Source organism: Gopherus evgoodei, chromosome 2 (genome assembly GCF_007399415.2).
Source record: "Gopherus evgoodei ecotype Sinaloan lineage chromosome 2, rGopEvg1_v1.p, whole genome shotgun sequence".
NCBI classification, from domain to species: Eukaryota; Metazoa; Chordata; order Testudines; family Testudinidae; genus Gopherus; species Gopherus evgoodei.
Window position 1 is genome coordinate 279,151,383 of NC_044323.1, and position 976,836 is coordinate 280,128,218.

The window sequence follows — 976,836 nt, forward strand, 5'->3', positions numbered from 1 at the left end:
AATTCTGGCTCAGGGAGGATTCCTGGGTCTGGTTTTAGTGAGTGAGCTGCAAGTATCATATTAAAACTTTGATATATATTGCACCACCTTGCAAGCACTTTACCAGGTCTTCTTCTCCGTTTGGATTGGTTAGTAACTAGTTATTCAAAATAACACAGTAAATTAGTTATTTAATATTCAAAAAAGAGACAGATTTCAACAGATAAGGAAATAGCTTTATGCCTGTTTTATATCTGTGTGGCAATTTTCCAGGTCCTAGGGCCTTGTCCAAAGAGAATGCCATCTGCTGTAAGACAAAAGATTGATGAAACAAACAGTGAAGAGACAAGGTAACAATGAAACACTCTGATTAGCCAGCTAATAGTGGTATCGATGCACAATGGCCAAAACCCATTTAAGTCAATGGAAATTTTCCCATTCATTTATTTATCTTTGGGTCAGACCTCACCTGTTAAGCATCAAAGCTAATGAGGATCTGGATGATCAGGAGACAATAGACATGGAATGACTAGATGGCAGTTCATTAATAAGGGATGAATAGTGAAGTGTTTGGACAACTGGATTGAACATGATGGTGTTTGCATTTATCACATCCAGCATATACCAGCACCTAACTTTAGGAAATTGCACCTGTTTTGTAGTTACTGATCCAAAATTATGGCCAGGTTTGCAAATATGTCAAGGTATCTAAGCCACAATTCAAGATAACCTTGACCAATTTAAGGTTTCGATTACCCTCTGCTCTTGCCTGGTTCCAGATTGAGAACAGGCAAAAATTGGTGGTTAGAGATAACATTTTTTTTTAATATGAATTTTTGGTTTCACTCAAATGCAGAACTCATGGCACGTGAATAAAAAAGTTCTCAATGAACCCCTGGGAAATGATTCTGTTGGATTTTGCCCAGCTATAGTTTCCACCACTGTGAGCATTTTAATGATATGATCAATAAAAATATAGACAGAGGGGACATTTCCTACATTCTCTACAATAGCTGCAGACGTGGAAAGTGTTTGATGCATCCCTGTAACTGGTGGTTAACTTCATCGTATTAGTGCACCTGTGAGTGTTGTGAGACCTAGACACAGCTTGTGTCAGGTCTGTCCAACTGAACGTGAACCTAGTGTTAATTCCAGCAGATGTAGGCTGACCAGGTGTTAGACTTTGATATGACGTGGTGAGATTGACATTCATAATTAATAGGAATACATGGCCTAAAAGTGCCCCTGCAGAACACAGAAGCAGGATATGATGATCCCCTCAAGCCAGTTCAGTAGAGTCCATATGCACTGATCCCATCCTGCGTGATGGATTCTCTAGAACTCCATTCTTAGAGCGTAGACAGCAAAGGGAAATCAACATCAAAATCCACCCTGACCTTCTCCAGAGCCTTCCACCCCCAGCTAGAACCTTCATCCAAACAGGGAACAGAAGCAATATCGTGAGAATACAGGTAGGGTGACTAGATGTCCCAATTTGATAGGGACGGTCCTGATATTCTGGACTTTGTCTTCTACAGCTGCCTATTACCCCCCACCCTTGTCCCAATTTTTCACACTTGCTATCTGGTCACCCTAAATACAGGTAACCAGCACAGCTTGAATTTCTCACCTTGTTGAGTAAATTGTTTCCTGCAGGTTATTCACCCTACCTCTGCTTTTTTGGCACCCTCCTTTCAGAGACCACCCCAGTGTATCCCCAAATGTACTGAGATTAGCTCTGCTCCAGTTACATTAGAAGATCATCTCTGGTAAGCAGCCACCTTTTTGTTGGTCTCTCGATTGGTCGCTTCAGACAAGCGTTCCCTAAATCCAGTGAAGGAAACAGAACTGCCATATTCCTGGGGTGAACATATCTGGCATAATCTTCAAATTTAGTCACCTGATGAGGACATCTAAATGCCCAGTTTGGACGCTTAAATTAGCACATTAAAGGCCAATCCTAGCCTCTCTTCCACAGCATCATGTTGCAGATCTGCAATGCATTTAGTTCATCTTTCCCTTTTACCAGTAAGAGCCTGGCCCCCATGAAGGATACAGCTGATGAATGACTCCATTCCGTACTCTTTCTTTACAAGGCTTCTTCCCGAACCATTTATATCATCTTGATAGTATCTGGGCTGAGCCATTAAACAACATGAGCCTACAGTGATGAAGGATAGTTGTTGTTTCAGAGGCACATCTCATTTGTCTGTGCCACTTATTTGATAGTCACTCTGTTTCTTTCTGTGAGAATACAGATGCTCTGCTTCCATGCACGGTGTCATCATCCTCCCAGCAGGAAACTGCTTCATCCCTGGTTCCATCATTATCAAAGAGGACAGGATTAGAGGAATGTGATGTGTCTGCTGCTCATTCACTACAATAGATGTAACCAGTTCCTCCAATTCAGTCTCATTTGTTCCGATCTTATGCCCAGAAACACCTGCACAGCTCCTACTGGAGTCAGTGGGAGTTGAACAGGTTAACGGTTCCTGAGGTCAGAAGCAGGCCCACTGTTTGTGTGTCCTGGACAATACAAGAGCATGTCAAAGCCTTTTTCTGGAGATGTCAGATCACATCAGGGATGGACTTTGGTAACTGGGAGCATGATCCCACAAGGGATTGAGCAGGTTCAGTTCCCACTGACTTTACTGGGAGCTGAGCATGCTCAGCACCTTCCAGGATTGGGCCTTAAACCTCCTTCTGAATATTAGAGATGCAGCTGTCCTGTCCATCACCAGCCAGAGTAGGATTGTTCCCTGCAGTATAATTCTCCATTGCTCTGCGCAGTTTTAAGTGGCAATAGGTATAAGCAATAAGCTTCCACATCTGTGTGTCACTTCAGGTCAAAAGTACAGGGGAGGAAATGAAGTGGGTAACTAAATTGGGTGTGTGAGTGTGTGTGTGTGCGTGCTCATACACACACAAGTTATATTTAACTTTATATACACAGTAAATAGGTGAGGTTTATTTATGTAATCTATATACACACTGTGATGCAGTAGGGACTGTCTGTGTGGGAGTGGGAGAGCAGGGGAGGACTTTAGGGGATGGACGATGCCAGGGCCTGTAACCTGAGCTAGGTAAGGGAGGGGAAAGGTCAACACCTTTGCCTGGGAAGGGGAACAAAGGAAGGGAGTGGCAGGAGGGAAGCAGTTTGAGTTTGGGCTTGGGGCTGTGTGGGCGGAATTCAGGGTATCCTAGCTAGGATCCAAGCACCCTGAAAGCCCAGAAGGACTCGAGGGAGGGGTCCTGACTGTGCCTGCAAGCTCTGCTGTAACCGGTGTTCCTGTTGTCCAATAAACCTTCTGTTTTACTGGCTGGCTAAGAGTCACTGTGGGTCCCAGGAAGAGGAGTGCAGGACTGGACTCCCCACACTCCGTGACAATTGGTGGCAGCGGCGGGAGATACTGCACCCCGTGGACGACGCTTCCTGCAGTAAGTGACTGGGGAGCAGTAAAACAAAGGGGTGATTAACCCCTGGGAGTGTGTGCCCAGTGAGAAGGACTTTGCAGTAACAGGGTCCCCCGGGGGATTGCAGCGAGCGGTCCCAGGGGCGAAGGAGTCGGCAGCTCGACCCTGGCAGAGAGGTGGTGACCTCACGAAGGGCTGGTGCACTAGGGGTCCCCCTGGAAACCGTGGGGAGCGGCGAGCACCCCGGCCTGTGAGTGGCCAGCAGGAAGATGTATGCCAAGCGGCGCAAGAGCAACCTGCTGGAGCTGTGCAAGCAGAGGGGGTTGCGCCCGGGGAGACGCACCAAGGACCAGCTGATTGCCCAGCTGGAGCAGGGAGACCGCATGAATGAATGGAGCCCTGTCTCTGAGGGAAGCAGCCGAGCAGATGCAGCGCAGGCACCAGTGTCTGTCCCCGCTGGGAGTGGTCAGCCGGCGGACGAGGGCTTCCCGAGACCCCCCCTTCCTAGGCGCAGGGGAAGGGCGGGGAGGAGCCCAGTGTATACCGAGGGCACCGTGACACCCCCGGCCAGCAGGGGAGCCTCACGGCGAAGCTCACCCCCCAGCAGGGGATCCTCCCGGCAACGCTTGGCATCCGTGGAGTGGAGGCGGCTGGAATATGAAAGGGAGCTGAGACGGGAAGAGCTCGAGTTAAAGAGGCGAGAGCTGGAGGAGAAGGCGAAACAGCGTAAACATGAGGAGAACAAGCGTAAACATGAGGAGAACCAGCGCCAGCATGAGTGGGAGGAGAAGGAGAAACAGCGTAAACATGAGCTGGACCAGGCCCGGCTGAGGAGCAGTGAGGCTCCGGCTGCGGTGAGTGAGGGGGGACCCAAGCCTACAAAGAGCTTTGATAAGCACTTGCTGCCCCGGCGTAAGGAGGGGGAGGACATAGATACCTTCCTGACAGCCTTTGAGAATGCCTGCGAGCTGCACAGGGTTGACCCTGCAGACAGGATCGCAGTTCTCACCCCCTTACTGGACTCCACAGCCGTGGAGGTGTACAGCCGACTGAAAGGGGCGGAGGCAGGGGACTACGAACTGTTCAAACAGGCCCTGCTCCGCGAGTTTGGGCTGACTCCTGAGATGTACCGGAAAAAGTTCCGGAGCCAGCGTAAAACCCGTGAGGTCACATACCTACAACTGGTCAACCGGGCGCAGGGGTATGCCCGCAAGTGGACAGCTGGGGCCCAAACTAAAGAGGACCTGCTTGACCTATTCATACTGGATCACCTGTACGAGCAGTGCCCGTCTGACTTGAGGCTGTGGTTGATGGACCAGAAGCCGGAGAACCCACAGCATGCAGGCCAGCTGGCCGACCAATTTGTGGACAGTCGGGCAGGGGATGGCAGGGAGGAGTCTCGAAGGAGCAGGCCTGCCTCAACGCAGAGAGAGAGTCATCATGGGACCTCCCAAAGGGGGCCTATGGAGAACCCCCCCAAAAGGGGAACATCCAGCGGCAGGTCCCTCCGACCCACTCAAGGGGACCCACGAGATATGGGCTGCTATCGCTGTGGCCAACGAGGTCACATACGGGCCCAGTGCCCCAAGCTCAGGGACAGACCAAGCAGACCCAACCCGCAGAGGATGGACTGGGTAAAAACCCAATCGGAGGAGGGGCTACATTCCCAGGAAAGGGGGGTTGGCAACATACCACCTGTGGATGCTCCAGGTTCCGGGTTTTTGGTTTACCGGGTGGGCGCGGGGCTGCCCCTCCGGAAAGAGTGCATTGTTTCCCTGGAAGTGGATGGGAGGAAGGTCACTGGGTACTGGGACACGGGCGCAGAGGTGACGCTGGCCCGGCCCGAGGTGGTGGCCTCAGATCGGATGGTGCCGGACACCTACCTGACCCTGATGGGCGTGGGCGGGACCCCATTCAAGGTACCCGTGGCAAGGGTACACCTGAAATGGGGGGCCAAGGAGGGCCCCAAGGATGTGGGGGTACACCAATATTTGCCCACTGACGTGTTAATGGGAAGGGACCTTGAGGACTGGCCTAGTAACACCCAGAGTGCCCTGGTCGTGACTCGTAGTCAGAGTCGGCAAATGGCACTGCTCCCCGACAACGGGGAAGGTATTCGACCTGAGGTGCAGGACCCTAACTCAGGGAGCGGGGAACGCCCAGGGGCACGGTGCAGAGAGGCTGCGGCCTCAGACCCAGCCAGCAAGAGAGAGACGGTCCCCATTCCTGTCCCAGCTGCTGAGTTCTAGGCCGAGTTGCAGAAAGATCCCTCCTTGCGGAAGCACAGGGACCGGGCTGACCTTAGTGCGGTACAGACCATGAGGAGAGGTTGCAAGGAGAGGTTCCTGTGGGAGAAGGGGTTCCTGTACCGAGAATGGGCTCCCCCAGGGGAAGTGGAGTCATGGGGGATCAGGAGGCAGCTGGTGGTCCCCCAGAAGTTTCGCCACAAGCTGCTGTACCTGGCCCATGACATCCCTCTCGCAGGGCACCAGGGAATCCGGCGCACCAGGCAGAGGCTGCTACAGAACTTTTACTGGCCTGGGGTCTTTACCCATGTCCGACAGTACTGCCAATCCTGTGACCCCTGCCAGAGGGTGGGGAAGGCCCGGGACAAGGGGAAAGCGGCTTTGAGGCCTTTACCCATCATAGAAGAACCTTTCCAGAAGGTGGCCATGGACATAGTGGGACCCCTCAGCAAGACGACCCGGTTAGGGAAGAAATACATCCTGGTGGTGGTGGATTTTGCCACTCGCTACCCCGAGGCGGTGGCCTTGTCCTCTATCGAAGCAGACACAGTGGCAGATGCGCTGCTGACAATTTTCAGCCGGGTGGGGTTCCCCAAGGAGGTCTTAACGGACCAGGGGTCCAACTTCATGTCGGCCCTGCTCCGGTCCTTATGGCAGAAATGTGGGGTCCAGCACAACTGGGCCTCAACGTATCACCCCAGTCCAACGGGCTGGTAGAAAGGTTCAACGGGACGCTGAAGATGATGCTAAAAACATTTATGAACCAGCATCCGCAAGATTGGGACAAGTACTTACCTCACCTGCTGTTTGCGTACAGGGAGGTACCCCAGGAATCTACCGGGTTTTCACCTTTCGAACTGTTGTATGGAAGGCGGGTGAGGGGGCCCCTAGACCTGATGAGGGACGAATGGGAGGGGAAGGCCGCTCCCGAGGGAGAGTCAGTGGTGGAGTATGTCCTGACCTTCCGGGAAAGACTGGCCGAGCTCATGGGCCTGGCCAGGGAGAATCTGGCCCGAGCCCAGAGGAGGCAGAAGGTCTGGTATGACCGCACAGCACGAGCCCGTGCCTTCGACACTGGGGATCAGGTGATGGTTCTTATCCCCGTGAGGAGAAACAAACTCCAGGCCGCCTGGGAAGGGCCCTTCAAGGTTATCAAGCAATTGAATGAGGTAAACTATGTGGTGGAGCTGTCAAACCGGGCACATCACCGTCGGGTGTACCATGTGAACATGATGAAACCATACTATGACAGGGGGAATGTGGTGTTGGCAGTATGTGGACATTGGGAGGGGCAGGGAGATGACCCCTTAGTGGATCTATTCCCTGGGACAAAAGCTGGTTCCCCCCTGGAGGCGATTCCCCTCTCTGAGCAACTGACCCCGGGCCAGCACGCTGAGATCAGAGGGGTGCTGCATCTGTACCGACAGCTGTTTTCCAACCAGCCTGGATGCACTAATTTGACTGTCCACCGGGTGGAGACCGGGTCACATGCCCCTATAAGATGCTCCCCTTTTCGGGTCACTGGTAAAACTGCCCAGGATCTTGAAAGAGAGGTCAGGGACATGCTGGCTTTGGGGGTGATCCAGCCGTCTTCCAGCCCTTGGGCCTCGCCAGTGGTGCTAGTCCCCAAGAAGGATGGGTCAATCCGGTTCTGTGTGGACTATCGAAAGCTCAATGCCATCACCGTATCTGATGCCTACCCTATGCCCAGGCCTGACGAGCTCCTAGACAAGCTGGGAGGTGCTCGGTACCTCACCACTATGGATCTTACCAAAGGCTACTGGCAAGTGCCGCTGGACGCAGATGCCAGGCTGAAATCGGCCTTTATCACCCCTCTGGGGCTCTATGAGTTTCTGACCCTGCCCTTCGGCCTCAAGGGAGCGCTGGCCACCTTCCAGCGCCTGGTGGATCAGCTACTGAGGGGGATGGAGAGTTTTGCCGTGGCGTATATTGACGACATCTGCGTCTTCAGCCAGACCTGGGAGGACCACATGTCCCAGGTTAAACAAGTCCTAGACCGACTCCGAAAGGCTGGGTTAACAGTAAAGGCTGAGAAGTGCAAGGTGGGGATGGCTGAAGTATCTTACCTGGGCCATCGGGTGGGGAGCGGCTGCCTGAAGCCGGAACCAGCCAAGGTGGAGGTGATCAGAGACTGGCCTGCTCCCCAAACCAAAAAGCAGGTCCAGGCCTTTATTGGGATGGCGGGGTACTATCGAAGGTTCGTGCCCCACTTTAGTGCCATAGCCGGCCCCATCACTGAACTGTGCAAAAAGGGGAAGCCAGACAAGGCGATCTGGACTGAGCAGTGCCAGGAGGCTTTCCGGGCGCTGAAGGAGGCTCTGGTTAGTGGCCCAGTTCTGGCAAACCCAGATTTTGACAAACCCTTTATGGTGTTCACTGATGCCTCAGACACGGGACTGGGGGCAGTGTTAATGCAGGAGGATGAAAAGGGGGAGAGACACCCCATCGTGTACCTGAGTAATAAGCTGCTACCCCGGGAACAAAGCTACGCGGCCATCGAGAAGGAATGCCTGGCCATGGTGTGGGCCCTTAAGAAACTAGAGCCATATCTCTTTGGGCGACACTTCACCGGGTACACCAACCACTCTCCCCTGACCTGGCTGCACCAGATGAAAGGAGCCAACGCCAAGCTCCTGAGGTGGAGCCTGCTCCTGCAGGACTATGACATGGACGTGGTCCATGTGAAGGGAAGTGCCAACCTGACAGCGGATGCGTTGTCCCAGAGAGGGGGCCCTGAACTTCCCCAGGTCACTGGGCAGAGTGACCCCGCTCAGTTCAGTCTCGAAGGGGGGAGAGATGTGATGCAGTAGGGACTGTCTGTGTGGGGAGTGGGAGAGCAGGGGAGGACTTTAGGGGATGGATGATGCCAGGGCCTGTAACCTGAGCTAGGTAAGGGAGGGGAAAGGTCAACACCCTTGCCCGGGAAGGGGAACAAAGGAAGGGAGTGGCAGGAGGGAAGCAGTTTGAGTTTGGGCTTGGGGCTGTGTGGGCGGAATTCAGGGTATCCTAGCTAGGATCCAAGCACCCTGAAAGCCCAGAAGGACTCGAGGGAGGGGTCCTGACTGTGCCTGCAAGCTCTGCTGTAACCGGTGTTCCTTTTGTCCAATAAACCTTCTGTTTTACTGGCTGGCTAAGAGTCACTGTGGGTCCCAGGAAGAGGGGTGCAGGGCCGGACTCCCCCACACTCCGTGACACACACATGAAGTGGGCATCATCAGAAAAGCCACAAGTGAAGTCAATGGGATTGCTCACGTGCTTAAAAGTTTGGCATGTGCTCTAGTATATTTTGGAGTCAAGGCAAAAGTGCAGCCATCCAGTGGTAAATTAACTACATGCTACTGACCCCAGCAGCCTGTCAGCAACACTCCAGTCAAACTCTGGTTTCCATCAACCTTGGTTACCACCTGCAGCGTGACCCCAACATACTCCCAGTCCTGAATTTTCCCCAAAATGTGTGTGCTGCACTGGCCAACCCTCTCCTGGGCAGTTCAAAGTCTGTTGGCCATGTAAAAGATCAATATTCAACAGTTTACTACTTTAAATGGAGTTACCAAACAGTTCAGTTTAAACCCAGCACTGGATTGGTTTAGATTAAAAAAATAAAACAAGTTTATTAACAAAAGAAGATGGGATTTTAAGTGAATTCAGGTATCAGGTATTAAAGTCAGAGAAATGGTTACAGGATAAATAATTTTTACTTACTAGAAACATTTTATCTTTAACGTGCTAGACTTGGTTTGAGGTCAAATCCTTACCATGTGTTCCCAGCAACATGGCTGATCAAATTCTTAGGTCAGGATCTCCCCCCAAAGTCAAAGGACTGCTTCCTTTGTCTTCTTGGGTGAAACAGAGAGACACCTTGAAGATTTCTGCTCCTTTCTTTTATAGTCCGGTTAACCTTTGATGTGGATTCTTCTAAGGGTTACCTACCAAAGCAAAGTTTCAAACAGTAAAGAAGGTAACATGGAGTTTGGGGGTGGAGGAGGCTTCATGTTCTTTCTTCTCACCTCTGTTTGCTGAAATACAAATTTGCTTTGTCTCTTGCCATCTCTTCTCCCTACTATCTTGAGGACCCTGTTTATTACTTATATGTTAACTGAGCTAAAGGCCCATTTCTTCATTCAGGATACTGCTGCCTGGGCAGGGCTATGTGGTTTTGAACATGTGCTAAGAGCATCGTACATGGGGGATTTTGTAATTTCACATAGAATGTAGCTACACACATTTCACCATGATATTATTGACCAGCGAGTTATTGGTTTTTCAAATGATACCTCACAATGATACCTTTTTTACAAAGATGATTACAGTAGTGCATAGGATGTGAATATGGGGGTGCTCTCAGTTAGACCCACATACCTTATCACTTTTAGCCTAGTGGTTTGCACTCTTGTCTGGGATGTTGGAGACCCAGCTTCAGTGCCCCACTCTCTCTCTCTCAGAGGTGGGAGAAAGGATTTAACCCAGAAGCATCCACCTCTCAGGAGACTGCGCTGGCCACTGAGCTATGGGATATTCTAATATTAGGATCCCTCAGTCTCTTCTGTTGAAGCTGATCGACTGTGGATTAAATATTTAAACAGTCTTTGTGCCAGAGTAAAGGAAAGCAAGAGGGAATAACTCTGGTCCAGTGGTTGGGCACCTACCTGGTAAGGTGACCAGATGTCCTGATTTTATAGGGACAGTCCCAATATTTGAGGCTTTCTCTTATATAGGCACCTTTTCTCCCCAACCCCCACCCCTATTTTTCACACTTGCTGTGTGGTCACCCTACTGTCTGGCAGCTGGGAAACTCTGAGTCCAGTCCCCCTGTTCTAAATGCTCTTTCATTGTTCATTTTCTGGCACACAATTGCATTGCTAGAAAGTCCCCAGCCCATTCCATTAAGAAGTAAGAAGAATCCTTAGTTTGTATTTATGGTGATGACTGTTGTGCCCTGTGCCTTGGCATTAGTTGCACTATTCTCCACCAAGCTCCCTATCCAGGTCCTCAGCTGGTGCAAATCTCTGTAGCTCCATGTAAGGTCAATGGAGATGTATCACTTTACACCAGCTGAGGTTCCAGCCCAACAGCTGCTGCAGATGAGCTACACTATTAGCAAACTTTTTGCCTTGTGTCATGTTTAAAAATAATAAAATCCCTAAGAACTCTATGAAGTTGCATTTTAGCACTGCCAGTGACAGCTGGTATATCAGGCAAGACAATCGGCAGCAGAAACATACCATCAAATTAATTTTAAGAACTTTTGCTGTAGTCATCTTTTCTGGATGCTGTGTAGCTGATTCAGAATGACAGTTGCTAAATGTTAAAAGGAAACCAAAAAAAATGAAGCTTTTTGTCTAACTTTCTTAGCAGTCAGCACACCACCCGCCTTACAGCAGTTCATGCACAGTAATTATGTGTAATGAGTTACTGTAATCAGAGATAACATTCTACTAAGTTGTGGGCATAAAAAAACTCTTATTCAGGGTTTTGTTCATAGTTGTATTTGGGGTCTATAACTCATGCTCCAAACCCTTCCCTATTATTAAGGGACTGTACAGCAGTAGTCTATGCCTGTGATAGCATAACCCAGGAGGTCGCTTCCACACCTATGTTACCAGGTATTAGTTGTTAAGCAGTTGCAATTTTCAAAAGTACCCGAGGCATCATGAGCCTGAGTACCAATAACTTTGAGTGGGATTTGTGCTCCCACCTTTCTTGAGTCCCTTAGAAAATCCTACCTGTCCTCTATTTTGAAAGGATCCACTGGCTTGTGATATAGTCTGTACAATTAAAATAAGGCCTATCCCACTGGCACTGGTCATATCTGCCAAAATGGAAAAAAGTTTTGGAAGAAACTTCTACAATGTGACCACTGCATATAGCCCATCATTATTTGTACTAGAGTAGCAACTAATGCTTTCTGCAGTCAGGGTCCTACTGTGCTAGGCACTGAACATACATATAGTAAGTGAGTGTCCCTGACCCAAAAAACTTACAATCTCAACAGGCAAGGGAAGGGAGAAATGATGGATTTTACTCCTGGGAAACTGAGACACAGAGACACTAAATGACTTGCCCAGAGTCACTCAGGGAGTCTGCGACAGAGCCAAGAACAGCATGCAGGCCATTGGTGTGGCTATGTGACCAGCATACTTCTCTCGAGGTGATGGTTAATGATTTATGAAGTGATCAAAAGTGCTCCAGGGAAAACTAATAAAGGTACATTACCCTCCCTAAAGATCTTACCGTCAAAGGTCCTGATCTTGCAATGAGATGCATGTGGGCAGGGCTTTGTGTCCATCTATAACCAAGGGGTGGAGCCAGGGAAAAGGAGGATAACCCTGACAAAAAGGGCATTCATAGAATCATAGAATATAAGGGTTGGAAGAGACCTCAGGAGGTCATCTAGTCCAACCCTCTGCTCAAAGCAGGACCAATTCCCAACTAAATCATCCCAGCCAAGGCTTTGTCAAGCTAGGCCTTAAAACCCTCTAAGGATGGAGATTCCACCACCTCCCTAGGTAACCCTTCCAGTGCTTCACCACCCTCCTAGTGAAATAGTGGTTCCTAATATCCAACCTAGACCTCCCCTGCTGCAACTTGAGACCATTGCTTCTTGTTCCATCATCTACCGCCACAGAGAACAGCCTAGCTCCATCCTCTTTGGAACCCCCCCTTCAGGTAATTGAAGGCATTCAAATCCCCCCTTACTCTTCTCTTCTGCAGACTAAATAACCCCAGGTCCATCAGCCTCTCCTCATAAGTTATGTGCCCCAGCCCCCGCATTGTGCTATCACAGTGTATGAAAATACACAGCAAGGCCCAGAGACAGAAACAGTCAAATATTTATGGATTTTAATCCAAAAGGACCACTAGGATCATCTTGTCTGGCCTCCAACATAACGTAGCTCATAAAACTTCACCCAGTAGTTCCCGCATCTAGGCCCATAGCTTGTGTTTGACCTACAACATACTTTTTACAAAGATGTCTGGTCTTAATATAAAGACACCAAGTGATGGAGAATCCACCTCAATCCTTCATAAGCTGTTCCAATGACTAGTTTATCCTCACTGTTTCAGTTTGAATTTTTCCACCTTTAACTTCCAGCTATTGGATCTTTAACTTCCAGCTATTGGATCTTATGTCTTTGTCTACTACTTTAAAGAGCCCTATTGTATCAGGTACCTTCTTTCTCTGTATGCACTTTTGATCAAGGTCTACATCATCTCTTAATCTTCTCATAAAGCTAATTAGATCAACCTCTGTAAGTTTCTCATTGTAAAGTGTGTTTTCCAGACCTCAAATAATTCTTGTAGCTACCCCCTCCAATTTGTCAACATCTTTTTAAAGTGTGGACACTAAAACTGGAAACGATATTCCAGTACTAGTCAGCACAATATCCTAACATCTCTTCCCTTAGTCCTCCCCAATAGAGTAGATGTTTCCCCCAAACTGATCACAGACGGCGTCTTGCTTCCTATCAGCTTGCCACAGCACAAACACACACTCCCAGTCAGATACAGACAGACGCTGCCTCTTTTAGAGTTCCCCCACTCAGACTGCTCACATAGCATTTGTAAAGCAGCACAGTTTATTGCAATGTAATTGCCACCCAAGCAAATTGTTTTAATGTGGTAAAATGTGACCATGATTGTTACTTCTATTGCAAACAGTGGCTCGTGGTACCATCTGCAACCAATCAACGGATCACATAGCAAATTTGCTGCAGATGTAAAATGAACCCTCAACACCTCGGAGCATATTGTTAAAAACTCCTCGGAATTGAATGCTAATCTTTCTGTTTCAGATGTCACTCCGGCTATTTGCATAGGTGCACTATTGTTGGTGAGACAAGAAGATTCATAGATTCCAAGGCCAGAAGGGATCGTTGTGATCACCTAGTCTGATCTCCTGCATAACACAAGTCATCGAACCTCCCCGAAATAATTCCTAGAGCAGATCTTTTAGAAAAAATACATTCTTGATTTAAAAATTGCCAGTGAATCCACCATGACCCTTGGCAAGAATGTAGTTAGGTTACACAATAGCAGGTTACTGCTGGCTTCTTAGGTTAGAAAAAAGAATAGGGGCATAAAGAACCATCATCAGTGCTAAACCATACTTGGAAGTACAGCCATACAATGAGGCAGAGAATGTGTCCTAGGATGAGACCGCCCTGTTGGGAGTCTGGGTGCTATCACTGGCAACTCACTCTGTGACCTTGGGCAATTCTCTTATGCCCTGACGTCAGTGGACCTACTCGCAAGTTTAAAGTGTTGTCAATGCCTTGCCCACTTTGCATCTCAATCTCCCAAACTGTAAAGTGGAGCTAATACCAGGTGGACAGGGTCATTGTGAGGCTACATGAATTAATGTTTATAAAGAGCTTTGAAATGCTTTGATATAAAGCGCGGCAGGAATGCAAACTGGGGTTGGTATTAGTAGTAACAGGGCTTTCATTTAATAGTTATATTTTATTTTCTTATACTCTCAAATACTTTAATGTAAAAAAAAGCACATCGTCATTCTATTCTTTAAAATATCCAGCAAATCTTACACATATTTTTACCCCATTTAAAAGTTTGCTGGTTGTTTATTTAAAAAAAAAAAACTTTTGGGGAAGATTTTCGAAAACAGCTCAAGAATTTAGGAACCAGAAAGTTCCATTGACTTCTGATGAGACTTAGGCATTGAGGAGCACTGGGTTCTTTTGAAATTTTTTCACATAGTTCATAGTAATCCAGCATCCTTCCAAAGCTCATTCCAAACAGAATTCTGAGGCCTATAAAGGCTGGTATTTCTGCTGAAGGCATTGTATCTGGGATTTCCAGGGTGCATTAGTTCACAAGTCAGTAATAGAATAGGAGTACTTGTGGCACCTTAGACAAATTGTAGCATAAGCTTTTGTGGGCTACAGCTCACTTCATTGGATGCATGTAGTGGAAAATACTGAAGGAAGATATATATATATATATACACACACACAGGGAACATGAAACAATGGGTGTTACCATACACATTCTAAGGAGTGTGATCAGTTAAGGTGAGCTGTTGTCAGCAGGAGAGAAAAAAAACTGTTTGTAGTGGTAATGAAAAATGGCCCATTTCCAGCACTTGACAAGGATATATAAGGAACTGTAGGGGGGAGGGGAGAGATAAGCATGGGGAAATAGTTTTTCTTTGTATAATGGCCCATCCACTCGCAGTCTTTATTCAAACCTAATTTAGTGGTATCCAATTTGCAAATTAATTCCAATTCCATACATCACTCTCACAGATTTTGGGACAGAGGCCAGTCCTTGCTTACAGACAGCCCCCAAACCTGAAGCAAATACTCACCAGCAAACACACACCACACAACAAAAACACTAACCTATCCTTGCAACAAAGCCTGTTGCCAACTCTGTCCACATATCTATTCAGGAGATACCATTATAGGACCTAATCTCCAACAAGAGAGTCTGGTTTTGAAGTTTTTTTGTTGTAATATTGCGATTTTTAGATCTGTAATCGAGTGGCCAGGGAGACTGAAGTGTGCTCCAACTGGTTTTTGAATATTATAATTCTTGACATCTGATTTGTGTGCATTTATTCTTTTACGTAGAGACTGTCCGGTCTGGCCAGTGTACATGGCAGAGGGGCATTGCTGGCCCATGATGGCATATATCACATTGGTAGATGTGCTGGTGAACGAGCCTCTGATAGTGTGGCTGATGTGATTAGGTCCTATAATGGTATCTCCTGAATAGATATGTGGACAGAGTTGGCAACAGGCTTTGTTGCAAGGATAGGTTAGTGTTTTTGTTGTGTGGTGTGTGTTTGCTGGTGAGTATTTGCTTCAGGTTTGGGGGCTGTCTGTAAGCAAGGACTGGCCTCTCTCCCAAAATCTGTGAGAGTGATGTATCATCCTTCAGGATAGGTTGTAGATCCTTGATGATGCGCTAGAGAGGTTTTAGCTAGGGGCTGTCGGTGATGGCTAGTGGCATTCTGTTACTTTCTTTGTTGGGCCTGTCCTGTAGTAGGTGACTTCTGGGTACTCTTCAGTCAGAAATGTTTTTCAGTCACAGTGATTGTCACATTTTGGGCCACATCCATTCTGTGCTGTAGTTTGATTAGAAGGTGAGCAGCTCCCTTGGGACTCTTCACTGCACTAAGAGTAGGAGATATTGAAAGGGTAGAAATATAAGCCAAAATTTGTAAAATCTGTGCTTGCTAACAAGTGTTCTGGGGTAGCTGCTAAGCTTCTCAGTGACCTCCTGATGCCAACACCCATTTGTCCACAAATGCATACCCTCTAGTGTGCAAATACCTTTTTTGTGTACATGAAGGCATAACTGGGCATGGAATTAACTGGATGTATGCATCTGCACAAATTTTGCTGCAGCAATATATGCATTTATACTTTAAAATACTGGCTTACAGTACCCTTATTGTTGTACCACTTAAAATGAAGATTAGTTTAATTTTCTTGAAGCTAAATTCCTAATCAGAGGCATCCGCACCTTGGGACTTAAATGGGAACCTTATATAGTCATCTAAGTTAACCCGTAGACTTTCAGATTATAAGCTTTCTCCTAGAATTGTGTGAATTTAGATAAAGAATATAGGTCAATAGATCTGCTTTATTTTAACCAGCAGAGAACTGGCCTTTTGGAGCTGATCCACAGTTCATGGAAGCCCATTGAAGTTTATTAATGTCAATGGGCTTTGGACCAGACCCCTTAAAGATGTGGGAGGTAGAATCTCTGCTGGTGTAAATTATCATAGCTCTCTTGACTTCAGTGCAACTATGACAATCTACTGAGATCTGTCCCCAAGACAATCTCAGTTCCTGATGGATAATATCTTGCTTCAGGATAAATTAGACCACCATTAGACTATTTCAAAATTGTGGAGTAATGCTACACTTTTACAATCCTGAGCACTGATCCTCAGTTTTATAATCAGATATTTAATCATTGTGAAGTATAAACTGGAGAATGGTTGACTTTCAGAGAGAGCAAATCAGGTTTTTTTTACTGTCAAAGGGGAGGGAGATTTTTTTAGGAAGGGCATGTTTGCAATTGCAAAGATTTTTTTTATTGGATGAATGATTTGCAATGTTCAATAATGTGCAGCCCTCTTTGCCAGAATTATCTTGGGAGCAAGGCACTGTCTTAATGATGTTTACTCTCATAAAATAAACTGTAATAAAAATGTAGAAGCTAGCCCTCGATTATCTCTTCCATTATAGAGCACTTTAAGGGCTTGTCTACATCAGAAAGTTGCAGCGCTGGTGAGGGAGTTACAGCGCTGCAACTTTGAGAGTGTCCACATCTGCAGGGCATCACCAGCGCTGCAACTCCCTGTTTGCAGCGCTGGCCGTACTCCCGTTTTGTCTCGGGTGTAGAGGATCCAGCGCTGGTGATCCAGCGCTGGTAATGCAATGTAGACACTCACCAGCGCTTTTCTTGACCTCCGTGGAAGGAGGAAGCCTCTGGTAATCAAGCTGGTTTCCTTTCCCGGTTTGCTCTCTCGGTCCCGGAGCCAGCCAGCAAACCGCAGGGAAGGAGACCTGCTTGCTCGGGGTTCCGGGACCGAGAGAGCAAACCGGGAACGCCGCGGTTTGCTCTCTCGGTCCCGGAGCCAGCCAGCAAACCGCGGGGAAGGAGACCTGCTTGCTCGGGGTTCCGGGACCGAGAGAGCAAACCGGGAACGCCGCGGTTTGCTCTCTCGGTCCCGGAGCCAGCCAGCAAACCGCGGGGAAGGAGACCTGCTTGCTCGGGGTTCCGGGACCGAGAGAGCAAACCGGGAAAGGAAACCAGCTTCGCCGCGGTTTGCTCTCTCGGTCCCGGAACCCCGAGCAAGCAGGTCTCCTTCCCCGCGGTTTGCTGGCTGGCTCCGGGACCGAGAGAGCAAACCGCGGCGTTCCCGGTTTGCTCTCTCGGTCCCGGAACCCCGAGCAAGCAGGTCTCCTTCCCCGCGGTTTGCTGGCTGGCTCCGGGACCGAGAGAGCAAACCGCGGCGTTCCCGGTTTGCTCTCTCGGTCCCGGAACCCCGAGCAAGCAGGTCTCCTTCCCCGCGGTTTGCTGGCTGGCTCCGGGACCGAGAGAGCAAACCGCGGCGTTCCCGGTTTGCTCTCTCGGTCCCGGAACCCCGAGCAAGCAGGTCTCCTTCACCGCGGTTTGCTGGCTGGCTCCGGGACCGAGAGAGCAAACCGCGGCGTTCCCGGTTTGCTCTCCCGGTCCCGGAACCCCGAGCAAGCAGGTCTCCTTCCCTGCGGTTTGATGGCTGGCTCCGGGACCGAGAGAGCAAACCGCGGCGAAGCTGGTTTCCTTTCCCGGTTTGCTCTCTCGGTCCCGGAACCCCCCTTGAAGCCGCCCAACAGCGCTGCAGTGTGGCCACATCTAACACCACTTGCAGCGCTGGTTGCTGTAAGTGTGGCCACTCTGCAGCGCTGGCCCTATACAGCTGTACTAATACAGCTGTAACAACCAGCGCTGCAAAATTTTAGATGTAGACATGGCCTAAGGAAACAGTTGCACTGCAGCATCCCTGATGCAACGTGAGGCATGATGTTGGGCACTTTTCAGTTATGATCATCCATACTGAAACTCAAAAATAACATTGCTTTATTTTATTATTGACTTTGTCAGTACCAAAACCAGCACTTTTGGGGGGTATTTTGCACTGGATTAGTAGTGCCAGCTAATGAACTCCTATCCTTTGTCTCTTTGCACCGTTAGAGTTGTACAGAATATTACCTGCTACCTGAAGTATTGTGTTTTGTCCTGGTCTTCATATCAAATGACTGGTCTTATTGGCTTGGAGAGGGTGCATCCCAGGAAAAGAAAGGTTAGAGAATTTCAAAACACCTACATGACAAGGAGACTTCAGAGAGGCTTAAGTAGTGCATGGTTCTTGTATGGATCCTCTGAGCAGGGGTGAATTTAATTCTGTTTGCATATAGGAAACAAGCTGTGAAGAGCTAAAGTGATACAATACATTTGAAAAAAATCAGCTTTAAGAATTCTAAGGTAACATTAGGAACATAATTAGAGCTCTTATGAATTTTCCATTTAGACAGAAAATATTTCCACAAAATATACATTTTCAGCAGGAAAATTCAATTTTTCCTGACACTTTTTGATTTCCCCTTAGGAAAATCAAAAAGAAATGTTTTGTGTGTAACCAATATTTCAGAATGAAAACATTAATTTCAAACTGAAGTGTCAAAACAAAATGTCCTGACATTTCTAAATAAAAATCTTTTACAATATTTCATTCCATTAAAATTTCAGCTATTTTGACTTTTCATCCTGAATCAAGAAAAAATGAATGTTGAAATATTAGAATTTCAGGTGAGATGGAAATTTCATTGTCTCATCAGCTCTAAACATGACTTAATAAACAAAACAAAAAAAATCCTGTAATTTCTTATCCATTTTCTTTTATCAAAGTGGGTTTGCCTGGGGCTGTTGCTCTATAAGATAAAACAATACTTGCAATAATGATTGTTGTGGAAAAATACATTGAAAAAATGAAGGATCACAAAAATATTTGTGCCATCTTCCTATTTTTTTTAAATACAGTAAATATGAAGCCTTACACAGCTGAAGGCCAGTATTGCTTTCTATTTCCTTCTATATATCGTTTTCAAAAACATTTTTAAAGTTCATGAATCAAGACATTGGCAATTTATCTGCTGTTTTTTCAGTAGGCAAAATATATAGTTCTAGTTCAAGGGGAAAAGGGCAGCAAAGTTGATCTGCAGACTTAGCTTTAGTAATTTTAGACAGGTGCTCTTTGCCTAGCGGTACTTTTCTTGAAAGAATGTATCTTGGCACAAAGGAAAAAAAAATAAGTAATTGTAGACATGTGGCCTTTAGAATGACTTACACACCAATTTTACTGGAGGCCTGTAACAATTACATGACTTGTCATTTATGCTGCCATCTAGATATTCACCTGAAGCTCCTTTGTAGACTTAACTTCTCTGTTTTTCTCTTGAGATTTGTTAGAGAAATAGTGTGCATTTTTACATGTCCTGAAAGCAGAATACAGCAGCTCCAGCACTGCTGAATAGAGTCCTGTTCAAGGCCTTTGTGCTGATATAGAAAAGCTTCCCTGGATTGGCCATAGCTACCCTAGAGATCGCCTCACTCCACATTTGTGACTTCCCATGTCAGCTAAGTTCATCTGGAATGATATTGTCAACCAGTAAGAAAGGGTCCCAAGTGCTTTTGACAGAACTTTCAAAGGAGCTGGAGCTAGACTGATTCTCACACAATTGTGCAAGAGGTAAGAATGACCATAGAACCAGTCACTTTAAGAACTAGTTACAAAACTCATTACTTCAACTTGGCTTTCCCTTGACAGGTGTTTTGCACATGCACAAATGAACAGAAAAGCTAGAAACTATCTCTTATATAAGCTTGGAAGGAAAAAAGAGAGAAAAATAGAGCTGGCTGAAAAATGGGATCAATTTTTTGCCAACATTGTTGTGAAAATTTGCCTATTTGGTGGGGTAAAAAAAAGGCAGAATTTAAAACTTTCAGTCAGCTCTAATTATTGTTTCTACTTGTAAATGCTTGGTAGGCACTCAGATGTTATGGTGATGAAGGCCATGTAAGCAGCTAGATAGATTGAGACAAGAGAATATTTAAATAAAAATGATACAAAGAGTTCAAAGCGTCAATTGTTGGTCATTGGGGGCAACATACAGAGTATAGGGGGACGCTGGTATTTGGGAATTGGTTAGCACATAACATATACAGTCTGTAAGGTCCCCCAATGCGGGGTGTATGGTGGGTGGGATCAAGAAGCAGTAGGGAAGCAGTGAAGGTACATCGCTCATACAGTGGGTTATAGGCAGTCTACTATTACAGGCTAGAAATACAGCAAGCTAAACTATCCTCAGCCAGTTATTGTAAAAGGTGTCATGGTGTCTGTTGTCCTTGATTAGTCAATAGAAATCTATAGCCTAATCAAAAACCCTTTGAAGTTAATGGGAAGAGTGCTTCTGACTTCAGTGGGCTTTCAATCAGCCCCTTCATCCACATTTTTAAGCTCCAAAAATAAATTATAAAAATAGATTTGGGCATGAGCTTGCAAAATTCAGATCCATTTTTTCCAAAGTTTGGGTGTTTGGATGAAGGGTTAGGTTTCAGTGCTTTCTCATAAAACAATTTGACTCAATGGAGAGGCATGACTGAGAAAGGAAAATTTTCTTCGATATCTTACATTTTTCACAGTTTTGTATAATATAATATATTAAAAAGACTTTGTAAAAGTTTACTTTTTGATTGCAATGGCCCTGAACTGCACCCACAAAGGAGTCACTTAATAACAGATGTTTGTCTCAGTTTTGACCGTGAAATGCAATGTCAAGTTTCCTCATTTTATTCAAATCATTTTAATATTAGATTGTGTTCCTCATGAGACTACCTCACAATGCAGATCAATTACAACAGAATTAGTAGTTGTTACCCTCCGTTCTTAGACACAGTAAGTACCTCCAGGGTTCTTCCCTAGTTCCCCAGTTGGGAAATGGTTATTTCCAATGGAAACACTGCGCCCCGACTGTGAGTCTTTCAAGACCATGCGAGTGAGGTTCACAGATGCAACAACCCTCAGACCCAAACTGAGTCTGAGTGGGTTCAAGGATTTTTACAAATTTTGTATGTGGCTCCATGTGTACACTGGACCCTTCATTAGATGGGATTTCTTCAAATTCCCTAGAGGTGATATTTTAAACCAAAAATCAATTACATAGAATAGTAGAACTGGAAGGGACCTTGAGAGGTCTTCTAGTCCAGTCCTCTTTATTCATGCCAGGACTACATATTAGCTAGACCATCTCTGACAGGTGTTTGTCTAGCCTGTTCTTAAAAGGAGATTCCACAACCCCCCTAGGCAATTTTCTCCAGTGCTTAACTATCCTGACAAGAAGTTTCTCCTAATGTCCAACCTAAACCACCCTTGCTGCAATTTAACCCCATTGCTTCTTGTCATCCTCAGAAATTAAGAACAATTTTTCTCCCTCCTCCTTGTGATAACCTTTCGTGTACTTGAAAACTGTTATCATGTCCTCTCTCAGTCTTCTCTTCTCCAGACTAAGCAAACCCAATTTTTTCAATCTTCCCTCAAAGGTCATGTTTTCTAGACCTTTAATCATTTTTGTTGCTCTTCTTTGGACTCTCTTAAATCTATCCACATCCTTCTTGAAATGTGACACCCAGAATGGACACAATACTGAGGCCTAATCCATGCAGAGTAGAGCGGAAGAATTACTTCACGTCTTACTTTCAACACTTCTGCTAATGCAACCCAGAATGATCTTTGCTCTTTTTGCTACAGTTCTATACTGTTGACTCATATTTAGCTTGTGATCTACTATGACCCCCAGATCCCTTTCTGCAGTACTGCTTCCCAGGCAGTCATTTCCCATTTTCTATGTATGCAACTGATTGTTCCTTCTTCAATGGCATACTTTTCATTTGTCCTCATTGAATTTCATCCTATTTACTTCAGACCATTTCTCCCTTTGTCCAGATCATTTTGAATTTTAATCCTATCCTCCAAAGCACTTGTAACCCTCCCAGTTTGGTATTATCCACAAACTTATAAGTGAACTCTTTATGCCGTTATCTAAATCATTGGTGAAGATATTGAACAGAACCGGATCCAGAACTAATCCCTGTGGGACCCCACTTGATATGCCCTTCCAGCTTGACTGTGAACCTACTCTCTGGGAATGAATTTCCAACCAGTTTTACATGCACCTTATAGTAGCTCCATCTAGGTTGCATTTCCCTAGTTCGTTTATGAGAAAGTCATGCGAGACATTATCAAAAGCCTTACTAAAGTCACGATATACCACATACACTACTTTCTCCCATCTACATGGCTTGTAACCCCGTCAAAGAAAGTTTTTAGGTTAGTTTGACATGATTTGTTCTTGACAAATCCATGCTGACTGTTACTCATCCCCTTATTATCTTCTAAGCGTTTGCAAATTGGTTGCTTGATTATTTGCTACATTATCTTTCCAGGTACTGAAGTTAAGCTGGCTGGTCTGTAATTCCCCCAGGTGTCTTTATTCCCTTTTTCTATAAATTGGCACTATATTTGGCCTTTTCCAGTCCTCTGGAATCTCTCCCATCTTCCACAACTTTTCAAAGATAATCACTAATGGCTCAGATACCACTTCTGTCATCTCCTTGAGTATTCTAGGATGTATTTCATCAGGCCCTGGTGACTTGAAGACATCTAACTTGTCTAAGTAACTTTTAATTTGTTCTTTCCCTATTTTAGCCTCTGATCTTACCTCATTTTCACTGGCATTCACTATGTTAGATGCCCACATGCTCCTAAAGTTTTTGGTGAAAACTAAAACAAAAAAGCCATTTAGCACGTCTGTGACTTCATATGCATTAACCTGTCAATATTCATTCTAATTACAAAAATCCATGTAGCTATATTTTTCCCAGTTGTCTGAACTGAACTTTTCAGGGTTGCTTTATGACTTTCCTTGGTTTTTAAGTGTTTTATTCCTTGTGGGGAGAAGTGGGTATATCTTTAGCTTCATAAAAACTACCTGGTTTTAAGGAAATGCCACCTGTTCTAGTAAATAAACTGGAATTTAAATAGTAATTAAACAGTGATTTGTTAAGGGAGATATTCCTGGCATGTTAATTTATGAAATCTAAAATAAGCTCATTCTGCATAATAAAAATACCCCAATATTTAGTCACATATTTAGAGTACCATTTTCTCACATAACAGAGTCAATGTTAAGAGAACAAGCTATCCTAGAAATATATCGAGGTGCCATTTTTCATCTTCAGGGGATTGCAAAGCTGACTCTGAGAAATATTGTAGATGCTGCTACGTGAGCCTAGCTCTAGAGCAAACTTCAATAGAGAGACTTGAGATTTTTCCATTAATCATTGTTTTACAGCTAGTCAGCTTCAGCCATTAACTTGTAATGCCCAGCAGGCTTGGAGCAGAGAGACTTTGACTGCTGTCAATGTAAAAAGGCCAATAAGAGTTTTTAAGATCTATCGTAATTTGTAGGGGGGTTTAACTGTAGTAATAACAAATCCAGAAAGTAAATAATTCATAAAGGTGCTGTCACTTATGAAAACCAAATATAAATTCCCAGTATGGCTATAGATATCAAATTATTACAATCATTCTCTCCAAGAACAGATGCTGTACTGATGTATACTCAACATTTTGCAGCTTTTCAGTACTATTCTGAACTAGAGATTGGCTGGAACCAAAATTCCAGATAAAAATAAGCTGGAAGTACAAGGTGTTCAAAATCCAGCTCTGAATTCAGTGTGTGTGTTAGAAAGAGGAGGTTCTCCAAGTCCACTGAAGGTAGGACAAGAAGTAATCATCTTAATATTCAGCAAAAGAAATTTAGGCTAGATATTAGGAAAAGCTTTCTAAACTATGAGTATGTCTACACTGCAAGTAAAAAACGTGGCATCAAGTCTCAGAGCTAGGGCCAGCTGGCTCAGGCCATGGGGCTATAAAACTGCAGCATAGACATTTGGGCTTGGGATCTAAGACCATGTGAGGGGAGAGGGTCTCAGAACTCGGGCTCCAACCCGAGCCCGAATATCTACCCCACAATTTTATAGTCCTACAACCCAATCCCCATGAGCCTGAGTCAGTCAACCTATTGCCACAGCTCTTTTGTCACAGTTTAGATGTACCCTAAAAGGATAGCTAAGCACTGGAATTTAAGAATATGTTAAACCTGTGGTCGCCAACTGGTAGATCGTGATCGACTGGTCGATTGTGGCATCTCTGACAGTTGATCTCAGTCTCAGTCTATGGTTGCCAGCCCTCCTGCAGCCAAACTGGGAGATCGGCTGCTAACAGTCCAATGGCATAGTGGGGCTAAGACCTGCCCTGGCCCCTGTGCCACTCCTGGAAATGGCCGGCATGTCAGGCAGCGGCTCCTGGGGGGGAAGGACAGGTGTCTCTGTGTGCTGTGCCCATCCACAGGTACCACCCTTGCAGCTACGATTGGCTGCGGTTCCCCATTCTCAGCCAATGGGACCTGTGGGAGTGGTGCCTGCAGATAAGTGCAGCACACAGAGACCTTTTGCTCCTGCCAGGGGCCACAAGAATGTGCCAGCTGCTTCCGTGAGAGGCGTGGGGCTAGAGAAGGCAGGAAACTGCCCGGGAGCCACCTGAGGTAAGCGGCACCTGGCCAGAGCCCACACCCCAACTCCCTGCCCCAGGTCAGAACCTCTTTCCACGCTCTAACTCCCTCCCAAAGCCTGCACCCTGAACCCCTCCTGCACCCCAACCACCTGCCCCAGGCTCAGCCCGGAGCCCCTCCCACACTCCAAACCCCTCAGCACCAGCCCAGAGCCCGCACCCCCTCCCGTACCCTAATCCCCTGTGAGTGAGGATGGGGGAGAGCGAGCAATGGGGGCGGGATGGAGTGAGTCGGCAGGGCCTCGGAGAAGGGGCAGGACAGGGACTTGGCTTCATGGAAGGGGCAGGGCAAGGGTGTTTGGGTTCGTGTGATTACTGCTATTTCTATATTTTCTTTGAGGTAGAGCCTGGGTTGCACTTACATTCATAAAGTGATCTTGTGCTTAAAAAGGTTGGAGACCACTGGCTTAGACAAACCTGTCAGGGATGGTCTTGTTCTGCCTCAGCACTCGAGATCTTTTCTACCTCTACATTTCTGTGATTCTATGATCTTGAGACTAACTCTATTCTAAACCTTGCATCAGTTTTGCCTGCACAATGAGCCCTGGACTAAGCCCCTTGTCTGCTCTGTGATAATTCAGAGAAGAGAGGGAACATAGTTAATTATCCTAATTGGCAACTGTCATGTACCTATTAGGGCATATCTGCAGGGGGAAATTATTTCATGAGAATTAGTACATTTGAATATTTGTAAAAGTCATTTGTCATTTCTCTGAAAAATTCTTTCTTTGGAAATAGAATCTTGGTCTCCTCCTATAATTAACGTTATGTGCATAAGTAATGAAGATTTATAGTGACCTCAGCAAGTTAATATTGCTACCTACTCCACAAATTGCATCGAAAGTTTTTGACCCTGTCGCCTTCTTTTTAATGCATTTCAATCCGCTTTCTAGCCTTCAAGATTTAAAGTACTGTTGAGGGTTAATGGCTGCAATCCAGTGGTCTGAGGTTAAAGCCGGTGCAGGTGGGTAGCAGAATGGGGTATTGACTGGGTAGCAGTGGAACAGAAATAAGTTGCTCAGAAGGTTTTTTAATGAGGGATTGTGCAGGAAAGAACAGTTGCTGAAATTCACGCTAGTGCATAGGGAAATCATACAGTAGTTATTATTATTCTTCATTATTTGTACAACCTCATCAGGGACCAGGACTCCATTGTGCTATGCAAGAGGCAAACACATAACTGCCACTTACGTGATACAGTGGTCCTTGTATTGGCTTTCTGCACCACGGTGAATTTTGCCTGGTGTGAATACTGAGCTCTGTAACTAAAACTAAAAGCAAGGGAACTTCTGACTCCATTACAGAAATCTAGATTCTGCAACTCTACATTGCCTCTTCCAAGGGAGCAGGCATACTGATGGGGCCAGAAGAGTACAGTGAATTTGATTTGAAGGTGAATGTTCTTCTTTTTTAACCTGGCTAATTTGTCTGGAGACCTTCCTGCTGATGGCTATCTGGGGTGGAGATTAAATTTCAGCCGGTTTGTAAATGGGAAGTGCAAATGGCTCTCCTGCAGAATATGCAATAAGTAACCTTTCATTGGGCAGAGATTGAATGAGACCCAGCTTAATACTTATTACATCAAACATCTGTCTGTCTCTCTCTCCACTTTACTGTGCATGTGGATGAGCATTAGTGATTTCATCAGTGGGCAATTATACTCGATAATTGTAGAATTCTAATGTAAGTCATACAGCCCTCATTCAGTAGACACAGACACCTGTTATCATTTACCAGAGCATAATATAACTGTCTGCCTGATCATTTTCCCAAAGAGGATGCAACTGTAATGGTTTTACTCTTATCTTCCTTGCCATGTAGAGTGCCTAGCCAACAAAACAGCAGCTTCCAGCGTCACATTAAAGAGACCTGGTCTTGTTTTAATCTAAAACATATGCATTCCATTCCCATGGAACCTTTCCTAGGTAAAAGAAACTGATCTGCTTAGTTCTAACAAACCCAACCTATAGGTTTGGCTCAGCTTCCTTTGTAGTAAAAGAAAACTGATCCTGCTGACCTGTTCACATACACACCCCTATTCTAAACTACAGATATGTCTACACTGGATCTGGCTCAATGTCCAGCTCAGGAAGACATAGTAGTGCTAGCTTGATCAGAGCTAGCATAGGTATGTCTACTCAAGCTGGAAATGATACCATCCAGCTCCAGTGACGATATTCTCCAAGAGTATACTTACAAACCAGGCCCCCATCTAAGCTATTGTTCGGTAGCCTACCTAGGCATTTATACCACACTCATCACTGTGGTATCAGCATGAGCCCCACTTAGGTTTCAGATTCTCCCTTGCAAAACTTTTCTGAATGCTATCAGCTGTTCATGGTCCCGCCCAGCTCTCACAAGGACAGGTGCCATAAAATAACTAGATTCAGGACCCCAGCACAATCAGCTGAGCTCTGTTAGGTAGCTGACAGTGGTGACCTTCCACCTTTTCAGCAGATAGTTTCAAAAACAAAGGTTTCAAAAGCTCCTCCATGAGTTAGGAACACAAATCCCATTGGCTGTGAGTGAAACTTGTGCTCTGGACTCCCTTTTGAAAAACCCCATCCATTATATCGAGATATATTTGGAAAGAATTAAAAAGATGGTTTGAGAGCACCCTCAAATGTAGCCACACACACACACACACACACACACACACACACACACACACACACACACACACACACACACACACACACACACACATATATGTGTGGGTGCCTCAAAACATTATTCACTAGCCCTCTCTGAGCGTCCTGTGTTGGGCCCTGTGCATATTATTGTGGTGGCAGCAGACAGGAGTCAGCAGTTGGTTCCATTTAGGGACAGAGGAGAAGGGATAATGGTTTTTATGGCAGGCTACTGCAAAATGCTGGTGCCAACATAATCTGATGTGATCTCTCACCAGCCCAGGAGAGAACAAGTGCCACACTCAAGGCTGTTCAATCCCTTGCCGCACAATATATTAGTCAAACATGCACAAACTCATGATGTAACACAACACAACAATAACGCCAGCCTTATGATTCCAGCTTTTAGAGACACGCGATTACTATTCATCATCTTGTAGGTCTCAATCCCACTGGGAATAATGACAGGATGGAGACTGAGACTGATGATCGAAAGGGCCGTAGTGAGGGGAAGGGAATGGAGGATGCGCCTCTTCTAAGGCTGATTCAGAACAACTCTCACTCAGGGATGGAGAAGGGACCAGGAATGAACACGCTGCTAATCTCTAACACAGCAACCTGCATATCTCTGGATCACTGTGGCAGTCTAGCAAGTAGGGGTCCTACCATAATTATGTCAATGACAAATACACACTGCCTTCACATTTAATATAAAAGGCAGCATAGCATCTTCAAGCAGGGACAGTTACTGTTTCATATCATTTCTAGAATGGAGGAAGCAGCCACTTGACTAGGAATCTATTCAGAACTGATGTAAGATTGTGGCATGGAGAGTTATCTTATTTTAAAATCTCTCCTCTAAAGGGGTCTGGACTGTGGTCACCTTTGAGACTTCAGCCAATGTGAAAACCTAATTAAAGTCAAGATGGCTGAGCTCCAAAGAAAGTAATAACGCATAAACTTATTTGATTTTTTTTTTCTCCACATCAACCAGAGCTTTCAGTTTCCTTGCTCCATTATAAATATGTCATTTGAAAAGAGGAAGATGACACTGAGCCGGCATGAGGACTACAAATACAGATTAGAAAACACGTTACAGTATTAAGCCTTACAAAATGTTATTCGGTGACTATCTGGGGGGTGCATTATAGAACAGGGGGGTTGAGGGGAAGGAAAGCAGTAGCTAAGGATAGTTGAAAATATTTTGGGTTTTAAAATGTACTGTCCGTTGAATAGTGGGGGGAATCAGTCTGCTCTGATGAGCTGCTCTGAGAAATTCCAGCTCTGAGGCCAGGTAATTCTAGTAATTAGTATAAAAGACGGAGTCTTTCTTCCTTCTCGGCTTTTCAAGTAACAATTCTTTTCATCCAGCTTCGGGATGAACATCATAATTCATCATTAAATGAAGGTGGGTTGAAAAGACAAGCATAGAGAAGCTCAAATCAGGCCAGGTGTCTTAGTGAGATGTTGTGATTGGAGATGAACTGGGCCTAAATCATGCCCCATTAGGTGAGAACCTGAGTTCAAAGAAGAGGGGATTGCACTTCTTTGATTTTAATTGAAAGACTTTGTCCCAACATCACTTTGATAAAGATTAAAAAAAAAAAAAAGTCGAAGAGTTTTCCTTTCCTTGCCGAAACATTTCTTCTGCTATTTATTGCTCCCGTTTTCCACAGTGGCAGGTCACCAGCCTCTCTAAGAAATAGGAAACCCCTCAGTAAATAACTCAGGATCCATAATGTCCTTACAAGGAAATACAACAAATCTGTAAAAGCAGCAAAGAGTCCTGTGGCACCTTATAGACTAACAGACCAGATTCTGTCCCCAACCCCCATATGTACAGTCATCTAGGGGAGAGGATGGGCCTGGCTCCAGAGGAGATGACAGCAGATTATGACCCATTGTTGCCAGTGCTTTGGCAGATAAGATTACACCTGCTGCCTTTCTTTTCACCATTCATTCAAGCAAAAATTGTGCTAATATTTGTCTGGCATAAGGTTTTGCAGACCAGCAAATCTAAGCAATTTGTAAAGAAGCAATTAACTTCCTTAGAAATTGCTTAATTTCCTTCTCTAATCATAAAAACACAAAGTACAAATAGCACAAGCTCTCTCATTAGAGAAACGACCTTGCAGCTCTCTTCATTGTTGTCATTCTGCTAGGCTAGGCTGTAATCATTATAAGTTAGAGTACTAACGATCATTCTTTACCCACACCTCTCTAAAGCAAAATTCCCATGGGACCAAATCCCCAGTTTTGGGTGAAGTGGTGTAAATCTGAAGTAGCCGTTGAATTCCAGGTGTGAGAGCAGTATTCTGCTCACTGACTTCAATGCCAGTCTTTCCTGAGTACATTGTGCTGCCCAGGGCCCTGTCTGTTCTTTAGGAAACAACCATCTACCTGTTGCTGATTATCACATTCTATTCTGCCAGTTTCACCTGTCGTCAGGAATCCAGCACAGAAGGCTTCTAACTGGGAGTCATTGAAGACATGAATTACCCTGGGTACAACAATAACAGATGGAGAGTGAAACTTAGCATCCATTTAAAGGCTTTGTCTGTGCAAAAACTAACTCAAGTAACTTGCCGACTAACAGGGAATAAAGATCTCTCTCTGTGGGAAGCTGCAGTATTGTGGCCGCAGACGCTTTTTCAACTGCCTTCAATAATGCACTGTAATATTCCAAGGGTTTGTTCCAGAATCTTGTCTTTTGTATTCCAGTTATTAGTTATCAGTTAATTCTTGTGTGTGAATTGCCTAATAAGGGCGAGAATAATTCTGATGTAACTCCTCTGAAATTAAAGGAGTTACACACCAGGGTGTTTAGATGTTGCTTGAAATTATCAGAACAGGGGCACTGGCTGTTGGACATCTGAAAGAATAGGAAACAGGAAGGGGGAAGAGTTGAGGAGGCAGAGTGAGAGTTACAGAGGGTGAAGCAGCAGCTTGGAAAAGAGATTTCCACTTTAAAAATAAAGTCCTGTTGAAGTTTATTAGTACCTTGCCTGGTTGATACAACACAGGGCTGGACATAGTCCACACAATCTCCTCATGGGTCAGATTCCATCACTCTTACTCCTGCTGAGTAGAACCTACTGGGACTTCTTGCAGAAAAAGTTAATATTCATAATTAGTACAAGGCTTTGATTCCTGTTCCTATGGTGCCTATAAATTATTTGTTTTAATATTGATTTTTATTTTTATATTTGTCTTATGGATTTCTGCCTATGTAAGAGGTATATTTTAGGCACATCCTAAAATACTTGAAAAAAAACAGAATGACTCAGAAATTTATTAACCTAGAATCATAGAGCTGGAAGAGACCTCGAGAGGTCATCTAGTTCAGTCCCTTGCACTCAAGGCAGGACTAAGTATTATCTTCTAGACCATGCCTGACAGGTGTTTATCTAACCTGCTCTCAAAAATCTCCAATGATGGAGATTCCACAAACTCCCTAGGCAATTTGTTCCAGTGCTTAACTACCCTGACAGTTAGGAATTTTTTCCTAATGTCCAACCTAAACCACCCTTGCTGCAATTTAACCCCATTGCTTCTTGTACTATCCTCAGAGGTTACCAAGAACAATTTTCCTCTCTCCTCCTTGTAACAACCTTTTATGTACTTGAAAACTGTTATCATGTCCCCTCTCAGTCTTCTCTTCTCCACACTAAACAAACCCATTTTTTTCAATCTTCCCTCAAAGGTCATGTTTTCCAGACCTTTAATAATTTTTGTTGCACTTCTCTGGAGTTTGTCCAATTTGTCCACATCTTTCCTGAAATATGGCACCCAGAACTGGACACAATACTCCAGTTGAGGCCTAATTGGCGCAGAGTAGAGTGGAAGAATGATTTCTTGTGTCTTGCTTACAATGCTCCTGCTAATACATCCCAGAATGATGTCTGCTTTTTTTGCAACAATGTTACATGGTTGATTCACCTTTAGTTTGTGATTCACTTATGACCCCCAGATTCCTTTCTGCAGTACTCCTTCCTAGGCAGTCATTTCTCATTTTGTATGTGTGTCACTGATTGTTCCTTCTTAAGTGACATACTTTTCATTTGTCCTTATTGAATTTCATCCTGTTTATTTCAGACCAAAATAAATAGTGGGGCTGTGGGAGAATGCAGTGTCTTTAGACAAATTGTCCACTTTATGTCTATTTGCTAGAGGTAATCTCTAGTCTGTACCCCTCAAAAGGCATAGAACTGAAAATATTATAATACTACACCCATCTTTCTAGAATGCCCAGTGCACTGAAATGGATTGAACAGGACTAATGTACTCTACAGCAAGAGTAAATGGAATTTTCTTTCCTCTAGGATTCCACAGAGATTCTTTTATAGGCAGTAATTTGTCCAAAATTCCACCACACATTTTAATGTTACATCAAATCCACCATTCTGCTATTTACTTACATTGGTCTACAGTGAAGCATCAGCTGATCTTTAATATCATAACATTTACTGAGACTGATTTAGTCTCTATATTTATCCAGGCTGCCCATCATCTGCACTTTTCTATGTCTCAATCCCTCAGATAGAATTCTCAAACCCTGTTTCGGAGATGAAAGACATTGTGCTAAAACTGAGTCCTTGGCCTTGTTAATTCATTCACCAAAATGCTACTGTATTGGATAGCCAGTGCAGAATGGCCTACATGCTGTACCACAGCTCTGGTTGAACTTGAGTGATTGAGAATAAGCAATCAGAGCAACTTGTTGTTTTAAATGAGCACAAGTTATGCTAAACAATGGTTTACCAATATATCAGAAGTCTGATTTACTGTGTTCAGAGGCACATATTGCTCAAGACAAAATGGAAGTTCTGAAAGCTCTCAGTTCTGATAAGCGCCATATGTTTTTTATTGAACAGATAAAGAATAAGGAATCCAAATATCAATTAGCTGTTAACTTATATTTTACAGAATAATCCCATTGATTGTAGTGTGGTACAAGCAAACCTCATTGATGTAACTCAACATTTCAAAGACAGCGATACAGTTGTAAAAGTACAAAGGCAGTTAAGTATTATTACTGGGTATCGGATACCCGTAAATGTGTAGATTAACCCAATATGCACCTTTAAAAATCAGTTAGAACATTGCCAGATGTTCAGGCAAATGATATAAAATTACAGCACAAAGGTCTCTAGGAACTTCAGCCAAGAGTGTTTCATGTCAAAGTTGTCTTTGTGTGCATGTGCATGTACTTATAACTAAAAAGGAGTATTTAATGATGAGTAAAGAAATGTGTATATGCCAAGTTTTATGCAAACCACCTCCCATATTTAGTGAAATTGGTGCTACAGCAAGTGGCTCTGACAGGTAACCAGTTAGCATGTTAGGATGCTCTCCTAAGAGAGCAAACAGATTAACGTTTCTCAGCTGAGACGCAGTATGAATGAGAGGGTCAGGTTATATTGGTTTTAGTTTATGGACAGCGTCTGTTGTCTACTTAGTGTATCTTGGCTCACGCTGGAATTCTCTGGGAACGGATGGTACCTACTGGACGGATAAGCCTGGAGGAGGGATAGATGACTCTCTTTCTAATCTTTGGGCTTGTTCAGTTCTGGAATTCTAGTATGAGCTCATCTAAACTTTGAACTAAACAGATGATACAGAATGAACCAAGCAAGCGATGAAGAGGCATCCCTCATGAGCTTTCCTGATAGATTTACTGTTCCAATTAGCTGTTGTTACACATATGAACCACTTGAAATTAACTGTGATAAGAGCCCCTTTTGGAATTTACTAACTGCAGTCTCTGAGAGATAAAATTCGGGGTCCTGCACTGAAATTAACTGTTGATTTATTCATTTATCAAGACTCCTGAAATCACCCTGTCTAATTGCCCTCTTTATTAATACTTCTAAGAATGTTTAGAATTTTACTGCCATTTAAACAAGAGTTCCAAAAAGATACAGTATCAATTAATGGTCTTGTTAAAAGTCAGATGGTATTTTTACAACACCAGCAGAACTCCCTGTTACACATTAGACACCTTGGAACGAGTCTTAAGTGCCAAGACGAAAAGGAGTGCTCATGTTTTTATATGGAAAGGTCCATTGCAGTGATATGCTGCCAATACTTTAACAAGGGACACCCAGAAAAAATCTCTTCCTTAGCCTGATAAACCCATCCTCTCAGGGGGGTGTGGGCTCACTCAGGGAAGGGGATGAAGGACAAGGGAATCCATTCCTTTGTTTTCCTTTTAAAATTTTTCTTTTCATAACCCCAATGAAAGAGGCAGCTCTATTTGCCAAACAAACTGGTACTAAATGCAATCACTGGAAATGTTTATATTTTTCTTCTTCAATATGCTGAGCATTCAGCACAGTGTTCCACTTCTCCAGGGATCAGTGAGATGGCTCAGGAGAACCGCACAGTTAGCCAGGTGGAATTAATATGCATCATCCCTACTTCCTCCTTCCTACCACCAAACACTCACTAATCCTAGGAGGGTGATTCTGAAAATGTAATACAGGCTGAAGCTACATGAACATTTGCTTGAGCACGTCACCATCATTAGAGGGGAACCCCAGAACCACCATCAGGTGGGGGAAGCCCTTGGCAACTTGACACCATGAGAGCAACATTGCTTGAGAGTCTGGGCAAAGTACTGGCGCAAAGTCCCAAGGCCTCTTTTGAATCCTCTGAAATCTGAGTTCTGGGGACAGAGCTCCCTTATTCATTCCATAGGGGAGCAATCTCCACTCACACATATATTTGCACCCTATGGAACCTTTCTCTGTCCCTAACCACTTACTATGTTTTTTTCTGCTGGAAGGGAAAATCCTCCCAACTCCTAATTACTTTGGGCCTTATTCAGTACTACTTCTTTCTCAGGCACCACTCCTGTTCAGCTGCAAAGGGAGGCCAGTGAGATATTTGCCCGAGATGCCCTTACAAAGTAATAGGACTGGGCTTTGTACAGCAAATTTAATTTAACAATCAAATTCATGTTGTTTCAATATTGGCCAACGAAATCCTGCTTATGTTTTCTTGATACAGTTTATTGAAAGAATACTCTGAAATGTAAATGCTGGACACATTAAGACAATTGAAGATAATTTTTTCCCTGTGAGCTGATCACTTAAACTTCCATGAGCAGTTAAAGCTAGAGATTCTGAATAAGTCACATGATATTTGAGAAACACAAGAGCTGGAAGTAGGAATAAATGGACCAATTCTCTTGGCCCTTCAGGGCAAAGCAGCCAGGAAGTTCATGTGCCACCAATATATAGATAGGAACAAGGGCCAGATCCTCAGCTGGTGTAATTCAGAGTAACTTCATTGAAGTCAATAGAGTTCTGGCAATGTATGGCAACTAAGGATGGGGACCACAGTGCACATGTCCATTGTGCTTTCCCACTCTTGTTGCGCTACAACTTCTTCTGCCAACAGAAATGTAGGAGAGAGAAGTGATTCTGCAAATGTGTTTACTGTGGGGGGAACGGGGGATTTGCATTAGCCCCACTGTCTGGGCCACCAAAAAAAGGTGGCTGTAGGATTTAGGAGATTATGACTTTGGTGGAAACAACTGTTCAGAGAATCCCACATGAGCTAATTCAGTTTCTTATCCCCTACTACGCATGCAGATCTCAGGATGTTTGTTGTGCATAGTGGTTATTTTTATTATTCCTCTGCATGCGGTTATAAGATGTGATGTATTCCTCTTCCTTTTGGGCACATTTACTACGTTAAAAAAAACACAAGAATATAACAAACTATGGGCAAATAAACCTCCCCTAGAGTAATCGGAGCAAGCCTCCTGGCTTAAAGGAACTCAAACATACCACCTCTTCCCAGCCATTTAGCTGAGCACTCTGGGCCTGAGCCAGCAATGTACTTGAGCCTGTGTGTAGTTTCAGACATGAGTCACATCGCTCCAGTGGCCCTACTCATGTGTTTAAAGCTCAGCATGTGCTGTAGTGCTTTTGCTGGGTCAAGGCCAGGGTGCTCTGCATCTTTCAGGAGTGAGGGCGTAAAACTTGAGGGACCTCCTGTCCAAACCTTTATTCAGGCAAAGCCCCTGGGTAAAGCAGTTGGGTCTTACTATTCAAACGGTGATTCTGATGGACCAGCAAACATAGGTGGCAAGTTATATGGGCCCATGGGGTGCCCGTACTCCACTAGTATTCAGGAACGTAGGCCCAGCTCCACCAATGTTTGGACTTGTATTTTCAGAGCCGTCCCATCCATAGGATAGGGCACTGGACTGGATGCAGGGATTTCGGTTCAATTCTTGCCCCTGCGACTGGTTTTCTGGGTGACTTTGGGCAAGTTGGATGCCTCCCATGACTCAATTTCCCTATCTGTAAAATGAGAATCATGATAACTCCTTTATAAAGGAATTTGAGATCTACAGATGTAGTGCTCATAAGAGCTAGGTATTGTTACCATATACCAGTACACTGAATTGTAGAGAGAAATGATTTGTCAGAGGCCAGATAACAAGTCGGTAAGAGAGATGGGAATAGAATCCAAAAGTCTTGACTATTAGACCTCTGCTGTAACTACTAAATAGTCCTTTCTAGTACATTCTTTACCTGGAAAACTTTGTGTTTCTAGTTTAGAGCATCTAGTACAAGCTTTAGTGTTCACTATAGTGAGAGGTGAATTTTACTTTTTAATGAGTGCAATTTATCTAAAATCTCACTTAGTTTATAAGTAATTATTTCAGAAATCCTAATTACTTTGATGGAGACGTTTTCATCCATCACTTAAGATATCATCATCATCTGACAAGTGAATATGTGAATGTGAAATTCCAGACATTTTATTTAATTCAGTTGAATCTGCATAACACTTGAGATTAAGTTGTCAAGATGTAGAGAACAAAAAAAAAATAAAAAATTAACTAATCGATAGCTGGAAATGGAAAAAAAGTGTCATATAAGGAGAACTACTCTAGCAGCTCTGAGCAGTTAGAACAACAAGCTGCTAGTTGGCCATGTTCAGAAAACATATATCATGGAATCACTGTCAGAATTCTATGTTTCTAATTCCTGCCAAAACCTAAAAATTGCCAGTCTACAATTACAGCTGAGAATCTATTCGCAGAAATAGGCCCCAGTCCTGCAATGAACTCTGCCCAGACAAACCACTGCACTGAACTCCAGTGACTTCATCAGGGCTTCGTGCAGATAAAAAGGTGGGATTCATTGCAGGCTCAGAGCCATAAAGCGAGGTTCTGTGACAGGCTCAGTACTCTCAACCCCTACTGAAGCTTCTCTTATTGGATCACACCTCTAGCCATGGTTTGCATCATCCTCATTGTTCCACCACCTACACCCAGCCTCAAAAACTGTTCTATGGCCTTCTCCCACTATCTTGTGCCTTCTTCCACTGCACTTCCCAATCCCAGCCTTTACCCTCACCTCACGCACCCCCTGTTTCTCCCACAAGACCCAGTGGTATAAACATTGAAAAATTATCAGATTAAGAACATGAAAAAATAAATGCAATCCCATGCAAACAAAAATCACGAGAAAGGCCCTCCAAATCATGAGATTAAAAATAAATAAAATAAATGTTGGGGTTTTATTTACCTTCTGGTTTTTGAGTCCTTAGTGGGGTTCAGGTTTTCCCTGCAACCACAAAGGCCAGACATTTGTTTTATTTAAAATTAAAGCTGACATTTTCACATAATCACGTGACTCCAGGAGCTGGAGCTTTTTAAAAAATTGCCCAATATCATGATACCCGTGATAAAATTGCAAGAATGGGCAACATTGTAAAAAACAGTGACTCTTTTCTCAGTGTGTCCCAGTGCACCTCCTCCCTCAGTGTCATCATGCTTGTAGGTTATAAACTCTGAGGCAGGGACTGTCTTCATTTTGGCTGTATAGCACCAAGCACTTGGCTGGCACATAAATAACAGCCCCAATGTGAGATTAGGGCATTTGGCACCTAGCCATTCCCCTAGTGGGGAATTCTCCAGTGGCATAGTGCCTCCCTAGCAGGGAGTGTGGCCAGCAGGAAAAGGACAATGCTATTCATGAGGTTGTGGGAAACTGGTGTAAAATAGAGCAGCCTTGAGAGTGCTCTAACATGCACCAGTAAGCAAACCTGCTCAGAAGAGTCTTCAAATCAAGGGAACGTAAAGGTTGCTTTCAGCCACCTTTGCATCCCAACCTGGGCTTGTGTTAAGCACTGTTTGGTTGAATCAGAGACTCTGGTCTCTTCTCTCCTGACTCACATTTTCTCTCTAACATTTAAGCTCGAGTGCTGCTTTTAGGGATTTGTACATAGCTGCATGTGCCAGGAGTCAGGACGTTCTGACATTAGTCATGGCAGCAGACTCCCATCAGACAGCATCATTTGCTGTAAGTGTGGTCAACGTGAACCCAGAAAAGTTCTGCTCCAACAGCCAAGGAGATACAGGACAGCAGATCATTAATTATTTCCCTTCCCTCAGAAACTGAACAGGAAAATAAATAGATGAGAACTGTCCATTCAGAATTCCTGGTGTCTGAGCTCCTAGCACATATGTGACAGGTAAAGATCAGTTAATGCCCCTCTGACAGAAGATCACTGGTTTGTGGTACTTCACTGATTTATTGTCAAGTTGTCTTCTCTATCACTTTGCATTGCTCTCTCATAACTTTGGATCTTCTCTCCCTGTGTTTTATATTTCCTGTTACTGTTAGATGTATTTATTTCATATTCATTTATTATGAACACCTCATCCTTCCTTCTATAAGGCCATCTGTTCCTCTCCCATCCCTCCCTCGCTCTCCCAGTGCTCTGTTCCTACCTCCCAGGGCTCCTTGATAATAAGATCTCTCAGCAAGTTAAGGAGTCTTCAATTAGACTGTAGCTTTCTATCTAAGACAGCAATCACAGAAGAGCCCCAAGAGTTCCAATTTCTCCTCCTCCTGTTTTGATGCACTGATTATCCTCTTGTCGGATCAATAGCTCATCTATTTCTAGGGGTATTCTAGCACTCTGATGCTAAATGAAAACAGATAGAATCAATCCTCAGTTAATTTCCCCAGCCAAACAGTTGATATCTCTCTTCTGGTCCTCCATCCACTCTGGATAGTGTGAATTATATAATACTGACATGCTGTTAGGCCTCCCCAGACAAAGTAAGCGTTTTTATAATGCTGAATTACCCTTTTTATTAATAACTCTCAAATATGACAAAACAGGGGATTTGTTTTATAATGTTGCATAGACCCTGGCTGAACTTGTTCAAACACCCAGGTATGGTACTGAATAAATCTCTAATTAACAGTGGCTTTGATTTTTTTTTAATGTACTTGAGGTAAAAATTTGAGAGTGGTTTTAAGCTTAGTGTATAAGAATATTGCCGTTAATTATTTCAGATCAATTGTTACGCTGATAGTAAACAATTGCTTCTCTCCTTATTGTAAATTAATATACCATAAGTAACTATAAAGAAGGAAGAGATTATGTAACAGTCTTACAGAGAGCACCAAGATTTAGTGCTTAACTCGCTTTTAGAAATGTGGAGCTTGATTCTCCAGTGCCTTGGATCTTGTGTAGTGCTTAAGTTCTTCCCTAAAGTTGCAATGAAGGCAATAAGACATAAGCACTTGCTTAAAGTTAAACAAGGACTAAAGTGTTTTCCTGAATCAGGGCCTGTATGAGTATGTGGGCTGCAGAGGAAACTTTCAAAGCAGATGTAGGGCCTGATTTTCCATGGCTGGCCCATTGGCTAGTCATTTACATCTGTACGAAAAGATAGCCAAGTGTATTTATACTATTAGCATCAGGCTGAGTGGAAAATTCTTATTTGGTAATGTTTTACACCCACTTTGCACAAGTGTGCATGGTGACATAAATCAGTGCAGCTCCATTGATTTCAATGAAGCAATGCTGGTTAACACCAGCAGAAGATTTGGTCCACCAGGGCTGGGGCAATGAAGCATCATGCCCCAAATCACCTAATTTCTCCATTGAACATTTAGGACTGAACTGTTCTCTTATTACACATGTGAATCGCTGCGGTCAAACCCTGATTTAGACCAGCTCATGGTGTGGCCTCTGGGCTCTTAAATGTCATGATCCTACAGGTCATCCAGTCCTTGGCATTTTGGCCCACTTCTCTTTGAAGGTTACCTCCTATCTAGGAAGCTCTACCCAGCTCTTCTCTCCTCCTGAGGCACTTATTTAACTCCATTACAGGTTTATGCGCACAAGGGTCTTGTTTCCCCTCAGCAACTGTGGATGCATAATTCTTATTAATGTCAATCAGAGGAGACTAGTTCTTAGCTCTCAAAAATCACAGAAGCCCAGGATGCAGACAGCGGAGAGCAAAATGTTTTGATTAAGACTAAGTCAGTGCTTTTCAGTTTTAGACTCTACTGTATAGGCAGCTGTCACACTCCTGGGCTGAGCTGAGCTCCCTCTCCTGCATTCTCACCAGGCAGCTGCGTTCAGACCCATGCAATGGATCCATGTGCTTCTAAGCTCCCCTGGCTTTGGGCAGGCTCCAGCCATAGTCTGACCTCTTAGGGTGTGTCTACACTGCAATTAGACACCGGTGGCTGGCCCACGCCAGATGACTTGGGCTAACGGGACCAGGCTAAGGGCCTGTTTAATTGCAGTGTAAACAACCGGGCTCAGGCTCGGGCTCAGGCAGTGCTGGAACAATCTTTAGAGGAGGGTGCTGAAGGCGGAAACCATGTATGTGAGTTGTTATTACTACTTCATGCCAGGGGGTGCAGTAGCATGTCCAGCACCCCTAGTTCCAGCACCTATGGGCTTGGGCTGCAGCCTGAGCTCTGGGACCCTTCCACCTCGCAGGGTCCTAGACCCTGGGCTCCAGCACAAGCCCAAATGTCTACACCACAATTAAACAACCCCTTAGCCTGAGTCAGCTGGCATGAGCCAGCCATGGGTTTTTAATTGCAGTTTAGACATACCTCAGGTGCAATCCTAGGCACAAACTCTCTGTCTGGTGCTGCTTCTAGGGATTATGACCCTGTGGTCCAGATGCCCTGGGCCTCCATGATTGATGCTTACCTCCCAAGACACCCCAGTGGTTCTAGCACACCATCCCCAGAACTACACTTTCCTAGATACTCTGGCTTACAGTTTAACTTTCCTTCTTCCTGCCTCCTTGTTCTGCTCAGTGAGAGAAAGCTTCCCAGAGCGGACCTTGTTCTTTTATAACTTTCCACTCCCCTTTGTCACATGACCCTCCTGGGCAACCTCAAAGGCTATGTCACATGATCAAGATTCCACTCCAAGTGCTCTTTTGCTTAAAGTCTGAACTGAAAAAAAACTGGTTTCTTGCAGCTCAGCCACCCTCTCTAGAATCAGCTCCATGTGTGGCCAGAGTAGACCTATTCAGATGTAAATGGGACTTGACATTCCTGAAATAGCTGTCTAGGTAGAGTCTTTGCAGTATGTGATGCAGTCCCTTTTAGCAAATGACTGATTCAATATACACTGAGGCATTCAATGACACAGCAATTCCATAAAATCAGACAGAATTCAGAAATTTTACACAGACAAATTCCACAAATCATCACAGTAATGAAAGCATTTCAACTTGAGAATGGAGTCTAGTGATCAGAGCAGAGGGCTAAGAAGTATCGGTCACTGGCATATTGTATGGTTGTGGGCAGAATACTTAACTTTACTGAGCAACTCAGTAAAATGATTTCAGTCACAGCCCCATCACAGAGGTGATGTGTGTGTGGTGTATTCAAATATACAACTGTAATACCTTTTTGTTTTCTTTGTGTTGCACTAATGTCTCTGCTGTCTGGCAATATGGGCAACCATTTTGTGTTCAGTTCAGTGCAGACTGTTACAGAGAAGGCACGAGCTTTGTGATCTCTCACATTTGTTCTTTTAATCTAAACTAAAAACCATTCCAGCTGTTTTGTGTGAAGCAACATAAGACTATGAGACTTTGTGAGCCACTTGTAAAGTATTTTGAGATCTGGGATGCAAAGTATTATCATTATTGCTGTTATTTCTAGAGAATATACTATAAAGTATGTTGACTTTTCCCAGCATGTCTCGGATGCTTACACCACTTCTAAGCTCCGTCATATGGCCTTGTTTCTCAGTCAAGAGAGAGAGATGGATATTGTGCATTCTAAAAGTAAAATAAGGTTTAAATTTTCTGTCAGAACTTTAATTAAAACACTTATAGATCAACTTTACCATGGCAAATTGTCTGTGCCACTATTACTACAGCAAGATGAATGTTAGCTGTGAAAACAGGCAAAGTGCACTCCCCTAGACTAATGTGTAATTTCATAGCCATTGATTTTTTACTTTGAAAATTCTCCCACATGCTCTTGGGAATTAAAACTTGTTACAGGTGACCTGGCAGCAGTGTTAGCAATTTTTTAAACCTTTCATGAATGTGGGAGATCAGTTCTTTGGCCCATTCAAGTTGTACCTTGGCAGTCATGACCCATAAATACTCACCTTCCTGGTTCTGAGCTAAAGGCTAATATATGAATGACTAGATTTAAGAGATAATAGTTAATTTACAGTTTTGACCTTTTTGGGTATTGGAGAACAAAAAGCTTTTTAAAAAAAAACAAAAGACTATGGGGGCTAATTTTGCAGTCAATCTGAGCACAAGACGTCCGCAGAATTTGGAGGGATAAAAAGAAGAGAAGGCCATGACCTCACCTAGTATAAATTAGTTTAGATGCATTGACTCCAATGGAGCTGTGTTGACTTATACCAGCTGAGGTGTATTCTGAGATTTCAGAACATAACAAAACCGCCATCAGATTGACAGCATATATTCTGTAGCATGCAACTCTTACTTAGAATTGTTGCAGAGGTTAGCAAATGGACACCCTCAATGAGGAAATTGATATTTTTAACAAACTCAAAGTTAGGATGAGCACTGAATAGTCTTTAAAGTTTTTGTTTCCACAATTTCCCTGTGATGTGAGAAAGCACTATTATCTCTATTTACAGATGAGGTACTAAGGCATAGAGAAGCTGCTTCACATGCCCAAAGTCACATAGGAAATCTGTGGTAGTGGAAAGAGTTGATTGGCTAGCATCCTAAGCAGTGGCCTATCCTTCTTCTCCAAGAGAGTTGAGTTTGTAGCTTTCTGGAAATGGCTATGCATGCATGGCTCTCCTCACCACTATTAGCTCCCTCTGATCAACCACAATGGGGCAATTAGGAGGGAAACACAGGGGTCAAGAATGGCCATAAGAAAGGGAGATGAAAGAGGGAGGAAAGAATGATTTTTTAAAATAAAAAAAACAGTGGCCCTTTTTGGAGGGATGCTTATTGCTTCTTAATTGTACGACACTGAGGTACCATGGTGATGGACACATGACAAGTCCCTGTCGTTGGACCCCTAGTTGTGGTCCAGCTGTAAAGTCTCAAGTAGAATGGCTGTAAATTGTTATATTATATTATATTCGTTTAATTATGTTCATGCTATCAATAACTGTTAAGATAACGTGTGACCAAGGAGGGGGGGGCATATAATATCTGACCAAGCTGCAGCTGGCAAGGGACTTGAAGTGGGGAGGAGGCCTTGGTTTCTGGGGCAGAGGTTTGACCTCTGGCCTAAATCAGAGCAGGGTTGCTTTATCTTACAGAAGCTTACAATGGCCCCATTTAAAGTCTTTGGGCTGAATATAAGGGTGTCTGAGTGAAACTTTATAGCCTGTGATATACAGGTCAGACTCGGTGATGTGATAGTCCCTTCTGGCCTTAAACTCTATGAAACTATGAAATACCACAAGGTGTGCAGGAGCAATGTATGCTTTGGTCACGCCCCATCTGCCTCCCAACATGTTCCCGCTGTTAGAGGGGCTGGAAGGGGATAGCATAAAACCAATTACACCGGCTTTCGTACAACCCAGGAATTCTTGTGCTCCAGTGGGCTCTCCAGCTGGCCACGTGGGCCAGCTTGAAGCTTGCCTTGTGCCCCAGAGTGGTGCAAAGAGGCCTCACCTGGGGCGAGGCTATGTCCCTCAATACATACCAAAGTGCCTCACTGATGAACATGCAGCACATTTTGGGCCTGAGTCTGCTCCCATATCCACCAGTTTTGTATTGGTGTAATTTCAACCTCCTGATTTACACCAGCATGAGATCACAATCAGGCCCAGCAATTGTTTCCTAATGAGCTTCTTTACCGTCCCTGATTCTGGCCCATAGCTGGCTGTTGGAAGATGGCAGAAGAAGCAGGTGAGAATTCGGTCATCCAGAAACCGCCACAGGTAAATCATGGTTCTTGTTATTACAGACTATTTAGGGAATTTTTATTTATCATTTGTGTTGTGCTAGTGCCCAGAAGCTCCAGTCATGGACCACGACCCCACTGTGCTAGATGCTGTACAAACACAGAACAAAAAAAGTGGTCCCGACCCTTTAGAGCTTACAAGCGAAGTATAAGACAAGAGAGACAGCAGTATACAGACAACCTACAGAATAGTGCCAGGGAACAAAGAGACAGTGTTAGTCATCATGACTGGCAGTGGCATCTGCTATAAGGGAAATAAGTGTCGTGCTGAATGTGCCACTCATGTCACTGTCTAATCTCCTGGGTGGAATTGGCTAGAGAACTGTACATACCCATACAGGGAGTTCACTTTTTTTTCTCATGATGATAAAAAGGTTCAGATCTGTCATCTGATATCCACATGTAGACAGAGTTTTGGCAGCTGCCAGAGATGGTGCATGCTGAACTCTCAGATCTTCAGGGCAGCTGTTATTTCTCTCTGGCTCAGGTTTGTGGCCACCATACATGTCCTTTGTTGTACTCCTGTCAGTATTAAAGATGCAATATTCAGGAGGGGCAATTATTGAGGCATACGATTGATTGTGTGTGTGTCCAATGACTGCTGTCTGATCAATTAATGTTTCCAAATGCTGCAGTTTTTGAAATATTGTAATCCACTCCTCTCTATCCCTGAAATCAGATTTGTTTTTTAAAATCATGCTAATTTTCACTGTATATTTTTAAGGACAGTTACCTATTTTAAGTCTTATTGCTTAGCCTAAGTACACTTGATGGGGCTTGATATTGGAAAGCATGCAAAAGTTATGTGTCAAAGTAATGCATAAAACAAGCACGCAATAGCTTCCCTCTGGGTTAATGTGCCGTAGCAGAACACAGCAATTCTGCTGAGTCTCACAAGGATTAGCACTACAAACTATGCAGCTAAAGATGCTCTTTGATACTGAGCAGAACAGGTTTTTCCCAGCACAGGCATGCCTTTCCAAGCCTATAATATGATTTAACATATTCAAATTAATAAACCCTTTGTTGGGGAATAGAACTCTGTGTTCTTGTGGTGGTTACTCATGACCTCACCATATATATTTACCTGCATGTCATGCAGTGAAAGAGCAGCAGCAGGGCACAAAACCCACAAGGCTGCACCCTATGATATTTAGGTTTGAATCCAGGTTTGGATTTCCCCTGTGTTGTCTCTGCTGTTCTATTTAAAGCCCTAGTTGAACTGCGGGATTATTGTCAAAAAATTATGGCTGATTTAAGGCCAAGCCATGGAAAATTGCAAAAAAGTAATAATGGACCTTATTATTTGAAGTAATAAAGTCCATTATTACTTTTCCATGATTTTTCCACCATCAGCTTCCCAGGGCTGAGAGCGGGGAGTCCAGGGCTGACAATGGGGGCTCCCGCTCTCAGTCCTGGGGTGGCTGGGGCTCCCGCTGTCAAAACTGTGGTGAAAGCCTAATATTGTGGAATCAACAATGTCCACAATATGGCACGTTAAGTAGGACCTTAGTTATATTTGTATTACAATGGCGCTACAGGACCCACTCAGGAGCAGGACCATCTTATTGTGCGAGACATTGCACAAACACAGTGTGTGGCCGTTGCTGCCTTAAAGAGCTTACAGTCTAAGTAGGAAAGACAGACAGAGGAAAACTATTATGTCCATTTTACAGATGGAGAACTAGGACCCAAGAAAGACTAAGGCCCAGATCCTCAAAAGGTATTGATTTCAATAGGAGTGAGACACCTAAATACTTCTGAGGTCCTGGGCCTAAGTGACCTGTCCAAGGTCACACAGAAAGTCTGGGATAGAGCCAGGAATTGAACCCACATATCCTGATTCCTAGGCCAGTATCCTTTAACCAGAAGATCCACATTATTTCTTGGTCTCTCGTGGCACAGATCACCACTGGGGTTTTCCTTGCTTTGTGGAGCCATAACACAAAGCGAAGAAGACTGCCATGTTTCGTTTCTTACAAATGTCCCCTATAAGGACCCAAGTCTGCATCCCTTCAGTTCTGTGGAAGTTGTGCTATAGACTTTGATGGGAGTAAGTCTGGCCTGAGGCCCAAAATGAACTCTTGGAGGTTGTAATGCTCAGACAATCACACAGGAGCATTGAGTTAATGGAGGACAAAGTGGATTTGTAACGGACACAAGGTAAACAGTTGACACTAAATAAAATGGGGGCATAAAAGAGCTAAACGGCAGGTCTGCCAGCACAGCCTCTACTGTGTGAATGGTGCAGCGATATAGTGCCTCAAGAGTTATTCTTGATAATACTTCCCAGCTCAATCACTGCACCACCAGCTACTCTGTGTGCTTGAGTGCAGGCTGTTAAAAAGGAGAGTGGCTCTTTCCCATCTCTCCTTACTACTATTAGTAGTATCCTCTCCAACGTGGATATCAGCCTCCTGCTGTCCTGAACCCCATGCAGCAAAAGGGCTTTAGTTGTGCCCAGCCCTTGCACTGATGCACAAAAAAGGTAGTGCAATTTAACCTCTTTGCCTCACATGTTGAACCCAGGCTGGGCGTGATCTCACCTTTTTTATATTTAATTTACTCTTTGCTTTTCCATGTAATTAATTGTTAATCTCAGGTAACTGTTTATTAGCAGCGGTGTTGGGATTGGGATTGGGGTAGAGTTTTGAATGGAGCAGAACTGAATGTAATTTGCCCTGCTTCTCCTGCAGACTTGGGGGTTTCAGTTAAATCAACATAGATTTTCCAGAGCACTCCAAATGAGCATCACTCTTACCACTTGTCTTGTCCCAGGAACTGGAAAATCTTACTCTAACAGCTACCCTGCGGGAACCTTCCCATCTGTCAGCTGACAGCAGGCATATAAATCTAAGTGCAAAAATAAATAGCTAGCTTTCATGATTCATGCACACACACAAAGCAGCCAGCAGCCTGAGGTTTTGGGTGTACACTGATGGTGGGAAGGAGTCAAATTCCGAAGTGGCATTTCTATGCTCTGAAATCATCAGCAAGATTTCTAAGTTAGAACCAAGCCACCCTAGTAATGGTTCTGATAGACCGGCCTGTAATTTACTCAAGTCTCGTCTGTTTGATTTACACACAGGCCTGCATTAGTGCCTGATCCTGTACCACTGAAGTCTGTGGGAATTCTGCCATTGACTTCAATGGGACCAGGAGCACAGGCTTAAAGCAATGTAGCTCCGTTCCTCACACAAGCTTCTGGACCCATCGGGGGAATGCACATCCCTTAAGATGCTGAAGTCTGAGTTGATTGGGCTTCGTCACATGGTTGAGGTCACATGATCTTTCTACAGGTTCCCTGATTGGCTGAGCCTACCCCATGCACTGAAAGGGCCAGCAGTAAACATACTGATTTGTTCTCACAGACCTATGTGGGGAAAAGGATGGAGGCTCCAAAATGAGGGAGTGAGGGTTTTTTTGATATTTGCCAAAGATGCTGGATGTAGTTAGCATGCTATCAGTCCTCCCTCAAAGACAGAGGATCCCCAAGGGGTAGATAGGGTGCAGGTCCTGCTGGGAGAAGATGGAATGGTGTGGACATGAATGGCGCTAGGCCTGTGAGGGCATCTATAGGTTTAGATCTATTCAGATGTACAATGTCTGGTATTGTTGAGGAGTGTGGCCTAGGATTTCACTTCCTTCTGTGCCACCTGCCAGGGAGCTAAGTAAATGGCATAAGGGTTTCTGCTCTAGTGTATTCTTCTCCAGAGGTAGAAAGGCTTTAAGAATTGCATCTAATGGAGAACTCCTCTGCCTCATAAGGCTGCAGCCTTAAAAGTTGTAACAACCCTTAATGCCATATCTGTTAACTTTAGTAGAACTATTCCAAAGTGCATCCAATTGCACATGGGCATAACATTTCCCCAAACATATGATGAATAATTGAGCCAGGTCAAAAAAACACTCTCCCCACCCCATCTAGAACCTCAACCTCCAGCCATCATCCATTTCCAGAACTGAATTTGCATCTAACTTTTTATATTCCTGGAATATTTAGATACATTTATTTTCTGTAGGAAATTCTGAGCAAATTTTGAGTCCAAGTGCCCATTACACCATGAAAATAGCTAATCTTGTAGTATTACTTCATGATTGGTGAGAATGAACAGATGATGTAGCTGTATCATTTGATAATACTCTTTCCATTCCACTAGTATCTCAGGAGCCTGTTAAACAACAGCTACTAAAGCTAGACATTTTTTAAATCCGCAGGTCCAGATAACTTGCATCCAAGAGTTTTAAAAGAACTGACTGAGGAGGTCACTGGATCATTAACATTGATTTTCAATAAGTCTTAGAACACTGGGGAAGTTCCAGAAGATTCAAAGAAAGCTAATTTTGTGTCAATATTTAAAGAGGGTAAATAGGATGACCCAGGTAATTATAAACCAGTAAGTCTGATATCAATCTCAGGCAAGATAATGGAGCACTTCATATGGAATTCAATAAATAAAAAAAATTAAAGGAGGGTAATATAATTAATGCCAGTCAACATGGGTTTATGGAAAATAGATCCTGTCAAAACTAACTTGATTTCTTTTTTGTTATGGGATTATAATTTTGGTTGTTACAGCTAACAGTATTGATGTAATATACTTAGATGTCTGTAATCTATTTGACTTGGTACCACATGACATTTTGACTTAAAAAAACTAGAATGACCAAATTAACATAGCACACATGAAATTGATTAAAAGCTGGCTAACTGATAGATTTCAAAATGTAACTGTGAATGGGGAATCATCATCTAGTAGATGTGTTTCTAGTAGGGTTCCATGGGGATTGCTTGAAAAGCATCACAGAAAAACATCATTGATAAAGTTTGCAGATGACACAAAAATTGGGGGAGAGGTAAATAATGGAGTGGATAGGTCACAGATACTGAGCGATGTGAATCATTTGGTAAGCTGGGCACAAGCAAACAATACGCATTTTAATATGGCTAAATGTAAATATATACACCTAAGAACACATACGCTATACTTACTCAATGGGGACTCTATCCTGGGAAGCAGTGATGCTGAAAAAGGTCTGGGGGGGGTCATGTTGGATAATCAGCTGACCATGAGCTCCCTTTGTGACACTGTGGCCAAAAAAGCTAATGTGATCCTGAGATACATAAACAGGAGAATCTTGAGTAGGAAGAGAGAAGTTATTTTGTCTCTGTATTTGGCACTGGTGTGACCATTGCTGGAATAATGTGTCCATTTCTGGTGTCCACAATTCAAGAAGGATGTTGATAAATTGGAGAGGGCTCAAAGACCACAAGAATGATTAAAAGCAGCAAAGAGTCCTGTGGCACCTTATAGACTAACAGACGTTTTGGAGCATGAGCTTTCGTGGGTGAATACCCACTTTGTCGGATGAATGTGATGCATCCAACAAAGTGGGTATTCACCCACGAAAGTTCATGCTCCAAAACGTCTGTTAGTCTACAACGTGCCACAGGACTCTTTGCTGCTTTTACAGATCCAGACTAACACGGCCACCCCTCTGATACTTGAAGAATGATTAAAGGATTAGAAAATATGCCTAATAGTGATAGATGCAAGGAGCTCAATCTGTTTATTTTAACTAACTGAAAAATTAAGAGGTGACTTCATTACAATCTATAAATACCTACCAGGGGAACAAATATTGATAATGGGTTCTTCAATCTAGCAAAGAAAAGTACAAGAAGTTGAAGCTACACACAGTCAGACTAGAAATATAGTGTACATTTTTCACAGGGAGTGTAATTAACCATTGGATCAACTTACTAAAGGTGCTGGTAGATTCTCTAGCACTGACAATTTTTAAATCAACATTGGATGTTTTTCTGAAAGATCTGTTCTAGGAATGATTATGGGGACGCTCTATGGCCTTTTCTATACAGGATCATAGACTCATAGACTTTCAGGTCAGAAGGGTCCATTATGATTGTCTAGTCTGACCTCCTGCACAATGCAGGCCACAGAATCCGACCTACCCACTCCTGTATCAAACCCCTAAACTATGTCTGAGCTATTGAAGTTCTCAAATTGTGGTTTAAAGACTTCAAGGTAGAGAGAATCCTCCAGCAAATGACCTGTGCCCCACGCTGCAGAGGAAGGTGAAAAAAACCCCAGGGCCTCTGCCAATCTGCCCTGGAGGAAAATTCCTTCCCGACCCCAAATATGGCGATCAGCTGAACCCTGAGCATGTGGGCAAGACTTACCAGCCAGACACCCAGGAAAGAATTCTCTGTAGTAACTCAGATACCACCCCACTAACATCCCATCACAGGCAATTAGGCATATTTACCACTAATAGTCAAAGATCAATTAATTTCCAAAATTAGCCTATCCCATCATACCATCCCCTCCATAAACTTATCAAACTTAGTCTTGAAGCCAGATATGTCTTTTGCCCCCACTGCTCCCCTTGGAAGGCTGTTCCAGAACTTCACTCCTCTGATGGTTAGAAACCGTCGTCTAACTTCAAGTCTAAATTTCACGATGGCCAGTTTATATCCATTTGTTCTTGTGTCCACATTGGTACTGAGCTTAAATAATTCTTCTCTGTCCATGGTATTTATCCCTCTGATATATTTATAGACAGCCTTCTTTTGGTTAGGCTAAACAAGCCAAGCTCTTTGAGTCTTCTTTCATAAAACAGGTTTTCCATTCCTTAGATCATCTTAATAGCCCTTTTCTGTACCTGTTTTAGTTTGAATTCATCCTTCTTAAACATGGGAGACCAGAACTGCACACAGTATTCCAGATGAAGTCTCACCAGTGCCTTGTATAACGGTACTAACACCTCCTTATCTCTACTGAAAATACCTCGCCTGATGCATCCCAAGACCGCATTAGCTTTTTTCATGGCCATATCACATTGGCGGCCCATAGTCATCCTGTGATCAACCAATACTCCGAGGTTCTTCTCCTCCTCTGTTACTTCCAACTGATGTGTCCCCAGTGTATATCAAAAAATCTTGTTATTAATCCCTAAATGCATGACCTTGCATTTTCATTATTAAATTTCATCCTATTACTATTACTCCAGTTTAAAAGGTCATCCAGATCTTCCTGTATGATATCCTGGTCTTTCTCTGTATTGGCAATACCTCCCAGCTTCGTGTCATCTGTAAACTTTATTAGCACATTCCCACTTTTTGTGTCAAGCTCAGTAATAAAAAGATTAAATAAGATTGGTCCCAAAATCGATCCCTGAGGAACTCCAGTAGTAACCTCTCTCCAGCCTAACAGTTCAACTTTCAGTATGATCCATTGTAGTCTCCCCTTTAACTAGTTCCTTATCCACCTTTCAATTTTCATATTGATCCCTATCTTTTCCAATTTAGCTAATAATTCCCCATGTGGAACCATATCAAATGCCCTACTGAAACTGAGGTAAATTAGATCCACTGTTTCCTTTGTCTAAAAAAAATATGTTACCTTCACAAAGAAGGAAATCAGGTTGATTTGGCACAATCTACCTTTTGTAAAACCATGTTGTATTTTGTCCCAATTACCATTGACCTCAATGTCCTTAACTACTTTTGCCTTCAGAAATTTTTCCAAGACCTTGCATACTACAGATGTCAAACTAACAGACCTGTAGTTACCCGAATCACATTTTTTTTCTTTCTTAAATATAGGAACTATGTTAGCAATTCTCCAGTCATACAGTACAACCCCTGAGTTTACAGATTCATTAAAAATATTGCTAATAGTCTTGCAATTTCATGCAGTTTCATGTGCCAGTTCCTTTAATATTCTTGGATGAAGATTATCTGGGTCCCTTGATTTAGTCCCATTAAACTGTTCAAGTTTGGCTTCTACCTTGGATGTGGTAACATCTACCGCCATATCCTCATTCCCATTTGTCATCCTACCATTATCCCTAAAGTCCTCATTAGTCTCATTAAAGACTGAGGCAAAGTATCTGTTTAGATATTGGGCATGCCTAGATTATCCTTAACCTCCACTCCATCCTCAGTGTTTAGCAGTCCCACTTCTTTCTTTGTTTTCTTCTTATGTACCTTAAATGATCACAATGGTGATCACAATGGTCCCTTCTGGCGTTGGAATCTATGAATCTCTGACTCTGAAATCACTATTCTCACCCAGGCTGTGACTGCACACACCGATTAACCCCTTCAATGCAGAATTATCGAGTGTTCACACACAATTGCAGTTTTGCATGTACACACCTCACACAGCCAGTTGTGCCTCAAAATTGCAGACCAGGCTCACTTTGTATATATTTTCAACTTCATCTGAAATGTTTCCATCTAGAACTGATTTTCAAAGGCGTCTTACGCTTTGAGACTCAATATGAGTGTTAGGAGTAATTCCTGTTATTTCATGCCTGGGCTCAAGGCTTTGCTGAGCAGAGACATACTGTGGCTGATTAACCTAAAGCCTGGTTCCTTTCCACATTTTCACCTGAGTCCTCTCCTTGAGTAAATACAGTCCAGCTGCCATTGTGCCAATATCAATATAGGCTAGCTTCTAAGCTGTAATAAATAAGAAGTCAAGGAGAAGCAATGAGAGGCTCTGGCTAGATTATGATAGTCTTATATTAAGCAGATAAGGCGGGTTTATTGTGACTATTACCTCTATTGGTATTTCCTTTGACTTTTGACCTTCTTTGATGCAAAGGCTCTGGTCTCCTCAAAGCCAGCTGCGTCTCTCTCTGAAGTGCCCATAGTGTAACATGATACCTGAGGAAATGGTACCAAGAGTAATTAAAATGTTTGTTGACTTTGGTATGGCCCACATCAGGGAACCTGTCCATAGGAAGCCAGTATTTACTTGTTGATTAAGTGCCAAACAATTAAGAGACTAAGGCTAACAGCTTGGTACTTAAAGCCATCAGCTGTTCTAGAACTTAATGCTTCATTTCCCAGGTATCCACTCTTTTCCCCATGGACTAAAGCTACAGTCAGTAGACCTGGGTATGCACAACTGAGGCTGTAGTTTGACAAGGGCAGGAAATAAACATCTATATATGTATCATCTTTTTTTTATTTTGTAGAATACAGTGAGCATAGTACATCATTCAGTGAGACTCCAGAGATAAGATATAGCAACTTTTAAGTGTTTAGAACCATGTGGGATTGGGCCCTTTGGTATCTTTCTGGTGGATATTTATTTAAATCACACACATCTACATTAAAAGAACAGTAAGGCTGCAAAGTCAAAAATTAAAAGTTAGGAAATACCAGAATTAATGTTGCCAGGACAACCTTATTTTGGCCCTTTTATGTGAATGCATTATGATACCGCCTTTAATGACATGATCATTTTTCCACAAGACTGCCACCTCATTCATTGCACAGGATGTGGCCCCAGGCCTTGTTCACTGCCCACTATTCAAACCCTGCTCTGAAGACAGAATTATTACATTCCTACTAGGCTCCTCTATGGCACTTACAACAATAGTGTCTGAGTGCTTCACATACATTCATGAATTTATTTTCACAACACCCCTGTGAGCTGAGGGAGTATTATTATTCCTCATCCTAGTCCCATTCTCCTCACCTACCCAGTCGCAGTCTCCACTCAGTCGTCTCACCCCAGTCTCCTTGCCCAGCCAGTCTAGTCTCACCCCTCGGGATGCTCTGTCTCAGTCTTCCTCCCAGGCTCCTTGCACAGTCATTCCCTGTTCCAGCAGACACTGGCATGGAACAATTAAAGTCTGGCAAAGTTATAACCAACTAAAAACAGGGGCTTATAATGGGAAGTATCGGACAACCTAAATAATAGGCAGTGCTACCAGCACCATCTATAGCAAGAATATGAACTTGCTCCACCTCTGTGTTACATGAGTGTAAATCTGGATTGTAGTGGAGCAATGCCAATGTAAAACTGAAGCAATGCAGAGTTGAATCAGGCCCTGTATCTTTACAAATATGAATGTTCAAAACAACTTTAAAATATATGATTCTATATATGTCTTCATTCAGACGATGCTTCTGTTGTCTCTTCCAGTGGGGGCTGCCTTTTATCCACCCTTCCCACTGGAATATAGTAGAGGGGGTGCTGGCTCTCTGTCATTTGTTGATTTCCCCTGACACAAAGAAAATCCCTGGATAGCTAGTTAAGCTGGCTTTCTAGTGCCTTTGCACCATCAGAATGGAACAAAGCAGCTTTGTCACAGAACTGGTGCGGGTGAGTCTGCAGCTGGAGTGCAGCAGCTCGGTGCAGGCTTGGGCCCATCATTTACCTTCAGACTCTTGCTGAAGTAGGTTAACACGCTACTGTGGTCCCAGTTTTGAATTGGGTGTAACCTACTTCTCAGTCCATGTTGAGTGTTCCGGTCCCACATTGCAGCTGGTCCACCAGGGAAAACTACCAGCTACTGCAGCTAACTAATAGAATGGATCCTTTCGGTTGGTAGTCGAGGTCTATGCTCCAATGCTAAGATTGTGCGTTCAAGTTCCCATGAATGGTTGCTACAATAACACCAGTACTTTGTGTTGTTGAACTCAAACAATGCTAATCTAAAAAATAAATTCCATTATTTCAAAAATCAATTTCACAACAATAATATGTGCTATTAAACCACCCTTTTGGCTTTCTATATATATGGTTATTGCTAGTACTAGAAGATGTCACATGAGCCATAGATCAGATGAGGGCAGCCTGAGAGCATAACCCAATATCAGAGGCTTTATAACAGAAATTAAAATATGCCATCCTATAGAGATGGAGCACAAGAAGCAATGTTTTCTGTGACTACTCTGGGATTTTCCAGTTACTAACTGTTCTTTTTGTCCTTAAATGTTTGTATTTTGGCCAAGTAAAGCCTGGATGATTATTTTTTTATTATTATTTGGATTACAGTGGCATGTCCAGACCCAAACTGAGATCAGGGCCCTCCTGTGCAAGAAGGCATAGTACAAACTTGTAGTGAGACACAGTCCTGCCTTGATTAAAATAGGAACAAGACAGGCATAGAATGGAAGTAAGATATCATCGATTAACTCAGTTTTACAGATGAGGAACTCAGGCACAGAGAGACTTGCCCAAGATCACACTGACAGTCTGTGGCAGAGATGAGAACTGAAGCTTCCATCTTCAGACATTCATCAGTGCCTTAACCACAAGGCCATCTGTACTCTATTCAGTTACTGTTTTCCATGTAAAGTGCTAATAACAATGCTAAAGAAACCAAAAGGCTGGAATGGATCACAACTTCTGTGGCAAATGGATTGGGAAGAGCAGTTGGTTTTTGAGCATCTGGAGGCAGAAGGCGAGCATGGCATGGAAGCATAAAGAAAACAGCAGGCTTCCGCCAAACAAGAAGGAAATAGCAGAGCAGTCAGTGAGTAAAATCACAGAAGAACTACTTGGAAGGTGAAAGAACCAAACTCTACAGGTGGGAAATCCAAAAATGAAGAGGGACACACACAGAGTAGAGGGGACCTAAAGGAAAAACAATGAGAGGGGAAGAAGAAATCCAAGGAGAGACAGAGAAAAGGAACTGGATGAGTTGCTTGAAGTGCTTCATCTTGTTCCTAAAACCAAGTGCTATTACGGAGAAATTGAAGAGCATGAAGTCCTCCACACTGCTGTATGGAGCAGGCCCAGAGGCACTGGAAGTCTACAATACAATTCCAGTGAAAGCTTGAAGACAACTGTTGACCAATCTGAATTTGAATAGTTAACACATGGACTAATTAGAGACTGAATTATTTGTGGTATAAATGATAGCCAGGTCAAACAAGGTTATTGCAGAAATGGACTTGTCTTTGCAAAGAGTAGATATTTGCAAGGCAAGTGAAAACTGTACTTCCTACATGAAAGTGTTAGCAAGAAACAAATGAACTGAAAGGAATCTGATTTAAAATGCACAATCAGGCATAAAAACACAATGCAAAGGTAAATGAATGGCTTAGACCAGATGTCCTTGCAGAAAATGTGACAGCAGTCGCAACATGACACAAAGTTCTCCAGCACTGGGGGCCTGGGGTCATGCATGAAATAAAGGAAACCATTCTTCAAGTGTGTTGCTCTCTCAGCACAAGTTGCAGAGAAATACAAAGGAAAATACATGCCTGAACACATACCTGAAGGACAAAGTTATAATGTAGGAGCATAGTTCTTTGAATCTTAATTTACAAAGCAAAGTTCTCCAATAGATTTGTGACACTGGAAATAAATTAAAAGACATTGTAGCTGAGTGCAATGTAATTATCATCTTCAATTAGTATATCACAGTAGTGCCCAGAGGCCACAAAAAAGATCAGGCCCCAGTTATACTAGGCATTGTAAGTGACCATCCCTGCCCCAAAGAGCTTGCAATCTAAACAGATAAGAGACAGGAAGGAAAACAGGCACAGAGAGAGGAAAGAAGAGATTTCCCCTCCCTCCCCCAATGTATTCTGGGAGGATTTTAATGTCTCCTTCCTCTGAAGCATAAGAGATGGCCACAGCTGGAGATGGGACACAGGACAGGGAGGGCCATGGCTTGGAGGTGTCACTGAGTATTCTCTCTCTCTTGGGTGCTGCTTGGCAGGCTGGGTCTTGCTCTCATGTCCAGCTATATATGGAGCTGGGAAGGAATTTTTCCCCAGATCAGATTGGCACTGACCTTGGACAGGTTTCACTTTTCTCAGTAGTGTGTGGGTGTGGCTCATTTGCCAGGATTTTCTGGGTGTATCTCATTTAATCATTTCCTTGCCATTGCAGGGCCCTTAGGCATTGGCCAACCTTGGTCCCGCCTATTCTCTGCCAGTCGCACACAATAGTCTAGTCTCCTGGGGGCTGTAATACTTTGGTCTCGTTTTGGTTGTTGGGTTTAGTGTGCAGTTGCTGAGTGGTGCTGGTGGCTTGTGATAGACAGGAGGTCAGACTAGATGATCTGGTGGTCCCTTCTGGTCTTAAACTCTCTGAAGTGACTTTCCCCAGGCCACATGCTCGTTATTAGCAGAGCTGGGAGTAAAACTCAGATCTCCTCACTCCCAGCCCAGTGTCCTGTCCACTGGACACCCTGCCTCTTGGTCTACACACAGCAAATGTAAACAGAAAGACTAACCTTTGTGCATGTAGCAGGTGCAAAACAAGCCCATCCAGCAGAGCCACATTGGCACTTCTCCATAAGGACAGATGCCACTCAGATAAGCTTGAAACCATGGAACAGGATGGATTGTGTGCTTCAGTTGAAGACAGTCATCTAATGCAGGTAATTAAACAGGTGCATAACTTGTCTATTGGCCAGAATGCAAAAGATTGTCTGAAATAATTTGATGAAATAGGTGTTCAAAGGGCTGGGATTCACTACGCATATAATCTATCATATTGGTGGATTCCAGTGAGCCACAAAAATACATGCACCACATTTTACCACAAGTGAAGGATTTATCTATGTCCAGAAGGTTCCAGTCACACCATCCTGGGTACCTGCTGGGAACAGCTGAGAAGATCATGCCTTGACTTCAAAATTCAAGAATATTTTCAGTCTTGGGTGCAAGCCAGGAGTTTGGGCCGGCCCAATTCAAGAGAGAAAGGGTAACACTGTGCACCTTCAGCTCCCTCTTTCATAGACCAAGGGGAGATGTCAAAGGCACATGAAAAGTGAAGGACCCTTTCCTCCTTAGAAGTAGTTGCTCTAGATCAGGTATGAGAACTGGTTCTGCTGGGCAGAAGCTTGCTCTGTTTACAACCTGCAATGCACCTGTCCTGACAAAACATAAAGGGCTTCGGTCTAAAGGGATGTCACTTTGCTCTTGTTGGTACCAAGGCCATGGGTTCTTTGCTCAGTGTTCCCCACCCCAGTCCCCTGGATCTTTTGTTTTGACCATGTGACCTGCCGCCCCATCCCTGTTTATCCATTCTTTATCCTGGTTGTGTACTTAGGTCCTGGGTCCTTTCTCTTATCTGAGAGGGTGGAGTGTAGAGATGGGCTCTGCTCTCCAGTCCCTGGATTTAAATAGGCTGACACCAGTCCTTTCCACGGAGCAGCAGGCACTGTCTGAGGTTCTCTGCTCAGCATCCCTTTCTGGCAGTACCAACTCCCATACCTGCCCCTTTCTATTTTTCCCAAAGAGTAAGTTGGTCTCCATCCTTCTTTGTCTCTCTCTCCTCCTTCTCCTCCTCAGGGTAACCCATGAGGCTTTTGTGGCTGTTTTTCCAGGTCCCTCCCTCCTACTAAGGTCAAAGAAGCTAAATTTACTATGAATATTTTTAAAAAGTTGGACACATTGGTATTGTTGTAGAGCATTTTCCCCTTCCCCCACTTTTAGTCCACTGGGCCCTTTTAGTGTGCCAGCTGCTGCCCAAATAAATCACCACTGAATTTTAACACAACCCTGGTTGGTCAGAGCTGAGATTAACAGGCTGTGCGAGGATGGGAATAGGCACAGAATTACTATTGTCGAATCAGTCAGCATGGCTGTTTGTTCTAAATTTGTTTTAACTGTTTAGTTTACTATTAGAAGCTGGCCAAGTGGTTTAAATATGTGTGTCTGACAGCAAGGAATATATTGGGGGGAAGTGGGGAAATGAGATGTTCCACACAGTTGTTTGAATGTACAACGCGCCAACCATTCTCTGATCTCACCTATGGAGAGGCATTTCGACTGAAGTCAATGCAGTTGACTGGCAGGTTAAAACCAGTTGGGGAAATGAGAATCTAATTCCTACTGTTCAACGTTCATTGGAAAGTGAGGGTCTGTATTGACCTCTGCTCAAATGAAGGAGTGCAAATAGCATCTTCCTGCCCCAATGAGAGCCGTTGTGAATGACTCTTCCTGTAACCTCAGTTGCCTGGTTCTTTGTTTCCGACGTAAATAATTTTGAGCTGTACAATGAAAGAGGACACTAGATTTGTATGGAACATAGGTAGCTTTGGGATTAGAATAAGCAACATCCCTCCAAAGTGAGGCCCCTTTGAGAGTTGTGTCAGTGAAGGGCAAGAAGTGTTTTATTCCCAGCATCTCCCAAAGCTTCCACCATGGGAGGGTAATGTTAGCTTGTAGCTAGGACTCCATTAGAACCTTTCCAATGGAGGCTGCCTGAGGGATATGCCAGTTTTCCAGTCCCACCAATTATGCACCAGCACCTTTCTGCTTCCTGGGTCTTGAATTAGGCCCAGGGTACTTACATGGAACCATTGTATCTACAAGGAAACAAACAGATTAAATGTATTTATTTTTAAGAAGACTTTTTGCTGTACATCCACCTATCAGGAATCAATACCTGCCACCGGGTGAACATGAGTCAATGAAGGTCACACAGGCTGTTTTGATCGATGTGATTATTTGTATATGGTCAGTTCAAGTATAAACTGCCACTGGCCAAAGGTGGCAATAATGCAAATTGGTCAGCTGGGAATAAACATCATTCATGGTACATGACATGAGGAATAAAGGGGCTATGCATGCCTATGGATTAACAGAGCATCAAAAGGCTAACTTGGGTAAATTTTATACTGATGTAGCAATAATGGTGATCAGTTGGGGTTTAAACAGCTTCCTAGAGATATGATGAAACAATTAAGATGAATGGCAAACACATGTACCTGCTGGCTGGCTTGCAGGTGCCATACATAGCACTACAGCTCAGTAATAATTGACCTAGTGAATAGCAAGGGCTATTATCGTACTGCCTTTTATCGTCACCTGCAATTCCTGTTGAAGCCCAGGGTAGTTATGGGGCAGAGACCACCTTTTTGTGCTGTGTTTGTACAGCACCTAGCACAATGGGGTTCTGGGACACCTAGGTGCTACCACAGTACAAATAATAATAATAAAATAAATTGCCTTTGTAGACTGAGGGTCATATGTGGTTCTTGCTGGTACTGTATTTAGTGTACAGGCATCTATTGCTAGGTTTTTCTCTTGATTAAGGCTATGTCTACACTTAAAAAATACAGCGGCACAGCTACAGCACTACAGTGTAGACACTATAGCAATAGGATGGTCCTCCCATTGGTGTAGGTAATCTACCTCCCCGAGAGGCGGTAGCCAGGTCAATGGAAGATTTATTCCCTGTCTACACCAGGGGGTAGGTTGTCTTAACCACATCACACAGGAGTGTGGAGTTTTCACATCCCTAAAGGACATAGCTATGCCAAAGTAACTTTTCAGTGTAGACCAGCTCTAGTACAGATAATCAAGTGAGACCTAATCTGGGCTGTTTACATCTAAGTACATTTATTTTATTTTGGAATTGTGCCGTAAATACGAAGGACCTTTAGCCATAGCACAAGGCGCCTAACACTTATTTAAAATAACAATCCAGTCATGAATAACCACATCGAGTATAACAAAGCATGATCTCCTCAAAGTCTCCATCCTAATCTTCCCCCACTTATTGGTTTCTAGAAAGGAGCCTGGGAGAAGAGACCAAGACTGCCACATGGCTAGAAGGTTGACAAATCTGAGGTCTAGAAAACCAAAGTTGGAAGCGAATTCTGAAGTGTGGAAGCTGTCACAGGGAATGCCCCTATCTATTAAGCCAGGAGAGTGTGTGGGGCAGGGAGAGGGGATCAAGTGCATTGGGTGACTGCAGCTGTCATGGTATCTTTCACACAGGGAGAGAGGCAGTCTCTAGAGCAGCCAGGACCTAAACCATGTAGGACTGCAGAGACCAAACCCAACACCTAAACTTCAAGTGAATTAAATTGTTTCACAAATATTTTCTTTCCTCATTTTCCCAACCCCCCCTTTTTTTTGGGGGGGGCAGCCAGGGAGAAAAGAGGCAAAGTATTTAAAAATACCTTTGGGCAGGATTCTGGGAACCTCATACCTCTACTCAATACTTCTACTCCCTATGTTTCATCCTCTCCCATCCTGTACTACCTAATAACACAGTTCGACAAGGACAGGACACTTGGGCACAATGAGCAAAAGCTGGGATGGGAGCTCTCCAAGGGTCTGCTCCAAAGCCCTTGGGAGTCAATGGAAATCTTCCTATTGTCATCAACTGGCTTTGGATGAGACCCCTAGAGCCCAACAACAAAGTCTGTAAAAGCAGGTTTAATATGCTTTGCATTTTCTGACCTGCTGAGAAGTGACTCAACAAGCAGGGCTGGAAAAGGTTTCTGGCCATATATAACCACATGATCTTACAACACTTTTTTTTCTTCTACTAGCAGTAGGAAAAGTGCTATGTAATGTCACTTTCCTATGGTATTGGCAAACTTTTAATATAATTCAGTGATGGAGTGTGTCCCCTGGTTCAGATGAGGATCTGGGAATCAGAAAGCCTGGGTCCAATTCCCCTACCCCATAGGGATGTCTAATAAAACAGACATTATAACAGACTTGGAGTTATACTGGTGTGAGAGAACAGGGCCCATGGAGTCTCTTTCTGATTGCGTCTGGCTTGCTGTGTGTTTGCACAAGTCACTTAACTGCTTGGAGCCTCAGTTTACCCATTTGTAAAATGGGGATAAAAGTACTTATCCTTAACAGAGTGCTTTGAGCACCTATGGTGGAATGTGCTCTTAGAGTGGAAAAATAATTCTATTACCCTCAAAAACTGGAAGTGTTAAGAAAGCTGCACAACTCTTCATGGACTACGGGAGGAATATGCAACTAAAGCTGCTTGTGCTAGTCCTGAGCTTGCCTGATAGACTGACATGGGGCCTGTGTTGAGATTAGATCCTTGCTGTAGGCACGGCTCAGAAAGCTCACTTTTTTCTTCTTCATGGCAGCAAATGTATATCTGAATATCCAGATGCAGCTATTGTGCAGGTGATATGTACTGAGAATGAAGTGCCTTGTGACACAGTCTTGTTTCAATTCATATTTTATTCACTGAATATTTTCCAGCTAAACTACATGAAACATAAGAAAGCAAGCCATGGAATAAAAGATCATTGTCTCAGTTACTTGACAAGGGAAAGATTTGTACTAACGCATCAAATAAGTGCTGAACAGTGTAGTCAGTGTTAATATGTGGCTTTGAAATCCACCATTTTTGTGTTCTCTATTATTTTGTTAACACGGGTCTGTCTAGGTATTTATAGCTCACTTGTCACTGCCGTACCAATGTAAAGGAAATGAACAACTATTGTCAGTCAGAACTAAAACAACTTGCTCCATTTAATCTATCTACCTACCTAGATCAGCTTTAGAAATTTATCAGCTAAGGCACAAAAATTTCTCATTCCCTTCCCTCCCCCACATCCTTTTTAGCCTGAGAATTGATGATGGCGAAAAAACAAATAATATTTTATTCACCCCAAGTCAGTGGCTTAGTTGAACTTTGCAAGGCTAATGTAAATATAGCTCATGCAGGCATCCTACAATAGCTACTCATCATAGCAAAGATTAAAAAGAATTAGTTGCTGTCCAGTAGTTTCCTATCCTCTCTTGCTTAGGTCATATTTCCAGGAGTTCTTTGGGGAAAGACAACTTAGAGAAGGAAAATCTCACTGGCCATGTTAAAGACCCCTCCGCTGGGGTAAGGCCTTCACTAAGAGGTAGTCAGAAAAATTTTCTTGTCATGACTTTAACTAGCATCTCTAGTCTGTGAATCACCCCACTGGCAACAGATGACATTTTTTCTTGCTTCCGTCACATCTAAATCAGTGAAACAAGGATGAAATCTTTCTGCAGAGAAGGCATGTACGGTGCGGGTTAAATCAGTCCTGTAGATCCATATAGCTGTGGTTGTGGATTGGCAACATGCACTCTAGGAATACGCAAGGTTATGAATGCCTTTTATCTCACGTTTCATTTTGCAAGACCCCATGATGCATATGAAATGCAAACACTTTATCTCTGTAGCTTCTTGCAGTAATAAACTGAGTTCCCTCCAACCTTCCACTGTCATTTTATGGATTCTCTCTTTTCAGTATGGTTGATTCAGGAGTGCAAACTGAAATTATATTGGATGTTAGGAGTATTAAAAGTCAGCCACAGCTCAGGTGCATCTTTCTGACATTTCAAAATTAAGGTGAGTGTGCCATCTAGAGGGTGAGGCATTTTGATCCATTTAGAAAGTGGTTTTCAACACTGCACATTACAAATTAGGTGAAGAGAATTAGACCAAACGAGAAAGTGGTCTGATGGTTTCTTTCTGACTGAGTCCTGGAGGAACAGTAATTTTCTTATTTAAATTGTGTGAGCTGAAATACCCAGTTTAATTAAGCTGCGTAGATCAATGGCTTTCACATTCAGTGGAGGACAAAACTTGCAAAGGGAGTGTATGCATTTGGAGCAGATACAATAGATTCAGAATATTGAGAAACATGATTATGACCTCTACAGGTTAAACCCATAAAGCCTAATCCTGTGAGGTGCTGAGTGCGGCTTGCCATAATTGAACCATTCATCGTGAATCTCCTTGCACACACACTACAGAAAGGCACAGTTCTCACGTATTAAAAATGCTGTACAGAGAAAACAGATTCAGAGATACCTACATCCCACTGAGGGCCAGGTACAAGGTCATGACCAACCTCAGGTCCCATTTAATTCCAATCCGGCGTACTACAGTCCCATTGAGTCTCAAACTTTTTCTCTTCAAACTCTTTTTTATTCTGAATACTATATGTTAACACTGGAGAAAATGTCCATTATGCTGCCCTGGGGACTCTGGGCATCAGACGTATTAGCTGCCATTTATCAGCGTTGTCTAGTAATGGACACACAATCAAGAGACCTAGTGTCTCGGCTTGACCTTGCTGCTTGTTAGCTGGGTGACCCGGAGCAGGTTATTACGCCTACATTTTCAAAAGTGGCCTCTAATGTTTGGTGTCTCCATTTTTAGGTGACCAACTTGCGTCATCTTAGACTTGGGGCTCAGCAGCTGCTAGTACGTTTGAAGTCAGCAGGAACTGTGAGTATCTGGGTAAAACAGACCCAGGCTGTCTCAAACTGAGACACTCAAAACTAGTAGCCACTTCTGTAAAATGTGGCCTTAATCTCTTAAATAAACTTTGCACTAACATTGCCTTAAAATATGATGAGAACGGGAACTATTATAAATCACCAACACTTACCTCTGCCTTCCATCCTTACCAGGCAACCATCTGCTAGCTAATAGTTCTTGCAGACGTTCAGTCAGGTGACCGGGCCAAACCCCACTAGTAGTGGAAACTTTTCACAGAACCCAAGTCTCTCTTTGTACCTAGAATGCAGGGAATTCTCTTTAGCTCCATCGAGTGCCACTGCAAATTTCCTCCATTCACTGTATTCTCGCCATGTTGGACATGAAACGTGCTTTCTATTGCTACTTTCCACAGACCTTTCAAGGCACATTGATGAGGGGTTACTTCCTGCTGCTTCTCATAAGCATGCAGTTGGGATGACTCTGTGGCACTGAGCAAGTCACTCAACCTCTATGTTTTGGTTTCCCCACTTGTTAAATGGAGATATGTCCCTTCCTCACCAGGGCATTAGGAAGTTTGTTTCAAAAAGGCTTTTCAGGGGAAAAAGCGATAAAGGCCCCATCCTTGGGGTGAAATTTCCCCTTGAAATCCTTTTCACTCTTTACTCAGCATTGGTCTTTAGTTCAGACACAAGTAAATGATACAGCAAATAAACAATAAAAACAAAAAAGTGCAGATCAATCCAGTCCTTGGAAGTGCTGAGCACTTCAGCTCAGTCAGAGAAACTTTTCTTCCTCAGCACTTTTCTGTATTGTGTGTATTATGATCCAGGCGCTTGTGTTTGCATTCTTTAAATCGCCTAGCATAATATGGCATAATCTCTTTCCACAATATGGTTCCAGGCTACGGCTTGTAATATGTCACAATCTGTGCAGTCCTAAATAGAAAATCTTCCTGCTTTGGTCTGTCACATGGTTTTAGGGGAGTGCTTTGCTGCTAGAGGTGTTTTTTTGTTATGAGACATAAGTTCAAGTCTGAGCTGCTGTAAATTACAGGAAGGGCTAAATTCTGAGATCACTTATACAGCTGTAAACAAGGGCAGAATTGAGCTCTAAGGTAGAAGGTACAAATCACACCAGCTTGGACTCCTTTAGACTCACAATCATGGCCTACAAATATCTACATGGTGAGAACATTGCTGTTAGTGGCTGGTGCTTTACTCTAGCAGAAAAGGGCATAACAAGATACAATGGCTAAAAGCTGGACAAATTCAGACTAGAAATAAGATGGGCTTGATGCAGAAATTATTGGGCGAGATTCTCCGACCTGTGTTATGCAGGACGTCAGACTAGGTATTCGTAATGGTCCTTTCTGGCCTTAAAAAAATCAATGACCCCTGAACCATAAAGGCTATTAGAGTATAACTCACTGTCTGTGCCAACCCCCCTCACCTATCACCAGCACATTTGGTTGGGTGGGTCTAAATGTCTGTTAAGAAGCTGTACACTTGCATGTTGGTTCAGAAGAAAGGATTGGGGCAAAAACAACTTATCAGGAAGTTGTAAAGATCGAAGTTAAACTAGACCACCCTAACATAGATCTTCTTATAATTCCTTCATCTCCTTTCTACGTAAACTACATCAGCTTAAGATCCCTTACACTAATTTACACATTGGTATGTGGGACGCTCAGAGTGTGACCTAAAGAGTCCTAACTTAAATCAACTCATACACCACTTCTGAATTTGGCTCCTATCCAAAGTGTTGTGTAGTGCTGATGAGTGCAGTTATACACTGGCTGCATCCTAACCTGGAAGTGACAGCACTTCATTGTGTGAAGCAGTTCCTATCTCTGTCCTTAATTAGTAGTAGTACTATTTACTGTTTGTATTGAGGTAGCCACCAGAAGTCCCAGCCATGGACCAGGGACCCCATTGTGCTAGGTGCTGTACATACACAGAACAAAAAGACAGTCCCTGCCCCAAAAAGCTTACAGTCTAAGTACAATCGTACTTTCTTCAGTGTTTTGGAAGTGAAAGGGGCTATGTAAGAGAAAACTGTTATTTATTATTAATGGGCTTCTGACACAAGAATAGGTATTTCTAAATTTCTGAGATAAAAGAAAGTAGCTGGAAAATTAATCTAACGGCAGCTTTAAAGGGTGTTTTATTTTTTTATTAATTAACTTTAATGAGACTGTGAAATAGGCTGGATTTCTCAGCCTCAGCTAATATTTTGCAGTTGTAGACTTAAATCTATTTTTTTCAGTTGAAACTTCCAGAATGTACACTTTCTGTTCAGCTTTTGCAACTTCCTATGTGAATGAAATATCCCCTGACCAGAAAACCCTTCCACATCTCTTTCAAAAATTCACCTCAGCAAATGTAACATCCTCACCAGAAGGAAACTCAGCTCATAAAACATTCTACTGCCTTCCTTTCTGTCTGGCTTTCTTCAGGCTTCATTCATAAAAGAGAGGAAAAAAAAAGAAAAAGTGACAGTTGATTCAGAAAGTTGTAAACACTCATCCCTGGGTGGTGTGTGGATGGTTAGTGTTGCATATCTCTAAGGACAACACATGCCTGTCTTTCATACTTGACAAATCATAACGGCCACTGTTATCAGCCTACAGTAGCTTCCAAATTCCTACTTGTCACTGAAATTCTTAGAAACCATGACACGGTGAGAGAAAAAAACCCACCGATCATTCTTATGTGGCAAATGTTCAGGTCCAATCCTGCAAACACTTGCTCAGGTGAGTAATCCTTGTGAATGCAAGTTGTCCTATTGAAGCCACTGGGACCTGAATAAGGGTGCGCAGGACTGGACTATCAATCAAGGTCCTTATAACAGCTCCCATTAACTTATTTATTATTTGTCTTACCATAGCTGCTAGAGGCTCCAAGCAAGATCATCAGAGTTCCATTGTCCTGGGCACTGTACAAACACAAAATAAGAAACAATCTGTGCCTTGAAGAGCTTAAAAGACAGATAAGGAGAGTATTATAAGACCCATTTTACACATGGGAAAATGAGGCATAGAGATTGAATGACTTGTCCAAGGTCACTCAGAAAGTTTGTGGCAAAGAATTCCGCCCAGCTCTCCTTAGGTCCACTCCAGTGGCTTGATTACTTGATCCTCTTCAGCACCATCTGTGTGGAGGCTTTAGGGCCTGGATGCAGTTAGGCCCTTATGTCCTTGTTTCAGGAACCCAGTTTTGTTTCTGTCTCTGAGCATGAGCATTGCTGTCTCCCTCAAGGTTCTCAGGCACCTGTCTCCCACCTAAGCTCCAGAGAGACTTACCAGCCAGGGGAATAGAGGAATTTGGCCCAATGCAGTAGACATCCTCTGAGCACACCTACCAGATTGGGCCTTTTAAGCAGGTTCACATAACGCAGCCAGAGGGAGGGGATGAAGAAGACGTGCCTCATAACTTTTAGCCCAGTGGTTAGGGTACTCACCTGAAATGTGGGAGACTTCCAGTTCAAGTCTCCCTTTCACTTGAGTGGGAGAATGGATTTGAATAGGGGTCTGCCACCTCTTACATGAGTGTTCTGTCAGGCTATGGGATATTCTGATGTATTCACCCACGATCTGGGAGACCCAGGAGCCAGTCTCCCTGCTCGAATGACTCTTTACTTGAACCGGGAGTGTCCCATGCACGAAGTGAGTACTCTTAATTACTTGGCTAAACGATATAAGAGAGCTCTCCATCTTCAGCTTCTTGCTAAAACAGTGTAGGCACCTAACTCCAGGAGAGAGTTCACAGCCGAGAATCACTAGCAGACACACACATCTCCCTAAACCCTGCACTTAGGGGTCTATCTCCTTGAGGGAATGTGCAGAGATGGCATGGTATTTACCGGAGGAAGTTTTTACCAGGTGAAATCATGGTTTTTACCACCCTGGGAAAAACTAGTTAGTCCCAGTTTAAGGCCTTTTTCTATTTTAAAAACTCTTTCATTAATGCACACCACGTTACATGTAATTGTAGCTACATGTTCAAATTGTGGTTACATAAGGCAGTGGATTAATTTAGGGTTGTACAAATAAAAAAGTAGAACTGCAGCGGGCGTAATACTAACATGTAATTATAACATTGAACAGCGGAATGTCTGTATACATTCGATATTTTCTCAAGGAACTTGTACATGTCATGACTCATATTTCAGTTTTCAGTATTATACAGACCAAAGTGAAAGCCATTCAATGATATAAAAATGACAGTAACGCAGAGCTGTAGGCTTGAAGCATGCAGCATCACTGACTACCTTCTGTTGTCCTTTTGGCCATGCAGCATTCTATAGCAGAAGATGCACTTTGACATAGTAGGTAGATCGAGTCTATTCCTCAGTTTTGAATAATGGTGTCCAAAGTTTGAAGATTTATTCTATGCTTGAAGCAATTTTCCCCCCAGTTTCTTGGGCTAAACCAGGTTCAAGCCAGTTTTTACCAGCAACCTCTGCTGAACGAGTTTTTCACAGGAAATTGCCAACCCCAGGGTTGTGGTTTAGCACACACTGTTGTCATTGACATCTTCCACTGGCTAGCTTAGGTGGCTCCTTGCCTGGCATGCTGGGATTTGTTAATCACATTCAAAGGCACCTATCTTTCCCCATTCACCATATAGGACCCTGGGTGCCTAACTTTGTGAATCACAGTGATTTTTCTAGGTGCCTGAGGCCTGGTCCACACTACAGCGTTAAATCGATTTAAACAGTGTTAAATCGATGTAACTCTGTACCCTTCCACACTACAAGGCACTTTAAATCGATTTTAAGGGCTCTTAAAATCGATTTCTGTACTCCTCCCCAACGAGAGGAGTAACCCTAAAATCGATATTACTATATCGATTTAGGGTTGTGTGGACGGAAATCGAAGTTATTGGTCTCATTCCTTTAATGTAGCTACCCAGAGTGCACCGCTCCGGAAATCGATGGTAGCCTGGGACCATGGACGCACACCACCGAAGTAATGTGCCCTAGTGTGGACGCGTAAAATCGATTTTATAAAACCTGTTTTATAAAACCGGTTTTAATAATTTCGATTTTATTGTGTAGTGTAGACATGGCCTGAGCCTCACAGCACCCAACATCTTTTGTGCATCCTGTGCCAGGTCCCTTGCATTTCCCTACCTCCATATTCAGCTGTGTGACTCCAGTAGAACTGTGCTGACGGGGCTTCCATATTGTCATGCATTTCCCAACCAGCGCCAAGTAAATTTTGAGCCAAACCTGCCCACATAAAAGACAGGGACAGTTCTTTAAAAAAAAAGGAGCCATTTCTCAGCAGTAATATGAGCATACTTGATGATGAGAATACACAATATGCTGTTACCTGGAGTGTACCACACAGTCAAGCAATATGAGCAATGCCTTCATTCTGGATTTATGTATGCAGGTATGATAGATGCAGTGGTGGATGGGAGGTACTGTAGATTGGTGGTTAATAGCACTGCAAGTTGAAAGATCTAACTACTATTCCCAGCTCCACCACTGCCATGCTCTATAACCAACAATTGAGCACCAAAGCACCAAAATTAGAGATCACTTTGGAACATATGGGCCTAAAACCAATCTTTGATTGCGCTAGCTGTAAAATGGGCATGATAGAAGTTCCCAGGAGTGTTGTGTGACTGAATGTATTAATGTTCGTAATGTTCTTTGAATCGATGGCCAGATGATGTGACAAGTTATCAGTATACTTCCTACATCCTTGCTTTCAACATTTGCTCCAACTGGTCATCACAGCAGCCTGGGCAGAAGCAGCACAGAGCTTGTAAGCAAGGGCAGAGTTAACCCTGATTAGCTATTGCTGCAGAGAGAGGGGATGGGGAGGAGGGGTGTTGCAGACTTTGCTCCACTAGCTCTGGCTTCTTTTGAATGAGCTGGGACTCTCAGCAGGCACCGGGAATTTGTGGAATGTTGAACAGCAGGATTAAGCCATATAACTCACAGACATGAATGATATCTAGGAAGCTGGAACCCCACAGATAGCAGTTTCTAATTAGGCCCCAGAGCTGGCAAACAGCCTTGTCATTCTTGCTGGCAAAGAGGAAGTAGGAATTGTTTGCCTTGCACTTCTAGGGTCCTAGTTTTCATTGAGAAAAATGAGAGTGTGTTTGGTACCTGGTAGATTATCTTTCACTGGGCAAAAGTCTAGTTCCTAGGTTTTTGTTTGGTTTTTTTTTCAATGATTTCACTGTCCCACTGACTGAAAGGCAACTTCCCTTCCTCACCTCACTGGATCCTGTCACAAGTTTCACATTGTGAATGAAAAGCAGAAACTGCTGGGCTGAATGAAACCACTTCTTATTTTCAGTGTTTAGCATTTCCAACATCCCCACCCCCACATGGCCTGTAGTTCATTTCAAGATCTGAAACCCTTCCCCCATGGTCAGGAGCTACTGAGAGAGCTAAGGTAGTTGGAAACCTTTTATGGATTTTGGCCTGAATGCACAAAGGAGTTTGGTGGTGTGACCCCTCAGCATTGCCACACCTAACTTTTAGGTGCCTAGAAAATCACTGGGATTCACACAGCCTGAGTTTGGCACCTAAACTCCTATACAGAGAATGGGGGTGAGAAAGAGGCACCTTAGAGTGCGATTCACAAAAGCCAGCGTGCTAGGCAGAGAGTTGCCAATAGGAGATGCTGACCAGATGGGTCTGTGCTAAAGATAGGTGCATAAATCCAGGCTGCAGGGAGATGCCTCTCTCAGCTTGGGATTCTCAGCTGCAAACTCTCTCTTGGTATTAGGCACTTATGCTGTTAGCCAGAAGACTAACCGGGAAGGAGAGGAGCAATAGCTTCCTTGTAAGTTTTAGCCCAGTGGGTAGGGTGCTCACGTGGGATGTGAGAGACTCCAGTTCAAGTCTCCCCTCCGCCTTAGCAGAATCAGGGATTTGAACAAGAATTTACCATTTCTGCAGGGGGCGGGTGCTAACCATTGCGTTCAGGTATATCCTGATGTGGGGCTCTCTCAGGCTCTCCTGAGATGGGTGCACTCTGGAAAAAGAATTAAAGCATCAATGGAGCAGGCTCCTGGGCTTCTCACATCCAGGGAGAGTATTCACTAGAGAGTCATTCTCATACTTCTGTTTTCTCTCTCTCTCAAATGACTCCAAAAGCGAGTGAGGACAATAGACCAGTGGTTAGAGCACCTGAGAAGTGGTACATCCCAACTCCCTTTTAGGTTGAGAGGGGACTTGAACAGGGAGTCTCCCACAGCTCAGGGGAGTACCCTAACCACTGAGCTAGAAGTTACAAGAGATCTGCTGCCATCCCCAGCTGGGGTGAGAAGTTGGGGGGTTAATAGGGGGCGGGGGCCGAGCCATGCCTCCCCTAACTGGCCCTCCATACAATTTCCAAAACCCAGTGCGATCCTCAGGCCAAAAAGTTTGCCTGCCCCGATCTAGTCTGACCTCCTGTACATCACAGACCACCACCACCACCCAGCACCAGCACAATCAACCCAGCAACCAAAATGAAACCAAAGTATGATAGCCCACAGGAGACTGGACTATTATGTACCACAGGCAGAGCGTAGGAGGGATTGAGATACACTAGTGCCTGAGCTCCCTGCAATGGTAGGGAAATAATTGAGGCCAGATTATCCTGGCAAGAAACCTGCACCCCATGATGCAGAGAAAGGCAAAAAAGCCCAAGGTCACTGCCAATCTGACTTGGGGAAAAAATCCTTCCTGACCCCACACACTGTGATCAGTTAGACCCTGAGCATGTGAGCAAGAACTAGCCAGCCAAGTACTTCATTGGAGCTACTCTGGATCTGCACCAGGGCAACCACACACCATCTCCCTAATGCAACCATGAAAGGGGTTTCTCTCCCCTTGTCCCCCGCCCTCCTGTCAACAACTGGCTGGCTGCTAGCGGAACCAGCCACTTACCGAAATTGCCAATAACAATGCTGCAGATTTGACACAAATTGAATCAGAAGATGGGGATGGGTGAAAATGAGCTCAAAGGAATGTCGGAAGAATCATCATCTGTGTTAGCGCGAGCAGGGGCAGACCCCTAGGTGAAGTGAATGATCACTGTATGCAACTCTTTGAAAGGTAAACACCAAAGGGGGAAAGGAATTATCTAGCATAGTGCACAGGTGAATAACTAAGAGAAAGGGGTTTAATGTAAGAAGGGAAGAGTTTGGTCTGAATATCAGGAATAACTTCCTGAAAATGAGGTGTCCTTGACTGTAGAACTATGTCCCAAGAGAAATGATGGAAGCCGCACCTCTTCTGTTGCCCCTCCTTGTATGGCACTCCTAGCATTCTAGGCATTTTGCAGGCACAATGAAGCTGTGTTCCCTGCATTGAAAACATTACATATAGTCAGTAGGAGAATGTTGGACAGGGTTTTTTTTTTAAATAAAATGTGTTTTTTTTCCCCATCAGAAAAAGCCAATTCATCAAAACCAAAACTTTTGGTGGAAACATTTTGGGTTTGACAACATTTTCTCATATGTGCAAGGGAGTTTCTGTAAGAGAGAGAGACACCCCAGAATAGCCAATAGCCCAAGGGTTAGGACACTGATGTGGGGGAACCAGATTCAAATGGCTGCTCGGAATCCAGCAGAACACGGGCCTAGCACATAGCTCTCCTAATGCACAGGTGAATGCCTTTACCACTGGACTGTTGGCTAGTCCAGAGGAGGGCTCTCCCTGCATGATTTTTAACAAAACCATTCAAATGGGCTTATTTTACGTCTGTCGTGGCATGAAAACAAATTTCAGAACTGTAACATTTTTCACAAAACAGAATTTTTGCTTTCCATCCACTTCTAGCCAGTATACAAACTTGCATCAGGCAGAACAAGGGAGAAAAATGAAAAGTAGTGTGCTTGAATGGGAAGGCTAAGTACAATGTCTTGTTAACTTCACAATGTGGAGGGGGGTAATGGGGGGATCTGTGCACATCTTTTTCTGTTACATAAGGAGTGGAGCTGTTTAGAGTTTACAAATCATTTACAATTAAAACCATACTGAATAAAATGCTAACGAGTGCAGTATAAGGAACAATCCAGCATTGCCAGTAAAATGGATTAGATTATGGACTGTAATAACTCTTCCATCTCTAATGTTTGTGAGTCTATGGAATACGTGGCACAGTACCAATTAAACATAGAGGCCTGATTCTCATCTCTTTTTTTTTACACTGATGCAGATCCACTAACTGCAGTGAAATTATTCCTGGTTTATACCATTGTAAGTAAGAGGAACAATTAGACCCAAAGTCTTTCAGTAAGATTTTCAAGCAAAAGCACTTGCTCTGCAAATACTAATGACTGGCATTTAAGTTATATACCAAAGGAGCCATGTTTCATATTCACACTCTATCTTCAAATGCAGTGTCAGACCGCAGAATACTACCTTATAGTGAATACACAGGAGGTTTAAAATACTAGGACTTACCTTTGTAGTGCAGAGCTGGCTAACCGTATGTCTAAAAGGTAATACCCAGAGCACAATCCTCCAAGGAATATATTCCCATACACTTTTCTAGACAAACTACTGCACTTGCAGATGATAATTCATGCATCATATACAATTATGTATGTTCAAGTGTCAAATTCCATTGTACTTCTTATTTATTGTTTGTATTACCTTAGTGCCTGGGAGCTCTAGTCGTGGACCCCTTTGTGCTAGGCACTGTATATTAACTTTGAGCCTGTGTATAGCCCACTGAAATGAAGTGTGCCAAGTACGTCAGCACTGTTCAGGACTAAGCCCTTATAGAACCGCATCCTGTGATGAGTGGAGAACGTCTTTCTTGCTTTCTTGCACATAGAGGTTGTTCTCAGATTTTCAGAACAGTGCTTCTGGCAGTCAATATGCTTATTAGCAAATAACTGTTCTTTATTGGTACTAAATGAGGCTCTGAAATGTGGGAATGTAACAGTTCATTTACAAAGCTATCCCAGGAGAACACAGACAGGCTACAAAACTATGCTGTTTATATTCAGTCCCTTTAAACGAGTAAGGGCTTGTCTACATCAGAAAGTTGCAGCGCTGGTGAGGGAGTTACAGCGCTGCAACTTAGGAGGTGTACACATCTGCAGGGCACCACCAGCGCTGCAACTCCCTGTTTGCAGCGCTGGCCGTACTCCCGTTTTGTCTCGGGTGTAGAGGATCCAGCGCTGGTGATCCAGCGCTGGTAATCAAGTATAGACACTTACCAGTGCTTTTCTTGACCTCCGTGGAATAAGCAGGTATCCCAGCATACCTGAGGAAGCCTCTGGTAATCAGACTGGTCTCCTTCCCCAGCTTGCTCTCGCGTTCCCCGAACCCCCGAGCAAGCAGGTCTCCTTCCCTGAGGTTTGCTGGGTGGTTCCGGGAACGCGAGAGCAAACCGCGGCGAAGCTGGTCTCCTTCCCCGGTTTGCTCTCGCGTTCCCCGAACAAGCAGGTCTCCTTCCCTACGGTTTGCAGGGTGGTTCGGGGAACGCGAGAGCAAACCGCGGCGAAGCTGGTCTCCTTCCCCAGCTTGCTCTCTCATTCCCCGAACCCCCGAACAAGCAGGTCTCCTTCCCTGCGGTTTGCAGGGGGGTTCGGGGAACGCGAGAGCAAACCGCGGCGAAGCTGGTCTCCTTTCCCGGTTTGCTCTCTCGTTCCCCGAACCCCCGAGCAAGCAGGTCTCCTTCCCTGCGGTTTGCAGGGTGGTTCGGGGAACGCGAGAGCAAACCGCGGCGAAGCTGGTCTCCTTTCCCGGTTTGCTCTCGCGTTCCCCGAACCCCCCTTGAAGCCGCCCAACAGTGCTGCAGTGTGGCCACATCTAACACCACTTGCAGCGCTGGTTGCTGTAAGTGTGGCCACTCTGCAGCGCTGGCCCTATACAGCTGTACTAATACAGCTGTAACAACCAGCGCTGCAAAATTTTAGATGTAGACATGGCCTAAAAGGACAGCCCTGGGATTATGCACTGAATTTACATGTAGACTGGTCACACTTAAAAACTGGCCAAGTTGCCTCAAATAACTAAATAACATTACCTTACAATAGTGCAGATATGAGGTACAAGGAAGTAGGAGAAATACTGCAAATACTGAGATAACCTTATCTGTTTAAAGTGAAACTGGCATATTTTTAAGGGTGACCATTGAACAGGGCATAGCACTTATGACGGAGAAAAAAACATGATGTTCATTTTTTAAAAATCAGTTAAAATTACTGGTTCTTGCCTTTCTAGTGTTAATATAGGTAGTCCCTCTGCTCCAAGTTAGTCAACTGCCATCAGGCAGATTTTCTTTCTCCAATTTTAGGACATTAAAAGTCAATGGATCAAGTTCACCCCTGTTGTCTCTACAGATTTCAATGAATTTACACTAGGAATGGACGTGGTTTGATATGTGAGGGGATCCAATTTCACAACTGCTTTTATCCATTCAAAAAACCCTGTAAGATGAATGATTTTTCTAATCAAGCACATATGAATTAAAATAAACCAAAATTATAACTTCCTATGGCCAAAGTCTGCTCTTAGATATGGCATACTTGATTCGCCTCTCACCCACCTCAATCTGGCACTGATGTTCAATGCAACATACAATCCATTTTAATGTAAAATGCACAATGTGATATTATCAGTCTTGAGTAACCATGCAGTTAGTCAATGGCATCTAATCTGTACATATTTCTACTTGCAAAATAATAGATTAACAACATTCCCATACCCAATTACTAGGAGAACCTTGCGCCTTGTGTCATAGTCTTAAATGTCTGACATTTCTCTGTAGGAAAGGAAGGATGTCAATGGCTAAGAGTTAAAAATCAAAGGAGCAAAGAGTTCTGTGGCACCTTATAGACTAGCTGACGTACTGGAGCATGAGCTTTCATGGGTGAATACCCACAAAAGTTCATGCTCCAATATGTCATGTTAGTCTGTAAGGTGCCACAGGACTCTTTGCTGCTTTTACAGATCCAGACTAACACGGCTACCCCTCTGATACTAAAAATCAAAGGTTAACTCCTGAATAGTAATGTCACTGTGAGTTGCAGATGCTAGGGATTTGGTCCCAGGTCTTTGCACTGTTTACCTACATAAGGAGCCTGAGTCTAATTTGTATCAGTCTGCATGAGTGTAACTCCACTGACACTATTTGAATTACTGCAGATTTACAATGGTGTAAATGAAAACAGAATCAGGGACTTCATGTTAAAAAAGAAAAAGATGCTTGTGTAAAACCACAAAAAACAATGAAGTGACAGAAGAAAATGTCAAAACCTACATGGCTTTTTAATACAAGTTATTAACAAAAGTTGAGTGATTAAAAGACTGCTCTTCCTAGCAGAGAACAATCATGGTTGCGTGTTACTTCAGCTAAGACATCTTTCTTCAGCTGTGTGTGGGAAAGCCAAACAAATGAAGATGAAGATATTTATTTACACAGCATCCCTAAGAGTTGACATGATTGACCACACGGTACATAAAGGTGTTAACTCATGAATCAATTTAACGTTTCTCGACTGCAGTGCAGTCCAAGGCAAGTCTGAATAGAAGTGGAGAGGAGGTGTGGGTTTCTGGGGCAACAGCTCCCCCTAATGATTTCTCGGGTTTAGTGTGTTGGTTTTGGTTTTACTGACTTAAAATCAAATTTGAAAATTTAGGAGCACTGTCATTAAGATCCAAGTGAAGAAAGAGAGCCACTTATAATCCAACCTAGATCCAAGATGGAATTAGTGTTATTTATTATTAACTGGTCAACAACTGTTAACAATTAGTAATGTAGGAGTATTTTAATAAGTCATTATTTAAATAAAACTAGTTAGTCACTGGATTTTTTTTCAATAACACCTTATCCAGCTATCCAGGAGAAGACTAAGCATGAATGGTTACCAGCACTGATGAGCCTAGAAAGCATTTGGCCTTTGAAACCAAACCACAGGAATTAGTTGTGGTTGCAATATTTAGGCATATTAGTTTAAGGGTTATCCAGTACTTACACTAGAGAGGGTAAGCAGCTGTTTCTAAGCAATCTTGGTCAAATTCTGCTTGGTTACCATTGTCTCCAGTGGCGTTTCCCTGGTGATTGGAAATTTGGCCCTCCCCTCAGAACAGAAACACATTGTTTGTATCACTGAAATGCTTTTCTCTCCTCTCATAATCTCAGTATAACACTTTAAAAATCTGATTGGGCTCTATTGAAGTCAATGGGAATGTTGCCGTTGAGTTCTGCGAGAGAATACTGAGTCTCAATTCTCCACCAGCAAGTTTCTTTAGTCACAAGTCCAAGAGCTATAATTATAAAGATGAGTTAGTAATTTGCTAGCAATATGTCAAATGTCATGTCTTGACTCCTGCAGGAAAATGCCCACGTAAACCACAGCACAAGAAACCAAGTCCATTGGTTCCTACTTTTTACTCCAGAAAAGGCTTGGGGAATCTCAGAAGTTTCCTTTACTAGGAGACATTCAAGCTTTTACCCTCTCCTTCCCCCATGCTCCCAGTAAAGCCGTGCTGGAAGAAGCTGTTTGGCTGCACTCCACATGGTGACCATCAGGTGGATATTTAGGGTCTGATCCTCCACTGCCTTGCAAATTGTGTAGTCATTTACAGCAGTGCAAAGTAGATGTAAAACTCTAAAACTGTGATCTGGTAGCGCTTCACACTCAATTTGCACAGGCATAAATTAGTAACAAGAAGCAAAGCAGTAGAGAATCAAGCCCCTACCCCACAGCAAAAAGGGATAGCTAGGGACAAATCCCTGTAACCTTTACATATACCAAGCAGCACTTACTTGCATGAGTAATGCCATTTACCTGAGTAAGTGCTGCTCCATTTGCACAAGAGTTGCAGAATCAGACTCTGATTAAGTAAAAAAGGAGGAAATTTGCTACCTGAAATAGACTAGTGTAAGCTCCATGACTCCTACCTCTGGCAAATTTAGCTGAGTACAGACTGCAGGATTGGAGATTTAATTAGTATTAGCAAGTTGCCTAGATAGCAGTTAACTAAAGAAAAGCTTGCATTTAATGTGTGTATGTCAATTGAAGATTAAATGCTCTTTTTCAATTAATTTACACTGGCTGGAGGAATTTTCCTCCAAATTTCCAAAACAATGCATTTTTGAGAAGAGACCACTCATGGAAAAATTAATCACAAAAAGATAATTTTTTCCAAATTACATATGGGACTGAGATATGCAGATTAATAATAGAAAAGACATCCTTCTCCACAGCATTCGGTACCAAGAAAATCCTACAGAAAGTCCAGTGTCCAAATACCCCATCCAGCTACTCAAATCAGTACTTACCACAGGCAACTAAATTCCCATTTGATGTATTTAGATTCCAGTTTGGATTTGGTTGTCCTGTTAAGATGACAACCTCTGAAAACTGGGTCTCTGGTATTATTAACCCTTATATACACTAATCCCAAATTCTTCACTCTCAGAAAGTTCTTTTTAACACCATGTGTGATAGATTTTGAAAACGAGGAGGTCAGACTAGATGATGATAATGATCCCTTCTGGCTTTAAATCTATACAAACATGATCCCATCAATCATGTGCTAAAGCCCATTGATCTCTTGTTTACCTTTTACACCATCTCAAGGAAATCCTAACCAGCTGCAATGAGTGACACTGGACGGAAGACTCCTGCAGAGAAGGCTGTAGTGTCCATGTCTTTTGGCTGTCCATAACAAATGGCACTGCCCTCAGCAGCAACTTGTACAGAGGCAGCAGAAAGGGAAGCTAAACAAAGGGTCAGAAATGGTAATAAAATGTTGAAAACGAGCAGAAATGAGTTGGCTTCTATTGGAGAGTCACACACCACGTTTTGACCGGGGTTCTGAGGGGGAAAGGCAGTGATATAGAATGAAGTAATTTCTATTATGATGAAAACCGAAAAAATAAACTGACATAATTTGAAATCAGAACATCCCAGATTCTGTTCTCATATTTATAAAAGTAAGAAGGATTACTTCACAGTGGACAGTCAAAGAAGCTTGTCTTTTACTATTATCTGGTATCTGTGATAGTCCCTGTACATGGAACATGGGATTTCTGCAAATATAATAAACTTTTACATGGCTAAATTGATAAATGCAGCTTTTTAAGATTGCCCCCTGCACACAGGATATCTTATTATTCATTACTCACTGAGCACTGTCAACATGCTAGGTGCTGTTCAGTGCAGAGTAAGTTCTCTCCTTCACTCTGGATTGGATGGGCAATGCAATGCAGATGTGGAATACATCTGATGATCAGAGTCTAGTCTCAGAATGGTGCAAAATGTTATTTTTTGCTTTTCGTTTTGTAGATCGATTAGTGATAAAAGCTTCTTGGACCTATACATTCTGGAAGGAGTTATAATAAATACCCGAAAGACACAAAATCTGTTGTTATTCTAGCTTCCGTTGAACAGTTGTTTGTTACATTCCCTTCTCAGAAGGGTTAATTTTTTCTTAACGCCTTCCTTCAACCACTGGGCACAGATTAGGGGGAGCCACAAAGGACACAGTTGCAGTTCTCTGGGTCTGGGGTTAACACCCACCCCAGGCTACCATAAAGCCACTTGGCTTCATTGGAGCTACAGCACTGTCCTATGCCAGCTCCCTGAAAGGTGAAAATAGCTGTGGGTTTGGAGAGGCTCCCCGTGTTTATTCTTTGAGTTGCACTCCCAAATCCACCTGAAAACCAACACAGTTGGCAGTCAGAACCGGCCACTCCAAATCACTTGAACAGCTCTATTGCAGACAAAATAAATCACTCTAGCAAGATACACATAACCTGGAATGTTGGGATTTCCAACATGTAGGGCTAAGTGCTCTGCTGGTGGCAAATGGCATGGCTGCACTGACGTCAATGGAGATGTGCCAACTGACAGTAGCAGAGAATCTGGTCTGTAGACTAGTGAAAACAATGTATGACTCTATGGAGTCGGACAGATGCCTCACCTAAAACATTTCTAGCCTCCTCTGCCCCTCCAAGTGCTCACACATATGAGAATGTGCTAATTGGCGCTATGGGCCCACATAATGACCATAAAAATAGTTCATTAATCACTCTCAGTGGTGCTAAAATAGTTCAGGTAGCAGCAGCAGCAGCAGCAGAGAAACAGTAAATCCATATATCTATCCAGGAGGGTCCCAATTGTTGTAGTGCCTGAAAGTTTAACCAAAGTAAATGGGTGTTTTTCCATTGACGTCCATGGGCTTTGGATCAGGCCCTGTCTGAAGAAAAGCTGTGGTGATAATTGCGACTACAGCTGAACACCATAAAAAGACTAAAGACTTTTGTTCTTGCTGTTCCAGTAAATGGCGAGAACTTGCAAACAAACATTCCCTTCTTACCATTTGGGAAGTAAACGCTATCAGAAGGGCAATAACACTGGTCTACAATTTTTGAGAAGTCGTCTGCTTCAGAGATAAAATGTGATATTTATTATGTATTTTGATGTGCTGAATTCAAATATGACAATTAAAACAATTGATTGGCTACTGTTTCTAAGATATTTAAGTTTTTACATTTTATGTCTATGTATATTGTGTAGATAGTAGAGTTTTAATCATAAATTGTAAACCTAGGTCTTTTCATGTGTTTGGGGTTGCTTTACATGATAATATTTCACCTGTCCTGTTTATGTAACACTTTAAAAATCAGCAAAAGGGTTATATAAATAAAATTTATTATGAAACAAAAGGCAAAAAACTATTATGTACATAGTATCTACTCGGCGCTTCTTGGCTTGTCTCTTGTATTCATTAAATGGAGCATCTCTTGTCACTGTCCAGCAATAGTCTGCAAGCATTGATGGGCTTCATTTGCCCTGATAGCCTGCCAGGAGATTCCACTGCTGTAGTCTGGAGCCCAACAGCTCTGCCTTACTCTTGGGTAGTTCCAAATCCCTGACAAGGTCATTCAGTTCACTTTGTGTTATGAGATGTGGTTCAGAGGAGGAGGATGGGAGAAAATGTGGGTCCTGTGACATTGATGGTTCAGGACCAGAAGTTTCATCCTCTTCCTCTTCCTCATCTGATTCAAGTGAGAGTGATTCTGGTGCATCAGGAACCGGCAGTCCTTCTCCATGTGGTACTGGGCCTATAGCTGATGGAATGTTTGGCTAATGCACAGTCCACTTTTTCTTCTTTGACACACCTTTCCCAGCTGGAGGCACCATGCAGAAGTAACAATTGCTGGTATGATCTGTTGGCTCTCTCCAAATCATTGGCACTGCAGAAGGCATAGATTGCCTTTTCCTGTTCAACCACTGGTGAAGATTTGTTGCACAAGTGTTGCAGCATATGTGTGGGGCCCACCTCTTGTCCTGATCTCCAATTTTGCAGCCAAAAGAAAGGTGATAGGCTTTCTTAACCAGAGTGATTATACTGCGCTTTTGTGATGCAAAAGTCACTTCATCACAAACATAGCAGAAGTTATCTGCACTGTTCACACAAGTACGAGGCATCTCTGCTCATTTTGGCTAAACAGAAACGTGTCCCTTTGCAAAATCAAACACTGACAAATAAGAGAGCACGACACTGTATGATTTCTAGAGCTGATATAGGGCAATTTGTTCAGCAGAGTGATGTAAGCTTCGTTATGATTGCATCATCCATGACTTCTAGGAATAACATGATGCAATTCATATCATGTATGATACAATACCAGCTTCGGATTGCATCATTCATTGTGTTGTGTAAAAAGCAAGTCCTGTCCAAGCCCAGTCATAGATTTATTCATAGATCCAGTCAAAGATGTATTTTAGTTATTTCTGGTTTAAATTGAGATCCTTTCCCTTTATAACTCACTTATTCTCCGCCATTCCCAAGTCAAGGGTTGTATATACTGACCCAATTGCATATCTTGAAAACTAGAGCCAATCAACAATTTTAAGCATCATTTTCGTTCTCAGTGACTCAGAATTAGTAAAGTTGGACTACATTTATTTCAGAAGCATTTTGACTGTAGAGCAGTGTAATCACAACAGTTCCCCTTTCACGTGTCTCCAATTCAGAAGTGCATGTCATTTGAAATGTCCCATTCAAAAGTCTACATTTCCTCTAAGCCTGGTTGCTTGTTACATTAAAGCCAAAGATGGTGTAAGCTGCAACATTCAACTCTGGATCTGACTGTTTAGTTAGACCCCCTTGGTTTACTCCATTATAAAGGTAAGAGCCAGTTTCAAAATTCAGATCCATATCTGAATTGTGAACTTGGACCCCCCCCACCATCAAGGTTGGTTTCAGTAGTAACCAGTTACATTCCTCTGGCAAATCTGAGGGCAGAAAACAGGCATGTCACTGAAGATTTCACAAGTTCACCCACTTCCGCCAAATCCAAGAACAAAGCACAAATGCACCACACTTCAGTACATGAAAGCAGTAGAGGACAAAGTGTGCCTGTAAGGCACTGACTCACACTGCTGACAGGGGACAGTTGCATCACCCCTGTGGGAGCTGTGTGAGGCATGGTACCCCAGAAAGTCACAGACCACCCTGGCATGCATGTGCCTGCTGCTTCACCCCACTTAATGGGGCTCAGTGTACACTCCCCTTCATGGCTGACATCCTCAGCTGGCCAATTCAGAGGAGGGAAAAACTATGGCTTTGTCTCCCCCATGCCTGTTGTAGTGGCTAACGCCAGTAGTAGTCCTGGTGCTTAGTAGACAGAGGGTACGTCTACACAGCAATTAAACACCCATGGCTGGCCCAAGTCTTCTGACTCAGGCTTCTGGGACCTGGGGTGCAGGACTGTAAAATTGCTGTGGAGACATTTGGGCTTGGCCTGGCACCTATGCTCTGGAACCCTGCAAGGGGGGAGAGCTCCAGTACAAGCCCAAATGTCTGCACAGTGATTTTTTAGCCCTGCAGTCCAAGTCCCACAAGCCCAAGTCAGCTGACCTGGGCCAGCTGCGGGTCTTTTAATCCAGCGTGGACATATCCTGTAAGAACTGAACTCTTCCACCTACTCATGGGAGTGTGCGTATGTCCTGAGAATCAGTGGGCATTAACAGAAAGGGACAGGTTTTTAAAGGCATTTACATGGCTAAGAATACAAATAGTGCACCCCATGGACTTTTCAATCTGTATCTTTCGACACCTAAATGCCTTTAAAAATCTGGCTCAAAGAAACACAGAAAGCTGTACCTTCAGGTAATATCCTCCCCCCCCACACACACACACATATACAGACAATTTTTTATTATATTTTATTTAATCAAGTCCCTCCCAAAAGCAAAATCCTTGCCTGCCCCTGGAACTGGATCATTATCTGGAAACCCAGACTTCACAGAAATGGGCAACATGGCATTTGTAATGAGAACAAGACAAACAAAAACAAACTGTGAACACTTGATTGCCACTGGAGCCATTAACCTGCGTGGCACGTAAAAGGAACTGACAGCTCTGCTTCTCCTCATCTGGGAAACAAAGCAAACGAAGCTCCGTATCAAGTCGCTCACCTGACCATTACATCAACTTCAAGCTTCTTTCTCACTCTTGCCCTGAAACTCATTACATTATGTAATTCATTAAATAGGCGACAACTGTGGTTATTTCTCTGATGGAACTGTTCAGCGTATCTGTAGAGTAACAAAGAAGAGCCAGGAAAAAATATCAATTAAAGGATGGTGTAATGTTGTAACCCCTCAGGATGACACACCACAGAGCAGCTAAGAAGTTGTAAGGAAGAACTGCCGATGCAATGGAAGAGATGTGATGACATAAATGACCCCAGAGTTTTCAGGTAGCTCTTGAAGATAAGGTTGGTTTCCAAGGCCTGAGGTCTGGCATTATATAGAGAAGCTAATGCACAAAATGTCTCAGGGAAACAGAGCCAAAAAGAGTCTAAGATACACTTAAAGCAAGGGTCTGCATAACCCAAATGGATTCCACATTTTTAAGGCGGGGAGAAGTATGTGTGTGGTTCTGCACAGGCAGTTCTGGCCTGGTGCCAAATAATTCAGCTAAGTGAAGGAGTCAAATCCACAGATTAAGTGGCCAAAAAAACAAGATGGTGAAAAGTGTCCAGAGGAGTATGTGGTGAAATCCTATTGCTATTGATGTCAATGGCAAAATTCAGTGCAGCCAGGAGTTCACCTACTATTTGTGACCTGTATTGTGATAGCAACCAGAGGGCCCAGCCAAAATCAGTGTGCCATTGTGCTGGGCACTGCAGAAACACATACAAAGACCCAGTCCATGCCCTAATAAGCTTACAACGCTAATGAGTGAGCTATGATGGGTAGGGAGAGAGGGATTGAATCACATATACACAACTTTATAACCATATATGCATTTATTATTGTAGGTGTAGCTGGCAGCACTGCCTTTTATTAAGTTTGTAAATAGATAAAGTGTAAACGATCCCCGTGTGCCTGTCAACCTAGCAGCCACTAGCTGGCGTATTTCTTATAATCATTGCGGCGGGGTGGGGTGGGGTGTTGAGGAGGGATTTAAACAGCAGAGGCTAGTGGCCTTATGGATGAGTTACATGCTGAAGGTGTAATATGGAAGAAGGGAAAGAGACTTTTTGTCAAAGCATTTGAACCACAAACTGTCTCACAAGTTGTTGAAGACCCAAAAAAATCTGTAGCAAAACCTTGTTTCATTCCCACAGAACGGCTGTGATTTAGCTCAGGTAGCTTTCATAACATAACGGTTTTCTTTGTGAAACTATTTGAGCAATTTCCCGTAAACTCGAGCCACTATGCCAACCTTACAGCATCCACTCTGTTGTCTAGATGCTTAATTCACAATACTGCTGTGTGGAAGCGGTCTGGTTTCTGACTGTCTTGGATAAGAGTAGTCGTGTAATTCCCACAAACCACAAGTGACAAGGTGCAGTGGGAGATTGGAGGGAACTTGTTTCTTCTGTTAGTAACCACAGGAGTTTCTCTAAGTCTCTTGTGGTTAATTCCTAGAACAGGAAGTTGGAGAAACTTTAGGTACAGGGGACTCTGGCTCCCAGTTTGCTGTGCCCACCCATCCAGAAGTCAACTGATTAGAAGAGCTCTCAGAGTTACATAATGACATTTCAGGGTTGGTTCGTTGTGAAGGCGTGGGGCCCCTTCAGAGCTAATTTCTTTTTAAATACAAAAAACATTAGAAATAGATTTTTCTCTTTGTTCTCTTCAGCTTCTATTTATTTATTCATTTTTATTTAAAATAATGTTAAAAGCATCATTCAAGGGGTCTGGACATGCTAACACATCATTAAGAATACAGTAAAACACAATGTGCATTAATCATTTCAACAGGAACTCAGCTAGCCAGCCACTTATAGAGACTCCCTTCATTGTGGGAAGCATACCTTCAGTCCTTTCCAAAATCCCTCTCAAACCAATGTCTTGCAACATGACTCAAATTGGTGGTAGGACCTGTGAAGGGGCACACCCTCACTCTAGTAGAGAGGAGGCTAACGGGCTTTCCTGGGCTCAGGCAGCTGGAATCAGGTGCACCTGTAACGCTTGCTCTCCCTGAAGAGAGGAAGCTTAAAAAGGGAAAGGCTGCAACAGAAAGAGGTGGTGAACAGGAAGAAGACTGCTATACCTCAGAGACTACTGACCACAGAGACAGATCAGCCAAGAGGGAGATAGTTGCCGACCTCACCACTCCTGAGGCTTCACAGACCAGATATAAAAGTGAGGTGACCCAAGACAGGTCAGACCCTAATCCTGATTAAAGACACTATACCATCTGAGAAGTACTTATGGCACCTTAGAGACTAACAAATTTATTTGAGCATAAGCTGTCGTGGGCTAAAACCAACTTCATCAGATGCATGCAGTGGAAAATACAATAGGATGATATATGTACAGAGAGAATATGAAAAAATGGGTGTTGCCATTCCAACCATAATGAGACTAATCAAATAAGGTGGGATATTATCAGCAAGAGGAAATAAAGTTTTGTAGTGATAATCAGGATGGCCCATTTTCAACAACTGAAGGGAAAGAAAGAAAAGGACTATTTTTTGTTTTGTTGTTGGGGGGGGTTTGGGGAGGAGGGTGGTTGAGAACCCCTCATGTTACAAACAGGGGAAGGATGTTGTAAACAACTCAAATCATGGTTTGGTGAGGACTCAGGGGAACTCCGAATCCCCCCACAAGAATGTGGGCATAACTATGCTTGATACAAGGGGTTAAAAAGAAAGACATAGAGGGGATAGACTTCAACAGCTCTATCCTAGACAAAAACAGAGCAGTGGTATAAGTGGCTAGCAGAAATGCAGCAGCAGCAAGCTACCCAGGAACAGCAGTTCCAGCAGGAATTGATGCAGCAGTGGACAACCCAATAGCAAGTTAGGACCATGTAACAGCAACAGCTGCTGAGGGAGCTGATGGTCCAGAAGCAGGAGTTCAAAAAATAAATGATACAACAGATTGTGCCACTTTACATCCCCAGGTAGTTCCAGCAGGTCACGCTTCCACAGAGGGGGTTCCCCCACCAGTACCAGTGAAGCTAACCAAGATGGGGCCAGATGGTGATCCTTAGGCCTTTTAAATGACATTTGAGAGGGTGGTAGTAGCATTCCAGTGGGCTTTGATTTTTGCCCCTTGATGGGTCTGGACCCGGCAACCTACTGTAATCTGGCCTTGGAACAAGCAAAGGACTATAAACAAGTAAAATCCACCATTTTGGACTATTTGGACATTTACAAAGAAACCCACTGCTAACTCTTTTGGCCAGACCCCAAATAGTAGTGCAGCAGCCGAGGGAATGCTGCTGGAAGTGGCTCCACCCAGAAGAACTATCAGGGTGCCAAGTGCCCAAGCCCATTGTGGATGAACAATTTATAACTATATTACCCATGAAAGGCAGGGAGTGGGTGTAACAGCACCACAGCATCAGATGTGGCATGGCTATTGGAGGACTTTGTAGAAGCCAAAGGATCATTAGAGGCAGAATCCCCCAAGACTTTGGCAGCACAGGGAACAGACCAGAGGGAAACCCAGGAGGGTGAACCCAAACCAGTAATAACCCCTCTGAAAGATTCGACCCCCAAGGAAGTCCCCCCAGATGGTCAGACCATACCTTAGACCAGGGTAGTCCAAGGGGGGGTCAGGCACAGACATAACACTGCCAGTAGGACAGCCAGGCACCTCAAACAACTGGTGTAGGACTCACAGAATGGGGTCCAGGCACTGCTCCACAGCCAAGTTCACCCCTACCTGGGAAAGATCCTGGAAACACCAGCCCAATAACTTGCTAATCCTGTGGGCAAAGAGGACCCATGAAGAGGGAGTGCCCTCCTATGGAACGTGAATATGCCCGGGGTTGGATGGCAGAATCCCAAACACAGAAAAAGACTCCCCCTAAATTGAAAATATCAGTGATGATCCAAAAGGAAAGAGGGTTCAAATACTCTTGGACTCTGGCTACAGCCAGACGATAGTTCAAGCCTCCATAGTAGGAGATGACAACATCCCTAAAAAGACAATCCACCTGCAATGTATACATGGTGATGTCAAAATGTGCCCCAGCCAATTTTCACAACTGATAGTGGGGACACATACCACAGTGATAATAGTAGCTCTTGCCAAAAAAGTTGATCTACTCCATAATCATAGGCCAATGGATGTGAAGAAGATCCGATGGGATGGGAAATGTGAGGAAGCTTTTAGTGAACTGAAAGGTGACTATGCTGGGCACCTGTGCTCTTCAGCCCCAATTTTATTTCCTGTGAATTTGTACTGCACACAGACACCTCAGACATTGGACTTGGGGCTGTGGTCTCACAAGACTTCAGAAGAGATGACCATCCAATGCTATACCTGAATAGGAAGCTATTCCCTAGAGAAAAGGCCTACTCAATTATTGACAAAGAAGGCACTAGTGATCAAATGGACCTTGGCTTCCTTCAGGTAATAATTGTTGGGTAACCTTTTCTCCTTGATCATGCTCCCCAACACTGGATTCACCCCATGAAAGACATGAACCTTCATATAATGTGTACTTTGAGCTACAGCTATACAGGTTCAGAGTGCAACACCTGGCTAGAAAGAACCACGCTAACGTCTATTTCTTTTCATGGGAAATAGGCGATGGAGACACTCCGCCCCACGACTGCTTTTCTAATTAGAGGGGTGGGGTATGTGAAATGGCACACCTTCACTCTAGTAGCGAGAAGGCTAACAAGCTCTTCTGGGCTCAGCCAGCACTAATCAAGTGCACCTGTAAGGATTGTGTTGTGTGGAGGGGGAAGCTTAAAAAGGGAAAGCCTGCTACAGGAACGGAGTGGGGAGTGAACAAGAAGACCGCTGCACCTCAGAGGCTGCTGAACAGAGCCAGATTAGCCAAGAGAGAGGGCCATTAGTTGCTCCGAAGTAGAAGCAGAACACAACTAATATGCCATAGCAAGTTGCTAGGCAAAATGTTGTTATGAATACTCTGCACGTAGGTGATTGAGAAAAGTTCCCTCTTACCAGAGAGAAAAAGATAAACTGCTCTGAAAAAATACTGAACTGCATCCTAATGGAATTCTTCTGGAGTTATATATTACAGCCACACAGATGCCACACCAATTCATCATGATTAATGTTATCACAGTGAATCCCATGGGTTCCCAAATGATTGGCCACTTATTGTGAAGTGCTGCTGAATACTTATTTTGCTCCGTGTGCTAAACACTGAAATCCTTTCAACACCACAGATTGGAAGATGCTGATTACATTCACCTTCGAAGCATACAAATATTTTCTCTCTCTTTTAGCTACTAAGGCACGTGCATTTTCCATGGAGTTCTCAGGAAATTAGCCACACAAATCCCATCTGTTGTCATGAGAGTTGTGTAACCAATTCTTCAATAATCACTCTTAAAAATAAGTCATGTTCTATAACGTCAGTGTATTGGGGGGGGCAAGTGCATATGTGGAATATGAATTAATTCAGTAATTGATTCCTGTTTGTCTGACCCTTTTATTGACATAGCCATACTATTATGTGTATTACGGTAGTGTCTAGAGACCCCCAACATGCTACGCACTGTACATACACAGAGTAAGAGACCATTCCTGCCCAAACAGCTTACAATCTGAATAAGCAAGACGGAGATATTGTGAGAGAAGTAACAGAAGAAAAGAAACATGAAGTGCCTTGCCCAAGGTCACAAAGCAAATCAGTGGCAGAGCCAGAAATAGTACCCAAGTTTCCTGAATCCCAATACGCTGGACCACATCGCTTAAGACTTTGAAGTCATTCCAGACAGACCTTATGCATAGGGAAGTGGTGGCTATGGTTTCACTTCAAGGTTACTCTGACATAGTTGAGCTCCTAGGTATTAAGGTTTGGGTGTTGCAAAGCGGAACCAGGATAATCCAAAGTATAGCTAGTGTTTGCTGGGGTAGTGGGGTCAGGGGGCTGGTCGGTAATTCTCCCAGCAGAACTCAGGTGTGTTTTAAATCTGTCTTCCCTCCTCCAGGCAGAAACAGCAAAGTCAAGAGAAACAAAAACACCACCTGTCCTGTGCTAGGTGAATCACCCCTTTTGTGCTGGACATTTAGTACTTAATATCTCCCTGTCCTGTATTTTCTGAATTCAGCTAAGCCATTTAGAAAGTTCCTGGATCTGTTGTCATCTGTTAAATAAAGGAAAGAGTGAAAAACGTGGAATATGACCTCAATAAACCGGTTTAATACTAAGGTAGCTCTATATTGATGAATGCTCGAGCACTAGCCTGCCACTCAGGCAGTGCCGGCTCCAGGGTTTTGCCACCCCAAGCAGAAAAAAAAAAGGCCGTGATCACGATTTGCAGCTCTACTGCCGCCGCTTCAGTCTTCGGCAGCAATTCGGCAGCAGGATCTTCGCTCTGAGAGGGAGTAAGGGACCCGACGCCAAATTGCCGCCGAAGAGATGGACATGCTGCCCCTTCCCTGTGGCCGCCCCAAGCATCTGCTTGCTGGGCTCTTGCCTGGAGCTGGCCCTGCACTCAGGAGAGCTGGATTCTCTTCCCAGATCTGCCGCTGGCCTCCTGGTCTGCACAAGTCACTGAGATCTACCGATGGAAAGTGCTAAATGAAAGGCAGGAATGGTGGTGATGATTACATGTTTCAGCAGCTTGTTACTTCCAGCCATCACCTTCAGACTCATTATTTATTTTTGCAAAATTTTGCTCATCAGAGAATACAATATTCCCATTTTCAGGCCTGTGAGCATACACATACATTCCCTATGCGTAACGTATGTACACATACACACCCACAACATTCAGCCCTCCTAGGCCAGTGATAGATTTAAGCCACATCTCATTCCCCTTCAGAGCATACATGAACGTTATCCCATTAGAAAGGGACTGTGACAGCTTTCCAACAGGGTATGTAACCCTCACACTTGTGGGGCATGCACGGCAACATCAAACCTCAATCCTAGGGCATCAAAAATTGTCTAAAACAGGTTTTCTAGAGGTTTCTAAAATGTGTTGGTTATATTTTCCCTCTCACTCTGCATCCTCTGCAGTTGGACTCATCATACTAAGAGCATCTGGCTTTACAAATGGAAGGATATGAAAAATAGTCCTCTTTTGAAAAATAATTAGCACGTTCTGAAATATGTTTTTTCTGGAAAACGTGGCATATGCATGATGTAGGCCTTGCTGGAGCCCTAGCCATATCTAGTAATGTGAACCAAAGACTGTGAACCAGTGTCTTCACTGAGGCCAGGATTTTACCCAAAGATTTTAATTACACCTCATTCAGGACACCCTGCATCAATCACACATGGTTGCACCAATTCTGGTCTACATTGGAGGGAGAGGTCAATCTAAGTTACGCAACTTCAGTGACGTGAATAACATCACTGAAGTCGGCGTACTTAGATCTACTTACCGTGGTGTCTTCAATGTGGTAAGTTGACGGCTGATACTCTCTCATCGACTTTGCCTGCTCCGCTCGCCCTGGTGAAGTACCGGAGTCAACGGGAGAGCACTTGGCGGTCAATTTATCATGTCTAGACTAGATGCAATAAATCGACCCCCACTGGTTCAATCACTGCCCGTCAATCCAGCAGGTAATGTAGACAAGCCCTCACCAGTAATATGGCCACCCCCACTCATGCTGATGAGACCGACCCCCCCCACCCTTCTCTCTCTCTCTCTAACCATGCTTTGAGATAAGCTTCAGAACAAACACTTATCTGAACTAAATCTTCAAACCATTTGATTATGTTAAGAAATGTGGAATGGCAGAATATGCAGCATTGTAGATGCCAGAGTTTCTTATTACTTCTCATCGCCTATTATCAATAATAGTGACGTACAAAATGAAAACAAGAATTGGTTTGGCATGGTAGCTTACAGACATGTTTCTCAAAAGGTCTAAGCACAACCTCACATTACAATATGAGGAATCGTTGGTTGTTTTTTTAAAAATGTGCTTTTCAAAACAAATAAGTATCATGAAAGGGAGATGTTCAAAATTTGTCTTAAGGACTGAGCCAATAATATTACAATGCTTAAAATATCCATAACAAGATGGACAAGGCAAGTTGAGAGTATGTTTCCCCTAGCTAGTGTGTCCATAGCTTTGTTTATAACTGCTGCTGTCAATATGAGAGTATTTTCTTCATGAAAAATCATAATCACAGCCAAGGAATATTTCTTATTCCTAGAGCTATTATTGTAATGACTGGAAAATAGCTGGGTAAACAATTATTCTCTCAGATTTTCAGTAATTAAATAACTCCTCAGAAACACAAGAATAGAGAAGGCACCATAGAAGGTATTGTACACACCCTTCTACTTCCCATGGCCAGTGTCATCTCAGTCACAACTAATGTGGTTTTTAACTATTCAACTTAGTAGGTGAGTAAATGGAGCTTTTAAAAAAGCCTTTGAACCCAGAGACTAATTAAGAGGACATTCCATCAGAGGAACAACAATGCATTCTACCACCATCAAATGATCCATGTTTAGAGATGAACATGGAATCACCTACCCCCCAAGGACAGTGATAGACTTTCAAGCCAAGGAAGCAGTCAGATAGTGCAAGACTACCCCCTGCTGCTCATTGAAGGGATTGCATTAGTCACATATAGGCAATTTTTTTCACTACCAGGCAGAGAAAAACGGTTACTGTAAGCAGAGAAGAAGAGGAAGGTGCAAAAAACAGTTGGGAAGTGAAAGATTTAAAAGGATTCAGTCAAACTTGCTTTCAATTTCAGTTAGTTTTGCAATGGTTATTTTTACGATCTGAAAATTGCTCTGCACAAGTACTTTCGTTTTTCAAATATAAATGGGCAAATATGGTTGGCTTTTTTGGATTTGCATTTACTCTCCTTTCTTCTCTATTAATCACGTAAGATAAATATCTCTTATTAGGTGAAACAATACAAGCACGTTAGAAGAGTGATTTCAGATGTCTTTTGCCAATTTTGTACTGCCTGTTATGAAAATAAAGGAGGCTCTACGTTTATATACTGATTTGTGTTCCCTGCTATATTATATTCCCTCTTCCTCTCTCCTGATTCTTAATTCAGTCTAACACTTTGCATTTCTTCAGTGCTCTTTATTCGAAGTGCTCAATGCACTTAGGGTAGTACCTTACTCTTCGAATAGTCCGAAAGGGTATTGCTGCATGTCAACAAAGGTATCAGCATCTTGCTTTTAATGAATTAAGACTCAGAACACCCTTCTGTAGTGGGTAAGTATTATTAACCTATTATTACAGATGGTGACACCGAGACACACAGACAGGTGATGGATTGATCCCAACATCCAAATGAGAATCTCCCACTGTAGTCCTGTGGTTTGGGTACTTACCCAAGAAGAGAAGAAATGCTGGTTCAAATCCCTTCCCTGAGGCTTCTCACTATCTTAGGGGGAGGGATAGCTCAGTGGTTTAAGCACTGGCCTCTTAAACCCAAGGTTATGAGCTTAATCCTTAAGGGGGCCAGTTAGAGATCTGGGGCAAAAATCTGTGAGGGATGGTACATGGTCCTGCTAGTGAAGGCAGGGAACTGGACTCAAGGTCCTTTCCAGCTCTATGAGATAGGTATAGCTCCATATATTATCTTTCCCTTGTCTCCAGTGGACTTTAAGTCAGGCCCTATGACTTATCTAGACATAAAAAGCCTGTAGCAGAGATGAGAATAAAAGCAAGCTCTCAGGAGTTCCTATCCTATCCCTTCCATAACATTATATGGAAAGGCCCTCCAATCAGTGATTATGAGCTTGCTTTTATATAGCAGCTTTCATCCAAATTTTACCATCTGTACAACTCATACATATGCAACCAGACTTTGTCCAACACCAATGTGCAGCCTCTTCTAGAGCATTTGTTTACCAGCACACAGCAATGCTACACAGCTGTTTATGGGCCATATACTCCCCAACCTTCATGCAGTACAGAGTGGAGTCAAAGACCATTAACTTTGTGAGGAAGAGTTGTAGGAGGCAGAGCAGCTAGAAAATTAAACTGTATTTTCTGTCTCTCTCTCTCTCGCAGACACACACACACACACACCCATTACCATCTGCCCTATTCAATTAACATAGCAGACATCCTGAATGTATAAAAGGGGAATGTGGCCTGATGAAAAGGGAGGTTTTGGAGAACAGACACAGTATACCACATGTGGGCTACAGTCAGTTGTTCAACTTGTGGCCCAGAAGCATTGTAACATTAATATTCTGAACAGGATGAAGCAGAACAATAACACTAAGAATAACCCTTACACTATGTCAGTCACGCACCTAGTGATCACCAGAACAAGAGCATGGAGCCAGTTCCTTACATGCAGCTGGGCTCACATGTGTGATGAATACCCTTCCTAATCCTGTGGAGCTTCAACATCTGTGCAATCTGCAGCATACAACCTCTCCCATACGTGCACAGCCACAGGACCTACTCCCCAGTGTAACTGCTGTAATGTCACATCACTGCCAACAAAGCAAAGATCTTTGCTGGTGATTCCTTCTCTTGTGTGTTTTTCTCCAAGAAGCAGAAGACTTAGTTCTAGGACATGAAGTGAAAAGTAGCCTTCATCCATTTGGAAGCACAAGAAGGAAATTTAAGTGAGATTAATTCAAACTGAAATTTAAACAGGATGCAGAGAGTTAACACATCTACTTTTTTGGCAACTTTAACAAACGAGAATGGTCAGGACTTCATTTTCGTGAGTCATCTAAAAATTGGAACCTTCACCAGCCCTCTCTTTGTAACACTATACTGCAGGGTTGGTTCTTTGCTAATTCTGGGTAAAGAGTTCCTTTCTGCTGAATCATTACCTCCAGCATCACTTAAGCTTTCACTAGAGATCATCCATCTGTGTTCTCACCTCGTCTGACCCTGCTTAGATTGTGAACTGATGTTACCACCAATAAGGCAGTGTGATGCTAGGAAGAGAAAGCTGATAAGGTTAGCTAGCAAATTGAGTTCCCTCACAGAATATGAACTATTAAAATTCCATCACCTCACTGGTTATATAGTACTTGTAACAAGACCATTAAAAATACTTTGCTGATTATGCTAAGCGTGGAACATCCCATTCTGATTATCAAAGGTCTGATGCTGTAACGTGCAGAATGTCATCATCATCTCCCTTCCTCCCCCATGGCTCCAGCATTCACATGAGGTGGATCCAGCCCTGGTATTTTGTGATTCTCCTCAGATGCCATGCCAGTGTGTCTGTCAGAACTCACGCTCTGCAACTGCATCTTCCTGAACCATAATGAGTCACTGAAAAGGGCAAGGAAACTAGGGCTCTGCTGAATACCAACTAGCCATGAATTGCACTACAACAAGGGAGGTGATAATTCCTTTGTGTCAAAGGATCAGTTACAGAAAGGCATCTGCTAGAATGATCCATCATGGCAGGCTGATGTTAAGTCTAAGACCAAGTAAACAAGCAAGCAAAGCCATCCTGTTAGATGCCACAGAGTTTAAAAAAAAAAAAATTCAAAGGATACCTGTTTACAGTCCAGAGATGTTTTTGTTGTCTTTAGAAGCATTGTTATGACAAGAAGGAATGTGCAGCAGAAAATGAGACACATGGCATAATCTCAGGCTACATTTTCTGCTGCACAGACAGGTTCCATTTTCATCGAGAAACTTTTCTGTATACTAGAGTATTTTGTTTATTATTTTTATTGATTGATTCTGGGTAACATTATCAAAAGTTCCTATGTGATTTTGGCCCAGATCCTCAAAGGTGTGTAGCTGTCCAAGTTCCATGTGCAAAAGTGCTTTTGGCACTCTTAGTAACACTATGAGGCTTTGGTGCCTATGGGTGCAGTTAAAAACCTACAGCTGGCCTGTGGCAGCTGACTTGGGCTCGCAAGGCTCGGTCTAAGGGGCTGTTTAATTGCAGTGTAGATGTCCGGGCTTGGGCTGGAGCCTGGGATGTAGGACCTGCAAAGATGGGAGGGTCCCAGGGCTCGGGCTGCAGCCCAAAAGCGGAACATCTATACCACAATTAAACAATCCAGTAGCTCAAGCCCTGCGAACCTGTCAGCTGGCATGAGCCAGCCATGGGTGTTTGCATTGCAGACATACCCTGAGTCACTTAAGCACCTTTGAAATGTTTATCCTATAGCTTTATATTGATGGTATGATGCCCATCATGTGCTTAACACTGTACTGTAGAAAAATCAAGCAGTCCCTCCCCCGAGAATTTTAAAATCTAAAAGACAGGCTCACAGAAGATGAGACATTCTGGGAAATCCAAAGGTGGGGATAGCTTTAGATGGCCTTTTCCTTTCTCTTGTTTATAATTATTATGACTTCACTTCTTATGAAAAAGTGGGTGATTATTTTCTTTCTATATAACTTCCATTCTGACCCCAGTGTTAGCAGGGGCGACTCCAGGCACCAGCACACCAATTGCGTGCCTGGGGCAGCAAGCTGTGGGGGGCACTCTTCTGGTCACCGTGAGGGCAGCAGGCAGATTGCCTTCAGTGGCATGCCTGCGGAGGGTCTGCTGGTCCTACAGCTTTGGCGGACCTCCTGCAGGAGTGCAGCTGAATCCGCGGGACCGGGGACCTCCCACAGGCAAGCCGCCGAAGGCAGCCTGCCTGCCGTGCTTGGGGTGGCAAATACCTAGAGCTGCCCCTGAGTGTTAGAAAACAACACACAGTCACCAGTCTTTTGGCTTTAGTGGGTAGGGAATAAAGAAAAAGGCTGTGTCTACACTAGCACTTTTGTTGGTAAAACTTTTCTGAAAAAACACATCCCTGACTGACATAAGTTTCACCAGGAGAAGCGCTGGTGTGAACAGCACTATGGCAGCAGGAGAGCGCTCCCACCAACACAGTTACCGCTGCTCATTGCGGGGGTGGCTTAATTATGCTGACGGGAGAGCGGCTACAAAGGAGACCTTACAGTGGCACAACTCCCGCGGTATAGCTGTGCGGCTGTAAGTCCTGTAGTGTAGCCTAATTCTAAATCCTGGTTAGTAGTAATATTTAGAAGGGATAGTCAGAAAAGTCAATCCAAATTAACTACGGTTGTGAATTTAAAAGTGCTTAGTGAAACCCCTGTGTATATCGCTCATTTTGATTTAAAGTGGCCTTAATTCAGTTTAGCATAATTGAAGTGAATTAAAGTAAACCAAATTAAGACACCTTTCATTCTGACTAAGAACGTCCATGCAAGGGTTTCATGTGGTTTATCTAAACCACTTTAAAATACACATCTTTCATGAATTTGAATTAATTTTCCTAAGTATTCCCTGTAAACAAACCCTAAAACAATATCCTGGTTCAGAATAGTGTAGTTTTCACAGATTCACCAATAGAGGATAAAGAGGGAAGGCATTTGTCAGCTTCAGTGAATGAAATGCAGTGGAATGGCCTCCTCCTTTATCCTATCTGTCCTAATTTAGAAGTCCCCAATGATCCATAGTGAACCAACTCTGGATGTAGCCTAATGTGGGTTTTGCATCAGCATGCACATGGGATCCTACTCATTTTACATTTATTTGATGAAGAGCTCTGGTTTCCAGCCAACTCAAGACATGTGGGTGAGGTTAGCATGATTTTCTCTCATGACAGTGGACCTATTTAGAGTTTTAGAACTGCACTATGCATGAATTAGCTCTCCGAGAATTTGAACTCTCACAACCTCCCAGACTGAGGACATGCCCTCTCTTAACCTTACTGCAGAGCAACTTGGGTTTACAATTCTTTAAATCATGATGTCTTCTTTTTTTCATTCCTTGGAGCAAAATAGGGAAGTATAGGGTATGTTCCATGAACTTTAACACCACTTTGCATTTTTACTGAATCGCAAATTGCTTTGTTAACAAATTGTTAGTTATTATTTATACTGTGATAGCACCTAGGAGTCCCAGTCATAGCTCAGGACCCCATTCTGCAAGGCTTTGTACAAACACAGACCAAAAAGACCATCCCTGCCTCAGAAACCTTATAAACTAAGTAGAAGACAAGAAGCAACAGACAGACAAGGAAACAGTGAGACAATATTGTCCTCACAACAGCTCTGTAAGGAGGGCATTATTATATCCATTTTACAGGGGAAGGGGGGGAAACTGAGGCACAGAGAAGTATTTATTTATTTATTTATTTACTTTATTTATTTATTTATTTATTCACTTCCCAAAGTCACAGAGGGACGGATTCTGTCACTCCTGAGTAATACTTTGCTCCTCAGGTAGTCCCATAGAATTCAGTGGGACAAGTCCAGGGGGAAGGTACTGCTCAGGGGGATAGACTCAGAGCCAAGAACAGAACTTATGACAATTCTTATGCCTTAACCACTAGACATGCAAAACTCAACTGGACCTTAACTGTAGAGCTGCAGTAATAGATAGCTGGTACAGATATAGCTACATGGAAAGAATAAATATTAGTGTGGTGTAGTAGAAAGGTTTAGTTGGCAAGATTTTGGGATGATGACATCACTTACAGGTGTTGGAGTACAACAGAATTAGGCAGGGCAGCACAAATAAGTGCCAGAAAAAAATATATACCTCACAGCACACCTATTATTGAGATTTCCCAACACTTTCCATTATAAGACCCTGTTTTCAGTTGCTTATAACTTTGCCAGGCTCTAACTGTCTGGGCTGAAATTTTCCATGCTTCATGCTGAATTTGTCTGGAAAATTTACCCTTAAACTCTTCAGCACCTTTTCTAACAACAGCGTTAGCAACCCTATACTTTGGAGAAGGGACTTGAATTTTGTCAGGAAGTGGCCTTTGTGTTAGGGATGTGCCTTTTGCCATCCCTTTGAAAATCTGCCCAAGTGATAAGCCTTTGAAAAATCACACTATACAAATGATCAGTAGAGTCTTCTTAGCTACATTCCCCGAAGACTCTGTCCACACTGGGCATGCTGCAACTTAGGGCTGAGCAGGACTTTCCCTGCAATTACTGAATTACTGCAAACTGTGCCAGGTCTGGGCATTAGAAATGAGAATGGAGAGGCTGTCAGTCATGTGGACCCAGGCAGCATGGAGGAGGAAGCTGCCTGATTCACATGCATAGGGGACAAGAGCCAGATCTGTGGGGCAAGGGAGATAGATTTGGACAAGTACTTGTGGGAAGACAATGTAACTGGAGCCTGGAAGGGGACAATGGGATTGGCTGGCAAGGAGTCTCGTACCAAGAACAGGAGGAAGCAACTGAGACTGGGAGATTGGGGGTGGGGGGAACTGTGACTGCCTGGTCAAGGAAATTGTAACAGAACTAGTGGGGCATTGGGAAGAAGGGAAGAGGAGAGAGATCTGACAAGGAGACAGGATACAAATAAGAGAACTAGGACTGGTGGCAAAGAGACTAGAACAAGGAACCATGGTGGAATTGGACACAGAGATTGGAAGAGTCCGGCGAGGGAGATTGGAACTGAGAGCCAGTAGGGATAGAAAATGTGGGCATGGACTGGGACTGGAGGCCAGGGTAGAGGAAAGAGACAGATCAGTTGAGGAGCCAGTGGAGGGAAGTCTGGAGCTTTGAGTAGCTGGCCAATGAGATGGGGGCTGGGACACTGAGCCCTGATGGGGAGACTAACGCAGTGTACACATACCTCGTGACAGGCTGGGTGAGGTGACTGGACTTGGATGAGAAGTCTGAGGAGTGGAGTCCAAGACCAAGAAGGTGTGGAGAATCAGACTGGGACAAGGAACCAGAGGTGGGGAAGAAACCCAAACTGTGAAAGGCCAAGTTTGGAGAGGAAGGGCAGAAGGAGTCAAGTTGTGGGGAAATGGCCAGAAGAGACTGTGCCCACTAGAGAATATTCCCATCCAGAGCCTGGAATGGCACCTAAGATTCCTGAGTCTCACCATTCTTTTGCTGAAACCCACTGGCAAAGACTCCCACCCATCTCAAGTGCTGGTCCATAGAGAGGATGACAACCCACTACTGGTACAGTTACTCCTTTAGCTCAAGAGACAGAGGTCTGTGCAGAAGCTCTAAAGGTTCCAACCCTGCTGATGGTCCATGTGGGACTCAACATGATGCCACAGAATGGAATTTCTAGTTTTTTAGTTTGTTTTTTAAATACCTTAAAGATTATCAAATGAAGTCAATGAGAGCAGTATTCAGCACCTCAGAAAATTAGGCCTGTGACCACTGAAGTACCTGACTTTACAGGCAAAGGGACACAAAAATAATCCCAATAAAAATCAGATGCCTCAGTGGTCACCAGCCTGATTTTCAGAGGTGCTGAGCACCTGCTTTTCCCATTGACTTCATTTGAGACTCCGGTCGCACACTTTTGAAACTGTGGCCCCAGGAATCCAGTTGTACTGGCCATGTTGAAGGAACAGAGAAGCAGCAGAAGAGCATGGATACCTTGTCACCGCCCTAGGACCTTGTTCCTTCTCTCTGACTTTGGGTCTCACCTCAAGGAAAAGTTAATTTCTGTAGAGGGGTTGTGTAGGAGGAACATAAAGAACTGTGTAGTCAGGAGAGGAAGGCGGGGAGTGATTGAAATGTGTTCAGCATCACTGATTTCTGTCAGGAGAAGTGTGAGAGATGAGGCGGGGATTAACGAGGCCTCTTTTGTGTTGGGAGGGGTTGGTGGGGAGAAGAGGTGTTCTGTACATTGAAAGTGGTTTTCAAGGGTTAAAATAAAGGAAAATATATAAAGGGGTTCAAAAATGCTATTTTTATTTAAAAAAACTTAAAAGTTACTTTTATATATAATTTTAATGACTGTAGACAGTGTTAGTTATATATGACTCGGGTTAGAAACAGCTACAAAATAGAAAAAGTGAAGGTCAACTATCAATTTTTAAAAAATAGAGAAAAAGCAAAGGCTAGGAATATTAAATACCAATCAGCCAGGCCAGGATGACTTATTTAATAAACAAATACATCTGAATAAAAGCAAGAGTTAAAGTGACAGCCTTTCAAAACTAAAAAGCAGTCATGGGTCTGATCCTCCATTGCCCTGCAATTTCTGTAGTCACTTCCACCTGTGCAAAGGAACTGTAAAATGGGTACAAAACATCTTTTGGATGTGGTAGTATTTTACAATGACTGCACTGGTGAAAATGACTGTGCAAGGAGCAAGGGAGCAGAGAATGAGGCTCCAAGCCATTAAAGTCCTAAAAACCAGAGCTTCCTATCACTGGTGATTTTTACTAGCTTCTCAGTGGAACACACTACATGTATTTCTAGCCCTGGATCAAATAAGTTATTTTACATCATTCATTATTAGTATTTATTCCCTGAACACTCCATAGGGTATCAAATGATGTTCAGACATATAAAAAAGCTATGTTCCTGGCCCCTAGAATCTTAGGCCCAAATCCTCAGGCCTAGTCTATACCTAAACTTGTGTCCGTTTAACTGAATCAGTTTCTTAGCTATAGCTAAACTGCTGCAAACCTTGGGATGGACAATATTAAATTGATTTAAAAGTAGCCTAGATCTATTTAGCATAAATTGATTCCTGACTGAAGTAACCTAAAACAGCATGAGCCACTCTTAAACCAATGTAAGATTATGCACAGAGGCTTATTAATTAAGTTCTTATTTTTTAAATAAATGAATTTGAAATGTATCTATTGTAGCTGGTCAAAAATGAATTTGCAACAATTTCAAAATTGTTTTCAATTCATAGGGTTCAAAATGCACTCATTTTTCTATTTTTTGTCAATATCTTTCTTGATTTTTAAAAACATTTTTAATGTTTTTCTTTTTTTTTCCCCCAGTGCAAAAACAACAACAATTTTTAAAAATGATTGAGAAGAGTGTGGAAAGGGAGAAGAGGAAAGAAAAGAGGAAAGAGAGAAAAGAAAAGAAGGGAAAACCAAACAATGGAGCGGAAATAAAGCATTTTTAAAAGTACTGAAAGATTTATATAGAACAGAACTTTCACACAAAAATTTGAAAATGGAAATGTTTTTGAAAAAAAAATCATTTTTGAAAGAAGCAATTTGGGGCCAAAATAATTCTTGTTTGAAAAATTTTAACCAGCTTTAGTCTCACAATTTGGCTACTTGACTCAATACTTAGTTGCAGCTGCCTATATATTTATAGTTTGCATTAATAAATTGACCTGTATGACTTTTTTAATCCTGTCAGATAAATGCTTTTTCATGTGTATCTGCAGGTCCAATGTGTGTAGGAAGTGCTTAGGCTATATAGTTGAGCACTATAGAAACCCCCTAGACAGACAGTAAATTGTGCTGAAACCAAAACTAACAATATCTGTAGTAAGAACCAAACGATGAAGGGAAAGGTTGATGCAGAGAGGTGCTTAGTGCCTGTGCTTAGCACCAATCAAGGTCAGACCTGAAGTAGTTTGCAGCTGTGGATTCCCTCTGCCTGCCCCATCATCCTCATATACATATCTAGGAATCAAGCTTCCCTGACAAGTAAAGAGATAGTGTGTGAGAGAGACAGAGCGTAGTGTGCCTGTTTACATCTCTGCTGGGACGATCAAGGGTGTAACTTCTTTCTAATGACAGGAAGCTGCCAGCCTCTTTTGTAGTGGACAGTTTAGATAAGCTGAGTGACTGGTGGGCTCCAAGTAGTTTGGTTGGGAGCAATATTTGTGTTTTCTTGACAGGCTGGATGTTATCTGTGTCCTTCCCCGAAATTCATTGTTTGTTGTAGGGCTAAAGGTAGCCCATGGGTGGGGTGGTCTGAGCTCTCTGTTGTCATATGCTTGTTTTAAACAGTCCCTTGTTTCCATCCACTAGTTGTGAGGAATCAGACTCAAAGGGGTTTGCATTGCAGCCTGCTCATGATGGTGACCAGACGAAGACAATGGTCCTGTGAGATGCACAAGCTCAAGCCTTACTGAAGTAGCAATATACTCTGCTGGTTAAAGCACAGCATTAGCAGTCAGAATACCTGGCTCTAGTCCTGGCTCTGCTACTGTTCCTGCCTAATGTCATCTTGGCCCCCAGGGCTGACAAAAAGCAGGGGGAAGCCAGTACAAATTACTGGGGCCTGGAGGTCCTGAAGGGGGCTTGGGGCCTGGCTTGCCCAGCTTTGTCGGCCCTGTTTAGCCGGTCCATCCTTGCTAGGGGGCCCAAGAATGTTTTTCACCAGGGCCTGAACCCCGTTCTCGGCGGCCCCATCTGCCCCTCCCAACTGGTTGCTTGACCTTGGCTTGTGAGAAGAGTTGAGGCAATCTTTAAGTGTACTCTTCGATATTACATTCCCACCATATCCAGCAACACTTTAGCTCTATTCCTTATCTTTTCTCATTATACTAAAAGCCCCATCTGTTTGTGGGAAATGCAACATGCAGTGTCTTTGTTCACATATTAGTAAGGATTTAAAAGTATCAAAAATCAAACCCAAAATTCTATCTCTAGCTAACAAACAGGTCTGTATACTAACTTTTCATAAAAGAATGATAATAAGCAAATGCTATAATCTTGCTTTGTTTCCTAACATTTACTTTTGGTTTGACAAATTTTACCCAAGCTAAGCCCATATTTCACATTCCAAGTGAAAAACATTCACTTAAAAGCTCACATTGACTTCAGTCAAGTGCTTTGCATGCCAAAGAACTGTAGGATCAAGTCACTCAGATATAGTCTAGTTGTGGACTACATTGCCGTACTTACAACCTTGTTCTGTCTTCTGCAAGATTTAGAACTTGCCATGACTACACCAGCCAAACCTATCCCAGATGCAGGGTGATAGCACACTGTCTCCTAATAGTTTATTCTGGCCCTTGTTGCACCTACTTTCTGTGGGATGTGGTGTCAGTCCCAGGCCCATGGGCTTTCTTGTAGCCTTAAATATACCATTCACCTTAGCTAACTCTTGTACTCACGTTATTCTCCTTTCTATACATTTTTCAAGTCTTTGGAGCCTGACTTTTAGCATATGCTCCACTTTTTGGTAAGTGCCCATTTACGTGCTCCTGTCCTGACAACAACATAGACATGGTCTACACTAACGAGGTAAATCAATCTAAGTTATGTAAGATACATAACTTAAGTTAATGTAGCTTAGATCGACTTACACAGTGGTGTCTACACTGTGTTATGTTGATGGAAGACACTCTCCCATTGACATAGCTTCTGCTTCTCAGGGAGGTGGAGTACTGAAGTGGATAGGAGAGCGCTCTCCCATCAACTTATCTCATCTTCACCAGACCCATTAAGTCGATACCCACTGCATCGATCACAGCAGCGCCACTTTATCCCGTGGTGAAGATAAGCCCATACTTGTGGCAACGCAAAGTAGCAAAGCAACTGATTTGAGATATATGTCTGCAATGCCAAATCTTAATTACATTTGCGTAGCAATATTCAAAATGACTTTCTATACTCCTTGCAACAGGCAAACAGACGTAAAACCTGTCTTACGTGAGCATTAAAGTAAACTATAAAAATTGGTGTTTTAATGGAGCTCATCTCCAAATAAAAGTAAAGCAGGAGTGCATAATGGGGGGGGGTACTGTGTAATTATAACAACTATTTGTCCAATGAGAGTGAACCAGAAGAAATTTTCAATATTGATATTAATTATTAAAGAATAATAGAAAAACTTAAAGCAATTCACTCATCTATAACTGAAATGTTTTAAAGTGTACTTTTCTCTTCCTGCTTTTTATTTTCTGCAACCTTATTACAGAAAAAAAGTCTGACACTATATGTCCCAGTAGTGGATGAGCCCTCCCTGAAGAATTTGTTTCTCGATACATGGTGGAACCAGTAGCCTGAAGCTAAAGAAGAAAAGTTTTAGGCTAAATATTGGGGAAATATCTTAATCATCACACCAATTAAACTGATAAGATACATGTCTGAGGCACCATCACTACACATAGTCAGCAAAGGGTTATAGAAGACAGTAGTAGATATTAGCCTTGCAAAAAGACAGAGTGGATAGACTGAGAGTGGCCTCATATGAACCAATTCTCTAAGGTCTCAGTCATGCACCATTGAAGTTTACAGAGTTTTGCCACTGACTACAATGGGAGCAAGAACAGACCCTAAGGACCAGAATCTAGAGAGATGCTGAGTACTTCTAACTGGTGCTAAAGTCCATGGGTGGTGCAGATGCTTTACAACTCTCAGGATTTGGCTCATATGACAATAATCAAAGTCCTAATGCACTGGATTTGGGGAAACACATCTTCAGTAATAAGAAGTGAGCACCTGATGCAGGTGTGTATAAAGTACATTCATTCCAAGGATTAGCCAACACTGAGTAAGAGAGAGGCTAAAATTACCTCAACACCTTGGAGGAGGTACTGTTTTCTCACTGAATTACTGCTATCACTTCAGCCTTCCATGTCCTTTAGTCTTTACCAGTCATTTTTGATGCCAAGCCAAGTGGGCAGGGGGGGAGAGGGGACTGTTAAGGAGGGCTGATGGGGGCAGCAACCTCTTAATTCAGTTAACGATTGCAGGAAGTGGTTTGTCAGTTTAGAGGTAGTCCCTGCTCAAAGCCAGTGCCCTTCTCAGAAATGAACTTGCACTTCTCTAAAGATAGATTGTGCAAAACACCAGGGGGCCCTCGGGAATCTACAGCCACAATTCCCCAGACAAGGAGTTCCAGAAAAGAATTGAAATGGCCCCACTTTGTGCAGCTGCTCTGTGGACTAAACCAACGCTCAGTGGAGTGGGTCACTTATGCAAGTTCTCAGGTTTCATATCCGCAGTGACCAAATTTTGTTAAAAATACAACAGCTGCTCGTGTCACTTTTTTCCATGTAATCTTAACTGTAACTTCCAACTGCACATGCATTTGCTGAAATTCTGTGATATTAATGAGCTGTTTGCAGAAAGTATGGAAGATTCCAGCTTTGACTCTGAAGAAACAGGTGCTGATTGTGTGATAACCAGATAGATTAGATAAGACAGTTTGCAAACCATAGCAAGTAATCAATCCACTAGGTGATGTTCAGAACACACTACTGGAGCAATGTGACTGGTCACCTGTGTTCGATTAGAATTGCAAAGAAATAGGCAATTAGTATGAAGAGAGATTGCGTCTTAAGGCAGCTACTCCAGGGATCCCCTTTGAAAATAAGGAGGAGATGATTGATATGAAAAAGTATTAGGTCTTCTAGTCCATCCTCATTGGAAATCAGAATGAGTATCTTCATCATAATCTAAGAGAAACACTTCTGTTGTGAGACTATTGCATTCATTGCTAAACAATTGTTCCTGATATTCCATTTAATGATCAAATTGTGTTCTTACATAGTGGTGTAAATCCAGAGTAACACCATTCATTTCAATAGATTTACTCTGAATGCCTTGAGAGCAAAATCATGCCCTACATTTTCCTTTATTAATTTTCATCTCAATGCTCCTAGATAGTTATACTCCTCCCATTATGACACCTTAAACATATGAACTGCCATTCTGGATCAGACCAGAGGTCCGTGTAGCCCAGTATCCTACCGATGACTGTATTGGCAGTGTCACAGGAAAAAACTCTGGAGCAGGCCCCAGGGAACATCTCCTCCTAAACCCTGTTACTTAGAGGTTGATCTAAACATCCCTGTTCTCTCTCTCACACCTTGATTTTTTTCCTGTTCAAATATTAGTAGATGGTTATCACATCTCAATGACAGTGGTGGTATAGGTGTGCATTATTCACCAGTTGTGCTTCTGCCTATTCAGAATGAATTTATTTGTTATTTTTCTCCCCATGAGAGTATTTTTGCTCTCCTCCGGCCCAAAACATTAATGCAAAACTTTTAAAAATTAAAACTCAAGGGTTGGGGTGTTTTTAAAACTTAAAATTTTAATTTAAAAGTTTTTAAAGAGTGTAAAATAAAGATGGTAGACCAGATTTACAGCAGTATAATTTCACTGGACCAAATTCAGGGGTGAGTCTAAGACAGTCATAGCAGGAGTGAGTCCAGGGAGGCAAGAACATACACAAAGTTATATAGTCCTTTTAAAACTCTCACAGCCAGTTCTGCTCTCAGTTACATCAGTGTAACTCTCGAGTAATTCTATTGACCTTAATAGGTTACTTGAGATTTCTACTGCTTTAACTTAGAGCAGAATTTTGCTTATGAACTTTGTTGCATTATGAACTTCATTGCATTGTAGAGGAGTGCAAAGTTCTGCTGCTTCCTGCCCTTGAATTAGAAATCCAGTCTTTTCTGGGCTTCTTTTAACTATTGCCAGGCTGAGAACAAGCACCAAAATATAGATCTGACTTCTGAATTTAGAGGCAGCTACCAGTGGGGATATTCCCTCTGCCCACCACCAGCTTGTTACTCTTCTGGTTATATCCTCTCAGGGTACATCTACACTGAGAAAAATGACGTGTTCTTAATTCAGTTTAGCTAACCCACAGTAACTAACTTGGGTTAAAACAGCAGTGAAGACCCGGCAGTAGGCTTTTAACTTAGGTTAGCAGCCCCAGTTCAATCAAGTCTCTCAGGTAGCCTGAGGCTGAACTCAAGCTGCTAACCAGAGTTAAAAGCCAAGTTGCTGCATCTGCGCTGTTATTTTAACCTGAGTTAACTGACTCAAGTTAAAAATGGAGTTGCTATGTCTGCACTGCTATTTTAACCCAAGTTAAGTGTGCATCTTTTTTTTCTTTTTTTGCAGTGTGGAGAGACCTTCACTGTGGCTGAAGAACTAATGCATTTTCACTCTCGTTTCTCCTCCCAATCCCAGCTTTTTGTTTGCAGTTACATCACCTCTCCTGAGCCCTAATCCCTGGTGGCAGCAGCTCCACCACGACTACACAGACAGGCTGACTCGGTCCATTGACATTGCGCAGAACTGGCCATTAGACATTTTGCAGGGAAATAGAGACAAATACTGTGCCAATAGATTTTCTCTCTAAAATCATGAGTCTCAGTGCATTTTGATACGAGGATTTCATAGCAATTTATAAACATTAAGTAAGCTTCCAAATTAGCTAATTAAAGCTACCTTCAATCCCTATGAAGCAGGTATTAGCATATCACTTCCAAGCCTGTCTCCCAACTTCATGCCTTTGATCCCTTAAATCCCATACACATCTACCAGGAAACCATTCAGTCATGAACCACCAAAGATACCTGCCCCACATCACACTGGTAGCTGCACCACTGGTAAGTAATGGACAGCCTGCAAACTTGTGCTCTACATCTGCCAGCGAGGTTCTAATAAAAACAGCACCAACAAGAAGTCACTGCATTCACTTAGAGCTAGACTGTGCATGTCATTACTCCTCAAAGGGGCTAATGCAAGGAAGTGTCAATAACATAGCGGAGGGTTGCACAACCTCCCCTGCAGCTGTGAGTCTTTGAATCGATGGCTTGTCTGCTACTGTTCACTCCTTCCATAACCTCTCTGTCTTCTTATGGAATAATTTAGCTTTTGTGATAACTCATAAAATAATCATACGTTGAACCACGGAACACTGGGATTTTCAGGGTCCTGTGGTGGATGAATCAGATGAGTGAATGAGTGTTCTCAGCCCTTCCAGCGCCCAGCTTTGCTAGTCAGGGTCTGCTCTTGCATTCCTCACTCACCCAAAATTCCCACATTAGGCCCTAGTTGTGTAATTTAGCCAGAGATTCTCCCCTTCCCCCTGCATCCTCTGTACAACAGAGAGCTGGCCACACAGCAAGAGAGGAAATGAACAACATCTGGTGAGATTCCTCCCTCTCGTAAGAATTGTGAGCGAACAGCTGTGTCAGGCATTTCATCCAGCTCTGGAAGAGAGAAAGAAATCCTTTTACCACACCCCCTAATTCTGGCATTTGCACTGGCCCTGAAAGATAATCTTTTGATTTACTTTCCTGAAAATATACTGGAATTGTATCCCATGTAGGGAGGATATCCTTGCTGTGAATATATATTTGTTTTTAAGGGAGGAGGAAGTTTGTTTAAAAATATATTTAATATTTTGTTATATTTCTAGTACATTTAAGCCCCATTCTAACAAAGCATTTAAGCATCTGTGTAAATTTAAGTATGTGAGTCATATCATTGGAGTCAATGAGACTACTCGCATGTTTGAAGTTACATGTGTGCTTAAGTGCTTTGCTGGATCAAGGCCTCCGTGCTGATAAAAACTGCTGGACCAAATGTCCCCCTTCTAGTCACAGAATGGACACAGGGAACCAGCAGCAGCCATCAGACAGGTACAACATGGGCAGTAGTAAGGCAGTTTTCCTCTCTCTGCCCAGCCAATATGCCTCCACCCTGACTCGGAAGGACAGAGCTAAGTCTCGGGTTGAGAGCAGTTCACTCTGTGTGGCCTGTTCAGTTCCTGGCGCTGCCGACACTGCCAACAAGTCATCAATTAGTCCCAAAGCCACGGTGGTTATTGTGATGTAGACATTTGGCCACGGAGACCCACCACTTGATTTCATATGATTCACCAAAGGGTCATTAGATAACAATGATGAGCTCACACCCAACCTTGACTCTTCTCGTGAAGCAGCTGAGGAGATGGGGTGCAAAGAGTTACGCATTCTCAGTCCTGGGACAGTTGTGTGTCAGGCCAATCCCTCAGTGTAGCCTGAAGCAGCTGGAATTATTCTCAAGTAAGTCAGCGGCTAACAGCCCCAGTGGGCCAGTGTGCTAGCCAGAGGTCAGTGGAAGCCTTAGCCATCTTTTCTCTGGCCACACTGCTTATGCCAGAAGCAGGAGCTGAGGAGCAATGTAGGAAGTGTTACACCGGTTCTACACCCCTGAGGACCTCTTCACTGCTGTGCTGGCTTTAGGGCTAGATTCCACTAGTGGTATGGTGCAAAGCAGAGACTGTACACCCACAGTCATTACCAACCTGACCTGCTATTTGAACTGAAAAACAGACAAATACATTGGCCAGACAGACAGACTTTGGGCCAAATCCTGGCCCCTACAGGCAGACCAAGTGTCTAGTCTGTGTGCTGGAGAGCTACACAGGGGCTGCAGGCACACTCCCAGCCCTGTGCTCTAACTACTGCACAACATTGTCAGGGATACCTAAAGGCAACCAACTAGTTAGGTTATCTTGAGCCTCATCATTTCCCCTCCTCCTGTCCCGATATCATCCCAGTTGTCTTTCATGTTTAGATCTGGTCATGCAAACTATTCCAGCCTGGAAAGAGACAAAAACTCTGAAGAAGAGGGGAAAAGGAGTTTTTCAGTACCACTGAGTGGGTCAACATCGTCGAAATCTGAGCTCTATTGGCAAGGTGCCTCCATTAGGAAATGGGTACTACAGTGTTAGATCTCCCCCTTTCCCAGCATCAGCCACCCACACCTACAGACATATGCAAAGTCCCCACCAAAATAGTGACGTTCATTACTGTAAACGCCATGAAGAATTTAGATTGACAAAAGAAAGAGGGAGGCAGCTAATAACAGGCATATATGTAATCAAAGGAAGTAAGCTATGTTATTAAGATTAAACTATAGACTGAAGTTTTGCCAATAAGCCATGTAACAGCACGGGTTTATGATTTCATCATCCACATTGCATGATAGCAGATAATGAATAAAACATTTGCATTTGGGTTCAGACAAAATATTACTGTCGGGGTAAGTATGCAACTGTCTCACATCTTCACAGGTTTATTGCTTGTGAATGCAGAGTTAAAGAAGGGAAAAAATAGCAATGACAATAAAACATACTTTTCCATCTAAAATAGGAATTGAGCAGCTAATCAGTGAGAGAATTTAAGCAGGATGTGTGTTTTTGTAAAGTTGTTGCTTTTTTATCCTTATTATTTATTTTAACAGCATCTGTCTTATACAGGCACCGAGAGGCTAGGAGACTAGCCCAGGATTATACAGGCAGCCTGTGGTAGAGCAGGGAATTTAACCTAGGTCTGCTAAGCCTTAGGCCAAACATCCTAACCACCAGTCGAGAGCAGGGCCGCCCAGAGGATTCAGGGGGCCTGGGGCAAAATGGGGTAGCTGCAGTGCTTGTACTCACCTGGTGGCGGTCCGTGTCTTCGGCAGCATTTTGGCGGCGAGGGGGGCCCTTCAGTCGCGCCAAGTCTTCACCAGCACTGAAGGGCCCCCTGCTGCCTAAATGGTACTGAAGACCCAGACCGTTGCCGGGCCAGGGCTTGCAGGGTATTTCGGCAGCGGGGAGCCCTTCAGTCGCTCAACATCTTCGGCAGCACTGAAGGGCCCCCCGCTGCCGAAGACCCGGGCTGCCGCCAGGCCAGGGCTTGCAGGGCCCCTGTGGGGCCCAGGGCCTGAGGCAAATTGCCCCACTTGCAGCCCCCCAGGGCAGCCCTGGACGAAAGCAGCCTTCCTTCTTAAAGGAACCACACAATGTTCATGGCAGAGAAAAAAAATGTCAAAAAATAAAAACTCAGACACACAGGAGCGTCTGCTCCAGCCTGCCATACATGAAATTATTGGGTGCTTGTTTTGTTTTAATTTAAAGGTGAAATATAATTTGGATTTGTGCCTCAGTCCTGCAAGCAATTATGCACATGTGTAGCTGTACTCACATGAGTAGGCTCTCTGGTTTCAATCACATGCTCAATTGTTTGCAGGACTGGACCTTAGTTTCTGCTCAGATTGAAATGACACACAGAGCATCTGTAGTAACGATAGGATGGCTATGTTGAGGGGTGGAGAGTTGGTGAGAATTAACCCCGTTTTGCTGCTTCCCTCGCTTGCTACTTGCCCTGATTTTTGTGTCAGGGAAATCTTGCATATCTTGGACTGGCTTCAAGCTGTGCAGGCCAACATGCAGCCAAGAAATGAGGTTCATCTATATATATATGGGGGAAGGGATAACTCAGGGGAGCACTGGCCTGTTAAACCAGGGTTGTGAGCTCAATCCTTGAGGAGGGCACTTAGGGCTATGGGGCAAAAATCAGTACTTGGTCCTGCTAGTGAAGGCCAGGGGCTGGACTCAATGACCTTTCAGAGTCTCTTCCAGTTCTATGAGATAGGTATATCTCCATATTTTTATAGACTCAAAAAAGAGTCACCAGTTTGGGTTCACATGAGGTAAGGACAATATTTAACATATTCAATTCATAAGGGTTTGCATCCCTTGAATTTCGCTTTGAATTTCAGGAACTAAAAATCACAAATAGAAGCTCAGCCAAAAACCATATTTTACATGATTTCCACCCAAAACTATAAATCAGCTCATCAGAGCCACTTGAAACTTGCTCAAAATTTTGCCTAAATTGGTTTGAAACTTGGTGGGACTTGGTCAAACCTCAACCTAAGCTCTTCAAAAGGTTCAGAAACCTTGGTAAACTGTCCTCAAGGACTAAGGTCATAATTGAAAGTGAAACCAGGGCAGTTTTCTTCCGCCTGCACATCCAAAGGAGGACTAAACTCTTCAGTCTCAAACCGCAAAAGGGAAAATAAAAATTTCCTAATGTCTGTTTGGGAACTAGTGATAAAAATACTTTGTATAACAAAGCTCTTGCCAATACATTGTCATCATCCAGGTTTCAGCGCTGTCAGAGCAGGGAGATCTATAGCAAACTCTAGAATACGCAGGCAGATGATAAGTAGACTGTGCAGATTCACTATTTCCCAAATCTGCATTGAGCTGAGGGACATCTTTTTTGATTGCTGATACTTTCTGGTTGACATACAGCTAAGAGAGATAAATATTCTGCATAGAAGTAGGATAAAAATAAATTCACGGAAGAATAGGATGACCAGACAACGAATGTGAAAAATCGGGATTGGGGTGGTGGGCAATAGGAGCCTATATAAGATAAAGACCCCAAAATCAGGACTGTCCCTATAAAATCAGGACATCTGGTCACCCTCCGGAGGAACAAGGGCTTCTGTATTGCAAGCTGCTGAGTATCCTCAATGTCCATTGAATTCAGTGAGTGTTGAGATTGCTCAGGAGGTGCCCAGCACCTTACAGATTTAAACCTCAGAAGCACGTGCATTACTCTGAATCAGAGACTGCGTGGATTTGCTCAGCTAGTCTCTCAAAATCAACTTGAGTCACACGTTTAAAGATAATGCTCAAATTCAAATGGATAAAAAAATCCGCTAACAGTTTGGAAGCTTCCAAACTACAAAATATTTTCTTTGTGTTATTTTTTTCAGCACTGTAGGTCTGTGTGTTATTGGTGTGTGTGCTTTGAATAAACCACCTTATTTATTATTCAAATGAAAAAAATGCTCAGGTTCATTCCTCCCCCCCCCTCCTTTACCCACCCCCCATTACCCCCATTATTTCTAGCTCAAAGATATACCATACAAAAGTAAGGGTATTAAAATCATTCTGCTTTTTTTTTTCAGTGTTGTTGTAGCTATGGCGGTCCCAGGATATTAGAGATACAAACTCTTCTTCAGGTCTGGGAAAGGAGAAGACCTCCCACTTTTTGAAGCGGAGCTTGCCCCCTTCCTCTCCTCTTCCCAACCCCCTGGCCAGGTTAACAAATGGTGAAGCCCGGCTGGAGAGCTCAGGTAGTTGTGGGAGCCACACAGAGCTTCCAGCTACCCACAGTGCGGGGGGGGGGGGGAAGGGGGCTGAGAGCAGCACCTGACCTGTGTCCCCACTCCCCAGGCTTCCCACCCAGCCCAGGGCAGGTGCAGGGTCTGCAGCTTTGCACTGGCTCACCACAACTGCCTGTGGGGCTCTTACTCCAACCTGGCTCTGATTGGGGGTGGGGGAGCTCAGAGTCGCAGCCCAGCTATGGTAAGAGCTGCATGGGTAGTTGTGGAGAGCTGAAGACCCCCCACCTGCCCTGGGCAGGGTTGCTTGGGGTGGGGACATGGGCCAGGGGCTCCTCTAGGCAGGCCCCCCACCTTTGGCAGGTGAAGGCCCTCTGTGGCTCTCCACAGTTGCCCACACGGCTCTTATCATGGCCAGGCTGTGGCTCCGAGGCCCTGCCCCTTGGCTGGGTTGGGGAGAGCCACGTGGGCAGCCTGGGTCCCTCCACATGCCCTGGGTGGAGGACCTAGAGGATGAGGCCACAGGCAGTGGGCTGCTTTTGGCCTCACCCCTCCCCGGGCAGGGGGACAGGGGAGCGGGCTCCCCAGCCCTGATTCAGCTTCTGGCTTGGCTGGGGACAGGATCTTGCCTGGGGGGGCAGAGGAGGGGTGGGGGCAGGGCCTTGGAGGGGTGGGGTCTCCAGCCATCAGTCCCTCCACTTTTGGGAATGCTCCGACTCCCTTGCTCTGTGTAGCTTGAAAGCTTGTCTCTTTCACCAGCTGAAGTTGGTCCAATAAAAGATGTTATCTCACCTACCTTGTCTCAGCTGCTTTTTGTTATTACTAGAAGTATAGCAGTGAGTTAATGACTTAGTACCACATGGCATTCTGCTTTAAAAAGTAGCACTATACTAATTCAGTGTAGTACACATTAAAAGAACTAAAAGCTAGTTAACAGATAATCCTAAAAAAAAGTAATTGATAATGGCGAAACATCACCAAAGATGTGTATTTCTAGTGGGATCCCACAAGAGTCTATTCCCGGCCCAATGCTGTTCAATATCTTTACCAATGATCTAGAACAGTGGTTCTCAAACTTTTTTTTCCTGTGGACCACTTGAAAATTGCTGAGGGTCTCGATGGACCACTTAATGATCTTTCCAAATGTTGTTTGTACCGTTAGCTAACTATTGTAAAGCACTTTGGATAAAAGCACTATATAAAAAAAACTTCATAGTAATAAACGTTTTTTTGTTCTACAAATAAAAGCACACAACTCATATTTTTATATCAGTAGTCTTACCTTTCTAATGCGATGGATGTGCCCTCTCTCCCCCGCTGTGGCAGCCCCTGAGTTGGGGCTGGGAAGGAGGGGGCTACCTCCCTCTCTCCTCCACCACAGCAGCCCCTAAGCTTGGGCTGGGAAAGAGAATCATCTCTCCCCAGCAGCTGCAACCCTGAAGCTGGGGAAAGTTGTCTCTTTCTCTGGCCACCACAGCCCTGCACATCTCAAATTCCCCCACCCCCTCTTCTCACCCCACTGCCCCCTCCCACCTACCCTCTATTCCCTCCAAAGCCACCACCTCACTTTACATGTGTGTCTTCTCCAGGGTCCACCCACCTAATTAGTGAAGCCGCACCAGTGCAGCTACACTAATTAGGTGGGTGGGTGTGCAGGCGCCCAGGCACACACCTTAGAGGGAACTATCCGCAGACCACCTCAATGGAGCTCCTCTGTGGACCACAGTTTGAGAACCTCTGATATAGAAGAAAATATAAAAGTATGGATGGTAAATTTGTAGATGACACAAAGATTGATGGAATGGTAAATAATGATGGGGACAGCTCACTTACACAGAGTGCTTGGTAAATTGGCCTCATTTGAACAATACATATCTTAATATAGCCTATGCAGAGTCAAGGTCACACTTGCAGTCTGAGGGACTGTATCCTGAAAAGCAGTAAGTCCAAAAAGTCCTTAGGAATCATGGTAGATAACCAACTGAAAATGAGTTCCCAGGATGATGGCATGCTTCAGTGTTTAAACAGGGGGGATATTGTGTAGGAGTAGGGAGCCGGCATTACCTCTGCATATTGCACCAGTGAGACCATTTCTGGAATAATATGTACACATCTGGTGTCTACAGGTCATAGAGTTTGTTGAAAAACTGGAAAAAGTTGAGAAAAGAGAGGCAAGAATGATTCAAGGCCTGAAAAACCTGCTTTATAGCAAGTCACTTAAGATTTTCAGTTTATTTGACTGGTGCAGGAGAAGATTAACTACAGTTGCCAGCTTTCTACTCCCACAAAACTGAACACCCTTGCCCCTCCACTCACCTCACCTCACCCCACCTCCAAGGCACTATCCCCTGCTCACTCCACACACACCCCATCGCTCACTCACACCACCCTGACTCACTTACTCATTTTCACTGGGCTGGCTCAGGGGGCTGGGGTGCAGGAGGGGGTGAGGGCTGCAGCTGGGGGTGCAGGCTTCAGGCTGTGGCCAGAAATGAGGAGTTGAGAGTGCAGGAGGGGGCTCCAGGCTCAGTTAGTGGGTTGGGATGCGAGAGGGGGCTCCGGCTGGGGGTGCAGATTCTGGGGTGGGGCCAGAAATGGCAGGTTCAGGGTGCAGGAGGTGGCTCTGGGCTGGGGAAGATGGTTGGGGTGTGTGTGGGGGGGTGTTGAGAGCTCTGGATGGGGAGCCAGGGATGAGGGATTTGGAGTGCAGAAGGGGGCTCTGGGCTGAGGATGAGAGGTTTGGAGTGCAGGACGGGGCTCTGGGCTGGGGCAGGCAGCTGGGGTGTGTGGAGGGATGAGGGCTCCAGCTGGGGTTGCAGGCTCTTGGATGGGGCTGGGAATGAGAGGTTTGGGGTGCAGGAGGGGGTTCTGGGCTGGGACTGAGGGGTTTGCAGGGTGGGAGGGGGATCAGAGCTGAGGCAAGGGGTTGGAGCACCGGGGGGGGCTTAGGGGTGCAGACTCTGGGCAGCGCTTACCTCAAGCAGCTGCATGTCCCCCCCCTCCAGCTCCTATGCAGAGGCACAGTCAGGCAGCTCTGAGTGCTGCCCTGTCTGCAGATGCCACTCCTACAGTTCCCATTGGCTGCAGTTTCTGGCCAATGGGAGCTGCAGGGGAGGTGCTTGGGTTAGAGGCAGCATGCAGAGCCCCCTGGCTGCCCTTACATGTAGGAGCTGTAGAGGGGACATGCTGGCTGCTTCCTGGGAGCTGTGTGGTGCGAAGGCTAGCAGGAAGCCTGCCAGCCCCACTGTGCAGTGCATCAACTGGACAGTCAATGGCCTGATCAGCACTGCTGACCGGAGCTGCCAGGATCCCTTTTCGACTGGGTGTTCCAGTAAAAAACCAGACAGCTGATCACCCTAAGGTTAACAAGTGACTTGATCACATGCCATAAGTACCTACTTGGGAGGAGGATTTCTGATAGTAAAGGGATCTTTACTCTAGCAGACAAAAAACAGAAAAATTTCCAGGGGCTGGAAGGTCAAGCTAGACTGCTTCAGACCAGAAATAAGGTGTACATGGTTAAGAGTCAGTGCAATTAACCACTGGAAAAACTTAAGAGAAGTGTTATGTTTTCCATCACTTGAAGTCTTTAAACACAAGACTGGATCTCTTTCTAAGAAGTGCTATAGCTAAAACAGAAGTTCTGCTCTTACCCACATGCTCACAGTCTAATTAATCACCAAATTTGGGGCAGGGAAGGAATTTTCCCAGAGGTCAAATTGGAAGAGATTGGGCAGGAAGGGGGCTGACCTTCTTCTCCCACATGGGACATGGTTTGAATTAGAGTAAATGGTGGATTCTCTGTAACTTGACACCTTTATATCAAGACTTGAGAACTTCAGTAACTCACCCAAGAGGCCACGGGCCTGCTACAGGACTGAGTGAATGGGTGAGATTCTGTGGCCTGCAGTGTGCAGGTCAGACTAGATGATCCTGCTAGTCCCTTCTGACCTTAAAGTCTAAGAGTTTATGATGCAAGAGCTACTTGGTGGAGTCCGGTGGCACCTTAAAGACTAACACATTTATTTGAATATAAGCTTTTGTGGGTAAAAACACACTTCTTCAGATGCATGGATGAATCTGAAGAAGTGGTTTTTTACTCACAAAAGCTTATGCCCAAATACATTTGTTAGTCTTTAAGGTGCCACCGGACTCTTCATTGTTTTTGTGGATACAGACGAACACAGCTACCCCCTGAAACGTGAGCTACTTGCTGAAATTCTATATCATATGTTATTCCAGGGGTAAGACTAGAAGATCATCATCATCATCCCTTTTGACCTTAAAAATATATGAATATATTAATCTATAAAGAAAATGCAACACTCAGAGCATAATTCTTGTGTCAGTTCAATGAAAGATTTTCATGGAACAGTTTATTAGGGTTTCTCCAAAGCTCACTGAAGTCTGTGAGAATATTTACATTCACTTCAATGGGAATTGTATTGAGACCTTATTTTCTGTAACAAACACCATTGCTTGAGCTCTGTTTTCATATTGCCTTTTAATGCAAAGATTCTCCTTGGCAGTCCCATAATGTTCTCATTTCCTTCAGGTGTGCAGATTGATGACAGAACCATGCTGAAATAAGAGCTAAATGAGGTGAAAATATATCCCATAAAAATTCCCATTAAAGAGAGCCTTCCTACTGCTCTGACTTGGATAGCGCTATTTTATTCCTTCCAGGAAACAGAAAACCCTTAATCCAGTAAGAATGCAGCTAGAATCAAAGAGCAAGAGGTGCCATTAGGTTGCAAGAAGGAAAAAAAAAAAAGAAGAATTTTACAGCACACTTGGAATGAATGAGATATAATTATAGCCACGGCATAGCTCCAGAGCCCTCAGACAGAGAGCAGAGCGGATATGGGAGAACAATACGATAAACTGTCAATCTATGAAAAAAAAATCCATGATCAAATAACACTGGGTTACTGTAATGTAACAGACCATTGAGTGCCTAATGACCCAGCCTCCATTAGGAAATATATGCATACAAAAAGTACATGAACTGCTTGTATTCCGCCATAATTAACTGAGAAAATTGAGAGAAAGAATCAGTTTGAGAACAGCTCACTCTCAAACAAAGACTCCGTCTGATCTGTAAATCAGATATAATCTATCCCCCAACTCCATCTCATGTTATTTATTTTCCTTTTTTAAAAAAGATCCTGTTCAGTATAGCATCCCAGATTATGGGGAAGTGATGGTTTGTGTCAGGTACAGTGTGTGAATTCCACATGCATAGCTTAGACTACATGAGTGGTTGTATGGTTCTCTGTTCAGGCTTGTTTATCTTCAGTTTCAGTGCAGGGTATCTGGCTGATTTTTTTTTTATTGCTACATTAATGCAAATGTAATAGATCACATTCTGCTCTCATTTACCCTGTGCAATGCTACTAAAGTCAATGCAGAATAGAGAAGGGTAAATGAGGGCACAATTTTGCCCTGGGTCTATGTTTTATGGCATCTGCACAATAAGGTGCAATATACACATGTTGAATTTGCTATATTTTCATATATACATGCATATGACAATATAACCATTCTGGGACAAATCCTGAAAGGTACTGAGCCTCTGACAACTCCCCTTCAAGTCAATAGAATGGGGACTGCATAACAGCACATCTCAGCATTTGGGCCTATGTCATTTTTCATGTGGTGTTGTCCAATGAGAGTTTTTCTTTGCACTTAATCTGTTTTGTGATTTTCTTATATCCCTTGATGTTGCCAACACAAAGAGACAATCGCATAGAGTTCATTTAGCATACAGAGACACTCACATTCAAATAGATATTGACTGGCTTGAAAGCCAATGGCAACACAGGACCAAGGGGGAATATAGTTCCACGTCGATTGACCTGAAGTTGAAGGTTAAGGGGAACATTATATAATGAAAAGAACTCGAGCTAACATGATGGGAGGGGGCTGTAAAACAACATTTTCCTTCCACACCCTGTGATCATACCACTATGCCTGGAATCAGCCTTTGGATTTGGGGGAGGGTCTCCAAAATGGTTCTTTGCTTCCTCCTAAATTTTCAGACAGCCATCAGCCATGTCTGCTACAAGCGTACAGCCAAGATGCTCATGCTGGGATCCATGAATAGTTGTTAACACTTACTTTTAAATGTCAAGGGACAAGTCTCCAGGTCCCTGATAATAAGCCCATTGAAGTCAATGGGAGTCTTCTATTGGCTTTGGATCAGGCCCTATATGAGCTGTTAGGGGTGAGGTAGCAAGGGAAGGGAGGCTGCTGGGTCCCCATCCACCAAATGTAAGATTTTCTCTGTCTTCTTCTGCAGTTATTTAACTGCAGAATCCAGCAACACAAACACCATAGTACAAGGGATCAAGAACCCAGCCCTTTGCCTCAGATGTACAGAAATACAAGAAACTACAGCCAAATAAAGGTGGGTATGTTAAATAGAACTCACCAATCCCCTTAAACGTTCTGCATATGCTTTCTTGTTTATTCACTTCCTCCCATTCTTTATCCCCTTTCCTCTCCTTCCCTCCTCTGACACACTGTATGTACTTAGGCACCACTCATTCTCCTTAAACCTTATTTTGATCCCTTGGCCTGGCTCTTGTTTTGGGTATGTTGCATCTGCATAAACCTACTCACAGGAATAAAGCAAGCAGTATTGGGGCCACAAGGCAGTAGCAGGTGATATTAGGAAACTGAGCCCAGTTGCCTTTCATAGAAAATGTCGCCCCACCATGAGGCCAGACTGCAGTCCCAATGCAGGTGTGCCTGAGTACAGAGAGGTGATAAGGTGCCTTTTCTCCACTTTAAGCCCCACCATCACGGCCATGCAAAGTTTACAAGTGGGGTCCCTTCTGCATGCAGGCACTGCTCAGTGCTTGCTCTCAGGCTCCTGCCTCCCTGCCACTCTCAATGGCCAGAGTCGCTGTCGACCATGGAGGGGAACATGCGCTTCCTCCTTGCAGGAGTGTAACATTAAGCGTTCTCCATCTGCATGCCATGCACCTTGGGAGGCATCGTTTCTCCCTAAGGCCCTAATGCTTCCTGGTGACCTTGCGCCTGCCCTTGACACAGGGCTGTGGCCTAAAACCACAATAGAGACCATAGGAACTTTGTGTATAAAAGGCTTCCATTTCGTAGAATTCATTGTCTGCTTTAAATAAGCGTTTGCAGAGCAATTCCATTGTGAATTTTCCCCCGTCTTAATTCCAGGGTTGATAAAAGGAACTGCAGCCCCACCCATCACCCCCATCCCACACAAATCAACTGCCCTGGTTTGGACCAAGCTGTGTTTTGGCAGCAGAAAGGCTCTCATCTCCAAACAGATTAAAACACCCAGTTCAGAAAGTCTGACATATGCACAATGTTGTACTGCGAGAACAAAGAGATTGACAGGGGGTTACTCTGTCCTGAGGATTCTCTGGTGTGATTGTTCTCTGTCTAACTTTAGAGTGACAATATCATCTTATAATAGCTAGAGTGATCTGTTCTGAGGGTGTGTTTTTACTTACCTGGGTGCCTGGGTCTTTGGGAATTCTAGGTGTGTCCATTGGCTGACCTGTAGGCTGAGCTTCAAACATATTAATTACTCATTTGGGTGCTGGCATCTACTGTTGGTGAATTTTAACTCCCTAGATATCTTAGCTGTGATTTTGCAGGGTAGGGAAATACATACTGATCCTTTCTCCAACATCCTGAACCTATGCATGGCATCTTCCCTGTCCTAAGATCCAAGAGATGAGGCGCAACACTTTGAAGATATTATCCTGAGGTACAAGAGCCAAATCTCCTTTTCTTGCCACTGATTCCACTCTTGTACTCAGCAGCTCCTTCCCATCCCATGTCTCAGAAAGATGCTATGGTTCTCAATCATCCTTGGCTGCCACATCATCCCACTATGCAAACTTGTGCCATTGCCAGGGAGAGCTGCAGCCAAATGATGGGAACGCAGTTTCCTGCCACAAGAAACAGAGCTGCTGCAGCAGATGTTTAATGAGTACCCTTTTCCCTAAGATTTGTGCTGACGAGGGATGTGTAATCAGTTTGCATCAAAAAATGGCTGACCTGAACTTTTACTCAAAAGTCAAACGAACTGACCTAGAGACTGGTTTGAGAAACTGTGAAGTTTACACTGAGAGCAGAGGTTTTGGACACTGAAAGATTAATACACAACTGCAGCACTTCTCTGACAACAACATTCCAGCACAATGCACAAGCCCTTTCATGGAATGCCTTAAAAATAATGCTAAGTTATCACAGCACAACAGAAGCACAGGGAATATAGTACTAGCATATAATAAACAAGACTCAATTTGTGGCAAAGGTTGCTGGCAGTGGTAATCCCACCTGTAGCAGGGGCACAGTGATGCGAACTATCCACAAACCCTGCTTTGCCAAGTTAAGGCATAAAATCTCCAGATTTCTGAACCTCCTGTTTGAAAATGTATTACACAGATGGATATTTCTCCAACTGTTTGTAGCAAGAATTCCATCAATTCATTTGGAATTGGCTCATCAAGTTGTGTGACTGGTCCCCTGAGTTACGTGATATTTTTTCTGTTATTTGATTTGATAACGTATGCTTCTTAAAGTACAGCCTCAAACCAGATTTGTTTGCACCCAGAATGAATTTCATTCTATGCCAAAACTCATCCAATTCTTTGATTACCCCTCAGTTTTGGGCCCCAATGTTGCAGTTCAGGAAACATTCATACAAACAAAAACATTCATTCAGGAAAAGCAAACAAAAAATGGAATCTAAACAGGCCAGATCTGTTGCTAATTAAGCAAGCTGTGAGTAGCCAAGTTTTTACATTGTTCCACTAGCTCTCATATGTACAATAACATGACATCACCTGAATACTACTGCTATCTTAGGAACTGAACCAGAGCCCGTTGAAGACAATGGGATTCTTTCTATTAACTTGGTGCACTTTAAATCAAGCCCTCAGTTAAAATGGTTGAATTTTTTGTTTTGTTTTTATAACTCTTCTTTGTAGAGCACAGGATTCCTACCCTGAATTTTACTGAGTGGTGATATAGGGTGGGAATCAACCCCGCTAGGCACCCCTCTCTTCTACCAGCTTTTCTTCATGTTGTATCACCCTTCAGAGACTAATTTTCACTATGATGCACCTTTTGCAGCCATCCACATCTGTGCAAAGCAGGTGTCGAATGTTACCAAATCATAATGCCAGCATTTCCCCATGCACGCTTGGGACCTGAACCACCACAAATAATTAAGGCATTCACTTCACTTTAGATCGATTGATAAAATGGAATCAGACAAGATGAATTTTGATCCCCTTTTATCTTGGAATGCTTTGTGTTATGAAAGGGGGGTTAGATAACATGTCAGCTAATGTATCGTGTCACATTCCATGACTGTTTGATGCCATTTAATGCAATACATTCTGGCACATCATGATGTGATGACACAAAATGAGAGAGAAGCCAAACATTACCCACTCTTAACCCTTAGTCAGTGAAAAAAACAAAGCCAGATTCTGGTTGTCCCATGATCTGCTTATTCCCTAAGTTTAAAAATTAAGAAAGTTTGTGCTGGGTGTTCTTCAGTCCTACATCATTATGAAATGTTGAGATGGCCAAAGTATCTATGCTCTGGACTTCAAAGAGCCAAGAAAAGAATCTGAGAAATCATCTGAAAAATGTAAGTTGTTGTTCCCAGAGTGTCAAACTGAGCTGATATTCTGTGCCTATTAAGCTGCAAAGCCATAGGTATAAGGAACCATAGGAAAGAAAAGGCAGGAGAGATCAGATGGAAGTACCTAGCATAATGGGGCCCTGGTCCACTTGTGGTGCGCCAAACAGAAGATCTGGACACAAAGGCCATGCGTAACCAATGCAGGCTTGTGAGTATTGGAGCAAGGCGAGAAGTAACAAGCAGGACAAGGGGGTAACCTAACCCTGCCTTAATGAAAGCGCTGCTGGCTGCTGCCAAATTAGTCCTGCCTAGTAGCAGGAATAACATCTAAAAAAGAGGAACACCGTGCTAAAGGCCTCCTTAACTTGATGAAGATCATACCTGAGACCAATTAGGCAGCAAAAGTCACTAACATGACACCAAGCTCCCTGCTCCTTTCCAGAACCACCCACAGGCTTAAATTTACAACTCCCCATAACATTCTTAGCAGAGATCATCTCCACCCACATCATTTGGATCTTATATCCAAATTTCAAACACCTTGCCATTGGGGTGAGTTCAGAGCCAGAATTCTGATTCAGCTTCTTCCCTATCTAAATCTAACATACACTGTGTCCTTATTATTACCAACTACACAGCATTAGGCAGTACTCCTGAAAAATCCACATGTTGGTAAGCATGGAATGTCAGAGGTAGCTCCTCTTTCTTCCTCATTTCTCTTCTTTCACCATTCTTTTCTTCCTCCACTGGTCCTGCCTTACAGACATCTCGTTCTTGTACCTTGACTTTGTTGCACTTCGCTGAACTTTGAAATTGCACCCATAAAGGTAAGTAGGTGACACAGTGGGTAGTAATGGTAGGGAACATAAAGAGAACTAACGAAACAAGACAAGTAGTAATAATATTAGGATTACTAACAGTGATTTGTATTTCTGTACTACTTAGTAGCCCCAACCAGGATTGGCACTAGTGAAGGTCAGAAAATGGGTCTCTTTTTTGTGGAAAATTTTCAGCAAAGAAAAAAAAATTTTCCCATGGAAAATTTTGACTTTTAGTCAAATAACTGAAAAGTTTTGAGATGAAAACTTTGGGTTTTGAGTTTGGGTTTTTTTGATACAAGCTGAACATTTCCTCAGAAAAACTTTTATCTTGCTTCTATGTGTACAACTTAGCTCTGAGTATCACACCTGCATTGAGGCAAACAATATAGCTCAGTGTGTGAACAAGATTTTAGATCTCAGATTGTAATACTGGCCTGACTTTGTCTTGGTTTGTTCCCACACAATCTTGCAGAACTCTGGAAGTAAACTGTGTAATGGTATATTTTCGTTAATCATCTCCACTGCTGTAGAAACATTACACTATCTGCAGAAAATGTTTAGCTTACAGTGTGAGAAAGCGAGAGAGAAAATTTCTAAAGTGTCTGCCATTAAAAATGGCAATGAGCATATCTAGTTATATCATTTAACAGCTGGCAACTACGAATATGATATGGCAGATCACAGCTAGGCTGGACTTACAAAGTCCATTTTGTTCAGAGCTGAGCAAAATTGCAGAGATTCCTTGCGAGAAAGGCTGAGGGAAACACAGAGTTAGCCAAAGATGTGTTTTCTTCTGCTGGGATATACATTGCAATTAGTATCTTGATTTCATTCTGACATATTCTTCCATGAGTTTCTTTGGTGGAGTGAAAGAACTAGCCAGTCTCCAGCAGAGCTGGGACCGAACAAATTTCAGAAAAACACCATGTAATCACATAAAAAAGTGCTGAAATGATGCAATCAAATTCCATCATGATGGGATTAAAAAAGGACATCTGAGAACCATTGTACCAAGTCAACAGTGCAACTGGAGGATTTAGGATAAAATCTCTGTGACTGGGATTTAAAAGATGGTTGCGAGCAAAAATATATACATCAAATATTTTCAGTACAGAAGAGGATGTGGACCGGACACGTGATTCTTGGACAGAGCTAGTGACACAGCTCAAAGCTTCAGGATTCTTCTGCCCAAGAAATGACAGTATCTTCACAAACCAACATGGGCCATGCAGTGATAGTACAAAACCTACATACTGGCAAAGCACATGGAGTGCTACACCCTGTGGTTCATGGCTACACTAACATTTAACTGGGGAGTGTGCTCTCCAGCGACTACGGAACTTAGGATGCTATGATTCTTTGATCCCAGCAGTGCATGCTGCATGAGAGTGGTAGACTTTCTGGGCCACACCTCTGTGTCAAAGTGATGAATGAGCTAAACCAAAACAAAAGATATTCTCACACCTCTGAGTTTTGGGGTGATTCAGAGCCAGATCAGAACTTAGCAGCCAGGGCCTGCCTGTCTGTTAAAGATCAAGGTGTCTTCAATGCCCAGTATTTTATACAAATTAGGTGTTGCTTTCTGGCTCCTGGAGGAATACCATTGCAGCCCTTGGATAGTCAATGTCTGGATGCCCCAGTTGTAACAAATGTAATTCACACATTCTTGTGCAATGGACAATGGCTTTCTAATTCAATTTGATCTGAAAATTTGTAAAAAAAATTCAGTTTTTGTCAAATAAATGGCTCATGATTTAAGAGTGATGACCATTTTTATTATTTAATATTTAAATTACTGTGTAGGCCTGGCATGACATGGATAATTAGACGTGTGAGGCCCTATTTATTTAGGAGACAGGATGAGGAAGGTAAATGAATCAGCAGGCTGGAAAACAGAATGTCAGTAGTAGCTAAAATAAGGGGGAACACCCAAAGAAGCATTTACAATGGACAAGATAACCATGGATACGATAAGTCAGGAATGCAAAGATGAGGTAAAGAGTAAGTTATACATGGACAGTGAGCGGACAGAGCATACAGGGATTGGCTCCTACAAAGTAACCAAGCCAATCCCAAAACGCGTGATGCAATGTATAGTAAATGCAATGGAATATGTAAATGAATATAAAGGAATGAGTTTGCTGTGTTACTTTGGATGTAAGATATGCCCTGTATCCATGCCCTATGCTTACGTCTGATCAGCTCAGCATAGCTTTGCTGTGTGCAAATAAAGGAACCAGAGTAATGAGACTGGAGTCCAATTGAGTTCTTGGAAAACTGAGTGGAAGAGGTGTCGGGGGAACCCCAACATAAAGTAGCACCCAAAGAACCCAACCAAGATCTGGATCCCATTATGCTCAGTGCTGTACAAACTAGTACAAGGACCCAGCTAAGGCTCCAGTTTGACTTTGTCACAAGAGCCATGTAAGGGGCAGTGTGTAGCACTGCATCAAGAGCAGACCTGGAACTAAGTCATGACTCAGAGTGTTACAATCTGCATTCCAGGTTCTCCACTTAGTCCTGGTCTACACTGGTGGGGGAGGGAGGTTGGGGAATCAATCTAAGATACACAACTTCAGCTATGAGAATAGTGTAGCTGAAGTCAACTTATCTTAGACTGAATTAAAAGTACTTACTTTGCATCCTCGTGGCACGCTGTGGCTCAGCTGTCAACTTTGCTTCCGCCTCTCGCCGAGCTGGAGTTCAGCAGTCAATGGGAGAGCGATCGGGGATCGATTTATCGCATCTACACTACACACGATAAATCGATCCCCGATAGATCAATTGCTACCCGCCAATCCGGCGGGTAGTGTAGATGTACCCCTAGGGAGAAATAATCTGCACTAGCCCTATACTTGGTACAGATTACACTTCTCCTGCACTGAGGTGCCCTTCCCCATAACCTCTGCCCACCTCCACAGGTGGAAGAATAGCAACCCCATGGAGTCTGATATCCCAACTGCACCCCTGGACAGGGGACCAAGAGATGCCTAATATCCCCTTAATTCCTGCATCACAGACTCAAACTAGTGACAATCTAGCACTAAAACAACAAATGATATGTGAATGGGGAGAGAGATACGCTCCGATATATACCTTATATTTTATCTATCACACACACACAAACTTGCAATTTTTAAAATCACAATAAATAAATGAAGCACACATCTATCCCCATCTGCCTCTCAAATCCTCTATAATATTCATATTAGTAGTGTTATGGGTATGGAGCTAAAAGAGAGGATATTTGCTTTGGCATTGCTGCAAAGTTCAACAGCACATCACCCAATACAGTAAAACTGTGAAACCTGAAACGACCTAGACTGTGCATATTAGAATATTAATCAAACTAATTCAGGAGCCTTTCAGCTGTATTGATTTCCTTTTAAAAAAAGGTGAAACTGATCATATTGTGGCCAAATGTCCCGATCTTACATTCTGTTCCTAAGGAATCAGAAACTGTGGTTGGAAGTGTTTGCTTAAGTAGATCACACAATGACCTGAATCTCAGGGATACCAGTTACTGTCCTTGTGCTGCTGGAAGTTCTGTCTCTGGATCAAATTGAAATCAAGACCCTGCCCATCAGAGCAGCAGCATAAAGCCCAAGAAAGAATACTCATGTTTCATTGTATCGAATCGTATCAAGGTGGACTGGGCCTTGTGCACTGAAATATACCATACCGTCCAGCAGCAAAGAAGTAGATAAAACCTGATCACTGCTTCTGCATGTCTGTTCTCAGGAAGGTCTGGTTGCCAGCATTAAGACTGCAATGGATACCAGGATTTCAATGTAAGGAAACACTTACATTACATTACATGAGTAATTTTCTTACAAAAAGATTGATCAGCTTCTGGTTCATTATAACCAATTCACTCCTACTGTTCAAGTTTTCTGTTTGCAAAACTTTTCAAAGGGCGTTGGATTTCCTTAGCTAGTTTGATGCTTGCTTTGTTTTTATTTATTAGCAGTCATACTTAACAAAACAGTGTGTCGCTTACTAGCTGGTATGTCACCCGTGAGTTAGAAATCAAGGTTGAGATTCTCAAAGCTGCCTAGGGGATGTGGATGCATCAAGTTTAGAGGGCTTTAAAAACCTCCATCTTCCTCAGTCATTAGTTAATAGAAAGAAAGAAAGAAAGAAAGAAAGAAAGAAAGAAAGAAAGAAAGAAAGAAAGAAAGAAAGAAAGAAAGAAAGAAAGAAAGAAAGAAAAGCTCAAGAGTTAAATTCTGCTCAGTGTTAGATCAGAGTGGAGCAACTCCACTGAAGTCATTTGGATTTTATAAATGGAAAGAAATAAGACAATATGGACCGGATGGTGAACCCGTGACTCAGAATAGTGAGTAGTTATTCACGTCAGGCCATATTCTGTTGCCCTTACTCAAGATGAGTGTTGTCAGATGCTACCGGTGGGGTGCTCTGCTCAGTTCAATGTTGATATCACTTGGCTGCGTGCATGTGTTCACCCTGTGTGCTGTCCCAGCTCTTCGAAGGTAGCTGACACAGCAGACCCGAAGAGAACCCCCAATGACCACAGACTCCAGTAAGGTGCAAAGTCACATCAGCCAGGTTTATTGCGAGCTTGGACACAATGGCAGTTCCCTGTAGGTTTCTTAGCCTAATTCAGGGCATACTACGAGAAGGTGCCTCTTGGCAATGGACCCAGCTCAGTCTGTGGCGGGACTTTCCACTGCCCCTTAGGCCGGACAAAGACACTGCCCCAGAGATGCATTCTTATACACAGGTACAAACAAGTTACACATCACTCCTGACATATTGAGGTGCAACCCCTCTACGTAGCAAGGTGCCGCCTCTCACCTTGTACATGCTAGTTGGAACAAAACAACTCTATCCATCATATTACCCTTTTGCCCCTGTCATTGGGATGGGTCAGTCTGTTCCTTGTTATCTGTGTGGAATGTGCAAGTATGTGAATGTTCTGATCTCTGGTGTTCAGTACCTTTTAGGTACATACCTTCTTGCAGCAACAGCCCTTTCCTTGCCAGCTTCTGTGAGCAGGGCCTGCCTCTGGCTCACAGCTTAACTTTGCTTTATGTAGCAAAGTCTTGACCATTACTTTAGTTCAGGCCTCAGGCCTCATACCAGGCCTCTGATACCAAAGTTTATATCTTAGGGCCTCCTCTTACTACAGTGAGTAGCATCGTTCTCCTCATCTAGACTAAAAGTGAATATTCAGAAGTGAATGCGGCTACTTGTGGAGTGAGGTGCTAGTCAATATATCAGAACCTTCCCCCAAAACTGTCCCACTGAGTAGGTTTACTTGGGTGAGTAACTGCTCACTAATAATGGTTCATAAACTGGTCCTAAATAAGGGCCTGATTCATAGATTCTAAGGCCAAAAGGAAGCACTGTGGTCATCTCATCTGACCTCCTGCATAACACAGGCCATAGAATTTCACCTAGTAATTCCTGCAGTGTGCCCAATAACACTGCTCTACAGCCAAAATGCTTCTGAAATAAATGTAGTCCAACTTTACTGAGTCACTGAGAATGAAAATGATGCTTAAAATTGTTGATTGGCTCTAGTTTTCAAGATATGCTATTGGGTCAGTATATATGACCCCTGACTTGGGAATAGCAGAGGATAAATGAGTTATCTCAATTTAAACCAGAAATGACTAAAATACATCTTTGATTGGATCTATGAATAAATCTATGACTGGGTTTGGACAGTACTTGCTTTTTTAGGCAAAATAATGAATGATGCAATCTGAAGCTGGTATTGCATCATCCATGATATGAATTGAATCATGTTATTCCTAGAAGTCATGGATGATGCAATCATAACGAAGCTTACATCACTCTGCTGAACAAATTGCCCTATATCAGCTCCAGAAATCATACAGTGTCGTGCTCTCTTATTTGTCAGTGTTTGATTTCGCAAAGGGACACATTTCTGTTTAGCCAAAGTGAGCAGAGATGCCTCGTACTTGTGTGAACAGTGCACATAACTTCTGCTATGTTTGTGGAGAAGTGACTTTTGCATCACAAAAGCACAGTATAACCACTATGGTTAAGAAAGCCTATCACCTTTCTTTTGGCTGCAAAAATGGAGATCAGGACAAGAGATGGGCCCCACACATATGCTGCAACACTTGTGCAACAAATCTTCGCCAGTGGTTGAACAGAAAAAGGAAATCTATGCCTTTTGCAGTGCCAATGATTTGGAGAGAGCCAACAGATCATACCAGCAATTGTTACTTCTGCATGGTGCCTCCAGTTGGGAAAGGTGTGTCAAAGAAGAAAAAGTGGACTGTGCATTATCCAAACTTTCCATCAGCTATACGCCTAGTACCCCACGGACAAGGACTGCCGGTTCCTGATGCACCAGAATCACTCTCACTTGAGTCAGACGAGGAAGAGGAAGAGGATGAAACTTCTGGTCCTGAACCATCAATGTCACAGGACCCACATTTTCTCCCATCCTCCTCCTCTGAACCACACCTCATAACACAAGGTGAACTGAATGACTTTGTCAGGGATTTGGAACTACCCAAGAGTAAGGCAGAGCTGTTGGGCTCCAGACTACAGCAGTGGAATCTCCTGGCAGGCTATCAGGGCAAATGGAGCCCATCAATGCTTGCAGACTATTGCTGGACAGTGACAAGAGATGCTCCATTTAATGAATACAAGAGACAAGCCAAGAAGCGCCGAGTAGACACTGAATAGGACTAAACTATGTACATAGTTTTTTGCCTTTTGTTTCATAATAAATTTTATTTATATAACCCTTTTGCTGATTTTTAAAGTGTTACATAAACAGGACAGGTGAAATATCATATAAAGCAACCCTAAACACATGAAAAGACCTAGGTTTACAATTTATGATTACAACTCTACTATCTACACAATATATATAGACATAAAATGTAAAAACTTAAATATCTTAGAAACAGTAGCCAGTTGTTTTAATTGTCATATTTGAATTCAGCACATCAAAATACATAATAAATATCACATTTTATCTCTGAAGCAGATGACTTCTCAAAAATTGTAGACCAGTGTAACCTGTGGTTGAACTACAGCACAGCTCGTAGAAATATTTAAAAACTTCAAGTGACAGACCTTACAGTGAGTAGCACCTACTGTACCTTCCACTGAAATCAAGAGGCTGAGAGTACCGTGAGGTATTATTCAGTGTGAATAAGGGGGGCACTGTTGGGCCCTGACCAAACCCTGACATCAGTATCCAGCTCTCACTCGGAGTTCCACAAGAGGGAACTTACAATGCACAGGCCCTGATTCTGCAATCCTTACTGTCCGAGACAGTGCTGCCTAGCTCAGGGACTACACACTGCAGCTCCGAGCACCAGGGCGTGCCAGGCTGCAGGGAGCATGGCACTCTTGCGTCAGAGTCAGTGCTGACCCCAGTGCACCAGCATGATGCTAAGGTTTGGTGAAGCAGTGTCATAGACTCCATGTAAAAATAAGGGTTGCCGGGGTGGGCCATAATCTTTTATATCGCTCAGATTCTGCTACTTTGATATACACTGAGGAGCAAGTTACCCAGCAATACTCCTTTTGACATTCACAGGACTCTTGGAGAAAGGTTCTACTCAATGTGAGCCATTAGTGTTTTGATTCATATACTCATAGCTTCCAAGGCCAATAGGGACCACTGTGATCATCTAGTCTGACCTCTTGTATGACACAGGCCATAGACCCGCCCCAAAATAAATTACTTTTGGAACTAGAGCACAATTTTTCAAAACTTCTGACCTTGATTTAAAAATTAATGGATTGATGTTATAACCTCCACGAGGTTTCCTGCACTCCCACACTATTGCAGCCCTAAGCGTGGATTGTTCCTGGAGCAGGAATTTTCTCCATCCTTGTGATGCTCAATTATTTCCCAAACAAGTTCGTGTTTTTTTATTTTCTTATCTCGTCATTAGGAGCAAGCCAAGCTAGTCTAGAAACTGACACTGAAAGAGCCAGAGTAGAAATGGCAATAAACAAAAACAAACAAACAGGGATTCCACCTCCTTTCATCCATGCCTCAAAGTCTCTCACAAAGACAGGTCATTACTGAGGATTAAGCCTTGGAGTTCAGGGGACCCAAAGGCTGAGGTCAGCCTCCTCCTAGAATCCTTCTTTGTGTCTTGGTATCTACTTCCCAAGCCATGAAGAGCCATCTCTTTCTGCTACCCCTGACCTTCCATCACATAAAGGCTTAGGCTGATCTTTGAAAATTAAGGGAAAAAAGAAAAGGAAAAAACCTCTAGTTCTCATCTTCTGATAAAAGATGAGATTAAAGTGCTCCTGGACAAGCCCAATAAAAATGGCTGAGAGGAAACTGTAACATGAAGCAAATGCAAATGGATCAGTCATTCAGTCATTTCACGCTGTCTTTCAGTAAGACATCTGCAGAAGAAAGCATTGTAGAGAGAGTGAATTTTGAGATGGGGTCTCTTCCTTACCTTCCTCCTGTTAAAAGCAGCCCCATACAATAGCCTTTCGACTGTAGTTAAAGAAGCCATGGTGGTTCATAGGATACTGTCAATTTGGGGGAGGCTTATGAAATCCACAATAGGAATAAAAAGTATTTTCATGTTTTTTTTTCAAATTCAGTAAAGAGGAGTTTGTTTTTCTAAATTTAAAACATTCCCTAACGTTTTGTGAACCAAAGCATGCCAGTATAACACAACACCACTCATGATTTGAATTATAGAAGCCCCAACCAAGATCAGGGCCGAGTGTGTTAAGAACATAAGAACGGCTGTACCGGGTCAAACCAAAGGTCCATCTAGCCCAGTATCTGTCTACTGACAGTGGCCAATGCCAGGTGCCCCAGAGGGAGTGAACCTAACAGGCAATGATCAAGTGATCTCTCTCCTGCCATCCGTCTCCATTCTCTGACAAACAGAGGCTAGAGACACCATTCCTTACCCATCCTGGCTAATAGCCATTTATGGACTTAACCACCAAGAATTTAGCCCCCATCATATTGTATGTATAGTTGGGGTTATTTTTCCCCAATGTGCATTACTTTACATTTATCCACATTAAATTTCATTTGTCATTTTGTTCCCCAATCACTTAGTTGTGTGAGATCATTTTGAAGTTCTTCACAGTCTGCTTTGGTCTTAACTATCCTGAGTAGTTTAGTATCATCTGCAAACTTTGCCACCTCACTGTTTACCCCTTTCTCCAGATCATTTATGAATAAATTGAATAGGATTGGTCCTAGGACTGACCCTTGGGGAACACCACTAGTTATCCCTCTCCATTCTGAGAATTTATCATTAATTCCTACCCTTTGTTCCCTGTCTTTTAACCAGTTCTCAGTCCATGAAAGGACCTTCCCTTTTATCCCATGACAGCTTAATTTACGTAAGAGCCTTTGGTGAGGGACCTTGTCAAAGACTTTCTGGAAATCTAAGTACATTATGTCCACTGGATCCTCCTTGTCCACATGTTTGTTGACCCCTTCAAAGAACTCTAATAGATTATAGACTCATAGACTCTAGGACTGGAAGGGACCTCGAGAGGTCATCGAGTCCAGTTCCCTGCCCTCATGGCAGGACCAAATACTGTCTAGACCATCCCTAATAGACATTTATCTAACCTACTCTTAAATATCTCCAGAGATGGAGATTCCACAACCTCCCTAGGCAATTTATTCCAGTGTTTAACTACCCTGACAGTTAGGAACTTTTTCCTAATGTCCAACCTAAATCTCCCTTGCTGCAGTTTAAGCCCATTGCTTCTTGTTCTATCATTGGAGGCTAAGGTGAACAAGTTTTCTCCCTCCTCCTGATGACACCCTTTTAGATACCTGACAACTGCTATCAGGTCCCCTCTCAGTCTTCTCTTTTCCAAACTAAACAAACCCAATTTCTTCAGCCTTCCTTCATAGGTCATGTTCTCAAGACCTTTAATCATTCTTGTTGCTCTTCTCTGGACCCTCCCAATTTCTCCATATCTTTCTTGAAATGCGGTGCCACGAACTGGACACAATACTCCAGTTGAGGCCTAACCAGCGCAGAGTAAAGCGGAAGAATGACTTCTCGTGTCTTGTTTACAACACACCTGTTAATGCATCCCAGAATCATGTTTGCTTTTTTTGTAACAGTATCACACTGTTGACTCATATTAAGCTTGTGGTCTACTATGACCCCTAGATCTCTTTCTGCCATACTCCTTCCTAGACAGTCTCTTCCCATTCTGTATGTGTGAAACTGATTGTTCCTTCCTAGGTGGAGCACTTTGCATTTATCTTTATTGAACTTCATCCTGTTTACCTCAGACCATTTCTCCAATTTGTCCAGATCATTTTGAATTTTGACCCTGTCCTCCAAAGCAGTTGCAATCCCTCCCAGTTTGGTATCGTCCGCAAACTTAATAAGCATACTTTCTATGCCAACATCTAAATCATTGATGAAGATATTGAACAGAACCGGTCCCAAAACAGACCCCTTTATCATTAGTAAGACACGATTTCCCTTTACAGAAACCATGTTGACTATTGTTCAACAGTTTATGTTTTTCTGTGTGTCTGACAATTTTATTCTTAACTATTGTTTCAACTAATTTGCCCGGTACTGATGGTAGACTTACCGGTCTGTAATTGCTGGGACCACCTCTAGAGCCCTTTTTAAATATTGGTGTTACATTAGCTAACTTCCAGTCATTGGGTACCGAAGCCGATTTAAAGGACAGGTTACAAACCTTAGTTAGTAGTTCTGCAACTTCACATTTGAGTCTTTCAGAACTCTTGGGTGAATGCCATCTGGTCCCGGTGACTTGTTAATGGTGAGTTTATCAATTAATTCCAAAACCTCCTCTAGTGACATTTCAATCTGTGACAGTTCCTCAGATTTGTCACCTACAAAAACCAGCTCAGGTTTTGGAATCTCCCTAACATCCTCAGCTGTGAAGACTGAAGCAAAGAATCCATTTAGTTTCTCCGCAATGACTTTATCATCTTTAAGCGCTCCTTTTGTATTTCGATCGTCAAGGGGCCCCACTGGTTGTTTAGCAGGCTTCCTGCTTCTGATGTACTTAAAAAACATTTTGTTATTACCTTGAAGTTTTTGGCTAGCCATTCTTCAAATCCCTCTTTGGCTCTTCTTATTACACTCTTGCACTTAATTTGGCAGTGTTTATGCTCCTTTCTATTCACCTCACTAGGATTTGACTTCCACTTTTTAAAAGAAGTCTTTATTTCTCACTGCTTCTTTTACATGGTTATTAAGCCACGGTGGCTCTTTTTTAGTTCTTTTACTGTGTTTCTTAATTTGGGGTATACATTGAAGTTGGGTCTCTATTATGCTGTCTTTAAAAAGCGCCCATGCAGCTTTCAGGGTTTTCACTTTTGTCACTGTACCTTTTAACTTCTGTTTAACTAACCTCTTCACTTTTGCATAGTTCCCCCTTTTGAAATTAAATGCCAAGGTGTTGGGCTGTTGAGGTGTTCTTCCCACCACAGGGATGTTGAATGCTATTGTATTATGGTCATTATTTCCAAGCAGTCCTGCTATAGTTACCTCAGGATTAAATCTAGAGTTGCCTCTCTCCTTGTGGGTTCCCAGACCAGCTGCCCCATGAAGCAGTCATTTAAAGTATCGAGAAATTTTATCTCTGCATTTCGTCCTCAAGTGAAATGTTCCCAGTCAATATGGGGATAATTGAAATCCCCCACTATTATTGGGTTCTTAATTTTGATAGCTTCTCTAGTTTCCCTTAGCATTTCATCATCACTATTACTGTCCTGGTCAGGTGGTCGATAATAGATCCCTAATGTTTATATTAGAGCATGAAATCTCTATCCATAGAGATTCTATGGAACATGTGGATTCGCTTAAGATTTTTACTTCATTTGAATCTACATTTTCTTTCACATACAGTGCCACTCCCCGCCTGCATGACCTGTTCTGTCCTTCCGATATATTTCGTACTCCGGAATGATTGTGTCCCATTGATTGCTCTCAGTCCACTAGGTTTCTATGATGCCTATTATATCAATATCGTCCTTTATCACAAGGCACTCTAGTTCACCCATCTTATTATTTAGACTTCTAGCATTTGTGTACAAGCACTTTAAAAATATGTCCCTGTTTATTTGTCTGCCCTTTTCTGATGTGTCAGATTTTTTTTTATGTGACTGTTTATCATCTGATCTGTCACTTACATTATCCTCTTCCATCCTCTGCTCCTGACTATAACCTGAAGATTCCCTATCATTAGACTCTTCCCTAAGAGAAGTCTATGTCTGATCCACATGCTCCTCTGCAGCTGTCAGCTTTCCCCCATCTCTTAGTTTAAAAACTGCTCTACAACCTTTTTAATGTTTAGCACTAGCAGTCTGGTTCCACTTTGGTTTAGGTGGAGCCCATCTCTCCCTGTATAGGCTCCCCCCATCCTAAAAGTTTCCCAGTTCCTAATGAATGTAAACCCCTCCTCTCCACACCATCGTCTCATCCACACATTGAGACTCTGAAGCTCTGCCTGCCTACCTGGCCCTGCATGTGCAACTGGGAGCATTTCTGAGAATGCCACCATAGAGGCCCAATGTCTTCCCTAGGAATCTAAATTTGGCTTCCAGGACATCTCTCCTACCCTTCCCTATGTCATTGGTACCTACATGTACCACGACCACAAGCTCCTCTCCAGCACTACACATAAGTCTGTCTTGATGCCTCGAGAGATCCGCAACCTTCGCACCAGGCAGGCAAGTCACCATACGGTTCTCTTGGTCATCACAAACCCAGCTATCTATGTTTCTAATGATTGAATCTCCCATTACTAACACCTGCCTTTTCCTAGCAACTGGAGTTCCCTCCCCCGGAGAGGTAACCTCAATGCAAGAGGCAACCCCAACACCATCTGGAGGAAGGGTCCCAACTATGAGAAGGTTTCCCTCTGCTCCCATTAACTGCTCTGCTTCCCTGGGCCTTTCATCCTCCTCAACAGGGTAGGTGCTGTCTGACCGGAGGTGGGACAAGTCTATAGTGTCCCGGAAAACCTCATCAACATACCTCTCTGCCTCTTAGTTCCTCCAGTTCTGCCACTCTGGCCTCCAAAGTCTGTACGTGGTCTCTGAAAACATGTGTAGTAAGAGAGAGTTCCTGTTCCAAAGAGATTTCAGTCTAAAAAGACAAAACAAACAGAGTGAGAGAAAAGAAAGTATTATTATGGTTACCGGTATTTTCCAGATGATGAACAGAAGCACAGAGAGATTAAGAGACCAGCCCAAGGTCACAGAAAGTTTCTGACAGAGACAAGATTTGAACTCAAATTTTAAAAAGAAAAATCAGTGTAATGTAAGTTCTTCAAGGCAGCGGTTGGGTCCATGTTCCATTGTGTTTACTGTGTGGGCCGTATTCCAACATCCTTACTTACAAGTGAGTTTTAGTATCTTATTCTGAAACCCCTGAACTAATTGTGGAAATATATATTCATAAATTCTCAGGCCAGAAGGGAATGTGAACATCTAGTCTGACTTCCTGTATAATACAGTCCATAGGACTTCCTTGAATTAATTTCTGCGAGAACTAGGACAGATCATTTAGAAAAAAAAATCTAATCCTGATATTAAAATGTCCTGGGATGGAGAATCAACCACAATATTTGCTAAATCGGTATTTCCTAATGTGCATACAATAAATGGATCAGAATCTGGCCATACATTTATAAAACACAGTGGAACTGTACAGCACGACAAATTATTTTTCATAGCAATGTGGATGTTGTGGCAGAGGCTTGGGCCAGCTGTCCTAGTCCAAGCCAGCCTGATTACCTAGGTCAGAGCTTAGGTGGTCAACCCACACCACTGCCTGTGTCACAACATCTGCACTGCTATTTTTAGCATGTTATCTTGAGCAGAGCTAGCATGAGTCCATGCTGGGAGGCATGCTCTCAGCTGCAGCGTTTACATACCTTTTGACACTAAAAATTCATTTTAATTTGTGGAACCTGCTAGATGTCTGCAGTGTCATTTGCAGCAGTAGCTTTCATTTGGATTAATCATTTGCTGACTCTGTTCCCTTGTGTTTAATTGTCTACTAAAAATCTGACAACAGTTAGGCAGGGCTGAGACCACTGCCAGTCATGCTGGCCAATACTGTCTTGTTGACTCTTTGTGCTCCTGTCTGTCTCTCTCCATCTGTCATCTCTTGTCTCATACTTAGATTGTAAACTCTTTGGGGCAGGGACAGTGTTTTTGTTCTGTATTTGTACAGCACCTAGCACAGTGGGACCCTGATCCACAATGGGGGCTCCAGGCACTATGGTAATACAAATACTGTAATTATTCCTATTCAGCCAATTGACTTTTTTTGGTTGCAGCAGCACATTTACACATTGCACATATTCGGAGAGGTGGTTGGATTAGCCAGCTTCTGAAATCTTCAGACCAAGTCTAGATGTCTTTCTATGGGTGTGTCTACACTGCAACCGGAGAGGTGTTTGCTGCTCCTCCAGACGTGCCTGTGCTAGCTTTCATGTAGATAGCACAGCTAAAGATACCATTGAAGGCATGACAGCAGAGTTGTCATCTGGGAACATGAGTATGTACCCAGGGTTACAGATGGGCTTGTACTGACTGCACCTCCACAGCCTCACTCTATTGATAGCCATGCCAGCTAGATTAAAGCAAGTTTGGGATGGTCTGTGTGAGCTGCCATCACACTTCCAATGGCAGCACAGACATACCCTAAAAGGTATGCACAAAGTCCACCACAGATTATTTTGACTGATGAGGGGATTAATAGGTGAAAGCCAGTGATGGGCTGTTACGCAGTGTGCTGCTAAGATTTACTTGTCCGAGTTTGGGTTGGGTGCATTCCTTATAAATAGCAAAATTATCGATTTAGGTTTCCAAAGCAGACTAAGGGCCTTAGCCATTGTGACAAAGTTTCTCCTTTACCTTGGTGGGTCCTGCGCTTATTGGTGGATTTGCTCACCTCAGTGATCTTCCCCTCTGGTGGAACCCACAGTCTGGGTCAACTCCTCCTGTGTCTGATCAGGAGTTGGGAGGTTTGGGGGGAACCCGGGCCCACCCTCTACTCCGGTTCCAGCCCAGGGCCCTGTGGATTGCAGCTGTCTATAGTGCCTCCTGTAACAGCTGCATGACCGCTACAACTCCCTGGGCTTCTTCCCCATGGCCTCCTCCAAACACCTTCTTTATCCTCACCACAGGACCTTCCTCCTGCTGTCTGATAATGCTTGCTTGTCTGATAATTCCTCAATCCTCCAGTAGCACACCCTCTCAGTCTCATCTCCTTGTGCCTCTTGCTCCCAGCTCCTCACATGTGCTTCCTCTCCTCTGGCTCCTCCCCACCTGACTGGAGTGAGCTCATTTTTAAACCCAGGTGCCCTGATTAGCCTGCCTTGATTGGCTGCAGGTGTTCTAATCAAAGTAGCTATCTCCACTGCCTTCTAGAAAGATCTTAATTGGCTTCAGGTGCCTTGATTAACCTGGAGCAACTGCCATTTGCTTACCATGGTCCTAGGGATTTGTTTAGCCTGGGGCTAACATACCTGTTCCTCAGTACTTTACTGTAGCCATCACACCATGTAACTCCCATTGAAATTGATGAAAAGCACAACTGTGACATTTCTACTGACACAATCTAGACGTTCGACACTACCACATGACTACGGGATATTCTGAATATTGGCAATTAAGATGTCATCAACCACTATGCCAATCCCATTGCACAGAAACCATTAAATCTACCAGCCGGCAACAACTTTCATTGACTATTGACTTAGGTTGCACGTGGACCGGTGGGACAGTTGCTCTAGCATATTACCAGCCCCTTAATCCATCATATCTCAGGGTCCTAGTTCTTCTCTCTCTCATCCCAATGTAACACCGTTGAAACCAAAGTAGATAGCCTGGATTTTAGATGAGTACATAGAAGAGAAAATATTAACAAAGCTGTGATATTTCAAAACGAAACGGGCACATTAAGGAAATAGTGTTGTGTCACAGCTAAATGTGAACCAAATTCTACATTAAAGGATTTTGCACAAAGTGTACTAGCAAGCAAGATCCATTGCACTTTCTGTTCCCCTGAGTATCAGAAGACCCATCACACACACAGCAACAGTTATGTAATAGGAAGCAATCATTTCCGGCACTTTCTACATCAGCATATTATATAATGAACACATTGATGTGGCCCTGACCAACGACTAAGCCACAGAGGGATGCAACGCTGGCAAGTAGATTTATAGCTTCTTTTTTTTTTTTAAATGGTTTTAGTTCCAATAATACCTTGCCTTTCTACTGCACCTTTCACCCAGAAATACCCAAGTGCTTTGCAAACCTCCCATCATTTCACTTTGCAACATCCCCAGGCAGTACAGTACATTGATATTAGTAGCCCTCTTGTATGGACAGATAAACCGAGGTAAAAAAGGGAAGAATGGCTAATACACTGCATTGGGATTCAGAAGAGCTGGGTTCATTTTCCAGCTCGGTCACAGACACCCTGTGTGACTTGGGCAAGTAACTTAGAGCCAGATTTTCAAAAGTATTTAGGCACTAAGAGATGCAGATAGGCACCTCGTGAAGGACCAAAAGGACTTACATACCAAACTGCCATTTTAGGTCCCTAAATCCTAGATTCAGGCCCCATTAGGATTCACAATTCCCCCATTCAACTGTCCCCAAACCCTGTAGGCACCTAAAACCACTTGGCGCCTAAAATTTAGCAGTAAAAGTTCCCTAGATCCCTCTGTTTCTGCCTCCGCATATGCTCACTGCAGCCCCATGCCAGGTGTCCCAACGCTTATGCTTCAGAGCAATGCACAAACGGGAAGACGTTAGGCATTTCTCCACCTAACTCGTCTGTGAGGTCCGATCCACCATTAGCGTGCTCACGTATCACTTACTGGATCAGGCCCCTACAGAGAAGCTTACACAAAACTGCGAAAGGAGCCCCTCCCTCAATTTTTAGCCAGTGGTTAGGATGAGGGAGTGACCCAGTTTACGTCCCCCAACCACATAAGGGAGAGATGAAGTTTAAAGAGGCATCTTCTACCTTTCAGGTAAGCATCCTCACCACTGGGCTATGGACTATTCTGGGGGAGGGGGCTGTTGGTTGCTGGTACACTTTGTACAAAATTCTTTACTGTAGGATTTGATTGGCATTTAGCTATTACACAACACAATTTCCTTTGCATATCCCACTTCCTTTTGAAATATCACATCTTTATCAAAAAGTTCCCTTCACCCCGCTAAGTTGTTTCACTGTGGATAAATAAGTACAAAAAACCATTGAAGCAGCGGAGTGCTCTAACCACTTGGCTACAGAGTCAGTATGCTGGCTTGCTCTCTCTAGCTCAACAAATCTTTCATTGTTTATCCACAGTGCAAGAGTTTCAGCACTGGGCCAGCGAGACAGCAAATCAGTATAAGAATGATTATCTCACCTGCTGGTTACAGCACTCGGATGAGGCGCCCAGGAGCAAGTCCCCCTGCTCCAATGAATCTTTTTAAAGATATTTATCCACAGTGGAGCAGCTTCAACAGGAAAGACATGGGGACATGAGAGGTGGCAGATCCCAATTCAAATCCCTACTTTTCCTCAGTCAGAGGGAGTATTTGAACCAAGGGTCACCCACATGTCAGCCTTGTACCTTAACAACTGGGCTAAACATTATGTGGGAGCTCTGAGTCTGCCTTTTCCTCCCACACCTTGCTACAATGGCATAGGCACCTAGCACCAAGAGAGGGTTTGCAGCTACGAAGCCCAAGCAGAGGGAGACTTGGGTACCTATTTTGAGAGAGGAGCAGGGCTCAGCACACACCCCTAAGCTTGGCATCTCCCATTGGCTAGTTTAGGTGGGGCATTGCCTAGCATGACGGCTTTTGTGAATCCCATTCTAAAGCTCCTACCTCTCCCCATTAGTTACATAAGTAGCCGAGGCACCAAACTCAAACTCACTGTTTGTGAATCCCAGTGATTTTCTAAGCGCCTATGTTTCCTTTGTGAATCTAGCCCCTGATAAGGTTTTCAAAAGCATCTAATGTGGTGTCAAACTCCCACTGTTTTCACTGAGAGTTAAGTGCCTAACTTTGCTTAGATACTATTGAAAAATCCCACTAGACACATAGCTGCATCTTTAGGGGCCTATATACTTTTGAAAGTCTAGCGCTTAATGCCAAGGGCTACTCACGTGTTTTCAGTTATACACATGCTGAATCCAGGTCATAAACTCTCTGTGTCTCTGACCCCTCCCTCTCCCAAACTGTGAACTGGGATACAAAATTTTTTTTTTCCATACCTTTTACCCTTCTTATCTACTTAGATTGTAAAGTCTTCAGGGCACTGACTGTGCTTAGAACAAGGACCCAATCTCAATTGAGGCCTCTAGCTGCTACTGTATTGCAACTAACTGATATTAATAAACTATAATAAAATAAAAATAATAATCATAATCATAATAAATAAAGCAACTTGCCTTTGGGATGCTGTCATTATTTAATAGACAATCGCCATTTTGAATAGGACTAATCTATCTCTTGCAGGGCATCAAAATGATCCCAAAGCAAAATTGGGCCTGACTCCATGTCACAAAAGCATAATGGAACAAGTTTCTCTCTGTCTACTGTGTACATATGTGGTCTCCTCACCTCAAAAAAGATATACTGGCACTAGAAAAGGTTCAGAAAAGGGCAACTAAAATGATTAGGGGTTTGGAGAGGGTCCCATATGAGGAAAGATTAAAGAGGCTAGGATTCTTCAGCTTGGAAAAGAGGAGACTAAGGGGGGATATGATAGAGGTATATCAAATCATGAGTGATGTGGAGAAAGTGGATAAGGAAAAGTTATTTACTTATTCCCATAATACAAGAACTAGGGGTCACCAAATGAAATTAATAGGCAGCAGGTTTAAAACAAATAAAAGGAAGTTCTTCACGCAGCACACAGTCAACTTGTGGAACTCCTTACCTGAGGAGGTTGTGAAGGCTGGGACTATAACAATGTTTAAAAGGAAACTGGATAAATTCATGGTGGCTAAGTCCATAAATGGCTATTAGCCAGGGTGGGTAAGGAATGGTGTCCCTAGCCTCTGTTTGTCAGAGGATGGAGATGGATGGCAGGAGAGAGATCACTTGATCTTTGCCTGTTAGGTTCACTCCCTCTGGGGCACCTAGCATTGGCCACTGTCGATAGACAGATACTGGGCCAGATGAACTTTTGGTCTGACCCGGTACGGCCGTTCTTATGTTCTTATGTCTGTCTTAGGTACCGTAGTATCTGATTGTTCTGTTGGAGAAGATTATGAAGCAAAGTGTAAGAAGTAGCCATTTTTGCAATCCAAGCCCTGCATAAAATACAGTCCGGTGTGGTGGCATTACATATGGATGGTCAACTACACACACACTGCTCCCAATCCTGCTCCTAGCAAAGTCAACTGAAATTTGCTATTATTGCCAGTGGAAGCCAGATTAGGCCACTCAAAAAAAACCATTCCTCCCACTTTGCTAACAACCAGATATGTGGGAGTTTTAGTATTTACATGCAATGACAGCATCAAGTTTGACAAGAGACAGAGCAAAAGCAGAGGGGCTTTGATTCTGGCAGGCAGTTTCCCCCTTCCCCCCCACAGAGTCCTAAAGGTTAGGCAAACTATTTTCATAGTTAGTTTGCGAAGGCAGGACTCCCAGAAAATTGTATTGTTTTATGTTAAAGATGCATTCACATCTGCTCACACACCTCTAAGACACTTACAGGTGATCTCACCCCTCCCCCAGTCATATTAAATGTACCAAACTATTCCAGCTAATAATCAAACCCTTTTGAAGGAGCAATGCTTATAGACCATGCAGACAGGATACATTCTTAATTGGTTCCCATCCACCACTGAGTATTACTTGGGCTCATTGTTGCTGTGTGATATAACACAACACATCAGAATATATTTCCACTGGTGCCTGCTGATAATGTGACAAGGGAAGTTTAAAATGTATGCATCTGGAGGACAAAGTAATGACACCAAATTAGCTGTGCTTTTTATGTTGTACCTGCAAAACCAAAACCAAAGCCAAAATTGAGAGGCCTAGATTGTGGCCACTAAAGTTTGGAAGATGGAATGGCCTGTTGCACAGAGGGATGCCGTTGATAGTACATCTCTGAATAATAATAATAATAATAGGAGCTGTGGGTGCTCACAGCACCCTCTGACAATCAGATCCAAGGTGACTCAGACAGGGCACCCAAAGATGGAGGAAGTCAACATCAGAGGCTGCTTTTGAAAATGTGCCTGAATGGGGTTCCATTGCCCTGGACCTTGTGTAGCCATTTACATTGTGTATGCCAGCATGTTCAAAGCATGTGTATGCCAGCATGTTCAAAGCATGTGTTAATGCTACCAGTTCAGAGTGGCTGTGCTTTTACGCTCCTTTGGGACAGATTTTGGGCTGAGGTCGAGCAATGCACAGCGCCGCTCAAGAAGGGATGGTTGCAAAGTTGGCTTTAAGCCAGTCCTTGTGCTCCTCTGATCATGGGGCCATCCTGGCATCAGTCCAGGCCCTGGAGGGAATTAGAGCAGCCTGAAGTGGCCACTCGCGTGAGTGAGGAAACTGCTAGGTGTAAGGAAGTACTGACAATGCCCCCCCGCCCTTGCCTAGCCACATCCGCTACACTCACAGCCAGATTGAGCAGGTGGATTAGAAACCACTATGGCGATTCTGTGCCACCGGAGTTTTCCCCTAATCTGAGGGGACTGGGGGGACCATTGGCTGGCTAGGCAGGCCTTAGGGCTGCATTGCACCAGTGGACGAGCACAACGCTTAGTGTAACAGAGCATCAAGCTGTCTTTTCACAAGTATAAGAGGCTGATCCAAAACTCCCATGGATTTCAGTGGGTTTTGGATCAAGCCCTGCATTACTAAGGGTAATGCAATGGAGAATCAGATTCAGGGTGTTTCTAATGCTGGCCTGAGGTTATATGGAGCTTCCCGTAAAAGCCAACCCTGTTACACAAACACACAAAATCACTAACTACTTTAATCACTGATGCCTAGGAAGCTTGGATGTTTAAGAGCCAACCCTACCACTTGTTTTAAATTTTCTTTGCTATTGGTAATTTGGGCTTCCTGGAAGTTGCTGGGCTGACAGCCCTGGTTATGCACAGAAAAGAACAGTGTGAACAGCAGCAGTGGCAACTTTTCTCCATGACCCTGGAAACACCTCCAGCAATTAAGGGCATAGTTCACTTTCTGCAGCTCATTTAGTCCTTGGCCTCTCTGATGAAGCTGCAAACAGTGCTGCTAATTAGTGTCAGTTTTGCTGGTGGGTTTTGTGACGGGGACACTTGTTTGCTGGGAGATGGACATAGACCACCCAACTCATTTCACGTAACCCAGCTGACAGCTATTAGAGTATAATCTTCATTTTACGACCAGTCAGGGGTGGATACAGACCAGCAGCCTGGTAGTGAAAAATGCTGTATCCTATTACCAATCCCTTGAGTCACCGGCTCAAGAATATTCATTTAAACTGTGGGGTTGATTCTCCACTCACTGATGCCAGCATAAATCAGGAGTAACGCTACTGAAGTCAATGGAGTTACACTAGTGTGAGAGAGAGAGCAGAAACCCATGCTATTCTGGGCTGTTGTCTAAAAGTTCTGTAACTGCGAAGTGTGATTCAATTTAGCTGAAATCTCCAAAGATTTTCAGTTGGCCCTTTTCATCAAGCCATCTGTGCAGGCTAGTTTTATAAGCTGGTAACAAAACATAACTGGATGCCAAAACACCCAGCTTTCTGTGAGGTTGACAATTTGTAGGATGAAGTAACAAGAGGAGGGGAAGGGTTAATTTTATCTCATGTAAAGATTAAGAACATAGAAGTTGCCAGACTCATCCACCTCAGAGGTTGGCTTTGGTAGCCTCAACTTGCATATTGACCCCTACTTCCATGCTATCCCTGCCTGCAGATGGCTACAATCAGCTGTCAAATGAGAGAAGATTGGGCATTTCTTATGTGTATTTAAGTGACACTTCAAAAACTCGACAGAAACATGTATTTTCAATCAGAAGTCACACTGCCCAGCACTGGCTAAAAACTTGGCACTATGAAGGCTTTTCAGGGTCTCCTCATCTCAATCAAATAAGAATAATTCTGTGCCAGGACCTCTTCCCTTACAACCCCCCACCTCCCAACCAATTTAACAAGATTAAATCAGCAGGTTCTACAGAAATATAACAAGGTCTATACAGACTACTCCTAAAACTGACAGAATTTAATCAACAATGAGAGCCTTTTTGTAGACTCATTGGGCCATCCCCCAGAAGGCTACAAACAGTAGGAACAGAAATTCTAGTAAGTCCTATAGGATGGTCCAAAACACCAAATGTTATAAGGATTTTTCACAATGATCCCACAACTCTTCACCTAGCCGGGACTTAGGGAGATGCTGGATAGATCAGTACAGGTTGCGGATCTGGTTTGGGAATAAGAATGTACAAGGTCTTGTCAGTGGTCCAACAGTCCGGCTCCCCTTTATATCCCACACCACACACAGGACATAGATTGATTGTGCAATCCTATTTAGCCAATCTTTGGGAAACTCCTCCCACAACCCACCCCTTACATTGAACACAGTTATACTGACTTTATCACCCCCAAATACAAGTCTGAATTACTTTCTCCATCGTTCATCTGAATGCCTTTAATTTCTCTAAAATGGGTTCCCCGAAGTGACTTTGCTACAGACATTAATTCCCTCCAGTCTAAATACCTAGTGACATTTTAATACATAGTCATTAATAATCATAAAGAAGACAATGACGAAGCACATCTTCTGATCTCAGGTGTCGGAAAATTGGAGACACAGTCTCCAACCACACATGTCCAGATCTGCATGCCATGCAGGTCTTCTGTGTACAATCTGCCCTGCCTGGTGTGGAGAGAGGGGAGGGAAGCTTGGCCTCTCCTTGGGCTCCCCATAGAGAGCTCTCCAGGAAGGGGGCACACTTGGCTACATCACCCCTAAAAATTCTAGAGCTGGGCTGCATACCACTGTCCATGGAGTCCCTCTACACCGATGACAAGGTTGGTGTATGTTGTGGAGGGTCCGGGAGGTGGCCCTACCAAGGTGGTGAGTCTGGAAATAAGGGTCTATTGAAGCAGCACTTGCAAGGAAGGGGGGTGAAGCAGATCCAGGGCCCTTGAGGATCTGGGGATATCTGTGTGGCTTGGGAGTGAATTCACATCTCTTTCCGTAAGGGAGCAGCCTCCCTTCCCCAAGTTGTGCCTTTTAGCATATAGAAAACTTGACAATCCTCCATTTTCTCTGGAGAAGAGGGAGAGTGGGCTGCTTTGCATTCCCTCAGGAGCGGCTCCCAGTTAATCGCTTTGCTCTTTGTTCCTGAAGGGCTGGCAGCATAAGCTTGCGCTACACATCCAGCTCTCCATTTTGATTAACTCCTCAGTCACAGAGCGGGACATAAGCATTCATCTCAGCAGAGCCAAACGCAATCAGCGGCCAGCACCCCCAATGCCATTTATCACTGCATTTTACGTGGATGAAATGAACAACAGGTGTCACTTGTGCGTGGGAAGAATGATTCATTAAAGCCGTACATTCTTAAGACCACTAGGTTTTTTAACAAAAAGCACTAAAACGTTTTTGTTTCCCCTGCAAGCCCAGCTCTCCCCTTAGTCGCCTCTTTGAAAGGAACATGAGGTCACAGTGTGTGCTGCATCTCCACAAGGCACAGCTCACACATGCCCAGCCCAAGGGGACGTGGTGGGTTGGGGGCAAAGGTAGCTTTAGGTTACCTTTTCACGCTTGGGATTCTGAGCTGATGGAGGGCTGGTGCAGCCTAGGGTCCAACTTAGAGCCATTCCTGATGTTTCTCTAAGTTACAGCAGCCCTGACTGGGCTGCCAGTGGGCACCTCCAGGACTGCCCAGAAACCCTGAGTAGCAGGCTATGGAGACTCCAGGCCCTGCCCCATCCTGCCACAATGACTGCCACGGGTGCCATACTACACTGAGGCTTGTGAGCAGGCCTGTGTAAGGCTGCCATAGGCAACCCTACACAGTGCCTGCACTGGAGTAAATCTCCCCCAGCTGGTAGCAGTCCCTGTACACCACCATAGCTACATAGAGAGGCTGCAGCAGGGGAGAGAATCCCTCCTACATTCACCAAAAATGTCAGCTCTGGACCCACCTTCAGAGCCAATCCAACTGCAAATGTGTTTCAAAGAAAAAAGCAGTTATCAGCAGAACCAGGAAGGTTTCCAGATCACTTGTAGACTTTAAGTCACACCCATATACACCCCATACATAACCAAAAAGTCAGCCCTGCCCTTTGTCTGATTGACTTTTAGTCTTAGAGTAAGTGAAATGGAAAACAAGAACAAACAAAAGCAAAGTTTCCATGAGAGAGAGAGAGAGAGAAAGAGCACATTGTGTGTGTGTGTCTTGCTCTGTTGAACTGCTGCCCAGAACCATAGTCTGTAACCCATAGGCAAGGAAGGCCTCTGCATGTTCCAAGGTGCAGTAGACAGAAAACAGGGGCATAGTCACATCTTGCAGAAGTTACCCTCTGAAAAGGAGTCTCCTGAAAGTGAGAGAGAAAGTGAGCGAGAGCATGGCTTTAAGAAAGAAACAGGACCATAGAAAGAGAGCAAGCCACGCAGGTTGGGTCTCTTCCTGCAGCACTGAAGTCCATAGGAATTATTTGTTCCCAGCAGAAAAATGGGGCTCACAGCAAGGATGGAGAAGCAGGTACCAGGATGGAGAAGAAAAGGAAGAGAAGACCTGTTGCAAGAGGAGATCCCAACTCACAAAGAATTTCCATTGGGTCTACTCAGTTAAAGGGTTGCAGCTGCAATTCTTTTTTTATGTCTTAGTCTTTATGCCACAAGATGTGATTTAATCCTTTTACTCATAAAAGTGGGAATTTTTTTTAGTTACATTATGAGAAATGCAGAAAATGTTTCTGTACATGTTGTGACAGCTAAACAATGGCCCTTATCCTGAAAGCAGTCATGCACATGAGTAATTTTATATACACAAAGGATCAGCACCAGTGGCTCTAATTAGGATACCACTTACCCTACTTTTAGACCTGCACAGCTCCACTAACTTCAGTTATTCCTGATTCACACCGATGTATATGAGTTCAGAATCAGGCTCAATGTTTCACAAAACACTCAGAATATTTTACCAAGTTCATAAAGCGTAAGACCCCTAAATCTCTCTCCTGTTTCCAGAAAAATCTAGGTTGATTTTTCTAACTAATTTTTCTAATTTTCTAACTGTGTTTGATACAATTCAATGACACTTGGTAGCATGACAAGCTACGTAAGTGTTGCCTAAGGGTAAGAAAAAGTGAGGCCTCTCGTGGGTCGGTCTGACTCATGTGGGATAGAGGTACATGCGGTGTTTGGCGATTTGATCCCTGGGATCTGTTTGTGATTGCTGTCTGCTCCAGGGACAGGTTGTTACTTAGCATGATGCCAGCTCTCTCTCTCCTTTCCCCAGCACCAGCAGTATTTCCTCATCACTTCCTCCTCATGAGAATTCTCTTATGGTTCCTGATAATTTGAGGAAACATCTTTCTCGCACTAGAGCAGAAAGGGCATTTCACTGTGGTGAGATACCAGTGAGTGTGATAATATTTGATAATAGGTCTAGGAGTTCCTAGAACAAAGGAGAGACACTATTTTTGTAGAGCACAAGTGTGCACATTTAAATAGAGTGATTGACCTTTCAGTGCTATGTATCAACAAGCTGGGGAGTTGCTTGAAACAGTTGCTTAGTTCCTCGTCTCAAAATAACTAACGGGCAAGGCCTAAAGATGCCTGAAAGTGAATTTAGCTCCTGGACTCAGCTATTCTGAGTACTCAGAATAATACATTATTCTAAATATCAGGGTCACACCTATCTGTCCTTAGCTCCCTTCTGCATCCTTCATCCTTGTGGCACAGAGACATATGCAACTTTTATCACAGACTGCAAAAGACCTGAAATTAATGGGAATCTTTTCATTGGCCTCAACTGGATTTGGACTGAGCCCTGATGCGTTATATGCTTCTTTTTTTTTAAATGAACATGCAGCTGTCTTATGTACATAATAGGTGAGGGAAAATATTTTTAGGTGACTTGTCAAAGGTTAACCCGGATCTCCAACAAGAAAATATGGTTGCCCCATTTGTTTGCAGCCATAAATAATTAGCCATGTGCTCTGTTCCCTATGTGTATTTCTAGGACATAGTCTGAGAAAAGCCAAGAGGGGAATTTAGCAAAATAGTAGGCTGAATGGGCAACTCTTCCTTTCTCCCTACTGTTCAGTAGTATGGACACAGAACCAGAAGTGAAAGCGCAGCTTTGCTATTCAGCCTCACGGCAGACATCTGAACAAGGCTGTGCGCTGGGGCCCAGCTCTGATTTCATGGAGCCTGGGTTCATGCAGGAGTATTTCCACTGATGTTGGTTTCATTGCCTCGCTAGTGCACACAATCGAAAGCATGGTCAGGGGTCAGATCACCCTCTTCCCGCTGGATGGGTGTCACCAGGGCTCAGACTGTCTCTGGCACCAAAGCATGCGCTGCCATGCCCGCTCTTTTCAAGGAGCTTCATTAACAGAGGTAATCAAAGAAACAGAAAACAGTCTTAACTCAGTCCTTGGCCCCATGGCCACTCCTTCCAGGGGGTCTCTGGCACTCCTGCTCCTGGCAGCTTCCCACCTTGGTCAGCTCTGCTCCCTGCATGGAGCAGCACCCTCGGGCCCTGGTTCCAGGGACCCACCACAAGCACTAGCTCCACTCCAGCATGGCTTTCCCTCCCCAGGGCTCAGCTTGCCTCAGTCAATTACTCCTCCAACTGCCCACTAGCCACCCCGACAGGCCCAGGTGTAGTCCAGCCCTCTTTAATTGGCTGGAGTAGATTTGCCTGCTCTTGTCCAGGGGATCTGGGCTTAATCTATCCACAGGGTCCAGCTACCTCATAACAAGGGAAACTTATCGAGTGAAATCCGCATCCACTGATGGTTCACTGTGAGGGTAAGAGGCTACAGGGCTTACCCCTCAACCAGGGCTGCCGAGAGCGGATTCGGGCCCTGGTGAAAAAAAATTTTCAGGCCCCCTAGCAAGGGCAGACCGGCTAAACAGGGCCGACAAAGCTGGGGAAGCCAGGCGCCAGGCCTCCTTCCGGTCCTGGTAATTTGTACCGGCTTTCCCTCACTCTTGTCAGCCCTGCCCTCAACCTGGTGGATCCCCAGGGCCCTCTCTACAGCAGCCCTGTGCCTGCCTGGCAATGCAGCTCTATTTAATCCGTCCTCCCAAGGATTGCCAGCCCTAGCCACAGTGGCCACAGGATGCCCGGTGGGCTCTATGGGGAAGGTTAATATAGGTTGGGGGCCGTATAACCTATTCTGCCTAAAAATTGTGGCAGGAAGGATGATGCTAGCAGGCAACACAAGATCTACTGTCCCTCCCAGGCTCCACCACCCCCATTCACAGGCTGGAGGATGGGTAGAGATAATACCATGAAGACACCTACGCCACTTTTCCCCAGGAACAAGCAGAGACCCCTGCATAGGGTGTCCCCTCCTTGCATGAAACTCATGTGGGGGGGTGCGGGGGGGGAGACAGGGTGAATGATCCAGGCCAGATCAGGCCTGAGGTGTTTGAGTGCAAGTCAGCAGCTGTCTAGTGGGTCACAAGTGATTGTGTTGTGTCTGACTAGGAAAAATTGGATGTTCTAACAACTTGGGATAATCCAGAACACAAGCCAGACAAGTGAAATACAAACACACATTTCCCCCGATGCAGTAAACACTGGAGGACAGTGGTTTTGATTCATTTCTCTATTCATCTGAATAACGCCTCGAATAATAAGTCTGCATATCTCAATCTTCCATTTTCCAAAATTCAGGCTCATCCTAGCCCTCATCAGACAGCAGCAGCTGCTTTTGCTGAGACACTAGACAGCAGGCAATTTCTCATGGGATGATGATGAAATCAGCTGTAACTGTCAGCCCTGCCTTTCAATTCAAATGCCTATGCTGCCATCTACAGCCTCTTCTGCTTCTCAGGAGACTTTGACTCGTAAAAAAATGGATGAGAGAAGAATCCTAATTTAGAAGCATAAAGCATGATCGTGCAAACCCTGGCTCTCATTGGGCCCAATCTTACTTCCATTGACAGGGAGATTGAAATACCTTTTGAGTGCTGAAATTATTCATTGCAACCATTTAACTTAGGAATTTAGGTGCATTTTGTGCATGTATGCACATGTGTTTCTTTCATAATTAGCGGATTGTCATGGTATAATCCCCCACTCTGAACCTTAGCGTCCAAAAGATGGGGTACCAGCATGAATTCCTCTAAGCTCAATTACCAGCTTAGAACCTGTAGCGCTGCCACCAACCAGGAATTCCAGTGCCTGGTACACTCTGGTCCCCCCAAAACCTTGCCCGGGGACCCCCAAGACCCAGACCCTCTGGATCTTAACACAAGGAAAGTAAACCCTTTCCCTCACCATTGCCTCTCCCAGGCTTCCCCTCCCTGGGTTACCCTAGAAGATCACTGTGATTCAAACTCCTTGAATCTTAAAACAGAGAGGAAAATTCATCTTCCCCCCTCTTTCTCTCTCCCCCTCCCAGACTCTCCCTGAGAGAGAAAGTAATCCTAACACAGAGAGAAATTAACCTCTCTCTCCCCCTTCCCTCCTTTCTCCCCGCCAATTCCCAGGTGGATCCAGACCCAGTCCCCTGGGGTCTCACCAGAATAAGAAAACAATCAGGTTCTTAAACAAGAAAAGCTTTTAATTAAAGAAAAAACAGTAAAAGTTATCTTTGTAAATTTAAGATGGCATATGTTACAGGGTCTTTCAGCTATAGACACTGGGAAAACCCTCCCAGCCTAAGTGTACAAGTACAAAGTAAAATCCTTTCAGCAAAATACAAATTTTAACTCCTTCCAGCCAAATACACATTTGCAAACAAAGAAAACAAACAGAAGCCTAACTCGCTTTATCTACCTAGTACTTACTATTCTGGACATAAGAGACTGTATCAGAGAGATTGGAGAGAAACCTGGTTGCACATCTGGCCACTCTCAGAACCCAGAGAGAACCACCACTAAAAACTAACAGCACACACAAAAACTTCCCTCCCTCAAGATTTGAAAGTATCCTGTCCCCTGATTGGTCCTCTGGTCAGGTGACAGCCAGGCTCACTGATCTTGTTAAGCCTTTACAGGCAAAAGAGATATGAAGTACTTCTGTTCTATTAACTCTTACTTATCTGTTTATGACACTGATAAATCAGCTTCCTGCATTTATAATCTTTAGAAGCCAGACCCACAACTCATTCTATGGCTAAGCAAACCCCTCACTGCTTATGGCAGAACAATAGGCAGCTGGGGGTGGGTGGGCAGTTCCAGTCTATAAAAGAGCCTCATTTTCACATGTCCATATGTTTTATTAAGGGAGATAGAGTCTTACGACTAAGGATGTAATAAAGTAATTATAATAAATACTTAGCTCTAATATAGCACTTTTCCTAAGAGGTCGGGATCATTATCCCCATTTTATAAGTGGAGAAACTGGCACAGAGGGGAAGTGACTTGCCCAAGGACACCCAGCAGACCAGTGGCAGAGCTGCTATTGAAAACCAGGTCTCCTTGTGAGGCTACACCACCTCCCTGTGGCAATGTATGTTTTAAATAATCTGATTCTGCAAATGGATACATTTTCATAGATACATAATAGAGGATGATAATCCCCGCCCTTTTCCCTCTCCCCCATTGGGACTCAGCTGGTATCTTTCAGAAACAACATTCCAAGATAATTAGAGTAACTATATATTTGATAGCCCTGGTAAAGAATGGATGAGTGCATCTCACTTTGCCATGGTAAACACGGCCCTTTCTTGCTGCAATGTAGCCAGCTTTTTTAAAGGTCGCCAACTGGTTAGAAATGGGCCAAATTTATACCTGATGTAACTTCAGTGAAATTAATGCATTTACAGAGGGAATAATTTGGCCATACCCATATAGGGAAATAAGATGTCCTTAGCTGTGGAGTAACAACAACTTTAATAATTCAAACTGAAATCTAATTTATGTATTTACGATTTATGCTGTTTATTTAGGTGTTTTGGGGTGGTTGTTTTTTGTTTGTTTGTTTTGTGGTTTGGGGGAGGTTGCGTTGCGTTTTGTTTTGTGTGTTGGAACAGTGAAATTAGACCATTTTACTTTCACTTTCAGGGTGTCTGACAAACAGGGGCAGCTCTAGACATTTCGCCACCCCAAGCAGGGCAGCATGCCGCGGGGGGCGCTCTGCCAGTCGCCGGTCCCGTGGAGGTCCACCGGAGCCACCTGCCACCCTCCCGGCAACCAGCAGAGTGCCCCCCATGGCATGCTACCCCAAACACACACACTTGGCGTGCTGGGGTCTGGAGCCGCCCCTGCTTACAAACAGATAGGCAAATAAATATTTGTTCTTTTTAATAAAGCGCTTTCCATGTTGAATCTTAAAAAAGAAATAATAGAAATATTGATGTTTCTATCTTGTAAAACCTTTGGGGCAAAATTTCACCAGTCAGAATCCTTTTAAAGGTAACATTGGTGAAACTCTTTGAATTACCTTCTGTGGCCTGTGTTATACAGAAGTTCAGAGTGGATGATCTAATGGTCTCTTCTGGCCTTAAAAATCTATCCATCTGTACAACTTGAAATCTCACCGTGATTAAAAGTAGTTGCAGATACTATTCCCTAATTGCCCAGCCAATTTTTGTACTTTGCCACCTCTTTTCTGTCACTTTAAAATAGTGCTCTGTGATTTTTAAATTGATGGTATCCCTTTAAATACAGATGTCTTTTTAAAATCTTATATTCTTGTATGTTCTTCACAAAACAATAGTGTAATACACTGGCGGCCCCCTAAGACTTCAGGGTTCTAAGTATGTTGTACAACAAATCCATGTGCAACTTTGTAGATGCCTGATCCTCCTGCTTCAAAAGCACAGCCCTCTACCACTTGAGCAAGAGGAGAACTTCTGTGAGCTGATTGCAGTATGAGACCTATGACACACAGTAGAGCCATTCTAATTTCATCCTGTAGATGGCAGTAATACACACACACACTAACCAGCACATGATTCTGTCTACACTGTGCATGTTCAATAGTAATTTGTATTAGTGCGTTAGGTATAATTTTACAAAATAAGTACTTTCCCTTTTTGAACAGCTAAAACATACCTCCATTTATTTTAAAGGTACAATACATAAAGATAAAGAATGTAGACTAGTGAACTGATTAACAGCTACAGGCACCAGACACAATGCCGAAGAAAACCTTTGATTTTGTAACGTTAAATATCATGTTTTCTTGGTTGGCAGCACAACCCCAGATCCTTATTAAATGTTCACTGTTCTGGATCCACAATGAATCTGAGAATCAAGGAAAGTCTAGGGCCAAAGAAACCATAAATTGCTGTGCCATAGGAGACTCCCACTAGGAATTTAAACACAATTCACAGCTAGAGTTCACAGCCTGTCAATCACATCTCAGGAATGTGGCAACTGTCAAAGAAATGCAGAATTAGCTACAGAGTTGTGAAGCCCCATCACATGAAAGGCACTGCCAGTTCGAACAGGATTTCAGATTCCAGTCTCACGAATGGAATTTCAGATGTCTCCACCACGCTAGGTGACTGGAGGATTGTCACTAGAGAATTGAAAGGAAGCCAGCGTAGGAAATGCATTTGAGAACCAATTAAAGTGACATATACAGTACTAATGAAACTAGAGCTTTGAAATATTGTAATGTGTGTTTTCTTCCAAACTGCGCTCAAATTATTCAGAGGCTTGCAAAAAAAGTACACTACATCCATGTGTATATACTCAGCACTACCATGTATTGCAGGGGTGGCCAACCTGTCACTCCGGAGCCACAGGCGGCTCTTCAGAAGTTAATATGCGGCTCCTTGTATAGGCACCAACTCTGGGGCTGGAGCTACAGGCACCAACTTTCCAATGTGCCAGGAGGTGCTCACTGCTCAACCCCTGGCTCTGCCACAGGCTCTCCCCCACTCCACCCCTTCCTGAGCCTGCAGTGCCCTCGCTCCTCCCCCCGCCCCAAGCCTCCTGCCCGCCACGAAACGGGTGATTGGGAGGTGCAGGGAGGGAGGGGGAGATGTTGATTGGTGGGGCTGTCAATGGGTGGGAGGCACTGGGAGCGGGGTGGGGGAGCTGATGGGGGGCTGCTGACATATTACTGTGGCTCTTTGGCAACATACATTGGTAAATTCTGGCTCCTTCTCAGGCTCAGGTTGGCCACCCCGGTCTACTGGATGGAATATGTCTGATCTACCCTAACTTAATCCACATATGTATTTTCACTCCGGGATTTTCCAAAGCATTGGTCTAACCTCTGGTCTCATTCCAGCGAATGAGAGTTTTACCACTGATTTCAACAGGAGCTGAGTTAGGTCAGTGCTGAATGCGTTTGAAAAATCCCACCCTTAATGTTTATTTTTGAACCATCTCTAGATTTATAAGGGGCCTCTTATGTTTTACTATGCAGCCCAGAGTGGAGAAAAAGTCCCATGATCCCATGCAAAAGTGAACACTGGATATGCATCCCCTTCCAGCAGAGGTAGCAGCCACGCCACTAGACAAACTGTGACAAACTATTTGCCCAGTGGGCTGTGTGGAAAAGGCAGCATAGCTAGCCAAAGGAGGTGGGAGTCATGGGACAGCTGGGCTGTACAGCAGACTTCCTGATCAAATGGCAAACAGACGTGGAACATTAAAGTTAATACAGCCTGAGACAAACCTGATCCACACTTCCATGCCACGTGACTCTGCCATCAGAAAGGTCACAATGCACGCCCATGCTCTAGCAGCTGGTGGCAGCGTGGGAACCCAGACAAACATATTACCAGTGCTGGAACGGGACGGAAGAGGAGTTAAGAAGCAGAAGGGCTCCCCACCTTTGTGTGCTCTCAGCTGTCTTTTGTGGATCTTTCCCCGGATGTTCTTTGGAGGACAGACCCTTGACCCTCCCACAATAGAGCTAACCCAGTCCCCCTTGGGGAGCAACGTGTAGAGTGAGGTGGGAGAGTTTTTGAAACAAAATTCATTGTTTTTAAATACTTTTTTAAAAATTAATAAAAGACCAAATCAGAATGAAATGTTTCCATTTTATTGAAACAAAAACATTTCCAGTGACCCAAAACAAATGTTGACAGCTTTGGTTTTTGTTCATTTTGGAAGGCAAGAAATTTCATGGATCATTCAGTGATTTAGACATAGGAAGTCTGATTTCTGCCTGGCTCTAGCTGCACGTTCAATGACAAATTCTGGAGCCCCATTGAAGCCTGGTTAAAGCAATCTCGTGCAAGAAATCTCTATTGCAGAAGGACCCTCTCTCCCATAGTGCTCAGAACTTCGGACCAGTCACTGTGCTGATGGTGTAACAGTAGCATGTCCCTCCACCTATCCACCCCACATACAGAGTTTTGCATCCATGTCATCAAAGTCCCACTGGCCTTGACCCCCTTCCTTTCCTACTGGCCTTGACCCTCTCCTTTTCCTAGTCAACCTCCTGTCTTGGCTTCAGAATATGCCCCCATCCTTCAGCCTTCCATAGGCTTTGGAACAGTGGAAACAGTGCAGCTTCTCTGTGCAGGGCGAGCAGGATTCCTCACAGATGACTGGGGGCCTAGCCAGGGAAGGTGTGATCTCTATGCTCATCGATAAACATTTCCCTTCCACGCTAGTAGAGGACTGGTAACAGCAGCTGCAGGGGCAACTGCAGCTGTGAGGTAGCTCCTTTGACACACTGTGTCCCATCAGAGGTGGTGAGAAGATTCCCTGGTCTGTACAGAACCCCTCGTACCATGTCAGTGTAGATAGACTTGGTGTAAATTCTAGAAAGGAAGGTCTGCGAACATCCCTCTAACTTTGCCTATTGCAGCTTCTACCAGCTGCCCTTTAAAGTGAGAATAAAAAGGCCCAGCATACACAATCCAATTTTTCCTGGTCATTCATGCCACTAGTTTTCTCCTCCCCTTTTGACCCTCAGTGCAGGGAGCTAGCTCCTGCATCCCATTTTTCAGGACACTTTTCTTTTAGAGAAGAGCCACAACAGAACCTCAAGACATCTGGATTCATGGAAGGCTCTCAGGTATTACTATAATGGGTGCTATATAGCTAACTAGCTAGAATCCCCATATCAGAATTCATCCCCTATGGCTTTGGTTCCAGGTTGGATCCAGGACTGGAAGGGGCCTGTTTTGCCAACATGGAACCAAAAATTCTCATGAGATATCAGGCTAAGATTGCAAAAGATTCATAGATCATCAGATCTTGAGAGATTTCCACCATTTGCAGCCAACCTCTTGTGAAGACAGCTTGAATCAGAACCCAAATCTTTTTCTTGATTTGGCCAGACACTTGCCTTCACAGCTCACCTGTCTACTTTCTTCTGCTAGTGGGCATGAATGTTTTTAGGCCATCCCTGCCAGAGGCTGACTTGATTGCAGCAAAGAAGGCCTCATCCCAATCAGATGCTATGCTCCACCTTGCTCTTTTTTATTTCTTTCAGTTGCTGCCAGGAGTTTATCTGAACCGTGAAGGAGTTTCTAGTGTCCCGGTGATATGAGCAGTTAATGCCTTTTCTGAGAATCCAGTGGTGGAGTGTGTGTTTCAAGGACACGCCTCCTTCCAAATACAAATTCTGTGAATTAACCACCGGGCTGTTTATCACTTCTGGCCCAGCCCTGATCAATGGCAATGAGTCTGACAGACTCTGACAGTGAGCGTCTGAGCAATGCCATCAAGCACAACAGGCCCAGGTAGTTTCCAACTTGGTGATATAAGTCAGTTGGAGAGCATTCCTGCTAGCCAGGTCGCCAGGGCTGGGGCAGTGCTGAATAAGCTGTGGAATTCAGTGTAAAAAAAGGAACAGATTGCCTTTTAAGAATCCTATTATCCCTTGTGTAGCAGAGGTATGGACATCAACACCAGCCTTTCGGCAGAATGAGAACAGTATACAAAGCTGGCCCTGCCTCACTGTCCAGCGTGCCCCTTCGCGGGGGCACGCTGGAATCCAATCCCCGGTGCAAATCCCTTATGTCATGGCAGCAGTCTGTGACAGGATAAGCAGCGATGTCTAGCAATGCAGATGTCCCTGATCCTCCATATAAATTCCCCACACACATGTACCCCACTCCCTCCCAACACAAGCTCTGGAAAGCAAGGAAATTATGGCTGCCATCCCTCTCAGCACAATATCGATCTCCAGGTGTTAGCCCAGGACCGTAAACACCCTCTCTGCCACATTCAGCTTAATTTCACCAATACTATCCCCTTTGCTGCAAAAAAACAACGAAAATGACGCTTCTGTGTACAGACTTAGCATCAGCACGGAGCCCCCCTGAGGGATCAGAATAATGGAGCCACATGCCCACAGTGGGACTGGTGCACATAAGCCTTTAACTCCCACATGACATCTTGCAAAAGGCATGCGTGTGCTGACATTCAAACACACACACTGTCTCAAAGGGAGCCATGGGCACCAAAATTTACTCCTGTGCCACTGCAACTGAGTTCAGTGGGTTCTGCACAAGAGTAAGCATCTGCCTGTGTGATTTCCTTTACTGGACTGGGAACATGATTGTCTAGTTCAAAGCATTAATATGTGAGCACACAATCAGTCTCCAGACACTATCAGTCTCTAGGCTTGGTAGCCTGAGCCCAGGCAATGGATCTACTGAAGTAAAGTTTGCTTTGAAATCTATTTTTTCAGTGTAACAGTCACTAACGACAGCAAGGTGGATGACCTTGCTGTCTTGGAAAGATTAAGCTGCGTGAAATTGCAATCACTCTGTCGTGGTAATATCTTGTGCTGACACAGGAGGCCTGAAAAGGCAGTTCTTAGCAGTGGCCAGTTAAGCTAAGTTCAGACAAAGGTCAGCTCTAAGGCCTATCAGAGCACAAGAAAGGCGCTCTGGGCTAATCCCAGAAGCCAGCCTTCACTCCTAACAGATTCCAGCTGTTCTTGTACCGACCCCACCATTTCTGCTGCTTGTGTGGGGGACATCTTCACATGTGCTTTACAGAAGGCAAGGTCAAGTGGGTTTCTGAAAATGAGGTTCAGTGGATGTCAGAGGCAGGCGGGCTTGTTAAATAGAACAGAAGAGCTTCTGTTGCTTGACTGGCTGCAGTCAATTTGGAAGGGGGGGGTTAGATGGATAAGAATGCCATCTCCACACAGAAAGAAACCCTGGTCACAGATCCTGGCCACCTACAGCAGAGAGGTACATTTGTGACCCCGGAGATTTGAGAGTTACCCTTTCCTCGTTCAGAGGTTAATGGGATACACAAGCAAAGCGTATGAATACATGAGCTCTGAAATGTCACACAGTTTATCTAATTCATCTTTCCTGTTACCTGTGTGATGTAGGCACCAGGCTCTCGTTTCTATTTTAGAGGTGAGAAACCTGAGACAAGGTGGTTAATGGTCTGGTTTTCATAAGCTGGTGGAAACTGCAAGTTCTCATTACCTCTGATAATCAGGCCACCAGTGATTGACTTCCCCCAGACTATAAGAATGTGTCCAGTGGGACTTTTTTTGCCCAGCTCCTTTATGCTCCTTTGAAAAATCACAGCCAAGTATCTTTTCAGTACGGTGCCTAGATATTCTCAAGAACTCAGAAAACATTGCAGTCCCCTTCTAACACCAGTGCCCACTCTGACACAGGTGTCATCCCTGTGCTGAATGGTGACAGATGTCTGGGGTCTTACAGGTTGACTTCCCAGTGGAGGAGAAATCAGTGATGCAGAGTCTGGGTACATTCTAAGTGCAACTTGCTTTATTTACACATATCCACCAGTCTTGGAATAGTGGTGGTCAAACAGCATGCAGGGCAATTCCTTCTTTCAGGAATCTCAGCCCAACACCAATGACCAGTTCCCAAAGAGCAACTCTGCCTCCAGAATTGACTCTAATTGGAACCCCAGGCTAAATACAAATTCTCCTGCTGCTCGCACAGCATTCCTCTCCCAAAGTTGCCTCTACATAAAACCTTGCATAAGCCAAAAACTGAGAACACAGCATGTTTTCTCAAGAGTCAAAACTTGCTTGAACACTAAGAAAACAAACTAGGAAGACCATGTATGCTACTTGGTGACACTTGTCATAACAACAATAACCATGCTTATTCCATTGATTATTAAAACAGGCTGAAAAAATATGACCCTCTCCACTGACTACACACATTTATTTAAAATAGTTTGAAGCCCTCAACATGCTCAGAATTTTTGAATGTGCCCACAACTGCCAGGGTGAGCCTTGGGCTCATCTGGTTCTAAGCACATAAGCTTAGCAGCCATTCATTGAAGTCATGGCTTTGCAGATGACACAAATATGATCGATGAGATGTTAGGCCCGTAAGGGACCTCAGGCTTCCGGGCATTAATGTGCAACAAAGGCTTAACGTTCAGTGAAAAAGACAAGAGAAAACTCAGCTCATAGCCACATGCATGTCAGCATTTGACATCTGACCTTGTGTGACAGATACAGGTCAACAGAAGTTATCTTTTGGGATATTGGAATGTCTTTTGGATGAATGTAATGGCATAGATTGTCTTAACTTCTCAGCCCACCGACTAACGGGATCTTATCTGGTACTGCAAGAAATTGTTTATCTTTACTGGAGGAGTGGAAACAAGCAGACGCTAAACTAAAACAGATTTTCCCACTCTGTTGCACCGGCTCTATGGCAGTAACTTCATTGTAATGAAGCTGGAGAGTCAGGCTTAAAATCTTCAATCCAGTCCTTGACACGCCTCATTACTTTATGGCACCAGAAATGTTCAATGCCGTTGGCTCAGTTGCAAGCCTGTACCTATGTCATACTATAACAGATGCTCAGCTGATGTAAATTGGCATTACTCCATTAACTTCAAGTTTAAAACTAAAACCTGGTTCTGAGTGGGGAATAATTACTTGGCTAGATCCTCAGCTGGCGTAATCAGTGCACCTTTATTGAAGTCAATATACTATCCAAAAGAGGAACAATGGTAGTTTAGGACCTGTTTATATTTTGATGGACTCTTTTCCTGCTCCCATTCAAATAAACAGTGACAAATCCTTCTTAAGATTGCTGTGAGTAACCGGGGGTTTGGGCAAGTAGTTGATACTGTGCAAAACATATGCACAAAACTGAAGCCCTGCAGAACTCACCTGATTATGTTATAAATTCAGGACCCCATTAAGCAATCCAATTCTCATGGGTGGCCCCTTATGCCCATGCAGAGTTCAGCTGGGGGAATCAGAGCCATAATACTTATACAAAAGCCTCACCAAGATTTGCAAAGTGTTTGAGTGACCTGTATCCTAAGTGAAGTAAAACTGGGCCAATTTACAGTGTTGAGTGGAATACACCACAGTTTTTCACTGAGTTAAATTATGTGCTTATTTAAATTGGAACCCAAAGCAAAGCTCGGAGGCTGGCAGGAGCTGGCTCTTCTCTTCCAAGAGCAATTAAATTCAGCTATATCGCAAAAGGAAAATAATCATATGCTGCTAAGATGTCTAGTGCAATTTTGTTACCATGTGACCAGACAAAAAGTCTTGGTTAACTAGTGAAAAGTATGTGATCTGTAACAAAGTTCCTCCTCTACCTTGGTGGGTTCTGCGCTTATTGGCAGATTTGCTCACCTCAGTGATCTTCCCCTCTGGTGGAACCCACAGTCTGGGTCAACTCCTCCTGTGTCTGATCAGGAGTTGTGAGGTTTGGGGGGAACCCGGGCCCACCCTCTACTCCGGGTTCCAGCCCAGGGCCCTGTGGATTGCAGCTGTCTATAGTGCCACCTGAAACAGCTGCATGACAGCTACAATTCCCTGGGCTACTTCTCCATGGCTTCCTCCAAACACCTTCTTTATCCTCACCACAGGACCTTCCTCCTGGTGTCTGATAATGCTTGTAGTCCTCAGTCCTCCAGCAGCACTCCCACTCCCACTCCCACTCCCACTCCCACTCCCACTCCCACTCCCTGCACCTCTTGCTCCCAGCTCCTCTCACACACACACCTTGCTAACTAACTGGGAGGCTTTTAACAAGTTCCAGTCAGCCCTTAATTGGCTTCAGGTGTCCCAATCAATGTAGCTATTTCCACTGCCTTCTAGAAAGATCTTAATTGGCCCCAGGTGTCTTGATTAACCTGGAGCAACTGCCATTTGGTTACCATAGTACCAGGGATTTTTTTAGCCTGGGGCTAACATACCTGTTCCTCACTACTTTACTGTAGCCATCTGGCCTTGCCCCATCACAGATCTTACAAGAAAATGAATTGTGCATATCATTATGTTATATTACTGTAGCACCTAGGAGCCTGCTGTACAAACACAGAACAAAAAGACAGTCTGTCAAGGTTCCTTCCCCACTCTGAACTCTAGGGTACAGATGTGGGGACCCACATGAAGCCCCCGAAGCTTATTTCTACCCACTTAGGTTAAACCTGGTATGCTGCCACCACTAAGTGATTTAACAAGCAACAGGGAAAGGACCACTTGGAGTTCCTCTTCCCCCAAAATATCCCCCCAAGCCCTTACACCCCCTTTCCTGAGAAGGCTTGAGAATTGGTTACAAAGTGATCAAAGACCCAAACCCCTGGGTCTTTGGACAATGGAAAAATCAGTCAGGTTCTTAAAAGAAGCATTTTATTAAAAAGAAAATGTAAAAATCATCTCTGTAAAATCAGGATGGAAAATAACTTTACAGGGTAATCAGATTTAAAGAGCCCAGAGGAACCCCCTCTAGCCTTAGTTTCAAAGTTACAACAAAACAGGGATAAAGCTCCCTCTAGCAAAGGAAACATTCACAAGTTGAGAAAACAAAGATAAACTAACACGCCTTGCCTGGCTGTTATTTACAAATTTGAAATATGAGAGACTTGTGCAGAAAGATTTGGAGAACATGGATTGATGTCTGGTCCCTCTTAGGCCCAAGAGCGAATACTACCAAAACAAAGAGCATAAACAAAAGCCTCCCCCCCACACCCTAAAAAAAATTTGAAAGTATCTTGTCCCCTTATTGGTCCTTTGGGTCAGGTGTCAGCCAGGTTACCTGAGCTTCTTAACCCTTTACAGGTAAAAGGATTTTGGTGCCTCTGGCCAGGAGGGATTTTATGTATTGTATACAGGAGGGTTGTCACCCTTCCCTTTATAGGTATGACACAGTCCCTGCCCCAAAGAGTTTACAATTGCGGGATAAGAAATAAGAGAACAGGTTAAGACAGACAGATGATACTTATTCCTGCCTGTAGTGTGGGGGACTGGACTAGAAGATCTCTCGAGGTCCCTTCCATTCCTACCATTCTAGGAGTATAAGGTAACAATGAGACAATCTTGGCTGCAGCAGCAACAGCTTAACTGTTATCAAGTGTCTTATAGAAATCAGGTTAAAGAAGAGTTAAGGAAAAATATGGAACACTTCACAAATGTGCGGGTTATATAGAATATAGTTTGCAGGCAGGGAAGAGGAATGGTTGGAGACTAAGGCATAGAAGAGGGAGTCAGGAAATCAGGCTTCTCTTTCTATCTCTGTCAAATACTTTGTGTGTCCTTGGGAAAGTTACAGAACCACGCACTGCCTCAGTTTCCCCATCAGCACACTGAAGGTAGCAAGACCATACTGCTCTCACAGGTATGTTTGTGCGGTGGCCATAGCTACAGCAATGAATGCCATAGAAATGCCAGTAAATAAATACAGAGTAAACTGGTATACAGCTTAAGTATGCAGTAGACTGTCACCAACTTGGTAAAACTACTGCAACACAATGGGATAAAAGCAGAAGGTGAAAAAAGGAACATGTTATGCTCACTTTGACAGCACATACACTGAAGTCCCTGCCCTTCTTTGTATGCATCACATAAGGACAGCCATAATTGTCCTGTGCTGAGGGGCCAGAGACAGCCCTGTGTGTTCCTGGGGGTGGGAAGCGGCAGGACCATGGCCTGTGAGGAGCGGACGACACCATTACAGGAGTTGATGCAGTCTGTACATCCCTGCACCTCACCCCTGCAACAAGGTTCTGTTGATGGATGTATAATTCATCCCCCTGCTTCCCAAGAAGTAACGTGCCTCTGCAGCACACCTAATGTACAGCTGAGCCTTAAAGTGATCTAGTCCTAAAATTAGAGGGATACATAGAAGATTTGCATACGCCCTAAACAAATCCCAGAGTGTCACCCACAAAAATAAATGTTTCAAGAAGAGAGGAAGAAATAAGGGTTGCATGAGTCATGAGCAAACCACAGCTGTGTCCATTTAAAATGGAATTTGGATCCACAATTTCATTTAAAGTTTACATTTGTAATTGCTCCTTAGTTTGCATCCAAAACAGGAAGAGACAGAAATTTGCACATGCATATGTAGGGGGAGGTGGGGAAGGCAGAGCGATAGAATGATCACGAACAAAACATTTTTCCTTACCTGCCTTTCCATTCATCACGGGCTGGTTAGGAATAATGCAGTCCAATGCCACAGAAAGAGTTTGTAAAGCGCTTAGGGAAAGGTCAGAGGCTGTGCAGTGCTTACAACTGCAATAAATAACTTCAGTTGACAATTTTTGCCCCACTACCCCTGACTAACTGTGATCAGTCCTGTTCCTACTTATAAAACAAAACAGCTGAGAAAATTATTTACCTGGTAAGTAGAGGTGTGGGAACAGGTTCAAGAAAAGGAGAGATTAGAGAGGTCAAACATTCAGTTTGCCAAAATAATAATTTCCCAGTGTTAAGACAATCATCTAAACCATATAGCAGACTCTACAAATTTGCTCTCCTTGCTTTTATAGTCCTCTATGCATTTGCTTCAGACTCATTTAAGGCCTTTGAGAGGGATTTTCAAACCCACAACTGTGAGTCTCATAATCTGGGTAAATTTAAGGTGGTAAATTCTATACATCAATATTGCAAAGCAGTTAGTTTGGGATACGGTTTGTATGAAAGACTCTCTATCAAGCAGTGCTGTTGTGTGTCTCTTCGCAGGTAATATTTTGCCATCTCCAGCAAATGATTTGCAGCTACTCTATAAGTAATGTCCAGCTGCTTGCACTGGCACTGGACCACACATTCGCTCTCTCTTTCTCACTGCAACAAATTGAAACTAGCAGGACACAAAGCAAACATGAGCTAGGCTCCCATTCACTCATGAAGGTGCCAATAGTATTTAATGGGCTCAGCCCAAAGCAATCTTTTTAAAGCGCACTTTATATTTTTTCCGTTATCCTGCAAGCCTTGTATTTCAGTAGCCACCAATGAAGTAAACAATTACATTGTCAGCAACCACTGCTGTAAACTGAAATCAGTCCATGACTTTAAAATATATATTAAAGTGTGGAAAGACATCTCTCATTTCTGGATGTATTCCTGCTTTATATGGGTTCACTTACAACTGTAGGAGGAATGTGTCATTTAATAAGAGGCTGAGACAAGAGTTCACAGCTACTCTAACAAGAGTTAGGTCCATCTTGATAGTTCCTCTAAATTACACCTGTCCTGTACTTTTAGAGTATCCCATCTGAACATTCAACTCCATTGCTTAAGTAGGAAAGAACATGCCATTTCACCTCTTTAAACACATACACTCAAACAAATACACCTGCTTATTTACATGTTCACATACATACCCCCACCAAACACATCCTTAAGTATTTCTGAAGCACCTGTCACCTTGGTGCTCATTCACACACTGATGCCTGATAGAAATTAAAGTTTGCAGAACCACGTTTCTACCATAGAAAGAAGTACATGATAGAAAAAAAGGCACGCCTTGATATTTGCAGTACGTTGTGCATCTGAGCTTTATTGTTTGCATAATTCAGGACCTGATCCTGAAACTTTTTCAGGCGTTAAGCACCCTCATCTCCATGAAGCACATCAGGCATAAATTTTGTCTACATATTTTTGATGGAACCAGGCTGCTACCACATATTTCCTCTTACCCAATGGGATGTATCTGGTGATTCCAAAGTAGGTGGACCCTTCCCATCATTAACACCTACCCACCCAATTTGTACCATGTCAACCTTAAGGGTTAATTTTCCTTTAAGAGGTACAGAAAGGGAGGCAAAGTAAGCCCCTTGCAACCCTGGGTCACAATCTCTGCTTTCATATGATTGTAAATGATCAGGTAGGAAACCACTAGCAGGAGGATATTTGTCTCCAAGGCTATGGTTATCATCATAGGCCTACTGGGTGTATGTTACACATCTCCCCCTGTGTCTGCTACAGGTGCCTGGATAGAGGGACTTAGTCCTTTCGCTCAGGTTTGGGGGGCTGTGTCTTTTAGCTCTAGAAGTTTCAAATTCAGCCTTTGCTGACATCCAAGATGACAGTTGTTACAGATAATATAATAATTGAATAATCCTACCTGATGATAAATTCATATATCCTTGCTGGAACAGATCCCTGTATATGTCCCATGGGCTTTATATATCGCCCCCCCCACACACACACACACACTCCAGTCAGAGCTCCTGAGCATGAAGATTAAGGAAAAAGCTGGCCTGGACATTTCATGGTGTGACAATTACTATAGCAGTTCTCTTCTCAGACAGCCTGTGATCAATTCAATCAGACCTAGTGACACATACAGTACAGTACGTGGCAGCCCTCATGTGGTGTAAGCATTACCCGAGAAAAATCAAAGCAATGGGAACATGCTGACTTTCTGGATATTTTAACAACTGAACAACGCAAGAGCGGATGGCGGAGTGGGAGGTAATCAAAAATATGATTCTGTTGTGAGATCCAGGCCTGGAAAGCAAAATGCATCACCTAAGAGCTCTTACCAAAACCCACACCTCTCTTCTGACATACCTGGCACTGATTTATTAATGAGACACCATGTCCTAGGGACAGTCACACACGTTTCACATTGCCATTGGTTCTGTTTCCCACAGATCTCTGCTCTGTGTGACCATTTGAACTCGATATTTTACCACACAAAACAAATTCCCTTCAGCATTCTAATAGCTGGTGTCCAAAAGAGGTGGACTATGTGACTTGGAGTTTTTGAGAACCAGCCAGCCACACCAGTGCATTCTTTTACCTTATGTTTTCTGGACTAAATTAGATTTGGAGGGAAATGATATAAACAGCTCATGCCTTGGCCTAATATCCCTTGTTTTGTCTTCATCTGCAGTCTGTGGTGTATGCTTAATACAGACAATTAGAGTCAATAAAGAGGCTTCTTACAGCATGGAAAGTAGGCCAAACATCTCTTTGATACACATCACTGTTAGATTTAACAAGACCCAAATCTGCCACTGCGTCAACATTAACCTTCTCTTGCTGTACAAAGATTTGGTAAATGGAGGGATCAGTAGCTATCTGCATTACTTAGATGGCCCCCAGTAGCACAGTATCTGCGCACGCCATGATCTTTAACATATTTGTTCTCACACCACCCCTGTGAGGCAGGGCAGGGCTAGGATTCTCATTTTGCAAATGGTAAACTAAGGCACTGAGCTGCAGCAGCAAGCCTCACAGCCTGGGTCTACAGACTCGAGCTTGCACTACAGCACTGAAACCTGGCGAGGGGAGTGGGTTTCAGACTCTGAGCTCCGGCCTGAGCAGAAGCATCCACACAGATATTTTTAGTGCCATAGCGCAAGCCCAAGTGGAGAGATCTAGGGTCTGAGACTAGCTGCCATGGCTTTTTTTTTTGCAGTATAGATGTATCCTAAGGGCATGTCTACACTGTGATAAAAAAAAAAACATGACACCAAGTCTCAGGGTATGTCTTCATTACCTGCCAGATCGACAGGTAGTGATCGATCCAGTGGGGATCGATTTATCGCGTCTAATCTAGACTTGATAAATTGACCCCCCAAGCACTCTCCTGTAGACTCCTGTACTCCAGCGCCACGAGAGGCCCAAGCAGAGTCATAGAATATCAGGGTTGGAAGTGACCTCAGGAGGTCATCTAGTCCAACCCCCTGCTCAAAGCAGAACCAGTCCCCAGACAGATTTTTGCCCTAGATCCCTAAGTGGCCCCCTCAAGGATTGAACTCACAACTGAGTTTAGCTGGCCAATGCTCAAACCAGTCGACAGGAGAGAGGCAGCAGTTGACTCGCTGCGGTGAAAACACCACAGTAAGTCAATCTAAGTATGTCGACTTCAACTACATTATTCATGTAGCTGAAGTTGTGTAACTTAGATCGCTCCCCTCTAGTGTAGACCAGGGCTCAGAGGCCAAGTTGACTCAGGTTTGGGCTGCAGGGCTATACAATTGCAGTGTAGATGTTCTGGCTCAGGCTGCAATCCGAGCTCTGAGACCCTGCCCCCTGGTGGAGCCCCAGAGCCTGGGCTCCAGCTCAAGCCAGAATGTCTACACTGCTATTTTATAGCCCCATAGCCCCAGCCCGAGTCAGATGGCCTGGACCTAGTGCAGCCATGCAGCGTCTCTTTGATCGCTGTGTGGCTGTATCCTTACCCGAAGTCACACTGGAAGTCTGTGGTTGAGCCAAAAACAGAATGCAGTTCTCCCAAGAGCCTAACCACATGACCAATGCTCCTGACTTTTCTCTCCATATTTATTACTGCCAGCTTCTGTGCTTACTTTTGCCTCCCAAAATAGAAAGTAATCCATATAGCCTCCTCTTTGCCCTCTCTGTCCAGGCACTGTTACCGCGTGACAGTTGATATACCAAATGCTCTGTAAAGGGGCATACCATTAGCTAGGGATTGAATTCTCTGAGGTATTATCCAGCCCTAGAATCCCAGGAGGGCAGCATTGCCAGTGCCAGCATTCCAGTCTGCAAAATTTTAGGCTGTGGGTCCCAACCTTGGAGCTCAGTCAGAAAATAATTTATGTTGGCTGGCTGGCTTTGCAGACTAGAAAGGCAGCTCTGAAATCAGCATGCTGAATTATAAGAACTTGCTGAGATGAGAAGTGGATATGGGCACCAAGGGCAGGTCTATGCTACCGCAGCAAGTCAACCCAAGTTACGCTACTTCAGTTACGTGCATAACGTAACTGAAGTCAACATTGCTTAGGTTGACTTACTGCGGTGTCTACACTGCATTCGGTCAATGGGAGACGTTCTCCCTCCGACTTCCCTTACTCTTCTCGGAGAGCTGGAGTACCAGAGTTGACCAGAGAGCGCTCCTCAATCGAGTCAGTGGGTCTTCTCCACACCCGCTAAATCAACACAGCTGCACCAATCGCAGCCGTGCCAATCTACCTGTAAATGTAGAAATGGCCTAACAGGAAATCGGTGGTAGATGGAGTGTCTCAATGAAATAAATACATTGTTAGAAGTATTTCCATATTTTCCAGAGATTTTAGGGGACAAAATGTGCCCCTGATAAATCAGAGAGAGACTAGTATATCAAAGTGGTCAAAACTAGCGAGATGGGAGGAAAACTTTCAAAGTGAACCATGAGTTTATATCCAATACTTTATAAAATCCATGGTTTGTTGTCCCTAACTCCAAGAGGAATTATCGGCCAAGCTTGTCAGACCATACACTCAACAGCACTTCTCTATCTGTAGTATAACAGAGTAACTTTTGAAAAATATTTCTGATAAATTCCAAAGTTTCCAGGAATATGCTAGGGATCATTGGGCAGAACCCTATTGATTTTGAGGAAAGTCAAAAAGCCAAAGGAGGCATAAAGGGGGATTTATTGAGCTCCGTTCCTCTGGTTAGCAGAGCCACAGCTTCAAGCACCTCTGCAATTGTCTGGAGAGCAAAGAACTGGTTGATGACATCCATGAAGGCCTATGAGTATAACAATAACCCTATCTCAGGTCCGTCTATTCTGCCAATAAAGTTTAACATGTGGACACCCTGAACGACTTAGTTATCTCCCAGTAAGAAAGAAGACAAACAAAGTACGGGGAAGGGTGGTATGCACACAGATCCTGGGAAGGGGTGGAGGACCATGGAATAGGGGACAGGGATACACAGATCTCCTGCGACCGGGGTGGGGGAGAGAATACAAGATTCTGTTGGGGGGGGAGTGAGAGAATTGGGAACACACAGAGCCATTGATATGAAAAGAAATGGGGGGGCCTTGCATATATCAGAGGGGATGCTGGGGGCACACAGAGCCATGCAGGGAAAGAATACAGGACCCTATTGTATAGGGGGACAAGGGAAGGAGGTATGGGGTGAGATTTGGGGACCCTGGAAACAATAGGATTGGGCACACATAGAGGCTTGATTGGAAGACTTTGATATGTGGCAGAGGAGGTAGTAGGGGGCACACAGAGCCCCAGGCATGAGGGTTGGACTGGGTTGAGTTGCAGAGAGTCCCTGAAATAGAGGTAGATGGGCCACCATTCCAGGGATATAAAGGGGGGAATGGAGAGACGCAAGGAGCCCATGATGTGTGCAGAGAGTTCGGTTAACAGCAGCTATGAAGTGTGCGACCTCCTAGTGACTAAGAAGCCTCTGTGATGCTGAGAATCTTAAGTCCCACTAAAGACACCACTCAGCACCTTGCAAAACTGGGTCCATAATTAGTAGCCATGTTATGGATGGGAAAAGAAATCCAGACAGCTATTACTAAAATGCTGTAACATTTTTTCTAAGATATTTTGAAATACATCCAGAGGGAAACCCTCTTTTTTGGTGTGTGGGGGGGGGGAAGGCTGAGGTTTGGGAATGGACTAGCAAGACATATGGGCAGCAGAAAATGACTGCATCTGAGAGGGAGTATCTAAACCTGCCATACAGTAGAATGCGCAGGAGACATGCAGAGTAGGGTTGCTCATGTTCTGGGGGAAATGATTTATTTCCCTCCTCCACCACAAATATGGGGCCAAAGCACCTCAGCTGGTATAAATCAACCAAGCACCTTTGACTCCAATGGCTCCATGCCAGATAACACCAGATGTGGATCTGACCCAACTGTTTTTAGTCTAAGTGCATCTTGACAATGTTATATGAACGTTCAATAAAATGTTTTTAAATTAACTTATTATGTATCCCTCCATTCCAGATCATGTCCTATTTTGGAAATGTATTTAAAACCCTGCTAAGCAGTTTGCGGTCGAATGTCTTGCTGGGACAATGGAATTTCCATGAGCATATCAACTAGAGCTCTAAACATTTTCTTCCTCTACCTCTGGATTTAAAGATTGCTGGCTGATTAATAAGCAAAGAAATCCTCTTACCTAACTGTAAAAGCAATACTCTTGCTTTGCTTCCAGGCTTAAGGGTTATTGTAAGTGATCACATCTTTAAAGGGAAAAGTCAGCTGCAAAGAAACTGGAAATCACAAAAGGTTTCAATTTTGTGCTTGCGCATGTGTGTGTGTCCACAGGGCTACAGGCTGCATGAAAGAGAAATGCACGAAGTAAATGACACCAGTGCAAAAGGGGCAAATTCTCCCACACATCTCTAAATCAACAGGAAAGAAGTGTCTTTCATGTTGCTCAGTTATGCTACTTTGAAAAACAGAAATTTTTCTCCCAAAGAGACAATTTACTGTAATCCTTGAGGATGCTGGTGGGAGATCCCCATGAGCACATTGCTGGCTGTTATCAGCTACTCTTCAGTGTTCTTCAGATGTTGCAAGTTCTTCTAAAGCTAATGCTGTTCTAAGCTGGAGCATACATACTTGTAGTTAACTTATAAGCCATGATTTGAAAATAGGCCCTGATTCAGCAAAGCACTTAATCACATGCATAAGTACTTTGATGAATCAGGGCCATAATGATGTAAAATCCTCAAACAGTAACAACTGAGTGAAGAAGGTTTCCCAATTAGGCTAGTTTCTGATAACAATATGTTAGGAGAGCAAGGCTCAAAGGGTTTGTACACAACAACATAACCCCATCATAAACTATCTGAGGTAAGCATATGCAATAGAGAGTCATCTTGGACTGGGAATCATAAGCTCTGGGCTCCAGTACCCATTCTGCCGCTGGCTCATGTGTGGCCTATGGCAGGTCACTGAGGCCAAATTTTTTAAAAGGCATAACTAGGGCTGTTAATTGCAGTTAGCTCACACGATTAACTAAAAAAATTAATCATGATTAAAAAAAATTGTGATTAATCACAGTTTTAATCTCACTGTTAAACAATAGAATACCAATTGAAATTTATTACATATTTTGGATGTTTTTTCTACATTTTCATATATATTGTATTCTGTGTTGTAATTGAAATCTAAGTGTATATTATTTTTATTACAAATATTTGCACTGTAAAAATGATGAACAAAAAAATAGTATTTTTCAAGTACTGTATTCATACAAGTATGTCATACAAATACTGTAGGGCAATCTCTTTATCATGAAAGTTCAATTTAAAAACATATATTTATTTTTGTTACATAACTGTAGTCAAAAACAAAATCATGCAAAACTTTAGAGTGTACAAGTCCACTCAGTCCTACTTCTTGTTCAGCCAATTGCTAAGACAAACAAGTTTGTTTACATTTACGGGAGATAATGCTGTCCACTTCTTATTTACAATGTCACCTGAAAGTGAGAACACTGGCACATGGCACTTTTGTAGACGGCATTGCAAAGTATTACGTGCCAGATACGCTAAACATTCGTATGCCTCTTCATGCTTCAGCCACCATTCCAGAGGACATGCTTCCATGCTGATGATGCTCGTTAAAAAATAATACGTTAATTAAATTTGTGACTGAACTCCTTGGGAGAGAATTGTAAGTCTCTGGCTCTATTTTACTCACATTCTGCCATATATTTCGTGTTATAGCAGGCTCAGATGATAACCCAGCACATGTTGTTCATTTTAAGAACTCTTTCACTGCAGATTTGACAAAACGCAAAGAAGGTATCAGTGTGAAATTTCTAAAGACAGCTACAGCACTTGACCCAAGATTTAAGAATCTGAAGTGCCTTCCAAAATCTGAGAGGGATGAGATGTGGAGCATGGTTTCAGAAGTCTTAAAAGAGCAACACTCCAATGCGGAAACTACAGAACCAAACCACCAAAAAAGAAAATCAACCTTCCACTGGTGGCATCTGACTCAGATGATGAAAATGAACATGCATTGGTGCGCGCTGCTTTGCATTGTTATCGAGCAAAACTCATTATCAGCATGGACTCATGTCCCCTGAAATGATGGGTTGAAGCATGAAGGGACATACAAATTTTTAGCGCATCTGGCATGTAAATATCTTGCCATGCTGGCTACAACAGTGCCATGAGAGCATGGCTTCCTCCTTTATCCTCTCAGTTTCTCTAGTCCCAGAGAGTGACAGCAGCATTCTCTCTTTTCTCCCTACAGTCCCCTTTTTGCTCAAGACTCTCCTTCTTTATAGTCACAACCCAAGTCCTTCCTCAGCTGGGCTTTATTTTTAATTAAGCTTGACCCACCCTCCAAGTGCAACCAGGTGTGTTAATTGACCTCTCAGGACCTCTAACTTTTTCTTTGCTTGTGTGGGTGGATATTCCTTGCCCTGCAGAGTAAACACTCTAAAAGAACAAGGCAGAAGAATGGTGGGAGAATTCATAGATTCCAAGGCAGAAAGGACCATTGTGATCATCTAGTCTGACTTCCTGAACAATGCAGGCCACAGAACTTCCCCAACATAATTCCTAGAGCATATTTTTTTAGAAAAAACATTCAATGTTGAATGAAAAATTGTCAGGAATGAAAAATCCACCGCAACTCTTGCAAATTGTTCCAAAAGTTAATTACTCTCACTGTTAAAAATGTATGCCTTATTTCCAGTCCGAATTTGTCTAGCTTCATCTTTTAGCCATTGAATCAGGTCATGATTAAAGAGCTCATTATCCAATATTTGCTCCCTGTGTAAGTATGTGTAGGCTGTAATCAAGTCACCCCTTAACCTCCTTTTTAAGCTAAATATATTGAGCTCTTTAAATCGGTCACTACAATGCATGTTTTCTAATCCTTCAATCATTATCATGGGTCTTCTGTGAACCCTCTCCAATTTATCAATGCCATTCTTGAATTGTGGATACCAGAACTGGGCATGGGATTCCAGCAGTAGTCACATCAGTGCCAATCACAGAAGTAAAATAACCTCTCTACTCCTACTCAAGATGCACCTATGCACACTGTTTATGTACCCATGGATCACATTAGTCTTTTTGGGCATTGAATTACACTGGGAGCTCATGTTCAGCAGATTATCCACCACGACCTCCAAATCTTTTTCAGAGTCACTGCTTCCCAGGATACATGGATCCTTTCCTGTAAGTATGGCCTACATTCTTTGTTCCTAGATGTATACATTTACATTTAGCTATTTTAAAATGCATATTGCTTGCTTACGACTGACTTTCCAAGCGACCCAGATCACTCTGTAACAGTGATCAGTCCACTTCATTATTTACCACTCCCCCAAATTTTGTGTCACTGGTAAACTTTATCAGTGATGATTTTCTGTTTTCTTCCACGTCTTTGATAAAAATGTTTAATAGCATAGGACCAGCTCCTTACAGGACCCCACAAGAAATACACGTACTCAATGATGATTCCACTTTGAGACCTATCTGTTAGACAACTTTGAATCCATTTAATGTGTGCATATAATCTTGATTTTATATCTTTCTAGTTTTTTTATTCAAAAACGTTGTGAGGTACCAATTCAAACATCTTACAAAAATCTAAGTATATTAGATTAAACACTGTTACCTTTAGCAAACTTGTAGTCTCATCAAAAGAATATATCAAGTTAGTTTGACAGGATCTATTTTCCACAAACCCATATTGACTGGCATTCATTATATGACCCTTGCTTACTTATTCATTAATCAAGTACCATATCAGCCACTCCATTAGCTTGCCCATGATTGATGTCAGACTGACAGGCCTATAATTTCCTGAATCAGCCCATTGATTCTTTTTAAATATTGGCAGAACATTAGCTTTTATCCAGTCTTCTGGAACTTCCCTATTGTTCCATGTTCCGAGACTTATTGAAAATAAACCTTAATGTTCGGTGAGCCCCTCACTCAGCTATTTTTAAAGTCTTGGATGCAAGTTAATAGGACCCACTGATTTAAAAAAAATGTCTCATTTTAGCATCTGCTGTTTCACATCCTCCTGAGACCCTAATGGAATGGAAAGAGTGTTATCTTCATATGATATAACTACATCATATTTTTCCCAAGTACAGAACAGAAATATTTAATGAATGCTTCAACTTTTCTGGATTATTATTGACAATTCTACCATTCCTGTCTAGTAATGGACCAGTATCATTGTTAGGATTATTTTTGTTCTTAATATACTTCAAAGACTCATCCTTATTGTCCTTAACTCTGCTGGTGATACATTTCTCCTTGTGTCCCTTTGCTTCTTTTATCAATTTTCTACAATTCCTAGCTTCTGATTTATATTCATTTCTATCAATTTCCCCTTTCTTCCATTTGTTATATTTTATTTTTATTTTTCATAGCGGCCTTCACCTCCCTTCTACACCAGGTCAGTTTTTTAACCAATATGGTCTTCTTTCTCAGTTGTGCCTTTTTTGGCATCTAGTAGTGTTCTGAAATAATTCTCAATTATCATTCATATTTTTCTGATTAAATTCTTCCTCCCAGCTGATTTGGCTCAGAAGTGTTTTCAGCTTTTGAAACTGGCACCTTAAGAGCACCAGGTTATACATATTACTTATTTGGACTTTATTCTGTTTTCACATTATAAATGTGATTGAGACATGAGCACATGTACCTAAGCTACCATTAATTATTATTTCTGAGATCATTTCCTCTTTATCTGTCAAGAGGAAGCCTAATATAGAATTCTGCTATGTTGGATGCAACAATTTTTGAATGAGGAACTTCCCATCTATAGTATTTAGGAATTCCAAGGATGTTTTAGTACTGGCAACATAAGACCTCCAGCATATATCATTCAAACTGAAGTCACCATGATCACATATCTATTTATTATGTATAGGAAGAAAAGCTAAGTAAGAATGGGGTATAGAATGGGATATTACCCAAGCTGGTCAGAAAATGGGGTGTTTTTATGGTGCAGGATTTTTATTTTTAATCAAAAAACTGACACCAAAATTTTTTGTCCAGAAAGACTGGAAAACCTAATCAGTTTTTTGGTTTTCCAATGAAAAATCCAAAATTTTCAAGGAAAACAGACACTTTCTATGAAAATGTTCATTTAGCCAAAAAACTCAGTTTACCTTATTTTAGGCACCTTGCTTTGAAAGGTCCAAATGAATGTTGGTTGGGAACTTTTCAACAAAATTCCAACTAGCCAAAAATCAAAACATTTCATGTGAAAGGGATGGTTTCAAAGAATTTTTGAACTCAAAAATATTCGAAAATATGGTTCAAAATTGCAAAGACATTTCATTTCAACATTTTAAAAAATCCACAAAAAACAGTTTTCTTGTTCAAAAATACTTTTTGTAACAAAATGTAAAATTAATTAATGTTAAAAAATAAAAAATATTTTTAAATGGACAAAATTGACACAAAGTATTTTGATTAACCCAAACTAATTCTTTTCCCCTTCCTGGATCACAGAAATTTGAGATTTTGACTTTTTCCCAGTTGAGAATGGGAAGATTTTTTGTGATGTCTCAAAACTTTTCACAGGACAGGGAAACCATTTCCTGCCAGCTTTAGTCCTTCTGTGCCGGCAACTCTCCAACTATCCCAGCTTATTGGCATATTTCAAGACCTTTAGGCCTTATCTATACTAAAAATATTTTTTATGCTCCTCTAACATACCACATGTCCATAATAGTGCTCCAGAATAGTAGAAGGGTGCCAGGATTTCCCTACACCACCCTACGGGGTGTAACCCCCCCCCAAAATTTCCCCAACGCCCTCCCCCCCAGTGGTCAACTAGTTACATGCAGCGTTGCCAATTTGGTCATTGATTGGAAATTTGAATTGAAATTGAAACATTACACACTTTAAAAGCATATACAGTGTATGATAAAATACTTGTACCTGAAAAAGTATAATAGGTTTGAAAAGTATGAACAATTAATAGTTTCTTCACACAGCTGTTTTTTTTGCCAATGTTGACTCATTCATTTCAGCAACGTTGGCCAACCTTATAATTTCAAATTATGATTTGTAAGCAAGGTCTGAATGAGCTCTCCCCTGACAGCTAGTGATGAGCCAGGGGACAGGGTAAGGCATCAGGATCAGACTGTATTTACATGAACTCACTTACTCTGCCTAGATATGCAGCCGACAGAGCTGTGTTGCCCAAGTGATCAATTTTGGCTGGTGTTGGGTTACAAATCACTTTAGTATTGAATGTAAGGCTCATGAAATGTTGTTATCCTTATTGTATGAGTAAAGGGCAGCAGAACTGTACTTAGCCTGACCTGATTGAGGGGGTCACCCTCAATGCATAATTTCTTCCAGGGTTGAGTCCTGGCACCTCTAGGTTTGGTAGTTCGTAGCCCCGGGACCTCTGGGCTTGCCACGTCAGTTATGAAAGTAACAAACTTGCTTGAGCCCTGGCACCTCCTTCATTACAAATTAAGCACTGGTCACTCTCAGCTGAACTGCACTCACTAAGCAAGGGTTTTGGATGGCAGATTCCAGTGGAGGGAGTGCGGGAGGATAGGGGTTTTGCTTGGTGGTGTGGGCTGTGCTGAAGAGACACATGCACTATTTGACTTTCCCCTCTCCCCTATTTAAAGATAGAGCTTATTAGGCTCCATAGAGAGTCTTTTGTTTTGTTAAGTGACCACTAGAGCTGAAATAATTAATAATCAGTTCCAAGGGTTTAGACCTGCTGCAGCATAGCGTTTCTGCGGAAGAGACAGCCCAGCCTGCACTCACTGTGAGGTTCTCCCACTGAGAGCTGTAATCACTGAGAGCTGGGTGGAACGCCAAGAGACTGACTCGCAGGGGTCACAGTAGCAGGTGGCAGCAGAAGGTGATGGCACAGGGCCATTGGTGATGGAGCAGTAGAGCAAATGGTGGTGTGACAAACAACAGTGCCCAGAGTGAACAGCCAGAGCAAATGGTGAGCAGCTGGAGGAACGAGCTAAGTGTCTTTTCCCCTGCACCCCCCCAGGGCGGGAGGTGAACTCATGCAAAAGCACCTCTGAGCTCTGGGTCCTCACTGACCAAAGACAACAACTATGAGTGGGGTGCTGTCATAACTTTCCTACTCAGATCTGAACCTTAGAGTTCAGAACATGAGAAGCTAGCATGAAACCTCCAAACTTAATTACCAGCTTGGATCTGATATCGCTGCCACCAGCCAGAAGATTCCAGTGTCTGGCTCACTCTGGTCTCCCCAAAACCTTCCCTGGGGGACCCCAAGACTTAGATGCCCTGAGTCTCACCACAAAGGTAAGTATCCCACTTCCCTTTCCCCTCTTTACCGCCTCCCAGATTTCCCCTCTCTGGGTACTCTAGGATATTCCCTGCTTCAAGTCCTTGAAACACAAGTACCGAGAGATCAAATCTCTCCCTCCCCTCCCCCAGAGGGTATGCAAAGTCAGGCTTAGTAAATCTAACACAAAGAGATTCTCTCTTTCCCCCTGTCTTCTTCCTCCCACCAATTCCCTGGTGAGCTGCAGACTCAATCCCCTTGAGCCCCCACTAAAAAAAAATCCACAGGTCTTAAAAAGAAAGCTTTATATAAAAAGAAAGAAAAAGACATAAATTTGGTCTCTGTATCAAGGTGACAATATACAGGGTCAATTGCTTAAAAGAAAAAATGAATAAACAGCCTTATCCAAAAAGAATACAATTTAAAACACGCACATGTAAATACAAAAAAAACCAATATAAACCTATCGTCTTACTATCCTTGTACTTACAGCTTGGAAACAGAAGATTAGAAAGCCTGGAGATAGAGAGATCACTCTCAGAGCCGAGAGGGCCACTGAACCAAGACAAAGAACACCCACCCAAAAACTTCCCTCCCTTGACATTTGAAAAATCTTGTTTTCTGATTGGTCCTCTGGTCAGGTGTTTGGTTCCCTTTGTTAACCCCTTACAGGTAAAAGAACATTAACCCTTAGCTATCTGTTTATGACAGGTGCGGTAGAGGGAGAAGGAAGGGGCACGTTCTTACATAAGAACATAAGAACGGCCATATTGGGTCAGACCAATGGTCCATGTACCCTGTCTTCCAGCAGTGGCCAATGGCAGGTGCTTCAAAGGGAATTAACCGAACAGGGCAATTATCAAGTGATCTATACCCTATCATCCACTCCCAGCTTCTGGCAAGCAGATGCTGTCAGAGTGTGGTGTTGCATCTCTGCCCATCCTGGCTAATAGCTATTGATGGATGTATCCTCCATGAATTTATCTAGTTCTTTTTTGAACCCTTTATAGTTTTGGATGTCACAACATCCTCCGGCTAAAAGTTCCACAGGTTGACTGTGTTGTGTGAAGAAGTACTTCCTTTTGTTTATTTTAAACCTGTGGCCTATCCATTTCATTGTGTGACCCCTAGTTCTTGTGTCATGTGAAGGAGCTTATTCATTTTCTCCACACCAATCAAGATTTTATAGACCTCTATCATATCCTCTCTTGGTTCTCTCTTTTCCAAGCTGAAAAGTCCCACTCTTTTTAATGTCTCTCCATATGGAAGCTGTTCCATATCCCTAATCATTTTAGTTGCCCTTCTCTGTACCTTTTCCAGCTCCAATACATTTTTTGAAATGGGGCGACCAAAATTGCATGCAGTATTCAATATATGAGCATACCCTGAATTTATATAATAAAAGTGGAGGAGCGTGGTTTGCCAGACAAATCAGCAAAGCCAATGCTGACAAACTACATGAAAAGGCTGCAGAACACCAATCCTCTGGACTGCATAGACATGCAGAAAACCATATAAGCCAGTCATTGTCAAAGCCAAGTTTAGAAGTATTTAACGAGGCTGTTAAAAATGTTGGAGCCACAACAGTTTATTCAAATAAACATGGCTGTCACATCATACTTTCGCTTTAAGCAAGAGATACCACACACTACAAACTGGAGGCCAATGTTAAGTGCATTGTCATTTGTTAATCCTGAAGTTGGACACTGGTTCTGACCAAGACCAGCAAATGCTCAGTATCTTTCTAGAATAAATTCAACTGACTGGTTAGAAGCATGCAGTGCAACATTGAAAGACTCAGCAGATGAAAAAGTGAAGAACTCTCTCACCACATTCAGAAAATATGCATATATGGCTGATGGATGAACAGATGCAAATGGGTGTCATGTTATCTTGATGTCAGTGGTAGGCCAACAGATGATTTTCTAGATGTTCAGGTTATAGAAGACACATCAGCTGCATCTCTGACAACCCATGCCTTAGAAGAGTTAAATGCTTGTAAATTGAGCCCCAAAGAGATGGCTGCTTGTGCATCTGATGGAGCTGAAAACTTCTCTGGAAGACAGTGGAGTACAAGATTTGCTCATTTAAAAGTGTAACTCCAAACTCTCCTATACACACTGCAGAGGACATCTAATCCAACTAGCACTAGTACAAGCAGCAGGATCTTCAAAAGGCATTTAAAAGCTATAAATTTAATGTCTTCATTATACTCTCTTTTTCAGCAAGAGTCCAAAAGGACTGAAAGTCTTGGAAAATATAGAAAATACAATGGGACTGATGTTCAGATTAGTCCACCCTGGGAAAACCTTCTGGCTTTCTCGTGAGCTATCCTTGACAGTTATCTTAAAATTACTGCAACCATTATTATTGGCTTTGGAAAATATCTATAAAGATGGGACAGATCTAAGTAGTGAGGCTGGTGGACTACTTTTGCTACTAAGTTCAGAGAAGACAATTGCCATTCTCTCATGTAAGTCTACTGTTGAACCACTTGGGTCATTCAACAATGCCATCCAGGCATCTGCTCCAACAGTAGCAGCACTCGGTCCATCCGTGGAAGCTACATTTGGATCAATCAGAGAGATATCGATTGAAAACGTACTGAAAGAAGCAAAGACTTCAATTCAGAAGTTGACTAATTGGGGCACTTATATTGACTTCTTAAATGAAGAGGGCAGGAAGTGTTAGTTAAGCCAGCTGAAAAAGTAAAGTACACAGACTTGATTCTTACATCTCTACAACAGCAACTTCTGGATTATATCAACCTCTGCGTAGCTTTTACAGATGTCTGTCTTACAAAGCACCTTCAGCTGAGTGGAGTGAGGCACTACCAGCAATGGGGCTGCCATGTGATCAGGACAGAATAAAGAATTTGAACACAGAGTGGAATATCATACAATGAATGAATGAAGATTTAACTTCAACTTCTTCTTCTTTATCATCACTAGTGGTTCAACCTAATTTTTGTGCTAAGTTTCCTGAGATGAAAGAAGTAGGAATTCATCTCTTTCTAGTCCCAGTCACAACAGCTACAGCTGAGCAACTCGTTCTTTTTCCACATTGAATAGAATTTTGTGTTCTGAAAGAAGTCACCTTCTGCCTGACCATGAGCACATCATGAAGGACTGGACACATGAGAAGCCACCAAAAATGAATGCACTGCATTGGAGAAGTTCATTAACAGAGTTGTGCAAAATTACAACAAGAAAACAGATATAGTGCTTCATAGTAGTTTTGTGTAGCCAACTTTAATTTGTGTGATGATTTAAAAACATGACTTAAATCTAATAAAATGGTCGTGAAACATTTTTCAATTGTACTATGGTGCCATACAGACCCCCCTTTGCCCTAACGGTCTCCCCCTTCATCGGTTCTCACACACACATACCCCATACTTTTCAACACCTCTCCCCCAGTTTCCATTCCTGGGGAAAACACGGGACAGGTGGTCACCCAGCAGTATGAGTAATCTTGTTTAGCACAAAGCCAACCACCATGTGGTCTTCCACTTTACCAATCTGAACTGGCACAGTGCCAGTACAGAAGACAAACACTGGCCTAACAGCCCCAGAAGTGCAAATAGCTTTCCCATTGCTATCCCATAGTGCCCCAGGCTAGTCCACTTTCTACAGCATCACAACACCGCCACGAGCTAGATTAGTACCAAATTATCTTCCCAGTTTTAGAGATAACCTCTTTGTGTCACTGTTGAACTAAGTGACAGAGCCAAGGCCACATAATCAGTATCAAAAAAGGACACCGCTTCAAAGCTAGGAATAGAATCCAGGAGTCGCAACACCAGACCATTACTTTCCCAATGCCTATGGAGAAGAAACCCATGAAGATTCTCTGCTCTCTTTATTTTATACTTTTGCAGCCTCTTAGTATACTGACCATCACAGGGCTAAGGCAGAAAACAAACACAAATAAAATTACTTCCCCATATAGTACAGCTTGCAGCAATTTTTCATGAATTATGAGTGTCAATGAACCTTCCCTTGCCATAGTAAGGGAAGCATAGTAATCTTGACCATCAAGATGTCTACAGAATCACCCATAGGCTTTATATACCCTGGATGTAGGAGGATCCCTTGAGATTTTGTTTTTTGCAGAAGTTCCTCAATGCCTTTTGGCAACACAAAAAGTTATAATGCTATACATTTCCGCGTCTTTGATCATCCTCAAATTCTAAGACAGTTTAAGAGGAATCAACAGCATCAGCATGCATCCATTTGTGGATGCAGAATGCAAGCAGCAGACAGTGCAATTTATTGTGGAATGGGCCAGAGGGGTTGAATTCATGAATGACCCAACACGACGTAAGAGATGTCTCAAAACATTGCTAAAGAGACACTAATTCATCTCATTCTGCAATAATGGCTGTGCCTATGCAATCACAGTGCCATTTTACAATGACCCAAACATTCTATTTTGCTCATCTTAAAGCATGCAATTTTTACTCTCTGTTAACTTGTAATATATTTGACTTAAAAAGGTACGCTCATTTTCTGAAGTGTCCATCATACCAGTACCATGTTTGCCAGGTGTGTTGGGGCTGCTCTGGTTTAACATGGTGAATAATAAGGAAAAGTAATAAATGTTTTGGGGGGAGGGTTGGTTTAATATCTTCACTTTTTTTTCACATTAGCCTGCATGTGGTAACAAATGTCAGTTACACTTCACAGACTGAGACCAAGAAAGAGATGCAGAGAGGCAAAATCCAAGTACATATCAGCTTTCTATGCAAATCAAAACATGCAAAGACAGCAAAATTTAAGGTTGAGTAGAACGAAGAGGACTGTTCAGTCTGTGGGTTCCTGTTTGCAATAATGACAATGTGTGTGTGATTTTCTTTTCTTTTCTTGAGTTTGAATACACAGTTTGCAGATGCTTATTTAACTCACTTCAAGATCTTGGCAGAGAGCCTTAAGTTTTTTCAGATGATAAGTGTAGTTAGAGTGGATCTACTTAATCACTTTAGTAAGGACAGAATGACCCGCACTCAGCTTCTGATCTGATTTATAAAACAATTACATGAAATAGAATAAAGTAGTGGGCTGATACGATGGTGGTCACATAACATCCCTGCAATGTTCAAGCACGAGGCTCAGAAGAAAGACAATGCAGCCTAACTGGATGGCACAGAGTAAGGATCCTGCCTTCCCTGTAACATCAAACCTGTATGTTAAAGTCACAACATTAAATTTACAGCTGTAGAAAGCAGTTCAAGCAGGGAAGGATGGGGTAAAATGGAGCCCAGCTGGGGCCATCCTTGCCTCTAGACCGAGAACTATGCAGGGGAGACCCCACAAAACTATGGGGACACTAGGACTCACACAGTGTTCATCCAGCCCTCCCAAATCATCACAGTTCACTCTGGATGTGTGCCTCTTCCCTTTCCCCTACCCTGTGTCTGTGTAGTCCATCTGGGCTATAATATCTTTAGGGCAGGAACTGTCTCTTATTCTATGTTTGAACAGTATCCAGCACAAAGTGGGTCCGTTCTCAGCCGTTCTCACTAGGCACCACCATAATGCACACGATTAATCAGTTCATTTCAGTGGAATGCATGCTTCCTCTTTGACAATCCTATGTTGACCAGCTTCCCTTCCTGCTGACTTGCTGACTGGTTGCTCAAAGAGCGGAGCTTCCTCAATTCCCACTCACTTCAGTAGGCATTGAGAGCCCTCAGACACTTCCAAGAGGCACTTAGTACTTTGTAGTATTGGCCTCCTACTAAACATATTGTTGACATTATTGCACCAGCCTAATACATTAGTCCAACCAGAGCAGGGTGTCTCCCAGGCAACGCTGAGGATCTAGTTTTAAACAGGCCTATGCAGATCAAGTGCTTGGTCTTTAGCAGAGAGACAGGAATATTTAATAAAGGTGATTTTCATGTCTTTTGTTACCATCCTTTAAGGAATCCATGGCCAGGCACATACAAGGACCACACTCCTTAGCAAAATAATCTCTTTGGGTGTATCTATATTGCAATTAAACACCTGCAGTTGGCCCATGTCTCATAGACTCATAGACTTTTAGGTTAGAAGGGACCTTTATGATCATCTAGTCTGACCTCCTGCATAATGCAGGCCATACAATCTCACCCATCCACTTCTATAACAAATCCCTAACCTATGTCTGAGTTAATGAAGTCCTCAAATTGTAGTTTGAAGATCTCAAGCTGCAGAGAATCTTCCAGCAAGTGACCCGTGCCCCATGCTGCAGAGGAAGGCGAAAAACCTCCAGGGCCTCAGCCAATCTGCCCTGGAGGAAAATTCCTTCCCAGCCCCAAATATGGCGATCAGTTAAACCCTGAGCATGTGGGCAAGACTCACCAGCCAGCACCCAGGAAAGAATTCTCTGTACTAATTCTCTGTATGTTAGCTCACTCGGGTTCATGGGGCTTGAACTGTGGGGCTGTTTAATTGCAGTGTAGATGTTCGGGCTTGGGCTGGAGCCTAGGGTCTGCAACCCCATGAATAGGGAGGATTCCAGAAACCAGACTCCAGTCCAAGCCCAAACATCTACCCAGCAAATAAACAGCCCGGCAGCCTGAGCCAGCTGACACAGGCCAGTCGTGGGTGTTTAACCACAGTGTAGACGTACCCTTGATGCCTCACGTCCTCATCTGTAAAATGGAGATAATATAATACTTCCCATGCCTGTCTTATCTATTTAGATTGCAGGCTCTCTGTGGCAAGGAAGGTATTTGTACAGAACCTAGCACAATGGGAGAAAATGTTGGGTTTTCTTCCATGTAGCCGAAACCAACGAAACTTCTTGTTCCTAAAATCCAAGTGATCTCTTTAGGTGCTTTCATTATTGAATCGCTAGCTCATTTACCAGGACAAACCATGCGTTTTGGTCCCGGCACAAAAGAGCAGGCATCTCCAACCAAACCTTGCAGCCCTAGTGCAGCATAATTAATTCAATCTTCCGCTATTCAAATGTTCTCCTGACTGAAAAATCAGTGCTGAAAAGGAGCCTGGGGAAAGAAGTGTGTTGCTGTCTGATGTCAAATGGACTAATTTTAACCTGCTAGCTAAAGACTTTCAGACCAACAGGCTTTAAAGAACCTACAAGGCTAGCAAAGAGGTTTTTAAGTGTCCCTTTCCCAAACAGCATTCTCAGCTGATGAAGGCATCTAAATGCATGATGGTGCATTTTTATTCCAACTCAGTCTCTCCATCAAGAAAACTGGGTGCAAAGACCGAAGTGCCAATTCTATTTTAACTTTGTCAGCCATTAGACCCAGGTGCAAGGAAGAGCCAGGTAATGCAGATTTGAAAGACCAATCTCAGTCACTCAGACACACTACCAGGTTCTGAATTCATTGCAACCTGTGAGGAAATTGAGCTTGGTGTCCATGTGTGCTCAGTGAATAGATCTGCTCCCTGCACAGTTGCAGCCCAAACCACACATATGGTGTTAGGCTTTGTTTAGGGGAAAGGGATAGCTCAGTGGTTTGAGCACTGGCCTACTAAACCCAGGGTTGTGAGTTCAATCCTTGAGGGGGTCTCTTAGAGATCTGGAGCAAAAATTGGTCCTGCTAGTGAAAGCAGGGGGCTGGACTTGATGACCTGTCAAGGTGCCTTCCAATTCTAGGAGATTGGTATACCTCCAATTACTTAAAAGAGGGAGAACAACAACATGACCATTATCCACAACAACATTGCTTAGCATTCATCTATAGGCTCTCCCATCTCCACTGCATCAAAGAAAAGTTCCTTGCCTTCGCCTTTAAAGCCCAGCATGATTTGGCCCCTTGCTCTCCTGTCAGATCCAGTAGCTTACCAAGTCACTGCCCTCTGCCAAGCATTTCAGCCCTGCTTAACCACTTCTCACTCAAGCACCTTTGTGCTTCTTCTCCTGCTGCCTGCCCAAGTGTGGGGCAAAATCTGTGAAGCAGCCACATTTTATCCTCTTTCAAATCATTCTTTAAAGCCCACTGTTGTTGTGATGCCCACAGATCACTCCGACCTGCCATCGGTTAGGCACGTGGCAAGCGGTGATTTTGTTCTCTGCTAAACTCTGTTCGTTTTATTGTTACTTCTGCTTTCCAACCCATTGGATTGGTTTGTCCATCCCAGTTGTGAGTTCCCTGGGGCAGGGACTGTCTTCTTTGTTACGTGTCTGAAGAGTGCCTTGCACAATGGGACCTTGATTGTCAAGGGAGGCTCCCCGGTGCCACACTCAATTTCTGAATGATTCTGGCGCATCCAGTGGAGTGTCCTCACCTAGCTCTGGCAGTTTGCATACACAGAGTCCTTAAAATAAAATAAGAAACTGTGTCTTCCACACTGTTTTTTCCCCTTATTTACACTACTAACTCCTGAAACACAAGTGTATGGGTTATAGTAACACAGCATGCTGCAGGCAGTTCTAGGCATTCTGGTGGTTAGGGAGCCTGGAAGATACTATTAGGACCTAGTATAAACTCAGCAGGCAGGAATATTGCAGTAAATACCTCTTGGTTTGTTACAATGGACTTTTACCTCTTCTGTACCTGCTAGAACAAGACAATGCCCCCAACTCTATGAATACATTATTGGGGGCACTTTTCCTGGCCTATTTATCTCAAATTTTATTTGGGTTTCCCCATCAATGAATCTTCACTGATGTTGAACAGAGGGAAACCCCAAACCCAGTGGAATTTTAAATGAAACTCTATTAGTGCCATTCAATCTTCCCTACTCCATAAGATACGTTAGCAAATTCAGAGACAGAAAGAGCATGTAAACAGTATTTCTAAGGCCTGGCAAAGGGCTATGGATGAGATTTTAGAAAGGAGCTTAAGGGACTTCAGCACCCAATTCCTGTTGATTGAGATTTAGGCATTGGAGTTGCTTGAATATCTCAGCATGCATAGAATTATCTAATTGTAGGACTGGAAGGGACCTCAAGAGGCCAGGCCCCTGCACTCAAGGCAGGACTAAGTATTATCTAGACTAAGGGTAGGCAACCTATAGCACGCGTGCCAATTTTCAGTGGCACTCACGCTGCCCAGGTCCTGGCTACTGGTCTGGGGGGCTCTGCATTTTAATGTAATTTTAAATTAAGCTTTTGAAACATTTAAAAAACTGTATTTAACTTTACATACAACAATAGTTTAGTTATATATTATAGACTTATAGAAAGAGACCTTCTAAAACATTAAAATGTATTACTGGCACGTGAAACCTTAAATGAGAGTGAATAAATGAAGACTTGGCACATCACTTCTGAAAGGTTGCCAACCCCGATCTAGACCATCCCTACAGGTGTTTGTCTAACCTGCTCTTAAAAATCTCCAATGACAGAGATTCCACAACCTCCCTATACAATTTATTCCAGTGTTCAACTACCCTGACTGTTAAGTTGTTCTAATGTGTCCAACCTAAACTGCCCTTGCTTCTTGTCCTATCCTCAGAGGTTAAAAAGAACAATTTTTCTCTCTCCTCCTTGTAACAACCTTTTATGTACTTGAAAACTGTTATATCCCTCTCAGTCTTCTCTTCTCCACACTAAACAACCCACTTTTTTCAAGATTCCCTCAAAGATCATGTTTTCTAGACCTTTAATCATTTTTGTTGCTCTTCTGTAGACTCTCTTCAATTTGTCCACATCTTTCCTAAAATGTGGTGCCCAAAACCGGACACAATACTCCAGTTGGGGCCTAATCAGTGCGGAGTAAAATGGAAGAATTACTTCTCATGTCTTGCTTACGACATTCCTGCTAATACAGCCAAGAAGGTTTGCTTTTTTTTGCAACAGTGTTATACTGTTGACTCAGGAGTAGGGCCCTACCAAATTCACAGTCCATTTTAGTCAATTTCACGATCACAGGATTTTAAAAGTCATGAATTTCATTATTTCAGCTATTTAAATCTAAAATTTCACAGTTTTGTAACTTAGGGGTCCTGACCCAAAAAGGAGTTGTGGGGAGGGATTTTTTGCAAGGTTATTGTAGGGGTGATTGTGGTACTGCTACCCTTACTTCTACACTGCCGCTGACGATGTGGTGCTGCCTTCAGAGCTGAAGCGTGGCAGCTACTGGCCAGGAGCCCAGCTCTGAAGGCAGAGCCACTGCCAGCAGCAGAGCAGAAGGAAGGATGGCCTGGTATGGTATTGCCACCCTTACGTCTGCACTGCTGCCTGCAGAGCTGGGCCTTCAGTCAGCAGCCACACGCTCCAGCCACCCAGCGCTGAAGGCAGCAGCGCAGAAGGAAGTGTGACATGGTATGATATTGCCACCCTTACTTCTGTGCTGCTGTTGGTGGGACGCTGCCTTTGGAGCTGGGTGCCTGGCCAACAGCTGCCACTTTCTGGCTGCCCAGCTCTGAAGGCAGTGCCGAAGTAAGGGCGGCAAAACTACCACCCCCCTAAAATAATCTTGCAACCCCTCCTGCAACTCCCTTTTGGGTCAACACCCTCAATTTGAGAAACACTGGTCTTCCCCATGAAATCTATACAGTATAGGGTAAAAGCACACAAAGGACCAGATTTCACGTGGGGAGACCAGATTTCATGGTCCATGATGCATTTTTCATGGCTGTGAATTTGGTAGGGCCATACTCATGAGAAGAGCTGTAAGGCCTTCTATTCACCAAACACAGGACAGCAGCAAAACCTTTTCATACTTTTATTAAAGCCAGCTAGCAGAGGTCTTCCCAGGGGTACATCAACTCATCTAGATACTTGCCAAGACAATGATTTGTTTATAACGCTCTGTATTCTATATCAGTGTTACTCAACCTGGGGATTGTGATTTATTTTATAATTATATGGTAAAATGAGAAAGTAAGCAATTTTTCAGTAATAGCGTGCTGTGACACTTATGTATTTTTTATGTCTGATTTTGTAGGCAAGTAATTTTTAAGGGAGGTGAAACTTGGGGCATACAAGACATTATTAAATCAGCCTCCTGAAGTGGGTATAGTAATCGGGAAACGTTGAGAACCACTGTTCTAAAGAATATGCAGATAGACAGAACTCTCTACCATCACTCACACATACATAAGATGGATATCTCACACTGATTTGGCAATAGTGCAGAATTCTATTGACAAGACACCCATTTAATTAAATGAGCTGTTTCAGTGTAGGATTGTAGCTCTTTTTCCTGCATAAGTTTGGGTTCTATTCCAGCCTCCAGCTCTTTTGAGGTTAGCTCATCACTACAATCTAAAAGTCCCATTGACAGTGTCCCCCTCATTGAGGGGTGGAAGAGATCCCATATAAAGAATTTTGGCAGAAATCGCAAAGAGTTAGGCCCAGATCCTTCAGGGGCATTTAGGCGCACCTAACTTATATTGAAACCAACAGGGGCTTGTAAGAGGCTGACAGAGGGGTCCTCCCCACTCAACCCTACCACCTCCCCTCTCAGAAGAGTCTATGGAGGTGGTTTTCTGTAATAAGAATCCAAAAATTAATGACAAGGAAGGTTTGTTTCATCAACACAGAGCCTGTTTGGAAGGAGAAATTCCCCAATCATTCAGAGTCCCAAAAAGCCTGTCCCAGGGCGTGGCTCTTACCTCAGAGCCTGTTGGTCAAAAGAGATCTGTTCACAGAGTCTCTCATATCACTTCTTTTGAGGTGACCCATGCTGGGTTTGGCTTACAGCTGCCATGCTCAGAGCTGAGTCCCTGGCAGCTTCTCAGAATCAGTTTTCCCTACCCCCCCACTCCAAAACCATTTCAGCTCTCCTGTGAGTAACCTTCCCCAGGCGTCTCTCACTGGCTCATTTAGCAAGCCTGCTCCAGGCTTCAAGTCTTCTGCAGCAGCTCTCTCACTTCTTTGCTTTGAGGATTTGGGCCCTCGGCACCCAATTCTCACTGAATGTCAGAGGGAGCTTGACACTGAGCTCCCATAAACTCTTCTGAGAAACTCAGACATTAAGTTCATCTTGGAGAACTTCAGTGTCCATTGACTGACCTTTGTAACACATGCCTGCCATCTTCTGCTACTGGAGTTAGTGGTTAACTTATTTTGGACAGAAGAGATCACCCTTTCCAGAGATGCTTGATTATCTTCAGGTGACATTACCTGAGAAAAATATAAATAATTTTCAACCAACGTCGAAATGCCAGACTATATTGACATTTTGGGCATCCTATGGTCTGCAATTAAATTAACAGAGCGTTTGGATGTAGCCTTAATGATTAAGCATTTGAGGCCAAATTCAGAAGTTAACTGGTTACATTAATTGTTAAATTGTGTGATTTACATATTGAATGGGCTGGAAAAATGTGAAATTATACCAATTTAGCCTCATTTAATTTCATTGTGGCTTAGTCTATGCTAGAAAACCTTTACTAATACAGCTGTACCAGCATATTCTCCTAGTGTAGACATAACTTACACTGACAAAAGAGGGCCAGTATAGCTTATACCAGTTTCTTGAGTGAAATAAACTCTAACATCAAAAGGACTTTTTGCTGTATAACTGCATCTACACTAGGGCTTTTGCTGGTATAGGGAAAAAAAAAACCCACACACCACATCTAACCAACATCTCTTTACCAGCAAAAGTTTCTTCTGAGGATCTGGCCTTAGAATTACCTTTAAATCTGGCCTTATGTGTGTAACAATTTCCTGCTCATGGAGAAGACGTCTATTCCCTTTTGTTCCTGTGGCACAGAGTAAGTTATTTACTCCACTTAATTGTTCATAAGGAGTAGTTGAAAAGGTATCTGTATTTGCAAGACTGAATTACCAGCATCAGAAAATTAAATGATTCATTATCACAGATTCAGGGTATTCTTGTTCATTTAAGTTAAAACATTCAAACACGTTTGGGCAATAGCACTGCTTCTGCAGCAGAATAATTACCATAATTGTCACAAATTGGTAACTCAGTGGGTGACAGCAACGATAGCACCATTCATTCAAAAATGAGCTAGACAATCCATGCAGCCCTTTAAAATCATCTCCTTTGCTTTGATGAATAAATATAACTGGAAGTCTTACACTTTATCCTACTCGCTGCAAAGCTTAACTTCTTGTTGTTCCCAAAGCACTTTGGCACCCACTGAGGGAAGGTGCCCCAAAAGTGCAAAGGATTACTAATTCTTATGACTATTCTTTCTTCAGTTTGTTTCATAGAATTCTCACCCTGCTAAATCTGAAGACCTTAAAAGTAACCTGTCATGGGGCACACCACTCACCGCTGTCTGGCACCTCCTCCTCACCACTTTGGGGATTAGCTTGAGGTGGAGGACTGCCTTCCACCGTTGCTTTCCCCCATCTTGACTGCTGTCCCACTCTCTCTTGGATCTGCAGTTCTCTCATCCTAACTGGGCCCTCCGGCCAGGTCATTTAAGTCCTCTCCTTCCAGGGAATCACAATCTTTCCTGACCCTGCTGTCTTCTTGGTGTCTCCCACACCCTTAACCATTACCCAATGGCTGTTGGGGCAGATGGGACCTAGGCCCATCCACTGCTAAAGGTTCCTGCCCAGGGACCCTCTGAACCACAGTCATTTACTGCATTCCTTTACCTTGACTACCACTGCATTTCTCTAGGCCATTCCCCTGTGACCACATGTTGTATCAAGCAGGCTGTGAATTTATGGTCCCCTTTGTGTAAAATTCCAGGTTTTCATATTCTAATGAAGGAACCACACTCAAACTTTGGTTACTTAGCACCCCGCTGCTTGTCTCTGAAAGCCTTATACTTTGCTTGGTTCTGTTCAACTGTTTTTCCTGACATCATCCTCAGTTGGGGCATCAGGTTGTGCCTTTAACAATCCAGCAATGTTCAGTTTAGTATTCATCTGTTTCCCATGCAGTAACTCTGCAGGTGATCTTTGCATTATGGCATGTCGTGTAGCCCAGCATGCTTGCAAGAAATCAGTAGTGAAGGGTATCCACAATCGCCCTTCCAGTTTAGCTGTTTGCAAACTCTTTCAAACTTTTGTTAAACTGTTCAATTTCCCCATTGGCTTGAGGGTAATATAGGGATAACCTTCTGTGTAAAATGTTCCCCCCCTGCTAGAAAGGTTTCAAACTCCAGGGAAGTAAATTGACTACCATTATCTGAAACCAGTTCTTTGGGGTTACCTTCCATGCTAAAAACTGAAGAGAGGAACTTAATTACTGTAGCAGAAGCGATCTGCGATGTAAATGCTACCTCAGGCTATTTACTGAAATAGTCTATTAAAGTGATGGCATAACAACAGTCAATTGGAGCAGTATCAAAAGGGTCCTACAATGTCAATCACCCCTTTTTCCCATGCAGATTCAGGAAGAGGAACAGGCTGTAATGGAGGGGTACATGTCACTGCTGTCTTATCATGCATTTGGCAAGAGACATAGGATTTTATGAATGCTTCAGTTTGAGAGTCCATCCCTGGCCACCAATACAGATCCCATAGTCATTGTTTGGCTCTGACAATTCCTTGATGAGTATTGTGTGCCAAGTGTATGAGTTTTGACTGTAATTCTTCTGGCACAAATAGCCAGTGTGTACCTCATAGCACAAAGCCATCGAGCAACAGGGCCACCCAGAGAATTCAGGGGGCCTGGGGTCTTCGGCGGCAGGACCCAGGGTGGAAGGATCCCCCCCCCAACGCCAAATTGCCACCAAAGACCTGGAGCAGAAGAAGCTCCAGGGGCACTGGGGCCCCTTGAGTGAGTAAAGGACCCTGCTCCAAGGGCCCCTAAAAACTCTCGTGGGGGCCTCTCTGGGGCCCGGGGAAAATTGCCCCACTTGCCCCCCGCCCGCCCCAGGTGGCCCTGTCAAGCAAAGAAAGTTCATCCTGAACTCTAAAATAAGGCAGCAAAACTGGGTCAAGGTTTTTAGGGTTACTGGGCCATCTCTTTGTCAGAAATTCCCATAGTTTTTGTTGAATTGGACATGCTGAACAAGCAGCTCAAAATTGTTCTCTTGTAACTGCAGTAAGAGTTCTTGTAATAAGCACAACTATTACATCCTCATCCTCCGGTGGACCATCTGGTGAAGGCAAAGGCAGGCGAGAAAGGCAATCAGTTACCATATTTTTTTTCCAGGCTTATATTCCAGGTCATAATTGAAAGAGACTAGTCTTGCAGACCATCTAGCAATATGATATTCTGCTCTTCCCAGTCCTTTCATGGTGAGCAACGTCATCAAAGGGCTGTGGTCTGTGCACAACTTGAACGTGCAGCCCGACAGGTAAGTTCTCCATTTTTCAGTAGCCCAGACGCAAGCAAGTGCTTCTTTTTCAACCGTAGAATATTTTCTCTCAGCATTACTTAGTGTCTTGAAGCAAATGCAACAGTCCTCTCTGTGTTGTCCTCATGAAGTTGTGTGAGGACAATCCCAAGTCCATAATCAGAAGCATCAGTAGTTACAATTGTGGACAATGTGGGACTGAATAGTGCAAGTACTGGATTATATACAGTCAAGTCTTTCACCCTTTCGAAACTAGCTTGTGCATCCGTTATCCACACTAGAGGTTGAACTTCTCCATAGTAATTCTCGTAACGGTTCAACGACAGAAGCATAATTGGGAATGAATTTTGCATACCAGGAGGAAAGACCCAAGAAAGAAAGTAAGGTTTGCAAATCTGTTAGAGGAGGAGCATTTGAAATTGCCAGGATATGATCTGGCTCAGGTTTTAGTCCAGCCTGTGAAATTGTATGCCCCAGAAAGGAGAGTTCAGTTTGTCTAAATTTGCATTTGGACCTATTGAGCTTGATGCCTGCTTTGCTGATACAGTTTAGTATAGACTGAAACTTGGTGGGATAATACACACGACTGGAATGTTGGTGTGGATGGGTATAGTTTGCTCAGGAAGGATAGATAAGGGAAAAGGGAGGAGGTGTTGCCTTATATATTAAAAATGTACACACTTGGACTGAGGTGGAGATGGACATAGGAGACGGAAGTGTGGAGAGTCTCTGGGTTAGGCTAAAAGGGGTAAAAAACACGGGTGATGTCGTGCTGGGAGTCTACTACAGGCCACCTAATCAGGTGGAAGAGGTGGATGAGGCTTTTTTCAAACAACTAACAAAATCATCCAAAGCCCAAGATTTGGTGGTGATGGGGGACTTCAACTATCCAGATATATGTTGGGAAAATAACACCGCGGGGCACAGACTATCTAATAAGTTCCTGGACTGCATTGCAGACAACTTTTTATTTCAGAAAGTTGAAAAAGCTACTAGGGGGGAAGCTGTTCTAGACTTGATTTTAACAAATAGGGAGGAACTTGTTGAGAACTTGAAAGTAGAAGGAAGCTTGGGTGAAAGTGATCATGAAATCATAGAATTTGCAATTCTAAGGAAGGGTAGAAGGGAGTACAGCAGAACAGAGACAATGGATTTCAGGAAGGTGGATTTTGGTAAGCTTAGAGAGCTGATAGGTAAGGTCCCATGGGAATTAAGACTGAGGGGAAAAACAACTGAGGAAAGTTGGCAGTTTTTCAAAGGGACACTATTAAGGGCCCAAAAGCAAGTTATTCCGATGGTTAGGAAAGATAGAAAATGTGGCAAAAGACCACCTTGGCTTAACCACGAGATCTTGCGTGACCTACAAAATAAAAAGGCGTCATATAAAAAATGGAAACTAGGTCAGATTACAAAGGATGAATATAGGCAAATAACACAGGAATGCAGAGGCAAGATTAGAAAAGCAAAGGCACAAAATGAACTCAAACTAGCTATGGGAATAAAGGGAAACAAGAAGACTTTTTATCAATCATTAGAAGCAAGAGGAAGACCAAGGACAGGGTAGGCCCACTGCTCAGTGAGGAGGGGGAAACAGTAATGGGAGACTTGGAAATGGCAGAGATGCTTAATGACTTCTTTGTTTCAGTCTTCACTGAGAAGTCTGAAGGAATGTCTAGTATAGTAAATGCTTACGGGAAGAGGGTAGGTTTAGAAGAGAAAATAAAAAAAGAGCAAGTAAAAAATCACTTAGAAAAGTTAGATGCCTGCAAGTCACCAGGGCCTGATGAAATGCATCCTAGAATACTCCAGGAGTTAATAGAAGAGGTATCTGAGCCTCTAGCTATTATGTTTGGGAAATCATGGGAGACGGGGGAGATTCCAGAAGACTGGAAGGGGGCAAATATAGTGCCCATCTATAAAAAGGGAAATAAAAACAACCCAGGAAACTACAGACTAGTTAGTTTAACTTCTGTGCCAGGGAAGATAATGGAGCAGGTAATTAAAGAAATCATCTGCAAACACTTGGAAGGTGGGAAGGTGATAGGGAATAGCCAGCATGGATTTGTAAAGAACAAATCGTGTCAAACTAATCTGATAGCGTTCTTTGATAGGATAACGAGTCTTGTGGATAAGGGAGAAGCAGTGGATGTGATATACCTAGACTTTAGTAAGGCATTTGATACAGTCTCGCATGATATTCTTATAGATAAACTAGGAAAGTACAATTTAGATGGGGCTACTATAAGGTGGGTGCATAACTGGCTGGATAACCGTACTCAGAGAGTAGTTGTTAATGGCTCCCAATCCTGCTGGAAAGGTATAACAAGTGGGGTTCCGCAGGGGTCTGTTTTGGGACCGGTTCTGTTCAATATCTTCATCAACGATTTAGATGTTGGCATAGAAAGTACGCTTACTAAGTTTGCGGACGATACCAAAATTGGAGGGATTGCAACTGCTTTGGAGGACAGGGTCAAAATTCAAAATGATCTGGACAAATTGGAGAAATGGTCTGAGGTAAACAGGATGAAGTTCAATAAAGATAAATGCAAAGTGCTCCACCTAGGATGGAACAATCAGTTTCACACATACAGAATGGGAAGAGACTGTCTAGGAAAGAGTATCTAGGGGTCATAGTAGACCACAAGCTTAATATGAGTCAACAGTGTGATACTGTTGCAAAAAAAGCAAACATGATTCTGGGATGCATTAACAGGTGTGTTGTAAAGAAGACACGAGAAGTCATTTTTCCGCTTTACTCTGCGCTGGTTAGGCCTCAACTGGAGTATTGTCTCCAGTTCTGGGCACCGCATTTCAAGAAAGATGTGGAGAAATTGGAGAGGGTCCAGAGAAGAGCAACAAGAATGATTAAAGGTCATAAGAACATGACCTATGAAGGAAGGCTGAAGGAATTGGGTTTGTTTAGTTTGGAAAAGAGAAGACTGAGAGGGGACATGATAGCAGTTTTCAGGTATCTAAAAGGATGTCATCAGGAGGAGGGAGAAAACTTGTTCACCTTAGCCTCTAATGATAGAACAAGAAGCAATGGGCTTAAACTGCAGCAAGGGAGATTTAGTTGGACATCAGGAAAAAGTTCCTAACTGTCAGGGTAGTTAAACACTGGAATAGGTTGCCTAGGGAGGTTGTGGAATCTCCATCTCTGGAGATATTTAAGAGTAGGTTAGATAAATGTCTATTAGGGATGGTCTAGACAGTATTTGGTCCTGCCATGAGGGCAGGGGACTGGACTCGATGACCTCTCGAGGTCCCTTCTAGTACTAGAGTCTATGAGTCTATGAGACTGCAGGTTATTGTCATGCTCCTCAGTAGTATTTCCAAACATGATAATATCATCCAAATAGCATTGAACTCCATGTTGATTCTTCAGAATCAATGACATCATTTTTGGCAGGCACTTGGGGCTGATGCAAGACCGTATGGAACACCTTTAAAATGAAATAGTCCCTCATGTGTAATAAATGCTGTGAAGTCTCTGCTATCTTCATGCAACATAACTTGGTGGTATGCGCTCTGCAAATCAAGAGTAGAAAACATCTTTGCTCCACAGAGTTCTGCAAGTACTTCTTCTATGTGAGGAAGAGGATGGGTGTCAATTACAATAGCTTTATTTGGCTCCCTTAAGTCCATACAAAGGTGAATGCCTCTACCCTTCTTCTGCGTCACTACTATAGGTGAAACCCATTCCGAGGAGTTAATCTCGTCAACAGTCTAAATTCCTCTGAAACAGCTTCCCTGACTGAAAATGGTAAGCACCGTAATTTCTGTCATACAGGCATCACATTATTCCGCGTTTTAACTTTATGCAAAAACCCATAAGCACAGCCAAGTTTCTCCTCAACTTGGTGTTGGGTCCCAGCTGAACCGGTGTGTGTACTACAAGAGTGCTTTGCTGAGGAAGATCAATTCGTCCATTAACTACCCTGAGATTTAAAGCAGCCAGTAAATCTCTGCCAGGGATAGGAGTGCCTTTGTGGACAATGTAGAACTCTGCAGTTACACAGCAATCACCAAAAGTAACTATTGCCGGCAGGCAGTCATGTGCTGGAATATGGTTTTTCAAATAGTACACCAACTGAAGTTTGGGTTCAGTAAGAGGCACATCTTTAAAGTAATGCAAATAGATGGAATCGGGTAGTATAGATACTGCTGAGCCAGTGTCCAACATTAGCTGAATAGACTGTGATTTGCCTGAGGGTATGGCAGAAACATTTACAGTGCACTTTATCTGCTCTGGAACACGTGCAGTAGTGATTTTGTCCACACTCAGCACAGTAACATCTGGTATTGTAACTGCATGCACCTGTTGATTGAACTGGCTATTGCAACACACTTTAGCAAAAAGCCCAATCTTTTTGCAATTATTGTACTGAGCTACTTTTGATGGATATCCTGTGTAGCTTGCAAGGTGTTGTGGGGATCCACAGCAAAAGCATGCTTTTCCTGTATTTTGCATTTGCTGATTCAGTGGCGTTTTATTAGTTTTCCTCCTGCAATTGTTTGTCTGCAGCGATAGTGAACTTTTCTGCAAAGGAGATACAGCATGGACTGTGCCTCCTGTATCTTTGCTCATTATTTTGGCTTCAGCTGTGGCTGACTCAATCAGAGTAGCAATGGTTATTGCTTTTTCTAGTGTAAGTTGTGGTTCTAGAAGTAAGCGTTCTCTTACACGAAGCATGGTTGTTTTCTCAACGAGCTGGTCTCTAATCATCTCATCTGCCATATTCCCAAAGTCACAAGTTACAATCAGACTCCTCAGGGAAGCAATATACTGCATTATAGTCTCCCCTGGTTTCTGCTCACGCTGGTGAAATCTGTAGCGATTAGCTACTACATTCACTTTTGACACAAAAAAGTTCTTTAATGCAATGACTGCAGTCACGTATTTATCATCTGCAAGGGGAAAAGTGTAAAATACACTGCTCCAAGGCGGCGGATTAGCAGAGCACGCTTTCTTACTTTAGCAATCTCTGTAGCACTGATTGCAAGCAGATAAGTCTCAGACATATGGATCCAGACAGTAAAGCAATTGGAGGCTCACCTGGGCTTTGCAGAAACGATGCAGGTGAGTTCAGAGGCAGAAGATCCACCCTCATCACCAAAATGTTGTATCAACCAGGCAAGTTACCAACAAGCTTCAACAGGACTTTATTTTTACAGTGGAAACCTCTTTACCAAGCTGCAGCTGCACCCTCTGTAACTCTCACTCAGCCTCCTCAACTCCTCCCCCCTCCGTCCTGTTTCCTGTCCTTTCAGACTCCCAACAGCCAGTGCTCCCAGTTCTAATAATTACAAGCAACATCTAAACCCCTCACCACAGCACCCTACTCAATCCCAGCAGCCCATCCGGAGCTCCTTCTCTACTCCCCAGGTCCCTGCCTGCTCTGCTATATCCAAGGTACTACAGGGTTGCAGCCTGCTAAGGACACAAACTCCCAACAGCCACTGACCCTGCTCTGCCCTGCAGCTCTGCTTATATGGACCTGCTGGGATAGGCTGGGATAGGCTGCTTCTCACAGCCCCCTTCCTATTGGTCGCTTCCCTGCCCAGTCTCCCTAGGCCTCTTAACCCCTTACTTGCCAGTGTGGGGCACACACCCCATCACACAACCATCAGGCATGTTCAGCAGGCTGGTTTGCATCACTCTATCCCAACTCTCATCTGAGCTGGGTTTTCCTTACAAGCCTCAGGGTTCAGTATGCACAGCAGCCCTCTGGCAGATATTTATTATATTTTTAAAAACAGTCTATTATAGCCTGCGCTGATGAATTTTCTGCTACTGGTGAGTTGGGAATTCAGTTACCCAGAGTTTCCCTGCAGGTTGCAAAACATAATGGGCAGATTTCCACAGAAGCAATGGATGAGTCAGGCAGAGGGGGACAAAATGTGCAGCAACCCTTCCCTGTACACAACAGCACCTAAGCTGCCACTGCAAGTAATCATAAAGCTATAAGCACCTGGAGCAACTTCTCCAGCAAGCCATTTCAATTATGGAGGCAGAAAATACCAGTGAAAACACACAGGAACAATATACTACAGATGAGTAAGAGAGCCTCCTTGGAACTAGCTTAGCATGTCAGCCCTTTTCTTGTTGTGAAACTTAGCAATCAGATTAATTTCATTACAAGCAAAAATGACAAGAAAAGCAGCATGGTCTACTGGGTAAAGCCATGGCCAAGTACTCAGGAGACTTGGATGATATTCCCAGCTCTGACACTGACCAGCTATAAGACCTTGACTGAGTCACATCCGCCCTCTTTGCTGCTGTTTACCTTTCCACTTTCTGTCTATTTATTTAGATTGTTTAAGCACCTTGAGGCAGCAACAGTCTCTTACTTTGTGTCCGCACAGTGCCTCGCACAACTGGACCTTGATCTTTGTTGGCATTTATAGGTGCTACTGAAATGCAAATCAATAGTAATAAAAGTCACACAATAACTTTTTGATACTCGTTTAAAAGTTTTTGTATCAGTATTTTTATTTTTTTCCTACCAGCAACCATTCCTCATTGGCTAGTCACATTGTTACACCTTTGGCTCCGTTCAAATGCTTTGGCTTCTGTTCATGGATAGCAAAGTAATTAAGAGATATTCATGAATTAATCCTCACACTATTAGAAGTGAAACAGGATTGTCCCACTTTTCTATCTGGGGGAAACCAAGGAACAGAGTCTGTGAGTTGCCAAAGGCCACAGAAGAAGTTAGCTTCAGAGCAAAGATTAGAATTCAAGGGGTCCTGGTGCCCAGCTGAGTGTTCAGACCATTAGATCATCTTAAATTCTGTAAACTGAGGTAGAAAGGATCCTGATCCTGCACTGGAATCCGCATGGGCAGATCCCTGAATCAAGGAATTATGCTCACATCCTCAAAGGTATTTAAGTTCCTGATTCCCTTGATTTCAATGGGAATTAGATGCCTCCATACCTCTGAGGATCTAAAGACCACTCCATCAGAACAATTTAACTTCCAGACAGAGATCTGGAAAAAAAGGAAGAAGGATGCTCCCTCCCCCAAGTACTTGGCACAGGATGTTACTGGAGATGATGGCAACAACTTGCTGCAACCTTTATTCCAAAACTTGTGTCAAAACTGGCTGTAAAATAATGGCTGTACAGGCAGTTGCTATTCTTTATTCCTTCTGCTTATTAATTTGGTAATACAGAAGGACAGTTCTACTTCAAGCTATACTTAGAAAGCAGCATGACAGCAATCAACTATTTATGCTTCAGATAGGCATAAATTACACACTATGAAGCATTTATCAGCCAAACTGATTTTTCATGAGTATATGCATCTGCATATTGGTATCTGCGTCTATACACTGGTTGCATTAAAAGCTGTGTTTTGATTGTGCCTAGTTTGCCTACCAAATCACATCACACCTCCTCAGTGATCTGTTCTCATCTTTATTTACCACCCCACCAACTTTTGGGTTATCTGCAAACTTTGTTGGTAAATATTTTATATTTTCTTCCAGGTCATTGAATACTGAAACATATTGAATAGCACTGGGCCAAAAACCATTCCCGGCAGGAGTCCACTGGAAACACCCTCACTCATTGATGACTCTTCATTAGCTCTATCTGCATGCGCACGCAGATACACAAACAAAAGAGGGCTCTCTTGGAAATGTCACCTTTGACTTCAATGGGAGCAAGATTGGGCACTAGAATATCAGGAGGTCATCTAGTCCAACCCCCTGATCAAAGCAGGACCAATTCCCAGATAGATTTTTGCCCCAAATGGCTCCCTCAAGGATTGAATTTATCACTCTGGGTTTAGCAGGCCAATGTTCAAACCACTGAGCTATCCCTCCCCCCCAACTAGAAGGCTGAATATGCCATAGTTTTTACTCATTCAGTTTAACAAGCAATGTTCTCACTCAAACAGGGTTTTGCTGCAAAGGAAGATGATTCCAATCATAAACTGTGTACAATACCAGAGAAGAAGTACTCATCTGTGAATTCTGAACCCACTCCAAATTTCCTATTATTAGTGCTGGGAACACCAAGCCTCTGTCACTGGAAGAGTAAAGATGCCACTCCAGATATTGCTGAAAATTTACCAAGCAGCATCATGTCCAGCAAAATAATTAATACAACCCTCAATTTTGCTTCATATGTATTTTGTCTTAGCAAATCATTGGGCCAATAACTTTGACAAGGCCTTTGTATTTTCCTTATTGAATTCAACTGAGGCAGGGGTTCTCAAACTTTTTTTTCTGGGCCCCCTTTTGAAAATATTTCGGGCTGTGACAACTCCCCGCCCCTACAAAAAATAATAGCAAATTACTGTACAGACTCACAGGAGCGCTAAGTGAAGCATGGAATCTTTATTCCTGCAGTCAAAGGCTCTGAAGCCTCTCAAAAAACGTAAAGCAACAATTTTCAGGAATAAATACATAGACATTTAATAAACATGTTTTCTGAAAAAAATAGTAGAAAATGGGATACAGTGTGGGGAGCTGGAAGCCTTTTTCAGTGATTGTGGCAATAACAACATTGTCTAGTTTATGGCAATAATCATAGTATTGTCCAAGGATTGTGGCTTTATACATAACTATGTGAAAACAAGTATCTAGACACTTATTGTGAGGGATTCTGATGTTTTGATAGGGATACCACACATCTGGGTTTTCCTGGACATGACCTCTTTTTTGATCCTCCAAACTCCATAGGGGTGGATATTTGGAATATGAAAAACTTTCCTGAGAGTCTACAACCACTTCTATGGAAGTTGTGGGAAATGATCTGCTGTTAACAGAGTCCAACAAAATGTATACAATCCAATGTCCCCACAAAAGAAAGGGTCTTCAGCCAACCTCTGGTCCCCTCTGAGTGGCACACCTTTGGCTCCGGGCTTATAATTTCTTTAGCCTCTCCCCCTTTCCAAGGGAGGGAAAAGAGGTCCATGTCCCTTCCATGAAATGGGTTGTTAGTACAGGAGCCCAGGCCCTCCCTCTCCACTGGGCAGTCAAATGCCTCACCCATGATCAAAGGGTATTAGGTCAAAGGGGTCTAGTCTTAGGGAAAGGCTAGCCTCTTCTCTCAGGCCTGGGGTAGTTGCTGCTAGAAGAATCTCTCTGCAGCCTTGACTCCTGTTGCAGCCTTATTCAGGATCTCCTGAGGTAAGTTTCTTGTTCTCTGCTGTCTCTCCCTCTTCTGAGCTGTCTGGCTCTGTGAGTAGTGTGTCGGTGCAAAGGTGCCTGCCCTAGGAGGGTGGGAGCATGGCTCTGACTCACTCAGCTGAACAGGACTGTCAGTCCACCCTCCTGGTGTCCAGTAACCTGGACATCTTCTCAGGTCCATCAGGGAGGTTGGTAGGGGAACCTAGGCCTACCCCCTTCACCGGTTCCAACTCAAGGCCCTCAAGCTAGACCAGGAGAGTCAGAGCTTGCTGACTCTGACAGTCCCCTGACCTCCTTCCTACTTTCCCTCAGGCCTCTGTAGGCTCTTCAGTCAGTTGGCCTGTTTGCCCCTTTCTGGGGTGTTGTCCCTGGGCAGCTCTCTAGCAGTCTGCTGACAGGAGTTCCTTTCTCCTGCCTGCTCACTCGTCCTTAGCCACCCCCACCTTTTGCTTCCCAGCCCTTTCAACCTCCCATCTCCTGTTGGCCAGGCCAAACACCCCCCACCCCACTGTAGGGTGAGCTCCTGCCACCATTCCCTCAGTCTTCCTATGACAGCTTCTCTGTCAGATTTCTCTTTCTTGTCTCAGTGCCGGCATTCTTCCATTCCCAGTGAGGGCTACACAGTGGGAGGAACCCTCACTGCACCTCTGGTCCAACAGAATAGCAGGGCTTCCGCTGGTGAGTGGAGTATCTTGGGTGCCAAGGCAGCGGGGTTGATCCTAAATTGTGCTGGGGGAGAATGAGAGAGAGAGAGACTCATCCAGATGGGGTCAATCTCAGAGGAGTTGGCTAGTTTCAGCAGGGGTCCCTTTACCAACTGGGGTCAGTCTCAAATAGGAGGAGGCTCATTTCTTCATGGAGTCCCTTGCCCAGCTTCTATCAGTGTCACTCTTCTATTGGGTCCCACTTCCCAGATGGGTTTCCCTACTTTCTGGTGTAGCAGCAGTTGATAGAGCCAGTAAATACCCTCTCTGGCATGCTGGCTGATGTCCTTGCCTGGGTCACTGATGAACAGACCCAGATGAGCCATGAGGTTCCCCATCTTGGGGAACTGTGCTAACTTCCAATGGAAGGGAGAGGAAAGGGGGCTGCATCAGCATTCTACCATCAGCTCCCAGTCTCCCCTGGACCAGGAGTCTCCCTCCCCGGAGTCCCTCTGCAGGAGACACAGTGGGAAAGGAGCTAGAGCTAGACCTTAGTTCCTTCTGCCTCCAAAGGAGCCTGGAGCAAAAGGATGTGGAGAAGGGACCTAAGACCAGGCACAAACCTGGCTGGCCCAGGGTCACCACTGAACCAGGAAAAGAAGGATGGCCCAATGGGGTGCAGGCTAGGAGGACAGATTGGATTCTCCAGTCTATCCTTCCCAGTACTCCCCAACACTAAGATAAAATTGCCCCCTGCCCCTCTTCGTCGTGCTCACCTCCAAGATGTATTGGAGCCTGTCTGTATCTGGGGACTCTGCCAGAGGGTCCTAGCATGGCAGCCAGGAGGTCTGCCAAGATCTTGTGCAGAGCCTGCAAAAGAATGGAGAGTCCTGGGTCAGAGTTAGGGAAACTGGGGAAACTTCTCCTCCCTGTCAATATCCCACTGCTCGGGGGATCATCATTGAGATTCTGAGAGGTGGGAGGCTGAGGGGTCCCAAAGGATGTCCGAGGTCACCACCAGAGGGGATCACTTTCAGAGCACTATTCCAGCCCCACCTCTTTGTGAGGGCCTCCTACAATGAGAACAGCATTCCTCCCCACACACACACACACACACAAACACCAAACCTACTTGGTGGAGGGAGGGAAGCAGGGAAAGGGGGAAAGAAGCAAGAGAAGAAGAGAAAGGAGAGAGGGGAAGAGGAAAAGGGAAACCAAAATAGACAAGCCCCAGTGTCCCCAGTGATTCTATGGGACAAAGTCCTAGGTGGGAAATCAAATTCTGCCATCTTAACCTAGTGATTTCTTTGCCTAGAATTCAGCTGGCACTAGGTGGAACACACTGAATGGGAATAAACAGGTTCCAAGTCTCTCTGAGGCTCTTACCTTCTAAACAGGGCCTACAAAATCAGTAGTAGGGCAGGAGATAACTCCAAAGAGGTTACTCCTCATGCTCACGTATGTAAATCATAATTCTCTCTCAGTCCTCAAGTCCTCTGAAGCAAAGCAACATGGGTCTCTGAGGTTGCCCCTGCCTGGCTGATATCAGGATCTTTCTGTGAGGTCACCACCTCCCCACCACTTTGCCCAATAGGCTGAAGTCCTGCAGAAGGCCTTAGTGATGTCACTGCCACACCCACCCCTCTCCAGCCAGGCTGATGTCCTCCTGGCCAGCCTCTTTGGAGATTTGAGTTGCTTCCCCTGGCTCACCCCACTCAATGACTGTTGAGTCTGTGGGTCAAGCTAGCTGCACAGTAAAGCATCAGAGACTGCTCCCCATGCCACACTCAGTTTTTCATAAATTAGTAGATTTTAAGGCCAGAAGGGACCATTAGAGCATCTAATCTGACCTCCTGTATGTCACAATAGCTAGTTTTTGACCAAAGCACATACCAGAAAGGCCTCTAGTCTTCATTAGAAGACATCAAGAAATGGAGAAGCCACTATTTCCCTTGGCAGTTTGTTCCAATGGTGATTCATCCTCACTGTTAAATATTTGTTCCTTATTTCTAATATGAATTTGTGAGGTTTCGTCTTCCAGACACTGGGTCTTATTATGCCTTTCTCTGTGAGATTAAAGATTGAACTCTTTCAATAGCTCACAAGAAGGCATTTTTCTCCAGCCTCAAAACATTTTATGGCTCTTTGCTGCCTCATCTCCACTTTTTCAACATCTTTTAAAAATGTGGACACCAAAACTGGATGCAGCATTCCACTGCTGCTGTATCATCTCCCTCCTGTTCTGTTCATATGTCTAAGGATGGCTTTAGCCCTGTTGGCCATGGCATGGCTCAGGGAGTTCACATCAAGTGGCTTACCCTATGTTGTAGGCAGAGGGATAGCTGAGGGGTTTGAGCATTGGCCTGCTAAACCAAGAGTTGTAAACTCAATCCTTTAGGGGCAAAATCAGTACTTGGTCCTGCTAGTGAAGGCACGGGGCTGGACTCAATGACCTTTCAGGGTACCTTCCAGCTCTATGAGATGGGTATATCTCCATATATTATATCATTATTTTTTTAACTACCTGAAGAGGGGTTCCAAAGAGGATGGAACTCAGCTGTTCTCAGTGGTGGCAGATGACAGAACAAGGAGCAATAGTCTCAAGTTGCAGTGGGGGAGGTCTAGGTTGGATATTAGGAAACTATTTCACTAGGAGGGTCGTGAAGCACTGGAATGGGTTACCTAGGGAGGTGGTGGACTCTCCATCCAACTTGACAAAGCCCTGGCTGGGATGATTTAGTTGGTGTTGGTCCTGCTTTGAGCAGGGAGTTGGACTAGATGACCTCCTGAGGTCTCTTCCAACCCTAATATTCTATGATTCTATGACCCCTACATCCTTTTCAAAGTCACTGCTTGCCTGGATACAGTTCCCCATTCTTTAGGTGTGACCTGCATGTCTTGTTGCTGGGTAGATGACCTTGCCTTTGGCTCTGTTAAAGGTTGTTTTGTTTGAATGGGTCCAGTTTACAGATCGCTCTGTATGACTGCATTGGCCTGATCATTATTTACCACTCTGCCAGTATTTTGTCACCCACACATTTTATCAACAGTGATTTACATTTTCTTCCAATCATTGATAATAATTAATTTTTAAAAATTAGTTCTTGAGAGCCTCTTCAGGCCCTTAGTACCAAGTACCTTCTCCCTACAACACAGCGGGGAAAGCCTATCCAGCCCTGCCGTTATGTAGGGACTAAGCATAGAACGAACAGATGCTTAGGAGCTGTGTTCTCCATAGGCTCTCAACAACACATGGTGGTCTTGTAGTGTAGACAGACTCCAACTGTGTCTCAGTCTCCCACCCTGTAAAATGGGAATAATAAATGAAACCTTGATGATCTCTCTTTTATAGTTGGAGAAACAGAGGCACAGAGAGATGAAGAGACTTGCTCATGGACACACCACCAGGAATAGAAAATGGCAGCTCTTCTCCACATCCCTTAACTCCACATCACTGCAGAAGAAAGATATTCTGTTAGCCATCTGGCTCGAATGCATGTGGATGTCTTTCCAAAAGTCGTGCTCTGGCTCAGTCACATGTTATGGGTTTGATGGAGAAACCACTTGGTGATAATCTGTGACTAGGTCAGACTAGATGGACATAATGCTCCTTTCTGACTGTAAAAATCTATGCATCTATACATTTTTCTGCTGCTAGTAAGGTAACTATGGTCATATTTTCTATCATTCACTTTCAGTTGGAATAATAAAGCAATACTCACAAGCAAACTCTGCGCAGGGAAGTTTATCCAGTATTGGCTCCTAATCCATGACACCAAACTAGCCTTCTTCCTTCTCTGAGCATTTGCTGTTTCTTGCCTCCTTTACCACCTCCTCGCCCCTCCCCCCTTCTAACGAACTACCAGCAATTTGCATTAGTACAGGATAGAAGCAGGCAGAGTTATATAAAGACAGCATGGGAGAGAAAGGGTTAGTTAGCAGCAGCTACAGACTCATTATAGCGTCCTCTGTTTCTCTTTATTAATGAACAATCTTGCAGAGGGTTGCATATATGTAGCCCTGGAAGAGCAATTGCATGTTGTCTGCATCCATAGAGTAGTATGCTGTTGTACTATTTCATAAGCTAAACAGCATCAGGGTGGATTGGTGTTTGGATAAGTGACCTCTGAAGAAAACAGTGTGCCGTTGGCAGTACTGTGAATGTTTTAGAAGGAAGCACTTCTGTTTGAGTTAGTTTGAAATAATTGTCCCAGCAGGGTGCTGTTGGACGTGCAGCTTTTTGGAAGAGATGGAAAACAATGCTACTGACCACGCTGGTAATCATAAATCCTAATCACAGTCTCCTGGCCAGATGCCAATATAAGAAAGCTACAATCTTCCTACCCAAACCCCCATTGAATATAGTATGCTTTCTTAAATAGCTGTCCTCAAGTTTTTCAACAGCTCATGTTAATGCTGCACAACTATCAGCTTCCACCCAAGAGGTAGCTGCATTTCAATAGAAGATAAAATGGTTCCTCTTTTATTAACCTGATTCAAAACCCAGTGAAGTCAATGAAGTTGACAGACTCCCGATGCGCATTAGCACAGGTCCTATATGCATTAAGGAGTGCCTTATGAGATCACAACCTGATCAGACCTTTCCAAGAGTTCCTTTGTATATGAAGAGCCTACTCTAAAGGCTAATCCTATGGTAAGGCATTTATCAGCCTTCTGAATATCCCTTGTTTATGTCTGGAATGGATTTCAAGGCAGCGAAAAAAGCAAAAAGGATTCTGGAGTTTAGACACTTCTATGAAGGGCTTCATTGTAAAACAGGAAAGAGAATGTAAAGAATATCCAAACACAACTGGTCTTCTCTAAGGTGTATGAAGCCAAGAGCAGAGCAAAAGTCTAAAGTGCGTGTGGCCCTGGCCCCTTCTCTAGCCTATTTCCTAGAGATCCTTCCACCATCATTTTTCACTGCCAGATCACCTTACAGTACGTTCTTCTTACAGCACGGAGCAGGGAGAAGGGAAGAGGCTAGAGGAATTAATTCCCCACAGCTGGCCAAGCTTTGCACACCCTACAAATCAAGCCACTCAGGACATTAGAGAGTCACAGTGGAGGAGGTAATATCTTTTATTGGACCAACTTTTGGTGATAAGAGAGACAAGCACACAGAGGTCTTCTTCAGGTCTAGGAAAGATATGCCAAGCAGCAGGGCTGAATTTAGGGGCAGATGCTGGACCTTTGTAGAATCTCATAGAACCTTCCAGACTTTCTGAGAACCTCCTAGAATGTTGTCGGCCATGCTCTCGTGGGTATATAAGGGGCAGGGTGTCACCCGTCAGTCAGTGAGATATAGGAATGAACTGAAGTGAGAGCCCCGCTGCAATATTATGAACTTTGTTTTATTGCGTAATTGTGAAAGTGTACTTGTGTTTTAAGACTTGAAGATTGTAGGTAGTGACTAACAAAGGACATATGTAATGAGAAGCTGGAGATAGCTATCAAATCCCTATCTATGCAACAATATAAAAGAAATACTCTTACTCCTTTTTCCAGGCTTAACACATAGATGTTTGATGACTTTCTATGACTGCGGAATATAGACTTTTACTCTCCCTAACACTGTCTGTTTTTCCCAATAGAAAATAAAAGATGTCCCCAAAGAAGCCTTCAGGAGCTCAGTAGAGGAAATGAAAAGCTCAGTTGCAACCTTGTTTGCAGCAAGAGGCAAATTTGATGGGAAAATTTGATCTGAAAAAGAACAACACAGACCTTTTGAACTAAAGGACTAGGGTTAACATTCTAAGGCTGTCACCTACTGTAACACTATTTATTACTGGTCCACCCAATGTTGGTGCAGAGTTCAATTTCTTGATGTTAGTACGTTTCAGTTATTCTAAAAATATAAAAGTTTCTATAAGCTTAGAGGAAATGAATGTCTTTGTTTATGTATGACATGAATAAATACAGATTTACAGATCCCAGTGTGCCAAATTTATCATCTTAGATGACAGGGATAAATCATGCATGCAAATTGTACATCAAAGTCATGAAATGGGCTACAAATGCAATAAAAACAAGGTATACAAAGTTTAATAAATAGAGGGGGGCACCAAAGACACGCCTTGCCTGTGGCGCCATTTGGTCAAGGGCCAGCCCCCAGATAGTGGCAACTATTGTGTAGAGAGGGATTAGACTGTTTACCAGTGTGTCATCTCAAAGCAGGAATAAATGATATGATATTAAAAAAAAAAAGACTGTCTCTTTCCACACTGCAGCTCTACCAATGGTAGTATCAGTGTGCAAGAAAATGCACACAAATCTTCCTACCACATACAAGATGCATGAGCAACATGTCTATCATCTGCACTGACACCAGAAGCAATCCCTAGTACACACCTTCTTTTGAAGCTTCTGGCTTTGACCGCTGTTGGAGACAAGTTACTAGAATAGGGGACGGATGGACTGTTCTGTTTGTTCCTACGATTGCTTCCAAATGTTTACACGCAATGTGCTATCTAATAACATGATTTCTCTATTATCGTGTTAAATTTTTAATTGATATTAGTACAAGCAAATGCAGTGACGCTTCTTTTAAGGAACCCACAAATCAGGTGTTTTTAAGTCAAAACGTTGAACAAATTGTGCTTGAATTTTTATGGTTAGTTAAGTGGTCATTTAAAACATGAAAAGAAAGTGTTTTTTCCCCAAACCACCAAAGGAAAACTGCTGCCAAAAAAAAGAAAAGGAGGGAAGAAAGAAGTATGATGGAAAATGCAAAATGTTAAAGCTAAATTAATTTTCATTTCTTTCCATTTTTTTCAAGAAATATACTTACCTTTTCCCAACCAACTCTACTATCAGCAGTGACATGCATTATCCTCAGTTGACCTTAACACAGCACCCCAGTGTCCCCCATAACTCCTTAGACAGCTCTTACACACAGATCCATCCCCTGTACAGCTGCACTCCAATCTCATGTCCCTCCAAAGAGCCCTATTCTCCTTATGGCCCCGGTGTACAGACCAGATTGCTATGATCCTCCCACACTCCACAGCATGCCTGCCAAATTCATTTTTAAATGTATATGTTGATCAGCGCAGGTCCCGGGTTAGTGCAGTTTACACAGCACCTGTTTTCAGAGCTGTGCCTAACATCACAATCTAGCCACAATGAATAGTAAGACAGTGTGGAATAAAATGGAAGCGGGGGAAAAAATCCACCCACCGCACAGTATCCTGGGTTTTAATTTTACCTTTCAGTATGTATCTGTGAACGTCTGTGGATGACTAATTATGCAATTTCTTCAAAAACTCCAGTTAAAAGCACTGATGAATTGATGTGGATGCCCAACATTTAGAACAAGTTAAATACTTTGTAAGAACACAGCAGCAGAATTTCCCCCATCTAAACTTTTGGGGGTTTACTTCGCAGTCATATCCCTTTGTGGAAAGGGTGAAAGAAACCAAGATTCTGTAGGTCAAATCCGTTTTAAACTCATAGACCCAGACTAATAATATCTGTATCTAGTTTATCAGCCAGATCTTTTGTCTTATAAACCTTAAACACAGAGTCTATTGCCATGTGAACATCCCACAGGAATACTATTTAATTCTGTGTGTGCCTTACTATCACACAAATAATGCTGCGTTTGACAGAGCGACTCACGCCAGAGCTTGTGAGTCTAAATCCCAAAGCAACTGAGGCCTCTTGCAACAGCTCTGTCTACCAAGGAATTGATAATTAAAGTTTCGCTCTCTTCTTTTCGTGACTTGACCGTTTATGTTCCCTTCATGTGACTTCTGAGAGGCTGAGCTCAGACATTTGAAGAGCAATTCAATTGTCTCCCTTGAAAATCCTGATGATGTAAGAAACTACAATATATAACATCCATGCAGGAATTTCTGTCCCTTAGGTCTGAATTAACCCACTTTCTTTGTTTGTAGCTTGAGGTGACAGTGCACAAGGGAGCCCCTTTTTTATCTGAAATGGTCTCCAGAACCAAAGATTTAGATTACTAAGAAATCATTATTTCTGACTTATTTACCTACTTGTAGCATTTAACAGAGCTTGGTTTGGTAATGCAAAAATTACAGCACAGGTTCGATTTTATTTTGTGGCCCAGTTCGGTATTGAGAGCTGCCGAGATTTCAAGCTCATGGTGATGCAGCTTAGTCTAGTTGATAGGGCCCTAGACTAACCACGAGCAAGTCACTTCTCCTCTCTGTGCTCCCACCCTTTCTATGTTTAGAATCTAAGCATTTTGGGGCAAGGGCTCTCTTTCACAATGAGTTCTCTAGGCACTTCTGCAGGACAAATAATATTACTGGCATATTGACTGATGAGAGTCAGTACTACACAAACATATATGTCAAAGACTCACCCCATCCCATATTGGTGAGTCTCCATCCAGGCCCTGGCGTGCTGCCACTGCTCTTCCCTCTTTCTCTGCAGTAAGGCCTGCCCTCATGACAGAGGCTCATGGTAACCCCAGCTTCACTGGAGAGCAGAGACTGTGAATCTGGAGGATCAGTGAGTTTTTTACAGAGGCGGTCTTGGCCTGGTAAATTGGTACAGTTACCTAAAACAGGTGAGTCAGTGCCATATCGAAACCCAGTCAGGAAGACCAGGATCTGCACAACATCCTTCTGTATTTTCATCAATGCCGAGAGGCACATTTGGAACACTGTCCTGAACTACAACATCCAGAGTCCAATAGGTCCTATTTATCATGTGAAGGCCACAGTTATGTTGTAATTCCATTACAGTCAGCCACATCATATGGGAAATATACATATGGGGATCTTTTTTAATTTTCAGTTAATTTTCCACTTCCCTTTCCCAATTACTTCAGCAAACTAAAAACTGGGTTCTATCAGTCATTTTTAGATTCCAGCCCCACAGAAGCATCCCATGAAACTGAAAGGCGGCAAACGCAAAACCGATACAAGGACTTTTTTTCACATAATGTGCAGTGAGCCTGTGGAACTCATTTCCACAGAATATCACTGACACCAAGAGCTTAGCAGATTCCTAAAAGGATTAGCCATTTAGATAAATAACAAGAATGTCCAGAGTTGTTATAGTAAATATTTTTAAAATAAAGTGGAAGGGATATAAATGTTCATGATTAATGGCTAGCTCTAACTGCTGGGCATTCGGAGGAAATGTGCACTGGCTACAAGTTATCCCTTAACTGCTTACTACAGGATTTCTTGCACCTTCTTCTGTAGCATCTGGCACTCACCATTCAAACACTGATCCATTTTGACAGTTCCTATGCTATTAGAAAAGTAATTGTAACTAAAAATGGTCTGCCACAAACATCTGAATAGATTCAGTCTATTGTACAAGGAGGGGTGTGTATTTTATACATATTATGTGTAGTCTCTAGTGCCCTCTATTGGAGAATGACAGATTGTCTTAGCTAGCATAGGAATGTTCCTGCACAGAAGTCTGCAATTCAAATCCTTTAATGGTGCTGCATAAAAGTGGAATGTTTAAAGACCATAATGCAATAGTGCCAGTGACCAACCACAACCTATTACAACACACTGAGACCTCCACTTATTGTATGATAACTTGCTTACTTCATTATTGCTTTATCTCATCCTCCTCTATTTCTTTATCTGATTCACCTATTGCATCTTGTCATTACCTGAACGGTGAGCTCTTTTCTTAATGCACGGCTGTAGAGAGACCAGAACAACAGAGCCCCATATGGTTGGGACTTTTAAGTGATACTTTAATACAGATAATAATAATAAGACCCTAAGGCGTAAATGACGTCTCCTAGGAACTACTGCAATGCAAATAAATAATGTAAGTAATTTTACATTTTCTTCATTCACAGTCCCTCATGCGCTTGTCTGCATGTGCATTACCCGCACACAAAAATCAATATACAAAATGTTTCTTAGAAGTATTGCCTAGAGAAGTTGTGCAGATGTTGCTGGGGTTTCTGAGCTCGACTCGCTAACATTTGTTCTGAATTCCTGGCTTTATCAAAGCTTCAGATGCCGCCAGTATCAGAACTCTGCTTGCCTGCTATCAGGTTTCATCTTCTATTATATCCCCTTGAGTGGGGTGGACCTCATTTCTAAATGTCTGGAATCTTCATTCTGAACAGGAAACAGCACAGACCGACCAAATTCCAATCCCATGATATAACATTTCTGAGCCACTCCTGGTACGGGTTAGCGGCACACTGAGCTGCTCGCTGTAAATGTAAAAATACTGCTAGGATTAGGGATTCCAAACTACTTGTATACAATCAAAATCCAGTGTCACTTTCTGTCAGGATGCTCCTAGCACCCAGGCAGCATGAACCCAAACTGGACATGTTGCATCAGGCTATGTGCAGTGACTAATGATTTTTGAAGAGCTCAGGATGGAAAAGAATGCAGGCCAAATGCCAGAGCAGAATGTAGGCCCTCAGCAGTACAGAGTTACACAGTCTGGCTAAGGTAATTTTGAAGAATGCATCTCCACAGTACCTGAGATCATCCTATCAATTAAATTCTACAGGGATGGGCACCACAGGACACTTTAAGATAGTTGGAGAGTATCTGAATGCCGAATGGAGTTACCTAGTTTCCCGTAGTACTCCCCAAGATGACATCATAGCTGATTCTTCCCTCTCCCAGCTCATAGGAGAGGGCCTTCTGTGATTTGGGCCTGAAGGGCTTGGTCTCCCACTGGCTGGGTCTCAGGCTTTCAGACTTGAGCCTCCCATTGGCCAGTTCTTCACCTTCATCTTAATAGTAAATGGAATTCAAATGGTCCTAAATGATGTATAAATTATTTCTGAGCATAAAATACCTTTTAAATTGCATTACACAAAATCAGCAACCTAAAAAGTTTCCTTAGACCAAAAGCATATCAGACTCTGAGCTCTGCCAGCACCTTGTCAGCAGTATCAGCAAAGAGGCCAGGGATGAGTGGGTAAAAAAAGATTGCCCCTCCAGGTCAGGGTGGAGGCCCTTAGGCAGCGTAGTTTGGAGGAAGGTTTGCACTACTCCACTCCCTGGGGATGTCTATCCAGCACCTTTCATAACAACAAAATCCATTAGATTAAAAACGAAGTAAAATATCCACTTAATAGAACACTTCCAAATGACTTACAGATCTGTAGGTGCTGACACAGAGATATTTGATTTTTTTTGTAATAATATGATTATTTTAAATGATCTTGTCACTTTACAATACAGACATGGAATTTGTCTGCAGTACTGGAAGCTCATTTGCAGAATCAGAGAATGAAGCAAGTTGTGGCACTGTGTTGAAATGAGGAGGAAATAAAGACAGTGATGGATCACAGAGCCTTTGACAGGAAAAGTTGCACTGTAGTAATTTATGGGAGGGAGAATTCGTAGGTGGGACAGCCACTAACAGAATGGTGGCATTTAGCCAGTAAAAGATCTCTCACTTCAATAGAACTCTACTGCCATCTTCAGGACAGTCCGTTTCTCTCCACTGAGAAATAGAAATTTATTGAAACTTTTCCTCTGAGCTTTTTTTTTTTTTTTTAAGCTCTTTTTATAGGCTGGAGAAAGCTCTTATTCCAATACTATAATTATTTCTGTTGCATGTTATCAAAGTTTGTTAGATCATGCTTTTGTTCAACACTCTCCAACCTCTGAACTCTAACTGCCAGAAACTAGTTAGGAATCTTTTGACTTAAATTGAATCACAGATTCCCAGAAATCTGAGATGGGAAAGACATATTTAGGTCATCTAATCCATCCCATCCCATGATGCACTGTCCTCCGTCCCCCATATCAACAGCAAACAAAATAGATGTATTTGGGGTTTGGATTCCATTGGGAGCTGGGTGTTGGAGATAGGTGACCTGCTGAGCAGTTTTGGGTTAAAATCTGTAGCTTCAGGGGCGTGGACCAGACCTGGGTCTGTGTTGCAGCAGGCTAGCATGTCTGGCTCAACATGGCAGGGTTCTGGAGTCCCAAGCTGGCAAGGAAAATGGGCTCAGAGATAATTCCAGCACGTCAGGTGACAGACCGAACCTGACATACATGCCTTAAAACCGCCACGCATATGCCATAACCCCGGGATCATAAAGCCTGCTCAGTTGTGCACTCTTGCTGTGAGCATCTCAAACACTTTGCTCCTTCTCCTGCAGTATTTCCAGAGCTGAAGTAGGGTCCACCACACGGAACATAGTGATGTCCTGCAAGCAGCCCTGCTGCAAGCCATTGGAAAAACCAATTTACACTTGCTGCTGGCTGTCACAGAGAAGTTGCACTCTGCCGAGCGCTGTTTCTGGTCCCATGAAAAGTAGTGACTGATGAGACCGCATTGTTTTGCAACTATGGGATGATGAGCAGTGGCTGCAGAACTTTCGAATGCAGAAGGCCACCTTCCATAAACTTTGTGCAGAGCTTTCCCCTGCCCTGCAGTGCAGCAACACAAAAATGAGAGCTGCTCTGACCGTGAAGAGGCGAGTGGCAATCGCTATTTGGAAGCTTGCAGCGCCAAACAGAAACCAGTCAGTGGGGAATCAATTTGCAGTAGGTAAATCAACCATGGCAGTTGTTGTGCTCCAAGTGTTCAGGGCCAGTAAGCGACTTTTGCTACAAAGTGAGTCTGGGAAATGTGCAGGGTATAGTGGATGGTTTTGCCACGATAGGGTTCCCTAATTGCAACGGGGCGATAGATGGCATGCATATCCCCATCTTGGCACCAGACCAGCTTGCCAAAGAGTACATAAACCAAAAGGGATACTCTTCAATGGTGTTGCAAGTGCTGGTGGATCACAGGGGGCATTTCACAGACATCAACATAGGATAGTTGAGAAAGGGTCATGACCCGTGCATCTTTAGGAACTCGGGTCTGTTCAAAAAGCTGCAATCTGGGACTTTTTTTCCAGACCACAAAATTAACAATGACCATGTTGAAATGCATATGGGACCCAGCCTACTCCGTGCTCCCATGGCTCATGAAGCCATACACTGGCTATCTGGACAGCAATAAGGAACAGTTCAACTATAGGCTCAGCAAGTGCAGAATGGTGGTTGAATGTGGCTTTGGTCATTTACAAGTGTGCTGGAGAAGTTTATTAACAAGGCTGAACCTTCATGAAGAGAATATCCCATAGTTATAGCTGCCTGTGGTGTGCTCCATAATATTTGTGAAAAAAGGGCCTTATGCTAGGCCACAGCCTAGGGCTTTCCAGGCAGGAGCTCCCCAGCTCCTCTGCCTTTCCCCAGCCCTGCTTCACCCAATTACCCTGAGTCTAGCTCCCTGCAGCCAGGCCTTTATCCCTCTACAGCTAGAGGGAGACTGTTTGCTCCTGGCTTCCCTGGCCTTTTTATAAGGCCCTGTTGCTCAGTTTGGGGCATGGCCCCAGCTGCAGCTACTTCCTCCAGTCAGCCAGGGTTTTACCTTGCCCTCTGCAGGGCTTTTCCAACCCCTTCTAGGCTGAAGCGGGTGGTCACCCCACTACAGGATAATGGACTTTTCTCCCATGCCTCATGGAACGCTTGGTGGAAGGTGATTTTGTGCCAGGGTCTGCAGAGGGACTCTACCCTCCTGCTTCTGTTCCTGAAGTTCACCCAGACGCCTCAACATGTCTGATTGATCCCTCATAATCTGAAGCATCTCATCCTGTGCTCACACTTATGCTTATGGAAAGGTTTTCTGCTCTCATGTTCATGTCTAACATCTCAGATTGTGAAATCCTCCGTGCTCTCAGATTTGTGTCAACTGTCCCAGAGGCGTTCATTATCTTGGTGAACATGTCCTCCCGTGTTCTCTTTCTCCTCCTTCTAATCAGTAAAAGTCTGCTCTCAGGTGTCGATGACATGCCAAAGGACACATTTCCAGCTGTCAGTCATGGGAAAAAAGAAAGGGATCATTGTACATGCATAAAATGTTTCCACAGCAAGGCCATTTTAATTTAAAAAAAACCAACCCTTATTACACTAGGTGCAAGCCATAACATAATCAGAATCTGTAACCATTCACTACGCCATTTTGCTGTTCCAAACATGGTGAGTAGGCCCAGGGATTTCCCTATACCTCCCCTGAATTTTCTCAATCCTCCCTTCCCCCCAATTTTGTTAACTAGTTACATGCAGTGTTGCCAATTTAGTGATTGTTTGGAAATTTGAATTGAAATTGAAATATTAATACACACTTTAAAAGCATATACAGTATATGATAAAATACATGTATCTGAAAAAGTATAATAGATTTGAAAAGTATGAACATAGACTAGCTTCCTTATACAGCTGTTGTTTTTATGACAATGTCAGTGCATTCATTTTGGTGACGTTGGCCAACCTAATAATTTCAAATTATGATTTGTAAGCAAACTCTAAATGAGCTCTCCCAGACAGCTAGTGATGAGCTGGGGGCTGGGGAGAAAGGCTTCAGAACCAGACTGTATTTACATTCACACCTAATCTACTTAGATATCCAGCAAACAGAGCTGTGTTGCCCAATGATAGATTTTGGCTGAGGTTGGGTTACAAATCACTTGAATGCCTGGAGTAATGAAATGTTGTTATTCTTATCGTACGAGTAAAGGGCAGTAGAACTGTACTTAGCCTGTGCTGACTGAGGGCATCAAGAGAGAGGGTGGGGACAGGTGTTTTGCTTGATGGTCTGCCTGAGTCACAAGTACTATTTGACCTGCCCCTCTCCACTGTTTAAAGACAGAGCTGATTAGGCTCCATAGTCAGTCTTTTGCTTTGTTAAGTGACCACTACAGCTGAAATCACTGATAATCTGGTCTTAGTGCTTAGACCTGCTGTGGGACAGCGTTTCTGTGGAAGATACGGCCCAGTCTGCACTAGCAGCGAGCGAGGTTTCCCCACTGAGAGCTCAGCTGAAATCACGGCGAGCTGGGTGGAACCTCAGGAGGCCAGCTCGCAGAGGTCACAGCGCCAGGTGGCAGCAGAAGGTGATAGCGCAGGGCCATTGGCAACAGAGCAATGGGGTGAACAGTGGCACAATGAACAACAGTGGCCAGAGTGAACAGTGAGCAGCTGAAGGAACGAGCAAGGTGCCTTCTTGCCCCCCACCTGAGAGGTGAACTCATGTGAAAGCACCTCTGAACTCTTGAGTCTCCACTGACCAAGGACACCATCAGTGAGTGGGGTGCAGTGGAGAGAAAAGTGAGGAGCTCGTTAACTAAACATTTGTTTGTTGGACTATATTTTAGTGACTTTGCTCCAGAATGCTAGATTTGTGACTGGGAATGGAAACATATAAGTATGTTTCCTAGTAGGCCAAGATTTTTAAAATGCATTATTTGCCAGGGTTGTTATCTCACATCGTTGCTATCTTGAGAGGTCATTATGTTGGGGAGTTTCTGTACTAAACATTTTTATTATGATAATTAATTTTTACATAAGAATGGCCATCCTGGGTCAGACCAATGATCCATATAGCCCAGTATCCCGTCTTCTGACAGTGGTCAAGGCCAGGTGCTTCCGAGGGGATGAACAGAACAGGTAATCATCAAATGATCCATCCCCTGTTGCCCTTTCCCAGCTTCTGGCAAACAGGCTAGGGATAGTCAGAGCATGGTGTCGCATCCCTCCCCATCCTGGCTAATAGCCACAGATGGACTTATTCTACAGGAATTTATCTAGTTCTTTTTAAATCCTGTTATAGTTTTGGTTTTCACAGCATCCCCTGGCAAAGAGTTCCACAGGTTGACTTTATGTTGTGTGAAGAAGTACTTCTTTTTTATTTTTTTTCAACCTGCTGCCTATTAATTTCATTGGGTGACTGCTAGTTCTTGTGTTATGTGAAGGATTAAATAACATTTCCTTATTCACTTTCTTCACAGCAGTCAAGATTTTATAGATCTTTATCATATCCTCCCTTTGTCGTCTCTTTTCTAAGCTGAAAATTCCCAGTCATTTTAATCTCTCCTCCTGTTTCATACCCCTAATCATTTTAGTTGTCCATCTCTGTACCTTTTCCAATTTCAATATATATATTCTTGGGATGGAGTGACCAGACCTGCACACAGACCATGTGCTAGGCAGCTTGTGTTTGGAACAAAGGAAATACAAACTGTCAAAGTCAAGCTGTGTGGCAAAAGGCTATAAAATGCAACTGCATCTTCTCCATATTGTCTTCAGTCCTGCTTTTTGTCTTCATTCTTGCTTATCTCTGGCATAACCTTTCTACAGAGGAAGCTCTAAACAAAGGACTGAATGACCCATCCAAGCTGTGGCTGTGGACCAGAGGGACTTTCCATCCAGCAAACTCACCAATACTTCTAGGAATCTGATATATAGACTTTGAAGTGTTTGTATGTATGTGACTGCTTTATAATTTAACAACTCTCTTCTTGTTTTTGCTTTATAATAAACCTTTAGTTGTAGACACTGAAGGATTGTCTGGCAGCGTGGTATTTTGGATAAGATCCAAACCTAGACTGACCTGGCAATGTGGCTGAGCCTTTGGGGTCAGAAGAACATTTTGTATAAGGGAGTAGAGTTTTTTAAATAACTTCTCACTCTACTGGACCGAGGTGCTGACTGGGAGCCAGAGAACGGGAAGGCAATAAAGGGGGCTGTATGATTTCTTTTTTGCTTCTTGACAACCAGTGTGGGGGGATCAGAAGCACAGTTTGTGAGTGGTTGAGGAGTTTAGCTTCAGCGTTGTGCAGCAGTTTTGGGAGTATCTGCTCTCCCTTTTGCAGCCTTGTCCTGCCCTAGGCACCCTGGGTCACACCATTGCCTTAAATTGTACTTCTACAAATCTGTCTCCATGTATCTCACATTAGGCACCCAAAAAAGGAGAAACACACAATTAGATTATTTATGGACATTAGAAAATTAATGAAAAGTTTGGTTTAAATGATTTGCCCTACATCACACTGCAACTCTGTGACAGAGGTGGAGATAGAATTTACTTCTTCAGGGTGTCATCAAATAATCTTATTTAGAGATTAATACAGTCCAAGGCCAGAAGGGACTATTGGGATCACCTAGTCTGAACTGTATAACAGGGACCATAACAATTCCCCAACTGCACTAGTTCATCCCTTTAATGCACCCAACATTTTCTGGTAAATAAAATCCTGATGTGGTTTATGAGCCACAGAACAAAGGCAAAGAGGAAGATTTGTTTTTCAATAGCCTTACTGGGAACAAATGATCCCAAAATAAAAACTAAGGGCCAAAACATTTTTAACCCGGCCTCCTTTTGTACACATACTATTGTGGTTTTAGCACATTTTTGAGCACTATCCCTTGCAGTCACATAAAAGAGTCTTAAAAACACATGCAGAAGTGTTTTCCTGTGCAGCTGTAACAACGCACTGTATGTGGCACTGGGGAGGTCCTTCGGCACTAAAAAACATGAATCCATGCCACTTGAACAAAAGGAGTAACTCTAGTGGCTGGCAGATGTAGAAATCTGTAATCCTATCATGTGGACTAAGCCACATAATAGAGGGCCAGAGGCCACATACTGTACCGGTTATTCATGCATGCAAATGGAAGGCATGCTGTAACAATTTAAATGCTGGCCGTTGCAGTCTGTTTGTCCCATGTTCCAAAGTCAGTGAAATACACCTCACATAGCTCTAGGATTAACAGGAACAACTTAGCTGCATAAAGAAAACATCATTTGCAAGAGGCTGGCAGCAAAGTGCTGAGTGCCGAAGGTGTAACTCAGAGACACCAATATGCCTCCCGTTCAGAAGCTCAACAGCTGAGACAGGCCTGCCAGATGTTCACCTCTCTTAGGAGAGGGACTAGCAAAATCAAAAGCATGCCAGTTGTAATCTGTCTTCCCAGCTGCATATGCCAAGAGCAATCACAGACCAGAAAGTTTGGAAAGAGAAAGGAAAGCTCTAATTATTCTCAGGCTGCAAAGGAATGATGTTTAAAGGCAGAGATTGCAGGGACAGCAGAAATGAAGAGCTGTCCAGAGCAGATAGATTTAAAAGGCCTCATTGTTGTAGTCAGTACTCTTTCAGGCAGCACAAAAAGAAAAACCTGATACACTGTTAAGTCCTTAAACAATCCCTGCTGGATTTACTCTCTTCTAATGTCTCAAGCCTTCTATAATGAGATCTTAAATGGGGCTGACAAATTACACTTTAAAACATGGTCTCCAAAGAGGGGTTTCCTCAAACATGCGTTATTTCCAGTAATAACATGAAGCAATAAAGCACACCAGGGGGTGGGATTGTGTCCCCTGCGATTATTACTAGGTAACATTCATTGTGACAAGGCATGAGGCAAAACTAATTGCCAGTGATCCTTGATGGTGGTGAAATCATCAGGGTGGCAAGCTTTCAGGTACCCACGATGTGATTTCAGCTGTGCTGTCAGGATGGACCATGCACATATCACACAGAAAAGCTCTGGGTGACAATCTAAAGGAGTAGAAACCAAGGGTCAAATCCATCTGTGGGTAAGCAAAGTCAGTGTAGTGGATTGGATTTGATCCATCAGCACCTCAGCAGATGTCCATCAGCACAGCTCCACTAAGGCTGCCTACAGAAATACTATACTGCTCTTCTATGAACCCTTTCCCATGTATCATGTATGCAGTGTAGAGGAGACAGTTCCCTACCTGTGTTGTAAATGTAGTTCTTCCATTCTTCCAGATGTGGGTGAAGCTGTGTATACCACTCAGGTGCGTGCACACCCTGCTTATCAAAGCCAGAGAACTTTGCTTAGAAGTACCCTTATGGCCAGAGCTCATATCCTCCAGGCTTTGAGCCTCTCCCTATTTAAGCCAGCACCACCCCAATCTCCCTCAGTTCCTTAGCACCGAACATTAGGAGTTGGGCCTCTGATACAGAGGGGATGGAAGGTGGGTCAGGAATAAGTCTGCACTCCCATCTCAAAGAACAGTTAGGTATCCGTCTTTTCTTCTTTGAATAGCTGCAGACGTGTATTCCACTCAGGTGACTCACAAGCAGTATTGGCAGGAGGTGGGGCTTCGAGGCTACTTAAAGAACAACTGCAGAACTGCTTTCCAAAAGTTTACATCTGATCTAGATGCTGTCGCAACAGCATAATACTTAGTAAAAGTATGTATGGAAGACCACGTAGCAGCCCTGCTGCAAATCCTCAATGTTGAAAAGTCACTGAGAAATGCAATCAATGTCACTTGGGCCCTCGTCGAATGAGCTCGTAACCTCTGTGGAGGGGAAGTCCAAGCTATCCCATACCCCACTGTAACAGAAGAAATTATTTGCGTAGAGACCGCTTGACCATTCATAAGCACATAAGAATGGCCCTACTGACAGGCCAATGCCAGGTGCCCAGGACAGAATGAACAGAACAGGTAATCATCAAGTGATCTATCCTGTGTCGCTCATTCCCAGATTCTGGAAAACAGAGGCTGGGGACACCATTCCTGCCCATCCTGCCTAATAGCCATTGCTGGACCTATCCTCCATGAATTGATTTAGTTCTTTTTTGAACCCTGTTATAGTCTTGGCCTTCGCAACATCCTCTGGCAAGGAGTTCCACAAGTTGACTGTGCATTGTGTGAATACTTCCTTTTGTTTTAAACCTGCTGCCTACTAAGTTCATTTGGTGACCCCTAGTTCTTGTGTATTGAGAAGTAGTAAACAACACTTCCTTATCTACTTTCTCTATACCAGTCATAATTTTATAGACCTCAATCATATCTCCCCTTAGCTGTCTCTTTTCCAAGCTGAAAAGTGCCAGTTGTATTAATCTCTCCTCATATGGAAGCCGTTCCATACCCCTAATCATTTTTGTTGCCCTTTTCTGAAACTTTTCCAATTTCGATATATCTTTTTTGAGATGGGGCGACCACATCTGCACACAGTATTCAAGATGTGGGTGTACCATGGATTTATATAGAGGCAACATGATATTTTCTGTCCTATTATCTATCCCTTTCTTATTATTCTCAGCATTCTGTTTGCTTTTTGGACTGCCGCTGCATATTGAGTGGATGTTTTCAGAGAACTATCCACAATGACTCCAAGATCTTTCTTGAGTAGTAACAACTAATTTAGATCCCATCATTTTATGTATATAGTTGGGATTATGTTTTCCAATGTGCATTACTTTGCATTTATCAACATTAAATTTCATCTGCCATTTTATTGCCCAGTCACTCAGTTTTGAGAGAGCCTTTGGTAGCTCTTCACAGTCTACTTGGGTCTTAACTATCTTTAGTAATTTTGTATCATCTGCAAATTTTGCCACCTCAATGTTTATTCCTACTTCCAGATCATTTATGAATATGTTGAATAAGACTCGTCATCTGATCTGCAAAGGAAACAAATTTGAGGCAATGAGAAAAATCGCTTAGTTCTTTCAAATAAAACATCAAGCAAAATCTCACCTCCAAGGAAAGAAGATGCTGTTCATCTTATATTGTCTGGTTATGATGAAATTGTTCTCTCACTTTAGACAAAAGCTTAGGAAGAGGCCACAAGACCACCTTATCTTTAAAAAGTTAAAAATGCAGAGGGTCTGCAATAAGGGCCTGCAGCACATTAACTCTGCGAAAGTTATGGCCACAAGAAATGCTGCCTTTTGGCATAGGAGAGACAGAGAACAAGTTGCCAAGAGCTCAAATGGAGGACGCAGGAGGACACCCAACCCAGTGTTAAGATCCCACTGAGAAATCACTTCCTTCCCAGGTAGAAAGAGACGAATGACCCATCTCAGAAATCTGATTGCCATGGAGTCTGAGGAAACTGATTTCCCTTGGACCAGAGGATGAAAGATTGAAATTGCCACCAAGTGACAGGCCAGAGGACTGAAGGTGTAACAGGTACTCCAAAATGTCCCAAATGCAAGCTTGCATTGGTTGAATTCACTGGGCTAGGGATGAAATAGAAAAAAACTTTCCATTTAGCCAAACAGGTAGCCCTAGGGCTTGCTACGATTAAGTAGTACCTACCAAACAGCTTCTCAACATCACTCCTTTTCCTTATTTAACTGCAGCATCCATGCTGTGAGGCACAGAATGTTCAGTGCTGGATTTGAAATCTAACCATGGTACGGAGTCAATTGGGACAAGAAAGAAGAATGGTTGGGTGAACAAAAAGACTCAGATCAGAAAAACATTGCCGTGGACAACCATGTGTCATCAGAATCAGTCTGGTATGATCCATCCTCAACTTGAGACTGACCAGAGGGATGATTGGTCTTGTGAGGGGAAGCATACATCAGCATCAATCTCCAATTCAGATGAAACATCAGTAAATAAACCTGGACAGACCATTTTGAGAGCAAAATTGATAGCACTTTGTGTTGTCCTTTTGCTGCAAACAGGTTGATAGCAGGAATGCCCCATTTTCTGAAAATGGACCTCACCATACTGGTCTTCAGACACCACTCATGATTCTGGGAGAAATTCCTGCTAAGATAAATCGGCCAAGTGATTCTGGAACCCCGGTAAACAAGCAGTTGTGAGAATGATGTTCTCTTTGATGCAGAACTGTCAGAACTTTATTGCCTCTAAAAGTTGGATGGATCAGGCACCTCCCGGCTTGTTCACATAAAACATTTCAGTCAAGTTGCTGGTGAGCATATGAACTGTGCCCTTGATCTGTGCTCAAAAAGCCCGGAACACATTGTAAATGGCTGGCAGGATGTCTATATGAAAGGTGCTTCCTGCTCTGTCCATAAACCTTGAACCTTCAATCCCCCAGATGGGCTACCCAGCCTGTGGTGGAAACATTGGTAACTATCATCCTGGTTGGAGGAGAAAAAACAAAGGGAACACCTTTTCAATATTTACCTGCTCCATCCACCAGTCTAAGGAGTCCAAAACAGGCAACTGCATCTGCACCAAACTGTCCAATGACTGATGACTTGGGAGATATACCACTTTCAACCAACCCTGAAGAGGACCAAGATGTAATCTTGCCATGCTACGCCATGTAAGCGCATGCGGCGATACAACCTAACAGCTTCAGGCATACCCAGATCATAGCTGAAGAGTAAGAGCAGAGACACAGACACAGGTGACAAATTGCTCAAAATCATTTGTTCAGTAAAAACACCCTTTAACTCGTAGAGTCTAGTAGAAACCCAATGAACTCTGTTTTTTAAAGTTGGAATTAATGTTGACTTTCCCTGATTCAAAATCAGACCCAGAGAACCAAAAAAGACAATGTGAACTGGAGATGCAAGAGGACTTGTTCTCTGGACTTGTCCCTCACCAACCAATCATCCAGTTACCAAAAAAAACATTAATTCCTTTTTTTCTGAGGTATGCTGTCATCACAGCCATGCAATTGGTAAAAACACATGGAGCTGAGGATAGCCCAAAGTGGGGCAGTGTACTGATAGCATGGACCTACCATAACAAAATCTCAGAAACCTCCTGTGGCTTGGAAAAATCGCCACGTGAAGTAAGCATCCTAAAGATCCAGGACAGCAAACCGGTTGTTGTGATTCAGCATGGGAAAAATAAAAGCTAAGGTTGACCATCTGGAATTTCATGTATTTGATGTATACTTGTTGAGACCATGGAAATTGAGAATAGGTCTCATCACTCCATTGGACCTGGGGACCAGGAAGTACTGGGAATAGAATCCTTTTCCCTGATCCTGTAGGGGGACATCCTGTATAGCTCCTGAAGCATGCAGAATCTGGACCTGCTGAAGGAGAAATGGCTTGTGAGAAGGAATGGGCATGGGAGATGGGAAATGAGGGATGTGCAGAAATTGTATGGCATAACCCAACCTCATGGTGCTTGGGACCCAATTGTCCATAATTACTGTGTCCCAAGCACTATAAAAGTGAGACAGCCTGTCCCTGAATTGAGCAGATTGGGATGGGGAGGTCACAACTGGAATGCTGTCCAGGAAACGACAGTCAAAATGGCTACTTGCTCAACATTGCTGGAGGTCAGGTTGGCTAGTTAAAATGGACCCAGAAGGTCTTCTCCTCTGTGACCTATCATTCTTCCTGGAGAAATCTTCCTGCCCAACAAAAAAGGGGAACTCCCAGAAGAACTGCTGTGAGCAGTATTGCTGCTGTTGTTCCAGACTTCCATAATCATGTCTGTTTGGGTTAGGGAATAAACTCCCCAGTTAATGTAATGTAGGATAGGAGTCTTTAAAAGAATGTAAAGTCTCAGCAGTTTTGTCAGAAAACAAAACCCAACCAAGTCCATGCTCTGCTGAACCTCAGGAGCAACGCCGGAATTCTATAACCATGAGGCCCTTCTCATAGTTACAGTTGATGCCATAATACTGGTGAAAGCATCTGCCACAACCAGAGCTGATTGCACTGACTTTTTGGCCACCAGATGGCCATCTGCTATGAACACCTTAAACATTTTCCCCGGAATATTCTGGCAAATTATCAGTGAATTTGGACACAGCATCCCAACTGATGAAGTCATATTTAGATAACAATGCTCGCTGATTTGCCATGAGCATCTGTAATGATGAAGTTGAACACATTTTTCTCAACATCAGCTTCAGCCTCTTAGAGTCCCTGTCCTTATGCGTGGACTTGCTTCTCCCTCTCTATGATCTATTTGATGCTGGTACAAGAGTTAGGGGCTGCCTGGGTATAGAAGCACTTGAAACCCTGCATAGGGACATAATATCGTTAATCAGCACACATTGCTGTAGGTGGCAATGAAGCTCTTGCAAAAGGACTAGGCTCCAAAAGAGCTGCACGTATCTGGAGAGCTATACACTAACATGAAAATCAATGTGGAGATGGAGGATGGAAGAACAGTCAAAGTCTTAAGTATCGAAAGAGACATCACACTTCCACTCAGCAGCGGGGCAGATAGTGATACTGAAGCTGGAATCAGCACCGATCTTGATGAGGTCTGCATTGAAAGTATCATTGGTTCTGATGATATCGCCCTCAACAACAGAACCCTCAGTTCTGAAAAGAAGGCAGACCTCAATGCTGCATGCTGCACCTCTGGTGGTGCAGAATATGGTACCGGCAAACAAGATAATTCTGTGACCAGATCAGGTGGTGCTGAGGACACAGCCAAAGCAGAAGCAGCTATGGCAGCTGAGTGCTCCTAAATTATTGAAGAATCAGTAATGGAGAGGCAGAGCAGGTCTGATACTGTCTGGTATACCAATGGCGCAGAGACAGTCTGTGCTGACACCAGTGTCACCGGTACCAGACTCAACAGATGCCCCATGGCTAGTACTAGAACCAACAATACAGTGTCCAACTGATCTTGATGCAGTAATAGGGAGCAGTTAGATGGCTTAGCTCCATCCCAAGTATCTGAGGAATCATGGTGCCAGTCACCACTCCTCTTAGAAGACAAGGAGGCATCTCTTTGAATCCAAGAATGGTCTCAGTCTTGTGAGACCTCTTCCTTGGAAAACCAGAAGGAAAGGGATCCCTCTCTTCCTCCTAAGGGAATTATCAGAGCCAGGTCCTGGAACATCTCATATTGCTTTTGAAGGGCTCTGCAAGTCCACATAATCTGTGGAGGTTCCCAGTGACAAAGCGGGTCTCGAGGCCTGCTCCAGAAAGTACTGCTTGAGGTGCAAGTCCCTCCAGCTTGCATTTTCTTCTTGAATGACTTGCAGATAGAGCACCTTTTTTTTAATGTGCCCCTTCCCAGTTGAAATAAGTACCCAGTGTGGGGGTTGCTATGAAGAATAACCACTCCACACAGCAGGCAATATTTAAAACTTAGTGAGGTCACTAAACCAGGCTAAAAACTGCTGCTGACTACCATTAACTAATAAAAACTTAAGGGTACTACTAAACTGACTTACTATATACAACAACTCCAGAAACTCTGGACAGAAAGAAGCACGAGGTAAACACCATACAGAATGCTCTGACACGCCATGAGAGGTGGGAGAAGGAACTGAGAAGGCTACAGGGCCAGAGGTTACTGCTAAGCAAAGTTATCCAGCTTCGGTTCACTGGGTGCTTGCAGATCTGAATGGAATACTCATCTGCAACCACTCAAAATAGATCTCAGCATTTTTCCAGTGGCAGCAGCTCCATAAAGAATCCTGAAAAGCAACAGAGTGAATAGTTCTTTTTTGATGTCTTAGGGCTTGTCTACATCAGAAAGTTGCAGCGCTGGTGAGGGAGTTACAGCGCTGCAACTTTGAAGGTGTACACATCTGCAGGGCATCACCAGCGCTGCAACTCCCTGTTTGCAGCGCTGGCCGTACTCCCGTTTTGTCTCGGGTGTAGAGGATCCAGCGCTGGTGATCCAGCGCTGGTAATCCAATGTAGACACTTACCAGCACTTTTCTTGACCTCTGTGGAAGGAGGAAGCCTCTGGTAATCAAGCTGGTCTCCTTTCCCGGTTTGCTCTCTCGTTCCCGGAACCCCGAGCAAGCAGGTCTCCTTCCCTGCGGTTTGCTGGGTGGCTCCGGGAACGCGAGAGCAAACCGCGGCGAAGCTGGTCTCCTTCCCGGAACCCCGAGCAAGCAGGTCTCCTTCCCTGCGGTTTGCTGCGTGGCTCCGGGAACGCGAGAGCAAACCGCGGCGAAGCTGGTCGCCTTTCCCGGTTTGCTCTCGAGTTCCCGGAACCCCCCTTGAAGCCGCCCAACAGCGCTGCAGTGTGGCCACATCTAACACCACTTGCAGCGCTGGTTGCTGTAAGTGTGGCCACTCTGCAGCGCTGGCCCTATACAGCTGTACTAATACAGCTGTAACAACCAGCGCTGCAAAATTTTAGATGTAGACATGGCCTTACACTTTGCTTTACTAAGGTTCTTGGGCAGCAGTACAATCAATGAAAACAAAACAAAAAAAAAAAGTCTGCCAAAAAGGAAGAGCAATGTTGTTGGAATGTCATTCTAATGCATTTTTTCAGATTTATGTCATTGAGCTATCAAGGAAAACAAAGGCACTAAGTAATTTGGTATTACAAGAAAAGGTCATGGATTGTTCTGAGAGAATGTGTCGGCTCTTTCAGCAAGAAAGAAAACTAGGGGAAAGTATAATGAGTTAAGAGCACTCACTAGCTGGGATGGAAGGAGATGTAGCAAACACAGTTAGTAGCAAAATGATCACTTGAGGGCCACAGCTGCTTGTTTCTATCACATTTAAAGGGCCATCTCCTCTTCCCATGCTAGGAAAATTTCTATAGGACAACCAGGCTGCCCAGGGGTGGCCCAATAGGGACCAGGCAAAGACAAAGGAAGGTGTTCCCGGAGAAGGGTTTGCTTTTGCCTTTTGTACCATTTTCTGTATCACAAAGTTTTATGCTTGCACATTGCATGTTAGGCAGAGGATGAGCCCCATACTCTCCATAATTTGGAGTCTGCAATTGACTTATTCAGTGCTCTTCTAGCTAAAGTCACGATTAGGGATTTCACTCCTCCAAAGAAATCTCATTGTTTTAGTTCTGCTGTGACCCACAGATTACAAAATCTCTCCAATATTTATGGTATGACCGTTTTGCAGCCTTCTTCTCATCTGAGAGCAAAGACTGCATAGTATGTTTTTGAATGCAGGTCTCCTGGCAGGAATCCCTGACATCTAGTCATCAGTTTAAGCCTTCCGATGCTTGGAACAAGCTTCCTTTGACAATCAATATGTGGTATGTGATGGGCCAGCTGAGTCGCATAGTATTTCTACCTTCAGTTGTAAGACAAGATGAGAACAGACAGTGAAGACCAGCCAGCAGATACTATTATTCCTGCATAGACACCCTTGTTTGCACGTGGATGTGGGCATTCGTTCAAAAACAGCCATTCCCCAAGTATTTGTATTAATAAAGATTTGTTCATGTGAATGTTCACAAACATGAGGTACAATCAGTCAAGCTAACAGTAGCTTTACAGATTTCAAACTGCTAGCAAACAATGCTTTTGATCAGTTCAAACAGCTTTATTCATGAAAATTTTCTAGATATTTTCTACAGAATAAACTTTTATTTAAAAACAAGTGTTTCAATCCTTTCTGGTTGGGAAGGCTCACAATACAAAAAAGGTACAGTTATGTTAATTAAATACTATATTTGGAATGCCCAATTTGTGAAGTTGTCAATAAGCATGTATAAGGGTTAAATTTTGAAGGATTTTTTAAATGAGAAAACAGTTTATTCTATGCAAATGCCTACTTTTATCTTTTGATAATTTTGCCAAAGATTATCAAAGATTAAAACAATCTCAACTAAGCACTCTCCATTCTGCCGTCCCCATGAGTACTGTCTTCTCCATTTCGAACAGATTTTAATTTTGGGGCTGGGGGGACAGGATGACTTCTGTGTTTTGAACAGTGCTAGCACACTCACTGTTTAAATGTTTAAAAAATACATATTGTAAGTTTTTTCCATTGTTCTTTACTGGAATAGCACAAATGACTATGGGACACAGTGAAAAAAAACTGGGATGTTTTTGGCTGCTCGGTTAAAAAAAACTCCTGGACTAGCTGAATTAACATGATTTTTTCCCTTGCTTGTATGATTGTAATGGGAGTAGAAAATAACCCATATCATACCATATATTGTAAATCAGGGACCCTAACAGATCATGTTAGGCTTAACTAAGCACTGGTTCCATTTCAGGTGATTACATGTAATGAAACAGCAGCATAGCTTTCACTATATAAAGTTTATATATTTACTTTTCTGGTAAAAAGCCAAAAAAATCATGGAGATGTCTCACTCAAAACACTGGTAAAACAAACCACACTTAGAAAAATGAAAGCTGATTTTTATTATTTTATCCACAGCCAATCATTTGACATGAACATGCATACGTAATTTTGCTACGCACACACCACATTTTTTAACGTTAGTTATTAAAGGTTAAACATACAACATACATCCTTACAAAAATGAGTCAAAATGCAAACGTAACTTTTAAACAAAACAGTCTTTACTTATTTAAAAAAACTTTTGTGTTGAGTACCATTTTGTACAAACACAGTTAATTTAAACAAATCTGCTTTTATGTTTCCTCATGGTTGCACATGAAAATAAGCTGCAATAGAAAATGAAGTCATCGAGGGGTTTTTAAATAGCAGAAATAGGCAGTTTTGCCATGCAGAAGAAGCAATATTAAATATTAGTTTTTCAAAAAAAAGAAAAAACCACAAGTTTAAAAATATTTAGTTCAAGTCACAGAACTTTCCCCAGTACAGAGAAATCCAAACGCAACGCATAATTAGCTGCCACTTAAAGATGGCTGTTCTGAAAAGTACAAATACCTTCCAGAGTTGATCATTTTCATTGATTTGGCACAGAAAAGAAGTCTGAGCTTACTTAAGAACAAGAAAGTGATTAAAAAGGGAAAAGAGGAAGAGAAGAAAATAAAAAGCAAGAACGAATGAGATAGTAGTTGCAATCACTAAAAAAAAAAAATCTGTGCATCTCAGTCATTGCAGAATACTGTCTTCTGTTTACAGCAGGTGCTAATTCCAGGTAATTGTTATTGCAACATAGATTTAATTTGCTTGGAGGTAGTCTCATCATTCAAATGCTTTGTTGTGTACCTAAAAATGAAAAAAAAAAAAATTTTTAAACAAAAGCACACTTACAATTCTGTTCTTCTATAATAGACAAAGCAAGTAATTGACAGAACAATACCAAATTTATTGTTTAGTTACAGTCAACCCTCACCAATGATTGGGAGATCTATTTATGTACTTCCTAACTAGAAAAGTGCAGTAATTCTCATTGAAATACTAAATAACAGATAATGCTACTCATGATTATGTCCAACTGTTCTGTTACTAAAGAAGATTTTAAATGGATACGTACATGGATTTGAGTAAAAACCTCAGCTCTCCTTTGAGTTGGATTGACTAGAATCAGGAAGGAACACTGACACATAGACTGTTAAACTGTCAGTTAACGATATCTAAAATATGTAGGTCTGGACTGAGATTAAGGTTTGATGATGCTCTACTTGAGTAAAGACATAAGTTTTGGGAATTTCCTACTGTAAGCAAATGGCTACTTATAGGATTTCTTATTCCTGAATTCTGTTTAATGCAGTAGGTAACATTGAACTAAACATTTATATTTACAATAGTTCCTAAATTTGGAAAATGTGGAAGAAACATTTAATATGGGTAAATGGCAAGTATTTAAGTGAGGCCATTGTGTGAATTACTACGGGAATTATCTGAAGTGTGTTTAATCTCATAATTGATAATGTATATGTGCTTCAAATTAGGTGGAATACAAGGTAACAGACATTTAAGAATATTTATGTGGAGACTGTTCCTGTCCTATTGTCATTGGAGGAAAACTGAATTTAATTCCTGCTCAAAAACGCTTTTCTTTTCTTGTACCCAGCTCTCTCTCCTGTCCTCTTCCTTTAATTTTATGTTCACCAGATAATTGTTTTTTTCTATTTATAATGGTTATACCAGTAGCTCCTTTGTACAGTATGTTCTCTATTATTTTTTATGATTGAATGTACTGAAATTATGTCCATGTGTTTTGTTGATGAATGGGGGCATACTTCTGATTCTTCCCTCTTTCTTAGGGCCTGAGAAGCTCATCTTCTGAAGTCCCACTGCTGAAGTATCAGAAGGTTTCTGGAGGTGGAAGGAATGGAGCAGCCACTAGTCAGCAGAAGAGTGCAGCTATTCTCAAATTTCCAAAGTAGATTTTAACAATGATTCAAGCAGCATGAACATTTAGGGGCCTACCTCTCCCATTTAAGGCTGCTACCATCCAGCCCTTGCTGCTGCTGCTAGCTCTTTTCTCAAAGCAACAGGACAGCTGCATAGAACAGCTTTCAGGAGATCTAATGACTGAGGGGTGGAGGAAGAGCTGGCTTTTCCACAGGGGACAAGAGGAAATCCCCCCTGATGCAGTATGAGTTGGAGGACAAATTGAAACTGGCCACATCTTACTCATTTAGGACATATTTGGCACATCAAAACTTCTGACTACAAAATCTGGCTAGGATCCTCTAATCCAGCAGATATTTTTGGCTCAAATTTTCATTCTGACTGCAAGTTGTGCACCCCTGCATAACTAAAGAATCTACTGTGCACTGAGGTGTACCATTTTCCCAAGTATCTATCCATAACAGGGCGGGCAAACCTTTTGGCCTGAGGACCACATCTGCCCCCATTCAACCCCCCTGTTCCCTGCCCTCTGACCGCCCAGACCCCTATCCACACCCCCACCCCCTGACCACCATTTTCCCAAGTATCTATCAACGACGGGTGAGTAAACTTTTTGGCCTGAGGGCCGGCATCAGGTTTCCAAAATTGTATGGAGGGCCGGTTAGCGGAGGTTGTGTCTCCCCAAACAGCCAGGCGAGGTGGCCTGGCCCCACTCCCTATCCGACCTCTCCTGCTTCTCGCTCCTGCCCCATCCAACCCCTCTGTTCCCTGTCCCCTGACAGCCTCCAGAACCCCCATATCCCTGACTGCCCCCCGCCACCCCATCCAACCCCTCTTCTCATTCCTGACTGCCCCCCCTCCTCTCATTCCTAACTGTCCCTGCCCCATCCAACCACCCCTTCTCCCTGACTGTCCCCAGAACTCCTTCCCCTGACTGCCCCATCCAACCCTCTCTACTTCCTGCTGCCCCCGGAAACTCCTGCCCCCATTTAACCCCCGTTTCCTGCCCTCTGACTGCCCAGACCCCTATTCACACCCCCGCCCCCTGACCACCACCCCAAACTCCCCTGCCCTCTATCCAACTTCCCGGCTCCTGCCCCTTACCGTGCTGCCTGGAGCACTGGTGGCTGATGGCGCTACAGCCGTGCTGCCCAGAGCACCAGGACAGGCCGCCATACCACCCAGCTGGGGCCATTCGCACCACCAGGCAGCACAAAGCACCGAGTCAGGCCCTGGCTCTGCAGCTGTGCTGCCCCAGGAGCTTGCAGCCCTGCCACCCAGAGCATTGCGCAGGCTGCAGAGCGAGCTGAGAATTGACACCTCCTCATCAATTACTGGGAGTGAACTACATCCACCCTGATTGTAATGGCCCTGTTAATGCTGGTTCTCCACTTGCGAGGTAACTCTCTTCTCTTCAAGTGTCAGTATAATAATGCCTGCATCTGTAATTTTCACTCCATGCATCTGAAGAAGTGAGTTTTTTTACCTACGAAAGCCTATGCCCAAATAAATCTGTTAGTCTTTAAGGTGCCACCAGACTCTGTTATTTTATCTAGTGTTAACTCTAACCTAACGTACATACTTGTGCAGTTAGGTGGCTAACTGGCTATGGAAATGGGCAATACAAATGGCATATGAAAGTTCCATGTTAGTAAATGCAAATTTTGAACCAAAAAACCACCATAAAATAACATGATTAACAGCAGGTAAGCTCACTGGCAGTCGGAACCAGGGAGCAGGGAATGAATGGGCGTGAAGACTTGACTATTGTTTTACCCACAAAGGGAGTCAAATTCATGTTAGGATCAAGGCACACTAGGGAGGAAGCCTGCAGAACAGAGTTTCATCTTTTATCTGTTATATTGATATTTGGGGGGAGGGATAGCTCAGTGGTTTGAGCATTGGCCTGCTAAACCCAGGGTTGTGAGTTCAATCCTTGAGGGGGCCATTTGGGGACTGGTCCTGCTTTGAGCAGGGGGTTGGACTAGATGATCTCTTGAGGTCCCTTCCAACTCTATGATTCTATCAGACTTCATCATCCAGGTCTCTCTGTTCAGCACCATCTAAAAAATTCATATTAAAATCATTTCAAGTTAAAAATAGGTACCTGAGAGCATTTAGAAGGCCTTCTACACTGTTCGGAGGCTGGTCTTTAAGGACTTTGATGCATCCTTTCATCTGGAAATTAAAACAAGTTAATATTCTATATCATGGGAATGCCATATAAAAATAACTTGCAAAAAATATAGTTCCCCAAGGCCTAAAACTTAACTATTTTAAAGGACTGCAGAGAAAAGTACAAATGTACATGTTATTCTTCTGGATATTAGAAAGGTAGCAAAACATCTAGTACTCTGAAATCTTCCCTTAATGTAGAAAGGCTTATCTAGTGATTTGCCATCACACTGAGAATTCCATACATCTACAAGGAGTGGAATAGCTACATCAAAATCTGCTGTAATGAACTGAAAATACTTTTACCTTAAGGAAAATATAAAAGGTTTCACAGGGGTTTTTTCTGGTTTGTTTTTAAAATTAATAATTGTTTTGTCTGTGTGCTCAGAACAATACAGAATAAAATCCCCTGACCCTCACCCAAGTACATGCATCAAAAGAAATACACATTTAACAAATAAAATATACATGCAATAGTATAAATCCAAGAACACATTTCAATTACAGAATAAAAGGGGGCAAAGTTGAAGGTTGGAAGACAGAGCAACCAATCCAAGTTGGTTTGGATGATCATGAGGGATGAAAAATTATGTGGCCGGGGGGATGACACACTGGACGTACTAGCCTTTCCTGTGCAGATATTCTAACATTTGTTATTTAAAAGATAGACACATTGTGTAAATAAAGTATAATAATGTTTCTGGGTGTTATCTGGATTCCACTGAAATTCACTTTCTACTTTAACTCTTAAAATGCCTTTTTGTGCATCTGAATGTGTATTTTGGATTGCTTGCTGTGTGACATCATGTATATGGTAGGCTGGTAGTATATGCCAACCAATTAGGAGCATCCCAGAATGTACGTAAGCTTGTTTATTGTTTTATTTGGACTCAGAAAATTCATATTACAATAGGAAGGGAGAAGAGAGAATCTATGTATAACTTTGGTTTAAACATCCAAAGGCTATGAGCAACACAAAACTTACATCAATTTTTGAAGTTTTGGCAAAGGCGCCCACTGGATGCACATGGTCATAGAGTATGATGACACCCACCATTACCCTCAGACAGAACGATACTGTTTCCTCATTTGTAAACCTGCTTCTGTACTCACTGGAATTTTAGAACACAAAAATATCCATTATGATATTAAACACCGAAACAGGCCTTCGTCTTTAACCCTGAAAAAAGGTCACTTTAGAGGGGAACCTTCCAAAAACCGGAAAGTTTCTTTGGAGAAAAATGCAACCATTTTCCACCAACACAGAAGTCAGACCATTGCTTAGAAAGCCCATTATTTGGGAACTGGAAGAACAGCTCTCTCAAACCCAAACTGACATATTGCTGTTAATTTCAGGATTTTTCGTATTAGCTGTCTTGACTGCTTCCTAACAAGTGAACATTTAGTTTATACCCAAAGAAGAAAAAAACAATTCATTTGTGATGTATGCATGGAATAAGGATGCCAAGATTTTATGAGCAAGGCTTAACTGCTTGTCTGTCAGTGGCACAAACTGTCCCCAAAGTTCAATGTTTGGAGTCCCTCCTTCTTATACCCCCCAATAAAACGTGCACTGTGGTATTCGGCCCCGTCCTTGTGTTTTTGTTTTTATTTGACATTGCTATTCCATTCCTGAACAGCTAAATCAATAGGAGCCTCTTCAGATTCGGGAACAGCTGGCTAGAAAATCTTAGCACACGTTTGACTTTTCCTTCACCTGCCCATAGTTTGTCACATTTACAGCAGACTCGAGTAGCCCAAGCCTGCAAGTTGTTATATTCACTATGCAAACAAGGACCCAGGCAGTAGACTTGCTGGAGCCACCATTCACCCATTGAATTCTCCTTTGATGTAGCGGTTAACAAAACAAGAAAGAACCATTACATGCATTGCTCAAGCCATTTTTCAAAGCATGCTCTAGGCAAGTGTGCTCACATTTTTATATTTTCCTGAATTATGCATTTACAAAGCTACTGAGAGATCTGCTAACTTTCATACCCATTCTATTTTTAAATATTAAACAATATTCTCAGAGAAAGTTGACAACGTGATGTATCTATGCATGAGACAAATAAGCCATAACAAGGCTAGAAAAATGTTATGGAATTTAGTAAAAAAAATTATTTGGCTCCCATTTTGTTGATTTTCCTATTTTTTCCCCATTCATTTTATGCATTATGGATTACGCCTGACACGCATACTTATATTTTCTATAGACACTGTGCACAAGGGGCCTATAAATGAAGAACTGAATTTTGTCACTCAGCTCGTACTTACGGGGTTTCCAACATGACTCTGCACACACTAGCCATGGTGCTTAAACAATCTGTGGTATTTTCGATTGGTAAATTTTTATTCTGTGAAAGGAGAAATAGTAATTCTATTCAGTATAAGGAAAGTGTGATACTATAAAACCTAGTACAGTTCCAGGTCAGTGAACACCACCTTAGACTGGGTGCTCTAGTTTAAAAACACACTCACACCCACCCCTTTAGGGGTTAAGAAACACTGCAGTACTGGTAAACCTAGCTTGACCTATAAAGCATTTACAATCGTTTTAAAACCATAGTGATTGTACTATTTCCACTATTACAGACACCAGGCCTTATTCTAGTTTCCATTTTTACACAGAACTTCTCATTGATTTTTGGGGAGTTTATTGTTGCTATATTGATTTCAGTGGGGAGCTTAAACAGTGGCATGACAGGTCCATTGAGAAGGAAGAAAAATGTGATCTTAAAATAAGATTCTCTGTCTTTGACTGGAGATCATTATGTACTAGAGTATTAAGAATACATTACTATTCGTTTGAAAAAGCAACATATTTTGTTTAAAAAAAATGTATACACCTCTACCCTGATATAACGTGGCCCGATAGAACATGAATTCGGATATAACGCAGTAAAACAGTGCTACCGGGGAGGTGGGGGGTGTTGGGGGCAGGGCTGTGCACTCCAGCGGATCAAAGCAAGTTCGATATAACTCGATTTCACCTATTTTTTGATTTTTTGGCTCCTGAGGACAGTGTTATATTGGGGTAGAGGTGTAGTTTTAAAAACAAAGGTTGATTTTTCTTAGTTGTACATGGAAAACTGGTAATTAGTGAGCCAAGTCAATAATAGTGGTGTTGTGGATATCATGTCAGATACTTCAATAGGTAGTTCCAGGACAAATGAGAAAGTAATTGGATACTTTCATCCTATTCCATAACAGGTTCAAGATTTATTCTAACACACTTATGTATCTAATCAAGTTTATGCTTGTATTGTTGTAATTACATTTTAACTTCTATATGTACCAGAATAAAGTTCTCCTGGGACTCTCTCTTTAAATAAAGCACATCACTTCCTTTTAATTTGCTGCTCACTTTCAAGCAGAGATCTTCAAGCCCAATTTGTTTCACTCTTTGCTTCCAGAAGCCCTTTTCAAGTATGGATATATGATTAGAAAAAGTGACTAAAAATCAGTTCATCAGACAATATAACCGAAGGCACACCACCACAACAGGCATGTGCTTATTTTACTGGATAAAATAAGTTTTTAACCAGTTAACAGTATAGACACAGGTATTGGACAACAGCCTACAACAGAACTGTGGGAAGGCCAGCTGAAACTTATTCTGCCATTCACAGCATCTGCAAGACTGGCTGTATCTAAATTTCTCCTGATTGTGTGAAAGGCAGAGATTCGATTTACAGATTGTAAATTACTGGCTTGTATACACGGTGCCAGCAAAGCCCAGTAGAGGGTTGTGATTTGTAGAGTGCGCTAATGTGCTGCACTGTAACTGCCCTGTGTAGATATGTAGACTGCTGGTGTGCTCTGAAAGGCACCTAGTTTGTGTTAACGCAGTCCTGCGCTGTTAGAAAACAGAATTTTAGAGCAATCTATAAATCATTTCCCTCTATCCCTCTGGTGCACTTTGCTGCGCCATGTAGACAATCCCTAAGTCAGCAAATTTCACCTGGGAGTTATCAGGACAGAGATTCGCACAATAACTTCTTAAGAGCGGTCTTTCAGAGCATAGCTACATTTTACAATGCAATATCCAAGTCAAAGGAAAACCTTCTCCCATATGCTTACCTCTGAAACAAATTTTGTCGTGGCATCACTTAAGGTTTTCAACATTGGCGTTGCTTCAGCATAAAATAAAGACATTCTGTTTGCCAATTCATTATTTACTTCGTTTTCACCCTCTGCCTATAAACAAAGATACAAAATTATATGTACAGTAAAAGCTTTGTTATCTGGAATGTTGCGGGAAAGGGGGGTGCTGGTAAGCCAAAAAATCCAGTTAACTAAGAGGGAAGCAATTTGAGTGTGGGAGGGGGTGTGGGCTCTGGAAGGGAGTTTGGGTGCAGGAGGGGGCTTGGGGCAGGGGGCACGGGAGGGGTTTCGGAGTACCAGATTCAGGTGGCTCCCAGCCAATGGGAGCTGCAGAGCCAAAGCTCAGTGGGGCAAGGCAGCATGCAGAGCCACCTAGCCATGCCTCCACCTAGGAGCTACTGGGACATGTCACCGCTTCTGGCGAGTCATGCGGAACCAGGTAAGGAACCTGCAGGCCCTGCACCAACTGGACTATAACCTGGACTTTCAATGAAGATCAGAAATGCCAATTTAGAGAGCTTTCCAGTTGGCAAAGTACCAGACAACACAGCTCCTACTGTAATTGTTTCATACTGTAAAAATCTGGATAAGTAGTACTAGAAAGAAAAAGAATTTAGCATTTAAGTGTTTTTTCACTTCTAGAGGTTACCTACTGGAACATTATTAATCCTCATACGGCTCAAAGTTCTTCTGTAATAGCTGAAGTCATTCTGTATAGCAGGATTTGTCATCTACAAAAAGTGAGAAAATGAATATATTTTAGTGACAGATGCTCAGTTAGGAGCCGATGAGAAACTTTATGGAGATATAATACTAAGAGGTATAGAGCACACTCAACTGTCATTGAAGTCACTGGAAGCCCTGGATGTCTTTAGAACTGGGAGTCCGGGGGGAAGGGCACAGAATGTATTGCAGGGGTATGAGACACTTTGGGGGGAGGGAGGGGAAGCTTACTGTGCACATTCAGAGCTAGGCAGCCGGAGAGCTACAGCTGCTAGCCGGGTGCCCAGTTCTGAAAGCAGCACAACCACCAGCAGCAGCACAGAAATAAGGACGGTATGGTATAGACACCGTTACTTCTGCGGTGATGCATTCAGAGCTGAGTGCCCAGCTGCAGCTTGCCACTCTGCCTTAGGAGCTGGGCAGCTGGAGAGCAGTGGCTGTTGGCCAGGTGCCCAGGGTAGGGGAGCGTAAACTACTACAGACACAAAGGAGGGTGCAGGATTAAATAAATTTGAGAAGAGGAGGTTACTCACCTTGTGCAGTAACTGAGGTTCTTTGAGATGTATGTCCCTATGGGTGCTCCGCTCCAGGTGATGGTGCGTCCCTGTGCATCTGCTTGGAGAATTCTGCAGCAGTGCCTGTACAGGTCGCCTACGGTGCCTGCCTCATGTGCCATTGGAACTTCATCTAGCTTGCATGAGACCCAGAATCCTGAGTTCCTTCTCTACCGCAGAGTCTACTTTAAACTCTGAAGTAGAGGGGAGGAGGGTGGGTAGTGGAGCACCCACAGGGACACACATCTTGAAGAACCTCAGTTACTGCACAAGGTGAGTAACCTTTTCTTCTTCGAGGATGTCCCTGTGGGGCTCCACTCCAGGTGGCTGTAGAGCAGTGCTCGCCTAGGATGGTAGGGGTTTCAGAGTTGGTAGGATAATTGCCTGATAATACAGCACAGCCCAGCTGAGTATCCGCCTTATGGCCTTGTGTGATTGCATGATGTTTGGCAAAGGTGTGTTCGGAGGCCACAGTGGTGGCTTTGCATAGGTCTATAACTGAAATGTTTAGGAACACTACTGACTCTGATATGATCTAGCAGAGTGCATCTTCATCCTTGCTGCAGGTTATGTGCGCCTTTTAATTGATAACTTAGGTGAAGGCATCCAGATATCCATTTAGAGAGTCTGTGTGTGGATATGAAGATACCTTTAGAGCTTTCTGCGATGGATATAAAGAGTTTTGGTGAAACTCTAAATGGCTTGGTTCTGTCCAAGTAGAAAGCTAGTGCTCTTCTAATGTTGAGGGTATGCTTCTTAGGCCTGGTCTACACTCTGTGTGTGTGTGTGTGTGTGTGTGTGTGTGTGTGTGTGTGTGTGTGTGTGTGTGTGTGTGTAGGAAATTGATCTAAGTTACACAACTTCAGCTATGTGAATAACGCAGCTGAAGTCGAGGTACTTAGACCTAATCACCGTGGTGTCTTCACTGCGGTGACTCAACTGCTGCCGCTCTCCCACTGACTCTGCCTGTGGCTCTCACGGCAGTGGAGCACAGGAGTGTGCTCGGGGGTAGATTTATCATATCTAGAATAGACACGATAAAATCGACCCCCACTGGATCGATCACTGCCTGCCGATCCAGCAGGTCGTGTAGACATACCCTTAGCTTCAAATATGTTCTTGCGTGGTTTAGGAAAGAAAGTTGGAAACTATATAGGTTGATTAATGTGGAAGGACACGTGTACTTTGGGGAGAAATTTAGGATGTGTTTGTAACGTGACTTTATCTTTAAAAAAGTTTACGTATGGTGGATCTGCCACAAGTGCCCTGATTTCTCCCACACATCTAGCTGATGTGATTGCTATTAGGAATGTCACTTTCACGGATAGGTGTAGTAGGGAGCAGTTTGCTAAAGGCTCAAATGGTTTCTGAGTGAGGGCTGTTAAGACCAAGTTTAAGTCCCAGGGTTGTGTGGGTGGTCTTACATCCTGATAGATGGTTTGGATGCCCCTGAGGAATCGCTTGGTAATTGGGTGAGCAAAGATTGTAGTGTCATTGATTTTTTTGGTGAAAGAAGGTGATAAGGCAAGGTGTACATTTACTGAGCTGATGGAAAGGTTGGATTGTTTTAATTCCAGGAGGTAGTCTAATAACAATGGAAAAAGCACAGATGTTGCATTGGTTTGTCTGGCAGTGCACCATGTTGTAATCTCTTCCACTTATGTAGGTAGGTGCTATGTGTGGTATGTTTTCTACTGTGGAGTAGCACCCTCTGGACCTGTTCAGAGCAACTTAGTTTGTCATTAGAGAACCATACAGGAGCCATGCCTTCAGATGTAGCATCTTTATGTTCAGCTGTTGCATTTGGCCCTCTCATTGTGTTAATAGGTCCGTACAGAGAGGAAGTGTGATTGGGTTACATGCCAACATCCGTATTACGTATGGTTACCACACTTGTCCTGGCCACAGGAGGGCTATTAGGATGACTCTGGCTTTATCGGTCCCCGCCCCCCCCCCCTTTTTTTCCTTCTGTATTACTCTGGATAGTAATGGTATTGGTGGGAAGGCACAGAGAAGGTCTGTGTCCCACCTGTTCAGGAATGAGCCCCCCATTGATCGCTTCCCCAGACCTGCTCTAGAGCAGAATTTTAGACACTTGGTGTTGCGGGCAGTAAAGAACAGATCTATTTGTCGGTGGCCCCATTTTCGGAATATGAATTCCAGTATTGCATCGTTTAATTCCCATTCATGGCCCTGGTGAAAACATCTGCTGAGTTCATCTGCTATGGTGTTCTGGAATCCATGTAGGTAGGAAGCTGAGATATCGATATTGTGTTGGATGCACCAATTCCGGAGTCTCACAGCCTCGGTACACAGTGAGTGTTATCGGGCTCCCCCTTGCCTGTTCATGTAAAATATGCAAGCGATGTTGTCAGTTATTATTCTAGTGTTTTGGTTTCTTATGAATGGTAGGAAGTGGAAGCAGGCATTGTTGCAGTAGGTTTATGTGTAGCCTTGTCTCAGGTATGGACCATAATCCCTGAACTGTGCCATGTTGCATGTGTGCACCCCACCCAATTAGGGAGGCATCCATTGTTATCATCTGTGATGGAGGATCTTGCGTAAACAGGATCCCCAAGCACAGGTTGTGTAGTTGAGTCCACCAGGTTACTGAGTCCTTGACCTTGGGGGGGTGGGGGGTGGGCATTGTTAACAATATGTTTAACTTGTGTTTGTTTGGTCTGTAGATTGTTGCTAGCCCTCCTTGCAGGCAATGAATGAGCAAGCATGCGTGTCTGACCACAAACATGCATGCTGCCATGTGGCCCAACAGTTGTAGGCACGTGTGGGCTGTTCTGCACTGTGGGTAGGAGTGTCTTTATCATGTTGAATCTGTCTCGAGGAAGTTATGCCTTCACTGTCACCAAGTCGAGGTAAGCGTTGACGAATTCTAACTGTTGAGCTAGTTCTATTGTTGTGTTCTTTTTGTTTATTTGTAGACCAAGACTTTGGAAGCAATCTATCATTGTTTGGGTAGAGCAAATAGTAGCTGATCAAGTGACTTCAAGAGACAGTCATCGAGGTAAGGAAATATTATTATTCCTTGTTTTCACAGGTACACCGTTACTACCACAAGGATCTTTGAGAAGACACGAGGTGCTGTTAACAGGCCAAAAGGTAAAACCTTGTATTGATAGTGGTCTCAGTCCTAAGTAAATCTCAGAAAATGCCTGTGGGCAGGGTGTACGCTAACATGAAAATAACCATCCTGCAGGTCGAGGGCTGAAAACCAGTCCCCCTGCTCCAGCGCTGGTATTATTGTTGTTACAGTGACCATCTTGAACCATTGCTTTCTCACGAACTTGTTCAATCACCTGAGATCGAGAATAGGTCATTATCCCCCATTTTTCTTTTGTGTTAAAAAACAGGGGGAGTAAAATCCCTTCCCCCTATGTTGTGCGGGAACAGTCTCCACTGCCATAATTGGAGGAGATGATATGCCTCTTGGCATAGTAAATATTCATGAGAGGGGTCCCTGAAGATGGATGGGGAGGGTGGGTGGGTGGAGTGTAGATATAGGAAAGGAATGGTATAGCCCATTCGGATGACTTCTAGGGCCTATTTATCCATGGTGATAGCAGCCCATTTCAGGTAGAATGAGAGCAAAACTGTCTCCAAATAGAGTGGATGGTGTAAGCACTGGAATGTAGGAGAGGTCTTCCAGACCCTCAAATAAGCTTTCAAATTTATTAGAGGCAGTAGGTTTAGATGCCTCTGGTGGTGATGGACATCATCGTTGTGGTCTCTGTTGTTGTTGATGGTGTTGTTGCTCGTAAGGCCTCTGGTATTGCTGTGTGTATGTTGGATATCTATTCCTCTGATATGGTTGATACCTGTATTGTCTCCTTCTTATGGCAGGTGTATGAATGCAGAGGGACTGGAGAGAGGCCCGTGAGTCCTTCACACTGTGCATTACCTCATTGGTTTTGGCTGCAAACAATTTCTCTTCATCAAAGGGGAGATCTTCAACTGTATTTTGCATTTCCCATGGGAATGCTGAGGAGTTAAACCATGAGGCTTGTTGCATGACCACAGCTGTAGTGGTGGACCTGCCGGCCACGTCAGCAGTGTCTAGTGAGGCCTGTAGAGCCGTGCATACAATCATCTGGCCTTCAGAGACTGGAGATTTAAATTGTTGCCCCTTTTCCTGTGGGATCTCCCTAATAAAGTCCATAAATTTGCCATAGTTCCTGTGGTCATATTTGGCAAGTAATACCACATAAATTGCCACTCTGACTTGAAGCACGGATGAAGAGTATACTTTGCAGCTGAATAGGTCTAACCTCTTACTCTCTTTGTCATAGGGTGGATCGAAAGTACAGGTCTGATGCATCTTACGCGCATTTAACGTGCGATTTCAGTTTTACGCGGTCGGCAAAAACCAAAAAAAAAACCCACAAAAAGAAAAAAAAAAGAGAAAAATAACAAATTTAATACTTTACCTGTAGTGCAGGGGATTCCGCCCACTATTGAACTCAATGTAATTTTGACTATACGCGGTTTTTGCTTTACGTGCTAACCGCGGAATGGAACCCCCGTGTAAGATGAGACAGACCTGTACTGTTGTTTGCCCCTTTGGTTGACTGCTTCCATTACCAGAGAGTTGGATGCTGGGTGTGTGAATAGAAATTCCAATCCCTTTGAGGGTACATAATATTTTCGGTCCACCCTTTTGCAGGCAGGAGGTATGGTGGCTGGAGTGTGCCACACCTTCTTGGCGGGTTCCGTGATTGCCAATCAATGGGGCTATGCTATCTTGGAGGAGGAAGATGTCTAAGATATCAGTTGGCTCATGTTGAGTTTCTGGCACTTCCTCCAGAATAATTTTGAGCTCACTGACCACTCTTTTGAATAAGTCTTGGAAGAGGGTAAAGTCATCCACTATGGTGGAGGAGGCATAACAGCCTCGCCCAGTGAGGAGGATGAATTGTTGTTGGTTGGCGAGGCATCGGGAGCAGTGTCGTCTTCTTGCTTTGCTATGGGTTCATCTGCCTTTGTCACTACAGTCTCTGAAGGTGGAGGTAAGAATCTGGCATCTTCCATATGTGGGCATGGCACCTGCTATAGTGTCTTTTGTAAGACCCCCCTCAGGGGTTCCAATATGGCCAGTGATCAGGATAGGGTATGGCTGGTGCCATCCATGGGTGGCTATACTCTGGTGGCATGTCGTGAGCATACGAGGGCTGTGGTCGTAGGGGGTCCAGTAGCCATAGGGGAAGAACGGCGAAGGGAAAATACCCCTTCAACATTCTTATCTTCTTCACTCAAGAACTGTGACGCTATAGAAGATAAATGTCGGTGTGGTACTACTGGCCCCAGTGAAATATAGGTGTCTGGAGAGGTGACTCGGGAGTTGAGGATACAAACAAATCCTTGTGGTACAGAAAATGGTGTAATGCTGAGAGCCTTGGTGCTGGAGGGGAAGGTCGTAATTGCATCGGTGGTGTGGTGTGGTGTGCTGAGCCGATGCCAATGCAGTTTGTGATAGGAGCAGTTGTTGGTGCAGTCTCCTTTGGAGCTGCTGACAGTGCCATGGTGGAAGTGGGCAGCATAGAGCCCTTAGCCTTGGCACTGTAATGCTAGGTTCCAGTGGCCGCTGCCAGGTGGCCGATGCCAGAGGTGCCTGGAGTATCATACATGCTAAGCAGCAGTGTGGCTGGCACCGATAAGAGCGATTTGGTTGGCGACCGTTTTGTGTTGATCTGCTCTCTATGAGGTTAAGAGGATGGCCATTTTTTGCAGGTTTTTTGGCCTTTGAGGACCTTGGTGGTGGGGAGACTGATGACCTATGCCAGGAAGAGGGTTCTTGTCCTGGGTCAAAGGCAGGTCTTAAGGACTTCTCCATCAAGATGAGTTTAGGTCTCAGGTCTCTATCCCTTCAAGCTCTAGTCTTCAGTTTGTTGCAGTTGGCACATTTCTGAGGAATGTGAGCTTCCGCCAGGCAATGGACATATTGAGTGTGTCCATCTAACACAGGCATTGCCTCTCTGCACATCATGTATCTTTTAAATCCTGGTGAACTAGGCATTTTCCTAACCTAATTCTAACTGTACTAAGGGATGGAAAAAGAAAACTTTTTTTAAATTTTAAATAAGGGACGTAACTCTAATAACAAACTTGTTTAAACTAGAGTTAAACTAACTCTAATAATAAACTTGTTTAAAAATGAAGGTTTCCAATGGGACTGCTGAGCTCCATGTCAGGCCAGGGACGGTTGAAAATGAACTGAGGAGTCCAGGTCATGTGCATGCTAGATGACTTGCCAACGGCGTGCGAGGCAGGCACTGCGCATGCGTGAACCGTACTGGCACTGCTGCAAAACTCTCAGAGAAAAGGTGCAGGGATGCACTATCGGCTGGAGTGGAGCACCCCACAAGGACCTCTCTCTCGAAGAAGAACCACTGCTTAAGAAGTACCTAGAGCACGTAAGATTTCCTGCTTTGATCTACATAATTTTTCAGAATAAAAACTATGTGAGAGAAGAGTGGATGTTCTGATCTGCTCCAGTTTGCCAGCCTTATTGCCATAGGATTAGATCACTATGTCTAGACCATTGCTACTTGGTTTTTGGGAAGCTACAGGTACATGGAAAATCAGATAGGATAAGAATGTGTGTGTGTATGTATGTATCTATCTATATTACCAGAGGTAGCAATTTTCTCTTGATGAAGAGGTATGTCAGATTAAAATGGGGACACACAGAACCCCAGGAACGTATGGCTGGAAGAGACCTCAAGAGGCCATCTAATCCATCCCCTTGCACTGAGGTAGGATTAAGTATACCTGTAATGGTTGATATTAGTCTTGAGCAACTGGAATAATACACATCTTTAGGACTTGTCTGCATTACGGATTTTTGCACTTGCAAAGGAACGTTCAAGTAAACTCTCTGTGCAGATGCACTACACCAGGGTGACTTACTCCAGCAAGTAAGTCACACACTGGCACACACCTCACTTTACAATGAAGCGGCACATGTACACTGTGGGGTTTGCATTGGTGTAGAAACAATGGTACAAAAATCCCTAATGCTGACAAGCCCATAGTTTGGAAAATATCCCCAGTGCACAATTACTTGTGGACAAAAATAAACTTGGTTTCAGTTCTTGGTTTTGTAAAGCCCAAATTAAAATTGGTATTTGGGAGCTACTGATTCCACATGAACATAAGAAAACAAATATTTTTTATTATTTGTATTACAGTAGCAACAAGGGACCCCAAGAGAGATCAGGCTCCATTGTTCTAGGCACAGTACAGAGTTAGCAGGTCTTCACTAGACACGCTAAGTCAACCCCTGATGCATCGATTGCCAGAGGGTCGATCTCGCAGTAGTGTAACATAGTGTTAGGCTGTACTTGCCTGAAGAATTTACAGAATTCTTGATGGATCTTGACATTTCCATTATGTACAAACTTCATTATCAGGGTCTAACACATTATCATTAATATTTATGCCACGTAAAAATTCTGTTTTCACGTTCAATGTTTGTAGGCAGTTTGAAAATATTCAAAAACAGAAAAATGAAAGAGATTACATTTCAAATAGGTTTTGTGCTCCCAATTTTTGTAAAGTCCTATTTTCAAAAATTAAAGCTGGAAATGGATCAGGCAAAAATATTTCTTGTTCTTTTTCAATCAAAAACAAAAATATCCAGGATTTCAAAAATGTTGTATTGCTTACATGCAATAATTTTTAATTTAAAGGCAAACAGTTTGAGATTTAAGCACAATGAAAGTACTCTCTCTGTAAAGAAATCACAGAACAGATATATATGGAGGAAGTTCGCTTCATGCAAATTGATGAGAGCCAGGGAAACCCAAAGACCATCTATCTCAGCCATAAGTTTCCTAGCTTTTGTTAATTGCTTTCTTCTCTTTTAATGTTAGCCAACTATTTCTTCCATGTACTTAATTATATTAACTATTTTCAGGAACATGGGGCCAAATTTGAGGCAGTGTAGCTACTTTGTACCACACTGACAGTGTAACCTGGACCTACAGTCAGTTTAATCAGCCCAAGGGGATTTCACCCGAGTATGGGTGAACTTCAAATGGTAGAGAGCCAATTTATGGGGCTCTTATTCTTTTGACCCCTCTTCTTTCACTCCTGCTGGCATTGCAGGGAAAGAGGCATGGTCAGAGGAAAAACAGTGCTGATGACAAGGTCACGTGCTATCCTAGTCCTTGGCTGCATTTTCAGTACCCTGTGGCCGTTGCAACCTGATGTTAAAGTAGCCATAAGGGGACCTAGCCTGCATACCGTTGCAGCAGGACCAGGGGAGTGAAAAAAGTAAGCTTTAAACTTTCTTTGCCCTCTGCCCGCCCCTGACATTCAACATGTGCAATTCAACCACATTCCAGAATCTGGCCCATGAGTGTTGACAATTATATGCAACTTCTACTGCACAAACGAAGCAATTCTCAATTTTTCCATTATATTTGGCGAATGCTAGCATTCAATAAAAGAATTAACTTTTCATGATTTAGATAGAGTATCTGAGGATTTTAAGTATTAGGAAGCATCACAGAAGGACTGAAGCAAACATCATTCTTTTTACAATAGGGATACCAAAAGTGATTAAGAGAATTGCCCAGTGTCACACAGAGTCTGTAGCAGTGTCTGGAATGAAACCCAGCTTTTTCCAAAACCTCAGGCCTGGGCTCCTTTTAGTTGAACTGCCTATTTAAAAATGCACGGAAATTTACCTTGAGCTCATCAAAGCGGAGTGTGAAATGAAGAATTTCTGCAAACTGCTTAGCAAGAGCCTGCTCTCGCTCCAGGTGCTGAGTTGGTGAATATGGGGTGCTTGTCAGGGCTCCCAATAGACCTCGCAATCCTGCCTCTAAAGGAAGAAAATCAAAACAAGTGAAACAGTATCTGCTTCTACTATATATTAGTAGCTGACTAAAAATGCTAAAATGTATGGTAATTCCATGACCTAAAATGAGTTTTAAGATCAAATAAGTTATCATTGGTTTCCATGGGGCATTTATACTGGAGATTACCCATGAATTGCTATTGATACAGGGCTTATATCTTACCGGATTCTACAGTAAACTAATTTTTCAAGTTGTTACATGACTACATTCAATTTTTTTTTTTGAAATGGACTTCACGTTGGTAATGTCAGCCAATATTGCTATATGAAAAGCTATTCAATGTTAAGGAACAGAAATTAACAGTGACCACAAAATTTCCCTATTTTCAAAGGCCACATCAAAAAATTAGAAATGCAGCTAGTAGTTAGAGGCCAAGCAGTAATCTCTTAAAATTTGGCAGGTTACATTTTATTTAAAAAAGAAACAAACAAACAAACAAAACAACAACAGTGTCATGAAATTATCTACCTAATTAAAAGATGCATTTCTAAGTATCTTTCAATCCACTAACCCAGAATGGAGAACTCTTCTGTCAGTTGACTGAATGAAGAAACTTTTAAACCTTAGCAGTAACAAGTGAGAAGCTAAGTAAATAAGTGGTCAGTTTCCTGTGTTCTTTAGACACGTTTATGTAGACCTTCAAATATTTTTGCTCTACAATTTTTTTTCCAGAGGGTGGAGTGGAGGAAGGTAGGACTGTGACATGAGATTGCCTGAAGAAAGCAGAGTTTACCTTATTCATGAAATATGATCCTGCACTTAGCACTAATTTGCTAGTAATTGTGGAAGTGATACATACTGTTCAATAGACAGAGCCACCACAAATAGTTCTGAAAGTTCTATAGCTGATGCAGTTCCAGCTAAACATACAAGGGACACTTTATGATACTAGATAATTACCATCTTAATACTGTAGTTCAAAGGGACATTCTGAAATCTTCTCTCACTAACAAAAGTTGGTCCAATAAAAATATTGCCTCACCCATATTGTGTCTCTAAGGCCTGTAAAACTAAGTTAAGATTTCACTTTTTAATGGATTGTATTTTTTCATTGTCAGGAGCAAGAAGATGCTACATGTTCTTGGAGACCACAAGAGGTTTCCAATGACTGTATGCTAGCTGAGAAAAGTTCATGGAAACATATTCCTGCAAGAAGCACAGTATGGTGAGGGTGACATATTTTATCCTTCTTTTCAGTGGTGTAACTGGTTTGCCTCTACAACAGTGGGCAACGGCGCATGTTTTAAAGTAAGTGAAGCACCTTTTAGAGGACAATCAAATACAATTTGATCTGTGTATCTCCTCTACATTTTCTTACTCAAAATCTAAAGTTGAGTGAAGTGATGGTTCCATGTGCAGCACAAAAATTGGAATCTCTCTCAATGGATTTTTGATAGGAAGTGCTATGGCACATTCCACACAGTGTCTCGGACCCTGTTTGGTGTTATGAGTTACTTTTGAACTTAGCATAGTATCTCTGATCATGATCCTGAAACAGAGAGATACTGGTAGGAAAGTGCATAGTAGCTGATCAAGCCATGCTTGCACACAGAACATACGGCTCTTGCCTTGCTTCTGTAGAAGCACATTATGAATGGGCATTAAATTGTAATTCAGTGATGTACGGTGAAGTATACCAATTTACTCACTATCTGATATTCTTCCCTGGCAGATGTGTCACTCTCCCTGGGAGAACTGCTGACCACTGTGGTACAGAGTATTCTTAGATCTCTCTCTCCTTCAAGGTCATGTAACGAGTCTCCACTTATTGAAGGAGGAGAATGGACTTTGTGAAGGCCTCCGGTTCTACCTAATTTAGCTGGGCAATGGTCACATCATACGCTACGAGATGTTTGTGCAACACGCTCTTAAATAGCTTTTATTGTCAGTCAGAATATTGTGAGTTCTAGTGTTTATGCTCATCTTTTTCTCGTGGTAAGATCAAATGCTGTGTGCTGAATGCTGTCTAAGATGGGACTCCTTTGCAAATAAGGCTTGCAGGTAGTTCCTATGCGGGAGACAGTGGTACATCCCTGACCACCCCAACTATTAGCCATCAATGGATCTATCCTCCATGAATTTATCTAACTTTTTCGAAGCTTGTTATAGTTGTGGCCTTCACAACATCCCCTGGCAAAAGGTTCTACAGGTAGACTGTGCATTGTGTGAAGAAGTACTTCCTTTTGTTTTAAACCGTCTGCCTATTAATGTTATTGGTGACTCCTAGTTCTTGCATTATGTGAAGGACTAAATAACATTTCCTGATTTACTTTTTCCTCAATAGTTAAGATTTTCATAGAATATCAGGGTTGAAAGGGACCTCGGGGTCATCTAGTCCAACCCCCTGCTCAAAGCAGGACCAATCCCCAGACAGATTTTTGCCCCAGATCCCTAAATGGCCCCCTCAAGGATTGAACTCACAACTCTGGGTTTAGCAGGCCAATGCTCAAACCACTGATCCTGCCCCTCAGATTTTATAGATCTCTATCATATTCCCACTTAGTCATCTCTTTTTCAAGCTGACAAGTGCCAGTCTTTTTAATCTCTCCTCTCATGGAAGTTGTTCCATACCCCTAATAATTTTTGTTGCCCTTCTTTGTACCTTTATCAATTACAACACATCTTTTTGAGATGGGGGTGACCAGATCTGCATGCAGTATTCAAGATGTGAGCGTACAATGGATTTATATAGAGGCAACATTATATTTTGTCTTATTATCTAATTGTAATGAGGCAATGTGGCCTCCCTCCGAGCCAGAGGGGGAGGAAGCACCCTCCGTGCCCAAGTGGGCAGAGCCAGTTCTGACTCGCCTCTCCCACTGAAAAGGGATAACAGGAAGTATAAAGGGTGGGGCCCCCAGCTCAGCTGGTACTGAGACATTGAGGGAGGCAGACAGATCCTGTTCTTTCTTGGCCGCTGACACTGCTGCCGAGCCCAGCGGCACCCTGCTCACTGGGGAACTTGCATCCGCCACAGACCTGCAAAGACTGCTGCTGGCCACCTACCCAGAAGAGACTGAGGACGTGCTGCTGATCTAGGTACACCCCGAGGAGAGGAGAGGAAGAAGCCCAGGGACAGCCGACCTCTGTCAGGCTGTAGATCTGCCTAAGGCATGGTCGGTGTGTTGTGGCTAGATTTCCCACTGACCCAGTGGTGGACCACTCCTCCATTATTAGGACCGTGGGTCAGAGTCTGATGGAGTAGGGAGCATCCGGACCCCACCTGCCATCCCACTCCTGGGGCGGCAGCCTCCCCACACCAAGTCCAGTGGCCCGTATTCGATGGTCGAACACCGGAGCTAGGATGCCCAACTACTGGATTTGCTCTGGCTCTGCAGCTAGAGGCCACAGCTAATTGCTACTGGGTTTGATCTGGCTCTGCATTAAGAGCCCTGAGCTGATCGACTATTGGGTTGCTCTGTTCCTGCTTCAAGGACTCAGAGCTAAGTGACTGCTGGGTTTGCAGTCGACTGCTAGTTCCCAGAGCATAACCTACAGTGTTTGCCCAGTCCCTGCTTAAGGAGTCCAGGGGTTATAGACTGTTGGCTGTTCAGCCCCTGCCTAAGGACCCAGGTATTCACACTCCCGGGAGAACCTGTTTCTGCCTATGGGCCAGAACTGACTGCCTATCTGGGGGTTTAACACCTAACTTGCTAATTACCCTAAGAGTAAGCAGAGATCCCGATGGCGTAGTGAGGCGATGTGCCCTCCCTCTGACCCAGAGGGGGAGGGACGACCACCCCCAACTACACTAACCCTTTTCCTAATGGCTCCTAACATTGTTAGCTTTTTTTGACTGCCACTGCACATTATGCGGATATTTTCAGAGAACTATCCATAATGATTCCAAGATCTCTTTATTGAGTGGTAACAGCTAATTTAGACCCCATCATTTTGTACGTAAAGTTGAGATTATGTTTTCCAATGTGCATTACTTTGCATTTATCAACTTTCAATTTCATCTGTCATTTTGTTGCCCAGTCACCCAGTTTTGTGAGATCCCATTGCAACTCTTTGCAGTCTGTTTTGGACTTAACTATCTTGAGCAATTTTGTATTGTATGCAAATATTGCCATCTCACTGTTCATCCCTTTTTCCAGATCATTTACGAATATGTTGAATAGCAAAGGACCCAGTATCGACCCCTGGGGATATCACTATTTACCTCTCTCCACTGTGAAAATTGACTATTTATTCCTACTCATTGTTTCCTATCTTTTAAGCAGTTACTGGTTCATGAGAGGATTTTCCCTCTTATCCCATGACAGCTTACTCTGCTTAAGAGACTTTGATGAGGGACCTTGTCAAAGGCTTTCTGGAAGTGTAAGTACACTATATCCACTGGATCACTTTTGTCCATGTTTGTTGACCTCCTCAAAGAATTCCAATATACTGGTAAGGCACGATTTCCCTTTACAAAAAGCTATGTTGACTCTTCCCAGCAAATCACATTCACCTATGTATCTGATAATTCTGTTCTTTACTATAGTTTCAACCAGCTTGCCTGGTACTGAAGTTAGTCTTACCAGCTTGTAATTGCCAAGACTGCCTTGGGAGCCATTTTTAAAATTTGGTGTCACTTTAGTTATCCTCCAGTCAACTGATACAGAAGCTGATTTAAATAATAGGTTACATACCACCATCAGTAGATCTGCAATTTTATATTTGAGTTCCTTCAGAACTCTTGGGTGAATACTATCTGATCATGATGACTTATTACTGTTTATCAATTTGTTCCAAAACCTCCAAAAAGACATCTCAATCTGGGACAGTGCCTCAGATTTGTCACCTAAAAAGAACAGCTTAGGTGTGGGAATCTCCCTCACATCTGCAGTGAAGACTGATGCAAAGAAATCACTTAGTTTCTCCGCAATGGCCTTACTGTCTTTGCTCCTTTAGCACCTCAATTGTCCAATGGCCCCACTGATTGTTTAGCAGGCTTCCTTCTGATGTACTTAAAAAATTTTCTGCTGTTACTTTTTGAGTCTTTGGCTAGTATGAAGGATATCAAGTCATTCGTTTATCACCTTTCAACTTACCTAGCCTTTGAGAAAATTCATAGAATTTCTTTAGCTTGCCCACTAGTGGAACGACTGCACCCCATGCCTTCTCCTGCAATTTTTCGTCAGTAGGATGCTGTATTGCCTTGAAAATTGAACACATGGAGAAAGAAAAAAAGTCACCTCACTTAACAACAGGAATTAAGACTAAAAGTTTTCTTTCATTCGAAATATGTATTAAAAGAGGTTGATCAGAGGTACTGATGGAAAAAAAAAGAAGGGAGCATTATTCTCTCTATGGTGGGAAGAGAACAGTTTCTCCGGACATTATGGTTGCAAGCAGTGTTCTATTACGAGTCAGTTTTTCATTGAAAATTATAAGCGGTATCTTTCATCACATACTGAACCTGTTATGTACATTCTTTACACATACACAATGAAAATAATTAAGAACACTTTATGAACATGATACTTTATAGGATGTAAATGCTATTATACAATTACTTATATGTAGATGATTTTTAAGTTGCCCAAAATACAAAAAAACCCCAAATTACACAGTACAATCTACTTGGTCAAAATAACTGCTTTATCGGGATACTCCAAGGGAATGAGTTTATCCTAGTTTGATGATCATGGCCAGTACACAGAGTTAGTTTCAGCTACAGCAATCAATATCAGGTAATGGGGATGAAGAACCAACCACCTTTAGCTCATGGAATTTTTATACAATCAAGTAATACTCCTGGCAGAATTTGACACCAGGGAAAAATGACTAGATAGCTCAGGTAGTTGAGATTTTTTGGTGTTCTGACAGTAGTGCTGTGTTGGAACATTTGATATATAAACATACTATATTAATTGCAGTTAGCTTTGCAGTATTTTGTCACATTTTATAGGAAAACATTTGTTCAAAAATTAAACTGTATAACTGAGTTCTAAAATAGCAAGTTATTCAACAATGTCAATCAAGAACAACATTTGCTTGTATTTGGAATTTTGCTTAAAAGAGGAACACTATTCAAATATTAGCTGATGCCATTTGTACTGTTCAGATCATATAATGAGAAATTCAGATGTTATTTCATGCAGAATTTTAGTATAAACAGTACATTTAATTCTATAAAATTATTTAGAAACATTTTACTGCAGTAAATATTAAAGTTTAGAGTAATTTCCTTTCTCCCCAAAACTAACAGGAAGCATAATGCATGCAAACAATCTTATTGATTTTTTTTTTCTTCCATACTGTAAGGTATTTGGGGGATTTAATTTTCTTTTAAAATGTCTCCTAGTCTTAACCTTCCCTTCCCAGTCAACTTAGATGAGAAGTGTACATATATCACATATATCTTACAGGAAGGATAATGAAATTTTGAAAACAGACACTCTTGGAAAGAGTTGCTGTGTAATATACCAACAGGCAGGAAGTTTAGAAAGTCTAATGTTCCGTGAACTGATATTTGTGAACTGATACACTTTTGTTTTCATATGTCTAATTTACACTGGTTACTACATTGTTTTACTTCTTGTTCATGTTTTCTTACATGTCTTGCTGCAAACCTTGTGTTTCACTCATTACTTCTGAACTAATTCTTATTATTTGTAAAAAAAATGTTAGCTGATTTCAAACAGTGTGGAGGTATAAGGTGGGATTTTTTATACTAACACTCCATTTCTTTCTCCTTCCCTGGTTCTCATCATTGTGGACACGCTCAGATTACTCAAGGGTGTCCCAATACAATAACTCCTCACTTAAAGTCATCCCGGTTAACACTGTTTCATTGTTATGTTTCTCATCTATTAGAGAACATGGTCATTCAAAGTTGCGCAATGCTCCCTTATAATATTGTTTGGCAACTGCCTGCTTTGTCCACTGTTTGCAGAAAGAGCAGCCCGTGGGAGCTAGCTGGTGGGGGCTTGGAACCAGGGTGGTGCCGGCAGTTCATATTTGATAATGGGCTCTTCAATCTAGCAGAGAAAGGTATAACAAGATCCAATGGCTGGAAGTTGAAACTAGACAAATTTAGACAGGAAATAAGGCATAACTGGAAAGGCATAATTTTTTAACAGTGAGAGTAATTAACCACTGGAACAATTTATCAAGAGTTGAGGTAGATTCTCCATCACTGAGAATTTTTAAATCAAGATTGGATATTTTTCTAAAAGATCTGCTCTAGGAATTAAATATCTAGGAAAGTTCTATGGCCAGTGCTAAACAGGCAGTCAGACTAAATGATCATAATGGTCCCTTCTGGCCTTGGAATCTATGAACATTGAGGTTGTGGTCAGCTTTGCATTAAGAGCTGTTCAGGTCTGCAAAGTTTGACTTTTTCAAGTCTATTTTTCTTTTAAATAAGTTGGACTTAAGAGCAGACCAGAGAAATACTGTGCGGTGCCTTTTTAAACTCCACTGATGGTGATGTGTATATAACATTAGTTAACAGGTCTAGGCAATTTTCACAGGCCTTTAGTTACTCGCAGTAGGGTTACCTCTGCAGAATAGTTGTCATATCGGCTTGGCTGAGGACAACAATAGGACTTCATATACTTTTGGGGCATGGTGCATTGAGCTAAGAACTATGAATTCTCTAGGAATGTGAGTACTGCCTGCTCCACCATTTTATTGGAAGCAAAGAACAACTGGAACAAGCAATCAGAGAGGGAAACCACTACCCCAAATCTGATTCTAGTTCAGATAAGACTATTAAAATGTATTATGGGGGCATTTCTTGACTCTCAAGATTTGCACAGCAATTTTTCTTAGCGAGCAAAAAGATGACTCCAACTGCCAGTCCTGCAAACTTACCTATGAATCTGAAAGGCAAGTTATGTTCTTTCTGGCTCATGCATTATTATAAGTAATAAAGATTCTGCAGTTTCATCTTAGTTAACAACCCTTACATGTGTGGTCAGAAAATCTTCTATAGTCTCCAAAGAGCTGCATTAGCTTGCAGTGGTAAATAAGAATAAAAAAGTTGTTTCAGTCAGTCAAGTCACCAAATGTTAATGAATACACCCAGAAAGCAGATCACTGTCTCAGGTTAGTGACCCAAGATCCAACAGCAAGAATCCTGTTAAGATAAAAGCTTTTGAGGAAACATCTTTTTATTACTCAGCTATGTGCATTTAATATAAAATTTATTGAAGACAAATATGGTAGCCAGTTATCGTTTTTAAAATCACATTTTAGAGTAGAACCATACTTCAAAGTAGTAATATTTTCATTTCAGAATATTAATACAATAGTTCCTGCCAGCGAAGCTGAAAATCAGCTCTTATCTATCTGTTCAAGGTTATGTACACCAATAATACTCTATAGAATTGTGTGTTTGATCACAAAATATCTAACAATGCTTTACCTCTCGTATTTCGTGGCCAGCTCCTCTGTATGACTGCAAGTCTTCCAGGATTCCTTCTGCATCCTTTAGCACTACATTCACCTGATTATAAATTTCCTTTTCAGATTCTGTAGGCTGGGCATCTAAACAGTAGGAGAGCATATTAAATAATTTAACTGCATGAGTTTTTAAGAAGTCCATCATGATCTATAGGACAAAGTTCCTAATGAATTCTTGTTTAACTATTATTCCATTTATTGCATAAAGATACCACTATATCTCTGAGAAACTTTACAAAGATAACTACAGTCATGTATATTCCCCCATCATTGTTTGGATTTGGAACTTTTCGTGTATGAGGTCTACAGGCAACAGGGATGTTAAAACCTTCCAGATTACCACACATTATTAACCATGGTTAGTTACTATTTTAAGGGTTTTTTAATTAAAATTTACAGGTTTTAATATATTTTTATTTATCAAACCATACTATGATTTATTTTCACCTTTAGGATGCAGTAGGAACTCAGTGGAAGAGCCACAGGTAAGTTATGGAAAGACACACTGATTAAGGATACACTAAAAATGTTATAAAACAAGGTAGTCTTATCCACTTTCATTTTAAAAAAATTGCACGCTTTTATATATTTTAAGTTTTTGGGAGAAGGAACTGTATTTTTGTGTATTCTTTATAGTCCTGTGCCCATTCTCAGTTCTGAATATATTAAAATATAAATGCCAATTAAGGGCCAGTAATCTAATTGCTCATGAGAAGATCCATTGTAATTGTGTCAAAAGACAGATGCAACAAATTGTTAAAGCCACCTGTGCAGACTCTCTTGTATACTGTCTATAACTGGAATATATTGTTATCCCACATAATAGGATAATTAAATCTCTTTCTTTCAACTCTGGATATCATTTAAGTAATGCTACATTTGCCTAATAAACATAAAACTAATTCATAAAAACAATATGTTTTAAGAAATATCGTAACATTTTTGTGGTCTAACAAGTTTTGTTTTATTTATTTGTTTATTTTTAAATATTTAGGAGTATTATCCCTAATTCAAATGTTTTATTTCATAAATTATTTATCTGCGGTGACATCAGATTGTGAGAAAAAAAGTTATAAAAGAATACAATTTTGGATCCCTTTATATCCCTAACTGGTAATTATGGTGTCAGAAAGAAAAGCTATTCAGATCAATGAAACTGGTCATTATTTCTGAACTCTGCAACTTCAACACTGACACTATTTCTTAGCTAGCTACACTGGCAAAAGGAGTTAGGAAATAAACTTTCAAAGGTAAATTAATCTAAAATTTTCAAAGTACAAAATCCAGATAATTATACTGACCAAATAAAAATTATTTTTCTAGTAAGGATTATCTGCAAACAATTGACCACTAATGCTTATATTTCATGCTTTAGGTGCAGCTAGGACTGTAAAAGTTTAATATAAGTAATCAATTCCACATTAAAGGTAAATTAGTGCAAAGGGTCTTCTCTCCAAGAATGCTGATGGAAGTTGCGCACATTCATCAACTGGAGCGCACATCCGTTAATTTTACACATTGTGGAAAACAGTTTTAATGAATGGATCAGGATGGAACGAAAAGGTTACACACACATTGTCTATCTGATTTTGGTACATTCAGTTTTGTTAAACCTCAAAAATAGGACATCTATGTTAAGTGTATAAAGATGGGGCATTGTTAGCAAGTGCACCTAAGCAGACCTTGCAACAGCTTATTAATACTTAACATTTCAATATTAAGAAGTGTCTCAACACAAGGAAGCTTGCTGCTCCCTTTTTAAAAAGGAAAAAATTGCATCACATTGATTAGGCCTTGACTACAGAAATAACTGGCCAACATTTTTGAGATTGTCATAGAAAAGTCAGATTTATAATTTCGAAAGCTGCTGAAGACTGCTGTAAGAAATGAAGATAGAAAATGGGGGAAAATAGCAGACAGGTAAGCAGCAGTTTACTATTAACAGTTCATGTACAAACATGAAATGCTATAGTACATGAAATACTATAGGACAGTACAGTCGAATATAAAGCTCTGTAGCATTCCAGAGTATTTGCATTGTTAAATAATTCAATCAAGACTTGCCACTTTGGTTCTCTTATACATCTCCTATAACCTTAAAGCTTTTTCATTACACTTCCTTGCTTCACTCTCCTTATAAAGGGTGCTCCTTCTAGACACTGACAGAGTAGTAGAAGGATTTGTGAAGATACAAGCCAATGTCATAAATTTTACACAGAATGGATATGCTGAACTGATGCATTAGGGTAGATTATGCTCTTCATTTCTGAAGTCATCTAAGGTGACACCACCTAGATACTCATCTCTGGGGATTGGAAATAGGGCTGTTTCAGTTAAGGGTCTCTGCTATGGAGCTCATTCCCTCAGGATGGTTAGGGCAGTGAATGAGGAGGAGGAGGAGGAAGGATTTTTATGCTATAGTTCATTTTAAAGACAATCATTTAATGACTAGTTGAATTTATCTAAGTCATGCACCCAGAACAGGATGAGGAGTTGATACAATTATTCATTCTAAAGCAAAGCTGAAAGAGCTCCCACTCTTGCTTATATAACAAGACTAGGATTTTACATACCCTTGTAACACCTGATGACAGCAAAAACCCCAAAAGCTCGCTGCAATGTTTAAATAGTTGAGGCTGTTAATTTTTTTCTGGGGGAAATTACAACCTTAGATCTTTCAGGTAAACAGGTTAACTTCACCTTATACTTGCTGTTACCAATGCAGTCCTGGGATGCACAAACAGGGGAAATTTGAGTAGTAGAGAGATTATTTTACCTCTATATTGGCACTGGTGTGACCACTGCTGGAATACTGTGTGCAGGTACGGTGCCCATATTTCAAGAATGATGTTAATAAATTAGAGGGGACTCAGAGAGGGGCCATGAGAACGATTAAAGTATTAGAAAACACGCCCTATTATGATAAACTAAACAGATTAAGCTCTTTGAGTCTAACTGAGAGAAGGTGACTCGATTACAGTTTACAAGTACTTACACAGGGAACAAATATTTAATATTTAATAATGGGTTCTTCGATCTAGCAGAGAAAGGTATAACACAACCCAATGGCAGGAAGTTGAAACTAAACAAAATTTAGACTGGAAATAAGGTGTAAATTTAAGATGAGTGTAATTAACTATTGAAACATTTTACCAATGGTTGTGCTGGATTCTCCATTACTCAGAATTTTAAAATAAATATTGGATGCTTTTCTAAAAGATATGCTCCAGACTTATTCTGGGGAAGTTCTATGGCCTGTGCTATACAGGAGGTCAGACTAGATGATCACAATGGTCACTTCTGGCCTTGAAATCTATGAATTTATGTTTCTAAATTAGAAGCTAGAAAGATTGACTCAGTTGTTTCAAGCAACTGATGAGTCCTTTTAGAGCTAACCTTCAATGAATTTTAAAATTTAATTGGTTTTGGAATGCACTAGATTCAATATATATCTAGGAATTCAGAAAAGCTATACAGTATTGCACTGAAGTAATAAAACTAGTAAGAATTTGAGCGTTGTCACACGGGCTGAATAGTGGTTGAAGGACAGTACATAAGAGTATGACAGACAGTTTATCAAGTATGGGGGATGGGGGTGCCCATTGTAGTGCCAGAAGTGAATCTAAGTTAAGAGGGACAAGGATTATCTAGGATAGTTTCAATAACGAAATTGAGCACCAAATAATTTACGCTGCATATCAGTAAATACTTCCCTAATGGCAACTTCTATTGCACTGTGAAATATTCTCCCCAGAAGCAGCATCAAAGGAGACAGAAAAGAGCTATAAAAACGGGAGGTTGAGTAGGAGTTCGTAGGGGAGAGAAAGAGAGATGGAGGGGGGGAGAGTTCCTATTCTTCTTGACAGGAACTTAGGAAGGAAAGCTATGACTGCTACAGAGACAGCAGTGCTAGCGACCCAAAGAATGGAAGAAACAATTAAGATGAGTGGATGTGGAAACCATGGGATTTACATTATTCTGGAGTGGGTCTCTGGAAGCTGTTTTGCTTGTATAAAGTGCCACCTGAAGATCTGAGGTTTGGAGACACAGCTAGAAACTATGATTCAGTTTTGAAGGGGAATGGAGTGGATGATGGAGGGAAGGAGAGAGCAGGCAAAGGGAAACCTCAAGACTGAGATGGATGCTGGACCGGAGCACTGTGAGGTAGACTGCTGGATGAGGAAAGTGGCCAATGAAAGCACGTGACTATGAGAACAAGGTAGAGGAAAAGATTGGCTAGCGAAGTAAAAATAGATATGAGGAATACCTTACTGAGTTGGAAAATAAAATGGAGACAGGCAATAACAAGATGAGAGAGCAAGGAAGAAGAGAAGAGAAGCTAATCCTACAATAAGAGGGAAAGACAATGGAGATAGCCAGAATTCAGAGTCCCAGAAAGAAAGAGGATGATGCACAAAAGACTGCAAGTGAGAAAAGAAGACAAGAGACTTGCTGCTAGAAACAACAGAGAAGGGAGAAGGCTGGAGAATTGCACCCATACCAGGAAGGGGCAGGTCTACTAATTGGGGACTCCCTCATAAGAAGAGGAACAGATAGGCCTGTAACCAGAGCTGATCTCAAGAACAGAAGGATGTATTGTCTGCCAAGAGCTAAGATACAGGATGTGGTCCTGAGGCTAAAGAAGATCCTAATGGAAGTGGGAAAGAATCCACTGGTTGTCCTTCATGTCAGAACAAATGATATTGCTAGTCTTCCTTGATGCGTCTCAGCAAAAATCTGTGCCAGGCTGGGGAAGACACTTAAAGAAATGGAGGCTCAGGTGAACTACAGTGGGATTCTACCTGTCCCTAGAAAAAGAGAGACGTGAGACAAGATTATGGTTATCAACAAATGACTTAGCCAATTGTGCTATAAGGAGGGCTTTGGGACATTCAACCACTGGGAGGCATTCACAGACAGAGAACTGTTCTTATGGGATGAACTCCACCTGAACAGGAAGGGAAATAACTTCTGGGATAGACGTTGGGACAACTGATTAAAAAAAGCTTTCAACTAGGAATTTGGGGGAGATAGTTGGGAGATACTCAGGTAATCTCCACATGTGATGCTAATACTGAATGGTAGGAAAATTAAGTAAAAGATGGAGAAAGGAACAACAAAGGGTAGGAAAATAGGCAACAAGAGGAAACTGTCAATACCAATGAAAATGACAGTCAGGTAGGCTGTAGCTAGTTGGGCAAAGAATCTGGGTAAGGCCGAGCAGAAACAACTAAGATGTCTGTACACTAGTGCAATGAACACAGGTAACAAGATGGAGGAAATCTGAATGCAGGAAGTGAAACCAGATATTATAGGGAAAACGGAAACATGATGGGATAATAATCATGACTGGAAAACGGGTATTGAAAGATATGTGCTGTTCAAGAAAGACATAAAGGGAAAGGAGGTTGAGTAGCATTGTGTATTAATGATGAGGTAGACTGCAAAGGAATCAGAAGTGATGGAATGGAAAAAATGGAATTTGTTTGGGTCAAAATCACTTTGGGAAAGAAAGGTAACAAAGGGTCCGGTAGAATAGTGCTTGGGGTCTGCTATAGACCCCCCCCCAAGATCCAATTTGGATATGGATAGAGTCCTCTAATATTTTTAACGAAATAAATACTACACCTCTACCCTGACATAACTGTCCTCAGGAGTAAAAAAATCTTACCATGTTACAGGTGAAACTACGTTATATCGAACTTGCTTTGATCCGCTGGAGTGCGCAGCCCCCTCCAAGCGCTGCTTTACTGCTGTATATCCGAATTTGTGTTATATTGGGTCATGTTATATCGAGACAGAAGTGTACTGGGAATTGTGTGATTATGGGAGACTTTAATTTCCCAGATATAGATTGGAGGACAAATGTTACTAATAATGTTAGAAACCAGATATTCCTGGATGTGATGGCTGACAGATTTCTTCACTGAATAGTCATGAACCAACAAGTGGAGAAGCCATTTTTGATTTAGTATTGGTAAATATTGAGGAACTCACAGAAAAAACACAGTTTCCTGCTTTTCGTAACTGTTGTTCTTCGAAATATCCTGCTCATGACTGTTTCATTCTACGTGTACGCGTGCCCACGTGTGCGGGTGTCGGAGATTTTTGCTTTAGCAGTATCCATAGGGTTGGCAGTGGTGCCTCTTTGAGTGCTGTGCTCATGCGCCGGTATATCAGGCACCGCTGAACCTACACCCTCTCAGTTCCTTCTTGCTGGCAAATCCGATAGACGGGCAGGAGGGTAGGTAATAGAATGGACATGAGCAACATAGCTCAAAGAACAACAGTTATGAAAGGTAGGTAACCATTTTTTCTTCAAGTGCTTGCACATGTCAATTCCATTCCAGGTGACTCACAAACAGCACTGCCCTGCTGAAGTCAGCATCATCCCGGGCCTCCTGGGTCAGCGCATAATGGGACGTAAACATGTGGACAAACGACCAGGTAGCCACTCTGCAGATCTCCTGGATCAGCACCTGGGTGAAGGTGGCTGCAGATGATGCTTGAGCTCTAGTCAAATGTGCTTTAACTACTGCCGGTGGAGGCACACTCGCTAGCTCATAGCAGTATCGGACGCAGGCTGTGATCCAGGATGAAATCTTTGAGCAGACAAAGGGCAACCTTTCTTTCTATCTGCCATGAACAGCTGCGTTGACTTACGGAACAATCGTGTCCTATCGATACAGATGGCCAGTGCTCTCTGGACATCCAGGGTGTGTAACCTGTGCTTCTCTTCGAATTTATGGGACTTCAGAAAGAAGACTGGTAAGAAAATGTCCTGGCTGGTATGAAACTGGGAAACTACCTTGGGCAGGAACATCAGGTGCTGTCACAGCTGGAACTTATCTTTGTAGGATACCATATAGGGTGGTTCTGACTTAAGTGCTCTGAACTCAGACACTCTGTGGGCGGACATAACTGCCACCAGGAACGCAAACTTCCAGGAGAGAAGGAGAAGAGAGCAGCAGGCCAGAGGTTCAAAGGGAAGCTCCAAGAGCCTCAACAGCATGAAATTCAAACCCCAGGGATGGACAGGATCCCAGATCTGGGGGTAAAGATGCTCCAGACCTTTCAAGAATTGGGCCTTCATGTCATGAGCAAAGACTGACCTGGCTTGGAATGGAGGGTGGAAAGACAAAATAGCAGCTAGGTGGACGCTGACTGATGACAGGGACAAGCCCTGAAGTTTGAGGTGCCGAAGATAGTCTGGAATCACCTGCAGCGAGGCCTGAGATGCCCGGATGTGCCGATCTGAGGCCCAGCACATCAATCTTTTCCACTTAACCCAGTAGGTCACTCTGGAGGAGGGCTTTATGCTACCCAATAAGAACTGTTGCACCCAGGTCGAGCATTCCCGCTCTTCCACATTTAGTCATGCAGCCGCCGCTGTCAAGTGCAACACCTCCAGGTTTGGATGCAGGAGACTGCCATGGTTCTGAGACAGTAGGTACAGCTTGAGAGGGAGCTGCAGCAGCTAGGCTGCTGAACCAGTACTGGCAAGGCCATTCGGGGGCTATCAGGATAACTCTCACCCTGTCCTGTTTGACCTTCACAAGGACTCTGTGGGGTCAACAGCACTGGCTGGAAGGTGTACATCAGGGCTCCCAGCCACGGAAGCAGGAAAGCATCTCACAGGGAACCCTTGTCCATCCCTTGGAGTGAACAGAACACATGGCATTTCCTGTTCTGGTGGGAGACGAACAAGTCCACAGTGCAGTTCCGCACTTTCCCCTTGCCCGATGATCCATGGCCTTTGTTGCCCAGTGCCAGGGAACCATGCTTTTTGGTATTTTTGGACACGAGCAATGGGAAATGGTGCCAGGGGCGCACTGCACATGGAGACCGAGGTACTTGGTGAGTCCTGGCAAGGCTGCATGGAGGCTGGATGCAGGGCAGACTCCCTGAGAAGAGCCCGGAACCGAATAGCTCGCTCCTTAGTGTGTAGGGCCAGAAGTTTTTACAAATTCAGCATTTATCTCTAACATGTGATTCCCCTAAGCACTTGAGGCAGCTGCCATGGGGGTCACTTCCAGACATAGGTCTGTTGCAGTCCACCCAGGGCTTAAACCCAGGTGACGGAGGCATGCCCCACCTGGGGCGAAGTCTCTGCTGGGACACTAACTGCTACCTACACTTAACAACTACTTCATACTAACTACGACAAACTATTTATAAGGCCCTAAGGCTCAAAGTCAGACGAAAAACTGCTAGCCCTTGCAATGCAAGGAAAGGTTTTCCGACTAACCACCACAGGAGGTAAGAAGGAATTGAGAAAGCATAGGGTTGTCGGCGCCTGATATACTGGTGCATGAGCACGGCACTCAAGAGGGCGTCACGGCTGACCCTATGGATACTTCTAAGGCAAAAATCTCCAACAACCACGCACGTGGGAGCATGCACAACTAGAATGGAATCAACATGAGAAGCACTTGAAGAAAAACTGCTTGTAGAAGACAATCAAAAGCTATGTGCATAGTACCACATATTGTGGTATAATGTACGTCACTCAGGGGTATGAATAAGCCACCTCTCTGAGCGATGTAAATTACACTGACCTAAGCATCGGTGTGTACAGCACTATGTTGGTTGCAGAGCTTCTTCTACTGCCACTCGCGGGGACTGGAGTAATTAAGTCGACAGGCGACCTCTCTCCCATCAGTTTAGAGTGTCTGCACTAGCAGCGCTACAGTGGTGCAGCTGCACGGGTGCAACTGCACTGCTGTAAGCTCTGTAGTTTAGTCATAGCCTTAGTTCAAGTGATCAAGAGTTAATTCAGTTTAAATTAAACAGAAGGATAAACAAAAATAGGTCTTCAACTAGGGTCCTTGATTTCGAAAAGGGGAAACGTCAAAAAAAATTAAGGGAAGTGGACTGGACTGCAGAACTCAAGGATCTGACTGTGGAGAAGGCTTGAAATTACTTTAAATCAAAGTTGCAAAAACTATCTGAAGACTGCATCCCAAGCAAGTGGAAAAAATTGTAGGGAAAGACCTAACTGGATGAACACACACCTTAAATAGATTATTAAAAGAAAGCAGAAAGTTTACAAGGAATGGAAGAAGGGATGGATCAGCAAGAATCTCTTAGAGGTCAGAAAATGTAGGGAAAGTGAGAACTGACAAAAGCCAAGCAGAGCTTGACCTTGTGTAGGAAATTAAAATGAATAGTAAAAGGTTCTTTAGCAATACACACAAAAAGAAAACAAGGAAAGGAGGAGTGGGACCACTAACCACTGAGGACGAGGTGAAGATTAAAAATAATGTAGACACGACCCAACAGGTGAATGAATATGTTGCCTCCATTTTTAATAAGAATAATGAGGTGCCTGAGGACAGTGGGAGGGTGACTAATGGGCACAAGGATATGGAAGTAGAAGTTACCACATCCTGTGTGGAAGCTGAATTCAAACAGGTTAATGGGACCAAATTGGGAGACCTGAATAATGTCCATCCAAGAATATTAAAGGAACTGGCACATGAAATTGCAATCCCAACAGGAAGGATTTTTAATTAATCCAGGACCCCGAGGTCATACCTTCTGATTGGAGAACTGCAAATAAAATACCTATATTTTAAAAAGGAAAAGAACAGTTATCCAGGAAACTACAGGCCCCTCAATTTGACCTACATTTTATGCAAAGTCTTAGAAGAAATTCTGAAAGAGAGAGTAGTTAAAAATATAGAGGTAAATGGTAACTGGGATAAAAAGAACATGGTTTTACAAAAGGTAGATCATGCCAGACCAATCTGATTTCATTCTTTGAGAAGATAACCAATTTTCTAGACAAAGGAAATGCAGTAGATCTAATCGAGCTGATTTTCAGTAAATCATTTGATACAGTTCCACATGAAATTAGTTGATTTGGAGAAGATAGGGATTAATGTGAGAACTGGTTCAAGGGAAGATTACAACAGGCCATACTGAAAAGAAAACTGTCAGGCTGAAGTGAAATTACTAGTGGAGTTCCCTCAGGGATCCATCCTTGGACCAATCTTATTCATTAATGATCTTGGCACAGAAAGGGGAGTGTGCTAATGAAATCAGCGGATGACACAAAGTTGGGAGGGACTGCCAATATGGAGGAGGTCTGGAATATCATACAGGAAGATTTGGATGACCTGGAAAACAGGAGTAATAGAAATGGAATGAAACCTAGTAGTGCAAAATGCAAGGTCATGCACTTATGGACTAACAACAAGAGTTGTTGCTATAAGCTAGGAATGGATCAGTTGGAAGTGACAGGGAAGGGCAAAGACATAGGTTTATTGGTTGATTATAGGATTACAATGAACTGCCAATGTGATGTGGCCATGGAAAAGGCTAATGAAATCATAGGACGTAGCAGATGAAGTATTTTTTGTAGAGATAGGAAAGTGTTATTACCATTATACAAGGCATGGGTGAGACTTCCTCTGGAATACCGCATGCAATTCTGGTCTCCCATTTTTAAGAAGGATGAATTCAAAATGGAACAGGTGCAGAGAGAGGCCACTAAGATGACCAGAGGAATGGAGAACCTATTTTGCTAGAGGAGTCTGAAGGAGCTTGGCTTGTTTAAACTAACAAAAGAAAGGCTGAGGGGAGCAATAAACACCAGGGAGGGAGAGGAGTTATTTAAATTAAGGGCCAATGGTGGAACAAGAACAAATGCATATAAACTGACTGTCAATGAGTTTAAGCTTGAAATTAGATTAAGGTTTGTAACCATCAGAGAAGTGGGGGCAAAAAATCTAACTGGTTTCAAGTTTGAGCTTGATCAGTTTATGGAAGGAATGGTATGATAAGATTGCTCAATGGCATATTGCCCATCCACAACTGCTATTAGGAAAAATATCTCCATTGGTTGCAGATGGGACACTAGATAGGGAGGGCTCTGAGTCACCATAGGGAGCTCTTTTCCAGGTGTTTGGCTGGTGTTTCTCACCCACAAGCTCAGGGTCTAACTGAACACCATATTTGACAGTCAGAAAGGAATTTCCCCCCAGGTCATATTGGCAGAAACCCTTGTGCGTGCGGGTTCCTTCCTCTGCAGCATGGGCCATAGGTCATTTTCTGGCTTTAAATAGAGTAAATGGAGGATTCTCTGTAATGTGAAGTCTTTACATCAAGATTGAGGACTCTGGATTCTATTTGTTTTTCATCTTTACTTGTTGATTACTAATCAATATTTGCTCTTTTTGAGCAATTACACCAACCTAGAAGGTGCACTGTCATCACCCTCTACTGCCTTGTTCCAGCGCCTCCTGTATGTACTTTCACAAATAACCACACCATACTGTCCCCACTATACCTCTGCCCCTTACACTGATGGTCTTATAATGTTGGTGCACAGTAGGGTGACCTGAAAGCAAGTGTGAAAAATCGTGACGAGGGTGGGAGGAAATAGGAGCCTATATAAGACAAAGCCCTAAATAGCGGGACTATTCCTATGAAATTGGGAAATCTGGTCACCCTAGTCACAGACATAAGTAGAAAACAAAAGGCCACTGTTGGTTTTCAGATATTTAAGGAATATTACAACAATGCTGAGTTTAACACCACCAGTGTTGCAACATACTGACAATATCTAAAGGGAAAGCCAACAGCCCATCATACCAACTTTCTTGATATTCTCTCTTTGCATTCTCTGAAAGCCAGGGAGATTGCTATCAGTGAAATCTAGCACCAAACAAAAGTAAGTCTGGAAGTCTGAGACTGGCATACAAATCCATGCCACATCTTTCAGTTTCAGTATATATCCTTAGAAAACTTTATGGAGATTAACTTTGTGCTGTGTACTGCATTCTCTGATAATATGAGTGTGTTTAACAACTAACTTTTTCAAGAGGCATTGTGAAGTGTGTTTATAGGCCGGAATTATACGGCACCATGACACAAAAGTAGCTTGTTTTGTAACACTGATGGGCCAAACAAACATAGTAGCTAGCAAATTTATATTCAATATAAAGTGCCTCACTTGCCCACATAAAACGCAACATTACGTTTATCAAAAGATCAAGTGCCAAGTCTTGAAGTATAAGATCTTGGCTGTATCAAAGCCAAGATTCTGTAAATGCAAGCCATCTGAAACAGAACAGAGAGAATAGAGAGAGGCATGGACACAAAGTACAGCAGCAGAACCAAATGCAAGTTCAAAATGAACAAAATACATGACCTAAAATTCAGCCATAATATAAGCTGCTTCATTTGATTGCATATGTAAACACTTTGTGTCAGCAACCTGCTTATCCCCATGCCAATTACCCTTTTTCATGCTGAAAACATGCACTTTGCAATAGAACTGATCATTTTAAAAGGTCAAAACATTAAAAAGCTGTGCTAAGTTTTTAAATCACATTTTAAGTTTGCTGGATGTATGATTCTTACCACTAAAGTAATTTGATGAAGTGCTATTAAATAGCATAGAGCACGTGGAGTGCATCTTTATTCCAACATTCTGATACACAACTCAAAAGCTCCTACAGTTAATATATTATTGTCCTGAGACTACAAGTATATTAATAATATTAAATAATTTAAAAAACAGTAAACCAAAGAAATTATACATAATAGGGAACTATTCCAACCTATTGCAAGGAATGTAAATATATGCAGGAAAGTCAATACTTGTAAACTTCAACAATAAAGGAAAGACAAGTTTAGATTTAATTATTCTTCTACTGTTTCAAAGATTAAATTTAACTTTTTAAACTAGTTTTTTCACATTAAAACCAATACAACCAAGATGGCACTGTTTGGCCAAAAAGGGGAAATTTAAAAGAATGCAGAGTGCACTTCATATTTGCTCTATATTAATATTTGCTCTCAATATTTCACTTACATATTATTGATTACATTTTACTAAAAGGGCAACCTTCTTTTCCCCCAGATTAATAGCATTAGTTTGCTTTTTTCATGTGCTTTGGTGCACACCTGGTAAGTTAAATATAGCCAAAAGCAAAGCAGTTAAACATGCACAGTAGCAGCCAATAACACTTACCTGCCATTCTTAGCCCATATTAAGTCATACAATGTGAAACAAACAAAAAGCAGAAATAATCAAAAGATATGTGAACCTTTCAGGACATTTGGCACTGATTAGGAAAGGAGATTTTTTTCCTTGCTAAAAATTACTGAAGTTCTGCATGTAGATGTGGGGTTGTGGTTTTTTTTGGTGAACTGCAGGAACCACTTCTGTGCCTAGTCAAGTTAGGTTCACATGTAATATACCTTTTACATGCTGCTGTTAGAGAGTTATGAATGGTTTTTGTGAACTGGTTAGCGTGGTTAGCATACCAATGATTGTTTCAGTGTATATTGGTATAGCGTGGAAGAGAGGATTCACATTAGTATTCTAGTTCTGGAATCTGTAAGCAAGTTTTGGCAAGTCATTCTATAATTCATTTTAAGTTATGACATTTTGAGAGAATTATTTACCTCTATGTACTTAAAGGGTTTTGGTTTTTTTTTAAAAGGGATGAATGGACCATTATATGTGCAGGCTCTTCAGCTGTTTTGCAATTAGTGAAGTCTCAAATTTACAAGGCATAACATAAGGGGCAGATATTTTATTTAAACTGTATTAATATCTGGAAAAGGCACAAAAGCATATCAGATCCCTATAGATAATGTAATATACAAAGCATTACCTAATACAAACTCACTTCTGGCTTCCCTTTTTTTTTTTTTTTTTTTTTTTTTTAAATACAAGCTTACCTTTGTTAATATAAATATAATGGGATATGGACAATTATTTTACTTTCCAACTGTTCACAAAAGTATTCATAACTCGGTCATGCAAAGTAGTTAGAAGGATGGGAAAGTGAAGACATACGTTTAGAATGAGACATAAATGCAGTCTACTGCAGGCAAAGAGAAATAGATATATAAAATCATCTTCTCACTTTCAAAATCAAGGAAAAAATTTGGCCCCTGCTCAAGGTCTGTGCATGTCAAAACTTTAAGAAGGTTCCCCATGTTAAGGTACCTGTCGAGACAAGAATGAGAGAAAAAGAATATCCCTTTATAAGAAGGAACAGCCCAAATATAGTAGAATGAAGGTGGTGGTGGTGGGGGAAAAGTCCAAACAGTTCCATCGGACATAAAATCATCCTTCAGGCTCCTGCTATGGTGCATGCTGGTGGAGTGTGATCCCCACCTCCAAGGATGTGGATTTCCTGTAAAAAGTGACAGACATGTGTCACCCACATCTTCATAGTCTCTCCTGTGAGAAAGAAGAAGAGCTCCAACTGAAGGCCTTATAAGTGAATAAATTCCATCTCACTGAGCCAGTGTCCTGAGCAAGAGTCTGTGCCTTCAAAGATAAGTATCCTATATGCAGCACGGCTACTATGTTAATGTTGACTCAGACTGTATTTGATGGTGTGGAGGGGTGGAGAGCTTTATTTTTTTCCCTTTACAATTTTGTCAAAGGAGAAACATCACAGAAAGCTGCATCCGGACACTTTTTTCATTTCAGTTTAATGTGTACAAAAAACAACACAGTACCATATGTAATCCTAGAGATCCTGTGATCTTTAGGCAATGCATCTGAAAATTAACAGGTGCGACTCCCAAATTCACTTCCATTCATGACTTTAAATCCTGGGTAAAAGCAATACTAGCCCTGCTATGAATGAACAAGTTGGAATCAGACAGGGATTTTACTGTTCCTTCATACAAGTCTGTACATTTCACTAAGGCACACTGATAATTTTTCATTGTATGGCTAGTTGATTTGCAGGCAGATGAAAGGACATCACTGACCAGAGAGACCCAAAATGCACAAATGCAAAATTAAGCACATGAAAATCAAGAATTACACAGTAGCATGATGGTGGCTTGGCTCTACTGAAAAAACAAAACAAAACATGCAACCCTTTCTCAGATTGTGCTTTTGCAACTGATGTTCCCTTTGCCTTCACTGTGGTGGAGAGCACACGCAATCCTACTGTTACCATTTTAAACGCACCAGCTGTGAAGGGCTGAACGACTTACTTTCAAAATCCAAGAAAAAATGTGCTGCATTGTGGTCTATGTCCCTGGTTAGCACTTTAATGAGATTACCCATGCCAGCAAACCTAAAAATAAAAATGGCAACATTGTTTAGTTCCAGTAATAGTTTCCTTTTTTTAAGCAGAGGAATGGGGTCCATTGATGTCTGGATCCTTTGTGGTTTCACACATGTGCTGATACACCAACTTGTGGCTTGGACAGGGATAACACGCACTTTCTGCAAGTGCCATTTCACCTGTCCAGTCTCAGAAAGAAGTGGTTAATGAAAAACAAGGTGGCAATTATACAAAAAAACCCTAAATTCTGCCATTATCTGTATCCAAATGATGACAAACATTTGTATCCAACTATAGAAGAGCAAGGACTAATTCTAGCATTGTTGTTGCCTAATGCTGAGTAGTGTGTGATTTGCAGTGTCCCATGGGGTGGTCACAACTATATCACAGACTAGGTGGAATCATGGTGTCCATTATAAATACAATTTTCTTCCTCCTCCTAAAATCCAGAAGAAACGCAATTCTGGCTAGAAATCTGGTAGGAGTAGTCTGTAGCAAAGGACAATTCCCCCTCTCCCCCAAACTGAAGTTAAATTGATAAGCCAAATAAGTTAAACTTTATTCCCCCAAAATATGAGCTAATCAGATCTGAAAGATTCTTCTTATGCTTTTCTGCTGCATATTAGCTAAAACAGAGTGAAAGAAAGATTAATTGTGGTTCATTAGATTCATCTAGTTGAGACATAAATCCACATGATGAAATCTCAAACATTACCAGCAAATTTTAGAAATAATTAAATGCTTAAGTAGGAATGCCAGAATGGCACATCTTGAAAGGGCGGCATTTTCAGTGCACATCAGTAGTTCTAAGACCAACATATAGTTCACCACCACCAGCCTGCAAACATGCTTTGGCAAGATCTGGAGAACAGCAATGAGCATGAGCCAACCTAAACTCAATGGGGTGCTTTAACAATGCTGCTGCTACAAGGCCCAAATGCAAATACTTACTACTAGAACTATCCCATTTCAGAAGCTTCACTAAACTAAAAAATGTGAGATGTGGATTTCAAGCACTTAAAAAATAAAAATGTTAAACTAAGGCCAGATCAATAGTTTGACTTATGGGTTCAAATGGAAGGAGCCAAGAAGGAAGTTTATTGATCTGCAATTCAGTGAATGCACTTGTATAAAAATCACACAACTCCAGTGTTTTTATTAAGGTGCTTTGATTTCTTTAACCATGGCAGCAATGTTTATTTGGAGAAGGAGAGCATAAGACCATTCACTCTGAATTATTAGTGACTTGTGGAGTACACGACTGAAGCAGCGGCCAGTAAGATAAGCAAGCCGTTGGATCTCATAGTGCTTGGAATCAGGATAAGGAATTTGTGTAATTTGGAAAGAAGTCAACTAAAGACACTGGAAACAGGCCCACTACTCCTATCCATCCGATTAGATAGTAGCCTATAATGCATCATATGATGTGAGAAGCAGTGCGGGGAAATTGATCCAAAACAAGCGGACGGACATAGGTGTTTTCTACAAGCTCTATTTACAGTGTTTTGTTTATTTAGAGGTAACAAAGCAGCTCAGAAGCCGTTTACAATAAAGTCAGACAAAAGGCAGGCAATTATGAAATTGTTGGACAGTAATGAGAAAAATCTCTCCCCATAACTAAGATTTATACATGCTGCCCAATTTTAGCTGCTCTCTAAAGTCCTCAAAAATAGGTCACATGCATCTCAGATTTTGAAAGACTTTGCAATATGGAACCTGAGAAGTCGAATAGCTAATAATAATCTTTTGAAAATTCTACTTATCCTTTGTGCCATATACTTCATATCAAAATACAGCTTATCTTAAAAACTCCAAATGAAGTTTATTTTTAAGATCTCTGCAAGATATAGTACCCAAGACCAATAAGGGGAGCAATAGGGGACAAAAAACCCAGCTGGCTTCAAGACTGAGCTTGATCAGTTTATACAGGGGATGTTATGATTAGACTGCCTACAATGGCATGTGGATAATCTGTGATTGCTAGTAGCAAATATCCCAATGGCTAGCGATGGGATACTATATGGAAAGACCTCTGAGTACTACAAAGCAGCGGTTCTCAACCGGGGAGTCCACGGGGCCCTGCGGCTAAAGCCCCAATCCGCAGTGCCTGCCACGGGGCTAAAGCCTCAATTCCCTGTGCCCTCCAGGGGGCTGAAGCCCCAATCCTCTGCACCCCCCATGGGGCTGAAGCTGGGTGGCTCGGGGCTGAAGCCCCGACCCCGGGTTCCCTCCCCGGGGGCTGAGGCCCCAATCCCTGGTGCCCCCCCCCGGAGGCTGAAGTCCCAAACTCTGGGTGCCTTCCCCAGGGGGCTGAATCCTGGAGTTGAGCCCTGGTGCTCCCTGTGCGGCTGAAGCCCTGAGCCCATGGGCAGAGTTGGGGACATGGAGGGCATTGCCCCCTCAAAAACTGCAGCACAAGAGCACAGTATTCCAGGTGGCAGCTCCACACCTCCCCACCACAAGCTCCTCTTCTCACCCCCTGGCCAGGTCAGAGGCAGGAAGCCGGAGCTGGGCAGCACAGGGCAGCTGCTGCTCTGGCTGGTGCCATGGAGGAGGTAGCGGCAGTGTTCCCTCCTCTCCTGCTGGTGCCCCCCAGCTTCCAGCCCTCTTTGCTCCCACAGAGGCAGCCAGTAAGAGCCCGCCTGGGTGGGGAGACCCAGCAGACCCCTCAGGGAACAAGGACCACACGAGTCCTCCCAGTGCACAGCCCCTAATACCCCTCTCCCTATACCCTGAGCTACATCCTCTCTACACCCTGAGCTGCCCCCTACCCACACACAGCCCCTAGTACTGCCCTCCTTGCACACACAGCCACTCCCTCTCTGCACAAAGCCCCTAGCTACCTCCTCCCTGCACTCTAAGCTGTTTTCAAACTTCTTTTTGAGTTAAGCCCCCCACCTTTGAGTTATCATTTTTGCTTATGTGCCCTCCCCACCCAGGGGGTGGAGGTGGCACTCCCTCCCTGGACCCCACCATGTGCAGGTGGCTCAAGCCCTGCTGGCCCCTGCTCCCCCAAAATAGAAGTCAAACTACCCCTATATGCCCATGGCCCCTGCCCCAAGAAACCCCCGCTTGACCCTGGCATTTTTATAGCATGTTGAGGGGGGCCTCAGAGAGAAAAAGGTTGAGAACCCTGGCTACAGAGGATTCTTTCCCAGGTGTTTTCTTGTTGGGTCTTGCCAAAATATTCAGGGTCCAACTAACTGCCATATCTGGGGTCGGGAAGGAATTTTCCCCATAGTTAGATTGGCAGAAACCCTGGGGTTTTTTTTTGCCTTCCTCTACAGCATGGGACACAGGTCACTTGCAAGTTTAAACTAGCGTAAATGGTGGTAACTTGAAGTCTTTAAAGCATGATTTGAGGACTTTAGTAACTCAGCCAGAGGTTACGAGTCTAGTACAGGAGTGGATGGATGAGGTTCCATGGCCTGCCGTATGCAGGAGGTCAGAGTAGATGATCATGATGGTCCCTTCTGGCTTTAAAGTATATGAGTCTAAGGAGGCTGGGAAATACATTTGTGAAATTACTCATTGGAGAATTAAGCACATAAGAATGGTCCATACGGTTCCAGCAAATTTTAAAACAATTTAAAAGGTAAGCCTCTAGCCCTTTTTCTTATCAAGGCACCCTAAAATGTAAGCCAACTGACCATGATGGACCTCCCTAACATTTAAAAACAAAACAAAACTTCAGAGTCTACACTCTCCTGACAAGCTGTATGCTCCTCTGTTTGTCTGGCTACTGCATAAAAGGTTTGCAATGCTTACCAACAAATATAAAATTGAGAAATAAAGACTAAGATAAAACAGCAGCTAAATATACTCGAAACCCAGCCCTACAGCCTAAAAAACTATTTTGCAGGAGAACCTACAACTAACCCGGTCTCCCAGCACTTCCCCAGCCCACCAAGAACAGGGTCTGAAGTTAAGACAATAATGAATTATGTATTTTAGTAGGTTAAAATACCCCCAACCCAAGGTAATTTTTGGTATTTTTGGCTCTCAAAAGCTTGTTACTATAGATTAATTTATTTCCCAGCTTACTGAAAGGTCACAGAGGTCTCTATAAATATCACTACAAATGGTTTCCTACTGGTTAATATCTCATTAGAATTTGCTACATTTCAAAGAAACACAAACTTGATAGCTACAAAAGTAAACACAAGCACTTACTGACACTTCTGAAAGTCAGTCACTTATTTAGCTGCCTAAATATGGACTCAGAAGCCTAACTTTAAGCACTTGTTTAGGAAAAGCTTGACCTTGCTATTTCAGCAATGTAGTTAGACTCATGTTTTGAGGAGTTGTTCAGACAGATTGAATTTTTCCTAAAAATACACAAACTTTCACAATGCTCCTTGCCAGAACATCTGAGCCTGTCACAAATTTTTGACTTTTTCCTCAAAACCCACTTGTGAGGCAGGGAAGTAAAATGGGGATAACTAACGCTTACCTCACAAGTGTATTCTGAGTACATATTCATTGTTTGAGAAGTGCTCAAATACTACAGCGATGAGCACCAGAAATAAAATGAATTCATCCTTAGAGTTTCAGATGGGGAATTAAGACAAAGTGTAACTTCCGATTGTCATACAGAAAGTTTGTAGCGGAGCCAGAAGTAAAATTCAGATCATCTTCTGAATCCCAATCTAGTGCCTTAGTTAAACAATTATCTCTCCTCTCAAATGCTTATGTTGCTGCATAACTTAGGACACTTTTGTTACCTGCTCAAAGAGAAACAAATATTTAGGTTTCACTATACATAATAAATATCCTTATGCACATCCTTGAGCTGCCCAAAAGTTCCCTCCAATATTTTCCATTCTAAAATTATATATATTTTTGTTTTCTGACTTTTGTTTTGGGCCAGACATTAGTTACAGACGCAGGAATTTTCTGCCATTGTTGCAACCACATGGTCAGATTAAGTGGGTCTGTGAGAGTGCACTGCTGGGTTGAGAAGAAGATAAAATATTCTAGGAAAAATCTATAGCCATCATCTGAGAGCAGTTTTAAAAATTGTGGACTATTCAATAAAATCCCTTTCTCCCCCTAAAATAAGCTAGAGGGGAAATACAGTTTTGTGCCTAACAACTCCTCAGTCACAAATGTCTTCATACAATAGATTTTCATTTCCTGCAGGAATCTACTATTCCAAGTTTCTTTTCTAGTAATAAGGTTAACAAATAAAACTGTTCCATGCTTCATTGAAGCCCTATGGTGAAATACCACAGAATACATGCTGGATTTATAAACAGAAATGCGATTACCTAAAGGTAAACTGCTTAGTGCACTTTTCTCACAAAAGAGAAGCACACATAAGAAATTCATTTGTCTTTCTCAATTTCTATTCTGAGCAAATATAGCCAGAAGTAATGTGCTGCACAAATACAATGATGCCTGGACTTGTCACTTTGTGCCAGTTAGAATTTAAAGGTGAGCAGACTTCTCAGACAATGAATTCATGAGCAAATAGAGTGTTTACAAGATATATTTTAACTATCAGCAGAAAAAAATCTTTATATAGCGTTTTCTCAGACAACCATGATTCCTTATGAAAGGCCTAAAACTATATATATTTTCAATTTCAGTCTAAAATTAGAAGACAGATAGGCTTGGGAACAAATGTTCGTTATTTAGACACTAAATAGTATCAACTAAATGAAAAATGGTTAGGAAGAAGCAAACAAGACAAAGTCAAATTAGAAAATATTTGGTTTTGCTAGCTAGTTTCAGAACAAAATGTAAAGTACTCAAGGCTTCCAAAAGTTTTCACAGTATATGAAGTCTGGCCTCTTGAAAGAAAGTAATGCTTTCTGGAGTTTCATAAGAGTGGATTACGACCACAACTCCACTCTTCGAATTCTCAAAAACTTAAGCCACCGAGCTAATGTTCAGAATATTTCCTGATCATCTAATTTTCAATGCACTGATAATATAGTATAAAAAAGGGGGGAAAACTAATATACTTCAATACACAGGAAAGGCTAATTTGATTTTTAATAACTGTGTGCCTGTCATATGAACAAAGATAGGAGCTTGGAATTTACAGGAGTACCAACAGCCCTAATATAAATAATTTAGACAAAGACCCAAATAGCTATGTATTCTGAAGAAAAAAAAGAAAGCCTTACCATCATACAACAAAGTGAAAAAAATATACTGTATTCAGCTTTCAAAAGAAAAGGCTGCACCCAATTTAAGTGCCCAAAAATGCTGTAATTACATGCTCAGTTCAAATACTGATTGCAGACACACTGATTATCAAGACAGTGCCAAGGCTTTCACTCTGACTGGTACAAAGGCAGAGTCTGATGCTCATGTGAGACTTCCAAATGGGTCAATCGAGGTTGAAGCCTTTTGGACCAGACTCTTGTCGATACTTCCAGGACGAAGGAACAGCAGGCCAAGAAGGTTTCAAATTCCTGAAGTTCTAACTGTTCATAATATCTGTAATCAAACTTTAGCCAAGCCAGTACTGGTCACTCTGAAACAGGATGTATATTTGGAAAGATTAGATTATCAGTAAATGTCAGTAAATATTGATTTCACCATACATTCACAAACCAACAAAAAAAATTCCATCGATGATAACTGAAATTTACAGATAGGTGAAGTTAGAAAAAACACTACTTGAGAATTTAGTTTGATTTAAAGGTATATAGACATGCGATGCTGACAACTTGTGTTTTAAAGGTTGCAAAGATTTCACTTTTTGAATCTCAACATCAGTCTTCATTAATCAATCGTCTGACTCACCCATAATCTCCCACAAATTTGAAAATATAAAATTGATAAAAAGGAAAAGGAAAAAAAGGTTTTGAACCCATAATTTTGAACAACTCAGAACATTTTAACTGATAAAAATTGAAAAGAGCTTAAAAATAAAACCATATTACCCATCAACATTTTAAAAAAATTAAAATTGAATTCTGCCAGGCCTATCCATAAGAGATACCATCTGTCATCACTGAACTGTACTTTTTTTAAAATAGCAATTGCAGAAAAGCCAGTCTTCCAGAGCTATGTAGTGCTGAAAGGCATCAAAAGTTTCAGAGCTCTGTCCTTATCAGGCTAACTCCTCTCGTTCTAAGCAAAAGTGGCTGAGCTGCACTTTGTTGAATTTGAGCTTGGGTCCATCATCATATGACAGTTCAACCAACTCTTTCTTTTCCTCAGCTGAGATGCCATCTGGCAAGGTGTCTTCTATTGAAAATGGGTCTCTGATCCTTATTTGGGCACCAGGCAACTTGAGCTCCACGCTGCTCTTATTCCCAAGTCCCCTCCAGTTCCCTCTTAGCCAGAGAGCTCTGCCAGTCCCACTGCAGTCCCTGGAAACTCTGAGAAGTCTTTCTTAGTCTCATGTGCTGATCTCAACTCCTTCCCCGGATTCAGAAGACCCACGGCCCTCCAACTTGGGCTGTATTGTGATTCTAGCAGGGTTCCGTCCCAGGGAGCCTCTCTCCTGACTCAGTGCTCCACTGCAATTGTCCTCTCCACGCTGTCTGCCTTCTTTCTCCTCCTGGGAGTCACCTAACAGCTGGGTTGTATATTAAAGGAAGTAGCTACATGATTAACACCTCCCCACTCTCCAGCTAGTCTGCTGCTCCCTTGAAGCAGACCTCTGTTTCTATAAAGGGGCTATATATTATGGAAACGGAGATTAGCTGGCCCTGGGTTCCACTACTCCTTAAAGGGGACAGTCATAGTGTACCACTTCCAACAAGCTTAGGTCTCAGTTTCGGGACTGTGAATGTATAGCATAACTATCATACTGTGTGCGAAGATCTGCAACACCAAGTTTTTGAGGACATGGAAGGATGTCATATAGCCTAGTCTGATGGCTCTGAACTAATCAAGTGGTTTGGGGAACAAGTTCCTTGAATCTGTATGTGCTCCAAATGAGCTCTCCAGCCTGTCCCTTGGGTTCTAAGCCAGCTCTGCAATAATATGTTGTGGTATTAAGCCCCTCTAGTCTGTCTGACGTTTCCCCAGATAACAGACTGGTCTGAGTCAGTGCTGAAAGTCTGGCAGGTGGCATCAAATCATGTACATGAATGCCAGCATGTGGCCTAGCACTGCAAGATATATTCATATTGTCATAGCTGGTCATGATAACCAGAGCATGAGTGAAAGCTTGTAGTGACTGGAATCTGTCCTTGGGCAGGTATTCTCTCTCAGACCTGGAGTCAAACAAGGATCCTATGAACTCTATCATATGTACTGGGGTAAATGATTATTTTCAATTCTCTAGAAAGCCCAGCTGGGTGAAAAGGGGTACAGCACATTACAGGTTTGTTACTGCCTCCCACTATGATGTACCTGTCATCTGTCAGTCATCCAAGTATGGGCAAATGCAGACTGCTACCACAGCAAGGCATTTCATGAAGACACTCTGTGCTGTGGAGAATCCAAATGGCAGTGCCTTGTACTGGTAATGATTTGACTTCACAATACCACCCATGGTGGGCTGGATGGATGGCTACATGGTAGCAAGCATCCTTCGAGAGCCACAAATTAGTCTTGAACCTGACAGGAATAGAAAGATTGAGGCAACTGCTACCATCTTGAATCCGAGGTGGTATGTACAGTTGTTCAGTCTCTTCAAAGTCTAAGACAGGACAAAAGACTCCCTGTTTGTACTTTGGAGGAAAGTACTTATGGAGTAAAAACTTTTCCATATTTCTGTGGAATCTCTTCTATGGCTCCTAGATGAAGTAACAAGGGCACTTTTTGTAATAGGCTTTTGAAGGAAGGGAGATGTGTGTGGAAGTGAATAGGATAAGAAGAAATTACTCACCTTTTGCAGTAACGATGGTTCTTCGAGATGTGTGTCCCTATGGCTGCTACACTGTAGGTATATCTGCTCCCCCACACCTCTGATCGCAGGTGTTCAAAGGGTGGTCTAGTTAGGGTCTTTAGAACTAGACTGAGGTCCCATGTTGGAGTTGGGTGTTTGATGTACGGGAATAGTTTTCCTATGCTCCTGAGCAATCTTCATGTTGTTGGATGGGTGAATACCAAATATCCATCCACCTGCTGGTAGAAGGCCGTTATGTCCCAAAATGCACTTGGAGTGAGCTAAGAGAGAGACCAGCCCTTTTAACATCTAGTATATAATTTAGGATCAAGGGAAAGGAGGAAGATGTCAGAGAAACTTGTTTGGAACTCCACCAAATTTGGAATTGTTTCCACTTTTGCAGACAAGTGCGATGAGTCCCAGATTTTCTGCAGCGTAGTAACACTTCCCTCACCTCCTTGGAGCAGCAGCTCTCTCTGTGTGGGAACCACAAGGAGCCAAGCCTGAAGCCGGAGGATCTGTAAGTTGGGATGATGGATCTGTCTATCATTTACGGAGAGTAGGTGAGGAATGGGTTGAAGAAGAATTGGAGGACACATTGCTAGCTATGTCATGCATGGGTACCACATTTATCTCGGCAATGTGGGTGCATATCAGTATAACTCTTGACTTTTCCTGAATTATTAATAGGACCTTTGATATCAGAGGGAATGGAGGAAAAGCATATAGCAGCTCTCTGCCCCACTGAAGGAGGAAAGTATCTCTTAGGAACTGTTTCCCCAGTCTAGCTCTGGAGCAGTAGCAGGGACATTTCTTGTTCTGGTAAGTAGCAAGCAGGTCTGTTGTTGGGGTTCCCCATCAACTGAATATGTTGTAAAGCACTGTTGCATTCATTTCCCATTCATGATCATGCCCAATCCCCTGAATCACTGGGGTGTTCACCTCCAGCTTCCCTCTGAGCCCTATACTGTTCCAGTAAGGAGTCAGACAGCAACCAAGATGACAACTTCTCTCTTGCCTCACACCTCTAGCTGTCTACTTCCAGTTACTTTTACTTATTTACAAACTTAACTCAATATTAGTGAAAACTGAAGTTCTTATTTTTTTTAAGAACTCCTCAGCATTACTGTAGAAACTCAGAGTAAAGAACAGCAGAGTTATGAACTGACCAGTCAACCACACACCTCATTTGGAACTGGAAGTACACCATCAGCAGAGACAAGATACACACAAAAAGAGGCTGGGGGGGAGGGAATGAAGTACAGTACTGTGATAAATGTAAACTACTAAAAATATAAAGGGAAAGTTTAAAAAAGATTTGACACGGTAAGGAAACTGTTTCTGTGCTTGTTTCATTTAAATTAAGATGGTCAAAAGCAGCATTTTTCTTCTGCATAGTAAAGTTTCAAAGCTGTATTAAGACAATGTTCAGTTGTAAACTTTGGAAAGAACAACCATAATGTTTTGTTCAGAGTTATGAATATTTCAGTTACAAACAACCTCCATTCCTGAGGTATTTGTAACTCTGAGATTCTCCTGTACTTTTTTCTGTTACCACAAAGCTAGCAAGATAAAGCTAGAGAGAAAATAAATGCTACTACTAATCACTCAGTCCACAAAACTCTGACTTATCCCTGTGAAGCTGCCCATAATCCCTCCTGGCACTCAAGGTATTTTTGCCAATGCTCAGGCCATGTGGAACAGGTTGTGGGAAACAGAAGGGCTAGCTAAGAGAATGGTTTCAAACTTGACCTACTTTCAGAAAATAAGACATATGGAATGTCACATTTGATTACAATGATTTGGCCAATTACAGCCTTACGGGGCTGTATGATGCTGAGTGCAGTGTCAAGATCAGACAAGCGGAAAGCAAAGGCATATTTTCAAAACAACACTCGCACGCATGCCCTTCATGCTGAAAACACCCCTGACAGATTTCAGTTTTTTACTGAATCCAGAAGAAATTTAATACAAGTACACGATGTAACCAAATTCCCAAGCACTACAGACCGATTCCCTGAGGGGAACTGTACATTAAAGTACGTTGCTCCCAACTGGTGAACAACAAAATATATGCTCAGTGAATGATAAACCCCTTTTTAGTATTTATGTAAGAAAACAGGAGAATGAAGAATTGTGCCAAATGTAAAAGATGTGAGGTACAAAACTGCCATGCTTTTAACTCAGATAATGTACAAATACAGGAAGATATATTTGTAATCAATGAGGCGGTTTGTTTAAAGAATAAATCAACTCATCTTTTTAGTATTTTCTGTTTTTCCTCTACAATATTCCTGTGATGGTTTATTATTTGCATTTAAATGCACATTAACACTGACAGCTATGATGTTTAAAATCAATAGTAATGTTCAATATATTTAAGGTCAACTGTATTCTAGTTGAGATTCCTCTCCCAACCCTTAGACATGCAAGAATACATACCATTAAAAACATTAAAAATTTATTTTCTTTGTTGGGAACTGGATCCTATGGACATTAAGTCAGGCAAGCATTTGTAACTGAGAAAGAATCCCTTCATCATGCTGTTTGTTTGGCCTCTGGAAAAAACAGCAGTCTATCAGTTGGAAAGACAGACACATTCCACAACATCACATACCTGACAGACCACCCATATTACAATAAAAAGGCAGAGATTGACAGACAAGAGTCCAGCTGGAAATCAGTTTGGCAACTCTGTCTTTTAAGGCACACTGAACATGTTTTTATTAAAATGTATCACAAATAGATAGCCAGCTCTTCACTGCTTAATGAATAACAGTTATTTTCTGAATATATAATGTCCCAGAATTAGATTAGTCAGCTAATGGCCTGAGCATGACCTCAGAAAGTAGCTTCCCAATTGGTTTGAATTATTTGCTCTCTTTCCTCATGAAATATACAGTTTGTGATTAGGAGGGAAGAGGAAATGGGAAGTTGAGGTTATACTCTGAAGCTTCACCATCGATATTGTGGAATTCAGAGGAGCTAGCTACATTCAGCTTTCAAGGCTGATGGCAGGCTCCAGGAATGCAGAGAGGTTTGTAAGCAATGATACTAGAGAGTTAATCCTTTCACAGAAAGGGTCCAGAAAGATCTTAATATTTTACTTGGCTCTAAATGCAGTCCACATTACTGTCCCATTTCCATAGTTATTTTTTCCCCCTCCAAAGGAGCCATATGAAGGAACAGAAATACTAAAAAATGTAACCATCTCCATCTACTCAAACACGCTCAATACTAGTATTACAGATGTTACCTAAGGAGGTTCACCTAAGGGAACTAAGGATCTAACGTTATAACTCAGGGACTGCATTGTACAAACAAACTTTAACGTCCAGCTTGGAAAGGATTATTCCAACAGATTTTTAGTTGAACATCTAGCAGCTATTCAGACACTTCTACAAGCTTATAAACAATCTGCTCAACTGCTCATTGAGAATGCTCAACTTGTAGATTGAGTGGAAAAAAACAGAGCCCTACTAATGTTTATAGATACTATTAATTTAGACTGCATAACAACTCAACAACAGAGATGCAGGTTTAAAATCCAATGACAGAACAGCTCTTGTGGAATTTTTATTTTTTAACATGGAAAAGATGCAAATTTAGAAACATGGACATTTACTTATTTCAATGCATGATTCAGATTAAAGAATAGAAACTACCATGAATTTCATATGAGCAACTCAGAAATCTATTTATGCTTTAGCTATTTAATACACAAATTACTAGAGCATATTCTACTGCTTAACATTCTCACCATCGAATTTAAGTTTTGGTATTCTTTTCCATGACTGACATCTAGTGGTAGCTCTTAAAAGAGCCACTACAAGAACATCATAGTTTTCACACAGACCAGTTTTATCTTGGAACAATATTCTACTAAACTACAATGTTTTTCCATAAGTGTCCCTTCAATTCTGCAGTTAGAACAGTTTATGCATTGTTCTTTGACAAGAAAAATATTGCATTATCTGAAATTAGATCAGTAATGGAATAGGGCTCACAAAAGAACTAGGTAAATTCATGGAGGACAGGTCCATCAATGGCATCCCTAGCCTCTATTTGCCAGAAGCTGAGAATAGGTGACAGGGGATGGTTAACTTGATGATTACCTATTCTTTTCATTCCCTCTGGGGCACCTGGCATTGGTCACTGTTAGAAGACAGGATACTGGGCTAGATGGACCTTTGGTCTGACCAAGTACGGCCATTCTTATGTTCTGTTCAAATTGTTATCTACTTGGAGAGTTCCTCACAAGCAGGTTGACATGAGATTATAGGACTCACAGCGGAGCCGTGCTTTACCAAGATCTGAGTTGTGAGTAAGTTTCCTTCTAATTTTAGAGGAAAGTAAAACATTTGTTTTTATTTAAGGAACTATTTTGATGGGAGTGATATTTTTATAGTAGTATCAATAGTCTCTCCTGTGGCAGAATGTAGGAGTTCAAATCATGGGCCTTTCTTCCCAGGATCTTTGCCAGAGAAAATGGCTTAGTGAGCAAAGCAACCCCTAGATTCCCTGAAATCATAGTTTCAAAGTTTTGGCAGGACTGATTCCTTCTTCATTTTGAAAGAAAAATAGAATATCATGTTATTTCTTGAGTATGAATCACTGATGAGACCTTGAGTTGAATCTGGTTTATTCTGTGCAGACACTAAAGATTCTGTGGAACTTTCTTCAAGAATTGGAGAAGTGGGAGCCCACTGTAAGGCCTCATGTACACAGGGAAACTAGCTAGCACAGATACTGCAAAATAAGAAAAGTTCACCATGTAGACACTACTGAGGAATAGAAGTCACTTTTATTCTGGAATAATTACTACACTTTACAAACTGACTTGCCCACAGCCAAAAACTGGGTGCAGTTCATCTTGGAGTATGTAAATCCAGGGTTAAGACAGACTTGACTATTAACAATATACTTTTCCTTTTCATAAGGACACGAGCTAAAGGATGTACTCTCTAACTTTCCTCCAGATCTCCGTTGGTTAGGTGTTCCAAGCACACATTTTGCACTTAGTTTTATATTTGCATCATGATTACGTAAAATATTTCTAAATTGTACTTTTTTTAAGATGAAAAAGTTATTTGCCAGTCCTTATTAAGTTAAACAGTTTGTACTGAAAGATAACAGATCTAAATAATTCTTAGAATGAATAAATGGAAAAGAGGAAACAATTTTTCAAAGTTGAGTTCAATGCTCGGTGTAAACAGTAGTAATATTATACCACCAGTCTTAGTTACAGCACATTTGCATTCAAGTGCAAGCAGTATGTGCCTTCAGGTTCAATCTTTCAAATAAAAATTATCTTGTAGTACTACATCTCCACCTGGAGAGGTCATTCATTTACAACTTGACCTTGCAGACCAGAGGAAATACTCATCACAACATCAGAGAAACAATTATCATAGTAGATTTTTCTCTGCATATCCCTAGGCATGCAGTTCCTCTTCTTCTGCACAGTACACTGTGCCAGCCAAGATCCTCAAATCACTGGTACCACCTTGTGACATTAATACATTTGTTTCCTTTCAAAGACACTTAAAACACTAATAGAATGAAGAAATTTTACACAGCCATGGGATAGGTATCAAGAAATTCACATAAATAAAGCTGCAAGACATATTAAAAATTTCACATTGTCCTTTGGAAAGCTCAGTGATTTAGACTGGGATACAGACCTTCACCCTTGATCCAGATCAGGTTAATACCCAATGAGAGAAATCATTACCTCACGCCTGTTCAGTAGATTATTTGAAATAAATTGATGGGTTTAGTATATTTTCTAAGGGATGGGTGTCCAATGTTATAGAGCTCATACTACATAGTGTTAGCCAAAAGGCCATACATTAAGTGATTAAGAATACCTTCTTCACTTTTAGAAGTGACACCTTCTCAAAAAGGATGAGGTGGGAGTGCTTACCTTTTCTGTGGCTAAATCTTGTAATTCTCAGTGCAAGGATTGTCTTACTCTCTTTGTAAAGTGCTATGAATATTTATTGTGTTTTACAGCAATAATACAGGATTTTCTATTTCAGGGCTGTCAGTCTAGCACCTTTATCGAGCACTAAGCACTCCTTTAAAAAAAATCTAACACTTTCACATCATAGGTTTATCCATTTAAAGTTTCAAACTTAAGTCTTTTTTCCTCAAGACATCATTCAGAAAAAATTTCAAATATTTTCACTCAGATCTATTATTTATTGATTTATTGCATTTTTTAGTGTGAATTTCACTTATCTAGAGGAGAGGAGTCATTTAATAACTTTATTTCCCCACCCAAATGCCAATCTAAGTGCCCAGCTATCCTGACGCTAGATTGTGACCTAAACATTCATATTGCCTCAGTTAAAAAAATTGTTATTGGAACAGTGGAAAGTACATGAAGGTTTCTGTCCACAATGCCTCACTAATCCTGCAATCTGCAAACCATGTGTTGTTTCTATGCACTGTAGCTAGAGAAAAAGTATTAGATAAAACTAAAGCAAAAACAGGAGAAGATTCTTCAAAATAAATGAAAACCTTTAGTTCACTTTAACCAACCATCAACCATCACAGATCAAAATAGTCATGACTGTGATAATTATCGATAACCACCTATTTAATTATGTAAATACCTCATTTCCATATTCTAGCTCCTAGTCCTAAATTTTGTTTTGCATATCAGCCAATAAAGAAGATACACTCAGTATTTGAAAGATATAAAGTTGTGTTTCTATACATTTAACTATCAGCCTATGAGAGTTAACTAGGAAATACACAGGCCAGCTCCAAGGACAAGAGAGCACTTCAGATCCTGTAGCCTTCAGAGCCAAGAACCTGAAAAGGCGTGGTTCAATTTTGGTATTGGAAGTCCATCAGATTAACCTGTATGGGGTCTCCATTTCCAGCATACTTACTAAGTGCAGTCCTATTTGTTTGGCAGAATTTGGATGAGACTGAGTCAATACATCATGATAGATTCCAGCTGTGTTAACTGTTGATAGAGGCAGCAGGTTACGTTTGGCTCCTGGAATGATATTGCTTCCATTCCCAAAGTCAAAATTGGAGATTTTCAAATACTAAAATAGCTGCCACAAATCTCTGGGGGACTCAGTATGAGGATTTTGAGGATCATACTTTTTGCATCCATAAAATAGGGCCAAAGCTAGAAGGATAACAGCCATCCTTTACAATGTTGGCCCAACAGTGCTTCACTTTTTAAATTTGGGTTGCAGCTCTAAAAGAAAGACTATATCTTCAAAAGAAACCAGTGTTTTATTGATTAAAATATATGAAAGCTTTGAAAAAGAGTAGAATTAAATGAAAACACTAAAGATTTTTAACACTTGGACTTTCATATTTATACTTTCGACTCTCAGGAAGCCAATTTATGTTCACATTTAGATCTTGCATAGGCCATGTTTTTCCCCACTATCATAATCGCCGAGAACAAGTATAGGCACTTTCACTTGCTTATCTTCAGTTGACAAGAACATAGTTATTGGCTAATACTATAGGAATTGGCCTGGAACATTATATTGTGAGAGGTTTTGTTCTTTATTTGGTATGGCAGCTCACTTACTAGGAGTCTGGTTCTTGAACGGTGCCAAGTCACTACCACGGGGGCAGTTTACACTCTTCCTCTGTAAAAGACTTCATGTCTCCCTGTATACATTCTAAAGCAAATATTGAACAAGTTCTCTTGACCTACATACATTACTATTTCCTCATAATCCTAAATTCCACTTACTTGTGATCTTGTAGACTATGAAAATATTCCCTGCTTTGGATATCTGATTTTTAATGAGGAGACAGCCAATATCAGAACTGCCAGGAATCTTACTACAAAGTACTTAAAATTAGATTTAGAGGGATCCGTGATATATCACACTTTCTTGTAAAAAAACATGAGACAAGTATGCAGACACAAAAAGGTTTAACCACCTTTTGATGTATATACATAAAAAGCTCTTTTCCATCAAAGGGAGAAGAGACTATAAAAGTCAACAACCGAAAAAAAAAGAAGAGCTGGAAGCTAGGCATCGAGGAGTTACCAAATATGAGGTGAGAACACTCCGTTACTTGCATGGTCACATATTACTGAACTGAAGTCTCCCAGGAACTGAGATGAACACTTAACATTTGAAATAAGCAATTAACTAAAAATCAGTTAAATTCCTCACCATTACTATATTACACTGCGTACCAATCAATTAGTTCACTAGTGACTCTGTTTTTACAATGTTACTAGTAACAACTCTTAACCGAAGCTGAAGAATGGAAAGGAAAGATGGATTTATGCTTCAGGCACTGGACCAGGACCCAGGCAATTGAGGCAATTCCCAGCTTTGCCACAGACTTCCCATGTGACATTGGGAAAATGACCTACATTCCTCAGTGCCACACTTCTCTATATAGAACAATCTCATAAAATATGTTCCTATCCCCCTATATTCTTATTCCTTAAATAAGAGGGTTAGCTTCATTGCCAATGAAGAGACTTCTTGATGCTACTCCCAACGCTAATCAGACAGGACAGATGCAGGTAATTTTTCCCCTTGATTCAAACGCTTTCTTGATGATGCATCAAAACTAAGATGTAAGGTTCATTTTTCTTCTGTGTGGTGCCAGTGGTATCTTCTTCAGCATCTCTAGCTAAGAGACAGCCAGCACTGTTGGCACAACACCATATAAACATGGAGGTACGATACAATGATGCTCTATGTGCTACCTTATATGACTGCAAGACAAAAAGCTAAAAGATAGGGTATTTATACTGCACACCCCTTTCTCATTTCACAGAATCTTAAAAAAGGTGGTAGAAGATGTTGCTTGTTTTGAAGGTAAACCATCTGGTTTAGGAAAGATCCTAAAGCAGATGCAACTGTAGCCACATTAAGCATCTTTAGTGTGTAGCAAAGATCTGAAGCAATTAGTTTTCTCTTTGTGTAGGTCTTCCAAAGAGTTTAAGAAACACTGCCCTTGAAGGTCATTATCATTTTTAAAGGCTATCAATGATTTACATGCTCAGAGCCCATGTTTCTTTAAATGAAAGCCATTTCGATGAGCTTTCTTCAAGTTATCTTCTTATTCCTTCACAGTTAATTAAGTTGAAGACTGTTATGATGTTGAAGGAGCAACGCAGAAGCAAAAGACTCCTTTATCTGTTTTCTCCCTGGCAAGATACTGTATAAAGTGAATCTCAATGAAAAAAATTAGTAGATCAAGCATATTTATACACTCTCTGTCCTACCTTCTGAAGGTTAAAAGTAAGACAATGAATAAAGAAGTGAGAGAAAAAAGGTAGGTGTGGTAATATCTTTTATTGGACCAGCTTCTGATGGTGGAAGATAAGAAGCTCAAAAGCTTGTATCTTCCACCATCAGAAATTGGCCCAATAAAAGATATTCTTTCATCTGCCCTGCGACCAACATGGTTGCAATAGATGGCACTGCAAACAACCATGAATAAGCTTCAGGCATTCCTTTCTAGTTGAAAATCTAAGCAATTCCCAATGAGCTTTGTACATTTCTAAAATTAAAGTAGCCAGCTGGAGCTTTTCCTTCAAGATACGATTAATGCTAGCTTAACAATTTTCTTCCATTTGCTATCTTTTAAAAGCTTATAGTTTTAGTTCCCTTGGCCAATTCTCTCCCCACCAATGGACTTACACAGTGATAGATAAGTTATAATTCTTACCTACAGCCAGTGCTGCTCTCTGTTTTTGGCCCCCGTCTGTAAAAAAAACAAACAAACATACATTATGAAATAACATTTTCTGTATCTAGATTTTATAAAGCATTTTAATAAATATTAAATGGTTATAAAAGCCTACGTTTAAGACGTTTAATACACAGTACCTAGCTTTATAAAAAGAATATATATCTGTTTGATCCACCGTACTGTTCTCTTTTGAAACTGCTGAACATATAGAACACCAGCGGTGAACAGTACTGAGACCTTTTACAAGTGTGGGGGTTTTTTAACCAAGGGCTCAGTACCATATGCTAGTTCGTTTCACTGACAGATATCAGAATAGACCAAGCAGTTCTGATTATTTTGCAACTTGGATTCAAAATTTGTTTTTAGAGGAGTTTGCTAGCTTTAATTTAGTCATTAGTACATATATGCCATCATTACATCTAGGCTCTCAATACAAATAAAGGCAAAAGTTTTCAAATACTGTAGGAGACTGAGAAGCTTTAAAAGACACTAAGTATCATGAGACTCTTCTGAAAATAGAAGATCAGAAGGTCTGGCTCCAGTGCTCAGAACATGCTTCTTTTAGGAGTCTGCACCCGTGATAAATACATCAAAGGGTTACATCTGTGCAGTGAGGAAGGCTATACGGCTCCTGAACAGCTCTAGTCTGTGCTATATGTTATTTTCATCAACTATCGAACATTTTAGGGTTAATATAAAAAAGAAACACTACTAAAATATGTTAACAGCATGCCTCAAAAGAAAGCAGGGAAATCCACTGAATCCAGCGCAGATTCCAAGCTAGAATCTGCAATATTTTCTACTGATAACAGTACCAAACAAGAACACTCAGCAGGTACTGTAGCACCAGGAGAGACAGGGTTGGAGGGAGAAAGAGGAACCCCAGTTAGCCCCCGGCCCGGCAGTACCCATATCAGATACTAATGATCTCAGACTACTTTTGTGCGCGTGCACATGTGTACACATAGGCAGTGTTTAGTACATTAGAGCCCCGATTCCTGACTGGGGACTCTTTGTGAGTGAGTAGCACCTACTTTCTCCTCTACTGACTGGCTGCTGCCCTCTTTCTTACAAATAATACCAAAATTAGCTGCTTCTTCCACTGATTCTCAGTCTGGAGGTCACACAGTGGTTTTGAGAGCTCATGACAACCCTACCTTTCCTCTCTTTTTTATGCTTTCTTTAAAAAAAATGTTTATGGTCTTCATAGTCACAGACATAACCTCGAACCATGAATGAGCATAAACCAAAGCAGTGATGCCTGTCTGACTCTATGGACAACCTGAAATAATACCCAAGACATGTGAACTGCCTGAATTGTTTCAGCCAGAGCCCTGTGGACTACACAAATCTACAACAATGGGATTTGGCATTTTTCCAGTATCACATAAAATCAGAACTTTTGCCATAGCATTTCCCAGTTTGAAGCAGCCAAGCACCTAACATTCTGTTTAGTCTCCCTGCTCTGCTGGGACCTGCCTGCAGCTGCTTCTTGCTCTCCAGTTTTCTGCTCAAGGGTTAAATACATTGGACTATTGTGCATGTGCCCTACCCTATTCCATGGAGCCTGGCATCAAGGCTAGGCTTGGCAAGCCGGTCAGCTGACAGGTCAAATAATGTCATCTGCCCAGTAACTAGCGCCCTATTTGACCACCTGTCAAATACTACTGTAAGAATGTCCAGATGTAGGCAGTGGCCTATCTTTTTTGATTGTACCATGGTGCCATCTGTTACCAAGCCTACTTAAATATCTCGATCAATACCCTTTACTATATGCTAATGCCACCTGTTGGGAAAAAGGTGAACCAACTGTAAGCTGAGCATCTTCTAGATGTGTCATTAAATCTTCTAGAACACACACATTATGTATTATGTATTTTTATATCATTCATGTACTTGGCAGTTTTCAAAGCACAGTAAACAATTTAAAAAAGACATGCTTCCTGCCCCAAAGAAACTAACTCAGAAGGGAGTGGGAGGAGAGGAGAGTTCAAAGTCATTAACCCTCTCTTCCAACACAAAGAGGAGAAAAATGTTCAGACATTAAGCCTCTTCCTTAAACAAAAGTATCACAGCTTTTAATTGCCCCAGCATCTTCCCCGCACTTTCAAAGCGGACAGCCCACATTAAATGCTCATGTAAAAAAAACCTACCACTCCCTCCCTCAATGAATATCCCATTTATAACCTCCCTCTCGCCCACTTATCCTTAGAACCTGCAGGGCTGGACCGAGGGTTTCTCAGCTGCTGATGCCTCCGCATCACCATAGGAGGCTCAAGCTGAGCTTCTATGGGAGGACCCTGTGAGGCTGAGCTTGGCAGGAGGTACAGGCCAGCAGGACCTGAGTGGTGGCCTCTCATGGCCTCTGAGTGGCCAATACCAGTACTTAAACAAGGAAGCTATGAAGGGTAGATGCCTGAGCAACAACACAGACTGCCTGCCTGTCTCTGCTCCAGATTCTTGGTTGTGATTGACCCTAGTCTCCAGTTTCTGGCCCTGGTTTGTCCTCATCTTTGCTCTTCAATTGCTGTCTGTAACCCGGCGCCTGATCCCAATCTCCTGGTAACCTGACCCTGCATGCCTCCAGACACCTGATTCTCAGTTCACTCTCTGGCCTGTCTCAGACTCTGATCTACCAGTACCCAACTCAACCTGCATCCCAACTCTTGTCCCAACCACCAGATCTGACCACCCTTGTCCCAGTCATGACACATATCCTCAGCCAACCATTACTGATAATATGAAAAGTTCTATGCTAATGAGAGGAGTATGACATCACATCTTGGTAGAGGAACCTCCCTTTCTATTCTGTTCCTCTTCCTCTTGCTTATGAGTCCATTGGTTTGCTACAGGGCTGTCTGCTTCCCTCTCTCCATGTTATCTAGAAGTCTATAGGAGTCCTGGAAAGAAGGGGCAGCATGTCCTAAAACACCGATTGGTTGGAGTCTTCCGTGATAGCACCAGTTAGAAACAGAACTGAATGGCTACTGGTTGACTGAAATAGAAGAGATACTTCATAATCTAGAGAGCATTCCAGAAGTGGTGAGACATTAACAACAGTGAATGAATTATACAGAATCCAAGAAAGCCTAAATAATTTGTACATTGTTGTTTTTTTGTGTTTGTTTTTTTACTAGACATGGAAAAACTGTTAAAGCTAAGTGCACATTCTATTCTCCTAAGTATGAGACACGTGAAGACAGAATGGAGAAACACTTGTTGAATTTTTGTGATGTGTGTGTCCAGTCATACGTCTGCAACAAAATTTTTCTTCTTCTGTACATTTCCCACTTCACTTCTGGCAGCAGCATCTGAATGCATGTAGTATTTGATGAAGACAGTAATATGAGAGACAATTAAAGTAAAGCTAATTGCAGTTTTTCATTTTTTAATACAAATTTTACTATTTCATCTGCTATAGCATCAAACACTCCTAATCCAGAAAAGTCTTCAGATGTTCATCAAATTGGCATTTTTTAACAGAATGTCCAATGACCAGAAAAACAAACCTGACTGTATGTTTGTTAGAGCTATTCATGCTAGCAATACATAATGTCATATGGCTGAAAATCCTTATATGCTAGAATTTTTTCATAAGTCGTATCCAATTTACAAAGTGTCAAGTAGGAAATGGTTGCAGGAAGTCTTCTGAATCCCAAAATGGACAATGTGAAAAAGAGTTGGTGTTCTTACTGCACAAGCTCCTCATGCGTCTTTAGTGTCTGATGGATGGTGCAACATTCACAATGAGAATGTAAGCAACTTCATGGGGGTAATTCCACAATCAATGCACAACTGAGTTTCACCACATGGCTCAATATATTTCTGGCCAATTAAAAAATGTAATCAGAGAACTGGTCCATTGAAGGTAATTTCAGTTGTGACTGACAATGCAGCTAACATGAAAGCTGCCTGGCTCTGTTAATAAATCAGTCTCCAGACCTTGTGTGTTATGGATGTGCTGCCCAGATAACGCAGCTTTTCACTAGTGATGTTAAAGATCTGACAACTTTCTCTTCATGTGTCAAAAGTGAAAAGCATTGTCAAGATTCTCAAAAACAAAACATACGAGAAGCCATTTTTCATCATCGATTGGCTGGGTTACGCCCACGAGTATCCACACTTACATTCTTGACGACAGTATCTCTTGGATGCAAAACTCAAAATTCACTTCACTGCTTGAACCCATAAGCTCAGTCCATTCAGAATATGGATAATGATAATTATACACTGTCTGATGCCAAGGAGGAGTTCTTGAATGTCAAGAAACGTATTTGTGAGAATACTGAATACAGTCCACTTACAAAAGCTAAAGAAAAAATGACAACAGAATAATATCACAGAAAAATCAAGTGATCACTCCAACACACAATGTTGCCTACCTTCTGGAGCACATTTTCAGGGTCAAGACCTTTCTGATGATGTATTTAATTCACACTGTGACCTCGTGGTGGCTTTTGCCAATTTAAAGGAAATACAAACAAGCAATTCTGATCGAAGTAGCAAATTATAACGCAAAAAGTCATTAAAACAATTTGAAATGCAATCCCAGCAGTTGAATCAAAACAGTTTGCTCCTACATCACGCTGGAAAGGGTTGTGTCCTCCTTGCTCTTTAACTACAGTGGCAGAAATTCTTTTTAACACTTCAGTGTTCAACTGCATGTGCAGAACGAAACTGGTTGGTTTGGGAACCATCCATTCAAAAACCCAAATAGATTGAAGACCTCCACTGCTGGGAAACTGCTGGGAAACTGGTGAGCATGTATCACAATCTACGAAGATTTAACTCAGTATTCATCTGATGAAGAACAAGGAGATACTGATGACGTTGACATTGATATAGACATAGCAGTTGAATCAGATAAAGAGTTGATAATGAAAAACAAGATGCTGGAAGAACTGGCCCACCACTTACCTAGTATAATATGTACATTTAAAAATGCCTGGTTTCTTTTATAGTTCCTACGTTTTTTATCTCTGTTTAATTTCATTTTTCTTTTGTAACTCTTCGGTCTTGAATAGCATTCACATTTAACTGCTAACCTAACATTTTGTAATTAGGCATAAGTTTCTACGGCCAAGCCAACTAGAGACCCTAAATTCCTACTCTTTTTTGTTACTGTTATAATAAATTAATGGTTTAAAATATTTGACCATATTTGACCAGTCAATTGACCGATTATTTTTGGACCAGTCAAATGCCCAACACACAGCAGGGAAATTATGATGACCTTCCCTTTCCTATCATTCTTCCTTCTTATTGATGTGTTTCTTGCAGCCTGACTTCCCATTCAGACCAAAGCATGAACTAGAATGCTAGACAGCTTCTACAGCACTTCAATGGAGTTGCAACAACAGTTGACAAAGGATTCTAGGGAGCGCATATAGCTATTAGGAGGAGGAAGCAGTGAACCATTTGGGGTACACCATCCTCCTTTAACAAAATAAAACTATGGAATTCCTCAAACAGCCTGTGGGTTCACAAAAATCAGGAGACTTACTATAAATGGCAAATCTGTAAACATAAGAACTCTCTGAGCATCAGACATGGTATCACTGCAAATAGTAAAAGATGACAGACCTCAGCTGAGGAAAATACTGATTGTGCCTTGTGTTTGAAAGGTCATTAAAGTTATACTGGGAACTGCTCCTGCCAATCAAGTCAAAGCCATTTCTGTATCTGATGACACATTTAGTTAATGAATTTATGACATGGATGAAGTACATGGAGAGTACAGGAGAACCAGTAATTTTCAATATAGATGAAACTACAGACGTGTCTTTTGCCCAACTTTTAACATTAGCCAAACATTAGCTCAGCCTGAATGGGAAGTATCCATACATTAGGACTTCTCATTTTAATGTCCACTGATAAGATGTGCTACATGAGAAAAAGAAAATATTTACAGTTTACCAACAATCAGTCCTTGCAGTTGGGTTGGACTGGCATCAGTGCTCTACTATTTGATAATGTCCAAGCTATGCCAGGAAAACAGCTACCTGACTGGAATCCAGTTTACTGTACTGTAAGCCAATAGGACATGTTCAATTCAGCAGGAAGCTTCAGATGTAAAGAAGATTCTACTGAAATTGAAAGAGATACCTGATACGCTACTAAAGTTGTAAATTGAAGTAAAAGCATCAAGACATGCCTCTTCACTATTTTGTGTGAATTCAGCAACCTCTCTACTACATCAAAGCTTGCTGGCTTTGAAATGGAAAAAAAAATAATCCCTTGTTTAAACTCAGATATCATGCAAAGACTTTCCTTGATGAACACGTCATTGATCAGCTTAAATGCTTCTCTCCAAAGATGTGATGTGTGTTTTCTCAACTTGAGCAATATGGCCACCCTAACCTTTCCACATCGGTAAATGGGAGCAGTCTAGTCTAGAGGAATAAGGGGGACTCAGAGTAGTTCCTATACAGAAAATGGGATCCCAATATGGAAAAAGGTAGAGGAGCACTGTGTTAGTGGATTTGCAGAAAAAGAGCTTCCTTTAATTTTAGTCCACGTCCCCTAGTTTTGAGATTAGAAAGTTAATACATTTACCTATATAAACCCTTTGGCATATTAAAAAAAGTAAGATTTGATATGAAGAGTTCAATAGCTGAATAACTATGGTTATTAGCACACACAGTTATTAGCACCACACACAATTATCCTATGTATCTGCATAAACTATGAGTCTAGGAGCAGAACTCTGTATGTCACATCTTTGAAGTCCGGCCCCTAGAGGATAAAGGAACCATAAACCTGCATAGAGCTTATTATGAAAAAGCAACAGGGCTTATTAACTAATCTCTGTTACAGGGTCCTTTTAGCTACTCACCGCCCAGTAACTTCGGCTTGAAAATTGCCATACTTACTCTGAAGCCAAAAAAGCTACCAGATTTGCTATAAAATTTGAAGGAGACTCAAACATTTGTTGCATTACAGAAAAGTACAACATTTTTATGAACTGGGTGAAACCTTCTTGATAACTGAATGGTGGGTTCAAATGTAACATAACTGTAAACATGACACCCCCCCCCACCTCGACAAAAAGTGTGCATGAATCCACCCAGGAGCTTTTGGGCTGAGTATTGTTTTGATTAAGTGTATGTAGGAGTAAAGCTAGGGAGCATGCTTTTGGGTCTAGTCTTGACTAAGGAAGCTTGGAGGGCTGGAAGCTAAGAAACTGCCCCTTTTGATTTTGGTTCCTTTTGTGTTCAGAGACACAGGACTTTGTACATTCCTTGTAAATAAATAAGATTGCATCAAGGAAACTCCAGACTCCATCAATTTCTACCACCACCTGGAACACCTCCAAATCTCTGAACTTTGATTAGCTACTCAGTCAAAAGGAGCAACAGTATCAAAATTACTTCTTAAAAACACAAAAAGCTATAAAAATGCTAAGAATGGAGTAATTAGAAGTTCACCAGAAAAAAGTGACCAAGACCCCTAGGGAAGAGAGAGATTCTGGAACACAGTACTACAGGAAGTCTCAGGTTAAAATGACTGTTTTACTACAAGAGGGAAGAAAGTCTGCAGAAGGACAAAGATAAATCTTCTATGCATCTGATGGCAAGGTAAATTGTTTGCATTATGATATACTATTTCCAGCAGCATGTACACCACACATACTAGTAGAAAGCACACCTGGAACTAGGGATGTAAATAACGTGTAAAAGCAATAACTGTGTAACCGATTAAAATTCTGTTGGTTAAATGTTTAACTGGGGAACTAGGGGGGTAGGGTGCTGCAGCACCCCCATGTTTTACATGGAGCTCCACTGCTAGCCCTGTGCCTGGGGATCCCTCCTGGTGTGCCCGGCAGCCAGGCGTGCCAGCAGAGTCCCACGTGCAGTGGCAGCTGGGACCCCAGCTGCACAGCCACCACCAGGGTGCAGAGCCAGCTAGCAGGGTGCCAGGTGGGGGGAAGGCCAGCCTCTGGGGTGCCGGGAAGTGCTGGCAGCCAGGACCCCAGGCAGAGTTTAATCATTAGCAGAAACCAATAAGCATTAAGCTTATCGGTTAACCAGTTACACTTTTACATCCCTACCTGGAACCTTGCTTAAAGATCAACAAATGGTGGCCTAATTTCAGAACAAATCTCTTTATCATGGGATATTTTAAGTCATATTGCTATACTATTCAGAGAAAAATTTTACATGCAATCAAAAATCTTAACTATAAATGTACATATATATGGGGGTGCCTTTTAATATAAGGCCTCACCTTTCAATATTGCTTCTGAACTGTCAAAGGAGCCTGTACATGGAGTGATTTAGCACTAACTATTGTTGTAATTAAACAAAAGGATTTAGAAGAGTTCCCATTAATATTTCTCTTCCTCAGATAAGCATTACCTGTGTACTTACTCCCAGAATAAGAGTACTATACATGGATAATGTAAATGATACATGTAAAATAGATATCAACTGCAATAATTCCCTTGTGACTACCTGGATTAGCGTTTTTTTCTAACACAGGAGCTTCCTTTGATGTTCTGCTGCTAAATTCCATTTATGACGTGATCCTGCATCCCAACTAAGTGATTCAGTAGTTCTGTGGCTGATCTGTACAAACATTTATTTATTTCCCAGGAACATGCAAAAGAGATGGTATTCTCAATTTTAATGAGTCAATTAATCCCTTAATAAACAGTATTAGTACTTGAATGATGGGAAACTACAAAATATGAATGACAGAGAAGGGTTAAGAGGCTTCATACCAGTTCCAATTTTTAAAGAACTCTTCACTTCTAGAGGCCCCAATGAGTAATTAGAGCCCCACAAGACAAGGAACTGAACACACACAATGAAAAGAGTCCCTGTCTCAAAGAGCTTACAATCTCATTGTTTAATACAAAGATCGGGATAACTAGATTTTACTCTATAGCCCTCAGGGTTATTTCCAGCAGGGTATTTAAAATGTGAACAAAGCAGCATGGGCTTTGTGGCATAGTAGGATGAGAGAGCACAAGACAGAGAGAGAAGGCCAAGGAGGCGGCACCTTAAGGCTTTTCTACACAGTTTTTGTACCAGTTTAACTATATCTGACTTAATAAGCACCTTACACATGTATCCACAATAAGGGTGGCATAAATTTTAACTGTAATCAGTTTCCAAACAGATACAGTTAAATCGGTACAAAATTTGTGTGTAGACAAGCCTTTAGTCATTACTCTTAGATGGAGAGGGAAGGAGGAAAAAAAAAAGTACTTTATGATCTGGGATAGGACGATCTAAAAAATAATTGCCTAAAAGGTACAGAGAGAGGACCCTGGTCAACAACTTGGCTCATCAGGCACATTGGAACTGCCCACTGCCCCACAGGACACACAGCATTCTTGGGAGCCAAGCCAACATTGTGGAAGCAAGTCCCACAGGATCTGAGACCCATAAGCATTACCACTTCCTGATCCAAATGCAAGGTGCACTTGTTTAACCTTGCCTCCACTAACAAAACACATAGCACAAAGAGAAAAGAGTTGAGATTAAATGAGCTATACCCAGGATTATCTGGGTATATCTCACCCATTTCCCTTCCATTGCAGGGGCCTTGGACACTGGTGTACGTCAGTCCCTCCTATTCTCTGCCTGGGCACATAACTGTCTAGTCTCCTGTGCAATGTAATATTTTGGCCTAAGTTTGGTTGTTGGGTTTAATATTCAGGTAGTGGGTGGTACTGGTGGCATGTGATAGACAAGCTGATGTAGTGGTCTCTTCTGGCATAAACTCTCTGACTCTATGAGACGTTAAATCCACCTACAGAAAACAATGCCAAAATCAAAGCATTTCCAGTTTTTTCTTTTTATTACTTTTAGACCTGACTGTTTGTAGCATTGAAGAACAGCAAAAAGAGTGCATTGAATTAGAATTTAATCTTTTGAAATGCTTAGCTGTTATAAAAGTCTGAAAAAGAATTTCCATCAAGTCTATCTTACAGCATGGACTATTCAGGCAGTATGTTTTATTGCGAAGCCTCAAGTGGCTTTTAATATAACTAAAAAGTTAAAAGCCATCTGTGGAAGACCAGAAATATTCTGATATGGGGGAGAAAGTGAGTCAAACTGGAGGTGCATAAAGAGTGGAGGGGAAGGACAATGCCAGAGGCCAATCAGAATGTAGAATAAAAGTACTCATAGCAAAGTCCTGCCACCCAAGAAAGAAAGTTAAACGCACACTGTGGGGAAGCTAGAAGTCTCTGATTGCTACCAAAATAAGCCTGACAAATCATACTTCGATATCAGAATTTTTTTATTTTTACTGGTATTCAGAAAAATACCAAGTGCTAATTATGCCCAGTTCTAGATGAACATATCCAAATTTATACAGTTAAACTAAATGGAGTCAATTCCAAATATGAAAATAGCTGCTTAAGGTATAACCCAAATTATGACTTGTAGTTAAATACCTTATTTAATTCTACTCCTATGTACTATTCCCAAAAGCACACCTTTATTAGAAAAACAGAAACTGAGTATTATTCATTCTTAAGGTTCCTCAAAGTGCTACCAAAAAAACCCAGACATCACTGCACTTCACTGTGTTAAGTATGGGACATATGTTGGCAACCATAAACATGACACTGCACAATAGTGAAGTAGGAAAATTATGGCCAAGGACACAAGACAATGATTTACTCTTATGAGCAGTGTCATGAAACCCTGAACGCACAAACAGGAGCTCTATTTTATTTCCATCCCAAATATGCTCAAAATGGTAAATTGCATGGTACTCAGTCTACTGTGAAAAGATGAATAGTTTAAAATCGCTGCACTGAAATATAATTATGTGCTTCCAAGGAGTCTAGTTATTCCGAATCTGAAGCTTAGATCACTAGGATATCTCCTGTAGCAATACAAATGCTACTTTGTTTTTAAAGAAAAAACTTACTTTTAGACACTGCATGGGTGTGGTGTTTTTTCAAATGTATTGCAACAATTTAGAACAAAAAGGAGCACTTATTATTTGGAATTTAAAGGAGAATAAACTACAAAAAAAAACTAACTAAAAAAACTAAAAATAGTTCAGTTGAGTCTAATTTGAACATCTGCTGTTTAAAATGATCCAATGTTTAAACATTTATCAATAGTGGAGCAGTCTGAATGAAAAGTTAGGGCAAAAATCTCAAGAGTCTCACTGTTTCTCCTTGCTTCAAGCACTGCTTCTCCCCAGCGCCTTCTATGACCTGACTCATTATGGGGAGGGGGATGAGCAAGAATCAGGTTCGGGGGATAATCCAGGTGGCTGAATCTCCTCACTGCCAGCTCAGCCTCTTCTCTGCCCAACCTAGCTGCTCTCTATTCCATAAGGCAGACAGATATGAAAAGGGGCAGGGAGGGGATGATGGTGATGGATGGGATAGGAAAGCTAGATGAGCCAGCCAACAGTCCAAGCTGAAGGGCTTTCACCTGGCCATAAAGACAGGAGCAAAACCACTGAAGGAAATAGCAAGGTGGAGCTAGGACTCAAGAATTGAAAGCCAGGGAGATATTTTTCTGTCCACCTGCAATCACAGGGTCATGAGCCACAGTTTGGCAAACTCTGCTTTAAGCACACCACACCAGACAAACTAACCACCAAGAAAACATCTGACATCATAGCATACTACTGAGCATGTGGTTAAGCTCAACTGCAGGAGTGCATCAACAGGACATCATGCTTATGTCTCACATAACTTGCTATTGAACACATGGAAAGTAGCTGCATTGCCTGGGAACTAACAGCATATGAAGATTTTACTTGTTTTTTTTTTTTTCTAACTCATTCTAAGTAGGAACTGTTTAATTTTCAAGGTTTAAATTTCAAAGAGATGTCCCTACTTATATTTGAATATTACAACTCTAAGCAAAGGTTTGAATTTTCAAACATTTCGTATAACACTATTCAAACAAAAAGAACAAGAGTACTTGTGGCACCTTAGAGACTAACACATTTATTTGAGCATAAGCTTTCATGTGCTACAGTCCACTTCATCGAATGCATGCAGTAAAAAATACAGTAGGAAGATTGTACATATATATAAACACACACATACACACACAGAGAACATGAAACAATGGATGTTACCATACACACTCTAACGAGAGTGATTAGTTAAGGTGAGCTATTACCAGCAGGAGAGAAAAAAACTTTTTGTAGTGGTAATCAAAATGGTCCATTTGCAGCAGTTGACAAGAAGGTGTGAGGAACAGTGTGTGTGTGGGGGGACGGGGGGGGGAATAAACATGGGGAAATAGTTTTACCCCCCCCCCCCCCCGCACCATTGTTCTTCCTACTGTATTTTCCACTGCATGCATCCAATGAAGTGGGCTGTAGCCCACAAAAGCTTACACTCAAATAAATGTGTTAGTCTCTAAGGTGCCACAAGTACTCCTATTTTTTCTGCAGATACAGACTAACACGGCTGCTACTCTGAAACTATTCAAACATAATTCCTTCTAGTTTAAAGACTGCTAAAAATGTGCTCCCACACTAAGAAACCAGAAGACAAAGTCTGCCCAAAATTAATTTTTAACACTGAGATAGACAAAAAATTTACAAAGTGGAAATAACAACAGAACTGCAGCAGGACTGTGAGGCTAAACTACGCAGTGAATTAGTATGGAATATGAGCCATGTTCACCTCTAAGAGCAGTCACAATTGAAAGTTAAGTCACTTATTTGTGTAAATATCCAAAATTCATCTTCCATCCAACGACCTCTGAACGCTTGTCAAATCTTTGGATAAATTCTGCTCCTCTTATTACGCAGTCAGATCCAGTGACTTCACATATAATATTAAGGGGATGAATATTTGCTTCACTACCCTAAGGACTAGGTAAGTATTATTGCACACATTTGACAAATGGGAAAACTGAACCAAAAATGGAGGATTTTCGAAGGTATACAGTAGGTCAATGGCAGTGCCAGGAACAGAACACAGATTTCACCACTTTAGCTATTAAACCAAAGTCTCAGACTCAAATCGATGATATTAATTTAGCACATTTATACATCAAGTAAAAATGCTAGAGAATGCAACAGCAGGGCTGCTGCAGGTGACGACTGGGGTGCATTGATGCAGCAGTGTGTTGACTACATCTGGTGTTCAGGGCTATTAAAAGTGAGGGATTAGAGGCACTACTTTCATTCAAGGTTTCAAATATACCCACTATGACAGTATCAATAGCACAAGCCACACCATTAAACCAGTACAAGTTGTGACTAAGGAGACTGATTGTAAATTCAGTGCCAACAAATATACCATTGTTGTTTGACATATTAGATAAACATCAGATAAATATATTACGTAGTTTACAATATTAACTGGATTTACAGAAGTGCTACATTTTATTATAGAAAATAAGAACAGCACATAAATATGCCTAAATCTTTTGCAGTTTTCCTGGTGCTCAGCTGAGATATCAGCATTGCTATAAAATGTGTGTGTGCTGGAAAGACGTTCAAAATTATTACAACGCAAATGAGTAGGCAAGTGTTTTATGGTAAATCTTTTCTAAAATAATCCATGCCTTTAAAATGTACAAGAAAATTGCTTCCTATCATCCAGCTGCTATGAAGCATTTTGATTTAAATTCAACCAATACTACAAGATCCATGCAAACAAATCAACTCCACAAGCTGTCTATATAAAAGTATTTTTTATGCTTCATTGTATTAGTGTCCTAAAATTTGTATTGGTGTCCTAAAATACTATCAGAAAGGATTATTTCTAACTTGTGTCTTATATTAGCGTCAAAGTACAAGTGGTTTCACTACCCTGGGAAATAAATATAACGTGGGATTTTCCATATATTTCTACTATGTGATACTATAATTCTGTAGCTTGCTGGCATGACTTTCAGTGAAAAATTATTGTGTTTGGTACTTTGTAACAGAATTTGAAATTCTATATTTAGAACAGCTTACTACATTTTCCATCTTGCACAAAAATTGAGGGATCTGTGCAATTCAGACTTCCTCGATGATAAAATACATGCTCTAATAAACAATTTTTAAATATTGTTCATCTCTTATTTAGAATCTATTTTCTGATTTACTAAAAGGAAACATTTAATGTTATGCTGTAACAATAAAAGAGAGCCTCATGTTATACTTCTGGCAACACAAATGGATTCTTCTTTCACTTCCCCACCAATTAAGCCAGAGAATTGTCTCACAAAGTTATCACTGTAACTACACCTCTACCCCTACATAATGCTGTCCTCGGGAGCCAAAAAATCTTGCTGCGTTTTAGGTGAAACCGCGTTATATAGAACTTGCTTTGATCCAACGGAGTGCGCAGCACCGCTCCCTGGAGCAGTGCTTTATCACATTATATCTGAATTCATGTTATACCGGGTCACATTATATTGGGGTAGAGGTGTATATGGAAACTCATTATCATATGCAAGATTGTGAGTATTGGACAATACTCAACATCAGTTCTGAATGAGCTATTTTGCTACTTTTTTTTCCTTGTTTTAATTGTTTTGGGGAGAAAGGGGAAGGAGGAAAGAAAGGGAGGAAATAAAGGCTTGTGCTAGACTGAATACAAGTTAGAAAGTGACCTACACCAATTTTTCACAAGTAAATAAGAAGGGGTTTGCTCTGAATACTGCAATTGTTTTGGAAAAAGGGACATTTTGCTCACAATTTAAAAATTTCAAAGGACAATGGTACACTTTAAAAAAGTTTGTTTAAAAAGTCAGCACACAAGATGTAAACGTGTTGATCCTTGATTATTAAACCACCAATGCTAGGACACAAGTTGCATAACACATTTAGAGCAGTTTGTATAATGCACCATAATAGATCAGCATATATACTCATCAATACAAATACAGGAAACTTCAACTATTTCTAGTAAACTGGCTACATAAAACCAAATCTTTAACAACTTCTAAAATGTGAGTGAGTCACAGGGTTGCAGGTGATGAAATAAAGCTATTTATAAAATGATTACAAGAAAGAATGACCATTCCTGGATTTATGCCCTCTGAAGTAGGAGACAATTACAGAGATCGCAAGTATTCAAAGAGGAATGGAGCATCTTTTCCCTCAACTAAAAATGTCCATAAAATTCAACCTTTTATATTCTACATAAGTATTAGCTACTACATCAAGTAAACAAGGAACAAATATATTTAAGATTCATGTATAATTCTGCAGAAACTTAATCTTAAGCAGTGGTTCCCAAACTCAGGTTTGTGAACCTCTGGGGGTTTGCAAAATGTTACAGGAGTTCTTGGGGGAAAAAATCCCTAATGGCGGACAGAGCTGTCCCTAGGGACTCCAGGCAGCATGGGGCCAGCAGTCCAGAGTCCCTGGACTTCCAAGAGCCAAGCAGATCAAAGCAAGCATATCTATCACACTGAGGAGATTTAAGCTTCAGGACTCATTATAAAAAGTGGAAAGGGAGGTGGATATTTTTTGCTGTTTTTTAAATTAAATAGGCAGCTAGTACTGTTTTTTAAATTATTATGAAGAACAAGTTTAAGCTTTGTTGTAACATGCACTGTTTGCCTCGACTGTTCAAGACTTGAATGCTTATGTAGGAGGAACTCTGAGGTGGTTTCTTAAATATGTTCATGCTGTTTCACATCGGATACGTCTTAATGAAACATAGGAGCCTTCTCTAATAACAGGCTTATTCGAAGTGATACAAGCTACGAAAGAAGTGTTGGAAGAGTGTTGCCGTTTTCATAAGTAATAAAAATACTATAACGATAAATAATTAACTAGTGTGTAATAAAGCATGTCATACAAACAAATTTTATATTTCCAAGATCACTGCTTTTATAATTTATACTCAAGTAAAGGAGAAAATCCCTGGAAATATTCATTTTTAGGAGGGGGTTCGCGAGACAAGACATTTTAGTGAAAGGTTCACAGGTTGTTAAAGTTTGGGAACCGCTGATCTTAAGATTATCTTTTTGTTCTAGAGGACAATATTTATTTTCCATGGCCTTCAAAATGCAAGATATGTTATCCTTTTTTAAGGAAAGGTGGGGTTTTGACAGACTCCATACTCAATAAAAGCTTCTTTTTAGAAAGAGAGTTCCTTTAAACCAGTGGTTCCCACACTTGCTTCACGACTTGTCCAGGGTAAGTCCCTGGCGGGCCATAAGACACTTTGTTTACCTGAGCGTCCGCAGGTACGGACACTCACAGCTCCCAGTGGCCAAGGCTCGCCGTTCCTGGCCAATGGGAGCTGCGGGAAGCAGCACGGGCTGGGCCACCGCTTCCTGTGGTTCCCATTGGCTGGGAATGGTGAATCGTGGCCACTGGGAGCTGTGAGCAGCCGTACCTGCAGACGCTCAGGTAAACAAAGTGTCCCACAACCCATCAGAGGCTTACCTTAAACAAGCCGCGAAACAAATTTGGGAACCCCTGCTTTAAACAAAGGAAATAGCCTACCTGGAACCAGATACTTTACTCCAATGGATTTCTTCCCCTTGTATTTCCTATTAATTATTGCTATTAGCTCTCTAACTTTGTTTGCGTGCACAAGAACAGGGCAGGCTTCTCAGTCATGCAGTGACATAAGCACATACAGTATTTTTAGTAAAAAGATAGCATGGTTAACTTGACTCTAGTTCTTGACCTATAATAGGACTGTGGTTCAAAACCAATGTTGTGAATGCAATATTTGGGTATATCATCAAGCGTGCCATAGTACAGATGAGAAGTCCCTTCTGCTTGCCCAGATAGAAGTTAAGGGTCCCATGGTGTTTTTCAAAACTAGCAGGGAACAATCCCCTACCTGCATGACTTAATGTCAGTGTCAATAGCCACCAGCTCAGGAAGCCAGGTGCCTATATCCAAAGCTGTTCAAGCTTTCAGTTACCTTAAATTGCTGAACTATAAGATTATAAATCAAGCATTATGTTAAACCTTGTATATAGGAGATACTATACTATACAACACCAAATTCATAAAATTTGGTGTCTCCATTTCAAACTACGTTGACTACTGTGTTTTTCCAGACCCTTGGTGAAACTTTCTTCTTACAAATTTAGCAAACTACTAAGTATGGCAAAGTATTTAAACAATCACCATTCTTCCTCTCCGTCCCATGTATAGTAAAAGTTACCCAACCACTTGCCATTATAAAATTCTTTCCAGTTGCTTATAATTTTACCAAACAAAATCTTTGAGCTGAAATTTTCCATGCCAAGTGTCTGCCTCAGGCTGATTTATTTAAGTTTCAGCTAAAATGGTGCATCCGTCTGTCAGAATGAGTTCAGGGGAAAATAAGCTGTTTTGCTCTCTCTTTCATCCTGGAGATCTTTGCAGTACAGTGTCACCATTCATTCCTGTCCATGGCTTGCTCCTCCAATAAATCCAGACTGGTCACCTTCCTACATATGATGTCCCACCATCTAGTTGGTGGTCGACCTCTAATTCTTATAAAAGTGTTCCTCTATGCTAGGCCAGGCCCCTTTCTCTCTGTTTCTCCTCCACCCTAATCCTAGGCCCAGTTGTCCACTCTCTCTCTGGATTAAAAGACTCCCACAATTAGCTAGTTTACTTTGCCCCGTAGCTCAAGCAGTAGCAATCTGTACTGACATGCTGAAGGTTCAGGATTCAAACTCCAGTGCTGGATCACAGTGAGGGGTTGTTACAATTGTATATATAAAGATAATTTGTTTTTATATTTTTTTCTTTAAAAAGCCTCAGGAATTTGCATATAAAACACTACATCTAAAAAACGTTATTTAGGTTGGAAAGACAAGACACTGAAAAGTTAGGAAATGTCAGTTTAACAGTTGCTTGTGCAATCATAATTCTGCCCCCTGGTGCCTATGCATTATCATATACTCTTTAATTACATGATCACATACTATTTTTGCCACAATGTCTCATTCAGTACACAGGGTGGAGACACAAACAGATAGGAAATACATTTGCCTGTGCATCCTTTTTTCTAACTTGTGAGTGTTTGACTGAATAACTTTTTTAAATGTAGTTTTTGGTTTGTGATTTATACCTAACACTACAGGAAGGGTAATATTTTGCCACATACCATTAGACGTGAGGTTTGAGGCCATATTTCAGAACAACAGAATACCTAAAAAAACCTGAACTGTTTATCTTCTTAAATATAGCTATTTTATTCTCCACCTCTGAAAATGCCTTACAGATTTGATATTCCAGCATTAGTTTTATGTTACTACTTCAACGACGCAATCTCTGTGCAATGCGTTTTGTATAATAGATGTTCAGAAAGATGTGAGATGTCAGGGGTCTAGGGAATGTAAAAATTCATCTCATCAGGCAGACTTTAAAAACAATAAAGGAATAGTTACTATTACTTAAAAAACTCACCACCGCCTAATATTTCCCAATATAAAGGGTTGAGTGTCAGTGGATAACACAGTGATCTTTAAATTTAATTTGGATTCAATGAAGTGTAAAATGCTATTCTTTCACTAAAAGAAAGATAATTAACAGTGTACAAGCAAGGACACCTGAATAATTATTTACCAGTTGATGAGATCTTCTTGTTGTCTTAATGGAAAATTCCAATTCCTTATGGAGCTGATGTAGCAGCTTGTCTTCAGAACCTGAACAGAGAAACAAAATTAAAAAGAAATGGCACATGGTCTAATTCAATAAAAATACCACAAATAATTTTTATAAACTTTAATGTACAGTAACAAAATTAAATTAATTACAGGTCATCAACTATTTTCATGTCAAGGAACCAACACAATTATTCCATCTTAAAAATAAAACACAGATGACACGCAAAGAGGGATAGTGAAGGATGGAAGAACCTTGTTCCTGCCCTAAGCAACGTCTGACAGCAAGGGAAGAATTCTGACTCAGAAGAAATGCAAATAAGAATCCAGGTATTTTAAAGTTGTTCATGGAAGTGGAGCAACATCGTGAAACCCTTATCCTACACATACACATAACTTGAGGAGTCCTATGTTATTTCAAGTTGGATTGGTATTAAAATTGGACACTACTCAGAACCATTTAAGTGATATCAGAAAACTGATTTTGAAATACCAGCTAACAGTTATACACCTGTGAGATGACTATCAGTTTCAGTAAACTGACAACTTCTTTTTACAATAATTACTCCATTTGTAAGTCAGAAAACAACTGTATCTTGTAAATGATCTTGCTCAAGAGATTTCAATTGCCAGTACACTAGACTATTGCAGTAGCTACAGGTAAACTCACAAGTCTCTGACTCATGATTTAGCACAGGATGTTTGATAATGGGAACTCTCCTTCATCAAAATAAAATGAATATCAAAAAAATTCAAGAAAAGAATTTTTACTAATTAGTTCCATGAGTCACCAGAGGCAGCTGGTTAACCACTACAGTACCAGCAGCATGAAACAAAGCAACCTGTGGCATTAAATCTGAGCACTACCCAGTGAAGTCACTATGAATACAAGACAGCTGACAGTTTAACAAACACCACCGCACACTGAAGTGTAGTACTCCTGGTTATCAAATCTCATTTACAACGTAGTATATCTTTTCATAAAACAGATTTTTTTCTATGTGCTATTTTACTGATAAGGCTGATTTTACAGCAGTAAGAGTGACAAATACATTAACACATACATTTTTATACTGACTTCTTCCTCATGAAGACACACTCAAAATTACTCTAATACTCCCCTCTTTGAAACGCTGAAGTTTCTAGTTTATATTTGGATTATACAGGCCTTAAATTTCTAATTTGGTTTAATATAGGGACTCTCTTTATACAGGCCTCTTGAAAGCCCTCAGAATAATGACAAATACACACACACACGCTTTTTGGCATAGCAATTAGTTAATGGAGAATGGATTGGCAACAGATTTATCTCCCATTCTTGTCCGGATTTAGAAGGCCTTTTCACCTTTATGATCTTAAGAGTCTAAAAAAATATCCTGGACACTTAGTTTAGTCATGCATAGCAGACACCTCAGGGCAACTGAAATAGTTAAAGAAACACAATTTAAAAGAGAAAGTTCATAGTTTCAGGCACAACATCTGACCTCAGAATCACCCTGCCATTTGCTGGAGTTTTAAAAAATCATGGGCTCCCTGCCCCTCCCCTTGTTGCTGTATTCAGCCAGCGAAATAAAATGTTATGCTTTTATGCCCTTGTAGTAAAGACAATTATGTACCACAATGAAGAATTCTTTGTGCTAACATCAGAAAAATGCATTTTAAAAAGCAGAAGTTAAACAAGTCCAAATATTCTATTATGTGACCTAGTTCAGCTTGACTCATTAATCCAAGTTATCATCAACATGCTTTTGGTTCATTGCGTAGGCATAAAACTACATTCAATATTGCATTGTATGAGATCAGCTACATGACAAAAGTTGTCTACATTAGTAAACCTGGACAACCTGCATCAATAAGTACTCAGAGCAGAATAAAAACATTTTGTTTTACATGTAAAATAAGATTTATTACATGCTCTTGGAGGATTCTGCGCCACTGCACAAGCACAGAATTAATGTCCCCAGCAGATTTTCTTCTTTCCCCACAGAAAAATCAATTCCTGCATTTATCAGTGGTGAAAGACAAGGGAGGCTCCAGGCACCAGCATGCCAAGCGCGTGCCTGGGGCAGCAAGCCTCAGGGGCATTCTGCCGGTCGCCGTGAGGGTGGCAGGCCGGCTGCCTTCAGCAGCCAGCCTGCAGAGGGTCCGCTGGTCCCGCAGCTTCGGCAGACCTCCCACAGGCATGCCGCCGAATCCGCGGGACTGGGGACCTCCTGCAGGCAAGCCATGGAAGGCAGCCTGCCTGCCATGCTTGGGGCGGCAAAATACCTAGAGCCGCCCCTGGTGAAAGAACAAGCTAAAAACTATTTAGAAAAACTGGACATGCTCAAGCTCATGGGTCCGGATCTAATGCATCTGAGGGTGTTGAGGGAGTTGGCTAATGTGATTGCAGAGGCACTGGCCATTATCTTTGAAAACTCGTGGCGATCGGGGAGGTCCCGGAAAGAGGCAAATCTAAATATAAATCTTTAAAAAAGGAGAATCCGGGGAATTACTCGGTCCCTGGAAAAATCATGGAGCAGGTCCTCAAGGAATCCATTTTGAAGCACTTGGAAGAGAGGAAGGGGATCAGGAACAGTCAACATGGATTCACCAAGGACAAGTCATGCCTGATCAACCTGATTGCCTTGTATGATGAGATAACTGGCTCTGTGGATATGGGGAAAGCGGTGGATGGGATATATCTTGATTTCAGCAAAGCTTCTGATGCGGCCTCCCACAGCATTCTTGCCAGCAAGTTAAAAAATTATGGATTGGATGAATGGACTATAAGGTGGATAGAAAGCTGGTTAGATTGTCAGGCTCAACAAGTAGTGATCAGTGGCTCGATGTCTAGTTGGCAGCCAGTATCAAGCGGAGTGCCCCATGGGTCTATCCTGGGGCCGGTTTTCTTCAACATCTTCATTAATGATCTGGGTGATGGGATGGATTTCACCCTCAGCAAGTTCGTGGATGACACTAAGCTGGGGGAGAGGTAGATATGCTGTAGGGTAGAGAGAGGGTCCAAACAAATTGGAGGATTGGGCCAAAAGAAATCAGAAGAGATTCAACAAGGACAAGTGCAAAGTCCTGCACATAGGACGGAAGAATCCCATGCACTGCTACAGGCTGGGAACCAACTGGCTAAGTGGCAGTTCTGCGGAAAAGGACCTGAGGATTACAGTGAACGAGAAGCTGGATATGAATCAACAGTGTGCCACTGCTGCCAAGAAGGCTAAAGGTAAATTGGGCTGCATTAGTAGGAGCACTGCCAGCAGATCAAGGGAAGTGATTATCCCCTTGGTACTGGTGAGGCCAAATCTGGAGTGTTGCACCCAGTTTTGGACCCCTCACTACAGAAAGTGTGTGGACAAATTGGAGAGAGTCCAGTGGAGGAAAATGGAAATGATTAGGGGGCTGGGGCACATGGCTTACAAGGAGAGAGTGAGGGAACTGAACTTAGTCAGCAAAAGAGAAGAGTGAGGGGTATTTGATATCAGCCTTCAACTACCTAAAAGAAGGTTCCAAAGGGGATGGAGCTCGGCTGTTCTCAGTGGTGGCAGATGACAGAACAGGGAGTAATGGTCTCAAGTTGCAGTGGGAGAGGTTTAGGTTGGCTATTAGGAAAAACTATTTCACTAGGAGGGTGATGAAGCACTGGAATGGGTTACCTAGGGAGGTGGTGGAATCTCCATCCTTAGAGGTTTTTAAGGCCTAGCTTGACAAAGCCCTGGCTGGGATGATTAAGTTGGGGTTGGTCCTGGGGTTGGACTAGATGACCTCCTGAGGTCTCCTCCAACGCTCATCTTCTATGATTCATGCCAGGCTGAACCTGCTTGCTCAACACCTGGATTGAGGGAAGGTGGGCAGGGAGAGGGTGCATGTGGAGCCATATAGATGTGCTAATATATTAGTAAGGATTCTATTTGTCAAAAACCATTTCCTGAATCTTTTTTGTTATATGTTACAGACATAGCTGCTCATAGGTATTTTGAAATAAATTACCAAAATAATTGAAAATGGTGTGATTATATTGCATTGCTTTGACAAATAAAATATGCAGAATTATAAAATAATTGTGTACAAAATTCCCCTCTGTTACAGGCACTAGTCCATAGTACTACTGGGCTCTCCCAGCCAAAGAACAGCTTTATTTTGAAATTTTTTGTGCCAGTTCTCTCTTTCATAAATAGGAACTCATGCACCAAATTTCACATTAATTTTTCAACCTGAAGATTACATTCTGATCATCAAAAGACATTTGGGGGGGGGATTTTCTAGATGAATGGATTTATTTATTTATTAATTTTTAATGAAGGGAGGGATCGCTCAGTGGTTTGAGCATTGGCCTACTAAACCCAGGGTTGTGAGTTCAGTCTTTGAGGGGGCCATTTGGGGAACTGGGGCAAAAAGACCTGTCTGGGGATTGGTCCTGCTTTGAGCAGGGGGTTGGACTAGATGACCTTCCGAAGTCCCTTCCAACCCTAATATTCTATGATTGTGCACGTTATGGAAAAGCCAAATTACAGATAAGACAAAGTTATCCAATTTTCACCAATATATAGGAGGCACATTTGAGATGTAGCAGGCAATAGCACAAGAAAGGGAGAGACAAAGAAAAATCAAGTATTAAAGATTTGGGTGGCCTCAACAACTTGCATCAGCAAAGGCACATTCTGCACAGAATGAAAACAAACACACTGTATGACAAATAAACACAGTTTGCTGTTCTGAATATTTTGTTGTCTGAAGCATTGTTTGTCTCTGCCCAAGAAATTGCTAATTATCTAACAGAGTGAGCTAAGATACTTTAAGGAATTTTGGTGCCTAAAGAGTTCTAAATAGCAGCACTGAAATTTATCTGTTATAACGCACAGTTGCATGTTGACAAAGCTCTGAGCAGCAGAGGTACTGTAGCAGTCTGCAGACTCAGAAGATGACATGGCATCAATTTGCCATTAGCTCATGTATGACCGGTTATTTGCACAGCCTTAAAAGCTAGAATTTTTCTTCTAATAAAACCTAAATTCCTGCCGAAACACATGGCTTAAATCCCTTTATGCTAACCAGGAAAAGCATCTTACTGACTACCGGAGAATGGATTTTTCAGGTTTTGCTTGAATGCATCCCTTTAGAAACTAGAACACTTCTGTTTTGAATTTAAACTGGAACAAGGAACTCATTTTTACCTTACTGCCAGTTTTTTCTAACATTACTTCATTTACCCTGGCTCTGATAAGATTAATGTATTGCTATTTAGATATTTTTAAAATGACACTGGAGGTAGCATGTGTCAAGGTTTCTTTCCCCCACTTTGAACTTTAGAGTACAAAAGTGGGGACCCGCATGAAAACTTCTAAGCTTAATTACTAGCTTAGATCTGGTAACGCTGCCACCAGCCAGAATTTAGTGTCTGGCACACTTTCTGTTCCCCAAAAACCTTCCCTGGGGAACACAGATCCAAACCCTTTGGATCTTAAAACAAGGAGGAATTAACCATCCCCCCATCTTTCCCCCCACCAATCCCTGGTGAGTTCAGACCCAGTCCCCTGGATCTTAAAACAAGGAGAATCAATCAGATTCTTAAAACAGAAAGCTTTTAATTAAAGAAAGAAAAAAGTAAAAAATTATCTCTGTAAAATCAAGATGGAAAATGCTTTACAGGGTACTCAGATTCATACAGACCAGAGGAAACCCCCTTTAGCCTTAGATTCAAAGTTACAGCAAACAGAGGTAAAAATCCTTCCAGCAAAAAGAAACATTCACAAGTTGAGAAAACAAACATAAGACTAATCCGCCTTGCCTGGCTATTATTTACAATTTTGACACATGAAAGACTGATTCAGAAAGATTTGGAGAGCCTGGATGTACATCTGGCCCCTCTTAGTCCCAAGAGTGAACAACAAACAAAAACAAAAAGCACTAACAAAGACTTCCCTCCACCAAGATTTGTAAGTATCTTGTCCCCTTATTGGTCCTCTGGTCAGGTGTCAGCCAGGTTTACTGAGCTTCTTAACCCTTTACAGGTAAAAGAGACATTAACCCTTAACCATCTATTTATGACAGCATGCAAAATAAAGCTTAATTTAAAAAAAATCAGTTTTCAATCTAAACATTCTGCTGCAATTAGGAACATAATGTAACAAAGGAAGAAGTCATACTGAATAGACTGTTTTGATTGTCCAGGCTGAGTTAATTGCAAAAAAGTCTACACTATTTTTGATAACATATTTAAGGAAAATCTGTTAACCTGACAGTATCTCTTCAAATCAATATTTAAGTGAACAGAAGGAATTTTTAAAAAAAAATATAGTTAACGTAGCATTCATTCAGGAAATCAAGAAACTGTTTTGTAAATGTCACAAAGATTAGACGTTTATACTAATTAAAACAGCAACTTCATATTAACTGTAGGTCAAAGATTATCAATGCTGTATTCCAGGGCATAGGCTCATTATAATAAATTGATGCCCAGAGGAAATCACTATCCATCCTCCCCAAAAAACCCAGTTGTATAGCAACACAGTTAGTTGATATATGGTGTTTTTACACTTTTTTCTGAAGCAGCTAAGATGGACCTGGTGGGGGTCAGAATGAATTACTTATACCACAAAAGGTCAGAAAAATAATTATGTTTAATTAATTTTTTTAAATTGGTAAACCAGTTACCAATTTCTTAATACATTAAAACTACACCTACAATACTATATTTACTTATTTTAATTTCTTAGACTAATTTGAAGAAGTAAAGCACGGACTAATTATTTTGTTACTGCAAGTTCATCCCGTTTTAACAATTCAAAAGTCAGCTAGTCACGTACTCTAGATTCTTGCTTCTTACCGAGCTTCACTAAAAAGATGTGCATAGGTTACAAAAGTAGATGTTTACAGGCGGTTTCATCTTTTCAAAGCAAATATCACAATTGCATTTTTGTATAGGTTATATGTAGTGTAGTAATGTAAGTCTTCCTAATTCTCATTCTTCGTGACCAGTCATGTTTCATCATTATGAGAACGGTTCCTACTCAGAGGAAACTGGAAGAAAGGGATTTAATACACAAACCACATACCCTGACACTTTTGTATCTTAAGTTACTGTGTTCGGATATACTCCACATTATTTTTGACATACAGCTGAATCTTCACAATCATTTAATCTTTCTGGCACTCAGTTGCATACTTTGGCTGCACCTCTTTTAATAGAAAGCATTGAGTAGGAGATGCAACAGCCCTTTTCCTTCAAGAATCTACTGCTTATTTATGTCACAAAAAGTCATTTACTTGCATGCCTTTTGGAAGTCGGATTCCTCAGGATAATCTAAACATTTTTTACATTATTTTTGAAGCAAGTGGTTGCACTTTGGAAAGTTCATTTACCAACAAAACCCACATTACGGCATTTCCTACTCCAGCACTTATGAACATTTGTGTGAATATGGTACCTAAACAACACATGAACTCATGAACAACTGCTCCCATTAGCAAAATTAAGAAAATAAGAGGCCAGGAAAAATTTGTGCAATGTATCCCAGAGGAAAGGAAATTAATTCCTTTTCTAATTTTCATAATTATTAAAAGAAGCATGGAACAAAGTTTTGAATTAGATTGTATCAAAATGTATTTGCTTTATAATTTACACAGTGAACATCTTCAAAAGTGTCTAAAAATTGACTTTTTACTGTTATTCTCTGATGCTTCAAAATGCTGTGCTTCCTTCTAGGCACTGGAGAAAGCAACTGGTGCCAACTTTCAGACGCAACGTCCGGAAAGGTACTCCTCACTGATGCTAAACTACTTGGTGTCTGCCCTAAGAAGGAAGATTCATAAGGTGGATGCAGGGTGCCTCTATGAGGATGTGGCACAGACACACTTCTCTGTCCTTTTCTTTCTGGGGTTTCCAGTCCCTGAAAATCTGGCAGCAGTCTTGAATGTGGCCCTCAAGTGACACTTCAGTCAAGTGGAAGGAGGATCACTCAATGGCATAGATTTCTTTTAGCTGGCACAAGGCTTAAAACCCAGACACTGAGGCATACCCCAGTACTGAGAATTGATACCATGTGTCTAAGAGGGAAGTAACGCTCCAAGAAAAACATAAGAATGGCCATACTGGGTCAGACCAAAGGTCCATCCAGCCCAGTATCCTGTTTTCCAACAGTGGCCAATTCCAGGTGCCCCAGAGGAAATGAACAGAGCAGGTAATCATCAAGTGATCCATTCCTTGTCACCCACTCCCAGCTTCAGGGAAAACCAAGGCTAGAGACACCATCCCTGCCCATTCTGGCTAATAGCCATTGATAGACCTATCCTCCATGAAATGATCTAGTTCTTTTTTTTTTAACCCTTTTATAGTCCTGGCCTTCACAACATCCTCTGGCAAGGAGTTCCACAGGTTGACTGTGCACTGTGTGAAAAAATTATTTCACTTGTTTTAAACCTGCTGCCTATTAATTTCATGACCTCTAGTTCTTGTGTTATGAGGAGTAAACAACATTTCCTTATTTACTTTCTCCACAGCAGTCATGATTTTATAGACCTCTAACATATTCTCCTCAGTCCTTCTCTTTCCAAGCTGAAAAGTCCCAGTCTTATTAATCTCTCCTCATATAGAAGCCATTCCATACCCCTAATTATTTTTGTTGCCCTTTTCTGAAACTTTTCCAATTCCAGTGCATCTTTTTTGAGATGGGGTGACATCTGCACACAGTATTCAAGAGGTGGGCGTTCCAGCCATTTATATAGAGGCAATGATATTTTCTGTCTTATTATCCATTTCTTAATTATTCCCAACATTCAGTTAGCTTTTTTTGACTGCTGCTGCACCTTGAGTGGATGTTTTCAGAGAACTATCCACAATTACTCCAAGATCTCTTTCTTGAGTGGTAACACCTAATTTAGACCCGATCATTTTCTACGTATAGTTGGGATTATGTTTTCCAATGTGCACCTCTTAGTAAGTGATGTGCTGAATTCTGCACTGGGCTCAATTCATTTTTGGTCTCAGTGTGTAGCCCCATTTACAGGACATTATAATGATCTAATCTTGAGATGCCAAAGGCATAGCTACACATAGCAGGTCTGCAACAGAGAGACTAGGTTGCACTTTGAACTGCACCTGACAGGTAGAAAATCGCTGTTGTCCATAGCAACTACCTGAGTACCCAGCAACAAACCAAAAGTTCACACGCCTTAAACTGTGCACCTACACTCCCTCAATTAGGAAGGCCAAATACAGAAAGCAAGAACTTTTTTCTAGCACAGAAGAATTTGAGAAACGAAATTAAAAACAAAAAGTATCCTCTGAATGGGAGACCCCACATTTTGCATTTTTAGGAAACATACAAGTCTGAAAAGAGTAAAAGAAAAAAAACTTCTTCAATTAGGAAAAGGTTCTTTAGGCCAGGAAACTGTGTTTGGGTTTGGGTTTTTCTGGTGAAAGCCAATGTTTGTTTCTATTTTTGGGAGGATGTTGTAGTTCAGAGATCAGCAATCTTTGACATGCAACCCATCAGAGATATCCACTGGTGGGCCAGGATGGTTTGTTTACCTGCAGCATCCGCAGGTTCGGCGAATCGCAGCCCCCACTAGTCACAGTTCGCCGTTCCAGCCAATGGGGGCTACGGGATACAGCGGTGAGCACATCCCTCGGCCCACGCCACTTCCCACAGCCGCCAGCGGCCTGGAAGAGCGAACCACGGCCAGTGGGAGCTGTGATCAACTGAACCTGCAGATACTGCAGATAAACAAACCGTCCCGGCCTGCCAGTTGATTTCTGACGGGCTGCGTGCCAAAGGTTGCTGATCCCTGTTGCAGCTAGTTCAGAAGATGCCTTGTTACTTTCTATTTCTAGAGCATGTTTATTCTAGCCTTCTCAATATTGGAGTGTAGAGTTTGTTTCTAGATTTAGAGCACTGGAATTCCACAAATGAATAAATAATATCCTTGGAGTCAATTTTATCTGACGAATGATTAAAGAGGTAATCTTAGATAATTAACTGTTCTGAGATCTCCTATGCAACAGCTGAAATGGGCAATCCTGAATAGCTAACATTACAAGCCCTTAACTAGATCACTGCTAGCATGAGCCAAAACAAGCACTGCCTACTATGGAACTATTTTCTTTTCACTGCCATTCATGAACTTTTGCAATTTAGCATAAACATGTCATATGGCAAAAGCATTGCAAAAATATAGAATGATTTATAAGCACATATACCGTAAGCAAAACTCCTAATAGATTTTCTTCTACATGAGGGGCACTCTTGAGGTGCCTTGGCCTATTGGTAAGGGGCAGAAGAAAAACAGTGGATGTGTATAAAGTTACATGACCTTGGATCAGCTCCTCACCAATGTAAGTATATTCTCATGACTCTGGATAAACTGGAACATTACCAATTTGTGGCTAATACAACAAACACTGAACAGGCCAAGCTGAGGAGATTGACAAAGCTGGATCATTTTTTAAAAAACAAAATAGAACAGATGCACTTTTATTTAAATGAAAGGCAAATAAATAATAAGAAACTTATATTTTATATGTGCTACAGCTTAAGATAGAGGACTTAGTCTGGCATCTGAAAGTCAACAAGAGGAACTGAGTCCAAATGATGGGCTCACACCAGTCATGAACATTTTAATTTTCTACTCTCTCTGGTAATATTGTCTGCTTAAGAGCATGGCAAATGTCAAGTTGGTTTACATTCAGTGGCGTTGTAGCTGTGTTGGTCTCCAGATATTAGAGAGACAAGTGGGCAAGGTAATATCTTTTACTGGACCAACTGCTGGTGAAGAAAGAGACAAGCTTTCGAGTCGTACAGAACTACTCAAATTTCATCGTGAGATACTACTGTACTATATCGGTTTCACAAGGTATTTCCGTGGTGTACATGACTGCAGTAACACAAATGTCAAATGGATGAATGATAAGTCACCAGTTACAATGAACAGAAGGGTTACTTTACACAGTAAATTTAATGAAAATGTTCTTCTGCTACTAGAATACCTTTCTGAAATTATTTATACTTTGTCTCTTTATAAAGAAAAGAAGTCCTCATTTCTCCAGTGAGTATTTGCCTACACAGTGACTATTCATCTATCCAGTACCTCATTTGTTTAGATATACAGTAATGTAAGTAAAAACACTTGGAAATTGGTATTTGTACCTTTCACCAAGCACTTAGATGTCTTACATCAACAAAAGATTAAAAGAAAAAGACAGGCTACCAATAAGAGAACTAGAGTCCTAATCCCTAACATTTAATCAAGCCTAAAAAATTTCAAAAAGCTTATCCAAGTCATTCTTGATCTTGGAGAGTGCTGGAGGGAGCATGTTCCAAAGCCGAGAATCGCTGACTGAAAAAGTGCTTCCAGACACAGAGATTAATTGCAGTAGCTCTAAAGGAAAGCTGCAACAGTTGCAATGCCTTACACAACAGTCTTCACTCAGGCCTCTCTGTTACCAGAGACACTGGACAACTGCCATATTGCCAGCAACATAAATGATGGTTTTATGGTAAAAGCACTCAACTGGGACTCTGGAGACTAATACCACAGCCTTCCTGTATGATCTCTGGCAAATCACTTCAGTTTCATGGGTCTCAGCTCCTCATCTTTAGCGGGACCAATGCCATTTCCTTTCTTGTTTATTTAGATCACAATCTCTTTGGAGTAGGAATGGTCTCTTATTAGGTGTCCATACAATATCCAGCAAAATGGGACCCCACTCTTGGTAGGATCTCTATATTACACATTATTAAATAATGATGGTGTTGACTAAAAACAGGACTGGTTCAAGCTTGTAGCTAGTACACTCAATTGATCTGACTACAAATACCAATTCGGTTGAAGAAACAACAGAACTTATAAAGATAGACTCCATCTCAGATTTCTCTAAACTTGATTTATTAGACCAATATATCACAAATTACCTTCATATCCCATGCTACTCTTAGTCACCTAGGTGCAGATAAACCAGAAAACCAACCCTTTGCTAATGAGTAGTCAAAACAATCAGACTCTTGCTGGACCTGGACCTGCAGACAATCTGAAAGTTAGAACTCAATGGTGGAAACGGTTTTTGCACTGCTGAAAACAAACTGCCTAAGCCTTTTTCTTATACAAATACAAGCATCTGAGACAGAGCACCAAACAATCCTAGCCAGTAATAGAAGAAAATATTTTGCTAAAACATGATAGGAAACTTAGAAAGTTGGACAAACTTAAGTTTCATCACATTTTTGATCTCTTTTCTTTCTTTTTTTTTTGGTAGGAGTGGGTAGGGAGAAAAAAAATACATATTGGGAATAAAAACCTTTGTTTGCAAACTCTACTGGAACCCTTACTATAGCACTCATCTCTAGAAGCAATTCCCACTTGACACGATAGGCTCAGATCGGAGGACTAAGGTAAAAGATTCATCAGCAGCCTTAGAGCCTGGGCATGGAGCCAAGACCTCATGTATTAGCAGGATCTCCAGTCTCCACTCTGTCACGTGTGGCAACAGCCCACAGACCAAACAATCCTTCAGGGAGTGCTTCCAACTACTGACCATGCTGATCTGTACTGGACAGACACTATGATACTCAAACACACTAAACCCACCCTTACATTATGGACTGACCACCCAAAGCCATCATTAATTTGCTGAATAAACTAATACAAAAGTGGCTAAATTTTAAACTGAACGCTAACTGTAAAAGAGTAGTCTAGTTCCACAACTATTCTCACAGGCAGAAAGTAGGGAACCAAGGATGTGTCAAGAGGGCCTTCTGTAAGCTAGAGTTCTCTAGCCACCAGATCCTAACTAGGTGTGGTACAGTAACTCCTCACTTAAGGTCGTTCCGGTTAACATTGTTTCGTTGTTACATTGCTGATCAATTAGAGAACATGCTCATTTAAAGTTGTGCAATGCTCCCTTATAATATTGTTTGGCAGTCGCCTGCTTTGTCCATTGCTTGCAGAAAGAGCAGCTCGTTGGAGCTGGTTGGTGGGGGCTTGGAATCAGGGTGGATAGGCAGCCCCACTATCAGCTCCCTAAGTTCCCTATGTGGCAGCCTCCCAGCAGGCTATCAATTGCCAGGCACAGTTCAGCTGTCCCTCCCACAACAGCCATGTGTTACTCCAGCCCTCTGCCTTGGAGCTGCTGCCGGGAGCCTCCTGCTTGCTGTGAGGGGTGTGTGCGTGTGTGTGCCCACACGCTAATCTCAGGGTGTCCCCCTCCCCCTGTAGCCCATCTTCACAGAGCGGGGGGTGAGGGGGTGGACACTACAGGGCTCAAGATGGAGGGAGCTTGCAGCTGCTGTCTCAACTTGCTGATCTACTTAAAAAGGCAATGTACTTACAGTGGGGTCAGTGTACTTAAAGGGGCAACGAGCATCTCTCTCTCTCTCGCATAGTGTGTGTGTGTGTGTGTGTGTGTGTGTGTCTCTGTCTCTCCATGCTGCGTCTCCTCCCTCCATTCCTGCTGCCTTGTAGAGTGTGAGGCTACATTAATAATGTGTTAACCCTTGAGGGCTCAGTTCATCATTTAGCAGTAAGGCATTCCCTGGGAAATATCCCACTCTCTAACTCCACCACCTCTACCAAGCTTCATAATCATCATTGCTGTGTATAGTATTAAATTGTTTGTCTGTTTAAAACTTATACTGTGTGTGTGTGTGTGTGTGTGTGTGTGTGCGCGCGCACACACACACACACATATATACACTTGTCTGGCGAAAAAAATTTCTCTGGAACCTAACCGCCTCTATTTACATTAATTCTTATGGGGAAACTGGATTCCCTCAACATCGTTTCACTTAAAGTAGCATTTTTCAGGAACATACCTACAACATTAAGAGAGGAGTTACTCTTCTGTTATTGACAGTTTGTGTCTTGCAAGGATGATGCGCTGTTCCCAAGGTGACGCTGCAATGGCAGTACAGTATTTGAAGCAGCACACAGATTTTTTTACCTAGATTATACCATATCCTGATATATTATTAGGAGAGAACACCCAGCAAAACAGGAAGCCAATTCAGGGAAAACCAGCATTCACACTGAGGAAACACCATATTAGTAACTCAATTTCTCTAATTTTATTAGTTTCTTTTACACATCTGCTTTGAACTAGCAAAGAAATGCATGGAAAGCAGTTGGACTACATGTGGTACAGGAAGCAGATTCTGAATAACCATGACAAAGGCAGCTACAGTTACAATGTTGGGCAATTTCTTGATCTGATATGCAAGTGGCAGTTTTATACGCATGCAATAGCTGCTGAAGCTGCCTGCTCCACCTAGAATATTACAAGTGCTTGTGCTTCAGACACTACCTTTACTACTCAAACATACTTCTGGAAAAAAGTGTACTTCTGTATAGAGTGGAAAAAAAAAGACCACTGATGTACTAGTTTACATGGATTTCCTAAAATAATTACTCCAACTTATGTCTACTTACAGAACCACTATGTTATCTATGGCAGTAGTTATGAACCTTTTCCCATCCAAGACTAAAAAAAGAGTTGCATTTCCTTGTCACAATTCAAAATCCCATATGTCTGTGGCCAGAAGAGATTGAAGGTCAGAGTCATGGCAACTAAATATAGCTTGTCTGAAGTGCTGGGAGAAGGTCTGCTTCTCCCTCCTCCATTGCCTGTGGTGGTGTGCTCCCAGGAAGGTTACCCTTCAAGTTACTTAAAGAAGTAGGGTGTCACATTGGGGTTTGGCAAAGCAGCAGGGAAGGAAAGAGAAAGCTTCTCCTTTCCTCCCATTCTTCACTCCCACCGGAACCTACCACCTGTGTGAATTTTATTGGATTCAGCTTGTTTCTCAACTGGAGGAGTGCAATCTAGTGGCAACCCCTTGTCACTTACCTTCAGGTTAAACCTTACTGCTTAAGGAGCACTGATCTATAGGAATAAGTTTTAAATGTAGTCTCTAATTTTAGATTTTGAGCATGGTGCCAAGTTTAAAATTTTGCATGAAAACTTCTCCCTGGCAGAATGGTATCAGAACTAAGGTAGGCTGGTGCTTCATCCGCCCATTCCTTCCAATAGTCAGATGGGGGGAGAAAAGGCATAACTATTCAGCACCATAAGACAGACATTAAAAACAAAATCCTGAGAGTACATTTAATAAGATTGCTAGGTTCAAGCTACCACTAACCAACACCCATTTTTATCATCCAGTCTCAGAATTATAGGGGGAATAAAAAAAAGGAAAAATTACCTTACCTCAATTCAGTTCCAACTTCTTTTTGATAATTTTAATCCATCTTTCTTTTTTATCCTTCTGACCTACATATAGTGGCAGATGTGTGAACACTTAACTGCTTCCACATAATGGACTACAATTTTACCTGAATTGCCATACAGGATCAAGTCCAACATGCTCACAGTGGCCAATACCCAGATATTTGAAAGGAAGCCCTTTATTCTTAACTTCCTCCAGAACCCATGGAATTATATCATCTACCCCTCACGGCTTGTTGCAAAATTTATTTATTTTCTTGCGACCACAGTCTCACAGGGCCTTAACTTTATTCCTGAACAGTAGTAGTTTAGAGAAGTATATGTTCAATGTTCTGTACTGAAGACTAATGTTCCTGGCAAGTAGGGAGATTCTAACTTTTATGATTAAGAAGATAACTTTCCTAATGTGCATCAATACATTGCTAGTTTCCTGGGGTCTGAAGGCAAATTGATCCAGTGATTTAAAAACTGCTGCTCATAGCTTTGCTAACCAACAGAGTTAAATAACAAGATCTGGTCAGTTTCACTCCTGTCATTCAAAAAGCAGTGGGCAAAAGTAAAAAGCTTTGTTTTATGGCATGTTGGAGGAATGGTGGGATGCCAGTAAGTAAAAGATTCCAGTTATCTAAGAGGGAGCGAGTTTGTATGTGGCAGGGGGCTCAGGGCTGCGGATTGGGGCACCGGAACTGGATGGCTCCCCACAAGTGGCAACATGTCCCCGCTGCTCCTAGGCAGTGGTGCAGCTAGGCAGCTCTGTGTGCTGCCCCCGCCCTGAGCGCTGGCTTCACAGCTCCCATTGGCCGGGAACCAAAGCCAATGGGAGCTGCAAGGGCGGTACCTGCAGGTGGAGGCAGCACATAAAGCTGCCTACTGTGCCTCCACCCACAGGTGCCACCCCGCAGTTCACATTGGCTGCGGTTCCCTGCCAATGGGAGCTGCGGAGCCAGCGCTCAGGGTGGGGTGGGGGCAGTGCACAGAACCGCCTAACCGCACCACTGCCTAGGAGAAGCAGAAACATGTCGCCACTTGCGGAGAGCCGCCCAAGGTGAGTGCCGCCCAGATCTGACATCCAGCACCCCCTCCTGCACTAAAACTCCTTCCCAGAGCCCATGCCCCATACCCCCTCCTGCACTCCGAACCCCTCGTGGCTGATACTCCACCTAGGAGCAACAGGGACATATCGCCACTTCCAGGGAGCCACACAGAGCCAGGTAAGGAGCTTGTCGGACGATAAACCGGACATTCAATGAAGATCAGAAATGCCGGTCTATAGAGCTTTCCGGTTAGTAAAGTGCTAGATAACACAGCTTTTACTATAGTAAGAATGTCAGTTATTACCACTAGTGCTTGGGAAAGCTAGGAAAGAGAGCAGCAGGCAGCACTGGAACTATTCACAGGAGGAGTAACTAGGCTGAAAAAAAAAAAATTAGCAGATCCCTTGAAGGAATAGCAGCACCGTATGTGGCTTGACTTCACCAGGACACAGCCCCAGTTTCCCAACAGCAAGCTTTCCAGCCCTCTTCTCAGTCTTTAATATTAACCTATAGCTAGTAGTCTGTTTGAAAAAAATCTAAGTCCTGAACACCATAAAATCTGAAGGAGGAAGTGGCTGTTTATGGTCTTTCAAGAAGATAAGGGATACAGGATGGGGCCCATAACGCTTGGCTTTTTGTTTTGTGCACTGGCAGCTAGGATCTTTGCTTCTAGAAATATCAGTGTTAGAACAAAATATTTATTAATTTGTTAAACTGAGCTAGATGAAGGAAACTATAGTAGGCTAAAAGTTCGCCTGCAATTATCTTTGAGTAAAAGGGAAAGGTAATCTATAATCTAATCAGTGTTCCAGATTGATGAACAAGCAATCTACTTTCAGTCTTGGGCCATTCTTTAAAATCTTAGTTTGGTTTTAATACACCAGAGATACCCACAAAGAAGAGTAATCTGAGGAGAACCTACCCATCAAATATTACACCCTTCAAGCAGAGAGGTATAAGGAGGAAAACCTAGACATGTCATTTCTGGACAGACCTTGAAAGTTAGCACACCATCTTAACATGGAAAGGCTGCCTTACCATATATGAAAGAATAAGCTTTGATTAACTAAAGAGTGAGCATTCAGCTGAAAAGATTCCTAAACATGAAGAAAGAATTTCACTATTTTGATATCCTAAAGCACTATCTAGAAATGCAACACACTTAAAAAGTCAGGCAGTAGGGTCCCCATTCATGCAAGTATTGCCACTCACATTAAACGCAACTGTTTGAGACAGGATCAAAGCATTTCTTTAAAATGCTGTCTTTTGTTGAAGTTCTTCCTCATAGGAATGCATCTTTTAAAAGTCACCTGAAAAAGTAAATTTATCTAAATCCAGATTGAAGCATGTAAAACCACTCTACAGAAGTCTATCTTCACACCCCCTATTAAACTTTCACCCCAATAGCTTCTTAAAACATTTGGCTCTAAATTTTGCAACACCACTATGTTACAGCAACAGATTCTATTAGTAATTCTCAATCTATTTCTATCAAGATAGTCTTAGGAACGCGATCTTCCAGGAAGTCAAACAAATTTCCAAACTACAGTAGTGTACGGGTGCCTAAGTCAACTAGACTACTTAAAAGTCCAAGCATCTATAGAAGAAACTCAGGACTCCAACAAACCTTGGCACAATGGTATGTTCATGTTTTAGCTCTAATCTAGAAAAAAAGCTGTAACACAGCTATGGAAGGCCTGTGAAACAAGGAATGAAAAACATTCACTTGTGGCAACTGAAAAGACTTCCCTGGCATGTGGAGGTCCATGGGCCCAATTCTATCAATTTCAATTGATTTTTTTTTTTTTTTAAGACAAGTAAGTTTCTAGCCCTTTCAGTTGCAAAGGTAACCTTCCACACATGGAGTATAAATTGATTTGTGACAACTTCTATTGTCCAGTAGATGGACATTAACAGTATATCTGCAACTGCTCATAGCTTTCTCCAAGTTCCAGCAAAATGAAAACTTCATCTGAAGCATGAACTGGAGCTTTTCACTGGGGAGGGACCTAAAGAAGATGGGGTGAAATAGCAGAGACATACGCCCATCCACAACCTATGAGGATCTGGGATTAGAAAAGCAACCACTGCAGTTCTCTTTCCATCCAGCAAGGAGGAGGGAACTGTGACAGAGCTTCAGATTTATCACACAACCTACTAGTGAGAGGTAATATGAAAAATTAAAAAATCCCCGAGATCTAGGGACAAGCCTTAAACTTACACATTTCTACTAATGTCAGTCTGGCTTCCATCAACACCTGTTTTAGAAGGGTTTCCTCAGGGAGGTTTGTTTTGTTTTTTTGGCTTTTTTTTAAATACTCATGAAATTCTCATATACTTATGAAATTGCAAGCTAAAAGCCATTTTTAAAGCTAACATATAAATATGATTTAACATAATATTAAGGGTTCAGGTTCAAACTGCAAAACCTAGGAAATTCAGAAATTAAAGCTATTATTCTAACATCTCTGAATGCTGCATGAACAATTCCCAACAAACAAACCAGCCTTTACCACAAATTTATGGAAGAAATGAAATATGATGAACACTTGTGTTACTTGAATGTAACTGTAAAAGAATAGAGAAAAATCCTTTAGTTTATTTGCTTTATTACATACAAAAAAATGTTATGAGTCTTAAATTTGAAAAGCACTCAAAAGTTAGAAAATGCCAGTCAAAACTGTACTGCACCCTTCATTCTTCAACCTGGGCACGTGATTTCGTATGTAGTCTTTTGTTACATGATCAACAAAATGATTAGGGTTATGAAGGGCAACAAAAATTAGAGTACGGAACACATTCAATACAGGGAGAGATTAAAAAGACTGGTACAGTTCATCTTAGAAAAGACACAATTAAGAGGGGCTATGATAGAAGCCTACACATTCATGAGTAGTGTGGAGAAAGTGAATAGTGAAGCGTTATTCACCCTTCACATAACACAAGAACAAGGAGTCACCCAATGAAATTGACAACAGATTTAAAGGAAACAAGGAAGTACTTCTGCACACAACAGCCCAATCAAACTGTTGCCAGGGGATATTGTGAGGGCCAAAAGTATAACCTGATTAAAAAGAGAATTAAATAATTCACAAAAGATAAGTCCATCGATGACTATTAGCCAATACTGTCAGGGATGTAACCTAATCCCTCCAGGTGTTCCCAATCCTCCAACTGCCAGAAGGTGGAACTGGATGACAGATAGCAAGTGTGAAAAATCAAGACAATAATAAAAATAATGATAGAGGATGGATTGCTCAAAATTGCTGTGCTCCCATTTGTTCCCTCTGGAGCATCTGGCACTGATCATGTCAGAAGACAGGATACTAGGCTAGATGGACCATTGGTCTGACCCCAGTATGGTCGTTCTTATCTTCTGTTCTTATCAGAAGAACTCTAAATTTGCAGTCCACCGGTTATTAAACCAAGATGGTCAATCTAATACTAAATTTAAAGAAAATTATTTTGTTATAAAACATTTAAAATAACTTACAACCCAAGAAGCAGACCCAATTTACAATGGAGGAGAGAAAATATTCTCTTTTCTTACAATCGTTTGAATATATCATTTGGTGTCAGCTCTACTAAAGAGATGATTAATGAATTAAGATTAACCCACATAAGAAAAAAAAGAGGTTTTGTCAGTGCACAACTGAATGTGCTAAAAGAATGTGCTAGAACAATGTGTAAAATTTTTCAGTCACATGCAGCACTGAACACAAAATATACCAGTCACTCAATGGTAACTATCACAATATTCTGTGGTACAGTTTAGGAGAGCAATTATTTCATGTTGTACTATCTCTGTATATATATATATAGGAAGAGCTGAGTATGCACCAAGACTGAATTTTAAAAAAAGAAATCAAGCTATCATATTAACAATGTTACCTCTACCAAATCACTTTAATGTTTCAATTAAGATTACGCACTACACGTTGTGTCAATAATCTGTAATCTGAAGAGAAATAGCAAGTAGCTTTATTTTCATATGAACAGGGAACCACTGCAGAGGCAAACTATCCATTTTCCTATTGACTACCTCATTAAACAGAGCACGGTCTGCAGAGACTAAAGGCAGCAGGCCAGTGCATACAGCTTGAGCTTCAGTGAGACAACTCAACGGGTCAGAACAAATGTAACTTAACATGTTATCTAAAGGAAATACATACCTACCACACCATTAAGATGCAAAACAGCCCCTCTCGCAGGCCAAACTCCCGAAAGAAGTCAGAATTACACTGACTTTCCTACCCAAAACACTTCATGTTGAAACTGGTACAAATCTCAAACAATGCATAAATTGACATAACTGCTTGAGCCAAGATGCATGAGTCAGGTTAACTTTAGAAGCTCTTACTAGTTAGCAAAACAGCATAGAATGAAGATAGCAACAATTTCTATGGCCACTTTTAAATATTACAGTAACAAACTTGGGGCAGAATGACAAAGTAGCACAGTCAAAACTATCATTCGAGGGAAAGTATAAGAAAGACTACTTCAATAAAATACTGTGTTTTTAAACACTGTATCTTGATTACTTTAAAGTAACAGAATAAGACTGAACTAATTAAATGGGTTCTATAAATTAACAGTTCTCAATTGGGGGTCCAGGCCCCCGGGGGGGGGGCACAAGCTAGTTTCAGGGGGTCTGCCAAGCAGGGAAAGTATTAGACTCACTGGGGTTCAGGGCAGAAAGACGAAGCCCCGCCACCTGTAGCCCCTCCATCTGGGACCGAAGCTGAAGCCTGAGCAACTTAGCTTTGTGGGGCCCCCTGTTGTGTGAGGCTCTAGGGAACTGCCCGGCTTGCTACCTCCTAATGCTGGCCATGGCTTTTATATGCAGAAAAACAGTAGTTGTGTCACAGGTGGGCCAGGGAGTTTTTATAGCGGGGGGGGGCTCAAAAAGAAAAAAGTCGAGGGCCTCTACTATAAACATCAAATTGAACACTACTTTGTTAATAATCCAACAGGGCATAAGCAATATTTGATGGAAAGGGCAAGGACTGACACGAAAGATTAAGAAGTTAACCCAATGATGATATTTCACAAGTTGCCCCTCCATTACTGAAGGACTGCTTATCGAAAGCAAAACTTACAAGATTGGAGTTTGTGTAAGTCAGACTCAGAACCAACAAATGCCAACTCAAAACTTAAAAAATTAAACCTCGTGGAGAGCTAAAAACAAACATTCCAAGTAATATTTGCTGCTGGAGAAAACAACTGTATTTGGTCTCTCTTTTATGAAGCATAAATATGACTAGTAACTTTGGAACGAGGAAGATCAAGATGAATAGACTGACATTTTGAGAGTTACATAAACATAAGGTTTAAGTTTTCACACTACTTGAAAAATGTAACAAATCGGAATCACTTCAAACAAATCAAGTGTAGCCCATCTCTGGCTACAGAAAGTGGTATTTCTAACTGTAAGTGGTCAGGATTTCAACTTAAACTTCATGCAACAGACAGTGTCAATAGCCATGCTTTATATCATTCATGTAAAGAGCAGCAAATAAAATGGTGGTACTAAAAAGTACTCATACAGTTGAATGGAGTGCTGCCATCTTTAGAATCATTTGTTTGAAAGTGAGCAGGCAATTCATTGTACAGTGACTAGTATACTGAAGTTCCAATCTTGATTTGGACCTTAAGTGTGACCATAAGTAACACCACATCAAATTTGCTGATGTGGCAGTGATGCCAATTAGGAGGGCTGGGGAGGACATATGCCCCCCCCTCCTCCATCCCCTAAGGTTTTGCACTTGCTCAAAGTTCCATAGATCCCAGAGCCCTGGGGTGGGGCGGGTTGCATGGCACAGCCTGACCACTTTTAAACAACAGTCCCATGCTAAATCAACCCGACTACTGCCGGAGCAGTCCAGAGCATTGCTCCAGCTTTGTGGTTATAACACCACTGAAATTTGACCTAGCCCATCTGTCCAGATAGAGTGATCAGGCCAAATGGTGTTGCAACCTGGCGCATGGTGAATCTGTTCCTGTACAGTAGTGTGCAAGGGAGTCTGCTGACAACGTGACTCCTGACAGTGCTGGCTCACACACTACAAGGATAAGAGAGATGGGAGACTCCCTGAGCCCAGGAAGAGCCAGTTTCCCTGCAGGAGGTACAGCGGGAGGGAAATGAGCAGGGACTGGAATTTCCCACTCTCTCCCAACAAATATGTGACATGGCACCACTGTTGTGAATTGGTTTGTTGTTTCATTTAAGGGAATGGGAAGTTAATGTTCACTTTTCTTCCATGTAATAGAGCTATTCAGGATTTAAATTAACAGCTTTGTCTCGTATTTTTAGTGCAGTTGTATTCCATGTATTCAGAGTTATTTTCTGACTAATCATTAAAATAAGATGTTACTGTTTTTTTAACCCTGTTGGCCTTATAGAGCCAAACATAATAAGGAACACGTCAACAGAAGTGTTAGATTTGGTTGCAGAATTTTTATTGCTGATGTGGGGCAAGAGAAACTCAACTTGGCTTGTAGATCCCTATATGGGTTTGCAGGACTGGCAGCAAAACAAATCATGTTTAGTAGATCTGATATGGAAAGCAATTAAACCAACATGGAGCACCACACTATCATTTATACAAAATCATCCTTCAAAATCAAACAGCACCCACTCAAATGACAATCAATCATTTGGCATCCTTGGTGACAAAATAGCAACTGCCACAGAACTGATTAGAGGGAAAATGAACTTCTTCCAAAGTGTTCCTACAGGAAAAGAGAACAATTCAACTTTACATCTAGTATGCTTCAGTTATCTTGTCAATAGCATGCAAGCTCAGGAGCCTACTGCCTCCAACCACTGTTTTGCCTGACACATTAAGCAAGATCAAGTTTTCTAAAAAAACTCACTCCAAACTTGAACAAATTGATCTGTAGCACTGAGCAGAACGGATTCCAAGAGTGAGTGCACGTCTCACTTAGAGATAAGAACAAAGCCAACATGGAGTAAGAACTGCAGCACTTCAGAAAGAGTCCTGTTGAACCTGTGAGATTTGTATATGAACATGTGTTTTTAATTTCAGTTAAGGGCCTTATTCTTGGTACATCTAGATTTTTTTCTCTTTTCTTTTTACATGTAAATATTGGCTACTGATCAAAAAAGACCCCCCCCGCCCCCAAAAAAGGAAGGAAAAGAAGATGCATGCAAAGAGAGTAGTATATTGATCTAATCTATTTTCTGAATGTTGAGTTTTACTCCTGCCAAATTCAGTATAAAATTATTGGACAATTATTTACATACCTAAATATGGTATGAGGAACAGTTACAAATAACTCAAACCCTGCAGGCAGTAAAGTGCAGAGCTTTGTGTATTTCAAAAGCAAAAACAGCAGCTCAGTCAATTCTGGCAAATACACACGGTATATAAGAATCTCATATCCTGCACATGGTGTCAGCCTTGACTCATTCACATCTGAATAGAGAGCACTTTCACAGTAGAATTTTGACTGAGAAAGATTACAAAAAGAGATAAGAACTTCAAATAGTAAACTACTGATTGAAACAACATCCAGTAGTTTGGAATATCGCCAGATGGCACAGTCTAGAAAAAGTCTTGTGCTGACACATTGAAAAGCTGGTCAATTTCTCTTTGGGATGAAAGGAGGCTAATCCAACACTAATGCTATTTGTACAACAGATTAACAAGCAAGCAAGGATTTAAGAAAGTTGCTTAGCCACTGTACCTATTATTCTTTAGCTAGCCAGCTAGCTGTTGGCAGAATAGCATTCTACCAACAGAGAGAACGGTTCCGCTATTTTGTTGCTCGCAGTTCAAGTTTCGTAATCTGCACACAGGAAGTATGGGACTTCAGTTTCATTTTGCTTCAGAGGATAGAAGGAAATAATTTGTCCCTATACTTAAATGGGAGAATGATAAATATTGGTACAGAGGTGAAATTGAGTTTATTAAGGAACTTACTAACAACATTCCCCTTGCCCAATGCCTCCACATTCCTTTCCAGATGGTGTTAGCAAAAATTTAAGCTGATGAGAATTCACTATTCTAACCAGTCTCAAACCACAACTGCTGGGAAAGATGTCGTATGTTGTGGCATATGCCATGGATTGCGTCTGTTTGTGGATCTGTTCCTCACATTCTTTAAAGTGGAAGTTGTGTACTTTTGCAGTCTCACGCTCCATTTAAACTACTGCAATTGGAGGAGTTCATCTTTAGATTTCTAGTGCTGCCATCAGTGACCTTACAGATGACAAATCCATAAAACTAAGGAAATCCATACACAAATATAATTTAACTTTTACTTGGAGAAATTAGTTACAGTGGTATTAGTTCTATTCAGTAATAGTGCCATTGTTGAAAGCACTCTGCAAGTTTGCCAGAAGTTCAGTTTCACATTTCCTTCCTTCTACAAGAAAGAGTCATATCCTTAAATCTGTTTCCTTTTTAGAAAGCTAACACAAACTATATTACAAGAAAACAAGTAGTCTGTAATGAGACATTCTGGTGTTCTAGAGATCACACAGCACTACGAGGAATGTGGCTTTTCACATTCGAAAGTTCTTCAGCCACTGCTCATCATTCCAAACCTACATTACAATACGATTCCACTAGTTAGTGCTCACTTCTCAGGCCCAAAAGTGGCACTCCACTGTCTGCAGCTGCTCCATGAACACCACTAACAACCTTGAATTGTTTTTCGCTATATCCCTTAGCACAGTGTTCTCAACCAGGGGCAGACGTGCCCCTGAGGTACACACAGGTCTTCCAAGGGGTACATCAACTCGTCTAGATATTTGCCTAGTTTTACAACAGGCTACTTAAAAAACACTAGTGAAGTCATTACAAAACTAAAATTTCACACAATGATTTGTTTATACTGTTCTATATCTTATACACTGAAAAGTAAATACAAATATTTATATTCCAACCGATTTTATAATTATATGTAAAAATGAGAAAGTAAGCAATTTTTTCAGTAATAGCATACTGTGACACTTTAGTATTTTTACGTCTGATTGTGTAAGCAAGTAGTTGAGATGAAATGGAGCTTTCTGCCACATAGGTGAAACTTGGGATTATGCAAGACAAATCAGACTCCTGAAAGGGTACAGTAGTCTGGAAAAGTTGAGAGCCACTACCTTAGCAAACTGTCCTCAAAGAAATCTTCATGTCTCCCGTTGTGGCAATACTTCTGGTGGGTCTGCAAACGCAGGAGAATTGCATGTCCTATGTTTAGAAAGTTCATGATAACAGCGCATAGGTCTGCAGGCAGACAGCGAAAAGCAATGCATGGGTTTGTGAGATTTTTAGAAAAGGTATCTAAAATAGAGGATATGTATGGCTTTATGGGATGGAGAAAGTTGCATACTGAGATCTTTACCCCTAGTTCCCAGAGATCCCCAGGTGAATCATTTATATCTCAAAACACATTGCAAAAAGGAATAGTGCCGACAATGGCACATGGCACACTGGGATACCTACCCACTGGTGCACTGTAGTTTGCATCAACATAAGCACTCCTGGTAAGTACATGCAGCACCAATGCCAGCAGCTAATTATGCCAGCATACAGGTGATGAACTTTGGCAGCTGTACACAGACATAACTTGCATTGACCAAAGTTTATAGTGTAGATGTTGCTTTAAAAAAAAAAAAAACACTATACAACAATCAGAGAATTATTTTTTATGGGTTACACAAAATAATTACTGTCCTTCACAGAGATCACAACAGTACTTTGTGAGCTGAACTCAACAAAACAGAGCTCGTTTCTAGACCAGGGGTCGGAAACCTCTGGCACGTGGCTCGCCAGGCTAAGCACCCTGGCATGCCAGGCTAGTTTGTTTACCTGCTGCATCAGCAGGTTTGGCTGATCATGGCTCCCGCTGGCTGCGGTTTGCCGCTCCAGGCTCATGGGGGCAGCGGGAAGTGGCAGCCAGCACATCCCTTGGCCCGTGCTGCTTCCTGCAGCACTCCTCATAAGGAAGCTGTTCCATACCCCATAATAATATCTGAAGATATACCTCTCTCATAGAACTGAAAGGGACCTTGAAAGGTTGAGTCCAGTCCCCTGCTGTCACGAGCAGGATCAAGTACTGTCACTGACAGTTTAGTGTGTGTTTTTTGTTGCCCCAGATCCCTAAATGTCTCTTTTTTGAGATGGGGAGACTACATCTGCACACAATATTCAAGATGTGAGCATACTATGGATTTATATATCTGAGAGATCATAGAAAAAGGTATCCAGGACAAAACCCACAGAAAGCTATTTTGACCTCAGATGGTAATACAAATTACAATGTAATAACTAACAGAACAGATCTTCCACCTGCCCTAAACCACATGGATAGAGGCAGTTGCATTTCATTACACTAGTATATCAACCTTGTAAGTAAGTTGTCTGCATGGATTGAAAATGGAGAGCTGTAACGGTCCTACTAAGCATGTTATTACACAAACTATCTAAATATCTGGCATACCCGTCAGTCTTTTTAACAGGTGGAACCAAGGTGACATTTGAACTAGACACAATTGCAATATCCCAGTTGCTTATTAGTATCTTCTATTCTTGACTTCATTAGGGATTTCACATTTTTTAAGTTTAAATCTAATACTTTCCAATTCTGAAAGGCCTAGGAGTACACAAAGAATTTTTACTATACTCTGACAAAGGCAATGTATGTGACGAAGTCCTGCTAAGCTGTTTGCCTAAGCATAGCCTTGGCAAACACTGTGGGTGCATACAATGAATACAAAGCCAAAAATTAATATCAGTGTTGCATTTTGGACACAACAGAATTCCTACCAGTCTCAGACCTATGAAGAGCATCTGAAATATTATTTGGGAGACCAAGGATCTTCTGAAGATATTTGTTTTGAATCACTTCCAGTCCCATGGTATCATTCCATCCCTGTATTTCTGCTCCATACAAATTTGAATCCATCCCTGTATTTCTGCTCCATACAAATTTGAATCCATACTTTAGCCTCAAACACTCTTAAGAGCTACTGCAATTAAGTTGCCCCCATCAATCCAGTAAAACATAACACTGTTTGCAGTGAATGTGAAGCCTTCTCTTGTGTTACCTGAATATGCTTACCCCAAAAACCATTTTCCCCAGGTAGGAGAAAGAGCTAACTTGTTCGCTATATTGCCCATCAATCCTCCATTTATGCAACTTGTGTCAGACTAAAAACAATTACTTTAGCTGTGGAATAATTTACTGAAAGGCCCTCCAGTTGACAGTCTAAACCAAGTGTGTTTAATAAATGCTTCGATCTCAAAAGGTGTTTGTGAAAGCAGAACCATATCATCTGCATATAACCAGACAGACACAGGATGATTCATGATTTTATGGGAAAATACCGATCCCCTTTTAATGCTAAAACATAATAAAAAAAAAGTTAAAGAAAAAGAGCTAGAAGACAGCTCTATTGAACCCCCTTTGTCACTGGGATAGAATCAGTCAGTTCCCTATTCAGGACTATCCTGATCTCGGCCACTGTTTGTCTGTGAAAAGCTCTTTACGTACAAAGTAACCAGGGATCTATTCCTGCCATCTCCAATTTGCCCAACATACGGTCCCTATCAAGAGAATCAAAGGATGATTTTAGATTGACAAAGGCTGCAATTTTCCCCCTTAGAAGGCACATACGGTATACTCCAAAAACCCTATAATTTGAACCTCTGCGTTATTCGAATCCCTTCCTTGTCCCACAGAATGAGAGACATGCCCTCTGCAGCATGTACCTGATGCTGGGGGACAAAGAAGGGATTTGGAGAATGCAAATAATAGAGAAAATACCTCTGGATTGCAAGGAGGAGGAAGAGGATGAATCCTCAGCTGCAGAGGAGGTTGCTGCGGTACCCTGTAGCAGCAGAGCTGAAGAGGGCTCCCTGTGCTGCTGTAGGGCTGATGAGACTTGACCCCTGGACGAAAAAAAGCTCTTTATAGCATTCTTTCGATGAGCCATAGTTGCACCTTTCAGCAAAGGCTATTTGCTAAAGTGATACACCGTAAAGTGTCCTACATGGTTTGTTTTTCATTTAACAAAATATTCTAACAATTTAGAACTGAACAGTTTGCCAGTAACTTTTCTGCTCAGTGACCTCTGGTTGATTGGAGTTCCTAGTAACCATGAGATTCCAGCCCTGCCATGGAAAAAATAGAGCCTGCTGTCACAGGAGCAACCTTCTATCGGTTTGGAAAGAAGAAAAAGGAATGAAATCTTGTGCAGCAAGGAGTATATGTCAGATAGATGGATTCTACCATGGGCAGATCTGCCCTGACAGTGAAGGGATGGCTAGAAGCACCGATGTCATTAAACCAGAGAAGCATCACCACCATCCATTATCCAAATCTGTTAACATTCAAGGTTAGAACTCCTACTAGTGATAAACACTATGTTTGAGAAGGCAGAGACAGAAAAAAAGAGAGGTCAGTGACAACGGAAGAGGAAAAGAAAGATGTGCAAAAAGGCAGCTTCCTACTCAATGAACAAAACTTAAAAACAAAAAACTGTCCTAAATGCAAGTCAAATGCAATGTCAGAAATACAAAGAGCAACAGGCCAGATTAGAATTCTCTGACCCAAGATAAAATTGGAACATAAACGCTACGTTCCAAGTGTTTTCTATTATATTAAAGAGACAAGGTGGTTAAAGTAATCTCTTTTATTGGACCAACTTCTGCTAGTGAAAAAGAGAAGCTTTTGAGCTACTCAGAGCGAATCTTCTAGGCTGGGAACGGAACTCAGACAATATGTCTACATTGCAAACAAAAACCCACAGCTGGCCTATGCCGACTGAGTCGGGCTTACACAACTCAGGCTGTTTAATTGAGGTGTAGACTTCCAGGCTTGGGCTGCAGCCTGAACTCTGGAGCCCTCCCACCTTGCAGGGTTCTAAAGCCTAGGGTCCCTCCCAAGCCCGGAAGTCTACACTGCAATTAAACAGCCTCACAGCCGTACCCTCATAAGCTTGAGTCAGCTGGCACAGGCCAGACATGGGTAATCACAATGTAGACATACCCAGAGTATCACAGCTAAATACAAGGTAGAAAAGATTGTTTAGCATAAGTAGTTAACACATATTCTAAGGGATTATTCAAGGTAAAGAGGCCCCTAAACACCACTGCAGACCTAGGACAAAAAAGAGAGGTTAGTGAGTCACAGATTGTTGTAATAAAACATAAATCCCATGAAGGACAAGGCTCCCTGTCTCTCCCCCAGTGGACTACTTATGCCCTGTTCAATCTTTATTTAGCTGTGACAATACATTTCCCAGCCCTAAAGAGGAGCTTTGTGTAACTCGAAAGCTTGTCTCTCTCACTCACAGAAGTTGGACAAATACAAGATATCACGTTTTCTCTAATACCTTGGGACCAAGACAGCTACAACACTACTGCATACGTAAATTCCAATGTCTCTGCTGAGTCCATGAGTTTTAGTGTTTAACAAAGTTATGAATTTAAGCTCTCAGGCTCATCTTTTGAAGCTGTTGTGCAGGTTTCCTATGAGGACAAGGACTGAGAGGTCAGATATGGAGTAACTATTTTGTCAAAAGTGTTCACTCATGGATGATATGGTGTTTGTGTCTTATTTTTCTGTGGCAGTTCATCCAAGAGTGTTGTGAATATCTGGTTTTACCCACATAGTTGTACACCACATGTTGCACAAGGTATGTGTAAGATCCATGGATCTTGAAAGGTGTATTGTGGGGGTATTGATCATTGTAGCAGTGGAGATATGTCTGAAGGTTTTGCATTCTTTGTTATGGCACAGTCTAATGCTTCATTGAGTTGGTGGGTCCTTGTCTACAGGGAGCTTGCTTTACCTGACGAGTGTGGCAACACTGTAGGGGTTGTTTGAAGGCCAGAAGAAGGGGTTCAGGAAAGATTTCTTTGAGGATGGGGTTCCCACTGAGAATGAGTTGTAACTGTTTAATGATAGCCTATATGATTCCATTGTGGAGTGATAGGTGACAACTAGGGGTTGTGTGGACAGAGGGTTCCCGCCCCCTATATTGAAGCAAGTTCTCTTGGGTATTTGGGTAGCTCGTTCCACGATGCAATCTACATCTCTGGTGGAGCTTCCTTTTTGGTGAAGGTGGTTTTAAGTACATTAAGGTGTATATCCTGGACTTTCTCCTCTGAGCATATTCTGTGGTATCTCTGGGCCTGTCTGTAGACAACAGATTTCTTGCTGTGTTTGGCGTGGTTACCGGGTCTGTGATGGTAGATCAATAGTGAAGGTAGATTATATTGTCATTGGTGGAATACAGCTTCACGTTGACAGACTTCTGAAATGAAAACCCATATGCTGATAGAGAGATCATAGTCTTGGTGTAAGGATGAGGCCTTTTCCTGTACCCATACTGTAAGGTCTGAGGCTTTTTTCTGCAGCCACATTAGGAGGGCAGCAGTCATGAGCCACGAAGCAGAAAGTCGCATCCTCACATTCCATCTAAATTACATTAAAACAATGTAATATTGGGCTATTAAGAAGGTGATCCTGCCTAACAGTACTCACCACGGCCACATAAACAAACATATCTTTAGATGGTTAAAGTTGTGACAGTAAAATCTATACTTCTATTGTTTTGCCTTTATGGTCCCTACTTCTCTATTGTTTATCTCAGGGGTCGGCAACCTTTCAGAAGTGTTGTGCCCAGTCTTCAGTTATTCATTCTTATATAAGGTTTTGCATGCCAGCAATATATTTTAACATTCTCGGGAGGTGTCTTTCTATAAGTCGATCTAAGCTATTGTATGTTAAGTAAATAAGGTTTTTAAAATGTTTATGAAGCTTCATTTAAAATTAAATTAAAATGCAGAGACCCCCAGACCGGTTGCCAGGACGTGGGCAGTGTGAGTGGAACTGAAAATCTGCTCGCATGCTGCCTTTGGCATATGTGCGATAGGTTGCCTACCCCGAGTTTATCTGTATGGTCTCTGTCTGGTTCTTTGATGTTTCTGTCGCATAACTAATTTTGCTAGGTGGAAATCAACTATGGTGGTTGAGTACAACTGGTTAAATAACTGTTTTACAATGTGTTAGGATTGGTTGAAAAATAGTTCAGTAATATTTTAGTTAAATGATTGGTTAAATACAGCTAAGCAAAACTCAAGTTTCACTCTATAAACTAGGGTCCAAAAGGAAGGTTTTTGGAACCAACTTAAGGACACAGCCCCAAGATCAGAGCTATCAGATCTCGACACCCTGCCAATCACACCCTGCAGAAGCTGGAGTCCCCTGATGACCTAATCCTAACAGGCTATCAAGAAAAGTTCACCTGCCTTATTGGGAGTGGAGAGCATTGTATGCTTAGTGTGTGCATCCTGTTTTGGTGATCGTTGATAAATAGAGGTTAAGGATATTACTGCATAAGGCTCTTTCACTGGTAAAAGACCTGAAAAACAAGCAAAAGATTAAGCCCCGAGCCCTAGGAATTGAATATGGGTGGCCCTGAGCCCTAGGAATATGGTGCCTGTCCTCCAGAGCCCTAGGAACTGGGAATGGATGGGGTGCCTAAATCAACCAGGTTACAACAAACTCTAGGAAGCAGGTAGATCTGGGGTGTCCTAGAGTGTGTGCCTTGAGCCTAGGAACTAGGTAGAGACTGGGAATCCTAGAGTGTGCGGGTAACAAATTTAGGGTAAAGTTTGGTGCCTTATACCTTGAGCCCACAGAAGAGCAAAGGTGGATGCCCTAGAATGTGTGTAAGAGAATTTTGTGTAGGTAACATTGGTAATTAGTGAAGTGGGAATTAGCGAAAATTTTAAGGAGGAAAAACATGATAGGAAATGACTAGATGACTTTTAAAAAAAAAAAAGCCACTTTCACTAGATGCCCCTCTGAAGTCAAAGAGAGTGCAAGGAAAAAAGATAATCAGTGCTTATGAATTACTGGAGAAAGGGAGGGAAAGCAGATTTCTCAGCTAGAGAAGAAGAAAGCTCTTAACTGAAAATAAAAACATTTCTAACACTTTAGAAAACTGAGTAAGACTAAAAAGGTTAAGAAATATGTGAAACACCATGAGGAACAAGAAAGTTGCAAAGTCAGCTATGTTTAATAGAAAGGAATTAAACAATAAGCCCAACATTCAGTTAATATAATTGCTTACCTCTGCTACATTTAGTGATGAGAAAAATCTAATCACCTTTCCTCTATATCAAGGGTCCCCAACACAGTGCAGCATGTCCTGGCCACTGGTCGAGTACCCGCCGAAATGCCGCAGAATTTCTGCGGCATTTCGGCGGCGACGCCTCTCAATGACGTTGCTTGCCACCGACAAGCAACATCATCGAGAGGCGTCGCCACCGAAATGCCACAGAAATTCGGCGGCATTTTGGCAGATGCTCGACCACCGCCACGGTCCTTCGTCCGGCGCCCACTAGACGAAAAGGTTGGGGACCACTGCTCTATATAGTGTTTTGTCAATAACAGTGTCAAGGATAATTTAATTCAATTTTTGATGGTGGTATTTAAGGCCATCATTGTCTTACAATACATTGAATTGCTAAGCCATAATTGTGTGTTCATTGATAAAAGCGACGTTATTAAAACTGCAAAGTGAGCTATATTCAGTCACTAAGCTATCTAACAGGACTAAAGTAAATGCTTTATTTTTAGGAAAGCTTGATTTTGGAATCTGGAAACAAACGGTTCCTCTGATCATTAAAGCTAGTGCTTCCCATTTGAAGGAAGCTTTGGATCAAACTAAGAAAAGTGCTTTTGCAAATTAAAGAATTTTAATATTGAACACTTAACATGTTCTAAGTTAAAACTATAAGCCCTTTCAGGATTGTTGAAACTAAATTGTTTTAAGTTACACAGGAGGCTTTTTTAGTTCCCCTTTTTGAGAATTTACACATATATAAACAGAACAAAATGGAAAACAATATGCAAACCATTTTGTCAATACTGCAAAAGCAGCAAACATGAAATTTAAGGTGATAAAAATGAACCAAATGCAAACTTAGTGTAAGTGTCATAGTTTCAGCAATGTAAAGAGTATTTTACACACATGCCTCTTCCAGAGTGCCAGGACTACTGCCCTCACAGAGGTATCACAACTACATGACGAGAGCAAAAATCTTACCTTTTCAGCAACCCCCTTTTTCTGGAGTACCATTAAGTCATACAAATTTGTAGAGAAGGGAAGAAATGGGGTGCATTGGTTACCAATGGTTTTAACAAACATCCAGGAAATTTAACATTTTATCCACATGCTTTACATAGGAGCTCAAATTATTGTCTGAGAAGTAGTAATTATTTTATTTAGTTCTTTCTGTCCTCAATTGACACATGTACATTCTTTCTTGTGGGAGTTCTATACATAGAAGAGCAACTTTATGTTATTAGATTGACAAGAAGAATGCCATACCCTGCAGCTTTATTTCATACTTTCATTCTCCTATGATTATGTGGAAACGAGATTAGTTTGTTTTGATTTGCTTTTTAAAATCATGAGTATGGTAGCATCAAGAGTGAACAATGTCATTTCATGCCTGACTCACCCAGAACTATCTATGTTTCAACATGTTGCTTTTTATGTTCCTCTATAAACATGTCATTACAATCCCTCACTTGCACTAAAGAGATTTAAAAACCACATAAATCCACCCACTGAGATAAAGATATGAAGAACTGACACAGCACATAACCCATAAAAACCCTAGAACGTTAAGACCGGAAACTAGAACTTGTGGCTCTCATACTGAATTGTTTATATTTTTCTAACCATACTGCTTTTTATAGGACGCACCTTAATTTGAAAAAAAAATATATGATACTTAACTTCGTCTGCCACATATCCAGTGTCAGATATCAGTAACCAGCTGTGCTAAGAGACCCAGCACAGAGGTAAATTCTTCAGGGCAAAACCACAATTTACTATTACCATCCTATTTCTCCAATAGGATAGTGTTATCTTTAAATTGCTTTTAAAACCATTCACTAGCAGTGTTTAGGAAGCTTTCACTGGAAACTGTGAGGGTGTAAGCCAGTTTCTGCAGCATTTAATCTTTTATACAACCAATTTGTTTTAGCCTGTAAGGTTACAAAGATAACCTTCCAAAAATGAACGGAACATAAGCCTTCCCTGTCACTGCTCATAGCTCTGCAGCAGAATGCAACAGATCCAGGTCAGTTTCATGTATTGTTCAGAATCCTGTGACCAGAAGTGAAATTGTTAATAGTCACATCAATTTCACCCAAATGATTCTGAGTAAGGAACAATAGGACAGCAACAGAAGACACTGGAGTTACTTATACAAAAACAAGAGGACCCAGAAATGAAGAATGTAGGAGAGAGCCAAGCAGAGGCTCACTGAGCTTGATTTACATACAAAAAAGCCAAGCTGAAATAATATTAAGATTGCAATTTCCTAGTTTAAAAATACCTGGGGGGTGGGAGATGGAGGGGAACAAAACAGAAATTCCATCACATCACATCCTACTGACACTCATATGGCTCATCAGCAGGGTTGGAACCTTTGGATTCATCACACAGACCTCTGCCACTTGAACTACTAGAATAACTGATAGCAGTAGCAGGTGATCATCCCCTGCGGACTCAGGAATTTTGGGCTCAATTCCAAGATCTAGACAGGAGTGTTCTCTAATGGGCATAGACTCTGCCTGTTCCCCTGCAAGCCTGACCTTTTCTGATGAGTCTTCTCCAACCTGTTCCATTCTTCTTGCCTTTCCAGTCTGTGCTACTCAAGCTTCTCATCCTAGTCACATTCTCCTTGCCCACCCAATCCCAATCGCCCCAGGCCCCCTATTCAATTGCAGTTTGCCCCCTATCCAACCAACTGGCGCCCCATCTCTTCCCCGGTGCCAATCACCTTGCGTAACCAGTTCCAGCCTACCCCTAACCCTGCTTCCCAATCCCCACCTCACCTCCCCACCCAGTCCTATCCGCATCCCCACCAAACCTTGGCCCAATCAATCTACTCCTTTTCCTTCTGGTATGGCTTATTTCCCCTTCACATTTCACACTGCCTGGATGCTTAAGGCGGCGAGAGGTGAGAAGACATTCAGAACATAGAGCACTGAAGAGATAGGGTCTCTGTTCTTAGTTCCAGTGCCAAACACCACCCATACCTGGAGTGCACCAGGTTGCAGCCACTATTCCAGCTCCTCTTGGATATATTATTACATTTTTGGTTGCACTTTCCCCCCTCACCTGTTCATCTATGCACTCTCCATCCGTGGCCCCACGAAGTCGCGTGACCTCCCTGTCAACCTCCTCCTAGCCCTCGCCAAAATGGCCATCTTCAAAACCAGGGAGAAAAGGTTAACCAACGGAGTTTCCTGGGACCGTGTGGCCTATTTACGCTCCTCCATCTGTTCACGCATCTGGGTAGAATTCCTCTGGGCGGCGTCTGCTGGCTTCCTTGACACCTTTGAGGAGCAGTGGGCGCTGCCTGGGATTCTCTGCATGGTGTCCCTGTCTGGTTCCCTTCATTTAGCCCTTTGACTTCACGTCCGTTCCTGTAATCTCATTAGTTGTCCCCAGCAATTATTTGGTATCACGGACCTGCAGATCCTCCCCTTAGGCTGAAGGGAGGTCCCTTAGCCCACTTCCTGGATACCAACAGGACCATCTCAGCCTGAAGCAGCTGTGAGCAGCCATTACAAAAGTCCAGTTTCACGCCTGTAGTCCTGGGCTGGAGAAAGCATGCTCAGTGGGGATGATGTGCAGTCTGGTCATGTGTAGGAGCTGGTTGAGGCTTGAGGATCACCAGTGAGTATTAAATTTTTGGAGATTTTAACAGCTAAAAATTTAAGAAGTCTCTATGGGAAGAGGGATGGCTCAGTGGTTTGAGCATTGGCCTGATAAACCCAGGGTTGAGAGTTCAATCCTTGAGGGGGCCATTTAGGGGTCTGGGGCAAAAATCTGTCTGGGGATTGGTCCTGCTTTGAGCAGCGGGTTGGACTAGATGACTTCCTGAGGTCCCTTCCAACCCTGATATTCTATATATGAACTATAATTTGTCAAAGGCTTATAACCTGACCAAGTAAGGGTGGATTTTCATGTAAAGGGCTAAAAGCACATTCCTGATAAAAAGCACCCCAAACCCTCTTCTAAAGCTATGTCTACACTAAAAAGATAAGTCAACCTATGTTAAGTCGACTTACAGACACCACATTAACTACTGCAGTGGCTGATGTCCACACTGCCCTCTTCGGGTCGGTGGTGCGCGTCCTCACTAGAACTGCTTCCACCGACCTAAGAGGGGCAGTGTGGGGAGCTGAGAGTTCACTCTCTCAGTTCTGCTGGCAGCTACCTGCCAGGAGCCCAGCTGCCCCACAGGCTCCCCTCCCCGCACCTCCTCGGTCCCTGCTAGCAGCATGGAGGAAGCCGCCCCAGGCTTCTGGACCTGACTTCCAGCCAGGAGCAGGGTCCAGTCTCCTTGTTCACCAGTGGAGCGGGGCAGCTGGGTTCTAGCTGCCAGGCTTTCTTGTCAATTTCATGGCTTCTCTGTGAAATTAACAAGAACCACAGCCAATGTAAGGAACACAGTTTCTACAAAGACATTGGGGCATCCTAACTACACTGTTATAAGCCCTATGCCTCTTATTGGGGTAGTTTTATTATGTTATCATACCAGGGAAGTTACATCGGCAGGCAGAGCATTTCAGTGCGTCCACTTCCACTGTTTTGTCGACGAAAGTCACTTCTGTCAATAAAGCTCTGTAGATTTCAAGTCCCAGATGCAAAACATGGGAACACAGAGCATTTCAGAGGAAAAAAAATCACCACATTTTATTTATTTATTTATTTATTTATCTCATTCTCAGAAACAGCCTAAGTGTTTTGGATGAATTTTTCCTGAAAATTCAGCCTGACACAGACACCAGGCATGAAAAATTTCAGCTCAAACAGGGTTTGGCAAAGTTTTAAGCAATTGAAAACAAGGTCTTATTATGGGAACTGTTAGGCAACATTAATAACTGATGGTACTACCAGACCTTCCTATAATAAATCCCAAAACAGTATACTTTTATGATCCACATTTATCAAAAAGCCACTATGATTAAACAACTGACAACTTAATTGCTTAGGACTAATGTCATTATTGTCAAAAAAATTAAAACCTTAAAAAAAAATAAAGCTCCCAATAAAACCATCATTTATTTTCTAGACTATAAAAGATACTGCAAAAAACTTTCACTGACACTCAGCCAGGAGACTTCTACTGGCCCACATTAATTTACCTTTATTGCACCACTGCTAACAGAACACAAAGCAATTCATTCAACCATTTATTCAACAGTGATGTAAAAATACTGATCATTTTTAAAAGGTAGAATCACACAAATACCACACAACAGGCTCTCCATATTGATTTTAGCAAAGTAAGTAAAGACTCAGACATACTGTATATTTAAACATAGGAAATGCTTTTGTCAAATACACAGCAACCTTGGTTTACTATGTAAATTTGAAACAAGAATGTTTTTCTTTTAAAAAACTTGTGTGTCAAACTCTAACTTACGATTCAGCTACATACTGTGTAACTTAAGTCATAATGATAGGCAACAATTACTAACAGATGATAGTTAGGTAAACCTTTAACTGTAACATTTTATTTCTTCCAGGTGGAGAATATATCTCACAAGGTTCTAAAGTGCTATACAAGTTTAATGCACATTTTATAACGCCATATATGCTGCCGTAGCATTTCCAAGGCTTGCTATATTTTGAATGAATACAGTAAAGTGACAGATTAAATTTTATTTTATTTTAAACTCTGATTTTGGTAATCCTTCAATGGCCAATTGTGCGTACATTTCCATAGCTATTCACACCTCATCGTAATACAAGGCTAAGATAAATGGATAAGTACTACATGTGCTTATGGTGCCTTCCAATTAACCTCAGTTACCTACATTTAGAGAGACATTGAGTTAAAATGCAACAAATTAAAGTAGATGGAATTTTAGCCTATTGTTGCTCCCTTAGACACAAAAAAAGGCCAATTTGTTATACATGCAAGGAGGTATAAAGACTCTAGAATAAAACTCCAAACTCTAGACCAGGGTTTGAAAAGTCAATTCAGTGTAGGGAGTGGGAAATATCCCCTAATGGACATGAAAGTGGAAGCTAATTTCTTAAAAATAAGTTTATTTAAAAATGCATTTTAGCCTTTAAAAGTCACAAAAACAATCTTCCCACTATAAACCTACACAGGTCTGTGGATAGACAATTAGAACTAATGGTATTTGATGCAGAAATCACTGTCAATAGTTCCAGAAATAACAACATTAGGTTTGTATCTCAGCACAGGTTAAGAGACAGGGAATGCCTCCCTTGACCAATAGTAAGAAAGCCTACAGCCCCTCTTTCCTGAAAAGATTCTGTAAGCCAGGGACCTACTGTAAATGTGGGCAGAGGAAGAACCAAGAGACCTGAAGGATGCTAGGCATGACTGCAAATCCACTTTGTCATTTTTCTTAATGTTCAAAATCACATCTTTGCTTAATCAACCTACTTCACACAAAAAACCCCAAGCCCTTTCATCGAGTCAGCTGCTGCTCTACTGCAGCTTTCAGGAATCGCTCATTTATTTCTGTGTAGCACATATCAGAAAAAATCCTTCACGTTGACAGTTCATGCAACTCAATCCTCAAGTATATCAGCAAAAAGAGGACTCTGACAACTGGCAGACAGCTCTATACGGAACTGCAGGAGTCTCACAGCTGACTTTCGGAGTCACTTAAGGTATGCCAATGGAATTCATTTACAGGATCTCCCATGTTGAGGAAATGCTGAGGAATTTAGGATAAAACATTTTTCTGGGTTTCTATGGTTTGGAAACAGTGGGACTTACAAAGATGGAAGAAAAGAAGATACAGGTAGTAGAAAATAATATCCTGAGACAAATGGCAGGCAAATGGATGGCAGACAGTGCACATAGAAGAAATTAAGAGGAAGATGAACTTGGGACTCTCAGTGACAGGCTGGAGAGCACATGCTGAGGTGGTGTGAACATGTGATAAGACAGGGAAGGAGGACAGGACAGCAAAAAGGGACATGAAAGACCAAAGATTCAATGGAAAGACTGTGTCAAGAGAAGTTTGTAGGAAAAAAAATATAAAAAGACCTAGGAACCTGTGCCATGGACTGGAAGAACTGGCAAAAAAATTGTGGGCACCTTCGACCTCAAGCAAATGGGAAAAGGAGTCAACATGGGTCTTTCATGTAACAGGGGAAAGAAATAGATTATTAAATACAGGAAAATGTGACAAGCCATAAAAATTGTCTCACAGAAGGGAAGGTGTAATACCTATAAACATTAGTTGAGCAATGTTAAAATTGACTATATTCAAGTTGATAGAGCATGAAAGGACTAAGTAATACTTAAGTCTGTAATCTACTTGGGTTGCAATCTATATGACAAGCACGATACAAAATAAAGTTGCATAAGGAAGAGTATCTTTATGTTATTCAAATGAGACTTGAAATTAGATTGAGTTGAGACAGACAGATAGATATGCAGGTGGCTGCTCCAGATGGCAGAAGCTCCAGAAATAAATCCGGAAGTCACTCAACCTTGCTTTGGGGTCTGTACAAGTTTTCTCTGGAGTCCATCTCTCAAGACTATACATTTTAAGAATCTGCCTGATGACACTATCACTGCTGAGCATTTTGAAACACTTGCCACACTGGGAGCGCAAACAATCAGTAACAGTTTGCATTATCTAGGGGCATACAAAATCGAAGCAGAAGTTTTCTCTAATGTGAAAAATACCCAAACTAAATACATTTTTTTCAAACAGAATTATAATTATAATTTTAACTAAATACTTCATTTTGGAATAATTATAAATGACTTCTAGTAGTCTCCCTCAATCAAACCACAGTTTAGTATCCTATTATGTGTAATACAGGTCACTACATGCACCCCCATTTTCATCTGTAAATGCTAGAACTGATTTTGCCAGATATTGCAATATACCATACTTCCTTGGCATGCACAGAACATAGCACATGGCAGTTTGGCATTGTTACTGCCACCTCTCATACATTTAAAAAGGTGCACTGCTCTCACAGGAGCACTTGATTAACTTTAAAATGTCTGGAGGAGCAAGTGTAGCATTCTGCAGAGGCAGCTGTGTACTTGTACTCAACTGACGCATTCTGCTTGCTTCTGTAGTTCTGCTAGATCTTGTAACAGTCTTTGCGCTGACACCTTTGTACCTGTAGAAGACAGTCTATATCACCTGCTGCTAGCTTGCGTTCAACGTAGACTCTGAACCTTGTCAAAGTCCTTGATGATATCACTTGCTGGCCAGTATAATACCCAAAGAATTGTGGAACTTCAGTGACTGTGCCCATGACATCTTTTGAAGTACGTCTAGTTGACACCTCCATCTGCAGCTACTTCTTTAGCTTAGACTTGGCCTTAGCAATCCTCACGTAACCACAGTCAATGAACATGGACATTGGTACAAGAAGCCAGCTCATGTGACAAGATATCCTTGATGTGACCCTTTTGCGAATTTGCCTGTATGCCTATCAGTCTTGAACAGATAAGGCTGGTGTCAAATACCTGTGTTGGACCAACCATTACGTGCTTTTTTTTATCACTGCCAGTGTATCTATCATCCTTGGTATTGTATTACAGAACCAGGTGGGCTAGCTATGTTCAAATTCTTGCATTTGTTATGTGTCAACTGTGCTTCACCCAACTGATGGTGGTGCCACTCTAAAAACAATGTTTACTCTTGTCTCCGAGTGCTTAGTGGGATCTAAAGGATCCACTCACAGTTCTAGCTTCTGACTAATGGCTTCTGTGTCCATTGCATCTGCAGCAATCCTTGACTTCTTGGTGTAGCTCTTGTATTGCATTTGGTGTATGTTTGGTTTATAATCTGTTAATGTCTTTCATTGTCCAGTATTTGAAAATTATTTGTCATGGGTGAATACATAAGAACTTGCTGAGTGAGCATACTCAGAGTACAAGAATATACTTCCTGTCTCAGTTTGGGGAGGGAGGTGGGCACGGGTGATGTTCCATATGTTTTGTACGCTCAACAGTGACAAAGTGTCATCTGGCAGTTTCTTTTTTATGTAGGGTCTTAAAATAAGAAATACACACACACACACACTCTATGGACACAAACAAAATACTGCCAAAAACTTGTATTTGGCTACCAGTCTCAGTTCTTGAGTGTGAGAGAGTATAATAGGGGAAGTTTAAAATGGGCCCTGAAATTAAATTGAATTTCATGAAGCTAATGCTAGGATTGATTTGGTCATGCTACTTAGAATGCATGAGAAAGTGAAGAGAAAATTTCTGCATATGCTGGAGACTGGAAACCTTTGCTGAGCCCAAAGCAGAAGGAGCAATAGTGCAAGCAAAAAGTAGTGAAGGTGTAGGTGAAGATTATAGCAAGTTTTTCAGCTGTGATGGAGAATACTTCATTTGCCCAAGAGAAGTATTTGCTAGATAAAGACCGCCAATAAATAATTAAAATAATTCATGTTTATTGTCCTCCAAGTAACTAGAACCACCACTAGTGTCCCTCTAAACACTATCTCCTAAATGGCAGAGTCAATTTCTATCACTGTATTGCTCAATAATTCATTAGTGCTCAATAGGAATATTCCCTGCTTCTCTGTATCTTTACAATACCAATACCCAGTATGCCCTGTGAGTGAGGACTAGGAACTTTGTTCAGGGTATTTGCTGTTGTATCAAAACTATCTACATATTTTCCCTACAGTATTTTTAACTTGCTTTACTATGATTTATTTGGATGGCATAGTCACACAATGGTCCACTATAGTTAAAGACAACACAGAAAATTTTAGAGCAGGAAAGCTTTTGGGACAGAGACCATTTCTTACAAGTGCACAGCCCCAAGTACAATGGGTTCTTGATCCAATTAGAGCTTCTGAGCACTTTTTAATACAAATGCATTTAATGATAAGAATACCACCTTACTAACAGCTTTCTGCTTACTTACACCACCATCTTATAGTCTGACTTAGATAAAAAGTTTTTCACTTTCCTATTAAACACGTTATTGGTATGGAATAGTATTGTATGCCATCCCAAAAGTGGATGTATTTTAGTGATGAAGTAACAGTATCTGTAAAGCGCTCTGGAATCATTCCTGGTAAAGATACTAAAGAAAGGGGAACACTGAAAAACCTCTTAAATCTGTGCACTTCAGTAAAGAGCAATTTACCAGGAAGAGCACACAACCAGGAGGATATTTTGATTCAAGTTCTAGCCCTGCCAATAATTTACTATGTGACTGTAGATAACTATTTAATCTTTCTTCCCCAATTCATAAAATGGGGATAGTGCTGTCCCAAATACTGGTACGTAAAAAGTCTTAGTTCACTAGTGTTTCTAAAGTGCTCTGAAGTAGTAAGAGCATGAACAATTCAACAATTTTCCAGTACTGTGTAAAGAGACAGTGATGCGTAAGGAGTCAGCAGGTTTAATTTATAATAGGAGAGAGTATGGAGTTAAATGTAATCTAGGTGAGAATATACCATGACTGAAGTCACAAAATTATTTTCCTGTGTAATAGGGGGAGGATCATTGCACACCTGAGAACAACAATACTTTGCACTTATATAGCACATTCCATCAGAGGCACTAAAAATGGTGTAAATGAACAATGAGACTTCATCATTACAGCAAAAAAACTGACATATGTCAAACTGCCATCAAGGTCTAGGATGCTGATGAAGTTGCATAGAAAATGCAAAGGAAGAAAAATACCAAGAATCTTCACAGCAGCAGTCTACATACAAATATTTTAGATGTCAAAAAAGTCACTTAGTATTTTCATGAGCAGTGATTCAACTGCAAAGTGACAAACCGAGGCTCTGAATTACATTTCTCCCACATTCTTAAATCAAGCAAGAGGAAATTAGTGACCTGTGAACTGCATTTTATCATCAGTTCCATTCAAAAAAAATTTTTTTTAATAAATTATTATTTTCCTTTCATGGTTTAGGAATTCACCTGAACCCTACATGGAATTATAGCCCCATCAATCACCTACTACTATAGATAACATTTTATTATGCTGTCTAAACTTCAAGATATTACCAATACTACCATAAATTCACGAGTTACGTATTCTAGATAAACCATTGCATATTTTAGTCTTAGCTTTTTAGAGAAGCTAGATGTACCTTCAACAAGTTTAGCCTGCAGAAAGAGGTCAACAGCAAACACTTCTACTATTCTTCAACTACTACAAATTCTGACATGATCTATGTATCTTGGATTCTGTGGCATGATTACAGTGCCCCAAATGCAAATGGGTTCAAGAGAAGGCCATTTAAATTAAATAGAAAATGAGGTTAGGTCACTAACTCCTGGCACAAGTAGATACAACTCTATTAACATCAGTGGAGATGTGTCCACTTATATGAGTGGGGAAATTTGCCAATGTCTGATATTTGGAAGGGAAAGATGATTAAATCCTCTGGGAATGGATAGATCCAGGGTACACTCATCCTGGAAGATGTTTTATACATGACAATTTATACAAACTAATGCAGAGGTTTCCACATTCTTTTTTTGCTGAGCCCCTCTTCATTGATTCATGTCCCATGCATACAGCCCTCTCAGGGGAGGGGTGCCCAGTACCCACGGAGACCTTGCGGGAGGGGGAATGCGGAGAACCACTGCATTCCAGAGGCAAAGTAATCATAGATCAGCATGTGACTACTGCAGTTTCTTGCAGTCAAAATACTGATTTAAAAAAAAAATAGAAGGGATGAACAATTACACACCCCTATTGCCTCCTCTAAGTGTCACAATTAAGTGCCTCCAGGGCATATATGGAAATAAAGCAGGCAGTGGAGGAGAGAGAATCCAGGTGGACTATATATGATGATGAAGACAGTGATGAGCCTGGAAGCCAGTAGAGTGAGAAAGTGATGAAGATATGGCTGAGGGTGTGAGAAGAATGATAGGAAGGAAAAGAAAGAAGCCAAGTTCAAGGGGAGAGTTGGATCAATGTGTGGGGAAGGGAGGAAATGAATGGAAGGATTAAAAACTTTGATAGACTACTCAGTAAAGAGAAAGCATAACAGGAAGGGATGAAAGAACTGGAGTACAGTGAGAAGTGATGGGATTTGGTCACCAGTGTTTGACTGAGAGCAAGGCAGCAGATGCTAGGAATCAGGCCCTGGGCAATAGGTAGAAGATCGGCAGAGAGAGAAGATAGATGACTAGGAGGTTTGAACATGGGATTAAAGAGTAGCATGTGATGGAAGAACTGGCCAAGAAGACAGTCAGGGAAGATGTAACTGATGAGAGTTGGCTGGAAAGAGGAAAAAAGAAGCTGAGGGAGGGGAACTAGGGTCAGTGTGGAGAGGCAGAAGGAAAAAGTGGAGGGTAACCAACTTAGAATAATTGTTAGTGGAGCCAGCAGAGTGAGGCAATAAATAGAGTCAGTGGAGCATTTAAGGAATAAGAAGGAGCACAATTGATTTAGGATGAAAGGCAGGTGTGTTTGAGTGGGGGGTGATAGAAAGTGCATGCATGGTTAGCGAGAATAAGGAGAGTGGGGGATCCTGGTCAGCAGGGAGATGACCTGGGAAACAGCAGGAGGGCATTGAAAAGGAATGAAAGGATGGGGCCATTAAGAAGATGGAGGGGAAAATCAGTGTGTGTATGTATGGCAGGGAAGAGCCAGCTTGGGCTCAGGGAGCAGGACATCAACAGAAATAGGCAGGGCTGAGGCCAAGTGGAGGGGGTGGGGCGGCTGAGGCAAGGAGCCAGTGAAGGGGGGAAGGGAGTAGAGCTGAGATCGGGGAGGATAGTGAGCGAGGTGGGTTCAGGGAGCAGAGGGGGTTGGTGGGGGGACTGAGATGAGGGAGCAGAGTCAGGGGAGCTCTGTGAGAGAAGTGGGTATGGGGAGCAGAGGGGGTGAGGGAGCGGGGTCAGGGCAGAGAAGGTCTGTGGGGGACGAGCAGGACTGAGGTGAGTGAGCAGGGCTGGGGAAGATCAGAGAGGTAACAGGTACAGGGCAGCAGAGGGGGTCAGTGGGGGTGGGAGCAGGGCTGAGGCGAGGCGAGGGAGCAGGATCAGGGGAGGTCAGTGAGGGAAGGAGGTATGGGGAGCAGAGAGGGTCAGTGGGGTGGGGCTGAGGTGAGGGCAGGTCAGAGAAGTTACAGGTAGGAGGAGCAGAGGGGGTCGGTGGGGCTGAGATGAGGAAGCGGGGTCACAGTAGGTCAGTGAGGGAAGCGGGTATGAGGAGCAGAGAGGGTCAGTAGGGGTGGGGTTGAGGGGAGGTCAGAGAGGTGACGGTATGGGGAGCAGAGAGGGTCAGTGCGGGGAGGTCAGAGGTGACGGGTACGGGGAGCAGAGAGGGTCAGTGGGAGGAGGTCAGAGGTGACGGGTACGGGGAGCAGAGAGGGTCAGTGCGGGGAGGTCAGAAAGGTGACGGGTACGGGGAGCGGAGAGGGTCAGTGGGGAGCGGGGGGTGAGGGGAGGTCAGAGAGGTGACGGTACGGAGAGCAGAGAGGGTCAGCGCGGGGAGGTCAGAGAGGTGACGGGTACGGGGAGCGGAGAGGGTCAGTGGGGGGCGGGGGGTGAGGTGAGGGGAGGTCAGAGAGGTGACGGGTACGGGGAGCGGAGAGGGTCAGTGGGGGGCGGGGGTGAGGTGAGGGGAGGTCAGAGAGGTGACGGGTACGGGGAGCGGAGAGGGTCAGTGGGGGGCGGGGGTGAGGTGAGGGGAGGTCAGAGAGGTGACGTGCGGGGAGCAGAGAGGGTCAGTGCGGGGAGGTCAGAGAGATGATGGGTACGGGCACCGAAAGGGGTCAGTGGAGACAGGCTGGGGGGGGTTGATCATCGCGGAGCGGAAGGAGGCGGGGGGAGGACGCAGGTCCCGGGAGGAGTGGCGGCGCTTGGAGGGGGAGGGGCGGGTGCCGGGGTCACTGAGGACGGGAGGGGATGGGGGAGCCGAGCCGAGCCGCCCGCTCCGCCCCCGGCTGCTGCGCCCCGCCTCGCCCGCCCCTGACACTCACCGAGCCGCCCCAGCGCGGGCGTGGGTAGGACCCGGAGCCGCCTTTCCCCGCTCGGCTCGAGGCAGCGCTGCGGCCGAAGCCCCCGCGGAGGGGACGGACCGCTCTTGGCAGCACCGGGCCGCCGCAGGGAACAGGCTGCCACCACCAGGGAGACCGTGCAGGCGTGCGAATGACCCGGATGTACCGGGGGCAGCAAGCAGGTGATTGCGCCTGCGCGCCGGTGACCTACACGTTTCGCATGCGCATGCGCATGCACCTGCCTAAACTCTGCGTATCTCGATCTCTGAACTGGTTTGGAAAGTGAGGCGGGCGGGTACGGCGACCAGTTCTCCCTCTTAAAGGCACAGCGCCACCATTTTCGGCTGCAGAGGAAACCCACAGGCTGCCTCCTGTTAGCCTTGGGCTCACGCCCTAAACTACCGGCATGAAGGCCCGCGGGGCAGCTTGGGGCTGTGGAAGGTCCTGGGGACGGGGTCTGGTCCTCTTCCAGGAGGGGTTTCTCCATCACCCCAGCTCAACCATCCCAACGCCTGCTTCCAGCTGAGGAAAGTAGCAGGATTTCCACCACGCCCAGCGAGTTTCTCATGGGGCCTGCAGGCCCCCAGCTTTGTCCCACACTTGCTCAAAGGGGCAAGGAGTCTTTGGCAGCAGAGTGCCCACCTTCCCCGTTCCCGCAGGACCCTGGGGGGAGCAGCCCAGCACCAAGCGCCCTGACAGATGTTACTGTAGTGCTGTTTAGTGCCTGCTTGGGCAGCACCTTGTATAAACCTTGCTGATTGATGGAGGGTGACTAGATGTTATGATTTTATAGGAACGGTCCTGATATTTGGGGCTTTTTTATATAGGCTCCTCTTACCCCTCCCACCCCCATCCCAATTTTTCACACTTGCTCTCTGGTCACCCTACCTTTATGGGGCACCTGGGCACTGCCTAGGTCAGCCAAAGGCAGAGCTTTTGCCTTTGATGGCCCTAGGTCAGCAGTTCCCAAACTGGGAGTTGCACCGTCAGCAGATGTGGGTTGTGGTAATCTCTAGTGGGCAGAGGATGCCATTTAGCTCCGCACAGCATGTCTTCATATATATGGTGCATGCAAGCTATACCCCGTGTGACCTCGTACACACCATGTGTTCAAGGTCACAGGGTGTGGAGGACACCCTTTTGTAGAGCAAAATGGTATCATTCATGCAGCATGACCTAACATGGGTCATGCTGTGTGGAGGACACCATGTTGCTCTTCAAAATGCCATTCTCCATGCTGTCTGGGGTCCTGGCCGGAAATTCTTCATTAAAATGAGGTTGTGCATCACACAGATTTCTTCCGAAATAAATCAGATTGCAAGCTCTGAACAAAAGACCTAAATTCTGCCATGAGCACAGTGCAGGCAGGGCCCCATGTTGGGGGGGGAGGGAGGGCATCATACTGTTGCAGAATTGCTGCCACAGTGACCAACCTGTCTACTTGCAATTAATTACAAAGCACATCGTGAGTAGACTTTTTAAAAACGCACTATTTGATTTTTTATAATTGTTTTAAAAACTTAAATGCCTTTTTAAAAACCTTCATAGCCACACAAACACTCCTTTAATACTATTTGCGTGAAAACCAGTTCTTTGTCTCCTAGGAGTTCACTTGCTCTTTTCTGATTGTTCCTTGTTTGGAGTCATGAACATCCTTTTTTGACACAGTTACTGTGGAAATTGTTAGGTTGTCACAACTGTGGATTAAGAGACTTTATATGTTGGCTAAGCTGCAGGAGCAAATGAGCGAAACAGAGATCCTGTTTTCTGGGCAGCAGCCTTCAGTAAGAATTCACACACAAAAGGGGAAGAGATCTTTTTTTTTTCCCTGATGTCCAAGTAAAACATTTTTTCAAAATGTTTCCCAAGAGGCCTTAACTGGTCTTTAGAGTGGCTGCATCTTCTGAAGCCAAACACTCTTTTATTATTTAAATTTGGCATTGCTGCATTACTAGCTCTCCAGTGTGTGGCCACACAATAGAATAGGCAAGCTGCCTTTAATGTCAAGAGTCTCAACAATGATAATTTCAAGGCTGCTAGCTTCTGTGCTGCGATTCAGGAACTGTATGAAAAATCAGGACAGGTGGGCAAAAGAACAGAAGTGTAGTGCAATGAGAAAGCAGGTGGCTGGCTTTAAGGTTTTAGTGGTTTGGGTATTCATAAACACAACATTAAGATGAAAAGAAACACTATGGGCAGAGGTGATTTGTTTTAGAGCAGAGGTGGGCAAACTATGGCCTGGGAGCCCTTCAGACATTTTAATCCTGCCCTTGAGTTCCAGCTGAAGAGCGGGGGCTGGGGCTTGCCGAGCTCCAGCCAGGGAGCAGGGTTGAGGGCTTGCCCCACTCTGTGCATGCCAGGTCTCTGCACAGCTCCTGGAAGCAGCAACATATCCCCTCTCCGCCTCCTACGCGTAGGGGCAGCCAGAGGTCTCTGCACACTGCCCCCACAGCTCCCAATGGGAGCAGTGGGGGCAGTACCTGCGGATGGGGCAGTGTGCAGAGCCTCCGGTCTGCGCCTCTGCATAGGAGCCAGAAGGGGGAAATGCTGCTGCTTCCGGAAGCTGCTTGAGGTAAACGCTGAACGGAGCCTGCACCCCTGACCCTCTCCTGCAACCCAATCCCCAAATTTTGTGAGCATTCATGGCCTGCCATACAATTTCCATACTCAGATGTGGCCCTCGGGCCAAAAAGTTTGCCCACCCGTTTTGGAGTAACCAAACTGAAAGCTAGGAGGAGTGTAGCCACCAGGAAGCTTAACTGGTTCAGCTAGTTCCTCTTCAAAAGAGAGGAACTCATGTTTATTGCTAGAACTGTGAATAGTAATGAATATGGAGTTCCCCTCAACCCCACTTTAGTAAAGAGAGTGAGGAACAGAAAACTCAGAGATTCAGATCATAGACATGTACTCACTTTATTATTACCATTGCTTTTGGCAGGACTAGTGCATATGTCCACTCATGCTGCTATCCATACTCTGATAGACTATACAAAGCTTCTTCACAGATTGTTAGGAACTAAGGGCGGGGGGATCCACAAAGGTACTTAGGCACCTAAGTCCCATTTTTAGGCACCACTGCAAGCCACAAAACTCCTGCTTGGCTGTCACCTAAACTTGAAGGCCTCTACCCTCAGTCTGCACCTAAGTTTATTTTGGCCTCTGGGTACCTACACTGCAGCCTCACTCTAGATGCCTCTGTTCTGCCTGAGCAGGCTCACTGCTGCCTCATGTTAGGTGTCCGAGCACCTATTTCCCACCTAAGCGATTCACAAACCAGGTAAGATTTGGCTGCTCAGGTCACATGCGGGGGCCTGATCTAATAGGCAGCCTCTGAGCATGCCTACTGGATTGGGCCCCTCAGGCAAGTTCACACAAATGCAGCAAGACTGCCCCCCTGTCTCCAGGCTCTTTCTCTGACCCATTTAAATATGTCATTGTTTAATTAAAGCAGAACAACTTGAAGAGGAGAAATTGAGAGAGACTATTCTATAGCCTAGTGGAGAGGTAATCACCTGAGAGGTGGCAGATCCCTATTCAAATTCTTCCTCCTTGGAAGAAGCAGGGGACTTGAACTGGGGGTCTCCAACATCTTGGGTGTGAGCACCCTCCTAGGTCAAAGGTTCTAAAGGAGGAGCTCCTTGCCCCTCCCCAGCTGTTTTGTTTCAGGCCCCTCATGCACCTCAGATAAACAAGCACCTATCTTCCCCCAGTTCATGGAGCACTAGCAGAGCTAGGTGCCTCCCTGCAGCCCAGATGTAAATGCCTATCTGAGAGGGGCACGGCTTAGCACACACATCTCCCATTGGCTACGTTAGGCAGGTCCCCAACTAGCATGTTGGCTTTGTGGATTGCAGTCTAAGGCACCCATCTGTCCTCATTCAGAGTACAGAGAGTTTAGGTGCTGAACTCAAGCTTTGTGGATCGCAATATTGTTCCTGTGACTTTCTGAGGCCCTAAAAGTTAGCACCATGATGGTCAGCATTGCAATGCCTAAGTCCCTTCATGGATCCCACCCTTAGTGCTGTGCATGGATACGTGGACTCAGTGTTGGGCAAACTAAAACCTTTAATATATATTTATAGTGGATCTTTGGGCTCAGAGTGGCCGCTTTATGGTGCACTGCTTGGCATACTTCAACCACAAAACCTGTCCAAACAGCCTAGGGAGGATTGCTCCAGTGCAAGGGTGATTCTCCAGTGACATACAGCCAACATGGGGGCTTCCATGCCACAAAATCCAACCGCCTGCCGCAATAGGCATAATTAGATAAAAGGAGAATTGAGCATGCCTCCTGGGCTATCCTGGTCCTGAGCTTTGTTTTTGGTCCTTGTGGCTACTAAAAGCCTATGTATGAGCCAAGGGCAGGCTGTTCTAAAAACAGCACAAGAAGGAAGATATTCACTGAATAGCACCAAGATCAGGGAAGTGCAAGGGATTTGATTTGAACTCCATGCAGTTTGGATGAACCTAAGACTTTAACCCATAACGTTCTCTGCTGCCCTCCTATGACATTTTCTCTCTAAACCAGCTGATAAAAGTGGTGGCTGATAGGGGGTATGGGTACCATCCATCCTTAAATGCGCAAGTCAGTCTCAGATTTTCATGGATCAGTCTCATCCTACAGCTTGTAGAACCTTTAAAAACCTCATATTTAGGAGCCAGTCCTACTCCCACTGATGTCCAAGCCATCAATTTCAAGGAGAGACTGAATCATGCTTTCCATTTGGGTTGCATGCAATATCATGGTTGAATGGTCCTGTCATATCCTCATAGTGCAGATAGTTTGTCCCATTAAACACATATACAAGCACATAACCTTGCCTGAGGGTTGGGGACTTGGGCTATTGAGGACATTGTAAGCAGAGCTGACAGAAGAGCCCTAATGAAACAATAGAAAGGTTTATTATAGTACTTCCACTGGAGTTTGCTGTTCTCAGAAGCTGTAATAATCATGTGTCCCAAGCTGGGTACTCAACTGAATTACTCAACATTAGTAGAAACTTTCAAAAAGTAATCCCTAACGCATACAAAAAAAGCTTTGAATACCATTTATTTTGCCTCAGAGCTTAACTCCAAGTGTTCCCCTCTAGTATAAATACCTCTGAACGGCTTCTTATTAGACTAATAGTAACAGAGACCAAGACGGGACCATGCTTGCCAGTTAGTATCACATAAATTGTAGGTGGCAATTGTTGCTGTCAGCTGCTTCATACACCTGAACATCTCCAAGTTTGTTTTTATTGTACAGCACAACTCCAATGTAGGAGTCTGTGGTTGTACTAATCTGCTCTAAAATGTTCCCCAAAACTAATAATTAACTTGTATACATTTTTAAAATAAGTCCCAAGCCCAAGGGAGTAAGGCACCATGAACAGTTACAATCCTTCTATTACTTTTAATTTTAATGGCAGCCTAAGGAAGAAAGTCAGAAATAATAATAATTAAAAAAAAAAAGGAAGTTCTCTTTTGTCATTTGTACACAGCAATCACAATCTGGTGCATTGTCTAGTAGTGTTTATCCAGGGGGCCCATTAAGTTTTCCATTGCATGTCTCAATGTGGAAAGCAGGCTTTTCCCCATATCCAGAGGTTTTTTTCATTAAGAGAATTTTTTTTACTGTAAAATCTTAAGAATGAAAAAGACAGCAGTTGCTTTTGCATCAATCCTTTGTTATATGGGAGCAGTTCATATCACCTTTCTGCTACAGATAAAACTAAGGTTATGTTTTCCCACTTTCAGATTTCTCTGCTCCAGTCACCGTGTCTAACACATGAGAGACTACTGAAGTAGTTGCCTTCGGACTGTACTGTCCTTTAAGGCTTTACACATTTAATTTCGGCAAGTACAAATCCTGCAGTATAACAGATATTACCTCGCCAACCTTGTCTCTTCAGAAATATAAACACTTGTAACAAACATGACTCAACTATGTAAATTTCAACACATAGAGACAAAACAAAATGCCAAGGTCAGATTGTCCTATGCTTACAAGAATGCCTGTAGGGTTTTCCCCAATAAAGTATCAGTACTTGACACTGTGTGTAGCCACTCACCTCAGGATAGCAAAACACTGTTTTTAAAAAGTGGCTGTTATCTCCATAAGACAGATGCAGAAATTGAGGCACAGGGAAATTAAGCAATTTACTCCAGCAAATCAAGGGCTAAATTGGGAAAAGACCCCAGATCACCTGACTGCCACTCTCATACTCTAACCACCAGACTATGCTGATTGCATCAGTCATTTCATTTGGTACAAGTGATTGTATAAAAGATTAGGGCAGTTCCGAAGTCTGGTGTGGCCAAGGCCCTAGGACAAAAAATACAGTACATCCACAGCTAGCAGACAGTTCTTGAAAGTCAAGAGATACCCGTGGGTACGATGTTGGCCCATGATCAGAGAGAACGCTGATATTACAACAGTACAGCTTCTTTGTTGCAATATCATCACTGCCTGCCTTCTGCATTTCTGCCTGCTCGTATGTAATGGGGGAGAGTAGTAGACAAAAATTGGCAGGTGTTGAAACTGCACTACAGACAGGACTGTAAAATAATGATAAAGGAAAGTCAGAAGAGAAACTGCAGCTTTTAATTTAATTGCACTTTGTCCCCATTATAAAATAGAGCAACATCCTGTACACTATGCTGAGTCTTTGATTAGCTTATGGAGCTGAGTACAATGCGGTACGGGGGGGACAGATTATTATTACACTGGAGGATAATTCCTCATCAGATATGCCACTGTGTTCTGAAAGCTATTGGTAGCAAAGGCGAAGTGGAAGAGTGAAAGAGAAACCAGTTTAAACAATGCTCTAGACAATTCAGTGTTGTCCAACTCAGGAAGCAGTGGTTAGAAAGAATTCAGAACTACAGGACCTTTGACTACATTCAAACACAGGCTCAGTGATTCATTTTGGCCACAATGAGCAAGGGTGTGATCCAAAGCCTACTCAAGTCAAGCCCACAAAAGTCCTTTCACTTCAACAGCCCCAAACTATGTAAGCATATGCTTTAAGCATATATCCTATTCAGCAAAGCACTCAAGCAGGTGCTTAACTCACATTCAAGTTACTAGATTTAGGCACGTTTCAGTGTTATGTTGAATAGGAATGGACTGCTGAATCAGGGCCTCCATGACCTCAGGCATCTTACTTGACCCTCCCTTCTGCATTGGTCAGTTCAGCTGTAAACTTTGGTCAACAGCGAGGACCTCACCCAAAGCTAGATAGTGTGACTGTAGTGAGTTTTCATGTCTAGCCATCTGCTACCTCCCCCTTACAATAGTCTAAGTCTATTCCAACTAATGAATATATTCACTGTTACAGGCAAGGAAGAGACAACATTTTAAAAAGACAGGACTAATTACCCTCCGCCAGAAAGAGACAACTATTTCTATAAACCCAATCCTGCACTCCCTGATGCAGGCAAACTCCACTGATTTCAGTGGGAGTTGTGTTGACCTCAGGAACGTAAGATCAGTTTTTAATTTGATTATGTCCTTTGCTGAATGTTGTTGCTTTTTTAATTAGGTGCTGACTTCTTCCATTAACAGAATTATTAGAACATCATTTTATGTATAATTGTTTTGACTGCATTTAGTTGTCCTCCAGGGACTAGTCAGAGGATCACTTTAATTCTGCTCAGCTGTTCTCCCCTCTACAGTTTCACCTGTAACATCTTCTTTAGATCACATGAGCATTCAAAACTATTGTTTTTCAATGGTAGACTAGCTAGGTGACTTAGTTAAAGGACCTCTGCTGAATGGCTGGGGAGAAATATTTTCTAGTGCTGAGTCTAAAAGTCAGCATATAAGCACAAATATAACCAAAACAATAATAAGCAAAGCCAGGTGTAACATGGGCATAAAACAGCAGTTCTCAACCTGCGGCCCAGTCAGCACACAGCTGTGGCCCATGTGACATCCTCAGGGCCACACAGGTAGTATTGGTAAATACAAACATTGGTAAATAGGTTGAGAACCACTGAGTGGATTATGTAAGGGCCTGATTCTTCCAGCTGTTGTGTGCCCTCAACTCCTATTAACTTCAGTGGGATCTGAGGGTGCTAAGCACCAGGGCCGGCTTTAGGCCTATTCCACCAATTTCCCCGAATAGGGCCCGGTGCCTAAGAGGGCCCCACTCCCAGTGAGAATCCCTTCCCTGGCTAGAGGCACCTTTTTTTACTCACCTGGCAGCATTCCGGGTCTTCAGCGGCAGTTTGGCGGCGGGTCCTCCAGTGCCGCTGAAGACCTGCAGTGAGTGAAGGACCCGCCGCCCAAGTGCTGCCAAAGATTTGGAGCACCGCCTGGTGAGTACAAGCCTCACATGTTTTTTTACGTGGGTTTTTTTTTTTTAAGTCATCCCTGCTGGGGCCCCATTGAAACTGTTCGAATTGGGCCCCACACCTCCTAAAGCTGGCCCTGCTCAGCACTTCACAACACTGAGACTTGTTTCTGCCACTATTCTGCTTCTGTGCCTCGACACCAATTTGAAAACTCCCCCATTCCAGTCTTTGGATCCATCTACACTGCCCCTCCTCCCCCCACAACATGCACACACACTGCCACCCCAAAAAACGTGCTCTTAACTGGATTATCTAACCTATTTTAGCTATTTCGAGTTAAAAGAGCAGTGAAGCCAGGGCAGCTCAGCTTTTAACTCTCTTTAGCAGCTTGAGTTCAGCTTTAAGATTTCCTGGAGACTTTAACTCGAGCTGCTAAACCAAATTCAAAGCTGAATTGCTGTGTCTTCACTGCTACTTTAACCCAAGTAACGCACTGCAGGTTGGCTAACCCATGTCAAGAACAGTTTTTGCAGTGTTAACATATGCTCTGTCCTGCTCAGAGAAGTAAAAGTGATGGATTGATTCACCAAAACCTGTTTTTTTGTGACGTCCAAATACATGTTCATTTATAATCTGAGCAGGGTTGAACGCACAGTTTCTATATGGTGGGGAAAAAACCTATTAGTGTCACCAGCTATGTGTCTATTTTTAAAATACACACTATATTCAATGCAATTTACATCAATGTGCTCTTAAGGGTCACCATCTGAAGAATACCATTAATTGGGGTAGGGGATTTTTAAAATAACCCCCAATTTTCTATTAGACCATACTATCATCTCAACACAAGATCATTGTATCATTTTACCTGCAGATTAAGGAATCCCAAACCACCACCACATAATATATTTGGATTTAAACATAAAAAAGTATGTATTATTCACTCTCTGTCCCAAGGTACCCAGCAAGCTAGAAGCACAGACATAGCCTAATCCTGTACTCCTATCACAGGCAAAACTCCCACCGATGGCAAAAAGAGTTTCACCTGTATACGGAATATGGCACCAGGTCCTTTTTGTGTCATGCGATCATTGCCAGATGTCTGGAGGACAGACAGATCACAGAGTCAGGCCCTGATTCAGCTAAGGACTTGAGCACAGGCTTGACATTACAAAAGTGCTTTGCTCAATTGGGGAGAATAGCAGAAAGGTGGTGTGAAGAGATGTCAGACTTCTCCATCTTCCCTTTCTTTCAGAACTTGAGCATAACATCTTTGAAATCCTTACTGCATACTAAACTTAAATCTGGCATCAAATTCAGCCCTTTAAAGTTTACAGTAAAAAAAGTGACTAAAATAGACACTAATATTCCATTTTTGAAAGCTTAAAAGTATATTTAATAGAAGAGAAGATTTTTCTGATCGGTCTATAACCTCCATGTAAGAGATGAAAAATTATGTTGCATCCTTTCTGGTTCTTTTATCACTCGTAATAAAATGTATGCAGTCCAACCGTTGGTGAATATTTTTCTGACAAAGCATGAGGTATAATAGAATCTGGCAACTTCCCCTCTGCAACAGTGTTGACTCTGTGTACATGCATTATCATATAATCTTTAATTGCATGATCACATATCTTAATCCTAAGAATTTGTAACTGACTTCAGCTGGAGACTTTACTGCAAATATTAGTGAATAATCTGAAATAGCACTTGTCAAATTCTGTTAGGGGAATTAATGACCAATCAACCCTTCCAGAGATTGATTTCTAAAGACTAATGAAAAAAAAAAAAGAGGCACACAAGGAGCTTTAAAATAAATGGATTCAGAATTACAGTTGTGTGTATAATGTTCCTTTCCCAGTACAAAAGGAGAAAAATTAATATAGGCCCTGAGCAACTCAAAGATTTTTGTTCTATTTAAAGATGTTTACTACACAGCTTGGGAACTGCATCTCTCACTTTGAAGCAAAGTTAACTATTGCTATGCATTAATTGACAAGTGTAGCCACTGAATGTTGCCATCAATCCAGAGTTAAATATTTTACATTTTTACCTTTAAAAACAAAAATGCTCTATTAGCTTTTACTTGCCTCCAGAACAATACACAGAACTACTCTATTATTAATAATCTGTTTCCCCTTCAATAAAGCTTTTTGGATCTTTACTACTGTCTGATGACGTATTCATTGATATGTGGGGATCAGAGTACAGTAAATTAGAGCACAACACTATTCTTTGGGACAGAATCCAAAAATAACCATCTATTTGATATCAACACAAGGGATTTCCTAAGGGAATGAAAGCATCATGAAAGTGCAAGTCATCAGTGGTTTAGGAAATGAGACAAATTCATGTCTGAGGAGCAGATGCCTCCTTGCTATTCTCCTCTAGGTCATCAGTTCATATCCAGTCCAATAGTGATTGGAAGCCATTAGGCATCTAATAGTTTTTGGTGGTCTATGTGGCACGAGAGTGGAATTCCTTATGGACAGGGGTCCATGTCACAAAGCCACCAATATCCTCATTGGGAGTCTCAGCAGAAAGGAATAAAACATGACAGACAGAGACTGAATGAACCACATAGGTGGTCTAGGGTAGAGATACACTGATAGGGTGTAGTGAGGTACCTTGCAGTGGCTGAGATGTTGCCAGAGCACTTCTGTTTCCAGGGCTGCCAGTCTGACTTTAGATTTCTTGCCAGCACTTAAATAAAATAACTACATTATTAGGCAATCTGTCAGGTTGCCCATGTTCTCCTAAGGAAGGTAATGAAGAAGGATTAAAACAAAGAACTTATCTCCAAACTTAGCATCCACAAATGGCATCCAAGCTCCTGCCTACTGGGTCTCAGTAAGTCTTGGAGAAGGAAGAGGAAAGGGGATGTGGTCTGCAAAACAAGATCATGTGTTATTCTTACACACAGTTTTGCAAATCCTAAGTCCCCAAAATGCTACATGCTGCATGAATCTAACCACATTCCAGGTCTGCTAGAGGAGACCAGAAGAAACATATATTGAGTGCCTCCATGGGTATTTGTTAGAGGTGACAAAAGACCACTGAGGAAGAAAGCTGGGGCACATGGCCTGCAGCACCAGATAGGATAGCTTGATGGGCTCAATCTAGCACCAAGCCCTTTTATTTCTGGATATCAGATTCCTCCAATACTAGGTAGGGGATGCAGATTCATGGAATCAGCTGCTCCCAGCCCTGAATTCAGGTGCATTTTCATACCTGCATTTCAGTTAACTGCTCCTTCACAGCACATGGCAGTGACAATGTGGCCCAGTTTTACTGTATATTCTATTAAGGAGCAAGCCCATGAAGTGCCAAGCTTCTCTCAACTCCCATTGAATAAAAGGTGAGTTGAGTGTGGTAAGTCCTTGCATGTTTCGACTTACTGAGTGGGTCAGTTCTGAGTACAATGGGCTTAGGTACACTTATACAATATAGATATGGGAAGGGTTCTTAATACTATGATTGTTTATCATTTGAATTCTCTTCAGATTTACTTTCAGATAGTGATTCAACACTTTACATTTAATTCCACCAGTGTAAAAACATAAACCTTAGAAATTTGTTACAAGAATTGGGTTCAGTGCTGCAAATGAGTCATAATGTTTTGTGGGAGTTGGAGATAGGAATTCTTGCTCTTTAATAATTTGCACCGTACTTGTAGTGAGAAGTGAAATGGCCTTTTCAAGAATATCAGAAAAATATCCAGCCACAAATGTTGCTACTCCCTTTAAAAAATTCAATAGGCCAGGGGTGCTGGAACAATTTGTATAGTGGGGGTGTGGAGAGCCATTGAACCAAACTGTAAACCCTGTCTATAATGGAAATCACTTCAAGTAAGGGGGTGAAGCAGCACTCCTAGTTCCCAGCACCTATATCAAACGCTGCTTTTTGAACTATCATGCAAGCCTTTCTGAGCAGAAAGTCATTCAAGTATCTCTAGAAGATTGGAAGTTAGTGAAAAAGATCCCACTTTAACACTGCTCATTTCTCCTCCTTGTGAGAAGCAACTCCCTTCCTGAGGCTGGCCCAGGGGTTGGCAACCTTTGGCACGCAGCTTGCCAGGGTAAGCACCCTGGCGGGCCAATTTTCCTGCCACGTCCGCAGGTTCAGCGAATCGCGGCTGCCACTAGCCGTGGTTTGCCGCTCCAGGCCAATGGGGGTGGCGGGAAGCAGCGGCCAGCATGTCCCTTGGCCTGTGATGCTTCCCGCCACCCCCATTGGCCTGGAGTGGTGAACTGCGGCCAGTGGCAGCCATGATCGGCCGAACCTGAAGACGCAGCAGGTAAACAAACCGGTGCGCCAGGGTGCTTACCCGGGTGAGCTGCATGCCAGGGTAAACCAGGGTAAATCACAATCTTCCCTCCTGGTCTCACCGCAGCTTTAGGGATGAAGTCAACTGTGACAGGACCATACCTGTCACAATGTATGTTCATCCCCCCCAAACCCCTGTCCCAGTGCCTAGCACAATGGGGGGGGAGTCAAGGCCCCTCCCACCCCTGACTCTGTGCAAGGGGGAACATAGAGGTTTAGAAGAGCCTGCTCCCCCTAGCTCAATGGCACAAGGAAGTAAAGCAGTATCTTATGCTCCCTGTCCTAGTGTGCAGGACAGGCCGCGATTTAGCGCTATGTGAGCTATTCAGAAAGCCATTGTATACATCTTTCCCTCCACAGCTTGTCTTCCCAGCAGAAAGAGATGCTGGCTACACCATTTTCTGCTCCACAAAGCTTCTCCAGTGTGTGACTGCAGAGCTGCCAGGAGGCAGGGATATGGCAACAGAGCAAGCCTTACTATATATTGCCTATTATACTACCATTAAAAAAGAGCTCCCACTGTCAGTTAACGCATGGGGACTGCAGAGACTCACAGGAAATGGATCAGCCCAGCCCACTGAAGCATAGGCTTCTGACCTGCTGTTTCTGAGAAGATGCTGCCTGAATGTCCTCTGCTGCTGGTGCCAGTGCTCTGTCCCAAGAGCTCAGAAAATGACACGTGCTGAATTTTAGTACATCAGGTGGAGTGTAATGACATGCAGCTGCTACAGCCAAAGCCACTTCAAGTTCCTCTCTGTCATTAATGTTGCAAAGGCGGCTCTTCCCTTCCCCCACGGGAATACATAAGAAGGATTTGCATTGCTTAGAACCATAAGAGGAAGTTGCATTAACACAGACATTGACTGAGAATGGTACTTTCCTTGCATTGTGCACATAGGATCATGCCTGCTAGAGATAAGTGGAAGGGGAAGACCGAAAAGCCTGTGCACTATGTAAATGATTCAGAGGCAGTGAATCCCTAAGAAAATGAGAACCTAGAAACGCCACAAAATCCACAACCACTAGGCAACATGCTATACAAAAATCCATGGAGCAAACTAAAGTTCCTCTTTGCTGCCTTTAACAGCGCACTCTCTCCAGCAGCTCTGGACAAAGTAGGGAACACTGGGCTGAATCCTACATTCCTTGTGCATTCAAAATGCCCATTGAGGTCCAAGGATATCGAAGGATTGCAGAATCAGGTCCATTATACATGATGGATCTGCAGAATCAAGCCCATTATATTCAACGTGTTCACTTGAGCAAATTCTTCCCTTTCAGGCATCTCAGTTCTCCCTTGTCCCCTAGAAGCGGCTGAGCTACCATGAGAGACTATGGAGAGAAATAGTTTTGATGTTGTATTGTTTGCACTAGAGATCAGAAGAATTCAGTAGTAAGACACACATACTAGCAGTCAACGACAAAAAGCATTTTCAATCTGAATATAAACGAAGAGCACAAACAAGTGTGGGTGGCTAGGTCTGGTAATACAGCACACCAAGTAGATTAGATGTAAGACCCATCTTTTTGTTATTTGTACAGCACCTAGCACGATAGGGACGTGGTCCATGACTGGGGCTCCTAAGAGCCACAGCAATACATATATTTTAGATGCACTAAGATTTATATTTTATACACACAAACTTATCTGGCAAACACTAATTACATAAACAGAAAAACGAGTTGGACCTGAACTAACCCCTCCCCCTAAAATCTCAGGGTGGGTCTCCTTCCCTTCTTCAGCCAGAGGTTTTCATAGTGTTTGAAACCCACTTCTAACAGAAATTAATTTCAAGCCAGCAACCACAGCAAAGATACTTGGTTCCAATCCTTAAATAGATATTGAATAGCTTGTTCATTCATAGGGAATCCTACTAATGTTCTAATTTGATAAATTGTCTTTGGCAATTGCCTGTGGATATGTGTGATATATGGAGCATATTAAAGAGAGAACGTTGCTCCTTACTGTAAACATTTCTTGAGGCCGCAACAAAAACAGAGTGCCAGATGAACCCACTAATGGACAATAGATCACATTTTGGGGACACGGCCAGACCTTTAGAGGGAGCAAGCTGCCTCAGGAGTCATCTGCAAACACAAAACAGCAGCTTCTGGTCTCATTCAGTTTTGTTAGTGGCAAAGGGTTTGAGGAAACAAGCTTGGTCCTGTGATTTACTTTTTAACGTCATGCTGGTGAAAAGTTCCAGACCCACAGCTCTGAAAACTAACACCCCTATTCCTGTATATGCTGGCAAAGGACACAGCATGCTCCCTACCATTGTGTTTCAGCCCTGACCTGGACTTGTGTGCTATAAATTACAAATTCATCCCTCTCATAACTCTATTGTCTCCCATGGAATTACAGTAGGGGTTAAAATCTACGTTATGAGGAGTGCACAGAAGAAGAGCTCCTCCACCTGTTGGCTGCAAAGGGAGGGATGAATTTGGTGCTGCACCTCCCTGAGGCACAGGGCAGAAGGCACAGCCTAGGGGGAGGAAGGCCAAAAGATGACTTTAAAGCCACCTTTGCACAACATGAATTCTGGGCTGGCTGGAGGTCAGTGCAGCCCCCAGCATAAGTTAGAGCCACCTGCGAAGCTGCTCTAGTTTATGGCTGCTTATGGAGCAGGCCAGTTTTTCTGCAGCAGTCAAACTTCCATCATGACCCTTATGCCAAAGGATGTCAGGAGGTCAATCTAGGGCTGCATATGCTTGCACCACAGAAATTCTCCCCCTTGGTTACAGTGACTGGCTTCTATATGTCATTGAAATGGCATTACTGGAACTGGAGTGGAGACCAGAATAGGCCCAAAAGTATTTTACATTGCCTAAATAGTTTACTGTTGCAATAACAGTAAGTTGGGTGTTTGTGATAGACTGTCTACACCTGAACTAGAGAGTCTTCTCTCTCTCACTATGAGAAAGGGCATCAATGTGAACATCATGACAGAAAAGCCAGCCCTCTGTGCAAACTTTTCAAAAGGGCTTTAAGATATTGTTTAACTTGATTTCCAAATGACCTGTAACTTCTGTAGGCAGGTGGGGGATATAAGGAAAACTCCCAGAGGTGGAGGATCTGTGATGGCATGGCTGAATGAAACTAATATTACCAAGTTTGTTTTTTGGTTGACTTTTAGGTTATTAGTTCTTAGAGTCCTGCTCTTGGGCTTCTCTGTGCCATGTTAGAGGACACGATTCTAGGAATCTTTGTCCCCAGAGCTCTCTTAATACAAGTATCCTGTGGAGTTAGTAATAGAGCTTTGAGGTCTGGCAATGGCCTCCAGTTATTCTGTTGGAGTTAAGGAACAGCCCTGAGACTCTAGAGAAAATGTCCACCACTCTCCAGCTGGAAGGATGTGATAGCGATGCAAGGCCATGGAGATTGAAGGACAGATATATAGGAGAGCCATCTCTGCGTGTGTGTCAGTGGGAGGGGGTAAAAATCCAGAGACCTCTAAGAAGCATAGATTTGAGGAAAGATTTAAAAAGGAACATCTAGACACTGCCAGGCCTTCTGAAACTTTTTGCAAAGATACAGATCTCACTGGATTTCAGGTTACTCCCTTGACAACAGAAGTCCTTTAATGTCCTAGGCAACCTACTACCAAGCATCTAACTGTGGAAGCAATTGCTCAGCAGTGCTTTAATAATCTGCATGTTCCCAGAAGTTATAATTTAGTACCTTCAAATAAAGCAGTTTAAAATAACTAGTGCAAAGAGGAAGTGTACTGTATTTCCAGAGCAGTGAAACAGGAAGTCCAACTCTGCTGTCAATTTTTGATAAGTCAGTAGTTCCTCAGTTGAGATGTCTTACCATCAGACATGGCAATGTTACGAATTTAGGACATGACTTCCAGTTCATCTGACTTTATTATTCTCTGTATTTCAGTCACTAAAAACTTCCTTCCCCTTCTGGGTTCACAGCTCCTGGGCCGTGCAGCAGTAAGGCTTACTGGAGGTCAGTGGTTTTCAACCGTTTTTCATTTGCGGACCCCTAAAAAATGTGAAGGTGCAGACCCCTTTAGAAATCATAGAGTCTGTGGACCCCAAAGGTCTGTGGACCACCCGTTGAAAATCACCACTATAGGTTGACGAAATCAATGGTTTTTTGTCTTAAAGGCCCACAGTCAAGATTGATGGGACATAAGTTGACTGACATGGTCCCATTTAGACAACGCGTAGCTCAGAAACTCAGATTGAAAGTGGTCAGTTTCTCCCACAGTTGTCCCACTAAGGTCAAATGGGTTGACTAATATTAGTAACTGCTGACCAGTGTGGTTAAGAAGTTAATGGTGTTCCTTTTTAAACACGCCTTTGCTACTGCCACAAACAGTGCATGAATTACTATCCATTAACTGCACTCAGAAAATCGTGTCTGGCTTTATTTAGCATGACTGGTTTGAATTACACAGAATTGAGGCTGAAAAGCAAGTCCTTTCTAATGGGACCATTGGCAAGAGGGGTTAATTTTTAGACCTACTAATGCTGATAAAATTTTAAAAGTCTTGCAAGTAGTTTTTATGTATTCTGATTACAATGGACTGAGAATTGTTTGTATATTGGTCCCCACTTTTTGCTGTGAGTGATTCCAACTTTTCCCACAGTCCCCTTGGCGGTTACTATAACTGACGTAAGTATTTTAGAGGCATCGAGTGCATCTTAGCTTCCAGGGTTACAGTGATTATTGCTGACAGGTTCTTTGTGGAATTACAACAAATTAGGTTGCAGATTAGGTTTCCATTATACCTCTAGCATCTATATTATTTCTTAAATACAGATGGATGCTGTCTAATAGTGTGAGAGCCAGGTGGATTCTGAGTTCTTCCAAGTCTGGCTGAGCTTCACTCTTACTGAGACTCTCTCAATAAGAGCCGGGAAGAGAACCCAGGAGTCCTGATTCTCAGTTTTCTACCCTAGCTAGTAGATTTTATATCCTCCCTTGTCTAGACAGCAAACTTTGAAAAATAAAGGAGAGCTTGCACATTAGGTACTATGGTAATAAATACAATGTAGATAGACAAGAAGGAGAGATTTGTTGCAGTACTTTTGCAAGTAAGATGCGTTGATACATTTTGTTTTTGTTAGAAATGCAGCACAATTCAATACAAACTTCATCAAACCAAGGGAGCCAGTGGGAACAGGAGCCACAGTGGTGTATTAAACACATGGCCGATCCTACAAGGATCCTTCAGTATCTCTTGGGCGGAAAGATCCTAGAAGGGTGAGAACTTTCAGATTTAAATAAAGGGTGAGTACAAGAGTATGTACCACAAAGATTGGTGCCGCAAGCTCTAAGGCTAAGGCAAAATTAGCTTATGCCACGCCACATAAAGGATCTCAGAGGAGAGGGGTTTAAGATAGGTTTGTACTACCAGGATAGTTTTCAGATTTCACTTTGCACAGAAGACACTAAGGCAAGGACACTCTTTTTCCACTGGGAGACAAAGGCTCATATTGCTGAATCCAAATTCCTGCTCCGGCAATTTCTAATACATAGGTATTGTTAGTATAAGTTTTCCAGCATTCTGAAGCAGTCCTAAGGCCCAGAATTGTGCCCCTATGGAGTTAAAGAATGCGGCATCTATGAGTTGGTCATCTCAGTTCAGTTCCTAGTGGAACTGTATGTCTCTGTTACAGAAGCCACCACCACATTGGCACTTCCTCAGCAAAGGACTGTGCTTAGACAATGTAGTGATGAGTGTCATAGGAAACCTACACATTAGATGATGAGACAGATACGGCACAGAGCCTGAATTAGCTTTGCACCTCTAAAGCTTTGCACCTTCTAGGTCAGGGTTGAGACACAGGCATGGTGGGAAAGATCGTCAGCTGGTTGGCCTAGCTCCAGTGAAGCTATCACAGCTCCAGTGATGTGTTACTCATGTGGAAAGGGGGCCGATCTTGACCACTGGAGCTAGGCCAGTTTACAGCAACTGATAATCCAACCTATAGTATCTAATCAGATGTTTAGTGATATCTGTGGACAAACAGAATGAACTCTCCCTGCCACTCTGGTGAAGTGAGAGAAGAGATGCATTTTGTTACATACCTGCTGCAGTGCTAGGCCATGCTGCTGCAAGGTACTGAGACCTCTCCTCTCCCCTCCCCCGACTTCAGTGTCCTTAGAGTCTCCCAATCATGAAAAGAGAGAATTTCCATTTAGAATTTCACTGGAGCTAGGCTGACTTATCCAGCTGTGGATCTGACTCTAACAGAGTTCCATGCACTTTAGCAAGAAATTCTCCCTTATACTTTCCAAAAACAAAAAACACAAGAAATACCTTGTTTGGGCCTCAAATAACTTGGTATCTGCCACTTATCCTACAGTAACTTTCACTAAGAAATAACAGTTCATTAGAGTGACTATGGCCTTTCTACACATTGCAAATTGCATTAAACTTCTAATCAGCCGCACTAGCTAAACCTCTTACATCTCTATCTGGCCTGTTCATATTTAGAGGCACAGCAGTAAGGCCTAATTGTTTTTTCTCAGGTCTTCCCATGTCTAAGCCTTATTAATTGTGCTGTTTGTATTATAGAAAATCCAAGCAATGTAAGGATCTTGTCTAAAGAAACATACTCTAGACCATGTCAGCAATGTTTTAAAAGGTGCTTGCTGGTCGTGAGCCTGATCCTGTTTCTACTGGACCCAGCGAACTTGTTGGCATGCCTGTTTGAGTAACACACCCCAGAGCTGCGATTACTTCTCTCCTCTGAAACTGGAGTATCTGCATAATAGACATTTCACTGTTCCCACTGCACAACTACCTATTTGAAAGGCTTCTTGCATCTTCCTCTATAAAAACTGGTACTGGCCACTCATAAATAGCATACCAGATGGACTATCCGGTCCAAACCAACATGGTAATCAAATCTCAGATCCCTTCAGAATTTATTTCCTCTTAGAACAAAAAAAATACAGGGTTAGTGATCCTGCTGTGATGAAAGCAGATACCACTTGATGTTTCCTGTTCCTATCAAGCAACTGATGACATGGCAAACACAAGACCTATTCCTCTTGTCTTTTTTAAAAGGGACTTTAAAAGAATGATCCATTTATAGATAACAGCTCATTTATTCATTGGACAAGCTGGGAATCAGAATATGAAGTTCTAACCACAAACCAGGCAAATCAACTTGCTATAATTATTTTGTTAATATCCTCTTTATTTCCCCACCATTCCTTTTGAAATGCACTTGTAGCTTCTTCCTTTAGAAAGAGAGGTGGCTTTTGCATACAGAAGTCATGCTTGTAGCTCACAGCCTGCTGCTATCCCTTCTCAGACAGGGAAGTACAAAGCCTCAAAAGCAGAAGTGCTTTTCTTCTCACAGGCCAGTCCAATACATTTTTGGCTCTCAGGCTGAACTTCTAGATGTTTTAGCCAATAGCAGGTGCAAGATTTGCATTAACAGCAACAAAGATTGAAAGGTCTCAAACCCAGCATCTGCTCTAACACAAGGGGATAATCTGCTTTTATTCAAAGGAAATTTATCCAGATCAGTCAGTAATGAAATGGCCCTCCAACATCATGTCAGTCACTGCAGTCTGATACTTGGAGAATCACAAACAGCCTCTGAGGAGCATGCACACACTCATGCATGCAACTCCTACCAACTGACAAATGGCAATCTTTTGAATCATCAATTAATAATGCTGGGCTTCAAACTGGGACTTACTGGAAATCGCAGTGACTGAAACTAGGAACATCATCACTCGCTGGTGTTTCCCTGGGACTGACATTTGCCGTGATTATCTTTATTTGCAAGGGAAGAACATGAATAGTGCATAAGAGATACTAGAGCTATGTAATGCTAATATTCCAGAGTTCTAACCTTAGTACTTTTCATCTTCAATTCACTTTACAAACATTAACTAGAGAGCTCCACAACCACATCTGTCCGGTAGGTAAACAGAATTAATCCCATTTTACAAGTGGGAAACTGAGGCAGACGAGCCAAGTGACATTAAGGTCACAGAGGGAGTCATTATCAAGGTTTAAAAGCGAACTCAAGTTCCTGCCTCCCAATCCTATGCTTAGACCACTAGGACATCTTCCCCATAGAAGACTATGCCTCTTTAAGTCCTACTTCCACTGAAGGTCCCTTTACAGTCCGATTCTTCTGCCACATCAGCTGGTGTAAGTCAGGGTAACTCCACTGACTTCAGTGGAAACGCACTAGTGTATAACAAGTGTAAGAGGAGAATCAGGCCCCAAGGATCTGCAAGTGGATGGGTCCAGCCACTCCCTTCTTTGTAATTTACTTATTTGAGCCGTGAGCAGTTCCCATCAAATCCATTTTAGTGCCAATGGCTGAGCTTTCCATTCTTTGTACCTTATTTTATTGCTTGATCAACAAACTAAGGATTGTGGGCTATTGATTTGTATGGTTATTTTAAGCTCAAGGGAGGGAAGAAGAAAATCCCTTTATTGTAAACAAACCTTCTGATTGATTATTTGTGTATTTATGAACTTGCTTTTTTGCCATCTCCATTGAGTGCAGACAGCAAGGGTTTAGCGTTTTGTAAAGAAGCTCTATAAAAAAAAAAAAACAGTTGAATTGAATGCAGCAAACCCCTTTCTTTCCCTGACTCTGCCAATTCCTCTGAGAAGCTCCCAAGCCATTCTTGTCCTAGTCTTCACTTGCCAGTTTGGAGAGTTTCAAACAAACGGTCTAAATGTCTGAGATCATGTTTCCAAAGAGCTCCGACTGAGGCGCCTTTCCTTACTGCTCCAACAAAAAGGAAATCTACTGGTTTGATTACTTTGTTTTATGCATCGTTTGCCACAATTTTACTCAACCTCCTGCACATCATCTGCCTTTGCCCCTAGAAAACTCTGGGACTTTTGCAATGAAAAAAATATAGCTTTCCACATAGACATTTCAACAGGTCACAGTGTCCCCCACTCTAGCTGAGTTAATGGGCTTTGAAATCCTCAGCTAAAAAAGGTGCTGGAATACGACTGGGTTAATAAAGCTGCATGAACACCCCAATGCAGTGGGTAGATCTGAGCCCATGTTGCAGCCAGGAACATGGAAGCACTGTGACTTGCCCAGGCACAGGAAATAAGAGGCAAAGCCAGGAATCCCCAAGAGTCCTGAACCCAGGAGCCTCCCTACTCTTCCAACAGCTCTTCACGAATATACTGTTGTGTTTCTGGCTGCACTTTTCCCCTCACTTCCTTCTCTATGCACTCCCTATCCATGGCCCCACAAAGTCACGGGACCTCCTGGTCAACCTCCTCCTAGCCCTGACTAAAATGGTCATCTACACAACCAGGGAGAGGACGTTGGCCAATGGAGACCCCTGTGACTGTGGGGCTTGTTTCCGATCCTCTGTCCGTTCACATATCCGGGCAGAGTTCCTTTAGGCGGCGTCCACTGGCTCCCTTGATGCCTTCGAGGAGCAGTGGGCGCTGTCCAGGGTTCTCTGCTTGGTGTCCCCATCAGGCTCCCTTCTTTTGACCCTCTGACCTTGTTCTTTATTAGTTGTCCCCCGAACTCAGTTGGGTTTTGAGGTCCTGTAGATCCTCCCCTTAGGCTGGGGGTGGGAGTTCCTTTAGCAGTGAGCGGGCTTCTGGCCGCTCACTTCCCAGAACCCAATAGGTACTCTTCCAACAGATAGAGAAATTTGGAACTCAAGTGCCAAGTGTAAGAGAAAGATCACCATGCACGCCCAGGGGCTGCTTGTTTGTCTCTTTTTAGAGGAGGAGGGAGTCATGCCAGTGCCATAAAAAAAAACTTTTCCATATCAACCTACCAGCTAGAGATAAAAGTGTCCTGGGTTTTCCCTGTGTGGAATTTCCACCATTCTGACATTTGCAAAACCTCATCCTTCCCTCCCCACCCCACCCCCAGTGTGAACCCAGAGAATTAAAACAAGCACCACAATAGACCCTGGCCTGCATCCTTTGCACTTAAGCCACTTTACTATGATCCCTTTCCCTCATCACCAGTTGTCTGTGCTCCCCCACATGGGGGCTGGAACTCAGAAGCCAGCTATCAAAGGAAAACGTCCTTTTATCTCCATTATAGCCAATCTAGGACTAGGAGCAAGGGATAGCACAGAAGGTCTCATTCCTGCTAAGCAACATTTCCTGAAGGTGATGGGCTTTGGTGGAAGCAGCCCCATGTTCAAAGTATTCCACCCCCCTCAATATCATGGTATGTGGAGTACTTAGCAGAGAGGTTTGTATGACAGTGTTAAAAACAGAACCACCCCCATCTCTTTCTCTCTCACACACAAACCTGAAATAAACGTTTTTTAAAGCTGAAAGAGGAAGTCTCCCTTTAAGACAGGCGGGTGCCTAACACTATGAGGAAGTAGGAGAGTTCAAAGATCTAACCCCCCACTCCACACCCCAGTTCTTCAAGGGTGTCGCTGTTGCTTTCCAGCCCCAAACGACACCTCGATTAAACAAACCAATGATTTTGCCCACCACAATAGCCCTAGCACTGGAAATAGCCCTTAGGTGGGTGAGTCCCACACTCATCCCCAGGCCATCTTCACACACCTACGGAGGAGTCCTACTCTTGGCCCTCAGCTGACATAGCGCCCGCCCATGTCAGATGGATCGCGTCTCGGGCTGGGGTTGATCCCAAGCCACTACACGTCTGGCCCCCCATGGACAGCCCATCTGTGCATTGCAGAGCCATGTGGAACGGAGCGTGGGGGAGGGACGTTCTCGCCCCTGCTTCTTTCACCGCATCCACCCAGGAGCAAAATAACGTGCTTGGCTCGGCTTCTCCCATTGCTATTTCTTGCTAGAGGTGAAGCTTTTCATGCATATGCATCGTGTGGGGAGCGTCTCGGTAACGGGTATGGAGGACACACAGGCACCCATCTATAAACGCACATCCAGGGGGTGGGGGGATATTTGCTTTCTCCTTGCACCTTACTCTGACAGATGAAGCACCATCACATCCCTGCAAAATGCCAGCCCTATAAATAATCCTTCCCCCCACCGAGCAGCTCCCTGCTTCCCTCCCCGCGCTGGGCATAGAGCCGCACGAGGAAATCAAGCGGATCGCACTGAATAAAATAAGGTCACGGTACCTTGTGCCGGGAGCGGAGCAAGAAGCGAAGGAGCCGCTGGAAGAGGCAGCAGCTGCCGCCAAATGCCAAAGGAACCGCTGCTTTCTGCACCAGTAACAGGCTACAGCCCAGGCTTCCGGGTTGGTCAGTTTCAACGTCACTGCCACAGGTTTGCAAAGAGGCAGCGGCAGCATGAAAAATAACTATAAAAGGAAGAGACACACGGGGGAGGAAGAGGAAACCCTGTTTACCTTTGAAAAGCTCAACTGCCCTGCCTGTCAGAAAAGGCAGATTCTTTACAAACCCTGCAAGGATGTACATGAGCTGGTCGGTGCATGTGCAGCATGGAAGCAGAAATTCCCCCCTCACACACAGCTCAGAAAGCAGGGAGCGCTCACGGTGGTGACCTATCACGCTAAGGATTTGATCCTGCAGCTGCTGAGCAACTCCTGGAAGTACAAAGCCCCCTAACTCCCACTGGGAGTTGACTAGCACTGAGCACCTTGCAGGATGGTGCGGTGAAGTTTAGCATTGGTAAAGCACTACCAGATCTTCAGGCGAGAAGTGCAATAGAAAGCATTTGTTTAATGCTGGATTTATTTCACTTGTAGTGATACTACAAGTACACTCACATGGGTGATAGTAAAGTCCCATTCATTGTTTCTCAGACGGAAGAATAACCCACACTGCAACTAGACTCTGAAATTTTTTTCCCACTCACCTGAATGCACCCACTGAGGGTCTGATTTTCACAGCTGCTGAGCACCCACAGCTCCACCTGAAGCCAAGGAGCCTGATTCTCTTCTCACATACACTGGCCTAATCCATTAACTTCAATGGTATTGCTCCTGTTTTACATTACAGTGAGAGGAAAAATAAGCCAAATGAGAGTGTTTAGCAGATCTGAAAATGAGGCTCTAAGCATCCCTTGAAGGTGGTTCTTGTGAATGTTTATGGGACCACCAAGTCATACATGTAATGAAATAGTAGCACTGCCTGTCATGGATTCCAGCTTCTCTCATTACCTGTCAGGCTACATGCTTGCAGGAGTTAATACCCAGTGAGCAGAATGGGGTTGAAATAAACCCCACCTTTCAGACTCTTAAGTGCACAGCTAATTTTATGGAGATAGGCTCCCATCTAGGAGAAACCTTAAGCATGTGATTAAGTTCATCCCTATTAAACAAAACACTTAAGTTTGTGCTCAACTTTAAATGTGCTTAAATCCCACTGAAATCAATGGTACATAAACTCATGCCTAAATAGAAGCATTCACTTAAGTATTTACTGAATCGGGATCAATAGCTGAGTCAGAGATTGAACTCAATGGTATTCCTCAGCTGTATTAAATTTGTCCCAGGTGTAAGTGTTTGCAGGATCAGAGCAGAAGGCAATCAGAGGTTTAGTGCTGGCTTTACAGAGCAGCGTTAGAGACTCAATTGGCTGGTTTTGCTGTTCACAGGGCTCGAGCTATAAATGTCAAGTCTTTTTTTGCATGCTTGAGTATTACTGCCTTAGCACCAAGCCAGAGTACAGGACTGGTATAAGTAAATGCTACAAGTGAAACCACAACTGAAAAGGAAGGATCACGTGATAGACACATTAACACACAGGGGTTAGTGCCTGCATACAGGCAGTCACCAATTGAGACACTATCAACTGCAACCTGCAGTTTTAATTTTTCTTCTCATTTATTATACCCTCTTGAAAGCTTTTCTATTAAAGAAATATTACCAGCCCCCCTGGCTTTTCCTCTCTCTTCTGGCAGCAGAAGTCAGGGTAGCTCTGTACAGCTTGTGTCCTCCAGCACAATGGCTGATGTAACCAGGATCACACAGAGCTCTAGAAATCCAGGAGAATTCTATCATGTCACCCTTCCTCGTGGAGCTGCACTTTGCTTCTTAAACAGTCCCACTGATACAAATGGGAGCCACAGATGACTCCTTGTGAGTATGTGTGGCAGAATCAGGCCCCTAGTTTGTTAATTCATTGTAGCAGATAAAAGATCATGAAACCGTAGCATTGTGGGAACAGCAAAGAAACAACCTGGCACCAAAATATTTCTCAATTCTGCAAACACTTATGCACGCGCTTAATTGTAGGTACATGAGTATTTCCATTGACTTCAGTGGGACCACTCCTGTGTTTAAAGTTCAAGGTTCGCAGGACATGTTGGATATTCTTTTCTGCATACAAAATAAAACCAAGTTCTTAATGGTAGTTAAGAACTTCATGGTACTCACCCCATGCCACTCCCCAACCAAGAACAGTGATGTCAGACCCCAGCATCTTATTCTGATGCCAGTTTCGTAATAAAACAACAACACTCAGAGGCCTTGATCAGGATTGGGGCTCTATTGTGCTAGGCAGAGCACACACATATGCTAATAGACAGTCCCTGCTCTGAAGAGTTTACAATGTTAGGCCTTGATCCAGCAAACCCTGATGCAACTTTATATAAGACAAGATACAGGAGGACATAACCAATCTTGTGAGAGCAGAATAGGCTTACAGAGACAGGAATGTGTGGTTAGAAACACTATGTTCACTGTGAGTTGGTTTCAAGTCATTTAAAGAGATTTTTAAGAAGCATTAACAATATATGAACAAAAATAGCAGCTATAAGTAATACCTAGATTGTAAAGTCTTTGAGGTACAGCGCTGTCCTCTTATAAGTCTGTAAAGTGCCCTGCACACACCTAGTGCTATATAAATTATGCAATAATTTTTTTTTAACATGGATAAGGCTACATTTTTCTCTAATCTTCTCCGACCATTTTGCTGAAACTTTCCAAAAACAGTTCAACCTGAGGCAGATATCTGGTATGGAAAATTTCAGCCAAACAGTTAAAGTTTGGCAAAGCTATGTACAAGTGAAAACAGGGTCTTCTAAAGGAAAGTGTTAAGGAACCTTAGCTATGAATGTTACTACCAGTGCTGCCTAAATAAGGATAATTTACATGGGCTCTGATCCTGCAATAGGTACAGCCCTTGTAGATCTCCACTGACTTCAGTGGGGTTCTGCAGTTGCCAGTATCAGCCTATGTGGATCCAATCACAGCATCAGAGGCTAAGGTTCATAGTAAATACTTTCCCACACTTGCAAACTGCCCATGTATCATTCCTATATGGCCCCTTTCACCATAGCATCCGAGCTCATAATCATGAATGGACTTATTCTCACAACTCCTCTGTGAAGTAAGGAAGAAATATTGTTCCAATTTTACAGATGTGACCTGAGGCAGAGAAGCTAAGGCTTAGATTTGCAAAGGAACCTCACTCCCATGGATTGCAATGCCAATTAAGGACATAAATAGCTTTGAAAATCTTGTTTACTGTCACACTAGAGGGAACTGAACCTGTCTTCCAAGTTCTAGCACAGTGCCCTAACCACTGGACTATCCTGCTACATGATCAGCTTGCAGTATCAGTACCTTGGCTATGATAATTAAAGGGTCTAAGGAGAAAGGACTGTACTTGATGCTTCCTTAGTTTACTCAGTTATATTACTTTGATATCATTCGCATTACGGTAGCAGCCAGGAGCCCTAATCATGGACCAGGACCACCTTGTGCTAGGTGCTGTACAACACAGAACAAACATAGGATCCCTGCCCCAAAGAGCCAGCAATCTATATAAATATTAGCAGTAGATTGTATGTAAAATGTGTAAGAAAGACACAGTCATGCTAAAATGACATTTTAAGAAACCCCTTACTCATGTTAGAGCTTTAACATTACAATATGTTTCCAATCTAGTCTACTTCCCATCTCGTATGCTCTTTATTTCATATTGGACTTTCATTGTCTCCAGTTTGGAAAATGAGAATAGGGGTGTCTGTTGTTCTTTAGGCCCCAATTCTGCAATCAGTTCCATGCTGACAGACCCATATCTCCACTCTAGGGCCCAGTGACACAGAAGGGTAGGAACAGGACCTTTGTTGTGTTCATCTTCTAGGTCTATGCATTAGCACACTGCACCTATGATTGGTGGCAAACAGTGCAGGGGACTATTGAAATCCACTGACAAACCATCTTTATTAAAAGGGTAAAAATATCCCAGGAACTGGGCTCCATGATTTTTAAAAAATGTAAATGTTGGGCTGAAATTATGTCACTTTAATACCAGAAAGAACACAGGGCAATGCCTTAATATGGTTATAGTGAAGAAAGTACTCTAGCAAATACCCAAGGAAGAGTCTGACTTTCCATGAAATTCTAGCCTCCTCTGACTGAAAATCAATTACGGACTGGATCAGTGGGCTTTGGAAGATTCAATTTCTTTTAGTTAATTATAATGATGACATCTACAGATGTCAGGAGGTCAGACTAGACCAGGGGTAGGCATCCTATGGCACGGGTGCCGAAGGCGGCATGCAAGCTGATTTTCAGTGGCACTCACACTGCCTGGGTCCTGGCCACCGGTCTGGGGGGCTCTGCACTTCAATTTAGTTTTGAATGAAACTTCTTAAATGTGTTAAAAACCTTATTTACTTTACATACAACCATAGTTTAGTAACATCTTATCGACTTATAGAAAGAGACCTTCTAAAAACGTTACAATGTATTACCAGCACGCAAAACCTTAAATGAGAGTGAATAACTGAAGACTGGGCACCCCACTTCTGAAAGGTTGCCAACCCATGGACTGGATAATCATGATGGTCCATCCCTTCAGGCCCTAAAATCTCTGAGAGGACAGCAGGAACCGCCAGTGATCATGGGGGAGGGAGACTCAGCTAACCTGGAAAAATCCCCCGTGAAGTTGCCTGTGAGAAGAAGATCCAGTTATTCTCTTTGGGAACAAAGACAAGGGCAGCTATTACCTGGGGCCAGCTTGGCAGGGTTTGAGCTGCTTTTCTCTTTTAAGTAACTTTCCAGGTACATGCTCGCCCCGGAGCACTAGCCCAACAGGGGGACAGCAGCCTTGCACCCTGGCGGGAAGCTGCCCTCTGGGCAGAGGCAGCAGCAGCACAACACAGGGCGTCAGAGGGGCCTGAGAGCCCAGCGGTGCCTGAAACGCTGCTGCGGCCCTGAGGGGGGCGGCCTGGCCCAGCAGGTGCGGACCCGCGCCCATCAGCGCGCCCTATAAAGGCGGAGCCAGGGGCAGAGGCGCCTCCAACGATCGCGGGAGAATGGGGGAGCCGGAGCCAGAGCCGGTTCGCAAGATCCACATGAACATCGTGATCATCGGCCACGTGGACTCGGGTAAATCCACCACCACTGGCCACCTCATCTACCAGTGCGGGGGGCTGGAGCCCCGGCTGCTGGAGAAGCTGGAGGCCGCGGCTAGCCAGGTACACTTGCCCCCTTCTGGCCCCATTGCGGGGTCGCCCTTCCCCGGCGCACGGAGCCCCCAGCGGCGCGGCTGCAGGCCCGGGGGCTGAGCGGTCCGTCCCCCCGCGCCCTGACCGCCGCGCCGCGCTGCTCGCCCGCAGGTGGGGAAAGGCTCCTTCAAGTTCGCCTGGGTGCTGGACAAGCTGAAGGTGGAGCGGGAGCGGGGCATCACCATCGACATCTCGCTGTGGAAGTTCCACACGCGCCGCTTCTCCATCACCATCATCGACGCGCCGGGCCACCGCGACTTCATCAAGAACATGCTGACCGGCACCTCCCAGGTAGCGGGGCCCGGCTGCCGGGCCCCTCCCTCGCCCCGGGGGCGGTACGGCAGGTGCCCCCGGCGGAGGAGCGGCCCCAGCCTGCCCCGGGCTGAGCTGGGGGCGGTGTTAGAGGGGCTGGGCGGGTTCCAGCCGCACCGGGCACACGGAGCGGCCCCGATCCGGGCCCAGCTGGGGCTGGGCGGGTTGCAGCCCCGCCGGGCGCACGGAGCGGCCCTGATCCTGCCTCGGGCCCGGGCTCAGCTGGGGGCGGTGTTAGAGGGGCTGGGCGGGTTCCAGCCGCACCGGGCACACGGAGCGGCCCCGATCCGGGCCCGGGCCCAGCTCGGGCTGGGCGGGTTGCAGCCCCACTGGGCGCAGGGAGCGGCCCCGATCCGGGCCCAACTGGGGCTGGGCGGGTTGCAGCCCAGCCGGGCGCACGGAGCGGCCCCGATCCTGCCCCAGGCTGAGCTGGGGGCTGGGCGGGTTGCAGCCCCGCCGGGCGCGCGGTGCGGCCCCGATCCTGCCCCGGGGGCAGTGTTACATGGGGTGGGCGGGTGGCAGCCCCGTGGGCGCATGGAGCGGCCCGATCGTGCCCTGGGCTGAGCTGGGGGCGGTGTTAGAGGGGCTGGGCGGGTTGCAGCTCCGCCGGGCGCACGGAGCGGCCCTGATCCTGCCTCGGGCCCGGGCTCAGCTGGGCCCGGGCGGGTTGCAGCCCCGCCAGGCGCACGGAGCGGCCCCGATCCGGGCCCGGGCTGAGCTGGGGCTGGGCGGGCTGCAGCCCCGCGGGGCGCACGGAGCGACCCCCGCCCTCACACGGCCCCTCTCTGCCCCAGGCGGACGCCGCGGTGCTGATGGTCTCGGCCGCGCCCGGGGAGTTTGAGGCCGGCGTGTCCCGGCAGGGGCAGACCCGCGAGCACGCCCTGCTGGCCTATACCCTGGGCGTCAAGCAGCTGCTGCTCTGCGTCAACAAGATGGACCTGACCGAGCCGCCCTACAGCCAGCGGCGCTTCGAGGAGGTGGTGCGGGGCGTCAGCCTCTACCTGCGCAGGATCGGCTACAGCCCGGCCGCGGTGCCCTGCGTGCCGGTGTCCGGCTGGGCCGGCGAGAACGTCACCCTGCCCAGCCCCAAGGTGGGGGATCCATAGCGGGAGGGAGCTCAGGGCAGCAGCTGCTGGTGGGAGGGAGCCATGTGGCTCAGTTCCGCGCAGGGGCTGCTCCCTTCCAGCAGAGCTCGGGGCCCTCTGCCATGCCCAGTGGGTAGGAGGGAAGGAGCTGGGCTCTGCTTCCTGGGCCAGAGGTGCCACGCAATTGGAGCTGTGGATGGTGAGGTGAAGTGCTGAGTGCTGCAGCCATGTGGGGAAGGGACAAGCCCTATGGGCACCCTTTAGGGTGAGTCCAGGGGGAACAGCCGTTCTGCTGGGGCTAACAGCCAGACCTCGGGTCCCAGCCCCATGCTGGATCTCCTTGGCTTCCCCCTGCAGATGCCGTGGTTCAAAGGCTGGAAGGTCAAACGGAAGGAAGGCTTTGGGAAGGGGCAGACACTCCTGGAAGCACTAGATTCTCTCCTGCCTCCTGTGCGGCCCAGTAACAAACCCCTAAGGGTGCCTCTGCAGGATGTCTACAAGATCGGAGGTCAGTCCAGGCAGGAATGGGACCTGGGATATGCTGATCTACAGCTGGGTTCTGTAAGGGGGGTCTCTGAGATGATTGACTGGTCCTCTGGGGGCAGGGCCCAGATCCTACATAAAGCATACTGGGTGATGGTCTCTTCACTAATCAAGGCCAGAATAGCAAAGGCTCAACTTCATGAAGGAAACACTTCTGAGGGGACTCTCCCTCCATCATCCTTGGCAGGATACTCCACCCTCCTTCAAACTAACTGGTCTGCTTGCTGTGTTGGTTATGGGCTTTCCACAGTCAGCTCTGACTTGGTCTTCCCTTGTCTCCTCCCAGGAATTGGCACAGTACCAGTGGGAAAGATAGAGACAGGCATCCTCAAGCCAGGCATGAACATCTCCTTTGCTCCTGCAAACCTCTCAGCAGAAGTCAGAACCATTGAAATGCACCATGAGCCACTGCAGGTGGCTTTTCCTGGTTACAATGTGGGCTTCAACATAAAGAACATTGCAGTCAAGAACTTGAGACGGGGCCATGTAGCTGGCAACTCCAGGAGTGACCCCCCAACAGCAGCAGCCCACTTCACTGCTCAGGTGCAGAGACTTGCTTCTGTGGGGCTTACATGGTTCATAGGGTGTTGGCCTCTCGTGTGTGCAGCAGGGAGGCCACAGTTCTTGCGGGGGTGTGACCTTTGGTAGCACCATTGGCAGGTTTGGAATGGTGTGGGGAGAAGGTTAGGGGAGTCGGACTGGACTCTGCAGAATATAGTAATTACTACAGACACTCCTCCCCAGTGTTGGTGTCTGTTGGCTTAGGCAGCTTCTAGCAGTATCTGGTGCCCAAATTTGAGGGCACTGCTCTCCATAAATGTCTGGGCATTTAAAACAGCAATGAGAGGGTTAGGGAACTCTTAAAGCACAGATCCTCTGTTCATGGAACAAACACCTCTGTTGATCCTAGGTGATCATCCTGAATCATCCTGGCTTTATCAAGGCTGGCTACTCCCCAGTGGTAGACTGTCACACTGCTCATGTCACCTGCCAGTTTGCTGAGCTCTTTGAGAAGATTGACCGTCGATCTGGGGAGAAGCTGGAGGACAATCCTTCCGTGCTGAAGTCTGGAGACTCTGCTACTGTCAGACTTGTACCTAAGAAGCCTCTGTGTGTGGAGAGGTTTTTTGACTATCCCCCTTTAGGCAAGTGTCTGAAGTCAAGTCCGCTCTACCTATTTGCTACTAATCACATACACAGGATGTGATGAGTCACCTTAGCTAAACCCTAGGAGCTTCCATTTCCATTGTCTGTTTATCATGGTATTTTGATGGACTGAGCAGGGAAGTAGAAGCTGACTGTAAACTGCAGACTTCAGCTAAGCAACCTAAATAAACAGACTGTTACTGCACTAAAGGTGGCCTAGCAGCCTGAACTGCTTGAATTGTAACACTTGGGGCCTAGTCCATGACTGGACTCCATTGGTTAATACTGTCCAAAGATGGTCCCTACCCCAAAGAACTTAAACCTCATAAGATGACAGATGGGAGTAGGGGGCTGGAGGAAGTACAAAGTGACTGCATGAATATAAACAGTAGTACCACTTACTTGGTTTGAAAGGCAACTAAAATATTTAACTTCATTTCAGGTCGCTTTGCAGCTCGGGACTTGAAGCAGACTGTTGCAGTTGGAGTCATCAAATCTGTGGAAAAGAAGCCTGTGGGTGTCACTAGAAAACAGGCGCAGAAAGCTCTGCTTATTAAGTGAAATGGGTTCCTTTTTTTGTTTTTGCTTAAAGCCAATTTAATTGAAAGATACCTTTAATGTAATAAGGTTAATTTGAGATGGACTTCTTGTTTTGCTTAACTCCAAATTGGGATGATTGTTTGTTTTTTATGGTTTGGTTCAGAGCCAGCAACGTTATTTGAACATTAAAAGCCTCTTCATCTCAGAGGCCTGCATCTAGTTTAATAAAGAAATCACTTGAGACACAACATGGTGCCTCTTTCCTTATTTTAAGCTTCTAGAAAAATGTCTCCACTCCAGTATCCTTTAGGGTTCTCTTTCAAAAGTCTTCCTTAATTTTAATCTTGAAGAGACCAAACTCTTACTCCTGCCCTCCTCTAGTGTCAAATGCCAGTGAAACTGAAGCAGCCTAACAAGGTATTACTGTACCTTTTACAAGCAACACTTTGTTTAGTATCCCTTCTAATTACTGATATTCCTTAACTAAAGTCCAGCCTATAGTTCTCACTAATGGTGTACTATGGCTTAGGTCAGAGGTCCCCAAGGTGTGAAGCATGCTCCTGAGGAGAAGTATGCAGGGCATGTGTGGTATGGCAGTCTAGGCCAGTCCCCAAAGGGGGAGGGGAAGGAGCACTGCCCTGACCCTAGTTTTGGCATGTCTCTTCCTGGCTGGTGGTGGACCCACACATGGCTGCCAGCCCCCACTGCAGCCCTACTCCTGGCCCCACAACCCCTGTCTGCATCCACCCACAGCTAGTCCCTGGCCCTGGGGTGGGGGCAAGGCATGACCTTCAAGTTTGGGCCGGCTGGCTTAGGTGTTCTTGGAATAAATAGGCAAAATATCTTTGTGTTACAAGTCTAGCAGCTTTAGTTTACCTGTGATTAGAGTTAATTTTTCACAGCTGTTAACCTAAGATAACTGTCTTCAACTTGTGCACCTTTGTTACAAGCTTACTTGATAAAGATAGGCACCTGTGGCTAGACTAATCCTCCACTCTTGGCTAGGAAGCTATATCTGGGATTGTGGCCTAGTCTTGCAAGGGGGCTTTTCTGATGGGGCAGGAGAACAGTTAAGACTTTGTAGGTGCTGATCTGATAAATGGAATCTTCTAAACTGTCTACAAATGCAGACAAGTTTAAAATGCTTGCAGTCAAACTTTACTGATGAGCCTAAGTGAAATAGGAGTAAAAAGTAGAGGGGTGGTTCTGGTCAATTTGCAGTTCCTAGACCAGCTGCCATTTGTCCTGTAATCATGTACATTAGGTTAGTACTAGCGCACAACTGGTTTAATCTCTTGTTTGTGACAGGTGCAAGGAAGTAAAATTATGCTAACAGCTGTTTACAAAGTGTTAATGTTTAGCTTCAATATCTCAACTTCAAGTCACCAGCAAAGTCCACTGGTATAAGTTCCCACTAACTGTGCTTATCACACATACTCTAGGAACAAAATCTTGAACTAGTCAACCCTTAAGCTTTAAGCCTGTGGTGGTGCAATACTAGCAACTTCTACACTATCCTGAACCTGTAGCCTTGTTAGAATGTACGGCCCAGCAGTCTCAGGGCCTCTCCAGTGTTTTGCAGTATAACAATGTTGGTGTATTTTAAGAAGACTTACATGTCACAAATTAGTGTCCAGTAGTCAGTGCATTTTTAGTTAGGGCTTAGATATATCTATCCACTAATTAACAGTATTCATGTTTCCTGAAGTTGAAGGATGATTAGTGCTCACTGTGCACATGCACAGCAGGTCTTTAAACACTTGAGGGCTCTCCCTCAAGTGCACTTCATGGACATACTTTCTTCTTGTTCTAACTCGGCCATTTGAAATGTAGCATATGACTGACTACTTTGGGGGAAGTGGCTTGAAGGATTTATTTTCTTACTGAGCAGCCTCCACTATTGAATTGCAAACTTTTAACCCTTTATCTTTCAGTAGCTAATCTGTCCAATAGGCTTTAAGTGAATACAGTAAATATTAAGGATTAGATTTAGTCTATATTTATAGCAGGCTTACTGCTCAGCATGCGAACCTAGTCACTGATTGCTACTGATCAGCCAATCATTGTTCAGCTTAAAGCTTCCATTTTCTTTGCTGGTATTGAAAGGGCAAGCAGATCATACAAATCTGAACAGCAGCCTGAGGAATTTGAGTGAACAAATATTCACTTTCTTGTGCAAGGAGAGGGCAGGCCTACTTAAAACATTTGAGCTCTAAGCAGGAAACTGCCTGTACTTTTTTGCTGAAGGAGGATTCAAAGACCCTCTACACCATCTGTCAAAAACTAACTGTTCTTGAATTGGAAACCTCATGTTGTGCACACCCTGTTTTGTTTTGGCCAAGGTATGGGAGGGATACTGGAATTATGACTGTTTAAAATTTTGTTAAAATACCTATGAACTCAAGAGCCCAAACTATTAGCACAAGTCGTGAAAGAGTCAAACACTGCTTTCCTTTAACTCAAAGGATGAGAGAATGTCAACCTCACTGTGAACAGGTCAGGGAAGTAGCAATTCAAGGCTATTAAAAGGAAATGTCTTATATGGGATATCAGTAAGACCAAGATATCAGTGCAAAGATAGTGTATGTTTATATGGATAACAAATGTCCAGAGTTACAGTAAATATTGAACAAAAATTTTGCAAAAATCATGTTGCCAGGTGTAGTCTCTCACATTATTGAGGGTTAGAAGGGATTTTTTTCCCTATGGGCAGGTTATCCCATAATTACTTGCTGCAGAGGTTCTTGCATCTTTCTCTGAAGTAATGAGTTACTGGCCACTATTAGGATAATTGGAGCACAGGAATCACCATACAGCCTCAACCCAATTTACCTAATGAATCTGATCTCTCAGGTTGGGAAAAAAAACAGAAAAAAAAATCCATTCTTTTGTATAGATGGAAGAAAAGTGATTTTTTTCCCTTTGCAAGTCACCTTTACTGTGGATTCATAACCAATTACTTCCCTTTGAATCCTAGCAACCGCTCCATCCCCCTGCCCAAACCTCTCTAATATCACTGAAGTACTGTTTAACAGGGGGCTTTTCCCAGTGCATTACAGAATCTAAAGATAGAGAGGCAATAGATACAACACCAGAAGTTCCATAGTAGTTGGGTTTCCCTGCTAAAATAATCAGCTATGAAATAGTTAAAAATAATTTAAATGACTGCTGGGCTCCAGATATCAATGTGACCCAGTATCTCTGAAAGAGCTATGAACTTTCAGTCTATCTGCAGCCACAGAAAGATAGCACTCTGTTAGGGCACATTTTGAATTTTTTTCTTTACAATCAGAAGGGCTAGTCATTTTTTAAAATATTAACACTTTATTCTGCAGAAGCTGATTGGGCCATCAGAGAAGCTTAATTCCATGCAGGAAAGAATGAGTGTATTTTGATACTAGCACATAGTAGCTAAAAGTTTTAGGATAAAACTAAGTGCAGTCATATTTCACAAATAGGTTACACATACACATGTATTATCAACTTAATGAATACTTATATTGATAATTCAGCGCTCTACTCAATAGCTTAAAATGAGTTCTCTCTCAAAAGCCACCTACGTGAGATGTAGACGTTCCTCCTACAGGAGATTCCAACTGACAAAAGGGCCTTGTTCAGATGTCTGGGATCAACTGAATACATTTATTTCAAAGCAATTTTAAATATTAAAAAAGTAGAAATTAACACATACAGTACTCAAAAACTGTCACATTTAAATACATGTGAATAGACAAGTGTACTGATGTTTGATCTTAACATTCAAATGAAAAGTCAAAATTTTAACTACTGGCACTACCAAATCTGATTTCTATACAACATGTTGATGTATTATGTAATAAAAAAAATAAATAGCAATTGCTGTTCAACAGTAAAATAAGACATCATTTGCAGAACATCCTCATCCCAGGGGAAAAAAAAACTAATTATTAGCTATTTGTCTATAAAGATCTAAACTTTCCAAATACTATTTCATGTACAAAATTGCAGATAGTGGCTCATTGAGTTTAAATATATTGTACTTAAACTCAATTGATATAACACACAATGAATTTTAGATGTCCTATGACCCACAATAAGCTAGAACAAACAGAACCCTTGTTCCTGATGGAACTAATCTCATTTTAACAATGCCTATGTATACTACTGCAGAGAGTGTACAAAAGAATAGACATTTGCTTCTACATCATTTTACATGTCTAGGTTTTCCTTATGTGTTTAGCTTTTACAAGATTATTTTTAGATCACTTAAAAATACACTTGACCACAAAAGTGAATAGTTTTTCTTTGTTTAATGCAACTTAAAACATTGTATTAATGGATAAAATGGAATGCTAAATAAACTCAGGTCTTGACTGCTCTCCATTAAAAAAACAGTACAAGTCTGAAATACTGATACTGATAACACTGTGGATTAGATGTGAACAGGCTCACTCACCGGTGTATTTGTTTTTTAATACACTTTTGTCATGACACTGATAAAGCAATAGTTTAAAAGCCACTTTCCAGTAACAGTTGATAAATATTTTGGAATATTTTTTTCATGCAAGGTTTATTTGATATTTAAAGTTCTCATAACCATATAAATAGAATTAAATATTCACTGACTACAGCCTTGTAAAACTACACTAAAAATGAAAACTTTCAGAAGGTTTTTTTGAGTTGTGCTTTTATGAAATGAAAAATTGTCCTATGTAGCAAGACCGTCTGCTGTAAAATATTAGTAATATGTACTGTTGCCAAAGTAACATTTTAAGCAATATAATACCAGTCCTACATATGAAAAATCATAGAACCTGATCAATACAGTTATCTGATCACAGACAATTTTATTCTGTTCCAAAATTAAAAATGATATAGAAAATGAAGTCAATTAATGTTTTTAATAATACATTAAATGTTGTGATTAGAAAAAAAGGAGACTAAGTGAATTCACTGCAAGGAATGTGTTTTTCACTAATGCAATTTTATAACAACTTTGACGCTACCAGAAGTCAAGCGCATTCTTCCAAAGACTTATTAGAAATTAATTTTATGGTAATGTGTTTGTTGGCTGGTGCTTGGAGTTAAGACTATGAAATACAAAGACAGTTTAATGAAGACAGTTAATATACAGCTTGATACTAGTGATTAGTTTCTATAATTAATAGCCTGACAAACTGCATGAAAGGTCAACCTTTCACTCCGATTTCCTAAACAATTTTTTATACTGTAATAGTTTAAATTTATCCAGACAGTAACACTGAGGAAATTTTACACTCGTTAATTATAACCTTCAGCAAAGCTGAAGACATTTTTTTAAAATAAGTGATTTTCAAAGACAGCCAATTAGCTATAAATAAATACTGTTGCAAGCTCACATTTCAATCTGAATAGTTATCAAATTAAAATGTTCTTTTGTTCCAACTTAGCTATGTGACTACAGTACTATTCCTGTACAAAGGACAGGTTTCAAGTAAGATTCTAAATCAGTGGTTCTCAACCTGCAGGTGGCCCATCTGTGTGCTAAAGGCCCCTGGGCCGTGCGGCTGGGTCTGGGTTCCCAGCTGCCTGGCCGCCCAGTGTGGCAGAGTTTGGGCTGGTTGGCCTGGGTGGAGTTGACATCACTGGCCAGTTTTGTGTGGCAGGGGTCCGGGGCTGCTGACCAGTCCCGTACAGTCTGGGATCAAGGGCTGCTGGCTGGCCCTGCAGAGTCCTGGATCCGGAGCTTCTGCCCAGCCCTACAAACTCCAGGGCTACAGGCTGACCCCATGGGGTCTGGGATCCGGGGGCTACCCCATGGGTTTGGGGTCCGAGCTGTTGCCTGTGTGCCCAGCCACCCGGCCATGCACTGCCCAGCTCCGCACAGCAAGGTCTGGGGTCCCTGCCACCTGACCCCCTGCCCAGGACTCCACTCCTGGCCACATTCTGTGGAGGGGTCTCTGGGCAGGTGGCAGTGGGTCTGTGGGGAGTGCTGTGGTTCTCAACTTGCGGCCTAGATAACACATTTTGGGCCACATATGCGGCCCACAATGATAAACAGGTTGAGAACCACTGTTTTAAATGCATGCATAATATAAACAGTGTAATATTTTCTAGAAGTCCTTGGTTACTGAAAATTCAGTGAAAAACCTTCAGCAAATTTCACATACATATAAGGAAAGACAGTATGACTAATTTTTATCAAAATAAATTTTCAGATGGAAGTAATTTGTAACTGTCTTAAAGTGAGGTAATATCACAGGGAAACTGCAATCAGATTTTGGCATAAGTCCACATAATATAAGCATGAAATGCTGTGTGCACATCATCAAATGCTACTGCTTTTCTATAAAGTCAGTGAATATTCCTTTTGCTTTCAAACTTAAATTTAACTGAGCACTTTCTTTAATCAATACCAAAGTGGGCTTCATAGCTTTAAACTGTGTACTCTTAATTGTAGATGGGTTTTAAAGTGGGCCAAAACCATTCACTTTGAAAACAGAATCTTAACTCTGCTAATTATATAATTGAGAATACTGAGTTCTTAGGAACAGTCATTTCTACAAAGTTACATGGTTGATGGAAACCTATGTTTGGAAAGCTGGCAGTTGATACACATTTTTAACAGCATAGACAGAGATGTAAGTGCTAGATGCCAAGGATGGCTTCAGCAAACCCAATAAGGCATGCCAGGTTCCAAGGCTACCATAATACTGGCAAAGGCAGAATAACACAGTATATTTACAATACATATAATTCACCTCATGAGGTGAACCTTAAACGAATTCTTATTTTGTAACAGCAGCTATATATACAATTGTGCACAGGATTACAGGGAGGCAGCAGCCGTTAGCTTTTGCTAAAAAGCCTGTCTTGCATGAAGGATGTGCAATGCTCAAGTTTTGAATTTGATTAATCTGACAAAATGTGCACAAAGGACACCGGGAAGACTCCTTTCCTCTCTGGCTGTCCTTCCACATGGCCAATCTGCAACAAAGGATAAAAACATTGTGGGTTTCTCGCTCACTCCATATAACAAAACACTGTTCCTCCTGCATATCAGTACAAGCCTTGTGATGGTTCTTGGACATTTCACAGCATGCCATCTAACCCCTTGCCAAGGAAGCTACATTTTGATGTATGTTACTCTTCAGTATCTCCCACTGTCAAACATAGAGAGCGTTTTATTTTGTTTTATTTGGATTAATATAATCCTCTACCTTGATTACAACAATATTTGGATTTGTAAAGAGATCAATAACTGCCACCAAACATTGTTGTAACTGGGATAAATAGGGGGACAAGTTAAATGAACTAGTACAAAAGGATCACGGTTGGAATGGGAGATCTGGAAGAGTCACATATTCCACTGAAACAAACACAAAGAGGAGAGGTTCTCTTGGCTGTCAGATTAACCTATAGTTATACTGTATCTTGTAAGAGAACTGAATTAATGCTACAAACTCACTCCAGAATGAGGAATCTTGGGACTATCCTACCTTAGGAAGCCGACTGTGGATGCGAAGAGCAAAAGAGAAACCTACAAGGTGCTAAAAATGGGAAGTTACCTGGAATAATTCTATATATGTGGGTAGAAGAAATCCTAGCAAAGCATTACATACCAAACATGGAAGAGGAGCAAGTGATAAAGGACTCCTGCCTCGCCCCCCTTTGCAAGCAAATTAGAGGATCAATGATGTCTGTCACTCATGTTTACAAAAGGATCGATCCAACAAATCTCAATTACTTGGAAATGAGGGGAACAACCATACCACACACACCAAATTTGTACGGGAAACAGTTTGCAAGCGATCCATAGCATAATATACATACATAAAGAGGAATCCAAGCAGTTTCAAATCATGAATAAGTCATTATCTTGTGTGTGGACATTTCACAAACCGGAAAAAGCTGCATAATTTGTCCACTACACATAGTTTGCCCACCTCTAGTTAACAGTGTCAGAACAGCATGCCTTGATTTATCATACAGTCAGTCCTGCTTCTTTCTAGGTTAAAGATTTACCTTTTGGTTCACTGTTTCCAGAATAGTAATGTGCCTCTCACTGCTCTATAGGCTACCAAAATGGAGAGGGGTAATAGGTGAGCCCAGTGTTACCCTCTATGAAGCCAAGACTTTGAAGCAAATGGCCCAACAGCCCTCATCCCCCAATCCCAGAAGCACCAGGTGATTCACAGTCCTTCATGGAACTTCCCAGGGGAATGACCTTTTAAGGATGGTCCCAGCATCCTTCGTGAAGGAGAGACTCAGCAACCACTGCCAACAGCATCAAAAGATGGGGCAAGGGGACAAGCAGAGGCTACACCTCTCTCCAATGGTGCTAAGACTTTGGGGGCACATGGCCCCAGCAAAAGTCTTCTCTTTCCCAGCAGTACAAGGTGATGATTCATTCACAGCCTTGGGAGCCCTGATGAGGTCCACAATTCTGGAGTTTGTCAGCTGTTTTGGGGACCTGTTAGATTGACTTGGGTGTGTGTGGAGGGGTAACCGAGTAAGGAGTCAGGTAATGGGCACACCTCAGTGTAACCTTCCCAGCCTCAAATTGTAGTTGCCAGACCTTAAACTCCATAAATCATCAGTGTACTTTCTGCCTTTTGTACCTGACACCGGCAGGACACACCCCTGTCCTCTGAAGAGCAGTAGAGAATAGAACCCTGATTCTAATTGTGGCTTTTGAGTGCTGCTGTAATAACACCACTGCCACAATATCTGAGTTCCTGCGAGACATTTCTGCACTCTGAAGATAGGCATAATCAAGAGTTATCAAGTTTACAAACTAAATGGTCCAGAAAAGCCACAATAAATTCAGAAAAAATTAGTGCTCCCATGTCATTACACAAATTAGGTAGAGTATCTCTGCTAGAGATTTGAATTGCCTAAGGCACAGTCCTGCATTATTAGGGAGATGGAACAGATGACATAATAGGTCTTTTCAGTATCTAACTTCTATGATGTGTCAATTTCTTCTTGGTTCATCTTGTCATACCTACATATGGACTGCAGAATATACAGGGCTCAATTAAAAAAAAGACACTGTTCAATGGTTTTTGATAAAAATAGGTATTTTTGTTTGTAAAAGATGCACTGACATACATAGATGCAAGTGTCACACTGGGAAATTGCAATTGTGCATGCAGCTGCATCTTTTGCAAACAAAATCTTAGGTACACATTTCTGAAAATTAGGCATTATTTTAGCACCATCCATTGTTTTTAGCTTCTTACAATCCAAAAGCTACATACAGTGATGAAAGACAATGAATGGCAACCTTAACTCCAAAGGTCAGTCTTCACCTTTAAATAATGCATATGAAATGTAATTTCTTTTTTTTAAAGAATGTATAAACAAATATAAATAAATTAAAGCAGATAAAAGAAATGTTTCCACATGTATTGTAAGTGAATACTAGATGTTGGAATCACGAAGACAAAAGAGCCATTAAACTGTCAGTTTGGCTTTGAATCAAAGACACAAGTGATTAATGTATTAGAAATCTGCAAGATGGATGGCCCATGACACTGAAAAACAAGAGGATCTTATACGTTATCAATGTGAATGGAATTGTTACTACTGACATTCACAGGACATACAACGTATCTATCCATTTATCAGTGATTCATTGTCAATACTAATGAATAAGGCACATCTATTGGCCTAATTATAACTGCATGTCCAGACAGATAGGCAATATAATGGACAAGTTTGATAAATTTCATTTTCAAGATCTGTTTCAACAGCTGTTTAATGATCTTTATTTTGACTGTATGTAATTATACACAGATTGGGAGAACAGTCATATGTAGCAGTGCAGTTACCTGCATTAGCACTGTAAGAGAACCTCTGTTTTCCTTCCTTGCTGTTTCCTCCTCATTGTGAGGAAAAGAAACTAAAAAAAGCAAAATGTTCTAGCACCTTTCATCTGGGCACCAGTCCTTTAATATTTTCTTCTGAGTCTGAATTTTGACAGGAAATCCTGAGCGTGGTAATCAGTGAGAAGAAACGCTGTGTCTGGCCCAGACGTGAGACATTATGGACAGCACTGCAGCTGGACTGGTGCATTAACACCCACTGGGACAGTGCAGCAGTTTGAATTGCATTTTTATTGGTAAAATTTGTCTCATTTCCCTTCCTTACAGCTGTAGCCTGGAGAAGCAGGATTCACTAGGGCCTGGGAAGAAGCTAGCAGAGGATGAAGGAAGGATTGGGCCTCAGGCTAGGTTTGAGAAACAGTGAGGTTAGCAATAGATTGAAGATTGGATCAGGTCCAGGAACACAGAAGCAGGGGAGTGAAATCTCGGAGGAAGACAGAGGGTAAAACAAGGCTAAACTGCAGAATAAGGACAAAATTGATCAATTGCATGTAATTTTGGAGGGGAAACCAACAGTGCATGGGATTAATTACAACAATCAAGCAACTATTGTAACTAGCTTAATGCTGCTGGTGCATTCAGACAAGAACCACATGTTATCATTTATCAACAAAGGTACACACAGTGTTTAAATGGAATGATATGCAGGGGTCAAGAGGGAAAATTTGAGACTGCCTCATTTGGTGGAAAGCTTCTGAATTCCAAAGGCAATGAAATATTGTATTTCAAAAGTATCTCTGAGGCTGGCAGGGATAGTTCTAGCAGTATCCAGGGAAGACTGTCTTCCCACAAAAGCAGGTAAATTCCCTGCTTGCACACACCCACTCTCCTTCAATTTGAAAGCTGGATGCAAATTTACATAAATGTTGTTGCATAATTTTTTGACAAAAGATGAAAATATTAATGCAAATTATGTACAGTACATGGTATGTTGTCACTGCCCAGTTAGTTTCCTCTAGTCTAGGGTAAAGGAAGGAATCAAATAAAACTGGAATAGCAGGAGTACAAGAATCAAAGAGAATACAAGGTCTCTCAGTAAGTTCAATCATCTGAAAACCTATGAAATGGGGTCAGTTTTTGCTGCTGTCCCTAGTAGTTGCTAACACCATTAAGAATGGGAGTCTGCATTTAAGTCCCTGTGAAGCATAAAATAATTGGATTTCTCAATGAAGTATGACTGGTCTGGTGTTCAGGAGCGTTAAGCAGGTCAAATAAGGTGTAGCACATAGAAACTATGAGTAAGCTAGCTGCTACTCAGCTGAGAGTAATGCCCAATAAAGTGTCAATTATACAGAATTTTTATAAAAGCAGAGATACATACCCACCACTCTTGGTCCTCTTCACCAGTTACTACAATTATTTCTCCTTCAACAAATGTAAGCTCATCATCATTGTCTGCTTGACAGTCGTAAATGGTCTTCACTCTCCTAACTTTGTTTTTCCCCTAAAAGTAAATACAATTTTAGCTGAAAGAGCTGAGAAGGGGGATAAATATATAGAATTTAAATTTTGGGTTTTGGCTATGATTTATTCGACAAATCATTTACCCATAGTTTGTATCTCTGATTGCAGGGGGATCCCTGCCTTCCCCACCTCCTCTGCCTGCTCCCCAGCCCATCATGCCAAAGTGCCTTGTTTCATTAAGGTTTTTAAACAACTATATCTGGACTATATAGTCTGTATTCAAAGATATAATGTTAGAAATCCTGACATCTAACTACTGCCTAATTAAATGATTTAGGCCCCACCTATACTTACTTAGACCAGAAAGTAGTTTTAACAACCGTTCTGACATGGTTTTAGTCTATATACACTATCCCTTTAATGTATATTAGAATTAAGAACAGGGCAAAACCAAATTGAAATCCGGTCGCCAATTACATTCAGAAAGATAGGGGAACTGAGGAAGTTACAGAATTCAAACTCCAGTATCTATACCTCTACTAAAGTTTTGGTTTCAGGTCCAGTGCAAAACCAAAATGAACCTATTCTTTGGTTCTGGAACAGACAGACTAAATCTAGCAAGACAATATTTTCATTAAATTTTAACTGAATGGCAGAAATTCCACATGAAGATCTACTCTAAGACAAGTGACACTATTTTGGGCTGATCTCTCATGAGAATAGCTTGTGTTAACTATTCTGAACCCAAATACAATCAGTAGGTCTGATTCTGCCCTAGACTACCAATTCAGATCCAAACACTGCCCCTTCTCTAGATGCACCCTGTTTTTCTGGGAACTGTGTAAACAGTTTCCAGACTTGACTACCTTGGAAGTATATGATGTGTTATTATACATCACATTTCAAACAACACTCAAAGACTAAAGGAAGGCAAATAATGATAAAAGCTTCAGAAAGCAACAACTAAGAAGAATAGTAAGCAAACCATGCAAGCTTAGTCAATAAGACAATGTGAGACCCAGAAAAAATAAGATTGAGTTGGAGATAGCACCTGTTTGCAAATATATAAAGGAATGTTGAATAAAAGGGAAGGGATCCATTAGTTAACACTGGACTTAATATACTGTACTAAAAATCATATTAAATAAACTTCAAACCAGTTAGGCAACAGAGGTTGACAGGAGAGGTTGACAGTCACCATTAATAGATACCCAAGGTGAGAGTAGGCATACAGCTCTTAGTGATATTTATACACCATGAATAATGAAATCAATCATGAAATGATGCAAGGGAATGGACTTTTTCCACCAACTAGATTGTATTAATTTTTCTAGTTCAAGTGAATCTCTATAGAAAGCTAGATTTCCATACACGTCTCAAGTTATAAAGATATGAGAGAAAGTGACTGACATTGCTCCAGGTAGTCAGTGCTTTCTTATTAATACATGGGTGACATTTTAATAATCTGCCCACTTTAACTCATTAAAATGATAGAAAGGTGAATACCAGCCTGAGGTGGTATATATATCTCTGGAAAGGACTATGGGCTGGATTTTAAAGGAATGCACATTAAGAGCACAGTTTGGGGTTGTGATGTGTAAAGAAACAAGTATTTTCAAGGCATCTAATTTTTGCATCAAATGCAATTAATAATAATTTTCTCTCTTTGTGCACCCAAATCTGTCACTCTATCCTAAAATGTCCATATATCAAAATATTCAGGAAGAGGTTTTTGTGCTCACAACTCACAATGATAGTTGCTGCTTTGCTAATTAATGGACATGACCCCTCCAATTTGTGCTCTCATTTACACTTCTAAAGGAACAGCTCCTAATAGGGTACTTTTCTCTCTTTTGAAACAACGATGTTTATAGCCAAGGAAAAATGTGACTATTAGTACTAGGTGTAATTTTAATGATACTGAGATCAAATTTTATTTATCTTCAAATCCCATTTAATTCCTTAAATATTAGTGGCACTTTGTCATATCTACTGTATGCTTCTGAAATACCCGATTCCCTCAGACTGTTAAGAAACAAAGACTTTTGCCTGCATAGCAGGTGGTTAAAGTCCCACAGATATTGGTAGCTGTCCTCATAGGTGTTGTTATGATGTGGTGATGCAGCATTCCATCAACTTGTGGTGACAGAACACAGTTAGGGAACCAGATGAGAAATGTATTTGAAGTTCATGTCTCTAAGCAGCTCCACTGCCAGCTAAACACACGAGTGTGAGCATGCATGCACAGAACCTGGAGCAGTGCAGAGACACATTTCTGGTGCTCCCTCCCCATTTCTATAAATATCATTTAGATTAAGCCAGAACAGTGAGTCTATACTGATGTAAAAACAAATATAAATGGAAGGCCCAGTAGTTCATCCTCAGAACATTTGGAAATATCTAATGTGATTTTCTGTATTTTGGAAGATATTAATCAAAAGATTAATGAGTTATTTGCCTCTTTCCTCACAGAGGGAAGAGGGAGCTTGCAGTAGTGAGTCCCCTCCTTCCACTTTAAAGTAAGTGAATAGGCAACTTTTGCCTGGGAGACCTCTTCTGGCCTTTCTGCTATCCCACCTACTGGTAGGAAAGCAAGGGAATCCAAAAGACAAAAACTTCTGTTGCTCTCACTTCAGATTACCCTGACTGGTGAGGCCCTGTCTCACCAGTCAGGCAGGAATGGTGAGCTGAAGAGAAAGAGTATGTTCTCCTAAGCCCAGGAGAGGAGCTCTTTCCCTTCATTCAGCAAAGGAGAGGAAGCTGTGTATCCTTCTACCTCAACCGTTTGCATACCTAGCTTGCTGGATAAAACACTTCCTCTATTATTTTTTTGGGTAGTTCACAGGATGAAAACCTTATAAAAGTATGTTTAACATCTTTTCTTTATCTACTTGGATTGTGAGATAAACAATAAAAGCAACTCTACAATAACTAGTGTGCAGTCTGAATAAGTGTCTTAGTAAATTAGACTAGGATAAATTGTTCCTACAATACCTAAGTTTGTTAGATGTGAATTACATTAAAGTGTAGTGGCGAGAACTCCAGACTGGGTTCAGTTCTGTTCCCAGCTTTGTCACTGACTTATTACACGACCTTTGGCAAGTCAAAATTTCCCTTTGTGCCTCAATGGGCCCTTCGGTAAATACAGTGATACTTATGCACCTTTATTAAGCATATAGATGCTAAATATTTGAATTATTACATTGCCAATGTTGATTTTTTGTGGTTGACATTTTAAGTTTTGTAACAATTATTAAAAAGGAAGTTTAAAATAAAACCTATTAAACCCTTTTCTAAATATGTTCAAAATCAAATATATGTCCTAGTTATTTTATGTGTAGGAAACAGAGAGCAAAGAATTAAAGACAGAAAGCTTTAAAAATGTTTTTAACTCCTTAATGCACAGAAAGCCACCACTTATTGCAGAAACATAATTTGGACCCTTAACTCTGCCAAAATTACTGTGGTGAATTTAAGTTGAGTGCCTTGCTCCCAGGCCTGACCTTTATGTTTTTGTATTCCTTTTGGCATGCAATAGGCTTTACCATCAGAAGCATTATTTCTTGAAACCGTTCAAAAGCATACATCTGTGCTCAAATTTGAGAGCTGTCACTTGTTTTGTGCACATAACTCAGTGCAGTCTTTTTGCAAATTTAGCTTTAGGAGAACTTCAAAGCTTGCCACGAGGCTTTCAGCACACTGGAATAACTAGAACTACCCACCATATTTATTTTCCTGGGAAGCGGCACTGGGGTCTCTGGCAGGGTATGCGTCACATCATTAGAATCTTCAGATACTTGCTTTTGGACGGTATCTCTAGAGTGTACATTTGGAGAAAGATCTATGGAGTGAGATTTCTGATTTGCCTCTGAGGGCTGAGGCTTTGGTGATGATTCTCCAGCTTGAGTTTTAGCCAATACCTCTCCTAGCTGAGGTTTTGGAGGAAGGTCCTTCATGTGTGGTTTTGGCGGTAAGTCTCCAAGTTGTGGTTTTGGTGGCAAATCTCCTAGCTGAGGTTTTGGAGGTAGTTCTCCTGGTTTTGGGGGTAGTTCTCCAACTAGAGGTTTCTGGGCGAGTTCCACAGGCTGAGGCTTTGGGGGCAAGTCTCCAGGTTGTGGTTTCTGTGGCAGATCGACCGACTGTGAAGACTTCTGAAAGATTTCCAGGTGTTGATTAGATCTATCTATTGAAAGATGATGACTGGTTTCTATTTTTCTTAGTGCCACTAAAAACAAAAGCAAAACCAGGATATTTTCACATGTATTTCATAGACAGACAGAAAATCTCATTTCCCCATATTACATTTAAGAAGAATCTGAAATATGCAAGACAACTTCTTTTCTTCCAGAAAGATTTATTTCCATCATACAAAATGTAGAAAGAGAATTTCTATTTCAGGCTAACTCCAAGTACAGATATCTACAATGAAAGAAGCTAAAAAAGCTCAAAACCTAGCAGTTATCTTCAATAACTGAAGATGTCAGATATACTGAGTTACCTTTCACACATTTTAAATAAAACACAATTTCTCAACAGTTGAAATTAATAAGTAATATTATATTTGTGATTTAAAAGAAAGGATTGAAATTTTAAAAAAGGATATTGCCTTGCAGTTTATTTACAAGAGGTGGAAAATACAAAGGTCCTTTCAATCAACATTTATTTTTACATTTTCTTAGTTTCACTGCTCTTTCTTCCTTAGACGCTTCAATTAAATGTGCCAAGCAAAACTCGACTGGCATGACTGTATTTAGCTATATTAAACAGGTATATAGGTATGAGGCCTGATACTAGGAGAGTAAGCTCCTTGATGAAAGTACCACGTCTTTTTGACTCAGAAATAGAGATAATTTTATACTGTGTTCAACATTTGCTTTAAGGTCAAGCAACACTGTCAACACATTTAAACCTACCACAAAATAATATCACACATACACTATTTATAATATAACCTACTACAAAAACACATTCACATCGTTATATATGATGATCCTGATTTTTAGATGAGAACTGTGCACACATTACTACAAGTGAGAGACGATATAGCCATACATGTACATAAGAATACTTCTACACATATGTGATAACACATATGCAAATAAGGCACAAATGAACTAGATTCAGGCTGAAAATCAGGCCAAACGATTTATTTTAACTGCACTTCAAAAATGCAGCCCTCCAAAATGAGGGTTTCAAATAAGACAGAATATCAGATTTGTTGCTAGGTAACACACCCCTCAGAAAGGGTGGAACAAACACTTGCTATGGTTTGAGAGTTCTGTATATGGCCCAAAAGTAATTTCAGCTCATGATGACAGTCAACTCTAACCTAACTTTATACCAAGTGAATACTGACTTCTTTTGTAGTGACACCTGTCATCTCAATGAGATCTTAAAAGGACACTGTTGAACTGAATTAATTTTCTTACCTGTAAAAAACTGAATTTTTAAAATTTGTATTTAGTTTTTGCCACTAATGCTTTGTATTCCTCTTATCTTGCAGAATGAAGTTAGACTGGCCAGATTCATTCTTTGATTCTCCTACTTTGGAACAATACAGTTGTAATATCTTTTGACACACACACACTGGCATATGTAAAATTGTGCTATACTGTATATGCTTACACTCAGTGTGTTTGCTCACGTGTGTGCGCGCGTGCAGGGGGAATATGTATATTTCTCTATTTTCTCCAGTTCTTCAATTAATTCTGGCACATCACTCAGAAAAAGAGGCTTCCATTGACCACCTTTTTCTCCCAACCTTCTACTCTGTTTGTTTCTCAAAATGTTCCACTCTACAGACTATGTTTCAGAGTGGCAGCCGTGTTAGACTGTATCAGCAAAAAGAACGAGGAGTACTTGTGACACCTTACAGACTAATGAATTTATTAGAGCATAAGCTTTTGTGGGCTAAAGCCCACTTCATCAGATGCATGCAGTGGAAAATACAGTAGGAAGATATATATATAAAAAAAGAGAACATGAAAAAAAGGGTGTTGCCATACCAACTCTAATGAGACTAATTGATTAAGGTGGACTATTATCAGCAGGAGAAAAAAAAACTTTCAAACAGTTACCTTCTTGTTAACTGTTTGAAATGGGCCATCCTGAACTTGACAGAACAAAAAGGGAAGATTTTTAACCTCTCTTCTTGGCCCAAGAACCTAAGTGACTCAGGAGCCTGAAGCACATTTTCAGAAGTGACCTAAGTTCCATTGATTTTCAAGTAACTTTTGTAAATGCGATTTACGCTTCCAAATAACTTAGACAATTACCCCTAGATCAGTATTATTTAACATTTATATTGCAGTAATACCACCAGACCCCAATCAGTGTCATTGGTCCATTGTGCTAAGTACTGTACAAATACATGTGAATATGTGGTTCTTCTGCAAGGAGCTTATGATCTTGGAATAAATCAGTAATGAAAGAGGACAATAAAAATACACAGATTCTTACTGATTTTCCTCCAGGTTCTGCAGGATTTCAGCTTTTGCACTAAAATACATGTTTAGTTTTTTGACAAAATCCTTGCTGATTTAGAGAGAAAAATCCCTATAGATTTTGCCAGAATTTCCAGATGTGTTGTCCCATAAATAAATGTCTTTTGCTGAAAACACCAAATTTATGAAGACCCTTATGATTTATCATCACTTGTTTCACACACACACAAATATTCAACTATGCATACATCTTTTTAAAAGCTCTTACCTTTTTGAGGTAGTTTAGGAAGAACTCTTGGGCCAAGTGCAGTCTTTGCAGTCCCCGTGCTAATCAATAGATATGAACTATCAGTACTTAAACTTACTGAACAATGAGCTTACTGTGTCCCATTTCTAGTGCCCACCCACTATTCAGAAAAAAATATATAGTAAGAGTTTATGCATAGCCAGGACACACAGTGTTGTCCAAGAAATAGCCCTGAAACTCAAAGCAGTGTTGGCAGTAGGCTTGGATTATTCAAATAAAGGAAAAAGCTGTGCAAAGCCTACACATTGTTAATGCTGCATGGGACATCTGTTCCATGGATAACAAGGTATGTATACATGTATATTCAGAAAACTGCTTAAATTGAGAGGGCAATTCAACTAACAGATTCTGTTTAAAGAAGCAGCAATAAAAGCACAAGTCAAGAATTTAAATTAACACATTAAAATAACCATATTAAGTACATAGGTAATACAGTCCAAAAGCATGCAATTATGATAAGATAGTCTATCTTGCTTTGGGTGCTTCACAGTTCATTCCATGTATATACTATTGTAACACACACACACCGTAGCTAGAGTATCACTATCTGTTATAGATAAGTTTGCCAAAACATTCCATCTGTTTTTCCAGTTGTGGATAACTTTTCAAAATCTTTACCAATTAAGCTCAAGTTTTTCAAGCCTGGTCTTGGTCCAAGGCTGAAACTTTCTGAAAGTCTGAACAACAAAATTTGAGTAACTTGTATACAAGGAATATGAAAAAACAAACACTCCCCAATAAAAATGCTTTATGACCTTTTCTTGAACCCAATTTGCACAGAAACAACTTGGAGATTAAAAGATTAAATTTGGCAGGGAGATAACTCTTCTTGATAAATGTTTTTGAGTATTCTGGTAAAAACTGGTTTTGATTTGGTTAAGTTATGAGACTCTGAAAATTGCATTTTGTGCATGCTTCATAGATAATGAAAGAGATTTCACAACCATGTGACAACATGCCATAGGAAGACAGACTGCTCTCCATCAGACAGATCCTCAGCTAGTGTGAGTTTTCATAGGTCCATTGATTTCAATAAGGTAGAGTTCCATATGAGTCCGACTGATTTTATTCCATATTAAAATGATGAGTGAATGAAGCAAAGCTTTGATCTTCCAGTAAATGTTGCTCAGGGAAGTGAAAAATGAATTAAGCAATTTTTAAAGAAATTATTTTCCTTGTCCCTCTACTTTTCCTCCACTATTACTTCGTTCTCCTTTCCTCTACACTTCCCCTTTATTTGACACCCTATGTGAAAGTGCCATCTGACATGGTAAACTGACAATGCACAGCATATTTGAATTATTCAAACAAGTGAGATCATTTTTCATGGATTGTTGTTTTTTTTTTTACACAAGGACTGCCGTGTGTTTAAACACTATAGTTTATTCAATAATTATTGTAATTTTCATTTTTTTCTAAGGGTACACCACTTTCTGCACAATCATAGAATTATATCAATGCTTCCCTAAGTATAAAATTTCCACTGCAAGGGGTTACATGTTTTAAACTGGTATAGTACATATAAAAAGAGTTGTATTTTGCATTTAACATGTCATACATGTCTAACATACAAACACAAGAAAGACAACAAAAACAGTGTTCCAATAAGTTCCTACTATGAACCTTTTTTTAAGATCATGCATAGATGCTATAAGCATTAGACCTATTCAGGAGCATAATTCAAGGATAAAACCATGTTGCAAAGAGATACAGGAACATAATCTCCACGTGTGGTGTAAAACTGTCCAAAATATACACTATAAAATGATGATGAAGGTGCATTTAAGAGATTATTATAGTTTTGAATATGAATGGTCACCTTATGGAACATTCCACAAAATGAGAGTATGAGTCTTACGTTTTAATAGAGAAAAACCACTGAACAAATATATTATCAGATTAGGGGATTTAACTACTGTATGTTAGTGAGCAGATACTGTTAAAATTGGAAGGGTTCCAATTCCCAGCTGACCCAAACACAATGGCTGACCATGTTAGTTCAGGCTATTGACCTTATAAAAGCATTTGCCTCATTAACTCAATATATTCCTATCCAAACTACTATTTGGCCTGCGACCAGCCAAACACTGCCAAGAAAAGGGAAAATTACTGACCTGTTATTCTGCTTTTCTGAAGCTATCATTCTGACAAGCTTCTCACTTCTGGGTCAAACCTCCTTAACATGAGACTCAAGGAACTCTACAAGCTCTTAAGTGTTATGGAACTTAGGACAATGGTAGCGAAGTGGAAAAAAATAAAAAGCCACACTCTCAAGTGGCTGTCCTGCACCACCATGAGTTTAACTAAACATTCCCGAGGCAGTAGTTATTTCCAACTGCCTGGGAGGCGAAGAACACACAGAAAAAAGCAAGCCAACTGGAGTTATAAAAAACACCACCACCTAAAAAGAAAAATCCAGGTGCAAAAATTCAGTAACACCCCAATAAAGATTAATATAAAACAATGAGGGCAGATGATCAGTTGAGTAAGAATCTTGTCAGAATATTTTTCAATAAGCAGAATTCAATCAATCTTCTGACGCACAGGCAGCCTCAATTCTGGCATTTCTTAACCTGTGAGTGTTTGATTTTGTAACATGAATAAAGATTTTTAGATGTAGTTTTGTTTTTTTTTAAGAAAAATGAAAAAAAATGACATGCAATTGTAACAATCATCAGACAACCACCTCCAAAAAACAAGTGGTCATCTGTGTTTGAACTTGGAGCTTCGCAATCAAAACTCAATCCTCTATCACTTTTGCTAAAAGAGCAACTCCATTGGCTGGCAGTAGATGAAGGGTGCACTGGGCAGCACAGTATGGGGAGGAAGAGAGCAGCCCTCTATGGTGAAAGAATAGGTTAAGGACTATTTAGAAAAGCTGGACATGCACAAGTTCATGGGGCCGGATGCAATGCATCCAAGGGTGCTGAGGGAGTTTGCTGATGTGATTGTAGAGCCACTGACCATTATCTTTGAAAACTCGTGGTGACTGGGCGAGGTCCCGGATGATTGGAAAAAGGCAAATCTAGTACCTATCTTTAAAAAAGGGAAGAAGGAGAATCCAGGGAACTACAGGTCAGCCTTATCTCTGTCCTTGGAAAAATCATGGAGCAGGTCCTCAAGGAATCCATTTTGAAGCACTTCGAGGAGAGGAAGGTGATCAGGAACAGTCAACATGGATTCACCAAGGGCAAGTCATGCCTGACCAACCTGATTGCCTTCTATGATAGGATAACTGGCTCTGTGGATACGGGGAAAGTGATGGACGTGATATACCTTGATTTTAGCAAAGCTTTTGATGCGGTCTCCCACAGTATTCTTTCCAGCAAGTTAAAGAAGTATTGATTGGACAAATGGACTACAAGGTGGGTAGAAAGCTGGCTAGATTGTTGGGCTCAACGGGTAGTGATCAACGGCTCAATGTCTAGTTGGGAGCCGATACCAAGCAGAGTGCCCCAGGGATCGGTCCTGGGGCCAGTTTTGTTCACCATCTTCGTCAATGATCTGGATGATGGGATGGATTGCACCCTCAGCAAGTTTGTGGATGACCCTAAGCTTGGGAGGAGAGGAAGATATGCTGGAGGGTAGGGATAGGGCCCAGAGTAACCTAGACAAATTATAGGATTGGGCCAAAAGAAATCTGATGAGGTTCAGCAAGGACAAGTGCAGAGTCCTGCACTTCGGATGGAAGAATCCCATGCACTGCTACAGGCTGGGGACTGATTGGCTAAGCAGCCATTCTGCAGAAAAGGACCTGGAGATAACAGTGAACGAGAAGCTGGATATGAATCAACAGCGTGCTCCTGTTGCCAAGAAGGCTAACGGCATATTGGGCTGCATTAGTAGGAGCATTGCCAGCAGATCAAGGGAAGTAATCATTCCCCTCTATTCAGCACTAGTAAGACCACATCTGGAGTACTGCGTCCAGTTTTGGGCTCCCCACTACAGAAAGGATGTGGACAAATTGGAGAGAGTCCAGTGGAGGGCAACGGAAATGATTAGGGGGCTGGTGCACATGGCTTACGAGGAGAGGCTGAGGGAATTGGGGTTATTTCGTCTGCAGAAGAGAAGAGCGAGGGGGGATTCGACAGCCGCCTTCGACTACCTGAAAGAGGGTTCCAAAGAAGACGGAGGAAGATGGAACTAGGCTGTTCTCAGTGGTGGGAGATGACAGAACAAGAAGCAATGGTCTCAGGTTGCAGTGGGGGAGGTCTAGGCTGGATATTAGGAAAAACTATTTCACTAGAATGTGGTGAAGCATTAGAACGGGTTACCTAGGGAGGTGGTGGAATCTCCATCCTTAGAGGTTTTTAAGGTCCAGCTTGACAAAGCCTTGACTGGGATGATTTAGTTGGTGTTGGTCCTACTTTGAGAAGGGGGTTGGACGAGATGACCTCTTGAGGTCTCTTCCAACCCTAATCCTCTATGATTCTAGGATCTTTTTATGTTCCAGCTAGTAGAGAGTTATTTTTTGCATCGATGCATAATGCATCAAACCAGTGGATTATATATGCAAGAGTAGCTTATATTACAGACAGTACATCCAAATGCATAGATCAGTCAGATTGAGAAATATGTGGTTAAATGAATGAGACTTATATATGTGATATTAGGGAACCAGGTTCTGTTCCAAGCTATGCCAAGAGTGAACTTATGTAATCTCGTGTTAGTGTATGGTAGGGGCACAAGACCTGGCACAGTAATGAGGGTGGTGAAGTACACAAAATTATTTATCGTCAGCAAAAGACACAAGAATAAAACTCCTGGATCACAGCCTAGTGCAACTTTCTCTAGTTCCAATGGTATTTTGATGAGAGAAAGCAGCAGCAGCATCTGCTGCCATAATTTTGTCTGTACCATCCAGAGCTTCAGTTCTGCGTGGCTGTTTCAAACTGATTCAAGAGGTTTGGCAGAGCCTGAGAGCAAGAATGCATTGTATAGTTGGAATACTGAGAAAATTAACATGACATTTTGCATAGTTTATAAATTGGCCACATCACGTACAACTTAACTATATGCAAATACATAAAATCTTACCTTGACTGCTGAGACATTCCCTCAAACTTGTTTGCAGTCTTAGTTGAGGGTGGACCCAAATCATTACCTAAGGGGATACAAATTACTTAGACTTTTAAAAATGGAGAATAAAAGAACAGAAACATACAGGTAGCGGATATCATCATATAAAACAAAAATATGCAGCTTTCCCAGTATTTTCCACATAAACGTAAGTATATTTAAATGAGTATTTTTCATTCATAGATTCAGAAGTTTAAGACCAGAAGAGACCACTAATATAACCTATTTTGACCCCTGCATACCATGTGTTTGAAAAACTGTCATTGATAGTATCTATCTGCTGGCAAGAAAAAGCAAATCAGACTATAGTAACTACTTCAGAGCATTTATTTTGTCTCTGAAACAAGAAAAAAATACTGCATAACATTGTCCCTCAACAATTTTGTTGTAAGGCACTACAAGGAAAAAACAAACAAAAAAAAAAGTGGCATCTTGCTTTGGAAGTAACACATTATTTTGTAAAAGCCATCATGAATTAGCCCTTATTCATAAAACAAATATTGATTTTGTAAGAATTGTTTACATTATTCTAAGAAACAGTGCATTTACTCAATTCTGCCAGTAAGCAGAGGAAGAAAAAACTGAAGTCAGAATATCCGAACCTTCAATATCAAACTTGGCTTCATAATCACTAAAATCTCCAAGTCTTGAGCAGTTGCAATTACAGTATCTTCTCTGTATAAGAGACCCTATTATTATCATCAACTCCTCCTACTATAACCCTATTCCCACAGATCCTTAAGTGTGATATTAAAAGTGTTTCATTCATATCATTTGATTCCGATACCAAAACTTCAGTTAAATTCATTCCACAAAAAGTGAATTTACTGAAGTTATATCTAATGATCAAAGTGAAGAAGAAAGCACAGAATTTACTACACAAAGAAAATAAAATTTCATACAGAGTTATGAACACCAAAGTTACCAACTGGCCGGTCAACCACAATCTCATTTGGGACCGAAAGTACGCCATCAGGCAGCAGCAGAGACCAAAAACAAAAAAAAAGCAAATACAGTACAGAACTGTGTTAAATGTAAATTACTAAAAAAATAAAGGGAAAGTTTATTAAAAATAGATTTGACAAAATAAGGAAACTATGTGCTCTACCCTCTGACTAGATTTGATGGTGATGCAGTCTCTGCACTGCAAACTGGTTTGGCAAGCTCCACATTCGATAAGAAGATTACATTGAGATTTTCAAAACCATTCAGCAAGAGCCTGATTGAGCTTCCAGTGAAGTCAATGGTAAAGAAATTCCCATTAACTTCAAAAGAGAGCAGAGTTAGGCTAATCCTGAGCATTTATAAAAATTCCACTGTCAGAGTAGGTGGGCCCCAAGACACAGTAACTCAGAAAGTGTTGGACAATGAAGGGTTTTTATATCATGAATAAAAAATCCTTTTTTGTTTTGTGTTTTGCTGAAACCTGCCTGCTTGAAGACAAACTGTCCAGCTTGTAGTTGTAGGAGAAAGAATTTTCTGAGTTCTACGAAGTAATTTCACTCAGAACCGGAGTTAGAGGATCTGACTTCCTGACTGATAATGTTCAATTAGGAACCTGATTAGTTAACTGAACTATCCATCTAGTAATGAAAGTTTAAAAAAAAAGTTTTTTTGTTAGTTTGTTTTTCACTAGCTCCAAAATCTCTAAGTGTGTTCTTTGTGAGGGTCCCGGACTTTGGTTTACTGGGGAAGTGAAGGCAGCTATAAAAAAAATAAAACATAACAAATGGAAGATATGAATATAAATCAAAATTAGGAACTGCAGAAAATTGATAAGGGAAGCAAATGAAGATAAGGAGAAATGTATGTCCAGAAGAATTAACAATAAGAAGGTGTTTTTAAAATATATTAGGCAGGGCTTTGGAGCTGTACTCCGGCTCTGCTCCAGCTCCAGGCAAACACCTGCAGCTCCACTGCTCCGCAGCTGCTCCGGGCTCCAGCTCTGGGCTCTGCTCCAAAGCCCTGATATTAGGAACAAAAAGAATCCTAACAACGTATTGGTCCATTACTAGACTGAAATGGTAGAATTATTAATAATAATGCAGAAGAGGCAGAAGTGTTCAGTAAATAGTTGTGTTCTGTATTTGGGGAAAACTGATGATACAGTCTCATCATATGATGATGATAACACATTAGTATCTCTGGAGGATGTTAGCAAGAAGTGTAGCCACTGAATTTGACATTCTTTCCATTTTGTATGTTCAAACACTGCCAGCTAAAACCCAATTATCACACAGCTAGAAATAGTTTTAGGACCATGAGAGGCAAGGCCATGCAGCTGCATGTTTGCAGTTTTGCTAATCAGAATGGGAGGCTGGGACAAAGAGTTAAGCTTCCAGGAAAAGAGAAGGAATGTTTTGACAGCCTTGGTTTTAGGTGCCTCTGACATGTAAGTTTTGTTATTACTAGAAATGCTTTGGTGATAAGAAGAATACTGAATTTTTATTGGCCATTGCTATGGAAATTGTTATCCTATTAGGGGCTATTATGATTTATGTGCTTTGTCTGGAGAAAATTTATAAAAAGTTTAGCAGAAAGTGTTCTTTGGAGCAGTCAGAGGAAGCTTTTTCTTGGGAAAGGATCTAACACCTAAGTTCCTCAGCAGCTAGATAGAAGGAGGGGGCCACCTGAAGCCTGACTGCTGATTTCTTGAAACAATTTCAGACTTTTTGGGTAACTATAAATGTTTGGAATACTCTGAATTTACTGGAACAGGAGATGTGTGTGTGTGTGTGTGTGTGTGTGTGTGTGTGTGTGTGTGTGTGCGTGCGTGCGTGCGTGCGTGCGTGCGTGCGCTTGAGACCTAACTAAAAAGTAGTTTTAGGTAAAAGCATTTTGGTTTGTATCAATCATGTCTCAGATGGAGGAGGTGTGCCCCCACTGATTTATTCCTGACATCACTTGGACAGAAACAGTTAAATTACCACTGCTTTGGGTCTGAAAACTCAGGGTAACAGAAGCTACTAAAGTTAGATGTTTTTTAAATCAGCAGGTTCATTTAACTTGCATCTAAGAGGTTAAAAGAGCTGGCTGAGGAGCCCACAGGACTATTATGTTGATTTTCAATATGTCTTGGAGCACTGAGGAAGTTCCACAAGACTGGAAGAAAGGTAATGTGCCAATTTTTAAAAAAGGTAAAGGAGATGACCCAGGCCTGTCAGCCTGACATCAATCCTGGGCAAAATAATGGAGCAGCTGATACAGGACTCAGTTAATAAAGAATAAAAAGATGGTAATGTAATTAATGCAAATCAACATGATTTTATGGAAAATAGATCCTGTTAAACTAAACTAACTTGATATCTTTTTTTGATGAGATTACAAATTTGGTCAATAACGATAATAGTGTTGACATAACATATTTAGACTTCTCTAAGGCGTTCAATTTTGGTACCACACAACATTTTGATTACAAAACTAGAATGATATAAAATTAACATGGCACACATTGAACGAATTAAAAATTGGCTAAAATTGTCTCAAAATATAAACAGGGAATTGTCATTGAACAGGTATGTTTCCTGTGGGGTCCGAGAAGGATCGTTTTTTGGCCCTATTCTATTTAACATTTTTATCACTGACCTGAAAGAAAACATGAAGTCATCACTGATAAAAGTTTGCAATGACACACAAACTGGAGGAGTGGTAAATAATGAAGAAGATGGGTCACTGATTCAGAGCAATCTGGATTGCTTGGCAAATGGGGTGCAACCAAACAATATGCCTTTTAATATGGCTAACTGTGAATGTATATATCAAGGAACAAAGAATTGTAGACCACACTTACAAAATGGGGGAATGACTCTATTCCTGGAAGCAATGACTGAAAAAGATTTGAAGGATAATCAGCAGAACATTAACTCCCTGTGTGATGCTGTGGCCAAAGAGCTAATGTGATCCTGGGATGCATAAACAGGGGAATCGTATGCACAAGTAGAAAGATAATCTTATCTCTATATTGGGCACTGGTGCGATTGCTGCTGGAATACTACACCAGTCCTAGAGTCCAGAATTAAGAAGGATGTTGATAAATTGGGGAGGGTTCAGAGAAGAGCCACAAGAATGATTATAATGATAGACTGAAATAGCTCAATCTATTTATTTTAACAAAGAGAAGGTTAAGGGGTGACTTGATAACAGTCTATAAGCATCTACACGAGGAACAAATATTTAAAAATGGGTACTTTAATCTAGCAGAGAAAGGTATAATACAATCCAATGGCTGGAAGTTGAAGTTAAACAAATTGAGATCGGAAATAAAGTGTAAATTTTTAACAGTGAGAATAATTACTAATTGGAACAATTTACCAAAGGCTGTGATGGATTCTCCATCACTGACAATTTTTAAATCAAGATCAGATGTTTTTCTAAAAGATATGATTTAGAAATTATTATGGGGAAGTTCTATGGCCTGTGTAATACAGGCAGTCAGACTAGATGATCAGAATGGCCCCTTATGGCCTTTCAATCTATGAATGCACTCCCCACTTTGTCCTGAAATAGCCGCAGGACATGCTTCAGGGCATGCTGCAAAGCCTCTCTTCACTTCTTAAGTTTTTAAGAAAGTAGAGGTATGATGAATGTAACAAAGAGGTGAATATTTTCTTCTTTAGATAGCAACTTTCACTTTCATTGGGCTTTTTCATCTCTCATACTGGAATCTGACTTGAGTCTCAAATACAGATGACTGACAAATCAGTACAGGAATCAGATGGGATCTAGTAAGCCCAAAGGTTGCTGACTGGACTAATTATATGGCTTTTATGTTTGTCAGAGATTTTAGCTTTAGAATAGGACAGCCATAGCAATCTGAGTAAAGTGTGAGTGACCCACTAAACATTTTTTGAACCTAAATCCTAAAGTTAAGGGGGCTTAGGGAAGTCCTGCCAGCTGGACTCAGTGCAGAGTAAAATCACATGAGCCTGAGATGCATTGTGTCCAAAAAGCTAGATTTGGCACAAAAAAAATTTGGGACATCTGTGATAGTCACTTGGAAATACCCCAGAAAAATACATCAATCTGTATTTACTTGCAGCAGTATCAAATGTTTACTGCACATAGCATTATGCTTACAGATATCGCATCAATCACAAACCTCTTCCAGAGTGGGTGTGAACACATCCTTCAATCAATATAACTGTCAGGATAAGTTAATCTGAAGCCTCCCATCTAAGATGAAATGGTGTTGACTGGAAAAGGCATTTTTTGTTCAGTGGCCATTGGACTGAAACATCTCTCTTGGTACAGATTTTTTTTTTTTTAAAACCACTGACTCAATGTATCATCAGTGCCAAACACTTTCACTAGTATCTGTTGGTAATGTCTACAGACTCTTTTAAATGGTTGATCAAAATATGAAATGAGGTTTGATTTATTGTCTGTTGCATACATGCTTGTTTACCTATAATAAAAACAAAAACAAACAAAAGCAGGTGTGAATCTGCCCAGGAATTTGGACTGTATGGGCAGAGAGTTTTGCTGAGTATTGTTTGTGGTCTATGTGTATGTAGGCAGAACACAGAGAAACTTAAAACAGACTAGACAGAGAGAGACGCAGAGGGAAAAAAAAACAAGAAAGCCCAGCAGTAGCCGGCGAACAGAGCATGACACTGGCAAAAGCAAGGGAGTGAGCTTTTGGGTCTGTTAGCAAAAGAGGTTGTAACGTAAGAAACTGCTCCTCTTGTTCTTGATTCCTCCTGAGTTCGGAGAAACAGAGACTTTGTACGTTTCACATAAGTAAACAAGATTACATGAAAGAAAATGGAAGACTATCAATTTCTACTAGTCAAAGTCAAACTCTGACTAGCCGATCTGGTTGAAAAGGGGGAACCATAGCATTTTGCTTTACACCAATTCCTCCCCTCATTTTTTCTAAGCGCTCCTCTTCACAAACTGTACATGCTGCTGGTGCACCTCTGAAGTGCTTTAGTGAACATGCTACTATGCCAACAGGAGAGCTTCTCTTGTCAGCATAGTTAATCCACCTCCATGAGAGGAGGTAGCTATATACATAGTGCCGTCTACTAGGGAGGGGATGAGGGTTAGGTCAGTATAACTATGTCGCTCAGAGGTGTGGATTTTTCACACCCTTGAGCAATGTAATGATACCGATATAGGTCTGCATTATAGACCTGGACTTAGGCTAAAGAAGAATGTGGTAGGCTGGGACTCATTTTATGAAAGGTGGCAGCTTTCCCTCTGAAAAATTTGTCTTTATCATGACAAAGGAATTCCTCTAAGAGTGTCAGCTATCAGGAGTAGGCAGGATTTACAAATAGAAGCAGAAGATTGACTGGGCTAGTTAGTCTTTACTATGAAAAGAAAGGAACTATCTGGACAGGTCTGTAATAAATGTTTCTATAAAGTTTCTCTCAGTAAAGTATCCTGTTATACAAATACTTAGTCTGTTTTTCACCTCCTTCTACTGGCAGAAAGATGTAAACCCTGCAAGACTCTGGAATGGTACAGGCAACATCACAGAGAGCCTGGGAATTCATTTGAGGATGGAATTGTTCTGAAATTCCACAAAATATAGCAGCAATACCAACAATGGAAAGATAGCACTGACTAAGAGAAGCAAGTAACATACACCACCCATCTGAAGTTTTGTTTTATTTTGCATTTCTACAACTCACCCCAAGGAATTGGGCCCTTATTCTGGGGTCCATGAGGTAGTGGGCTTGGTGGGTCAGAGAGGGTTCTTTTATGTCCAGGCGGTGGGGGAGGTGGTCTCTTCTTGGAAAGTGTGGAGCTGCCACTGGAGGGTTGAGTGCTTAGAGGAAGGGTTGAAGGTGGACCTGTAAAATGAACAAAAAATCATCTTACCAATACAGAATGTGTAACATCAAAATATCACCAAAGAATTAAAAATCAGAATATAGTAAAATGGAGCAAAGGACTGAAAACAAAAATAAGCCATGCCAAAACACTGTTGAGATTAATGACATACCCATCACCTTTAGCCATTTTAATTGTAACAGGACAGTATGGAATTTGACAATAAATAACATACATGTATTTTAAAATGTACATTCACATAAGGTGAATCACTACAGGATTTATAATTTTAGGCATCGTTAAAAACAGCAGAAAATGTTTTAAATCTTTATAAACTATTTATTGAAGATAAAGTACTTCAATTAGGGTTTAAGAATTACTGTTTATAAAATCTCCATACCACAATGAAACAACAAACTAAATCTTTTAGCATGCTGTCAGTATTGTAGATTCAGAGATTCGTATCATAGCTAATGTGACTAACAAGGTTTTTACAATTTTTTTCCCTTTCGCAAACTTTCCTTAAATGCTGAGATACAGGTTTCCAAAATAAATTCATTTTTCTATTGTTAATTGCCATTGTTTTTGTGTGGATTAAATATATAGTGCATGACAAAGTATTAAACCTAGTGGATAAGAAACAGACATTACAAAACCTCATTATAAACATATATAGTAGTACACTGGAATTTGTTTAGAAGGCTCAAAATACTATTGCAGCTAATAAAGTAATAATACATTTTTGGGCCATGATCCTGAAATGAGCTCTGCATGGGCCTTTGGCTGGATAGCTCTACTAGTCCGAGACTCTGTTCAGATGCAGGGATCTTCCCACATAGCACTTATTGGTTTAGACATTAAAGATATCATCTATCTAAGAACATTTAATCATTCCTCCATTCAAAACCTGCCTACATATCCAATGAATATTACTTATGATTTAAATAATAATATGGTCTCTTGTTTAAGTCACAGAGTAGAACGTTGCTAGTTTGCAGTTTGCTAATATATATACCCCATAATTTGCACACAAGCAATGCTGTTTCCTCCATCAGAAAATACAGAGCTCTGAGTGAATATTATGAAGACTATGTTACTTTTACAAGTGTACTGCAAAACGTGTATGTAAAAATAATACGAATCAAATTACACATCAAATGTGTGAACAAATCACTATAAATTTTGCAATGAATTATCCTTGCTATTTTTGTTTAACTTATTCACCAATTCAGTAATTTGCAAGTCTCCCAGACATTAGTGAAAATTAATGCACTTCTTCTATACTGATTTTATCATATAGTTTCTATGTGAATAATTTCACATTATTGGGGGGAGGAAGAGATAGCTCAGTGGTCTGAGCACTGGCCTGCTAAACCCAGAGTTGTACATTCAATCCTTGAGGGGACCATTTAGGGATCTAGGGCAAAAATCTGTCTGGGTATTGGTCCTGCTTTAAGGAGGGGGTTAGACTAGATGACCTCCTGAGGTCCCTTCCAACCCTGATAGTCTATGAATTTCTGTATCTTTTAAAATTTCATTATTAAAAAAGCTAAAATATAGACAGCTTTGGTGCTATAAATCTGGATTGGGGATCCTGTAGATTTATGCAACACAAAAGCTCTTCATTTTATTTTTTTTTATGAATGATTGTGTGAAGTCAGGGCAGGTGCACGGATGTTTCGCGCCCTAGGCGGAATGACAACCTTGCACACACATCCCCCGAGTCCGGTGGCAGCTGCCCACCCCCCCTCCGGCCTGAGGTGCCCACCCCCCAGGCAGCTCCCTGCCCCAGCTCACCTCTGCTCCGCCTCCTCCCCGAGCATGCCATTGCCCCTCCACTTCTCCCACTTCCCAGGGTTGCGGCGCCAATCAGCTGTTTGGCGCCACAAGCCTGGGAGGGAGAGAAGCAGAGCGGGGCGGCGTGCTCAGAGGAGGAGGCAGAGCAGAGGTAAGCTGGGATGGGGACTGGTTCCCCTGTGTGCCGCACCCCCCCTTACTTGCTGCAGTCAGCCCTTCCCACACCCCCTGCCCCAGGTCCCTCCGCCTAAATGCCAACGATGACCGAGGCGGCCAAAGATCCGGCCGCCACAGTCGCCGCCGAAGGACCTGAAATGCCACCCCCCCAAATGCTAGTGCCCTAGGCGACTGCTGTGTCGCCTAATGGGTTGCACCGGCCCTGTGTGAAGTGCTACAAACCAACAGCAGCTCAAAATGTAACCGTAAAAGGACTTCAGTACTCATTGTGCTGCTGCTAACACTATTCTAAAGTCACAGTTAATACAACATACTTGTTTTCTACACAAGGACAGAAGAAAAGAGGTAGTTATTTGAAATCTCCACTTTGGAGCTACATGTGCTGACCCATGGATCTGATAAATGCAAACCACTGAAGTTATTACAGTTTTACCCCATAACTCCTTAGTGACCAACTGATGGAAGCGCATACCATCTTTATCAGTCACTAATCAGAAGTTTCCTTCCAGCTGAACTACAGTACAAACAATCCAAGCTTCATTCCAAAAATGGTGAAAATATCCTGAATTGGCACTGTATACTCTCATTTAAATTAAGGCAACATAAAGCTTCAAACTCAAGTGGAAGTAAACTGAGTATGATCTCTCTCTTTTACATAAAACAAGAGCTTGACTAAGAATAAATATTTCAACAGCCAAAAGATAAAATTAAATAGAAAAAACTTGTGACTAAAACTGAGATAGAGTGTATACATTTTTAATACCTCATGATACTAACATGTAGGGTGACTAGATAGCAACTGTGAAAAAACAGGTCAGCAGGTGGGACCTTCCTACTACCAACCCTACTAACATGTCTATAGATACCACAGAAAGAGTTTAAAACTTTATAATTCTATAGTTTTCAAAGGTTCACATTCTAACATGTGAAACTTATGAATGGTACAATAGCAATAATTAAAATACAACTCCTTTCAGTAGAAGGATTTCAAATCACTTTGCAAATTTTAAGACTTGCAACATACATTCTGAGGTAGGTAGCATTATACCCATTTTATAGATGTGTGATACAGCATGGCCAGAGGGCAGCAGGAGAGTGTCAGAAGAGAGCCTTAATCCCTGTAAGGGGAAGAAAGTTTGCTATAGATTAACTAGAGCACCTGAAGCCAATTAGATCACCTGCAGTCAGTCACATGACAAAAACCCCTGCTTCAATCAGACAGTGTGGGAGTTGGAGCAGAAAGGATTGGTATTGGAGCAGAGAACAGTTTGAAGAGAAGCAGAGGAAAGTTTGGAGGAGTGTTGCGGTGGGCTAAGAAGTCCAAGACCCTAGGTAAGGGGCACCTGACTTGTGCAGAGGGACGGCAGGAAGCCCCCCCACAAGTTGAAGGGCAGGAGAGGGAAGTAGCCCAGGGGAAGGAGCCGCCAGTTTAAGTGGTTCACCACTATCCTCAGGGCCCCTGGGCTGGAACCTGGAGTACAGGGCGGGCCCAGGTCCCTCCCTCTCCACTCCCTTCAAGGACACTAGTGGGGCCATTAATATTCCAATTCAGGGGCAAGAAATGACGCCGTGAACCCCCCCCCCAAAGAAGAGAAAGCGCGAGACGCATCATAATAGTGCCGGCAATTTGCCACAGATGGCATAAACAGACACAGAGAAGTTTTGCCTAAAAAACGGTTACATTGTTGGTTTGCAGAGACAACTGCTTATCATACTGACCAGTTCTGTCTCATTGTTTCCTTTTTATTCCCTGTGTGTAGTCATTTGTGGTCTCATCTCATACTTAAGCTGTAAACTCTTTGGGGGCAGGGACTGCCTTTTTGTTCTGTTTGTACAGCAGCTAACACAATGGGGGCCCTAATCTATGACTAGGGCTCCTAGCTGTTACAGTAATACAAATAAATAATAATAATACTCAGTGACTTTCCCAATGCCAAGAAACCCAACCACTCTCCTGCTCTCATCACTAAACAACACACTTTTCTTTTAGGAAAGTAGTGGGTAACATTTACCAAGATATTTTCCTGAAAAGAAACTACGGAATCTCGGGAAAATCATCTAAAATATATTCAGGGCAATAGCTAGTTTCAGAATGACAGAAAGGAAAATGGTTGGATTTTCAGGAAACACTTTTGAGGAAAAAATGAACTGAAATCTATAATTTATTACTGAAACAGGTGATGGAATGATACTAAAGTCTGTAACGATAGGTTCAGTACAGGTTGAACCACTCTAATATGGCACTCTTGGGACCTGACTGGTGCCAAATCAGAGAATATGCCAAATCACAGGTCAATGCAGAGTGCCAGCGGGTCTCCACAGGTGTGGGAAAGTAGGGCTGTGGGAGGTGCTGCAGCACCCCCAGGCTTTGCACCCAGTGTGATCCCCCACCTGCGATCCCCCCTGCCACCCAGGATCCTGGCCGCCAGTTCCTGCCCCGGGGGCTCCGATGCTGGTCCCAGGTCCTCCCCCTCACTCCCAGAGCTTGAATGCTGCGAAGTATCTGTTCGCGGCACTCTGGAAGCACTGGGAGGGAGGAGGAGGAATTAGTAAGCGTGGGGCTGCTTGTGCGCCAAAGGCTTAGGGGCAGGAGAGCAGAGGGGGGAAGTTGGCGCTGATGGACGCTCCACATCCACTAATTTTTCCCCACAGGTGCCCTGGAGCACCCACGGAGTCAGCACCTATGCCAGATCGCAGATGCTGCCGGACCAGGGAGTGCCGAATTAGAGAGGTTCAACCCGTACTGATAGTAATATTTTTATCTGCCCCGTAACTATCAAAACTCAGGACAGCATAAAGTTACACAAGATAAATTAGAAAACATTTAATAGAATATGTAATTTAAAATTAAATTTTCCAGCCTTAAAATATTTATCTATGCAGCAATTAAAAATATTCTGTGGTAAGTTAAAATAATTGTAAGAGACCTGCAATTAGCGGTGTGTGTACTTCAGCTTTTGTGGAGTTAGTACATGTTCTACATATTAATTTGTGTACCAGTGACGACATGCAAAGCTGTTACTATCCATCAATTTTTTTTTTTAATAGCAGGAGATCCTAAAGTATATATATATTTTTACCACTGCATGAGAGATATGGGAGAACCAGTATTCCAGTTAATGGTAGGACACGTACTGCAAAGGAAAGTGATAAATTTGTGTTAAAAATGGTACTTTCATAATATATATTGCTATTTTTTCCAAAATTCTTATAATTTCAGACAATATCTTTTCTTTACTTGTCAAGCTCTTTCTGCCAACATTTGAGAAATTCTGATCATAAGCACACTATTACTCTTCAGGGCATGAGCAGAATAAATTGACTGGACATTAACTTACAACAGTCAACTCTAAATTTGTCCTGTAAAGTGAGACAAAACCTACAATTAACTACTTATATCAAGTTACTTCATAGAGATTTTCATATATTTATAAGTGCGTGCCATCAGGTCTCTCTTTCTATTAAAAATACCGGAAAATTAACAGTATAGTGAATCAAGAATAACAAAACAAGATATAAACAAGAGTGAAATAGCTCGTTTTACCTAAATCAAAAACCCAAGGAACTGAAATACAACAAAACACATAGCTAGAAGCACTTTTCTTTAAAAATGAGTTGTGTATGCATTTAGTAAGGAAAGACTGTCATAATATAGTCTGAGAGCATTAAAGTCAGAGCTGTGCTTTCAATGTGTATGGGTTGACATACTGCGTTTTGCTTTAAGTTTGGAAATCAAATGAATGCAGCAGCTCAAAATCCAAACAGACTTAAATTGGAGGGTTTTGATTAGGTTTTCTGAGGGAAACTGGCAAAGCCACTTAGATTATCTTAATTTTCACCAAAAATTGTGAAAATGACCCATATTTGCCCCAAACCTTTACAACAGGACTGGAAGAACTAGCTGGCAACATTAGTGACAAACCCAATATTCAGGCTAAACATTTGCAGAGATTTAATTAAGATCAGTGAAACTAATGTGTTCAGCCATGCTACTCCTTGGCTGTCATTACAAAAACAACATACAAACCAGCAGACCTATCTGACAACTGATGCTTGTCAGAATTATGGAAATTGAACTTCAACTGACTTTCTCACTAAGTAACTGAGGACTTGTTTTTACATGAGAAAGTTGAGCCAGTTTAACTAAAGATGTGATTTTTAAACCAATTTATTTGAAGTAGACACATTTATTTCTGTTTAAGCCAGGCTTATTTTGAGTTAGTTTAAATTAAGTAAGTAATCAGTTTTAACTAAACCAAAATAAGCCAACCTTTTAACAAAATAAGAATGTCCATGCAGGGGTTTGCACCAGTTTAACATAAACAGGTATACCTATTCAACTTCAACTGGTGCAACTTTATCACATAGACAAGGCCTAACATACCCTTTTTCCTCAATGAAATGTGGGGAGCAAACACATCAACTTTAGCAACTTTTAAAACTCCAGCTGAAAAGTTAACAAATCGAAAGACCCAGTCTTACATTAACTAATATATGTAGAAATATAAAAGTAACTTGCAAATACATTAGCTACACACACACACAAATTGACATACTGTAATTTATAAACCCATATACATGCACACAGTTTTAAAAAATAAACCAAGTTAACTTTTAGACACCAAATGCACTAAAAACCATGGGTAAGAGGGGGCAATCAGTACATAAATGATTTTTAACTTGCCTTACTTCCCCCACGCTGTAGGCTAGAATAGGATTGAATTAGCATAGTTAAATGAAAAAATGCTTCATAATTTGTGTGTACAATGCTGATTTTGCTAGCAGTTGTGAGAAGGCCTTGAAATAATATGGCTTAACTGGAAAAGCTAGGCCTGAAAGGTAACTAAAGATAAATGGAAGAAGAAACCCCAGTTATTATATAGATAGTTAATAATAAGAAAAAACTGTGCACATTGAACCAGCAATGACCCCAAACTGGCCCCAACATGGTTTTTAGCTAAGTTAGTAACATGCATTGCCATCACTGGTTTATGAAAAGGGTACAAAAGTGTGAACTTCTGAAGTGTCATTGACAATGCCTGACTGACTAAACTGGGTCTAATACTCCTGGGTTTAGCCCATCTGTAAATATTTTGATCAAATGCTTATAAATGTTTTGTTACTATTTGGATGTAGTAAATTGCTTATTATTCAGGCTTTTTAGGCATGTTTAGAGCAATTGTATAAATATGATCAGCCTTTGGATTTAATAAAGGAATCTGCAGTTAAATTAGTGTCATGGTAATATCCCCTACATAAATAATAATAATTCCAACACACATTAAGCTCAGATTTGATGGTTTCCAGTTCACTGTGACATCTCAGCAAACATCATGGAATCCTGCTACTAAGGAACTTCACTGGAGAATGAAGCCAGTTTACGAAGGACTAAAGAATAAGCATGCTTTGGAAAAGATTTATTATATTTATATCCCAAAGAATACAAAACAATATCAAGAAACTTTTCAAAATGATACCACTTGCTGAATACTGGAACCCAACACCTACCTGCTCCTTACAGACTGGCTCCACGCTCTAGCACAGTCCCATGGTAGCTGTTGGAACCTTACAGCAGACAAGGAGCTAATGAGATTAGATTTGGGGGGAATGGAAATAATGGGAAATAAAGTAAGTTTAAAATCATTTATGGACTGGATGCTCCTCTAAAAGACGGTTACTCACCTTTGTAACTGTTGTTCTTCGAGATGTGTTGCTCATATCCATTCCAGTTAGGTGTACGCGCCGCGCGTGCACATTCGTCGGAAAACTTTTACCCTAGCCACTCAGTGGGCCGGCAGGTCGCCCCCTAGAGTGGCGCCACCATGGCGCTCCATATATACTCCTGCCGGCCCACCCGCTCCTCAGTTCCTTCTTGCCGGCTACTCCGACAGTGGGGAAGGAGGGCGGGTGCGGAATGGATATGAGCAACACATCTCGAAGAACAACAGTTACAAAGGTGAGTAACCGTCTTTTCTTCTTCGAGTGATTGCTCATATCCATTCCAGTTAGGTGAATCCCAAGCCTTACAAAGGCGGTGGGGTCGGAGTGAAATATGGCAGAATAAAACTGCCGAGCCAGAGGCTACAGCCTCCCTTGACTGCTGAACCAGGGCATACTGCGAAGCAAAGGTAAGGACCGAGGACCAATGGAGCTTCGCGACAGGTCTCGTGGGTAGAAACACGAGCCAGCAAGGCGGCAGATGAAGCCTGAGCCCTGGTAGAATGCACGGTGATGTGGCTTGGTGAAATATGAGCCAAATCAGAACAAGTGGGGATGTCCGCCATCACCCAAGATGAGATCCTCTGAGAGGAAAACAAGCAAGCCCTCCCTTTGGCCCGCTACCGGGGCAGAGCTGGGGCACCTTAGGAAATGATTCTGTCAGCACAAGATAATGCGAGCACTCCACAGATGTCCAAGGAGTGCAAAGGTTATGCCCATTGCGTTGAGCTGTGGTAACATGAAAGGCCAAAACACCTTAGGGAGGAAAGCCGGGTGCGGTCACAACTGCACCTTGTCTTTGTGGAACCTTCGTAAGAGCTCTGATCTCAGAGACCCGTCTGGCTAAGACTAGGTTGAGGCCCCAGGGCGGGGCTGGGCGGCGCACCCGAGGGTGCAAGCGCTCCAAGCCCTTGAGGGACCTCGAACCCATAGAGCGTGGGACACTGAACGTCCATCTTAGCCTGCTGGAAGGTAGGGACGGCTGCTGAGCGTATCCTCAGCGATGATACCGCCAGATCCTGCCGCTAAAGGCCAGAGGCAGGCCAGAAAGAGGGGATCGAGACCTCAGCAGGAGCAAGATCGAGCGTACTGCAGCTGTAAAGGAAACGCTTCCACCTGGCTCGGTACGTTGACCAGGTGGAAGGCTGCCTGTCACCCCAACTCAGGTACGCAGGAGCCACCGTGAGGCGAAGAGGCTGCAGGTCCGAGTGACGAAGCCTGTCATTGCCCTGAGTGATGAGGTCTGGGCTGACAGGCCGAGCAACGTGGTATGTCAGTGCTGCCTGGACCACTCTGGAGTGATCATGATGACGCACGCTCCGCCCCTGCGGAATTTGAGCAGGACGTAACGAACCAGTGGGAACAGCGGGAAGGCATAATGCAGTTGGCCGTTCCACGGTATCAGGAATGCGTCCAAGATCGATTCCGAGGAGAGACCTTGGAAGGAGCAGGACACCTGGCATTTCCTGCACTCGCGGTGAGCGAACAGGTCTGTGTGAGGAACCATTTCCACTTCCGGAAAGCGGGACGCCTCACATGGGGCAGAGTGATGACTCGTAAGACAGGAAAGACCTGCTGAGTCAAAGAGATAAGACGTTCCGAACGCCTGGGAGAAAGGACGTCGCCAGCTCCATCGAGCGGGCCATGCAAAAGACCCGGAAATGGATGGCCTCCCGACAAAAAAGGGGGGAGGACTATGTCCCCCCTGAATGCTTATGAAGCACCTGGCCATTGTGTTGGCTGTAAACACCGAGATACAACGGCCTCGCAGCTGCCGCTGGAACCCCTGGCACGCCAGGCGGACTACTCTGATTTTTGGGGCATTAATGAGGAATGCCAGCTCTCTAGAAGACCGAAGGCCTTAAGCTCGGAGGTGACCATGAGCACTCGAGCAGAGAGATGATGCGTCCGCCGTCAGGGGCAGTGAGGGCTGGGGCGGATGAAACCGCATCCTGTCCACACCAAGGAGGGGGTTAGCCACCACTCTAGGGAGCCTAAGGCGTTCGAGGGAACGGTGACTACCATGACCATTGGCTCCCTGTCCAAGCGGTACGCCGAGGTGGGCCAGACTTGGAGAGGACGGAGGCGGAGCTTGGCGTGTTTGGTTACAAACTTGCGGGCAACCATGGACCCAGGAGACTGAGACAAGAACGAGCTGAGGTCGTTGGGAAAGCCTTCAGACCTCAGATGATTGATGCCATCGCCTAAAACCGCAGTTGCGATAAGCAGGCTCCGGCTAGGTAGGAGACCAAGATAGCCCCTAGGAAGCCCAACCTCTGCGTGGGAACCAGAGTGGATTGCTCTATAGTAATCATCAGGCCTTGATCTGTGAATAAGACCGTGACGATGCCCACGGCTGAGTGGGTTGTGTGTCAGAGTCTCCTCGGATAAGCGAATCGTCCCAATACGGAAAAACGCATATCCGACATAGCTACGGTAGGCGGCGACTATGGCCGTAAACCGGGAGTATTCACCGCTGGCTATAAAGCGGAGGCATCTCCCATGCGGAGGGAAGATGGCATTGCAAAAGTACGCGTCCTTCCTATCCAGGGCGGCATAGTAGCCCCCCGGAGGCAAGGATGGAATAATGGTTCCCAGGGATACCATGCAGAACTTCAACCTCATCCCAAACCGGTTGAGTCCATGCAGGACCAGGAAGGTCTGACCTGTGGTCGAGTGGGGGACTAGGGCATAACGGGAGTAAAACCGCTAGCCCCTTTTGTCCGCTGAAGGGGGACAGGGCTGGAGCAATTTTAAGGTGGTACCTATGCTCCATCGTGCGCAGGACCCAGCGACCTAAAAGTAACTGGGGCCATGCCAGGAGAAAGCGGGATCAGGATCCCGTCCTGCGACTGGTACACCGCCCTCCGGTGAACCTTGGAAGGTCCGTCTTTGGTCCCAGTGGTAATTGCGAGGGACCTCGACTTTGGCTTTTTAGGGGGCCTGACGTTTGTCTGCGACCACCTTGGCCTTGCCGTTTTCCAGAGTTCTGCCTCTGGCTAGGCACAGAGTATGGCGGCTGGGGCCATAAAGGCCTGCGTTTGGTCGCAGGCGTATACATGCTGAGACGCATTAGGACCCTATTGTCCAGCAGGCTTCGCAGTCTGGGGCTGTCTCTGCCGCGAAGATGCCTTTACCAACAAAGGGTAAATCCTTTCCCCCGTCCTCCAAGACGGCAGCGAACTCTAGGTGGGAGGTTCGAGGGAGAAACTCCTCCACCCAGGTGCTATAAGTATCGCAGCTAAGCAAGGCTTGTTGCTTCGCACCCCAGAGGTGCAGGGCCCCTGCAGAGTACACCTTGCATTCGCCAAGGCTCTTTCCGCTTCGGGGCTGGCGCCCGCTGGCCATGATATCAGGATCGTGGTCCTGAGCATAAAATCCGCGCATATGGGGTGACACGGATGCGTGTCCGGACGGCCATGGAGGTACTAAAAGAGGGCACGGGCCGAGTCCCTGACTCACTCGGACCTTGCCCAACTCGGCACCGGGGACCGGCATCGGGAGGCGTATCGGTACCTGGAACGAGATCCAGACCCGCAACCAGAACGGTGTCGGGAGGTCGACCGAGATCTCGAGGCTCGGAGAAGAGCTACAGGAGTCAAGGTACCTGCCCCGGTGCCAGATGTCGGAACGGTGCCGATAGCGGGTCGGCGAACGGGATACCGACCGGTGCAGTGAGTGTGACCCGTACCGAGGAAAACAGTACCGGGACTGCCAGTGGTGTCCGGTGTGCCGACAGGACTTGGCGCGTCTGCGGGACCGTGATCATAGACGGTGCCGCTCTGCTGTACTGACAGGGGACAGTCCCTTGAAGAGACTGTATTACCCGTACCGGCGGTGCCCGGGTCAGGCAGCACTGACTCCGTCATGGCACTGAGAGCCCTCGCCGTTGGTAACATCTCCGGCGCGCAGGGAACAGCAGGCTCAACCACAGTGCGTACTGGGGAGCTGTCAGGCACCGGATTCGACGGCCCTCGTGGGGCCGGGATCCATGGTACCGAGGTCATCAGAGCTTCGGTAGGTGCCGGTGCCGGGAGAACCGAGTTAGATAAGCCGTCTGGCTGGGGTGCCGTCAGCACTGAAGCAGCGGGAGTAATACGCTCAACCACGGCGCGTGCCGGGGAGCCGTCGGACACCGGATTCTACGGCCCTTGCGGGACCGGGATCGACGGTGCCGAAGCAGGTGTCGGTGCCGGGCGATCCGACTTAGACTAGCCCTCTGGCCGCGGTGCCGTGGGCACGGAAGCAGCCGGAGAAGTAGCTCGACCACGGCGCGCGCCGGGGAGCTGTCAGGCACCGGATACTATGGCCCTTGCGGGACCGGGATCGACGGTGCCGACGTCATCGGTGCCGCAGCAGGTGTCGGTGCCGGGCGATCCGACGAGACGAGCTCTGGCTGCGGTGCCGTTGGCACGGAAGCAGCCGGAGCAATACGCTCAACCACGGCGCGTGCCGGGGAGCCGTCAGGCACCGGATACTATGGCCCTTGCGGGACCGGGATCGACGGTGCCGACGTCATCGGTGCCGCAGCAGGTGTCGGTGCCGGGCGATCCAACGTAGACGAGCTCTGGCTGCGGTGCCGTTGGCACGGAAGCAGCCGGAGCAATACGCTCAACCACGGCGCGTGCCGGGGAGCCGTCAGGCACCGGATTCTACGGCCCATGTGGGACCGGGATCGACGGTGCCGACGTCATCGGTGCCGCAGCAGGTGTCGGTGCCGGGCGATCCGACGAGACGAGCTCTGGCTGCGGTGCCGTTGGCACGGAAGCAGCCGGAGCAATACGCTCAACCACGGCGCGTGCCGGGGAGCCGTCAGGCACCGGATTCTACGGCCCATGTGGGACCGGGATCGACGGTGCCGACGTCATCGGTGCCGCAGCAGGTGTCGGTGCCGGGCGATCCGACGAGACGAGCTCTGGCTGCGGTGCCGTTGGCACGGAAGCAGCCGGAGCAATACGCTCAACCACGGCGCGTGCCGGGGAGCCGTCAGGCACCGGATTCTACGGCCCTTATGGGACCGGATCGACGGTGACGACGTCATCGGTGCCGTAGTAGGTGTCAGCGCCTGGCGATCCGACTAGACGAGCTCTCTGGCTGCGGTGCCGCTGGCACGGAAGCAGCAGGAGCAATACGCTCAACCACGGCGCGTGCCGGGGAGCCGTCAGGCACCGGATTCTACGGCCCTCGTGGGACCGGGATCGACGGTGCCGACGTCGTCGGCGCCGGGCGAGCCATCTTAGACGAGCTGTCTAGCTATGGTGCAGCTGACACAGAAGCAGCAGGAGCAGTAAGCTCTACCACGGCGCGAGCCGGGGAGCTGCCAGGCACCGGATTCCCTGGTCCTGGGGGACTGGAATCGACGGAGCCGAAGTCATCGGTGCCTCTGCAGGCCGGATAACGCAACTGAGGCGAGCTCTCTGGCTGCGATGCAGGTGGCACGGAAGTAGCGGGAGCAGGGGGCTCAACCACGGCGCGTGCCGGGGAGCCGCCAGGCACCAGCAGGAATCGTAGACTCTCTCGACCTCGGAAGAAGGGAACGGTGCCGAGTCGACATCGGTGCCGGCGACGGTCGGTGCCGGAAGGCCTTGGTGGTACCGGCGGGGTCCGGTGCCGAGGAGGCGCTTCTGCCCGCCGCTTGAACATCGCTCCGCGCCCAAGGTGGAGGGGCAAGTGAAAGTCCCGCACCTTTTTGATCTCGGCTTAAAAGCCTTGCAAATGGGGCACTTATCTGTCAAGTGTGATTCTTCAAACAGGAGTCATGTAGATCTCTCTTCGGCCGCGGCTTCTGGTAAGCCGGGCCCCTTTTGAAAATCTGGTGAGCCATGCATGGCTCCGGCACTGGGCTCATGGAAGGGCTACTTCCTGAACCCCGCTAACTAAACTAACCATGTTAGCAAAGGAAAAACGTATAACCATACAAATATATATATATAAAAGTGTTATAACTGCATAATTATATACGAGAAAACGAGTAGCTAGGGAAGTGGAGGTCAGCTAAGCCGCGCTCCACTGTTCCAACGACCGACACGGGCGGTAAGAAGGAACTGAGGAGCGGGTGGGCCGGCAGGAGTATATATGGAGCGCCATGGTGGCGCCACTCTAGGGGGCGACCTGCCGGCCCACTGAGTGGCTAGGGTAAAAGTTTTCCGACGAATGTGCACGCGCGGCGCGTACACCTAACTGGAATGGATATGAGCAATCACTCGAAGAAGAACTCTTGTTATATGGGGCACTCAGCCCATAAAATACACTAAAAATATTTGCAGATCACCTGTAATCAAATGGATGTAATGTCTAAAATGAAAAGCAAAAATAATTTTTCTATAAAAATAACCATACATATTAATATGGTAATTTAATAGACAAGCTCAGTGATGGCAAATTAAGAGAGTAAGGAGGATCTGAAAAGATAAGGTGATGTGTTTTTTTCCTAAAGGTGGGGGAGGAGATGAAATCTAAAATGCAGTACCAACACATATTTCTCTTCTTTGAGGGACAGGTAGCAGAGTCTAATTTTGTTCAGAGCCATTAAATACTAACATGAAAAACAAACAATGTTTAGGATAATTTATTGTACATTAGTAACCACTTTGAAGGTGATATTTCTATATCAGCGTGTGTTCTCAGTGTCTTACATATTAGAGTATTTGGACTTCATCTACTATCCTTCTGATCCAGCCCAACCTATTCATATAACCACTGGTAAATATGTCTATTAGCATGTACAATGATATGACTAGAGAGAGGCTGGTGTCTCTAACAAGCTTAGATTGGTCTGACAGTTTTGAAAGTAAAGAAACATAATAGTTGAAATTTAACATTAACTTCGCTCAACCTCATTCACACTCTTACACCATCAGTCTGACATCTCCTGCTCTCTAATGCTAGATCATACCACCCCCTCCATAAATTTATCAAGCTCAGGACTGTAACAAATTAGCTTTTTGTACCCACTACTCATATTGGAAGGCTGTTTCAGAACTTCACTCCTCTGACAGTTAGATAACTTTGTTTAATTTAAAGCCTAAACTTGTGATGACCAGTTTATAAGAACATGTATCTGTCAACACCAAAGATTTACATCACTGCAACATACATAATAATGGCCATACTGGGTCAGACCAAAGGTATATCCAGCCCAGTATCTGTCTACCGACAGTGACCAATGACAGATGCCCCGGAGGGAGTGAACCTAACAAGTAATGATCAAGTGATCTCTCTCCTGCCATCCCTCTCCACCCTCTGACAAACAGAGGCTAGGGACACCATTCCTTACCCATCCTGGCTAACAGCCATTAATGGACTTAACCTCCATGACTTTATCTAGTTCTCTTTTAAACCCTGTTATAGTCCTAGCCTTCACAACTCCTCAGGCAAGGAGTTCCACAGGTTGACTGTGCACTGTGTGAAGAAGAACTTCCTTTTATTTGTTTTAAACCTGCTACCTTCTAATTTCATTTGGTGGCTCCTTCTTATATTATGGGAACAAGTAAATAACTCTTCCTTATTCACTTTCTCCACATCACTCATGATTTTATATACCTCTAGCATATCCTCCTTTAGTCTCCTCTTTTCCAAACTGGAAAGTCCTAGGGTCTTTAATTTCTCCTCATATGGGACCCATTCCAAACCCCTAATCATTTTATCAGAGGGTAGCCATGTTAGTCTGGTTCTGTAAAAGCAGCAAAGAATCCTGTGGCACCTTATAGACTAACAGACGTTTTGGAGCATGAGCTTTTGTGGGTGAATACCCACTTCCTCAGATGCATGTAATGGAAATATCCAGGGGCAGGTATATATATGTGTGCTAGCAAGCAAGCTAGAGATAACGAGGTCAGTTCAATCAGGGAGGATGAGGCCCTGTTCTAGCAGTTGAGGTGTGAAAACCAAGAGAGGAGAAACTGGTTCTGTAATTGGCAAGCCATTCACAGTCTTTGTTCAATCCTGAGCTGATGGTGTCAAATAAGCTCAGGATTGAACAAAGACTGTGAATGGCTTGCCAATTACAGAACCAGTTTCTCCTCTCTTGGTTTTCACACCTCAACTGCTAGAACAGGGCCTCATTCTCCCTGATTGAACTGACCTCGTTATCTCTAGCTTGCTTGCTAGCACACATATATATACCTGCCCCTGGATATTTCCATTACATGCATCTGAAGAAGTGGGTATTCACCCACGAAAGCTCATGCTCCAAAACGTCTGTTAGTCTATAAGGTGCCACAGGATTCTTTGCTGCTTTTACTAATCATTTTAGTTGCCCTTTTCTGAACTTTTTCTAATGCCAATATATCTCTTTTGAGATGAGGAGACCACATCTGTACGCAGTATTCAAGATGTGGGCGTACCATGGATTTATATAAGTGCAATAAGATATACTCCATCTTATTCTCTATCCCTTTTTAAATGATTCCTTACATCCTGTTTGCTTTTTAGACTGCCGCTGTACACTGCATGTACGTCTTCAGAGAACTATCCACGATGACTCTAAGAGCTCTCTCCTGATTAGCTGTAGCTAAATTAGCCCCCCTCAGATTGTACGTACAGTTGGGGTTATTTTTTCCAATGTGCATTACTTTACATTTATCCACGTTAAATTTCATTTGCCATTTTGTTCCCCAATCACTTAGTTTTGTGAGATCTTCTTGAAGTTCTTCACAGTCTGCATTGGTCTTAACTATCTTGAGCAGTTTAGTATCATCTGCAAACTTTGCCACTTCACTGTTTACCCCTTTCTCCAGACCACTTATGAATAAGTTGAATAGGATTGGTCCTAGGACTGACCCTTGGGGAACACCACTAGTTACCCCTCTCCATTCTGAGAATTTACCATTAATTCCTACCCTTTGTTCCCTGTCTTTTAACCAGTTCTCAAACCATGAAAGGACCTTCTCTTTTATCCCATGACAACTTAATTTATGTAAGAACCTTTGGTGAGGGATTTTGTCAAAGGCTTTCTGGAAATCTAAGTACACTATGTCCACTGGATCCCCCTTGTCCACATGTTTGTTGAACCCTTCAAAGAACTCTAATAGATTAATAAGACATGATTTCCCTTTACAGAAACCATGTTGACTTTTGTGCGTTCTTCTGTGTGTCTGACAATTTTATTCTTTATTATTGTTTCAACTAACTTGCCTGGTACTGATGTTAGACTTACCGGCCTGTAAGTGCCGGGATCACCTCTAGAGCCCTTTTAAAATATTGGTGTTACATTAGCTATCTTCCAGTCAATGGGTACAGACGCTGATTTAAAGGACAGGTTACAAACCATAATTAATAGTTCCATAATTTCACATTTGAGTCTTTCAGAACTCTTGGATGAATGCCATCTGGTCCCAGTGACTTGTTACTGTTAAGTTTATCAATTAATTCCAAAACCTCCTCTAGTGACACTTCAATCTGTGACAACTCCTCAGATTTGTCACCTACAAAGGACAGCTCAGGTTTGGGAATCTCCTCAACATCCTCAGCCGTGAAGACCGAAGCAAAAATTTTTTTAGTTTCTCTGCAATGATTTTATCGTCTTTAAGTGCTCCTTTAGTATCTTGATCGTCCTGGGGCCTCACTGATTGTTTAGCAGGCTTCTTGCTTCTATGTACTTAAAAACATTTTGTTATTACCTTTGAAGTTTTTGGCTAGCCGTTCTTCAAACTCCTTTTTGGCATTTCTTATTACATTTTTACACTTAATTTGGCAGTGTTTATGCTCCTTTTTGTTTACCTCGTTAGGATTTGACTTCCACTTTTTAAAAGGTGCCTTTTTATCTCTCACTGCTTCTTTTACATGGTTGTTAAGCCACGGTGGCTCTTTTTTAGTTTTTACTGTGTTTTTTAATTTGAGGTATACATTTAAGTTGGGCCTGTATTATGGTGTCTTTGAAAAGGGTCCATGCAGCTTGCAGAGATTTCACTCCAGTAACTGTACCTTTTAATTTCTGTTTAACTAGCCTCCTCATTTTTGCAAAGTTCCCCTTTCTGAAATTAAATGCCACAGTGTTGGGCCGCTGAGGTGTTCTTCCCACCACAGGAATGTTAAATGTTATTATATTATGGTCACTATTTCCAAGCGGTCTTGTTATAGTTACCTCTTGGACCAGATCCTGTGCTCCACTCAGGACTAGATCGAGAACTGCCTCTCCCCTTGTGGGTTCCCGTACCAGCTGCTCCAAAAAGCAGTCATTTAAAGTATCAAGAAATTTTGTCTCTGCATTTCATCCTGAGGTGACATGTACCCAGTCAATATGGGGATAATTGAAATCCCCTACTATTATCGAGTTCTTTATTTTGATAGCCTCTCTAATCTCCCTTAGCATTTCATCATCACTATCACTGTCCTGGTCAGATGGTCAATAATAGATCCCTACTGTTATATTCTTATTAGAGCATGGAATTAATATCCATAGAAATTCTATGGAACATGTGGATTCATTTAAGATTTTTATTTCATTTGATTCTACATTTTCTTTCACATATAGTGCCACTCCCCTTTCACCCCCCATATGACCTTGTTCTGTCCTTCTGATATATTTCATACCCCGGAATGATTGTGTCCCATTGATTGTCCCCACTCAACCAGGTTTCTGTGATACCTATTATATCAATATCCTCCTTTAACACGAGGCACTCTAGTTCACCCATCTTACTATTTAGACTTCTAGCATTTGTGTACAAGCACTTTAAAACTTGTCCCTGTTTATTTGTCTGTTCTTTTCTGATGTTTCAGATTCTTTATGTGAATGTTTCTAATCTGATCTGGCCCATACTTTATTCTCTTCCCTCCTCTCCTCCTGACTAGAACCTAGAGAATCTCTATCAGTAGTCTCTCCTCTAAGAAAAGTCTCTGTCTGATTCACATGCTCCACTGCAGCAATCGGCTTTCCCCCATCTCTTAGTTTAAAAACTGCTCTGCAACCTTTTAAATGTTAACTGCCTGCAGTCTGGATCCACTTTGTGAGATCTTGTACTCAAATACTCTGTCATGCTGAGGACTTAGTTGGTTTGGAGGAAAAATTATCTAGGTTCCTCTGGAAACTTCTGCTCCAGATTTTCCCCTCTGCCAGAGTAATAGTTACTTCCTGAACACCCTTGGTGTTAGTAGCAGCCACTGGATTGCTATGCTCGCTTCAACAATGAGAGCTGAGGCCACTCTGCAATCTCAGCTAGTAATTTCTCTAACAATTCCCCCAATAGCTCCCCACCAACAAGTTCGCATGCACAAGATATCCATTTAGGATGAAGCTATTCATGGATGTAACACAGCTTCCTTGTAGCCACCAAAATGGAATCCATTACTCAACAAAAAGCACATTAAGGATCTGACCAGGACAGAATTTGTGATGTCTTACTCTAAGCTAGGATCATACCTTTAGACAATATGCCACTTTTTTGCCACAAAGAGGGCATTCCTTGCTAAATGTATGAAGAACCTGTGATCCAAAAGGCTATAGCTGAGGTTTGAAATTGCTGTGCATAGTTATCATTCCTGTGGTCTATCAGTCTTTTGAAAAGAAGTCCCCTTCTGAAGATGTGACTATGTTTTTGACTGGTGGAGCTACTGTTGCACCACCTTAGCTCCTCAAATTTATAAAATTTCTTTGATATAAACATTTTAGATTAACATTTGGTTTAATCAGGTGCCCCCATTTGGCTCTTATGAGGCCTCAAAGGAGGCATTAACAGGAAAGCTTGTATCTAATAATGTTTTAAGGTCATAATAATATATGGAGATATACCTATCTCATAGAACTGGAAGGGACTTTGAAAGGTCATAAAGTCCAGTCCCCTGCCTTTACTAGCAGGACCAAGTACTGTCCCTCACAGTTTTTTTTTGTCCCAGATCCCTAAATGGCTCCCTCAAGGATTGAACTCACAATCCTGGGTTTAGCAGGCCCATGCTCAAACCACTGAGCTATCCTTCCCCTGAAGGTGAAGATATGTAATTAATATTAATGAGTTCCTTGCAAGCCACTGACTGACATCCTGTCCCGAAAAAATCTTGTAGGTTGGCAGTATGTTTTTGTTGTTTTCCCCGGGCTGTTTACAGAAGGAAGGTAGTACATTATTCATTCTGACATAGAATTGCACAACAGAGAAGGTTATTGGTACATATACCTCAATTGTGGAAGTAGCTTGCTAGGTGTCCCTGAAAGGTTAAATGGCTGCTGCCTGCTCCCCAGGCTCTCTAGCATCCAAGTATTGTACTAGGTTGCTCCTACTAGGATTCTTTTGAAAATGAGAAGGGATTTTTCATTTACCTCCCTGTAATCCCATGATGGTGCAGTTTTGTGGGGAGCCTCTGTTCTGGTCACAGACTGCTTGAAGTGCTCCTAGGGCTTTAATGTGGAGCGGTTGAGAGAGAGAATCTTTCCTGCCTTTCAGAGTCTGACCCTCTTTCCCTGGCAGAGCAAGGCTCAATCCCAATTAGGCTTCAGTCTGAGGCAGAACTGCATAGGAGGAACACAGGCTTCTCTGCATGTCCAGAGGGCATGGTGGCGTGGCAGTGAGCATGGTAAAGAAGACTGTGAAAGAAATTCTGTGTATGACAAAAGCCCCAGCAAATACTCCCTTAGGAAGAGAAGACGGGGAAGAGGAGGCTAACCCCATATTTCTTCCCCATTTGTTCATTACTAATAGTAATCACTGCCTTGTGAAGGACACAGTTGCTTCTGTCTTTCTGGGAGTCCATGGGATTTGTAGGACTTACCTCGAGTACTATGAGAATCTCAATTCATAGTGGGAGCAAGGAGAGCTGTACAGGAGCCCTGCTTCTTTTCCCAGGGAGTTGAGGACCCACTTCACTATCGGGGAGGGACTCTGGATCCTTTCAGGATTTTTCCCACTGCAGTTCAGGTCTGTTACAAGATTTATCTCCTAAGCTAGCCAGATAGCTTTCTCCTCATCCTTAGACTCTCTCCCCAAAAGCTCAGAAGCTCCTGATCAGGCTTTTCTGTGTTGTAGTTGAAAGACACTGGGACAGGGTTGGGATTCGTCCTGCTGGTCTGACTCTGAGCCCTGTGCCCTAGTAATGCAATGGTCAGCTGGCTGCCAACTGGCAGGTCAAAACTCACTCTCTGTAGATCTTGTAAGTGCTGCCTCATGTAAGGAACACCGCTTAAGTTTAAGTCTGGTGTTTTTAGGGCAGCTCTGCAGAGGAGTCTAGCAGGAGGTGCTGCAGTAGCAGATCCAGGTGGTTGAAACCACTCTGCTGCTGTTCATCTCATTGAGGGGAGGAGGGAGATAAGTCAAAACTGCATGAAAAATAATAATAATAAAGGCTTTAAAACAAAATGGTTTGGAGAAACTGAACTACCAGCTTGCTCCATCACTGGAGGCAGAAAATCTGGTGGCTTCAGCTGAAGGGTGGGGCTTAGTCCTGGAGCCTCCAGCAACAACAACAGACCATCTCCAAATTCCACAGTAGGGGGAGCATTAGCCCATGAGTAATGGATGAAGACAGAAGCTGTGTAACAGACGGGCAAGGCTAGTTAGGCAGTCAACTGCAACTTTCCTATATTAAAAAAAAACCAAAACAACCCAGGCAACACGAAACTCACCAATACATGACTAATGCTGCCTTTGGAATAGTATTTCCCAAGCATGGTATCTGAATCATGCACCTGGTGTTCTATAAAGCAAACAGAGACTACTGCGTGCACTGTCACACTGTACATTTTAATGAGATCTTTTCATTATGCCTTTTGAAAATTGAAACTAAAGTAAGAGCCAAGAAAATGAAATGAAAATAGTTATGTAACAGCTTTGTAACTCAAGGGGGCAAATTCATGTAAGGCTTTTAGCCTCACATTATGCTGTTAGCCACTAAGCACATTTTACATACGTCTAGTTTAAAAACAAAAATCAAAATAAACAAACAAAAACAGTTTGTCTCTGTATAAGCTGCAGGAAAGAAAAAAGTAGAAAATTTGATGGTAGCAAAGCTTAAAGATTAGATTTAAGTGAATTACAGAAAACTAGCAATTATATTCCATAGTTGAACAGCCCACTTCAAACCATAATGTTATGAGTATGGTATAAATGGATTGACAAAAAGACGGTTACTCACCTTTGTAACTGTTGTTCTTCGAGATGTGTTGCTCATATCCATTCCAGTTAGGTGTACGCGCCGCGCGTGCACATTCGTCGGAAAACTTTTACCCTAGCAACTCAGTGGGCCGGCAGGTCGCCCCCTAGAGTGGCGCCACCATGACGCTCCATATATACTCCTGCCGGCCCACCCGCTCCTCAGTTCCTTCTTGCCGGCTACTCCGACAGTGGGGAAGGAGGGCGGGTGTGGAATGGATATGAGCAACACATCTCGAAGAACAACAGTTACAAAGGTGAGTAACCGTCTTTTCTTCTTCGAGTGATTGCTCATATCCATTCCAGTTAGGTGAATCCCAAGCCTTACAAAGGCGGTGGGGTCGGAGTGAAATGTGGCAGAATAAAACTGCTGAGCCAGAGGCTACAGCCTCTCTTGACTGCTGAACCAGGGCATACTGCGAAGCAAAGGTATGGACCGAGGACCAATGGAGCTTCGCGACAGATCTCGTGGGTAGAAACACGAGCCAGCAAGGCGGCAGATGAAGCCTGAGCCCTGGTAGAATGCACGTTGATGTGGCTTGGGGAAATATGAGCCAAATCATAACAAGTGGGGATGTCCGCCATCACCCCAGATGAGATCCTCTGAGAGGAGAACAAGCAAGCCCTCCCTTTGGCCCGCTACCGGGATAGAGCTGGGGCACCGTAGGAAATGGTTCTGTCAGCACAATATAATGCGAGCACTCCACAGATGTCCAAGGAGTGCAACGGTTGTGCCCATTGCGTTGAACTGTGGGTAACATGAAAAGCCAAAACCACCTTAGGGAGGAAAGCCGGGTGCGGTCATAACTGCACCTTGTCATTGTGAAACCTAGTGTACGGCGGAACCCCCGTAAGAGCTCTGATCTCAGAGACCCGTCTGGCCAAGACTAGGTTGAGGTCCCAGGGCGGGGCTGGGCGGCGCACCCGAGGGTGCAAGCGCTCCAAGCCCTTGAGGGACCTCGAACCATAGAGCGTGAGAACACGGAACGTCCATCTCAGCCTGCTGGAAGGTAGAGATGGCTGCCGAGTGTATCCTCAGCGCTGATACCGCCAGGTCCTGCCGCTGAAGGCCAGAGGCAGGCCAAATAGAGGGGATCGAGACCTCAGCAGGAGCAAGATCAAGCGTATTGCAGCTGTAAAAGAAACGCTTCCACCTGGCCCGGTACGTTGACCAGGTGGAAGGCTGCCTGTCACCCCGACTCAGGTACGCAGCAGCCACGGTGAGGCGAAGAGGCTGCAGGTCCGAGTGACGAAGCCTGTCGTTGCCCTGAGTGATGAGGTCTGGGCTGACAGGCCGAGTAACGTGGTATGTCAGCGCTGCCTGGCCCATTCTGGAGTGATCATGATGATGCACGCTCTGCCCCTGCGGAGTTTGAGCAGGACCTAATGAACCAGTGGGAACAGTGGGAAGGCATAATGCAGTTGGCCTTTCCACGGCATCAGGAATGCGTCCAAGATCGATTCCGAGGAGAGATCTTGGAAGGAGCAGAACACCTGGCATCTCCTGCTCTCGCGGTGAGCGAACAGGTCTGTGTGAGGAAACATCTCCACTTCCGGAAAGCGGGACGCCTCACATGGGGCAGAGTGATCACTCGTAAGGCAGGAAAGACCTGCTGAGGCAAAGAGTTAGGACGTTCCAAACGCCTGGGAGAAAGGACGTCGCCAGCTCCATCGAGTGGGCCATGCCAAAGACCCGGAAATGGACGGCCTCCTGACAAAAAAAGGGGGAGGGGGGACTATGTCCCCCCTGAATACTTATGAAGCACCTGGTCGTTGTGTTGGCTGTAAACACCGAGATACAACGACCTCGCAGCTGCCGCTGGAACCCCTGGCATGCCAGGCGGACTACTCTCAATTTTGGGGCATTGATGAGGAATGCCAGCTCCCTAGAAGACCAAAGGCCTTAAGCTCAGAGGTGACCATGAGCACTCGAGCAGAGAGATGAGGCGTCCGCCGTCAGGGGCAGTGAGCCGGACTTGGAGAGGACGGAGGCGGAGCTTGGCGTGTTTGGTTACAAACTTGCGGGCAGCCATGGACCCAGGAGACTGAGACAAGAACGAGCTGAGGTCGTTGGGAAAGCCTTCAGACCTCAGATGATTGTTGCCATCGCCTAAAATCTCAGTTGCGATAAGCAGGCTCCGGCTAGGTAGGAGACCAGGATAGCCCCTAGGGAGCCCAACCTCTGCGTGGGGACCAGAGTGGATTGCTCTATAATAAACAGCAGGCCTTGACCTGTGAATAAGACCGTGGCGATGCCCACGCGCTGAGTGGTTTGTGTCTCAGAGTCTCCGCGGATAAGCGAATCGTCTAGATACGGAAAAACGCATATCCGACATCAGCGACGGTAGGCGGCGACTATGGCCGTAAACCGGGAGTATTGACTGTCGGCTATAGAGCGGAGGCATCTCCCGTGCGGAGGGAAGATGGCACTGCGAAAGTACGCGTCCTTCATATCCAGGGCGGCACAGTAGCCCCCAGGAGGCAAGGATGGAATAATGGTTCCCAGGGATACCATGCAGAACTCCAACCTTATCCTAACCCGGTTGAGTCCGTGCAGGACCAAGAAGGTCTGAGACCTGTGTTCGAGTGGGGGACTAGGGCATAACGGGGGTAAAACCCCTTACCCCTTTCGTCCGCTGAAGTGGGACAGGGCTGGAGCAAATTAAAGGTGGTACCTATGCTCCATCGTGCGCAGGACCCAGCGATCTGAAAGTAACTGGGGCCATGCCAGGAGAAAGCGGGATCGGGATCCCGTCCTGCGACTGGTACACCGCCCTCAGGTGAACCTTGGAAGGTCCGTCTTTGGTCCCAGTGGTAATTGCGAGGGACCTTGACTTTGGCTCTTTAGGGGTCCTGACGTTCGTCTGCGACCACCTTGGCCCTGCCGTTTGCCAGAGTTCTGCCTCTGGCTAGGCACAGAGTATGGCGGCTGGGGCCAGAAAGGCCTGCGTTTGGTCGCTGGCGTATACATGCTGAGACGCATTAGGACCCTATTGCCCACCAGACTTCGCAGTCTGGGGCTGTCTCTGCCGCGAAGATGCCTTTACCAACAAAGGGTAAATCCTGAATGGCATACCGCAGCTCCGGCCGGAGGTTTAAAACCTGAAGCCATGAAATGCACCTCACGGCGACACTCAAGGCCAGAGTGCTGGCCGCAGAGTCTGCTGCGTCCAACGAGGCCTGGAGGGACGCTCTGGGAACCTTCTTTCCCCCCGTCCTCCAAGACGGCAGCGAAATCCAGGTGGAAGTTTTGAGGGAGAAACTCCTTCACTCAGGTGCTATAATTATCGCAGCTAAGCAAGGCTTGTTGCTTTGCTACCCCGAGCTGCAGGGCCCTTGCAGAGTACACCTGGCGGCCAAGCCTGTTCATTCGCCAAGCCTCTTTCTGCTTCGGGCTGGCGCCCGCTGGCCATCATATCAGGATCGTGGTCCTGAGCATAAAATCTGCGCATATGGGATGGCACGGATGCGTGTCCGGACGGCCATGGAGGTACTAAAAGAAGGCACAGGCAGAGTCTCTGACTCACTCGGACCTTGCCCGACTCGGCACCGGGGACCGGCATCGGGAGGCGTATCGGTACCTGGAACGAGATCCAGACCCGCAACCAGAACGGTGTCGGGAGGTCGACCGAGATCTCGAGGCTCGGAGAAGGGCTACAGGAGTCAAGGTACCTGCCCCGGTGCCAGAGGTCGGAACGGTGCCGATAGCGGGTCGGCGAACGGGATACCGACCGGTGCAGCGAGTGTGACCAGTACCGAGGAAAACAGCACCGGGACTGCCAGTGGTGTCCGGCGTGCCGACAGGACTTGGAGTGTCTGCGGGACCGTGATCATGAACGGTGCCGCTCTGCTGTGCTGACAGGGGACAGTCCCCTGAAGAGACTGTATTACCCGTACCGGCGGTGCCCGGGACAGGCAGCACTGACTCTGTCATGGCACTGAGAGCCCTCGCCGTTGGTAACATCTCCGGCGTGAAGGGAACAGCAGGCTCAACCACAGTGCGTACTGGGGAGCCGTCAGGCACCGGATTCGACGGCCCTCGTGGGACCGGGATCCACGGTACCGGGGTCATCAGAGCTTCGGTAGGTGTCGGTGCCGGGCGATCCGAGTTAGATAAGCTGTCTGGCTGCGGTGCCGTCAGCACTGAAGCAGCGGGAGTAATACGCTCAACCACGGCGCGTGCCGGGGAGCCGTCGGGCACCGGATTCGATAGCCCTTGTGGGACTGGAATCGACGGTGCCGATGTTGTCGGTGCCTCAGAGGCGTCGGTGCCGGGCAATCCGACTTAGACTAGCCCTCTGGCTGCGGTGCCGTTGGCATGGAAGCAGCCGGAGCAGAAGCTCAACCACGGCGCGTGCCGGGGAGCCGTCAGGCACCGGATTCTACGGCCCTTGCGGGACCGGGATCGACGGTGCCGATGTCATCGGTGCCGTAGCAGGTGTCGGTGCCGGGCGATCCGACTTAGACTAGCCCTCTGGCTGCGGTGCCGTTGGCACGGAAGCAGCCGGAGCATTAGCTCAACCACGGCGCGTGCCGGGGAGCCGTCAGGCACCGGATTCTACGGCCCTTGCGGGACCGGGGATCGACGGTGCCGACGTCATCGGTGCCGCAGCAGGTGTCGGTGCCGGGCGATCCGACGTAGACGAGCTCTCTGGCTGCGGTGCCGTTGGCACGGAAGCAGCAGGAGCAGTAGCTCAACCACGGCACGTGCCGGGGAGCCGTCAGGCACCGGATTCTACGGCCCTTGTGGGACCGGGATCGACGGTGCCGACGTCATCGGTGCCGCAGCAGGTGCCGGTGCCGGGCGATCCGACTTAGACGAGCTCTCTGGCTGCGGTGCACCAGCAGGAATCGTAGGCTCTCTCGACCTCGGAAGAAGGGAGCGGTGCCGAGTCGACATCGGTGCCGGCGACGGTCGGTGCCGAAAGGCCTTGGTAGTACCGGCGGGGTCCGGTGCCGAGGAGGCGCTTCTGCCCGCCGCTTGAACATCGCTCGGCGCCCAAGGTGGAGGGGTAAGTGAAAGTCCCGCACCTTTTTGTTCTCGGCTTAAAAGCCTTGCAAATGGGGCACTTATCTGTCAAGTGTGATTCCCTGAGGCACTTCAAACAGGAGTCATGTAGATCTCTCTTCGGCCGCGGCTTCTGGCAGGCCGAGCCCCTTTTAAAACCCGGTGAGCCATGCATGGCTCCAGCACTGGGCTCATGGAAGGGGCTACTCCTGAACCCCGCTAACTAAACTAACCATGTTAGCAAAGAAAACATGTATAACCATACAAATATATATATAAAAGGGTTATAACTGCATAATTATATACGAGAAAACGAGTAGCTAGGGAAGTGGAGGTCAGCTAAGCCGCGCTCCACTGTTCCAACGACCGACACGGGCGGTAAGAAGGAACTGAGGAGCGGGTGGGCCGGCAGGAGTATATATGGAGCGCCATGGTGGCGCCACTCTAGGGGGCGACCTGCCGGCCCACTGAGTTGCTAGGGTAAAAGTTTTCCGACGAATGTGCACGCGCGGCGCGTACACCTAACTGGAATGGATATGAGCCATCACTCGAAGAAGAACTATTAACATCTCTTATAGCAATAATACATCAGGTATGAAAAAATCTTCAGGACTAATATAGTTGTAAGAGACTCTCTTCCCTTTTAACACTATTATAAAATTTATTATTTCATCACAAAAAGGCAACATTAAATATCTCATGGCTTTACATTAAGTGCACATGATGCTGATTACACAACTTTAGCACAAACCCGTACTACTTCTTCATAGATAATCCTACAAAACCAAGTGGTTGTTTCACTCAGTGAAGACCTGGGGCCTCTTGCTCAGTTTTTCAGTGAATATGCGGTTTGCTGGACACCTGGTGCAGGGCTTAGGACCTTCCTTCCACTCCATTAGTGTTCAGCAGAGCCATACTAGCAACTCCACATGTGGAAAGTCTCGTATGAAAAGTGGGGACCTCATCAGCCTGCTCATGGTCTGGCTGTCTTCTCTGCCAGAAGCTGCACAGCATTTTAACCTGAAGCATCACTCATTAGTTACCAAAATGTACCAGATTTGAGATTTTGGTTTGGGTTCATGTCTAGTACGTACTATTGAAATAATGGGTTTAAATAACAAGCATAACATGAGCAGAATTAGTTTTATATAGAATGAATTAGCTGCTTTTTAGAAAACAAAATTGTAGTACATATTTTTTATTCTTAACAATTCATGTCGGATGCAACTTAAATACAAATCTACTGTAAACTTTTCATTTCAGCACTGTAAAATGCAAGCTTTCAGTATGTGAACTTAATCAGATTAAAAAGCATTATACAAAATGAAGGAAAAACACACTAAATCTTGAAAGAACACAAAGTGTTCAGGTTGGTTACGATAACCATCGAACAATCATTTTTGGTTTCCATTACATTTTTGCGAACAGACTTACCTTTGCCAGCATTTCTAGGAGGGAGAGGAGGAGCATCTGCTGTTGGAGAAGCCGGAGAATCTGTGCTTGTAGAGACAAAAATCTGATTTGTAAAGGCTCCATAGGACAGTCTTTGTTTGTCTCTAGGAGTGCTAAATCCTGGCAGAGTCATTTTGTCTTGGGGGGAAACACTGGAAGAGTGACAAAAGCTCTGGGGTCTTGGAGAACGTTCTTTCTTTATAGGACTAGGCTAAGAAAAGAGAGAAAATTTACATTATAGCAGGGATTTAGTATAGTAGGGACAATATATTCAAAATATAAACATTTTGGAGTCCAGCAATTCTCAGCTTTGTTATCTTTTTTACAATACTATACAAAATGTGAATGCCACTGTGTATATATATATATATATACAGGAAGGATATGTGTGTGTGTCTATATGATTAAATACAGATAAAATATTTGTATGATTACAACAGAACTAGTTCCTGATATATATATAAACAGATACCAATATGGTTTCCTTGCTTATTGGTTAGATAACTTCAGCTCATCCCCTTAAAGTATCCTCATTCGTGAAACTCCCACTCCTTCCACATAAATTAATGGCTGTGGCTTTAGCAGATTAACATTTACAAATTGTAATTACATTACTGGCACTGAAAACTATATATATGTAGTGCTATACAGTTATGCTATTCACCTCGCTTGGCTTTTAACAAATTATTATTTAGGAGGTAACAGTAAATCTTCAGTTTGAATTGCACTTAAAATCCTGGCCCAATTGAAGTCAAGGAGGAAGACTGCCAGTGGGGCCAGGAAATTAAGTTAAAATTACATATGATGCTAGAATGAATTATAAATGCATAGAGAAATAAAGGAATAACTTTTCAGGCAAACAAGTTTCGCATGCTTCCTGCAGTAGCCATTTACAAGATGCTATATTTTCTTTTCCCAATATATGTGTCATTTTCTATTTTGAAGATCCCTAAGGTCCCCATTTTGGTAATAATGGGGCAACTTCCAACATTTTTAGTGAATTTCTCCTCATATCTGTGTGAGGTAGGGAAGTACTATTATCCCCATTTTACAGATGGGGAACAGACCACCCAGAGCAATTAAGTGACTTAGCTAAGATCACACAGGATGTCTGTGGGAGAGCACAGAATTGAAACCTGGTCTCCCAAGACCCAGACTAGCACTCTAACCACTAGAAAATCCTTCCTTTTGCTCTGAATTTGGTTCTTTCATCCTTCCTTTTCCCAGAACTGTGCAACACAGTTCTTGAAAAACAAACAAGTCTGTTGATGCAACAAGTAAAAACATATTATGGATTTGTAGAAAGTTTATTTAACACGAAAAGTTCATCTTCTGTGAATTAAAAAACCCTAAACTATCTCAATTTGGAGGGGAAAAATCAGCATAAAAAAGGACAACTATATTGATTTAATTAAATTCATTTTCTTCTGGTGGCTAAAATTAAAACTGAAAGTAAAAATGGGCAACCTCTGTTTTTAATTACATACATGCATTTTACATTAAAGATATGTCCCATCTTCAATGGGCATATTTTAACATCTATGAATAAACATTTTAATGAAAGAAGAAATGGTTACCTACCTTTCTGTAACTGTTGTTCTTCGAGATGTGTTTCACATGTCCATTCTACTGAAAATGTGTGTGTGCCTCATATACAGTTGTCAGAACTGTGGTACTCGTCGGGTAGCTCAGGCACCCTCTGCAATCATAGAGCTGTCCTTGCCACCAGTTTACCCTTCTCTATCACAAGAGTGAACTGCCTGGAGTCCTCCAGTAGCTGTCTTTAAATGCTGTGATGTTTTATAGACTCATAGACTTTAAGGCCAGAAGAGACCACCATGATCATCTACTCTGACCTTCTGCACACTGAAGGCCATAGAACCTCACTCACCCACTCCTGTAATAGACTCAGAACCTCTGGCTGCGTTACTAAAAAGGCTTCAAATCATGGTTTAGAGACTTCAAGTTACAGAGGATCCACCTTTTACACTTGTTTAACTCCAGAATTGCTTCATTAATTGGAATTGCCACTCTGGAGAGCTCCCACAGATACTAATATGTTCACTAGCTTGTGGTATTTTTCATGGACTGCTTCCACTTGACTGTCTAAAACCAAGGCCACCCTTTTAAGCAGTCCTTAGTGAGCATGGTAATTCTCTGGTTGTGGAGAATCACTCACCATCTCTACAACCTCACTGGGTGATGAGGAAGAAGACGCACCATCAGAACACAGTGTAATGCTGAGGGAATGGCTGATCTCCCTCTTGCAGTGGAGGTGCTGTCTGAGCAATTTCCATTTGCTCAGTACTGCTCCTGTTACTGGGCACCAGAAACCATTGTCTGTGGTGCTGACGATCTCTGTGCATCCTCAAGGAAGTCAACCAGACAGGTGAAGAGAGGACTTAACAGGAGGGAGGGACACCCCACCTTCTAGAATGGCCACTGACATGGTGGTGGGCCCCATGGTTATGCAGGCCATTGCCCTTTGCAATGTGCCCACTGCTGGGACTGATGTGACATCCATGTACCTTAAGGCTCTTATGGAACATCAACTGCTTGTCTGGTATGGGACACAAAAGACCCCACTTCCAAATCTGAGTCCCGTGATAATGGTGGAGCAGAACCCAGGTGGACAGGGCACAGGTAAGCCGAACCAGGGGACGGTGGTACTGGGGATATTAACAGTAGCTTGCCCCTGGAATATATAGGCCTTCTAGGTACTGGAAGTGGCATTGGCACTACATGGTCTTGAGAAGCTGGTGCAGGAACTACAGTCACCAGGATCAGCTGAAACCCTTCCTGCATCACCAGGGACACCAATACAGAAAGGTTAAACAATTCTTTGGCAGCAGCATTATGCCTCTGGCATTGTTGGTACTGGAACACGGTCTTGAAACCAGTGTATAGGAACTTCAGGGGTTGACCTCGACAGACCTGGCACAGGTTCTGGAGTTGACAAATATTCCCCCTTCGTAGCAGAGGAACACTCTGGAGAATGCTTCTCCTCAGTGTCCCTCTCAGAATTCTTGCTTCTAGCTGGCCTCAGTACCAAAGGTCTTGCTGTATGAGGTACTATGTCCTTGGAAGATCTGTCTCTTCCTCATTTCCGGAGACATAGAATGTAGCACCGAAGTTATCTCAGGAGACACACTGCGTACTGATGGTGCTGTGCTCAGCGTTTGACGGTTCCCAAAGAGGGCGAAGTGTCACTTCTGTAAGGAGACACTTGGTTCTTGCTGCTCTATCTTTTTTAGAGCTAGGTTTAAACCCTCTATGTGACACTTGTCACTGATATGGGACTCCTCCAAACATTTTAGCCAGCTGGGATGTGGGTAGGGTGACATGTCCCAATATTATCTGGACCATACTGATATTAGGGGCTTTGTCTTATATATGCGACCTATTACACCCCTGTCCCAATTTTTCACACTTGCTATCTGGTCACCCTAGGTGTGGGTCACCAACCAGCATCAGTTTGGCTTACAACAGGCAGGATTTGAATGACAGAGAGTGAGGCATGGTTCTAGCCCCAGTCCTGGGCCTGAGAATCAAATTTGGTCCAAAAGGACCTAAAAACTGAAACTTAAGACTAGCATGAACTATAGACTATATTTAACTAACTACTAAATGAGAAATAGACTATATACAGAGTGAGGGAAATAAACTTGTGATAGCAAGACTAGGAGCACTCCAACAACTGTTACTGGTGGTAAGAAGGAACTGAGGAGGGTTGGGGATGGCTCCACATTCTTACATAGCATGCAGTGGCACGTGGCAACAGAAGGTGCACAAGCTACCCTGATGAGTACTGCTAAAGGAAAAAGTTTTGACAACTGTGCACAGAGTATCGTACAGTGGAATGCAGATGTGCAATTACCCGAAAAACTGGGACAGGATACAGATTTCAGCATTAGTTTCAAATGCCTAAGTAGCAACTATTGAATTTCATATTAAATTTAAATAAAAAATATTTTCTTACATTTCCACAAAACTAGCCAACTTTGAGAACTTCTTGGAAACCCATGTCAGTCATTCAAACTTCACTTTTACCTTGTCATCTAAATCATCATCACTTTCATCAATTTCTTCCTGTCGAAGGTTCCACTCATACTCTACATGTACATGTGGATTTAGCTTCCCTGCCTTGGCTTGGGAAAGCTGAAAAGCAAAAATGTAACAGTATCTAAATGCTTATTGTTTCGTCAATCTCTGCTTCCTATTCCAAAAAGTGTACAGTAAGAATTTTTAATATTTAAGAGTTTGAACAAATGGCAAAAAACCACTTAGTTTTAAACCCTTCTCTCTTCTCCAAAATTAAAATCATAAGGCCAAAGAAACAAAAACATCCACATAAACATTTAAATCAATTTTTCTTTAAAGCACTTATTAACCCATGGGAGTTGTAACATTTAATTTAAACATGCTAATACTTTTAACACAATAGAATGTCTGTATAAAGCAGCATACATCTGGAGAGTTTCTCTAAAAAACAATTTGCCCTTTTCTGCACAGCTTTTCAGGTCAAACTATTAGAGAATACTAGTTATTTTTGTGTGTGCCATTTGTGGTGCCATCTATGGAAGAGTGGGAAGAAAGGAGCAAAGTAAATTTATAAACTGACACTTTCCTGTCTATGTACTTAGATGGTCCCCATCACCGTAGTATCAAAGCACTTCGTAAGACCAATATGAAGTTGTCATATCCTCTCCCCCCAGCACACTACCCCCTACACATGGAATGTCCTCCGAACTCCTGCTGGCCAGTGTATATGACTCACTCAAACCCCACGCAGAGGCCCATATCTTCTGTGCTGACCTTTAAAAAGCAGTTTACTGAAATTATGGAGAATAATAAAACTTCTTATCTACTGCCTCATACTTCCCACTGTGTGTGTGTGTGTGTGTGTGTGTGTGTGTTCTTTCACTTATTTCATATTGTAAGCTCTTTGGTGTTGAGGCTGTCTTGCATCATACAACACTAAACACAATGTCAGACCTAAACAACATAAATAACAATTTGTATATTTACAAAGCACTGGACAGAGGTTAGGACATCTTACTTAATTTAACTGAATGGAAATCTACCCAAAGAAAGTTTACCCATCGATTTATCTTCATCAGCACAAATACTTTGACACCATAACTTTTTACTTCCTATATAGTTTACATAGATATTAAGTGTAGCCATTTCCTTTAAACTGTAAACTTAGTCCCACTGTCAGTTTTCAAAGAAAGATTTTTTTTCTCTTCCCCGAATATGCAAAAATATAAAAACACATGAAATCATCAGTCTTATTTTTAATTAGCCATGACAGTCTGAGTAGGTACTTGCAGGATTTCAATTACAATAATAAGCAAATGTAGTGCTGATTAGTTAGATCTTTGACTTTAAAGAGTCATTAATGGCATCAAAAACTTTTTACTGTCAAACTGCCTCAAGTCAACAGTTTAGTATGCCTGATGCTTTATTGCTAAGGTTTTCATAGAAGGTACATTTATTCCTACACAAAACCATTGTATACACAGTCAAAAAGTTAGCAGCCAGACCTCACAATGCTGTTGTGCAGTAGCTCTTCTTTTAATGGATAATGTGTCTGCAGCACTAGAAAAAGCAAGAGCACTAGAGTAGCAGAAGTGATAGTATCTACCAGATGACTCAGGCTCACTGAGCTCAGGTTAAGGGGATGTTTAATTGCTGTGTAGACATTTGGGCTCAGGCTGCTGTCTAGGCTCTGGGATCCTTTTACCTCGCAGGATCCTATAACCTAAGCTCCAGCCCAAACCCAAACATGTACATTGCATTTAAACAGCCCCTTAGCCCACGCCCCAAGAGCCTGAGTCAGCTGGCACGGGTTTTTAATGGCAGTGTAGACATATCCTTAGAGGCCAGAAACATTCCAGCCAGTTTCTTTCAAAAACAAGGAGGAAAAATTACTTACATGTTATTCTGCTTCTCTGAAAACGTCACCTTGAAGAAAAGACGGTTACTCACCTTTGTAACTGTTGTTCTTCGAGATGTGTTGCTCATATCCATTCCAGTTAGGTGTACGCGCCGCGCGTGCACATTCGTCGGAAAACTTTTACCCTAGCAACTCAGTGGGCCGGCAGGTCGCCCCCTAGAGTGGCGCCACCATGGCGCTCCATATATACTCCTGCCGGCCCACCCGCTCCTCAGTTCCTTCTTGCCGGCTACTCCGACAGTGGGGAAGGAGGGCAGGTGTGGAATGGATATGAGCAACACATCTCGAAGAACAACAGTTACAAAGGTGAGTAACCGTCTTTTCTTCTTCGAGTGATTGCTCATATCCATTCCAGTTAGGTGAATCCCAAGCCTTACAAAGGCGGTGGGGTCGGAGTGAAATGTGGCAGAATAAAACTGCTGAGCCAGAGGCTACAGCCTCTCTTGACTGCTGAACCAGGGCATACTGCGAAGCAAAGGTATGGACCGAGGACCAATGGAGCTTCGCGACAGATCTCGTGGGTAGAAACACGAGCCAGCAAGGCGACAGATGAAGCCTGAGCCCTGGTAGAATGCACGTTGATGTGGCTTGGGGAAATATGAGCCAAACCATAACAAGTGGGGATGTCCGCCATCACCCCAGATGAGATCCTCTGAGAGGAGAACAAGCAAGACCTCCCATTGGCCCGCTACCGGGATAGAGCTGGGGCACCTTATGAAATGGTTCTGTCAGCACAATATAATACGAGCACTCCACAGATGTCCAAGGAGTGCAACGGTTGTGCCCATTGCGTTGAACTGTGGGTAACATGAAAAGCCAAAACCACCTTAGGGAGGAAAGCCGGGTGCGGTCATAACTGCACCTTGTCATTGTGAAACCTAGTGTACGGCGGAACCCCGTAAGAGCTCTGATCTCAGAGACCCGTCTGGCCAAGACTAGGTTGAGGTCCCAGGTCGGGGCTGGGCGGCGCACCCGAGGGTGCAAGCGCTCCAAGCCCTTGAGGGACCTCGAACCCATAGAGCGTGAGAACACTGAACGTCCATCTCAGCCTGCTGGAAGGTAGAGATGGCTGCCGAGTGTATCCTCAGCGCTGATACCGCCAGGTCCTGCCGCTGAAGGCCAGAGGCAGGCCAAACAGAGGGGATCGAGACCTCAGCAGGAGCAAGATCGAGCGTATTGCAGCTGTAAAAGAAACGCTTCCACCTGGCCCGGTACATCGACCAGGTGGAAGGCTGCCTGTCACCCCGACTCAGGTACGCAGCAGCCACCGTGAGGCGAAGAGGCTGCAGGTCCGAGTGACGAAGCCTGTCGTTGCCCTGAGTGATGAGGTCTGGGCTGACAGGCCGAGTAACGTGGTATGTCAGCGCTGCCTGGCCCATTCTGGAGTGATCATGATGATGCACGCTCTGCCCCTGCGGAGTTTGAGCAGGACCTAATGAACCAGTGGGAACAGTGGGAAGGCATAATGCAGTTGGCCTTTCCACGGCATCAGGAATGCGTCCAAGATCGATTCCGAGGAGAGACCTTGGAAGGAGCAGAACACCTGGCATTTCCTGCTCTCGCGGTGAGCGAACAGGTCTGTGTGAGGAAACATCTCCACTTCCGGAAAGCGGGACGCCTCACATGGGGCAGAGTGATCACTCGTAAGGCAGGAAAGACCTGCTGAGGCAAAGAGTTAGGACGTTCCAAACGCCTGGGAGAAAGGACGTCGCCAGCTCCATCGAGTGGGCCATGCCAAAGACCCGGAAATGGATGGCCTCCTGACAAAAAAGGGGGGGGGGACTATGTCCCCCCTGAATACTTATGAAGCACCTGGTCGTTGTGTTGGCTGTAAACACCGAGATACAACGGCCTCGCAGCTGCCGCTGGAACCCCTGGCATGCCAGGCGGACTACTCTCAATTTTTGGGGCATTGAGGAGGAATGCCAGCTCCCTAGAAGACCAAAGGCCTTAAGCTCAGAGGTGACTATGAACACTCGAGCAGAGAGATGAGGCGTCCGCCGTCAGGGGCAGTGAGTCGGACTTGGAGAGGACGGAGGTGGAGCTTGGCGTGTTTGGTTACAAACTTGCGGGCAACCATGGACCCAGGAGACTGAGACAAGAACGAGCTGAGGTCGTTGGGAAAGCCTTCAGACCTCAGATGATTGTTGCCATCGCCTAAAATCTCAGTTGCAATAAGCAGGCTCCGGCTAGGTAGGAGACCAGGATAGCCCCTAGGGAGCCCAACCTCTGCGTGGGGACCAGAGTGGATTGCTCTATAATAAACAGCAGGCCTTGACCTGTGAATAAGACCGTGGCGATGCCCACGCGCTGAGTGGTTTGTGTCTCAGAGTCTCCGTGGATAAGCGAATCGTCCAGATACGGAAAAACGCATATCCGACATCAGCGACGGTAGGCGGCGACTATGGCCGTAAACCGGGAGTATTGACAGTCGGCTATAGAGCGGAGGCATCTCCCGTGCGGAGGGAAGATGGCATTGCGAAAGTACGCGTGCTTCATATCCAGGGCGGCACAGTAGCCCCCAGGAGGCAAGGATGGAATAATAATTCCCAGGGATACCATGCAGAACTCCAACCTTATCCTAACCCGGTTGAGTCCGTGCAGGACCAAGAAGGTCTGAGACCTGTGTTCGAGTGGGGGACTAGGGCATAACGGGGGTAAAACCCCTTACCCCTTTCGTCCGCTGAAGTGGGACAGGGCTGGAGCAAATTAAAGGTGGTACCTATGCTCCATCGTGCGCAGGACCCAGCGATCTGAAAGTAACTGGGGCCATGCCAGGAGAAAGCGGGATCGGGATCCCGTCCTGCGACTGGTACACCGTCCTCAGGTGAACCTTGGAAGGTCCGTCTTTGGTCCCAGTGGTAATTGCGAGGGACCTTGACTTTGGCTCTTTAGGGGTCCTGACGTTCGTCTGCGACCACCTTGGCCCTGCCGTTTGCCAGAGTTCTGCCTCTGGCTAGGCACAGAGTATGGCGGCTGGGGCCAGAAAGGCCTGCGTTTGGTCGCTGGCGTATACATGCTGAGACGCATTAGGACCCTATTGCCCACCAGACTTCGCAGTCTGGGGCTGTCTCTGCCGCGAAGATGCCTTTACCAACAAAGGGTAAATCCTGAATGGCATACCGCAGCTCCGGCCGGAGGTTTAAAACCTGAAGCCATGAAATGCACCTCACGGCGACACTCAAGGCCAGAGTGCCGGCCGCAGAGTCTGCTGCGTCCAACGAGGCCTGGAGGGACACTCTGGGAACCTTCTTTCCCCCCGTCCTCCAAGACGGCAGCGAACTCCAGGTGGAAGTTTTGAGGGAGAAGCTCCTTCACTCAGGTGCTATAATTATCGCAGCTAAGCAAGGCTTGTTGCTTTGCTACCCCGAGCTGCAGGGCCCTTGCAGAGTACACCTGGCGGCCAAGCCTGTTCATTCGCCAAGCCTCTTTCTGCTTCGGGCTGGCGCCCGCTGGCCATCATATCAGGATCGTGGTCCTGAGCATAAAATCTGCGCATATGGGATGACCCGGATGCGTGTCCGGACGGCCATGGAGGTACTAAAAGAAGGCACAGGCAGAGTCTCTGACTCACTCGGACCTTGCCCAACTCGGCACCGGGGACCGGCATCGGGAGGCGTATCGGTACCTGGAACGAGATCCAGACCCACAACCAGAACGGTGTCGGGAGGTCGACCGAGATCTCGAGGCTCGGAGAAGGGCTACAGGAGTCAAGGTACCTGCCCCGGTGCCAGAGGTCGGAACGGTGCCGATAGCGGGTCGGCGAACGGGATACCGACCGGTGCAGCGAGTGTGACCAGTACCGAGGAAAACAGCACCGGGACTGCCAGTGGTGTCCGGCGTGCCGACAGGACTTGGAGTGTCTGCGGGACCGTGATCATGAACGGTGCCGCTCTGCTGTGCTGACAGGGGACAGTCCCCTGAAGAGACTGTATTACCCGTACCGGCGGTGCCCGGGACAGGCAGCACTGACTCTGTCATGGCACTGAGAGCCTTCGCCGTTGGTAACATCTCCGGCGTGAAGGGAACAGCAGGCTCAACCACAGTGCGTACTGGGGAGCTGTCAGGCACCGGATTCGACGGCCCTCGTGGGACCGGGATCCACGGTACCGAGGTCATCAGAGCTTCGGTAGGTGTCGGTGCTGGGCGAACCGAGTTAGATAAGCTGTCTGGCTGCGATGCCGTCAGCACTGAAGCAGCGGGAGTAATACGCTCAACCACGGCGCGTGCCGGGGAGCCGTCGGGCACCGGATTCGATAGCCCTTGTGGGACTGGAATCGACGGTGCCGATGTTGTCGGTGCCTCAGAGGCGTCGGTGCCGGGCAATCCGACTTAGACTAGCCCTCTGGCTGCGGTGCCGTTGGCATGGAAGCAGCCGGAGCAGGAGCTCAACCACGGCGCGTGCCCGGGAGCCGTCAGGCACCGGATTCTACGGTCCTTGCGGGACCGGGATCGACGGTGCCGACGTCATCGGTGCCGCAGCAGGTGTCGGTGCCGGGCGATCCGACTTAGACTAGCCCTCTGGCTGCGGTGCCGTTGGCACGGAAGCAGCCGGCGCATTAGCTCGACCACGGCGCGTGCCGGGGAGCCGTCAGGCACCGGATTCTACGGTCCTTGCGGGACCGGGATCGACGGTGCCGACGTCATCGGTGCCGCAGCAGGTGTCGGTGCCGGGCGATCCGACGTAGACGAGCTCTCTGGCTGCGGTGCCGTTGGCACGGAAGCAGCAGGAGCAGTAGCTCAACCACGGCGCGTGCCGGGGAGCCGTCAGGCACCGGATTCTACGGCCCTTGTGGGACCGGGATCGACGGTGCCGACGTCATCGGTGCCGCAGCAGGTGCCGGTGCCGAGCGATCCGACTTAGACGAGCCCTCTGGCCGCGGTGCCGCTGGCACGGAAGCAGCAGGAGCAATACGCTCAACCACGGCGCGTGCCGGGGAGCCGTCAGGCACCGGATTCTACGGCCCTTGTGGGACCGGGATCGACGGTGACGACGTCATCGGTGCCGTAGCAGGTGTCGGCGCCGGGCTATCCGACTTAGACGAGCTCTCTGGCTGCGGTGCCGCTGGCACGGAAGCAGCAGGAGCAGTAGCTCAACCACGGCGCGCGCCGGGGAGCCGTCAGGCACCGGATTCTACAGCCCTCGTGGGACCGGGATCGACGGTGCCGACGTCATCGGTGCCGGGCGAGCCATCTTAGACGAGCTCTCTAGCTGTGGTGCAGTTGGCACAGAAGCAGCAGGAGCAGTAAGCTCTACCACGGCGCGAGCCGGGGAGCTGCCAGGCACCGGATTCCGTGGTCCTGGGGGACTGGAATCAACGGAGCCGAAGTCATCGGTGCCTCTGCAGGTGTCGGTGCCGGGTAACGCAACTTAGGCGAGCTCTCTGGCTGCGATGCAGGTGGCACGGAAGCAGCGGGAGCAGGGGGCTCAACCACGGCGCGTGCCGGGGAGCCTCCAGGCACCAGCAGGATTCGTAGGCTCTCTCGACCTCGGAAGAAGGGAGCGGTGCCGAGTCGACATCGGTGCCGGCGACGGTCGGTGCCGAAAGGCCTTGGTAGTAACGGCGGGGTCCGGTACCGAGGAGGCGCTTCTGCCCGCCGCTTGAACATCGCTCGGCGCCCAAGGTGGAGGGGTAAGTGAAAGTCCCGCACCTTTTTGTTCTCGGCTTAAAAGCCTTGCAAATGGGGCACTTATCTGTCAAGTGTGCTTCCCTGAGGCACTTCAAACAGGAGTCATGTAGATCTCTCTTCGGCCGCGGCTTTTGGCAGGCCGGGCCCCTTTTAAAACCCGGTGAGCCATGCATGGCTCCGGCACTGGGCTCATGGAAGGGGCTACTTCCTGAACCCCGCTGACTAAACTAACCATGTTAGCAAAGAAAACACGTATAACCATACAAATATATATATAAAAGGGTTATAACTGCATAATTATATACGAGAAAACGAGTAGCTAGGGAAGTGGAGGTCAGCTAAGCCGCGCTCCACTGTTCCAACGACCGACACGGGCGGTAAGAAGGAACTGAGGAGCGGGTGGGCCGGCAGGAGTATATATGGAGCGCCATGGTGGCGCCACTCTAGGGGGCGACCTGCGGCCCACTGAGTTGCTAGGGTAAAAGTTTTCCGACGAATGTGCACGCGCGGCGTGTACACCTAACTGGAATGGATATGAGCAATCACTCGAAGAAGAATTCTCATTATTGGGTTTCTGGTCCAGTGGGAAATTCCCCAAGTTCTAACACTTCTGGCCCTCTCAGGTACCTGTAGGTCTACTCAATGGCACTGCCCAATCAGAACTCCTGTTATGTGGCCCTGGAACATTCTGTCTGCATTTAACAAAGCAGTTCCCCTACAGGAGATGTCTAAGAGTTTTAACCATCAGAGCTCCAGCATACTTCTGTAACCCACAATGGATGTCAGTTATCCTTACTTTCACTCACTGCCACCTTAGTTTTTTGTTCTTTAGGAGCTCAATATTGATTGTTTCCATTTCTCTTTCCAGGATTCTGAAGATGGAGATGTCTAATTACTCCATTAACAAATACATTCTGTGCTCCTGGCAGCAAATCTGAGGGGAGATCCAGACCAGACAAGCCTTGATATGTGCACCATCATTTTACTGGCTTGATTTGAGGTCCCGGCAGAAAGGCTGACAGGGAGAACATGTGTCCCATGAGATACAGTGAGGTGCAGGCACGATGTCTCAGACTGGGGAAGAGGCCAGAACTGAGAAAGATGCACAGCTTCTAACCTGGATCTATAAAAGTAAGAGCTCTAGCTGTGCGGGTTAAAATAATTAAAACATTTCTTGTAGAAAGCAAGCTTCTTCACTGACCAGTCATAAAGAAACTGGCTGGAATGTTCTGAGGGTGAAGCATACCTAGCAGGGCAGAACCCTCAAGCTAAGCTACAGAAGACCCAGAGAATACTTAAAAAAACCCCACCTTAAAAGCAAGGTAATTTCCAGCCTGGATATAGGAAATCCAGAGTCGGACTCCTGCACAGACAGTATCTTTAGAAAAAGAAACTTCTCTTCTTTAATTTGAGACATTATTTAATTTTAAATATTTTAATAATTTCTGATTTATCTTAATTCTGCAAATGTTTTGAGATGTTGGGTGCTTAAAAAACAGTCTTTTTCTTACCAGTTCTTCACACTGAGTAGCTTTCAGTCTCTTTGCTATGTCCAGAGCTGTCTCTCCAGCTTGGTTTACTATAAAATAAGTTAAAAAGCGGAATAATTTTATATATACATTATGCTGTAAAACCTCTCTGGAACCATATATTAACTTGCAATTCTTCGAAAGAAAATATTTGAAAAAAATTATTTGAAGCCAATTTCCTAGCTGAATTCCTCTAATAATATAATAATTGGAGATATACCAATATAATTGGAGCTGGAAGGGACCTTGAAAGGTCATTGATTCCTGCCCCCTGCCTTCACTAGCAGGACCAACTTTTGCCCCAGATTCCTAAGTGGCCCCCTCAAGGATTGAACTCACAAACCCTGGGTTTAGCAGGCCAATGCTCAAAGCACTGAGCTATCCCTCTCTCAGTCTTCTTGATAGGGCATTTGGGTCATAGATATGTACTTAACACAATTTTCATTTTTGCTTGGTAAATCAGTGTTTACACACTGGTATACAAATAAAACTGGTCAAACTCATATTATAGGAACAAAAATTTCAAGTATTACATATTAGCGAGCTTACCTATATCAATAGTTGGCTTGCCTCTCAAAAGCAATTTCAAACATTCAGGTTTATTATATATACTGCAGTAGTGTAGAACTGTATTCCCCAATGCAGTTTGTTTATCCAGGTTTCCACTAAACAAAGTAAAGAAAAAGATGAGGAAAAAAAAAATCACATACATGTTCCGCCCCCAATTTGTCATCTGTACAGTGTATTTTATTATGGACAACATACATAACTTCTTCAAAGCAAAAGTGTATTTCAACAAGTAACTCTCCTTTTCAGTCTAACAGTAACTCTTGTTCTGCCTCTGCATTACTTTCAGTGAAATATATTGTGGGAGTTGTGTGCCTAGGCAGGTGGCTCTGGAACCTTTTTTGAACAGTATCTGAAAGTTATAGAGTATGCATGTTTTCTCTGCACCAACATTCCAAAGCCCAAGGGTATGTGCCCTGCTCCTTATACAGGTATCTTAAGTTCCTCTCTATTCACCATCAAGAGTGGTCAAACCCAACTCCTCTTTCTCAGTCATGTTAAACTATCAAATCTAACTTTGTATCTTAACAAGCACTTTGTATTTAGGGCTCTATCAAATTCATGGCTGTGAAAAACACATCATGGACCGTGAAAACTGATCTCTTCCATGAAATCTGGTGCCCAGCCGAGGACTCTTACCCTACGGAGGGCTCCAGCTGTTAGTCCCAGCGGGCATGGGGAGGGATGAGTCTTCCTCTTCCCCTGCAGAGGCCGCTCCTGGGGTGGGTCAGACCCACCTCCAGGAAACTCCCCCAACTGCAGGAAGCTCCGCAGTTCCAGCTATCACCTCCTCCCAGTGGAGGGAGAGGCTGTGGCTCCTTGAGCTGTCACCTGCCCCCACTGGAGCAGGAGATTCCTGAGAAAACTGGACATACAGTAATCCATCCTCCAAACCCTGCCACCCTCACTTCTGTGCTGCTGCTGGTGGTACTGGTTTTAGAGCTGGCACCCGGCCAGTAGCCTTCCTCTTTGGCTGCCCAGCTCTGAAGACAGCAGGGCAGAAGGGTGATAATCCCACGACCATCCTACAATAGCCTTGTCTCCCCCCTTCCCCAACACCCCTTTGGGTTGAGACTCCAAGAGTTACAACGCCATGAAATTGCAGATGTAAACATGTGGAAAAGTGAAATTTTTACTAATTTTAAAAACCTCTGGCCATGAAATTGACCAAAATTAACAGTGAATTTGGTGGGGCCCTATTTATATTGTTAAATTTAGTTTAGTTGGAAAGTCACAGCATTTCTTTTTTTCTTTTTGGCCATTCCATTCCATTTCTGGTAGTTTTGTGTCACCTTGCACCTTGCCAAAAGTGATGATCTTGTTTGAAAACAAGGTTTGATATATGTCCCTCTTTTCCTGTGATCTTCCCACATATTTTTATTTGAGAGTGTTAAGCCTGATGGTGGCATACCATTCCCTTACTGCGACTCTGACAATGTCAAAAAGAGAAAATCTTCATTAATGCATTGTAAAGCCACTGAAGATTTTACATGTCAGAAGACTGACTTTTTTTTGGAATTTGGCTCCTTTGTGCATATGTTGTATTTTTTATTACTGTCTGCTCCACACAATGACTAGAATAGAATCCTCATCTCAAGCTGGGAGACCTGCACGTTAGCCTTTGCGCTGCAGCAGCCTTTATTACTGCTGTGTCTAGCCTGGACAGCTGAGTCCACCATATAATCAGAACATGAAGCAGCAGAGAGGCTTCAAACATCCTTATTGGAAGGGATAAGAAAACTAATCCTCATTCTCATGAGTCTTAGGGCTGGTCTACAAGGCAGGGGGGAAATCGATCTTAGATACACAACTTCAGCTACGTGAATAACATAGCTGAAGTCGAAGTATCTAAGATCGAATTACTCACTGTCCTCACGGCGCGGGATCAATGTCCGCGGCTCCCCCTGTCAATTCTGCAACTCCGTTCGGGTTGGTGGAGTTATGGAATCGATATAAGCGCGTTCGGGGATCAATATATCGCGTCTAGATGAGATGTGATATATCGATCCCCAAGCAATCGATTGCTACCCGCCGATACGGCGGGTAGAGAAGATGTACCCTTAGAGGTAGCAGGAAGAATAAGCAGGAGTCATCAATGACCAGACCTCTTTCAGAGGCTCTCTTTTTCTTTTGCTGGAAGCCCTTGCCTGAAAACAGGGACTTGGAATGAAAGTGTCTACTGATACTGTGTCACTAGCATGACAGGATAATACTCTTCACCATTTCTGGACGTTTGAGTTTTAACATGTATATTTATGAAAATCAAAGAACAGCCTCAGGGCAGATCTACACTACTGCATAAGTTGATCTAACTTATGTCTCTTCCTCCCCACCTCGCCGAGTAATGCAAGTTTTGCGCTGTGCACACCGGAACTATATTGGCAGGAGATGCTCTCCCTCCGACATAGCATCTGCTTCTCACTGAGGTGGAGTAATTATGCCAATGGGAGAGTGGTCTTCTGTTGGCATAGCGCATCTTCACCAGTGGCACAGCTGCACTGATGCAGCTAAGCCAATGTAGATCTATAGTGTACACTTGCCCGCAGAAAATTATAAATGATTAGAAGACAAATATATAAGGTGGCTGACCAGTGTTGTACATAACAAAGAACCAGTGGCTGGCTCTTTTTGTTGGAGAAGTGCACTCCAATTTTGAGTTTAACATGACAAAGAGTGACAACTGACAAAAAAAATCTGGCTATGTAGATAAAAACACTGACATAAAAGATCATCAAGTGAAGATTTCATAACTAAGAAGAATCACTTTAACTAATCACTGTGCAAAGTATCAAACCATCTGCAAAAACCAATAATGATAATTTGCATTTTTAAAGCATTTTCCAATTGATGGTCTCAAAGTGCTTTGCAAACATTAATAAATTAACCCTTAAAACACTTCTGCAAATGTAGGCAAGTATCATTTATTCCATTTGACAGATGAGAGAAGTGAAGAGTCAGAAAGGCTGAGTGACTTGCTTGGGGACACATAACAAGTCAACAAGAGATCTAGAAATGGAACCCATTTCTGACTTCAAGTCCTGTGCTTTAACCACAAGACTAAGTTTCCTCTCTTATACAGACTATACGAAGTGTGAAATAGGTACATGAGTTACTGGAAAGGGGAAGGGAAAACATGTATAATTCAGACTGTATTCTGAAGGTTAACCGGAAACATCAGCTGTGTTAGAAAAAATAGGCTGTGATGAGCCTACTGATCATCTTGTAGCCCTTAATTACTGCTACTGTGCTAAACCCACAATCTGACAAGACAGCAGCAGCTCTTTGTTTTCTTCACTCAACAGGAAATCATTAAGTGACATAGGATCTATTTAGTCAGCTCGCTGCACACACTGTGAAATCTCATATCAGAAATAATCATGCTGCATTGTATATGAATTGATTTTATTTCCTTTAGAACGTGCATTTTCACTAAGTTTTCTTGCCCATCATCACATCCTCTCTACACCCATAAAATATCTCAACCACCATTGATAGGTTGAGAACTTGCTACTTAACACTGCTATGCCATCTACAGCAGAACCTCAGATTTACGAACACCAGAGTTACAAACTGATCAGTCAACCACACACCTCATTTGGAACTGGAAGTACATAATCAAGTAGCAGAGACAAAAAAACCTGTTTCTGTGTTTGTTTCATTTAAATTAAGATGGTTAAAAGCAGCATTTTTCTTATGCATAGTAAAGTTTCAAAGCTGTATTAAATAAATGTTCACTTATAAACTTTTGAAAGAACAACCATAACATATTGTTCAGCGTTATGAACATTTCAGAGTTACAAACAATCTCCATTCCTGCAGTGTTCATAACTTTGAGGTTCTACTGTATTCATATTTTCCATAGTTTTAAACCTACTTTTATTAAAATGTCCATCTTTTCCTAGGTTAATGTAATTCTTTTAGATCTCATTTTCTGAGAGAAAAAAAATGTCTATACCTTTGTTTTCACTGTCTTGCTTTCCTTGAATTATTCTATCCTCAATTTTGGAAGCTTTCTTGCCATCTCTTTTCTGCATTATCTATTTGCACTGATTTTCCTTTGTCATAGAAGTTCCCTCAGTGTTTTCTCTTTTTTTCCCCCTACTCGATTATATAGTCTCTCTTTTTCTACATACTTCATGTACCTAATGTTCATGTTTTTATTTTTTCCCCCTTTTTTATTGCTTTACAACACAAAGGTCAACTCAAGTTAGTAATTCTATTCAGATGCAACATCAAACATATACTAAGTAGTATGATCATTAATAAAAACAAACACTATACAAAGCAATGTAAATGATGAGAATGATTTTGAATTGGTACATTTGTCATTAAAGTTATTCTGGTTAATAAGTGAGCAATCCATACCAGTTTTGTACAAGGAAGTCAACCAGATGAAGAGAGGTTGGGTCAGCAGTCCGGACTGCTAAATGAAGTGCTGTTTCACCTGGCTCCTAAACATATGAAAAAAATGTACAAGATTAAACACTTTTGATTCTCTTCTCTGCAAAGATTATCACAGTTAATCTCCTGCTGAAATATACTTCAATCACTTATATTTGTATTAAATAGTTAAACAGAGAAACTGTTATGACAGCTATGACGCTAACAGCTTTTGTTTCTCACTCCTTATGGGTGCTTCATTTCCCAGGAAGTAGTATCACCCTCTCCAACCAGCTTTCCTTTTGTATCAAGTTTGGTCTAACGATTGTGCACAATCCTGAAAACACTAGTAATCATTACTCCTAGTAACAACTGCAATTAGTCCCTTCTAGCAGGAATATGTCCTCCTTCCCAGTAAGAACTTGTAATACTGGGTCCTTAGACTGTAAGCATCTTCTGGGTAGGGAATCACATGCCTGTAAAACTATGCACAACAAATTGTGATACTGGTGAAAGAATTATGATTGATAATGGCAAAATATACAAAGACAATAATAGAAGCCAAAATTTTCAAATACGAGTGCATAAATTTAGAGTCTAAATCAAAACATTCTGATTTTCAAAGGAACTGAGCACTCAATTCTCATTGAATTTGACAGGAGCTGCGATTGTTCCGGACTTCTGAAAAAAAATCAGCCATTTTCCTATTGAAGAAAACAATGTTAATAGAAATATTGTATCATGATCAGCACTTAAGAAAAGAGAATTGCTTTTTCATAGTATACAACACACACACAGACACTTGCATGTATTAATGCTACCACATGACATTTCTTAAGAATATTGTGCATTCACGTTAGTCGCTTTAAAAGGAATACACCTTGCAAGAATTCTGTTATTTTAATAGGGTGTAGTGTAGCTGTGCCTGGAATGTAGACCAGGTCATCAACTTGCTAGTCTTTTGTAATGTATTTATCAGACTGCTCTCAGAACATAACAACAGACACTCCTAACATTTAAACTATAGTATAGAAAGAAAGAGAAAATATGCCATCATTATTTATTATTTCTTTTCCAGTAGTGTCCAGAAGCAGCAGTCAGGATCAAGACCTCTTTCTACTGAGCACATTACAAACATATAAAGATAATCTCAGCTCCAAAGAGTTTACAGATAGGGAAAAAATGCAACTATTGAGTGTTGACAATTTCAGTAATAGGAACACCAAGTTGCACATACTTGCTATTTGCGTAAGCTACAGGCTTCATGATTTTTTTTTTAAAATACACATAAAATAAAGATTTTGATGGATCTGTACTAAGCTATCTGCTGAGCCATTATAATTAAGTATCTTACTGTGAGCATCACAGAAGAGGTGATTTTTGAGAAGTGATCTGAAGGAGAAAAGATTAATGGCTTTGTGAATAGATTCAGGGAGGGCATTCAGTGCACATGGAGCAGCAAAGAAGGTGCTTAACATGAATGCTGGAGGCTGCCACTATTCTCAGAGTAGACGCATCAGTTCACAACATGACACAGTCTGATAAAAAAAAAAGTAGGTAGGTAAGAAGAAGCTGAATTGTGAACAGCCTTGAAATTAAGAACCAGAAGTTTGTGTCTGATGTGAAGAAAGGTAACCTCTTGGAGGAACTCAAAAAGGGGACACACATCAAAAACGACTGATTAGGGAAAAATGTGGATTCCCCTAAATACAACACTCAGATCTGGTCACCACATTATTTATTTACCTTTCAGACTTTTAAAATGTACTAGACTATTCTTTGAGCACAAATACAAACATTCATAACAAATCTTTTAAACTGTACAGGAGAAGGCAAGAGAAAATATACTGACATGAGGATAAGCCAGATCAGCTAAGATCTTTTTCATCTATGATTCTAATAAACATCATTGACCCATGTACTTATAAGTTATATCACTATTTTAATGGATGGCTTCCAAAAATAATGTTCTTAACTTACTCAATATTGTTTATCGGATAAGCTTACCTGTCCAGGCTCTAACAGTGGCTCCATTAGCTCTACCCCCTCTGCATAGACTTGAATTAGTGCAAGTAAATCCCTGGATCTGACAGCCTCAAGTAGTTCATTCAGTTTAGCTGCTGCAGATGCACAAGTCTTTCTAGAAAACTTATGATCTACATACTTAGCAGTGATATATTCTTTACGTGCAGTCCTGGGGGGAAAAAAAACAGAACTTGGTCTAGAATTCTGAGCAAAAGGGATCTCAAATGGACTGATAATTTAAGCTTAAAATCAGAATTCAGCTTGCTTAAACTGCAAAGTGAGGACTGACTATTTTATATATAATAATTTAATCACTATGCATGTGGCACACTATTTGCAAAAAAGAGGTGCAAAATGAAGTAAACAAGCATCTTACAGTATCCTGCCTTTTCAATAATACATGAGGTACAGCCTTTAATTTGGGAAATCAGTTTAATTCAAAACTGAAGATGCAGAAGACAATTTTCATAATAGGAAGATACATGCAAGATGCATCAATCTGTTCAATTGTTCTTCACAATTTTTCTTGTAAAGGGGATTTTCATAATATGAAAAATATAAGCTCCAGGGAACAGAACATGATAATCTAACAGATTTTTGCCATTACTATTTCTGTGATTCTCTTTGTTTAAAACAAGGGTTTTCACCTTTCTGACCTATCATCTACTTGCTTTATAGTCACTGAACTGATGATATAAAACTAAGTTTATAACAATTAATTAAAGGCACTTCACTGCATAATCAAGGAGAACAAGGGTTGAGAAGAAATTTCTTTTTCAAACTAAAACATCTTCCATAAAAGTAAAGGAAAAAACAAAAATTACTGTCCAATTACTGGTGTTTGTAGAAATGCCCTCTTTTTTCACGGTTTCCCTTCTATGAAAATCCCACTTTAAGGTTAAAATCCAGATCCCAGGTAGTTTAGTGGCTGGGATGGGTTCTATGGGACCTTACTTCCCCTGACTGCAATGATCCTCTGGTCTTGCACATTTACAGAATAACTAAGCCACTACTTCCATACTCCTCAGGAGCTGAACTTCTCTGCATGACCTCCTCCGCCAGGCAGCAAAACAACACTAGTTTGGTTGCTTAGCTAACCCCCACACCAGAGGAAAATGGGTCTGGATTTATTCATAAATTAATATGAAAAGATTTATTATTAGTTAATCCATTACAGTTAATCACATAAGCGTGAATTACAAAACCAAACAAGTGCGGAAGATTCTGTAGCATATTCTAAGGAGACACAACACATCATGTATGAACACTAACTGTCTGTGAAGTAAATTCAAGAGCAAGTTTAAAGAGAAATAATAACTAGAGAAGGGATCTGGAATTCCGTAATAAGAAATTTAACATTTAAGATTGGCAGGTGGAATGAAAAAAATTTTTTTTCCATCCTCGAACAGCTTTTTCTATTTACCTTTTCCCTTCACTTGATTATAGCTTAATACATATCTCATTATGGAAAACCTCTCTACACATATATACTCCATTCCAACTGTATACTGGGGAAGTGTTCATGTTCAGTACTTACATATCACTTGATGGAGTGGGTTTGGGTGAAGGACTAGGTAAACTCCCTTCCATTATATCGTTAAAACAATTATTTCCTATATTCTTGGCCAGCTGTAGCAAAAACAAAAGCACAAGTTTTCAGAATTTTCTATTGGTCTCAAATGTTCAAATAAGTCTTTTTTTAAAAAAATACAGTGCATTTTTCTTAGCAGCAGGAGAGGACAGTACAAATAACGAAACACAAAATGAATGTATAGTGTTAAAGTTAAATGTAGCTATGTCTACATTTGGAACAGGGTGTGCAATTCCCATCTCAAGCAGACTTAGTCGTGTTAGCTCTGATTGGACTAGCATACTAAAAATAGTGTAACTGTGGTATCAGTTGCACAGGAGAGCCATGCCGAGTACAAACGTGCCTGGACCCTGTGGGTGCGTACTTGGGCTAGCCCATTCTGCCACTTGCCTTACTATTATGGATACACTCCCATTTTTTAGCACACTAGCTGAATCAGAGCTAGTGCTATTATGTCTACTTAAGACAGGAATTGCACCCCCAGCTCCAAGCACAGACATAGCCTTAATGGTTTGAAAAATATTCTTGTTACTTACCTTATAGTAATTGGAGTTCTTCAAGTGGGGACCCTATGTGTATTCCACGCTAGGTGCACATGCGTTGCATATGCCTGAAACAGGAAGATTTTTCATTAGCAGTGTTTGTTGGTCCACATCTGCACCTCTGCCTCCTCATGCTCTGAAACAAGAGCATATGAGGTGGTGTGGACTAGACGTCTCTTCAATTCCTTTTGTACTATGACTCACCTTAGGAAAGAATCCAAAGAAGAGGGGAAGGAGGCAGGGTAGTCGAATACATATAGGGCCCACACATCTTGAAGAACTCGAGTTATATAAGGTAAGTAACCAGAATTTCTTCTTTGAGTGATAGTCACTATGTGCATTCCACTTTAGGCGGCTCATAAGCAGTCCTTATTGAGGAGGAGAAGGTACTCTGCTATATCACATATTTCAGGATTGCTGTGCTGAAGGATGCATCTGCTGAAGATGCTTGTGTTAGGGTGTAATGCCTAGTAAAGGTATGCACAGAGTCTCATGTTGCTGCTCTACAGATTTCCAGGAGGACGTCCTGAAGAGATGCCACTGAGGATACCTGGGCAAGTGGGCTCTGACACACTGTGGAGGAGCTATTGCAGCCATCTCCTAGAATAGCTGGATGCAACCTGAACCATTTAAGAAGTCTCAGTGAGAAGATACCCTTTCATATGTTCAGCAAAGGAGATGAATAGTCTAGGAGATTTCCTGAAGGGTTTTGTCATCTGCAAGTAGAACACTGAGGCTCGACAAACATCCAGAGAATGGAACTTCCTATCTTCTCTAGAAGGTATATGAATTGATTTAAGTAGAATTTGGAGGGAATCTCTGGAATTAATGGAAGGTGTTACCTCAAAGAGACCTATCCTTATGGAACGCCCTGTAGGGAAGGTATATCATCATAAGAGCCTCAACCTCACCAAACTCTTCTGGCAGACATAACTGCAGTCAGAAAGGCCTCCTTTATATACAGCTGAAGAAAGAAGCAGGAGGCTAAAGGTTCAAATGGAGGATTCATGAATGTTGCAGATATGAACAAGACTGAGGTACCAAGCTGAAGTATGTTTTAGCACCAGAGGAAAGCTTAAGGCCTTTTGAAAAAACTCACTGTCATAGAAAAAAGAATGAGGAGTACTTGCGGCACTTTAGAGACTAACAAACTTATTTGAGCATAAGCTTTTGTGGGCTAAAACCCACTTCATCAGATGCATGCAGTGGAAAATACAGTAGGAAGACATATATACACACACAGAGGACATGAAAAAATGGGTGCTGCCATACTAGCTATAACGAGAGTAATCAGCTAAGGTGAGCTATTATCATAGGATGGGTGAAGACCAAAAAGTTCTCCACCGAGAAAGGAAGGCGTTACTTGTCACCAAATGCATTTGCAGCAAGTTGAGGGACAGACCTGATGTTTTTAAAGAAAGTAGTCCAGAATGGGTGGTATCTCTGAGCCCTGCGGATGTACAGTAACTCCTTACTCAAAGTCATCCTGGTTAATGCTGTTTCGTTGTTACGTTGCTAATCAATTAGAGAACATGCTCATTTAAAGTTATGCAATGCTCCCTTACAATGTTGTTTGGCAGCCACCTGCTTTGTTCACTGCTTGCAGAAAGAGCAGCCCATTGGAGCTAAGCTGGTGGACTTTGAAGCAGGGTGGACCGGCAGGCCTGGAAAAAACTCTTATTTTGCAGCAGAACACTTTTACTGCCTTAGAACATGACCTCTCTAAATTCATCATTCATCCAAAAACCGAGCTATTAGACAGAGGCATGCTGGATTCGGATGGGTGGTCTTGCCTCTGTCTTCAGTCAGCAGATTAGGAAACAGCTGGTTTTGTATGCATGGACTTGAAGCTATTTAAAGGATGATAGCAAATCAAAGCTACCTCGGCCACCAGGGTGCTACTAGGATTATTGAAGCTGTGTCTTGCTTGATTTTCCTCAAGAGGGGAATGAGTGGCAGAGTGTACATTAGCATCTCCTATCAGCATATTAGGAGTTGTGTCCCTGAGTTGCTCCAGAACAGTAGTCCAAGCAGTTCTTGTTTTCTTCAGACACAAAGGGAATTTCCACTGTCAGATGTGCTGTACCACTGAGTTGTGAAGCATCCAGTCACGGTCTCTGTGGATGTTCCTGCTGAGGCTGTCCTCTAGGATGTTCAGTACTCCCACAAGGTGCACTGCTGAGACACATCATAGAATCATAGACTATTAGGATTGGAAGGGACCTCAGGAGGTCATCAAGTCCAACCCCCTACTCAAAGCAGGACCAATCCCCAGATTTTTACCCCCGTTCCCCAAATGGCTCCCTCAAGGGCTGAACTCACAACCATGGGTTTAGCAGACCAATGCTCAAACCACCGAACTATCCCTCCCCCTGGTGTCAGATGCACCAATTTCACAGCTTGATCACTTCCATGCAAAAAGGCATAGATTTCACTCTTCCCTGTTTGTTTATTTAGTATACTATAATCATAGTCTTCGTGGGCTAGAACCCACTTCATCAGATGGCACATCAGATACTGTCTGAATATTCTCCCACGAGAGGGGGTGCCTGAAAGGAGATAGGGAGGGATGTTTTCTGGTAAGGATGAACAGAAGTTTTATAAGATATCTGGTGGTGACAATTTCTGGGACCTTTTAATGCACCATGATATGATGCCATGCTGCAGAGAAATGGGCCAGGTGGCTACTGAATGAAGTATGGGTGCAGAAGAGCTGGTTTGTGACTCTCAAGGGTCCTGTCAAAAAGATTTCTTGGAAGGAGCCTGAGGCTGGTGAGAGAATGACAGACATTCTGTCCGCTGCACTGCACTCTGGTGCTTCATGGAAGGCTCATAGGCCCTTTTGTAGTAAAAGAGCTGAGAAGTGGGACACTGCTTATATAGTCGTGGCGTGGAGTATTTTCTCCAAGATGCATATACCCAGGAAGCAGAGGGTTGCATGACGGTCCTCACAAATATGCAATGACTTATCCATTTTGTCACTGAACAGGTGGTTGCCCTCAAAGGGAAAATCTTCCAAAGCGGCTTGAACTTCCTTTGGAAACACAGAGAACTGGAGTCATGAAAGCTTGTCTCATGACAATAGAAGTCTCCATGAAGTGAGAAGTGGTGTCTGCTGTATTGAGCGAAGCTTGAAGGAACGATCTGGCTGTCACCTGACCCTCATCGATCATGGCTTGGAAATGCGATCAAGCTCCTCGGGTAGGTAGTTTGTGAACTCAAAAAACTTCTTACAACTAATAAAATCATACTTAGACATCAAGGCTTGATAATTTGCAATGCAAAACTATAGGCTAACCAAGGTGAAACATTTTCATCTGAAGAGGTCTACTTGTTTGGTGTTCTTGTTGTAGGCAGCAGACTTAGGTTGGTGTAGTCCATTACATTCAGTGATGGCCTATACCACTAGAGAGTTCTGGGTGGGGTGTGAAGGTAAGTTTTTCGTCCTCTTAGAAAGAACAAAGTATTTCTTCTCCATCCTTTTCAGAGCGGGGAGTGGGAGAAAGTGACTGGGTTGTGCTAGACCTTTTTTGGCCAGCTCTAATATGGCCTCGTTGGATGTAAGTGCCATTTTGCTAGGGCCTGCACTCTGAAGGATATCTAGCAACTTACGAGCGGTATCCTGAATTTTTTCAAGGGGAATCTGGAGTGTATCTGCAATTCTCTTCTGGAGATCTTGGAACTGCTTAGCCATCAGATGGTGATGGCGAGGCAGGTGCAACCACCTTATCAGGAGATGAAAACAAAAACGCTGTTGGGGAGAGCAGGTCTGTTGGTTCAAGTTGCTTCTTCTCCACACAGTGCTCCTCAGTGGGCGGAGGTTCTTCCTTATGAGGGGACTCCTGTCTGATCCTCTGTACCCAGGAGGTCTTAGATGCGGATCTCAGTGTGAAGGACCATATGGATAAGCAGGTGGTGTTATGGGGAAGGATGCCATTGGTCCTGAGCTGGGCGGGGTCCTGTGGCATAGGGTGGGTGCTCAAGAGCCTCTAGAACCTCTGCTGGGGGTAATCCTGTATCTTGGTACTGTCGGTGGACCCACTGTCTCAGTCTCAAACTTTCCGGAAGAACAGGAGTCCTCAGCAGCAAAGAATCCTGTGGCACCTTATAGACTAACAGACGTTTTGGAGCATGAGCTTTCGTGGGTGAATACCCACTTCCTCAGATGCATGTCAGAGGAAGGAGTCCTCAGATTGCACTGGTGGAGCTGCTGGTACTTGTTATCTTGTAATGCCTCAGCAGATCATAAGTACCTGCAAATGGCCAACGATGTGGGAAACTCTCTGCTGATTACCGGCTCTGAGAGTATTGGTGATGCCAGGTCAGAATATTCAGCCAGGTCATCAAGCACAATACATCCAGTCCTTGAGGAAGGGGAGCAGGAGGAGCTTCTACCTCTTGGCAGAGCCAAAGGTGCTAATTTAGATCAGGCAGTGAGAGCTGGTACTGCTGAATCCTCCTTCTTGCTGTGGGATGGTACCAGCTGTGTGGGCAGCTGTCTTCTTTCCCTCATCAATGCTGGAGTTGGTCCTTGCCCTTCAGCAGCTGGTAGTTTCAGAGCACTCTTGGTTCGAGACAAGCCCATGCTTCCTGTGAGCTCCTGACACACCCACAGGAGGGTGCAGAGTCCCACCAGACTTGGAAGCCGCAGGGGAAGAAGTCCACTTCTTGGATCATGACTTTGGAGGGGATTTCTCTCATTTTTTGAGAGAGTGCTCCCACCTGCTCTGCCTCCTACAGTCTGTAGTTCTTCCCTCTGATGATCTGGAGTCTCGGAGCACTGTGGCTGCATGGGCACAATAAGGTACCTTTGGTCAAAGCACAGAGGGGTCTGATGACCCAATGCTGAACTGGGTCATCAGGGAGACTTCAACCAGGAATCTTCTGAATTGCAACACTCGGTATTGCTGGGTTCAGAGAGGAAATGAATGACAGATGCTGCACTTGGAGGGGATAAGGCAATAAAAACAAGTATTGTGGAAGTCACTAACCAGGAAGACCAAGGAGCAGGCTACACAGGACTTGAAACTGGGGATCTCAGGCATACTAAGTACCCCAAATGAGGGGTAAAACTCCTACTAACACTATCCAGCTAAATACTAAAAACTAAATAATAGAAAATGGTAAACTACTTACAAAAACTGGAATTTGAAGCAGAACGTTAGCAAAGTTGTAGACATTTGGAGAGGTTCCATATCAGACAAGGAGTGGTAAAAAGAAACTGGAGAGCTGGTGTGTCAGCACCACCCTTTATCCACTCAGTTCAGAGCACAAGGAGGCAGAGGGTGCAGGTGTGGACCAATGAACACTGCTAATGAAAAATCTTCTGGTCTCAGGCACATGGTGTGCATGCGCACCTCAAGTGGAATACACATAGGGACCATCATTTGGAGAACTTCAGAATTACCTTCTCCTCAAATCCTAATACTATTCCCTCTCCCCACTCAAACACTTTTCACAGTTTCCTATGCAAAACATAAATCTTTTTCTAGGTCAAACATATTTTGTTTGAAAAATGTCAAACTTCACTTTTGTCTTCTCTTACATCCAGTTCACAGTATCTCTTAACATCAGTGCAGGATCTTTCCCTCCAAATTACAGTTTCATCCAATGAAATTTAATGGCAACATTCTGAACTCTGTTATAGATTGCAATTAGCTTCCTTTTCTCTTATCATGCAAGGATTTTGTCAGTGGCTTTTGATTCAGGATCAAGACTACCTAACAAAAATAAAATTGGTAAATGGATAAAAGTATAAGTAGTACAAGATAAATCCTTCTCCACACTACTAGCAAAATGTAAATTTTTCTGCAAAATATGTCCTTTAAAAAATAAGCACCGGCACATTATTTTATATCTGGAAGTATCCTTTATATGCAGAGTATCTGACTAAAGATATAAAAACCACAGAGACTCACCAAGAGTTCAGACGTTCCTAATTTGTCTAGTTCCAAAGACTGGATTCGAGAAATATGAACACCCATTTCCCTGTGTATTCCAGAACACTCTATACAGGTTAAAATGCCCAGGTTCGTTGACAGCCAAGTTGGATCTGTAGAAAAGGTTGAGAAATAAAATACTTAGCAAATATTAAAAAGAGTGAAAGTTATATTCTGTAAAAACCAATATTCCTCAATGAAAATGACTCTCCTCTTAGGGGGTTAACAAAAGCAACTTAATTATGAATATCTCATGCTTTTTTTCAAAATTCATCACCAAACTGAATCAAAAAGTTAATAAAATGCATTTTTCCATGAATCACATTAAGTCTGTATATTCTAAAAATCCACCACCTATCTACAAACATCTAGGCCAAAATTTTCAAACCCAGTTGCCTAAACACATGTTTAGGCACCTAAATGTAGTGCCCATCCCCAAATGTATCCATTTTGGCCTTAATTTTTAATGCTCAAAGTGTATTTTTTCATAAAGGATTCAATTAAGAAACATTTCACTATGGATGGAATGGACATCCATAGAGGCAACCTTTACATTGTAGGGCTGGCCCAGAAATAGTGCTCTGCACTGCCATGTGGGCATCCCTAAGTTTAATACCCAAACAGTTCTCACACCATGTATGTTGCAAAATGAGCATGTTCAATGCGTGACAGCAACTTAACAGCAACAACATGGGCAGATTAGACAAGAAAGACAAATGGTTCAAAATGAACCTGATTCAGTCTTCCTTGAACAGATAATTACATGCCCACTATTTGAAGTCTTGAGTCAAGAGTTTAAAGCAAAAACAAAGAGGAGAGATGCTTGCGACTTCATTAAAAACAACATGGCAAAGGTTAATAAAAAATGTTACCTCAGATTTCCAGAGATTTAAACTGAACTATTTATCATCTTTCAGTACTTAAAAAGCAGTATTTTTCTATGGTTGCAATATTCTGCTTATATATCTATCAATCTAAGCATTTCTAAAGTACCCATCATTGTAGAATGTAGCTACCAGTATAATATTGGTATCTGCTACCTGCCAGAAACATTATTCTGCTATCTTTCCCAGTCCCCCATTCTGAGGAACATGATATGATATGTAAGCAGCAGCTATCAAGCAGTATAAACTTAGTAGCCCAACAAGGATTTATAACTCTTAATTGTCCTCAAGCTCAGACAAGGGAAAATGACTGACCTGTAATTCTGCTGCTCTGAAGATATCATTCCGAGAGGATTCTTACACCCAGTCTTTGCTTCCTGGCACAAGACTGGAAAAACTACCAAAGCTCTGAAGATTTTTGGCACCGAATGGTAAAAGGAAAAAACAGAAACCAGGACACCCTATTGACAGTTGTGTTGAGCGTTTAGTTTAATTGCAAATCAATAAGGGGATGTTGTGCATCGCCCTATTACCATTGTCCTTAGGGTCCAGAAATTTTAAGATCTTTGGCAATTCCACGCATCTCATGCTATGAAGCTGAGATCCAAGAATAAGACTCCTGGAGGATTACATCTTCCTTAATCACTGCCTAAGCATGACTCACATCCAAGCAGCTACAAAAACAGTGATGCCAAGCAATTTCCATTTCATTGCAATAAGGATCTGGAGAGAGTGCAACAACATCAGCAGTTCAAATCCCACAATGGGGCTTGAACTGCTAAAACTGAGTGCAGACAACATGCAACAGTAATGAATGAGACTCAGAACACTTGCTCTTTTAAACTAGGGTTGAAGGCTGATTTAAATATTGCTTAGAAAGTTAATCTGCACTCTAAATTTTGAAAAAAAAAAGTTATTTTGCTTGAAATAAGACATTTGGTGACATTCATGTAAATTAAGATACCTGGTGATCCACAATCACAACAGACTTCATTTCCGGGTAATCTCTGTATATCATCAATAATGGCTTTTGTTAGATCCTCTAAACTGTTTTCCCCTGCGCTCTGCTCTCCGCGGAATGCCATGTTTAATGCTTCTTCTTTACTGTTAGTCAATACTGATATCCATCTAGTATAAAATGAAGGGTTTTTATGAAGATTGTTTTGCAAATACAACTTTACCTATAAACTATAGCAAGTTTGCAGTGAAAGAACAGGGTAGACGTAGAGGGGAGGGAGTATACTGGGGAAGAGACTGAAAAAAAGAATGGGGGAAGGGCAGAAGTAAAACAAAAATGAGAGAAGGAGGAACAAAGTAAAACAAAGGGAAAAGATTTTTAAATTGCTCATCAAAAAGTGTTTGAATTAATGTACTGGAACAATGTGTGCCATCATATGCAATTCCTGGTTTCTGCAAGTGTGTCAGAGCCTGGGAGTGGAAAGGGCCAGATTTGGAATGCAGGTACCTAGGCACTTTTGAAAATATCACTAGGCACTTATCTGCATCTTTAGACACCTAAATTATTTTTAAAATCTGGCCCTGAGTTTTTTTTTATAATAGCGCATATACAAGGCCTGTGAAGGCCAAATAGATTGGATAGGTCAGGAGTAAAAATGGGACAGGATTTTAGAAAAGAGGAGAAAGATAAGAATAGAGAGTAATAGAGTAACAGTAGTGGCCAACATTAAGATTGTAATTGGTAAAATGTGATCTTACAGATATCAACCTGCAACTTAGTCAAGTTAAAACAAATCAACAGATTGTTAAAAGTTGTTTCAGGTATTATACCTGGCCTGAGTCTACCCACTGATTTTTAAGGGTCATACAACAACAACATTTCCCTATTTTAAAAAGTGTATTTCTCTCACTTGCTGTTGTGTGAAAGACCCAAACTAATAGGAGACATTGACTGACAGCTTTTACAAGGGAATTAGAAAAAATGGCTACACACTAAGTGCTGTCTAATATATCAAATGAGCAAGCTGAAAAAAATCAAAATAAGAACAAAATCCAGGTTTTTTTCCCTCCAATCCCTTTCAGCTACAGTAATTGTTTGTTACTTGGAGCTAAAACAGATAAAATAGAACATGTTTGTCTAAAAATGCTCCAGCTCCTCTTAACCAATTTCCTGCTTAGATATTTCACCTTTCTATACTCAATGTGTGATTTTTTTTCTTCAGTGTGCCGTAATGTCTAGGTTCAACTGAATCGACTGATGATGAAACTTTAGACTTAATTTCATAGTCGCTAGACTGCAAATACTAACATGTGTAGGTAACTTTAGAGACATAAGTAGTTTAATGGGGAACTCATATGAACGTTACATCATAAATGTTTGCAGAATCAAGGCCTGAATTTGTATTTGCACTCACATATGCACTTTTTTATTTTGCGATTAATGCGCAAAAGATGAATCTGGGAACAAATTGTCTTTCCAAAGAACTTGCAAAGGAAGCTTAGTAAAAGCAAGCTTAAGATGTCCCCTTTCCTCCCCGTGGGAAACGTAAGCATTTCCAATATTTTCCCTCCATAGTTCTGTGTATGGAAAACAATACATGTGCTACATATAATCTGAATTTGTAAAGTAAAATATATAAACACACTCTAGATGGCAGTCATCTGCAATTTTGCTGATGAAGACCAGTTTGAGAAAGAAAAAGGAAGTATTCTTGGTTTCTGATATTAGCATAATCCAGAAAAATTTAGGTAATGTACAAGCTGAAATATTTGTTCATTTAGAAATTGGCAACTGGCTTAAAGAACTTGTCAGCAACTACGGTCATTATAGTTCCAATTTAATTGTAATTAGGATAAATAGATTAACATCCAACCTCAAATATACAATAGCAATTTAACAAAGCAACTTTCAATCATTATTAGAAGTAATGAAAATTAGAAGAAAAACTGGATGCATGAGCTGACCACAGGTTTGATCTAGTGTTTCAAGCATTCTTTTATTTACTACAGTTACATACAGCAACAGCAATTCTCTTTTTATTCCTTTTAGCCAAGGAAATGAAAAATTCCATATAGCTGCATATCACCTGACGCAATCTCTGAAAAATTCAGAGCACAAAGCGTCACGCTGTGTGCTGTAGCTAGAGATTATCCGCAGGGCCAATTTAACACAAACATTCATGCCACTTATATAACAGAACTGATCATTAGCACTACAAATGGCAGAAATATAATATATACACTGTTCACTGAAGAACTCCCTCCCCCAAAACCTCAAACCAGTAAAATGGCATTTTAATGACATTACCAGGTGTCCTATGGGTCTCTATTTTAATCATAGCTTTGTTGTTTTGTACAGTTTCTGTCTGAAGTACACAGAATGCTTCTGTTTCACTGCTGGACTCAACGTAATATGCACAGATGATCAGATATAAATTTGTAGTGTTAATGAGAACTGGTTGCACAGTTGTCCAATCTTATTATAGACCAGGGTTCTGCAATCTCTACCACAATTAACTAGTTGTCCAGCTTTCCATGTTGTTTCTTTTTCTCAGGTGTCTAGATATTGGACAGCTTTCTGTTTTCTCCGAGGACTCCCTTATTGCCCACAGGTTTCTGTCATTGGTCTGTTTTGGGGGCTGTGTGCTGAAGCCAAGTAGCCTGCTAGGCTAGACTGAGAACTTGCTAATGAGGTTCTAGTTTGCTATTCTTTGATTCCTAATCCCTTTAGGATCCCTTGACAAGATGGCTGGGCTAATTCAGGGAGAACAGGAGTTCATAAAAACAGCTTCTAAGCACCTAGAGGAGCGAGCAAACAGGAAAGTTTTGCAAGGGAGTTGAGAGAGTGACTGTGGGACCCAGATACACCTAATAAAAATCCTTTAAACTTAGTACAATAATCACCCCCCCACACATACAATAAAATAAAACAAATAAAAAATAAATAAATCCTGAAAGACTAAAAATAATACAGGCAGAAGTCCAGCAGTATAGTGAACGGCTATCTTATTTTTTTGTACTGGATGCAGCATGAAGGACTGCATACGTGTACATTCAGTGCAGGCCTTCAGAGACAGACTGCGGGCTCTTGAGACCAGAGTGGCTGAACTGGAAATGCTAAGGGAGATAGAGAGGTACCTACAGAAGATTTTCAGGGACATAGAGTGGTACTATCCACAACTTGATAGCCTTTCTGCTGTTAAGGAGGATGAAAGTCTCAAGGAAGGAGAATGTCAAGCTAGAGCAGAGGAAAATATTCCCATAACAGGGACCCCTACTTCCAGATAATGTCCTGGTATCCTCTCGCACTGAGGATACCTCTCTGGGTGAGAGGACCCTAGTTATTAGGAAGAGACAAGTAATAGTAATGGAGGTTTTAATTATTAAAAATATAGACAGTTGGTCTTCTGATGATTAGGAGACTGGCTCAGTGAACTGTCTGCCAGATGCGAAGGCTGTGGACCTCTTGAGACATCTAGATAGACTTATGTGCTATGTTGGGGAGAAGTTGGTGTTCATGGAACATGCACGAAAAAAGGACATAGGGAAAGATAGGAGAGAGGTCCTGGAGGCCAAATTTAGATTAAAATCCAGGATCTCCATGATAGCATTCTCTGAAATGCTTCCAGTTCCACATGCAGGTCCAGAAAGATAGATAGAATTACAGAGTCTTAATGCATGGATGAGATGATGGTATTGGGAGGAGCAATTTAGGTTTATTATGAACTAGGGAACTTTTTGGGAAAGGAGGATCCTATATAGGAAGGATGGGCTCTGCTTAAACCAAAATGGAACCAGATTGCTGGCATGAAAAATTAAAAAAAGCCATTACAGGAGTTTTTAAACTAAGGGCTGGGGGAAAACACACGGTTTGGACAGAGATGCACACAGTTTCTTTAGGGGAAAATTTATTAAAGGGATACTCTATATCCTAATAAAGATGAGAGAATATAAGTTGAGAAAGTACAGATAAGAACTGAAGAGAAACTCTGAAATGAAAAAGAGTCCCACTCAATTACATCATATGTAGCCAGACAACGAAATATTAACAAATTTTATAGGTGCTTATATACCAATGCAAGAAGTCTAAATACTAAGATGGGTGAACTTGATTGCCTGGTGTTAAGTGAGGCTATTGATATAATAGGCATTAAAGAAAGTTGGTGGAAAGATGATAATGGGACATAGTAATAATAGGGTACAAAATATATAGGAATGACAAGAGTAGGTTGCGCTGTTGGGGGAGTGAAGGAAAAGAAGAATAGAGCCAAATATAGTAAAAATCTTGAATGAATCAAATTGAATTATAGAATCTCTATGGATAAAAATTTCATGCTTGAATAATAATAAACAACAACAATAATAAAGCAGTAGGAATATACTATCAACTACCTGACCAGGATGGTGATGGTGACTGTGAAATGGTCAGAGAGATTAGAGAGGCTACAAAAATAGAAAATTTGGTAATAATGAGGGATTTCAACTACCCCCATATTGACTGTCACCTCCGGACCAGATGCAGAGAGATAAATTTCTAGATAGCATCAATAACTACTTCTTGGAGCAGATATTCCTGGAATACACAAGAGGAGAGGCCATTCTTGATCTAATCTTAAGTGAAGCACAGGATCTGATCCAAGAGGTGCATATAGCCAAAGAAGTTACTCACCTTCTGCAGTAGCGATGGTTCTTTGAGATGTATCCCCCAATGAGTGCTCCACTGTGTGGGTGCTCCACTGTATGGGTCCCTGCGCTGCTGATCAGAGAACTTCAATAGCAGTGTCCACAAGCACCCTCACCCCCACTTTCTCTCCTTGTTCCTTGCCATGAGGCTAGTCAGTGTGCGCAAGCTAACCCCCCTCAGTCCTTTCTCTACCACAGAGTCATTGACAAGAACTCCAAAGTAGATGGGAGGAGGATGGGTTGTCCTATCCCTGCCCTGGAGCAGTAGCATGGACATTTCTTGTTCAGGTAAGTGGCGAACAAGTCTGTGTCAGCATCCCCCACCGCCTGAACAGACTGTGAAGCACTACTGGGTATAGCTACTGTTCATGGTTGTGTGGGAATTTACAATTGAGACTGTCCGCCATCAAGTTTTGTGTACTTGGGAGGTAGGCCGCTGACAGCGTGGGAGATACACCAGTTCCATAGTCTCATCACTTCTGCACAGAGGGAGGGAGACTGGGCTCCAGCTTGCCAATTTATGTAGAATCTACAGGCAATGTTGTCTGTTAGGACTTTCATGTGTGACCCTCTGATCAGTGGGAAGCAATAGGCGCAGGCATCCTGACTACCCTTAGCTCAGGGAGGTTGATGTGGAGGGTATTTCCATGGAAGGTCACTTCCTTTGTGTTGTAAGGCTGTTCAGATGTGTGCCCCACCCTACGAGGGACGCGCTGGTGGGGAGAAGCAACAAGGGAGGATTCTTCATGAAGGGGATCCCTTTGCTAATGTTGGCTGGGTCTTTCTACCAGTCTAAGGAGGATTTTACCCTGGTGGGCAGTGCCACAAGAGTTTAGGCAGTCTGGCTGATATTTATGGACTGTTTTGGACAGCCTCTGTGAGTGTAGCCAGAAAGAGTAATCTGTGCTGAGGTAGGAGGGCCCTGGTCAAGGTTGGTGTCTTTAAACTCCAGGTGCTGTACTGGAGTGAGAGTTGATTTGTGGGTGTTGATCTGTAGCCCAGCTCTGTAAACAATTGCATTGTGGATTTGGTGACTCAGTGAGTCTCTTGGAGAGACCAGGCTCTGAGGAGGCAATCATCCAGGTAAGGGTAAATCATGATTCCTTGGCAACATAAGTGGGTGGCCACTACTGACAGAATCTTTGAAAATACTCTTGGGGCCAAAGATAACATGAGAGTACCCTGTGACGAAAGTGATCTGTGGGAAGAGTCCCAGGGTGAATCTGATAAATTGCCTGTGAGTCGGTAACATTGAGATGTGAAAATATGCATCCTGGAGGTCGAGGGCTGAAAATCAGTCTCCCTGTTCCAATGCTGGAGTGATCATTGCTAGTGAACAACTTGAATTTCAGAGCTTTGACAAACTTGTTGAGAGCACTGAGGTCTAATATGGGTCTCCAGCCCCCTTCCTCTTGGGTATTAGAAAATACTGAGAGTAGAACCTTTGCTTTGTAGATGTTGAGGTACTGGTTCTATGGCTCCTAACTGGAGGAGACTGTCTACCTCTTGTTGTAATAAACTCTTGTGAGAAGGATTCCTGAAGAGGGACAGGGAAGGCTGTTGCGGAAGGAGCAGGGAGACAAAACAGACAGAGTACCCATGGTAAACAATCTCTAGGACCCATAAGTCCAATGTCATATGCTCGCAGGTGCAGCAGAATGCTGCCAGATGGTGGCCAAAAGGGTGGGTAGTGATGGTAGGTTGTAGCAGTTGTGGAGAGTGGACTATCGGCATCTCAACCAACATGTCAAAATTGGTGTTCAGATGTGGAAGGCTGGGATGAGGAACATTGCTGACTTGATGGTTTACATCTGGAGAATTTAGTTTTCTTTCTCTGTGGCTCATAGTGTTGTTGAGCTGGGCACTGGGAAGTTTATGGCTTATGCTGGAGCTGTGGACTAAATTTTCTCTTTTGTCCAGGTATGTAAATGCCCAGCGTATGGACAGTGGCCAAAGAATCCTTCAGTGTGTGAAGGGCGGCATTGTTTTTCTCCACGAAGAGTTTAGTGTGTCCTCCAAGTGAAGATTTTCAATGGTTGCCTGAACCTCCTTTGGGAAATCCGACAGGTGGAGCCAAGAGTCACATCGCATCACCACCACCATGGAGATTGATCTGGCTGCAGTACCAGCCGTGTTTAGGGCAGATTGTAGCATTGTCTTTGCTACTAGCTGCCCTTCTTGGATGATGGCCTTAAATTGTTTATGATGTGACTCAGGCAGCTACTCAAAAAAATTGTTCAATTTTGAATAATTCATGAAATCATATTTCACTGTAAGAGCTTGGTAGCTGGCAATCTGAAACTGAAGCATGGCTAAGGAGTATGCCCTCCTGCTTTCAGTCCCTATTGTAGGTAGTGGACCTCATATGGTGTTGACGGCCATGAGAATTGATGGAGTTGGGTGGAGAGTGGGAGAAAAGGAACTCTGTTTCTGTAGGCCAGGATGTACTACTTTTTGTCTGCTTGCTCACAAGTTGGCACGACCGATGCTGAGGTCTGCCACATGGTTCTTGTGGGTCAAGAAAGGCCTCATTGATAGGGAGGGCTATTATTGAGGATGAAGTGGAGGATGTCCAGGAACTTGTGGTGTGTGTCCTTGACCTCCTCCAGAGGTATCTGGAGAGAGTCAGCCACTGTCTTTGTAAGGTCCTGGACGATGGGAAAATCTTCTGCCAGGGATGGTGGGGGAGGCACGACAGCCTCATCTGGGGAGGAGAAGAATATAGTTTTTTGGGGTCGCCTTCCCCTTGACATCACCCTCGCACTCCTCCAAGATTCCTTCTGGGGGCTCCGAAGCTCTGGAAATCGCAGCAGAGGAAGGGTGTTTTGGGGGCTTCTGGGTGGGACTAGAGGCCTGAGAGGCATGGGGGCAGTATGCAGCCCAGGGATCCCTGTATGGCCACTGCGGTGGCAGTGGCATGGAGCCTGGTGGTGGTGCCCATGGATGGCCATACCAGGACAGTGACAGTGGGGAGATGTAAGGATATGCCTGGAGGACCTGCTGGTATCAGGCAGCGTAGGGAGCTTGAGATGAGTACTGAGACATCTCCTTCTCTGGTCTGCTATCCAAGTCCACACTGGAGAGCAAGGGAGCATGGCAAGGCAGCAGGAAAAACTCCCATGTCAAGTGGAGACTCAGTGCGGAGGTCCAGTGCCAAGGAGAGACTCTGGTACATCCGCTAAATGGAGGTCCCTCGAGTGCTGGAATTCCATTGGTGCCAACTGGCTCAGTGCTACTAACGGTGATGGGGGAAAGATATTCTCTGGACTGGTTGTTCAGGTACAGGAAGAGGCATTGGTATAGATGGGACATGGCATACCAGAGGTGCCTTGGAGTGTTTATTCCTGTCCTCCTCCTGAGATAATGTTAACTTGGTGCCCACATCCATTGGGTCTGTGGGTGCATCAATGGTAACTGCTGCCATAGTCTTCCCTGAGCTGTTGGTACTGGGTTTGGCCTGTCTCGGTGCCAATGGTACTGAGGATACTGAGCATGTCAGGGATCGTTTGTCAGGGATCATTTGCAACTATCTCATGGATCACTGTGGGGACTTCCCACTCTCTTTTTCAACTTATAACAGGGGTTGGTGGCTGATTTCTTCCCCCCATGGCACTTTAGTGTTGAGGACTGTGGAGAAGACTCACATCTTGGTGTGGGTCCAGAGAAGGTCTCAGAGCTGCCTCCACGAATATAATCTTTTGTCTTATCTCTCTGCCCTTGTGAGACCGATATCTAAGCTACTGGCAGAAGGTCCACTTTTGAATGTGTCCCTTCCCGAGGCAATGAATGCACCATGAGTGTGTCTGCGATGAGGATAGCCTCACTGCAGGAGAGGCACTCCCTGAAGCCCAGAGAACCGGGCATGATCCATTTGGGGGGAAGGATCCCCAACAAGAAGGGTGGGAAGAAATAAAGTAAATTCTATCTATACACACACACCTATATCTATCTACATATAAGTTTAGATATATTTTAGAATATAAGGAAAAAAATAAAACACTAGATTACAACTAAAAATACGCTCTAGGCTACAAAGAAAGCATGAGGTAATAGTCGCTAACAGACTATTAATAGCTCTGTCTCTAGCTAGGTGCGGTAGAGAAGGAACTGACAGGGGTTAGCCCATGTGCATTGACTAGCCTCATGGCAGGGCATGAATTTCTCTGATCAGCTGTGTAGGAATGCAAGTACACCTACAATGGAGCTCTCATACAGTGGAGCACCCACAGGGACACTACTTGAAGAAGAACCACTTGGTAATAGCAACCGTAACGTAATTAAATATAACATCCTTGGGAGGGGAGGAATACCAAAGGAACCCACCACAGTAGCATTTAACTTCAAAAAGGGGAACCACACAAAAATGAGGAAGACAGTTAAATGGAAATTAAAAAGGAAGAGTAACAAGAGTGAAATGCCTGTAAACTGCAGGGAGACTAATTAAAAACACCATAGTAGAGGCTCAAACTAATGTTATTCCCCAAGCATTCTCACTCCACCCCCCGCAAAATGGCAAGAGGACCAAAAAAAAAAATGCCACCATGACTAAACACCAGATTAAAAGAAACAGTTAGAGGCAAAAAGGTAACCTTTAAAAATTGGAAGTTAAATCCTACTGAGGAAAAGAGAAAGGAGCATAAACTCTAGCAAACCAAGTATAAAAATATAGTTAGGTAGACCAAAAAAAGAATTTGAAGAGCAACTAGAAAAAGACACAAAAACTAACAGCAAAAACTAACAGGAAGCCTACCATACAATCAGTGGGGCCACTGGATGATCGAGGTGCCAAAGGAGCACTCAAGGAGGACAATGCCATTGCAGAGAAGCTAAATGAATTCTTTGCCTTGGTCTTCGCTGCATAGGTTGTAAGGGAGATTCCAAGGTTCCCACATTGGAACCATTCCTTTTAAGTGACAAATCTGAGGAACTGTCCTAGATTGAGATGTCAATAGAGGAGGTTTTGAAATAAATTGATAAATTAAATGGTCACCCTGAACAGATATTCACCCAAGAGTTCTGAAGTTAATTCAAATACGAAATTGTGAAACTACTAACTGGTATCACTTAAATCAGCCTCTCTACCAGATGACAGGATGATAGCTAATTGCAATGTTAATTTTTAAAAAGGCTCCAGAGGCAATACTGGCAATTACAGGCCAGTAAGCCAAACTTCAGTACCAGGCAAACTGGTTGAAATAGTAAAGAATAGAATTATGAGACGCACTCATGGAGAATACTCAACACAGTTTTGTAAAGTGAAATCATGGGTGTCAGAATTCTTTCATGGTGTCAGCAAACATGTGGACAAGGGTGATCCAGTGGATATAGTGTCTTGGACTTTCAGAAAGCCTTTAACAAGGTCACTCACCAAAGGTTCTCAAGAGAAGGAGTGATGGGATAAGAGGGAAGGTCCTCTCATGAGTCAGTAACAGGTGAAAAGATAAGGTAGGAATAAATGGCCAGTTTTCACGATGGACAGAGCTGAATAGCAGGGTCCCCCGGTGCTGTTCAACATATTCCTAAATGACCTGAAGAAAAGCGGTGAATAGTGAGGTGGCAAAATTTGCAAACAATACAAAATTACTCAAGAGATAGCTAAGTTCAAATCCGACTACAAAGAGTTACAAAAGGATCTCACAAAACTTGGTGCCCGGGGAACAAAACGGCAAATGAAATTCAGTTGATTGGTGCAAAGTAATGGACATTGGAGAACATAATCTCAACAATACATATAAAATGATGGTGTCTAAATTAGCTGTTACCACTGAAGAAAGATCTTCATGTTATCAAGGACGGTTCTCTGAAAACATCTGCTCAATGTGCAGTGGCAGTCAAAAAAGCTAACAGAATGTTAGGAACCATTAGGAAAGGGTTTCATAATAAGACAGAAAATATCATAATGCCACTATATAAATCCATGGTATATCCACACCTTGAACACTGCCTGCAGATCTGGTTGCTCCATCACAAAAAAGATACATTAGACTTGGAAACAGCTGTATCGCCGATCAAATCCGCAAAATTACACAGATGTACGTAATGCTATTTGGGTCACTCATAAGTACTTGCCCAAAACACACAGCACTTGAATAAGCAGAACTGTAGGAATTTGTTGTAGTTTAGAGTGGTTTTTATTTCCAAAACAAGCAATGTGTCATTAGTTTTCATCAACTTACTACCTCTAAATCCAGTAAACTTCTCAAGTCTATTTGTAAGTCTAATAAGTTCCATTTATCAACAACAATATTCAAAAAATACTCCAGAACACATTCATTCTCTCAGCTACTGCAGTTGAACCGTATTCTTTTATTCTGATAAAACGTACTGAAGCTTACAGAAAATAAAATCATTGTGGGATCTCAAACTAGTCTGACAAAATCATCAGAGGGGAAAATATCTGCAGTAACAAAATAACTACTTTAAACGACTGAGTCTCAAAATGCAAAGACTAAAAGAATTAAATATATTATAGCTTTATCTTTCAAATAAACAAATATAGTAAAAGCAAATTTATGGCAAATATTTCAAGATCAATTGTGCATCAAGGACATTGCTGACTAAATATTTTAAATGGCATTATTTTCTTCTCACCCAACAAATCAAGAGAAAACACATAAGGTGCAAAGTCAGCTGTAAACATGACAGAACAGTCATCTTTCACAATCTGTAGGACTGTGCAAAGTGCGGCTTCTTCCCTGCTCACTCCCTGTCTGTGAATGTGCCTCTAAACCACTGTTTCCCTATGTCACCTACTTCTCCACCTGCCAATTAGCTGTAAAGGCTTCTCAAATACAAGACAGCAAGCATACAAGAAGCAATCTGGTGTTAAATCAGAATACAGATGAGCAGGTAAGGAACAGTGAAGCTGAGAGGAGGGAGGCAGGTAGGCACCAGACCTCAGTCTGAGCATTCCACCACCAGCTTTCTTACTGGAATTGTCAGGAGGCAGTGGAGTGCAATGTTCTACAGCAGTGCAGCAGTATGCATACCTCTGGGGTACACAGAGATCTTCCAGGGGGTACATCAACTCATCTAGATATTTGCCTAGTTTTATAACATGTGACATAAAAAGCACTAGCAGTCAGTATAAACTACATATCATACAGACAGTGACCTGTTTATATTTCTCTATATTCTATACAGTGATATGTAAGTTCAATATTTATATTCCAATTGATTTATTTTATAATTATATAGTAAAAATGAGAAACTAAGACATTTTTCAGTAACAGTGTGCTGTGACACTTTTGTATTTTTATGTCTGACTTTGTAATCAAGTAGTTTTTAAGTGAGGTGAAACTTGGGGTATGCAAGACAAATCAGACTCCTGAAAGGGGTACAGTAATCTGGAAAGGTTTGAGAGCCACTGTTCTACACAACCACACTGCTATCAAAGCCCTATGGCTATCAAAAGCAATATGCAAAAGACAAACAGAGGACTGTGAATAAAAGAACACTAGAAAGTAAGGGAGAGTTCTCCATTGGCAAGTAGATGAGTAAATCTGCTGAAATAATCTATGGGGGCAAGTAACTGCATTAATAAAGTAACTAATGTAAATGACTAGATTCCAAAGTATATTAAGACTCAAAGAGACGGTATTTTGTGTCTCTCATTTCCAGTACCATACTCTATATCTAAAGTGGCAGATATAGGTTTTTTTCTGCAGTGAAAATGGTGAGATAGGGTATAGATAATTATTGTACTGTCTCCTTCTGCCCCCCCTTACCACCCACGGAGTTTGTAGGCTTCAAACCTTTTGTAACCCTTACCACTCTTTACTCTGATGAATGGCAGTTTTCACTTATGACTTTCAGTGTAGCAAAAAATCCAAGGAACAAAGGCATAAAGTGTTTTTCCACTAATTGAACAAAAGTAGTTTTGCCAGTGACACGTTCTGCATATTTCTAGATACAAATTTAAAAGTAACTTGATGACAGTGTAAACATTCTTACGCTATATACTCTTGCTCATCCTCCGCCTGAAAGTGGTATGTTCTGTTATCTGAAACACAAATAAACAAAAAATCTTTCTAATGTTGAACACATCTGACAGATTTGAAATTAATTTAAAGACAGCCAAAACAGCATCTGTTACCAAAATATATTCAGCAAGTAAGGACATGTCCTAATGTAAGTCAGTAAACCTACGACATCTCTATTTTCAGTTACTAAACTTTTTAATAAAGCAACAGAACTTTTTAAAGGAACAAAACTGTTGACAGTATAAGTCATTTGTATCAAATGAGGGTCTGGTGACAGGTATAGTTAATGGAATACAGAAGAGTTGAGGCAGTACAGTTTTTGAGTTACATTAAATTCCCTTTTTTTTTTGTATAGCCAGCATATTTTGTTCAATTTTATGCCACATCTTAGTCAATTTGTTAAAAACAGACACTCCTGTTTTTATTGGAAAACACTATATGGGACATATTCTGCCTTGTAAAATCCCCTTTGAAGTAAAAGGAGTTGCACAAGACAAAATTAGGGCAAAATTGGCCCCAAATAGGTACATTTTGTTTGAAAAAAATAAAATTAATACAAAGAAAATGTTATTGTTTTTATCACAATCAAAATTAATTTCTATGACTAAGGCTAGGATTTAGTCATGGGTATTTTTAGTAAAAGTCACAGACAGGTCATGCGCAAGAAACAAAAATTCAGGCCCCGGATCTGTCCATGACTTTTACTAAAAATACCCCGACTAAATCTTGGGGCAGCTGCTGCTGCAGGGGGCGCACTCCAGGTGACTGCTGCTGTGTGCTGCATGCCCAAGGGGACTCTGCTTTGTGGGGGGCAGGTGCACAGCTGCTTCAGCCGCCCTGGGGACCGCTACTCGGGCCGTTGTGGCTGGCTGCTGAGCCACTCCAGCAGCATCTGGTGTGGCTGTCCTCGGGTCACCTGAGCAGTTGGCCCCGAAGCCAGCTGCTTTGGCGCCCTGGGGTCAGCCACAATGGCCGCTGTAGAAGTCAAGGAGGTCGCAGAAAGTCAGGGAATCTGACATCCATGACAAACACAGATCCCTATCTATGACACAATGCAAGATAGACAGGTACAGGTATTACTGAATGGCTAAAGGCTATCTTTTATGAAGGAGATGAAACTGAAGTTCCACACACAGTATAGGTGGTATTTTGAACAAGGACAGACAGACTGTTAAAACTGCAGAATAATTACCTGACAATCTAAGCAAGCACGTTCACGCATAGTTGCTACTCTTCGTAACAGTTAATTTTGTGCACAGTGCATCTTATGGTTTGCAACAGATACACAGTAAAGATATTTAGAAAACTTTCCATAGGAAGATGTATATAGTCATGGTCCTTGAGTCAAAGTCAGTTGGAGCCAAATATCCACAAAACTTTGTAGAAGTTTGGATTAGGAGCTTAATTTTGCACTTTAGACTTATTTCTAGTTAAAATAGAACCTTGTAATTATTTTGCTATACAATAACATTCTGTAAAATCCCAGCCAATGGACTAGTTGATAATGAAATGGTGTAAACATTTATTCACTTAAAATGTCACATACGTGATATCAAATCAAAAGACTTCTTATCTTCTGCATTTGGCTTCACCTGGCAGGTTAGTAAATTCAGTTTGGCAGGTTGCCTGTTGGACTAAAGAAAAAAAAATTACTTATAGCAGTCTTGATTTAGGGTCCTTTTCCTACTGAAAGGTATTTTTTCCATTCCTTTTATGTATGGCTATAATCACATTTTTATCAGTATGGATGGAGTAGTACAAGAATAACATAAGCCCCTTTTTGGCAATTCATTTTTTTTTTTGGTAATTTCAGAAGTGTCTGAAGAAATGAAGATTTTTTTTTTGAAGTCCCAATATTTCATTTTCCTGTTGTGTTTAATAAAACAAAGATCCAATTGTTATAATTAAGCATTTTTGTGTTACATAATGAATACATATATGAATGCTTATGTTTTCCTTGCATTTTATTTCATTATTTCATACAGGTAATTGAAAATAGCTAAAAAGTAACAAAACTATCTTGATAAATATATACATACAGTACATAAATACACACATTTCCCTTATTGGTGTCATTTCTTCAACCAACTGGTAAAGAGGAGGTGAAACCAAATTAACTATACAGGCCTGCTCTGTTTTTCCAACCAGTTTTGGTGGTTGAGCTGAATGTAGATCCTGTGTAAATCCAGAAGGGATTATTGCTGACCACTCTTTTAGTAAACGTGTTTGTAATGTGCTTTGTTAAATATTCTTCTATACTTTCACTTACCTGACTGTGTGTCTGGTTCAGGAAGGTACTTAAGCATATGCCTAGCTTTAATGTATCCATTGACCTCAACTGACTACTCACATGATCAAAGTATGTTTAAGTACCTTCCTGAATGGGCTAATATGAGCACACAGGAAGCATAATACATCTTTTCATTGATCTATATTGAAACTCTTCTGTATCCAAATCCTCAAGATCTAGCATCTCTGTCAGCTTTCAAAATACTTCTCAGGGGAAGTGCAGTAAGTTTAAATAAATCTTGTTTGAGTGAACTACCACCAAAAAGGTTTTGGTTGTCCCCGTAGTCCTAAATATTGTAAATAAAATAATGACCAGAAGAGCTGCTACCGGGCTTATGGTAATTAAAAAGTGGTATTAAATGTGAATCCTCAAGTCACATGTAGAGAATAAGGATTCAAATCAAATGCAAGAACAAGTTGGGGACCTTCAAGAAGCATATTACATGGGTCTCAAAATATCCACAATTAACATCCCTTTCATCCCCCATAGAGCGTACAAGCAAAACTAAACCAAAAAGATCGATTCGATTAAGAATGATTTCTCCATTTCCTAGTCCCCAAACTACAATAGAATTTTGCTAATCCACACATTGTATAATAACCATTTCTCAGAAAAATGTAGCAGATGCTTAGTGAAGTTTATTAAGATTTTGCTATAAAATATAACACATTATATTTGTATAACTGGGCAATCTTGGTTCTGCTGATGACATCCTCCTGCGTTCAACATATTGCTTAATGGAAGAAGAGATGCAGATTTTGGCACGCACTGCAAAACAAGTTTATCAACAAGAGGAAGACAAAATATTTGGCCATCAACATTCCGAGAGCAACCATCAGAGCAAAATGTGACACTCGAAGAAGTCAGTCATTTTACATATCTAGTGAGTGAGATGTGCAATGATGGTGACACCATGCTAGATATAAAGCAATGAATATCAAAAGCAGCAAACAACTTTCACAAAATTGAAAAGATTTAGAAAAAGTAGCACAATTGGCACTGATACAAAAATACAATTTTTTTTTACCACCACCCAGTCTGTCCTCCTTTACAGAGCAGAGTTGTAGAAATCTGCAGCAGAAATTGATAAGAAGATCAACTCATTCCAAAGTGAATGCCTGTGGAAGTTCAGAGTCCATTGGAAAGAGTTTCTTGCAACATCAGAAACCAAGCAGAGTAAATAAACCTAAAGCACCAAAGATGGTAAGAAAATGACAATGAATGTATTTAGGATACACTTTAAGGATGCCACCAACACGACTTCCACATCAAATGATATTATGAACACCACCTGGGAAAAGAAAGAGAGGGCAACCAAGAGAAACGTTATACAGAACAATAGAAAAAGAAGCCAAATCCATCAACATGACACTCAAGAGGCCTGAACAGACCAGCACATCCCCTGTGGGGCAGGTTTTTTTTGGGGTGGGCACTGTCTCCTCTGCCCCGACCTCTGAGCAGGTCTCATGCACTGAGCCTGGTGCTGCCACATGTTGCTGTGATGTGGCGGCAGATGAGTGGTGTGAAGGAGGCATCATCATCACTGGCATGCCCCATGCACTCCAGTAAGGCCACTGGCCGTGCTGCCAAGGCGGCACCGTAGATGTTGGCGTGGCCTCAGATGGCCAATCATGCTGGTGGGGCCTTGCCAAGGGGCAGAGCTGCCCTTCCATTCCAGAGAAATTGTCTTCCGGTGACCAAGGTGGGGCTATCGCTACCTTTGTCTGCCTGCTGACCATCACCATCGGAGACCAGTGTTTGGAGTGGGAAGATCAGTGCTGGTATCAAGAGACTGGTGCTGGGGGGACCAGAATCACGACAAGTAGTGCTCCTATAGGGCAGGCGAAAGAGATCTGAGCCGAGAGGATGACCAGTGGGAGGGTGAACGGCGCTGCTAATACGGAGATCGGTGCCTCTCCCTTGGCAATCCATGTCGAGACCGAGGGAGAGCCTCAGAGCATCTTAGCTGCAACACCAGAGATCTGCGGCACAGAGATGGAGAGAGCTGCCTTGTCTTAGGGGATCAGCAGCGTTCCACTGTCCTCTGAGGGGTCTTAGCGGCTGGCTTGCCCTCACAGGGAACCTTTGATACTTCCTGTGGCAAGCAGGCCCCTGTTCTTTCAGTACCGTGGGGACCCTGGGAAGGCGTTGATGCTGCCAGAAGTTTGGGTTCGCTACCGCTCCCTGGAGTCAGTGGTGGATCCTTTAAGAGGCTAAGGGCCCCAACCAGGGAGGCACATCCAAGTGGCTCCGGAGTGGCAGGATGGCCTGAACTGTGTCCTTTGCCTGATGCCCAATGGCCTTTCTTGCCCAGTGCTGGGGAACTGTGCTTCTTCATTTTCTTTCCAGGCACCAGCAACGGCGAGTAGTGCTGGGGGTGCCCTGCACACCAAGGCTGAGGCACTAGCCGAGTCTTGGCAGGACAGCTCGGAAGCTGGACAAAGGGCAGCCTCCAATGAGGACAGCCTGCAAACAAATATCCTGCTCCGAGTGCTCGGAAGCTGGACAAAGGGCAGCCTCCAATGAGGACAGCCTGCAAACAAATATCCTGCTCCGAGTGCTGGGTTGAAAATTTTTACAAATATGACGCTTGTCCTTCCACGTGATTTCCCAAGCACTTGCAGCAGCTGATGTGGGGGTCATGCCCTGCCTGGGGCGAAGTCCCCGCTGGGATTCTAACTCCCAACTATACTGACCAACTACTTAACACTAACTACTATAAAATACTATTTACAAAGCCCTAAGGCTCAAAGTTAGAAGAGATGAAACTGCTAGCTCTTGCTGTGCAAGGAAGGGCTCTCCAAATAACCACACCGGATGGTCAGAAGGAACTGAGAGGGCATAGGGACAGCGGTGCCTGATATACCGATACACGAGTGCGACACTCAAGGGAGTGCCACTGCTGACCCTACTCATAGTGCTAAAGCAAAAATTGCCAATGACCTACTGTCATAGTATCTTTCCCCAATCTGAACCTTAGAGTCCAAAAGTTGGGGTACCAGCATGAATTCCTCTAAGCTTAATTACCTGCTTAGATCTGATAAGCTGCCACCAATCAGGAATTCCAGTGCCTGATACACTCTGGTCCCCCCAAAACCTTCCCTGGGGACCCCCAAGACCCAGACCCCCTGGATCTTAACACAAGGAAAGTAAACTCTTTTCCTCACCCGTGCCTCTCCTAGGATTTCCCTCCCTGGGTTACCCTGGAAGACTACCATGATTCAAACTCCTTGAATCTTAAAACAGGGAGGAATGTCCCTTCCCCCGCCCCTTCCCCTTTCTCCCTCACCCAGAGGCAATACAGATTCAAGCTCCGTGAATCTAAAACAAAGGGATTCCCCCTTCTTCCCTCCCTTCCCCTTCCCTGTTAAGTACAGCCTCAATTCCCTTGAGCCTCAACAACGGGAAAAAATCAAACAGGTCTTAAAAACAAAACTTTTAATAAAAAAAAAAAAGAAAGAAAAAGGTAAAAGTTATCTCTGCAATTTAGATGGTAAAAGTTACAGGGTCTGTCAGCTTATAGAAACTGGAGAAAAAGCCTCCTCCAGCAGAAATACAATTTAAAATACTTCCAGCAAACTACACATTTGCAAATACAGAAAACAATCAAAAGACTATAACCGCCTTCTTTACTAAATACTCACTATTCTGAATATATAAGAGGCTGTAGCAGGGAGATTGGCAAGAAACCTGGTTGCATGTCTAGTCCCTTCCAGGACCCAGAGAGAACAAAACCCAAAATACACAAACAAAGGCTTCCCTCCACCGAGATTTGAAAGTATCTTGTTTCCTGACTGATCCTCTGGTCAGGTGTTTGGTTCCCTGTTTGTTAACCCTTTACTGGTAAATGAGACATTAACCCTTAACTATCTGTTTATGACACCTATTGCGCACATCTAGAATGGAATCAACATGAGCGAGCACTCAAAGAGGAAACAAGCTATTTCCTGGCAATGTCCCAAACTTTGCTTCCCTGTAGCTACTCTAAAAGCCTTCATTTTAAGATTTATTTGGCAGCTCATCTATCCCTTTCCAGCTAACTCACCTTACATAGGAAGTGACCAGCATAATAAGAATTTTGCTCTATGTAATAGGCAGCAGGAAATAACTTGTAATAAGAGAGCTGACATCTTACCCTGGACATTGATGAAAAAGTCTCTGGTCTTGATGGGGGTACAGAGTATGAATTCCCAAGTGTCTCACTGAACACAGCTGTCTTGAATGGTAGCTCCATGCTCTGTGCTATCAGACTGGCTTATTTACATTTTTAGGGACAGGGCTGTGACATTTATAGTAGACGAAAAAAAGACGGTTACTCACCTTTGTAACTGTTGTTCTTCGAGATGTGTTGCTCATATCCATTCCAGTTAGGTGTACGCGCCGCGCGTGCACATTCGTCGGAAAACTTTTACCCTAGCAACTCAGTGGGCCGGCAGGTCGCCCCCTAGAGTGGCGCCACCATGGCGCTCCATATATACTCCTGCCGGCCCACCCGCTCCTCAGTTCCTTCTTGCCGGCTACTCCGACAGTGGGGAAGGAGGGCGGGTGCGGAATGGATATGAGCAACACATCTCGAAGAACAACAGTTACAAAGGTGAGTAACCGTCTTTTCTTCTTCGAGTGATTGCTCATATCCATTCCAGTTAGGTGAATCCCAAGCCTTACAAAGGCGGTGGGGTCGGAGTGAAATGTGGCAGAATAAAACTGCCGAGCCAGAGGCTACAGCCTCTCTTGACTGCTGAACCAGGGCATACTGCGAAGCAAAGGTAAGGACCGAGGACCAATGGAGCTTCGCGACAGGTCTCGTGGGTAGAAACACGAGCCAGCAAGGCGGCAGATGAAGCCTGAGCCCTGGTAGAATGCACGGTGATGTGGCTTGGGGAAATATGAGCCAAATCAGAACAAGTGGGGATGTCCGCCATCACCCAAGATGAGATCCTCTGAGAGGAAAACAAGCAAGCCCTCCCTTTGGCCCGCTACCGGGGCAGAGCTGGGGCACCTTAGGAAATGATTCTGTCAGCACAACATAATGCGAGCACTCCACAGATGTCCAAGGAGTGCAACGGTTATGCCCATTGCGTTGAGCTGTGGGTAACATGAAAGGCCAAAACACCTTAGGGAGGAAAGCCGGGTGCGGTCACAACTGCACCTTGTCTTTGTGGAACCTTCGTAAGAGCTCTGATCTCAGAGACCCGTCTGGCCAAGACTAGGTTGAGGCCCCAGGGCGGGGCTGGGCGGCGCACCCGAGGGTGCAAGCGCTCCAAGCCCTTGAGGGACCTCGAACCCATAGAGCGTGGGACACTGAACGTCCATCTTAGCCTGCTGGAAGGTAGGGACGGCTGCTGAGAGTATCCTCAGCGATGATACCGCCAGATCCTGCCGCTGAAGGCCAGAGGCAGGCCAAATAGAGGGGATCGAGACCTCAGCAGGAGCAAGATCGAGCGTACTGCAGCTGTAAAGGAAACGCTTCCACCTGGCTCGGTACGTTGACCAGGTGGAAGGCTGCCTGTCACCCCAACTCAGGTACGCAGGAGCCACCGTGAGGCGAAGAGGCTGCAGGTCCGAGTGACGAAGCCTGTCATTGCCCTGAGTGATGAGGTCTGGGCTGACAGGCCGAGCAACGTGGTATGTCAGTGCTGCCTGGACCACTCTGGAGTGATCATGATCACACACGCTCCGCCCCTGCGGAATTTGAGCAGGACGTAACGAACCAGTGGGAACAGCGGGAAGGCATAATGCAGTTGGCCGTTCCACGGTATCAGGAATGCGTCCAAGATCGATTCCGAGGAGAGACCTTGGAAGGAGCAGAACACCTGGCATTTCCTGCACTCGCGGTGAGCGAACAGGTCTGTGTGAGGAACCATTTCCACTTCCGGAAAGCGGGACGCCTCACATGGGGCAGAGTGATGACTCGTAAGACAGGAAAGACCTGCTGAGTCAAAGAGATAAGACGTTCCGAACGCCTGGGAGAAAGGACGTCGCCAGCTCCATCGAGCGGGCCATGCAAAAGACCCGGAAATGGATGGCCTCCTGACAAAAAAGGGGGGGAGGACTATGTCCCCCCTGAATGCTTATGAAGCACCTGGCCATTGTGTTGGCTGTAAACACCGAGATACAACGGCCTCGCAGCTGCCGCTGGAACCCCTGGCATGCCAGGCGGACTACTCTGATTTTTGGGGCATTAATGAGGAATGCCAGCTCCCTAGAAGACCGAAGGCCTTAAGCTCGGAGGTGACCATGAGCACTCGAGCAGAGAGATGATGCGTCCGCCGTCAGGGGCAGTGAGGGCTGGGGCGGATGAAACCGCATCCTGTGCACACCAAGGAGGGGGTTAGCCACCACTCTAGGGAGCCTAAGGCGTTCGAGGGAACGGTGACTACCATGACCATTGGCTCCCTGTCCAAGCGGTACGCCGAGGTGGGCCGGACTTGGAGAGGACGGAGGCGGAGCTTGGCGTGTTTGGTTACAAACTTGCGGGCAACCATGGACCCAGGAGACTGAGACAAGAACGAGCTGAGGTCGTTGGGAAAGCCTTCAGACCTCAGATGATTGATGCCATCGCCTAAAACCGCAGTTGCGATAAGCAGGCTCCGGCTAGGTAGGAGACCAAGATAGCCCCTAGGAAGCCCAACCTCTGCGTGGGAACCAGAGTGGATTGCTCTATAGTAATCATCAGGCCTTGATCTGTGAATAAGACCGTGACGATGCCCACGGCTGAGTGGGTTGTGTGTCAGAGTCTCCTCGGATAAGCGAATCGTCCCAATACGGAAAAACGCATATCCGACATAGCTACGGTAGGCGGCGACTATGGCCGTAAACCGGGAGTATTCACCGCTGGCTATAAAGCGGAGGCATCTCCCATGCGGAGGGAAGATGGCATTGCGAAAGTACGCGTCCTTCCTATCCAGGGCGGCATAGTAGCCCCCAGGAGGCAAGGATGGAATAATGGTTCCCAGGGATACCATGCAGAACTTCAATCTTATCCCAAACCGGTTGAGTCCATGCAGGACCAGGGAGGTCTGAGACCTGTGTTCAAGTGGGGAACTAGGGCATAACGGGAGTAAAACCCCTAGCCCCTTTCGTCCGCTGAAGGGGGACAGGGCTGGAGCAATTTAAAGGTGGTACCTATGCTCCATCGTGCGCAGGACCCAGCGATCTAAAAGTAACTGGGGCCATGCCAGGAGAAAGCGGGATCAGGATCCCGTCCTGCGACTGGTACACCGCCCTCCGACGAACCTTGGAAGGTCCGTCTTTGGTCCCAGTGGTAATTGCGAGGGACCTCGACTCTGGCTTTTTAGGGGGCCTGACGTTTGTCTGCGACCACCTTGGCCTTGCCGTTTTCCAGAGTTCTGCCTCTGGCTAGGCACAGAGTATGGCGGCTGGGGCCATAAAGGCCTGCGTTTGGTCGCAAGCGTATACACGCTGAGACGCATTAGGACCCTATTGTCCAGCAGGCTTCGCAGTCTGGGGCTGTCTCTGCCGCGAAGATGCCTTTACCAACAAAGGGTAAATTCTTTCCCCCGTCCTCCAAGACGGCAGCGAACTCTAGGTGGGAGGTTCGAGGGAGAAACTCCTCCACCCAGGTGCTATAATTATCGCAGCTAAGCAAGGCTTGTTGCTTTGCTACCCAGAGGCGCAGGGCCCCTGCAGAGTACACCTTGCATTCGCCAAGGCTCTTTCTGCTTCGGGGCTGGCGCCCGCTGGCCATGATATCAGGATCGTGGTCCTGAGCATAAAATCTGCGCATATGGGATGACCCGGATGCGTGTCCGGATGGCCATGGAGGTACTAAAAGAAGGCACGGGCCGAGTCTCTGACTCACTCGGACCTTGCCCAACTCGGCACCGGGGACCGGCATCGGGAGGCGTATCGGTACCTGGAACGAGATCCAGACCCGCAACCAGAACGGTGTCGGGAGGTCGACCGAGATCTCGAGGCTCGGAGAAGAGCTACAGGAGTCAAGGTACCTGCCCCGGTGCCAGATGTCGGAACGGTGCCGATAGCGGGTCGGCGAACGGGATACCGACCGGTGCAGCGAGTGTGACCAGTACCGAGGAAAACAGTACCGGGACTGCCAGTGGTGTCCGGCGTGCCGACAGGACTTGGAGTGTCTGCGGGACCGTGATCATGGACGGTGCCGCTCTGCTGTACTGACAGGGGACAGTCCCTTGAAGAGACTGTATTACCCGTACCGGCGGTGCCCGGGTCAGGCAGCACTGACTCTGTCATGGCACTGAGAGCCCTCGCCGTTGGTAACATCTCCGGCGTGCAGGGAACAGCAGGCTCAACCACAGTGCGTACTGGGGAGCTGTCAGGCACCGGATTCGACGGCCCTCGTGGGGCCGGGATCCACGGTACCGAGGTCATCAGAGCTTCGGTAGGTGCCGGTGCCGGGCGAACCGAGTTAGATAAGCTGTCTGGCTGCGGTGCCGTCAGCACTGAAGCAGCGGGAGTAATACGCTCAACCACGGCGCGTGCCGGGGAGCCGTCGGGCACCGGATTCGATAGCCCTTGTGGGACTGGAATCGACGGTGCCGATAGAAGCAGCCGGAACAGGAGCTCAACCACGGCGCGTGCCTGGGAGCCGTCAGGCACCGGATTCTACGGCCCTTGCGGGACCGGGATCGACGGTGCCGACATCATCGGTGCCGCAGCAGGTGTCGGTGCCGGGCGATCCGACTTAGACTAGCTCTCTGACCGCGGTGCCGTTGGCACGGAAGCAGCCGGAGCATTAGCTCGACCACGGCGCGTGCCGGGGAGCCGTCAGGCACCGGATACTACGGCCCTTGTGGGACCAGGATCGACGGTGCCGACGTCATCGGTGCCGCAGCAGGTGTCGGTGCCGGGCGATCCGACGTAGACGAGCTCTCTGGCTGCGGTGCCGTTGGCACGGAAGCAGCAGGAGCAATACGCTCAACCACGGCGCGTGCCGGGGAGCCGTCAGGCACCGGATTCTACGGCCCGTGTGGGACCGGGATCGACGGTGCCGACGCCATCGGTGCCGCAGCAGGTGTCGGTGCCGGGCGATCCGACGTAGACGAGCCCTCTGGCTGCGGTCCCGCTGGCACGGAAGCAGCAGGAGCAATACGCTCAACCACGGCGCGTGCCGGGGAGCCGTCAGGCACCGGATTCTACGGCCCGTGTGGGACCGGGATCGACGGTGCCGACGCCATCGGTGCCGCAGCAGGTGTCGGTGCCGGGCGATCCGACGTAGACGAGCCCTCTGGCTGCGGTGCCGCTGGCACGGAAGCAGCAGGAGCAATACGCTCAACCACGGCGCGTGCCGGGGAGCCGTCAGGCACCGGATTCTACGGCCCTTGTGGGACCGGGATCGACGGTGATGACGTCATCGGTGCCGTAGCAGGTGTCAGCGCCGGGCGATCCGACTAGACGAGCTCTCTGGCTGCGGTGCCGCTGGCACGGAAGCAGCAGGAGCAATACGCTCAACCACGGCGCGTGCCGGGGAGCCGTCAGGCACCGGATTCTACGGCCCTTATGGGACCGGGATCGACGGTGACGACGTCATCGGTGTCGTAGCAGGTGTCAGCGCCGGGCGATCCGAGTAGACGAGCTCTCTGGCTGCGGTGCCGCTGGCACGGAAGCAGCAGGAGCAATACGCTCAACCACGGCGCGTGCCGGGGAGCCGTCAGGCACCGGATTCTACGGCCCTCGTGGGACCGGGATCGACGGTGCCGACGTCGTCGGTGCCGGGCGAGCCATCTTAGACGAGCTGTCTAGCTGTGGTGCAGCTGGCACAGAAGCAGCAGGAGCAGTAAGCTCTACCACGGCGCGAGCCGGGGAGCTGCCAGGCAGCGGATTCCCTGGTCCTGGGGGACTGGAATCGACGGAGCCGAAGTCATCGGTGCCTCTGCAGGTGACGGTGCCGGATAACGCAACTGAGGCGAGCTCTCTGGCTGCGATGCAGGTGGCACGGAAGTAGCGGGAGCAGGGGGCTCAACCACGGCGCGTGCCGGGGAGCCGCCAGACACCAGCAGGAATCGTAGACTCTCTCGACCTCGGAAGAAGGGAGCGGTGCCGAGTCGACATCGGTGCCGGCGACGGTCAGTGCCGAAAGGCCTTGGTGGTACCGGCGGGGTCCGGTGCCGAGGAGGCGCTTCTGCCTGCCGCTTGAACATCGCTCCGCGCCCAAGGTGGAGGGGCAAGTGAAAGTCCCGCACCTTTTTGTTCTCGGCTTAAAAGCCTTGCAAATGGGGCACTTATCTGTCAAGTGTGATTCCCTGAGGCACTTCAACAGGAGTCATGTAGATCTCTCTTCGGCCGCGGCTTCTGGCAAGCCGGGCCCCTTTTTAAAACCCGGTGAGCCATGCATGGCTCCGGCACTGGGCTCATGGAAGGGGCTACTTCCTGAACCCCGCTAACTAAACTAACCATACAAATATATATATAAAAGGGTTATAACTGCATAGTTATATACGAGAAAACGAGTAGCTAGGGAAGTGGAGGTCAGCTAAGCCGCGCTCCACTGTTCCAACGACCGACACGGGCGGTAAGAAGGAACTGAGGAGCGGGTGGGCCGGCAGGAGTATATATGGAGCGCCATGGTGGCGCCACTCTAGGGGGCGACCTGCCGGCCCACTGAGTTGCTAGGGTAAAAGTTTTCCGACGAATGTGCACGCGCGGCGCATACACCTAACTGGAATGGATATGAGCAATCACTCGAAGAAGAACCTGGCATTTATAACTTATATTGTGGTATCAACTAGACTCTTCAATCAGATCAGGGCCTCACTGTACTAGGTGATGTGTGGTTATACACTGAGAAGACTATTCCTGCCACAAAGAACTTGCAGTCTGACAGAGAGCTTGCAATGTAATTGATATCATCACTAGATCCAGACTTAGAGGCAAACACTGTGCAACTGTGTCTCAAAGCTCTGGCAATGCCTCTCAGTCTGGACCTGCAATATCACAATTTTAAATTATCTCCCTTTGGCAAAACATGCTAAATGGCATGCTAAGCACATGCTAAATGGCAAAACAAAAGCCATGAATATTCTGTGATGATTAAGTTTTATATTTTCACAGTGATATGGATTCCAAAGTGTTATATGAACTTTAACTCTGTCAAAATCCTGCCCAATATCTTATGTATGTTATTAGGGCCTCTAAAGCTTTGGGATTTGGACACACCCAAAAAGTTTGGATACTTACTTGACCCTAACAAACTTTGCCCCACAAGCACCCACATTCCTACGTCTCCAGACAAACTTCTATCCTCAAAAGGTGTTCCTTACCTTCAGTTTTCTTGGGTGAAGGAGGAGGAGGAGAGGAAGCCAGTGAGCAGTTATCTCCTCTCAATGGCATCTTTTGGGGGAAGAGGGAAATTATGCAGGCCATCCCCAGAATTTCAGGGGAGGATGGCACATCCATAGCTGCTGGGAATCTTTAATAGGCATGTTATGCTTGCTTGCTTCCTTCGTTCATAGGGTAAGAATTTGGCTTCCCATTCTCCCAGACACTCCTGGGAATGGAGGGGTGGAGGAAGTATGGAGCTTCCTCTACCTTTGTGTCCTTTATCTACTACCACCTCTGCAACCCAATCCAGGATTCTCTAGTGGGCATCTCTCAACATATGAAGAGAAGTTCAGATTGTTCTTGGCCTTTCAGTTTCCGGTGAGGAGAAGGCTCCTGTGAGAAGCAAGCATCTCCAGCCTCAAAATGGGAAGGGTTTGGGGGTTTCTCCTCTCCTCAGGTTTACTTGTGCATGCTTCCCTTCCCCTGAAATCCCTGTGTCCTAGTCAGCCCTGAGATACCTGAAATGTGTATGAAATAGAGAGACGACCCTGAATTACTCACTAAAACAATAACGTGGAAGGTTGGGACTGTGGACACAGGAGTGGCTTTTGCCAGTACCATGGTTATTCATAGAATCATAGAATATCAGGGTTGGAAGGGACCTCAGGTCGTCATCTAGTCCAACTCCTTGCTCAAAGCAGGACCAATCCCCAACTGAATCATCCTGTCCAGGGCTTTGTCAAGCTGACCTCCACTGGGCAGCTGCATAGAAGAACAACAATCATACTTCCAACCCATTCAACACTACTTCAGCCCCTAGCGGCGTGAGGCCAATATTTATTTTTATTTTAAAACCAAAACAGATGCTCTGCACTGTGCTCCAGAATATGGAGAAGACCTGGCCAACTGGAGCATACATGATGTAAAAAGGACTCTTTGGCTTTGTTTGCACTCTTAAATGGAATGTCTCACATATTAGTTCAACAAAAAAGCTCAAAAAGGTATATTTTATTGCATTACCTTTCTTCTTTCGACCTTTAAAACTGACAAGCTTCAGAAGATTTATTGCCTTCTCTTTTTCGTTATAGATTACATTTTTTATTTGATTCATGAAAGTTAACTAAAGTGGGGGGGAGGAGGTATTAGTATGCATATTACTTGCACAGAAAAAAGGATGTTGAAAAGTATGGTGTGTAGTAAACATTTAAATACAGTAGGTGGGAAAGAGAAACAATAGATCTTTCATACTTTCTGCTGAGAATGAAATGATCACTGAATGTACCTGATATTTCTATGTCTACTGATAAACCCTTGGGTTATGACATAACTAGACTAGTAACTACAAAGAACTGACTGCCGTGAGAAAAGATGAAACACTTCTGTTTTGCTTAACTACTCCTGAAAAAAAAAACCAACCTGCATTACCCATACAGCTGTATTTGTTCTTCCGACAGCTTTGGCTTCTTTATATGATTTCAACAAGTTTGAACTTTTAATGGGGACAAATTTACTTATCCTCCCAATCTAGAGGATTTTTATGATGCCACCAAAATGCATAGGTGTCTAGATCACAAAAGCCAGCACAATAAATGGCACCTTTGTTGCCAGACACAGCAGAGAGACCAAGCTTAAGATAGCTCAGTCTCCAAGCCTATCTTCTTATCCCTAGAGATAATCCTTTTAGGTCAGGACTGATGCAGTAATCAGCAGGGGAAGCTTATGCTGCTTTTCTACCATGATGCTTCCATTCTGTAGAATACAGGGCTTCAGTCTCCAGTGCTGTCAATTACAGGCACACCTTGCTGTTACAAGGAGTGGTCTGCATTCCAGGTGGAACTGGAGACCCTGCTGAAGTAAAACAGCCTCTGCACCATCCCTTATTAAGGAAGAAATTCTAGTTTAGCAAAACTTAACTGAATCACCAAGTGTGATGAACTGAGACTGTTCTTACTGTGGGCTGTGAATGCTGAGTGGGGAGTGTTGGCCTGGGAGGATGGTCTGCACTGGGGGATGGGAGACTGGCCTTGAGGGAGGATATCTGAGCCTATATCGTGAGAACCCAGGAAGGGATTAGAGGCCAGGTGACACCTCTGCCCAGGAAGCTGAACAAAGGGTGGGGGGAGGAGACACTTGGGAGTGAGAGGGTTTCGGGAGCTGGCTGGGGAATGGAGGGAAGCACAGACAGGGCTCTGATCCCCCAGTGGGGTTGTGGTGCTCCGGGGACCCCAAGATGGACCTAATTGGGGAGGATCCTGTTGTCTGTGCCTGCAAGATCTGCCTTGGACAGTGTTCCTGTCGTCTAAATAAACCTTCTGCTTTACTGGCTGGATGAGAGTCATGGTGAATCGCAGGAAGCCAAGGGTGCAGGGCCCTGACTCTCCTAGGACACCAAGTCATGTATATGTACAGGCCTGAAGTTTTCTTAATGCTGTAATATTTGACTTCCTAACTTTGTTTCCTTCCATGTCTCATCATATCCTAACTTTATTGTACTATAAAGCACCTAGCATGTTTTTGGATGCTCTAATAACAGTAATCTAACTTTTATTTTCATGAGATAATGGCTGCAATCAACTATAAGTTATACAAAAAAAATTATATGTAAAATAAATCTCGTAGTATTTTGGCCTTATTGAAATTTTAGTTTTCTACAATTTCAAGTCTAAGGGATCTATATTTTAGTGTTTGCAGGGGAAGAGCCATTTTAGGTTTACTGAGTTGGGGGGTGGGGGACAAACACAGGCACAGAACTCTCTTGGTTTATAAGAAATCTGTAGCATATAGTATTTTGGGGAAGATCTCAAGGAAAGAACATTAACTATCTTGTCTTCATTTTGCAACTTGCTATCTCAAATAAAGGAGGCGATGACCACTAGGAATACTAGGATCACTAGGAATACAGTTTTAAAAGTTGTGGCAAATTGCCGGCACTATTTTGATGGGTCTTGCGCTCTCTCTTCTTTGGAGGGGGTTCAGGGCACCATTTCTTGCCCCTGCAGTGGAATGTTAACTGCCCCACTAGTGTCCTAGAGGAAGGAAGTGGAGAGGGAGGGACCTGGGCCTGCCCTGTACTCCAGGTCCCAGCCCCGGGGCCCTGAGGGTAGTGGTAAACCACTTGAACTGACACTTCCTTCCCCTGGGCTACTTCCCTCTTCTGCCCTTCAGCTTGTGGGGGGGCTTCCTGCCCTCCCTCTATACAAGCCACGTGCCCCTTTACCTAGGGTCTTGGACTTCTTAGCTCACCGCAGCACTTCTCCAAACTGTCCTCTGCTTCCCTTCAAACTGTTCTCTGCTCTAACACCAATTCCTCTCTGCTCCAACTCCCACACTGTCTGACTGAAGCAGGGGTTTTTATCATGTGACAGGCTTCAGGTGCTCTAATTAATCTATAGCAAACTTTCTTCCCCTTACAGGGAATAAGGCTCCCTTCTAACCCTTTCCTGCTGCCCTCTGGCCATGCTGTATCACAAAGTATAAAGATTAAGAAGGACAAGTCAATCAGTTCTTGATCGCTATATGTATTACAATTGAAGTTCAGCATGACAGGCACGTGTCACTTTCGCAAGCAGAGTCTTCTAGTAATTTGGCTAGTTAGAATGTGAGTAACAGCCTAATCTTAACCAATAAAAGTAGCTACACCTGAAGAAAGTTTCTTAATGGTTAGTCTGTGAAGATTTATTATGTTTTATGTGGATTACAGTTATCACTTATGAATCAGCATTAGTTTGTTCTAACATTTTTACACACCTTGAGAGAAAGTTTACAGATTTTGTAAAAGTGAAATCTTCCAAAATATAGAAGCTAGAGAATTTAAATTTCTCTAGAACAGCAATAAGGGAATTTGCTGTGGACTACTCATAGACTCTAGGACTGGAAGGGACCTCGAGAGGTCATCGAGTCCAGTCCCCTGCCCTCATGGCAGGACCAAATACTGTCTAGACCATCCCTGATAGACATTTATCTAACCTACTCTTAAATATCTCCAGCGATGGAGATTCCACAACTTCCCTAGGCAATCAATACAAGTTGTGATCAGACACCAGACTTAACATTGTACTGGAACTAACTTTGTCCTTAGCTCAACTGTAAGCCTTAAGTCAAACAACTCCTGAAAAAACTACTCTGGATCAGATATGGGAGGACAGTTTGAAATCAAATACCAAGCAATAAACAGGTTAATAATAATTTACTTAATAGGCTTAATTCATACCCAATCTGCAATCCAAATTATTGTGATTGGTTTTTGGTTATTATACCTATTTCACCAAAAGTAACTAACAATTTTTTAGAAGGATTTGCGAACTGGTTCACTGAGGAAAAACGTCTTGCAAATAACGACTTTCATGACAGATAATTGTAATTATTCATTGTGAGGAATTCTGAGAAAACATTTCTCACCCTTCTAAATAAAACAGACCCCATAACTAAGCAAACACACGAGGGTAAATGAAGAGACTGATATTCTTACCTGAATATGAATCAGGCATTCTTTTGTGCTTTTCCTCCCAAAAGATAATCATAACATGTTTCTCTTAAGTTAGTGTTTGAAATTAATTTTTATCCTGTTACGTAATTATCAATTAAAAACTTGCAAAATCAGAATGCACTGAAGCTCCTGTAGGGATTTCCCTTTCAGGAGCTATGATGGAACAACTGTAATTTAGATAAGTGTAAAAGAGGCTCTGTCACTTGCTGAGTTAGCGGGGATACTGATGAAGATGCTCTGTGCCAGTAGCAATGTGGCATTTGACAAGTTTTCAGCAATGCCAGTACAAGTAATATCAGCGTGTGAAGCTGTACAAACACTGAAACACCAATCTTGTATTATATGTCATCTGCCATATAATCTAAAGAAGGGTGATATATTATAATAAATAATAACAACTAACAGAATCTGTCTTACAAAGTCCTAAAATCAATTTGTGAATGTTGTAATGAATTAAAACTCATACACCTCACTTCATGCACTGGTCAAATACCACTATCACTGAGGTAGAAGATACCAGTAATTTAACAGCATTCAACAACTCTCTGCTTCAGTAAAGCAAAAAATATCTTTAAGGTGTTTTTCTGTGGGAAGTATGAAATTAGCCAATTGGAAATAATTAAAGTCACAGTAACACCCCTCCCAATACGTGCGAAAGATATGGAATCTGTAGTGACCTGAAGTGTTACAGACTAGGTTTTACATCTCATCTGATAGATGGCACCTCCACCAGCTCAATGCACTATAAACTTAACATTGGCTTATAGGGAAAAATGTCACCTTCTGTTTCACCAACACCGAATTCATAGATTCAAAGGCAAACAGGGACTATTGTGACCATCTAGTCTGACCTCCTGTATAACAAAAGAACATAAAACTTCTCCAAAATAATTCCAAGAGCATATTTGTTAGAAAAACATGCAATCTTGATTTAAAAATTATCAGTGATGGAGAATCCACCACAGCCATTAGTAAACTGTTCCAACTGTTAATTAAAATTTTAAAATTATGCCTTATTTTTAGTCTGAATTTGTCTAGCTTCAACTTCTAGTCACAGGATTGTGTAATACCTTTCTCTGCGAGATTGAAGAACCCATTATTAAATATTTGTTTCCCATATAAATACTTATAGACTGTAATTAAGACACCCCTTAACATTCTCTTTGTTAAGATAAATAGATTGAACTCTCTGGATCTATCACTACAAGGCATCTTGCATCATCATCATCATCATCATCACCACCACCACCTTTTGTTCTGTTGAGGTTCTCACATCATACCACCATTCTAGCTGAGCACCCATCCAAATACCAATCAGTCCTCAACCTGCCTAATTTAAGAGATGTGATGAGATCATTGCCCAAAGTGGAATGGAACAAGTTCAAACTTATAGATCAAATCACAGACTCATTTGTACATGCCAGGGTATATTCAGAATAAGATCCCAAGACAAACTTTGCCTCCTTTATGGAGTTTGATTAATGTTGCACAGAAGTCAAAGCAACATCCCCACTTGCTACCTGAACAGAAAAAGTGAAGAAAATATTTTTCTGTAGCAGCCTATAGGAGAAGGAAAAAATAGTTCTGCCAAGAACATAATTGGTCTGGCTGACACTTAATTACAATAATCATAGGTAACATGAACATGTAATTCATAAAAGCAATTGAGGATGTGATTCCAGCTGTTAAAACTGAGTGCAAATATTCCACTAAAATATTTGTAATTAGCATTAGCACCTTAATACAAATGTATTAAATGCTAATTCACTTGCTAAGGAAAACATTTTCTTAGTTAATCTGTCGTAAGTGCCCATGGACCAACATTATTTGGCACAAAACATTTAAGGGCCACATCCTAAAGTCCATTGAAAGCAATGGGAATCTTTCCTAAATCTCCAGAACAGGTGAAAGTGTTTAATAAATCAATACATTAATCTGACTGTTGCACCCCACTCATATGTAACATAAGCCCCAAACACTTGGCAACAACTCTATTCCAATTTCTAGATAGGCAAAACAATGTGATACTATTTATGTGGTCTAATTTTATTTATAAAATAAGTAAAAGTTGCAGTTTATGGGGCAAATTTTACTACTACTAATGTGCAAAGAATAAGATGTGCTCTTTAATATTGTGTGTTGATTTCAGTTCTTCTCATCAAGTCCCAGGCACACCTAGATGCCTCAAAGTTAGCAACATTTCTAACAAAGTAAAACTAGATGACTTATTCATTGTGAATAATTTCTTAAACAAATTTTGCCACTTGCAAATAAATTATTCACAAATACATTTTTATTATTGAATTAGCTCTAATAACAAGCTGTTTAATGTAAGTTCAGGTACAATCTTAAAAGGCTCCTGCAGCCTAAAACAGTTCAGCATTTACTTTAGAAGTCAGTGTGTACAAACAAAGAAACCTATTTCATACTAGATTTTTTATTATACACAATATAGAATATTAATTGTATGTTACCATTCAATCAATCTTTCATGTATTTTGCTTATCTGAATGGTTTTCAATTTTTCACAAATAAGTGAACCGGCATTAAATCATCTAGGTAGAAGAGGTATTTATGCACCATATTTTAAATAGTCACATAACATATCAATATTAATTCAGTCAATAGATTCACAGGGTCAGAATTCATTGAATTCACTATGACAATAATGGAGTATAAAAAAGTGAACTTACCGTTGCATGTGATATGGTAAGAATTCCATTTTTGACAGTGCACTTTCTTCTCTGCCACACTTTCCTTAGCCTAAACAGTAACAGGATAATATATCAAGAACCAAGCATAATTACTGCTCTTTTTAATTTGCCTGTACAACAAAGTTGGAGGACAAACAGAAGTTAAAGAACTAAACACATTTATTATTGTTTACATTTTAAACAGATTAGCAAGCCAACACAGTCTCCAGCAAACCAGCTGATTTAGGTAAAATTTTCAAAGGTGTTTAATTCTCATTTTCAAAAAAGAGCCTTCAGCCCTTAGGAGCTCAAATACAACTGATTTTCAATTAAACTTAGGTGCTTAAGTACCTAAATCATTTTTGAAAATTTTATCACTACTCTTTATGCTTTACTGCATTAACTGCATTAGTTTCATAGATGTAAGCTTTTAAATAAAACAAACACCTAATTTAACTTTTCTTACCAGATGAGAATTCTTCATGTAAAATCATAAAAAAGTGACATCGTCCAAAGCTGATTTGACTTAACTGAAATTTTTCATTTATGTTTTCACTTTTTAAAACAAACAATTTTTACATTATATCCACCACAAAGTTAACAATTCATGTCCCTGACTGATATGATTGAAAGGTCATAAATTAAATTCTCTTTGAAAAAGGTGTTTGTACATTAAAAGGTTTATCACTCTGTCCAATCATTCATGTAGTCAGCATGCTTCTAAGCCTATAAAGCACTTTAAACTGATTAAAATAGAACTACAGCAGGATTCTAATCAACGTTTTTAGGATTTCTCTGAGTTAAACTCTCATTTCAATAGATTATGCTTATATGAATTCTATTCTCTAAGTCTTCCTCATCTGTTAAATGGGATGGAGAGCAGGAAAAACCTCCATTTTAGTAGCAATTATCTTAAGGCTATGCAGTTTTGATGTTGTGCATTTAATATTTTTCAGAGACAGAAAACAATTATTTGAATTTGTTCCATGAAGGTTCAAAGCAGAAAACTGGATCCTCTCCCATCAAGACATTTCTGTATAAAAGCTGTGTTAGCTGGCTATCTTCACTCTATGTTCCCTGAAGAAGAGATGATGTTCAGCTTCTACTTTTTTCAGTACTGAGGCTTTTATTTTTATTCATACCTTAAATCACTATATAAAAAAGAGGAAAACCAAGTGGTCCCTGAACTTTTATCAGCACCAATATCTCATTCAAGAGCACTAGGACAGTATTACAGACTTTCCTACCTGCTTTTATCTACATTGCCCTCACTTGATTGACATAAGTCCTGTTCCTGCTGTGGTACTAGATTAAAAAGGAGTAAATGCACTACAGACTGGACTGGTCTTTTAATGACTTCACTGCTCTAATACCTATGGCACCAACATACATTATCTTTGGGAAGAAGGCTGGCATTTACAGACAAAAAACACTAGCAATAAAGAATTTGGATTATGATTTCACATCTAACATTTTGCATGACCACACAATGTTCCATTTTTTCAATGAATAGATTACACTAATATGTAATTCTGGCCTGTCTTCCTATTCCTCACCCTATCTTCGCAGCTAATACAAAAATTGTTAAAGAGGTGACATTGCTATAATCTGTTTTAGATAATTTATGTTCGTTGAAGAAGACAGCAATGTCTGAAAATTTTGGAGCACAAAAAAAGAAAAAGAATTATTGGTTGACAGATCACACACACAGTGGCTGTGCCTTTTTTGTCACCACAGAAACAAAATAAGTGAAGCTAACAAAAGAAGCACCCAGTTGAAATGTAGGTAACAAAATGAAGGCAGACTGTTCTTTCATAATAATAAAATCTTAAAAACTTAGTGCTAGAAGGATTATTTTTCTGATGCCCTAGCACTGAAAATGACTCAAGCTGTTAAACAACCTTCATACTGCAGATCTGACTATTTTTCAGATTTCAAATGTTAAAGTTTGTATTTTTTTCTAACTCAAAAAGGTTTAGTTAAAATATTACTCATGTCTGTAGAAAAGTGCAGTTATCTTCTTACAGCTGGTTTAATATCCTATGTGAAATGACTGGTGATATCAGAATAGTTAAGGATTCTAAAACTACAAAGCCTTTTTTTAAAATTGCTTTATTTGTAGATATTAACGATACTTAGAAAATAAGATATGCATGAAACCTGTATGTAAAATTCTGCAAGAAAATCCAGTTTATAGTTTAATAAACATTTTTAGTAACTTAACAATACAAAGAGAGAGCCTCTTTAAGGTCTTGGCATTAGGGAAAAAGAGTTAAGATTACACATTTAAAGTTACATGCATTTCCTGATCGTTGAATGCTTTATTTTTTCATTCTTAATGCTATACTCAAATTTCCTGAAGTAATAACTTTTTGGGTAAATAAAATATAAATATTACAAATTAAAGCTCTGAACCTAGCAAACACTTGCTCATTTGTATATGCCTTTCATTAGCTGGCCAACTGCAGCCCATGAAACTTCTCTAGTGAGTACAGGCTTTCGGGTTCAGCTTATAAACTACTATAATTCTTTCCATTTTCTACAGATACACAATTTATGTTCTATTTTATAGTTAATGCTGTGAGCCTGAAAATCAAGAATTTCAAATCAAACATTTATAGATCAAAATGTTCAATTTTTAACCATTGTATTTTTATTTATAAACCATAACATTTTCCAAAGTGTCTCACTGACTTAAGAGTGTAAGTCACATTTTAAAACTGAGCACCTCTCAGAGAGAGTTAGGTCCTAAGGACCTAAATCATTTTTGAAACACAGACTTAGGTTCTTAAGTTTCTACGGTGCTTTTGAAAACTATACTCAAATGGCCCAGGGAAGCATGGCACAAAACGGGTTAAAATTGTGTATATAATTGTTATAACCTTATTCCCAGATTTGGACCTTAGCGTCCAAAATATGGGGGTTAGCATGAAAGCCTCCAAGCTTAGTTACCAGCTTGGACCTGGTACTTGCTGCCACCACCCAAAAAATTAGAGTGTTTTGGGGCACTCTGGTCCCCCTGAAAAACCTTCCCTGGGGACCCCAAGACCCAAATCCCTTGAGTCTCACAACAAAGGGAAATAATCCTGTTTCCCTTCCCCCCTCCAGGTGCTCCTGGAGAGATACACAGACACAAGCTCTGTGAAACTACACAGAGTGATTCCCCCTCTCCGTTCCCCAGTCCTGGGAACAAAAAGGACTTTCCTATTCCCCAGAGGGAATGCAAAATCAGGCTAGCCAATTCAACACACACAGACCTCCCCTGATTTCTTCCTCCCACCAATTCCCTGGTGAGTACAGACTCAATTTCCCTGAAGTAAAGAAAAACTCCAACAGGTCTTAAAAGAAAGCTTTATATAAAAAAGAAAGAAAAAATACATACAAATGTTCTCTCTGTATTAAGATGATACAACACAGGGTCAATTGCTTAAAAGAATATTGAATAAACAGCCTTATTCAAAAAGAATACAAATCAAAGCACTCCAGCACTTATATTCATGCAAATACCAAAGAAAAGAAACCATAGAACTTACTATCTGATCTCTTTGTCCTTACACTTAGAAACAGAAGACTAGAAAATAGAACTACTTCTCCAAAGCTCAGAGGAAGCAGGCAGACAGACAAAAGACTCAGAGACACAATTCCCTCCACCCAAAGTTGAAAAAATCCGGTTTCCTGATTGGTTCTCTGGTCAGGTGTTTCAGGTGAAAGAGACATTAACCCTTAGCTATCTGTTTATGACAATAATGAATTGAGAAGTATCTGAATCTAGTAGTTTATGTTCAAATGTAGAAATTCTGGATTTTCAAGAACACTAAATGATATCAAATGGGGTGAATAAACAACATCTTCCACACATCCAATGGGATGAGTAGTAAAAATTTAACACTGAAGTTAATCACAATTTTACCTATCTCCATGATGGGAGCTTATGAATTGATATACCAAACAACACTGATTTTTTATCTCTGTATAGTTTTCATAAATTCTAAGCTTTAACAATGTCTAAAGAGAAAATAAGCACTTCACAAATGAGATATGCAAGCATTCTAATCAGTAAATTAAGAGAATTCTTTTAATCATGTATGTTTTTAAAATGTACAAAATATTCAGTGCATGTATTATATACTCCAACTACATACCCATCACTCTTCTTTAAGAGATAACCCTTCTTCTCACTTCCATACTCTTTATTTCCCTGAAGTTGATGCATACTATATCCTCCTTGCCTGCTCTGGGAATCCTATAGAAGGGGGAAAAACTATTAAAAAAACTTTAACGTATGTATTAAGATCTCACACTGAACGTAATTTACTTCTCCTTCCCTACCTCCCCCCACTTTATATAATAATAGATTTTTCAAGCAAGGAATTCTAACTAAGAAGTTTAATAACTAGTTATGGACTCTTACATTATTTGATCATGCATTTATTGTATATCCAAAACTTCGAATTTTGAGTATACAAAGAATGCAGGTGTCCCTCCAAGATAATGAAGGAATTTAAAAGGCTCATCATAAATTGCTAAAGGAAAGCAAGTAGTTTTACATCCACAGTTATATATGAAACACCAGTAATAAACCTCAATTTTAATTAAGTTTAAAAATACACATGGTGTGCATATTTGTTAATAAATGGAATTGTCCCAAATAAATTAAAAACAAACAAACAAACTAATGAAAGAAACAAGTAGGGTGATAAAAATGTCATCAAATTCACTAGAAAAACAAAGGTTTATTAAAACATTGACTTACTCTCCTAGCCTTCGATCAGGAAAGGCAAAAGCAACACAGGAAAGAAAAAGCAAAGAATTTAAAAAGAGAATTAATTTTGGAAAATAATGTGCTCCTGAACATATATTCTGCAGCTTCCACATTTAAAAAGACAATCAGCAGTCATTCTTGCAAATGGCACTAATTAGTAGGAAGAAACAACACAGTTCTTTGTTTAAGACACTTATTAGCCTTTCTTGCCAAGTAACACTAGAGAATGGTAAAATACGGTATATGTTTCTTTTTATGGTTTGAAATTAAAATATCTTTTAATATTGAACTGGAACATGGAAGGATACTAATAACGTTGTATGCAGTGTTGTTGTAGCCATGTTGGTCCCAGGATATTAGAGAGACAAGACAGATGAGGTAATATCTTTTATTGGACCAACTTCTGTTGCTGAGAGAGGTAAGCTTTCTAGATACACAGGGCTCTTCCTGAAGTCAGTTTCACAGTTAAATACAAAGTTGAACAGATAGCACATATTCTAAGGGACTGTTCAAGGTGAAGTGGCTCTTTACCACCCCTGCAGTCAGGACAAAAAGGGGTGTGCTGCTGCTAGACCAGCTCCTGCCAAGGCTGCAAGTATCAGCTGAGCACGGACAAATTCATAGCTAGAAACCAGACCAGTTTACCCGTATGTTAGTATTGTGCAACACAGGCGTTAGACTTGAAAGGATGTATTTAGTGTTTAGACTCTATAAAAATGGTTGTAAGTTGCTTGTAATTCCTGCATCCCATGCTATAAGGCAATACAAAAGTTTTGTTTTAGAACTGTAAAAATGCCTGCTCTGAATTTGTGAACTCAGATAGGAGGAGTGTTTCCCCTGTCCATCAAGGAGGACTAGCAAAACTAGGCAATTGTGAAGCATCACAATACAAAGATTTGGCTAATGGCCCCTTCACATCCATAAAGGTGCTATATGCAAGGAAGCTCATCTCATCAACATGAATTCTGAAAGAAGAAAATAAAGATAGCTGACATGAAAATTCTTCAACTCTTTGCTGTTTGGACTCTCAGAGGGCTGAAGCTAGGAAACAAAAAGCAGATATCTCCAGGATCAACCTGGGTTAGCCCTAAAAGACATTCAGTGCTCACAGATTACTATATCTCTGTCACCTTTTGGAACCATAGACTGTAACTCATTTGCCTGCTTTAACCTGTAAATAACTCTTGTCATTTCTTTTTTCTAGCAAATAAATCCTTATTTAGGAGTTTACTGTAGGATTGGCTACAAGCGTTGTCTTTGGTCTGGGATCTAAGATACAAATTGACCTGTGGTAAGTGACTGGTCCCCTGGGACTGGGAGCAACCTGAATATTTTATGATCTTTAGTGCAAGTGACTAAATAGTGCAAGTGACTATTTATCACTAAGTATAGCTTGCTTGGGTGGCAAGGGACTGTTTGTGACTCCATGGTAAGACTGTTAAAGGAGCTCACATTTGTTATTGGGTTGGTGAAATCCAATTCTAGAACATACCCCCAGTTTGAGGTGTCAGCCCCGCTTTTTGATAGTCTGCCCTGAGGTTGACACTCACGGTCATGAGTCACTCCAACAGCATGACGAGGGGTTAGCGGGTTACAGACTCTTGTAGTAAGCCATAAATCCAATGTCTTTATTAAGAACATGATTTTTAGTGTCTAGCAAAGTTACAAATTTGAAACTAGACAACCACTATGCTCTCAAATGAACTTACACAGGAGAATGATAAAAGACAAAAACCCCATATCACCTGCGGGGGAACACTTTTCACAAAGTGATCACTCTATATCTGACCTATCAGTCCTCATCCTCAAAGGAAACCTGCAAACATTTTCAAAAGATGAGTCTGGGAGCTTAAATTCATAACTTTGCTAGATGCTAAAAATCATGGTCTTAATAAAGACACTGGATTTATGGCTTATTAAAACAATCTGTAACTCACTAACCTCCCATTTTGTCCTGTGACTATAAGGATGTTAACAGTCCACTTCACCTTGAATGGTACCTTAGAATATGTACTAACTAGCGCTGTCGACTAATCAGTTAACTCACACGATTAACTTGAAAAAATTAATCATGATAAAAAAATTAATTGCAATTAATCGCAGTTTTAATAGCGCTGTTAAACAATAGAATACCAATTGAAATTTATTAAATACTTTGGATGTTTTTCTACATTTTCAAATATATTGTATTCTGTGCTGTAATTTAAATCAAAGTGTGTATTTTTTTTTATTACAAATATTTGCAATGTAAAATTGATAAACAAAAGAAATGGTGTTTTTCAGTTCACCTCATACAAGTTCTGTAGTGGAATCTCTGTCATGAAAGTGCAACTTACAAATACAGATTATTTTTTTTTGTTACATCACTGCACTCAAAAACAAAACAACGTAAACTTCAGAGCCTAAAAGTCCATTCCTTCCTGCTTCTTGTTCAGCCAATTGCTAAGACAAACGAGTTGGTTTACATTTTCAGGAGATAATGCTGCCCTCTTCTTATTTACAATGCCACCAGAAAGTGAGAACAGGCATCTGCATGGCACTTTTGTAGCCGGCATTGCAAGGTATTTACATGCCGGATATGCTAAAACATTCATATGCCCCTTCATGCTTTGGCCACCATTCCAGAGGACATACATCCATGCTGATAATGCTCGTTAAAAAAAATAATGTGTTAATTAAATTTGTGACTGAACTCCTTGGGGGGAGAATTGTATGTCCAATGCTTGTTTTACCTGCATTCTGCCATATATTTCATGTTATAAGTGTCTCGGATGATGACCCAGCACATGTTGTTCATTTTAAGAACACTTTCACTGCAGATTTCACAAAATGCAAAGAAGGCACCAATGTGAGATTTCTAAAGATAACTACAGCACTCAACCCAAGGTTTAAGAATCTGAAGTGCCTTCCAAAATCTGAGAGGGATGAGGTGTGGAGCATGCTTTCAGAAGTCTTAAAAGAGCAACACTTAATGCGGAAACTACAAACCCCAACCACCAAAAAAGAAAATCAATATTCTGCTGGTGACATCTGACTCAGATAATGAAAATGAACATGTGTTGGTCCACACTGCTTTGGATTGTTATCGAGCAGAACTCATCATCAGCATGGACGCATGTCCCCTGGAACGGCGGTTGAAGCATGAAGGGACATAGAAATCTTCAGCGCATCTGACATATAAATATCTTGTGACACTGGCTACAATAGTACCACAAGAACGCCTGTTCTCATTTTCAGATGACATTGTAAACAAGAAGCGGGCAGCATTATCTCCTGCAACGGTAAACAAACTTGTTTGTCTGAGCAATTGGCTGAACAAGAAGTTGGACTGCGTGGACTTGCAGGCTCTAAAATTTTACATAGTTTTATTTTTTTAATGTAGGTTTCTTTTTAAATAAAAGTTCAACTTCCATGATAAAGAGATTGTAGTACAGTACTTGTATTAGGGGAATTGAAGAATACTATATTTCTTCTGTTTTTTACAGTGCAAATACTTGTAATAAAAAATAAACGTAAATTGAGCAATGTACACTTTTGTATTCTGGTTTGTAATTGAAATCAATATGTTTGAAAATGTAGAAAACATCCAAAAATATTCAAATAAATGGTATTCTATTATTGTTTAACAGCGCAATCGTGATTACTTTTTTTAATCGCTTAACAGCCCTAGTACTAACTATGTATGTTAAACTATCTGTTTGACCTTGCATTTAGCTGTGACACTCTGAGTACCCTTCCCAGACCTGACAAAGAGCACTGTGTGGCTCAAAAGCTAGTCTCTCTCTCACCAACAGTCCAATAAAATGTATTACCTCGCCCATCTTGTCTCACTAATAACATTGTCACTCAAAATTTTTAAATTTTTCTTCTGCTTTCAAGTTTTATTGCATGTTAGCTGTTTATTCTGCTATTTGAACTCCTTGGTGGAGAGGGATTTATAAACTAAAACAATTCAGTTATGAATGTGTGTGTGTAATCTCTACTCATGTGAAGAATGTCATTGATTTCTGATGAAATTACGCAAATGAACAGAAATTATTTTCACGTGACTAAAAGGTTGAAAGGTTTTACCTAAGCATCTCCTACTCTTTATAAATTTTTGAATGTTCATAACAACTATATCCTATCCTCCACAGAACTGGAACTAATTATGGAAGATTAGCTACTTAAAGTGTTACCAAGCAGTGTTTTTGGCTGAAAAATTATATTTTGTAAAAAACATTTTTTAAAACCTATTTTATTAATGTAATTAAATTATTTTAAAGCTTTATTGTGAAGCAGTTAGATGCAGTCATAACATACTTGAATAAAGCTATAAAAGTAAGTGAAAAGTTAAGCAAAAGTCTTAATTTTTATATAACCTCTTCTCTATCCACAATCACAAACCTTAAACTTACTCCAACTACTATATACCACAGATGATGCACTTCGGTTTTACTCTGCTTCCTCACCCTGTTCTTCTACAACTACTTCCAAGTGATAAGAATTGTGTATATTTGGTGCATATATGTCAAATCAGGAGGGCGCAGTTTGGCAAAGTGGATGATGTGAAGCTTGTATCCCTTGGGTGCGCACAGTTAAGATTTTAGTACATGTCAACACAAAAATTTACATCACTGCAACATACATAAGAACAGCCATACCAGGTCAGACCAAAGGTGCATCTAGCCCAGTAGCCTGACTTCTGACAGTGGCCAATGCCAGATGCCCCAGAGGGAATGAACAGAACCGGTAATCATCACTCATTCCCAGCTTCTAGAACAACTGAATAATTGTAAAATAGTATTTACTGGCAATGCAGTAGCACCCAAAGCCTCAATCAGAATTGGAGCAGCACTGTGCTAGGAACTGAGCAAACAAAGTAAAACAGACTCTGTTCTAAGATAAGATGGAACCAATGGAAGTAACAAATCAGACGGGAGGGGTAGGGGTATATAAAATCATATGAGACGTGATCATAATGACTAGCACTATACACAGCTAGATTGTTGGTCAAATTTTTAAAAATAAATGATAAGATGTAAATGAACAAAAATAGCTAGAAGTCTCTATGTTAAAAAATAAGAAACATTCACAGTAGGCAGGCCGTTTCAAATGTGGTGACATTACAGCTTCCATCACATGTCATCTCAAAGTGAAAGTATAGGAGATGCAGCAATCCTCATTAGGAGAGATGCTTTTTCTTTCAAATTGAATTTTGTAAATTTAGCATTTTTCTATCTATAAAATAGCAGATATTTCACAAAATTAAATGGCATTGGTATTTCCGAAAAAACTCTTTCCTCCAAACAAGAAAAGCTTTAAGATTGCATCTTATAATATAGAAAACCTATGAACAAAATTACAAACCTTCAGTAGTTCAAAACAATAAAATAATTAATAATACAAGAAACACCATGCCTACAGTTGCAGAAGAATCATGGGCCACCAATTATAGTGGTAGAGCTGCAATGTCAGAACTTTCCACCAATGCAGTATATAAAGCTGGAAAAGGGTTCAGTGTTTCCAAGTGCAATTGCAAAGATGATGTTTACTCAACATTGCAAGGACGTGTGCATGTGAACACATGGTGTGTAACACAATCCTCTAGTGTAGACAAGGCTGTAGAAACCAAATGCTCCTCACCTCCAGTATAAGGACGTTAATTTTGGGATGGGATTTAGAAAGTGTAGGGAAGGATGTTAAAATAAATAGAAAATGGGGAAATGCTTCAGTGGTAGTGAAATAAGCAGAAGACCTCAGCATACTCCCATTCCAATGTGCTTCAGACCCACAGGTCTGATGTTATGTGAGCCCAAGCACTTAGAAGTGGGATTGGTAAATAAAAGATGGAGAACAGACAGAACTAAGGTAGCTGGTACACACTGCACTGGGCTACCCCATCAAAATGGCTGTTTGGAAGAGGCAGCTGGATGGGATGAGCTTAATGATGCTGAACAGAAGAGCAGTGAATGGCACTTTGTATAACCCCTTCCCATTTTTCTTGATGAATCTTGTAATCAGGGAGCAAAACTCTGGTGTCTGAACGGCTGTCGTGGATTCAATTGTTTTCTTTTTGTTGCTGAAGTACAGATCCCAAGGCATGTGAGCATCTCCCTCGAGTCTTTGAGGCTATGAAGTCTGTCATCCATTTTCTCTGAAAACAGAGATGAGCCTTCAAAAGGGAGGTCTTGGATGGTCTGTTGTACCTCTAGGGGTAACCCAGATGACTGCAACCATGAACACGTTCTCATTGTAATGGTTGATGCCATGGTTTGAGCAGCTGAATTTGCACTATCCAAACTGGTTTGGAGGGTAGATCAGGATGGCCTCAGTAGTCCTCCAGTACTGGTGAGTAACATGATGAGTGCCATGATTGCTGAATAGCCTCATCTGCTGAACTGGCACCTGAGGTGGTGACTGGTCCGTAAGTTGAAGTGGAGAGGCTGCACGAGTTCTGACTGCTCGGTATTGGTCTCAGTACCTAAGAAGGGTGCTTTCGATTCCTAGAACTGATCTGAGCACTGAGTACCAGGGGTGCTGTTCTAAGTGTCAGTGTTTCTGGTGTGCCCTCCACAGTTGCCCTTCTGGTTGAGAGGATGACCTTGATAGAGGAGGAATGCTCCACAGTGTCCAGAATGGCCAATGACATGGACTTGGGGATCCATCCTTATCCAGGCCATTGACCTTTAGCCAGAGGCCAATACGGGGGTTGTTGCGTGGCCCATGGTCCAAATGACTCTGATGGGGGAGTATGTGCCATGTCCCAGGCAGGACAGAAAGGACCTCACCTCCAAGTCTGAGGAGCAGGAATCAGATGCTTCTGACAGAGGAGAGGCCAATCCAGATGGTACTGGTGAGAGATAGCCTGGGGCCAAACCTGGGGATGGTGGTACCAGAGAAATCATGGGATGGTTTCCTCTCGACAAGAGAGGTTTTTGTGGAGGGTTGGGTAGAAGTCTGCAGGATCTTGGTGTGGAGAGGTCTGAGAAGCAGGTCACGGCATTAGCTGCAGGCCTACTACTGCCAGTGATACCAGTACCAAGAGGTTAAGCAAGGCTTTTGTGGCTGCACATGCCTCCGGGGTTGTTGGGATCAGTACCATCTGCTCCATAATGGTCTTTAGGGGATGGCCTCAATGGACCTGCCACAGGCTCCAGATGCAGCAGTCCCCCTTTTGGAGGCAAGGAGTGTTCTAATGATGGCCTCTCTCCCAAATGCTTCATGACACAGAAGAGTGAAAGATGGAACCCAAGGAAGGTCTGAGTTTTTTCTTTAGTACAGGGGAACAGGGCAGAGAAGTCACAGACATCTCTGGTGGGACATACTATACTGAAGTTCTCCCCATGTGACTACTCCTATGAGGATGGAAGTGTTGCTTCCAAAAGCAAGCATTTAAGCTTGAATCCTTTACAGATGTGACATTTGTCAAGGATGTGGGAGTCTCCTAAACATTTCAGGCAGGTTGAATGCAGGTCGTTGAGCAGCATAGGCTTTCCGCAGGATCTGCAGGACTTAAACCTCGGCAGGTGAGGCATCATTCTGGTACCAGTACCAGAAGAGGAAAAAATGGTCAAACAAAAGACCAAAAATGGAAACTTAGCCCTAAAATTGTCAAAATTTGACTAAACTAACTATAAATAACAACTGTTGTTGTATGCAGCCTTGTACCTCCTACGTCAGTCACAGGATATTACAAAGACAAGATGGGTGAGGTAATATCTTCTACTGGACCTCTCTCAACAGAAGTTGGTCCAATAAAAGATATTACCTCACCCACCTTTTCTCTAAAATAAACTACTAATTTACACCTATATACAAAGAAAAGCGAGGGAAGTACTGAATTAATCAGTCTGGAATTGCTCTAACTGTGACTGGTGATAAGAAGGAACGGAGGGGGGCCAGAGGTGGCTCCCTCTTATATCAGCACACAGTGGCACACGGTGACAGAGGTCACTTGAGCCACCACAATGGGTTCCACTGAGGGAAAAAAATCTCCGATATCCGTGCATGGAGCACACACATACCTACAGTGGAACTGACATGTGCAATCACTCAAAGAAGAGCTAAAAGGTACCTAGCTTGTGTTAAAAGTGTCATGGGACCTTTAATTACGAACAGCCAAGGCCTCAATTTTACTATCTTAAGTACTTTGGAAGGTAAATGTTAACTTAATTTGTGAATTTTAATGCAATTTAAAATAGTTTAGAACCTTACAAATCTGCAAGAGGAAATCCAATTTCAGTTCATATGCCATAATATTCTGATTTAATCTGTAAATTTCCTGATGTTAAATGCTATAATGCAGTAATGCAAGGGGAAAATGCCCTTTATCTCTAACAGCCATGCCATCTGTTTCAGTAACAAATCCCAGCTTTAATTGTGCAAAGATTCAAATACCCACAGATCGCTGAAGAATTGGTTGTTCAGACCACAGCCATGTATCTCCTGTGTCAATGTCATTTAACTCAGGAGTGCTGAGTGCTATGTTATTTTGGTATTAACAGACTAAAAAGCTATGGTATATTTTAAAAGCTGTGAAAATCTAATGAGTAAGGACTCAGTTTAACAAAGCACGTTAAGTATTTAGGAGTACAGTATAAGCTACAGTAACTACTCACTTAAAGTCGTCCCGGTTAACGTTGTTTTGTGGTTGCATTGTGATCAATTAGAGAACATGCTCGTTTAAAGTTATGCAATGCTCCCTTATAATGTTGTTTGGCAGCCACCTGCTTTGTCCATTGCTTGCAGAAAGAGCAGCCCGTTGGAACTAGCTGGTGGGGGTTTGGAACCAGGGTGGACCGGCAGCCCTCCATCAGCTTCCCGCTTCCCTATGTTCCCTGTGCGGCAGCCTCCCGCAGGCTATCAATTGGCAGGCAGCTCAGCTGTCCCTCCCCCAACTGCCATGTGCTGCGCCTGCCTTGGAGCTGCTCATGGGAGCCTCCTGCTTGCTGTACAAGGCAGGGGGAAGAGGAGGGCTAATGTGGTGTCCCCCTTCTGCCGCTTACCCCATCTCCATAGAGCAGGGGGGAGATACTACTGGGCTCAGGACCAAGGGAGCTTGCTGGCAGCAGGGGCTGTCTCAACTCGCTGATCTACTTAAAAAAGCAATGTCTTTAGAGTGGGGTCAGTGTACTTAGAGGGGAAATGCACATCTCTCTCTCTCTCTCATACACAGGTGAGAGTCTCTGTCTGCCATGCTGTTCCCCTCCCTCCATTTGTGCTGCCTTGAGAGTGTGAGGCTACATTAACAATAATATGTTAACCCTTGAGGGCTCAGCTGTTCTAGTTCATTATTTAGCAGTAAGGCATTCCCTGGGAAATATTCCACCCTCTTTCACCCTCTGACTTCACCTCCTCAACCAAGCTTAAAGATTTCCCTGGAACCTAACCCCTCCATTTAAATTAAATCTTATGGGGAAATTGGGTTCGCTTAATGTTGTTTCACCTAAAGTAGCATTTTTCAGGAACATAACTACAACATTAAGCGAGTTACTGTATTTTATTGGAAATTTTCTTCATAGATGCAGTAATGCAAAGTCTAGTGCATTTTAGGCCTACAAAATAGATTGGGTAATACAAGACTGCAGCAGAGCAATGTCAAGAGACATTGTTGGTGAACTGAAATCTACAAATCTTTTTGTTTCCATAGAACATCTCAGCTTCACTTAAATAGTTATTAGGGATTGAGGAACTTGGAAAAAAAACTGTCTTAAAATTTTTTTTTAAATGATTTCAAAACACCATTTGGGTGTCAATATCTATTCAAAAGAGAACTTTTTTCTCTGAAAACAATGTATTCTTTCATTATAGTAAATGCCTCCCCTGAGCTCTCTGAATATTTGAGAATAATGACCTTCCTCCTTTTACTTTAAAAGTATCCTTTTCAAGCCAAACTTTAATTTTAAAAGTGTGTTTATCTTTTATTTAAGTCTGAGGGCTTGACTCATGGTACCTGCAACTGGAATAACTAAATCAGTTTTAATTTACATTTTATTTAGTTATTTTGTGTGTAGAAACATACTTTGGAATAAAAGTGCTATATTTCAATGGAACTTCTATTCATTTTTTGCCAATTTAAATTTCACTGAAATAAGGCAAATGTAGTCAGAAATAAAAGTGTGCACACAAAAACATGCAATGAAATAGCAAAAGGTATGAATTTACAGCTGACTGAGCTATTCTGGTTGCAGTTAGCACGTAAAGAAGACCTTTGAGAAACTTGGAGAACATATTGGGTGAATTACTGAAGTCAATGGGAATTTTCCTATTCACTTCAATTGGACCAGGAGTTCACCAACTGTATGTGTGGAATGCTCTCTCTAGTGGATTATCCTTTCAATCCAAAGTCTTTGTTACATAATCCTTCTGTTTACAAAAAATATTAACGAATTCTGGGTGTAAAACATGCAATACCCAGTGACTCTATTGTAAGGAATACATACAGGAGCGCAAGTTGCATTTTTAAGTAAGCCTCTCAGAGTTTGAAAACCGTCTTGAAGATAATGGCTCTTAGCACGCTATATATTCAGAAAGGTAGTCCATATTTATTTTTTAATTCTCAGTAGGATTACTAATGCTATGAAATTATGAAAAAAACACTGAGCTGTTTCAGATTAACTGACAAACAACTTTAAAACTGGCATACTAAAATAGATGATTATGTATATTTCAGGAATGAATTACTATGTTCTGTTAACATGTTGGGATTCTGATGTCAAATGTTTCTATATCTTTTATTAGAGATAGATCTTAAAATAAAACAAGAATAAACATTTCTGTTTCTAGATTTCTTTATAAAATTATTTTAAAATTTATGAACATTTTCCATTAATACATTTCTGTTAATGAAGACAACAATTATAAAATAACACTTAAAATGTGTTAAGTATGAAGATGCGGGAAAGAATGACTGTCTTTTAATAATTTACAAAAATACTAAATTATGAATGTACATCTGACTTTAAATAAACCATCTGAGAAATCATATCGCAATCTACAGACATCAGCTAAAGAATTTCAGTGTGCTATCTACAAAATTAACAATATAAAGTATATCAAAAATGGTCATTTGTTCTGTTACCAATGTCTGCTATTTAACATTAGCAATACTGCCCAATTATAGGATCCCCACCAAGGCATTAATCTTTATAAGTATCTTATTAGAGAATGGAGGGCGCTCATGATTTACAATGTATGCAATTACAAAATCATCTGCTCAATCCACTGATCACCATTTTTAGTACCCTATATATAAGAACAAAATAAGATTATTTGGTAGAGTTTTACATTTTTAAAACTACTAAAACTAAATCATGTTCTTCACTGTTTTGGAGAGCATATGATCAACACTTCTGCATTTGATTTCCCTTAGGTTATTTTTAATTTTATACATCTATATACCAGCTGATGTTTAGATTTAGACTGAGCAGCCAATGAGGTACAACACTAGTTGCCAGCAAGGCTTTGTATTACACTGGCTACCAGCATGGTACATAACTGGTTACTCCAGAGATGGAGAGCTTTAAAAACACTACAGCAGAGTGCAATATAAAGGCTATACTATAACTATATTAAGTAATTGAAATAATTGATCATAAAAAAGACAGAAAACTTCAGAGTCCTAATGTTATTTTCTTTATATTTGTAAATAAATATTTCACATTCTTAATATAGTTAGATGGGGGATGGATATTTGTTATTTTTGGCCCTTAATGACATTAATTTTAAAATTTACTAAGCAGACTCTTTGCTCAAATTGTAATTAGAACCCTTTCTCTGCAACTAAGCATACAAAACATGACTTTAAGAAATCATAGAAGGAAGGCATATTTATTTGCATGGGGTTTAAGAACATGGTTGGGTCAGGTGACCCTGTTAGGCGTAACGGTCATATAGATCAAACTTCATTATACATGTCCTGCTGCTGTAATCAAGATGTGAGATGAGGAGGATCTGGACTAGACTTAACAGTAAACATTTTCTTTTGAAAAAATTAAGTTTTTATTTTAAAAACAGGTTTATATCCTTTCCCATCTTTAGTATTATAGCTATCACAAAATAAAATGGCAACAGCATGGGAAGAATACGCAAAGGGAGAACTCATTTTTATCTTAAAATATTGTTACTTAGCATCACAATATCGCACAAAAGTAGTAGTATGATTTCTTGCTGTTCCTTCTGAGGAGCAGAAGGAGGGGAAGGGTCTCTTCTCACATATGAAATCTGATAAATATCCAAAACCTTGCTTTGTATTCATATATATTTGGATAGTCTGAATGTTATTTTTGTTGAGTACTGTTCAGGAAACAAATTGTTCTGTACAAAGAAATTATGCCTATATAAGCCAGTTTTCAACTCAGACTTCATACAATTTACATTCTGCCAGAGAGCAACACATATGTAAAATTACCTACCTCTTTCTGATCAAGCTGTAAAGAGGATTTTATCAAGTCTCGGAGTGCAGTAAGCTGTTTCTTTTCTTCATCTTGTGTCTGCTTTATCTGTGGAAGGAAAAATTACTGGTATTATTTCCTTTTCTAAAAGCAACTTTTACCTTCAAAGTTTTAATTCATCAAATTCAGCACTGTGATGGGGTATATTTAGCCTTCATGGGCCCTGCTGAAGGCCCCACTGCTCTGCTACACTTGCCCCAGGAAGCAGTGAGATAAAAGAAAAAGTGGAGCAAAGGGGGGTCCTCCAGACCTTTCTGGTAAGGCCTCACTGAAGCAGCCATGTTGGAAGCTAAAGAAACTTAGTCCTCCAAGGTCTAAAAGTGGTAGGGACAGCCAAGCCAATCAGAGCCCTCAGGCTCAGATTACAGGAGCAGCAGGGCCTTGGCTGAAACCAAAGGAGTGAGGAAGAGTGCTCCTCTATGGCTTGGAGATAGAAAAGAACCTAAGGACGCTGGCCCTGAAATAGGGCTGGAGATAAAAATGGTTCTGGTAGGGAGAGGACCAGAGAAATAATAACTGATTAAAGTAAGCAGTAAGTGGCTGCTGTGTATAGGGTTCCTAGGCTGGAACTCAGAATAGTGGCTGGGCCTGGGTTCCTCTACCAGCCACAGCTAATGTATAAACCCCAAGATAGGGACAGGCTTTATTTGGGAGCCTGAACCAACAGCCCAATTTAAAGTGCCCAGAGCCAGGGCTGAAGACCTTAGGGAGGGCAAACAGACTGCTTAGTTACTGGGCTCTAATACCCCAAAAAGAGTTCATTCAGACTTTGTGACTGGGTTGGAAAGCCAAGCCACTGAAGGAAGACCCAATAAGGTTGGCCAGAAGCCTGCAGGGAGCACCAGAGATAAGCAAAGGACTCTGATAGCACACCCCACCACTTAGAGCTGTTACAGTCACCCATGAAAATTGAACATGTAGTAGTCTGTTCCTTATGTATTTATCCACTATATACATATACCTCAAAAGCAAGCTAAAGTGAATGTATATGGAGAAATAGCCTCTTCAGTCTCTGCAAATGGATAGTATGTACTTTCTTGCCATATGTTAATGGTTCATTATAGTCAACACAACCAAATTAGTCTCTGAAGTCTTAATATTTCAGATAAGCTTGACAGCTGGTTCATAACTGGAGTGGAAATGGAAATAGTTTCATTCAACCACATACATACAGTCTGGGAGCATATGTAATTCTGTGGGCAGAGGTAAGGGTGATGTCATCTGATTTGTAAAAGTCTACAGAATCTCAGTTTCAATAGTGTCAACTTCTGCAGCATGATAGAAGGAATCACTGCTATCCTGGCTCTCAGGTCGAGGTCCGCCAGTTGGTAGAAATTTTGATAATACAGTGTTGTTGGAAATTGGTTGAGTAGGGTATCATTCAAAAGCCCTTTCTCCCACAAAAAAAGGGTACCAAATATGACAAATCCTAGAACATTTATGTAAACATATAATTAAGAAATGTTTTCTTTTTTAAATTATACTTTAACAAAGGCATTTCAAACATGCACTCCTCATGAAATTAAATTGTGGCCTTTGACTGAGAGTACTGTGTTATCAATTAATGTCCAGAACATACCTGCTAAATTTTTTTAAGGTTACAGATTACTCTAAATGGAAGGAGAGCTTCAAGTTGATTTGCCATCATCAACAAAACAAGAAGTGGTTCCATGGTATTGATTATCAGCTTTATTTATTATGCCAAAAGAGTTGTAATGAGGCACTGGTTAAGACGTCAGCATCCAGCCAGAAATTACTGGAATTCATCTGCAAACGGTATGCATGTAGTTACATAACGTATATTACATAACATAATTAATTACAATTCCAAAGTAATTTATTACAAAATCCTTATTTTTACTTTGGTCTTGATCCTCTTTAGGCATTAATGGGAGACAAAGAGTACTGACTAATTGCTGAACCTTTGGAGAATATAACTGTGATGGATCTGGTTAAACACAATGCTTGATGGCACTTTAAATGCTATAAGAAGAACACCCATAACCTGAATTTAGTAAGGCTGGAGAGGAAGTACATTGAGCATCAGGAAAAAGTTGAAGATGCTGGGATATGTGCCAGCTGTGGGCAAGACTCACTTTATACTAGTTCCCATGGCAAGTGTTTCGAGAACACCTGCTTCTTTCTCTGGTAAGCTGGAAGCCCAATGGCATCCATTAAGTATAGTTTCAATAAATGAGACAACTGAGAAACTATATGAAGTAGTCACCCTAAGCGAGAATGTTCCCTGGAAAATAAAGTTAAGTGGCTGCATTGCTCCAAAAGACATCCACACATACAACACTGCATATCACATTGACTATGCCAAGAATGTAAGCAATGTGTTGCATCAAAAGCAACAGAAACAAATACTGGTTTTACCACTGCAAACTGTACAACTCAACTAGAGTTCACTAATTGCCTCGCAGAGGCTCTAATGAATAGGATAGTGGTGGTGATAGCTGATGCAGAAGCTAAACAGAGAGAAATATGTGCTTTGAATGGGATTGAAGAGGAACAAATATTTAGCAGAAAGACTCTTAGAGCATTTATTGAAGATGAACTGTGGGCTACAAACATTGCTTTTCGCAATCCTATCCACAGAAATGAATCTCAGCACATATCCTTAAAAGTTGTAAAAGAAGTGGTACTATAAAAGCAGAAAAAAAGAGCTGATTTCAACAGTAACATGAAGACTCTGCAGCTGTTAAAATTTTACAAAAAGGCATTTTGTCCTGCACGCAGTATGTTGCAGTTTCAGAGACCCATAGATGATGCCAAACCTGAATAAGAGGTATAGAAAAGTCTGACCCTGACATATGGGAGAAATTCTGAAAAGGAAATTTAGTTGTTAGAAGATTGCCTATTGGCCGCTTCTGTCTGTATGGGCCACATGATGCCCTAAAACAAGAAAACAGAGCTATGAAAGCAGTTGGGAATTGGTGGGCATAACAGTATCCAAATGCTCTTTCCTGTTTTCCTGACAATCCAAGAACTCCATCGAATTTCAAATGAAACATTAAGCATGGCTGAGATGACTCCCCAGAAGTAACCAAACATCTAGACTCATTAGGTGCTGTTAAACATCAAGAAGGGTCAATTTTAAAGCTACAGGATGATCTTACTCTCACTGAAAACCAATTTGCATATGACAGACCGGAGCTCATTAATATCAAGTCTTCAGTGATGAGATTACTAAAGATGTCAGTAGAATGAATTCTTTGGGTCATGACTTGTATGAAGCCTTCAAAACCCAAAGAATAATCCAAGGCTTCATCAGTCCATCGACTCCAATCAAGAAGAATAGACTAAATATTTCCTCAAATGTAAAGAAGAAAATCAGACTTAAGTTGGCAGGGACTACTACAGAGCTAAACACAGACAGATCATTGTTTACCCATCTTCCTGTTGTGTCCAGGTCTCAGCGTGCTACTGATCTATATGAGACTTTGGAAAAGTATGACTTCTCTGTGGTACCATGACTGATGATTGAATGCAAAGGAACAATGCATACGTGCCAGACGAAAAACAAACTAATGCACAACTTGCATGGTCTTTCTAAGCAACACTTGCTGATAACATGACTGGTGCCTTATGCCAGCGAAGATATCAATCAGCATAGCAATGGTAGATGGTATGGCTGAGGTACAAGCTCTCGACAAACCAGACACTTAACACCTGCTGAGGTTTTGACTGAACATTTCATTATCAGGCCAAAGAACAAATACTGGACCAATGATGAAGTCCACCTCATGTTTGACACGTATGAAAGGAATCAATTACAAACATTACCAGACAAAGAGGTTCTATGGTACTGCATGAGTCCAATTCAAAATAATTGATTCCACAAACATCTCCAACATCACAATGAAGAAGCAATGGTCTCATACTCACACGAAGGACAAGTTAACCACATATTTTGCAGGAAAACGCTCCAGCATTTGAAGAATTACTCACAGAATTTAGTTGCCTCATGGCATAATGAAGCTGATGCCTCGCACTGTTCAGTGGAATTTCTTTGTAGTTCAATGAGGATGACGACACTAAAATTATCTTGCATGCCATCAATGCAATAGAGAGGTACTACTAAACTCCAGATTTTTGCACAATACACAGATTTTCTAGTCCTCTCTGTGAGAAGGTACCCAATATCTCCACAAGACTATATTTTTGTGCATGCTGCTGGGAAGCAGAATCACAGTATATCTGTCCAAGATGTGTTCCTGTTACTCAGAACATTAAAGCTGGTGCTCTGCCAGCATTCATATGCTGAGTTTACCATTTCAAGACCAAGGTTATGACACTTGCAGAGCTACGTTGGTGGATATTGTCTAAGAAGCAGAAAGAGAAAAGTTGCCACTGACAAGTGGTACATTTATACCTGCTACCAAAAGGGAGAACAATCAAGTAATTAAATGATTACAAGATGATCAAGCACATCCAAAACTACCTTCCCCTATTAGGCATGGATGGGTCTTGGAGGAGGGACTGATCACATCAGTTAAGTATGAAATACTATCAATAAAATAAATAAATAATTGGAGATATACCTATCTCGTAGAACTGGAAGGGACCTCAAAAGGTCATCGAGTCCAGCCCCCTGCCTTTACTAGTAGGAGCAAGTAGTGATTTTTGCACCAGATCCCTAAGTGGCCCCCTCAAGAATTGAACTCACAACCTTAGGTTTAGCAAGCCAATGCTCAAACCACTGAGCTATCCACCCATGCATTCTTGAATCAATCTTTCAGCTAGTCAAATGCTTGTATGCAAAGACCAGATGCTCAGCACCCTACAAATGTTTGGCCAACAGCCTGCCTGGCATAGAGATGTGAGAGTATATCATGTACAAGGATCAGTGTGACCACACAGCTAGCAATGAGGCCCTAGACAAGGACAACACCGATGAGGAATACATGTTTTCAGTCCAACATGTCCAGGCTAGCTTCTCTACTATTACCAATGATTAATTGGATTAACATCCCTGTGTTGAAGTATAATTAAAATATGCTGGGTTTTAAACATTTTCTCAAATACATATCTACATATGTCATGTTTGGCATCATTGTGTTTGTGAGAGAAAGGACTTTTGAACGATACCCAACTTGACCCATTTCCAATGAAACTGTTATCAAATTTCACCAACTGGAGGATATGAGAGCAGACCTAAGTCTCCCCCCCACACACCATTACACCAAAGAAGATGACACCACTGAAATTATGATTTTGTAGATTTTTACGAATCAAATGACACCTTCCTTACTTTTGTATCATTATCTTGCTCCCAGAATGAGATTTTAGCACATTATGCCCCCAGACTAAAACTACAAAAGCAAATGGGATTACCAGGGGTATGCCTACACAACAAAAACAAACAAACCAATCAACTAAGCTGCGGCAGTGAGTTAGAGAGTTGATCAACTGACTCGGGCTTGTGGGGCTCGTACTACAGGGCTAACAATAGTAGAGTAAATTGTTCCTGTTCATTCTGGAACTCAGATTTGGAGACCCGCCTCCCTTGCTGGGCTTCGGAGCCCGTACTCCCACCCTAGCAGGAATATCTATGCTGCTATTTTTAGTCTCATAGTGAGAGCCCATGAGCCGAAATCAATTGCCCAGTGCTCTGAGACATATTGCCATGGAGTTTTTTATGCCATGTACATGTAACTTATGACTTCAGATTGTGAAATATAAAATTGCATTGGTGACACTGAGCTCTAATTCTGTATCACTTTTTGCCTCCCAATCAGCAGTCATAATTTGCAATATCAGTATTTGAGAGATTACAGAACTATACAATTCACTCATCAAAAGCTGTGTTGTACACAATTCCAAATTAAGTCTGTATTATCAAACAGTCCATTATGAAAACCAGACTCATATAAAATTTGTGCTATATTAGTGAATATCTGATGCAAGGACACCCATCCGGTACTATCCACATGGTACAATATTCAAAGCCTCTATTTGCAGCTGAATAGAAAACTACTTCCTCTCAAAGTAAATCATGGTATAACTTCCAGAATGCAAAGCTTTTGGGAAACAGTTAGTACCCTCAAACAACTAAGATAGCTTGTTCCAGAATTTTAGTTACAGTTGAGGCTTGAAGGAACACTTTTTTATTTTTAAAGTGTAAATGTGAAGTTAGATTATACTTTTAGCTATTTAGATATTTCAGTTTACTGACAGCACTTAGGGAAATGTTCTTGCTTGTTCATCTGAATTCAGTCTATTTTCAGACATTATACTACCTCAGATTACTTACATTATATAAATCAGCAGCCAACTTTTCAATATACTGTTTCAATTTATCAGCAGTTTTCAAGCCATCTTGGAAGAAACTACAACGGAAAATACTTGTGATTTATCAGCAACACATGAACTTCTTGTATCAAAAACAACTGAACTTTACATTGAAAATTATACACAATTTACACTCACTCCTCCCTCACACAGAAACAAAAAAATATTCCTGTAAATATTCCTATAAATTACTTTACATTACTAGTTGTCTGAAACGATCTGACGGAACATAGTTTCCATATAGCTCTAATTTTAAAGCACTTTAAAGACCTGAATGTTATATTTTAATTCTTTACAAATATCCCTTGCTGCATGAATATACAGTATGCCCAAATACATGTAATTTTACAATTGAATTAATCTTGAAACTGCTTTTGCATACAATTTTGATTTAGCTGTAGCATTTCAGACTTTAAGAGTATACAGTGATGTCATGTACAAAGCAAGTTCACACAGTACACACACTGCAAAAGCCTACACATATGAAACTCTGCAAACCCCCATACACATTCACTCAAACTGCATTGCTGGGTACATCAACTGACAGCTAGATATAGGACATCCAAACCATTGTAGATAAACACAATTTTAATCTCTGTCAACTAAGTATTTATTTTAAATCGAAAGCTCTGGGAAACAGTCCCTAATCTATCCACCAGAGAGACAAGCTCTTAATCAGTGTATTTCTCTAAAGATGTCAATGGCACACTCTCCCTACCACTTGTCAGAAGAGATTTAACATTGACTTTTACCCCTAGATACCAACATCAATAGAGAGAAATTTGATTGTTCTATTTTATTACTGCTAGTAAACATTTTTCTCTTTAGCAATTCCCATAATCTCTCTCTCTCTCTCTCTTGCTCTCTCTCTCACACATCATAGCTGCACATGAGATCTCTCTCATCTTGTGCATCAATTCAAGACAAAAGCATCTTAAAGTCTAGTTTTGGTATGTCTGCCTCTGTGCTCCCATCTGTAAAAACTGATATAATTTACCATTTATCTACCTATCTCACATGGACGCTGAGAGGATTACTTGTTTGTAAAAAAGATTAAAAGTGCCTTGTAAATATTAATTATTATTATGTAGAAGTAAGCAAGTTACCTGTTCATTACATTCCAGCTCCATCTGCTTTGAGAGTTAAAATCTGCTTCCTCCACAGCACTAGAGGGCTATGCTGCCTTTTCACTAGACCTACCTCTCTCTCTGGTTCCCTCTTTTCTTTTTGAAGGAAGCAGTTCTTTACTCGCCTGTGGAATCTCTATTTAGGTTGGTCACATTGTAGTCACCATCTTTCCACTTGGAGGAGGACTAGAGAGAGCAGTATTTGGACCAGTCAAAGCTATTCCCTAATTAACCTGATGGATCACTGTTGAGTAATACAAAAAATACCCCTAAACCCTCTCAATCCCACAGAGTGAGACACTCGGAACAGAAATGAAAGATACAAATTTGATATGGCTTTACAAAACACTATCCTCAAGCTCTTTTACATAAGAGAGAGAGCATGTATTCTACTGCAGTCCAGTCACTTTACCCTAGTGATATTAAATGGAATACTTCACAGTTATGCTGAACATTTCTGATGCCAATAAAACAAAAACAAAAAGAAAACACAGAAGTAAAATCTGTGAGAAGGGCCTGTTGAAGTATTTCAACATTCTTTCTGAAAAACTGAATATTCACTGTAAAAATGTGCCTCGTTTTTTAAATAGTTACACTGAATAATTCTGTAATTCATTGCTTAAAATCAAATATAAAAGATATTTTGTATTTTTACAGGTTTCATTTTAAGATAATCTGGTGGCAGTTTCAGTTGTATTCAAAAGTTATTTTACTGTTGGTATGATTCAAGCGAATTCACGAAGAACTGAAGCAACAACAATAAGAACCACTATAATCCAAACTATGTTAAGATGGTTAAGTTTTCACTACAGTGCTTCAAATGTTTGGGGACTAAAAAAGCGATAGCAGGTTACACCTTAGTTTACTAAAAATATTGCAGAATACAACAAAGTAAAGATAAAAAAACAAGGAAAGCTGCTGTTCTAGATTCCTTGTGTATTCCAGGTTCTTAAGCATATTACTTTGCCCCCATTAAGGACTAGTTAAAAACCTATTTTTAAAAAATTGAATTATATTGATGTTTTAAAATCAAATTCAATAGGACGAGGATTTGGCTCTCAATTCATAGACAGCTCTGATCATTAATTATTCAGAATGGCTCAATTTAACAGTCTGCTTGGAATAGACATTACCTGGACTTGAGTCAAAGCCAGGCAATGTTCACATTTCTGTTATCAGATTTATTCTGCAGAAAAGTCTCAAATGCATCAATGATCCACCATCAAAAGACAGACACCATAAAGACAATGTAGCAAAAGGAGGCAGAGAAACATCTGTTTAACTGGAATATTGGATTTAATGATCTAAAACGTTATACTTACTTGCACTGTGCATGATAATACTTAATAAGATTCTGTAGAAGGTCCACACCTTTTTTTGTCTTGATTTCATTAACCTTAATGAGATACTGTTGAAATAAAAACAGAACTTGCTGATATTTGTATGTTAGATCTTCAGCTATATTCAAACAGGAGAGCTCCGTGTCCAGTCTGTTCAACTAATTCAATAATGATCTCTGTGGTTACCTTGCATTACTTGTGGTTACCGGAATATACAAAATAAATTAGTATGTTTTTAGAACTCTCAAATGAACTAATTTTAACAATTTCTAATACAAGTTTGCCATTTGCAGGAATTATTTTTCATCTCAAATTGTAGGAAGATATGCCTTTTCGTCACATCACAATTAGTGCATTCCTTCAAAATAAGAATGTTATCTAATTCTAATTGATTGCTCCTCAAATTGAATATAAAGAGAACTATTTTAAAAGTTACTAGTAAATATTTTAGAAGCGATCATCATCAGTTAATATTGATTGAACTAACATGTCAGTTTAACAGGCATCACCAGATTCTCAACCAAATATTTCCTAATTTTAGGAACAATATATCAGAAAAGACATCGTGAACAACCATCCTTTGCACCTAAAAACCAAGAAAGCTATTTTGCTTACTATGCTTTCTTTAGCCCGAGATCCTTACTTTAACAATCTAAACAGAGGTCAGAAACTCAAAATGAGATGATGGCGAAGCTATGTCTTGCACAGGATTTCCAGAACAAGAATCTTTACTATAGTTCAGCCACTTGACAGCCAAATGCATTTTCCAATTCCACCACCAAGAGAATTTCATTACTATTCTTTAATAGGATCCACAGGCACTTCTATTAAATATGTCACATAATTAAATGGTAAAAGTTGTTTCTTACTTCGCACATCTGCAGCTGAAATAGTCGTCTTTCCTTCTCCATTTCTTCTGCTATCTCAGCTCCTGTTATTTCTGTTCTTATCATCCCGTGCTGTTTTGCATGTTCTCTTTTTTCCTTTTCAATTTTTGTGCTGCAATTAAAATTAAAATAGATTTCAGGAAACTTATTTCATTGTCATGAGATCTAGTAATTTTACTAAAACAAACACTGTATAACATCATGATGGCAAAATAGCCACTCTGTAAATACACATTCTGCCATCTTTTTAAGCTCTAGCAGACCAACATTGGCTAAATTCTCCACTTGGCCCAATAAGCTGTAATAATAGAAGGCTTCCTACTGTTAAGCAACATCCGTCAAACAGCTTCTGAACATTGTTGCTCTCTCCTCATCTAGTCATGCAACATCAACACCATGAGATGCAGAGTGCTAACCTGACAGTGGTGCTGAGTCAGTAGGTCAGGATGAAGAGGAAGTAATATGGGAGGCTGAACCAACAGAACTGAGAAGGTCGGACAACCAACACTGCTTCAGCCAAGCTGGAGCAAGGAGAATCATTTTGACATGATCCAACTTCAGCTATAGAATGACCTTTGTGGTGACTGGGATTGGGGAGGAGAGGAAGCATACATCAAAGCTAATCCCTAATTGAAGTGGAAAGGGTCCATTTGGGAGCCTGGGATGAGACTTGCTTGAGAACAAAATTGATGGCACTTCTTGCTGTCTCTTGTTACAGTAAGATCAACAGTCAGAATGCCCCATTCTGCAAAGATGGACCTCAGCACACAGAGGGTGTGCTTCAGAGACCACTCATGACTCTGGGAGAAATTCTGACTGCGGTAAATCTGCCAGTTGGGTATGGCATGACAGACACATTGCTTCAGTTTTCAGTAAGGATAATGAGGAGTTTGGGGGTAGCGGCTACTGGGAATGAGAATAAGGAAGCAGCAGTTACCACATCCGGAGTGGAAGCCAAACTCAAACACCTTAATGGGACCAAATGAAGGTGCCCAGATAATCTCCATCCAAGAATATTAAAGAAACTGGCATATGAAATTGAAAGCCCAATAGCAAGGACTTTTAACAAATCCATAAACTCAGGGGGCGTACCCTATGACTGGAGAATTGCAAATACAGTGCCTATATTTAAGAAAGGAAAACAAAATGGTCTGGGAAACTACAGACCCATTGATTTGACCTCCACTGTATACAAGGTCTTAGAACAAATTTTTGAAATAGAGAGTGATTAAAGATACAGAAGTAAGCGGTAATTGAGATAAAATTCAGCAAAAGGTAGATCATGCCAGACCAACCTGATCTTTCTTTAAGAAGATGACAGATTTTCCAGACAACGGAAATTCAGTAGCTCTATCCTCCCTAGATTTCAGTAAAGCATTTGATACAATTCCATATTGGAAATTATTAGTTAAACTGCAGACAATGGGGATAAACACGAGAATTGAAAGGTGGGTAAGGAATTGGTTAGAGGTGAGACTACAACAAGCCATATTGAAATATCAGGCTAGAGGGAGATTATTAGTGGAGTTCCTCAGGGATTCGTCTTGGGACCTGTGACAGAATCCCCAGGGTACAACATGGAACTGGGGTACCACAGTGCCCCCTTAACTCTCCAGCCTGGGCTGTCTCTCACAATACTTTGCTAGTGACAAGCAGAAAACCCCTCTACGTACTGTTATCACTCAGCACAACATGTGTAGTCCCACACCCAGCTAGATTGCATAAATGCTCCCAGAGCTATTCACGAATCACAAAGAGAAAGGCACTAGCAAATCTCTCAAGCCCACAGCATTGCACCCTAAACTGTACTGTGTTGCCCTGATCAGAAGCCTGACCAGTGTAAGTTTATTACCCAGTCTGCCCCTCCCTAGATATGGAGAGGACACACATTAGCCTTTGTCACCAGAACTGAAATTTCCCAAGCACTTCAACCAAAACACCCTGTTTTTGGTAAAATATAAAATAGATTTATTAACTACAGAATGATAGATTTTAAGTGATTATAAATAGCAGGCACAAAAGGTCAGAGATAGTTACCAAAGAAAATAAAAGGTAAGCACAGAGTCTAAATCTTAAACCTTATTAGACTTGGCAGTATTTGGATCCAGCAGTTCTCTCACCCCACTGGATGTTACCGTTCTTAATACATAGGCTTTCCCTTTTAAGCTCAGGACCAGTCTCCTCAGTTAAAGTCTTTGTCTTCCCAGCATTCTTGTCACTTCCAGCATAGGTGAGGAGAGGAGAAAGGCAAAAGCATGTTGCCACTGTCCTCTATTTTATATCCTCAGTCTGTGTGTCTGGAAAACACTAGCCCAGACACAACCTGGTGGGCTTTGCTAAGTCACAAAGTTGAGCAATCTCCCATTGTGTGATGCTTGCACACAAGACCAATCTTATTTAATATTTTCATTAATGACAGCATAAAAAGTTCAGTGTTCTAATAAAATCTGCAGATGACACAAAGTTGGGAGGTACTGCCGATATGGAGGATGACTAGACTATTATGCAAGGAGATCTGGATGGCCTTAAACTTGAGTAATAGAAATGACATGCAGTTTAATAGTACAAAGTGCAAGGTCATGCCCTTAGGGCAGGGGTGGGAAAACTTTTTGGCCTGAGGTCCACATCTGGGTATGGAAATTGTATGGCCGGCCATGAATGCTCACAAAATTGGGGGTTCAGAATGTGGGAGGGGGCTTTGGACTGAGATGGTGTGGGGGGGGGCCTCCGGCTCTGGGGAGTTTGGGGTGGAGGAGGGTGCTCCAGGCTGGGACAGAGTGGTTCAGAAGGCGGGAGGGGGATCAGGGCTGGGGCAGATGGTTGGGGCATGGGAGGAGATCAGGGGTGCAGGCTCCAGGTGGCGCTTACCTCAAGCAGCTCCCGGAAGCAGCAGCATCTTCCCCCTCCAGCTGCCCCGTTTGCAGGCACTGCCCCTGCAGCTCCCATTGACCACGGTTCCTGGCCAATGGGAGCTGCAGAGCCAGTGTGTGGGGCAGGTGCAGCATGTGGAGCCCCCTGGCTGCCCCTATGTGTAGGAGCTGGAGCAGGGACATGCCACTGCTTCTGGGAGCCACGTAGAGCAGAGCAAGCCCCCAACCCAGCTCCCCAGCTGGAGCACCAGAGCAAGGCAAGCCCTCAACCCCACTCCCCGGCAGCAGCTCGCAGGCTGGATTAAAAGATCTCACAAGGCAAACGCTGCCTGTGGGCCGTAGTTTGCCCAACCCTGCCTTAGGGGCTAACAACAAGAATTTTTGCTACAAGCCGGTGACTTATCAGTTAGACACAACAGAGAAGGAGAAAGATATGGGTGTACAGATCAATTGCAGGATGACTATATGCCACCAATGTGGTGAAAAAGGCTAATGCATCCTAGGATGCTTCAGACAAGGTACTTCCAATAGAAATAAGGAAGAATTATCATCATTGTGTGAGGCACTGATGAGATCTCATCGAAATTCTGTGTACATTTATGTTCTCCCATGTGCAAGAAAGACGAATTCACACCGGCACAGATGCAGAAAAGGGCTACTAGGACAAACGGATGAATGGAGAACCTGCCTTATGAGAGGAGACTTAAGGAGCTTGCCTTGTTCAGCCTAACAAAAGGAAGGCAGAAGGGCAACATGATTGATATTTATTCCTTTGATGTATTTATAGAGAGCGGAGAGGGAGAGGAGTTACATAAATTAAGGGCCAATGTTGGCACAAGAACAAATGGACATAAACTGGCCATCAACATGTTTAGGCTTGAAATCAGACCAAGTTTTCTAACCACCAGAGGAGTGAAATTCTGGAACAGACTCAGAAGGGGAGCAGTGGGGGCAAAAAAACAATTTTGTTTCAAGACTGATCTTGATAAGTTTATGGAGGGGATGGTATAATAAGGTTGCCTACAATGGCCATTTCTTGTTGCAGCAGGTGCTCGTGACAGGGGTCCCTGGAAAGAGATGGGGCAGAGGAGTGAGTAGGTGGGATAGAAATAAAGGGGATGGAGTAAGCCTTTTGGATAATCTCTAAAACCCATTAGTCTGTTGTGATAATGTTCCAGACTGGGTAAAATGGTGACAAGGCAGTCTCTGAATGGACGGGGACCATTTCTACTTCCGGAATTAGTGAGTGTGGTGGTCTCGTGTCCTCAACCACACTGTCAAAATTGTTGTCTGGAGGTGGGACTGTTGAGATGTCGAAGGCTGATCTTGGTTCTGCCAACTTCTGTTCTTTCTTTGTTTACATCATTGCTCATACTGCCTGTGGGGTTGAGAGTATTGAGTTGACCGGAATCTCTGATTGCAAAACCTTCCCTGTTTCTTTTTGTTTGCAGGTACGTAAATTCACAGGGTTTTTAAAGTTGCCCTTGAGTCTTTTAGGGTTTGTAGTGACACATCAGTTTTGTTTGTGAATAGTTTTTGACCCTCAAAGAGTAAGTTCTCGACCATTGCCTGGACCTCCCTCGGGAACACGGAGAGATGGAGCCAAGATACATGGTGCATAACCACAGATGTCGCAATGGATCATGCTGGCCATGAATGCAGAATCCAGAGGCCTGAAGAGACATCCTGGTGATAAGAGACCCTTTGGAAATTTTCGACTTGCATTGTTTTTTGTCACCTGGAGAACTTTCAATAAATTTGGACATTTTGGAGAATACATTGTGTGCGTATTTTGCCAATAGGGCCACATAATTGGCTATGAGTAAATGAAATGTAGCAGAGGAATAGGCTTTTCGTCCAAAAAAGTCTAACCTTTTTCAATCCCTATCATATGTGGTCGTTCAAGACTGGTGTCGTTTTCCTCTTTCGGTTGATCACTTCCACTATTAAAGAGTTTGATGCGGGGAGTGTAGATAAAAATTCAGCCCCTTTAGCTGGCACATAGTATTTTTGGTCAGACTTCTTATATGAGGGTAGTGCTGTAGCTGGTGTCTGACAGATTATTTTTGCAGCCTCCAAAATAGCATAATTAATTGGCAGGGCTATCTTTGCTGCTCAGGATGCCTGGAGTATATCCATGAGATTATGTTGGGTTTTTGATAGTAGTTGTAACGAAAGGTTGAGAGATTCAGCTATCCTTTTGAAGAGGTCCTGAAAGGATTTGAAACATCCCCTGTAGTGATGGGTGGTGGCATTATGGTTTCATTTGGTGACAAAGATGAGAGGTGAGTAGGTGGTGAAGTGTCATGTTCAGCTGTGTCCTCAGGTTCCTTAGTCTCTTCCTCTTGCGTTTCTGAGGGTGCTGGGACAATTGGTGAACGGGATCATGCTGTTCTGGACCTAGGTAGGCTAGGGTCCTGCGATGTTGGGCCCTAAACATTGCCCATAGATACCAGCATGGCCAGTTAGGTGGGAATGGTATGGGGGGCAGTGCCCATGGGTGACCATATCAGCCTGGCTGGTGGTGAGATGGTCCAGGCTTGGGTGAGGAGTGTCAAGGAGTATATATTACTGCATCATCCTCTTCTGCCTCATCACTGGAGATAGAAGGGACTAATCTACAACGAGTATTCAGCTGACTTGGTACCGAACTGGATGGGATAGCCTCGGTACTGAGCAGAGGAGATACAGGCATTGAGGGCACTATCAGGTCTGCATGTCTCATGAATTGCTGCAGAATCGTGAGGCTCAGTGCCGAAGACAGCATTATGGATGGCCCGGGAGTATGAGTTGCAGCTGCCCGGTGCTGAGGATTTAGAGCTGTGCAGTATATGTACAGCAAGTGGCGCCACTGTACTGCTCAGTGCCGAGGTTTTCTTCCGCTCCATGGGTGCAGAGCTGGAAGGTTTCACTTTACTGTGTGAACCTCCATTTGAGCTTGCTCACTTAGGGTCTTTAGCTCTTCGGGAACTCTCAGTACTGGACGTTCCCAGTGCCTTACAGTTTGGCGCTCTTGGTGCCGTTGGTAACAGGGAAGATTTTTCAGTTGGAGATTCTTTTCTCTTAGGCGATTCTCAGTGCAAGGATGTCTGCAACCACTTTTTGATTACCTTTCTTGGGACAGGCTCCTTGGCAGACATTGCTGAAGCAGAACCCGTCAGAGACTGCCGCTGGTGACCATTAGCCAGTGCGTGTCCTGGACTCAGGGTCTGAGGCTAGCCTGTGGGATTTTTCTATCACGAGGTGCTTAAGTTGGAGATCCCTGGCTTTTCTTACCCTGGTTGTCAGCTTTCTGCAGTGTGGGCTCTTCGAGTAATGTATGTCTCACCGAGGCAGCGGACACACTGTGTGTGGCCGTCAAGAGACCAGTATGGAGAGTCTGCAAGTCAGGCAGGGTTTAAAATAGGTCAGCTGGGCACGCCTAAGAGAGTCAGTCTCTAAAAGAAAAAAACCAGGGATAAACCCTGTTTGACGCTATAGCTGTCTGCCTGTCGGAGAAACAGGAGTAGATAGGGAAGGTAAAAGGGAAAAAAAAATTTTTTTTTGAATTAAAGAAATAAAAAATTATAGTAAGGCAAGGGGATACGGTAGCTAACTACAGCTAAACTAATACTATCAAGAAACAACTATGAACTATGTTCTATTAATCCTATATGAGGTAAGAGGAGGAGCTGCTGATCGCTCCAACTCAAGACAAAGGCAGTAGAGAAGGAACTGAGGGACAGCTGGCTGCACATCCCTATGTAACCTCTTGGAGCACCAACTGGGCACTGCTACCACAAACTTCTGATTACAAGCGCAGGGCATCAAGACACAAAGTAGAGCACCCACAGGGACACTCCTCGAAGGAGTAGAAAGATATTTTTCTGTTAGCTCTGGAAACTCAGTTTATGATCTGATAGACAAGCTCTGTTCTATTTGGCTTATGCATCACCAGAAAAGTTTCTATATACCAAATTCTGCTCTTAGTGACACCTGCACAACCCAAATGACCTTAGCTGAGTTCCATAGGTATCACAGAATGTAGGAGTTGACCCAGCAATTGCAAATGTATACAGTCAGCTGTTCCATTGAAAATACATGGGCCAGAGACATACTCAACATATTTATGGAAGAGTGAGCCACAGCTCTCCAGAGTTAGCAGGAATAAAAAGTAATTTCATATGCAGATGTGACTGAATACACAGTTTAGTAAAAAGATGCCATTTTTTACTTGGACATTAATCCTTTTGCCTTAGAGTCCTCTGGAAGATGGGAATATTTATTTACTAATTTACAGGGATTAATAATTTGTAATGAGACTTGATTATTAAAATATCTATGTTTAGTGCTAAAATTATGTATTTAACTTTAATAAAAAATCAATCAATCATTCTTAGTGGTCTGACTTTTCTTTCCCCTTTTTTTTTCCCGCTTACATATAAACTATAGATAGAGAGCAAGGCAAATAATGTGATAAATAGGAGAAACATAAGGAAGAAGAGAGATAAACAGAGTAATAAAGCTTCCCTAAATCACATTATTAATCCCAACATGAAGTATACACTAATTATCATCAATGAAACCAACACTGCTGACATCTATCCAAAATAATGTTTTTTTAAATTTATATCACTTATCCAACCATCCTTTTAACTTTGTCCCAGTGTCTACAGCCACACTCAGTAAGACACTGAATTTTTAATATAACACTCCAAAATCTAATGCCAATCCAGAACTCACTTAAATCAAGTCTACCCTTGAATGCACGGTAAGATATTATTATGGGCCCAGATGCCAGAATTATGCACCAAGAGATGGGTCAGAAATAAAACTACCACCACACATTGAGTTGGGGGCATTATGAACTGAAGCTTCCCAGAGCTAAACATGATTTCTCCTTGTAAACTTATTTAAAATTAGTTTTGCATTACAACTAGTATACATATATAAAATATTGCAAATGTATGGTTTAGTAATATATTGTATTTGCTTTTTCATTTCTGACTATTCATCACTTATAACTAATATTCCTTCTGTATACACAGACTATTTTATCTTATTGTATACTGCTGAAGACTAGTGTGTGTGAGCAGCTGTTTTCAGATTTTTTTCATCTATAAAACCTGTCACATGTCCACAGTTTTGTTGTATCTGTAGTGTCTAGTTATTATATGTACAGTATATAATGTGTATGTCTGTATACCAACTGAAAATATACTGTACCAACGAGAATATTAATGGCTTGATCAGCAACCCAGTCTTCTTCCTTATTCTAGAGGAATATTAGGCATAAAGTATAACTCTTCAATGGAATACATAAAAGCTTGAATTTCCATTAACACTGAAGGTTATACGTCTAATGTGATGTTCATGGCATTGAGAATATACCCATTCTTAATCCTTCATCTTTACAGGTTCATCAATGGTAACAACGAACAGTTCTGAACAAGAATGAAAATCCAAGAATGTTACTGACCTGCTAAATAAGTCTGAGTCATCTACCAAAACTAAGATAAATGGCACATATCCTCAGTATCATAAGCATCAAGGTTAGAACATAAAAGGTTTCCCTTCTTTGACAGTAAAGTGTTTTCTCTCTTTGTATGAATTATGACAAAATGAAGAATACTTACAATTTGGTCTCATAATCCTTCCAGGCTTTGTCAAAAGGCTTTTTAAGATCCTTAGGAAACAGAAAATGCACTTAAAATATGTTTAACAACACTTTTAAATTGTGGGTTTAAAACTAAGATATCATATTGGTCCCTTCTGACCTTAAAGTCTATGAGTCTATTCCAAAAATCATAAATGGCATTTGTAAGTCTTTTAAATCTTTTCTAATATTCCTTTCTCACAGATCTTAAGACAGATACAAACCACATATTTTCCAAGTAGAATTTTAATCATGCAACTTCAGTTATAGTTAGCAGAATCCATGCAGATATGATGAGAATAAGTGCCAACATAAGAATCCGGATGGATGAGATGGATAGTAAGAAGCTGAAATCTAGGCAACTCTGAAATGTTTCCCTGAAAGTACTCTAGGTTCGCTGAACACTTACCCCTTTAACTCCTTTCAAGTCTCCTTTTAAGAGAGAATCCAAGGTGAAGATAACATTGTGGCTTAAGCCCTGGAGCTAAGAAAATGAAAAAAAAAAAAAGCAGTAGTTGAGTTTAAAGAAACTTATAAACATCATGATTTAAACAAATATGCTGCGCATGTATTTTCACTATCTAATGTAGCTGAACCTGTGGCAAAAAAGTTCCACATTAATAGCAAATTCAGATCCATAAAGAGTTAATCAACATGTACATGGATGGAAACAGAAGCATTAAAAATATAGGAAACCTATGGACATTCAGGGAAACATGAAAAGTGAAATTAAAATTCACAGATGAAGGAGGCCCAGAAAACAGATCAAGGTAATTTTCAGTTTCCTTAACAAACAATAGAACATTACTTGGGGAGCAATTTAAGAACATAACAGCCATACTGTGTCAGACCAAAAAGTCCATCTAGCCCAGTATCCTGTTTTCCGACAGTGGCCAATGCCAGGTGCCCCAGAGGGAATGAACAGAACAGGTAATCATCAAGTGATCCATCTCTGTTGCCCATTCCGAGCTTCTGGTAAACAGAGGCTAGGGACACCATCCCTGCCCATATGCTGGTGTCTGGGTCAATAAGGCTTTTCTTACAGTTCACCAAACAACAAACAAAAGATATGGAGTAATTCTAGCTTATCAATTGTTGCTTTAAAAAACAAAACAAAAATAAAACCACAACTCAAACCTGAAGGTCATTAGCAAACTAGGGCTCCACAGGGCTGAAGGGAAAGTTCCACAAAATATATCAAAAAGTGTATTTTAAGTTGGCATTTTTGTTAATTTAAGGAAGTTTGAAAACAATATCCTAGCATGTGATTCTGGAGATGATCACAGCCTCTGAAAGATATGCCTGGGGGGGAAGGATCATGAACATGAGCTACTGTTTAGTTATTGATTTCTTCAACTAATACAGTTTGTCAGCAGTCTTTCAAATCTCATCCTTCTTATGACTCTCAGATAACAGAACTGATTATTATCCTTGAATACAAAGTGGTTGCAATTCACGACATACACTCAAGCATCCTGGAAGGAAATTCTTTACAGTGGTCTTGAGTTATACGTCAGTAAAATAAAATACATACATTCTAGCTTTTCATATCCATATAAAAAGTTTGTCCTCGTGTCACTAAAAGAAAATCATGAACAGCCATCATATCATCTTCAACTGCAATTGCATCAACTCTCCTAAGTATCTTGGAGGTGGTTCAAAACTTGGAAGGCAGACCACACAGGAGTGAGACTGGTTATTCAGTAAGTGGGATTCCTTCCCCAAAGCAGTAATGGAATTAACGTCTCAACATATTTTCTTTTAAACAATACTGAGGCCCTTACTATTTGCAGTCATTAGAAGACACAAATATATTTACCCCATTCTCTTTAACAAATACCATTATGCGTAACTACCCATAAGTTTGCCTATATCTGACACCATTTTTAAGTTCTATTGTATAGTCTGTATATGTTTCAGTCTGTGAACAGAATAGTCATCCATCAGCTCAGATTTTAAGACACATGTACCCAATTGCAAGTACTATTTTGACTGTGCATACAATACTTGCACACAAATTGCTAAATACAGAAAATATTCATTCATATTTACAAATCCTACAAAGATGTATACAATCACAATAAATGTTTGGACAAATTATTTGCACACCTGTTTTTAAACTCCGAGTCTATATACTGGCTGTTTTACAAACTTTGTCTAATAAAATTGTACAGCTATTTAACAGTTTGGCTAAAAAACTACCTGTTCAAACTATCTTAAAGATGTGTCTACATGAATGTTAAGAGGGATTTTCAATCAAACTAATTCAACTGAAAAATAAATCTTTTAGCCTGTGTAGACGAGGCCTTCCTAACAGGATAAACAGCCATATCAAAACATTAATATTTGAGTAATGAACTAACATGCTCACAGAGTCTTGAAATTTAGAAGGTTACATCATTAAGTTGGGTTTGGAAGGAAAATAATTTCTTATTTTAATGGAGTCCTCTTACCATTACCCTTGGGGGAGATCATGTGAGGATCAGAAAATATCTGAGTGTTGATTATGAAACAAAGTTAGTAGTTATCAGCCAACTTCCCTTCTATAAATAGAACAAATTTAGGCATTCTTAATCAGTGCTTCTGACCTCCGGGATATGTAAAGGTGAGCATTTCCTAGCTCCAAGGAAGTATGAAACGAATACCATCAAATTCATTGGGGTGCGTCAAAGCTACTGCTATAATTTCCCATAAAAACCAGCACATTGAATTTTCTGAACTCTACACCATCTTCAGACATGAAGATACATAAAACGAGACCCTAAAAATATACCTGTTAACCAAAATACAATTAAATCTGAACAGGCATCCCTCTCCTTGAATTATGACAAAAGATTAATAGGTACTACTGAATGGAATCATTAAAAATCCAGTAACAAAAATCTTGCACAGAAAAATGTCTGTTTAAGTCAGTATTTCTCCGTACCCAGTGATTCTGTGTCTGCATCTTAAGCTAATGCTTCTTGCTGCTTCTACTGTGCAAATGCCTGTCCTTCGCAATCACTACAAAAATGTGTTTGGCTGTCAAAGCATTTACTCATGAAGTGTAAATGTTTCACCACATGCACAGACAACAAAGATTTGGGGTAACAAGCACAAAAAATTGTCAAGCAAGAGTCCTCACCATGCCATTTTGCAACACTAAACTTTCAGCAGTTCATGACTTTTTATCAAAGACTCTCAGTACTATTCCTGAATATCTAACAGTTCTCTGGATTCCATTCCCCACTATGCCTTTTCTCCAGGAAGTTTCATGAAGGATAAAAAAAAAAAATCAGATAGCCAGTCTCCCCTCCCCCCAAAACAAAGTTGTTAAATAATAGAAGGATTTTTTGGTCCTAACTTTTAAGAGTTTCTGAGAAACTGTACTAGCAGATGTATTTGTGAGAAAACATCCAACAAGTTTTACGTGTTAGACTTTATCATCTTTATAAAGCTGCAAATATAACTACCTAGAACAGGTATTTTTTTTTGCAGGTGGGAAACCAATTTCCATATTGTGGCTTTTGTGTATTTGTAAATAAAAAGCAGAAATTAAGTTATTTGAGCAGCCGCATTTTTGAGATTCAGGAATCCAATTTCCGAGCTCAAACACTAATTTAAGGAGTAATTAAAGTTAATTTAGCACAGACACTGGCATGGGTGGGAATTAAAGTAAACTTTTCTAGATTTACCTGAAGAACCAAGGCACAGAGGAAACTAAGCCAGAAAAGGATAGCCATCCGCACTTCCTGATATGACCATCCCATGAGCAATCAGTTGTCGAGGTAAGGGAAAACTAGGTTGCTCTGGTGACGCAGGTACACTGTTGCCACAATAAGTACCTTTGTGAAAATGTTCTAGACCCACTGTGAATCTCAGGAAGCTCCTATGCGCTGAATTAAAGTCTATATGAAAATCTATGTCCTTCAGATCGAGAGCTGCAAACCAGTTGTCTTTTTTTAGGGAGGGTATCCTGAATGTCATATGAAGATATTTAGCTGAGATCCAGGATCTTCAATCTCCATTTTAGGGGAGGATGAGGAAGTATCTGGAATAGAAGCCCTTTCCTCCGTGTTGAGGAGGCATGGACTTTATCACCCCTAACTGGATCAGGGAATCCACCTCCTGAGGATCCTCTCGTGAGAGGGCTCTCTGAAGAGGGATGGAGAGGAGGGTGTTGGGGGAAAGGGCATAAATTCTATTGTGTAGTTTGTCATCTAGGATTCATTTGTCCGCCACATAAGAAATAAATGGGATAGGTGGTCACAAAGGTAATGGGGATCCGCCAACATGGAGACTGGTTGGCAGCTCTCGAAGGTCCAGTCAAAATGATTATTTGGCTGGAGCCTGGGACTGGGAATGAAGTGGCAATGAGGTGTTCTGTCTGCTGCACTGTACCCTCTAGGGTGGTTTCTAGGTGTTTCATAAGCCCTTTGATGGTAAAAGGGCTGAGAAACAGGATAGTGCCTACAAGAAGGAAGTTTGGAGTACTTCCTCCAAGGCACAGGAGTGTATATCACCAAGGAGAAGAGGAGTTGCAAGGAGGCCATTAGTGAGTAAATAGAGGAGTCACTTTGTAGACTTAATAGACTGTTTACCTCAAAAGGGAAGATCCTCTACCATTTCCTCGACCTCACCGGGAAGCCCCAGAAGTGCAACCATGAAGGCTATCTCATGACAACCGAAGTCACCATGGAATGCAAAGCCATATCTGCTGTGTCTTATGACCCTTGGAGGGATAATTGGGCAAGCAATTTCCCTTTGTCCAGGATGGCCTGGAACAGATCTGAGCTCCTTTTGTTAGCAAATTCAGACAATTTGTTATAGTTAAAATCATACTTAGACATCAGGACCTGATAATTTGCTATGCAAAATTGCAGACTGGTGGATGAAAAACTTTACCAAAGAGATCTAGTCTCTTTGTATCCTTGTTTGAGGAAGTAGACCTAGACTGGCGCTGCCAGTTGCATTGCTTGACAGCCTGGACCACTAGAGAGTTTGGGCTCAGTTAAGAAAACAAATATTAATCCCCCTTTGATGGTACCAAGTACTTTTTCTCTGTCCTTTTCAGAGTTGGAATAAAGGCAGTTGTGCTAAGCCAAATTGCTTTGGTGGGTTCTGATAAGGCATTTGTGACATTGCACTCCATATGTTTTACGGAAATATGCTTATGAGTGTGAATATGATGTAACTGGAATATGCTTTATACAAAAAAGTTTCTTGTAAAGTATCATTACAAAGATTATAACCTACTGAATATATTCCTCCTATTTGTATGCACGTATCATTCTTGTATCTGAAGCTAGAAATATGGAGTATAACTCTGAGGTCCTATTGTAATTATGCAAAGTATGGGCCATTAATGGTGGTTTAGAATCTTGATGGCTACCATTGACTATGACAACTGGTTGTAAATGGTTTACTTACCTGCAAACCTTCCTGGGTACGTGTGGGCCAGCCCTGGAAGAATGGAGGCTAGGGTCTCACAGGACATGTGAACATGTCACATGATACTGGAATCCATCTTAAACCTGGTGCTCTTCCATTTAGAAGGAGGGGTGGGGACCCAGAGAGACAAGATATTCCTGCCTTATGCCAAAGCTATAAAAGGGGGTGGAACAGAACAAAGGGGGATCCCAGTCATGAGAAACCCCTGCTTTCCACCTAAGATGTCTGCTGGAACTAACAAGGACTGTACCATGCGAAAGGACTGAGCCCAGACTAGGAAGGAGTCTAGTCTGTGAAAGAAGCTTATTGGAACATCTCTGAAGGTGAGATTTACCTGTAAACAGTTTCTTAATGTATTCGGCTTGGACTTGCGTGTTTTTGCTTTATTTTGCTTGGTGACTTACTTTGTTCTGTTATTACTTGAAAACACTTAAATCCTACTTTTTATACTTAATAAATCACTTTTGTTTATTAACCCAGAGTAAGTGATTACTACCTGGAGGAGCAAACAGCTTTGCATCTCTCTCTATCAGTGTTATTGAGGGCGGACAATTTAGGAGTTTACCCTGTATAAGGTTTATACAGAGTAAAATGGATTTACTCGGGGTTTGGATCCCATTGTGAGCTGGGTGTCTGGGTGCTGCAGATAGGCAACCCACTGAGCAGTTTTTAGTTGAAGTAGGCAGCTTTGGGGGCACGGACCAGACCTGGTCTGTGTTGAAGCAGGCTAGCGTGTCTGACTCAATAAGGCAAGGTTCTAGAGTCCCAAGCTGGCAGGGAAAACGGGCTCAGAGGTAATTTCAGCACGTCAGGTTACAGTCCCAAAGGGGGCTCTGTGACCGAACCCGTCACAGCATTATTGATTGGAAGCACCACCTTACTAGGGCCCGTAGTCTTGCAAATATCCAGAAGATTGTGAGTAGGGTCGTTCACTTCCTCCAGGGGAATCTGGAGAACCTCCACAATCCTCCTCAGGAGGACCTGAAATTACCTATAATCACCTGGTAGCAATGGTGAGGCTGGTGCCACTGCCTCATCAGATGATGAGGAACTAAGTGCTAAAGATGGATCAGGTGGGACTGGCTGGTCCAGATGGTGGTCCTCCTCATAACACCCCTGGGGGAGATGAGACTCTTCTTTGAGAAGCAACCTGTCAAAACTCCCACTCTGAGTCTTTGTAGCCAGCAGGTCAAAAATGAGGGTCTGAAGAGTCCTAGTATGTCCATGGGGTAGGATCATATGGATATGGAAGGCATGCCCTTGGAGGGTGTCCCACGGCTGGCAAAGTGCCCTATGGGAGTTAGAGGGTGTCCAGGAGACTCTGGAACCCCTGTTGGGATTCATCTTGTGCCTTGAAACTGTTGGAGGAATTGGTGCCTCAGCACCAATATGAAACATGAATCCTCCAATTCTACCAGTAGAACCGACAGTACTGTCTTGTGATGCCATGGCGGTGGACAGGACTGGCGAACAGCACACAGATGGCGTACCCATGTCTATGCCATGATTGGTAGATGGGACCAGTAAATAATGTGTCGTTAGTGTAAGAGTCTCAATGAACACTAGCAGATCCAATAGTATAAGCAACTCTGGGTCAGTGTAAATCTACAGGTCCTCAAGGAAGGTACACGCAGACCTAGTGGATGTAGAGCAGGAGGGGACCCTGGCTCTGGGTGGAGCTGACAATGAGGACTTGGGTTGGTCAGGGGAGTATCGATACTGTCAAGTCACTCTTTTTGCAGTGCAGTATTGTCAGTAAATGAGATTGTTCCCTTCTCAATTCACTAATGCACGGGCTGGTTCTGCCCCTCATGCAGGTGATTTTGGAGCACCCTTGGCTTTGAGTACCCCAAAATGTAGACCCATGCTCCCTATGAGCTCCTGCACCCGTACCAGTGCAAAGAGTCTCACCAGACCCCGAGGACATGTGGGAGGTGGTCCTTTTCTCTGAGGACTTGGAGGCAATTTCTCCTACTTCTTATGAGGCTGTTTGCCCTTACACTCCTCATGTCTATGGTTGGACTAGTTGGTGGGCCTGACCTCTGAGGATTTGGAGCTAGAAGCACTAGGGCTAGAGGGAAACTATTCAGCCACCCAGAAGGCCTGGGGTCAGAATGGGTATCATAAAAAGCTCCAACTGTCTACAGAGTTGGAATTCATGAGACTGTCAGGCTTGAGGAGGAAAAATATGAAGAAGCTTGCGCACACAGGAGATTTTGTCACACCACAACAGGAGAGGCAGTCAGTCCAGGCCATCCCTTATGCCCTTGGTTTGGAGCATGAGAAGGTGCAGAACACAGATGCAGACCAACGGACGCTGCTAGTGAAAAATCTTTTGTTCTCAGGCATATGGAATACATGAGCATCCACAATGCATACCCTGAGGGATCATCTCTCAAAGAAGAAACGTAGGTTCTACTCCCAGTCTGGCACAGACTTACTATCACTCTATTGAACAGGAGTGAGTTTTCATTATATATATAATACGCTAAAATCTTAAGAATAAGAAGAGATTAGAAAACAGCAAATTATTTAAGATGACTGAAGAAGTCTCTGTATTAGTCTCTCAGAAAAAAGTGATTTGAAAAGTACTATATAAGTGCTATATAAAGTGTGCTTTTTATGCTTCTGGTCCTCAAGAAAGACTTGTATTTCACTATCTTCTTCCTCTAAGTTATCTTTTTTCCAAGAGTGATTGTTTTATAACTAACACAGTATAAATGTTCCAATTCAAAGTTTAATGATATTAGATCCATTGGTGGAAATCAGATTCAGTGTTATCCGGACTTTTTTTGAAAAGAAAAAGAAAGAAGTTGCTTGCCACAAAGTTAACCATAACTTTCACTTTTACTGCTTATGATTGCATTTTGCAACTTTGGAAATTATTTATTATACTAAGATATACTTCTTCAGAATTGGAGATTGCAAACAACATACACGTAAATATTTAGAAGCATTCAGCAGCTAGCAAATTCTTTGAATATTTTTCAGTATTAACTTCAACAGAAACAACTTAGGTAATTCATGCTGAGCAGTCTTACCAGAAAAAAATTAATGTAGTTTGACTTCCTGTGTATCATAACCCATACAGTTTTACCCAGTTACTCCTGTATTGAGCTCAATAACTTGTACAACTAAATTAGCAGAATTTCCACATATATTTAAATTAGGGAAAGAAACATTTTAATCAGCTCCTTTCTTTCTCCCTCTGCATTTCTCTTTAATCTGCTATTTAATCTTATATTCTAAATGTCTTGAAAAATAAAATTTCTTATTAATGACTTTTATCTTTATCATTTGCTAAATGCTGATATTTTATAATTTCTTTTACCTTTATTTACCAAATATATATATTTATTTTAGTTTTCTTCCTTGTTTCTGCACCGGCATCACATACAATGCCAGCAATTCCCAGGGGACACAACACGAGCTAACTGTTAGAGTTGGGTTAGCAGATGGCACTTATACCACACTTTTTGTGACTACTGTTAATTGCAATGGTGGATTTCTAGGATTATATTACTTGACAGAAAATATAACTGGTGCTATCGTGTTTGGCAGTGTCCTATGAAAAATATGTAAAAATACCATAAAAAAATCTGAAGTTGTAAACTGAGAAATATAGATTTAATTATATTAATGGACTAGCTCCCTAACTAAAGTATTATTAAAAACAAGAGCTGCTTAGCAAGTCTTGTAGTTCACATATCTTTGTAAAAACTTGCTAGAGGTTTTGACAAGTATTAAGTATGGACCACAAAGTTCGCTACAGGGAAGTATCCTCCAAGTACCAGAGAAAACCTAAGGGTCTATGAAAACAATTTTGAGATGACTATCTTACTGTATCTGAAAGTTCCCAGGTTTTATTCCATACAATAAAAGATTTGGAAGAAAACAACAATAACTAATGTCTGAATAAAAAATGATTGTCTCAAAAAAAGGTATATGTATATTTTTATTCTGGGGATTATGTAAAGCCATTATCAAGATTTTGGGCACTGAACACTAAGATAACTGTTCAGTCATTCCACTGTGTTATCTATATGGAATTTTACTAAACAATTCATTTGCGTATACTCTCTCTCCTCACCTCCTACCCTCCAGCTCTACAAACTAGATGGCCTAAGGACAATATTTTGAAAAGTGCCTAGTATTCTGAAATGTTGTAAAGGGACCAGCTGTATAAAAGGTGGTACTCAGCACTTTCTGAAAATCAGAACTTGAAGATGTTACAAAAGTTGAGTACCCAAAAATTGACACATCCAAAATCACTATTCAATTTTGAAAATCATGACCAAAGTCATCCTAATCTCTCCTCCTACATAAGTTCTCCAGACCACTTAGCATCGTAGTTGCCCTTTTCTTCAACTTTTCAAATTAAATATGCAAATATAAAGGTGATAATCAGAACCGATTTAAAATATGTATGGTTACATTTTCTACCCCCTTTTAATGCACTCTAGCATACTATATACCATATAAGCCTTTGTGAAGGCTGCTGCACACTTCACCAATCTTCACTAAATATCTATAACTCAAGGATCGTAGTATCTGAGGGATACTAACGTTAATCCATGAAAATCCGTAAGAAAAATATATATAAACTGATTTTATTGATGCGTGTTGCTTTGCACTTACCACTAACATTTCAACTGTGCCATTATTTCTCCCATATCTCCATTCACCTAATTAACTAGCATACTTTTAAATATTGCTTTTGATTAGGGAGTTTATGTGGATCGCTTTCTGATTCATTGACTCTGGTAGTATTTTTTTTTCTGAACACATTTGGATTTCCTTTAGAAATCATTCCTGCTAAATTTCATTTTTGGTCTGAAATTCATTATACATCTTATAATTATGAATACTCTTTCTTGTGAGGTAGTGAGTGTAGTGGTCAGAGTGTTGGACAGCATAAGAATTCCTGTCTTCTATTCCTGATTGCTATTAATTTGTTGTGTGACTCTGAGCAAGTAATCGAACTTTGCTGTGTCATTTTCCCAAAGCATCAGAGTTGTAGTAAAGTTTAATAGACTCTAACTTTTACAAAGCACTAATATCTTTGAAGTTCTGAGTATTATAACCATTTCTCGGTGTTAATTTCCTCCACTATCTTGTCCAACCATAAAGACTGAAAAGATTCATCTGGAGTTCCTCAATCCTCCTTTGTTCATTTCCTGCCCTTCATTGAATGGTGCCTTTAAATTTAGCTACTTGAGACAAAATAATCCTGCCATTTATTATGTCCCCTAACACTGTTTTGACTTTGAAGGTATCTATCTCTAGATTTAGCAAAACTTTCCTGGAAAAATTCCTGAATCTAAGGTGTGAATATAGAAAGAATTATCAGCATGCAAAAATAAGCAAATTTTAATTAAATAATAAATAGCCAGATAACAAACTCAGAAAAATGTTGACCACCTTCAAAATCTTGATTCTTTTGTAGCTTTTATATTGCAAAGTTACCAGAGCCTGCAGCTTCCATGTTTAAATAAAAAACTTGGCCCTTTTTAAAAAGAAAGAGAGTCTCCAGGGACTTATCAACTTTTAGGGATATACTAATGATAGAATGGTCACATGAGCCAGTGATCTGAATCCCTTTGATATTTGAATTCTTCAGTATTTGAAAGACCATGAATCAAAGGGGAAGTCACCAAAATAAGGAAATACCCAAAACCTCTGAAAAAGCATACAACAGTTTGCAGGGATCTGAATTAACAGGAGAATCTTGGAAGTATTTGAGTCTAGATGCCATTGGACAGACTGTGTCAGAACTCCAAACATTTTTTTAAACTGAAAAGAAAGTGTCTGGATGAAGATTCCATTCCCTTGATGTACACGTCTCATTTACTAAACGTTACATTGAGCTTCTGTGAAAGAACTATGTTGGAAAGTACTGTCTATCCAATGCAACCGTCTGCTATTTTTAGAGGCATTTCTATAGATAAAACAATAGTATTTTAAGCCCAGGTTTATTTTGTGTATGAAATCCTATAGAAGTCTGCTATAGTGCATTCGTGAGCACAAGTTTACAACGGCCCAAAGGGGGCAGGTTCAATTGAATCAAAGTAATTGGAAGAAATACTTTTCAAGAAACAAGCACGATAACAACACTTCCATGTTATCTCATCCTAATTGTGGACTTTAATGGGGAGTGAAGAGAGTGTATGAGTGCAAGAGAAAGTTCTACAGAGAGTAAAGATCAAGTATATTGATCTATTCATATTCTCAAAACTATAAGAGAATGCTGTTACTTATGAACAGGGTTCTTCCAAATTCATGGTCCACTTGGTCAATTTCACAGTCAAAGGCTTTTAAAAATTGTCAATTCCATGCTTTCAGATATTTATTTCTGAAATTTCATGGTGTTATAACCATGGGAGTCCTGACCTAAAAGAGGCTGTGGAGGAGGTTGCACGGCTATTGTAACGAGGTTGCAGTATTGCCACCCTTACTTCTGCGCTACTGCTGACAGGGGCACTGCCTTCACAGCTGGGCAGGCGGAGAGCAGTGGGCAGTGGAGACATGAGGGTCGCCTGGTATGGGGGGGAGGGTCATCACTTTTTAGGGGTGGCAGGGCTAGCCTTAGGGGTGAGCAACCGCCCATGGCCCCATGGTCAGGGGGCACTATGGTTAACCTCCCCTCAGCCAGCCTGAGGCCCCATTAACTCCAGAGTGCTGTGCCTGTAGCTGGGAAGGGGAAGGGGGAGAGGGAGGGCCAGGGTGCCAGAACCTTTGCAGAAGTAGGGCGGCTACTGGTACTGGAACCAAGGAGGCTGGGAACCATGCCTCCCACTTTTTAATATGGATGTAGTTTGGGAGATCGGGGGGCATTGCCCCCACAAACTTCAAGCCTCAGGATCTGGTCCCCCACCACAAAGCGTAACCCTTGCTGGTGCCGCTCCACATCTGCCCGAGACTTGCAGTTTGTGGGAGAGGCAATGCCACCCCTGCCCTCCCAAAACTATACCCATGTTAATGGGGGACAAGGTCCCAAGCCCTGTTGGCTGGAGGCGCTCCAGCCGGGGCATCCAACTATGTGGCAGGTTCCATCTGCTAGTCCCAGCCAGGCTGGGGAAGGACGACACTCCCTCTTCTCTTGCAGGGGTGCTCCTGGGGCCCAGTCAGATCCACCTCTGGGAATCACCCCCAGCTGCAAGAAGCTCTGCAGTTGCTCACTATACAGTGACACATCCCTATTTGCAGCTGGGGACTGATGGGGACAGGAAGGAGACCAGAGGTGTGGAACTTCCTGCAGTCGGGGAAGGTTCCGATGGTGGGTCTGACCTGTCCTCGGGAGCAGCCCCTGCAGGAGAAGAAAGTCCTGTCCCTGCCCAGCCCCACCAGGACTAGCAGCTGGTGCCCAGCGCATAGCAGGAGTTCTGGTTGGGTTGCCCCCAGCCCTGCCTTCCACTGGAAGATTTCACTAGGGAGACCAGATTTCACAGTCCATGACGCATTTTTCATGGCCATGAATTTGGTAGAGCCCTACTTATGAAATATACTCTTCAAGGTGAAGCAGCAATTTGGAAGAATCTAAAAACTCTTTTCTGAGCTTATTTTCTACCACAGGGTTAGAAAATACTGAAAAATATGTCTCTGACTTACATGGCTTGCATAGCAACTCATGGGAGATGAAGCTAGACTACTTTGAGCCAGTCACATGCTGGTTAGGATCTTGTATTAAAGGAACATACAGTTCTATATCTCAGTAAAAAAAGTTCAGTTTGGGTTAAGTGAGGTCAAAGTACATAGAACAAGGAATCTTAATAGAGAACTTTTTTGAAATGTCTGCAGTTTCTTCTATCTTAAAGCTCCCAATTTCTATCACATAGTATAATAACTGGAACAAAAAAGAAACAGCTTTGATATCTTGAAGGTAAAGGATTATGTCTCAAAACTACACTGTATAGAATTGTTTAAGATTTAAAGGTTTAAGATTAAATAGAATTGTCCTGACAAAGAGGAGAAATGTGCCCACTGCAACCTTCAAGTGAGTGGGTCTTTGTCCAGCTTACTGGAAGCAAAGAGACATTGCCCCTTTAAGGCTCCCTTGAAGTAAATGGAGAGAAGGGGAAGTTTACAGGGATGGACAGGAAGGCCAGCAAGCAGTTGGGGCCAGGTTAGGACAAAGTCACCGCATTGCCCGCCCTGCTTTCCAGAAGTGGGGAGGTATTTATCCCCGATATAGTCACCAGGAGGCCCTTTTTACCCAAATTCGGCTGGCAGCACCTACCTACGTACCCACTCATGAATTTGGAACTAGAACTGGGTTCCCTTTTGATCCGCTGTACACATTATGCTAGTTCCCCCTTTTCCTTAGGAGCGCGGGGACTGAATTTTTTCCTCACCATCAGAATGGCTGAGGCAGGGTGTGGTTTTTTTTCTTCCCCAGAGTAGTTAGGGTGGAGTAGGGGGGTTAAGTTATCATGTCACAACTTAATACATAAAACTTGCAGCGGATGTCCAGTGCAGGGATACAGTGATCAGATAAAATGAACTGGAGAAGAGTTTGAAGGAGAGCACCCCTTCTTGAAGCTGAAAAAGTGGGGTTTGGGGCTCTGGGCTCCTAGGTCTCGTCAGAGGGGAACCAACCACACTCCTTTTCCTGGTCCCCCATTAAGAGAGCTGCGGAAGAGCATTTGGGGCTTCTCTGTCTGGATCAGCAAGGAGCCAATCCCCGCCTCCCCACACTGTACAATATGCTGCTGGGCACTTCCAGATATTATAAGTGAACAAATCTATGGTCGAATTAAACCACATTCATGGCGTCTTGTCTTTCGTCCAGTGTAGACAGACAAATGAGAAATGTTGATTTGCAGAGAAGTCAGAAAGGATTCTGATTTTCTTTGAAATGAATGGTTCTCTGCCAAGAACCTATATTTTAAATGGACCTGCTAGCAAAGAAGTGAGTGGTTTAACTTTTTTGCAAATTGACTTAGTTTCTGGGATAAGGAAATTTTAACCATTAGTATTATTATTTTAAACAGACAGGTTTATAGACAGAAATTCTGACAGATCTAGCTCTCTTTAGGAGTTCTATACAGAGACCTGTAGGAATTAGAGGATTGTAGGATTCTTCTAGTCACTTAACTGTGTATCAATTTACACTTTCATCATTCCATCTGACTAGACATTACCATAACCAAATACAGTATGTGTAATATGTATCTTATTCTTTCCAACTGTTTTTGAAGTGTAACTGTAAGTGAGGTTATTTCTGTAGTACACATACACAAACTGATTTCAGTTTAAAATTGATTTGTTTACTAGACAACATTCTGATGAATATTTACATAGTTAATCAAATCATCAGGAAAATAAAGGTACTTTATTGTACTTTGTTTTGAATCATTTTATAAAAATTACATATATAAAACGCCTTACCAGGTTTTTCAGCAGTGTTGATAATTCCTTAGTAAGTGTTGAAAATTTAACAAAAGCAGTGCCAAGATCTGGGTTATCCCGACTTAAAAAATTACTTCCAAATTTATCTAATACTTGTGCATAGTTCTCTTCATTTTGAACATGATCTGAAAAGAGAGGTTCAAAATTAGCAAGTTTCTTTCCTATAACTATCTAATTTAAATCTATACAGTACTGCAGAGTATTAATGAAACCAAAATGGTGAATTCACAAATCAGTACCACTGTGTCAAGAAAAACAAATTACTGCATTTACTGACAACTGGTTACTTTAAAATTAAAAAGGACTATTTAACATATAGTCGGAAGTGATTTTTATGTCACCATCTGAATTTAAGGTCACATGTAATAACAATCAATGAAATACAAAATTTATCAATGATTAATAAAGTAATATACTTCAGAAAAGTATGATAAAGATCTATTTAAGTGGGAACATTAGCTTGTTTTTCAGAAAGTATAAATATCTTCTTTTTTTGTGATGTATTGAAATTTACTTGGGAATAAAAATCAAAATGAAGTTATAGCTACTACTATTAATAGGAGCATGTTTAATTACAAACCAAACCATGATGTCAATAGTATTAGAGGTATAAATATAGGATATATTTGACCCCCAATCTGTAGATTAAGCAGAAGAAACGGCCCTCATGTTTTGTATTATTCATAATAGAATGTTAGAATTTATTTTTCTAACTGTAGATATAAGATCTCAATGGAAAAGAAAATATATTACTACATATCCATGAGGAATGTTATATTTTAATTTTGAAACACTAATTGCAAATCGAGGATATCAAGATGCTTAGACAATTTTGAAATAACCATGTTTTGATGTCAGAACCAAACTATGAAGCTAATATAGTTAAAGAAAATTATGAATAAAATCCTAAAGAAGGAAGAGATTCTGAATTAAGAACCATCACTGTGTATTAACACATTTTCTATTTCTTTTCTCTTCCTCTTTTCTTTTTTTCTGGCATCTCTCTGCTCTTCTTTCTGTTTGTTTGTGTCTCCCATTTGAGTACCAGTGTTGAGGAAAAACTCTTACTATGTGCCCTTTAGGGTAGCCTTCCAACAACCCAGACATCACAAACTACTACACCAAACATGAACAAGGAATGTTGAGAAGGGATACCTTAGTTTACCACAGCATGAAGAAGGGCAGGGTTAAGACTGAAAAGTATATGGTTTGTGATGTATGGTAGCTAGGATAGCATGTGTCTGTGGGTAGGGAAATAGACAGTATGTACAGTAAGGTAACTTAAGTTTTAATTTCCTTGATTTTGTGGTTTTGAGTCAGGTTGTGATGAGTGTTTTGAGCCTGAGTCTGATGAGTCACTTAAGATAATTAACTGTGAGTCCAAAGGGCCCAGCCAATCCACAAGCAAGGGTCTAGTCAGGTGACTCCAATGCAGGTATATAGGCTCCTAATGAAAGGAGCAACTCCAGTATGCTCAACATTGTTACCTTGTTGGGGATACTCTACTTGCTACTTCTGACAGAGTACTCCTGCTCGCCTCTGTCCCTGTTCCTGCTCGCTCCTGCCTCAGCTCCTGTTCCAGCCACAACTGATGACCTGGCTGTCTGATTAGGGTGACCAGACAGCAAATGTGAAAAATCAGGACAGAGGGTGGGGCGTAATAGGAGCCTATATAAGAAAAAGACCCAAAAATCAGGACTGTCCCTATAAAATTGGGACATCTGGTAATCCTAGTCCTGATACACATATGGTATGTGTAGCAATCTCAACTGTTTCCCAACAGTGTTTTGTGAATTAACATATATAATCTCATACACCTTAAACTATTTCTGCTGTGAGAAAGTTTAAATGATTTGCTTGGAGCAGTTCCAAAGAAGATCTTTAGTCAGCTATTATTCAATTCTATATTCTTTTATTGCCCTCATCAACAAAACACCTTCAGCAATGCATAAAGCAAGGTGACTAACATCTGTGACATGCGGTTCATTCTCTCTCATCCTTTCTGGGGCGCGGAGGAATTATATGTGCTGTGGAGAGTTGTTTGGGAAGATTTTTCTCTTTCTCATGCTTTTAAAAAAAATGTGTATATTGCTGTGTGTGTATGTTTCAAAGAGCAAGGTAAAAGAAGTGCACCCTGCACTTGGAGCAGAAGGTGGCAAGGTACGTGATGGCCATCTGTTCGGGTGGAAGTTTATTTCACAGTCTGGGACTGGCCATGAAAAATCTCTGTCTCCTGCACAGAGTTTTAAGTGATCTTTTAGATATCCTGGGCCCAGGCCAGTAAGTGTCTTTTAAACACAGATAGAGACTTTGACAGGTTAACATGCGCTCACAGTAGTTTGTCTTGCTAAGTGTACTGTAGCATTTTGTACTAGCAGGAGTTCTAAGGGCCAATGGTTTCACTCCCAGGTATAATACATTGCTGTAATCCAGATGAGAAGGGCAAAAACATATATAACCAAGGCCGGGTCATTGTCAGCCAGGATGGGTGGGATCCCAGTTTCCTGGACAACCAGAAACATTATTTGCGGATGCTGCAAGGAGAGAGCTTAGCATCAAAGAGAAATCTAAAAGCACTCATGAACTACAGATTGAGCTGACCAATTATGAGTGTTTATCTTCAACCAAAGGAACCTGTACCATGACTGAAAAATACTCAAAGTCCCTTCCTCTTCCCACCAGCATAACCTCCATCTTGCTCAGTTTCAACCAGGTCTTCTTCATTCATGAATGGATTTCATCCAAGCACTGGGCCATCTTGCAAGTAGTTGCATAATCACAGACAATAAAGGATAATTAGAGCTCTATCATTTGCATATTGCTACCACTTGAGTCCATGTCATTTTACCAGTTAATCTAGTGGTTGCATGCAGATGTTGAACAGGACCAGCAAAAAAAAAAAAAGACGGTTACTCACCATTGTAACTGTTGTTCTTCGAGATATGTTGCTCATATCCATTCCAGTTAGGTGTGTGCGCCGCGCATGCACATTCGTTGGAAAACTTTTACCCTAGCAACTCAGTGGGCCGGCAGGTCGCCCCCTAGAGTGGCGCTGTCATGGTGCTCGATATATACCCCTGCCGGCCCACCCGCTCCTCAGTTCCTTCTTGCCGGCTACTCCGACAGTGGGGAAGGAGGGCGGGTGTGGAATGGATATGAGCAACACATCTCGAAGAACAACAGTTACAAAGGTGAGTAACCGTCTTTTCTTCTTCGAGTGATTGCTCATATCCATTCCAGTTAGGTGAATCCCAAGCCTGACGTAGGCGGTGGGGTCGGAGTGAAATGTGGCAGAATGAAAACTGCTGAGCCAGAGGCTACAGCATCTCTTGACTGTTGAACCAGGGCATACTGCGAAGCAAAGGTATGGACCGAGGACCAATGGAGCTGCGCGACAGATCTCGTGGGTAGGAACACGAGCCAGCAAGGCGGCAGATGAAGCCTGAGCCCTGGTAGAAAACACGGTGATGTGGCTTGGGGAAATATGAGCCAAATCATAACAAGTGCGGATGTACGCCATCACCCAAGATGAGATCCTCTGAGAGGAAAACAAGCAAGCCCTCCCTTTGGTCTGCTACCGTGACAGAGCTGGGGCACCTTACGAAATGGTTTTGTCAGCGCAATATAAATGCGAGCACTCCACAGATGTCCAGGGAGTGCAATGGTTGCGCCCATTGCGTTGAGCTGTGGGTAACATGAAAGGCCGAAACCACCTTAGGGAGGAAAGCCGGGTGTGGTCATAACTGCACCTTGTCTTTGTGAAACCTAGTGTACGGCGGAACCACCGTAAGAGCTCTGAGATCGGAGACCCGTCTGGCCGATGTAACAGCTACGAGGAAAGTTGTCGTCCAAGACAGGTATAGCAGAGGGCCGGTCGCGAACAGCTCGAATGGGGGAGACATAAGTCTGGTTAAAACTAGGTTGAGGTCCCAGGTTGGGGCTGGGCGGCGCACCCGAGGGTGCAAGCGCTCCAAGCCCTTGAGGGACCTCGAACCCATAGAGTGTGAGAACACGGAACGTCCATCTTAGCCTGGCTGGAAGGTAGAGATGGCTGCCGAGTGTACCCTCAGCGATGATACCGCCAGGTCCTGCCGCTGAAGGCCAGAGGCAGGCCAAATAGAGGGAATCGAGACCTCAGTAGGAGCAAGATCGAGCGTATTGCAGCTGTAGAAGAAACGCTTCCACTCGGCCCGGTACGTTGACCAGGTGGAAGGCTTCCTGTCACCCCGGCTCAGTTACGCAGCAGCCACACCGTGAGGCAAAGAGGCTGCAGGTCCGGGTGACGAAGCCTGTCGTTGCCCTGAGTGATGAGGTCTGGGTGGGGTGGCAGGGTAATTGGGTCGGTTATTGACAGGCCGAGCAACGTGGTATATCAGTGCTGCCTGGACCATTCTGGAATGATCATGATGATGCGCGCTCTGCCCCTGCGGAGTTTGAGCAGGACCTAATGAACCAGTGGGAACAGTGGGAAGGCATAAAGGAGTTGGCCTTTCCACGGCATCAGGAATGCGTCCAAGATCGATCCCGAGGAGAGACCTTGGAAGGAGCAGAACATCTGGCATTTTCTGCTCTCGCGGTGAGCGAACGGGTCTATGTGAGGAAACATCTCCACTTCTGGAAAGCAGAACGCCTCACATGGGGCAGAGTGATCACTCGTAAGACAGGAAAGACCTGCTGAGTCAAAGCGCCAAGACGTTCCGAACGCCTGGGAGAAAGGACGTCACCAGTTCCATCGAGTGGGCCATGCAAAAGTCCCGTAAACTGATGGCCTCCTGACAAAAGGGGGGAGGACCATGTCCCTCCCTGGTTATTTATGAAGCACGTGGCCGTTGTGTTGGCTGTAAACACCGAGATACCACGGCCTCGCAGCTGCCGCTGGAACCCCTGGCACGCCAGGCGAACTACTCTCATTTTTGGGGCATTGATGTGGAATGCCAGCTCCCGAGAAGACCAAAGGCCTTAAGCTCGGAGGTGACCATGAGCACTCGAGCAGAGAGATGACGTGTCCGTCGTCAGGGGCAGTGAGGGTTGGGGCGGATGGAACTGCATCCCTGCCCACACCAGGGAGGGAGTTAGCCACCACTCTAGGGAGCCTAAGGTGCTCGAGGGAACGGTGACTACCATGACCATTGGCTCCCTGTCCGGGTGGTACGCCGAGGTGAGCCGGACTTGGAGAGGACAGAGGCGGAGCTTGGCGTGTTTGGTTACAAACTTGCAGGCAGCCATGGACCCAGGAGACTGAGACAAGTACGAGCGGAGGTCGTTGGGAAAGCCTGCAGACCTCGGATGATTGTTGCCATCGCCTAAAACCGCAGTTGTGATAAGCAGGCTCCGGTTAGGTAGGAGACCAGGGTAGCCCCTAGGAAGTCCAACCTCTGCGTGGGAACCAGAGTGGAATGCTCTATAGTAATCATCAGGCCTAGACCTGTGAATAAGACCGTGACGATGCCCACGTGCTGAGTGGTTTGTGTCTCGGAGTCTCCTCGGATAAGCGAATCGTCCAGATACGGAAAAACGCATATCCGACATCAGCGAAGGTAGGCGGCGACTATGGCCGTAAACCAGAAGTACTGACGGTTGGCTAGAAAGCGGAGGTATCTCCTGTGCGGAGGGAAGATGGCGTTGCGAAAGTACGCGTCCTTCATATCAAGGGCGGCATAGTAGCCCCCAGGAGGCAAGGATGGAATAATGGTTCCCAGGGATACCATGCGGAACTTCAACCTTATCCTAAACTGGTTGAGTCCGTGCAGGACTAGGAAGGTCTGAGACCTCCGTTCGAGTGGGGGACTAGGGCATAACGGGAGTAAACCCCCTTGCCCCTTTCGTCAGTCGGCGTCTGCACCTCTTGTACGAGGAATTGCTCGTGAGAGGGGTCCCTGAAGGGGGACAGAGCTGGAACAAATTAGAGGTGGTACCTATGCTCCACTGTGCGCAGGACCCAGTGATCTGAAATTAACTGGGGCCACGCCAGGAGAAAGCGGGATTGGGATCCCGGCCTGTGACTGGTACACCGCCCTCAGGCGCACCTTGGAATGTTCGTCTTTGGTCCCAGTGGTAATTGCGAGGGACCTTGACCTTGGCTCTTTAGGGGTCCTGACGTTCGTCTGCGACCACCTTGGCCTCGCCGTTTGCCAAAGTCCTGTCTCTGGCTAGGCACAGAGTATGGCGGCTGGGGACAGAAAGGCCTGCGTTTGGTTGCTGGCATATGCATGCTGAGAGAGCGCATTAGGACCCTATTGTCCATCAGGCTTCTCAGCCTGGGGCTGTCTTTGCCGCGAAGAGGCCTTGACCAACAAAGGGTAAATCCTGAATGGCATACTGCAGCTCTGGCCGGAGGTTTGAAACCTAAAGCCATGAGATGCACCTCATGGCGACACCAAAGGCCAGAGTCCTGGCTGCTGAGTCTGCTGCGTCCAACGAGGCCTGGAGGGACGCTCTGGGTACCTTTTTCCCCCGTCCTCCAAGACGGCAGCGAACTCTTGGCGGGAGTTTTGAGGGAGAAACTCCATAAACTAAACTACCTTCACCCAGGTGCTATAATTATAGCAGCTAAGCAAGGCTTGTTGCTTTGCTACCCAGAGCTGCAGGGCCTCTGCAGAGTACACCTGGGCCAAGCAGGTTCATTCGCCAAGCCTCCTTTGGTTTCGGGGCTGGCGCCCGCTGGCCATGCCAATACCTCTCCTTAACAGACTGAAAGACTAGTGAGCAGAGAGGAGAGCGGACAGACGAGTAGTTGTACCCCTTAGAGGGCCCCATACCGGGTCCTCTACCTCTGGGACCTCCTCCACCTCAGGTTGTCGGGGGGCGTATCAGAATCGTGGTCCTGAGCATAAGATCTGCGCATGTGGGATGACACGGATGCATGTCTGGATGGCCATGGAGGTACTAAAAGAAGGCACGGGCAGAGTCTCTGACTCTATCGGACCTTGCCCAACTCGGCACCGGCAACCGGCACCGGGAGGCGTACCGGTACCTGGAACGAGATCCAGACCTGCAACCAGAACGGTGCCGGGAGGTCGACCGAGATCTCGAGGCTCGGGGAGAGGCTACAGGAGTCAAGGTACCTGTCGCGGTGCCGGGAGTCGGAACGGTGCCGATAGCGGGTCGGCGAACAGGATACCGACCGGTGCGGCGAGTGCGACCAGTACCGATGAGGAAAACAGCACCGGGACTGCAAGTGGTGTCGGGTGTGCCGACGGGACCTGGAGTGTCTGTGGGACCGTGATCATGAACGGTGCCGCTCTGCTGTGCTGACAGAGGACGGTCATATGAAGAGACTGTATTACCCGCACCGGCGGTGCCGGGGTCAGGCAGCATTGACTCTGTCATAGCAATGAGATCCCTCGCCATTGGTAATGTCTCCGGCGTGGAGGGAACAGCAGGCTCAACCACAGTGCATACTGGGGAGCTGTCAGGCACCGGATTCAACGGCCCTCGTGGGACCGGGATCGACGGTACCGAGGTCGTCAGAGCTTCGGTAGGTGTCGGTGCCGGGTGATCCGACTTAGACGAGCTCTCTGGCTGCGGTGCCGTCGGCACGGAAGCAGCAGGAGCAATAAGCTCAACCACGGCGCGTGCCGGGGAGCCGTCAGGCACCGGATTCGACGGTCCTTGTGGGGCTGGGATCGACGGTGCCGATGTCGTCGGTGCCTCAGCAGGTGTCGGTGCCGGGCGATCTGACTTAGACGAGCTCTCTGGCTGCGGTGCAGTTGGCACGGAAGCAGCAGGAGCAGTAAGCTCAACCACGGCGCGTGCCGGGGAGCCGTCAGGCACTGGATTCAATGGCCCTGGGGGACTGGAATCGACGGTGCTGATGTCATCGGTGCCTCTGCAGGTGTCGGTGCCGGGCAATCCAACTTAGACGAGCTCTCTGGCTGCGATGCAGGTGGCACGGAAGCAGCAGGAGCAGGGGGCTCAACCACGGCGCGTGCTGGGGAGCCATCAGCCTATGATTCCTGCTGGTGCCTTTCTCGACCTCGGAGGAAGGGAGCGGTGCCGAGTCGACTTCGGTGCCGGCGACGGCCGGTGCCGAAAGGCCTTGGCAGTACCGGCGGGGTCCGGTGCTGAGGAGGCGCTTCTGCCAGCCGCTTGATCATCGCTCGGCGCCAAAGGTGGAGGGGTAAGTGAAAGTCCCGCTCCTTTTTGTTCTCGGCTTAAAAGCCTTGCAAATGGGGAACTTAGCTGTCAAGTGTGATTCCCTGAGGCACTTCAAACAGGAGTCGTGTGGATCTCCCTTCGGCATCGGCTTCTGGCAGGCCGAGCCCATTTTAAAACCCAGTGAGCCGTGCATGGGCTCCGGCACCGGGTTCATGGAAGGGGCTACTTCCTGAACCCCACTAACTATTACTAAACTAACTATGTTAGCAAAGAAAAAACGTATAACTATACAAATATATATATAAAAGGATTATAACTGCATAACTATATACGAGAACTACGAGTAGCTAGGGAAGTGGAGGTCAGCTAAGCAGCGCTCCACTGTTCCAACGACCGACACAGGCGGTAAGAAGGAACTGAGGAGCGGGTGGGCCGGCAGGGGTATATATCGAGCACAATGACGGCGCCACTCTAGGGGGCGACCTGCTGGCCCACTGAGTTGCTAGGGTAAAAGTTTTCCGACGAATGTGCACGCGCGGTGCACACACCTAACTGGAATGGATATGAGCAATCACTCGAAGAAGAACTGATCCTTCTGGGATTCTACAAGTGAGAGGTCTAGTGACAAAGGTGCAATCTCCCATTTCTACACTTCAGGCATGAAAGGACTTAAAACTATTTTAGAGCTTTCTCCTGACTCCTCTCTCAGACAAGACAACAATATCTACAGATCAAGAGAAGGATGAGAACAGATGAATACCCTCCATCCATTGACAGCAGGAAATCATCCATCAGTGCCACTAAGGATGTTTTAATCCCACATCCTGACCTGAATTCAAATTATGCTGGGCCAACAATATTGCCTTTAATCAGAAGAGCTTGTAGTTCGTCCTGAGCTAACTTCTCTATAACCTTGCTCAGGAACAGAAGTTTTTTTATTGGGCAATAGTTAGAACGGATGTATCCAGGGTGGGTTTCTTCAGTGTTGGTCAGACTATTGTACTCCAAAAAAAATGGAAGAGAAGATTACTTCCCTAAATGAGGAAATGGTTATTTCAGTTATGAGTGGCACCAGCTGCTTATGACTCTCTTTCATCAGCCAGGAAAGGCATGATTCACAAGTCTTAGCTTGAGATTCTTTCAAGTATCCAATACTTCTTGAGAAGCAAATGTATTTAAACTCTGAGAATACAGCTACACTAACTTGTGTGTGTTTTTTTCTGTTTTTTAAAAATCTTTAAGAGTAAATCCTGCAAGTCTAATGTTCTTCCAACAATGTTTATTTTCTTCCTCATTTGCAATTGTGGTAATGACACATTTCACTAAGATCCTCTTCTGTCTTTTTGTATTACTTACTCCTGAGTGAATTCTGTGCCAAAAAAATAAAAATTCTGTGCATAATATTTTAAAATTCTGCACAATTCTACAAATTCTGCTCATTGGGGGTTTCAAGGTGCAGGAATAATGGGCCTCTGCAGGGGGATCCAGATAAAGGTGGTTGGGGCTCAGCAGCGGGCGTTCGGGTGCTGGGGGAGTGGGGCTTGGTGGAGGGGGGGAGAGTGGGGTGTGGTTGCAGGGGGCTCAAAAGGGTGGTCTTGGTGTGAGAGGCAGTGAGGTTTGTCGGGGTGGGGGTTCAAGAGCGGGGGATGATTTGGGTGCATGGGGCCTCCGGCTATGGGGATTGCAGGGTGCCCATACACAGGGCCGGCCTTAGGATTTATGGTGCCCTAGGCGAGATTATTAAACTGGTGCCACTGTGCCTGATCTGCTCTTAGCAACACAAACATAAGCTTACAGTATTGGAAAACTTGCCACATTCACGTTATTAAAACCAGTTTAACTTAATTAAGCACACTGTAATGCTGATGGACTAGCACTAAAGAAGCAGCACTATGGAAAAAATTCTGAAGACAGAATGATGCAATTTTTTTTTAATTTATCAAAATTTTATTGGAAATTTATATGAAGAGGTATTGAAACAAAGATTTGTTTTTAATTAAAAGCAATCTTTCTGGCTTTTTTGGCTGCAAAATCAATAATAATGTCATCGTATGACAAAGACAAAGTCGTGTCTTGTTCGATTGCAAGAATAGCAAGACCAGTTAAGCGTTCCTGACTCATTGTAGAGCGGAGATAGTTTTTAATGAGCTTTAGTTTTGAGAAACTCCATTCTCCTGACGCTACTGTTAAAGGAATTGTCAGTAGAATACGAGTGGCAATGTACACATTAGGATATATGTCAACAAGTTTGCGGGTATGAATAAACTGTACAATGTCTATCACCGATTTTGCATGTGGCAACATTGATGACAGTGTACTCAATTCTTCGTACAGTTCAAGTCCATTTAAATCAAAGCTATCACCGTGCTTCAGGAGGCTCTCTAGGTTCTTGCACTTTGTCATTAGTTGCTCTTGTTTTCCTATTTCGTTGAATTTAGTTATGTCATACAAAAATCCAAACTGTTCATGGTGTACTTGCAAGGTATTAAACCTTTCATCAACAGCAGATACTGCTTTATCCATCACAACATTAAAAAATTCAACCTCGAATTTCTTTTCTGGATTGTCTATGGGCATGATCTGCTTTACAGATTCTTCACAAAGAAGTGTCCCTGGCCTTTTTAACTCATATTAACTATGTATTTACTTTATGAAAGTTGGAGAAAACATTGTGAAAACGTAAAATATTGGCTGCCCAACTTCTGGGCTGGCAAAAGTTATACTGACTCACAGGGAAAAAAAAAAGCAGGAGAATCTTAGTACAACATATGGTCACTCTATACCAGGGGTCGGGTTGGCAACCTTTCAGAAGTGGTGTGCCAAGTTCACTGTAATTTAAGGTTTCTCGTGCCAGTAATACATTTTAATGTTTGTAGAAGGTTTCTCTCTATGTCTATATTATATAAATAAACTATTGTTATTATCTGAGGTCTTGGCCACTGGTCCTGCTCAGGCCATTGCCAGCTGAGTAAATGAAACCCCAAACCAGCAGCGGGCTAAGCGGGGCTGGTGGCTGGAACCCTAGACAAGGATCCCAGGCCCTGCGAGCCCGCTGCTGGTCTGGAGTTCTGACCACCAACTCCTGCCAGCCAGGATCCCGGCCGCCAATCCCCCTCAGCCCGCTACCAGCCTGGGATTCTGCTCACCCGATTTTTCACACATCTGGATAACCCCATCCAAACCCTGTGTGACATTCCAATTCTGGCTGCCTGTCCAGGAAGTGAGTTACTTTCACTTTCATTCCTCAGCAAGCAGCCAGCCTCCCCTCCCCCCACCTATCCCCAGCACCTCACCCAAACCAGCCCTGACGGAGGGGAGGGAGGAGAGAGAGATGGGTGCTCCTGGGGAGGAGGGAGAAAGGAGGGGGTGCTCCGTGGGGCAGGGGAGAGAAGAATGGATGTTATGGGAGACAACAAAGGATACTGGTTCCAGAGCCACAACCTCACCTGACCTCAGCCGGGGGGAAAAGAGTCACACTCACGGGTGAGCTCCTTTCCCAACCCCCATCCCCTCCCCTTCCCAGAGACCCCAGCAGCCAATCCCGTCCCTCAGACTGTGCTGCATTCGGCTCTCTCTAGGACCCAGCAGCCCTGCTTCTACACTGTCTGGGCTGCCTGCAGAGTGGTGCCCCCAGGCAGTGTGAGGCCCTAAGCCGTTGCCTATTCTGCCTATGCCTAAGGACGGCCCTGCCCATACAGTAACCCTTCCCCCCACGGCTGAGGAGCAATGGAGGCAGGAAGTGGTGGGGCTGTGCAGAGCTTCCTGCAGCCAGGGGCGCTTTCTGGAGTGGGTTTGATCCAGACCCAGCTGCTCATTGCAGAGGAAGAATTCGTCCCATCCTCCCCAGACCAGTCAGAACTAGAAGCAGAGCCCATCGTATGATAGGAGCCACCAGCTAGGGTGTCCGCTGCACCCCACCACAGTGATTTACTGTCCTGCCAGCTGCTCCGGATGCCTGAAATGGTGCACCTGCGCTGCTGGGGAGGGTGCGTGACCATTCTGGTGGCTTCCCTTTGCTACCCTGTCAGAAATAATTTTTCCGTGGGAAGCAAAGAAATCAGTGGCGCAGAATTCCCTCAGGAGTAATTATCTTAAGCCTCCAACGCTGGTTTGTTCAACATGTCTTCATTAGGTTCCCCTCCTTACCATGTTTGAGGCTTTAAAAAAAACCCACACACATTATGGACACACCTCCCAGAATTAATTTTCCCTAGTGGGAGAGATAAGGCTATTAAGGCCAACAGGAATCATGTTTACATCAGATAGTAGTATGAGTATCATTTTCTCCAAGTTGTAATTTTTGTCTGAGAGTATTTGAATTACAGAAAATAAAGAATCACCATTTAATTTCAGATATAAAGTTCAAATCTTCGAGTGCCGGAAAATACTATTTTTCTGTTGACTTCCACACTTTACTTTTAAAACCATGAATTTCACCACAATCCACGTGCATTATCCCATGATGCATGAATCATCTTAGACACTAAAAAAACTTGGCAGAACGCCTCAAACGAATCACACTTCCAAACCCTTTAAAAAAAACATCTGCCAAGTACTAACTTCCACTACAACCAGAAGAGAAAACCAAATGTCTTTTCTTAAACTCAGATCAAAATGATGAAATTGCTCATGATCTTTTAACTGTATTTTGGAAATAAGATTTTACAGTGTATATTTATAATTAATTTACATATCATTTTCCTACTTTTTGCAAACACAAAAATTAATGTTGTCAAATGCCCAAAGTTTTCAGTCATATGATGTGGATTGACAAATAGTAAAGTATGTTTTTAATAAGACTACATCTGTTCTAAAAGCTTATGCTTTTAATCAAATATCTTGGCATAAAAACCAAAGAAATCATTATGCAGTAATAAAATGCATATTTTTTATGTAAAAGGTATTCTGTAAATATGCACAACAGATCTCAGCTAGTGAAGAGTATTAGCTGACTCAATCCTGGCCTAATGTGTCACAGGGTTTGTTCTGGAGTGAAGGAAGAATCAGGGAACCATAGAAGCCAGAGAACAAAAAGGCCCACAAGTTCATCCTGGTCCTCCCTTTGCCAATGCAGGATTTCACCCTACAGTATATTTCTTAGTACTTTGTTCAACCTACTTTTAAAAAAGGTGGTGGTAATGGCAACTCAGAATAATACCACACAGGTGTTAGTATCAAGCTTTAGCAGGGCAAAAGGACATATGCTTCCCCTGCCTGTCCCAGTTAGAAAGGGGAATGAAGGAAGGAAAGGCTAGTTATCCCAGAATGATTGTGGGGAAAGCCCTCTGGAATCTGAGGTAAGAGACAACACACAAATGCAAGTGAGACTATTTTCCGGTAAAGTGAAGTGAATGCCACTATCAGCTGTAAATGAGAAATGACAACCCTAACATATGAAATTCACATACCACATATATGGATATTTAATAATCTTTACCATAAAGTACATCCACAGTATGTCCTATCTAACTTTAAAATGATCTAGAAAATTATTCAGGCTGTGAAAATCTGAAAATATTTCCACCCAGACATTTCCACTAATTTTCTAGTCCATCCAGAAGTTATACAGGACATATTACAAATGTACTTTATAGTAAAGAAAAATTTAAAACACATGAAAAACTGACACACATTCAGAAGATACAAGATACTGTTCTACAAGAACTTACAATCCTACTTATTTTTAAACTTCCCTCCCTCATTCATCTTCTTGGTAGGTAAACTATTTCCCTCCATGATATCATGTTTTATCTCACTATTGGTCTGATCTTGCAAACATTTCTGTGAGTAATTGTACTGGTTGTTTCAATGGAACTTTGCTTAAATGGAATTACTCAGATGAGTAAAGTGATATATGTACATGTTTGCAGGATTGGACCCTAGACAACATCCTTGACAATGATCAGGGCTTTAAACCATGCACATGTTGCACTATGTACAAATGATAAATAAGTAATTCTGCACTTCAGTTTCAATGGAAAGACCATAAGGAAAAGGGAATGTCAGATTCACCATAGCATGCCACAGAATTCATATAAGTCTCTAACCCATCCATTGAGTAAAATACCGTTTTATTTATTTTAAGATTACCAAGGTGCTAAAACATTTGAACAAGCTCAGCTTTCACAGTGCATACAACAATCTTGATAACAGTTTGAAAGCTGAAACAACTAATGTGCATAAATGATTTTCACTTCAATAATAGTCTGTTTTATTAATCTTCACAAGGCAATGCATGTTTTTGTACTGAACAATGCAATCAACAATGAAACTAAAGTTTATTTGTGAAGATTAAAGAAACAGACTGAAATGCGTTATGTACCCAATTCTTGATACAGTACATAAAAGAATAGCCTTCCTGCACTGTGTGGAAAAAACAATAGGCTTACTGAACATGTACTGGGAGAGTAAATCTCTTCAGTGAAGTCCAGCACTCTGGTGCAGTGGTAAAGGGAGACAACACAGTCAGGGTGACCTGATATACCAAGGGAGCCCTTCTGAATATCTGACCCCCTGTATCTAATGGCAAAATGTTATTTTATAGCAAGATGGAGTATAATACATCAGTTTTGTTTGCAAGGTTGTTAGAGCTGTGTTGGTTCTCCATATGCCAACCTCTTCATGGGCCACCTTGGGGAAAAAATTTGAAAAAATATACCGCAAAACCAATGAAATATCTGAGATTCATCAATGTTTTCATGCTCCGGACAGACTACTCAGATTTCAATCACAACTTCAATAACTACCACCTATCCATCAAACTCTCTCTAAAACACTCCCACATGAACAATCAGATTCAACAATGAAACTGTACAGACAACTTTATACAAGAAACCCACGAATCACTACACTTACCTCAACAGATCCAGTAATCACATCAGACACACCAAGAAATCTGTTATTTACAGCCAGGCACTCAGATACCACAGAATATGCTCCACGGAAAAAGTCCAAGATTCACACCTTAACACACTTAAAACCATCTTGACCAAACAAGGACACTACACAAAAGTAGTAGATTGGGTCCTACATGCCTATGGCAACACGTCGTGTACCTCATCCAGTGCACTAAATGCCCCAACAACAACTATGTGGGGTGAAACCCGACATTCACTCTCGAATGAAATTGCACAGAATAATGACAAAAAGATAAAAATGCCGTATCACCCGGGGGTGAGCACTTTTTCACAAAAGGATCACTCTGTAGCTGACCTCTCAATCCTCCTCCTCATGGGAGCTTAAATTCATCACTTTGCTAGACATAAAAAATCATGGATTCAATAGAGACCCTAGTTTTATGTCTCATTATAACAATCTATAATTCACTAAACCTCTTTTGTCCCATGACAGTAGAGGTGTTAATTGCCCACTTCATCCTGAATGGTCTCCTGCAACTCGTGTTAACTCCTTATGCTAAACAATCTGTTGCACCTTGCATTTAGTTGTGACACCCTGTTTACCTTTCCTAGACCTGAAGAAGAGTTCTGTATAGCTCAAAAGCTTGTTTTATCACCAACAAACTTGGCCCAATAAAAGATATTCCTTCACCTACCTTGTCTCTCTTATCTTACATCAAAACTTTCAACTATCAATGTTTTTTCCAAAAGCACGTACCCACACTTAACTTTAATGTGGGTTTATGTGACTTTACAGAAGGTATTCACTTTACGGAGCTATAATTATAGGCTAGATTTTTCTTTTTCTAAAGTATAGCATTCTTGAGAGATCTCCCCTTCCAGACAATAAAGAAGATGAAAGGTCTCTCACCAAGAAACTACACTTTACAAGAGGAAGATACCAAACAAACAGCAATCTATCCTATATATCAATTTGTTCCACGTCATGTTTCTTTGCAGGTATATTTTTAAATGTAGTCTGAACTACTTCTAGAGTTCTGCTTCAATTTGTACAGGGGAGGCCTAGCTATCTCAAATTTCTCTGTAGATATGTCTGACAAAAAAACCTTGGTTCACTTTTTTTAAAAAAATGAACATAAAGAATTAGGAAGGGCTGTAGGACACAAATAATGAGAAGAATGGGAGAAAGTGAGAACAGTTGAAGAGCTGAAACAGGAATTACTATTATCCTTCTTAGCATTTCCATGATCCATCTATGAACACCAGGAGAATGCAAGAGAAGAGATGCACCAAAAAAAGGACAAAGCCCTGGCTAGGATGATTTAGTTGGTGTTGCTTCTGCTTTGAGCAGGGAATTGGACTAGATAATGACATTATTGGCATTACTGAAACTTGGTGGGATAATACACACGACTGGAATGTTGGTGTGGATGGGTATAGTTTGCTCAGGAAGGATAGACAGGGGAAAAAGGGAGGAGGTGTTGCCTTATATATTAAAAATGTACACACTTGGACTGAGGTGGAGATGGACATAGGAGACGGAAGGGTGGAGAGTCTCTGGGTTAGGCTAAAAGGGGTAAAAAACACAGGTGATGTCGTGCTGGGAGTCTACTACAGGCCACAAAATCAGGCGGAAGAGGTGGATGAGGCTTTTTTCAAACAACTAACAAAATCATCCAAAGCCCAAGATTTGGTGGTGATGGGGGACTTCAACTATCCAGATATATGTTGGGAAAATAACACCGCGGGGCACAGACTATCCAGTAAGTTCCTGGACTGCATTGCAGACAACTTTTTATTTCAGAAAGTTGAAAAAGCTACTGGGGGGAAGCTGTTCTAGACTTGATTTTAACCAATAGGGAGGAACTTGTTGAGAATTTAAAAGTAGAAGGAAGCTTGGGTGAAAGTGATCATGAAATCATAGAATTTGCAATTCTAAGGAAGGGTAGAAAGGAGTGCAGCAGAATAGAGACAATGGATTTCAGGAAGGCAGATTTTGGTAAGCTCAGAGAGCTGATAGGCAAGGTCCCATGGGAATTAAGACTGAGGGGAAAAACAACTGAGGAAAGTTGGCAGTTTTTCAAAGGGACACTATTAAGGGCCCAGAAGCAAGTTATTCCGATGGTTAGGAAAGATAGAAAATGTGGCAAAAGACCACCTTGGCTTACCCCTGAGATCTTGCGTGACCTACAAAATAAAAAGGCGGCATAAAAAAATGGAAACTAGGTCAGATCACGAAGGATGAATATAGGCAAATAACACAGGAATGCAGAGGCAAGATTAGAAAAGCAAAGGCACAAAATGAACTCAAACTAGCTATGGGAATAAAGGGAAACAAGAAGACTTTTTATCAATACATTAGAAGCAAGAGGAAGACTAAGGACAGGGTTGGCCCACTGCTCAATGAGGAGGGGGTAACAGTAACGGGAGACTTGGAAATGGCAGAGATGCCTAATGACTTCTTTGTTTCGGTCTTCACTGAGAAGTCTGAAGGAATGTCTAGTATAGTGAATGCTTACGGGAAGAGGGTAGGTTTAGAAGAGAAAATAAGGAAAGAGCAAGTAAAAAATCACTTAGAAAAGTTAGATGCCTGCAAGTCACCAGGGCCTGATGAAATGCATCCTAGAATACTCAAGGAGTTAATAGAGGAGGTATCTGAGCCTCTAGCTATTATCTTTGGGAAATCATGGGAGACGGGGGAGATTCCAGAAGACTGGAAGGGGGCAAATATAGTGCCCATCTATAAAAAGGGAAATAAAAACAACCCAGGTAACTACAGACCAGTTAGTTTAACTTCTGTGCCAGGGAAGATAATGGAGCAGGTAATCAAAGAAATCATCTGCAAACACTTGGAAGGTGGTAAGGTGATAGGGAATAGCCAGCATGGATTTGTAAAGAACAAATCATGTCAAACTAATCTGATAGCGTTCTTTGATAGGATAACGAGCCTTGTGGATAAGGGAGAAGCAGTGGATGTGATATACCTAGACTTTAGTAAGGCATTTGATACAGTTTCGCATGATATTCTTATAGATAAGCTAGGAAAGTACAATTTAGATGGGGCTACTATAAGGTGGGTGCATAACTGGCTGGATAACCGTACTCAGAGAGTAGTTGTTAATGGCTCCCAATCCTGCTGGAAAGGTATAACAAATGGGGTTCCGCAGGGGTCTGTTTTGGGACCGGTTCTGTTCAATATCTTCATCAACGATTTAGATGTTGGCATAGAAAGTACGCTTATTAAGTTTGCGGACGATACCAAACTGGGAGGGATTGCAACTGCTCTGGAGGACAGGGTCAAAATTCAAAATGATCTGGACAAATTGGAGAAATGGTCTGAGGTAACAGGATGAAGTTCAATAAAGATAAATGCAAAGTGCTCCACTTAGGAAGGAACAATCAGTTTCACACATACAGAATGGGAAGAGACTGTCTAGGAAGGAGTATGGCAGAAAGAGATCTAGGGGTCATAGTGGACCACAAGCTTAATATGAGTCAACAGTGTGATACTGTTGCAAAAAAAGCAAACATGATTCTGGGATGCATTAACAGGTGTGTTGTAAACAAGACACGAGAAGTCATTCTTCCGCTTTACTCTGCGCTGGTTAGGCCTCAACTGGAGTATTGTGTCCAGTTCTGGGCACCGCATTTCAAGAAAGATGTGGAGAAATTGGAGAGGGTCCAGAGAAGAGCAACAAGAATGATTAAAGGTCTTGAGAACATGACCTATGAAGGAAGGCTGAAGGAATTGGGTTTATTTAGTTTGGAAAAGAGAAGACTGAGAGGGGACCTGATATCAGTTTTCAGGTATCTAAAAGGGTGTCATCAGGAGGAGGGAGAAAACTTGTTCACCTTAGCCTCCAATGATAGAACAAGAAGCAATGGGCTTAAACTGCAGCAAGGGAGATTTAGGTTGGACATTAGGAAAAAGTTCCTAACTGTCAGGGTAGTTAAACACTGGAATAGATTGCCTAGGGAAGTTGTGGAATCTCCAACTCTGGAGATATTTAAGAGTAGGTTAGATAAATGTCTATCAGGGATGGTCTAGACAGTATTTGGTCCTGCCATGAGGGCAGGGGACTGGACTCGATGACCTCTCGAGGTCCCTTCCAGTCCTAGAGTCTATGAGTCTATGATCTCCTGAGGTCTCTTCCAACCCTAATATTCTATGATAAGTAACTAAGTCAAGGAAGAGCAGCACTGATCCAACTCATTTTGAAAGATGTTTTATCACTTAGTACACACTGCTCTAACCCTTTTTACTAGCTCTCACTTTTCTCCCCCACTGTAGCACAAAAAGCTCCTTGTTGGCTGGTGGCATGAGATTAAAATATCTGTTTCATTCTCTTCCTCAGTGAGAATGTGAAATAAATAGGTTAGTTAATTCCCCATCTTACTACCTTCCAGTTCCCCTTAAAATTATTTTCTTGCTGCAATACCATTTAAAATATCTTCACATTTTCAAACCAAACATTTGGTCCTTTTTTTGTGACACACACATCCATAAAAAACTGAGATAACTGCAAGAATTAGTTTGCACGCACCACTGAACATTTTTCCATTGTAAATTATGTTGCATTCTCGCTGAAAACTATAAATTAATGGAGATTAGCTTTTGGAGATTAGCCATTCAATTGAATTAATAGGAAAAGGCTATTGAAAATGTACACTATCAGTTATGATGCAATTCAATGCCACTAAAATTCAACTGAGTGTTATTGGAAAGCTATCCAAAAATATTTTCCATGGACTTCGGGTACCATCTTCAGTGAGACAAAAGATAGCTTCCAACTCACAAATCCAATCTGATTATTCCAGAAGTACTTAACAAGTTGGAGGGGCATCTGCAAAAAGCTTCTCAAACAGGTTGGTGTGACGTTTAAACGGACTTAAATTATTTTACTAACAGAAGAAAAATCTCTTGCCTTTAATGTTTCAACAGTAAAGAGGATTTGTGATACAAACATACATTTGAACTCTTCTTTCTCCGAACCCTTCAGAATCTGGAATGAGATTGTAGTGGGACAGCTGCCCCACTCCCAGAGAACAGGGGTTAAAAGCAGCCCTGTAGAGGGCTGTGGCTGGAAAAAGCAGTGAAAACAGCTGAGGGCATGGCTGATCACAGGTGTGGCCAGCTCAATTAGGGCTCAGCTGGCCCTGGTAAGAGGGCTGGGAGCCAGGAGCTGAGGGAGTCTCTCTTCAGCCCTGGAGGAAGAAGGGCTAACTGCCTGAGAGGAAGGTACGTGAACTGGAGCAGTGCTGGGGAATAGGGCAAGGGAGCTCCAGCCTGGTAAAACCCCAGGCTGCAGGCCTTGTTGAAGGTCTACAGAGCTACTGGAGCTGCAGAGATACAGTCTGGGAATAGGCAAAGGCAGCAGGTCCTACCCACTTGATAATGATGAGTGGCCATTACAGACTGCAGTCTGCCCCAGTGAGCGGGGGCTAGATGATGACTGGCAGTAGCCACTCAGGCAAGGTGGGTTTATAGGGTTGGGGGTTCCCCTGGAAGGGGAAACCCAGAGAATGGAGGTACTGCAGTGGGCAGAACCCCAAGGTAAGGGCCACTGGGGTCTGGGAGGGACAGGGGGGCGAGCGAGACACCGGCCTGCAAAGAGCGCTCCATATGCTGGAAAAGAGTTAATTCCCAGATGACCAGCAGGAGGCACTGTGCTGGTGAGTCCCGCATTACTAAAGAGATCTAGACTCCCCTGAATAAAAATGTGGATACAGACTAACACGGCTACCCACTGATACTTGACTCCCCTGAATGTCACTGTTCATATGTTATTGTTTTGCCTGTAATGATATAACTATCACTTTCTGGAAAGCATATATTGGAGTAGAGATCTCAACACACAGGCGCTATTACTGTCCCAATGTAATTTTATTTGCCTCCACTCCTAGCCAGTTTTGATTTTTCAAAAGAGTTTGAGGTAGGTGAGAGTTTAATAAAGTCACAATCTGATTTATCAACCTCATGCCCCTTGTAACTAAAATATAAAATAAGTTCTCTAAGCCACTAAAATGTAGCTAGTGGCTTCCCCCTGCAATATAAAAATATCATCCATCTCCTTCTGGAACTGATGTATGACAAGAGGTTCCACCGCTGGCTTTGGTATCTTGTGTGGAAAAATTCTATTTGAATGAGATCTCAAGACACAAACTGATCTGCACTACTACTATTAGTCTCTAATCCCTTTGTTTTTACATTTGTTTTTTTTTTCCTTGGAGGACTCAATATATTTAATACTATATGCACTACTCACTTCCTTTATTTTCCCTCCAACCTTTATAAGCCAATTCTTCCATAGTAGAGGGACAAGGTGGGTGAAGTAATGTCTTTTAGTGGACCAAAAGACATTGGTCAATAAAAGATATTACCTCATCCACCTTGTCTCTCTAGTATCCTAAGACCAACAAGCTTACAACACAGCATACAACTCTTCCTTATGTTGATTAACTATAGTCTGAATTAATTGCCTTCTTCATTCTGTTTCCAGTTTTAGCTATAAATGATCCCAACTGCACAACATTCTGAAGAGGGAATTACAATATTATCTTTCATACTGTATATGAAGAAAGTATTAAAGATGCTTACACCAATCTGTTCCTTGGAACATAATTTCTTTTCCGACTACTGCCTAATTTTATGTATATTCTTTAAACTTTTCCTGGTCAGTAATGGGTTTCATTCTGGGACTCTGCTATTTATTCTTGGTCCTTTTATTAATACTTACTTAAATAAGTGTTTTCGTTATATGTTCCTTCCCTATAATGAACTGGCAGATCAATTTAGACACCTGTAACCAAGTAGGTTTCAAAAATGACTTTGGTTCATCCAACATACTGCTTGCCCTTCATCATTAGACTTTAGAAGTTTCTGAAAATTATATAATTTTCCAAATAATTTCCAGGGTGTACAAAAGAAATAGATGTGAGCATCATATTTGACTCCTAAGTAATGTTATCACTTATTGATTCATTTAAACCGTTTACATAACATGCCATGGTTACTGGCTTTGAAGACACTGAAACCAGTTTTATCAAAACATGGAGCAAATGACAACTGGAGGCTATGGTGCAATTCCTGTACATTTCACAGGAGGCGGTAAATGTTTGACAGTTCTTAAAAGCTGGTCACTTCTGAAAGTCAATCAGCATGTAGTTGTGTAAAGACCTCTTTAGATTTTCAAGGTGCTCTGGGCCTGCAGAGCAGAATCTGACTCTAATCTTCAATAAGACAATGCCTGTGGCAAAAGATAGTTATATGTACTCTCAACTTGCATAAGGTGTTTAGTTGGCTTAATCTATTGGCAAAATGTTTATCCAAATCAACTGAAGAACTATGGGAGCGAGGGAGAGGAGGATGCGTGTGTTGTGAGGCTGGAATGATGAGTGAGGGAGAGAAATGGGGAGAAGCACGAAGTAAAATACATTGCCATTAAAAAACCTCACAAGTACCAAATAACTTTGTTGTTCTGTGTTAGTAGTTTACTGTATCTTCTTTTTAGAATACATAACTCAGAGAAGCTGCTCTAAAGGGGAATACATTTGCTAAGCTGAACATGAGTGCTAAGGTATACAAATTGTGCTTTCCTGAAATTCAATATTTCAACACGGGTAATTCCATCTGAATAAGACTCTGCTCCCTTAGACATCCAGAGACAAAACTCCTATTGAGTTAGTTTAACTTCTGTGCCAGGGAAGATAATGGAGCAAGTAATTAAGGAAATCATCTGCAAACTCTTGGAAGGTGGTAATGTGATAGGGAATAGCCAGCATGGATTTGTAAAGAACAAATCATGTCAAACCAATCTGATAGCTTTCTCTGATACGATAAATGAGTCTCGTGGATAAGGGATAAGCGGTGGATGTGGTATACCTAGACTTTAATAAGGCATTTGATATGGTCTTGCATGAAATTCTTATCAATAAACTAGGCAAATACAACTTAGATGGGGCTACTATAAGGTGGGTGCATAACTGGCTGGATAACCGCACTCAGAGAGTAGTTATTAATGGTTCCCAATCCTGCTGGAAAGATATATCAAGTGGGGTACATCAGGGGTCTATTTTGGGACTGGTTCTGTTCAATATCTTCATCAACGACTTAGATACTGGCATAGAAAGTACACTTACTAAGTTTGCAGACAATACCGAACTGGGAGGGACTGCAACTGCTTTGGAGGATAGGGTCATAATTCAAAATGATCTGGACAAATTGGAGAAATGGTCTGAGGTAAACAAGATGAAGTTTAACAAAGACAAATGCAAAGTACTCCACTTCGGAAGGAACACTCAGTTTCACGCATACAGAATGGGAAAAGACTGTCTAGGAAGGAGTACGGCAGAAAGGGATCTAGGACCACAAGCTAAATAAGAGTCAACAGTTTGATGCTGTTGCAAAAAAAGGAAACGTGATTCTGGGATGCATTAACAGATTTGTTGTGAGGAAGACAAGAGAAGTCATTCTTCCGCTCTACTCTGTGCTGGTTAGGCCTCAACTGGAGTATTGTGTCCAGTTCTGGGCACCGCATTTCAAGAAAGATGTGGCGAAATTGGAGAGGGTCCAGAGAAGAGCAACAGGAATGATTAAAGGTCTAGAAAACATGACCTATGAAGGAAGGCTGAAAGAATTGGGTTTGTTTAGTCTGGAAAAGAGAAGACTGAGAGGGGACATGATAGCAGTTTTCAGGTATCTAAAAGGGTGTCATAAGGAGGAGGGAGAAAACTTGTTCACCTTGGCCTCTAAGGACAGAACAAGAAGCAATGGGCTTAAACTGCAGCAAGGGAGGTTTAGGTTGGACATTAGGAAAAAGTTCCTAACTGTCAGGGTGGTTAAAGACTGGAATAAATTGCCTAGGGAGGATGTGGAATCTCCATCTCTGGAGATATTTAAGAGTGGGTTAGATAAATGTCTATCAGGGATGGTCTAGACAGTATTTGGTCCTGCCGTGAGGGCAGGGGACTGGACTCGATGACCTCTCGATGTCTCTTCCAGTCCTAGAATCTATGAATAATAAAATTCATTAATGGAGATTTTGTAAAGTACAGACTTCAAAAGGGACAAAAACTTATGACATATTTGCATTCTAGCCATTCATCCAGGTTCTTATATTGATGCCCTTTATTACTGTATCCAAGTTTCTCTAAGTGGCAAAAAATGGCAAATCTCCCCTCCCTTCCCCCACTGGGGACAAGACACACAGCGTTTTCATTTTCTGTACATTATTATTTAATATATAGAGAGAGCAATGGTGTAAGGTTACTAATGTTGTAAAGCTTGGGCAAGAGAGTAGGTTTTGCGTTTTAGTTCTGATGGTGAGGAAGTTAATGGTCACTCTCATTTCATGTGCTAATAATCTTGATCCACGGTTCAGTCTCCTGCTGTAACAGGTCTCTTCTGGTCAACAGCTTTGCTGTTCAAGTGGAATGTAGCTGTTGTGAGATGTCATGGTAGCACAGAATGAGAAAAAGTCTCTCTCTCTCCTCCCCCCACCCTAGGAAGTCAGGATCAGTTCATTAGGGAGCTTTGGGGGGGGCGGAAAAATCAGGATGACATCCCTTGAAATACACTGTTTCCAATGAGGTGTCAGGGGGGCAGAGGTGTACTCCCAGCAACTTGTATTATGGAGGAGGCAGGCATCACCTACTCTTTAAGTTTAATATGCAACGAACATCAAAGCAAACTTTGTAAACATTATTTAATAGAATGGTTTAGATTCTCACATAAGACCAAAAACACTTACCTTGCCCAGAATTATATATTGCTTTTACAGACTTTTTCACTTTCTGTAGTGCAGTTCTGTCTTGATCCAATGCCTGTAATAAAAGAGAGACTGTCAAAAAAGACCATCTCTGTTTAGCTTGTTATTGAATAGCATCATCCAGTTTCATAATATTTCTTAGTACATAGTGAATAATTTCAGGGTCTGGAAGCACTACAGATGCACTGTGCTCAGCCCTCTGGGAAGGTCATAGGTCACTCAACCCCTTCAAGTCAATTAAAGAGCTGAATTAAACATCTCTGAAGGGAAACTTATCCTGGAGAGCTGAATGGGTGTAAGAGAGCGAAAGGACAGCTGTAAGTTGATTAAAGCTTTGTAAAAGAACTCTGTCAACTTGAAAGATAGTCAATTTAGAAAAGTAAATTACAAGTCATGTGGGTATTACAGCTGCCTGAGTTCCCTGCCAATTTCTATGGTTTTAGTCATTTCACTATTACTCACACGAACAAAACTATTCAGAGGAAACAGTGAAATTCTCATTCAGTAATTTTTGAGGTTAGCCGTTGTGATATTAGATACAACATTTTTAGAAACAATTCTGACTTTTCAGGCTGACTGTGTTCCTCTTAAAAATAAATCGGACACAGAGTGATAAATTTAAAGAAAAAACAAAACAAAGAACCTGATTTTGTAAACACACACAAGTCCATTATTTAAGTGGAACAATGCGTAAGAGTATTATTCTTCAAGTAAATAATTGTTCTCAGGTTTGGTCCCTAGATTTAGAACACAGAAGCCTCTCTAGACTGCAATACTTTCAAGGTAAAAATTAGTGAATTTTTTTGACTAAACTACTGGCCCAATTGTTTTAACCTCATAAAACTTCTCATGAATCCATTCACAACCTATTGAAAAGGATGAAACAAGTTAATATACCTTCAGAAAACTTTTCTGAGAAAGCTCCAAATTAAAATAAAGTCAAATAAATAAAAAGCCAGCCTAGTTTGTGGAGTAAGAAATTTTAAAGTCGCCCTACAGCTTCTTAAAACAGTCAAGGCCCATTCCCTTGTAAATTTAGGTATTGGGCACACTAAGCACTTCACTACATATGTTTGCTTACATAACTCATCATTCATAACTAAGAGAATAGATACACAATAGAAGTGTTTAAATTGATTATTTTGGACAACTAAACACAAAGGAAATTGTAACGGGTTGGATCACAGAAACCCCCTCTCTGGCTTCCCATTACTCCTTCTCAATGGAAAAGCATCAGATTAAAGATGGATTCCAGTTCAGGTGACATGATCACATGTCACTGTCAGACTTCATTACCCACTTGCCAGCACACACACAGGAAGACTTACAAGTAAAACAGAGCCATCTACAGACAAATGTCCTGGTTAATGGGAGCCATCAAAATTCCAAACCACCATTAATGGCCCACACTTTGCACAATTACAATAGGATCTCAGAGTTATATTTCATATTTTCCGTTTCAGAAACAAGAGTGATACATTTATACAAATAGGATGATCATACTCAGTAGATTATAAGCTTTGTAATGATACCTTACAAGAGACCTATTGCATAAACCACATTTTAGTTACATTATATTCACACTCATCAGTATATTTTCATAAAATCATATAGAGTGCAGTGTCACAGGAACAACTTAATATCAATTACTACAGTGTTAGGTTTACATTTAATAAATGTTCACTTAATACCCTGCATTTTGGCAATGCACTTGGATTCGGATTGTTACCTAAAATTTAAGTGGCTCAATTCTGACAAAGCAAAATAGTTATAGTTCGAAGATATATAATACCAATAGTAAAGGATAATATATAACAATATTTTATGGATTAATATCCAATTCAGAGCACATTATGTACTCAACTGAACAATAACTTATTTGCATTTCAAATACAGTTAATTTTTGACAAGTTCAAAACCACAGAATCGGCAATATGATCACTTTATACTGTTTTTCTTTTCATTTCAATTATATCAGAACAATGGATAAAAATACAATTTTACACAGACTTTTTTCTTTAGTTACAGTGAGGAATATTTTATTTTATCATGCCTTACACTAGGATGGAAACTAAAAATATTTAAAATTGTGAAACTGACCAATATCAACACTAAGAATGTTTTATTGTTGTTCTTGGAAGATCTTATGGTGGTACAAGGTGTGTAGTAGCTGACCTTTGCTGCCTCCCCAGTGGCAACCAAAACTGTATTACCAATCCATACAGCATAAACCACCTCAGCAAGTACTTATCTTGAATGTCTAGTGAAGTTCTAATCAATGTCAACTAGTATGATGAGGGCTACTCAGAAAAGATAGTGTAATTCTTCACTTATCTAGCCACATTTTAGTTGAGATTAGGAATTTCAGCATTAGATTTGGGGCGGGGGTGCAAAATACAACTGTTTATGTGTGAATTAGGAGATGTTTCAGTGATAAAGCTTGTGAAGGAATTTGATAATACTGAACCAAACAAGACACTAAGGAAGAAATTCAAAGTTTAATTCGGAAATAGATAAAAGAAAATTTGACCTTCAGAGTGAAACCTAATTAGAAAACTAAACAAAATTCATTCATTGGAGTGGGTTTGCATTATTTATGGAGTACCATCACTGAGCACAGCAAAATATAGAGGATGACATCTCTGGCCTCAAGGAGCTTATGAGCTTAATCAGACTGACAACATGGGTCAGTTCTGTACATTTATACTTTAAAGTATCTCTATTTGAACAAATCCTGTCTAGTTTAAAATACATCATATATATCAATTCAGGGCAGAATGTTTGTAGAACGCTTTACACAATGGGACCCCAATTCTAACTGAGGTTTCTGGGTGTTATGGCAACAATTATCATACCTTCTTCCATTTAATAATTTGAAAACAGAGGCCCTTCTGTCCCCAAATATGTTAAACTCTTACATTTGATGTGTTAATACTTTATTACACTATATTTTGCTTCCAAGGAAGTTGTTATAAATAGCAGAGCGCAATTATGTTGCATCCAGGTTTCAAATTAATTTTTATTAATAAGTATTGTCTTTGGAAAGGGCTCAAATGGAAAGGAGCATCTTTATATTCCCCTACTAGTCCAAATATATTTTTAAAAAAATATTCCAAGCAGATGTATTTAGAATAGCTATTTTACAGACAAAAATTACAGCATTAAAATATTTTTATTCTATAAAATAGCAAGTTAAGAAATATAAAATTCCAACAAAAGCTTTACATGGGTAGATTCATAAAAGCTGTATTGCCATAATTGGATATTAGTAATTTTATGGCATTTTGAATGGTTTTGAAATGAGTGTGTAAAAATGTGCAGATTGTTGCATTTAAAGAACTACTGTAGGAGGTCAAATAAAAAACATTATAATCATGAAGATTACATTTATAAGTCTATAATTTAGTACTCCGGAACTAAAGTTCAAACCAACAGAAGCTCCCACAAACATTTTTACTCTTTCATCTAAAACACATTTAAACTCATAATAAAATAATAATTACAGGCAAACAGTACTTAACTGCAAGTGAACTAATAGAAATATTGAAGCTACATCTAGATCTTGAAAATGGCATCTCAATCTCTTTGACGGATATTTAAGACCTTCTCTTGGGAGAAATAATGTGTTAATTGTTGAGTCAGCTTTCCCACTACTTTCCTTCAGCTGCTTGAACCATAGTTCACCTTAAGAAGACTTCCAACAGAGAGCAATCATGGATAACTATGTGCATCATTTGTGTTGCTAGATACCTGTTCAACTTAAGGATTTTCTTTTTCCATTTCTGTCTCTTATCTCCTTTTATCTTACAATTCGTGAGGCCATTGATGTACAGTAGAACCTCAGTTATGAACACCTTGGGAATGGATGTTGTTCATAACTCTAAAATGTTTGTAACTCAGAACAAAACATTATGGTGGGTCTTTCAAAAGTTTACAATTGAACTTTGACTTACATGGCTTTGAAATTTTACTATGCAGAAGAAAAATGCTGCTTTTAACCATCTTAATTTAAATGAAACAAGCACAGAAAGTTTACTTACCTTGTCAAATCTTTTTTAAAAGCTTTCCCTTTATTTTTAGTAGTTTACGTTTAACACAGTACTGTACTGTATTTGCATTTTTTGGTTTGCCTGACTGCGTTCTTCTGGTTCCAAACGAGATACATGGTTGACCAGTCAGTTCATAATTCTAATGTTCATAACTCTGAGGTTGTACTGTATGTCCAAATTGTAGTTGAAGGCAAAAAAAGGAAAGTGTGTGCAAAAGGCCTCCCTAGTTCTCTATTTCACAAACAGCCTTGTGAAGTTAGCTCCCTTTGTATTCCAGCCCCTCAGTGGTTTGAGCATTGGCCTGCTAAACCCAGGGTTGTGAGTTCAGTCCTTGAGGGGGCCATTTAGGGAACTGGGGTTTAAAAAAAACAAACCCAAAAAACAAAAAACCTGGAGGATTGGTCCTGCTTCAAGCAGGGGATTGGACTAGATGACCTCGTGAGGTCCCTTCCAACCCTGATATTCTATGATTCTAATTGAACTAAAACAATTGTCATTGGTACACTGCTTCTGTGGATTAACCAATGTTAATTTGGAGCATTATAATACATTTTTTCCATGCAAAACTTCTATCTTTCAGGGTCCACCTAAATTTTATATGTGCTTAGCACTTTAGCAAGTGGATACATTTTACTCTAACTGATACTGATTCCTCTAAAGGATAAATTATCTCTACTGCTCCTATTTTTTTTAAGCCACTATCCTGTGTGAGATCACTTTTGTTGTCTTTCAGGAGAACACTGCTGGAGTACTGATATCACAAATAAACAGAGCTGTGAGAAAAGCAATTGGTCCAATCAAATGAGAAAAGATGATGTAAACCGAGTACCTTTTACTAGAGATTATTATTAGTCCTATGGCAAAAAATTATGTTAAGATTTAGAATGCCGAGTTGAGCAAATATCGAACTACTGAAAACAAGGAAATGCACAGTTAAGGCTGTTCATGCAACCTATTCAATTCTGCACAGAAAAGATGCATACTGCACCCTGAAGGTATGCATGCACCTCTTCTCTTTCCTTATAGACACAAGAGGGTGTAAAACACAGATCACTTCATATAATAATCAAAGCTGTCATAGCTCTCAAAGTAATCCATAGATGACAACACCCTTGAACAAAGCAGAACTATCTACTGCCTCCACCATTCAGTACAGATACACCTCATTCAGATCACACTCACTTTAGCTGGAGTGCATGCAGATAATAAATGTTTAGACTGCTCTCATATATACAGCTCACTACTACAATACCCTTTGCAGTAAAACCCCTGTGGCCTATTAATTATAAAATGTACACAAGGCTTCTATTTTGGAGGGGGTTATTAATTTCATTTTCCAGGGTCTATTTTTTTTTTTAGCAATTTTCATGTTCTATGAGGATATCCAAAAATCTTGGGGGATACTGATACTGAATGAGAAGATTTTTTTTTCCAGGTACTTCCCAAAATTCTTGCCTAAATAGAATCTACTTTAAATTTGTATTGTATGTCATTATATGTATAAAAATGACTTACATGTGATCTTAACTTTTTTCTCCATGTTACTGAACCCTATGGTTTAGTATTTTGTGTGTTTGTCCCTACTGCACTTTAATGTAGTAAGAGCATTTATGTTAAAGCGCACTAGAAAGTATAATGTACTAAAATCTCATTTCGTGGGCAAGTTAGTGACAGAAAGATTAGGGGATGTCACTTGATTTGTAAAAATCTACAGAATGATAATTTCAATGGTGTTTTCTTCTGTGGCATCACAGGGGGGACTCGCTCCACCCCAGCTCCAGGACCACCAGTTGCTGGAAATGTTGATAACACAACATCATCAGGAATGGGGCGAGATGGGTAAAATTTGAAAGCTCTTTCTGCCGCAAACACAAGGGTGCCAAACATAAAAAAAACCTAGTACAGTATAGAGATATATATTTGAGAAAATGTTTAAAAATCAACATTTTTTCAATTATACTTTAACATTGCATACATAAAAGACGATACTCATCTTTGGTAACGATAGGGAAGTTAGCCTTAACATGTGGGACTGAAAACATTTATTCATCAAAGTCATCATCTGTGTCCTCTCAGAGCACCATTCCTAGACAATGCCGTTAACACTAATCCTTGTCCACACCACACTCACACATCTCTGAGCAAGTAAGGCTGCAGGCCAAACATCTGGAGGGTTCTGAGCATTTGGTTATTGTACATGAGCATATGATTTGGAGAAGGATTGATTCAGGAATGCATGGTATTTCAAATATAACTAGTGTGATCAGTCCCTCCTCCAAGACCTATCAATGCCCAATTGGTGAGGGTAGTTTTGGACACCCTCAATTATCCTGGAGCCATTCCATTATTTGATAATTTGCCCTCTAGATAGCAGGTATAAATATACCCCTTGTCAGTGGCAATTCTTCTGTCTGCTTCTCAGAAATCAATGTAGCTCTACAGGTATTAAAAAGAGTCTTCAAATGGCAAACTTGGCATATGAATGCCTCCAGTGCATTTATAAACTCATCAGTGACTTTCTCAGCGATTCGTAACATCTTCAGAGCAAGGACAGAGTTTCCGGATGCTGAATCAAATGCCTTCCAATAAGATAAATTAGTATTTTCAGCCAACCTTCCAGTAATGTCACATATTGAAAGGGCATGCAACCTGGTAACGCACTGGCTTTTAATGTTCCGAGTGATAGGAACACATCTCTGAGGGATATACTGTCATTCTGTTCACCAGCAGCAGGCACAAAAACAAAATTGTGCAGAAGTATTGGACAGCATTTCACAGACAGCACTATGTGTGTCTTGTGCAAAAATACAGAGTTTAGCAGTACCTCTCTCTGTGGCATTGATAGCATGCAAGGTAATTTTAGAGTCAGCCTTCTCATGGGAAATAGAAGGAAACTCCACTGAACAGTGTAAAGCACCAGATTCATTATGCCATGTGATAAATAATTTTTTTGAGTAATTCTTCATATGCTGGAGCATTTTTCCTGCAAGGTATGCAGTTACTTGCCCTTCATGTGAGTATGAGACAGTTGCTTCTTCATTGCAATTTTGCAGATGTTCACGGAGTCAAAATATTGCACACATGCAGTACCATGGTATCTTTTCTTTCTGGTAATGTTTTTAATTGATTCATCTACATAAATGTCAAACACAGGGTGAACTTCATTATTGGTCTAGTATTCTCTCTGTAGCCTCATAATGAAGTGTCAGTCAAATCTCTGCAGATGTTAACAGTTTCTGGTTTGTCGAGAGCTTGTACCTCAGTCATACCATCTACGATTGCTACATCGAAAGACCTGTACTGGCATAATGTACCAGCCACATTGTCAGTAGATGCTGGCTTAAGAAGAGCATGCAAGCTGTGCATTAGTATGCTTTTTAACCAGAACATATGCACTGTTCCCTCTCATTCAAACATTAATTGCCGTACCATGGAGAACTTGTACTTTCCCAAAGTCTCATGTAAATCAGTATCATGCTGAGATCAGGACATGACCAGGAGATGAGCAAACAATGACCTGTCAGCGATTAGCTCTGTAATAGTCCCTGCCATCTTCATTCTCTTCTTTGTATTTGAGCACAACTTTAGTCTATTCTTGATCGGAGCTGATAGACCAGCGGTAGGCAACCTATGGCACGTGTGCCGAAGGCAGCACGCGAGCTGATTTTCAGTGGCACTCACACTGCCCGGGTCCTGGCCACTAGTCCAGAGGGCTCTGCATTTTAATTTACATTTAAATTTAAATTAAGCTTCTTAAACATTTTAAAAACCTTATTTACTTTACATACAACAATAGTTTAGTTATATATTATAGACTTACAGAAAAAGACCTTCTAAAAATATTAAAATGTATTATTGGCACACAAAATTTTAATTTAGAGTGAATAAATGAAGACTTGGCACACCATTTCTGAAAGGTTGCCGACTCCTGTAGCCCTGGATAATACAAGTCATGACCTCGAGTATCCATTCAACTGATACCTTTAGTTATCTCATCTGAAGACACCTTTCATCATGATATTCATGAGCTCCAGTCCGTCATATGCAAATCAGTTGCCAGTGCAAGTAAGCTCATCCTGTAGCTTTGAAATTGACCCTTCCGGCATTTAACAACACCTAATGAGCCTAGATCAGGGGTTCTCACAACAAATTTTTTGGTGGCCTCAGAGTGCATCCCTGAACACTGCAAATAGAGAATGCATCTCCCTAGGAGTCTTCACTTCCTGGTATTCAAACGTTTCTATTGCCATTACTTCCCACTTCCTATCAACCAACTCAAATGCAGTGCTTGAAGCAAAGGACAACTATGTTACAGTTGAATGGTGTTCCTTGTCACTTTTTGGAGTAGTTGGAGAGTGGAGTTTGGAGAGTGTCTGGTGAGAGAAATCATAAACAAGGTGAGCCAAAATACTGACAGTTTTATATTTTAGAGAAAGATGTTCTGAATGCTGTCCAATAGATAAACCCCAGCTATAAGAAACAGTTAGTTTTTCATAGATTCCAAAGACAGAAGGGATTATAATAATCATCTAGTCTGACTTCTCGTATAACACAGGCCTAAGAACTTCCCCAAAACAATTCCTACTTCATATTTTTAGAAAAACATTTAATCTTGTTTTTAAAATAATCAGTGACGAGGAATCTACCACAACCCTTCCTAAGTGGCACTAATAGTTCATTTCTCTCACTGTTAAAAACATACACCATATTTCCATTCTGAATTTGTTTAGCTTCAACTTTCATCTATTGGATCATGTTATACCAGTTTCCAGTAGATTGAAGAGCTCATTATCAAATAATTTGTTCCCCAAGTAGTTACTTATAGTCTGTAATCAAACTACCCTTTAACTCCTCTTTGTTGAGTTAAATAGATTGAGTTTCTCGAAACTACCACTATAAGGCATATTTCTAATCCTTTAATCATACTCATGACTCGTGTCTGAACTCTCTAATTTATCAACTTCCTTCTTGAATTGTGACTACCAGTACTGGACAAAGTATTCCAGGAATGGTCACATCAGTGCCATATACATAGATAAAATAATATCTGTACTCCTTTTCTACTCAAGATTCCCATGTTTATACAGTCTTGGATTGCATTAGATTAGACCTTTTGGCTAAAGTGTTGCACTGCGAGCTCACGTGCATCTGTTTCTATACCATGACTGCAAAATCTTTTTCAGAGTCACTGATTCCCAGAATAGAGTCCCCCATCATGTAAGATGGCTATATTTTTTGTTTCTAGATGTACACATTTACATTTACCCATATGGTTTGCTTACAACCAGCTTACCAAGTGGATCTAGATCACTCCTTTTCAGTGACCTGTTCTCTTCATCACTTGCCACTCCTTCACTTTTTGGGTAATCTGCAAACTTTATCAGTAATTACTTTGTTTTCTTCAAGATCATTAATAAAAAAGTCAAATAGCATAGGGCCAAGAACTGAACTCTGTGAGGCCCCACAGGAAACACATCTGTTCGATGATGATTCTCTGTTTACAATTAGATTTTGAGACCTATCAGTTACCCAGTTATTAAAACATTTAATGTATGCAATGTTAATTTTAGATCTTCCTTTTTTTAAATCAAAATGGCATCTTGTACCAAGTCAGCTGCCTTGCAGAAATCTAAGTATATTACATCAACACTATTAATTTTGTCGACCTAACTTGTAATCTCATAAAAAAAGATATCAAGTTAGTTTGACAGGATCTATTTTTGATAAACCCATGCTGATTGGCATTAATTATATTACCCTCTTTTAATTCTTTATTAATAGAGTGCCTTATCAGACACTCCACTATCTTGTCCAGGATTGCTGTCAAACCTATAATTATCCAGGCCATCCCATGTACCCTTTTTAAATATTGGCACAACATTAGCCTTCTTCCAGTCTTCTGGGAGCATTCGTTGTTCAAAGACTTGTTGAGAATCAACATTCACAGTCCAGCAAGCTCCTCAGCCATCTCTTTTAAAACTTCTGAATGCAAATTATCCAGAGCAGCTGATTTTAAAACGTCTAGCTTGAGTAGCTACTGCTTAATATCCTAATCAGATACTAGTTGAATGGAAAGAGTGTTATCATGTGATATGACGACACTATCTATCTGTTTTTCCCCCAAATAAAGAACAGAAATATTTCTTGAACACTTCTCCCTTTTCTGCATCATTATTTATAATTCTACAATTTCCATTTATTAATGGACCAATACCCATTGTTAAGCTTCCTTTTGTGCCTAACACACTTTAAAAACTCTTTACCATCAGAACTTGTAATGTTTCTATTCCACATCCACATATGCCAGTCAGCCATGAACCCTTCCATTTCTCTTTTAATGTTCTTCTAATATTTATTAATTGGTTTACACATTGTCACTGCAGCAATTATTCAGACACTTAGGCAAATCAGAGCAAAACTATCACAGCTCTTGAATGCAAATCTCTGATATGCTCCCAATCTGCTCTCATACATTGTATGAGGCATACACCAGGAACAATGCCTAGATCATTTTCACCTGAGTGAACCACAACAACATCCAGTAGGTCACAACCTCTTAAATCACAAGTTAGACACTGCAGAATCAGCAATACTTGATACCAATGCAGGCCACCTCGCTCTACCAAAAGCAGTCTGTAGTCAGCAGTCTCCATGTCAAGCTGTGCTCCTTGATTTCCCATAAACTTCTGCAACCTCGTAATCCTGAAGCTGACCAGAATCCACAAATTGGCAATCCTGGTAGCACATGTATTCATTTCCCTGAGCCATCAAGGTAGCTGCAATGTCAGTTCCAAACCTCCACACTGTGTGTCCTGGGAAACACCACCTTAATCTGCCCCAAAATCAAGGAGGAGCCATTTGTCCCTCTCCCACCAACACCAAGAGTTACTAAAATACAGATTTTCTTAAACAACCAATCCAAGATTTGCCTATCATCTGACCAAATTTCTCACTTCCACTGCAGACACAACCCCTGTTCCTGTCCCCTGTCCCCGACTCCCAGTCCACACCCACAAAGTCCTCTGCCTCCAGTTCCTTCCCACCCAATATTACTAAAATTTTGTTTAGTTTGGCTACTGACTATTGTGTGTGTTCACACTAAACCTCTCCACTGCAACTTGAGACCATTACTCCTTGGTCTGTCATCTGCCACCACTGAGAACAGCCTAGTTCCATCCTCTTTAGAACCCCCCTTCAGGCAGTTGAAGTCTGCTATCAAATTCCCCTCACCTCCTCTCTTCTGCAGACTAAATAAGCCCAGTTCCCTCAGCCTCTACTCATAAACTATGTGCTCCAGTCCACTAATCATTTTCGTTTCCCTCCGCTGGACTCTCTCTCCAATCTGTTCACATCCTTTCTATACTGGGGGGAGGGGGGGCAAAAACTGGATGCAATACTACAGGTGTGGCTTCATCAGTACCAAATAGAGGGGAATAATCACTTCCCTCGATCTGCTGGCAATGCTCCTACTAATGCAGCCCAATATGCCGTTAGCCTTCTTGGCAACAAGTGCACACTGTTGACTCATATCCAGCTTCTCATCCACTAATCCCCAGGTCCTGTTCTGCAGAACTGATATTTAACCAGTCAGTCCCCAGCCTGTAGCAGTGCATGGGATTCTTCCCTCCTAAGTGCAGGACTCTGCACTTGTCCTTGTTGAACCTCATTAGATTTCTTTTGGTCCAATCCTCTAATTTGTCTAGGTCACTCTGGACCCTATCCCTATCTTTCAGCATATCTACCTCTCCTGCCACAACTTAGTAACATCAGCAAATTTTCTGAGGGTGCAATCCATCTCATCATCCAGATCATTAATGAAGATATTGAACAAGACTGGCCCCAGGATGCAACCCTGGAGCACTCTGCTTCATATCGGCTCCCAACTAGACATCGAGCCACTGATCACTATTTGCTGAGCCCAATGATCTAGCCAGCTTTCTATCCACCTTATCCCTTCATCCAATCTATACTTCTTAAACTTCCTGGCAAGAATACTGTGGGAAACCGTATCAAAAACTCTGCTAAAGTCAAGATATATCACCTCCACTGCTTTTCCCATATCCACAGAGCCAGTTATCTCATCATGACTTGCCCTTGGTGAATCCATGTTGACTGTTCCTCTCCTTCCTCTCCTTCATGTGCTTCAAAATAGATTCCTTGAGAACCTTCTCCATGATTTTTTCCAGGGACAGAGCTGAGGCTGACCTATCTGTAATTCCCTGGATTCTCCTTCTTCCCTTTTAAAAAGATTTATTTTTATATTTGCCTTTTTCCAATCGTCCGGGACCTCCCCTGATTGCCATGAGTTTTGAAAGATAATGGCCAATGGCTCTGCAATCACAGTAGCCAACTCCCTCAGCACCCTCAGATACATTGCATCCGGCCCCATGGACTTATGCATGTCCTGCTTTTTTAAATAGTCTCTACCCTGTTCTTTAACCACCAAGGGCTGCTCATCTCCTCTACATACTGTACTGCCAAGTACAGCAGTCTGGGAGCTGACCTTGTCTGTGAAGACAGGCAAAAAAAGCATTGAATATTTCAGCTTTTTCCACATCATCTGTCACTAGGTTGCCTCCTCCATTCAGTAAGGGCCACACACTTTCCCTGATATTCTTCTTGTTGCTATCATACCTGTAGAAACCCTTATTATTACCCTTCACATCCCTTGCTAGCTGCAACTTGAATTGTGTTTTGGCCTTCCTGATTACACCAAAGCACAACTGGAATTGCAGCAAGCAAGGGATGTGAAGGTTAACAAGAAGGGCTTCTACAGGTATATTAGCAACAAGAAGGTGGTCAGGGAAATTGTGGGACCCTTACTGAATGGGGGAGGCAACCAGGTGACAGATGATGTGGAAAAAGCTGAAGTACTCAATGCTTTTTTTGCGTATTTATTTTCTTCTCTTCATCATCCATCTCTCTCCATATTATATAAGCTCTCTTCTCATTTATGTGACCCAATTCTATCTCTTATCCTTCAAGTGTAGATAGTTGAAAACTCTTTAAATACTTTGCCTTTTAAATATATTTTCTGCAATTTTTTTCTTTAATTTATATATTTTAATCTTTCCCGGGTCCGGTACATTTAAAAAATATTTGGCATTTAGCTCTTATATTGCTGTTCTTTACAGCCTTACTTAGCTACAAGCTTTCTGATTGACCTTTTACGGTAGATTTTTACAGTTTACTAGAATTAATTTTCTTTGTCCTCTTACCAATAGCATATAAAATACTTCCTGCTTTCCTCCCCACCAATGATGTACATGCATTATTGAGTTCCACTTTATCTTTTTTTTTTAGTTCACTTCACATTCCTTCAGAGTCTATTTAGGTTAATGCCCTGCCTACAGGCTCATCAGCATTTCAAACTTGATATTAAAATCACTTGATTTTAAGTTCTCTCCAGTTTCAAATGTATCACACCTGGTTTATTCCATTTATTAGGTATAGCATAGACTGACATGGCTATATTATACGACAAAGCATCAATCCAGCGCTACATTCATGATCATCATTCCTTTTTCCCAATAAGTAATTAGGCAGTTAAACCTCAATGACCACTACAATCACTGACCAACCTTTTCACAGACCTCTTAAAGCATTTCTTGGCCTACATACTCAGTCTGTTCAAGAGTCTAAAGCAACATCCAATCATCACTTTTAAACTGTCCTACTAAATTGTCACATACAATTTCTCACCTTTTATCTATGTTATACAATCATTTTTCTGACTGCTTTTCCCTAGCTTTTGTGTATTGTCTGTATCCTGATAATTTAGATTTCCCATTCTTATGTCTTGAAGTAATGTCAGAGACTTTAATTTAAACCAACACATTTTTAACTACTGCAAACTAGAAATTTTACTTCTCCTCTTGTTGCAAATTTGTTCTGGATTTTTCGAACGTGGAAAATAGTAACAACAAATTATTAAAAAGACAGTTTCCAATGGTGAATAATTTAAATGTTAATTACTTCTTCCTAAAAACAAAATATGCTAGCACCACTGATGGCAGCCCAATGAATTCTTCTGGCAGCAAACGCCACAAGAAGCTATTACAGACCCCTTGATTGAGGTCTCATATATATACACAAAGAAGTGCATGCCCACCATTTGCTACCATAATATGTGAACACAGCACAACAGTTGTCACAACATTTAATACATGAAGCACCAGAGAAATGATTAACACAAATAAAATACACCCCCTACACGTTGGAATAAACACCAGAATACAAGTCTTAAAGGCTAAATGTTGAAAAGTGACAGCTGAATTACAAAAGCAGCAAAGAGTCCTGTAGCACCTTACAGACTAACAGACGTTTTGGAGCATGATCTTTCGTGGGTGCATCTGATGAAGTGGGTATTCACCCACGAAAGCTCATACTCCAAAACATCTGTTAGTCTATAAGGTGCCACAGGACTCTTTGCTGCTTTTACAGATGCAGACTAACACGGTTACCCCTCTGATACCTGAATTACACAAAATGTTGAGTTGTTCACCTGAAGTTACAGGTCTGATTGATTTGGGTGGGGGGAAGAGGGAGATGCAGACAAGATTTTTAGGGAAAAGTTATTGTTGTTTTGTTGCTAGAGTTTTTTTGGAAGTTAAATATGCCACTATTCGCCCCTCCACCATGCAAACCCCTTTCCTTTTCCCCCACAGCAATCCATAGCTTCAGTTCCAGTGATCTTACATTTCACTCTCTCGGGTTTCATCTCCTTTCCTCCATATAAGTGAGCAGTTTAGTGATAAGTAAATTAAATTGGATAACTGACAATTTGCAAATTTTTTGTATACCTTACATGCAAGTTTGCCTTCAACAGGGATTTAAAATGTGTGAAGAGTTAACACCTTTGCAAATCAGCTCAAAAAGTGTGTTCCATACACAACAGTCAGTATAGAGGAACACATAGAAATAGTTGTGGCCGAAGTGAACAAATCAGGTGCTGAGATTGGCATCACTTGCAGATCAGAAAAGATGCGGGAGTGGAAGGCGAAGACACACAAATGAAGACTAATCCAGTTTTCACGTTCAAACTTACAAATATAATTTCAACTAAAAAGGTCTAATTCAGGTATAAAATGTTATCATTTGAATTTGATTTTAAAAGTATATGCTTTCCTTAATTCTGATACTGAAGGAAGAGTATAGTACATAATGTAGCACTTATTAGTTTTGCACATGAAATATTTCAATTCAGCATTTTCCTGCTATGACCCTGATATGTCCATATTTGCCTCACTAGTAAGAGAGGGACCTCACCTGCCCTCACATTATTGTAATATAAGTCAAAATTTTCCAAGGTGAGTGCCTGAAGTTAGGCGCCTAAACTCTTGGCCTGGATACTCAGTAATTTCCATTGGCTTTGAGGAGGTAAAGAGAGCTCATGCCAAGGCCTGTAGACCTCAAATGAACACTGACCACTACATAGCTTGAAAGCAGACTGGCTTACCTGTTTGTTGTTAGCACTGTTAAAATAGTTAAGTTTATAAGAATGTGTTTAGTGTAGGGCTGTAAAGCAATTAAAAATTAATTTTGATTAATCGTGGTATTAATCGAACTGTTAAGCAATAATAGAATACTATTTCTTTAAATATTCTTGGATGTTTTCTACATTTTCAAATATATTGATTTCAAATACAACATAGAATACAAAGTGTACAGTGCTCACTTTATTTTATCACAAATATTTGTGCTGTAAAAAAACAAAAGAAATAGTATTTTTCAATTCACATAATACAAGTACTGTAATACAACCTCTTTATCATGACAGTTGAACTTACAAATGTAGAATTATGTACAAGAAATAACTGCATTCAAACAGTAAAAAAAACTTTAGAGCCTACAAGTTCACTCAGTCCTACTTCTTGTTCAGCTAATCGCTCAGACAAACAAGTTTGTTTACATTTACAGGAGATAATGCTTCCCGTTTCTTGTTGTCATCTGGAAGTGAGAACAGACATTCGCATGGCATTAATGTAGCCTGCACTGCAATATATTTACATGCCAGATGCGCTAAAGATTCATATGTCACTTCATCTTCAACCAGAGGATATGCATCCATGCTGATGATGTGTTCTGCTTGATAATGATCCAAATAAGTGCAGACTGATGCATGTTCACTTTCATCATCTTAGTCAGATGCCACCAGCATTTTTCCTTTTTTTGATGGTTTGGGTTCTGTAGTTTCCACACTGGAGTGTTGCTCTTTTAAGACTTCTGAAAGCATGTTCCACATCTCATCCCTCTCAGATTTTGGAAGGCACTTAAGATTCTTTAACCTTGGGTCGACTGCTGCAGCTATCTTTAGAAATCTCACATTGGTACCTTATTTGCGTTTTGTCAAATCTGCAGTGAAAGTGTTCTAAAATGAACAACATGTGCTGGGTCATTATTAGAGACTGTTATAATATGAAATATGTGGCAGAATGCAGGTAAAACAGAGCAGGAGACATACTATTCTCTCCCAAGGAGTTGAGTCAAAATTTAATTAATGTATTTTTTTTTTTAACTAGCATGATCAGCATGGAAACATGTCCTCTGGAATGGTGGCTGAAGCATGAATGTTTAGCATATCTGGCATGTAAATACCTTGCAATGCCGGCTACAAAAGTGCCACGCGAACGCCTGTTCTCACTTTCAGATGACATTGTAAATAAGAAGCCAGCAGCATTATCTCCCGTAAATGTAAACAAACCCGTTTGTCTTAGCGATTTGCTGAATAAGAAGTAGGACTAAGTGGACTTGTATGCTCTAAAGTTTTACATTGGTTTGTTTTTGAGCACTGTATACTTGGTATTCTGTGTTGCAATAGAAATCAATATATCTGAAAATGTAAAAAAAAAATCCAAAAATATTTAATAAATTTCAATTAGTATTCTATTGTTTAACAGTGTGATTAAAACTTCGATTAACTTTTTTCATCATGTGCGTTAACTGTGATTGACAGCCCCAGTTTAGTGCTTAGGCTTTATGAAATGCTTGTAGGATGCAGCACTTGTAGCATCACTTATAACATCTGTACCGTATGTTATAAGGTTATATTGAATGTTTGCATTGTAAACTTCTGTAATTGTGCAATTCAGACAGAAAAGAAGCATTAAATACTGTAAAATACTGGCTTATTACAGAAGGTGTTCAGTCCTGTCCACAAGAAGCCCCCCGAAATCAAATGAGCTATTGTTAAACATCAAAGAAAAAAGGCCATGTTTACACTACCACATATGTCAGCAAAATTTATGTTTCTCAGAGGTGTTAAAAAAAACCAAACACTCACCCCGAGCTACATAAGTTTCACCGGCATAAATGGTAGTGTGCATAGTGCTACTCACCAATACAGCTACCACCACCCATTGGGGCTGGTTTAATTATATCGATAGGAGAGCTCTGTCCTGTCAGCATAGAGCAACTACATGAGAGATCTCACAGTGGTGCAGTTGCATTCATACAGCTGTGCTGCTGTAAGCTCTCCAGTGCAGGGGTTCTCAACCTTTTTCCTTCTGAGGCCCCCCGACAGGCTGTAAAAACTCCACAGCCCAGTTGTACCACAACTATTTTTCTGCATATAAAAACCAGGGCCAGTGTTAGGGGGTAGAAAGGAAGGCAATTGCTCAAGACCTCTCACCCTATAGGGGGCACTGTGAAGCTAATTTGCTTAGGCCCTGAGTGGTGGGGCTCAGGGCCCTGTGCTACAGTTCTGTGTGGTAGGGCTTCTGCTTTCTGCCCTGGGCCCTAGCAAGTCTAATGTCAGTCATGCTTGGCAGACCCCCTGAAACCTGCTTAAAACTCAAACCGAGGGGACCCATGGTTGAGAACCACTGCTCTAGTGTAGACATAGCCAAAGACTTTCTTAATTGCATTCCACCTGCCCCAAAGGAACAGGAGACCTGCATGAACTCACCCCATCAGCTTGAACTCTGTGAGGAAGGAAATAATCTGTGACAAGAAAAAACTTGGTTTTTATGCTGCTTGGACTCTAAGGGGCAAGGATTACTAAACATAACCAAAAGATCTCCAGTGCTTGGCTTCGGTTAGCCCTAAAGGACACACAGAGCTTGCTTATTACAGCAGCTTCTATTACCTTTTGGTATCGAAGAGTAACTCACTTGTGTGTGTCTGCTTACTTGCTTTACCCTTGTAAATAACTAATTTCTTTTTAGTTAATAATTCTTTGATTAGTTAATTTATTATAGGATTGCCTATTAGCATTGTATTGTAAGATCTACAGTGCAGTTGACCTGGGGTAAGTGACCAGTCCTTTGGCATTGAGAGTAACCCTAAATACTGTTGTGATTTTTGGTGTAAGGAACCCATCTACCACAAAGGCAAGCTTGCCTAGATGGCAAGATAGACTGGAGTACCCAAGAAGACTGTCTGTGACTTCATGTTAAGGCTGGTATAGTGCTTGAGGAGTTCACAGCTGACACATGGTTGGTGAAATCTAAGTATAGAATTCACAACCACTTTGGGATTTGTGCCCTCCTTCTTAACAGTCTGCTCTCAGATTGGTACTCATGCTCTTGAGCTGACTAAAGGAGTTCAGGATTTTTAAAAATCAGGTTACTGATTTAAGTGTGTAATTATGCATTCAGGAACTTAACTTTAGGCACCCATTTTTGAAAATCTTGGCAATAACGCTTTGGCAAGCAAGGTTATAATCACATGGGTCACTCCCTGCTCCAGCACGTTGGCTCTCACCACAATGTCACATCCATATCCACAGAGCCCTCCCTCTGCAATGCACTATCCTCTCCCCGAGGCTGACAAATTGCTTGCCCTGAGCTGAGATGTGGCCAGCCAAATAAAATGATTTGACAGGCTGGATATGGCCCCAGGGTGCAACAGTTGCCTATCCCCTAGATGTTGCACAAAATGGAAAGTGAACAATTGTCACCTTTTGCAGGAGCTTGACTGTTTCATTTTTAAAATCACTGTTTTAAAATCGCTGCAATATACCACAGTGAGCACAGCAGAAAAACCCCATAGACCCATCTTGGAGTTTCAATAAACATACATATATCAAATAGCTGTTCAAAAACAATTAACATAATTGCTAATGCAAAATACAGTACTGCAAACATCTTGGGATATGTTCCACAATATTCTCTCCTTCTGATATCAAGATGCGCCACCTAATTCAAAGTCACTGTCCACTCAAACAAAACTGGTATTTCTCATTCTACTGCTGATGCTGTTCTCTTGCCACCTCTTCCCCACAAACAAGGCATGTATAACTTAAACCAAAAAGTGACAATACTGTGGTAGACAAGTACTGTACTTTCACACATCTTATGCTAAATATGCACATTCACTTACATGTAGTTTTGTTGTAGCTTTGTTGGTCCCAGGATATTAGAGTGACTCACCAGGGTGTTCTCTGCACTGTTCAAGAATGGTTAAATGAATATCCAAGAAGTGAGACTGCGCTTGTTTGGTGGTGTACTGGAGTAACACCACCACTTAGCATAAGGGGAAAAAGCTATCATTTTTGTGCAATATTCCAAAAGCACGCATTCTCTATTATCAAAAATACTGATGCAAGGAGAAATGAAAACAGCCATATTTTTGCTTCTGTTCAACTAGAAACATATGAGTGGAAAGTAAATGTTGGCAAAAGAAAGAGGCAGACATTAAGAAGCATGAAACCTAAATTTTCCCTAAAGGGTATGTAGTAACCAAAAAATTAAAAACTAATTAAAACCTACATGATACAGCTCTCACCATGCTTGGAGCTATACAACAGAAGAGACAACAGTGGCCAAGATTTTCAGAAATGACTCATTTTGATTACCCAACTTGACACCTTATAAAAGCCTGATTTTCAGAAAGTACTGACAACCAGCCTCTGAAAATAAATCAGGCCCCTCTAAAATGTCTCAAGCTGGGTACTCAAAAATTGAGTCTTCTAAAATCACCAATCACTTTTGAAAGTTTTTGCCAAGGTGCCGCTGTAGATTTCTCCATCATGCTCTCCATCTGCCTCCAAAAACTAAAAATGTAGTTACTGTATATACAGTCAGCCATGTTACCCAACTACAAACAATTTTAAAAGAAAAAAAACTGTAGTTATGGTGGGTCCAATATTAGATAAGTTTAGATACTGAAGTATTTCTAGTGAAGAGAAAACAAAACAAAGAGATAGTATGCTGAGAATTTGTAAAACCTTAAAACGACTCATCTACTGTTCAAAATTTCCCCCGGGTGTTAACAACACAGCTTCTCACTACAATGAAAGACAAACAAAAACTGAATCAGATCTTTACACTGAATTAGTTTCAGTGACATTTTCAAAAGCTCTTATGAAATTTCAGAACACAATCCCAGTGACTATCCATGGGACTTGTGCTCCTAAGTCACCTAGGTACTTTTGAAATTTCCATCCTTTTTGCCATTTCCTTCCCCCAACTATCCAAACACAGTTGCTACATATTGCCCAGGTTTGGCCCCATCTGTGTTGGCTGTGTAAGAGGTCTGTTTAGCTGGAGGAATGTTTAAAGACTGTGAAGACATGGGTGTCAATGAGGCCTTAGCGGAGCCTTTAGCCATGAGAGGGAGCATGACTCCAGTCTTAAGTAGTCTCTGCAGAAATAAGGCAGCCCACACCACACACTTGGGAAGGAGATAAGGAGTGGACTGAGGGGAGCTGCTGATGGGTTACAAACTCCACTCAAACTGGCAACAAATCCTAAATCACTTGCTAAGGTCCAATGCTTTATACAGCGTGGTGGAAATAAACCATGATTCTTGATTAAGGAAAAAAAAGTGCTGTCTCCAAATTAATATGCTCTTGATCCAGCACCCATGAAGTCAATGGCATCCTTATAAAGCAAAATTAAAGGAAATATTGTTTTAATGTCCTGTATATGCCACAACATCTGCTATCAGATTGTACCTAGTGTGCTTCCCAAGATATTGAATAACCTGGAAAGAACAAGAAGGTAAGGCCATTTCTGTCAAGGAGCCACTACTTGGAATACTCCTCTCTCTTTGTATACTCACTGTAATATTTGTAATATCTTTTCAAGTGACACTCAAGACTTCTTACTTTGCTCTCATGTTTAAGTATGAGGAAGGATTCTTTTTTCCATACCAGATTTTTCAAAAAACATTCCCAAAGACTCCAGTGCCTTAACATGTGGCAATGAGAATGAAGCTTCTAGGTTTCTCCCACCTCTTCTTACTTTTCCAGATCTCAAAACACAAAACAATTATTTATGTCTTAAATTTCATCACAAAAAATAAAAACAAGAAAAACTATACAATACGAATCAGCCTTTAACCTTCCAAACATGAAAAACTGCAGTTCAAAGGGATGTATCCTCCTTATTGTTTACCATTATTGCACATCTGTGGTCCTTTCAACCATGCCTTTAGTTTAAACTAAATTATAAGTCTCTTTGTGCAGGGACCTTGACTTTGCTTCTGTTTGCAAAGCAATATGCTCACATATGATGCTTTAGAACTTAAAGCATGTCATTCAGTTTAGGAATCACAGAGTCCACAAGAGTAAAGGCAAAGTTCTTTGCCTTTTTAGTCATCTCAAATTTTGGTTAGCATGATTATCATTTTCGTAGTCTTCATGAATCAGTATATTAATGGATATATAGCAAAGGGTTAAAAGCTACAGTGGTATAGGTATAAAGCAAATGCAGTTGAGCAGTTTAATGAATTATTAAGTGGATAGTGGATGGATATAAATAATAAGAAAGGAGTATGAATGCTGGGGGAACTAGTGAAGGAACAGTATACAAATTCTAATCTGAAATAAAGAAATTTTCTCTGTGATACAGACTTTCTACAACCTTTGTGCTGTACTCCGTTATACTGTCTCTGATTCCACTGGAATAGTATTATATTTGAAAAGAGAAGACTCTGCAATGTACCCTGTAACAGAGTGGTCTGGCCCCTTTAAAGCGTAAGGGGGCTCTGGGCCACTTCATTTCATGGCCCCTTTAAGAAACAGGTGTTTATGGGAGCAGCAGACAAGTCTGCAAATGGAGACCAGCTGGCAATCAGGGAGTTACCTCCTGAATGGGATAATACCCCAACTGCTGGTGACATGGAGAGAAAGGGCTACAACCTGGCCAGTGGTAGGCTTGGGAAGCTGGCCTGTACCATTGTACAGACCAGGGGTCGGCAACCTCTTCCACGCGACTCGCCGGGGTAAGCACCCTGGCGGGCCGGGCCAGTTTGTTTACCTGCCACATAGGCAGGTTCGGCCGATCGCGACTCCCATTGGCCACGGTTCGCCGTCCCAGGCCAATGGGGGCTGCGGGAAGCGGCGGCTGCATCGCTACATTAAAAGAGTACAGTTGCAATGTCAAGCATTCAATAGTTCAGAAATGCCAAAATCAAGATTGCCTGTGCAACCTCAATTCATCCCTCTTGTGCGTACACATCATCATCATGTCTTTGGGATTATCCAATTAAAGACTATCATAATCCATACTCACAAGACACTAGCATACAAATTCTGGCATTTCTTAATGTTTGAATGCTTGACTTTGCAATCTTAATAATGTTTTTTCAAAGTAGTTTTTTGGTGCGATTTCCTAGATATTTTTTAAAACAAAAACAAATTCAATCCTGTGGCATCATATTGACAACCACATGGTTCGAACCGCACATTCTCTGCTATTTCATCTAATGGGATAACTGGTACAATATAACAAAATATTACTGCTATGTGGAACAGCATGAGAGGGGGATGGGACTCTTTGCAACTGGGTTTTAGAGATATATACTGATAGCACAAAATGGTAAGACCTAGGAATTTTGGGATCCATTACCAATTCTGGAGGGAAAAATGCACTACTGGACACAGATTGTGCCCATTCCCTCCAAGAATGGCTCCTCCCATGGCATCCCCTCTAGCCTGTTCCTGCCTCAGTTCTGTCTCTTCTCCACTCCCGGCACCTCATCTTAGTCCCATTTTCCTCACCTAGCCAGACCCAGTCCCCACTCCTCAGTTTTCTCACCCCAGTCTCAGTCTATTTGCTCAGCAAGTCCTTGTCTCATCAAACCCCCAAAGACTGCCTAATACTTCACCACAGGGCTCCGAAGGCTCAAGACTACTTTCCCAGTAATTGCTCCTCACAGCTGCTCCAGGCAAGATCATGCCTGGGCACCTAAACTGAGAAAAGTGAGCCTATCTTTCCTGTAATATCAATGACTTCACACTGGGCCCAGACAACATGGAATAGGGAGCCACCTGACTAATGCAGTGCTGAGAAGATCAATGCTGAATTGAGGGGGAAAGAATGGTGTAGTTTTGGACAAGGAGCCTGATGAGACTAGGCTAGGCGGTGTTGGGGGCAGTCCATTACTAGACAGAAATGGTAGACTTAATAAAAATGCAGAGAAAGCAAGAATTCAAAAATATTTCTGTTCTCTATTTTAAAAAACAAATTAATTATTTCATTATTTGATGATGGCAATGCTCTTTACATTTCATTGGTATCTCTGGAGAATGTTAAACAGCAGCTACTGAAGTTATACATTTTAAAAATCAGTAAGTCTGGAGAACTTGCATCCAAGTCTTCTAAAAAAGCTGTCTGAGGAAATTGCTAGACAGTTTATATTGATTTCCAATAAGGGAAACAATGGGGAAGTTCCAGAAGACTGGAGAAAGATAATGTGCCAATAATTTTAAGAAGAGTAAATGGGATGATCCAGGTAATTACAGACTTCTTAGTTCGACGCTGATTCATCCCAGGCGAGATAAAGGAGTAGCTAATATAGGGCTCAGTTAATAAAGAATTAAAGGAGGGTAATACAAGCAATGCCACTCTACATAAGGAAAATAGATCCTGTCAAACCAACATGAAATATGTATTTTTGATGAGATTATAAGTCTGGTTGATAAAGGTAATAGTGTTGATGTAACATACTTTGACTTCTGTAAGGGGTTTGACTTGGTACTGCATGATATTTTGATTAAAAACTAAAATGATATCAAATTAACATGGCACATATTAAATGGATTCAAAGTTGGCTAACTGATAGGTCTCAAAACGTAAAGGGGAATCATCATCAAGGAGGTGTGTTTCTAGTGGACTCTCACATTTTATCAATGACCTGGAAGAAAACATCAAATAATCCCTGATTAATTTAGGGAGCGGTAAATAATGAAGAGTATACGTCATTGATAGAGAGAGATCTGGATCACTTTGTAAGCTGGCACAAGCAAACAGTATGTATCTTAATATGGCTAAACGTATACATCTAGGAACAAGGAATAAAGGCCATACCTATGTGATAGGGAAGTTTATCATGGAACACAGTGACTCTGAAAAAGATTTGAGGATCATGGTGGATCATCAGATGACCATGGGTTCCCAGCGTGATGCAGTAGCTAACAAAGTGTATATGATTCTTGGATGTATGAACAGGAGAATCATGTAGGAACAGTAATTATATTTCCTTTATTTGGCGACCGCTGCTGGGATACTGCGTCCAGTTCTGGTACCACAATTCAAGAAGGATGTTGAAAAATAGAGGAGCATTCAGAGAAGAGCATGAGAATGATTAAAGGACTAGAATACATACTTTATAGTGCCTGAGCTCCTTGAGACCATCAACTTACCTTCACAAAGAAGGTTTGACTTGATTAGTTTTTAAGTACAGGAAGAACAGATATTTAATAATGAGCTCTTTAATCTAGCAGAGAAAGACATAACATGATATAAAGACTGGAAGCTGATGCTACACAAATTCAGACTGGAAATAAGGCATATATTTTTAACAGTGAGGGTAATTAACTATGGGAACAGTTTACCAAGGGTTGTGGTGGATTCGCCATCATTAACAATTTTAAAATAAAGAGTGGATGCTTTTCTAAAAGATATGCTCTAGAAGTATGTTGTGGAAGTTCTATGGCTTGGGTTATACAGGTCAGACTAGATGATCACAATGGTCCCTTCTGGGCTTGGAATCTATCATTTACTCCATTAGCTCAAGTGGCAGACATCTATACAATGGATCTTAAGGTTCCAGTCCTGCTGATGACTCATGTGGGTATCACTCTGTGGGAAAGGTGAATACATGGCCTGGTCAGCACTAGGAGCTGTGAGAAGATGAAACATGTTCAGTGATGACTGAATCTTTGGTGATTTTACTAAAAATTAAATAATCTTAATGAGCATGTGAGAACTGCAATTTTTCAAAGGCTTATAACTTAGCCAAACTTGGGCAAATTTTCACTGGTATGGCTAAAGACATGCCCCTGATACAAAGGCCAACTTCCTCTCTCACCTGCCGCCCAATTTCAAGCCCCTGCTCTAAAGCATGGGTGTGCCAGAGCCGTTCAAAAAAAAAATTAACATACACAAAGCAATGTGGGTTTTCCTAGCTTTGTTCTTGGAAACAACTGAAACATTTTTGCTGAAGTTTCCCGAAAAATTTTTTGCCTGAGGCAAAAAATTGCAACCCGAGAAGTTCTGAGAAAGTTATAAGCAACTGAAACAGGGCCTTATTACAGGAAGTATCAGGCAACTTTAATAGTATGCAGCACCTCTAAAATGGGGGAGTTTATAAGAATACGGTGAATATCAGTTAGATGAAAACTCTGGAGGACAAGGGAAATTGCAAAGACTTCTGGAAATTAGATTCAAGATGGTGTTACAAGCACAAGTTAGTTTTAAGAATACTTCTCATCTATCTATCATTTAAGATCTGTCCTCAACACTGGAATCAGAAACACACTCGCACAATTCGGATCTCAGCATTAATTGAGCCTTGGGCAAGCTGGTTGCAGATATTCCTGTCTTTCCTATAAATAATAATTTAGGCAAAACCCTGATTTTTAAATTCACCGTTTCAAAGCCACTGTGCAGTTTTCAGAGATTGTCATGAGATGATGTTATATTATATTTAGTAGCACCTAGTTTCAGAAAAAACTATTATGCATTGATAGAAGTCTATGAAAATAAACCAGTGATGTTTATCGGTAAAGGGTTTTGGTTTTTTTGTCTTTTTTAAGATGAAAGATTTTGCTTTGAGTGGCATGGCGCAAGGGGGAGAAGTTAGACATATTGTACTAGCACAGAAAACAAATGTCCAAATAAAATGTACCCCAGAATATTTCATACTGATGCTAAAAATAGAAACCCAATTTAAATTCCGGGCCACAGTGATGATTGAAATACAGCAATCATTACTCCAAAATATTTAGTGTATAGCAGAACAAATGCGATGGTTGCACTTTAGTCAGCCCTTAGAAAATTCATAATACTTAAATGTGTAATGGTTCTGGATGAACAAATTGCTAAGTAAAAAAGAATATTACAAGCATGTAGAGACAATATCAGAAAGGCTAAGGCACAAAACGAGTTACCCCTAACAAGGGAGAAAAAAGGCAGTAAGAAGAGATTCTATCAATACATTAGAAGCAAGAGAAAGATGAAGAAAAGTGTAAGATCTTTCCTATGCAGGGAAGGATAGCTCGTAATGGATGACATCAATAAGGCTGAGGTGTTTAACGCAGTTTTGTTTCAGCCATCACTAAAAAGATATATTGTGACCAGATGCTTAACACAGTTAATGTTAACAACAAGGGGGAAGGAACACAAGTCTAAACAGGGAAAGAATAAGTTAAAGAATATTTAGATAAGTTAGACTATTCAAGTCAGCAGGGTCTGATGAAATTCACCCTAGAGTACTTAAGGAACTAGCTGAAGCAATCTTGGAATTGTTAGTGATTATTTTTGAGAACTTATGGAGGACAGATGAGGTCCCAGAGGACTGAATAATGGCAAACACAGTACCTATTTTTAAAAAGGGGAACAAAGTGAAACAGGGGAACTACAGACCAGTTAGCCTAACTTTGATACCTGGAAAGATACAAACTAAAAAATCCAACTGTAAGACGTAGACAATTATAAATAATAGCCAACATGGTTGTGTCAAGAACAAATCATGACAAATCAACTTAATATCCTTTTTTGATAGGTTAACTGGCCAAATGGATGGGTGGAAGCTGTACATTTGATATATCTTGATTTTAGTAAGGCTTTTGACACAGTCCCACATGACATTCTCATACACAAACTAAGGAAATGTGGTCTAGATTAAACTACTATAAGATGGGTGGATAACTGGTTGAAAGAACTACTCAGAGTAATCATCAATGGCTTGCTGTCAAACTGGGAGGACACTGTCTAGAAGGTCCCACACTAATTAATATTTTCATTATTGACTTGGATAATCGAGTGGAGAGCATGCTTATAAACTCTGCAGAGGACACCAAGCTAGGAGGGATTGCTTGCACTATGTAAGCCACAGGAAATAGTTGTCCTGCTCTACTTGGCATTGCTGAGGCCTCCGCTGGAGTACTGCATCCAATTCGAGGAGCCATAGTTTAGGGAAGATGTGTCCAGAGGTGAGCAACAAAAATGATAAGAGGTTTAGGAAAACTGACCTAGGAGGAAAGCTTAAAAAACCTGAGCATGTTTAGCCTTGAGAAAAGACTGAGGGGGGACCTGATGATAGTCTTCAGATATGTTACGGGCTGTTAGAAAGAGGATGGTAGTCATTTGTTCTTCATGTCCCTATATGGTTGGGCAAGAAGTAATTAGTTTAATCAGCAGCAAGAGAGATTTAGGTTTGATATTAGGAAAATCTTTCTATGAAAATAGTTAAGCACTGGAAAAGGCTTCCAAGAGAGGTTGTGGAATCCCCATCACGGGAGGTTTTTAAGAAAACACTCAGAAACCTTTTAGATCTAACTTTAGATTAATGAGGGAACACATTATGAGACAGGAGACTAACAAATGAAGCTGGACTGAATTAATATAGGCAATTCCCAACATTTCTATTGCAGCTAATTCCAGGGAAACAATACAAAGCTGTACACTACTCAACTGGTCAGAAGCTAACTTGTTCCCAGGGTTGGCCCAACAACATGAGAGAAATTAGAAAACAACAAATTAAGTCCACTACTGATGGTCATGCTCAAACATGGTCTCCTTGGAATCATGTTAATATTGTTTGTTTTAATCTACTAGGTTCCTTTATATTCTGTGGTACTTCTAGCTGGAAATTTGTTTTAATCAAAAAGTTGCCATTCCAGTTAAGACCTGCTTAAAACAGTAAGCCTTTACCTGCGTGAAAAAACAATTCTGATAAAGTGGATCAATGAATCCCCACCTTCATTACCATTCTGGAAATTAACACTTCTGCTAATCCTGTTCATGGAGAAAAAAAAAGGCAAGAATAAGTAGTACAGTTTTCCAAAGATCCTGAGACCATTTCTAAATTGTATGAGAAAACTTGAAAGATGATAAAATCCAAAATGAGTGAACTTGTTTGGGAATTATTCCAGCCCACGATATAGCTCATAGCAAGCTTACAGATTAGAAGGAGATAGGTGTCACTTTGCAAGGGGGATAGGTGATTAGGTCTTTTTTAAGAGTATCATTTAGAAAGGCAGGAGGAAATCTGGGACACAGAGTGGAAACAACACTATAATGGTTCAGGAGTTTCTTATGATTTGATATTGGAGAAGACTGGTTTGACAGGTTTCACTGATTGCTATTCAATGGCTTTCATTCTTTTGTTATGTACAACTTGAATATATAGGTTACATACGTAAGCATATATCAAATAAAATATTTATTTAAAATAATGAAAATATCAAATAACTCCATGTTAAAATGCATTTAGAAGTGAAATTTTCTGCATTTTGGTCAAATGTGATCTGCACAATGTACATCAATCTAATAAACACTTTTCACTTAACAAAGCTGTTACGTAAGCCAAGAAAAGAGGAGGGTAAACACCAGTGGAGGAGATGGTTTAATGCAGAAAACTGGGATGAAATACCCAGAATTATCCAATTACTAAGTATTTTAACATGTTTTTAACCATTACATTCACCTCCGGTAATCTTCCCAGATTTTAATTAATAACAGCTTCTACATGAGAATTTTTCTACAGTTCCATTGCTTTCCTAATGAAATGCATATGCATACTTTATAAAAGCTTTCCTGATGCAGACCATTTACTTCAAACACAATACTGGTTTTCCATTAGAGCCAAGGGGTTTAGACCCATAACCAGCAATCAACTGTTTTCGCATTTCTCTTATGCATCAATTTGCTCTACAGCTTTTGCTCCTGTGTTCCCCCTTCCCCTGCTCCCAACTTGCATGCTAGGTTTTCCTGTTTCCTTTTTTTAAAAGGAAGAGGAGAAGGGAGAGAAGCAAGAAATCTTTTAATCTCACTATTGAATTCAAACTTAGTTGAGCAGGATATCATCTGAAAATGTATTTCAATTACCAACAAATAAAATGTGCACAATCACCCTCTCTGTACACACTTCTGTATAAACATTCATCAATACTTTTTTCTTTATAGATCTTCGGTGAAATCCTGCTCCACTGAAATCATTGCAAGTTTTGCTACTTTCAATGCAACTGGATTTCACTCATTGTCTATTGCCCTCAAATTAAATTTTAGAAGTCCCAACAGAAAAAAAAATTGATTGATTTTTCCAGGTTCTTTCTTTATGTTAATATTGAAAATAAAAAAAATTGTCTCAAAACTCAAAATCTAGCAGATGACTACTCATGATCATGAGGCTTTTTAAATAGTTGAGTAATGGATACTTTAGAGCTGTGGCTCTCAGCCAGGGGTACATGTACCCCTGGGGGTACACAGAAGTTTTCCAGGGATACATTAACTCATCTAGATATTTGCCTATTTTTACAACATGCTACATAAAGAGCACTAGCCAGTCAGTATAAACTAAAATTTCATATAGACAAAATGAGCAATTTTTCAGCAATAGAGTACTGTGACATTTTTGTATTTTTATGTCTGATTTCATAAGCAAATCGTTTTAAAACGAGGTGAAACTTCGGGGTATGCAAAACAAATCTGACTCCTGAAAGGGCTACAGTAGTCTGGAAAGGTTGAGAACCAATACTTTAGAGCTCTCAGGAAGGGAATGTGGTCTACTAGAGTGGGCATAGGACTGAAAAACAGGTTCTTCCAATTCTAATAGCAAATTTAGTCACTGTGAGGCCTTGCTCAAATCTCTTAATCTGTGTTTCTCCAACTGTTAAAGAGAAATAAGGTTTAAGAAATTTTGAGGACAGTTAGTTAATGTTCATGAAGATCTCTGAAGATGTACAACTGTATGTAAATATTGTCCAAGTCAAATGAAAATGGTCCTAAAAATCCTTAAAATTAAGACTTTTTTTATTTTACTGAAATTTTCTCCATTTCAGAATTACACAAATGCTAAAGTTAGTCCTCTAAGGAGTATTCTTCACATAACCAACTCTCTGCTTTTTCTGTAATTATTTCCCTGTAAATGTTTCACTAGTGACATCTTCCGTTTTTTGCAATCTGCATCATCCAGTCTCTAAGCAATTTTGTTAAATCTAGTTTAAGGAAATTTGATCGCTAGATGTCTGGACCAAGACTCTTAAGATCATTAATATCAGCAGCATTCCTTTTAAATGTTAAAACTGCTATACAAAACAATTTGTTCAAATATCTATTAACCCTGATTATACAACATGAGCAAATGGAAAACCAAACAACCCCCTCAAAACAGACCTTACTAAGATTGCTTTGCTTGTAAAGCGAAAGTTAATTTTAGCAATGATAATTTCTGGTATATATAACACAATGGCTGGTTAAATAATTTTAAAATTCAAAAATGAACAATTCATCTTTACTGAATTAATAGTTTAAAATTAATTAAAAATAAAAGGTTCTGCATATATTTTGCTTGTATTATAAAACAGCCTTTTTATGGTCAAATATAGAATCTACAAAGCACAACGTATACTGACGATATGAACCAGCCTGTGTGTGGAGCAGGAAGTATAAAGATCTTTTATCATACCCCGCAGCATATGATATTTTCACATGGAAGAGGAATGATTATCAGATACGAGAGATGATTGAAAGAAGCCTTGACAAAGTATAAATTTCATCAAAGGAGTAGCCTTAAGTAAAGGCTAATCAACTCCCCTCATTCCCACAGGGAAAACTGAAAACAGCACTTGAAAGGTTGAGATTCAAAAGTTATGGAGAAAAGTTTCTAATTTAATAAAATAAAATAATTCTAAGTTTATAAAATAAACTTTAAGTTTACATATTAAAATGAATGGATACTACACTTATTAAAAATCCAGCTCAGATCTAGGTATTTATATAAACTGTACGTAGAAATATAAACAGATATATACTGCTACCCCGATATAATGCGGCCCGATATAACATGAATTCGGATATAATGTGGCAAAGCAGCACTCCGGGGGGCGGGGTGCACACTCCAGCAGATCAAAGCAAGTTCAATATAACGCGGTTTCACCTATAGAGTGGTAAGATTTTTTGGCTCCCAAGGACAGTATTACGTCAGGGTAGACGTGTACCAGATTTTAAAAAAGACACACATCTTTAAATAAAAATAATTATTGCTTTTATAGACTATTTGAAGTTTCTAGAAATGGGACGTTCTCAAATTAAGCACCAAAAAGGTTTAGAAGAGGCTTTATTTAAATATTACTGTCATACTCAAAGTTTCCTATTTTCTATTTTAACACTTGATCAGAATTTTACCTAGTAACTAATATAATATAAAAATGATTTTCCAGACGACAGCATATAAGTCCTTTTCCCTCTACTTTTTCCTTTCCTTGTCTAAGAGATTGTTACAGCAGCTTGGTGAGTGTCCTTCTAGGGGCCGTGCACTCTTAAGCATCCCTTGGCCTGAGTAGGCTGCAGCACTCTCTTTCCTTAGTGTCTTTGGCACACTTCCTAGGCACAGGTTGCCTGTTACTTCTTCATTGAAATGGGACCTTGTGGCCCAGCTGCTCTAGACTCCCTAGTGGCTGAAGCAAACCCCTTCCCAAAGCTTCAGTCCTATGAGTACTCTGTGTTCACAGGTCACTTCTTCAGGGACATGTGACAGTAGAAGCAAATAGACAGAAGGGCTTTGCATGTGTTCCAAAAACCACTCTTTATGTTAGCTAGCACAATACACATACAAATCTAAACAGAAACACCTACCCTCACTTCTTTGTCTCAATTTCCTCACCACAGAAGTGTAGATTGGGCTTAGGTCAGAGTCCAATAAGTAGTCCAGGATCCACACTCCTGCATATGGCTTCTACTCTGAATTATGACGTCTTTCCTCTGATAGTGTTACCATATTTGAACATTCAAAAAAAGAGGACACTCCGGAGGGGGGGGGCAATGATGGGCGGATATTTGCACCAGTATCTACCAACTCACGTTGTATTAATGTGTTATTATATTGTTATATATGCTGTGTGCTACATGTGGTCTATATTGAGTATATATAAGAAAAAGTGATATGGCCTCCTCACCCTCCCGCCTGCAGCTGTTTCCCTCGCCGCTCACCTCTTCACCACCCCCAGCTGCTGCTGGCTCACCACTCGCCTTTTCACCCCGCCTGCTCGCCTACTCACCCTCTTGGTGCAGGGCCCTCTGGCTTTTGGATCAGGGACAGCCGAGGGGTCTCCACGTGCTGCGCCCACCACAAGCACGAGCTCTGTGACTCCCACTGGCTGGGAAAAGCGCCAATGGGAGCTGCTGGAGCGTGAAGCAGGGCTTGCAGGCACCAGCAGTGCGCAGAGAGCCCTATGCCTCCCAACCCTAAGAGCCAGAGGGACCTGCCGGGGGGAAGGTGGGGAGTCCCGGCGGTGCTTACCTGGGGCGGCTCCCAGGAAGCATCCAGCAGGTCCCTCTGGCTCCTACAGTTGGGTCGGGTCGGGTGGGGGGCATGGAGGGCTCTCTGCCCGCTGCCAGCACCTGCAAGCACCGCCCCCGCAGCTCTGATTGGGTTGGAGGGAGCCGGTGCAGCACACGGAAACCCCCTCCACCTCTGTGCCTAGGGGCTACCCACACTGCAGGCTCCTGCCCAGGAAGCTCAGCCAGCCCCATGACTTTGGTGCGCACAATGAGGTGAGCGGTCCCAGCTATTGGGACAAAGAGCATCCCGACCGATGTGGCAAAATTCCAGACGTTTCTAGATATTTTAAATCCTGGACAGCAATTTAAAAACCAAAAAGCCGGACATGCCCGGGAAAATATAGACGTATGGTATCCCTATCCTCCGAGGCCAGTCTCCTTCTTTGGATGGTCCTGCAATTAGACAGGACCCTCTGCAGGAAAGCATGCCCCTCAGTTCTTCTCTCTTGCCCAAGCTTCCTTTTAAAGTGGCCGATGATAGATCAGTGCTCAGTGAGGAGGGAGAAACAGTAACAGGAAACTTGGAAATGGCAGAGATGCTTAATGACTTCTTTGTTTCGCTCTTCAAAGAGAAGTCTGAAGGAATGTCTAACACAGTGAATGCTTATGGAAAGGGGGTAGGTTTAGAAGAAAAAATAAAAGAAGAGCAAGTTAAAAATCACTTAGAAAAGTTAGATGCCTGCAAGTCACCAGGGCCTGATGAAATGCATCCTAGAATACTCAAGGAGTTAATAGAGGAGGTATCTGAGCCTCTAGCTATTATCTTTGGAAAGTCATGGGACACGGGAGAGATTCCAGAAGACTGGAAAAGGGCAAATATAGTGCCCATCTATAAAAAGGGAAATAAAAACAACCCAGGAAACTACAGACCAGTTAGTTTAACTTCTGTGCCAGGGAAGATAATGGAGCAAGTAATTAACGAAATCATCTGCAAACACTTGGAAGGTGGTAATGTGATAGGGAATAGCCAGCATGGATTTGTAAAGAACAAATCGTGTCAAACCAATCTGATAGCTTTCTTTGATAGGATAATGAGTCTTGTGGATAAGGGAGAAGCGGTGGATGTGGTATACCTAGACTTTAGTAAGGCATTTGATACGGCGTTGCATGATATCCTTATCGATAAACTAGGCAAATACAATTTAGATGGGGCTACTATAAGGTGGGTGCATAACTGGCTGGATAACCGTACTCAGAGAGTAGTTATTAATGGCTCCCAATCCTGCTGGAAAGGTATAACAAGTGGGGTTCCGCAGGGGTCTGTCTTGGGACCGGCTCTGTTCAATATCTTCATCAACGACTTAGATGTTGGCACAGAAAGTACGCTTATTAAGTTTGCAGACGATACCGAACTGGGAGGGATTGCAACTGCTTTGGAGGACAGGGTCAAAATTCAAAATGATCTGGACAAATTGGAGAAATGGTCTGAGGTAAACAGGATGAAGTTCAATAAAGACAAATGCAAAGTGCTCCACTTAGGAAGGAACAATCAGTTTTACACATACAGAATGGGAAGAGACTGTCTAGGAAGGAGTATGGCAGAAAGAGATCTAGGGGTCATAGTGGACCACAAGTTAAATATGAGTCAACAGTGTGATACTGTTGCAAAAAAAGCAAACGTGATTCTGAGATGCATTAACAGGTGTGTTGTAAACAAGACACGAGAAGTCATTCTTCCGCTCTACTCTGTGCTGGTTAGGCCTCAACTGGAGTATTGTGTCCAGTTCTGGGCACCGCATTTCAAGAAGGACGTGGCGAAATTGGAGAGGGTCCAGAGAAGAGCAACAAGAATGATTAAAGGTCTTGAGAACATGACCTATGAAGGAAGGTTGAAGGAATTGGGTTTATTTAGTTTGGAAAAGAGAAGACTGAGAGGGGACATGATAGCAGTTTTCAGGTATCTAAATGGGTGTCATAAGGAGGAGGGAGAAAACTTGTTCACCTTGGCCTCTAATGATAGAACAGGAAGCAATGGGCTGAAACTGCAGCAAGGGAGATTTAGGTTGGACATTAGGAAAAAGTTCCTAACTGTCAGGGTAATTAAACACTGGAATAAATTGCCTAGGGAGGTTGTGGAATCTCCATCTCTGGAGATATTTAAGAGTAGGTTAGATAAATGTCTATCGGGGTGGTCTAGACAGTATTTGGTCCTGCCGTGAGGGCAGGGGACTGGACTCGATGACCTCTCGAGGTCCCTTCCAGTCCTAGAGTCTATGTATCAAATCCCCCTTTTATAACCTCCATCCCCCTTTGTCAGATGACTTCCTGATCAGCCTTGTCAGGTGATCAAAGCCCCCACCAGGTTATCTGTTACTAGTTAAGATCTTCCTGGACTTTAGAGTTCAAAAACTGTTTGCTCTACATGGCAGCCATTTATTTGTCCAAGGGTACTCCATTTGAATGGACAATTAAAGTTTAAATGACCATCTATTGTTAGACTGGTGCCAGGCGTAAGAATTTTTCCTCTTACCTCCTATGGGTTTAAAAATGGAGGCAAAGGACAGCAGAGAAGACAAACTCACTCTACATACAAAATGGAGTTTGCAGCCTGCCACAGATACACCTAGAGTCCTTAATGTCAAAACAGAATTCATAAACTGTGCAGATTCCCCAAAACATAACACTGATAAAGTCAAATAAAGTTGAAATCTAGTGAGCAGAGAGAAACTTCTCACATACAACACAACAATTGCTTCAGCTGATCATTTGATCCCAGAGACTCTTCTCTTTCTCAAGACTTTCTCTAAGGCCTGGTCTACACTATGCTTTTAAACCGATTTTAGCAGCGTTAAACTGATTTAACAGCGCACCCGTCCACACTACGAGGCCCTTTATATCGATATAAAGGGCTCTTTAAATTTGTTTCTGTACTCCTCCCCAAAGAGAGGAGTAGCGCTAAAATCAGTATTACCATATCAGATTAGGGTTAGTGTGGCCGCAAATCGACTGTATTGGCCTCCGGGTGGTATCCCACAGTGCACTACTGTGACTGCTCTGGACAGCAATTTGAACTCGGATGCAGTGGCCAGGTAAACAGGAAAAGCCCCGCAAACTTTTGAATTACACTTCCTGTTTGCCCAGCGTGGAGCTCTGATCAGCACGGGTGGTGATGCAGTCCCAAATCCAAAAAGAGCTCCAGCATGGACCATACGGGAGATACTGGATCTGATAGCTGTATGGGGAGACAAATCTGTTCTATCTGAGCTCCGTTACAGAAGACAAAATGCCAAAGCGTTTGAAAATAATCTCCCGGCTACACAGTGCTGCGTGACAAGCGTAACGGAAAGCCAAAGAATCAAATGGACACTCATGGAGGGAGGGAGGGGGTACTGAGGACTCCGGCTATCCCACAGTCCACAGCAGTCTCCGAAAAGTATTTGCATTCTTGGCTGAGCTCCCAGTGCCTGTAGATTCAAACACATTGTCCAGCGTGGTTCAGGGTATAGCTCGTCAATTTACTCCCTTCCCCTACCACGTGAAAGAAAAGGGAAAGAAATCGTTTAACTTTTTTCAATGTCACCCTATGCCTACTGAATGCTGGTGGTAGACACGATGCTGAAGCAGTGGAAAGCAGTATCCACTCTTCTCCCCTTCCCGGTGGCAGACGGTACAATATGACTGCTATCCATCGTCACCATCAGCCCGTGAGTGCTCCTGGCTGGCCTCAGGTGAGGCTGGCTGGGGGCACCTGGGTGAAAATAGGAATGATTCCTGGTCATTCCCAGTAGATGATACAGAACGGCTGGTAACCGTCTTCATCACAGCAACTGGGGGCTGAGCTCCATCAGCACCCTCCCTTTCATATGTAAAGAAAAGATTCTGTCCTGCCTGGACTATCATAGAAGCAGGATGCTGGGCTCCTCTCCCCCCCACCATTTAATGTCCTGCCTGGACTATCATAGCGGCTGGAGGCTGCCTCCCCCTCATTTAATCTCACTAACAAGTCACTGTTTCTTATTCCTGTATTCTTTATAACTTCATGACACAAATGGGGGGGACACTGCCACGGTAGCCCAGGAAGGTTGGGGGAGGAGGGAAGCAACGGGTGGGGTTGTTGCAGGGGCACCCCCCGTGAATGGCATGCAGCTCATCATTTCTGAGGGATCTGACACAGAGCAGCTGTGCTCTCTGATACACTGGTTCTCTAGTACACTTGCCCCATATTCTAGGCAGGACTGACTATTTTTAGAAACTATAAAGGAAGGATTGACTCGGGGAGTCATTCCCATTTTTGCCTTTGCGCCCCCGGCCGACCTCAGCCAGGGGAACCCATGATAGCAGCAGACAGTACAGAACGACAGATAACCATCATCTCATTGCCAATTTACAATGGCAGCAAACGCAAAAGCAAAAGCAAACGAATGCTGCTGTGTAGCGCTGCAGTAATGCCTCTGTCAGCGGCATCCAGTACACATATAGTGACAGTAAAAAAAAAAAAGCTGAACGGGCTCCATGGTTGCCGTGCTATGGCGTCTGCCGTTAATTTCCCGGAGGAAGGAATGACTGACGACATTTACCCAGAACCACTCGTGACAATGATTATTGCCCCATCAGCAACTGGGCTCTCAACCCAGAATTCTAAGGGCCGAGGGAGACTGCAGGAACTATGGGATGGCTAGGGAATAGCTACCCACAGTGCAACGCTCCGGAAATCAATGCTAGCCTCGGACCATGCACGCACACCGCCGAATTAATGTGCTTAGTGTGGCTGCATGCACTCGACTTTATACAATCTGTTTTACAAAACCAGTTTATGTAAAATCGGACTAATCCCACAGTGTAGACATACCTTAACATTACTAAGGGCATGTCTTCCCGCACCAGGGATCAACGCTGCTGCAATCGATGCACTGGGGTTTGATTTAGCAGGGTTAGTGAAGACCTGCTAAATCTACTGCAGATCACTCTCCCATCAATTCCAGTACTCCACCGCAACGAGAAATGTAAGGTAAGTCTCCCGTTGACCCAGCGCGGCGTAGACACCACAGTAAGGCGACCTAAGCCACGTCAACTCCAGCTACATTATGCACATAGCTGGAGTTGCACAACTTAAGTCGACTTACCCCCGCAGTGACAAGGCCTAAGTATCAAAGCACCAGCTGAAGTAGATTTAAAGACTGATTTGGCAAGGCATATTAGTCCATAATTTAGAACTAAAGGTATATATTCTGTGGAAGCACAAAACTCAATCACAGACTTGCTTTTATATAATACTAAAGAACCACAACAATCAATAGGCCTCTGAGGCTCAGACTTAAGGTACAGCAGTGATATTCATAGATGTTCATTTTCAAAAAGGCAGAAAAGCAGAATGGTTTAAGTGACTGAATATTAAAGGGAATTGGACGTGAGTGGATGCACTGAAAAGCACCTGACAAGTCAGTATGCAATAAGGAGTTGCAGCTAGCCAAAAAGCTGGACCATCAGCTTCATGCTGGCTTTGCACAGAAAAAAGCATTCTGGCAAGTGGTGGGTGAATGAGGCACAGAGGCCTGGACTGGGTGGGAAAAGCTGCAGAGCCTGGTATGTGAAATAAAAGAATTGCAGCACACTGTTCACCAGGGTCACAGTTTTAAATTTTAAACTCTACCCTGAGTTAGGCACCTAAATCATCTAGGCTTAGTTGAAGCTGTTACGATTTAGGCACCCTAAACAGTGATTTTTATGTCTAAAACAGGCTTTTAGCTGGCAAACCATAAGCACTGAAGTTTAGAAATTCAGCTCTAATTGATACAAAGTTATCATGCAGGCAACAGTGGACGTAATTGTGTTTCCCTCTAGTGCAGTGGTCGCCAGCCTTTTTGTGGCCAGTAGCACATTCACATTTTCAGAAGAGTGTGGCGGGCGCCAACAATTTTTCAAGGCTTATTTTATATTTGTACATTAAATAATATGAAAATCATCATATTTAATATTACATAATATATGAATCCAGAGAGAAGAGAGAAGCCGGAGAGAAGCTGCGAGGACAGAGAAAACCAGCGCCCGCAGCCTGAGTTCTCTGTCCCCGCCAGGCAAGGGGCCAAGGCTTCTCTCCCCTGCTGGGCACTTGGCGGGCGCAAATAAATGCCCCGGCGGGCACCATGGCGCCCGCAGGCACCACGTTAGGGACCACTGTTCTAGTGGCTAGTTCTAGAAACAATACAGTCTACCACCATCTGACATACAAAGGAGTTCTTCTGTTCAAGCCATAATGACTTGTCCTTTTAATGCTTAAAATAGAGTTCAATCCCTAATGACCACTGTTGAATTCATATGTGAATATGGCCACAAACAGTTACACATGGACATCTTACAATACTTCAGTTTTCCAAGGCAAAAGTTCCTCTATTCTAGAAATCTGTTGTGGGGGTAAGAGAGCTGGCACTTCTCTCCTCATTGACCATCAGTCCATGCCACAGCTGTGGAATTGTATTTTCCACTTTTTATAAGGAGAAGCCACTATCTCAATTATGCACCATTGAGAATTTCAATACTAATAGGTCATCATGCCTACAATAATATTGAATACTGTCAAGGAGAAAGGTTTGGTAAGCCTGTATGGTAACATTTTTTACTAGAAATAAAGCTTTCTAATGGCAAACCTGAGGAACTGCCAGTATTAGCTATCAAGATGTTTAGAGATGTGGAGAAGTTAAGGAAATATTACTGTGAAAGTTCTTTGAGGTCTCCTGTGCCAGTCTAGATATTGAGTTCCTCCCAACTAGCAGACAGATAGAGAGCATTTAAGGACATTTATTAATGTCATGCCCTCACACTCAGACAGCCATGTCTGTCTTCATCTTAATATTTGGAAGTAATATCAAACAAAAGTTAGACTGACAATGTTCTTCACTAACCATTAACAGAACATTAATAACAGTTGAAATCAGGATGTATCAGAGTGTATTCCAATTCACTACAAGATAGCCATCCAAATCTTAAAAGCAAGGGGATCTCAACTGATTTTGAAGAAATGTAACAGGTAAAGAAAAAAATCAACTTGATCTTCAGATACAGTTAACCATTTTAATACAGATGATATCATCTGACAACTGCTTGAGACTCCATTTTGCAAAGGCCACATCTATGCAGGTGGGCAAGGCTATTCTATAATGGAGACAGGCTGCTAGAGACTCTTAGGAGAGGGATGACATCAAAAGACTTAGTATCCCATCTCCATCATTGGGATGGGAGGAACTATAGCTCAAACAACTGAACTATTATGAAAGACTGAAGAGACCAGGCTTGATTTAATATAGCAAAATTATGTCAAGGTGCAGGACAAAAATAGATTATGCAGCAACCATTGTTGTGTAAAATGAGATTAGCTTCCTTTGCCTCTTCTGATTCAATGCTCTGATAGTCATCCTGAATCTGAACAGCATATGCCATCAAGTTTGAAGGAAGCTTAACATCCAGAAATAAGAAGACGAAGTCCTAGAATCTGGAGGAGAAAAAATAAACAGATCTCTTCTCGACGTCTCTTCTGAAAAAAGCAAGGACCTGGAGTAAGTCATTTATTAAAAAAGTCAATGCAACAATTATGGCTTAGGAAGACAGACCCCACTACATCTTCCACATTTTCTTCTTGAAGTTAGCTGCCACAAAAGTCTGAACATAACCATGTACAAAAAATATTTAGAGTTCCTTTGGCAAGCTAGATTCTGTTTTAAGTTAAAGCAAATGCTATGGAAACAGGTGAGCAAAGGAAAATGCAAACAGGAACCAAAGTGTCAGCTGTTGCTGCCTGGTACATTTTATTTTCAGACCGGAGTACCAGAGCACTTCAAACTGTCAAAGTGCAACTCACATACCAACTATAACTGTTTACAAATATAATACTGCAAAATGTAAGAATAGTTTCAGCTTGTGTACGTAATATACATTTACATGTATAAAGGAGGTGCTGTCGTCATCATGAATAGGCCGGAATATGAACAAGAGGCTGCTAGGTAGCTCTCTAACTCCACATTCTACAGGCCATTACCCTCTGATCCCACTGATGATTACCAAAAGAAACTACACCATCTGCTCAAAAAACTCTCTGAGAAAGCACAGGAACAGATTTGTACAGACACATGCCTAGAACCCCGATCAGGTATATTCTATTTGCTACCCAAGATCCATAAACCTGGAAATCCTGGACGCCCCATCATCTCAAGCATTGGCACGTTAACAGCAAGACTGTCTGGTTATGCGGACTCTCTCCTCAGGCCCTACGCTACCAACACTCCCAGCTATCTTCGAGACACCACTGACGTCCTGAGGAAATTACAATCCATCGGTGATCTTCCAGAAAACATCATCCTGGCCACTATGGATGTGGAAGCCCTCTACACCAACATTCCACACAAATATGGACTACAAGCCATCAGGAATAGTATCCCCGATAATATCACGGCTAACCTGGTGGCTGAACTTTGTGACTTTGTCCTCACCCACAACTATTTCACATTTGGGGACATTATATACCTTTAAGTCAGTAGCATTGCTATGGGTACCCGCATGGCCCCACAGTATGCCAACATCTTTATGGCTGACTTAGAACAACGCTTCCTTAGCTCTCGTTCCCTAACGCCCCTACTCTACTTGCGCTACATTGATGACATCCTCATTATCTGGACTCATGGAAAAGAAGCCCTCGAGGAATTCCACTGTGATTTTAACAATTTCCATCCCACCATCAGCCTCAGCCTAGACCAATCCACACAAGCGGTCCATTTCCTAGACACTACTGTGCTAATAAGCGATGGTCACATAAACACCACCCTATACCGGAAACCCAGTGATCGCTATATGTACCTACATGCCTCCAGCTTCCACCCAGGACACACCACACGATCCATTGTCTACAGCCAAGCTCTAAGATACAACCGTATTTGCTGCAATCCCTCAGACAGAGATAAACACCTACAAGATCTCTATCAAGCATTCTTAAAACTACAGTACCCACCTGCTCAAGTGAAAAAACAGACTGACAGAGCCAGATGAGTACCCAGAATCCACCTACTACAGGACAGGCCCAACAAAGAAAATAACAGAACGCCACTAGCCATCACCTACAGCCCCCAACTAAAACCTCTCCAGTGCATCAAAGATCTACAACTTATCCTGAAAGATGATCCCTCACTCTCACAGATCTTGGGAGACAGGCCAGTCCTCGCTTACAGACAGCCTCCCAACCTGAAGCAAATACTCACCAGCAACCGCACACCATACAACATAAACACTAACCCAGGAACCTATCCTTGCAACAAAGCCCAATGCCAGCTCTGTCCACATATCTAGTCAAGTGACACCATCATAGAACTTAATCGCATCAGCCATACCATCAGGGGCTCGTTCACCTGCACATCTACCAACGTGATATATGCCATTATGTGCCACCAATGCCCCTCTGCCACGTACATTGGCCAAACCAGACAGTCTCTATGCAAAAGAATAAATGGACACAAATCTGACATCAGGAATCATAACATTCAAAAACCAGTGGGAGAACACTTCAACCTCTGTACCCACTCAGTGACAGACTTGAAGGTGGCAATTCTGCAACAAAAAAACTTCAAAAACAGACTCCAAAGAGACACTGCTGAACTCGAATTAATATGCAAATTACATACAAATAACTCAGGCCTAAATAGAGACTGAGAATGGTTGGATCATTACACTAATTGAATCTATTTCCCTTTGTTAAGTTCTCCTCACACCTTCTATGGGTCATCTTAATTATCACTTCGAAAGTTTTTTTTCTCCTGCTGATGATAGCTCATCTCAATTGATTAGACTCTTCCTGTTGGTATGCATACTTCCACCTTTTCATGTTCTCTGTATGTATAAATATCTCCTGTCTGTGTGTTCCATTCTGTGCGTCCGAAGAAGTGAGCTGTAGCTCTCGAAAGCTCATGCTGAAACAAATTTGTTAGTCTCTAAGGTGCCACAAGTACTCCTGTGCTTTTTGCAGATACAGACTAACATGGTTGCTACTCTGAAACCTGTCTAGATAAAGTTATTCTAAGGGTAGCCAAGCTTAACATCAGTACCTAATGTAGCAAAAAAAAATATTTTACTGGAGAACCCTGATTAACTTTAATAAGAGTTCATATTAAGGATCAGAAGGTAGGGCAATTAAACTTACCCCAGGAGGATCACATTTCTGTAATAAAATATGGTTCCATAAAGCCCACTCAGCTGAAATAATAGCATGCAAGCACTCTAGACAAACTAGACAAAGCAGACATTTTAATAATTAAGGTTTACTTCAGTGAAACCCTCCTGGAGCACTGATCTCCCTGAAGGCACACCAACAATTCATACTTCTGCGGAAGCTTAGAAGAAGCAGTATTTTATAAGTGGCTATTTCCATGACTGTAAAAAAGTCAAGTAGTACCTCAGTAATTAAAGCCCTTTTTCACAACTAAATAAAAATTTTATTTCACTTTAGAATAGGAGAAATAAACCACACCACACACTTTAATGGAAGAACAGTAAAATAAAATAAAAAGTCCAGTTTCCAGAGGCCAGGAGGCATCTTGCAACATTTTTCCTTTATGTTTACAGGAATGATCCCTACTTTCTTGATGCAGAATTTTTATACATTTTACTTTTGCTGCAGTATATATTTTAATTTTCCAAGAACGCATGTACTGTACACTTCATTTTCTACCAGTAGCGCTGTCAGGAACTGGGCCATTTAGCTATGATGTTAGCTTAGCTGCAAACTCAAGCTCCTTATATATGTCAATATACATATATTTGTGTGAAGTCCTGCAGTTGGATTCTGTTAGCAATGTTCAGTTTGTCTTTTAAAAATAATGAGCTCCTAGGAGGCTGTTCTACATGCAGATAGAGGTGAAATTCTTGTCTCTCTCCCACTCACTCCCACCCATAAAAAGTCAGTAAACAATGACTAAGAGAACATGGCTCAAATCTTGGTTTCACCGGCACTGATTCAGAACATAGGTAGCAACCATAACTTGTAATAAGCTTTGAAATACTAGTGGAAACAAGAACGGAAACAGATACACAATCTTTTTCAGTAATTATACTTTTTTTTTGAAGATAAAAGACTTGGTAATTTAACACTGCTTTTTTAAAATAGGGGTTGTTTTTTGTTTGTTTAAGAAAAAAAGTCTGTTCAAATAGCAAATGCAGAAAATCTCACAATAGCAGAGAATTTGATTAAGCAACAGATAGTTGAATATGTTCTTTACAGTATCACAGTATTTTCTATCAATATTGTTCCTGTCTTAGTCAGCAACAAGACATACAGAAACATGCTCTGTACACTAAAAGAAGCACAGCCATCAGGTTGAAAGTGCATTTTTCTTTATCACCCAATGTTGAGATTGCAAATATTTAAAACCTGGATAAGATACAAATATGTACTTACTAACTGTAAAATTTGTGATATCTTAAACTATAAAACAAATGGACTGATTAAGATTTTTTAAATACAAATTAAGGATGTCAGGTATCGAGGGTAATCGTGTTAGTCTGTATTCACAAAGGATGGTGTTTCAATGTATGGATGTGATAATTACAAATTAAATCTTTCCCCCTAAATATTTATATAAAACACTTCTTTTGTAATTTCTTTTAATTACAATGAGCAAGTGATCAGAAAATGTGATCACTAAGGATCATAGAATTGTAGTCCTGACTAGACTCTAATTTTCATATTCATGGGTAATAAAAAGTTGAGACTATCTATGCTGCCTGTTCAGTCTGTGGTAAGAATTTCTCAAATTACAGAAGTAAAGGTGGGAGCTTATGGTAATTCTGGTACTCTGTTCCTAACAGAATCAAAAGGTGCACTTCCATTTTTTGGTAGAAGAAGAAGTGGACTGTGTATGACACATTTTCTTAGAATACTTTTTTTGAATTTGGGAATAACCATATTACAACCATATATCATTTCTGAACTTCTGATACTAGAATATTCTTTATCCATCTTCAGAAAATGACTTCAGGAAATACAGTAAAAATTAACAAATTCTCATAAGGCTGAAACATTTAGTCCTCCACAAAATTATAATGGTCAATATACAATTACAGCTTGTATTAAACAAAAAAAAAAGTCAATGTGTCATTCCCTCCAACCTTTTAGGTAAGATGCACAATTTCAAAATGATTGTGGGCATTAGAATGATAAAGACAAATTATTTATGTTCTGGTGATTTCAGTATAAATTGAAAGCAAAAAGAGAGTGGATAGATCAGGGTGTGATTTGGCAACTTTAAATTGTTTACGAAAGGAATTACTGACCCAGCATGTTTAACTTTGCCCACTGTGCTGTATAAAATATTTTGAGTATGCTTCCTTAGAGTTCTTCCAATATATCAAAACCAATATACGCTATTATAACACAAATGGCCAAATGACTGACTATGTCTATTTAACCTACACTGTATTACATATTTAACTTAAAGGTTTTACAATGAATTATATTAAATATGAATGTATTTGGAATATACTGAATTAGCAGTGAATGCAACTCTTCTGGATTTCATGAAAATATTTGATTAACTATCACTTAAGTGGATTTATAAGTCAGTTCCTAGCTTCTCTTTTCACTGTGATTTTAGTGACTCCATCCAGTCCTCATTGCAACCAAAAGAAACTCACTGATTTAATACATGTAACTGTAAGCTGAGTAGTAATGGAAATATTTCCAGGCCAATTTGTTAAGTTCTTCCACAAAAGGATAGTGAATTTTTCATGTAAAAATTACCATGCCTGCTTCTTCCCTAACATAAAGTGCATCTTTATAATATAGTTTTCCTTGATACATGTTCTAACACATACTGTTGGGAGGACCCCACTGCTTACCAAAGAAACATTAAGTTTAATTCTCTATCAATCCTGCTGATATATGCTAGCAATGTAGCATCATCGCATTTAATAAATACTGGATAGTTACTTATGCCCTTCCCAAGACCCAAGAAAACTCCTATGGTTGGACAAGCAACAGTTTTCTTAACAGTATTATTGGTCCCCTAGAATATTCTCTTCTATGTACAACCACAGTCCAGTGGTGGAAACATAACAACACTGTCCCAGTTTGGATACCTAAGGAACTAGATTTTGTTTGGAAAAAATAGTAATCACTAGCAGTTATGTACCACTTTCAGTCTTAAGACAGCTCAACTATGCAATATCAATATAACAGGGTCTGAGTTCTTATAATCTGTCTCGGCCTACTGTGAATTACTAGTAGCCAATTTAGCTTTGCTGTTAGAGTCAATCCCTGTTGATCTGGCAGCTAATGTCTATTATCTTTCATATTCTCCATCCTCATGAATGCTATATTATTTGGACTTTTTAAAAAATGATGTGCTGTGCAGAATGCTAAGAACTGTATCTGACTTGAACTAAAGGCAGAACACAAAGAGAGCAACAACAGAAAACGATGCTGTGTGCAATGGTGCAAAAAATCCTGTGGGTGATTAGTATTCTGCCTGAACAACAGGGAGAGTAAGAAAAACCATCATTCACATATGAGGAATACAAACAGAAGATAACAAAATAGAACTGCTCAGCGTAGAAATAGGTTGCACCCTACTTTTTAGAAGAGTCTTATCAAGGCTACATGTTTAATCAATATATACCGAGAAACTTGCATATTCTTACAACAGCAAGATTTGTTATTGACAAAACAGAAGGAGTTAAACAAGAGTTTAGATATGGGTTAGTTTTAATGCCTGTATGGCTTACACAATTCAATATAGTTTTATATGGTAGACAGGCATCCCCAAAAACACCTCTACCTCGATACAACGCTGTCCTTGGGAGCCAAAAAATCTTACCGCATTATAGGTGAAACTTGCTTTGATCCACTGGAGTGCGCAACCCCACCACCCCAGAGCACTGCTTTACCGCATTATATCTAAATTTGTGTTATATCGAGTGGCGTTATATCGAGGAAGCTACGTAGTTCTAGAAATTAAAATAAAATAGGAAATCTAATAGAGTACCAACAGTTCTGGATAACTTATGTCCAATTGTGAATGCAAACCTATGACATATTTAGCAGTAGTCATAAAAGAGGCAAGAAGAATTCTGAAAATACATAGCAGATGAATTCCTTCAGTGAAATATTACTCTAGCAATGTACTCAGGGAAGAAAAATTGAGTACAGTGCAAGTCAAGAAAAAATTTACTACAAATAAAAAAAGTGCAGTGGAGAGCAACCAAACATTTGAGTATACACAGTAAGTAAAAGGGGAGGGAACAGTTCATGTAGATTTTCCTACATGAAGGCTGACTGGAATACAGGACAGAGTGCCAAAATCATCAAATGACGCAAGATACAAAAAGTGATATTAGTTTATTTCTTGTCTAACAACATCAACCACTGACTAAGCTGAATGCTTTTGACCACAAGTATATTCAATAAAAATATAGTGTATTTGTGTAACGTTGTACCTGAAGCCTTAAATACAAAAATTATAGGAAATGAGAAAGTTACGTACACCTTAGAGTAACTGGAGGTTCTTCACTGTGGATACACGTGCTTCATGCACTTGGAGCTTGAGAATTTTGAAAGCACCGTCCACTGGTCTGCACATAAACCCCGGCTCATCTCCTACTTCCGAACAAAGAGATAAAGGGCGGACGGAATAACTGCCTTTCCAGTTCCTTCTCCAACAAGAATCAAAGAAAATCCAAAGGAGAGGGTATGGAGGGAGGGTACTGGAATACAGATAGGGGCCACATATCTGGAAGAACCTCTAGTTACTATAAAATAACTAACTAACTAACTTAACTGTCTCCTCTTCTTCGAGTGCTGGTCCCTATGTGTATTCCACTGTGGGTGAAAAAAGAATTACTCAAATAGGAGGAGGGTGCAAGGCTGTAGATGGCAAAGCTGAGATGCATGAACGGAGGAGTCGTGTACCAAGGCATAGTGTCTAGCAAACTGGTAAACTGAGCTCAATGTAGCTGCCTTACAAATATCAAGTATAGGTACCACTTGAAGTGATGCCATAGATGTTGCTTGCACTCTTGTGGAAAGAGCTCTTGCCCCATGAGGAAGGGGGAAGATTAGACAGCTGACAGCAGAGAAATATAATGCCTGAGATCCATTTCAGCAGTATACAGCCTGAACCCTGACCCTTTCTACTATGGCAATAAATAGTCTAGTCGAATGTCTGGTTGTTTTCATTCTCTGCAGGTAACAGGTTAAGGCTCACCAACCATCAAGGAAACAGAAGCTTCTTTTTTCTGAGGATGTGTGAGGTTTGGGGAAGAACAGAGGTAAGTGGATAGCACAGTTCAGGTGAAACTCAGACTACTTCGGGGATGACTTTAGGGTGCAAACTTAATGAAGCCTCATCCTTATGAAATATAATGTAGGAATGATCAGCCATCAACACCTCAAGCTCACCAGCCCTCCTGCTGAGGTGATGGCTACTAGGAATGTGACCTTCCTGGCTAGAAAAAACATGGTGCAAGAAGTCAGTTGTTCAAAAGGCTGCTTAGTGAGTACTGAGAGAACAAGGTTCAATTCCCATTGAGGAGCAGGACTTTTTATAGGTGGAAAGTTCTGATTATACTTTTTCAGAATCTGCTAGATAGTGTGTGTGTGAAGACTGAGAAGGCAGATGCTATGCACTGATTGCTTCCAGTAGATCTCCTGTCTTATTTTAGTGAAGTCTGTTTGTATAGAAGTTTGGTTATTAACGAGAGTCTCCAGGTTGGAGAGCTCTTTTTTGATGTTTTCCTGTTTGCTGTATAGGATGCTGATCAGGTGGTTCCTCAGTTTCTTTGATAGAGTATGGCATAATCTCTCGCTGTGGTCTGTGTAGTATGTAGATAGCAGTGGATTTTTTACCTTTAGTCCATTTGGTATGAACCAAATAACCTAACTCATTAATAACCAAACTTCCATACAAACGGACTTCACTAAAATAAGACAGGAGATCTACATTACTCACTTCACCTCTCTACAAAGGAAAAAGGACTGTAAGCTGTAAGTTGTCTAAACTCCTAGCTGCCTCATGGGGCCACAACCGTGGTACCCCCAACCCCCAAAGCAATATTGTCAATCTATCCAACTACACACTCAGCCCAGAACAAAAGTCTGTCCTATCTCGGGGACTCTCTTTCTGCCCTGCCATCCCCGCCAACATGATACAGTTCTGCGGCGATCTGGAAGCCTACTTCCGCCGTCTCTGACTCAAAGAATACTTTCAGGACAACACTGAACAGGGCACTGATCCACAGGTACCTTCCCACCAAAAGCATAAGAAGAAGAACTCCACATGGACTCCTCCTGAGGGTCGAAATGACAGTCTGGACCTCTACACTGAATGCTTCCGCCGACGTGCACAGGCAGAAATTGTGGAAAAACAACATCGCTTGCCTCATAACCTAAGTCGTGCAGAACGCAATGCCATCCACAGCCTCAGAAACCACCCAGACTTATCATTAAAGAGGCTGATAAAGGAGGTGCTGTTGTCATCATGAACAGGTCTGACTACCACAAGGAGGCTGCCAGACAACTCTCCAACACCAAATTCTACAGGCCACTTCCCTCAGATCCCACTGAGGAATACACTCAGAAATTGCAATATCTACTCAGGACACTCTCTACACTAACACTGAAACAAATCAACATACCCTTAGAGCCCCGACCAGGGTTATTCTATCTACCACCCAAGATCCACAAACCCGGAAATCCTGGAGGCCCCATCATCTCGGGCATTGGCACTCTCACTGAAGGACTGTCTGGATATGTGGACTCTCTACTCAGACCCTATGCCACCAGCACTCCCAGCTATCTCCGTGACACCACAGATTTCCTGAGGAAACTACAATGCATTGGTGACCTTCCAGAAAACACCATCCTAGCCACCATGGATGTAGAGGCTCTCTACACGAACATCCCACACACAGATGGAATACAAGCTGTCAGGAACAGTATCCCTGATGATGCCATAGCACAACTGGCTGCTGAGCTCTGTACCTTTATCCTCACACACAACTATTTCAAATCTGATGACAATATATATCTCCAGATCAGTGGTACCACTATGGGCACCCGCATGGCCCCACAATATGCCAATATTTTTATGGCCGACCTGGAACAACGCTTCCTCAGCTCTCGTCCACTCACGCCCCTTCTCTACCTACGCTACATTGATGACATCTTCATCATCTGGACCCATGGGAAGGAGTCTCTGGAAAAATCCCACCACGATTTCAACAGCTTCCATCCCACCATCAACCTCAGCCTGGACCAATCTACACGGGAGGTCCACTTCCTAGACACCACGGTGCAAATAAGTGATGGTCACATTAACACCACCCTATACCAAAAACCTACCGACCACTATGCCTACCTTCATGCCTCCAGCTTCCATCCCGGGCACATCACACGATCCATTGTCTACAGCCAAGCACTGAGGTACAACCGCATCTGCTCTAGCCCCTCAGACAGAGACCAACACCTACAAAATCTCCACCAACCATTCTCAAAACTACAATACCCGCACGAGGAAATAAGGAAACAGATCAACAGAGCCAGACGTAAACCCAGAAGCCTCCTACTGCAAGACAAACCCAAGAAAGAAACCAACAGGACTCCACTGGCCATCACTTACAGTCCCCAGCTAAAACCTCTCCAACACATCATCAGGGATCTACAATCCATCCTGGACAATGATCCCACACTTTCACAGGCCTTGGGTGGCAGGCCAGTCCTCGCCCACAGGCAACCTGCCAACCTGAAACATATTCTCACCAGTAACTGCACACCGCACCATAGTAACTCTAGCTCAGGAACCAATCCATGCAACAAACCTCGTTGCCAACTCTGCCCACATATCTACACCAGCGACACCATCACAGGACCTAACCAGATCAGCCACACCATCACCGGTTCATTCACCTGCACGTCCACCAATGTAATATACGCCATTATATGCCAGCAATGCCCCTCTGCTATGTACATCGGCCAAACTGGACAGTCGCTACGGAAAAGGATAAATGGACACAAATCAGATATTAGGAATGGCAATATACAAAAACCTGTAGGAGAACACTTCAACCTCCCTGGCCACACTATAGCAGACCTTAAGGTGGCCATCCTGCAGCAAAAAAACTTCAGGACTAGACTTCAAAGAGAAACTGCTGAGCTTCAGTTCATCTGCAAATTTGACACCATCAGCTCAGGATTAAACAAAGACTGTGAATGGCTTGCCAGTTACAGAACCAGTTTCTCCTCCCTTGGTTTTCACACCTCAACTGCTAGAACTGACCCTCATCCTCCCTGATTGAGCTACCTCATTATCTCTAGCTTGCCTGCATATATATACCTGCCCCTGGAAATTTCCATTACATGCATCTGACGAAGTGGGTATTCACCCGAAAGCTCATGCTCCAAAATGTCTGTTAGTCTATAAGGTGCCACAGGATTCTTTGCTGCTTTTACAGATCCAGACTAACACGGCTACCCCTGATACTAAACAGGAAAATGGAGGTGAAGACAACTGAGTTAGCTGCAGAAGCCAATATTTTAAGTTTCTCATATTGACCTGACTGACATAGTCGATGTATTTATTTTTTTTAACATTTCATTTAATTATTTTAGTTAAAAACAATTTTATCAAAAACAAACCTGATTTTAAAAAACTTGAACATTTAACTAAATTCAAAAATTAATATGCTTGTTTTGTTAAAATATTATATGTTTGCTGTTGAAGAAAAAAAATCCAGAATACATAATGTTGTTGTTTTAGTTAAATAAAACAATTTAAATATCTGTCTGGTGATGTTCTCCTGAATTGGAGATAGTTCACCTCCCAATGACTTCATAAATATCTCCTTCAATTACCTTTGGTAAATGAAATAACCAAACAATCATTCATTTTCTGATATAGCTGTAAAACTAAATCTTAAAAGTTTTCAAAATAAATCACTTTAAAAATGTATAGTGTGTACCTTCAAAAAATGAAACCTACATCTATCTCTGAGTTGTGAAGAAAGGTTAAAACAACCAATGAGAACGCACTTTTACGTAGAAACCATGATTAAATCAAGTCTGCCTGACTTTAAATGAAATCAATCCTGAATTATACCTGTAGATATTTCCAACTTTCTATGGCAATGGCCTACCCTCACTTGTTTGGACGATTTCCTTTTAAAGACACAGGAAAAAAAAAAAGCATGCTGTTCCCTTTCTTGTCACTTTGACTCTTATGGCCACAATCCTACCTTCCCAGCATATAACATTTCAAAGCATGGTCTCCTCACCTCACCTCAGCCTAGCCCCCAGCACCACAGAATCCAGCTCACTAGATAAGGGTCAGATTGGAACAGATCCCCATATAGCTACTCACCAACAGCAAGAGGAAGCAGAGGGAAACTGTCCACCCCAGCCCAGCAGGTGGAAGCCAATAAGCTGCCCGATATTGACCACCCACTGTCCAATGAGAGCAGGGTAGGCAGGACAGGCTCCAGTACCCTGATGTAATTTGAGAAAGTCCTACCTCTACCCCAATCCTCACAACAGAGGGAAGGTTTGAGGCAGTAGCAAGAACAAGAAAGACGCAGCACCCTCCACCTTTCCCCCAATCCCCACATATGCTCACTGCAGGCCATCAGGAAGAGGAACCAAAGGGAGGGTATGGCACAGACCCAGCTGCTCTCACTTGAGATCTTGCCCTTCTCACCCAGGGAGGTGTCCCCATTGCTCCTTGACCCATTAAAGATCCATCCCAGTTAACAAAGTGAGCATTGCTGGTAAGAGGGTACACCCCTTACTTCTTCCCTATTTTAATTGTGTCTTGGAAGAAAGGGGAGGGGGGAAAACAGCTATAAATACCTACGGTTTCTCATGCTGTCTGTTCCTTCTGCCCAGCAATGCAACTAATGGTGGTTAGCTTGATTCCTATTTTAGATTCCTGAGTACAAGCTTGCTCTTTAAATTTTGGCAATCCCAATTTTCACCTTCTTTGGACGGAGAACTGAGAATGGAGATTCCTCCAGACAAAAAGGAAATTAAACCCCAACTCACTGATAATTCCACCCATACAATTAATACTACTACTAGTCTTGCAGTATTTTAACAGTTTCCATTTCCTGTGTAACAACTGTTTGTGGTTAGTATGAGAAGCAACAGTGAGTGAATAAAACAATTAGGAAACTATTGTTAAAGAAAAAAGGTCAACTGTGACCAAAAACTGAAATGCCCATTCAGTTACTGCAGCAAATGTATATATCAGAACAAACACCAATCAGGGATAATTTAAAAAAAAATTATACCGTGATTAAAACAAGACAGTATTTGACATCTTACTGTAGTCTTATGACCTCATTTTAACAATACGTTAATAAAACATGTTCTTAAACAACAACTGACACCTGTAACAAAATAAATTTCCCTCAATGCTCACCATCTCAGCAGAACTAATATTTGAAAAAGTGTTGATGTTTCCCATTTTTACTTTTAGAAAGCCTTTAGAGAACTACAAAACAGCCATCTCTAAATTGTCACTAGGGAGAGAATACCATAATGTGAGATTCATAATCTGAGATCAGTGCAACAGCTTTCAGTTAAATGTTAATAATGCAGTACACATCTGTTATATAATATTGAGATGGTGGAGTATAGGTTCTGCAATGTTTTTGTTTTAACAGGTAAGAGAAATGGCAATTGCATTGTGGAAGCATGTCATAAACAGATAGCTAAGGGTTAATGTCTCTTTCACCTATAAAGGGTTAACAGACAGTGACCTGCAAACATCTGACCAGAGGACCAATCAGGAGACAAGATACTTTCAAATCTCATGGAGGGAAGCCTTTGTTTGTGGGTTTGGGGTTTGGCTTTGTTCTCTCTGGGTCCTGGACGGGACTAGAGGTGCAACCAGGTTTCTGCCAATCTCCCTGCTACAGTCTCTTATCTATTCAGAATTGTAAGTAAGAAAAGGCGGTCATAGTCTTTTAATTTGTTTTTTGTTTCATTTGCATATGTGTACTTGCTGGAAGTAGCTTAAATTGTGTGTTTCTGCTGGAGAAAGTTTCTTTCTATTGTTTACAGTTGAAAGACCCTGTAACTTTTTACCATCTAAAGTGCAGAGATAAACCTTTTACTTTTTTCTTTCTTTTTTAATTAGAAGTTTTGCTTTTAAGACCTGTGTGATTTTTTTCTTCTAGTTAAGGTTCAAGGGAATTGGTGTGGAGAAGGGAAGGATAAATTTTCCCTTTGTGTTAGATTCACGTAGCTTGAATCTGTACGGCCTCTGGGTGAGGGGGAAGATAACACTCCTCTTGGTGTGGTGATTCAAGAAGTTGAATCAGGCGATCTCCTAGTGTTCCCAGGGCGGGAAGGAGCTGGGTGGAAGAAGAGAGGGGGAAGGGAATGGTTTATTCCACTTTGTTGTGAGACTCAGAGAATCTGGGTCTTGGGGTCCCCAGGGAAGGTTTTGGGGGGACCAGAGGGTATCAGGCCCTGAAAATTCCTGATTGGTGGCAGCATATCAGACCTAAACTGGTAATTAAGCTTAGGGAAACTCATGCTAGTACCCATATTTTGGACGCTAAAGTCCAGAATTGGGAATTATACTACGACATGGCGGCAGCGGTTGGGATAGTAGAATCCAAAAGCCAGTAAAATTATTAATTTTCTTTTCTCTGTTAGCTGCTTGTAAGCAGAGAGAAGGGTTTGTTTTTTTTAAACCTACAGCCAGAGAATTTTTTCTTCCTTGCGCCATCTGGCTGTGCATAGAAATGGCCTCAGGCAAGGGCCATTAAGTTTAACAGGGGTCTTTTGTTAGACAATAGAACTCCAGCTGTGAGTCAACTACACCAGCAGAACACATATGCAAATGAAGGTTTTCCTTTTGTTCTAGTTTTATTCGGGAAGGCTTGTTAGAAACACTCTGTTGCTTAGCAACAGAGCAGGCAGCAGAGGAACAGTAATTCAGACAGTAAACCAGCAGAGGGCACCCCAACACAAGAAAACAGGAACCATGACTTCCAAGGCAAAAATGGAGGCAGAGGTCCAAATCAAAGAAGCAGACCACAGGCGACAAATGGGAAAAAGAGGTGGAGCTGAAAGAAAGGAAAGAAAACATCAAACTGGCAGCCCATAAAAGAGAACAAGAAGCCAAAGATGCAGCCCACCAACGAGAACTGGAAAAACAACAAAAACAGAGTGAAGAGAGGGAAAAAAAAGAGAAAGCATGAAATGGACTTGGCGCAGGCCAGGCAGGATGCTCCAGCCAATCCTAACAACCCTGCGCCAATGATTGTTCCACATCACAAGAAATTTCCCACCTACAAGGCAGGTGATGACAGAGGCCTTCTTAGAAAATTTTGAAAGGGCCTGCCTTGGGTACAGCATCTCTGAAGACCAGTACATGGTAGAATTGAGGCCACTGCTCAGTGGACCCTTAGCAGAGGTGGCGGCTGATATGCCTAAGGAGAAAATGAACGATTATAAACTTTTTCAAACCAAGGCCAGATATAGAATGGGGATAACACCTGAACATGCCCGTCGGCGGTTCAGAAACCAAAAATGGAAATCAGATGTGTCATTCCCCCGACACGCCTACCACATTGCAAAGAATTATGAAGCCTGGATATCAGGAACAAAGGTTAACAATCTGGACAAGCTGCACCTCCTGATACAAATGGAGCAGTTCTTAGATGGTATTCCTGAGGAAATAGAGAGGTACATCCTAGATGGGAAACCCAAAACGGTAATCAAGGTGGGGGAGATTGCAGCCAAATGGATGGAAGTGGCAGAAAAGAAAAAAGCTACTGTCAAGGGGAACGAATACCCCAGAGGGCACACCGACAATAAACCCTACAACCGAGGGCAGCCAAAGACCCCACCTACAATCGAAGGAAAGCCACAGACGCCCTATTCTTCCACCTCACCAGTCTCCAGTAACCCACCTCGACCCAGTGACCAGTCAGCTGGAAGATGCTTCAAGTGTAATGAACTGGGACATATAAAGGCCAACTGCCCAAAGAATCCCAACTGAGTGCAGTTCATTACACCACCATCACACCAAAGATCCCCAGGCCCAGATGCCTCTCAAATACCCTTGGAGCGAAGGGAAATTTTGAGAGTGGGCGGAAAGAAGGTTACTGCGTGGAGAGACACGGGGGCACAAGTGTCAGCTATCCACCAATCCTTCGTCAACCCCAAATTCATCAACCCAAAGGACCACGTGACAATTTACCCCTTCACGTCACAAGCTGTAGACTTGCCTACAGCTGAACTGCCTGTCCAGTACAAAGGCTGGTCAGGAATGTGGACTTTTGCAGTCTATGACAATTATTCCATCCCCATGCTACTGGGGGAAGACTTGGCCAACCAGGTGAAGCGGGCCAAGAGAGTGGGAATGGTTACACGTAGCCAAACCAGGCAAGCTTCCAGAGCCATTCCTGTTCCTGAGCCGTCCACAGAGGCCCTGTCTGTGTTACAAGAGACCCAGACAGAGGTAGTGGACCCAGATCCCATGCCAACAACGGAAACAGCCACAGTGCTTCGAGTCCCAGACCAGGAACTGGAAAAGCAGCCAGCACCAGAACCGGTGCCAGCACTGACGACAGTGTTTGCAAATCCATCTTCAACCCCAACGCCAGAGGGCGCCAGCGAGCCTGAACTGGCAGAAGCAGCAGACAACCACACCCAAGAGGCTCAGCCAGAGCCTGAAATACCCTCAGGTGCACCAGCGGAGAGCGGTTCACCAGCAACGGAAACAACCCCATCACCTACATCGCTTCCAGAGGGACCAAACCCAAGCCCAAGTCCACAATCTAAGGGAGAACTGGTGTCTCCAGCTTCAAGGGAACAGTTCCAGACTGAGCAGGAAGCAGATGACAGCCTTCAGAAAGCTTGGGTGGCGGCACGGAGCACTTCACCGCCTCTCAGCTCTTCTAATTGATCCCGGTTTGTTGTAGAACAAGGACTTTTATACAAGAAGACTCTTTCTGGTGGACACCAGGAAGACTGGCATCCTCAAAAACAGTTGGTGGTTCCAACTAAGTACCGGGAAAAGCTCTTAAGCTTAGCCCATGATCATCCCAGTGGCCATGCTGGGATGAACAGAACCAAGGACCGGTTGAGGAAGTCCTTCCACTGGGAGGGGATGGGCAAGGACGTTGCCAAGTATGTTCGGTCTTGTGGGGTGTGCCAAAGAGTGGGAAAACCCAAAGACCAGGTCAAGACCCCTCTCCAGCCACTCCCCATAATTGAGGTCCCATTTCAGCGAGTAGCTGTGGATATTCTGGGTCCTTTCCCAAAAAAGACACCCAGAGGAAAGCAGTACGTGCTGACTTTCATGGACTTTGCTACCCGATGGCCGGAAGCAGTAGCTCTAGGCAACACCAGGGCTAAAGCTGTGTGCCAGGCCCTAACTGACATTTTTGCCAGGGTAGGTTGGTCCTCTGATATCCTTACAGATTCGGAGACAAATTTCCTGGCAGGGACCATGAAAAAACTGTGGGAAACTCATGGGGTGAACCACTTGGTTGCCACCCCGTACCACCATCAAACCAATGGCCTGGTGGAAAGGTTTAATGGAACTTTGGGGGCCATGATACGTAAATTCGTCAATGAACACTCCAATGACTGGGACCTAGTGTTGCAGCAGTTGCTTTTTGCCTACAGGGCTGTACCACATCCCAGTTTAGGGTTTTCTCCGTTTGAACTTGTGTATGGCCACGAGGTTAAAGGGGCCATTACAGTTGGTGAAGCAGCAATGGGAGGGGTTTATGCCTTCTCCAGGGACTAAGCATTATTCCTATTTTACTTCAGAATTCAGGTATTACATACACACAGTATGTTAATTGCTACCAACTTACCCTTGAGCAGACACGGCTCTCAACATTAGCTAGGAAAACAGCAATTTAGAAAGCTAGGGCAATGCTCCTTTAACTTAAGAGATGATCTTGCAATAGGATGATTTCCTGGCAGATGGAGAGACAGTAACAAGAAAGTGTAGTCATTAGGTGAGGTTCCTCTTGAGGAAAAGAAGAGCAGGGAACAGCCAAGAGGAAAGAAAGGTGGGTAGGAAGAGCTAGAATACAAGAGATCGCCGAAATGGATGTAAAAGTGAGTTAAAGAAAGGAATGGTATTTCACTAAATATATTATCTGTTAGAATTTACCATATTGTAATCCTCAGCTCAAGACCAGTGAATGCCCTCAGATCTGAAAGATCTGAAGCTTGAAGACAGCAGTAACAACAATCAACTAGTGAGAATAAAACACTGCTCTCCAAGCATTCCCGTCAGTTCCTTCTTCACCACAGTCAACAAAGGAACTCTCCATTTATTATGCTCCCAAAGGCTCTGTTTCTTCACACAATCTTTGTGTATTCTTTATACAGTGTCCCCACCATACACTTGGTCTGTTATCTAAATTGTGAAGCCTTTACTTTGAATACTCCAGTGCATTTTTTGCCACTTGTGTTTCAGCACTGAGCACTGAGTGTCGGTCTTCCTTGTTTCATAGATACTGCTTCTAAATATTCAATCAAAAACTGATAACTAGACCCTTAAATAGAGGGATGATGTTGCAAAAGCCTGAGAGCTCTGTGCATTGGCAGGAAGAGTGGAGAGATTTATACAGCAGCAGTTTATTAAGCACTTAATGGAAACAAACAAACATAAGGCATATAGTCTTCATATTAATCAGCCATGAAGTGAGACTGTTACTTAGCTGACGCCAAATATAAAAAGACATTTTTTGTTCTGTAGAGTGGCACATTTTGCAACCAGCATTTTAGCAGGAGGTTATTAGCTTAAGAAGCAAACTAATTCTAAGCCATTATTTCTGCTTCTTTTCTTTATTTCTATAAACTTTATTTTTCAATCTGATAAAGAAAATTAAGAGATGGAATAATTCCACTCTTCTCTAGGTCTGTTGGCTTAACAAGAGTCACTATTGTACATCATTCAGACAGTATTTTCACTATGATCAAAACTTACTTTGAAAACTATGATATGGGAAAACTACAGTAATCAGGTCAATATTACATTTACCTTGTTGAGATGCCCTATATCCACTCCAGGAATAATTTTTTAGTACAGAGTCAAAAAGTTACAGATTTATAATTTGTTGTTAAATTAAACATTCACAAGACAGTTCTGTACCACTGTCCATACACATTACACACAAACTATGTTAAAAGAACATTAAGGTTGCAAAGACAAGCATTCTATAGTCAGGAAAAGTCAGAATTAAGATTAACCCTGCAACCTTAATTTGATTCCCTTCTGCATATTCGTCATTATAGAGACTTTGATTACATGATCATATACCATTTTTTCTCCAAGACCTGCCTCATTCACTGCACAGGATAGAATGTGCTCAAGTAACGAACAACTATTCAATAATTTTATTTTCTCCTCATTAAATAATGGGTAGTCCAACACCTGTTTTACTGGATCAGAGCAGAAATGGATCTTGTCCACAGACTCAAAGAAACATTGCATTGGTTTACACCTGGAAGGTTCTCTTCAAAGCTACAATTCCTATAATTGTTTTCTTTATAAAATGAAAATTTGAATTCTACAGAATTTGATGGCTTAAGCTTCTCTACCTGCCAGGGAGAGCACCCCTAATAACCAGAAACAAATGGATTTTAAGCACTGCACTGCTACATATTTTAATTTGGAAAGATTATAGCTCAGAACCAATTTTTCCCCCTTTTCTCTGTTCTCAAGATATATGTTTTTTAAATGGTTTTAATATAAGCATGAGAAGTGTTTTAATTATACTATGACACTTAGTCGCTTTGCTTTATGCCCTGAGCTGCTTCAATTAGACAAGTTGTATATATGTGTTCCACCTTTAAAAGAAATACATCTGAAGGAACTATGTTCTTCTGAAACTGGGCAATATTACAAATGTTAAATACAAGATGATAAACACATTTTCTCTAGCTGGAATTCAAAATTTAAGTTATACTAATTATTATAATTTGAATAAATTACATACTCATTATAAACCCACCTTTCCCAAATCTAGCAATCCTCATAGGTACCCACAAAGATACAAGTCTTTTTCAAAGCGAGATTAAAAATGTTCAACATCAAGTTCTTAGCTGTAGTTGTGTTGGTCCCAGGATATAAGAGAGATAAGGTGGGTGAGGTAATATGTTTTATTGGATCTACTTCTGTTGGTGAAAGAGACAAGCTTTTGAGCTTACACAGACTCTTCTTCAGGTCATTACATCAACAGAAGTCGGTCAATTAAAATATATTACCTCACCCACCTTATCTCTCTGAACATAAAGTGCACAGTGCAGCACAGTATAGTGGTTACTGCTTTGGAATTTTATTCGCTGAACAAAAGCCGTGAAAGACATTCCAGTAAAATCCTTCTGAACTAAAACAAGTTCTCTCCCCATCATTTACGCACAAACATTTAATCACTGTGTATGAAACTGCAATATACTAGTATTTGCAACTACAAAGGATTAGGTTGTCACCTGGATACTGAAACAAATACAAACATATTTTCTTAGCTTGTATTCAAATTCAGAAGACAAGGGGCTCAAATCCACCAACTGTCTGCTAAAGTCATTAGCGTAATGAACTCACGTTGTGCAGTAACTGAGGTTCTTTGAGATGTATGTCCCTATGGGTGTATCAGTAGGCTAATAATCGGAGATTTGTTGCAGCAGTGCCCAGTTGGGTTGCACATGTGTGGTCCCCATCTGGTGCCTCTTCTGCTGGTTATTTGGCACTGTGCGACCAATCCCCCCGTTCCTTCTCTACTGCAGAGCATTCAGTGTAAAAACTCTGACAGAGGACAGAAGAGAGGCTAGTGGAGCACCCACAGGGACACACATCTTAAAGAAGCTCATTACTGCACAAGGTGAGTAACCCTCTCTTCTTCTTCAAGTGATGTCCCTGTGAGTGCTCCACTTTAGGTGGCTTCAGAGCAGTGCCCTCCAGTGGAAGGAAGGGTCTTCGGAGTTTAAGTCATGGCACATAATAATATGGTGAGACCGAATAGTGCATCAGAAGTTGAACATTGTTCTAGTGCATAATGTTGTGTAAATGCGTGGGCTAATGCCCAGATTGCTGCTCTACAAATGTCCATAATGGGAACATTGTTGAGAAATGCTATGGAGGCTGATAAAGCTCTGATGGAATACATACGAATGTCTCTAGGGGGTTGTAGGTCATACTGATGGTAACACAGTTTGATGCAATCTGAAATCCATTTGGACAGCCTTTGTTTAGATACACACGTTGAAAAATTTAAAACTACAACACTGCTTGACCTTCATGACTTATTTTCTAAACTTCAAGGAGATAAACACTGCTCACTGATGGAGATATTAAGGGGACTCTGCTAATTTCAAACCTAGTCAATTACAAAAAACGCATTAAAATATTTGAGTACACCAGCTACCACTGAACTAAAGAAAAATACATCTTTTTCTCTGTGCACCCCTTAAACTAATATTTGCTTCTTTAGGAACATTTCTAAAGATGCAGATTGCAACATCCCCTAAAGATCAACAAGTTCAGGCTGCTGTTGATCATGGATGGTATGGCAGGAATAGATTCCAAAGGAAAAATGCCCTCAAAACATCCGCCCAGCAGCCCCCATCACTTATAATGAGAAAGGCCAAGCTCAAGTACCTCTGCAAAACTCAACTACGGATGGCTTGGAAAGAGAAAAATGTCCTAGTTAAGAGAATACATAAGACATGCAAAGCTTTATAGGTCAAAACTAATACCTTTAGATTGACTCAAACCCACAGACAGCTGAAGTAGACCAAATAGCAGAACACTGTTTAGTGAGCAGGCTGCCACACTCTGTACTCCTGGGGAAATTCTGCATCTCTGTGTTGCACCAGAAAATGCCTCCCCCCCCCCCCCGATTCTCATTACTTTCCGCAGAAAATGATTTCTGTGGGGAAGCAAAGAGAAGCTGCACCGGTGCTCACTCACCCCTCCCTGGCAGCTCAGACATGTCTGCTCGGGCAGCAGGGGGAGAGGTAAATCACTTAGGGGGGAGGGGGGTATGCCCCGGCCACCCAGCGATGTTAGTCCCAACTGGGGAAGCAGAGGGAGGAGGACAAAGATGGAGTTCCTCCTCCCCCTCCCTGCACAGAGCAGCTGGGGCGGGGTCAGATCAACCCTCAGAAACCTGCACGCGGGGGGGAGGCGCACTTGGCTGGGGCGCTGGGGGGGGAGGATGAGGCTCAGTGTTATATTTTATATACAAATATAATCACATCATATTCAATTATTTTGGTTGTTTATTTCAAAATACTTGCCAGCAAATAACTGAAAATTGAGTTACATTGTGTTATTTTGACAAATAAAATATGCAGAATTTTAAAATACTGTGCACAGAATTTTTAATTTATTCATGCAGAATTCCCTCAGAAGTAACTCTGCAGTAGCTTTACCTTCCAAATGAATTGAAAAGTGTAGCCCCAATAGAGTTTACTACATGCAATCTAGTGTGGAGATGACGAAGGCATGAATAAGAGTGTTAAGATACACTTTAATGGTCAGAAGTGCCTAACAGATTGATAAAAAACAAAACAAAACAGCAATACCACCAAAACTTGGAGTATCAACAAATAAATATGCAGCAAAAATAAGACAGATATCCCACGTTTCTTATGCATCCACTAATATATTTGTAGTATGGTACTATTTCCCTCTAGGCAACAGAGGTGTCCTCCGGTTTATATTTCCTGGACAGTCTACTGATTGTAGGAATCTTACAGTGAGGGATATCAGGAGGTGTATCTGTGTAACTTGGATTATAGATGGTAAACTAGAGTATTACTGTCAATAACTTATTAGCAGAAATAAATTCTACAACAAGAAATCACAGATGAATGCAAAAGAGCTAATCAGGGAGAGAAGGTAAAATCAGTACTCCTTTCTATCTACCCTTTCAATATAAATAAAGGAAATATACAGTAGAACTGAACAGAAATAACCTTGAGAATTTTTTTAAATTCTCCCTCTTTATAGCCACACTGAATTATCCTGTGAAATATATTGCCGTAAAATATCATGGAGGCCAAGAACTTAGTAAGATTCAAAAAGAGGATTAGTCATTTATATAGTTAGTGAGAATGTTCACAATTACAGCAGCACAGTTTAAAGGGCGCTGCTCTGCTGCAAGGTTGTCAAGGTTTTCCCCCCTCCCACTTTGAACTTTAGAGTACAAATGTGGGGGACCTGCATGGACCCTTCTAAGATTAATTCCTAGCTTAGATCTGGTAACGCTGCCACCAGCCAGAATATAGTGTCTGGCACACTTTCTGTTCCCCCAAAACCTTCCCTGGGGAACCCAAGACCCAAACCCCTTGGGTCTTAAAACAAAGAGGAATTAACCATTCCCCCTTCTTTCCCCCCACTAATCCCTGGTGAGTTCAGACTCAATCCCTTGGATTTTAAAACAAGGAAAAATGACTCAGGCTCTTAAAAAGAAAGCTTTTAATTAAAGAAAGAAAAGGTAAAAATTATCTCTGTAAAATCAGGATGGATAATGCTTTACAGGGTACTCAGATTCATATAGACTGAGGGACCCCTCCCCCCCAACCTTAGATTCAAAGTTACAGCAAACAGAGGTAAAAATCCTTCCAGCAAAGAGACATATTTACAAGTTAACAAAACAAACATAAGACTAATCCGCCTTGCCTGGCTTTTACTTACAATTTTGAAACATGAAAGACTGATTCAGAAAGATTGGGAAAACCTGGGTGTACATCTGGTCCCTCTTAGCCCCAAGAGCGAACAACGAACAAAACAAAAAACACAAACAAAGACTTCCCTCCATGAAGATTTGAAAGTATCTTGTCCCCCTATTGGTCCTCTGGTCAGGTGTCAGCCAGGTTTACTGAGCTTCTTAACCCTTTACAGGAAAAGAGACATTAACCCTTAACCACCTGTTTATGACAAAGGTGTAGCCCAGTTCAAGAGAGAAAGAGGAATACAGGAAACTAGACCAAAGACACTAAATGAGTCTGGCCAGCAATTGGGCTCTACTGCTAGTCCAGTGTAGTAACAACAGAAAGTCACATTTATAACAAATTTATAACGAATGATGCTGAAATACACAAAGGATCTCAAATGGAAAGTGGCTAATGACGCTGTTATAAATACACCTCTACCCTGATATAACGCTGTCCTCAGGAGCCAAAAAATCTTACCGCATTATAAGTGAAACTGCATTACATTGAACTTGCTTTGATCAACCGGAGCACGCAGCTCCGCCACCCCAGAGTGCTGCTTTACCACATTATATCCAAATTCGTGTTATATCGGATCGTGTTATATCGGGGTAGAGGTACATAACTGTCCATTATCAAAGATGTTAAATTCAAAATGTGGGGTTAGTCTGTGAAACATCAGAGTTAAAATAAATTGCACTCTTTATTTTTTACTTTGCAGCAGTATTACAGCAGTTCCCACCACAGAATCACTCAGAGCAGCAGCAGGTGGCAAAAAAAAAATCATCACTATCTCAGGCTTATGCACACTTATGTATAGATAGCTCATGGGGGAATTATCAAGCCAAAGACAATTTTGAATAGGCTATCACAGCAAGAAACTTCAGAAAGTTTGCTTTTGTCTTTCCCCCAAAAAGCTTATAAAAAAAGGTCTTTTCCATTTATAACTTTGCATGTGTGTCCAGAACCTAGTCTTCTCCAAAAAAACTGATGTCACCTTCCCCCCGCCCCCAACATTGGACCATTAAAACACTGGAGTTAATCACGTTTGGAAAATTCTTCTAATGCTTTTTTGGCAGGTCTTATCTCAAAGATTGCTTGCCTTAGACCAATTTTGCAATGGAGAAAGGAAATTGAAGATATTCATGGAGAATTTAGAGATTGATAGTATCCAAGACGTATATCACAAGCATCTGGCTAAATCACGTCTTCCAGAAAGGCATCCAGATTTCACTTGAAGACATCAAGATGAAGTATCCATCACTTCCCTTGGTTCTTTGTTCCAATGGTTAAACATCCCTGGCAAAATTTGAGCCTTATTTCCAATTTGAATTTCACAGAATCATAACCTGCTCTTGAAAATCTGCAATGATGGAGATTCCACAACCTCCCTAGGCAATTTATTCCAGGGCTAAATCACCCTGATAGCTAGGAAATTTTTCCTAATGTCCAACTTCAATGGCCCTTGCTGCAATGTAAGCACATTGCTTCTTGTCCTAGCCTCAGAAGTTAAAGAGAACAATTTACCTCCCTCCTCCTTGTAACAACCTTTTAGATACTTAAAAACTGTTATCATATCCCCTCTCAGTCTTCTCTTTTCAGGATTAAACACACCCAGTTTTTTCAATCTTCCTTCACAGGTCATGTTTTCTACACCTTTAATCATTTTTGTTGCTCTTCTCTGGACTTTCTCCAATGTTTCCACATCTTTCTGAATATGTGGTGCCCAGAACTGGACACGATACTCTAGCCTAGGCCTACTTGGTACAGAATAGAGTGGAAGAATTACTTCTTGCATCTTGCTTATAACATTCCTGCTAATACAGCCCAGAATGGTGTTTGCTTTTTTTGCAACAGTGTAACACTGTTGATTCATATTTAGCTTCTGATCCACTATGATCCCCAGATTCCTTTCCATAGTAGTCATCCCTGGGCAGTCATTTCCCATTTTGAATGTGTGCAATTAATTGTTCCTTCCTAACTGGAGTACTTTGCATTTGTCCTTACTGAATTTCATCCTATTTACTTCAGACCATTTCTCTAGTTTGCAACTCCATCCAGCTTGATACTGTCTGCAAATTTTAAAAGTGTACTCTCTATGCCATTATCTAATTCACTGATGAAGACACTGAACAGAACCAGACCCAAGATCAATCCCTGCAGGACCCCAGTCTATATGCCCTTCCAGCTTGACTGTGAACCACTGATTATTCTCTAGGAACGGTTTTCCAACCAGTTATGCACCCACCTTATAGTAGCTTCTCTACGTTTTATTTTCCTGATTTATGAGAAGGTTATACAAGATAGTATTAAAAACCTTACTAAAGTCGAGATATACCACATCTACTGCTTCCCCTCTATCCACAAGTCTTGTTACCCTGTCAAAGAAAGCTATTAGGTTGGTTTGACACAATTTGTTCTTGACAAATCCATGCTGACTGTTACTTATCACCATATTATCTTCTACATCTCTGCAAATTGATTGTTTAATTATTTGTTCCATTATCTTTTTGGGTACTGAAATTAAGATGACTGGTCTGTAATTCTCCAGGTTGTCCTTATTTCCCCTTTTTATGGATTGGTACTAAATTTTCCCTTTTCCAGACCTCTGGAATTATTCCAGTTTTCCATGACTTTTCAAAGATAATCACTAATGGCTCAGATATCTCCCCAGTCAGATCGTTGAATAATTTAGGGTATACTTCATCAGGCCCCGATGACTTGAAAACATATAACTTGTCTAAGTCATTTTTAAACTGTTCTTTTCATATTTTAGCCTCTGGCATTCATTAAGTTAGATGTCCAATAGCTACTACACTTTTTGGTTAAAAAAAAATCATTTAGCATTTCTGCCATTTCCACATTTTCTGTTATTGTTCCCAAACACACACCACCATTTTGTAATGGGCCCACCCTGTCCTTGGTCTTCCTTGCTTCTAATGTATTTGTAGAACGTTTTCTTTTTACTCTTTTTGTCTCTAGCTAGTTTAATCTCATTTTGTGCTTTGACCTTTCTAATTCTGTACCTACATACTTGTGTTATTTGTTCATATCCATCTTAGTAATTTGACCATCTTTTGCAGGATTCTTTTTTGAGTTTCAGATCAATGAAGATCTCCTGGTTAAGCCAGGGCGGTCTCTTGCCAGACTTCCTATCTTTCCTACACAGTGAGATAGTTTGCTTTTGTTCTCTTAATAATGTCTCTTTGAAAAACTGCTACTGTTTTTCCTTTCAGACTTCCTTCCCAAGGGATCTTATCTACCAACCCCGAGTTTGCTAAAGCCTGCTCCAACTCCCTACATTTGCCAAAGCCTGTCTTCTTGAAAACCATTTTCTTATTGTGCTGTTTTCCCCTCTTACCATTCCTAAGAATCATGAACTCTCTCATATCATTATCACTTTCACCCAAACTGCCATCCATTTTCAAATTCTCAGCCAGTTCTTTCCTAATGGTCAAAATCAAACCTAAGGCAGTCTCTCCCCTACTGATTTTATCCACCTTCTGAAATAAAACATTCTATCCAATACATACCAAGAACTTGTTGGGTAATCTGTGCCTTGTTGTGTTATTTTCCCAAAAGACATTGGCTAGTTGAAGTCCCCCATCACCACCAAGTCCTGTGCTTTGGATGATTTTGTTAGTTGTTTACAAAAAGCCTTATCCACCTCTTCTTCCTGGGCAGGTGGCCTGTAGTAGACCCATACTATGACATCACCCTGGTGTTCTACCACTTTTATTCTTACCCAGAGACTTTCAACAAGTCCGTCTCCTACTTCCATCTCAACCTCAGTCCAAATTTATACTTTTTTTTCTATATAAGACAGCATCTCCTCCCTTTTTTCATTGCCTGTGCTTCATGAGCAAGCTGTACCCTTATATACCAATATTCCAGTCGTGCATAGTATGCAACTACCGTATCAACCAAATTTGAAATCTCAAAGAATGAAGTCAGGTTTGTTTGATGGACCTGACTTGCATCTGAAAAAGTGAGGTTTTTTAACCCACAAAAGCTTATACCCAAATAAATCTGTTAGCCTTTAAGGTGCCACCGGGCTCTTTGTTGTTTTTGTGGATATAGACTAACATGGCTACCCCCCTGATGTCTGATGGACCTATTTTCTATAAAACCATGTTGACTGGTATTAATTATACTCCTATGCTTTAGAAACTGAATCTCATATCAACTTTTCCATTATTTTCCAGAGAATGATGTCAGGCTAGCTAGACTATAATTACCTACGTCATTCTGCTTGCCCTTTTGGAATATTGACACTACATTGGCACTCTTCCAGTCTGGCAAAATTTATTTAAAATGTCTCATCAGGCCAGAGATTATCTCAGCCACCCTTCCCCCCCCCCCTTTTGTAGGATTCTAGATTTCAACTTCTCCACGGGAGGCTGTGAGGCTAAAAAGTGTAACTAGCTTCAAAAAAAGAATGAAAAGTTCCTGGAGGATCGGTCCATCAATGGCTATTAGCCGAGGCGGTCAGGGATGCAACCCCATACTCTGGGTGTCCCATAGCCTCTGACTGCTGGATCTGGGAATGGATCACTTAATATTTGTCCTGTTCTTTTCATTCCATCTGAAGCATCTGGTATTGGCCACGCTTCTGTGCTAGATGGATCATTGGTCTGGATCTAGATCATTGGTCTAGATACTGGGCTAGATGGATCGTTGGTCTGACTCAATATTGCCATTCTTATGTTCTTACACATCTATATAAAAATAATAAACCTTACACACATTTCCTTTCCTCAGTTTCCTCACCACTCTAGAACATTCTTTGGTCCAGGGTGAGAGTACTGTGGGCTGTACAGAGTCCTCCTGCTCAAGTGCATGGTTTGTGTTCTGAAACATACAGCCTTCTCCCAGCTCTTCTTCTGACCTTGGCCAGCTTCCCACCTGTCCAAACGTCTTGCGTGCCTGAGTCTTCCCACTGCCACACCCTTTAATAACCACCTAGTCCCCATGTCAGTTGACTCTTGGATCAGTCTCCCGAGGCAATCACAGACCTCTACTACATAACTTTGTTGCCAGGTGATCCCTCCCGACAAACCAGTTCTCCTGGTTGGAAGCCAGTCTATCTTTTAGGGTATTTGTATTAGAAGAGAGGATCATCCTGATTTAATGATCCTCTGTTGTCAGCTTTGTATCATTACACCTTGAAATTTCAGATAGAAGCACAACAGAGAAGTTAACTAGTCCCTACATTCAAAGTAGAGTTTGCAGTTTGAGAAAGATACATACAGCAGTCATAATTTCCCACAGAATTTGTAAACTGTAGAGAGAGAGGCCTGGTCTACACTACGTGTTTATACAGATTTCAGCAGCATTAAACCGATTTAACGCTGCACCCGTCCACACAACGAGGCCCTTTATATCGATATAAAGGGCTCTTTAAATCGGTTTCTGTACTCCTCCTCAATGAAAGGAGTAACGCTGAAATCGGTATTACCATATCGCATTAGGGTTAGTGTGGCCGCAAATCGATGATATTGGCCTCCAGGCGGTATCCCACAGTGCACCACTGTGACCGCTCTGGAAAGCAATCTGAACTCGGATGCACTGGCCAGGTAGACAGGAAAAGCCCCGTGAACTTTTGAATTGCATTTCCTGTTTGCCCAGCACGGAGCTCTGATCAGCACAGGTGGTGATGCAGTCCCAAATCCAAAAACAGCTCCATCATGGATCGTAGGGAGATACTGAATCTGATCGCTGTATGGGGAGACAAATCTGTTCTATCAGAGCTCCATTACAGAAGACGAAATGCCAAAGCATTTGAAAAAAATCTCCAGGCTATGATGTAGAGTCCACAGCACAGTGCTGTGTGATAAGCATAACGGAAACCAAAGAATCAAATGAATGCTCATGGAGGAAGGGAGGGGGGACTGAGGACTCCAGCTATCCCACAGTCCCCGCAGGCTCCGAAAAGCATTTGCATTCTTGGCTGAGCTCCCAATGCCTGTAGGGTCAAAAACGTTGTCCAAGGTGGTTCAGGGTATATCTCGTCAATTTACTCCTCCTCCCCCCCCCCCGTGAAAGAAAAGGGAAAAAAATCGTTTGTTGACTTTTTTCAATGTCACCATATGTCTACTGCATGCTGCTGGTAGACACGGTGTTGGGGCAATGAACAGCAGCATCCTCTCCCCTCCCTTCCCTGGTGGCAGACGGTACAGTGCAGTAGGACTGGTAACCATCGTCGTAATCAGCCCGTGAGTGCTCCTGGCTAGCCTGGGTAAAAATAGGAATGACTCCCGGTTATTCCCGGCAGATGGTACAGAACGGCTGGTAACTGTCCTCATCATAACAACTAAGGGCTGAACTCCATCACCCCCCCCCCACCTTCATGTCTAAAGAAAAGATTCTGTACTGCCTGGACTATCATAGCAGCTGGAGGCTACCTCCCCCTCATTTTATCTCACTAAAAAGTCAGTGTTGTTATTCCTGCATTCTTTATTACTTCATCACACAAAGGGGGGGGCCCTGCAATGGTAGCTCAGAAGGGTTGGGGGAGGAGGGAAGCAACGGGTGGAGTTGCTGCACGGACACTCCCTAGAATGGCATGCAGCTCATCATTTCTCTGGGATCTGACAAGGAGCGGCTGTGCTCTCTGATGTACTAGAGAACCAGTGTACTTGCCCCATATTCTAGGCAGGACTGACTCTATTTTTAGATACAACATAAAGGAGGGGTCATTCCCATTTTTGTCTTTGCGCCCCCGGCCAACCTCAGCGAAGGTCAGCCAGGAGCACCCATGACAGCAGCAGACGGTACAGAACGACTGGTAACCGTCTCTGCTACCTTGCAAAGGCAAATGTGTAGCACTGCAGTACCGCCTCTGTCAGCAGCATCCAGTACACATACAGAGACAGTGACAAAAGGCAAAATGGGCTCCATGGTTGCCATGCTATGGCGTCTGCCAGGGCAATCCAGGGAAAAAGGGCGCGAAATGATTGTCTGCCGTCGCTTTCACGGAGGAAGGAATGAGTGACTACATTTACCCAGAATCACTCGCCACACTGTTTTTGCACCATCATGCATTGGGATCTCAACTCAGAATTCCAATGGGCGCGGGCGACTGTGGGAACTACGGGATAGCTACCCACAGTGCAACACTCCAGAAATCAACGCTAGCCTCAGTACATGGACGCACACCACCGAATTATTGCGCTTTGTGTGGCCGCGTGCATTCGACTTTATATAATCTGTTTTACAAAACCGGTTTATGTAAAATCGGAATAATCCTGTAGTGTACACATACCCCTCATCCTAAATTTTCACAACTGTATTCCAGTTGACTAAAATAAATGTCTTATTTTTAAAGTGTTGTCCTATGTTGCTGCAAACATCTGTGGCTGCATAGCTCTCAAATGAGTAAGTCTTCAACAGGAGTTCAAGTTCTTATGGACTCACCTGAGGGAGCCATCATGACAAAAAGTGACGCTGAAGCCAGGCCCAGTCACATAGTAGAGGTGCAGGGCCTCCCCCTTGCAAAAAGTGGAAGCCGAGCACAAAAAGGGAACGTTCCTTGAGAGACTGTATGAAGGTGGGAGGCATACTCACTCTGTGACAGAAATAAATTCTCCTTGTACACAAAGCTTCTTTCATTTTAAGTCTCTCCCTGCCACCACTACACTTCACAAATATTGGGAACAGACATTAAGTTTCCGGTCTCGGTAATGTTTCTTCAAGTGTCTGTTTTTCCCCTCACTTCCCATTTTTTTCTCTGTTGATTCAAAAGTGAAGTTAAATCTCTTTCCTCCTTATGTGTAGGCCAGGGGTCAGCAACCTCTGGCACGTGGCTCACCAAGGTTAGCGCCCTGGCGGGCCGGGCCAGTTTGTTTACCTGCCACGTCGGCAGGTTTGGCCGATCGCGGCTTCCACCAGCCGCGGTTCACAGTCCCAGGCCAATGAGGGCAGCAGGAAGCAGCGCAGGCGATGGATGTGCTGGCCATGGCTTCCGACCACCCCCATTGGCCTGGGACGGTGAATCGCAGCCAGTGGGAGCCGTAATCGGCCAAACCTGCTGACATGGCAGGTAAACAAACTGGCCTGGCCCGCCAGGGCACTTATCCTGGCGAGTCGCGTGCCAGAGGTTGCTGACTCCCGGTGCACGCTATGTTTTCAAGGTAAATGATAGTAGCACTTAGCTCAGATCGAAGCTATGAGTTTCAGAATTCAGTCCCTCTTCTGAGAAAGAATTCACTGGGCACTACTGACACATCACTTAATTCAGCATAGATACCATCGCTAAGGAGCTCTGCTAAAGTATGGTGAGGATTACATATAAATTGGTTTTAGTAGTGAGATTATTAATTTTGATAGAATGATGTTTTTGTCAAAATCAGTACTCACTAAAATTATTGTTTTTAATCATATCTATGTTACTTTCTATTTGTTGTAAACTTCTTTAAATGTCTTGTGAAAGACACAGGCACAATGTCACCCTCTGAAAAGTAACAGGTACACCAAGAGAAAGTTTAGACAAATTTTGCAAGCTTCACAGTAAATATAAGCAGCAATCAAATCCTGGAAGTGTGTTCAAGAACACCAAGCTGGTGGTTTTTGGTGGCAAGCAGGGGGAAACTTACTATACATTTGAGCTGAAAAACAAAATAATGAACGCATTCATAACCATGAGTTTTCACTAAGCAATTTGTTCTGCCTGTACATCTCCTAGAAAATTAAATTATTTGAAACATATATAATGATACATTAGAACAATTATTCTACACAGTAAAATTAGTAAGAATAAAAATCAGTTAAACAAACTTTACACACAAAATAAAAAAGTGATTATTCCTTTTTTCTTGAAATGAAAAAAATAATTTACCTACATTTAAGATAATACAAAATTAATTTGTAATCACAATTTGTCACGTGCCTAGCTGTTATTAGCTTACCATTTCCTGTATGCATTATGGAAGAGGCAAGTTTTGAGGAAGGACTTGAATGCAAACACCATGGTGGTTTTATGGATTTTCACTGGGAGCTTCTACCTGATTCAGATTACAACCATCTCAATATTAACCTGTCCTGATGAGACATCAAGTAGGTGGCAGCTGTCAAATATTCAAGCAGCATGACAGACAGTGCTAGAGGATGCTCATACAGCAGAAACTGCTGCCAGTTTTCGGGCCCATCAGCACCCTTTATGAGGGCATCACGACATCAAGCTTGCTACAAAGCACTGAATTTACAGAAAAACAGTTTTATGCCAACTCTGTTGGATGGAAGTGAAACATGGGAACTGAGGAAGGCTGAATAACACCGGACTGATGTTTTCAATTCTCATCATCTCTACCAGCTGCTCCATATCAAGAGGCAAACAAGAACAACAGATCAAGAACGACAAGGAAGACATTTGAAGCTGAACCCAGCTATTCCCGCTGTCAGCAATGGTTCAGTTTCAGTAGCTTTCTTGATATGGACATATTGTAAAAATATAAGACTAGCAAATTCTGAAGCATGTGTATCAAGGATTGCCACTAAACGTCAGTGATCACATAGGTATCGAAAGCTTCAGTGGCATGACAAGATTGCCAGTGATAGACAAACTGAATATACAATCAGCCTTAAGCACCCTGCCAAAGACTGATTCAAGTGGCACTCAATTTGCAAGGAGGCCATGTCCCTTTGAGATTTGCCATGATGATTCTCCCCACTCATGACTATACTCTGTTTGTGTGCATGGTTGTCTAAGAAGTAGAGAATCAGAGGGGGAAACACTGAAGGAATTTCAAGAGGGAGTGTGACAGTCACAGCAATAAATTGGGAAGATTATCACAGCAACATTCTGAATTGACTCAAGGAGCTGAGGTGGCAGGCATAAAGGCCAGAAGAGATTACAGGGGTCAATGTGCGAGACGATCACAGTGTGGGCAGAAGTTCTGGCAGTGTGGCAGACAGGAAGAGTCAAATTTTGGAGATGATGTGTAACAGGAAGAAGTGGAAAGGGGAAAATAAATTGTATGAAGTGAGATTATAAAATAAGAGGGTTGATTAAATGGAAAGCTACAAGAAGGTTGTTTTAGATGAAATTAACAGCATGAATAAAGCTCTCACACCAACAGTAGCAAGACTAAGGAGCAGAGCATGGAAAACCAAATGCTCAGTGAAAGAGAATCAGGGGAGGAAGAGAGACAAATAAGGTCCACGAGGTCGGCTGGAGCATTTTTTTTTTTAAAGGAGGCAATTCTGAATTACATCCTGAAAAGTTCAAATTATAACCGTATAAAATAATTGGAAAACTTTACCAATAGCTTAAAAGCCCTGCAATATTAATGTAAGGTTAAAACGCTGATTTCTGCATCAAACTGTGTTTTTTCTACCCTTCCTATTTTTCAGTAAAGGATTCACCATTAAGACATTTCCCCACTCATAAAATTAAAGCAGAGAAGAAAATTTCTCTCTCTTCTAATTCTCTTCACCAGTCCTCTGCTGTTAAAGTAACAAATGTCTCCTCTGTCACTAACAGATTAGACTAAGCGAGGATTATGAAAACTCAAATTACTGTCACTTTACTTTTGGCATTTCTCTAAGTTTCGACAATAAGTCAGATTCACTTTCAGGTTCCTAGTGCCTCAATGATGGATTTGAAACCCTGAAGTGGAAAGTTTATTTGTGAACAATTTTCTTTATTATATTGCTCTTTAATTATGGAAATATTTCTATTGGTCTTACATTTTATGAGATCTTCTCTTTACACAATTTAAATACTCTGGCCAAATATAAGTTGAACACCCTTTTAGGAGAACACCTCTTCTTGTAGGGTATCTGTTCTAGTTCTCCAGACTGCATGGTGAACATTCCATTGTGGCTTGAAAGCAGCAAGGCTTAACTGAACAGCACACTGAGCCGAGCACCTAGGAGCACTTCCAAATGTTCCATTAACTGATAAGCACACAGGCACACTCCTGTATGTACGGAGTTCCAAGGCAGCAGCAGTACTCTCCTGAACAGTATATGAGCCACTAAACAGCACTGAGGGGCACTTTGGAAGGTGCCCCTAAAAAATGAACACGTACAGTAAAAAATTAAGGCAAGTTACCGTGCTCTACCTGAAATTTTGACTTAGAACCACTATCTTTACCCACACCAGACATTTGTTCTTAAGATGAAATCAGTTGGCCTTTATTTGCTTGTTATAATCCAGTATTTCTGTTTCTATTGGATCAAGGGTAAAACTGATGACAGTATATGGATATGCACTGCAGCTTGTAAATATACAGAGCTAAGTATAATCCATGGCATGTTTGTGTGGCATCTAATTATAAGTATGCCACAGGATTTAGCAGCCTCTTCCCTTCCTCAATATTTCTGATATCCTGATTAGAAGTCACTCTTAAAAAACCTGTATGAGCACTGTCCCTGCTTCCCACTTGCTTCAGAGAAATCATATATCTGGTTTTACTTATTTGGTGTGGAATTAGCTATGCAGTAAAAAATAATTATCCTGAACTACTTTTATGAAGCAAAGAGGATTTTGATTTCCTGCGTGGCTCTTTTTGGATGTTTTGCTATCAAGAACGTATGTACTAAAGCACTCCTTTGAAACTTAAGTATAGCTTAGTGTTTAAACTTAGCTCTTACATAACTAACCACAAGCACTGCCACAATGCTGGACTGCTTGGTAGCATGCTACAAACTGCAAAAAGGCTAGAAAAGCGGGCTTTAAATTTTGTACTGTTGGGATCCTTTAGAGCCATTATTTTAAGTAACTTATTTTGGATTTCAAATTGGAACAAATTAGAAATGTATGATTTATGCTACAGTAGTGCAGGGGGAAAGCTTGTGCTTTAGCAGAAATAAAAGTCAAAGAAAGATGGCTTTCCACTTTAACCAGTGACTCAAAAACAGACTTCACAGTTTCAGAACAGTAAATTGTAATCAGCAAAGTATGTATCACAGAATACAAGCAGTTGACTTAAAACCTAGGCTTGATCTACACTACCAACTTATGTTGGTATAACTACATCAATCAAGAGTTTGGGAAATTCACATCCCTGAGCAACACAGTTATAACAACCTAACCCCCTCCCCCATCAGCTGCAGCACTGTAAGTGTAGACAAGCCCTTAGTCAACTTGAAATTTAGTGCTTGGTCTTTCCTCCTCTCTCTCTATACCCCATCAACAGGCGATCTTCTCCACTCACTTGGTTTCAACTACCACCTTTTACGTCAATGCCTCACTATGCCTGACAGTCCCTCTCTCTCTCTGTCAAAACCCACATCCTAGCCTGTTTTTCTGATCTCATTTTCACTATCCTGTCATTATTTTAAACTTTACGTGGTCCAGGCTGAATTCATCATTTTCCTTCCCTCCTCACCCCACATCAAGCCCTCACTAGTTCCCCCTTTCTCCAGCAGCGTTAATACCAACAATCTTCCAATCACTCATACCTACAGTTTAAGTGTCATCTTGGACTCTGCCTTGTCTCTAGAACCACACATCCATATGGTATCTAAATCTTGTCATTTCTGCCTAAATAACAATTCAAAGGATTGGCCTCTTCTCTTTGTCCACAGTGCCAAAACTCTGATGGACCCTTACGTTGCTTCTTGACTGCAGATACCTTGTCTCCGTCAAGTTTACTTGATCTTTGCAATTGGGTTTCACTTATTACCCATACAGAAAGAATCTTCCCAGCCCATCATTCTGACCATGACACTTTTTCTAAGTCTCTCTACTGGCTTTCCTTTCACTACCACATCAGATACAATCTTCTCATCCTTTACTTTAAGGTCCTCCACCAGTTAGTTCCACCCTGTCTATTCTAATAATTTATCTAATGTCAGCTGCTTTGTTTGCTTTTTACTGCTTTGTCCAGTTGCCCCATATGCATCTATACACTTTCTTCTATTTGCATAGAATGCTTCTCCAAAATTATCTGTAAAGGCACTGTCACAGTTTCAGGGTATCTGTACCTGCATTCCCACTCTTGTGATCCCTGAAGGGCACCCACAGACAGGTTTCCAGCTCTCACTTCCACCTTTTTGTGCACAGACTTACATCTCACTCCCTTCTGACTGGGGATTTTAAGGCTGCACTAATATCTCCAGCAAGCCAGACAGCCTAAAAAGGCCAATGCCTGCACTTTTGCTTTCTCTCTGAGGGCTACGAAGAACGTACCACCCATAGTTATAAGTTACCACACTGCTCCTTCTAAGCAAGCACTTTTATTCTTACAGTAAAAGCATTACAGAAAAAACACAATACAACAATAAAAGCATGCTAAAAAGCTTACCAGAGATCACGTCCAACTTCAACCTAGAGCTCTGGTAGGTTTTATTCCCTCTAAACTCACAGAAGGGTTTTCTCCATGGTTACAGGTTCATTTCTCTTAAATCCAGAACAGATCGGCCATTTCTTTATACAGATCAGGCCTGACAAGCAGCAGACAATAACCCTCTCCTCCAGGCTTGCCTTCAAAAGGCTAGGTCTTTGCATAACTCGAGCTGGGGAATTCGCATTAAGCTCCCCCTATGGGTTCCCCAGGAAATTCATTTGATGCTTCCTGTCCCAAAAGTCCATATTTGACTGGAACATTTTAAATATAATCTTTTGAAGGTATACATTATCCCCAAATGTGAAATAGTTGTGGGTGAGGACAAAGTCAAAAAGTTCAGCCACCAAGTTTGCCATGACATTATCAGAAACAGTATCCCCAATAACCACATTTGGGGACAACATATACCTTCAACTCACCAGCAACCATACAACGAAACACTAACCCAGGAACCTATCCTTGCAACAAAGTCTTTTGCAAACTCTGTCCACATATCTATTCAGGGGACACCATCATAAGGCCTAATCACATCAGCCATACTATCAGAGGCTCGTTCACCTGCACATCTACCAATGTGATATATGCCACCATGTGCCAGCAATGCCCCTCTGCCATGTACACTGGCCAAACCAGACAGTCTCTACACAAAAGAATAAATAGACACAAATCAGACATCAAGATATATAACATTCAAAAACCAGTCGGAGAACACTTCAACCTCCCTGATCACTCAATTACAGACCTCAAAGTCATAACACTCCAACAAAAAAAACTTCAAATACAGACTCCAATGAGAAACTGCAGAACTGGAATGAATTTGCAAACTGGACACCATTAAATTAGGCTTGAATAAAGACTGGGAGTGGATGGGTCATTACACAAAGTAAAAACTATTTCTGCATGCTAAATTTTTCCCCTACTGTTACTTACACCTTCTTGTCAACTTTTGGAAATGAGCCATCCTGATTATCATTACATTTTTTTCTCCTGCTAATAATAGCCCACCTTAATTGATTACTCTCGTTATAGTTGATATGGCAATACCCATTTTTTCATGTTCTCTGTGTTTGTATATACAGTAGGTGTGTGTGTGTGTATATTTTCCTACTGTATTTTCACTGCATGCATCCAATGAAGTGGGTTTTAGCCCATGAAAGCTTATGCTCAAATAAATTTGTTAGTCTCTAAGGTGCCAAAAGTACTCCTCATTCTTTTTACAAATAGTCAGTCACTCTTCAAAAAAATATTTTTGTATTACTACTACTTCATCCTCCCCATGTCCCAATCCTACTCCACCCACTCATCACACACGGGTTTGTTATACCTACTTTAAACATCTTAAATTTTAACACTGAATATTCAAACACTTATGTATATGAGTAGTCCCACTGAACTCAATGACTTTGCTCATGGGCAGAGTTTTTCTTAAATGCTTTCACGATCGGGGCCTCAGACTGTAAGTCTTCAAAGCACCAACTTCTTACAGTTTTTACAAGACTCTGTCGTGTTGGGCACTGACTTGGTTAGGACCTCTAGGCATTACTGTAATATAAGTAATTACATATAAAAAACGACGTTAAAAGAACATTAAGGTTATATTAAGGCAGGGGTCCTGTGGAAAACATGTGATCATGATAATTAAAGACTATCACAACATTAATTGAAGTTATTAATATTAATTTTAATATATGTACTAGGGAGCAATCTTAATTCTGGAACTTCCTAATGCTGAGTGCTTGATTTTGCAACCTTACAAGCAACTGCAAACATGGGTCTTATGATGGAAAGTATTAGGTAAAATTAGGTAGCTTCCATATGAGGAAAGATTAAAAAGACTGGGACTTTTTAGCTTGAAAAAGAGACGACTAAGGGAAGCTATGATAGAGGTCTATAAAATAATGACTGGTATGGAGAAAGTAAATAAGGAAGTGTTATTTACTCCTTCTCATAACACAAGAACTAGAGGTCACCAAGTGAAATTAATAGGCAGCAGGTTTAAAACAAACAAAAGCAAGTATTTTTTCCCACACAACACACAACCTGTGGAACTCCTTGCCAGAGGATGTTGTGAAGACCAAGACTATAACAGGGTTCAAAAAAGAACTAGATACATTCATGGAGGATAGGTCCATCAATGGCTATTAGCCAGGATGGGCAGGGAGGGTATCCCTAGCTTCTGTTTGCCAAAACTGGGAATGGGCAATGGATCACTTGATGATTACCTGTACTGTTCATTCCCCCTGTGGCGCCTGGCATTGGCCACTGTTGGCAGACAAGATACTGGGCTAGATGGATCTTTGGTCTGACCCAGTATGGTCATCTTATGTTCTTAACTATAGGTATGCTATAATGTCTAACATACAGAGTCACATTACCTATACTATAATTAATTTAAAGTTTTAGCACTATGTGAGCTTTGGAGTCATCCTGCCAGTTTTTGTCATTTTACAATCCTATTTTTTTATGTCTTTCTAAACTAAAGCAGAAAGTGACCAGCAATACAAGATAAACAAGTTTAAAAAACATTTCACCTTCCGGTCTCATCTTAGATAATACATTTAACTGTAGCAGAGAAATTTTCAGAACTTTGCTTCTTTTAAGTTGTCACATACTGTGCTGTAATTGGGACCATGAAATACACTAGTCCCAGCTTATTTGATTAAATATCTATTCACTATTTTATTGATGGAGAGTGCATTAGTTATACTGTATCTACAGGAAGAAAAGCACTATTAACATGTGTACATATAGATATGAAATGTTTATAGTGCTTTTATGGTATATTACAACAAAATTCTACCAGAGACCAGAATAGATAGCAAAATATGTGAAACAGAAAATTATTTTGGCACTCATGTTTTGTAGTTACCCAACATCACCTTTCATCCCATCTAAGCAGTTCCTAAATTAATCTACAAATATGGCTTTATGAGATTACTACTACTGAAAAATCCTTCAGGCCTGAGAAAGTGCCTTCTCTTTACTACTATTCAGTGAAAAGTGGTATTTAACTCAAACTATAAGAGTGCTACAGAAATGTACAGTAAAGTAGCCACTGGAAGCAATTGTTAGTGGTGAAGGCTATGTCACAAGCTCAAATCCAGACCAGGTTAGTAGTGACGGAAAATCATTTCACGGCTGTTTAGCAGCCCATATAGAGTGAGTCTGGAGTCTTGGTCTAGTTTTAATATGCAAGTGAGCATAAGACAAACCCCATTAAAAACATATGCAGTCCACCAGCTATCAGCCTTAAAAGAGAGACTAAAGATTGCGTGGTCATGATGACTGATTTACCCCTTCACTGTAGAAGTCTTCCTCCAGTTTAGGATTGAGGTACTTTGGCAAGGTAGTGAAAAGAGCCTTGCATTGCTACTGCACATTTGGAACTTATATATGGAGATACATCTATCTCATAGAACTGGAAGGGACCTTGAAAGATCACTGAGTCTAGTCCCCTGCCTTCACTAGCAGGACCAAGTACTGTCCCTGACAGTTTTGCTTTTTTGTTTTTCCCCCCAGATCCTAAATGGCCCCTTCAAGGATTAAACTCACAACCCTGGGTTTAGCAGGCCAATGCCCAAACCACTGAGCTATCCCTCCCCCGCAACTTGTGCTGTGAATAGTTGTTTTCATTCCCCAAGATTCAAATAAGCTGGCACTTTGCATAAATACTAAATTCACACATATTACTTTTAATGATAGAAGATTAACTGTTTCAGTAATTTGGTCCATGGGGCTATTTGATTTAAAAGCATGCTTTCCAAGAACAAAACTGAGAGGCTACACTTGAACAGATCAGATCAACACTCACAACTAGTGCCCATATACAATCCTATCGTACGCCTTCAATAACATGTATATTGTCCTGTGGTATGACTACATACACCCAATGCTCTAATGACCCATCAACTTTATATATATTTGTATTATATATAGCTACTGTGCAATACTCTCATTGTGACTTTAACATTATGTCAAGAAAAATCTTTGGAGGAAAATACCAAAACATTCCAAGCTTTGTTGAACAAAAACTATTACCATAACATTTAATTTTCTCCCTTTGGCTCTTAAATCCTTCATTCTTCTATCAATGCAAACATATGTAAATATTGGTAACACCCATTATTTTAGCTTTAGTAGGAATTACCACATAATCCCCTTTTATTGATGAAATAATTACTTTAGATAATATCAGATACTTTAAACCAAACCACTAGTTTATATAATGAGTCCTGCAATTCTCTTTGCATGTGTTACCTGATAAAATACTTTTTTACAAGTATTCAAGATTCAAGCAGTTTGATTTAAGAGGGCTCACATGGTCTGTTTTAGTTCCCTGACTAGATGACAACTCACAAGATCAGGATTTTTTGTGGAAACACTTGCGAAATTTAAAATCTGCTTTCCATTAATATGCTATAATATTCTCCTAAAACAGACTATACCTTAAAACAGACTTTCCTGACAGTAAGTTCATTTACTAGAATATTGCAAAATGCAGTCTCAAAGTGAATTTAAGAATTTGAACAAATATGTGCTCAACTTCACTGACTACAAGGGTTCCATGCTCTGTACCAGTGTGTAATTGCTGCTTTCTCCCTGACAGAATCTCACATTACATTTAGTTTTAACTTAAATATGATTTACAGAGAAAACTGAAATACACAAGAGTCCTTCACAGAGTCGTTCTTAGTCTTCTGATGTTGTCTTGTGAAGAATATGCTCACATTTTCTTCTTAGAACCTTCTGCTAAAAATTTACCAAATTATAGCATACATATACTGGTGTCTTTTGATAACAATTTCTTCTCTAATTTTCACCTGATACTAGGCTTAATTGCCATCCTATCGAATCTACAATATCCAATGATATGAAAGCAGCAAAGAGTCCTGTGGCACCTTATAGACTAACAGACATTTTGGAGCATGAGCTTTCGTGGGTGAATACCCACTTCGTCAGATGACATGCATCCCACAAAGTGAGTATTCACCCACGAAAGCTCGTGCTCCAAAATGTTGGTTAGTCTATAAGGTGCCACAGGACTCTTTGCTGCTTTTACAGATCCCGACTAACACGGCTACCCCTCTGATACGTATTCATTTGTGACTCCTTTCATATCATGTATCAGTATACTAAGGCAGCTGAATAAGCTACACTCTGACTTCTTGCATGGGGAAGAAAAAAAAACATGAGGAAACCCTAGTTAAGCTAGCCAACAAATTCCATTACCCTTTCTCCCACTTAAGTATACAGGCCATCAGTTATGATATGAAAATGAATAATTCACATTTCAATGATGTCTTATTGGCACTGACTGTGAATGTGGAACAAATAAAATCCGAGCAGTTTTGTCACTGTCTTAATGAGACAGAGTGCTGATGCAATTGTTGATTGGAAAGAATGTAGATATTAAATTAATTTTGGGAGGGCACTATACAGAGTGGGTTGTGTCTATAGATTTAATTCTCCTACTGTGGATAAACCAAGTTTTTAAACAAAAATATCACGTTTTAAAAAAGTGAGAATGCAGAGTTTCTCTACAAAGTCTTTATATGGGCAATCCACCCATTTAAGCTTTTCACTTTCTTTGAAAGCCACCCTCATGCCCCAACTTCTATGACTTAAAAATCAAGTTAAATATCTTTTAAGTACCCAACAGAACAGTTTACTGGTTTGCTTTCTCCTCCCTCTGCCCCCTCAATAAAGACTTTCCTAAAATGTTAGTGGAACTTCAAAAGTAAACTCCATTTGAACTTAAATTGCTGATCTATTAAATAAAGCATGCAGAATATATATAGTATCACAAAAAATCCTCAAACTATCAATGCAAATATAAACAATGCTCATTACTGATCCTCTTATAAAAGTCAATGTGTAAAGTAATGTATTTCACCAAAACAGATACTATATATTTCAAAGGTCCAAGATTTGTATTATCACTACATAAATAGTGCAACATATAGCATATGAAACTTATCCATTCTGACTGCTGAATAGGGTCTCCTACCTATTTTGTTTTTAATTGGAAAGTCACAACTGAGACTGTCTGTATATTTTTCTAATTATATAAACGTTATATTGTATTTGAACAGGTTTCAGAGTAGCAGCCGTGTTAGTCTGTATCCGCAAAAAGAACAGGAGTACTTGTGGCACCTTAGAGACTAACAAATTTATTTGAGCATAAGCTGTAGCCCACGAAAACTTATGCTCAAATAAATTTGTTAGTCTCTAAGGTGCCACAAGTACTCCTACTGTATTTGAAGTACATCTATAATTACCCTAAAAGTTGTCAGTGAAAAAGAATACCACTGCTGGATTTAAGCAACTCTATGAAATTTTACTTTAAGTTTATCACTGCCTTTGGAGATGCAGCTTTCAAGAACCATTATTTCAAGAACCATCATCTGTACTACCGAACATACAATAATGGCTGTCCCTATTTCAAACTGTTGAAAATAGAAAGGTGTAATATTGTCAAGTGCAGAACAGAAGAAACTAGATTTCTGACAATTGTACAAGTGGGTATGTCTTTTGAAATGATTCAGTCTTCAAGTGAGAAATAAAGGCTGATCACTGCCAGATTTAAAAAGAAATGGGATGGTAGTGCAATTGTATTTATCCAGCAACTCTATTACCCTTCTATTACCTAATAAGTTATTGTAAAAAAGAATAGTTCCACTATAATTTTGAATACAGGGCACATTAATTAACTGTAATCTTTTGAACTACGTTTTGTATTCAGAAGACTACCAAAAGAATGTCATGATTAATACTATTCCTTTGCATACCTCACAAGACATTTTGTCTCCTATTAGCACTCAGCAAAATTTTGTAATATAGAGAAAATCGACAATCTTCTAGTATGTATGTAACTCTCGAAACATTGACAAATGTGAGTTGAAATGTTAAGAAAATCATTATAGGGAACCGAGAGCTGTGAACTTTCAAACTAAGGTAATAAACGTTTCACTTCATTTATCTGGCAATATACTATGAACTTTGACCTAATATAGGGAAGAGAAGGTTTTACATTGTCTTACTTTCATCAGTTATGTCCCTAAAAATCACCTACATTTGTCCCATTCATCATAAAAACATACTGAAAATCGTGATGTCACAAGTGACAGATGCAGATCACAAGATGCAACAACGCCATCTCTGCAATTACACAATATGTCCAGTTCCCTCTGAGTACCGTCCCAGTTGCTTAAATAGGGGAGTAGGTTTAAGTACCAATAATATATGTATAACTTCAGGCTGCTAGGTTGAATGTGATGAAACCAAACTGACAGTTTTATTGCACCATTTTGTTTTCCCTTGACCCACAGTTTCTTCCCAACTTATCTTCTCACCCTGCCTCCATCCCTTCACCCTGTCTCACTTCTGAAGCAAATTTCCTCTGCAGTTTCCCCCCAGCCATCACATTCTTTGCTGGTCCCTGCCAAGCAGAATGGATCTACCACTATGTTGCCCAAGATAATACAGCCTCCATTCCTCCAACCTCAGACAATTCTTCTGCTGCCACCACGATCATCACCACAGAAAGGCAAAATCTGTGTGTTGTTGTTGAAGAAGTTCATGCAGTCTTGACCGTTTGACACATACAGGCTTCAGACCTCAGAGATTTAAAAGGTGCGTTGTGTGTGCACGTGAAGGATGAAACCTGACCGCAGGCTACCACCCTTAAAAGAATGACTGGAAGGAGAGTATATACATGCCACCACCTCTAGCCCCTTGGCTTGCGGGTGCCACTCTCCCTGTCCCACTAGTTTCTGCGGGGCGAGGCGGGGATTCTTTACCTCCTCCAGCAGCGTGACCGTGTTCCTGCAGTTCTGCAGCCGGGTAGTGAAGCTGGAGGTGGTCGGAGAGTTGTAATCCTCCGTGGTCTCCGCGATGAACTCGGGCACGGTGATCTGGTCCGGCATGATCCTGCCCGGAGGGGACGAAGACACGGGGAAGGGGGGAGAAAAGGGACAAGAGGGGGTTAAATATAACACCGAGAGACACGGAGCATCCAGCAGCAGAGCCGGAGAGGCAGGAACTGCCCCCAGCTCCCTGCGGACGGGGGGCTCCCTCTGGCGGGCTCAGCCCCCACGCGCCCGCTGCGGGAGGGGGTGCCGCGGCCAGCTCTCCCGCTCGCGCTCGGGGCTGAGGCGGCGCCGCCGCGGCTCTCGCCCGGGGACCCCTCGCTGGCCGCTGTCCCGGGGAGGGGGGCTGGGAAGTTGAGCACTAACTTGTGCAGGCTCCGGCTGCGCCCCCGGGCGGCGGCGGCGGGGGGGGGGGGGGCGAGCGTAGGGGGAGGAGGAGAAGGGGCGGCGGCGTTGGCGGCTCCGGGGAGTTACTCGCGCTCCAGCCGCCTCTGACAGCCACTGCGTGAGTGACACTCGGCTCGGCAACCCTCCCTCCCGCAGCCGTTACGTGAGCAAACAAGGAAGTGCTCTGCGCTTGCGCCGAACTCGGCCGACACACACACGCGCGCGCGCGGCCACGGCGGGGTGCGCGCGCCACCCGCAGCAGCCCGGCGCGAGACGAGAGGTCGCGCTCCGGGCCCAGTGGAGCCGTGCGCGCGCAGGCGGCCTGTCTGGGTTAGGACCGTGAGTTTAAGAGCGGCGGACAGATTGAGGGCGTCGAAGGGGGGGGCCGGGCCGAGCCAGCTCTGCTCCTTCCACGGGCACCCGCTGCTGCTGTTAGCTCGGCTTGGGCATCCCCCCCGCCCCCCGAAACACAAAGCAACACCGGCATCCCCTGTACACGCGCTGCTATCCGTGCATGGGGGAGGGCTCGGTGCCAGCGGCTTTGTCCTGTGCTGCTGGCATCAGACATCGGAGTGAATGTCTGCGCAGCGGATGGGGGGATGCTATTATTTGTCTTCATGTTTGCAGTCAAAGCACAAACATAAGGAAGCGGGCAAGAGCTCAGGAAGAAGCGCCTGTAATATAAGTGATAAGCAAAAAAAAGCAGATGTAGGACAGACACATTTCAGGGAAAGGGCCCACAGGTTTCTCCTTTTCTCTGCATCTGAAGAAGTGGGTATTCACCCATGAAAGCTCATGCTCCAAAACGTCTGTTAGTCTATAAGGTGCCACAGGACTCTTTGCTCCTTTTCTCTGACACGACCGATGGTCTTTACCAGTCTGACCCCTGCTAGCTATACCCATCATATAGTCTAGTCCCCTCCTGACAGAATTGAACAATTATTCTGTATTACTTAAGGAGCCCGATAAGATGATTTCATAAAGAGTGTCATCTCATCTTATTGTTCTGACCAAACATAAGAACAAGTTTAAATTCCAGTAACATCTTGGCACAAGTTAATATGATTGTCACCCAGCAAGGCACAGATCAATGAATTGCTAGTCTAGTTCCTGGATGAATCCCAACCTATCTAATCAGCTGAAGATAAATCTCAAGGGCAAGACTGTAGTTTTAAAAAAATGTCCATCATGGCCATCAAATTAAAATGCTTTTGCTGTTTCTAGCACTCATAAATCTTTGCTCTGCAAGCAGTTTATGATGAGGAGAGGAGGGGGCAAATTAAGATATTTCATATCTCAATAGACTTATGTTTCTGATTAAATAGTCTAGGCAAGTTGATTATATTGATTTTCTCCCCCAACACCCTCCACTTTTCATTAATAGTAACATATGGGGCACCTGTTTACACAATCACAAAATATAAACAATACATTTTAAAATAAAATTAATTACATATGTAAATCCTTTAAAATTATACTACTTTCAAAGAGCTATACCCGTATTTTTAATACTGAAAAGACGACTGTATTGCATAGATCACTATTACTCCCACCTGGATAAATCAAAACAGCAGCAGGAGTAGCCTGACATTTTCCAAAACTATACAAAGGATTCCTGGGATACACTTAGCAACTTCAGTCTAAAGTTATATAACCCATAAACTTTCAGCGGTGATATTTTTAAATACAGTAATATTTCTAAATAAGGTAAAATACATTTTCTGCACTGTTTTTCCACATAACTTTAGGAATTAACCTGATGAAAAGAATAGGTGCTTTTTAAAATGTCTCTTAAATTTTTATTTCTGTATATGCCTTTAAAAAAAAAAAGCTTAGGCTCAAGAGGCCTAAATAATCACCAACTGCATCTGCTGTTTCAAACAGATTTGTGTATTATGCTGCGTGGAGCCCCCCTCTTCCTATGACCTGCCACAATAAGAGCTGAGCATTGAGAACCAGGGAAATGCATGTATTCTTAAAAACTTCTCTAAAATGAACATTGTGTAGTTGTATGTGCCCATGTCAAATGTTTCTTCACATAATACTCCATATAAGTAACCACACTACAGTAAATCACACTTAGGTTTTAAAGTGGATTCGCATGTAATCCTAAAAGTGTTCCTACCTTTCAAAAAAATAAAAAGCAATATAATAGCACAATTTATATATAAATCTTAAAACCAGAAGTATCTGATTTGTGCCTACCCATAAATACATGTTCTCTGTACAGTTTGCATCCTTTCTCTGCTAGAAAAATATGAGCAGTGCTGAAACAGTCCTGCCTGAAGAAGTTTCTTTCTTTGATCATGATGCCTTAGCAGCAGGCCTCCATGTGTATTGATTCACATGGCCTGGCTTTCCCCTACACAGATGTAAGGGCTGTAAGACTGAGCCCTACATAGAGGAGGGGCACTCACTCTCATGTACTTTTCACTAGTAAAGCTGGCAGGGTCAGGCAGCTGGATAGTACAGACTTGCTGGGAGAGGACGAGCATTAGAAACTGAAGTGATGATATAAGTTCTGAATACCTGCAACCATTGAAGCCATAGAGTCAGAGTCCCTGGGCCAGAGCATCCAGTCAGCTGAGTGTTGCATTCCTGCAGCTGACAGGATGATACGGCTCTGGTTATATGTTGGGGGGGGGGGTGGATTTTAAAGAGAGTGAGACAGAGAATTAAGAGCCATAAGAAAAATAGGGTCTACATTTTCCCTAGAAAAGGGACTTATCCAGTAAGATACAATGTTCTCTCTCAACTCCCACTGAATTCACAGGTACTGCCCAGTACTTTGCAGGATGAGGCCAAGACCATTCAAAAACAACACACACACACACACATACCAATGGACTAACAATAACGGGATTGTAATAAAACAAAAAAAAATCATGGAGCTGTTTTGCAACCATGTTCTCTTTGAAGGTGACCAGCTGCTGTCCCTTTGAGAGAGCCCTGGGACTTGCTCTCAGATGGATTACAAGTAGCACATAGAACGTAGCTGTCTGTTCTTTCTGGCCTTTTCTGACATTTTCTTTGCAGCCTAAGGCTTTCAATTCTGAATATCAGCGTTGAGATGCTTGTCACAACTGCCCTCGTGGAAAGTCCCTGGTGGGTACAGAAGGCATCAGCATTTATCAAAAAAATATTTGAGCTCTTGCTTCAAAATGCTGTAATTCTACTGCTTGGGTGTTTTCTGAATCCATGTTTAATTAATGAACTCTCTCAATAGGCTGTTCTTAATAAGACAAAAAAAAAGTAAGTCAACTACAGCATCTTTGGTCTGGTCTTGCAATCAACATGCCTGTGTAAATGGTAGGTGTTTAATCACTGATGCTATTATTATAAATAATTTGTATCACCATAGTTCCTGAGGCCCAGTGCCCCATTGTGCTAGACACTGAACAAAAAATATAACAAAGAGATGGTCCCTGTCCCAAAGATCCCCATTTTAAGACAAAAAACAGCAGACAGTGTGAAGGCAGTTATGACCAGTGTAATAAACAGCAGTCAGGGCATACCACTTGCCTCACCATTGTGAAGCATTTTGGAAACCTCATGACATAGGTTGGTTTTTAAGAGAGACTGAAAGGAGGAAAACAGAGTGTGTTACAGATATTTACAGGGAGTTCTTACCATGTCTAATGTAGTGGCATAAGAAAAGGCACAAGACTGTTTATCCAAAATGTTGACAAATGAGCAATCAAGGAGGGTATTGTTGGTGTATCGGGAGTTTAAATCTCTGTAACATGTAAGAAATGATGGGTAGTGCCAGAGTAGACTAGAAGGGCCTTAAAGTGAAAGACAGTTTGTTCATGATGCAGTGGGAAAAAAACGGAGACAGGACGAATGCAAGGAGGGAGATGAGACTGAATGAGCCAGAAAGGTGATCTTTACAGCAGTGTTTTGAATGGATATAAGTAGGGTATGAAGGCCAGAGAGGAGGTTTCAATAGTCAAAGTGAAAGAAGAGAAGGGCCTGGATAAGTGTTTTAGCTATGTGGATGGAATGGAAAGACTGGATCTTGGAGTTGTTATACAGGAAGAAATTGCAACATTTAGACACAGCCTGCCTATGATGGTTTTAGAGAGAGGGATGTCCAGATTATAAAACAAATTTCCAATTGCATAATTGCATTCTTCAGTTTCAATCAAAAGTATTCAATATTATTCTTCTCTTCTTGTTATAATCTATTGTATAGTGTTGTTCTATGCTTAAAACAGCAATACTATTTCATCCCAGTGGTGGTTGCATTTTCATAGTGAATTCTTTGGTATCTCTAAGGCAGAAAAACTTTATATACATAAAGTATTATGGTTATATACGTATAGGTTAAGTCTCATAATAACATGCAAAGAACTTCCACTACCTTTAAGAGGAAATACACATGTATATCTATGTGTATTAGAAATATCCAGGAATAACTCTAAAATTGCAACTGTTATAATTTTGGTTGAATGTTGAGGCTGCAGATAAGAACAATCTGCTAAATAAATAAAGTTAAAGCAAGGATGAATTTCGCTTGTTATTTGCAAGTATGGTATCAGCTGTACCAAGATTCAGTACATATTTTTTTGTAAATAGGTCGCACATAGCTTGAATGTTCTTTTTATTTATTATTTACATAAGGATATGTAATATCATCTACTTTGTACTTCAGCTTGAAATGTTTTGTTCAATTCAGGAGCAATTTCACCTTCAGAAACAGTGTCCTAGTACCAGCATGTTCAAGCAGCTGACTCAACCTTGTGTGAAAGGTAAGAAAAATGCATTTTAAATACAGCATGTTTATACTTTTAATCTCATGAAATGCACCATGTACTCACAGTGAAAGGCTCAATCTATTTTAAATGTTGACGCCTATAGCACATATTGACATTGGTGCTAATTTGCTATAAGGAAACGTATATGATAAATTGCAAACTGCCTTCACTAAAGAGACTACAAACAAATCTTTGAAATTATTGTTATTTTTGGTACATAATAGTCAGGTGCCTTTACAATCAAAGAAAGCAACTATCCCTCTACCTCACATAAACTCTCTTTATATGCAAAAAAAAAATCTGATCAAAATTCTGATTGACATGTGTTTTTATGTTACAGCATCCAGCAGCCTGGCTTGTGGAATACATAGTCTGCCTCAATGCCTCAATGTTATTTTGTTACTCCTGTGTAGCTGTTTTCGATACTGGCATCAGCTCATTTCAGTTTTCAAACTGACAACTTCAAGTATTTTTCTTTACTTGGTATTTAAAATTAGATAAGGAAACATAGTTTTCCAAGATAATTTATTATCTTTCAGTTTCAGAGCATATTTTCAGTAATAGGTAAACAAAAGACCCTTTTTACAGTTTTTCAATATTAATATGATAGGAAAAAAGGATACATTGTTTTCCCATTATAGATGACATTTTAGTAACATTAAGTTCTGTCATTTTAATACTATGTGTTAATGAAAAAGATCAAATAAAAACATATAACTGATTACATATTTTGAATGTTGTCCACTTTATCGTTAATATCCTGTGATAACAGCTTATGCTAATGGTGGATGCCCTCAAATAGCTGTGTCAGAAGACAGCTGAAAGCAAAAACCCTGAAAACTAAGAAGAGCATGAAGTTACATGAGATTAAGCTGACTAATTTGCTGATTCAGTTGTGCCTTTGTTTTTGGTATTGTCATGCAAGATCAAAAGTCATACAGACAAACGCCTAATGGCATTCCAGACTCATAGTAACAACAACAGCAATGATCTATTCTTTGGATCCTTGGTATCCTGCCAAATAAAAACAGAGCAAACAGGAACTAATACAAGTGGTACCAGGATGATGTCACAGAAGATGTTCTCTTGTTATTACTGTAGGTAATGAATATTGTATTCAGTACTGTAGGTACTGAATATTGTATTCTTTGATTGCAGATGCTCCCTTTAAGAAACCCTCTCTAATTCATAGGAAAGATAATTGTGGGATAGGGGGAAAGAGCTTAGATTAACAGGGCTTTCTCTTACCTTAAAGAATCTACAGAAGATAAAACCATAGAGTATATTCCCTTGAAGGGCCCTATTTATGGAGGAAAAAATCTTGTTAAAGTTGCTTGCTGGGAAAACAGCCATTGGTGTATCTGTCTTCTGGCAAACTTGACCCGTGTCTGGACTGGAATGCAGATAGTAAACCATGAAGGCCACCTAAGCAGTGACAAGTGAATTGCGGAACAACAGTTGAAGGATAGTTCCTACTGGGACAGTTATGCTTGCAACCACCATAAATTGCAACCCCTCTGCACTGGCAAAGACTAGCACAGCAAGGAGCCACAAAATGGTTACTCTTCCTTGAATCAAATTAGTTCTGAACCATGGTGTGACAGCCCAGACATTTGTGTATTGTGTGTAGCAGACCTGCTCGGGCTGGGGAGTTGGCGGGGAGAAATGCAAATATTGGTTAGCATGAGTATCAACAAGGCCAGTGAATTGCTTTTGCATAATGAAAGGGAAAAATAATATACCCCTGAATCTGGTTCATTTCCTCTTTGTATTAGGAAGTGATAGCAACAGGTCTTGAAAAAGGGCAGAAGTAGCCAGGCTGAGTTTTCAATATGAGAAACAGTACTGACTAAAAAGAGAGAAAGACATGACAAAAATTAAAAGGTTTCCAGGCAGCCAGTGCAGTAGGCTTCTCCAGAATAAAAAAAAACTGAAATAGTTCTTCAAACCATATTGAAAACATTTCAATATTATCTGTCTATTACAGAGGGAGCGATTGCGCTACATCCCTATCTAAGCAGATCTCCCAGTCCTACTGGGGCAATTAAACAAACACTGATGATAATGTGAGTTTTGGCTGCCTAGAGCCTGCAGGTTCAAGCCCAAATGGAAAGGCAGCATGATCACTGGATAGGGGATTGGGCTAAGAGTGTGTCTACATGCCAGCTGGGAAGTGTAATCCTAGCTCATTTAGACATACGCTAGCTCGACTTGAGCTCGCACACTAAAATAGCAGCGTGGCTGCAAAGGCACGGACAATGGCTTGGACTAGCCAGCTGAGTACCATCCTGTCCAAGGTCCTTTTGCAGCTAGGTTGAGCTGCCACCCACGCTGCTGTGGCCACACTGTTATTTTGAGCATGATAGGACAAGCAGACCTAATGTATGTACATCTACCTAAGTTGGAAATTATACCTCCCGGCTATAACGCAGACATACCCTAAGGTTACATTCTGCATGGCAGCTGGTCGCGTGCTTTCCAGAATGCTAAAAATAGTAGTGTAACCAAGGTAGCATGGGCAGCAATTCGGTTAGCTGTCTAAGTATAAGCCCTGGGTACGTACTTGGGTGGCCAGCCCAGGTGGCGGTGTTATCTTTGCCTACACTGCTATTTTCAGTGTGATAGCTCAAGCAAGCCAACCCAGATGCAGCACAGACATACCCTAAGAGTCAGTAGGCCTGGTTCTGTTACTGAACTGCTATTTCATCTTGGGCAAGTCACTACCTTATGCCTCAGTTTCCTCACCTGTAAAATGGGGATATAATGAAATTCAATTCCTGAGTTAAGCTGCTTTGAGATCTACAGATGAAAAGTACTGTAAGAGCAAAGTCTTATTATTGATTCATTTTATTATAATGTTATTTAAAAATATTATGTAACTATGAGAAGCTCTCAGATCAAAGCATTTAAGCACTGCTTGTCTAGATAAACAAAAAGGACTTGCAGGCAAATAAAAGGACTATTTTCCAGATGAAGTTAGTGACGTGCAGCTGTAAGACACAAACTTCATTATTGTCCTAACCAATTCCAATCTAATAGTAGTAGTTGTATTAACAGCAGTGTTTAGTGGTTTAATGAAGATCAGGGCCACATTGTTCTAGGCTGTACACAAACACATAGGAAGATGTGTCTTAAAGACCTGTTTTTATAAGAACTTATCCTGTTAAGACCCCAATCCTGCAAACATACACATCTGTGGGCTGGGGCAGTGAGTTATATTGGACCGTGGTGCCTGGGCACTAGAAATATTCAGGGCCCGGGGGCCCAGTTCCACCAATGTTTGGGGCCGGGTCTCTCCCCCCATCCCGCCTGACCCCCCTGCACCTCCCCCAAGTGTCCTCCAGTCCCCACTTACTGCCCCTGCGTGCCCCCCCGGGCCTTTGTCCCAGCACCTCAAACTCATCCCCAGCTCCGGCCCACCCCAGTGCCCGCATCCCCAGCCACAGCCCTCACCCCCTCGCACTCCAACCCTCTGCCCTAGCCCTGAGCCCCTCCCACACCCCAAACCCCTCATCTCCAGCCCCAGCCAGAGCCCTCCTCCTTCTGCACCCTAACCCTTTGCCTCAGCCCTGAGCCTCCTCCTGCATCATGAACCCCTCGTCCCAAGCCCCACTCCACAGCTCTCACCCCACATCCCAAACCCCTCATCCCCAGCCCCACCCCACAGCCCTCACCCGTGCTCCCTCTGCACCCCAACACCCAAAATCCCTCCCAGAGCCTGCACCCCCATCCCCTTCCCACACACCCTCTCCTGCCCCCAAACTCCATCCCAGAACCTACATCCCTCACCCCCTCCTGCACCCCCACCCCCTGCCCCAGCCCAGAGCCTGCACCCAAACTCCATCCCACAGCCTGCACCCCCATCCCCTTCCCACACACCCTCTCCTGCCCCCAAACTCCATCCCAGAACCTACATCCCTAACCCCCTCCTGCACCCCCACCACTTGCCCCAGCCCAGAGCCTGCACCCAGCACCCAAATTCCATCCCAGAACTTAAACCCCAGACCCCACCCAAACTCCTTCCCAGAGCCTGCACCCCTCCTGTACCCCAATCCCCTGCCCCAGCCCAAGGCCTGCACCCCAGACCTCCTCTCCCCACCCAAACTCCCTCCCAGAGCCTTAGGCAGGTGGGGGGACGGAGTTTGGGAGGGAGTTTGGGAGAGCGGATTCTGGGCACCATCAAAATTTCTACAAACCTGCCATTCCTGTCTGTGGGGCCACAGAGTTCAAGCAGATGAAATCCAAGAGATGGCTTATAGTGCTGAGTGAACACACTTGACTGTTTGCTTAATAGTCAAGTGGCATATCATTATACTGATGATAAAATGAGTATATAGATGTGAGAAAGTATAGGAAAGGCCCCTCTAACCACTACATTTAATGATATGTCTGCATTTCCTTTATATAAACTCTGTTTCCAGGGATTTATAACTCACCCAAAAACAGTCACTCCAGACTTGAACTTGGCATACAAAGTTTCAGCTTGGGAGCAATTTTGATGTTGTTATTATAAATTTTTCCAAAAAAATAAAATAAAATCTGTTTTGTCTGTTTATGTGCAAAACCTGAAGCATTTGAAGCATGCCAGTTTCAGAATGCAAAGGTCGGTCATAACTCAGAGGTTTGACTTTAAAATGAAGTCCTGGGTGTTTACAGTCTACAATATAGATTAAGCCCTGCTTCTATTTCTAAACTAGAACAGGGTGGCTGGATAACTTAGGGTACATTATAAAATAAAAGACCCTCAGCTTGGCTATCGCTGCCCCAGGTCTGCTGGCTCAGGTTTGTGGGGCTTGGGCTTTGAGGCTATACAATTGCAGTGTAGTTAACTGAGTTCAGGCTCTGACACCCTGGAAGGAGGAAGGGTGGCCTTTGATATATTACTTGAAGGTTTTTATGCCTTAATTTTCCTAGCTTTTCATGAAGTAGTATTTTTTTTAAAATAGGAATAGTCTGAAATTTGTTTTTAAATTATCCTAAATCCATTTCCAACTAGGTATTTTTAAAAGCATGTTATTTACCTGCTAGGCCATGACAGTTTATTTTTAAAAATCATATGCCGTAGCAAACTTTAAAAAATAAACTGGCATGGCCTAGCATATAAATTACATGCTTTTAAAAATGCCTACTTGTATAGCTGCTTGCTCATAAAAATATGGATTTAGTCTGAGTTTTAGGCTATTCCAGTTTACCTTGTGATATGAGATCAATCAACTCCACTCAGGGCTCTAAAGTAGACTAAAGAATCGTGTGTCACAATAGCTGGATCTAGTGAGTGAAGGGAGGCTCAAATTTCAGCCTTAACCCTGAATTTTGTAGTCGCTGTGGGTTCAAGTAAGGATCTCCAGGCAATCTGAATGTAGCTTATTGTAGTTTAATGAAGTACAGTGCAAATTTTAAAACAGAGTGCTCACCATTCACAGACTGAATACACAAAAGCATATTTAGACAACTGTGTGCTGTTCTACATTCTACATCACCAAAAAGAATAAGAGTCTGCTCTTTAAAACCCCCATACAAGTTCTAGCAGCACTTGCAAATGCCTTGCAGGCTGATTTCAATTGTGAGCTATTTTAAAAGTTAAATGAGCGTTATTCGCCAGATCTGCATGCACTACACAAGGTACAAACTGCTACTTTTTAGATTCCTTTTGCCAAGCAGCTTTGAAATATATCTATACAATGCAACATGTAATATTTTATACATATTAATATTTGCCCTATTGTGTGTTTAAAGTCTTAATTGTCTAAAGGGATTATTGAGTAATGCTTTTGGCCTTCCCCTGAAAAACACCTTTTGTGATTAGTCCAAACTCAGAAAAACACAGAAAAGAAAGAATTGGCAAATATTGCAACTAGTATCGCCATGAACCAGTACCTGGGTTGGTTGGTTTGTGTGTTTGGTTGGTTTTTAAAGGTAGCAAATACTAGAAACTTATTATTTTGACCTAAAATGTTGTTTTGCTTTCTTACCGATTCCATAATGAATCTCTTGAAGAAAAACTTGAAAGCCTGGAGGCTGAAGATCTCATGTCTCATCTGTCACCACAAGAAAACTACCTACAACAGGAGAAAAAGTGAGAAATGTGATTAACAGTGAACAGAGCTATGGAACTTGCAAGGTCACTTTTTTAAACTTTATGTTTGAAACAGTGTCCAAAATCTATGAATGCCTCAGTAACAAGACTCACTGTCAAAAAATTCAGCATAAGTTACTTACTTTGCAATAAATAATTATACTTGTTTTATTGTACTTGATGTTGCAAGTTTCCTCATAAGACACAGACCTATTAGAAAATCATTGAGGTAACATCAGACATTGCTAAGAGAGAACCTCTTCAGCTTACTGGGAAAAAACTATGCATCAAATTTGGCAATTATTTATTTAGCTCTACTATAGGTGAGGAAAGTAGCACTGCATATAATTAAGGTTGCCCAACATTTCCCATTATAAGACCCTGTTTTTGGTTGTTTATAACTTTGCCAAAGTTTAACTCTTTGGGCTGAAATTTTCCAAGCCTGGTGTCTACTGTGGACTGAAATTGTGTGGAAAATTTCAGTAAAAACAATTCAGCCATTTCAGAGAAAGAGACTAGGAAAATTATATTGTTTTACCTTGTTAAAAAAATTCTTGAGACCTTTGAATAGCTCTAGCACCTCTATGCTTTTGAGCAGATTTGAAATTTGGCAGGGGAAGGGGCAATGGTGGTGATGGCATTTGTATCAGTAATGTACCCTGCCTGTGAAAATCTGCCCAAATGTGGCCAAGTTATAAGGGTTTGAAAATTCATAGTTTGCACATTTAGACAACTTATATTTAACTTTAGCTGCTAAAATCTCTACATATTGCATCCTTTCTGAGCATGCGCCTGATGCTCATAGATCCTAGTGCTAACCAGACTGCTTATGCGTCATCCCCACAGAGTATGCAAGCATGCTCCATCCCCTCACAGTTCCTACATGTGCCAGGACTATACATGTGCCACCCTGGGGCTACACGGGCTAAGCCAGACTTTCCCTGTAATACCTGCTCCAGGCCAGGGACTGGAATTGAGAGCAAGGAGCCTGTCTCTTCTGTGCTCTCAGTGACACCTCCCGCTCCACCTGCACTCAGGGCCACCCAGAGGATTCAGGGGGCCTGGGGCAAAGCAATCTCAGGGGCCCCTTCCATTAAAAAAAAGTTGCAATAACATAGAATGCTATATTCTTGTGGGGCCCCTCCGGGGCCTGGGGTAAATTGCCCCACTTGCCCCCGCCCCCCGGGCAGCCCTGCTTGTACTCAGGAATGTGGAGGAGGAACCATCTGATTTGATTGCTGAGAGGACAAAAGTCAGATCAGGGGAGGAGGAAAAGGAGCAGACTGGGACAATGTGACTAGTGAGACTTGGAGTTTGGTGTGGGGGTTAGGGAGGAAGAAGAGACTGGGACTAGATGGACAGAGAGACTGGGACAAGAAGCCAGGGAGGAGGTGGAAACTGAGGTTAGATGAGAAGCCTTAAGGGCAAAATAGGGCTGGGACCTAGCTGCGGGGGAAGGAGGAAGAAGAGGAAACAGGAAGAATCTGTGCCCACTAGAGTGCACTCCCCTCCAAAATCTGGAACGAAAACTAAACATTCCTGAGTCTCACCCTTCCTCTACTGTCATAAAATATTTCTGAAACCCACTGACAAAGTGTGTGGCTTCTCCCCCTCTAGTGCTACTAGTTACTCCATTAGCTCAAGTGGCAGGAGTCAGTGTGGTGGAAATAAAGATTGCAATCTTCCCTATGAAACATGGGTATCAGTATGATGCCACATGATGGAATTTCTGGGTTTTTTCAGTTTGCTTTTTTAAAAACCTAGCGAATGTTAAAAGAGGATTTAAATTGTGAAGTCAAGCTCTCAAAAATTAAGAAATGCCACATTTAAGGTAGCCAGTGCTGCTTTGGTCCCCTTGTACATATGTATTATGATAGTCTTTAATTGCTTGATCATAAATATATTTTCTTCATTCAATGAGTCTCCTTTTAAAATAAAGATATCTTGATACTCCCAGCTGACGTATTTCCCCAGAGACTATTGTATTTTCTTTTTGGGTTTTGTACTGTTTACTTAGTATTTCCAGACTTGCTAGTTAGGTCTATAATATTGCCAACCACAAACATTCAAAAAAAAATCACAAGTCAGGCCTCAAAAAACATGAGATCAGCTTTAAAATCTTGAGATTAAAAATAATAATTTTGGATGTTGTGTGTGAGGGTTTTTTTTGTTTCTTTGATTCTTTTTGTTTTGGGTTTTTTTTCCTAGTTTGAGTCTTTAGGGTACATTCACATCACTCTTTCAAGATTTCCTCCACTCCACTGAGGACTAGAAAACTTACTTTAAAGAAAAATGAAATCTTATTTCCTGGATTCCAAGGTGCTGAGGCTTTAAGGAAAAAAAACCAAATACATATCACAAAACTTACAATAAAATAATGAGAACTGGTGTACCTAGCCTCATGGCTGTTTTGTTTGCTGTTGTCTAATGTCACAGCACATCTGTTCCTTTTAATGATATTATGCCTCAGCTCGGTAGTCACCTTCATTTTTATAGGTTTACACCATTTAAATTGAAATAAAGTTAGTTCAAAACTACATTGTCTCTCAAAAGTTTCTAGATCAAATTTGGGCCAGGTTTACAGGTAACCATCACTAATCATTTACATTAATGGTTGAGGATAGCTTTTCAGTATTTGATCAATTTCTCAAATTCATAATGTGATTCAATTTTCCCATTTCTGCTTTAAGAAGGTACTTAAGATCATGAAGAAACAAGTATATTACTTGAATTGTTGAAAGCTGTTTAGTTAGATCTTGTGTGGTTATTAGGAAGAGTTTAGTTATTCAGAACAGTTGTATTCTCTCTCTGGTTCTGGCTTGACTAAAACACTGAATTCACCTCTGGACATCTTACTGGTAGGGTTATGGGGGCAAACTGAATAGAATGCATATAAAAGCCAGAAAAATGATTATGAAGTTAGAAATACAGTTGGTTAAAATTTGATAAAATTTGGGGGAGATTGGCAGTGTCCTTTATTATACAGTGCATGCGTAAGCACGTGCTTCAAGTTGGCAGGATTGACTGGTGAGGGAAGATTACATGAGCTCAATACATAGCTTGGCTCAAGGGAGGAAGCAGGACCATCCTTAGCCATAGGCAGAACAGGCAGCCATCTAGGGCACCACTAGGTCTGGGGGCACTGCTCTGCTGGGAGCCCGGACAGATGGGAAGCAGTGGAGCATGTAAGAGCAGGGCTGCTGAGTCCTAGAGAGAGATGAATGCAGCACAGTCTGAGGGAGGGGATTGGCTGCTGGGGTCTCTGGGAAGGAACTCACCTGTAGGGTGACCAGATGGCCCGACTTTATAGGGACAGTCCCAATTTTTGGGTTTTTTTCTTATATAGGCTCCTCTTACTTCCCTCTCCCTGTCCCGATTTTTCACACTTGCTGTCTGGTCACCGTAGGTGGGGGTAATTGGTACCTATATAAGACAAACCCCCAAATATCAGGACTGGCCCTATAAAATCAGGACATCTGGATCCGGTCACCCTAGCTGGGGAGCACGTTTCTCCCCCGGGCTGGCAGTGATCCATCTCATCCGGGGGGAGCTGCACAGGGCAGGATGAGCTGCTGTGGCTCCATGGGTGCCCTATCCTTGAGATCAGATGCTGTGCTAACTTCACCATGGTCCGTTGGGAGGGCAGTGGTGCCCATTGGCGTGTGATCAGACCTGAGGGTTTGCTGCTACTGTTGCCACTCTGCATGCCAAGAGGTGGATTTTGGGGTCCTGCAGTTTTCCACCTATCTCCTCCTCTACTGCAGCTGTTGGACCAGCAGGCTGGGGGGTGAGCCAAGCATGAAAGCAGTACTGTGTTGCCATTTAGATTGTCATTTAACAAATTTGTTCACCAAAAATGCTTGCTAACAATCCGGAATTCAATTTCAATATTTTTTTTTAAATCAATATCTTAGCCAAAAACAGAAAATTAAGTTGTTGACAATTATTTGTCACAAGTTTGGTATGGGGAAGGGAGTGGGCCAGTTTTCATCAGAGAAACAAAAAACGTTGACTGACTTTCCTATAGCCCTGTTACTGCTAAATAGAGCCCTCCAACAACTGTAATATGCTCATCTCCTTACTAGTGTATAGAGCAGGGGTCGGTAACCTACGGCACACTTGCCAAAGGTGGCACGAGAGCTAATTTTTGATGGCATGCAGCGGTGGGCTGACCGGCTCAGCCTGCCACTGCTCTGGGGTTTCGGCTGCTGCCCCATTGCCACTCAGGGTCCTGGCCACTGGCCCCACTCAGCACCCACTGCTGGCCTGGGGCCCCTCAAAGAAGCCCAGGCTGGCAGCAGGCTGAGCAGGCCAGTGGCTGAGACCCCAGCTGAGCCACTCAACCCGCTGTCAGCCTGGAGTTCCATTCACTCAGTTGGTAGCGGGATGAGCAGGACTAAATTCAACGAAATAGGAAAACAAAAGCAACTAATGACAAAGTGCAAGAACTTAGAGCAGTGGTCCCCAACCTTTTTCGTCTGGAGGTCACCAGACAAAGGACAGTGGCGGTGGATGAGCATCCACCGAAATGCCACTGAAATTCGGCGGCATTTCAGTGGTGACGCCTCTGGATGACGCTGCTTATCGGCGGCAAGCAGCATCATCCAGAGGTGTCGCCACCGAAATGCCGCCGGTGGCATTATGGCGGATGCTCGTCCGCCAGCCAGTACATGGGTGCACTGAGAGGCCCCTGCAGGCGCCATGGCACCCACAAGCACTGCTTTGGGGACCCCTGACCTAGAGAGCCTCCTGAAGCACAGCGATCATTTGATTTAAATGGACTTGAACTGTACGAAGAATTGAGGACACTGTCATCAATGTTGCCACATACAAAATCAATGATGGACATTGTACAGTTTACTCATACCAGAAAACTTGTTGACATATATCCTAATGTGTACATTGCCAGTCATATTCTACTAACAATTCCTGTAATAGGAGCATCAGAAGAACGGACTTTCTTAAAACTAAAGCTCATTAAAAACAATCTCCGCTCTACAAGGAGTCAGGAACACTTGATTGGTCTTGCTATTCTTGCAATCAAACAAGACATCACTTAGTCTTTGTCATAAGATGCCATTATTACTGATTTTGCAGCCAAAAAAGCCAGAAAGATTGCTTTTAATTAAAAACTAATCCTTGTTTCAATACCTCTGCATAGAAATTTCCAATAATATGTTGATAAATTAAAAAAATTATATTATTTGCATCATTCTGTCAAATCAGAATTTTTTCTATAGTGCTATTTCTTTAGTGCTAGTCCATCAGCATTACAGTGTGCTTAACTAAGTTAAACTGGTTTTAATAACATGCATGTGGCAAGTTTTCCAGTAGTGTAAGCTTATGTTTGTGTTGCTAAGAGCAAGACAGGCACAGGGGCACCAGTTTAATAATCCCACCTAGGGGACCATAAATCCTAAGGACGGCCCTGGGAGGAAGAACCATCCAGTGGATAGGATATTAGTCTAGGGGCTTAGGAGACTCTTGTTTAGTGCCATGAGCTGCTATAGACTTCCTGTGTGATTTTGGGCAAACCAATTTGGGTCAGATACACAAAAGTATGTATATGCTTACATGCCCTGGATAGCTAGACAACAACAACAACAGGGAGACACAATCACAGTCGACAAGTATCTGAGGGACTCTGATTCCAGAAGAGGAGGAGGATTGTTCATGGAGAGATGAAAGAAGGGAGCATAGCTAAGTGAAATGGAATGATATTAAAAAGATAAATTAAGGCTTGATATCAGTTAAGATGTAGTAATGACAATAGTAAATTCCATTAGGACCCAATTCAGGAAAGCAATTAAGCATTTACTTAACTTTAAATACAAATAATTCTACTGAAATCAATGGTACTACTTACATGCCTTGCTAAATCAAGGTCTTAGATTATAAAATAGTCTCTCAACTGAAGTGGTGGCGGTCCTGTCCTTTGAGGCAGTTAGATTTGATAAAGTGGTAGAAAATACAGATGAATTATAAGATTGGAGTATATAAATTGAGAGGCCATGTCAAGTGTATGCAGTGGTGGTCATGAAAGAAGGTTTGGGATTGTGTGTAGGAGAGAAAAGGATCAAGAGATATGTTTCTACTCTTCAGTTATGTGCATTTGAGGTTGTTTACAATTCATGTATTATCATCCATAGGTAATTTAATTACTTGCTCTGGATTTTTTTTTCCTTCAAAAATAACACAGAACCCAAACAACATATAAACTTTGCATCTCTAATTAATGTTAACCAGCCTATTTTCATGAAATGTTTGAACTTAGTTAACCTAAGCAGAAAAACTGAAACAAGCAAATGTTAATATTGTTTCTACAGTCACTGATGTAACAATAATAGTAGTTGTACACCACCAGACTGAAAAATCAACTCCCTTTATGTCCAAACAATAGAGTGAATCACAAAATTCTGACCTTGATATATAATGTGAACATGTAGTAATTATAGCCCTTGTAGTTTCTGTATAAACAAACTACATTATCAGCAAATGCTGTGAAGTACTGCTTCTTACTGCAATTTACAGAAAATGACTGGGGTCACAGTATGAAAACTATGAAGCTTTAAGATAATACAGGAGAGAAAAAAAGTCTTATTTTCTGCAAATGAAAAAAAAATAAGCTGGTTATTTGAACTACATGGGATCAGCTTATTGTTGCCATCTAAATTCTGTTGAAAAGCCTGGCTTACAAATTTAACGATTACAAATATGTATATAATTCATAAAAGTCAGTGCAGCTATTTTCATGTCCAAGAGCATAGAATTAAATCCTCAATCCATGCCGTAGCTCACATATTCTTCAATGGCAGTGTGATGAAAGAAAATTCCTTTTATTTCATGGCAAAATCTGCCATAAATTTGTTCTCTTTGTGTCCCCTTTGTGCAAGCCAAGCTAGATATAACAAACAGATGTTTTTCAGTGTCACCTTAAGCTCTGATTTGGATAACACTACTAGCATGGACTCCAATGTATTTTACTGAGGCAGAGACAGGAGTATTTGTGGGGAGTACAAATGACCTGAGGCCTGATTTTCAGAAGTCCTGCACACATAGCAGCTCCAGTCTGACCTCAAATGGAAATGTGAGTACTCAGCACTTTGTACAATCAAAATCTTCAATTAATTTGCACACTGCTGAATACTGAATAATTAAAATAAATAATAATAAAATCATCATAATCACTTTCCTGAAAACAAGGCAGTACATGAAGTTCTCAGTTGGAAAGTCTATTCTCCCCTGGAAGGTCACACACAACACCTGTTAATGTTAATTGCTATTTGAACAGTGGTAGTTCAGCAGCTTCTGGAGGCTGCTGGTCTGAGTGGCCGTCCTTTCTGCCTGATTTCAGATAATCCAATAAAAACACTAAATTCATTCCTGTTTGAACTACGGTATATCTTTTAGAAAAACACCCAATCTTGATTTAAAAATACTAGTGATGAGGAATCCACCACAACCATTTGTAAGTTGTTACAATGGTTAAGTACCCTCACTGTTAAAAATGAGCACCTTATTTCTAACCTGAATTTATCTAGCTTCAACTTCCAGCCATTGTATTTGTTATGTTAGAATGAAGAGCCCTGTATTATAAAATTTTGGTTACCCGTGTAGATATTTAAAGACATTTTTAAGTCAACAGCTCTGGATAACTTGTATTTGAGAGTTGTAAGAGAGTTGTCCAAGGAGGGACCATTAATATTGATTTTCAATAACTCTTGGAACATTAGGGAAATTCCAGAAGACTTTAAAAGAACATAAGAATGGCCATACTGGGTCAGACCAAAGTTCCATCTAGCCTAGTATCCTGTCTACTGACAGTGGCCAATGCCAGGTGCCCCAGAGGGTGTGAATCCAACAGGCAATGATCAGGTGATCTCTCTCCTGCCATTCATTTCCATCTTCTGACAAACAGAGGCTAGGAACACCCTTCCTTACCTATCCTGGCTAATATCCATTAACAGACTTAACCTCCATGAATTTATCCAGTTCTCTTTTAAATGCTGTTATAGTCCTAACCTTCACAGCCTCCTCAGGCAAGGAGTTCCACAAGTTGACTGTGTGCTGTGTGAAAAAGAACTTCCTTTTATTTGTTTTAAACCTGGTAGCCATTAATTTAATTTGGTGGCCCCTAGTTCTTGTCTTATGGGAACAAGTAAATAACTTTTCCTTATCTACTTTCTCTACATCACTCATGAGAAAGTAGATAAGGAAAAGTTATTTACTTATTCCCATTTAAGAGAGCTAATGTCATGCCAAAATTTTAAAAGGGTAAATGTGACAACCCGGGTTATTACATGCCTGTCAGCCTGACATTGATCCCGGGTAAAATAATGGAATGATTGATATGGGACTTGATTAATAAGGAATTAAAGATAGCTAATAAAATTAATGCCAATCAACATGGGCTTATGCAAAATAGATCTTGTCAAAGTAACAATATCTTTTTAGGTGATACTAGAAGTTCAGTTGATAAAGTGTTGATGTCATATCTTGAGACTTCTGTAACTCATTTGACTTGCTGTCATATAACATTTTGATTAAGAAACTAGAACAATACAGATTTGACACTGTATACATTAAATGGACTAAAAATAGACTGACAGATCTAACTTTAGTAGATACTTTTTAACATCCTGTTACTTTTGGAATGAAGAGTACTTAATCAACAACATCTGATATTAAGGAGTCTCAAAGAGTAGCAAAATAACCCTACAGGGCATTCTGACACTATAGTGTGATATGTGCATCATGGTTAGCTAAAACATGGTTTTGAGACATCAGCAGGGATGAAAGTAACTTAAAGGACTTACCGGTATGCCGGAGTCCTGAGCAGGGGGCAGGGCCTTTACATCACCACCAGAGCCCCTGGTCACCGCCACTACCCCGCAGCTCCAGCAGCAAGGCTTGGGTGGTGATTTAAAGGACCCAGGGCTCCAGCTGTTGCGGGGAGCCCCAGGACCTTTAAATCATTGTTGGAGCCCCGGGGCTCCTGCAGCGGGGCTCTGGTGGCAATTTAAAGGGGCCATGGTTCAGGCCGCCGCTACTTCAGTGGAGACCTGAGCCCTTTAAATCACCAACGGAGCCCCCAGCTGCCGCTGCTACTCCATGGCTCTGGCAGTGGGGTTCTGGCGGCAATTCAAAGGGCCCAGAGCTCTGGCCACTGCTGGGAGCCCCGGGCCCTTTAAATCACCACCCGAGCCCCGGGGCTCCCAGCTGGCACTAGTACCCCAGGGCTCCAGCACCCAGGCTCTGGTGGTGATTTAAAGGGCCAGGGGCTCTGCTGTGGTAGCGGTGGCTGGGAGCCTTGGGCCCTTTAAATCACACCAGAGCCCCGGGCTGCCACTGCTACCCCTGGGCTCTGGCAGTGGGGCTCTGGAGGCAATGTAAAGGGCCCAGGGCTCCGGCTGCCACTACCACAGCTGAGCCCCAGGCTCTTTAAATCACCATCGGAGCCCCGGGGGCTTCCAGCTGCCACCGTTACCCCGGGGCTCTGGCAGCGGGGCTCAAGTGGCGATTTAAAGGGCCCAGAGCTCCGGCCACTACCGGTAGCCCTGGGCCCTTTAAATCGCCAGCCTGGGAAACTGCCCCCTGCTGGTACAGTCAGCAGTGTACCGGCTCTTGCCGGTACGCCATACCAGACTGTAATGGCTTACTTTCACCTCTGGATATCAGTACAGTATTACAGCATATATTGTACTGAAATGTCACAGTGTTCAACTGCACTTGGGTTTTTCTGCAATTCCATTCAAAGACAGATTTGCTCCAAGACTCAGATATATAACAAAGATTCATATAAGTATCTAGAGAAATGGACTCTCCTGCTCATGAAAAGCAAGTGCCATTGCCTTCCACTATTTGCCTGATGGTTTCAGGATCGCTGAATAGTGTACAAGTTAAATCTCTGTTTGATATACATAAGAATGATCTTTTTCAGCATATTCTACTCTATCCTTCAGCTGTTTCTTGGGCTCACAGAAGAGTTCTTATTTTGTTGGAAGTAGAAGCTCATCAGTATGTCTGCTTCCTTTCTTAAAGTCTCTGACGCGCTTTCATTAATCTCATCACTGGCACTTTATATAGTTGATGACAAGGCAGCCATCAGCAATCCAGTATTTTAAGTAACTTACAATTTACCTCTTATGTCCAGGAGACGTTAGTGATAAATCAGGATGTTTCCCCTCAGTCAAACTGTCTGGAGTGGCTCATGACCATGAGTGCCAACCTCAGGGCAGACTGTTAAGAAGCAGGGCACAAACCCCAAATTGGTTTTGTAGTCTATAGTTAGAGTTCACCAGCCAAGTATCAAGTGTGATACTCCGCAGGCTCTGTAGCAGCCTTAACATGGAGTCACAGACCGTTCCCTTGGGTATTCCAGTCTATCTTGCCACCTAGGCAAGCTTGTGTTTGTGCTAGATGGTCCTTACACCAAAAAACAAAACAAAACAAAAAAACACCCCCACACAATATTCAGGTTACTCCCAGTAGCAAGAATCAGTCACTCATCCCAGGTCATTATCTCTCAAAAGACAAGATTTGTAGCCAATCCTATAGCAAATTACCTAAAGGTTTATTAACCTGGAAAAAGAAATGAGAGTTATTTACAAGATTAAAACAAGTAAATATACATTACACAAATCAGTGACAGTCTTCAGTTTCAAAAAGTAATAGAAGCTACTGTAATGAGTAAACTCTGAATGTCCTTTAAGACTAACCCAAGCTAAACAGCCGGGATCCCTTGCTTATGCTTAAAAATCTTGCCCTCTCCCTAAAGTACATGCAGTTTAGGGCAACAATTTCTTCTTGACAGGGACTTTTATTTCCTTCCTACAGAGCTCCTGCTGATGGGATGAGTGTTTGCGCATGTCTCCTCTTCATAGGTGTTGGGGAGCAATCAAGAAATCTTTTGTCCATTGATGTTCCACAATGGCTTCTCATTTTCATTTTCTAAACCCCTTCTCTTGCCTCTGTGAAAACATTAAATGTTTCTCATGTCATCCTCGGCTACTTGGAGAGGAGATGACAATTCTTGTGGCAGACTAGTATTTCACAGTTGGTAATGCTTCTCTCCTGACAGTGGGGGTTTACAGTTTTAAAACAAACACCTTTATGGTTATAAAGCAGACACTTAATCTTACTTATAACATCTGTACCCATGTTATCAGGTTTTATTTAATACACACAGCATCCTACAAGCATTTCATAAAGGCGAACCACCAAATACAATCTTATAACTATCTGTTTTAACAATACTAACACACAGGTGATCCACACTGGTTTCCAGCTATGCATTTGTCGGTGTTTAGTGAAGTCTAAGGGCCTTTGCAAGAGGTGACACTTGCTCTGCCAGAATCACCCTCCACCACTGTCAGGTCAGTAACAGTATAATGATTTACTCCATGTAGAGTCTGTAGAAAATAGGCCTGCATACTCTACATGCATTGTAGATGAATACCACCAACCTGAATTTTGCTTTACTTCCCCCGCTACTGATTTGTAATATTAAAACAGATATTGGGGGCTGAATTCAATAGTAGTCTTTGTGGGACAGACATTATAAAAATTAGAGACAATTAGAGCCATCTGCAGCTAGGTAATTTTGCTCCCTTATGAAAAATTAGGGGAGTCTGAACTGCAGGTTACCATGGTCCTCCTGCCATGACTTTTTACTCTGTGACAGCAGCTCTGCAATGAAGCAAACTGCATATTTCTGCCCTCAGCTCCCACTAGCTAAGTGCTAATATGGTCCCCACATTGCCACAGTATTTAACACCCCACAAATGTTAATGAATGTAGCTTCACAAAGCCCCCTCTGAAGTACAGAAGTATTATCCCTAATTAATCTCCAGGGAGTTCAAGGTCACACAAAGACTCTGTAACAGAACCAGGAATGGAACCCAGATTTCCTCACACTTAGGCTATGTTTACACTAAAGCAGCTGCAGCTGCGCCAACACTCTAAGCTGATAGGTGAGAGCTCTCCTGTTGGCTTAATAACACCTACCTCCATGAGAGGCGGTAGCTATGTCATTAGGAGAAACTGTCCCACCAGAGAAGCTGTCCACACCGGTGCTTAGGTCAGTATATACTTATGTTGCTTGGAGGTATGGATTATTCACACCTCTGAGCGACGTAAGTTATATCGAAGTAATTTGTAGTGTAGACATAGCCTTAACCACAGGACCATATTTTCACGCCACCTGTGCTTGTGTATTACACTGTGCCAACCCATTCTACCTCACCGAGCCTTTCTTAGTCTTCTCCCACCAGCATGTGTCTCTTTTTCATGCTGCCCCCTATGTCTCCATCCTACTGTGTGCCAATCAATTCCACTATCTTACTTGGAATCCCACCTAGAATCTGACATCTTTTGGCTAGCTTTGTATTGCTGACCATCCTCTCCTTTAATATACATACAAAAACTGTAGCGTTATACGATATCTATAGCCTCCCCCACCCCAAATTCCTGGTAGTACAAACCATGTGGCAAACTTAAACAAAATACATTTTTTACATCCCTTCCGCCCTCTTCTTTGTGTCTGTGCCCAACCTTGCATTGTGTTTTCCCCTGCTCCATGACCCTCCAAGTGCACCCTTGAAATCAAAGTGACTACTTGCACAGTAAGATATGAATCAGCTTAAGTAAGGAAGATGTAATGAGGCTCTTAGAGCCTGATCCAAACTCTTTCAAAGTCAACAGCAGCCTTTACATTGACGTCCATGGACTCTGAGTCAGGCTTTTTAGATTGTAAGCACTCTGGGGCAGGGACCTCTCCTATCTGTTTGTAAAGAATCATGCACACATGATGTGGTATTAATAATTAAATAAATAAATAAATAGTAATGCATTATAAAATAGTTTCAAATGCCTTCAGCCATTCCTTAACCTCTAGTAATCCGTCTCCACCATCCCTGCAACCTTCACAACCACTCCAAGTAGCTGAGGATGACATGAGAAACATTTAGTGTTTTCACAGAGGCAAGAGAAAGGGTTTAGAAAATGAAAATGAGACACCATAATAGAAATTCTGACTGTCCAAGCCAAAAAGCAGTTGTTCCGTTGCATACAACTTTGGGATGTCTTCGCACATTCATATCAAGTAATCTACACAGCTAATATTTCAGTCTTAATGTTAATTCCTATTTAAAGTTATTAGCCTCCCCTGGCTGTGGAAAAAGTATGTATATATTTAAAGTAACCTTTGGACTAAGATCAAACACTGAATGCTTCAACCTCCAAAGAAAATCTTTTCAGAAAATTATGGAGAAATTAAAAAAAAAAACTATAAAGGAACTTCCATACCAATCTTATCTATAGAATGCACTGCCATGAAGGCTATAGTATCCATCTCCATCTGAATGATAGTGGGAGGCTTAGTTCATTGATATTTGGAAGAGCTTTGATCTTCTTGGATGAGAGTTGTTACATGAATATAAAATATTACAAAGTAATATACCTTAGTAGTATAAAGGCTTTCTTTTTGCCAGGGGAGCAATGAATTCCATTATTTTCATGGTTTTGACATTTGAGAGTTTTTGTGGGTAGGTAGCTAGGATAGTAAACAGCTGAACTAAATGTCACTCAGAACCTTAAGACCTGCCAAGTTAAATCTTGGGCTACATGGGGTTGGGGACTAGAAAAGAGAAATTCTTTCAGGATACCCTTACTCATATCAAGCAGCACACTGCTGCTGTACAAGAAGTCCCACTGATTTCAGTGAGATTTTTTCTGTGATTACGTGTTCATCTGTGTCACTAGAGGGATCACAAACTCTGGACCTTAAGGGGGCCTGCATAAGCCCCAATTTATCAGCATACTAATGCCTACCTTAAAGCATATGAGTAGTCTCATTTTTTTCATTGAGAGGATTATTATACACTATCAATGTGAGCTAGAGTATGTGTGTGTGGTGGGAATCCTTTAGGCCTCCCTAACCCTGCTGTGGAAAAGGAGCCCAGCTGCTTGTGCTGAATCTGTGCATAGCTGACAAATGCCAGTATTTACAAAAGAAAAAAAATCCTGGACGTGTATGGGAGCATGATGTGGACACAAGACAGAGCAGGTTAAATGAGGCCAATTAACCTTATAGGCCGCATGTGGAGGAAAGCAAATGGAAGATGTTCAGCTTGGAAGGAGCAGGTTGGGTCTGCATACAGAGTTGAAGCTGTGACCAGAAAGAGGCTGAGGCAGGGAGCTGGCGAGACTGACCAAAGCTGGAAACACAGGCTGACAGGGAAAGGTTAGAGGTTATGTAGGGAAAATATGGGAGAAGCAGAAAGGGATGAGGTGTGGCTTCAGATTTGAAAGAAGAAAATAAAAAGAACAGAAATATCTCTATTTGAAGACTACATTGCTCTGGGAAAGAGGCTAAAAGAGTTGAGGGGGGCAAATGGTATTCTTATCCATCCTCCCTGTTGAAAAAAGGCCCAGGCAGGGACTGTCAAATCATGGAAGTAAAAGCATAGCTATGCCGGTAGTGTCGGCAAAAGGGCTTTGGCTTCTTTGACAATAAGCTGATGTTCTAGGAAAGAGGATTACTGCGCTGGGATGGGCAGCATCTAGCAAATACTGGGAAGAGCATCTTTGGACATCATCTGGCTAACCTGATAAGGCGAGCTTTAAACTAGGTCTTATGGGGGGATGGTGACAAAAATCCAGCCAGTGCACATCTAGGTTCAAGTAATGAAATCAAGGGGAAGGGATTAAGTTCTGGAGAAGGAACTAGAAATCACAACTGCATTAAAGAGGCAAAAAAATAGCAACAGGGCAGTTTGCAAAATATCTTCGATGCCTAAATATCAATGCAAGGAGTATGGGGAACAAGCAAGATGAACTGGAAATCATGGTATTTGAAGAAAATCAATTACGACTTAATTGGCACGTCAGAGACTTGGTGGGACCACTCCCATGATTGGAGTACCAGCACTGAGAGAAATAGCTTGTTTCAGAAGGATAAGTATGGGGAAAAAAGGAGGAAGCATTGTGCTGTCCATCAAGAATGTACACACTTGCTCCGCGCTCCATGAGGAACTGAGTGACAGACCTACTGAGAGTCTCTGGGTGAGGATAAAATGGGAAAAGAATAACATAAGAACATAAGAATGGCTGTACCGGGTCAGACCAAAGGTCCATCTAGCCCAGTATCTGTCTACCGACAGTGGCCAATGCCAGGTGCCCCAGAGGGAGTGAACCTAACAGGTAATGATCAAGTGATCTCTCTCCTGCCATCCATCTCCATCCTCTGACAAACAGTGATGTCATGGTGTGAGGGCAGGACCAGCGCTTCCATTTAGGCGGCCTAGGCAATTGCCTAGGGTGCCAGGATTATTGGGGGGTGGCATTTTGCCCAGGGGGGCAGCAGGCGGCTCCGGTGGACCTGCCGCAGTCGTGCCTGCGGAGGGTCCCCTGGTCCTGCAGCTCCAGTGGAGCTGCCGCAGGCATCCTTCGGATGGTCCGCTGCTCCCGCGGCTTTGGTGGACCTCCCGCAGGCATGGCTGCAGCTGCTCCACCGGAGCCGTGGACCAGCAGACCCTCTCCGCAGGCCAGCGCACAGGGCGGCAAAATGGCCGTGCGCTTAGGGTGCTAAAAACACTAGCTCCGGTCCTGTGGGGGGGGGCCTATTACTGACTACCAAATCAAGAAGAGGAAGTGGATGGGGCATTCTACAAGCAGGTATAAGATAGCTAAGACACATGAGCTAATATTAATGGGGTATTTTAACTTCCCTGATATCTGTGGCAGACTATTACAGCAAAACATATTATGTCCTCTGTAGGGGACAACTTTCTGATTCAGAAAGTTGAGGAAACAATTAGAGAGTTATCCATTTTTGATCTGGTCTTGACCAACAGGGATGAACTAGTTGCAAACGTAAAGGTGGTCGGGAACTTGGAAGGAAGTGATCATGAACTGATAGAATTCAAGATCCCCTGGAAAGGAGGACATAAGAACAGTAAAACAAGGACACTGGACTCCAGAAAGGTGGATTTCAACCAACTCAGAGAAATAGTAGGCAAAGTCCCATGGAAAGATCAATTAGGAAGAGAAGGAGTCAAAGCAGTTCATGAAAGTTGTAATATTAGAGGCTGAACATCAAGCTATTCCTCTGCAAAGGAAAGATAAGAAGAGCCAAAGGAGGCCAATGTAGCTAAAAAGTGCCTTCTGCAGCCATCCAACCAAAAGGGATACATGCAGGAAATGGAAGGAAGGGCATGTCACCAAGGAAGTATACATGGGAATAGTGCGAGTATGTAGGAACAAAATCAGGAAAGCCAAGGCAAAGAACGAGTTACAGCTGGCAAGAAATGTTAGAGACAACATTGGAGAGCTGGTAACAGAAGATGATAGGAAGACAGAGCTGCTAAATGCCTACTGTGCTTCAGTCTTTTCACAAAAAATAACGTGACTGGACGACACAAAGTTACGATAGACAATAAAGGGGAAGGAATGCAGATTGGGATAAGAAAAGAACATGTTAGAGATCTTCTGACTAATTTGAATGGATTCAAGTCAGCGGGGCGTCATGCTATTCACCCCATGGTGTTGAAGAAAATAGCTGAAGAAATGTTGGTGCCACTGGCAATAATATTTGCAAACTCATGGATGACAGAAGAGGTCCTGGAAGACTGGAGAAGGGCTAACATAGTGCCCATCTTTCAAACAGGGTAAAAGGGAGAAGCCAGGGAGTTATAGACCTCAATACTGGGAAGCTACTAGATGGATAAGACATTCCATTTGTGAATACCTGAAGGGTGAAGGGGTGATCACTAGCATCCAGCATGGATTTACTAAGAACAAATCATGCCAAACCAGCTTGATTTCCTCCTTTGACTGGGTAACTGGTTTAATGGATGGGGGGGATGTGCTGTTTCAAAAAAAGCAAATGCAATTTTAGGTTCCGTTAACCGAGGCAAAGCATGCAAGTCACGGGAGAGAGTACTGCTCTATTCAGCGCTGGTTGTGCCTCAGCTGGAGTACTGTGTCTAACTAGGGTCACCAATGTATAGAAAAAATATAGAGAAACTGGAAAGGCTGCAGAGATGAGGGACAAAGATGATCAAAGGAAGGAGCAAAGGCTGAAGGAACTAGGTATGTTTAGTTTGGAAAAGAGGAGATTAGGGGGGGGCATGATAGTTGTCTTCAAATACTTAAAAGGCTGCTATAAAAAGATGGAGAAAAATCGTTCTGTCTTGCCACAGAAGGCAGGACAAGAGGCAATGAGTTCAAACTATAGCATGACAGATTTAGATTAAATCTCAGGAAAAAATTCCTAACTGTAAGAACAGTAGGACAATGGAACAGACTGCCTAGGGAGGTTGGGGAAGCTCCTTCACTGAAGGGTTTCAAAAGGAGGCTGGATAGTCATCTGTCTTGGATGGTTTAGGCATAACAAATCCTGCATCTTGGCAGGGGGTTAGACTAGATGACCCTTGTGGTCCGGTCCTTTCTAGCCCTATGGTTCTCTGATTCTAAGAAGAGGGAGCAGACAGGGATGGAAAAGAGAATAAGGAAAAAGCATCAACATTTTATAATTATCAAATCACTGGCTGAAGATGTAAAGATAGAAGATGTTAATCCTTTGAAAACAGTAGAATGGATTAGGCAAAGTAGTAGAAATATATTAAGAGCTAAAAGAATGCAGGATGGAGATTTATTAGTAGGATGTGCACATGAGGAACAGGCTGAGAAACTTCTTAAAGCTACACTTTTACGGAAAATAAAAAGTAATTTGCCAGTAACCTAAATTTGTGACAGAAGTAAGAAGGGTAATATATACGGCTCCCCCAAACATGACTGGGGATGAAATTAAAAGGGCTATAGATAAGGACCAACTGCTGTTTGTTAAATGACTGATTAGCAGAAGGAGAGAACACAAACCATCCACAGCTGTCTGAATAGCATTTAAAGGTGCAATGCTTACCCAGTTAGGTTAGTATAGGATAACAACCCTTCTGGGTTAAACCACATATCCTGGCCCCTTTGAGATGTTATAAAATGTCAAACATTTGGGCATGTGGTGATTGTCTGAATGGGGAAAACGAGGTGCGGTTACTGTAGAGGAGACCACTTGTATGAGAGCTGTATGGAAGGAACAGAACTACAATGCAGCCATTGTAGGGATAAGCACAGTACAGCATACAAAGGGTTTGTAGCAGTGGAAAAAGCTAGAGCTACAGAAAGCTAAAACTATCACACACAAAAATGCTGTGCAGAAGTTACCAAAATATATTCACAGCAGAATGTGGAGAAGGAAGAAAATGCCAGTGAGGGAAAAAAGCTACTGGTACAACAACATGCAGTTCAGAGCAGAAAAGATAACATAAAAGGAACAGATGAAGATGTACTGCTTGTAGACAAAGAGAAATTTATGGCATTTATGACTGGAAATGATAAAGTGCACTTTACAGACAGAGAAGGAGACTGAAAATAAAAATGACAACAAAAGTAGCAGAAAAATATTTGCAAATAGGCAATCTCTCAATAGACTGCATTCATGCAACTTTAAATGAAGGTAATAAAGTAGTTTAAACAACATGAGTCTAATGTTTTTTGCTGGAAGGCACATAGTTTAAAAACATGTAAGCAAAGTCAGGATGAGCTCTACCCTGACATCTGGTGGAAAGAATGTCAGAGAGTGTATCTGCATAGGCACGCCTACCCTATCCCAGACTGCCGAGCTGTGGGACTGCTTGGTGACAAATGACTCACCTTCAGTTGGGTGGTACTTGCTAGACAAGGGACATGGGTTCCAAAACCCAGTGAATTGAGAGAGGCTGGGAACAGGTATCTGTGCCTGGTGGTGCAGTCTCCTTGTGGAGCCAGAAGCACCAGTTCCACCCCCTCCTCTCCACTGTGGAATGTCAGAGTTGATTTTTTTATTCCCTCAAGAATCTAAATACAGGTTACTGAGCTGAACTCACTTTGGGCTAATGGTGCACTAGCACTGGGGCTCCCCCACTAAGACCTGAGATCACTATGAGTTGAAATCACTAAAGAGCTGAAAGTACTGAGCTGAGAGCACTGAGTACTGTGCTAACTAGTGGGGGAGCCTGAAGTTATACTGTGGAACAGAGCAGCTGGTGGAGTGGAGCAGTTGCGGGGATGGCTGGAGCAGATCACGGGACAGCTGGTGGCAGCAGAGCGGCTGGCAGAGCAGAGTAGCTGTGGGACGGGTGGAGCGGCCCACAGAGCGAGTGGAGCCGAGCAGTTTGCAGAGCAGCTCATGGAGCAGAGCAGCTGGTGGAGCGGAGCAGTTTCTGAGGACGGCTGGAGGAGCAGAGTGGAGCAGCTGGTAAAGCGGAGCAGTTCGTGGAGAAGGCAGAAGCAGAACCCACGGAGAGGCAGGGCAGTTGGCCCCGGACCACGTAAGGTGCCCCTTTCTACCCAGGCTGCGGGGAGAGACCTCTACAGATAAACTCTCGAACTCTGGGGTGGCATTGACCAGAGACTTTTGGGTTGTTGGAGTTTGGGGTGATTGGACTTAAAACCTTAAGGGGCAAAAGGACAGTGCCAAACGTACTTGGAGGTGGGTTTTTGTTTATGGTTTGTGTTCTAACTCTGTTTGTGGTGTTTCTCCAATGTGATGCCGCATTGATTCCTTCCTTTATTAAAAAGATTTTGCTACACTCAGACTGCGTGCTTGCGAGAGGGGAAGTATTGCCTCCTAGAGGCGCCCAGGGGGGTGTGGTATGTGAGTGTCCCAGGTCACTGGGTGGGGGCTCGAGCCGGTTATGCATTGTGTTACTGAAACGGAATCCCTGGATACTGAACCCGGCCCTTGTTGCTGCCAACTCAGAGGGGCAGAAGGGTTACAAACATATGGTCAGGAATTAAAGAAAAATGGTTTTGAAATTAAACAAATTTAAGGTGATATGTGTACAAGAAACATGGTTAGTGAAAATTTATGTTTAGTTGCCAGGATATGATGTGACAGAGAAATAACAAGAGAAGGAGGGATCTGTACACTTATAAAGGGAGGTCTTAGTTATATTAACATAGAATTACAGAATGTAAGTTTTGAGATTCCTCTGCAGAACAACAGCACCCTTATATGTATCTTCAATGTTTACAAACCATGTAAATCTAGGCAATCTAGAATTGGAAGAGTTAGTTAATGGTGTCAAAGACCTGTATGTTATTTGTGGAGACTTTAATAGCCATAATGAATTATGGGGAAGCAGGAAAACTGATTATAATGGCAAAAGCTTGGAACACTTCATTGACATGCACAACCTGGTATTGCTCAAAAGGTGGATGGAACCTTTTCAGGTGTAGATCTGGAAATTGCAACAAGCAATATAGCAAGTAAATGCAGCTGGGAAACCTATAAAGAAGATGGAATGGGAAGTGATCACTTCCCTATGCTAATTATGTATCAAGGCCAAGATAATATTGAAAACACTGAAGGAATTCCTACCTGGAGCCTTAGAAAAGCAAATTGGAGACTTGTTAAGAGTAAATGTGCTGAGTATTTAAGTACCAACTGAATAAGTGATAATCTAGAGGAATTTCATGATAATATAATAAAGGGAGTTATAGCAACAACCAACCTAATGATATGGAAGACATTGAGTTGCCACAAACTCAGAAATCTAGTTCCCTGATGGAATGAAGATTGTAAAGCAGTATTTAAAGAAATAAGGCAAATAAACAACAAAAAGTACAATGAATAGCAAGAACTTAATGAACTATAACAGACATACAGCAGTAGCACAAAGAATTATTAAAAAGGCAAAGGAAAAGTATAGTGGGAAAATGAACAAAGATGTCAGGGTTTCATATATATAAAAGCCAGTTTAAAATAATGAATGGAATATGGAGTAAAAACAAATGTATACCTGGTCTTCTAGTAAAAGATAAAGTTGAAAGTTCTAACTTAGGAAAAGCAGACACCTTAGCAAAATTGTTCCAAAAAGTTAATAGTGACAGAAATCAAAGTAAAAGTTTTGTGAACAAACCTTTCTGCTGAAGAAAATTGTGAGCTATTACGTGGCTGGGTAGAATATAAAGATGATGCATTGAACGAAAATTTCAGCATACAGGAACTCGAAAAGAACTACAGACAAAAGAAAAATACAGCCCCAGGTAAAGATGTGTAATGCAATGCTTAAGTATCAACTGGAAAGGAATTTAAGAGTTTTATTTAAGTTATATAATAATATATGGGTAAAAGGAATACTACTAGCAGAAGGGAAGCAAGCCGTGGCTATATGGATAGGAAAACCTGGCCAAGTACACACAAGACCTGATGCATATAGTCATATTGCCCTCACTGTGTGTGGGCAAAATTATGGAAAGGATGACAGATGAGTAGCTTATCTGGAGAAAATGAAATTATAAACTGTATACACAGTGGTTTCAGGAAAGGAAGATGCATAGCTGATCATGTTGCAATAGAAACAGCAATACAAAAAAACATGAGGAACAGAGAGTTTATGATAGCTGTCTTTTTGGACATTGAAAGTCTATATGATGGGAAGGGATGGCTATGGAAGGAAGGCTTGCTATATAACAGGAGCTGCTAACAGGGAGTTTTGCAAGGGAGTTCTCCAGGTGAAGGAGGAGCACAGACAGCATCTGTGGGGTAAGTGACTGTCTGCAGTGTTTGGGTTTGTGTGTGTGTTTGGGGGTTACTTGCTGTGTGCTGAGCTTGTGTTTGTCAGTCTGTCTGTTTGGTTTGTTTGTTTGAAGGACCGTGTGCTGTAGCTGGCAGTTGGAGGTGGAGCTACTAGGAAGGTTTGAAAGCTAGAAGCCTCTGGTAATTGGCTGAACCTTAACCAGTGGGTGGGGCATTCACTCAGGCCAGGGCTTTATAAAGCTGCGCACAAGTGACCAGGGAGCTTAGCGAACAGGAGCTGCTAACAGGGAGTTTTGCAAGGGAGTTTGGAAGGGGAGTAGGAAGGGAGGGGGGGGTCCCCTTGTCGGTCTCATTTGTGACCCTTTGGTCCCCTGAACCCATAACCTGAGCCACATCAAAAACCTTTCTGTTTACAGCAGAGAGGAGCGGACAGGGAACTGTAGACGGGAATTTGCGAGAGTTTGACAGAGGGAGGATTACAATGGTGAGGAGGACCCGCAACACCTGTGCCAGCACTGCTTCTGTCTCCTCCACCTGCGCCTGTAGCCAGACAGAGCACCAAAGCATGGATGCTTTTACCCAGATTCTGGTGTGGGCTTGCAAAGACTGTAATTTGCAATTTCCACTTACTGATATCCAGGCTGGGGGTGGCATCCAATGTGAAAGGTGCCTGCTGGTGGAATCTCTCAGGCAGCAGGTGGGAGAGCTACAGGAGGAGGTGGCCAGGCTGAGGAACATCCATGTCCATGAGCAATTCCTGGACAGTATCCATGTGGAGACAGCAGACGGTGCTGTCCCAGTTGACAGGACTACTGACACTCCAGTGGAGGAGGAAATGCCTCAGGGTGTATCTGACACACCAGTGGAGGAGGAGGCTCAGGGTGGACACAGCCAGCTGGTTACTTCTAGCAGCAGGCAGTGCTCCACTGCTGCTGCGAACCCTCCTGTTGTGGTAAAAGATAACCATTATGCTCTTCTTGATACAGGAGAGAAGAAATCACCCCCAACAGTTAAGGGGGTGAAGCCTCGTACCCCTAAGGCTGGGAGGTCTGCTGCCACCACTGATAAGAAACGTAGGGTAGTGGTGGTTGGAGACTCTCTGCTGAGGGGGACGGAGACACCCATCTGTCGCCCTGACCGTTCATCCCGGGAGGTATGCTGCCTGCCAGGGGCCCGTATCCGAGATGTTACAGAGGCTTTGTCGAGAATTATCCGGCCTTCTGACTACTACCCCATGCTACTCATCCATGTGGGCACAAATGATACTGCGAGGTGTGACGCTGAGCAGATCAAGAGTGACTACAGGGCTCTGGGAGTACGGGTTAAGGAGTTTGGAGCACAGGTGGTATTCTCTTCGATTCTTCCTGTTGAAGGTAGGGGTCCGGGCAGAAACAGATGCATCATGGAGGTGAACGACTGGCTGCGAAGATGGTGTCGCCAGGAGGGCTTTGGCTTCCTCGACCACGGGATGCTATTTGAGGAAGGACTGCTAGGAACAGATGGCGTTCACCTTTCAAAGCGGGGAAAGGCCTTATTTGCGCACAGACTGGCTAACCTAGTAAGGAGGGCTTTAAACTAGGTTCGACGGGGACAGGTGAGCAAAGCCCACAGGTAAGTGGGGAACAAGACCTGGGAGATGGGTTGGAAACAGGAGGGAGCACGGGCTATAATGGCAGAGAGGAAGGAGGGTCAGGGCGAAGCTGGGAGGCAAGATCAAACCAGTATCTTAGATGCCTTTATACAAATGCAAGAAGTATGGGTAATAAGCAGGAAGAACTGGAAGTGCTAATAAATAAATACAACTATGACATTATTGGCATTACTGAAACTTGGTGGGATAATACACACGACTGGAATGTTGGTGTGGATGGGTATAGTTTGCTCAGGAAGGATAGACAGGGGAAAAAGGGAGGAGGTGTTGCCTTATATATTAAAAATGTACACACTTGGACTGAGGTGGAGATGGACATAGGAGACAGAAGGGTGGAGAGTCTCTGGGTTAGGCTAAAAGGGGTAAAAAACACAGGTGATGTCATGCTGGGAGTCTACTACAGGCCACCTAATCAGGCGGAAGAGGTGGATGAGGCTTTTTTCAAACAACTAACAAAATCATCCAAAGCCCAAGATTTGGTGGTGATGGGGGACTTCAACTATCCAGATATATGTTGGGAAAATAACACCGCGGGGCACAGACTATCCAATAAGTTCCTGGACTGCACTGCAGACAACTTTTTATTTCAGAAAGTTGAAAAAGCTACTAGGGGGGAAGCTGTTCTAGACTTGATTTTAACCAATAGGGAGGAACTTGTTGAGAATTTAAAAGTAGAAGGAAGCTTGGGTGAAAGTGATCATGAAATCATAGAATTTGCAATTCTAAGGAAGGGTAGAAAGGAGTACAGCAGAATAGAGACAATGGATTTCAGGAAGGCGGATTTTGGTAAGCTCAGAGAGCTGATAGGCAAGGTCCCATGGGAATTAAGACTGAGGGGAAAAACAACTGAGGAAAGTTGGCAGTTTTTCAAAGGGACGCTATTAAGGGCCCAAAAGCAAGTTATTCCGATGGTTAGGAAAGATAGAAAATGTGGCAAAAGACCACCTTGGCTTACCCTTGAGATCTTGCGTGACCTACAAAATAAAAAGGCGTCATATAAAAAATGGAAACTAGGTCAGATCACGAAGGATGAATATAGGCAAATAACACAGGAATGCAGAGGCAAGATTAGAAAAGCAAAGGCACAAAATGAACTCAAACTAGCTATGGGAATAAAGGGAAACAAGAAGACTTTTTATCAATACATTAGAAGCAAGAGGAAGACTAAGGACAGGGTAGGCCCACTGCTCAATGAGGAGGGGGTAACAGTAACAGGAGACTTGGAAATGGCAGAGATGCTTAATGACTTCTTTGTTTCGGTCTTCACTGAGAAGTCTGAAGGAATGTCTAGTATAGTGAATGCTTACGGGAAGAGGGTAGGTTTAGAAGAGAAAATAAGGAAAGAGCAAGTAAAAAATCACTTAGAAAAGTTAGATGCCTGCAAGTCACCAGGGCCTGATGAAATGCATCCTAGAATACTCAAGGAGTTAATAGAGGAGGTATCTGAGCCTCTAGTTATTATCTTTGGGAAATCATGGGAGACGGGGGAGATTCCAGAAGACTGGAAGGGGGCAAATATAGTGCCCATCTATAAAAAGGGAAATAAAAACAACCCAGGAAACTACAGACCAGTTAGTTTAACTTCTGTGCCAGGGAAGATAATGGAGCAGGTAATCAAAGAAATCATCTGCAAACACTTGGAAGGTGGTAAGGTGATAGGGAATAGCCAGCATGGATTTGTAAAGAACAAATCGTGTCAAACTAATCTGATAGCGTTCTTTGATAGGATAACTAGCCTTGTGGATAAGGGAGAAGTGGTGGATGTGATATACCTAGACTTTAGTAAGGCATTTGATACAGTTTCGCATGATAGTCTTATAGATAAGATAGGAAAGTACAATTTAGATGGGGCTACTATAAGGTGGGTGCATAACTGGCTGGATAACCGTACTCAGAGAGTAGTTGTTAATGGCTCCCAATCCTGCTGGAAAGGTATAACAAGTGGGGTTCCGCAGGGGTCTGTTTTGGGACCGGTTCTGTTCAATATCTTCATCAACGATTTAGATGTTGGCATAGAAAGTACGCTTATTAAGTTTGCGGACGATACCAAACTGGGAGGGATTGCAACTGCTCTGGAGGACAGGGTCAAAATTCAAAATGATCTGGACAAATTGGAGAAATGGTCTGAGGTAAACAGGATGAAGTTCAATAAAGATAAATGCAAAGTGCTCCACTTAGGAAGGAACAATCAGTTTCACACATACAGAATGGGAAGAGACTGTCTAGGAAGGAGTATGGCAGAAAGAGATCTAGGGGTCATAGTGGACCACAAGCTTAATATGAGTGAACAGTGTGATACTGTTGCAAAAAAAGCAAACATGATTCTGGGATGCATTAACAGGTGTGTTGTAAACAAGACACGAGAAGTCATTCTTCCGCTTTACTCTGCGCTGGTTAGGCCTCAACTGGAGTATTGTGTCCAGTTCTGGGCACCGCATTTCAAGAAAGATGTGGAGAAATTGGAGAGGGTCCAGAGAAGAGCAACAAGAATGATTAAAGGTCTTGAGAACATGACCTATGAAGGAAGGCTGAAGGAATTGGGTTTATTTAGTTTGGAAAAGAGAAGACTGAGAGGGGACCTGACATCAGTTTTCAGGTATCTAAAAGGGTGTCATCAGGAGGAGGGAGAAAACTTGTTCACCTTAGCCTCCAATGATAGAACAAGAAGCAATGGGCTTAAACTGCAGCAAGGGAGATTTAGGTTGGACATTAGGAAAAAGTTCCTAACTGTCAGGGTAGTTAAACACTGGAATAGATTGCCTAGGGAAGTTGTGGAATCTCCATCGCTGGAGATATTTAAGAGTAGGTTAGATAAATGTCTATTAGGGATGGTCTAGACAGTATTTGGTCCTGCCATGAGGGCAGGGGACTGGACTCGATGACCTCTCGAGGTCCCTTCCAGTCCTAGAGTCTATGAGTCTATAAACTAGCCACAATTGGACTAAGAGGAAGAATGTTCTGGTGGATAATAAGTGACATATCCATTAAGTCAGGGTGTGGGTAGCTTTGTTGAATATTTATAAACTCACTAACAACACTCCCCTATGGAATGCCATCAGCCCCACCCTGTTTAACATTATGATTAAGGATCTCCCAGAAACTATATGGGCAGAAATAGGTATTACTCCATTTACAGATGACTGTGCTATATGGGCCAAACGCAGAAGACCTAAGATGCTGCGGAGAAAACCAGTGAGGCACTCGAGGATTTCAGGATAGGGATTTAAGTTTTCTCTTCCTAGAACAGGGGTAGGCAACCTATGGCGCACATGCCAAAGGTGGCACATGAGCTGATTTTCAGTGGCACTCACACTGCCCGGGTCCTGGCCACTGGTCTAGCAGGGGCTCTTCATTTTAATTTAATTTTAAATGAAGCTTCTTAAACATTTTAAAAGCCTTACTTACTTTACATATAACAATAGTTTAGTTATATATTATAGACTTATAGAAAGAGACCTTCTAAAAACTTTAAAATGTATTACTGGCATCCAAAACTTTAAATTAGAGTGAATAAATGAAGACTCAGCACACCACTTATGAAAGGCTGCCAACCCCTGTCCTAGAACAAAGGCAATGATCTTCACAAAAAGGAAGATTGGGGAAAAACTGAACCTATATCTCTATACAGAAAAGATATGGGTAGTTAAAAGTTTTATATTCTTAAGAGTTACGTTTGATGGCATACTAACTTAGAAGGGTCATATAGATAATATCAAGACTAAATGTAAAGATAGGATGAATCTGCTTTAAAGTATTCCTGGGAACAAGTAGGGCACAGATACAAACATGCTGATGCTGTATAGGGCATTAATAAGTCCAGTTATAGATTATGGATACTAAACCTTTGATTGAGCTTCTAAATCAACACTGAAAAAAATTAGAACCGATCCAAGCCCAAGCTCTGTGAATCCCAGGTGGTGTGAGTATTACGACTCTGCTGTGTGTGCTGCAGGTAGCATCTGGAGAAAATGCTTATAAATTTAAGTATGCAATGGTTAACCAGAGCCCAAAAGGTTAAAGTTAATGGAAATGGTGAAGATAAGAGTACTAAATAAATACACTGCTGGGAATTAAGTAGACAAGAAGTAACTGGATGACACAAACTCTCACATACTAACAGGGTCAAAAGCTGGGTAAAAGACTTGGGTGAAGATGGAGGTCTTGAAGAAATTAAAATTTTTAGTCATGAGAAATCAAACTATAGCTGGACGGTTATCCCTCCAGTTGTGGATTTGGAATTACACTACAAAACAAAGAAGAGCAGGACCATAAAATATGACTACTAAGATTTATGAGTTTATACATGGTAAATGGAGTCAGAGTTGCCAAATCTATACTGACAGCTCTAGAGATGACAACACAGGTAGAGTGGTAAAGGCCTTTTGTATCTTTGAATTTGTAATTAAGAGATCTGAGACTACCCAATTTTATGCCATTATGACAGCTGAACTGGTGGGCATACTGTTGGCATTAACCTGGATAAGGGATATACACTCAATGATGACTGCTATTTTACCTGACTATTACAGTAAGTAAGTAAGTAACCTGCACTACTTCTTTAAGTGCTGCTCCTTATGTGTATTCCATGCATGGATAATTGGCAAGCAGTGTTCAGACTGGAAACGGGTCTGAGGAAGCTGGTAGCAAAGATACCTGCAATTCTGCAAATCCCACTGCTACATCTGCAATTGAGGTGTGAACTAGAGTGTAGGGTGTCACAGACATGTGGCTAGGGCTCCAGGTGGCCACCCTGCAGGAAGATGTCAGACAGGGATACCATGGAGAAATCTTGTGCTCACATGGAGTGACCTGTGACACACCAAGAGGGGGATGGGAAGTTTTACTATCTTGTAGCACTCTGAAATGCATCCCAAAACCTACTTAGAAATCCTCTGGGAGGATATGGGTTGCCCACGCGATCTCTCTGCTATGGTGATAAAAATTCTTGGTGATTTTCTAATAACTTTGGTTCTTTACAGGTAGAACCCCAGAGCATGCCAGACATTGAGGGAGTGAAGTCTCTTGTCTTCAGAGGGACCATGGGGTTTTGGAGAAAGAAACAGGTAAATGTATCATTTGTGCCTGAGTTCCATATCAGTCAAACTTGCAGAGAAATTTGGAGTGTAGTCAGAGAGAAACCTTTTCTTTGTGAAACAGTGTATAAGGAGGATATGCCAACATGGCTCCAAGCTCACTGACCCTTCGGGCCAAAGTGATAGCCACTCAGAATGCCACCTTCATGGGCAGGTGCGTCATGGCACATGTCACCATGGGTTTGAAGGGCAGACCTGTGCATGAGGATCAGGATGAGTTTAAGGTCCCATTGAGGTGGAGGTTTAAGCACTGGTGGAGGTGATAATTCTGGTGACAACAGTCACTTTGGAGTTCATGGGTCCTTGTTCAGTTAGTAGATCAAGTGGAGCCAAGCTTACAGACACTGCAGCAAGTGCAGTCTGGCAAATGGTGTCACATGGCCACATGCACCTAACAGAGAAAGACACTGTAGTTCGTGGTCTGTGGGTAATGCATGAAATCAGGTTACTCCTTGTATGAGACCTGAGGGAAGGAATGCCTTCGCAGAAACCGAGTCCAACATCACCCCTATAAAGTTTGTCCTTGTGGGAAACAAAACAGACTTTTCTTCATTTATGCAAATGCCTAGGGCTGCTAAAAGTTGTATGAGAAACCTTGTCACTGACCAGACCTGACCTCCTGATGAGACTGGCTGATGAGGAGCTAATTGTCTAGGTATGGAAACACCGTATACCTTTGGCACCTCATCTGGGCTTCTACCACAGAGAAAACCTTCATAAATACTGTGGATGCTGTAGCGAGCCCAAAGGGGAGGACTCAAAATAGGAAGTGTTCCTAGCCAACCATAAAACTCAGGAACATACACACACTCAGGACATACACAAACTGCATGTCAAGAGCCGCAAACCATATGGCTTCCTAAAGAGAAGGCATTATTGATGCCAGCATTATTGATGCTAACATTATCATCCAGAATTTCAGCTTTCAAATAAAGATGTTCAGTTTCTGAAGGTACAGGATGGGTCTGCATTCTTTGTCCTTTTTGGGAATTAGGTTATACAGGGAGTAGAACCCAGTCCCATGGCAATGAGATGGGACGCACTCTATTTCTCCTCGGGATAAAAGGGATTCCACATCCCATTGAAGAATCCCTTCTGAGACTGATCCCCAGAGGGGGACCAGAAAGGAGGTTTGTGAGATAGGAAGGAGAGAAACTCTATGGAGTATCCCTGATGGATAATCTCCAGAGCCCAACTGTCTGTAGTGAACTTGTTCCAGTTGTGGGTGAAGAGTGTAAGACAAAAGAGACAGGGTAAGAGGTGGGTGGCACCAGGTACCCAAGTCTTGACCAATGTGTCTAAAATGACTTTTGCCAGTGGTTGAGAGAGAGCGCGAGAGAGAGGGAGGAGGCTGTGGCAGTAGAGGAGGCCAAGAAGCGATGCCTCTGAATGCTCTGACATTTGCACGGAGGTTCAGCTGGGAACTGGTAATAAAGTGCATGAGGAGGTGGCCCTGCCACCCTGCCATCTTTGGTGTTTCCTCCTGAGCTCTGCGGTATAAAATCCCCAGGGAATGCAGAGCCAATCTCGAGTCTTTTAGTGAGTGCAGGAGCTCATCCATTTTCTCGTTAAAGAGGCTGGACTCAATGGGGAGTCCTGGATAGTGTTTTGGACATCCCTAGGAAACACTGATGATTGCAGCCAAGAGTATCTCCTCATGACTAAACCAGTGGCCAAAGTTCTGAAATTTGTGTCTGCAGCATCCACTGCAGTTGGAGGGCTACTTTTGCCACTAGCTTCCTCTCATCTAAAAGAGACTGAAATTGGGCCCTGTCCTCCATGGGAGGCTTATCTTTGAAGTCCGTAAGCCTGGAATGGTTATTAATGTTGTATTTCACTCACAAAGCTTGGTAATTAGTGACATAAAATTGCTGGGCCCCAGAGGAGAAGACTTTTCTTTTCAGGAGGTCCAGTCTCAGAACCTTTATCTGTTCAGGTGGCCCTTTGATAGTGTGAACGAGCTCTTTTTGTAGCTGCCTGTACCACCTGTGCATTGGGGGCCGGATGGGAAAAATAAAAATTCTGCTTCTTTGGCTGTTTTCTGTGTTGGGGCACAGGATTCTGGAGCATGCCATATTGCTCTGCCAGGTTCTAGTTTGGCCCCATTGATCAGAAGGACGACCTTACTTGGTCCCTGAGGTTGCAAGATGTCCAGAAGTGGGTGTGACGGGTCCTGAACCTCCTCTAATGGGATCTCTAGGTCATGGCAACTGTTTGTAACTGCTCCTGGTTCTGCCAGTGGTCATCCGCCAGAGAAGGTGAAGGAGTGGCCGCATTGTCCAGGAATGATGAAGAGGCACCCGTCGGAACCATTAGTATCTGAGGCTCTGTCTCTGGCTCTCCGTCCTCGTATGTCAATGGAAATGGTTGGCAACAGGAAGAGGAGCAGTATGACTCAGAGGAGCCTGGGCACTTGCCACAGAAAGGCTAGAAAGAGGGATTGATCGGTTGCAAGGGATTCCAAGATAATTGGTACCAGTGGTCCCTGGGCTGGGGGCACTGTAACCAGAGAAATGGCAAGCATAACCCCTCGACTGTCTGTCAGGGATTGAGTATCTGTATGGAAATACCAGTGCAACTACCTCCACTAACTCATCCGAGTCCGAGAACTGTCCCATCGGTAGACGTGGCACTATTGGTACCGGGGCATTCCTACTAGATGTTCGGAGATGGGACTGCTTCTGGGATATTGATATAGACCTCTTCTCCAGAGTAAGGAGATTCCTCAGGAGGGCAGGACTGGAAAGAAGTGAAGACTGAAGGATATATTCCTCCTTTATCCACAGTGTTATGTACACCTCCACATGGCTTGGTTTCTGAAGGGTTCCAGCAGTCAAGTCTGGTGCATCTGCAACAGCTGGATGATCTTTAGATGAATAAGGCAGTATCAACAATGGGTTCAGACCAGGACTCAGACAGAACCGGCAAACATCTGTCCTTGCACTTTGGTATCAAGGTGACTGATAGAACTGACAGATCTTTCTTTTTACACACCTTACCCTGCAGTCTGGTGGTCTTCAGTGGAACTGGCTCCTTGGGTTACATATGTGACATCTCAGCTGACTTGGATAGGCTCAGGGAGAAAGCACACTTGTTATGGACAGTCCTCAAAAGGGATCTATCCTTGTGCCCTCGGACTTAGATGCTGAAGGCTCTGCTCCAAGGCACTGGAGGGGCACTGCTGGTCAGTTAAGGCTGATGTATAAGGGGTTCTCTCTGGCCCAAATTGGAGAGGGGCCTTCTCCAACAAGTACTTTCATAGGTGAAGCTCCTCTGGGCTTCTTGGGTTTTGGGTGGGAAGGAGCAACAGATACCACACTTTGCAGAGATATGTGCCTCACCCAGACAGTACAGGCACCACTGATGTTAGTCACTGATGGAGAAGGAGTGAGGGCACGAGATGCATTCTTGAATCCTGGGATTCTGGGCATAGTCCTGGACCCAGGATGGGGTTCCCCAACCAGGCGAAAGAAATTACTCCATGCTAACTAGCAAGATAAGCTATATAACTATTCACAGATATTTTCTTTCTTTGCAGGTTATGCAATGGAGTGAAGGAGGACACTAATCTGACTCAGGCCATGGTGTGGTAAGAAGGAACTGGAAAGGCATCGACCTGCACTGCCTCTTATATACCCTCAGTCAGGAGTATAAGGAGAGCTACTGCCTGCACATGTACTGGTCAACAGAAGAATTTGAAGAATTTTTGAACTCAGGCACATGATGCCCATGAATACGCATAGGGACCAACAGTCCAAGAACTGGGGATGACCAAGCCCCCAGTGACTGGAGGATTTGTTTTGTACTCCAGGAAATGTTTAGCACCACAGCAATTTTCAAACTTTAATTTTAGTAACATGTTTCTCAGCTCCCCTTCAACTAGACAATTATTATTAAGTCCATTTTGCAGATGGAGAAACTAAGGCAATAAAGGTTAAGTGACTTTACCAGTATCAAAGAAGCAGTAAGTGTCAGAACCTGTATTGGACTGTAGAAGTACCTTGGACTCAGTGTTGTGCCTCATCCACCACGCCGCACTCTCTCTCACATGTTGAGATATCTTCTTTTAGACCAGCTTAGTAGAAGAGTTTTCAGCATTTGTAATGGTAGCTTGTGTGACACTACCCTGCTCCCTCTGCTAGATTTGGAAACTGAACTGAACAAAATGAACCTCCCCATCCCAAAAGTCAAGGGACCTGTGACCATGAACTTTCACCCTACCCCAAAAATCTAGCTATGCTCAACTGTAGGAGAGAATAATCCCTAGGAGAACGCTTTGTTAAAACTTGCCAGTGATTTTTACAGACCCAGTCATTGGTTTACAGTTTCAAAGCTATCTTTGTAATAAAAAGGCTAAATTTCATTTTTTAAAAGTTCAATGCTTAGATTCTCCTTTACATGCTAAGTGTCCCATTGGTCCATTTAGTCCAGTAACCTGTTTCTAATGGTGGCTAATCAATGCTTTAGAGGAAGGTTTAAATACCTCTCAAATGGATAATTCTGGAATAATCTATTCATATGGGAAGTTTTTTCCTAACCCTGTCAGTTAAGAATTGGTTTATGCTCTGAAGCATGAGGGTTCGTATCACTTAAGAAAATGGTTTTAACTCATCAGGGTAACTGAGGATGTTGTCATTAATCATATGGATGGCAAATCCTTTTATAAACTCTTCTGAGCTCTTGTTGAATGATATGTTGTGGTGGTATCATCTTCCCGAAGGCCAGCTCTTCAAACGAGGAGAATTATTATCAGTGTAAGACCATCAAACTAAACCTTCCTATGTGCTCAAAAAACAAAAAACCCCAGAGCTTTTTCAACTCAACTCAGATTTTCACAGGACATAGCTGATCCACTTTAACTCAGTAAAACCACTGCCAGTCATTCATCTCCAGCCAAATTTTGATTTATATTTAATTATAAATATTGACTTACTGCACATCTTTGCTCATGCTTCTCTCAAGAACAGGTTATCCTGTCTTTCTCCCAGTCTCCTGCACTGGAAACACTATACAAGAAGGGCACAGACGTGAACAGAAGTCAGAATGTTTTTCCTCCTGGAACTCTTCTCCTCTCCCACCATCGCCCCTCATTAAAAGAGTGGCTAGGTAGGGCATTGTGATACTGCAAACATATGCAACTTCAAAGGAGAGAGAATCTATTAGCAGCATAAACAACAGGTTTTTTAAATCTATTGCTCACTGCAAAGGCCACACAATAACTGACATACACAGAATCATAGAATCGTAGGACTGGAAGGGACTTAGATAAAGTCTTCTAGTCCAGTCACCTGCATTCATGGCAGGACTAAGTATTATCTAGACCATCCCTAACAGGTGTTTGTCTAACCTGCTCTTAAAAATCCCCAATGATGGAGATTCCACAACCTCACTAGGCAATTTATTCCAGTTCTTAACTACCCTGACAGTTACAAAATTTTTCCTAATATTGAACCTAAACAGCCCTTGCTGCAATTTAAGCCCATTGCTTTTTGTCCTATCCACACAGGTTAAAGAGAGCATTTTTTTCTCTCTCCTTGTAACAATCTTTTATATACTTGAAAACTGTTATAAGAACATAAGACTGACCATAGCGAGTGAAACCAAAGGTCCATTTAGCTCAGTATCCTGTCTTCTGACAGTGGCCAATACCAAGTGCCCCAGAGGGAATGAACAATCATTAAGTGATCCATTCATGTCCCTTCTCAGTCTTTTCTTCTCCAGACTAAACAAACCCAATTTTTTCAATCTTCCCTCATAGATCATGTTTTCTAGACCTTTAATCATTTTTATTGCTCTTCTCTGGACTTTCTTCAATTTGTCCACATCATTCCTGAAACGTAGTGCCCAGAACTGGACACAATACTTCAGCTGAGCATGAAGTAGAGCAGAAGAATTATTTCTCGTGTCTTGCTTACAACACTTCTGCTAATATACTGCAGAATTATGTTTACATTTCTTGCAACAGTGTTACATTGACTCATATTTAGCTTATGATCCACCATCACACCCAGACCTCTTTCCGCAGTACTCCTTTCTAGGCAGTCATTTCCCATTTTGTATGTGTGCAACTGATTGTTCCTTCCTAAGTGGAGTACTTTGCATTTGTCCTTATTGAATTTCATCCTATTTACTTCAGACAATTTCTCCAGATCATTTTAATTTTAATCCTATCCTCCAAAGCACTTGCAACCACTTCCATCTTGGTATCATCTGGGAACTTTATAAGTCTACTCTCTATTGCATTATCTAAATTGGGGTGGCCAACCTGTGGCTTGGGAGCCACATGCGGCTCTTCAGAAGTTAATATGCGGCTCTTTGTATAGGCACCAACTCTGGGGCTGGGCAGTGCTCACTGCTCAACCCCTGGCTCTGCCACAGGCCCTGCCCCCACTCCACCCCTTTCTGCCCCCTCCCCAGAGCCTTCTGCACACCACGAAACAGCTGATCGGGAGGGGAGGGGAGGGAGAGGAGGTGCTGATCAGCAGGGCTGTTGGTGGCTGGGAGGCACTGGGCGTGGGGTGGGGGAGTTGATGGGGAGCTGCTGACGTATTACCATGACTCTTGGCAATGTACATTGATAAATTCTGGCTCCTTCTCAGGCTCAAGTTGACCACCCCTGATATAAATCATTGATGAAGATATTGAACAGAACCAGACCTAGAATTGATCCCTGTAGGACCCCACTCAATATGCACTTCTAGTTTGACTGTAAACCACTGATAATTACTGTCTGGAAATGGTTTTTCATCCAGTTATGCACCCACCTTATAGTAGCTCCATCTAGGTTATATTTCCCTAGTTTGTTTATGAGAACGTCATGCAAGATAGTACCAGAAGCCTTACTAAAGTCAAGATATACCATATCTACTGCTTCTCCCCTATCCACCAGGCTTGTTATCCTGTCAAAAAAAGCTATTAGGTTGGTTTGACATTATTCGTTCTTGACAAATCCATGCTGACTGTTACTTATCTTATTATCTTCTACATGTCTGCAAGTTGATTGCTTAATTATTAGCTCCATTATCTTTCCCGGGTACTGAAGTTAAGCTGACTGGTCTGTAATTCCCCAGGTTGTTCTTATTTCCCTTTTTAGAGGTTAGCACTATATTTGCCCTTCTCCAGTCCTCTGTAATAATTGCCATTTTTAATGACTTTTTAAAGATAATCACTAATGGCTCAGATATCTCCTTAATCAGCTCCTTGAGTATTCTACAATGTATTTCATCAGGCCCTGGCGACTTTAAGATATCTAATTTGTCTGAGTAATTTTTAACTTGTTCTTCCTCTACTTTAGCCTCTGAGCCTACCTCATTTTCACTGGCATTCACCATGTTTGACATCCAATCGCTACTAATCATTTCAGTGAATACTGATACAAAAAAGTCATTCGGCACTTCTGCCATTTCCACATTTTCTGTTATTGTCCCTTCCCACCACCCCCAATTCAGTAATGGGCCTACCCTAGCCTTGTCTTCCTCTTGCTTCTATTGTATTTGTAGAACGTTTTCTTGATACCCTTTTTGTCTCTAGCTAGTTTAATCTCGTTTCATGCCTTGGCCTTTCTAATTTTGTCCCTACATACCTGTGTTATTTGTTTATATTCATCATTTGTAATTTGACCTAGTTTCCACTTTTTGTAGAATTCTTTTTTGAGTTTCAGATCACTGAAGATCTCCTGGTTAAGCCAGGGTGGTCTCTTGCCATACTTCCTATCTTTCTTCCTCAGTGGAAACATGCTATTGCACAACCACCTGGGAGTGCTATAAGCTGTTAAAATTACACATGTGCATCCTCATGCATTCCAACATCAGTGTATTTCCTTTTTGGAAACAAATTTTCCTGTTCATTCTGACATGGATGGGAAAGGACAAAACAGATTTTCTGTTCTCACAACTAACATACTTCAGTAACAAAGGTGTCACATTTTTAAGGAAGGCCTGGCTTGCCAGAGTTCAGAGAAATGGTGTCTGCCCACTTCAATCCTTCTTCCTCCCCTCAGTTATATCTGCAGGGGTTAGTGCAAAGCTTACTGCAGTTTATATACAGAAGAGCTGAATAATCCGATTATGTTTTTTTGTTATTTATCTCCAACATTCTTCTTCTACAGAACCTAGTGAATGAATATGCAGTAGAGGCAACTATGTAGCTAAAGCACCAAGTTGTCATTTCTAAGGATCTGGATTCCTTTTCTGCATAAATTCACAAACTTATCTGAGTTTGGAGGTTTCTTCCAAGTCGCTATCTGCTTGTATATACACCACAGTTCGGCTTAGTTGGCAATTCTCACTCAGGAGAGGCCCAGAATTTCAAAAGCAGAAGTGTTGTATGTTAGGACTGAGATACATTAACAGACTTACGTGGAGAAACAGACAAAAGCTTTCAGTCTTGGGTAGCTTAAGCTAGGTCCTTCTACCTATATATAAGCACCTAGGTAAACAGCTTGACTTTCAAAGATGCTAAGTACCTGGAGCTCCCCTGGAAGTTATTTAGGTACTTAGCTTTAGGCACCAAATTTTTAAAAATGGTTGGTGTAACTTTTGGCCATGATACCTGGCTCTAGCAAGAATGGTACCCTTGATACTGATACTCAAAGTGAAACATTACTACTGCAGATTGGCCAGCTAGACATTCATGATCAACAGAATACTCATTTTGACAAATTCTATGATTTAAAAGTTCCTTTTGGATGTTTTTCTCCCAACCCATAAAATACTACATGACATACAAATAACATCCTCCTTCCCCCAAGGAAAAGACAAGTGTCCCTACAGACTCCAACTATAAACTCAACATACCAGTAGCACAAAAACCTATTGACTAAAACTCCCTGTTTCCTTGCTATCAGGATGATCCTAGGTCTAATCCAAGGGTAACTGACTGCTTAGTGTGTGATAGTATCATGCTTTGTGCTTGATCTACAAAAGGATGAGAATCTGTTGCAGCTCTTAGCTTATGAGCCTGGCTTTCTTGCTCAAGTGGCAAAGATTCATAGTTTCTGCTCAGAAAGGTCCTAGTTCAATTCCTGGTGTCAGCCAAGATGGTGGCTGTCACAGAAATGAGAGCTCAACTGGGATATGAGCTGTTGAGAGCCTTGACTTACATCCTCTGGACAGAAAAAGGGCATGAACCCACTGCTGGGTATGTATTTTCCCTGTTCTGCATTCCCTCTGATCCACAGAGGATATGGGTTTGCTACAGAGCCTGATTTTTTAAGTCAAACTGTTGAGATTCATGCTTTCCACTGTAGAGGTCCCTGCACCAAGATGGTGGCCATCACACAAATTCATTGAGATATCAGTTTTCAACAGCCTATGCACTCTTAGGGTCTAATTATCAGATATACTTTAGGCTACTCTGGTGTTAAGGGTCCCTAAAGTGGGGAGAATTGCCTCTCAAGAATACCCTCTGTGCAGGGAGCCAGTATAAAACTGGCATAAATGCACTACACCAACCACGATATCTTCTGCTCCCAAGCATGACATCAGGGACAGATCAGAGGGCTGTCAGGGGCTCAGCCAGAGTGCACAGCCCTATGGCTATTGTATACCTCCCATGGGACATAGGGGACCCTGGGAAGAAAAACATAAGTTAGATGTCTTAGGGTACTCTAACTCACTTTTAATGCCAGGTAGGGTCCTGCAAGGTTCCAGTATATTGAGGGCACAAAGAAGATTTACAATCACCTTTGCATCCCTGCTCCTGCTCCAAGTGCAGGAATGAGGAACTGATGATCAGGCCCTTCAAGTCCAGTATTCTCCATAGTAAGGAAATTGGTTTCAGCTGAGCTCAGATATATTTGTCTTTCTAGGGAGTGAGTGCAGATAACAGCTGTAGATCTTTTCTTGTGCCAGAACCAGATTTAAACTCTGTCCTTACCAAAAGCAGGATGGATTGCTTCTGTTCATCCCTTCTCATTTATACACAACTTCTTAAACATACAAAACAATGATCATGTTCATCTCATATGTATTTTTGTGAACAAAAGTTCTGATGAAGATCTCATTTACCTTTGTGTAATTCTGGAATAACTCTAGTGAAGTCAAAGCAATTACTCTGCTGTAAAAGAGATCAGAATTTAGGCATGAGTGTCTGTACCTATTTAAAATCTGTACATTCAATATAAACACAGTATATTGTAGGAATAGTAAAATGTCTTGACAAATGACTCAGTCATAAAGTGTAGATGCCTTTTAATATGGATGTATAAATACGGAGTTGTGCTAAGATCTGAGTCTGATAAGCTTCACTGCGTACTTGGCTATGATTGTTACTGGTATGAACAGAGATAAAAAAGCACCTGCTGACACATTTAATTATTAAAGGAAGTGCAACAAAGACATGCACCTGATAAGATAGATGGGCCAGATCATTTACACCAGCTGAGGAGCTGATGGTGTTTTATGAGAGATTTACATAGTGATGAAATATATTAAGTGCTTTGGGTTGTTAGGGATCTAACAAGGGTTTGAGTGCAGGGAGAAGCAGCAATTAGTCACATCACACATGCTCCATTTACGACAACATGCATTCAGTGTTATGGTGTAGTACAAAATGCTAAGGACTGCTGGATCAGCAGGTTAAAACATTCAGCCCTTTTCTGAGTTAGTGAAGTGGATGCATTCACAACTGGCACCACTGTGCTAGCATGTCCAAAAGAACTACCCTCCTGCATGTTCCACTGGCATCTAGGAGCACATGGAGGATGCACCACCTATTTCACACACATACCTCCCTCTCTGCTGGCTGCTCCAGCAGTGCACAAGGAGAAAGATAGGAGGGGGGACCAAGTTGCTGCCGCTCTGATGTTTGTGTGCCCAGCCTCATCTGGAGTCTGAAGAACCAGAACTGGGCTGGAGCTGACTGATTGGAGCTCTGCTTTCCTCCAAATTCCCCACTATCACCGAGTGGAAACATGCTTCCTCAGACTACCTACAGAAGACCAGCACTCTCACACTAGTTACAGAAGACCTGATCCCCCACACCAGCTAGCAGCAACTTCCAGCAGTTAGAGAAGATCCATCCACCTCGATAACCAAAGGGGACCCATTCCCCACCGTTAAAGAACACTACTCTGCAAATCCACAGCCAGAGGTTGCAGGACAACCTGTCTGCCTTCATGGGTTGCTGGGGAGGGAGAGCATGGTGGATTGAGGGATACTGGGCTAGGAGTGGGTGTGGAAGAACGGACAGACTGAGGGGAAAACCATTAACTTTATGGATTGTGATGGGAGAAGAGTAGGGAGCTGATTGTTTGGTTGAAAACCAGATGGGGGAAAACACATTATTGAAATACCACCTCTGCAAGCTGGTAAGTTGTATTACTCCCATTTTATAGCTGGGATTGTAGAGGCTTACTCGAGTCCACAGTGGCAGAACAAGGTTACACTGGGAATCCCAAATCTCTTTCCTGTGGTTCAAGCACTAGGCCATAGAATAATTTTCTTCTTCTCAGACTGGACAATGGATATTAAGAAACACATGTGGTCTAGGACCAACTGATCTGGAAGACCACCTCTCTTCCCATGTCTCACAGCCACCACTGTGTTCATCAGTGGTGCCAGTGCTGGAGATTATATAACAGAGAGGGAGCAGGCGGCAGGGCCTCACTTCCCCTTGGTCCAAAACAGTGCTAGCTTCCTTCATGGAACGCTTCCTGGTACGCTTCCTGAGATGAGAGATGTTGGGAGGGCTTTGGTGGGAGACCATACAGGTTGGAAACACATTTTTAGCTGCTGGGTTATGATTTAGGTTCTTTGTTGGGCAAAGGGAGGTAACGGGAGTAGCCAGTCTGTATAGCTGACTTCTTAAAAAAATGTGCCTGTCAAATAGCACCTAGACTCAGATCAAAGGATAGGAAGTCCTGCCTATAGCATGTGTGTCTGCATTAGAAATAAATGAAAATGGAATACAAACAAAACTTCTATTGCAGGGGACTAGCAGCAGTCATTGGTTGTAAGATTTCTCATGAGTCTTTCAACACATAAACACTTTGTAATCTTAAGTTTTAGTGGTTTAAGACAGTGGTTCTCAAAGCCAGTCTGCCGCTTCTTCAGGAAAAGCCCCTGGCAGGCCAAGCCAGTTTGTTTACCTGCCACGTTCGCAGGTTTGGCCAATCATGGCTCCCACTGCCTGCGGTTCGCCACTCCAGGCCAATGGGGGCTGTCAGAAGGGCGGCAAGCACGTCCCTTGGCCCGGGCCACTTCCTGCAGCCGCCATTGGCCTGGAGCGGCGAACCGTGGCCAGTGGGAGCCACGGTCGGCTGAACCTGCAGATGCGGCAGGTAAACAAACCGGCCCAGCCCACCAGGGGCTTTCCCTGAACAAGCAGTGGACCGGCTTTGAGAACCACTGTTCTAAATGCCTCAGCCTGTGTGGCGCCCACTAGAGATACTATTCCACCACCTCACCTTTACTATGCTTTGTAACAAATATTCCTCAATTTCAGTTTGTTATTCTGCCTCCTATTCCCTTTATGAAGCTGCTGTCCCTCTTATGACAAAGACCCCTCTTTCTTCTCTCCCTATTTTATTTCCTGTTGCGTGTTTCACTGTGACATGCCAAGCAGAAACACAATATAGCTTTGACATAGGAGAGCAGCTGGGCCCTGACCTAGTAGGCAGAAGTTCCAAAGGATAAAATGAGTGCATTTTATCAGGAGCTTTGTCATGGGATGCGTACAGCTTCCTGGCACAGTATTATAGTGCAGCTAGCAGAACCAACAAACACTCCTTTCCTGTTAATATAATTAAAGGCTGCAGATGTTTAGAGACAGGCTTTTTTGAGTTAGCCACATGCTTCAAATTGTTAAGTGGTTAACCACTAAGCACCACCCCCCACCCCTTCACAAATACCTGTAGACCAGTTTGGTGAGTGGGGGAGGAGGTTTCCTTAGTTTGCTTTCAGAGAGATGTATTAGAAAGCAGAGCAAATCAGTAGATTCCTCTTGACTTTTCGAAATAACTCGCAGCCACTGAGAAGCAGTAAACACTGATCGTTGTCATTGACAGTTTGTTCAAATTTAATGCTGGTGAAAGTTGCTTTGTTCAACAGCTCTAAATATTAACATGCTGGGCCAGATCCTCAGCTGGTGTAAATTGGCAAATCTCCATCCACTATCCCAGTTAACAGCAACCAAGGATCAGCAGCACCCTTTCCTTATCCACAGTACACATACTGTGAGCATGCATCTGCTTCTTGACATTGACCTGACCTGCTTCTACTCTGACTTAAACAGGCCACCTATCAGGGTGAATGACAGTTCATTCTTTGTCTCCCTTCAATATTTGGTCCCCCTGATGAGCATGCCAACACAAGAGACAGTTATGGTGTTGTGGGATTTTGTGTATGTGATGTGGACATCTACCTGCCAAGAACTATGCTGAAAACACCCACTGATTCCAAGAGACCAGTGCCACCTGAGAGTTTTATGATAGCTGGTAAACAGACATTAAATGGTGCAAACTTTGGCCATGATCCAAAGTCCACTGAAATCAATAGCAGTCTTTTTACTGACTGCCATGGGCATTAGATCAGGTCCAGTGTGCCCAGTTCTGTGAGGCCAGGAAGTATCCTCAAGTGCTGTAAGAGTTTGGGGTGGCACTTCATAAGATCAGACCCAATCAAACTAGGAGAGTTTTGTGCTGGTGACCTATGAAACAGCTGAAAGGTTCTAGCTCTTATTACCAGTCATGTGCTGTCTCGGTCATCCAGTCTCCCTCCAATACAGTGGCAGGGTCTCTGAACCTGCATAGGGATACAGCATTCTTCCAGGAACTCATCCCATTTCTGGGTGCTAGAACCCTGCATAAAGAGGCAGAGTAATTTCTGCTGACTCACAGTGATAGATTTTTTTTTAAACTCCAGACAAGATATAAGAAAATATAGCAGAAGAGTCACTCTCTCTAGGGTGAGGGAATAGGCACTGGGACACACGAGCCCTGCTGGGGCTAGAAACCCTAGAAATAAGCCATGCTCAAATAGCGGGGAGCTTGGTTTGGGGGCAGAATACCAAGACTGAATTTATTCCAATCTGAGTGCTGATTCCATTCCTTTTATTCTGACCCATTGTTTTAAGACTACATATTGTGTCCTTCCCTTCTGTGCATCTGAGGTACCTCAGCTTCCTAAAGCCAAAAAGGGGACTTTGAATCAGAGGGCGAGAGAACAAGCACAAGCACACTGGTGTATTTGGAACTCTTGCCTGAGCTCCACTGAGCCTACTTTAAATCTGGGCCAATTCTCGTTGTGTGACAGAAATATTCCATAAAGTAAAAAATCCTTTTTCTTCTTGTTATAGGTTGCAAAGCCATGGAACAGACATTTGTGCAATGAACCCAATGGTAAAGGGAGACAGTTTTGCAAAATCAGCTGCCTCATTTGTGCAGGCAGATCCCACAGTAGCACATACAAATGCATGTGATCAGTTACCCCACTTGTGTGCCTAAAATGCCCACAAGTGTGGGAATTTCACCTGTAGTTTGGGTGGCCATTTAAAAAGGGTTTTGAGAAATCGTAGAAAAACGGCTGAAGATTAAAAATGCTCTGTGGGCCAGAAGAGATACAAAAATCCAATCCTATTCTTTTCCCATAAAACAAAGGGGACAGGAAGGGTTAGAAGCTGTTAATGTGAGAAATGACTTAGTCAAAATAGTTTAGTTACTCTGGCCCATTGATCGTCAGAGCAGAGAAACATCATTGTATGTATTAAATTGACTCTCCAGTACTCTATACCTGTCAAAACTGTTTATTCACTCTTGCCAACAACAACAAGAAGAAAAGCAGGCGGCTTGGCAGGCACAACGGTGAATGAGAGGCACAGAATGAGTGCATGAGTTGAGGAGCGCCTCATATATGCAGAAAGGAGATTGTACAATAGGGTCTGTAACTGTAGAGCTTATTGGTGGTCATTAGAGATAGACTAAAAAGTCCTGAAGAAAATATTTCCAAGGGTAACAGGGTGGCTTGTTCTTGATGCCCATTCAGCCAGTGATGTATTATCGCCTAGGCCGACAAGGTCTAGACCTAGGGCAGCAAATTTGCAGGGGCAGAAAATTTATATTAGCAGCATTTTTGTAATTGCAGCATCAGTGACGCTGCGATTCTACCAATCATAGTGCGTATTGAAACCACCAATGATGGTGCGACGCCATTCAGTAAACATACTCGTGAGAATCCTAAACTGCACCAGAACCCCACGCCCCCCTGAACACGGGGTTTTGGATCCATGTGCAGTCCTGCGCTATAAGCAAAATTGCGCTATACAGATGCGCGTTCAAGCGAGGGTCCGCTGTATTTGTAATTTTATTTATAATAAAACTTGTAAATGTTCAATTATTTTAATGTTATTTAGATTCATTTTAGTTCAAACCAATGTGTAAAAAAACTAAAACAAGTTCATATGGGGCCAAGGGTGGCAAAATCCTTAATCTACCACTGCATTCAACCCATTCTCTGCTGATTGTCACTGAGAAAATTTCAGAGGGCAAGTTACCATGGCACTTATTGTTACATCAGCAAATGGCCACTGGTAGCTGGACCCAGGTGACCACATTTTAAAAAACAAACAAACAAACAAACAAAAAACTTAATGTAATAATCACTTTTACTTAAGGGGACATAGCTTGGTGCTGCTAAGCAAATAGAGTGCTGAACAAATTCCCAAAGTCCAAATCAAACTAAACTTTAAAACGTTGTGAGGTTTGAAATAAAAAAAGAAAGTTCACACAAGGAAAAAAAACACATACAAAGAAATAAAAGTTGTGCATCTGCATTTCCTCTTTCTGGGTGTGGGCAGAAGAGGAAATACCAAAATATCACTAGAAAGGCTATACTCACAGCATTTCCAGCTTAATCAAAACCAGAAACACAGGCATTTCTACAGAAAATCCTGTTCTTACGACACTCCCAACCTGATTTTCAAACCCAAGAGATTTGATTGGGTTTGGAAAAGTCCCACATGTTTCTTTTCAGTGCTTGTCTCAACTCATCCTCTGAATTTTCGGAAGATCACCTATCATTAGTGGCATCTGGACTTGGGCATTTAGCCCTTTGGTACTGCTAGGAGTTTTGCAGACAGAACATCATAGCCTGGAGATGAGGATATCCCCCTCTATTCTGCTTTATTTCCAGTCATGCATATAGACAACCAAACTAGTGTACAGCTTTTAATGCATAGCAGAACACCAAAGGTCTAGTTCTGCACACCATTACTCAGGTGAGAAGTCCCTACTCATGCCTCTGTTGGCTCCCAGGAGCTACTCACATGAGTATGGGTGTCTGGAAAGGATTAAGTTCAAAGTGCACAACTTTGAAAGAGAATCTCAACTTTCCATGTGTAAAACAGTGGCTACTTTCTCTTCAGCATCCCGAGTAAATAATAAAAATAGCATTCTTACAAGACTGATGGAAGGAGAAGCGCTTAATCCTGACAATCTCACTCACAAAAGCCTCCTATTGACAGCAGTGCATTGCATAAGAACTGCAGGATCAGGACTAAGATTTTGCAAAGGAAGGGGGAGCATCAAAATAAAAACAAATGCGTTTAGAATCCCCAAGGACTCCACACAGTAAGATTAAAATGCAGAAGTTGGTGAGCGCTTTCTTTCAGTTTGTAAATGGAAAAGTATTTTCCCACTAAAATACCTAGAGAGTTTTAGTTTTAACATGGCTTGACTGCCCCAGACCTTCAATAACATCCATTAAAATTCAGGAAGATTTCAGTATTCCAGTGTGAAAACAATGCTGAGATGTAAATATCTCAAGTAAACTTATTACTCATAATTCCCTCTAGCACAGATGCTCCTTAATATCCAAGTAATTTGAGACCATCTCATCTCCCATCCCCACTAAAAGATTTTTGAACTAATTCAAATAGCTCACAAGTGTTGAGTGTAACTAGAGCACTTATTTAAGGACAGTGTAAACTGTATTTCAATAGTTCAGCGCTTATATGAGTCTGATTTGCCCCTTTGGTTCTGGCAGAACTTGCGCTGGATTTCTAGAATAGATTTGCCTGAAAAAGGACTACAAGACTGGGCCTCAAGTGTTTCCTTTCAAATGCTGACTCTCTGACTGTGAGACCATCAGATGCCCTGAATTTGTGATCAGGGTTTAATTAGAAATACACAAGACTACTATCACTGCTGTGCAGCCTAGTTAAATCATACGCACCGCTTACATTTTATTTTAGTTGCACAATTCATTTGCTACAGGACATCTTTCAGCAATTTTGCTACAGACACAAAGAAGCCCCTTTTTGGCCTCTCCCAATGCAGCTGCACTAAATACATTTTTGCTTCTATTACAAAAGCATTTGAAAAGGCAATAGGAAAAAAAAGTGTCACACTGATTCTTTTAAAAATTGAAAACCAAGTTTAGATTCAACATGCAAAAGACCTATGAGGAATACAATTAAAAATACAGCCATAAAATTCCTATTTTAACAAAAACCTCCGATTCACTCAGTCTTTTCTAAGATCAAGACATTGTGGTTTACTAAGTAACTTATTGGCGCAATCCTGAAAGCCCTTGCTAACGTGCAATTCTTAAAGTTAATCAGGCTACTCGTGAGTAAGGGTTACTTGCAAGGGCAAGGATTTGCAGAATCAGGCCCCATATATTTTGTTCAAGGAAATAGCATGCATTTTCAGGGAATTAAAAAATGAACTTCACTAGTATACCCCATACCCACTCCCAAAAAGTCCTATCTCCTCAGTCTCAGGGATCTATCTGTTTGTTGTAAAGTGATTAGCAGTCAGATTCAATGGACACACACTCCCACCTTGTCTTTGTCTAAGTACTGTACAATACTAACCACACCTAAATTTAGCATGCTGCAACTCACCAGAACTTGTGCAGTTTGAATTCCCATTCCAAATTTGTTCCTCAAACCTATGGCCATTATTCCATGTTAGGCTAAAACATCCTTTCCCATGGGCCGCTGAAAGAAACCATGTTTCTTCAGTTATTTCCAGTTTAAAAAAAATAAAATCCAAGGTTCTGGAGACTAAAAGTTTTTATTTCCATCCATAAATGCCCTGAGCGGTGAGGACACACAGGCACTACAACTGGGAAGAGAGCAGGAAGGAAAGCCTACCATGTGAGCACAAAGAAACCCCCCCACCCCCCAAAGTCTGTTCAGTGGACAGCACTTGGGTCGATAGCAAGGATTTCAGGAAATCCAAACACTTAACAGGAAATCTGATCACTGGATAAACATTCCATAATCTCCACAGATACATTTAACACGCTGTGTCTCCAGTTAACCCTTACCCTGACGACTGCTAAAATTGAAATCTGACATTCCTTGTAACATAATATGTCTAGTTGGGTTCAAAAGTCTAACGGGTTCCTCACCATGTGTTTGTCTGAGCAAGCAGAGCTCTGTTGAGACTCCTTTTTAGCCTATTGTTGAGGATATTTTTTCCCTCTTGCTTTTGATCTCTACATGGTGACATTTTAATTAAATTGTGCAATTTTTGTTAGGTTAGTATTCCTCATCTGAAAAGTAAATTATATTGCAGCCTTAGTCTGAAGCAGCAGGATAAACCTGTCTGAATATCTGTGTGCTGCTAACCATGTTCACCTAGTAGTCCTCTATTTGCTTTATTTCCATCTGTATTTTTAGTTTTTTCTTTCTTTTGCTGTAACATCAGATTTATACAGCCTTCTACGTGTTACTTTACAGGTACCATTTGATGATTTTATTATTCTGTTGACTGAAGCAGAATGGAGGAAGGACAGTTTAAAAAAAATGAGAGAACTCTTAAAGGAACAAGGGATAATTTTTTTTTAAATAATACCTTTACTATACTTTGTCAATTATTTGAAAGCCAAACTCTGCTGCTCTTAGCCAGGATAAACCGGGGAAATTTGGCTAAATAAAGACTTTGCTCTGTCTCTTTTGGTTTACTGTCCTATGAAGCGTGAAAACAGCATGTTGTATAATTTTCTCATGGGGTTTTTGTTGTTTCCTATAGTTTTTTAATTTTATTGGATAAAAATTATTAGGACCCCGAGCAGTTGTAGCTTTTAAGACCCATTAGAACTTTGTGCAAAAGTAGGTGCATAATTGTCCCCTGATCCTGCAAATGCTTATGTGTACACTTAATTTTCAAACATGAGTAGTCCCATTGAAGTCAGTGGGAATATTCACATGCATAAAGTTAAGCACATGTGTGTTTGCAGGATTGAAACCATACTATGTTTTCTGAAAGAGGCCAGGTACAAGTTTAGGTGACTTTCGGGTGTTAATAAATTCTAAAGGCCAGGATCTACTACTAAGAATGCCTTGCCCCCATCTCCCCATCTGAATAGGGCATATGCCATATTGGAAAAGTATCTGGACTCTCCTGCATTCTTGAGGGCTTTGTACAGGAAAACTAGCATCTTGAATGTCACCCAGCCAGTGAAAGGTTTGGACATAGGAGTAATATGCATTCACTCATCAACCTGGCACAGAGGGTGGATACCCACATTCTCCAGTAGCAGAAGTATCGTTTATAGGAAGTCCCAGGAATAATATCTGTATGTTTGCTTCAGTTATTTTTAGGGTGGCCATTGTTGTAGTATATAGGCACCAAATAAGAGAGACACTGTGATATGACTAAGGTGGCTTCCTCTCTTCAACTTTTTTACTGGCTCCCGGAGGGAAGACTTTGGAGGAGGTACCAGGAAGTCAGTCTGTGTACACATAAGAACATAAGAATGGCCATACTGGATCAGACCAAAGGTCCATCCAGTCCAGTATCCTGTCTACCGACAGTGACCAATGACAGATGCCCCGGAGGGAGTGAACCTAACAAGTAATGATCAAGTGATCTCTCTCCTGCCATCCATTTCCACCCTCTGACAGAAGAGGCTAGGGACACCATTCCTTACCCATCCTGGCTAGCAGCCATTAATGACTTAACCTCCATGAATGTATCTAGTTCTCTTTTAAACTCTGTTATAGTCCTAGCCTTCACAACCTCCTCAGGCAAGGAGTTCCACAGGTTGACTGTGCGCTGTGTGAAGAATAACGTCCTTTTATTTGTTTTAAACCTGCTGCCCTCTAATTTCATTTGGTGGCCCCTTCTTATATTATGGGAACAAGTAAATAACTTTTCCTTATTCACTTTCTCCACATCACTCATGATTTTATATACCTCTAGTATATCCTCCCTCAGTCTCCTCTTTTCCAAGCTGAAAAGTCCTAGCCTCTTTAATTTCTCCTCATATGGGACCCATTCCAACCCTCTAATCATTTTAGTTACCCTTTTCTGAACTTTTTCTAATGCCAATATATCTTTTTTGAGATGAGGAGACCACATCTCTACGCAGTATTCAAGATGAGGGCAAACCATGGATTTATATAAGTGCAATAAGATATACTCCGTCTTATTCTCTATCCCTTTTTAAATGATTCCTAACATCCTGTCTGCTTTTTAGACTGTCGCTGCACATTGCGTGGACGTCTTCAGAGAACTATCCACGATGACTCCAAGATCTCTCTCCTGATCAGTTGTAGCTAAATTAGCCCCCATCAGATTGTATGTATAGTTGGGGTTATTTTTGCCAATGTGCATTACTTTACATTTATCCACATTAAATTTCTTTTGCCCTTTTGTTGCCCAATCACTTAGTTTTGTGAGATCTTTCTGAAGTTCTTTACAGTCTGCTTTGGTCTTAACTATCTTGAGCAGTTTAGTATCATCTGCAAACTTTGCCACCTCACTATTTACCCCTTTCTCCAGGTCATTTATGAATAAGTTGAATAGGATTGGTCCTAGGACTGACCCTTGGGGAACACCACTAGTTACCCCTCTACATTCTGAAAATTTACCATTTATTCCTACCCTTTGTTCCCTGTCTTTTAACCAGTTCTCAATCCATGACAGGATTTTCCCTCTTATCCCATGGCAACGTAGATAGATAGAATGCTTGCTGCAGTTACAGTATGTCTGTACACAGATCACTTAATACAAGGAAAGCTTCCTTTTAGAAACATGGTGCCCTCATATGACATTACCCAGCACACAGTATGCGAAATATGGTGGCAGAAATCAGTCTAGTGCAATGGTTCTCAACCTTTTCAGACTACTGTCTTGCATACCCCAAGTTTCTCCTTTCTTAAAAATATTTGCTTACACAATCAGACATAAAAATACAGAAGTCAGAGCATACTATTACTGAAAAACTGCTTACTTTCTAATTTTTAACCATATCATTATAAAATAAATTGATTGGAATATAAATATTGTACTTACATTTCAGTGTATAGTGTAGAGAGCAGTATTAACAAATCATTGTATGAAATTTTAGTTGCTACTGACTTTGCTAGTGCTTTTTATGTAGCCTGTTGTATAACTACGCAAATATCTAGATGAGCTGATGTACTCCCAGGGGTACCTGTACCCCTGGTTGAGAACCACCGGTCTAATGAGACCCACAGCAAGGAAGAGTGTGATTAACAGGCAAACAAAACAGTACCTAGAAACTGAGCAAGCAGGCAGCATGGAGGGACTCAGACCACCAAAAATGCTGGATTTCCTGACAAAAAACCTTGCACAAGCATAGAAGCAAGAATTGAGTCTGTATACAGAGCTGATCATGGAAGATACAGATGAGAAAGTGACTGTGAAACTAGCTTTTTACTGTCTCATTGGGAGCATGGGAGGAAGGATGAGAAGTTAATAAGACCTTGTTGAAAAAAACGGTTTTCACCACAAATTCTGATTTTGAAAAAATGCCATTCTCAACTAAAACATTTTTATTTGAAAACTTTCACCCTTCTCTAATAAGAAGGGAACTGGGGGAGGGGAGAGGGCCTATAATTTGCTGGTACTAATGTCTGCTATAACTGTCAGAGTTAGACAAATGTTCTTCTGTGAGACACAATTCACTCATGATGAGCAAAGACAAAATAATAATAAAAAAGGACAAAATAAAAGAAACCATCAGACTTAAGCCAATTTCTTTGTTCCCTAACTGAAAATGGGATCGAAGCTACCTTCATCTTACGGTAAGTAGCAGAGGAGCAAGTAGTCAGGCATAGAACTGTTTGGAAAATTTGAACAAGAGTCAAAAAAAATTGTTTTCTTTTAAGTTTTCCATGGAAAATTTTGACTTTTCATCAAGACACTCAAAGTCGTAATATTTTCAGCTGAAAATTGCAAACACTGGGGCAGGAGGATTGCTTTTCTGATTAAAAATTGGAATTTTTTTGTGGAAAGCACAATTTTCTTCAGTTGAAAATGCAATAATCAATCTGGAAAAGAGTTTTGATTGAAATGTTTAGGAATGGGCCTAATCAGATAGAGAGGAAAGGGTAGAATGTTAGTTGAATGATAAAACTGATAAAAATAAATCATAAGGAAAAAGTCTGCACAATGAAAACAGAGCAGAACAAAAGCTTGAAACATTTGCCAGCTGAATTACTGTAGCTGAAAACAGGGTAAGCCTCCTTGAAGGCCACACTGCTACAAGCCATCCACTATCACAGACACAAAAAAGCCAAAAATTTTATTGAATACAGATGCGAAAATCCTTGCCACTAAGCTGGAAAGAAACACATACTCTCCATAACATGCCCAGATCAGCTGGACTTTATACTCGGTTTGTTCCACCATCCCTAGTTCTTAATATGCTTAAGTGCTAGAGCTTGTAAAAATAATTCAAAATTTTCAACAAAATACTCTAAAAATTACTAAATTAAGTAGATGTTTCTAATTCAGTTAAGTTCAAGATGATTTAGCTCAGTATCTGAAGCAGAAAACACAACTCTCCTAATTAATTATCATTGAAGGTTTATTTGACAAAAAAATTACTAAAATGTAGTTAAATCATCAAGTCCCCAAATTCTATCATTTTCAGTGTTGAAACTGCAGGACATATTGGTACAAATAGTTGGAAGGTGGCCTTTTTTTCCAACAAAAATTAACAAAAACAGTTGCCCTTCCTATTTTCATGCAAATTATTTGAATTTTGGGGGATTTATCAAAAGACTGAAAATCGAAAAATCAAAAACACACCCCCACACACACAAAAATCCCAAACTTTTTTTGTTTTGGGATATAATTTTGCATGTTCATCACCAATCAATTATGATGTGGTATTTCCCCCTTGAAAACTACTAACTTACTCATGTAATTAATTTACTCTTTTTAGACCTCTGAATTTGGCCAGACATATTTAGCTGGTGATCCCAGCTCACTAAGCGACTGCTAGAAGCTGGATTCTGCTGGAATGCTGTGAAGTGTAGAAACATGTTCCACTTTCATTCTGTGACCATATACTGGATTTAAAAACACACTTAAAACTCAGGCAAACTATTACAGAAAATGACTAGAAAACAGACAGATTGCATGAACACTAACACAGTTTAACATAAGCCATAAACAGTATTTGTATCACAGAGTTCAGCAATTAGCTGCTCTACAGACTTCTTACTGTGTAACAATAAAATATTTGTTCATAACACCTTTCAATTTCTAAGATGTTTGCTTAGGGATCCCTGCCTGTTCTACTATGTTATTCTCCTTCCTAAATGAGCAATCAAGGAGGTTTACTTTTAAAATTAGCATCCCTGCAGGCAGCATTTTGCATTAGCAAAAGCACCAAGCCCTCCTCATACAACAGCACACCATGTGCTCTTATATTAAACAACAAATGTTACCACTTTCCCCACTGTTCAATCAGTGAAATACAACAGAAGCAGTGTTCTAACAGGTTTACCACCACTTTGGTACATTTATTAATTAAGTAACATCTCTCAGCATTATGGAAAAGCAGAAATTAGAAACTGATTAACAAAAGACACTTGATCCTTGGTGACTATTGCAAACTGCACCAAGAAAACAAGAAGATAATTTGTTTCACCACTAGAGGTTTCACTAAATATCAAAATTAAAGCTGATCAAAAATGGTAAGTATTTTACATGAAAATATTCAAAATGTTTCATTTCTAGCTGTTCTAATTTTTATCATGTGATGCAAAGATTGAAAATATTTCAGCTTTAATTTTTTCTCCCCTCCATTTTTCAATGGCAAAGGAGAAGAGGAAGGCGGGGAGAGAAGGGAGCAGAGTGGGAAACTGACATCTCCACGTCCACACTCCCTACAATTTTCAGGGAATTTGTTCACTGGAAAATTTCGAAACAAAATGAAACAATTTTCCATGGTAAGAGACCATTTTTCAGAGAAAGTTTCAAACTAAACATTACACTATATTTAGTCATAATATACAGCATAGAACCAAATCTGTCTCAAACCGTCTGCCTTTTTTTCTTTTAATAAACAGCTGCCAACTAAAGACTCACAAACAGACTTCCCCTCACAGCTTGAGTTCCTGCTTTGTTTGCAGGGATCAAAAACCTGTCTGGAACTCCACACAACCTACAGAGACAAGGAGTAGCTGAATTAAATACTGCAAATGAACATGTCATAATACAACATATTGCTTAAAGCTTTCTAGCAACATAATGCAATGTAAGGGAATTTTAGAAGTTGGGTACAATCACTGTTCGTCTGCGTCGTTCATCTTGGATTTACAGCCATGCAGAAAAAGCAGAGAAAATATTTCATAGGACATCCTGTGAATCTCAGGCCATGTGTGTGTTTCCCTTTTGTCACTACACTGCTTTTTGCCATCCCTCACAAGAACTGGTAGAAAAAAATGGTTCCTTGCCATGCTGCCATTGGCTGATTTTAGAGAATTTAAATTACAGTTGCAGTATTGCAAAACTCCAAGCATTCAAAAATTAGGACTCAGGCCCTAAACAAATATTGAGATTGTTTGTTTTTTTCAAATCTCATATGTTTTAAGCCAAACTTTTGGGTTCTTTCTGAGCCCAGCATGGTGCAAATGAGCCTCATTTTCACTGTTGTGGGGTAAACCTTGAAGGCTAAAGTCTAAAAACCAAAAAATTAAAACTAAGATTCTCATATAATCCTTTGATTCCTGGAGCAGAGGCTTTAAGAAAAATGCCAAATATCATGAGACTTGCCGTGAAGTTGTAAAAGTTGGCAAATATTAAAACTTCATATGATTCTGTTTCAAGGCAAACGTATATCAGAGAATATCCCTTACCCCAGAGTTCAGTGGACAAGAGGAAAGAAATATCTCTAGAAAAATGAAAATAAAATTCTAAGTGCAATTAGGAAATGGCTTTGGAAATGGATAAGGGAGATAACATGATCACAGACTTTATACATACAACTAGGAAGTCTATATTAAAACATAAAACAATTAATTCTGTGCGTTTGCAACAATTTTATGTGTTTGCAACAATTTTAGCAGATAGGGTTTATATATGTGTGGGGATGCATAATACGTAGGTGTTTAGAACCTGAAGCCAGCTGGTCCAAGAGAGCATTAAAAGGTGAGAAAAGAGTGAGGAAAAAGTGCTGACAAACAAACAGCAGTGAAAAATACTAAAGCAGTGTATTGCAAAGTTGCACAAACAACAGTGACAGGAGCCAGAAGGGGGCTCAGGACTGTCAGATAAGAAGAGCTGAAAGGTGAAATGTCACAAAGGGTACAAGCGAGGTGGCAGCACCCAGCCACTTCCTCTCCTGTAACCAAAGTGCTTGGGACTAGAAATCAGCCCATAGAGTTGTGGTGTTCCAGGAGAGAAGTGAAATAGAACAATCATAGGGACTGTCACAGGACAGGCTACTCAGCAAGACAAAAGAACCATAGCTCTTTTTGGGGGTGCATTTTGAGAGAGCCTATGTCACAGGAATGTGCATTGATGGCTCCTCACTGCTTTCCTGTCCTCGTTATACCTGGGTTGTAGGAGTCTGTAGAGTGACCAGATGTCCCAATTTTATAGGGACAGTCCTGATTTTGGGGTCTTTTTTCTTATATGGCTCCTATTACCCTCCACCCCTGTCCCGATGTTTCATTCTTGCTGTCTGGTCACCCTAAGGAGTCTGTTACTTAGTCATACTTGGAAATCAAAACAATTCTGCAGCAGCTGTTTGGTGCCCAGGTCCTCATTATGTGTCTCTGTGCATAGATGTGCTTGCGTTCACCACCTGAAGCAATGACACTGGCTTGGCAGAACTGCATCCCAGAGCCCCATGCAGGCAGCATGTGTTGTGTTACTGTCTGGGGCTTTCAAGCACTGCAGTGTATTATGCTGATTGCACATCTGTTTTAGCTACACAGCACAGGCATGGTAGAGGGCCACAGGACACAAAGCTTGAGTTAAAGCTCCCTCCAGCTGCTTTACCTCCGGCTCCATTATTGTCTGGGCTAGCGTGGTTGCTAGTGAGGGAGACAGTGCCACACTCTGCCTCCTCTTGGTAGGCATGCCTCCTTTTCAGATGGCTGCATCAATTTCCCCACAAGCACAACACTTTAGAATAAAGTTCCTATACACCCTTGGCTGTTCCTGAGAGCTGCCATGGAAATTGTACCCACACAGCCCTTCTGATGCAAGTTACCCCATCCACTGAAATGATGCATCTTGTATTTTTCCTCTCACTCACAAGTAGAGTAAGTGAATGGACAACTGGGCTCCATTTAGTGCCATAGTGACCAAAGGTCATGTCACATCTTCGTTTCCATATCTTGGGAAGGAAGGATAGTCCAGTGCTTAGGGCACTGACTAGCACTTAGGTTCAAGACCTTGCTCTTTTACAGGCTTCCTGAGTGACCTTGGGCAAGTCACTTAGAAAACTGATGTGCAGAGAGACTAGCTGTGAAATAGGGGTAACAGCACTTCCCTGCCTCATGGCGGTATTGTGAGAATAAATACATTAAAGACTGTGCAGCACTCAGATACTAAGGTGATGGGGGCTATGTACATAAGCAAAAAACATCTACATTTATAGTAGTAAATGGTTACACTGGATTCTTTACTATATAGAACATTAGAAAATGTATTGACTGGATGACATCTTTTCTCTCTCGTATGCTTTGTATGCTTTCAATCTGAACACTTGATTTTGTCTTATAAAACATTCTGAGAGTTTAGCAGCTTATAAACTCTTGTCTAGGAGATGTTTAAAGTGGTTTCTTGATTAAATTAGATCTAGAATGGATTTAGAATCAACAACCACTGCTGTCTGCTGTATAAGGAGTAAGAAGGGTTAACTTCTTTGGGAGGAGGAGCTGTACCTAAAAAAAACGTTTGCCATTGAACACAAAGCTAGTTTGAAAAACTAAGATAATTTGAAACACATGTTCCTGGCTACATAAGTACAGCACAAACTGCAAGAGAGAAAATGATAATAAAAAGACATGGAATATTTCAAAACATAATTAGGAAAGTCAGCATTTTACAACATAAGAGTTACTGTACCTGAAATATTGTTCTGCTTTGTTAATGCTTTAAAACTGTAATTTTCTAAAGACTTTCTAGCACAGTGTGAATTTATAATACAATGAATATGGCAAGTATGTTAGATGCTAGAGTTCACTAAAATATTCTTCTTATGTAATACTATCTGAACATAGATGACTCAGAATTAAACAGTTGGATACATTATTTTAGGCACAAAATGCTGTGAATTAACTAACTCCTAAAAATAACATGCCTTCCCAGTTGCTTTTCAATTAACTTTTTTGATACTACCTGGATGTATAACTTTTTTCAGTACAGCAATAAATCTATTAATGCACATATTCCTTGTCAGTTTCAGAAACAAGACAGGCACAATTCCCTTCACACCTACACTTTTGTTCAGTTTGCATTCTTTCAGTTCTAATGCTCAGAAAAGAACCAGATAACACTTCCTGGGTAGTTAAAACCAGAGGAGGCAGCAAAATGTGTGAAAAGCTCTGCAAAAGAGCGATGATTCAATATACACTGTGACTTACACTCAGAACTGCACAAAAGCCAACATGCCTCAGCCTTGCAAGCGTAGCTGTAAAACCCACTCTGCAAAACCTCCAAAGCTTAAATATCATGTTACAGTACAACATTCAAACACTTGCCAGAAAACACTGAATTGTATCAAACAATCCAGAATCCCTGGAAATCACAGATGAGCAGTGCTATGAAGGCAGGAGAAAGTCTCCATGAGCTCCCAAAACCATGCAAGTGTTGCCTAGGACAGTATGAATGCCCAATGGTATTTCTGTACTGACTTATGCTGATTTTGCATCCGACACTCTTTCGGATATGGAGACTTTCTCTACAAAGCAGCCTGCACTTCTAGTGCTGCAGTTCCTTTGTAAAGCTAGGACCTGACTGAGGGGGTGTTTTGCCATTGGTTTCAGTGGAAGGAGGAGGAGGAGGGCCATGGTGCAGTGTATACCAATATTAACAAATGTTGAAAGAATATTCTTAGGGTTGCAAAGTCAAGCACAGAAAGTTAGGCTATTCCAGAATTAAGGCATCAGAGCTGTAGCAGGGTTCACTTAGGGTCCAGAAGGCCAAGTGGGCAGGCCACAATTCAACAGTCCCTGAAGTCCTGGGAGTGGCCTGCTTAGGCAATCGGGGAGTCTAGCAGTCAAGTTACAGTCCATCCTCTCCAGGTTACCCTAGTCAGAGAAGGGGCAGAGGAAGGGTAGGGGGAACCCATTCCTTCCCTCTCCACTGTGTGCCAGCTCAGGGCTCAACAGGGAAGAGGTGAGGAGCATCTCAGCTCCTTCTCGCTAATACCCCAGACCAGCTTCCCTGGGCCACTTCCTGCCACCCCTGTCTCTCCTCAGTTTGGGGCAAGGTCACAGCACTCAAGCAGAGTTGCTCAAGCAGTCTCAACAGTTCAGATAGTCAGCTAGGGTTTCACAGCTCCCTTCCTGGTGTCCAATGAGTCTCCCTTGTAAGGGAGAGAAAAAGAGGTCAGGCCCCTACTGCCCAAACAGACCTTACCACAGTCTCTCCCAGTGGAGTCCTCTGTCCTAGAAGAGGCTGACTGCTACCTTTCTGCAGGCAGCCTCTCTCCCTGCTTGATTGTCAGTCACCTTTTAAGTCAGCCCTTCAATGTGCAGGATGCTCTGCAGCTGCTGAGGGGTGGAGCTTTCTGAGCTCAGAACACCTCCATCACCCTGTCACTCTTAGTGAGGGGTCTGTAAACCCCACCACAGGGGCACACACTGAACAACAAAGTGAAAGCAAAATAGGGAATAGCTTCTTCCTGAATAAGCACCATCCACTCAGTTGCTGTCAGGGATGGGCTAGGTATACCTGGCCCTGCCTGAGTGTGGGGACTGGACTAGATGACCCAGTTTTTGTGGGTGTATTTTTCTAGGTTTTAAAAAAAGCAAACTGAAACACACACACACACACAGAGAAATTCAATCATGTGGCATTATATTGACACCCACATGGATTATTAGCAGGTAGATTCACCGCACAGTCCTCTGCCATTTGAGCTAACAGTGTAACTGATAGAAACAGTAGGTTGTCATCCTCGGTGTGGACCGGCATTAGAGAGAAATGGGACATTTTGCCAGAGGGTTTCAGAGATACTTTCTGATAGCAAAGGAATAGTGAGATTCAGGAATCTTGGATTCCATTCAAGATTCTGAAGGGGAATCTCTCCATTACTTCCAAGTGTGTCCCCTCCAGCCTGTCCTCCCCACCCCTGCCCCCTCATTTCAGCCCCATTTTCCTCACTTACCTAGTCCCAATCTTGGTCTCTTTACCCAGTAAGTCCTAGTCTCACCCTTTTGGAAATCCCATCTCAGTCTCCCTGCCAATCCTTATCCCCCACCCTAGCATCCTCTACTGGCATGTGCAAACTGAAGTTTTCCAAAGGCTTATAACTTGGCCAAATGTTGGCAGATTTTCATAGGGATGGCAAAAGGCACATCCCTGACATAAAGGCTAAATTTCAAATTCCTGCTCAATGCAGAGGCACTAAAGCTTTCCAAAGAAAAGGTCACCTGAACTTTTTTAACATTGAAAAAAAACCAATGTATTTTTCCCCTGGCCTCTTTTTCCAAAAAACAGCTGAACCTTTTTGGCTGAAATTTTCCAAAAGCCTTGATATGAGGCTGACACACAGCATGGAAAATTCGGGCCCAATGGTAAAAGTTCAGCAAAGTTGTAAGTGTGACAGATATGGCAATTGCCATATCTTGGGGAGATCTTACTGTGTCAAGTTTGTGTATCATTGCATGCCAGGGATTGTATGTAATTCCCTGGGCAAGGGTGACCACAGTTCCTCCAGGAGCTAAGAACGGTGAGGGGCGATCAGACAATTTCACTCAGTGAGCAACACTCCAGAGAAGTACCTCCACCTGGACAGGCTCGCCTATACTACTTCAGACTGGAGTCTCCAGAGACCAACGGACAAAGAAAGTACTTTTGGATAAATAGCCTGAGTTTAAACTGACTCAGGGCTTCTTTCTGACACAGGAAATGGGCTGGAATTTCTGTCCAAGGGGAGCTCCAGTACATCCTGCAAAGAGTTGGAAGGACTTTGGCCTGTGGAGGCCCACAAGACGGATGGGTGACCTCTGATTAGCTTATGAGCATGCGTGTAGGTTCTTTCATTGTTTTTGATATGCTTTCTCTGTAATTATTTAACTTTAAGAATGAGTGAGCTTGCTTAGAAAGAGTTGAGTGGTAACTTATAACTGTGGGCAATTACAACTGTTTGTAGCCTCTGAGAAGATAGCAAAGTGCAGATGCAGGCTTGTTTAGGCAGTATGGCTTGCTGGGATTAACACAATGTAGGCAGCAACAGAGTCATGTGGCACCTTATAGACTAACAGACATATTGGAGCATAAGCTTTCATGGGTGAAAACCCACTGCATCTGACGTGGGTGAAAACCCACAGCATGAAAGCTTGTGCTCCAGTACATCTGTTAGTCTATAAGGTGCCACAGGACTCTTTTTACAGATGCAGACTAACACAGCTACCCCTCTGATACTTGACACAATGTAGGCAGGGAACTATGCAGCCTTGAAAAAACCTGGTCAGGAGGGAGAGAGATGTGGGTCGCTGCCCAAGAGAGGTGATGGCTGAGCGCTGGAAGCTGAAAGGTGAGTGTCCCTGTTGGACCAAAGAGGTGGATTACAGGTGCAGGTTCACTGAACAGTGACAATAAGCCACTGGATAAGGGGTGTTATAATGGGCAGTGTCAAGCACCCTTAATACTAGACAGTGCAACCAGCCCCACCATTAACAGAGCCTGATCCAAAGCCTGTCAAGGAGAGTCCTTCTATGGACCTTAATGGGCTTTAAATAAGGCTCCTAAATTCTTCGTTGCAGTACTTCCCATTGTAAGCACAGGGAATACCACAAATACTGTGGGGCAGTAAATATCCATTTTTAATTATTGGCATAATCTCACTTAGTCACATTTGATATGTCAGACTGCCTGTTCGCACGGCTTTTCTGTGACATGTAGCACATTAGCCATGGGACCATATGGTCCTGCATTTTTTGTGCTATGTTTGTCTTCTACTAGGATCTGGGTAAATCCATTATCTCATGTAAAAGCTGAAGAGAACCTCTGTAGGACAGATGGAAGTTAACATTGTTCTCTTATGCTTGTGGGATCTTTGAAAAAAATCTGCTGAAATTGGCAGGCTATATTTTACTGTGCAAATAGGATATGGAAACCTAGTTGCGCACTGGCAGTCATTCTCCAACTTTCCTATAACAGGCCCCACATCTTACTACAGAGATTGTCTCATGGGCACCTCCCACGATTGTATAACATCCCTATGGCAATTTATGTTACATGGAAAAGTCATACTGAGAAAGTATTTTGTGCCTTCCTTTAAAGCTGTCTTTAAGGTAATAAGAGTATTGATCTTTTTGAAAAAGTTAACCACACTAACTTTTTTGCTGTTTATTTAATCTGTTCCTCTTCCACTGGCTTTTTTTCATTCAGCTCGAAACCAGGAAGAAAGCCAGCATACCACCTGAGCAGCGAGCTCTCTGGTAGATAACCAAAAGTGGGCCAGGAACCACATTCTGGGAACCTCTTCGTTAGTAATTTTATGCCATACTTTGTTGGTGTTCTGCTTTAGCAGTTGTTTACATGCAAGTTGCTTACAAGGTCACACATTTATATTTAATAGGGAAAATAAAAAATGCTAATTCAACACCAATGCTTATCCAATGGAGGGATGTTCAGCTGATTATAATGCCTTACCCTGATGTACTTGACTGTATTTTTCCAACTCATTTACTTCCCTGATCACATATAAACAACAGGATGGCACTGGGAACTGAACTTTGACACCAAAGTCTGCTGTTACTGCTACTTTGGATGCTGCTGCTGCTCTTTCTCCACAGCTGGGTTGGATCCTGGATGGAAATGTTTATTATCTCATCTTTGAAGAAGAAACATATTAAAAAAAAAAAGCTTTATTTACAGTGGGAAGGAGCTTTTTTTGCCTATCAGTGTGATAGCCTGTATAGCATTAACATAGTCTAACTGCATTTGGAAGTATCAAATTATGTCTTAAGATAAATAGATTTACATCAAAGTGTAATTTGAAATACATTGGTTTTCAGCGCTTTTTAACATCTGTGCAAGAAAAGTTTGAAAAAAAGGCAAGATATATTATTTATTCAGAACATAAGAATGGCCATACAGGGTCAGACAATGGTCCATCTTCCGACAGTGACCAGTGCCAGATGCTTCAGAGGGAATGAACAAAACAGGGCAAGCTTGAGGGATCCATCCCCAGTCACCCAGTCCCAGTTTCTGGAATTTGGAGGTTTACGGACACCCAGAACATGAGGTTGCATTCCTGACTGTCTTGGCTAATAGCCATTGATGGACCTATCCTCAATAAACTTATATAATTCTTTTTTGAATCCACAACATCCCTTGGCAATGAGTTCTTCAGGCTGACTGTGTGTTGTGAGAACAGGAAGTAAAAAAGTACATCCTTGTGTTTGTTTTAAACCTGCTGCCTATTATGGGGAGGGACTTTGAATTACTCCCGAGAATTCTTTAAGATATATCTGCCTGGTGGGTCCTGCCCACATGCTCAGGCTCTAACTGACTGCTATATTTGGAATTGGGAAGGAATTTTCTCCTGGGTCAGATTGGCAGAGACCCTGAGGTTCTTTTTGGTCTTCCTCTGCAGCATGGGGCATGGGTCACTTGCAGGTTTAAACTAGTGTAAATGGTGAATTCTTGGTAACTTTAAGTCTTTAGACTATGATTTGAGGACTTCAGTAACTCAACGAGCAGTTAGGGGTCTATCACAGGAGTGAGTGGCTGAGGTTCTGTGTCCTGCAATATGCAGGAAGGCTAGACTATTTGATCACAGTGGTCCCTTCTGATCTTAAAGTCTATGAGTCTGTTTTCATCATCTATTTCTCGTGTTATATGAAAGGGTAAAGAACACTTCCCTATTCATTTTCTCCATACCATGCATCACTTTATAGATCTCTAGCATATCTCTGTCCATTAATAATCTCTTTTCTAAACTGAGCAGTCTGTTTTTGTAATCTCTCCTTGTAGAAATTGTTCCATACCCCTAATAATTTTCACTGTCCTTCTCTGCACCTTTTCCAATTCTAATATAGCTTTTTTGAGATGGGGCTATCACCACTGAAGGCAGTATTCAAGATGTTGGTGTACCATGGATTTATATAGTGAGATAATATTTACTGTTTTATGATCTATCCCTTTCCTAATGGTTCCTAATATTCTGTTCACCTTTTTCACTGCTGCTACACATCAAACAGATGTTTTCAGAGAACTTTTTACTTGCAGAAAATGCAAATGGACAAATTGGAAATTTCAGAATGAAACGGAACACAAATCTGATATCAGATGTGATTACACAGGGAAGAACATTTTAATGCATGAAAACCCTACTAAGCACTCTATATAGATGGTACTTGTCTGATAGTGAAGGCAAAATTTTAAAATCTTGGCAATCATTTGGATTTTTTCTGCTGTGTGTCATATCAGGCTATACAGAACAATGTGGCAGAAGGAATAATGTGACAGTGGCTAGGGACAGGACTCCAGTAACAACAAGGAGTTCCAATCACCTGATGCCTTCCCTTTGTGGGCATCTTGGCTCTCCAACAGAAAGAGAAGGCTATTGTCCGGGTTTTAATGTTAATTCATAATTACAGAAAGAAAAGCAGCATAGGAGAGCTGTAACATTCAAAACGCGATTAAAGCAAGACCATATGTGCTATGAAGTAAAAGACACAGGAGTAAATTGCTGGAAGAAATGCAGAGGGGGCTTTTTCTCACTTGGGACATTCTGGTCAATTAAAGTTTGTTATCAATGGAGTGCTGAGGAAGGTCACTTCGCTCTTCTCTTTGGTGACAACTGATTTATATGTGGCAGGAGAAGAAAGTTATCGAAGGGGATAAATAACATCTTCATGAAAAGGTAAGCTTGACATAGTTCTTACTACTACTCAAGTCCCTGAATCCTGTTCTAAATTTGTTCTTGAGAGTTTGTGTTACAGAGCAAAGCATCAGAAGTTGGTGTGCAGTTTAGAACTGGAGGAGGCCAGCCTTATATAGAATAAAAAAATTCCCTAGTGGATTGTAGATGATAGACTATAACAGAGTAATTCTGTCAATGATCAGGTTAGGAACTTTTTAATTTGTGAATTATAGCCGTGAGACACCTTAATTCCTCTTTCAGAGGAACTTCAATCTATTGACTGTTGGAACTCAGCTTCCTGGCAGTACTAGTGGGTCTTGCTTTCTCTTAGTTTAGTCTCTAGTTAATACCATATTACTTGATGTTTAAGAACCAATTCAATCATACTAAGTAGTACCTAATTTCAAGGGACTACCTGCACAGTAAGCTAGCACTAAATGTGAGTAAGGGAGGCAGAGCCAAGTCTTTATACTGCACTTGTTCCCCAAGGGAACCCAAATCCTTTCATGTACATAGAGAAATCACTTTGCTCACCTTCAGGGTGGAATGCAACAGATATGTGTCAGTGCACAGCAACACTACGTAACTGTTGAGGCCAAAAAGTGAAGTAGAATATCTTATACAATAGGAACCTACACTGGGAATTTAGGTATGTAGAACGTAGTTGCATAAATTGGACATTGGCCATAACTCTGGGGGCTAAGAAACCTACTCTTGCAAGAAGTGCCAAGGGTTTTTTTTGTGGCCACAGTGGACAGGATGTTTGTTTTCCATCTCCTCTGAATGACAGCATGTCCAAAGGCAGAGTTTTCTCCTAACACCAGGCTTGGGCTTTTGTTTAGGACTGATTCAGAGGAAAGGGTGCCACTTAATGAGTCAGAAAACCATTTCCTTCAGTACTTGGTTTTTTCTTGGAGTCCTCCCAACCCAGTACTGAGCCACCCTGCTTAAACAGTGAAATCTAACAGGATTGCAGCACAAGATGAGTAGTTACAGGTACTGCACTGGGGCTCTTTCCTCATCTATGAGTTCTATATCACTTAGGCCCTGATCCAGCACACAGTTACACACATCCTGAACTACACATGTGAGTAGTCTCACTGAAGTCAATGGGATTACTCGTATCTTTAAGGCTTTGCAGGATCAGCACCTTTAGTCTGTAAGTGTAATTGCTTGGATGAGCACAGTGAATCTATTTAACAAGGTTGTACCCAATTTGGCATCAGAACATGCTGCTGCCTCAGTTTCCCTTTCTTGGTCTTCCCAATAATTGTACCCAGCTCTCATATGAGAGAAATAACATTGTTGGGGGAACTGGTTTATGAAAACATCACAACAGTTCAAATGTTTAAGTTTACCTTAAAGCAAAGCAAATCTTTCCCCAGCTCTCTTCAGCCCCTTTTCAGGCTCCCCAAATCCAGCTCCTAATCACCTTTGTCCAGCTTGTCCTCGTCCGTCCCTCCACAAGCACAAGTTGATGCCACAACATTCTATTCTGTTGCAAGCACTTTCTTTCATTTCTGGCCAAAGAGTTTTGTCATGGGATCATCTCCTAATACCTGGTGTTTTCTCAAATATAATTTCTCTTTAGACTGTTGCTCCTCTTATGGTTCCTGATCCTGCCCAGCCTATCCTATGGAGAGCTTCCTGCCCGCAACTGGAGGTTACTCTAGCCAGACCTTTGTATCTGGCTCATGTGGAGAGCCCCTTCCTCAATCCTCTCAAACCCGGAATTTCCCCTAGAGGCACCTTCCTTGAAGCCTCTCCCTTTCTCCCTACTGGATCAGGCACCCCATAGCTGCTGTCAAGTGATCTTGGTTACCTGACCCAGCTGCCCTGCTCAGCTCCATGTGTGCTGGATAATTAGGCACAACACCCTAAAAAGACCAGCCCTACCTGTGAAAGTCTACCTTTAAAAATTCTTCTTACTTTTGGTGGTGTTTTGTGCAGTAGCTGCTTTTCAAACTGAAATCACCTTGTCCTGTGTTGTTTAAACAAAGAAATAAAACTCTGAAGTCAGTGACTTTGCTATTTTAATAAATAGCTAATTTTTCAAGGGCCAAGCATATTATATATATAAAATATACTTGGAAGAAGCAGTCTGGGTAAGGATAGTGAATTTCTCTTGTTTAACTATTCACTCTCCCACTAGAGGCCATTTAGGCCAAGTTTGAGCCTGAGCAACTTTATATTGCTGAGTTGCAGTAACCCCTTGAAAATAGGGGTTTATAATGGAAACTCTGACAAACCCATAGCTAGAGCTGCGCTAGCAGCTGTTTCTGTAATGAAAGGTCTGTGCACAGCAGGGATCAGAGAGTGAACAGCATAACAAGCTTTGTAACTTGCAAATATTAGAAATTATTGTGAGCAGTCCCCATGTTGGTGTCACCTAAGATTAGAGCAATCATGTGTCTGTGCAGCACACATACATGAATTAATATGACGGGGTATGTTACCAGCTGTTAAATGGAACATATTGCCCTGTTTATTTGGATTCGCAAATAAATGGAAGGGGGGGGGAAGTTACTCAGCTCTTCAGATAACGATTGCAACAACAGGCGTTTGGAGATATTAAATGGATATGGTGGAATTCAAAGGCACAGGAGGATTCAGCAGACAGCTAACTAGTCCATCAGTACATTAATACGGCAACCAGCCTGAACTGAAAACCAACCTTTACCATAAAAACAGGATACTGAGTAGGAGGTTCTGCCTCCCAGAGAACATTAGGCTGGTCAATTCTGCGCATTCATCCAACTTGCAATTTTCAGCATGCACACAAATGTAAATGCAGGGCTCTCTGCTATCCCAGAAAGCTTTGCTACTCGCCCCATCAATAGTATAGCTACAATTCTCTGTATAGCCTCTCACAGTGACGTGATACAAACTGCAAATGCTGTGGGTGAGAATTAGGGTGACCAGATAGCAAGTGCGAAAAATCAGGACACTTTCTTTTTGGGGAGTGGAGTGGGTAATAGTTGCCTATATAACACAAAGCCCCTAATATTGGGACATCTGGTCACCTTAGCAAGAGCTGAATCCCGCTGTCATTTAGATTTGGCAACCCTATGGGGGCTAACCTGGTGTAAAAGAGCAGAAGTTTGACCCACTAGGACAGATTCCCTACCCTATTCCGGTCCCTTTGTGCTGCTCAGGCTCAGATGTGCAGAGGGAGTGAAGACTGGCTGCAGATCCCTTCATGGCAATTCCCCTTCATGGAGGCATCCTTGGCAGGCCTAAAACTGGAAAAGCTGACTCCATCTCTCTCCCTGTGGTGGGGAAGGGAATGGAGTAGCCGGAATGCAATGCATTCTGGCTATCCCCAGCTGGCAGATGGTCCTCTGCTGACTATTGCCAGCTGGCACAGGTCAGAGCATGTCATGGGGGTCTGGGCCTGGGGTCAGGCAGAGAATTAGGGAGTTATAATCAGCTTCTTGACAGCTCTCCCTTCACCCAGCAGAAGAAGAGAATCTGGCCCACAATCATTAAATAGCTGAATTCTAAAATGGAATAATTAAAAAAAGATAGAGTTAACTTACATATTCACCAAAAAAGGAGGTTTTATGAGATTTGTTAAAAAAATTTCCTGTCGGAGCTCATTAACTGAAGATCAGAATAATTAGATCATCAGTTCCTGAGGATGTGCTTGACAATGCTGTGGAGATCCCAGGCAGCCAGCTGCATGCTATGAGGCTCTCTGGGATTTCATAGGCAGGATACAAATGAATGTACATATACTTGTTCCCAACTGTCTTCCTTTGTACGATCCACGTTCTGTCAATCTGGTATGCCCAAATTCCTTTAGAGTGACTAATAACAATATGATATAATTAAAGCTCTGCCATGTTACCTACCCATTTATTCGCTGCACCCAGAAAAAAAGTCAGCAGTGTTGCATTCATCTTGCTCACTGTTTTGAGAAAAAGTGACACTGAAACCATTACAGTCATGCATCAATACTCAGGGGACTGATATGTGTAACTGTCAGCAGAGTTAAAGGAAATTATCCTTGTAGATCTCCCAGGCAGTGATGGGGAAACAAAGCCCTGTTACTATATCAATGTAATTCTGGTATCACTGGCATGTTATTTTCAGGGTGGATTTAACTTGAAGGTATATGGGTTCAGCATTGTTTGCTGGAACCTCCTTTCTGGCCTCCCCAACCCTCATATTACTTCCTTCAGTTCATCCAAAATTACCATTCTTGCCTGTCAATCTGCTTCTGTCACTCCCCACTTTGAGCCTCTCACTGGTTTCTCCCTAGCCACTGCACTGAGCTTTAATTTCTCAGCCTTGCCATCAGGTCAGCTCCATCTGACCCTGCTTCTTAGATCTTCTTTCTACCCTAGAGGTACCATAGTGATCCTACTCTTGGATCACAGCTCTTTAGTGCAACGCAGGTCAGGACCAGACATGACAAACCCTTGAAAAAAATACAACAATCAAGCTTGTTTTTCGCTTAATTGGCTTGTATGTTGCTTGTTGGGTAGTTTTTGGCTTGTGGCTTGGTGCTTGTTGTAGGTTGTTGCTTCTTTTTTTTTTGATCGGCTCCCGGCAAGCAGGGGCAAAGGGCGGGGAGAGAGTCAGGGGTGCACAGCAGGCCCACCACAATCCCAGACTACACATTGGGGGGATCTAGTCACATAGAGTGCTGGGGTTTTTAGGGATTGGCTTGTTTTGGCCTTGTTTTGAAACAGGATTAGTTTGATATGTGGCTTATTGTGAAAGTCGGGGTGCTTATTTACCGTGTCAAAGTTGGCACCTGTTGTCAGGACGCCTTTATCTTTCAAGGACTATCGCTCTTTTAGTGCCTCACTCAGTACCGCAGTGCCCCCATCTAGAACATTCCTTTTCAGTTCCTTTCTGACCAGGTTCGTGTAACTTCCCAGTCAGAACGGCAGCCATCACTGCCATTCCTATGGACTCTGGGTCAGTTGGCAACAGGATTTCTGAATCTTTTTTATTGACTTTTCCCTTCATCTCTCATTCCTCATGCCCCTGACAAGTCCTTGCAATACGAATGTCTCCTTCAGTGCTTTTAACTTTGGAGCCAAAACTGTATTTCAACTGTCAGTGCCTCTTTGAGGTAAAGAGTGTTTTTTTCGGCTGCCATCACAGGGGCCAACTTTCTCATTTCCCTGGAGGTGCTTGATGCCCGTGCCATCCCAGACCCCGCCCCCAGTCCACCCCATCTGCCCGTTCCTGTCCTACCTCTTCCTGCGCCATTCCAACCCCGAGCATGCCTTGCCCTTGCTCTGCCCCCCCCCACCAGCACCTCCTGCCCGTCACTGAACAGCTGATCTATGGCGGGTGGGAGGTGCTTGGAGGGAGTGAGAGGAGCTAATCAGCAGGGCCCACTGGTGGGTGCTAAGCACCCACTATTTTTTTTCCGTGGGTGCTCCAGCCTGGAGCATCCATGAAGTCGGTGCCAATAGCTGCCATGATTCAGTTGTAAGGATTTCAGCCACTGGCCTAATTTCCTTCAGGTAATGTTCCTTCAACATGCAGTATGGCTCATAGTTTCAAAGAGTTTAAGGACATAAGGGACCATAAGATCATCCAGTCTTACTCTCCTGTATGTCACAGGCCATTGCTTTTCACCCAGATGCCTCTATATTAAGGCTAGAGACTTTATTTAGACTAAAACATTTCAGTTCTCAGGAAACTAATTTGTGTGCCACATGGAGAGAGGAAGGGAGTGCAGGGGACTGGAATAGATGACCTCTCGAGGTCCCTTCCAGTTCTATGATTCTATGAAGGTGCCACCAATGCCCTGGACCCCTGCAGTGGCAAGGAACTGATTAGGACAGGTAAACCCAGGTAACCCCAACAGGCAAACTATGCCTGATGCTGCAGAGGAAGGGGGAAAACCCCAAGGCCACTGCCTATCTGACGTGGGGAAAAATTCCTTCCAAACCCCAAATCTGGTGATCACTTAGACCCTGAGCATCTGAGCAGGACACACCAGCTATGCACCAAGAAAAGGAACTCTCTTACCACCTCAGGGCACCAGTCTACAGGTCCAGTGTCCCCTCTCCAACTGTGGAGAATCCCCGGTGCTTTAGAGAGAGGTGGTCACCCCATCCCCAAACTCATGCCAATTGTGCATGGGGGTGGAGGGAACTCCTTCCAGTCAACAGCCCTGATGCTTTACAGGTGTTGTTGGCTTCTCTATTTGCCATACTTCGATGGAGCTACCATCAGGGTGCAGATGCAGTCTGCTTGACTCAAGCCAGCTATGTTTGGTGTGACAAATCTGGCAGAGTTATGACTAGCTCAGTAGAGGAACAAACAATGGGGTTGAGGGTATAAATACAGATAGAACACAGACAAACCAGAGGTCTGGGATATGGCAATGATATGAGGTGAATGCTATCTCAAATTGGTATCTTTATCAACCAAAATTGCTACAGGGTGGGAAACCACCCTCTTTTCTCCCATATACAACTATCTCACCTCTTAATAAGGTTGGGAGCCTACATCAATATTCTTAATAGTGACTACAGTGTTCCTAACAGGATTTTTAAAAAGGAATTACATCTACTAGAAGAATACAGTGTTGACCAGTGTCTGATTCTGGGACCCAGAACTCTTAAATTCTAATCCTAGCTCTGACATTAATTCTATGAATAACTTTGGGCAAGTCATTTGAGTTCAAATTTTAGGCACCAATAATCAATGACCGATTTTAAACTTTTATTCTTAAACTCTCAGCAACTCTGTCTACACATCTGAAAAATGAAGATTACACAGACTTAATGTATAGTGGTGTTCATAGTGATAAAATACTTGAAGATGTAAATAACTGTAAAAGTGCTAAATATATTATTATGAGTAGACACACTAGACATTGAATTCTGCATTTTCCATGAGTATGGGATAATTACATTCACCCTGAAGGAGCAGTGCTAGGTCACCTCTAAAATATGGAATCAAATGACATTCACTACCTACATATGGAATATTCCATTTATTTTTCCTTAGGCAAAATCTTTTCTCATGCTCAGTACTTTAACTCCATATTTCATTGTCTGACTTCTTCACAGCAGGCTCTGCAGGTTGCCAGAGAAATCTGAGTGAAATGATTAAATTCATTTTTTGGCTATTTGAAATCTTGGTGAACTTCCAGCTGCCAATATGCCTGCCTCACTTAGGCATAGGTATGAACAGTAGATTTTTAAAAGTACTTTTTAAGGTACTATTTAAAGTTTTAATTTTATGTGCATTCATATTTTTAAAAATATATATTTACAATGCAAAACAAATTACCATATATGCAAAACACATCACAATGACAAGCAAGATTAAATATCGCCTACTAATTCAGGAATGCCAAAACTGCTAGAATAAAGGATCCATTACAGTTTCCATTCTATACTAAAATGACTACACAAAGTACAAGGCTGTGGAGAATGAAGCCCTTGGTGTCTCACATTTTAGAACATCTTCTGTAATTATATATTCTAACTGGTGACTATGATGGCTTGGACCCTCCCTTCTGGGATGCCACCTGATGTACTGGGGTTTCACAGAGCCTCTCCTGTTCCACCAGCCTGGATTCCCTCAGCCTTTTGGTTTTGCTGAATTAGGCTCTGTGGCTTCTGGCAGCATACACACACACACACACGCGCACACACATACACACACAGAGGTAGGACCACACCCAGCTGCAGACACAGACTGAAGCCAGCTCTGTGTGAGAGGATTCACCCGGCACTCATGTGCACACCCCCTTTGGGGAATAAACCCAAAATAATACTGTCTTGCACTGTGTAGAAAGATCTGCACAGCACAAACTCATAAAAATTTACCCTCTCCCTCAGTGTGAAGAGAAATATGCACAACTTCTTGTCCCCCCACTTAGAAATTGCACCAACTGCATTTAATAATAAACAAAACAAATGTATGAACTATAAAAGTGATTATAAGGGACAGCAAACAGAACAAAGCAGATTACTGAGCAAATAAAACAAAACATGCATACTAAGCTTAAGATCTTAAAGAGACTGGTTTCAAGAAGTAATTTATCAACCTAAATGTTATTTTAGGCAAGTTGCAGAATTTCTGTAGCTTGGAGTTCCAGTTATTTCTTCTTACAGACTAGACCCATCTCAATCTGCACTCACCCCTGCCTTTCCTGTCAGGTTGGTTCCTTTGTCCCTTCAGATACTTTCAGCAGTTCTTTTTCTTGGGTAGGCAATGGAGGAGAGCCCAGATTAACCCCCTCCCCGACCTTAAAATGATTTAACTAAGGTGGGAAGCCTTTGTTTGATCCCCAGCCTCCTTCAGAGGAAAAGTACTAGCAGTGTCCAAGGTGGTATTTTGTGTCAGATGACCTTATCACCTAATCTGGTAGTGTGACACCTACATCCCAGGATGCCTCTCAGAAAGGAGAGAGAGTTGTATCTTTACAGTCTTATTACTTCTTCCTAATGGCCCATGAAGGCTGTAATGGCTGGTTGTCTGGTGGGGGTCTCCCAAATACACACACTGTTGTAATAGTCAATATTCCTAACTTTAGAATCAGAAATGATACACACATACAAATTGGATAACCACATTCAGTAAATTATAACCTTTCCAATGATACCTTACATGAGCCATCTTGCATAAAGCATATCTTAGTTATGTCATATTCATATCATAACCATATTTCTATGCAAATATGGGGTATAACATCACAGTGACATCTTGGTTGGTTATATCATTTTTGTCCACAATTTACTGTACTGATACAATTGATGGCAGCAAAATGGCTGTAAAATATAAAGATCAAGAGTGAATTCCTGGCTCAACTGAAATCAATGGCAAAACTCCCATTGATTTTATAGGGGCCAGGATTTCACCCCAGATTTTGATTTTATAGGGGCCTCTAATCCCATCAAGTGGTTCTGGTGATGTCACAGACCATCACAATTAAGTAAACTGTGAAAATTAACTGTAATAGTCTCGCAGTGCAGCCCAAGTATCTTCTCTCCCTCTAGATATGCCTGCTGCATACAGCATGAAGATATTAAAATATTTTTGATCTACTCAAACTAATAATTGCAAGAGGAAGATTAGCTAGGGTACCCTTAGGCACTGAATCATAAGCATTGCATTTTGAGGTAGTCTAGAAATAGCCATTCCAAAAGTGTGATGTTTCCCACTCACTGCTGTGATCAAACATGGATATAAACATTCCTCTTGAATCTGATCTTTATTTTACAGTATCATTATCAACCAGCCCAGCTAACGGATTCAATTTTTAAAGCTGGAAACATGCAAAAGGCATTTATGCATTTGTACGCATCTAGCTTACACATGTGAATACATAAATGTGCATGCACTCATGTATTTGCACAAGCACATGGCCAGTTAGTTTTCTAGTTTGGCAACAGCAGGCGCCAATACCTAATCTAAATGTTCTTGCATATACACCTTAGGCATATGCAAAATTTAGGCTCTGTTAACCTCTCTGATGGCTTTTAGTAATTTGAAAGTTCAATTATACTCATACAAATAAATCTTGGTTAGAAATGGGTCTGAATCAAAACGTGGAGCTAAACACTCCAGGACTCCCAGTTTGGCACAATCATGATAATTTTGAAACAGATTTCTGTTTTGGCTAGAACTGTTTGCTCATTTGTTTAATTTAAAAAAGCAGAAAAGAAAAAATCAAATGAGAAAATTTAAAACAAACTACAATACCTTCATCTCTCTCTTATGAAACATACAGTTTTTCGGATACAGTTGTGTACACGAGATGTAAATAATTGAACTCTATATTTTAGTTCCTAAGTGACTTCAAATTCTTGCCCCATTGGTGCCAGAATAAACTGATATTCTCTACCTAGCTGGACAGTCATTAACTAAACAGAAATAACTGGCAGATCACCCTTGCGGAAAATCGCTACAGAATTTAATAGGGATGAGACCATGAGGTTCTAAAGATGGGAGTGGAGTATAGAAATTATGGAAAAAACTTATTGAATTTAATAGAGATCGTTTTCATTCTATAGAATTCTGTACCAGGGTATAATTTCTATTATAAATATAGGTTGGTTTAAAAAAAATCTATAGAAAGGTTTTTGGAGAAACAAGTTGGTTGAGGTAATATCTTTTTTGGATCAACTTCTGCTGGTGAAAGAGACAAACTTTCAAGTTGCACAGAGTTCTTCCTCAGGTCTAATTCAAGTTATAATTTTCTATTAAATTCTACAAGACTTTTCCATGGGGGATTGTGGCAGGTTAACTACAGTATCTGCACGTAGAATTATGGCTCTTATGTGTGACAGACTGGGATGCACCAAGAACATTAACCAGGAAAGATTTACCATACTAACTTCCCCCTACTGTTACTCACACCTTCTTGTCAACTATTTGAAATGGGCCACCCTCATTACCACTACAAAAGTGATTTTTTCCCCCCTTGGTATTCTATTTTTAATTGAATTGTCTTGTTAGACTGACCCCCTCCACTTGGTAAGACAAATCCCATCTTTTCATCTACTATGTATATAGACCTGCTACTGTATTTTCCACTCCATGTAGCTGATGAAGTGGGTTCTAGCTCGCAAAAGCTTAAGCCCAAATAAATTTGTTAGTCTCTACAGTGCCTCCTTGTTTTTTTATTATTGGCAGTGTCACTTAGAGCAAATCCTTTCTCAATTTTTGATATTCTAACCACTGCACTCAAGCTGTGATCCAGCAAAGCACTTAAACATATGCCATTCAGCAAAGCCTACTCTTAAGTCCCATTCAGGTCAATGGAACTTTAAGCATGTGCTTAAGATAAGTACACGTTTAAGTGCTTTGCTGAATCACGGTCTAAAGGCCTGCTCCAAAGCTCTCTGAAATCAATGCTAGACTTTCCATTGACTTCAATGTGCTGTGGATCAGGCCCTGAAAAAAAATATAGCTCACATGTATTAGGAGGTAAGCAGTGGGCTGTTTAGGATAGTTATCTTTCCTAGTTTGCAGAAGAGCAACTACGCCATACAAGTCAGAGTTAAGAGAGGCATCTGAGTAAAGCAAGGGTCGTGTCTGGGGGACTTCAATGAAACTACACTGATTTGCACCAACTAAAGGTCTGGCCCTTAGTTTCCATTCCACAGACCAGTCAATATACCATCATTCTTACATAATAAATTCACTTAAGATATGAATTATACGAAGGACGTGGATACTGTGTATTTTAAAAATAAATTAACCAAGCCCCAGGAGCCAGCAGCATTTCTCAACAACCTGCATTATAGGAATTAATACCAGTATTTAACTGAAATAGCGTTAACTGATTATGCTGAATACATAGATGTAGGAGAGAATGCCAGGAAAGCAATTAATGTTTGTAGGGAATGCTAAGGTGAAAGGTGTTACAGAGAAGTTTGTGCTATTGTATGTGCCAGCAAAGTCCTGTCCTGTATAGAATCATAGAAATGTAGGGCTGGAAGGGACCTCAAGAGGTCATCTAGTCCATCCTTCCCAGCACGGGGGCAGGATTAAGTACACCTATCTGTGTATCAGTAAAGCAGAGGATAACACACACCAATTCTTCTTACAAACAGGAAGTTAATCAAAAGTTTTGTATATCAGGAAGTCTTTATATGGAAATGTTAAAAGAGCCTTGTATGTAGAACAAGAGAAGAGAAACTCCATGCCATAGAGGATTTCAAGATTTCAAAATCTGTCTTTGTTCCGATTCAGAACATAACCCCAAAATTTCAAAACGCTCAGCCAAAGAAAATTCAGATTTTTTTGCTTGATCAAAATGTTTCCATTTTGACTTTTTTATTTTGTACTGTAATCTATAATATAAACCAAAATATAGAAAAATTGAAATGAAAAGTAGTTTCAAAAGGAAAAAATGGAATGTTTCATTCTGAAAATGTCAAAGTAGAACATGCTGATACTGTTGGAACTTTTCCCTCTTGTTTTTCTGAAACAAAACTTTTGCTAAATCAACATGATTTTGTGAAGCATTTTGATTTCAATGGGACTGCATTTTCCAATGAAAAACTCTTCCACAGATGTTTTTTCTGACTAGCTCTACATGTGAGATTGCTGAGTTTTGAAACTGCAGTGTTGTATTGCCAAATGGACTGTTAATGTTTCTTCCAGCAGCTTACTTGCATACTGCAGTACAATTGGTTCAAAGTAGCCCTTAACCACAATGGTGTTCATTCGGTTAGTCAGAGAAATGATGAAGCATATAGATATTTAGCTAGAATATCTTAAATTATTACAAACCTAGAGATGGACCTGAGGCACAGAGTTCAGACTGAAATTTCCACAAAGTGTGGAAATAAAGCCCTTCTGGAATAACATGCTTTCTGTTGTGGGTAGTTCAGTGTATGGGCTAGGCTCAGTCCAGGCTTATGCTGGGTTAGTACACAGGACTGCAGGCAATGGAAAGTCGACCTGCAAACTTTGAAACATGGGCAGTGCTAGATGGCCAGGGGAGGTGCTAATTCAGTGCATCCCCTCAGCAGCCTTTGCTGGCAGGAAACCTCTGGCAAAATTCCAGTGATGGAAACACCTGCATTGTCCTGGGATTGCATCCTCCCTAGGAAGTAGTGGATAAGGCTGGCATAGTGAGATGCAATTTATGCAGTCAAAGATGAGATGAAGAATTATTAGCTTTTGCTGCTATGTGGGTATAAGAGGTAGTGAATAATCCATCTTGACTATTAGGCACACACAACACATGCGTGGGTAGGTATTAGCATTGAATCATAGGGTTGGAAGGGACCTCAGGAGGTCATCTAGTCCAACCCCCTGCTCAAAGCAGGACCAATCCCCAAACAGAATTTTACCCCAGTTCCCTAAATGGCCCACTCAAGGTTTGAACTCACAACCCTGGGTTTAGCAAGCCAATGCTTAAACCACTGAGTTATCCCTAGCTGTATATGGACCTTGATAGCCAAGGGCTGCAAGAGAAACTGCAAATATGTACACAGTAAAGCTTCATCTATTTACAAATCTTAAAATCAACAATGACTTTGGATTAATGGGCTATCACTTTCCCCCAGACCACAGCCCCCTAAGATCCTGCATTTCAGGAGAGACAAAATCCTGCCACAGTAGCACAAGCTGCCATTTTTTATTCACACCTTAGATTGCATGAATCCTGGTAGACATTTTAATATGTTGAAGACCATATTGAAATTGAAAAGCATATTGGAGCATTGCATGTAGCTAGAAGCATGGCCTAAGGGAGAATATCTCTTGTTGAGGGGGGATGGCACTCATATCCTAGTGATCACAAGGCTTGTTTACTGTAATTCACTTTCTGCTTGGCTTCTCCACTGCTTGCAGCTAGTTCAGAATGCAGCAGATATTTGATTCAGTGTGGGACATCCACAAATGAAAGCACCCCAAATCAAAGAATCATAGAATCATACTGGAAGGGACCTCAAGAGGTATTCTAATCTAGCCCCCTGCAGTCAAGGCAGGACTAAGTATCATCTAGACCATTCCTGACAGGTGTTTGTCTAACCTGCTCTTAAAAATCTCCAATGATGGAAATTCTGCAACCTCCCTACACAATTTATTCCAGTGTTTAACCACTCTGACAGTTAGGAAGTTTTCCCTAATGGCGAACCTAAACCTCCCTTGCTGCAATTTACGCCCATTGCTTCTTGTCCTATCCTCAGAGATTACCAAGAACAATTTACCTCCCTCCTCCTTGTAACCACCTTTTAGGTACTTGAAAACTGTTATCATGTTCCCTCTCAGTCTTCTCTTCTCCAGACTAAACAAACCCATTTTTTTCAATCTTCCCTCATAGGTCATGTTTTCCAGACCTTTAAAAATTTTTGTTGCTCTTCTCTGGACTTTCTTCAATTTGTCCACATCTTTCCTGACATGTGGCACCCAGAACTGGAGACAAGTTGAGGCCTAACCAGCACAGAGTAGAGCGGAAGAATTACTTCATGTATCTTGCTTGCAACACTCCTGCTAATATAGCCCAGAAGGATGTTTGGTTTTTTTGCAAGAGTGTTACGCTGTTGACTCATATTTTGCTTCTGACCCCCAGATCCCTTTCTGCAGTACTCTGTCCTAGGCAGTCGTTTCTCATTTTGTAACTGATTGTTCCTTCCTAAGTGGAGTACTTTGCATTTGTCTTTATTGAATTTAATCCTATTTACTTCAGACCATTTCTCCAGATCATTTTGAATTTTAATCCTATGCTCCAGAGCACTTGCAACTGCTCCCAGTTTGGTATCAGTGGCCTCTAAATACATTTTATTAGGGTCATTACAGTTAGCAGCAGGGCTACTAAGGAAACCTGAAACAGGGCCAGACATGCCCAGCACTAAAGAAAGAAAAATACATTTCAAAAGAGAAAGCTGAAGAGAGTCCAGCTGCTTCATTTCATGGCAGCAGTGAGTGCTGAAGGGGCCAGCAGGAAACATAAGAACAAAACCTATTTGCTTTTGGTATGTTGGGGTAGGCTTTCTTTTACTTAAACTTGAGAACACTGACCTCTGAGGATATTAATTGGTCTCTCTTGATTAGGGAGCCAGAGGTCAAACAGTGCCCCTAGCACCACAGAAGCGTGCAAGCAAGCTAAGGTTAAATCATTTTTGTTTTTCACTTTCTGCAGGTTAACATGTGTTTTTCCCATAAATAGCATCAACTCATTCTGCCATGAGCAGAATGATGTGCCAGGCAAATCAGAAGTGGTCTCTCAAAACAACTGCTCCCGGGTCACTGCACACCCCCAAGCAAGGCAGCTTTGTAGCTTCCATTGTCATTTGGGAGGCTGTTCTCTCTGGGCCTGAACCTGCCAGGAGTTGAGACACTCCGAAGGGTTCCTAAACATTCCCCATTCTTGTTGACTCCCCAGAACCTCTTGGATGTGCTCAACATATTGCAAGACCAAACCCTGTGTCAGTAAGTATGCATGGGCCTCTCTCCTCCACCTCTACTGCATCACTGACTTCTCTGCCTCTACCTCTCTCTCTCTCTCTTCCCTTAGGGAAACTGTGCTTCCAGTTCAGGAACTGGCCACGAGCAAACCAAGGGAAGGTTTTTAACTGGGTTTGGTACTAATCTACTTCAATTTGACTGTTTTCACATCATAGCTGATCAAAGCCAGAATGTATTAATCAAACCAAGCTCTCCAGCTCCACGATACAGCCACTTCCCTTGCTTCACAGAGGAGAGATGAAGTTTGAATAGGCAACATTGGCTGTATGGGCCCAAGCACTCCCTAAACATACAGTCATGGAATGACATATGTATTCACCTGTGTGCTCACTGATGCTTTTGCATTAAGAGTCACTGTCAGCTTCTTCTATGAGTACCATCCCTTCCCTGCCAGAAAACCCCTGCCATCTTCCAATGAGTGGCACAGGGTGGATGCGGATGTAGAGGAGGAGATGCCTTGACAACTTTTTACAGTCAAACAAAAGAAATCTAAGCCTCCCCTCCAAATAGTAAAGCAAAGACTGGAAACAAATTGTCTGCCAAGAAAGCAGTTTATACTAACTCATCAGCTCTGCCCAGACACAAATACCAGCTAGAGCCTTGCAACCAAACAAAAAATGGTTTCTGTGAATAAACATTTATTTGGCATGAAGTCTGACAAATCCTTCTATAATCTGTGCAAGGTTCCAAACAAAGGAGTAGGGCCTCAGCCTGTGTTAAACAGTGCCAGTATAACCATCATCCTCATTGACTGGGGACAGCCATTTCTACTCTTTGGATGTGTCTTTGTTCACTCCCTCACACGGTCCCTCAGGATCACTGCATCTGTCTTAGAACACACAGACTAGCTTGCACTAGCCAATAGCATTTAAATCACTCATGTGACATTCCCTGAGTCGAGACATGCAAACACCTTCAACATCAACCAGATAGATTTCTCCATACTATGTGCTGACTGTATTCTTGGTGACTGAATAGGTACAATAATTAATAAAGGCTGTGAGTCAAATCCCCAGCTGGTGTAAACTGGCACTGTTCCATTGAAGTCAATGGAGCTAGGTGGAATTGGATCAAATGAGCATTCAGCTATAAATATTAATTTTGTTTAGCACCTTTTATTTTATAGGCTCCCAAAATAAGCTTTACACTTACTTCTAAAGGGATTACTTCATCCACCATAGCAAAGGAGGAAGAATGCAATAGCTGTTTAACAGGGCAGCCAACACAACAGAATACCTTGGGACAGGAATTGAAGATAAATAGTCCTATCAGGGAGGGAATTTTGCTCCAGTCTGCCCAATTGCAGTGGAAGAAATACAGCTCCTTCTTGAAGAGAAATGGTGTTTTACTGGGGAAAAAAGGGAAAATATAAAAATTACCTTTAAATTTGCAATTGGTGACAGTGGTTAGGTTTGTGATACCCTGAGATCACACTATTGCAAAGGGTCTGAAAGAGACCAATGGCTCTTCAGGGTAGAGACTGCGCCTTCTTTCTTTGGAAAGTGCCTGGCATATTGTTGGGGCTATTGAAGATAAATATTAATAAAATAAAGGGATAAGATGAACATGTGTTTGTTCAATAGTTTTTATTAAAATTAACACGGCTGCCAGTGAGTTCTGTGCCCAGTTGCTCGACAGCAAAAGGGAAGAAATTAGCACATTTTGAAAATGCGAGTTGTTAATGGCTAAAGTGGCATTCAAACGCACCACTAACCTGAGAGGTAACGGATGTTAAGATGTCATATGAGAGAGGGTTCTTTGCAGCCCACTTGGATTTCATTGTAGATTACAAAATAAATGCAACATTAGTTTCTGTAAGGAAGTTTTTCTTTCCTTTGTAATTTATTCTTCGTTCTCCAGTAAGGCAGAGCTATTTTTGAAGGAGCCCTTCTTACGTCCCTAAAATACCCTTTGACTCACAGAGTTAAGGGTGTGAGTGGGAGATTGTCAGATGTTCGGTAACCAATACATTGAATTAAATGCAGCTTGCTTTGAAGCTCCTTCAGAGTTATCTGTGGTACTTATGTGACCCTCCCTTGCTGTGGTGCCTGAGCACCTCAGAATCTGTTAATGTATTCATCCCCCCAACACTCCAGTGAGGTAGAGAAGTGCCTACTCTTCCTATTTTACAGGTGAGAAATGAGACACAGGGTCAGATACAGAAAAGGACTTGGATGCCTAACTGACACTGTAGGTGCCTAAATTGCAGACTCAGGACCTCCTGGTTTTCAAAAAGCCTCCACTCAGCAGCCCCAGAATCTTGTAGGTGGCTAAACTGATTCAGCACCTACATTTTTGCAGTCAAAATTTCCTATGTTTCTGCCTCTGAGCACCTACACTGCGGCCCCACATCAGACTTCCCGACACCTGCACCCCAGAGAAATGCACAAACTAGGGGAAGATAAACATTCTTCCACCTAGCTTGCCTATAGGGCCCGATCCAGTTAGCGTGCTTAGACCTCCCTTGCTGGATTGGCCCCCTACAGAGAAGCTTGCATAAAACAGTGGAGGAGGAGAACATCTAGCCAGTGGTTAGGGCATTAACCTGGAATGCAGGAGACCCGTGATTCAAGTCCCTCTCTCCAGCTGAAGGGGAAAAGGGATTTGCACAGGGAGCTGCCACTTCAGAGGTAAGTGCCCCAGCCACTGGGCTATGGATTGTTCTGAGATGGGGCTCCTTCAGTCTCTCCCGCTGAAGCTGTTCCACTGCAGATTAACTAATGAAAGGATCGTTGCGGCAGAGAGAACACAAGCAGGAGCTTGACTTGCCCTAAGAGGTGGGAGACCCAGGAGCCAGCCCTCCTGCTACAATGACTTTTTAAAATTAGCTATGCACAAGGAACAGCTTCAGCAGGAGAGAGTGAGGGAGCCCCACATCAGACTATCCTGTGGCTTAGTAGATAGGTTCTCACCAGAGAGGGAATAAATCCCTTCTCCCCCTCAGGTGGAAAGGGGCTTGAACTGGCAGTCTCCCATGACCTGGGTGTGTAACTAAATATTGCTCCAAATGTTACAATGGGAGGGAATGCCGCCGCTGCTGGCTTCTTGCTAAAATGACCACGAGAGGGTTTGCAGCTGAAAATCCCACACAGAAGATGCCTCTCTGCAGCCTGGACTGAGGTGCTGGTCTCCAAGAAAGGGGTGGGGGTGGGCATGGCACTTCCCCCCTCAGCTTGGCTTCTCCCATTGGCTAGCTAAGGCGAGGCTCTACCTACAGTGTTGACTTTTGTGAATCCCAGTCTAAGGTGCATATTTCTTTCCGTTCATTGTATTAGGAGCCCAGTCGCCAAACTCAGGCTTTGCGAATCTCAGTGATTTTCCAGGAGCCTAAGTTTCTTTGTGAATCTAGCCCTAAGTGACTTGCCCAAAGTCACACAGGAAGACTGCGGCAGAGCAGGGAATTGGTCTCCCAACTTCCAGACTACTGTCCTAATCCCTGGATCATCCTTCCTCTCCAGTCAGATGCAACTGTAATTTCCTGTCTGCTCTGTATAGATGTTTGAGAACTCAGAATGAGGCATTTTGTAAGAGTACTTCTCATTGTGCAACTGTTGGGCTGTTCACTGGTAGGACACTTTTGGTGATTTCTTAGATCTATGGTAAGATTCCTAACTCCCAATGGAAGTAAATAGGATTTAGGCACCCAGCTGCCATGTGTGCCTTTGCAAATCCCTCCCCTATAGGTTCTGAAGCACTCTGGAATTTTTCAGTAAGAAAGACAGACTATAAATTAACAAAACCCACAGTGCTCTTCCTGACAGAAGCTGTCTTTCTTTCCATGTCTCCCAGATTGGGTCAGAGTGCTGGAGAGCAATCTAAATCTGTATTTTTGTCTCTTTTGAAATGCCTTAATTGCTCCAACTGCCACTTTCCATGGACCTTCATGTCTTTATGGCAGAGCAGGGTGAGGGCTATACCGTTTATTGCACTGAATGCAGCAGTTATGATTGCCTGCCTTGTAGGCAGGTGGCATATGTGCACAGTCAGTGCAAGCAACTCATGGCCCTCAGAGACAGAGTCTTGAGACCAGAGTGGCTGAATTGGAAGAGCTAAGGAGACAGAAGTACATAGATGAGACTTTCAGGGACACAGCAGAGCGATCTCACCTCCAGTCTGACAGACTCCACTGTTGAGGAGGATGAAAATCTCAAGGAAGGAGAACATCAAACTGGAGCAGAAGGAAATAATTCCGTAGTTGGGACCCTCCTTCAAGATGGTGTCACAACATCCTCTTGCACTGAGGATACCCCAGTCATTAGGAAGAGACAGGTAATAGTAATGCGGGATTTGATTATTAGAAATATAGAAAGCTGGGTTTGTGATGACCAGGAAAACCACATGATGAATTGCCTGTGGACCTCCTGAGACATCTATATAGACTTATGTGCAATGCTGGGGAGAAGCTGGTGGTCATGTAGGTACCAATGACATAGGGAAAGGTAAGAGAGAGGTCCTGGGGGCCAAATTTAGGCTGTTAGGTAAAAGATTAAAGGCCTGGACCTCCATGGTAGCATTCTCCGAAATTCCTCCAGTTCTATATGCAGGGTCAGGTAGACAGGTAGAACTGCAGGGTCTCAATGCATGGATGAGACGATGGTGGTTGGAGGAGGGATTTATATTGACTAGGAAGTTAGGAGCCTTTTGGGAAAGGAGCAGCCTGTGCAGGAAAGATGGGCTCTACCTAAAGCGAAATGGAACCAGATTGCTGGTATGTAAAATTAAAAGAGTCCTTGAGGACTTTCCCTAAGGGCTGAGGGAAAGCCAGCAGGTGTGGAGGAGCACACAGTTCAGACAATCACATTAGGTAGGGGAGGATTTATTCAAGGGTATACGTTATCTACTCCACTAAACATATGCTTACATTTAAGTATGTAATTAAGTCCAGTTCAGTGGGAGTTAAATGCTTCAGTGCTTAAATGATCTGAATAGGCTGCTTTTCTGAACCGGAGTGGATATTTTTGTAGTATGGTACATCTGAGGATCTTCACTCCTTTGTACACGTTTGCTACAATGGAATCTACAGTACATGTATGGCTCTGTAAGTATCCTGCTCTATTTGACTTAAAAAAACTCCAACTAATATATTTACATACTTAACCTCTCAGAAAAAGGAGTCCTGGATAGAAACTAGCTGCCACATGGTGTGGTTGAAAAACCAAAGCGCTTAATTGTTATGATAGAACTGGATTCAGAAACAAAACACAGATGGCAGAAAGAGCCTGCCCAAATTTCCAAACATATCGCCTGTCCCTGCACTAAAGCACTGTTTATTTAAACTCTGCTGTCGTGCATACAGTAGATCATCAGACTTAGCTTTCAATTTCCCTTGCATTAGTCAGTTTAAATTAGACTCTGAGGGTATTTGTACACTGCAATTAAACACTCAGAGCTGGCCTGTGTCAGCTGACTTGGGTTCATGGGGCTCGGACTGTGGAGCTGTTTAATTACAGTGGAGACATTCAGCCATGGGCTGGAGCCCAGGCCGTGGGACCCTCCCTCCTTGAGGGGCTTCAGAACCCAGGCTCCAGCCTAAGCCTGAATGTCTATAATCACAATTAAATATCTCTGCAGCTCAAACCTCACAAGCCCGAATCAGCTGACACAGGGTCAAATTCTGCTCTCAGTTACAAGGGTGAGACTCCCATTAAAGTAAGTGGAGATTGCTTCTATGAAGCAGAAAGCAAAATTTGGCCAAAGGTTAAAAAAATAATAATGGTGGGTGCGATCATTTGTGAGTGCAAAATATGCGTGCAAGAGCACAAGCAGATAACTGTGCATACAAAGTATACAGCTGCACGTGTAGCTGCTTATTTGCACATATAGGTCCTGATCCAGAAAAATGCTCAATCATGTACTTAACTTTAAGCAAGAGAATGGGACTGCTCTTATGCTTGAAATTAAACATGTGTTTAAGCGCTTTGCTGGATTGGGGCCATTATGATTTTTTTTTTAACATGCACAATTTAGGAATCAACATTTGGTCATTTAATTTTAATATACTATATCTATGACAATTTTAAAAAATTCTTACTTAAGTCATTTAGGGCTATATTGCACAAGCTTTACTCTTTCAGGTACACACTTTATCACACACACAGTCCCATTAATTTAAAGGTGGCTACTTCAGTGTGCACGCGCTCATTAATGGAAGGGCTGCATGATCTAACTCATGAGGGCCCGATCCCAAGCTTGCTGAAGTCAGTCTCTGTTGACTTGATTGGGCTTTGCATCAGGAGGTCACTGAGCAATCAGCATAAGAAAGAATCTAGATGCTTTAGATCGAGATAATTCAATGATGTAACACACTGTCACTAATTGGCTACAAGTCCCACGCACCAGCACCCCTTCCAATGCATCTAAACAGAAGAATAATGGCAATAGGAGATAAACGATCAGAAATAAAATGATTCTGATAGGATAATTTAAAAAAAAAATTGACTTCCTGTTGTCTGGAATCCATCCAATTCCTTCCTCCACCAAGTACTACTATCATTATGAATCATCATTATAGTAATGTGCTGGGCCTTCAATGCAAGATCAGGGCCACATTTTGCTAAATACTGTTCAAAAACATAGTAAAAAAGACAGGCCTTGCACCAATAAAATTGCAATCAGGATAATGACAAGATGCAACAGGTGGATGATACAAGCCAACAAGGTGTGTGTGGGGGGAAGTAATTAACAGTAAAATTTGCTTCTTTTGCCCAATAAGCAGCAGTCTCAGCTCACCACCTGCCAAGTGGAGACAGATCATAAGTAGCACATAGTATCCAAGCAGTATCCACACCCTTAAATATTGGGGGAATTCTGGTCCAAACTGGAATTTTCCACCCAAACCTATAATGGATCAAAGAGAAATCCCAAATCTGAAGAGGCCTGAACTCTGAGAAAGTTCTGCTTTGGATCTGACTCCAGACTCAAACTCCTTGACTCAGGCCCCATCTTTACATCCAAGTCAGTGCAACTGCCTATTGCTATAATAATGGGGTCCTGTCTCCTCTCTCTCTGTCATCTCTATGCCATTCATTCCACATAGCAACATGGCTGCAGGAGCCTCTGTAAGCCCAGGAGAGCAAGTGCGCTTCCATGGGTCAGTTAACGAAAAGGCTCTTTGCCCTCCAATCATGCCACCTCCATAGTGCCCCTGATGTTCACTAATCTCAAAACCAAAGCATTGAATCCACTCCTGATTCTTAGATAGCTGGCATCACAGTGAGATGATCTGCTTAGTAACAAAGCATGACTTTCTGGTTAGACATATTAAATGTAGCGCAATAGGGATGTGATATAAGAAAAAGAAAACAGTGACTCAGAGAATATTATAAGTTGATTGGGTTCTGTTTATGATAACAGTAATTGGGATCATTAGTAACAGATGGAGGCTAACTGTTGATATATCGAAAGTCATTTGATCCTGTTGAGTGCCAGGTGAATAATTATTCACATTTGTAATTTGTTTTATCTACAGAACAAGAACCATAAAGAAATGCCCTCTGCAATGGTCCTGGCACAAAGCCTGCATGTATAGTGCAATGGGACACATCTGTTGCTATGAGCTGGCTGTGAAGTCTGTTAGCTTGTGCAGATTAATTCACACAGTGCTTTGGAATGTTGGTGATGTGATACAGTGGTATGAGGGAAGCCTATATTGTTATAGGCTGAGATCTTAAAAGTTGACTAAAGGAGTTAGGTCCCAACTCCAAGATTCAATTAGAGCTGGACATTTAATCCCTTGGGCACATTTGAAAATCCCTAGTCATAGTGTCTGCAACACCAGAACCTTAGAATGATTGGTGGCAAAATCTTCTGTCCCAGGGAAATGCTGAAGAAGTCCTCAAAGGCCGTGAAACAGATTTGGTTCTGCTGTGCTTATGGGGCCCTGACTGCAGAAACCATGCAGAAGGGCTTCGACTCCTCTGCCTGCAGCATTGCTCTGCAGTAGCACCGTCAGGTGCTGTGGAAAGAGAGCTGGGGGCTGGCTGAACCATGGAAGTGGAGGAGGTTTTGCCAATTAATTCTTACTTCCATGAATCCACTGGCCAAAACACATCTTTAGTGGCCACATAGTGGGCTGCAGTCATGTTCCATACCTTCCACATCTGGACTAGGGTGGTGGTGGGAGAGAATTTCTTCCATCCCAATACCTCCAGAGGTCCCATGCTCAAAAACCACCTACTTTGGCTTTATCCATGAGACTAACCTTTGGCCCTGAGAGTGGAAGATTAGTATAGTACAGTAAGCAGAATGTTTGCTATGTGTGTGCACCAACTGTACGTGGTACCATATGCTGCTTTGATAGAATTATTTCCCAGAGACTCAACTGCAAGGCCCAGCTTCCTTGTCAGGTAGTCTCAGTCTCTATAGCCCTGTGTCTCCTAGGAAAATGGATGCCAGTTCTAGCCCCCCACTTCCATTTGTTACTGGGGTCCCTGTTCTCTGCCCCATTCAGTAAGAAAGTTCCTGTGTGTAAGATTTTTGACAGGTCCATTTTGCCTGAGCTGTGGGATATAAATGAATGCCTGGATAGGATGCTTTTTCCCCCTCCCACCTGCATGTACATTCCAAAATTATCGATATGATCTTAGCAGAATAACATGCTTTTAATGATTGGAAGAAGAAATGAGCTCCAGCCATTAAGTGCTAATTGAACAATTGCTGCTTTTTAGAGGACTGGTCTGACAACAAAATACTTGTCTTACTAGTTGCGGGGAGAGAGGGGGGGAGATCATGAAAACAATTACTCGAGTTAAAACTGTGTTCACTCATGCTAGACATTTGTTCAACTTCCATTACTAGTACCACACGGCTACAAGCTGTGTAGTTAGTAATATAGGAGCAGACATGTTTATCTTTGGGAACATAAGCCAAAAAGTTGATCACTTCTTTTTCTAAGAGAATTCCACATGGGAGATATACCCAGATAAATCCCATTAGCAATAATGATATTTTAACTACTCACATAATGCACTTCTAATAACAACAGCTAGGGTGTACAATACGTAACACTTTTCAAGCATGAACTAACTGATTCTCCCAACACCAGCGGCAAGTATGTAGGTCTCATACCCACCTTACAGGAGGGGAAGTAAGGGCTTGTTTCTGCCATTCAGCCACTAGCTCCCATTAGGGATGGTGGCTCCCGTGGACCAAAAGGGGAGCGCAGCCACTGCTAATCTCCTCCACAGCCAGTCAGATCTGCTGGCTGTGGTGTAGAAGGGAGATGGGGTCATGGCCAGGCTACACCCTTTCTCGTATTGGGATGGTTAGTGCCACCCATTAGCCTAGCATGAGAGGAAGGACTGCAGTTGTGGCTAGCCCCTTCATGGGGGTACAAGATGGTAGGTTTCCTTACAAATTCCCAGTCTCCACTGTCCTAAACTGGGGCCAGACATAATCTAGCCCAGACAGGTTAAGCATCTTGCCTGATGTCACAGACATCTTCATTTGCAGAGCCATGATTAGAAAGCAAGGTTTTCAGGCTGTAAGTCCTGTGCACAGATCTCTAGAGTACTCTTTTCTCCTTAAAGTGCAATCCTGCCTTGTTGTATTTGGCGTCTTGTGTTGATTTAAGATAGTCAGCATATACAGTATGTGTAATCAGGGTCAGAGCCAAGTATGCTGCGATTATAGCAATCTCCCTGTGTTGATAAATGGCAGTATTCCAGCAATGTTGTATGTAAATTGTTAAATACTATGTTATTTCTGCCCCTCTGAATTTATTTTTCATATATTCTATTTGGGTTTTGTCTTTCCACAATACCAGTTGCTAGCTCCCCCTTCTCCACTGCCACCTTTAATTAAAAAAAATAAATAAAAAAATTCAGCTCTGCTCCTTATTTGTTTTCATATCCCTGTCCTGTGCAGCAGTAGGAGATTCTGTATATGCACAAAGCAAACGGAGTTCAATGCATGTCAAAAAGTGAAGCTCATGTAGAAAATACGTTATGCAATTTTTTCTCTCCCTAAGCTGCTTAAATATTGTGGAAACAATACCTTGCAGGAACTTTTTGGAAACAAAGCCCTGTGCTTGAGAGAATGCACAGCAAGCAGTTTACACATGCAGACCCTATGTTTTCTCAGAACTGGTTCTTTTGTTAGATTTTGGGCAAACAGAATCCTTTAGAACTGATGTATCATTAAAGGCAAACATCACTCATCGTAGCCTCCTGATTATTTCTTGTAGCTACATGCAGAAATCAACTAATTTAAATTTCTTGAGAGTTACCCTTCTCAGAAATGCAAGCAGGGTGCCTAGCCTCTGATGCTATTTCTATCTTCTGCCTGAGTAAAATGAAGCACAATTTTAAAATTTGTAAGGGTAAGTGGATCTGATACTTACATGGACATGCTCCTTTTCTGTTGTGAAGCTCTTAACATTTCTGTGTGTAACAGGATTTACAAAATCCATCTGTTTGCAAAACCAGCATCTCCAAGTACATTCAGATTTGTAAATCACAGCAGGTGCCTTAGCTGTGGCTGACTCATTCAGCATACAGATTGACTATAATACTGCTCCCTGTTTCCTGGTACTGACACAGAGCACATTTTTGCTTCTCAGAACATTCTGAAAAGCCGATTCCAATTTGCCAAGTCAGATAATTCAGAATTTGAAATAGTTGAATCAGTGGATTCTGTAGGGAAACTTTCGAAGTAGGAGTGTAGCTAAAAGTGATACGCAATATTCCTTGGCATTTCTAGAGCTCCATCCAGGAGATGATCTCTGAGCGCTTTCTAGATATTAATGAATTAAAGCTACAGCATTCCAGAGTGCTAGGTGATTTCATGATCCCTATTGCACAATGGGAAATGGAGAGACAGAAAGATTAAATGACTGGCCTATAGTTTGACTGTCTATGATCCAGAAAGCTTTCTGCAGCTTGCTGGAGTGCGCACACACTGCTAACCTCCCTGAAGGGGTCAGGTACAATGTACTCCACCAGCTCCCTCCCCCTCCATGCAGCCATGACTCTGTCTTCTCTCCACCCCATTTGGGGGCCTGGGTAGTCCTTGGGATATAATTAGGGAGCAGTAACAGCAATTTTGCTTATCCTTTATTTGGGGTCCTTGTAGGGTGGAGGGAGAAGCACCTTCCTACCCTCATCTGCATAGGGGAAGCTGAGATTTACCCTTAGTGATTCAGGTCATGAGGTGACAGAACCCCTCTGCCAGATATCCAGCTTTGCTTAAGTAGTTAAGGACATTGACTTTTTCATCTTCCTGGGAGGGCTGGTCGAAAAATAAATGTTACTTAAGGCACAGCAATGGTGAGACAGCATCATTTTGCTGATTTTCTAAGTGGACTCACCCATGTTTTTCCATGGCATTTTTTCAATTCATTTATTTTTATTTTCAATTTTGAAAAAAAAAAAATCCTACCATGTTAGGACTACATCGACCAATCAAAATTGGCACTAGACCCCTGCTATCCCAAAGCAAAACCAAGAAATGATAAACAGAAGAAAAAACAAATAAAAAATGGAAAAAGGGTTGTAGGAAAATGGAAACTTGAGAAAAATAATTTTTTTTGGCAAAATTCCAATTTAAACATAAGCAAAAGCCATGTTTTGTCAAAACAGTTGTTTAAATGAAAATTGATTCTATAGACAGTAAAACTATAGGTCAGTCACTTAACCTTTCTGTGTCTCCATTTCCCATTGTGCAATAGGATCATGAAATCACCTAGCACTCTGGAATGCTGTAGCTTTAATTCATTAATATCTATGAGGTGTTACACACTGGTCTTACTAGAGACAGGATCATGGATTAGATCGGTGGGGGGGGGGCAGGGAGGCAAACTACGGCCCGGGGGCCACATCCTGCCCTTCAGATGTTTTAATCCGGCCCTCGAGCTCCTGCCGGGGGGCTCCTGCTATGTGGCTCCCAGCAGTAGAGGCATGTCCCCTTTCCGCCTTCTACACATAGGGGCAGCCAGGGGGCTCAGCACACTGCCCCCATCCCTAAGCACTGCCCCCGCAGCTCCCATTGGCCAGGAACTGTGGCCAATGGGAGCTGTGGGGGCAACGCCTACGGACTGGGCGGCACACAGAGCCACCTGGACGCATCTCAGCGTAGGAGCCGGATGTGGGACATGCCGCTTCTTCTGGGAGCTGCTTGAGGTAAACACCACCTGGAGCCTGCACCCCTGACCCTCTCTTGTGCCCCAACCTCCTGCCCTAGCTCTGATCCCCCTCCCACCCTCTGAACCCCTTGGACCCAGCCCAGAACACCTTCCTGCACCCCCAACCTGTCATCCCCAGCCCCATCCTAGAGCCCATACTCTCAGCCGGAACCCACACCCCAACGCCCCCTCCTCCATCCTGAACTCATTTCTGGCCCCACCCCAGAGACTGCACCCCCAACTGGAGCCCTCACCCCTTCCAACCCCAATTTTATGAGCATTCATACCGCCATACAATTTCCATACCCAGATGTGGCGCTCAGGCCAAAAAGTTTGCTTATCCCTGGATTAGATTGACCAGGAGTTGATCAGTGTGTGGCAGATGTTATGATTCTGAATTTATTATCCAATCTACTTTAGGCCAGATCCTGATCCTATTGAAGTCATTACCACAGACAAGATGTGGTTCTTCATAAACACCACTTAGAGTTCCCTTTATTAACACCCTCTTCCTGTGTGCTAACCACACTCAATATCTCCTTATAAACCTTCCCTCAAATCACACTTTTCATCAAGCACCGGTAACTACCAGTCTCTGCCTGTTTGCCTTAGGTATTTATCTGGCCTTTCTGACAATAGCATCAGTGACTGTGACAAATACAAAGAGAATTCCACAGTGGACACTGCTGTTAACTTCAAAACACAGTAAGCAATGCTGATGAATGTGAGGAGGCATTCTTCCACTATTACGGGAAGATTTTGGCAAAAAGGTGAGTCATGGGCCACATGCTCTGAAAATGATCATGCTTGCAAGCACACCCTTCTCTCTTCCTCTAAGTAGGTCTAAAGCAAGAGGAAACTTTGATTGGGAATTCTTTATCTCTTGTTCTTGAGGGATCAGCCAACAGAACCATCTGGATGAGTCATGAGTGGAGAGGCTGACTCAGATATAGCAAGTCCTTAAAGATGCAGAGCTGGTCCTTGAGTTGCCACTTGAAGTGAACTGGAAGCCAGTGGAGGGTATGAAGTACTTGTCTGATAGAATCCAGAAAAAATAGGAGTGTGTGTTCTGCACCAGGCTGAATTTCTGTGTTGTCTTCACCTTCAGCCCCCGATGAAATGAGTCACAGTAGTACAGTCTAGAGACGACAAAACCATGTAACACAAGGACCAGATGCCCATGCAAGAGGAAGTTGTGAAGTTTTCTGTTAAGCAGAGATGGATGAAATCACTTCTTAAAACTACTGCTACTTGGGGATGGGAGTTTAGAGATGAGTTCAGTAGGACCTCAAGGCTTCGTTCTAACTGAAGACAGTTAGGTGGAGAGCAGATGCCTTTGACAAGGGAAGTGAGCACCACCTTTGTTTTTGCTTTTCTAACAGCATCACTTAAAGGTTGTGTCTGGGTTCAGTTGGAGCCAGTGGCTCTTCTTCTGGGAGTTGACTTCTTACAGGCTCAGTGATACCTTAAGGACTTCTTTGATTATGTGTTTAGAAATGAAATTTAAAGCTTGGTGTATGACAAAATACTCCGTAAAAATAAATTAAAAAATAAACCAGATTTAAAAACAAACTAACCCCCCACCCCCATCAGGCTGTATATAATACAAATCACATGATTTTACTGTTGAAACCTCCCTTCATTCTCTCCTCCCCTCTGTTCAGCCTAAATTAGCTCACTATGCCTGTAATATGCCATGCACACCTATGATAAAGCTGTAATAAATAATAATCAAGACCCTGGATAAACCATAATGAGCTTGACTTAAATTCTATGGCAAGGCACCTGGATTCTGTGGTACTCCTAGCCATTAGATTGGGGAGTCTGCAGCCACTTCATATACTTTAAAACAGAGAGGTTTTTGTTGAATTAAATATGAAAAAGAATGCAATCAGTACAGTATTTGTCATTTAAATTATGGTTATTTTAGGCTACCCAAAGTGTTTCACTTTTCATTTTCAATGTGCTGTAAAATTTTGTATTGAAACCACATAACTGCATTGCAGAAACGGTAATGAGGGAAGCTGGAGATTTGGGTAGCAGGATAAGGGATAATTGAGGCTTTTGGCAGCTGGGAAGGTGCACGAAGTTTCGGTTGGTGGGACCTATGTATTATCATGATGTTTTCATTGGTCCATCATAGAGCTAGTTAATGACTTCATTGGTGTTTCTTCCTGATTTACACCAGTGTACCAGGACAATTAGGTCTCAATTTTTTCATTCACCACAGTGAGTCTCTGAGAATTATGCATTGCAGTAGCCAGGCAAGGAAGCTGACACTTCAAAAACTGTCAAGGACACACCAGGCACAGCATATCCTTGTAGAACTCTGCCTTGCATTCTCCTACCTTGTTTATTTTGGACTTCACTGTTGCCAAGAAGAATTGCAGTGGGGTTATACAATTTCAAAATCAAATTTAGAACTGTAGAATAAATTTCAATCCCAGCACTGTGCTTATCACAGGCACCACCTGCTGTTAGATGTGTTTTCTGAATGACACCCTTGTGGCTTAATGTGTTTTCAGATGAGATTGAGTTATTTTCTCTTGTTATTTCCCACTATGAAAAGGTGTGCTTGAGGATGAGAATGATGGAACATGTTCCTTCAAAAGGTGTATGTCACGCTCCTGCACTCCAAAGGGCCCAGTCTATTCTGATTGCACTTAACACAGAAAGAACGGAGAAACAGGCTTCTTACTTGCTGACCATTTCATCTAGTGTTCCAAACTCCTCTTGTGTTGTCCCTGCTCTCAAATATGTCCCATTAGGTGTTTTTGGTAAATTGGTGAAAGTAGCCAATACATCTCATGCATGTTGTTCTGATTAAGGCACAGACAGCTTGGATTTGATTCTTTTTATTTAAAGACTGCCCCCAATCCTCAAAAGGTATTTAGATTTCCTAACTCCTGTTGATTTCAATAGGAGTTAGTCAAGCATAGCCTCAGTTGACAATTTTAAGCTTTTCTTTACGACTGCAAGAAATACAAGTTCTCTCTCTTTTGTGGCATGAGACAAATTATGCAGCATATTCCCCAGCTGCAGAACATACAGAGCCCTGGTTCTTGCTGTGGGAGGAGGAGGAGCGGGAGGAAGGAAGGGAGGGTTATGAAAGCAGGAGAAGCAACTGTCATGGTGGGAATTGGGGAGAAGTTGATTCAAAACTTAAAAGTTTTTATTTCAGTTCAGGCCTTATTCATTCCTGAGCTGAATTGCTCGTCCCTACCTCTGGCACTCTTCTTCATGAATGACAAAGTATCATGCAGACTTTCCCATTTTCTTTCACATTTTTCTATTGACTCTGCTACTGAGTAGGAAGGAATTCCAAGCACTGTGTCATTCATTATGCCCATATTATCTGTGTATGGAAAAAGAGATCTCATTTCCCATCTGGGGCATCTCTATTTAAAATGCTTCCAAGGTCCTGATTACTGCAGCTCTCCAGGCATGCATAGGTCCAAATATTTTCTGTAACTACACTATATATTCTATGATTCAGTCTCATGAGATGCACAAAATTTTCCATGGCAACTGCAGAGATCCCATTCTTCTTAAAGATACATTCACTAATAGAAAAAGAGAAGTAGTTTAAGGATATTTAGAACAGAGGTAGGCAAACTACAGACTGGGGGCCATATCTGGCCCTCTGGATGTTTTAATTTGAGCCTTGAGCTCCCGACAGGGAGCGGGTCTGGGGCTTGCCCTGCTCTGGTGCTCCAGCTGGGGAGCGGGGTTGGGGCTTGCCCCACTCCATGTGGCTCGCCCCACTCCATGTGGCTCCCAGAAGCAGTGGCATGTCCCCCTTCTGGTTCCCATACATAAGGGCAGCCAGGGGGCTCCTCATGCTGCCCCCACCCCAAATGCTGCCCCCACAGCTCCCATTGGCTGGGAACTGCAGCCAGTGCGAACTGCAGGGGTGCACTTGTGGACGGGGCAGTGTGCGGAGCTGCCTGGCCCCACCTCCGCATAGGAGCTGGAAGGGGGACATGTTGCTGCTTCTGGAAGCTGCTTGAGGTAAGAGCCACCTGTAGCCTGTACCCCTGATCCCTTCCTGCAGCCCAACCCTCTGCCCCAGCCCTGATTCCCCCCTTCTGCCCTCTGAACCCCTCAGTCCCAAGGCAGAGCACCCTCCTTCATCTTGATCTTCATTTCTGGCCCCACTCCAGAGCCTCCACCCCCAGCCTTAGCCCTCACCCCCTCCTGCATCCCAACTCCTAATTTTGTGAGTATTCATGGCCCACCACACAGTTTCCATACCCAGATGTGGCCCTTGGGCCAAAAAGTTTGCCCACCCTGATCTAGAACCTATCACAGGCTGGCTTTCCCTTTAAAGTAAGCTGCCCCCAATGGAAGGTGATAATTCATAAGGCCAGCTGTGAAAGGGTCAGGAAAAAGACTATAAACAGAGTGCAGAACTCAAGGAGGAGGGACCCAGGAGAGCATAACAAGGAGAGTTCCCTCTCTGATCAAGGCCTGGGGAAGCCAGGCTGGAAGGGATCCAGAGGGAACAGGTTAGGGTCCTTTGGGGGAGACCCTGAGATAGAGATCTTCCTGCCTCTTACATGCCCTGAGGTAAACTGACAAGAGTCCCTGGGTAAGGGAGTTGGGAGGTGGAGGGAGGAGGAGAATCCTGCTGGACAAGCAGCAGCAGAGTAGGAACTCTGCAGGCCCAGCAGTGGGGGCAAAGCAGAAGACTTTAGAGTGGCCCAAGAGGAGCAAGAGAGTATTAGTTTTAAGATTATAGTTGGACCTTTCATTACCTCAGAAGGGGTTTAAAACATCTATTTGACTTAGTCAGAGAACACACACACACACACACACAGGAGAAGACTCAGGCTGGGAATGGCCATCGCAGGGTCAAGAAAGTAGCCACCAGAGGTGCCAGAGACAAGGATCCCTCGGAACACCATTTCTAGGCCTGAAGGGGGCACCTGAGAAGTGAAGGCACACAGAACCCTACCAACACAAAAAACACTCCAGACACAATTCTCTCCCCAGAGAGAGGACGAGAGGAAGAACAAAACCCATGTGGAAGATGTTAGGTGCTTTGCCCCGGGCACTACTGGAAAGGCATTCAAACGCTATGATGATGAGAGCAATGCGAGATCCTATGTAGGACAGAACCAGTTGGGTAAAAAAATTAATTTTGTCCATATTTCAATCCTTCCACTTATACACACACACGGCTGAGAAATGAAAACCACAACCTCCTTTGCTCAGCTACATAGCTCCAGCTTCTGTAAGGGCATCCTCCCAATAGTTATTGCCACCCCATCAACCCTCTCCACTTTAGAATATCTCCATCAAAGCTAACATCTTCCATGAGGCCCATCAACATTAACTCACCTACTACATTAGATATAAAAACAGCATTACTTGAGATGCATGAATTGCGTACAACACAATTCACTTTGTTTGTGTTATCTGTATTTGATTTCAATAGTAAGATCGATGGGGCAAAGATAGTGTCTTCTGTTTCCATAGGGCTCTGCATACACTGTCAAGACCTCAGTACATAATAAATAGTACTTATAAAGGGGCAGCATACCAGGATTATGCCATTACATAATAAGTATCTCAGTATCAGAGAGGTAGTGACAAATGGGAGGGAAGTTCAGAAAATAGCAACAAAAAATTAGCAAAGGGACCAGAAGGGACACATTTTTGATGAAAAACATCTAATTATTGTTGTTGAGAGAGGATACAGAAGGAGCATTGATAAGTCTTGAAATACATGAAAGGTGAAAAAAATGGAGGGAGAAGAAATTGTCGGGTGGGACATGGAAGGCTATCTAAAAGACATAGAATGAAATTAAGAAAACCTTCCTGGTGATAAGAGCTATTAGTCTATGGAATAGTCCAGCTCCTAAGGAAAGTGGTAGAAGTCTCTGCTTGGGACATATGGCAAACTTGTCAAAACACAACTAGGTTGTTTACTGTAGAAAGCACAGTTCTCTACTGATTAATTCATTCTGTCTGTCCAACTTTAATGTGTGCATCACTGGACTTGCATTGGCTGATGTCCTAACAGGTGTGTAATCCTTGAAGCCAAAACCTTCACTGATTTCAATGTGACAGGTTTGGGTTCTATTTCTCCTCTCAACGACCAGACCCTTTGAATACGAACTTCTCTACTCTACCTGCACCAATATCTCCACCTGGATTGGGAGGCAGCCATAAAATAAAACCCTACCAAAACACAACACTACACTGAACACACAATTCAGCCCCTGTGGAGAAGATGAGAGAGCAACTTTGTAAAGCAGCTTGAGATCTTCTGATGAAAAGCACTGGAAAAATCATGGAGCAAGTCCTCAAGGAATCAATTCTGAAGCACTTAGAGGAGAGGAAAGTGATCAGGAACGGTCAGCATGGATTCACCAAGGGCAAGTCATGCCTGACTAACCTAATTGCCTTCTATGAGGAGATAACTGGGTCTGTGGATGAAGGGAAAGCAGTGGATGTGTTATTCCTTGACTTTAGCAAAAATTTTGATACGGTCTCCCACAGTATTCTTACCAGCAAGTTAAAGAAGTATGGGCTGGACGATTGGACTATAAGGTGGATAGAAAACTGGCTAGATCATCGGGTAGTGATCAATGGCTCTATGTCTAGTTGGCAGCCAGTTTCAAGTGGAGTGCCCCAAGGGTCGGTCCTGAGGCCAGTTTTGTTCAATATCTTCATTAATGATTTGGAGGATGGCATGGACTGCACCCTCAGCAAGTTTGCAGATGACACTGAACTTGGAGGAATGGTAGATACACTGGAGGGTAGACCTAGACAAATTAGAGGACTGGGCCAAAAGAAGCCTGATGAGGTTCAACAAGGACAAGTGCAGAGTCCTGCACTTAGGATGGAAGAATCCCATTCACTGTTACAGACTACGGACCGAATGGCTAGGAAGCAGTTCTGCAGAAAAGGACCCAGGGATTACAGTGGACGAGAAGCTAGATATGAGTCAACAGAGTGCCCTTGTTGCCAAGAAGGCTAATGGCATTTTGGGCTATATAAGTAGGGGCATTGCCAGCAGATCGAGGGATGTGATTATTCCCCTCTATTTGACATTGGTGAGGCCTCATCTGGAGTACTGTGTCCAGTTTTGGGCCCCACACTACAAGAAGGATGTGGAAAAATTGGAAAGAGTCCAGCGGAGGGCAACAAAAATGATTAGGGGGCTGGAGCACATGACTTATGAGGAGAGGCTGAAGGAACTGGGATTGTTTAGTCTGCAAAAGAGAAGAATGAGCGGGGATTTGATAGCTGCTTTCAACTACCTGAAAGGGGGTTCCAAAGAGGATGGAGCTAGACTGTTCTCAGTGGTACCTGATGACAGAACAAGGAGCAATGGTCTCAAGTTGCAGTGGGGAAGGTTTAGGTTGGATATTAGGAAAAACTTTTTCACTAGGAGGGTGGTGAAACAGTGGAATGGGTTACCTAGGGAGGTGGTGGAATCTCCTTCCTTAGAGGTTTTTAAGGTCAGGCTTGACAAAGCCCTGGATGGGATGATATAGTTGGGATTGGTCCTGCTTTGAGCAGGGGGTTGGACTAAATGACCTCCTGAGGTCCCTTCCAACTCTGATATTCTATTATTCAATAAGAGCTAAATATTATTAGTAGTAGTAAATTAAAAAAATAAAAATATTCAGCTTATGATGAATAGTAAATAAAACTCCTCTGCTTCTGTCCTACCTTACCATTAATCATGGAAAGTCCTCTACGTTCCATTTGTTTACAATTTATCATTCCAAGAAATAGAAAATAAAACCAAAAACACATTTGTAATGATTTACGTGGAACTTAAATTACATTAAAAAGTTTGTTTCTCCCTTTACAGCAGCAGTAAACTAAGAAACTCCAATCACTGACTAGTGGCAGAATCATTGATGCTGCTCTTGCCCAAATAAGAAAGTGAAATAAGAACACTAATCACCGTCTGTCCAGGAATCTGAAAGCACATTACAGACAGGAACGAGATAAGGTAGTGTTTTCCTGTCTTTACTAATATGGAAACTAAGATACACAGAGACTACTGCATATTCAGTATGTTCAGATAATTCAGGTGCCCTACTGGTATATGTCCATTTTGAGGCTCAAAGGAAGTTAGGAGCCTAAACACTTTTATGGCTCTGGGCTCTAGAACCTGGTTTTCAGAGGTGTTGTGTAACGGGAGTTCCTAATGAATTCAGCTAGATTGGGGGATACATATCTTCTCCTGAAATTAAGTCCTAGCTATTTTAGGTATTTATACAACTGCCACTACCATATCTAGACATCCTACAGTCTTTTCTTTTATCCTCCCAACCACCCTGTGAGGTAGGGAAGTGCCATTATCCCTGTTTTACAGATGGGGAACTGAGGCCCAGATCAAAGGTATTTAGGTACCTGACTCCCACTGAAATAAATGGAAATTAGATACCTAAATACCTTTGAGGATCTGGGCCTAAGGGACTTGCCCAAGGTCACACAGGAAATCTAGGGCAGAGTAGAGAAATTGACCATAGACTCATAGACTCAGAATCCAGGACTGGAAGGGACCTCGAGAGGTCATCGAGTCCAGTTCCCTGCCTTCATGGCAGGACCAAATACTGTCTAGACCATCCCTAATAGACATTTATCTAACCTACTCTTAAATATCTCCAGAGATGGAGATTCCACAACTTCCCTAGGCAATCTATTCCAGTGTTTAACTACCCTGACAGTTAGGAACTTTTTCCTAATGTCCAACCTAAATCTCCCTTGCTGCAGTTTAAGCCCATTGCTTCTTGTTCTATCATTGGAGGCTAAGGTGAACAAGTTTTCTCCCTCCTCCTGATGACACCCTTTTAGATACCTGAAAACTGCTATCATGTCCCCTCTCATTCTTCTCTTTTCCAAACTAAACAAACCCAATTCCTTCAGCCTTCCTTCATAGGTCATGTTCTCAAGACCTTTAATCATTCTTGTTGCTCTTCTCTGGACTCTCTCCAATTTCTCCACATCTTTCTTGAAATGCGGTGCCCAGAACTGGACACAATACTCCAGTTGAGGCCTAACCAGCGCAGAGTAAAGCGGAAGAATGACTTCTCGTGTCTTGTTTACAACACACCTGTTAATGCATCCCAGAATCATGTTTGCTTTTTTTGCAACAGTATCACACTGTTGACTCATATTAAGCTTGTGGTCTACTATGACTCCTAGATCTCTTTCTGCCATACTCCTTCCTAGACAGTCTCTTCCCATTCTGTATGTGTGAAACTGATTGTTCCTTCCTAAGTGGAGCACTTTGCATTTATCTTTATTGAACTTCATCCTGTTTACCTCAGACCATTTCTCCAATTTGTCCAGATCATTTTGAATTTTGACCCTGTCCTCCAAAGCAGTTGCAATCCCTCCCAGTTTGGTATCGTCCGCAAACTTAATAAGCGTACTTTCTATGCCAACATCTAAATCGTTGATGAAGATATTGAACAGAACCGGTCCCAAAACAGACCCCTGTGGAACCCCACTTGTTATACCTTTCCAGCAGGATTGGGAACCATTAACAACTACTCTCTGAGTACGGTTATCCAGCCAGTTATGCACCCACCTTATAGTAGCCCCATCTAAATTGTACTTTCCTAGTTTATCTATAAGACCATGGGTCTCCTGGGTCCCAGGGTAGTACCCTAACCCATCCTATCTCAACAGGAGTGTCCAGCAATTGAGGCACCCCAAAAACTGAACACTTTGGAAAATTTGAGCCTTAGGATTTGTCTACACTGCAAAAAGCAAAAACATGGCAATGAGTCTCAGAGCCTGGAACAACTGACTCAGGCTCACGGGGCTCACACTATGGGGCTAAAACTAGCTGCTCAGACAGGAGTTTGACCTCTGAGACCCAGCCCCCTTGCTGGGTCTCACAGTGCTTGGCTCCAGCCTGAGCAGGAACATCTACACTGCTAATTTTTACCCCCTAGCACAAGCCCACGTCAGTTGATCCTGGCTCTGAGACTTGCTGCTGCTGGCGATTTCTCTTTTTGGCAGCGTAGCCATGCCCTTAGTGAGTTGCTCAAAAAGTACACAAAGTACACACTCCCACTGGACACCAAGGGGTTAAGAAGCTGCTCTGGGCCCAGCCAAACCCACCCTGCCAAACCTGCAAGAGATGCACAGACTGGGGGAGGAGTTAAAGGGAGCAGAGCAGCTCACTTGTGGGCAAAGCAAGGAAGAGAATAGACCTTCCATGCTCAGTGCCTGAGGAAAGGGCTGAGGGAAAGCAGGAGCTTCCCTGACCATAACTGCCTGAAGGTCCCTCCCTGAGGGAAGGGAAGGCCTGATCCTGATACACCCTGAGAGGGAGGTGTCTCCCTCTCGTAATAACTCTAAGTATTTGTGTTAATTCCCCTGTCTTCTGACTTGGAAGTGACCTGGCCAGAGGGCCATGTCACAGGATGAGGCAGGCCACCACAGAGGCAGAGCAGCCAGCTGCAGGAGACCCCAGTGGCAAGGGAAAGCTGCTATGCCATGCATGGCCATAAGGAGGCACCAGCAGCAAGCTGACCCCTTCACAGTGTGTGTGGTGGGACTAGCAGTAGAACCCTGGCATCCTGACTCACAAGTCTATACGTTCCACTAACCTTCCTTCCACTCACAATGGCTCTAGTGCAAGAACACCAAGGGGCGGGTGGGCGGGGGGGGGAGGAATCAAAATCGGTGGTTTCTAACTAGAAACTACCACCAGTAGCAAAAGCAATTTTGTTTCAAAGCTTCTAGAACACTGAAAGAAAAAAAGATAAACTATTTAGAACAAATACTCCCCCACCTCCCATTAACTAGGATTTATTATGTCCCTTGTAACAAAAATATTTTCCCAATAAGCAAATTTTATTTTTTCCTGATAGATGTTGGGATTAAGGTCCGGCTCCTTAGCTGTTGTAAATCAGTGCACCTAAGCTAGCTGAGAATTTGGCCCTAAAACTTCTCCTCTTTAGGAAATTAAGGAGAGATGATGAAGAAAGCAACATGTCATCGTTACCAGCCTAGCTGCACTGCTGTCCCTTCTCAGAGTGTCTTTGAGTGCAATCCCCACAGATCCCAAGCCTGAGGCCTTTAACTCTTCTGAGGTGAACCACCATAGTTCACCCATTCTAAGACCAAAACCTGGGTTGCAGCCTGCCTGGTACCAATTGCGATTAATTCAGCAGGTCCAGCTGGGATCAGACCTTGCCATGCTCTTTCTTTGGGAGCCTGTGACAGCATACATTTGCAGTGATACAGATAATGTCATCAAAACAAAAAGTACACAGTCCTTACGGAAGTAGACTTAAAATAACAAAGATGCCTACACACACAGTCCTTTACTAAATGTAATGTCTCAATCCATAGCTCAGGTGGGTCTCTGTCTTGTTTCCTATTGCTGAACTAGGAGAACCTGCCTACACCAGTTGCAGCCTGGCCTCTGTGTCTCAGATTGTTAAATATTTTCCTCTGACACATCCTCAGCTCATCCCAACCCTCCTTCCTTTCTGCCAGGGACCTTTTTATCAGTCAAGGCCTTTTGCTCTCAAGCTTAGCCTTGGGAAAGATACCCCATTGTAGTCTGGATGGAGTCAGCTATTATCTTTACTCCTTTGAAGCTGGCTTCCTGATAGTCTGTTTTACATTTGTCATTGTTTAACCTTTCCCGGGTTCTTTAACAGCCTCCCTTTACAGCCTCTTTTGATGTAACTCTGTGCATTCAGGCAGGTAACAATCCCAAATGGAACAGGGAAACAGTCACACACAATAGCCATAAAAAACAATGCAAATGTTTTCCTAGTTTGTCCCACAGCACATGGTCACTTCTGGAGGAAGCTTTGGCTGCCAGGGTCAGTAGGTGAACGTGAGAGTGCATTTCTTTGTAATCATTTTGTCACTGTTACAGTCCCTGTAGCAAACGGCATCTCCTGCTGCTTCTCAGATTAATTAGTGCATGTACAAAGCACTGCATTAGTTGTAAGTATTACTTGTATTATTAAGGGTTTGCAGTCAGCACAATCAGCCACTTTGAAGGTTTTCCTCCATCTTGTACTTTGTCTTTCCATACACACTTGCCTGAAGTCTGACAGCTAGATACTACATGCTGCTGTCCAGGGGGAAGACAGAAGAGCAAGTAGATAGTGACAGGGTGGGATCTCTCCATAAAGCAAAGAATACTGGAAGAGACAGCTCGGTAGCATACCAGCTCCTATATCATGGCCAATGGAGTACAGTCAATCAGTTGGGGGGGTGTCCAGCACCCAGCTATGCTGGCTAGCAGCACCCAGATGCTAAGGTGATGGGTAAAAACTAATGGAGAGAGGAGACTATGCTGCTATGCATGCTGAAATCAGCAGCACATGTGAGCCCTAGGTGCTTTTCAGAGCAGTGCATCTCCCTGTGCATGCCCTTGTATCTGTCCCTGGAAAGCATGATGCTAAGGACAAAGGCGCAACTGCTACCTCCTCTTTCTGCCTAGAAGTACTAGTCAGAGCCACATCACTTGTACAAGGAAATGTCATTCCTCATCTGGGGCTAGATCATCCCCCCCTGCATGGGTGCAGGCATGTGTAGGGGGAAAGACATATGGAGCCTTTTCCCTTCTTGTGCACCCTGCTCAGGAGCCAAGAATCATCTCAGTCCCTGCAACTGAAGCCTGAAGTACTGGCCAGAGCTGCAGGCCAGCTGTGCAGAGGTGAGCAGGTTGCACTATGCTCCTGGAGTTAAGAACCCCTCCGCAGCATTGTGTAGGGATACTCTTTGCATTTGTTACCTTGTGTATAGGATATAAACTAACTTGTACATGATTATCCTCTGCTAGTACTCATCACCTTCACCGACACAGAGAGCAGAAGGGTGTTTAGCTGATCAGAAATCACATCTTTCATATAAGCCGCTATTATCTCTGCCTTTCTAATGGAATGCTGGAAGAAGTGAGGAAGTAGTTACATTACCTGAGGTTCCTCTTTTTCGTTATATAGGAATTTCCTGTAAGACTGGGTTTTTCCAGGGCAATGAGTTATTCACCCTGTGCTTATACATCTGTCAGCTTGTATTGAGAAACTTGGAGAAACAGAGAATAATCACAGGATATACACTCATCCAGTCTCCAAAAGATGGAAGAAACTCATATGAATGTAAGTTTATTACTGCCTAATGTGGAGTCTTTTAGTGTAACTGAAGCTGGGAAATTCAAGATCTGTTTTACAATTCCTGCTGCTTTTAATACATATAATATGTACTGCACAGTTCATGCAACATGTATTTCTTAGGACTAATTAATGCTATTTAGTAGCCCAAGTCTTTCCATCTAAGTCCTTCATCTCTCTCTGAAATTTTCACCTATTTGGTGATAATTTCCCCTGCCTGATCTCTCTATGAAGGTGAATTTCAGAAGGTTGCACTCAAAAAAATGGATCAGCTGCCTTTGAGTCTGAGAAGAATGGGAAAGCACACACTTTCCTTATCATAAAAATATTGAGAGCAAGAAAGTTGCAAGATTAAGCACTCAAAAGGAAATGCAAAAAAAATCAAGCTAACTCTGCCTCTTTGTCTATAAGCATCATGACAGTCTTGAACTGCATCACCACGTTATACCTCAAATAAGACCTAGTGGAAAGCATCTTGTGTTCCCCTGTGGAGCCAAGCCTCATTCACTGCACATTTGGCTTGTGAATGACTTTCATGAACTCTGCAGAGGAAGCCTAAAAAAAATTTGGGTGGGGTGGGGGAAGACTACATTGGCATTAAAGATACAGGAAATGCGTATGTTAATGTTGCTTGTTTAACCTAAATGCTTCTCCTTGTGTGAATATATATGATAAATTCTGTAATGGCATGATCACATGCTATTTCTCATGTAATGAACTATATCAGACTATTTGTTTCTGGACCCATCTATACACATCTAGCATGCATCCACCATGTACTACTCTCAGCTTGCCAGGAAGGTCTATGGGTATCACATGAAATGTCCATCGTGAGTTTTACATATAGTAGGCTATGTACACTTAAGGAACACTGCCCTGCACATGTGTGCTGGCTAAATCTGCCTCCTAGCTAACTGCTTCAGCCCCTGAATTGCACCTAAGGCTGAAATGGGAAAGTACAAGATATGGGTGCTGACAAAACTATCAAAACACATTCTGCTCTGCAAGGTTCAGTGAGGTTGTTATTGTCATAACATATTCCCAGATTTGGACCTTAGCGTCCAAAATATGGGGGTTAGCATGAAAACCTCCAAACTTAGTTACCAGCTTGGACCTGATAAAGCTGCCACCACCTAAAAAATTAGAGTGTTTTGGGGCACTCTGGTCCCCCCAACAACCTTCCCTGGGGACCCCAAGACCCAAATTCCTTGAGTCTTATAACAAAGGGGAATAAACCATTTCCCTTCCCTTCTCCCTTCCAGGTGTTCCCTCCCTGAGTTCCTGGAGAGATACACAGAAGCAAGCTCCGTGAATCTAAACAGAGGGACGCCACCCTCCCTGTTTCCAGTCCTGGAAACACAAGTACTTCCCTCTTCACCCAGAGGGAATGCAAAGTCAGGCTAGTAAATCTAACACACACAGATTTCCCCCTGACTTCTTCCTCCCACCAATTCCCTGGTGAGCTACAGACTCAATTCCCTGGAGTTCCCCACCAAAGAAAAACTCCAACAGGTCTTAAAAGAAAGCTTTATGTAAAAAAGAAAGAAAAAATACATAAAAATGGTCTCTCTGTATTAAGGTGACAAATACAGGGTCAATTGCTTAAAAGAATATTGAATAAACAGCCTTATTAAAAAAGAATACAATTCAAAGCACTCCAGCAACTACACACATGTAAATACAAAAAAACCCAACCTATCTTTGTACTTACAACTTTGAAAGATTAGAAAGCAGGAGATAGAAAAATCCTTCCCATAGCCGAGAGGGACAGACACAAGACAAAGAACTCAGACACAAACTTCCCTCCACCCAGATTTGAAAAAGTCTTGTTTCCTGATTGGTCCTCTGGTCAGGTGTTTCAGGTTACTCCTTTCCAGGAGAAAGAGACATTAACCCTTAGCTATCTGTTTATGACAGTTATATGGAAAGTCTAGGGTAAATAAAAGATACTGTACTATTCTGACACAGGAATTAGGGTCAGGAGAGAAGACTGATAAAAGCATTACAGAAGAGTATCTGCAGCTAACCAAGTGTGACTCAACTATCCAAGAAATAGTATGTGATCATGCAATTTAATACCACGTCACTGCGCACAGGCTATTGCACAATCCAGGTCTCTAAACTCAATCTTAATGTTCTACTAATGTTTGTTTTTCTTAAGGTGTTTTGTCCAGGGAGCTCTTAGGTCCAGAACTACAGAGGTAGTTAATCCCCAGACTTAGGCACCTAAATCTCAGTTTCAGGTGCCTAAGGATAGGTCTACACTTCAAAGGAAAACCCACAGCAGTCTCAGAGTCTGGGTCAATTGACATGGGCTCACAGGGTTCAGGATTCAGGCCTAAAAATAGCAGTGTAGATGTTCTCTCTCAGGCTGGAGCCCAGGCTTTGAAACCTGGTGAGAGGGGCAGAATCTCAGACCTGGGATCCAGCCTGAGAGAGAACATCTACACTGCTATTTTTTGCTGTGTAGCCCAAGCCCTGTAAGCTTTCATTATTTATCCACAGTGGAATAGCTTTGCCAGAGAGACTAAGGAAGCCCCACATTAGAGTATCCCATGGCTCTGTAGGTAGAGCACTTGCCAAAGAGGTGAGACCCCCCCCATTCAACTCCTCTCTCTGAGAGGGGAACTGAATCTGGATCTCCCACGTGCCAGCTGAGGGATCTAACCACTGGGTTAAGAGTTACAAGGTGGGTGCCTCTGCCACCTGCTCTGCCTCCAGCCATTTTGTGAGGAGTGAGTCAGGCACCCAGCTCATTCCTTTGATGCTTCCTGGGGGCATCAGAGTTGTGAGGCATCTCGCTGCCTACAACCTGCCTGCGTGCGAGGAAGCCCTGTCTTTGCCTGCAATGGGTCAGCGTTGTGATTGCACCAGCCACTGGCAACACAAGCATTCCCGTCAAAGCCTACGCAGGTTCTGTTAGCAATAGGCCCATTCCAACCTCCGAGCATCTCCCTGGAGTATCCAGCCTCTGTTCCACTGGATGTTCACAGATTAGCTGCTTCCAGAGAGGCAGTAGACACCAGTTTCCCTTTAGGTCAGTGCTCCATTTAACACACATCACCCAGGGCCACTGGGGGGGGGAGAAAGAGGGGCAATTTGTCCCAGGCCCTGGGCCCTGCAAGGGCCCCCCACAAGAATATAGTATTCTATAGTACTGCAACTTTTTTTTAAAGGGACAGGGCCCCCAAAATTGCTTTGCCCCAGGCCCCCTGAATCCTCTTGGAAGCCCTGACATCACTTGAAAATGTTTATAGTGAAAACAAGTAAAAATGTATTTAACAAAGAATAGAGATTCAAGAAGCAGCAAGTGAGTATTGGAAATAGATGGTTACATGTAAAATAAAAACAACAATTCTACCAAAGCCTAAACTTAATTAACAAGATACTATCTTGACTAATGAAGTTTCTCTCACCCAAAGAGATTTTCAGCCAGGTTGGCTGTGCCCTCAGTCCATAAAACAAAACATGCTAGCAGTTCATCTCCTCAGTTAAGGATACCTGTGTCCCCTTGCATTCTCCTGATATGTCAGACTGATCCTTTGATCTTAGTCATAAACAGGATACCCTCCTGCTGTGTGTTCCTTCCTGTAGATTTTGTAATCTCTTGTCAATTTAACAATCTTGATTAGCTGGTGGCTCAGTATGCAAATAGACTTATGTTGTGAGGCACACAATGCAGTCACCAGATATTGAGATAAGCGTCTACTTCCCCACTGTCTGACCAGAATCATGTTTATCGCTGTAAGCGTGCATAGACTCACCCAGCAGCACTTCCTGCTGGTTGTCCTCAGGAATTAGCATCCAGCCTGCAGAGTGCCCTCTTCAGACCAGTCTCACCATCACTGCTTGCCCCCATATCCCTTCCAGGACCCCAGTGCCCCTTTAACTGGGTGCTGCCCCCTAGCAGTACCCCCACAGTTCTGGGTCTCCCCCTCCCAGGGGAACCCCCACCCACTATTCCCACTTTGCCTCAGTCTTGGCTACTGCTCAGTCTCCATCGAGCCCCCATTCACTAGGGCAGACTGAAGTATAAGCCACTCATCACAGGCAAAGGGGTTCAAACCTGCTGTCTCTACCTACTCATGGGCTGCCCCGTTGCAACTCTGCACCTATTCAGCTTATAGCCAGGCCTGCAGCCTCGGACTTTCCAGGCCGGAGTTTCCAGCTACTCTGGCCCTTCCCCAGTCCTGCTCCCAATCTAGGTGTCTTGCTTAGGTTCCTGCAGCCAGGCCCTTCTCCTTCTACAAGCAGAAGGAGAGTGAGTGAGCTTCTGGCTCACAGCCCTTCTTATAGGGACCAGCTGGGCCTGATTGGGGCATGGCCACAGTTGAGCCTACCTTCCCTAATCAGCCCAGGCTTCTTGCCCCAGCCACAGCCCTCTCCTGGGCTGTTTCAAGCCCCACAGAGCAGAAGCGGGTAACCACCCCGCCACAATCACCTTCTGCCGGCAGCTCCTTTATCTCAATCCGAGGGGTCTTCCACGAGACCTCTCCCGGCTGCCGGTCTTCTACCAGGACCTCCTCCGGACCTGGAAGCTGTTCTCTGCGACCAGGTCCATGGTGGCCACCAAGGGGGCGGATCTCCTCGCGGAGCCCCTGCTACACAATCCCCAGCTCCGTGTGCAGGTGGTGGAGTCCCCCGCGGTGCACCAGAGGTTGGTCCTGGCGGAAGCTACCAGGATCGGAGACCTCCTGGACTACGACCGGGGAGGCTGGCTGGATCCCCTGGGGCTCTCCAGGCCTTGTACTCCTCGGCGCGTACTATAGGAGGTGGAGGCCGCTTTGGCACCTGTTGCTCGGGTCTACCTCGACCCGGTCCTGCGGGTGGGCACGCCCCGCCCACCCACCACCCCAGACCCTCCAGACCTTTTCATCAGGCCTCTACCCCGTGGACCCAACCGGCTCCCTTGCCCCTTCTCCACAAGCTGGCTGCACAACCTGCAGCCGGTCCGCTTCCAAACCGCACCAAGGAAACATCTCTACACGCTCGTGCTCCACACCCTTCACTTCCTCACCCTTGTGTCCCGCCCTGACACAAAGTGGTGGGACCTCCTGTCACCTCTCGAGGGTGAGGAGCCCCGGTGGGCCAGCCTATACTCTAGTCTGGTTCCGAGGCCCGCCGGGGATATCAGTTAGCGGCTCCTTCATGGGGCCGTGAGCACAGCCGTGTTTTTGGCGCGGTTTATCCCTGTCTCAGACACCTGGCCCTTCTGCAGCGTGTGGGAGACCCTAATGCACATTTACTTAGAGTGCGCCAGGTTGCAGCCCCTATACCGGCTCCTCACCAATATCCTGTTACATTTCTGGCTGCACTTTTCCCCTCACCTCCTTCTTTATCCACTCCCTATCCATGGCCCCACAAAGTCGCGGGACCTCCTGCTCAACCTCCTCCTCACCCTGGCTAAAATGGCCATCTATGCAACCAGGGAGAGGGTTGGCCAATAGAGACTCCTATGACTGTGGGGCTTGTTTCCGATCCTTAGTCCGTTCATGTATCCGGGCGGAGTTCCTCTGGGCAGCATCCACTGGCTCCCTTGTCGTCTTCGAGGAGCAGTGGGTGCTGTCCAGGGTTCTCTGCTCGGTGTCCCTGTTAGGCTCCCTTCTTATGACCTTCTGACTGCACTCCTGTCCCTGTTCTTTTACTAGTTGTCCCCCGGAATCAGTTGGGTTCTGAGGTCCTGTAGATCCTCCCCTTAGGCTGGGGGCGGGGATCTGTTAGCAGTGGGCGGGCTTCTGCCCGCCCACTTCCCAGAAACCCAGTAGGTACAATCACCTTCTGGACCCGGAACCCAATAGGTACAATCACCTTCTGGGGATCTGCATTAACTCACACACCTTAAGAACATCATTTTCAGTACAGATACGTAACTCCTTAAATATCTGCTGTGTAAACATCTCACATTGATTATAATGGCCAGTACAAAGCTGGCTATTGGTAGAGATCTCATATGCCACTTTTTAATGCATTATTATGCATCTATCAGATCCAAAGGATCCCTGTAAAACTATGCATCACATGTGCCCTTTGCCATCAAGAAGTTCCTGGGTCACAATGCCTTAGGTTCCTAAGCCTTATGATTCCCGTTCATGGATTGCTATAGAGAGATCCTGCAGCCTGGATTTAGATACCTATCTCTGATAGAGTGGATGGTCTTCACATATACTCCTCTCATCAGCATCTCCCATGGGCTAGCTTCGGTGGTTCCCCGTGAGCATGTTGGCCTTTGTGGATTGCATTTGAAGGAATCTCTCTCTCCCCATGCATTGTGCAGGGAGCCTGGGCACCTAACTCAGCTTTGTGCATTGCACTGCTGTTCCTGTGATCTTCTGTTCACCTAAACGTTAGCCACTGTGATGCTCAGCACTGCAATGCCTAAGCCCCTTTGTGTATCTGGTGCTTAGTTACCGCTTAACAGAGCCTCTTCTTTTGCTGCCATAAAATGGGGTGTGGAGAGGGAACTCAAATTCCCTAGCGACAAATGCCACCATGACTTGGATATCAAAGAAGTTATCACAATGAGAAAATATATGCAGCTGCTTTCAAACCTGCCTCCAAACTCTGCACACAAACTAAAACCTCCTCACATGGCCAAACCAACTAACAGGACAAAAATGAAGGCGGTTGAAGGGCAGAGTCAACTATCCTGGAAGTCAAACCTCTTTCCAGGCTGTCTGAGTACTGCAAACCTCAGGCTCAGACTCTTCTAGTTAAGAGGAAGAGACATGGTGGGAAACATCCAGAAAGGTTTAGGCTCTGACTATGACTCCCAACACCTGCAGATCCAATTGTCTCCCCATCCTCTAAGAACATACAAAGTCCTTCTGAGCCAGCAGCATGAGTACCAGCGAATTGTTGGATGTGTGTTCCAGTGCGTGTCTGTCGAGCCCAAACTCACAAAAGTTCAGCTTCACTACATTCACTCCTGTAGGCACTAACAGCTACTTCAGAGAGCACTGCTCTCCACTCCAGGTGCAAGGCACACTTCTTTGAATTTGCCCTTAGGAATAAAAGCAGCTGGACTCTACAGCAACAAAATGCACACACCCAAGTTTCCCCAGGGGTGAAAAATAGAGACGCAGCTACATGTGACAGAAGCTGATCATGCTACTGAAGGCAGCCTCCTTGGAAGGAGCTTAGCTATTGCTGTGGTGGCCACTGTATGAAAAACAAGAGGGCTAGAAAATACGCTTGGTTCTGGCAGACCCTGAATCCCCACTTAGCCATTTACCTGGCCCTAGCCTGGAAGGAACATTAACAAGCTGTCTTTGCCCACCTGGTTTAAGAGATCTTTCCAAATTGCTATTTTTTTTTCTTCTCTCCCTTTGAAATCAATGTGGCTGAGGCTGGCTCACTGCTTTTATGGCAGCTTGGTTTAAAAAGATAATATTAACACATACAGTGCATTGACATCATCTGCCAGGCTACATATGAATTAAAACACATTCATTCTCTAGCTGTTATTTAGTTAGTTCCATATCAGGAAGGAGAGGAAACATTTATTTTTTAAGTGATGTCAGACTATTTTTAAAGACCATTTCTTGGCTGCAGAAGGGCGAGGGGAAGAGAGAGACCTCCCTCTTTCACTTGTTATACATGGGGGAGGCTGGCTGTATGCATATGACAATCAGAGAAACCCTGTTCTGATGGAAACTGATCTAAAAATCCTAGAGGACTTAGGACCCTGAGGACAGACAGCTTGCTGCAGCAAGGCTGCCTGCAAACAATTAGCTTCTGCTAGAGCTGTGGTATTTATTTCTCTCCCTTTGAAATCAATGTGGCTAGGGTTGGCTCAGCGGCTCTTATAGCAAGTAGGTTTAAAAAGATAATAATAACAAGTTCAGGGCATTGACATCATCTGCCATGCTACATATGAATTAAAACACATTCATTCTCTAGTTGTGAAGTTATGTAGTTAGTTCCATACCACGAAGGAGAGGAAACTTTTTTTTTTTTTTAAATGTCAGACTTGAGTCCCAGGGTGGCTGGGGCAGGAGCTACTGCTGGCATAAGACACAGTGATTAAAACAAGATGATTTTTATCCAGAGCCAGCTCTGAAACAAATTGTTTAAAAAGGAAGTTTACTTAGAACGCAGTAGTACTTGGAGTTATTTCCCATTTATTCCTCCACCCGTAGAACCCAAGCCCTGAGCTTTGGGAGTTCCAGAAGTCTTTCAATGCCCCTAAACACTGCACTGACCACAGACCTGAGCATTCAGTGTGAGGATAAGAGGCCTACTGCCCAGACCATCCCTCTTTTCCTTTCCACCTGATCCAAATCTAGAACAACCAGGCAGGAAAAGAGGGAGGCTGTGTTTAGATCTGCATAGCCAACACATTAAGAGAACGTGCCTCTTTCCTTAATGGATTTGCCTCTGCATATTCCCACGGTAGGAGATTACAAAGCAGGAGAAATTCCTCAGGCACAGGATTGAGGAGTACCAATTAAAAAGAAATGGAAGGATTATCCTCAGTTATCACTGAGAAGTGAGCCATGGGTCTGTCCCCATTATTTAGAGAATAGGTAAAGATATGAATTGAGCTCCAGGAAGAAGCCTTACAAATCTCAGTTATCGTGTAGCCACAGTGTCAAGGCAAGCCATAGCAGCAGCTACAGTTCAAGGGGAATGACCCTTTTGCCTGCTTATCAGAGGTTTAATTTCAGCCAGTGGATCTACTACAATTGACACCTGTTGAGGATCTAGCCCTCTGCTGTGTCTCGTTCCTTAGTTATTCTCATGGAGTAAGACGCTGGCTTCTAGCCACCTCAGTACCACATGCTTTCATGAGCCTTTATACTTCCAGAAACATCCTCCTTTGTGGTGGTGTATTCTCATGCCATCGAATTAGTGGTATATCTGCTCCACATCTTTGCATTCAGGACAACATTAATCCCCCTCAGATAGTAAACGACTGTGCAGCAAGCCAGAGTGACAAGTGTATTCTGCATGGCTCACTTTTGTTTCACCAATATGATGTGCAAACATCCGTCATGCAGGATATTATTAGAGTTCCTATTCATTGCTGGAAGGCACATGACATTTTCCACTATCTGGCTATTGCCCCAACAGAGTAAAAGGTGATAGTAAGCAATATGTGATGACATACATAAAGACTGGATCATTCTGCATGTGCCCAAGGAGGCCTAGTTAAGTTTTCAGCCTTAATACTGGCATTTGCTAACTTTTAAGAATTTGACTTTGCAACTTTAACGTTCTTTTAATTAAAAAAGGTCATATATTGATTGAATTGGCTAGTACCTATTTGCACCATTTCCCCCTTCTGCTCTAGTTCGTTACAGTATCTGTACTACAAAAGCAGATTCTCTTTTTAAAAATCAAAAAAAGTTGGGGCTTGTGCATTTGATCACAGGTCCTGAGTTCTATCACTCTCTTCAGGAAGCTCTGAGTGGCCATGGTTTGAAGCACAGTGACAACCATGAATTCTTAAGAGTCCAGATTTGTTCCGTCCTTCTCTCTATACAAACACATATGCTTTTCCTCCATTTCCACATTCTGGCTGACAGCATTGTACAGACCGGCAGCGAGATCTGATTGCTCTCCTAGATTTCACCATCAACAGACTTTGAATTGAGGGTTGTCCAGTCTTCACAATTGCCATGATAGAGGAGATGGACAAAGTGGAAGAAATAAAAAATAGGAGCAAATGGTAGAATCCTGAACAGTGCTGAGAGGGAGTAGAGAAACAGATACAGGGTACATCTGCACTCAAGCCGGAGATGCACTTCCTTGGGTAAATGTACTGGCACTAGCTTGGAGCAAGCTAATGCACTGAAAATATAAGTGTAACAATAGCAGCGTGAGCAGGGGGGTGTGGGGGGGGGGGCTTAGACACCCAAGTACATACCTTTGGTCCTGGGTGGGATCATACTGAGAGAGGCTAGTCCATGACAGTCCATCCCACTGCTCATGTTGCTGCAGCTACGATGCTATTTTTGGCACAGTAGTTTGGTCACAGTTTTTTGTCAAAAAGGTCAATTTTGATGAATTTCATTCTGTGCAACCTTTGAAAAAAATGTTTTGAAGTTGTCTGAATATCCTGTTTAGACATTTTCCAAATTAAAAGTTCTGTTTCTCTGTTCAACATGACTTTTTGTTTCAAAATTTAAGTAAATTCATAGTAAAGAAGAAAATGTTGGGGAAAAAATATTTGACGTTAACATGAAATGTTTCAATTGAGCCCAATCAAATTTTTGTGTTTGGATTTTTGGTTTGAGAAAACATTGGAGACTGGTGTTTTGTCGAAGTTTGAGACTGGACTTTTTTTTTTTGGTTGAAAAATCTCAAGTTTTTACAGGGTGGGAAAAAATGTTCCTACCCAGCTCTCACATATGGAAACTGAGGCACAAAGGACAAAGGACAAAGATGTGCTCAGATACCCGGGTCTTTTATTCCCGTGTAGGTACCCTCAGAGGCAAGAAACAGCAATTATCAGGAGAAGCCTGGGTCATAGTGGTCACTCCTATCAGTCAGGCGGAGGCAGGAAAAGTCCCTATAGATATATATACACACTTGCAATATGTATATACACACTTTACACCTCATCCAAAGCTGACTGAATTCAATGAAAGACTAATTAGCTGCAGTGACCCGTAGTACATTCTAGGCTGATATTCAGCCTAAAATATACCCATCGCTTTTATGAATATGGCCTATTATAAATTGGCAAAGAATTAAAAAAAAAAAAAAAAGAAGATAGGCCAGAAGTGAAGTGTGGTTTGTTTGAAAAATTTCAAGATCTTGAAAACCAGTTCCTTTTTTTGTTTGTCTCCTGAGTTTTGAAGTTGCAGAGTTGGGCACCACTGTGATGTTGCAATTTGTCCCTGCATTAGTAAATCAGATGGTGCTTGTAGAACTGCCAAGTCTGCCTGACTGTTGGGAGAGAAGGAGTCAGGGAGTGAGGAGGTAGAAAACCAGCTGTCAGCTGTTAGTTAAAATGTACAATATTGTTATCCACAACTACTGGGCATCTGCATTCCTAATTACAGAGCTCTAACATTCAGATGCTTTGGTAGCTTTTACCACAGCAACACCTACAGTGTAAAAACCATTCAAACACATAGGAAACCAACCACTTCTGTTGCTTGTGATATGACCATATATAGTCAGGGGTGCTGGAACAATTTGTATAGTGGGGGTGCTGACAACCATTGAACCGAACTGTAAACCCTGTATATAATGGAAACCACTTCAAGCCAGGGAATGCGGTAGCACCCCCAGGACCTGAGTCTATAGTACAACAATGTAATAAAAAGAAAGATTCTTAAGACAGACAAAAGAGAAGGGCTATTTTCCTCCATGGTGCTAGTGGTTTGGGTACATCTGGCTGGCAGTGGAGACAGTGCCAAATAAAACCCTTACTCTCCCTATGTGAGGGGTAATTACTGACTGAGTCCCAAATAATTTGCAAGACAAAAGAAAGCTATCAAACTATTTTACCAGGTAAGAGATTCAAAAGTATTTTGGTAAAGGGAGATTCTTCACTGCCTAGCTGTCAGTTAAATCACTGGCACCCTTCCAGTCACCATTTTGAATGTTATGTCTCACCAGATGGGATGCCACATAAACTGATTTCATTCTATACTGTGTCAGTTACATGGCAAAACATAAACTAACATGACCCAAATTTACACCCTTCCACTTCAGATAGAAACTTCACGTATGTGCTGCAAATCCCATGGGCTATTTGAGTAGCAGAGAGGAATGTTTACTCCACGATGGAACAACTTTACACATCATTACAATGTATACCATACCAGAGTCATTATTTTAGGGATAACATTAACAAATTGTCTAAACATTAACTACACATGTCGATTAAATATGTGCTGTGCATACCTTGGATTAATGTGGCACTATTATAATTGCATATACATATAGAAAGGGGAATTTCTTTGCGCACAGAGTAATTTCCATGCTGTTGGGAGCTTTTCCTGGTCTAAAGAGAAAACAAAAAACTAGTGAGCACTGAACTTTTAATCAGAGATGAACCAAAATGTACTCAAAACACCCCCAAACTTTGGGATGTGCATAGCCTGGACATGGATCCACATGTAAAGCCTGGTCCATTTCTACAATTTACTCCTGTCTACACAAAGTATATCTGGTTTCAAAAATGGTTTTGCAAATCAGGCATCCAAATATCCTGTCAGGGCAGTGTGGAGTGAAGTATATCACCACCACTACAGCCAGGACCATGGTTATCCTGTGGCTGAACAGAGGATTTCAGTGTCTAGGGCTCTCAATCCGGTATGTTTCACCAGCATTAAATTACTTTAATGTTGTTTCTGGTTTCTTAAATAGGGTTAGTACATTCATCACAACATTTTGCCTTTTCCTCTTGTTTGGTTTTGTTCCATGACTAACTGAGTTGCGTGGGTTTCTGCATTTCTCCTAGTGGTCCTTTGACAAGTGCTGTGACAAAGCCTCCAGCTCATTGCTTGCACAATAATAGCTTAAAATATTTATACTGCACCACACGTTTTTAGTTCCATGACACAATCACTGAGTCTACTTCTGTGCTATGTGCACAGAATGGTTGGTGCTGGATCAGAGGATGAGCAGATTCACATATATATCTATATATATTGTTTAATATTTCCTCTTTCCATTATTATCTTGTTCTTTCAGCCTAACTTCCCCCACTTCAGCAACCTCACCAATTCTATCCTTCATCCCCTTTAACAATCAAACCTCTCTCTGGGAGAAGGAAAGAAAAAAAAATACAGAAATCCGCTTGTATTCACTCACAGATGTAAAAGTACTGTGGTGTTGGATGTGAGATAAGAACCTAGAGAGACTGACAGACTCCTTATCAGCTCCAGGATCATGATGTGACTGAATGCCAGACTTTGAACTACCTGAGTGCAAGGTGTGGAGACCTCTTAATGCTGGTTGCTGTGCTAGACACTCCAGAGGAGGTATGTTTCATGGACAGGCCTCCATCTGCACACAGGCTAGTGGTCCAAACCTGTGCATCTTCAAAGAGGTTAACAGATCCAAAGGCTAGAGGGATCATGACGATCATCTAGTCTGACCTCCTGTTTAACACAGGTCATATAACTTTTCAAAATTATTCCTAGAGCAGATCTTTAAGAAAAACTTCCACAGGTAGGAGCCACTTCCTAAATACACTCTACTGGGCCCCCACAAGAACTGTTCCTGCCTCAGAGTTCTGATGACAGAACATTTCCACTCCCTGATCCTGCATGCCCTCCTTAATGTGACTTTAAAAGCAACAGTCCGGCCATGATATATTGTGTATACATAAAAACAATGTTAACTCAACCCCTCCCAAAAAGGAGACTCTGTGAGAACCCCACAGACCACATTCAGGATGTCAGAAAGCTCCCATAGAGGTGGTGTACACACCTATACAAGGGTTGGATGTGTTCACGTTGGCACATTTTTCCATTGCTTTGTACCTTATTTGAAATCTTACAAGAGTGAAATCCTTGGGAAATATCCATGAGGATCATCTGGTCCTTCATTCTGGGGATGACAATTTTACTAATAATACTGTGCATTTATTTCCTACGGTGTCTTTTGTCAGGGAATTTCAAAGTGCTTTGTAAACATTAACCCCAACCCAAAAAACTGGCATGAGATCATATACAATGGGGGTGGGGGGGGGGGACGACATAGGCAGGATAGGGCCCAAGTTTTCAAAAGCAGCCACTAATTTTGGTTGCCTCAGTTTTTGAATACCCAACTTTACAGACCTAGCTGGATGCTTTGGAAAATTCAGGCCTAAGTGAGTTGGCCATCGTGTCAGTCATTGACAGAGCAATGAAAAGAACCAAGGACTTCTGAACTGCAGTTGCCTGCTGTTTACTGGACCACACTATCTTTCACATTAATCGTGTCATCACAAACAGGTGTGGGTGTTGTGATCTTTCAGAGCTGGATGAGATAATAGCGGCCTGGTGTGTGGGTTTGCCTCTGTAGCATCTGCTCACGACCTACTGGAGTAGTACTCACCTGGTTGCAGGATTGATGGGGGGATGGCCACAGTCACTCACATGGACTGATGTAGCAGTTCCTTAGTCCTGCAGCCAAGGCACAGTTATGTCCTACCCCTTTGGAGTGGTAAAGTCTCCAAAAACAGGAAAAAATAACTCAAAACAGGGGAATCTGAAAAAAGCTCTCAGTGGGACCCTGCCCTTCTCTTCTGAGCCTGTCTTCAAATAACCAGTATTGTGGTCAGTCTCTGGGGTCTAGCCATCCCTTCCATAGGGAGGCTTGTCCAACTGGCAAGCTATCTCAGTCTCTCATATCAGGAGAATAATAATGGGGGATTTCTATTATCCCCATATTGACTGGATACATGTCACCTCAGGACGGGATGCAGAGATAAAGTTTCTTGACACCTTAAATGACTACTTCTTGAAGCAGCTGGTCCTGGAACCCACCAGAGGAGAGGCAATTCTTGATTTAATCCTAAGTGGAGCACAGGATCTGGTCCAAGAGGTGAATACAGCTGGAACACTTGGTAATAGTGACCATAATATAATTAATTCAATATCTCTGTGGCAGAAAAAACACCACAGCAGCCCAACACTGTAGCATTTAAATTCAGAAAGGGGAACTACACAAAAATGAGGAGGTTAGTTAAACAGAAATAAAAAGGTACAGTACTAAAAGTGAAATCTCTGCAAGCTGCATGGAAACTTTTTAAAGACATCCATAATAGAGGCTCAACTTAACTGTATAGTCCAAATTAAAAAAAACATAGTAAAAGAACCAAAAAAGAGCCACCTTGGCTAAACAACAAAGTAAAAGAAGCAGTGAGAGGCAAAAAGGTATCCTTTAAAAAGTGGAAGTTAAATCCTAGTGAGGAAAATAGAAAGAAGTATAAATACTGGCAAATGAAGTGTAAAAATACAATTAGGAAGGCCAAAAAAGAATTTGAGGAACAGTTAGCCAAAGACTCAAAAAGTAACAGAATTTTTTTTCCAAGTACATCAGAAGTAGGTAGCCTGCTAAACACCCAGTGGGGCCCCTGGATGATTAAGGTGCTAAAGGAGCACTCAAGGACGATAAGGCCATTGTAGAGAAACTAAATGAATTATTTGCATCAGTCTTCATGGCTGAAGATGTGAGGGAAATTCCCAAACCTCAGCCATTCTTAGTAGGTGACAGATCTGAGGAACTGTCCCAGGTTGAGGTATCATTAGAGGAGGTTTTGGAACAAATTAATAAATTAAACAGCAGTAAGTCACCAGGACCAGATGGTATTCACCCAAGAGTTCTGAAGGAACTCAAATGTGAAATTGCAGAACTACTAACTGTAGTCTGTAACCTATTATTTAAATCAGCTTTTGTACCAGATGACTGGAGGATAGCTAATGTGACGCCATTTTTTAAAAAGGGCTCCAGAGGTGATCCCAGCAATTAAAGGCCTGTAAGCCTGACTTCAGTACCTGGTAAACTGGTTGAAACTATAATAAAGAACAATATTGTCAGACATATAGATGAACATAATTTGTTGAGGAAGAGTCAACATGGTTTTAGTAAAGGGAAATCATGCCTCGCCAATCTACAGAATTCTTTGAGGGGGTCAAAGAGCAAGTGGATCCAGTGGATATGTGTACTTAGATTTGAAGAAAGCCTTTGACAAGGTCCCTCACCAAAGGCTCTTATGCAAAGTAAGCTGCCATGGGATAAGAGGGAAGGTGCTCTCATTGACTGGTACCCAGTTAAAAGATAGGAAACAAAGGATAGGTATAAATGGTCAGTTTTCAGAATGGAGAGATGTAAATAGCGGAGTGCCCCTGTCATAAACAGATAGCTAAGGGTTAATGTCTCTTTCACCTGAAGCACCTGACCAAAGGACCAATCAGGAAACCGGATTTTTTCAACTCTGGGTGGAGGGAAGTTTGTGTCTGAGTCTTTGTTTTCTGTCTGCCTGCTTTCTCTGAGCTTTGGAGAAGTATTTCTGCTTTCTAATCTTCTGTTTCCAAGTTGTAAGTACCAAAGAGTTTGTTTCTTTTGTATTTACATGTCTATAGTTGCTGGAGTGCTTTGAATTGTATTCTTTTTGAATAAGGCTGTTTATTCATATTTCTTTTAAGCAATTGACCCTGTATTTCTCACCTTAATACAGAGAGACCATTTGTATGTATTTTCTTTCTTTTTATATAAAGCTTTCTTTTAAGACCTGTTGGAGTTTTTTCTTTAGTGGGGAACTTCAAGAAATTGAGTCTGTACTCACCAGGGAATTGGTGGGAGGAAGAAGTCAGAGGGAGATCTGTGTGTGTTAGATTTACTAGTTTGATTTTGCATTCCCTCTGGGTGAAGAGGAAAGTGCTTTTGTTTCCAGGATTGGAATTACAGAGGGTGGACTCCTTCTGCTTAGATTCACAGAGGTTGCTTCTGTGTATCTCTCCAGGAGCACCTGGAGGGGGGAAGGGAAAAAGGATTATTTCCCTTTGTTGTGAGACTCAAGGGATTTGGGTCTTGGGGTCCCCAGGGAAGGTTTTTCAGGGGGACCAGAGTGCCCCAAAACACTCTAATTTTTTGGGTGGTGGCAGCAAGTACCAGGTCCAAGCTGGTAACTAAGCTTGGAGGTTTTCATGCTAACCCCCATATTTTGGACGCTAAGGTCCAAATCTGGGACTAAGGTATGACATGAGTGGCAGCGGTTACGGGATAGACAGAATCCAGAAGCCAGTAGGAATATTTTATTTTTCTTTTCTCTGCTAGGGGCTTTTTAGCAGAGAGAAAGAGTTTGGTTTTAAAAGGGAACCAGAGAGAATTTTTTTTCTGCTCTCTCTGGCAAGTTTCTGGCTTGCATATTAAGCAAGGAGCCATTAAGCTGTGACAAAAGAGTCTTTTGTGACACAATAGCATTCCCATTAGGAGGCAAATACCAGCACTATATACATGCAAATAAAGTGGTTTTTCTAGTTTACACTAGAGGAAGAAAGGGAAATAAGCACTGTTGCTAGGCAGACTTCAGGAGGCAACAAAGAGCCTGCAGTTCAGACAATAAACACCGGAGGGCACCCCAACACAAGAAAACACGATGTCACGAAAACCAGAGGCAGTACAGCTCGAGGCAATGGAAAAACAGATGGAACTGCTCAGAACACAGATGGCCAGAGATAAGGCAACTCACAAACAAGAGATGGAAAGGCTACAAAAACAAGAAGAAGCCAAAATGCAGCCCACCACAGAAAACTGCAAGAAGAAGAGGTAGCCCACCGCCAAAAAATGGAAAAACAACAAAAGGAAATGGAAAAACAACAAAAAGAAAATGAAGAGAAGGAAAAACAGAGAAAACATGAACTGGACTTAGCGCAAGCAGGGCTGCATGCGCCAGCCAATCCTAACAACCCTTCACCAATTATGGTTCCACATCACAGGAAATTTCCCACCTACAAGGCAGGTGATGACACCGAGGCCTTCTTGGAAAATTTTGAAAGAGCCTGTCTTGGGTACAGCATCCCTGAAGACCAGTACATGGTAGAATTGAGGCCACAGCTCAGTGGACCTTTAGCAGAGTTGGCAGCTGAAATGCCTAAGCAGCAAATGAATGACTATAAACTTTTTCAAACCAAGGCCAGATACAGAATGGAGATAACCCCGGATCATGCCCGTCGGCGCTTCAGAACCCAAAAGTGGAAACCAGATGTGTCATTTCCCAAACACGCCTACTACGTTGGGAAAAATTATGAGGCCTGGATATCAGGACACAATGTTAAAACCTTGGAAGAACTGCACCTCCTCATACAAATGGAGCAGTTCTTGGATGGTGTTCCTGAGGACATAACACGGTACATACAAGATGGAAAACCCAAAAATCTCGCTGAGGCGGGGGAGATTGGAGCCAGATGGATGGAAGTGGCAGAAAGCAAAAAAGCTACAGTCAAGGGGAACGAATACCCCAGGGGGCACACCGACCATAAACCCTACAACCGAGGACAGCCAAAGACCCCACATACAACCCAAGTAAAGCCACAGACGCCCTATTCTTCCACCTCACCAGTCTCCGGTAACTCACCTCGGCCCACTGACCCATCAGATGGAAGATGCTTTAAGTGTAATGAACTGGGACATATCAAGGCCAACTGTCCCAAGAACACCATGCAAGTGCAATTCATTACACCACCATCACACCAAAAATCCCCAGGCCCGGATGCCTCTCAAATACCCTTGGAGCGAAAGGAAAATTTGAGAGTGGGCAGAAAGAAGGTTACTGCGTGGAGAGACAAGGGGGCACAAGTGTCAGCTATCCACCAATCCTTCGTTGACCCCAAATTCATCAACCCAAAGGCCAAAGTTACAATTTACCCCTTCATGTCACAAGCTGTAGACTTGCCTACAGCTGAACTACCTGTCCAGTACAAAGGCTGGTCAGGAATGTGGACTTTTGCAGTCTATGACAATTATCCTATCCCCATGCTACTGGGGGAAGACTTGGCCAACCAGGTGAAGCGGGCCAAGAGAGTGGGAATGGTTACACGTAGCAGCGTCCAAAATATGGGGGTTAGCATGAAAACCTCCGAGCTTAGTTACCAGCTTGGACTTGGTACTTGCTGCCACCACCCAAAAAATTAGAGTGTTTTGGGGCACGCTGGTCCCCCTGAAAAACCTTCCCTGGGGACCCCAAGACCCAAATCCCTTGAGTCTCACAACAAAGGGAAATAATCCTTTTTCCCTTCCCCCCTCCAGGTGCTCCTGGAGAGATACACAGAAGCAACCTCCGTGAATCTAAGCAGAAGGAGTCCACCCTCTGTAATTCCAATCTTGGAAACAAAAGCACTTTCCTCTTCACCCAGAGGGAATGCAAAATCAAACTAGTAAATCTAACACACACAGATCTCCCTCTGACTTCTTCCTCCCACCAATTCCCTGGTGAGTACAGACTCAATTTCCTGAAGTTCCCCACTAAAGAAAAAACTCCAACAGGTCTTAAAAGAAAGCTTTATATAAAAAGAAAGAAAATACATACAAATGGTCTCTCTGTATTAAGGTGAGAAATACAGGGTCAATTGCTTAAAAGAAATATGAATAAACAGCCTTATTCAAAAAGAATACAATTCAAAGCACTCCAGCAACTATATTCATGTAAATACAAAAGAAACAAACTCTTTGGTACTCACAACTTGGAAACAGAAGATTAGAAAGCAGAAATACTTCTCCAAAGCTCAGAGAAAGCAGGCAGACAGAAAACAAAGACTCAGACACAAACTTCCCTCCACCCAGAGTTGAAAAAATCCGGTTTCCTGATTGGTCCTCTGGTCAGGTGCTTCAGGTGAAAGAGACATTAACCCTTAGCTATTTGTTTATGACACCCCCAGGGTTCTGTTCTGGGACCAGTCCTATTCAACATATTCATAAATGATCTGGAAAAAGGGGTAAACAGTGAGGTGGCAAAATTTGCAGATGATACAAAATTACTAAAGACAGTTAAAACCCAGGCAGACTGCGAATAGCTACAAAAGGATCTCTCAAAACTGAGTGACTGGGCAACAAAATTACAGATGAAATTTAATGTTGATAGATGCAAAGTAATGCACACTGGAAACCATAATCCCAATTATACATATAAAATGATGGGGTCTAAATTAGCTGTTACCACTCAAAAAAGATCTTGGAATAATTGTGGATAGTTCTCTGAAAACATCCACTCAATGTGCAGCAGCAGTCCAAAAAGCAAACAGAATGCTGGGAATAATTAAGAAAGGGATAGATAATAGGACAGAAAATATCACGTTGCCTCTATATAAATTGCTGGTACACCCACATCTTGAATACTGTGTGCAGATGTGGTCGCCCCATCTCAAAAAAGATATATTGGTATGGAACAGCTTCCGTATGAGGAGAAATTAATAAGACTGGGACTTTTCAGCTTGGAAAAGAGATGGCTATGGGGAGATATGATTAAGGTCTATAAAATCATGACTGGTGTAGAGAAAGTAGATAAGGAAGTGTTGTTTACTACTTCTCATAACACAAGAACTAGGGGTCACCAAATGAAATTAATAGGTAGCAGGTTTAAAACAAATAAAAGGAAGTATTTCTTCACACAACGCACAGTCAACCTGTGGAACTCCTTGCCAGAGGATGTTGTGCAGGCCAAGATCATAACAGGGTTCAAAAAGGAATTAGATAAATTCATGGAGGATAGGTCCATCAATGGCTATTAGCCAGGATGGGCAGGAATGATGTCCCTAGCTTCTGTTTGCCAGAAGCTGGGAATGAGAGTCAGGGGATGGATCTCTTGATGATTACCTGTTCTGTTCATTCCATCTGAGGCATCTGCCATTGGCCACTGTTGGAAGACAGGATACTGGGCTAGAAGGACTCTTGGTTTGACCCAGTAGGGCCAGTTTTATGCTCTTATGAGAAGCAGAACTTTTCTCTCATTCCTGGTTAGCCAGGTTGCCTCCTTTTAACTCCCCTCTCCAGGCCTGACATCTGCTGTGGGGTGGCAGGACAGAGCCAATTGGGTTCACAGGTTCTTAATCCTCTCCTCACCAGTGAGGGGGTTTGTCTGTCCCATCACAGGCATTCTCTGATTATTGGCACTAATTCTGCTTTTTAGATCAGGAGTTCTGAGGATTGTGTATTGCAAGTGCTCACTCCTCTCTCAGCCTAAGTGTAAATGGGGAATGGTCCCGCTATTGTGAGGAAGTTTCCTGGCTTCTGCATTACCCCAGTGAAATGGGCTAGTGGAAGGATCTGAGTCCTCACTCCCCCTTCCACTCTCCTGTCTGGCAGAGTCCTTGTAACCCCAGCAAGGCTGGGCTCAGGATTCCAGGGGGGCTCGACCCCCACCCCTGCTGTGGTCACCTAGGACAGGGGCTAGGGTGTCCCCACTCTGGGGTACTCTCTCTGCACTGGACACTTCTCTGACCCACTGATCATTACATACAATTTAAAGCAAATACAAGTTATTTAATCAACAATTAATTTAAAAAAGAATAAGGAAAAATGGGAAAGGTTAAAGGAAAACACATCACCCTGCTCTGTGGTAGGGAACATTACAAACAGTGTCTCTGGACATCAGGGCATTTCACAGTCTGTTCCTTGTAGGTCGCAGGCCTCCTTCTCTGGCCCTGGCTGTGCTGCAGGGATGCTGTGGGTTGGACAATTGCTGTGGTGGTGGCCACACACCTCTGGATGGTGGGACCCTTCTTCCCAGTGTCAGCCCCCCGTCAGGTTAAGATCCCCCTCCCAGTCTGGCCTGCAAGAACCCTTGGCTGGGGGTGTCTTTCTGCACTGGGCCCTTTGCCCCGGGTCCCCCCTTGGCTGGCCCCAGTTGCTCACCGCATCCGGCTCCAGACGGCTACAGCCCAAGTCCCAGCTCCACTGTTCTAGCTCCAGCTCCACTCTGCCTCAGCACTGTTGCTGCTGCTCTGCCTCCAGCCGCCTGGGCTACTTCTCTGGCCCCCCTGGCTCGATGGCTGCAGCTCTGCACCCAGCACAGGATCTGCTCTCCCTTGGGTGTGTCTCTAGCTCTGTGGCTGCAGCTCTGCTCCTAGCACAGCGTCTGCTCTCCAGGCTGCTCCTGTGACTCTGCTCCCAGCTCTGGGCTGCTTTTTTCACCCCTCTGGCTGGCACAGCTCTGTTACCCAGCTCAGCTCAGCTCAGCTTGGGCCTTGCTCTCTCCTTAGCTCGGCCCCACTCTGTCTGACACAGGCAATTTCAGCTCACATGGAGGATGGGACCCACCCTGGCCTCCTGACTCCCTGATTAGCCTACCCGTCCTGTCAATCAGGCTGATCTGGAGCACTGGCCTCTCCCCATTCTTTTGCTATTGGGAGCTAGCCAACCAAAACACCCCCACTGAATGTTAGTAAGGGGACATAAGCATGCAGTTTCCATTGTAAATCTGAGCTCCAACAAATAGGGGCAGTGAGAGATCCATGCCCACTTTAGAGGGTACGTCTACACTACAGGATAATTTCAAATTAACTTAAACCGGTTTTATTAAACAGATATTATAAAGTCGATTGCACGTGTCCAAACTAGGCACATTAATTCGGTGGTGTGCATCCATGGTCCGAGGCTAGCATCGATTTCCGGAGTGTTGCACTGTGGGTAGCTATCACTATAATTATCTGGCCAATAACTTCGATTTGTGGCCACACTAACCCTAAATCAATATGTTAATATCGATTTTAGCGTTACTACTCTCGTTGGGGAGGAGTTCAGAAATCGATTTTAAGAGCCCTTTAAATCGATTTAAAGGGCATTGTAGTGTGGACGGGTACAACTTTAAATCTATTTAATGCTGTTAAAATCGGTTTAACAGCGTAGTGTGGACCAGGCCAGAGACTGAGTCTCTCCTGTCGTAACTCTATCACCAAGGCAACAGCCCTAACTACAAAGTGTTATTTTAAAAACGAAATGCATGTTTTGACATCACAGAGCTGCATGACAGCTTTGACCCATCCACAAGGGCACCAAGGTCTTAAATCACACATCTCTCTCTCTCTCTCTCTCTCTCTCTCTCTCTCTCTCTCTCTCTCTCTCTCTCTCTCTCTCAGAATTTAAAACTTACTCTGCTTTTATATTATTTGTTGACATAAGCTGCAAGGGCTTATGTGACTGAATGCTAGCTGCAGACATGAGAAATGGAACCTCTTCGTGCTCGAGCAGAGTGGATTCCAGAGGCTATCATCCCTGTCTATTGGCTATTGGATCCTGCTCACCAATAGATTCCACCTATCCCACAGTTCCATGCAAACTTTCAAAGCTTGAAAGGAACTAAAAGAAAAAAAGAAATATGATCTGGAATGGCTATGGGACTATTAATAGTGATAGATAGGAATTTAGCTGAAACACTGAAATCTTCATGCATCATTCCTTTAAAAAATATTCTCTTCTAAGAAGCAGATTTCATCTTCACTGCGGAGCTGGTTCCATTGCTCTTAAGCAAAATAAGCATTCATGGATAAGTGGGAAGGTCCTCTCATGGATCAATAACTAATTAAACTGGTTACTGGTTCAAAGAAACAAAGGGTAGGAATAAATGGTCAGTTTTCACAGTGGAGAGAGGTAAATAGTGGTGTCCCCCAAGAATCTGTACTAGGTCCTGTGCTGTTCAATATATTCATAATGATCTGGAAAAAAAGGGGTAAGTAGTGAGGTGGCAAAGATTGTGGACGATAACGATCTTGAGTAATTTTGTAAGTCCAAATCTGACCACAAAGAGATCTCACAAAACTGGGTGACTGGGCAACAAAATAGCAGATGAAATTCAATATGATAAATGCAAAGTAATGCATAATGGAAAATATAATCCCAGCTACACATATCAAATGATGGGGTCTAAATTAGCTGTTACCACTCAAGAAAGAGATCTTGAAGTCATCATGGATCGTTCTCTGAAAACATCTGCTCATGTGCAGCAGCAGTCAAAAAAGCCAATAGAATGTTAGGAACCAATAGGAAAGGAATAAATACTGAAAATATCATAAAGCCACTATATAAATCTATGGGACACTCACTTTGAAAGTGCAGTTTTGGTCACCTGGTCTCAAAAAAGATATTAGAATCGAAAAAAGTAAAGAGAAGGACCAGAAAAATGATTAAGGCAGGCCTGCACAACATACAGCCCGCAGCCCACATGCAGCCCGCGGAGGCTCACTTTGTGGCCCGCAGCAGGGAATTAAAGGGCTCTGGGCTGCTGGCAGTGGCTGGGAGCTCGGAGCTCTTTAAATCTCAGCCCTGGCCGGGATTCAAAGGGCTCTGGGCTGCCCGCAACGGTGGGGAGCCTCATAGACTCATAGGTCAGAAGGGACCAATATGATCATCTAGTCTGACCTCCTGCACAAGGCAGGCCACAGAACCCTACCCATCCACTTTTATACAACCCCTAATCCAGGACTGAGTTATTGAAATCCTCAAAACTGGTTTGAAGACCTCAAACTGCAGAGAATCCACCAGCAAGCGACCCATGCCCCACGCTGCAGAGGAAGGTGAAAAACCTCCAGGGCCCCTGCCAATCCGCCCTGGAGGAAAATTCCTTCCCAACCCCAAATATGGCGATCAGCTAAACCCTGAGCATGTGGGCAAGACTCACCAGCCAGCACCCAAGAAGGAATTCTCTGCAGTAACTCAGTTCCCATCCCATCCAACATCTCCCTGCAGACCATTGAGCAGACTTATCTGGTGATAATCCAAGATCAATTGCCCAAATTAAACTATCCTATCATAACATCCCCTCCATATACTTATCAAGCTTAGTCTTGAAGCCAGATAAGTCTTTTGCCCCCACTACTTCCCTCGGAAGGCTGTTCCAAAACTTCTCTCCCCTAATGGTTAGAAACCTTCATCTAATTTCAAGTCTAAACTTCCTAATATCCAGTTTGTAACCATTCGTCCTCGTGCCTACATTAGAACTAAACTTAAATAATTCCTCTCCCTCCCTAACATTAACCCCTCTGATATATTTATATAGAGCAAGCATATCCCCCCGCAGCCTTCTTTTGGCCAGGCTAAACAAGCCAAGCTCTTTGAGTCTCCTTTCATAAGGCAGTTTTTCCATTCCTCGGATCATCCTAGTAGCCCGTCTCTGGACCTGTTCCAGTTTGAATTCATCCTTCTTGAACATGGGACACCAGAACTGCACACAATATTCCAGATGGGGTCTCACCAGCGCCTTATATAATGGTACTAACACCTCCTTATCCCTGCTGGAAATACCTCACCTAATGCATCCTAAAATCGCATTTGCTTTTTTAACAGCCGTATCACATTGGTGGCTCATAGTCATCCTGCTATCGACCAATACCCCAAGGTCCTTCTCCTCCATCGCTTCCAACTAATGCGTCCCCAACGTATATCTAAAATTCTTATTATTAATCCCTAAGTGCATGACCTTGCACTTTTCACTATTGTATTTCATCCTATTACTCTTACTCCAGTTTACAAGGTGGTCCAGATCTTCCTGAATAGTATCCCTGTCCTTCTCTGTGTTAGCAATACCCCCCAACTTTGTGTCATCCGCAAACTTTATTAGCACATTCCCGCTCTTTGTGCCAAGGTCAGTAATAAAAAGGTTAAATAAGATCGGTCCCAAAACCGATCCTTGAGGGACTCCACTACTAGTAACCTCCTTCCAGCCTGACAGTTCACCCTTCAATACGACCCGCTGGAGTCTCCCCTTTAACCAGCTCCTTATCCATCTTACAAATTTCATATTCATCCCCATCTTTTCCAATTTAACTAACAGTTCCCCATGCGGAGCCCTTTAAATTTCAGCCGCAGTCGGGATTCATAGGGCTCTGGGCTGCTCGCAGCAGCGGGGAGCCCAGAGCCCTTAAATCCCAGCCGTGGCCGGGATTCATAGGGCTCTGGGCTGCCCGTAGCGGCGGGGAGCCCAGAGCCCTTTAAATCTCAGCCACTGCTGGGATTCATAGAGCTCTGGGCTGCCTGCAGCCACGGGGAGCCCAGAGCCCTTTAAATGCTAGCCACGGCCGGGATTCAAAAGGCTCTGGGCTCCCCGCAGCGGCGGGGAGCCCAGAGCTCTTTAAAACTCAGCCACGGCTGGGATTCATAGGGATCAGGGCTCCCTGCGCCTGCAGGCAGCCCAGAGCCCTTTGAATTTCAGTACGCAGCTCCAGCTCCCCTCAGCGGCAGGAGCTCTTGGCCCTTTAAATCCCTGCCCCAACCCCGCAAAGCTCCGGGTTCCCCCAGTCGCCGGAGCCCCGGGCCCTTTAATTTGCCCCTGAGGGCTCCCAGCCACCTCTTCATTTTAAATCAACCAGGGGCTCCCAGCTGAAGTATCACCTCCCCACTCCCAACTTTCCTTTTTGGCCCACAGCTGTTTTGGTGAGGCGGTGCTGGGGAGGGAGAGTGTGTTTCTGAAGGGTTGGGAGGTGCTGGGGTGGGGTGTTTCCCAGGGGTGGGAGGTCCTGGGGAGGTGTTTCCATGGGGCCGGGGGGGTTCGGCCTTCAGCTATTTTCTTTGGAGTAATGTGGCCCTCGCCGCTTTACGAGTTGTGCAGGCCTGGATTAAGGGTACAGAACAACTTCTGTATGAGGAGAGATTAAAAACACTGTTCAGTTTAGAAAAGAGATGACAGAAGGTGAATATGATAGAGGTCTGTAAAATCATGAATGGCATGGAGAAAGGGAATAAGGAAATGTTATTTACCCCTTCACATAACACACAACCACGGGAAACCCAATGAAATTAATAGACATCAGGTTTAAAACAAACACGAGGAAGTATTTCTTTACACAATACACAGACAACTTGTGAAACTCATTGCCATGAGATGTTGTGAAGGCCAAAAATAAAATTTGACTTAATAAAAGAACTAGATAAGTTCATGGAGGACAAAGTCTATCAAAATTTGTGAACGATACCAAGCTGGGAGGGGTTGCAAGTGGAGGAGGAGGAAGAGGACTAAATTTCAAAATGATCTGGACAAACTGGAGAAATGGTCTGAAGTAAATAGGGTGAAATTCAATAAGGACAAATGCAAAGTACTTCACTTAGGAAGGAACAATCAGTTGCACACATACAAAATGGGAAATGACTGCCTAGAAGGAGTACTGCGGAAAGAGATCTGGTGGTCATAGTGGATCACAAGGTAAATATGAGTCAACAGTGTAACACTGTTGCAAAAAAACCCAAACATCATTCTGGGATGTATTAGCAGGAGTATTGTAAGCAACACATGAGAAGTAATTCTTCTGCTCCACTCTGCACTGATTAGGCCTCAACTGGAGTGTTGTGTCCAGTTCTGGGTGCTTCGTTTCAGGAAGGATGTGGACAAATTGGAGAAAGTCTAGAGAAGGGCAACAAAAATGATTAAAGGTCTAGAAAACATGACCTATGAGGGAAGATTGAAAAAATTGGGTTTGTTTAGTCTGGAGAAGAGAAGACTGAGAGGGGACATAGTTTTCAAATAGATAAAATGTTGTTACAAGGAGGAGGAAGAAAATTGTTCTTCTTAACCTCTGAGGTTAGGACAAGAAGCAATGGGCTGAAATTGCAGCAAGGGAGGTTTATGTTGGAGATTAGGAAAAACTTCCTAACTGTCTGGGTGATTAAGCACTGGAATAAATTGCCTAGGGTGGTTGTGTAATCTCCACCATTGGGGATTTTTAAGAGCAGGGTGGACAAAACCTGTCAGGGATGGTCTAGATAATACTTAGTCTTGCCTTGAGTGCAGGGGGCTGGACTAGATGTCCTCTCGAGGTCCCTTCCAGTTCTATGATTCTATGATATTAGCCAAAATGTTTGGGGATGCAACCCCGTGCTCTGGGTGTCTCTGAACCTCTGATTGCTAGAAGCTTGGACTGGACAACAGGGGATGAATTACTCAATAACTGCCCTGTTTTGTTCATTCCTTCTGAAGTATCTGGCACCAGCCACTGTCAGAAACAGAATACTGGGCTAGATGTACCATTGTCTGACCCAGTAGGACTATTATGTTCTTATCTCACAAGGAGAACAAAATGAAGTGTCCTTCAAAATCACCCTACAGTGGCCCAGTAACCTTTGTATTTACATTGCCAGAGCTTAGGGACAGCCCCATCCCTCTCTGCATATGCAGAAGGCCCTCTCAGAGTGGATTTGGTGCTATTTCATTTGCCCAAGTTCAAGGCAGAAATTGGGGATCCTGTCCTGTAGTCAATAGCAAAACTCCTACTGACCTCAGTAGGGCCAGGACTTCAACCCTTGTGCCCTTGGAGTGAAATTCTCCCCTGGGCCAACACAAGGCTCATGCAACACTCAAGTCTCTCTCAAGACCAGTTTTAAATTTCACCCCAATTAGGATGCTGTTGTTCCTCCTGTCTGACACACAGGAGCAGCACAGAGGTCATTCAGGCCTAGCGGCTCCTGCCATCCCTGTGGAATGGTATTGAACACGCACAGAGTAAGAGACATGCCCTATCCTTCAGAGCTTGTTCTGTCCAGTCTAATTTGAGAAGAGAAAGAACAAGTGAACTGGGCAACAAGAAAGGAAGTGGGTGAAAAGGAAGATCAGATCATGTGGTTACTGATACAGTGTCGGCTACTCACTGCTCAGGGTCAACTCCTTGTGGTTCATCTGGGTAATTAACTTGCCACTGTCCACAACCCATCCTGCATTTGCTCAGCCCATTGCCTCAGTGACTCGCTCTGTGGCCCCTCCCTCACTAGTCAGGAGCTGCAGCATCTCTCCTTCGTGGCTTAGGCCTTCGGCCAAGTCACAAGCATTCTCCCCTTCTGGGAGATCAGAATCTCTTTCCGCAAAGTCTAGACAGACTGCATATCCCTATGCCACTCCTGCAGCAGCTGGTAGGGGAAAGGGGCCTGCCCTCTATTACGGGTTCCAGCCCAGGGACCCTCAAACCAGCAGCTTAGGTCTATGCTCTCTCACCTGCTCCTTCCGTGGGCTGCTTCTTGCACGGCCCTTTTCAGTCTCCTACTCCCCCTCCTGTATCAGGGAGTGCGTCTGCAGGCTCACCTCACTGCCCCCACCTCGAGCCTCAGCTCCTAGGTTTTATAGAAGGCTTTCCTGTTCCTGCCCTCATTCTCAATGAGTGTCATCACCCCTTAGCTCCCCTGCAGAGCAGCCTATGGCTAACTGGCCTCTCTTTCCACCTTAACCCATTCAGTGCTGGTGTGGGGAAAATACCCCATCACAGTGACATACAGAGTTGGTGGCCCCTGATGGTTCCAAATTACCATAGACTTTAACTAACTAACTAACTAAATAAAATTGGCTATCCCTGATTGACACAAACTGCAGCCCTCAATGGCTGACTGATTTCATATCAGCATCACAGCAGAGGCAGGTCCTGAGGAGAGGGCACAGGTTTCATGAATGATTTCAGGGAGGGTGTCCCACAGCAAGGACCTGATGTGCAGAGGCAGCTGTGGGAGAAGCTGACAACACAGGCAGCTAAGCATGAATCAGGTAGATCACTGACAGGGTGGAGGAGTCGAGGATGAAACCATAGAAGACAAGATTGGAGAAATAGGGAGAGGCAGAATTTTGCAGCATAATTTTGATGCACAAAGGGCCTCCAAATTAAAGCACCCAGCTATCGGCTTCACTGCCTGTGAGAAAAATGTGACGGATGTAAAAATACCCACCTGGTGAAATGCCCTGATACATATGGTACATTGTGAAATAGCTTCACTTCGGAGGGGAGAGGGAAGGAAAGTTTCAGAAATGGTTGCTTTTTTCAGCAAAAATTACAGTTACTACTTATTGGAAAAGTGATCATCAAATATTCCTTCAGTTCAATGGCAATGGGATAACCTTGTGATGTGGGAATTATCCTGCCAGAAAAGTGACAAAAACACAGACTATTCTGCTGTCTTGACAAGCCTTTAGCAACTGCACTAACCAAACCAGCATGATCGAGCATCATGTGCCTAGAATGATCAAGAACGGGATGGATAACAGTAACCAGACAACAGTAATACTGTACTATGGAAATTATTCAGTAGCTGCAGCAAAGAATCCTGTGGCACCTTATAGACTAACAGATGTATTGGAGCATGAGCTTTTGTGGGTGAATACCCACTTCGTCGGATGGATGTCACTTCGTCAGATGCATGTCGGATGACATGCATCCGACGAAGTGGGTATTCACCCATGAAAGCTCATGCTCCAAAACGTCTGTTAGTCTATAAGGTGCCACAGGACTCTTTGCTGCTTTTTTTACAGATCCAGACTAACACGGCTACCCCTCTGATATTCAGTAGCTGTTACATTTGACTATTGAGTACTAGCAATAGGCCTGGGGTATGTTCACACTGGAGCTGGAAGGTGTTATTTCTAGCTTGAGTGGACATACAGGTGCAAGCTCTGATCGAACTAGTGCATGGAAAATGGAAGTGTAGCCACAGCAGTGTGACTGCAGCAGGACAGACTAGCAGCCAGAGTAAGATCTCCCCAGAAACCCTACGTATGTACTTGGGTAGAAATGAGCAGCAACACAGCCTGCTACACTACCACTGCTCATGTTACATTTCTATTTTTAGTGTGCTAGCTCAATCAGAGCTAGCATGGGTACATCCACCCAAGCTGGAAATTACACCTCCAGCTCCACTATAGAGAAATTCTAAGTCTACAAGAATGGGAGGTGAGGTAAATCTGAGCCTCACATAGGGGTAGGAATTATTTGCAACATTTTTGTACCCAAAACACATGCTTTTCAATGTGTGTTTCTCCTGCTTTGCTGCAGAATAAAAACAGTTTCCCAGATGGGGATCAGGACCATCTGATTCTGCTGTGTTATAGGTTTTGTGAGGGGTTTGGGAGAGCTAAGAGTGGCATTATCTGCATTTGAATAATCGATTCCAATTTACAGACTCAAGTCATCTTTCTGGTGTCTTCCTCTGAAATTCTTGTGCACTTTGTAAACTGCAGTGTGTATCTGAACAAATTGTTGATTGGGCTGCATTTGCTGGCTTGCTCAAGGGTTGATCATCAGTCATGAATTGCTTTACTGCCTCCTAGGAAGACCACTTCTGCTCATTGAGTGAGAGTCTGCCACCCTTGCGCTCTTTGTGGTGGTAACTTATTCCCTGACTAGCTGCACTAATTTCAAGGAAACTACTTATGAAGTAAGGTAATTCACAGGAAAGGCATCAGAGGGTAGCCGTGTTAGTCTGGATCTGTAAAAGTAGCAAAGAATCCTGTGGCACTTTATAGACTAACAGACGTGAAATGTTTCAGTGCAGTCACTGAGCAGTCATTATTCTGAGCAAAGAGCAGACAGAGATTTAGAGCTTGGCTCTCCTCTCATGTATATTGGTGTAAATTAGGAAGAGCTTCGTTGGTTTCCAGGGAGCTACACTGGCATTAAGTGACATGCGACTCAGGCCCGGGTGTAGGTTAAAAATGGAGGGCCTGATTCTAATTTACATTCAGACCATCAAAGGTTTTTAGGCATCCAACTTCATGCAGCTTTGAGGTGGTTGTCAATATAAGTCACTTCCACTTTAAGGCCTTTTTGCACTGCCAGGGATCTTAGTGAAAATGAACAACAGGCCCCGAAAGTAAAAGGCCCCTTAGAAGGTGGATATTAATGAGCTCCATGCACTGAGGATGTCTGCAAACAAAATAATCCAATGGAAAGGATTGGGAACATCCTAGGCTGTGTAAGATGGATACAGGGTTTTAAAGCGGTTACAACTTTCTACTTGCTTTCAAACCCATCACAGGCATCAGTAGGACAGATCCTGCTCTTAGTTCCACCCGTGAAAGCCCACTGAATGTATTGCAGTGGTGAGATAATACAATGCTGGGTACCAAGATAGACAGATAACCTGACAGATGGATAATTGGAAGCCGAATTTGGGCCATACATCACTGGAGTCATGTTCTTGCTCACTTCTGGATGCACCCATTTTCTTGAAATGCTATCACCTGGTGAGCATGCTGACTGTTAGAGTAAGAAAAATGACAACACTGGAAACCAGAGGGATGAAATCCTGGCCCCACTGGAGTCAATGGAAGTTTTGCCATCCCAGTTGTTCTCCCCACAACCTCCTCCCCTTCTGCACTAACTGTATAGTGAGAGATGAGAAGAGCTTGCAATGGTACTGTGTGGAATGGAAAGATGACTTCCACCCTTTCGCCGCCATCTGAGTGAGTCTTCCAAGGAATGACAGACTCCCTCCCGCATCACCTACATAGGCTAAGATGGAACAGAACAGTCCAATCTGCGGCTGGAGTTCCACCCCCTTTGGAGCTATGCCACTAATCCAACAGGCCCTTGTGTGATGCTCTAGCTGATGTTTTCATAAGATTTGTTTGGGTGCCAGATGCTAAATCAGATCTCGGTTATGGCAATATCATATTCTGGACACCATCTGGTCAGTATCTATGGCCCAAACCAAAATCCTACATCAAAATATGCAGTGTTTGAAATCAGAATTTGGGGGCTTAGATCTGTCTCTAGTAGCTTATTTATTAAGTGACAGTGGTCATATAAAATACAGACATAGCATCAGTCTGAGTTGTTTTCCCAGTTGCCATACTGGAAATCTTTAACAATCAATCACTGTTTTACCTGGAAACGATGACTAGAACTGTTAGCTGCTCACTAACCGGGAGGTAGACTGCATTGAGAGCCTGACCACTGGACAGCGAGTAAAATCTTTGGGTACTTTGACATTCTGTCAAAACCAGAAAAATTTTAAATTGACCACAGCATGAAAACAAATTTACAGAAGCACCAGGTTAAGCAGTTGCATCCAAGTGGTTGGAGAGTATTATAGGCTTGATGGACTTCCAGAACAAAAAGCTGTACACAACAGCATTGGAAAGCATGAGACAAGAAAAGCAGATGTTCTCGACTCCTACTTTCTTGTTCTCATGTGTTGTCCCAGTGCATCTCATGAAACAGACTATGTCGTAAACCAGGGCTAGGCAAAGTTCACTCCGTGTGTCAAATAGGGGGCATGGAGTTCTACATGCAGCTCCTCTCATTTTTAACAAGGAGACTACAGCTTCAGACACCAGTAACCCAATGGAAAAGACCACTTGGATGAAGATGGAACACTGCAGGCTGGTGGGGACCTGTGATCTATCTGGGATGAACCTCCTTATTAAACTGGGGGAGGCTGCTAACTGCTCCATTTTATATATATTAATTGTAGTCCTTAGACTCCTGGTAAGTTATTGTAACAGTTCTCAGCTGGGTTGAGTGTGAGAAGCCCTGTCATTCAGAGCATACTAGAATGCAGAAGAGGCTGATGGAAATGCTAGTAGTCACAGCAGTGAAGGACATACCACAAAAAATATTAGTGGCCTGTTCTTGAGGGCAGATGATGATTTTTTTTCCAGCATAAAATTGCCATCAGGTCAGAGATAAGGCTACCTCATCCAGGCATTCTCTCCTGTATCTGGTCAGTCAAATATCAGTGAAAAATACTGAAGAACAAAGAGGGCAAATAGGAAAGGCCGCACTGCCAAAGAGATGCAGGCTGGGCTAGTGATAGGATATGAGACTAGAGACCTGGGGTCTGTCTATTCTTGGCTCTGCCACTGACTGGCTGTGTGACCTTGGGCAAGTCTCTTCACCTCTCTGTGCCTATGTTTGCCTTTGTCTGTTCTGTCTGTTTGGATTGTCAGGTTCTCAGGGCACACACTGTGTCTCATTTTGTTTGTACAGGGCCTAGCAAAATGGCCCCCAACTTCAATTGGGACCTCTGTGCACTACTGTAATACAAACAAATAAACAAACAACAACAAATTCTGCTCATAGAAACACTGGCCACTGGATAGAACTGCCTTCATGAAGTATACCCTTAAAAAGACCTACTCCTTCTAATCCATTAGGATTTAGAATCTTCTAATGAATTCACAATTTACAGCTACAAGATAAATTATACAATCAATAAGATGTAATATATTTCTTGTAACCTACAAACTTTTAGTAATATATAGATTTTATTTCTTGTGACTGTTTTATTCCTTATACATCTTCTATATATTTTAATTAAAGATAAAAATCTCTTTAATTCCAAATATCTATAGATACAAAGCAAAATATTTTATTGGAAACTATCAGGTCAAATTTGCCCCCAGAATTAAGTTTGATAAAATTCAGTTTTTTACAGAATGAAGACCAATTGAAAAGCTTCTATGATTATATAAAAATTTCAAATAGAAACAGTTTTTTTTAAACCAATAAACCTAATTAAACTGACTATGAACAATAGTCAAACAATCTATTTGCATTGTCTAGGCTGAAATGCAAAAGTAAACAAACAACATCAATTATGAAAGTAAATTAGATTTTTAAAGTTTGTCCAGGTTTAATCATGACAAACCTTGTAGTTTTCTGTTTAAGACATAAGTGCCTGATCCTGCACCGTGGAATTCAATGGGAGCTCCACCACTGACTTCAGTGGATACAGACTCAATCCCTTAATGAATGAAGACTCACAATACCCTGTTGCCAGACGGGAAGTCTGAAGTGCAGAAGAGCTGTGACTTACCCAAGGAAGTCTGTGGCAGAGACCAGATTTCCTGACTCTCATTCCTTTGTTTGAGCCCCCATGTCACATTAGATCAGGCAAGGAGTAGGAGAAATTGGGCAGGAAAGGAGATCATGGACCAGGTCATGCCAGAATGTTACTTATGTGCACAGAGGAGGCCACAGCAGGCAGGAGCGACGCCAGGGTTTTTGGCGCCCTAGGCGCAGGGCCGGCTCGCCGGTCCCATGGCTCCGGTGGACCTCCTGCAGGCGTTCCTGCGGAGGGTCCACTGGTCCTGCGGCTCTAGTGGACCTGCTGCAGGCGTGCCTGTGGAAGGTCCACTGGAGCAGTCTACCACCCTCCCAAATCCTGGTGCCCTAGGTGACCGCCTAGGTCGCCTAAATGGAAGTGCCGGCCCTGATGGCAGGGCACAGACAGTCATTACGTCAGCCCTGCATGATAAGGGACAGGCATAATTGCAGCCCCAGTATTGAGCTGGTTAGAGGGATTGTTGCATAGCTCCCCAGGGTTACAGAGCACCTCAGAGGGGGCAGAGAAAGGCAATGGGTCTATGACCCTGCTGTGAGCACATCAGCCTGTCGTGTGTGACCGGTGCAGTCAGGGAATTTAGTACATGAAACCCACACCCATTTAGGTAGGGCACTGTCTCTTTCTATTGGTGGTTGGGCCATATATCAAGGTTGATGAGCCTGCTTCAGCCTTGGCTAACAGAGCTGGGTATTTAACTTAAGCAGTAGGTGCTTTAAGATCCAAGAAGAGTGATGTAGGGCATATTTCCTTCTACATGCTCGGCATCTTGGGAGGAATTTAGGCCTACTTGGGGCAGGATTCCTCCCCGAGCTCCCTCAGGGTTGGTGCAGCTCTGCTCTGTCCCTATATGCCACCCTGACAGTGGGAGACTCTGGGAGAAGAAGCTGTCCTCTCTGGTAATGATCTTGTTCTCTTCCTGACTCAGAGGAAATCTCCAGCACAGCTGGTGGTCCTGTGATAGAGTGAAGGAATATTGCTTAATGAGAACCTGCTGGGTTATTAATCAGCTGCATGATGTGGTTAGTCAATAGGCTAGAAACACTAGGAAGTTTAAAAAGGCATAATCATGACTGATCTTAACCTGGCTTAATAGGCAGTTAGATGTGTTTGAGCAACAGGGGATGTGAATGAGAGAGAAGTGAGGCTTCTAACTCCTTGCATAATATGAATCATAAGTTCCACATAAATGACTGTTTGTGATATTTTTAGCATCATTACGGATGCCAACAGTGTTTCCAGCTCAGTAGCCAACACCTTCCTTATGTGTTATTGTACACAATCTGTGTACACAAACAAGACGTGCATTCGCCATCTGAAAAGTTAAACAGGGATCTTGTGACAAGGCTGGGCATCTAGTGATTACAGCACTGGGTCCTATCTCTTCCCCTGGCACTCCTTGCCAGCCGTTGCTCCGACACTGTGGCGCTCCCTGTTTCGGTAGGTAGCAACTTGGCCCTGTGGCCAGGTCACCAACCAAGTCTGTTCCTTACAGTGTAACAGAATGCAATGCTATATATATAGTCCTACATCCCCACAAAAGAAAGGTTCTTCAGGCAATCTCCAGGCTCCTGTGGGTTGCCCACTCTTGCCTTGCGGCTTAGCCTGTCTCTTACCCCCACTCCCTTGTCTCAGGGGGAAGGAAACAGGAAAAAAGGATTTGTGCCTCCTTTGTGAGAGGGTGGTTGGTAGGAGAACTCATGCCCTCCCTCTCAAAGGGGCTCTGGCCCAGGGCTCCATCACAAGAGGCAGAGATATCAAAGACCTAGTGTTTTGGGTCTGCCTCCCTGGGCCACTTCCTACCACTTATTCCCTCCCCTCCCAGGCTAGACCATGGCTAAAAGCCTCACAAATAATCCACCAGAAGTTAGAGCCAAGAGTTCCCTAACACTAGGGCCTGGGGCAGCTGGCACTTGTTGACCTTCCCTCTGCATCCAGGATTCCGGCTGTACCCTTATTTTGGCACTCCCATGATAAATCTTTCCTCCTCGCCTGTCTGCCCCCTTCTGAGCTGTCTGGTTGTCTTTTAAATTGCTCCTCCAGCTCAAGGAGGCTTTACAGGTCCAGCAGGGTGGATCCTCCTGAGCCCAGAACTGCTCCTTAACCTCTTCTGTCCCAGTGTGAGGTTTACACACCCCATAACAGAGCTGTAAAGGAAAAATAAAAAGTGGGCATCTGACCTTTAATGTTTCTTCATGGTGGTCCAAGAAAAACAGGGTTTCACACTTTGGAAATTCAGGTCGTACGTACCCTATATATTTTTTTGAAAGATGCTGTGGAAGACTGGAGATCTAAGAAATGTGTGATGCTGGATATGCTATGCCAAGCAGACTCTGTTATATGTTAACAGCTACTTAATTCCAATGCCTGTAAAATGTGTAGGAGAGAGAGAGAGATGCCTTTGTTAAAAATTCAACAACCTGGCCTCAGAAAGCTCCTATCTGAGGACTTATCTATATTGGGGATATATGTACCATGTTACCTATATCAGTGCAACCTTCAGTGAAAGTGTGCTGCTCCATGTAATATGGAACTTGTGTAACCCACATGCCTCCTGGATGTGGATGGCTTTTAGCTCATGCAGTGGAGGCTCCTACAATAAGCTCCAGAGGTCCTAGCTTCAGTCATACCCACCGACAACTGGGGTCTGTTGGCATTACACTTGCACCAGTGTGGCTTTTCTTGGTTTCAAACTAGAGTAAGCTGCACCAGTGCAGTACATCCACACTGGTGGTTTGCACTGGTGATACAACACTGGTGCAGCTATGCTGGTATAAATAACCTCCTATTATTCAAGGATTTTCAAGGAGTCTCCCAGCAATACCAGGGAAGACTAGATTTGAAATTCATGATATTTCTAAAGTAATAAATAAAAATACACCAAATTTCCTGCTTTTCCTCTTTCCCCTGCTACCACCACCATCACCACCATCTTTTAGGGTCTGTCTATGCGAGAATAAAAAAAGGGCACAAATGCCAAGTAAAACAGAGTAGGAGAATTCTCCCCCAAGGAGTTCAGTCACAAATTTAATTAATGCATTTTTTTTTAATGAGCATCATCAGCATGGAAGCCTGTCCTCTGGAATGGTGGCCGAAGCATGAAGGGGCATATGAATGTTTAGCATATCTGGCACGTAAATACTTTGCAATGCGGACTACAAAAGTGCCATGTGAACGTCTCTTCTCACTTTCTGGAGACACTGTAACTAAGAAGAGGGCAGCATTATCTCATGTAAATGTAAACAAATAGTTTGTCTGAGCAATTGGCAGAACAAGAAGTAGGACAGAGTGGACTTGTAGGCTCTAAAGTTTTAAATTGTTTTGTTTTTGAGGCCAGTTATGTAACCAAAAAAAATCCACATTTAAAGTTGCACTTTCACAACAAAGAGATTGCATTACAGTACTTGTATGAAGTGAATTGAAAAATACTATTTCTTTTGTTTATCATTTTACAGTGCAAATATTAGTAATAAAAAATAATATACACTTTGATTTCAATTACAACACAGAATACAATATATATGAAAATGTAGAAAAAACATCCAAAATATTTAATAAATTTGAATTGGTATTCTATTGTTTAACAGTGCAATTAAAACTGCAATTAATCGTGATTAATTTTTTTAATCACGATTAATTGACAGTCCTATATATATTTATATACAGAGAGAGAGAGAGAGAGAGAGAGAGAGAGAGAGAGAGAGAGAATGTAAATATGGTATTGAATAATAGGAATATTTGATTTGATTTTGAACAGTTAAAATAGGCATGACATTTTTGACATTTTATGAAATATGACCCTGATAGGCAAAAGGAACACTAACTTCAGGAACACTTCTATATAAATCTTGCCACTAGCTTCAGACTCTGACCTACATATCTATAAAGAGCAGTACAAACACATACAGAACTGGAGGACAGAAACCCTTATAGATAGCTTTTACTACCTCTCATTTTATGAAGTCTTTTCAAAAGTCTATAGTTAGCAGTTAGAATCAACCTCACCCGCACCCTGTTCTCCAGTAGGTGTAAATGTGACTCACAAAAGGGGGCTGAAAGACATCAGGTAGATGTAAGAAAAAGCCCACTCACATATGTTAAATTAAAGAGAATAAACATTCATAAGAAACAGCCATCTAGCTGTCAAGAGCACGTACTTTCATTATCGTCCAAAAGAGAACAATACATTCCCATTTAATGCAGTTCTGTATGTAATGATTAATCAGTGATCACATTTCCTAAAATTAAGCTACAAGTGTGTGTGTGTATATATATATATATATAGTGGTGATATCTTGATGCCAACCACGGCAGGACCCCATTGTGTGAGGTGCTGTACACATACAATTATTATGATTATTTGTATTACCATAGTGCCTAGAAAATTTATTCTAGGTACTGTACAAACACAGAACAAAAAGATGATCCCTGCCCCAAAGTGTTGACTCAAACTACTTGCTCCAGAGAGACAAGTGCTTAAAATGCAAGACATAACAGGCAAATGAGAGATAACTAGTGGGTTGAGAGAGGGGAGATGGGTAACAAAAATATGTGCACAATTCTTAGCCAGTCAGGAACAGCAATTATAACATAACATTTGTCAAGTATTATAATCCCCATTTCAAGGTCAGGGTAACCGAGACATGGAGAAGTTAAGTGACTTACCTAAGGTCACATCAAGAGTCTGTGTCAGACTTGAATCTAGAGTAGAATCCAGGTCCCCTAACTCTCCTCTACTTTAACCCCTAGACCACATTGTCTTCATGTTAGTTAAGGAACATTAACATCTGTAACTGGGTTGAACAGGAGGAGGAAAATGAATTTCTGAACAAAGCAAACCATTGGGCTTGTTAAATAGAGCCTACCACAGCAATGAACTGAAGGAGATGTCAAGAAATGTAGAGGAAATTCATCAGTGGCAAATTACAACTTCTGCAATATTACTAGTGTGGTTAGATGTTTGGCTGCATGTATGTGTTTTGTTGTCTGCTGCCCCAGCTCTGCGCAGACAGCCGGCACAGAAGACCTCAAGCAAACCACCCAATGACCACAAGATCCATTAAGGTATAAAGGCACCTGGCCAGGTTTATTGTTGACAAAGCATGGTAATAGCACCTGGCAGACTCTACAAGGATATTAAGAGATGTATGCCTGTGACAATGGATGCAACTCAGTGAATGGCGGGATTTTCCATTCCCCTTTCATCTGGACAAAGATACTTTTGATATCAGAATGTGTTTTCATGAGTGCTCTGTGCTTAGCACTTCTTAGGAATGTGTATTTCTGCAATATCAGCCCTGTTCTTGTCAGATTCTGTGAGCAGGTCCTGCCTCATACCAGGCCTCTGATACTAGGGCTTATGTCTCAGGCTCTTTTCATACTACTATTAGAAAAGTGGGGCCTGATTAGCCCATTGTTTCATAAGTCAGATTAAAAAGTTTGAGTTCTAAAGAGGATATTGAGCATTATGACTGAATCCCACTTGCCTTTCTGGTAGGAGTAGCTCTGGCACAGCCCTGAGGCAGGAGGTGCGTGGAACCACGCTGCCCCATCAGGACACATTGTTCCTCAGGGAGGTATAGTGTCTTTTGGACCTCATTACTGTACAGTGGCACCTTCATGGTGGTGTTATGCTCTCTCTTGTATTTCCAAGCAGCTATGGTATAGGGTGACCAAACAGCAAATGTGAAAAATCGGGACGGGGTGGGGGATAATAGGAGCCTATATAAGAAAAAGACCCAAAAATCGGGACTGTCCCTATAAAATCAGGACATCTGGTCACCCTACTCTGGTAGCTGGTAGGGACTACTTCCTCCAGGGCTGGTGGAACCAGGGGGCAGTAGGACTAGCACCCCACAATGGCAATATTATGGGTGTTGATCTATGTTTTGGTTGCTGTGCCTCATTCCCTGTAAACTGTGCACATGTGCAGGGAAGCAGATGCAAGAGTCGGACTGAGATAGGCTGGAGCAGCCACCATGGTGCCCAGGAATGGGCCAGGGAACAGATAAGACACCCTCATGGCTGCTGAATCTCAGTAGCACTCCATGCAGAGCATCCACTCTAACCTTCCCTCCCTACCCTGCTGCTGCTGACTCCCCACAGCTCCCCATAGGGAGCACTCTGCTCTGCTCCCTCATTCAAAGTAAGCTTCCGTCATCTCTGATATCCTACCCACATCTGACTAGTACCTACAAGAAGCACTAGATGGGAACTGTTCCTTTGCTTGGGGGAATGTAGGGGCTGTGGCTGTGACTGGACACAGCTTGAAGGCACAAGAAGGTGGCTTGCTGTTTCTGCCATCCCAGGGGTCACAATCAGGCCCACTGACTTAAATGAGATTATTCGCATGAGTGAGGCGAGCAGAAATTGGCCCTACGTCAAAAATTAGTCAGCTGTGATCTTCTTGAATGTCTCTGCGCTGTTCTCAGATGAAATGGAATATGTGAAAGGATGATTATTCTCTGATTGCTTGGTGCATGACTGAGTGCTTCTTGGAAATGATCCAGCGTGATTTACACCAGAATCTCTGCCTGTATCAAAAGAAAAAGAAGAAGAGGGAAAAGGTCGGGTTAAGTTTCCTGCAAAATGTACACAATGTATTGTATATTTGTCATTTGTAATTATTCCTTACTAGCTATGGGGAAAAAATGATTTGTATGGCTCCCCAATGTCTGAAGATTTGCATGTACTGTAATTGCACTACATATGCTTCTACTACTGTAGAATCCAGGACTACTCTTATAAATTCTATTTTCTGAACTGGGGAGAAGATTGACTGGTTCTTCTTGATCAACAGACCCAGAACACTGAGGAGGGATTGGATGCTGTATAGATTGACATATACTTAGAGTTTGGATCAATCTTATACCAACCAGTCATCCAGGTAAAGAAAGACTTGCACACCTGCTTTCCTTAGGAATGCAGCTTCCACCACCCTGCATTTTGTAAATATTTGCAAGGCAGCAGACAAGCTGATAATGGATATTGTTGACCAGACATCATAGGACTTTCCTGTGGCTTTGACAGATGGCCACATGGAAATATGCATCCTTCTAATCAAAGGCAGCATATGAGTTACTGGGATCCAGGTAGGCTAGGGTGACCGTGTGACACATTATTTTCTTTTAATATTTGTTCAAATTTGGAAGTCCAAGATGGGTCTGAAACTCTTTTGCCTTTGGAATCAGGAATTAATGTGAATAGAAACCCTTCCCTCAGTATAAAAAGAGAACCTCTTCCATAGCTCCCAAATGAAGAAGATATTGCACTTCTTGGAGAATATCTTTGTGAGAGAGATCTCTGAAGAGGGACAGGGAAGGGGATTTGAGAGGGGAGAATGGAACTAAATTGCATGGTATATCCCTATTTCACATATTGATTTGAGGTATATGAGACTAGTAAGAAGTGGGATAACATATTGATGTTTTCTATCTTATTATCTATCCCTTTCTTGATGATTCCCAAAAGCTGTTTGCTTTTTTGACTGCCGCTGCACATTGAGTGGATGTTCTCAGAGAACTATCCACAATGATTCCAAGATCTCTGTCTTGAGTGGTAACAGCTAATTTAGATCCATCATTTTATGTATATAGTTGGGGATTATGTTTTTCAATGTGCATTACTTTGTGTTTATCAACATTGAACTTCATCTGCCATTTTGTTGCCCAGTCACCCAGTTTTGTGAGATCCCTTTGAAACTTTTCGCAGTCTGCTTTGGACTTAACTATCTTGAGTAGTTTTGTATCATCTGAAAATTTTGCCACCTCACTGTTTACTCCCTTTTCCAGATCATTTATAAATATGTTGAATAGGATTGGTCCCAGTACAGTCCCTGGGGGGAACCACTATTTACCTCTCTCCATTCTGAAAACTGACCATTTATTCCTACCTTTTGTTGTCTATCTTTTAACCAGTTACTGATCCATGAAGGACCTTCCCTCTTGTCCTATGTCAGCTTACTTTGCTTAACAGCCTTTGATGAAGGACCTTGTCAAAGGCTTTCTGAAAATCTAAGTACACTATGTCCACTAGACCGCTCATACACTAATACAAAACGTACACTAATCTAATCCTAATGAATAACACTAACTTAGCTAAAGTAGCAAAGAATCCTGTGGCACCTTATAGACTAACAAATGTTTTGGAGCATGAGCTTTAGTGGGTGAATATCCACTTTGGGGTATTCACCCACGAAAGCTCATGCTCCAAAAAGTCTGTTAGTCTATAAGGTGCAACAGGATTCTTTGCTGCTTTTACAGATCCAGACTAACACAGCTACCCCTCTGAGTCTGAACATAGTTATTTCTCTCTTGCTTTTTGCTCGAAGCTGGGACAGAGGAGTGGAAAGGAAGTTCAAAATCAGGTTTAGATTGACGTATGTTTACACTTATTATGGAAATTGCCTCCATAATCAAGCTCTTTCTTTTGCTCTTCTACTTTTTTTATGCCAAAAAATACCACGCAGCTCTGGTTTCTATGCTTTATTAGGTCTCAGCTGACATGACTAGACTGAGGGATATATGCACAACTCTCATCTGTTCCTCTGGAGTGCCTCCTTAATCCCTCCTCTCCTTTATAGACTCAAAACCATACGGGAATAAGGGAGAATTATTTCTATTTTATATCTAGCCAAACAGAGAATGGGGTAAGAAAGCCAATACATGTGAGGGTCTGTATTAGAACAGTGGTTTTCATCCTGTGTTCCACGGACCCCTGGGGAGTTTGCAGACTATGTCTAAGATTTCCAAAGGGATCTGCATCTCCATTCAACATTTTTTAGGGGTCCAAAATTGAAAAAAGGTTGAAAACCATTGTATTAGAAAATTTGCAGTGGTGTAAATAGATCGATTCTTGGTGAAACAAAGGGTAACTAACTAAATTGATGAGTAGTCTCTGTGATGCATATAATTGTTCAAACTGATTAGAATTTTTAGAAAAAGATGTTAGGTTATTGCACACAGGGCCAATATCTTATAGATAACTTTTTCAGTGGTTAATTATACTCACTGTTAAAAATCTGAACTTTATTTCCAGGTTGAATTTGCATAATAAAATTAATACCTAGCTCTCTTCATCAGTAGATCTCAAAGTACTTTACAAAGAAGGTCATCATCATCCCCATTATACAGATGGGGAAACTGAGGCACAGAGTAGTGAAGCAACTTGCTCAAAGTCCCCCAGCGAACAGGTGACCCAAATTAGCAGAGAACCCAGGTCTACTGAGTCCCAGTCTAGCAGTCTAGTCACTAGGCTCCACCAGCACCAGTTTGCGCTAGTTCCCATTGTTTCTATTCAAATGATTAAAGCCTGAGACAGCAGCATGTTTCCCACCTTGCCATTCCCCACACCCCGTCAGCTAGCATAGTCTTGGATAAGGAAAAATCTAATAAATTTAAAAAAATATAGGCCAGCGTCAATCAGGAGTAACTCTACTGAAGTTAAATGGACCAACGCCTCAGTGGTTGTAGATCAGCAAAAGCTCTATTGACTTCAATTGAGTTATATTGTGGTAAAGTTGGTGTAAATGACAGAAGAGTCAGGTCCATGTACTTATTGCTTTGTTGCAGGTTGATTTCCGGTAGACAACCTCCTGAAGCCAACCAGTCATTGAGTATCTTACTGCCCGCTCAGAATCTGATGGAAATAAGAAATGTGTATTTTCTGTCTTTAATGAATGGAAGCCCTTTAATACAGGGCCACTCAGCTCTAGTTGAAAGCCTTAGGATGTGTCTGGCATATATCCTGAGACAATAGGAATTACTCTACTCCAGGTAGAATGGTTTTCATTCTGAGTTGGTTTTTGAAGTCAGGCCCACAGGGGAAGAGGTGCTGCATTGAGAGATGAAATCCAAAATCAAAGGGAAGACAAACATCTGTGTATGTTCTGCAGGGATGGGACTTGTGTGTGCACGTGCCATATGTGTGTCAGTGGGTGGGTAAGGTGGAGGTTTGAGATATGGCAAAGGGAGATGAATGCAGACTAAACCGTTCTTATTAGAACAACATGGTCAAGTGCTTTTCTTGGAATATTTAAAGTGCATTTCTGTTCTGAAAAATGAATGTAAAAATAGCACTTCTTTATTTCAGTGTTCTGCTCCTAGGGCATATTCAGTCAGAGTTGCTGACTTTAGTAACACACGTAAGTTTTAACTGATTTTTATTCCTACTAGTCCAGAAACACAAAAGAGAGAGAGAGAGAGCAAGAGTGAGCTGGGTTCTATCCTATCTTTTGCATCATCAACAGAATTGTTTACTAAGTTGCAGTCATGGATACCGGTGTAAACTCATGAAGGAAAGGAAGTTGCAGAGGTGCAACTGAGGACATGATCTGAAGACACTAGGATTGCATGGGTGTAACTAGAAACCCAATTTGACCAGTAGGACCTTTGTTTCTGTTGCCTCTGGGGGTAGGATTGCCAACTTTCTGATTTCTGAAAACTGGATCCTGCCTTCCCTGCCTTTTCCCTCAAGACCTTGTCCCTTGCTCCTTCTCTTCCCCGAGGCCATCCCTGCTCTGCCTCTTCCCTTGAGGCCTTGCCCGCTGCTTGCTACTCTCCTCCTTCTCCCCCCCATCACTCCGCTGTTCCCCCCCAACGTCTTCCTCCTCACTGGATCCTCTCCACCTCCCTCCCCCCCGCAAGCTGGGCTCCCTCTGCTCCAAGGTTGTGATGGGCACTATACCTTCATGCAGAGCCTGCTGCCTGCCTGCCCACAAGATGCAGGTAGGAGGCGGCCCTGGCTGAGCAGACGCTGGCAGGGGTTGATGACCTAGCACTGCCCACCCCCGGCCCATGGTAACCAGACTTTTGGTGTCCAGTCAGTACATCCGAGCTCACACTGCCAGGTATCCTTTTCGACTGGTTAAAAACCAGGCACCTGGCGACCGTACTCACGGGCAGTGGCTAGAAACCAGCTTGAATCTCCAATCCTGGTTAAGTTTGTAGGGTTGGTGAAAACAGAAATCCTTGAAAAACATTAACTGTGGAACCCCACAGTGCCACTTTTGCAGAGTCACTTTCAGGATAGAAGTGCAGGTGAAGATCCTTCTCTCCGAGTCCGCAATACAACTTTGACAGTTTACAAATTTAATAGAAAAATCCTCTTCCCCACCCACTGTTGTCCTTCATTGGCATCCACATTATTTCACTATTTTCTTGGGTCTCAGCAGTGACCAGAGCTGCTTTGTTTTTTCTCCTCTGGTGCACTGTTGCTGTGGTTCCACCACTTGATGGTTGGCTGAATATGTGCACATCTGTATGACCAGTCATGCTTAAGTAAGCTGTGGTGCATGGCATTCATTTCTTCTCTTCTGCATATCTGGAGAGCTTTTGGTAGCTCAGAGCTGCTACAGAGAACTTCAGGTTGCTAAGTGCAAATAGAGGTTGTTTAAAATCTCATGGCTGTAGATTTGTATTTTTAAATAAAAGATATTGAGGATGATATCCTGGCCCTGATGAAGTGTGTGGGAGTTTTGCCATTAGCTCTGATATAGCACCTGTCATCAGTAGGCCTGAGAGTGCTTTTCAAAAGAGCTTGGTATCATTATCCCCATTTTACTGAGAAAGGAACTGAGGCACAGAGCATGACAATGGCTTGCCCAAGGTTACTTGGAGTGGCAATGGCAGAGCCAGGAATCATACCCAGCTATCATGAATCCCTGTGCATATTCTGTCCACTGGGATTGCACCACCTTTCCATTGAAATCCTGACTTGCACTGAAGTTATCCTGAGGATTCAATAAATCAGCCCCACTGGAATTTAATACAGGTAAAATGGGAGGTCTTGGTAGTTTGACATTATCTGTTTAAATCTCTTCAGCAATGAAAAGAAGGAAATCACCAGCTTGAAAAGCTTGTTTCTTTAAATACTACCCTCAGGAAAGGGAGACATTAATAATAGCAAATAGAGAGACATAGGGTTGGCAGGCACCTTACAGAATGCCTCTCGTTACTGCCTTGTGGCACCCACACTATTGATGTCTTGTGTTTCTTGTGAGCCCATGCCAAATACTTATTCAGTGGGGGTGATTCACCTAAACCTTAAGAAAAATAAAACTCACCCTCAAAGACTTCTTTAAAATGCTTGTTGGTTTGGAGGTGTCATAACCAGATAGCTAAGGGTTAATGTCTCTTTCACCTATAAAGGGTTAACAAACAGTGACCTGCAAACACCTGACCAGAGGACCAATCAGGAGACAAGGTACTTTCAAATCTCGTGGAGGGAAGCCTTTGTTTGTGGGTTTTGGGTTTGGCTTTGTTCTCTCTGGGTCCTGGATGGGGCTAGAGGTGCAACCAGGTTTCTGCCAATCTCCCTGCTGCAGTCTCTTATCTATTCAGAATTGTAAGTAAGAAAAGGTGGTCATAGTCTTTTAAATTGTTTTTTTTCCATTTGCATATGTGTACTTGCTGGAAGTAGCTTAAATTGTGTTTCTGCTGGAGAAAGTTTCTTTCTATTGTTTATAAGTAGAAAGACCCTGTAACTGTTTACCATCTAAATTGCAGAGATAAACCTTTTGCTTTTTTCTTTCTTTTTTTTATTAAAAGTTTTGCTTTTAAGACCTGTCTGATTTTTTTTCTCCTAGTTAAGGCTCGAAGGACTTGAGTCCGTGTACTCACCAGGGAATTGGTGGGAGAAAGGAAAGGGAGGAGGGAAGAAAAGCCTGCTCTCTGCGTTTATCTGTGTATCTCTCTCTGGGGAAGAAGGGAGGGGAAGTGGTGATTCAAGGATTTGAATTACAGTGTTCTCCTAGGGTACCCAGGGTGGGAAAGATCTGGGAGGAGGTAAAGAGGGGGAAGGGAATGGTTTATTTCCCTTTGTTGTGAGACTCAAGGAATCTGGGTCTTGGGGGTCCCCAGGGAAGGGTTTGGGGACACCAGAGTCTATTAGGCACCCTGCTTAAGTCCCGATTGGTGGCAGCCTATCAGATCTAAGCTGGTAATAAAGCTTAGGGGAATTCATGCTAGTACCCATATTTTGGATGCTAAGGTCCAGATTTGGGAATTATACTATGACAGGAGGGTACACCTTACACAGAGCAGAGCATACAGTAAGAGCAGCCAAAAAGGTTTGTGCTCCAGGGGCAAATTTATCAGTGGTACAATCTCATGGAAGATAAGGGAATTACAAGAGAGAGGAATTTGGCCTGAGGAACAGTCTATTTCCTCATTGGGGAAAACTGTGTTGCTTGTATTCTCATCTAATTTAGTTGCTGCAGGTCCTCTTCTGAACAGAAGTAGTAGAAGGCAAAAGTGTAGCAGATAACTCAGATGTCTAATACTGTTTCCAGAATTCTGGAAAGCAACTGAGTTCAAACCACGCCTCAAACTATTTCTCAGTGATTGCTTTAGTGTGCTCTGTTGTAACTCCCGTCCAAACACATTAAACCCCTTTTCTGTAAGAGTGTACCTAGGCTGTTACTCAGAATCATTGCTCTCCGGTTTGGCAGGTCAGGTGTCAATCAATCAGGAGTCTCAGCTCAATGCCATTATGTCTGTTTTTCTCCCCTCTAGATAAGAGCGTGAGTCTATTTGCAACTCAAAAGGATGCTCATTCTAATGCCTTACATTTCAAAGAAGCATCTGCCTCTGAAACAATATGTGCTGTATACTTCCTAGTAGAGGAGAAAATCTGGCATTAGTTGTCCTAACCTTAGTTGCTGGCTGTTAACCCAATTTGTAAGGACATGGAGCTAGTCTGCAGTGGTTTATAAGCCCAAATGCTGCTTTCCAGCTCAGGTATTAATTTGAGCAAGTCACCACTTCCCTGTCTTTACCACTGTTTGCCTCATTATTTAATTTCCATAAAGTCCGTGGTCGTGGTTCACCTCTCATTTATCCCAGCATAAATCAGGAGTCCACTGAAATGGGCCGGGTTCTCAGCTGCTGTAACTCCATTGTCCTTAATCTGAGTATTGTGCCCAGCAGAGTTACACCAGTGTTCGTGAGACAAGAACTAAGCGCTTGGTTTTTTTTCTGTTCTCTGTGATCTGGTAGAAGGGTCCTAGCCCCAAAGTCCCTGCTCTTCTGGCCAGGTGACTTTCATCCTAGCACAAGCAGCTGGCCACACTTCTCTCACTGTGATTCTCTTCTTCCCAACACTTTCTTCCTAACTTAGTGGGAGTGATGTGGTCAGTCAAACGGGCCCCAATGCTGGTCCCAGTTTTAAACAGAGCAGATGGAAACTGGGCCTTTGTTAAATGAAATTATAGGAGAACTGTGTGTGTTGAGAACAGGTGACGAAAAGGAAAAACATCACTTCTCTTACTGATTTTCTATGAGACCTAAAGCATGTCATTTCACTTGTCTTTGCTTCAGGAATAAGGACACACCTTATGGCACATTGTGATGCTTAATAAATTTATCTGAAAGTGCTTTGAGACCCTCTGCTGAAACACACTATGGACCACATTCTGCCATCCTGATTTATGCTCCTTGTGGAGTGAGGTACCATTTGGTATGAGTCAGAACACCAGAATACAGCCCTAGGGAAGTGCAGTTATAATGTGGACTTCGCTGCCTTTAAATAAACAAATGACAATCTCCCAAAGTAGCTTAAAGACAGACTGTGGCATTTTCAAACAGAATGCTGATGGCACAGCCATAAATCCCCTGGAATAATGGGATTTGTATGGGGGAGGTGTCTAATTCCTTGCATAATAAACAGATTTATGAATGACAGATGTGGATAAATAATGAATGCTTCTAATTCAAGATAAAGAGCTGCATAAGCACGAGAAAGAATGGAAGCTCTTACAGCAGCTGGATGAATTTTAAACACCATTTAGAAGCACAGAGGTTAGAGATGAAAAAAGATGCATTCAATCATCCAATCCTGCCCATGCACTTTAATGTGTTAGTATTAAAGACTTACCATTCTGCAGCCACAACTGAAAACGGAGGTGGGCTGAAAACAAGAAGAGATCAAATCACTAATAAAATTCATGCTTCATTCAAAGTGTTCTTTACTATTGTTTTACCATGACCCTTCCAATGCAGACATTGCATCCTCATTGAATTAACTGATGCCCAAATCAAACTCATCCGTATGGGTAAGACTGAAGAGTACATAATGAAGAAGATTACACAGTAAAAACAATTGTTACAAGAACACTGCATTTTTGACAAACTCTCCGAAGCATATAAATTCTGACTTAGGGCAACCTCGGTCTGTATCATTAATGGGCTACAGCACATATGGTAAAATCATAGGATTATAGAAATTAGAGATGGAAATAACCTGCAGTTATTAGGTCACCTCTTTAATTTCCATGTCAATGCAAGATCCTTCTCTATGGTATATTTTATAGTGCTCTGCCTAGTCTACTTTTAAGATCTATTCTGCATCGACACAATCTATAATTAACTTGAGGAACACACTACTGAAGGGTATTGTTGACACAAATAGCTTAGTATATTTTTAAAGAGGTTTAGACATACAGTAGGATAAAGGTACAGGAGTCATTAAGTATATTGGCTCACTGGATTGCGTCAGAAAGACAATTTCCCTAATGGTATAGGATAGCCTAATTAGATGTATTATGGGGAATTATATCAACATCGGAATCATCTGGCTTTGTGCACTGTCAGAGACAGGAAATCAGACTTATCTATCTGATTGAGCTAATGTACAGGCTTTTCCATAGTATCCACCAGCATAGTATTGAAACTACTAGTTGGATTATGGATCTGTTCCAGTATAGTGGTAAACCTAAATGCACTGATGTTAGAGAGCTCAGAGTCTGATTAAACAGGCTGTCTGATCATCCTGATGCTTGTGGGGCTGAGTAAAGGATGCCTCAGACCAAGCCAGCAGTATGGGGGTCTGCTGCTACTATTGCAGACTATGGACAGGAGTAGCAGCTTCATGCAAACTCCTATCGTGTGCAGGTTTGTGAGCATATGGATCAAGGCAGCTCACTGGCCATTCCCCATATCAGTTCTTTGGACCAAATGCAATGTGAATGGAACAATTATGGTTCTTTTCTGTTTCATCCCTGCAAGGTGGAGACCACCAAGCCTAGACCCAGCTCTTGCACTGATCAGCAAGGATGCATGGGATTCATGTTATAGAAGCAGAGCATTCAGGTTTACATGAAGCTCTGTGTAAGGCTTCTAGACTTGAGTGTGATTGTGACAATGTTGCTATCCTAGCCTTCATGTTCTGTGCAACATTGCTCCTGCCTCTCTCTCTAATCTTGTCTTCTTACACACTTTCCCTCTCTCACTTCACCCCACCTTGTCCACGCAGAAAAATGTGCTGCTCTCTGTTTCCTTCTCCAACTCTTGTCTTCGGGCCTTCATCTGTATGCCTCTTTATTTTTCTTGTGTCACGTTTGAAATTAGGGCACCATCCTGCAAGTTACTCCGTGAGGCAGACCCCTGTACCCACACCAACCCTGTTGTAGGCAGTGGTGGTGGTCTCCAATGATAGAGCAACTTGTATGATCGGAGCCTTAATTTGCAAATTCTTCAGGCTAGTGTATTATGGCAATACCTAGACTCAGAGGCCTCAATCAAGGGTGATGCCCTTGAGATGATCCCTATCCCAAAGAGTTTACAGTCTAAATAGGCAAACTAGACAAAAGTTGGTAAGGGGAGGGATAGCTCACTGGTTTGAGCCTTGGCCTGCTAAACCCAGGGTTGTGAGTTCAATCCTTGCGGAGGCCATTTAGGAAATTGGGGTAAAAATCTACCTGGGGATTTAGTCCTGCTTTGAGCAGAGGATTGGACTAGATGGCCTCCTGAGGTCCCTTCCAATTCTATGATTCTAAGTAAAACAGAGGCATGAAGACTAGTGAAGTGCCTTGCCCAAGCTCACAGAGCTGGGAACAGAGACCAAGCCTCTTGATTACCATATACTGTACTTGGGCACTGAAAAACAATAAGAAGAATCATGCATTCAAAGGATAACCTTTCACAGTTCCTTTAAATCAGGGATTGGCAACCTTTGGCCTGCAACCTACCAGGGAAATCCACTGGCGGGCCAGGATGGTTTGTTTACCTGCAGCATCCACAGGTTCGGCCGTGATTCACAGTTCCAGGCTAATAGGAACTGCAGGAAGTGGCGTGGGCCAAGGGATATGCTGGCCGCTGCTTCCTGCAGCCCCAATTGGCTTGGACCAGCGAACTGTGCCCAGTGGCAGCTGCGATCAGCTGAACCTGAGGATGCTGCAGGTAAACAAACCACCCCAGCCTGCCAGTGGATTTCCCTGATGAGCCACATGCCAAAGGTTGTCGATCCCTGCTTTAACTGGATTATATCTGAAGGTTTCATTAAACAACAACAACCCCTTTAATAAACCAACAACATATAGGCTGATGTGTGCTTATAACTTATGATCAGGAAAAATAGGTACCACTGAAGAGATTTAGGGTTAGTAACATAGACCACCTACACATTATTGGACTGAAAAATGCTATGCTCCAGTTTTAAAAATACTCCTCTGAGCGTAGCCTGCCTGCCATATGTCTGCAAATGTTCTTTTCTACAGTACATCCTAGGAAATCCAACTGCCTTGGAAAGCTCATATTTCATTTGATGTCGCTGCTGTGTTTATAAGAAACAGAAGAAAAGTAATGAGCTGATGGCAGAAGATGATTTATCGTTTTGTGCTTCAGAGTGGGATTAAAAACCCTGCCTCCTGGCAGACAGCCTCTTGCCCTGCATCTTTCCAGTTGTTTTCAGCACAGTAACAAACATTCTGAGGGAACAAGGATAGAGCTGCATGAGTTCTCCATTTAGGAAGAGTTGGGTGCTGGCCAGATATTGTAAAGTGATCTTTGACTGTATAATCTATGAGCAGACAGAATCATTTCCATTAGCCCTTTAAGCTGAATTTTACTTGTAAATACATTTTGCTTTTTGGTTTAGAATATTTTTGCTGACTTCATGCATAGTTGATGGAGATGTACCAACATGCTGAAGTGGTTATTTTACATGTGACCAAAGCCTGCATTGCTGGTTAGTAAAAGTAGCAAATAGTAGGCCTTGGTATGTGAGTTTCCTGGAGGATTTGGTAGGAGATCCATACATGAGGCCAGATCCTGGAGTTAAGATGATTTACACCTGCTGAGCCTCAGACTTACGGCAAGCCTACAGAATCAAGCCAAGTATTTTCACTACAGACGGAGAAAATCCTGGTTTTAGGTTGTGTTGCCCATAGAGAGAAGGTTCAGAGTTTGTCCCCCTTTTAGCCAAACCCCAAATTTGGTGAGGATGAGGAGGATGTTGGATAATCAGTTCCAGCTTTGGGATGAAATTTTCCAAAGTGTCTAAGTCCAAATGACTTTCAATTAAACTTAGGCTCTTAGATGCCCAAGTGACTTGAGAAAATGGGAAATGGGTTATTAAGTTATTTAGGCACTTTTGAAAATTTGACTATTCATCTCTTTCTTTTTCAGACTGAGTTGCGTGTGGATTTGGTTTGACAAAATGAAATCAGTTGGAGGTAACTCAGCTCTTGGTCTCATTTTGTCCAGTCCCCTAGAATTTGGGTAGTTCTGATAATTGGTTTTAGTCTTGTTTCTTCTATAACCTGTGCTACGGCTGAAGGTGTTTGTGAACTATGTGTGGACAGCATAAAAGAAATTAGCTTCACAAACTTCTGCCATATGTCTATAAGCAGCAGAGGGCACTGAAGGATCTTTCCCAAGATCTTTGCCATCATTGGAATAGGGAGAAATATTTTAATGAGTCCCAGGACTGGGAATCCTAGCTGACTTTTAGGTGCATGCCTTCTTGACACTTCTCATTCTTGTCCTAAATTAATGACTTGTTGGCTATTTTGTGCATGAACAGGCATCAAAGGATGAAGAGGACAATTCTTGTGCTTCCTCCGAAATGCTATAAGCCCATCTTTGTCTGAAAAGCCATAGAATGCAGTATGTCCACTGCTTTCTCATAGGAATTTGGCTGATCACGGCAGGTTTCCTTTTGCTAGGAATTCTGTGAAAAAGACACAGATTTTTTTTTTCAGTCACAGCATTGGCAAAACAGGTAAAACAACTGATGGCCTGAGTGTTCAGGCAATGCTCATCTTTGCCACTTGATTCCATAGTTCCTCAGCCACACTGAAAATGGTGTTGACTGCATGACTGAAACGCAGTTGTATTATAAAAGACCTGCTTTGCTGCTGTGGACACTTGAAAAATAAACATTTCAAGACTGGGAATGAGAATGAACGCAGGAATGGCCAGACTGGAACATGCTCAAGGTCCATATGGTCCAGTATTCTGTCTCTTTCTGTTGGCAGCACCAGATGCTTCAGAGGATGACACAGGAATCCTGCAGTAGCAGAGGTGGGACAATCTTCTCCCAGGCTAGGGGTTGGCAACCTATGGCATGGGTGCCAAAGGCGGCATGTGAGCTGATTTTCAGTGGCACTCACACTGCGTGGGTCCTGGCCACTGGTCTGAGGGGCTCTGCATTTTAATTTAATTTTAAATGAAGCTTCTTAAAATTTTAAAAACCTTATTTACTTTACATACAACAATAGTTTAGTTATATATTGTAGACTTAGAGAAAGAGACCTTCTAGAAACGTTAAAATGTATTACTGGCACGCGAAACCTTAAATCAGAGTGAATAAATGAAGACGGCACACTGCTGCTGAAAGGTTGCCGACCCCTGGACTAGCTTAAGCCCTGGACCATAAGGTTTAATATCCCTTCCAAATGGCCTTTCATCTCTAGGCCATTGGTCCAACCCCAGACCAGACTGATAGTGTTATCTAATGCCTGTTCAGTGGCCTTCAGTAAATAAGTATGTAAATAACAAACTCTGCCACCGCAATTGGCACTTCCTGCCCCCGTCTCAGCAGAAGGGCCAAGGACTGAAAAGGCATAGAGACTGAATTGCTCTCTTACTCCTTAGTGGTGTTCCCAAAGGATCAGCGCTGAGACATATGAGCTGGGGGCAGTGTGGGGAAACTTGAGGAGTATTGAGAAGCAGTTATTATATTGGGTACTGGACCATGAGTCAGAAGACCTGGTTTTAGCCTTTACTTTGCCACTAGTCTGCTATGTGACTGTGGGCAAGTCACTTCTCACTTCTCTCTGGCTCTATTTCCCCTCCTTCCCTTTGTGTATTTAGATTGTAGACTCCTTTGGGCAGGATTTTCCTCTTTAATGTGTAGCACCTAGCACAATGGGATCCCGATCTCAATTGTGCCCTCTCGGAGATACTGTTACACAGAAAATAATTGCTGCTGTCTCTGCTACTGGCTTGATGGATACACTGAGGATTCAGGCTCCGGGGCTTTCAGTCTAGTAGCTTGCATAAACACGGAGAATTGATTTAAATAATTTTTTTAATAGAAGCATGTTGTGCCCAGCTAATGAGCTTAACAATTAATGCTCAGTTACTTTGGCCTTGCTGAGATGGTGTTTCTGGTCGATAATCAACACCTAGAGTAAAACACGTCCAAAATAGGGTGACTAGACAGCAAGTGTGAAAAATCAGGACGGGGGTGGGGGGTAATCGGAGCTTATGTAAGAAAAAGACCCCAAAATTGGGACTGTCCCTATAAAATCAGGACATCTGGTCACCCTAGTCCAAAAATATAGTTAAAAAGCATTGTCACCAGTAAAGGGGAGAGTATGTTATTACCTGAGTTAGTGATTCAACTGACAGCTATTTTAATGAACTCAGATAAATGACCAAGAACTGACCAAAATGGAAAAGACAAAGGAAAAAAAAGACTTCAAGCAAATTTCTTGTTACTCACTAAAGGTCTCCCATTATTGTCATTTAATGAAAGACCTTCCTACCCCTGGAATATTCCATCACCAGCCCCTAGCATTGCTGCATCTAAGGTTGTGGCTGCATTTCCTTTATAAAGCCTCTCTTTTCCCAGGGGTTTATAACTCAGCTGTAAAAAATTGCTTCTGGATAAAAACTTGGCAGAAAAGGTCTCATTCCAGGCCAGGATTGAATTTTTTCCCTCCAGATTTTCAGAAAGGTTTTTTTTGGGGTCAGATTTAAGCCACAGGAGTGAAAGGAGCAGTGAGGGCAATATTCCATAATTCAACATAGAAGATTACTGCCCCTGGGTGCTTTTATAGTGCTCCAGTAGTGTTCTGTTGTTTCTTTAACAAAATGTACGTGATAACTGCATAATGTGGCATAGATATTTTTATACATACATTTATTGCTGCATGGAAAATGGCTGAGTCACTTCTGCTTGAAAATTGCTTTGCTGAGTTGTTTTCTTTTCTTCTGGTTTTGCTTAGCTCTTTTTAGTGCTAACATTTAAAAAGAAAGTGCAAAATAATGCAATACTCTTTGGGCCAGGGAATGGGACTGTGCATTTATAAATGACTGTATGCTGCCTTTTGATTACTGCTATAATATAAATAATACAGAATATATATATGAGAACATTGCTAATGTAATAATACACAAGCAAAGAAATAATACTTTGGATGACTTATAATTTGTATTAGAGTAGAGCCTGTGGACCCATACTGAAATCAGGATCCGCTTGTGCTACGCATTGTACAAACACGTAGGAAGAGACATGCCTCCCTTTGAGCGCTTACAGTCAAAACAGGTAAGAGAGATGAAAGGAGAAACAGAGGACCAAAGAGGGGAAGTGACTTCTTCAAGGTCACTCAGCAGAGCCAAGAATAGAACCCAGCATCCGTGGCTTCCACTAGAGCAGGGGTAGCCAACCTGTGACTCCAAAGCTGCATGCGGCTTTTCAGAGGTTAATATGTGGCTCCTTGCATAGGCGCTGACTCTGGGACTGGAGCTACAGATGCTAACTTTCCAGTGTGCTAGGGGCGTGCTTACTGCTTAACCCTCTGCTTTGCCCCAGGCCCTGCCCCCACACTACACCTTTCCCCCAAGGCCGCTGCCCCTTCCCCCGAGCCTGCCATGCCCTCGCTCCTCCCCTCCTCCACACAGCCTCCAGCGCATGCAAAACAGCTGATTGTGGCAGGCAGGAGGCACTGACTAGCGGGGCTGCTGGGTGGGAGGTGCAGGGGGCTGGATGGTGGGAGCTGATGGGGGGGCTGCTGACGTATTACTGTGGCTCTTTGGCAATGTACATTGGTAAATTCTGGCTTCTTCTCAGGCTGAAGTTGGCCACCCCTGCACTAGAGTACTCTTAACCAGTGGATCACTATGACAGAATGCACCCCTATAATCACACCCTAAGCACTATTTTAAAAATCCTTGTACAAAATATGCCTTGTAAGGTATCATTCAAAATTTAATAACTTTCTGCTCAGTAATATCATGGTGAAATGAAATGTATGAAGCAACAAGTCTGGGAAGTTGGTAAATCTATTTCTCAAAGACAAAGAAAAAGTTGACGTCTCTAGCCAGGTGTCTTCAAGGCTGATGGGACATCACCTATCAGGTAGCCATTCTTTGGCAGGGAAAGTGGGCAGGAACAAACCGATCTGTTTCTTGACAAACAGCATAACACTTCTTCTCTACCAGACTCCATGTCACCTTGCTCTCAGCTGGAAAGAACTTTATCAAGGGGTCAACCTCAGGAAAATGCATTTTAAAGGGTGACTGAACTTTAAAATGAGGGGCAAAACATGCCAAGTTATCTTCCACACTACCCATCTCTCTCTTTTCACCTAAGACGACAAAAGAAACAGCCTTTGGATCTTGGAAGCAGACCCTGGGCTGAGAATTTGGTCAGCAATGTTACTGGAACACATGGTAAGGGATTTCAACTTGAACCAAAATTTGTTAGCCTCTAAGGTGCCACAAGTACTCCTGTTCTTTTTTTATTCTATCTTTGTTTTTCTTGTAACCATTTCTGACTTTAATTAATCATTACTTGTAGTCATCTAAAATCTACCTCTTTGTAGTTAAATAAACTTGTTTTGTTCTTTAATAAAACTAATACAGGATTGTGATCTGTGTGGGTAATTCCAAGTAAAGTGGAAAATTGTTGAATATTGACCCGTTAGAGGGGCAACTGATCTCATATATCTGGACTGTCCAGGAGATGACTGAGTGGTAGAATACAACTTTTGAGGGAAAATCCAGGATTGGGAGTGTGTTGGGATCATCCTGCATGTGATAACCAAAGCTGGGGGAAGCCAGAGTATGACTGATAGGTACTGACAGGCTGCTAGGGTCAGAGCTGCTTGACCAGTACTGTAGATATGCACAGACACTCAGGGTGTGAAGTGCGTGCTAGCAGGCTGTTTGTGAGCGACCCAGGTTTGGAGTTACAACACCAAACCAAACTAGATTGCAGGGCAAGGGTGACACAGCCCTTCACTGGTCTGGCTTGCACCCTGGAATGTCATAGTAACACTGCTGTTCACTATATATTATACTAATATTGCATATACAGAAACCGTCTTTGTTAACAGAGAGTTAAGGTTGTCAAGCACTCAGAAGTTAGGAAATGCCAGAATTAAAGTTGACAGCAACACCTTCATTCGATTCCCTTGTGCGTATGCTTTGTGTTGAAGTCCTCGCATTTCCAAACTTTGAAGTGTTTGATTTTGCAACCTTAATATTGTTCTTTTAATAAAGTATTTTTGGATGTCATTTCCTATTTTTTTTTTAAAAAAGGGGAAAAAACAGAAATTCCATCACGTGGAACCATATTTGGGTCATAAACATGATTCAGCTCTTTAGATCCACAGCACAGACCTCTGTCACACGTTAACGGTAGCAAGTAGTAAGCTGTTCTCCTTTACTGCCTTACCAACCTCAAGAGATCAAAAATCATGAGGCAGACCCTTAAACAACATGAGGTTTTCTTTAAAAAAAAGATTTTGAGCCTGTGATTTTCATTTTTTACTCCTCTGCCAATGTGTGTGTGGTAATTTCTGGTTACAAAATCTTTAATATACACAAAATGGGCTTTCGTGAGTGAATACCCACTTCATCGGATTCATGTGCCAACCTCAGAGCAGACTTTAAGAACCAGTGCAGAAAATCCAGATTGGTTGTGAATCTTATCCTTAGATTTCACCAATCAATTATCAGGTGTAAGCTCCTCTGGCACTATAACAGCCTAAACATGGACTCACAGACAATCCATTTGGGTATTCCACTGTATCTTGCCACCAGGTGAGCATCCCTTTGTGACAGGTGGTACTTTACACCAAGAATTACAGCAATATTCAGGTTAGTTCCAGTCCCAAGGACAAGTCACTTATTCTAGATCAATTGCACCTTAGATCTTACACTAAAGACACTGGTAGCCAATCCTATAATACACTACATCAATGGTTCTCAAACTTCTGTACTGGTGACCCCTTTCACATAGCAAGCCTCTGAGTGTGACTCCCCTAATAAATTAAAAATACTTTTAAATATATTTAACACCATTATAAATGCTGGAGGCAAAGCAGGGTTTGGGGTCGAGGCTGACAGCTCACAACCCCCCAATAACCTCAAGACCCACTGAGAGGTCCCAACCCCCAGTTTGAGAACCCCTGCACTATATAGAGATTTACTAAATAGAAAAAGCAAACAAGACAATGATTTACAAGGTTAAAGCAGGTAAACATATATACACAAATGAGTTACAATCTTAAGTTTCAAAAGATAACAGAAGCTTCTATAGTAAGCAAGCTTTATATGTATTTTAGGGTTAACCTAGGCTAAGCAGCTGGTGATCTCTTGCTTATGCCTAGAAAACCTTGCTTCCCAGAGTCCAAGCAGCACAGAGGTCATTAGTTCCTTTTGTTTGGGTTATTTTTTCCCTCCTTCCATGTGCTCTGAGCTGCAAACTCAGCTGACAGGAGGAATCCACTTGAAGAAGGGGAGGGCAGAACAACAAACATTTTTTGTCCTGTTTAACATCCTACAATAGTTTGTGGTGTTGATGGACATTTCCTGTTGGGCAGGACATAACACCTTTTGTTGGAAACCAGCACTTCACACTAATTAATTTCTCTCTCCTGTCTGATGATTTACGCCATCACAGAGGCTCACAATACAACCACTCAGATATTACCTTACAATAGGGGATACAGAGCTTACAACTTAGATTAATCCATGCAGCAACGCACAAGCATTTAATAAAGTCTAAAAACTAAAACACATTCTTATAATGCTAACACCTGTTTTAATAGTACTAAGACACAGGTGAGCTAGGCTGATCTCAGCTCTGTAGTTGTCAGTGTTCAACTGATACATGGGGACTTTGGCAAGAGTTGGCACCTGGTCTGCCAGCATCATAGATGCCCATTACACTTTCTCCTGCACTCTTTGCACATGGTGCCTTAGTAATCAATCTAACTCAAATGGCCTCATCTGTCACTCTGGCAGTAGAAGGCTGTATCAGTGCTAATATCAAGGTTAAAAATAAAGAAAGGACCATTAGTTCTATTATCATTCTAGGCACGCGGAGCAATTGCTCTGTTGGCTGCCAGCCACGCAGCTCTTGTGGCAACAAACAGTACTCCCCCCTAAGCAATCCCAACAGCATTGCTTTCATGTGGTCTGAGAAAGTAAGAAAAATCAATTAGCAACATCATGGCATATTACTCAAAGCCAAGCCTAAATGTGACTTTATATACACCTTTATTAAAGACTAACTTAGCTTGAAAAAAACAGCTGGATCATTTTTATAACTGCTAATTTTTGGTGCTATTCAATGCAACATTGTTATTATTTATTTCTATTGTAGAAGCTCCATTGGACCCTGAGCAGGATCCAGGGATTAAGTCTTATTGGGCTAAGCACTGCACACACAAAATATATGTAGACCATCCCTGCCCCCAAGAGCTCACAGACTAAGATTTGGACTACACACAGCAGGAGAACAAGCAGGCTAATGGAATGAGTCGAAGAACCATGGAAGAGCAGAGATATATGCAATTTCATGAGTTAGTAATCTTATATAGCATGATGTGATGAATGTTAGCATCACTGTCAGCTGCCCTGGTGAAGGGTCTGGTTAACACCCCGAGACATTCTTTTTATTTATTTATTTATTTTGTTTTATTTTTCAGGAATTTTGAGTAATTTCATTGTGTCCATTTTACACACACAGTGGGTGAGGGAAGAGGGTATTGGGTCCTGCCCCTTGTGCGCGGGAGGCCCTGGATGTATGTGCAGAGCGAGCCTGTGCCATACTCACCGTGCAGCAGAGGCTTCTGTCCCATGGGGTCGGGCCCAGCTGCTCGCTCTAGAAGTTTCAACCTTGTAGCACTGCCCAGTTGCAGGTCACAACGTCAGGAGCAGGGAGCCAGGCCCAGCTTGGCAGGAAAGAAGCCACCACTAGGGGCTGAATTTTTCGTTTTATGGCATTTTATATGTTCTTTTTCTCTTTTATTTCATATTTGTGAAAAACATGGACCTCTACATGTAGGATGAGAACCTGACTAGATAGGTGTATCTAGTGGTTAGTTCAGGAGGACAGGACAGTTTCTAGGTTCAATTTCCCACTCTTGTTGTGTGACCTTGGGCAAGTCACATTCCTGTTACCAATGGCTAACAGCAATACCTGCAGGTGTGTTATCAGGTTTATTATAAGTGGTGCTATGTAAGTGTAAAACATTAAATCCATTGGGAGCTGGAACAGCATGCTTCCTTTTTTGTTTATCTACAATGTGACTCAATTGCATTTTAAAATAAATATTTCATTTCCCTCTTGCCATAAAGTAGAATGTAAGGGATAATATTGCTATCCATTTGAGGCTGTTTAAACTCATGTATAATACATCTGTTGGATAGTTACACTGTTTTTAACACCGTTTGCATTCGACATTGTAAGGGGAATCATTTAGAATGATGAAAGACACTCAGCTACTCCCCTGGGTCTATCTTTGAATGTTCATATCTAGTAGTTTTCATTTGGTCAGAATGACATTCTTCTGTATGTGTTTGATATTTTAATGCAATCCACTTTAACAAAATCACAGCTGGTGAAATGATTTGGACTGACAGAGTCTCCAAAAGAATGACGTGACACTTCATAGACTATTAGGATAGTATGTATGATAACCATATTGGCTCCAATGACATTTGCCAAGATTGCACATGGTTTTGTAAGGAAGATCAGAAGTGTTTTAATCTTGTTGGTGGACTTCTGAATTTCATCTCAAGTGTATAATACATATTTCCACCATTGATTGTACAATCTGCTTTAGGAACCCTACTAAAACAAGGGAACAAATATTGGGGGAGGGGAAATCAAACCTTTAAGTGTCTACATGGTAATGGACCTATGCAGTGATGAGCTCCCAAAATCCTAATAACTGGTTTCCTACTGGGTCCTCGGCGGCACTTTGGTGGCAGGGGTGTGTGTGTGTGTGTGCCTTCACTCGCGCCGGGTTTTTGGCAGCATTTCAGCTGCAGGTCCTTCACCTGGAGCAAGTGAAGACGTACAACCCCCCCCCCCCCCGCTGCCGAAGTGCTGCCGAACACCCGGTAGGGAACTGCGTGGTGAGTACAAGCCCCACGTGCCTGTCTCCCCTGCCCCCCATCCAACCCCAACCCACTACCTGCCCTCGACTACCCCCTCAGAAGTGCTCCTTGTCCCCTGACCACCCCCTCTTGAGACCCCCCACCCTAATTGCCCCCCAGGGCCCCACCCCCTACCCAACTCACCCCGCTCCCTGTTCCCTGACTTCCCTGACCCCATCCACCACCACCTCGACAGACCCCTGGAACTCCCATGCCTACCTAACTCCCCTGTCCCCTGACAACCACCCTCAGAACCTCCACCCCCTCCAACTGCTCCCTGCCCTTTATCCAACCCCTCCTCCTAGCCTCGGCCTGGCCCCCTTACCATGCTGCTCAAAGCAGCAGGAGCTCCAGAGCTGCCCAGAGTGCTGGCGCCAGCAGTGCGGAGCGCTGGGGTTCTGCTGGAGGGGCCGGGGGCTGGGAGCTCAGGCGGGCCAGACAGGACAGTCCCATGGGCCAGATGTGGCCCGCGGACCGGAGTTTGCCCACCCGCCGGCCCCTTTACAACTGGTTCTACACCGGCTTCTAAATTTAACAACCAGTTCTTGCGAACTGGCTCCAGCTCACCACAGGACCTATGAGTTCTTATCAGCAAAGATCTGTAAAAAACAAAATGATGCCAAGCAATGACATGGCACATGTTTACACAGAAGCATGCATCTGATTGAGCTTTCTACTGCTGCACTTATGAGCAGAAGTGTTTGAATTATGGTCCACTTGGCTTGAAAAAGCAGGGCATTATTGATGAAGGGGGCTTGGATTTAGGAGTTGCTTGTCCTTTCGATCCGCCAGAGCCTGGAATTGTTAACCTTCTGGGTTTGGACTGTGGCAGGAAGTAGTGCTGGGCAAGGCAAGAAGTGCCATCTCTGGGCAGATCCTCCAGTCTTCCCCCAGGCCAGGCCTAGGGGCTACAAATAGACACTTCAGTCATTAGGCTGAGCCAGTCTTTGCAGCATGGCTCTGTAGCTGAGCTAGAGGAGGTGATTTCTTTCCCTGTGCTCAGAATCCCGCCAGCTACTCAGATATGGGAGTTGGGTCCCTTGATGTGAATGTAACTAGATTTAGGATGCTACAGGATCTTTAACGAACCTGGTTTTGGTGATTCATTGGCTGTTCACTGTAAAATCAGATATTTATCTCAGGGAAAAAAGGCCTGTAGTATGATTCATTTGGTTGCTGTTGTTCAAACAGACCCACTGATTCAATATGCTCAACAAACATAAACCTTCTTTCTGTTCCAGAGGCAGGAAAACAAGCAGCAGGAGGCCAGTCCATCTCTATGCTGCAGGGTCGATGTAACTACATTTGTCACTAGGGGCAAGCTCCTTGCCAAAGAGCAAACATAACCCACACATGATCTTAACACTGTTTGGAGGTAAAAGCTCCACCACTTCTCCTTACCCATTTTGTATGTTCAAGTGGGGAGGAGCAGGCTATGGAAAGCCTTGCTTGGGGCTGAAAATGAATAAATAAAACTAATAAACAATGGAATCCAATCCTCTGCTTATAATGAGATGCACATCTTTCCCACTCTTAACTATCCCTGCTGCAGTTTGGTTTCGCTGACCCAGTAAAACAATCCTTTAACTGTACCAAGGAGACAATGACTGGTAATCTGTTTCCTAAACAGATTGCAAAACACACATACTGCTGTGTATCCTGTTCCTTTTCCTGCAAGAACGTTGCATGTGATTAGAAACAGGCGGTGGGAATGTAATGTGAAATGGGTATTTTGTGCAGAATTGCGGCCTCAAGCCCATGCTCTTCCACATCTCCTTGAGCAAAGCTGAAGTGCCAAACTGAAAGGCGTGTTTAATGGCAAAGGTGATTCGACTTCAAGCCAAAAATAATCCCAGAGAATGGATATCTGGATTCCTGTAGTACTCAGCATTTTCTAGATGGTTGAAAATAACAATTGGTGTCTGGGGCTAGGGATGTCAGCGGTGAAGTCCCTTGCAAGCTATTGAAATGTCAGTCTTTATTAAGTACAAAATCCCCATTATCACTGTGTAATTTAGAAGAGGAAGCCAACCATGCAGCTAAATTTGCGGCATACTTCAGGGTTTCACAATGGTTATTTTCTCTTTAAAATCAAAACCCAAGGTGAAGGTTTTGTTCCCATAACATTTTGCCCTGCTTTCAGCAAACCTAATGCACACAGTAAGGTATGCTTATCAATTAGTATTGATTTGTTTTTCAATGCTCTTGAAAGGAAAGATAAACAGTATGGCCTAAGTACACAGGTAAACTCGTCAGGGAATTCTGAGCCACTGCGCAATGGAAAATTTTGCATAAATTAACATTGTGCGCACACAATTTCCTTTCCCCTCCGCAAAATGGGCTGCAGTGCTACTTGCTGCCACACGCATCTGACAAAGTGGGTATTTACCCACGAAAGCTCATGCTCCAATACGTTTGTTAGTCTATAAAGTGTCACAGAACTCTTTGCCACTTTTCAGATCCAGACTAACATGGCTACCCCTCTGATATTTAGCCGCCACTAGGGGCCACTGGACTTGGCAGAGCCCATCTTGGACATAAAAGACACTGCTGGGGGAGTGGGGGAGAGATAGAGGGTTTCTGGTAGCTGCAATTTTCCAGCACACCTTGGGCTGAGGGAGGGGGATGGGGACAGGTGTCTGGGGAAGGGGGGCCCTGTGGCTGGGCTCTGGAGGGGGATGGGGTTTGGATGTATTTGCTGAGGAGGTCCTGCAGGTGGGTCCTGGGGGCTGGAGAGGGTTGTGGGTGCCTGTCCGCCTGCTGGGCTCTGTAGGGTAGGAGGCAGAAAAATAGGAACTGGGTTGTCATAGGGGTTTCTTTAACTCTTTATTCCTTGGGGGAATTTTTGTTTGTTTGTTACAGATACACTTGCTGACAGGTATTTTGAAATAAATTGCCAAAATAATTGAAACTGGTGTGATTACGTAGTGTTATTTTGACAAAATTTGCAGAATTTTGCAGAATTTTAAAATATTGTACACAGAATTTTTTGGCATAGAATTTTTATTTTTTTAGCGCACAATGCCCCCAGATGTACCAGGTAGGATGCAACAGAGTGGTCTGCCCCTTTAAGGATCAGAGGGCCTGGGGCCAACCAGCCCTCTTCTGAAGTGCAGCCCCTTTAAGAACAGGTTATCTTCTGTAGGAGGGGGGACTCCCTGGTAGATAGACTCCCAGTAGGAGGACTGGGAAGAGCTGCAGGAGCATGGAGTCTCTGGCAAGGAACCCCCGGGGAAGGTGGAAGGCAGCTGTTGAATTTATGCAGAACTGTACTTGGAGTTTGCTGAGGATAGTTGGTGCAACCAATAAAATGGTGCCCTGAAGAAAAGTACTGAACAGGCTCTGGGTGTACAGTTGATCCTTCCTGGGAGAAGACAGCTCAGCAGCTTACTTAGAAAAATATCAGTTAAATGTTGAAGGTACAGGTACAAGGTACGGGATGGTATACACAGAATAATTCGTTTGTCTAGGTGTCTACAGAGAATCCCTCACTGCTGTATCCTGAGGAATAGCAAACATTCCTTAGCATATGGGCAGACTGAAACACTGTAGGACTTGAGATCTATTACCCTGCATCTAGTGTGATCATTTACATTAATGCAAAGTGGATTTAAAATGCTACCTAGTGTAAATGCCTTCCTTTGGCTAATTCTTGGAAAGGTTTCTCCTGCCTTTATTTCTCTTTGTTTTTCCCCATCTTCTGTTGTTTTTGAATGGCTATTGGGGGAAAGCAATGTCCTACACCTTACTCTGACATGGTGAGATCCTTGACCATCCTAACATCTGATAGAAATGAGTTCCATAGCCAAGAGCCCTGCTCCTATAATGTCCTCCTTCTTTCTGTTTTTAGCTCAATCACTCCAGATAATCACATGGTTATAATCAGACATGATCATTGGAGAGAGTTAGGCTGGTCCTGGCTCACCAAGGGCCTTGAAAACTGGATGAAATTCTTAAATTGGATCAGCTTCCAATTTTCCTTGAAAGAACTCAAGGAATTTGCATGAAAGAGGGAGTTTGATCATCACACCTCCTCCCCAGCATACCCCAAGAGTAATTATAAAGTAGAATAAACTGTGAAAACATGGTTTGTTCCTCCAGTGTGCTGTGCAGAGGCCTGGGCTGATGTGATCTTACTGCTCTGTGCTGTCCAAAAGACGGACCAATCTGAAGTTTATTGATGGCATTTACTGTCAAACTTGAGTACAGCCCATTGCAGTAGTTGAGCCTGGAGGTGACAAATTCATGGATCACTTGGCAGTTTCCTGTTTGATAGGGACGGGTGTAGGCTCTTTTCTGCACACAGCAAAAGGCCTTTCTGGCTACTCAGTCTGACTGGGTCTCCAGAAGCAGAAGAAACCCAGAGTCTTTGTACCATCTTGACTGCACTGAAATACTCAGGCAAAAAGGTCTCAGTGCCAAACAGAAAACTCCAAGCATGGAACCAAGGTTCTTCCAAAGACTCTGAAGACTGACATCCTATCAGGACTCCTCGCCAAGCAGAAACCAAAGAGACACTCCTGGGTAAGCAGAAACCAAAGAGATACTGGGCCACGAAAATAAAACAGTAAATAAAAACAACTGGATCTGAATGGAAGGCTGAGGGGACACACAGAATGTACTCCTGGAGAAGTCACAGTTGGCAGAATCAGAAGGGCTGGCGTAGTGGCTGGAGAGGCATTGATCTTGCTGAGAGCAACTTTTACTCCAGCTGTCACAAAAGAACTGACTGGATGGACCTAAAAGCAGTGCAGGGTGACACAGAAATCAGTGGAAACCCATAGAGATTGGGGAGTTCTACCTTTTTGTGTGAGACAACCTGAGAGCCAGGAAGAAGATATCATAAGAGAGGTCAGATTACAAGGTAAATCATTTCCCCTCATCCTCTACTTTCATTGTTAAGGCAGTATCCTGTGTGCCTCAGCAGGGAGGAGAGTGAGGATGCTTTATAAATAATAATAAATGAAAGACAGACAGAAATCTATTCACAAAATGGAATACCCAGCATGAAACAAAAATTCATTAAAAATGTATGACCAGAGTAATAAGACCAGCTCTCTTTTGGCACTGGCAGCCTGAAGAAAAAGAGAGCACAAGAATTTTATATTACAGAGATGAAAAGCAAGGAAGGCAGAAAAACTATTGCTAAAAACATTAGTTTTAAGGCTTATTATCAAGAGCTGTATAAATCTGAGAACATTAAAGCTCTGGGATGACAAAATGGGTTGTTGGATGGTACAGAGTTCATTGAGAAGAAAGAAAAGACTAGATGCAAAAATTACACATCACAGAAAACGAAGAAAGCAATGCAAAGCTTGGAGTGTGAAATCTGCTGTCTTCTCAGAAATCGGCAGATGGAATTCCTTGCCAAGAGGCCAGAGCCCAGAGAAGAGATATGTACAGCTATTTGGTGACAATACACAGATTACAGTACACGGTTAGACTCATAGGGCTCTTGCATGATAGTTTAGAGTAATGTTTCCCAATCATGTGAAAGTTGAGGTCCCTTTCAGAAAAATGAAACCAATTATACCCCACATTGTAGCATTGCCATATGTTATTAAAGCTTTCACGTGCCTATTATCTTTGACAAGTTCTTCCCCCATTTGGCAAACAGTGGTATAGCTCTCCATAATATGATACTACTTTAACTCATCTCAAAGCATCTATACAGAAATGGGAAGCAGTAAGGTGTCGCCATTCATTCCTGTCCAGAACTTGTTCCTCCATTAAGATGAGCCTGGTCATGTCGCTGCATACAATGTCATCCCAACTAGTTGGTGGTTGACCTCTAGGTCTGACTGCCCTTGGTTGTGTTTGCATTGTTTCCTTTGACATCCTATCATCTGTTTGTCTTCTACAGTGTCCCCAACATCATAATCCTTTTGATTGCAGCCAATCCTGTTCCCTGACTTTACATCATACTCTGCTTCCAGCTTCTTCATTTGCCGTAAAATCATTCCACTGTACACCCACCACCTTCCAAAGAACTCTCATCTCTACTGCATCCAGCTGCTTCCAGACAATAGAGTAATACTGTTAGTACATTGGTTTGGTATATTTTTACTTTGTTACTCTAACAGGGTTCCCACTCGCTCCTTGTGCACCTCCTTGCGTATAGGTCTGGGAATGTTGCTCTCACTGTGGCAGGTGACCCCTTGCTGTTCATTGATTGCACTGCGATAGTTTTTCTCCTGGTAACTTGGCCTTCTGCCCAGGTGACCACTTAACCCAGGATTACCAAATCCAACAGGACCACTGTGCAAATGCCATCTCCAGACAGTGTTCAGCCCCAACAAGGGGCTCTGGTAAGGATACCTGGGCCTGTCTGCTACACCGGGTTCCAGCCTGGACCAGCTGGACCAACAACCAGCAATCCAGGTCAGCCAAGTCCTGTTGCTGTTTTCCTGGGGTTCTTCCTATCTTCTTCCAGTCTTTCTATCTTCTTGCCTATTTCTAAGTTTACCACAGTAGCTTATTGTAGCTACTGCACCCCTCCTATCCTTTTGCCAGGCTCATTGCTCTAGGGAAGGATCTCAGGGCTAACTCCCTGCTGGGCTCCCTCCTTGCCCCTGATGACTTCCATCCTCCCAGGGAGTTGCTGCAGCCTCCTTTCCCTGCAGCCTCTTCTACTCTCAGCTTTCTGGCCTTATAGCACTGTCCCAGCCATTCCCCAGCTGGGCTTCACTCTCAGTTAACCTTGGCCCTTCCTCTCTCACGTGATGCCAGCTAAACTAACTGGTCTCTTAGGCCTTTGTTAACCCTATCAGGGCTGGTGTTGGGTGCACTCCCCATCACAGATACCAAACATAATGGTTTTATCAGACCACAATTTCATCAACTTCTGTGCAGTGCTTGTAGCTAAAGTACATCTCTTTTTAACCTAATCTTTGAGGGTTCTATTAGCACTGATCAACCATCCTAAGGACACATAAGATTTTACTTGTTCTACGACTTCACCACTGTGGAATTTCAATACTTTATCTATTGTCCCTTTTCTAAGATGCAACCGCTTCATCTTCTTAGCATCTACTGTAAGTCCAAGTCAACTACCCCAATCTTCCACGAGAGCGAGGTATATCATTATTAATTCAAATGTTTGCTAGTTGTATGATATCATCTGCATAAGATGAAGAGTTTAACTATAGATCACCCAATGTCACACCGCCAACTCACCTACCGTTCTTAACATCCAATTTAAGAACATGATAATTCCATGCTCCTTGGTCTTAAATCAAACTTTGACTTGAACCAGCTTGTTTAACTTTTAACCCATTCTTATGGCATGACAGGTGTCTTCATACATAACTTCTATAATTATCCTATCTGGAATCCCATATGATTTTACTGCTTTCCATATTGCTTCCCGCCAAACCAAATCTAATGCCTTTGTGAAGTCAAAGTGAAAAAGGTAAGTATTTTTAAACCCCATTCTTTCTTTTTTGCCATCAACTGTTGGAGCATGAATATCTGGTCAGTGCATCTTTGGCTTTGTCTGCAGCAGTACCTTTTGTTGCCTACTACTTCCTTTACAACTGGCCTTACTCTGTACACAATTACTTTCAGCTTGATTTTCCTTTGTATTGACAATAAATGTATGCATCTGTAATTATTCAGATTGGCAGGATCTCCTTTCTTCAGGATTAGTACAACTATTGCCTTTAGCCAGTCATCTGATACCTCCTCTTGTTCCCATACCATCTTATATATTTTCCTTATGCTTTGATAGCACCTATCCTGCTGACTTTTAGCAGCTCAGCTGTTATATTGTCTATTCCTGCAGCTTTCCCATTTTCTAACTGCTTCATTGCTCTTTCTGTTTCTTCTTCAGATGGTTGTTCAGTGCTGACATCCTTTCTGCCTTGCAAGCTGCCCTGGTCACTTCGTGTTTCTAGGATGATTTCATATAGATGAATTACTGGGTTCAGCACTTTTCAATATGCTTCTACCATACTTCCAGCACCTCATCTGCACTTGTTGTCAATTCACCCGTACCCTTTATTATCTCTTGTGTCATTGGCCTGATTGTGTTTCCATACAGTTTAACCTTTTTCTATCTCATTTTCTTATATTGTTTTCTTGATGCCTCCTCTAGTTGTTGAGCCTCTTCTTTCCAGAGATTTTGCTTGTCCAATCTTTGTAATTTTTAACCTCATTGTGCCACATTTTTACTTCTGCTTTTCCAGGAGTCTCAGCTTGTTTACAATTTTCCTGTAATGTTCTTGTTTTGTTGCTTATCTGGTTTTTTCTTGTTTGCTTACAACTTCTAATAACATTCTCTGCTCTGTCTTGTATTATTTCTCTGAATATTTCCCATCCAGTCTGTAGTGAGATTTCTTCTCATTGCAAATGGATGGCCTGAAAAGCCCTCCAAGCATCACCTTATATGCCTCCCCAACAGAGACAACGTTTATCTTATCAAGATAAAATTTGACTCCAGCTGCATTTTTTTTCTTACACCTTAGCTTAATCTTAATCTTTCCCATTAGTAGTTCATGATCACTGCCACACTTGGCATGTATATACACCGTAACACCCAACAGTGACTTTCTATACCAGGGTTCAGTAACCTGAGGCCCACCAGGGTAAGCACCCTGGCGGGCTGGGCTGGTTTGTTTACCTGCCGCATCCCCAGGTTCGGCCAATTGCAGCTCTCACTACCCGCGGTTCGCCATTCCAGGCCACTAGGGGCTGCGAGAAGCCACGGCCAGCACATTCCTCAGCCTGTGCCACTTCCGGCAGCCCCCATTGGCTTGGAATGGCAAACCACGGCCAGTAGGAGCTGTGATCGGCCAAATCTGTGGACGTGGCAGGTAAAGAAACCGGCCCAGCCTGCCATGGGGCTTACCCTGGTGAGCCGCGTGCCAGAGGTTGCCAATCCCTGTTTTATACCTTCCACTGATAAAAATGTGGTGAATCTGGTTTCCAGTTTGACCATATGGTGAGTTCCACATAACCTTGTGTATGTCTTTGTGAGGAAATAATCTGATTCTGTATCTCACACAAAGTTATACTACTTTAAGAAAAACCAAAATCCAGGCTTTTTTTAAACAAATAATAATAATAAAATAAAATGTAAAGGTTCATAGATTCAGAGATTATAAGGCTAGAAGGGACTATTAAGATCATCTATCTTACCTCCTGCATAACACAGGCCACATAACCCAATAATTTCTGCATTAAACTCATAAAATTTCCATGACAAATAATTACCATTTTCCACAAGTTCTATCCACTACTCTCAATGGCTTCCCTGCTGTTTGTTTCTGCATGCAGGGAACACTTGCAGTAGTGTCCCTGACAGACTGGTTTTACATGCTACCTGAGTTGGTTTAGATGGACTTACCCAATAGCATAGGTTATAGCTATCACTCAAAGCTGAAAAATGCCAGCTGTTGATTTCTGGGGGTCTTCTGCAACAACAGTTTATTTCTTTTTCATGTTTTCTGATGCTTTAAATAAAATACTTATTTTAAAATTATGGGTTGTGTGTCAAATTCAGAGATCTTAATGATGTGTAGATTCTTCTAGATTCATAGGCCAAAATGGACGATTATGATCATCTAGTCTGATCTCCTGCAGATTGCAGGCCACAGAACCTCACCTGCCCACTCCTGCAATAGGCCCATAACCTCTGGCTGAGTTACTGAAGTCCTCCAAATCCTGATTTAAACACTTCAAGTTTCAGAGAGTCCACCATTTACTCTAGTTCAAACCAGCATGCCTCATGCCTCAGGCTGCTGAAGAAGGTGAAAATGCCCCAAGGTCTCTGACAATCTGACCTGAAGAAAAATTCCTTCCTGACCCCAAATATGGTGATTGATTAGACCCTGGGAAATAATTCTCTATAGCAACTCAGAGCCCTCCCCATCTAGAGTCCCATTTTCAGGTGTTGGAGATATTTTCTAATAGCAGATGTGGATGAGCCATAAACCATTGTAAGGCAACCTCATCATATCACCTATCTCTACTGGAAATCTCTCTCCTAATGCATCCTAGTATTGCATTAACCTTTTCCACGGCCACATCACTTTGGTGACTCATAATCACCCTGTTATGGACCAGTACACACTTGTTTTTCTCATCCTCTGTTGCTTCCAACTGGTAAATATCCAGTTTATAGCAAAAACTCTTGTTAGTCCTTAAGTGCATGACTTTGCACTATTAAATTTCATCCAATTTCTATTACTCCAGTTTTCAAGGTCAAGCAAATTTTCTTGTATGATAGTCCAGTCCTCCTCCATATTGGTAATACCCTCCAACTACATGTATTTTGCAAATTTCATTAGCATACTCACACTTTTTATGCCAAGGTCATTAATGAAAATGTTAAATAAAATTGATCCCAAGACCGATCCCTGAGGGAACTCCACTAGTAATCTCCCTCCAGCTTGATAAGTCACCCTTCAGGGTGACCTCTTTTGGTGTCCCCTTAACCAGTTCCTTGCCCACCTTTCTGTTTTTATATTAATCCTCATATTCTCCAAATCAACTAATAATTTCTCATGGGGAACTATATCAAATGCTTCACTGAAATATAGCTAGATTAGACTGACTGCATGTCCTTTGTCCAGAAAATTGGTTATCTTCTTAAAGAAAGAGATCAGGTTGGTCTGGCGTGATCTATCTTTTGTAAAACCATGTTGTATTTTACCTCATTTCTCCTCCTCCCTCTTTTGTTACTTTTTTAAAGAAGCGCACAGAACCACATACTGCAGTTGCTCCACTTGATCTATGGCAATGGTTCCCAACTTTTTTGGGTATCCATAGCAGTTTACCACAATAAAACCAGAGGCTGTACCAGCCACTACCAAATGCCCTCTCTTCAGCTGCACATGCTGTTAACGCGTGATGGAGCTTTGCAAATCACAACTGCGCATTGTGGAGAAGCCTAAACACTTTTGGAGTTTGTAACTGAGTGAGAGCTTCTATCAACCAGCTTTTAATCACACAAGTAAGCCCTGAGCTCAGGAGCTTAGAACACTAGTCACTAGCATCTGTAATATTAGCTCTGGTACATAGATAAATGATTAGGTGTTGATGGCTTTTAAAGTACAAGTAATCCATTCTTCCCTCATTTGCTCTCAAAAAACATCACTGCCGAGTCCCTGCTGGGTCCCCCTTCATCTGTCACTGCTCATTTCTGAGTTTTCTCAGGATGATAGATAAATATTTTCTTAATAAAGTCAAAGCCAGGATCCAATCTTCCCACATGCACACAATGGATTAAACCTAAAGGAATCAAGACTAGTAATGCATTACTTCAATGTGAACTTGAGAGCCAAGTCCTCTGGTTTCCAAAATGCTGCTGTAATTCTTTAAGTGGATTAAAACTTATTTTTTTTTATGTGATAAAACTAAACCTAGTGTCTGCTTGGCCTGGGTGTTGGTCTCAGTGTGACACTGTAATTTCTTACTTAGCCAAGCTGCATAAACGTGGGGGTTAGCTGTGGTCACATTATATAATGTAACTTAGGTTTCGATTTCAGAGTTCAGAGTTATTGATCCGACTTATAATGGAAACTGAAAAGCTTGAGAAATTAAGGACTGGAGTCTAGAAAACTGTAGAGATGAATGTTTTAAAAATTACAGCAGAAGTGAATTGCTCCAAGGATAACAACTCCTGTGCTTGGATCTCTTCTCATTGACACTTGATCTGCTGAGTATCTGGCAGAGGCTTTGGGTGCTACTTGCCAAAGAGTTCTCATGGCAGACTTTTGGGCGGTATGTGGATTGTGGTTGGAGGTGAGCACAGAAACATAATATCAGATTTTACTTCAGAGTCTTCAGGTCTCTGCTACAACATTTTTTTTTTCATTTTTATGAGTCTGATAGAAATAATCTAACACTGCATGACCAGGAATATGTATCCAGCCACTTCAGAAGTATCCCCTTCAGTCCTACAGCCTGTGTGTAGTCAAAGAAAGTCAGTTCATGGGAATAATACAAGGAGAGCTAAAAAAATAATGGTGGACAGACTGGTGTTGTAAGTGAAGAATTGGAAATACCTAGACTTCCGGGAACTACAAGTTTGAATTTCAACATAGGTATCACTGATAGAACATTTCACATGCGCCAAGTACCTTACAAAGAGATTAATTAGAGTTCTCTCAACTCTTCATCTTTCTAAAGCAGGTAAATGGAATTCCATGGAGTTTACTCTGTGTTATTCATTCAGATGAGACTGTGAGGCTGAGACCCTGCCTATTCTGTATAGATGGTGAACCTTTTAGTATCACAGTTCCCTCAGAGTACACAATAGTTCCCCACAGAGCTACTACAACACATTGGTTTATTCTGACTAAACCACTGCAATTAACACTTCCTGCAGAATACAGTTCCGGATCCAGATGGTTGAAGCTGGCAATAACCAAGAATGCAGGCATTGGTGAGTGTTTGTATAGGCATGCCTAGAGGCCTCAGTCAACACCTTGGTCCCATTGTGCTAGGAAGACAGGAAGACACAAAACCTGACCTTAGGGGTTTACAACAAAACAGGTAAGACAGACAAAGGGTGGGAAGGGAAACAGAGTCACAGGAAGTCAGTGAGAAAACTGGAGCTGGAACATGGGTCTCCTGCCTCCTAGCCTAGTGCCCTATCCAGTTGATCCGGCTGCCCACTCCTACTCTTATACTGAGTGTGTGTGTGTGTGTAAGATACCATAAAATGCCAAAACTATTGGGACAGAGGAAAGTGACGAGAGGAACACAATAAAAAAAGATTTCAATATCAAATGTTTGAGGGGAAGTAAAAAAAATGTCTATTTCATTTCTCAAGTGATTTGTTTTATTACCTTTTCTCTTGCATATTTATTTATTCATTTATTTGCAAATTATTTGTCATATCTATTTGTCCTAGAAAGGAGCCAGTGATCTCTGTATAAGGTACATCTCACCTACACTGGTTTTACCCCAGCATCACTCCATTGAATACAATAGAGTTAATTCCTGATGTATCCTAGTGCAAGTGAAATCCTTATAGGCCTTTCTTGTATAATCTTTTCAGTGATTAATTATTTCAAAAGCTCATGCTATCAAGTCTATTTTGGGAGAAGGGGAGAGAAAGGGTTTTGCTGTAGTTTCAGCTTGTGCTATGCTCACTAACATAACGATTAATGGAAATGGGAAATCATGAATAAATAAAAATTTACTGAAGGTCTCTCATTTTTGCATCTTTAATATCCCTGTCTGATCTAGAGGATACATTTGATCTAGAGCCAAATGACAGTATGCATTCTGATCACCTCTGAAATGTTTGGAAGGAGCTTCCAGCCCTCATCTCTTATGCCTGGGGCATTATGTTGCCTTCTCTGCAGCACTTGGCTGTGTCTCAATAATTTAGTTAAAATAATTGCATCTTCTTTCTTAGTACTGTGATTTTTAATGACAAGTAAATGGGAACCCAGCTGGAAAAATGCCCAGGATGAAATTTGCTGAATACAGAAAAAGATCCACTGTACTGAAGAAAAATAATACATATTGATTAATATACTGTACAGCTAATAACCAATGACCGACTCCCATTTGATTCAGCAGTCCAGTCTGATTCAGCAGAGAATTTAAGCACATGCTTAACGCTAAATCAGTGGGACTTAAGCATGTCCATTCCTGAACTGGAATGGATTTAAGCACATGCTTAAATGCTTTTCTGAATTGGGCCCTAAGAGAATTTAATTGTCAGAAATAAGACATCGACTTACTGGCCAAGTGCTATAGGTCCCAATCCTGTGAGGTGCTGAACATGCTTATCTCTCAACTCAGCTAATGGAAGTTATGAACACCCAGCCCTTTGCAGGATTGAGCTTCTGAATTTTCAGACTGGGCACCAGCCAAGTGGATGCAAATTGGCAAAAACATTGTGGAAGAACATAGGAATCTGTCGTCATGATAAAAGATTTAAGACTCATGCACTGTAAGAGTCATCCTTCACAACAGTGGAATAACACACTCCATTTTTAATTCAGCACAGACTGTCTAGATACCAGGGACTTGTACACAGTAAATGTTAATCTTTACATTCTAGAGACTGCCCAGAACTTATTCCTTAAAGTGAGTTGCTTGATAGATAAGTCTTTATCTCCAGGTTGTTTTGGAGCTGTCACTCTTTTCAGCTTCAAAGTTCTGTTTGTTTGCCCTCTGTTAAGCTTACCTGAAGAAAAATCAATGATCTATTCAACTCGGGTTAACCCTTCATTATATTACATGGGGTTATATGCACATGCATGTAAATATATATGAGACACACACACACAGATATATATGTCCCTAGCCCCTAACTGCCAGCAGTTGGGAGTGGATTACAGTTGATGGATCAACTGATAATTGTCATGGATACCAGTGACTTGTACAGATAGAGACTGTAAGATTAACATTTACTCTGTACAAGTCACTGGTATCTAGACAGTCTGTGCTGAATTAAAAGTGGAGTGTCTTGTTCCAAAGCTGGAATATATATACGATGTCACTAGCAACACCAACAACACCAAGAGAGTGTCTGTCAGTTGCTTGCAGTAAGCCTTTGAACAGATGCGTGTATACTTATGGCACTGCATAAATAAAAATAAATAAATAATAGTAATCAATGCCCTGGTTTTGCCTATTGCATTCATGAAAGAGTGACTATTAACAACTTTTCCAGGGGTGGAGGGGCTTTTGCAATTCTGGAAAATACAGATGAGTATAGATGTTTAGTCTTTGTATAGGTGGGTTTGTAGCTAGGAAATGAAGTAGATTGGAAGCACAGCTTCCCGCCTGCTGTTAAAGTAGAGAACATAAGAATGGCCATACTGGGTCAGACCATTGGTCCATCTAGCCCAGTATCGTGTCTTCTGACAGTGGCCAACGCCAAATGATTCTGAGGGAACGAACAGAACACGACAATTATTGATTGATCCATCCCCTCTCATACACTCCCAGCTTCTGGCAGTCAGAGGCTATGGATACCCAAAGCATTGGGTTGTATTCTTGACTATCTTAGTTAATAACCTTTGATGGACCTATCTTTCATGAACTTATCTCATTATTTTTTGAATCTAGTTATAGTTTTGGCCTTCACAACATCCATTGGCAACAAATTCCATGGTTCGACTGTGCATTGTATGAAGAAGTACTTTGTTTTGTTTATTTTAAACCTGAGTCCTATTAATTTCATTGGATGACTCCTGGTTCTTCTGTTATGTGAAGGGATAAATAACACTTCCCTATTCACTTTCTCACTATTTTATAGACCTCTATCATCGCTCCCTTAGTCATTTCTTTTCCAAGCTGAAAAGTTCCAGTCTTTTTAATCTCTCCTCATATGGAAGCAGTTCCATACCCTTAATCAGGGGTAGGCAACCTATGGCACGCGTGCCAAAGGCAGCACATGAGCTGATTTTCAGTGGCACTTGCACTGCCTGGGTCCTGGCTACTGGTCTGGGGGGCTCGGCATTTTAATTTAATTTTAAATGAAGCTTCGTAAACATTTTAAAAACCTTATTTACTTTACATACAGCAATAGTTTAGTTATATATTACAGACTTATAGAAAGAGACCTTCAAAAAACATGAAAATGTATTACTGACATGTGAAACCTTAGAGTGAATAAATGAAGACTCAGCACACCACTTCGGAAAGGTTGACGACCCCTGCCCTTAATCATTTTTGTTTCCCATCTTTGCACCTTTTCTAATTCTATTATTTCTTTTTTGAGATGGGACAACAAAAAACATGCACAATATTCAAGATGTGGGCATACCATGGATTTATATAGTGGTATTATAATATTTACAGTCTTATTATCTATGCCTTTCCTAATAGTTCCTACCCTTCTGTTAGCTTGTTTGATTGCTGCTGCACGTTGAGCAGATATTTTAGAGAACTATCCACAATGATTCCAAGATCTCTTTCTTGAGTGGTAACAGCTAATTTAGATCCCATCATTTTGTATGTATAGTTGGGATTATGTTTTCCAATGTGCATTACTTTGCATTTATCAACATTGAATTTCATCTGCCATTTTGTTGCCCAGTCACCCAGTTTTGCGAGATCTCTTTGTAACTTTTTGCAGTTTATTTTGGACTTGACTATCCTGAGTAATATTGGATCATTTGCAAATTTTGCCACCTCACTTCTTACCCCTTTTTCGAGATCATTTATGAATAAGTTGAACAGAACTGGTCCCAGTACATATCCATGGGGAACACTGCTATTTACTTCTCTCGGTTCTGAAAACTGATGGTTTATTCCTATCCTTTGTTTCCTGTCCTTTAACCAGTTAGTGATCCAGTTCTTATCTCATTACTGCTTACTTTGCTTAATAGCCTTTGAGGGAGCTTGTCAAAGGCTTTCTGAAAGGCCAAGTATACTACATTCACTGGATCACCCTTGTCCACATGTTTGTTAACCCCCTTGAAGAATTCTAATAGATTGGTGAGGCATGATTTCTCTTTACAAAAGCTGGACTGACTCTTCCCCAACAAATTGTGTTCATCTCTGTGTCTGATAATTCTGTTTTTTACTATAGTTTCGACCAATTTGCCTGGCACTGAAGTTTGGGTTACCAGCCTACAATTGCCAGAATTGCATCTGGAGCCTTTTTAAAAAATAGACATCACATTAGTTATCCTCCAGTCATCTGGTTCAGAAGTCGATTTAAGTGATAGGTTGTATACCACAGTTAGTAGTTCTGCAATTTTGTATTTGAGTTCAGAACTCAATTATCTCCCCCTGTTCTCCCTGGCTTAGGTAAGCAGTGCTCCCCCTCCTTCCTGTATGGGAGGAAAGTTCTGCCTCCTGTTTCCATCTAGTGTGAGCATTTCCTGTTACATTCCAGCTTAATATTGTACCTGCACTTTGAATACCATGTCTGCACGAGCACTTGAGCTCCCAATGCTGCCACTCTGCAAGGACATATTGTCTTTAACTTTAGCGGATGATAGTAAGTATGTGTGAAGGCTGCTCTGAGCCCAGACCTTTCCCCTCAGTTGTTGTATGTCCCCCACATTCACCACCACCATTCTCAGGTAGGCAGACCAAAGCCCAAAGGCCTATTCACTTTTCAGGCTCCGTTCAGGGACAGAGTGCTTGAACTGCTCTCATTTCTACATGCTTTGGAAAGCAGGATGGTCCCAGTGTTGGAATGTACAATTTGCTTTCTCCTGCCACACATAGACATTTATGAAGCAAAGCCAGTTCAGGTGCTGTAAATTGTCTGTTTTGTGCCAATTCCTATACATGCAGAAGCCTATGAGAAACTTGATACAGGCTATTTCTTTGTATGAGTCTTATTAGCATCATAGACTTATAGAATGGCAAATAATTACTTAGTGGGAAAGTAATGCCAAACATTACCCACATGAACATTACCCACTGCAAATTACTCAACTATCCCTAGGTACAGTGCGGTGGTGGCAGGTACTGAAGAAGACCTGCTTTTGCCAGCTCAGCTGCCAAACAGGCCAGTTGCCACTACAGGCATGAAAGAGTGGAAATACAGCTACCAAAAATGTATTTGCCTTGAAAAGGTCTGAGTTTCACTCACTAGTGCTAGATATTAGAGATAGGCCAAAACCTCAGATCCAACACGAATCTCTGAATTTGGGAGCATTAGAAGAATCCTTGTGTCTGTAACTAATTCATTACATTCACCACTAGGGTTCCAAAAAACAAATGTTCATTATGGGTATAACCTTGAAAAGTATTTGATGGCCTCAATGCTGATGGAAGTCAACAAGACTTGACCCAGTACTCAACAACTTGAGGAGATGCTGAGCACCCTCAATACGTTCATATTACAGCAGAATATCACAGTGTTTTACATTATAATATCTTTTAAATAAAGTAGCCATACAGGATCGGTATTTTGTTGGGACCCTTTCTCCCTTAGCACGGATGAGCACTGTGAGAAGGAAGACGGCTCAAAGATGGTACTATCAAAGTTCTGTCTTTGTCTGCTGGTTGGGAGGAGCTCTAATTCAAGTGTCATGACTGGCAAAGATCGTCAAGTGAGGGGAGATTTGCTACCAACCCTGGAAATGAGTGTTTGTTGTATTACTCCTTTTTGGCTCTGTTCATAGATCTGATCCAAAGTGGCCCATTGATATCAATGGAAATTCTTACACTGACTTCAGTAGGTGTTGCATCAGGTCCATAAAGCTGTGTTGTCTTTTGGCCTGGCAATAAAGAGAGAATTCAAATAGGATTTTTCTTGGTCAACTGCAGACGCAGTTAATCTATAAGAGAACCTTTAGGGCTTTTCAGAGATGCTATGGTTTATCCCTCAAATGTATATTATAATGTCTCTTTACAGTCAGATTAATCTGCATTAAAGAACTTCTTTAAAAGGTAGATTCTTGATTGCATGAATGGCAGTAGCTTCTTGCTTAATTTGGAATAATTAAATTGTACATATTCATAGATATGCTGGTCATTTTGAATACATGCATTTTTAATACTTCTAGTGATGCTTCCATAATGCATGTACTTTAAGGGCCCGAGTCTCTGTCACCCTTCACTTTGTGTAGTCATTTACACCAGTGGAAAGTGGGTGGGAAATGCTGATCTGGCTGTGGTTTACACCAGCTTTGGATAGATGCTACTGCTAACCCGACGTGCAGGACAACAGGGAATGGGGCTTGCAGAGTTCGATTCTTTTTTATGTTCAGTAATTTTTTTCTTCATTACACATGTGCAACAAAACCTCTCAAAAAATCAGTCAAACCCTACATTTAACCTACTGAAATTCCACTAAGAACAAATTCTCATTTACGGGTAGTGCATGACTAATAGCGTGCGTGCCAGCTCATAAGCAATATTAAGAATCATGCAGGAGGCACTAGATGAATATCAATACCATTTTCTCCCCCTCTTTTCCATTTAAACACCTACAAATTAAATTTATCTAACCTGATTTATTGGGTTTTATTTCTTTAAAAATTGTGTGTGACATTTATTGCCTTTAAGGTGGTTACTAAATTGATAGGCCCTGGAGATGGAAGCTTTCTATTTATTACTCTACGGAACAGATGCAGCAGCACTCAAGACTTCTTGCTAATGTGACTTTCCCCTGGTGGAGGGACCACCCTCCTGATAGCCCCATGTTAATGCAAATTCATTGTCCTCTCTGCCATGACTGCCGCTTATTGTGATTCTTTTTGCTGTGTGGACTCACTAATTGGAAAGTGGATTAGTCTATTTAGGTTGTTATATTACACCCATCACTGTAGTGTTAGCAGATCCTACAAAGCAGAAAATAAATCAGGGTGAGTCATCCATGGTCTTTTTTCCCTCCCCACTTGTGAGGAATAGTTTTGGATTATGTTTGTTAATTGCTACAATTATTTTAAGTTAGCTGTTGCTGTGTTGGGAAAATAAGGCGGAAGAGGGGAGATATACACTGGGACCAGAAGGCTGCAAGATTTGTGGCCAGTCTCATCACAGCTCCTGTGCCTGTAAGTTTTAGAGCCATGGTCCAGCCAATGAGAAAGCCCTGACTCTAGTGCAGGTGGACAGATCCATTGTTCTTGTGGAGTGGAGCTGTCTAGGGACATGGAGATCCTAGGGATGGAAGTGGTCTTGTAGGAATCCTGGGCACATTTCATTGAGGCTGTGAGGATAAATGCTGTGAACTTAAACTTGGCTTGATGTTCAGTAGGAAGCCAAATAAGTCAGCACAGCTTGATGTGTTCTCAGTGATCTGCACTGCTGAGGAGGCAGGCTGCTGTGCTCTGCATCAAATGAAGATTTTTTATGAGTTTGTGCTTTCCCATTAAGTTACAGAGCATTGCAGTAGGCTAGGCTACAGGTCACAAAAGATGTCTGTGGCTGGAGTCTGGGCGATACATAAAACACAAGAAAGGTTGGGGTGTATGGGGATTCCCCAGGTGTGGGCTATGGAGGAGCAGTCTTCTATGTCCACTTTCTGCATAAAATCCCAACCATGTGAGTGTGGACTAAGACCACCCCCTCATCTGAGGCCAGTAACTGGTAACAACATCGAGTCATTATGACTCAGAGTGAACTTGAACCTACAATGTAGGTCTCTGTCTGTCCTATTTTTTAGCTGGGAAGAGTGCTGGGAGTCCTTTGGTTACCTATTCAGGCCCCAAGTAGCCTAACTCAATAGCTATTTTCTCTCCAAGGCACCATGTCATTTAGGTTGAGGAGGGATGGATGGGGGTTTCCTTGGAAGCTAATCTTAGCTAGAAGGGTGAAAATGTGCTAGTGTAAAATTAAAGGCTTTTCAGCTCAAGGCCTAGTTCCAAGCAACTGTGAGAGAAGTACACCCTATGTATATAAATATCAACGATACTTCTATATTGTGCCTTGATGCTCAGTAAAGCACCATCTAGCAAAGGTGTTAAAGAGGCAAAGAGCGCGAGAGGAAAAAATCCTCCAGTTGAATAAAACAAAAAGTCACTGATCAAACCTGAATAATTCCTGTCACTTACGACACCCACATCAGAGGAAGAAATTAACACCATCTGACAGAAATCCCACATGTACAAAAAGCAAGTAATGCGGGAGAAGAGGCACAAAAAAGGGATGACTATTAAAGTAAACAGTCAGAGCTTTCAGTCATCTCCGGCTTCTAACTATGCATGGAATGAAAACTAAAATGCTACAGAGAAATTTTTATAGGCTGAAAAGCAGCTGGGATACTCTAGGGAGATGAGTCAAAGCTTGGGAAACTGTGAGCAGCACATGAAGAAGAGCTCAGCTTTATCAAACATGGATGGATAAATATCAGTGAATGGAGAAATAATGGATGAATAGATGAGTAATGGGGATAAATGGTGATTTAAAAGAAAAAGCCTGTGTAGTAAGAAAATCAGTGCTTGTTAGGGAGCAACTGAAGCCAGAATACTGACAAACATTTCTGTTGACCGAAAGTCTGATAGAAATTGTATTTGTCATTTTCTAAATGACTTGAGACCAGGGCCGGCTCTAGGCACCAGCGTTCCAAGCATGTGCTTGTGGCGGCACTTTTCAAGGGGCAGCATTTTGGCCCTTGGGGGCAGCACTTTTCAAGGGGCAGCACTCTGGCTTGGGGCAGCAAAAAACCTGGAGCCGGCCCTGCTTGAGACAATTAACAACTATGTGAAAGAAGTATATAGATTTCCTCAGCTCCTGGGTTCAGCCAAAAGTGGGGGAATTAGAGAAGGCTATTTATCTTGAAGAAAAATGAGAAGTTCAGAGAAGAGCAGAAGAAAAGAGAAGAGGTCCGTTACCAAATTATGGAGAAGCGAGAAAGCACAGCAGTTGTGGACCGCAAAGTAATATTTCAGATTATTGAATGTCCCTGTAACTGTATGCTGGATGTTTCTGTGTCTCTCCTCCCTCGATGGTCTGAGTATAGAAAATGTATCACTTTCCTCTACAGGTTGGAATGAGGCCAAAATGCTCAATTGTGTGTGAGATCATATTGCCCTCTAAGGGCTCTACACTACTTGCAAATGGCTAACTACTAGGGACAGGGAGAAAGTGTGTCCTTACTAATAAATACTACATAGGCTACAATACTGTCATCTCTGCAGTGGGCATGGTCATGTTGTCCTCTATGTGCTGCAGCCTACAGAGGCTATAAGCCCTAATACTTTTACATAAAAGTAAATATTTCACTAGTTACTACTAGTATCAAAGTCTGCCCTAAATCACAGACAACTCACGAGGCAGATGAGGTTTAAGGTACATCAGTTTCTGTAGCTCACAGTATTCAAGCAAGTGAAGCAGCTAGTATCATGTCCAACCATCTTCGGATCATGTACCCATTTTACAGTTAAGTGAAGTGGAAGCAGCCTGTCAGTGTGAGGTCAAGTGAGACCAAGGTCCACCTTGACCACTCAGCCACTGCTCTTCTGTGCACTAGCAATGTCATAAGTTTTATGCATATATCACATATAAAAACTTGGCTCAAAGAACGTTATTTAGATTACAAAGTCAATCACCTGAAAGTCAGCAAGTGCTAGATTTATGGCTGCTCTTGTGTATCCAACCTGTGCACTGAATGAGGCAGGTGCTGACAAAATGGTATGTGATCATGTAATAATTACAGACCATATCATAATAATGCATATGTGCAAGCTGGGGAATTATGGTTGCACAGACAATCTTAATTCTGGCATTTCCTAACTTTGGAGTGCCTGACTTTGCAACCTAAATGTGCCTTGTTTTTATTTTGATTTGTTTTGTTTTTATTTGTTTGTTTTAAGGACAAAGATAAAAGCCATTATGTGTAACTGTAACTCTCCCTCCTATGCATCATCAACAAGGTTTATACCCTGAGCCTTCAGCATTGTATAGACTACTAGTATTGAGCTACAGGACTAACTACAACAGGTGGCACCAGGAGACGGTTTTATCCCAGAAGGAACGGGTCACTGGTGCCATTTGAATTCAGAGAGTGGCCTGGGGGACCCTGACCTGACTTTTTTACCTATTTTGGGAAGTGAGAGCACCTGCTCCATGGGATGCCCCCAGAGGGTGGGGAAATGCATTGCTGAGGCCATGTGCTGGGGGTTTACTAGCAGAGCTTGGCTCTGTTGTCTCTCCTTTACCCCGGGAGGTTGGGTTGCTCCTGCTCCCTGTGTTGCCCCCTGGATATATGTATTTGTGGTGTGTGTTGCGGAAACTGGGACCATATTCTGGGTTAAGGGGACAGCCTTTCTTACCCCAGCGGGAGTTGAAGTAGCTACTGGAACTGCTCTAACATATGCCAGCTAGCAGCAGTACCACAGGGATGACCAGCTGAGAACTGTTGGGACATAGCAACACAACAACCGTGTCTTTTTGTACCCTCAGCACAGCCCCTAAACCAGGACAAGGTGGGATGAGAAAAGCCTTTTCACACCGAGAACTCCCCACATGGGGAGAATTCTCAACTGGCCAGATATAGCCTGTATGAGAGCAACACAAAGAGGCTGGATTCAGGGAGAGAATTGGGCACAGAGCTTTCAAACTAAGAACAGCTTCCATAGAACCTATAAACAATGTGAAGCATTTAGAATGAGGACTACCTGGTATTAAAAAGTAAAGCAAACAAGTAAACAGAAAAGAAATATAGTCTGCCCCTACCCTACTATTAAAAACACTTTATGACCTGAAAATCATACACTGGTTAATTTTGGCTACACTCCCTCTACTACTTTCCTCTGCACATACTGGCATCTGTCTTGTTTCTCACTGCATTAGTTGTCACCAGGGGACTCTGTCTTTATTTTCTTCAACAGCTTTTGAGTGGGTTCTTCAGCCGAAGTAATATACAAACTTACCTGCAATACTTGTCTTTTAAACCCCCAGGTGCTGATAGGGTGAACTTTAATATCTATATTTGGCATTATCTGAGCGAAAGCCCATTAAATTACCTTAAAGATAAAGAGAATCTGCAGCTTATTTCAACAGAACCAATAGAAAATGTAGGGCTCAATCCTGTAAATATTTTCACATGTGATATTTAGGCTGCGAGTTCTTTGGGAAAAGGACTCTCTTTTCATTTGATGTGTGGACAGTGCCAAGCACAATGTGACACCAGTTCCTGACTGGGCCTCTAGGCACTGTCGTAATACAAATAAATAATAACTAATAGAATTGAGCTCTTTGAGTCTATCACTACAAGGCATATTTTCTAATCCTTTAATCATTCTCATGGCTCTTCTCTGAACCCTCTCCAATAGTGGTTGCACCAGTGCCAAATACAGAGATAAAATAACTTCTCTACTCCTACTTGAGATTCCTGTTTAGGCATCCCAGGGCTGTATTAGCTCTTTTGGCCTCAGCGTCACATTGGGAGCTCATGTTCAGCTGATTATCCATCATGCCCCTCAGATCTTTTTCAGAGTCACTGATTCCCAGGATAGAGTCCCCCATCCGGTAAGTATGACCTAGCTATTCTTTGTTCCTAGAAGCATAATAAAATAAATAATTATTATTAACATAATTTGAGTGACTTTACTCAGTTCAGTGTTACTATTCATATAAGTAATGTTACTTCTTTGTTTAAGTATTCGTAGGATCGGGCTCTTCGTATATTTGGTCTGGATGGCTTCAGGCCTTAGGAATGGACAAGGGAGCCGTTTATCTCTAGCTCATGCATTCAAACCCAACCTATGGCTGGCTTGACCAAAATTTGTTAATATGTGATGGTGGGGAGGTGGCCTATGAAGAAGCAACCGACTTCTATCAGTCGCATCCCTGGGTGGTGGATAGGGGACCATCCTGCCAATGCAGAACAGCTGCAAATATCCAATTAGCAGTCACAAACCATGTGGCAGCATCTCTCAGCAGGGGTGGGGTTGGGGGTAGATGGTGATGTGGCTACCTTTTATAAATACCCTATGATGAAGACATCCAGGTGAGACAAAGCTGCCTTAAAGTATGACTTGCCAGGGTAGGTGTGGTTCATTAGCCTCTGTAGGCAGCCTAGGAGAAGGGAAACTCCAATCTTAAACCAATGGTGTCAGGCTTGAACAGCCAATCAGTAAAGCTTATCCAGTAAAAATGCTCGTATGAACTCAGGGGCACATGGACTATCAGTGGATCTCAGAGAGACCCAGTTTGAACCACAGCCAGATGTACGATAACGAATTTTGGAAGAAGGCTATACTGACCCGGTATAGGGAAGTGGCAAGGAAGAAGAAGAGAGTGGTGGCCTATGTGAAGCATGCTAGGTTGTTTCAGCAGGTACAGTGGCAATCTCCCAAATTACCACCTCAACTGGCACTGCTTGGCTTCATTGTGTCAGTCCCAGAGCAAAGGTCCAAGACAGAATGCGCCATAGAAACTGACCTATCCCTTTCTTATAGAGATGGTCCTTCTGGATCGGTGGTGAGGCAGGTTAGTATGGCAAAGATAAGAAGCTTACTCAGCTGCTGTGCATGCTGTAAATCTTTAGAGGACCCTGCTCTTAAGCTGTCGATCTGCTACAGTTCATATGTGCTAAATTCCTTATGCAACTTAAAAAAAAAAAAAAGGAAAACCAAACTCCCAGCAAGCTAATTTCACTGATCATTTTAGAATGCCAAACCCATATGGTCTTGATTATTTATATAGATGTGTGTGCATGTAGTTTTTAAAATCTAAAAATAACAGTACTCAGGACAGGAAGACATATTTGCACAGATTATTTTAAAATGTAAAAGCTGCTAATCTTTTAGATAAACTTCAGCTGTATAGCACACGGCACAGGGAACCCCGGGAGAATATGACTGTGTGCCAGTCTCCGGGTCTTAGGGACTGGTAGCTCCCTCTTGGGGTGAGTGAACATGGAATTTGTATAATAGGGGTGGATGTAGTGCCTCTTGCATACCAAAGGTATCCCATGTAAATCTACAATGAGGTTGCCCTCTTCTTGAGCATGGAGGTGAGTCCTACACAGAGGCACTAGAACTAGGGGTGCTGGGGGTGATGCCACACCCCCTGGCTTGAAATGGGTTCCATTATATCTAGGGTTATATCCATATCTATAGGGTTTACAGTTTGGTTCAAACACCCCCACCTTACAAATTGTTCCAGAATCCTTGGCCCCACATCTCATTCTGCTATGTTCTACCTTGATCCTAGAGGAAGGATGCTTAGATGAAGATGGTACCATGCATGCTAAGATCTATATTGCCCCAGGGATGAACCTCTGTGTTACAGATGAGGCCTGGTGCAATTTGCTCCAATTTTGCATGTGTCTCGAGGAGCCCTTGCAAATCTTCACTGTGCCCCCTGACCTCAGAGGAGTTGGACACCTCCAACCTACACATAGCTATTAGAACTCTCTTGGATTATGTATCCATGATTGCAGTACAACATCCACAGTTAGCCTCAGGGCCCCCATGCTGCTATAGCTTCACACTGGAAATAGAAGGTGAATAATCCCATGTGCCATCTTGCAGTGATATCCTAGCCCATAAAAGATCTCAGTCACCAAGCCAAGAAACAGTCATCTTGAAAATCAAATGCTGGTTTAGGGGATGCCTGTACTGCTGCAGATCTGTGGACATTGAGAAGGAGAGTCTAAATGAATAAGTAAAACATAAAGATGGGACACAAGAACTTTTAATTAAAGTAAAGATGAAAAGGATCCCCAGCAGGGAGCTTATCTTCTCTCTGATCTTGACCATCTTATCTTCTATAACTTATGTCATTCATCATCCTTTGGCCATACAATTGGCTCAGTTTTTGCTACCTTAGAGAGACAGGATGTTTCCACCATTCAAGCCTCTTGATCATAAATGAGTCACTATAGACTAAAGCATCTTGGGATCCTTGGCTGGAAGTTGTTATTCAGTATGAAGCATAATGATTCTCCAGAAGTGTTAGTGCATTAAGTGGTATTTTTTCTGCTTGTGTAGCAAAGTAGAGGTACTGTTCCCAGAGACAGTCTTTTCACTTGAAAGGAAGGATGGTCATGAATCTGGACTTGTGTTCCAGATTCAACTTCTGGCTCTACCACAAAGTCACTGTGACCAAGGGCAAGTCAATTAATCTCCGTAGTCTTTGGTTCCCAACTTGTAAAACTGGGATAAATAAATAAAGCAAAATTACATGGGATAGAATACCTTAGATGTGATAGAAAGCGTATCCTGCATTTTTTTTGCAATAGATGAACAAAGAATTAAATCCTCATTCTTGCTCATTGCTATTTTACAAAGAACGTGGTGCACTAACAGAGTTCCCTTCTGCCCAAGCTTTACCCATCTTAGATACTTATATGACCCCCACTACCATAGTGTCTCACTGCCTCACAATCTGTTAATATTTTTACCTTCTCAACACTTTGTTAAGGAAGTGCTATTATCTCCATTTTATCCATGGGGAACTGATGTAGAGAAGGGCTAAGTGATTTGCCCAAGGTCACATAGACAGTCTGTGGCAGAGCAAGGATTTTACTCTGGTCTCCCAAATCCTAGACTAATGCCTTAACCATTGTATTTTCTTGTTCTTCATCTACACCCAATGGTCCCACTTACCTGCTTGAAGCCTGGGAGTGTTGTCTGTTGCCTCTGTGGGGTTTTTTTTTTTTTTGGTTACACACCACACACTGTCACAGCAGTGATTAGAGAGCAGCATTCTCACATCATGGCTGTATTGGAGAGTGCAAAGTGCAGATCTGACATCTGGTATATGGAGCTGGTTGCCAAGCAAATGAGGGCTTGTCTCCTATCAGTTCAGTACTAACCTTCTAGTGTAGCAGAAATGGTTTTACTAACTAGTATCTCTTTCACATGGCCTCCTACTTATCTTTGCCCACCACAGTCAACTACTAAATGCCAGAAACCCTTTTTTTCCTTGCTCTCCAGGGCCACGACGAGTACAGAATTTTCCTATAGGCTAAGAAACTTACTGGGTATTTACGCATGTTTTCAGTGGACGTGCACTAAATCCATATGGCTATACTTGGAAGTGTTTTCTATTATTTTTGGAAACAAAAAAAGAAATAGAATCTAAGAAAATCAGTCTACAGAGCCAGTTTTGGACTTATTTTGACTTTTTCTTTGCAGATTTAAAGTTCTTCAAAGGTAAGTTAACTCAAGCCCAGAAGAAATGAATAACCTGAAAAACCTCATACTCTACTTCCTACCAAAGCTACCAGAAAACTGGGCTGCAGTGTCTCAGGTCTGTTCCAGACATGTTTCTCCAATGCCTGTTTTCTCAGATAATTGGAGATATTTTTGTTGTTTAAATATATTTCATAGTAGGAAGGATAATCTATTGTTGGGTTCAGAAGTGATATGAGGCCATATCATTCCAAAGAAAGTATGGAGTTCTCCACCTAAAAACCCATAGTATGATGTGGCCCAAGGATTGTTACGCTATCTTTAATGCAGGCATGAAGTGTGGAGAGGGGGAGCTTTCAAGAGGACAGCATCAGGTCGGCTTAGAATCTAATTTAAGTTTTGTAAAAGCAAGTTTCAGATGAGTCAAAATGTTTCATTTTTTAAACATTCCGATGAAAACATTTTTGATTAGAGTTATTCCTTTGCAATGTTTATGAGCATTGTATCATTTTCTTAACACATTGGAGCCCCATTGTGAAATTGACAAGGCTTTTTTTTTTTAATCCTCAATGTGGAGTAAAATATAGAAAGTAAACAGAGAGCATAAAAGAGGAAAAGTAAGTTATGTTCTTGAAATTGTTTCCATGTTTTTACACTGTGGTGCTCTTAGGAGCACAGAAAGGAGAATTATATTTTAAAATCAATGATCATTAGCCTAACAATCTCTCCCTTGCCTCTAAAAATCGGAGAAGTACTTATATACTTTCAAACTGCATTATGTGAAAGATGACTGTAATGTTCTCCCATAAAAGGTGAGTAATACAATGGAGTGTTAATTACTCAATGATGTGTACACACATTTGAGGAGAATGGGAAATAAGCAAGATGAGCTAAAAGCCATAGTAACTGATGCAGAGTATAACCCAATGCAAATAATGAAACTTGATGGGATGAGACCCAGAACTTGAAAGTTACCATAGAAACACTATGGAGAAGACAGGATGATACAGTGGGCCAGATTGCCTCCCTCCCACAGAAATAACTATGGGACGGGGCTCTGAGAGGAAAGTAGGTTCCACAGTGGATCTTTGCAGAGATTTCCTGGGTTCCCTGACCTAGGGATTTGGGTTTTCCCCCCCAGCCCTTTAGGAGATGCCTGGACCCTGCAAACAGACTCTTCCTCCTTGCCAATAATCCTTACCAGGGGCTGCTTCTCGAATCCCTATATAAGGGTGGGATTGCCTCAGTATGGATAGCCACATTCTTACCCTCTTCATCAACCCTAAGGAATGAGCTGCCTGGAGGGCTCCATTCACACATTTATGTAGAACTCTAAAGCTGAGTCTTTGAATAATATCATAGGCCCCTATGATAATGAGCTAATTTTCATTTAAAGCAACCTGAAGGCCTGGTCCTGCTCCCCCTGAAATCAACAGGAGCTGGGCCATTGAGTTCAGTGGGAGCAGTGTTGGACCCTCATTTCTTTCATACACGCTGTATCCCCAAAGGCCTTCAGAGGGTTAAATAATTCACATTCAGAGTTAATAAATAATAACCGAGGGAGAGAGGAACTGCGGGGGTAGGTGAGGGAGGATGGGTCATCATCATTTATGTATAAAGCTCCCCTTGCATCCAGACTCAGCCCTGGGGCTTGGTGCTGTACACATAATAAAGCCCATGAAGCCACAATTAAACATCGCCCTGTTGAAGTTCAGACGGGAAAGTGAATGAGAAGAGTACGATGCACACAGTGATGGGAGGCAAAAGGCTAGCAGGGGTCATTCGGAAAAGCTCCTTGGGGAGTGTGAGGCCTGTAACACTAATTGTATTGTACTCCTTGATGGTAAGGAGGGAGGAATTCCAGAGGGGAATGAATTCCCCATCCTCAGGCCTGCCCCAGCAAAGGAACAGCCACTGGCTGATTAAGGCTGAACCCAGCAGATGCTCGGTACTGCGAATATTCCTGTAGACATCTGGGAGAACAGGGCTGGATTCATTATTGCTCTACAGCTCCTTTGCTATGCTGGTGCACAGGGGGCACACACAGGGCAGACAGAAAGCCTCCCCGGGACAGCGCACATGTATGACAGCCACAGAGGGGGCTCCATCAGTTCTGCACCAGGGTCTTCAGAGCTCTCGGTGCAAAGGCGTGTTCTGCTGGGGGCATGTCAGTGCAGACTGCAAGTGGGACAAGGGGGAGGGGGTAGTTGCCAGTAGAAGCCATTTGAACACAGGGGCAACTTAGAGCAGCTCCCCTCCCTCGCATGCCAACCCCCTCAATCAACTTCTGAAAGGGAGCGGTGCAAGCCACCTCCTGTCTACTTGTGTGCCAGCACTCACATGAGTACAGGGATGGATCTGAGCTTGCAGGATCAATGGGCTAAGATGTGATAGTGGGATTTCTGACATCAGATGGCAGGGGAATGCAGATGCATGGAGGCCTCACACATAGCAAGGGCCAGGTAGCCTGATATTTTCAGATGAAGTCTGAAAAGAGATGGTGAGTCAATTAGCCAGACAGATAGAAAAAAAGAGACTCATTACTGTTCATTTCTGCCTCTCTCCAGCATTTCATAAACTGAGTGAAAATCAGTGTGCGTCAATTACAATATTTTAAAAACTGTACCGAAAGAAAAAAAATGCTATGCAGCTGATAATGGCTGAAAAGACCGTTTACGGCCACGGCCTCAGGGCTTTGGAATAAAGGAAAAAGTTTTATTTGTGGTGTTCAATAGAGCTGAATGTTTTAATCACCCCAGAAAACTAAGATTGGTTGACATTTGAAAACTTTGCAATTGCAGGGCTAAGATTCTGCATCTCCCACGTTGCTTTTAGAGTGTCCAGATTTGAGGAACAGCTCTGTGTTCATGAAGTTTTAATGAAATGCACTGTACACAATGGGAACAGGAGACTCATTAGTCAGCTGTGGGCATTCCACTTCTCTTACTGTATGCACCCCTATTATTAATCTTGCATCCTTATTCAAAGAACACTTGAATTCAAGGCCACCACCTCACCTTACATGTGCGTCTTCTCCAGGGTCCAGGTACCTAATTAGCGGAGCATGTCTGCACGGCTCCACTAATTAGGGGGGTGGCCCTTTGTTCTCTTGCATGCGGCCAGCCAGGCGCACACCTTTGAGGGAACTATCTGCAGACCATCTGAATGAAGCTCGGTCCGCGGATCACACTTTGCCTTAGAGGATTCGTCAGTACATTGTAGCCTTGGGATACAAGGCCTCATCTCCTTCGTCTCATCTATAGACTGTAGCTCAGTTGAACTGAAGTAAATGTTTAGTAATTTGCCTCTCTGTATGCCATAGGCCTGGTCCACACTATGCTGTTAAACCGATTTTAACAGCGTTAAATCGATTTAACGCTGCACCCATCCACACTACACTGCTCTTTATATCGATTTAAAGGGCTCTTTAAATCGATTTCTGTACTCCTACAAAAAGAGAGGAGTAACGCTAAAATCGATATTACTATATCGATTTAGGGTTAGTGTGGACGCAAATAGACGTTATTGGCCTCATTCTTTTACAGTAGCTACACACGGTGCACTGCTCCAGAAATCGAAGCTAGCCTCGGACCACAGACGCACACCACCAAATTAATGTGCCTAGTGTGGATGCACACAATCGACTTTATAATATCTGTTTTATAAAATTGGTTTAAGCTAATTCTAATTTATCCTGTAGTGTAGATGTACCCATAAATGCCTGAGTTTTGTAGAGAAGCAAACACAGCACGTATTCAATTCAGTCCCTGGCATAGACATTTTGCAGTAAGTCCAAAATTTGAACAGTTTGATCTTCCGTTTGTCTCTGTTCAATTGGCGCGACCCTCTATTAATGTTTTGGAACCAAACCCTGTGCCTGCTGAAATGAATGGGAGTTTGGCTATTGACATCACTGGGACTAGCATGTGGCTGTTGATTCATGATACAGAAATATTTAAGTCTATCTATCTTTGCTGCTTACATAGCCCCGCCCCCCATGGTAGCATCTGAGCACCTTGCACTCTTTAATGGATGTATCCTCACACCAAGATTCTGCTATGCCTCTTAAAGACGTCACAGAACATGCACAACACAGTGGGAGGAGGAGCTAAAGTGTCTTCAAAGTTACTTTTGTGCCTTCCTGATCCTGGGTTGCTCCAGGATCTGGAGTAGCCCTTCCAAAAGTCAGACAACCCAGGGGGGCCCAAGTTACATCAGTCTCCCCAGGCTGCTTCATTGTGCATACTGTGGCCTGCTGAATCACTGCAGTGTCTCCCAGGGCCCTATCCTTGAAACAGCCCTGCTGCTCCCAGCCCTGTCACCCCTATGTCAGGGCTTGTGGAGGGTCTTCAGCAGGCAGCATTATGACCGTCCTGCACAATGCCTATGTGAGGGGCATCTTCTTCCAGACAAACTGTGCTCATGGAGCCTGTTTATACCACACTGGACCTTGAACTTGGTCCAAAGGAGCCGGGATGAGGATTCAATCCCCATTGTTCACTTGAGAAAAAGTTAGACTTAATGGGCAACACCAGATCTAAAGCCTTTGGGATAGTTAGGATACAAATCTAGGTCTCAGTCCGGTTTTCAGTGAAGTCAATGGCAAAGCTCTCATTTGTTTCACTGAAGCAGGTTTGAGCCCAGGGTTACAGATAGGTGCCTTGAAGCCTATCACAACATTACAAGGGGATACCGAGAATGACTAATCCCATCTTTGGTAACTTTGGATTTGGATCCAATTCCCAATCAGTATGCTGCAGCTTGGGTTCATCTCTGATTTCGACACAAGAATTAGAAAAGCTGTTTTCACTGGGAAAACTCCAAAATACTGCATCCTGAATGAAAAGCATGTTGCCCATGCAAAAAGCAACATTTCTTCTCTATGAGCCTCACTCGTAGATTTTTGACACACATTTTCTCTCAGTGATCGTTCACCACTTTAATTAATATATATAAAGCAGCCTGAACTTAAAAAGCATAAGTGCTTTTCATTAACTTGCAGAGTTCAGTGATCGTGAATATTTTTAACATAATCTAATCCCAAGCAAATAATGACATGATTCAAATGCTTTCTAAATACGTCAAATACTTTACTAGATATTTCTTGTATAGCAGTTTTTTTTGCTAATGTTTTATCTGCTTCAGTGATATCCCAAACAATGCCACCTTGAGATGGTTTAGAGAGATGACAATGGTAAACAGTAGCACTAAGGGAAGATACACAGTTATTTGGTATTGTAGCCTGATCTATAGGTTATAAATAAAAATTCTCAGTTATCACTTTTGAGGGTTGACAGGTTCTTGCCCCAAGATCAGGCCCAGTGTTATTAACATTATTATATAGTTGGGAACCCTGATGTGCACAGGTGCAACACTAACACTCTAGGAATTCTTCTATATTTACAAATCAATCAATAATTTATTAATACTGTAGCAGGGCACAGACTCACCCCTGCAGTGCCTCCTGCTGGTCTCTCAGAATTAGCTCAGCTCCAGAGCATCCTCTGCAGGCTGGTGATCCACTTGCCATTGGCCCCCCTGTGTCCCTCCCTGGACCCCAGTGCCCCTTTAACTGGGGTGCTGTCCCCTGGAAGTACCCCAACAATCTGGATCTCCCCTCCTTAGGAAACCCCCAACCCACTGTCCCCACTTCCCCTCAGTTTTGGCTACTGCCCAGTCTCCATCTAGCCCCCATTCACTGGGGCAGACTGCAGTATCAGCCACTCATCATAGGCAAAGGGGTCTGGACTGACTGCCTTTACCCACCCTCAGGCTGCCCCCCTGCAAGCCCAATACCTATGATGGCCTAGAACTAGGCCCTGCAGCCTGGGGAGTTGCTAGCCATGGGCTTCCCAACTCTTAAGGCCTTTTCCCAGCCCTGCCTCACTCTAGGTCCCCTGCATGTGTTCCCCAGCAGCCAGGCCTATCTCCCTCTCCAGTCAGAGAGAGACTGTTGCTTGTGGCTGCCCTGGCCTTCTTATAAGGCCCTGTTGCTCAGTTTGGGGTGTGGCCCCAGCTGCAGCCATTTCCCCCAATCAGCCAGAGTTTTACCTTGCCCAGCCCCAGCCCTCTGCAGGGCTTTTCCAACCCCCTGCAGGGCCGGAGCGGGTGGTCACCTCACTACAAATATGTTTAGCAAAGTCACACACACTCTAACTCAGTAAGGTAGATAGAGATAATACAGAAAGTACATCTGAACATCCATACCCACATCATCCCTTGCAGAACAACATGAAATGTTAGCTAGTATCTTCCTCATCACTGTCACCTTCCTCATCTTCACCTCTGGTCATTATTCTGGCCCCTCCCAAGGGCTACATCTCTCTCTCCTATTGCCCACAGACTGGGATGCCACTTTTATAATAGGTTAGGCTCATGTTACCATGTCTAATGCATATTCAATAGAGGTTTCTCCCCTCTTCCTTATTTGTATTTCCTCCCCTTACCAATGTTAAGGTGGCCTTCTTCTATAGGTTAGAGTATTTATGATTTCATTCCATTATCATATATGTCAATTTGTTGCCATGTCATTATGTAGCTGATGTCATTATGGACAAAATCCCCCCCTGCACTCTAAAGTCCAGTTCCCCAAACTTATGAGTTACCTGCATTTATCTATGCCAAGGTTCATAGGCCTCAAGCCTCATGCTAACTGCTGAAGCCGATGTCTTACATGATACAAGCCTGTAGGTTCCTTGCATTACTGCTGACTATAATAAAGCAGAATATAATACAAAGAAGAGAATAGAGGTAAGGAAACCCACTGGGCTACAGTATCATGGGTGAGGATAGTGTCAGGGACTGTAGTCCTGACAGTTTCTGAACCACAAGATTATCCTCCTTCCCTTTAAAGAGAGCTTTGGTATAGACCACAGCTGAGAGCACCGGAGGCTGAAGTGTAATTGTGAGCGCCCATTGTGACCCATCACAGAGAATTCTTTCCCAGGCATCTGGCTGGTGGGTCTCACCCACATGCTCAAGGTCTAACTGATCTCCATATTTGGGGTAGGGAAGGAATTTCCCCCAAGTCAGATTAGCAGATACCATGGGGCAGGGGGCAGTTCACCTTCTTCTGTAGAGTGGGACATGGGTCACTTGCTGATTTGAACAAGAATAAACGATGGTTTGTTTGTACCTTGAAGTCTTTAAATCTAGAGCTGAGGACTTCAGCAACTCAACCAGAGGTTCTGGACCTGTTGGAGGGTAGGTGAAGTTCTATAGCCTGCAATGGGCAAGAGGTCCCACTAGATGAGCATGATGATCCCTTCTGGCCTTGAAGTCTGCAAGACCCAGTGTGATGGGAAGGTTCATGCCCCATTCAGTTCTGTTCCACTCACAAGACAGCAATTTTTTGTGATCAGAAATGTCTTGCATTGCTCCTCCCTACTATTGTGTCATGTCTTTCTGTACAGCACAAAAACCAAATTCTGGAATGCTCAGTTTATTGAAAATCTGGCAATTACTTGCAAACAAGCTTTCATAAAAATTATGTTTGCTGTGAAACCTCCAGGCAGTACTCATTTTGTTTTCTAAATTCATAAATTGGTCTCTAAAAACAGTCACTGATTAATCTCCCCAGGGATGATAATTATTACTATTCAGGCTTCTGGTAGCTGTGCATGGTTAAGTGACAATGTTTGCATTGTGGACACCTTAAGGAGAGGTTGCAACTCAGTCTATTGAATTTGCATTCACCCCAAAATTAAAAATCATGATGTCAGGCAAGGCACAAGTTTTAAATAATGGTTTCTCATTTCACAATCTTGTATGAGATCCTCTAACTAAGTGCTAAACTAAACCAGCTCCATGCTCTATCCCAAAGTTAATGAAGCTTCACAGCACCTTGCAGAGGTTAGTAAGTGTTATTATACCCAGATCGCTACGTAGATAAACTGATGCACAGAGAGGTTAAATGAGTTGCTCAAGTGAGACGTAGAGTTGTGAATAAAACCCAGGAGTCCTTTTCCCCTAGACCGCTGCTCTAACCTTGAGATGACGTTATGTTGCATACATTTGGGGTACAGAGGCTCCTGGAATGCTCAGCAATGCAAATGGACATCTTTGCCTGTGATGAGGCTTAACCCCATCATATGTAAGGAAAGGGAAAGGACCTAATTAGTTATGCTCTGCACCTGGGAGGTGATTAATTGCCTCCTGGCTGGAGGAGGCAGACCTGGACTGTATAAGGAGCTGTAGGAGTTTAGCTGAGGTGACAGACCCAGAAGGGAGGAGGTAGATAGAGAGTTCCCTCTGGACCAGAAGGAAGATCCAGTAGTCTGGAATTGGTTATGGGCAGGAGGCAGAGGTACAGGAGTAGGGGTAAGTCCTGTGGTGGGGCCCTAGAGAGGAGGGAAGACCTGGGTTAGGATCTGTGAGGACCAGGGAATAAGGTAGACACCCATGAGGGGTGGAAAGCCAGTTTGAGTTACTTAGAGTCCCAGCAGGGAAACACCTGGGGTTGTCAGTATTCTGATAAGAGGGAAAGATTGAAGTTGAGCCAAGGAGGGGAAAAGGACTTATTGTATGGAGGCTAGGCCAGGAGGGGCAAAGTTCCTTCTGTTTAGAGCTGAACCTTGGAAGGGGATCGAACTGTTGGGTGACTTGGCCAGAGGGCTGAGGTATAGAAGACCCAGAAAAGAGGTCAGCTGGGACTGGTGGACATAGTGAGGAAAGCACCTAGCAGAGGGGGTGTTGGAATCAAAGTCCCCTGCAAAACCACATCTGGGCAGGGGTGGGTGGTCTAGGGGGAAGAATGCACACTTACATTTCCCTGTTTTAAGAGACTTCTAATGTTCTGAAAAGTGTTGTTGCAGGAAGTGGGACAAGTGAATGAAAAATGAAGATGAAGCTAGTTCTTTCACACTGGGTGGCAACAATGACAAGTGGACCGGCCATCTCTTTGAGGCTGTTTGTTATTTTAGACCCTAACCCGCATCCTATAGAAACCTGGTGTTTTCTATCACTATTTATTACTGTAAGTTACTGACATGAGCGATGCTGATTCTGGAGTCTGAGGTTATAGAAAACTTCATGTGTGTCAAAACAGCACATTGTGCACTTCGCAAAAGCCGTGGTCTGCTATTTTTATGTGTGTCCTTTTAGGAGCACATTCCACTCTGGCCAGGTTGACATTGTATATCTAGGTTCATTGTATCAGATTGAGAACTGGGTCTGTGCTCTCAGAAGAGATGCTGATTCTATCCTAATGCGTTCAGTGTAGTTGGTGAAATTTCACTGATTCCACTGAACTTAGGAGAGGTCAGATTTTCGTAATGGAAGGTCCCTCAGGGTCATTTTCATGTCAGCCCCTTTGCTGATTTGCATCTGAAGGATGCTCAAAGCCTTGGGGAATGGAAGTGAAAAAGAATGGCCCTTCACACTTATAGCATCTGTCATCTGAGCATCTCAAAGTGCTTTGCACAACAGGGTAAAGTTCTGCTATTCTTACTGTTTTACAGATGGGAAGACCGAGGCACAGAGAGATGAGTGTTACAGGGCCCTTCTTTAATTAAAATGCATTTGTATAAGCTAGTGGCTGTATGCAGCTTTGGTAGTGTTTGCTGTATAGCCTATTAGTATGCATCATTGGCTAGACACACTCATTCTGTGCACTTGGTATTTCTTTTCATCCTAGAATTCAAGCAGTGCTCCCTAGAGTCTGAAGTTGGCCTTCAGTAATGATTGCAGACTTAATTCTTCAGAATTCATTGCAGGAAAGATGTATGTGATTGTCCATATGACCTGCTGTGAATCTGTCAATCATACAATTTATGACTATTAACAATGTTCCTGCTCATTTGAATTATCTTCAAACTAATTGACTGTGTTATTTGTTTTAAAATGGTACCTAGAAGTCCTAACTGAAATCAGGGCCCTACTGTGCTAGGTGCTATACATACACATAGTAAGAGACAATCCCTGCTGAAAAGAGCTTAGAATTTAAATACACGAGATAATCAAAAGAAAGGAAATGTTAGTATCCTCATTTTGAGGCACAGAGAGATTAAATGACTTGCCTAAAGTCACACATATTTTATGGCCCAGCTGGGAGCTGTATTCAGATTTTCTCATTCCCTGTCCAGTGTCTTTCCCACAAGATCTATTCTTCTTCCCAAAAGATTCAGTTTATTCTGCTACTCTGTCTTCAGCTTTTATTTCCTGTAAGCTGTTGACTTTCACTATGGGCATAGTGCAATTCTTAAATAGAATGGAAGATTTGTGAACACCAGTGACGACAGAAGAATAATACAAAGGAATCTGGACAGGTTAGAAATATGAAACAAAAATGAGAAAATGGGATTCACTTTGGAAAATCGCAAGCCATCATAATGCATTGGGTGGAAAATAATCCTGAATACAGATATTATGGTGATGGTGGACAGCAAGTTTAGGGCATGTCTACACTACAAATGCAAGTCGACCTGTGTTAGGTCAACTTACAACCACCGCATGCCCACACTGCCCTCATCAGGAACACTTTCACCGATTTAAGAGGGAAAAGGTGGAGGGCTGAGAGCCTCTCAGCTCCATGTGCAGCTCCCTGCTGGGACCCTGGCTGCTCCCTGACACCCTGGCTGCCCCCTGGGCTCTCGGGTCCCCACTCCCAGCCAGGCTGCACCCTTGACTTCCGACTCCCCATGGGGAGAACGGTGGCTGCCCCGAGGCTCACGTCTTTCTGCCAGGAGTCCAGCTGTGGGGGAATCAGGGAGACGAGAGCCTGGGGGAGGAGGCAGCTGGGCTTCCAGTGATGATGAACAGGGAGCTGAAAGTCAGAGAGGCAGCTGGCCTCCCAGTAGCGGAGAGCTAGGAGCCTTTGCACAGTACTAGGGCTTCCTGTCCAAGCTGGTAACATAAACATCTGATTAAGAAGAGGAACAAAGAACTTCATTAGCCGTTGATGGCCTCTCCTATCAACCCAACAATATAGAAGAATCGGTTACACAGCCACAAACACTGGGGATGGAAAAACCTTTGATTCCCCCTAACCACATTCTCTGGCCCATGACTTTCACTTGTGATGAAAAGAGATGCCTTAAAAGTCCTTGCATGATACTGGCACAAATGGCTATTATTTTCTGCCATGGTCATACCCTTTGGGTCCACTTCCCATGGGTGTCAATGAAAACTCAGTGCAAGGAATGAAGTAAAAATATGGTCCCGGGTGTGGATCCTATTTCCACAGACCCAAAAGGACTCCTGAGATTCCTCACTGTATCATGATGAGGCTTAAGTGGCACCAGAAGCGTTTGCCCAGCAATAAAAGTCAAATAATCTGTAAACATTTCTCCGGTGCCAAGGGCAAAAGCCATTAAGAATACACCATGGAAGAGAAAGGGGTCGGCCTGGATGTCATGAAATTCACGTCTGGAAAGGCCTTCAATCCAACGAAGGTATCTCCTATGGACTGTATCTTTTTGAGCACTGACCAATAGACGACGAGTCCCATAGAATGAACAACATAATACTAAAAGCTGTCATCATGCCTATTCTGCCCCAGGGCTCCAGAAAAGTGCACAGATAAACAATACATTATTTTCCTGAAGGGCAAGTAGAGGAGGAACAGAAACGTTAGCTATGAACGCTTTGAAGCGGGAATTATTATTCACAAGACCTAGCTGTTATAAATAAACCAAAACCACATCAAAGCGGCTGAGGTTATGTAAGGATCCAAGTCTCGTCCAGCTGTGTAGAATCCACAGAATCTGGATTAAATGCCCTGAGCTGAAATCAGAAATGTGAATTGCCATGTGTATCTGACACAGACCAGCAATTAAGCTAAATGATAATACTGCACTTAATGGTGCAGCATAAGGAAATAAAGATAAAGGCCCTAGCTCTCAAAGATTGTAAGCACTTACTTAACTCCATCTCCATTTAGCAAAGCACTTCAGCATGGGCTTATGTCCCACGGATGTTAATGGGACTTATGCATGTGCCTAAAGCTAAGCACGTGCTTAAGCGCAGCCCTGGATAGAGAGACCTTCCTGAATCAGGGCTGAAATTAGTAAATTCATAGGTTTATAGATTTTTTTTAAGACCAGCCAAGATCATTATAATCATGCAGTCGGACCTCCTGCATTACACAGGCCAGAGAATTTCACCCAGTGATTCCAGCATCAAACCCACAACGTTTGGGAGAGCTAGAGCATATCTTTTAGAGAGACTTGCTTTAAAGACTTCAAGTGATGGAGAATCTACTGCAGCCCTAGGTAAGTTGTTCCAATGGTTAATTATACTGTGTGTGTGTGTGTGTGTGTGTGTGTGTGTGTGTGTGTGTGTGTGTGTGTGTGTGTGTGTGTGTGTGTGAAACTGTGCCTTATTTCAAGCTTGGAATTTGCCTTATGTGATAACATCACCACGGTCATATAGACCATATGTATCTACCTGATGTTAGAGGGTAGATTACAGCCATGTGACATCATTACTATGATCTCCCTGTGACCGAGGCTCTGTGTGCTGAGCCGGGATGCCCTTGTTGGCCCAGAGTGGGGTTGGTATACATCGTCACCCAGTCGTCGGGATTTCCTGCTAATTCCGGGAGTTTCAGCAAGGTGGGCTCCAGTCCTCTGGTGGGGCCACGTAAACAAACAGTCTGTAGCCCCTGAGCCTCGGGGCTGGGACCAACAACCACAACTGGAGTTCTGGCCCCCGGGACGGGCCAGAACAACAATCAGTCTGTGGCCCCTGGGCAGGGCAAAACAAACAAGAAGTCTGTGGGAGAGGTGGCCAAATGTACTGACCCTCTGAGCCACAGAGGACAATCTTCAGAAGTTCGAGAGCTGGGGAGCACCTGGGGCTCAGGGCTTCAGCCCCAGTCCTGCTGAAGCCCTGAGCCCCGGCAGGTGTGCCCCGCGACCCCTCTCACAGGGCAGAAGCCCTGAGACTGCCGGGCAGAAGCCCCTACTCCACCACCCTGATGCAAGGCAGAAGTCCTGAGCTCCCTCCTCCCAGTTCGGGGGCTGTGCGAGCTGAGCTTTAATGGTAAAAGCCCTGCTTGTGGCTCGTGAGCCACAGTTTGGTCATCCCTGGCCGATGGCTGCTAAGCCTCTGGGCTGGGAAGTAGAGCTGACAGCAGCCATGTCTGATGGCCGATGGGGTGTGGTAGGGGAACCTGGCCCTCCATCTCCAACGTGTTGCGACCCAGGGCCCTGTGAAGCCAGGGAAATAGCCACTGGGGGTTCAGGCATCAGCTTCTACTACCTTCCCAGGGTCACTTTCTACCACAAGTTGCATTCTGGGCATCTCCTCAGGGGGCTGTGGCTTGGCTTCCCTGCCTGTCTCTACAGTGACCGAGTTGTCCGCAGTGTAGTCTGGGTCCTCTGGCTCTACCGCGCGGAGTGTCGTCGGTGCCATTACAGGAACCTGCCTTCACATCCTTCCTCCTCCACAGCCAGCCCTGACTGAGCTGGGCTGCCTCCTTTTATCTGGCTTGTCCAACTGGAGCACCCACAGCAGGGGAAAGGCAGTGTGGCCACCTGGGCCCACAGTGATTGGTCTGTCCCCGTTGACACAGTGCGAGGTTGGTACATCCTGTCATGCTCCCCTTAGGGCATTTTTAGGGACCAAAATGTTATCAGCTTGTGTAATAAAGGCTTTACAGGCCACAAGGCCTATTAACCGGTCCCCACCCCATCTCATCTCTGCTAATATCTAAATTGTAAGCTTCACAGAGCAGGGGCCTTGACACCTCCATATCTAAAGCATCTAACACATTTAGGGGGACCAGATAGCAAGTGTAAAAAATCAGGATGGGAGTAGGGGGTAATAGGTACCTATATAAGACAAAGCCCTGAATATTAGGACTGTCTCTATAAAATCGGGATATCTGGTCACCCTAAACACATTGTTAATTATAATAATTAATAACAGCCTTAATTGTGCGTGTGATCCAGCATGCTGTAGCCCTAAATCAGGGTAGCATTCACAGAGAGAGACAAAGCAAATAAAAGCAGCAAAGAGTCCTGTGGCACCTGGTAGACTAACAGACCTATTGGAGCATGAGCTTTCGTGGGTGAATACCCACTTCGTCGGATGCATCAAATAAATACCCTGTATTACATTGGGAGCTGCGTGGGGCATGCTTGCAGATGGTCAATGTAAATAAACTGTCCTGTGGCCCGCCAGTGGATTACCCTGATGGGCCTCATGAAGCCCATGGGCTGCAGTTTGCCCACCGCTGCCATAAAGACTCACATTTTCCTCAGCCCATACTCTTGCAATAAGCAAAGCACGAGCTGTAGGATTGCTTCTACTGAGTTACAATTCAACAATATGTTACGGACACCAAATATCAAGTCTGATCAAAGAGTTTAAAGCCATTGAAAAAGAGGTTGCATATATTGCATACGAAGTGTCTGCTAGGTTCCACAAAGTGCCATGGGGATCTGTTCTATCAGTGAGCATAGAGAACCTCTCATTAATGCTAAGGAGGAGGAAAACATGCATGTGACTGGAGACTATCCTCCACAGTTGCATTTTGCAGGGACAACTAGTTTGCAGGTAATATCAAGTGATCTATTCACCTCTGCATTGCACGGGTCCAAGCACCCTTGATAGCACTCAAGAAACAATAGATCATCATAGACCAGGAGCCTTGACATTCCGTCTACCCTGCAAGGCAAATGCCAATTAATTAAGGCTGAACTTCTGTGGGGAAAAAACCCACCCTGGGTGAGATTGTTACCCCTGCTCCGGTCCCGCTATGCTACATACCCCTGTGGAACTGTCCCCTCCCTCAACAGAATCAAGAAGGGATTCCCGCTCCTGTCATAAACAGATAGCTAAGGGTTAATGTCTCTGGAAAGAAGTAATCTGAAACACCTGACCAGAGGACCAATCAGGAAACAAGACTTTTTCAAATCTGGGTGGAGGGTTTTTTGTGTGTGAATCCTTTGTTCTGGGGTCTTCTGCCTGCACTCTCTCGGCTATGAGAAGTGATTTCTGTTTCCTGCTTTCTAATCTTCTGTTTCCAAGTTGTAAGTACAATATAGTAAGGCAGTAAGGTTTCTATTGTTTTTCTTTTTGTATTTACATGTCTATAGTTGCTGGAGTGCTTTGAATTGTATTCTTTTTAAATAAGGCTGTTTATTCATATTTCTTTAAGCAATTGACCCTGTATTTGTCACCTTAATACAGAGAGACCATTTTAATGTATTTTTTCTTTCTTTTTATATAAAGCTTTCTTTTAAGACCTGTTGGAGTTTTTCTTTAGTGGGGAACTCCAGGGAATTGAGTCTGCAGCTCACCAGGGAGTTGGTGGGAGGAAGAAGTCAGGGGGAAATCTGTGTGTGTTAGATTTACTAGCCTGACTTTGCATTCCCTCTGGGTGAAGAGGGAAGTGCTTGTGTTTCCAGGACTGGAAATAAAGAGGGTGGAATCCCTCTGTTTAGATTCACGGAGTTTACTTCTGTGTCTCTCTCCAGGAACACCTGGAGGGGGGAAGGGAAAAGGTTTATTTCCCTTTGTTGTGAGACTCAAGGGATTTGGGTCTTGGGGTCCCCAGGGAAGTTTTTGGGGGGACCAAAGTGCCCCAAAACACTCTAATTTTTTGGGTGGTGGCAGCTTTACCAGGTCCAAGCTGGTAACTAAGCTTGGAGGTTTTCATGCTAACCCCCATATTTTGGAAGCTAAGGTCCAAATCTGGGACTAGGTTATGATAGCTCCCCCCCTCTATTTTCTTGTCTCCTTCCTCTGAAGCATCCAAGATGGCCATGGCTGGAGATGGGGCTTTTGGCAGGGTGGGCCAGGACTCTGAGGTGACACTGAATATTCTCTCTCAGCTTGGCTGGCTGGTTCGTGCTCAGGGTCTAACTCAGGGGTCGGCAACCTTTCAGAAGTGCTGTGCCGAATCTTCATTTATTCACTCTTATTTAAGATTTTACCTGCCAGTAATGCATTTTAACGTTTTTAGAAGGTCTCTTTTTATAAGTCTATAATCTATAACTAAACTATTGTATGTAAAGTAAATAAGGCTTTTAAGATGTTTGAGAAGCTTCATTTAAAATTAAATTAAAATGAAGAGCTCCCTGGCCTGGTGGCCAGGACCTGGGCAGTGTGAGTGCCACTGAAAATCAGCTCACGTGCCACATTCGGCACCCGTGCCATAGGTTGCCTACCCCTGGCCTAACTGATTGCCATGTGTGGGGTCAGGGAAGAATTTTCCCTCAGGTCAGATTTGCAAGGTCCTTGGAGTATTTTAGTCTTTCCCGAAGCATGGAGTGCAGGTCACTTGTTAGGCTCATCTGAGTGTATCTCACTAAAACTTTCCCCTGCTATTGTGGTAGCCTTGGGGATTGGAGTTCTTTGGTCCCTCCTATTCTCTGCCTTAGGCACATCATAGTTTAGTCTGTTGAGGCCTGTAATACTTTGGTCTAATTTTGGTCGTTGGGCTTAGTGTGCAGCAGGTGCTGGGTGGTGTTGGTAGCCTCTGATATTTGGATGGTTGGACTGGCTGATCTGATGGTCCCTTCTGGGCTTAAACTCTGACTCTATAGACTATAACAGGTGCAGAAGAGTCTCATTTTCTCTCCCCTGAAAGACAAATGGGATGAAGTCCTTCCCCCACTGAAGGGAATGGGAATGTAGCCAGGATTTCACAGGACAATTTTTATGGCCTTGGGACTTTAAGAAACAAACCATTGCACAGCTGGTGCTGCTGGCTCTGTGAAATGCATTTCAGAAACAAATCTACTAAACAAATTTAGCAGATTTGAGAGGGTCACTGCCAGCCTCAAACATGTTTTGAAAGAGATCCCTGCTTCTGTATGGGAAGATGGAGCCGGTACTGGAGATGGGTGAACCTCATGGGGTTTGTGCTTTTTGCAGATTGCTGGAATGAATTTTTAGTGGACAAAAACAGTTCAAGGTCACAGACCTTTCTTCCACTAAAGGTTAAAACAATTTCAAAATAATCAGCTGTTTTTCTAGCTGAACAGAAGTCTTTAAAACTAGTTTCAGGAGAATCTCCCTGGAAAAAGGGTATCCTGTGTACTAATACTGCATTTCTAGTTGTTTTATTAGATGTTCTTCCTCCCAGCTTCATGGCTCCTTCCCTTGCCCTGTCCGCTTTCTGCTCCATTTTTTCCACTGGAAATCTTCCTCCTTTCCCTCCCTGCTCCTTTTTAAATGTCTGTCCTAAGTACAGCATGGATGCAAGAATATCAAGTTTGAGTGCAATTTTTAACCACTCTGTTCAAAATTAGGCACAATGAGTTTGCTCACCCCAGGCCAGTTCATGAATTTACAGATCACGGCAGGATGTCATGATGCAGGAAAGAATAGGGTGTGGATGTTATGTGGTTGTTATATTTGGGAAGGAAGTGGCTGCTTTCTGGCCTATAGAGATAATAAATAGCTGGAGAGTCCTGCATCTTGAGTCTTGATAATAGGCATAATAGGTGGGATATGCACAGTGCAACGGTGTCACTTCCCTGTAGATATCCCGTTTATTTAAAAACTAAAAAAGCTTCAAAGCAGGGAATAAAATATGAGGGTTGGAAGGAGTGAGACTGACAGAGAAAGCTGATATAAAAACCTCTGGATCAGGCCCTGAAGGAAGGGAAGGTTGTTCTTTGGGATTAGAGAATAAAGATTAGACAGAGTGGCCCTGTGCTGATGAGTTTGTCTGTGGATGGGCCCAGGAGAAGGCCCACTGTGTTTTACACAGCACCCAGGATGCTGCCGAATGGAACAGTGGTTTGATCCTCTCACTGTTTTTTGTGCTACTCCTCCCCTGTGGTCAATTTCCCACGGCAGTTAAGGCTGAGGATGAAAATAAGTCATTTTTTTTCAGATAAAATAGAACCTGGCCCAGTCCTTTGGCCCCAGATCTCTTTTTGCAGCACCTTTTACCACTTGCCTACTGTTACCGAAACTGGTAAAGAGCTAAGTGCTAATTATTATTTATGGGGACAGATCCAAACCCTGCTTAGTAGACTGTTGGAGAGATCCATTTATATTTCGTTGGACCCAACCCCTGGATCTGAACACCCCTGAACTCTGGAGAAGGTAGAGGAGTATTTCAGAATCTAAGCCCAGATCTGGAACTGGATGACATGGCTGGGCACTATTTACCTAGGGCTAGACTGCAACTCTACAGTCAGCTCTGAGTAGCTGCACTGCCTCAGGAAAAGACCTGAGAACAAATTGTGACTCGGAGACAACTTTTCCTTCTGAGCTCGCTAGTTGCTCTGAGGGTAGTGATGGAGGAGTCACTTCACACCTTTTTACTGAAGAGCTTCCTTCCTACACTGTGCATCTGGCCAGCGAGCTGGAGTGGCGGAGCTTAGGTTCCTCCAAGTCTCCGTCCCCGCACCGCTTCCCTGCCCACTTACTCACAATGGCATGTATCAGGCAGGTAGAACTTGCTCCTCCCTGGCTGTAGTAACAATCTAAACAGGGAGAAAGGAACACCTTCTTCCCCACCCCCACCTTAGTCCCTTGCAAAGCCAAGGAATGGCTATCACCATTTAGCCCCTAATGTGCTATCTCAAAATCCAAGAGCCAAACACCTTAGGACTCTGGAGGTTAGAAACCCAGGGCTGAATTTTGCATCTCAGACCTACTTCTTTGTAATTTAAATGATCTATATTTGCAGAGTGAGTTTTATTTTATTTTATTTTGCATGTGTATTTATTTCTCTTTTGCTAATAGCCTGCCTTCCCCTCCCTTATACATCATATGTGATGGCTAAATCTTCTCTCTGTTTTTTAAGAGATTAGAGCGTGAGCTGGCTTTGCAGTGCATTTGTTCCCAGGTCTCTCAGCCCACCCTCTTTCACCAACACTAACATTCATTATACAAAATATCAAGAGTTAACGAGACCAGAATAAAGGTGGTTTTCCCAAATGGCCTAGAAGCCTAAGTCCCCTTTGAAGAAAGCACCTGGCATTAGCACAGTAATACATTTAGAGCTAATGAAATATAAAATGTACTGAAACTTATTTAGCTCTATATTGCTTCATCAGAAGGGAGATTTAATTCATCCTGCACCAGGATGGCTACGAGGGCTATAAAAAGAATTATGGGAGTTATAAAAATCCTCGTGCTCTGCCTCTGAATGGATCAGAACTATAAGGCAAAAGATGCTGTGTGCATAAAACTGGGAGGACTGCGATCCTAGTTCTGTCCTAGCTTCCCAGTTGATCTTTGGCAAGTCACTTAAAATCTCATGCATCAGTTTGCCAATTTGTAAGAGGGGGAATCAGGCTAATAATACTTCTGTACCTCTCGTATAGTATTGCAAAGCACAGTTCACTGATTGTATGTGAAGGGCTCTGAGATCCTTGGGGAGAAGGTGCTGATAAATATGGACTATTATTATTATTATGAAATAATAGACCAAAATATTTTCCTAGATGTATTTCAGTAGAGCTCAATGTTCAGAAGCAATACTCATTGACATCAATGACTGGGCTGCTGGTGAGCTGTGACTGCTAATTATTACACTGTTGTAACTGTCTGTTACCAGGCAAAATGATTAGGATAAGCTTTGATAAATGCCTGAATTCTTAGATGTTTGTCTAACCCCAGAGGTTTGGTGTGAGGTCTGACCCACTTCAATAACGAAGGTTTCTTAATAACTGTTGAGATGCAATATATCAGATACACAAATCTCTTCAGAGCAGTCGTGCCCACTCGTTTCAGCGTCAAGGATGACAGATTATTTCATAAAGGTGAAGGGGCCACAATCAAACTTTGAGGGGAAGAGTTTCTGTTTTCCTTCCTTTGCACTACTCAGTGTCAAATCACACCTGCCTAGGCACCCACAGTGGGAGACAAAGCCCCGCTCTGTAATGGAGTGAGTCAAACACTTCTGTTTAAAAATCACCATGCATGGTTCAGAGAGGCAGTTGTGTTTCATCTTCCAATTACAGGGTTGTTCTGAACACAGTTGCCCTTGAGGGTCACAGTTTAAAGACTCAAGGGCCACATTTTGGGTGCAATAGCATATTGCTGGTTGAAATTCAGAATTTCCCTTCCTTGGGAAAATTCATTAAAATCAATACAGCTCTTTCCAACATAAAACTGTTTTGATGAAAATTTTCTGACCAGCTTTACTTAGACCCTTAAGGAAATTTTTCCTTGTTCATATATATTATCCCATTGATCTCCCCATATTATACCTAGGAACCTCATGCTTCCAGAGCATGGAGTACTTAGAAGATACATTCAGCTGATACTTTACATCCGGAAGATATAGTCTACAAAAAGGGTTTGAAATGTCAGCTTTAATCTGGCACAGTGATTATTCTATCATGGTAAAGTAACAACGAGGAAAGAGAGAGAGAGAGAGAGAGAGCAAGGAAGGAAATCATTAGAAATAATAATGGAACAAATCAGCTTTTCTTTATATAGAGAAAAATGGGCCACAGCTTGACAACGTGCTGTTTATTAAATACAGTTTTACTTTCATTCTGTTATTTGGTTGAAATGTTTCAGAGGCTCTAATGAATTGGCCAGCTGTGAATTGAACTTGTCTGGTAGGCAATGCCAAATGCTTCAGAAAGAATCATTGTCATTGACCCAGATAAAATGCATTTCCCTTTTCACAGTGTCTAGTTTTTCTCTCTTGTGTCTTTTATTTTTCTTTTCTCTCCCCATTGAAATCAGAGATGACGAGTTAAGCACTGAGTTAAATATTTTACACAATATGAAGATTTTGACCTATTTCAGCAATGATGACTTCTCCAGAACTGATCCTGGACTTTGTACAATGTGCCCTGTCTAGAAGGTAGTTCAGGGTCACAATAATACTTAGTTCTAGTAAAGCACTTTTCAACTCTGGGTCTGAAAGCACTTTGCAAAGAAGGGTGTGTGTTTTTAAATCCATTTTAAAGATGGGTAAACTGAGGCACAAAACAGTGAAGTAACTTGCTCAGTGTCACGCAGTAGGTTAGTGGTAGAACCAGGAATAGAACCCAGGTCTTAGCAATCCTACTTCAGTGTGCTAAGGCTTACAATTAGAGGGATTCAAATCAAAACCAGGCTAGAAGGGCACCCAGGCTGTGTTTTTAGTGAAGCTGTCCTGATTTACAGTAGCTGAGAATCTGGTCATTCAGTGCATAGCAGCATTGCCTTTGTGCAGCATTGTGAAGACCAGTTAAGCATGAGTCCGCTCTCCTGGTTGTGTCCAGTCGTTTTCTGGTTTTTAAGGTTTACGCCTCCTTGACTAACAAAAGTATTGAATATGTTTCCACAATGGAGCAGGAAAATGATCTAGAGTTGCTTACATAGGAAGCAAGATGGATATGGATGTCCTAAGCCAAGGTGGAAGGTCAGGAGACCCTTGGCTGCTTCAATAAGTTGAGGACATTACTGTATTCCATGCCTATGCTGCCTTTGTTTCTTTTTCAGGCAGGTAATGCCAATGTTGGGGAATGTATTCTGCAGTCAGGTGTATGTGCACGTTTATCAAGCAGTATCTCCCGTGTTACAAGTGAACTCAGTGATGTGCTGAGCTCCAGTGAGCTTCCAGTGGGCAGGTGTGGGTTAAGAAGTTGGTTTTGAGCTATAAAATCCTGAAGGGGTTGTGGCCTGGCTTCCAGATCAGCTTTCTCCCTGTGTGAAGATATGGCACTTTGTGATCATCAAAGACACTTGAGCTCACAGGGCTCTGGTTTGAAGAGAGGGGAGCTGTGGGCAGGCTGTCATCAACGAGGGTCCCTCTGCTCTGGAAATGGCTCCCCCTAAAGACTGACAGAGCTTGGAACTGTTGGTGGAATAGGGCCTGCCTTCAAGGGCATCTCTTCGCTAAAGGCCAGATTCATGGCCCTGCTGGTGTGAAGTTCCTATTGAAGTGCGCCACTTGGGTCCATGGGGCTCCCCAGCAGGCGCTGAGTCAGTACAATTGGCTCAATACTGACCTCTGTGAGAGCTTCCAGAAGAGGAAGCAAGTCAAGGATGTTGCTGGGATTGGGAGAAGGAGGTGTGTCTGAGATGTTCTTGAGCCTCAGCTATTCCCAGATGCCCTAATGTCCAGGGCCAGCTCCAAGTTTTTTGCTGCCCCAAGCAAAAAAAATTTCCCGCAGGCCCTCTAGCCCCACCTCGACTCCGCCCCATTCCAACCCCTTCCCCAAATCCCTGGCCCTGCCTCCTGCCCCGGGCATGCTGCATTTCCCCTCCTATCCCTCCCTCCCAGGCTTGCCTGGGAGGGAGGGGGAGAAGCGGATTGGCAGCACGCTTGGGGGAGGAGGCGGAGGTGAGCTGGGAGGGAGCAGTTCCTCTGTGCCCCCCAGGGTTACTTCCTGCAGCCCTCCGTGTGCGCCCCACTGCCGCAGCTCACCTCTGCTCCACCTGCTTCCCTGAGCACGCTGCAGCTGCTTCGCTTCTCCCCCCTCCCTTCCAGGCTTGCTGCAAAACAGCTGATTCACGTGGCAAGCCTGGGAGGGAGGCGCGCTCGGGGGAGCAGGCATCAGTGGAGTGGAGGTGAGCTGGGGGGGAGCGGTTCCTCTGCCGCCTCCCAGGGTTACTTCCTGTGGCCCTCCCCATGCCCCTCACCGCCGCAGTTCACCTCCGCTCAGGGCCAGGTCTTGGCTTTTTGCACCCCAAGCAAAAAAAAAAAAAAGGAACTGGAGTGCCGCCCCTTGGAAGGAGCCGCCCCAAGCACATGCTTGGAGTGCTTGTGCCTAAAGCTGGCCCTGCTAATGTCCCATTGATCATTGTATCAGAGGGGTAGCCGTGTTAGTCTGGATCTGTAAAAGCAACAAAGAGTCCTGTGGCACCTTATAGACTAACAGATGTTTTGGAGCATGAGCTTTTGTGGGTGAATACCCACTTCGTCGGATGCATGCAGCTCCCAGTGTAATACAGGGTATTTATTTGCTTTGTAATACAGGGCATTTATTTGATGCATCCGACGAAGTGGATATTCACCCACGAAAGCTCATGCTCCAAAACTTCTGTTATGCTATAAGGTGCCACAGGACTCTTTGCTACCATTGATCATTGGCAGCTGAGCCAAGTGCGCTCAGAGCTTCTGAAAATCAAGCCCTGAATAAATTAATATCACTTCTACCCCTTTTCAAGCCAGCTAGATCTGGGGAACAAATCATGGATTATATGAATTCTGCAGGGTCTCAGGGGACTGCACTGGACAGAGGGCGGAATCTGGCTCATCCAGTCAGTAGCTCAGGCGAGATTAGAAGCCCAGGCGCGCATTGACCCAGCACTTTACTCACTCCTCTTGGCCACATGGGGTTCAATTTCTCTTTTAAAACATATTTGTTATAATAGAAAATAAGAATTGCCAGACTGGCTCAGACCTGAGGGCCAACTAGTTCACGATCTTGTTTCCAATATTGGCCACCACCAGATGCTGCAAAGGAAGGTCTAAGACCCCTACAGTAGACAGCTCTGGGATAATCTGTGGGAGACATTACATCGCCTGATCTCTACTGGTCAGAGATTGGCTTTCTGCCCGAAGTATGTTTTATAGCCCTTCCATATTTTTTGCTAGCATTATCTATGATCCCACTAGATATTCTTGATAACCATATAAATGTTCAATCCCTTTATTAATGTCGCTAAATTCCTAGCCACAACTTCATCTGGCAAGAAGTTCCACACTCTAATTATGCATCGTGTGAACAAGTATTTCCTTTTATCAGTTTTCAATTTGACACCTTTATCTTAATTGAATGTCCCCATGTTCTTGTGTTATGAGACATGGAGAACAGAAGTTCCTGATCCAGCTTTTCTAGACCATTCATTATTTTATATACTTTTTATCATGTCTCCCCTATTTCATCTCCTTTCTAAGGTAAACAGTCCCTGTCTTTTCAGTCTCTCTATTCCTACGAGAGTTTGTTCATTCTCTTGATCATTTTAATAATCTTGTAACAAAGCAGTGAGTTTGGTATATGGACATGTTTTATTTCCAAAAGGTCAGAGAGGATACATCAAAATACAGCTGCTGGTTAATAACTGTATCCACTAATGGGAGAGTTCACGGAGGCACATTTGCCCTCCATGTACATATTTGTGCTGGCTTTGTCTTTTTGTTCAACTGCACTGGCTCTGTGCTGAAATTAATGATACTTTGCATGGGCTGCATGTCTGCAGCAGCCCTGAGAAAGCAGAAGTGATTTATTTAGAAAAATCCTTTCAAGAAACAGGGGAAAGAAAAAGGTGAACCAATGGTTCAGAATGTCATTGTCTTTTCTAAGGGGAAGAGGAAAAAACAATCTTGTATAGCATAGACTCAGGTGGCCCGAGCCAATTCTCTATTTAATAACAATGAGAGTATGTTTGTTTCTGTGCGGTTCTTGGGAATGCAGGCCGATTGTCACCAGAAAGGTTCTAAAAATATCAGATCAGCTCTTCAGGCTACTTTGAAAGACAGCAAGCTTCTCTGCGGGACACAAGAGAATAAAATCAGATCATAGGAGAGCCCAGCTCAAAGCTACAGAGCGTTACCTCTCTGTATAGCTTGCTGAATGCTAGCAATTTAGATATGGAAACAAATAAAAAACATGAAGCCATAAGTTTTCTTTCCGGTAGGTGGGTGTAGATGAAAGGAATAAACAAGATTCACAGTCCCTGTTTCCTCTTTCATTTATGCGAACTTTGATCTCACATCTCTCTTTCAAAAACTGCCCAAGTGAACTGTTTTTCTTTCCCTTTTCTTAGCTTTGGTCAGAAGCCTGCTTTTTAATGCATACTGTAGATATAAAAAATGAACTGGTGCTAAAAGGGGCACACTGTCAGCTTATGCTTCCAGGTTTTGTGCCCATTGGTTTTATATTGATTTACACTGGCTGAGGATTTGGCCCCTTGTTGTACCGATTAACATCTATCAATGAAAGCAGTTTATTAAAACACACAGTTTTCTATTGTTTTAATATAGTTTATTTCTTTTGAGCCTTTGCATATCAGTGATTTCACTGTTTTCCCTCCAATCACCACACAGCTGCCATTCTTTATGTAAGTTTTTTGAACAACAGGATGGGAGAAAAGAGCATTTTAAATACATGAAGGAAATGATTGTAAAACCAGAGAAACTGGAAGGGGAATGGAAATTTCTTTAAGATCATCAAAGAAATTATTTTTTAATTGAAAGGGCTTTGTAATAAACTTTAACAGTTTACTCCAGTGCCCAGATTGAAAGGTATCAAGTAATAAGTATGGGCGTGACTATTTTAATACCCAGGTTAAACCTCAGAGCATGGCAGTGTGAACTAGAAGCCTCCATAGACTCATAAGTGCTGGGCTTTTGCTCCATCCAGTGTGGCTCCTTTTATAACAACCTCCTGCATTGGTAGCTAGTAGGGCTTGAAGCTGGAACTTTCAGGACCGCTACATAGACTGCTACCCCTTGAGCTAAAGGACTAACTCTCTTTGGGTGATACCGATCATCTCTGTGTTCTTGGGGAACCAGGGAGCAGTATCCAGCCTGTCTGAAGGACACCTCTCCCCACCCACCAACCTCTGCTTGAATCAAAACCAGTCAGAAGAAAGACTTACAGAAAGCAATGAAAAGGTGGTGGGAGACACACCTAAACCCCTCCTGACAAGGGTGACAAGATTAAGGAAACTCCCCTAGCCTCATCTGCATCAAAGATGGGACAGGACAGCATCTCCATTAGCACACAGAATGGAGAATAGAGATTTCAAGGCAAGAACCGCACTGAACTCTGGGACCAGAAAAGCAGGAAAGCACTGCATCATGGGGGATCTCTGCTCCAGATGTTAATGAACCTACACCTGCACATACGCAGCTCAGCAGTTATCAGACCAATTCTAGTAATGAATTCTTGATTAAAATCCAAAATACTGAAGCTGCCTAATTGCATTGTGAGCTCCTTGAAAGGAACACCACCCATAGCCAGGAATAATCAGTTCCTATTGTCTAGCCTAAAGAAAACCTTTGAGTTTAATCCAGTGTTCTCCCTTGAACCACTGTGTTTCCCTACAAAAACCCCTACTCACACTCAAGCAAGTGTTCTGATGCCTGATCCAAATTCTGCATCAGTTCCACTGGGACTTAATCTTCTCCTGACTGATCGTGCTGGGGGTTCTGCCTGTCTCCAGTACTCAGGACCCTGAGCTACCACCGTCACCTGGGAACCACGACCAGTTCAAGCCTCATGGAGTAGGTGAGACCCCAGCTCTTTCTCTCTCTCGCTCTCTCCTACCTCAGGTATAACTTTTTAACCCTGACTTGTTTGATCAGTTTTGTAATCTTTAATAATGTAACTGTTATGTCAGTTTAGGCTCGCCTTGTGTAGTTATCACAATTATTCAATACATTACTTTTATGGTTAAGCTCTCTCTCTGAACTTTACTCTTTTGTGTTTTGGCTTCCCCATTTACTCTGTAGCAACACACCTCTTACCTAAGCTAAAGATCCCTGTATTGCCCAAACTACTGTGGGTTACTCCCAGAACAATTGTAATGTGAAAGTGGGGATAGGGACATGCTGAACCTATGACATATGAGGGTAACAGCTTAGAAGTGCTGCTTGACCCAGTCTGCTGAGTCGAGGGGCATATAAGGGGTCAGTTTGAGAGTGCTGATTGACCCAGTCCACTCAGATTTGCTCTGTTAGTGTGTGTGTATGTGTTCATTTGATTCTGAGGTGGGAGGAACCTAGCCCTGGGGAACCTAGGTCCTGCAGGATAGCTCCATTGGGAGGGAACTTGCAGCAGGGCGAAGTAGAGCTCCATATGAACACACAAGTGACACAAGCAGTACATTGGTAGAATTACAGAACCCCCTCCCCCTGAGTAACCCTAATAAATGAGCATACCCCAAAGTAACGGGCACATCTGGTAACATGGGGTTTGCAGCAATAGTCTGTTTTCCTCTCCTGGACCTGCTACAAGGAGGGGATATAACACATACATTACCTGTATGTTACACTTACCAAATGTTATGTCCTCAGCTAGCAATCACACCTGTGCTCAATTATTTCTGTAGGCAGAGGTCAAGGATCAGAGATGGTCTTGAAGAAGCAGTGCATTCTGCATTTGGGCTTATGACTAACTTTGCTTCAGATAGGTTATTTTCTTTTCTGTGTACTAATGACTGCCTTGTCACTGTGCAGTAGCGTAGAAAACGGGAGATTTTGTTGACGTGAACAGCAGTGCATGTGTATTTAGTAAAAGGGCAGCATGATATATAGTCCTAACCAAAAGCGACTAACTTATTCCATTAGCAGAACAGGAGATTTTTGCACCGGTAGTTATCTAAGCACTGCAGTTCCCAGAACTGTGCTGACAGCAATGAATGCTGCTGCAGCAGCGCAGACAGCGATGTAAACAAAAAGGTGGCATGTTAATTTCACCTCCATTAAAAACAGGGGAAAAGCCAACCCTCAGAAAGCAAAGTTGGCATATGTGAGGTGCTATTGCCAAGCTTCTAGGAGGAGCTTTCATTACTGCAGAGTAATGAAATAAAAGGGACACTGTACCTGTAAACTGTGCCTTGAATTTCCAAGCATTTTACCAATATTAATTACATCTCCCACATCTCTATGAAACAGGAAAGTATTATCACACTCACTTGACAGATGGGAAAGGCAACAAGGGTCTACGGCTCCTTGTGTCAGTTAATTGACTCCACAGATCACTTAATCTGCTGGGAACTGGGGGTGGGGCCAAATCCTTGGAATAGGGAATACCTTCATGGTGCTTTCCTCCACAGCTCCTTATGATGGAGCCATGCCACCTGCGGCTTCCCTGACTGCTGCCCACCCCTGGAAACCTCCCTTCACACTCATTCTGCTTTACCCTGCAGGTTCTGAGGGGAGAATCTGACATTGCTCAGCCAGCTCCTCAACCAGTCCATGTCCCTTCCCCTATGTCCCATCCCTTCTCAACCTGCAGGGCTAGGAGGAGTGGGAAGCAGGGCTGGCATCCTCCCTTGTATGACCAGGGCCACCCGGGGGAGAGAGGGGGAAGTGGGGAAATTTTCCCCAGGCCCTACAGGGACCCCTACAAAAATATAGTATTCTCTAGTATTGCAACTTTTTTTTTATGGAAGGGGCCCCTGAAATTGCTTTGCCCCAGGCCCCCTCGGCAGCCCTGTGTGTGTCATCCTCTAGCCAAGATCCACAAAGCAGTCTCCTCTCTGCTCATGGAAACAAAAGGGAGCATTTGGCCAAGAGGGATGACCTGAGTTACCCTAAGACATGCATGGAGCCAGTGGCAGAGTCAGAAACAGAACCAAAGCATCCTGACTCCTAGTTATCTGCTTTAACTCCTTGATTGCAGCATTGCTAGCATCCTTTAAAACACTGCAATGCAGTCCGAGATGATTCTTGCCCAGAGAAGATCTGATCGAAAGACCAAATGAACCAATGAGAATCTTCCTATGGACTTCAATGGGTTTGGATCAGGCCTACAGTATGTTATTCTTTGTCACATTATCATAGTGTTTTAAGGAGGTCCGGACTCACTGTTCTCAGGGCCATCAACCAGTCTGATAAAAAGCAACATACTGGGACAGAATTTCAAAGATGCAGAGCATTTGCACGTCCAGATGAAATGCAGGGATTAAATTAAGGGAGGGAGAAGGTAAAGGTCAGAGCACACCCCCCCCCCGTCCTCTTATCACGGTATACTGAGATCTCCCCATCCTCTCTGGTTGATGTTGTGATAACTCCCCCTCCTGATTCAACCTACTTTACCCACTGATGAAGACAGTGGGGAACAGCAGGGATCTCTGAAAATCAGGTCAGCTATATCTCAGTGAAAGATCTGCAGTGACTCGTGCAAGCATAGATTTTAGGAAGAGACTGGTGTGTCACAATAATTTCATCAAGTCATCCATCCCCCGCAGAAACATCACAGGCACAAACAGCAATGAACATGCTTTTGAACGGCTGGCAGTAGCATTGCCCTCCCCAAAGAAACAAGAATAGGAATCTGGGGGTAAGAAGACAGGGTAAAACTCTGGACACAGAGCCGATGCTTTGTTCACACTTAATTCACAGGAATTAGTGCAACCAGCTAAGCAAAGAGAAGATGCACAATTCAATATGAAATGCTCACAGGTAGTTTTACTGTTGAAAGAGGTTTGCTCTGGTATTACAGCACAACAGCTATCAAGATATAGTTTTTCTCACACTTCCGTCGTTCGCATGAAATTGGGATGAAGCTAAAAAGCTGTTTGCCTGGTAGGCAGTATGAGTTCAGGTCTAGCATCACAATGCAGGCAGTATGCAGGCAGCTGGGGTGAATGCAGGATCAAATCCCACTTTAACAGAGGACCTTGTAAGATCCTGCCCGCACTTCCTGAGTCTGGCTCCTTCACATGCTCAGCCACCATATGTGTCCATTGATCTTGCTTAGTGAGAGCTATAGGCATCTCTGTTGTGTAGGAAGCTGCCTCCTGAGATTTTTTTTTTAATCAGGATGCCACGATTAGCTGCATTACAGCTAGGTAAAGGCCAGAAGCCTAAGTCAGCAAAGGAACGCACAGTTCAGCATGTGCTGAACCAGACTTGAACAGCTCTCTGGCTCCTCCCAGTGAAGTTGAGTGGGGTTACATCTTCAAAGATAGCCGGTAGCACAGAACTGGACACATGACTGAATTTACAGATGCAGTCGTTGACTATTTTTAACAGATGGCATTCAACAGGAAAGAAAGAGAAATGTCTCACACTAGCACCTTTTCTATAGCCCTATCCTAATTAAAACAAAGTAAGATCCTCTTTTACTACTGAGTAACTTTTGATTAGGGCTGTCAAGCGATTAAAATAATTAATCACGATTAATCACATGATTAAAGAAATTAATCACAATTAATCGCACTGTTAAACAATAATAGACTATCATTATTGAAATAGTTTTTTATATTCTCTACATTTTCAAATATACTGATCTCAGTTACAACACGGAATACAAAGTGTACAATGCTTACTTTATATTTATTTTTATTACAAATATTTGCACTGTAAAAAACAAAAAAATTATTATTTTTCCAGTCACCTAATACAAATATTGTAGTGAAATCTCTTTATCATGAAAGCTGAACTAACAAGAGTAGAATTATATGCAAGAATTCCTGCATTCAAAAATAAAACAATGTAAAACTTTAAAGCCTACAAGTCCACTCAGTCCTACTTCTTGTTCAGCCAACTGCTCAGACAAGCAAGTTTGTTTACATTTGCAGAAGATAATGCTTTCCACTTCTTGTTTACAATATCACTTGAAAGTGAGAACAGGCATTCACATGGCATTGTTGTAGCTGGCATTGAAAGATATTTATGTGCTAGATGTACTAAAGTTTCATATGTCCCTTCATGCTTCAACCATCATTCCAAAGGACATGTGTCCATGCTGATGATGGGTTCTGCTCGAAAATGATCTAAAGCAGTGCGGACCAACACATGTTCATTTGCATCATCTGAGTCAGATGCCATCAGCAGAAGGTTGATTTTCTTTTTTGGTGGTTCGGGTTCTGTAGTTTCTGCATCGGAGTGTTGCTCTTTTAAGACTTCTGAAAACATGCTCCACACTTTATTCCTCTCAGATTTTGGAAGGCACTTCAGATTCTAAGACCTTGGGTCAAGTGTTGTAGCTATCTTTAGAAATCTCACATTGGTACCTTCTTTGTGTTTTGTCAAATCTGCAGTGAAAGTGTTCTTAAAATGAACATGTGCTGTGTCATCATACAAGACTGCTATAACATGAAATCTATGGCAGAATGTGAGTGAAACAGAGTAGGAGAATTCTCCCCCAAGGAGTTCAGTCACAAATTTAATTAATGCATTTTTTTTTAAATGAGCATCATCAGCATGGAAGCCTGTCCTCTGGAATGGTGGCTGAAGCATGAAGGGGCATATGAATGTTTAGCATATCTGGCAGGTAAATACCTTGCAATACCAGCTACATAAGTGCCATGTGACTGCCTGTTCTCACTTTCAGGTGGCATTGTAAATAAGAAGCTGGCAGCATTATCTCCCATAAATGTAAACAAACTTGTTTGTCTTAGTGATTGACTGAATAAGAAGTAGGACTGAGTGGACTCGTAAGCTCTAAAGTTCTACATTGTTTTGTTTTTGAGTGCAGTTATGGAACAAAAAAAATCTAATTTGTAAGTTGCACTTACATGATAAAGAGATTTCATTACAGTACTTGTATGAGGTGAATTGAAAAATACTATTTCTTTTGTTTGATATCTTTACAGTGCAAATATTTATAATAAAAATAATATAAACTGAGCACTGTCAACATTGTACACTCTGTTGTAATTGAAATCAATATATTTAAAAATGTAGAAAAACATCCAAAATATTTAATATATTTCAATTGGTATTCTATTGTTTAACCATGTGATTAAAACTGAGATTAATCGCTATTAATTTTTTTAATCACGATCAATTTTTTAAGTTAATCACGTGAGTTAACTGTGATTAATTGACAGACCTACTTTTGACCACATCACCCAAGATCTGATCCAACTTCTGTACAGGTCAATGGAAAAAATTCCCATTGACTGAATGTCAACTGGATTGGGCCTCAAGAGAGCAAGAAAAAATGAGAGATTCAGAAAGAATCCTTCAAATGAAGCTACTTTAAACTAAAAAAAAAAATGATGTTTTCAATATATTTCATTTCTTTTTTCATCCAAGATCACATGAAATTTGAGTGTGTGTTAGAGTGTGTCAAAGAGCCTCGAGATAGAGCACATCAGCCCTAATGCAGCGAAGCATGTGCTTAAGTCCCATTGGTAAATGCTCTGCTGAATAAGGATGCCCTTAAGCACATGCTTAGACGTTTTTTCTGAGCTGGGGCTGTGACCCTCAGCCATACCTTCAACTTCCTCAAATGTGCCTCAGAACACAGGAAGACCCAAATTCATGCAGTTGTTATTGCGCAGGGAGCCTTTGTCACCTTTCTATTGTGTATTCACCACAGCACTGCATCTGAGGAAGTGGGTATTCACCCACGAAAGCTCATGCTCCAAAACGTCTGTTAGTCTATAAGGTGCCACAGGATTCTTTGCTGCTTTTACAGATCCAGACTAACACGGCTACCCCTCTGATACTTCACAGCACTTCAGAAATTGGGCCAATGAGTTTCAGCATGCATGCAAGTTTCTTTCCCAGCTGGAGCTCTTAACCCAGCAGTTTCCCTTCACTGGCAAATCTGCTCAAATTGAGAACCAAACGTGCAGTGCCTAGATTACATTCATCAGGTGAACAGTTAAGCAGAGGGGGATTTATAAATGTGTCTCCGGACTCAGCAAACATCTAATTTAGTGCTGCAGGAATACTGCAGAATTCTTTCTTAAACCTCAAACCCAGAACTAGCAAACGGCAGGATCACAGAGTCATGTTTTTAACTAAAGTCCCCAAGAAAAACCCTCCTGCTTGTTCTCTTTTGAATGCATCTGTGTTCTAAACAAGTCATCTCAAAAGCTATTGTGTACCACTGCTTCAAATACAGCACCTCTGTCTTCTCAAATGAAGTGATGGGAGCTGGCAGGACACTGCTATTGTGGTAGCATTAGTCTTCTATGACATCTGATGAAGGCAGACTAAATGTGCCTGATTCAGATCTTACATATGCTGGTGTAACTTCCTTGACTTAGATGGTTACTCCAGTGTAACAGCAGAAACCAGCCCCAGGTTTCTGAATTTATGTGCAAGTGCTGGTATTTATTCACTCCAGTTATTTCGAATCTCTCTCTTTTACTTTGATGACACAAGAGTGACATGGTTTTAAATGTAAATTTGCAAGCAATGGGCCAGATTCTGATTTCACATATATCATGTTATTTCAATGGGACTACTCCAGATTTACACAGGTGTAACTGAGAGCAGGATTTGGCTAAAGATGTATTACAGAAATAAGAAGGAGCAAATTGTGCTTTCACTGAAATCCAGGGCAAATTTCCCATTTAGCAGGACTGGGTCCAGTATTGGCATGGGGCCAAATATGATGCAGGAAGATAAACAGTTTGCCTTACATTTATCTGTAATCTCTGCAAGAGGGGAAAGTGCTGATACTAAGTATAAACTTATTCAAAACAACCACAGAAAGTAGTCAGGGGAAAGGTGGCATACTGTTTATAAGAGGGTTTGCTGCGATAGGTTTACTGTAAAAGGTTTTTTAAACCTAATTGCCTTCTATGAGGAGATAACTGGCTCTGTAGATGAGGGGAGAGCAGTGGACATGTTATTCCTTGACTTTAGCAAAGCTTTTGATACAGTCTCCCACGGTATTCTTGCTAGCAAGTAAAAGAAGTATGGGCTTTGTGAATGGACTATATGTATGTGGATAGAAAGCTGGCTAGATTATCAGGTAGAGATAAAAGGCTCCATGTCTAGTTGGCAGCCAGTATCAAGCAGCGTGCCCCAAGGGTCGGTCCTGGGGCCGGTTTTGTTCAATATCTTCATTAATGATCTGGAGGATGGTATGGATTGCACCCTCAGCAAGTTTGCAGATGAGCCTAAACTGGGAGGAATGGTAGATACGCTGGAGGGTAGGGATAGGATACAGAAGGATCTAGACAAATTAGAGGATTGGGCCAAGGAAATCTGATGAGGTTCAACAAGGACAAGTGCAGAGTCCTGCACTTAGGATGGAAGAATCCCATGCACTGCTACAGACTAGGGACCAATTGGCTAAGCAGCAGTTCTGCAGGAAAGGACCTGGGGGTTAGCATGGACAAGAAGCTGGATATGAGTCAACAGCAGTGGCGGCTCCAGGCATCAGCGCTCCAAGCGCATGCCTGGGGTGAAAAGCTGCGGCGGACACTCTGCCGGTCACTGTGAGGGCATCAGTCAGGCTGCCTTCGGTGGCTTGCCTGCGAGAGGTCCACCGGTCCTGTGGTTTCGGCAGCAACTTAGCAGTGGGTATGACAAAGCCGCGAGACCGGCAGACCTCCCACAGGTGTGCAGCCGAATCCGAGGGAGTGGGGAACTCCTGTGGGCGAACTGCCAAAGGCAGCCTGCCTGCCATGCTTGGGGTGGCAAAAAACCTAGAGCTGCCCCTGCTCAACAGTGTGCCCTTGGTGCCAAGAAGGCTAACAGCATTTTGGGCTGTATAAGTAAGAACATTGCCAGCAGATTGAGGGACATGATCATTTCCCTCTATGCAGCACTGGTAAGGCCTCATCTGGAGTACTATGTCCAGTTTTGGGCCCCACACTACAAGAAGAATGTGGAAAAATTGGAAAGAGTCCAGCGGAGGGCAGCAAAAATGATTAGGGGGCGAGAGCACATGACTTATGAGGAGAGGCTGAGGGAACTGGGATTGTTTAGTCTGCAGAAGAGAATACTGAGGGGGGGATTTGATAGCTACTTTCAACTACCTGAAAGGGGGTTCCAAAGAGGATGGATCTAGACTGTTCTTGGTGGTACCAGATGATAGAACGAGGAGTAATGGTCTCAAGTTGCAGTGGGGGAGGTTTAGGTTGGATATTAGGGGAAAAAATTTTCACTAGGAGGGTGGTGAAGCACTGGAATGGGTTACCTAGGGAAGTGGTGGAATCTTCTTCCTTAGAGGATTTTAAGGTCAGGCTTGACAAAGCCCTGGCTGGGATGATTTAATTGGGGATTGGTCCTGCTTTGAGCAGGGGGTTGGACTAGATGACCTCCTGAGGTCCCTTCCAACCCTGATATTCTATGGTTCTATGATTCTAAGGATTGAAACTTAGAACTTCTACTGTTGGCCTGCAGACCCTGACAGTAAAAATAGACAGAGGTATGTTGGTGATGGTGTTGATGTTGGTGTTGGTCCTGCTTTAAGCAGGGGATTGGACTAGATGACCTCCTGAGGTCTCTTTCAACCCTAATCTTCTATGATTCTATGTTATATTATGCAGACATTTGCATATGCATTATCTTTGTCTCTGCCCTTTCACTAAGTTCTAATACATGATGAGTTATCAGTTTAGTATTAGCTGTTTTCTCTGTCAACTGATAATGTCCTGCCGTCCTAGGGGAATGGACTGGATCCAAGGTTCCCATACTTCTACCTACTATGATTTTATAACAAGCTACTCAGGACTTCATGTGAAGAATATTGGACTTGTCTTCAGGACTAAAGTTTAAATAGTTTGTGAGCTACAAGGTGGGATTTTATAAAATCACTTGGCATTGGTCTAAATCTGTCCTATGGAAGTCAAAGTGAGGTTTCTATTTGATTTCAGTGGTAGTAAAATTAGATCAACACTGAACGCTTTGAAAATCTCACCCAAAATGAGGAAGAAAGGAAGAAATAGACACAAATGCCAGCTTTATCATGCCCTGTATTTGCCTCCCTTTATTTCCATTGTACAGGACTGTGACAATGCAACACTAGACTCAATGTGAACCTTCTATCCAAGGATTTCAAAGCATTTTACAAGCAATAATTAACACTCCCAGCCCCCTTTTTTGGGAGGTGTGATGTTATAGATGGGAGAAACTGAGACATACTGTAGTTATGCAAATCCTCAAAGTCAATCACCTAGTCAGCTGCAATGTTGGGAAAAGAACCCAATCCGTTTCTCCAAGCGCTATGGCCCATAGCCACACAGCGACCTGGGTACCTAAACCCCAGATTTAGGTACCTAAATTCCAGATTTACATACTACTGAGATCCACAAGCCTCTGCTCTGTTGCTACCCTAGCACTGTAGGTGCCTAAACTCAATCACTGCCTAAATGTGTGCTGTAAAAGTTCATTAGGTGCCTGCACTTCCGCCTTAAAATCGAGCGTCTAGCACACTGCTGCTGCAGGAAGCATCTGGAATCTAAGTCCCAGTGTGTTCCTCAAACTAGGGGGAGATAGGCATTCCCCCTCCTATCTCACCTGGGGGCCCAAGCCAGTAGGTGTGTTCTGAGGGCTTGTCTACACTACTGCGTGGGGTTGATCTAAGACTTCCCCTATGTGAACAGCATAGCTGAAGTCAACGTACTTAGATCTACTTATACTAGATGCGATAAATCGACTCCTGTTGGATTGAACGCTGTCCATTGATCCGGCGGGTAGTGTAGACAAACCCTGACTGAGCACACCTAGCTCCACACAAAACAGGGGAGGTGGTGGCCTCCCTTATAACCCATAGCCCCATGGTTATGGCACTCATCCCATATGTGGGAAATCCCAGTTCAATTTTCCACTCTGCCTGCTGAGAAGGAGGAATTTGAACTGGGGGTTTCCATCTCTCTGAGGGCCCTAAGCACTGAACAATGGGATGCTCTGATGTGGGTCTCTCTTATTGAAGCTGTTCCATTTTGTATTAAATAATGAATTGTTCATTGGTCCAGGGACAGAGTGAGAATGGCTCTGTAGTCCACTGGTCAGGGCACTCTGGTGCCGTGTCTACACAAAGTGGAAGGCTGGTTAAGACTGCCCTCCCTAGGCCACTGCCTATCACCGCCCCCTTGCGATTGTCCTGAAGTCACCATCTGGGTTAGGTGGCATGAAGGGTATTTGCTCACCATAAGGCACCATCTGGCAGTTACATGTAACTTTCTCTCTCTTGGGCAGCAACTGCCTTCTCCTGAAGTGTGGCCCACCCTCCTGCCAGCTCAGTCTTAGGGCTTTCCCATGCTGGAGTAGTAAAGTAAAGGGGAATTAAAAAATTCAGAGTCCATGTGAGAGGGAGCAGGTCCTCCCTTCCTTCAGAGATGGATCTTTGGGTAGTTGTTGTGGAGAGAGATTCTGCCTTTCACTTTACTCAGCTCTCCTCCACTGGAGCTGCAGGTGGCAGGGCTGCTCTCTTCCCTGGTCTGCCATGAAATGAGCCACTCCTTTGCCTTTTAACTCCTCCTCCAGTTGAAACATTTCCTACAGGTGTGGCAGGGCCCAGCTGGCTGAGCCCACAGCAGTTCCTTAACCCCTGTGTGAGGTATGTATACGCCATTGCAAAGCCTGAGGGTGAAGATTTTCAAAAGTGGACACTAATTTTGGGAGCCCCAAATCACAGACAGCACCCAAAGCAAGTGGATATAAATGTGAATTGTTAGGGAGCTTTACAATGTTTGTTACTGTAGTAAGGATACATCTGTCCAATGAGGTTCACTGCAGGTTTAAGGTTAACGAGGCAGGAAGCCTGAGGTGAGGAAAGGCAGGGTCTAGGATGTGGGGTTTGGTGTCAGGAGAGCTATTTCCATCTTGCTCTGGTTAAAACTCTTTTATTAAATGCTAAACAGAGGAGGATGGAAACAGCTTGTCTGATGTTCGACCACATTTAGAACCCAGCCAAAGCCTCTGAAGTGTAAATAATAATACAAACAATATTTGGCACTTGCATTGTACTTTAATGCACTTTCCTAACATCCACTCATTAATCTTCATACGTATTTTACAGATGAGAACGCTCAAGCAAAGAAGGTGTAGAGGGGTTTGTAGCTAAGCTTATACGGAGCCTTCTGGCTCGCCCAGTAGAAAACTCAAAGTCTGCTGTAGCAAGCACGTGAATTATACCATAATGCAAAATATTGTTTTCTGTGTGTGCATTCATACATGCATATACTGACCTATATAAGTACACACACGCACTCACACACAGAAAACAGCCTGAGACTTAGCACCACTTTACTCTCCCTGCTGCTGCCTAGTATGTGGCTGATTAGAAGGTGAGAACTGCAGATTCATGTGCTGTTTCCATTGTGCTGCACAGAACCCCATAGCTTCTTGTTGCACTGTGAAATAATAAAATGGCCATCAGCAGGGGGAAAGCAAAGACTGGTAAATGCCCATGTGAAGAAAATCAGCAGGTAGTTTAAAATGGATTCATTCTCTCAGTGAAATAAATTAGACTCTGACACATGAGTCGGGGTGGTAAGTCTCACCTGGGCAATTGTATTTTGATATTACAGTCTTAATTTTTGTTTTAAGATATGAAACAGTAGGTCACTTTGTATTTCTACACAGGGGCACCAGGATTGCTGGTAGATGTTCACAGCTTGGGCCCATGGCAAAAGGAGAAAGAGACTGTATTTGGGAGAGGAGGGTGTTTTTAGTGGGGGGAAGACCATCACCACATATACCGGAGGTCAGCAACCTTTCAGAAGTGGTGTGCTGTCTTCATTTATTCACTCTAATTTAAGGTTTCGTGTGCCAGTAATAATTAACGTTTTTAGAAGGTCTCTTTCTATAAGTCTATAATATATAACTAAACTATTGTTGTATGTAAAGCAAATAAGGTTTTAAAAATGTTTAAGATGCTTCATTTAAAATTAAATTAAAATGCAGAACTCCCAGGACCAGTGGCAGTGAGTGCCACTGAAAATCAACTCACGTGCTGCCTTTGGCACACGTGCCATAGGCTGCCTACCCCAGATATATAAGCAGGGCCAGCTGGAGAGGGAGCAGGCATGAGGTCCTCTGCTTAGCCTGAAACTTTGACAAGCCCCAGAGCTACTGAAGGGGTGAGATCAGAGTAGGGGTGGGGTGCATCCTGGCCTGAGGGCACTTTTTCTATTTGTCAACTATCTAGTGTTGTATCATAAACCTAGTCCCAGATCTGGACCTTAGCGTCCAAAATATGGGGGTTAGCATGAAAACCTCCAAGCTTAGTTACCAGCTTGGACCTGGTAAAGCTGCCACCACCCAAAAAAATAGAGTGTTTTGGGGCACTCTGGTCCCCCCAAACCTTCCCTGGGGACCCCAAAACCCAAATCCCTTGAGTCTCACAACAAAGGGAAATAAATCTTTTCCCTTCCCTCCCCTCCAGGTGTTCCTGGAGAGACACACAGAAGCAAGCTCCGTGAATTTAAACAGAGGGATTCCACCCTCCCCCGTTTTCAGCCTTGGAAAACAGAAGTACCGAGAGCTAATCTCTCTTCCCTCCTCACCCAGAGGGAATGCAAAGTCAGGCTAGTAAATCTAACACACACAGATTTCCCCCTGACTTCTTCCTCCCACCAATTCCCTGGTGAGCACAGACTCAATTCCCTGGAGTTCCCCACTAAAGAAAAACTCCAACAGGTCTTAAAAAGTAAGCTTTATGTAAAAAGAAAGAAAAATACATAAAAATGGTCTCTGTATCAAGGTGACAAATACAGGGTCAATTGCTTAAAAGAAATATGAATAAACAGCCTTATTCAAAAAGAATACAATTCAAAACACTCCAGTAACTATAGACATGTAAATACAAAAAACATAAATCACTATCTGATCTTTTGTACTTACAACTGGGAAACAGAAGATTAGAAAGGCAGGAAACAGAAATCCTCTCATAGCCGAGAGAGAGAGACAGACCGAAGACCCAAGAACAAAGGACTCATACACAAACTTCCCTCCACCCAGATCTGAAAAAGTCTGGTTTCCTGATTGGTCCTTTGGTCAGGTGTTTTAGGTACTTCTTTCCAGGTGTAAGAGACATTAACCCTTAGCTATCTGTTTATGACATGTTGTTAAGGTTAACGTGACTGTGATTAAGAAATTCCTGTGCTAAGCCTCTGTTTCCTTGCTTTCCTGTCACATGGTCCCTGAGGGGATTGAGCAAGAAGCCCAGAGTGATCATACTCTGAGGAAGCATGAGCAAGCAGTTGCTGGGCTGGGTAGCTCAAAAGGTCGGAGGCACCAGTTTCAGTGTCTAACGGGCTGGTCTGTGGAGTCCCAAAGAAGTGTTCAGATCTGAGAGTGCAGCCTAAAAACCCAGAGCTAGAAACAGCGACGAGGCTCTTCCCAGACCCACTGGGCTTAGAAGCACGTGGAACCCAGTGCTTGGGTCCACTGGCAACACACTGGTGTCCATACAGTTCAGTACTGGGTCAAGCTGTGACAACATGCTTAAATACCTTGGTCAATCAGAGCCTTAATGCTGACTGCTGCATGAACTGACAGCATCCCTTTAATGTGATCACGCAAAAGAATCAGGCTAGATCCCGAACAGTGATGAACTGCCTTTTGTGGGCATTGACAGTTTCTGCTGAACATTGTTTCAGATTAGCAGACTGTCAGCTTTGCTGCAGGATCTCCTTCCTTGGATGCGCTTAGCATGTTGTTTTCTCTGACATGTGTTGCAATGTAACAATTAAAGTGCTATACCTCTGAGAGTCGCATCCTATTGTTTTCTATACAGTAAATTTCCTCACCCTCAGTTCTGCTATCACTTAGCAACCGGGAAGATAACTGGTGAAATTCTAAATGTTAACTTGTCAGAGAGATCAAAACAGAAAATACACAGTGAAAATATTGGGGAAACAACTGCATTCTTTTTTTTTTTTTCTGATTTCAGGATCTTTGAGTGGCAGATGCGCAGGAAACTGCTAACCATAGCGCAGCTCACTGCAGTCGAAGGATCTACATGAGTTCTGCACAGGTGGATCTCTACACCACATGGAGTCCATTCATAGCCACTGGGGCTCAGCACAGACTCTGGGGACTGTCTGTGCAAGGCTCATTGCAGGACTAGGGTCTAATTTGCTCAGCACAGTACCAACAAAAATGCAAACTAAGGTCCTGAAACTACAATTCGATCGGCACAAGCAGACCATTTTGCTCACATATAGCCCCACAGAAGTCAGCTGTGCTCCACCTCGGTGCAGGCATCTGCCCATACAGATCAGATTGCAGAATCAGGGCCTAAAATGGAGAGGCAGTGTGGGCTAGTGGTAGTGGCCCTGAACTGGGACTCAGGAAAATTGGGTTCTCATGAATTTCAAGGCCAGAAAGGACCATTAGGATAATGTAGTTTGACCACTTATGTAACACAGGCCATAGGATTTCCAAGTAGTTTTTGCATCAAGTCTTCTGGCTGAGCTAGAACATACATTTTAAAGAGACAGCTAACCCATATTTATAGACTTTGAGTGATGGATAATCCACCACATCTGAAGGCAAAGTATTCCAGTGACTAACTACCCCCACTAAAAATGCTTGCCTTATTTCTAATCTGAATGTTTCTAACTTCAGACTGGGTCATATTAAGTCTTTGTCTGCTAGATTAAAGGACCCTCTCCTCTCAGAGATCTTTTCCTTGTGTGGGTGTTGTGACAAAGTTCCTCCTCTACCTCGGTGGGTCCTGCATTTATAGGCAGATTTGCTCACCTCAGTGATCTCCCCCACAGTCTGGATCAACTCCTCCTGTGTCTGATCAGGAGTTGGGAGGTTTGGGGGGAACCCAGGCCCACCCTCTACTCCAGGTTAAAGCCCTGGGCCCTATGGATTTGCAGTTGTCTATAGTGCCTCTTGTAACAGTTGTATGACAGCTACACCTCCCTGGGCTACTTCCCCAAGGCCTCCTCCAAACACCTTCTTTATCCTCACCACAGGACCTTCCTCCTGGTTTCTGATAATGCTTGTACTCCTCAGTCCTCCAGTAGCACACCCTCTCCATCTCAGCTCCTTGTGTCTCTTGCTCCCAGCTCCTCACACACACTTTCTCTCCTCTGGCTCCTCCCCCACCTGACTGGAGAGAGCTCCTTTTTAAACCCAGGTGCCCTGATTAGCTTGCCTTGATTGGCTGCAGGTGTTCTAATCAGCCTGTCTGCCTTAATTGGTTCTAGCAGGTTCCTGATTACTCTACTGCAGCCCCTGCTCTGGTCCCTCAGGGAACAGAAGCCTGCTTCTCCTGGGGCTAGTACTGGCGCTCCCTTTGACTGCTCTGCTGTAGAGGAAGGAGGGAGAGGGCTGCTGCTGCTGCTGTTTCTGCTCCTGCTGCTCCCCTGGCTGGGCTAGACACCACCACCCACCCCTCTCTCTGCTGTCTGTTTGCTGGCTGGCTGGTGGTTCCCCCCCACCTGTTACTGCTATTATTCCACCTACAGCCCCTTGGGGGGGGGCTGCTGGCTTGCTTCCCAGAGAGGAGGGGAATGAGGGACCCCGGCTCTTGTTGCTGAGGACACCCTCTGAGTGGGGTCCCTCCTGCCTGGACGCCAGACCACCACCACCTGGAGCTGCTGGGCCTACTGTGGCTGTTGCTGGGGAGCTGTTGGTGCCTGGAGGAGGAGGAGGAGGAGGAGTAGAAGAGAACCACCTGCTGCTGGAGACTGTGTGAAGACCACTGTGGAGGGGGCTTTTCTGGACTGAGTCTTTTTTGAACTGTGCTCTTGTGGTGGGGATTTGGACTGTGTTTGCTGGGGCACCGGGGGTGTGGCGTGGAGCCTCCCCCCGGTCCATCCGTGTCCCTTTCGCCCCCACCACCATCGTTGCCCCCTCCACAACCCCCGCTGGCTGTTTTCCTTCTGCTTTGGACTCCTGCCTCTGGGACTGAGCTGCTCGCCTGGCTCACCACGCCCACTTCCACCATTTGGGCCTGCAGCAGCAGCAGCCAACCATTGACTTTTTGGCACAAGTGCCTGTGGGTGCCCCACCTCCCCCCTCATCCTGGACTGACCCCCTCCCCTTTGCCACATTTGTCCACCCCACCTATTTCCCTCTGCTGCCTGATAGTTCTGCCCCGGCCCTGTAGCTGTCCCCGTGGTCCCTCTACCCCAATCTCAGCTCGCCTTTTCCCCCCACCCTGTGCTCCCCCAGCCCTGATCGGTTCCCCCCCATGCGCCCACGGCCCCTCTCAGGCGCTTGTGTCCTTCCCCATTTGGTTTCCCCTTGTTCACTGCACTCCCCCCTCTGCCGTTGCCCCCCCGCTCCCCTAGTGCAACTGGAGGAGCCGGAACCCCCCTCTGCGTTGGTGCCCTGCAACAATCCCACCCTTAGTCCTTGGTTGCTCCCTACGCCCCTTTAGCCTTCCCCTTCTGGCGCCCTCCTCTCCTGCCTGCAGCCTAGCGGGGAAGGGTGGCCGCCTCCTCTCCTTCCCCTCCCCTCGCTGTTTGTCCCCCTCCCCGCTCTCGTTATGGCGGGGGATGAGGCGGGGGAGACCCCTCGCGATGCTCCCACTACCCCTCCTCCACCTGCCCCCGTGTCCACTGCCCAAGCCTCTACCTCGACCGCCGCTGCCGATCCACTTACCACCGCCCCTGCTGGGGCACTGGCGGCGGCGAGTACTGGGGAGACCTCCGTTGCTGCCACTTCTCTCGCCCCTTCTGATTCGGGGGGAGCCCCCCCAGCCGGTGGGAAGGGTAGGGGTGGGAAGAAGGGTAAGGGCCCCACTAGAAAGGCCAGGCCCTCCATGGCGGAGACTGCCCCGGCTGCCGCAGCCCCGCTACCGGCTGCGGCATCCCTCCCCGCTATTCCCTCCACCAGCTCTGCAGGTGTCCCTCCCCCGGCCCCCAGGGCGTACGCCCAGGTGGCGGCGGCCCCCCCCGCCTGCTGCTGCTCCTCCGACCGCTGCTTCCGCCAACATCTACAGCGGCCGGGGCCCCTTTCCCACTTTGACCAGGAAGCACGGCGTCCGTTGCCTCCTGGTGCCCGCCTCGCCCCACGTGGAGACCTACGTGCGGGCGTTGGCCAGGGTAGTGGGGCCCACGGCCATCGTCTCAGCCTCCAAAATGTACGGGAAGGTGGTCTTCTTCCTGGCATCGGAGGCTGCCGCCCAGGAGGCGGTAGAGACGGGCCTGGCGGTGGGGGGCGTGTTCGTCCCCCTGGAGCCGTTAGAAGACCTGGGGGTCCGCTTGATCTTGACCTCCGTCCCTCCCTTCCTGCCCAATGCCGCCCTGCTGCCCGCCCTTTCTGCCCTGGGACGCCCCGTCTCTGTCATCAGCCCTCTCCCCTTGGGCTGCAAGGACCCCGCCCTCCGTCATGTTCTCTCGTTCCGCCGGCAAGTGCAGCTTCAACTGCCGCCGGCGGCGCGTGGTGGAGAGGCGCTCGAGGGGTCCTTTCTGGTCCCTTACCAGGGAGCCCACTACCGGGTGCATTATTCAACGGGGGAGGCCCGGTGCTACCTCTGCCGGGCGATGGGGCACGTCCGGAGGGACTGTCCCTTGGCCCAGCACGGAGGAGCATTCGGGACCCCTGAGCCCCGGCAAGGCGCCGGCCCTGTCATCGCCGGTCCCCCTAGCTGCCCGGCACCCGAAGCTGCCCCTCCTCCTCCTTCTCGGTCCACCTCTGTGGAGGAGGGTGTGGCGGGGCTACCGCCAGCCATGGGAGAGGGCTCGTCCCAGGGGGAGTCCTCCCCGGTTTCTTCTGTCCCACCACTGCCTCCTCAAGTCCCTGAGCCATTGCCCTTGCCCCCCGAGCCGACCCCTGTTAGCCAGCCCCCAGATGATGCCATGGAGGGCTGGTCCTTAGTGCAGGGGAAGCGGGGCAAGCGGAAGGCTCGAGTTTCTTTACATACTTCGGATTCGGAGGCCCCTCGGAAGAGCAGGAAGGGGGGCGCCGATGTCGAGTCTTCTGCCTTGTCCCCTGATGACTCCCAGTTTGTGGTGCCGGCTGGGGATGCGGTGGCTGCAACGGAAGGTGACACCGCCCCTCCTCCGGGGTCCCTTCCAGTGGATGCCCCCGAGGGAGCCTCTCTCGCCCCCTTCCCACTTGGCGCCTCTGAGAGTGCCGCGGTGGGTATCGCCTCGGGTGCTGGCGGGGAGGGCCCTGGGGTGGTGGACTGTGATCTCCCTCCCATCTACGCAGAAATCGAGGCCCTGGGTTTGACCCCGGTCACGCAGGGGGAGGACGACCCTCTGCCGGCGGGCCTCGGTCTGGGCGACCTCACTACATCCCCCCTGTCCCTGGGTTCCCTTCCCCTACCCGCTGTTTCTGCTCCCACCTCTGAGGGTCCCCTGGAATCTTCCCTCGACTCGGCTGTGAGTGGCACTCTGTTGGCAGCTGCCGAGCCCCTTGGGGCGACGGCCAGTGCCCCGCTGCCGAGACCCGCTTCCCAGGGGGTGTCCCTCTTGGGTGTGGAGGACCCGCCCTCCTTCCTCAGCGGGGACCCCATTGACCACCATCTCTCTCTGGGTGCCGAGGCTGCCGCACCTGCCACAGTGGCTGAGCCCGGCATCGTTAGGGGTCCCCTGCCCACTTCCCAGATCCTTGAGCCTGGCCAGGAGGAGCCACCTTCCGGCGTCTCACCTATGGAGGCTCCGGATCCTGCTTCTACCTCCTTCCCGGATTCTCTCCCTGATCCCCGCCCTACTCCTGTTGGCCCTGTCCTTATCCCCCCCACTTCCTGTGATGTCAGTGCCGCCCCTGGCAATCCCTCCCAGGGAGCGGGTTCACTAGTTCTTTCCTGTCCCGACCCCCCAGGGGCTGCTGTTCCCCTTCCACCGCCCCTTCTTGATTCTGGGAGCGGGGCGGGTCGTGTGGCGTCGGTCCATCTGCTGCCACGTTGGGGATCTGCCCCCTGCCTACCCGCCTCAGTGGGCCACGGGGCTGTGACGGGGGCCCCACTGGGGGCCAGTCATCGATCAGTGACCCCACCCCCCCATGCGCTGAGAGAGGAGCTGCGGGAGTTCCTCGAGGACGTCCGTGGCTCCCGGAACAAAGTCCATCTTGCGCTCCAGCGGTGGGGGGATTTCCATCAGGTCCTCCGGGCCGCGAGGGCCCTCATGGGGGAGGGTAGGAGGACCGGGAAGCAGACCGCCGCGGCCTACCGGCGGGTCCGTGTCTTCCGTGACTCCTTACTCACCTTCGGGGTTGGTCACGGATTGCTGCGCGGCCTGCTGGAGGCCGTGGGCGTGTCTGCCAGCGAGGATCACCCCCTGCCCTCCTCATGCCGCCGATCATCCTTGCCACCTTAAACACCCGAGGCTGTAGGATGGGTCTCCGCAGGAGCCAGGTGCTCTCCTTCCTCCGGGAGGAGGGGTACTCTGTGGTTTTCCTGCAGGAGACCCATACGGATCCTGCCGCTGAAGCTAGCTGGCGGCTGGAGTGGGGGGACGGGGCCTACTTTAGCCACTTCTCTGTCTGCGCGGCTGGAGTGGCGACCCTGTTCTCCCCCGACCTACGGCCCGAGGTGCTAGGGGTCGCCGAGGCTGTGCCGGGTCGCCTGCTGCACCTCCGGGTCCGTGTGGAGGGGCTTGTGGTTAATCTCGTCAACGTTTACGCCCCGACATCGGCCCCGGAGAGGCTACATTTTTATCAGCAGGCGTCCGCCTTCCTTGGCTCCCTGGATCCTCGTGAGTGCCTGGTCCTGGGAGGGGATTTTAACACCACCCTCGAGGAACGGGACCGCTCGGGGACCGAGCAGTGCCCGGCAGCTGCGGATGTCCTCCGGGAGATTGTCGACCGCCACTCCCTGGTGGACGTCTGGCGCGACCACCACCCAGACGACGTCTCGACGTTCACCTTCGTCCGGGTGGAGGCCCATCGGTCGTGCCACTCCCGGCTGGACCGTATTTACCTGTCACGTTTCCATCTTTCACGGGCCCACTCCTCCAGCGTTCGGCCGGCCCCCTTTTCGGATCACCACCTTGCCACCGTGACGGCCTCTCTCTGCGCGGAGAGGCCGGGGCCGGCCTATTGGCACTTTAATAATAGTTTGCTGGAGGATGCGGGCTTTGTGGCGTCCTTCCGGGAGTTCTGGCTGGCCTGGCGAGGGCAGAGGCGCGCCTTTTCCTCGGTGCGGCGGTGGTGGGATCTGGGGAAGGTGCGCGCCCGGCTCTTCTGCCGTGACTACACTCGGGGTGCCAGCCGACGGCGGGATGCGGCGATAGGGCAGTTGGAGCGGGAGGTCTTGGAGCTGGAGAGGCGTCTGGCCGTCAACCCCGAGGATCCATCCCTCTGCGGAGCGTGCCGGGAGAAGCGGGAGGAGCTCCGAGCCCTCGAAGACCATCGGGCCCGGGGTGCTTTTGTTCGATCCCGCATCCACCTCCTTCGGGAGATGGATCGCGGCTCCCGCTTCTTCTACGCCCTGGAGAAAAGGAGGGGGGCCAAGAAGCACGTCACCTGCCTCCTGGCGGAGGACGGCACCCCCCTCACGGATCCGGCGGAGATGTGCCAGAGGGCCAGGGCCTTCTACGCCACTCTTTTCTCCCCGGATCCGACCGATCGTAACGCTTGCAGAGTGCTCTGGGACGGGCTCCGGACGGTCAGCACGGGCGACCGGGACCGGCTAGAGCTGCCTCTCACTCTGGCCGAGTTCTCGGAGGCCCTCCGTCGCATGCCCACCAATAAATCTCCGGGCTTGGACGGGCTGACCGTGGAGTTCTACCGCGTGTTCTGGGATGTCCTCGGCCCAGACTTGGTCACCGTCTGGGCCGAGGCTTTGCAGAGCGGGGTCCTCCCTCTCCTGTGCAGGCGAGCCGTGCTGGCCTTATTGCCGAAGAGGGGGGGACCTCCGCGACTTACGGAATTGGCGTCCCGTCTCGCTCCTCAGCACGGACTACAAAATTGTTGCGAAGGCCATCTCGATGCGGCTAGGGTCCGTGCTGGCGGACGTGGTCCATCCAGACCAGACCTACACCGTCCCGGGCCGCACCATCTTTGATAACTTGTCTCTGGTCCGGGACCTTCTGGAATTGGGGTGTAGGGATGGTCTGTCGTTCGCCCTCTTGTCCCTGGATCAGGAGAAGGCGTTCGACCGGATGGATCACGGGTATCTCCTGGGCACTCTGCGAGCGTTCGGCTTCGGACCCCTGTTTGTGGGTTTTCTCCAGGTGCTGTACGCTTCAGCGGAGTGTCTGGTCAGGCTCAACTGGACCCTGACCGAGCCGGTCAGCTTCGGGCGGGGAGTGCGGCAGGGGTGCCCCCTCTCGGGCCAGTTGTACACTCTGGCGATCGAGCCCTTCCTCTGTCTCCTCCACAAGAGGTTGACGGGGTTGGTGCTTCGGGAGCTGGGGCTGCGGCTGGTCCTGTCGGCATACGCCGACGATGTGCTCCTCGTGGTCCAGGACCCGGGCGACTTGGCGCGGGTGGAGTCTTGCCAGGCTGTGTACTCGGCAGCCTCCTCCGCCCGGGTCAACTGGGTCAAGAGCTCTGGCCTGGTGGTCGGGGACGGGTGGCAGGCGAGCTCCCTCCCACCTGCGCTTCAGGCCATCAGGTGGAGCGCGGGTCCGCTGCTCTATCTCGGCGTTTACCTTTCTGCCACGCATCCGTCTCCGCCGGAGAACTGGCAGGATTTGCAGGGCAGGGTGACGGAGCGGCTCCGGAAATGGACAGGACTACTCCGGTGCCTCTCCCTTCGGGGGAGGGCACTGGTACTTAATCAACTGGTCCTGTCCATGCTCTGGTACCGACTCAACACCCTGGTCCCGGCCCCGGGTTTCCTGGCCAACCTCCGGACTGTGATTCTGGAGTTCTTTTGGCCAGGGACGCACTGGGTCTCTGCAGGGGTCCTCCACCTGCCCCTGGAGGAGGGGGGGCAGGGCCTGAAGTGCTTACGCGCTCAGGTCCATGTCTTCCGCCTCCAGGCCCTGCAGAGGCTCCTGTTTGGTGCGGGTAGTCCAGCGTGGAGCGTATTGGCGCACGCCTTCCTCCGCCGCTTTCGAGGGCTCCGATACGACCGGCAGCTCTTTTACCTCCATCCGAGAGGTCTTCCGCGAGACCTCTCCGGGCTGCCGGTCTTCTACCAAGACCTCCTCCGGACCTGGAAGCTCTTTTCAACGACCAGGTCCGTGGCGGCCACCGTGGGGGTTGACCTCCTCGCGGAGCCCCTGCTACACAATCCCCAGCTTCGTGTGCAGGTGGCGGAGTCCCCCACGGAGTGCCAGACGTTGGTCTCGGCGGGAGTCACCAGGGTCGGAGACCTCCTGGACTACGACCGGGGAGACTGGCTGGATCCCCTGACGCTCGCTCAGCGCATGGGGCTCTCCAGACCTCGTACTCCCCAGCGCGTACTTCAGGAGGTGAAGGCCGCTTTACTGCCCGCTGCTCGGGCTTACCTCGACAGGGTCCTGCGAGAGGGCACGCCCCGCCCACCCTCCACCCCAGGCCCCGTGGACATTTTTATCGGGCCCCTGCCCCGTGGACCCAATCGGCCCCCTCACCCTTTCACTGCCAGCCGGCTGCATGATCTGCAGCTGGTTTTGTTCCAGACCGCGCCACGGAAACATCTGTACTCGCTCGTGCTCCATACCCTTCACTACCTCACCCTCGCATCCCGCCCCGATACCAAATGGCGGGACCTCCTGCCGCCTCTCGAGGGTGAGGAGCCCCGGTGGGCCAGCTTGTACTCTGCCCTGGTCCCGAGGCCCGCCGGGGATATCATTGGAGGCTCCTTCACGGAGCCGTGAGCACGGGTGTGTACTTGGCGCGGTTCACATCTGTCCCTAGCACCTGCCCTTTCTGTGGGGAGAAGGAGACCTTGGCGCACGTTTATTTGGAGTGCGCCAGGTTGCAGCCCCTGTTCCAGCTCCTCCTGAATATTTTCCTGCGTTTTTGGTTGCACTTTTCCCCTCACCTTTTTATCTACACGCTCCCCATCCGTGGCCCCACGAAGTCGCGGGATCTCCTTCTCAACCTCCTCTTGGCCCTGGCCAAACTGGACATCTACAACACCAGGGAGAGAAGGTTGGCCGACGGGATTTCCTGCGACTGTAGGGCCTATTTCCGTTCCTCCGTCTGCTCACGCATCCGGGCTGAGTTCCTCTGGGCGGCGTCCACTGGCTCCCTTGACGCCTTCGAGGAGCAGTGGGCGTTGTCCAGGGTTCTCTGCTCGGTGTCCCCATCGGGTTCCCTTCGTTTAGCCCTATGACCTCACTCCCGATCCTGTTTTTTTCATTAGTTGTCCCCCGTAATTATTTGGTGTCCCAGACCTGTGGGTCCTCCCCTTAGGCTGGGGGAGGCCCTTTAGAAGTGGGCGGGCTTCGCCCGCCCACCCCCGCTGGATGCCAATAGGACCACCCACCCCTCTCTCTGCTGTCTGTTTGCTGGCTGGCTGGTGGTTCCCCCCCACCTGTTACTGCTATTATTCCACCTACAGCCCCTTGGGGGGGGCTGCTGGCTTGCTTCCCAGAGAGGAGGGGAATGAGGGACCCCGGCTCTTGTTGCTGAGGACACCCTCTGAGTGGGGTCCCTCCTGCCTGGACGCCAGACCACCACCACCTGGAGCTGCTGGGCCTACTGTGGCTGTTGCTGGGGAGCTGTTGGTGCCTGGAGGAGGAGGAGGAGGAGGAGTAGAAGAGAACCACCTGCTGCTGGAGACTGTGTGAAGACCACTGTGGAGGGGGCTTTTCTGGACTGAGTCTTTTTTGAACGGTGCTCTTGTGGTGGGGATTTGGACTGTGTTTGCTGGGGCACCGGGGGTGTGGCGTGGAGCCTCCCCCCGGTCCATCCGTGTCCCCCTTTGCCCCCACCACCATCGTTGCCCCCTCCACCGCCCCCGCTGGCTGTTTTCCTTCTGCTTTGGACTCCTGCCTCTGGGTCTGAGCTGCTCGCCTGGCTCACCACGCCCACTTCCACCATTTGGGCCTGCAGCAGCAGCAGCCAACCATTGACTTTTTGGCACAAGTGCCTGGGGGTGCACCACCTCCCCCCCTCCTCCTGGATTAACCCCCTCCCCTTTGCCACATTTGTCCACCCCACTTATTTCCCTCTGCTGCCTGATAGTTCTGCTCCGGCCCTGTAGCTGTCCCCGTGGTCCCTCTACCCCAATCTCAGCTCGCCCTTTCCCCCCACCCTGTGCTCCCCCAGCCCTGATCGGTCCCCCCCATGCACCCACGCCCCCTCCCAGGCGCTTGTGCCCTTCCCCATTTGGTTTCCCCTTGTTCACTGCACTCCCCCCTCTGCTGTTGCCCCCCCGCTTCCCTAGTGCAACGGGAGGTGCTGGAACCCCCCTCTGCGTTGGTGCCCTGAAACAATCCCACCCTTAGGTCCTTGGTTGCTCCCCACGCCCCTTTAGACTTCCCCTTCTGGTGCCCTCCTCCCCTGCCTGCAGCCTAGTGGGGAGGGGTGGCCGCCTCCTCTCCTTCCCCTCCCCTCGCTGTTTGTCCCCCTCCCGCTCTCGTTATGGCGGGGGACGCGGCGGGGGAGACCCCTCGCGATGTTCCCACTGCCCCTCCTCAACCTGCCCCCTTGTCCACTGCCCAAGCCTCTACCTCGACCGCCGCTGCCAATCCACCTACCACCGCCCCTGCTGGGGCACTGGCGGCGGCGAGTACTGGGGAGACCTCCATTGCTGCCATGTATCTCGCCCCTTCTGATTCGGGGGGAGTCCCCCCAGCCCGTGGGAAGGGTCGGGGTGGGAAGAAGGGTAAGGGCCCTGCTAAAAAGACCGGACCCTCCATGGTGGAGACTGCCCCCGCTGCCGCAGCCCCACTACCGGCTGTGGCAATCCTCCCCGCTGTTCCCTCCACCAGCTCTGCAGGTGTCCCTCCCCCGGCCCCCAGGGCGTACGCCCAGGTGGCGGCGGCCCCCCCGCCTGCTGCTGCTCCTCCGACCGCCGCTTCTGCCAACATCTACAGCGGCCGGGACCCCTTTCCCACTTTGACCAGGAAGCACGGTGTCTGTTGCCTCCTGGTGCCCGCCTCGCCCCACGTGGAGACCTACGTGCGGGCGTTGGCGAGGGTGGTGGGGCCCACGGCCATCGTGGCGGCCTCCACAATGTACAGAAAGGTGGTCTTCTTCCTGGCATCAGAAACCGCCGCCCAGGAGGCGGTAGACACGGGCCTGGCGGTGGAGGGTGTGTTCGTCCCCCTGGAGCCTTTGGAAGACCTGGGGGTCCGCTTAATCTTGACCTCCGTCCCTCACTTCCTGCCCAATGCCGCCCTGCTGCCTGCCCTTTCTGCCCTGGGACGCCCTATCTCCGTCATCAGCCCTCTCCCCTTGGGCTGCAAGGATCCCGCCCTCCGTCATGTTCTCTCGTTCCGCCGGCAAGTGCAGCTTCAACTGCCACCGGCGGCGCGTGGCGGAGAGGCGCTCGAGGGGTCCTTTCTGGTCCCTTACCAGGGAGCCCACTACCGGGTGCATTATTCAACGGGGGAGGCCCGGTGCTACCTCCGCCGGGCGATGGGGCACGTCCGGAGGGACTGTCCCTTGGCCCAGCACGGAGGAGCGTCTGGGACCCCTGAGCCCCGGCAAGGCGCCGGCCCTGTCATCGCCAGTCCCCCTGGCTGCCCGGCACCCGAAGCTGCCCCTCCTCCTCCTTCTTGGTCCACCTCTGTGGGGGAGGGTGTGGCGGGGCTACCGCCGGATGTGGGAGAGGGCTCGTCCCAGGGGGAGTCCTCCCCGGTTTCTTCTATCCCACCACTGCCTCCCCGAGTCCCTGAGCCATTGCCCTTGCCCCCCGAGCCAACCCCTGTTAGCCAGCCCCTGGATGATGCCATGGAGGGCTGGTCCTTAGTGCAGGGGAAGCGGGGCAAGCGGAAGGCTCGAGTCTCCTTACATCCTTCGGATTCGGAGGCCCCCCGGAAGAGCAGGAAGGTGGGCACCGATGACGAGTCTTCCGCCTTGCCCCCTGATGACTCCCGTTTTGTGGTGCCGGCTGGGGACGCCGTGGCAGCACCGGAAGGTGACACCGCCCCTCCTCCGGGGTCCCTTCCCGTGGAAGCCCCTGAGGAAGCTTCTCTCGCCCCCTTCCCACTTGACGCCTCTGCGAGTGCCGCAGTGGGTATCACCTCTGGTGCTGGCGGGGAGGGCCCTGGGGTGGTGGACGGTGATCTCCCTCCCATCTACGTGGAGATCGAGGCCCTGGGTTTGACCCCGGTCACGCAGGGGGAGGACGACCCTCTGCCGGTGGGCCTCGATCTGGGCGACCTCACTACATCCCCCCTGTCCCTGGGTTCCCTTCCCCTACCCGCTGTTTCTGCTCCCACCTTTGAGGGTCCCCTGGAATCTTCCATCGACCTGGCTGCGGGTGGCACTCTGTTGACGGCCGCCGAGCTCCTTGGAGCGACGGCCAGTGCCCCGCTGCCGAGACCCACTTCCCAGGGGGTGTCCCTCTTGGGTGTGGAGGACCCGCCCTCCTTCCTTAGCGGGGACCCCATTGACCACCATCTCTCTCTGGATGCCGAGGCTGCCGCACATGCCACAGAGGCTGAGCCCGGCATTGTTAGGGGCCCCTGCCCACTTCCCAGATCCTTGAGCCTGGCCAGGAGGAGCCACTGTCTGGCGTCTCAACTATAGAGGCTCCGGATCCTGCCTCTACCTCCTTACCGGATTCTCTCCCTGATCCCCGCCCTACTCCTGTTGGCTCTGTCCTTGTTCCCCCCACTTCCTGTGATGCCAGTGCCGCCCCTGGGAATACCTCCCAGGGAGCGGATTCACTAGTTCTTTCCTGTCCCGACCCCCCAGGGGCTGCTGTTCTCCTTCCACCGCCCCTTCTTGAATCTGGGAGCGGGGCGGGTCATGTGGCGTCGGTCCATCTGCTGCCACGTTGGGGATCTGCCCCCTGCCTACCCGCCTCGGTGGGCCATGGGGCTGTGACGGGCGCCCCACTGGGGGCCAGTCATCAATCAGTGACCCCACCCCCCCATGCGCTGAGGGAGGAGCTGCGGGAGTTCCTCGAGGACGTCCGTGGCTCCCGGAACAAAGTCCATCTTGCGCTCCAGCGGTGGGGGGATTTCCATCAGGTCCTCCGGGCTGCGAGGGCCCTCAAGGGGGAAGGTAAGAGGACCGGGAAGCAGGCCGCCGCGGCCTATCGGCGGGTCCGTGTCTTCCGTGACTCCTTACTCACCTTCGGGGTTGGTCACAGATTGCTGTGCGGCCTGCCGGAGGCCGTGGGCGTGTCTGCCGGCGAGGATCCCCCCCAGCCCTCCTCATGGCGCCGATCGTCCTTGCCACCTTAAACACCCAAGGCTGTAGGATGGGTTTCCGCAGGAGCCAGGTGCTCTCCTTTCTCCGGGAGGGGGGGTACTCTGTGGTTTTCCTGCAGGAGACCCATACGGATCCGGCCGCTGAAGCTACTGGCGGCTGGAGTGGGGGGACGGGGCCTACTTTAGCCACTTTTCAGTCTGCGCGGCTGGAGTGGCGACCCTGTTCTCCCCCGACCTACGGCCCGAGGTGCTAGGGGTCGCCGAGGCTGTGCCGGGTCGCCTGCTGCACCTCCGGGTCCGCATGGAGAGGCTTGTGGTTAATCTCGTCAATGTTTTCGCCCCGACATCGGGCCCGGAGAGGCTACGTTTTTATCAACAGGCGTCCGCCTTCCTCGGCTCCCTGGATCCTCATGAGTGCCTGGTCCTGGGAGGGAATTTTAACACCACCCTCGAGGAACGGGACTGCTCGGGGACCGAGCAGTGCCCAGCAGCTGCGGACGTCTTCCGGGAGATTGTCGACCGCCACTCCCTGGTGGACGTCTGGCACGACCACCACCCCGACGATGTCTCGACGTTTACCTTCGTCCGGGTGGAGGCCCATCGGTCGCGCCACTCCCAGCTGGACCGTATTTACCTGTCACGTTTCCACCTTTCACGGGCCCACTCCTCCAGCGTTCGGCCGGCCCCCTTTTTGGATCACCACCTTGCCACCGTGACGGCCTCTCTCTGCGCGGAGAGGCCGGGGCAGGCCTATTGGCACTTTAATAATAGTTTGCTGGAGGATGCGGGCTTCGTGGCGTCCTTCCGGGAGTTCTGGCTGGCCTGGTGGGGGCAGAGGCGCGCCTTTTCCTCGGTGCGGCGGTGGTGGGATCTGGGGAAGGTGCGCGCCCGGCTCTTCTGCCCTGGCTACACTCGGGGTGCCAGCCGACGGCGGGATGCGGCGATAGGGCAGTTGGAGTGGGAGGTCTTGGAGCTGGAGAGGCATCTGGCCGCCAACCCCGAGGCTCCATCCCTCTGCGGAGCGTGCCGGGAGAAGCGGGAGGAGCTCCGGGCCCTCGAAGACCATCAGGCCCGGGGTGCTTTTGTTCGATCCCGCATCCACCTCCTTCGGGAGATGGATCGCGGCTCCCGCTTCTTCTACGCCCTGGAGAAAAGGAGGGGGGCCAAGAAGCATGTCACCTGCCTCCTGGCGGAGGACGGCACCCCCCTCACAGATCCGGTGGAGATGTGCCAGAGGGCCAGGGCCTTCTACGCTACTCTTTTTCTCCCCGGATCCGACCGATCCTAACGCTTGCAGAGTGCTCTGGGACGGGCTCCCGACGGTCAGCACGGGCGACCGGGACCGGCTAGAGCTGCCTCTCACTCTGGACGAGTTCTCGGAGGCCCTCCGTCGCATGCCCACCAATAAATCTCCGGGCTTGGACGGGCTGACCGTGGAGTTCTACCGCGTGTTCTGGGATGTTCTCGTCCCAGACCTGGTCACCGTCTGGGCCGAGTCTTTGCAGAGCGGGGTCCTCCCTCTCTCGTGCAGGTGAGCCGTGCTGGCCTTATTGCCGAAGAGGGGGGACCTCCGCGACTTACGGAATTGGCGTCCCGTCTCGCTCCTCAGCACGGACTACAAAATTGTTGCGAAGGCCATCTCGATGCGGCTAGGGTCCGTGCTGGCGGACATGGTCCATCCAGACCAGACCTACACCGTCCTGGGCCGCACCATCTTTGATAACTTGTATCTAGTCCGGGACCTTCTGGAATTGGGGTGTAGGGATGGTCTGTCGTTCGCCCTCTTGTCCCTGGATCAGGAGAAGGCATTCGACCGGATGGATCACGGGTATCTCCTGGGCACTCTGCGAGCGTTCGGCTTCGGACCCCTGTTTGTGGGTTTTCTCCAGGTGCTGTACGCTTCAGCGGAGTGTCTGGTCAGGCTCAACTGGACCCTGACCGAGCCGGTCAGCTTCGGGCGGGGAGTGCGGCAGGGGTGCCCCCTCTCGGGCCAGCCGTACGCTCTGGCGATCGAGCCCTTCCTCTGTCTCCTCCGCAAGAGGTTGACGGGGTTGGTGCTTCGGGAGCTGGGGCTGTGGCTGGTCCTGTCGGCATACGCTGACGATGTGCTCCTCGTGGTCCAGGACCCGGGCGACTTGGCGCGGGTGGAGGCTTGCCAGGCTGTGTACTCGGCGGCCTCCTCCGCCCGGGTCAACTGGGTCAAGAGCTCTGGTCTGATGGTCGGGGACGGGTGGCAGGCGAGCTCCCTCCCACCCACGATTCAGGCCATCCGGTGGAGCGCGGGTCCGCTGCTCTATCTCGGCGTTTACCTTTCTGCCACGCATCCGTCTCCGCCGGAGAACTGGCAGGATTTGCAGGGCAGGGTGACGGAGCGGCTCCGGAAATGGACAGGACTACTCCAGTGCCTCTCCCTTCGGGGGAGGGCACTGGTGCTTAATCAACTGGTCCTGTCCATGCTCTGGTACCGGCTCAACACCCTGGTCCCGGCCCCGTATTTCCTGGCCAACCTCCGGACGGCGATTCTGGAGTTCTTTTGGCCAGGGACGCACTGGGTCTCTGCAGGGGTCCTCTACCTGCCCCTGGAGGAGGGGGGGCAGGGCCTGAAGTGCTTACGCGCTCAGGTCCATGTCTTCCGCCTCCAGGCCCTGCAGAGGCTCCTGTTTGGTGTGGGTAGTCCGGCGTGGAGCGTATTGGCGCACGCCTTCCTCTGCCGCTTCCGAGGGCTCCAATATGACCGGCAGCTCTTTTCCCTCCATCCGAGAGGTCTTCCGTGAGACCTTTCCGGGCTGCTGGTCTTCCCTATGACCTCACTCCCTATCCTGTTTTTTCATTAGTTGTCCCACGTAATTACTTGGTGTCCTAGACCTGTGGGTCCTCCCCTTAGGCTGGGGGAAGGCCCTTTAGAAGTGGGCTGGCCTTGTCCGCCCACCCCCGCTACATGGCAATAGGACCAGACTTCTGCACCCCACTAGCCTGGGTCTGTCACGGTAGTTATAGACTATGAGCAAGTCTCCTCTTAACCTTTTATTTGTTAAGCCAACTATGTTGAGCTTCTTCAGATTCTCGCTGTAGCACATTTTCCAGACCTAAAATAATTCCTATAGCTCTTTTCTGAACTCTTTCCAGTTTGTGGAACCCATTATTTTTTAAATGTCAACATCATAGGTGGACTCAGTATTCTAGGAATAGTCTAATGCCACACATGGTGATAATGTCAGTTTCCTGCTTCTACTTTTGCATTTGCTCTGTTAGCCGCAGCATCTCAGTGTGAATTCATGAGTAGCTGGTTACCCACAATGACTCCTAAATCTTAAACCTTTTCTGAGCCACCGCTTTCCAAAACACTGTCGCTCATCCTAAAAATACATTTGTAACCCTTCTGCCCCTCTGAGTTGGCAGCAACAAGGGCCGGGTTCAGTATCCAGGGGTTCCGTTTCAATAACACAATGCAAAACCAGCTCGAGCCCCCACTCAGTGACCTGGGGCAATTACATACCACCCCCCCCGGGCACCTCTAGGAGGCAATACTTCCCCACTCACAAGCATGAGTCTGAGTGTAGCAAAATCCTTTTAATAAAGGAGGGAAACAATGTGGCATCACGTTGGAGAAACACCACAAACAGGATTATAACACAGCCTATAAGCAAAAACCCACCTCCAAGTATGTTTGGCAATGTCCTTTCCCCCCTAGGGTCTTAAGTCCAATCACCCCAAAGTCCAACAACCTGAAAGTCTCTGGTCAGTGCCACCCCAGAGTTCAAAAGTTCATCTGCAGAGTTTTACCCCCCCAGTGTGGGTGGAAAGGGGGGGTGCACACACACGGTGTTAAGGGGCACCTTACGTGGGCCATGGCCAACTGCTCTGCCTCTCCGTGGAGTTCTGCTGCAGCCTTCACCATGACCAGCTCCACTACACCAGCTGTGCCACTCCTCCAGCTGACCCGTGAGCCAGTCCGGCCGTCCCCGCAAACCACTCCACTCCACTCACTGTTCCATGGGCTGCTCCAACATACTGCAAACTGCTTTGCTCTGCCAGCCGCTTAGCAATAGATCTTCAGGCTCCCCCACTAGTTAACACAGCACTCGGTGATCTCAGCTCAGTAAGCTTAGCTCTTTTAGTGATTTCAGCTTGTAGTAGAGGAGCCCCAGTGCTAGTGCACCATTGGCCCAACGTGAATTCAGCTCAGCAGCCTCTAGATGGACTCCTAATGGAATCAAAATTAGCTCTACTCTTCAACAGTGGAGAGAGGAGGATGTTCAATGGGTGTTCCAGGCCCTCAAAAGGGGGCCCATACCATCAGGTACACACGCCAGTCCCCAACCTCTCTCATTTCAATGGGTTTTGGCACCCATGTCCCTTGTCTCAATATCAATTAAGTAGCACTTGCTAGACATCTCTGTCATAAAGCAGTCTCGTAGTTCCTCATTCACATAATCAGGGTGACAACACTTCATTCCTCCTGCCCCAATAACAAAGAAATTGGGGATCCCAGAGCTGTCAAAATAACCATCCCAGGCTGCCATGGGCTATGCTAGATTGGGTGGATGTGCCAATGCAAATACCTAAAATTCCTTTCCACACGCCCCATAATTCACCACCAGATGTCAGGGCAGAGCTCATCCTGACTCTGCTTACACATTTTGATTCCTATGACCTTGCACTTAGCTGCATTAAAATGCATGTTGTTCAAGTGAGCTCAGTTTCCCATGTAACACCACTTCAGCAATTTTTGTGTCATCTAAAATCTTTACTAATAATGATGGTATATTTTCTTCCAGATCATTGATAAAGATATAAGAACAGATCCCTTGGAACCCTACTAGAAAATCTCCCACTGGATGACGATTTCCTGTTTACAATTCCTTTATGAGATCTATCGGTTAGCCATTTTTAAATCCTAGAACTGCCACTAACCCACTGTGTGACCTTGGGCAAATCACTTCCTTCTCTGTGCCTCTGTTTCTAATCCTACCCTTTGCCTGTCTTGTATATTTAGAATGTAAACTTGCTGAGGCGGGGGCTCTCTCTCATCATGTGTACATACAGCACTTAATATAATGGGGCCCCATTCTCAGTTGAGGCCTTTATGCATTCCCATAATATAAGCTACTCACTTACATTTTTTATAGTTATTTTCTTTTACACTTTTTCATAGATGAAAGTTATGATTTTCCCATCGCACTTCCCCGATAGCACACCCATTTGCCATATTCAGCCCTCCTCAGATGCCAAACTAAGAATCTTTGGCTATACTAACATGTGAGCTGCAAAATATAGAAATACTCTGCTCTACATATAACTCAGAATACTGAAAAAGCAACATGTTTCTTTTGCAAGTAACGAGACATCCCCCTCTCCCGCAACAGTCCCATTCTCATGAATTTTTGTGCAGAACTCCCAATGACATCCACGAGTGACATGAAAGAAGAATATGGCCTGAGTTTGTGGAGATGTAAGAAATCTGAGTGTGAGTATTTTAGAAAGCAAGAGTTTAAATGGGTAGGAAGGATGAAGTATCTTGGCTCAGAGACACCTCTGTTGCTGCAATCTTGGAGGAAGGTGGGGTGCAAAGCTACCGAGTTTTGTTTTAAGAGCATGTGCAAACTGACGTTTTCTGCACATTTGAGATTGCGATCCAGTTGAAAAATGGCCATTTCCTCTTGCAAGCAAATCTTTTCTGGGTAAAATTCCACTGTCCAATCCACAATCCAGGATGAAATGTGAATTTGTGACAATGAACAACAGTTTAGGGCAGGCAATGAAGCAGAATTCCTCAGTCACTTGAAACTGTAGGCAGAATTCAGATAGGTATTTACTCTAGAATTCAGCCAGGACCCTGGTGTTAAACATCTGTGCTCATGTCAAAAGTGCCAACTGAAGCAATGTGAAGGAGGGGACCTCTGTTACAGGATATTAGAGGGACACATTGTTGCTGCCTACAGAGCTGGCACTGCTTCCAATTGTTGCTGGAGCCTAGGCGCTATTTGCTGGACTTGTTCAGGGTACTGGAGTTCAGAGGAAAGGTAGAAAAGTTTGCACTGAACACCAGACTAATAATAAGTGTACTTGAAATTCTGTTTCATTTTCCCAGCATTTGACAATAATCAAGTGGCCTGCTTGTTATGTAAATTGCTAAGTATTATAAATGCCCTGTGGTCATTTTGGTGTTACTCTGGGTACAACAACATCTTTTGTGCTTTTCAGTTTGCAGGTTTTACAGCCCCAACCTACAAGTGCTCTCTAGCAGATTTGGTTGGTACTCAGTAGATTCAATAGTGCAATATGTGTGACTAACTAAGATTGCAAATGCATAAACCTTAATGCACTGATGTGAAATTCCCACAAATGGAACAGGTTTAAGAATAGATTAGTCAAACGTGTGTAAGAGAAGGTCTAGATCCTGCCTCAACACAAAGGGCTGAACTACATGACCTCTTAATGAGCCTTCCAGCACTACATTTCTATGATCACTCAGGTCAAAATTAATCTTTCATTTTGATGAGGTTTCATTGTTAAATAAGGTGACATCTATGAACAAAGAGAACCTTAATTAACCCAAAAGTAAACTATTAATATCAATAAGTAATAAATTATGTTAGTTGGTACACAGCTAATTTGGGAAGCAGTGGCAGTAATCATTGAACTTCAGAGTCCCCTTGTCATAAACAGATAGCTAAGGGTAAATGTTCTTTTACCTGTTAAGGGGTAACACCAGTAACCTGAAACACCTGACCAGAGGACCAATCAGGAAACAAGAGTTTTTCAAATCTGGGTGGAGGGAAGTTTGTGTGTGAGTTCTTTGTCTTGTGTCTGTGCCTTCTCTGCTATGAGAGTGATTTTTCTGTCTCCTGGCTTTCTAATCTCTGTTTCCAAGTTTTAAGTACAAAAATAGTAAGACAATAATAGGTTTATATTGTTTTCTTTTGTATTTACATGTGTGTAGTTGCTGGAATGTTTAAATTGTATTCTTTTTGGATAAGGCTGTTTATTCATTTTTTTCTTTTAAGCAAATGACCCTGTATTTGTCACCTTAATACAGAGAGACCATTTTTATGTATTTTTCTTTCTTTTATAAAGCTTTCTTTTTAAGACTTGTTGGAGTTTTTCTTTAGTGGGGACTCCAGGGAATTGAGTCTGCAGCTCACCGGGGAATTGGTGGGAGGAAGAAGTCAGGGGGCAAATCTCTTTGTGTTAGATTTACTAAGCCTGACTTTGCATACCCTCTGGGTAAGGGGGAAGGGAGATTAGCTATCTCGGTACTTGTGTTTTCCAGGACTGGAAACAGGGAGGGTGGAGTCCCTCTGTTTAGATTCACAGAGCTTGTTTCTGTATATCTCTCCAGGAACCCAGGGAGGGAACACCTGGAGGGAAGGAGGGGGAAGGGAAATGGTTTATTCCCCTTTGTTGTGAAACTCAAGGAATCTGAGTCTGGGGGTCCCCCAGGGAAGGTTTTGGGGAGACCACAGTGCACCAGGCACTGTATAGATTCCTGGCTGGTGGCAGCTTTACCAGGTCCAAGCTGGTAACTAAGCTTGGAGGTTTTCATGCTAACACCCATATTTTGGATGCTAAGGTCCGGATCTGGGAAAAATGTTATGACACCCCTTATGCCAGAGGGCTCACTTGAAGAGAAGCAGAATTTAGGCCAGGCAATAGACATCTTCAAAATGTGGCTGTTGGTTATCAGTAACCCACCTCCTGTCTACACACTAACCCAGGCTCAGACCCAGGGTCCTATGACCTCATAGGGTGGAGGGTCTGAGCCTGAGTCAAGCTTGGACCCCAGGTTCAAGGCCACTTGCTTTTCAGTATAAACATAGCCACACTGGACTTCTGCTCTGGGAGTCCATTAAAACTTTCTTTGGACAATCAACTTTTCCCACACTGTGGACAAAGGGATAGAGCAGCCACATTTTGGGAGGATGCTAGGAAGTCTGGGATATGGGTGGTTGGACTTAGGCCCCCATAATGCAGCATAGACAATGGAGCCCCAGGTTGGGACCCATGGTTCAACAATTTCTAACCTGGGGTTTCAAATAAGTGTATCCTCTCAAGCCCTAAGTTAAAAAAACCAAGGCTCTGCTTACTTGAGTTTTGTTAACTGTGGGCTTACATTGCTGTGTAGACATACCCTTAGGAGGCCAAGGAACATGGCACAAAAAAGTTTTACCACTGTTAGAGGTGTTCAAGAGGACCTGCAGCACAAATTCCCTGTCCATTGGGCTGGATGAGAGCTCAACTCCAGAAGCAATGGCTATACAGTGATAAGACTGACTGACCTGACAGTAGAGCAAAGGCTCCCCCTAGAGGGGAATCTGTATGATTTCTGAAAGGGGCTGAGGCTGCCCAACTGATGTCAGTGAGACCTTGAACATTCACTGCTGAAGTCAGTGGATCTCTGCACAGGCTGATTACAGAATCGGGGCCAGACTCACCCACTTCCAACAGTGGCTAGCTCAGGGGTCTCAAACCCAAATGACCACGAGGGCCACATGAGGACTAGTGCATTGAACCGAGGGCCGCATCACTGACACCCCATCTCGCTGCCTCTGGCCCTGCCCCCACTCCACCCCTTCCATTTGGCCCTGCCCTTGCCCCACATCTTTCCATCCCTTCCCTGCCCCAATCCAACCTCTTCCCCGAAGTCCCCACCCCAGCGCTGCCCCCTGGGGGTGCAGGTGGTGTGCAGGGTGTGGCGGGGGCTCAGGGCAGGGCATTGGTGGGTGGGGTGCAAGAAGGTGAGGGGTGCGGCAGGGGGCTCAGGAGTTGGGGTGCAGGGTGCGGGCACCAGCCCGGCACCGCTTACCTAGAGTGGTTCCGGGGTGGCAGTGATGTGCACCGGGGCCAGGGCAGGCTCCCTGCCTGCCTGCCCTGGCCCCTGGCCCCCGGCCCCGTGCTGCTCCGTTCCAGGAAGCAGCTGGAACTGTGTCCCTGCAGCCCCTGGGGGAGGGGCTCGGGGTTCTGTACATGCGCTGCTTTTGCTGCTCCTCTCGGTACCTCCCGCAAAGCTCCCATTGTCAGCGGTTCCCGTCCAATGGGAGCTGCAGGGGGCTGTGCCTGGAAGGAGGCCATGCAGGAGCCCTCTGCCTCCCTCCCCGGCCCAAAGGGGCGTGCTGCCAGCTGCTTCAGACAGTGGCGTGGGGCTCGCAACGCCGCAGAGGGCAATCCCGAGGGTAGGCAGAGGGGCGGGGAAAGGTCACACTTGGGAAAAGTCACACAATGTATCAGCGGTGGAGCTCAGAACGAAAGCCTGATCTCCTGACTCCCAGTTCTGCGCTCTGATTAATCAATCACACTTCTGTCCATGCAGGAAATATGCAAGCTCACTTGCTATCCAGTAACCTGATGGACTTCAGCTTTCAAACTATTGCATCAGAGGTGAAGAAAAGAACACAGCCCTTGTCTGTGGCTGATTTTTATCCAGTAGACAAGAGAAAAGAGACTACTGACTACATATAGGACCACAAGGCAATGTGAAGTAGTCAAAGTCTGATCAAGTTACAGAGGAAAACAGGTCCACTGCTGACTTTCTTGATTACCTTCATCAGAGACCAGTATGAGCTCTATGCCTTTGAACTGTACTGACTAGATCAGACACTTTTGGCAGTGCTAAGCTCTGTGTTGATAACTTTCCAGGAGCCCCAAGGATGCAGCTAAATTGCACATATGTTTTCATAAATTTACATTCATTTTAGTGTCAATCTGCATTCTCCCCAGGATGCAATTTGCAGAAAAGAGACATATAGCAATAGATAAAACACAGCTCATTACCCTCTGAGCTGGGCCTTTTGCTTGCTTTTTCCTCTCTCTCTCTCTCATCCTCTTCCTTATTCTCATAATTAAGGTTAAGATTTTGTCACAGTTATTTTTAGTAAATGTCACAGACAGGTCGCGGGCAACAAACAAAAATTCGCTGAAGCCATGACCTGTCTGTGACTTTTACTAAAAATAATCTGGTGGGTGGGGGTATTGCCAGGGGATGACTGAAGCCTGAGCTGGGACAGGGACAGAGAACCAGAGTCCTGATGCAGTGGGGAGTGAGAGGTGTCCAGCACCCGCATCTGCAGTGACTGACAGCTCAGGGGCCCCACCCAGGGCCTGTGCAAGGAAGTTTAGCGTCGTAGGTGAAACTTCCACCTTGCGCCTCCCCAGCCCTGCAGCAGCTCCCGCCCCCCCCCACCCTGAAGTGTGCCGCCTGCTCCCTTGGCAGCTCCCTGCGGCCCGAGGACCCCTGCAGTACCTCCCCACCCCAGCTCACCTCTGCTCTGCGTCCTCCCCAAGCACGCAGTCCTGCTCTAATTCTCCTCCCAGGCTTGTGGCGCCAAACAGCTGATTGGCACTGCAAGCCTAGGAGGCCAGAGAAGTGAAGCAGCGACTGCACAGTGGAATCCCTGGGCTGCCGGTGGCGGCGTGCTGACCTAGGGGAACCCCTGGGCTGCTGGTGGCGGCGCGCTGACCCAGGAGAACCCCTGGGCTACCGGCTGCCAGTGGTGGTGCGCTGACCCGGAGGAACCCCTGGGCTGCTGGCAGTTGCGTGCTGACCCAGGGGAACCCCTGGGCTGCCGGCTGCCAGCGGCGGCGTGCTGACTCAAGGGAACCCCTGGGTTGCCAGCGGCAGCACGCTGACCCAGGGGAACCCCTGGGCTGCCGGCAGCAGTGCGCTGACCCAGGGGACACCCTGGGCTGCAGGCTGCCGCGGCGGCACACTGACCTGGGGCACCCCCTGGGCTGCCAGCTGCCATGGTGGTGCACTGACCCAGGGGACACCCTGGGCTGCATGCTGCCACTGCCGCCGGTAGCTCAGACTCCCTCTGCATCCCAGCAGCAGCGGGCTGCTCAACTGCAGTGGATAAGAGCTCCGTGGTCCCCTCATGCTGCTGGGAGCTCTGGGGTCCCCCGCTGTCCACTGTGGCTTGGGCTCCAGGATCATCCCCCTTCTCCTCCCTGCTGCCTGTATCACCTCAGAGCTCTGGGGTTCCCCCACTACCTGTAGTGCCTTGGGACTCTGGGGTCCCCCTGACTATCTGCAGCACCTCAGAGCTCCAGGGTCCCTGCATCACAACCTGCGCCTCAGGACTGGAAGATCCAGGTCCCCACCAGCTAACAGCTCTGGCCCCACTGACCCAGGGCTGAAGCAGAAAATGTCACGGAGGTCTCTGAAAGTCACAGAATCCGTGACATAATTTTATCCTTACTCATAATATTTTTCTCCCCTTTTCCTTCTTTGTTGGATTTCTCCCTTTCCTCAGGTTCTCTCCTCTCCCTCCGTTTTATCATCACTGCCCCTGCTCCATCCTGCCTACCCAGCTCTTTCCTTTCATTTTCTTTTCTGTCTTTCTACTCCACTCATCATCTTTCTCCCCCTTTCCCCGAAGCAGAGTGGGAGCTGGGTTGTGAATCACAATCTGGTTTCTGGGCTGTGCACAACTATGTGTTGCTCTTTACTCAGGATACCACAGTGCCCCTCAGTTCTCCATCTCTGTTAGCAACCTCTGGCTATGTCTGACTGACCCACACCATCTGCACAGTTGGAAGAGAGACCAGGCTCCAGTCTAGGCCCATGGTGGCTGATCTGTGCTGTGCTCTGTTTTTGTACATTCCAGCTATGCAGGAAGGAGTGGAACCCACTCCTGTTCCCCTGAGATCAGTGACTGTGGCAGGCCAGGTGCTGCTACAAGTGGCCACCCAGGAAGCCGGGACTGGGAGGCAGCAGCTGGGGAAGGACATGGTTGGCTGGAGACTTGCTGAGCAGCATTGCTTGTGAATCAGCAGCCCCTCTTGACACCTTGGGAATTTGTGTGGCAGCCTCAGCCTGGTAAGCAGCCCCCATTGCTCAGCCCAGGATTCTGAATGAGGATCAACAGTAAAGAAAATCTTATCTGGTGGCAGTCTTCCCCTTGATGCCAAGGAGGGCTTGAGCCACGGCAGGGGGGCAGAGTACTCCTATCACGCTGTGGTAATGGAACCAGACACTCCACAGTTGTCATGGCAGCCTTGTGCTCCATCTCCTCCTGCAAGCTCCCCCTAGCATGCTTTCCTGGGCCTGCTGGTATCATAGTCTCTCTGTGCAGTAGTTCTGCACTGCGCCCTCCGTGGCTGTGAAAGTGATGGGCTGGGGTTAGATTCATGGGACAGAGTACATATATTGTCACTTAGAGGGACAGATCCTGTAACACTTACTCAGGCAAAGCTCCCATTGACTGCATGATTTGACCCAGATGATGCAACAGACAACAAAAGCCCATCCGTTTCACTGCACTACACATACACTGCACTAAAACATAATAGTGGCGATCTAATGCACTGCAAGTAAATGTCACCTGTTTATTTGTTTCACAGTAAGTGATAAGAAGGATCAACATACAGAAAAGATCAAAATTCCAATTGTGTAGATTTTCCATTTCTGGCAACCAGTGATCAGTGGCCCTGAGTATAGAAGCTTCCTCCGTGAGCTGCTACTTTGATTTGAGCTGCAAGCACAAGGAATTTAAAAGTGCCTTTGTCTTGTTCACTAGCCTCTTTTGATGCTCAGAACTGGCTGAGGAATTTTAATATTCCCTGGATGTGTGTTCTGAAACTGTGACGTAATTAAAATAGGCATTTCTGAGCCCTTTGCTGCGCGCTGCCCTTTGGCTGAATAGTGGCTTCATTTGTAACGCTGTCCGTATAGGAACCCAATGTCAGAGTTTGGAAATCTGCTCTCTCTTGCTTTGATACTGACTTAACATTAAAGGAAGACTGTCTGATGTTCACACACTAAACTTTTTTTTAAATATTGAACATCAAGGGCTAAATTTGTAACACAATCCACTAAATCTCAGCTGTGTGACTCCCATTAAAGTTAATTGGAGTGGTGAAGCTAAACCCTAGCACACCTTATTCATATTTACCCCTAAAGGCCTTCTTCCTTAGTTGAAAAGATCTGAACACATTGCACTCAGTAAGGCTCTAGAGGGCATTCTAACATCCCATGCCAGATAACTGACTGTGCCTTTTGCAATTTGCATATTAACTTTATGTTGTGCAGTGCATATGAAAAAAGACAATTGTGCCACCCTGCAGGCACTGAGCAGCGATTGCAGGAATTAAAAGATAGGTTTTTTAGTTAACTAATCCAACATAACTAACAGAATATGCTAATCTAATTAATATGAAAAATAACTGATCTGATACTTTGAGGATCCAATATATTCAGATCTTTGCTACAGTGCATGTTTTATATGTTTTGTCTAAGGTAGGGGGACAGGATCTGCTCTCCTTTATGCCTGAGTACTCTAAGGGCTCAATTGTGACTCTGCACTGAACAGTTCTCCTGCCCCAAGAATTAGATGGCATGACTCAGGATAACAATCTGGCTCCCGTCCTGTTCAGGGATTCTACACCTGGTGCACTGTAAATCTCCATCTATGCCTGCTCAGCTGTGCTAGCCTGAACAGTGTGTGTGGGAGGAGGCAAGACTCCACACCCACTAGCCTGCATGGGAGGGAAAACAGTGGCCATCCATAAGCCATTCTACATCCCACTCTGCCACTTGTGATGGGGTAGCCAGATTAGAGGAATAGGGAGACACTTTATGCCTCTTTACTCCTGTGCTTGGACACTCAAGACAAGTTGAAACATTACTCTCAGCAATTTTCGAGGGGGCAGAACTCAGGTCAAGGGAGGCTTATGAGCCAAATTCTGCTTTCAGCTACACCAGTGCAACCTAACTGATTTTAGTGGGGATGACTAGGTATAACTGAAGGCAGACTTTCACCTTATGTGGCAGAGATCTTGTATTTAGACACCTCGACAAAACTTTTCCTCTGAGTAGGAAGCATATAACTCAGCTTGCTAAAGGTACTTTAATAACAATCATTTTTGCTACAGCTCTTTGGAAAATTACTGATGACGCTGGAGCCAATAAGCAAACAGATAAAATGTAGATCTTCTTACTGAAATGGTCCTATGAATATTTCTAATCAATTAATTTATTATTTATATATTAAAATAGGATTGATTACTGGTCCTGGGTTCAAGTAGAGATGGGCAGACAGGTTCAGAAAAAGCGAGAAATCCCATCTGACTCGCAGTCTATTTGTAAAATCAACCTTGAACTTGTAGTATTATAAGTTGTCACTAAATGATACTGACATGCATCTGACGAAGTGGGTATTCACCCATGAAAGCTCATGCTCCAAAACATCTGTTAGTCTATAAGGTGCCACAGGATTCTTTGATGCTTTTACATATCCAGACTAACACGGCTACCCCTCAGATACTAAATTATATTGGTACTAATAATACAATTTTTGTTTTATCTTACTATGTAGTAGCTGTATCTTAGAGAAATGCTTATTCTTAGTTGTGATGCAGTTCTTTGGCTGTTGAACAGTGGATTCTGTTATCATAGCCTGAATCTTTTGGCCTAAATAGCTTTTCTTCTGCCTGTGGCTTATACTAATTCAAGCAAAGCAAAGCAAACCAAACTTTTATTAAGGTTCTGAAATTTATTTATTTATTTTAATGTTCAGGAAATCCCACAAGAGTCAGATCTTTCACGTATTCTTAGCCAGTTTAGCAAATTCAATGGTTGGAGAGTTTGGTAGAGTTTCAAGTAAGCCTCCCAACTTCTGTTTACTTACCTGAACCCAACCCACGTTTAACCTTCAGAAATTGTCGTGCCATCTCTAGTTTCAGGTATATTGTCCTTGTGCTGTTAATTCTTGCATTTATAGTGACTGGTTATAGGAAACAGATTTGAAGATGGATTAGAAGAACGATCAGATATGCAGTTTTGGGCACTTTACCTCCAAATAAAATTGTTCAAAACCTACAGATATGTTGAAGTGTGTGATGTGAAGCTCATGTCTGCTACACACTGCCTATAGTGGGTGGCAATGAATATGAAAATCCTATTTGCTTTACTCATGCAAGAGGTCCCATTGACATTGATGGATACAGTTCCCGGTTCTGCCACTGGCAGGATGGGTGACCTTGAGCAAGTCACTTCTGTTCTATGTGAGAAGACCAAAGCTGCTCCTCTGCACCCCTCTTACTCTGAGTAGGAAGTAAGTTACACCATCCTTTACCCTGTGCATCTTCTTTCCCCCTCTGTCAGCTCTGCTGTGATGGCTGATGGTTATGGGGAACATAGCCTTGGCTCCACCCACATAGCCTCCGGATAGAAAGCAAAACACAGACACTGGCCAGTTTAGGCAGTCTGGATTGATGGGAATATCACAGTGTAAGCAGGAAGCTATGCAGTCTGAAAAACTCCTGGCCAGGATGGAGAAAGACAGATGGTGTCTGCCCAATAGCAGTGACAGCGGAGGAGTTTGGAGCATAGAGGGGTGCACTTTGTGCATGAAAGGGAAATACAGGTGTAGTTGTCCTGAACCTTGACAAATTCTAGCCATTATTGTACCTTTCTCTGATACACTGACAAGCCCATTATAAAATATTTGTTCTCCCAAGAAAGTATAGATTGTAATCAAGTCAACCCTTAACCTTCTCTTTGTTAAGTTAAATAGATTGAGCTCCATGAGTATATCACTATAAGGCACGTTTTCTAATCATTTAATCATTATTATGGCACCTCTTTGAATTCTCTCCCATTTATCAACATCCATCTTGAATTGCATACACCAGATCTGAACACAATGGTTTCACCAGTGCCAAATACAGAGGTAAAAGAGGGCTTGTCTACATCACAAAGTTGCAGCGCTGGTGAGGGGGTTACAGCGCTGCAACTTAGGAGGTGTACACATCTGCAGGGCATCACCAGCGCTGCAACTCCCTATTTGCAGCGCTGGCCGTACTCCCGTTTTGTCTCGGGTGTAGAGGATCCAGCGCTGGTAATCAAGTGTAGACACTTACCAGCACTTTTCTTGACCTCCGTGGAATAAGCAGGTATCCCAGCATACCTGAGGAAGCCTCTGGTAATCAAGCAGGTCTCCTTCCCCTGTTTGCTCTCGCGTTCCCCGAACCCCCAAGCAAGCAGGTCTCCTTCCCTGCGGTTTGCAGGGGGGTTCGGGGAACGCGAGAGCAAACCGCGGCGAAGCTGGTCTCCTTCCCCGGTTTGCTCTCGCGTTCCCCGAACCCCCGAGCAAGCAGGTCTCCTTCCCTGCAGTTTGCAGGGGGGTTCGGGGAATGCGAGAGCAAACCGCAGCGAAGCTGGTCTCCTTCCCCGGTTTGCTCTCACGTTCCCCGAACCCCCGTGCAAGCAGGTCTCCTTCCCTGCGGTTTGCAGGGGGGTTCGGGGAACGCGAGAGCAAACCGCGGCGAAGCTGGTCTCCTTCCCCGGTTTGCTCTCGCCTTCCCCGAACCCCCCTTGAAGCCGTCCAACAGCGCTGCAGTGTGGCCACATCTAACACCACTTGCAGCGCTGGTTGCTGTAAGTGTGGCCACTCTGCAGCGCTGGCCCTATACAGCTGTACTAATACAGCTGTAACAACCAGCGCTGCAAAATTGTAGATGTAGACATACAGTCCTACTTGAGTTTCCCTCGTGTATGTATCCAAGGATCACATTAGCACTTTTGGCCACAAAGTCATACCATGAGCTCATGTTCAGCTCATTATCTACTATGATCCCAAAACATTTCTTCAGAGTCACTGATTCCAGGATAGACTCCCTTGTTGTGTAATTATGGCAACATGTAGTGTTTGCTTGCCTCAGTTTACTAACTGATCCAGATTGCTCTGGATCAATGACCATCCTCTTCATTATTAACCACTCTCCCAATTTTTGTGTCATCTGCAGACTATATCAGTGATGATTTTATGTGTTCTTCCAGGTCATTGATAAAAATATTAAATAGCATAAGCCCAAGAAAAGATCCCTCTCTGACCCTATTAGAAACTCAGCTGCTTGATGATGATTCCTTGTTTGCAATACATTTTGAGATCAATTATTCAGCAGCTTTTATATATAGTTTTTTAATCAAAATGTCTTGCATCAACTCAAATGCTTTATAGCAGCTTAAATATATTACGTCAATACAATTACCTTTATCAGCCCAACTTGTAAACTCATCCAAAAAAGATAAAGTTAGTTTGAAAGGATCTATTTTCTATAAGCACATGGTGGGCATCTTACTCACTTCCACGTCCTGGTGCAGCTGTTTTTAGGAAAATCACAACTGAGCTGTAAATCTGTGACTCAGATCTATAGAGATGGCACTCTAAATATACATAAAATAGGTTAGATTAGATAAATGGATAGATACCTAGATTAAAAAATGCACTACTGTAACCTTGCTGGATATGAGAGACAAGGTAGGTAAAGTAACTTTTGTTGGTGGAAATGTCAGGGACTATACCAGTGAGGAAAGGCTGCTGGCCTGAACCCTGACTAACTGTGCTGCTAGGCAACCAATGAGCCAGCTGCACTGCCAGAGAACTCTCAGAGTGGCCACCCCCCACACCTCCGTTTCTGGCATTTTGCTTCTACCCATCCGTTGCTGACCCTCAGCTCATTTCCTGGTGCCCATGTGCTCTTGACCCAGCTCTAACCAGTAGGCTGAACTCTCGCCTTTACCACTAGGCCTGACTGCTCATGGTCTGGGTGGCAATAGGAAGGTACAGGTTTTTGAGCTACGCAGAGCTCTTCTTCAGATTTCCTTCCACCAACAGAAGTTGGTCCAGTAAAATTACCTCTCCCACCTTGTCTCCCTCATACTGTAGTCTGTTAGTTTTTAACATTATAATATTAGACAGCATCTATCTGAAGAACCTCAACCATTGGACAGACCACAGGTCAGAGCCACTTCTCTAGAAATACAATCCCTTCTCCCATTTTAATTGGTGTTTCCCATTCCTCCTTGTTGCTCAGCCTGTGTTAAATTGTTCGGCTCAGTAACTGCATTAATTGTATTTGCTCTTTTATCAGATAACAGACCTTATCATTAGCTTATCACAGTGAGTAAAATTGCTCCCAAAATTGGTCCTTCCAATTCTCCATTCTCTGCATAAAATATTACGTTCCATTGGATTGCTAAGGTGTTCACCTAAAACCAGCCTTTCTATTTTAAGGAAACCTGACAAAGCAAATGGCAGGTGCTTTCCTTCCTGTGATGTATGGGGAGGGGTTCTGTTGTGAGGCTGAGTAAAGCATTACGTCTTCAGCAATTAACATGAGAGGGAAATAAAATCTATTCCATCTGAAGCAGCAGCAATGTCAATCCCAGTTGATCAGATGGGAAGGAGCATAACTGCTGTTCAAATGAGATGTCTCTGCTGATTGCTGACTAACAAATGGTGGTGATGGAGGTAACAACGTGGGGTTTAACACTTCTTGGATCTTTTGCACTTTAAGTGAGGTATAGATGTTAAAGTTATAATGACAACATATGTTATTTTTTTTCATACTGTACCTATAACAATGTGTGTAATGCAATTAAAGAGTGTTGTTAAGTGGTCCTGGGTTGCCATTCAGGAGAACCAGGCTCAGTTCGCAAACACTAGCAGTAGGGGACCACTCAGCCTTTAGGAGCCAGAAAGGGAAAGCAACCACTTCAGCTGATCTAGAAGGGAGTGGGGGGCTCACGAGCCAGCTCTCCTTGACCAAGTCCAGATTGCTGTAGTAGGAAATCAATGGGAGTTTTCCTTAAGTAAGACCTGTCATAACATTTTTCCCAGATCTGGACCTTAGCATCCAAAATATGGGTGTTAGCATGAAAACCTCCAAGCTTAGTTACCAGCTTGGACCTGGTAAAGCTGCCACCAGCCAGGGATTTATACAGTGCCTAGCTCACTGTGGTCTCCCCAAAACCTTCCCTGGGGGACCCCAAGACTCAGATTCCTTGAGTCTCACAACAAAGGGGAATAAACCATTTCCCTTTCCCCTCCTCCCCTCCAGGTGTTCCCTCCCTGGGTTCCTGGAGAGATATACAGAAGCAAGCTCCGTGTATCTAAACAAAGGGACTCCACCCTCCCTGTTTCCAGTCCTGGAAAACACAAGTACCGAGAGGGCTAATCTCTCTTCCCCCCTCTTCACCCAGAGGGTATGCAAAGTCAGGCTAGTAAATCTAACACAAAGAGATTTTCCCCCTTACTTCTTCCTCCCACCAATTCCCTGGTGAGCTGCAGACTCAATTCCCTGGAGTCCCCACTAAAGAAAAACTCCAACGGGTCTCAAAAAGAAAGCTTTATATAAAAAGAAAGAAAAGGACATAAAAATGGTCTCTCTGTATTAAGGTGACAAATACAGGGTCATTTATTTAAAAGAAAAAATGAATAACCAGCCTTATCCAAAAAGAATAAATTTAAATATTCCAGCAACTACACACATGTAAATACAAAAAAAACAATATAAACTTATTGTCTTACTATCCTTGTACTTACAACTTGGAAACAGAAGATTAGAAAGCCAGGAGACAGAAAGATCACTCTCAGAGCTGAGAGGGTACAGACCCAAGACAAAGAACAAAGAACTCACACCCAAAACTTCCCTCCACCCAGATTTGAAAAAGTCTTGTTTCCTGATTGGTCCTCTGGTCAGGTGTTTCAGGTTACTGGTGTTACCCCTTTACAGGTAAAAGAACATTAACCCTTAGCTATCTGTTTATGACAAGGCCTGAGAAGAAAAATGGTTCTGTGGTTAAAACGCTGGCCTGTGACTCAGGAGGCTGGGTTCATTTGCTGCTTCTGCTATAGCCATCCTCTTGCAAGTGTCACTGAACCTCTCTATGCCTTAGATCACCAACTGTAACCTTGGGATGTAATACTCTTTCTCCCACCCTGCATCTTGTCTATTTCACAAGTAAGCTCTTTGGGACCATCTCTTACTATAAGTGTGTACAGCACCTAACACAATAGGGCCCCACTCCCAGCTTTGGCTTCATAGAAACAACAGTGAACCCATCTTTAAGGTGAAGTCTCCTTTTCCAGTATATTCATACAGGTTTTGTTCTTTACAGAGGGTTTGCTGAATAAAATGAAACTCAAATACCCCCTTCTCTACAGAGGACAGAAATTGTAGCCTGCGGAATGGGATGTTTTTAAACCTGATTTTGCACCTTTTCTTATCAAAGGTGGAAAATTATGATGTGAATGTAGGACAATGGGAGATGAATTTTTTGCAGGAGCCAGAATTCAATTTACTGCATGACGTTCTGCTGATGGACCTGCATAACTGGCTCTTGTTTGACTCTGAAGCAGAGTGTTAATAAAACCAAAAAGAGGTGACAATTTTAATAAAGGAAATGCATTAACGCTAGCTCTGAAATTAAACAAATGCTGTAGGAGGGAAAAGGCAAATCTTGAAGATAATACGACTATATATTATGGACAGTTATAATATGGGGCTTGAATGTGCCATTTAAGCACTGCCCTGCACAGAGGTCAATGCAGAACTGCCCTGGCCCAAGGGGACCAGAATGCCTCTTGGAGCTCGTGGACATAGACACCATGCACCCACTACCACACCCCTTGGAGATTGCAACCTGCTTTCCTGTCTGTGCAGACTGGTTCTGCCAGCCAGTGTGTAGGGGGGTGGATCCGTGCCTCTGCAATGTCCTGCAAAGGAAGAAGGGAGGCAGCAGCTGGTGCATTCTCCAGAGCTCAGGAGTTGCAATTGTGTCTGAGTCTTTCACAAGCCATGCATGGGGTTGCAGGAAGGCTCCTTATGGGCTCCTTCCCCCTCTGTGAACCTGGGTAAAGGTCAGCAGGGTTTTTAGCTCATATAGAAGCAAATAGGTACATAGTGGGTTAACTTCTGTTCTCACTTACCCCAATGAGAATTGGGTGTAACTCCACTGAAATCAGTAGAGCTTCACCAGTGTAAATCTGGAGTAGCACAACACAGTAGCGAAGCAGGTCCACAGGATTCAAAGTGGGATTTGTTAACCTTTTTAGAGGTGCATGCATGTGGTTTCATATGAGATGTTTAGACACAATAACTACAACTGTTAAGCCTTAACCTCAATCTGTTTATTGCCATTCATATAGGACCCAATCAAGCCGTGGAAAGAGTCATTTTTGATTTTAATGGGATTGGAATTGAGCACTTAGTTAGTCCTTAAGTGAAAGATTGTTATTTACTGAGTGCTGGCAGTATGTACAGCGCTGTAGAAATTGGGAAAAAATCATGATCCCTGCCCTGAAGTGCTTTCCTACCTCAATAGTGAAATGTCTTCAGGGATAGGCTCTTGATGCTGCATCTCAGTAATGTGACTCTTCCCATCTGTTGGATTAATAATACAAAATGCACATTCTTAAAAGAGCTGCTGTTGGATCCGATCCAGTCGAGTGCGTTCACATGGTCACTTTTGATTGGAGACCACCATCCTGTTCAGCAGTGCCATCACATTTGGCTCAGCGACAGCAACAAAAGACTCTCCCAGTGTGCACCAGTGCCTGAGGCATATGCTGTGGCACGTTATCTGCTGAGTATCTCAGGGCTTGTCTACATCAGAAAGTTGCAGCGCTGGTGAGGGAGTTACAGCGCTGCAACTTAGGAGGTGTACACATCTGCAGGGCACCACCAGCGCTGCAACTCCCTGTTTGCAGCACTGGCCGTACTCCCGTTTTGTCTCGGGTGTAGAGGATCCAGCGCTGGTGATCCAGCGCTGGTAATCAAGTATAGACACTTACCAGCGCTTTTCTTGACCTCCGTGGAATAAGCAGGTATCCCAGCATACCTGAGGAAGCCTCTGGTAATCAAGCTGGTCTCCTTTCCCGGTTTGCTCTCGTGTTCCCCGAACCCCGAGCAAGCAGGTCTCCTTCCCTGAGGTTTGCTGGGTGGTTCCGGGAACGCGAGAGCAAACCGCGGCGAAGCTGGTCTCCTTTCCCGGTTTGCTCTCGCGTTCCCCGAGCAAGCAGGTCTCCTTCCCTGCGGTTTGCAGGGTGGTTCGGGGAACGCGAGAGCAAACCGCGGCGAAGCTGGTCTCCTTTCCCGGTTTGCTCTCTCGTTCCCCGAACCCCCGAGCAAGCAGGTCTCCTTCCCTGCGGTTTGCAGGGTGGTTCGGGGAACGCGAGAGCAAACCGGGAAAGGAGACCAGCTTCACCGCGGTTTGCTCTTGCGTTCCCCGAACAAGCAGGTCTCCTTCCCTGCGGTTTGCAGGGTGGTTCGGGGAACGCGAGAGCAAACCGGGAAAGGAGACCAGCTTCGCCGCGGTTTGCTCTCGCGTTCCCCGAACAAGCAGGTCTCCTTCCCTGCGGTTTGCAGGGTGGTTCAGGGAACGCGAGAGCAAACCGTGGCGAAGCTGGTCTCCCTCCCCGGTTTGCTCTCGCGTTCCCCGAACCCCCCTTGAAGCCGCCCAACAGCGCTGCAGTATGGCCACATCTAACACCACTTGCAGCGCTGGTTGCTGTAAGTGTGGCCACTCTGCAGCGCTGGCCCTATACAGCTGTATTAATACAACTGTAACAACCAGCGCTGCAAAATTTTAGATGTAGACATGGCCTCAGTGATGATCTCCCCAGTCATTCAAGAAATGTCTTGCCTGGAACTGATGGACACTTGTGTGGATTTGCTGGTGACCAGAGTTCAGCCCTGAGTACTGTGGGCACCTCGGAATACTGCAGTACCCCCTTGTACTGTGCTATCAAGAGCCAAGGTGGCTATGACTTCCCCAATGCCATCACTACTCCACAGCACTGAGAGGCACTGCATCTCCCTGGCAGTTTGTTCTCCCTCAAGTTTGTTCTCTAAGTCAGAAGTTGGATCTTATGTGTCACAGTCACATCATGTAAGCCATCACTTTCCTCTGAGGCAGGGCCGGCTCTGGCTTTTTTGCCACCCAAAGCAAAAAAACAACAACAGGGTACAAACACTCTGGTGAGCCTCCGGGCGGGCACCAGCTGCACTCTGGCTAGCAGGACTCCCTGCTCTGCAGACACATGTGCCAGGCAGTGGAGTGAGTGCCCCGGCTAATAGGGGGAGGGAGTGGGGGGAGAGAGAGAAGGGGAACGTCCAGGGCTTCCTTCAGCCGGGGCGCTCACCACCCGGCCCCTCCCGTCTCGCTGCCTGCCGGGAGGGCTTCGTGCTGCTCCTGCCTGCAGGTGAATTGAAAGTCATCGGTTGGCGGGGAGGGAAGGATGCGGGCTGTCGGGCTTGCTGCAGACCTCGCACTGGTTGGGGCAGACGGAGTGGGCAGCCTGCTCTCAGCAGGACACTCTCCTCCTCCATGCCACCGCCCCCAACAGTGGTGCACTGAAAGTCATTGATGAAACAAAAAACAAACAAACAAACCAACAAAAAATACCAGGGCGCAGAGTGGCCGGAGTGGCGAACCAAACAAAAAAAGGTGGTCGTGCCACCCTAGGATTGGGGGCACTGCCTTCTCTTAGGATCTGCTGCCCCAAGCACGAGCTTGCTCGGCTGGTGCCTGGAGCTGGCCCTGGTCTGAGGGGTTTTTACCCCTGGTATTCAGTGGCATCTCCGCATTGGTCAGCTAGCAGGGAGCCATGGTTGGGTTTCTGTGCTATATCAATGGCTGTACTGAAATCTGTGGGGGTTTCCTCTTGCCTCTAGACTCTCTTCACACCCTCACCTCTCTACATTCTCCAGTAGATATTTCAACAATGCGCAGCAGGGGCTGCAGGCAGCTGCTCCCAGTACCGAGCTCAGTGAATCCCCCTTTGCACCCTTTCTAGCTCAAGTGCTTATACTGGACATTTATAGAGCTGCGACTTGGTCTTCAGTAAATATTTTTGTTTCTCATTTATGACAACTCTCAACAGTCTAGAGATGATGCCACATTTGGATGTACAATCCTTCAATCATTATTTAGGTAGACTCGAATCCCACCTAGTGAGTCACCTGAAGTAGAAGGGGCATGCACAATCACTTGAAGAAAAATGGTTACTAACCTGTTCTGCAACTGTCACTCTTTGAGATATGTTGCACATGTCGATTCTATGACCTATCCTCCCCACCGGATGGACTTGGATATAGAAGGGAAGAAGGAACTGAGGGCGACCTGGGCTGGCTCTGCCCTTTATTTCATGCCCGTAAGGCAGTAGAGGGTACATGCACCACCCTGACAGGTAATGCTAAGGGAAACATTTCCACTTCTAGTGCACTGGACATGTGCAACACATCAGAAGAGGAATTGACATGTACAACACATCTAGAAGAACAACAGTTACAGAACAGGTTAGTAACTGTTTTATTCAGTTAAAAACTTATGTGTGATTCTTTCCTCACAGCAATTTCTCAGCAGATGGCACTGTCTGGCTGAGGAATTTTAAAGGATGGTATTTTTTGCTAATGTTTTCTGTTCATTACAGCTAGCAACAAAATCAACTAGAATTGGCTGGGAGGTGCAGGAGGAAATTGTGAGCAATTCAGAAACTATTTCTTGGTCTTTTATATACCAGTTTAAACATTTTTTTACTTTCTCCTTTGACCAGTGGGCAAAGAATCCCTGAATCATTCTCTGAATAAATCTATATCCCAGAGCAGTGTTTGTGTAGTTAATTATATTCTCGCCTGATTAGAGTAGGTGGCTGAATTAGGCATCTTCTCTTATGGATGGCTATAACACAGACCATTTCCTCTTCTGAAAGTGGTAGAGTGTAATTATGTAGCGTTTCTTCAGGGTATGGAGTGTTTTTTCATCACAGAGCTGGGAAGTAATTCCATGCAACTTTCTACATGGGTAGTGACTCTGTATAAATGATCTTTCTCTCATTTGACAACCTACCTCCGCCTGCTTTAGTTTCCAAAAGCATGAAATCAAGTACTCCATAGAACAGCACCCCTGAGAAATAGCTGTTATATCTGAGCTGAATTTTTAAACCAGGTAAAGTTCTATAGGCCTTAACATCCAGTGGGTCCCCATACCCGCTCCTTTAACTGCCTTCAATATGCTCTGCCTAGAGACTGAGATGCCCTGCCTCTGTGACCCAACCAAGCTCACAAATGCCTCATAATTTTCTCCAGTTGGCCATCTAGAACCCTTCCCATCTGGAGAAAGAGAACAGCAGATTTGTCCCCATCAGCCTTCTACTACTACTCAGCAGATTCACCACACTTTAGAGCCGGTGATGCTGAGCTACCCTCCACCAACCTGCTCCAGAGAGGGAGCAAACAGATGAGTAACGGCACTCAATCCCATGAGCCTGGACCCAAGGTCCAAGTACCCCATTTATGGATCTATGCAACTCTTACTTCTCCTGTTCAGGTACATGCTTTGATTCAGAAGGTAGCCCTAGGAGAATTAGCTAACACATTACTAGACCCATGATAGCTTCTTCTGAAAAATCGTGGACAACTAGGATTGCTCTGAAAAGCTAGAGAAAAGTTTTCAAACAAGGAAAGAAGAACGATCCTGGCAATTAGAATCCCTTCCATTTAACTGCTGTTGCTAATAAAAAACTGAAACGGTACTGCAAGAACGAGAAAAGAGAGTAATGGTACCATGAACAATCAGCAGCCAAATGCATTTTCTTATTTCTTTTTGCTAGAATAATAAAGGTCTGCCACCCGCAGCACCCATTGAAGTCAAATATGTCTCAGGATATAAGTGGATGAAGGAAACATAGTCACTGTAATGGATCTGGATTTTAGGGAAGCATATTGTGCTGTCTCTCAGGAAATCTTACTCAAAAAGTTAATTCAAAATGTCTTAATGGGACCACTGGCATGTGGATTGAAAACCGGCTGGAAGTAATAAAACAGTAATATTTTGAGGGGGTTGGCTAATGAGATACCATTAGAGTCAATCTTGTTTAACGCCCTCATTAATGGTCTGGGAGAGTGAGAAGGCAGCATGTTAATGAAATTCTCAGTGACTATTAAATTGGAAGGAAATGTGAATGTCAGTCAAGAGAAAGAACTAACACAAAAGGACAAGGAGTTGTTAGCAGGCTGGGTGGGCAGAAAATAAAATGAGATTCAATTTAGAGAAAAGCAAGCTAACTGATCTGGGGGGAAATAACCTGAAACACATACTGATCTACTCAATGAGTAGGAGACACTTGGGAATCATTAATGCTGAGAGAGATCTAGATGAAACTGGACAGCAAATTAGATACGACTTTGCAGTTTATATACAATAATTAGACCACTAAGCTCAAAGGTTCTGGTTTCTGGTGTTACCATAATTGGGATGTTGGGTTCAGTTCTGGGCACCACATTACTAGAAATAGATTTCCAAATTGAGGGGGTTCAGAGGAAAGAAACTAAAATGAGCAGGAGGCTGCAGGAATTGTTCTATGAGGAAAATTTAAAAGAGCTATACTGGCTAAGTGATGAGTAAAGGGATACATAAAAATGGCTATAAATAACTGAAAATTGCAAAACCTTTGGACCTACCTTCTTACTCTCATCTTTCTTGTCTATTTAGACTTTGAGCTCCTCAGGGCAGTGTAACTGCCTTTTGCTGTGTGTCTGTCCAGTGCCTAGGCCCAATTGAAATTTGGGCCTTTAGGTGCTGCTGTAATACCAATAGTTCATCATCACCACCACAAAAGAATATCTACTTTCCTATTGGGGCATGTATTATTGACACTTCAATTCGGGAAGGAATTTTCTTCCAGGGCAGATTGGCAGAGGCTCTGTTTTTTTTTTTTAACCTTCCTCTGCAGCGTGGGGGAGGGGTCACTTGCTGGAAGATTCTCTGCATCTTGAAGTCTTTAAACCATGATTTGAGGACTTCAATGGCTCAGACACAGGTTTGATACAGGAGTGGGTGGGTGAGATTCTATAGCCTGCATTGTGCAGGAGGTCAGACTAGATGATCATAATGGCCCCTTCTGACCTTAAAGTCTATGATTCTATGATTGTAAAATTGTAACAGCCTACTACATTCATGGACTATTAATACACTGGTGGTGTAGCTCTAAATTCTCTTTCCAGATCTCAGGAGCAGACACAGAAACAGCACTATGTGGTGAGTAGGAAAGATGGGGCCCAGCTGTGGCCAGCCCTGCACCCTAGTACCCAGAGGAATGCAATGGTGCCCTCTGTTCTCTCGGGGCATTAAGATTCATACAGTTCCATCTTTTCCCTAAGCCATATGGGCTTAACAAATCAAAACTCTGGGGAGGAGCCAGCCCAGGTAGTGAGAGAGACTTTCACCAGCAGAGTAGACACAGAAGCAGCCTCAGTAGGGACTGTTGGATACTGATGATATCATCAGGCTGCTTCCTATCGTTTTCCCTCTGGACATTCTCTCCACTGCTCTGATTGACTGTGTGCTCAACTCCATCTGCTTGTTCTCTTGCAATCTCTTCCCCTCAGTCTCCCTCTAGCTCATCTCCATTCTCCTCACCTTCCTTCCATCACTCTTCTCCTTCCCTTGTCCCCCGAGCCCACCTCCTCTTTCTGTCCCCCCTCTCTCTTCTTTTGTTGTCTCTCCACTTAGCAATCATCACCCAACAAAACCCCACCCTAAAAAATTAACAAACACAAATATTGCCTCTCTAGTGTGACAATTGCAGACGATCACTGTTCTCTTCGATTGTACGTTCTATGCCTCTCCCCAATCCTGTGCGTGTCCTGATAAACAGTAAGCTTTTTGGAGCAGGGTCTGGCCATCACTCTATCCCGGTGATGCTTTGTTTTCGGTTGCCTCTTAGGCACTACTGTAATAAACATAAAGAAATAAAACAAAATGAGTTTGTTGTTCTTTGTGAGCAACAAAAACGAGAGGTATTGCAAGAATGCAACTGTGAGAAGGATAATGGCTCTCCCAGCCAAAAATGATAGTACAACGCATTACATTTTGATCATTTTTGTTGTCAAAAGGCAAAACAAAGCAGCCAACAAAAATCAAAACAAAAAACATTCCTCACCTGCCCAAGACCTTTGGAGAGACATGTATTTTTTCCCTATTGATTAAGGTTATTTTAGTGTTCCAAGATGAAATAATGTGGCGAATTCACAAGGCACAAATAAGAATGGTTGTTGGTACATTTTGGCAACCAGGACCTATCTGCTGGTATCTGAATGACTAAAGAGATGACTAGGTTTGCTCATTACTAAAAAATGGGAGTGTTTGATTCACCATGGTCTTGTCATTTGCTCTGTGCAGAGAGGGGGTTAAATGCTATGATGGGGCAAATGAAGGAAAAATTCTGACATGACAACATTTGCATCCACTTTGCACCAGGGTAAGGACTACACAGTGTGCTGGGAAGTGGAGAATTAGGACCCTGAGGATATTTTTCAAATGACTTTGCCCATAATATAAAGTGCTCAGGTTGTGCCTTAAATTCGATATGAGGAAAAAATAATTAAATTAAGGGCTCGATTCTCTGTTCTTGTAAACAAGTGTAGCGCCAATGAAATCAGTGGAGCTGTGCCAGTTTACGCCAATGGGGGAGCTATGATAATTTACATCCACTGAGAATCTGGTCCTACATCTCTCTGAATGCCTACAGTACACTTAAACACTGTACACCTCTACCTTGATATAATGCTGTCCTCGGGAGCCAAAAAATCTTACCATGTTATAGGTGAAACCACGTTATATTAAACTTGCTTTGATCCACTAGAGTGCACAGCCCCACCCCCCTGGAATGCTGCTTTACCACTTTATATCCAAATTCGTGTTATATAGGGCCGCGTTGTATCGAGGTAGCGGTGTAGTTGGTTTTGCTCCTCATACCCAGTATGTTTGTCAGTAAGCAAAACAACAGACCCTACCTGCATTCAGGAAGCAGTGGTTTAAATGAAGCAATCACTGCTCTCAACTGACTATTTGCTGCTGGCATGAGCTTTGTTTTGTTGGCTATTGCCCTACTGCGTTTCAGATGTGGATAAAGAGGGTCACCAAAGCCCAGAGAGACCATAGAGGCTGAGCTATGTAAATGGGTTGGAAGTTTGTTATTTATATTGCAGTAGCACATAGAGTCCCTAATCAGGCCTCAATGCCCCATTGTGCTAGCTGCTTCACAAATGAGTAGAACAAGGACAGTCCTGCTTCAGAAAACTCACAGACTATGACAGACAACTTGCTATGTATGTTGCAGATTGAGGATTTAATGATTTTTTTTGTCCCTCTGCCTCCCATCAAGCACTCACTTGGCCAGGCTCAAATTTCCAGCATTTACCTCCTTTGAAATACAGTGGCAGCTCATCAGCTGGTGAACCAGTATCGCTCCAGGAAAGTCAAAGGAGCCACGCTGATCTACACAGGCAGAGGGTCTGATCCAAAGCATTGACCATTTTTAAAAATGTATCTTTTGTTGTTGTTTCTTACAGAGCAGGGACTGACACTGATTCTTCCACACTGCTTCTGCCTCTTGAATGAGCCACTTTAATGTTATCTCTGCTCACTTCCCACACCCTCTGGAAGCCCACTCACTTCTGTCCATCTGTCCACAGGCCTTCCCATGGTTTTCCTGATCCCCTTTAGCTTGTACATTGGGCAGTCAGGCCTACCTATCTTTGGGAGACTCCATTTTGGATTTACATGAGCTCACGATCACAGTGCTCACTGGATAGGGTTGAACCCCAGAGTGCATGAATATTAAAAACAGAGACATGAGGAACTCAGCACAGAGGAAGCCATCTCCGATACTATTTACTTGGAAGATAACACGTGCACTAGCACCCTCTCCTGTGAAAGCACTAGCATAAAAGGACACTGCTGGTGCTGTGGAAATGCCTTCTGGGCAATGCAGTACTCTAACCAGCAACATCAGGTCTATTCTAATCTTGGGCTTGCTTCAGCAGAAACTGTAAATCAGGATCAATTGTTCTATAGTTTTTCTGGGTAGAGAAATGGCCACTGGACGATAGGGAAGTACAAAACCACCAAAGTAATTTTCATGTGGGACCAAAACTTGAATCTGGGCCTTCCAGGTTCATACACCCACCTTCCCATGACCTCCACAAAAAGGAGAGCTCTAAAGTGGGTCTGAGGTAGATTATTGTGAGACATAATTATTAATGTATCTGAACAAGCTCTCTGAACCCTAACCATTTTTTTTTAAATGAACAAATGAAGTTCCATCATTGGACTGTGGCAGACTTGCCACTTCTTGCTGAAGACCCACTGTAAGCCTTGCTGACATGCTACACAGCCAGAACCTGGATTCTTCAGATCTGAGCAGCCACTGCCCTCAACTGCGAGAAGATGGGCTCATCCTCCCTGGTTGAACTAACCTCGTTAGCTCTAGCCTGATTCTTGCTTGCATATTTATACCTGCCTCTGGAAATTTCCACTACATGCCTCCGATGAAGTGGGTATTCACCCACAAAAGCTCATGCTTCAATATGTTTGTTAGTCTATAAGGTGCCACAGGATTCTTTGCTGCTTTTACAGATCCAGGCTAACACGGTTCCCGCTCTGATACGGTTCCCGCTCTGATACTGCTTCTAACAGTGTGACGCACTACCTGGGTTTTGGAAAATTCTTAACTCCGCTTCCTAAAGATTTAGGTTTTCAACATAATGATAAAAAGTCAAGGTAACCGCCCCCCTCCACACACACACACACACCACAAAGTACCACATCACTGAAGTGACACTGCAACTATAAAGCCCCAAAGTCCCACAAGCTTTCATAGCACTTTGTTTTACTGAGATGATGTAAAGTCCTTCAAGCCCCACAGGTTTATTGCAGGCAATATCTGTACTTTCTCTGACTGTGCAAGCAGGAGGCAGCTCAATAGCTCACCCAGTGTTGACTGCATTATTTGCTTTCTGTGCCACCCTGTATCGGGTAATAGCATTTGTTTTCTTATAAACTGAGGTTATGCTGTAGCTTTCCCTCAGCCGAGATCGGACTTGTTAATGACTACAGTGAAGAGCCTATTACGTCTATATTGTAATACACCACTGCAATTGCTTTTTCTAATTCACCAATACAAAATTATAGTGTTTGCTTATGGTCCCACCTTGGAAAGGTGTCTTTAAACTGCAGACAGGGATGAGGCTGCCCAGGGGATTGACATAATTAATCAATTAAGAGTTTTCTATAGCATCCATTATTTTAGTATCCAAGGGCCTGACCCTAAGTGTATCAGTTAAATCTGCATAGTGTGGTTCATAGTATACTACATGGTATTTTCTGCTCCCCTTCCCTCCTTGGGTAGGGGTGACTCTGCTTAGGGAATAATGTATTATATTTCATATTATCATCATTATATTTTGGAAATACTTTGCCAAAGGGAAGGATCTTGCTGGGAGGGCTGACAGTGGTCATGTTTTGGATAAGGCATCTCCTCAGGAGGCTCCGTATACAGCTGAATCTTCTCATTCAAGAAGGCTTTGTCTTTGGCTCTCATGTGTCCTATCAGCTGCATTATCCCAGAGTCGCACAGCTTTTTTGGAAAGTAATGGGTAGAAACACAGTCACTGATGGTGAAATTCACCTCAGTGTACAAGACTTGTGCACCACATGAATCCCACTTACATTCTCAGAATTGATATTCTTCAAACTTGACTTGCTTTATAGATCTCAAGGAAGCTGTAATTTCAATTGGGTGACTCTCTTGAAGACAATGACGTTCTATGACGTCTCTATTCAACTTGTTTGCCAATAATCCAGCATATATAGTCTGTATCACATATGGGAAAGGGGTTCTTAGTTTTCAGAATTTGTTTTAGTTAATGGACAATAACAATTAGCTGTTAATCCTTTGCCCTATTTATTTTTCCAAGACCTCCTCTAATTCTCTAACAGGTGTGAGACATCCTGTCTCAAGATGTGTTATTTGATATGCAGGTAATTTAGGGGACCCTATTGTTATGCCTCAGGTTAGGAGGCTGGTTAGGAGGTCAGTTCCCATGTACTTCATGGGAGTCACTATAGTATGTCACAATGAGAATTTCATTTTGACCTGGTCTACAGAAAGTAAACTGCTTCAAAAAAAGCACGTAAATGATGGTCTTGTCTCATTCCAAGATACCTAGTATTTTCTGCTGGTTTCATTCATCATTTCAGCTTTTGCCACATGGAAGCTGACACTCAAAGGGAAAACTCAATGGGTACAAACCGTCTGAACCAAAACAGAAAGTCGCATGTAGCTCTACACTCGTTTTTTTTTTCTTCATCTCAGTAAAGATGAACAGGTTGAACGAAGCCTTCAGCTTTGCTTCACTAGACATTTTATCAATTGTTCCACAAGATGGCAGCAAAGGAAAATTGTTGCCCAAGTACAGGACAAAGGCACACAAGGACATGCAGCTTTCCAACTGTGATTAAGACACTGAAAAGACCATTGTGATAGACCCATGAGTGCTTGTGAGAAGCCACCTGGTGAGAGAGATTTGTTTAAGCTCTGACACCTGGGCTTTGAGGTCCTGATTCTCATAGACTCATAGATTTTAAGGTCAGAAGGGACCATTATGATCATCTAGTCTGACCTCCTGCACAATGCAGGCCACAGGATCTCACTCACCCAATCCTGTAACAAACCCCTAACCTATGTCTGAGTTATTGAAGTACTCAAATAGTGGTTTGAAGACCTCAAGCTGCAGACAATCCTCCAGCAAGTGACCCGTGCCCCATGCTGCAGAGGAAGGCGAGATAAGGGCTTTAACCACTTCCTGGAAGTGATCATCTGGTTTAGAAATGTCATGGAAATTGGGCCTTGCAGTGTCCCTGTCCAGTCTGGCTCTAGCTGTGAGCTGAAGATACCCTAAGAACTCATCTGAAGAATTAACAGATACTTAACAATAGTAGCCAAGAAGCCAGGGCTTGTGGCTAAAGGACAACCCCAACGGTCAGGATACCTGGGTTCTGTTCCTGGTTCATTCACTGACTTGCTCTGTGACCGTGGGCAAGTCGCGGCACCTCTTTGTGCCTCAGTTTCCTTTCTGGTAAACTGGGGTTAATGATACTGACCAACCCCACTGAGGAGCAGTGGGGCTTTGAGGTCACTGGCTGGGAGGTGATGTTGATGTGTTTCCGCTGCAGTGGGAGTCCAGATTCAGCCACCTCTTTGCAGAGGACAAGGTCTGAGCTGCTGTTGCCTAGGTGACATCTCTGTGTGTATTTTCCAGCAGATCAAGTTCCCAGCAGCCTCCAATACCACAGCAACATCCGGCTTAGAGATGGATTGTCCTGTGTCCTCTCCAGGAAGGTGAGCGCCACAGCATGGTTTGTGAGTCCATCAGTCCTGATTTCAAGTGTTAATTTTTGTCCGTCCATCCCAGTACATTTAACCACAACAATAGCTTTCTAGTCCTCTATTTTTATTTGTATTGCTGTAACACTTAAATGCACCAACTGCGATTTATCCCCTTTGTGATAGGCATTGTACATGTACCTACTATCACTGCCCTGAAGAATTCACAGTCAAGACAGGGCGAAGATGTGAGAGGAAATGGTGCTGCAAAGAGGTGAAATAACTTGCCCAGAGACATACAACTTGTCAGTAACAGAGCTGGAACCCAAACAGCCTGACTACCAGAGCAGTGCCCTATCCACTAGACCATACTACCTCCTTGTTGGTTTATTGTATCCAGTACAATGGGACCATGATCCCTGCTGGAGCTTCTGGGTGCTATCAGAATATAAATAAGGACCATATAGTGACAAATTTACTCATACTGAGTAGGACTTACTTCATGTGAAGTTCCAATGGGAGTGTTGGTGGAATGTGGCAATACCCAATGTGAGTAAAGGTGTTGCATTCTGATCCATAGTGAGGTGTCATGGTGAGTTGATGGCTTGACACAGGAAAAGAAAAGGAGCCGAGGAGCACTGGAAGGCTAAGGGGGATGTAAAGGAGGAAATGAAGATTTTTTTTGCCTTTCTCTATTTATGTCTCTCTCTCGCTATAGGTCAGCCAACTGATGAAAGAAAGGTTAGATATTTCCTTATGTAGGAAAGGGAAGTCCTAACAATTCTAAACAGATGCAGATATGTCCCTCAGAGACTAGTGGAATGGACGCCTCTGCAGATCACTGTCAGGTAGATGTGATCAGTAAGAATCATTACAAATCCTCATGCTTCAAGTCTCATTGTGGCCATCAACCCTGAGCGCTGGTTGCTCTTGGCTAATTACTATGTAATTGCATAAAAGCTTTCTTGGTACATCCTCATGATACCAGCACCCCTCCCCATTTAGTCTTGCAGAAATCTAGTTGTCTGCCATATTAATGCCTACCAATGTGATCTGCTGGAATAAAAGGAGTGACTCCAACTCTAAATGGCTATAAATAATTTATTTAGGAGCCTCAAGACAGCACTGACAAAAATCAATCCCATTTTGTAGAGGTGAACACATTTTGTAAGATCAAAAGAAAAACACCTAATAAGTAAAGGCATAAGGCCAGGTTCAAAAGTGCAAAAAATCCTCTCATTGTTAAACTGGGTGTTTAAATAGCAACAGTCCTCTGTTCTGTACTACAGAGATTTGATATTTACCGTGTGGATGGTGGAGTAGATGTGCTTTTTAAGCAAACAACCACAGAGTGCTACTGTCCATTATTCTAAGCTTGTAGACTAATGAAAGAATCAATCAATCAGTCAATCGAATCTTGATAACCCTGACAGAAAATAGATCAAAATCCTCGTGAGTCTTTCCTGAGATTCTAAAAGGATTAGGCTCCTCAGGGAGGAAGTCTTTTCTTTAAAGGTTTCTTTAAGAAATAGATTAAGCAAAAACATATAGTCAATTCAACAAGCTGGGCTGTAAAACTACATGTCCAAGGGGTCTTGGCTTCCAAGTCTCTTCTAAAAGTCACTTGTGAGTGTTATACCTAATGCCAACATGGGTCTATTGGGTAGGAGCATAGAGGAGGCGACATTGTCTAGACCAGTGTTTCTCAAACTGGGGTAGCTGCTTGTGTAGGGAAAGCCCCTGGCGGATTGGGCCGGTTTGTTTACCTGCCCTGTCCGCAGTTCCAGCCGATCGCGGCTCCCACTGGCTGTGGTTTGCTGCTCCGGGCCAATGGGGGCTGCTGGAAGCAGTGGCCAGTATGTCCCTCAGCCCGCGCCTCTTCCTGCAGCTCCCATTGGCCTGGAGCAGCGATCCGCGGCTAGTGGAAGCCGCGATTGGCCAGACCTGCGAACAGGGCAGGTAAACAAACTGGCTAGGCCTGCCAGGGGCTTTCCCTACACAAGCAGCGACCCCTGTTTGAGAAACACTGGTCTAGCGGGCTGGACACTAGACTGGGAATCAGGAATCCTTAGGTCTTCCCTGGGCTCTGCCACTGTCTTGCCCAAGATCACACAGCAGATTGCTTTAACTCAGTGTGCCTCTGTTTCCTTTCCCTCTGTGTTAGTCTTGTCTATTTAGTTTGTAAGCTCTACACAGACTGTCTTACTGCTTATATATTTTTCAAAAGTGCCTAAGTGACTAGGACACCCATTGTGCTAGGTTCTGTACATACACATAGTATAACCTTTTCTGAAGCACCTAAGTGACTTAGGAGCTTAATACCCAATATGTATATACAATGCGTATGCTGGGCCCCCAAATTCATTTGGTGTCTCTAGGCACTACTGTAAAAAAATTAGTAGTAAATAACTATAACAAAATGCAACCTCCAATCCAGTGGAGTATAACAAAGTTGCATATATGGGAGGAAAGCAGATTAATAGAACTTTACAGGGCAACTGCTGTCAAGTAGATTAGGTCCTGAATTTAGGTTGTGAAAGGAAGAGTTTTATGACACCTAATGTAGAGGAAAATGTTTTCATGATTTCCTAATATTGTAATTTCAGTAAAAAGAGTTTTTAATATAAACTGTCTGTGGCAGTGCTGGAAACCAACAAAATCCACAAGGTGAAACTGTCTAGCTAAGTTTTATTTCCCACACTGAACCAGCATTCCAAATTATAGAAGCTTTTCATGGTAAAATAATTTACAAGGTAACACCATGTGTGTGTAAACTTACACACTGCCTCAGAGTATAGCTGTGATGATTGGCCCAGAGTTGTGAGAGTGCAGGCCTGATGTACAAGACGAAAACACACCTATCAGACAATTACAGTCCAATAAGTTTTAGTTCCTAATGAATCCCAAAACCCAAAGTGATACTCAGACAACCCCTGCCCCTATATTGTTATATGTTATTGCCCTTCATTATTTGTCAAGTGTTGGCACCGTGACTGGCTGCTATCAAGGACACAGATACCAACATGATCCCTGTCTCAGGCAGTTTGGATTCTACAAACACAAACTGCAGACAGGACATACTGGTGACTCAGATGAAGAAGTTACCTTACACGATTCTTTCTTCTTCTCGCCTCCCACCACTGACTTCCCTCACCCTCATTTTCCTCCCATTTCAATGTGATTTTATTTTTATTGTGATTTCACATCAAACCCACAAATTTCCCAAGGTTTAGGTTTGAAACCATAAATTTTCCAAGGATAGTGTGATGGGATGTCCACCCCAAACAAGACTGGAAGGATTCAGGTGTACAGGCAGGCCAATTAACTGCCCAGGCTGCACTGGAGGAGAAGCCAGGGAGCAGGGAATTGATTAGACATGGGGCTAAGGTGGACAGGAGGGGATCTGTATAAAGCCCAGAAGTTCAGAGCAGAAAGAGGCTGCAGGGAAGGAGGGAGCTTGGCCTGGCAAACTCGCGGAAGAGGGGATCCAGAAGGTAGAGCTATGAAGTTGGAAGGAGTTCAGGGGAAGACCAACACAGTCTGGGACCAAGCATGTCACTGTTGCTAGAAATAACATCCCTGGACTAGAACCTGGAGTAGAAGGTTGGCCCCGGCTCCCCTACCATCCAGTGGAGGAGTGGGATGGTCAGAGCTGTGAAGGGAAGACGGCCATTTTGTATAGCAGTACTTTGATACTCCTTGGAGGAGAAACATGCCTAGTGATCTGGCCAAAGGGCCAAATCACAAAGAAGCAACACCCTAAGTTACAGAGGGTGCAAGAGGACGACAGGAAAGACACCACAGAGGAGGGCGCAATGCCTGGTCAAAGCTAATTCCCAGGAGGAGGCACCACTAGTGGTGAGTGGAGTCCATGCCAGATTGCTTTAAACCTGGCCCCAATTTCACTAGAAAGGTTCATAGAATTTATGTAACCTTCTGGTAAACCTACGCTGAACTATAGGCTTGCAACAAATCCTAAAGGCAGATGAATTCTTTGGGGTTTTAGTTTGCATTGTAATCATTTTACACAGCCATTAATGCCACAGGGTTATTTTTGGACATCATCGGCCATCCTTGTTCATGAGAAAGGGAGTGCTAGGCTTGAAAGAACGGTGTTTGATGCTTGTTTGTAAGATGTTTGAGCTACTCAAGAGCTACTTAAAAATGATGCATATACAGCCCTGAAACTGCTGACCTGTGTGCATATTAGCAGCCTGTACTGATAAAAGGAAGACAAGTGCTGCTTAGAAAGTGTCACAGAAAGGCAAGAAATAGTGAAAGCCATTGGAAGCGACACTCTCACTGTTCACTGAACAAATGAATCTCACAGCAAACACTGGGAGCATTACTAATGCTAGCAGTTTTCCTCTGAGAAGTATTAGGATGGATTTCTAAATGAATCTGAATGTCACAGTCAGCAGATGTGACCATGTTTTAATGGCATTTTTTTAGTGCATGCCTGCATATTCCTTGACTTGTTTCAAGGAGCAAGAGCATGTATTATTATCAGGGCTGTCACGTGATTATAAAAAATATCACAATTAATCGCGCAGTTAAACAATAATAGAATCCCATTTATTTAAATATTTTTGGATGTTTTCTACATTTTCAAATATATTGATTTCGATTTCAACACATACAAAGTGTACAGTTCTCAGTTTATTTTTGATTACAATCATTTGCACTATAAAAACAAAAGAAATAGTATTTTTCAATTCATCTAATTCAAGTACTGTAGTGCAATCACTTTATCATGAAAGTTGAACTTACAAATGTGCAAAAATAACTGCATTCAAAAATAAAATAAAGTAAAACTTTCGTGCCTACTCAGTCCTACTTTGTGTTCAGCCAATCACTCAGACAAACAAGTTGTTGACGTTTGCAGGAGATAATGCTGCCCTCTTCTTGTTTACTTCACCTGAGGGTGAGAACATGCGTTGCAAGATTTTTATGTGCCAAATGTGCTAAAGTTTTATATGTCCCTTCATGCTTCAGCCATCATTCCAGAGGACGTGTCCATGCTGATGACAGGTTCTGCTCAATAAAGATCCAAAGCAGTGCAGACTGATGCATGTTCATTTTCATGATCTGAGTCAGATGCCACCAGCAGTAGGTTGATTTTCTTTTTTGGTGGTTCGTGTTCTGTAGTTTCTTCATCGGAGTGTTGCTCTTTTAAGACTTCTGAAAGCATGCTCCATAGCTCGTCACTCTCAGATTTTGGACAGCACTTCAGATTCTTAAACCTTGGGTCGAGTACTGTATCTATTTTTAGAAATTTCACATTGGTACCTTCTTTGCGTTTTGTCAAATCTGCAGTGAAAATGTTCTTATATTGAACAACATGTGCTGGGTTGTCGTCGGAGACTGTTATAACATGAAATATATGGCAGCATGCAGGTAAAACAGCGCAGGAGACATACAATTCTTCCCTAAGGAGTTCAGTCACAAGTTTAATTAATGCATTATTTTTTTAATGAGGGTCATCAGCATGGAAACATGGTGGCCAAAGCATAAAGGAGCATATGAATGTTTAGCATAACTGGCACGTAAATACCTTGCAATGCCGACTACTAACGTGCTATGCGAATGTCTGTTCTCATTTTTAGGTGCCATTGTAAATAAGAAGTGGGCAGCATTATTTTGTGTAACTGTAAACAAACTTGTTTGTTTTAACAATTTGCTGAACAAGAGGTGGGACTGAGTGGACTTGTAGGCTCTGAAGTTTTACATTGTTTTGTTTTTGAGTGCAGTGATGTAACAAAAAAATCTACATGTGTAAGTTTCACTTGCATGATAAAGAGATTGCCCTATGGTTCTTGTATGAGATGAATTGAAAAATACTATTTCTTTTCTCATTTTTACAGGGCAAATGTTTGTATTAAAAATAATAATATAAAGTGAGCACTGTACACTTTGTATTCTTTGTTGTAACTGCAATCAGTATATCTGAAAATGTAGAAAAACATTTAAAAATATTTAATAAATTTCAGTTGGTATTCTATTGTTTAACATGTGATTAAAACAGTGATGAATTGCAATTAATTTTTATCACCATTTTTTTGAGTTAATCATGTGAGTTAACGGCAATTAATTTACAACCCTAATTATTATGCAATTAATGACCCTCATTTTTCATTCTCCGAGCATTCTAAATCTTTTCTCACATTTAGATTTCTTGAAGCAGAGCCGAGACCTACATGTATTTGAATTCATCTTTAACAGGAGGAACTCTCTGCATCAGTTGTTTAGATCCAGGCCTCCATTTGTGTAAGCACAAGCTTGATGTATGAGCACGCATATATTCTACCTATGGCTTTTCTACAGAGCCTCTCACCATAGTATCGAGCACTTGTGGGGTCTGATCCAATAGCCATTAAGTTGAGTGGCCGTTGATTATGCCCTTTGTATACATTTCTATACACAAGTACTGGATTTTAACACGTTTGCACACCTGTGATACAGATGTCACAGGCTAAATCCATTTAATTAAACTCTGGCTCCACTGCATTAAAGTGTTAGTGTACCACAGGCACTCGGATACTATGCAGACGGGGCAATAGAAAAGCCCATGAAAGGTTATGTTGATGATCCTATTGCAGTTTGTGGAGACCAGCAGCTTCTACAGCATCCCTGATGGGCTAAGGACATCATATAATTCAATTTTCACATTCCAGGGTTCTTGGATTTAGCTGGCAATCAGGGCCCAGCATAAAGGTAGCTAGATATAGTCACTTTAGTGGCATTTTTAAAGTCAGAAAGAATCAGGAATGTGAAGGAAAGCTTCTTGCAAAGGTTTCACAGTGAGCAAGAGTTACTGGGTTCATGCAGGGCTGCCCGGGGGAGGTGGGGGCAAGGGAAAATGGTGCAATATGCCCCAGGCCCCGGGCCCCGCAGGAGCCCCCACGAGAATATAGTATTCTATAGTATTGCAACTTTTTTTGTGGAAGAGGCCCCCAAAATTGCTTTGCCCCAGGCCCTCTGAACCTCTGGGTGGCCCTGGGTTCATGGAAATGTAAGCAGCCATGTTGGAAGCTTGATTTGGGAGGAATGGGTGAAAGAGACTGTCGGGGTCTCCTTTCCCACTTTGAACTTTAGCGTCCAGAAAGTGGGGACCTGCCTGTTCCCTTCTAAGCTTAATTCCTAGCTTAGATCTTATCACGCTGCCACCAACCCAAAATATAGTGTTTGGGTGCACTCCCTGTCCCCCAAAACCTTCCCTGGGTGACCCAAGACCTAAACCCCTTGGGTCTTAAAGGGAAATAAACCATTCCCCTCTCCTTTCTTCCTCCCAGATTTTCCCCTCCCTGGGTTACTCTGGGGAATCACTGTGATTCAAACTCCTTGAATCTTAAAACAGAGAGGAAATTCACCTTCCCCCCCTTCTCTCCCTCTCCCAGAATGTCCCTGAGAGAGAGACACTGATCCCATTCCTTGGATCCTAACACAGAGAGAAATTAACCTTTCCCTCTCTCTTCCCCCACCAATCCCTGGTGAGTTCAGACCCAGGAATAAAAAAATCAATCAGGTTCTCAAAAGAAAAGCTTTTAATTAAAGAAAGAAAAAAGTAAAAATTATCTCTGTAAAATCAAGATGGAAAATGTTACAGGGTCTTTCAGCTTATAGAGATTAGAGAGACTCCTCTCTCCCTAACATAATATACAAGTTACAGCAAAGAGAGTTAAAATCCTTCCAGCAAAATACACATTTGCAATAAAGAAAACAAGCAAATGCCTAATCCGCCTTCTATCTAGTACTTACAGTATTGAACAGAAGAGACTTTTTCAGAAAGATTGGAGAGCCTGTATACATGTCTGGTCCCTCTCAGACCCCAGAGAGAACAACGGACAAACAAACAGTACAAAACAAAGACTTCCCTCCACTGAGATTTGGAAGTATCTTGTCTCCTGATTGGTCCTCTGGTCAGGTGTTAACCAGGATTACTGAGCTTGTTAACCCTTTACAGGTACAAGAGACATTAACCCTTTACCATCTGTTTATGACAGAGCCTCACTTGAATTGATGGAGACCGGCAGTAGAAGTCTGACCTGGGTCAGCTCTTATATCCAGACAATTGAAACAAGTCAGTCTGAGCACAAAGCTGAATGGAGAGGGACTGCAGTCCTCACTGACAGTGAGGGTAACCTTTCCGTGAATGATGGTGAGACGTGGGATGCTAACAGCAGTAGACACAGGTGTGATTAAAAATAGTATCTGCAATTCCAGTAGCCGGGATAGAGGTTTCAAGAGCTGTTATTCCCTCCTGTTTCAGGCTGTAGATTGAAAAGTAGCTGGGGCCAGGAATGGATTTGGTTTCATGATACAGTATTGAATGATTATTTATTTCTACTATTCAGCAATAGGACTCAGTGTTGCCAGGACAAGCTTAAGGCAATCTGGTGCCCTAAACACACTCTATATGGGGACTGTCCTTGGTGACACCCCACACTATAGCCACATCTCCATGTACTGGGTCCCTACACCTTCTTGGGGTGGCAATGCCAGAGGCCACCTACACAAGAGTATTGTGCTGGAGTGCTCACTTTGAGCAGGCACCAGGGCACCTTGTTTACAGGTAGCTTGGGGTGTGTCTATAGGTGAGAAGATTCAGATGCCCTCCACCTCTCGTCTGTGTGGGTCCCTTCTGACACCATCACATCAGAACTGAGATTGGCCAGTGTCAGTGAACCCCCTCCTTTATCCTCTCATATAGACCCCTGGTGGGTGGAACAGGGTAATATTTTTCAGGGTTTCTAACCCAATAAGATGAATGGAGCAATTCACCTCTCCCCAAGCTATTGTTTCAGGCTGCCTGCAGACTCCGGCAGACATTGTGAAGACACTTGTTTCACATTTTGAGCGTTTTCTTCAGAACTGTTCTCAGAATCTGGCCCTGGGTTTTGAAGATAAAATAACCCAGTCAGTCAGACTTAGAATCCCAATAGTCCCACTTCACCCCAAATCCTTCCTCCTCCTTGCAAAGAAGAAAGATGGCAGCAGGGCAAGTTGTAAATAAAAAATGCATACACAAGGAGGACTCATAATGAGTTCTGAGAACAGCTCCAGAAGGAGCCTGATACTAAGGGAGGGGAGCCTTAGCATTGGCCTGATCTAGCCTGAATCTTTAGCTGGCTGATGGGAAAAGTCACCTTGGCAGAGAGCAGTTGCTGACATTAACCCAGGAAATACTTCATTCCTAGTTCATTAAGAACTTTTCTATTGGTAATAACACCCTATTGTGTACCTGTTGGTTTCCTATTTTGCCAGTTAAGTTGGCCAAGAGTTGAGTGACACTGACACCCATGCAACCATATTAGGGGTCTGACAAAGAGCTATCCATGGCAGCCTTTTGGTCAGCTTGGAGGGAAACTGAAGGAGGCCTCATTAGATGCAGTATAAAGGTTTTAATGTCTTAACCTAAAGGATCAGACAATGGGCACTGCAAGAGACAAGTTAACAGATGAAGATCATGATAGATGGCAATTCCTAGCTTGTGTCCTCTCCTGGCACTTCATGGAAGTTGGTGACATGAGAGAATGACACAAATTAAATAGTTGCAAAGGGGAGATTTTCCAAAGAGCCTGACAGATTTAGGAACACTGATCCGCTCCCTCCCACTTTTAAAAATTTCCCCCTAAAAGCTTAGTGCAAGAGCCTGATTTCAGGTGCCAAAGGAGCTTGGGATCTGTAGTGAGACAAAGCCCATTATTATGGAATAGCCTGGTGAACTCAGAACATTTTTAATAGGCTTAAAATTCTCTACAAGTATGTCACTTTTTCCTGGGGCAAGAGAAGGAAGAGCAGTGTGATTTGGATATGCGCTGAGCTGATATACAATTAATAATTCAAAGCAGCAGAAGCTTTTTTCCTGCCTTGATGTTTCGCACTGTCACTTTCATCAGTAAATACTCTAGCCTCTGTTGTGCGGCAGGAATGGCTAATCCAAGTGACATACTATGCTTTATAAATATTATTTTTGTCTTGAGACAGATTCGGCTAACAGTGCAGTTCAGACTTTTCCGGGAGAGAAACAATAAGACAAATAATTCTCTAATTCCCCTAATTAGCCTCCGTGACAAGTACAGGAAACACATTTTAAATTATGGATTGCGGTTATGTAATTTTTTCTTTTGGAAGGATTCTTTAGAGCATCTAAAAATAATCCCTCCCCTTCCCCTAACCCCAGGAGAAGATTTTCTCTCCACTCTTCTTTCACTGCTTTCTGTATTCTGCAGCAGCCATTTGTGGCCTCCGTGACACAGAAGATTGCATAAGCCATGGAAGACTGCATAGTTATTTATATTGCATCAGATGCACACATGCTTATTTGCAAATGATTGAGACATTTAATAGTAATGAGATATGGTACTTACCTAGCACTTTTCATCCACTGAACTCAAAGCCCTTTAATTATATGGGAATATATTAAAAATACCCCCGTTTGGCCAAGGTCACATCTTGGGTCACTGTTAGAGAGCTGGGAGTGGAACTCAGTTCTCCTAGTCTCCTGTCAAGAAAAGATGGACCCTGCCCTGAGGATCTTAAAATCTAATTAAAACAGATTACATGGAGAATTGTCACAACACACTATGGAGCGGGTGAAGGGAATGAGAAGCTGGGGGGTGCTGGAGGAAATGCAATTGGAAGAAACAACTTTAACTTCTCTTCTGATATTTAGTTGTTAAGGTCCTGATGTGTTCTTAAAACGATTGTTTTAAGTTCCATGGGTGCTTTCCCTAGCAAGATGCATAGAGTGAGCACTGTTTGCTAGGGGGTTTGCACACATTAGTTACATGGAAAATGTCCGCTGTTTTAGCACTCAGCCAGTGACGCTGAACATTCCATAGGCTGAATATTTTGCTTCTGTAGGCAATGGTCGATCAGCCCACAGGGGGGAAGGGAGGGGCTAATATCATGGTGTCCCCCTCTCCCCTTGTCCTGCATCCCGCTTACCCCTTCTCTATAAAGAGCAGGGAGGGGACACGGACAGAGAGAGACATAGAGAGCTTGGGGCAGCAGCTGCTGTCTCAACTTCCTGATCCACTTAAAATGACCTAGGGAGGTTGTGGAATCTCCATCTCTGGAGATATTGAAGAGTAGGTTAGATAAATGTCTATTAGGGATGGTCTAGACAGTATTTGGTCCTGCCATGAGGGCAGGGGACTGGACTCGATGACCTCTCGAGGTCCCTTCCAGTCCTGGAGTCTATGAGACAATGGACTGAAGAGTGGGTCAGCCTACTTAAAGGGGCAGTGTGCCTCTCTCTCTCCTACTCACAAGGTATCTGTCTGTCTCTGTCTGCTATGCTGTCTCCCCTCTCGTGTATTCGTGCTGCCTTGTGTGAGAGGCTACATTAACAACAACGTGTTAACCCGTGAGGGCTCAGCCAAGTGCTAGTTCATCATTTAGCTGCAAGGCATTCCCTGGGAAATATCCCACCCCCTTCCACCCTCTGACTTTACCACCTCAACCAAGCTTCACAATCATCATTGCTGTGAACAGTATTAAATTGTTTGTTTCAAATGTATACTGTGTATATCTATATAATATAGAGTTTTTTCTCTGGTGAAAAAAAATTCCCTGGAACCTAATCCTCCCTAGTTACATTAATTCTTACGGGGAAATTGGATTCGCTTAACATCATTTTCGCTCTTTCAGGAACATAACTACAACGTTCAGCAAGGAGTTACTGTATCTTATTTCTAATTTGAATTTGTCTGGCTTTAGTTCCAGCCATTGCTTCTTGTTATGCCTTTCTCTGCTAAAGTAAAGAGCTCTTTTGTATATGATATTTTCTTCCTGGGAAGGTATGTGGAAGGTAAATAAAAAGACAGAAAATATCCTAGTGCCTCTATATAAATCCATGGTAAACCCACATCTTGAATACTGTGTGCAGATGTGGTCACCCCATCTAAAAAAAAGATATATTGGAATTGGAAAAGGTTCAGAAAAGGGCAACAAAACTGTTTAAGGTGAGGAGAGATTCATAAGACTGGGGCTTTTCAGCTTGGAAAAGAGATGACTAAAGGAGGATGTGATAGAGGTCTATAAAATCATGACCAGTGTGGCAAAAGTAGATAAAGAAGTGTTATTTACTCCTTCTCATAACACAAGAACTAGGGGCCAGCCAATGAAATTAATAGGCATCAGACTTAAAACAAACAAAAGGAAGTATTTTTTCACACAAAGCACAGTCAACCTGTGGAACTCCTTGCCAGAGGATGTTGTGAAGGCCAGGACTACAACAGGGTTCAAAAAAAGAACTTGATAAATTCATGAAGGATAGGTCCATCAATGGCTAGTAGCCAGAATGGATAGGGATGGAGTCCCTAGCCTTTATTTGCCAGTATCTGAGAATGGTCGACAGGGGATGGATCACTTGATGATTACCTGTTCTGTTCATTCCCTCTGGGGCACCTGACATTGACCACTGTCAGAAGACAGGTTACTAAGTTAGATGGACCTTTGGTCTGACCCAGGATGGACGTTCTTAAGTATTTATACACTATAATGAATTAAATGAAATCCAATGAATCCCTTCATTTCCCATAAACCTTCCATCTGATTCAGTCAGGCTTGACATTGGCACTATGCACTAGCAGAACCTGTCTGAGAACCACATAGAAACTGAACTGTCAGGCTGCTGGAGCACAGAAATTAGAGCTCGTAAGGAGACAGTCTTAGACTATCTCTTTCCCTGTCGGAGTAGCCCACAACCAGATGAGAGAAGCACTCAGCTGCAGGGTGGCAGTGTGCAGACTAGCCGGTAATACTTAGTGAAACCCACTTGGCATTTTCAAACTTGCATGCACAGAAAGGAGGAGGAGACAGGATCAGTGAAAATGTTTATGGGGGTAAAGTCCAGACAGTCCGGTTGAACTCCAAGCCAAGTGTCTGAGGAAAGTTGGGGTACTGATAAGAGCTAGCTGTCTGAAGCTTAATTCAGATCAGACTGAGGTTATGCTGGTGGGTTGGGGAAAGAGAAGGGAGGCTGATACCTCAGTTATTTGCTTGCCACTCACTTCTTGTGTGTATTTGCTATCTGGGGGTAGTGCTGCATCGCCATCTGCTGATGGATGTGCACACTGCAGCAGTCGTCATCGTTTTTTACCAGCTCGTGCCTGTTCGGGAGATTGTATTCGTCCAGATGTGGACCTTGCTGCCAGGCTCCAGCCTTACCAAGACAGAACAGTTGCTCCATGTAGCACCCCAAGATCCCAAACCTCTCAAATTTGCTGACCTTCCAGGAACACTGCAAGGCCTATCTGTTTGGGCAGGGATGGCTGGGGCTTGAGGCAGGTGAAGGTGGGTGTGACTGGTAGGGAAGTGCAATTGGGGTTGTAAGCTGTACTGGTCACATGCCTGGTGATCAGCTGGTGTGTGTCAGTGCTCTTGCTCTGGTTGGATTTTATTTTGCATTTCCACTGTTCTTGTATCTTTGAATTCAGTCTGAAATCTGAAGGAATAAATAAAAGGGAAGCCATGAAATGGCATTTTGCAGCCAGGACGCAGGAACCATTTAAAAAAGAAATACGGTGATAGATTGGTTTGCATGGAAGCTGAGCTCCTCCTGTTATTCACACAGCAGACGCTGAACAGCATGGGAGAACAGCACCCACATCATCTCCCCGATGTCCCTCTGCCTTCATGGAGAGTGACTGCCAACAAACACACCAGTTGTCTTGGTGATGGTGGCTTTCCTACTGCCTTTTCACACAGTGACCAAGCCTGTTACAATCAAGTCATTTCACTCAGGCCATTGAACAGCCATCATCCCGTAACAACTTGCAGTCAATGGGCTAGACTAGAATCAGCCACCTAGAAGTGCTATCTGAGTTCAGCTCTCTGTGTACCACCCAGGGGAGATATTCTCTCTCCTAAGACTCAAAAGCCTGTGGCTAGCACTTTGTGGAGCTAGTATTTCTACTTGACATGTGTGAGGATGAGTGTCAAAGTATAGAAAATAGGATTTTTTAAAAAATAAATAGATAACTAATGAAACTGATCTTTAACTTACTGCCATGAAAATCTCAGCATCATTGCTGCTGTGTGAGAGCAGGTAGAAAGATGAGAGCTTTGTTGCCAAAAGTTGTTACTCAAACCCCGGTAAGAGTCTTCATGTATTTTTTTTACCTATATCCCACTGTCTCAAGGCAAAGCTGTGCTGAATTGTGTTCCTTCCCCAAATCTGAAGGGAGCTCTGCTTAAAAGAGCTTCAGAGGTACATTAATTGTGAAGGAGCGAGGCCTTCGGCACATCAATTTCAGTGTGTTTATTAGGCGGTAAAAGGGAAAATGGAAAAAAATGATAAAGGAAAACGACCATATAAAGAAATGAGCTTCACCCATTAATGTGACATACCCCAGGTAAATATTACCACCAGCAAGGCTAATTAACACAAAGTGGCTTAAATTCTAACCCAAGCACAGCAAGCTTCAATGACAAGGGGATACTGACATGGAATTTTTAAGCATTCTCTGTGTGTGCTGTCTATTGTATTGTAATCTCTCCCCCCTAGCCACTGTAGTGAAGCGAGGAGCTTGAAAGACTGCAAATGCCTATCCATGTCACTTTACCATTGAATGACAACTGACAGGAATTCCCAGCCAGCTTTGCAGTTACAAAGCTCTCCATGTACCAGTGGAGAAGCTTTATGTGGCTCTTTTCTGCTCTAATCATTTCACTGCACCTCTGCCAAAATCAAGTCTTGGGAAGGACTCTCTGCTTCTATGGTGTCAGCTTGACAGTCAAATGAAAGGCCATTTGGCCATTACTAACTGCCATTGAAAACAGGGAGGCACCGCATATTTTTGACATGGAAACTCCTTGATACCCCGTGCTGCATAGAAAAAGAAGGTAAATTCCTACAGATACCAAAGGGAAGGATTAAATGAGACTGTCACGTAGAGGAATCTTTGCTGGCTGTTTTCAGATGTGCATGTGCCAGTGAGGTAATCAGGAATGAGTGAGAAGCTGTGGGTTTTTTTCAGTTGTTACATACACAACAGCCACCATTATCAAGTCAGCATTTAGGCAGGTACCAGGCTGTGGTATCTGACAGCTTGTCTAAACAGTGTAAATTCCTGCATGCACTAGCGTGTGGCGGACTAAGGGCCCGTGCTAGACCCTGCCAATACACACTAAAAGTTCCCTACTGTGCGTTAATGTAGTCCCGTTTCAAAGAGTACTACATTAACGCACACTGGAGACCTTTTAGTACATGCCAACAGTGTCCACACAGGCCACTTAGTGTGCAACACGCTAGTGCAACACTGGAATGTACGTCCCTCTAGCATGTACTAATGCTCTGTGTAGCGAAGCCCTGAGATACCACAGTTTATCACTGTGCTCAGTATAGGGAAATGCACGATTGTCTACATGGGAACACTCAGGGAAAATAAATCCAAATGAACGAAATGTGTGAATTTAAAGTGGATTAATTAAACCACATTAAATGCTTGTGTGGATGCTCTCATTCAGAATTCAAATGGCCTTAATTTGTTTTAATTTAATTAAATACCAAAGTGAATTACAGTGTGCACACAGGGATTAAGTGCGATCTAACTAGCCTACTTCAAAAATTCATTTGGATTAATTTTCCTGAGTGTCCCTGTGTAGACAAGCCCTACTCCCAACTCTGACTTTGTGATAAATGTCTCTGTAATGGTGAGTTGCATAGCATTTTCACCTCTTCTTGAACTTTCAACATTAGATATGGGATTGTCAATCAATCAGAAGGGACCTGAAATATTTTTTTAATATGTCAGATACTACACAAATTTGCCCTTTATTAAGGTGGGTGAATGACCTTACATTGTAAATATATACCCATGGAGGGGTGTAAGATCAGCGGTCCAGCTAGTTCAATATCCTGTCTGAGTCAGTGATCAAAACTGGATTCTTCAAAGGCTGGGAATAACTGACCATGCTGCAATTCACTGTGTGTTGGTTTAGCAGGTGCTATTCTTATTCCTACAAATAGTTAATCTTTTTAAAAGACAATTTCTGAAGCTATCTGAAGCAATGTATTGTTATGGGAGATGCATCCAAACCAAAACTGGATTCAAACATGCCTAAACTTTGGGTAAATTCAACTCCAGCTCTATACTGGGGCTTGAGCTCACCTCTGGTATTCACGAGGGTGCATATGTCTAGTCACTGCCTACACTGCTTGCATATCGGACTTGTTGTGGTACTTATTGCAGGCTGCCATTGGGTTAGACTTTGATCCAAAGACCAACACAGACCTAGCTAAAGCCAATGGGTGTGGCTAAAACTCCTTCAGTCTCAATGGACGAAGCAATCAAGCCCCACTGTGTAGAAGAGACAGTTACAGACAATGGAAGCACTGCCCGGGGCACATGGCAAGTCAGAGCTAACCCATGCGGTCTGAGGGATTTCCCTGACTGCAAATACAGGGGGCGAGGCTATCGGTTTTGCAGTCTGTTTGTGTTAGAAGCCAGCAGAGCTTGGGTAGTTTTGGTAGACTTGGGAGTTTCTGAGCAAGGAAACTGCCTGCTGCTGTTTGTTCCTATTGTGTTCAGGGAAACAGAACTTTTTGGACATTTTTGGTACACAAAGATGTCACCAAAGAAATACCTGACTCTCATCCTCTATTTCTCATCACACCAGAAACAACTCTGTAAGGCCCCCAATATTGGCTAACCTCTTGGGCCAAAGGTATTATGACAATGTGCCTGCATAGCAACATCCAGCACTATTAAGCCTATATGTACACAGAGAAAGACTTAAGTTTTGTACTGGAATGTAGAAATCAACTATGTGGTCTGGATGGAGCCCTTCTTCTTTAGCCTGAATAGCAGTACCTGCATCAACAGACAAGAAACACTGATGATAGATATAAACGTTGTTATGGGCTGGATGTAAGATCACAAGCTACAATGCTATTGACAAGTCATAGAGTATATCTATAAAACAGTGCATAGGTAATAGCTAGTGTTTCACTTGTAGCCTTTAGGCCAGTGGTCACCAACTGGTCGATCATGATCGACTGGTTGATCCTAGAGGATCTCCCAGTCGATCCCGATCTCCAGTGGTGCTGCTGCTAAGACAGGCTCCCTGCCTGTCCTGGCCCCATGCTACTCCCAGAAGCAGCCAGCGTGGCCCTGTCTGCAAGCACCACCCCTGCAGCTCCCATTGGCCAGGAACAGGGAGCTATGGCCAATGGGAGCTGTGGAGGTGAGGCCAGGGCAGGCAGGGAGCCTGCCTTAACGGCAATGACACTGTGTCACCGACCAGGAGCTGCTGAAGGTAAGTGCTGCCCGGCAGGAGGCCGCACTCCAACCCCCAACCCTGAGCCCCCTCCTGGAGCCAGCACACCGAACCCCCTCCTGCACTCCAAGCCCCAGCCCTGAGCCCCCTCCCAGAGCCAGCACCCCAAACCAGCCCTGATCCCCCTCCTCGAGCCAGCACCCATACCCCCTCCTGCACCGTGAATGCCCTTCTGTACCCCAAGCCCCCTAGCCCTGACCCCCCTGAGCCAGCACCCCCACCCACTTCTGTGCCCCAACACTCTGCCCCAGCCCCGAGCCCCCTCCTGCACCCAAACTCCCTCCAAGAACTGAACCCAGGCTCAGCGCAGAGCCCCACCACACACTGCAAACCCCTTGACCCCACCCTAGAACCTGCACCCCCTCCTGAACCCCAACCGCCTGTCCCAGCCCAATGAAAGTGAGTGAGGGTGGGGGAGAACGAGTGACGGGGGGTGGGTGGAGTGAGTGGGGTGGGGTTTTGGGGAAAGGGCGGAGCCTCGAGGAAGGGACGGGGTAGATCCTTGCTTGCCCTTAAATTCAAAAAGTGATCTTGGGTGTAAAAAAGTTGGAGACCACTGCTTAGGCTATCATATTTGCATAAGTCACAAGCAGTGTAATCGGTGGAATAAGTAGGAGCCATCTAACATAGACAAGTAACCCCAGGCTGAGATTTTTTACCTGTGAAAGTCACAGGTGGAATGTCCTCACTAGCATATTATTCCATGAGACGGAACAAATTTAGCCAGCACTTCATCTGTGTGACACAAAGCTCAGACTTCATTAGCAAAGAATTCTGCTCAGAATATAGCTACGCTAAGGGGGGGATTTTGGAAGGACTAACAAAAAAAGCCACCCATGCCTATGCCGAGAAGTACCATATTAAAAATGCTGTTATCCTCACATCTTCGGCATGGATTCCTGTTGTCTAGTTAACACCTTCCTCAGGCTGGAAATTGTCACTCCAGGGGTTGGCAGCATTGACAAGGAGGACAAAACTTGTGCATCAGGGACTTATGTGTTTAGCAAGAATGAAATGCCAAGTGAACCACAGGAAACACTGATCCATCCATGTTGGTAGGAAAACTAGTGCCTAAGGAAAAAGACAGCTGTTTTTTAAAGCACTGTTTAAACCTGCCAAGACTTGGTTCCCGAGTGCCCCAAACGCCGCATTCAATGTGAAATTAGTTTAACTATCTCAGGGCTTGTCTGCACAGTGCGGATTACGGGGGTGTGAGTAACAATACACACTAAAATGTTGCACTCCAAGGGTAAGTCTACACTGTAATTAAAAACATATGGCTGGCCCGTGCCAGCTGACTCAGACTCATAAAGGCTCGAGCTACAGGGCTGTTTAATGGGGTGTAGATGTTTAGGCCTGGATTGCAGCCTGAGCTTTGGCATCCTCCCACCTTACAGGATCCTGATATCTGGGCTCCAGCCCAAGGCCAGATGTCTACACTGCAATTAAACA

At 43.1% G+C, this 976,836-nt stretch overlaps 3 protein-coding genes and 1 long non-coding RNA gene across 14 annotated transcripts; 2 read left to right on the forward strand and 2 right to left on the reverse strand.

Moving 5' to 3' along the window:
- Positions 1-230,363: 230,363 nt before the first annotated feature.
- Positions 230,364-379,166, reverse strand: FAM49B (family with sequence similarity 49 member B). 6 transcript variants are annotated; one of them, XM_030553826.1, is made up of 13 exons: positions 379,083-379,166; positions 309,119-309,198; positions 290,627-290,662; positions 270,976-271,058; positions 257,052-257,173; positions 253,729-253,834; positions 248,516-248,652; positions 239,187-239,264; positions 238,510-238,626; positions 236,704-236,783; positions 235,412-235,538; positions 234,359-234,429; positions 230,364-231,159 (listed from the first exon to the last, which is right to left on the reverse strand). In XM_030553826.1, exons 4-13 carry the CDS (start codon positions 271,046-271,048, stop codon positions 231,096-231,098), a joined length of 975 nt encoding a protein of 324 aa, XP_030409686.1. In that variant the 5' UTR covers positions 271,049-271,058; positions 290,627-290,662; positions 309,119-309,198; positions 379,083-379,166; the 3' UTR covers positions 230,364-231,095. The 6 variants fall into 6 exon arrangements, with proteins under 6 accessions (XP_030409686.1, XP_030409691.1, XP_030409690.1 ...); XM_030553831.1 differs by having other exon boundaries at positions 290,631-290,662; positions 379,083-379,160; XM_030553830.1 differs by lacking the exon at positions 379,083-379,166 and adding an exon at positions 355,403-355,590 and having other exon boundaries at positions 290,631-290,662.
- Positions 379,167-384,211: 5,045 nt separating this feature from the next.
- Positions 384,212-388,241, forward strand: LOC115645240 (elongation factor 1-alpha-like). The gene is made up of 7 exons (XM_030549613.1): positions 384,212-384,357; positions 384,499-384,678; positions 385,494-385,790; positions 386,142-386,292; positions 386,614-386,870; positions 387,238-387,472; positions 387,916-388,241. The coding sequence occupies exons 1-7, from the start codon at positions 384,235-384,237 to the stop codon at positions 388,032-388,034; spliced, it is 1,362 nt and encodes a 453-aa protein (XP_030405473.1). The 5' UTR covers positions 384,212-384,234; the 3' UTR covers positions 388,035-388,241.
- Positions 388,242-391,634: 3,393 nt separating this feature from the next.
- On the reverse strand, positions 391,635-768,211 carry ASAP1 (ArfGAP with SH3 domain, ankyrin repeat and PH domain 1). Of its 6 annotated transcripts, XM_030553837.1 has the most exons (32): positions 726,395-726,603; positions 680,126-680,212; positions 668,941-669,070; positions 584,392-584,464; positions 559,668-559,813; positions 545,260-545,334; positions 544,831-544,880; positions 536,328-536,457; positions 535,441-535,526; positions 532,954-533,029; positions 526,656-526,742; positions 514,252-514,260; positions 513,641-513,741; positions 509,499-509,568; positions 490,320-490,407; positions 488,745-488,793; positions 476,116-476,279; positions 474,247-474,380; positions 467,733-467,824; positions 466,178-466,364; positions 464,156-464,241; positions 459,773-459,888; positions 459,206-459,273; positions 450,155-450,262; positions 446,087-446,315; positions 422,929-422,982; positions 417,733-417,894; positions 411,053-411,119; positions 405,977-406,035; positions 402,988-403,490; positions 399,183-399,305; positions 391,635-394,958 (listed from the first exon to the last, which is right to left on the reverse strand). In XM_030553837.1, exons 2-32 carry the CDS (start codon positions 680,182-680,184, stop codon positions 394,884-394,886), a joined length of 3,456 nt encoding a protein of 1,151 aa, XP_030409697.1. In that variant the 5' UTR covers positions 680,185-680,212; positions 726,395-726,603; the 3' UTR covers positions 391,635-394,883. The 6 variants fall into 6 exon arrangements, with proteins under 6 accessions (XP_030409697.1, XP_030409696.1, XP_030409692.1 ...); XM_030553836.1 differs by lacking the exons at positions 422,929-422,982; positions 726,395-726,603 and adding an exon at positions 768,068-768,211 and having other exon boundaries at positions 403,186-403,490; XM_030553832.1 differs by lacking the exons at positions 422,929-422,982; positions 726,395-726,603 and adding an exon at positions 768,068-768,211.
- LOC115647112 lies at positions 671,370-674,814 on the forward strand. The gene is made up of 3 exons (XR_003999214.1): positions 671,370-672,705; positions 674,075-674,147; positions 674,494-674,814. It is a non-coding gene; the product is annotated as an uncharacterized LOC115647112 (long non-coding RNA).
- Positions 768,212-976,836: the final 208,625 nt, after the last annotated feature.

Excerpts from the sequence above, each read along its gene's own strand:
- FAM49B (XM_030553826.1), bottom strand. The coding sequence starts at position 271,048 with ATGGGGAACCTTCTTAAAGTTTTGACATGCACAGACCTTGAGCAGGGG. Across the intron at positions 257,174-270,975 it reads TTTTTTCCTTGATTTTGAAA|ATGCCCAGCCTACAGAATCT; the intron begins GTGAGAAGATGA and ends CCTACTGTTTAG. Across the intron at positions 253,835-257,051 it reads CTGGCCACGAAATACGAGAG|GCAATACAGCATCCTACTGA; the intron begins GTAAAGCATTGT and ends TCAATTTTCAAG.
- LOC115645240 (XM_030549613.1), top strand. The coding sequence starts at position 384,235 with ATGAACATCGTGATCATCGGCCACGTGGACTCGGGTAAATCCACCACC. Across the intron at positions 386,293-386,613 it reads GGATGTCTACAAGATCGGAG|GAATTGGCACAGTACCAGTG; the intron begins GTCAGTCCAGGC and ends GTCTCCTCCCAG. Across the intron at positions 387,473-387,915 it reads TTTTGACTATCCCCCTTTAG|GTCGCTTTGCAGCTCGGGAC; the intron begins GCAAGTGTCTGA and ends ACTTCATTTCAG.
- ASAP1 (XM_030553837.1), bottom strand. The coding sequence starts at position 680,184 with ATGAGATCTTCAGCCTCCAGGCTTTCAAGTTTTTCTTCAAGAGATTCA. Across the intron at positions 545,335-559,667 it reads CAACACTGCTGAAAAACCTG|CTCCAGGGCTTAAGCCACAA; the intron begins GTAAGGCGTTTT and ends TCATTTTCTTAG. Across the intron at positions 535,527-536,327 it reads TTCAGCTGCAGATGTGCGAA|TATCTCATTAAGGTTAATGA; the intron begins GTAAGAAACAAC and ends TTATTTCAACAG.